This window comes from Macaca nemestrina, chromosome 14 (assembly GCF_043159975.1).
Source record: "Macaca nemestrina isolate mMacNem1 chromosome 14, mMacNem.hap1, whole genome shotgun sequence".
Taxonomy (NCBI): domain Eukaryota; kingdom Metazoa; phylum Chordata; class Mammalia; order Primates; family Cercopithecidae; genus Macaca; species Macaca nemestrina.
In genome coordinates, this window is record NC_092138.1 from 46637853 (window position 1) to 47749506 (window position 1111654).

Here is a 1111654-nt window from a genome sequence, read left to right on the forward strand (position 1 = left end):
ATATAGACAAACACATGAATTCCCTGGCTATTGTTTCATTCAAAGGAAATTCATTCTTTTTTTTGAGACAGAGTTTTGCTCTTGTTGCCCAGGCTGGAGTGCAATGGCGTCAGCTCAGCTCACCGCAACCTCCGCCTCCCGGGTTCAAGCAACTCTCCTGTCTTAGCCCCCTGAGTAGCTGGGATTACAGGCACATGCCACCACAGCCCGGCTAGTTTTTGTATTTTTAGTACAGATGGGGTTTCATCATATCTGTCAGGCTGGTCTTGAACTCCCGACCTCAGGTGATCCACCAGCCTCAGCCTCCCACAGTGCTGGGATTACAGGCGTGAACTACCGTGCCAGCAGGAAATTCACTCTAAACTACATGGAAACTGCATGAGAAACTGCAATGGACAAATTAAAGTACTTACATGTATAATTTGCATACATGCACACACACACACATACACACACACATATGCAAACACGGTGTCCTTCTGAATTCTGTTGTTAGTAGGGAGGGGCAAAAAACATCTCATGGCTTAAAAATAAAATTCACTTAAATGTAAAACACAGATGGGAATGTGAAAAGTTTGATGTCCAGGCATTAAATACTGATAACATTAAGATATATTTTACCTATATTGATAACTGATTACAAATTTTTAGTGTAACAGTATATTTTGATTCTAATGTGAAATAGTTTGTGAAGCAAACAGTACAAATGATTTGCTTCCCCAAAGAAGCAGAGAGAAGCAATACCCTTAAAGAAGGAAACGTGTGATCAAACTGAGGTGAAGTCTCAAACCCATCCCAAAATATTTAAAAGGGGGGAATACTGATGATTAAACAGATATTAAATCAGTTTTTTTTTTAATTACCTTGGCTAAAGCTTTAACAGAGGGTAATATAAAAATACTCAAATATTTAAAGAATATAGGCCAGGCACAGTTGCTCATGCCTATAATCCCAGCGTTCTGGGAGGCAAAAGCAGGAGGACCACTTGAGCCCAAGGGTTCAAGACCAGCCTGGGCTACACGGTGGGATCACTGCAGTGAGTAGTGATAGTGCCACTGCACCCCTGCCTAAGTGACAGAGTGAGGCTTAGTTTCTTTTAAAAAAGAAAAAAAACCGGAAGGAAGGAAGGAAGGGAGGGAGGGAGGGAGGGAGGGAGGGAGGGAGGGAGGGAAGGAGGGGATAATGTGGAGAGACAGAGTGCTATTTTAAAGGTGCACTTGGAACAAAATGATAAGAAGGAATTTAAGCAAAGTTTAGCTTGATTAAAACTTCTTGTGAATACCCAGTAATCCTGGGAAATTACACCATAAGTAAAGTGTTGCTTTTTATTTTCTAATTACCCAGGCAAAGTTGTATATGTTTCTCTGAAGGGTTGTTGGAGAAATCAGTGAAAGACCCAGAAAAGTATAGCCGGGCAACGTGGCGGGCGCCTGTAGTCCCAGCTACTAGGGAGGCTGAGGCAGGAGAATGGTGTAAGGCTGGGAGGCGGAGCTTGCAGTGAGCTGAGATCGGGCCACTGCACTCCAGCCTGGGCGACAGAGCCAGACTCCGTCTCAAAAAAAAAAAAAAAAAAAAAAAGACCCAGAAAAGTAAGGATAGTTTGTAACATCTCTGCTTATGTAATAGCCTTCATGTAACTTCTTCATATTAGTTCTTCCTATCTTACAGTTCACAACAAGACACTACAGTCTCCCTATGGGTTCAAAACATGTTTTAAGATTCTAAATTATTACCTAATCAGACTGAGAACCTGGTTTGGCATAGCTGGAGGAAGTTACCAGGTGTCAGAAACTATCCTTGAATTAAATTGAGAATAAAAACTCTCGCCCCAGATTGCCAGCTCTGCATGCTGACCAGAAAGAGAGCATCCAGAATCTGTCTTTGTCAGCCCAGCACTCACCAGCTTTTATAGTAGAGGTGTGCTATAACTTTAACTTTGATGAGAAATCGTGTACTTTCTTCTCTCTTTTTTCAGGTTAGACCCAATGTAATATTAAGTAGATTATACTTTCTTGACTAATATCATGATTATCATTTATGACTAACAATTTCCATTAGGCAAAGTTATATTTCTCCTTCCTATGCAAGTGTTCTTAAGTTTTAGTAACCTTCTTGTTTGAAACCACCTGACAAATTACCATTCTGGGACAATAAAAAGTCAGCGTCAACACCACAGATCTCTTTATGACTAGAACGAATGAGAAGAATAATGGCAAAAGCATTAAATGTTATCTACAGAAAGTTATTTTTAAGTATCAGAACACAACATACTATCAATTTCCATGAAAACAGGGTTTATAGGACAGAAACTATCATTTTATTAATCCAAATCTTCTTCTAAATCTTCCCATGATCACGAAAAGAAGATACCATATTATTACATCAGTCTACAAAATATATCCTGTTTTGCAACATGCACCAATTGTCTCTTCATGCAATTAAAAAAGATGGACGTTTTATTGGGGAGGATACAGCAAAACGAAGAAAGAAAATGAGAAGGAGGTGGAGGGAGGGGAGGTCAACAGGGAAATACTCCTTGAAGAGAGGGACCTAAAAGGTTCTAAACATTATCTGTGGAAAGGAAGTAAAGGAGTGACAGAAGACACTTAATCCCTGCTTACATTACTAAATTGTTTAATTGAACCCATTGAGAATAAAGACCTGTAACTAATTCATTGATTAACATAAAGCTATTGTTATCTAAAACATTAAAAAATCCAGTTAGAAAGTGATTTCTGAGACCTGAAAACTATCTTTCTGTCTAGAATGCCTTTTTTGCTATTCTCCTGTGGAGTGAGAAATGAACTTAAAAATTTCCTAATAGATAAACTCATAATAGCCAACAACAGAATTTTATAAATGTACTTTGTAGAATAAAAGAACATAGGCAAATCCTAGCATGGCTACCTATGTGGCAGTCAGACAAGATAATAAACTTTCTGAGCTTCGGTTTCCTTGTCTGTAAAAGAATAATAATAATTCATGGCACAGAACCTGACAAAAAGGAGGTGCGCCATATTTATATGAGTATTAAAAATATGTAACTCACCTATTTAAAGAATAAAATTTCAGAGTATGTTTCATATACCTACAAGTGTTAGACATATTTCAATATTCAACCTTAAAATTCTTTAAACGCAGGTAGAATTAAATAAATGAACAATAAGAAATACACACTAATAGAATACTGACAGCAAATTATCTTTTGTTAGGCTAATTACCCACCATTTTCATTATTATTCTCTCGGTTTATTTCATTAAAATTTATTAGACAAACAGCAGAGCCTAGAATCCTGTGCTATTCACATTAGAAGGATCCTTCAAATGAAAAGTTACAGCAGCTAACAGCTGTCAGGGCCTAGAATCACACCAACCTGAGCTCCAGGCCTGAATCTATCAATATCCTGTGTGATCTTGGGCAACTTTTTTAAATCTTTTTTTTTTTTTTGAGACAGAGTCTCATTCTGTCACCCAGGCTGTACTGCAGTGGTGCAACCACGGCTCACTGGAACCTCAACCTCCCAGGCTCAAGTGATTCTCCCACCTCGGCCTCCCAAGTAACTGGGACTATAGGAGTATGTGACCACAACTGACCAATTTTTTTTTTTGGTTTGTTTTTTGTAGAGATGGGGTTTTGCTATGTTGCCCAGGCTTTTCTTTAATTTCAACTTCCATTTTCCCATTTATAAAACAGGAAAAAATAAGAGTAGCTACAATAAAGATCTAAACCCTGTGTAGCAAAATAAACACTGTAAGGTATGTGAATTGCTATGAGGCCCAGAGACTTTGAAAGCAACTAGCCCAAGGCAAGCAGGCTGGTGATTGGGACAGGACAACATAAATCTCCTACTTCCTAGACCAAAAACAGAGGTACTAATGTACTTCCCTGTCCCCTAAAGAAGAGAGCTCCACTTCCTCTTGCACCAGCCATACTGCGAAGAGAGGCTCATCTCTGCCATCTGACAACAGCCCATTCACAGACTTGGAACCAGGCACAACACTGGTTCCCATGCAACTTCTTAGATACCAGAATTTTTTCATATCAAATTCTAAAGTGGATCACTTGTTTCGGCTGAGGCTTAAATGGCCTGGGTCTAAGTGCCCTTAGTCAGAACAAGGGCCTTGTCTCAGCGCTGCATGTGACGGGAGCTGCCGCTAGAGGAAGGATTGTTGACAATGAGATAAGAGCCAAAAACAAGCCCCCTGCTGGATCACTCTCTGATGACCTTTTGAGTGGTCTCCAGTGTGTTATCACTCAACGTATTAGGGCTAGGAGAGATTTGAAAACATCAGAAAGTTCAATTTTTTATGAAAAAAAAATTAAAATGCTTTCGATTGCGGAAATCCAATAACTTCATAGTTAGGATAAGAGCCCTGGGATAAGGAGCAAGAACGCTCTCAGTTCAGTTTTTGCTTCTGTCATAGACTTATGCAAATAAATATGCGGTACTTTTATTTCCGCACCAGCTTTCAAAACGTCAAACCAGGGTGTACCTGCTGAATTCCCTTCCTAAAAACTCAATGCACGGCAATTCTAGAGTCTCCCGAACCAAGACCGAATGCGTTGTAATGTACTGAGTATGGATCTTGGTTTCAATTATCATCTCTATTCAAGACAGAAAGGGTTATCAAAATGATCCCTATATTCCCCAAAATGGTGCCAAAAGGAAAAGAGTCACATTAGTAATTATAAAATACCTGAAGCACTGTAGGCGGTTGTGACATATAACTCTGTATTTCCTTTATTTTTATTTATTTATTTTTTTTGAGACGGAGTCTCGCTCTGTCGCCCAGGCTGGAGTGCAGTGGCGCGATCTCGGCTCACTGCAAGCTCCGCCTCCCGGGTTCACGCCATTCTCCTGCCTCAGCCTCCCGAGTAGCTGGGACTACAGGCGCCCGCCACCTCATCCGGCTAGTTTTTTGTATTTTTTTTTTTTTTTTTTTTTTTTTGAGACGGAGTCTCGCTCTGTCGCCCAGGCTGGAGTGCAGTGGCGCGATCTCGGCTCACTGCAAGCTCCGCTTCCCGGGTTCACGCCATTCTCCTGCCTCAGCCTCCCAGTAGCTGAGACTTCAGGCACCCGCCACCACGCCTGGCTAATTTTGTTTTTGTATTTTTAGTAGAGACGCGGTTTCACCGTGTTAGCCAGGATGGTCTCCAATCTCCTGACCTCGTGATCCGCCCACCTCAGCCTCCCAAGGTGTTGGGATTACAGGCATGAGCCATTGCCCCCGGCCTCTTTTTTGTTTGAGACGGAGTTTCACTCTTGTTGCCCAGGTTGGAGTTACAACAGCGCAATCTCAGCTCACTGTAATCTCCGCCTCCTGGGTTCAAGCGATTCTCCTGTCTCAGCCTCCTGAGTAGCTGGGATTACAGGCATCCGCCACTATGCCAGGCTTATTTTTGGTATTTTTAGTAGAGACGGGGTTTCACCATATTGGCCTGGCTGGTCTCGGACTCCTGACCTCTGGTGATCCGCCCTCCTCGGCCTCCCAAAGTGCTGGCATTACAAGCGTGAGCTACTGTGCCCAGACAACTCTGTATTTCCTAATAAAACAGCGGCTCATAGCAGAAAGAAACACAGTGTTTTACACTTTTACATATATAAATACACATATATACATACATAAATCGTATCCTGAGATCCTCAGAAATCAATGAAATGAGTATGGTAGGGGATATTTCCATCATACCTGTTTTATTGATGGGAAAATCAAAGCCCATTACATAAAAGTTTGCCAGCTGGGTGTGGTGGCTCGCATCTGTAATCCTAGCACTTTGGGAAGCCTAGGCAGGCGGATTGCTTGAGCCCAGGAGTTCAAGACAATCCCGGGTAACATGGCGAAACCCTGTCTCTACAAAAACATACAAAGATTAGCCGGGCATGGTGGCACATACCTGTAGTTTCAGCTACTGGGGGAAGGGGGCTGAGGTGGGAGGATCGCTTGAGCCTGGGAGGTCGAGGGTGTAGTTGAGCCATGATCATGCCACTGCATTCCAGCTGGGTGAAAGAAGTAAGACCCTGTCTCAAAAAGAAAAAAAGTTTGCCCAAGTTCACCAATAAGAAAACAGTGTGCCTCACTTTGGGAGGCCAAGGTGGGCAGATCACGAGGTCAAGAGATTGAGACCATGCTGACCAACATGGTGAAACCCCATCTCTACTAAAAATACAAAAAATTAGCTGGGTGTGGTGGTGTGCACCTGTAGCCCCAGCCACTTGGGAGGCTGAGGCAGCAGGATTGCTTGAATCCTGGAAGCAGAGGTTGCAGTGAGCTGAGACCGTGCCACTGCACTCCAGCCTGGTGACAGAGCAAGACTCTGTCTCAAAAAAAAAACAACAAAAAAAGAAAACAGTGTGCCCAGAAGAAGCAGCCACATCTTCTGACTCAAAATTCTGAGTTCTTTCTACGTGATAAAGGAATAAAATTTGAATGGCTGTATAAGAATGTATAAATTGTATAAAAAGATGCTTCATCTTTCCTAATCGACGCTTTGATGGCCATGGTCTATTGATGGTCCTGATGAGTAAGAGGCTTCTCTGTCTCCCCTCCAGGATGATAAAATGCAAAGGTAGAGAAAATGATTAAAGAAGCTCTTTAGTCTTTTTCTGCCCCCTGCCTACTGACCCATCTCCATTAATGACAGTACTTAAAAATCTGTAATGCAAATGTAAAGCCACTAAGGTAACTTATGGTTAAAAACTTGCTTTGCTTTATAAAAAGAATACCATTGTAATATGAATTGTCCCTGACCTGTCTACTAGGGCCCACTGTTATGCAATCCATAGGACAGGCTTGGTGTAGTCTTCCACAAGACAGCATATTTTCTCCCTGTTCATTTACCTTGGCAGGGGTGGGGCTAGAAGCTGTGGTGAGACACAAGAGAGGCATTCACTCTGCCTTTGTTTGCAGCCTTGCAAAACCAAGGAGTCCTGAAAAGACCAGTCCTCACCTGGATACCCACAGCCTAAATAGGGGCTACAGACTAGGCATCCCACAGGGCTGTTTGTTTCCCTCATGTGAAAGACAATGACTGAGTCTGTGAAACCAGATGCTGCTGCTGCAGGCCAGGAGTTAAGCACCGATGCACATTCATGGGGAAGACCTTGGCAAGCAGAGCCTGCAGCCAAATCCCAAGCACTGCTTCTCAAACTGCAGGTCATAGGCAACGGTGGATGGTGAAAATCACTGTGGTGGCTCTTAACCATTTGTGCTTAAATGAAATTTAACAAAATGCATCGCACATAGTAAGGATAAGTTCATGCACATGTCTATGTCAAAAATCCAAAGTCAATTATCCAAAGAGAAAAGTCACTAGCCAGCTACTTTACCTCAGAGTTCCGTGGGAATGTAGACAATGTGCTGCTAGACCCTACAGTTGCTAGATCATCCTTCTCTTTTTCAAGAGAAACCAGAACTCTGAACTGTCATATGAAATCTCCCCAATTTTTTTTTTAAAAGGGGCTCGACCCGTTTTAAAACAGTGTACAGGGGCCGGCGCGATGGCTCACACCTGTAATCCCAGCACTTTGGGAGGCCAAGGTGGGTGGATCACGAGGTCAGGAGATCAAGACCATCCTAGTTAACACAGTGAAACCCTGTCTCTACCAAAAATAAAAAAAATTAGCCAGGCATGGTGGTGGGCACCTGTAGTCCCTGCTACTCGGGAGGCTGAGGCAGGAGAATCGCTTGAGAATGAACAGGCAGGAGAATGAACCCGGGAGGTGGAGCTCGCAGTGAGCCAAGATCGTGCCACTGCACTCCAGCCTGGGCAACAGAGCAAGATTCCGTCTCAAAAAAAAAAAAAAAAGTGTACAGGGGGCCGGGCACGGTGGCTCATGCCTATCATCCCAGCACTTTGGGAGGCCGAGGCGGGTGGGTCACCTGAGGTCAGGAGTTCGAGACAAGCCTGGCCAAGATGGTGAAATCCCGTCTCTACTAAAAATACCAAAAATTAGCCTGGCACAGTGGCAGGCTCCTGTAATCCCAACTACTCAGGAGGCTGAGGCAGGAGAATCACTTGAACCCAGGCGACAGAGGTTGCAGTGAGCCGAGATCGTGCCATTGCACTCCAGCCTGGGCAACAAGAATGAAACTCCGTCTCAAAAAAAAAACAGTGTACAGGGAAAAATCAAACCCCTCTGAAGGATGGACATGGACTGACTATTCAGTACATGTGTAAATAGAAATGAGGGAGCAGAACTGCTCTTAAGAAAGGAGTGCAAACCTTTCTGCAAAATGTCCCTGGGAAGCTTTGCATGTGGAGGCACTCAAAAAGGCATTTGCCAGGACAACACTAGTGTTGAAAGGAAAAGAAGAGCCCCTAGTGAATGGCATTAGTGAAGGGGGCAAAGCAGTAAAACATGGGTGGGCCTGATGGTTTTGGCAAATCTATCTTGAGTTGGGTTAGAGGATGCAGCAGAGGTCTCAAACAGAAATCTACCTTGACCTTCCCTTTAGAGGTATACATACCTGATTTCTTTGGGGAGGTGTGAAAAAGAATTCATCAGAAGTCATCTTTGAGTGCTATTGCAGAAAGAGCTCTGCCTGCCCACAAGGTTTACCAGCCTCAACTGCTTCCAGAGTTCTGCTGATCAGCTGCAGGGGAACGAAGCAGGGACTAGCAGGGAAGGAACCCTTCAACTGGGTTCACCTTTTGCTACCTGCCTGGCTACAGAACTAAGACTGAAGAGGGCACAGATCCTCAGTCTCTGGGTTTCTGAAGTGAAACCTGCCTGGCAGGCAAAGCTCTGGCTTGATGTAAGGGCCTTGAGCTTGGAGGCTGGTGGTGCTTGCGCTGGGGCTTCTTCACCTCTCCATCCCAGGGAAAAGATTCACAAATCCAGGGAATATTATCCACCCGCAGTCCCATCTGCCTACGTTAAAACACTTGCGAGTCTTCTGTGCAAATGTGGGGGCCCCAAGCCTGAGAGCTGGTCTTGCATCAAAAAGAAAGCAAGGCCAGACGCCAGCTCCAAACCCATCTGTTCCCCAAGCTCGAGGTGCAGGTGTGAGATCATCCCCACGAACCTCACCTGCCTGCAGTTTGTCACCTCGTGTCATTACCACAGGCAGAGATGCAGTTGAGGCTTTTGTTTTACTTCACACCAGGGGGAAGTCATTTTTGGAATTTTTCATCTTAAATAGTTTTTTCTTAAATGTATGTGACACATATTCCTCACGGGACTTAATAAAATAGATATTTCTCATGCCTGAAAAGTAAACTACAGCTGCACAGGTTTAAACAAAATTTATTTTTAAAAACTAACATTCCAGTTGGATTCATTCAAAATACATGTTTAGATATAATTTCTGAAAAATGTTAAGAAGCAACAAAAATAAAACTTTCTCAGCAAGCAGTTTTAATGTAATGCTAATTAACAGGACAAAAACAACACTAACAAAACACACACTTACTAGTATATTTTAGTGTCTCGGTTATCTCAAGAAAAGCAACATAATTTCAAAATAGAAAAATTCCTAAAGCTTGGCCAGGCGCGGTGGCTCACGCCTGTAATCCCAGCACTTTGGGAGGCCGAGGTGGGTGGATCACCTGAGGTCAAGAGTTGACCAGCCTGGCCAACATGGTGAAACCTTGTCTCTACTAAAAATACAAAAATTAGCTGGGCGTGGTGGTGCAAGCCTGTAATCCCTGCTACTTGGAAGGCTGAAGCAGGAGAATCACTTGAACCCTGAAGGCAGAGGTTGCAGTGAGCTGAGATGGTGCCACTGGACTCCAGCCTGGGACAGAGCGAGACTCTGTCTCAAAAAGAAGAAAAATTCCTAAAGGTCTATATGCCCACAAAATTACCATAACGGAAGCAAGCAGAAAATCTGTTATTTTTAGAGTCTTAAAAATCTATCCTGAACCTGACATTTCTGTGAGAATGGAAAGAGGGGATGAACAACAACTGCAAAGCTTCTAGTTGCAATTATAATGATTCATTATAAATACAAACAAAGCAAACTCATTTTCTTGCGAGAGCTTTAGTTGAACTGTATAAGAGGAGGCATTCTTAATGTGACCTCAATGCAAAGAATATAGGTGTTTTCAATTGGTCGGTTTTTTGTTTTTTGTTTTTGTTTTATATATATAATCAAACATGTTCCCTACACAGTAAGTGTCCGGCAGAAATAACAGTAATGGGGAATACGGTTTGTTTGTTTTTTTTTTTTTTTTGAGACGGAGTCTCACTCTGTCACCCGGGCTGGAGTGCAGTGGCACCATCTCGGCTCACTGCAAGCTCCGCCTCCCGGGTTTACGCCATTCTCCTGCCTCAGCCTCCCAAGTAGCTGGGACTACAGGCGCCCGCCACCTCACCCGGCTAGTTTTTTTGTATTTTGTAGTAGAGACAGGGTTTCACCGTGTTAGCCAGGATGGTCTCCATCTCCTGACCTCATGATCCGCCCCTCTCGGCCTCCCGAAGTGCTGGGATTACAGGCTTGAGCCACCGCGCCCAGCCAGGAATATGGTTTTCATGACAGTCTCAGGTGACTTCCAAGATCTTGTCACAATCGAGATTGTTAAAATGACAACAAACCTCTGGGACTCCATAACCTCCCCAGACACGGTGTACTAAAAGGATTTGGCCTGTCTCGTCTCTCCTGATTATGCAATATATGCTAGAAGCAGAAGAATGGTGACACGGACCACTGGGCTGTGGACAATGTTTTCTGGCCCCACTTGTTTCATCTCCTCATTTACTATTTGGTATGTTGCTCTGACACTTGCAGTAAGATGAAGGTGGACATAACTCCAGGTAAGAGCAACAAGAAATATTTTTGCCTTGTTTATAAGGTAAAGAATACAGGGGGGTACATATTTACATGGTTGGCCAGCACGTGAGTGCACACAGGGACACACACATACACACACACTCTCCCTTTCATATATCTAGGCACTCAATATGTCTTTATTGGCATAGATACATAGATATGTTCAGCTTTACACAACAGACATTTTCTTCAGGTTGTGATCAGTATTTTGCAACTCAAATATTCAAAGGGCCTAGAGAAGGCTTACTGTTTAAAAGAATTTTACTTCTTTCATAAACCACTATTTGCTAATATAAATAATCACCCCTAAATTACCCAAGTTTGGATTTATATATTCAGAAAACAGCATGCAAACCCAAACAAAGAGATCACAGTTAAACTACCTTTGGATGTGTCCTCAGTAACATTTCACCTTATGGGTAAACACTGATGACCACCACTAAATGGCAATGTTTGAGATAACAGATACCAGCTAGATACTGTTCAAAAACAAAAAATGGCTCAAGGATTACTGTTTGGAAGAGAAGCAGGAAAATTCAACATAATGTGCCAACTGCCACACCCATCAAATATCTGGGGGGGACCCTATACATTATGGAGATTCTACCTCTCAAAGACATACCAACATAAATCACATCTGTCCATTGGGATTGGTAAGTGCTTTTTTGTTCCCTGTTAGTTCTAAGACACTCAGAGAGATAATGCTATTCACTGTACCTTATGATCTCCAAGGAAACAAACACTTCAGATGATTATCTCTAACTTGCCACCCCCAGACCCTCAAAGTATGAATATTCAGTGTAAGGAATAAGGTTCCATGAAACGAAATTATAAGGAAGACCCTAGAAAATTATATAATAATACATAATCAGCAAGACTTACACTCTTGTTTGACCAGCCTTTGAAAAGCAGCTGCCCAAATTAAAGGACTTAATTCAGAAGTGTAGGATAAAGCACTCCAAAAGCAAAGGCAAGGAGATAGAGGAAAAGAGCCCTGCATTGTGTTGAAAGAACAGCTAAACTAGATTAAGTATGGCTGGAATGTAGGGTAAACATAGATCAGATATGGTAAGCTGTCCAAGGACCATGGCATGGAAAACTCAAACATTGTGCAAAGTTTGAAAAGATTAGTAGCATGATCAAAACTGAGCTTTTGGTAAAATATCTCTGGCAGCAATAGAAAGGATGGACAGCAGTAGGAGAGATTCAGTATGGAATATTTGTAAGGATACTACTACTCAAAGAGTCAAGGCAGGCAACTGCAATGGTCACAGTCAACTTTAATACAGGAGGTAAGAATGAGGATATATGGATGCAGAATCCCTAAGATCCGGGATCTAAAGATAAGTCAATGATGATAGAGTTCAGCCTTTGCTGATGAGTGGTGGAACCATTAACAGAAATTTTGGACACAACATAATCCAACTAATATTCTGGTTAACCATAATGGGGAGGAGGTTATTTCCCCCTTTCTAGCCTAAACTTCCTGCTATATCTGTGCTTCCCACATCAAGATTTGTACTACTATTTATTGGCTTTCTATGAGGTTCTTACTTTGAAGAACTCTTCTCCTACCAAGTAAATAATTAGTGGTTAGCAAAAACTGGTAAGGGGCATTATCTTTCAAGTGAGACAGAGTAACTGTGCGTTACATTCTTCTTGGACACAAAGATGGAATAATCTCAAAGCTGGATTTCTAGCACAGCTGAATAATGCTCTGTAAGGAATAAACTACTAGCCATGCCTAAAATATTGGCCTGTTGGTTGAAGTTCTTCATGTTTCCCGACTGCCTATTTGCCTCTTGCCTTTATTTATTATTTTTCATGTTTAATTAAAAAACACTTCTACTTTAAGCAAATATTTCCCCTTTTTCCCTTTAATTACCTGACAAACGGTAGTAGAGCTGCATAAATTTTGCCTGAGGTTAAAACTGGAGTAAAGCCTAATCGCTAGCTTGAGACATTGTTCTGGCCAAGTAAAGCAGAACACGTTTATCCCCTGTGTTTGAACAATACTTAGGCACTTCCATTAAGACCTCTTTTTTAACCAGTGTTGATTCTGATGAACCCTCTTTCCTGATTTGTGTGGGAAATCTGAGTGTTCTTCACACCACCACTTCAAGATGAAGGAAACGAAGCTCAATGCAGGGGCATGTAGGTGTGCACGCTGTTTTCAGTAGAGAATGCAAACACATGCCAGTTCTGCAGTGTTAAATACCAAGCTAGGCAGCCCTCCCTTGATTCAGCTGAGCTTGTTCTAGACAAACCTTCAAATTTTTCTGCTGCCTTCCATTAAAAAGATATACAAAGTACAATAATGAGAGTAGATTTTAAAAAGTCAAAGGAAAACAAGGATAGGTGAAATAAATGGCAAATCTAAGTATTAAAGCAATTAGAAATATAATCTAAGAAAAATTGGGAAATTATGGCACTTAATAAAAAAATTAACCTTAAGGGCAAACAGGACACAATACACACACACAAACACGGATAATGTGTTTTTTCTTTTTTCCTTAAGAGGCCCTACTCCAAATTGGGAGGCTCAGGCCCAAGTATGTAGTCTTACATGTGTGGTCTAAAGATGCTCAAAGCACTTTTCTTATCCTATAATTCAATCTAGTAATAAAAAGTATGGTGATCCGGAAGAGTGAATTCAAGGCAGCTGGCAGGTTTCACTGAAATCAAGTGATCTCATCTGCCAGCCATCTAGGACTCCCCAAAGTTTAGAAGGACTTTTGTGCCACTGGCCATCTCTCTCCAGCAACTGACAAAGGAAGTGGAGAGTGTGAAGAAGCAGCCACCTTTCCATTTAGGAAAATCTTTCTGCATTCCAGCTTACTTTTCCATCTAAAATACCAAAATCACATAGGCAGAACACTCTGTACCTTAAAAATCTCTTCGACTTGAGTAGCTGGAAGGGATCTCATGTAACAAATACCTTAGGTAACAGGTAGCCATTTGCATACACACAAAAGAGACTGGTGTAGATTTGTGCTGTAGGGAATAAGAGGATCTAGAAATACTGCTGCCTGAACCATTAATGTTCTCCTCTCTTCACGAAGTAATGTCCTACCCTCTGTAGAGGCAACTGGCTGCCATTTGAGGGCAACTTTGTAAAATCTAAAGGTGGTATGATGATGATCATGATGGCAATTAAAAATAGTAACAGCAATTAATCATTTCTTACACTTCTATGGATGTCTGGAAAATATGAGGGTCTAGAGTCAGAAAGATCCCAATTGAAATTCAACAATCTTGGACAATTTGTTTAAACTGAGTTCCCACTTCTTCATTCAAAAAAAAAAAAAAAAAAAGGGTGAAGAGGCATAAACCCAGATGGCTGATGTGGAGGTAAACTGAGCAGTGTTGATGAAAGCATCTGGCACACTGAAGGTGTTTCTTAAACACTCCTTCATTCCTCTCCCTTGCCAGAGTATGGTTTAACATGCCTTAAACAAATCAGAAAGAACTAGGCCAGCAACAGAAGTAGATCCAGGATTTACAGCTTTTGCTCATACTGGAGACTTTTAGTCACTCAATAAGCATTTATTGAGTTCTCAGTGTGTGCCAGGCACTGCCTGGGGCACTTGGCATTTATTTTCTTTAATGTCTACCGTCTTGAAATTTGATTTACTTTTATGTTTTAGGGTCAGGGATTGAAAGCAAATTTTCTCAAAAAAGGAAGCAGTACTGAATAATACCTATTTTTAGGATTATGATGACAATGTACTCATCTCATTCATTTGATGCAAGCATGGTTCATAAGCATTGTGTTGTGTTGTATGTCAACCTAAAATGTCACAGAAAAGGCAGGACTGGGGACGAGGCTGGAGATGGAACAAAATTAATACAATGTGAAATTGCAAGCAAAAATGGTAAGCCTGCAACTGCAACTATAAAATAAAAATTTAAAAAAATTTAGGCTGGGCGTGGTGGTTCACACCTGTAATCCCAGCACTTTGGGAGGCTGAGGTGGGTGGATCATGAGGTCAAGAGATCAAAACCATCCTGGCTAACAGGGTGAAACCCGGTCTCTACTAAAAAGACAAAAAATTAGCCAGGCATAGTGGTGGGCGCCTGTAGTCCCAGCTACTCAGGAGGCTGAGGCGGGAGAATGGCGTGAACCCAGGAGGCCGAGCTTGCAGTGAGCCGAGATCATGCCACTGCACTCCAGCCTGGGCAAAAGAGCGAGACTCCGTCTCAAAAAAATTTAAAAAAATTTAAAAAAAAAAACAAAAAGGAAGCAAAAAGGAAGGAAGGGGAGAGAGAACCGGTTTAGAAGTTTAAAGAGAATGCCAAAATGGAAGTCCACAATAAGCTGCATGAGCTTAGGTGTCTCCAGAGATGATATTCCGATCACAGGCAAGGAGCTCATGATTCATAATAAATGGTCAAAAAGTGATGGCCATTATTATGGTGATTATTACTGTGTCTTTTACCTGAGTCTCAGTTTTCTCAAGCATCAGAGAAGTTCAGACTATATCTACGAATTTTAATGGAAAAGAGTCTGAACTAGTTTTTATTGCTGTTGTTTTGAAATGAGGTCTCACTAAGTTGCCCAGGCTGGTCTCAAACTCCTGGAATCAAGTGATCCTCCCACCTAAGCCACCCAAGTAGCTGAGATTACAGGCATGTGCCACAGTGCCTGGCCGGATTCTTTTTTAAAAATTCATTTAAAGGTGTGAAATATTTTTTAAAGGGGTTAAGAAGTACTTAGCTAGAGAATACTGCAGATCTCTTCCATTTCTTATATCCTATCATAGCAATATACTCTGGCTTCACTGGACCTCAGAACCTTGGCAATACAAAAAAAAAAGTCCCTTAACCTCTTATCCCCATCAGAAAATCAAACGAGTAATCTAACAAAAATAAGTGAACAACAAAAGAGGGACATTGCATGAACCAATGACAAAAGTGAGTCATGAATTAAGAAGTGAGGTGAAGTCAACACTCTGCATCTGTACTAAAAAAAACAAACAAGGCCGGGTGTGGTGGCTCAAGCCTGTAATCCCAGCACTGTGGGAGGCCGAGACGGGGGGGGGGGGGGGGGGGGGGGGGGGGGGGGGGGGGTTCACGAGGTCAGGAGATCGAGACCATCCTGGTGAACATGGTGAAATCCCGTTTCTACTAAAAAAAATACAAAAAACTAGCCAGGCGAGGTGGCAGGCGCCTGTAGTCCCAGCTACTTGGGAGGCTGAGGCAAGAGAATGGCATAAACCCAAGAGGCCGAGCTTGCAGTGAGCCGAGATCCGGCCACAGCACTCCAGCCTGGGCGACAGAGCGAGATTCCGTCTCAAAAAAAAAAAAAAAAAAAAAAAAAAAAAAAAACTATAAGCTATCTGTACAACACGTGGTCAAAGAAAAAAGGCAAATAATAGAGATGGTATTTGATAGATTTCAGTAATTCAGGTATAAGATTATGGTATATCCATTTCTATTGAAAAAATACTAGTTGGAAATGTGTCATAGTTTTTAATAAAGTCAACCACAGCAGCAGAATGATGTCCTAATGTCAACAAGCATAAAAGGAATCATTAATAAGAAATATGCAGTCCAGCCTGGGTACGATGGCTCATGCCTATAATCCCAGCACACTGGGAGGCCAAGGCGGGTGGATCACCTGAGGTCAGGAGTTTGAGACCAGCCTGGCCAACATGGTGAAACAACGTCTCCACTAAAAATACAAACATTAGCCAGGCGTGGTGGTGTGTGCTCTGAAAATGTCAGGTACTCTGAAAATATCAACTCATTTAATTTCCACAACTCTGTGAGATATGTATTCTTTTTTTTAATCTCTAAAAATGGCAATAGGCAAGGTACAGTGGCTCATGCCTATATATCCAGCACTCTGGAAGGGCAAGGCAGGCGGATGACTTCAGGTCAGGAGTTCAAGTCCAGCCTGGCCAACATGGTGAAACCCCAGCTCCACTGAAAATACAAAAATTAGCCAGGCGTGGTAGTGGGCACCTGTAATCCCAGCTACTCAGGAAGCTGAGGCAGGAGAATCACTTGTGCTCAGGAGGCAGAGGTTGCAGTGAGCCAAGATCACACCACTGCACTCCAGCCTGAGTGACAGAGTGAGACTGTCTCAAAAAAAAAAAAAAAGCAATTTAATAAGGCCCAAAGAAGTAAAAGGTTTTGTCCAAGGTTATATTCCTAGGAAGCAGAAGAACCAAGATTCAAATGATAGGTTTATTCAGCTCCACAACCAGGCTTAAATAACTATGCCTTTCCTCTCATGAAAAGCCACCAAGGTACTTCCCAAGTGGGAAGCTTGTTACTCTCAGAGCATGTCATATTTTATTCCACACTGATGATATCTGCATGTTAAGACTCAGTAAAATTACTAATAATTTGGTCCTAGAGGAAAAATATTTCTCACAAATACAGATCATGTTATATATACAAGTGGTCTTTTTTGAAGTTGACAAACAACTGTTCAACTTGAAATGGGCCAAGTGTATACAGGGAAAAAAAAACACTAAAAGCTTACAGTGCGGTAGTATTCAATTGATGAATCTGAAAATCAAACAGCAATGGGAAAACCCCTAACTAGGGCAATGATGGCTTAAAAGGATTCAAGCAGGCCAGGCGTGGTGTAATTCCAGAACTTTGGGAGGCCGAGGCAGGCGCATTGTAATCCCAGAACTTTGGGAGGCCAAGGCAGGTGGATCACTTGAGGCCAGGAATTCGAGACCAGCCTGGCCAACATGGTGAAACCCCATCTCTACTAAAAATACAAAAATTAGCCAGGTGTGGTGGCATGAACCTATAATCCCAGCTACTCAGGAAGCTGAGGCAGGAGAATCGCTTGAGCCTGGGAGGCGGAGGTTGTGGGGAGGAGGAGGTTATAACAACAGTAATTATCAAGTATTGTACCCTCCTCTACTATATATTAGGCTTCATATTAGACTCTGTATTCTAACGTTACCACCTATTACCCTAATACATACCTAAAATAGGCCTATCTTTCTTTGTAAATAGAAGAAACCAAGACACAGAAGTTAAGAGACTTGCCCACAGTCAGAGATCAGTTATTCAAATCCAAGTGAGCCTAGATGCAAAAACACAGCCTTTTAAATTCTCAGTGGTATTTAAAGTAGGGTTAGTATAGCCATCTAGAGCGAACTAGTTTCCCCCATTGTGGCCTTTAAGGAAAAAATTTAAAAGAGAGATGGGCAGAAAGACGGCAATCCATTAAGAACTTACTGGGAAACTGCCTGAAGCTTATTTGAAGGCTGATTTCTGGAATTGGAACATTTTTAAAACACCAAAGTTGTTGTCATTTGCCCAAACGTGTCAAATGCAATAAAGCAAATTCACATCAGATTTTTTTTAAAAAAAGGTGTGTGACAAGTAAGCAAATATTAACGTGGTGTTGAATAAATGGAAATATTCTAGCTGAAACTGACTATTGTAGTTCAGAAATTATTATAGTCAACTATGTGGAACACCAAAATCTAATCAAACATTCCAACATCATTACTATTCCATAAATTTGAATTTTTTTAAGCCAAGAAAAATTACAGAAGTCTTGAACTCAAAAGTTCATACTATGAATTGAACTTAGTATTATTTAGGAAATGCCCCTCTTCAAATTACTGTATTGGTCAAGTAGTTTCAAGAACCTAGAAAATGGTTTTGTCTCATCAATGTAATGTCCTCCTCCACACAATGATTGAAACCATATTAGGCCTCTACATATCCAAGCTATCAAATCAGTCTTCTTCACATTAGGAAACTGAGCTAAGTTTCCTGAACAGAATTAACTAATTTGCTTTGTTTTGTTTTATTTACAAGAACCATAGTAAATAGTTTATTAAAAAGCAAACAGTATTCTTACTAAACTCTCTTCAGTGATTTTTCTAACCAACAAATTCTTTTTCTAAAATACCAAGTAGAAAAGTTTGCATGTCAAACATTATATATAAAATAGTTCTATAGTGACATGTAAGAATTACACCTGCCAGGCCAAGCACAGTGGCTCATGCACTTTGGGAGGCCAAGGTGGGAGGATCACTTGAGCTCAGGAGTTCAAGGCCAGCCTGAGTCACATAGCGAGATCCTGTCTCTAAAAAAAAATAATAATAATAATTAAAAATTAGCCAAGTGTGGTGGCACATGCCTGTGTTCCCAGCTACCTGGGAGGCTAAGATAGGAGGATCGCTTGAGCCCAGGAGGCAGAGGTTGTAGTGAGCTGAGATCACACCACTGTACTCTAGTCTGGGCAACAGAGTGAGATCCTGTTTCAAAAAAAAAAAAAAAAAAGGATCACAACTGAAATGTGTAACTTAACAAAAACAATTTAAAATCTACTCAGAAAAATTCTGATTGCCTTGATGTTGATAACTATAGTAATATTTGGTATCCAGGAATTATTTCTTTTTTTAAACAGGTGATCTTTGACTACCCAGAAAGCTGAACTACGAAAGAAGAGAAATCTCAGGAAGTAACTTCAAGCTCTGCCCAACAAAAACATTCACTGACTGGTTCTAAAGGTCTTTTTCCTTCTCTGTGGAGGTGATTTTGAAATTTCATTCAAATCCCTAACAGCTCCTATCAAATTATATTAGAATTGTGACCTTATAAGATGCCTACAGACAATTATAATTAATCTTAGTTTGTAGAATGGATTAATGAATGTGTTTTGTAGCTCTTTGCATAGACTACACATATGTCCATTAATCAGTAGTGAGAATCTAAAACTAATTCCTGGAAAATCTACAAGGGAACCCAATGGTTAGGGGTGATAAGAAACTTCTGACACTGGTCCTTTGAGAGTCAGTAATAAAAATAGGCTATGACTGCTACCACTATCACTGAGGAGGTAATGTGTCTAACGACAGTGAGGAGGAGGAAAATATACTATTTACTGACTCTTTTCCCTGAAGTGTTGAAGGGGTTTTTTTGGTTGGTTTTTTAATGTTTGGTCATTTTATGACACAACGCACAAAGAAACTGTTACGTCTAAGGGCAGAAATTAAAAGACTTGAAACTTCTGGAAATTCAAAGGTCCCTTCTTTTGAGGCCCTGGACACAGCTTGTTTGTATTCCTTCTTTCTAAAGGCCACATATATGACACTCTTTCAAGTAAAATCTACTACAAGAAAATAAAGGGAGGGAAAGGCACTTGCCTGTCCTCAGTCACCTCCTGGCCCTGTTCTCCCTAACTGTTATCTCCTTGATAAGCAGTGGTGCTCTGAGGTGCTTTCATATTCTCAATGCTCCAGCAGGAGTGATGATTGAGAGGCCCCCAGGCACCTCAAACCAATGCTGTCACTTCTAGTCACTGCTCGGCCCAGCTAATGCCATGCCTGTCATGACAAGCACCAGCCACCTAAAGGCACCACACCTCTGCCTCGACAAAACATACCTCTGAAAAAAAGTATGAGCCACACAGGGAACCTGTTTCAGGTGTTGCCAAGGGAAGCCAAACTTGTCTATAAACAGCAGAGGCACGGTGAAAGAGAACCCAAAGCCACAGATACAAGAGGACTGTTAGCCTGGAGCACAAATGATCGTTCTACTTCCTGTGCATAGATTGTATGGGAGGGGAGGAGGAAAAGGACAAACGAAGATACGGTTTGACCAGGCTAAACTGGGTTTAGTTGTCAGCCTAAACCTGCCATCTGGTGTTAAGATATAGCAGATCACACCCCAGATGTGCTCCTTCAAACAAATCACATCTTTTTTCTTACCCCTCCTTTTTTTTTCTTTCTGTAAAGAGAGAGGTGCCTGCCAAAGATACAAATCAGTGAAAGTTTACTTTATACTAAAAATTCTCATTAATTTACTCAGCCGAATGAGTAGGTATGTCATTTATGCACTCACACCCCAAAAGCAACCACTTTTCAAAGATGGTACCTAGAGATGCTGAGCTGAAAATCATTTATTTGCTACTCATCTACCGTCAAAGTTGGGGCTATCCTTAGTCACTCAAAAGCCATTTCATCTGAAAAACAAAATTTATTTCAGTAGAGTTCTGAAATCCCTATTCTCCTCTTTATTTTTGTCTCAATATCTCATTCCACAATTGGGGTGGGGAAGGGTTATACAGTGCTATCATTTGCACCTCATTACACTTGGGCTGGAGCTTTGAGAAAGCTGATATTCCCTCTAAATTTTTACAGATGCTTCTAGTTTACCAGTTCATGACTGCACTACTAGAAAAGACTTCCTGCCTCTAAACTGCTTGCTGGCATGTAGGCTGAATTTCAAAATCCCTGAAAAAAGTAAACCTTTGTGGTGTTCTCTTAACTTTCTTCCTGGGGAGGAGGAGGAGGGGAGGGTCACCCAAACCAAGCAAAATCTTTTTCTCCTATGGAGTGAGATTAAAGCTCAGAAATATTCCCTCCTTACTACTGACTCTTCATTTTGATTTGGAAATCACCTCACAAAAATGTTCATTAACTGAAAGTTGTTTGTGGAAGGTGTTTTTCATTAGAAATTACGATTGTGACAAGTTCAGTAAATTGTGAAAATAATTCAACTACAGACAGCCCTTCACCTGAGCATAACTGTATTTTTTTTTTTTTTTTTTTTTTTTTTTGCATGTGTCATCTGACAAACACTTTGGACAGAGAGAAGGGACACTTTCTAAACTAGCACCCCCCTTTGTTTAATGGTTCCAGGGTTTTCAAAGTTCAGGGCAGGTGACACTGGTCTGTTCCTAATCTTTACTGTGTTAGCAATGTTAAGGCTGATGACGAGGGACACAAATCCCCTGATGGAACTGAATGCATTCCAAGCTCCCCGACCCACTCAAAGCCATAATCCCCTGCAGCTGGATCTTACTTACCAGCATGCACAGCTAATACATTTTTTAAAAGCTAGTCACTGGTGACAAATGTAAACTGGACACAGCAGCCCCCCTTTCTCCTTACTTCACTCCCCCACCCCTCAATCTTCCCCCATAACCCAGAGACTTGCTGTTTCTGTGATGGATAGGACCTGCCTTTTAGAACCACCAAGCCTGTGCCGTATAGCTCTGCTCTAAGTGACTAGAAGGTTTTAAAAGCATCTTCAGCTGTCAGACTGTAACAAAAACAACAAAAAAGTCATCCTTAACACAAACATTTCACAACGGAGAAAACCCTCTAAGTTGCGATTATCACTGCCATACGGAGGTCCACTATTTATTTAGCTATCACATGCAGAAAAACTGTCTGGCACTCTTGCTGCTTGATTAAATTAAGCTGCTTGCCATATTCTTGGGTATAATAAATGCAAAAGAAAATTTTAAACTTGAGATTCTTTTCTATTTTTTGGACTCTTTTACTTTTTACTTTTGGCAGAAAAATGACTGAAATACAGCAAACAAGTAGCCCTTTATGGAGGGCAAGCATGTTTTCACCATGGATTTTGATCATCTACTTAGAAAGGGAAACCCCAATAACCCAAGTGGACAATAGCTCTATGCTGGATCAAGTCTCCAAATCTAGGGCAAGAAACTATGCAAAATAGCCTAAAGACAGAAGAAATGATGGATGGATGGATGGATGGATACACAGAGCTATCTAAATAAGAAAAAAAAATTCTAAATGCTATCAAAATTCCAAATAATACAGATGACAGATTTTGATAAAGGGACAAGCTATCCACTTCACCTGATGCAGAAAAACCAAAGGTTAATGTATGTAACTTTTTTGGTTTATTTCAGTTCCCAGACAACAGGCATTAAGTGCTATGATTTAAGAGATGTTACCAATTAGACTTGGAGATAGCTACCACAACACTGACTATAATGCTTACATTGCATTAGGTTTAATTACTGTAAAGTTACATCTGGAGAGGAAAACATAATTTTACAAACACTCTCAGCATTCTAACTTGAGCTCAGTCTCTGCAGGATACATATTTGCCCAAGTAATTGAGGCCCTAAAAGGCACCACAGTTAATAACGTGTAACTAGGAGAAACACAAGGAAAAGTGACAAGCAGGTCTCTGTGAATTAAATTCACATGTAATTCTGTGACCTTTCAGTGTTCTTCTAGTCTTCCTAAGAGCAGGTACTCCACAGCAGCTGCGACCAGCCTCAGTGGGACCCACTGAACAGGAATTTGACTGAGACGTGGAGGAAAGAGGTATTGTACTGATGGAGAAAGATTAAGACAATTGCTTGGGAGAGTCCAGCTCTGATTCTCCTACTTGTCACTCATTGTCATATTCCTAGAATTCTGAGAACTCAGTCAACACATGAGTAATTCGATCAAAAAGGAACACTATAAACTCTGTTGTTCATGGCGACTTAAGTGCATTGGGTCTAAACCTAAAAATGGGGTGTGTGCAAAGGAGGGGAATTTGTGAGTATTGGTGAAAAGAACAAGAAAAGGAGGTTACGAGATTCTATGTGTACACGTGTTTTATTATAAAAGAGTATCATGGTACATATGGGGAGAAGTGTGAAATATGTATAGCTGGCTACGTTTTTCAAGACTGAATTAGAGTATAGGAATACAAAATCAAAAAAGAAGAAAAGAAAATGAGCCCCTATAATCTATACATCTCGGACTCATGATTAATGGCAACATGTATTTAGTTTGAATCCATATGATATGTCCGTTCATCCAAAAAACATTTATTGAGGCATGTTTGTATTCTTTATAAAGTAATCAAAGATGGCAGTGCTTTACAGAATTGCCTTATATATCTATTATAAGCTGCAAGCAGTATTACTACTACTAACACTAAATGATCTCAGGCCTAAATTATCATGTCTGCAATGATATATTCACACTATAAAGTCATCCAAAATCCTACACAAAATGTAAAAAGTACATCAGGAAAAAAATTGAGACATAACCTGACATCTGCATGCTACTTAAAATGTGATAAAAATGGAGTAGCTTAATCAAATCTTTTAATACCAAAATATTCCGTAACTGTGCCCAATAAAAAAAATCACAGGTTCAAATAAATTTGTAACTAATCCAGTGAGAAATATTGATTATATTTTATAGTAAAACCACAGCAAACAACAAATTCTATTTACCTGAACTTTCAGGTCAATTCGTAATACTTAAAAACCCTAAATGAAAATGCTTAGTCTTGAGTAAGCATAAATCCTTCCCATGAAATGAATATAAAATTAATACTGTCTCTTTAAGTTACAGGACCTGCTATAGTTAGGTAGTATGAAGCCAAGAATACGTTCTGAAGCTTAACTCTCAGGAGCAAACATTTTCTACTTGTGAAGTAAACTCTGTTGAAAGACAGCAGACTACGGTCCCACCAGTAAAAACAGGGAAGTTTTCAGCCAGTGACAGCTTTGCCTACAGAGAAAAAAAAAAGTGTCACAGACTCACTTTATTAAACCATATGCTCATTGCCCTGTGAAGAAAGCAGGGTCACTAATTAGTTCATTCTGTGAAAGAAGCCCTTCCTGATCCCGTTGACTTTTGTCCCCCTGGTTAGCTCCAGCTATTTCTGTCATGCAACTTGAAAATCACTGGAGGGAGGAAGATCGCCATAACAACCGCTGAAATGATCTTGTGGAATGTGTCTAGTGGCACTGGAATAACCTGAATATGTGCTCCAGATGTGTCGGCTGTCAGGAAAAAAGTAAACACATCTGATGGACAGCGTATGACTAGATGGCCTCGAAGCGACTCCAGAGGCTGGGGCGCGGGGGAGGGGCCGCATGTGTGAGCAGGGGGGCGGCGGGGCGGGCTGGACAGAGCAGAAGGGAGGCGAGCCAGGAGCCGGCACGAGGCACCAGAGGACCTGGGGCCTGGGGCGGCCTGGGAGGACTGAGCGCGACTGTTCCGCCCGCGTCCCTCCCCTGAGTGGCCTCTGCGGGACTGCAGCGGCCTGTGCGAATTTCCGTCTGGCGCGGACTTGTGAGCATTTGGGAGCAAACTACAACATGAATGCTGAAGAAGGGTAGAAGAGATGAGCGGGCTCAGAACGTTTTCTGTCTTAAATATTAATGGCAACATGTTTTTAAAGCATTCTGTCGCTGTCTCCTGGCCCCTACTCACCCTTTACCAAATGAATGGTTTTGCTCTTTTGCTCCATATGCATACTCAAGCACTCTTTTTATTAGGTGACTGGGTGATTACATTCCTGATCCGAGTATGTTGTCTTTTTTGATGGTGGTGTTGTTCCGCAGACTTTCACAAGATGGACAAGCGGGTTGGTTCCCTAACCCAAAACATTTTTTTTTAAATATTTTTCTAATAAAATACATAGAAATGACTAGAAAACACGATATAGGCCAAAACACATTCTCACCTTAGTTCCTATTCTCAGGGGTGTTTGCAAAGAGGAGGATTTAGATCTATGCCCAGTGCTGACATTCACAAACAAAACAGCAATTCTACAAACATCTTAACGCACAGTAGGCACTTGTTAAATATTTGCTGATCAAAATATTTTTAATGTACAAGATTCAACTACAAATGCTACTTGGGTTCTACATATAAACAGTGGCAGGGATTACTTAAAAAAATAAGTAACCAAGCTTAAAAATACTTAAGAAAAATAAATGGGAAGTTTATTTCCCCAGGGGAACAAAAATGCCCCCTTAAAGAAAATAAGAAACAGTATATTCACACTATAGTACACAAACCACCTACTTGTGCATGAATCCACCACATTTTAATGCCTATTTCTACTCCAATCATTTGTAGAATGGGACTTAAGTTTTACAGAATATGTATAAAAATATTCACTACATTTCTGCTATAAATGCTTATATCTGTGAAAAGCCTAAAAGGTTTGTTGAGAAATTTAAAATCTATGTGAAAAGCTTTTCAAACAACATATTCCATATTTTCTTTCAAAAATTCCACATAATTATATTTCAATAAAATAACGGTTTTCCAACATAGTATAAACAAAAAACAAAACTGCATTGGAGGGCAATTATCTCTATAATATACATAGTTATCACCTTGGCTAAGGCAAGGCAGTATTCACCTAGTACAGTTGTCCCTCAGCATCAGGGTGGTAGGGATTGGTTCCAGGTCCCTCTGAGGATACCAAAATCTTCAAATGTTCAAATCACTTAAAAATTGGTGCAGCACTTACATATAACCTACACGCATCCTCTTATACTTGAAATCATCCCTAGATTACTAATATTTAATACAATGTAAATGCTATGTAAATATTTGATATACTATACTGTTGAGGCAATAAGGACAAGAAAAGATTCTATACTGAAACATCAGCAACAATGTAACATTTTCTGGATATTTTGCGCATTATTTTTGATTCACAGTTGGTTGAATCTGCGGATGCAGAACCTGTGGATACAGAAGGCCAACTGTATTTTCATTCAAGGTGATTGCCAACTTACAAATCTTGTTTCCATTTCTAAGTATCTAAGTACATTTTCCTCCTTTGATAAAACTAATTTAGTGACTCAGATTCTGAAAGTAGATCACCAAAGGGAAAAAGAAAAAAGAAAACCATGAAAATTATTTGAGAGCAGGAAATGGAACAAATCTTCAACTTACTCTTTACTCTGTAATTCACACATTTAACCTGGCAGAGGAAGACCCTAAGGATTCTTGGAGGCTGAAAGACTTAAAATTTGAGGAATGAAAGAGCAGCAAGGGTGAATGGCACTGCTTCTGCCTTCTAGAAATTGGATTCCACTGGCAGCTGGCTGAATGAAGCCAGTAACAGATTCATGGTCGTGGAAAATGTTTCATCCTCTAAACGAAAACGTCATTATTTCCTTGTAACAGAAACTGTACTTCTTGACAAGTTAGACAACCTAAAATAATCAATGTCAAGTTCCAATTTATAAAATCTGTTGGCAACCTATAAAAAAGAAATAATCTGTGTATTTGCAATTATTTGCAGAGCCTACTTTATTATTATTCCAGTCTAATCTATCCCCACTCCCAAATTAAAAGACTTCAAAGGGGCTGACAGATTTCCAAACAAAATGCCAAGCATTTAAGCCAAAATTATCAATGTGCACATTTGCACAATGAAGTGCCAAATGTCTAAAAGATGGATGAGCTTCAATGACCATTTTCATTCACCTTGGTCTTGGCATTCAACCAATAAGCAAACAGTTCACGTATATTCAAAGAACTGGAATATATCTGTATTCGTGTGACACTTACTTATCTATTTAAAATTTCTTACACAGAACTTGCAGTTAACTTTTATGAGAAAAATGGCAAATAATGCATTGGTTCTCATGTCAAATTCAAAATAATGGTTTTTCAGTGAGAGGTTTTCTTGTTTGTTTTTTGGGCTTTTTGAGGGGTGGGGCAATGTTGGTTATTAACAGCATCACAAGGTTAGAATGAAATTAAACCTGGAGTAAACTTAGGAAGTATTCAAGTTCCAGGAGTTATAAGATACCCACATGAACAGATTTGGTGGCTGAACTCGACACACTTCTGCCCTTAATCTACTGTGTGTTTTAAAAACTCAATCAAGTGCTCCTGGGTTATGGTTCCTCAAACCACCAACTTTTCTTAGACAATGTCACACCAGTTGCATGAAGCTCTACAGAGACTCTCCCTAATGCTTTTCTGTTTTACTCCACTGAGCAAATAATGGCAATGGTTATAACACGCATGGGCTATTAGATTTGCACTCCCACCAAGCAAGATCTAGGAAACTTTGGAGAGTTTACCCACAATTTTTTTACCTTATCTATAGCTTTACAGACCAGACTTAACTATTAAGTTAAAGAAATCCAGAAAAGTTGAATCCTCAAGCAAAACAAAACAAAAACTAATAGGACAATCAGCAAACCAATCTATTAGAATTCCAGCTGGCTATGAGTAAAATACTGCAACGCAGCTTCCTGGATGTAGGATATTTCAACTGTCTATTTAGTAGGTTTCATTCATGAGCCTTTATTAAAATTACAAGGTAATCTTCAAAGGAAAAATATGAAACTATTACATGTAGTTAAATACCAGTAGAAGAGAAAATCAGAAGGTTTTTTGAGGTCATCAGCCATGTGTCATGTTATCAAGGGAAAAGAAGCCATGAAGCAGCACGAAATTCAGAGAAAACCAGGCAATCTGTAAAACAGAACACAGGGAACACAATATGTTCTGCCCAGCTATAGAGGCCTAGAAGAGCTCCTTTCAAGAACATAGCTATAACATTTGATCTGCTTACTATAATGTCATCAATGTAGGCAACAGATGACATTAATTTCTGAAGACCTCCACCCCACTCGTGTCCTGACTGTAAAACAAGTGCATCAATGAATCCTAACCCAAGTTCTATACTAAACACAGAATATTCTCTCAAGGATCTGTGAAATCCTCAAGACAAAACATACAGCACATTAATTCCCAAAATACATATTTTCCATACAGCATTTAGAGGTAGGAAGGAGAACAAAGTGGTAAGAGCTGAACAAAACCTGAGAAAAGTCCCTGAATCCAAATTCCTTCGTCTCTCTTTTTTTTTTTTTTTTTTTTTTTGGAGATGGAGTCTCGCTCTGTTACCAGGCTGGAGTGCAGTGGCGCAATCTCGACTCACTGCAACCCCTGCCCACCAGGTTCAAGCAATTCTGCCTCAGCCTCCCGAGTAGCTGGGACTACAGACATGCACCACCATACCCAGCTAATTTTTGTATTTTTAGTAGAGACGAGGTTTCACCATGTTGGCCAGGATGGTCTCAATCTCTTGACCTTGTGATCCACCTGCCTTGGCCTCCCAAAGTGATGGGATTACAGGTGTAAGCCACCCCACTCTGCCCAAATTCCTTCTTATTACAGTCTAGGAATCAGTCTGACAGAAGTCAATCAATTTACCCAATGTCATGTTTATTTGTATCTGGAGAAGAACTGGAACAAAACCCTCCGGAAAGTGATATGCTTCCTACAAATCCACCCTTCTCTTGCCACCACCAATTTCACTCCCTCCTCCCAAGTGACAACTGACCTATTCATCAGATGATAAGATCTTCTCTTAGAAGCACTCTGCCTTCAAAGAGGGCCAAGATTAACAAACAAATCCAAAAACACTCTTCTTGACAATTTCAACCTTCTGTCCCTATAAGCATTTTACCAGGATCGTCAAAAAGTAAAGACCCACCTTTGAGTCTGAACTCCATTCTTTTTCCATTTCCTGGAACAGTTGTTCTCAAGCAATGAAATGCCAAGAAGGATGAGAAAAAAACTAGCTTGGGAAGCCAAGAGCTTCGAGGTCATTAGCCTCAGAGCAGTAATGGTTGACTATACTCCTTTATGGTTCCTTTATCCTTAGTTCACTAAGGGCAAAGAACAATTTTTTTTCTCTCTGATGTTTTTCAAGTGTTATCGTCCTTGTAGGCCCATTATGGGGGCCTGACATGCTGGGAATTGCTGGTTATTTGGCCACTTGCCATAAGGAATTATTACTACTGTACTTAAGACAAATGGTGTCCCTGACTCCAGAAGGAAGACCACTCCAAAGGCAATGATGATTGACTAAGTAAGCCCTTCAAGAAAATCATGTGAACTCAAACCCTGCTTAAAACTTCCTCATTTCGTTTAGAATAGTAACTGGTCCTTAACGTGGCCTCCTAGCCCCCTCCTTCCCTCCATAGTCTGATACCAGCTCACCAGCCTTACTCTACTACCTTCTCTCGGAACCACTTACAATGGCCTGTCCACACCTCCAACGTCCCAAGCAAGCACTCTCTAATCTCAGGCCTTCAGCCCTTTTGCAATACTCAGCACCCTCTACCTTACCCGCAGACAACCTAGTTAATTTCTCTCCATCCTCCAGATCTCAGCTCAAACAACCCTTCAGAGAAATCTTCTCTGACCCCACAAACTGCATTTGGTGGTCACTGCTTTGTATTTTTGGATTCTGAGTATTATTCTATCTGGAAAATGAAGACTGGTCTCAAAGCTCAAAAAAACTTTGACTATCACTGGCCAGTTTAAAAAAAAAATCCCTTAAGGCAAAATAATTCTGATACTTGTAATATTTAATTTTTCCTTTTTTTTTTTTTTTGAGATGGAGTTTCGCTCTGTCGCCCAGGCTGGAGTGCAGTGGCCGGATCTCAGCTCACTCTGCAAGCGCCGCCTCCCGGGTTTACGCCTTTCTCCTGCCTCAGCCTCCCAGGTAGCTGGGACTATAAGCCCCCGCCACCTCGCCCAGCCAGTTTTTTTGTATTTTTTAGTAGAGATGGGGTTTCACCGCATTAGCCAGGATGGTCTCGATCTCATGATCCACCCGTCTCGGCCTCCCAAAGTGCTGGGATTACAGGCTTGAGCCACCACGCCCGGCCTAATTTCTACTCTTAACTATACTAACAAAAAATTCAATGTTATACATTTTTGGAAGTGAACCCCAAATCCACTTGTTGGGATCAATGTTCATTTATTTCAAACACTCCCAAAAACAGATCAATACTTTTGAAACTGTAGCCACTTAGTACTCCTCCTTTCCCTGTGTTGGTTGCAATGAGTGACAGTTGCAGAAAAGCAAAAAATGCACCAGGCTTAGAGTCGGACTATAAGTCAGACCTTGCTACTACCAGCTGCCTGACCACAGGCAAATCCACTATCTTCTCTATGCCCAGTCACTCTTCTGTAGAAAGAACAATGCTACTTCCTTAGAGAACTCAGGAGACATACATCTTGAAGCCAGTGTTTGCCTTCCACAGTTAACATTTTACATTTTTGCCTTATTATCTAATAATACTGGTCTCCTCACTCATTTGTGAACTCCATACAAGTAAGGGATTTTTAGTCTTTTTTCTCTATCACTGCATCCCTAGAGTCCAGTATAATGTCTGTCCTATATATAGTAAGCACTCAACGAAGAGTTTTTAAATAAATGAATTAAGAGACAGTGCAGTATGAAAATAGATTCCACCATCTCCATGTATTAGTTTTGCTTTTTTTTTCAAGAATTTTTTTCAATAATTCTTTGTAGAATTATTAACATATGATTAGTTACTATTCTTTCATAGAATTCAGCATTCACTGGGATCCAGCTGGTCATGGATATCCATGGGTACTTAAGAGAAGTCTAGTCACTGAGTTTCATTCACTTATAGTGGCTTCATTCCTCTAGTATCACCAACTGTTCAAAAGAAGAACTGAGTTACAGAGTGTTGTGCAAATATCAACACTGTCCTTCCACACAAATGGAGAAACAACTCATATGGATGAGATGTTAGCAACAACAACTTCATATAATAGCAAACATTATTTGTCTTTTCTGTATGTCAAAATAGTTTAATATTTTAACTGATTGATTTTCAATCAATAGTGTTGATTTTTCTTTGTTAAGTATATTTATAATCATTTTACATGTAGTAAACTCACCTAATTCTCACCACCACCACCCCATGAGTTAGGTACCATTATTATGCTTATTTGATGCAGAAGGAAACCTCACTGCATTTGTGGTTATAAAAATTGTGTACTTGGCCGGGCATGGTGGCTCACGCCTGTAATCCCAGCACTTTGGGAGGCCGAGGCAGGCAGACCATTTGAGGTCAGGAGTTTGAGACCAGCCCGACCAACATGGTGAAACCCTGTCTCTACTAAAAATACAAAAAAATTAGCCGGGCATGGTGGCACATGCCTGTTAGTCCCAGCTACTCGGGAGACTGAGGCAAGGAGAATCTCTTGAACCTGGGAGGCGGAGGTTGCAGTGAGCAGAGATAGCGCCACTGCACTCCAGCCTCAGCAACAGAGCAAGACTCCTTTTCAGAGAAAAAAAAAAATGTGTACTTAATATCTATCTAGCAGAAAACTAGTATGTGCAAGGCACAGTTCTGGTATCCTATTTTAAATATGAGGTTTAACTCTCTTGCCAAGAAAAACAGATTTAAGTTAAAGAGGTTTTACAAGAATTGGTGTCTAAAGTTGAATTGTTTTTTCCCAGACTTACCAGTTTGAGACTTGCTCTAATAGGATAAATCTTTCAACTGCAGGGAGTCTTTAGTAAAACACAGCACCCATCCCACCTAGTTAAGAATCCTGGCACTAGAAATCTATTTCACCCCACTCAGCAGGCTGCAGTACATAATTATTTTCATCTGGTTATAACACGAGGTAGTGAGTTTAATCTCTCAAAGCCTACAGGGATTGATTTTAGCAGTTTTAGAAATTGCCTCTCACGCTATGAATGTGCCTCACAGCAAGACGGTCCTGCTAATGGTTCCCAGATTAGGATCTGGAAGGACCAACGGCTTCCTCCTCTTCATAATTTCCTTTCCTTTGTGGGCCAAGTCTATGGTCATTCAAGGTATTCTCATGGCGCTGCTTTCAAAAACAATTTGTTCTGATTTAAATGAAGAATCAGAGGTCATTTTTTAAAGGTATAATCAATTATTACTGTAGCTGCAGTCTAATGAATGCATATATAAAGTAGACCATCAGAAACATATTCTTAGAAACATAAGGGATATATGAAAATTAAATAGAATCCCAAACAATAATATGGCCATGAACATGAAGAAATCTCTAGTTTGTCTTGATTTTTAAAACTTTGGCCCAGCTCTTCCTTCCAGGTTAAAAAAAAAAAAAAAATCCTAGAAAACCCAGTTCAAGAATATATTTAATGTCTCCTTAATTCTTACTAAGTTCGACCCTACTCAATCAACCCTAATTTGTCCCAGGTTCTAAGTGAACCCTCCTCACCACACAAAGTCATCAGAAATGAAAAGAGGACACTGCTAATCACTAATTTTAAAGTGAAATTGCTACAAAGACTGGGACTAACAAATCCAATAAAGTAAAAATGATCTAATAATACATTTTTTCAGTTTTTGGTAGAAGAACTAATCTCAAAAAAAAAAAAAGAAAAATATATATGCAAATTAAACTTCACTTCCTGCTTACAAAAGATTTAGAAAAGGCCCTTGGGCTGTCCACAGCATTGAGTGACAGCAGGCCACTTATATTAACAGTGACAACTACACGTCTAAAAGGTATTCAACTTACACACCTGGTTCAACATATGTTAGAATATTTTGGCTCTGCCAAAAAAAACTTTTATGCCATATCATAATTCTCTCCCCACTGTCCTGGTATCTCAGGTGAGAGACTACATAGGTAAGTTCTAAGAGTCAAATTTTTATAAGCATAGAGAAGTAACAAAACACTTTCAAAATGCTGCTTTCTTTTCATGTTTTTGAACCCAAAAATGGACCCACAACAAAGACTTCAGTAATAGAAACCTGAAACACTATGAAACATAATCTTAGAAAACCATAATTCTGGCCAGGCTTGGTGGCTCACGCCTGTAATCCCAGCACTTTGGGAGGCTGAGGCAGGTGGATCACGAGGTCAGGCATTCGAGACCAGCCTGGCCAACATAGTAAAACCCTGTCTCTACTAAAAATACAAAAATTAGCCCAGCGTAGTGGTGGGTGCCTGTAATCCCAGCTACTCAGGAGGCTGAGGCAGGAGAATCGCTTGAACCTAGCAGGCAGAGGTTGCAGTGAGCTGAGATCGTGCCACTGCACTTCAGCCTGACCGAGACTCCATTTCAAAAAAGAAAACCATAATTCTACCAGACTGGAAAGTCCTTGGTAGACTGCCAGGTTCTTCCATCTCCAGCCTCGAAGTCAATGCCTGGCGAAAAGGAGGTTCTCAAATGATACTTGTAGAATTAGATAAAGAAAACCTGAGAATTAAAGTACTTTCAAACATGTTATCACACTGTGATCCTCTGAAGGTATACAAGACAGGTATTCTTGAACCATTTCAAAGATGAGGAGCCCTAACTTCAGAGCTATCAAATTAGCCTGGTCTTAGGTATCCTAAGCTTTTCTATTACCATCAACTCTGCCTCAACATTTAAAAAGCTCAGTGTTTCCAGGAGGTGGAGGTTGCAGTGAGCCAAGATCACGCCATTGCACTCCAGCTTGGGCAACAAGAGCGAAACTCCGTCTTAAAAAAAAGAAAGAAAGAAATGCGAGTTACTACCTCAAATTCTGTAGCTTCTGTGGATTTCACTGTAAAAACTGATCACCATAGAATCACATCACACTACCACATATGAATTGCAGAATGGTAAATCCAGTGTTTTCAGATTCCCCAACTTAGACTTCAAAGTAGACATGATCTTCACCTGGTGGCTCACAGTTGCTCTTAGGTAAAACTGTATTTCAACTATGGATTCAACATTATTTATAGAGTATTTATTGTATTCCTGGCTTATGCTAGGTTTGGCGATTCAAACATGAATAAAACATGACTCCTCACCCATGGGAAGGACAACATTAACAGTACTTGAGAAAGATACAAAGAAATACAAAAAGGCTATTGTATTGGTCTATGTGTGCCACAGATGTGGTTGCTACTTACAGTTTCTTAAGAAACACACATGAAAGAAAACTACTAATGTCACTGGTCAGTAGAGGTGAGCTAACAGAAGTTAGCTCTTACATAATTCCTCCTTGCAGAAAGAGGTGATACATAAAAGTTCCTAACAGAGTTTTCAACATAGTGGATTAAATTAACAACTCTGAATAATTTTCTCAGATAAAAGACATTAGAAACCTAAGGATTCTTTTCCTTAAAAGTGAAGCAATGATTCTCCAACAGTTTGTATATAATATACATATCTGAAAGTAATCTTAGTTGCTTTTAATACTGCTGAACCAATCATAACTAGCACTTGTTGCTAAGGTTATGCATCTTTTAATGCCCTGTTTATATTGTGCTATGTATCAATATGGTAAAAGTTGCACGCCATCACCCATTTTGTACCAGTCTTCCTTCTATGTAGTACTAAAATACTGCCCAAATTACTAGTGTTGAAAGCTATCCTAGAATAGAAATAAAATGCCCTACACCAAATATTAAGCAATGATAAACATTTAATTAACTGTGGCTCATTAGATGACTACCTATCTGAAGGGACCTATTATGTTTGATGCACACAGACCTGCAGGTGAGAAGAGAACCCCATGTGAGTCTAAAGCATGCTGTGCACTCTTTAGCTCTTGGACCAACCACTTCATTCCTTCTTAGGCACCATCACTATATGCCTATTAGGCATCCAGCTCTATAGTATGTAATTCTCTCCCAAAACTAGAAGCACACTGGCTTTCAGTCATAAAAATTAAAGGCTGATTAGAAGATCCTCTCAACCTTACAGCCAAGAAAAATGTAATTTCCGATATATAAACTGAATTGAAAAGGATTTTTACAAATGATTAGTCAACCGATGTGCTGCATGCACCTACGTACAAACATGCACGCCTGCAAGCACACACCCACTACCACCCCATGACAGTTACCAGAAACTGCTCAACTAATCCCAGAACTCCTTCCAATGACCCAAGGCACAGTTGCACGGTTCTCTTCTCAATGGCTTTTACCAATCTATCAATATTGATAAGAGCCGAAACCTGTTTTCCATCTTTAACTTACTCTATTCTTCAGATAAAGAGGTCTAAAGAAGAACCAAAGAAGTTACAAAGATCAAACAGGTAGTCAGTGACAGAGTCTGGGTTAGAAAAAATCCAGACCTTCTGCCTTCTGGTCCATACCACAGAGTCTATCTGCAATGTTTATCACATACCCACTAAATCTTACTATTCCTCAATTTATCTGTGTCCTAATCATTTAACTTCTTACCATCTCATTTTGGCAGCCACATATGCTCCTCTGCTTTTTGCTTTTACAGAATCCAATGCCCCTGGCTTAAAAGGGGAGAGAACTTACTGCCATTTCATATCCACAGGGTTAATGAATGCCCATAGTTAACATGGCGTCCTCCCTTAAGCCATTAGCTGTCACTCAAAAGTTCACTCTAAAGCTTGATCTTTGCTTCTGCTCAGAAGTATTTATTCACCCTATCACAAGTGTTTTTCCTTTAATGTCACAATGGCAAAATACCGCCGTGGTTGTATGCCTTTCCAAATACACACATCTGTGACAAACACTATACAGTTTTGTCACTAAGACTAAAGAACTTAAATGGTAAGATATACCAAAAGCAAAAAAGAATTACCAGGTCAAGGGGCTGGGTAAAATTGGTATTCCTATGCTTGTTACCTGCCACAGAAACCAAGTAAAATGTTTATAAACCTGACACCAAATAAACATTTCAATCATAGTTAATTCAGCAGTTCTACTGTCAAATGAGCCTACAGCTGCTCATCAGAAAAGGGTTACCACATGAATGCACTCAGATTGGAAAATACCTTCATTACTCTTTAAATACCAGAACAGATTTTGGCCGCTTCACAATAAACAGGCCTAACGTTATGTAGATAATATCGTATATAACAAAATCAGCTTTTTTGACTGAAATCCCACCAGTTCCACCACTGTAACCTCAGCTAGGGTAATTAATATTTTCGTTGTTCTTTCGATTTCACGTTTGAACACTGTATCTCTGCTTCATGGGCAGAAATGACCTAATGGGCAATGTTCTAGGCAAATTTTAAAAAAGGTCATGAATTAATGGGCAAAAGACTCCTTTCTTTAAACAACACATAAGCAAACCTGAATGACATCCACCATTTTAATGGGTTTTTGTCAGGCACTGTGCTGACCCTTACTCAAACTATGTCTTATTGAATCCTCATTCCAACCCTAAGCAATGACAGTTATTACCCTCCATATTTAAAAATGAGGAAATCCAGGCTTAAAGAAATTCTGTCCCTTGTCAAACTTCCCACAACATAGTTGGGATTCAAACCCAGGCCGTTCTGACTCCAATGCTTTCTATACCTTCACAGACTATGCTACTTCCACTACACTATAAATACTTAAAAATCATTTGTAAAAGTATTGTGAGGCCATGAGAACCGTAACTAATTATTCCTCAAAATGTAGATATCCTGGCCAAACAGTATGTCCACAATCAAACCATCACATCATCAAAAGCTAATCAAACCCAGGGCATAAGTTGTGTGTGGGTCATTTAAGATAACAATGGAACCCTTATGATCCTTGAGTAGTTTCACCGCACTGTGGTATTCACCATGCCTTCTTATAAAATCAAAAATACAAAGTTTGAAAATGTTTAAACAATGAAAATAAAATACATAAAAAAGATAAAATACTTCAAATTAAAAGATTAATCCATGAAAAGATCTGCACGCATGATGGCTGCCCATTGCAAAAGATCTATTTCCCAAGCCTATGTCTGCAAGACATTATTATAAATTTTTTTCTTTTTTTTTGAGACAGAATTTCACTCTTGTTGCCCAAGGCTGGAGTGCAATGGCACAATCTCGGCTCAATGCAACCTCCACCTCCCGAGTTCAAGTGATTCTCCCACCTCAGCCTCCCAAGTAGCTGGGACTACAGGCATGCACTACCACGTCCAGCTAATTTTCTATTTTTAGTAGAGACAGGGTTTCACTGTTTTGGTCAGGCTGGTCTCGAACTCCTGACCTCGGATGATCCACCTGCCTCGGCCTCCCAAAGTGCTGGGATTACAGGCGTGAGCCACGCACCCATCCTGCAAGACATTATTTAATGCACATATTTTTGGAGTTTTGAAGCTGCTTTGCCTTATGTTATTTTTACATATGAACCTCCACTATGATTTTTATTATCTTGCAAACTGTTGATCTACCAAACTAGTAAGAGAAATTCACATAGAAAAGATGCTGGCATCAGAATTTCCAAAATAGTTCACGTAGATATAAGTATGATACTTTCTGTTCCTATGATAGGAAAAAGAAACTAACGGGTGTTTGGTACTTGTATTACACACATACCATGCTAGGAACTGTCACATATGTCATCTCAGAAATACTCCAGCGTAAATATTATTATACCTACTTTATAGAAAACAGTGGGTCAAAAAGTAAAAGATGCTAAGGGCTGGGGAGGGGGAATGGAAGATTTACTGTTGAATATAGTGCCTCTCTGTGGAGGGATGAAAGTATTCTAGAATTAAATACTGCTGATATTTCCACAACTTTGTGAGTATACTAAAAACCAGTGACTATACACTTTAAAATGGTGAATTTTATCTCAATTTTAAAAACTGAACAATCATGGTAAACATTAACATCTGGAAAATCTGGTTAAAGGATATATAGGTATATAGGAATTCATTGTATTTTTTTTTTTTTTTTCTGATTCTTGTGTAAGCCTGAACTTACTTGATTTTTGTTTGGTTTTGTTTTGTTTTTTGGAGTCTCTTTCACTCTGTGCAATCTTGCTGCAGTGCAATTTCAGCTCACTGCAATCTCCGTCTCCTAGATTCAAGTAATTCTCCTGCATCAGCCTCCCAAGTAGCTGGAATTACAGGTGTGCACCATCACACCCAACTAATTTTTGTATTTTCAGTAGAGACGGGGTTTTGTCATGTTGGCCAGGCTGGACTCAAACTCATAACCTCAAGTGAAGGCCTGAATTTATTTCAAATTTAATGAAACAACAATATGAATATATTTAACATTACTGAACCGTACACTTTAAAAAGTTGAGGGTAAATCTTATGTTTTTTTACCATAATTAAAAATCGATTTGACAGACAGATAATTGACTGATAGAGAGATAGACGAATTTGCCCAAGATTCTACCATAGTCAGTAGCAGAATCAGTATTCAAATTCAGGTCTTTACAACTCCAAAGCCAATACTCTTTCTCATAAGCCCAAAAAGGGCAGGGTTATAATTCTGTTTGTACTGGATAGTACTGAGATGTCATTTATGGTCGTTCAAAAGGTGTACACTAAGATACATTCCTTTTTTGTGTGTGAGACGGAGTCTTGCTCTGTCGCCTAGGCTGGAGAACAGTAGCACAATCTCAGCTTACTGCAAGCTCCGCCTCCTGGGCTCAAGCCTCAGCCTCCCCTGCCTCAGCCTCAGAGTAACTGGGATTACAGGTGCACACTACCACACCCAGCTAATTTCTGTATTTTTAGTAGAGATGGGGTTTTGCCCTGTTGGCCAGGCTGGTCTCAAACTCCTAAACTCAAGTGATCCACCCGCCTTGGCCTCCTGAGGTACTGGGATTACAGGCGTGAGCCACCATGCCCAGCCTACATTTTCTTAAGCTCCTTTTTTATAAATGAAAACTCTATTACCAAGTAAATGGGTTTTAGTAAATGTTTCTGAGCTACTTTAGGTTTACTATGTAAGACTACAAATGTGTGTGGAAGGAGAAGAGGTTTAGATACTATGCTTTTCATCAAACAGTTACTCCCAATTGAACATTATTCAAAAACAAGCAGAATTCATGTTAGAATTCAAGCAGAAATTCACGTTAGAATTTTTCTTCCAAGTCAAAATGCTGTAACTGATAGTGCCATGAGTGTACAATGAGTATGTGAAATATTTGTCGTTATCAAATTCTGGTTTCTACTCTAAGTTTTTGTTGTTGTTGTTGTTCATTTAAAAATCTTCTGGCCAGGCAGGGTTGCTCACACCTATGAAGTAGGAGGATCGTTCGAGGCTAGGAGTTCAAGACCAGACTGGGCAACATAGTGAGTCACCATCTCTACAAAAAAATAATAATAATAAATCTTGCAAGAGTTTAGCAATTTCTCGTAAGTTTTTTTCACATTACAAAAAAAAATTACAGACAGGAGTTTCAACACACATTTTAAATGCTAGTTTACCAATCACTGACACAAAATCTGATGGGCGTTTGCATAGATGGGTATATTTGGGTTTGAATTGGGGACTTATGACTAAATACCATTAAAATGCCAACTGCATAAAATATTCATATGCCCTTACAAATCATGTTTACTTAAAAACGTTAAGAAGCAGAATTTAGTGTTCCATTTGTTAATCTGCAATCAAGTACACACCTTAAAAAAATAAACATTTCTTTAAAAAAAAAATGATGTCAGGTAGTAATTCTAGGGGTGGGGAGCAAGAGTACTGTTTTTACAAGTATTTTTCCTTTTTTTTTTTTTTTTTTTATTTGAGACGCAGTCTCACTCTGTCACCCAGGCTGGAGTGCAGTGGCGCACTCTCAGTTCACGGCAACCTCCGCCTACCAGGTTCAAGTGATTCTTCCTGCCTCAGCCTCCCAAGTAGCTGGGATTACAGGCACAAGCCACCACACCTGGCTAATGTTTGTATTTTTAGTAGAGACGGGTTTTCGCCATGTTGGCCAGGTTGGTCTCAAACTCCTGACCTCAGGTGATCCACCCGCCTCGGCCTCCCAAAGTGCTGGGATTACAGGCATGAGCCACTGCACCCAGCCATTTTTCATTTTTTTATATCAATAACTATCCGGTCATTTCCAGGAAAGGTATTATAGATATCTGGGGCAGAACAACTCATCATTGTGTGTAAATTACCCTGCCATCCTGATGCTGCCGTGTCCTTGACCCACTAAATAGCAGGAGGCAGCCCCCCAATTCAGTCATTTGTGAAAAAACAAATCACCCGAGATTTCCAAACACTCTGTGTAGGTAGCAGCACTTCCAGGTTCAGAACCCAAACAAGCTTTAACACCTTCCACCTGTTAGTATTTCACTGTGAACTGATGAGTAGGAAGTTCCTATCAGTCAGGCTGGGGGCCAACCCTCCCAGGCACTGCCAGGATGCCCCATGTTTTGAAATAACTTTCTCTTAGGCGGCCTATCAGCATAAATTCGGATTTCTATCATGTTATTCTTAAAACCAAACATACCTGCATTCATTTGACTGACACCATAAAAACTCTAAGAGAAATGGCATTTTTTTAAATGGAGGCACCTTTGAATGATTCAACACCAGCTTTTTACAGTTACAGTCCTCAGAAGTCACATGGCCTAGACCATGGAGCTTCTCAAATGCAACAAGTCATAATATACATATTAGAAAGAAACCACTGGTAGTTCAGTTTTTAAAATAGGAAAATTATACCAGGAATCCAAGCCCCACGTTCCAGAACACAAAATGTTCAAGTTCAATGCCCCTGCATACTTAAGTTACCATATGACAGTAACAATGCAGAATTTATAAAAACTAATTTAGTATGAAATTAAAAACACCTAAGTTTGAAGTACAGTTTTGGTGAATTTCTAACTATAAAAAAATGAAAGAAAAGATGCTTCAAAGTAATACATTAACTTAATAAGAGGAAAGAAAAATCCAGCATTTTCAGTGTTAAATTCTAAACCATTATCAGTAACAGAATTGTACAATCTTTTCACTATTTCCTTAGCAACCAAAAGGTCTGTTCATTAATAAGAAAAGTCATTGTATTTCTCACTTTGAAAAATATTTGTCACCAATTCTGTGGTATATTCTTTCCCAAGTTCTGACTATTATCGTGTAAGTCTACCACGCAACACAGCACAGCGCTAAATACCACAATCTATCACCAGCATTAACTACTCCCAGTCCTAAGACTTTAATTTCAACAAGGCTGCAGCTCAGAGACTGAAGACTGGTAGGTTTCTCTTCCAGCAGGCAAGGACAAGGACCACATATTTTCCTACATGCTGGTGCATATGAGAAACTGTTTGCCGCCCCAGTCATAAGCATATTTAAGAAAGGATTTCTAAGTTCGTGAAAATTCTACAATACACTTTCACAAAAGAAGTCCCAAATTATTTTAGACCAATCCACGAAGAGTAAGTGACCAAAGCACCAGCAGGTTTTCCATAAGCCACAATCTTTTGAAAACTCTGAGTAAAAAGAAATCCTATAAAATTGTGGTATCACAGCGCTAGACCATTGATTTCCAATTCACAGATGAAATATCTCAGTCAAAACTGCAAAGGCAGTCAGTATTAGTGTATAATTACTGGTAAAGACAGATGTGCTTTGAAAACACCCAAAACTTTTCTTCCCTGAAAGCACACTATTCCTGCAAAACACAAAGTAGATAATATATTTAAAATAGTAGTATCTGTTCACAATGTCAAGTTGCTGCATGGTAGAAAACAATCTCTGTAGCAGGTCCTCAAGATAAAACTAAATGTGAAGATGTATGCTGCGGTAGGTCTACTTTCCAATTACTAGAAGTAAGCATACAAGAGATATAATTAGTTATGACACTAGGACAGGCATACATGTTTCAACACACACGCAGCTCAGAACAAAATTTTTGGCACTATATGACAGAGAACTTAAACCAAAGACTCAAAGAAAGGTTATGGAGTATGTGTCTTTTTTTTTATTTATTTATTTAAAACTTGCCACATCAAATTATCTTTTTTACGTTTTAAGCATATTTTGATTTGTTTAAACATCTCTCTAAAGATTTCTCCGGGGGGGGCGGGTGCGGGGAGAAACAACCCTGCAGCTTTCATTGAGCCTACAATACAAATTAAGGAAGTTGACTTTATAAAATTCATTTGGTTAAAAAAGAAAAAAGAATTGACCAAACACATTTAGGAAATTTTGAAGTGCTAGTCACAGGTTTCTCAATCAGAAATAGAACACTGAATTCTAAGACTAAAACATACAAGGTAGTGTAACTTAATTTTGACAATTGAAAGCTTGTCCGAGATATACCTAGATATCCCAAAACCATAACCGTTGAACAAGGCTTTAAAAACTAAAACACAAAACTATTAAATAAATCTACTAGTAAATCATAATCCAGTTAGGATCATTTATTCCTTAATAAAGACAGAACAATGTAAAGACCATAAAGATATACCTGAGAATCTACAGAGCAGCATATGAGGTAGATGTGTAAACAGCTGATTAAAATAAAGTGTGATTAAGCTCATATGAATCACTAATTCAGGAAGCTGGAGAGACAGATTACATAAATACATAAAAAACTGATATCCTGTAAGAAACTTCTGTGTTCAATCTCAAAAGACTGAAACAACAAATATTCCAAAGCATCACTTTTCTAAGTCTCTGTTCAAAGTAAATGAAATCTATGATGCAGTAGCTTATGAAATCACAACAAAATTCAAACTCTTAAGATATTCTAATTAGGAAACACCCAATATTAATAAATGCTGCCTTTTCCCTTAGCATCTTATCAAATATAAATTTCTTTTGCTGAGAAAATTAACCTAAAAACAAATTTTAAGTTAGAAAGGTTCAAAATATCAAGGTAAAGAGAAGGCACTGAAAAAAGGAGGCAGACTTCAAGTCTGACAGCTTCCATCTCCCAAGTCATATACTCAATCTACAAATGAAATTCCATCGATGAAGTCAGGTGTAGTGAAGAGGAGTTATTGTGAACGGGTGTTGGAAACATAAAGCTTGTAATTAAGTGCATTCTTGAGTATAATAATCCACCCTGGAACAAGATAAAGCATTCAGAACCTATCCAATGCAAAACAGCTAGATGCTATACTCCCACAGGAGTTACAGTACGTGACAATGAATTATGAACCAAATCCCATCTTATGAGCCAAACGGTCCATGAAGACAGCACAAACAGTCCCTCCAAAGACAGTGTTAATTATGCCCTCAGGTTTTGGTCCAGCAGAACTTTACATCTTAAAACAGGGTGTGCTAAGGACCCTCTCTACCTTCACAGAACAATGTAGGAAATCTAGCATATTAGTTATATAAAAGACCTTGGGATTTGGTTAAAAGAAAGCACCCAGGAGATTTCAACTAACACAAGAAAAGTTTGACCCTCAAGTTTACAGGCTGAGCATGCTAAATCCAAAAATCATAAAATACTCTAAAATCCCACGCTTTTTGAGTACCAATATGTCTTAAGTGGAAAATTCCACACCTGACACCATTGCTTTCTGATGTCCACATACACAAACTTTGATTAAGGTATAAAATATATCATACAATGTTACCTCCAGCCTATGTGCATAAAGTATATAAGAAAAACAAATGAATTTCATGTTTAGACTTAGGTCCTATCCCTGAGATATCCCATTATGTATATGCAAATATTCCAAAATCTGAATAAATCTGAATTTTGGTCCCAAGCAGGTCAAATACCAGAGGCTCAACCTGTATGTCCAACACAGGTTGTTCTAGCTTTCTTTTAAATGAGAAAGTTCCAGAGTTTCAGAGAGCCCCAGAGAGGAATGAAGAAACAAATGTAAAATTAGCTTTCCTGGAGTCAAATTTATTTCATTTCTTTTTATTTCCCGAACTCTCATTGCCCCCCCCAAAAAATCTATAAACTTTCTAGAGCCTGACTTCACAAAGCAGACTGAATTTTCAGAATTGCTGGTTGTATTTTTAACAATAAAATGATTCCTAGATCTGCAGATTCCATGCAAAAGAAGTTTTTTTTTTTTTTTTTTTTTTTTTTTTGAGATGGAGTCTCGCACTGTTGCCCAGGCTGGAGCACAGTGGCGCAATCTCGGCTCACTACAACCTCCACCTCCCAAGTTCAAGCGATTCTCCTGCCTCAGCCTCCAAACTAGCCGAGACTACAGGCGCACACCACCATGCCTGACTAATTTTTGTATTTTTAGTAGAGATGGGGTTTCACCATGTTGGCCAGGCTGGTCTTGAACTCTTGACTTCAAGTGACCCACTCGCCTCTGCCTCCCAAAATGCTGGGACTATAGGCGTGAGCACCTGGCCCCATGCAAAATTTGCATTTTATACTGTGAAGAAGAGGTTGTATACGAATTGGAAGAAATTCAGTAACACAGATTTTTCCAAAGCGCTAACTAATGCTTTTCTTAATTGATAACCAAGAAGTCAACATAAAGAAACCAATTAGTATTACCTCAAACCATAACTTGCTGGAATTCAAAAACAAACCTTAAAGTACAAAAAAATAAAGCGCTAACTAATGCTTTTCTTAATTGATAACCAAGAAGTCAACATAAAGAAACCGATTAGTATTACCTCAAACCATAACTTGCTGGAATTCAAAAACAAACTTTAAAGTACAAAAAAATAAAATCACGTTCCTCTTTGGCAACTACTTTTTCCTTTGACTTTTGTCAAAGACCAGTATGAGTAAGACTGTCCTACAAATAGTGTTATAGGCACAGATTTGTACTTCACTAGCTTTCTGATGTCTAATGTCACTAGTATTTGTTTATGCCCCCCACACACAGATTTGCTCAACTAAAAACACAGACAAGGTAGGTTATGTGTCAGCCTCTCTAATTTCTAACCTAAGAGCGATATATAAAACCATTTGTATCATGAAGCACTCATGCAGTCTCACATCTTAGTTAAAACTTTTCTTGATATCCTTTGCCTTTAGAAGCCTTCTCAAGCTTCAAAATTTTACTTAGAAGAAATTCACTCTGTAGTAGAATTTATCAGGTACTTACCACATAGAGCTGGCTACAAAGGGCTACAAAATAATAACACACTTTGGTCAGTGGAAAGATATTTATAAGCATGCATGTATGGTATGCATGAATCTATAAATGCACAAAATATGATACCAATTCTTATACAGTGAAATGGCTTTTTATAGATTTAAAGAAGCCCCATAACTAGTGGGGGGAAAGAATCAATGTCAAAATTATCACCTTAAGACACCGTACTTCTTCCAACAATGTTGGAAGATGCTCCAATAATGTTCCAATGTTCCAACAACGTTGTTCAAAATATTTCTAGAACTCATCATCTGTAAGTACTTCTAGGGCCAACTTGTGAACTATAGTGAAAAATCAGTTTTGTCTTTTTTTTTACAATCAAAAATAGGCTGGGGGTGGTGGCCCATGCCTGTAATTCCACCACTGTGGAAGGTGAAGGTAGAAGGATCACTTGAGTCCAGGAGTTGCGATGCTAGCCTGAACAATACCTCAGGAAGCTGAGATAGGGGGATCGCTTGAGTCCAAGAGTTCAAGGATGCAGTGAGTTAGTAGTATTGCATCACTGCACTCCAGTCAGTGTGACACAGGGAGACTCTGTTTCTAAAAAATAAAAAATAAATCAAAAATAGAATTATCTTGTTTTATCACCCACCAAGTAAGTTCATTTGGCTTAACACCAAAAGACTTTTGAAGATTCAGAAAACCAAAGCTTATGACGTAGAAGATTTGCTAGCACCAAAGATGCTTAGAAGAACTAGACACAGGCTGTCTGAAATCAATGTCAAATGAAGAGCTCCAAAAGCATTTTAAGCTATGACACCATCACTGCATCATCTTCTAGGGTGACTATCTTACAAATAATAATACTTATTTGTAATTGCTTATTTGTGGTTTTCAAATTCCCTTAGTGTATTCATTAGGATAGTAATTATTTCAATGTTTCATTCAAATTTATTAATCCTGTCAAACATTTTAATAAAATAAGTTCCTCAAATATTATAAAATTTCATTTCACTTAAAAAGTATTTAAAATCAGTACAGTGGCTGGGTACAGCGGCTCATGCCCATAATCCCAGCACTTTGGGAGGCCGAGGGAGGAGGATTGCTTGAGCCCAGGAGTGTGAAAACAGCCTGGGCAGCATAGTGAGACCCTGTCTCTACAAAAAAAGAAAAAGTTAGCCAGGCATGATGGTTCATGCCTGTAGTCCCAGCTACTCAGGAGGCTGAGGCAGTAGGATTGCTGGAGCCCAGGAGGTCAAGGCTACAGCAAGCCATGATCATGTCACTACACTCTAACCTGGGTGACAGAGTGAGACCCTGTCTCAAAAAAACAAAACTAAAATGAAAACCTAACTTTCTTCCAAATTCTAAGCATACCATTTCCTTATTTTCCTGTGTCTTGAAAATCACATATAATTATAAAACAGTACTGTAAAACTTGTCATAGCAGTGAATTCTATGGTATGCAAATTACATGTCAATAAAACGGTTTTTAAAAACAAGTCACAGAAACCCAAAGAACCCAATTAAGCATCATTAACAAGCCTGAACTATTAAAAAGGAAGGAAAAAGTTATTCAAAGATTAATCAAAAGCCCAGATCACGCCAAAACAGACCAATCAAGTAATAATTTTTCAGTCACTGAAAGAGCTCACATACCTCTCACACATATGTTAGCACAGGTACAAAGGACCCCAACACAGGTATACTTTGAACTGAAGAGATTTGTAAATTCCACCAGAGAATGAATATTAAAGAAAATATACAGATATACACATTCATGCTGAATATCATATATAATATTTCACTTTCAACTCAACATGAGACGTGTGATCTTTTGAATAGTGGCAACAGATTCTACACTCTCACCAGCAGTCACACTGCCTTATTATGCAAAAGCACAAAATCTGTAAAATAGCCTGACTACAGAGATACATTTTGCTTTAAACAAAGTTAACCATCCTGTCCAGATCATGCTCTATCCAGTCTCAATTTTTTTGACAGCACAATGTTTCCCTTATATATACATAATGCACACTATAAAACACAAAAATAGGTGAACAAGATAAATCAAATTTCTAATATATTTTCCCCCACATCGTAAAGGATGATTTCTGCATACCCCTTGGAGTGTTTACATCTATCCTGGAAACCACTGTTCCAACTGAGCTAAGCATAAGCAGTTGAGGAAAGTCCAGCAGCAGATGCCATAAATAACTCTCAATGGTTATAATAACTAAGACTTGATAACTATTGATAAAGAATCAGTTCATGTTCACAAGGACAATCATATGTGAGATATTCATCCATTCATTCATTCAATAAATATTTGTTGAGTGTTGCTGCAGGTAATGGAAATGTAGAAATTAGCAAGACAAAGGACCCTGTTCTTATGGGGCTTCATGGTGGTGGGAAGATAAACTACACATAAACAAAAAAATTAAATATACTTCCAAGTGGCAGTAAGTGCTATAAAGAAAAAAATCAGGGTAAGAGACCAAAGAAACATACACTGATAGGGACACAGCAGTGAAGGTTGACAGGAAGGTCTCTTTGAAGGACTGACATTACAGAGGAGACTATAGTGAAATGAGGGAGGAAGCCGTGCGAAAGTGTGAAAAAAGAACCTTACAGGCAGAGAAAAACCCCATGTAAAGGGCTGAGGTAGGTACCAGCTTAGCAAAGTTCTATGGCCTGTGGAAAATCAGCAAGGCTGGAGTAGAGGGAGCAATGGCAGGAAACAGTGTCAGAGTTGGGCTGGGTCGCAAACATTACATATCCCTTTCAGTGATGGTAAGGAGTTGGGATTTCACTGCAGGTGTGGTAAGAAGTCACTGGAAGGTTGTGAGGTAAGAAGTGATCCACCTGTGGAAAGTCTTCTAGGAGCAGTGGGAGGAGAGAGGCAAGGGTAGAAGCACTAGGCCACTTAGAAGATACGACGATATTCCGGGCAGGGTAGAGTGTGGCTCACGCCTGTAATCCCAGCACTTTAAGAGGCCCAGGCAGGCAGATCACTTAAGGTCAGGAGTTCATGACCAGCCTGGCCAACGTGGCTAAACTCCATCTCTACAAAAAACTAGCTGGCCGTGGTGGCATGCAGCTGTAGGCCCAGTTAGCCAGGAGGCTAAGGTGGGAGGATCACCTGAGCCCAGGGAGGTCGAGGCTGCAGTGAGCCATGATCATGCCACTGCACTCCAGCCTGAGTGATGGGAGTGAGACCCTGTCTCAAAAAAAAAAAGATTATAATGACGCTCATTTTAACTAGCCCTTTGATTTTCAACATAACTTTCTAATTACATTTTAATCCAAGTTCTACATTTCCTGTGCAATTTCTCCTTTCTCTCCAACACCTCCCCTCACTTTATTTTCATTTCAGACACATCTTCAAATTTAAAATTTGCAGCTGGGCGCTGTGGCTCGCGCCGGTAATCCCACTACTTTAGGAGGCTGAGATGGGTCAATCTCTTGAGGTCAGGAGTTCAAGACCAGCCTGGCCAACATGGTGAAACCCCATCTGTACTAAAACTACAAAAATTAGCTGGACATGGTAGTGCATGTCTGTAATCTCAGCTATTTGGGAGGCTGAGGCAGGAGAATTGCTTGAACCTGGGAGGCGGATGTTGCAGTGAGCCAACATTGAGCCACTGCACTCCAGCCTGAGCAACAGAGGGACACTCTGTCTCAAAAAAAAAAAAAAAAAAAAATTAAAATTAAAATTAAAAATTGGAGTTTATTAAGCTCTGTGGGTTTAAATAATAAAATTCTCACATTACATGCTTGTACTATGACTGCTCACATGTCGCCTGAACTTAAGGATATAAGGATAAAAGTCAGACTGGAGCCTAAGGAAACCAGGACGGCAGGCTGCTTCCCGGACCACCAACTTCTGTCCTGCTGCCTAGTATCAACTGGATGTTTGTTCAGTGTCTTTCCTTTCTACTTTCTCTTCCCATAACAAATTATTCTTGATGTTAAAGTGTTTTAAAAGGAAGGAAAGATTGAAAGGTAAAAAAATGACACTAATTGGGAAGCTGCTAGAATTAACCAATGTGAAGTTAAAGGTACAGCCAGCTTTAATTTTCTGGTCCATAAAATAATACCACAAATAGATGTTAAGCATCACACAATGCAAAGAATTACAAAGAATCTTTGAAACCAGACTGGGCGCGGTGGCTTATGCCTGTAATCCCAGCACTTTGGGAGGCCGAGGCAGCAGATCACGAGGTCAGGAGATTGAGACCACATTGCCGGGCGCCTGTAGTCCCAGCTACTTGGGAGGCTGAGGCAGGAGAATGGCGTGAACCCAGGTGGTGGAGCTTGCAGTGAGCCGAGATTGCGTCACTGCACTCCAGCCTGGGCGACACAGCGAGACTCCATCTCAAAAAAAAAAAAAGAATCTTTAAAACCTAATCTTAACCCTTATTTTAGGATGGAAAAGGGACACAGAAAACAGATACAGAGATTAAATACACATACTCCCTCTTGATTTCTAGAGCAGTTTATTCCACCTGTATATAAAGTCAATCTCAGATCAAGGTATTTCTCTATAAGGTATTTAACAAAAGAAACTTTCTCTACCAGGTATTTAATAACTAGTTCTAGGTCTTTTTTTCTCATAATATATATCCTTTTTTCTACCACTTCCACTTATCCATATATAAAACATGTTATGCGTAAGGTGGTAGCATGAGGTATCCCCCAAGAAAATTTGAAATGAGTGAAATGAGACTGCCATCTGCATTAGATCCATAAAAAACCAAACACATGCAAAGTCACCTTAACAACTAGCTCCCAGGACAGTTGCCTAATATCTGCTTGAGAATATTAACATATCTAAAGAAAAAGAAATTTGTCTATAACAAGGGCAATGGTAGGAGAAAAAAAGCAAGGGGGTAAACACCGTCAATACTCTTACAAGCACAGCCCAGGAAAGGAGTCCAAAGTGTGCACCGTCAACAACACAGGCCACTGGAAAGAATTTCTTTATAGGAGGAGGAGACCCTCGGGCCCCCATCCCACCCTTAATATTCTCTGCTGAAATTCCAACCTCATAAAAAGATGAACAACATTTGGATTATAATCTGACTCCCCATTTAAATTTGCCTGCCAAGGAGAGGATGTACGAGTACATGAGTATGCCACCTCATATGGTATACAGATATATACATGTTCATATGATGTGTGTGTTGTGTGTGTGTGTGTGTGATCTCTCTCTCTCAGTTGGTGAATAAAGTGAATGTATCCACGAAAAGGTGATGTTTTTCAATGGTATGTTAACAAAATTAGGCTCCTAAGGCATATGAAGACCAGAGGCAGACCAAGGATCATGGTTAATTCTTTAAAGATAATGAGTTTCCCTTTACCAGTGAATATTGTGATCTTTAATATGAGGGTGACAGCTTCTACTTCATCTGTAATATCTATGGCACCTAATAGAGTATCACATACATCATAGAAATTCAAATGCTTGTCAAATTATTGTATTCTAAAATAAAAAAAGGTTATACTTTGGAAAATGAAGGGAACTAGAAGTCCCATGCCTATGCTAAATGTAAGCTTGAACATCAAAACCTAATAATTTTTAAAAGCATCTTTTTTTTTTTTTTGAGACGGAGTCTCACTCTGTTGTCCAGGCTGGAGTGCAGTGGCGTGATTTCGGCTCACTGCAAGCTCCGCCTCCCGGGTTCACGCCATTCTCCTGCCTCAGCCTCTTGAGTAGTTGGCAGTACAGGCACCTACCACCATGCCCGGCTAATTTTTTGTTTTTTTTTTTTTTCAGTAGAGACGGGGTTTCACTGTGTTAGCCAGGATGGTCTCGATCTCCTGACCTCGTGATCCAACTTGGCCTCCCAAAGTGCTGGGATTACAAGCATGAGCCACTGCACCTGGCCACATCTTTTTTATTTTTACCAAATCAGTACACAATTGTCTAATGTTGTTTCATGCAAATCTGCAGCAAGTTATTCTACATATAGTAAGGAAACATTTATTTGCTGGCTGCTAATAGATTTATTACCTTAGCATATCTGTACTTCAGGAATACAATTTGACAGTCACACTAGTAAAACAGTAAGAAAGACACTCAACATTCATCTGTGCCATCCATAAATATATGTAAAAAACCACAAAAAAAAATTTATCAAGTATTATCTATTGCAAAATGAAAGTACATTAATGGTAAACTTGGTAAACCCTGCCCTTCCCCTCCAAAAAAATTTCAGTCAACTATACTACTCTACCCTCTATTCTGCCTTCTACCCTCCCGCATAAGGAAGCAGCAAACTATCAGTTTCTCATGCATGTTTCTTCACACACACACACACACTCTCTCTCTCTCTCTCTCACACACACCCCCCCCCCCTAATTCTAGCATATCTAATTATCATTATCCTTTGTACACAAATATGTTATGTCAGCGACTGGTTGCTGTTTATGGACAAAAGGGAAGCTTCAAAGACCAATGCACAGATATAAATTCTTGATGTGAAAATATTTCTTATTTATTCTTTTAGAGACAGGATCTCACTATGTTGCTCAGGCTGGACTTGAATGTCTAGACTTGGAATGATTCTCCTGCCTCAGCCTCCCAAATAGTTGGGACTACAGGCATACACCACTGCACCCAGCCCTTCATGTAAATGTATTTCTTACAAAGAACATTTATTGGGTGAAAAATATGGCTCCAGACATGGTAGAACTTCTAGGTTTAAAAAACATTTCTCTGTTTTTTAGTATCCTTTAGCGTTAATGCACATTAAGGGAAATTAATGTTTTAGTCTATCAAAAGCCAATTCAGCTAAGTATGATTCCTTTTAAATCACCATTTTGAATCAGAGAAAGATCTGAACTATCACATTGTACTTCCAGAAGCCTACCTGTTAGCATACGTGTTGATAGAATGAACTTCTCTAATCCTAGATGGTGAAATGTGTATTACAAGGAGATTAGATACCATAGGCTGAGAACTGAGTGGCCTTTCTTTGAGCAAATGTATTGTTTCAGTTACTTACATTCTTTATGTCCTCCAACCACATCCGATACCAAATAATAGCATATATTATTTTGTCAGTCCATACATATAAAACGTATGTCTAAACACATGTCAAAATATGTCATAAAGAATAGAAAAGTAACATTAATGTTTTCTTATGAATAAAGTGTGTCGATTGGGATAAATGTATATATAACCAAAACTCACATCTGGTGAACATAAAATTTTTACCATAACAATTTTTAAAAGTGATTTCAGGCCAGGCACAGTGGCTCACACCTGTAATCTCAGCACTTTGGGAAGCTGAGACGGGCAGATCACCAGGTCAGGAGTTCGAGATCAGCTTGTCCAACGTGATGAAGCCCCGTTTCTACTAAAAATACAAAAAAAAATTAGCCGGGCGGGTTGGCAGGTGCCTGTAATCCCAGCTACTTGGGAGGCTGAGGCAGGAGAATCAGTTGAAACCGGCAGGCGGAGGTTGCAGTGAGCCGAGATGGCGAGTGAGACTCTGTCTCAAAAAAAAAAAAAAAAAAGCAGTGATTTTAAATCCTCTACAGAATTTTAACAGAATTGTTTGCCCTAGGAAAAAAAAATTTATCCTTAAAATACATCATATCATTTTAAATTAGATAATTACTCTTTATGTAACACGTGAACACTTATGATGAAAAAATGCACGCTCGCCTTGTATAAATTCAAAGAGTTAGATATCTAATTAATAGTTGATGCTGACTAAATAATGAAACTTTTGTCTAAAGTAACTGGCAAAAGGCCAGAAACAGACAATGCAGTGAAGAATGGTCCATCAGAATTTCAGAAAAGCAATTACTTAGATGAAAATAAATATCAGCCTTTATTAGCATGAATAAAGAGAAAATTAGAACTGTAAGGGAACAAATATTTCTTTTAATTCAACAATGATGCAATATAGCTGCCTCCAAATTAAGTTACCTTTCATTTGCTCTCAAATTTCTCTAATTCAACGATGAGGTATTTTAATTACAAAATTTGCCAGGTAAACTGTAAAGCAAGCTCATGTTTCCAAATATGCCATGCCAGATTTGAACACGGTTATTTATTTAAAACTTCACTGGACCACTTATTTTGGGTTTGGAGATCATACAATAATTTTCAGTTTTATCTCTGTTGGTGTTTTTCTAGTCATGACGGGATGTCTAGGAAGACAAATTTTCTCAGTAATGGTTTTCTTCCCCCTTTCCTTTTGAGGTATTTATAAAACCAAAAACAATTATTTCTGGGTACTTAATTCCACCCTCCAGGGCATGAAGTGTGTCTCTTATCATACGGAACACCTAGAATGCTTTTAAACTCAATGATAATTAAGAAACATCAAAGTAAAACCAGGGTGTTTCACAGGCAACTAGGAGCTATCATCTTTTGGCTACTGAATGACATATTTCTTGTCCCCTGGAGTACTACCAAGAGTTTTTTTACCTAAACAATAGAATGTACTTTTTTAATGTAGCCTTTACTCTTCTGAGGATCAGACATATCCGAGCTTTAAAAGTAAACTGCTAAAGGCAACAAAAGCAAGAATAGACAAATGGAACTGAATGAAACTTAGAAACTTCTGTGCTGCAAAAGCAAAGGAAACAATCAGCAGAGTGAAGAGATAAACTATAGAATGTGAGAAAATATTTGTAAATCATATTTCTGATAAGGGGTATCCAGAACATATAGACAACTCCTAAAACTCAACAACCTCATTTAAAAATAAGTAAAAACCTCATTTAAAATAATGAAACAAAAAACCTCATTTAAAAATAAGTAAAGGACTTGAATAGATATGTCCACAAAGAGGATATATACAAATGCCCAATAAGCATGTGAAAATATGCTTAACATCAAGAATCAAGGAAAGGCAAATCAAAACTACACTGGGATATCACCTCACACCTGTTAGAATGGTTACCATCGAAAAAACAGAAAATACTAAGTTATGAGGTTGGAGAGAAATTGGAACCCTTGTGCACTGCTGGCAGGAAAGTAAACGATGCTGCCCCTATGGAAAACACTATGGAGGTTCCTCAAATAATTACAAACTACTGTATGATCCAGCTATCCCACTTCTACGTGTATGTCCAAAGATTGAAAGCAGTATCTTTCAGAGATATTTGTATACTTATATTCACAACAGCATAATTCGCAAGAGCCAAGAGGTGGAAAGCAAACTAAATATCTATCTACAGATGAATGCAAAAAGAAAATGTGGTATATACATATAATGAAATATTATTCAGCCTTAAAAATGAAGACAATTCTGTTATATGCTACAACATAAATGAACCTTAAGAACATTAAGTTTCTAGCTAAGTGAAATAAGCCAGAACAAAAAGATAAATATGTACTGCATGATTCCACTTCTATGAGGCATATATAGCAGGCAAACTCTTAGAAACAGAAGCTAGAATAATGGTTTCCCAGGGCTGGGGGAAAAAGGTAAACGGGAGTTTTCATTCAAAGGTTAAAAAAATTTCAGCTTTGCAAAATTAAAATGTTCTAGAGATCTGCTGTATATTAAGTTACAGAAAACACTACTAAACTGTACACTTAAAAATGGTTAACATGGGCCAGGCACGGTGGCTCACGCCTGTAATCCCAGCACTTTGGGAGGCCCAGGCGGGCGGACTGCCTAAGGTCAAGAGTTGGAGAACAGTCTGGCCAACATGGTGAAACCCCATCTCTACTAAAAATACAAAAAAATTAGCCAGTCATGGTGCCATGTGCCTGTAATCCCAGCTACTCGTGAGGCTGAGGCACAGGAACTGCTTGAACCAGGGAGGCAGAGGTTGCAGTGAGCTGAAATCACGCCACTGCACTCCAGTATGGATGACAGAGGGAGACTCCGTCTCAAAAAAAAAAAAAAAAAAAAAAAAAGATTAATGAGGTACATTTTATGTTTGTTTTCTACCACAATCAAAACTGCTCTTTAAAAAGTCAACTTCTAAGAAACTAAGAATAGCTAAAACAATCTTGAAAAAGAAGAACAGAACAAAGTTGTAGGACTCACACTTCTCAATTGCAACACTTAATACAAAGCTCAAAGCTACAGTAGTAGGTACTGGCACAAGGACAGACAGAAAGATCGATGGAACAGAACAGAAATTTCAGAAATAAACCCTTATATATCATGGTCAATTAATTTTTGACAAGGGTGCCCAGACACTTCAATGGAGAAAAACTGTCTTTTCAACAAATAGTGCTGGGAACAACAGACATCCACATTCAAAAGAATAAAGTTGTACCCCTACCTCATACTATTTACAGAAGTTAATCCAAATGGATCAAAGATCTATGAATCCACCCTATAGGAGCTAAAACTGTAAGACACTTACAAAAAAACACACAGGTAAATTTTCACGATCTTGGGTTAGACAACAGCTTCTTAGATAGCATACCAAGGACAGAAACAACAAAAATTGACAAATCAGACTTCAAAAATTTCTGTGCTTGAAAAGGCACCATCAAAAGCTCAAAAGACAGCTGGGGCTGGGCATGGTGGCTCATGCCAGTAATCCCAGGCATGAGGCACTTTGGGAGGCCAAGACCAGCACATCACCTGAAGCCAGGAGTTAAAGAGACCGGCCTCACCAACACAGAGAAACCCTGTCTCCACTAAAAATACAAAAATTAGCCGGGCATGGTGGCACATGCCTGTAATCCCAGCTACTCGGGAGGCTGAGACAGGACAATGGCTTAAACCCAAGAGGCGGAGGTTGCAGTGAGCTAAGATCACACCATTGCACTCCAGCTGGGTGACAGAGTAAGACTCTGTCTCAAAAAAAAAAAAAAAAAAAAAAGACAGCCGGGCACAGTGGCTTATGCCCTGTAATCCCAAAATTTTGGGGGGTCAAGGAAAGAGGATCTCTTGAGGCCAGGAGTTTGAAACCAGCCTGGGCAATATGGTAATACCCTATCTCTACAAAAAAAATAATATTAAAAAATTAACCAGGCATCGTGGCTTGCACTTGTAGTCCCAATTACTAGGGAGGTTGAAGCAGGAGGATTTCTTGAGCCCAGAAGTTCAAGGCTGCAGTGAGCCATAATCACACCACTGCACTCCAACCTGCATGAGAGCTAGAAAGACCCTGCCTCTTAAAAAAATAAAATAAAATAAATATAAAAAGACAACCCACAGAATAGGAGAAATTATTTGCAAACCTTGTACCTACCAGAGGGCTTGTACTCAGAATATATAAATAGCGCTTAGAACTCCACAATAAAAAGACAAATAACCCAATTGAAAAATGGCCAATGGAGAAGTCTGTTTTCCAGAAAAGATACACAAATGGCCAATAAGTGCATAAGTTGCTCAACATCGCTAGCCATCAGGCAAATGCAAACCAAAACCACAGTGAAATATCACTTCATAGTCACTAGGATGATTCAAATAACAAGATACTACTTCATACCCACCAAGATGTGTAAAAATAAAAAGACAATAACAAGGGCCAGGCGCGGTGGCTCACGCCTGTAATCCCAGCACTTTGAGAGGCCGAGGTGGGAGGATCATGAGGTCAGGAGATCAAGACCATCCTGGCTAACACAGTGAAACCCGTCTCTACTGGAAATACAAAAAATTAGCCGGGCATGGTGGCGGGCACCTGTAGTCCCAGCTAGGTGCCCGCTACCATTTCCCAGGCAGGAAAATGGCGTGAACCCAGGAGGCGGAGCTTGCAGTGAGCCGAGACTGCGCCACTGCACTCCAGCCTGGGCGACAGAGGGGGACTCCGTCTCAAAAAAAAAAAAAAAAAAAAAAAAGACAATAACAAGTATTGAGGAGGATGTAGAGAGACTGGAAGAATTATACACTATTGGTTAGAAAGTAAAATGCTGCAGTTGCATTAGAAAACAATTTGGAAGTTCCTCAAAAAGTTATAAGTAGATAGGCCATACCACCCAATAATTCTACTCTTGAGCGCATACATCCAAGCAAAATTAATATATTATGTTCACAAAACTTGTACATGAATGTTCAGGGCCACATTACTCAAAAAGTGTAAACAACCCAAATGTGCTTTCATTGAATGGATATGTAAGAGGTAGTATATCCATAAAATGGAATATTAATGTACATTTTAAGTGAGTGAATGATATCTCAATAAAGCTAATAAAAGTAAACTGCTACGATTATATAGTGTTATCATATAAAATATGAAATGTACCAATTGGAAAGGCACTTAGAAATTACCAAACTCACTTGACCTACAAATGACAGAACAGAGGCTATCAAAAGTAGGTGGAATAGAACAGGGCCTCTATATATACCCAGTCCCAGCGCTGTTCTCAGTCTCTAACAGGCACAGCACAACTGCCTTCCAAGGAACAGCCAGTCACCTGCATAGAGATACTGACTGGATGAAGAGTAAGTGCAGGATACCGGCAGAGAGTAGCTACCGCCATGTATTCCTGTCTCTTTAATTACCACGCAGCACTGACCTATTTTGTTCTAATTTGGGGGTTTTCATTGCCGGGGGAACAGTTAAAATTATGGCCTCATCTTCACAAGTCCCTCTTTTCTCTTCTACTACTCCCAACACAAACCATAATAAATAAATGCAAATGGAACTATTAAAAAAAGGAACGTTAAGACACTCACGCTTCTTCTGTGGGAAGGTTACCAGCCTTAGATGACGACGAGAGATTTTTCTTTTTTCTTTTTTTTTAGATGGAGTCTTGCTCTGTCACTCAGGCTGGAGTGCAGGGGCAAGATCTTGACTCACTGCAACCTCCGCCTCCCAGGTTCAAGTGACTCTCCTGCCTCAGCCTCCTGAGTAGCTGGGATTACAGGTGCCCGCCACCACACCCGGCTAATTTTTGTATTTTTAGTAGAGACAGGGTTTCACCATATTGGCCAGGCTGGTCTTGAACTCCTGACCTTGTGATCCACCCACCTCAGCCTCCCAAAATGCTGGAATTACAGGTGTGAGTCACCGCACCCTGCCCCATCTCTATATATTCTATACAGTACTTCCGCCCGCTGGCCAAAAGGCTGAGGCATAGCCCTAGGATAGCTGGGCATTTAGCATCCCACCTGAGAGAAAGACTATGAAAAATAGCTCCTCTCTCTTCCCTAAAACAAGGATAACTTAGCCCATACTTTCACAAGACACCAAGAAAAGCTTAACAGAGGTGGCTGGGTGCAGTGGCTCATGCTGTAATCCCAGCACTTTGGGAGGTCAAGGCGGGTGGATCACCTGAGGTCAGGAGTTTGAGACCAGCCTGGTCAACATGATGAAACCCTGTCTCTACTAAAAATACAAAAATTAACTGGGCCTGGTGGCGCGTGCCTTCGTCCCAGTTACTTGGGAGGCTGAGGCAGGAGAATCACTTGAACCCAGGAAATGGAGGTTGCAGTGAGCCAAAATCACACCACTGCACTCTAGTTTGGGCGACAGAGCGAGATTCCATTTCACCAAAAAAAAAAAATCTTAACAGAGAAAGTGCAACTGTTAAAAAGCCTTGCCTAAAAGAAGTAAGGTCAAGGAAAAATTAAAAATAACTTCACAGGGATCTGGCAATAAGTCATTAACATATTTGAAAAGATATTGGAGAACCCCAAAAAAGTTTGGAAAACTGACAAAATCTGTTGAAATCGGGAGACAAAAATATTTTATTTACCCTCAGTAACAAAGGTTCTCCTATTTTAAAAAGAAAGAAGAAAAAAAAAAAGATAAACTTTTGGGTAAAGAGAGACAAATGTATTATAATGTACCATTTTCAAGTGTTTTCAGAATTCTTAATAAGGTAATTATCTTCATTGCTAAGATGTTAAAATATTTCCCAATATAAAATTTACAAATACTTATTTTATTTATGATTTGAAAATGACCACATTATCATCCTTTTTCTCCTCTGCATCTAGCCAACTAAGCAAATGCATTTCTAAAGAACCAGGCTATGCTAGAGGAAAATCAAAGGGGGAAAACAGCAAAGCAAAATTAATAGGCTACATTATTTTTACACAGATTTTAAAACATATATATGACATCTATGAAATATCTCTTAATTATCCTATAGGTATGGAAAAAGATAAACTGCTAATAGATCCATTCACATATATGATTTAGTCAGTAATAAAAACAGTTGTGTCACCAGAAATATTGCTTTTGTCCTCTGAAAGATTTAAAAAAAGAAAGTAAGACTTTTCGTTGCTGTCAAATGTATTCAATTTTCCCCTCAAATGAAAGTTTAGATGAAAACAATGTGACTGACAAGCCCCGCACAGGCAAATCTTGGCAACCCTCAACTCTGTCTATCTCCTTGGCCTGTTAAGCAAAATTCCTTCACAAACTGTTGGTCTTTGCAATAACTCCTACAAAGCTCATTACTGCCAGCGTCGGCCTATCCCCCATGTTGTGCATTTATCCCTGGGATGCATATCAACATGTGGCACATGTCCTTGACATGCACAGAAGAGCCGCACCCCAGGACAGCAGCATGCACGACAATAGTCTCGACTCTTACTTCTTTATGGTTGCTGGGATGTAACCGAGAAATCTAATAACTGTGACAGTGGGGCCTTTCGGTTTTTCCTTGCCTTTCCAGACAGTGAAGCTGCACAGACACTAATGAAAGGTTAAATGAATAGGAATAGTTGACAAGAGGTACAATAAAGAAGGAGCTTGGTAATCCACAGACACTGAGCAGAGATCCTTGGCTCAAGCAGAGAAAGGACAGCACATCGTCGAGTCACAATATTTAAAACAGCTTGCTACACACAGAGGCTTTTGTGTCTGGGTACACGTCTGGCTTTGGACTAAAAAAAAAAGAAAGATACTGAAAAGGAATTTCAGCATGGGGCACTTTGGCAAATGTAAGGTCATTATAAGAGAAAAATGTTTTGTGTAGGTTGTTACATCTTTGTAATAAACACAAAAAAGCAGGGACTATCAACTCAGGAACCGCAAGTTCCAAGACAATACTGTACATTTTGACAACTATTAAATACTGTATCCAGAAGGCTGGCTTGATGCTATTCCCACTGGTAAGATACATACACAGTTGAGTCATTTAGGAGTTTCAAATTCTGCCTTCCTTATGGAAGAATTCCTGATACTCATCTTATTAGAGTTTTACAGTTAAGTTCTAGTCTTTAGTGAACGTAATTTGTTACAAATACAACCATAACTCTCAAAGTTACCTTCCACTCATTGCAAAACTTCGCAGCAGTTACTAGCAATTTGCGAAGTACCAGGCAAACTTTTTGTAATTGCAAGCCATTGCAATTGTGAAATGGCCTCAACTAGAATTCTTAATTATTGAACCTATTATTTTTTGGTGCCCTTCTCACTATACCTTAAGGGAAGGTTATATTCTTTAGGAAGTGTATTTTAAATTATAATAGCAAAACAATTTAAATCACCAAGAAAAAAATGCTCTAGAATGTCAAAGAGAAAATAGAGCAAAAAGAACAAAACTGACGTTGTTATGTACGGATATTTTTAAAGAAAAAAAGTTACGACTATAGCAAAAACTTAACAGAATGATATATCTGTAATATCATTCTTAGGCATAAGGAGTTAGAATACAGGTTCTTATGCATTGAGTTAGAATATGGGTTCACAACAAATGGTAAAAGCATACTGAGAACATATTTCAAAACAAGGGAGGCTCTTTGAACAGCCAAATTAAATTATAGCTGAACTCTTGAGTGTACTGAGGGTTCTAATAAGCAACAAATAAAGACTTTTATTGGCTAGCAACATAATGAGAGCTACTGTGCAAAAGATTTTAAGAAGGACAAATCTGGGTAGTTTATCTCACTGGATTATATTATTTACTTAAATGATAAATATGTTTGTCTAAAGTAATGCTCCTAAAAACTAGTATATAAATATTAAGGTGCAATTATGATCAATGACTCTTTAACATAAACCTATCACAAATGTTAATGGAAAGTGGTAAAAATGAAATTAAATGACAATTATTGAATGTAATATCATTTAAGTCCTATGTCTTTAACTTATTTTTTGATCCATAAGTCAGGTTTATAAATAGTTTAACATTTATGCTTATAACACGAAGCATTTATTTTAAAGAAAATTTCTCTCTGGAATACAGCAGTTATACGTAGAACTACTCCGAAACCATCATTTACTGAAAAGGGGTTGTCCTTCATAAACCAAAAGAAGTTAACTCAGTTCTCAGTGATTTGGTAGGAAGTTACTTTTAATAGAACTCTGAAGGTTGGCCTCCTAAAATGAGAGTAACTCCCTCAGTTGACAAAAACTACAAACAGTAGTTAGTCAAACCAAAACATTTAAAATACAGTATCTGGTTGCATTTTGCCTGATCTTTAAATCACCTGAAAGGCAAAAGCCTAGAAAGCTTAGCTGATACCTTGACTGTTCTTATAGAAAGTTCTTTTGCTTCTGTCACTGTTTTTTTTAATAATAATAAAAAAAAATAGCACCTCCCAATCTAAACACTGAGCCAGTATTCATTACCCACTCTTTTTTGTGCAACATTCTGATGGCCAGAGTGTTTTTTAAACCTTAAGTATATCTAATAAAATCATGAGGCTCCCTCTAGCTCTTCAGAAGGGAGTTTACTAACCAATGATACTATATAATTCCCATCCAACAGGAAAGATGTGAGGAGGCTACCTCCCCTTCCATAAGAAATGTTTTCCACTCTGTTTCTTGTAAGGATGTAAATGGTAAATGAGACCATCTGCTGAGTAAATCAGAAAGCGTTGCTCCTTATCTATTTATCAAGTTAAGAATATATTAACTGCTTCCAGCGTAAGCTCTATGTACAGAATTCTATAGTGAAATTTTAATCTGTTTAAACCATACAACGTAAATTTCCCCACCCTGTCTAAAATTAATTTTAATGTCAAAAAAAAAATAACAACATGTATGAACATCCACAGAAATGCAAACTTGTGGTCTGGTCTCAGTTTTAAAAATCTACATTTAAATACAGAATCTCAAAAATTCAGACAAAAAACACTTCATGAACTGTATCTGTGGGGTTTATATAAAACAAAGATGCTAATAGTATAGAAAACATTTTAATATACCATAGTATTTATACGCAACACTAGTATAACGACTTTTTTATTGTTTAATCTTACCTGCAATTTAGTATTGGATATTTGGGGATCATACGTTGTTTAGAAGACTACAAATAATATAGTTGAAGTATGCCATCTTACAATAACCATAAAAGCCACATTGTCGACTGGCAAATCATCTCCAACAAGTGAATCTGAACAATACTAAATTGAACTCATATTCACTAAGGCCATCTTTCAAATACTTAAGGAATATTTAAAATCTTGCTGAACCCTTAACTCTAAAATTAAAAGTAAAGGAAACAACTAACTTCAAGTCATCATCTATTTTGGACTCCCTTAATATTAAGAAATATTCCCAGGAACAACAACAAAAAGAATAGCTCCCTCTACCTCCCCACCCCCCACCCCTTTTTGAGCCAGTGTCCAATTTCTTCCTTTCTGAACAGCTGTATTATCCAACTTAAGTTGCTCTGCTAATTTCAGTCCCACAAGGACTAACTTGGAAGGCAAAAAAATACAAGAAAAGATCAATTTGCTGGGAAAGATCAAATGAGAAAACTGTGGGGACAGCACCAGGTCAGCGTGTGGAGAACTAAGCAGACCTGTTCTTCATTAACTGCGGCTCTCTGGGGATGTCACACACTACCTGTCCGTGGGCTTTATTGAACCGCCTAACCCGCCTCTCTGTTCCATTCTTCTGGGCCCAAGTGAATCATATCCTGCTGCTGACAAGTTAGCAGGGGACTGCGGCTGCAACATGAAAGTACTTTTCTTTCTTGTCTAAATCAGGCAGATTTTTGAAAAGACGACACAGCATTGACTCGTGACATGGCAAGATGAAACGAGAGGTCTGGGCCGGTCTTGGAGCTGTGCAGATAAAAGTAATCAAATGACACTCCTGGAATGCAAATTGGCATTCTTGACTGCAGCAATTGCACAACCATGAAACATCCCTGACAGCAAGCAAGATTAGGACAAAATGTTATGTAAAGCACTGAACTCAAGAACTCTCACTTGAAAATTCAAACTGTAACACTTACATTTTAATATAGCAATAGTCAGCTCTGCTTTTGTCTGCTTCTTTTTGTAATCGCATATCCCTATCTGACAGGTATCTTACATCTCAAATAGAAGAAAAAAAATCAGGTATTAGGAATGTACTGCCGCTATTAATATTTTCCTAATATTAATTGTAAAATATCATGCACAGTTGATTCTTATTCAAAGTCTTACATGCAAACACCACCCAACTTAATATTCTCAAGGAGGAAAAAAGTTTCAGACCTTTCTCAAAAGATACTCAAAGTTCACGTTCAAGCTCGTTATTACTTCCCCCAGGTAAAGATACTCCTGTACTTTGGTAAAGTGATTAGCAATCTGGACTTTTAATACAGTGTACTCTGGGAACTAAGAACTTCATTAAGACTGAACAGTTTAAATGAAACAGCTACAAATATAATATAAAATACAGATACTCTCTAAAGGCTCACAAGGGACTCTGTGTGTGTGTATGTGTGTGTGTGTCCAAAGAGTAAAAGTTTGTACAAGGTCTAACTACTAGGGTGCATCTTCAGATCAGACACACTAAGTAACAGTGCCAGAAATAAATTCGTCTCATTTAAAGCATGTATGCGTGTGCACAGTAACATCTGAAACTGCAGAATACGAAGCAGTGGAAGGCAAACAGGCTTAGCCACTGTTCAAAGTGATTAGTATATGGGAATAGATGTGTAGACAAATAGTTAATATAGATGTGTAGACAAACAGTTAATATAGGCTAGGGTGAAGGGAAGAAAAAAAAAACCTGCAACCGGCTTTTACAGTATTCCTGTGTAAAACGCCCTTTAGAAGAAAAACTCTCAAGCTCTAAACAGATATATTTAATATTCTGTTTTGATGTCTCACTTAAATGCAGCTTTCAACAATTGCAAGTGTCCACAAAGTATATAAAAATAATAATAAAACAGGCCACTTTCTGCCACTTTAATCCTGGGTACACAGGATTATTTTATGATGTCTTTTGTACGTCAGTTTTACAACAGCCTGACTCTAGGGTAAATGGGAACCATCATAAATCGCACGCTGCTTTCAAAACCACTTTAATTTCTGTCAGCGTTACTGTAACCACAGTCCTGGGTTCACGCTTTTGTGTGTGTGTGTGTGCACGCGCGCCTGCATTTGACAGTAGCATCTCCTACACTCCAGTTGTGACTTTGATCACTGAAACAAGAGATGTCACATTAGGGAGAAGGGAAGAGGAAAAAAATGCCAACCCGCTATCTCACCTCTATTCTTATATGTTCCCTCTACATACGGAACACACTATGTCAGATGCCCAAGTGGGGGTAACAATAGCAACGCTGGGTGGAAGCAAACTAAAAAGAAGGGAGTGGTCAAGCCCCATTTCTAACAAATCACTTCCCCGAAAGCGGACAGAGCGGCTCATCACCAGGCGAACTAATTGCACGCTTCCTCGCTGCAGAGAAGTCTCTTCTCGTAGAGGGGCTGTGCTGGAGTCTCGCTTCGCAAAGCCAGCCCATCTCCTCCACCACTTGCACTTGGAACTTTTTTTCAACCTTAAACTCACTTCACAGGAGATTTCACCTAGGGTTTTTCAATGTATATAATTTTTTATCTGCTCCCTCCCCGGGCCCCAAATCCCACCCTCCAGTCAACGTGCAAGTAAAACAAACCGGCTCCTATAGAATTGTACTTCGAAAAGAGCCGTCTCTCTGCAGGGTTGATGTTCCTGCCCTGCGTTCTGCACCTTCTCCGCAAAGCCTGCGGGAGCATTTCCTCCCATCTCCATTTACCACTGGAAGGTTCCGAATGTGAAGAAGATGGGAGGGGAAGAGTCAACGTGCCGGGGCCTGGGCGGCTGCGCCCGAGCGCACCCGGCACCCACGCCCAGCCGCCGGTCCCTCACTCGGCGGCAAGTTGTAAAAGTTCCCGTAGGTCCCAGCCGCCTTCCTCTCCTCCCCGAGCTCCTGCCAGCGCTCCATTCATCCCCCGCTCCCCTGCACCTCGTCCCCTCAGCCAGTCCCCAACTCCCTGGAGCCTCCCCTAGCCAGCCGCTCACCTTCGCGTGGAAGCCGCGAGCGGGGCCGACCTTGAGGAGCCCCCTCACACGCGCACCCTCCCACCTGGAGCTCGCCTCGGAAACTTGGGGCCAAGTTTAGGGGAGGACACTGAGAGCGCAGCGGGGATCAGGTCGGACCGGGGTTGTGGTCCCCAGCTCGCCCTCCTCAGCGCCCCCTTGCCCCTCGCGCCGCGGGCCGGAGGGCGGACACGGCCCCCGGGCGGCCCCGGTGGCGCTCGGGCGCGGGGGTCATTTCTGAGGAAGTCTAGAATAAAAAGGGAAGGAGGGTGGAAACTTCTTACCATCTCGGCATGCTGGTTGTCAAGTGCAGCCCCCGCCTCTTGGTCTCCTCTTAGCGGCCGCGCCTGGACCAGCCCCTCGGCCGCCGCTGGCTCCCTCCGTCTCGGCCTTTCTCTCCCTCCCCCTCCGAGTTCCTCCGGGCCGCAGCTCTCGCCGCCTCCGCCTCCCCGCCCGCCCGCGCGCGCCCTCGCCGCGGCCCCTCTGCGCTCAGGTGACTGATTTACACTCGCGCCGGGGTCGCGCTCGCGCCCCGAGTCCCAGCCGGCACGGTTCCCCGGCTCCTCCTCGGGACGGAAAAAAAAAGAAAAAGGGAACGGCCTGTCCCGGGAGGGGGCTGCCCTGCTCGCGGGAGGCGGGGGACCGGCGGGCGAGGTGACCTCGGGGGCCGTGCTAGCCCCACAAGTTTTTCCTCTCTGCAGAATTGTCGTGACTACAATGTTGCTTCCCTTTTGCAAAATAAAAGTCGGTTCGTTGTGTTGTTTGTCCTCAGAGGTCCAGGGGCTTGGAGAAGGAGGATGTATGTTTCTCCCTCCCCCCGCCCTGTGACTTGTTTGGGGGCTTTTTGTTTGTTGTTTGGGTTTTTCTTGCTCTCTCTTTCTGGGGATGGAAAAAACAACTTTGTGGGGATGGAAAAACAACCCTGGCGCCCCCGCCGGGGGCTGCGGGCGTGGAGGTGGAGGTGGCTGCTAGCGCCCAGCTGTGACCAAAAAAAAAAAAAAAAAAAAATGCGGGGAGGGTGTGGGGAGCGGAGGGAAGGAGAGGAGGCTGCGAAACGCCGAGGAAAGGGCGCGAACTTTATTCCGACTGCAGCAAACCGCGGCGGCTCTTTCCTTTTCGGGCACTCGGGCGTCTCTGTCCCCTTTGACCAGTTCCTCCTCCCCAGGCCCGCACGCCCCCTCCTCCCCTGCCCCTGCTCCTTCTCCGGCGTCCCCGCCGCGGCCGCCCCGACTCCCCGCGCCCCTCTCAGCCCAGCTCCTCTGCGCGCCGCTGGGGCGAAGGCGAGCGAGGCGGAGGAAAACCCAGGGGACAGAAACCCGGGACAAGAACGTGCTGGGAGAAAAGGCCAAAAGTAGCGCGCAGCTGGGGGAAAAAGTTTTTCTGGTGGCGGCGCGTTTTGTGCCGGCCCAGACGCCGGCTTGCGGCGAGGGCTTCCTTCCCCTTCCCCTGGTCTGGGCCGCGGGCCTCGGGCTGGAGAGGAAGGAGGCTGTCGCGCCCGCGGGGGAAAGAACAGTCACATCTGTGGGTGACACGCAGCCGACCCAAGTCACCCTGCCCTGGAGACTCAGAAACGCCGGCTACAGGCTAAGCGCGCACACGCCTGCAGCTGAAGGACATTTCTTAAATGCAGGCAAAACACACTCCCCGGCCGCAAGAATGGGGCGGGGGTGGGGGGGAGCTTAATCATCATCATGTAACTAACGTACACTTTGTGCCAAAAACATCTCCGCGTTGTGCAGATTTATCATAGCTAGAGCAAACTTTCTGCTTATCTAACATGAGAGGAAGGCATAGGTTTCAAGCATACTCCCTGAGCACTAAGAAATCAGGGAATCGGCGAAGACTTGGCAGAACAGCAGGTAAGGTTACCGGTTCCTACTGAAAAGTGAGAATCATCCCTTCTTCCTCTCTTCCTCGAATAGAGGGAGAGAGAGACTAGTTAATTGCATTCAGAGGACAGAATTAAATTCCTTTGAAAATATATAGCCTTGGAATTACATAGTTTTATTTTATTTGCAGAGTCTGGTCTTAGTTTAATATAAATTTTAACAGTAACTAATTTTTTAAAATTTTTCGAAAGCCGCTGAGAGTCCCAAGTAGCCACAGCTGTCTTGAAAATGTGATTAGGTGGCCAAGCGCGTGACTCACGCCTGTAATCCCACTTTGGGAGGCCGAGGCAGACGGATCACCTGAGGTCAGGAGTTCGAGACCAGCCTGGCCAACATGGTGAAACCCCATCTCTACTAAAAATACAAAACTTAGCCGACTGTGGTGGCGGGCGCCTATAATCCCAGCTACTCGGGAGGCTGAGGCAGGAGAATTGCTTGAACGCGGGAGGTGGAGGTTGCAATGAACCAAGATCATGCCATTGCACTCCAGCCTGTGCGACAGAGCGAGACTCCATCTGAAAAAAAAAAAAGAAAAAAATGGGATTAGGCTTATTATTCACGTGGATCCAGCTTTTTAACACGCACTTGCAGTTCTGTGTACTGACTGGTTCCAAATTCCGACCGTTTCCTGGCCCTTTCAAAGAAGATTTCTGCATTTGTGGATTCTGTGCATCATTTTGTTGTGGAAAAATGTGTCTGGTAAACACTTCTCCCATATTATTTATCATAAATAACTTAGAGGTCTGGGCACAGGTTGCATCTGCAGGTTTCCAATGAAAGACAAGATTACTTTTCTCACTACAGCATAAATCAAATTATACACTAGATCTCCCAACAACCATCTATATATCTATATATGTAATATATAGATATTTAAATGCATGTTATCTAAGAGGGCTCATCTTTAAATGATTTAAGGTGTAGAGCATGTTCCCTTATTTTCTAAACATAACTAACATCATCTTGTAGTTTGCAGAAACTGATTACACAAGGGATAATGATGACCAAATGTGCATTTTGAACAATTGAGGATCATCACAAGAATTTTCCAGAAATGAGCCAAGTTCCAGTATGTTTTTCTTGCATCATGGAGAGATGAGAAAAGCTAGTTGCTAATTTCATAGTCATTACCCATACAAATCCATTCACACACTTACCGCTTTGGACAAGTGACAGATCAGCAATTGCCAAACAATTGTATTCACACAGTGCATTTTTGGCTGCACACCTACACTGGCCAACATGCAGAAGTTATTCCACATCAAGCAACCTGTAATTTACATTCCCCTGATTGGTTCCAGATCTGTCTGTTTTTGATATTAGCATACAAACAATTTATGTGAGGCAAGATGCATCTATTTGGGATCTCGTGCTTTTCTGGAGACTCATCATGTTAAAAATGGGGAATGTGTTAGGCTGAAGAGCAGCACTTGGAGAAGGTGGAAGAATTTACAGAAGGAAGCAAAGCCTAGCATTTAAGAGGATTCCATAGTCTCATTTCCTCTAGCGGTCTGTATGGCAATTGGAATAAAACCTTAAATCCTTTTTGTATCCTGCAAGACCTGAATGATCTACACCCGCCTGAGTTTTTCGAATGTTTTATTCCATTTGTTCATTACCATGGTGGACTACACTCAAGTCACGTTGGCTTCCTTTCTGTTCCTCTAACTTGCAGAGCTCTTTCCTGCTCTTTTCCCCTGCTGTTCTACCTGGAGTGTTCTCCCAAGTTTTCCAGTGATTCCTTCTTATTTCTATCTCAGCTCTAACAGCAATTCTGCAGACTCTAGTTTAAATAGCTCTTGGCCCACCACCCAAAACACCCCTCATACTTGCTGTTATTACTTATTTTTGTATCCCTTTTCTATCCCTTATCAATATCTGAAATTGTCTTCTTAGTTTATGTGTTTATTATTTTTCTTCAAGTAAAATGGAAGCTCCACAAGGGAAACAACTGTGCTGCAGGTCCTTGAATAACATCGTTTCATTCAATGTCCTTTCATTCAACTGCCTTTTGTTACAAGGCTGAGAAAAGAAAAAAAAAAAACTGATTCCCTGCCAGGGCCACTGTCTGTGTGGCATTTGCACATTCTCCCCGCTGTCTGCATGGGTCTTCTCTGGATACTCCAGTTTCCTCCCACATCCCAAAGATATGCCCCTTGGGTTCTTTGGAGTATCCACATGATCCCCGTGTGAGTGTGTGTGTGAGTGTGCCCTACATGGACTGATGGCCTGTCCAGGGTTGGTTCCTGCCTTGCACCCTGAGCTGTCCAGATAGGCTCCAGCCACCTGCATCTCAGAACTGGAATAATTGCGTAAATATTTTAATTATCTGACTGGGAACGGTGGCTCACACCTGTAATCCCAGCACTTTGGGAGGCCAAGGCAGGCAGATCACTTGAGGTCAGGAGTTTGAGAGCAGCCTAGCCAACATGGTAAAACCCCGTCACTATTAAAAATACAAAAAATTAGCTGGGTGTTGTGGCGTGCACCTACAATCCCAGCTACTGGGAGGCTGAGGCAGGAGAATTGCTTGAACCCGGGAGGCAGAGGTTGCAGTGAGCCGAGATCATGCCACTGCACTCCAGCCCTGGGCAACAAAGCAAGACTCCCACCTCAAAAAAAAAAAAATATATATATATATATAATTATCCTAATTGTTTGTATTAATCTTTCTTAAGTGTATGTATAGCTCACATTTATTTCAGTGTTTCAATATTAGAAGTATTTGGGGTCTTTATTTAGAAGTTTGGTGATGTTTTGTGACCAGAAATATCCTGCAGGACTCTTATTTATAGCAGCCTATGGTAAAATGGATTTTGCTTATTATTTTGCTTAAAGTCACAGTTTCCAAGAACCTATTCATGATAACGTTAAGTGAGGACTTTGTTCACTTATATAGCCTCAGTCCATAAAACAATGCCAGGCACAAAATAAACTCATTTAAGTATTACTTGAATTAATGAAGAAATGTCAAGAGGATTACACTGCGTTGTCTGAAGACCTTAAGGCCAAACAAGGTCAGTGTAAGAATATGGCGAGGGAAAGGGCTTTTTCTTTTAGAGAATGTAGCGAGCACTGTTCACTTCCAACACCAGCCCTCCTCAAAGTATGTTCCTGGGACCCCGAAAGATCACCAAGACCATTTTAGGAAGTCCATGAAGTCAAAACTGTTTTTATCATGATTCTGGGAAGTTATTTGCCTTTCTTACATTCTCTCCTGTGAGTGTTCCAATGACAGTGTAACAGGTGGTATCACAACAGACTGAATGCAGAACCAGATATGAGAATCCACCTGTCTTAATCGGCTGTTAAAGAAATGTGCCAAAAATGTAATCAGTGCACTCTGCTTCTCACTAAGTTTTTTTTTTTCTTTCTTTCTTGAGATGGAATCTCTCTGTCATTCAGACTGGAGTTCAGTGGCACAATCTCGGCTCACTGCAACCTCCGCCTCCCAGGTTCAAACAATTCTCCTGCTTCACCCTCCCAAGCAGCTGAGACGACAGGCACGCGCCACCACACCGGCTAATTTTCGTATTTTTAGTAGAGACAGGGTTTCACCATGTTGGCCAGACTAGTCTTAAACTCCTGACCTCAGGCGATCCACCTGCCTCAGCCTCCCAAAGTGGGATTATAGGCGTGAGCCACCTCACCCAGCCTGTTTTTGTTTTTCATTTTAAAATATGGGTATATATACATTTCCTGTAGCTGCTGTGACAGATTACCACGGATTTAGTGGATTAAACAACACGAATTCATTATAATTTTAGAGGTTAGAAATCTGAAATAGGTTTCACTAAACTAAAATGTGATTGTGAGCCTGTGTTTCTTTTTGGAGTCCCTAGGGGACAATCTATTTCCTTATTTCTTCCAGCTTCTAAAGATCACCCCCATTCCGTGGCTTATGGCCCCCTTCCATCTTCAAAGCCTGTGATAACCAGACATGTCTTTTTCATGCCATACCGCTGTGACACTGAGCCTTCTCCCTCCCTCTTTCAGTTATAACTACCTGAGTGATTACACTGGTTCTATCTAGATAATGCAGGATAATCGCCCCATCTCAAGATCCTTAATTTAATCATATCTGCATATTCACAGGTTTCAGGGATTAGGATATGAACCATCATTAGGAGTTATTATTCTGTTTACCACAGTATGGTAATAAGTGATAGGTTTAATATTGTTATTTTAAATGAATTAATGACTTAAATTTTTCTCATAAAATGAACGTCAGTAGCTACTGATGTTTATCAACAAAAGCTCTGGGCGGCACGGTGGCTCATGCATGTAATCCCAGCACTTTGGGAGGCGGAGGTGGGCAGATCACATGAAATCAGGAGTTCGAGACCAGCTTGACCAACATGGAGAAACCCTGTCTACTAAAACTACAAAATTAGCCGGGGGTGGTGCCGCATGCCTGTAATCCCAGCTACTTGGGAGGCTGAGGCAGGAGAATCACTTGAACCCACGAGGCGGAGGTTGCACTCCAGTCTGGGCAACAACAGCAAAACTCCATCGCAAAAAAAGCTCTTTGAATTCTTCAGTAATTTTTAAGAGGTCATGAGATTGTGGCTGGGTATGGTGGTTCACGGCTGTAATCCCAGCACTCTGGGAGGCCAAGGTGGGTGGATTGCCTGAGGTCAGGAGTTCAAGACTAGCCTAGCCAACATGGCAAAACCCCGTCTCTACTAAAAATAAAAAAAATTAGCCAGGTGTGTGGGGGGCACCTCACTGTAATCCCAGCTATTTGGGAGGCTAAGATAAGAGAATCCCTTGAACCCAGGAGGCGGAGGTTGTAGCGATCCAGGATGACGCCACTGTACTCCAGCCTGGGCGACAGAGCAAGACTCCGTCTCAAAAAAAAAAAAAGATCATTTGAGAATGTCTGGCATCCACAACAGTTAGTGTCCCTTCCATATCTCAGGTTAAACTAGATTGTTTTAAACCCATTATGGTTGCCCCTTCCCCTTTGCTGTCATTGGTTTAAGGATGAGCATGTTAGTTCTAGCTAATGAAGGATGAGAGGAAGTCATTGGAGGGGTGTCAGGGAAAGATGATGCATTAAAACTATAAAAAACAAAATGACAAGAAGTAGATTGTCCCTTTTCTGCTCTGGATGTTAGTATATGAGACTATGGTACCTCAAAGCAGCTGTATCCACCTTGTGACCAAAAGGGACCACACATGCCTGGAATGATAGAGTGGGAAGGTGGTAAGCACCGGAGCTCTTGATGATGTTACTGGCTTACTGAATTAAGTAACCCCAGATGGCATCAAACTTCTTGTTATGTCACATAATCAGTCCCCTTATAATTTAGCCTATTTTGAGGTTGCATTTTATTAATTGCAGCTTGAAGCTTTCTAAATTACAGGGAAATGACATGTCTGTTCACAGTTTCCATGTAGGAATTCCGTCCTGTCATTTCCTATAAAATTTACATATTTTTTTCCAAATTCTGAGAAAAATCTATGAAGAAATCACCAAAACGGGAAAAGTATTATCATTTATCATCCCCTATGAGAATTAAAAATTATCAAACAAAAAAGGTAACCTTTTTTTTTTTTTTTTTTGAGACGGAGTCTCGCTCTGTCACCCAAGCTGGAGTGCAGTGACGCGATCTCGGCTCACTGCAAGCTCCGCCTCCCGGGTTCACACCATTCTCCTGACTCAGTCTCCCAAGTAGCTGAGACTACAGGCACCCACCACCACGCCTGGCTAATTTTTTGTATTTTTAGTAGAGACGGGGTTTCACTGTGTTAGCCAGGATGGTCTTGATCTCCTGACCTCGTGATCCACCCGCCTCTGCCTCCCAAAGTGCTGAGATTACAGGTGTGAGCCACTGCGCCAGGCCAACAATGGTAGCTTTTAAATATTAAATATGTGTGGCTTGTTTTTACAATTTTTAAATGTATTTTATTTAGCATTGATGTCAATGTTTTTTATTTTTTAGTGTTTTCTATTACTAAATGTCCTTTTCAGGTAGAGCTATTTTTTTTTTTTTTTTTGAGACGGAGTCTTGCTCTGTCACCCAGGCTGGAGTGCAGTGGCCGGATCTCAGCTCACTGCAAGCTCCGCCTCCCGGGTTTACGCCATTCTCCTGCCTCAGCCTCCCGAGTAGCTGGGACTACAGGCGCCCGCCACCTCGCCCGGCTATTTTTTTGTATTTTTTAGTAGAGACGGGGTTTCACCGTGTTAGCCGGGATCGTCTCTCGATCTCCTGACCTCGTGATCCGCCCATCTCGGCCTCCCAAAGTGCTGGGATTACAGGCTTGAGCCACCGCGCCCGGCCAATTTTTTTTTTTTTTTTTGAGACAGAGTCTTGCTAAGTTGCCCAGGCTGGAATGCAATGGTGTGATCTCAGCTCACTGCAACCTCCACCTCCTAGATTCAAGTGATTCTTCTACCTCAGCCTCCAGAGTAGCTGTATTATAGGCACCCGCCACCACTCCCGGCTAATTTTTTGTATGTTTAGTAGAGACAGGGATTCACCGTGTTGGCCAGGCTGGTCTCGAACTCCTGACCTCAGGTGATCCACCCGCTTCGGCCTCCCAAAGTTCTGGGATTAGAAGCGTGAGCCACTGTGCCTGGCTGGTAGAGCTAGTTTTTACATGTTACTGAAATACATAATCTTGTCACAATATATTGGTTCATGTAAGCCACACATTGATTATTACATTCCTTTTTACAGAAAATCTTTCAGATACATAGTAGAACCCTATCACAAAAAAAGATTTACTATTATTATGATCATTATTTTAAAAATACGTGTTAAGAAAAAATTCAGAATAACTCATGATTTGGGAAATTCTCATGAACTCCAATTTCTCATAACTCCAAAGATTAATATCTGCCAGGAATTTGAAAACACTAGATCTGTTTGTCATGTCAAAGTCTTTTAAAATTTTCCTACCCCTAACATGTTTTCATAAATCTGCATTATCGTATAGTTATCCATTGACTCTATAGATAATGATTCTGTAGATATATTTACCCCAATCCCATTCTCTGACTCTCAGATGCATAGGATATTGTTGATCTTTCAAAAACGGTCCCCTCAGGCTGGGCGCAGTGACTCACGCCTGTAATCCCAGCACTTTGGGAGGCTGAGGCTGGCAGATCACCTCAGGTCAGGCATTCGAGACAAGCCTGACCAACATGGAGAAACCCCATCTCTACTAAAAATACAAAAAACCAGCCGGGCGTGGTGGCACATCCCTGTAATCCCAGCTACTTGGAAGGCTAATGCAGGAGAATCACTTGAACCCGGGAAGCGGAAGTGGCAGTGAACCGAGATCTGCCATTGCACTCCAGCCTGGGTGACAAGGGCAAAACTCCGTCTAGAAAGGTCCCCTCTGGTGGTTCTTTCCAACTTTACTATACTGGCTCCTTCCTTTCCTTTATCACATCCTTCCCCAACCGCTTCACACTTACTTCTTCCACACATAATGTGGGATTTCTAACAAATGGTTAAATCTCATGGTTTTTCTCTTCTGTTTTTATTGTGGTCTTCCTAGGTGTCTGAACCACCCCAAACTTAATCTGAGATGGAAACCATCAATACCCCTTCCAAATTTCTCTTTTCAACTTTCCTTTTCCTGTCTTTTATCCATTTAAGAGCAAACCTTGTATTCAACCTCCAATCCTCTTTTTCTTGCCTTCATCTCCCAAATCATCTTTCACTAAATCACACAGGAGTTCCTTCAATTTGTTCCTCACATCCATCCATTCCCATTTCATTCCTATGACCACCATTTTCTGCTTAACTATTGAAACAATGTTTCTGTTATACTCTTCCTGTCCACTTTCCACCCCCCATTCTTACATGTTTGTGGCCAGACCTTAGCTTTTTAAATTTTGTTTTTATTATATGTTCTTACCCTGCACAATAAGTAGTAAATCTTCATTCTTGCCCTTCTTTTTTTTTTTTTTTTTTTTTTTTTTTTGTCTGAGACAGAGTGGAGTGCAATGGCACAATCTTGGCTCACCACAACCTCCACCTCCCGGGTTCAAGTGATTTTCCTGCCTCAGCCTCCCAAGTAGCTGGCACTACAGGCATGCGCCACCACCCCGGGCTAATTTTGTAGTTTTAGTAGAGATGGGGTTTCTCCATATTGGTCACACTTGCCTCGAACTCCTGGCCTCAGGAGATCTGCCTGCCTCAGCCTCCCAATGTCCTGGGATTACATGCATGAGGCACTGCGCCCCCCGCCTTTTTTTTTTTTTTTTTTTTTTTTTGAAACAGAGTCTCTCTGTAGCCCAGGCTGGAGTGCAGTGGCGGGATCTTGGCTCAGTGCAACCTCCACCTCCCAAGTTCAAGTGTTCTCCTGCCTCAGCCTTCCGAGTAGCTGGGATTACAGGTGCACACCACCACATCCAGCTAATTTTTGTTATTTCCAGTACAGATGGTGTTTTGCCATGCTGGCCAGGCTGGTTCTGAGCTCCTCACCTCAGGTGATCCACCAGCCTCAGCCTCCCAAAGTGCTGGGATTACAGGCGTAAGCCACTGTGTCTGGCTCTTGCCCTGTTTTCTACCATGTCAAGACAAATTGTAATGTCTGCTTCTCAAGGCTCACTTTTTTTCAATGCCCGTACCTTGTACAGTGCCTGGTACCTAATAGTTGTTCAGTAAGTTTCTGTGGAATGAATAAATGACTCACCTTGTTTATACCACGTTTTTCCCCAACCCAGCAAGAATCCACTGCTCTGCTTGGATAGCCTTCCCTGCACACACGCATAATTATTTCTGTGTTTTTCTCTTGACTCTCCAGCTGAAAGCACTACTTCCTCTTTAACGATTCGTGTCTGTGCCAACTTAACTACCACCTATTTCCAAAGGTGGGTTGAGGCCCCTCTGAAAAAGAGGCACAGCTACATTTAGATCATTTATGATTACAGAATAATTGTTCTAAGTATCTACTATGGGTCAAGTTCTTTATCATTTTCTTTGTATACATTACTGAATCTTTCCAACAAACTATAGAACCAGGCATTATTATCACTATTCTATGGTTAAGAGACTCTGAAGCTTTAACTATCTCGTCTAAGGACTACAGCATGTAGATGTCCCCCATCTCTTTTTTTGTTTGTTTGTTTTTTGAGGTGGAGTCTCACTCTGTTGCCCATGCTGGAGTGCAGTGGCACGATCTCAGCTCACTGCAAGCTCCGCCTCCCGGGTTCACGCCATTCTCCCGCCTCAGCCTCCAGAGTAGCTGGGACTGACTACAGGTTCCCAACACCACGCCAGGCTAATTTTTTGGGTTTTTTGGTATTTTTAGTAGAGACAGGGTTTTGCCATGTTAGCCAGGATGGTCTTCATCTCCTGACCTCATGATCTGCCCACTTCAGCCTCCCAAAGTGTTGGGATTACAGACGTGAGCCACTGCGCCCAGCCCGGTGTCCCACAGCTCTTAAATCCCACCCTGCTATCAAGGACTTGATCAGATTACACATCCTTCTTGGAGCCCTCCTTTATTTCTGTGGCTCTTTTTCTTTCTCTTTTTCTCTCCCCTCTAAAGCTCCTGCAGCACGTATAGCCTGGACTATTGATTTGTCATGGAGTCACACGCCCTTACATATTTGTGGTTGTTTTATGTGTCTATCTCTTTAATGAGAAAGTTAGCAAGGTCTTTGAGAGCAGAGGTCCTATGGAGTGCAGCTTTCTCGACTCTCCACCATCCCTGGTACAGTGAGTTAGGCACAGAAACAGAGAAAGGAGTTTAATGGAATAATTTATTAAAACGAAGTTCTAACACTTAAACATGAAATAATATCTTAAGAAAAACATTTCTATAGGAATAAAAGTCCCTTATCACAAATTATAACATTACATATACTTACTTATAAGTTTTGACTCCACTTATACCTGGTCACCCGGGCATTCAGACCAGGCTACTTCCTGTTTCCGCTGCATGTTCTCCTGATGTATCAGCTTATTGCTTCAGCCGTGTAGTTGTGCCCGCTGCTCAACTAGAAAGGAACACTGTTAAAGTCCCACTTCTTCTGAGACATGTGTATGACTGCAATGCAGTTGTGTCAAACAGAGCACCCCATACACATCTTTTTCATCTCCTGTGTTCTCTGTCCTTTATATAGCCAAAAGTTACCTCTCTCCTACTGTATCTGGAATGTATTCCTTCTGGTGAGTTCTTGGTCTCTAGCTGACTTTAAGAATGAAGCCACGGACCCCTGCAGTTGAGTGTTATAGCTTTTAAAAATGGTGTGTCCAGAGTTTGCTCCTTCAGATGTTCAGATGTGTCCGGAGTTTCTTCCTTCCGGTGGGTTTGTGGTCTCACCAACTTCAGGAGTGAACCCACAGACCTTCGCAGTGAACATTACAGCTCTCAAAGGTGGCGCATCCAGAATTGTTTGTTCCTCCCGGTGGGTTCGTGGTCTCACTGACTTCAGGAATGAATCCTCAGATCCTCATGGTGAGTGTTACTGCTCATAAAGGTAGTGCGGACCCAAAGAGAGCAGCAGCAAGATTTATTGTAAAGAGCAAAAGAACAAACCTTCCCAAGCCTGGAAGAGGACCAGACTGGGTTGCCTCTGCTGGCTCAGGTGGCCAGCGTTTATTTCCTTATTTGGTGCCACCCACATCCTGCTGAGTGGTCAACTTTACAGAGTGCTGATTGGTCCATTTTACAGAATGCTGATTGGCCCATTTTTACAGGGTGCTGATTGGTGCATTTACAATCCTTTAGCTAGACACAAAAGTTCTCCAAGTCCCCACCCGACCCAGAAGCTCAGCTGGCTTCACCTCTCACTACCAAGAAATACATATCTCATTTATGCACTATATACTTCTGCTAAATCTTTTTTTTTTTTTGCTCTTGTTGCCCAGGCTGGAGTGCAATTGTGCCATCTTGACTCATTACAACTGCCACCTCCCAGGTTCAAGCGATTCTCCTGCCTCAGCCTCCTGAATAGCTGGGATTACAGGCATGTGCCTCCACACCTGGCTATTTTTATATTTTTAGTAGAGATGGGATTTTGCCATGTTGGTCAGGCTGGTCTCGAACTCCTGACCTCAGGTGATCCATCCACCTTGGCCTCCTAAAGTGCTGGGATTACAGGCCTGAGCCACTGTGCCAAGCCTTTTTTTTTTTTTTTTTTTTTTTTTTTTTGAGACAGTCTTGCTCTGTCACCCAGACTGGAGTGCAGTGTTGCAATCAGCTCACTGCAGCCTCGACCTCCCAGGCTCAAGCCATCCTCCCACCTCAGCCTGCTGAGTAGCTGGGACCACAGGTGTGCCACCACACCCGGCTAATTTTTTATTTTTGTAGAGATAGATTGTCCCTATGTTGCCCAGGCTGTTGTTGAATTCCTACGCTCAAGCAATTCTCTCACCTCAGCCTTCTGAAGTGTTGGGATTCCAGGCGTGAACCACCATGCCTGGCCTTTTGCTCCATCTATACATAAATGTTTAGCTCTTGTCCTGAGAATGCTTAGAAAATGTGATTGGTTAAATTCTAAGGCTGTCACTCTTACCCTTAACTTACGACTGAGATGCTATAAGCTGTTAATGTTCTAATTTGCCTCAAATAAGGTAAGACATTTATTATTTTGCTAGACTATTATTCATTTTTTCAGAACTATGACTCAATTTGTGTAGCCTAAAAAACACACGATTTTCATGAAATGTAGTGAATCCCTCCCCAAATTATCAACCAAAGTTAAACACGTTAAAACAGGATTTACTTTCACGACCAAATAAAAGTCACAGAGCAAGTAATCCACACCGGAGTCCTTTAGTCAACAAGCGTGAGACTGATGGCCATTTTCATACAGTTGATGAGGTCAGAATGCTGTAGAGCTTTTGGCAAAGGGTAAAAAAGCTTGAGTCTTGCTGGGCACAGTGGCTCACACCTGTAATCCCAGCACTTTGAGAGGCTGAAGTGGGAGGATTGCTTGAGCCTAGGAGTTTGAAACCAATATGGGCACAATAAGGAGACCCCATCTCTTAAAAAAAAAGAAAACAAAAAACAATTAGCCAAGTGTAGTGACACACACCTGTGGTCCCAGCAGTGCGCTACGATCGTACAACTGACTCCAGCCTGGGCTACAGAGTGTGACAATATCTTAAATATATATATATATTAAATTTATATATATATATATTAAATTTATATTTATATATATATATAACCATGTTCTTTACCTAAGAATGCAGTGGCGCCATCTCGGCACACTCCCGGGTTCACGCCATTCTCCTGCCTCAGCCTCCCAAGTAGCTGAGACTACAGGTGCCGCCACCACGCCTGGCTAATTTTTTGTATTTTTAGTAGAGATGGGGTTTCACCGTGTTAGCCAGGATGGTCTCGATGTCCTGACCTCGTGATCCGCCCGCCTCGGCCTCCCAAAGTGCTGGGATTACAGGCGTGAGCCACCGCACCTGGCCAAGAATGTTTCTGTTTACCTCAGGCTGAGCTACTGTATCTTCGGGGACCAAAAAATAGGAGCTAACGTTTACTAAATAACCTACAAAGCACTTTACCCAGAGTATCTCATTTTATTGTCTCAATGTATTATGTAAGTGCACTGTTTGCTGTTCCAAATGTAGTCTTATATAGTTCTTTATTCTTTTAATTCCTAGATTTATACTAGAGAAAGAAAATGTGTATTTATCTGTAGCTTAGAAGTAGGTTAACATCCTTCCCTCTCACAGATTTCAGTATAATAAGCATCAACAGTGTTATTATTTAAGAATTTTTTTTTTTGAGAAGTGCCTTTCGACATGGCAGGCAAAAGCAATCTGGTGGCTTTGTGCAATTGCTGTACACACTTGGTAATGAATAAATTCTGTTGGCTGTTTTGGAAGAGTCAGAAGGGAGTTCTGGTTTATTAGAGTTGTGGCCTAAAAACACCGAGCCAGCTCATCAGTGCTGCTGATCTCGTGCCCTTCCTCTGGCAAACCATGTGTCGGATGTGGTAGAGAAAAAAAAAATCTCCCTTTCAGCAACAGAATATGTGCAAGCTATACCCTGAATTATCCCATGATGACCTTGCAAATGTAACACATGCCCTTGTGACCACAAGGCCCGACAACTGTAATTTCCTCTGCTTTTCATCAGAGCTCTTCTGCTGCCTGCAGCAGGCACAGCATGCTAGGGTACAGCTGCTCCCTGACGCCCAAGACACCTGCCCTCCATCCTTTACTACGAATGTGTAAAAGATTGTCCAATAGGAAGCTGACCCCAGCTGTGGTTATGCAAACTCTGAGTTCATCTTCCTGAGTGATCCTTGAAGGCTGGCTAATGTTTACTATTCACCCAGCCCACATTTTGGAAATACTACCTAATGCACTTGCTTAAGTCATTCCAGAAATCATTATTAGGCAGTTTCTTAGAGCAATCCATGGGTTGAAGAGGCATTTCCTGCAGTGACATCATTGATGGATATTTCATTTATGCAATGTGTGTGTATACATACATATATGTATATATATTTTTGTATATGTATATAGACACACACACACACACATATATATATATATATTTAGCACTTACTAGATACCAGGTGCTGCTCTAGGTTCTAGGTGCTGGTAATAAAACCTTGAATAGGTTGGACAAGGCTTCTACTTTCCCTGAGCTTACTCTCTAGTGAGTAGCAGAGACAATGAATAAGTTAACAAATTCAAGTAGAGATAAATGCTTTAATGAAAATAAAATAGGATGCTGTAATCCAGAGTGACCAGGGGTGAGGCGCTGGTGTCAGATAACGGTGGAGTAAAACATTACAATATTAGAGAGTCAAAGAAAGCTTCTCTGAGAAGGTGATATGCTGCTGGGATTAGAATCATGATCAGTGGGAAGCTCCTCCTAGGCACAGAAAACAGTATCTGCAAAGGCCCTGAGGTGAAAAAGAAGTGAGAAAGGAATTTAAAGGTTAGTGGGGTAAGTGTGTCCCAAGACAGGAAGAGTGGGAGGGGTTAGAGAACTTGTGTGTTCAACCAAAACATTAGGAAAATAGGGAAAGGCCCCAAGATACCTGTCATTCCAGATGATGTCAGATTCAGCAACCAGAGTCCACTGTGGGATGGGGGTGACACCGGAACCCTGATTATATGGTGGGAATCCTCAGTGATGTTTCCTCTTCCAAGATATATTTGGAGGCCATAATTTCCCAGTCGTTGCTAATTCTGATACCCAGTTCTACAATTTGATCACTACCACCACCACCTACATTTTGTCATTGGTATCATTTTAAATTTTAGCATTTCCTAGGAATTCATGTGATGATGTCTTTTTAAAAACTTGATATTGTCTTATCATTTTGTCTGTGTTACACTCAGAGTAAGAGATGGACATGTAGGGCTATGTATTTGCCATAAGTGCAAAGTGGCTTGACATTTAAAATAAATATCCTCAAACCCTGTTAGGTATTTACTAACCACATATTTTTCTAAACCATATTTTAAAATGCTCACTCGAACTTCCAGGACATCATTGGCCGTTATCCTGACTCTCCAAATGACTCTCTAGAAGTCTTTCCTTGTGCCTTCATCCTCTCAGAGCTAATGGGTATCCCCTCCAAGGAACGTTGTGTGGCCTCATCAGCAAAAAGGCGACATACCTGTGGTTTGGTACAGGGTGAACTGAGCCAGGAATCTGGGGAGCAAACCTTTATTCCCATCATTGCCAGTCACTCTGGGATCTTGAGCTAATCAAATCCTCCCTGCGCTTTAATTTATATCCGTGCAAAATGGAAAACACAATACTATAACGGTGCTCTGAACACGCACAGCCAAATCAGATGGAAACAAAACATTTAGGGTATTTGATTTGCTTCAAATTCAAAGAAATGACCTGGAAACATCCGTCACAGAGAGGAGGAATTCTTAAGGGAGCCTAGAATTTTGGTCCTAGTTTATTTTGGGTATGGGCATTTAGATGTGGCCATTGTCTCTTCCTTTGGAGGGCTGTGATGAAAAGAATATCGAAAAAGAGCTAACCAGAGGCTAAATTGCAAGAATATCCCATGCTGAAAGGCTTAACATTCACCTATTGATGCCCATAAAACCACATTAAAATATAAGAGAATCTGATGTTGCTTAAACTCTCTTTTAACTAGCTTGGCTCCAGAATGGAAGATTCTATTTCAAGAAAGTTTATCAAATTCTGACTTTAAATAGGCCATTGTTCTCCCCATAAGGGGCAATGATAATGTGATTGTTTACAAAGTATTGGGAGGATAAGCATAGTAAGGTAGGGCAAGAGAAGACCCATCAACAAAACCCAAACAAAGACTTGTGGCAAGTCTAAGGAAACGAGACTGTTCTTCTGGTGGGAAGAATAAGTAGGAAGTGGTATTTGAGATGGGCTTAGAAAGAGGGCCCAGATTACAGATAGAAAAAATGAATGTGCAAAGAAAGAACCTGCATGAAGCAAGAAACATTTGTCTGGGATGAAGGAAAGACAAGTAGTATGTGGTAAGAGCAGTTGTTCCCAAATCTGGCTGCACGACAGAATTAACTGGGGAGATTTAATAAAAACACAGCTTTCTGGTCTCCTTTGCAGACCCTATAAATGAGAATTTTCAAGGAGATCTCAATTATGTAGCCTCTTTTTTTTTTTTTAAGAAAATAATTTCGGCTGGGTGCGGTGGCTCACGCCTGTAATCCCAGCACTTTGGGAGGCTGAGGCGGGTGGATCACGAAGTTAAGAGATCAAGACCATCCTGGATAACATGGTGAAACCCCATCTCTACTACAAAATACAAAAAAATTAGCCAGCCGTGGTGGCAGGCGCCTGTAGTCCTAGCTACTCGGAGACTGAAGCAGGAGAATGGCATGAACCCGGGAGGCAGAGCTTGCAGTGAGCAGAGATCGCGCCACTGCACTCCAGCCTGGGTGACAGAGTGAGACTCAGTCTCAAAAAAAAAAAAAAAAGAAAAAAGAATTTCAATTCTCCAAGTGATTGTAATGTGCAGTCAGGCTTCGGTATCACCGGAGTAGGTCTTACAAGACTCTGAAGAAACTTGCCATATTTGGCCATTATGTAGAAGCACGTTTTCCAAACTTTAGGTTTGAAAATCAATTTAGTGAGCCCCATCACATATTTTTTGTTTTACTTTAAAAATATCAGTATGCAGTCAGGTATGGTAGCAGGCACCTGTAGTCCCAGCTAGTTGGGAGGCTGAGGCAGGAAGATCACTTGAGCCCAGGAGTTCAAATCCACCTTGAGCAACACAGTGAGACCTTGTCTCTAAAATATAATGACATATATTTAATATACATATATAGAATATAGTAAATATGTTAATATATTAACACATTGATATATATTAAATACATTAATATATTACATGTTATATTAATATATTAAATATGTTAATACATTATATATTAAACATGCTATATTAATATATATAGCATAATGCATTTTATGTAGTAATGGTAGGAACTTTTTTTTTTTTTTTGAGATGGAGTCTTTCTCTGTTGCCCAGGCTGGAGTGCAATGGTTGCAATCTCAGCTCACTGCAACTTCTGCCTCCCAGGTTCAAGCCATTCTTTTGCCTTAGCCTCCCAAGTAGCCGGGACTACAGGCATGCGCCACCATGCCCAGCTAATTTTTGTATTTTTAGTAGAAATGGGGTTTCACCATGTTGGCCGGGCTGGTCTCGAACTCCTGACCTCAGGTGATCTTCCCGCCTCGGCTTCCTGAAGTGCTGGGATTACAGGCTTGAGCCACTGTGCCCCGCCGTGGTAGGAACTTTCTGTGAAGGATTCGTTTCTATTGTTTGGGTGTGTGTTTATATATATGTTTGTGTTTTTAGTCACAATATAAAATTAACATTTTACTGATTTTTTGTGTCAAAAAAAGGTAGTATCTTAGTCTGTTTTCTGCTGCTGTAACAGAATACCACAGACTGGATAATTTATAGAGAAAAGAGATTTATTTGGGTCATGGTTCTAGAGGCTGGGAACCCAAGAGCATGGCACTGGCATCTGACCAGGGTCACCCCGTGGTTGAAGGACAGAAGGCAGAAGTGAGCATGCAAGACAAAGAAAAGGGATCTGAACTCCTGAGATAAATAACCCACTCCTGTGATAATGGCAGAGCCCTTATGACTCAATAACCTCTCAAAGCCCTGCCTCTCAACACCACCACAATGGCAACCAAGTTTCCAACAGTTGAACTTTTGGGGGATGCATTGAAACCATAGCATATGGGAAGACATTGAATTATAGAAAAGGATTGTTTGTATTTAAGTTGGCAATGGGGAGCTTTTGAGGGTTTTGAGGTAGGGAGTGACATGATCAGATTTATACTGTTAAAAATTATTCAGGCAGCAATGTATACAGTAGATTAAAATGAATAAAAATAAAAATGAAGAGTTAATGAAAACCTATATTCATTACCAATTTTGAAGAATCAGACTAATTAAAATATACCTAAATCCTAAAATAATTCATAGTTACCATCATTAACATTTTTCTCTATCAGGCTGGAGGGCACATCAGGATTCAGCAGGACTTCCCATTATTATGAACATCTGTTATTACTGAGCTTCTATCAGCTCAAAGGTTGTGATTAAGTGATATACCTCCTTGTATGAATTCTAGAGGGGAAAAATAAGAGGAAATACCTAGAGATGTTTCATAGGCAATCCAAAAAGTGGGTTTTGATCCAGAGTAATCATTAAATTGTGGTCAATGTCTTTGTTCATTTGTGCTATTGTAACAAAATACCACAGACTGGGTAATTAATAAAGAACGGATTTTTTTTTTTTTTGACAGAGTTTTGCTCTTGTTGCCCAGGCTGGAGTACAATGGGACGATCTCAGCTCACTGCAACCTCTGCCTCCTGGGTTCAAGCAATTCTCTTGCCTCAGCCTCCCTCAGTAGCTGAGATTACAGGCGCCCACCACCATGCCCAGCTGATTTTTTTGTACTTTAGTGGAGACTGGGTTTCACCATGTTGGTCAGGCTGGTCTTGAACTCCTGATCTAAGGTGATCCACCCACCTTGGCCTCCCAAAATGTTGAGATTACAGGCATGAGCCAACGTACGCGGCACAGAAATGTATTTCTTACAGTTCTCGATGCTGGAAAGTCCAAGATCAAGGTGCCAGCATCTGGTGTCTGGTAAGGGAGAACCCACTCGCTCAAACCCGTTTATAAGGACATTAATCCCATTTTGAAGGCTCCACTCTCATGACTTAATCACATCCTAAAGGCCCGTTTGTGTATTTATTTATTTATTTATTTATTTATTTATTTATTTATTATTTATTTATTTATTTTTGAGATGGAGTCTCTCTGTCTTCCAGGCCGGAATGCAGTGGCATGATCTCAGCTCACTGCAACCTCTGCCTCCCAGGTTCAAGCGATTCTCCTGCCTCAGCCTCCTGAGTAGTTGGAATTACCAGTGTACACCACCACACCTGGCTAATTTTTGCATTTTTAGTAGGGACGAGGTTTCGCCATGTTGGCCAGGCTGGTCTCAAACTTGTGACCTCAGGTGATTCGCCTGCCTTGCCTCCCAAAGTGCTGGGATTACAGGCATGAACCACCACTCCTGGCCAAAGTCTCTCCTTTTATACTACTACATTGGCCATTAAGTTTCAACCACATGAATTTTGGGAGATACATTTAGAACATAACAGACAGTGAAAATATATGAACAGACATTTTTCCTAAAAGATGTACAATTGATCAGTGAGCACAGGAACATCATTAGACATCAGGGAAATCTAGATTAAAAACTACACGGAAAACATGCTACAACATGGATGAACCCTGAGAATGTTATGCTAAATGAAATAAGCCAGTCACGAAAGAACAAATACTGTATGATTCCACTGATAAGGAGGTACGTAGAGTTTTCAAACTCATAGAGACAGAAAGAAGAATAATGGTTGCCAGGGCCTGGGGTCAGAAGGAAGGAGAGTTATTATTTACTTTTTTTTTGAGACGGAGTTTCACTCTTGTTGCCCAGGTTGCAGTGCAATGGCACGATCTTGACTCACCGCAACCTCCACCTACCGGGTTCAAGCAATTCTCCTGCTCAGCCTCCCGAGTAGCTGGGATTACAGGCATGCGCCACCACGCCTGGCTAATTTTTTGTATTTTTAGTAGAGATGGGGTTTCTCTCTGTTCGTCAGGCTGCTCTCAAATTCCCAACCTTAGGTGATCCGCCCACCTCGACCTCCCAACGTGCTGGGATTACAGGCGTGAGCCACCGCGCCCGGCGAGAGTTATTATTTAATATATACAGCATTTCAGTTTTTACCATACGAAGAGTTCTGAGGGTGAATAGTTGTGACAGTAGCACAGCAGTGTGAAAAGAACTTATTGCTACTAAACTGTACACTTAAAATGGCATAGATGGTGAATTTTATATTATGTATATTTTACATAATAGAAGACAATATTGATGTTAGGGTATATGCCTTAAACTGGCAGTTTAAGGCCCCAGACCTGATTTGGACCCTTACCTGCTGCACGACACTAGGCAAGTTATATAGGACATTCGAGCCACTAGGTCATCACCAGGGAAATTACTATAATAAAACTTAACCCGCTATTGTATAAACCCAGAGTATGTTACAGTGTTTTTTCTACTTTAAGGCATTGTAGAAAAGCAACTTGTAGTAACAGTTACTAATGTAAATAACAGCCATTTGATAATACCTGATGAAGGGTGTGAGGAACAGGCATACTCACACATTACTGCTATAAGTGTAAATTGGTTTAGCAGTTAGAGAAACTGATTTGGCAATATTTATCAAAATTGCAATTGCATATATCCTTTGAACTTCTAGGACATTCCAGATACACTTCCACTTGAGGAAAGCGACATAGTAATCCACTGCGGTTTTGTTTAAATAGCAAAAGACAGAAAAACAATATAAGCATCCATTCAATAGGATACTGAATAAATAAGTGATGGCAAATGGAATACCATGGAATACTATGTAGCTCTAAAAGAGAATGCAAATCTCTTTAGATATTGAATGGAGTAAGATATAACAAGGAAAAAAAGCAAGGTGAAAAACAGCATATGTAGTATGCTACCTTTTGTGTAAAAAAGGAGAGAAAGGGAATATCTCCATGTATTTGCACATATGTGGATAAAATATGTCTAGAAGAATAGAGAGGAAACTGATAACACTAATGTTCAGAGAGGGAGATATGAGTGAGAGTGAGACCGTTTTTTTGGAGACAGAGTCTCATTCTGTTGCCCAGGCTGGAGTGCAATGGCATGACCATAGTTCACTGTAACCTCAAACTCCTGAGCTCAAATGATCCTCCCACCTTAGCCTTCTGAGAAACTAGGACTACAGGCATGTGCCACCACTCCTAGCTAATTTTTTTTTTCTTTTTGTAAAGACAGTGTCTCGCATGTTGCACAGGCTGATCTTGAACACCTGGGCTCAAGCCATCTGCCCACCTTGGCCTCCCAAAGTTCTGGGATTACAGGTGTGAGCCACTGTGTCTGGCCTAACTTAAACTGACATAGAAAAAGGATCCTGTGGCTGGGTGTGGTGGCTTACAACTGTAATCCCAGCACTTTGGAAGGCCGAGGGGGGGTGGATCACCTGAGGTCAGGAGTTTGAGACCAGCCTGGCCAACATGGCGAAACCCCATCTCTATTAAAAATACAAAAACTTGGCCGGGCGCGGTGGCTCAAGCCTGTAATCCCAGCACTTTGGGAGGCCGAGATGGGCGGATCACGAGGTCAGGAGATCAACACCATCCTGGCTAACCCGGTGAAACCCCGTCTCTACTAAAAATACAAGAAAATTAGCCGGGTGAGGTGGCGGGCGCCTGTAGTCCCAGCTACTTGGGAGGCTGAGGCAGGAGAATGGCGTGAAACCGGCGGGGCGGAGCTTGCAGTGAGCCGAGATCGCGCCACTGCACTCCAGCCTGGGGCACAGCAAGACTCCGTCTCAAAAAAAAAAAAAAAAAAAAAAAAAAAATACAAAAACTTAGCCGAGCATGGTGGCAGACACCTGTAATTCCAACTGCTCAGAAGGCTGAGGCAGGAGAATCGCTTGAACCCAGGAGGCGGAGGTTGCGGTGAGCAGAGATCATGCTATTGCACCCCAGCCTGGACAACAAGAGTGAGACACCATCTCAAAAAAAAAAAAAAAAAAAGAAAAGAAAAGAAAAAGGACCCTGTATAAACTTCAGGTATGAGAATAGCTGGGTTTTGACCCAATGTTGATCACCTATAGCACTGAAATAGGAATTTTGAAACGCAAAAACAACCATTGTGAAGGACTAGTTTTTACATAGTAAGTGTAGTAGATTGCAAAGCATGGAACAAAACCCACCTGTAAGGGCCAGAGGAAAATTTCCTCTCTGCCCTCTAAAGGTTCCTTGAAATAAAACTGACAATAGGCGGATTAATAGAGAAAAAGGCCTACAAATTTATGTAATGTGCGTAAGCATGGGGAATCACAGGAGAATGACACCCGGTAACCCAGTGGGGTCTAGATGCTTATGTAACCTTCTTCATAGAGGAAAGGGAGACGGGGCAAATGTGGCTATTTTGAGAGGGTAGTAGATGATTTTCAGGTAGAATGAATGGGCCCAATGATCAGAGAATGGTTAGTATATAGTTCCCTGGGAACTGAATGGGAGCTCAATACTGACAAAGTTCCTCTGGATTCCACATGTAGTGTTTAATCATCAGTCTCTTCCTTTCTGATATGAATTTTCATCTCTGGTTTATGAAATTTCAGGGAGGGGATTAAAGGCAACTGTGTTCTTTGGCAGGTCTGGTTTTTTGGTAGATAAGGGAATTTCAGAGAACAGCCTCATCTGTGCTTTGGCAGAGGCAGAGGATTGAGGGGTGATGTGGTGGGTTGGTCAGAGACACCTTAAGGCTGCGTCTTTAGTTCAGCGTGTCAAAATGCCGCTTTTTGGGGTATCCTTTTCTGAGCCCCAACATATCCATCCTGGTATGTCCTCATCTTTGCTATGTGGCTTCTCTGCCATTTTCATCAAGAGGTGCAGTCTGTTTCTCCAATCTCGTGAATCTGGGTGGGCCTTAAGTCTTGCTTTGATTGGTAGAATGTGGGAGACGTGATGTTATGCAATTCCCGAGGCTTGACCTCAACGGGCCTTGCAGCTTCCTCTTTCACTCTCTTGGAGCATTGCCCTGAGCACATGTGAGGGAGCTGGTCTAACCTACCAGAGGATGAGAGGCCACTTAAAAAAGAAGCAAGATGGCTGGGCGCGGTGGCTCACACCTGTAATCCTGGCACTTTGGGAGGCCAAGGCAGGTGGATCACAAGGTCAGGAGTTCAAGACCAGCCTGGCCAACATGGTGAAACCTCCGTCTCTGCTAAAAATACAAAAATTAGCCGGGCATGGTGGCAGGCGCCTGTAATCCCAGCTACTCGGGAGGCTGAGGCAGGAGAATTGCTTGAACCCTTGAACCTGGGAGGTGGAGGTTGCAGTGAGCTGGGATCACCCCACTGCACTCCAGCTTGGGTGAAAAAGCGAGATTCCATCTAGGGAAAAAATAAATAAATACATAAAAAAGAAGCAAGATGCCCAGCCCACAGCCAACACTAACTGCCATTCCTGTGAATGAGGCTAGCCTCTCCAACCCAGTGACTGTCCCACTGGTCATCCTCTGAAACCAGTCAATAAACAGCCCAGCCAACCCACAGAATTGTAGAAATTGATAAATTGTTGTTTTATGCCATTTCAGGGTTGCTTCTTGCCAGAACAGACTAACTCAATTAGTAAGGTACTTTTATTTTTAACTAGCACAAATTGTAACCTGAGCCAGGGTAGGTTCCTTGTTTGTTTTATGCCGTCACTGGTATCCCTACCACTGTGCCTATTATAGTCCACCACACATACTGTAGGCACTCAATAAATACTTGTTAACTAGCCCCAACACACATACTAGCCTTTGGGTATATTTATATTTCTAAATGTACTAATTTACTAATTTGCAAACTACTGAAAATCAACATAATTATCTTCAACAATTTGTATTGCTCTCATATAACAAGTGAAACAATAGAACGTGTAATTGGGATATTGCTCCCAGGCTGCAGTGGATTATAACAACTGTCATAATGCTGGTAAGATTATACAGCGAGCTAGCCCTCAAATGTAGGTTAATAAATGAACCAGTGGACTTCTGCAAGTGAAACCCTAAGACGATTTTTTAAATTGCCACTAAAATTGTACTGGGTAGGGTCATAATAAACAGGTCAATGAATCTTGGCAATGGACCAGACATCCTTCTACTGATAAACTAATGATGGCTTGCAACTTGTTTACATAGCTGTCTCACTTACTACCAAGATCACAAAAACTGATCCAAGTTAACAACAATAAATATGCTGCTTGGGAAGGAAAGCAAAAGCAAATGAGGAAGCAGGAAAATATCAATATAAAATCAGTTATCTCCATGATAAGGAGCTTCACAGATGCTAGTTCACTCATTCAAGCTATCATTACCACTTCGATGTCAAATCAGAAGACACTTGGCATGTCACCAAATGTGATTCCAGTAATGGCCACTAATGTGCTTGACCAACAGAGGGTACGCTGCTGCTAAAAACACGCCAGTCTGAACTGCAAACTATGTATACATGTGTCTATTCCAAGAGGCTTTCAGATGTATTGCTTCTCATTATTATCCTCAGAATCTTCGGGAAACCAGGTATAAGATTTTGGACAGGTCTGTGTGATCCAGGGAGTCAGTATTGGAGCAGAGATTAAAATGAGTCGTCCACATTCGGATTATATACGGCAAGATGCTGCTAGTAAGAGAATTATTTGTTTGTTTGTTTGTTTGTTTGTTTGTTTTTGAGACGGAGTCTCCCTCTGTCGCCCAGGCTGGAGTGCAGTGGTGCGACCTCCACTCACTGCAAGCTCCGCCTCCCGGGTTCACGCCATTCTCCTGCCTCAGCCTCACATGTAGCTGGGACTACAGGTGCCCACCATTGCGCTCAGCTAATTTTTGTATTTTTAGTAGAGACGGGGTTTCACTGTGTTAGCCGGGATGGTCTCGATCTCCTGACCTCATGATCCGCCCGTCTCGGCCTCCCAAAGTGCTGGGATTACAGGCTTGAGCCACCGCGCCCGGCTGGAGAATTCTTACAAAGCACAGTTAGAGGTGGAGAAGAAAGAGGATCAACTATCCCACATGGTTTTCCTTCATTTCAGGGGTACAACCTCAGCCAACTCACCCATCCTAGGAGAAACTCACATATTGTGTGACTGGCATGTGGAGTACCGAGCATATTAATACTAAGAACATTAATAAGTTAATTTTAGTACCGAGAACATTAATAAGAAATAAATTCATTTGTCATAAGCTGGTTACCTGAAGGATGCAAGTTCTCCAAGGACTCATGGAACCTTCTGCTCATCTGGCAGGTAAAGCATGCCCTCAGAAAACTGGTCATCAGGGCTGGGCGTGGTGACTCAAGCCTGTAATCCGAGCACTTTGGGAGGCTGAGGCCGGTGGGATCATCTGAGGTCGGGAGTTCAAGACCAGCCTGGCCAACATGGCAAAACCCTATCTCTACTAAAACTACAAAAATTAGCCAGGCGTGGTGGCAGGGGCCTGTAATCCCAGCTACTTGGGAGGCTGAGGCAGCAGAATCGCTTGAACCCAGAGGTGGAGGTTGTAGTGAGCTGAGATCGCGCCACTGCACTCTAGCCTGGGCAACAGAGCAAGACTCTGTGTCAAAAAAAAAAAAGAAAAGAAAAAGAAAAGAAAACTGGTCATCAGTCACCCCTCTGGGATGAACCAACTTTAAGGTGCAAGACTGGGATGAAATGAGCCATAAAAACCCTTCAAGCCCCCTGTGTGAGGACCTCAAACTTGCAGTAAAACCCCAGTGCTGGATCTGCTGCTTTTGCATACAAACGGTGATGCCAACCAATAACTGAATGCTTCAGAGTCAGATTTCCATACACCAGTTTTCTTCTTTTTTTTTTTTTTTCTGAGATGCACTCTTGCTCTGTAGCCCAGGCTGGAGTGCAGTGGTGCAATCTCAGTTTACTGCAACCTCCGCCTCCGGGTTCAAGCGATTCTGCTGCCTCAGCCTCCTGAGTAGTTGGAATTATAGGCACCCGCCACCACGCCTGGCTAATTTTTGCATTTTTTAGTAGAGATGGGGTTTTGCCATGTTGGCCAGGCTGGTCTCGAACTCCTGACCTCAGGTGATCCCACCTGCCTCGGCCTGCCAAAGTACTGGGATTATAGGCGTGAGCCACCATACCCAGCCTATAGACCAGTTTTTAATTACCTGCCTTTACTCACAACCTCTCCCTCCCCATTTCAGTCTCACCCTAGTGAAAGACGTTATACCCCCACATAGCTTCTGTTTCGATCTCCTCTGGGAGAGCCACAGGACACATGCTTGTAGAATAAATGTGGAAAGAAAGAGACACCTTAACAAAGAAAAACTGGGAGTGGGTGAGAGAAGAAATTCTAAATGAAGAAAGCCATCCCTCTTCCTGGGGTCTCTTAAATTTCCTACATTTTGAATGTTAAGACTTGAGAGGTGCTTTTGAGAACTGGGAGCTGCCTTTGATTCCAGAGAATATGATTTTCGAATTCTATAATTTTAAAACTTTCTTTACAATTAAAAAGTAAATGCACTCTGGGTTTTAAAGTGAAAATCTCATAGAATTGTGTAATGTAGAACATAAGTCACTTTCATCCATACTACACCCCTTGGCTCCTGTTCATATAGTAGTGCATATTCCTGACTCTGGAGAAGACCCAGAGGCAGGAAGCTAGAACCTAACATGACTGGGGCTGGCTAGAAGCTTAGAGGAAGAAGGTGCAGGCTAACTGTATTAGTCCATTCTCATGCTGCTAATAAAGACATACCAGAGACAGGGTAATTTATAAGGAAAGAAGTTTAATAAACTCACAGTTCCACGTGGCTGGGGAGGCCTCACACTCCTGGTAGAAGATGAAGGAAGGGCAAAGGCATGTCTTACATGGTGGTAGGCAAAGAGAGCTCGTGCAGGGGAATTCCCATTTATAAAACCATCAGATCTTGTGACACTTATTCACTACCATGAGAACAGTATGGGGAAAACCGCCCCCGTGATTCAATTATCTCCATCTGGCCCTGCCCTTGACACATGAGGATTATTACAATTCAAGGTGAGATTTGGGTGGGACACAGCCAAACCATATCAGTCTCCATGCCATGTATTTAACTTATTTATTTTATTTTATTTTTTGAGACAGAGTCTCACTCTGTCGTGCATGCTGGAGTGTAGTGGCATGATCTCGGCTCACTGCAACTTCTGCCTCCCAGGTTCAAGCTATTCTCATGCCTCAGCTTCCCAAGTTGCTGGGACTACAGGCATGCGCCACTGCTTCTGGTCCCCCACGCCATTTAAATGTCTCTTCAGAGTTCTGAACATCCTGCTTCAGAGTATTGAACGTCCTGCTTCAGAGTAGGGGAGCAGAAAAGTGTTCTGGATAAAAATCCTATTCAGTAATAGATACCTGGGATGGTGGTTGGCAAGTCCCTTGAGGAAAGGAAATCCTCAGCCACTTAAATGGATATTATCTTCATTAATTCTGATGCATGTGACAGTAACTGGAAAATACGCTTTCCTCTCTATTTATCCAAAGTCCCTGCTGAAACACTTATTTCTTCCATTCAGTTTTTGCATCCACTTACTGGTCATATCGTTCATTTTAGCCTGCAGAGACACTAACCTGTTGCCTTACACACATTGACACTGATATATTTATCAGATGAATGGATGACAAAAACCCTTCACTGAGATCAGGAAATGTGGCTTAAACTGAAACTGGTAAAATATCAGACTCAGGGTTAGAAATCTTCAACAGTGCATTGAGTGCATTAAATGGTGGAGCCTTACAGCAAGAGAGACTCACATGTAAAAGAGAAGTTACTTAATGATGCTTAGAGGAATTCACATCTGCTTATTTTACTGTAACAGGAAGATAAAATTATTCATTAAATGTCTTCTGAGAGGTTGTTGAGTGTAGGAAATGTATCTTTTCTGCCTTGTGTCCCTCAGCACTGAGCATAGTGCCTAGCACATAATTGGTACTCAATAAATGCCAGTTGAATTATTGAGTGACCAAAGAAAGACTCCATCGAAATGAATAACTGAGATATTCTTCAAATATTGTGTAGAATACAAAAATATTTCAAATTTCAGAGCTAAAATAGTTTCTGTAATGGTATAAATTTGGAAAGTATGGTCATTATCTGAGAGAAAAAAATAAAGTAATTGTTATTTTAATGATTATGTGGTAAAATACATTCGTTAAAAAAAGCTAGTAAATTTCTGTTTTATGCTTGTGATAGAGTTTGTAGAAGAATAAAGATGAGTGTTGCCGGGAGCGGTGGCTCATGCCTGTAATCCCAGCATTTTGGGAGGCCGAGGTGGATGGATCACGAGGTCAGGAGATTGAGACCATCCTGGCTAACACGGTGAAACCCCGTCTCTACTAAAAATACAAAAAAATTAGCTGGGCATGGTGGCGGGCGCCTGTAGTCTCAGCTACCCAGGAGGCTGAGGCAGGAGAATGGCGTGAACCCAGGAGGTGGAGCTTGCGGTGAGCGGAGATCGCGCCACTACACTCCAGCCTGGGCGACAGAGCAAGACTTGTCTCAAAAAAAAGTAAAACAAATAAGTGATAAGAATGAGCTTTTGTTTTTTTAAACAAGTAGGCTGTTTAAAAATTAAGAGTTTTTTTTAATTAGAGTGCTGGTTAAATTTTTTAAAAATCTCCATTGTCTGCCCTTTTTATTTCAAGAGGAGGAATAACTAAGACCAAAAAAATTTAGCATGATTTGGGGTCATCATTTTCATCTTGAGCCCTTTTGGGGAAAACATGCACAAAATAAACTTGCAATTCTCTGGCTTTTGACTCTTAAGCTACAAAGAAATAAGATTTAGAGACTATTATGTCTTTCCGAAAATGCAATTTAATTATTTTCTTCTTGTACCTTTATATTTATAAACTCTACTAGCATTATGGCATCAGTGGAACATTTTTATGTGAAAACAATGGAAATGTTTCCTTATATTGATAAGTCATTGTTCAGAATGAAAAGCAGTGTCTGTTCTCGATTTTCAAGTCGTGAAGCATTGAATGCCTACTAAACGCTATTTCTGTGATAAACACAGGAATGCTTGAGCCAAGACCCATCCCTACCAGAGCCTATTTGTTTCACTGGGAGGAAACGAGACATACAAAAGGAATCATTAAAACCTTGCAGTACATGTCAGCTATGGATAGAATCTATTCGTGGCTCCCTGTTGCCGTGGAAAGAAACGTCGCCTAGACACAACCTGAGTTCAAATTCAGATTCTTCTATCCACCAGCTACATAACTTTGAGAAAGTTATGTGACCTCTGCAATGTGGAATCCTCCTCAGGAAAATGGTTTTAAGAACACTGGCTTCCTGAGGTTGAAATTATTAAATTTAACAAAGGAAAAATATCTTAAAAAAAAAAAGTAGCTAACACACACAGAGTGCTGTATGCTCTTGTATGATGCTGTGGACATTTCACCTACTGTTATAACATACATTTTTCAGAGAAGGCATTGAGGCTTAGAGAGGTGGACTATTGGTTTGAGGGCACACGGTCACCTGAGATCTGTCTGAATCCAGGGCATACCTTTAACCACCACATTTTATGCCAACAGTTTCACCTCTAGTAAGAGAAATAAGAAAAACATAAATAATAATCTACCTTAAAATACAGCAAGTGCCATAAAAGGGGTCAAAAAGGGAAAATGGAAGAATGGAGAGATTATTTCCAGCTTATGGATCTTTATGACAAAGCTCTTGATAAGAGCTGAGTTCAAAGAAGGAAAACTGAAATATTTGGTGGGTTTTTGGAGTCTGAAAAACTTACTTTATCTAAGTGGCAATCTGGGGAAAAGTGTACACAGTGCCATTCCTAATGGATCCTCAGGACAATTTTCCATCCCTAATGGTATAAAAATCCTGTTTAAATCAGTAACTCAACTTCAAAACCCTGAAGAAAGATTCACAATCCACTCTTAAGATATTCAAGATTTGCTCTCCCAGCCCACTCCCCAACATGCCTGGGAATTGGATATGTTCTCAAGCAGCAGAAGCTTACAATAGCAAAGACTTTTTTTTTTTTTTTTGAGACAGAGTCTCGCTCTGTCACCCAGGCTGGAGTGCCATGGTGTGATCTCGGCTCACTGCAAACTCCATGTCCTGGGTTCCCACCATTCTCCTGCCTCAGCCTCCCAAGTAGCTGGGACTACAGGTGCCCGCCACCACATCAGGCTAATTTTTTGTATCTTCAGTAGAGACGGGGTTTCACTGTGTTAGCCAGGATGGTCTCAATCTCCTGACCTCATGATCCTCCTGCCTCGGCCTCCCAAAGTGCTGGGATTACAGGCGTGAGCCACTGCGCTTGGCCAGCAACTTTTAAAAGTAGTGATTTTTTCAGCCAGGCGTGGTGGCTTACACTTCGGGAGGCCAAGACAGGTGGATCACGAGGTCAGGAGTTCGAGATCAGCCTGGCCAACACAGTGAAACTCCATCTCTACTAAAAATACAAAAATTAGGTGGACAAGGTGGCAGGCACCTGTAATACCAGCTACTTGGGAGGCTGAGGCAGCAGAATCGCTTGAACCCAGGGAGCTGAGGTGGCAGTAAGCCAAGGTCACTCCACTGCACTCCAGCCTGGGTGACAGAGCTAGACTCCATCTCAAAACAAACAAACAAACAAACAAACAAACAAAAAAACCAGTAATTTTTTCTCGCTTCTGACTCAGGAATATTCCAGGTTGACTCCTGGCTTCTAGGCCAGCCCAACAACCTGGCTGTATCTCCCTATTTCAATTTTTGGTCCTCTGGTTCATTCCCTTAGCCCTTCTTTCAGCTACAAGTTTGGTTAATTCTGATAAGAGTAATAATGCCCAATACTGTCCCCATATATTAGCTTTTGAGTCGTGGCCTTCTAAGTCAAGTTAGTAATGGGAAATGATTTGTCATCAAAGGCCTTGCATAATCTCACCAATGTATCATCTAGCCAGCTATCTGCCCCATAATCCTATGACCAGTCTTCATCATCAAAGACATAGATTCTACCCCCAAGCAATACAATTCATCTATACAACATCGGTTACCATTGTTCTGCTTCAAACAGGTTATGACAGATCCTGACATCTGTCCTTCTCAAAGGATAAACTCAGCATTCTCTAATCTCAAGAATGGAACCACTTTAACGTGTACTTTCTACTCCATTACCCTATAAGCTCCCTGAGAGCAAGGACCCCATTTATTGTTCTGATATTTCTAGTGCTTAGGATGATGGCTGAGTAGCCATTGTAGATACTCAAAAAATGAATGTTGAATGAATAAATCTGCTTAGCAAGTGTCCTTAGACCTATATACTTCTATGCTTTTACGCTATATGCAATAACAAAAATAAGAAAATGAGAAGGCTCTCAGATATCTCTTAGATCTATTTTCTTTCAAACAGGTGTGTTTACCCATAGGCAGTTAAGAAACCTGCTGCATACTGTCATGTCTCAATTATCTTTGGCTACAGGAGACTGAGAAAACAGTTACATACTGTTATATATATATACAGAGGAAGGGACACTACAGCTACATAAACTACTTACGGACTTCTCACTTTGTTGCTGTTGTAGTTTTTTGAGATTTAGTCTTGCTCTGTTGCCCAGGCTGGAGTGCGATGGTGTGATCTCAGTTCACTGCAGCCTCTACCTCCCAAGTTCAAGCAATTCTCCTGCCTCAGCCTTCCAAGTAGCTGGGATTACAGGCACCCGCCACCACGCCTGGCTAATTTTTGTATTTTTAGTAGAGGCAGGGTTTTACCATGTTGGCCAGACTGGTCCCGAACTCCTGACCTCAGGTGATCCGCCCACCTCAGCCTTCCAAAGTGCTGAGATTACAGGCGTGAGCCACCACACCCAGCTTCAAATTACTTTGAAGAATTCATTTCTTTTTTTCTTTCTTCCTTTTTTTTTTTTGTTTTGTTTTTTGAGACGGAGTCTCTCTCTGTCACCCAGGCAGGAGTGCAGTGGCTCAATCTCAGCTCACTGCAAGCTCTGCCTCCTGGGTTCACACCATTCTCCTGCTTCAGCCTCCCAAGTAGCTGGGACTACAGGTGCCCGCCACCACACTTGGCTAATTTTTTGTAATTTTAGTAGAGACAGGGTTTCACCATGTTAGCCAGGATGGTCTCGATCTCCTGACCTCGTGATCTGCCCACCTTGGCCTCCCAAAATGCTGGGATTATAGGCGTGGGCCACCACACCAGGCCTGAAGAATTCATTTCTTCTCCCTGTAAGCCTTTTATTCAATAAATAAATAAATAAGTAAATAAATAATTTACTTGGTTTATTTGAAGAAAGATGTCTCAACACTTTTATATATTATTTTTTCTTTTTAGAGTGGAAACTCTATTATTGACTGAGACAAGGGAGATTACCATCTATGGCATAGACTCAGGTCATTGCCCACCGAAGATTTGTGTAACCCACTTCCATGGTGTAGAGTTGTCAGTGAATAGTGGCTGACAGGTCAGTGACCACATTTCCCAACCCTTTATTTCTAGGTGGAATTGTGACCCCACCCATTAAGAAGTGTGCTCTCAACACTCTCTTTCCCTATCTGTGGATTCAACACCAAGGAATCTGAAGCCCTACAAGATGGTGGAGGCGCAAGATAGAAGGACCCTTGCCCCACAGTTACCATATAGAGGAAAAGTCAGCAGTCAACTTCTGTTACGTGAGCAAGACATACATTTTTAATGCATGCGGCCACTAAAGTTGGTGAGTTTATCTGTCATGGCAGCTAGTGTGATTCATGTGTGATGTTTTTCTTTCACCCAGTCTCTGGTGGAGGTGCAGGAACAATTCTGACACTTTGTCTAAGGCACATCGTTATTAGCTCCAAGAACAAAAACGAAATGTGGAGTTAGGGTGTCAGATTGTCCGTGTTCAGGTCTCAGGAGACAAGTTAGAGGGCGCGTGTGAATGCTGACAAAGGTATGCTGTGAGCTAAGGGTGAGAGAGGAGGCCAGGAGCCAACGAGGGGGAAGGCAATTGCTAGGGTGTGAGGCAGAAAAAGAGCAGAAGCTGTTGTCTAAGAAAGTATGTTTTGGATTCCAGATATTAGAGGGAGGGTTCTAAACTAAAGGAAGAGATTGAAGACTGGCCTTCAGACTTGTATCTGGAACAGAGTGAACATTCTGAGTGGACTAGCAGCACACCTAAGGCTGCCCAACAGAGTCTGGCCGCAGAAAGAGCAGGAAACCAGGCAGGGGGACACTAAACCCCTGCCAGCCAACTGGGATACAGAATCCCAGAGACCTGAAGGGTACGGAGAAACTCCAGGTAACTAAGAGCCTTGATCAAAAAAGGCCCATATGGCGGACCTTTTTCATTATGGTATTTAGGGATCTGTTATTTTATAATGCCATTGAAACACCAGGCTCTGGCTTCAGCCCTTGAGCACAATAAATAGAAGATGATTTCACACCTCCAGAGTGAGAGCCACAGGCATGATGTCTGCTGGACCTTTATTGGCTCTAGGAAGGGAAGAGCAGCTTTCTCCTGGGTACTTATTGCAAATATATGGGACAGCCCTAGGACCTGGGGCAAAGACTGACACGGATGCCCTGCCGTTTGGATGAATAGCTGTCTTATCCAGCTCCGTAAGACCCATCATTCTATAGCCATGACTGTGTACCAGGAGCAAATTAGAACGAAACTGAAAACTGATAGGTCTAGTGTTTTACCTCACTTGCATCCATAGCAAAGCTATTTGACTGTGACCCCAAAGAACTGGTTAAAGTTCTGATAATTGAAATGAACATTACTGTATAAAATATTTTCTATTCCTCTTTTTACTATTTATGAATGTAGGTAGTAAAAGATTTGGGAAGGTGAAGGACGATAGTTATCACTGTGGTATGGAAAAATTAATACCGAACTTCTCTGCCTGAGTTTTAACCTCCAACTATGCCCAGCTTTCTTTCCCTTTTCTTTCTTTCTTCTTTTTTTTTTTTTTTGGCAGGGGAGGGGATGGAGTCTCGCTCTGTCCCAGGCTGGAGTGCAGTGGTGCAATCTCAGCTCACTGCAACCTCTGCCTCCCAGGTTCAAGCGATTCTCCTGCCTCAGCCTTCTGAGTGGCTGGGATTATAGGTGTGTGCCACCGCGCCCGGCTAATTTTTGTATTTTTAGTAGAGACAGGGTTTCACCATACTGGTCAGGCTGGTCTCGAGGTCCTGACCTCGTGATCCACCCGCCTCGGCCTCCCAAAGTCCTGGGACGTGAGCCACCAAGTCAGACCTCTTTCCCTTTTCTTACTCAGCGTCTGCCCCATTCCCATCCCATCCTAATGATTTAGAATTTTATTATGCAAAGTAGTCAGCTCCTTACAGCTTCAGCTTCTTAATTCTTTGCCCTTACTATGCAGTTGCGTATACTCGAAGCCGGCCAACTACACACTGAGCTGTCTGTTCTGATTCTCTCTCTCCAGCCCCAGCCAGCTTCTGCAAAGGAAGGCAGCAACGTAGCTGGTCCTTGCCCCACTAGGGTTGACAGATTTAAGCAAATAAAAATACAAGACAGGGGAAAGAGAGGAGATGATTAGGCAGAGAATGGATAATTTTTAGAGCAATGGAAATACTCTGTACGATTTTGTAATGAAGGGTGCATATCATTATACATTTGTCCAAACCCATGGAATGTACAGCACCAAGAGTTAACACTAATGTAAACAATGGACTCTGGATAATAATGATGTGTCAATGTAGGTTGTCAGTTGTAACAAATGAACCACTCTGATGGGGAATGTTGATCATGGAGAAGGCATGTGTAGAGGCAGGGGACACATGGGAAATCTGTGTACCTTCCTCTTAATTTTTTTTTTTTTTTTTTTTTTGAGACGGAGTCTCGCTCTGTCACCCAGGCTGGAGTGCAGTGGCCGGATCTCAGCTCACTGCAAGCTCCGCCTCCCGGGTTCACGCCATTCTCCTGCCTCAGCCTCCCGAGTAGCTGGGACTACAGGCACCCGCCACCTCGCCCGGCTAGTTTTTTGTATTTTTTAGTAGAGACGGGGTTTCACCGTGTTAACCAGGATGGCCTCGATCTCCCGACCTCGTGATCCGCCCATCTCGGCCTCCCAAAGTGCTGGGATTACAGGCTTGAGCCACCAAGCCCGGCCTTTCCTCTTAATTTTATGTGAACCTAAAACTATTCTAAAAAACAAAAAAGTCTTAAAAATAAAGGATGGCCAATTAAATTTGAATTTCTTTCTTTCTCTGAGAGAGAGAGAGAGAGTGTGTGTGTGTGTGTGTGTGTGTGTGTGTGTGTGTGTGTGTGTATGACAGGGTCTTGTTCTGTGCAGCAGCTCACTGCAGTCTTGAATTCCCTGGGCTCAAGCAATCCTCCCACGTCAGCCTCCCAGTAGCTGTGTCTACAGGTGTGCACCACCACACCTGGCTAATGTTCTGTATTTTTAGTAGAGATGGGGTTTCACCATGTTGCCCAGGCTGGACTTGAACTCCTAGACTCAAGCAATTCACCTATCTTGACCACCCAAAGTGCTGGGATTGCAGGTGCGTGCCACTGCACCCAGCTACATTTGCATTTCATTAGACAATAAGTAATTCTTTAGTACATGTTGCATGGAACATATTTATAATACAAATGTATTTGTTGTTTATCTGAAATTCAAATTTAACTGGCTGTCCTATATTTTATCTGGCAAACTTATGTCCGCAATGACACTAATTCAGCCAGCTTCCTTCAAAAGTAGAACCAGTTATATTCATTCTGGGTAGAAATGCATTCTTTTTCTTTTTTAAAAATTAAATTTAACACATAGAACATTGCTTAGCTTGTTGTAGATACTCAGTAGATCTTATGAATGAATCACTGAGTAGCTCCTCTTTAACCCTTGAGGTAGCTTAAAGTGGTTAAATAATTTGCCTTTTAAATGCTAGCAACTAGAACAGTGGGGTGGGGGTGAGGATAATATAAAATAACTTTGCTTCCAATCTGTTTTCTAAAATTTATACTTGAGGATTAAGCTGCTCTCACATTATGAAGTGTAAAAAATTGTTGGCATGAAGACGAACTGGTTTAAGGCAAGACTTGGGATGAATTTACATTTTGAGTAGTTAGAATTTTTTTGATCAAGTTTTAAAATATATGTTTTGGCTGGGCGCGGGGCTCACACCTGTAATCCCAGCGTTTTGGGAGGCCAAGGCAGGTGGATGGCCTGAGGTCAGGAGCTCGAGACCAGCCTGGCCAACATGGTGAAACCCCATCTCTACTAAAAATACAAAAATTAGCCAGGCATGGTGGCAAGCACCTGTAATCCCAGCTACTCAGGAGGCTGAGATAGGAGAATCGCTTGAACCTGGGAGGCAGAAGTTGCAGTGAACCAAGATCGAGCCACTGCACTCTATCGTGGGTGACAGAGCAAGACCCTGCCTCAAAAAAAAAAAAAAAATATATATATATATATATATACACACACACACACACACACACACACACATACACACATATATATTTATATAAATGCATTGGACAAGTATTTGTCTCCTTTAGAACATGATTTATGGCTTTGTCAGAACTATAAATTAAATTCTAGATTTGGATCCAGATTTCTTATTTCTTTCCTTTTTTTTTTTTTTTTGAGACAGAGTCTTACTGTTGCGCAGGCTGGAGTGCAATGGCATGATGATAGCTCACTGCAGCCTCCAACTCCCTGACTCAAGCAATCCTCCAGCCTCAGCTCCCAAATAACTGGGATTACAAGTGTGTGCCACCACTTTTTGTATTTTTAGTAGAGATGGGGTTTCACCATGTTGGCCAGGCTGGTCTTGAAATCCTGACCTCAGATGATTCACCGACCTGGGCCTCCCAAAGTGCTGGGATTGCAGGCATGAGCCACCACACCCTGCCCTCTTTTTGTGTCTGATAACTGCCAGATAAAAGGCGTTCAACTAGTTTGGAAGAAAAAAATGAAGAAAAGAAGAATGGAAAAGAAGGGCGACAGGGAGGGAGGGAAAAGGGAGGGAGGGAGGGAAGGAAGGAAGGAAGGAAGGAAGGAAGGAAGGAAGGAAGGAAGGAAGGTTAGTAACTCATGAAAAAAGGAGAGAAAAATCAATACTTGTCATTCATATGAAATACTTTTTCAAAGAATGATCCCAAAATAAACAAGATCCAAAGAATCATCAAAAGTGAATTCTCTTATTTCAATGAACGTAAAAAGCTCAGCAATTCAATTCACAAACTTCCATTCTAACTCACCAGACAGTTTTTGGAGCAGCGGCTACAGGCAAAGCCACCATGCTAAGCAGTGTTACAAAGGTTGTTAAAAGATAAACTTAGGCACATTAAAATTTTAAGGCGTTCATTTGAGTAGACAGTGAGTGACCTGGCAGCACCTGACTGCAAGTGGTTTAGGGCTCCACTGAAGGGGCTTCAGAGGAAAACTTTTTTTTTTTTTTTGAGACGGAGTCTCACTCTGTCGCCCAGGCTGGAGAGCGGTGACATGATCTCAGCTAATTGCAACCTCTGCCTCCCGGGTTCAAGTAATTCTCCTACCTCAGCCTCCCAAGTAGCTGGGACTACAAGTGCCCAACACCATACCCGGCTAATTGTTTTTGTATTTTTAGTAGAGACGAGGTTTCACCATATTGGTCAGGCTGGCCTTGAACTTCTGACCCTGTGATCAGCCAGCCTGGCCTCCCAAAGTGCTGGGATTACAGGCGTGAACCACCGCGCCCAGCCGAGAGGAAAACTTTTATAAGGTGCATGGGAAGCTAGACAAAGAAAATGTTTGATTGGCTAAAGTGGAACAGTAACCTTAAAGTACCTAATAGACGTTAGTTGGCGATTTCTAGTTGGTAAAGTCTCTAGTTAGAGGTTAGAGTTGTTAGTTTCTGACTCATTAACTTACTCTGAGTTTGGCTTGCTTATGTAGGAACCCAGAATGCTGGAGAGTGCCATCTCAACTAATGGACTCCCAAATATTGTCTTGTAACAAGGTGAAATTAACACTTTGTCCTTTGAAAAATTTACTAACTAGTGTTTGTGGGGATAGAGGAAGGGGAAGAAAGAAAAGGAGTGTAATAATTAGTCAGCTTAAGTCAAGGTGAAATAAAATTGTGATATGGTTTGGCAGTGTCCCCACTCAAATTTCATCTTGAATTGTAGCTCCCGTAATTCCCAGGTGTGGGACAGACCCAATAGGGGGTAACTGAATCATGGGGACAGGTCTTTCCTGTGCTGTTCTCGTAATAGTGAATAAGTCTCATGAGATCTGATGGTTTTATAAAGGGGGGTTCTTCTGTACATGCTCTCTCTCGCTTGCCGCCTTGTAAGACATATCTTTGCTCCTTCTTTGCCTTCCGCCATGATCGTGAGGCCTCCCCAGCCATGTGAAACTGTGAGTGTATTAAACCTCTTTTTCTTTATAAATTACCCAGTCTCCAGTATGTCTTTATTAGCAGCATGAGAACAGACTAATTGAATGTGTCATAGGAAAGGGACCAAAAAAGGAATGAAAGAAATCACATCCAGTTCCAGACATGAGGAGAGGCTATGCCACTTGAGTCAACTTTGAGCCAAGTCCAAAAGGTGGGTATTCTAAGTAGACAGCACAGCCTGAACAAAGACACAGAGGCAGGGAAATCCAAGGTCCCTGTGGGGAAACCCAAGTGCAGACATTTTAGGTGGATGTCACCCTGATAATACCACACACTTCTAGATATATCCCAAATAATTGGCAACTGGAGAATGTAGCAGATTAAAAGACAGGGAAATACAGCCATCTTTCAGAGTCCTTTTATGAATGAAACAGGCTAGGATTACATACATGTATGCACACCTACATGCTTGCAGGTACACACAACATAAATATATAACATCTTTTAAAAGTGTTTTTCTTTATGGTTGAAAACTGCCCAGCACAAAAACACTTTAACATCTTTATGCCAGTTATGGCTGTGAGCTCCATTGCAGCAGAGGAAGTTTAACTCACATAGGAACTCTGCAGTTGTGTTCTGGGAACATCTTCCATGTGCTTTTTGTTAAATAATATGTCAGATTATCAGGAAAACTGAGTTATAATGCTCAGTGCTGGAATGCTGAATCCTTAGCTACATATGCCTCCCAGCTACAATTTCACGTTTTTTGAAAGACTAATCCAGGCATTACATTATTGTCAGTGCCTCCCAAAATATTCCTTGCCAATTATTCTGCTTGTTTTCAAAGGTTCTTTTAGTACAGGTATTTCCTGTTTTATTTCAAAATTAATGATAAATGATAGGCTTTTGAAGGTTTGGAGAATGAATTGTGGTCCAAGAAACTTTCTTTTTTTTTTTTTTTTTTTGTAAATTATTGGATAGGTATTGCCTAAACTGTTCCAACAGTTTTCCTTCTCTCAAGTTGAAAAGGTAATTTTTTTTTCCCACAGTCATACATTCTTGAGGACTTAAAGAATATATTTTGAGAAGTTTATTTGCAGAATATATTTTCCAAATGAAAACATCACAATATATTTTCACAACGAGTAATAGTCGCACTTTTGCATTCATTCAGTTCTGAGGCATTGTCTCCATAATAGCTACCATCCTAGTACTTAATCATTTTAATATGGGGTAGTGCTTTGATTCTTTTTAATTGCCAAGGAAACTTAAAAGAGGAGAAATGCTTTTGAATTGACAAATACCCATTTTAGGAAGTATCTGTCAATTTTTTTTCACTGTCCGAATTGCTGGTGATGGGATGGTTTACAGAACATCGGTTTCCTTTTATTTTTCCTTTAAGGAAATTATAGTATCTCAAGAAGTTATAAGGTAAATTACAGTCCAGTTTCCAATGTTAAAGCCATCAGTGCAAACCCTGATGGGCAAATAATGTTCTTGAAAGTTATTGTTATTAAAAAAAAAACTCGCATTTCATACAGAAATTACAGTTTTATTCTTTGCCTGGGTTACTTATAAGGAACTTCATGCAGAAATTACAGTTGTATTCTTTGCCTGGGTTAGTCTTAAGGAAGACGTTTTTCTTGGGTCCTAATGAGGTTCTACTTTACCCCTCAAATAGTACCTTGAACTTCCCCTGTTCTACAGCTTTGTGCCTGCTCTTGCCTCTTCTGACTCAGATTCCGTGCCCCAAAACCTGCAATATGCTTAAGATCAGAAAGCTCTTTCTAGCCGCAAGTGAATATGACTGGCACCACTTGCAATCCCTGAAAACCTGGGCAGAGAACCAGAGAATCACACCTGGCACTCTGCTCCTGTCCAAGGAAGATGAAAACAGGGCATGTTAAACTTCAACTGTCAACATGACTGAAGCTACCTGGCCCTCCACACGCCTTTGTTCCACACCCAAATCTGAAGGAGAGCCTCTCTTTTCCTCTGCATCACTGCCATGGCCTCTGAGATGATCAAACCTAAGCTTATGTTTGTAGCACTTTTTTTTTGGATCACCAGTTCTACAACAGAACTGAAAAAAAGTTTGTATGTAGGCGTATATATGTGGGTACACACACACACACATACATACATGTATATATATATTCTAAAAATAAACTTAAAAAAATTAAGAGAATTGTTTTCAGAATTTCGTTGTGGTACTGTGTTCCTTTGGGCAGCAATTAGAAATTTTAATACATTGGTAACAATGATGTCCTTACATTTACCAAAGTTATTGAATTGCTTGTCACAACCACCTGGTGGGTTGGCAGTTAGGTTTACATGCTGAGAAGTAGGAGGAAAAGTAGTAATGATTAAAAATACATTTAAGTGCTACTCTTGCCTCTGGCTGGTTTATTTTGGACATCATAAACCCTTTTTTTCCGGGATCTAATATTTGGGAGTATGCTTGAGAAAACAGAGCTTCAGGAAAAGCTAAGAACGACCTCGTTTTGGCTGACTCATTCTGACTTTAAAGTAATATGTCTTTATAGAACATGCTAAGAGTTCAAAGTCGACTTTTATATTTTCCATATTTCTTATTAGAGAAAAATATTGTAACCCATGTATTTGTTTAATTCCTGCTTTTCTTTCAATGGGATAAGCACAACATCCTTTTGTCAAGAAAGGAAACATGATAGCATAGTTTCTTTCTTACCGTCTTCTTGGTTCCTTCAGCCCCACAAGGTACAGAAGTGGGGTTGAGGTTCTTATCAGACAAGCTGTCTCCATGCGCTCGTCTTAAAAAGCATAGTAGATAGGAATAAAGTATAGAAACAAAGAATATTCTGCAGTGTTAGAACGGTGTCTCAGAAAAAATACAAACTTGGGTTATAAATCTGTGCAAGATATTTAACATCTTTTTTGGGGGGCGGTGCGGGGCGGGGGGACGGAGTCTCTCTCTGATGCCCAGGCTGGAGTGCGGTGGCGCCATCTCGGCTCACTGCAAGCTCTGCCTCCCGAGTTCACTCCGTTCTCCTGCCTCAGCCTCCCGAATAGCTGGGACTACAGGCGCCCACCACCACGCCCGGCTAATTTTTTTGTGTTTTTAATATAGACGGGGTTTCACTGAGTTAGCCAGGATGGTCTCGATCTCCCGGCCTCGTGATCCGCCCGCCTTGGCCTCCCAAAGTGCTGGGATTACAGGCGTGAGCCCCTGCACCTGGTCTTAACATCTTTTAAAAAAGTTAATTTTTTTTTTTTTTTTTTTTTTTTTTGAGACAGCCTCGCTCTGTTGCCCAGCCTGGAGTGCAGTGGCTCCATCTCGGCTCACTGCAGCTTCTCCCTCCCAGTTTCAAGCGATTCTCTGCTTCAGCCTCCCGAATAGCTGGGACTACAGGCGCCCGCCACCACGCCCAGCTAATTTTTTGTATTTTTAGTAGAGACGGGGTTTCACCATGTTGGCCAGGATGGTCTTCATCCCCCGACCTCGTGATTCGCCGGCCTCGGCCTCCCAAAGTGCTAGGATTACAGGCATGAGCCACCCACCGTGCCTGGCCTAATCTTTATTTATTTTATTTATTTACTTTTTTTGAGACGGAGTTTCGCTCTTGTTGCCCAGGCTGGAGTGTAATGGCGCGATCTCGGCTCACTGCAATCTCTGCCTCCTGGGTTAAAGCAGTTCTCCTGCCTCAGCCTCCCCAGTAGCTGAAATTACAGGCTTGTGCCACCACGCCAAGCTAATTTTGTATTTTTAGTAGAGATGTAGGGGTTTCCCCATGTTGGTCACTCTGGTCTCGAACTCCCGACCTCAGGTAATCTGCCCACCTTGGCCCCCCAAAGTGCTGGGATTACATGCATGAGCCACCTCGCCCGGCCTGACCTAATCTTTATTTTATTTTATTTTTATTATTACTATTTTTAAAATTTTAAAAATATTTTTATTTATTTATTGAGACGGAGTCTCACTCTGTCACCAGGCTGGAGTGCAGTGGAGCAATCTCAGCTCACCACAACCTGACTTCCGGGTTCAAGTGATTCTCCTGCCTCAGCCTCCCAAGTAGCTGGGAATTACAGGCATGTGCCACCATGCCCAGCTAATTTTTTGTATTTTTAGTAGAGATGGGATTTCACCATGTTGGCCAGGATGGTCTCAATCTCCTGACCTCAGGTGATCCGCCTGCCTTGGCCTCCCAAAGTGCTGGGATTACAGGCGTGAGATTTTTAGAGATGGGATCTCATTATGTTGCTAGGCAGGACTTGAACTCCTGGGATCAAGAGGTCCTCCCACCTCAGCCTTCTGAGTAGCTGGGACTAACGGCACGCACCATGGGGTAAGATACTTAACTACCTCATTTCTTGGGGCTTAAGTTTCCCCTGTAAAATGGTGATAAGCCTGCCTTATGGTGTCTTCATTATAACAAAGTTAAAACTGTAAGAATACTCACATTGTACTAGGCACCCTAGCAACTTCCACAGATACATGGGTATAATTAGCAAATTGTTCCTTTCTATTCTCAGGCCATTTTCAAAGCGTAAATTTTGTTTTCTGCAATTTTCCCTTCCAGATCCTACTGCTAAATTACCTCTGGATTTACTAATCAGGGCTTTCTTGCTACTTTCCACATCACCAATCTTCGCATCTGGTAGCCCAGGCTGGAGTGCAGTGGCACGATCGCAGCTCACTGCAAGCTCCACCTCCTGGGTTCACGCCATTCTCCTGCCTCAGCCTCCCAAGTAGCTGGGACTACAGGCACCCGCCACCACGCCTGGCTAATTTTTTGTATTTTTAGTAGAGACGGGATTTCACCGTGTTAGCCAGGATGGTCTCAATCTCCTGGCCTCGTGATCCACCCGCCTCGGCCTCCCAAAGTGCTGGGATTACAGGCGTGAGCCACCGCACCCAGCCCAAATCTGGTACATTTTCAAAATCCCTCTTTCCCTATTGTATCATGCAGCTCATGACCTTGGTCCCACAATGGCCCATGCTCTACTTTCCTGTGTTCCTCCATGCTTCTCTGCTGCCCACAGCAGCAAGAAAACGAAACCCCTTCGTGAATCAGGGTACCTGCTCCATATCCTCTGGACCAGTTCTCCAAACCGACTGGGCAGTGGGGAAGTTACTGAAACACTCAGATACGTGCGGATTCTGATTCACTGGGTTACCACCAAATGTGCGTGGTGACATGGCACACATTTAGCTGGACTAATTCACCTCCAACTGGAAGATATAAGGAACAACTAATTTTTCCTTTGTTTCACTTTGCGTGTCTTCTGAGGACCCCATTTTCTTTCATGTACTCTAAGTCACTGGGCATAATCTCAGTCTTCTTGTTCTTCTGATGACTAACTCTTGTCTTTCCCTAGAGCCTCCAGCATGCCAAATCACACTGGTTCTCAAAAAACTTTCTTCAGCTCTCATGTTCCTCCCTCTTGCATCTCTTTTCTCTGAACTTGAAGGAGCTATTCCTTCTCCTCTCCCCTGGATGCCCTCCAGACCTCTCTTCCAACCAGGTGCACTGGAAGGCTCCTCTGGGTTGCTGTCTCTGCACTATCCTCAGTGTGGTCACATTCTCTCCCAGACTTGATATTCCTGCTGGCCTTGGTTGCTACGGTAATATCATCTCCTGGTTTGCCTCCAACCACATAAAAAATGCAGTGAGAGCTGGTTGCCTGCCTGGGCTCCAGCCCTGGCTTGACCTTTCCCCCTCTTGGCAGGACTGGCCCCCAGGGCTTTGCTCTTGCCATCCCCACCGCTGCCAGCTGGGCCTGCCAGGGTTACCATAGAACTGGGCTGTTAAGTTCCCGGCCTGAGAAGGCTGTGGATGCTTTCTGGCCTCCGATCTCACTTTGGAGCCAGCTCAGCTGCAAGGGTGATTCTGTGTAACTGATGTGCATCTCCTCATAGCCTGGTCTGGGGGCTGGGGGGCTGGGGAACTGGGGGGCCAGAGGAAAGGCTTCCAGCTATAACTCGCCAGAGCTGTGAGTGTTCCCAGGAGATGCATAAGAACAAGGCAGTCAGGGAGGAAAGCTGGCATGAGCGTTAATTAAGCTTTTCTTATGACTGGAGTGTATCTCCATGAACACGATCCCGCACTTCCAGCTCTTTCTTCTCGCCAAACTAAAACAGGCAATTTACTGCCCACTGGAGGCTCCCATCACCCCTCACAAGCCTTGCTTTAAAACTAAACTTATGTTTGGGTGCAGTGGCTCATGCCTGTAATCCCAGCACTTTGGGAGGCTGATGTGGGCAGATCATGAGGTCAGGAGATCAAGACCATCCTGGCCAACATGGTGAAACCCCGTCTCTACTAAAAATACAAAAATTAACTGGGCCTGGTGGCACGAGCCTTTGTCCCAGCTACTCAGGAGGCTGAGGCAGGAGAATCTCTTGAATCCGGGAGGTGGAGGTTGCAGTGAGCCAACATGGCGCTACTGCACTCTGGCCTGGCGACAGAGCAAGACTCCGTCTCAAAAAACAAACAAACAAAACAAAACTCATCTCCTCTCCAAAACCTATCTCCAACTCCACACATTCTTATGCTTGCAATTCTTTCTCCTTATTATTTAGGCTTGAATGTATGGACTATGTTGGTTTTTTGGTCTCTTCTCCCCATACCAGCCTTTGACCATTTTAATGCCCCCATTTGAAATGTCTCCTCCCTTCCTTTGTGTCGATTTTATGGGTGGTAAGCCATAAGAAATCAGTAATATTGTCCGGGTGCAGTGGCTCATGCCTGTAATTCTAGCACTTTGGGAAACCAAGGCAGGCGGCTTGCCTGAGGTCAGTTCAAGACCAGCCTGGTCAACATGGTAAAACCCCGTCTCTACTCAAAATACAAAAATGAGCTGGGCATGGTGGCAGGCACCTGTATTCCCAACTACTAGGGAGGCTGAGGCAGAAGAATCCCTTGAGTCCAGGAGGCAGAGGTTTCAGTGAGCTGAGATCGCGCCATTACACCCCAGCCTGGGCAACAAGAGCGAGAGTTCGTCTCAAAAAAAAAAAAAAAAAAGAAAAGAAAAAAAGAAATCTGTAATATTGTAATATTGTAATAGAATATCATATACGATATGGTTTGGCTGTGTCCCCACCCAAACCTCATCTTGAATTGTAGCTCCCATAATTCCCATGTGTCATGGAAGGGACAAGGAACCTGATGGGAGGGAACTGAATCATGGGGGCAGGTCTTTCCCATGCTGTTCTCATGATAGTGAATAAGTCTCATGAGATCTGATGGTTTTATAAAGGGCAGTTCCCCTGCACATGCTCTTTCTTGCCTGCCACCATGTAAGATGTCCCTTTGTTCTTCCTTCATCTTCTGCCCTGATTGTGAGGCCTCCCCAGCCATTTGGAGCTGTGAGCACGTTAATCCTCTTTCCTTTATAAATTACCTAGTCTCGGGTATGTCTTTATTAGCAGTGTGAAAATGGACTAATACAATATATAAAAAATACCCTTATACAATGATATCTGATAATACCCTTTGCTCACGTGAATGCCTTACTCAAAACCTTCGATGAATTCTCATTGCTTAAAAACTTAAATCCAGCTCTTAATTTTGCATTAAGAGCTACTCACAATCCAGTCCTCGGTCACATCTCTCCTTTTCCTTGGGAGGAATTTGTTGCTTCCACCTATCAAGTCTCTATATTGTTCATTTATTCAACAAATTTTCATTGAGCCTTTTGGGTGGTGCATTCTGAGGGCATCGTTCACAAACACACTGTCCACATTTCTGTTTGTGACTTTGTTTCTACCCCACTGCCTGTCCTGCTTTCCCCACTTGGTTTGCAACTCAGGTTTAGATCAAACTTAATTTCTTGTATTCTGGCAACTTTTCAGGCAGCTCCAGGTCTCTGGCTTTCCTCATTCTCTTTGATCCTTATGTTCCCCAATATCTACATTACTTCTTGGTACCTACCTTCTATTCCCTTTATTTTGCCTTTTTATTTAAGCCCACGTTATATTAGTATCTTCTTTACTCATATGTCTCTGATAATAGTTCTCTATTGTATTGTTCTTTCAGGTCAACTGTTCTGATGAGCAGCATCAGCATCACCTAGGAACTTGTTAGAGAAGGTAAATATTCAGACCCCATCCCAGACTTACTGAATCAAAATTCTGGGGGTGGGGCTCAGCTTTGTGTCTTCACAAGCCCTCCGGGGAATTTCAGGTGCCCCTTGAAATTTGAGAACTACAACTCCACCTCTTGGACTTGAGGATGAGGAAGGCTTGGTCTGCTTGTTTATTCCCTAAGGATACTACAAAGTATTTGAGACCTTTTTCTTTCTGATGGTGTATTTGAAAGCCTTTGGAAAACTCTAAGCCTTCATTGCATACACACATGTGCAATGGTTTATTTTTACCCCATATCTTCTCAAAAAGTATATATATATATATTTTTTTTTGAGACGGAGTCTCGCTCTGTAGCCCAGGCTGGAGTGCAGTGGCCAGATCTCAGCTCACTGCAAGCTCCGCCTCCCGGGTTCAGGCCATTCTCCTGCCTCAGCCTCCCATGTAGCTGGGGCTACAGGCGCCCGCCACCACGCCCGGCTAATTTTTGTATTTTTAGTAGAGACGGGGTTTCACCGTGTTAGCCAGGATGGTCTCGATCTCCTGACCTTGTGATCTGCCCGTCTCGGCCTCCCAAAGTGCTGGGATTACAGGCGTGAGCCACGGCGCCCGGCCAAAAAGTATAATATTTTAACCAACTTAAAAAGATGATAAAGTGGGCTGGGCATGGTGGCTTACATCTGTAATCCCAGCACTTTGGGAAGCTAAGGTGGGCGGATCACTTGAGCCCAGGAATTCAAGACCAGTGGGCTTGTCAAGATGACAAGGGCTTTTGTTGTGGGGATGGGATGCTTTTATTTGGTTCTTGGTAATTGTATTAGTCCATTTCTATACTGCTATGAAGGATGTTTCACCATGTTTGGTGAAACCCAGTGTCTACAAAATTTTAGCTGGGTGGGGTGGCTGGAGCTTGTAATCCCAACTACTGGGGAGACTAAGGCAGGGGAAATGCTTGAGTCCGGGAGGTAGAGGTTGCAATGAGCTGAGATTGCACCACTGCACTCCAGCCTGGGCAACAGAGCAAAACTTTGTCTCAAAAAAAAAAAAAGAGTGAGAAAATGGAAAATCAGAACAAAGGAAAGGAAGGGGAGGCAAATAGCTAACCACAATGGTTACTATTGTTCTCATAGTATCTCTGAGCATCCTGGCAGCAAGGAAAATAAGGAAATTAATGTGTTACTTGTGCCGGTTAGTTTCTACCAGAGGAGGTGAAAATTCTATTTGTAAACTCCAAAGAAATTTCCCATATGGCAACTACTAGAGGAGCCACTTAGAGAGCTAGAAGACAAAATCCTCAGCAAATGTTTTATAACACAGGCACCAGTGGTTCTCCCATGCCTGCTTTGTTTACTATCACCATTACAGAAATTGTGCCAATGCTCAGCATGTAAGAAAGAGGCGCTTCTTACTCAATCTGTGACAAGCTCACTCCGTCATTTCTCATAAGTTGGTGGCTAGAAGGGAGGAGTTTATTTTCCCCCAGCAAGCCAGCCACCAAGAAATAATATAGAGTGTTTCTTGTCTTGGATTGTCATCTATTCTGGCTGGACCCTGTTGGAGACAGGAAAGGTGTGAGATGAGTGGGCCATTATCCGCAGCAAAGAGTAAACATCTAAAAGAGGGCAGCCCTGTGAGAGGGCCCAGGTCCTGCCTGACTGGCCCCAAGGTCACTGAACCTGAACAAGGTGAGTCTGGATGTGACCACAAGGTTCTATATCAAGTAGAAGCCAAACACAGTGAGGCTAGAACTGGAAGACATAGCATCTATTAGATTACACAAGGTTCTCCTTAGTGCTGTTTACCATGGAGAACAGCTTACAAGATGACAAGGGCTTTTGTTGTGGGGATGCGGGTGCTTTTAGTTGGTGCTTGATCATTGTATTAGTCCATTTCCATACTGCTATGAAGAAAGATCTGAGACTGGGTAATTTATAAAGAAAAAGAAGTTTAATGGACTCACAGTTTCACATGCCTGGGGAGGCCTCACAATCATGGAGGAAGGTAAAGGAGGAGCAAAGGCATGTCTTACATGGCAACAGGTAAGGGGAGTGTGTGCAGAGAACTGCCCTTTATAAAACCATCAGATCTGGTGAGACTTACTCTCAGGAGAACAGCAGGGGAAAAACCCACCCCCATGATTCAATTGCCTCCCACTGGGTCCCTCCCATAACAGGTGGGAATTATGGGAGCTACAATTCAAGATAAGTTTTGGGTGAGGATGCAGCCAAACCATATAAGGACCATATAAGTCCATAATAAAGGACATTATAAGGCTTTTTCTGAAATTTGGAATTTAAAACAACATCATTGTATAAGTTCAGGGATTTATTTTTTATTTTTTATTTTTTTTTGAGGCTGAGTCTCTGTCGTCCAGGCTGGAGTGCAGTGGTGCGATCTGGGCTCACTGCAAGCTCCCTATCCCGGGTTCACGCCATTCTCCTGCCTCATCCTCCAGAGTAGTTGGGACTACAGGTGCCTGCCATCACACCCGGCTAATTTTTTGTGTTTTTAGTAGAGACAGAGTTTCACCGTGTTAGCCAGGATGGTCTCGATATCCTGACCTCGTAACCTGCTGGCCTCGGCCTCCCAAAGTGCTAGAATTACAGGTATGAACCACCAAGCGGATCCCTTTCTTTCTTTCGAATTAGACAACATTATAACACATGGACACCAGTTAGGGGAAGAGTGGAGCTTAATTCCTGAGCACCAAGCAACTCTTGGCTGTAGAGTGCTCTTACCCATCTTTCATAAATAATCTTACACAAGCAATTTTCCTGAAGGCAGCACTATAACGAGTCTCCAAATATTTGATAGAATAAATTGGTGATGAAGAAGAAAGATCATAAAACTTAGAGTCAGGATTCCGATTCTGTAATTTACCAGCTGGGTGGCCTCCTCAGAGGAGAAGATGCATGAAAGCACTTTAGGAATTGAAAGTACTGGCCGGGCATGGTGGCTCATGCCTGTAATCCCAGCACTTTGGGAGGCTGAGGTGGGTGGATCACAAGGTCAGGAGATGGAGACCATCCTGGCTAACACGGTGAAACCCCATCTCTACTAAAAATACAAAAAAATTAGCCGGGCGTGGTGGTGGGCGCCTGTAGTCCCAGCTACTGAAGAGGCTGAGGCAGGAAAATGGCGGGAACCTGGGAGGCAGAGCTTGCAGTGAGCTGAGATCCCGCCACTGCACTCCAGCCTGGGCGACAGAGTGAGATTCTGTGCGTGGGTTGTTTCTTATACATGGCCAGGGAACTTGATCTTTATTTTTTTGTTTCAAATACAAATCACACTAAATCAAGAGGCTGGGCATGGTGGCTAATGTCTGTGATCCCAGCACTTTGGGAGGCTGAGGCAGACGGATCATCTGAGGTAAGGAGTTCCAGACCAGCCTGGCCAACATGGTGAAACCCCGTCGCTACGAAAAATACAAAAATTAGCCGGGCGCGGTGGCTCAAGCCTGTAATCCCAGCACTTTGGGAGGCCGAGGCGGGCGGATCACAAGGTCAGGAGATCGAGACCACAGTGAAACCCCGTCTCTACTAAAAATACAAAAAATTAGCCGGGCGCGGTGGCGGGCGCCTGTAGTCCTAGCTACTCAGGAGGCTGAGGCAGGAGAATGGCGTGAACCCAGGAGGCGGAGCTTGCAGTGAGCCGAGATCGCGCCACTGCACTCCAACCTGGGCAACAGCGTGAGACTCCGTCTCAAAAAAAAAAAAAAAAAAAAAAAGAAAAATACAAAAATTAGCGGAGCGTGGTGGTGTGCGCCTATGATCCCAGCTACTCAGGAGGCTGAGGCAGGAGAATTGCTTGAATCCAGGAGGTGGAGGTTTCAGTGAGCCGAGATAGCACCATTGGACACCATCCTGGACAAAAAAGAGCTAAAGGCATCTGAAAACAAACAAACAAACAAACAAAAAACAACCCTCAACCCCAAACCAAATGGTGTTAGTTACTGAATGCCTATCACCTGCTAGGTGGTGTGCTAAGTTAACAACCATTTCACGAATTAGGATATTGTAGTACCAACGTGTTAAATTCTTTATCCAGGCTCTCACGGAAGGACTAGATCATTTCGACAGGGCTTCCACTAGAAGAAAAGGAGAAAAAGAAATAATATTAACAACAACAATAATAATAACAGCTGACTCAACGCCTTGCACTTTGTCAAACATTTTACGGCATTGTCTTGTTTGATCACCCATTAACCACCCTATGAGAGGGGTATTAGTCACCCAGTTTCACAGTTTAGTACACTGAGGTTCAGGGTCTTTGAGGGAGGTCCCTGAGGTAATTCAGCAGGGATTAAAATCAATCCTTCCTGGAGACTTTGATTTTCACTATGTTCTACTGCCTCCCAGAGTAGAACAGGAATAAAAACCATCGTATTTCTCATTTCCCAATCAGTGAATTCATTGACATCAAATTTCTGAAAAAATTCCTCCCCTAAAACGTAAGTAAATTTAAATATTTCCCAAAATGTAAGTGGTGAAAAGAAAGCAATCTATATGGTTGGTTGTTCCTCTAGAGATTTCTAAGGTGATTTAGGCTTATTTTGTATTTTAATGGAATATAAAAGTTCCCATGAAAAGAAAATCACTACCTGAATTATTCCTTCAAGCTAGTATTATATCCTTTAATACAAAAAAAAGAAAAAATGTAAACTCATCATTCCTTTTTCTAATCCTTTTCTTACATTCTTTAGGATACTCTAGTCATCTTCATATAAAATGATCAAGGTGAAGAAAATAACCAAGGTGAGGAAAGAGAACCCTTTTGCCTTCTGGAATGTGGTTGGCCTTATTCTTTGAAAAGAATGTATAGAGGATTAAGTATACTTTCCCCTCTTAAATTGTGCTTGTTAGTTCCTACCTCCAAGCAAGACTAACTACATAATTTGCAGATCCCAGTACAAAATGAAAACTAGGTCACCCTTGTTCAAAAATTATTAAGAATTCCAAGATCGCAACAGCAGGGCACAAATGGATGCGCAGGACCCTTCTAACAGGGTCTGGCTTCCTAAGCCACTGTGCAGATCTCAAGCTCCTGAAACCAGCCCTGCCTCCCATTACCATGGTAGCTCCACAGATGCAGCAGTAACAAACTTAGCTCGGTTTAGCCGAGGGATAAATATCTTTGATGAGCAACCAGTGGGGCCCCTTAGCGTTGTCCAGCTAAGGAATACGTGAAGATACTGCTATGAGTCACTGGAGACATCCTGTCTCTGACTTAAGAGCTTACATCAGTGCATAATTGCCACAAGTTATTTCCTCGTAAAAAGTCATTGAAATATTTTATTTAAGTCAATAATCATATAGAATATTTTCAAATTCAAATACAATATTAGAATAGCAATATTGACTTCTGATTTTTTATTATGTTTTTATATATATATATATATATATTTTTTTTTTTTGGCCAAAGAGGGGGGATATTTAGCATATGATCTTGGTGGCTGTCATTGCTTAGTGGACTAAGAAAAGGAACTGTCACAGAAGAAGACCAAAGGACCTGGGCAGCACAGGGAGCAGAGCGCCTGTCCTGGGGGTGGTCCCTGCTTTTGTGCACGCTCCATTCACCCACACACCAGAGAAGCAAGGAGAGGATGTGAGAGGCACAAACACAGGATAGTACATGTCTTCTTTGTAGAGTTCTAGATGTATAGAGATATAAAGATTAAAAACTACAATTGTCTAAAAGAGGCTTTCCTGAAAAAATTATTTCGATAGTTAGAATAATTATATTTTAGAGGAAAACTTAAAAGATCCCCTTGCTTGCTAATATTTTAACTACTAACAAGTAAAGAACATAAAAACATATAAATCCTTTAATGTCCTCTTTTTCTCTTTCAGCATCTCTGTAGATTTTCACTCAGGGCCCCGAATATAAGCAAAGGAAAATTAAAACAGAAAAAAAAAAAAATGCAACAGTAAAAAACAACACTTAAGCCATAGTTAAAAATGCAAAAAGAAGCCAGGCGTATGGTGGAATGCCTGTAGTCCTAGTTACTTGAAGGGCTGAAGTGGGGGGGTCACTAGAGCCCAGGAGTTTGCAAGTAGCCTGGACAACACAGTGAGACCCTGTTTCTGGAAAAAAAAAAAAAAAAAAAAGCTTCTAAATGCAGTGAGCCGTTCCCTTAAGTAGGTTCTAAGGTGGAAGAAGTGGAGAGAAAAATGCTATATAATTATTATCTAGAGAATGATCCCTTCCTTTGAAATGAGTTTCAGTTTCAAACTGGGATAGAAAATAGTCATGTTGGCTTGTTAAATGTCACGTTGGAAAGCAAAAGTGTCCTTTCAAAGTGTGGAATACACTGAATAAGATAAGCAGTGGATCCAGCAGTATGAGTTTTTAAATTTATTCAAACAGTTAGAAGAAATAGAGGGGTACATTTAGAAACAAAGTACAGAAAACTGAGGGAAGGATTAGCTGCATACAAAAACATACTGCTCAGGGGAAAAAACTCTCACAGATCACCCATAAAAAACACAACTTATGGCCGAGTGTGGTGGCTCACACCTGTAATCCCAGCACTTTGGGAGGCCGAGGTGGGTTGATCACCTGAGGTCAGGAGTTCGAGACCAGCCTGGCCAACATGGTGAAACCTCGTCTCTACTAAAAATACAAAATTAGCTAGGCATGGTGGCAGGCATCTGTAATCCCAGCTACTTGGGAGGCTGAGGCAGGAGGATTGCTTGAACCTGGGAGGCAGAGGTTGCAGTGAGCCGAGATCTGCACTGCACTCCAGCCTGGGCAACAGAGCAAGACTCCATCAAAAAAAAAAAAGTGGCATAGATCGAGTGTCTCCCTACGTACCGAGTGTAGAAACATTGGCTTGAAAAATTGAGGTTAGGTCTTTAAATACAAATTGAATTAGATTTTGCAGAAAGTTTCCTAGAATTACCATAAAATTTAGGTAAAAGTTAAATCTGGCCTTAATTTGGCAAAATTATATGCCTTAATAACTTCACTTTCTGTGGTTGGTTATAATACTTATCCCACACATTCATTCTACAAAACATTCACTGAGTGTGTAGTAAGTGCCTGGCACTGGGCTAGGCCCAGAGATGGAAGGGGGCAAACAATATACAAAGATGTAATAAAAGACAAGGTAGGAAGTGCAATAGTAGAGGCATGCACATGGTGTTGAAAGAGAAACCTTGCTGGGTGCCGTGGCTCACACCTGTAATCCCAGCACTTTGGGAGGCCGAAGCAGGTGAATCACCTGAGGCCAGGGGTTCGAGACCAGCCTGGCTAACATGGTGAAACCCCATCTCTACTAAAAATATGAAAATTAGCCCGGCGTGGTGGCACGTGTCTGTAATCCAAGCTACTCAGGAGCCTGAGACAGGAGAATGGCTTGAACCCGGGAGGTGGAGGTTCCAGTGAGCCAAGATCATGCCATTGCACTCTAGCCTGGGTGACAAAAGTGAAACTGTCGCCGGGCGCGGTGGCTCACGCCTGTAATCCCAGCACTTTGGGAGGCCGAGGCGGGCGGATCACAAGGTCAGGAGATCGAGACCACAGTGAAACCCCGTCTCTACTAAAAATACAAAAAATTAGCCGGGCGCGGTTGTGGGCGCCTGTAGTCCCAGCTACTCGGGAGGCTGAGGCAGGAGAATGGCGTGAACCCGGGAGGCGGAGCTTGCAGTGAGCCGAGATCGCGCCACTGCACTCCAGCCTGGGCGACAGAGCGAGACTCCGTCTCAAAAAAAAAAAAAAAAAAAGTGAAACTGTCTCAAAAAGAAGAAAAGAAGAAAGAAAGAGAGAAAGGGAGAAAGAAAGGAAAGGAAGAGAGAAAGAAAAAGAGAAAGAGAAAGGGAGAAAGGAAGAAAGGAAAAGGAAAAGAAAAGAAAGAGAAACCTTACCTAGAGAAAGCCACATGAATATATGTGTGGAGGGATAATGCTATTTGGAAGACTTTGGGTTGTCTCCTAAAGTAATGAGTGTTGTAAGATGAGTAGGAGTTGGCTAAGCTGGGGGTCAGAGGACAGTTTGGGAAGGTAGAAGCAGTAAGCAGAAGCAAAGCATAAAGGCACAGAGAACCATGGTGTGAACTTGGATGCACAGCTGTCTTTGGAGCATAGATCGTTAGGCAAAGACTTAGGTGATCTTAATGAGATACAATGCATGGCTTGTTAGCGGTGAGGAGATTCGGAAGGGTTTTAACCAAGGGAGAGCCCTGCTGAGGTTTTTCATTGTATGGATGAGATGAAAGGGAGCCAAATAGCTCACTTTGGCTGTGTTACAGATGATGGGCTTGAGTAGGACTCACTGGAGACCAGTATTATAATCTAGGGAGAGAGGGCAAGGGCCTAAAGACAAGGAAACTGGCAAGACTTAGGACAGCTTAGATGTGGGAGTTGGGAAGGGGAAAGGGGAGGGTAAAACAGAGCAGGACTCTCAGGTTTAGCCTTTGTAACTGGATATCTATGCTGCTGCTAATTGAGTTAATGAATTCAGAAAAAGGAACGTGTGTGTTTTGGTCAGGATACCCCCCAGGAACAGGAACCACACTCAGGTTGGGGAACTGAGAAGGCCTTAATAACTAAATCAGTTACATAAAGTTGTGGGCACGGTGTAAAGAAATCACGAGTACTAATGTAGCCCTTTGGAGCTAATAACTGGGATGAGGAAAGGAACGCTGTTGTCAACCCAAGACCTGAAGGAAACAGTTTTGGGACCTGAAAACAGAAGGCTGCTGTGTGGAAGGACTGCCTGGCAAGAACTGTGACCTCGCTCAAGGGACGGGGAAGAAGCCGTCCTGCTGCAACCTTGCAGGGAGGCGAAGAAGGAGAGCTCAGCACTGTGACTTCATTCTGGTCTCACCTTCTGACCTCCTGCTGGGATTGCTCATTGGCCAGGCCCAACCGGAAGCTGGAGCAGAGTGAAGAGGTCCCCAGCATAGTTCACACAGGCTATCCTCCTAGGGCAAGAGTGGATCTGGAGGGGAAAATGCAGGTTTTGCAGCTCAATGTTACTGAAGAACATAGTGAGTTCGGTTAGAAACAGGTGGGCTTTTAGTTTTTAAAGGCTATCTGGGGGCTGTGTAGAGAGACAATGGGCCCTGGTGGCAGAAAAGCTTATATTTTCCTCTGTGATTCACCATTTACTAGATGTGTGAACGTGGACACATTTCTTAAAGTGCTCTGTGCTTCCATTTACTCGTCTGTAAAACAGAGCATAGTAATAGTACCTACCTCGAAGAGCTGTTGCGGATTAGCAATGAGATGACATGTATAAAGTACTTAGAATAGTGCCTGGCATATAGAAAGCACTTAATAAACATCTGCTGTTAGCTATTATCCATATGGAAATGGTAAACTGACAGAGGAATATACAAATCCGAAAGGGAAGAAAGGAGATTCGACACACAATTGTAAGGGAAGTTGTCTTAGTGAGTGAGCTCACCCAGTGAGACTGTCTTGAGTAGCACTGTGCAAGAGACATAGAATGCGAGCTGCATATGTAATTTTGAAAATGTGAAATTTAAAAAAGAAAAATAACCTGTGACATTAAAAAAACTAAAGAGGAACATGTGAAATTAATTTTGAAAAAAATAAACTTTTTTGAAAAAATAAACATATTTGCATTGTTTAACACAAATATATCCAAAATGTTACAATTTCAATGTGTTTTTTTTTTTTGTTTTTTTTTTTGAGACAGAGTTTTGATCTTTCCCCTAGGCTGCAATGGCACGATCTCAGCTCACTGCAACCTCTGCCTCCCAGGTTCAAGTGATTTTCCTGCCTTAGCCTCTCAAGTAGCTGAGATTATAGGCACCTGCCACCATGCCCGGCTAATTTTTGTATTTTTTGTAGAGACAGGGTTTTGCAATGTAGGCCAGGCTGGTTTTGAACTCCTGACCTCAGGTGATCCACCCGCCTCAGCCTCCAAAGTGCTGGGATTATAGGCATGAGCCACCACACCCAGCCGTATTTCATATTTTTAAAATTGAGATGTTTACTTTCTTTTTCATGTTTTGTACTAAGTTTTTGAAGTTTGGCCTGTGTTTTCTACTTACAGCACGTGTCAGTTTGGATTAGTACATTTCAAATGCTGAATAGCCTCCTGTGGCTAGTGACTACTGTATTGGACAGTGCTGGTCTAGAGGTAGGAAAGCAGACAGATTTGGTGAGGTCCCTGAACAACACTTGTCAGTAAGGCTCTGGGGCAGGATGAAGAAACTACAGGGAAAAAGGAAAGGTTATAAGAATCAGAAAAGTGAGATTCCACAGAGAATCCAGGGTACAGAGTTTTTAGTAGCGTTTTAAAGAGGTTGGAGCAGCCAGCCCAGTAACGACAGGTCTATAAAGTGACCACTGCATTTGCAAATAGAAGATTGTTGGTGATCTGGAAATAAATTGTTTTCATAATAAAAATGACTGGCTGCTGGGTGTGGTGACTCACACCTATAATCCCAGCACTTAGAGAGGTAGAGGCGGGAGGATAACTTGAGCCCAGGAACTTCGAGACTAGCCTGGGCAACATAGTGAGACTGTTTTCAACAAAAATGAAAGAAACAAAAGAACAAATAGCGGCCAAAAGGCCTGGCATGGTGGCTCTCACCTGTAATCCCAGCCCTTTGGGAGGCCGAGGCAAGCGGATCACAAGGTCAGCAGATCCAGACCATCCTGGCCAACATGGTGAAACTCTGTGTTTGCTAAAAATACAAAAATTACCTGGGCGTGGTGGCATGTGCCTGTAGTTTCAGCTACTTGGGAGGCTGAGGCAGGAGAATTGCTTGAACCAACCCGGGAGGCGGAGGCTGCAGTGAGCCGAGATTATGCCATTGCACTCCAGCCTGGGCGATGGAGTGAGACTCTGTCTCAAAAAAAAAAAAAAAAAAGTGGCCAAAAATGGACAGGAATGAATTATCTGGTTGTGGTGGAGGGAGAGGTGAGGCCAAAGAAAAATGTTGGTTTTTGTTTGTTTTTGAGATAGTCTCGCTCTGTCACTCAGGCTGGAGTACAGTGACGCAATCTTGGCTCACTGTAACCTCCGCCTCTAAGGTTCAAGAGATTCTCCTGTTTTGGCCTTTGGAGTGACTGGGATTACAGGCACATGCTACCACTCCCAGCAAGTTTTTGTATTTTTAACAGAGACGAGGTTTCAGCAGGTTGGCCAGGCTGGTCTTGAACTCCTGACTTCAGATGACCCACCCACCTTGGCTTCCCAAAGTTCTGGGATTACAGGCGTGAGCCACCGTGCCTGGCCAATGTTGCATTTATTATTATTTTTTGAGAATAGGAGTCACTGAGCCTATTTATAGGTTAAGGTGAAGAGGTTTACAGGGCATCCAGACAGATAACTGTCTAGGAGGCATTTTAAAATGCACTAGGGAAGAATAGCACATACCAGTGCTTCTCAGCTACATCTTTAAGGAAGGACATGCTCAGAAGTGTCAGATCCAGCCTGGGCAACATAGTAAGACCCCATTTCTACAAAAAATTAAAAAATTAGCTGAACATGGTGACTCACGTCTGTAGTTCCAGCTACTGGGGACCAGTGGGGAGGGGGTCTGAGGTGGGGGGATTGCTTGAGCCCAGGAAGTTGAGGCTGCAGTAAGCTGTGATTACACCACTGCACTCCAGCCTGGGTGACGGAGAGAGATCTTGTCTCAAAAAAAAAAAAAAAAAAGTGTCAGATCCACTTATTCACTCACTCTCTACCCCTTCTTCCTATCATGACTTTCATTGTAGTATCCTTCTTACTGATCTTATTGCCTCTAGTCTTAGAGTTTCATCCACCTCCTCTATACTTGCACCAGAGAGATCATATTAGGTTACAAATACCATCAATGCCAGAAATTCTTTGTCCATTTAGGAAACATCTATTGGGGCCAACTTGTACACTTGCTGTTTACTCTTCAGCAATCAATGTCCTTCTTTTCACTTTCTATAAGGCTTTTGTTTCTATCTTGAAATCCATGTGATTCTGCTGATGGAGCATGTGACCTAGGCTATTCCATCTCTCTCTCTTTTTTTTTTCTTTGAGATGAAGTCTTGCTCACCACCCAGGCTGGAGTGCAGTGGCGTGATCTCGGCTCACTGCAACCTCCACCTCCCAGGCTCAAGAGATTCTCCTGCCTCAGCCTCCTGAGCAGCTGGGACTACAGGTAAGTGCCACCACGCCCAGCTAATTTTGGTATATTTAGTAGAGATGGGGTTTCGCCATGTTGCCCAGGATGGTCTCCATCTCGACCTTGTGATCCACCTGCCTTGGCCTCCCAAAGTGCTGGGATTACAGGCGTGAGCCATTGTGACCGGCCTCCATCTCTTTTGACACATAGGTTGGTTCTTTTGTGACATTTGATATAGGGCTGCCAATTGGAGCAAAATTTAAATTCTGCTTGGAATGTTAAGATAAAGGGTGTTCACTCTCCTTCTAGAGGGTATGTAGCCATGAGATCTGGAATTGTTACAGCTGTGTTTGCTCTATGAGGAAATGTAGTCCGAGAATAAAGCAAACACAGAGAGGATAGCAGAGCCAAGAGAGTCAGAAAAATGAACCCAGAGCCCAAATGATAAGAAATTCTGATTCAAGCCATGCCTAATGTCTCTGACTGGACATTTTGTTTCATGAACCAATAAATTACCTTTATTATTTAAACCAGATTGAATTGAATTTTCTATTATTTGCAACAACAACAAAAAATCTGCTCAAAAGCTTACTGGATGCCAGGGTTTATACTAGAAGCTTAAAGTCATTTCACTACTTCAGTTCTTCTTACCTATAGTGTTAATGATAATTAGTATAATCACATACAGGACAAAGTCTCAATTCCTTTCCAAGGAGTTTCTCAATCAACAATGTTCTCCATGAAATGGCCTTGTCTACTTTTTTTGCTGCATCCCTTGTGGCATTATATATATATATATGTGTGTTTTCTGTTTTCACATTGCTATAAAGATACTACCCAAGGTACACTCTTCCTTAATTTATAAAGGAAAGAGGTTTAATTGACTCACAGTTCTGCATGGCTGGGAAGCCCACAGGAAACTTACAATCATGGTGGAAGGGGAAGCAGGCATGTTTCACATGGTGGCAGGAGAGCGAGAGTGTGTGTGAGCACAGGAAAAGCTACCATTTATAAAACCATCAGATCTCGTGAGAATCCAGTCCCTATCATGAGAACAGTATGGGGAAACCACCCCCATAATCCAATCACTTCCCTCCATCAACATATGGGAATTACAATTTGAGATGAGATTTGGGTGAGGACACAGAGCCAAACCATGTGTATCTATCTATCTATCTATCTATCTATCTATCTATCTATCTACCTACCTACCTACCTACATACCTATCTATCTATATATTGAGAGAGGGGAGAGAGAGAGAGAGAGAGAGAGAGAGACAGGGTCTCACTCTGTCACCCAAAGTGAAATGCAATGGCACAACCATGGGTCACTGCAACCTCAACCTCCAGGGCTCAAGGGATCCTCCCACCTCAGCACTGCAGGTAGCCTGGACTACAGGCATGCATCACCATGCCTGGCTAGTTAAAAAAAAAAACAGAACTTTTTTTGTAGAGGCGGAATCTCACTATTTTGCCTAGGCTGGTCTTGAACTCCTGAGCTCAAGTGATCTTGCTGCCTCGGCCTCCCAAAGTGCTGGGATTACAGGCATGAGCCACTGTGCCTGGCTGTGTTTTACCTTTTGATACTAATGAACTATTTGTGTTCTCCAAATATGCTCTGGATGCTTTCAAGTATGGCCAAAAATTATTTGAAACTCCTCCAATTGTGATATAATTTATATGTCTCCTTCCCTTAAATGTTAGTGGATTTTATTGCTTTGGCCAAGGGATTATACAGAAGTGATATGTAAGTGGCTTACAAAACTGGATCATAAGAGGTTGTGCAGGCTACTTCAGGTTTTCCTGGAATACTGTCTCTAAAGATTTTTCCTCTGGGGACATTTCCTCGTGGAACCCAACCTCCATGCTGTGTGAATCTCAAGCCACATGGAGGCTGACAACTGCCCCTATCCAGAGTTCCCAGGCTTCAAATCATCTCACTCAAGCACCAGTCTTATGAGTGAAGAAACCTTCGGATTATTCCAGTTCCCTAGGCGTTTGAGTCATCACCCAAAGCCATTGCTAGATTTCTGGAGTCTTTCTAGATGAGGCTCAAGTCTTGGAGCAAAGTCAAGGCTGTCCTCACTCTCCCCTATCTGGATCCCTGTTTCACAGATCTATGCACACTAAAAAATGGTTATTTTTACACTATTAAGTTTCAGAACCTTTGTTATACAGCAATAAAGACGTGCAGCAGAATTTGGAATTATCATTAGAATTTGCACGTACTTAGCAAGAACACCTTTCCCTTCATTGCCCAGGAAAATTCTCATCTTAACCTACAAGGCTAGAAAAAAATTCTACCACCTCAGTGAAGTCTTCCCTTAACCCCTCGCAGCCTTACATTTTCTTTCTGATGTTCCCATAAGTAATTTATAAAGCTTATAAATTATCTTGAAGGATTTTAATTGTTGGGATCTGTTTCTGTACTGGAGTATAAACTCCTAGAGGACAGCAACCATGTCTTTTGGCTTTCTATCTTTCAGGTTTTGTCGTAGTGTGTAGCACATCGTAGGCGTCCAATGAGTGCAGTAAAATGACGTGTTATGCTAAAAGTGTTATAGAGTTCAAATATAGTACTGTCAAGAACTGTTAAGGATCTGAGAAGTGTTACAGAGTTAAGTGCCAATACTGTCAAGAACTGTGAAGGGTTTGAGATTTTACCCTACTTGTAAGCTATTAAGTTAGCTTGCCACAGTATCATGAATGTTGTCAGAGACATGAGGCTCCTTGATCAGAGACAAAATAATGTATTAATCATGACAATATTGGTAGACAAACTGTCAGCTTTTCTGACCATTCCCCAGGCCCCAATTTCTACAAAGTGATGCAAATAGGGTGAAGTGATGTCTGAATATGCTGTGGGTTGCGTTGTATGAGATGAACTGTTAGCGTAGCGAAACTGAATCTTTTAGCCTAAAGAAACAGCCTGCTCTTTGCCCTAGAGAGAGACATTAATTTTGTTACTCTGCACAGTAAACAAACCTGCTCTTGGCTCTGGAGGAAAATACTATCTCTATCTTCCAAGGCTGTCTGTTATACAAGCATCCTTGAAAAGATAGTCTAGAACACAGTGAGTTGTTCCACTGGCAAGATGAGCAGAAATTTCATAGACCCATAGAGATTGTCTCCCCAAACCCACAAAAGACAGAATAGTTATAGTTGTGATTTCACATCATGAAAGTTGTCAAAGAGGAAGTGATACTTAAGCCGAGTCTTGAATATATGAGTAGGCATTCACCAGACAGATAGGATAGTAGGACATTTCATGAAGCTGGAGCAATGAGGAAGAGCATGAAGGAAAGATGACTGAAGATGGTCTGACAAGGACAGGGTGTGAGGGAAAAAGGGGTCTCATGTGAGGGAAAAAGGGGTCTCACCTAGTAGAGGTAGGCCAGATGCAGCTCCCAAAAAGTCTTCTCTATCAGGCTGAGGACTACTTTATCCTGAGGTCAATAGGGAGCCAAAGAAGGTTTCTAAACAACTGAGGCATGTAGTCAGATTTGCATTTTAGAAAGATCTGTCTGAAACAGAAAGGGCATTCAAGGCAGAAGGAACAGCACGGACAGAACAGAGACATGCAAGTGCCCAGTAAATTGAGGTAACCATAGATGTCTGAATAGATGGTCAGTGCAACATTCATCAAAGTGAATATTTCTTTTCTTTTTTTTTTTTTGAAGACGGAGTCTAACTCTGTCTCCAGGCTGGAGTGCAGTGGCGTGATCTTGGCCCACTGCTACCTCTGCCTCCCGGGTTCAAGTCATTCTCCTGCCTCAGCCTCCCAAGTAGCTGGGACTACAGGCGTCCGCCATCACACCCAGCTAATTTTTGTATTTTTAGGAGAGACGGGATTTCACCATGTTGGCCTGGATAGTCTCAATCTCCTGACCTTGTGATCTGCCCGCCTCGGCCTCCCAAAGTGCTGGGATTACAGGTGTGAGCCACCATGCCCAGCCAGGCTAAGCTAATTTTTGTCTGAATAATCCATACTGAAGAAGAGATTTGAATTGGCAATGAGGTTTCATCTTAACTGGCAACTTTGACTGCTTGTAATGGGCCACCTAGGTCATGATGCTAAGGAAGCATTCTCAGTCCAATTCTGGGCTTTGTGGGAAAGAAGAAAATAGTTATTTAGTTTTGTTTGTTATAGGCAAGGAATGGTGAGTAACAGTACACTTGCTGATGATAGCTAAGGAATAAGGTTTAATCCAAGCTTATTTTCAGAAATAGAAACCTAAACAGGGGCTAGGACCTGTGGCGGGAGCACTTAGACAGCCATGGGTTAGTTATGAGGGTAAGTGAGATGGGAGGAGGGCGCAAACAGGATGGGAACAGTAACAGTTGGGATTTTAATACAAGGTATGTCCTTAAAATACAAGGTAAGGGAGACAACAGCCAGATTGGAGATAGTGAGTTGCCAATGAAATATTTTTTTAAATGAGGGAACTTGGATCATCTTGCCCCAGACCCAACAATTTGACTCTGGCACTTGATAGCAACAGAGATAAAAGTGACACAGAGAAGGATGTCACGGCCAGCACTCAAGGAGGCAGAGACTGGGTCTTCTTTGGCTCAGCTCAAGGTTATATAATTTTGCTGAAGAGTAAGCACTATTGTAATGTGGGTTTGCTGTATTGTTTGACAATATTCACTTATGAAGGATGAGAAAAATAAATGCAATGGGTGAAATTCATATGGTATGTTGAGTAGAGACACCGAATAAGCAAGTGACTTGCAAAACATAGATAAAATTAATTAGATTTGTTAAATATAAATAATAAACTAGTTAACTATGACACATATTAAAGATAGATATGATAATTGGAATATATACTAAAATGGACCCAAAAAAGTGTTTTATATGTATATAGTTAGAAGGACCAAGAGACACAAAATATTAATATTATGCTAAATAGACATGAGGCACACGAAGCACTCAATATTCAATATTAAGCACTCAGTGTTGGATTGGCTGTTGATTGGTGACATCATTCTGACCTTTTGCCACCTCTGCCCCAAAAAGCTGCTCATCAGGCTGGTTGGTATGCTGCAGCTTTTTCCTTGCAGCCCTCAAGCATGTATTGGTTCTTGTCACCTCCCATCTTCTTAGCCCCTTGGCTTAAACCTAATTCTGGTCCTTCAAACTACCTTTAAGCTACATCAGTAGAGAAGGCTGATGTTGCAGAGAAATAAGACATATGGACTTTACAACCCAGGATGCATGTACTGTGGTCCTTCTATCCTGTTCACCCTATACTTTCAAAACTTTAACAGACACATTATCTAGACAGAAAATCAATAAGAAAACATCAGACAAACTACAATTTAGACCAAATGGATTTAACAGGCATACACAGAACACTCCATCCAATAGCAGCAGAGCACACACTCTTCTCAAAAATACATTCTCCAGGACAGAGCATGTTAGGCCACACAATAAGCCTTAACAAGTTTAAGAAGATTGAAATCATATCAAGAATCTTTTCCTACCACAACGATAAGAAATTAGAAATCGATAAGAGAAATTTTGAAAAATTGAGAACACGTAGAAATTAAACAAAACGTTCATAAACAATGGGTCAAAGAAGAAATTTAAATAATCTGGAAAACATGGAAACACACATACCGAAACTTATGGGATGCCGCAAAGCATTTCTGAGTCATAAGTTTAAGGCAATAAACTTATCACAAAGGAAGAAAGATCTCAGATAAACAACCTAATCTTACTTCTCAAGGAAGTAGAAAAAGAAGAAGAAACTAATTCCAAAGTTAGTGGAAGGAAATAATAAAGATCAGAGCAGAAATAAATGAAATAGAGACTAGAAAAACAAAGAGAAGATAAAACTAAGAACTGTTTTTTCTAAAAGACAAAATTGACAAACCTGTAGCTAGACTAAGAAAAAAAAGAGAAGACTCAAATAAAATCAGAAATGAAAGAGGAGACATTACAACTGATACCACAGAAACACAAAGGACCCTGAGAGACTTAAGTAGTTCCCTCTTATCCTTGGGAAATATGTTCCAAAATTCCCAGTGTCTGCCTGAAACCACAGATGGTTTTATATATACTATATAGAGAGTCCTATGCATACTATGTTTTTTTCTGTTTATCCATACCTATGATAAAGTTTAGTTTATAAATTAGAACAAGAGATTAATAGTAATTATAAAATAGAACAATTATAACAATAATGTGGTCTCTCTCTCAAAATATATTATTGTACCCTACTCATATGTTTGCTGACTGTGGTTGACCAAGGGTAACTGAAGCCTTCGAAAACAAAACCACAGATAAAGGGGGACTACTGTCCCATGAACAATTATACACCAACAAATTGGATAACCTAGAAGAAAAGGATCACTTCCTAGGCACATACAACTTACCAATACTAAATCATAATGAAATGGAAAATCTAACCTGATCAATAACTAGTAAGGAGATTGAATCAGTATTAAGAAGTCTCCCATTAAAAAAAGCCTAGGACTTGATGGCTTCACTGCTGACTTCTACCAGATATTTAAGAAAGAACTGGCCAGACGCAGTGGCTGTAATCCCAGCACTTTGGGAGGCCGAGGAGGGTGGATCACAAGGTCAGGAGATCGAGACCATCCTGGCTAACACAGTGAAACCCTGTCTCCACTAAAAATACAAAAAATTAGCCAGGTGTGGTGGCAGGCACCTGTAATCCCAGCTACTAGGGAGGCTGAGGCAGGAGAATGGCATGAACCTGGGAGGCAGAGCTTGCAGTGAGCTGAGATCATGCCACTGCACTCCAGCCTGGGTGATAGAGTGAGACTCCACCTCAAAAAAAAAGAGAAGGAACTAGTACAGGGTGGGCGTGGTGGCTCACGCCTGTAATCCCAGCACTTTGGGAGGCCGAGATGGGCAGATCACCTGAGGTCGGGAGTTTGAGACTACCCTGGCCAACATGGTGAACCCTGTGTCTACTTTTAAATACAAAAATTAGCTGGGTGTGGTGGTGGGCACCTGTAATCCCAGCTACTTGGGAGGCTGAGGCAGAAGAATCACTTGAACCTAGGAGGTGGAGGTTGCAGTGAGCTGAGATTGTGCCACTGAACTCCATCCTGGGTGACCTTTTTGACTCCATCCAAAAAAAAAAAAAAAGAAAGGAAAGGAAGAAAGAAAGAAAGAAGGAAAGAAAAAGAAGGAAAGAAGGAAAGAAGGAGAAAGAAAGAAAGAAAGAAAGAAAGAAAGAAAGAAAGAAAGAAAGAAAGAAAGAAAGAAAGAAAGAAAGAAAGAAAGAGAAAAGAAAGACCAAACCAAACCTTCTCAAACTCTTCCAAAAAATTGAAGAAGAGGGATTATTGCCAAACTGACTTTACAAGGCCAGCATTACCCTGACACCAAAGCAGACTAGGACACTGCAAGAAAAGAAACTTGCAGGCAGTATCCTTGAAAAACACTGATGCAAAAATACTCAACAAAGTCCTAAAAAAACTAATTTTACAACACATTAAAAGGATTATTCACCATGATCAAGTGGGATTTATCCCAAGGGTGCAAGGATGGTTCAACATATGCAAATCGATAAATGTGATAATACCACATTAAAAGAATAAAGGAAAAAACTCATATGATCATCCCAATAGGTGCAGAAAAAGCATTTGACAAAATTCAACATTCTTTCACAATAAAAACTCAACAAATTAGGTATACAAGGAATGTACCTCAACACAAGAAAGACTATATATGACAAACCCACAGCTAACATCATACTGAGTGGTGAAAAGTTGAAAGCTTTTCTTTTAAGAGCAGGAACAAGACAAGGATGCCTACTCTCTGTACTTCTATTCAACGTAGTAGTAGAAATGCTAGACAGAACAATTAGGCAAGCGAAAGAAGTAAAGGCACCCAAATTGGAAAGAAGAAGTTAAATTGTCCTTGTTTGCAGACACCATGATCATATACAGAGAGAATCCTAACTACTCTACCGAAAACTGTTAGAACTAATGAACAAATTCAGTAAAATTGCAACTTACAAAATTAACATACAAAAATCAGTAGCATTTCTATACACTAAATAATGAACTGTCTGAAAAAGAAATCAGGAAAACAATCTCATTTACAATAGCTCCAAAAAATGCATTGAAATAAATTTAAGGAAGGAGGTAAAAGATCTATAACTAAAAACAATAAAACATCAATTAAAGAAATTGAAGGAGACACAAACAAATGGAAAGTATCTCATGTTCATGGATTTGAACAATCAATATTGTTATAATGTCCATACTATCCAAAGCAATCTACAGATTCAATGCAATCCCTATCAAAATTCTAATGACATTTTTCCAGATTAAAAAAAATTTTTTAAATTGGTATGGAATCACAAAAGAACTTGAATAGCCAAAGCAATCTGGAGCAAGAACAACAAGGCTGGAGGCATCATACTACCTGACTTTAGAATATACTACAAAGCTAAAGTAATCAAAACAGCATGGTACTGACATAGAAACACAATGCAACAGAATAGATAGTCCAGAAATAAATCCGTGTATTTACAGCCAAATGAGTTTTGACAAAGGTGCCAAGAACACCCAATAGGAAGGGGGCAGTCTCTTCAACAAAGGATGATGGAAAACTGGATATCCATGTGCAGAAGAATGAAATCAGTTTCTCTTCCTTCCCTCCTTCCTTCCTTCCTTCCTTCCTTCCTTCATTTCTTTCTTCTTATTTTTTTTGAGACAAGAGTTTCTCTCTGTTACCCAGGCTAGAGTGCAGTGGTGCCATCTTGGCTCACTGCAAGCTCCGCCTCCCAGGTTCACGCCATTCTCCTGTCTCAGCCTCCTGAGTAGCTGGGACTACAGGCGCCCACCACCACGCCCGGCTAGTTTTTTGTATTTTTAGTAGAGAAGGGGTTTCACCGCATTAGCCAGGATGGTCTCGATCTCCTGACCTCGTGAACCACCCGGCTCAGCCTCCCAAAGTGCTCGGATTACAGGCGTGAGTCACCGCGCCCGGCCTCTTTCTTTCTTTCTGAGGCGAAGTCTCACTTTGTCACCCAGGCTGGGGTGCATTAGCGTGATCCCGGCTCACTGCAACCTCTGCCCCCATCCTCTACTCCTCCTCAGGTTCAAGCAATTCTCTTGCCTCAGCCTCCCTAGTAGCTGGGACTATAGGCATGAGCCACCATGCCTGGCTAATTTTATATTTTTTGTAGAGACGAGGTCTCACTATATTATCCAGGCTAATTGTAGATATTTCAAATTCTCTGTTTAATAGTCACAACATCTGAGTCATATCTGCATTTATTGATTACTTTGTCACTTAACAGTGCTGTTTTTTGCTTGTTTCTCTTTTCTTTTCTTTTCTTTTTTTTTTTTTGAGACGGAGTCTCGCTGTGTCACCCAGGCTGGAGTGCAGTGGCGCGATCTCGGCTCACTGCAAGCTCCGCCTCCCGGGTTTACGCCAGTCTCCTGCCTCAGGCTCCGAGTAGCTGGGACTACAGGCGCCCGCCACCACGCCCGGCTAGTTTTTTGTATTTTTAGTAGAGACGGGGTTTCACCATGTTAGCCAGAATGGTCTCGATCTCCTGACCTCGTGATCCACCCGCCTCGGCCTCCCAAAGTGCTGGGATTACAGGCTTGAGCCACCGCGCCCAGCCTTGTTTCTCTTTTCTTTGAGACGGAGTTTCATTCTTGTTGCCCAGGCTGGAGTGCAATGTACCATCTCCGCTCACTGCAACCTCCACCTCCCCTCACTGCAACCTCCACCTCCCAGGTTCAAGCGATTTTCCTGCCTCACTCTACTGAGTAGCTGGGATTACAGGCACCTGCCACCACTCTTGGCTAATTTTTTTGTATTTTTAGTAGAGACGGTTTCACCATGTTGGCCAGGCTGGTCTCAAACTCCTGACCTCAGGTGATCTGCCTGCCTGGGCCTCCCAAAGTGCTGGGATTACAGGCGTGAGCCACCGTGCCTGGCCGTTTTTTGCTTGTTTCTTTGTCGTAGGTTTTAAATGGAAGCTGGACATCTTGAGTAGTACAGTAGTATTCATGCTCAAAATTGTACATGCCTTTTCTTTCTCCTGTCTTTTAGTGTGGGGTGTTGAATCCCAATTAATCAGGAGTTGAGCTGGGTTTGTGTTCTATTGTTATAGTTACCCTCAGTACAGGTTTCAAATTCCAACTTACTTTGCATTTAGGACTAGGGCTGGTTTGTCAGAGAGGTTTTTTTTTCCTTTGTTTCTTTTTTTTTTTTTAGACAGGGTCTCGCTCTGTCACCCAGGCTGCAGTACAGCAGAACGATCTTGGCTCATTGCAGCCTCAACCTCCAGGACTCAAGCAATCCTCCCGCCTCAGCTTCCTGAGTAGCTGGGATCACAGGCAGGTGCCACGACGCCCAGCTAATTTTTTTAATTTTGAAGAGACAGAATCTTGCTATGTTTCCCAAGCTGGACTTGAACTCCTGGGCACAAGCAATCTGCCCACGTTGGCCTCCCAAAGTGCTGGGATTACAGTCTTATGCTAACGGTTGGGGATTTGGGATCTCCGGTTCTGTCTCAGGCTCAGGGGCCATGTTCTTGGGTTAAAGAGTAGTGCCTTTGTAGTGTTCTTTCCCTTTCCCTAGTGGTAGGAAAATCTAAAGGACCAGAACATTTTCCTGTCCCCACTCTAAGAGTAGAAGGTTGTGGTTGTTGTTTTCTTTCTTTCTTTCTTTCTAGTATCATTCTCATCTTTTTTTTTTTTTTTTTTTTAAAGAGATGGAATCTTACTATGTTGCCCAGGCTGATCTTGAATTCCTGGGCTCAAGCTTCCCAAGTAGTAGGGATTACAGGCATATGCCACCATGCCCAGTAAGTTGTTGGTTTTTCGGTTCTCTCTAGCTGGATGGGTACCCTGATGATGACAGGATTTGTCACTTTTTCCTCATGGCTTGATGATTCTGCTTCTCAGAAGAGAAGGAACTAAGCTGGACTTTGTGCCTTCCCAGAAGACTGTGTTTCTCCCTGAGGCCTGCACTTCCTCTCTTTCCAGTCTCCAGTCTTTCTTGTGGACACTGAGTGAGATCCTTGGAGAAAAGCCTGCAAGTATGTGCATAGACAGAAGAGTGGTCTATGGCTTTTAGGGATTATAAACTTTTATACTAGCCCACATTGAGTCTTTAGCAGTACAGCAAAAATTGTTAGCCAGAGTAAAGTCTTCTAACCAGCTTGTATGCATCCCACATCTGCCTCAGTTAAGCAAGTGCTTGTGACCCATCTCTCCTTGGAAGTCCCTGTCTTTCATTAGATTTTGGGTTAGTAGCTCGTCCTACAACCTTGGCTCCCTGAAGCATTCAATAAATAATTTTGTAGATTGATCAGCTTTTTCGAATTATAAAGTTGGGAACAGTGCTCTTTCCAGTTCTCTGTATTCTAAATGGAAGCTTGCACCTTATCCTAAGAGTGTTAACCTACTTCATCTCTTTCCCCTTGTTTCTCATTCTGTATTTTAAGTTATTTTAATAAAATATGAGATGCAGCCATGTTAATTTGATCTGTGAGCCTCTCTGCTCTGTAACACCAGTGAGAGTTTGCCCGCTAAGTACTTTTAGGCCACCGTTTCATCAGTGTAATTTCCCACACAGCCACTGTTTGCTTGGTGTGGACAACACTCCTTCTCCTTGATGAAATTGTTTCCCGAGAGCGTGAGTTCTGCACTGGGGCATATTACTCATGACTTTATAGAGGTATCGAAGAGCAACAATGCTTTCACACACAAACCATTTGTTGTTAGACAATATGTAAAGCATACATGTATACAAACATGCACAAAAATGAATATTTTTTCCAGATATAATAAACCATACCTCTGTTCCTAGTTTTCTGGCCCCAGTTTCTTGAAATTAGAGGGCTACAAAAGACCTTAAGATTATTTTTGTTCGAGATCCTTCTTCAAGAGTTCCAGATTGGTGGAGTGACATGTAAGGCCACAGAGCAGTTATATTTGGGATCTGCCCTCCGTTTCCTGACCCCCAGAATGTGGGAGTTTAGAAAATATTTTTAAAACTAAGAAGTCAACTCTAGTGGGAAAATGGCAAAAACATACAGCTTGTTCTTTCGTGAGTAAATGAGTCAATTTTCATTTGGCTACAAGTTTCAAGGACCTTGACCAACCCTATCTTCAGCATATATTATCTCATGAAAGTCTAGAGTGGGTGATGGCTTCAGGCATAATTGGTCAACAGTGTCATGGTATTTATCTCTTTCAACTCTGCCTTCTTCACATATTGGCTCTTTATCCTTGGTCTTATTACAGATGGTTATAAGGTGGCTATTGCAGCCCAAGACAGTGCATCCTCATGCAGCTTTGTTCCAGGCAGTAAGAGGAGGCAGGCCTCCTTGCCTTTATGTTTTTCATGAGGAAGTAAGGTTGTTATTGGGAGTCCCAACATCAAACTTTTTCTTACATATCTAAGACCAGAAAAGGGTCGCATGCTTGCCCATATACTAATTACTAGCAAAGGATTGGTGGTTACTACACTTCGCGTAGTCTCTAAACCTAAACTGTGTATAGATCAATCATGGTCTAGTCCTTGGGGCTGACAGAAGAGCCCATCTCCCAAATGCATGTTGCTTTTTGGGGGTTCTATAATAACAAAGGCAGGAATAACCATTGGGTACAGCCAACAGTGCCTGACTCAGTGAGGTTCAATAGATGGTATTTTTGCTGCATTAAGAATAATCACCATGGGCCAGGCACAGTGGCTCATGCCTGTAATCCCAGGACTTTGGGAGGCCGAGGTGGGCAGATCACCTGAGGTCGGGAGTCCAAGACCAGCCTGACCAATATGGAGAAACCCCGTCTGTAGTAAAACTACAAAATTAGCAGGGCGTGGTGGCGCATGCAGCTACTCATTATGTATTTTTAATTAATTTTAATTAATTAATTAATTAAATTAATTAATAATAAATTAATTAAAGGCTGAGGCAGGAGAATAGCTTGAACCTGGGAGGCAGAGGTTGCGGTGAGCCAAGATCACGCCATTGCACTCCAACCTGGGCAACAAGAGCGAAACTCTGTCTCAAAAATAATAATAATATAATAATCACATTGAAATAAAGCAGCAATAATCAGATTTGGAAAAAAGTAATAATTATTTCATCATATTTATGAACGATCTCTATTCAGTTGTGAGTGGTCTTTTACTGTAGCATAGTCCCAGAAATTATACCTGCTTCTTCACATTGAATATCTTGAGGAGAAAAAAAATCAGGTGATGATGTTAAGATTTTCATGTATGGGCCGGGCGCGGTGGCTCAAGCCTGTAATCCCAGCACTTTGGGAGGCCGAGACGGGCGGATCACGAGGTCAGGAGATCGAGACCATCCTGGCTAACACGGTGAAACCCCGTCTCTACTAAAAAAATACAAAAATCTAGCCGGGCGAGGTGGCGGGCGCCTGTAGTCCCAGCTGCTCGGGAGGCTGAGGCAGGAGAATGGCGTAAACCCGGGAGGCGGAGCTTGCAGTGAGCTGAGATCCGGCCACTGCAGTCCAGCCTGGGCAACAGAGCAAGACTCCGTCTCAAAAAAAAAAAAAAAAAAAAAAAAAGATTTTCATGTATGATGTGACTGCATTATTGAACATGCCTATCATGCCTTCGAATAAAGCCTGGGAAAAATGAGAAGAAGGTATATTTAAGGTGAAAGGAGTGCTACTATTTTTAATATCAAGAGGTGTTTATTTCTTTATGTTAGCTTAATAAAGATTGTCAAGGAAGGTTCTCATTAATTCTCTATGTGTTTATCCTCACAACTTCAAGTAAAAGTAAGACTTGAGTAGAATTACTAAAACGCAGCTAGAGAGAAAGGGGAATAAAGATGCCACAGGCAAGGGTGTAGAAATGGTGGAGGGATTTCTCTATTTTCCTGTTTCCCTGTTTTTACATTGGGCTGCCTCTTTCAGGACTTCCAACATAGATTATGTTTTTATCACATCGAGGGTTGATTTCAAGCCCTCTGTTTACTCCCTGTGACCTTGACCACATGCCTCCAGCCGGAATGTGAGCTTCTCCCCGTACATTTCCATGAGCCCCTGACTCATATCTCCATTACTATCAGTTTTAATCCTGGTAACCCATATAGTTATCCAACTCTATGTTTGCATCTCCATTACTAAGTCAGTTTCTGAAGGAAAGGACTTCCCTTATTTACCTTTTTATCCACAGTATCTAAATCAGTCATTAAGAAGTCCAATGCATGTTTGTAGACTGATCCTTAATTAATATCCACCATGCAAGTTGTTGTAAGGATCGTGTGAGATGGTGCACGTGACAGAGTCTTGTAAACTATTAATAGAAAGTGCTTCCCAGATGTTGGTTGTTGTTCTTATGGGCTAAATTGGCTTTGGTGGAAGGACCAAGCTAGTAACATGACTTCTATTTATATCAATGATTCTGTGACAAAGTAATGATAGTAGTAATCATTGGTGGGCATTAGATACTTAAATAGCACAATAGACGACACAAAGTGCTTTTGTCTATGTTTTCCTGACGTGTACAATTGCCCTTTCTTATGCCACATCTCTGGGCCTCCAAATGTGTATTTCTTGGCTCTAATCTTCATGTTCTGCCTAGAGCTAGTCAGCTCTCTCCTCTCTCGAGGGTTGGAAGCCTGCTTCTCTTCCTTCAGACACTGCTGCGGGCCTGCTCTTTGCAGTGCTCATCACCTTAACTGACGGACTCCAGTGATCCCTTCTTGGGGACGTCATCAGTTATGTCCTGTTCGTTAGACCAGAAACTGTTGGGTGTTGATATAAATTAAGATTAAGCCAAGACTTTGTTTGAAGAAATTGACAGCCTGATCCTAAAATTCATATGAAGGTTGGGCACAGTGGCTCATGCCTACAGTACCAGCTATCAGGAGGCTGCAGTGGGAGGATCACCTGAGCCCAGGAGGCCAAGGCTGCATTGAGCTGTGAATGTGCCCCTGCACTCCAGCCTGGGTGACAGAGTGACACCCTAACTCAAAATTAAAAAAAAAAAAAAATATATATATATATATATATATATATATATAAAATTGCAAGGAACCCAGGGTAGCCACAATGATTTTGAAAACAAAGAATAAAGTTGGAGGACTTACACTTATTGATTGTAAAATTTATTATAAAGCTAGAGTAATCAACAGTGTGGTACCAGCATAAAGACAGATATATATAGATTAATGAAATAAAATTGAGAGTTCAGAAATAAGCTCTTATATTTACCATGAATTGATTTTTGGTGACAGTGTCATGACAATTCAATACAGAAATAATATCTTTGCAACAAATGGTGCTGGAACAACTGGGTGTCCACAAGCAAAAGAATAAAATTGGACCTTTACCTCACACATATACAAAAATTAGTTTAAAATGAATCCAAAACATAAATGTAAGAGCTCAAACTATGAAACTGTTAGAAGAAAACATATGCATAAACCATAGTAACTTTAGGTTTAGGCAGTGATTTCTTAGATATTACACCAAAAGCACAAGTAACAAAGTTTTTAAAGATAGAAAAGTTGAACTTCACTAAAATTAAAATCTTTTGTGCTTCAAAGAACACCATCAATAAAGTGAAAAGACAAAGCACAGAATGAGAGAAAGCATTTGTAAATCGTATATCTGACAAAGTAGTTTCATCTAGAATTTATGAGTAACTGTTACAACTAGACAGTTAAAACTCAGTGTAGTTAAAAAATGGGCAAAGGGGTTGGGTATGGTGGCTCACGCCTGTAATCCCAGCACGTTGGGAGGCCAAGGCAGGCAGATCACCTGAAGTCAGGAGTTTGAGACCAGCCTAGCCAACGTGGTGAAACCCTGTCTCTACTAAAATTACAAAAAATTAGCCGGGTGTGGTGGCTCATGCCTGTAAACCCAACTACTTGGGAGGCAGAGGTAGGAGAATCGCTTGAACCAGGGAGGTGGAGGTTGCATGGAGCCAAGATTGCACTGCTACACTCCAGCCTGGACAACAAGATCAAAACTCTGTCTCAAAGAAAAAAAAAAAGAAGGGCAAAGGATATGGATAGACTTTTCTTTAAAGAAGATATACAAATGGCCAGTAAGCACCTGTAGTGCTATTTAACATCATTAATCATTAGAGAAATACAATTCAAAACATAATGGGAGACCATTTCACACCCACTAGAATGGTTATAATAAAAAAGATGAACAATAAAAAATGTTGGTGAGGATGTAGAGAAGTTAGAAAACACTTTTACATTACTGGTAAGTTTATAAAGTAGTACATCCACTTTGGAAAACATTTTTGCAGTTCCTCAAAATGTTAAACATAGAATTTACCATAAAACACATCCGTTCTACTCCTAAGTATATACCCAAGAGAAACGAAAATTAAGTCCATTGAAAAACTTATACATGAAGCCAGGTACAGTAGTGCATACCTATAGTGCCAGCTACTTGGGAGGCAGAGCAAAGGAGGATTGTTTGAGCCCAGGAGTTTGAGGCCAGCCTGGACCACATAGTGAGACCTCACCTCTGAAAATAACAACAACCAGAAAACACACAGCACCTGCAAGACCCTTCCTATATAAATGTTCATAGCAGTATTATTAACAGTAGCATCAAAATGGAAAAAATCCAGATGTCCATTCAATGAGTAAATGGGTAAACAGAATGTTGTAAATACATAAAATGAAATATTATTCAGCTATAAAAAGGGACGAGGCACTGAAACATGCTACAATATGAATGAGCCTTGAAAACACGCTAAACAAAGAAGCCAATCACAAAAGACCACATATTGTATGATTCAATTTATATGAATTATCCAAATACATAGAGACACAAACTAGATGAGTGGTTGCCAAGGACCGGGGAGAGCGGGCCATGGGGTGTGACTCCAAATGGACATGTGATGAAATGTTTGAAATGTTTGGGAATTAGATATTGGTAATGTTTGCACAATTCTGTAAATATATTAAAACCCACTGAATTGTACACTTTGAGAGGCTAAATTTTATGATATGTGAATTATATCCAAATAAAGTTGTTAGTTTAAAAGAAAAAAAGATTAGGCCAAGACTTCCTTTCACCTCTGTGGCACTGGAGTTTGTACTTCCCTACGACTAGCTCTGAAGTGGTGTCGGTACACTCGACTTTGCCTCACTCTCCAACTTTTCTACATTCCCAGGCTTGATTCTGAGGTTTCTATATACTTTATTGACAAGCTAAATCAGAGTTGATTAATGAAATTTTATTCTATCAATCAGCAATAATATTTTCAAACTCCTGAATGAAATACACACTATTAAGCTACAGCTGTATGTTTCAATCCATATCTAAGCATTTCATACGTTGATTACATTTGGGATTTTTTTTTTTTTAACAATCAAGGTCACTAGGTTAGATATTTGAAATAAGAGATTCACATGTAATTGTGTTTGTATAAAAACAACCTATTTTTAAAAAATTTTATTTTGATCATTAAAATTCTCTGCACACTGCTACTTGACTACAATTTCCCCAGAGAAGTTTCTCTTTCAAGAAACATAGTATTAAATGGTGAAAACAAACTTGTTTCTATGTGAAGTATTTCTTCAAGTTGATTTTAACAATGAAATCTTAAATTTGCTTTATTTCCCCAAACAACTTACCCACCAGGAGACTTGGGGTAAAGTATAATTACGTGGAATTCATTCTTGACATGCTCCTGGAACCTCTATCTCACTGTTCAGCAATACTTATTGCAACAACAGAGAATATAATCTCACAGTTTTTCTACTGAACAAATATAATTTGAGCCTGAAATGAATGACACTACACATCATCAGGTACATGTGAGAAGGCTGTAACCTAAACAGTGAACCTGCTTATAACGTACACTACACTCCTAATTTCTGTTTTGGTCTTTTGAGGCCTGTTGCTAAATCCCTTTCTACATTAAAAACGCCAACCACACTCTCCATTTATCTGACAGACTGCAAAACAGTGGAGAATAAAAATTTTGCTTGGATATCATGTCTTCATTGTACATACAGCAGCCACACACAATGATGGTCAGTAATGACTGAAATATGGCACTAAATACAATCCCCTCCATGTGAATTGAATTAATTGATTTATTAGGTGCAAAATAGCCAGGTGGATTTAAGCTAATTAAGAATTTGATTGCTAATTGCCAACAAGGGGCGATTAAAAAAATGAGAAAGTTAAATAAGGGATATGCAAACCACAGGCTGCCTCTGCAAGAAAAGCAATTATAGGAATGGAGTGGTAGTAACTACGGAGTTTGAGGAGTAGTAAAACAGCCTATTCTTTTCATCTTTCTGGGTCCCATGCATGTTTCTAATAGTGTCACCTCCTCTTAGTAGTAGACACCCGTAGAAAAATCAGTCAAGACAAAAAAACGTGTTAAGAAGGATTCTCAAAAAGATAGACATGAACTGTGAAATAGTAATAAATTGGGATGACTGGCTCTATTAAAAGAAAGATATGGAATAGTGTTTTATTGTATACTTCTATATCCACTTATCCATTCTGGGCATTCATCTACCCACACATCCACCTGATCATTTATTCAAAGTTTGTTGAATACTTTATGTACACTTTTTTTTTTTTTTTTTTTTTTTTTGAGACGGAGTCTCGCTCTGTCGCCCAGGCTGGAGTGCCGTGGCCGGATCTCAGCTCACTGCAAGCTCCGCCTCCCAGGTTCACGCCATTCTCCTGCCTCAGCCTCCCGAGTAGCTGGGACTACAGGCGCCCGCCACTTCGCCCGGCTAGTTTTTTGTATTTTTTAGTGGAGACGGGGTTTCACCGTGTTAGCCAGGATGGTCTCGATCTCCTGACCTCGTGATCCACCCGTCTCGGCCTCCCAAAGTGCTGGGATTACAGGCTTGAGCCACCGCGCCCGGCCTTATGTACACTTTTATATCCTGCTTTTTTACTTGATACTGTATCTTAACGATGTCAACATGTTAATAAAAGCATACCATAATCATTTTTTCAAGGATGTATTTAGCACTCAGTATGTGCTATGAAAGGTGTTAAACATTTCACTCGGATAATTACCTTTAATCCTAGCAAAAACCAACAGATGACGAAACTGAAACTTGGACATGTTAAGTAATTTGCCAAAGGACGTGAATCTGGTGAATGGTAGAACTGGGGCTCAGACAAAAGCAGTCTGTCTCCGGTGCCCTTGGACTTAATCTTTTCCCTAAACTGTGTTTCCAAAAACCTTTTTAATGGCTATATCATATTTCAGTGTTTGATATGCTATAATTCATGTAACTATTCTTCTATTTTTAGGCATCTAAGTTGCTTCCTGTTTTTTTTTTTTTTTTTTGCTACTAAGTACATAGCAAAGTACCTATTGCTGTAATGAGTACATATTGTTATAATGAGCATACGGATAAATCAATGTGTTCACTTCTCTTACTATTTCTTGGCCATTTGTTTATCTGCTTTGGAGAAATGTCTACTTAGATGTTTTGCCCATTGTAAGATTGGGTTGTCATGCTGTTACTGAGTTATAAAACTTCTTTATGTTTTCTACATGCAAGTCTCTTACTGGATATACGGTTTGCAAATATTTTCTCCCATTCTGTAAGTTGTCTTTTTACTTCCTTTTTTTTTTTGAGATAGAGTCTCGCTCTGTCGCCAGGCTGGAGTGCAGTTGTGCAATCTCAGCTCACTGCAAGCTCTACCTCCTGGGTTCACGCCATTTTCCTGCCTCAGCCTCCTGAGTAGCTGGGACTACACGCATGTGCCACCAAACCCAGCTAAGTTTTGTATTTTTAGTAGAGATGGGGTTTCACCATGTTGGCCAGATTGTCCTGATCTCTCGACCTTGTGATCCACCTGCCTCAGCCTCCCAAAGTGCTGGGATTACAGGCATGAGCCGCTGCGTCTGGCCTTACTTTCTTGATAGTGTCCCTTGAAGCACATCTAAGATTTTTATTATTTTGGGTCTTACTTTAAGGACTTTGGTCCATTTTGAGTTAATTTTTGCATATGATACTAGGTAGGGGTTCCAACTTCATTCTTTTGCATGTGAATATCCAATTGTTCTAGTATCATTTGTTGGAAAGACTATTCTTTCTCTATTAAGTAGTCTTAGCACCCTTGTACAAAATCAACTGATGATAGATAGATGGATTTATTTCTGAACTTTCCATTTTATAACATTGATTTCTTTGTTTATCCTTATGCCAGTACCACACTGTCGTGATTATAGTTGCTTTGCAGTAGTTTTGAAATCAGAAAATGTGAGTTTTTCAATTTAGTTCTTGTTTTTCAAGATTGTTTTGCCTATTCTGAGTGTCTTGCATCTTCCTATGAATTTCATGATCAGGTTAACAATTTACGCAAAAAAGCCAGCTGGTATTTTTGTAGGTATTGTTTTGAATTTGTAAATCAATTTGGGAAATCATTACCATAATGCAATATTAAGTCTTCTAATCCATGAACACAAACTGTTTTTCTTTTAATGGGTCATCAATAGTTTATTTCAACAATGTTTGGTTATTTCAGATTATCAATTTTGCAATTCTTTGGTGAAGTTTTCCTAAGTATTTTATTCATACCAGTGTTAATGTAAGTGGAATTATTTTCTTAATTTCACTTTTGGATTGCTCATTACAAGTGTACAGTTATACAATTGATTTTTATATCTGTATTTATTTATATTATATATATAAAATATATGTTTAAAAGTTTATGTTCTAGTTCATGGATTAGAAGACTTAATATTGTCAAGGTGGCAGTATTTCCAAAATTGAGCTATAGATTCAAAATAATATCTACAAAAATACCAGCTGGCTTTTTGGTACAAATTGATAAGCTGCTCCTGAAATTCATGGGAAGATGCAAGACACTCAGAATAGCCAAAACAATCTTGAAAAACAAGAACAAAGTTGAAGGACTCACATTTTCTGATTTTATTTATTTAATTAATTAATGTATTTATTTTTTTAGACGGAGTTTCACTCTTGTCGCCCAGGCTGGAGTGCAATGGCACAATCTCGTCTCACTGCAACCTTCACCTCCTGGGTTCAAGCAGTTCTCCTGTCTCAGCCTCCCCAGTAGCTAAGATTAAAGTAAAGGCACCTGCTACCATGCCCGGCTAATTTTTTTTTTTTTTGTATTTTTTAGTAGAGACGGGATTTTATCATGTTGGCCAGGCTGGTCCTGAACTCCTAACCTCAGGTAATCCACCTGCCCCAGCCTCCCAAAGCACTGGGATTACAGGCTTGAGCCACCGTGTCCAGCCGTATTTTCTGATTTTAACAGTTACTACAAAGCAATTATAATCAAGAAGTGTGGTATTGGAATAAGGATAAACATACAAATCAATGTAATAAAATGGAGAGTCCAGATATAAATATCTTTATAGATATACAAGTGAATTATATATCTGTATTTATTTGAATATATGTAAATATTTATTCATATCACAATATCACAATCAGTATACAAAAAATATATACATATTTGTCCCTATTTCTTGGCAAACAACTCCTAAGAACCTTGGAATCTCCAGAGTGCTGTCTTTCTATATGCTGATGTTGACTAATAGCTTCAGGGTAGGGCAGGTCACTGGAAAGGCAAAGGCGTGATTAGAGGGTTGGGCTTTCAGTCCCATCCCCTAACCTCCAGGGAGAGGATGGGGCTGAAGGTCAAGTTGATCACCAAAGGCCAACGGTTCAGTCAATCATGCCTATGTAATGAAGCCTCCATAAAAACCCAGGAGGGGAGGGTTTGAAGAACATCTGGATAGCTGCATGCCTGGAGGTTCCTGGAGGGCAGCATTCCTGAGGAGGGCATGGAAGCTCTGCACCCTTTCCCCATACCTCTTCCTAAGCATCTCTTCATCTGTACCTTTGTAATACTCTTTATAATCAACTGGTAAAGGTAATCAAGTGTTTCCTTGAGTTTTGTGAGCTACTTCAGCAAATTAGTTGAACCCAAAAAGGTACTCATGGAAACTCCAACTTGAAGCCAGTCCTTTAGAACTTCCAGAGGCCTGGACTTGTAACTGGTGTCTGCTGGGGCAGGGCAGTCTTAGGGACTGAGCCCTCAACTTGTGGGATCTGACACTATCTCCCGGTAGATAGTAATTATGTTTTTTGCCATTACTTTTAAATGGCAAAAGCTGCAATTACTTTTGCACCAATCTAATAAATTGGAGGACACCCAGCTTGTTTCTGCTGCTTACTGTGTGGGAAAAAACCCCCACATGTTTGGTCATAGAAGCTTTCTGTGTTGGTGATTATTGTCGTGCTGGTGTGACAGCAGAGGAAAAACATATTTTGAGAGTTTTCCCCCAAAATACTGATATTGTCTCCTGCAATCTTATGAAGTTATGTTAGTTCTAATAGTTTTTCAATTGATTTTTTATGATTGCTTATAAATAAGGCATCACTTTCAAATATAGACCGTTTCCAATATGCATGACTTTTCTTTCCATTTCTTTCTTTCCAATGTGCATGACTTTTATTTCATTTTCTGGTGCAATACCCTGGCTACAACCTCTATTACAATGTTGAACAGGAGTGGCATAAGTGGACATCCTTATCTTGTTTCTAATGTTAGGGGGAAAGCATCAAGTTTTATTTATTTATTTATTTTTTTGAGATGGAGTTTCTCTCTTGTTGCCCAGGCTGGAGTGCAATGGCATGATCTCAGCTCACTGCAACGTCTGCCTCCCGGGTTCAAGCGATTCTCCTGCCTCAGCCTCCTGAGTAGCTGGGATTGCAGTCGCCTGCCACTATGCCCAGCTAATTTTTTATTTTTAGTAGAGATGTGGCTTCACCATGTTGACCAGACTGGTCTCCTGACCTCAGGTGATCCGCCCACCTTGGCCTCCCAAAGTGCTGGGATTACAGGCGTGAGCCACTGCGCCCAGCCCCATTCAGTCTTTTATCATGGCCGGGCGCGGTGGCTCAAGCCTGTAATCCCAGCACTTTGGGAGGCCGAGACGGGCGGATCACGAGGTCAGGAGATCGAGACCATCCTGGCTAACACGGTGAAACCCCGTCTCTACTAAAAATACAAAAAAAAAAAAAAAAATTAGCCGGGCGAGGTGGCGGGCGCCTATAGTCCCAGCTACTCGGGAGGCTGAGGCAGGAGAATGGCGTAAACCCGGGAGGCGGAGCTTGCAGTGAGCCGAGATAGCGCCACTGCACTCCAGCCTGGGCGACAGAGCGAGACTCTGTCTCAAAAAAAAAAAAAAAAAAAAAAAAAAAGAATGATGTAAGTTGTGAGTCAGATGCCCTTTATCACATTGAGTAAGTCCTTTTCCTAGTTTGTTGAGTGTTTTTATCATGAAAAGGTACTGGAGTTTGCCAAATGCTTTTTCTGTATTGAGATGATATTGTAGGTTTGTGGGGTTTTTAAATCCCATTGAGTGATATATTAATTGATTTTTCAAATTTTTTTAAACTAAAATTAGGGTTTCTGTGTTATTTATGGATTTTTTTAAATTTTACTTTAAGTTCTAGGGTACATGTGCACAACGTGCAGGTTTGTTACATATGTATACATGTGCCATGTTGGCATGCTGCACCTGTTAACTCATCATTTACATTAGGTATGTCTCCTAATGCTATCCCTCCCCCCTCCCCCCCACCCCCAAGCAGGCCTCGGTATGTGATGTTCCTCACCCTGTGTCCATGTGTTCTCATTGTTCAATTCCCACCCTTGAGGGAGAACATGAGGTGTTTGGTTTTCTGTCCTTGTGATAGTTTGCTCAGAATGTTGGTTTACAGCTTCATCCGTGTCCCTATAAATGACATGAAATCATCCTTTTTTATGGCTGCATAGTATTCCATGATGTATATGTGCCACATTTTCGTAATCCAGTCTGTCATTGATGGACATTTGGGTTGGTTCCAAGTCTTTGCTATTGTGAATAGTGCCACAATAAACATACGTGTGCATCTGTCTTTATAGCAGCATGATTTATAATCCTTTGGGTATATGCTCAGTAATGGGATGACTGAGTCAAATGGTATTTCTAGTTCTAGAACCTTGAGGAATCGCCACACTGTCTTTCACAATGATTGAACTAGATTACAGTCCCAGCAACAGTGTAAAAGTGTTCCTATTTCTCCACATCCTCTCCAGCACCTGTTGTTTCCTGACTTTTTAATGATTGCCTTTCTAACTGGTGTGAGATGGTATCTCATTGTGGTTTTGATTTGCATTTCTCTGATGGCCAGTGATGATAAGCTTTTTTCATGTGTCTGTTGGCTGCATAAATGTCTTCCTTTGAGAAGTGTCTGTTCGTATCCCTTGCCCACTTTTTGATGGGGTTGTTTGATTTTTTTCTTGTAAATTTGTTTAAGTTCTTTGTAGATTCTGGATATTAGCCCTTTGTCAGATGGGTAGATTGTAAAAATTTTCTCCCATTCTGTAGGTTGCCTGTTCACTCTGATGGTAGTTTCTTTTGCTGTGCAGAAACTCTTTAGTTTAATTAGATCCCACTTGTCAATTTTGGGTTTTGTTGCCGTTGCTTTTTGTGTTTTAGTCATGAAGTCCTTGCCCATGCCTATGGCCTGAATGGTATTTCCTACGTTTTCTTCTAGGGCTTTTATGGTTTTAGGTCCAACATTTAAGTCTTTAATTCATCTTGAATTGATTTTTGTATAAGGTGTAAGGAAGGGATCCAGTTTCAGCTTTCTACTTATGGCTAGCCAGTTTTCCCAGCACCATTTATTAAATAGGGAATCCTTTCCCTATTTCTTGCTTTTGTCAGGTTTGTCAAAGATCAGATGGTTGTAGATGTGTGGTATTATTTCCAAGGACTCTGTTCTGTTCCATTGGTCTAGATCTCTATTTTGGTACCAGTACCATGCTGTTTTGGTACTAGTACTATGCTGTTTTGGTTACTGTAGCCTTGTAGTATAGCTTGAAGTCAGGTAGCGTGATGCCTCCAGCTTTGTTCTTTTGGCTTAGGATTGTCTTGGCAATGCGGGCTCTTTTTTGGTTCCGCATGAACTTTAAAGTAGTTTTTTCCAATTCTGTGAAGAAAGTCCTTGGTAGCTTAATGGGGATGGCACTTAATCTATAAATTACCTTGGGCAGTATGGCCATTTTCACAATATTGATTCTTCCTATCCATGAGCATGGAATGTTCTTCCATTTGTTTGTGTTCTCTTTTATTTCGCTGAGCAGTGATTTGTAGTTCTCCTTGAGGAGGTCTTTCACATCTCTTGTAAATTGGATTCCTAGGTATTTTATTCTCTTTGAAGCAGTTGTGAATGGGAGTTCATTCATGACTTGGCTGTCTGTCTGTTATTGGTGTATATGAATGCTTGTGATGTTTGCACATTGATTTTGTATCCTGGACTTTGCTGAAGTTGCTTATCAGCTTAAGGAGATTTTGGGCTGAGACAATGGGGTTTTCTAAATATACAATCATGTAGTCTGCAAACAGGGACAATTTGACTTCCTCTTTTCCTAATTGAATACCCTTTATTTCTTTCTCTTGCCTGATTGCCCTGGCCAGAACTTCCAACACTATGTTGAATAGGAGTGGTGAGAGAGGGCATCCCTGTCTTGTGCCAGTTTTCAAAGGGAATGCTTCCAGTTTTTGCCCATTCAGTATGATATTGGCTGTGGGTTTGTCATAAATAGCTCTTATTATTTTGAGATACGTTCCATCAATACCTATTTTATTGAGAGTTTTTAGCATGAAGGGGTGTTGAATTTTGTCAAAGGCCTTTTCTGCATCTATTGAGATAATCATGCGGTTTTTATCTTTGGTTCAGTTTATATGCTGGATTATGTTTATTGATTTGCATATGTTGAACCAGCCTTGCATCCCAGGGATGAAGCCCACTTGATCATGGTGGATAAGCTTTTTGATGTGCTGCTGGATACGAATCCAGCATTTTATTTGCCAGTATTTTATTGAGGATTTTTGCATCGATGTTCATCAGGGATATTGGTCTAAAATTCTCTTTTTTGTGTGTGTGTGTCTCTGCCAGGCTTTGGTATCAGGATGATGTTGGCCTCATAAAATGAGTTAGGGAGGATTCCCTCTTTTTCTATTGATTGGAAGAGTTTCAGAAGGAATGTAACCAGCTCCTCCTTGTACCTCTGGTAGAATTTGGCTGTGCATCCGTCTGGTACTGGATTTTTTTTGGTTGGTAGGCTGTTAATTATTGCCTCAGTTTCAGAGCCTGTTATTTGTCTATTCAGGGTTTCAACTTCTTCCTGGTTTAGCCTTGGGAGGGTGTATGTGTTCAGGAATTTATCCATTTCTTCTAGATTTTCTAGCTTATTTGCGTAGAGGTGTTTTAGTATTCTCTGATGGTAGTTTGTATTTCTGTGGGGTCGGTGGTGATATCCCCTTTATTATTTTTTATTGCATCTATTTGATTCTTCTCTCTTTTCTTCTTTATTAGTCTTGCTAGAGGTCTATTAATTCTGTTGATCTTTTCAAAAAACCAACTCCTGGATTCATTGATTTTTTGAAGGGTTTTTTTGTGTCTCTATCTTCTTCAGTTCATCTCTGATGTTAGTTATTTCTTGCCTTCTGCTAACTTTTGAATGTGTTTGCTCTTGCTTCTCTGGTTCTTTTAATTGTGATGTTATGGTGTCAATTTTAGATTTCTCCTGCTTTCTCTTGTGGGCATTTAGTGCTATAAATTTCCCTCTACACACTTCTTTAAACGTGTCCCAGTGATTCTGGTATGTTGTGTCTTTGTTCTCATTGGTTTCAAAGAACATCTTTATTTCTGCCTTCATTTCATTATGTACCCAGTGGTCATTCAGCAGCAGATTGTTCAGTTTCCATGTAGTTGAGCGGTTTTGAGTGAGTTTCTTAATCCTGTGTTATAGTTTGATCGTCCTGTGCTCTGAGAGACAGTTTGTTATAATTTCTGTTCTTGTACATTTGCTGAGGAGTGCTTTACTTCCAACTATGTGGTCAATTTTGGAATAAGTGCGATGTGGTGCTGAGAAGAATGTATATTCTGCTGTTTTGGGTGGAGAGTTCTGTAGATGTCTATTAGCTCCACTTGGTGCGGAGTTGAGTTCAATTCCTGGATATCCTTGTTAACTTTCTGTCTCGTGGATCTGTCTAATGTTGACAGTGGAGTGTTAAAGTCTCCCACTATTATTGTGTGGGAATCTAAGTCTCTTTGTAGGTCTCTCAGGACTTGCTTTATGAATCTGGGTGCTCCTGTATTGGGTGCATATATATTTAGGACAGTTAGCTCTTCTTGTTGAATTGATCCCTTTACCATTATGTAATGGCCTTCTTTGTCTCTTTTGATGTTTTTTGGTTTAAAGTATGTCTTATCAGATACTAGGATTACAACCCCTGCCTTTTTTTGTTTTCCATTTGCTTGGTAGACCTTTCTCCATCCCTGTATTTTGAGCCTGTGTGTGTCTCTGCACGTGAGATGGGTCTCCTGAATACAGCACTCTGATGGGTCTTGACTCTTTATCCAATTTGCCAGTCCGTGTCTTTTAATTGGAGCATTTAGCCCATTTACATTTAAGGTTAATAGTGTTATGTGTGAATTTGATCCTGTCATTATGATGTTAGCTGGTTATTTTGCTCATTAGTTGATGCAGTTTCTTCCTAGTATTGATGGTCTTTACATTTTGGCCTGTTTTGGCAGTGGCTGGTACAGTTCTTCCTTTCCATGTTTACTGCTTCCTTCAGGAGCTCTTGTAAGGCAGGCCTGCTGGTGACAAAATCACTCAGCATTTTATTTGTCTGTAAAGGATTTTATTTCTCCTTCACTTATGAATCTTAGTATGGCTGGCTGTGAAATTCTGGGTTGAAAATTCTTTTTTTTAAGCATGTTGTGAATATTGGCCTCCACTCTCTTCTGGCTTGTAGAGTTTCTGCCGAGAGATCCACTGTTAGTCTGATGGGCTTCTCTTTGTGGGTAACCTGACCTTTCTCTCTGGCTGCCCTTAACATTTTTTCCTTCATTTCAACTTTGGTGAATCTGACAATTATGTGTCTTGGAGTTGCTCTTCTTGAGGAGTATCTTTGTGGCATTCTCTGTATTTCCTGAATTCGAATGTTGGCTTGTCTCGCTAAGTTGAGGAAGTTCTCCTGGATGATATCCTGAAGAGTGTTTTCCAACTTCGTTCCATACTCCCCGTCACTTTCAGGTACACCAATCTGACGTAGATTTGGTCTTTTCACATAGTCCAATATTTCTTGGAGTCTTTGTTCATTTCTTTTTACTCTTTTTTCTCTAAACTTCTCTTCTTGCTTTACTTCATTCATTTGATCTTCAATCACTGATACACTTTCTTCCATTTGATCAAATCAGCTACTGAAGCTTGTGCATGCATCACTTAGTTCTCGTGCCATGGTTTTCAGCTTAATCCGGTCATTTAAGGACTTCTCTACACTGTTTATTCTAGTTAGCCATTCGTCTACTCTTTTTTCAAGGTTTTTAGCTTCTTTGCGATGGGCTCAAACATCCTCCTGTAGCTCAGAGAAGTTTGTTATTACTGATCGTCTGAAGCCTTCTTCTCTCAACTCATCGAGGTCATTCTCCATCCAGCTTTGTTCCGTTGCTGGTGAGGAGCTCCGTTCCTTTGGAGGAGAAGAGGCGCTCTGATTTTTAGAATTTTCGGCTTTTCTGCTCTGGTTTCTCCCCATATTTGTGGTTTTATCTGCCTTTGGTGTTTGATGATGGTGACTTACAGATGGGGTTTTGGTGTGGATGTCCTTTCTGTTTGTTAGTTTTCCTTCTAACAGTCAGGACCCTCAGCTGCAGGTCTGTTGGAGTTTGCTTGAGATCCATTCCAGACCCTGTTTGCCTGGGTATCACCAGCGGAGATAGCAGAACAGCGAATGTTGCTGCCTAATCCTTCCTCCAGAAGCTTCATCTCAGAAGGGCACCCGGCCTTATGAGTTGTCAGTCGCCCCGCTCCTGCTAGGTGCCTCCCAGTTAGGGCTACTCAGGGGTCATGGACCCACTTGAGGATGCAGATCTCAGATCTCAAACTCTGTGCTGGGAGAACTACTACTCTCTTCAAAGCTGTCAGACGGGGATGTTTAAGTCTGCAGAAGTTTCTGTTGCCTTTTGTTCAGCTATGCCCTGTCCCTAAAGGTGGAGTCTACAGAGGCAGGCAGGCCTCCTTGAACTGTGGTGGGCTCCATCTAGTTTGAGCTTCCTAGCCACTTTGTTTACCTAGTCAAGCCTCAGCAAGGGCGGACACCCCTCCCCCAGCCTCACTGCCACCTTGCAGTTTGATCTCAGACTACTGTGCTAGCAGTGAGCAAGTCTCCGTGGGCGTGGGACCCTCCGAGCCAGTTGCCGGACATAATCTCCTGGTGTGCCGTTTGCTAAGGCCGTTGGAAAAGCGCAGTATTAGGGTGGGAGTGTCCTGATTTTCCAAGTACAGTCTGTCAGGGTTTCCCTTGGCTAGGAAAGGGAATTTCCTGACCCCTTGTGTTTCCCGGGTGAGGCAATGCCCCGCCCTGCTCTGTGGGCTCCACCTACTTGTCCTGCAAGCCCCAGTGAGATGAACCTGGTACCTCAGTTGGAGATGCAGAAATCTGCGTTGTTCATGCTGGGAGCTGCAGACTGGAGCTGTTCCTATTCGGCCATCTTGGCGCCACCCTGATTTTCAAATATTAAGCTGACTTTACATTCCTGCAATAAATCCCACTTGGTTATGGTGTATAATTATTTTTATATGTTGGTGGACTCAATTTGCTACTATTTTGTTGAGGATTTTGGTGTCTGTATTCATAATAGATTGATCTATAGCGTTTTATGTTTTTTTTTAATGTAATGTCTTTCTCTGGTTTTAGTATCAAGGTAATACTGGCCTCATAGAATGAATTAGGAAGTATTCTGTTCTCTTCTAATTTTTGAAAGTGAGCATAAATAATTGGTATTACTTCTTTTTTCTTTTTTGTTTTTGAGATGGAAGTCTCACTGTTTCGCCCAGGCCGGACTGCAGTGGCAGTATCTCGGGTCACTGCAAACTCCACTTCCTGGGTTCATGCCCTTCTCCTGCCTCAGCCTCCTGAGTAGGTGGGACCACAGGTGCCCGACACCATGCCCCGCTAATTTTTTATATTTTTAGTAGAGGCGGGGTTTCACCATGTTAGCCAGGATGGTCTGGATCTCCTGACCTCGTGATCCGCCCACTTCGGCCTCCCAAAGTGCTAGGATTACAGGTGTGAGCCACCGTGCCTGGCCGGTATTACTTCTTTAATTGGTAAAATTCACCTGTGGAGCCATCTGATTATTTCTTTCGACAAAATATCTGGAAGCAGAATTATTGTGTCGAAGATATGAATGTTTACAAAACTCTTTATATATATTGTTTAATTGTATTTCCTGAGGGGGAGGCAGATGACAATTCATACTTCCACTAGGAATACATGAACTCTCTCATAGTTTTGCTGACAGTAGGCTCTCAATAAGTGTATGTTGAATTGAATTTTCTTAATGACTGGTTCTTCCTAACTTTGAAAAACAACTGTACTTTCTCAGTACTGTACTTTAAGAAAAAGATAGCATCGGCTGGGTGCGGTGGCTCACGCCTGTAATCCCAGCACTTTGGGAGACCAAGGCGGGAGGATCACGAGGTCAGGAGATCAAGACATTCCGGCTAACACAGTGAAACCCTATCTCTACTAAAAATACAAAAAAAAAAAAAAAAAAAAAAAAAAAAAAAATTAGCCGGGCATGGTGGCATGCAACTGTAGTCCCAGCTACTCGGAGGCTGAGGTGGGAGAATGGCTTGAACCCAGGAGGTGGAGCTTGCAGTGAGCTGAGATTGCACCACTGCACTCCAGCCTGGGCAACAGAGCCAGACTCTGTCTCAAAAAAAAAAAAAAAGAAAAAGATAGTATCTCTTGCTTATCGTAATTAAAATTTTGTGTGTTTGCTGTATTGATTTCAGGTCAGTCTCAACCACATCTATGTCCAGCATATTTTAGAGTTCAACGAGTAATAATGGCCTACATCTGCCTAATATTTTCACCCTTTAGAGAATCTTTTCAAGATTTACTCTAGTAAGTAATTTCTTTTCTTTTTTCTTTTTTTTGAGACAGAGTCTTGCTCAGCTTCCCAGGCTAGAGTGCAGTGGCGCGATCTCGGCTCACTGTAACCACCATTTTCTGGATTCAAGTGATTCTCCCATCTCAGCCTCCTGAGTAGCTGGGATTACAGGCACCTGCCATCATGCCTGGCTAGTTCTTTTTTGTATTTTAGTAGGGACAGAGTTTCACTATGTTAGCCAGGCTGGTCTTGAACTCCTGACCTCAAGTGATCCGCCCACCACCTCGACCTCCCAAAGTGGTAGGATTACAGGTGTGAGCCACTGCGCCCGGCCTATAGTAAGTCCTTCTTAGTGAAGAAATGCAGAAAGCTTTTTTTTTTTTCTCTCTTTGATATGGAGTCTCACTGTGGTGCCCAGACTGGAGTGCAGTGGTGCGATCTTGGCTCACTTCAACCTCTGCCTCCTGGGTTCAAGCAATTCTCCTGCCTCAGTGTCCCGAATAGGTGGGACTACAGGCGTGCACCACCACACCCAGCTAATTTTTGTATTTTTAGTAGAGATGGGATTTCACCATGTTGGCCAGGATGGTCTTAATCTCTTTACCTCGTGATCCACCCACCTCGGCCTCCCAAAGTGCTGGGATTACAGGCGTGAGCCACCACACCTGGCCAGGAAGCTTCTTTATGATATGCTAAGCATGAATCTGGACACAAGCTAGCTCAGTTTGTTTTGCTGTTGTCATTAACAAAAAGTGATAAAGGATTTGTGTTTTATGATAAATATATATTAAAATGCTTGCCAGATTCTTGTATAATGGTTGCCATATACAGGAGACTTCATAGTTTCATCACAGCCCTTCACAAGTATTCTGGATTCATTTTCCATATGGATGAACTTACGCACCTACAACTATTTAATTCTCATCTTGATTGTCTCCTAAGAATTTTCTGATGAATTGAGATTCATGAAATAAACACAAAGTGTGGGCCTTAATTGTAGCATGTAGCAAATCTTAGTTATGTGTCTATTAACTTAAGAGAGTACATCAAGAGGAGAATGATCTCTTGATGTACTCTCTTAATTGAGGAAGGCTCTTCCTCTTCATGAAAGGATGTGGAGCTTGTCACCCGCTGTCTACTTAAGTGCAAAGTTTGTTTCAAACCTGCCAGATCCAGGTTAGTATATTTCCTCTCTGGTCTTGGTTTTAGTACTAAGAAAAACAACTCATAATAATTTAAGACATGTTCTATGCAGGTTGATTCCAGTGGAGGGTTAGAGAACCAGTTAAATATACTCTTTAATCACTCTGTTGCAGAAGCTTGTATTACTTAAAATGGTATTCCAGGCACTAGTCATTCTAAGTCTTGCTTCATTACATTCGAGTATCTTATTTTCCTTGTCTTTTACTGCCTTTTACTTTGGTGGTTGTTTATAGCCCTGCTGGGCTCACTTGTTTCTTTATTTAAGAGTTCACTGGGTTTGTATCTGATCTTATCTTTAGTGTCACCACCTTCCCACCTCTTGCTGGTTGATTTAATATTCACAGTGACATTATCTCCAACTCTCTTGTGAGTGAATTCACATGCAACTTAGAGCAAGATACTGTATGAATTATACACGAAACATTGCCAGTGTGAGTGGCAGAAAAGGTTAAATTCTGGATTTATTTTTTTCTAGTGACTGGTTCTTCATCTCTCCCATCCCATTTCTGTGTGTGTGTGTGTGTGTGTGTGTGCCTGTGTGATGTTTTAAAGTCCCCTAGGTTTTATTGAAATTTCCTAAACCTATACAATTTTCTCCTCTAAACTTTATTGTTCTTCAATTTTAGGTACTGAAGGTAAAATGATTTTATATTTATTTTCAAAAGTAGCTATTGCTTAAGCCTGTGACTTCCCTTTCACATTTGCTAAGAGTTCACAAGAGACATGAGCCTGAACCTTTACATCACATGAAAGTTCCAAGCGTATTACAGATGTGCTTAGAGTGTGTGTACTTCCCATTTCTTAGCTAAGTTGTTTTGGTTGGAAGTAAGAGAAACTAACTGCTTAAGAAGTAAAGGAAATTTATGGAAAGAATTTGGGAGTATCTCAAAGAACCTAAAGACAGCTGGCCTGCCCAGGGACTAAACCTGGAGAGCCCCCAGGCGTTTTGCAGTCATGACTGCTCTGCATTCGTTAGCTCTCCTTCCCCCGCGCTTCTCTGCGGCAGCTCTATCTGATTCTCTGGGTACATGGTAGAAGAGTCTTGCCCCAAAGTTCCTGAATTTACTCCATCTCACTCGTATTTCAGATTTCTGTGAAAATAATTTGCTTGGCCGAGTTTAGATCAAATGTTCATCTCTGGTCCACATCTGTGCCTAACACCCGGTAGCTCCTTGTGGGTATAGATAGATGGGGCAGTTCTCCATTAAAAAGGTGTCAAATAATTTCGACACACACCCTGTAATTTGTTTAGTGTACTGTTTAGGTCCTAGTTTCTCAACTACAGAAAGTAACTATTTTTATTTATTTATTTATATATTGAGACGGAGTCTCACTCTGTCGCCCAGGCTGGAGCGCAGTGGCGCGATCTCGGCTCACTGCAAGCTCTGCCTCCCGGGTTCACCCCATTCTCCTGCCTCAGCCTCCCGAGTAGCTGGGACTACAGGCGCCCGCTACCTCGCCCGGCTAATTTTTTGTATTTTTAGTAGAGACGGGGTTTCACCGTGTTAGCCAGGATGATCTCGATTTCCTGACCTCGTGATCTGCCCGCCTCGGCCTCCCACACAGGGTGGAAAGTAACTGTTTAAGAGACAATAAGCGATATCTGGTCTCCTTCAGAAATGTGTATAAGGTCAAAGTTTCGTCAGTATGATGGTGTTTGTTCTCTTCATTGCCTTTCGTCTGTCATGTTCACACTTATTCTATGGCCGCTTGGGCTCATCCTTTTATTCATTTATATTCCCTACCCAGAAATAAGGCAAATTATAAATCATTTGCAAAATTTTCTGATTCATTCATTCCTGGATAGCAATAAGTAGAAGGAATGGAACTGCCCTAGTGAGACTCAGTTTCAAGCTCTTCAAAGTTGATGTGGGTATTATTTCTCCAATAAGCATTCTTAATGTTCTCAATAATACCAGCTGTTGTGATTTTCTCTCTAACCTGGTCTTTAGTGAATTGCGTTCCCTGGCTTGTTACAGCACATCTGTGTGACAATGGAATATTTTACATAACTGAAATTTTGAGATAATGTTTCTGGAGATGTATCTATTATAGAATCCGGTGGTAGCAAGTTCTGTATCTCCATGTAATGTGTTGCTATGTCTCCATGTTTTATATTCACTTACTGATTAACCTTTATTTTATTGAGATCTTAAAATGAACACAGCACCTTATGGCCTAAAAAGGAGTGGAAAATGTTTCCACAGCTGCTTACGAATTAAAAAATAGAAGACTTTAAGATAAGCATTTGAAAGATAAAGGACATGATGTCAACTAAGTCATGGAGGTCAAGGTAGGAGGCCTTCAAAGAGGAGGGGTTCAATGCCATCAAGAAAAGGGTTATGGTATTTGGCAATTAAAGTGACCTATCAGAGTGCAGTTTAAATAGTGAATTTTAAATTATTTCAACAGTATATTTTTGCTGTTTTTCCTCTATTTTTGCCATTGGTTATATTTAACACTCTCTTTAATACTTTTAAAACATCAATTACTTACTCTATTCATTAGTGTGTAGATTATATTCATGTGAGTAGGGGGAAGAACTAGGCTCACCCCTGTTATTTGCAGGGCCTGGGGCAAGAGGACAAATGGAGACCCACAGACCATATGTTTAAATATTTAATTTAAAGTTATAAATTAAACAAGAAATTATAAGGTAACATTTATTTATTCTAAATGTATTTTACATATAAAATTAAAATGTATTTAAATCTTATTAAATTTCTGTAAAAATAAAACAATTGTCAATTTTAGCTTCCAATGTCCATTTGCTGACAATGTTAGTCAATATTACACTTCACACATTTAATGTCTAAGCCTATTAGAACACAATTGTAAGAGTAACAGAAATTATTTAATCTTACAAAACTTTCTTCAACCGTCCTGGCAACTGTAGCTAATATTATGTGCTACATTTGTGTTTATATCCAGAACTCTGTGGTACCATTACATTTAATTCAATGGAAAGCCAGTGTTTAGATGCTTGGCACTAATGGGAAAAGATAATTCCTTGTGCAACAATCTATTGAATTCATGCTGTCTCAGAAAGATTTGACAATTCAAATAATTTGTCTTTTTTTATAAGCATTTTCACCCCTCCAGTCTTCCCCATGTTCCGAAGCTGAGTCCCTCTCTGATGTTGGCAGTGGTACAACCTTCAAACCTTCATGGTATTTGGACACAGTCACCTTTTCTTTCAAAGACATAGGGTGAGAGATGTAGAGAAGCATGTCCCTTGGGCCTGAATCATGTTAGTCCCTGGTCAGGGGTTAGCGGGCAGGCAGATATTTATGGTTTCATGCCTGGCAGGGTCAGTGCTACATAAGAGCACCTGTTTCTTTATGTGATATTCCCAGCTGTATTCCAAGCCTAGAATAATGTCAGGTACATTATAGATGTATTTCATTCCAGAAAATAAACATTTGTTGAGAAGAATGCGTTGCTGAATGTGACTAGTGTAGGGTAGTGGTAGCCATTCAGTTGGCAATATCTTTCAATGCTATCAGTCTTCACTTTTTAAAGTAATAGTTATTAAATAACTATCCTTCCAGGAATCCTCTTGATCACATTAAGACAATAAAAATGAACAGTTTGAGCACTTCTGTGTAACTCATTTCTTAACTGTGAAACTTTCTCTCTCTCTTTTTTTTTTTTTTTTTTTTTGAGATAGGGTCTCACTCTGTCACCCAGGCCAGAATGCAGTGGCGTAGTCATGGCTCATTGCAGCCTCCACCTCCTGGGCTCAAACAATCCTCCTGCCTCAGCCTCCCAAGTACCTGGGACTGCAAGTGTGTACCACCATGTTTGGCTAACTTTTTATTTTTTGTAGAGATAAGGTCTTGCTCTGTTGCCCAGGATGGTCTTGAACTCCTGGGCTGAAGTAAGCCTCCTTCCTCAGCTTCCCAAAGTTTGGATTACAAGCTTGAGCCATTACACCGAACAGCTGTGAAATATTCTTTCCAGACTTCTTTTCCCAGGGATCACAAAATATGAGACCCATGGTCCATATGCTGCTTTGACTCAGGCTGTTGTATTTAGTGAGACTGGTGGCATGCTACAAGATCCTCAAAAGGGTCTGTGTGCAAGGCGCCATATAAGTGCTGTGCTCTGCACGTGTAAGTGAGGAGCCGCTCGGTTGTGTCTCTGCAGGGACAACTGTATTGTTTTTAATTGTCTGTTTTAATGGGCCTGAATAAAATGCTCTTCTGTTTTATTTGATCTGCATCCCCTAGTGAGATTTCTCCCTGCCTTCTTTTTACCACTGTAACAGTTTCCTAGTTAGAAATTTAGTTCTTTTGACAGGGGCTCTTCATTATCAATGGCAGTGACTGTTTTTCCATCTATGGATGTTCAATCCTAGCGGTCCTTAACCTATGGGATCATTTGCAAAAAAAGGTTGAGTTTTGGGCATCTGGGATGAATGAAAGAAATTCCATAAAATAGGAAACAACAACAACAACGACAACAACAAAATCAAGCACAGGTTTGGCTTAATCAGCCAAATGAATCTGGACTGATTTTTTCCCTAAATGTTTGTAGCAGTGATCATTGCATCTGAGATTAACCCTAGTTTAACTGCACCATGCCTCCACTATGTGAATACTTTTCACAAATATAGGGCTATATTAGAATGAAATTCAGGCTGGAGAATTTTCTGTTAGGAAAAGCATTTGGCTGACATAGGATGACATAATGAACATAATCTGGGCTAGGAGGCAGGAGATATGAATATTAGTACAACTGTGCCACTGCATGACTGTGTGGACTTTGTCAAAGCATGTAGTTCCTAATTTGAAAACATTTGCAAGTTGTGCTAAGGCACCTACCTCCCTGCTTCTAGCTCTATGACTGCAGACAAAGCATTTGCATCACCTAATATATTTGAAAAAATTGACTGTCTTTTATTTGAAGTTTCAGGTGACTCCACTGAAAAAACAAGCCCCTGTGGCTCACTTTATCATTGGGACCTGGCTAAGAAATGGGTGTAAGGAAAAAGAGGTAAGCTTTGCAAAATCCTAGGGTTGATTAATTGTATTTTCTGCATATATGTTATTCATACACACTTTGCTCTTCACATAGGGGGTTTCGTTTTAGAATGACAAAGCTGGGAAGTCCTAAATGAAACTATGAAATCAGTGGAATTGTCTTTGGACTGACCTTACTGCTCCCTGCTCCTTCACATCCTTTTCCTCCAGTGCCCATGGTCTTCAAGCTGCTTTTTCCTGCAGACAGCTGACCCTAGCCCAGCACCCAGGCCTCAAATCCTCAGACTATGCTGTACCCCAGGATCTCCCAAACAAGTCGAATTGCAGCAAATGAGAGTGTTCAAAATTCATCTGCCCTCTACATGGTTTTGGTAGCTCTGGGCACCTGATCGGGCCTAGCCAATTATAGCACCCAATCCTCCCAGACACAGTGAGTGGTTTACGGATAGCCATATACACCAAGGTGGGAAAATCAGACTCCTACTTGCCATTTTTGGGAACTCTCGGGAAAAAGACAGGCCCTTTTCTCCTTGGGATACCAGCTATGAGGAAAGTAAGCCTAGAACTGTCCTTAGTCATCCTTGCCACTGTCTGGGAAATTGGCCTGACAATGAAAGCTACGCAGAGGGACCGTCTACCTTAAGGGATGGAGAATGGTAACTAATTCCTGATGATATTGTTTTAACCCTGGAACAGCTATGACTGAAACTTGATTGATTCCTTAAAATCCCCAGGTATGTGATTCTATAAATGGCTATGCAATCTAATTTGAGTTTTTCACTTGCATGCAAACATTCCTGATACAATTTTTTCAATTCACTTCACTCTCATAATTGATTTATTTTTAATTGCCCTTTTCATATCCCAAAGGAAATTCCATTGTGATTTCTTTTTCCCTCCACAGTTCCCCTCCTGCTTCTCCCTGTGTCTACAGGCACTTCCGTCCCTACGGTTATAGGACAGTGCCTTAATCCCTTTCCTTCCCTTTCTCTCCACCACCAGTCTTCCAATCTCATCATCATCAACTCTCTCTGCTATTAAAACATCTCATGGACTCATCTCTCAATTGGTCCTTCTTCCTTCTGTGCATTTTCTATACTTCAGCCAGTACTGAAGAAATGGGGGTGTTTCAGCCCCCTCTCTATTCTGCCTCAGCCCACAGGAAGGAGGATGCGTCTGATGATCTAGTACTGCCTTCCCTAGTTCTTACCCAGTGGAGAAGGAGTGGCTGTTCTGATGAGTCAGAGCACACTCTTTGGGGGCATGTTTTGCTTATAGAACAAGTAACTGCCTAAACTCTACCCTCTCTCTTATCCAGGTCTTGCAGGCCATGTGCCCTCTTTTGGGTTTCCCCATGATCCATTTGTCAGCTGACTTGGGCAGTGTGCGCCTCTTTGAGGAAGGTGACTGCTCTGGGCACACCCCTTGTTCTGTGTCTCCACCTGTATGTAACTGGGTGAGTCAGCTGGGTCTGTTCTATGGAGCTGGCCATTGCAGAGTCAGTGACTGGGAGCTGAAAGTCTCACGTGGGGTTTGAAGTTTAAAAATGGGGTTTCTAGCCAATGGACTGGCAGAAAACCCCAACATGAGGTGAGGAGACGTTGCGTTAGCAGCTATTAATAATCAATATTTGGCTGGGCGCGGTGGCTCACGCCTGTAATCCCAGCACTTTGGGAGGCCGAGGTGGGTGGACCACAAGGTCAAGTGATTGAGACCATCCTGGCCAATATGGTGAAACCCCGTCTCTACTAAAAATACAAAAATTAGCTGGCCGTGGTGATGCACGCCTGCAGTCCCAGCTACTTGGGAGGCTGAGGCAGGAGAATCGCTTGAACCTGGGAGGCGGAGGTTGCAGTGAGCTGAGATTGCACCACTGCACTCCAGCCTGGCGACAGAGCGAGACTCCATCTCAAATAAATAAATAAATAATCAATATTTGTGTGTATCTTCTTCAGTCAGAATCTCAAAAGTAAGAGGAGTTGTAGGATTATTCAGGAACACAAATTGATAACAACGCCCATCCTTGTAACCTTTGGTTATTTCCATTACTCAGGATCAGCTCTAAGCTTACTTGCATATTGTTACGTATCACCACAACCTGCTTCTCTGATCACACCTCCCACTCCTCCCCATGCACAGTCTATCCCATAATGACAGTGGGGAACTTTCCATTTCTCATCGTGCCAAACACTTCCATGCCTATGTTTCTGATACTTTTCTCCACTCTACCTTGACTCCTTTCCTCATCATTCTATCCTTCCTTGTTTGTCAAGGACAACTTTGAAATACCAACTCTTTCATAAGGTTTTTCCCAGGTTTTTGTTCCCCCACAGGGGGTTTTTTTTTTTTTTTTGACAAGGTCTTGCTCTGTCACCCAGCCTGGAGAGCAGTGGCGTTATCATAGCTCACTGCAGCCTGAAACTCCTGAGCTCAAGGGATCCTCCTGCCTCAGCCTCTTGAGTAGCTGGGACTACAGGCACATGCCACCATGCCCAGCTAATTTAATAATTTTTTGTAGAGACAGTCTCCCTCTATTGCCAAGTCTGATCTCAAGTTCCTGGCTTCAAGCGATCCTCCTGCCTTGGCCTTTCAAAGTGCTGGGATTACAGGCGTGAGCCACTGTGCCCAGCCTCCAAGTCTTACAAAAATAAATGTTCTTTCCCTTAAGGTGGTATGGCACTTTGTTCTTACTTTCCTTAAGTTAACTTCATGTTCTGTATTGTCTTATAGTTGTCAGTGTGCGTGTCAATATTTCATATAAGAATATAAGTTCTGTGAGGATATGAATTGTATTATTCATATTTTTACTGCCTCACTCATGCTACAACAGAACCCTGCATAAAATAGGTGTTTAATATAAAATGTTCTCTCAGCAATCCAATGGAAAAATGAGTTGGCTATGGGGATTGGTGCAGGTTGGTTTTGTCCAAGATTCCTAGCCCATTATTTTTCCTATAGTTGAGTCCCGGACTGCCTCTCCTGTTTTACCTATACCCTCATTCAGCCCTAATGTCTCACCCTCAAGCCCCACAGAACTACATAGAGTTGCCTCAAATTGCAACAATGTTTCATGGGGCTGTGCTTTCATTAACATTGTCTTGAGTATTTTTCTTATTACTCTCAGCTTGACAGTCCCCCATTAATCCTTCAACACAGTTTACCTGTTACCTTCTTTCGAAGCTTTTCCTGACCCCCTTACTACTCACCCTCTACTATCCATCCTGGAAGAACTGGCCCCTCTTCTCTCTGCCCTGTAGACTTAGCATAGACTGCTTTCACAGCACATATGTTGTTTCATAATTTCCCATTTTTATTCCTATCTCCCTCCTTTTATTATTAGTGTATCATAACTACTTGAGGGCAGGTCCCTTGCCTCTCTCATCTGTGGTTCTCAACTGTTCCCAAAGTTTGAGACATATGTTTTGCTTTGTATTATATTTAGAGACTTCTCTCTAGCCACAAGAATATAAGGCAAAGAGTATGGTTTTTTGAAGGCAAAGAGTATTTTTTTTTTAAACTTTTATTAAATTCAGGGGTACAAGTTCAGGTTTGTTACATAAGTAAACTTATGTCATGGGGGTTTGTTGTATAGATTATTTCATCACCCAGGTATTAAGCCTACTACCCATTAGTGATTTTTCCTCTCCCTCCTTCCACCCTCCACACTCCAAAAGGCCCCAATGTGTGCTGTTCCCCTCTATGTGTCCATATGTTCTAATCATTTAGCTCCCACTTATAAGTGAGAATATGCGGTGTTTGGTTTTCTGTTCCTGTGTTAGTTTGCTCAGGATAATAGCCTCCAGCTCCATCCACGTTCCTGCAAAGGACATGATCTCTTTCCTTTTTATGGCTGCATAATATTCCATAGGGTATATATATCACATTTTCTTTATTCAGTCTATCATTGATGAGCATTTAGGTTGATTCCATGTTTTTGCTATTGTGAGAAGTTCTGTAATGAGCATTTGTGTGCATGTGTCTTTACAATAGAATGATTTATATTCCTTTGGTTATATACCCAGTAATGGGATTGTTGGGTCAAATGATATTTCTGGTTTTAGATTCTTGGGGAATCACCACACTGTCTTCCACAATGGTTGAACTAATTTACACTCCCACCAACAGTGTGCAAGCGTTCCTTTTTCTCCACAACCTTGCTAGCAACTCTTATTTTTTGACTTTTTAATTATAGCCATTCTGACCGGTGTAAGATGGCATCTTGTGGCTTTGATTTGCATTTCTCTAATGATCAGTGCTATTGAGCTTTTTTCCATATGATTGTTGGCCACATGTATGTCTTCTTTTGAAAAGTGTCTGTTCATGTTCTTTGCCCACTTTTTTATGGGATTGTTTATTTTCTTCTTGTAAATTTGTTTAAGTAAGGAATATGTTTAATTTATATTTGTATTACTTTGCTTCTATTCAGTATTTTGAGAATGAGCAAATAAAGAAAATTCCCATACTCAGGCCAAGTGAGTCTTGAAATCATGGAAACAGGCTCATTTATGCAAACATAGTAATTCCCAGTGCTTACTTACCTGGCATTGGCCTGGCCTCCTTGCTTCAAGGAAGAGATTAATTCTGATTCCACCTATTTCCCCATCCCCTTTCTATTAATCTTCTATACTTTTTCAAGTTGTCAGGAGAAATATTTTTAAAGGACCCCAGTAGGGAGGGGAGGTGTCGGCAAATTTGCATCCTCGGACTTTCTTCCAGCTGCCTCTGGTTCATTTTACTATTTCACATCATCTGGCCTTCTTGCCTTCCTGGCCCTGCCTTGGCTTCTGCGGCTTGACTCCTGGGTTCAGCCTGGTACTCTAATATGGGTACCCTGGTTTCAACCAACCACCCACCCAATTTTCTGTCCTTCAGCTTCACAACACAGCCACGTGTAAGAGGTGCCCTGTCCACATATGCCACTGTGGTCCCAAGGGGCCCATTCAGGTCGTGCTCAGCCCTCGCCTGACTCCCACTCAAAAGAGAAAAATAAATCCATCAGAACTCTGAATTCCCACTGTGAGGCCTCCACTCACTGCAAAGTAGCATTCCCACCTGATTAGTCACTTGAATTGGATTTCATGAGTAGGTTGGAGGCATTGGTTTCATGTTGCACTGCTGGTGTAAGATGGCTTAACTTTATTAAACATATTGGTATGTTGTAAACATGTATGACTCCTTAGAAACCATCAGTTCGCCAAGTCATACTGAGTCATTCTTCTGGAGGACAGCTGAAGGGGTTAATTAAAAACAGCTGCATCTAATCATGCACTAGCATGATATACTTCCTTCTTGGAGGGCACAGGAAAGACAGAACTCACAAAACAAAAAGGAGGCCTTCTACGGAGACGGGAGTTCTCCAGAAGCCAAGACGAGCGCTAGTAGAGTACGACTGTCTGAGAATCAGTAAAGAATTGGATCAAGCAATTGGCCATAGTTAAGTACAAAAGTTGTCCTAACGTGGCATTAAACAAGAAGAAAACATTGAGATTAAAGACAAAGCATGATTAGGTATATAAAGTATGAACAATGTGCCTTTTCTGCTTAAATTCTTTCTTTCTTGCTATAACTTGGTATTCCTTAAGTTAGCCACATTTTGAAGTTAATTTAAAAATAGTGTGCGTTAACCAAAGTTAAAATTATGAGTTTCTTTTCTTTTTCTTTTTTTTAGACAGAGTCTCACTCTGTTGCCCAGGCTGAAGTGCAGTGGTGCGATCTTGGCTCACTGCAACCTCCACCTCCCAGGTTCAAGCAATTCTCACACCTCAGACACCGAAGTAGCTGAGATTACAGGCATGCACCACCATGCCCAGCTAATTTTTTATATTTAGTAGAGACGGGGTTTAGCTATGTTGGTAAGGCTGGTCTCGAACTCCTGACCTCAGGTGATCCACCCACCTCGGCCTCCCAGAGTGCTGGGATTATAGGCATGAGCCACCGTGCCTGGCCTATTTTCTTAAACAATTTTTTAAAATTAATGTTCTATTTTATTGTGGTTAGAACCTTAAATAGGATATCTACCTTCTTAACAAATTTTAAGTGTACAATATATTATTGTTAACCATAGGTATGGTGTTGTACAGCAGATCTCTAGAGCTCACTTAACTGAAACTTGATGGGTGTTAATTAACAACTCTCCATTTCCCAGTGCCCCATCCCCTAGAAACCACCATTTCGGTCTTTGATTTTCTGAATTTCACTATTTTAGATACCTCATGTAAGTGGAATCGGGCAGTATTTGTCTTTCTGTTTCTGACTTACTTTGCTTAGCATAACGTCCTCAAGGCCTATCCATGTTGTTGCACATTGTAGAATTTCCCTCTTTTTTTTTTTTTTTTTGTTGGAGACAGTCTTGGTCTGTTGCCCAGGCTGGAGTGCAGTGGCACCATCTCAGCTCACTGCAACCTCTACCTCCCAAGTGATTGTCCTGCCTCAACCCCCCGAGTAGCTGGGACTACAGGTGCATGCCGCCAAGCCTGGCTAATTTTTTTTTTTTTTTTTGAGACGGAGTCTCGCTGTGTTGCCCAGGCTGGAGTACAGTGGCCGGATCTCAGCTCACCGCAAGCCCCACCTCCCGGGTTTACGCCATTCTCCTGCCTCAGCCTCCCGAGTAGCTGGGACTACAGGCGCCCGCCACCTCGCCCGGCTAGTTTTTTGTATTTTTTAGTAGAGACGGGGTTTCACCGTGTTAGCCAGGATGGTCTCGATCTCCTGACCTCGTGATCCGCCCGTCTCGGCCTCCCAAAGTGCTGGGATTACAGGCTTGAGCCACCGCGCCCGGCCGCCTGGCTAATTTTTTGTATTTTAGTAGAGACGGAGTTTCACCATTGTTGCCCAGGCTGTCCTCGAACTCCTGAACTCAGGCAATCTTCCCGCCCCGGCCTCTCAAAGTGCTAGGATTACAGGCGTGAACCCCCATGCCCGGCCAAATTTCCTTCTTTTTTAAGACTGAATGGTATTCCATTGTTTATATATACTACTTTTTTTTTTTTTTTTTTTTTGAGACAGAGTCTCTCTCTGTTGCCCAGGCTGAAGTGCAGTGGCAAGATCTCGGCTCACTGCAAGCTCCTCCTCCCAGGTTCATGCCATTCTCCTGCCTCAGCCTCCTGAGTAGCTGGGACTACAGGTGCCTGCCACCACACCTGGCTAATTATTTTGTATTTTTAGTAGAGACAGGGTTTCACTGTGTTAGCCAGGATGGTCTCGATCTCCTGACCTTGTGATCCTGCCCGCCTAGGCCTCTCAAAGTGCTGGGATTACAGGCGTGAGCCACCGCCCCCAGCCTATATATACTACACTTTTTAAATCCATCCACCTGCTGATGGACATTTAGGTTGTTTCTACACCTTAGCCATTGTGAACAGTGCTGCAATGAACATGAGGGTGCTAAGGTGACTTCAATATCCTGATTTCCATTCTTTTGGGTATATATACAGAAGTGGGATTGCGGGATTACACAGTAGTTCTATTTTTAATTTTTTGAGAAATTACCACACCGTCTTCCTTAGCAGCTGCACTACTTTGCATTCCTACCAGCAGTGTGCAAGGGTTCCAATTTCTCTACATCCTTGCCAACACTTGTCGTTTGTTTTTTTTGTTTGTGTGAGACAAGGTCTTGGTCTATTGCCCAGGCTGGAATGCAGTGGTGCCATCATGGCTCACTGCAGCCCCAACCTCCTGGGCTCATGCTATCCTCCCACCTTAGCCTCCTGGATAGCTGCGTCCACAGGCACGCACCAGTATGCCTAATTTTTTTTTTTTTTTTTTTTTTTTGTAGAGACAAGGTCTCACTATATTGCCCAGGCTAGTCTTCAACTCTGAGCTCAAGCAATCCTCCTGCCTCAGCCTCCCAAAGTGCTGAGATTACAAGGGTGAGCCACCATCCCCGGCCTGTCCTTTGTCTTTTTAACAAAATTTATAATAACCATCCTAACAAGGGCGAGGTGATAGCTCACTGTGGTTTTGATTTATATTTCTTTGATGATTAGAGATGATGAGTATTTATAAATATACCTTTTAGGCCATTTATATGTCTTTTGAGAAATTCAAGTCCTTAGCCTATTTTCTAATCAGGTTATTTGTTTTTTGTTATTGAATTTTATGTTTTCCTTATATATTTTGGAGGTTAATTCCTTATCAGACATGTGCTTTGCAGAGATTTTCTCCTATTTCATGCGTTGCCTTTTCACTCTGATGATTGTTTCCTTTGTTGTGCAGAAGCTTTTTAGTTTGATACAGTCCCACTTGTTAATTTTTGTTTTTGTTGCTTAGACTTTTCATGTCATATTTATAAAATCATTGTCAAGACTGGTGTTGTGAAGCTTTTCTTCTATGTTTTCTTCTAGGAGTTTCATAGATTCAGGTTTTAAGTTTAAGTCTTTAATCCATTTTGAGTTGATTTTTGTGTATGGAGTAAGTCCAATTTCATCTGTTTATGTGTGGATATCCACTTTTCTGAGTACCATTCGTTGAAAAGACTGTCCTTTTCCTATGTGTATACTCTTGGTACCCTTGTCAAAGACCAATTCATTGTATGTACGTGGTTTATTTCTGGACTGTATTTCCTTATGTCTTTGTGTATAAACAATAGGCATCTATTACTTTTTTTTTTTTTTTTTGAGATGGAGTCTCACTCTGTTGCCAGGCTGGAGTGCAGTAGCATGATCTTTGCTCACTGCAACCTCCCCCTCCTGGGTTCAAGCAATTCTCCTGCTTGGAGCCAGAGAATACTGAAAAGGAAATGATAGCTGTGATTTATCCCCTTTTCTGGATCCTTTCTGAGGCTGAGCACTCCATGAAGAAATCTCACCTCCCAAAGAATACCTGGCCTTTGTCTCTATATTCTGTTCTCTGCTGTGCCACCTTCCTATTTTCAATTTCTCATTCTTTCTCTTTGTCAAGGTTTCCTTAATCGTGCCCTGAACCTTTGGGAGTAAAACCAGTCATCTTTTCTCCTCTAGATAAGGTGATTTTATTGCCTTTTTTTCTGGGTTCTCAGATATGAAGATGAGACCAGTTTATGACTAAAACAGATTGAAGGTTATTTTAAATACTTATTACTTAGTACCCTTGTCCAAAATCAAACTCAATCATTTATTATTGCTTTTATTTCTAATTTGAGGACAAGTTTTAACCTGTCTTTGGGACTAATGGCCAAGATACTACAACAATAACAAGTAACCACTCACTGTATCATACTTCACAGTTTATAAAATGCTTTTCGAGCCAGGTCTGGTGGCTCACATCCTTAATCCCAGTACTTTGGGAGGCTGAGGTGGGAGGATTGCTTGAGCTCAGGAATTCGAGGCCAGCTTGGGCAACACAGAAAGACCCCATCTCTACCAAAAAAAAAAAAAAATCAGCCCACCATAATGGTGCATGCCTGTGGTCCCAGCCACTTGGGAGGCTGGGGTGGAAGGGTAGCTTGAACTGGGAAGGTTGGGACTGGAGTGAGCCATGATTGCAACACTGCACTCCAGCCTGGCCAGCAGAGCAAGACCCTCAATAAAAAAATAAAAATAATAAAAATTAAAATAAAATGCTTTTCATATACCTTCCTTTTGAATTCTCAAAGCTGCGCTGTGAAACAAGTATTATTATTATTACTCTTTTTTACAGGTGTGTAAATTGAGACTTTAGAGGGGTAATTTGCTCAAGACACAAAGCTAGAGACTGAGGTGGTTTTATCTCAATCCCAAGCTCTTTCTGTTACCATGTTTAATATGATCATGATGATTACCATTATCACCACTGATACAGTTAGGCTTTGTGTCCACACCCAAATCTCATCTTTTTTTTTTTTTTTTTTTTTTTTTTTTTTTTGAGACGGAGTCTCACTCTGTCGCCCAGGCTGGAGTGCAGTGGCGGGATCTCAGCTCACTGCAAGCTCCGCCTCCCAGGTTTACACCATTCTCCTGCCTCAGCCTCCCGAGTAGCTGGGACTACAGGCGCCCGCCACCTCGCCCGGCTAGTTTTTTGTATTTTTTAGTAGAGACGGGGTTTCACCGTGCTAGCCAGGATGGTCTCGATCTCCTGACCTCGTGATCCGCCCGTCTCGGCCTCCCAAAGTGCTGGGATTACAGGCTTGAGCCACCGCGCCCGGCCCCAAATCTCATCTTGAACTGTAATCCCATTGATATGGTTTGACTGTGTCCCCACCCTAATCTCAACTTGAATTGTATCTCCCAGAATTCCCATAGGTTGTGGGAGGGACCCAAGGGGAGGTAATTGAATCATGGGGCCAGTCGTTCCTGTGCTAGTCTCATGAGAGTGAGTAAGTCACATGAGATCTGATGGGTTTATCAGGAGTTTCTGCTTTTGCTTCTTTCTGATTTCTTTTGCCACCATGTAAGAAGTGCCTTTTGCCTCCCGCCATGATTCTGAGGCCTCCTCAGCCATGTGGAAGTGTAAGTCCAATTAAACCTCTTTTTCTTCCCAATCTTGGGTGTGTCTTTTTCAGCAGTGTGAAAGCGGACTAATACACCCATAATCCCCATGTGTCAAGGGAGAGACCAGGTGTAAGTATTGGATCATGGAAGTGATTTCCCTCATGCTGTTCTTGTGATAGTGAGTGAGTTCTCGTGAGATCTCATGGTTTTTTTTTTTTTTTTTTTTGAGACGGAGTCTCACTTTGTCGCCCAGGCTGGAGTGCGGTGGCCGGATCTCAGCTCACTGCAAGCTCCGCCTCCTGGGTTCACGCCATTCTCCTGCCTCAGCCTCCCGAGTAGCTGGGACTACAGGCGCCCGCCACCTCGCCCGGCTAGTTTTTTGTATTTTTTTTTTTTTAGTAGAGACGGGGTTTCACCGTGTTAGCCAGGATGGTCTCGATCTCCTGACCTTGTGATCCGCCCGTCTCGGCCTCCCAAAGTGCTGGGATTACAAGCTTGAGCCACCGCGCCCGGCCGAGATCTCATGATTTTATAAGGGGCTCTTCCCCCTTCACTTGGCACTTCTCCTTCCTGCTGCCTTGTGAAGAAGGTGCCTTGTTTCCTCTTCACCTTCCACCGTGAAGTTTCCTGAGGCCTCCCCAGCCAAGCTGAACTGTGAGTCAATTAAATCTCTTCCTTTATAAATTAACCAGTCTCAGGGAGTTCTTTATAGCAGTATGAAAACGGACTAATACAACCACCAGCATCATGGCAGCCATCAGTTACTCAGTTCCTACTGTGTTACTAAGAAGAGGGTTAATTATGTCATATCATTTAATCTTTACAATATTCCTATGGTCCTTTATCAATTAGGAAAGCTTTCAGCTTTGAGTTCCATAAAACCCAAATAATTGTGGCTTAAATAAACTGAGTGATCCACCCTCCTCAGCCTCCCAGAAGCAGAAGTCCTAGCATTGGTTCAGTGACTCAGGGGTGTCAGGGCTCTAGGTCAAATCTCTTGGCCTTTCATTCATGGTTTTATAAAGACCACCATAGCCCAGAGCATTGAGCCATCACGTGACTTCATTTAAAAGCGAGAATCGGGACAAAACTTATCTCCTCCCGTGCCTTTCCCTTCTCGAGGAAGCTCTTCAGCTGACTTTTCCTTTTCATCTCATCTCAACTCAGCCATGCTCCTACCTAGGCCAGCACTGGGCCCATCTTCCTTGTGATCAAGGAGTCTCCATCCAGGAACTAAACAAAACCTGGCTCTCACTAAAGGTCTCACTGCATAAAGGTGCCCAGGAGAGGCCAGAATCAGCCCATACTCTGCACAGACCACACCTTAAGCTGTGCGACCTGGCTGTGTCAGTCTAGAGGAAGAGGTAGCAGTTTGCAATTTGTCTGCCTATTGGGTTGCATTTTTGTACATCATATCAAAGCCCAGGACCTGCTAGGAACAGCCCTGGTTAGTGAAGAAGACAGTGGTGGGGTTTGGCATTTTAGGAAGTGTGCAATGGTGTCTGCCACTGGAAGTTATGAATAGTCCATTTGAAAGATGAGGAAATCGAGGCTTGAGGAAATTAAATAAATAAATTTGCCAAGGTGACACAGTTGCCAACTCACAAAGTAAAAGTTGCAAATGAGCTTTGACTGACTCTGAGGCCTAGAGTCCCATCACTCATCTGGCTTTTTTTTAAGCCTAATATCGGCTCTGCAAATTGATACAGACTCAGAATCCTAAAAGCTATACAAAATTGATTTTTGAAGGAACAAGTTTCCTGATGAACAAAAATGGAAAACTGATCAATCTACTGACATGACTACTTTTAGAGGCTTCCAAGGTGTCATTAGTTATAAATGGGGCAAAGGATATTGAACATGATACATATTGGTAAAAATTCTTCAAGGCTTTTAGCCTGTCCTGACTTGTAAGGAGAATCATCCTGTCAGAAGAATTAGGAATTCTAACTCTAGTTGCCAAATCTATCAACGATTTCCTTTGTGACAGTCTATATTCACTTAACTCCATTTTTTCCTCAGGCTAATAATTTATGTCAGTTGGAGCTCAGTGTTTTATGAACCAAGGGTGAAATTATTAAATTTTATTGTTTGTGATTCCTTCCTTAAGTTATATTCCTATAATTGCAAACTTACTGCATTCCCTAACCTCTATTTTGAATTTATTGCTAGCCTTCTTACTGCCTTTTCAGATCTCAGAAGTAAACTTCAAATATTTACAAATCTCAATTTCATGTTTTCCCTTTCATAAATCTGTGGGCAAATTCGGTGCTGGAGACAGAGAGTAATAAATCTGGATATTTATGTATTGTGCCAGCAGGCGCTGCACAAACTTCCCTGCATAGCTTGGTCAATGAGCCTCAGTCTTGACCTGTAACACTGGCTCTAGTCTAATCCTGAGGCTCATATTAACAGAATCATTATAAAACATCTGGTGACTTGTATATACAAAAACCCTTCCCTCAGTTATAATTTGTAATCAGACAAGTTTAGTGGGCACATATGTTCTCCATGTTAGCAAAGGAAAATGCAACAGTGGTGTTTATTAATGTTTATTGTATCTGTCTTTAAAGATAGGGACATAGCAATGACCTACCCTAGTTTTAAGGTTATGACCAAACCTGCAAATGATATGAAAAGCTATTATTTTTGAAGATCTCTCATTCCATGCATATTTGATGTGCTACAAAAAATGAAATATAAACATTCTAGAAGAAAACACTGTGGAATTAAAAAACAATTTTACAGTAGAGAAGGTCTTACTTAAACATGATACAAAATCCAGAAGCCATAAATGAAAGGCTGCTAAAATTGATGATGTAAAAATTTAATGTTTATGTGACGACAACATCCAAAACAAAGTCAGAGACAGATGACAAACTGAGGAAAAATATATGCATCCCATATATCCAAGGGCTATTTTTAATATGCAGATCTTATAAATGAAGATGAAAAAGATAAATTACTCAATTATAAAAGCAGATAAAAAACACAAGTAGGAAGTAGTAAAAGCACACACACACACACACACACACACACACACACACACACACACACACACACAAAAAAAACCAAGTTTAGGCCAGGCGCCGTGGCTCACGCCTGTAATCCCAGCACTTTGGGAGGCTGAGGCAGGTGGATCACTTCAGGCCAGGAGTTCAAGGCCAGCCTGGCCAACATAGCAAAACCCCATTTCGACTTGAAATACAAAAATTACAGGTGTCTACCTGTAATCCCAGCTACTCGGGAGGCTGAGGCACAAGAACTGTGTGAACTGGGGAGGTGGAGGTTGCAGTGAGTCAAGATTGCACCACTGCACTCCAGCCTGGGTGACAGAGTGAGACTGTGTCTCAAAAAAAAAAAAAAAAAAAAAAGTTTAACATAATTTTAATTCAAGAAATAAGAATCAGAACAATAAAATTTCAACTATTCTATTAGCAAAAATTAGAAAGTTGTAATGAAACCCATTGTTGGCAAAGGTGTGAGCAACAGACTCCTTCATATATTGTTGGTGGGAGGATAAATTAGTGAAGCCATTTAAAAGGGCACTTTGGTAGAATCTATTGAAATGTAACATATGCTTGTGGCCCTTGCCTTGGGAACTCCACTTATAAAATTCCATTTTTCTTGCCTTTTGTGCAAAGATGTATGTGTTTGAGTGCTCTTTTTAGCATTGTTTGTACTTTCAAAAAGCTGTAAACACCTCTTTTTTTTTGAGATGGAGTCTCACTCTGCCACCAGGATGGAGTGCAGTGGCACTTTTTTGGCTCACTGCAACCTCCACCTCCCAGGTTCAAGCGATTCTCCTGCCTCAGCCTCCCGAGTAGCTGGGACTACAGGCGCACACCACCACACCCGGCTAATTTTTGTATTTTTAGTAGAGACAGGGTTTCACCATGTTGGCCAGGATGGTCTCAATCTCTTGACCTCGTGATCTACCTGCCTCAGCCTCCCAAAGTGCTGGGATTACAGGTGTGAGTCACCGTGCCCGGCCTGTAAACACCTCTTATGTCTATCAGTTGTACATGTCTACAATGGAAAGTAGGAAATGTATGTAATTCTTTAAAAAGATTATTGGCCGGGCCAATCTAAAAAATACAAAAAAACTAGCCGAGCGAGGTGGCGGCGCCTGTAGTCCCAGCTACTCCGAAGGCTGAGGCAGGAGAATGGTGTGAACCCCGGAGGCGGAACTTGCAGTGAGCCGAGATGGTGCCACTGCGCTCCAGCCTGGGCAACAAAGTGAGACTCCGTCTCAAAAAGAAAAAAAAGATTATTAGCTCTGTTTGCTCAAGACTAGAAATGACTTCTATAAAATTTCTTCGAAATAAAACTATAGAAAGCTTAATTTTTAAAACAAAAATAAAAAACACTAGAGGAAATTCTCTATAATCATTGATTATCTGAATATTTGTTATTTGGGTCCTCATAGCAACAAGATTGACAATAAAGTAAAAGCCATCACAACATGAAAATATACACGAAATAACTGGTCATGCAAATCTTCCTTGCTATCTGTCTTTGCCCATCAGACGACCAGAACAGCTCAAATCATACCCATAACAATTGTTTGTTAGTTTTAGTCTAATCAACAATTAAAGAAGCCAAAAACATTAACAATGATGACAAGGGAGGCATTTCAAAACAAAATAATTTGAATGTCAAATCATTTTTAACTAGATCCTTGGGAAAGCTAGAATAAAGCCCGGAAATAGTTTTGTACAAATGACTCTCCTTAAGATAATGCTGGAAAAAATAAATGTGAATGGAAAGATATTATATTGAGCTATCATATGATTTGGAGTGGGAAAGGACCCAAACCTTCACTCCCACCTACACTTGATTTCTTCTTCTAAGAAATGGCACATGGTTGCTATTAAAATGTAATTTTTTTTTAAAGGAGAAATTTATTTTTCTTTTTTTTTTTTGGTTAAAAAAAAAATTAAACCCCAAGCAGGGCGTGGTAGCTCCTGCCTATAATCCCAGCACTTTGGGAGGCTGAGGTGGACGGATCAATAGGTCAGGAGTTCAACACAAACCTGGCCAAGATGGGGAAACCCCATCTCTATTAAAAAATACAAAAATTAGGCCGGGCGCGGTGGCTCAAGCCTGTATTCCCAGCACTTTGGGAGGCTGAGATGGGCGGATCACGAGGTCAGGAGATTGAGACCATCCTGGCTAACACGGTGAAACCACGTCTCTACTAAAAAATACAAAAAATTAGCCGGGCGAGGCGGCGGGCGCCTGTAGTCCCAGCTACTCGGGAGGCTGAGGCAGGAGAATGGCGTGAACCCGGGAGGCGGAGCTTGCAGTGAGCTGAGATCCGGCCAGTGCACTCCAGCCTGGGCGACAGAGCGAGACTCCGTCTCAACCAAAAAAAAAAAAAAAATACAAAAATTAGCTGGGCGTGGTGGCGGGAGCCTGTAATCCCAGCTACTTGGGAGGCTGAGGCAGAAGAACTGCTTAAATTCAGGAGGTGGAAGCTGCAGTGAGCTGAGATCCTACCACTTCACTCCAGCCTGGGCGACACAGCAAGGCTCTGTCTCAGAAAAAAAAAAAAAAGAAAAAAAATTAAATCCCAACAAAAACATTTTCTCACTCTTAATTATATTTTGGTCTCAGTTTTAAAAAACCCTTTTTCAATTGCTGTTACCTTGGTATAACCTCTTGCATATCCTTAAGTGAATAGAGCAGGCCAAATTGTTTCCTCCTGCTTGAGTTAAAGTTTTAAAATTATGTACATACAAACATGTAAAAAATTAAAAAAACAAAATTAAAAAATAAAAAATTATATACGTATAATTACAGATGTATATGTGTTTGCACATACATAAAACATTCCCGGTAGGACACACAATCAACTATTGATGGCAGCACCTCTGGTGAGAGAATCATTGAGAATTTCAGGACCAAGAAGGAGACATGTACATTTTACTATTAATTCTTTGTATAATTTTTGAATCTTTGAATGTGAGCACATGTTAATTCTATAATTTTAAAAATTCTAGCTAATAAAGTTAATTAATAAATTAACAGAATCAAAAGGAAAGAACTAACTCTATCAATAGGTATTTTCAATCATTGTTGAAGATTATCTTATTGTTCAGTAACAAATTACACAGGGTGAACAAGAAAGCAAATATTTCACCAAAAGCAATCCTGTAGCTTTAATAAAAACTCTCCCTCACTGTGAGACCAGGGCCAATCATCCACACACAAGTGTCCTAAACCACAGTTAAATTTATAAGAGGGGCCGGGTGCAGTGTCTCACGCCTATAATCCAGCACTTTTGGAGGCTGAGGGAGGCAGATCACATGAGCTCAGGAGTTTGAGACCAGCCTGGCCAACACAGTGAAACCCCGTCTCTACTAAAAACACAGAAATTAGCCTGCCATGGTGGTGCACGCCTGTAGTCTCAGCTACTCAGGAGGCTGAGGTAGGAAAGTCACTTGAACCTGGGAGGTGGAGATTGCAGTGAGCCGAGATCGTGTGCCAGCCTGGGTAACAGAGCAAGACTCCTCAAAAAAATAAATAAATAAAAATTAATTTATAAGGGGATTCACACCACTGTGTTTTCTCTAATCTTTCATTTCCAGCATCTCATAAATTAGGCATCTAAACTTCCCAGTGAAATTCACGGTTGCAATTAAAATCTAAATTTTTTTTTAAATGAGAAATTTCCATGAAAATGTTTCCCAGCTGAGCATAGTTACTCAGGCCTGTAAAATCCTAGCACTTTGGGAGGCCAAAGTGGAAGGATTGCTTTAGGCCGGGATTGCAAGACTAGCCTGCACAATATAGGGAGACCTGGTCTCTAACAAATAAACTAAATAAATAAAATGCTAAGAAAAAGAAAATGTTTCTCTTCCAGAGTGAATTAGATACGTTTTAGAATTTCCTCAACTATTTCTAGATGTGTAAACAAGTCTATGTAGAGGTCAAGATCAAGAAAAGATACTATTTAAACTTTGGAGGACCCTTTGTGTTTCTTAGAAATCTTGTCTTTCATGCACTTTCCTTTGTCTTTCTCTTTCCCTTTCTATCCTCACTCCTGAAACTACGCATAGCCTAATAGAGGTGCATGGTTTGGCATCCCTGGTCTGGCTATCTGTCTTAGCTCCCAGGTCCCTGAGTTAGTCTCACACGTTGTAAGCTTATAGAGCTGCAGTTATTCCCTATGTTCTACTTAGCTAATTGGTAGTAATAAATCACAGTTATTGAATGCTTGCTATGTACTAGGCATGGTGCTGAGGGCTTTTCTCAAGATGGATTATCAAAATCATTTTCATTTAGCAGACGAGGAAACTGCAAAAATAACGTGATTCTGATCCAGGGAGACACAACTGCACAAACTCTCAAAGCATCCCTCATCTAACCTGTCCATCAGCAAATCCTGTCTAAAATCCAACCATTTCTCAGTACCTTCCCTGCTGCCACCCTAGTCACTGCCAGCACCATCTCTTGCCTGGGTTATTACAAGGGAAGGGCCTCCAGCTGGTCGTCTTTCTTGTTATCTTACCTCATTCTTAAAAATCTTTAAAATGTGAGCTAAAGCATATCACTCCTCTGCTTCCCATCTTACCTGAAAGACAAACAAAGTGCATAATGGCTTGAAGGCCCTACACCATCTGACTCTACCCCTCTGAAATCAGCTACTACTATTGGTCCCTTGGTTGACTCCACTTTACCCACACTACTTTTACAACTCCTGATTTCTGAATTTTAGAAAACAGACTAATTCCATTTCAGTGATGATCAAATGACTTTAGTTTTTAAATAGATAGGGATTAAATGTTGCACTGTGAATTTATTTACTGTCTACCCCCAGTAGAATGTCAGCTCTAAAAGGTCAGAAACTATTTGTTTTGTTTGCTATTATTTCCAGTGTCTAGAACAGTGCCTGGTACATAGTCCATGTTCAAAAATACTTGTTGTGTTTATGAGTGAATGAGTGGGGGAAAAAACCCCACATACTTTGGAATTAGATATAACTGGGTTCAAATTTCAGCTTTATCAAGTATTATATGTATGTTCCTTTATAATGTTTCCCCTTTTCAGCTGGGCATAGTGGCTACACCTGTAATCCCAGCATCTTGGGAGGCTGAGGCAGGTGGATTGCTTGAGGTCAGGAGTTCCAAACCAGCCTGGCCAACATGGTAAAACCCCGTCTCTACTAAAAGTACAAAAATTAGCCAGGCATGGTGGTGTGCACCTGTAGTCTCAGCTACTCAGGAGGCTGAGACATGAGAATCACTTGAACCCAGGAGGTGGAGCTTGCAGTGAGTTGAGATGGTGCCACTGCACTCCAGCCTGGGCGACAGAGTGAGAACTCTGCCTCAAACAAACAAACAAACAAAATACTTTTCCCTTTTCTGAATATCAGTTTCACCTTGAGCAAAATTGGAATAGAGGTAGCAATTTCATACATTTTGGAAATGTTTAGTGATATCACAGATGTTTTGTGCCTGATATAGGTTTTGATAAATTTCAACTATTTCTAGCCCCTTCTCTCCTCTTCCAGTTTTTCTACAAGGGAGGTAGAGAGAAATGAATATTTAAAGTCAAGCTGGTATTCACTGAAGTAATTTAATAAATGTTTCTTGAGCATCTACTTGTTGCAGACTAGAGACACAAAGATGAATGAGTTAGTATGCACATCCTTAAGGAACTCATTTTAGTGTAATGATTATTAAACCAAGAATACTAAGATATGCATAAATAAAAAGTTTTCCTCATAGAGCATGAAAATATTAATCCTGCACTTACCACTATTCTCCCTTGTACCTGAAAAAATAATTACCTTAATATTCTTAGTTTTTATGTTTTTTCATTATACTTTAAATATACAGCCAAACATTTAGACAAACACAACAATCTATATCCATTCAGATTAATTAGTGTCATTGAATTTTTCAGGTTTCTTTATTCTTCCTAGTGATATCATATTAAATTTGCAGTTTTAAAACAAATACTATAAAAGCAGTATGAAAGAAGTTTATTTTTAGGACCGTTGAATGATTTTTTTAATGAACAAATGATAAAGGGTGTTTTTAAATAGCATGCATTAAGGAAAAAATTATCCATTTGAAAAAACTTTTATTTTTAGTTTACCACTCAATGTTCATTAAACAGAGAATTGTTGTGGATCTATGCACAGTTCAGAAAAGTGAATATCAATGAAATATAGCGCACACAACAGTTGAATGGTCCCTAAATTGTTATTACTATCATTTCAATTATTTATGCAGTAAACTGTATAATGTAACAATAACATTAAAAGATAAATACAGACCTTAGCTCCCTGATGTGCTACTTCTTCCTCCAAATCATATTTACAATTAACCAGAAGTTGGAATTCCAAGTCTTATTGAGAAATAGTTCACTTGCTTTTGAATTGTACCAGCTCCTTCTCCGAGTCTCCCTACTGTACTCCACGTCTGATGAAACATTTATTTGAACAAACAAAATACATATGTACAAATAAATACAAGTGTCAGGAGCTGACATACAAATGCAAACACATGTCTTTCCCCAGGCCCACTATGACAGCATGACAGGCTAAAGAGCCTTTTGAATGGAAACTACATAAAGCATCAAGCCCCTGAAAAGAATGACCAGACAAAAGCTCCGCAATCAATTGAATGTCTTTAGGAGATACACTTTTCTTTTTAAAAGTGTGACACTTTGATGACTCAGTGGCAGGACAGGTAACAAAGGAATGGCTGCCTGGAGGCTGTGCATGGCAGGAGGAGAGCAGCTAAACACCACAGTCTTCCCAATGCTGCTGCCTGACTGTGGAAGAATGAAGGACACCTTTAGGAATCTCCCTGCACGGAGATGCCAGGAAACCAGTCATCGCCCAGCCACTTTGTGGGGCCATTAGCAGAGCCTCAAACTCCATCTTTTTTAAAACAAAAGCACAAAGAAAATAATTTTTCATCTGAGGAATCACCTTAAGATCCCCAAATGGAAAGTAAGGGGAGCAGTAAACCTCTCATGCCAGGTGGGCAGCTCTGACACAGGGCATTAAGGTAAGAAGGTTATTTATGACAAAAGAAAGGAGACAGGATTCCAAAGTGGGAGACGGAAGGACAGAGGTGATTGGAGCCCACCTTTATCCCCTGCCCCATTCAAATGCAGAGGGCAATGGCTTCCATAAGAAACCAGGTGGCACACGTGACCCAAAGGGAAAAGCCTCACTTTAACTCTTTGATATGGTCTGGCTGTGTTCCCACCCAAAATCTCATCTGGAATTGTAGTCCCCATAATCCCTGTGTGTGTCAAGGGCAGAACCAGGTGGCGGTAATCGAATCTGGGGGGCGTTTCCCCCATGTTCTCGTGATAGCGAGTGAGTCTCACGAGATCTGATGGTTTAATAAGCGTCTGGCATTTCCCCTGCAGGCACTCATTCTTTCTCCTGCTGCCCTGTGAAGAGGTACCTTCTGCCATGATTGTAAGTTTCTTGAGGCCTCCCCAGCCATGCGAACTGTGAGTCAATTAAATCTCTTTTCTTTATAAATTACCCCGTTTCAGGTATTTCTTCATAGCACTATGAGAATGGACTCATATGCTCCTCTTCCAGGTAAGTTAGGCAAATAGTATGTTTCCTCCACAAAACAAAAGATGATTGCCTCAGAATGCCCTGTAACTTTGCCTGCAGGAAGCCTGCAGTAAGACCTCTTCTTAGGGCCAGTCTGAAGTCCACACCCTCCCCTTAGCCCCTAATTTGGGATGCAAAAGCTGTCCCTGAGACTTCAGATGATGAGGATTTGACTTTGGAATTTGCGATTCGCTTTTCAGACTGACCTTCTGTTATATTTTCTTTTGCTTCTCTGGGATTTCAAGCTTGAGAATAGAGTAGGGAAAAAAGTTCTGTGCTCTCCTTTGGGACATTATTTTCCATGGTCCCCTTGGGAAGAGGGTAACAGGTAAGTCTTGATGGAATTGTTCTGTGTTTCCAGGCTCCCCTCTGGAATTAATCCTCTAGAGGCATGGAAGGGAGCCTGATGGACTCTTCTGGGCTGTGTCCCAGTCAGGAAGTCAAGTCTTTCTAATTCCTAGACAGGCCAGCACTTTCTGCTGAACAGAGGCCTGCTAGACCCTGAGTAGGGGAAGCCCAGGCTGCTTCTGAGGCAAATGATGACCTTAATCATTTTCAGAGGTATGGTTTTCACCTGGGAAGGAACGTGAGAAGACAACAAGGCATTCAGTGAATATTTATGAGCGAGCGGAGAAAGCTCTTTCTTTCTTCCTGTACGTGGCAGAAAGGGTAGCTGGAAGCTGTGCCAATGTAGGAGACCAAGAATTCCTAGCCTGGGAGGAAGGAAGGGCAGGGATACAAAGGGACAGCGGGAGAGGAGGAAGCAAATCCCAACCAGGCTGGCTCTCCTAGGTGTAGTGGCAGTGAAACTCTCTTCTTTAGACTCTGTCTTAGAGAAGGATGGGGCCGGAAGAGGTGCCGCCTCTCAGCAGGTGTTGGGATGTGTGTGTGTTTGCGGGGGTTTAATCAGGGCATCTACGAGCACTTTCATAGACCCTTGGCTACTAATGCTGCCCAATTCCAAGCATGTTTAGCTTTAAATACTTCTTGTCTCGTAATCTAGGGCCAAATATCTGGAGGTAGGAATTGGCCGCCATAGCCTGTTGCTCCCCACAAGAATGAGGACAAGGGCTCCACTGGGCACTTTTCCTAGGCATGGCCAGGGTTGTTATAAAGCATGGGGTGGGAGGGTGGTTGTGGTTTCTGTGGTATAGCTACCGATCAATGTAGCATTTGATTGATCCAGTTTCTCCAGAGAAGGGATTGTGGTGGGAAAACCATGAGGCTGAGGAGGTGGATACTTACAGGTCCTGGTCCAGCTGACTTGGATCTTGGGATCACTCCCTTCTCCAACCTGAGTGGTTCCCCAAACTTTTTTTTCTTTTTTCTTTTTTGAGATGGAGTCTCGCTCTGTCACCCAGGCTGGAGTGCAGTGGCTCAATCTCGGCTCACTGCAAGCTCCGCCTCCTGGGTTCACACCATTCTCCTGCCTCAGCCTCCCGAGTGGCTGGGACTACAGGCTTCCACCACCACACCCAGCTAATTTTTTCTATTTTTAGTAGAGAAGGGGTTTCACCATGTTAGCCAGGATGGTCTCGATCTCCTGACCTCGTGATCTGCCCACCTCAGCCTCCCGAAGTGCTGGGATTACAGACATGAGCCACTGTGCCTGGCCAACTTTTTTATTTTTTATTTATTTATTTATTTTTTATTTATTTTTATTTTTATTTTTATTTTTATTTTTGAGACGGAGTCTCGCTCTGTCACCCAGGCTGGAGTGCTGTGGCCGGATCTCAGCTCACTGCAAGCTCCGCCTTCCGGGTTCACGCCATTCTCCTGCCTCAGCCTCCTGAGTAGCTGGGACTACAGGCGCCCGCCACCTCACCCGGCTAGTTTTTTTTGTATTTTTTAGTAGAGACAGGGTTTCACCGTGTTAGCCAGGATGGTCTCGATCTCCTGACCTCGTGATCCGCCCGTCTCGGCCTCCCAAAGTGCTGGGATTACAGGCTTGAGCCACCGCGCCCGGCCTTTTTTATTTTTAAATTACAGAATTGTCTGACAAAGGAACTCTTTTAAGGAGCCTTAATATTAATATATCAAAAGATCAAGGCAGAGCTGCCCTCATTGAAGGGGTTGGGGGACCTGGAGCTCACCTTCCTCTCTCCTTCCCTGGCTGGGAGGAAGGATGGGGTGGGGGCAGGGGTGGGAACTCCTCAGAGCAGTGTGGAAGCCGTTCTAGATGACTGTCAAGCCCTGTGCAATCTTTAAATCTCATGATTAAAAATATCTTTCTTCTGGAGTGCTGGTATTGATAACTGGCAAATTTGGGAGTGGAAGGAGAATGAAGGAAAAAGGGAGGGAGAAAACCACCCTTATAAATTTAGGACTCCCAGGGCAGGAGTCCCAGACTGGGAGAATGTCTCAATGTTTCAGCAGCGTTCAGTGTGCTGTGTCACTGTTTGTCTTGGCCTTTTTCGGCTGTGAGCGGCGTAAATGAATGTGCTTCATTTCCTCAGCAACAGGACTGGGTCGCACATGTCCCCTCCCCTGGTGAGCAACCCGAGGAGTGAGTGGGGTGTCATAGAGTTGCCAGGGACAGGCTGACAGTAGTACCAAATTAGGAAAAGGACCGACTGAGGATGCCTGGCCAATCTGCATCCCCGACGCTCAGCCAGCAAAATCAGTGGAAGTATGTGTAATCCTGTGTAGACTAGGATGGCATGTGCTCTGCCAGCAATGCAGGAAAAAGGATAATCAAGCGGGACATGGTTCTTTAATAAGTTTAAAGCTAAACATCATCAAAATGCTGCAACACAATACCAGGGGCTGGAAGTGGTTAGCGTTGTGATTACAGAAAGGGCATCAGTATAGGATGTCATATCTCACAAAGATCCAGGAAAATGTCTAGCATTCGTTTTTATAAACAAAGCATAGCACACTGGAGTTATTTCTTATTTCAAACATATAGTCACACACTACCTTTATTTAGAACATGGGCGAGGAGATCGGAATGGCATATAAATCCAGGACAAGACTTGGTATGTAAGTTCCTCCTCAAAAAAGCAAAATGCAAGGCCTATTCTAAACAAATCCAGGGCAATTCAGCTCCTAAGCATTGTTAATCTTTTCATTAAAGGTACAGTCACTATGTTCCACTTCTTTCAAAGATCAGATCCAGATTTTCCAGCTAATGAAACAATGAAGTCATTTCTACAAAAACCAGAAGAGAGACCTTAGGAAAAGATTGCAGACTAGATCATTACAGTTGCAGAGGCCAATAGATTTGAGTGGGACACACACACACTCACACAGGGGCATGTAAAACGTAGTCCCTATGAGGGAAATCTTAGAAGCTAAAGTGATACATTAGACTGTGAATAAAAGACAGCATGAATCAAATATCTCATCTGCAGCCACCCCCTCCTTCTGCTGCTGCTCCACAGTAGAGCTTTGTGAGTGTGTGTGTGTGCGCGTGTGTGTGTTTCCTTTCAGTTCTGGCATCAGTTTAAGAACCACAGTTGTGGCTTGTGACTGTGCCTCAGCATGCCAATGCAGGGTGTTGCTGTTTAGAGTAGTTAGCCTACTGGGAACAAAAGGTATTTGATCTTCTCTCTTCTCCTTAAGCTCAATCTACCTAAATGTGGCTTGGCTTTGTGGTGAGACACATGCTGAACTGCTGGAAAGGGCAGAGCTTAAAATATATGGGTGCCAGTTCATTGTTGGCGACCACACTTTCCCTTGCGGTAAAAATCTTACAGACAAGCATGAGCCTACATTTCCAAATGCATGTTCCCTTTGAATGAGTTCCCTAAGGTGGATGGTCGGGGGAAGAATATATTAGGGAGGCCTGTGTCATAAAAACTCAGGGCCTGCCCTCTTTCTGCATTTCTGCCATGGAGTGTGCTAGCCTGTGAGTAGTTGGGGAAAGGAATAAAACATTTCTACTCACGGAAACGTGTGGGGTGGTAGGGAGGGAGAAGGAAAGCATGTTGCCAATGTATATTTTTGGCACGGGCAAATACTTCTCGGTGAAGTTCTAAGTGCTAGATTTAGAAATCCCCTGGCCTTTTTGTGTTGTGTCAGGGCCTTTTTCACACACACTGATGAAAACTACACTCACCTTAATGCCAAAAAACCCTTGAGCATTTCCTGCGCCATTGGGCACATTCTGTGAGTGGAAGGAATGTGGAATTAGAGGGGGAAATTGACTTCACTGATGACCTCCAGAAGAACTGAATGGTACAGGAAAAAAGAGTTTCATTGATTTAGTGCCTATCTCAACAGAAAATGGAGACTTTATAGCTGTTCATCACCAATCATTATGCAAGTATATAATGTGAATCATATGTAAGTGTATCATAGTTTCCTGGAGGTACATTGGCTTCAGGTTATATAAGTGTCAGAAGGTGAGTAGTTGGTTGTAGTTTCAATGGCAAACCAGTGATAAGAAGTAAGTGTTATTTTTCTTACTGGTCTTGCCTGTAGCTATGGAGATTCAGATATGGGATCAAGTGGAGTAAGTTGGTGGACCAGTTTGCCTTTAGAGGCTCTTAGCCAGTAGTGGCACTAAGCCCCCACAAACATCCATCAATAAGCATTCAATCCAAGGAAAAACGCTCTGCTTCCTCTGCAATTGCAGCTTCAAAATAACTCCCCTAAACCCCTTTCTCTCTAACCAGCTTTTGGTGCCTTTCTATATAGACATTGTGCCACCAAAACTGATCTTGCACTTGGCAAAAATGATGCCTCCTCATCAAACTACAGTGAGAAAGAGATGGGTTTCTTTTATGATTGTACAGATCAGCGTCCTGACAGAAAACAGATGGCAGACTCAATGTAGGTAATGTGAAGGGACTGTTTATAAAGGTCTCTGCAGGTTGGAAGGAAACCATGAGAGGTAGTGCAGCATCCCAAGGCTATTAACAAAGGCGAGTTCCTCTAATCTGGAAAGGTGAGGAGGGCCAGGTATTGGAACTGAAGGGAGATAACTGTGAAGAGGCTCACCTGACATGACCCTGGAAGTGAGTCCAAGAAGAATTGATGAGAATGAATGCACTGACATCACCTCCTCCCTCCTCATATCCTGCTGGTGCTCATCAGCGGCCAAACCTAATGGGAAACCTAGATCAATGATGCAGTCTATATAGGTCAGCCTCCCAAGGCATAGGCAGCATAGGGAGGATGGGAAGGGGATCTGGAGGGCAAATGAGTGGTGTCCAGCATCGGTAAGCCTGGCTTCAAATCTTGTTTCTTTCTGATTAGCTGATGACCTTTGGCAAATGATTTAATTTCTCTCAGCCTTTCCTCTGAGGAGACAGTCACTTAGATATCATTTCTGTTCCACAGCCCCCGTCTCCATTCCAACTCCAATAAAAGGGGATTGTTAATGTTATGATTTCTCATAAGGAGGAAGACTTTAAATGACATTCACATTTATCCTACTTACCCAAATGTTTTAACTCAATAATGTACAGTTTAATGCTTAATAATTTCACATTTGTTATTTATTGTGACCACAAAATTTTTAGCAGCTTTACTGAGATACAACTCACATGCAATAAACTGCACATGCTTAAAGTGTAAAATTTGTTGTTTTGACATATGTAGACACCCATAACACTATCACCACATCAAGACAATAAATATCTATCACCCCAAAAGTTTCCTCATGCCTCATTGTAATCCCTTCCTCTTCCTTCCTCATTCCTCTTCGTCATCCATTGATATGCATTCTGTCACTATGTCAGGCTTCTCTAGAGGGATAGAACTAATAGGATATGGGAGTTTATTAAGGAGTATTAACTTACATGATCACAAGGTCCCACAATAGGCTGTCTGCAAGCTGAGGAGCAAGGAAGCCAGTCCGAGTGCCAAAGCTGAAGAACTTGGAGTCCAGTGTTTGAGAGCAGGAAGCATCCAGCATGGGAGAAACATGTGGGCTGGGAGGCTAAGCCCGTCTCTCTCTCTCTTCATGTTTTTCTGCCTGTTTTATATTAATTGGCAGCTGATTAGATTTTATCCTCCTGATTAAGGGTGGATCTGCCTTCCCCAGTCCACTGACTCAAATGTTAATCTCTTTTGGCAACACCCTCACAGACACACCCAGGATCAATACTTTGTATCCTTCAATCCAATCAAGTTGACACTCAGTATTAACCAACACAGTTGGGTTGCATTTATTAAAAGTTTATAGAAAAATAATCGTATGTATTCTTTTTTAAAATCTGGTTTCTTTCCCTCAGCATAATTATTTTATGATTTATCCATGTTGCAGCATGTATCTATTTTTTATCCCTTTATAAAACAAAGTTGTTATTCTATTCTGTGACTATACCACAGTTTATCCATTTGCTTGTCTATGCAGATGTTGATGGATGGACATCTGGGGTTTTCCAGTTTTTGGCTGTCATGAATAAAGCTCATCTGAACATTCGTAGGGACATATGTTTTCATATATCTTGGGTAAATAACTAGGAACAGAATGGCTGGGTCATATGGTAGATACGTGTTAACTTTTTAGGAAACTGCCAAACTGTTCTCCAAAGTGGTTGCACAATTTCACATTTCCAATAGCAGTATATTAGAGTACCAGTTCTACAGAAGCATTTCCTCAAAGAAATTAAAGAGAGAATTACGATATAATCCAGCAATTCCACTTCCAGCATATACCCAAAAGAATTGAAAGTAAGAACGCAAAGAGATATTTGTAAATCCATGTTAATAGCAGCATTACTTGCAATAGCCAAAAGGTAGAAGCAGCTCAAGTGTCCATGCACAGATGAATGGATAAACAAAATGTGGCATGCATATACAATGGAATATTATTTGGCCTTAAAAAGGAAGAAAATTCTCATACCTGCTAAAACATGGATGAATCCTGATAAATCAGTCACAAAAAGACAAATACTGTACGATTGCACTTATATGAGGTTCCTAAAGTAGTCAAATTCATAGAGACAGAAGAATGTTGGTTGCCAGAGGCTGAGGGAGAGGACCAGGGAGTTGTCTAATGGATGCAGATTTTCGGTTTTGCCAGATGAAAAGAATTCTGAAGATTTGTTGTACAACAGTGTGAATATACTTTACTGAACTGTACACTTAAAAACGATGAAGGTGGCAAGTCTTATGTGTATTTCGCTATGATAAAAAATATATACAATTGCAGAATTAATGACTGGCTATCGATACAGGAGGAAAACCAAGCATCCCTGAAACCAAGGAATTGGCCACTGATTTCAATTGATGGCACTTAGTCTGAAGCACTAGGTTTTAACTTATTTCAGTTTACTGAATGTAGTGCACGTACCCACAAGAGTTAAGGTTGTGCCAAGAGTATTAAGGAGAAAACAAACACAAATGCAACCCACAAGACTTTATAGATTAGTCCAAAAAGTAATACTAAGTAATAATGTTCAAATGGCAATAAAGATGAAGTATCGGCCGGGCGCGGTGGCTCAAGCCTGTAATCCCAGCACTTTGGGAGGCCGAGATGGGCGGATCACGAGGTCAGGAGATCGAGACCATCCTGGCTAACACGGTGAAACCCCGTCTCTACTAAGAAATACAAAAAATAGCCGGGCGAGGTGGCAGCGCCTGTAGTCCCAGCTACTCGGGAGGCTGAGGCAGGAGAATGGCGTGAACCCGGGAGGCGGAGCTTGCAGTGAGCTGAGATCCGGCCACTGGACTCCAGCCTGGGCTACAGAGCGAGACTCCGTCTCAAAAAAAAACAAAAAAACAAAAAAAACACTAGAACTTTGGTCACAGCCCCTCCTTTGTTGTTTTTTAAATGTTAACCACCTCCTGGTCTTCCACTTATTTCTGTGTTATCTGTCTACAGTCTTCTATTAGCTCCTTCTCACTCTACTACACTTCAGTGTCAAAGACCCTGCTCCCCACCATTCCTACCCCTCACACACGCTCTACATATACACACATGCACTTACCTCCCACCCCGCGCACTATCATGGCAGTTCCCCAGATGTTATTAGTAGTTCCTTTGCAAATACTGTTCCATCCATCAGAAATGCCCTTCCCTAACCTGTCCACTGGATGATCCAGCTTGCCTTTCTACACTCAGCTGAAACATCTCTTCTGTGAAGAGCGTCTTTTGCATGTATAACTAATGTCATATAAGAGGTCATACTTCTGGAAAGTATTTATAGAATACTAAAAAAAGTATATACTTTTGAGTCACTATTCCATTATAGAATTTAAAGAGGAAAAGATATACAAATGAGCATAATTTTAACATATTTCTCTAACAAAGTATATAGTTTTTTGTTTGTTTGTTTGTTTGAGATGAGGTTTCATAATATTGCCCAAGCTGGATTCAAACTCCTGGGTTCAAGTACTCCACCTGCCTCAGCCTCCCAAGTAGCTGCACCACTGCACCTGGCTTAAGATATGTGCTTTTAAGAAGACATTTAAAGATACACCTAAGAAGAAAATAAACTGTCATCCTAAATCATTGTTCCTCAATAATGTAAGCAAATCTATACACCATGGAAAAGTCACTTAAAAACCTGATAGCAACCTCACATAACATGAGAATTAATAGAAAAAAACCCTATTAGATTAGAACTATTTAAAAGAAAAATGTTTGGAAACTAAAAAATCAAACATGCATTCTAGAACACAATGAAACCACCATGAAGATAAATGAAAAATGAGAAGGGCAAAGTACTAATGCAGAAAATATGCTAACTTGAATTCATTTTTCTGGACACCTCCTATTTAATAGCCTTCTGAAGTGTTTCATTCAACTCATCCACTTTGACCATAATACTACCCCAAAGATTTCCAATTGCCTGATTTGGAAGATGGAATAGGGGGAATGTGGCCAAATAAAGGTATATGAGATATTTGGTTGCTTTGCACCTAATGTGTTTTTATTAAATAGTTGTTAATATTCTTATTCCCACTGCTTTACTCCGGATTCAGCTGGTTTATCCCCAGGGCATGACTAAACTGGAGCAGTGTTCCTTGGGTGTGGTTTTCTTTCTCTGGATGAACTTCAAAGGAGCAGGCCTTACCAGTGTGGCATTGAATCTCTTTTTAATCATGACACCTTGGAGCAAAGAGACTTATCATTTCAAATAGCTAAACTTTTAGAAGAATTACCAGTTATTGTCTTTGAAGGAATGGTTAACAAGAGGATTGATGATGTACTCCGGGTATGTTGGTTGAATATTTAGGATACTGTTATTTCGAAGCTATTACAAATAGTAAGTGCTTTTAAAGGCTTCAAACCTGGCCCCAAATAAAATTAGTAGGAATTTCACTATCATTAATTGAACAAACAAATAAGTGCCAGACATTGTACATCTCTTATTTAATCCTCTACATTTTTGTAAGGTCAGTAGCAATATTTATTTTTTTGAGACAAAGTCTCACTCTGTCACCCAGACTGGAGTGTAGTGGTGTGATCTTGGCTCACTGCAACCTCTGCCTCCCAGTTCAAGCAGTTCTGCCTCAGTCTTCCAAGTAGCTGGGTCTACAGGTGCATGCCACCATGCCCGGGTAACTTTTGCATTTTTAGTAGACGGGGTTTCACCATGTTGGCCAGGCTGGTCTTGAACTCCTGACCTCAGGTGATCCTCTCACCTCGGCCTACCAAAGTGCTGGGATTATAGGCATGAGCCACCGCACCTGGCCATTACTTTATTTTTGAAAGAAAGCAAAGTAAGGCTAAAGAAACTTGATTGAGTTAACCCAATTAGTGGCAGAAGGGTAACTTTACCCAAGCCTCTCTGAGTCTCGTTCTTTTCTACTTCACCATGATGCCTCATTGTCGGTATGTCTCTTGGGGAGCCTGTGAACTTGCATATATATATTTTTAAAGCTCCCATAGTAATTATAATGTTTAGTGGAGTTTGAAGACAGTTTTCTATTACCAAGGACATTGGTTCAACTAAGATGTGAAATATTTAATGTACTAGTCCTGCCAGGAATACAATATAATATTTATATTTCGAAAGGCAAACACTGGGAATTGCCAATATTTAACATAAAGGAATTTATAATGCAGCAGTGAGTTTCACTCACTGAAGAGATTTCCCTGGTGGACACCCAAAGACCCTTACAAGCTGTCCTCAAATCATACCAGAGGCAGATTTCTTTACACTTTTCCTTTCCTTTTCTTGTGCTCCATTCTTTAACTATGACTTCTCAAACTCTATTAAATTTCTCTATCCACTATCAACTTTAAAAAATAAATTTAAATGTATTTGAATTTAACAGAAAAGCATTAAATGCAAATGCCAAAGTTTAAAGAAATATTGTTTCAAAACAAAATATTTTAGTTTCTTAAAATCCCCTTCAGTTTTCAAATAACGAAAAGCATTAAAATTACGGAGATTTTTAAAAAATGACATTTCTTAATGGGCATAGCTCACCTTTTCAGGTAGGATACGCTCCTGTTTTTCTTTTTGTGCTCTGAGTTCAGAAAATCTAGAAAGTCTAGCAGTTTGTGCCTTGGAGGCTCTTGTAACAGATGTCCAGGTTGGAGCCAGGCCTGCCTTGGCAGTCATAATTCTCCGTCATTTCTTCAGTTCAGAGAAATGATCGTTAATGACCTTTTACTATTGTTTTAGATTATTTCTTCTTTTTTCTTTGAGGCAGAGTCTCACTCTGTTGCCAGGCTGTAGTGTAATGGTGCGATCTTGGCTCACTGCAACTTCTACCTCCCAGGTTCAAGCGATTCTCCTGCCTCAGCCTCCCGAGTAGCTGGGATTACAGGCACGCACCACAAAGCCCAGATAATGTTTGCATTTTCAGTAGAGATGGGGTTTCACCATGTTGGCCAGGCTGATCTCGAACTCCTGACCTCAGGTGATCCACCTGTCTTGGCCTTCCAAAGTGCAGGGATTACAGACGTGAGCCACCGTGCCTAGCCTCTCTTTTCTCTCGTTTTCTTCTTTCGCTCTGTCTGGGGCATCTTTCAGATGGATATAGAATGTCTAGGCTCTATTCTTATGTCTTTTAGCTGGTATCTCACCATTTTTGTCTCTTTATGGTAAGTTCTAGAAATTTTCCTGCACCTTCTCATTTCCTATTATTTGTCTCCTTTGGGGTCATTCTGTTTGTTCATGTCTTTTTCTTTCATGCCATTGATTTTCCTCAAATGACTAGTGATCCTATCTACACAAATGAAGGACTCAGTTGATAGCTGAAATAGCGGGGGTGCTATTTAGTAGCTTGTTTTAGTAGTTTCCATAGAGTGAGTATCTCTTGTCAATAGGTCTGCAACAAATCTGGAGATTGCTGCACCTTCTGGGTTCTCTCTCAGCCTTTCTGTGCCAAGAAGGTGGGATGCTGGTCCTAGTTCTTCCCAATCTCTTCTCCTTAGAGGACAGATCTTGCTCTCTACTCCATCTGGACTAAATTTTCTTTTTCTAACAGCTTGGATGTTTTCTGGTCTCTGCTTTATGCCTCTCTGGCCCTAACTCTGTTCAGGATCCCTCGAGCTGACTTTTTCTGGATGTCAAAACTTTGTGTGCTTAGCAACATAAACTCAAATTTAGGACTGGAGGAACTGGAGCTGATCTGATGTCCCTATATGTCTGGATTCCCTTTGCTTTCCCCACCTCTTTTCTCTTTTCTAGGCTTGATCACAAACCTCTATTGCAGCATGTGAGGGGTTAATCATGACACAAGCCACTCATTCTCACTGAGCCTGTTTCCTCCTCCATCACACTGGACAATATCTGTGCCCACTTCCCATGGGTTAGGTGCCAAGTATATAAATGCAATTATAGACTCTAAAGTGTTCTATAAGGGAAAAACTGACTTGTGAAAGGGTTATAGAATATGCAGTCTATGCAAAGCATTTTTCTAGAGTTTTTAGGAACAAACAAAAGATATAATAAATGACTATAACCAAAGTCCACCTTCTTTAACTTTCTCAATATTGATTAGCATCAGCTTCCAAGTTCAGATTGTAAATCTTTTCATCATGCAGATGAAGATATCAGCTAAGCCAAATTCACAGCAGAAATTGTAGACTGTGTATAGGCAAGACTATATCAGTCCTCCTTAGGAAGCTAGCAAACTTGGAGCTCTAGAAAACTATGATCATGTCTGTGAAAACCATACATAGAGGAGTACGTGACTTTAAGACCTGTATTTAGGGCCAGGTGCAGTGGCTCATGCCTGTAATCCCAGCACTTTGGGAGGCCGAGACAGGTGGATCACCTGAGGTCAGGAGTTTGAGACCAGCCTGGCCCATATGGTGAACCACTGTCTCTACTAAAAATACAAAAATTAGCTGGGCATGGTGGCAGGCACCTGTAATCCAAGCTACTTGGGAGGCTGAGGCAGGAGAATCACTTGAACTCAGGAGACAGAGGTTGGAGTGAGCCAGGATCGCACCATTGCACTCCAGCCTGGGTGACAAAGTGAAACTCGGTCTCAAAAAAAAAAAAAAAGGCCTGTTTGCAAATTACCCATCTGACAAGGGATTGATAACAAGAATATATAAGCAGGTCAAACAACTCCATAGGAAAAAAATATAATAATCTGATCACAACTGGATAAAAGATTTAAATAGACATTTACCAAAAAAAGACATACAAATGGCAAAGAAGCATATGAAAAGGTGCTCAAAATCATTGTTCATCAGAGACATGGAAGTCAAAACTACAATGAGATTTCACCTCATCCTGGTTAAAATGGCTTATGTCCAAAAGATAGGCAAACGCTGGCAAGGATGTGGAGAAAAGGGAACACTTGTACACTGTTGGTGGGAATGTAAGTTAGTATAACCAGTATGGAGAACAATTTGGAGGCTCTTCAAAAAACTAAAAATTGAGCTACCATATGATCCAGCAATTCCACTGCTGGGTATATACCTAAAAGAAAGGAAATCCATGTATCGAAGTGATATCTGCACTCCTTTGTTTGTTGTAGCACTGTTTACAATAGTTAAGATTTGGAAGCAACCTAAGTTTAAGTTTAAGTTTAAGTCCATGAATGGGGATAAAGAAAATGTGGTACATATACACAGTGGAGTACTATTCAGCATAAAAAAGAATGAGATTCAGTCGTTTACAATAACGTGGATGGACCTGGAGATAATTATGTTAAGTGAAACAATCCAGGCACAGAAAAACAAGCATCGCATGTTCTAACATATTTGTGAAATCTAAAAATCAAAACAATTGAACTTATGGGCATAGAGAGTAGAAAGATGGCTACCAGAGGCTGGGAAGGGTAGTGGAAGGCTGGTGGGGAAGTGGAGATTGTTAATGGGTACACATACACACACACAAAAAAGAGAAAGAATGAGTAAAACTTACTATTTGATAGTACAACATAGTGAGTATAGTCAATAACAACTTCATCGTATGTTTCAAAATAAAGAGTGTAAGTGGATTGTTTGTAACTCAAAGGATGAATGCTTGAGGGGATAGATACCCCATTCTCCATGATGTGCTTTTTTCACTTTGCGTGTCTGTATCAAAACATCCCATGTACCCCATAAACATACACACCTACTATGTTTCCACAAAATTTTTTTAAAAGACCTGTATTTAGGCCTGTTGCATCTTACATATACTAACAGCTAACATTGATTGAGTGGAAAATGTGAGCCAGATACATGTTTAAGTGCTTTACAGTTATCACTTCATAGAATTCTTACATTAATTCCATGGGGTAGGGACAGTATTGTTACAGCCCAACAGGTTCTTCTTGCCTGCTGCACAGAAAAAGCCAATACAGTGAAACAACAGGCATTGCAGCAGAGAAGGAGTTTTATAATCACAAGGCATCTGAGTGATCTGATCTGATCTGATCTGATCTGAAATGCCAGTCTTAAGTTTCATAATAGCAATGTTACCTATAGGAGGAACTGGAGAAGTTACAGATCTTGTGATCACTGGCTATGTGTCTCCTGAGCAGTAAGCAATTATAAAACAGCAAGTTAGGGAACAATGACCGGTTACTGTTTAACTATGCCTATATCGTAGTGGAATTCAGACCACTATTATAGTTGTAAAAATGCGGTTTCAGTGCCTAACAAGGGAAGGGTTAGTTTTGGGAAGAGACTATAATCATTCTTGCTATAAGGTTACAGCATAAACTAAATTATTCCCATAGTTATCCTGGTCTATGTACAAGAATAAGCAAAGGTGGTTAGCTTGTGAGATTAGAAGCAAAATGGAGTCAGCTAATTAGGTTTCTCTCATTTTTATAATTTTGCAAGGACGGTTTCAGTATTACCCTCATTATTCTGATGAGAAAGTTGAGGCATGGAGAAGCCAAGTAACTTGCCTAAGGTTTCCTGCTTGATAGGGGTAATGGGGAGATGGAAACCTAGGAAGTCTGATACAGGACATTTAATTTTGACCATTATGCACACTGTTTCTTGTTAGTCATGCATAAGACATATAATGCTGGAAAGACTTTCCCACACTTAGCTCAAAATGTAAATTACATTTATGTTTAAAATTTACTAAAGGGTAGGAATGCAATAGTTTAAAACTAACTTGGGGGAGGAATTTATGGTAGTTTTTTGGGATTTAGTTATTTGTAACCTATCTTTATTATTCCTTCAGTAGCTTTACTCCATCTCTTATACAAAAGCTAATGTAACCCCTCCCTTTTTGTTCATAGAACAGGGTTCAAATTTCTTTTCAAAATAATACTTAACATTTACTGAGCTCTGAACTAGTCAAGTGCTCTATTGAGCATTCTATAAACATTATTTCATTTAATGCAGCAAGCTTATTAAGGAGCTTTATACTTTTATTATTTTATTGATGAGGACGTCTACTTAACGTGCCCAAGTTCCAGAGATGGTTAATAGTGCTGTCGGAATCTGAAGCCTTGGTTTATCTTTAGAGCCTGTGGTAGACAGAATTTTAAATGGCCCATGTGACCTTTGCTCCCTGGTGTTATTCCCATGATTATGATATATTACATGGCCAAATAAATTTTGCAAATGTAATTTAAGTTTCTAATTAGTTAACCTTAAGAGAGAAATTACCTGAATGGGATGAACCTAATCACACAAGCCCTTTCAAGGCTGAGAATTTTCTTTGGCTGTTGGCAGAAGTCACAGAGATTCAGCGAGGCAGAAGGACTTTGTGGATTGCTGCTCTAAAGATTGAGGGAGGCACATGGGAAGAAATGTCAATGGCCTGGAAGAACTAATGGTAACATCCAGCTGACAGACAGCACGGAAACAGAGACCTCAGACCTACAACCCCAAGGAGGCAGATTCTGCCTTCAACCTGAAAGAACTTGGAGGAAATTCTTCCCCAGCACTTCCCAGCTGACACCTTCACTCTGGTCTTGTGAGACCCTGAGTAGAAGAACCGAGTTGAGCCATGCTGGATTGATTGATTGACTGATTTTTAGAAACAGAGTCTCACTCTGTCACCCAGGTTGAGTGCAGTAACATGATCATAGCTTACTCCAGCCTGGAACTCCTGGGCGTCCAGTATTTGTGAACTCCCTTCTCAGCTTCCAGAATAGCTGGGACTACAGATGTGTGTCACCATATATGGCTAATTAAAAAAATTTTTTTACTCCAGGTATGGTGGCTCACACCTATAATCCCAACACTTTGGGAGGCAGAGGCAGGCAGATCACGAGGTCAAGAGATTGAGACTATCTTGGCCAACATGGTGAAACCCTGTTTCTAGAGAAAATATAAAAATTAGCTGGGTGTGGTGGCACATACCTGTAGCCCCAGCTACTCAGGGGGCTGAGCCAGTGGAATCACTTGAACCTGGGAAGCAGAGCTTGCAGTGAGCCGAGATCGTGCCACTGCACTCTAGTCTAGCGACAGAGCGAGACTCCATCTCAAAAAAAAAAAATTTTTTTTTTTTTTTTAGACATGAGGTCTCACTGTATTGCCCAGGCTAGTCTCAAACTCCTGACCTCAAGCAATCCTTCTGCTTCAGCTTCCCAAGTAGTTGGAATTACAGGTGTGAGCTACAGTGCCTGGTCAGACCTACAGAAATGTGAGTTAAAAGATGGTTATTGTTTTAAGACACCAAGTCTGAGGTAATTTGTCATGTAGCATAGAAAACTGATACAGAGCCCATGTGATTAACTCCATCAGTAACACAGGTTTCTCCCTCCTTACGACCCCATATGAAGTGAATCTCACCTCATCTTGTCTGCCCATATGGCTCCTTATGGTTCTCCTGTTCTCCACTGCCTGGCTTTTGCCTAGGTGTTGGATGCACCTCATGTCTTCTAAGCTTAGGATGGGTATGGAGTTCTCCTCCATCCATTGTCTCCACCTGGCCAACTCCTTTTCATCCTTTGGTATGGATTTAAAATAGTCCTTCCTGCAACGAAGAGTTGTCTGATGCCTCAGACTAGGTCAAGTGCTTTCACAAGACCTTGTATGTGGCCCTCTTAGCTCTTACACCATTTATAAATATATTTGTGTGATTTCTTTTGATGATGTCTCAGTCGGTCTCCCATTTATTCTCAATATCATCCTGTTGAGGATTCAAAACCAGCAAACAATTTTCTGAATATTTATCTTTATATCCAGGTGTTTGTTTTCCTTTTTGTCATAGGCCTTCTCTACTTAGACTCTAAGTTTGTTGAAGAAAGGCACCGTGTCAATGTGTCAACATTGCTGGCATTTAATAACCATGTTAACCAATGAATGAGGAAACTGAAAACTACGACATTTCTACTTGGCTGATACTAATCTCTCTGTCTGTCTTCTCCCGACCACTGTCCTCCACTCTCCCCACCTGCACACACACACGCTATTGCCAACTGCTGCAGAGCCATCTATGAATTCATCTGTGCATTCACTCTTTGTTTTGAATTGTTTTTCTGCCAATTTAAAAAAACTTGCAAAAATAGTGGCTAAAATATCATTAAAAATAATATGAAAATTTTTTGGATTACTAAAACCAGCAGGTTAGCTTTGAGAACTTTTAGAAAAGGGGCTTAAATTATAATCATAGAGGAAGTCTTAAAGAATATAAAATATATAGTAGGTTGGAAACTGGGAAAACTGAGTTTGAACTTTGGATGAGCTGAAACTATTATTAACCTCTCAGGGTCCACTTGTCAAATTAGAATTTCAGGCTAGATATATATGAAGTCCGTTTTTAAATCTAATTTCCCTAAATTGTACACCTATGACTGCTTAATTTGGCAATACTACTTTGAAGTTACTATGGCATGGAAGTAACTGTATATGTTTAACAAAACAATCTATAAGGCTAATAATTTTAGACACACCTCCCCTAATAGTAAGGAATAGATGAGTTTCTAGCAATGGTGGCATTATGAATTTTTATTAAGTGATGCTTTTCCTTCATCTCTACTAGCAAGTTACAGATATGACTCACTAGAAATACCATCTCAAATAATATGAATAATACTAAAATATTAATGCTATGTTGAAATAAAAAAGTGAAAAATATGCAATACTATTTTTACACAAATGTTCATTCTTAGGGAATTTTCAATTCCTTAAGAAGTTCTATCAGTCTGGCCCATTTTAAAAATCAGTCTCAAATTACCTTACCCCATAACGCTTTCAACTGAAGCAGTTCCCAACATCTTCCCATAACAAATGTTTTTCCAGTCTCTTTTGCTGAAATTTTCCTAGTAATCCCAACACACTTGAAGAATCTGTTTATTAGTTGCACATTTGACAGACATTTATTAACATTCTACTTTTTGCCAGCAAAAGAAGATAAGAACACATCAAAAGGAACTGCTTACTTAGTCATATTTATTTATTTATTTTTCTTTATATTATTCTTTATATTTCCTTTATATATATTCTTTATATATTCTTTATATATATTATATATATATTTTATATATATTTTTCTTTATATATATTCTTTATATTTCCAGTGTCATCCCTTTACAGGGTTGGCTGATTTGGCAGGTGAGTTGTTACACACTCCTTAGTGGATTGTGACTTCCATGCAACCATCCTGGTTAACTTAGTCATAGTGACCCTTCCTGCGAAATATGCTCTGAGACATGTAGCTGTCTCCCACCAAGCTATATCTGACAGTCATCAGGAAATGATAGACTTTGAAATATTGTTGCATTTCCAGTATTAGCCAAACTCATGATGTTTGGCAAGCTGGACATTTCAGCCAATAATTAGATGTTGATCATAAGACAGTAGAATAAATCCCTCTCTCAGTTCAGGGGTGTGGTTTAGGCTACTTGTGGTTTCAAAAAAAGAAAAAAACTCTGTAAAGTGTCTTGAGCTAGTTTGAGCAAATAAGGAGGAATTTGTTAGAAATCATGTGAAGGTGGCTCACAGAATCCAAGAGCAGAAATGCAGCTAGGCCCAGACATTTCTGGAACCAAGGCCTGGAAAGACCATCAGGACTCTCTCCTCTCTGATCTCTGCTTCTTTCTGAGCATCTGTTTCACTACTGGCTTTCTCTTTTTTACAATCCACATGTTAGAGCAATGGCCTTTACAACTAACTCTTCAGTGCTGTGGCACAGGTCAAGCCATATGGGAGGAACCTAACTGTTTTTATCCTGTTTTCAGTTCCACTTTCTCTGGGAAGGAAATTAGACCGGCTCAGGTTGTGTCTGGTGTTTTCCTCCTGCCCAACTGATTGAGAACCATGAGGAAGCTGTGCTATACCATATGCTTGCTAGGGGTAGACTTCAAATTTGTAGGGACAAAGTGTAGGGAAGTCTAGGCAGACGTACAGGAGGTATTGACAAGGGGGACTCCATGGACTCTGAGTAAGAAACTCACAAATTTCATGGAGTCAGGGAGAGAGTCAGGGAGTATCTTTTGTTAGCAAATATGCCTTGCTTAACATACAGGCATTGCCTATGACTTGTGCTGTGATCATCCTGATGCAGTAGGTGGGGACAAATGGGGATGGAAAAGATGAAGAGAAGAGGTGTCCAGAGCCCTAATGCAGTGGGAGGATTTGGCTGACAGAGAGGAATGAACTTGATGAGGAGAGTAAGGGTGGAAATGGCAAAAAAAAGGACACTCTGCATGATGTCTTCCACGTTTCTCAGGGGTTCTTCTACCCCTAGGTGAATAGTGACCCTACATTTGAGCATTGCCTTTCTAAATAGTAATGTGAAAGAGTATTTCCAGATTAGTGGGTATGTGTGTGAGTGTGTGTGTGTGCATGTAAGTATAAAAGTGAGTATATATTTTAAGGAATTGCAAATTGCATATTATAATCAGACTACATGCTATTTTAATTTTCTATATGACAACGTGCTTGTGATCACTTTTAATTCAGTGGTTATTTTCTGTGTTGCTCCTCTCTACAGATTTTTGGAGGAAATATTCTTTAAGTTAATATATATTCCCTTTTATTCTTATTTTACTTATATGAAACCTGTTAAGTTTATTTACATCCTTTCTTATATTCACTTCAGACCTCTTTCCTAGACAGTGTGGAATTCTTTGGAAAATGTTGTTTGTACTTAGCCTGTGAGAATTACTATCTCAAGTTTGCGAGGAGAAAAATGTAATTTTAAGAAGTTTAATGTTTCACCTCTTTGTTACAAATCAAAGAAACTGGAATTCAAGTGCATAATACATAAGAAAACAATGTGAAATGGCTTAATTGTGATGTATGAACTAGAATAGTCACTGGGCTTATATTCTATAAGGGAGTAAGCCCCTATCAATGTTCACTGTGGCTTACTGAACATAATACTGAAAAATTACGGCTGGGTGTGGTGGCTCACGCCTGTAATCCCAGCACTTTGGGAGGCTGAGGCGGGCAGATCACGAGGTCAGGAGATTGAGACCATCCTGGCTAATACGATGAAACCCCGTCTGTACTAAAAATATCAAAAATTAGCCCGGTGTGGTGGCGGGTGCCTGTAGTCCCCGGTATTTGGGAGGCCGAGGCAGGAGAATTGCTTGAATCTGGGAGGCGGAGCTTGCAGTGAGCCGAGGTTGCACCACTGCACTCCGGCCTGGGTGACAGAGTGAGACTCTGGTTAAAAAAAAAAAAAAAAGAGAAAAAGAAAAAATTATGGTTAATATTTGTTCTCTCTAAAGAGAATGTATGAAAGAAGTATGAATTTGTTGGTTGGAAACATTTTCAGTCCAACAATCTCCTCTACACTAAAATTATAATCTTTATTTGATATATATTCATTATAATATCTAATATTTGTATCTAATATATGTTTTTAAATAGAGATAATTCTACAATAAAAGCAATGTATATACATTGTTAAAATTTCTGAGAGTATAAAAAGTCAAAGGAAGAAGGGGGAAAGGAACCACATGGACCTTTACGTTTGGGTTCAACCCAGCAAGCTTGTCACATCTGAAATTTAATATAAAGGCAATAGCAAAAATCAGAAGGGGTGTGATTTGCATCATCTATGAATCACTTATTGCAAGAAACACTCCTTCAAGGAATTGTAAATTGCTGGATGTAGCCTTACATTCTGTTTTCATTTTCTATTTGACAAAATGTTGTGATTGCTCTTTTTTTCCAGTGGCTGTTATTTTCTGTGTTGTTCCTACCTCTCTATTGATTTTGGAGAAATGGTCTTTTAGACAGCTAAGTAAATACAAAGAAATATTTGTATAGTAAAATGCTATAGTGAAATAGGATGTGAAGATACTGCCTGTAAGAAATACTTGAGTCGCCTCACTGGTGGCCAAGATGTGATTCACAGAGCTGGCTGAGCAGGCATGAGAGCTCTGGAAGCTGGTTAAAGAGAAAAGCCTGGTACTCCAGCACATTTCAAGTCATGTTCTTCTGTAAATTTCAGCTATATGGTGAGTCTCTACAGAAAGCCTATTTGCAAATTTCTTTATAATCATTCATACTGTAACTTAGGAGTACATAAATCAAGCATAAGTTATTTTTGTAGCAATTAGAGTTTAAAATTTTTTAAATTCAGCTTCTCCTTTTATGTTGATTTAGTAAAAAACCCAAAACTCAGTAATTAACACACAACTTAATCCTGTGTGTAGTCATCCTTTCAAATTCAAAGACACACCAAGATGCGTGAACTTTGGATTTAGGCATATCTATACCCCCAAAGTAGCTGAATTACAGATTTTCAAACTGTCTTTTGGAAATGATTGACTGTAAGCTAGAGATTTTGTTGGCTAAGTTTTGTCACAAAGTCATTTTCTAAACCTCTGAGTTTATAACTGCCAGAAACAAAGAATAATAAGAAAAGTGCTGACGACAGAATAATTTACAAGAGGGGTATATGGGGGCCTTTTAAACTACGACACTGAACTGGGAATTAGGAATCCTGGGTATCTCATCAGTCCTGCCACTAATTCTCTTGGTAACCTTGGGTGAGTCACTTGACCTTTGTTGTGGCTTGACTGCCCATTGGTGCACTGAGAGAGACAGAAAGAGAGAGGCCTTAAAATAATGAGATGGAAGGTGCTAGGAAGATGCAGAGTATCACAGCCTTTCCACGACTCTCTGATTTTACTTTTCATGAAACTTATTAACATTTGGCAAAGAGTCATTACTCGACAATTTATTATCCTGTTCAAATCCAGGTAGGTTAAAAGTTTAAAGTTTTTTATACCAAAAGTCAAGTCTCTTGTGCTTTATAGAAACCCCAGATACCACATGGTAAAAAAAAAAATTAAAAAAGCTCATGAAGTTCATTTGAAAAGCCTTTTTTCTGGCACATAGGCTCTGCATTATAATGAAATATTCCATTGAAACGTCTGCTCTGGCACCACGGACGGAGAAAAGTCTTGTGTTTGTATACTCTGTGAAGTTGAACAACAATTTCCAACATATGTTAGGAGAGGCTGCCCTCTTTGGAGATGGGAAAATGGATAGCCCCAGAGGGAAAAGAAAACTGAGCGCTGAAAAGTTTTTGTTAATCTTTTACTGGTGAAACAGAGCTGGGAGCAGAGCAGCCTGTTGGCTGCAGAGAAGGCTGGAGCCAAAAGGCCCAGCCCACAGGAAATGAACGCTGTCCTCCTCAGCGAGGCTACTTAAGCAGAGAGAAAACATTTACAGTACTTGTAATTACGATGGTTTTCGGCACCTAAATTGTCATAAATCACATTTATAAAAGCCATCTTTGCGCCAGTCAAATTTTGAAAGCTGCAAAATATATTCAGCTGGTGGGTAGTTTGAAATGGTGGTACATATGTTTGGAATAAATACATGTTATAATTATGGTTTTTAATACTGGGAGCTTTCTTATGAGGATTTATACTCACATACTGATGATAATGGAGTACATTGTGAACATAATAAAGTGGTGATGGGTGGTATTTGTTCCAGCATTTCTGCAAAATACTACTTCCAACTCTAAGGGGTATATTCCTATGTAAATCCCCATACATCAAGATAAAAATATACTTCTCAGTGTATTTCCTGGAGCAAAGTACCTAGAGAGAAAATACCTGCATTTTCACAACCAATTCATGGATCTTAAAACATAATTATGTCTTATTGCATTGTTGATCCCAGAGCAGTATTTGAATTAAAAAGGAGTGCCAATAGAATTGGTAGAAAGTAAAAGAGCTCTATTTTATAGCCAAGAGCATGGTGGAGCGAAATCTAGTTTTAATAAAAGACTAGTATCATAATAAGCAGATGACTCTAACTGGTAATTAGAGTTTTTATTACATATGTATTACCTAACACCAAAGCCAACTCTACCAAGTAGAAAACGAAGGAGAGAGTTGGGTAATGAATTATATAGTCTGGTAGGGTCAAGGAAATCTGAATTAACTCTTTACACAGTTCTGATACATTGGACAACTGTACTTTGGACTGGGGACCTGGTCTGAGATATCTTTCTCTATAGTAATCTTTCATTCATTTGACAAATACTTGCTAAGCACCCCTTGTATGCCAGGCACTAGCCTAGACGCTGAGGGCAGAAAAGAGTAAGTCAAGTTTCTGCTTTAAAAGTTTCTGCCTTTGAGAGAAATAGAGCCATAAACAAATACAACACAACACATTATATACACAGATAGAGATATAAATAATAATTTTTGCCTGGGCATGCGTTTTCACTGTAAACTCTACAATAGATGACATATATTGTGGGTTTCTTGTTGCTGGACACTGGTCAGAGATCATAGCAGTCTAGGCAAGGAACTTGTTTAAAACTGAGCTTGGTCAGCAAATTCAGGGTGATATCCTACAGCTCTTGGTCTTGCTTCATTTCCATAAGCATTTTAAAAATGTGGATCTCTGCTTATTGTTAAGGTATGTATTCCCCAGGATCCCTTTTCTGTTTTGAAAGTTTCTGTCTTAGTCCAGAAAATGTGATTAGACTGTTGAGTATACAGCCTACTGTGGGAATGCAGGGCCTTATCACAGGTAAAATAGGCAGTAACTGGGTACAATAGCAGAGTTTTGCTCCCTCTTAAGTACATGTCTGTTTCTACCCTCATACCGCTACCATGTCAGAAAATTCTATTGTAGAGATTTCATTCCATTAGCTTAAATTTTCATTTTTGCTTTGTTGTAATTCACTTCCTAGTGTAATTGAACAACAGATTCTTTCTTTCAACAAATTATAGAAATGAGATTAAGAAGAATATAGGAAGGAAGAAGGGGTTATTTTCAAGGGGGAGCCTGCAAAAGGACGTCAACTGGGAGTTCTGGAGACAAGCCCCTGTTCACTGTTGGCTTGAATGTGGCTTGTGGGTGAGTGCACACACTTTACAAGTTGCAATGCCCAAGACACTCTGTAATGTTGATGGCAATGCCTTCAGTTTAGGGTAATGGAATATCTTCTTTCTTGTTTTTTTAAGGAAAGTTACAAAGGTTGTGTTTTGGAGTAGCACATCACTTCAACATTCATGAAAAAATAGTTAAGGATTAATATGTACCAGGCACTGTGCTAGGTGCTGAAAGTCAAATGGTGAGTAAAGCAGCCTGTGCTCTCGTGAAGTTTACAATCCAGCAAAGGTGACAGTGGCGAGTGCTCTGAAGGAAAGGAACACAATTTGATGATGTAGCAGCCAGCAGAATGCATCATGCAGAACCCCTGTTAAGGGGACCATAACTGATGGATAGCCCATTGCTTCCCTTCTGGAACTACCCCCACATTAGCCACAAGACGTCCCAAGCATTGCTCGCAGCCAGTGGATGAGCACAATGCGATGCCAAGGCAAGTCTATTCCTACAGCATACACAACTTCTTTTACGGGTTACTTGTTAAAGCTTGAGGATTCGCATCAGCTTGACTGTAACTGTCTTAAAACTTTTCTGAGGTCTGAGGCGTTTTCTACTCAGATTGGCCTAGCTGCAGCCAATTGTCCATTTTAAGGTGGAAATGGTACAGCCTGGATGGGCTGCACAGGCAGGTAGCCCAGATCCCTTGTCATTCACCACAGTTACAGTAACCCTCTTGCCTACTCACTCCTATGGCTGTATGGGGGTGGGGGAGAGTTCCTGTACAACCAGCTGAAGGAAGAGGAGAAAGCCATAGTTTGGTTTACAGATGAGCTGACTCAGTATGTGGGTGCAAACCAGAAATGATTGGTAGCTGCATTATAGCCACATTCAGTGGTGTTCCTCAAAGGCAAGGAAGAGGGAATGTCTCCTCAATAAGTGGAGCTGCAGTCAGTATGCCTGTTCATCCGGGTGCGGTAAATGCTTATTTGATGTTCAGTGAATGAATCAATTACTCAATGAGTGAACACAGAGCACAGGCGAAATTGAACTCTGTAGATCATTTCTGGTCATGTTTCAGTTGGCAAGAAAAGGATCAAATTGTTGCAGAAGCTGGACCTCTAGAACTTCCATTAGTTAGAACACTTGAGTAAGAAAGGAAATTTTGTCCAACCTCTATTATGCTAATTCCAGACAGAGAGGACTCCATCTGAACTATCAGAATGTTTCTTTGAACATGAAGTGATTTTTGTTAAATAAATTATAGAATAAATATTAGAACAAGTTGAACAAAAAGGCTACATTGAAAGCCAGAGTAGGAAATACATTGTGTGGGAATCTACTTGCCTACAACTCAGAGCAAGCATTCTAGACAACAATAGAAAGGAGATGAGAGAAAATTCATCTATGTTAAAAAAAAAAATCTACCTGCCTGAGAAATACCTTGCAAAAGGAGTACAGCTATGCAGTCAATGGCACATTTATCTCAACAACACTTTAAATAACATTTTTGGCAAATAGGCACCATTTAAAAATAGTTTGCACTCAACATTAGTCAAATTCTATCCTCTTCCTTTAAAATGAATGCTGCTATAAGGAGAGTGTTGACAAATGTGATCCTGTCTCATTCATTTGTAGGGAGTAAAAAGTCTGTCTTTAAATTGTACCAAACCTAAATAAATAAATAAATAAATAAATGAAACCAAGATTCAGACTTACATATGCCACATCATAAATTATTATTTTTATGCTACTATCTTTTTAAAATGTACTTTGCCCACATATTAGAATAAGAAATATGCTTCCAGTATATATTAAAGAAAAGTAATATTATAAAGTGTATTTTGCCCTATAACAAAAGCTGGTGACATTTCTCGTTGGATTATTGTCACAAATTAAAAACAAAATGAAACAAAAACAGAAAACACTGGTTAGATTATTCCTGAGCTCTCAGAGTGAAAGCATTCCATAAGAAGCTAAGAAATATAATTTTAGTTGCAGTATAATTTTCCAGCCATTGCAAGTAGGCATATTTTGGCATGTTTGAGAACTAGCGAAATGTAAGGAAATATTAACCAGATGATGGTTGAATCTGTTTTTATTTTTAACTGCAGGGAGGCAAGATTTACAAGCTGCCGATTCTTATCTTATTTCACAGTACCTTTGCCACAAATAAAGCCAATAACTTAGTGTCATAAAATCCTAATGACCCGCTAAGATCCTTGGGGCATGTGCATATGAAAATGACTTTCAGGGATCTGGACACATCTCCTTTTTTTTCATATTACTTTTTGAGGTCAAGAAAAGATAAAATGTTAAAGTGTTCACTTTCATTCCACATTTCAAGTAAAAATCTCATTAATTGAGCAACCGCTGAATATGAACCAAAATCACCTACAAGTCCAAAACTGCTCATATTTGCATAAAACAGCCCAAATTAGACCCATCTGAAAAATGGTCCCAATCTATTCACAGTCCCAATCAATAGGGCCTTCATCTATTTTGTAATAGCTGAATATTACACCACTAGCAGAGGGTAGAGCAAACCCATGTGGCAGTTTGTTGAAGTCTCTAGTCCTCTCCTCAATGTTTTCAATTCCCATTTAAAGCATGTTTATGAAGAATTTATAAAACACGTAATATTGCAAAGGAAATCAATTACAAAATATAGCCATCAAAATGTTAAAAATAATTTTGTACAGTAATGTGCTTTCTTATTAATGCATTGAATAAGAAGATCTAGCAGCAGGTTTAATAACTACCATAATTTCAAAATAGTGATGAGTCTAAACAATATTTTTAAAATATCTATACTAGCTGTGTTGTGTTATGAAAATATCTGTGATTTCTATTAGTGTCAACATCATAGCTACTGTGTATGCTAATGTTACTTACATATATTATTTAAGAAATGTGACTTTTTAGTTAGAGGTTAGTGAAATAATAATAATAATAATAATAATAATAATAATAATAACATATTAGTCTTTGTTTCAATATACCAATGCCCTGATTTCGAGCCCTGGTACAGAGAATGGACCTAATATTTCAATTATTTTCTCTGTGTCAGGCACTGTGTCAGGTCCCATGCATTCACTTATTTCACCTCACAGAAGCCCTTTGAGCTGGGTAGCATCGACCCCATGCTACAATCAAGGAATTTGAGGTTCAGGTTTCTTGCCCAAAGTCTGGAGTTCAAACCCAGGTGTGATTGGTTCCAAATCAGACTGGTCGCATGATCGTTTTGTTTTACTATCCTGTTTCCCAGTAGAAAATCTTTTTTCTGATTAATAATCTCAGGCAAAAGCTTTAGCTCCTCTGCAGCAATTACCTAGCTCTTTGTTTTATTAAAAAGAAGCATGCGTGTGTTTCTTCTAAATAAGTGTAGCACCTCTGTGGGAGTCCATAGACAATACACAATAAACTAGTCATGTGTCTATCAATATTCTAACTAAAATGAGTTCCAGCTTTCTAGGTTACGGCATTTTATCTCCTCCTTCTCTAGTTCTAGTTCCTGTATTACCTAAATGGAAATGAAGTTTGGCATTTCTGTTCCCCCAAATGATGAACTTCCTTACCTTATGCTGACAAAAGGCTCTTTCATTTCATTCTCCTTCAGTAACCTGCTCTCCATTTGCGATGTGAGTGGGCAGCTCTGCCCCAAGAAGACCTCCACCTTCCCCAGGCCAGAAAGGGAGCCAAGAGCTGCAGCCCCATCCTCCCATAGTTTCCAACCTCAGCCTGGCCTGAAAGACTGTGCTCCTTCTAATAAGAGGCCATTCAGTCTCCCTAGGCGCATGGGGAGGCTCCTCCTGATCAGAGGCTGCGGGTTCTAAACAGCGCCAAATTATGTGGGGTGGTTTACCTTGCTATGTACTACTGTCCACTGGGGATGGAACGGAGACCACTAAAATAATTCTACGTGGTAGTCTAGGTCTAACTCATATTTAAGAGAAATATTTGGATACTTGGTGTATTTAACTTCTGGATGGTACTCTTAGCAATTCCCTGATGAAGTAGTTTGTGTAACTTAGAGGAATTCTAAACATGATAAATGTTTCACACACACATCTTGATGTCAAGGATAGAATTTATCCAATATAAGAGCAGACAAGTTTAATAAACCACTTAAGTGTTATAAGGCATGCTTCATACTGCAATGAATTATGTCCCTATCTGTGGTTCAATGTATATGTTCTATCATTTTGAATATTGAATTTAAAAAATGTTGTATAAATAATGTGAAAGGTCTGATTTAAAGCAACAAATGCTAATAAAATCAAATGGAAGGCTGACAGACCTTCAGTAACTCACAGATATTGCTTAGGAAAGGTATAATAGGGAAGGTATTAAAGAGGGTGTCTTGGTATTTTCCTTAATAAGTCTGTTTGAAATCATATAGAGTATCCAAATTTTTCAAAGGCAAATTCATTCAATTTGTAGAACTTTAAACATCCACAATTATATCTGGCTCATGGCACCTTTTTTAATAACTAAGTTTTCCATTCCTGTTTTCTTGAAAATATGTATTGTAAAAAAATTGATCCTTTAATCGAGTTTTCATGTGACAGCACTAGAGATATTCTTTACACTTATGGAGAGTTATATTTCTGCTAGAAGTTCCTGTAAGAAAAATTATTTAAACCATTCTGATTTTTTTTTTTTCGTTTTGAATCAGTAGCAAAGCCATGTTATACTGGTTGAGAACCTGAAGCCCAGCTTCTTAAAGAAATGATCTCAGGTAAAATTTCTTTATTAGAATACCTTTAACAAATTGGGAGTTAAGAAAATATCCAATCAGAGTAAGGATTTGAGAAAAAAAATCTTTCCTTGATCATAAGCAATTTTGAGAATATTTTTGAGAGACCCAGGATCATTTGATAAATATTCAGAAAATAGATTCAGCAACATCAGTTTTGTTGCCTTCTTGTTACTATCACAGATGTCACTGTGGCTAGCATGGGCCTTAGGGGACAGAGTGTCAGTCCTTTTACTGCCTTCAAGAAACAAAGTCTTTCTGCTCTCTGGAACTGCCACCTCAGCGCCTGCTGCTTCATCTTGCACCCTGATGTTATATAAGGCATCACTACCTTTAAAATGCATGAACCAAGCCTTATTTGCATTGAACTTTTCAGCCTTTGATCCTTCATCACAATGTTGTTTCACCGTGTAGAAAAGCTTCAAAGCTTTGGCTTGAGTAGTAGCCAAACTCAAAGCTAAATTAGATCCTGACTTCACAAAATCTTAAATCTTTTCCATCTTAGCCTCAAATCTTGCAACTTTATCTGAATTAATAATGGACAGCAACCATTGCTAAACTACTTTCAGTCATTTTAAGGACCAGGTTTGTAGTATGAATACCAGTTTGAATTAGTAAGACTAATGTTTTCAAGAAACTGAACAGAATGGACACTTATAGAAAGGAGTGTTACTCCGGAAAGTAATCTCTTTGGGAAGTCATATACTTAGTTCAGTAATGATTCTATTTCTCAAAACACTTTCGGAGTTATTCTTTTGGCTTTCATAGAGAGAAAGAGTACTGTTTGCAAAGGTAAAAAAGTTTTATTTCTTTATAGCCAAGCAGGTAAAAGTCTCAGGCTGCGAAATCTGCTGTGCAAAAAACAAATATAACATTATTCTCTAACTGAACTTAATTTCAATCATATTAAACTCAGGCTACTTTCAGTCAATTATTTATTAATTCTGTTCTGGAGTTTTTTCCCCCACCCTTTTCTCCCTGGGTTGCTTCTAAATTCTGGGGCCTTAAGTCATCATACTTTGATGTCTATCAGGAGGGGGACCTTTGTCCTCAGAAATTCTGGTTTACTTGCGATGGCTCCTATTGACTTCCGGGCATAGCGATCTATCCTTGCTGGTATCCTCAAGATGGTCTTGTTCTCCTCTGGACTTGTGTTTCCAGTTCATACAACTTGCAAGACTGCTAGACTGCTCGAGGTCACCCCAGGCTTGTCTTTTGCTTCCCTTTTGGGGTGAGAGGACAGGGAAGCATAGGAAGTATTTGGATGCCTTTTTGTGCTGCTCTGGAGCTCTGGGAGACTTGATGGAGCTATGCCGTGCCCATTCTGCTCGTGCCCCACCTTTACTTTCTCTGCCTGTGACTGGTGGAGGTAGAGAGAGAGAGCAAGCGGAGACTTGTTGCCCCCTCGGGTTCCACTAAAGAAATGAGGTACAAGTTTCCCTTTGTTTGGATCCCCACACTACCTGGGGAATTCAGCATTTCTTTGGGGGTATGACACACCTTCCACTTAAATCATCATGCATCATTTTTCTAAATCTATTGCTATAGCGTTCACTTGATGCTCAGAGTCTTTCAGGATTTCTACTTTTGTCTTTCTGAAACCTTTCTCTCAAACTTTTCTCTGCTGTGAGTTTCAAGGCATCACCATGTAGTGGTTAGGAGCATGGACTCGGGCGCCCCGTGTGCTGGGTTTGAATGCTGGCTCCAGCATGCACTGGTTTTAGGGTCCTGGACGTGAGTCTGTGCCTTGGTTTCTTTATCTGTAAAACAGAGGTGATGATAATAGTGCTTACCTCATGGAGCTGTTATGGGAATTAATGAGTCAATATTTATAAAGCACTTAGAACAGTGCCTACCCACAGTCAACATTATATCATTAGCTGCATTTGTAAAATAAATCCATAAACCTTAAAAGCTGAATATTAGCTCTTTTTTCCTTTGGTGCCTAATGCTGCCTGAGTGGAGAAAGGCCAGGGGTAGGAGGAAACTTTGAAGAGTGATACAGTGATAGTTAATTTTATATGTCAACTTGACTAGGCTGTGGGATGCCCATATATTCAGTAAAACATTATTCTGGGTGTGTCTAAAGGTGCTTCAGGGTGAGGTTAACATTTGCAGCAGTCGACTGAGTAAAGCAGATTGCCCTCCCCAAATGTGGGTGGGCTGCATCCAATCCATCGAAGGCCTGAATAGAGTGCAAAGGTGCAATAAGAGAAAATGTGCTCTGTGTTACCATCTTCTCCTGCCCTTGCGTTCACACTTTGACTGGAGCTTGAGTCATTGGCTTTCCTGGTTCTCGGGCCTTTGGACTGGGACTGGAACTGTACCATCGGCTTTGCTGGGCCGCCAGCTTGCGCACTGCAGAAAGTGGGACTTCTCGTCCTCTCTCTCTCTCCATATATACGTATATATTTCTATGGGTTCTGTTTCTCTGGAGAGCCCAGATAGATTGTATAAAATAATATTTCAAAATATTGACCAGCCTCAGTCATCTCAACAATCTCTCTCCCTCTCACCCTGTATCTCCTTATTCCTCTCCCCTACTGTCCTTTTGCTTCATTTTCTCATTTGTTGAGCTTAGTTTAGCTGACTCAGGCTAAGAGGAGTAATAAATGAAGGAAAGCCAGTCGGGCCAGACTAAGTTGGAAGTTTGAGATCACTCATGATACAGGTTTCTGTAGCTTATAATGGACATGGCCTGACAGGATCTTATCCCTGAAAATTGTGGATGTCATCAGTTTATTACATAGGAGGCAATAGGTTGTGCCTATTCAGAGCTATCACCATACCCAGCATGATAAGAATTGATTGTGTTAGGCATATATTAATTTCTGATTTTTGTATTATATGTTTTTTTACTAAATAGGAGATTCGTTTTCAGCAGACATTTGAGATAAATTATGTGATTTATTTAAAATAGACATTTATTATTGGCAATTTCAAAATTGCTCACATTACAAGTTTCAGGTTCATGAGATCCTATTTGTCAAAAAATATGTTATCAGGTATTTTATCTTGCTTCTGTGATTTGCAGTGAGGACTGAAATTCAGACTCTTCAGTGTCCTTACCCTCTTTCTAGCACTTTATCTTGTTACGGTGTTTGGCATGTCACTTAATCTCTCCTGGACTCATATTCCCCATTGGTAAAATTAAACCATTAATAATATTTGCCTCCTACAGAATGGTTGTGAAGATTAGTCAGTTAATGTTTGTAAAAATTCTTTAACCATGGAAAGAGCAATATCACTGTGGACCATTAGAAAAGGCACTGCCCACATTTTCCTTCTATAGAATGTCGCTCTTTAAAATGTCCTTCAAGTGAGCCTTGGAGATCAACAAATTTAGTGTCTGTGTACTCTAAATGGCTACTTTAAAAACTTTTTGTAAAATTTTTGTAAGATAATTCTTGCAGAAAAAATTTCAAAGAGTTCCAGTATATTGTTATAATTATTCTCCTTTTAAAGATTTTTTTTTGTGGTGCTACACATTTATACTCACATGTACACACACACTTACACATTCATGTATTATGTAGGTGAATGGTTTTCTGTTAATATTTGTAATGTACAGTGTGGCTTTGTGTAGATTAGCAATTTTAATTATTTGCCTTACATGTGTGGTGCCCGATTTTTCCAGAACCCATAAAAGGGGATTGTTAATTTGAACTTTTTTGCCTTTTTTTTTTTTTAGACTAGGACTCATAGGGACAAAATACAATAAAACATGTTAGGTCTTTGATACAGGGAAAATATGGCATGGGTGACCATTCTTCTGTTCAACCTGGAATCATGTAAAAATAACAATATAGATGAAACTCTCTAAGACAAGTTTTATACTTGGATTATCACATTCCATTGGGAGATACTGCTAGATTTCAGTGGACAATGTATAAGAGTGTTAATTTTCTTGTTCCACAGAGGTTTTTGAGTATCCAGGGGAGACTGAAATGACAAATAAACCCAATAGTTTCCCTAATTCCATTGTTTTTTTCTAGTCCACTGTTTTTCTAGTCCACTACATCGAAGCATCCATGCAGCGTGCTCCCATCTACATCACATCAAATTAAATCAAGGAGGCAGCAGGGGCACAGCATATTTTCCCAGTGATAAATATTACTATAATAATTGCCCAGTGTTTATTGAAAGGAAAATTTTCAATAAAATGTCAAATAATACTAGCAAGTGATCACAATATCTTGAGCTTGGAAATGAGGAACTCTGGATAGAAAAAAATATTGAGCAACCACTTTACTGCTAAGCATATTTTTCAAGGTAAGAAGATAAGAAGGATCTTGAGTTTATAAATGATACTAAGAAAAGGTTGGAAGACATCCACTGCTATAAACCCTCTGGATGGATGACTCTGAAACAGGGAACAAGTGAAAAGAAGAATCAATGGCTTGGAATATGGATGTGACCTAGGAGGGGGTAGTGGTAAGTGACATTGTTTCCTAGGTGACTGGCAAAGTAAGAATTACTTATGCGAATGTGGGAGTCTACAGGATGCCAGCTTTTATATGTTTCCTGGAAAGTTTAGGAGATAACTGGATGAAATCCTTTCTTCATTCAACTACAAATCCCGGAGATACCAGGAAAGAATGAGGCGAGGAAAAGAAACAATATTTGAATTCTTTACTCTCTGGGAGACCACTGATCACCTTCTGAACACTCTTGCTCCTTTCCTCTCATTTTCCATCGTTCAGGTTAGAGACCTGGGGAATGGAGAACCATGAGTATTATTAAAAATGCTTTTCTGGCTGCTTATCCCACGTTCCCCACAAAGTTTCTCATTCTTCCTTCCTTCCCTCCCTCCCTCCCTTTGTTGTAGGAAAATCCGGGTTCTTGTCACACGACCAACAAAGATTAGGCTCACAGACACTTTGAAGGGTGAGAGCGATGGAATTTATCAGGCGAAAAGGAAAAAGGAAAAGCAATGCAGCAACGTGAGAGAGGGATTCCTATTAACAGGACCTCATCTCACAGATTGAACCCCAGGTTCCCACACAGGAACAGGAGGGACCGGGCTCCTTCCTCTGCAAACAGCAGGCAGTTGTTTTCACCCTGTTCTCCCCATGCACAGGCTGGTTGGAGGTTCTCCAGGGACCCCTTTATACTTAGGTGTCTTACCTGCCTGCCCTGCCTGCCTCCCTCCCTTCCTCTTTCAAAAAATCATTATTATTAGTTTGAGTGCATACATCCAAATATCCCAGAACCTGCCAAAATGCAGCATAAATGTTACCTAAATGTCCCATCTCGAAGAGAACTTTAGAGAATTAAACTTTAACATGGTTTTCTATCAACTGTGATTTCCTTCTTAGAGATTAGCCTACTCTTCTTACCTGAAGTTTGCATGGTATTTTTTAAACCTTGACCTTGGAAATTCTGATTTCTGCCCTGCTTGAAATAGTGTAAAACTGAAAAACACACTCACAAATTTTTGAAACTCAAAAATCATGAGTTTGATCTGATTCCACTCTTCTATAATACAATAAATTTTTAGCTAAAAGACGGATAAGGAGGAAGATGTTGTTTCCAGGTTGGTCAGAAGTTTAGGAGGATGTATTTACTGCATTTTTCTACCTATACTCATGTCAGATATACGCACATACAGGAGACTAGTAAGTGAAACTAGTAAGTGAGACCCGTCAGAAGAACTCGGAGAAAGAGTAGCCCTTCCCTTCAACGTGGTTTCTATCAACCATGATTTCCTTTTTAGAGATTAGTCTACTCTTCTTACCTGAAGTTTTAAAAACATAAAATAAACAGAAGACCACACTCCCTGAAAACAATTGCCTGACACTGATTATTTTTTCCTGAAACATAAGTCTGTAGGAAAAAACAAACAAACCCAAAAACCAAAAAAAAAAAAAAAAAAAAAAAAGAAAGAAAACACAAAAAACACTCTCCTCATCTCAATTCTAAAGAAAAGTCTCTGTGTTGGCTCGGAATTCCGTAAGCTCAGCGTCCTCCAGGCCAGACGGAAACATGAGGCTTCAACTGTTTCTGGAGCTGGCTTGGGTCTTAACAGTCAAATAAGTCTCTCAGAAGTGGAATAATTCAGAACAAGTACTTTGAGAGTGCGTTCACATCTTTCATCACTTAGACGTAACTAACTGTTCCTTTACAGAGCCACCCTTTTTCTTTTCCTGAACGTGTAATCTGACATTCATTAGGATGAGAGAGCTTCAAATGTGTTCCTGAATGAATCGCAGTTCAGAATTCAGAAGAGGAGACAGGCTTTCACAGAAATGTGCGGATTGTTTAGTTGTAAAATAATGAGTCGAGGGAACAGGGACATATACTGTTGAGTCCAGCTCATAGCGTGTGGCTGCCAGCTCACCAAAAGAGATCACATAGTTTGGCCCGGCAAAGGACCAGACCACAGCCAGGGACTGCAGGGGTAGTGAGGAGGGCATGCAGCTGAAACATACCAGCTCCATCTCTGCAGAGCCCAGCAGCGGGATCTGGGAGACGCTGCCGGACAAAGAGCGTTCATTACCTTCCAGCCAAACCGCTCTGTGCTCCTCGGAGCCAGGCTGCTTCTGAGCAAGGCCCTTAACACCCCTTCTTGTTGAGCTGCCTCTGCTCTCCCTGGATCCTCTTGGCTTAGCACCTCTCCAGCCCCTCCCAACTGGACCACTCCTGGGACAGCATGTGCTCTGCATGGAATAACAAGGTTAAATGGACAAGGCTGAATGGCCCTGTGATGGGGAGTGCCTTCAGGCCACGTGACAGAAATGAAACAGGAGCCATAATGGCCATGACTGGAGGAGAATCAGATTCTGGCCTGGCCTGGTTCTGTGAGAGACCTTGAATCATCCTTTCTATAGCATCCCTTAAATGTGGGAAGAGAGAAGGAGAGAGTTAAGTGTGGGTACAGTCATCTTCAGGATGGTTGATCTCTAAATCTATTCTCGGGCAAAAGTTTAGAGAAAAGCTGAATCACTCAGCCCAGAGGAAGCCTGAGGAGGCATAAAGAAGTCTTGGAAATCCCCTGAAAAAAAGCATCAGGTAGAGTTTGATTTTTGTCTTTGTTGTCAATTTTTTGGCTTAGTCACAGTTGCAGCAATATGAGAGGTTCCAGGCAGAAAGGAGCAGCCAGTGATTAGGAGATGGAATTTTACACGTGGTAAAACCTGGTGTGGAAACTAGAAAAAGGAGAACAGGCAGGTCTAAGGAAGTGCTCCGGTCAGGGAAATCAGAGGGGAGCCCCAGCATGGGCCAGTGGGTCACCGTTCTCAGCAAACGGGTGTGAAACTCAGAAAGTGGTTAGGTGTACAAAATCACCTTAGTGTACCAACCTGCAGGCAGGCAACCTCAGCGAGGCTGCTGAAGAGCTTGAGTATTGGAAGGCAAGGCAAGGCAAAGCAGTTGCTCCAGGCAGACTCCAGGAAGTTATAAATGCTGTAGAAAAACAAAGCGGCAAGTCACAGACCCTGTAAGCTTTGATAAACCAGGTGATTGGCAAGAACTAAAAGCTGGAACCTGATGTCAGGTTCAGATTTAAGGAGTGGCTGGGAGTGAGTCCCAAGGCAAGCTAAGCTGCAGACTTTTGCTGGTTCTTCCAAACAGGAAGATCTTGATCCGGAGGCAACTTTCACTCTAGCTAGGAAGCCTCTTAAGACAAGATAAGACTCTTTCTTTCTTTCTTTCTTTTCTTTTTTTTTTTTTTTTTTTTTTAACAAATATGCTATGCAAATAAGTTTTGGGAAATGATACATTATTCTCCATAACCTTTTACCTGGACTATTGCAGCAGCTTCTTATCTTGTCTCCCTGCATTTGTTCTTCCTTCCTGACAACGCTTTGCTCATACAGCTGCCAAAGCCATTCTTCTAAAACACAAGTCTGGTCATATCTCTGTCTAAATCTTTCCACTGGCTGACTATTGTCATAATTTCCCAAAGTGCTTTGGTGAATACAAGTTCTGTGAAAAGCATGTGAGGTAATTAGCCAAAGAAGGGTGTGTAGCCAAATAAGTTTGGAAGTCTACAGGTTATATTCCCTTTCTTAGATATTTCCAATGGAGAGATGCATTTTAAAGGCTCTGAGAAGTCCCGCAACAACTTGTTGGATGGTAAATGTTTCAACAATTTGTTGAAAGTAATTAAAACCCAATACTTTACAAGCAGTTTTAACCATGGGGCACCTTCTTTCTTTTTCTTTTTTTCCCATAAAGTTTATTAACATTGTTTGGAAATTCTCTGAGAAATACTGAACTATGGTTGGGGGGATCCAGCTTGCTTAGCAAGAAGTATATACAGGCCTTTTTGATCTGGCCTCTCCCTGTCTGTCCGTGCTGTTCATCTCTCATTAATCTTCTTCTTGGGTTTTATACTCTGGAAAAACAAAACAGACCATTGTTCTCACACATATCACTATGTTTCAAATGTTTATTCTTTTTAACAAAAACATTTTCTTTGCATCTTCCCTAACCTCGATGAGTAAAACATTTCTTATTCTTCAAAATCCTGTTCAGATGTCACCTCCATAGGAAGCTGTCTCTCTACTTTACAGCAACAGTCAAAAAAACTTCTTCTGTAAAGAGCCAGATAGTAACTATTTTAAGCCTTGAGACTCACACGGTCTCTGTTGCAACCTCTCAACTCTGCCATTGTAAAGCTAGAGCAGCTACACACAATCTGTACATAAACGGGCATGGCTGTGTTCCAATAAAACTTTATTTACACACAAAGGCAGCAGGCTTGATATGGGCATGGCCTGTAGATTATTGACCCCTACTTTAGAGTTAAACTTTATACATTTCTCACTGAGGCAGAAGTTAGGTCTCTACATGTGAAAAATCCACGGCTTCCAGGTGAGAGCAGTATATGGATGTAGTTAGACTGGACACAGGTTGGTAATACAGGTGAATCTGCCTAATGTAGCATATGACTGCTTAGAGTTATTTTATTTTTAATTAATTAATTTTTGAGACAGCGTCTCACTCTGTCACCCAGGCTGGAGTGCAGTAGCGCGATGATAGCTCACTGCAGCCTTGACCTCCCCGGCTCAAGTGATCCTTCCACCTCAGTCTCCCAAATATCTAGGACTACAGGTGCACACCACCACACCCAGCTAATGTATTTTTTGTGTGTGAATACAGGGTTTTTTTGTGTGTGAATACAGGGTTTTGCCATGTTGTCCAGGCTAATTTCAAACTCCTGGGCTTGAGCGATCCACCTACCTCCACCTCCCAAAGTACTGGGATTACAGGTGTAAGCCACAGCGCCTAGCCTAGAGTTATTATTTTAGATTCTTGCCATCCCAGTTAACTGCAAGAACTGCCTGCGAAAGGTAAGGTAAAATTAGAGACTCTTCTGTAATGTTGGTTTAGGAATCAGCCCTTGAAAAATACTGCTAACGGCAAAAATGTCTGTTGTAAGTTGGCTGAGATACTATTTTAAGGGAAAAATTATGTCTAAAGTGCTAAGCCTTCATTAGCTGCTTAAGGAGAAACTCTACTCTTCTGAACTGCTGTTTGGAAAATAAAGTGAACTAGAACTGCTACATTAGCAAGAGAGAAATGTAATGGGCCCAGTGAAACATATTGCCCCATCCGGGCCACAATGCAGGATTGGCTGATGGGGATTATCAGTGTTTGGGGGACAAGAACAGGGGTGAATCAGAAAGCTGGAAGAGAGGTGGATACCTGTCCTGGAATGGAAGTGACCAGAAGGCATGACCAGGGGCTGTTCCTAGGGAAAATAGTAGGTAGGAATCTCTGGTTAAGTAAATGCAGGAGGTGAAATTCATTAGATGTCTGAGATTAAAACCTGACAGGAATAAACAGGCCATGGTAGGGTTTAAACAGAGGGGACTGCAAGGCATTGTATTGGAAGGCTGAATCCCTTTGAATGGCAAGAGTTTCAACTCCACAAAATGCTCCTTTTTGCCTTCTAGTCCTAACTTTCTGTATTGCTTGGTAATGGTGAAAATTGTGAATGGCTAGCTATACATTAAATGCTCAGGCTCCCTGTCCATGGTATCCATGGTATAGAATTATTACAGAGACCTAATTTCCCAGCCTTTCTTGCTCAGAGGTGGAGATATGAGAGTAAGTTTAGGCCTGTGGAATGTAGGTGGAAATGAATTACATCTCTTCTGGGCCTGACCCATAAAATCTCCTACTGGCTCCTCCACTCTTTCTCTATTCCATCTGCTGACTAGATTTGGGTAACTTCAGATATCATGTGTTAAAGGCAGCAAAGATTCTATAAAACTCAAGTCTCTGATGGATTCTGTGGCACAGAAAGTATCCCCTATCCATTCAAACACGTAAACTTCTATTGTGTTAAGCCATTGAGATTTCAGAGTTATCTATTATGGGAGGTAGCATTTACTTGACAAGTACAAGCAGAAAATGAGCATCGCTGTAATAGTTAAAGGAGCTCCACTCTATAAAGCAATTCTAGATAAGAACATGGAGTCCCCTGAACCAGAAAACATAAGGAAGACACGTTTCCAAATATGCCATTGTTTCCAAGTTTTAATAAGTGTCACTTCCTTTAACAAATCACGTTTCTGGAAATAAATTTTTGTGTGTGTCACCATCTCTTTTCAAATGAATCAACTGAAATATGACACTTCTTCTAGAAGCTTTAGGAAAGAAACACCCAGAGGAATAAAAGTTTTAAAAAGCGTAAAACCAAACAAACATGAGGAACATAGATGCCTCATTGCTCAAACCTAAAAAATGAAGTTAAGCCATTTATTTCCAGGTAGAAAATATCAGGAATAAGCCATTTAAACAATATGAGAGGCCGGGCGCGGTGGCTCAAGCCTGTAATCCCAGCACTTTGGGAGGCCGAGACGGGCGGATCACAAGGTCAGGAGATCGAGACCATCCTGACTAACACGGTGAAACCCCGTCTCTACTAAAAAATACAAAAAAAAACTACCCGGGCGAGGTGGCGGGCGCCTGTGGTCCCACCTACCCGGGAGGCTGAGGCAGGAGAATGGCGTAAACCTGGGAGGCGGAGCTTGCAGTGAGCCGAGATCCGGCCACTGCACTCCAGCCTGGGCGACAGAGCGAGACTCCGTCTCAAAAAAAAACAAAAAAAACAAAAAAAAAACAATATGAGAACACAATTAGCCAGACCAATTATATTGTCTAAGGGGCCGTTATCAGCAGGTTGATATAGAAAACTACTCAATTTGCTTATCTACCTGCCAAAAAAGTCATGGTGAAACTCATTTGAAAAGTAATTTAAATTTTTTTATTAAAAAGTTTCATGTCTATTTTTTCTTCATAAAGGTGTCATTGGAACAGAGTGATTCTTGAGGAAAGGTTTTGCTAGGTGAGGTTATGTTTGTATCTTTATCATGAAGAAAAACAGAATTGTTCATAGACGATCTATGTGATATAAAATTCAGTTTGATCATTAAAGACAAGGTGTTCAGTTATAAATAATCAATCATAGCTTATTAGGCCACTCTGGATAAACACAACTTTGAAATGTCAATTCAAAAGATTTCCTAAGATATCCATTATTATAATGACACTAAAAATTTTGATCATTTTCCAGGATTGAAACAGTGTAGTGTGGTGGTTAAGAATATAATCACTTTTGTTACTCAGGACACCTTTACAGAAGCGAAAAGGCAAAAGAGAGTAATAAATGATAATTACGGCAAAGGATTCTTTAGGATATGTATTTTCTTCTTTTCTTTTCTTTTTTTTTTTTTTGAGATGGAGTTTCAGTCTTGTTGCCCAGGCTGGAATGCAGTGGTGTGATCTCAGCTCACTGAAACCTCTGCCTCCTGAGTAGCTGGGATTACAGGTGCACACCACCATGCCCAGCTAATTTTTTGTATTTTTCCTAGAGACAGGGTTTCACCATGTTGGCCAGGCTGGTCTTGAACTCCTGACCTCAGGTGATCCACCTGCCTCAGCCTCCCAAAGTGCTGATATTACAGGCATGAGCCACCGTGCCCAGCCAGGATATATATTTTCTAATAAAGGATTTGTGACAAATGATTTATTTAGGATATATAAAGACTTTTAAAACTCAGTGAACAAAAGATGAACAACTCAGTAGAAAAATGAGCAAAAGAAACCAGGTGCAGTGGCTTGTGCCTGTAATCCCAGCACTTTTGGAAGCCAAGGTGGGCAGATCACGAGGTCAGGAGATTGAGACCATCCCGGCTAACATGGTGAAACCCCGTCTCTACTAAATATACAAAAGCAAAATTAGACGGATGTAGTGGTGGGCGCCTGTAGTACCAGATACTCGGGAGGCTGAGGCGGGAGAATGGCGTGAACCCAGGAGGTGGAGCTTGCAGTGAGCCGAGATCGGCCATTGCACTCCAGCCTGGGTGACAAAGCGAGACTCTGTCTCAAAAAAAAAAAAAAAACCAAAAACGAAAGATAAATGGGCAAAAGATTAAAACAAGCCTGGGTGTGGTGGCTCATGCTTATAATCCCAGCATTTTGAGAGGCCAAGGGTGGGAGGATCACTTGTGTCTAGGAGTTCAAGATCAGCCTGGGCAACACAGGGAGACCCTGTCCCCACAAAAAAACACAAAAATTAGCTGGACATGGTGTTGCGTGCCTGTAAGTTGAAGTTGGAGGATTGCTTGTGCCTGGGAGGTCAGCTCCTTGGAAGGCTGAGGTGGGAGGATTGCTTGTGTCTGGGAGGCTGAGGTGGGAGGATTGCTTGTGCCTGGGAGGTTTAGGCTGCAGTGAGCCATGATTGTACCACTGCATTGAGCCTGGGTGATGGAGTGAGACCCTGTCTTAAAAACAAAACAAAGTGATTTGTTTAACGTTGCTAGTTATCAGAGAGATGTAAACCTAAATCACAATATTATTATGCATCCAGTAGAATGGCCAAAAATAAAAAGGCAAACAATACCAAGTGTTGGTGAGGATGTGTGACAACTGGAACTCTCATATGCTGCTGGTAAAAGTGTAAATTTGTGTGAACACTTTGAAAACAATTTGGTGTTTTCTAATAACGTGAACATACACATGCCCTATGACCCAGCAATCATACTTTGAGACATATGTAATATGCTCAACAGAAAAATGTACATATGTGCACCAAAATACATGAATAAGAATCTTTATGGTAGAATTATTTTTCATAGCCCCAAACTGGAAACTACTCAAATTTTCCTCAACAGTAGAATGAATTGTGGTCTAGTCATATATTACAATACTATACAACACTAACAATAATATGGCTAATTCTTTACACATGGCAGGTTAACTTTTATAATCACAATGTTGAGTAAAAGAAGCCAGACCCAGAAGAAAAAATACTGTGTAATTCAATTTATTTAAAAAAATGAAATTAACCTGTGGTGTTAGGAGTCAGGATAGGACTTTTTTTCTGGGAGGGGGCAAAAACTAGCAAGGGCACAAACAGGGGGTTCTGGGGGCTGTCATGCTCCATTTCTTAATCTGGGTGCCAAGTGGACTTACTTTATGAAATTTATGAAAATTAGCCCCACACTTAACGATTTGTGCATGTTTCTCCATGTTGATTAGAAAAGGAGGAAAGAGTGTAGACTCTGGTGTCAAGTTGCCTGGTTTCATATTATAGCTTTACTCCGTACTAGTCAATGTCCTTGGGAAGTTTATTTTACCTTTCTTTGTCTCAGGTTACTCATCTGTGAAATGGGGATTATATGATTACCTTCCTTTTAGACTATTAGGAGGATAAATGTGACCATGCACCCAAAGCTCATAGAAAAGTATTGGGCACGTGTTTAGCATGCAGTAAGTGTCAATTGTTGTAATAATTATCATTAACTCTTAAGAAGACTGGTTGATAAATACTATCTTACAATGTCACTTGTTCCAAGGTAAGAATAATTAGAATAACAGAAAACCATTCAACATTTTTATTTTGCCTTATTGTTGTTTAACTCCTTGACCTTCAAAAATAGGGAGTTTCTCAAAACCAACATGGACAACTCCCAAAGCAAAAAGAAAATTCATTTGAAAACTATGGTGTAGTCTCAACTAATATAAATATTATTGCCACAAAGGACATCTGTAAGTAGGTAAAATGCCTGAGAAGAAAAAAGAGATCAAGTTTCAATTATGTAAGGCATGTATTCTTATTTTAAAAGGGTCAGTAATACAATGCTCAGAGCTCAAGATGGAAGGAATTAGTCAATTTATCCTTGTGTGCAATGGGGCATGGTTTTTTATTATGTAGATTTTAAAATTCATTAATAACATTTAAAATTTTTACCCTTCTGGTATACTGTTTTGTTTTACATCAGTAGATAATCTAATATTTATAAGATCTCTACTATATTTTTGTATTAACCCCTCATCTCATTTATACACAAATTTATCCTGTGTTTGCTTTTATATAAAAAATTGGTTCAGAAAATTCAAACCCCAAACACCAATATTAGGTTAGGAAATTCAGACCACAACTTGGGCTTTTTGTAATATTAGTACTTGATTTAGAGCTTTTGAAATACTGGTGTCCATATTTAAAATTAGGAAATTTAGTGTTATATTTCTATACTAACCATGAGAAACTTAGAGTAAAAAAATTTCTTAGGCTTTGTGTACTTCCATCTCCCATCATTTGCACTGTGTGATAACTGTGTTTGCTTCAAGAGTTTATAGTCTGTTACTACTTTTCACTTTCTGTCAATTTTCATTTTCTAAGTGGAAAACCTCAAGAGGAAGGGATCATGTCTGTATTGTCAATTATTATATTACCAGTGGTTAGAACAGTGCCTGGAACATAGTAAGTGTTGAGTAGATATTTCTGGTAAAAGTGAATTAGTGTGAGAATGGGAACTGTTCGGCCAAAATTCTTAAACAGCACATGGCTCAAAAATAATAAATTGAAAATATAAAACGAAAATAATCAGGATTTTGAGTTAAGATTGATTTGTATAGTCTGGTGCTTTAATCGTAGGAAAAACAAGGAAATTGCTTCAAACAGTTCACAGATGTGGGATTTTCTTCATACTCAGGTCTCTTTAATGTGACCCGAATGAGAGACTTGATGTGAGATAATCCACCAAAGGACCTTGGCTCGCCATAGAGAAGTGTGAAGGGCACCATTTGTCTTCTATTCCAAGTCTGGAGGTGTTACTGTGCACAGACATAGGAAGATGGCTTCACAAAGAGTGGTTCCCCAGGGTTGGCTGTGACAGTGTGGGGCAGGGAGTGGCCAGGAGGCCCTCAATGAGGCTCCTTCAGAACTGTCTGTCACTTCCCATGGCAAGAAAATGTGGGCATGCTCACCAGAAGGATATTCTCAACAAGTGCTATAATGAAAGGATTTTTTTAAAAAAAATTATAATGTCTTGATATTATCCAATTCTGGGATATTCTGTCTAATCAAGGATTTCTGGTAGATTTTATTTTATTTATTTATTTATTTTTTTCTGAGACAGAGTCTCGCTCTGTCGCCCAGGCTGGAGTGCAGTGGCCGGATCTCAGCTCACTGCAAGTTCCGCCTCCTGGGTTCACGCCATTCTCCTGCCTCAGCCTCCCGAGTAGCTGGGACTACAGGCGCCCGCCACCTCGCCCGGCTAGTTTTTTTTTTTTTGTATTTTTTAGTAGAGATGGGGTTTCACCGTGTTAGACAGGATGGTCTCGATCTCCTGACCTCGTGATCCACCCATCTCGACCTCCCAAAGTGCTGGGATTACAGGCTTGAGCCACCGCGCCCGGCCACTTCTGGTAGATTTTAAAAGATAATTTTGGAATTACATGATCACAGTGTTTCTGGTGTCCCAGGTAGTCCTAGTTTTTCCAACAGCATAACAAAGCTACTTATGACCATCCAGGTCCTCTTTTCTCTTTCCCCATTTCCCACTCCACTTTGGAGAAAGAATCAAACACCTATCAGAAATATGCAAAAATAGTGCAAAGTGTTGCCGTTTCTTTAAATTTGTTGATATTTATCCTTTTTCCCTGGTACTTGTCTTGCCCTTCTCTCTATTATTTTTATTGAGGCATAAAACACATAACATAAAATTCATCCTCCCAACAATTTCCAAGTGTACAGTACAATAGTCAACCTCATGCTCTGTATTGTATAGCAGATCCCCAAAGTCTCCCATCCTGTGGGACTGAAATTCTCTATCCACCAAACAGCTCCTCTCCCCTCCCCAGCCCCTGGCAACTACCAACATTTTTTTTGTGGGAAGTAAGAACAAGAAAAATTGTGTAACTAGCAATGAATTTTAAAAATTCTTTTTTTTCTTTTCTGAGATGGAGTTTTGCTCTTGTTGCCCAGGCTGGAGTGCAATGGCACGATCTCAGCTCACTGCAACCTCTGCCCCCTGGGTTCAAGCAATTTTCCTGCCTCAGCCTCCCAAGTAGCTGGGATTACAGGTGCCCACCACCACACCCGGCTAATTTTTTTTTATTTTTAGTAGAGATAGGGTTTCACCATGTTGGCCAGGCTGATCTCGAACTCCTAATGTCAGGTGATCTACCCACCTTGGCCTCCCAAAGTGCTGGGATTACAGGCATGAGCCATGATGCGTGGCCTAAAATTCTTGATACATTTCCTCAATTATAAACATAATATATGCTGATTTTGATAGTTCAAATAATACAGATGTATATAAAGAAATGTTAATAATCTGTCTTATACCCCTCTCATCTAAGCCCCTTGAAACAAACTTAGTTAACAGCTTAATATGTAAATATCTTTCATATATTTCTCTATGCTCATAGAAAAAATGTTTATTAAATATATAGGGGCTTTCCTATTTCTTAAAAAAAAGAAACAACCCTATTTACATTTCTCTGCAACATTTTTTCATTTAATATAAGATGGAAGTTTTTCCAGGTTGATACACAATACTGTAAGTTAATATTTTAATAGACGTGTAATAGTACAAGTATGAATGTATTGTGATTTATTCAACTATTCACCTATTAATGGATATCCAGGTTGGTACCAGATTTTTGGTCACTGCTAATGATGCCATAATAACTGCACAGACACACCCATGTCACACACACCCAGCTTCATGTATTAGTCCTTTCAGTGTTTCAAGATAGATTCCCAATGTGACATTGCTGGATCAAAAGTTGCGCACACTTTGAATTTAATAGATCGTGTTAGGTTACCTTGCAGAAGGCTGCAGCAATTTACAAACACATCAGCAATTCATAAAAGTGTTGCTAATTATTAAAGGACAAGAAATGAAAAAAATTAGCCAGGCATGGTGGTACACGCCTGTAGTCCCAGTGCTTCAGGAGGCTGAGGAGAGAGGATCACTTGAGCCTGAGAGGTGGAAGCTGCAGTGAGCCATGATTGTGCCGCTGCACTCCAGCTTGGGTGACAAACCAAAACCCTGTCTCAAAAAAAAAAAAAAGGTAAAAAAAAGATATACCACTATTATTCATGGTTAAATTGTGAAATATATATGCAAAAGAATTTATAATACAAATGTACCATTAAAGGACTTATTATTTTCTGAACTGTGTGCTCCCACCCAACTTGAAAAATAGTTCAGAATCTAAATGAGCTTCAGCACCATCTCCCATCCTCCCTGATGGAGTTAACGCTACTATGATTTGTTTTCTTTTCTCTTACACTTCTTCATACATTTTACCATACATGTGTGTAATCTGTGCATAGTGTATCATTTAGTTTTGCACATTTTGAGTTTTATACACATGAAATAATTTTGTTTGCATTCTGTGACTTGCTCATTCTACCTGATGTTATCTTTGTGGTATTCATTCATGCGATGTGTGTAACTATAGTTCATGGGTTTTTACTGTTGTATTATGTATGAATGCAACCTATCTCAAATTGGTGAACATTTGGGATGTTTATATATTTTTGCTATTGCAAACAGTGGCACCACACACATTTTTGCCTATTTCCTCGTACTCATGTCCAAAAAGTTTTCTATGGCAATAGTTCTCAAACTTTTTGGTCTCAGGGACACTTTATACATTTAACAATTATTAAAGACTCCAAAGAGCTTTTGTTTATGTCAGTTTATTAGGTCGGCACAAGTAATTGCGGTTTTTTGCCATTACCTTTAATTTAAAAAATATTTATTAATTCATATTAATTCATTAAAAACATAACCACATAATGTGAACATAAATATTTGTAATTTAAAAGCAATCTATATTTTCTAAAATAAAAATACTTAATGAGAAGAGTGGCATTGTTACATGTTTTTGTAAATCTTTTTAATGTCTGGCTTAATTGAAGACAGCTGGCTTCTATTATCGGCTTCTGCATCAGTCTTTTGCTGTTTTGGTTGAAGTGTAGGGAGAAAATCTGATCTCACACAGGTACGAAATTGGAAAAGGGGGGAACATTTGAATAGCCTTTCCAGATAAGTGTGGATATTCTTGTCTGACCAAAACTCGACAAATGGTAACTTCTTAAAGGCTAGATATATTATAGAATTTGAAATCATATGAATGAGTATTTATACTCTTTTACGTTAAAATCCATTGATCTGTCTTGTACTTTGAATAAACATTTTACCCTTGCTTGATTTTTTTTTTTTTTTTTTTTTTTGAGACGGAGTCTCGCTCTGTCGCCCGGGCTGGAGTGCAGTGGCCGGATCTCAGCTCACTGCAAGCTCCGCCTCCGGGGTTTACGCCATTCGCCATTCTCCTGCCTCAGCCTCCCGAGTAGCTGGGACTACAGGCGCCCGCCATCTCGCCCGGCTAGTTTTTTGTATTTTTTAGTAGAGACGGGGTTTCACCGTGTTAGCCAGGATGGTCTCGATCTCCTGACCTCGTGATCCACCCGTCTCGGCCTCCCAAAGTGCTGGGATTACAGGCTTGAGCCACCGCGCCCGGCCACCCTTGCTTGATTTTGTATCATCTTATGTTGGTCAAACTATTGGTTAACTGAGTAGTTATGCAAGTCTTCTCAAGTTTGATGTAATTCATTATACAATATCAAAAACCACATTTATTAATGTTATTACCAATCTCAATAGCAGAGCCAGGACTGGGGGGAGGCAAGCGAAGATGCAGAATTAAGGAGGAACACACTCTCAGGGTCCTTTAAGTACTAACCCTGTGCTTGCGTGACCCTGTAAGTGATGCCTCCTTTAGAATGACCTTCCTCCCTGAGAGTGAAACATCTTTAAATTTTGTGCCTAGGCATCTCTCTTGCTTTACTTCTGGGCCTGGCCCCGCTCAGCAGAAAAGTCTTTAAGAATGAGGAAGCTGTCATGGTCAAAGTGGTACACATTTCCAAAATTATAAAATTTTCTTAAATACTTGAATATTATCGTTGACAACAAATAGTTGTTAACCTTTAAATGACAGGCTCACTTTGTCCATTTTTGAGGAAATGTCTTCTAAATACTCAAGTATGAAGATAATAGTTTGTCTGTGAGTCAAACTTTCAAGAAAAAATGGTGTTCTATGAAAAAAAAAAGTGACTAGTTCAGCTTGCAACTCAAATAATTTCACAAGAATTTTTCCTGGAGATGATCATCATGCTTCTTATTTATACACATGCTAAGAAAGTGTTTTATACATATTTTCCATCTTGTCACACGACTATTTAAAAAGATCTGCTCAAAGGTCAAGTTTAAAAACAATAATATTTACTTCTTCATCAAAGGTATTCTTAAGTGAAATTGCCTTTGGTTTTTAACCTGGTGTGAATACAGTAACTGCTAGTACAATTTCGTGCCACAGCAAATGTCAGCAGAGTTGTTCCAGGCTAGATGAAGGGATTTTAAAAGTTATTTGACACTTTGGGTATTTCATCACAACCGGTCTCTACTTCCTAGCATGCACTTAAAATAAGGTGTTCAATGTTTAGTTGGTGCCGATACTGGACAGATATAAGCAAAACAGTCACATTTGTAGATTCATCCATTTATATGACAAAAGTACAATTTGACAAAGAGTAACTCAGTCTTCATATTTCTTTTTTTTTTTTTTTTTTTTTTTTGAGACGGAGTCTCGTTCTGTCGCCCAGACTGGAGTGCAGTGGCTGGATCTCACTGCAAGCTCCGCCCCGCCGGGTTCACGCCATTCTCCTGCCTCAGCCTCCCGAGTAGCTGGGACTACAGGCGCCCGCCACCTCGCCCGGCTAGTTTTTTGTATTTTTTAGTAGAGACGGGGTTTCACCGTGTTAGCCAGGATGGTCTCCATCTCCTGACCTTGTGATCCGCCTGTCTCGGCCTCCCAAAGTGCTGGGATTACAGGCTTGAGTCTTCATATTTCTAACTGAATCATTAATTCAATGAGTTACTGTTTCAGGAGAAGGTGGCAGTGTCATGAATCAATTTACAACTTTTCATCTAGCAGGCATTCAGCAATTCAACTGTTCCAGGCTTTATTGGTTCTCAGTCATTGTGTGGACTCCAGCTCATGTCGTATGATGACTTTCCCCGTAAGATATCTCAGGCTTTTTCTTTTCTGGTTCAAAAAGTTTTAGCAAACGATTTTTGGCTTTCAAAGTGTTCCATTTATTTTTCTTTCACTCTGATCGATTGTTCTTAAAATGAGGCTGCAACCAGCCGGGCGTGGTGACTCACGCCTGTAATCCCAGCACTTTGGGAGGCGAAGGTGGGCGGATCACGAGGTCGGGAGATCGAGACCATCCTGGCTAACACTGGGAAACCCCATTTCTACTAAAAATGCAGAAAAATTAGCCGGGTGTGGTGACGGGCGCTTGTAGTCCCAGCTACTCGGGAGGTTGAGGCAGGAGAATGGTGTGAACCCAGGAGGCGGAGCTTGCGGTGAGCCGAGATAGTGCCACTGCCCTCCAGCCTGGGTGACAGAGGGAGACTGCATTTCAAAAAAAAAAACAGGCTGCAACCTAACTTGCACCAATATTTTAAAATATTCTGTTGCCTAATACATAAAAAGGTAAACAATTATCACCTGTACAGTGGAGGGAAGGGAAGATAGCTTCATTATATATATTTTTTCTTTTTTATTTATGTATTTATTTTTTTACAGTTTCTCTGTTTCTTTGGTGTAGATATTCTCCTTTCCATGAGTAAGACCAGCTCTCTGATATGACAGTCTCATAGTTTTCAGCATTTCAAGTCATAGATGGTACAAATGTGGATTGAATAAACAAGTCCTTTAATTTCTGTTTTTAAAAAAATGCTTGTAAAATACACATAACGTAAAATTTGCCATCTGAACCCTTTTTAAGCATTTGCTTTAGTAGCATTAAGTAAATTCACATTGTTGTGCAACCATCACCACCATCTGTTTTCAGAATTCTTTTCATTTTGCGAAACTGAAACCTGTTAAGCAATAATTTCCCACTCTCCTCCTCCCAGCCCATAGCAAACCACCATTCCACTTTGTCTCTATGAATTTGACTACTGTAGGTATTTCGTAAGTGGAATTATACAGTATTTGTGCTTTTGTGATTGGCTTATTTTACTTAGCATAATATCCTTGAGGTTCATCAATGTTATCACACGTGTCAGATCTTTTCTTTTTAAAGCAGAATAGTCTTCCATTGTATGTATATACTGCATTTGTTTGTCCATTTACCTGTCAATGGACATTTCGGTTGCTTCTGTCTTTTGGCCATCATGAGTAATGTTGCCATGAACATAGATGTAGAAATATCTCTTTGAGCTCCTACTTTCAATTCTTTTTTTTTTTTTTTTTTTTTTTTGAGACAGAGTCTTGCTTTGTCACCTAGGCTGGAGTGCAGTGGCACGATCTCTGCTCACTGCAAGCTCTGCCTCCCGGGTTCACGCCATTCACCTGCCTCAGCCTCCCGAGAAGCTGGGACTACAGGCACCCGCCACGACGCCCTGCTAATTTTTTTTGTATTTTTAGTAGAGACGGGGTTTCACCATGTTAGCCAGGATGGTCTCGATCTCCTGACCTCGTGATCCACCCGCCTTGGCCTCTCAAAGTGCTGGGATTACAGGCGTGAGCCACCGTGCCCAGCCTCCTGCTTTCAGTTCTTTTGGGCATATACCCTGAAGTGGGATTGCTACCCGAAAATGGTATTCATATTTTTAGGTTTTTGAGAAACCACCATACTGTTTTCTGTAGTAGCTGCAATAATTTACATTCTTGGCAGCGGTGCGCAGAGATCAGTCTCTTCATACCATTGCCAACGTTGGTTCTTTTTTTTTCTTTTTCTTTTGATAGTAACCATCCTAATGGATGTGGTGTAGTATCTCATTATGGTTTTGATTATCATTTTCCTGATGATTGGTGATTTTGAGTGTCCAAGTGCTTGTTGGTCTGTCTACTTTGGAGAAGTATCTGTTCAATTCCTTTTAATTGGACAGGTATTGAAATGGACAATTTTTAAGTGACAATGAAAAACATCACTTTTTAAACTGGATTGTTTATTATTGTTGACTAATTTCCCTTTTTAAATCCAGTGATCCATTATAAGTATTGTAACATTTGGAAATATTAACACTTTCACATAAAATTAAAACATATAAAAAAAACTTTCAACAATAATTTTACATGCTTTTATGAAACAAGACAACAAAATATCCTTATTCTTATTGTGTGTCTGCATAGGCACTAGAATAATTTTGGAATTTAAAAATAACAATTTATTGGATGATAGAGGATAACAAGGTTTTAGAGATTATAACAGATATAACTGAAGCTAGATGGTAAGAGTGCAGTAGAATTTTGGGTATGAAATTCAGTTAATCTCTGAAACTCTACACTTTATATCCTGACTGGCTACATTAGAAAAATTAGAGGACACATAAATATCCAAGCACAAATTCCATTAGTCGTGAGAGCAGGCATGTTTTTACACATCATGAAGCCACTCAAAACACCAATGTACATTCATGAGAAAATGGCAGTGAAAAATGTAATATTATTATAAAAATAGTTCTGACCTTAAACACCCCCTAAAAGCATCTTAGTGACCTTCAGGTTTCCCTGGAACACATCATGAGAACCACCTTTCTTTTTTTTCTTTTTTTTTTTTGAGATGGAGTCTCGCTCTGTCACCCAGGCTGGAGGGCAGTGGCACGATCTCGGCTCACTGCAAGTTCCGCCTTCTGGCTTCACGCCATTCTCCTGCCTCAGCCTCCTGAGTAACTGAGACTACAGGTGCCCGTCACCACGCCCGGCTAACTTTTTTGTGTGTTTTTAGTAGAGACAGGGTTTCACCATGTTAGCCAGGATGGTCTTAATCTCCTGACCTTGTGATCTGCCTACCTCGGCCTCGCAAAGTTCTGGTATTACAGACATGAGCCACCGCACCTGGCTGAGAACCACTTTTCTAGATTATCTACCTAGAAATGGAATTTCTTTGTTGTTATGTTATGTGCCTCTTCAGCATCATTACAAGATGCCAACATTTTTTCCAAAGTTGTTTCCAAAGTTGTTTTACCAATTTATAATCTGAAGAACAGCATAATACTGTTTATATTTGCTTATATTGCTGTTTTGTGTTATTCTCTGTTAGTCTGAGTCTTCTCAGAAGCAGATGTCAAGACAAGATTATAAATTCAAGATATATTGGGTAACACCTGTGAAATATAATGAAGAAGAAACAGGGGAAAGCGGGGAGAACTTCTGCACCATAATGCAGGTCTGGCACCTCAGAAGGAGAGTGGGAAGGAAAGAGGATTGAGTAGAAAAAGCCTTAAATTTCAGCACCATTCTAAGAAAGCTTCAGCAAGACTATTGGGTAATCCTTGAGCCAGTGACCAGTTAAGAATTCTGCACATCACAGGAATGAACTTGCATTAGTGCCTCCATGGTGCTTTTAATCATCGGCTGGCTGCCACCCGGGAAACTTGGCCTTTGTGGATCCAGAGGGTCACCAATTGGCATCATGAGTCATTTATGCTCCCCACAGATGAGATCTGACCATTTCATGGCCTCCAACCCTTGGTCAAGTTGAGGATCAGATTATATGATATTGTCTGTTTGCACTTCATATTCTATAAATTTTCTATGCATTTTCTTTTCCCAGATTTCTATTAGATTGACTTTTTGCTTTCAAATTCATAAGGGCTTTGTTTGTGTATAAAAACACAAGCTCCATATTGTCATATATACCACAAATATTTTCTCTCAGCTTACCATTTATCTTTAGATTTTGTATGTGTGGTGTATTTTTTTGTTTTACAACTTCTTAGCATTTTGAGCTGTTTAAAAATGTTTCCCCAGCTTTTCCCCCTAAATCATGCATTATACGAAATATTGTCTTAAATTTTCTTCTACTGTCTTACAGTTTTGTTTACGTTTATATCTGTAATTCATTTGGATTTTTTTTTTTTTTTTTTTTTTTTGGTGTAAGTATACCCAATAAAGTAGGAGCTGGAATTTGTTTTCTTCTAGCTGGATAGCCAGTATATGAGTATTATTCATTAAAATATCACTCTTTTCCCATGGTATTGGAATGCCATCTTTATTCTGGTTAAGCTGAGATTCCGTAGGAACATGTAATTTTGATATCCTTTAGTACAAATATTCACTTCAGCGCCTGGAAGAGAACAAAACATTCAGTTCTTTCTGAGAAAACAAATGATACTAGGTTGATACTTGTGTGAAGCAAGTGCCAATTCAAGTGTTAGTATAAGATTACCAGGCTTACTATAGGTACTGTTTCTTTTTTTTTTTTTTTAACAGAGAAAGGGAAAACAAAGTAAAAGTTCTGCCTCCAAGTGGTGTCACAGTGATGATTTTAATGTTAAATTTGACTATATGGTTTTTTAGAAAAGAAGGGAAGAATTGTAGCCAAAATATATGGGATGATATAAGTTCTTGGCTAAAGAAAGTTTTTAACGTGTTTGCTACTTCAAAAATGTAAATATTCTAATAATTAGTTTATGAAAAATTAGATAACTACAGTAATATATAAATTCCCTCCTTACTGAAACAATGATCTGAGTTCTGATCGTGGGTCTATTATTTACTAGTCATATAACTTCATGCAAATATTAGCTTTTTTTTTTTTTTTTTTTTTTTTGAGACGGAATCTTGCTCTGTTGCCAGGCTGGAGTGCAGTGGCATGATCTCGACTCACTGCAACCTCCACCTCCCAGGTTCAAGCAATTCTCCTGCCTCAAGGCCTTCCAAGTGACTGGGACTGTAGACATGCACCACCACACACAGTTAATTTTTGTATTTTTAGTAGAGATGGGGTTTCACCATGTTGGCCAGGATGGTCTTGATCTCTTGACCTCGTGATCCACCCACCTTGGCCTCCCAAAGTGCTGGGATTACAGGCGTGAGCCACTGCTCCCGGCCAAATTTTAGCTTTTCTAAAACTCAAATTTGAATAGTCAATTGTGATGAATGTTAATAGTGATGTCATCAATAAAATCTCCCTATGCTAAATCTTTTGATCGTAAGTGCTTAGATAATATACTTAATCATGCCATTTATAAATTCTTAGACTTCTGAGCCAATAATGAGTTAACTATGCTACCGCTTACATCAATCTGCAGAAGCAAGTAAATGCTGACAACACTACCTACCCAACACTAATTTTGGATATTAGTCTCTAAATGTTTTCCCTAAATTTTGGCTATTACTGGAGAAGCAATTGTCTCACAAGTGGAATGATCATTCTTGAAAGCAATGCACACTTAATTAACTGAGTATGAAGGAGCAACCTTTTCAAGGAAATCCCTAGGGATGGGTTATTTTCCTAACAAGTAGAGATCAGGTTATGGTGGTTTCTTAACTGACTGAGAGACACTTGGCTAAATGAAAACTTGAAAGTTGCGGTTTGCAAGGGTGTGTGCAAATCTCAGCATAATAGATCCTCATCTGGGTATCTGAACATAGCATGACTACCAATATAATTGTTTGGTGGGTGAAAATACAAAGATATATATCTTAGCAACAAACAGGAGCTCGGGGAAAATGAGGCTAAACCCTGAAATGGCACAACCCTGAATGTTGATATCATTCCTAAAAAACATTTTAGTATTCTCTTTAAAGCTACACACAAATGCTGCCTGAAAGTTTCATGAATGCAACTCTCTCTCATGTGTTCCTCGCCTGTTATTGAACTAATGCCACAGCTTAGGAGCCTAAGTACCTTTGAATGTTTGAAGAAAATAGGGATTTTCTAGTATTAGAAAGGAGAACTTAGCCCTTTGAAAGTGGTAATGACTATCATTTCAAACTTAATTATTTCCATGCTTTATTCACTGTTAATTTTCAGTCCAAACCATGCCATGGTAAATGGAGAACAAAATTCAAAATCAGACTCTTTTTTTTTTTTTAGGGCTATGTGTTTTGGGGATCTAACACAAGATGATATTTATATGTTGTATTATGCAGGTGACATACATTGTCTCATAGGGATCATTTTTCCTGCCTATTCTTTGCATTTTTGGTGTTTCTTATAAAATTTTTCAGGTAAAGATCATCTGTGTATAGAAACTTGACTTTGTTTACATAGCAGCCTCAATTTTAGGTAGAGTAAATGTATATTTCTGCCAATCAAAACATTCTCTTCTCATCACTTAAATACTTCTCAGTTTTCTATAAGCAGCTTCATATGTACCCTTACTTTGTGATTTAGCAAAATTTGCACATAGCAATTAGACCTGACAGGCCATATTTATATAATGAAGTGTTACTTAGCACTTACAATAATATCAGAGAGTAGGAGAGAGGAGTGTTAAACTAACCTCTGAAAAAATGGGGTTGGCAAAATATTTGGAAATTTTATTGTTAATATATTTGGCTGATTCAATATTTGTAATAGAGGTTCCATTTGAGCTCCTATTTTTCCTGCACTTTAAGGAAAGCACAAAGAACTCCAGGCATTCTCACCTCTGTTGGAATTTTATTGAGAGGACTCCCTGAAGTCAGGAAGGGTCAATGCCCCGTGTTCTGTACCATTCAGAGGACTATGCACAGAGATTAGTCAATATGTTTTCTCCTTTGCTCCGTATCTGCTTTCAATCACCACCTCTGTCTGTTTTTAACATGGAAAATTTTTTGTCTGATCTTAGAAAAGAAGACTGACTCAAGTGTGGACAGTCATTCTTCCACAGGTTTATTAATCCCAGACTAGAGAGTATTCTGGGCCCTGAGGTTATATGTTATATGAAGTTATATGCCCATGAGGTTATATGTTGTAACTGACATAAAGAAAGGCTTTCTATCTCTTGTCCTAAGGCTTTTTTCTCTTAGTAAAGTACCCCTTCCAAAGGAAATATAATTCTGAATCCTCTAAAGCCTTGCAAAATAATATGTTTCTACTAAAGTATTTTTTAAAGATTCTGCAAAGGGACAGAATTACATCTCACAGCACCAAGTAAAGTAAAACTTCCTAAAAATTTGTATTATATTGTTGTCTCCTTAAAGGTTCATTGTCTTAGAGGTAGCTTGTTAGCTCTTTTCCATATCTTTCTCAAAACTCTGGCTAGTACCTAGTCTCTGTTGATTCTCTTTGTAGATTTTTCCTTCCTGGGGTGGCTTAATGCCCTTTCCTATGTGTATTACTCTGCACATCTACTCCCTGCTTCTAGTGGCTTCAATTCTGCAGCTCTACCCATTACTACAATTATTAAAACAGAGGCCCCAGGCTTGTCCTGTCACATGTCAAACAACGAAGAATATTTTCTTCTTGGTAGCAGAAAGTGGGCAAATGATCTATATTAATAGTTTTGTTCTTGTAATATATGTTGCTGGAGATATATATATATATATATATATAGTGAAACCCACAGTAGATGCCTTCTGGAAGATGACCTTTTATGTACTCAAGATAGCCCAGCAGATCAGGAATGAACCAACACTAGGAAAGTTAATACCTGAAGTTTACCATTCGTGATCAGAAGTTATACAGAAGTATAGCAAGTTAACAGAAAACTCTGATATTATCTGGAAACACTTAAATCTATACCAGATTTTCAGATGTATAATGAAAGCATTAAAGTTTGGGAGAAAGCAGAGAAAAATGTACACTTTAGGTAAAAATGAGGCAATAATTGGAATTTTGCACTTGGCTTCATTGGCTGCCAACACTCCGAATGGTGCACAATGAAATCTATAAAATGTGTTGCCAAATCTCTGGTCAGTTAAAACTGCTTCGTTTCATTCTTCTCTGTTATAAATGTCTTAATTTTGGTCATGTGATGTTATTTGTCTCATCTGGTTTCTTGGAGACTGAAGGTCTCTTCTTAACTGTAGTAGTAAATAGAGGAGGCAGCAAAGACACTGGGGGAAATGATCCAGCAGCAACACCCACTGAGGTCACCGTGGAGGTGATGACTGGCCACTGGAAGCCCCACTAAAGATTTGAGAATACGGTATGTGGAGCTGTTTTAAGGTTGAAAACTAACTGGCAGACTGGCTGGGAAGGAAGTGTATGTGATGCGGTAGAGGGTACTTTGGAATCACATGGGACAGTGCGGCCTTAGGCAAATTTTACCAGTCCTCTCTGAGCTACTTTCTTCCTTATTTTATTTTATTTTTAAGAGAGAGAATTTTGCTCTGTCACGCAGGTTAGAGTTCAGTGGCGCAATCGTAGGTCACTGTAGTCTTAAACTCCTGGTCTCAAGCAATCCTCCTGCCACAGCCTCCTAAGTAGTTAGGTCTACAGGCGCACAATGCCTGGCTCATTTTTAGAAAAATGTTTTTATAGAGACAGGGTCTTGCTATGTTGCCCGGGCTGGCCTGGAACTCTTGGCCTTAAGCGATTCTCCCACCTTGGCCTCCAAAAGTGCTGGGATTACAGGCATGAGCCACTGTGCCTGGCCCAGTTTCCTCCTCTCTAAACTTGGAATTTTAATGTCAAAGCTCCTCTGCCTGTGAACTTGCAATTGAACACATTTGATTGCTTCTAAGATGTCCCCACTTTCCCCCCTCATTTTAACATCTCTGAAATGGAGTGTGTTTTAGAGTCAATAGTTGCCTACAATAAGTGTTGTTTCAATGCAGTTATCATTGCCTGTATGTGTGTAAACATCGAAACTGTAAAATTACTGAAGGGGGCTTGGAAGGAAATTGCAAGTGTAGAGAACAGTGGCACATTCTTTTAACCTTTAGAAACTGAATGATGATAGAGAGGGGGTGAAGAGGTAATGGATCAGATGTGTGTAGCAGTATCTCCAAAGCTGTAGTCAAAGCCAGCTACCTCTACATAATTGCAAAGCATACTTAAGAACTCAGAACCTGTGGTTTGATTCTTTCATGGGTTCTTTTAAGAAATGCATCACCAACACTGTTGATGTACAGAGGACAGTATTGCATTAAAAAACATGGGCAACAACAGTTCTTAGAGAGTAATTCAGAAAACTCAGCCTCTGAATGTGCAGCAGATTTAGGACACTTATCTATTTCAGTTACATTGTCCTCTTTATGTGTGCAAAAGAGTGACACATGGTTTAAAAAGACTGTCTAAGACTGAAGGAACTTTTTCAGTAAGTATAAGATGAACATTGTAAGTGACGAGAAAGTGTGTTTGTATTTAATTAGAAATACTTTTTGCTTTTTTATTCTTAAAATATTCCTATTTTGAGAATGTCTTAATAGCAAGTGTCTTAAAATTTTAAAGTGTCTTAATAACAGGTTGCCTTAGATTCGGCAAATTGCAGTATATCAATCCAAATCTTCCTGTTAAAGCCAAAGCTTGTTAACGCTGCCTAATATCAAGAGATGATGTTAGTGGACACTTATAGAATGACTCTCTTGGTTCCATAGCCAAAAGAGATTGGAAAATACACTGTGGAACCTGTTTATAATTAGAAGAGCTTTGTAGCTTCTTCATAGGGTTAATAAGAGAATTACAAGCAGTTTGTAAAAAGATCCTTCTGTAGTTTCTGTACAAAATATATTCTCAATAAATGATAGTCACTGCTATTAATAATAAAAGGCTTGTATTTATATGTGTGTAAGCAAGACAAAGCAACTTGGGTAAATAAACCAATTATACACTTCTGTGATTCACATTTAGTTGTAGGATGGTAAAGTGACTTACCCAAACCATATGGTTTGCTATGCTAGAACCAGGACTAGTATTGAATTCTGTCTCTTTTTTTAAAAAATGAATTTCATGGCCAGGCATGGTGGCTCGAGCCTGTAATCCCAGCACTTTGGGAGGCCGAGACGGGCGGATCACGAGGTCAGGAGATTGAGACCATCCTGGCTAACACAGTGAAACCCCGTCTCTACTAAAAAATACAAAAAAAACTACCCGGGCGAGGTGGCGGGCACCTGTAGTCCCAGCTACTCGGGAGGCTGAGGCAGGAAAATGGCATAAACCCGGGAGGCAGAGCTTGCAGTGAGCTGAGATCCGGCCACTGCACTCTAGCCCGGGCGACAGAGCGAGACTCAGTCTCAAAAAAAAAAAAAAAAAAAAAATTGAATTTTATTGTGTATATTGAAGGTAAACAGCATGATATTTTGGGATACACATAGATAGCAAAAAGGTTACTGTAGTAAAGCAAATTAACCTATCCACAATGTCACATAGTTCTCCTCTTTTGGTTTTTGTGGCAGGAACAACTAAAATCCAATTTAGCATGAATCCCAAATGTAGCATAATTTTATTACCTGTAGTCCTCATGTTGTACATTAGATGTCTAGACTTGCTCATCCTACATGTCTATTACTTTGTAACCTCAGACCTACATCTCCCCATTTCCTCCCCACCCACCCTCTGTTCCTGTTCTCTATCTCTGTATATTTGATTTTTTTTTTTTAAGATTCCACATATAAGTGAGATCATGTAATATTTTTCTTTCTGCATATGGCTTATTTCACTTAGCCATGTTCTTCAGACTCATCCATGTTCTGGCAAATGGCAAGATTTCATTCTTTTTAAGGGCTGGGTAATATTCCATTAAATATGTATACGTATGTGTGTGTGTGTGTGTGTGTGTGTGTGTGTGTGTATACTTAGGTATATCGCAGTGTCAGTTTTTTCCCCTTCTGTCTGTTAACAGACACTTAGGTTATTTCCATCTTGGCTGTTGTGAATAACACTGCAATGAACTTGGGAATGTGGATATCTTTACAAGATAGTGACTTCATTTCCTCTGGGTATATGCCCAGAAAAGGGATTGCAGGATCCTATGGTAGTACTACTTGTAATTTCTTTCAAAACCTTCATACTGCTTTCTACAATGGCTGTACCGATTTACCTCCACACCAACAATGTTAAGTGTTCCCTTCTCTCCATACCCTCAACAACATTTGTTATCTTTTGACTTTCTGATAATAGCCATCTTAACTGGTGTGAGGTGGTATCCCACAGTGTTTTTGATTTGCATTTCTCAGATGATTAATGATCTTGAGTGCCTTTTCTTATAACTGTTGGACATTTTTGTCTTCTTTGGAGAAATACCTATTTAGCTCCTTTGCTCCTTTTTAAATTGAGTTACTTGTTTTTCTACAATTGAGTTATATGAGTTCTTTATAAATTTTGGATATTAACCCCTTGTCAGATATACACGGTTTGCAAATATGTTGTCCTAATCCATAGGCTGCCATTTCATTTCATTGTTTCCTTTGCTGTGCAGAAGCTCTTAGTTTGAGTTCTCTTGATTCCATTTATTTTCATGTTTGTTCATTTGCTGAGTGTCTACTATCTGCAGGCCACCTCACTGGGTCTGTGGGTGATACGAAAATGTCTACAGTGTAGTCACGTTTCATGTGCTTTTACCTTACCCCAGTTCAACTAAGGCCCTGGGAAATGTGGGACAGAACACAGGGAACAATTTAAACAGAGCAGCTAGTTCTGCCCACCTTCCTACCAATAAGCACAGGTCCAGAGTGAGTGTGTGATGGGAGCTATGAATATTTCTTTCCCTCAGTAGTCTCAGTTCTCAAGCGCTTTTCATGATGTGACCATCTCACCTCACTGCAGATGATCACCATATTTAAACATACACATTTTTCACACAGATAGCCCTTAAACACAACTACCCCACTGAGACAACAATCTGTTCTTTTTTTTTTTTTTTTTTGAGACGGAGTCTCGCTCTGTCGCCCAGGCTGGAGTGCAGTGGCCGGATCTCAGTTCACTGCAAACTCCGCCTCCCGGGTTCACGCCATTCTCCTGCCTCAGCCTCCCGAGTAGCTGGGACTACGGGCGTCTGCCACTTCGCCCGGCTAGTTTTTTGTATTTTTTTTAGTAGAGATGGGGTTTCACTGTGTTAGCCAGGATGGTCTCGATCTCCTGACCTCGTGATCCGCCCATCTCGGCCTCCCAAAGTGCTGGGATTACAGGCTTGAGCCACTGCGCCCGGCCAACAATCTGTTCTAATGCAAGAAGAATAGCCAACTACTTTGGACTTACCAAGAGATATAAATTAAGTGCACTTTTGTTTGCTTGCTAGTATGCTTGCATATATAGTTTATATAGTGCTTCATAGGCCAAGATATTTAAGAAATTTGCAAAGTTAACCTTGAATGTATTTTTAATATCTCAGAGCTTGAAGTGAAGGAAGAATACAATAATGGGTTTGTGGATAGGGAATTGGCAAATGGATCAGAGAGGTGAAAGACTGAAGCAGGAGGACCAGTTAGGAAACTCACAATACTTCACACAAATGATAGCAGGAACTTCAACCAGGACAGTGGCAAGGGAACAATGGAGAAGATATGAAGGAGGCAGAAACAACCAGTAGGCAATGACTAGCGATGGAATCGTCTAGAGAAGGAGGGGTTAAAGCTTACTTTGAGTTTTGTAGTCTGGTGAATGAGGACAATGATTAGGATGAAAATGACAACTGCCACAGGGATCATACAACATGGATCATTTTATCAGTGTGAGGGAAGGTTGGGCAGCCCAAATTATGGGGTCGGTTTTGGATACATTGATTTGGAAGTATTTGAGTGACATCCTGATGAAGCTGTCCAGCAGGCGGAAAATATGAGACTTGTATTTGGGAGGATTTAGGGCTCCATATTTTGATCTAATGAAAATACAACATGCCTTTACTAGGCTGAGATATATAAAATGAGATTGTATTGAATTTTCATGTCCCAAATTACACTGGCTCCAGCCCCACTGACTCACCGCCCGACCACAGCTCCACTTTGTCTTGTTCTTTGTTCCCCAGAAAGTAAAGCCTGAGGCAAAACCTTGTGAAGACTTATTTGTTAGGGACCACAACCCCAGGTGACAGAAGTGACACGATGGGGGAGTGAGGCCGCAAAGGTGAGGAGACACTGCGAGGGTGCGCTGCTGAGCTTGCCACCCTTTGGAGGGAGACTGATACTAGATCTTCTAAGAATCCGTGTAAAAATCAGTTCCCAGGAGAATGCAGTGCGAGGAGTTGGGATGAATCTATTCCCTGACTCCTTTTCACATAGGTCAAAGGTTTGCGCTATGGAGTATCTTCCTTATACTTACAGGTGACGTGTGCACAGGTACTGCAGGGTCCCACAGCTTCTAAAGCCCTGTGTCAATAAGGAAGCTCTGGGGCAGAAGGCAACATGTGGCAGATGTGGCATGGGGTGAGGGACTGTTGCGTTTCACTCACAGACTCATGGCTGGTCACCACAGCAATGTCTGGGCGGGAACGAGTTGCTTAAGGCTATGAAGATTGGGAAGGCCAAGCTTACCTGAGGGGTGAATCTCCAACTTCAATGTGTCCTGGTAAATTCTGAGTCCCCAAAAGGATGTCTGCTATGGGGCCACAAAGCAGCTTTCCCACTTCATCTGGCTTGCTTCCTCCAGTGCGGCTTCCCCAGCTGCTGCTGCTGTCCTCGTTGAGCAAGGAGACAGCACTGCCTCTGCTGATGGCAGTTCCCAGGAAACAGAGATTTTCTGACGCTACCACAGTCTTCTCTTTGGGGTGCCAGAATTTTTCTGGGTCAATGTGGAGGATGGAAAACAGGGCAGGGGAGAAGAAGTCAACCTCTAACCTCCCATCACATTTTGTCACCAGCCCCTGAAAACTTTGCTCTCACTGGCTCCATGAAGTCCCTCAGGGAAGCTTATTTTTCTTCTTTTCTTTTCTTTTGTTTTCTTTTCTCTCCTTTTTCTTTCTTTTTTATTTTTTGAGACAGAGTCTCGCTCTGCCACCCAGGCTGAGTGCAGTGGCATGATCTTGGCTTACTACAACCTCCTCCACTTCCCAGGCTCAAACGATTCTCCTACCTCAACTTCCTGAGTAGCTGGGACTACAGGTGTGCGCCACGACGCCCTGCTAATTTTTGTATTTTTAGTAGAGATGGGGTTTTACCCTGTTGGCCAGGATGGTCTCAAACTTCTGGCCTTACCTGATCTGCCTGCCTTGGCCTCCCAAAATGCTGGGATTACAGGTGTGAGCCACTGCACCTGGCCAGAAAGCTTATTTTTCTTTCTGTTTCTTTTCTTGTTTTTTTTTTTTTTTTTTTTTTTTAAATGGAGTCTCGAAAATCTATCTCCCAGGCTAGAGTGCAGTGGCACAATCTTGGCTCACTGCAACCTCTGCCTCCTGGGTTTAAGCAATTCTCATACCTCAGCCTCCCAAGTAGCTAGCTGGGATTACAGGTGCCCACCACCACACCCTGCTAATTTTTGCTTTTTTAGTAGAGACAAGGTTTCACCATATTGGCCAGGCTGGTCTTGAACTCCTGACCTCGGGTGATCTGCCTGCCTCAGCATCCCATAGTGTTGGAATTACAGGCATGAGCCACTCCACTCGGCCTTGAAAAGCTTATTTTTCAATGGATCCCTTCCATTTCTCATCTTCTTCAAACCATCCCCCTCCCTCTACATATCTATACACAGGATTCCTGCAGGTGATCCAGCAGAGAAGCCGATTATAAGAATCAGGAGATGCCTGTTAGGGAGCCCCAGTGAGGTGCTGTGGTTGCACCAGTGTGAACTTGGTCAATATCTGTGAGCACATGGTCATCACAGCATTGGCTGGAGGAGAGAGTGGAGTTGAGAGGATCCGAGGGGGACACAAAAGAGGTGCCTGACCCAGTGAGATTTCCCCAATGGAGCAGGGAAGAGAGATGAGGCCCCAGACCTGCAAACACTTGGGAGGCTGAAGAAAGACAGAAGGGGCTGAGAAGAGACCAATGAAAAGGCATCAGAGAGGCAGGAGGAAAATACTACAGTAGTAAATACAACCGCTAAAGCCTTAACAGCAGCTCTAGCAGTAGTGGGGTCAGTCATAGCAGTGAGCACTGTATAAATGTGGGCTCTGCAGCAGGCACTGTTCTAAGGTCTTTATATATATTAACTCATTTAATACAGCTGTCGGAGGTGGGCACAGTTATTCTCCCCAGATGCACATGGAGTCACCAAGTTACTGAGACATTCAAGTTCACAACTCAGGATTTGAGTCCAGAGCCTTTACTCTTAACCACATCACCCTGTGGACCCAAAGAATATAAGGTACCCCGACGCGAGGGAGGATGAGATTCACAAGGAAGGAACAGGCAAGGGGACCTCTGCTTCCTAGGGAGAGAATGAACACTAAAGAAAGGAGGAAAAGTCATGTGATGTGTGAACAAGAGGAAGTCAGTCACTTTGGAAAATGTAGTGTGAGCTGGGTGGTGAGAACTCAGACTGCAAAGGTTTGAGGACAATGTGGAGCCCAGGTCAATTTTTGAAGTCCTTTGCTAGTGAAGGGAAGTTAGTGTCCTATTTTAGTGTAATACTCTCAAGTCCTGGTTTCCTAATGGAAGAGAGGGATCCGGTATCTGGGGAAGGAGAGTGTCATCAGCAGGACCTTAAATGTCACTATGCTTGAGTTGGCACAGTTCTCTGAGGGCCAGAAAATGCCCTCAGGTGGTGTCTCTCATGCTAAATGCCATTTTAAAAAGTGAAGAAGCAACACAGGGCTCATTAGAGACTGAGGAAGCCTTTGGAGACAGGAATAATGAGCATATTTTTACTCTCATTCTTTGCCATTTCTGGTTTCCCACAAAATGGCAGAAAGGGACACGCTCTCTTGCCAACTTTCTACTTTCCCTCCTCCTGCCTCATTATCTGGGCCCAGTCATTATACTACATTTTCTGTGTGTTTGGATAGAAAATCCAGCTCTTCAAACCATAACATTGGCAGCAATTTTCTTCCTACAGTTTGTAAAAATTAAATCACAAATCAAAAGAATATGAGCCAAACATGCCACAGCCATTTGGAGTTACATAAAAGGGAAGCCATCAACACCTCCCTATCTTGGCTGATGAATGTATCTGATATTTCAGACTTATTTCTTGGTTCTTTCATGACCGCAAGACCAAAACTAATCAGTCCAATTAGACAAACTTCCAGATTATAGCTCTGAAGTCAACTCAACGAGTAACATATCCAACAGTATAATTTGCCAAGTATAATTTGCAGGATACAGGGGTGGGGTGGGGTCAGGGGGAGGCGGTTCCTGATTTATCACAGCAGCTAAAGCCATTTTCCAGTCTCAATACAAAATAGACAAAGAATGAAAAAGTTAGATTGGGGCACTGAAACTACTGATCATCATGTTTTTCCGATATTAAAAAAAAAAAAAAGGGAAAGGAAAAGAAAAGCTGAGGTTAAGAACACCATCCAGTAAAAGCCCTCAAAACAGTTACAAAAATATGTAAAACACATTCCAAAGGAATTAAATGTAAAAAAAAATCAAACTCAAAGAGAACTAGAAGAATATATAGATATTTTTCTGATTATAATGGTAGGATGGTCTTTCTTAGCATGCAAAGAAAAAAAAGCCCACGAAGATTAAGAGATTTCACCACATGAATATTTAGTTTTTCTGTACCCCACAAAAACCACCATAAACAAAATCAGGCCTAAGACAAATATTTGTACCACATATACTAGAAAAATGAGTTATATTCTCAGCTTTATTTTTAACTGATTTTATTGGGATATAATTTACCACACCATTCACGCAGTTAAAATGGACAGTTAATGGTTTTTAGATATTCACAGAATTGTTCAAACATTACCACAATTAAATGTATAATATTTTTATCACTTCAAAAAGAAACTTTTGTACCCACTAAAAGTCACTCCCCATTTTCTCCCAACCCCCTAGCCCTGGGGAGTTTCTACTTTCCATCTCTATATATTTGCTTAGTGAGGATATTTTATATAAATGGAATCATACAAAAAATGCTGTTTTTGTGCCTGGCTTCTTTGACACTAGGAGGGAATATACAACTTTCCTGTAGAGTAATTTAGGCATATTCATAGTTTCAAAATTATTTACAGTGGTTATCCAATAATTCTTATTTCAGCAATTTGTCTTAAGGAAACAAGAGATGTACACAATAATTGATGTACAAAGAGGTTAATAAAGCATTATTTGTAATAGAGAAAAATGGAAAGAATTCAAATGCTCAACAATAGCAAAACACATAGATCCATATCCATACAATGGAATGCTACACCATCATAGATAATTAATTGCTACCAATATGCAAGGTCATAGGAATATGCTCATAGTATATTATTAAGTCTGTCTGTCTACCTATTTGTCTGTCCCTTCATCCTCAATATTTTATTGCTGGATAAGGAAATGTAAATCTGAGTGATTTGTTCTCTTCTTTATACCCCTTTGTTTTCTCCAATTTTAAAATTTAATTGACATGTATTACTTTTATAACAAAAAGCCGTAGAATCATTAGAACAACTCACTGAATTTTAGAATCACCTCATCTAGCTCATTGTCTAACACTTTGGCATTCCTTATATCAGTTAGATTCTCTAACTGATGGAAAACAGTTGCATTATAGAAAGGCATGCAACTCAAACTGGCTTAAGCAAAAAAAGACGATTGATTGTCATGACTGAAAAATTCACGGGCACTAATGATTTCAGGCATAGCTGGATCCAGGGGCTAAAACGTATCATCAGGAGTCAATCTTTCTCTTTTAGCTCTTTGTTTTTGTTTTCCTCTATTTGGTTTTATTCTTAAATGGGCCTTTTTTTAGGGTTTTTCCTAGTAGCTTAGAAACTGCATAAGAGAGGAAAATTTTTTCCTTTAATAATTTCAGCAAAAGTCTCAGCATTTAATCTGACTGGACTAACTTGGGTCATGTGCTTATCCTGGAATCATTACTGTGGCCAAGTGGGTAAGATGACCTGAATAGCTCTCCATCCCCCAATTATCTGTTAATTCCTTTAGCCAGGGAACACTTTCACCTTAACTTCATGAACAGAGAGAGGTGAAAGAACAGTTCTCCGAAAGAAAATCAGCATGCTATTGCCAGAAAAGAGAATGAGTGCTTTGCAGCCTCCCCCCCGCAAAAAAAAAGTCTTTAATTTCCCTGATCTGTAATACATGGTCTCCCTACATCTCCAGTATCTGAAGCAGTTAGCTCCATGGAGTTCACCTGGGTTCATTTGAGTTCTTCCTTACACTAATCCAATACCTACCTCCTGCTAAGTCCACCTGATACGGTTTGGTTCTGTGTCCCCACCCAAATCTCATCTCAAATTGCAATCCCCACGTGTCAAGGGAGGGACCTGGTGGGAGCTGATTGGACCATGGGGGTGGTTCTCCCATGCTGTTCTCATGATAGCGAGTGAGTTCTCATGAGATCTGATGGTTTAAAAGTGTGTGCCTTTCTTTGCTCTCTCTCTCCTGCTTTAAAAGTGTGTGCCTTTATTTACTCTCTCTCTCCTGCTGTCATTAAGATGTGCCTTGCTTCCCTTTGCCTTCTGCCATGATTGTGAGTTTCCTGAGGCCTTCCCAGCCATGCAGCACTGTGAGTCAATTAAACCTCTTTTCTTCATAAATTACCCAGTCTCAGGTAGTTCTTCTTAGCAATATGAAAACGGACAAATACGCCACCCTCTGCCACTCTCAGTAATTTCTTTGGTCCATATGAATAAAAAAAGATGTATCTACCATCTCTTCTTGGAAATTAAACGGACAGTGGTTTTGTTTGGCTTCCACCCACCTCCAGGAGCTGATTACCACTCCTTAATAAATCTTCTCTACTCCTAGTGAAGCTTCTCTAGTCCAAAACGACAGCCCTGTTGTGAAGTGGCCTGAGGCCCTGACCCTGCCCACAGTTGGAGGGAGATAAGAATAGGGAGCCCGTGAGAGGATGTAGTGTGGCAGTGGGATGAAGGTTTTGCATCTTGGGAAAGGAGGAGGTCTGCAGCCCGAGCTAAAGGCAGAGCAGGACCCTGGCCATTCTAGCTCAGGTTCTGGAGGAAATAGCCAGCAACATCTTCAGCAGGTGGAGGGGAAATGACAAGAAAAAGAAGCAAGCAGTGTCTGTGACCACCTCCCATCCCAATTCATTGTTACTCAAAGTATCATCTTCAGCCCAGGAGTGATGTCACCGTGAACCTCTAATCAGAAAAGGAAGTTGTTTCTGAAAATCCTTAATAATGAACATTCCCATAAACCTTTATTTATGCTTATGAATAAGTGCTATTTATTGATAAATGCCAATTAAGTATTACTAAAATGTAGTAAGAGAATGAGCTATTAAGGAAAAATATCCCACATTATTTTCATTTGATTATTTTATTTTATTTTTTGGTTTGGGGTTTTGTGTTATTTTGGGATTTTTTTTCCCCAGCTGTAGACTAACCCAAGAATAAAGCATCTGCTTCCCTGACATGCTGCTCCCCAAAAAACAGACTGCCAATATGATTCCAAGGTTCTTAGCACGCTGTATATTACCTCACTCCTCTTACACGTAAGTAGAAGTTCAGGGCCATTGAAGGGATTAATAAAGGCTGTTGGGAGTTGGAAAAGTCAGAATGGATCGAACAAAGGTGAGAAGGCAGAGGCTGAGAAAGAGACAGTCTCGGGGATTTGTGAGCCCAGCTCAGGTTAAATTTGTTAACTGATGAGATGCCTGCATGGTGAACTTCATGAGACTGGAAGGCATGGCTGCCTAGGAGCTACAGGAGACTTGGGGGTCTGTGTTAGACTTGAAGGACTGGAGACACCTGCCTTCATTCAAAATGGACTAGGCTGCCTTAGACAGCGTACATCTCAGCAGTGACAATGATGGATGAACCCATTGAATGAGTTCAAAGACTCTCATTGGACCCTATGAGTAGAGTGAGCCTGCTCTCCTGTAATGATGTTGGGCATCTCATCAACCTGGAAAGTAGGGACTTAGAGGTCCCCACTTTAGAAGTGATACGGGTTTTCTTGCATAGAGTGCTGTGGCTTGGATTCACATCATCCTATTTGGCAGTCATAAATCAAAATTATCAGTGTTTGCTGTAGACTAGTTTGGCAATTTACTTATAAGTTTAATGGACACACAATAATTTGGTTTTTACTCAGTGAGATACTAGGAATTCCTGCCAGCATCATCAGTTTTGACTGGAGTTTTCCATGGTTTTCAACTACAAATATTCTAGTTTTTTAGTTACAAGTTATTAATAGTTTTACTTCATCTTTATCATTTTAATTTGTTGTGGTTTGCCCAGTTAGCCTGTGATAGTATATATTTTCATCAACAGAGTTTTACCCTATGACTTCCTGATATATAAATAGATTTTTAGACATCTGTTGATAGCTTGAATATCATTCAGTCCCTACTGTTCATATAATCAATGGCACCCCCCCCCATCAGCTTCTAAAGTGGTATTTTATTCTAATCATCATTATTTTTCTGCTAGAAACTTGGAATGAGTGGGGAAGTGAACTAAGGGGTTCTCTGCTTAGCTAGTGGGCCTAGATCATAGTTTGGCAATTGCTACTCGCAGGTTATAACATCCCTGTAGCCTCTGAGGCCCATGGCTTCCTCCCCACTCATTCTTTTCCTTGCCTTTTATCTTTGGAAATTCTAGGAACAAAAGATGAAATCCTAGTTTATCAGTTTCAGTGTTGGAACCATATATTTTGTAGTTGTCATATGAAGATACAAAGAGGTACTTGATGATTTAGATACACCAAAAAAGAGTCTTGATGTGTCGGCAGCAAAAATACAGTAAACTAAACTACCTTGGATGATAGTTTATGTAAGATTTCATTTCTTCCTTGCAAGTAGGCTGTTTTCTAGTATTGATGTTAAATTAGATTTTTGGGGTAGTGTTTTAAAACTAGGAAAAAGACTTCCTAATATTTAAACATTCAGAAACTAGTATCATCAATGTCATTGTGCCCACCACTCACAATGAATAAATGTTAACATTTTATAATATTCCCTTCATTTATATTTGTAAAACTGAAATATTACTGATTCAGCTGGAGCCTCATTGTACCTGGTCCTATTTTCCTCCTTCTCCAGAGACAACTGTGCTCATGATTTTGGTATGTATCTAACTTCTAGTATATGCTTCCATACTTTGACTAAACAGGTGTGTATCTCCAAACAAGTGTTGCTATTGTATGTTTTTAAACTTACTTAAATGGCACCGTAATGTATACATCAGTCGGTATCTTGGAGTTTTCATTTAGTATTATGATTTTGAGATTTATCTTTACATATCGATCTAATTGTTCATTTCATCTAGTTCACTCATTCTAGGAGACAAAGACACATGTAGAGTATTTCTTTAAATAAACATTCTCCTATGGATGGGCCAATTAAAATATACAGTATTCTATAAGTTATCAGCTTAGCTATTGTCTTTTGCTGGAAGCTTTTTCTATTTCTGCCTTTCTCGCACCATTAGAGTATGGTAGAGGCCCTTCTTCCTGGTCCCCTGTGCTCATGTATATTATAGACTCCATTACATATTTTTGAAGAATGTCCTCTTTTGCCTTAGACTGTGGACTCAGCAACATCAAGGACCTGTAATTGTTCATAATGTTCACGTGTAGCCCCTAGGTGAGTGCTGTGCAGGAGACATGGTTGGTACATTTTGATGAACAGATGAATGGATGATTCTGTGCCATGGAGTAAGCTATGTCAGTGATTTATTGATGTAGCTTAAAATCAAAGTCCCAAGTAAGTTGTTGTTGTTGCTGTTGTTGTTGTTGTTTTCCTCCTCCTCCTCCTTCTCCTCCTCCTTCTCCTTCTTCTTCTTCTCCTCCTCCTCCTCCTCCTCCTTCTCCTCCTTCTCCTTCTTCTCCTTCTTCTCCTTCGCCGCCTTCGCCTTCTCATTCTCATTCTCATTCTTCCTCGTCTTCTTCCTCGTCTTCTTCTTAGTCTTCTTCTTCTTCTTTTTTTGAGACAGAGTCTCACTCTGTCACCCAGGCTGGAGTGCAGTGGCGCGATCTCGGCTCACTGCAACCTCCACCTCCTGGGTTCAAGTGATTCTCCTGCTTCAGCCTCCTGAGTAGCGGGGACTACAGGTGCCTGCCACCATGCCCGGCTAATTTTTGTATTTTTAGTAGAGACGGGGTTTCACCATGTTGGCCAGGATGGTCTCAATCTCTTGACCTCGTGATCTGCCCAGCTCAGCCTCCCAAAGTGCTGGGATTACAGGCATGAGCCACTGTGCGCAGCCTAATTTTTATTTTTATTTTTTTATCTTACTTTAAGTTCTGGGATAACCTGTGCAGAACGTGCAGGTTTGTTACACAGGTATACGTGTACCATGGTGGTTTGCTGCACCTACTGACCTGTCCTCTCAGTTCCCTTTCCTTACCCCAACCCCCAACAGGGCCTGGTGTGTGTTGTTCTCCTCCCTGTGTCCATGTGTTCTCATTGTTGAACTTCCACTTATAAGTGAGAATATGTAGTGTTTGGTTTTCTCTTCTTGTGTTTGTTGAGGATGATGGCTTCCAGCTTCATCCGTGTCCCTGCAAAGGACATGAACTCATTCCTTTTTATGGCTGCATAATATTCCATGGTATATATGTACCACATTTTCTTTATCCAGTCTATCATTTGATGGACATTCGGGTTGGTCCCATGACTTTGCTATTGTAAAGAGTGCTGCAGTGAGCATACAGGTGCATGTGTTTTTATAGTAGGATGATTTATATTCTTTTGTGTATATCCCCAGTAATGGGATTGCTGGGTCAAATGGCAGTTCTGGTTATAGATCCTTCAGGAATCACCATACTGTCTTCCACAATGGTTGAACTAATTTACATTCCCACCAACAGTGTGAAACCATTCCTATTTCGCCACAGCCTCGCCAGCATCCATTGTTTTTTTTTTTTTGACCTTTTAATAATTGCCATTCTGACTGGCATGAGATGGTATCTACTTGTAGTTTTGATTTGCATTTCTCTAATGATCAGTGATTTTGAGTTTTTTTCCATATGTTTGTTGGCCATGTAAATGCCTGCTTTTGAGAAGTGTCTGTTCATATCCTTTGCCCACTTTTTGATGGGGTTGTTTTTTTCTTGTAAATTTGTTTAAGTTCCTTGGAAATTCTGGGTATTAGACCTTTGTCAGATGGGTAGATTGCAAAAATTTTCTCACATTCTGTAGGTTGCCTGTTCACTCTGATGATAGTTTCTTTTGCTGTGCAGAAGCTCTTCAGTTTAATTAGATCCCATTTGTCAATTTTGGCTTTTGTTGCAATTGCTTTTGGCATTTTTGTCATGAAATCTTAGCCCATGTTTATGTCCTGAATGGTATTGCCTAGGCTTTTTTCTAGGGTTTTTATGGTTTTGGGTTTTACATTTAAGTCTTGAATCCACCTTGAGTTAATTTTTCTATAAGGTGTAAGGAAGGGGTCAAGTTTCAGTTTTCTCCATGTGGCCAACTGATTTTCCCAGTACCATTTATTGAATAGGAGATCCTTTCCCCATTGTTTGTTTTTGTCAGATTTGTTGAAGATCAGATGATTGTAGATTTGTGGTGTTATTTCTTAGGTCTGCGTTCTGTTCTGTTGGTCAATATGCCTGTTTTGGTACCAGCACATGCAGTTTTGGTTACTGTAGCCTTGTAGTACAGTTTGAAGTCAGGGTAGCATCATACCTCCAGCTTTGTTCTTTTAGCTTAGGATTGTCTTGGTTATATGGGGTCTTCTTTGGAATCAGAGATCTTGTTTAAAAATCTTAGTTCTATATCTGGTGTGACTTTTGGTAACTTAATATTTCTGAGCCTTGTGACAGGAATGAGAAAATATACTCCTCATGGGGTTCGTGGAAATATTAAATAACATAAAGCATGTGGAGTGTACATATTAATGAGAGTGAGTATTGTTACCCTAATGATTATTGTCATAGATGGTGGAAAAGGGGTTCAAAAATAAGCAGAGAAACTTCCTTCCTGAGCAAAGTCCTGATGGGAGCTGTAGTGATGCTACAAATCCATTTTTTTGTTATTTCTTTCTTTCTTTCTTTCTTTTTTACCTTGATATGGAGTCTCACTCTGTCGCCCAGGCTGGAGTGCAGTGGCACGATCTTGGCTCACTGCAACCTCCATCTCTCGGGTTCAAGGGATTCTCCTGCATCAACCTCCTGAGTAGCTGGGGTTATAGGCACCCACCACCACACCCAGCTAATTTTTTGTATTTTTAGTAGAGATGGAGTTTCACCATGTTGGCCATGCTGATCTCAAACTCCTAACCTCAGGTGATCCTCCTGCCTCCACCTCCCAAAGTGCTGGGATTATAGGCGTGAGCCACTGCATCTGGCCTGGTTATTGCTTTCAACTATACTGGACCACAGAATGTTGATTTTTTTGACTTTATATGCATATGACTGGTCTCCAGACTCTGACTCAAAGCTATCCCTAGAAGGAAAGCTGGGGACATACGGCCTCTAGGCTGGGGAATCGTATGCTGCTTTGGAGATCAGCTGATTGGCAGTGACTCAGGGAGGGAGGCAGTAGATGAGGGAGGTGGGGGTGGGATGAAAATACCTGAGACTTCAGGTGTGTGATCTTTGTTTGTTCCCCACCCATCACCACCACCAATCAGAGAACTTTACCTAGACCTCCCAGGTTTGCTTCTTTGGGTTTCCTGTCTTGTCCAGACCAGTTATTCACTTTATTCCCTTAACAGCCCATCTAGAATTTCCCCCACCAATAAAAACTGTTATTAACACAATTTATTTGGACTGCATAATTTTACTGAGAATGCATATACCTATAGCTAATTTAGCTAGACTTGTGCATAATTATTCCCTAAGCCATCTCTGACTGAGTTGAAACTCAGTAATAGTGCCTCTCCTGTGCTGACACTAACAGGGAAACCAAAGCAGAGTAACACAAAGTACTGTGACCAAAATCCTGTTGTTAGTCAACAGCAGAGCTGAAATTTGAACCTGGCAATCTAGGACCAAAGTATGTGCTCTTCATGCATACTTAATGCTGTACTGCACCTATAGAGAAGTCAACCAATCCTGTATACTTGGTGTTTAAGGACAAAAGCTAAATTTTATGTGGGCCAAAAAAGTTACTTTCTGGCCTGTGCTAGGGAGCAAGTGGTTTTAGCTATACCCTAAATAATTTGTTTTGTCTGAATTTTTCAATTGGTGCCTAGAGTAAAAGAAAAGGAAGATCATGGCTGAGTGTGGTGGCTCACACCTGTAATCCCAGCACTTTGGGAGGCTGAGGCAGGCAGATCACTTGAGGTCAGGAGTTCGAGACCAGCCTGACCAACATGGCGAAATCCCATCTCTACTAAGAATAAAAAAATTAGCTGGGTGTTGTAGCATGTGCCTGTAATCCCAGCTACCCAGGAGGCTGAGACAGGAGAATCACTGGAACCCGGGGGGCAGAGGCTTCAGTGAGCCGAGATTGTGCCACTGCACTCCAGCCTGGGCAACAGAGCAAGATTCCGTCTCAAAAAAAAAAAAAAAAAAAAAAAAAGAAGATTCTAAGTAGGTCAATATGTGATTGGCTTGTTTTGATTATCCTGTAACTCTCAGTTTTCTAAGATGACTCCTTGTGTTCAGCAATTTTCTGGCACAGTGCGAGGGCGTGTACTCAGTCCAGCAATTTGTTAGAGAGAGAGAGGACAATGAGAACACAGGTAAAGATAAATATCAAGTGGAGTGAAAGTTGTAGCAACAAAGTGATTGGACCTAAAAGTGTATAATAGGTACAGAATTTATATGCCTTTGAAATCATTTATATTTTAAAAAATTTAGTAGCAATGAAGATAAAGACCTCAAGAAAAGATTAAAAAGTGGGTGTTAAGCAGATTTGGGGAGGTTGCCAATGGCTGCCACTTTATCAATGTTCTTTGGAGTCTCCAATGACTTGCCTGATCGTTTAACTTATGTCTTCTCATTTCTTTTTCAAATAGCTACCCTGAACACATTAACACCAATAATGGTCAGGTCCAGCTGATTCAAACTCTACATATAGGATATTTTGTTAAGGTAACCAGTAAGAAATCAGTTTTTGAAAGCCATTTTAGTTATCTGCAAAAATAAGTGGTTTTAGGTTTCAGGTATCATAGTTTTTCAACATACACATTATCTTCTTAAATGGAATTTTGTCTTGGGAACTTTTAAAGTAAAATTTGTAAGGCTGGAATTATCCAATGGCAAGAGAATCCATTAAGGCAAAGAAAGAGAAAAGCAAATCATGTTCTCTCAATATCTGGCCCAGTTAGGTTGCCAGTTATTGATTTAGTCTGGGATATAGTAGCATTAAATCTTCCTCATTATGCAAGTCCTGTATATCTTTTTTAGCTTCTCTACCTATGCTTTAATCTCTGGGTCCAAACTTAAGTGCAACATGCACAAACCATTTTAATATGTCCTGTGTCACTGGGAATACATTTATTCAGAAAGTTCTCCCCTGCATTATGAGTTTGTTTGGCTTGGAAGGAAATCCTCTTAATAATTAAAGCATCCCATTGTTCACCAGACATAGTGACCTGAACCGAAAGCCATTCTAGATCACAATGACTGTGTTTGTGACTTCTTTTTTGGAACACTAAGAAGAACACTAAGAATGTTCTTTTTTGGAACAGCCTACATTTTTGAATCCACATGGTGAATTATGCATAATAACCTAGATCAGAGTGACTCCTTCAAGTTTTCTAGGGCTTGCTACTCAAAAAATGGTCTGTGGACCAGCATCATCAAAAATGCTGAATCTCAGGCCCCACCCTCAACAGATCAGATCAGAATCTGTCTTTTACAAGCGAATTGATTGAACCCGGGACGGGGAGGTTGCAGTGAACCGAGATCATGCCACTACACTCCAGCCTGGGTGAAAGAGCAAATCTCCATCCCAAAAAAAAAAAAAAAAAAAAGTCAATCTTTTGTTTAATGATCTCCAAGTGACTGGTATGTACATTAAAGTTTCAGAAGCTTTCCTCTAGTAAGTGGGTACAGAGGAAAAGATCAGTAATTCAGAGCTAATGCAACTGGACAACGAAGGTATTTTCCTTCAACTCGCTTATACAAAAACAAAAGAATTATTCGTAGGCAATGCTTATACAAGTTATTAGTTTCCAAACAAGTTGTATTCTTGAGCTGCAGTTGTGTTTATTTCCGGACAGAATAGCATGAAGGTTTTAAAGAGGATGAAATGATAAGGTAGTGTGTTAATTTGACTGGAGGAGGTTCAATCTGACCAGGTGTGAGGATAAAATCAAGTCTTATCTTTAGCACACTGATCTACTGGCTTTGGTCTTTACCTGTCACTTTTATTTATCATTTTCTTAACTCCCATTGACAACTCACAGATCACCAGACATGATTAGCTGTTAATTGTTTTGGCAAGATGCTTAATATTACCACTTTGACTGTTAGTAGCATTGATCTAGAAACAATTTTTATTTCTTCTTAAAATGTTTCCATGTCATTTTGTAGACTTTCTTTGTCTAGGTCATCATAATAAGGAATAAGGCAAAAGAAAAACATATGTGAATAACCTGGTTTTGTAAATATACTGCATATGCTACATGTGGGCATTGACTTGAAAATATTCCAGAAAAATCGTCTAAGTTGATAGATTTATGATCATTAATATAATTCTGTCTACTGGACTATAAGCATAATAGTTATAGGGACTATATTTTCTGGATCCAAAATTAAAACAATATATAACCAAGAGTGAGGTAATTAAAATTATAAGTGTCCTTGGAAATTTGATGAGTAGGTTAATTATTGTTCACTAATACAAAAATGATTCTATAAAAATTTACAAATGACAGGATCACAGTTGAGTTAATGAAGCTCTTTATTTTGGGGTTACATCTCTAATCTTTGTGGGGACACTCAATAATGTATGTTATGGCTTACATTATTAAGACTTTTAATTGAAGTATAATGCACATGGAGAAAGGTACATATTATCCTAAGTATATCACTTGATACGTTTTCACAGAACAAACACACTCATCAAGAAACAGAAGAGAATCAGAACTACGGAAGCCTTTCTTGTGCCCCCTTGTGTTTTTTTCTGCTGCTTCTCCTATGTAGGTAACCTCTATCATGCCCTTTAACAGCACAATTTAGTCAGTTTTTTACTTTTGTATAAATAAAATCATACAGCATATTCTTTTTTTGTATATAGCTTTTTGATTTCAATATTGTTTTTGAGATACATCAAACTGCTGTATAGAAGTCTACTGTGTGAGTATACCACACTATGCCTTTTACAGTTGATGGCCATGAAGGCAGTTTTAGTTTTGGAATATTACAATCAATGCTGTTCTGAACATTCTAGTACATGTTTTGGGGTGAACATAGATAGGTATTGGTGTTAGGTGTCTGTCTGACAGTGGAGTTTCTGGATATGCAGTGTTTCACTTTAGTAGATTCCACCAGCTAAAGGGGTTGTGTCAATTTACATATCAGTGTATGAGAAATCAAGTTTTCCCACCTCCTCTCCAGAAGTTATTATTTTCTGACTTATTAAAAACTTTAGCCCTTCTGCATGTCTAGTGATATCACGTTTAGATTTTGATTTGATTTTGATATGGCTTACATTTAACTGAGGTTCGAGAAGACTCATGTTGAATCTCTATTATAAGTAGTCATAGTGCTACAATCACTGGTTGATTGGGATAAAGCTAGGCATGATTTGTGAGATCTAAAATGTTTATTTGCTAAAAAATATCCACTCTATGAAATTTTACTTGAAATTTTTATTATTGACACTTACCCTTCAGGCTGTTATACAACTGTGGAACTCTTACCTGAGGTAGAGAATTATGCAGCCTATAGAAATTACTTAAATCATAACTGAATATATTTAATTTGATTAACTCATCACCATTGTTTATCATGATGGTGAGAAGATCCTTGAAAAGTGGTATGCATGATTTTATTGAAGAGTGTTAGTTAATGGAACAGTGAAGGTGGTAGGTGTATGCGTGGGCAAGGAAGTGCAGAAGTGTCAAGCTCATGGCACTAAATAAATATGTGGGGTCTTTGGGAGGTTGAGATGGCCAGGGGCTTCCCATCATGGGGGACAAAGAGTAACCCAAGAGTGTATTATTGCTTTACTAGTCTAGACCATAAACAAATTAGACTTTTACCCACGATTGGCCCTGACTGCAGTAGACAGGTGCAGATTCTTTTGTATAAAGAGAAAATAGCCGTATACTCCTAGACAGCAAATGTTCATCAACTTCAAATTACACCTCATATGCTGCTGGTGTCTGGACCATTGATGGATGAGCTAGGTCTTTCCAGGTCTAATGCTGAGTAATGCAAATTAGATTCTCTTGAGTTATGCCTAGTGCAGCTGTAGGGCACAAAATAGTTGCCAGGGACGTATCTCCATGCCAAATTCTTGCCAATGTTGTTAATAGTATTGTACCCTGTACATGTGCAAGCACTCGTAGTTTTATTAATGACAATACTATGCTTTTGCCCTTTCTTTCACCTTTTATTTTTTGAATAGAGAATAACTTTGGTTTCATCCTGTTTGGAAAGTAAATACTAAACTGAAAGGCATGTCCACAGCCCATTCTCCTACTAAGCAAGCAGCAAGTGAGATCAGCTCATTTAAACAGCTCTGCTGTTTCTTGTGGATTTGCATGCTATGGGGAATGGAGGATGTGGAGAAGAGAGAGAAAAATGCCTAGGTCTCCTAGCAAGAGAGGAAAGCAGCTTCATGGGCAGGAATTCCATTTTTGTGTTTCTTAGGGTTTGCAGCTGGCCATCCGTTCAACTCAACCCTTGTCCCCTGATCCAGCAACATTTCTGTAACTACCTTCTGGAAGTCATACAAAGACAAGTGATGACCATAGAAGTCATGCTAATCACTTGTTATGAGTGAGCATATAGCAGAAAAAGGGAGAAGATTCTTCTCCCTTCTACAATAAGAACAGAAAGATGGCTCTAGACTGAATTGCTCTTGTGCTATGGCAATGTTAGTTTGCAAGCTATATTATTAAAGTAACTGTTGAAATATATGTTACATTGTGGTAGCTCTGATAGGTTTTTTATGTACCTTTATCATGTGCTTCAAAAGGTCTTTTTAACCACATCAATTCAATCCAATTAGTCTCCCCCAAAATAGGGGATTACTGGCAAAAATATGTCATACTACAAAGATGTACTCAGTTCACTTCCCTCAAATTGTGTCTTACATACTTTATTTAGGTTTCATTTATAATCTTAGAAAGATATTGTCTTGTCAAAAAAATTCTCAGCTGTTTGTGACATACAAACATCTAAAAAGAAACAGTGTTGTAGTAGAACCTCAGGTGGAACTGGTAGCACTGAGACCCACCTAGGCATGCTAACCACTAGAGGGCAATATTGGCCATGTACTTAGGGCTCTAACTCTACTGAGGAGAGCAGTGTAGCTATAGAACTCTATACAGACAAATAGTCTGTTGAACATCCTACATGTGCTGGAATATTGGCTTGTGATGCCCATGTACATGAATAAAACTTCATTCTTAATCTTGAGGAGTACTTGTTAAAAAAGAAGAGATTACAATCACATATCCATTATGATAAAACCACGAATTGTATTTCAAATTTTATTTCCATACTAATTGATAGATGATGCACCAATTCAATGCTGATAGCATTAGAGATACAAATATTGCCATCTGAAAACTATTCAAAGAATAAATGGAATTAATTTGGAGGACAGAATGATCTGTTTTTATTATTCTTCACTATAGAATGATCTAATTTAAATAAACTTATCTTGCTGATTTTTTAATAGGTCAAAGATTTCTCTTGTAGTATAGGTAGACCATCTATTTTCTCTTAGTAGGACTCATAATTTTCATTAGTTTTACCATTAAAAGGATGAGAGTAAGTTCTCACTGAATTATCCATATTTGTCTCCAGAATTAAATATTATTTTTTAATTTAAAGGAAATATCAGCTTAACTGATTATTTCATAGGTTAAATGAATGTTGAAGTCATTCAGGGTAAAGCCATAATCTTACTACTTTACTGACTTTTCCATTAGCATGAAAACGGTATGTCAGGAATATCAGATATTAAATACGTCCTAGATACTTTGTAAAATGTCATCAAGTGTAAGTTCTTAATTTTTAACAAATAGCAGACACAATCTTGGTATATTAATGTGATGTCAAAAAAAATTAACCATTTCAGATTAAGACAACATTTGTTTTGTATGTTTCTTAAACATTAAAAAGATGTAGCACCATTAAAGCTGACAGCTTTTCAGTCAACATTGATTAAATTAAGCTCAGTTTGGAGAATAGGAAATGAAGAAACTAGACTAGAGCAAATAAAAAAGTCTCAATTAACAACATTACAGTTGTGACATGTGGACAAAAGCCAGATTAAGCAGATGCTATCATCAATTCATTTGTTGCCATGTTTGCAATGTGGCAACTGGCTCCAGAGACAGAAGATATTCTGGAAGTGGTGCATCCTGGGATGCCGTTTTTTGTTTACTCCACAAATGATCATCAGTCATAATGATGCAGTGATATTGCTCCTCACATCAGGAACTGTCAAAGTGGAAATCAAGGGAGACCAAAGCATTAAATCTTATTCTTTAAAAAAAAGAAAAAAAATCTCAAATATTTCTAGATTTTCCCTAAAGGAAAACAAACTCTCCTTTTCCCTAAAAACTGGAATCTATAAGCATTTTTAATATATTTAGGAACTTGTTTATGACATATATACCTTAGGTAGCTCAACAGACCAAAATTCCATCAAGTGAAGAGATAAGCATGCATTACATGGCTTCTTTATTTAATTACAAAATACAAAAGCCCATTAGCAGAATAGCCTGTTGGCCTGGAGAAAGGATGCTGGCCTGCCATGTGGTGGACCTGCAGTTTTCTCTCCAGCTCTGGCTTGCCAAGTTGGCGGGGGCTTGGAGAGGAGTCACTGTGTACAGAGTCAACGTCAAGAAGGAAATGTATAATGATGCTGAACTCTGACCACTTCATTGTCTTCACATTGGGGCAATAAACATTAAATTCCTACAAAATATGGTTATAAAAGACGTTTTGTAAATGTTTTATTCATAATTTGAATTTGAACCAAATGTCTCTAGAAAAAATATTGATGAAACTATAAGTATAAACCTATATTCTAGTGTGGATTCTGCTACCAGCTATGTGATGAGGGAGAAATCATTTTAAATAACTTAAAATGTCTGGTTTTTGTATTTGCTTTGTATTGATAACTGACCGGACTTAGCCATAGGAAGTGTATGTGGATCAAGTGAGATTATGTATGTGAACAACACCATGTTCATTGGAAAGCAGAGGTCCTTGTTCTGGCATTCATGGCTGGTTGTAAGGCCTTCCCTGAAGTGACATTAGAAGTAGATGTGAGCGCCCTTATGTTTACTAGGAGGGCTTACATCTGCTTCTCAGAAATGTTTTTGACCCTGAAAAAGATTTGAAGAAAAATCACTGCTGTAAATGCGAAATATATGTAAGTTATCTTATTTTCACTATTATTCCATTAAATGATTCATTTTAAAATCTTTTAACTCTTTTGTTATTTCAGAGTTGAGTGGTAATTTTAATTTCACCATTGATAATTTGTTCCCCAGTTTACACAGATGCATCCTTCTCAAATGCAAACAGAAGACAAATCAATGCTCTTGATGGGAGACTATCATACTTTCAGGTTAAGACATTTTTTAATGTAATTTTAAAAGCCTATAATACCAGATGTTCACTGGAAGGAGGAAAAAAGGCTTGGGAGTAGGCAGAAGTACCTCAGAGAGTGGGGAGAGCCCGTCTCCAAGGAGAGCATTTGTCAAGGAGAGAAGAAGGGGCATCCCCATTGGCTGGATATCTATCAGGCTTTCTTTTATTTTTTTTTTTTATTTTTTTTTAGACAGTCTTGCTCTGTCGCCCAGGCTGGAGTGCAGTGGCAGCCATCTTGGCTCACTGCAACCTCCACCTCCTGAGTTCAAGAGATCCTCCTGCCTCAGCCTCCTGAGTAGCTGGGATTACAGGTGCCTGCCACCACATCTGGCTAATTTTTGAATTTTTAGTAGAGACAGGGTTTCACCATGTTTGCCAGGCTGGTTTGGATCTCCTGACCTCAGGTGATCCGCCTGGCTCGGCCTCCCAAAGTGCTGGGGTTATAGGCATGAGCCATTGCACCTGGCCCTTTCTTTTATTCTTTAGTCTTACTCTGTTTGTTTGAAAAAAAAAGTTAATACTGTTTTTAAATGATAAAATAGTACCTGTTTGTGGAAATTTCTCAGATAATACAGCCTTGCAGAGTGAAAAATCCTTAATCACCCAATCCTCAACTCTGCAAATGGTAACTTTTATTAAGTGCAAAACAATTTGTAACATTCTAAAATAATAACCTAGAGTTTTTTTTTTTTGATATTATTTGTTTGATAAGTATTTATGGAATGCTAACTGTACCTAGCTCTCTGTTTGACTCAGGGGCAGAAAAAGTAAACAAGATGGGTGCAGCTACTCTCATCATAGATGTGCCAATCATCAGGGGGCATAGAAAAACAAATAGGGGAGACTCTGTCTCAAAAAAAAAAAAAAAAAGCAAATGGGCAATGACAATGCCATTAAAGAATACTATGAGAGGCTGGGCACGGTGACTCATGCCTGTAACCAACACTTTGGGAGGCCGAGGCAGGTGGATCACCTGAGGTTGGGAGTTCGAGACCAGCCTGACCAACATGGAGAAACCCCGTCTCTACTAAAAATACAAAATTAGCTGAGCGTGGTGGTACATGCCTGTAATCTCAGATACTCGGGAGGCTGAGGCAGGAGAATCACTTGAACCCAGGAGTAGAAGAATGTGGTGAGCTGAGATGGCATCATTGCACTCCAGCCTGGGCAACAAGAGCGAAACTCCGTCTCAAGAATACTATGAGAAATTACAGGAGGACCATCTGAAAGGGAAATAAAGCTAAGCTGAGATTTAGAGCAGGTGTTGGAAGGCCAGTTGGTAGCGGCAAGGGAAGGTAGTAGAGTGGTCATATTTTATTATAGGACATGTATATAAGTAATTTACTCATATAATCAATTTTAGCAAATCTTGTTTTGGAGTCTTTCTGTAGCATCTTATCGGCTGTATTCAATCACTGGGTGACGTGATGGTTGTTTTATAAAATTTTCTCCACCCACACAAAATCCAGATTCTATTCACTTTCAGTGGCACCAACCACAGTGCCAACTCACCTGTCAAAGCTCCCTAATCATTCAAATTCATGTCCACATTCACCAAGTAAAACAGAATTGAATTAGAGATAGTCATAGAATTGTTCTCTATTTCATATGTGCAAATTTATTCTTCTCAAATAGACGTCAAGCATGTTAGGAGCAAGATACATGTATTCTTCTATACCCTGTAGCACAGTATTACTCAATATTTTGTACTGGAACCCACAGGAAAAAAATTACAAATTACGTTGAGATTCAGTATGTACATATGTAATGCACTCTGATATTTTCTATTCACTTCTCTTTCATTTTATTTGTAAAAAGAAAAATGCTGGTTGAGACCCACCAAAATAATTTTATGACCCTAAATTGATTTCCTTATGGCTTTCAACCTACAATTTGAAAAATACATATCTAGAATTTATAATACAATGCTGGCACAGTTTTGGGGTCAATTAAAAAAAAACACTTGCTAATTGATGTTTAATCAGAATGTTTCTTTCAGCCACATAGGAGGGAAGGTCTTTGAACTTACAACTTACATTGCCTAGAACAAGGAAGATAGGAAAATTAAAGGGAGCAAGACCATTCTTCCCAGGATTGTGATTTTTATCAGCCTAAGATCTAATTCCTTTTTGTTGTTGTTGTTGTTTGAGACAGAATCTCACTCTGCTGCCCAGACTGAAGTGCAGTAGTATGATTGTGGCTCATTACAGCCTCAACCTCCCAGGCTCAGATGATCCTCCCACCTCAGCCTCCCCTGTAGCTGGGACTACAGGCACATACCACCACACCCAAATAATGTATTTTTGTTTGTGAAGACAGGGTTTTGCCATATTGTGCAGGCTAATCTCAAATTCCTGGGCTCAAGTGATCCACCTGCCTCTGCCTCCCAAAGTGCTGGGATTATAGGCGCAAGCCACCGCACCTGGTGAGATCTAATTCTTTTTATCCCTATCATGGAGTAAAACACAAGGAGCAAAATGGGGAGGTAAAACAGTTGTCTTGTCATGAGTCAAATCTTCACAGCATCATTTCTTTTGTATTGCTTGAAGTGTTTTGCTGGAGAACAGTCAAATGTAGATGACATGGCATTATTGGTTATTCTGTTTTATTTTCTGAGTATATAACAAAAATGTCCAGAGCTTGGGGAACGTAAAAAGGAAATGATTAGTTCTGTGAGAGTTGTGGATACGTGTGGAGGCTGCAGAACAAGAATGGTGGGTGGTTTAGGAAGGTCTTCACAGAATAAATGAGGAACTTGTTGCTGCGAAGGAAGGGAAGCAGGCATTGTAGAGACAACAGCATTAGCAAAATCACCATATAGGGTAGTACCAGAACGATAAGATGTTGTGACTGAGAGAAGAAGGGCCAAAAAAGAGAAGAATCAATGATAATGTCTTCTACAATTAAGTGACTGTTGATGAAAGAAAAAAAGAACTCAGAAAGAACAGGGCTGAGAAGTTTGAAGAAGAAAATGCATTTGACTTTGGACATGCCACTGTCAGGGTTCATTTAAAGTAAACTATTTGGGGAAAAATTTACAAAATCAATGAAAAATGAAATACAGTGAAAATTATATAATCTGTTTTAAAATTGTACTACTACAAATTATTTTCTATACTGCTTCATGAAATTACTTATGAAGCTAGTTCAAGTTGGCTGGAATAAGACTACTATCACTGGTATTAAAAATTGGTTTTGGCTGGGCGTGGTGGCTCACATGTGTAATCCCAGCACTTTGGGAGGCCGAAGTCAGGAGATCGAGACCATCCTGGCTAATGCAGTGAAACTCCATCTCTACTAAAAAATACAAAAAATTAGCCGGGCGTGGTGGCAGGTGCCTGAAGTCCCAGCTACTCAGGAGGCTGAGGCAGGCATGAACCCGGGAGGAGGAGCTTGCAGTGAGCCGAGGTCATGCCACTGCACTCCAGCCTGGGCAACAGAGCAAGATTCCGTCTCAAAAAAAAAAAAAAAAATTGGCTTCAAGGATTTAATATCAGTAATGATAAAAGGCAATGTATTAGGTATAGGGAGTTGTCTAAAGGTGTGGTTGCTACAAAGGCTACCCTTGTTTAACACGTTATTAATGAACTAGAAGAAGAATTTAACAGATGATATATAGGAAGATTAGAAGAAGAAAAATGGATCGATGGGGAGAAATTTAAATTATATTTGAAAGATGAATATATTTGTGGTTAATGAAACAATACAAATATTCAGTGGCTAGGGGAAAAACCTGTAAAGTTACAAGAACAAAAGAGGTATAGTGTGCAGATAGGCACCAAATTAAACTTATTCACAATAAGATAAAACTGAATGTAGTCCATTCCATTACAAAGAGTTTTTTTTTTCCTCAAAACATTGTGGTAATAGTTTTCCCCCACAGCCTTTGGGAATCTTAGTCTATGTCACAAAGAATATTAGTAACAATTGCTAAGGGATATGGAATAACAGGTATCAAAAAACCTGGTCAGCTAGGCTGATTAGGAGTTTTCATATTTTTGAAAACTTATATAAAAGGCCCCATCTTACATCATAACAGTGTGGCTCTGAAATGAAAATAAAATATAATTGAATTTTGAAAACTAGGGCTCTTACTTTTTTTTCTAGCATTTTAGATAGCCATATGGGTCCAGTGAAATGTTGCTAAAGATGAGGGCTATTGTGAAAGTAAATTTTCCTCTCTGAACATGTACAAGAGGAAGTATTTCTAGAGGTATTTAAAGAAATCTGTTTCATTTAAAATTAATCTTGGGGTATAAACTAAATGGATGGCCTTTTTTCATCTTTGCTCTATTTTCCTTTTTATGCGTATCTTTTTCTGATTACAAAGTAGTGTTTATTGTAAAAAATGATTTTAAAAAAGCACAAATAAGTGATTTAAATTATTCATAATGTATCATCATTTAGGGCCACCCGGAGTTAACCTTTTAGTGTTTATTCATCCAATCTGTTTTCTATGCCCATAGAAACAAAATAAAATTGAGAACACATTTCAAATAGTGTTTTGTAAGCTTCTTTTTCATTTAATAATAAATGATGAAAAATTTCCATGCTGTTAAATTGTCTCCTATAACATGATTTTAATGGCTACGTAGTGTTCTATCACATGAACGTGCCGTATTTTATTTAATAGCATTTTATTTTGCATATGAGTTGTTTATGATTTTTAGCTGTTACAAATAGCAGTGATGATCATTCTTTTACATAAACCTATGTTCACCTGATTTATTATGACTAAAGGATATAATTCCTAGGAGTGGAACTGTTGGATTAAAGAGTATTAATGCTTTTTTAATAGCATTGAATATGTATTCCCAATATTCCTTCCATAAAAGTTGTACCAGGCATGAAGTGCCTATTTACCTCTTCCCCTGCCTAGAAGGCTACTCAGGGAGGCTATCTTTACACACAGATAACACAATAATAATGTGTTTTATGTGTTTAGTGTTTGCCTTTTTCCAAAGTATTTTCTAATTTGATTCTAATGAAAACTTACACAAAGTGTATCACACATCACAGCCAATCCTGGAAAGCTAGTTAATGTTTTTGCAGAGAAGTAGAATATTTAAATGAAAGAAATCTCCATATTTGACATACCTAAAAACAATCTATGCATCTGAGCCAGGGCCATGTAGTTACAGGGTTACAAATTGGTGATAGAAGTGAAGCCCAAGAATATTAAGTCATGCTAAGAGAAATCAAAGGTCTGGTGTAGGAAGGACACTGATGGGTCAGATGATCAGCACATGGCTGGCAAAGGTCAAAGTGATGCAGGAAAACATAACCCAGGGAGTTAATCAGAAATCAAAATATACAAGGGATGTCTACAGAAAGCGTAATATAGGATGGCAGAAGTGAACTGGACATTTCAGAACCACATGCTGGAATGGATGTGGAATGCTCTGGAATTGGAACGTCTGGGTTTGAGTCCTTGTTCGGCTCCTTATTTATTAAGTGATCATGTTTTTCTATAAGCCTCATCTTTCTCATCTGCAAAGTGGGCATCATCATCATCACACAAGCTGCAAGTATTGCTCTGAGGATTAAATGAGATAATTTGGTGATACTTTATACATTTTAAATTACTATAGAAAGATCAGTTATTATTGGGTGAAGGGAAATTCAGTGAAGCAAGTAAAAATCTGGGATGAAGAATGAGTTCATGTCCTTTGCAGGAACATGGATGAAGCTGGAAACCGTCATTCTCAGCAAACTAACACAGGAACAGACAACCAAACACCTCATGTTCTCACTTATAAGTGGGAGTCGAACAGTGAGAACATTTGGACGCAGGGAGGGGAACATCACACACCGGGGCCTGTCGAGGGGTGGGGGGCTAGAGGAGGGAGAGCATTAGGAGAAATAGTGTAGATGATGGGTTGATGGGTGCAGCAAACCACCATGGCACGTGTATACCTATGTATCAAACCTGCACATTCTGCACATGTATCCCATAACTTTAAGTATAATAATAATAAAAAATCTGGGATGTCAGAAGTTAGGAGACACATCAGACAGGACCTAAAGGACTTCAGAAAGGCAAGGGAAAGCTCCTATGTGATCATTTCTACATTTTTATTTTTAAAATAATGCCTATAAAACATATTATTTTGTGATTACAAAAGTCCTACATGCCTACTACGTAACATTTAGGAAATTTGGAAAAGCCGCACAAAAAACATTATAAACCACCTTTGCTTTCGCCACCCAATTAACTGTGTAAAATGCTTAGTTCAGATTCCGATTATGTCTTTTAGTAACAATGTGACCTTGGGTAAATTACTTAGCCTCATTTTTCTCATATATAAAAGGGAGATAATAATAGTTATAATGGTTAACACTTATTGTACACTAAACATTGCTAGTCCCGCAATCAGTAATTCATTTAAATTTTTTTTTTTTTTTTTTTTTTGAGACAATCTCACTCTATTGCTCAGGCTGGAGTGCAGTGGTGCGATCTTGGCTCAAACCTCTGCCTCCCAAGTTTAAGCGATTCTCATTTCTTAGCCTCCTGAGTAGCTGGGACTAAAGGCACGAACCACCATGCCTGGCTAATTTTTTGTATTTTTAGTAGAGATGGGATTTTGTCATTTTGCCCAGGCTGATCTCAAACTCCTAAGCTCAGGTTAAGTTACACAACTTGTAGGATCATCAGGAAATAAAATGGGAGCATAATTACTTGACATTAACAATCATGTGTGGCCAGGCGCGGTGGCTTACGCCTGTAATCCCTGCACTTTGGAGGCCGAGGAGGGCGGATCACGAGGTCAGGAGATCGAGACCATCCTGGCTAACATGGTGAAACCCCGTCTCTACTAAAAATACAAAAAATTAGCCGGGCGTGGTGACGGGCACCTGTAGTACCAGCTGCTTGGGAGGCTGAGGCAGGAGAAGGGCGTGAACCAGGGAGGCAGAGCTTGCAGTGAACTGAGATCTTGCCACTGCACTCCAGCCTGGGCAACAGAGTGACACTCTGTCTCAAAAAAAAAAAAAAAAAAAAAATCATGTACAACCGAAGTGCATGGGCAGGACACGAGTGTGGAAATACATATAATGATTTGACCATAGCTAAGAAAAGTTTTGGGAAGTGTGCACAGAGTACACTTAAGAAATTATGGTCTCTAAATAATGCCACAGTGTTTCCTGATGAACTAAAGTATAGTAAATACATGTTATGTAAGCAAGGAGTACCCCTCCTACACATACATGGTAAAAATCACTCATTGAAAGATTGAAAGTACACTGGGCACAGTGGCTTAGGCCTGTAATCCCAGCATTTTGGGAGGCAGTGGCGGGCAGATTACCTGAATTCAGGAGTTCGAGACCAGGCTGGCCAACATGGCAAAACCCCATCTCTCCTGAAAATACAAACATTAGCTGGATGTGGTGGCACGTGCCTCTAATCCCAGCTACTTGGGAGGCCAAGGCAGGAGAATCACTTGTACCCAGGAGGAGGAGGTTGCAATGAGCCGAAATCGTATCATTGCACTCCAGCCTGGCGACAAGAGTGAAACTCCGTCTCAAAAAAAAAAAAAAAAAAAAAGAAAGGTTGAAAGCAACACAGTTTTCCAGGAACTTGCACTCCTAGAACCCTTCTGTGTTAGTCAAGATTCTCCAGAGAAGCAAAACCAGTAGGACCTTCCCTTCCCTTCCCTTCCCTTCCCTTCCCTTCCCTTCCCTTCCCTTCCCTTCCCTTCCCTTCCCTCCCCTCCCCTCCCCTCCCCTCCCCTCCCCTCCCCTCCCTTTCCCTTCTTTCCCCTCCCCTCCCCTTTTTTTCTTTCTTTCCTTTCTTTCCTTTCTTTTTTCCTTCCTTCCTCCCTCCCTCCACTTCCTTCCTTTCCTTCCTTCCTTCCTTCCTTCCTTCCTTCCTTCCTTCCTTCCTTCTCTTCCTTCTCTTCCTTCCTTCCTTCCTTCCTTCCTTCCTTCCTTCCCTCCCTCTCTCCCTCCCTCCCTCCCTCCCTCCCTCCCTCCCTCCCTCCCTCCTTCCCTCCTTCCTTCCTTCCTTCCTTCCTTCCTTCCTTCCTTCCTTCCTTCCTTCCTTCCTTCCTTCCTTCTCTCTTTCTCTTTGTCTTGTCTATTTAATCTGGCTCAGTGATTATGAAGGCTGAGATGTCTCATGATCTACTCTGCAAGCTGAAGACCCGGGAAAGACAATGTTCTAGTTTGAAGGCCTGAAAACTGGAGAGCTGATAATGTAGATCCCAGTCCAAATCTGAAGGCCTGAGAGCCGGGAGCACCAAGGGCAGGAGAAGATCGATGTTCAGGCTCAAGCAGTCAGGCAGAGAGCCAGTGAATCCTCCCTTTCTCTACATTTTTGTTCTGTTCAGGCCCTCAAGGGAATAGATGATGCCCAACCACAAGGGACAGGGCAATCAATCTGCTTTCCTCAGTCCACAGATTTTAAAGCTGATCTCTTCTGGAAGCGTACAAACACCCTCACAGACATACTCAAGGTGATGTGTAACCAGATATCTGGGCATCTTGCAATCCGGTTGAGTGGACACATAAAATTCACTGTCACACCTCCCCAGCACAGTGAGCCATAAAACCACTTCTCAAATGATCAGAGTGAAAGCATGAGATAAAACTTGTTTGCCTTTCTGGTGAAGATACCATGCATCATAACATTTCAACTTATTAGGGCAAGGACTGGCAAATGTTTTCTGTACGGGGCTGGATAATGGGTCTTAATAGGGTTCCATTCAGATCTCTTCTACTTCACATGCTATAAATCGGCATTTCCATCAGTCTGATGTGTTCTGCTGTGTTTCTTAGAGATGTTATCTCATGCTTTCAGTCATGCGGGCGGTACTCTTTCTTTCTATCTACAGCTGATATATATCAAGGATGTTTTCCTATTTTCATATTCCTTCAGTGACTTCTATATGATTCTGGGGGTGGAGGAGCAGTTGAATGCAGTTTAACATTTAGATTTAGTCTACCACTTTTCTATGGAACCTGAAGAATGATTTTAAGTTTGAGCCTGGGTGAACTACTAGCACAGCCTGTCCAGGCATTCCCTAAATCCCCTTTTCTATAGTTTTCTGGCAGCCTCTGCTTGAAAGAAACTACCTGCTTCCCAGTGGGTGGTTAAATTTAGATCCAGGCTAATCTGGAAAAAGCACAGGATTAGGAATGGAGACATGATTTCCAGTCTCAAGTCTGTCATCAATTATTTATATGACCTCAAGCAAGTCACAATCTCTCTAGGCCAGGTTTCTCATCTATATATTAAGAAGTTTGGTCTAGATTGATGGTTTTCAAACCAAGATCTTGTGCAACGTGGGCCTGTTACCAGTGTAACTGGGGTTTTGGGGCCTTGATATGGGGTAATGGCCTGACTTTTCCTAATTCTCAAATAAATAAGGTACTGAAGAGACTTTCTTTTCTCAATTTAAGGCTCTTTACCCATAAATTTTTCTTAAATTTTTTTTTTAAATTTATGACTATTTGGACTACCTGATTAAAAGTGTATATGAAAAAGTAGTAAATGATTCTCATTTGAAATATTTGGAAACAGCCGTTTCAGTTTTGAAGAAGTGTGTGCTTGTGGTAGTGACTTTTTTTTTTTTTAATTTTTAAAATTTTATTTATTTATTTATTTTGAGACAGAGTTTTGCTCTGTCGCCCAGGCTGGAGTGCAGTGGTGCAACCTTGGCTCACTGCAACCTCCGCCTCCTGGGTTCAAGCGATTCTCCTGCCTCAGCCTCCTGAGTAGCTGGGATTACAGGCGCCCACCACCATACCCAGCTAATTTTTGTATTTTTAGTAGAGACAGGGTTTTGCCATGTTGGCCAGGCTGGTCTCGAACTTCTGACCTCAGGTGATCCACTCGCCTCGGCCTCCCAAAGGGTAGTGACTTTATATTGTACACATATAGTCATGTTATGTTTAAGTGAAATTGGTCTCAGTTCACATGGTATTAAAATATATCAATATTGCAGTATTCTGAAAAGGTGCTTCCCACGTGAGCAAGTGTGAGAACTGCTGTTCATATGTGTATTTTGGGACTTAATATTCAATACATCCAATGTAGCTATATTTTCTTCTGGCTAAATTGTTTTCAATTCACATGAAATGAAATATATCAGCACTTCATAATATATAGCAAAGAATGCCATGGATTTGCAGGTGGTTACCATCTGGACAAGTCTGAGGATGATGAAATGTTGTATAAGGTTTCTCCCAGATCTTTTTGAAGCTCTTCATTTTAAAGAGTGTCTCCTTAAGTTATGCTTTCTGTTCACCACCCTCCCTTGCCCCTTTTTGTTTGTATGTGTTTTTTAACCAAACATCAACTCCTTCAGTATCTTGCTATTATCTGTTCTCTACACATCCAGCCCGGGAGAGTTGTTTTGCTAAGAGCATAGCACCGATGGGAAGGACTGCCTATTTTCCAGAACAGCAGTGCTGTTACACCATTCTGCCATTTAGCCCTAGGCTCAGTCCTTGCAGTTTGATTGACAATCCCAAACAATGTGTCAGTGTGGGTTTTAGACATACAGGTTGAAAATCAATCCATAATGGGTCTTTGTTTTTGAGGTCTAAATGGGAGACAAATATAAAGACTAGATGTCCTGGAGGTACCTTCTGGGCTTATCTCTGCCTTATGATGTTTGACAGCAGTGGGATACTACCTTGTTGTGGTGGTTTTGTACCTTGTTAACTTGGTTAGATTGGAACTGTTTTCCCCTGAATCTCCTTGCCTGTGTGTACTGGGTTAGGGCTGGGGACAAGAGAAATTTGCACAAGATTTGGGAGGCAGCCATTATATTCCAAAGGCTGTTGTCTGGCGCTGGGAGCTCCTGCGGCTTGTGCATGCGGTCGCTGGTCTGCTGACTCCCACGTGTCCTCTCTGTTTCCTGTGTCACATCTAGTGTATCTTCCCAACTTCTGGGCCTACTGACTGACAGTAGCTTCAGGCAGATACAGAGGCCACATCCTTCCATAGATTCAGCAGCTCCCACAATTACATAGATTCTGATTCCTATAATAAACTCCTAATTCCATAGTGATCCTGCTTGCCCAGTGGAACTCTGTGTGATACACTTGCCAATGGCACTGTTTGCTGTTTCAACTTCGTTTTACCATAAAGAGGTGTGGAGTGGAGGAAGGAACACATACATGCCTTTTCTTTAGTTGATTCCGCTTCTCTGAAGAGCACTGCTGGCTAATAATAACTCAGAGCAGCACTAAGGAGGTATGGAATGGATGAAATGGATAAAAAGATGGAAAGAAAACATATCCACTAAAAAGGTCATCTCTGCCTCTGGCATCAAATTTATGGCTCGCCTCCACTCATTTTCAAGATGTTACTTCAGTTTGGTTTTATAATTTCTGTGGTCCCTTAAACCTCAGAAACTAAAGACCAGTGTGTGTTCTAAATAAGTCAATGATTATTTGCACAACTCACTCTATTACTCTATCCTGAATGGGACTCTGCTTCTTACGTGTGCTATCAGGAAAGAGCTGAAGTTTTGATGCGAGGTTCATGGAGGTCATTACTGCTTTTCCAAGCAAACAACTGCAGAAAACAGGACTCTCTCCTCAAGTCCCCATCACCACCCTGAAAATAGGTCAGGGCTATGACTCTCTACCTACATGGGAAACCAGAGACCAAATATCAAAAGTATTTTTACTTTCAAGGAAGCCTAGAGTTCAGAGATTCCTTTTATTATTATTATTATTATTAAGCTTTTAGGGTTAGTGCTAATGTGTTACTCTGACATTTCCAGTAGTAAGGTCCTGAACTCAACCTCCTTGTGTCAGATCAGTGTTTTACAAAGTTCACTCATTTGTGTACCCACTTTCATAATTTTATATACTTGGACTATTTATTAATTTAATAATGTTTACTTAAATATATTTACCATATTTTTTGAATCTTACGTAGTATCTACTGTAAGATGCACCCTTATCTTTTTTTTTTTTAACCACCAAAAAAGAAAAAAAAAACCTGCCAACTAAATTATAACACAATGCCTTCTTATCCTAGGAGTTTTACTTTTCACTTACTGAAAATCCTCACTGGCCAGTCATGGTGCCTCACACCCATAATCCTAGCACATTGGGAGGCCGCGGCTGCTGGATCACCTGAGGTCAGAAGTTTGAGACCAGCCTGGCCAACATGCCAAAACCATGTCTCTACTAAAAATACAAACATTAGCACGTGCCTGTAATCCCAGCTACTTGGGAGGCTGGATAGGAGAATTGCTTGAACCCAGGAGGCAGAGGTTGCAGTGAGCTGAGATCATGCCACTGCACTCCAGCCTTGGAGACAGAGTGAGACTCCATCTCAAAAAAAAAAAAAAAAAAAAAGGCTCACTTAGACTTCTCCTTAGCCCTGGATGACTTTCTGAACTATTTTCCAGTCAGTTTTTTAGACGTCTTTTTGGTTCCGTGTCCAAAGCTATGAATGTTAATAGAGTCATGGCGTACATAAATCTGCCTTGCTTTGCACCAGTCTTGTCCAGTGTAAAACCCCTGAGTTTCTAGTCCAGGGACTCCTGGGCTTGGGTTCAGGAGAGAGGTGAATGTGACAAGGAGACTGTATGGACTGGACCCAGGAGGGTTGGGGAGAGGAGTTGCTGAGTACATGTTTTTTGTTACTGCTTGGGTCTACTCTGTGGGGCAAGAGGGCAGCCAGAGACAGTGAAATCCAAAAGATTATGAGACACATCTTGATTTTAGAGATATCAAAATATGGATGGGAAAAGTTCAACTGAGACTGAACAATATCACTTCTTAAAAAAGAAACTTTATATTGCCACCCAAACTACAAAGCCAATATAGATTGACAGAAGTAAAAATGGAAAACAATACAATAAAATATATGATTTTAAATTCTAGCTGGATTCTATGACTATGGAGGGCTCTCCACCTGAGGCAGGCTCCAAAAGGGGAAATTTGTCAGTGTTGGATAGGTTTTAAATCATATTAATATCTAACAGAGACTTTCTTCTTTATTGAATCAGAAGGATTGTAGAGTGTTAATTAATGCTAGGTCCAGGAACCATCTAAAACCATGTTAGTAGATACCACCAGTAGTTACACTTTGGAAAACATAGTGTAAGTAAGTACTGCCTTTTTTTTTTTTAAGACACAGTTTCGCTCTTGTGGCCCAGGCTGGAGTGCAGTGGTACAATCTCGGCTCACTTCATTCTCTGCCTCCTGTGTTCAAGTGATTCTCCTGCCTCAGCCTCCCAAGTAGCTGAGATTGCAGGTGCTTGCCACCATACCTGGCTAATTTTTGTATTTTAAGTGGAGCCAGAGTTTCACCCTGTTGGCCAGGCTGGTCTTGAACTCCTGACCTCAGGTAATCCACTTACCTCGCCCTCCCAAAGTGCTGGGATTACAGGCGTGAGCCACTGCACCAGGCCCGTCCTTGATGTATTTGCTTTTTTATCTCCTGGCAAGAATGCAAATAAGTAGATCAGGAAAGGCCAAACTAAAGGTGTAAGTCAGGTATAAGCAAGGAAGAGTGGATAAACAGAGATAAGTCAGAATTAAAAAACAAACACACAAATAAAAGTGCATATATGTGTATGTAGTTCACATATTTAAATATCAGTATTTTCGACCCATACATTAGTTTTAAAAGGATGAGAGAATTAACTTGATTATAAAATTGTTTCCTGTTTAAATCTTTAAAAAACCAACCAAACAAAAACCAAGTCTTTCTATAAAGTCAGAATTGGCAGAACAATCTGCCAATCTGAATATTCAGAGGCACTGTTTCATAAGTTTTCTGTCACTTCCTAACAAATTGCCACAAGCTTAGGAGTTGAAGACAACACCTGTCTGTTAGCTCCATTCTGTAGGTCTGTCATTTTGTGGGTCAGAAGTCTTGCAAGGCTCCGCAGGGTTTTTTGTTTAGGGTCTCTCACAAGGTGCGGATCATGCTGAGCTCTTATCTGAACTCTCTGGGGAAGAATTTGCTTCCAAGCTCATTGAAGCTGTTGTTGATATTCAGTTGCTTGTGATTGTAGGATTGAGGTCGCTTTTTTTTTCCTGGCCATGGGCTAGGGGTCAAGTTCAGTTCCTAGAGGCCTCTCCTTGCTCTGATCCTTGCACAGGGCCCCTCCATCTTCATAGCTAGCAATGGCATGTCAAATGCTTAGGCTTTGAAGTCCTCTGATTTCTCTGTCTGCCACTAGTCAGAAAACTCTCTACTTTTGAAGGACTCGTGTGATTAGATCAGGACTTTCCATCTGCAGATCCCTGTACAATAGTACCTAGATTGGTGTTTGAGTTAACAAGAGTGAGGATTCTTGGTGGGCCATCCTTACAGTTCTGCCAACCACAGTTTTCCTCCAGAATCAAGCTTGATTGTACAGAAATGAAATGGAGACCCTTGAGAAGTTTCCGTAGTAATTCTGGAGAGAATTAAAGGAACTTAAACTAAAGTCTGCCTTCTAGTGGATAATGTTACAGTAAGGTTCCAGAGTAAATCTCCAACCATAATAAATACAGAAGAGTTAACCTTCTATGTAGTTTTACCTGAATACAAGCCATTTCATGGTAATCCATAAGTGAATTTCACTTAGATATAACAATTTGACAAAAGGATATAATGTCTCATCTCTAAACACTGAGATACCCTTAAATGCGAATAGAGGTTTTATTTTACTTACGGAATTTTGTTGTTTCCTGTTTAAGATTTAAACAGGCAACAATTTTATAATCAAGTTAATTCTCTCATCCTTTTAAAACTAATGTATGGGTCGAAAATACTGATAGTTAAATATGTGAACTACATACACACATATGCACTTTTATCTGATTCTGCTTAAGAGTTAGAACCGTCAACTGCTGACTCCTACTTTATTATTCAGAACTCAATCACTGTAGGAAGGCAGATAAGTTCAAAGATACAACAGGATTCTGGAGCCAAAATACACTAACTTCATCCTACTGAAAGGAGACAGTTGTATCCCACTGCGATGATGGAGTTCAGGCTGCAGTGAAAGTTCAGGCAGGCCGGCTGTAGCACCTCCCCACTCTGCAGCGTGCAGCTTCTATCTGGCGCTCCCCGGAGCTGGGAATTTACCACAAACACCACCTTGGGGAACAGTGTTAGCAGCTGAGAAACTGCAGAAACAAGCTGCTTCTCAGCGACTCCCAGATACTATCAGAATGCTAGAAAATAATTAAAATCCTAATTAAGTAGTTTCTCATCTGGCTCATTTGAAGATGCTCCAAAATGGTCAGATTTAAGGCATGGTAAACAGCTGAAGTGTTAAAATTGCTTGGTAGTTAAAACCTTTGTTAGAGGTCAGGTTTACATAAAGAATGTGAAATGGAGAATGAGACAGTATCTGCATAATTCAAATGCAAAACAATTTTGCTTGAGTTATTTGTGTCTTTCAAGCACAAACCTATCTTTTATTTCGCTCTTTTGGCATCAATACTGGTTCCTTCTTGTTTTAGCATAGTATTGTGCAAAGGATAAATTTCATATCATAAATAATATAGAAGATATGGGAGACAGGTTGGAAAAATCCTAAGAATACAATGAGATTTTAAATAATAATTAAACCTGTTTAGATTTTTCTAGTTTTGACTTTTATTACTTATAAAATTATAAAGTTGTATATGTTTTACTACTTGGCATTAGTTTTACGCAAAAAAGCTCATATAACATATATAAAATCTATGTACATTTATAAATGAAATTTAATTGTGGCTTTGTATTTTGGAAGATAATTTCCTTCTGATTACCTTCTCTCAGGTTTATTTTACTTTTCCTCTAGTATGGATCTAATAAGGACCAAACGTTACTGTGTTTTGCAGAGACACAGTTTGTCAGGAGACATCTGTTAAAATTATAGCATAAAGATGCATTCAAGTCTACACATACTAAACCTTTGAGCTCTGTGTGTGAGTGTGTGTGTACACATGCTGTACGGATACTCAGTAGTCATTTGTTATGTTATTATTTTAAAATTGCTATTTAGAAGTGACATGCGACTGGGCGCAGTGGCTCACGCCTGTAATTCCAATACTTTGGGAGGTCAAGGCAGATCACCTGAGGTCAGGAGTTTGAGACCAGCCTGGCCAACATGGTGAAACCCCATCTCTACGAAACATATAAAAATTAGCTGGGCGTGGTGGCAGGCGCCTGTAATCCCAGCTATTTGGGAGGCTGAGGCAGGAGAATTGCTTGAACCTGGGAGGCGGAGGTTGCAGTGAGCCGAGATCATGCCATTGCACTCCAGCCTGGGTGACAAGAATACAACTCTGTCTCAAAAAAAAAAAAAAAAAAAAAAAAACCCATTGAAGTGATATACACATACTAATATCTAAATTTTTAAGTATATTGATATCATAATTAATGTTAGCTTCTGGCAAATTTTTAAATAGAAGAATGTGTCTCCTAAGATTCCCACCCTTTTCAGACTTCAAACCCACCCTTTTGCATGTTTTGCTGCTGCCAAACTTTGCCTCTGGGACTCTTATTATTTCATTACCTGCTTTCCTCTGTTTCTTCCTCCCAATCTTCCTCTCTCATCCCAACCTTTTGATTGGAGAAAAGTGTAGTGCTTGAAAGTGTTAACTTTGGAACAGGATTGCCTGGTTTGAATCCACCCTGTGCCACTTACAAGCCATATTATATTGGGCAAGTCACTTAATCTCTTGTGCCTGTTTTCTCAACAGGAAAATGGGAATAATATTAGCATTTACCTTATAGGATTATTGTGAGGAGTGAATGAATTAAAGCACATAGAATGCCCTTAATAATTATATTATTTCCATTATACTATTATTTCTGGAACCCCGATCTACCTTAAACAAAACCTCCTACTTCCTTAGCCTTGACATATCCTTTACCTGTTGGCCCCAGTTGAAACTTAAATTTTTTTCTAAGGACAACTCTACTAACTCAAGCAAAGGTGGCCTTTCTTCCAAATCTAGCTTTCCTCAGTCACTTCCAATCTACTATTCTTGACCTATAAAGAAAATTTCCTCTTCATTTAAAGCTTCTATCAGTACTTGCCTTCATCTACCTTCTTTCTACTTAGGCTTCCACATTTATTGAGAATTTGACACTTAGGTCATAGTTTTCCTTTCTTCTGCAAGTCAACATACTGGCTAATTTCAGCATCCATGCAGAAGACCCAGCCAACACTCCAGCTTCCCAATACAGTCCGCCCCCTCTCATCTGTGGTTCACTTTCCATTGTTTCAGTTACCCATGGTCTACTGCCATCCAAAAATGTTAAATGGAAAATTCCAGAAATAAGTTTTAAATTGTGCACCGCTCTGAGTATGAGGATGAAATCTTGTGCCATCTCTCTCTGTCCTACCTAGGACATGAATCATCAGTTGGTCCAGCATATTGTTGCTGTATACACTCCTCACTCAGTTGTCATTGTCTTGGTTATCAGATTGACTGTCACAGAGTCACAGTGCTTATGTTCCAGTAACCCTTATTTTACTTCATAATGGCGCCAAAGGGCAAGAGTTGTGATGCTGGCATATTGTTATAATTATCCTCTTTTATTATTAGCTATTATTAGCTATTGTTGTCAATCTCTTACTGTGCCCAATTTATACATTAAGCTTTATCATAGGTATGTACATATAGAAAACAAACATACTATATACAGGGTTTGGTATCATTCATGGTTTCAGGCATCCACTGTGGGTCTTGGAATGTATTCCCTGGGGCTTAGAAGGGACTAATGTAATTGATCTCCTTATTCTGATGACCTTCACCTTCTTAACACTCCAGTCCCACCCTAGACATTATTCTCCTAGATCTGCTCTATCTCAGAAATTATATATTTAGATATCATATTATTTGACCACAATGATGGTCAGTGGAAAATGCTGAATGAACAACTGCTCCACTTAGACTGTAAGTTAGATTCTTGACAATAAGGCTTGGATCTTTTGTTTTTTGTTTTTTTTTGAGACAGTTTTGCTCTGTTGCCCAGGATGGAGTGCAGTGGTGCAATCTCAGCTCACTGCAACCTCCACCTCCCAGTTCAAGGCATTATTCTGCCTCAGGCCCCCAAATAGCTGGGATTATAGGTGCCTGCCACCATGCCTGGCTAATTTTTGTATTTTTAGTAGAGATGGGGCTTCACCATGTTGGTCAGGCTGGTCTCGAACTCCTGACCTTTGGTGATCCGCCCACCTCAGCCTCCCAAAGTACTGGGATTACAGGTGTGAGCCACCGCGCCCAGCCACGGCTTGGGTCTTATGCTCGCTTATATGCCTTCCCCACAAATCAAATAATAGGAGATTAAGATCTTGTCTGATTGGCTTGTTTATTGATACCTTTCCAAACCTACTGGAGTAAACTAATACCTATTCTCTTTCTTTCCCTTAATGGAAGTGGAAATAGTTCTTATTACATGCAGCCAATATTTAGTAACAGAGACTATGATGTCACCTGAATATAGGTGTGGGCAATACTTTCTGAAGAACTGAACTATATTTTCATGAAACTATTCTGATCTCCTTTGCTAACCCTCACTGAGACCAGTTAGATTACTTTCAGATAATTCTTGTAGCTAGTCACAATTCTAGGAGAAATGTATTGGAAGGGATAAAGGCAAAAGAGATTATATGCTTGAAGGCTATTGTTACAGAATATTCTAGATTAAAGGTAAGAAACCTGATGTACATTTGTAAAGTTACGCACCAACAGCATCTTAGTTTTCAGAATCCCAATTGTAGGACCATATCCTTACCTGTATTTTTTGTTCTTATAATAAATGTTTATATTACAAATCAATACATGATTATTTTTTAAATATTTGAAAAAAAGAAAAGCAGTGAGGAGAAAGAAATACCACCTGTGATTCCACATCATATTACAGCAATATAAATATCTGACCGGGCGCGGTGGCTCACACATGTAATCCCAACACTTTGGGAGGCCGAGATGGGTGGATCACGAGGTCGGGAGTTCAAGACCAGCCTGGCCAACATAGTGAAATCCCGTCTCTACTGAAAATACAAAAAATTAGCCAGGCTTGGTGACAGGTGCCTGTATTCCCAGCTACTCAGGAGGCTGACGTAGGAGAATTGCTTGAACCCAGGAGGCAGAGGTTGCAGTAAGCGGAGATTGAGCCACTGCCCTATAGCCTGGGTGACAGTGCAAGACTCCGTCTCAAAATATATATATATCTCTCAGTATAATAACATACTGAAAGGTGTCTTTTGCTAGGTACTTATTAATATATAATACATGCAGATATACATGTTCTTTTTTACAAACAAGTAATTATTAATACTGTGCATGGTATTTTGTAACCCTTTTCCTACTTAATAATACACAGTCCGCTCTCCATATTCCATGGGTTCCACGTAGGTGGAGTCAACCAACTGCAGAGCAAAAATCTTTGGAAAGGCCAAGGGCAATGGCTCACACCTGTAATCCCAGCACTTTGGGAGGCCGAGGTGGCTGGATTGCTTGAGTGCAGGAGTTCGAGACTAGCCTGGGCAACATGGTGAAACCCCATCTCTACTAAAAATACAAAAATTAGCTGGACATAGTGGCATGCACCTGTAGTCCCAGCTACTTGGGAGGCTAAGGTGAGAGGATTGCTAGGACCTGGGAGGTCGAGGCTGCAGTGAGCAGTGATCATGCCACTGCGCTCCAGGCTGGGCATCAGAGCAAGAACTTGTCTCAAAAAAAAAATTTGGAAAAAAAGTTAGGTCTGTAGTAAACATGTACAAACATTTTTATCTTGTCATTATTCCCTAAACAATATGGTATAACAACTATTTACTTAGCATTTATATTGTATTTGGTATTATATATAATAGAGATGATATAAAGTATACAGATGTACACAGAATATAGGCAAATACCACATCATTTTATATCAGGGACTTGGACATCCACAGATTTTGATATTGCAGGAGGTTCTAAAATCAATTCCTCATGGATACTGAGGGACAGCTATATATTTCATTTCCTTGTTAATAAACAATATAGTTTGTTATAACATCATTTTTAATGAACCCGTGGTATTCCACCAAATAGATGTAATATACCTTAACCAAACTACTATTGTTGAACACAAAGGTTGTTTGTTTCAAGAATGCTATATCGAAGTCTTTTCATACTTCTTTTAACTATTTCTTTGGGCTACATTCCTAAGTTAATTCCTAGATCAAATTGCATATACTTTAAAATGTTTTCTCTTAAACATTACACAAAGAATACATGCTAGTTGTTTAAAAAATCCAATTCAGGGAGGCCGAGGTGGGTGGATCATGAGGTCAGGAGATCGAGACCATCCTGGCTAACACAGTGAAACCCCATCTCCACTAAAAATACAAAAAATTAGCTGGGTGTGGTGGTGGGCACCTGTAGTCCCAGCTACTTGGGAGGCTGAGGCAGGAGAATGGCATGAACCTGAGAGGCGGAGCTTGCAGAGAGCTGAGATCGTGCCACTGCACTCCAGCCTGGGCGACAGAACGAGCCTCGGTCTCAAAAAAAAAAAAAAAAAAAAAAAAAAAAGTCCAATTCAACAATGTATAGGGTCAATGTGTATTTGTCTAGTCACACTGCATATTAAATATTGCTAGAGTGAAATTTTGCAAAAACAGTTAATATTTTTCTTAGACTAATTCCTAATGTCATGTGGCTGAATCTCAGGATATGCATTTCTAAAAGCTCTTGACATACACTGCCAGATTGTCCTCAAGGAAGGATGTGTGCTTCTTTTGGCCATGTAGGAGAGTCCTGCTTTCTTATTATACAGTCCAACACCAGATATTATCATTACAAAAATCTATCAGTTTGCTAAGTGAAAAATTGTAATTCTTTTTTACGATTTTTCACTTACCAAATTACAGTTTGGGAAGTGAAGTTGCAGTTCGCAAGTGAGTTGCAGTTTTGAGACTGGGTCCGGTGGCTCATGTCTGTAACCCCAGCTCTTTGGGAGGCTGGAGGATGGCTTGAGGCCAGGAGTTCAAGGTCACAGTGAGCTACAATTGTGCCACTGCACTCCAGCCTGGGCAACAGAACGAGACCTTGTCTGTCTAAATAAAAAATAAATAAAATAAAATTTGCATTTTTGATTCATGGTGATGTTAAATACCTTAAAATAATGATTGGTTTTACTTCATTTAAGTTTTCATATACTTGGTTTCTTTTTCTATTGACTCATGCTTCAGGAACTGGCTAGTTGTTCAACAAAACTATTTCACTTTCCTCAGAAGCACACAGCTAGACTACATTTCCCAGTCTTCCATGCACTTATATATGGCAACTTGACTGCATTCTAGTTCAAACTGTCATAAACCTCTGTAGGTTACAAATCCTCCACAAGTCTTACCAGGCTAAAATCAAAGCATCAGTAGATTTGTGTTCTTTTCTGAAGACTATAGAGGAGAATCTGTTTCTGTGTTCATTCAAATTGTTGGGAGAATTCAGTTCCTTATGGTTGTAGAATTAAAGACTGATTTTTGCTGGCTCTCAGGTGAGGACTGTTTCTAGCTCCTAGAGGCCGCTTGCATTTCTTGGCTTCAAAGCCAGTGGTGGGTCTAGTACCTCTTACGCTACGAATTTCTCCTGCTTTATGTCTCTGACTTGTGATTCTACCTTCCTCTTGTATTTTAAGGATTGCACTGGTCCCATTCAGGGATAATTTCCCTACTTTACGGTCTACTACTTAGCAATCTTTATTTTATCTGCAACCTGATTTACTTTAGCAATGCAAGGTACCATATTTATAGGCATACACACTAAGCCAAAGATAATGAGGGCCAACATTCACTGACCATAACACTCTCTTTTTCGATGTTTCGAATACGATGTTTAGGACAGACATGGTTGGTATTTGTATTCCTTAAGTTTAGACCAGTGATTGGCACAAGTAGTGTAAATAAGGCTCTACTGATAATACAGGAACAAAATTTTCATCCAATAACCTGATTAAACTGTACCACTAAGCCTCCATTCCAATATCCTTATATTTGAGTGTCTGTTCCAGGTGGCTTTAAATATTTCTGTGAAGAAGATTTTGGCATAAATAAATAACATCTATCTTCTGAAACATACCATTAACCTTTTTCATAATGCCATTTTCCTTTATTTTGTATGTTATTTTCTACACTGACCTTATTCTTCTTAATAACTCCTTTCATTTTCCCTCTGCAAGCCTTCTGTGGATGTGGAAAATACAACCACTGCCAAGTGGGAATTGAGGTATAGAATATTTATGTGATTCTCAAAGATAAGCACCTTGTATAGACAGGACTATAATGACTGCACAACTAATTCTTTGTGGGTGTCCTCATCACAGAACCAAATAATCTCTCTTTTTCTCTTATTGCTGTAAAATAAATGTAACACAAAATTTGCCATTTTACCCATTTTAACTGTGCAGTTCAATGACATTAACTGCATTCACGTTGTGCAACTTTGTCACCAGTTTCCAAACTTTTCCATCACCCCAACATCACTCTACCCTTAATCTCTTTTTGAAAATCTCTTCAGTTAACTAATTTCAACATTTACTTATTTTGTGAAATTTAAATATTTCTACTCCTAAGAAAAATCAATGCCAGTTTGTTATTAATTCAGAGTAATCTCAGCTGGGTGCGGTGGCTCACGGCTATAATCCTAATGCTTTGAGAGGCTGAGGCAAGAGGGTCACTTGAGGCCAGGAGTTCCAGACCAGCCTGGGCAGCATAGCAAAACCCTGTCTGTACAAAAAATTTGAAAATTAGTTAGGTGTGGTGGTATGTGCCTGTATTCCTAGCTACTCAGGAGGCTGAGGCAGGATTGCTTGAACCTAAGAGCTTGAGGTTACAGTGAGCTAAGATTGAGCCACTGCACTCCAGCCTGGGTGACAGAGCCAGACACTGCCTCTAAAAAACCCAATTGTAATAATAATAATAACCATCATCATCATCTTATCATTAGTAATTTAAATATGCAGATAATAAAATTTATTTTTTTCCCAGATTCCTCTGTACCCCAGGTAATTTTTTTGTTAATATTCTTGAATAGGAACATAATATTCTCTAGGCAAATTCTTAGACAACAACCATTTTTTGCTAAATGAACACAATAGAAAACAATATTTATAAGGCTTTTAAATATATTTGTAACACTAATGGCCAGAGTACTTTGCAAAAATCATTTGATAAGTAGATTTAGAACACATTTGCCTGGCTATCACCCACAATATAAGTACAAGTGACAAAAACCTCAGTATAACTTCATTTGTTAAAGAACAAATTTCAGTGAAAGTATGTTCTACTTACATGACATTTAGTGGATTTAAATTACAAAATTGCTTAAGAATCTCATTATAAGCTTGTCTTTCCCATATGAAGGCCCCATGATTTTCTCAAAAAAGATCTTGTGAAATTAGAAATGCTAATTATACATCATTATTATAAATACAGTAGTACAGTTACTAGTGTAAAAGTAATTTGTGGTAGAATGATTGTTAATTACAAATAATTTGAACTAGAAAATTGTTTCCTACCTAGTAATTTGAGAATTAAGTAATAAGATCTCATCTCATTATTTCTTTTTCAGAAAAATTTGACTGTAAATATTTTTCTACACATATGCAAATATGTGCACATACAAGGTAATGAATCCGAATCTTTGGCTTAATCGTAGTTTGAGTAGTATAATGTCTCTTTGTGTTTTATCCTTTTAGAGCAGTGTATTATTATTATTTATTTTGATGCTTCTTGAAAGAAGATCAAACTTAGATTTTACTTTTAGAACAATGATTCTGGCTGGGCATGGTGGCTCATGCCTGTAATCCCAGCACTTTGATAGGCTAAGGAGGGTGGATCACCTGAGGTCAGGAGTTCGCGACCATCCTGGCCAACATGGTGAAACCCCATTTCTACTAAAAACACAAAAAATTAGCCGGACATGGTGGCTCATGCCCGTAACCCCAGCCGCTTGGGAGGCTGAGGCAGGAGAATCGCTTGAACCTGGGAGGTGGAGGTTGCAATGAGCCGAGATCACAGCATTGCACTCCAGCCTGGGCAACAAGAGTGAAATTTGGTCTCAAAAAAAAAAAAAAAAAGTTTTAAGAAAGATGATCCTTAATGACCAGTTTACCAAAAACAATTTCTTTACATGTCTAGAATAGATTTGAAACTTGGAAGTATTTAAATGGTATGATTTTGTAACTTTTCTGTTATAAAGACTTATTCTTGGGGTTCTATTTACAAAAATGTGGTTGTTAAGGTTTTTCACTTCTAAGTTTAATTTTTATGTTTTTTGTATATTTTTCATCAACTTACCCAGGCTTGTTTATTTTTTTAAGGTCACCTTTGAATGGCATTACAGTGATCATTATTAAGTAATTCAAATGGGGTGTAATACAATAGCTTGTAATTAATATTATTTGCACTACAATTCTGGTTAGTTTAAATACATTTAATACATGGATTATGACACCTTTTGCAAGGGATTCAATATGTTGTAACTTCCAATATGTTAAATATAGCAGTATAATTCCCGTGTAGTATTATTATTTCTAAAAACATGATTTTTGACTCAATAATTTGCCAAATTTACTAAGGTTGAAAAAACTTAAAGAGAGTCAGAAGAGAAAATGGGTTTCTCTTCACAAACTGATCTTTACCCAATATACTAAGTAACTGATACAATTTGTTTTAGTGAACTGAGTTCTACTGTCTGTTACTCTGGAGTAATAGTCACATTCAATTTGTTTTATTAAAATACACTTTAGTTTTAGTTTACTTACTGATGGCTCTTGAAACAAGATATTAGTTGAGTCATTTGAATGAATCTAATTAAAAAGCTATGATTGAGAAATGCAAGTGAGAGAGTCTTTTTCCCCCCTAATATGTAGACTTTATTAATGTCAGAAATCGTTGTGGAAGGATGTGATACCATGAAACGAACATGTAACATGTAACTTAGCAGATGAATAGAAGTAGCTTTATCTGCAGCTAAATGTTCTAATTTATTTACCTAACTAAATACACAGTGGACAGCTTTCCATGACAGTCAGTGATCACAGTATAAAATTCAGTAATTCACAGATATTTGGAATAGATAAGTTTGATAAAAGCCTTTTTTGTTTTAACCATATGCCTCCTGAATTGTGTTATCTCAATATATTTTCTATCATGATTTTGAAACTATCTTCCTATGAAAAATATTTTAGTCCAAATATGTAATAAACAAAGATTAACAAGCATAAAAGAAAATGTCAAGACAACTTTCTCATCAATATTAAAGAAAATATTTAAAGAAACCACAAGGAGACTGGAAATGGAAATTACTGGAACTTGTACAAGTCAGAATCAGAGAGAGAATTAGAACAGTCAGTTTTGGGATAATATGAAATGTATACTCCATAAACAGCAGAGAATCAGGATAGGGTATTGACATTTTCCCACCTACCTCCCACTGCCGTTTTCTTGTACTGCTGTACAAGCAACTTTCATGTAAATTTTGTAATCCTTCCTTAATCTTCACCTGTTAATGGACAAAACATTTGTTGCTTTTATAATATTAAAGAATTATAAAACATTCTCCAATTCTGCCTTCCTCTCGCTCTTAATTTAGGGAGATAGTATCAAAACCTTGATGAAAAATCAAGGAAATCTGTTTTCTTTTTTTAAATTCAATATTATTGACAGGGATTAGATTTAAAATTGTTTTCGAGGAGACCTCAACATTGTGGAAAGTGGATTAGTGGTAAATCAAATTCATTTACTAGTTTGGGTTACACGATGTTAAAAGTATGAATATTTAGTTGTTATCTGTAACAAAGTGTATGTGTATCTAGAAAAAAGTCTTTGAGTATACTGAACAATGAAAAGGTAATGAAACTTGTTTCTTAAAATAATGGACAAGCTTCATTTCATAAAGTATGAGGAGATGGAATCTGGTGGCATTAAAGAAGAAAACCCCATTTCATTCCAAATGCAGCTAACATTTGAAATATAAACTGGCTCCCACTCTCCACAGATGCCTCCTTGGAGTCAGAGGACGCGATATAAATGGGGGTTTTGGTGGTGTGAGATGATGGATGAGGGTCTCTTCTGGTTGCCAGAGGATCTGTGACCAGCACAAAAACTGCTTGGTCTGGGTTAATTAATTGCAGGAACAGTTTATTCAGATGCAGGGCAAGCACCTTGGCTAAAATCTCAGCATCTGTGTTGATTAAAGATCTGAGGCTGAAGAAAGCACATAGTTGGGGGTCTTAGATAGGTTTGGGAGCCATATGGACTTCTTTTAATGAGGGAGGGCTTTTGCTATCCAAGTCTCAAAGCTATATTGTTCTAATCAGCATTAATGGAATATCTCCTGTCCAGCACCAAGTCACTTCACAGTACTATCAAGGCAATGTTTTTTCCTGGTTATTTGTTTCAATATTTTATTCAGAATCTCACCATTATATTTCATTTCCTACAGACCTGGTGATAAAACACGGTGTGAAATCTTGCCGGCTTTAAGTCCAGGGCAGACTGAACAAAAATTTATTTCTTTTAAAGGTCATTGTCAATGAAATGTCCACAAGGCTATTATGACACCTTTAGGATGTGAGTTGTAGAATGTATATTCTCTGAAATTTTATCTTGCAGATATTATGTCTGTAATCAGTTTTTCTTGGCTTTGACTTTCCTTTTATTATAGCCATGGAAATTGACTCAGAGGTTCAAATGAAAAGGGAATATGATAAAAATGAAAAAATTGAAAAAATGCATCAAAAACTAAACTTTAGGCTGCTACTTTGGACATTCATAATTTGGTAATATTATGGCCCCATTCCTTACAAAACTGTGGAGCTTATCAAAGGATCTCTCAGAATTATAAATTTAAACTACCCAGGGTCATAAGTCAGTTGCAAGTTTAGGCACTCACTTAGGGAAACAAAACTTGGGTCTTGAGTAGTAATGTTTCTCAGGTGCGTTGTTCCTTTTACACAGTTTGATTTTCAGAGATTTAAGTCAACTGCCTGTCTTAGAGTCTATTCATTTAGGTCATGAGTATGACTCACATTTTATCCTGCTTTTGTTATTTTTGAACTTTTAAATTACAAAATATATCATAAATACATAGAGACATATGATGTACAGGTAGATTTTAAAAGCAATAGTAAAGTAAGCATCTGTTTTCCTCTCATCTTAAGAATTAGTACATCAGTTCTTCCTGGCGCTCTTTCAAATCTATCTCTTCCAACTCCCCTCAAAGGTAACCACATTATACATTTACATGATACTTTCCCTTCTTTTTCTTTAAAATTTTTAACCTACATTTGTTTCTGCCATATTGTAAGTTGGAGTTATGTTGTATGTTTTGTTCTGCAACTTGTCTGTTTTGCTCACTATTATGCTCCAGCAGTTCATCCATGTGGATGTGTACAGTTGTGGTTCATTTATTTACAATGCTGTTGAGGAATTCATTAAATGAATATAGCATAATTTATCAGTTCATTCTACAGATGAAGGTCTTTGCATGGTTTTAATTTTTGCTATTAGAAAGACAGAAGATATGAACATGTCTTCCGGTACAAGTGGGCAAGAATTTCTGTAGATAGGACCAAGGAGTGGAATTACTGAATCATGAAGTATGTATGCACCAAATTCAGATTTCTAGGTTATGCCTAGTTGTTTCCCAATGTGAATTTCACCAATTTCCCCACTCACCAGCAATGTTTGAGAGTTCCTGAGGCTCTAAGTCTTTCCCAATGTTTGGTATGGTGTGTGCATGCCTGTGTGTGTATATATATGTGTGTGTGTGTATATATACCCACACACATTTTTAAATATATATATATATATATATAACTTGCAATCCTGTTATGATATGCTCTATTGTTATAATTTTAATTAGCATTTTGCTAGTTAGTAGTATGATGCAGCACATTTTTATATGTTTATTGGTCATCTGTAATCTTCTGTGAAGTGTCTTTGCCACTTTTCTATTGGGTTGTTGATCATTTTCTTTCTTATTCCTTACAGTCTCTATATTAATCCATTGTTACTAAGACAAATATCTTCTCCTGGTTTGTGGTTATCTTTTCACTGCCCTTTTTGTACCTATTGATGAATAGGAGTGCTGAATATCTTAAAAGTTTCATCTTCAGATAATTTTAGATTCACATACAGTTATAAGAAGTAACACACAGGGATACATATACCCTTCACTCAGTTTCCCACAACGGTACCACATGGCTTAACAATATCACAACTTGGAAACTGACATTGATATAATTCATCGTCAACTTTATTCAGATATCACCAGTTTTGTACACACTCATTCATGTGTGTGTGTGTATATTTAGTTCTTTGCAAATTTTATCACTTGTTGTAGCTTGGTATAACTACCACCATGTTCAAAATAAAGAACTGTTCCATCACAAAAGGGCTCCCTCATCTTTTTAAAAATTTTATGTATAAAGATCTAACATGGTTTCTTTCATTGGGTAGGTGGTTTGGATATTCCACTTAAGGAAGATCACTTAGTCCAGCTTAATAAAACCTATGTCCTTTGCATACTGACAGAATCACTGGTGGCACATACCGAGGCCCTATTTCCAGATCAGACCAGGCTCGTTTGAGCAGACCAGAGCGAGAGTCCTGGCGAAATTTTTGCAGGTGGCTCCAGTAGAGCTCAACTTCTTTATAGCCATGTTCATCACCTTTCTTCCACCACCCCTAACTCCTGATAACCATTCATCTGGTATCCATGTCTACAATTCTGTCATTTCTTATATAGAGCCATACAGTGTGTAACTTCTTGAGATTGCCTTTTTTTTTTTTTTTTTTTTTTTACTCAGCATGATTCCCTTGATATCCACTCAGGTTGCATATGTCAACAGTTTGTTCTTCTTTGTTGCTGAGTACAATTCCAAGACATTGAGGTGCCACAGTTTGTTTACCTGTTGAAAGACATCTGAATATTTCTGGGTTTTGGCTATTACAAAGTTTGGTAAGAATCTGAATTGCAAGCAAAGTTTTGTGAGAACACGTAATAGAATTTATTTTTTAAAGAGGTTTTAGTTTTACAGAAAAATGTGCAGAAAGTACAATGAGTGCCCATATTTCCCTCCTCCCCCTATAGTTTCCTCTTTTATTGACATCTTACACTACTGTCCTACATTTGCTACAATTGATGAGCCAATATCGATAACAGTAATATTAACTAACATTATAGTTTACATTAGAGTTCACTCTTGGTGTTGTATATTCTATGGGTTTTGACAAATGTGTAATTTCCACTATTATATTAGCATAGAGAATAGCATCACTGTTCTAAAAAGTGCCAGTGACGGACCTATTCGTCTCTTTTCCCACTTCCCCTGAACCACTTATCTTTTTATTGTCTCTATAGTTTTGGCTTTTCCAGAATGTCATATAGTTGGAATCAGAAAAGAATTTTCAGATTAGCTTCTTTTACTTAACAATAGGCATATGCATATAAGCTTCCTTCGTGACTTTTTCTGATTTGATAGCACATTTATTTTTCTTGCTGAATAATGTTCCATTGTATGAATTGTACCACAGTATATTTATCCTTCATCAGCTGAAGGAGATCTTGGTTGCTTCCAGGTTTTGGCAATTATAAATACCACTGCTGTAAACACTTATGTGCAAGTTTTTGTGTGAATTTAAGTTTTTCACTCATTTGGGTAAATGCCAGGTAGCACAGTTGCTAAGTCCAATGGCAAGGATATAAACATTTTTGTAAGAAACTACCAAACTGTCTTCCAAACTGGCTGTACTGAACCCAAGTTCTTATTTCTCTGAGACAGGTTCTCAAGAGTACAATTGCTATGTCATAATGGCAAGTACATGTTTATTTTGGTAAGAAACTACCATATTATTTTACAAAGCAATTGTATCATTTCACAATCCCACTTGAATGAACCAGTTTTTCCAGATCTTCAGCAGCATTTAATGTTATTACCATTTTTTATTTTACCCATTCTTATAAATGTGCAGTGAGACCTCATTATGATTTTAATTTGCATTTCTCTAGTGACAAATGATGCTGAGCATTATTTCATGTGTTTATTTGTCTAACAACTCTGCTTAATCTAGGTACCCAAGATTTTCTATACCTTTTATCTTAAAGTTTTATAGTTTTATTTTTACTTTATTATTATCATTGTTTTGTGAGATGGAGTTTCGCTCTTATTACCCAGGTTGGGGTGCAATGATGCAATCTCAGATTACTGCAACCTCCATCTCCTGGGTTCAAGTGATGCCCCTGCCTCAGCCTCCCAAGTAGCTGGGATTACAGGAATGCACCACCACGCCCAGCTAATTTTGCCTTTTTAGTAGAGACAGGGTTTCACCATGTTGGTCAGGCCGATCTCGAACTCCTGACCTCAGGTGATCCACCCGCCTCAGCCTCCCAAAGTGCTGGGATTACAGACGTGAGCCACAACGCCTGGTCATTTTATCTTTACTTTTAACTGTATCATTTACTTTAGGTTTTATTTAAGGTATGAGGTTTAGATTGAGTTTTTTCACTCACCATGGATATCCTATTGCTCCAGTACCACTTGTTGAAAAGGCTATGCTGAATTTTAATGTAGTAAAAAGCCTTTTTTTTTTTTGTGGTCAGTGGTTTTAACATCTTACTAAACATCATTGTAAAAAACAAACAAACAAAAACTCCTATATTTTCAGCTAAGTATCTTAAAGGTTTTTTAAAAAATTAACTTTAAAGATATAAAACATATGAATAATAAAATGCATACATTTTAAGAGTACTGTTAGATGAGTTTGACAAATGAATATTCCCATGTAACCATCACTACAGTAAAGATACTGGCCATTTGTATCACCCCCAAAACTTCACTGTCCCATTTGCAGTTAACCCTCTGCCCACCTTCAATCCAAGATCAACTACTCTTATTTCTATAAGTTAGTTTTTCCCACTTTATGTCTGATTTCTTTTGCTCAGCATGAAGTTTTTGAGATTCATCCATGTTGCTGCATATATCAGTAGTTCATTTAATTACCAAGTAGCTTTCTATTTTAAAGAAACACCAACATTTGTATTTCCGTTGATACACAAGGAGTGCAATTACTGGATCATATGGTAAGAGTATGTTTCATTTTGTAAGAAACTGCCAGTCTGTATTCTAAAATAGCTGTACCACTTTGCATTCCCATTAGCAGTTAATGAGAGTTCCTGTTGCTCCACAACCTTGAAAGCTCTTAGTGTTGTCAGTGTTTTGGATTTGGCCATTCTAATAGGTGTGTAGTTATAGCCTGTTGTTTTAATTTGTAATTCTCTAATGACATATGTTGTTGATCGTCTTTTCATAAGCTTACTTGCCATTTCTTTTTCTTTCTTTCTTTATTTTTTTGAGATGGAGTCTCACTCTGTCTGTTGCCCAGGCTTGAGTGCAGTGGCACCATCTTGGCTCGCTTCAACCTCTGCCTCCTGGGTCCAAGCAATTCTCCTGCCTCAGCCTCCAAGTAGCTGGGATTACAGGGGTGTGCCACCATGCCTGGCTAATTTTTGTATTTTTAGTAGAGATGGGGTTTCAACATGTTGGCCAGACTGGTCTTGAACTCCTGACCTCAAGTGATCCACTTGCCTTGGCCTCCCAAAGTGCTGGGATTATAGGCATGAGCCACCATGCCCAGCCTCACCTGCCACTTCTATATCTTCTTGGTGCATGTCTGTTCAGATCTTTTGCCCATTTTTTAATTGGGTTGTTCATTTTCTTATTGGTGAGCTTAAAGAGTTACATGTATATTTTGAGTAACAGTGCTTTATCAGATATGTTTTTTGCAATATTTTCTCCTGGTCTGTGACTTGTCTTCTTATTCTCTTAACAGTGTCTTCCACAGATAAGTTTTTAATTTTAGTGAAGTCTAGCTTCACAATTATTTCTTTCATGGATTGTGCCTTTGGTGTTGAATTTAAAAAATCTTCACCATACCCAAGGTCATCTAAATTTTCTCCTATGTTATCTTCTAGGAGTTTTATATTTTTGCATATTATGTTTATATCAGTGATTAATTTGGAGTTAATTTTTGCTGAAAAAACTAACTTTTCTCCATTGTAGTGCCTTTACTTCTTTGTCAAAGATTAACTGATTATATTTGTGTGTGTCTATTTCTGGGTTCTCTATTGTTTTCCTTTGATCTGTTTGTCTGTTTTTTCACCAATGCCACACTGTGTTGATTATCATAAGTTTACAATAGTTTTTGAAATCAGGTAGTGTTGTTAGTCCTATGACTTTGTCTCCTTGACTAATGCCTTGGCTATTCTGGGTCTTTGCTTCTCCATGTAAACTTTAGAAACAGTATGTCGATATCCACAAAATAACTTGCTGTGAGTTTGATTGAGATTTGTGTTTGTAATTTTGATTGATGTCTAATAATATTGAGCATCTTTTCATGAGTGTATTGCCATTAGTATTTCCCTTTGATAAAGTATCCTCACAGTTGTTGCCTATTTTTAGATTGAGTTATGTGATTTCTTACTGAGTTTAGAGAATAATCTTTTCTGTCTTGAAGTCCTTTTTTAGTATATTTAGTCAGGTTTTCCCGAGAAACAGAACCAGTAGAGAGAGAGAGATGTGGAAAGAAATTGATTATGAGAGATGGACTCATGCAACTATGGAGGCTAAGAACTCCCATGATTTGCCATCTGCAAATTGAAAGCCCAGGAAAGCCAGTGGTATAGTTCCAGTTCAAACCCAAGGCCTGAAAACAAGGCACATCGATGTCTCAGAGCAGGAGAAAATGGATGTTCCAGCTCAACCACAGAGCAAATTCACCGTTCCTCCAGTATTTTGTTCTCTTCAGGCCCTCAGTGGATTGGTGATGCCTATCAGAAATGACGATGGCAATCTTCTTTACTCTGTCTACCCATTCAAAAGGTAATCTCTTCGAGAAACAGCCTCCCAGACACACCCAGAAATAATGTTTCATATTGTGAATCCCTTAACCAAGTCGACACATATTAATAAAATTAACTATTACAATTTGATATGTGATTTGCATACATTTTCTCCCAGTCTCTAGCTTGTCCTTTCATTCACTTAATAGTGTTAGATTAAAAGTTTTAAATTTTAGTTTAATTTACCAATTATTTGGTAATGGATAGTGCTTTTTTATCGTATTTAAGGACTTTTTGCCTAACACAGGGTCACAATTATTTTCTCCTAAAAGATTTATAGTTTTACATTTTATATTTAATTCTATGGTAAATTTTCAGTTAATTTTTTATATCGTATGATGTATTGGTTGAGTTTCTTTTTTTATTTTAAGTGTATCTTTTATGAACAACATTTATTGAAAAGACCATTCTTTTTTCACTGAACTGACTGTTCATCTTTATCAAAAGTTGATTAATGGTCTGATGTAGTGGTTCATGCTTGTAATCCCAGTGCTTTGGGAGGTCAAAATGGGAGGACTACTTGAGGCCAGGAGTTCGAGACCAACCTGGGCAACATAGCAATACCCTGTCTCTACAAAAAATTTAAAAATTAGCTGGATATGGTGGCATGTGCCTGTAATTCTCACTACTTCGTGGGATCACGTGAGCCCAGGAGTTTGAGGTTACAGTGAGCTATAATCACACCAATGCACTTCAGCCTGGGAAACAGAGTAAAACCCTGTTTCTTAAAAAAAAAAAAAAAAAAAAAAAAAAAAAGTCCATATTTACATAATCCTTTTCTGGATATCTTTTCTGTTCCTTTGATCCATTATCTGTCCTTTCTCCATTATGACACTGTCTCCATTATTGTAGCTTTGCATTAAGACTTAAAATCAGGGAGTGTGAGTCTTCCAATTTTGTTCTGTTTTTCATAATTGTTTTGTTTGTTTGGGCTTCTTTGCCTTTTATATAAAGTTTAGAATCAGCTTTTCTATACCTACAAAAACGTCCCACTGAGATATTGCTATGGTTTAGATGTTCCCTCCCAAACTCACGTTGAAATTTAATTGCCATTATGATGATATAAATAGATGGAACCTTGGCTGGGCACAGTGTCTCACGCCTGGAATCCCAGCATTTTGGGAGGCCAAGGTGGGCAGATCAGAGGTCAGGAGATCGAGACCTTCCTGGCCAACATGGTGAAACCCTGCCTCTACTAAAAATACAAAAATTAGCTGGGTGTGGTGGTGCCACTTGGGAGGCTGGGGCAGGACAATCACTTGAACCCAGGAGGCGGAGGTTGCAGTGAGCCGAGATCACACTACTGCACTCCAGCCTGGTGAGAGAGCAAGACTCCTTCTCAAAAAAAAAAAAAGATGGAATCTTTACGAGTGATGAGGTCATGAGGGTTTTGCCCTCATTAATGGATTAATGTTATGAGCATTCATTCCCCCTTTTCTCTCTCTGTCTTGTGCATGCACTTCTGTGCCATGTGATGCCTTCCGTCATGTTATGATGCAGCAAGAAAGTGGACTCCCTAGCCTTCAGAACCATTACCTGGATAAAAGACCATTTTCTAATTTTATTTGTTTATTTATTTAGAGATAGGGTCTCACTTTGTCACTCAGGCTGGAGTACAGTGGCATGATCATGACTCATTGCAGCCTCTACCCTTCCCTCCACACCAGGCTCAAGTAATCCTGCCACCTCAGCCTCCCAAGTAGCTGGAGCACAGGTGCATACTACCACACCTGGCTGATTTATTTTTATTTATACTTTTTGTAGAGACTAGGTCTCCCTATGTTCCCCAGGCTGGTCTCAAACTCCTGGGCTCAAGTGATTCTCCCACCTGAGCCTACCAAAGTGCTGAGATTATAGGCATGAGCCACCACATCCAGCCTTTTCTCTTCAAATTACCTGGTTTGTACTATTCTGTCATAGCAGCAGAAAATGGACAGGGACCAACATTGACCAGGACTGTGTTAAATCTGTAAAGTTTGGGCATTGTTGACAGAGTAAGTAAACGGAATCTTTTAAATCATGGGCATGGTATTTTTTATTGGTTCATTTAGATCTTAGAATTCTTCAATCAGCATTTTGTAGTTCTTAGCACTTATCTTGTACATGTTTTTTAAGATTCTTACCTAAGTATTAATTTTTTCAACTATCTTTAATGGTACAATTTTGTAAAATTTTGTAAAATTTTGGTTTTCAACTGTCTGTTGCTAATATATATTTACAGAATGGATTTGTATATGTTTTGTTATCTTTGGAAAATTTTGGCCTGGCACAGCGGCTCACGACTCTAATCCCACCACTTTGGGAGGCTGAGGTGGGAGAGTCATTTGAACCTGGGAGGCGGAGGTTGCGGTGAGCCAAGATCATGCCATTCACTCCAGCCTGGGCAACAAGAGTGAAACTCCGCCTCAAAAAAAAAAAAAAAAATTTTCCCCCAGCTTTATTTACAAATAATTAGCTAATTAAAATTATATATATTTAAAGTGAATAACATGTTTTCATATAAGTATATATTGTGAAATAATTACTGCTATTCAACTAATTAACATATCAGTCACCTTGAATAGTTACTTCTTCTTTTTAAAAAATATACTTTAAGTTCCAGGGTACATGCGCAAACGTGCAGGTTTGTTACATATGTATAAATGTGCCATGTTGGTGTGCTGCACACATTAACTCATTTACATTAGGTATATTTCCTAATGCTATCCCTCCCCACTCCCCCGACCCCACAACAGGCCCAGGTGTGTGATGATCCCCTTCCTGTGTCCAAGTGTTCTCATTGTTCAGTTCCCACCTGTGAGTGAGAACATGTGATGTTTGGTTTTCTGTTCTTGCAATAGTTTGCTGAGAATGATGGTTTCCAGCTGCATCCATGTCCCTACAAAGGACATGAACTCATCCTTTTTTATGGCTGCATAGTATTCCATGGTGTATATGTGCCACATTTTCTTAATCCAGTCTGTCATTGATGGACATTTCGGTTGGTTCCAAGTCTTTGCTATTGTGAATAGTGCCACAGTAAACATACGTGTGCATATGTCTTTATAGCAGCACGATTTATAATCCTTTGGGTATATACCCAGTAATGGGATGGCTGGGTCAAATAGTATTTCTAGTTCTAGATCCTTGAGGAATCGCCACACTGTCTTCCACAATGGTTGAACTAGTTTAAAGTCCCAGCAACAGTGTAAAAGTGTTCCTATTTCTCCATATCCTCTCCAGCACCTATTGTTTCCTGACGTTTTAATGATCGCCATTCTAACTGGTGTGAGATGGTATCTCATTGTGGTTTTGATTTGCATTTCTCTGATGGCGAGTGATGATGAGCATTTTTTCATGTGTCTGTTGGCTGTATAAATGTCTTCTTTTGAGAAGTGTCTGTTTATATCCTTTGCCCACGTTTTGATGGGGTTGTTTGCTTTTTTCTTGTAAATTTGTTTGAGTTCTTTGTAGGTTCTAGATATTAGCCCTTTGTCAGATGAGTAGATTGCAAAAATTTTCTCCCATTCTGTAGGTTGCCTGTTCACTCTGATGGTAGTTTCTTTTGCTGTGTAGAAGCTCTTTAGTTTAATTAGATCCTATTTGTCAATTTTGGCTTTTGTTGCCATTGATTTTGGTGTTTTAGACATGAAGTCCTTGCCCATACCTATGTCCTGAATGGTATTGCCTAGGTTTTCTTCTAGGGTTTTTATGGTTTTAAGTCTAAGATTTAAGTCTCTAATCCATCTTGAATTAATTTTCATATAAGGTATAAGGAAGGGATCCAGTTTCAGCTTTCTGTATATGGCTAGCCAGTTTTCCCAGCACCATTTATTAAATCAGGAAGCCTTTCCTCATTTTTTGTTTTTGTCAGATTTGTCAAAGATCAGATAGTTGTAGATGTGTGGTATTATTTCTGAGGGCTCTGTTCTGTTCCATTGGTCTATATGTCTGTTTTGGTACCAGTACCATGCTGTTTTGGTTACTGTAGCCTTGTAGTATAGTTTGAAGTCAGGTAGCGTGATGCCACCGGCTCTGTTCTTTTGGCTTAGGATTGTCTTGGCAATGTTTGGGTTCCATATGAACTTTAAAGTAATTTTTTCCAATTCTGTGAAGAAAGTCATTGATAGCTTAATGGGGATGGCATTGAATCTATAAATTACCACAGATGGTATAGCCATTTTCATGATATTGATTCCTTCTATCCATGAGCATGGAATGTTCTTCCATTTGTTTGTGTCCTCTTTTATTTCGTTGAGCAGTGGTTGCTAGTTCTCCTTGAAGAGGTCATTCACATCCCTTGTAAGTTGGATTCCTAGGTATTATATTCTATTTGAAGCAATTGTGAATGGGAGTTCACTCATGATTTGGCTCTCTGTTTGTTATTGTTGTATAAGAATGCTTGTGATTTTTGCACATTGATTTTGTATCCTGAGACTTTGCTGAAGTTGCTTATCAGGTTAAGGAGATTTTGGGTTGAGACGATGGGGTTTTCTAAATATACAATCATGTCATCTGCAAACAGGGACAATTTGACTTTCTCTTTTCATAATTGAATATGCTTTATTTCTTTCTCCTGCCTGATTGCCCTAGCCAGGACTTCCAACACTATGTTGAATAGGAGTGGTGAGAGAGGGCATCTCTGTCTTGTGCCAGTTTTCAAAGGAAATGCTTCCAGTTTTTTCCTATTTAGTATGATATTGGCTGTAGGTTTGTCATAAATAGCTCTTATTATTTTGTGATACATTCCATCAATACAGAATTTATTGAGCGTTTTTATGATGAAGGGCTGTTAAATTTTATCAAAGGCCTTCTCTGCATCTATTGAGATAATCATGTGGTTTTTTTCTTTGGTTCTGTTTATGTACTGGATTACGTATATTTATTTGCATATGTTGAACCAGCCTTGCATCCCAGGGATGAAGCCCACTTGATCATGGTGGATAAGCTTTTTGATGTGCTGCTGGATTCGATTTGCCAGTATTTTATTGAGGATTTTTGCATCGACGTTCATCAGGGATATTGGTCTAAAATTCTCTTTTTTTGCTGTGTCTCTGCCAGGCTTTGGTATCAGGATGATGTTGGCCTCATAAAATGAGTTAGGGAGGATTCCCTCTTTTTCTATTGATTGGAAGAGTTTCAGAAGGAATGGTACCAGCTCCTCCTTGTACCTCTGGTAGAATTCGGCTATGAATCCATCTGGTCCTGGACTTTTTTTGATTGGTAGGCTATTAATTATTGCCTCAGTTTCAGAGCCTGTTATTGGTCTATTGAGGGATTCAACTTCTTCCTGGTTTAGTCTTGGGAGGATGTATATGTCCAGGAATTTTTCCATTTCTTCTAGATTTTCTAGTTTATTTGCATACAGGTGTTTATTGTATTCTCTGATGGTAGTTTGTATTTCTGTGGGGTCGGTATCCCCTTTATCATTTTTTATTGCGTCTAGTTGATTCTTCTCTCTTTACTTTACTAGTCCTGCTAGCGGTTATCAATTTTGTTGATCTTTTCAAAAAACCAGCTCCTGGATTCATTGATTTTTTGAAGGGTGTTTTGTGTCTCTATCTCCTTCAGTTCTGCTCTGATCTTGGTTATTTCTTGCCTTCTGCTAGCTTTTGAATGTGTTTGCTCTTGCTTCTCTAGTTCTTCTAAATGTGATGTTAGGGTGTCAATTTTAGATCTTTCCTGCTTTCTCTTGTGGGCATTTAGTGCTATAAATTTCCCTCTACACACTGCTTTAAACGTGTCCCAGAGATTCTGGTATGTTGTATCTTCCTTCTCATTGATTTCAAAGAACATCTTTATTTCTGCCTTCATTTCATTATGTAGCCAGGAGTCATACAGGAGCAGGTTGTTCAGTTTCCATGTAGTGGAGCAGTTTTGATTGAGTTTCTTAATCATGAGTTCTAGTTTGATTGCACCATGGTCTGAAGGACAGTTTGTTATAATTTCTGTTCTTTTACATTTGCCAAGGAATGCTTTACTTCCAACTATGTGGTCAATTTTGGAATAAGTGCGATGTGGTGCTGAGAAGAATGTATATTCTGTTGATTTGGAGTGGAGAGTTCTGCAGATGTCTCTTAGGTCTGCTTGGTGCAGAGTTCACTTCCCGGATATCCTTGTTAACTTTCTGTCTTGTTGATCTGTCTAATGTTGACAGTGGGGTGTTAAAGTCTCCCATTATTATTGTATGGGAGTCTAAGTCTCTTTGTAAGTCTCTAGGGACTTGCTTTATGAATCTGGGTGCTCCTGTTTTGGGTGCGTGTATATTTAGGATAGTTAACTCTTCTTGTTGAATTGATCCCTTTACCATTATATAATGGCCTTCTTTGTCCCTTTTGGTCTTTGTTGGTTTAAAGTCTGTTTTATCAGAGACTAGGATTGCAACCCCTGCCTTTTTTTGTTTTCCATTTGCTTGGTAGATCTTTCTCCAGCCCTGTATTTTGAGCCTGTGTGTGTCTCTGCACATGAGATGGGTCTCCTGAATACAGCACTCTGATGGGTCTTGACTCTTTATCTAATTTGCTGGTCTGTGTCTTTTAATTGGAGCATTTAGCCCATTTACATTTAAGGTTAATATTGTTATGTGTGAATTTGATCCTGTCATTATGATGTTAGCTGGTTATTTTGCTCATTAGTTGATGCAGTTTCTTCCTGGCATTGATGGCCTTTACATTTTGGCATGTTTTTGCAGTGGCTGGTACTGGTTGTTCCTTTCCATGTTTAGTGCTTCCTTCAGGAGCTCTTGTAGGGCAGGCCTGTTGGTGACAAAAATCTGTCAGCATTTGCCTGTCTGTAAAGGATTTTATTTCTCCTTCACTTATGAAACTTAAGTTTGGCTGGATATGAAATTCTGGGTTGAAAATTATTTTCTTTAAGAATGTTGAATATTGGTCCCCACTCTCTTCTGGCTTGTAGAATTTCTGCTGAGAGATTTGCTGTTAGTCTGATATGCTGCCCTTTGTGGATAACCTAACCTTTCTCTGTGGCTGCCCTTAACATTTTTTCCTTCATTTCAACTTTGGTGAATCTGACAATTATGTGTCTTGGAGTTGCTCTTCTCAAGGAGTATCTTTGTGGCATTCTCTGTATTTCCTGAATTTGAATGTTGGCCTGCCTCACTTGCTTGGGAAAGTTCTCCTGCATAACATCCTGCAGTGTTTTCCAACTTGGTTCCATTCTCCCCATCACTTTCAGGTACACCAATCAGACGTAGATTTGGTCTTTTCACATAGTCCCATATTTCTTGGAGGCTTTTTCATTTCTTTTTACTCTTTTTTTCTCTAAACTTCTCTTCTTGCTTCATTTCATTCATTTGATCTTCATTCGCTGATGCTCTTTCTTCCAGTTTATCAAATCGGTTACTGAAGCTTGTGCATTTGTCACATAGTTCTTGTGCTATGGTTTTCAGCTCTGTCTGGTCATTTAAGGACTTCTCTACATTGGTTATTCTAGTTAGCCATTTGTCTAATCTTTTTTCAAGGTTTTTAGCTTCTTTGCGATGGGTTCAAACTTCCTCCTTTAGCTGGGAGCAGTTTGATCGTCTGAAGCCTTCTTCTCTCAACTTGTCAAAGTCATTCTCTGTCATGCTTTGCTCCATTGCTGTTGAGGAGCTGCGTTCCTTTGGAGGGGAAGAGGCGCTCTGATTTTTAGAATTTTCAGCTTTTCTGCTCTGTTTTTTTCCCATCTTTGTGGTTTTATCTACCTTTGTTCTTTGATGATGGTGACGTACAGATGGGGTTTTGGTGTGGATGTCCTTTCTGTTCGTTAGTTTTCCTTCTAACAGTCAGGACTCTCAGCTGCAGGTCTGTTGGAGTTTGCTTGAGGTCCACTCCAGACCCTGTTTGCCTGGGTATCAGCAGCAGAGGCTGCAGAAGAGTGAATATTGCTGAACAGCAAATGTTGCTGCCTGATTGTTCCTCTGGAAGCTTCGTCTCAGAGGGGTACCCGGCTGTGTGAGGTGTCAGTCTGTCCCTACTGGGGAATGCCTCCTGGTTAGGCTACTAGTGGGTCAGGGACCCACTTGAGGAGGTGGTCTGTTCGTTCTCAGATCTCAACCTCCATGCTGGGAGAACCACTACTCTCTTCAAAGCTGTCAGAGATGGACATTTAATTCTGGAGAGGTTTCTGCTGCCTTTGTTTGGCTATGCCCTGTCCCCAGTGGTGGAGTCTACAGAGGCAGGCAGGCCTCCTTGAGCTGCGGTGGGCTCCACCCAGTTCGAGCTTCCAGGCCACTTTGTTTACCTACTCAAGCCTCAGCATTGGCGGGCGCCCCTCCCCCAGGCTTGCTGCTGTCTTGCAGTTCGATTGCAGACTGCTGTGCTAGCAATGAGGGAGGCCTTGTGGGCATGGGACCTTCCAAGCCAGGCGTGGGATATAATCTCCTGGTGTGCTGTTTGCTAAGACCCTTGGAAAAGCACAGTATTAGGGTGGGAGTGACCTGCTTTTCCAGGTGCTGTGTGTCACAGTTTCCCTTGGCAGGGAAAGGGAATTCCTTTACCCCTTGCGCTTCCCGGGTGAGGCGATGCCTCACAGGAATAGCTTGGAGCTGTTCCTGTTCGGCCATCTTGGAACCACTAAACAATTACTTCTTTATGGTGAGAAATTACTTTTGGTAGCATATTTAAGATTGATTATCTTACAATTTCATTTCTAAATTTAATAACAATTTATTTCACTTTAAAAAAATTAATTGTTTTTCTCATATTATTTTGCAACAAGAAAAAAAGAAATGAAGAAAGATCTCTTAGCATTTCAAGTGTACAATATAATACAGGTTTTTAACTGCAGACACCATTCTGTTAGATTTCCAGAACTTATTTATCCTGCATAACTGAAATTTTATACCCTTTGACCAACATCTCCTAGTTTCTCCTAACCGCGAGTCTCTGGGAACTGTCATTCTGTTTTCTACTTCTGAGTTCTACTTTTTTAGATTCCACATGTAAGTAAAATAATGCAATATTTGTTTTTCTGTGTCTGGTTTGTTTTACTTTACGTAGTGTCCTCCAGTTTCATTCATGTTGTTGAAAATGACAGGGTTTCCTTGTTTTCATTTATTTGATTTTTTTAAACTTTTGTTATAGGTTCAGGGGTACATGTGCAGGTTTGTTATATTGGTAAATTGCAGAGGTTTGGTGTACAGATTATTTCATCACCCAGGTAATAAGCACAGTACCTGATACATAGTTTTTCTATTGTCACCTTCCTCCCACTCTCACCCTCAAGTAGGCCCTGGTATCTATTGTTCCCTTCTTTGTGTCCATGTGTACTCAATGTTTAGCTCCCACTTATAAGTGAGAACATGCAATATTTGAGAAACAAGCAATATTTGTTTCTTTGTTAGTTCATTCAGGATAATGGCCTCCAGCTCCATGCATTTTGTTGCAAAGAACTTTATTTTTTATGGCCGTGTAGTATTCCATGGCATATATGTACCTCATTTTCTTTATCCAGTCTACTGTTGATGGACATTTAGATTGATTCCTTATTGTTGCTATTGTAAATAGTGCTGCGATGAACATATGCATGCCTGTGTCTTTTGGTAGAATGATTAACATTCCTTTGGGTATATACCCAGTAATGGAATTGCTGAGTTGAATGCTACTTCTGCTTTAAGTTCTTTGAGAAATTTCTACATTGCTGTCACAGTCACTGAATTAATTTACACTCTCACCAGCATTGTATAAGCATTCTCTTTTCTCTACAACCTTGCCAGCATCTGTTAATTTTTGACCTTTTAATAATAGCCATTCTGTCTCGTGTGAGATGGTATATGATTGTGGTTGTGATTTGTATTACTCTAACGATTAGTGATGTTATGCATTTTTTATATGCTTGTTGGCCACATGTATGTCTTCTTTTGAAAAGTGTCTGTTCACAGGCCGGGCGTGGTGGCTCAAGCCTGTAATCCCAGCACTTTGGGAGGCCGAGACGGGTGGATCACGAGGTCAGGAGATCGAGACCATCCTGGCTAACACGGTGAAACCCCATCTCTACTAAAAAATACAAAAAACTAGCCGGGCGAGGTGGCGGGCGCCTGTAGTCCCAGCTACTCGGGAGGCTGAGGCAGGAGAATGGCGTGAACCCGGGAGGCGGAGCTTGCAGTGAGCCAAGATCTGGCCACTGCACTCCAGCCTGGGCGACAGAGCGAGACTCCGTCTCAAAAAAAAAAAAAAAAAAAGAAAAGTGTCTGTTCATATCCTTTGCCTACTTTTTAATGGGCTTGTTTGCTTTTTTTGCCTGTTAATTTGTTTAATTTTTAAAATAGATTTTGGGTGTTAGACCTTTGTCAGCTGCATAGTTTGCAAATATTTTCTACCATTCAGTAGGTTTTCTGTTTACTCTGTTGATAGTTTCTTTTGCTGTGCAGAAGGTCTTTAGTTTAGTTAGGTCCCATTTGTCAATTTTTGTTTTTGTTGCAATTGAATTGGTTTCTTTGACATGAAACGTTTGCTAGGACCTATGTCTAGAATGGTATTTCCTAGGGTTTTTATAGTTTTAGGTTTTACATCTGAGTGTTTAATCCTTCTTGAGTTGATTTTTGTGTATGGTAAAAGGAAGGGGTCCAGTTTTAATCTTCTGCATATGGCTGACCAGTTATCCCAACACCGTTTATTGAACAGAGGGTACTTTCCTCATTGCTTGTTTTTGTCGACTTTGTCGAAGATCAGATGGGTTTGTAGGTGTGTGGTTTTATTTTTGGGCTTTCTATTCTGTTCCATTGGTCTATGTGTCTGTTTTTGTACCAATATTATGCTGTTTTGATTACTGTAGTCTTGTAGTATAGTTTGAAGTTAGATAATGTGATGCTTCCAGCTTCTGCTTGCTTAGGATTGCTTTGGCTAATTGGGGTCTTTTTTGGTCCCATGTGAATTGTAGAATACTTTTTTCTAATTCTGTGGAAAATGTCATTGGTAGTTTGATAGGAATTGCATTGAATCATAGATTGCTTTGGGTAATTTGGCCATTTTAACAATATTGATTCTCCCTATCCATGAGCATGGAATATTTTTCCTTTTTTTTTTTTCATCTCTGATTTTTTTTTCAGCAGTGTTTTATAATTTTTGTTGTAGAGCTCTTTCACTTCGTTGGTTAGCTGTATTCCTAGATACTATTTATTTTTTTGTGGCGATTGTGAATGGGACTGCATTCTGGATTTGGCTTTCAGCTTGGACATTGTTGGTATATAGAAATGCTACTGATTTTTCCATATTGATTTTGTATCCTGAAACTTTGCTAAAGTTTTTTATCAGATCTAGAAGTTTGGGGGCAGATACTATGGGGGTTTCTAGTATAAAATCATATTGTCTACAAACAGAGATAGTTTGACTTCTGCTCTTCCTATCTGGATGCCTTTTGTGTCTTTCTCTTACCTGATTTCTCTGGTTAGAACTTCCAGTACTATGTTGAATAGGAGTGGTGGGCATCCATGTGTTGTTTCAATATTTGAGGGGAATGCTTCCTGCTTTTATCCATTCAGTATGATGCTGACTGTGGGTTTGTCATAAATGGCTCTTATTAAGGCTGGGCACAGTGGCTCAAGCCTGTAATCCCAGCACTTTGGGAGGCCAAGATGGGCAGATCACGAGGTCAGGAGATCGAGACCATCCTGGCTAACACGTTGAAACCCCGTCTCTACTAAAAAAAAAATACAAAAAACTAGCTGGCGACATAGCGGGCGCCTGTAGTCCCAGCTACTCTGGAGGCTGAGGTAGGAGAATGGTGTAAGCTCGGGAGGCGGAGCTTGCAGTGAGCTGAGATCCGGCCACTGCACTCCAGCCTGGGCGACAGAGCGAGACTCCGTCTCAAAAAAAAAAAAAAAAATGGCTCTTATTGTTTTGAAGTATCTTGCTTTAATGCCTAGTTTGTTGAGAGTTTTTTGCATGAAGGGACATTGAATTTTATCGAAAGCCTTTTGTGCCTCTACAGAGATGATCAGGTGGTTTTTGTTTTATTTCTGTTAATGTGATGAATCAAATTTATTAATTTGCGTATGTTAAACCAACCTTGCATCCCAGAGATAAAGCCTACTGATTGTGGTGGATTTTGTTTGGAGCTTGTTTGGTGAGACTTCATCTTCAGTATATTTTCTGGACAAACACACACTGATATGATATGGGAAATTTCTTATTCCTTTGTTAAAGCTGGTATCAATGCACACATCTCAAGTCTCTGTCTCCTTCACAGCATGTTTCTGGATCATTTTCTGTGCCCTGGGGCCACACAGTTTGAAGTGCACTCCATAGGTGTACTTTATAAATATTGGTTGTATTTTCTTGGGTAGGTACCTCAGTAATGGCAGAAGAGCTCTTCTTTGTCTTGCTACCTTTGTAGGACTCAAGTTGGAAAGAAAAGTATGAGGGATTGTTTCATTTATATTCATCAAGGCTATTTGACTATAATTATTTTTTCTTGTAGTGTTTTTGTTTGGGTTTGGCACTGTAAAATGCTGGCCTTGTAAAATGAGTTCCAAAGTGTTCTTCCTATTTAATTGTCTGGAAGAGTTTGAGAAGGATTGGCATTACTTTTTCTTTAAATGGTTGGTGAAATTCGCCAATGAAGCCATTTGGTCCTGGGCTTTTCTTGTGGGGAGGTTTTTGATTACTGATTCAACCTCTTAACTTTAGTCTGTTCAGATTTTGTATTTCTTCATAATTCAGTCTTGGTAGGTTGTATGTGTATAGGAATTAATCTCTTTCTTCTAGATTATCTTTTTTTGGGCATATAGCTATTCACAGTATGCTCTTATGGTACTTTGTATTTCTGTGGTATTGGTTGTAATGTCCCCTCTTTCACATCTGATGTTATTTACTTATTACTTCTAACAGTTTTTTTTTCTATAAACTGGCATCGATTATCTTTGTTAATGAATTCTTTTCTACTTTATGTGTATCTTTAAAGCTAAAGTGAGCCTCTTGTAGGCAGCACATCATTTGATCTTGTATTTTTAATCCATTCAGCCACTTGCTTTTGATGAGAAATTAACATTTACATCTTAAATAATTATTGATAGGTAAAGAATTATTACTGCTGTATTGTTAATTATTTACTGATTTATAGTGAAAAAAACTGTTAGAAGTATAAGTAAATAACATGAGATTTGTCTTTTTTTGTTGCTCTATCTAAAGATGATTTTCAGATTTTTTTATCTTTTCACAAAACCAGCTCTTAGTTTCATTGGTCTTTTTGGTTTACTTCTAGTCTCCATTTCATTTATTTTTTTCCTCTGAGTTTTACTATTTCTTCCTTCTGCTAACTCTGGATTAGTTTGTCCTTTTTCTAGTTCCTTGAGGTGTAAATTCTTTCTTCCTCTTTGTAAGTGGTTATTGCTATAAACTTTCCTCTTAGAGCTGCTTTTGCTGCATTCCCTAAGTTTTGTTCTGTTGTGCTTCCATTTTTGCTTATCTGAAGATTCTATTTTTGTTTCCTTTTTGATTTCTTTTTTGACTCATTGGTTGTTTAGAAGTGTGTGGTTTAATTTCTGCATGTTTGTAAATTTTTCATTTTTCTTCCTTTGACTGATTTCTAGTTTCATACCATTGTGTTTGGAAAACATGATTTCTAACTTCTTAAATTTGTTAAGACTTGTTTTATAGCCTAACACATGATCTATTCTAGAGAATGTCTGTGTGTGCTTGAAAAGAATGTGCATTCTGTTACTATTGGATGGAGTGTTCTATCTGTATGTTAGGTCCATTTGGTCTACAGTATTGTTAAAGTCTGCTATTTCATTATTCACCCTGTGTCTGGATGCTCTGCCTTTCATTGAAAGTGGGGTATTGAAGTTCCCTATTATTGTTTTATTGCTCTCTATTTCTCCCTTCAAATCTGTTAATACTGTTTTATATATTTAGTTACTTCAACATTGGGTACATATGTATTTACAATTGTTATATATTCTTGATGAATTGACTCCTTTATTTTTATATAATGACCTTCTTTTTCTTTTGTAGCAGTTTTTGACTTAAGGTCTATTTTGCTTTTTGTAAGCATCACTATTCCTGCTTTCATTTAATTATCACTTGCATAGAATATCTTTGTTAATGAATTCTTTTCTACTTTATGTGTATCTTTAAAGCTAAAGTGAACCTCTTGTAGGCAGCAAATCATTTGATCTTGTATTTTTAATCCGTTCAGCCACTGGCTTTTGATTGGAGAAATTAATATTTACATCTCAAATAATTATTGATAGGTAAAGACTTATTACTGCTGTATTATTAATTGTTTACTGTTTTATAGTTTTTGTTCTTTTTCTCCTCTCTTGCTGTCCTCCTTTGTGATTTGATGATTTTTTTTTTTAATAGTAGTATGCTTTGATTTCTTTCTCTTTATCTTTTGTGAATCTACTACAAGATTTTCTTTTTGATTACCATGGGGCTTACATAAAACATCGTCTACTTGTAACAGTCTATTTTAAGCTAACAACTTCAAACGCGTATAAAAAACTTTTGCTTCGGCTTCTCTTTCCCCTACATTTTTTGTTATTGATGTCACTAATTATAGTTTTTACATTGTGTATATATTAAGAAATTATTATATTTCTAATTATTTTAATTCTTTTATTCTTTAACTCTTTTACTAGAGTTAAAAGTGATTTATGAACTGCTATTGCAGGTTGACATTTTCTGAATTTACTATACTTTAAATTTTACAGTGAATTTTATACTTTTACAGTATTAGTTAGCATCCTTGTATTTCAACTTGGATAACTCCCTTTAACATTTTTGTAAGGCTAATCTAGTGATTGTGAACTCCCTCAGATTTTGTTTGTCCGGGAAAGTCCTTATCTCACCTTGATTTCTGAAGGATAGCCTTTTCAGGTATAGTATTCTTGGTTCGCAGTGTTTCTCTTTTATCAATTTGAATATATCATTCCACTCTCTTTTGGCCTGCAAGACATCTGCTATGAAATCTACTGATAGTATTATTATGAGGGAGGAATACTTTTGTAACTAGTTTCTTTTCTCCTATTGCTCTCAAAATTCTGTTTTTGACTTTTGAGAATTTGATTATAATGTGTGTCAGTGAACATTTCTCTATGTTTAATCTGTTTGAGGTTTTTTGGGTTTCAGGGATCTGGATGTTTCAATTCCCACTCCAGATTGGGAGAGTTTGCTGTCATTGCTTTAAATAAGCTTTCTAACGCTGTCTCTTGTTCTCCTTTTTCTGTTACTTCCATAGTGTATATATTGGTTCTGCTGATGATGCCCCATTAAGTTCTATAGACTTTCTTTACTCTTTTTCATTGTTTTTTCTTTTTGTTCCTCTGACTGGGTAATTTCAAAGGACCCAGTTTCAAGTTCACTGATTCTTTTTTCTGCTTGATCCAGTCTACTATGGAAGTTCATTTGTGTTCTTCAACTCCAGAATTTCAGTTTGGTTCTTTCTTATGGTTTTTATCTTTTTGTTGGACTTCTCAATTTCTTCATATAGTGTTTTCTTAGTGTTATTGAGTTGCCTATCTGTGCACCCCTTTACTTCATGTGGACCCCCATTTTTTTAAGGTTGGTTACTGGTGCTTTATTTTATTCCATTTGTGGTGTCATGTTTCCCTAATTATTTCTGATCCTTGTGGCCTTGAATTGGTATCTTTGCATTTGAGGAAGTAGCCACTTCAAGTCTTTATAGATTGGCACTTTACACAAGGCCCTTCACCAGTCAGCCCATCCAGAGATTCTGGGCAAGCCAGTTCTTTGGGTCTGCTGGTGGGTATGTCTGGCACCTGAGTCCACAGTGGCCAGTCTGGTTTCTGAGTCTACAGAGGCAGGCCCGGACCTAGGTCCACTGTGTTGGGGGGAGCTTGTGTCTGCATGAGTAGCCCTGATGCTTGGGGCTATGGAGGCCATCCTGACACTAGGGCCTGGAGGCTGGGTTGATGCTGTGATCTGCAGTAATGTCAGGTGCTCCCTTGACTCTCCTTTCCCCATGTGGGAAGTATAAGCATACCTCATTGTATTGTACCTCATTTCATTGTGCTTCGTAGATATTGTAGTTTTTGCTGATTGAAAGTTTGTGGGAACCCTGCATCAAGCAAATCTATTGGCACCATTTTTCCAATACATGTGCTTACTTTGTGTCTATGTGTCAGCATTTTTTAGCAATAAAGTATTTTTTTTAAAATAGGGAATGGATGTTGTTTTTTAGACATAAAGCTATTGCATACTTAATATAGTACAGTATAATGTAAACATAACTTTCATATTAACTTGGAAACCAAAAACTTGTGTGATTTATTTTATTGTGTTTATTGTGATGTTTGTTTTATTGCAGTGGTCTGAAACTGAACTTGCAATTTCTGCAAGATATGTTGGTATCTCTATCCATGCCGTGCTGTGTGGACTTGGGGAGGGGTGATGTGGATAATTTGAAATTGTCCTTGCTACCTCTTTAACGCATATTTTTATATTTCTATGATCTACCCAAGTGATGTAATCTGTCAACTGCCTTCTATCTTTTTGTTCTTCAGCTTTTATGAAGCTATTTTCATGTGTGAGTAGTTGTTCAAATTCATGTTTCTTGAGGGAACAAGTGACTTGTTTGTCAGTTGACTTGTATATCTTTTTATAGCTGAGATTTTATCCTGTGATCTTACTAACTCAGGAATTTTTCTGTAGATTCTTTGCAGTTTTCTAAGTAGAATGACCATATTATCTTTATTGTTACGTTCCTTCTTACTTTGGTTTTAATTTGCTCTTTTTATAACTTGTTTTCTAAGATAGAAACTTAGGTTATGGATTTGATACCCTTATTCCTTTATAACATATGCATTTGATTGTATAAGTTTTCCTCTAAGCACTGCTTGAGTGCATCCCACAAATTTTGATATGTTGTATATTTTTTATTTACTTTAATATATCTTCTAATTTTCTTTTGACTTCATCTTTGACCAATGAAATATTCAGAAATGTGTAATTTCTAAATATTTGGGAGATTTTCTAAATATTTCTCTGGGATAGAACCTGCTTTCAAGGAAGGTTGCATATTATAGTCCTTTATCTGGCCATATTGCCTGCACACTTAAACGCAAATATACACGTGTATAGACATACATTCACATATATCTGTGTTTTGTTTCTAAAGAAAAGGTGAGAGTGGGTGTTGGTATAAATATCTAGCTACTTCTGCTTTAATATGCTTTTGGTATTTATAAACTGTCTTTACCTATAAAATAAGGACATTTCTAACCATTATTTCCCTTCTAGAATAATTAATCAATTATTTGATCATTTTATATAACATTTTAAGTGTCTTGTTAATTTTTTTGTTCAAGTTATTCAATATGTATTGAATATAAAAACATATCATTCCTAATTATAGAGAGATAATTTTGTCTTTGTTTAAAAAAATAAGCTTGCTTTGCCAAGGGGGCTTAATATTTCAAATTTCATAGGAGCCATTTATTGTCACCAACTTAAAGACCGTTTCTGTTTTAAGAATACATTTTTCTTCGAAATAAAGTCAGAAATTGGAGCATCAGCCATATTACATGCCTCCCCATGCAGTATACATTAATTTCCAGACTTCTAGGGGCAAACTTTCTTCCTACAAGATCAGAGTGTCAGCAGTGAGCTAGGGAGAGCAGTGGGCTGTTATATGACACCACTGTTCAAAGTGTCAGGTCACATGTAGCACTTTATGAGTGCCACTCCCCCTTTCCTGACTAAAACAAACTATTTTAATACATTTCTAAAAAGCCAAAAAATACAAAATATTCTTTTAATACAACATGCGTATATGTTTACTACAACTAAATATATTATGCATCTTCCTGTCAAACAGTATCCAATGTGGTGAAATGAAAAACAGTAAATCTGGGCTGGGTGTGGTGGCTCATGCCTGTAATCCCAGCACTTTGGGCAGCCAAGGTGGGCAGATCACCTGAGGTCAGGAGTTTGAGACCAGCCTGACCAACGTGGAGAAACCCCTAAAAATAGTAGGAAAAATTTCTTTACTAAAAATACAAAATTAGCCGGGCATGGTGGCACATGCTTGTAATCCCAGCTACTTGGGAGGTTGAGGCAGGAGAATTGCCTGAAACCAGGAGGTGGAGGTTGCAGGGAGCCAAGATGGCACCATTGCACTCCAGCCTGAGCAACAAGAGTGAAACTCCGTCTCAAAAAAAGAAAAAGAAAAAGAAAAACAGTAAATATTATACATCAGCATTTGTGATATTTATTCCTTCTGTTTAGTTATTTACCTCTAGATTGCAGCATTCAAAACAGAAAATTATATTCAGAGTAAAAACTCTTGACTGGATAATGGAACCTATCATTTTAGGTTTTTCCTATATTTCCTAAAATTACCTATATTAGGTATATTTTTTCCAATATTATTCCTTATCCTTACCTTAGTTCGCCTTCATTTTTGATTGTCATTGTGCTCTCGGCTACACCTGAAGATTTCTCTGATTTTTCCCAAGTTGGGAAGTTAATCCACTTTAAATTTCATTAAACTTTGAAACTCTTTTTCCATTGTCTTGTGGTTTTATTTGTACATTTTAATTTACTGTAATTTTAAAATGTCTCTTTCTAGTTTTGACAAATGTCATACTTTTCCTTGGAAAATTAACATCTACCAAAAAATTACTTCTTAAGGTACATTTATATATCTTAAACATATATATACATATATAATTCTTAATAGTAAAGAAGATATTTGGTTAATAACAGATTTACACATTTTCTAAAACTGCTCTAAACAAATGTATAAATATGAACTAAGTACAGTGATTTAGATGGGGGGAAGTTTACAAGAAGATGGCAAGAAATAGGCCAGGCGTGGTGGCTCACGCCTGTAATCCCAGCACTTCGGGAGCCCAAGATGTGTGGATCACGAGGTCAAGAGATGGAGATCATTCTGGCCAACACAGTGAAACCCCTTCTCTATTAAAAATACAAAAGTTAGCTGGGAATGGTGGCATGCACCTGTAGTCCCAGCTGCTCGGGAGGCTGAGGCAAGAGAATCACTTGAACCCAGGAGCCAGAGGTTGCAGTGAGCCGAGATCACTGCACTTTAGCCTGTTGACAGAGCGAGAATCCGTCTCAAAAAAAAAAAAAAAAAAAAAGGCAAGAAATAAACCCAAAACAGTCATTTCTAAGACTCACAGGTTATTACCAAAATCAATGTTTGTAAATAAATTCTCGTTTCCATTTTAAATTACGCTATTTTATATATATTTTCTTCATACATAGACATAAAATGCACAAAATAAAGATATAGCATGTAAATCTGAAATAAATTTCCTGTTCTGAGGATGTGGAATGATTATTAAAGGTAAGTGAGATGCTTACAATTTCATAACCTGGAATGAGAGATAAACGAAAAGATAAGTGGTTGACAGAGGACTACTTACAGCTATGGCCTCAGCCTCTTAATATTATTTTCAGTTAATAAAATTCAGACAGAAGCAGAAATTTTTAATTTAGACCATAGAAACAATCAAATGGCATAAAACAAATGTCATACAAAATAATTATTGAATGTCATGGCAAGTAAAAATTTTATGCGGCTCTGAATTGACTCCAACTTAAATAAACACAGGAGGATATAAAAAAGGAAAGTCCAACAGAAAGTGATCAGCACATAATTATTATAAAAGAAAGGCAGACTTTCAAATAATTGCCATGCCGTAGAGTAATTTCCATTATTTCACAAACATTTAATTAGTATTTTCCCTAGCATGACAATGGGCCTATAATGACTACCTCTTATACACTGTTATTTTGTTAGGGTTAGACAGTAATTATGAGAGGTAAAATTTCACCCAACATGATAAAAGTTTATTCAGCCGAAATTAAATAAGGATGCTGTTAAAGACTTGCTTCTGGAAAATGCCAAAGCCGAGACTGTCTAGACAAATCTTGAAAGAACACATTATTTTCTGTAATTTTGCACATGTACAGCAGAGGGCACTAATATAATTATAGTAGTTAGTCCTTATGGGAGTAATTATCTGTGATTCTGGGATTCACCGGAAGTAGTAAACTAGAAAGTTTTTCTCATCTTTATCAATGAATAGTTTCCTCCTATCTAAATAGGGAAATTCCATGCATGAAATTTACTTAATTTTTATAGCTGAAGGGCCATAATAATAGAAAGTTAATGTTGATTATTCCCTAAGAAATCAACAACACAATGAGTGATCTTTGAGCATCATAAACTAGCTTCCTCAGAAGGCCAATAACACTCTATCAACCTTTCTCCCTCTTCCTCTTGCTCTCACATAGCTACACTCACCTAGCTACATTTTCTCCCAGAACACCATCCTAGAAATCTGAAAGTGGAAAAACTTTTGGCTATGTTAGCAGCTTTTTATGATACAGTTGAAGCACTGTTTGTAATGATCGCTACAAGGTGATGGAAACTTTGAGACAAGTGGAAAAGAAAAAGACCAACAATTTGCTGTTACAAAAAAATGAGAAAGCTAACCAAAATCATACTCAAAAACGTTGTTTCATCACAGAGTGGGAGAACAGATGGTCAAACAGTTTCTCACTTTCCAGGTTAAATTAATAGAAAAATTGCTACCCTATGCAAAGCATAGAGTGTGTATAATAGAGAAAATTATCACTTGCTTTATGAATTTAAGTGTATTAGATGGATGGTAATACAGACATGATCATAGCAAGTGCCTTGCTTTCCAGAGCTGAAAGTCTAGTGGTAGAGAGCAGACATACTAACACATACTCACTTATGAATTAGGTAAAATGTGCTGAGTCCTGAGAGCATGGGGAATAAAGTATGACTCTGGGAATCTCTAGGAGCCAGAAAGGGCCTGCGGAAACAATGACATTTAAATTGGGCTTTAAAGAATGGGTAGGCATTTTATTAGTTAAAGAAGTGGTGGAAAAATCTACCAGGATGGTAGAAATTGCTCGTGCCAAGGCTTAGAAGCATGAAAGGCTAGTCCCAAAATAAACACATCTCTAGTTTTCAAGGGAACATCCAACTGGAAGCCACAATTGTATATTAGGTAGAAAGCAATTTTATTATGCTATTGAAGTAATTCATTGTGGATGCTTAAGAAATGTAAAAGGGAAGTTAGCTTTGAATTTTAACAGAAGACTTTGTTACTCCCGGAGTGTCTTTAATTGTATGTGGGTATATGGAAGTAGGGAGAGTATTTGTTTCAATGCTTGCTTTTTACTACAGCATTTTCCTATTTTGAGAAGCTGACAGGAGTCAGGAACTTGGCAGCTTGTTTCTGAACGATTGTTGCTCTTGATTCTAGAAATTTCTGATTACTAGCACTTAGCTGGTGTTGTAGTACATTGACTCTGGGAAACATTTTATTTTATAACCAGAAATTGTAGAGGTAATATATATTATTTTTGTGTTTTCTTTTTCTTTTTTTTTTTTTTTTTTTTTTTGAGACGGAGTCTCGCTCTGTCACCCAGGCTGGAGTGCAGTGGCCGGATCTCAGCTCACTGCAAGCTCCGCCTCCCGGGTTTACGCCTTTCTCCTGCCTCAGCCTCCCGAGTAGCTGGGACTACAGGCGCCCGCCACCTCGCCCGGCTAGTTTTTTTTTTTGGTATTTTTTAGTAGAGACGGGGTTTCACTGTGTTAGCCAGGATGGTCTCGATCTCCTGACCTCGTGATCCACCCGTCTCGGCCTCCCAAAGTGCTGGGATTACAGGCTTGAGCCACTGCGCCCGGCCTATTTTTGTTTTTTCTTCTGGTTACTGCATTACTGTTGAAAAATTAGTTATGGTCAGTTATGTGGTCAGAAGCAAGTGTCCTAAGAGGGGAAAATGAGAACTATTTTGAGATGAAGAATTACTACAGAGCCAGTTACACATATGATTATGGCCTATGTATATTTAAGGGCCTATGAAAATATTTGAGACCTGAAAAATAATTTTTTGGCCTTGAAATACTAAAAAATGACAAAATAAAAAGTAATATATATCTAATTAAGTGCACATAAATGCGACTAACCTCTTAGCTTAATCTTAACCCTTTCCTAGCTATCTAAAACATTTTAATGTGGGATCTAATGCATTTTGTATGTTTGATGTGGTTTCGAGTAAGGCCTCTAAAATTAAATGGTCTTCAAGCTCTTCATATTTATATATCTCTGCTCATTCTATTCATTGCATCCACATCATTTTACATTTCCATACTGTTCCAGGAATCCTAAATTACAAGTATCTACCCAATTGTTTCTAGGGAGATAGCAGGAGACCGCTCCCATCACAGAAGCCACAGGCCCTGACACTTGGCCTTGATCCCACTTCATTTTTGTTAGTGGAGGCTGGTTAACAGTAACCCAGTTCCCTATGACACTGCTTAGCCTAGGAATCATGTCTGGTTCTGGGAGGTCGAAGAACTGAAAATTGTCAATGAATCATATTTCAGTTTACAGATAAATTTTAAGTTATTTCATAGGAGATATATATCAGTTGCCAACTTACATGTTACCTACAATATGATTCTTTTAAATTTGCTTTCTAAAGCTTAGAATTCAATGAAATATATTACATGTTATTTGTAACAGAAACATGTTACAAATCATTAGTAATTTTTTAGTTTGACCCACAAAATCTCATGGATACATAATATATCTGTATTAGGGTTCTCTAAAGGACAGAACAAATAGGGGATCTATCTATCTGTCTATATCTTTATCTATCTATCTATAGACATCTATATCTCTATAGATATATAAAGGGGAGTTTATTAAGTATTAACTCCCATGATCACAAGGTCCCACAATAGGCTGTCTGCAAGCTGAGGAGCAAGAAAAGCCAGTCTGGGTCTCAAAACTGAAGAACTTAGAGTTTGATATTCCAGGGCAGGAAGCATCTAGCACAGGAGAAAGATGAGACTAGGAAGCCAGGCCCATCTAATCTTTTCATGTTTTTGTACCTGCTTTATATTCTGGCTGGCAGCTGATTAGGTAGTGCCCACCCAGAATAAGGGTGGGTCTGCCTTTCCCAGTCCACTGACTCAAATGTTAATCTCCTTTGGCAACACCCTCACAGACACACCCAGGATCAATACTTTGCATCCTTCAAACCAATCAAGTTGACACTCAGTATTAACCTTCACAATACCTAATTTATTTTAACCACAATTTCAACATTGTTTAAAATATAGTTTCTCCCAAAATAATTAAAAGCAGTACCTGAAACAGCTACTTAAACACCAGTGTTCATAGCAGCATTATATGCAATAGGCAAAAGATGAAAACAACCCAAATGTCCATCAGCAGGTGAGTGGACAGAGAAAGTGTAGTGTATAAGATAATGGAATGTATAAAAGATTGAAATTCGGATACATGCTACAATGTGGATGAACTTTGAAAATATTATGCCAAGTGAAATACATCATACATCAAAAGACAAATATTTCATGATTCTTCAAACATAAGGTACCTAGAATAGATAATAGTGCATGACTTACACTGGAAATTCAAGTTGACTCTCGTCAGCGAACATACCAAGCAACTTTGTACCTCTGGTGTTTTGTATTTTCCATTCACACCCTAGACTTTCTGAATAGTTGGTTCCTTCTCATCTTTCAGATTTCAGCTCACATTCTACCTCTTCAGAGGGCCCCTGTTAACTGACTTAATGAAAGTAGTACCTGCCCAGATAGTCTTCGTCACATCACCCTTCTTTCCTTTTTAGCACTTATTACATTCTCTATGTTGTTGTTTGTTAAGTTGCTTACTTGTTTGTCAATTGACTTTCCCCATATGAGTTCATGAAGGTAGAAACTGGTTGGCCTTGGCTTTTCTGTATCTCCAGTGTTAAGCTCCTAGCACATATTAGGTATGCCATACATAATTTGATTAACTACTGACTGAGTAAATAATTGTGAGACATCTTTTGTGCATCCCAGAAGCACAAAGCATGGGATATTTTTTGACAGCTTAACTCAGTGATTCTCAATTCTGGGTGCATGTTAGACTCATCTGGGGAACTCTTAAAAATAAAATAGCAAGGCTGGGTCCCATACCACATCCACTGAATCATAATCTCTGGAGATGGGACCCAGGTAACATTCTTTGAAAAGCTCCTTTATGTGATTCTTATCTACAACCATCACAAGGGAACCAGGAGTAACCACCATTCCTTTTTATTTAAACCCCAGGTCAGCTTCTTTCTCTTATTTAAGTCTTTCAGCATGATTTATATTTGGGATTTTCTTGTGGATCACAAAACTTGTTCCCTAGTCATGTGGGTATTTTATCCACTTAGGGATCAGCTTCTTTGAGATTGTAGGATAATAGGCATTTCCTGGGAAATGGTGTGTAAGAATGTGTTATTCCTCACAATCTATAAAGCACTGCAGTGTTCAGTTTTCACTCGACCTTTTGCTTTATGTTCATACCTTCAATGTCCTTGTTGTCTGATAGTCTCCCAGATATTTCCCTGGTGTGCTTCCCAGTCAGTTGAGGTGCTTGCTTAGATATTCTTTCTTTGAAATGCTTTTCTTGACTAGTCTACCTAAAATGGCACCTTACCATTGTTATTACTCACTGTTCTTCCTTGCTTTTTAAAATATATAACATCACTAATTAACAATATATTTATCTGTTTATGATATGTTTTCTCCTAGTAAAGTATAAGCTATGCAAAAGCAAGAACTGTGACTGTTTTATTCATTGCTGTATTCCTAGAAGTGTTCAGTAAATACTTGTTAAAAGAGTTAAGGAATGAGTAAAAGAACAGTGTACTGGCAAGGGGTCCCCACATTGACTGCATTTGTCCTTTTCTGCCTTTTTCTCTTCCCAAGGAATTTGTTGTAGAAGTTTGCTACATCAGAAAACATTGTTTGGGAAAAAGAAATTTTGGTGGCACCAGGAAACATTTTTTTTGTTTGGTTTTTGAGACGGAGTCTTGCTCTGTCGCCCAGGCTGGAGTGCAGTGGCCGGATCTCAGCTCACTGCAAGCTCCCCCTCCCGGGTTCATGCCATTCTCCTGCCTTAGCCTCCTGAGTAGCTGGGACTACAGGCGCCTGCCACCACGCTTGGCTAATATTTTGTATTTTTAGTAGAGATGGGGTTTCACTGTGTTGGCCAGGATAGTCTCAATCTCCTGACCTCATGATCCACCCACCTCAGCCTCCCAAAGTGCTGGGATTACAGGCGTGAGCCACCACACCCGGCCACCAGGAACCATTTTTTAACAGTTTCATTTCCCACCAACAGTAGTTAGCATACTGCTACTATGTGATCAATTTATCTCAAATATTAATTTTGATATCTGATACTCCACAAAAACATTCTCTGTTTATAGCAAAGCACTGTCTACTAAAGTGAGATATTAGTAACTACCATGAGGAATGTCCATTAATTGCTGAAGGCAATAACTTCTGTGGCTTATAGAAAGCTAGCTGATAGACATTTATCAAGTGCTTCCTGTGTTAGGGCATTGTGATAGGTATCATGAGTGATAAAGAAAAAACGGGCATTTTCTTCCATCTAGGATCTTATAATCTCTAAATATATAAAAATAAATATAGAACTACCAATCATATGTAAATGAAATATGAAAAGAATTAGACAATTATAAAAGAGATGCAAAATATAAAATTAATGCAAAAGAAATTGAGTACATATTATCTTGGAATATGTAATATATAGGATAATCAGAATTACCTAGTGTAGTCTAGACCTTCTGGAAACTGGGTTTAATGAAGAATATGAAGATGATAAAGTACGTACATAGACACATTCCCTTTGGTGCTTGTAGAGGGGTTTCTGTTTAAAAGCCTAACTCTTTGCCTAACTCTTGCCTGAATTCTGTTCCCTCTACTTTGTAGTGTGTGATTCACTTTTTATTTATTTTTGTTTTGGAGACGGAGTCTCCCTCTGTCGCCCAGGCTGGAGTGCAGTGGCCAGATCTCAGCTCACTGCAAGCTCCGCCTCCCAGGTTCACGCCATTCTCCTGCCTCAGCCTCCCGAGTAGCTGGGACTACAGGCGCCCGCCACCTCGCCCGGCTAGTTTTTTGTATTTTTTAGTAGAGACGGGGTTTCACCGTGTTAGCCAGGATGGTCTCGATCTCCTGACCTCATGATCCGCCCGTCTCGGCCTCCCAAAGTGCTGGGATTACAGGCTTGAGCCACCGCGGCTGGCCTACTTTTTTTTTTTTTTTTTTTCTATTTTGCAGGCTTGTTGTAAATTAATGTCCAACCAGCTTCCGTGAGAACAACATAAGAGCTGTTACTTTGAATCATTTATTGTCCATAATAGGATGCAATTTGGGCCGCATCCCAATTGTTGCTTATGAGACTACCTTGGCCTCTTGAGCTAGATATATCATGTTTGCCCCTCCAGATTGTCTCCTGATGTTTCCCACCCTGCCCCACGTCCCGGTGGGCTGACCTGTAAAAACTGGTTGGGTTCAGCAAGTGGGGAGCACAGGAGGAGGTGGGTATGAGGGAAGAAGTTGGAGCATTTGTTCCTTTGGCTCTGAATTTCCAGAGTCTGTGCCTCTCACCAGACAGCTCTCTGTACCCAGCCCTTCTGTCCGCTGGTACCATTAGCTGCTCTTTATCTCATTCCTTCAAGCCTAGGGTGCTAACATTTCCCATCCTTTAAGAAGCCTCAGGGTGGCTGGGCATGGTGGCTCTCGCCTGTAATCCCAGCACTTTGGGAGGCCGAGGCGGGCGGATCACGAGGTCAGGAGATGGAGACCACAGGGAAATCCCGTCCCTATTTAAAAAAAAAAAAAAAAAAAAAAAAAAAAAAAAAAAAAAAATTAGCCAGGCGCGGTGCCGGTGCCTGTAGTCCTAGCTACTTAGGAGGCTGAGGCAGGAGAATGGCGTGAACCCGGGAGGCGGAGCTTGTAGTGAGCCGAGATCGCGCCACTGCACACCAGTCTGGGCGACAGAATGAGACTCTATCTCAAAAAAAAAAAAAAAAAAAAAAAAAGCCACAGGGTATGGTGTGTTTCCCTCATTTTCTCAGTCCTACTCTTACCTTTGTAATTAGTCCTTGTTTTAACTGTTCCTTGAAGTACTCAATGGGTTGTACTCTTGATTGATCACCTCACCAAGCAGAAAAGGAATTGACCCTCTGATAGTAAGATGACATGTATGTTTCTCATCCTTGTGACTGGAATCAGTGCCTCTGTGTGGGTTACTTCAACACATTCAGTAGAAGTGGGATTCTGCCATTCAATATTGCTGCCATCTCCTTGGCCATTTGATAAAATTTATCTCCTATTGCTAACATGGAAGATGAGGATAAAACAGTCAACTACTGGTATGGACTAAGAAAATCAGAAAGTTTGGAATTGGCTGCTGTTATTGAAAGTCTGCTATGTGTCATAAGTGGGTATGTGACACATCAGGATGATGTTGGGTTGGGAAAAAGTGCTATTTCTCTGGTTACAGAAGCCCCCTTACTAAGGCAAAGGAGTGGTGGTGATTGAAGAGGTGGCATTCTGGATCAACAGGCAAAATGCTTGTGACTGTGTGTGTCTGTGTGTGAGACCACTGTAATGTGGAATAAGTAGGAATCTTCAAGACAGAAATATCAAACCAGGTCACTGGCAGTGGAAAAAGAAGGCCTTCATGTTTAGGATAAAATCAGGGGAGAAAAAGGGCTGGAAGAACTGGAGTACTTTTGCAATATTGCCTTGAGGATAAACAATATTCTATTAAAATACCTAGGACCATGGGTGTATAATCCCATCTATTAGGGAGGAGGAAATGTAAATATAAATGAGAAGGCTGAAAAAGTAGGGTGTTACCTCTCTCTGGTCATGTGTTGAAATGAAGAGGTGAAACTATGCAACCCTGTGTTTTGTGGAACCAGCTGAACTTCTCAGTGAACCTAGGACTATATTCCAAACTTTGCTGAACTAAATAAGCTGATACAAGTTACTCAAACCTAAGGCTTACAGGTTACTTCCCCCCCTGCCCCCACCGAACAACACACACACTTAGAGTTGGGGTTCAGTGGAGACAATTTTTGCTTATAATTAGAAAAAACGACAGTTGTTTGAACAGTTTTGGACTGTTTGGCAATCTTTGGAGATGAAAATGGAAACTGAAATTCTGTCATAGCTCTGTTGGGTCATAATTTTTGAACAGGAACTGATGATGTCTCCTTGTATACCTATAATTGGGACCTAGAACATTCTCAGGACTGATCAGGGGATCAATAGTTGCCAGGAATTGCTCAATCAAAATTGCAGTAATTGAAAGCACAAAACAATCCTCTTTATTTACTTCTACTAACTTCTGGATTGAGATTTGTCCACACTAGGCTGTCATGATGCATCTACTACTGACTCAAGCATCACATCGGCACATTCTAGCTTATGGGTTTTTCTTTTGATGCTGAAGCAAGTGATTCTTGATTTAAATCTCTAGGACATGGCAAACACTAAAAACTGAGATAAATTCTTAAAATGATACGAAAAGAAATCTAAGATGTTTGAGGTCTTACCAATACCTAATAATGTTTTAAAACTTAATTAAATTATGCTGACCAAATAAAGATTACACAAAATTGGTAAAGCAGAAATACATGGGTCTTAAAATTCTGCATTCTTTCTGGAAACAAAGAAACATAAAGGCTGAGAAACTGCTTATACATTTTTTCTCTTTTAAAACAGAAGTTAAAAATAAATTTTAAAAATTAAAGTAAAAGAGGCAATTTAAATGCGATATTAATTTACATATTTCTTTCCTAATTTCCCAATGTTTCAACTATACAATGATGATATTGAGAGAATTATGCATAATTCTCTCAATATCATCATTGTATAGTTGAAACATTGGGAAATTCTCTATTCTAATATACTTCATCCTCAGCAGACTTCATTATGTATTTCTTCAGAACAGAGAGTATCACTTTTAAATATTTGGACAAAGAGTTGAACAGGAAAAGCACCTTGATTGTTTTGCACATTTTTATTCACATAGTAGTGCAGATATTTAACTTATTCTTCTGAGTCACAAGTGTTTATATTTAACATTTCATCCGTTTCTGTCATTTCAGCAAATAACTAATATAAGAAAGAACTCCTTATGCATAGTTCTGGAAATGTGCATGTTTCTTTTCTTAAAAATTGTCTGCCAATAAAGAACTTTTATAACTCTACAACAAAAAGACAAATAACCCAATTAAAAAATAGTCAAAGAACTTGAATGAATAGATATTTCTCCAAAGAAGAGAAACAAATGTCCAACAAATACATGAAAATATGCTCATTGTCATTAGTCATGGGGAAAAATGCAAATGAAAACCACAAAGAGACACCACTTTACACCCACTAGACTGGCCATAAACAAACAACACTGCATGTTCTCACTCACAGGTGGGAACTGAACAATGAGAACACATGGACACAGGGTGGGGAACATCACACATCGGGGCCTGTCGTGGGGTGGGGGTAGGGAGGAGGGATAGCTTTAGGAGATATACCTGATGTAAATGATGAGTTAATGGGTGCAGCACACCAACATGGCATATGTATACCTATGTAACACACCTGCGTGCTATGCACATGTACCCTATAACTTAAAGTATAATAATAAAAGAGCAAAAAAAAAAAAACACAAAACAAAACAAAAAATAAGCGTTGGTGAGGATGATGAGAAATTAGAATGCCAATACATTGCTTATAGGAAGGTAAAATGACACAACCACTGTAGAAAATAATTTGGTGATTCCTCAGTAAATTAAACATATGACCTAGACATTCTACTCATAGGTATGTAAACAAAAAATTGAACATCAATGTTCAGACAAAAACCTGTACATGAATGTTTACAGCAGCTCTATTCACAATAGGCAAAAGGCAGAAAGAACCACTGTATGGTGTATTTTCAGCTATAAAAAAGAATGAAGTACTGATACATGCCACAACATAGATGAACCTTGAAAACATTATGCTAATAAAAGAAACCAGACAGAAAAGGTCACCTATTGTATGGTTCCATTAATATGAAATATCCAAAACAGGCAAAACCATAGAGATGTAAAGGGAATTAATGGTTGTTTGGGGCTTGGGGGTGGTGAGAATGTGGAGATACTAATGTGGGTATGTGGTTTCTATCTCCGGTGATGAAAATGTTCTGTAACTAGGTAGTGGTGGTGGTTGCCTAACATGATGAATGTAGTTAAGGCTACTGATTGTTCTTTATTTGTAGCCATTTTATTTATTTATTTATTTTTTGAGACAGTCTCACTTTATCACCCAGGCTGGAGTACAGTGGTGTGATCTCGGCTCACTGCAACCTCTGCCTCCCGTGTTCCGATGATTGTCCTGCCATGGCCTCTCTAGTAGCTGGGATTACAGGCATGCACCACCACTCCCAGCTATTTTTTGTATTTTTAGCAGAGACGGGTTTTCACTATGTTGTCCAGGCTGGTCTCGAACTCCTGATCTCAAGTGATCTGCCAGCCTCAGCCTCCCAAAGTGCTGGGATTGCAGGCGTGAGCTACCGCACCTGGCCTATTTGTAGGCATTTAAAATGCCTACAATGGTAAATTTTATGTTGTGTATTTTGTGTGTTTTGCTCCAATAAAGACAAAATTTAAAAAAATGCCTAGTCAAAGAGTAAGGATATTATCCTTTTGGGGGGTCACATATACAAATTTATGCCACTGCTTTTCGAAAGAATCTTTTAATGATCAGGTGAAATGATGTCCTTTGGAGTGAATGACATATAGTAATTAAAAATGTGCATTAATACTGATTTGGGGCCAAACATGTAACTTATGTTGTTAGACTTGCCAGTCTTAAGTCTAGTGAAATCTCACAGGCTATCAAGACCAAATGTTGTATTTCAAGTCACAGGTGTGGAGATAGGGTAGCGATCAAAGTACAGGTTTTCAGAGTTAAGTGAAATTCAGTGAATTCAAAGCCTAGCTTTTTCTGATACCAGACATGGAATTTCAGAGAAGTTACAGTAATCTTGCAAGTCTGTTTCCTCACTAGTAAAAATGGAGATAGATAATAATCTAATTGAAGGTGACATATGTATTGAGTTCATATATGATAAGTGCTTAACACTGGACTCAGCATATGGTAAATGTTCAGTAGATTAGCTAGTTCTAAGACAGGCTTATAAACATACTTTTTCTAATGTACCCTTTTATAAATTTTTGTGAGGAATTCACCTTCAGTTTGAAGGAAGTCCACTTATCTTGCTTGACTTGGCAGGATTCTAATTGGGAGGGTGTCTTTTGGCATCCTGACTAGATTCTCATGCACAGACAGTGATTTTTTGATTAAATGAAGTTAACAGTAAAGTGGTGATCTCTCTACTTCTACTCTCAACCCCCATCTCAGCTTTCCCCAAGTATTCTGGAACCCTTTCTGAAGAAGAGGGCAGTTCTAACTTTCAGGAATGTTCTGGTGCCAGCTCAGTATGCATCTGCTTATTAATCTTATCAATAGTAACAAAGTATTTGAAGGGCAAAGAAAGAGAAGATTATTGCCTATTTGAAGTTTATAAAGAAAGCCAGAAGAAAAAGAAAAAAAAGAGAACAAACGATAAAGTAGGTCTTGTTTCTTCAACCACGCTCCAAATTACTGATTTTAAACTGCTCCAAGGACCCAAACTGTTCAGCAATGTGGGCTACACTCCCTTTGATACCCAGCCAAGGCGTAAAGAAGCTGACATAAAAACTCAAAGGAAATCATGACTCTTGCAAAACAAAAGACAAAGGGTGTACAAAGGATCATCATTCAAGTTCGAAACCTGCGTGATAGTCCCAGCTCAGCACAAGGCTTTCCACATCTCCTTGACATTAGTCAGCTGGATGTCAGCTGTACTTACAGCAGTTTTGCCAAGGGGTGTGAAGAAAACACTTAAGTGTAAAACTTATGCCTTGATCCTCAAGGAACTTACAATAGCGCTGGAGAGATTAGCCGTGTAACTGACACTCCAGGGCGGTCAATGAAACGTGACACACGAGTTGGCAGGGACCTTGAAGGAGAGGGATTTCACAGTTAAGGATCATTTGTGGCTGGGGGCTTGTCAAGGAAGGCTTTAAGAGGTGGGATGGAAGTGGCGGGCAGGGCTTTAGATGGGCGGGAAATCCAGGCGATCTTGGCCAAGGACTCAGGCACAGGACCTCTGGATGGCCCGCCCGGCTGACCGGCCTTACCCTTTCGGGCCACGGCGCGTGCGTACCCCAACGCTCGCGCTGGGCGCATTGCCCGCGGGAAGCCGGCCAGGGCCACAGAACACGAGACACCGCTGGCCAAGGCGGGAAAAGACTCGCGCATGCGCGGCTCAGCGTTCCGGGCTTGCCGGGTTGGGGAAAGGGAGGTGGAGTTTCCAACAGGGAACTTGACCCGTTAGCTGCTGCAGCCATGGCGGCGCGTTCGCCTCCCTCTCCGTACCCTCCGCCCCCAGCGCGACAGTTGGGCCCCAGGTCCCCACGTGTTGGGCAGGGAGCTGAGGTACACGCAGTGCACAGTGAGGCCTCGGGTTTTGCCGGCGCAGCGCGGGAGGTGGTCGCGGACAAAAGTGATAAAATCTGGCTGGGCGAAGAAGGGTCAGGGGGCCGGCGAGGGCCTGGTGGGGCAGCTCCGGCTCATGCTCCCCTCCTCAGCGCGCCCATGGGGTCCAGACGGCTAGAGGGCATCTCGGTAGAGGAGGCGATGGTGACCCGGACGCAGCTGCTGGAGGAAGAGCTGAGCAGCCTAAAGGAGGAGTTGGCCCTGTGTCAGGTATCGAGGACTCTCGCAGCCGGCCTTTCCCCACCACAGCGGGGCCGGGACCCGTGGGGAGGCGCGCCCTTCTCCCTCTGCCTGGGGACCTACCCCGCCCCGCCCGGCGGCGCTCCCTCTCGGCTGCACACCCTGCTAAGCCGGTGGCCGGGGGCTGGAGAGACGCCACTGCGCCCGGCTCCCCGACGGCTCCCCGACCCCGGGCCCCTGCCCCTTTCCGAACAGCGGCCAGACAGGCTTCGCCTCCGCGCCGGGGTTTGGTTTTGGTCACTTGGATACTCGCAGTCGCATCCCCTCCCGTTCCCACAAAGCCCAAGTTCTTGGTGGTGACTATAGCCAATACCTGCCTGGGGCCCAGAAGTGACATGCAGTCCACTAGTTGAAATAAACAGGAAAGTGTAAACACTTTTGTTAAAGTAAAATCCATCGATGAAGGAGCCTGTTTTTAAAATTTCAAACCCACACTTGGCTTTGTTTTTACCCAAACTTAAGTTGTAAACACAGACCAGTAACGTTTACAAAGTCTCAGAGCCGGGAACTTACAATAGATAATGCTTGGTATTTACTAACCAGCTATAGTAATTCCGCGGTCCTTGAGTGAGAAATCCCATTTTCATGTGATATTGCCAGTGAAAAACATTTGCTAAATCAATTGCATTAACATTACTTTCCTGTTTGTAGAGTTTTTGTAAGGATGGACTTGACTATACTCCTGTTTAAAGAGATTGAATTTTCCTTTAGTTTTGCATCCCTACCATCATCTCTTTTGATTTTACCAGAACCTTCAGATAGGGTTGGGAGATTGGATGTGGGAAACTCACTAAACAGTAGATGTTTAAGTCACTCTGCCTTCAAGGTAGAAACCAGTTAGGAACTGCTGAACATCAAAGTAACTTTGTGAACAGTATCATCAGTTTAATAAAACAATTCATGAAATTCATTCTTTTTTTTTTTTTTTTTTTTTTTGAGATGGAGTCTCGCTCTGTCACCCAGAGTGGAGTGCAGTGGCACTATCTTGGCTCACTGCAAGCTCCGCCTCCTGGGTTCACGCCATACTCCTGCCTCAGCCTCCCCAGTAGCTGGGACCACAGGTACCCGCCACCACACCCGGCTAATTTTTTGTATTTTTACTAGAGATGGGGTTTCACCATGTCAGCCAGGATGGTCTTGATCTCCTGACCTCGTGAACCGCCCGCCTTTGCCTCCCAAAGTGCTGGGATTACAGAAATTCATTCTCTCATAGTTTGTTCTGTTGAATTCTTTTGCCCGTTTTATAGGTCCTTGCTGACTGAGTAGAGGGTGTAAAAATGGGACCATCTTCAAATCGAATATGCCTTTGGTTGAACAAGGTTGGGACATTTTATGTGGTGCCCACTTTTCATTTTCCCATTTTTCTGTTCTTCGTTGGATAAGGAGCAAAGGGATCAATAAATGGCAACAATGAATTGAAACATTTGTCATCTGCCGCCCTCACCCTTTGGGGAGTTTTAAGATGTGAACCCTTTAATACTCTTGAGTCCTAATTATTTTCCACTCTCTTTCCTCCCACCTCTGCCTCCCCACATAGTTAGGCCTTTAGCTGGCTAAGGAGCTAAGATACTTACTTTTTTATGAATGACTTGGTTAAGTAAGTCAGTCTGTTAGAAACAGCCTGATGAACCTCTTCCCGCAAACACATTTTTAAAAATGCGGCTCCAAACATGGTATTGGCTTTTGTGACCTAGGACATATATAGACTAGGAAAATGATTGACATACTCTTGGCAAATATGAGAATACAGAGATGGTCATAAGAGTCTGGAATGATTATTTCTTAGATTTTGTAATATTAATACTCTTATAATTGTAGGCAGTATCCCGCACCATAAAAGCCTTAGTCAAATGAGACACCTGCTCTTGGGGAATCTTGGGGAAAAAGAGTAATTGAACTCCCAGTTGTTTTGTAAAAAAGCATTTAGGTGATTAAATATTCACTTTTACATCTTTTAAAGTTTATTCTCCCGCTTATTTGTTCAGCTAGAAATGACAGTACCCAAGAATACATAACATTAAAACTGCTGAAAATTACAACTTGAAGTAAAATTCATTTTGTATCTCAACCTAGTAAGGACACACACATATACATATATTTTCAGAAAGAATACATTCCCTAACATTGTGTGGGCTGATATTTTTTCAGTTCTGTTCCTTTAAAAAATGCTGTCCAGATCTAAATTAATTTCAGAACCCAACAATGCTTGAAACATATAGTTTGGGAAAAAGAACACTGCTAATTAGTCCATTGTCATAAGTAGTAGCTTCATTTAATTTGTTTTGCTTTCACATTCCACTTACGGGAATTCAATGATGTGTGCTTGGTGAAGTTTGAGTAATTCCCCATACCATTCTGCATCATTGGAATGCCTCAGAACAAGCATGTAATAGAAAGTAATCAGACGTTTCTCCTAATATCAGCATCTCATCCCACTCTAAGTGATTGTATTATCTAATTAAACTTTAAAACAATATGGCTTCCTGATTAGCAAGTGAACTATAAATAATGCTTACCTGGAGAAAAAGTGACTAATTTCAATGAGGGAAGAAAAGCTGTCTGCATTGCACTTACTGAGAGTAGTAGGTTAGCTTCCAAATGTAGCTTTTTCCTAAGGAATCTTTCAAGGGTGTTCCAAAGGGCAATTTTGCATCCATGACATTTAATACCCTATTTCACTAATTTAGAACCCAACTCCACTACATTTTTAATTTTGATTATATATTTTTAAAAATTATTATTTGATTCTGGTTGGAAGTTACATAGTGAGAATAAAGAATTTTTTTTTTTTTTTTGAGATGCAGTCTCGCTCTGTTGCCCAGGCTGGAGCGCAGTGGCGTAATCTGGGCTCACTGCAACCTCTGCCTCCCGGGTTCAAGCTGTTCTCCTGCCTCAGCCTCCTGAGTAACTGGGATTACAGGCGTGCACCACCACGCCGGCTAATTTTTGTATTTTTAGTAGAGACAGGGTTTCACCATGTTGGTCAGGCTGGTCTCGAACTCCTGACCTTGTGATCTGCCCGCCTTGGCCTCCCAAAGTGCTGGGTGTGAGCCACTGTGCCTGGCCTGAGAATAAAGAATTTTATAATGACAGTAGTTTGGGAGGCTGAGGTGGGTGGATCACTTGAGGTTGGGAGTTTGAGACCAGCCTGGCCAACATGGTGAAACCCAGTCTCTACTAAAGTACAGAAATTAGCAGAGTGTGGCAGCATGCACCATTAATCCCAGCTACATGGGAGGCTGAGGCAGGAGAATTGCTTGAACGTGGGAGGTGAAGGTTGCAGTGTGCTGAGATTGCGCCACTGCCCTCCAGCTTGGGCAACAGAATGAGACTTTGTCTCAAAAAAAAAAAAAAAAAAAGGAATTTTATAATGAGTAATCTTAGGTTTTTATTTTTTGTATTCATTTTATTTGTGACGGTCTCCCTCTGTCACCGGTGCTGGAGTACAGTGGTGCAGTCCTGGCTCATTGCAGTGTTGACCTCCTGGGCTCAAAGGATCCACCCACCTCAGCCTCCAGAGTAGCTGGGACTGCAGGTGTGTGCTACCACGCTAGGCTAATTTTTGTATTTTTTGTAGAGATGGGGTCTCTGTCTCCCTGTGTTACCCAGATTGGTTTCGAACTTCTGAACTTAAGCCATTTGTCCATCTCAGCCTTATAGGGGTGCTCTACCACATCTGGCTAAGGTTTTTATTTTTGTTATTTAAAAAGAACATCGTTTAGTGCCTGAAGGAAAAATATAAAGAGAATATGAGTGATTGATAGTAGTTAGTTTCCTTGTATTAATGTCTGGAACAGTTTGAAAACTAGTTCTGTGTTTTTTTGGGGGGGAATTTTTTTTTGTATATGAAAGTTTTTTTTTAATAATTCTAGATGTAATCCAAATTGAACATAATATAGCATTTAAATAACTAAAAAATTCACAAAACTCATATATAATGCAGTTCCACAATCCATTTGTAACATTTTATTGTTCACAAAAGAATTTTTTTTCATATCACCAGACTTACTGTACAGCATGGTGTTATAGTTAATAACAATAGATTGTGTACTTGAAAATTACTAAGATAATAAATTTTAAATGCTCTCATCACAAAAAAATGGTGGGTGTATGAGGTAATGGTTATGTTTTCTTCTTTGTTTTTTGAGATAGGGTCTTGGTCTGTCGCCCAGGCTGTATGGTGGCACGATCATGGCTCATTGTAGCCTTGACTTCCCGGGCTCAGCGATCCTCCCACCCTCAGTCTCCTGAGTAGCTGGAACTACAGGTGTATTCCACTACGACTAACTAATTTTTAAGTTTGTAGCGATGGGGGTCTCACTATGTTGCCCAGGCCAGTCTCAAACTTCTGGACTCAAATGATCCCCTCCCATCTTGGCCTCCCAAAGTGCTGGGATTACAGATGTGACCCACTGTGCCAGCCCTAATGGTTATGTTAATTAGCTTGATTTAACCATTCTAAAATGTATACATAAAACATGTTGTATGCCATAAATATATGCAATTTTTAATCTGTCGATTAAAAAATACTAAAAACCAAAAATTCCAGAAGAAGAAATGGGTAAATACATTTCTAATCTTGAAATAGAGAAGGCTTTTCTAACTGGTACATGAAGTCCATAAGCCATAATGGAAAAGATGGATACATTTGAGTATGTAAAATTAATAACTTGCTTTTTCAAAAAAATCAATAAGCAACAACAGACTGGGAAGAATATTTCTGACAATGGGTAGACACAAGTCTGATTTTAAGATTTCCTCTAAGTTTCCAACAGCACTTATATTTCATTGACAGAACATAGTCGTATAACCCATAAGGCAAGAGAGATCGGTCTGTTACTTGGGCAGAATTGTTTCTGTAACCAAAAAGAACGGATGATGGAGATAGAAATTGAGGTATCTGCCACACAAGTAAAATGAAATCACTAAACATACAGGATTATTAAACGAAATGTGCTGTGAAAACAAAATTGCAACTGGAAAAGGGGTTACTAGAGACTTGGGAGTTTTGGTGACTATGATAGTAGTCAGGGAAGAATTCACTTGAGATATTATTTAAGATTTAAGCAAAGACTTGAATGAAGTGAGGGAATACTCTATGTGAAAATGTGATGGATGATGCAGTATGTGCATTGGCCCTGGTTCAAGTAGAGTAAGAACGTCTGTGTGAGCAAGGAGGAAAGTGACGGCTGAGGTTGGGAAGGTGTATATGGGCCAGGCCATATGGACTCTTGTAGCCTTGACACAGAGTTTGGATTAGTTTCCTAATTTGATGGAAACCCACTGGAGAGTTTTGAGTTAGAAGGCTGTGAGACCATGATGGAGAGCTGGGCAAGAGACGGAATTGACTTGGACTGGGGTGATAGTGGTAGAAGTGGTGAGAGTGGTCAGAATTTGCCTATAATGTAGATAAAGACAGTAGGGTTTGTTGATGATTGGATATGAAGTGTGAGGAGAAAAGAATAACCAAGATTGGCCGGGCACGGTGGCTCATGCCTGTAATCCCAGCACTTTGGGAGGCTGAGGCAGGTAGATCATGAGGTCAGGAGTTCGAGACCAGCCTGGCCAATATGGTGAAACCCTATCTCTACTAAAAATACAAAAATTAGCTGGGTGTGGTGGTGCGTGCCTGTAGTCCCAGCTACTCAGGAGGCTGAGGCAGAAGAATCACTTGAACCTGGGAGGCAGAGGTTGCAGTGAGCTGAGATTGCGCCACTGCACTCCAGCCTGGGTGACAGAGCAAGACTCCGTCTCAGGAAAAAAAAAAAAAAAGAATAATCAAGATTGACTCCTAAGTTTTAGATCAACCTAACCCTAACACCCAGCTCACGGGCAGGCTGCATGTAGCCCAGGATGGCTTTGAATGCGGCCTAACAAATTATTAAACTTTCTTAAAACATTATGATATTTATTTTGCAATTTTTTTAGCTCATTAACTATTGTTAGTGTTAGTGTATTTTATATGTGGCTCAAGATAATTCTTCTTTCACTGTGGCCCAGGGAAGCCAAAAGATTGGATACTACTGTTTTAGATCTTTGAATAAACGAATAGATGGCAGTATCAATTTCTGGGAGGGAGAGGGGCAGATTTGTGAGAGGGTAAGGAACCAATAATTTTATTTTGGACAAGTTAAATTTAAGATATCTATTAGGTTTTCAAGTGGAATTATTGAATATGCAGTTGGAGATAATTATGGAATATGCAGTTGAATATGCAGTCTGGACCTAAGAGTAGAGGAAATGACTCTAGATAGAAATGTGCGAGTCTCAGTGTAGCGTTGGTATTTAAAATCATGGGTCTGATATAAGGTCACCCAGGGCAGTGGTTCTCAACCCAGAGTGCATAGATTCACTCAAGGCACTTTTAAAACATAGTGATGCTTGGATCTAACCTAAGACCAATTAATCAGAATCTCTAATTCGTCCCTATTTTTTAAAAGCTCCCCAAAAGGGATTCCTGTCAGCCAAGGTTAATAACAACTAACCTAGGTAATAAGGACTGAAATTACCCATTGTCCTTTGGATTTGGCAACATAGAGGAACTTGAATAATGATTTTATCATAATGGTGGGGAGGAAAATCTTACTGGGAAGCATTATAGAGTGAATGGGAGATAGGAAATAGACATAGTAATTAGAGGCAACTCTTTCAGGGAGTTTTGATAAAAGGGGAGCTGAAAATGGGGCAGCGGTGAGGGAAGTTTCCTTTTAGAGCAAATTTAATTAGATATTTAGCATTTCAACAGTTGTATCCCAAAATATAGGTGATAGAAATAGTAAAAGTGAATGTGGATTACCTGTGTAATAACTTTTTAAAATAAAGCTTTCCCCCATACCTTTAAAGAGAGTCAGTTGGTGTAGTTATACAACTAGGGATCAAGTAATTGGTTTTTCATTTTAAAATTTAATGTAGTATCTTATTTCACTATCACTACAAAGCAATGCATCTAAATTCTCTTTTATTTCTTTAAGGCTGATAAAGAATTTGTATGGTCTTTGTGGAAACGCCTCCAGGTGACAAACCCAGATCTCACACAAGTGGTCAGTTTGGTTGTGGAAAGGTGAGCTCTCAAATTATTTTTTCATGAGTGTTTGGTGTGTTGAGTTTGTTTCTCTTCATTATTAAAGTTAATACTTGTCATTAATCTCCTAAAGATATCCATTTAATGTCTAAATAAATGTGGAGCCGAAAATTAAAATTGTTGGATAATGAAGGGTGCCAGTTCACCAAGTATAGGTAGGCCCTATTCCTGTTCATATTCTGACGTATTTGGAGAGTGTGTAGTTAAGAGATAAAACTATGTGTTAAATACTGTGTGTGTGTGTCTTGAGCTGTTACAGTTCAACCTTAAAAATCGGCGAAGTCCCTGTTGTTTGACTTTTTACTCATAGACTGCCCCTATAGGGAACTTACTAGACGTGACTCAGTTTTCCCCTAAGATAACTGCAGTGTGTAATTGAAAGCCTGGGATGACCTTGCCGGTGTAGACTAAGTGTTCTGGAGTAGATTAAGGGATTTTACTTAGCACTCCATATTATCCTGTAGGAACTGCCCATTTAACTGTAGATTGTTGGGCCTCTTCTTGGTCATTAGAAGCAGTGGAATGATCCTGGGTTCTTCCTATCAAACATTTGGTATATTCCCATGACACTTAGCACAGCAATTAAAACACTTGCTTTCCTAGTAAATGGATTTCATTACACTTCTTAAATGAGAAGCTAAACATATGGATACCTTTTCCTTTTTTAAAAATTGGAATCATGATCCTAAAATCTGAATATCATTTTTCATTACTTGAATTATATTCACCTTTGGAGTCTCTAGTCCTGGGATCATTCCAGTGTTGTCTGAAATTTGACTTGTTAAAAATCTGTGATACATGCCTGAGTATGTCTAATTTTACCATCTTTGGTTATTATGAACACTTAAAATAGTATAATCAGTTTCTTCTCATGTGGCTTGTATGTCTGATTCATCAATCATTTTTTTCCTTCTGATGATCAGAATTAAGTCTTTTGTTGAAGTACCCTTATTTCTTCCTCAATCATTTTTGAGATGAAATGTGATCACTCTCAGACTCCCTCTGTTTTTTTAGTAGAATAAGCCTTCTAGAGAAGCCTTGGGACTTCAATTGTCATTTCCATGATTCTTTATTCTCCCCTCCTTTTATTTGTTATTTTTTAAAACTTTCTAAACCTATCCATAATTTTTACTTTTCTCCTGGTTAAACAGAAGCATATATTAAATTATTGTTAGTTCATTTTCCTCATCCTTTACAATATCTATTTTTCATATTTATAATATACAAAGTATACATTCATATAACATACAATTTATAAATAAACATACTGTATATGAGAGGTAGGTGTTCAAAAGTCTTTTGTTGATAAGGTGTAATGAGAAATTTTGGAGATTACTGTTTTATAACTGTGACTCTCAAAATTTAGTGTGCACAAGTTATACTTGGAAAATTTATTAAAATGAAGATCTCTGGGCCTTTTACCTGATCTACTGAATCTCTAGGGGTGGGATCTAGGTTTAAAATAAAGTTTAAAATAACATTTCCAGGTAATTCTGGTGTCTGTAGATTACACTGTGAGATTCCTTGGATTTTGAGTTTATTTTTGAAATTAGAAACTGTAAGTGGCATTTATAATTTTATTACTATGTAAATACTTCCTAGAGAACCATGTAGTATGTTCACATCCACTGAGAAGTGAAAATGTTACGCCAAATACTCAACCCATGTCTGTTAAAAATAATGTTCTAAATATCAAGGTCAAACAGATGATCTTTCTGTGTAGTCTATTAATTGTCCAAATTATGATCCATTTAGGTCTGTTTAATTTTTAAACCATGGACTTCCTGGACAGCATTCCCCCCCTGGAATTTCTCATTGCCCTTCTCTTTAGTTTTTCTTATAAAGAATGTCTATGTTCTTTGTCAGACATTTGTATAATAGGCTGAGGACATTTTTCCTTGTCCTCTTTGGCTTATGGTATGGATTACTTTCTGAACCTACTCACATTTGTCATTTTAGATTTTCTTTTCATTGTACAGCTGAACTTATTACACAGTTTCTAGGATTCCAGATCATCCTTTTCTTTTTTGTCAGATTATTTTCAAGTATTTTTTTTTTCTGAGAAAGGATGGACAGGTGGCACATTTTCTGACTCCTTATATGACCGAAAATGTCTTTCTTTTGCCCTTACACTTAGTTGGCACTTCAGCTGAACATAATTATTTTATGTCAATGTATTTTGCCTTGGATTTTTGAAAGCATAGTTCTGTTATCTAATTCGAGCATACTGTAATGCTACCAAGGAGCCCATCAGTGTGATTCTTGTTTCTTCCTAGATACTTGCTTGAAGCTTGTAGGATTTTCTCTTTAGGTGCACTATTGTAAAATCTCAACATCATCTGTTTATTTGGGTCCTTTGAAAGTTTATTCTTCTTGGTCTTTGGTGGGCCTTTCCATCTCAAAATGTGAGATTTTCTTTTGATTGATACAATGTTCTCATATCTTTTCTTCATTGTATTCTTTGTTTTAGCACTCTGTTAGAGGTTGGAGCTTACAGATTTGACCTTCTTTTCTGTTTTCTTTCTTATCTCATGTTTTCCATCTTTTTATCTTTTGTTGTATCTCTTCGGTGGCCTTCCTACTTTTTGTTCCATCAATAAGTGGAATTCTTCTGTTTGCTCTATGCTATGATCTGAATGTTGGTGTCCCACCAAAATTCGTATGTTGGACCCTAATACTCAATACGATAATGTAGATGAGACCTTTTGGAAGTGATTACATCATGAGGGCTCAGCCCTCATAAATGGGATTAGTGCCCTTCTAAAGGGATTTAAGGAGCCTCCCTTCTCTTCTGCCATGTGAGGATACAGAAGGTGTCATTTACATCGAACAGACCCTCACCAGACACTGAATCTGCTGGTGCCTTGATCTTGGACTGCTGGTGCTCCAGAACTGCGAGCAGTACATTTCTGTTGTTTATAAATTACCCATCTAAGGTATTTTGTTATAGCAGCCCAAATGGATGAAGATTCTCTCTGATTATTTGAATTTTTAAATTTTAGCAGTCAAATTTTTACCTCTAAAAATTACTTATTTTTAAATGTTTTCCTTTTTCAAAGTAGCTTTCTTTAATAAAATAACTTTTTAATCTTTCTGATTATAATTTTTTAAGTTCTTTTCTGTTTCTTGTGTTATCTTTGTTTTCTGTTGGGTAACTTCTGTTTATTCTTCCTAGTTTTTCTTTTTTTTGAATTAAAAAAAAATTCCTTGTCTTTCTCTTTGATACTGTTGATTTTCTTCAAGTGTATGATGAACATTCACTGCCTTGCTTTTATATAGGCATGTTGCTCGTATGGGTTTGCTTTTGTTTTTTGTATATCTGTTTACCGGAAGGTTTCTCCTTTGAATGTAAGGATCGCCTGTGGGCTTTTTGTAAGGGTTGGGGAGGGGCCTATCCACAGGCTTTCCTGAAAGGTATGTAGTAGATAGACTTCATTGTGGTGAATGAGAGTTAGGTCCTGTAAGTCAGGTCCTTTTCTAATTCTGTTGCTTGCCCAACACTCTGAGTAGGGATCTTTGCCAGGCAAATGGTTGTTGTTTTGAATGCAGATTTTGGCCATTTGATGTAGGCAAATGTTGCAGGTAACTGTTCTGAACATGGATGAGTGGGAGGCTCAGCTTTTTTTGGTAAATGGTTTCTTAATTAATTGTCTTGATTCCGGCAGGCTTCTGCTGTCTGTACTTACTAATTGGGTACTTAGAGCCTTTCTGGGGCCTCTTCTATGAAAAGCAGCATCCTCTTCTGTAGACTTCTATTTAGGTTTTGGATTATAATTTTTCTCTTTTGGTTTATTTGTTTCTATGAGTCTATGCTTCTGTTTTTAAGATATTTGTCAAATTTATAGTTCATTTGTGGCTGCTTCTCTTGTTTCCCATGCTGATAAGAATGTATTTAACGTGGTGTGACTTCGGGTTGTCAGTGTCGTGTTGTTAGCTCATCACCTCAGAAAGAAGTATAATATCATTTTTAGGGTTATGGTATATTCTATTATTTAGATATAGTATATTTGTATTTAACCACTGTAATTTTGTTGTACATTAGGACTATTTTAAAGATAGTATAATAATGCTGTGATGAATGGCTTTTTGGATAGTTTGCCCTGTATTATTGGTTTCAACCGATTGTGCTACTGACCTAGTGAATAGAGGCTGAGATTGCTAAACATCTTGAAATGAAAAGAATAATCCTGCCCAATTAAAGAATTATACTATTTTACTCCATATGCCAGTAGTACCCGTTTGGACTGTCTGTGTAGATGTGTTGTGTGTATATGCTTTACTTTTTATTGTGGAAAAATTCTAATTAGGTGCAAAGACAGAGAGAATACATTATTGAACTCTCATGTGTACTCATCACTCACCTTGAACAGTTATCAACACACGGACAATCATGTTTCATCTGTAAACCTCTATTCTCTCTCTCCTTCTACCACTAATGGATTTTGAAGCAAATCCTACATATTATGCTGTTTTAGCTACAATTACTTTAGTGTTTACAGACAATTCTAGTTATTAACAGTAATGTTCTAAAAAGTCACTACAAATACTTAATTAGCTAACACTGAACTGTTACTCCTGGAGGAAGTTAAGGGGTTAGGTTCCTGTGAGCCTCTGGTCACAACAATTTTGTCAACTGATCAACACATAGCCTTGTTTTATGTGTGTTTCTGTTTAAAGATATTTCATTTATTGTTCGTTCATTGATGTTGAACTCATGACCAACAGCACTATAACTCATGCCTGAACAAAGCTTATCTAACACATTGTTTTCTCCTTATGGCATGTCACAACCTTCTTATACTTAGGAACACTAGCCAGCACTTCAGCACTGTGCTTGATGATCATTTGAAGGACTGAAGTCATCAAAAACAAGCACCAAAATGTGACAAATGTGGTACTAAATAAACCATGAAAAGGCAACTTGTGTTTATAGTATAAGAGCTGAAGCAGAGTGTCACCTTATTTGACATCAGTTGGAAACATGTGGGTTGTGTGCCTCAAATTTTTTGCCACTTTGTGTGTACCTGCAAATGACTACAATAGTGCCACAGTTTTTATTTATTTTTATTTGTATTATTATACTTTAAGTTCTTGGTTACATGGGCAGTACATGCAGTTTGTTACATAGGTATACACGTGCCCTGGTGGTTTGCTGCACCCATCAACCTGTCACCTACATTAGGTATTTCTCCTAATGTTATCCCTCTGCTAGCCCCCCAACCCTGACAGGGCCCAGTGTGTGATTTTCCCCTCCCTGTGTCCATGTGTTCTCATTGTTCAACTCCCACTTATGAGTGAGAACATGCGGTGTTTGGTTTTCTGATCTTGTGATAGTTTGCTGAGATTGATGGTTTCCAGCTTAATCCATGTCCCGCAAAGGACATAAACTCATCATTTTTTATGGCTGCATAGTATTCCATGGTGTATATGTGCCACATTTTCTTTATCCAGTCTATCATTGATGGACATTTGGGTTGATTCCAAGTCTTTGCTATTGTGAATAGTGCTGCAGTGAACATATGTGTGCATGTGTCTTTATCACAGAGTGACCTATAATCCTTTGGGTATATGCCCAGTAATGGGATTGCTGGGCCAAATGGTATTTCTAGTTATAGATCTTGAGGAATCACCACACTGCCTTCCACAATGGTTGAACTAATTTACACTCCCACTAACAGTGTAAAAGTGTTTCTCTTTCTCCACATCCTTTCCAGCATGTGTTGTTTCCTGACTTTTTTTTTATACTTTAAGTTCTAGGGTACATGTGCACAACGTGCAGGTTTGTTACATATGTATACATGTGCCATGTTGGGGTGCTGTACCCATTAACTCATCATTTACATTAGGTATATCTCCTAATGCTAACCCTCCCTCCACCCCCGTCCCCCCTTCCCACAATAGGACCTGGTGTGTGATCATCCCCGTCCTGTGTCCAAGTGATCTCATTGTTCAGTTCCCACCTGTGAGTGAGAATATGTGGTATTTGGTTTTCTATTCTTGCGATAGTTTGCTGAGAATCATGGTTTCCAGCTGCATCCATGTCCCTACAAAGGACATGAACTCATCCTTTTTTATGGCTGCATAGTATTCCATGGTGTATATGTGCCACATTTTTTTAATCCATTCTGTCACTGATGGACATTTGGGTTGATTCCAAGTCTTTGCTATTGTGAATAGTGCCGCAGTAAACATACGTGTGCATGTGTCTTTATAGCAGCATGACATATAATCCTTTGGGTATATCCCCAGTAATGGAATGGCTGGGTCGAATGGTATTTCTAGTTCTAGATCCTTGAGGAATCGCCACACTGTCTTCCACAATGGTTGAACTAGTTTACAATCCCACCAACAGTGTAAAAGTGTTCCTATTTCTCTACATCTTCTCCAGCACCTGTTGTTTCCTGATTTTTTAATGATCGCCATTCTAACTGGTGTGAGATGGTATCTCATTGCGGTTTTGATTTGCATTTCTCTGATGGCGAGTGATGATGAGCATTTTTTGATGTGCCTGTTGGCTGTATGAATGTCTTCTTTTGAGAAGTGTCTGTTCATATCCTTTGCCCACGTTTTGATGGGGTTGTTTGTTTTTTTCTTGTAAATTTGATTGAGTTCTTTATAGGTTCTGGATATTAGCCCTTTATCAGATGAGTAGATTGCAAAAATGCTCTCCCATTCTGTAGGTTGCCTGTTCACTCTGATGGTAGTTTCTTTTGCTGTGCAGAAGCTCTTTAGTTTAATTAGATCCCATGTGTCAATTTTGGCTTTTGTTGCCGTTGCTTTTGGGGTTTTAGACATGAAGTCCTTGCCCATGCCTGTGTCCTGAATGGTATTACCTAGGTTTTCTTCTAGGGTTTTTATGGTTTTAGGTGTAACATTTAAGTCTCTAATCCATCTTGAATTAATTTTCATATAAGAAGTAAGGAAAGGATCCAGTTTCAGCTTTCTACTTATGGCTAGCCAATTTTTCCAGCACCATTTATTAAATAGAGAATGCTTTCCATATTTCTTGTTTTTGTCAGGTTTGTCAAAGATCAGGTGGCTGTAGATGTGTGGTATTATTTCTGAGGGCTCTGTTCTGTTCCGATGGTCTATATGTCTGTTTTGGTACCAGTACCATGCTGTTTTGGTTACTGTAGCCTTGTAGTATGGTTTGAAGTCAGGTATCGTGATGCCTCCAGCTTTGTTCTTTTGGCTTAGGATTGTCTTGGCAATGCAGTTTCTTTTTTGGTTCCATATGAACTTTAAAGCAGTTTTTCCAATTCTGTGAAGAAAGTCATTGGTAGATTAATGGGGATGGCATTGAATCTGTAAATTACCTTGGGCAGTATGGTCATTTTCACAATATTGATTCTTCCTATCCATGAGCATGGTATGTTCTTCCATTTGTTTGTGTCCTGTTTTATTTCACTGAGCAGTGGTTTGTAGTTCTTCTTGAAGAGGTTCCTTACATACCTTGTAAGTTGGATTCCTAGGTATTTTATTCTCTTTGAAGCTATTGTGAATGGGAGTTCATTCCTGATTTGGCTCTCTGTTTGTCTGTTACTGGTGTATAAGAATGCTTGTGATTTTTGCACATTGATTTTGTATCCTGAGACTTTGCTGAAGTTGCTTATCAGCTTACGGAGATTTTGGGCTGAGATGATGGGGTTTTCTAAATATACAATCATGTCATCTGCAAACAGGGACAATTTTACTTCTTCTTTTCCTAACTGAATACCCTTGATTTCTTTCTCTTGCCTGATTGCCCTGGCCAGAACTTGAACACTATGTTGAATAGGAGTGGTGTGAGAGAGGGCATCCCTGTCTTGTGCCAGTTTTCAAAGGGAGTGCTTCCAGTTTTTGCTCATTCAGTATGATATTGGCTGTGGGTTTGTCATAAATAGCTCTTGTTATTTTGAGATACGTTCCATCAATACCGAATTGATTGAGAGTTTTTAGCATGAAGGGCTGTTGAATTTTGTCAAAGGCCTTTTCTGCATCTATTGAGATAATCTTGTGGTTTTTGTCTTTGGTTCTGTTTATATGCTGGATTACATTTATTGATTTGCGTATGCTGAACCAGCCTTGTATCCCAGGGATGAAGCCCCACTTGATCATGGTGCATAAGCTTTTTGATATGCTGCTAGATTCGGTTTGCCAGTATTTTATTGAGGATTTTTGCATCGATGTTCCTCAGGGATATTGGTCTAAAATTCTCTTTTTTTGTTGTATCTCTGCCAGACTTTGGTATCAGGATGATGTTGGCTTCGTAAAATGAGTTAGGGAGGATTCCCTCTTTTTCTATTGATTGGAATAGTTTCAGAGGGAATGGTACCAACTCCTCCTTGTACCTCTGGTAGAATTCGGCTGTGAATCCATCTGGTCCTGGACTTTTTTTGGTTGGTAGGCTATTAATTATTGCCTCAATTTCAGAGCCTGCTATTGGTCTATTCAGGGTTTCAACTTCTTCCTGGTTTAGTCTTGGGAGGGTGTATGTGTTCAGGAAATTATCCATTTCTTCTCGATTTTCTAGTTTATTTGCATACAGGTGTGTATAGTATTCTCTGATGGTAGTTTGTATTTCTGTGGGGTCGGTGGTGATATCCCCTTTATCATTTTTTATTACATCTATTTGATTCTTCTCTCTTTTCTTCTTTATTAGTCTTGCTAGCAGTCTATCAATTTTGTTGATCTTTTCAAAAAACCAGCTCCTGGATTCAGATTTTTTTGGAGGGTTTTTTGTGTCTCTATCATCTTCAGTTCTGCTCTGATCTTAGTTATTTCTTGCCTTCTGCTAGCTTTTGAATGTGTTTGCTCTTGCTTCTCTAGTTCTTTTAAATGTGATGTTAGGGTGTCAGTTTTAGATCTTTCCTGCTTTCTCTTGTGGGCATTTAGTGCTATAAATTTCCCTCTACATACTGCTTTAAACGTGTCCCAGAGATTCTGGTATGTTGTGTCTTTGTTCTCATTGGTTTCAAAGTACATCTTTATTTCTGCCTTCATTTTGTTATGTACCCAGTAGTCATTCAGGAGCAGATTTTTCAGTTTCCATGTAGTTGAGCGGTTTTGATTGAATTTGTTAGTCCTGCATTCTAGTTTGATTGCACTGTGGTCTGAGAGACAGTTTGTTATAATTTCTGTTCTTTTAGATTTGCCAAGGAGTGCTTTACTTCCAACAATGTGATCAATTTTGGAATAAGTGCGATGTGGTGCTGAGAAGAATGTATATTCTCTTGATTTGGGGTGGAGAGTTTTGTAGATGTCTATTAGGTCCGCTTGGTGCAGAGTTGAGTTCAATTCCTGTATATCCTTGTGAACTTTCTGTCTTGTAGATCTGTCTAATGTTGACAGTGGAGTGTTAAAGTCTCCCATTATTATTGTATGGGAGTCTAAGTCTCTTTGTAAGTCTCTAAGGACTTGCTTTATGAATCTTGGTGCTCCTGTATTGGGTACATATATATTTAGGATGGTTAGCTCTTCCTGTTGAATTGATCCCTTTACCATTATGTAATGGCCTTCTTTGTTTCTTTTGATCTTTGATGGTTTAAAGTTTGTTTTATCAGAGACTTGGATTGCACCCCCTGCTTTTTTTTGTTTTCCATTTGCTTGGTAGATCTTCCTCCATCCCTTTATTTTGAGCCTATGTGTGTCTCTGCATGTGAGATGGGTCTCCTGAATACAGCAAACTGATGGGTCTTGACTCTTTATCCAATTTGCCAGCCTGTGTCTTTTAATTCGAGTACTTAGCCCATTTACATTTAAGGTTAATATTGTTATGTATAAACTTGATCCTGTCATTATGATTATTAGCTGGTTATTTTGCTCGCTATTTGATGCAGTTTCTTCCTAGCATTGATGCACTTTACATTTTGACATGTTTTTGTATTGGCTGGTACCTGTTGTTCCTTTCCACGTTTAGTGCTTCCTTCAGGATCTCTTGTAGGGCAGGCCTGGTGGTGACAAAATCTCTCAGTATTTGTTTGTCTGTAAAGGATTTTGTTTCTCCTTCACTTATGAAAGTTAGTTTGACTGGATATGAAATTCTGGATTGAAAATTCTTTTCTTTAAGAATGTTGAACATTGGCCCCCACTCTTTTCTGGCTTGTAAAGTTTCTGCTGAGAGATCTGCTGTTAGTCTGATGGGCTTCCCTTTTTGTGTAACCCAGCCTTTCTCTCTGGCTGCCCTTAACATTTTTTCCTTCAACTTTGGTGAATCTGACAATTATGTGTCTTGGAGTTGCTCTTCTCGAGGAGTATCTTTGTGGTGTTCTCTGTATTTCCTGAATTTGGATGTTGGCCTGCATTACTAGGTTGGGGAAATTCTCCTGGATGATATCTTGCAGAGTGTTTTCCAACTTGGTTCCATTTTCCCCGATACTTTCAGGCACACCAATCAGACGTAGATTTGGTCTTTTCACATAATCCCATATTTCTTGGAGGCTTTGTTCATTTCTTTTTACACTTTTTTCTCTACGCTTCTCTTCTCGTTTCATTTCATTCATTTGATCTTCAATCGCTGATACTCTTTCTTCCAGTTGATCGAGTCGGTTACTGAAGCTTGTGCATTTGTCACGTAGTTCTCGTGTTATGGTTTTCATCTCTATCAGTTCTTTTAAGGTCTTCTCTGCATTGATTATTCTAGTTATCCATTCATCCATTCTTTTTTGAAAGTTTTTAGTTTCTTTGCGCTGGTTACGTAGTTCCTCCTTTAGCTCTGAGAAGTTTGATTGACTGAAGCCTTCTTCTTCTCAACTCGTCTAAGTCATTCTCTGTGCAGCTTTGTTCCGTTACTGGTGATGAGCTGTGTTCCTTTGGAGCGGGAGATGCGCTCTTATTTTTTGAATTTCCAGCTTTTCTGCCCTGCTTTTTCCCCATCTTTGTGGTTTTATCTGCCTTTGGTGTTTGATGATGGTGACGTACTGATGGGGTTTTGGTGTGGGTGTCCTTTCTGTTTGTTAGTTTTCCTTCTAACAGTCAGGACCCTCAGCTGTAGGTCTATTGGAGTTTGCTTGAGGTCCACTCCAGACCCTGTTTGCCTGGGTATCAGCAGTGGAGGCTGCAGAAGAGAGAATATTGCTGAAAAGCGAGTGTTGCTGTCTGATTCTTGCTCTGGAAGCTTTGTCTCAGGGGTGTACCCTGCCATGTGAGGTGTGAGGTGTCAGTCTGCATCTAGTGGGGGATGTCTCCCAGTTAGGCTACTGAGGGGTCAGGGACCCACTTGTGCAGGCAGTCTGTTTGTTCTCAGATCTCAACCTCCGTGTTGGGAGATCCACTGCTGTCTTCAAAGCTGTCAGACAGGGGCATTTACCTCTGTGGAGGTTTCTGCTGCTCTTTGTTTAGCTATGCCCTGTCCCCAGAGGAGGAGTCTACAGAAGCAGGCCAGCCTGCTTGACATGTGGTGGGTTCCACCCAATTCGAGCTTCCCTGGGGGCTTTGTTTACCTACTTAAGCGTCAGCAGTGGCGGGTGCCCCTCTCCCAGCCTTGCTGCCGCCTTGCAGTTAGATCTCAGACTGCTGTGCTAGCAATGAGGGAAGGCTCCGTGGGTATGGGACCCTCTGGGCCAGGTGTGGGATATAATGTCCTGGTGTGCCGTTTGCTAAGACCCTTGGTAAAGTGCAGTATTAGGGTGGGAGTTACCCGATTTTCCAGGTGTTGTGTGTCTCAATTTCCTTTGGCTAGGAAAAGGAATTCCCTTCCCCCTTGTGCTTCCTAGGTGAGGTGATGCCTCGCCCTGCTTCAGCTCTGGCTGGTTGGGCTGCATCCGCGGACCAGCACCAACTGTCCGACCTGCCCCAGTGAGATGAACCCAGTACCTCAGTTGAAAACGCAGAAATCACCTGTCTTCTGTGTTGCTCATGCTGGGAGCTGGAGGCTGGAGCTGTTCCTATTTGGCCATCTTCTGTTTCCTGACTTTTTAATGATTGCCATTCTAACTGGCAAGAGATGGTATCTCATTGTGGTTTTGATTTGCATTTCTCTGATGACCAGTGATGATGAGCATTTTTTCACATGTCTGTTGGCTGCATAAATGTCTTCTTGTGAGAAGTGTCTGTTCATATCTTTTGCCCAATTTTTGATAGATTTTTTTTTCTTGTAAATTTGTTCAAGTTCTTTGTGGATTCTGGATATTAGCCCTTTGTCAGATGGATAGATTGCAAAAATGTTCTCCCATTCTGTAGGTTGCCTGTTTACTCTGATGATAGTTTCTTTTGCTGTGCAGGAACTCTTTAGTTTAATTAGATCCCATTTGTCAATTTTGGCTTTTGTTGCCATTGCTTTTGGTGTTTTGGATATGAAGTCTTTGCCCTGCCTATGTCCTGAATGGTATTGCCCAGGTTTTCTTCTAGGATTTTTATGATCCTAGGTCTTACGTTTAAGTCTCTGATCCGTCTTGAGTTTATTTTTGTAAAAGATATAAGGAAGGGATCCAGCTTCAGTTGTCTGCATATGGCTAGCCAGTTTTCCCAACACCATTTATTAAATAGGGAATGTTTTCCCCATTGCTTATGTGTGTCAGGTTTATCAAAGATCAGATTGTTGTAGCTGTGCGGTGTTATTTCTGAGGCCTCCGTTGTGTTCCATTGGTCTATGTATCTGTTTTGGTACTGGTACCATCCTGTTTTGGTTACTGTAGCCTTGAAGTACAGTTTGAAGTCAGGTAGTGTGATGCCTCTAGCTTTGTTCTTCTTGCTAAGGATTGTCTTGGCTATGTGGGCTCTTTTTTGGTTCTATATGAAGTTTAAAGTAGTTTTTTCCAATTCTGTGAGAAACGTCAGTGGTAGCTTGATGGGGACAGCATTGAATCTATGAATTACTTTGGGCAGTATTGCCATTTTCATGATATTGATTCTTTATATCCAGGAGCATGGAATGTTTTTCCAATTTTTTGTGTCCTCTCATTTCCTTGAGCAGTGGTTTGTAGTTGTCCTCGAAGAGATCCTTCACATCCTTTGTAAGTTTATTCTCTTAGTAGCAGGTGTGAATGGGAGTTCACTCATGGTTTGGCTGTTTGTCTGTTATTGGCATGTAGGAATGCTTGTGATTTTTGCACATTGATTTTGTATCATGAGATTTTATTGAAGTTGATTATCAGCTTAAGGAGGTTTTGGGCTGAGACAATGGAATTTTCTAAATGTACAATCATGTCATCTGTAAAGAGAGACAAATTGACTTCCTTTCTTCCTATTTGAATACTCTTTATTTCTTTTTCTTGCCTGATTGCCCTGGCCAGAACTTCCAATATTATGCTGAATAAGAGTGGTGAGAGAGGGCATCCTTGTCTTGTGCTGGTTTTCAAAGGGAATGCTTCCAGTTTTTGCCCTTTCAGTATGATATTGGCTATAGATTTGTCATAAATAGCTCTTATTATTTTGAAATATGTTCCATCAATACCTAGTTTATTGAGACTTTTGAGCATAAATGAGTGTTGAATTTTATCGAAGGCTTTAGGTGGTTGTTGTTAAGAATTTTCACCAGTTTCACTGGGGAGTGCATCAGGAGAGCTCTTCAATCATCATCTCTCAATGTTTCTTGTTTTAAACTGCTAAATTTTGGGGTAATTTGTTATACTTCAATAGAAAAATACTGGATCAAAAATACAGTGGCAATTGTGATAGAGATTGTGAAATCACTGACTTTAGAAATTGTACCAACTTATACTTCCACCAGAAAAGATAAGAAGGTGCTTATTTTCTCTACATTCCTGGCCATAATATTGTTTTTAAACTTTTGTATTTTCTTATCTGAAATGTAAAAAATGATATCCTGAAGTAGTTTTCACTTGCATTTCTCTTATTATTTGTAAGTTAACTCTAAGGGCCATTTTATATCTTTTTTCTGTGGGGTTTTTCTTTTATATATCTTTTTCTATCCATTCTCGTGGCATGTCTAATTCATGTCCTATGATGCCCTTCAAACTCACTATATTATGTAAAGAACTTATTGGCTTCTTTTAGTTATTTTACTACCTAACTTTCTCACTATCACAGGCATGCCATTTTCTTACTTTTCTTTAAATTTCACATCTTGAGGGTAATCTTTGATACCTTTTGGACTCTTTGAACAGAAAATCAATGCCTGAGTTCAGCCACTTCCTCTTTTGCAGTGTCACTCAAATTTAGTAATTCCTCTGCGTCCTTAACTTCCAAATCCTCTATCTTGGTTCTCAGTAGCTCAGCTCTGCACATCTTATTGATTTCTTTTCCAAACATCAGTTCTGTTTTACATCTGTACTTTGAGACAAAGGAAGATATTAGCCACCAAAGAAAATAATTTGTAAAATTCAAGTTAAAGGTAGCCAATGAAAATTCTAGGACTTTCTTAATGGATATTTGGAGGAAAGTTGTAACCTTTAAGCTTGGATGCCTAGAGGATATCTCATGTTGCAAAGAAACCCGACTGTGAGATTTAGACATGCATGGCCATCATTAAAACAGATATTTCCACCACATTTACCCATTCATCAGGTATCAGTTGAATGTCATTTGATTGTCAGACACTCTGAAAAAGTTAGAGAAAGAGATAGCTCTGCCTTTAGCTATTGAAGAATACTCTCTAATAGGAAAGACATTTGTAGAAAGAGACAATTTATAATAAGAATTTGATAAATACTATAATGATATTCATATTAATGTAATTATTTCTTTGATCTCTGGAAAAAGTTAAAAAAGTTCTCACTCTCATTAATTCTATTTTAAGTAATCAGAAGTTTATGTTGTTGAAAATGAAATTTTGATTTCCTTAGTAGAATAATATCATGCTAGAAAATGTTTTTGTAGTGTGATTTTATTCTTATAAATTTGTAGAAAATGTTATTTCCTATGATATATAGACATTTAAGTTTACCTTTATGTCACTTTATGAGTTTATTATAAATTACCACTGGAAAAAGGACATTTTGAATATATCATTTGTTTATTAGCTCTACAGATCTAATTTCCTTGCTATTGTATATACACTCTCACTTTAGATTGCTGGTATCATAAGAGTACAACCACTGTATTTTATCTTTAAATGCATAAAGAAACAACCTCAGGAGGCAGGAGTAATAAACATTGAAGAAACAGTAACTTGGAGTTTCTATATTAGATTTACATTAATGTATTCATAGAAATATTAATACTTTAGTAGCCATAAGAGCTAGAATTGTTAAACTTTTCTTTGAATAACTACAAATGTGTGCCAAACTCCAGTATCTTTGCCTTATACACAAATTTCATCTAGGCTTTAAAAATTAATAATACATTATTTTTTCCATAGAGAACTTTGAGTTTGGAGTAAAGTAACAGCAACTGCTATTATTTGCCTGCTAAAATGATATTGTGAATAATTTTGTAGACTTATCCAACAATGTGCTGTCCTGCATTTTGTGTAACTCTAGGTACTGCAGCTTGTAATCCACTTACTGTTACAAAGAATCTCAGGAAGTGAATTATTGTGTTTCTTTCCTGCTGTAAATCCATCCAGAGTTGGGCTATTAATTAATTTCCTCCAGTCTTTTTTTTTTTTTCTTTACATTTACTTCTATGGTTAATCTTTTTTGTGTTACTTTCTGCTTTTTCTTATCTATCAATAGTTATTTCACATGTATTTGTCTTAGGGCAGTGATCTCAGTATGGTCTGTCTGAAGACCTGTACTGGTAAGGAGAATGTGCCAGAATGCATACCAACGTTGTGCCCTCTTCACTGAGAAAGTTTTGATACTTGTCTTTTTTTCTTTCTTTCTTTCTTTTGTTTTTTGAGATGGTGTGTCCCTGTGTCACCGAGGCTGTAGTGCAGTGGCGCGATCTCGGCTCACTGCAAGCTCCGCCTCCCGGGTTCACGCCATTCCCCCGCCTCAGCCACCAGAGTAAGTGGGACTACAGGCGCCCGCCACCATGCCCGGCTAATTTTTTGTATTTTTAGTAGAGACAGGGTTTCACCGTGTTAGCCAGATGGTCTCGATCTCCTGGCTTCATGATCTGCCCTTCTTCGCCTCCCAAAGTGCTGGGATTACAGGCGTGAGCCACCGTGCCCAGCCTTGTCTTGCTTTCTTTTATGGCCAACTAGTAAATACCAAATCACAGTCCTGCATTTTGAAAAGCACTGTCTTAAGTTTCTATACTTTGTTACACACTGCCTTCACTAGAGATACACTAAGCTTTGTTGGTAGAAGAGAATACAATATGAAGAGAACTGGAATAGTGGTCTTCAGGGAATCAACAAATGCTCTTGAGACCCTCATTAAACATATAGGTGGTATAATTAATTATCTTTCCATCTGGATGTTTCCCTGAATTGTTGGATTTGCTTTACTTTTATTGCACCTGAGGATGGAGGGAAGGAGGTGGTTTGGTGGGCAGGAGGGTGCACAGACTATGGGGCATAGAACATTTAGCATAAAGTCAGTCAGTGGAAGCATTTCTAACTGGACAGGGTAAAGTTAAAAAAAAAAGAGCTTTTTGTTTTGGTTTCAATGGATGGAGTGACTTCTCACACTAATTACTGCTTTGGAATTAGATTGGAGGATGTTTACTATGTTTTTAGGTAGACTTCTGGTTTTAATGATGTACTAGTCTGTTCTCACACTGCTAATAAAGATATACCTGAGACTGGGTAATTTATAAAGAAAAAGAGGTGGAATTGACTCACAATTCCAGATGGCTAGGGAGACCTCACAGTCATGGCAGAAGGCGAACAAGGAGCAAAGTCAATGTCTTACATAGTGGCAGACAAGACAGCATGTGCAGTGGAATTCGCTTTTATAAAACCATCAGATCTTGTGAGACTTGTTCACTATCATAAGAATGGGGTTGGGGGTGGGGGTAAGATTCGTGCCTGTGATTGAGTTACCTCCCACTGGGTCCCTCCCACCACATGTGGGGATTATGGGAGCCACAATTCAAGATGAGATTTGGGTGGCAATACAGCCAAACCATATGAGATAATACATGGATGTACTAATGCATTGTTTTATTGTCATGATAATTATGCTCTCTTTGCCCTCATTTTTAGAAATTATTCCAGAAATAAGAGTATAATAAAGTACAAGTTGAAACTGTGTTTTTGTGATTCATTAGATATCATGAGCAAATCATGTATAGATAGATTGTGCTTATTCAATAGTCTCTTGAACATTGCTTTGAAAGCATTTATATTTCATTGTAATTATTTATGTGTGTCAATTTGTTGCCTTTTCCATTGAACAGTCTGAGGACCATGTTGTGCATATTTTCCACAGTGCTTATTACAGCCGCTGGCACAAAGGCAATGAATAAATGAATGAATAACTGAACAAGCAAATGCATGATATTATAATACACGGTAGTGGAAACTAGTATCTTGAAGATAAGAATAAATAAGTGTATCTGCATATTAAAAAATGTTGATCTGGCTGGGCACAGTGACTCATGCCTGTAATCCCAGCACTTTGGGAGGCTGAGGCATGTGGATTGCTTGAGCTCAGGAGTTCAAGACCAGCCTGGCCAACACAGTGAAAACCTGTCTCTACAAAAAATACAAAAATTAGTTGGGTGTGGTGGCGCACATCTGTAGTTCCAGCTACTTGGGAGGCTGAGGTGGGAGGATAGCTTGAGCCCAGGAGGTGTAGGTTGCAGTGAGCCGAATTCATGCCACTGCACTCCATCCTGGGCAGCAGAGCAAGGCACATTGCGCAATTTTAGAATGTTGGAGATAGTGAGAAGATCATAAAACCTGTTAGAGGGGAAAAAATGCAGTCATATACATGGAGTTAGTAATTAGAATAACAGTGATTGTCTCAATTACTAGAAGCTGGAAGACATAGAGCAATGCTTTCATAATTCTGGGAGATAAATTATTTTCTACCTAAAATTCCATAACCAGCCAGATGTTAATCAAGTTTCAAATAATAATAAAAAATACATTTTCTGTAATATATGGTCTCAAATCTCCCATGTACATATTCTTAGGAAGCCACTGGAAGATGTGTATCACCAAAACGAAGAATATACCAAAAAAGGTAAAAAGTTGGGATTGAGGAAATGTGAGATCCAACATATGAATAATATAAAGATATTCCAAGGTGAAGATAAAAGAAGATAGAGAAGACTTGGTAGCAGGACTACAACAGTTCTTTAAGAAGGATGACTCTGAAAAAATTAGCACTGATAGATTGTAATATTTTTGAGAAAGATATTTCATACTTTGAGAATTCTAGAAAGGATTAGTGATAAGTAAACAGAAAACCGCACAAATAGAGGTGATATAATGTTTTTTAAAAAAGGAAAAAGAGCTTTATTAACATTTCTCTCCATTACATTAATTAACACAACTACTAAATCATCACTTCCTTGTAGGATTCCAAATGTGATGCCACATTGATTGTAAGGGGTATGTGTAAGTCTCTTGAGAGTTCCTACTCTAGATGAGTTCACTTAAAAAAAATTCTTTTCAGTATCCTGTTCTTTCTCATCTCTCAGTTTTACCTCTTATCTTTCACATGAGGAATTAGAAAAGCTGTCTATACTGATTTTCTTTTGAGATCCACACACAATTCAAGGACCAAAAGGTCAGCATAAATTTATGTTTCTCTTAGCAAGCATGTGTTTAATGTCAGAAGGAAGGGAAGGTGCATAGGCTGTTAAGACTTGATAGAACCTAAAGGAAAGAATATACCAAAGGTATTTATAGGGCACTAGAAAGCAAGCAAGACATTTTCTGCTCTGATGTTAACAGTTATCAGTCAGTGAAAAGTTCTACAATGAGGTATAGCATATGTATCTTCATAGTGACATTAATTCAGTCAGCTAAAGAGTGAGGTTGTTAATAACAGAGTGATGCAATTTTTAACTGTTCAGAGAAACAAAAAGTTATATATGAAAGGAAATGTCATCATAGTATATACCATGTCGCTCAGCTGTGAATCATACATAATAAGTACTACATTAAAAAACTACAGTGAAAATCAGGATTTACACCTGCCATGTAAACACTGGTCAGACGGCACAGCCCCCAGAAGTGCTGGGGTAGTGTACCCTGAAGAAAACTTACAGAGAGGGGATCCCTGGCAAGTGTGTAGGTACTCCATTGTCCTCTTCCCTCTGGGGCAGTATAAAGCAGTCTGACAAGATTATACATGTCAGACTCTGGGAAAATTACCCTGTCACTTCTGGTATGATGAAAGACTGGGAGACACATTATAAAATGTATGTAATAGTTTTTGCTATTCAAATACGTTTATTTCCTGAGTGTGACTAGTAAAAAGTTAGACAATAAGGCATGTTGACTTATTGGAATTCTCTTTTGATTCTATGTGTTGGTTAGCAGATAGCAAATATTGTAATAGCAAGGGATACTAGCCCTTTCAAACACACAAAAGAAAATCTATCCAAATGTGTTCCTGTGGTATTTAGATCCAAGGGCTATCAATGTTGGGAGGAAATGGGTAAGAAGGAAAAATTTTATGTTCCTGTCTTTCTTGATATTAGTTAGCAAATAAAGTAAAAAAAAAGTTATATCCCCAAATTTAAGAAATAAGTAATATATAACCTAATGAATACATTTATGGATAGTACTTGGGATTGCTTTTTTGGTGGTGGTGGTTGTTTTTGGTTATGTCTTAGTAATTATGTTTAAGTTGAAAAAATAACATGTAATTTGGATGAAACTAAGAATTAAATAAATATATGTGACTACTCGTGCTGATGCTGTATGTGATCTTCGATTAATTTGAAAGTTGCATATACGTTAGCATAGCAGATTTTTAGGCCATTTATTATTTTGAAACTCTTAAGTTTACTTGTTGAATAAATGTCCTGTATAGCAACATTTATTAACCACAGGTATCTATTTATTTTGTTATACTTTATATACCATTTATAGTAAAGACTTTTTTTCAGTTTTGGTTTATTTGAAACCATAGATGGCTCTACTGAATAAGGATTATGAATAAGAGTGGGGTATGGTAGACTAGGGTGATGAATTGTGAAGTTTTGTGTTGGTTCTAGTGAAGGTGATAGTTTTACCAAAAGACTGGGTCAGCAACAAATTACAGGGGCAGGAGTTGTGGAAAGTTTGTTCACTACCATAGTCTGGCATCCATTTTTTACCTTTTCTTTGAGTAGATTTAGAGTCTTTTTATTATTTAAGCGACTGCATCTTGCTTTGTTACCCAGGATGGAGTACAGTGGTGTGATCATAGCTCACTGCAGCTTCGAATCTCTGGGCTCAACTGATTCTCCTGCCTCAGCCTCCCAAGTAGCTAGGACTACATGTGTGCATCCAACATGTTTGTCTAATTTTTAAAAAATTTGTACACGTGGGGTCTTGCTGTTTCGCCAGGCTGATCTCAAACTCCTGGGTTCAAGCATCCTCTTGCCTCAGCCTTAGAAAGTGCTGGGGTTACAGGTCTGAGCCACCACACTCGGCCTTAGAATCTTGAGTAATCCTAAACCTGATAGAACATAATGACAGCCTTGTGAATATTTGCAGTCTCTTTTGACTGCTCCAGATATCCTTGGTACATTCTTTTGAATTGTTGAATATGGTTCTCACTCTGGTTCTATGAATTGAAATCAAATATTAAACTGGAGATTGTAAAATCATTGACAAGACCAATTGTTAAGGAGCTTTTCCCTGTGTTTTTTTTTTTCTTCTAGTTTTGTGATTTCAAGTCTTATGATTAAGCCTTTAATCATTTTGAGTTGATTTTTGTGTATGGCATAAGATAAGGGTCCAACTTTATTCTTCCACATGCAGCTATCTGGTTTTCTGGGTACCATTTATTAAAGAGACTTTCCTTTGCATATTGCATATTCTTGGCACCTTTGTTGAAAGCTAGTTGACCATTTGTGTATGGATTTATTTCAGGTTCTCTATTCTGTTATATTGGTTTGTTTATCTGTGTTTATGCCAGTACCATGCTGTTTTGATTACTATAGCTTTGTAATCTGATTTGAAATCAGGAAGTGTGATGCTTCAACTTTGTTCTTATTGCTGAAGATTGCTTTAGCTAGTCATGATCTTTTGTGGTTCCATATGAATTTTATGACTTTTTTCACTTGTATGAAAAATGTCATTGGAATTTTGATAGGGATTGCATTGAATCTGTAGATTGCTTTGGGTAATATGTATATTTTAGCAATAACTATCCTTCAAATCCACGAGCTATTTTTCCAGTTATTTGTGTCTTTAATTTCTTTCATCAATGTTTTATGGTTTTCAGTTATAGGTCTTTCATGTATTTGGTTAGATTTATTTCTAAGTATTTATTTTTGATTCTGTTGTTAATGGAACTGTTTTATTAATTTCTTTTTCAGAGAGTATGTTTTAGTGTTATAGAAACACAACTGATTTTTGTATGCTGATTTCGTATTCTGAAACTTTACTAAATTTGTTTACTAGTTACTAGTTTTTTGTTTTGGAAGGAGTCTTTAATTTTCTTTATATAAGATTGTGTTATCTTATATAAAGACAGTGGCAGTTTTACTTCTTCCTTCCTAATTTGGATGGCCTTTCTTTCTTTTTCTTGCTTAATTGCTTTGAGTAGGACTTCCAGTAGTATATTGAATAAAAGTGGCAAGAGTGGATTCTCTCGATGGTGTTCCATAAGTACTGTAGACTTTACTTTTACATTCCTTTTTACATTCTTTCTGTTAGTCTAAGTGGGTAATTTCAAATTACCTGTTTTTGAGTTCACAGATTCTTCTGCTTGATTAAATCTGATGTTGACACTATTTCATTTTGCATTTCATTGTTATATTCCTCAGCTTTGGAATTTCTGTTTCTTTTTAATGATTTTTATCTCTGTTTTCACATGTATTGTTTTCTTTAATATCATTGTGTCATCCATCTGTGTTCTCTTGTAGCTCGGTGGGCTTCCTTGAAACAGTTGACTCATTCTCCTCATTGCAATGTTTTGGTCAATGATGGACTACATATCTGATGGTAGTCCCGTAAGATTATAATACCATATTTTTACTGTACTTTTTCTATGTTTAGATATGTTTACATGCACAGATATTTACCATTGTGTTACAGTTGCCTATAGTATTCACTACAGTAACATGCTGAACAGGTTTGTAGCTTAAGAGTTATAGACTGTACCATATAGCCTAGGTTGTGTAGTAGTCTATATCATTTAGGTCTATGTGAGTACACTCTATGATACGTGCACAAGGACAGAATCACCTAATGATGCATTTCTCAGAATGAATGCTTGTTAAGTTACACATGACTGTATTTTGAATTCTTTGACAATTCAAAGATCTCCATTTCATTGGGATTGGTTACTGGAAATTTGTCATTTTGTTTTTTGGTGGCATCTTATTTTTGATTTTTTTGTGTTTGTTGCCTTGCATTGATATCTGTGCATTTCATGGAGCAGTCACTTCTAGACTTTACACACTGGTTTCAGTGGCTAAAGACTTTCACCTACAGATGGGTACAAGAGTGCTGGCTTGGTGAGGTGCCATGGTTCCAGCTTTGGTGAGGATATAGCGGTATAGTCTCCATGCAGTTTTGTCAGCTGAAATCAGTATCTGCTAAGATTGTAGGAGTCCTCAGCAGCCAAGGCTGTGTGTGTTACAAGGTGTCTGCAGGGGGAGCAAGGGCTTTTGGGTTCTTTGATGGCCAAGGCTGCTGAGGTCTCCCTGATCTCTTTTTCTCTTGTGCAGGAAGTTGTGGTTGAGGGTATCCTTAATGGTGCTGGGTGTAGCTTAGCACAGTGCCTATGGAGTGGCCATGGAGCTGATGTTTGGAGCTCAGGCATGTGTGGAGGGAGGATGGTGACTCCAGGGTCTGGGGTAGCAGTGGTTCTAGTATCCAGGGCACAGGCACCCCCACCAGTTTGGTAATGGTGTATGCAGTATGGGTGCTCACGGAATAGCCAGGGAACCAGGGTGCAAAGTGTGGATATGTGCAAAGTTATAGGTGGCTCCAGGGTCCAGGACATTGTTACTCTCCCTGTGGTGGTGGCTCCAGTGTCCTAGGTGCATGCACATGTAGAGTAGCCATGCAGCCAGGATCCATAGTGCAGTTGTGTGTAGAGTGAACAGTGGCTTCAAGATCTGGGCACAGGCTAGTCTGCTGTGTTAGTGGCTCCAATGTTTGAGGCATGGATACTCATGGATTGGCCATTGAGCTGGGGTTTGGAGTCCAGGTGAATAGTGCAGCTGTAGTTCTGGGATCTGTTGCATATGTGGGGTTGTGGGGGTGGCAGCTTCTTCTGGGAGGTGGTTATAGCTATTGTTATTTCAGTAGTGAAAGCTGCTGGTGTCCTCTGAGGAGTAGGTTGCTGGAGTTCGTACCTTTGAACACTAAGGAGACAAAATGCAGGGAGTCTGCGACTGCTTTTGGGACTGTTAAGCTCCTAAGCAGTAATGGCTACAAGAGTAATCTGCAGAGTAGGTTGTTGGGGTCCATGATAGCACCTGCTGTGTGGCTGATACTGATTTCCCTACACTTCTTCTTTGTTCCTAGTTGTCCCCAGACATTTTAGGTATTATGAAATACCTCATCCATCCATTCTGTGCAGTTATTCACCAATTTTTCCTCCATTTTTGTTGTGTAGATTCTTAGTTAGACTCTTGAGACCTCTTTGGGCTGTTTTCCTTATGGATAGCTTTCTAGTTATTTTTGCGGGAGGAAGAATGAAGGCTGGTATTTCTTACTCTGTCATCTTGCTGTATACTGCCTTTAAATAATATATTTTTCATAATTGTAAAATGTTTTAATGCCTAACATTTTTCTGTTATCATTTTTATTTCCTGGATATTATTCTAAAATTGCCTAATTTTTAAAAACGGAAATTTTACTTAGAAAAGGCTGAACTTAGTAAAATGCATAGTAGGTCAAACATAAACTTCTAGGTTTCAGTGCACTTTATTGCTAAATCTACTTATAAGTGTATACACATTCCTCCATAAACTTTGATCTGACAAGCCTTACATCAAGGCCTCCAACATGATTAATATCATATTTATTTATGTTGATGTTTCATCTTTGATATCATATACATATAGGGGAGTCACACTGCAAAACCTGAGGGAAAAGCTTTTTGAATTTTGGAAAAAATAATGGTTATATCCTGTTGGAAAATTTCTACAAATTTTTATGGAGAAAAGAAAGTTAATGGCTTCAGCATCAGTGAAGACCAGCTGTATTAATTTCGAAGAAGTCACTGTTAAAAAGAACAAATAGTACATCTTTTATCATTTAGTGGAAAGCCAGAAATGTTGAGTACTACCTAAACATTATTAGTATGAAGTTATAGCTATAGTGATGAATAATAATATCTAACATTTCTATATTACTTTAATTTTAATGTAAAATATCTCATTGGAAATTTCATGTCTTCTAACCTGATAGAGGAATAATAAACAAATTAGGGTATAAATTTTCTTAATCACCAGTGTTATGAGGACAGATTTGTTCCTTTAAAATAATAACTTTATGAAATACATATCTGTATGCATATTTAATTTTAAAAATAGTTTCTACCATTTGATACTCTGATGCCTCTTATTTTAGGGAAACAATGTATATAAAACTTGTTTTCTTGTTTCTGCCATAGTCTTAAAGTAGGGGTATTGTAGAAGTGTGGACAGATGCTTATCACTCTTGAGCTGTTAAGGGTTAATCTGTGGCTGAAATTATGGTATTAAAAGATTCAACATTCTTATTCCCGTTTTTTTTCTTAAATTGGAATTGTAACAGTGATTCACAGTAATTAAGTCAGAAGTTTGCTTTCTTCTCATCAAAACAAAGAAACATTGTTGGAGAAGATTAGTGGAAGACTTACAGGGTGTTTTCAATTGATTTTAGAGTCAGCGATTTTTTTAGGAAGTAGTAGATAGCCAGTTTTAAAAAATTGAACTTTTCATTTTGAGATAATTGTAGATTCACATGCAGTTATAGGAAATAATACAGAGATTTGGCATACCCTTGAACCATTTCTTTCCAAAGATAACATCTTGCAAAACTATAGTGCAGTATGAAGCCAGGATATTGACATTTATACAGTCAATGTGGAACAATTCTGTCACCATAAGGACCCCTTTTATAACCCCACTCACTTCTCTCTTTACATCTCACACCCAACCCTGTTTGTAACTCCTGGCAACTGCCAATTTGTTCTCCATTTTTGTAATTTTATCATTTCTAAAATGTTGTATAAATGGAATCAGACAGCACATAACTTTTTAGTATAGGCTTTTCATTCAGCATAATTCTCTGGTGATTCTTTCAAATTTTTGTGTATATCAATAGTTGATTTATTTTTGTTTCTGAGGAGTGTCCCATAGTATGGATGTACCATAGTTTAACCATTCACTTATTGAAGGACATCTGGGTTGTTTCCAGTTTTTGACTATTACGAATTAGTTGCTATGAACATTTGTGTACATACTTTTTTGTTGTAAACCTAAGTTTTTATCTGGGATAAATGGCCAGGAGTGTAATTGCTGGGCCATATGATTGTTATAGCCTTAGTTTGTTAAGAAATTGCTAGCCGGGTGCGGTGGCTTACGCTTGTAACCTCAGCACTTTGGGAGGCCAAGGTGGGTGGATCACCTGAGGTCAGGAGTTTGAAACCAGCCTGACCAATATGTTGAAACCCCGTCTCTGCTAAAAATGCAAAAATTAGCCGGGCTTGGTGGTGGGTACCTGTAGTCCCAGCTACTCGGGAGGCTAAGACAGGAGAATTGCTTAAACCCAGGAGGCAGAGGTTGCAGTGAGCAGAGATCGTGCCACTGCACTCCAGCCTGGGCAACAGTGTGAGACTCTGTCTCAGGAAAACAAACCAAAAAAAAAAAAAAAAAAAAAAAAAAAAAAAAAAAGCAAACAAACAAACAAAAAAACCAAAAAGAAAGAAAGAAAAGAAAAGAAATTGCCAAACTGTTTGTCAGATTGTCTATACCATTTTACATTTTCTCCAGCAATGTGTGAGTGATTCGGTTTATCTGCTTCTTCACTAGTATTTGGTGTTGTCACTATGTTTTTTTTAGCCATTCTGCTGATGTGTAGTTATACCTCATTGCAGCTTTAATATGCATTTCTCATGGTTAATGATGTTCAACATCATTTTTTGTTTGTTTGTTTGTTTTTGTTTTTGAGACGGAGTCTCGCTCTGTAGTGCATGCTGGAGTGCAGTGGCCCAATCTGGGTTCACTGCAAGCTCCGCCTCCCGGGTTCTCGCTATTCTCCTGCCTCAGCCTCCCGAGTAGCTGGGACTACAGGCACCCGCCACCACGCCTGGCTGATTTTGTTTTTGTGAACATCTTTTCCTGTATTCATTTGCCATCTGAATGTCCTCTTCGATGAAATTTCTTTTCATGTCTTTTGCCGATTTCCTATTTGGATTTTAAAAAATTACTGTTGAGTTTTGAAAGTTCATCCCTGATACCGGTCTTTTGTCAACTATGTGGTTTGTAAATATTGTCTCCCAGTCTATAGCTTGTGTTTTAACCTCTTAACAGGGTCTTTTGTACAACAAAATTTAAAATTTTGATGAAGTCCAATTTTAATTTTTTCTTCAATGGGTGTGTTTTTGGTGTCAAATTGAGATTTTGTTTTTGCTTAGCTCTAGAGACCAAAGATTTTCTCTTATTTTTTTTTTCTAAAAGTTTTATAGTTTTATGTTTTGTACTTAAGTTCACAATCCGTTTTGAGTTAATATTTGTATAAGAAGAGATTTAAGGAGGTGAAGGTTCTTTTCTTTTTCTTCCTGTGGATGTCTAATTCTTCTAGCACAATTTGTTAAAAGTACCATCTTCTTCCCATTGAACTATTTTTCATCTTTGTCTAAAATCACTTGGGTGTATTTGCATGGGTGTATTTCTTGGTTCTTTATTCTGTTCTGTTGATCTCTGTGTCTGTTTTCTGTCAATACCACACCATCTTGATTACTATAGCTATATAATGCATCTTAAAATCTGCTGGAATTATTTCTCCTGCTTTTTCTTCCTTTTCAAAATTGTTTTAGCTATTTTAGTCCTGTGCTTTCCATGAAGTTTAGAAGACTTTTGTCTCTATTTTTAAAAAATCTTGCTCAGGTTTTGAGTTGAAACTAGATATCAATTTGGGGGAGAATTGGCATGTTTGTTACTCCTAATCCACGGACATAAGATGTCTCTCCATTTATTTAGATCTTCTTTGATTGCTTTCACTACCATTTTGTAGTTTTCAGCATACAAGTCCTGTGTATCTTTTGTTAGATTTACACCTATATATTTAAACGTTTTGGTATGATGGTAAATGATACTATATTTTTATGTTCAGTGTCCATGTGTGCATTATTAGTATATAGAATGATGATTTCTGTGTGCACTTATTTCTAAGATTTTATTTTTTTAATGATCCCTTGATTTTTCTACATAGATAATCACATTAATTGTAAGCAAGTGAAGTTTTATTTTTTCCTTTCTGATCTGTGTGCCTTTTATTTTAATTTAATTTTATTTTCCCTTATTGTGCTGGCTATATTTTCCAGTACTATGTTGAGTAAGAGTGGTGAGAGTGGACATCCTTGCCCTGCTCCTATTTTAGAGAGAAATCAATCTTTCACTAAATGGTCCCTGCAAGTTTTTATAAATTTTTTTATCAAGTTGAGGAAATTTTCTGTTCCTAGATTGCTGAGAATATTTTTTTTTTAAATCATGAATAGGCCTTTGATTCCATCAAATGCTTGTACTGCATCACTTGATAGGACCAGGATATTTTTCTACTTCAGATTGTTGATATGGTGGAATACATTGATTTATTTTTGAATACTGAACCAGCTTTGCCTACTGGAATAAATTTCACTTGGTCATGGTGTACAATTATACATTGCTAACTACTATTTGCTAACGTTTTGTTAAGGACTCATTGCATCTCTAATCATGAGGGATATTGGTGTATAGCTTTCTTTTATTGTACTAGCTTTGGTTTCTATATCAGAGATAAGTGTAGCTTCATAAAATGAATCGGAAAGTGCTGCTTTCTCTTCTGTTTTCTGAAACAAATTGTGTAGGGTTGATGTTGTTCTTCTTCAAATGTTTGGTGGAATTCTTCAGTAAATTATCTCAACCTGGAGAGTTCTTTTCTGGGAGTTCTTTTCTGGGAGTTTTCAAATGGCCAGTTACAGGATTGTTCAGTTATCTATTTTGTATTGGTGCAGTGTGGTAGTTTGTGCATTTTGAGGAACTGGTCAGTTTTTCTAAGTTGTCAAATTTATGTGTACAGCGTTGTTCACAGTTTTTTCTTGTTATAGTTTTATGTCTGCAGTGTCTATGGATAACCCTGTTTCTTTCTTGATACTGATAACAGATGTGTGTCTTCCCTATTTTTTTCCCTTGTCACTCTTGCTAGAAGTTTTTGAAAAGTATTGTGCTTCCAAAAAGTTCTTAGTTTCATTGATTTTCTCTATTATTTTTCTGTTTTCTATTATGTTGATTTCTGCTTTTTATTATTTCCTTTTTGTTGTTATCTCTGTCAGCAATTTTCAGTTTCTTCGCTGGGCGCGGTGGCTCACGCCTGTAATCCCAGCACTTTGGGAGGCTGAGGCAGGCACATCACAAGGTCAGGAGACTGAGACCATCCTGGCTAACATGGTGAAACCCCGTCTCTACTAAAAATACAAAAAACTAGCCAGGCGTGGTGGCGGGCTCCTGCTCGGGAGGCTGAGGCAGGAGAATGGCATGAACCCAGGAGGTGGAGCTTGCAGTGAGCCGAGATTGAGCCACTGCACTCCAGTCTGGGTGACAGAGTGAGACTCAGTCTCAAAAAAAAAAAAAAAAAATTTCAGTTTCTTGAAGTGGAAGTGTAGATTGTCGATTTGAGATTTTTCCTGTTTTGTAATGTACATGTTTAATTTTATAAATTTTCCTCTCAGCTGCTTTAACTTCATCCCCCATATTTTGATATGCTGCCTTTTAATTTTTATTCAATTCTATGTATTTTTAATTTTCCTCTGAGACTCTCTGTATGACCAAGGATTATGTAGAAGTGTGTTATTTAATTTTCAAGTGTGTGGAGATTTTTCTGTTGCCAAACTTTTAGTTTGATTTCATATGATCAGAGAATGTACTCTGTGATTTGAATTCTTTTAAATTTGACAAGGTTTGTTTTATGGCCCCAAGTATGGTTTATCTTTGTATAAATCTATGGGCATTTGAAAATAATATATATTTTGCTGATGTTGGTGGATTGTTCTATAAATGTTGATTAGATCCTATAGGTTGATTTTGTTGCTGAGCTCTTCTGTACCTGTGATAATTTACTGTCTAGTTCTATTCATTGTTGAGAGAGGCATTTTGAAGTTACCAAACATAATTATTGATTTATCTATTACTCTTTTCAGTTCTGTCAGTTTCTTTTCTGCATATATTTTTGAGCTCTAAAGTCTAAAGTTCAGTACGTACACATTTAGGATCACTAAGTCTTCTTGGCAGATTCTTTTATCATTGTACAATGTCCTTTGCTTTCCTTAGTAATTTTCTTTGCTCTGAAGTATACATTATGCAATGTTAATATGACCACTTCTCTTTCTTTTGAAGAATGATTACGTGACAAATTTTTTTCCTTCTTTTTACTTTCAACTTATCTATATTGCCGTATTTGAAATGAGTTTCTTTTAGCTACTGTATAGTTGCATCATGTTTTAAAATCTACTCTGTTGAGCACTTTTAATTTGTATATTTTAGATTATTTACATTCAGCTTGATTATTGATATGTCAGCACTTATGTGTGTCATTTTGCTTTTTTTTCTGTTTGCTATCTCTGTTTTTTTTTTTTTCCTGCCTTCCTGTTGGCTATTGGAACACGTTTTAGAATTTCATTTTGGCTTATCTGTATTGGTTTTGATGGTATCTCTTTGTATGTATCTTTAGTGGTTGCTCTAATTATTATATTATATATACATAACTCAGCACAGTGTATTGGTATCAATATTTTACTACTTTAAGTGACATTTATAATAGAAACCTTTCTATTTTCCTTTTCTGTCCCCCATATAATATAGTTGCCGTGAATATTTTTTGACACACATTTAGAACCACGTAAGATATTATTATACTTTTTGTTTCAGCCATCAAACCTAATTTAGAAAACTGAAGAAGACAAGGAAAGTCTATTGTATTTACGCAGATTTTTGCCCTTACTCTTTTCCTTCTTCCTTCTTGATGTTCCAGGATCCCTCCATTTAAAATTTCTTTTCTATTTAGAAAACTTACTTTACTTTTTTGTTTGATCTCCTGACAACCAATTCCTAGATTTCCCCATTCCTTTTTTTGTTTTAAAGAATGTCTTGGTTTCCTTTAATTCCTAAAAAATATTTTCACTGGTTATATTATAGAATTGTGCATTGATTCTTTTCTTTTCTTTTGGTATTTGAAAAATTCCTTCTGGTTTTGGTGGTTTCCAGCAAGAAATTTGCTGTCATCTGAATCATTGTTTGTTTTTAGGTAATAATGGTATTGCTTTGTCACTATCTTCAAGATTTTTTCTTGAGTTTTAGATTTTGGAAGTTTTAGTATGATATGACTTGGTGTAGATTTATTTGAGATTATTGTATTCAGGTTTGCTCAGCTTCTTGAATCTGTATGATTATGTCTTTTGCTAAACTTGGTAAATTTTGAGCCACTGTTTCTTTGTATATTTATTCACCACTGCCTTCTTTCTCTTCTACCTGGGCTCAGGTGTTACAAATATTAGATCTTTGACAGGCCTCTGAGGTGGTGTTCATTTTGTCTATTTTCTATGTTGTTCAGATTCGGTAAATTCTGTTCTCTTTTGCTTTTCACTGATTCTTTCCTGTCCTCTCCAGTTGGCCATTGAGCCCATCTATTGAGTTGGGTTTTGTACTTTTCAGGCATAAAATTTGCATTTGTTTTTTCTTTGTATCTTCTGTCTCTTTGCTTAGACTTTTTGTTTCTTTGCTGAGACTTCCAATTTGTTTCTTTTACCTTTATAACTGCTCATTGAAACATTTTCATTATGGCTGCTTCGAAATTGTTGTCACATAATTCTGACATCTCTGTCATCTTGGTGTTGGCATCTATGGATTTTTTTAACAGTTTGAGATATTCCTGGTTCTTGGTATAACAAGTGATTTTCTGATTGAATCTGGATGCTTTGGGTATTACGTTATGAACTCTGTATCTTATTTAAACCTTCTATTTTCTCTGGCTTTCACTGATAACATTTTATCAGAGGAAGAGTTAGCCCCTACTATTTACTGCCAGAAATGTTTAGAAGTTTAGGTTCCCCTCTGGTCTCTGAAGACACCTGAGGAATGTGATGGTGTTTTTTTTTTTATTGCTGAATGGGTGTATTCTCACTCTTTATTAGGCCTTCACTAATACCACCCTAGCTGGAAGGGGTAAGAATATCTCCCATGTGGCTTCCACTGACATCACGGGAGGAAGGGAGCCTTGTTATTGCTGGGCAAGGGTGAAAATTCTGACTCTTCCGTGGCCTTCTGTGACACAGTTCCAGTGGGGAGCAGGGGCTGGAGGAGTGGGTAGCCTCATTACAGTATCGTGAATATGAAACTCCTGGCTCTCCACTTGTCCTTCTCTGAAATTCTTCTGGCAGCAATTAGGGAGGCTGGGGAGCCTCATTATATAGACTTGCAAAGATTGAAGTCTAGCTCCTCTCGTGTCCTTTGCTAGCATGAGTGGTGGTGGGGTCACATTTTTTTTTCCTTTGGTACTTGTCAGGAGTAGAGTGGTTAATGTCTGAAAGTTTTTTTGTTTACTAGGCTACCCCTTTCATGGTCCTTAGAGTAGAGAGCAGATTTTTGTTGAGGCTTTTGTCTTTCTGTACTTACTGGTGTTTCTAGGTTGTCAACTTTTTCTGTTCCATATCTGCTGTGCATGAGGCAAAAGGAAAACCTGGGAAACTTATTGCTGTTTAATAACAGGGTCCCAAGGTCTCTAGCCAGTCTGCCTTTTTTTCTCCCACCTTCAGAGTTTTCTCATATTTATTTTATATGTAATATTCAGGATTTCTAGTTGTGTTCTGAGGGAGGAATCAGGAAAATACTTCTAATCCATTTTCCTGGGAATGGAAGCTGACCATGCTTTAGAAAATTTATTTTGTCATTGTATTTGGTGGTTAATTGTAGTAGGTAACTTGACATTGTTGACATTTACTATTCAGAGTAAGATTTAAAAAGTTTGATAGATGATGAGTTTACCCTAGAGGGAAGGTGGCAGGCAAAATACCTGATTCTTGTGCCACTTCTCTTACCCTTATATACCATAGTAGCCTTTACTTATTGTTCTCCGTTCTTTTTCCTGTTGAGTCCTGAATTAAAACAGCACTCCAGATAGCACATTGCTAGAGTTTTGCAGAGAAGAGAAAACGTACTTGCCATACTTGCCATGGAGCTGTATTCAGTTGGGCATAATTAGTCATGCGAATTCTAGTGGGAGGGGCCCAGCTGAGATAGGTTCTAGTGTGTACAGAATTGATGGAGTTACTCATGAAAACAAGTGACACAGGTCATTAGTTGTTACTGGAGGTCTGTGTCTTCAAAGTGTGGTGTCTGCATCTGTGTGTAGATAATAGTATGATAGAATCTGTATTTACTAATGTTTCCACTAGTTAAGTGTGGACCTTCAAGTTTTGTCACCAGGAATTATCATTTACATATTATTATTTTTTGAAGGGAGATAAATTTATAATTAGTAAACCAAAATGTTTTAAAATTCATCTGTAAATCTAAACCATCTATTAGACATGAATGGGACATATCTGCTCTGTCATCTGGAATATCACAGAATAATTCTCATTCTTTTAACAAAGTTATCATTTTATAATGTTATTTAGGAGAATATAAACCTAGAAGAAAAGAGTGTCCACAAAAACTCATTGAGTAGGATTGCAGTCTTATGTGTAGACTTTTGAAAACTATCTTGTTGCATTACATATTACTTTATGAACACTTTTTACTGTTTTTTTTTTTTTGTAAAAAAGGATAAGAATATAAATGTTTAAATAGAATTGCAAGCAATAAAAATGGCAGTTATGGTAACTTTAAAATGTTCACGTGAAGCACTAATAATAATCTTTGACCATTCAGTAAGATTAATAAAGTCTTGCCTATTCTTTCAATGCCTTTGGTTAATTTTTATGCTATCATCAAAAATAAATGTTTCAAAGGCAAATGAACTAGATATAATTATATATAAACAACGTTGAGATCAATAGTATTTAAAGTAGTTGGGAAGTATACTAAACATGAAATACACTTCTGCATCCACTTATTTGAAAATACCTGGAGGCCTTTTTTTATCCCAAAGGCATTTCTAATTTGCATAGCAAAGATAATATTATTTATATTTTCCTTTAATATTCAGATATAGTTATATTCACCAGATAAGAAATGTACCTACCCTGTGAAAGCTAGTATCCAAATTTGTTCTTAAGAACCAGTCAAGTGTAAAGTAAGTAACTTCTGGTTGAAATGGAAAATAGTGAGCTTTTTGAAGTTTCACATTGAGGTCATGAGATAACCTGATTTATGATAGCATATGAGAAGCAACAAATAATCTGAAATGTTCATCCCACACCGTAGATTAAACTGAGTTTCTATAGATATAACTAATTTTGAGAAAGATCTCCGTGAAATAGCTTTAAAGTATTTGGTGATTTTTGCCAACAAACGGATTTATTTGAATCGTGAATGAATTTAATTATTTGAAAATTATCAAGCATATATATGTATAAAATTCTTGCTATTTTGGAATTTGAATTTTCAAATCATGTAAACATGAATATTTGTTATAACATAAATAGCACCTTTTTGTAGTACTATTTCAACACATTTCAAACGTTTTTATTTTAGTAGTTAAAATACAGAAGCAATTTTATTTTAAAGTGTAATACCTATGATAACTAACTATTTCAAAATTATACATTATGCATAAGATGTTACTTTTCAGGAATGAACATAAATGTAGGGAAGAAATGCTATGAAAAGATAAAACCAGACACTTCTACTTGAGAATGTGGATAGATGTGAGGTAGAAATTTGCTTTTAGGATTGTGAATTGTATTGAGGGAGAAGTGGAGAGTTACTACTATGATCATGACTACAGTTGCCATTGCCATTATGAATTGGCTTCTTAGGGTTCAATTCAGCCATTTTAGCAGAACTCCTACTAGCATAATTGCTATTGCAGGATTAATTCCTTAAAACAACAATAGTAATAGTCACGCAGTAACCATATTCAGAAAATTAACCCCTTTGAAATAAAGATGTCCTTATTCAAAACCTGGTAAGGACTAAGAGGATCACTTAGGCAAAAATTTGAAATGGTAGAGGAAAGTAGCCACAAATTATTACTGTATTTTTCTAAAAGATTGTAGGTTTGAGTGAATTATGATGTAAGCAAATCTAGTATTAAAACTAAACTTACAGTGTATCTTTTGGATATCCTCTAATTAAGTCTCAGAACTTTATAAAAGCTTTAGCCAATAACATTTAATTTGTATACTCTTGAAGTTCAAATAGAATATTCTAGCCAAATACTCCTTTGTTAGAGATTCTTAAAGTTAAGCTGGTATGAATGTTTCCATTATATTGGAAAATATAATTATTTTGGAATTCTAGAAATGAAATTTTCTGTTGAAACCTGTCTTCTGGTAAAACATTCAAGCACATTTACAATTTATATTCCAAGGTGAAGTGTGTATTCTTTTTTTTTTTTTTAACTTTTAGACGGAGTCTCGCTTTGTCGCCCAGGCTGGAGTACAGTAATGCCATCTCAGCTCACTGCAAGCTCAGCCTCCCGAAGTGCTGGGATTACAGGTGTGAGTCACCACGCCTGGCCTGAAATATGTATTCTTTAATGCCCAAGGAAGTTATCAATTTTATTGCAATAGATAATTTGTGTAAAACATGAGTAAATCAAAAGAAAATCAAAAGTCAGTCAACTTTTGATACATGTTCACTATTTTGCCAGAAACTGGATGGCTCCAAACAAACATGACATTTACTTTCAAAGGGTTTATTAAAAGATAATACATTCCTAACTAGCCTGTTGGCACAGCATTGTTTCTAAGATACATCACTATTTGCTACAGCAAATGTTTTCTTTTTAGTTGTCATTTGGCTCAGATCTTTCTGTGATTGCTTTTAAATACATGCTAATTCTTCTAGTTTACTTTTTTTTTTCCTTCTAGTTTACTTTTCCCTGTTAATATCTCTTGGTTTGTGAGTTTGTGAATGATGAGTGGAATCTACTCTAAGCGTTCTCCAGAACATTGAAGAGGTTTCAGAGACCAAGGAGGTGAGGGAGATGCAAAACAACATGGAAAGATCTTTCCTATCTATGCCTTGCACATTTCTCTCTGCTAGAAAGGCTTTTCTCTCCTCTCTTTGCTTTTTGAAATGTTTCCCATTCGTGTGTGTATGTGTGTATGTGTGTGTGCCAGGGTCCTGCTCTGTTGCCCAGGTTGGAGTGCAGTGGTGAGCTCATGGCTTACTGTAGCCTCTACCTCCTGGGCTTAAGTAGTGTTCCTGCCTCAACCTCCCGAGTAGCTGGGACTATAGGCATGCACCACCACGCCTGGCTGATTTTTAAATTTTTTGTAGAGACAGGTCTCACTATGTTTCTCAGGTTGGTCTTGACCTTGTGAGCTCAAGTTATCACCCTGCCTTGGCCTCCCAGAGCGCCAGGTTTACAGGTATGAGCCACTGTGTCAGCCCCTTGCTTTCTTTAGTTATAAAAATAAGTGAAACTTCTTTATGAACTCCAGCTGAGGATAATTTATTTCATCTTGTTCTCTGTTTATAATTTTCTTATAGGACTTTCCATATTCTGCCTTGTGTTCATGCACGCTGAGTAGAGATGAATTCCTTGAAAAGGGTATTCATCTTTGAATTACTGGTAATAGTACATCATTCATATTGTGTAGTGTCTGTTCAGTGCTTTTTTAGAGTTGCTCTCAGCATGTCTCTTTAGAAACCGGATAGTTGTCGTGTTAAAAGAATCTCAGCAGCAAAATAGGATTCATGTTGGTAGGCATTAAGAAGTATTGGGAGCATATAGTAGAATTCATATTGGTTTTCTCAGTTGAGTACATTTGTTAACTCTAAGGTTATCAATCTGTTGTTCAAAAATATTTATTGAATATCTACATTGTATATGATTTTGGATTAGAAATCCTTGCCAGGCCACCTTGCTCAGTGTAGTTTAATAGTAGGTGCTCACTTCTCTATCTCAGGGTTGCAGCTGTTATTAGTTTTTTTCCTTGTCCTTGTGATTCTTAGTTTATAGCCCACTTTTAGCTGCCAATCAAGTGTATATATTTAGGTTCTGCTACCATTTATAAGGTGCATTAAGCAAACATTACCTTACTTAATTTAGAAACTTACTGCCTGAAATGTTTCAGAATATCATTTTATTTTTTTATTTTTATTTTTATTTATTTATTTTTTTGAGACGGAGTCTCGCTCTGTCACCCAGGCTGGAGTGCTGTGGCCGGATCTCAGCTCACTGCAAGCTCTGCCTCCCGGGTTCCCGCCATTCTCCTGCCTCAGCCTCCCGAGTAGCTGGGACTACAGGCGCCCGCCACCTCGCCCGGCTAGTTTTTTTTTGTATTTTTTAGTAGAGACGGGGTTTCACCGTGTTCGCCAGGATGGTCTCGATCTCCTGACCTCGTGATCCGCCCGTCTCGGCCTCCCAAAGTGCTGGGATTACAGGCTTGAGCCACCGCGCCCGGCCAGAATATCATTTGATCTTCCATATGTGGAAGATGAGTAGTTTCTTTTTATTCATATTTAATGTAACTATTACTGTCCTTTCTGTATAATGTTTGAGTCCTACATTTTCTACCCTTCCCAACTACCTGTTTAATTTTTTTTTTTTTTTTTTTTTGAGACGGAGTCTCGCTCTGTCGCCCGGGCTGGAGTGCAGTGGCCGGATCTCAGCTCACTGCAAGCTCCGCCTCCCGGGTTTACGCCATTCTCCTGCCTCAGCCTCCCGAGTAGCTGGGACTACAGGCGCCCGCCACCTCGCCCGGCTAGTTTTTTGTATTTTTTTTAGTAGAGACGGGGTTTCACCGTGTTAGCCAGGATGGTCTCGATCTCCTGACCTCGTGATCCACCCGCCTCGGCCTCCCAGAGTGCTGGGATTACAGGCTTGAGCCACCGCGCCCGGCCTACCTGTTTAATTTTTTATATGCAAACCCAAATTTGATGGAATAAGATTCTTATATGAGATTTTTGGATGGAGTTGCAAATTGTTTTAGTTTTAGAGTTGTGTCTCTAAATCTGGATTGTTTGGTTCTTGATAATAATATATATATAAATACTTTACCTTGACCAGTAACATGATTTCTGACCCCTGATCTACCTGCATTTTCAGAAAGATTTTGTCATAACATGGAATGAGTGCGGATATGGAATTAAAAACATGTTTGAACTTTGGCTTTGTTGCTTATTAGCTTTGATTTTGGGTAAGTTACATAACTTCTAATTATTATAAATTTCCTAATCTACAAAGACAAATACCTGCTTTGCCTACTTTCTGTGTTATTAGGAGCTAATTTGAAAATGTCAAACTCTTTTGTAAGTTTTTACATACTATATAAGTTTAAGTGGCTGCCAATATTCCTTCTACCTCATACATTTGATAGCAATCTTAGTTTATTCCTGTACTTTCATGTTTTTAAGGATGAAAAAATGAGAGTGTCAGAGGAGGGTTTAATTTTTTTTTAATGTGAAGAAGTAGTAATGGGATCATTATAGAAAATATGAGAAAATAATCATAGACCTACTATCTAGGGATAAATCACTTCTCTAATAGTTGACATATTTTCCCCTGGTATTTTTTTCTGTGGAAATGAATTATTTACTTTTGTTTTATAAAAATTGGATCATGTTTTGTATTGTGCTACTATGACTAGCATTTCCTTATTTTTCCCCTGCTTTGAAAACTTTATTTTTCAATGCCTGTGTAGTATTTCACTTTATGAATTTAACATAATTTACTGTTACGTTTTTGTTTTGATATCTATAGAGTGTCAAATTTTTACTGTTAGAAATATTGCAATGATGAATGTATTTGAACATAAATCTTTGCTTGAAAATCTTGAGTCCAAGATTGGAACTTTAAAAGAACCTATGTAATATGTAACCAGCAGCAGTTTATGAGACCTTTTGTGGCATCCTCTCCTGCTTTGTGTGGGTTTTATTGTGAGATATTTTGAGTGTGTGAAAATGTATAAGGAATAATTTATTATTTACGTACTCTCTATTTTGCTCAATAATTATATATACACCTTATATGTACACACCATATATATATATATATATATATATATAAATTGTAGTTTCCTTTGAATTCTTTCCCACCCCATGCTTTTCCTCGGCAAGGTTTCATACCTGAAAATGAAAAGAATTAACAAAGTGTAATGTCAATTTTAAATAAACAACTTGCTAGATTTTTAAAAAGAATTCTGAAGGATTATTTCTATAAAACAAATGTCTTATTAATGTTTGTCAGCGAATAAAAGGCATGGAAAAATCACGTTTAGATTTATTATTTGTGTTTCTGTGTGAAATTCTGAAGATTAGTCCAATTCTGCCATGAGAGTGTATATCATAGAGCATATTTTTCATATTGAGGGCAAAGCAAAGACAGTTTTCAAAAACTATAACCCTTACATTTATATTGACAACATCTGTAGACCTTAAAAAAGCCCATTGTCTTTTTTTGGCATTCTTTGCAAATGACTTATTTTACTGATAAGAATTGCTAGTGATCCAAATGAATATAATATTGTTTAGGCAATATTGTTTGGAAAAGACTACGATCCTCATTTATAAAGCAGTATTTCAGTGAAAGGGTCTTAGGCAATGGGAAGCAAATGATTCAACTCTATTTCGAATAATTTTTATTCAGTGGTTTCACGTTTTCCAATATTTTCTTCTGTACTGTTTAATCTGCTGTTTGTCCCTTCTAGTATATGTTTCATGTAAGATTCTGTATTTTTCACATCTAGAAGTTGCATTAAAAATATATATTCACTTTCGCTCCATTATGTTCATGTTTCTTTTAAATTATTGAGTATCTTTTAAATATTTGTAAAAGCTGTTTCAAGGTTTTGGAATTCCTTAATTTCATTATCTGAGTCAATTACTTTTTTTTCCCTCCAGATTATGGATTATGTGTTTCTACTTCTTTGCATACCTAGTAATTTTTGGTTTGATACTTGACATTATGAATTTGATCTTACTGATGGTTTGATTTTTGTTATATTCGTTTAAGGGGGGATTTTTTTTTTCTTCCATGCAGTTAAGTTACTTGTTAGTCAATTTGAGCTTTTTGGGACTTAGTTTTTTTTTTTTTTTTTTTTTGTTGAGATGGAGCATCCTTCTGTCACCCAAGCTGGAGTGCGGTGGCTGGATCTCAGATCACTGCAAGTTCTGCCTTCTGGATTCACGCCATTATCCTGCCTCAGCCTCCCGAGTAGCTGGAACTACAGGTGCCCGCCACCTCGCCTGGCTAATTTTTTGTATTTTTAGTCGAGATGGGGTTTCACTCTGTTAGCCAGATCTCCTGACCTTGTGATCCACCCGCCTCGGCCTCCCAAAGTGCTGGGATTACAAGCGTGAACCACAGTGCCCGGCTGGGACTTAGTTTTAAGCTTCATTAGTGTAGGCATAGAGCAATATAGCAGCTTTTTTTCTAATCTAGAGTGAATTTAATCCCACTATTAAGTTTTTTGTTGTTGTTTATTTTTTTTGAAACAGATTCTCGCTCTGTCACCCAGGCTGGAGTGCAGTGGCGTGATCTTGGCTCACTGCAACCTCTGCCTCATAGCGATTCTAAGGCTCATATATCCTATTAGTAAATAGTTATGGCTGTTTAAGAAGAAAATAATTTTTTCTTTTAATTTATATATATACTTTTAATGACTACTAAGTTGTTAGGACATAAATATTTAATCAATGGAACTACTAGGTATTTCTCCTGCCTCAGGAGGAGAAGCGATTCTCCTGCCTCAGCCTCCTGAGTAGCTAAGATTACAGGTGCCCACCACCACACCTGGCTAATTTGTTTGTATTTTCGGTAGAGACGGGGTTTCCCTATGTTGGCCAGGCTGGTCTTGAACTCCTAACCACAAGCTATCCTCCCGCCTCCGTCTCCCAAAGTGTTGGGATTACAGGCGTGAGCCACTGCGTCTGGGCTTACTATTAAGATATGATCGTTCTGGGGACTCTACTTAATTTCTTGAATATTACGAAGTCTTTTCACTCTGACTGATGGGAACACGAACTATTGTAAGCCCTCTGTGACCTGTAGGAATTTTTCAGTCTGCTGCTTTCCAATGACTCCTTTCCTTTGTCTGGAGTAGCTTTTCTCTCAGGCATGGATTGATTAATACTCGTAACTTCCAGAACTCTGTCTCTCAATGCATCTCCATTGTCTAGTATTTTGCCCGGCAAATTCTGCCTGCCTTGACCTTCCTTACTCCAGTCTATGTCTACACAACTTAATGAGACCCAGAGCTCTGTTTGGGTCTCTTCTTCCTTTGCTGTAACTGGAAAACTGTCTCTATCTAGTAAGCCGGGGGCAATCATATAACTTACTTCATTAGTTACCTTACTTCAGGGATCACAGCCCTTTGTTCCCTGTTGTACAGTGTCTGATAATATTTTGTATATTTTGTACAGTTTTCAAGGTTTTTTAAGGCAGCAGGATAAATCAGGTTCCTGTTACTCCCTTATGACTAGAAATAGAAGTTAATTCAGCTTTGTATGCTGAGGAGTGGCTCAGAACTTTGAGATAGTTTAATACATATATTGCATTGTGAACAGATAGTAAATGACTGTTAAATTGCAATTGTGCCATGAAGGGATTTTTTTTTTTATCTTGTGAGTTTATAGTTTTCACATGGCTATTAACATTTTTCATTTAAACTACCAGATATAAAAAAGTTTACCGTATTTCTTTTGTTGTTATAGTGAGAGTTTCAAATATCTGCCTCCTAGTGAAGTGGATTGACTGATACAGGTAGTGATCTTTATATCTGGAATTTCTTAATGGTCAAAAATTTATGCAGAAACATCTCTTTTTAAACTTGAAGGTATGTGACTTATCATTAATCAAGTTGTCATATTCTTACGCCCTTTCAACTTTGGACTTGAAGAGGAAGGTATGAGTCTGATGAAATGCTTAAAATGGTACAGGAAGAAGTGAGATTAAAGTTGAGTGAGGCTGTAGGAGAGTTATAATTATAGCAATTAAGAACTACCAGGGAGTTGAAATACTTTTTGGTAAAGACCTCTGTTACCATAAATGTTGCAATTAATAACTATTCACATATTATAATTCTTAGTCATTTAAATAATGGATCTGTTTTCTTTAACTCAGAGATTCCTAAATGTTTTCAGTTCATAATGCCCTTACTATCTCTAATTTTTTCATGATGTCTCAAGGCAAAGAGAAATACCTATAGTTCCGTTGATTAAATATTTATGTCCTAACAACTTAGTAGTCTTTAAAAGTATATGTATAAATTAAAAGAAAAAATTATTTTCTTCTTAAACAGCCATAACTATTTACTAATAGGATATGTGAGCCTTTTGGGTACTGGACAGTTTCTCATACTTTGAAATCAGATTGGACACTGCCACCCTCATTTCCTGTTTTATGTTGCTTTTTGCTCTGTGTTTGCTTTTTATCGCAGCAGTTATTAAACACCCAGCTTCATGATGCCATGCAAGGAACGTAATGCAATCTAACACTGAAATCCTAAACTTCCTTTTGCTAGTAGTCTGTGCAGTGTCCAATAGATGTCAAGTTTTGCTGTTTCTCTCAAACCCTTAAAATATTTCACAGTGCTCCCTGTGTGTCTGCTACAGCACCCCTGGGAAACTTGACACACATTCTGCGTACTGTGGGATTAACTAAATTTCTTTTATTATTCATCACTGTTTTATATGGCATTCTGGAATGATTAAGGTCCTAACTAATTTCTGTGTTTTGGAATAGAGAATCTTTTTTGATACAGTTTCTTAAGAACCTGAGTTAGTAATGGTGAAATAAAGGAATAATATATGACATTTTTCTTGATGGAAAAATGCTTACAGCAGAGGCTTCATGGAAAATTATTGAATAAGTTGGTTTTGTGTAATTTTACAAATAATCTGAAAATATAAAGAGAAATAGTGAATGAATATTGAAACATGATATTTTATAGGATAAAAATGAAGGAAGATGAGGTGGGATGAATAAACAGAAAAGAAAAACATGAATTTTATTGTGAGGATGTGTAAGGGAAAGTTATTAAAACTATCTATACTATTATTGGGTTTCTTGGCATCAATTATTGTCTTTTAATGGACTAAGGATGTTGCTGACTGATCCTTACAGGTATCTGCCCACTGAATTGTACTAAGCTTTTTTTTTTTTTGACTCAAAATGATTTTTTAGAATGATACATTTTACAAAGAAGTATATTCTATACCTTGTGGGAAGATATTCCTGTATACTATTATAAACATACATTTGTGATTCCATGTGTTCATAGTTTAACGAATTATAGAACAACCATAATGTTAATTAATGGCTAATATATATTGAGTGTTTATTATGGGCCATACACAGTTCTTAGTGATTTCCATATATTGACTGAATTCTTGCAATAGCCCTCTGAGGTAGGCCCTATTCTTTTTCTTTTTTTCAGATGGAGTCTCCCTCTGTCACCCAGGCTAGAGTGCAGTGGCACGATCTCGGCTCAACTGCTAACTCTGCCTCCTGGGTTCAAGCGATTCACTTGCCTCAGCCTCCTGAGTAGCTGGGATTAAAGGCGCCTGCCACCGTGCCCGGCTAATTTTTGTACTTTTAGTAGAGACAGGGTTTCACCACGTTGGCCAGGCTGGTCTTGAATTCCCGATCTCGTGATCCACCCACCTCAGCCTTCCAAAGCTCTGGGATTGCAGGCTGAGCCACCATGCCTGGCTGAGGTAGGCCCTATTCTTATTTTCATTTAACAGATGAAGGAACTGAGGTACAGAGAACATGAGTAACTTGCTCAAACTCACAGAGCTAATGAATGGTGGAGTCAGAATTTGCAATCTTGCAGTATGGTTCCAGAGCCCCATTTTTTAAAATTTACTACGTAAGGGGAGAATTAGCTTTTACCTAAGTGTCAACAACGAAACACTAGTCAGACAAAAGAAGACAACAAGTGAATGCAATTTAAATTTAAGATCGTAGACTTATTAAAATCTTCTATTAATAGATTGATTCAAGGAAAAGAAGCTGTATTAGTTTGTTTTCATGCTGCTGATAAAGACGTACCTGAGACTGGGAAGAAAAAGAGGTTTAGTTGGACTTACAGTTCCACATGACTGGGGAGGCCTCAGAGTCATGGTGGGAGACAAAAGGCACTTCTTATTTGGTGGCAGCAAGAGAAAATGAGGAAGATGAAAACGTGCAAACCCCTGATAAAACCATCAGATCTTGTGAGACTTATTCACTACTATAAGAATAGTATGGGGGAGGCCGGGCGCGGTGGCTCAAGCCTGTAATCCCAGCACTTTGGGAGGCCGAGACGGGCGGATCACGAGGTCAGGAGATCGAGACCATCCTGGCTAACACAATGAAACCCCATCTCCACTAAACATACAAAAAAATTAGCTGGGCGTGGTGGCGGCGCCTGTAGTCCCAGCTACTCGGGAGGCTGAGGCAGGAGAATGGCGGGAACCCGGGAGGCGGAACTTGCAGTGAGCCGAGATCGCGCCACTGCACTCCAGCCTGGGCGACGGAGCGAGACTCCGCCTCAAAAAAAAAAAAAAAAAAAAAAAGAATAGTATGGGGGAAACTGCCCCCATGATTCAATTATCTCACCAACTCCTTCTTACAACAGGTGGCAGTTATGGGAGTACAATTCAAGATGAGATTTGGGTGGAGACACAAGTCCAAACCGTATCATTCCACCCCGGCCCCTCCGCATCTCATGTCCTCACATTTCAAAACCAGTCATGCCTTCCGAACAGTCCCCCAAAGTCTTAATTCATGTCAGCTTAACCCAAAAGTCCACAGTCCAAAGTCTCATCTGAGACAAGTCCCTTCTGCCTATGAGCCTGTAAAAGCAAAAGCAAGCTAGTTACTTCCCAGATACAGTGGGGATACAGGTATTGGGTAAATATGGCCATTCCAAATGAGAGAAATTGGCCAAAACAAAGGGGTTACAGGGCCCATGCAAACTGAAATCCAGTGGGGCAGTCAAATCTTAAATGTGCAAAATTATCTCCTTTGACTCCAGGTCTCACATCCAGGTCACACTGATGGAAGAGGTGAGTTCCCATGGTCTTGGGCAGCTCTGCCCCTGTGACTTCGCAGGGTACAGCCTCCCTCCCAGCTGCTTTCATGGGCTGGCATTGAGTGTCTGCGACTTTTCCAGGCAAATGGTTCAAGCTGTTGGTAGATCTACCATTCTGGCATTTGGAGGACGGTGCCCCTCTTCCCACAGCTCCACTAGGCATCACCTTAGTAGAGACTCCGTATGGGGGGCTCCAATTCCACATTTCCCTTCTGTGCTGCCCTAGCAGAGGTTCTCTGTGAGCGCCTGCCCTGCAGCAAACTTCTGCCTAGGCTTCCAGGCGTTTCCATACATCTTCTGAAATCCAGGCAGAAGTTTCCAAACCCCAATTCTTGACTTCTATGCATTTGCAGGCTCAACACCACATGGAAGCTGCCAAGGCTTGGGGAACCCTCTGAAGCCATGGCTTAAACTTTACATTGACCCCTTTCAGCCACGGCTGGAGCAGCTGGGACACAGGGCACCAAGTCCCTAGGCTGCACACAGTCCAGGGACCCTGGGTCTGGCCCACAAAACCATTTTATCCTAGGCCTCTGTGATGGGAGGGGCTGCTGTGAAAACCTCTGACATGCCCTGGAGACATTTTCCCCATTGTCTTAGGGATTAACATTCAGCTACTAGTTATTTTTGCAACTTTGTGCAACTCCTTAGAAAATGGGTTTTTCCTTTCTATCACATTGTTAGGCTGCAAATTTTTCAAACTTTTATTCTCTGCTTCCCTTATAAAACTGAATGCCTTTAACAGCACCCAAGTCACCTCTTGAATGCTTTGCTGCTTAGAAATTTCTCCTGCCAGATACCCTAAATCATCTCTCTCAAGTTCAAAGTTCTACAGATCTCTAGGGCAGGGGCAAAATACTGCCAGTTCCTTTGCTAAAACCTAACAAGGGTCACCTTTGTTTTAGTTCCCAACAAGTTCCTCATCTCCATCTGAGACCACCTCAGCCTGGACCTTATTATCCATATCACTATCAGCATTTTGGTCAAAGCCATTCAACAAGTCTCTAGGAAGTTCCAAACTTCCCCAAATTTTCTTGTCTTTTTCTGAGCGCTCCAAACTGTTCCAGCCTTTGTCTGTTACCCAGTTCAAAGTTGCTTCCACATTTTCAGGTATCTTTTAAGCAATACCCCCCCCCCGCCCCCACTCCTGGTACCAATGTACTGTATTGTCCATTTTCACACTGCTGATAAAGACATATCTGAGACTGGGAAGAAAAAGAACTTTAGTTGGACTTACAGTTTTACGTGACTGGGGAGGCCTCAGAATCATGACAGGAGGCAATGACATGTTCTTACATGGCAGAGACAAGAGAAAATGAGGAAGATGCAAAAGCAGAAACCCCTGATAAAACCATCAGGTCTCATGAGACTTATTCACTACCATGAGAACAGTATGGGGGAAACCGCCCCCATGATTCAAATGTTTTCCCACCAGGTCCCTCCCATAACATGTGGGAATTATGGGAGTACAACTGAACATGAGATTTGGGTGGGGACACAGCCAAACCATATCAGAAGCTAAACAGAAAACCTTGAAATGTTAAAGATAAAGTACTATGTTACTTTGTGTTATTTTATTTCATTTATGTCATGATGAATTCAAGATTAAATTGGAAGGTGTTTCATGATGAATTCAAGGAATTGGATTATAGCAAGTAGTTCTTGGAAGCTAAGTCCGTTTGAGAGGTCATACTAATGATTTGGGGAGGAAGCATAACCATGCTTAATAATAATTTTAATCTATAATATTGCTGGAAATGAAAGATGTTTGGTTAGTAGGTCAGCAGTGTGATCTTTTCCTTGTATCCTTTGCTTCTTGATGAAGACTATTGTTTTTTTCCTTTTTGATAGACTTTCCCATCTCAGAACGAATACCAAAACATTCGATTATTATCTGGTTTTATTGTCTTGAATCTTCTTGGAGCTTGTTTTTATGAGTTTTTTTAGTTCTAGGTTTATGTAGATTATAGTACTGTTTGTATACTTACAGGTACTTAATAAATACTTCTAAATTAATTCAAAATTATTTACTGAATGGTTAATATGTGCCCAGCATTCTGCCAGTAGCATGTCTGGAGAGAGAATCAGGAAGGAAAAGATATAGCCCTTTTTGTGAAGGTGGTTTTGGTAAAAAATGTAATCATTAACTTAAGAGTGGTCTTCCCCGGCCTCCCTTATTGACTAAAGAAACTCTCTTGCCTGCATTTATTCTGTCTCCACTTCCTGGTTTTATTTGTAGCATTTGTGAATTAAAAGGGTACTTTTTCTGTGATGAAAATTTTACTATGCATGGTAATTTATTATAGCTTTACATGAAATCAGAACTTCTGGTGATCTACGTAAGATTAAATTTTATTGTAAGGAATTTTGACAATGATAGTAAAGATGGTTAGGAGCACAGAATTAAAAGTCATATGGATCAGAGTTTTTTATTATTATTGTTTTTTACTTTTTTGAGATGGAGTCTTGCTCTGTCACCCAGGCTAGAGTGCAGTGGCACCATCTTAGCTCTCTGTAACCTCTGCCTCCCAGGTTCAAGCAATTCTCCTGGCTCAGCCTCCTGATTAGCTGGGATTACAGGCGCGTGCCGCCACGGCTGGCTAATTTTTGTATTTTTAGTGGGGACGGGGTGTCACCATGTTGGTCAGGCTAGTCTCGAACTCCTGACCTCAGGTGATCCACCTTCCTCGGCCTCCCAAAATGCAGGGATTGCAGGCATGAGCCACCAGGCCTGGCCTAGATCAGAGTTTATATCCTTAAATATTTCTGATTTCCTTATTCTTTAGACCTCGGTTTTCACAACTTTAAAAGGATTTTATAAAAGGATTTTTAAAGGATTAGAGAATATATACATAAAAATTTAGTTTAAAGCTTCTCTGGTAGTAGATACTCAAAAGTGGCAATGATACTTTAAAAGTTCTTGAGTGGTCAGAACTTTATTAGGAGATATGTGAGGAATGACATTTATATTTAACCATTGAAGACTTTAAAAAATAAGATTTATATGAATATTTCCTTCACTGAGTTGTGGATTCACTTAAGATTTTTAATTTTAAATATTTTAATTAAATTAATATTTTAAACATATATTTTGTATTTAATAACATTTTTGATATTTAATATTTTTAATATTAAATAATTTTAATTTTAATTTATGTGGGTACATAGTAGGTCTATTTATCTATGAGATACTTGGATACAGGTGTGCAATGCATAATGATCCCATCAGAGTAAATGGGGTTTACGTTACCTTCAAGCATTTATACTTTCTTTGTGTTACAAATAATCCCATTATTTTAGTTATTTTAAAGTGTACAATAAATTATTGTTTAGTCACCCTATTGTGTTATCAAATGTTAGATCTTATTCAGTCTATCAAAGTGTATAGTTGTACCCATTAACCCCCTCCTCTCCACTACCTTTCCCAGTCTCTGGTAATCATCATTCTGCTCTCTATCTCCATGAGTTCAATTGTTTTAATTTTTAGCTCCCCTAAATATGTGAGCAAATTACTTACACTTTCTGTACCTCAGTTCCTTCATCTGTTAAATAAAAATAATTCTAGGGCCTATTTCACAGGGCTATTGTATAATAAGAATTCAGTCAATATATGGAAAATGGGGTATTTAGTTATTTTCATATATTGACTGTTCTAATTTACATGTTCACCAACAGTATACAAGGGTTCCCTTTTCTTCACGTCCTTGACAGCATTTGTAGTTGCCTGACTTCTGGATAAAAGCCATTTGACTGGGTGAGATGATATCTCACTGTCATTTTGATTTGCCTTTCTCTGATGATCAGTGATGTTGAGCACCTTTTTATATACCTGTTTTCCGTTAGTATGTCTTCTTTTGAGATATATGGATTTAGATCTTTTGTTCATTTTAAAATTGGATTATTACATATTTTCCTATACAATTGTTTGAGTTTCTTATACTCTGGTTATTAATCCATTGTCAGATGAGTAGTTTGCAGATATTGTCTTCTATTCTGTGGTTTGTCTGCTCACTTTATTGATTGCTTCCTTTGCTATGCAGAAGCTTTTTAACTTGATATGATCCCATGTATCCATTTTTGCTTTGGTTGCCTGTGCTTATCGAGTATTACTCAAGAAATCTTTGCTCAGTCCAGTGTCCTGGAGAGTTCCCCCAATGTTTTCTTTTAGTAGCTTCATAGTTTGAGGTCTGAGATTTAAGTGTTTAATCCATTGTGATTTGATTTTTGTGTATGGTGAGAAACCAGGGTCTAGTTTCATTCTTCTGCATATGTATATCCAGTTTTCCCAGCACCATTTATTGAAGAGACTGTCCTTTCCCCAATGTATATTCTTGGTATCTTTGTTGACAATGAGTTCACTGTAGATGTATGACTATATTTCTGAGTTCTCTTTTCTGTTCCATTGGTCTATGTGTCTGTTTTTATGCTAGTGCCATGTTGTGGTTACTCTAGCTTAGTAGTATAATTTGAAGTCAGGTAATATGATCCATCCAGTTTAGTTCTTTTTGCTCAGGATATCTTTGGCTATTTTGGGTGTTTGGTGGTTCCATATAAAATTTAGAATTGTTGTTTTCTATTTTTGTGAAGAATATCCTTGGTATTTTGGTAGGGATTGCATTGAATCTGTAGATGGCTTTGGGTAGTATGGACATTTTAATAATATTGATTCTTCCAATCCAAGAACGTGGAATTTCTTTTCTTTTCTTTTCTTTTTTTTGTATTTTTCTTCAGTTTCTTTTATCAGAGTTCTATAGTTTTCGTTATAGAGATCTTTCACTTCTGTGATTAAGTGAATTGCTAGGTATTTAATTTTATTTGTAGCCATTGTACATGGGATTTCTTTCTTGTTTTTTTTTTTTTTTAGATTGTTTGCTGTTGGCATATAGAAATGGTACAGAGTTTTGTATGTTAATTTTTTTTTTTTAAGTTCTGGGATGCATGTGCAGAATATGCAGGTTTGTTACATAGGTATACGTGTGCCAGGGTGGTTTGCCACAGCTATCAACCCGTCATCTAGGTTTTAAGCCCCGCATGCATGAGCTGTTTGTCCTAATGCTCTCCCTCCCCTTGCCCCACACTCCCCAACAGACCCTGGTGTGTGATGTTCCCCTTCCTGTGTCCACGTGTTCTCATTTTTCAACTCCCACTTATGAGTGAGAACGTGTGGTGTTTAGTTTCTGTTTCTGTGTTAGTTTGCTGAGGATGATAGCTTCCAGCTTCATCCATGTCCCTGCAGAGGACATGAACTTATTCTTTTTTGTGGCTTCATAGTATTCCATGGTGTATATGTGCCACACTTTCTTTATCCAGTGCATCATTGATGTGCATTTGGGTTGGTTCCAAGTCTTTGCTATTGTAAATAATACTACAATAAACATACATGTGCATGTGTCTTTATAGTGGAATGATTTATAATCATTTGGGTATATACCCAGTAATGGGATTGCTGAGTTAAATGGTATTTCTGGTTGTAGATCCATGCGGAATTGCCACATTGTCTTCCACAGTGGTTGAACTAATTTATACTTCCACCAACAATGTAAAAGCGTTCCTATTTCACCACAGCCTTGCCAACATCTGTGGTTTCCTTTTGTTTTTGTTTTTTTTTGTTTTTTTGAGACAGAGTCTTGCCCTGTTGCCCAGGCTGGGGTGCAGTGGTGCGGTCTCAGCTCACTGCAACCTCTGCTTCCCGGGTTCAAGCAATTGTCTTGCCTCAGCCTCCTGAGTAGCTGCAACTACAGGTGTGTGCCACCACGCCTGGCTAATTTTTTGTATTTTTAATAGAGACGAGGTTTCACTGTGCTAGCCAAGATAGTCTCGATCTCCTGACCTCATGATCCACCCGCCTTGGCCTCCCAAAGTGCTGGGATTACAGGCGTGAGCCACCGTGCCCAGCCTCCTGACTTTTTAATAATCGCTGTTCTAACTGGCGTGAGATGGTATCTCATTGTGGTTTCATTTGCATTTCTCTAATGACCAGAGATGATGAGCTTCTTTTTCATACGTTTGTTGACTGCATAAATGTCTTCTTTTGAGAAGTGTCTTGTCATATCCTTTGCCCAGTTTTTGATGGGGTTGTTTGTTTTTTTCTTGTAAATTTGTTTTAAGTTCCTATAGATTTTGGATCTTAGACTTTTGTCAGATGACTGGATTACAAAAATTTTCTCCCATTCTGTAAGTTGCCTGTTCACTCTGATGATAGTTTCGTTTCCTGTGCATAAGCTCTTTAGTTTGATTAGATCCCATTTGTCAATTTTGACTTTTGTTGCAATTGCTTTTGGTGTTGTAGTCATGAAGTCTTTGCCTTTGCCTATGTCCTGAATAGTATTGCCTAGGTTTTTTTCTAGGGTTTTTATGGTTTTGGGTTTTACGTTTAACTTCTTAATCCATCTTGAGTTAATTTTCATATAAAGTGTAAGGAATGGGGCCAGTTTCTGTTTTCTGTGTGTGGCTAGCCAGTTTTCCCAACACCATTTATTAAATAGGGAATGCTTTTTGCGTTGCTTGTTTTTGTCAGGTTTGTCAAAGATCAGATGGTTGCAGATGTGTGGTGTTATTTCTGAGGCCTCTGTTCTGTTCCATTGGTCTGTGTATCTGTTTTGGTACCCATATCATGCTGTTTTGGTTACTGTAGCCTTGTAGTATAGTTTGAAGTCAGGTAGCGTGATGCCTGCAACTTTGTTCTTTTTGCTTAGGATTGTCTTGGCTATCAGGGCTCTTTTGGTTTCATTTGAAATTTAAAGTAGTTTTTTTCTAATTGTGCAAAGAAAGTCAGTGGTAGCTTGATGGGAACAGCATTGAATCTATAAATTACTTTGGGCAGTATGGCCATTTTTATGATATTCATTCTTCCTATCCATGAGCATGGAATGTTTTTCCATTCGTTTGTGTCCTCTCTTATTTCTTTGAGCAGTGGTTTGTAGTTGTCCTTGAAGAGGTCCTTCACATCTCTTGTAACTTGTATTCCTAGGTATTTTATTTTCTTTGTAGCAATTGTGAATGAGAGTTCAGTCATGATTTGGCTCTCTGCTTGTCTATTATTGGTGTATAGGAATGCTTGTGATTTTTGCACATTGATTTTGTATCCTGAGACTTTGCTGAAGCTGCTTACCAGCTTAAGGAGTTTTGGGGCTGAGATGTTGGGGTTTTCTAAATATACAATAGTATCATCTGCAGAGGCAATTTGACTTCCTCTCTCCCTATGTGAATACCCTTTATTTATTTCTTTTGCCTGATTGCCCTGGCCAGATCTTCTAGTACTATGTTGAATAGGAGTGGTGAGAGCGGGCATCCTTGTCTTGTGGCAGTTTTCAAAGGGAATGTTTCCAGCTTTTGCCCAGTCAGTATGATATTGGCTATGGATTTGTCATAAATAGCTCTCATTATTTTGTGATATGTTCCATCAACACTTTGTTTATTGAGAGTTTTTAACATGAAGGGATGTTGAATTTTGTCAAAGGCCTTTCCTGCGTCTGTTGAGATAATAATGTGATTTTTGTCATTGGTTCTGTTTATGTCATGGATTATGTTTATTGATTTGCGTATGTGGAACCAGCTTTGCATCCTAGGGATGAAGCCGACTTGATGGTGGTGGATGAGCTTTTTTGATGTGCTGCTGTATTCGGTTTGCTAGCATTTTATTGAGGATTTTCGTATCGATGTTCATTAGGGACATTGGCCTGAAATTTTCTTTTTTTGTTGTATCTCTGCTAGTTTTTGGTATCAAGATGATGCTGGCCTCATAAATTGAGTTAGGGAGGAGTCCCTCTTTTTCTATTATTTGGAATAGTTTCAGAAGGAATGGTACCAGCTCCTCTTTGTACCTCTGGTAGAATTCGGCTGTGAATCCATCTGGTCTTAGGCTTTTTTTGGTTGGTAGGCTGTTAATTGCTGTCTCAATTTCAGAACTTGTTATTGGTCTATTCAGGGATTCAACTTCTTTCTGGTTTAGTCTTGAGGGGGTGTATGTGTGCAGGAATGTATCCATTTCCTCTAGATTTTCTAGTTTATTTGTGTAGAGATGTTTATGGTATTCTCTGATTGTAGTTTGTATTTCTGTGGGATCAGTGGTGATATCCCTTTTATAATTTTATATTGTGTCTATTTTATTCTCTCTTTTGTTCTTTATTATTAGTCTAGCTAGTGGTCTATTTTGTCAGTCTTTTCAAAAAACCAGCTCATGGATTCATTGATTTTTTTGAAGGTTTTTCATGTCTCTGTCTCCTTCAGTTCTGCTCTGATCTTAGTTATTTCTTATCTTCTGCTAGCTTTTGAATTTGTTTGCTCTTGCTTCTGTAGTTCTTTTAATTGTGATGTTGGGGTGTCGATTTTAGATCTTTCCAGCTTTCTGATGTGGGCATTTAGTGCTATAACTTTCCTTCGTAACACTGCTTTAGCTGTGTCCAGAGATTATGGTATGTTGTCTCTTTGTTCTCATTGGTTTCACAGAACTTACTTATTTCTGTCTTAATTTTGTTATTTACCCAGTAGTCATTCAGGAACAGGTTGTTCAATTTCCATGTGGTTGTGAGGTTTTGGGGGAGTTTCTTAATCCTGAGTTCTAATTTGATTGCACTGTGGTCTGAAAGACTGTTTATTATGATTTCTGTTTATTTGCTTTTGCTGAGGAGTGTTTTACTTCCAATTATGTGGTCAATTTTAGAATAAATGTGATGTGGTGCTGAGAGGAATGTATATTCTGTTGATTTGGGGTGGAGAGTTCTGTAGATGTCTGTTAGGTCTCCCTGGTCCAGAGCTGAGTTGAGGTCCTGAATATCCTTTTCTGTCTTGTTGATCTGTCTAATATTGACAGTGGGGTGTTAAAGTCTCCCACTATTATTGTGTGGGTGTATAAGTCTCTTCGTAGGTGTCTAAGAACTTTTTCTATGAATCTGGGTGTTCCTGTATTGGGTGAATATATATTTAGGATAGGTAGTGCTTCTTGTTGCATTGATCCCTTTACCGTTATGTAATGCCCTTCTTTGTCTTTTTTGATCTTTGTTTGTTTAATGTCTGTTTTATCAGAGCCTAGGATTGCAACCTCTGCTTTTTTTTTTTTTTTTTTTTTTTTTTGCTTTCCATTTGCTTGGTAAGTATTCCTTCATCCCTTTATTTTGAGCCAATGTATGTCTTTGCCCATGTGATGGGTCTCCTGAATGCAGCACATTGATGGGTTTTGACTCTAACCAATTTCCCAGTCTGTGTCTTTTAACTGAGGTATTTAACCCATGTACATTTAAGGCTAACATTTTTATGTGTGAATTTGATCCTGTCATCATGATGCTAGCTGGTTATTTTGCACATTAGTTGATGCAGTTTCTTCATAGTGTCATTGGTCTTTGTATTTTGGTATGTTTTTGCAGTGGCTGGTACTGGTTTTTCCTTTCCATATTTAGCGCTTCCTACAGGAGCTCTTGTAAGGCAGGCCTGGTGGTAACAGAGTCCCTCAGCATTTGCCTGTCTGGAAAGGATTTTATTTCTCCTTCGCTTATGAAGCTTAGTTTTGCTGAATATGAAATTCTAGGTTGAAAATTATTTTCTTTAAGAATGTTGAATATTGGCCCCCACTCTCTTCTGGCTTGTAAGGTTTCTGCAGAGAGATCCATCGTTAGTCTTATAGGCTGCCCTTTGTAGGTGACCTGACCTTTCTCTCTGTCTGCACTTAACATTTTTTCCTTCTTTTCAACCTTGGAGAATCTGACGGTTATGTGTCTTGTGGTTGCTCTTCTTGAGGAGTATCTTTGTGGTGTTCTCTGTATTTCCTGAATTTGGATGTTGGCCTGTCTTGCTAGGTTGGGGAAGTTCTCCTGGATAATATCCTGAAGTGTGTTTTTCACCTTGGTTTCATTCTGTCTCTTTCAGATACACCAATCATTCATAGCATTAGTCTTTTCACATAGTGTCCTGTTTCTTGGAGGCTTTGTTTGTTCCTTTTAATTCTTTTTTCTCTAATCTTGTCTTCACGCTTTCTTTCAGTAGGGTGATCTTCAGTCTCTGATATCCTTTCTTCTGCTTGATCAATTGAACTATTGATACCTGTGTTTGCTTCACGAAGTTCTCGTGCTGTGTTTTTCAGCTCCATCAGGTCATTTATGTTCCTCTCTAAACTGGTTATTCTAGTTAGCAGTTTCTGTAACCTTTTATCCAGGTTCTTAGCTTCCTTGCATTGGGTTAGAACATCCTTCTTTAGCTCAGAGGAGTTTGCTATTACCTACCTTCTGAAACCTATTTCTGTCAATTTGTCAATCTTATTCTTCATCCAGTTTTGTGTCCCTGGAGGTGAGGAGTTGTGATCATTTAGAGAAGAGGCATTTTGGTTTTTGGAATTTTCAGCATTTCTGCCCTGTTTTTTCCTCATGTTTGTGGATTTATCTAACTTTGATTTTTGAGGTTGATGAGTTTTGGATGGGTTTTTTTTTATGTGGGGATCTTTTTTGTTGATGTTGATGTCGTTGCTTTCTGTTTGTTAGTTTTTCCTCTAACAGGCCTCTCTTCTGCAGGTCTCCTGCAGCTTTCTGGAGGTCCAGTCCAGACCCTATTTGGCTGGGTATCACCAGCTGAGGCTGGAGAACAGCAGTTATTGCTGCCTGCTCTTTCCTCTGGAAGCTTCATCCCAGAGGGGCACCAGCCTGATGCCAGTGGGAACTCTCCTGTGTGAGGTGTCTGTTGACCCTGTTGGGAGGTCTCTCCCAGTCAGGAGACGTGGGGGTTATGGACTCACCTGAGGAGGCAGTGTGTCCCTTAGCTGAGCTATTGCACTTTGCTGGGAGAATCACTACTGTCAGGATCAGCTCCTCTCTTCAGAGTTGGCAGGCAGGAAAGATTAAGCCCACTAAAGTTGAGCCCACAGCCTCCCCTCACCCCAGGTGCTCTGTCCAGGGAGATGAGAGTTTTATCTGTAATCCCCTGACTGGGACTGCTGCCTTTCCTTCAGAAATGCCCTGCCCAGTGAGGAGGAATCTAGAGTAGCAGTCTAGCCACAACTGCTTTGTTGTGCTGTGGTGAATTCTGTCTAGTCCAAACCTTCTAGCTTCCTTAACACTGTCAGGGAAAAACTGCCTAGGAAAGCCTCATTCATGGCAGATGCCCCTCCCCTCACCAAGCTCGATCATGGCAGGTCGACTTCAGACTGCTGTGCTGGCAGTGAGAATTTCAAGCCAGTGGTTCTTAACTTGCTGGGTTCCGTGGGAGTGGGACCAGCAAGCTGGGCTCTGTGGGAGTGAGACCACTTGGCTCTCTGGCTTCAACCTCCTTGTTCTGTGTGGGAAACATGAGAGGGGAGAAGAAAAGGCACACACACAAATACCTTTAAGGGTAAACAAGCTTTATCCTGTGTAAATGGCAATGCAGATATAATAAGCAAATGATGTAATTGTAATGTAAATGGAGAGCCGAGCAAGAAGACACGAGGCAGATGGGAACAAAGGTAGCCTTTATTGGGCTTGCGGGCAAGGTTCACCGGTCCTCTAGGGGGAGGGCTGAGGAAGTCGCACTCGGGGCAGGTATTGGGGGGCCTTTTATAGGGCGAGGTGGGTGGGGTTTGTAGGTTTCGGTTTTCCTGAGTTAGGTTTCGATTTCTAGGGAATGACGTGTCCAGGAGCTTGCGCAGAGCGGGGGTTCTTTGGCGGGCGTGGGCTTTTTTCCCGCGCTGAGAATCTTAGTAGGAAGTGAAGAGCAGGAAGTCCTAACAAAGGGCCTGCGGGAAGACCTAACAAAGGGCCTGCCATGCCGGGTGATACCGCCATGTTGGGTCTAGATTCCTGCCTAACATTCTGACCTCGGTGACGTATTCATCTGGCTGCTTCCTGCTGATATAGGCCATCGTGGGGTTCTTTGGAGGTCAGAACTCGGGTATAGGGGTGGAGTAGCATCTGATTGAAAGTGACCCGGGAGACTTCTTTTGTGCGGTCCTGGATGAAGCGGAGGACACAGGGAGCTATGAGTAGCAAGAAACCAATGATTAGTAAGAGGCTTAGAAAGGGTAGGACCCAACCGGCCATAGATGACTGCTGCCACCCAAGTGAGGGCCCCGACCCGAGGTTTTTCTGGTGGAGTCCTTCCCGAATCTTTTCTAGAGTGAGGAGATTCGTTTCTACTAGTCCTGACTCATTGATGTAGTAGCAACATTCTTCACTGAGGAACGTGCAGGTGCCGCCCTTATCGGCCATAAGGAGGTCGAGTGCCCGACGGTTTTGGGCTGCCACCTGGGCAACCGAGGTGATCTGTCGTTGGAGGGAGGCCAAGGACTCCGCAGAAGCTTCAATTACTACCTGTAATTGGGCTGAAAGGTCTTGAGAGGTCTGGACAGAATGAGTTAGGGCTCCAGTTCCTAGGCCGGAGGCTACGAGGGATGAGGCTAAAGAGACCCCGATCATCAATGGAAGGAATACTGCACTTGCCTGGTGGGGGTGGGTAAGGGGCAGAAGGGAGGATAGCTTGGCCTCACTGTACAGGGTGAGGCTGGGGACTAGGGAGATGGGAACGCATAGGGTAGGGTAGTGTTGGAAGCCTTGAGAGTTTTTGACAGGGTGGAATTGCACGAAAAATAACCACCTGCGGGGGGGCAGTTAGATTTGGAGGCGCAGATCCTGTCCGGTTGCACCAGGAAGCACTGGAGGTGGAGTAGCAAAAGGGGAGTTGTTGTCTAAGTGGGTCTTGGAACAAGGGGACTTCCCCCAGGGTTCGGCTGGGAAGGGGAAAGGAGAGGGTTAGGTTAGAGGAGTTAAAAGGGCTGGGTAAGGGTACCGCAACCAGTGGGGGCCTATTCAAGGCTGCACACAGGAAACAACGAGAGATGTTGTGTATACCGGCCATTTGCACTACTTGAGCCCCTTCCCTGACTAGGGTTGGCCAGGAAAAAGGGTTGCTGCTGTCCTGGGGCTTGCTGCCTGGGTCGACTATAGCTGAGATGGCTTTTTCCTGTTGTTCGATGTTGGAGGCCAGGCTGATAAGACTGCTCACGACCCTGACGTAGGACCTAAAGATCTTGAGTCGGGCCATGGGATAGGAGTCACGGGCCCCTCGATAAAGGCTGGCCTCAACTCCTGACGCCCACCTCGAGTCCCAAGGGTCAGGGATGGTGAGGAAAAATGTCCACTTGTCCCGAAATGTCAACTTGTCATACGTGTCACTTCTAACCAGTTGCACAGAGGAAGTGGGTTGCTGCCAAAGGGTTCCTCTGTTGTCCAGATGGGTCCAGTGCATGTTGCAGTAGTGATAAGGACAGCTTCCATTGGTCTCAACCCAAGTGGATCGACAGGCATCGTTTGTTCATATACGAAACAAATGACTGGGTACGGAGGCGGGGGGTGGTATTTTGGGGGAATGCTTTGGAAGGAGGAGAAGTTAAAGGTTACTTGGCTTTGGCACCCCAGGGGCTGGCAGTCTACTGTGGCTATGGTAAGGGAGCCCCCGCTCCTTTCTTGGGCCCCGCTATTTCCTTGGGTCCAGGTCTTGGAAAGGTAGAACCTCCACTGGAATGGATTGGTGGGGGGAGTTTGGGCAGGAGTCTTACCTAGACTTGGGAGGACTAGATGGCCGAGGAAGGCTAGGCAGAGGGTCATTACCTGTTCGCGTGAGTCGTAACATGGTAGGGGTAACAACCTGAGTGGTCCAATTGGAATCATGTTGGGTGGGCGCCTTTTTCAGCTGGGACAGGTGATACCAGGAGGGAAGACCAAGGAGCTTGGCAGCGGTGGGAGTAGTGAGGATCACAGTGTGTGGTCCTTCCCACCATGGAGATAAGGCTCGGGGTTGCAGCTGCTTGACCAGGACCAGGTCTCCAGGTGCTACGACGGCGGGATTCTCGAGGTTTGGGGACGCCGGTGCAGGGAGACACCGGTCCGCGTGTTTTCTCCGAAGCTCGCGAAGGAGGGTTAAGTAAGGGAGGTAGGAGCCTAAGGGAGGGGAGAGGGCTGGCAGCTCCTGGAAGAGAAACGGGCGTCCGTACAGCAGCTCAAAAGGGCTGAGCCTTGTGGGGGCCCGCAGAGCTGCCCTAAGACGAGTAAGAGCCAAGGGAAGGAGAGTCACCCACGAGAGGCGGGTTTCTAGAGTGAGCTTGGTTAGATGCAGTTTAAGGAGACCATTTGTGCGTTCTACCTCTCCAGATGACCGGATGGTAGGGAATGTGGAGCTTCCAGGTAATCTGGAGTGTGGCCGCCACCTGCTGGGTGAGTTTCAAAATGAAAGTCGGACCATTGTCTGATTGGATGTTTCGGGGGAGACCGAACTTGGGGATGATGTGTGATGTGCTCCAGGAGAATGGTTGCCGCGACTTCTGCAGTCTCTCGAGTGGTGGGGAAAGCCTAGATCCATCCTGAGAAGGTGTCAACCAAGGTCAGCAGGTAGCAGGATTTTTTATGGCGGGGCATGTGGGTAAAATCAAGTTGCCAATCTTTCCCTGGCTGGTGGCCCCTTAGCTGATGAGTGGGCCCTGGGTTCCTGAGCCTACCTTGGGGGTTAACGGCTGAACAGGTGGCACATTACTGATGTACCTTCCTAATTTGGGCCTGCAGTGAGGGGAGGTGAAGGATGGGTTCCAGGAAGTTATACATAGCCTTAGGCCCTATGTGGAGAGAGCGGTGTATGTCGGTCCATATACGCACTGCCTGAGTCTGAGGGAGCACTACTCGGCTGTCAATGAACACCCACCCATCCTCGCTCTGGGTAGCACTGGGATGGGCCATCAGGGTTTGAAGTTCCTGGGGAGAGTAGTCGGGGGAATATGTGGGGGAAAGAAAGAGTAAAGGCTCTGGGGTAGGGGAAGAAGTGAGGGCAGTGGACTGCGCAGTGGAATCAGCTATGTTGTTACCCTGCGACACAGGGTCCTTAGAATGCTGGTGGCTTTTACAGTGGATGATGGCTACCTCGTTGGGGGCCTGGAGAGCATCAAGCAACCTTTTTATAAGTGGTCTATTGACTACTGGTGTCCCTTTGGTGGTAAGGAACCCACGCTCTTGCCAGAGAAGGGAGTGGGTGTATGCAATAAGATAGGCATATTTAGAGTCCATGTAGATATTAACTCACTGCTTGGAGGTGGTGCCTAAAGGCAAGGGCCTGGTTTCGACCATCGGGGTTGCTGTTACGACAGCGTAGGCCGCCTGCTGGCAGCCATTGGGGCTTAAGACAGAACTCCCGTCCAGGAACAAGGTACGGTCTGGGTGTTCTAATGGCTCTTTGGAAAGACCGAGGCGGGCGGGCGACAAGGTGGTGAGAACCTCCGGGCAGGAATGTGTGGGGGCAGAATCGCACCCTGGAGTGGGCAAGAGGGTAGCAGGGTTTATGAGGGTGAGGTGGTAAGGGTGATGTGAGGGTTTTCAATGAATAGCAGGTGAAACTGTTGAAGCCAGGATGGGGTGAGGTGACTGAGACACTTGTGTGTGATGAGATCTGACAGTTGGTGAGAAGAGTAGACAGAGGATGTCCTAGGGTGAGCTTGAGGGCTTCCTTGGTAAGTTCTGTGGCAGCCGCCAGGGCTCGCAGACAAGGTTGCCAGCCCTGGACCGTGGGGTCTAACTGCTTGGAGAGATAGGCCACAACCTGGTATGTGGACCCAACTGGCTGGTCTAGGAGGCCAGTAGCTACGTTTTGGCGCTCCTCGGAGAATAGATGAAAAGGCCGAAGGGGGTTGGGGAGAGAGAGAGCAGGAGCAGAAAGGAGACAGTCCTGAAGCTTCTTGAAAGAGTTGGCAACCAATGAGGGGTCGGACAGTGGTCCAGTGGGCGCTTCCTTGGCAGCCTGGTAGAGGGGCTTGGCTAGCACCCCGAAATTGGGAATCCAATGCCTGAAATACCCTACCAGTCCTAGGAAGGACAAGATCTCTTCCGCATCCTGAGGAGGCTGGAGAGTTTCAATGCGGCTTATTCTATCCGCCGTGAGGCTTTTTGTAGTGGGTGTGAGTAGTACACCTAGGTAGGTGACAGTAGGGGTGCAAAGCTGAGCCTTGGCCGGGGTAACCCGGTAACCTCGGTTGCCAAGAAAATTTAAAAGTGTAATGGTATCTGCAAGGGAGCTCTCCCTGGAGAGACTACGTAGCAATAAGTCATCTACATATTACAATAGTGTGCTGTCTGTAAGGGGACAGAGGACAACATCCTGTGCCAGTGCCTGTCCGAAAAAATGGGGGCTATCTCGGAACCCTTGAGGCAAAACAGTCCAAGTCAGCTGAGAAGAAATATGAGTGTCTGGATCTTCCCATGTAAAGGCAAACAGAAAGTGGCAGTCAGGATGTAGGAGAATGGTGAAGAAGTCATCCTTTAGGTCAAGGACAGTAAAATGAGTGGTATCAGGGGGAGTGCGTGAGAGAAGTGTATATGGGTTAGGAACAACTGGAAAGGTGGGGACTACTGCCTCATTGATGAGGCGTAGATCCTGCACGAGGCGGTAGGCCCCGGAGTTTTTCCGTACAGGCAGGATAGGAGTATGGCATGGTGAGTTGGCAGGGACTAGAATGTGTTGCTGGAGCAGGCGCGTGATGATGGGTTTTAGTCCCTGTCGGTGCTCAAGGGAGATAGGGAACTGGGGTCTAGAGAGAAACTTGGAGGGGTCCTTCAGCTGGATGCAGACTGGAGTATGGTGCTGGGCAATGATCGGGGTGGAGGTGTCCCACACCTTAGGGTTAATGGGGACTGGAAACGGGAGTGGGCAGTCAGCCTGGCGGGGTTTATCAGGTGAGAGGAGGGGAAAGAGGAATGCGAGGTGCGGGGAGGGGTTGGGCCAGAAGTGAACTGAGGCCCCTAGCTTGGAGAGGAAGTCTCGTCCTAACAAAGGGACTGGGCACGAAGGGATGATGAGAAATGAGTGTGAGAAAAGGGAGCCATCCAGGCGGCAAGACAAAGAGTCTGGCGGTAGGTGGAGGGAGTGCCATCAATTCCTATGACTGTGACAGCGGAAGGGTGGCTGGGGCCACTGAAGGAAGGCAAAACAGAGTAGGTAACCCCCGTATCCATAAGGAAGGATATGGACTTACCTGCTACCTGGAGCATAACCCTGGGCTCGGTGAGAGTAAGAGGGGTTCCCGAGTCTGGGCCTCTTCAATCTTCGTCAGTGTCAAGGAGCTGGAAGGCGCCTCTGGTACCTGGAGGAGGGCCGTCACGTGGAGGCGTAGCGACCGTCCTCAGGTTGGGGCAGTCTGACTTACAGTAGCCCATTTGCCGACAGCTCGGATAGGGGTGAGTTGGCTCCTTTGGGTTGGGGCACTGCTTGGCCCAGTGGCCTTTGTTGCCGCACTTGAAGCAGGCACCAGGTGGCGCTCGGGGAGTACCTCCTCTCTGAGAGCTCCTGGAGCCAGCCAGCCTCAGGGCTGCTACCAAGGACTGGGTCTGGAGGTTTACCTTCTGTTTTAGCCTCACCTGTTGCTGAGCCTCAGCGGCTTCCTCCCTGGAGTTGTAGACCTTGAAGGCCAGTTTGACTAAATCCTGCCCGTCCTCCACCGTTTTTAATTTTTTCCGGATATCCAGAGCTGACTGAGAAATAAAGTACGTAGCCAAGATGGTTCCTCCTGCAGGGGAGGCAGGGTCAAGGCGGGTGTACTGAATGAGTGCCTCCGACAGTCGGTTAAGAAAAACGGTCGAATTCTCATCTGAGCCTTGGACTACCTCCTTTAATTTATCAAAGTTGACAGACTTATTGGAGGCTGCCTGCATGCCGGCAAGAAGGCACTGGACCATCATGTCTCGGCGGCGGCGGCCTGCCTGCCCAACCTGGTAGTCCTAGCTGGGCTCAGCTGAGGGCACCGCCTTGGTGCCGACTGGCATGGCAGGGTCAGTTAAATGAACCTGTTCTGCGTGCTGTCTGGCTGCCGCTAGGATACGCTCCCATTCCTCAGGGGACAGGGTTGAGGTCATAACGACATGGAGATCATAACGACATGGAGATCATGCCAGGTGAGGTCATACGCCTGGCATAGGTATCTGAACTCTTTGATATACAGAGTGGGGTTGGCCGAGAAAGAGTCTACACGCTCTTCAATCTTAGACAGGTCTGCCAGCGAAAACAGCACATGGACCCGGACCACTCCTTCGGCGCCTGCCACTTCCCGCACGGGGCACAGGAGGTCGGTCCTGGACTGGGTATGGACTGAGACTGGCGAGAAGGAGGAGGAGGCAGGAGAGACAGGGTCCATCAGGTTTGGTGGGGACATAGGAGGGATGGGGGAAAGGGGTGGTGCCGACGAGGACGGAGACAATGACGGGTCAGGGTAAGGGGGAAGTTGAGTGGGGGACTGAAGAGGGGGCAGGGAAAGAGTATCAGGAGGCTCAGAGAAAGAGGAAGAATTGTCCTTCTCCTTGCTTGAGGAAGTAGATTTCACGAGCAAGACCTGGGCCAACGAATATCTGGCGCAGACATCCGGGCGGGAACGCAAGTCCCAAAAGGCCTGAACATAGGGTACCTCAGACCATTTGCCTAGTCTCTTGCAGAAGTTGGTCAGATCCGTGAGAATGTTAAAGTCTAGAGTGCCCTCTGCAGGCCACTGAGACTGATTATCCAATTTATACTGCGGCCATGCCGCTGTGCAGAAGAAAATAAGCTGCTTTTGTTTTAGGTCTTGGCTGAGACCTAAAGTCTGGAAATTAGCCAAGAGGCACCCCAGAGGGGATTTTGGGTCTGGTTTGGACTGGGCAGCCCCCATGGTCCTGAGGCGGGCAGTCCGGAGGCAACGGGTGTGTCCTCCCACTGCCACGCAGAGTGCGGGGTATGGTGGCTTCCGGGGAGGTCAGACATCTCCTAGTCCCCAGTGCCGGAGTCACAAGTGATGGACGGTGGAAGCCCTGACGCGGCCATGCGTTTCGGGCAGGGATTCCCGGGGCCTGCAGGACGGGGAAAACTTACCCAGCAGTGATTGAATCAAGTCCTGATTTTGGTGAAAACAGCTCCCGGCATGGAGAGGAGGTCCCGGCTCAGAGGAGAGGAGAGCCTACCCGGACTGGTGGGGGTGAGGGGAGGGGTCTCCTCCTGGGTTTTCGGCATCAATGTAATGTAAATGGGGAGCCGAGCAAGAAGACACGAGGCAGATGAGAACAAAGGTAGCCTTTATTGGGCTTGCGGGCGAGGTTCACTGGTCCTCTAGGGGGAGGGCTGAGGAAGTCACGCTCGGGGCGTGTATTGGGGGGCCTTTTATAGGGTGAGGTAGGCGGGGTTTGTAGCTTTCAGTTTTCCTGAGTTAGGTTTCGATTTCTGGGGAATGAGGTGTCCAGGAGCTTGCGCAGAGTTGGGGTTCTTTGGCGGGCGTGGGCTTTTTTCGTGTGCTGAGAGTCTTAGCACGACTCTTAGCAGGAAGTGAAGGGCGGGAAGTCCTGATGAAGGGCCTGCGGGAAGACCTAACAAAGGGCCTGCCATGCTGGGTGATACTGCCATGTTGGGTCTAGATTCCTGCCTAACAATAATAAGCAAATTAATGTAAGCAAATTGATATAATAAGCAAATTGCAATGGGAACAGGAGAAGGGAAAAGAGATATATATATTTACACTTATAAGACTGGAGAATTCATCACCAGACTGGGAAGCAACAGCCTGGGCTCCAGAGTCAGACACCACACTCACCAGACCATGATGTCTTTAGGAGGCCTGAAATTCCTATCATGACTTGGGTTATGAGTTCCCCTAGAACTCACCAGTTCTGATGAAGGAAGCAGTGGGAGCAGCCAGCTGGCTGAACTGGTAGTGGTCTTCTGAGCTATTCAGGAGGAGGCCAGATGGATTTGTCGCTTGTATACCAACTCTTGGTCAGTAGCAAATGGTCTTACTACTTGGTTGCCCCAATGGCAACAAAACTAATCGTTAATCGGAAGTAAACAGGTTTGGGGAAAACAATACTGGGAAGATATCTGAATCCTGCTGTATACTACCATTATCACTGCTTTCACATGTTGATGCTCATGGGTCTTTGCTTTTCCTTGACAGACATCCTCCTTTAGCTCAGAGGAGGCAGACAGATCAACAGGCCAAAATTTCCACTGTAACTGCAAACTTGAATGCAGATGAATGGATTACAACATGTTCAAGCCTTGCAGTGAGAGGCATTATAATGTGTGATGGTATAATTAATGAGAATAATCTGTCTGCTAGTAATATGTACATGGATCATCATGTCTGAGGCTGACAATGAGTTCATCAACTTAGTAGCCACCACTGCAGCAGAAGCCAAGTGCAGTCAGTGCTGGGTATGCCTTGAGTTGCCAGAGGCTGCCGGGAATGGGCTACCTTGGAGAATTGTCCCTGCTAACCTTTTTGAATGGATATGCCGATACCAATGGGGGTGGGATAATAACACTTGTAATCCACCATGGACTTTTATTTAACTAAACCAAACAGTCTGTTTTTGCCCAAGCACTAAGTAAACACAGCACCTTTGTTACTTAAATTACACATTACAGCAATAAGCTACATGTAGAAAAAGCTCTTAATGATAGTATCACTGGACTTACGTTATCAGATGAATTTGCTCAGTATACTGTTGTGTTGCAAAATCGAATGACATTAAATATGCTTACCACAACCCAAGGAGGGGTTTGTGCCTTACTGCATTCTGAATGTTACGTGATATCCCTAACAATTCTCACAATATTACTCTCTTTGCAAAGCCATGGTGGGTGTGGTTTTTATTAATTGTGCTTTTAATTCTCCTGTGCTTATCCTGTATCTGTAATCTATATCAACTATGCCTTCCCCATGTATCTGTAAGGGTATTTTCCTACAATTGATTATCAAATTGAGGCTGAATGTGGAGGTAAAGTTAAATATTAAATTTGAACTCAATTGAACATGGACACAAACAGTGGTCACTAAGTCCCAGAATGGGTTGTGTGAGCCCCTTTAGGCATTCATCCAGTGTTGTTTCGGATGAAACAACTATTTCATGATGAAATCATGAAATAGATGAAATCTCTATTTCAATCTATTCCTATATGTTAGTTATGAAATAGATGAAATCTCTATTTCAATCTATTCCTATATGTTAGTTATTGAAAAACAATATACAGTAATAAAAACAAGTTGACCTTTTGTATTCCTCGAGCCCAGTTGCAAGGGGTCCTTGTGACTGGGCCTCATACCGAACAGCTTATTACAAAAAGAGCTAGGGTCCCAGACTGTGCCGAAGCCTCGTGAGACCTCTCCTTGTCTGTGCACTCATGAGTGGTGGACTGGGGAGCCCAGGCTGTTGCTTCCCAGTCTGGTGCTGAATCCTGCATAGTCTGGTGAGTGCAGTGTCTGACTCTGGAGCCCAGGCTGTTGCTTCCTAGTCTGATGGTGAATCCTCCATAGTCTGGTGAGTATAAATGTATGTATCTATTTTCCCTTCTCCTGTTTCCACTGCAGTTTGCTTATTATATCAATTTGCTTATTATATTAATTTGCTTATTATATCATTTGCTTGTTATGTGTGCATTGCCATTTATATGGGATAAAGCTTGTTTACCCTTAAAGGTATTGTGTGTGTGCCTTTTCTTCTTCCCTTGCGCATTTCCCGCACAGAACACCCCTTGCCAGGGGAGTGAACCGTTTTGTCTCACTGGGGTTGCAGGCGCCACTGGGGAATGAAAAAACTCCTGCAGCTAGCTCGGTGTCTGCCCAAACAGCTGCTCAGTTTTGTGCTTGAGACCCAGGTCCCTGGTGTTGTAGGCATAGGAGGGAATCTTCTGTTGTGCGGATTGCAAAAACTGTGGGAAAATTGTAGTACCTGGGCCCAGTAGCACAGTCCCTTGTGGCTTCCCTTGGCTGGGGGAGGGAGGTCCCCCAGCTCCTTGCCCCTCCCGGGTGAAGCCGTACCCCACCCTGCTTCTGCTCACTCTCTGTGCTTTGTATCTACTGCCTAACCAGTCCCAATGAGATGAACTGGGTCTCTCAGTTGGAAATGCAGAAATTGCCCACCTTCTTCTCTGGTCTTGCTGGGAGCTGCAGACCAGATCTGTTCCTATTTGGCTATCTTGGTCCTTCCCTTGTATGTTGACTTTGTATCATGCAACTTTACTGAATTTATCAGTTCTAATAATTTTCTTGTGGAGTCTTTAGGTTTTTCCAAATATAAGATGATACTTTCTCCAAACAAGGATGATTTGACCTCTTTCTTTCCAGTTTGGATGCGCTCTATTTCCTTCTCTTGTCTGATTGCTCTAGCTAGGACTTCCAATACTGTGTTGAATAACAGTGGTGAAAGTGGGCATCCTTGTCATGTTCCAGATCTTAGAGGAAAGACTTACAGTTTTTCCACGTTCAATATTAATACTAGCTTTTGGTTTGTCATTTATAGTTTTTATTGTGTTGAGGTGTGTTTCTTTTATACCCAGTTTTTTGAGGGTTTTTATCCTGAAACAATGTTCAATTTTATGAAATGCTTTTTCTCCATCAGTTGAAATGATCATGTGGTTTTTGTGCTTTATTCTGTTGATATGATATATCCCATTGACTAATTTGCATATGTTGAACTATCCTTGCTTCCCCAGGATAAATCCCACTGGGTCATGATGAATGACCTTTTTCATGTGTTGTTGAATTTGGTTTGGTAGTATTTTGTTGAGGATTTTTGCATCAGTGTTCATCAGGGATATTGGCCAGTGGTTTCCTTATTTGATGTGTCTTTGTCTGGTTTTGGTATCTGGGTAAGACTAGCCTTGTTGAATGAATTTGGAAGTATTCCCTCCTTCTCTGTTTTTCAAAATACTTTAAATATGATTGGTATTAGTTCTTTAAATGTTTGGTAGAATTCAGCATTGAAGCCATTGAGTCCCAGGCTCATGTGCTGCAAGACATTTTTTGTTATGGCTTCAATCTCACTACTTACTATTGGTCTGTTCAGGTTTTGGATTTCTTTATGATTCAATTTTGGTAGGTTGTATGTGTCAAGGAATTCATCTATTCTAGATTTTCCAATTTATTGGCATATAGTTGCTCATAGTGGCTGCTAATAATCCTTTGAATTTCTGTAGTATTGGTTGTAATGTCTCCTTTTTCACCTTTGATTTTATTTATTTGTGTCATCTCTCTTTTCTTGTTAATTAGTCTGGCTACAGATTTGTCGATTTTATATATCTTTTCAAAAACCATCTTTTTCTTGCGTTGTTCTTTTTTTGTTTCAGTTTCACTAATTTATGCCCTGTTTTTTATTATTTCTCTTCTAATTTTGTGTTTTGTTTGTCCTTTTCTAGTTCTTTAAGATCAATGGTTAGGTTATTTATTTGAAGTTTTCCTACTTTTTTGATGTAGGTGCTTTTATAACTATAAACTTTCCTGTTAGTACTACTTTTGCTGTAGGTTTATTATGTTGTGTTTACATTATTATTTATTTCAAGAATATTTTCAGTTTCCTTCTTAATTTCTTCTTTGTCATTCAAGAGCATATTGTTTAATTTTCATGTGTTTTTAGAGATTCCAGAATTCCTCCTGTTACTGATTTCTAGCTTCATTCCATTGTAGTCAGAGAAGATAGTTGATATAATTTCAATCTGTTTGAATTTTTAAAACTTTTTTATTGAGTCACGTGTGGTCTATTCTTGATAATGATCCATGTGCTGAGGAGAAGAAAAGAATGTGTATTCTGGACTAGTTGGATGAAATCTTCTCTAACTACCTATTAGATCTATTCATTCTGTAGTGCAGATGAAGTCCAATGTTTCTTTGTTGATTTTCTGTCTAGATGATTCTGTCTAATGCTGGAAGTGCGATGTTGAAGCCTCCAGCTATTCTTGTTTGGGGTCTTGTTTTTTAGCTCTAATAATATTTTATCTATATGTTTGGGTTCTCCAGTGTTGGGTACATATATAATTGTTATAGCCTCTCGCCAGATTGACCCCTTTCTCGTTGTATAATGAGCTTCTTTGTCTCTTTTTATAGTTTTTGTCTTGAAATCTGTTTTGTGTGAGTATAGCTACTCCTACTCATTTGAGAGATTCTTGAGCTATAACTATAATTCACCCATGACATCTATAAGAATGTGGTTCACCGAAGTTTAGGATGAGATTGAGGTACCTGCATTTTAAAACATATTCATAGGCAATTTTGATATTCACCTTAGGTAAAATACTGTGATTTTACAGAAGATAATCTAAATTTGAAAAGTAAATATTTTTCCATCTTTATGGATGGAGAAACCCAAGATCCAATATTTAACAGTTTTAAAGATTACTAGAGAAAATTTGTACATCTTTCATTGTAACTTGCTTAATACTTAACTCTAACATTTGGAAAGAAGTTATTTTTAATAATTAGTGGTTAAGAACACAAGCTATTGAGTCAGGCAACTGGATTTGTAATCCTGGCTTGCTTGTTCTGTGACGTGGGAAAAAATACTCACTCTTCTATGCCTTAGTGTTCTTTTTTATAAGATATAAATAAGTATAGAGTTGTTTTGAGTTAATGAATGCCAAGATTATAATGTCTAGCACATAGTAAGTGCATTATTATCATTCCTATCTCATGTTACAGTTTGTTTCTTTTTTGGTTTGTTTTGTAGTCTTGTGAAAAATCAATTTGTATCTTCTATATAATAGTCTTCTAAGAGTAACTCTCAGTATTATTCTTTAATATTATATCATATTTGCAGTTTACTAATCCTAAAAATAATGTGTAATATACTTGTATCTAAAAACTCAAATCCAGAAATACATCAAAATTTCAAATGAAAGATATTCATGGCTTACCAATGATAATATTTTTTGTTTTTCAAATGTACATATTTCAAATGAAGCATATGCATAAATTCCTTTGTCTTTCTATTTGTGTTTACTTCGAAACACTACATCTTTGTATAAATTTTGAAGACATGGTTTGCTTTCTTTTTAATATTCTGTACTTTTTTGTAGACTTCTTAATACTTTTTTCTTGTGCTCACTTTCCTATTTTCAGTTCTTCTCCTCCTCCTTGTGTCTGGTAATGAAAACTCAATTGTAGGGGGCGGAGCAAGATGGCCGAATAGGAACAGCTCCAGTCTCCAACTCCCAGCGCGAGCGACACAGAAGACCGGTGATTTCTGCATTTTCAACTGAGGTACTGGGTTAATCTCACTGGGGAGTGCCGGACGATCGGTGCTGGTCAGCTGCTGCAGCCCGACCAGCGAGAGCTGAAGCAGGGTGAGGCATCGCCTCACCTGGGAAGCGCAAGGGGGAAGGGAATCCCTTTTCCTAGCCAGGGGAACTGAGACACACAACACCTGGAAAATCGGGTAACTCCCACCCCAATACTGCGCTTTAAGCAAACAGGCACACCAGGAGATCATATCCCACACCTGGCCGGGAGGGTCCCATGCCCACGGAGTCTCCCTCATTGCTAGCACAGCAGTCTGCGATATCGCGGCAAGGCAGCAACAAGGCTGGGGGAGGGGCGCCCGCCATTGCTGAGGCTTAAGTAGGTAAACAAAGCTGCTGGGAAGCTCGAACTGGGTGGAGCTCACAGCAGCTCTAGGAAACCTGCCTGTCTCTGTAGACTCCACCTCTGGGGACAGGGCACAGTAAAAATAACAAAAACAGCAGAAACCTCTGCAGACACAAACGACTCTGTCTGACAGCTTTGAAGAGAGCAGTGGATCTCCCAACACGGAGGTTGAGATCTGAGAAGGGATAGACTCCCTGCTCAAGTGGGTCCCTGACCCCTGAGTAGCCTAACTGGGAGACATCCCCCACTAGGGGCAGTCTGACACCCCACACCTCACAGGGTGGAGTACACCCCTGAGAGGAAGCTTCCAAAGCAAGAATCAGACAGGTACACTCGCTGTTCAGAAATATTCTATCTTCTGCAGCCTCTGCTTCTGATATCCAGGCAAACAGGGTCTGGAGTGGACCTCAAGCAATCTCCAACAGACCTACAGCTGAGGGTCCTGACTGTTAGAAGGAAAACTATCAAACAGGAAGGACACCTACACCAAAACCCCATCAGTACATCACCATCATCAAAGACCAGAGGCAGATAAAACCACAAAGATGGGAAAAAAGCAGGGCAGAAAAGCTGGAAATTCTAAAAATAAGAGCGCATCTCCCCCGGCAAAGGAGCGCAGCTCATCGCCAGCAACGGATCAAAGCTGGACGGAGAATGACTTTGACGAGATGAGAGAAGAAGGCTTCAGTCCATCAAACTTCTCAGAGCTAAAGGAGGAATTACGTACCCAGCGCAAAGAAACTAAAAATCTTGAAAAAAAAGTGGAAGAATTGATGGCTAGAGTAATTAATGCAGAGAAGGTCCTAAACGAAATGAAAGAGATGAAAACCATGACACGAGAAATACGTGACAAATGCACAAGCTTCAGTAACCGACTCGATCAGCTGGAAGAAAGAGTATCAGCGATTGAGGATCAAATGAATGAAATGAAGCAAGAAGAGAAACCAAAAGAAAAAAGAAGAAAAAGAAATGAACAAAGCCTGCAAGAAGTATGGGATTATGTAAAAAGACCAAATCTACGTCTGATTGGGGTGCCTGAAAGTGAGGGGGAAGATGGAACCAAGTTGGAAAACACTCTTCAGGATATCATCCAGGAGAACTTCCCCAACCTAGTAGGGCAGGCCAACATTCAAATCCAGGAAATACAGAGAACGCCACAAAGATACTCCTCGAGAAGAGCAACTCCAAGACACATAATTGCCAGATTCACCAAAGTTGAAATGAAGGAAAAAATCTTAAGGGCAGCCAGAGAGAAAGGTCGGGTTACCCACAAAGGGAAGCCCATCAGACTAACAGCAGATCTCTCAGCAGAAACTCTCCAAGCCAGAAGAGAGTGGGGGCCAATATTCAACATTCTTAAAGAAAAGAATTTTAAACCCAGAATTTCATATCCAGCCAAACTAAGTTTCATAAGTGAAGGAGAAATAAAATCCTTTACAGATAAGCAAATGCTTAGAGATTTTGTCACCACTAGGCCTGCCTTACAAGAGACCCTGAAGGAAGCACTAAACATGGAAAGGAACAACCGGTACCAGCCATTGCAAAAACATGCCAAAATGTAAAGACCATCGAGGCTAGGAAGAAACTGCATCAACTAACGAGCAAAATAACCAGTTAATATCATAATGGCAGGATCAAGTTCACACATAACAATATTAACCTTAAATGTAAATGGACTAAATGCTCCAATTAAAAGACATAGACTGGCAAACTGGATAAAGAGTCAAGACCCATCAGTCTGCTGTATTCAGGAGACCCATCTCACACGCAGAGACATACATAGGCTCAAAATAAAGGGATGGAGGAAGATTTACCAAGCAAATGGAGAACAAAAAAAAGCGGGGGTTGCAATACTAGTCTCTGATAAAACAGACTTTAAACCATCAAAGATCAAAAGAGACAAAGAAGGCCATTACATAATGGTAAAGGGATCAATTCAACAGGAAGAGCTAACTATCCTAAATATATATGCACCCAATACAGGAGCACCCAGATTCATAAAGCAAGTCCTTAGAGACTTACAAAGAGACTTAGACTCCCATACAATAATAATGGGAGACTTCAACACTCCACTATCAACATTAGACAGACCAACGAGACAGAAAGTTAACAAGGATATCCAGGAATTGAACTCATCTCTGCAGCAAGCAGACCTAATAGACATCTATAGAACTCTCCACCCCAAATCAACAGAATATACATTCTTCTCAGCACCACATCGTACTTACTCCAAAATCGACCACGTAATTGGAAGTAAAGCACTCCTCAGCAAATGTACAAGAACAGAAATTATAACAAACTGTCTCTCAGACCACAGTGCAATCAAACTAGAACTCAGGACTAAGAAACTCAATCAAAACCGCTCAACTACATGGAAACTGAACAACCTGCTCCTGAATGACTACTGGGTACATAACAAAATGAAGGCAGAAATAAAGATGTTCTTTGAAACCAATGAGAACAAAGATACAACATACCAGAATCTCTGGGACACGTTTAAAGCAGTGTGTAGAGGGAAATTTATAGCACTAAATGCCCACAAGAGAAAGCAGGAAAGATCTAAGATTGAAACCCTAACATCACAATTAAAAGAACTAGAGAAGCAAGAGCAAACACATTCAAAAGCTAGCAGAAGGCAAGAAATAACCAAGATCACAGCAGAACTGAAGGAGATAGAAACACAAAAATCCCTCCAAAAAATCAATGAATCCAGGAGCTGGTTTTCTGAAAAGATCAACAAAATTGACAGACCACTAGCAAGACTAATAAAGAAGAAAAGAGAGAAGAATCAAATCGACGCAATTAAAAATGATAAAGGGGATATCACCACCGACCCCACAGAAATACAAACTACCATCACAGAATACTATAAACACCTCTATGCAAATAAACTGGAAAATCTAGAAGAAATGGATAATTTCCTGGACACTTACACTCTTCCAAGACTAAACCAAGAAGAATTTGAATCCCTGAATAGACCAATAGCAGGCTCTGAAATTGAGGGAATAATTAATAGCCTACCAACCAAAAAAAGTCCAGGACCAGATGGATTCACAGCTGAATTCTACCAGAGGTACAAGGAGGAGTTGGTACCATTCCTTCTGAAACTATTCCAATCAATAGAAAAAGAGGGAATCCTCCCTAACTCATTTTACGAGGCCAACATCATCCTGATACCAAAGCCTGGCAGAGAAACAACTAAAAAAGAGAATTTTAGACCAATATCCCTGATGAACATCGATGCAAAAATCCTCAATAAAATACTGGCAAACCAGATTCAGCAACACATCAAAAAACTTATCCACCATGATCAAGTGGGCTTCATCCCTGGGATGCAAGGCTGGTTCAACATTCGCAAATCAATAAACATAATCCAGCATATAAACAGAACCAAAGACAAGAACCACATGATTATCTCAATAGATGCAGAAAAGGCTTTTGACAAAATTCAACAGCCCTTCATGCTAAAAACGCTCAATAAATTCGGTATTGATGGAACGTACCTCAAAATAATAAGAGCTATTTATGACAAACCCACAGCCAATATCATACTGAATGGGCAAAAACTGGAAGCATTCCCTTTGAAAACTGGCACAAGACAGGGATGCCCTCTCTCACCATTCTTATTCAACATAGTGTTGGAAGTTCTGGCTAGGGCAATTAGGCAAGAGAAAGAAATCAAGGGTATTCAGTTAGGAAAAGAAGAAGTCAAATTGTCCCTGTTTGCAGATGACATGATTGTATATTTAGAAAACCCCATTGTCTCAGCTCAAAATCTCCTTAAGCTGATAAGCAACTTCAGCAAAGTCTCAGGATACAAAATCAATGTGCAAAAATCACAAGCATTCTTATACACCAGTAACAGACAAACGGAGAGCCAAATCATGAAGGAACTTCCATTCACAATTGCTTCAAAGAGAATAAAATACCTAGGAATCCAACTTACAAGGGATGTAAAGGACCTCTTCAAGGAGAACTACAAACCACTGCTCAGTGAAATCAAAGAGGACACAAACAAATGGAAGAACATACCATGCTCATGGATAGGAAGAATCAATATCGTGAAAATGGCCATACTGCCCAAGGTAATTTATAGATTCAATGCCATCCCCATCAAGCTACCAATGAGTTTCTTCACAGAATTGGAAAAAACTGCTTTAAAGTTCATATGGAATCAAAAAAGAGCCCGCATCTCCAAGACAATCCTAAGTCAAAAGAACAAAGCTGGAGGCATCACGCTACCTGACTTCAAACTATACTACAAGGCTACAGTAACCAAAACAGCATGGTACTGGTACCAAAACAGAGATATAGACCAATGGAACAGAACAGAGTCCTCAGAAATAATACCACACATCTACAGCCATCTGATCTTTGACAAACCTGAGAGAAACAAGAAATGGGGAAAGGATTCCCTATTTAATAAATGGTGCTGGGAAAATTGGCTAGCCATAAGTAGAAAGCTGAAACTGGATCCTTTCCTTACTCCTTATACGAAAATTAATTCAAGATGGATTAGAGACTTAAATGTTAGACCTAATACCATAAAAATCCTAGAGGAAAACCTAGGTAGTACCATTCAGGACATAGGCATGGGCAAAGACTTCATGTCTAAAACACCAAAAGCAACGGCAGCAAAAGCCAAAATTGACAAATGGGATCTCATTAAACTAAAGAGCTTCTGCACAGCAAAAGAAACTACCATCAGAGTGAACAGGCAACCTACAGAATGGGAGAAAATTTTTGCAATCTACTCATCTGACAAAGGGCTAATATCCAGAACCTACAAAGAACTCAAACAAATTTACAAGAAAAAAACAAACAACCCCATCAAAAAGTGGGCAAAGGATATGAACAGACATTTCTCAAAAGAAGACATTCATACAGCCAACAGACACATGAAAAAATGCTCATCATCACTGGCCATCAGAGAAATGCAAATCAAAACCACAATGAGATACCATCTCACACCAGTTAGAATGGCGATCATTAAAAAGTCAGGAAACAACAGGTGCTGGAGAGGATGTGGAGAAATAGGAACACTTTTACACTGTTGGTGGGATTGTAAACTAGTTCAACCATTATGGAAAACAGTATGGCGATTCCTCAAGGATCTAGAACTAGATGTACCATATGACCCAGCCATCCCATTACTGGGTATATACCCAAAGGATTATAAATTATGCTGCTATAAAGACACATGCACACGTATGTTTATTGCGGCACTATTCACAATAGCAAAGACTTGGAATCAACCCACATGTCCATCAGTGACAGATTGGATTAAGAAAATGTGGCACATATACACCATGGAATACTATGCAGCCATCAAAAAGGATGAGTTTGTGTCCTTTGTAGGGACATGGATGCAGCTGGAAACCATCATTCTTAGCAAACTATCACAAGAACAGAAAACCAAACACTGCATGTTCTCACTCATAGGTGGGAACTGAACAATGAGATCACATGGACTCGGGAAGGGGAACATCACACACCAGGGCCTATCATGGGGAGGGGGGAGGGGGGAGGGATTGCATTGGGAGTTATACCTGATGTAAATGACGAGTTGATGGGTGCTGACGAGTTGATGGGTGCAGCACACCAACATGGCACAAGTATACATATGTAACAAACCTGCACGTTATGCACATGTACCCTACAACTTAAAGTATAATAATAATAAATAAATTAAAAAAAAAAAAGAAAACTCAATTGTAGAAAATTAGAATGGTAAAAGGGAATAAAGACAAGATAATTTTTAGATTTTATTGACATGTTTTTATTGGCGTGTTTATTAAGATTTTATTGATATGTTTATCAAGGATATATGTGTTATATCCTTGATATACTGTGTTCCAAGATTTAATTTCATAGTAAATGAGAGATTATCTTATTTTTTTTTTCTGTTTTTAGAGTTAAAGTTTACATGTTTGATAAGGAGACTGTTTCTATAAGGTTATGTTATATTCTCTCACCACTGGGACCACCTCCCTCCTGCTCCTTTCCACTCCAAAGCACATGGGTTACACAGCTGCTATAGGGTTGTACACTGTCCCATGCGTATTAAGCCAACACAGCCTACAAAGGGGTTGCACTTTGGAGCATGGTAGTAGCGTGGCTGTTTGGAGACCCCAGAAGTGTAGCTGCCAGAATTATGCCATCTGGTAGCAATGCTGCCAGGCAGTTCCACCCAGGGCATAAATATATTTTTGCTGAGCAGTTTTCCTGTTGCAACAGCCATGAATGCCTAGGCAGGGATGTGGATGGATGGTCATGGGAACTAAATGAAAGGTGTTTAATTGGAACCACTCTAATGTTCAAGGTGAGAGTACTTGCAATAAAGCGTGAAGAAACATTCAAACTTTTACAATAGATGCTGGAAGCTTAACCAAATAGTCTTTTAACTTTTTAAAATATTTTAAAATTAAATAATTGTGAGATTATAGTAAGGAATAATTACTTAAAAAATTAATTTTTATACACGTGGCAGAAGGTGGTACAGAAACATAGCTTTTGTTTTTAAGGTAAAATAATTATGATCACCTTTATTTGGTGAGAGTTTATTTCTGTTATCTTAAAAATTCCCAGAACATTGAATATAACTCAACATTCCATGGAGAAGAAAGTATTATGCAGCTTGCATGTGTGCATATCTGCATATCGGAGCACGAAATATTGACATGATAATTGTAGTCAAGCCTGAGTGAACAGTGGCCTGTGGGAATTCAGCTGGTGTTGTACCAACTGGATGGCTGCTCAGGACACAGTTTGAAATGCAAGGTGCAAGTTAGCACTTTATTCAGCACAGGCAGGCATCATTTAAAAATCCTTGGGGGCAACCCTGGTGATGTGCAGATGTTAAAACAGTCTGTTCCGAAGTGCTGATATTTTCCAACACTGGAAGAAACTTCTAGATTCCGGGTGAAAAATATTTGCACAATTGTAAAAGGCATAAAATACACAATCTTTTCCAACTCTTTTATGTTGTTTTACATAGTAAATATTGAATATATGCAGGAATATCTGGACAAGTAGTTAAAAGAGACAAAATATAAGAAAATCAGGAAATAGTCACTTAATTTCTAACTATAAAACAGAAAAAGGTTTTGTTTTGAGTTTCAGCTTTGTATATTTAGAAATGGCGTTGAATGAGTGTCTCATTATGTATAGAGTATCTCATCTTATTTAGTAATATATTTAATATAAACAGATGTGTTCTATTGAATTGTTGCTTCTTTGTTTAAAGAGTTCATCCATACTCCATAATTTACAGATTCAGACTCACATCTTAGCCTGATGATCTTCTGCACTGTAGTCTGATTGAATAAGAAAAAAAATGTCAATCATTTGTCATTTGCCGACTTCTCCAGCACAAGTTTTGGCTTTCAAATATAATTTTAAACATGTATTTTATACTGGAAATTAAAATACTTCTAAATTCTGGATTATACAATAAAAACTCAGTTTTCTATAAAAGCAAAGTAGTTATATTAACTTTACTTAAGCCTTTAAAACATTTTATATCAAAGGTTTTATATGAATTAGGATCTGTTGAATTATTTTTATTTCACAAATTAAAGTTTTCTTTTTTTAAATAGTTGCTTTTACTGTGGAGTAAAATGTGTTTGTACAATATTTTTGCAACCTCTTTTTCAAGTTTTATTATTGGTATATTGTTTATAGATGCCATTCCAATAATACACTATGCATATTCATAATAAGAAAATACTTATAAAATAGTTTATGAATAAATGGATAAATAATTTGATGATGGCATAACTTTGATTTCTCTAAACTTCTATTATTAAGGCTTACTGCTTTAGAATCTTAATGTTTACTAGAAATTGGGAATTGTTTAAATTGCAAGCCATTGATAGGTATAAAATCTGCATTTTAATAGATTATCTACTCAAATGAAAGAAAATGTTAGTCCAATAAATAGCTTTATTTTGTGCATTATTTATATCTGTAAATAAAAAAACCAACTTCAGTAAGTTTTGCCTTTTTATTTTGTTTATAAATTCAGACCAATATCACTACCTCATTTATAGTTAAATGTTTTTTTAGCCTCTAATATTTCATTTTGACATCTCATTAAAAGTGGGCTCAAACCCAGAAAATATGATCCTGTTGTAGTGTATAATATATGGCATGGTCTATAACATAATAAAATTTTGTTTCTTAATGATTTAAAATAATTTCTCAGATTTTTGAGTTTAGAAAAATGGCAGAAAGTTAGCGTGGTAATTCATGTGGCTAAGTACAGCATTGTTAAATGTTTAAATGGGAAGTACTCTTGGGAAAAATGATTGGTGCTTAAAACTTGTACAGATTTGACAGCCTCTCTTCACTTCATTTTTCATCCTAAAGAAGTCTGCAGATATTCTTTGCTCACATCATTATTGCACATCAGTGGTTCTAATTAGCTAAACAGGAGTTTGTCTCAGTCATTGATCATCATCAGCTTCTGGCAGTGTCTTTTTTTTTTTTTTAAGGAACCTTTTTTTTTAATGTCTTGTAAGTACATAGAAGTACACGTATTAATTGAATTGACCAGATTGGTTGGTGACATAAACTTGAAACAATATTTAAAAATCTTATTTTTTCAAGTAGAAAATATTGTATTCCTGTTACAGGCCATTTTATCTTGGGAGCATTTTCCTGTTATGAAAATGTTAGACATCTCTTACCACCAGGAGGAGCTGCTAGACAAATTGCCATATTTTGAGTTGTGATTATCTTTCAATTTCAAAAGTATAACATATTAGTCAATTTTGAAGGTTTTTAGTTATATAGCATTCAGGTATATTTTTTGAAGTTTTTATTTTATATGACACTTTATGACCCATTTTTCAGTATTATGTCATTCAGATTAATATATTGAGAAGTGTGTTATTGTTATTTTGGTGGCTCTCACACTTTATTGTGCATCAGAATTGCTTGGGATATTGTGTCTTAGTCAGTTCTGGCTGCTGAAACAGAATCCTGGGTGGCTTAAATAACAAACATTTATCCTCATGGTTCCAGGGGCTGGGAAGTACAAAATTAAAGTGCCAGCCAATGTGGTTTCTGGTGAGGGCTCTTTGCAGATGGCTGCCTTTTTGTTGTATCCTCAATGACAGAGAGAGATCCTCTCTCTAGTGTTCCCTCTCATTAAGGTGCTACTCCCATTCATGAAGGAGTAATCCTCATGACCCTAAGTGCCTTTCACAGGCCCTACCTCCAAATACTGTCACATTGGTTATTAGGGCCTCAGTGTATGAATTTTGAGGAGACACAAACCTTCAGTCCACAGCACCTTGTTAAACACAGATTGCTGGGCCCCCACTCTTAGAGTTATTGATTCAATGCATCTGGATTGGACTGAAGAACATGCATTTCTAACCTAGGTGATGATGATGCCAGTGCTCTGGCAACCTAACCACTAGACTGTGAGTATGTGTACATACTGTGTCATAGGAGATAATTAGCCTAGTATCAAGCTCATTTGGAAACTGTATTAATGATTTTGTTTGGATTTGGTGGCACATAATCTAGTATTATCCATATCTCATTTAAAAGGACCACCAGAATTTATTTGGATACTAGTGGGGATCTTAAGCTTATTATAGAAGAGGGGATTATAAAGACTAACCGCACAGTTTTTTTTTTAAACATTTAAGTTTAGGGGTACATGTGTAGGTTTGTAATATAGTTAAATGTTTTTTAGGTAAACTTTAAAGGTAAACTTGTGTCATGGGAGTTTGTTTTACAAATTGTCTTATCACCCAGATATTAAGCCTAGTACCCATTAGTTATTTTTCCTGATCTTCTACCTTTTCCCACCCTCCACTCTCTGATAGGACCCATTGTGTGTTGTTCCGCTCTGTGTGGCCATGTGTTCTCATCATTTAGCTCCCTCATATAGGCAAGAACATGTTGCACATGCAGTATCTGGTTTTCTCTACCTGCATTAGTTTTCTGAGGGTAATTACCCTCAGCTTCATCCGTGTCCCTGCAAAGGACATGAACTTGTTCTTTTTTATGGCTTTGTAGTATTCCATGGTGTATATGTAACACATTTTCTTTATCCAGTCCATCATTGATGGCCATTTATGTTGATTCCATGTCTTTGCTATTGTAAATAGTGCTGCAGTGAATATATGGGTGCATGTATCTTTATATGGAATGATTTATATTCCTTTGTAACCCTATAAATTAAACTAATTCCTGGACAGTTAAAAATAGATTCATGGTATATCCAGAAAAGAACTTACAGAGGACTGTATCTGACTGTATCTACAGTATCTGACAGGACTGTATCTACAGTATCTGACTGTAGTTAATGCTTTGACTTTCATGATCTAGGTCATCTTTGTCCCTGGGTAAACCCTATCATGCCCTACCTTTTGGGATCTGCTTATTTTCCTCCTAATGTATATACTTCTAATAGATTTAGTATTCTTTTGCAGTACTTCTGATTTTATAATGGGAAGTTAAACATTCAAGTGGTAATTTGAGATAATATATTAGTGACAAATTATAGGTAAAGTGCATATATTTTTAACATAAAATAGTTGTCTAAATTAATAAAAACACTAAAATATAAAATGGCAGATACATTGACAGGCAATGCCAAAACATAAAATAAAAAGGGGCAGAAGTTCATCAATTTCTGAAAGTATAGTATATTTTATTATTAATATAAGAAACAAAAGAAGGCCTAGTTGTACACAGTGGATTGCAATTATCTATTAAATGTGCTATTAATGTATGGTAAGTAGAAAACAGAATAATCAAGATAAAGTACAAGTGGTAAAAATAAATCATCATGATATACGTGTTTGCAAAATTTCCAATGTGGTTTATTCCAATTGTCCACCCTTTGTGTGCCTACATCCAAAAGGCTAAACTTGTCTTGAGAAAGACCCTGAACCATGATGACAATGATCTGGTATAAATTTATGACCACTAATTTTAAGTGGTCCTCAGTACTGCCTGGTCATCATCCTGTTTTTTCCTGGCCCACTTACTATCTCAGCATCCCATAATGTTTTGTTTCCTCTCTTACCAACTTCCAACACTTCTTTTCCCATTCTTACTTTCAGCTGTTGGATACCTTTGCTTTCATATACCATTGAGAAAGTGGAAACTCTTAGAAGGGAGCTTGTTATTCCTTCCATAACTGTATCTACCAACATATCTGAATCTGTTCTCATATTCTCTCTTTTTATTTCTTTGGAAGAACTGTTTATATTTACCAAAGGCCAAACAAACCATATGTACGCTTCAAGCCTCAGAGGTGTTAGACTGCAGTTCTCTTTTCTCTCCTGCATAATCAGTGTCTCTCACTGCCCTGGATCGTTCCTGTCAGCATACACACAGGCTGTCTTCTTTCCCATGTTAAAAAACAAAAACACAAAACTCTTGTGATCTCATATTTCCCTTGAACTATTTTGCCATTTCTCTGCTCCGTTCTGTGCAAAATTCCCCTGAAGAGTACTTTTCAGTATTTCTATGTTTTTCTTTCTCACTTGAACTCACCCTAATTAGGCTTCGTAATCACCATCCTCCTAAAATAGTTCTCATCAAGATATCACTACTGACCTTAATTGATATGGTTAGGCTCTGTGTCCCCACCCAAATCTCATCTTCAGTTGTAGTCCCATAATTCCCAATGTGTTATGGAAAGGACCTAGTGGGTGACAATTTGAACCATGGGGGTGGTTTCCCCCATACTGTTCTCATGGTAGTGAATATAATGGTATATGAAAGCAAAGCCTTGAGAGTTGATGGTTTTATCAGGGGTTTCTGCTTTTGCATCTTCCTCATTTTCTCTTGGCGCTCCATGTGTAAGAAGTACCTTTCACCTTCCGCCATGATTCTGAGGCCTCCCCAGCCATGTCGAACTGTAAGTCCAGTTAAACCTCTTCTTCTTCCCAGTCTCAGATATGTCTTTATCAGCAGTGAAAACAGACCAATACGTTAATATTGCTAAATCCAGCAGTCATTCCTCAGTCTTTACCTTCTTTAGTGTGTTGGCAGCATTTGATGTACTTGATCATTTCTTTCTACTAAATTCTGTTCACTTAGCTCTTTCTCTTGATTCTCCCCTTAAATTACTGGCTTATCCTTCTTAGTATCATGTGATGTTTTTTCCTTATTTTACTAATCTATAAATGTTGAAATGCTCCAGGACTCAATCCTCGTACTTCTTTATGCAAAATCACTGCCTAGGCGAACCTGTCTGTGGTCTTAAAAATACCATAAGTAGTCTGCCTTATCCATGGGGGATATATTCCAAGCCTCCCAGTGGATACCTGAAACCATGGATAGCACTGAATCCTATGTACACTATGTTTTATCCTACACAGTAATAGACAGGTAGTGTTTATAGCATGGATACTTCCGACAAAGAGATGATTCACGTCCTACGTGAGTTGGGAGTTGCATGGTGCAAGTTTTTTCATGTATTTAGAATAGCACTGCAATTTAACGCTTATGGATTGTTTATTTCTTGAACTTCTGATTTAATATTTTTGGATCACAGTTGACTGCTGGTAACTGAAGCCATGGAAAGTGAAACTGAGGGTAAGGGGGAACTACTGTATTTGGATGACTCCTAAAGTTGTATCTCCAGCCTTAACTTTTTTACTGAGTCCAGACTTTTTAATCCAACTGCCTACTTCTCTTGGATGTTGATTAGGCATCTCAAACTTAGTATGTCCACATTTGAAATCCTTGTGTCCACCAAACTTCTTCTCTGTGTCTCAGATAATGTCTACTCCATTCTTCCAGTTGTGTAGGCAAAAGCTTTGGAGACATTCCTGACTTTTCTATCAAGAAATCCTGTTAGCTCTATCTTTAAAATGTCCAAAATTTAATCACTTCCCAATACCACTGCATCTGCCTATCTTGTACAATTCACCTTTCTTTTTTACCTGGCTGTTTCATGTGCTTTCTCACTTGTCTTTTTGCTTTCTCCCTTGACCCTTAATGTCTGTCCTCAACCCACCAGCCACTGATACTTTTAGAATGTTACATGTTATTTTTCTGCTCATTGCTTTCCCATTTCACTTCAGATCCAAATTTCACAGGGCCTAGAAGGCCATATATTATTGTATCCCCAGTGATTTCTCTGTTCTTAGCTACCATTTCCTTATCCACTTTACTATAAATGTATGTACTTCTGTGCTGTTCTTTGAATATACCAATTGCCCTTGCTCTTGTGTCTTTGCTCTTGCTACTAGTTCCGTGACTTGACTTGGAAAACTCTTCCCTGGGGTCTTCATGACTCTTCCTTCCTTCCTTTAGATCTCTCCTCAAATATAATATTACCTTTAAGGAGAGTTATTTGTTAACTGTCCTATGTAAAATAACAACCTTTGTTTCTCTCCCGACTTCTCTAGGACTGGGCATTCCTTTCTTTGTTACCCTAATTTATTGTCCTTATTATACTGATAGCAATTTGACATAGTATGTATTATTTATCTTCATTATCTATGTACTAAAATGTTAATTCCATGAAGGCAGCAACTTGGTTTATTTTGTTTCCTCCAATATCTCTAGTCCCTAGTCCAAAGGCTATCATGTAATAAATGCGCAGTAAATACTTGAATGAATGATAGATTAATGTGTTAGATGTGGCTTTCTTTTATGTATTCTGCTAGGTATTCCTTCAATCTGAGAACTTTATTTAATTCTAAAATATTCTCAGCAGTTACCTCCTGAAATACTGCTTTATTTTTCATCCCATAGTTATTACTTGTGGAATGTTTTAGGCATATGTTAGAGTTTCCCAAAGAAACTTATGTCTCAACTGTGTTTTCATGTTTTTAATCTCACTATTTTCCTGTGTAGTGTTCTGGATGAATCCCTTATTACTATCCCTCATTTCACTAATCTCTTTTTGTGTCTAGTTTTGAGCTTAGTCCATTTAGTTGTTTTTTACTTCAGTGATTATAATCTTTTATCTTCAAGATTTTAATCGCTTCTTTACATCTACCTGATCGTGTTTCAGCTCTCATCTTTACTTTTAACATTAGTTATTCTTTTGTCTTTATGGACCTTTAACTTACTTATTTTAGTCTTTTTCATTGTAGTTGATTATTTTTATTTTTACTAGAGGATTGCATCTTTTGACTTGAACTTAGTATGTCAGTGTATATGGGTTCATGTATTTTGAATTTTTTTGTTTGGGGTCATATCTGAAGAGGGAAGGTTGCTGTTATTGTTACTGTTTACTTCCTCCTCTTTCTCCACCATCAGGTGCTTATCTAATGCCTATCTTTTTTTTCTAGAAATTTTATAGTTGCCTTTAAATTGTCAATCTCACCCAAGTCTCTTTCCTGAAATAGGTTTTATAGAGGTTTTGCTATACCTAGCCTCAGCTGCAGAGTGTTCTGGCTCAAGTCTTGAATGGGGAGCTACGTCTATAAACTTTTGCCTTTCTAGACTCTAATATAAGCCTTGGTTCTAGGCAAGGATGGGTGGAAGCTTTTTTCCAGCTTCACTTCATGAGTTAGCATTCCAGTCCCACACAATGAGCCTGGTTGTGCTTCTGCATACTGGGTAAGGCACTCTTATTCCCTATTAACTCCAGAAGTCAAGCTCCTTTCCACCTCAGCCTGCATCTGAATCTGGGGGACAGCAAACAGTAGCTTCATCCCCATTTATAGTTTTCTATTTTTGTTTAATTTGTGATTCTCAGAGATACAAATTTGTCTGTTTAATTTTTTATGTTTTTCTATGAATACCCTATATTTTATTCGTGGCCTTTTCAAAAAATGTAAGTCAGTGTCCAATAAATTTCCCCTTATTTATGGTATAAATTGACTGGTGTCAGCCTGATTATACAGTCTCTTCAGACCTTTGTTCCTTCCTTTCCCTTTTCCTCCTTTTCCTTTGTAAAGCTGTATTTGTTTAAAAGCTATATTTGTTTTAGAATATAGTCATTCTTTACAAGTATTGTGATTTTCTGTTTCCCAGAGAACTATGCTTTGAGTGTACAACTACCATTTAGTTTAGTTAATAGTAGTCTCAGAGACTAGAAATGTACAGGAAGGTGTCAGAAATAAAAAAATTCTAGTTATAGGATATCAACTATAAGTAAATCTCTGTCAATCTCTCTTTTGAGACTCTTACTTAAAAAATGGTAAATTTTATCCTTAATATAATTGTGTTTGTGAAAGCTTAAATTAATAAGAACATGTTTACTTAATTTTAATTATTTTCAAAGCAATGACATTATGGTAATTGCAATCAAGGTTAAACCATATTTTGTGTAATTTTTATCATATATCTAAATCTGGAAATGAAACTGTTCTTTTAGTATGAAGTTGTCTTAGTTTTCAGCAGTTGTGAGTTGCTGTCACTTGCCATATGGTTTCTGATTAATTCTGAAAGAGCTGTCAACTCAAGATAATTTAATTTTCTATATTTTAAAGTGATGTTAATATTTGGGATATGAAAATTTAAAGTATTAGCTACCAATTATGACTAATAAACTCTATATATTTTTATATCTAGAGAAAAACAGAAATCTGAAGGTAAAGACAGAAAAGTTCTAGAAATTCTGCAAGTCAAGGATGCCAAAATACAAGAATTTGAACAGGTTGGTGTTATAATAAAAATATTTAAAATCACTATACTTGTTTTGGGTAGTAGATCATTAAAATTATTTTTGTTTTGCAATAGTGTTTATTGAGAATATTAGGGTCCTTATTATGTTAAAGCATTAGTATTTTGAAGTCACTAGTAAGATTATTCTTCATTATTAATACTTTGCTTGTACCCTTTTGTTTTCTGAATTAATAGGCTGTAACTTTTTATATAATGTTACAGTTTTATAATGGTATCTAGCTGTTATTATTTGTTTTGTTGAATTTTGCCATTATTAGCAGTTATCATTTACTTCTGAAGCTTGTAAATTTTCAGATGACTTTATTTGTAGAAAAGATAAAAATTGAGATCGTATTATTTACACTTAAAACTTGTATTTTTGTATTAATACTATATTAGGCTATTCTTCCACTGTTATAAGTAAATACCTGAGACTGGGTAATTAATAAGAAAGAGGTTTCATTGGCTTATGGTTCTGCAGACAGTACAGGACGCACAGGAACATCTGCTTCTTGGGAGGCCTCAAGGAGCTTTACTCATGTCAGAAGGCAAAGCATGTGACACTTCACATGGTTATAGCAGGAGCAAGAGAGAGAGAGACAGGGCATGGTGAGGGAGGCGCCACACACTTTTAAACAAGAGCTCGTGAAAACTCACTCGCTATGCAAAATCAGCACCAAGCCATGAGGGATTTACCCTCATGACCCAAATACCTCTCATCAGCCCCCACTTTCAGCTTTGGGGATTACAATTCAATGTGAGATTTGGGCAGGGACAAATATTCACACTATATCAAGTACAGTCCTATCTTTTATGTATAATCAGTACATTATACAATTACATATATTTATATTTATATTTATATGTAATATGTAAATTTATGTGTGATTGTATAATCAGTATGTAATCACTCAAAAGTGTATGTGGTCATGCTTTCTGGAGCAATTTTCAAGATATAAACATCTCAAAAAAGAAGTGAAAGAAATTTATTTTAACAGTGGCTAATATCATTATATAATATTTAAATTCATTTTGTACTCAAGCTCATTATGGAGCAAATAAACTATAATTTTTCTTGGGAGGTACCTTTTTGGCAACTATGCTCTTTTGACTTTTGAATTTATTTTCCTTTCTAACCAATTAAAGGTTCATGAGAACTTTGATCTAGGATCAGTTGTTGTTATAAAGTTGTTTCATGAAAAAAGTAAAAGTTCCATTCCCTACATTTCTGTCAGTTCTTTCTAAAAAGGAATATTGATTCCAATATAACATACAAATCTGAAATTTATACCTTTTCCACAGTTGAGTTTTTCCTATAGAAAATGTCATAATTGGTACTATAATGATAAAATGTTAAGAATAACATTTTAGTAAATTTGTTCTGGAAAGAAACAGTTGTGTTTACCACCCAAGTGTCAAACAATATTAAAATATACTCTAAAATAGGTAAATGTTGTCATGTGCCTGGTGTATTCATTGGATTAGGCTAAGCTGCTTAACAAGTACAGCCTTATGACCCAGACATGGTAAACATCATTTGTATTCATATTTTACTGGAAAAAAATTTGGCTACCCCAAGATTCAGGTGATTTGAGAAAATGTAGATACAAGTGTAGCAGGCTCTTCCTCAATTATACCTCTCTTCTGTTAGAGAAGGAAAATAGGTTTTGGCAAAATGGGTCTTTTTAATATCCTTAGGCATTAAGTTTGCAGAGCTTTAATGAATGCTGTTTGGTTTACCAGCTTTGGATAACCATAGCATACCCTTAGAAAACATTGCCTTTTGTAAGTGAAAATATATTTCCCCCTTTTCTTTGCTAAATTCTTTGTCTACTTCTGCATCCTTGAGTAGAGATTATTTCATTATTTATCTTTTGAGTGGAATCACATAGCTTATATATAACATACTAAACTCTCATAAGAGAAATCATTTACTTTGTAGGGACCCAAATTTCTTAGGATTAATCATTTCATTTTTGTGCAATGATGGTTATAACTTTGTACAAGGTATATTTTCAGTTAGGTTCAACAAAATATTGTATTAAATGTATATATTATCCTGTGATGGTGTTGTAGAATATTCGGAGTTACATTTCTTGCCTTTAATGCTTTTTAAATATCTTTGATGATTAGGTGAGGTTAGAAGTAAGGTGGAAATTGCCATATTCTCCTACACTGCTTTGTAGTTTCTATGAGGGCAGAGTCTATTTCTCTCTCATCCACTCTTTAGTCTCATACAGATGACTCTATACCCAGCAAGTAATTATTAATAGTTATTTCATAGTCAGGTCCACTGACATGGACCTGAATTATTAGGTTGGCAGGAATGAAAGGCATGTAAATGGAACCATAAGGACTTCATAGTAATTTTGAAAATGACTCTTAGGTTTTAAGCTTGGAGAAACCAGGAGAACAGTGGCATTATTATCAAAAAGAGGGTTATTTTCAGGAAGTATATATTGTTTTGAAGGTAAGGTTTTGAGCTTCTTGTAGAAAGTTCATGTTTTAGATGCTGATAGGAATTCCATTTAGAGATATTTAGCAAACTGTTAGAAGCACGAATCTGATACTTGGGAGAGAGTTTTGACCTGGAGTTATGGGTATTTAATGGTTTAGTTAGAGGGAAGACTTTAAGCAGTGAAAATTTTGAGAACAAGATATTTACTGATTTTTTAATGAGGAAGGAAAAATTGTAGTAAAAAAGACTAAAAGACTTTAGAGAAGTAAGGAGGAAGTACAATGCAGTATCTCATGAATTGAGAGAAGAGAGTTGGAAGTACAATGCAGTATCTCATGAATTGAGAGAAGAGAGTTGCAAGAAGCAAAAGGTTGTCATTGTAAAATGCTACAAAAAATGGAATGAGTTTTTGAAAAAGACATTACATTTAGCAGTCATGAAGTTTTAAAATGAATTTTAGAAAGCAATATAAGGGGGATGGCATATGACATTTTAAGAGATCATTGAACTCTGACAAAGTAATGGAAAGGAATGAAGAAATGTGACATTATGGGGTGTGGAGATAGAGGGATTGGTTGATTGTTTTATTTTATTATTATTATTTTTTATTTTCTTTTTATTATTATTATTATTATTATTATTATACTTTATGTTCTAGGGTACATGTGCATAACGTGCAGGTTTGTTACATTACTGTTTTATTTTAAGTAATAGCTCACGCAATCGTGGGCTGGCAAGTAACTCTGCAGGGCAGTCCATCAGAATGGAGACCTAGGGAAGACTTTATGTTACATTGCAAATCCTAAGGTAGTCTGGAGGTAGAATTTCTTCCTGCTCTGGGGATCATAGTATTTTCTTGAGGCCTTCAACTGATTGGATGAGGCCAGCCCACATTATGAAGGGTAATCTGCTTTTCTCAAAATCCCATTAATTTAAATGTTAACCACATCTAAAGAATACTTTCACAATAATATCTAGACTGGTGTTAGGTAGGAATGTGTGTACCATGGGTAGTATAGCCAAATTGACATATAAAATTTACCAAATGGGTAAAAACAGCTGGGGTAAATAGATTTTATGTTTATCTGGCTAGAGATTAGGCTGTCTCCACTGTTCGCTGTGGTATGAGTTAGAGATAAAACTCTGGTATCCATGTCTTTTTTGAAGTTTTGTAGATACCTTATAAATATCCTTGATATGCATAATTCGATTTTCTTAAAAAGAAAAACTTTAAACAAATTAAATTCAATGGAGTTTAATTGAGATGAAAAAAAATTCATGAATTGGGTAACACTCAGGTGTTTCACTTTGAGGTGGGTAACACTCAAAGTGGTTCAGAGAGCTCTGCTCCCCAATGTGGGCTGGGACTATGTATAGCCAGACAATGGAAGTGACACACAGAAATAGCCAGATTGGTTACAGTTTGGTGTTTGCCTTATTTGGACATGTTTTGGCAATTTGCCCTTGTAATTGGCTCAATGCTTGGCTGCTGTGATTGGCTGAGACTTGGCTACTGTACAAAAATATACTCTCAAGTAGGGTTGTGTTTACATATTGTTAGGTTACAGTTAGCTACCTACAGAGGCAATTTAATTTAATAGTTGCTATTTAAAACTGCTGTTTTTGGTCAAACCTATTAATTATACAATAGCCCCATTGACGTGGTGGTGGGGTGTTGGGGGAGGAGAGGAAGCTGTCTGTAGTGTTATGTTTGGGTTTCAATCTTTTGGTGAGCTGTGCTTCTGAATTGTGACCTTCAAAAGTGCTTCTTAGTTTTTTGTTTGTTTGTTTCCCCACTCCCTTTATCCCCTTAGGAGAGACAGGAAGGCTAGAAGGTGCTTGAGTTGGGTATTTCCCTTCTCCAAGTTGGTTAGTTAGGCTCAGGTAAAACCCCATGAGTCTGGGCTCTGGTAAAATAGTTTTTCTCGATGGCAGGCCTTGGTAAGAAGAAAAGAATACTCTGAGTATTTAAAGATGGTTACTTTCTCCCTCCACATACTGGAAACAGGAAGGAATTATTGTCTGATCTTCCCTGTGGCAACATGACAGGGATCCAGTAGGTTACACTTATGAAAATGTGTCACCTCTTACTGTTTTATGATTCCTCTGAGTGCTGTTTGTCCCCTTCCCCTGCCCAAAACTGGGCCATCCTTGAGTTTTAAACTCTCAGACTTGTCCATATTGATCTTCTAATAATTCATTAATTACAGAATAAGTTTTTCCACCCTGGTGCTGGCTCCTGTGAAAGATTTTTCTCCTGGGCATCTGTTCCATTAAGTTGTTATTCTCTCTGTTTGCCTGTCTCTTCAATTTTGGGGACGTTGGTTTGCTGGATAGTCTCAATTCTCTGATGGATCTGGAAAGAGTTGTTGATTTTCAGTTTGTTCAGCTTTTTTGCTTATTGTGTAAATGAGAAAGACGACTGTCAAGTTCCTTACGTGCTGGACTGGAAACCAGAAGCCCCCTCCATTGAATTGTTGTTCCACTGAAAAATATTAAATAGCTCCTAATTTTCAAGATTTATAGCTATGAGATAGAATAAGAATTAGAATGACAAATCCTTTAGCTTATTTAAATCTTACTTCTATCTAGTGAAATTACTAGAAAGTTACACACACAGATTTTTTTTTTCCCACTGGTTGCAGAAAAACTTTTGTAGAGTACAATCTAATAATTATTTGTATAAAGAATTGCCATTTTTTTGGGTAAGACTATGTTTTAGCTTTGTCACTGTTATAAAATTATGTAATACATTTCCCTTTTAGTATTGTGCTTTGATAGCATGACTTATGATAACCTAGTATATTGTATTTAATTAGATGATAATTGCTTTTTAACATTATATTTCCTTTTTTCCTTACCTTCCAGGAGGCTCAGAAGTTTTATTTCTTAATTTCAATTACTTTTATCCCTTCCTTTTTCTCCACTTATCATTGTTTTAGTTATTGTGGTTTAATTACTGCTTTGTTTGTTTTTTGTTAAAAGTTTCATGTCCATTTTGAAAATAGGTTAGTATAAATAATAAATTAACTATGCTCAAGTTTTGCCTAATAGAGTTTGGGCCTTATGCCCCTTCCCCACCCCCGACACATTTTTATCCCTGCTTCATACTCACTATTATTTTCTTGTTACTCTGTAGACTTCTCTTGACCATTATTTGAATTATTCATTTCATGGCTTATCTGTAATAAATATTTGTTCCAGACATTCTCTCTCTTGTCACCCCTTAATGCTTTATGGTTCCTCTGAATTCTGTTTGCTATTTTAATATTAACTCAAGCCAGACTATTAAGAATTTACCTGCCTCTATTCAGAAAGTTTTGTTAAAAAATATTAATAAAGCTTAATTTTAAAATGAACTTTAACTGTATATATCTGTGCTTTCATTATTTAGATTATCGAGGGTATATTTTATTAGGATAATATGTTGATTTATACGAACTTTTACACTTTTAGAGTTTACAGTGCTCTTGTATTGGGAGAAAATCTTTTATTACTTTAATGATTTTGTGATATAAGAAACTATATTATGCAATGTAATATTAAACTATCGGAATATGATAGTTTTGGTTAAGCAATTTTTTAATCTTATTATGCTTTTTAATTTACAGATTGAGTCTGTTTGTCCTTTTGAATTACTATTATAAGTTCACTCAAATGTCAAAATCTAAATTATTAAATAATTCTCATGAAAGGATTCTCTGTTGGTATCATTTATATTGTCAGTGCCTGTTAAGTTTAGTTCACTGTAATGGGAAAACCCTTTTAAAATTTGTCAGTTGGTCAGTGTTCTTCCTAGAGTTTAAGTAATTTCCAGAATAGATAAGATAGGCTCAAATTTTGTCATTTTTTCTTCAAAGGATAGGCTTATGGGTATTTTACAGACAGTTTTAATGCTTATATTATTGAATTTATTATTTAGTGTCAATCTCATCTGTAAACAGTTAACAGTCCAATTTGGGAGATATTATGAGTAGAAAGATTATTAGCAACACTAGGTAGTTTGTTATGTGTCAAATGTATAATAACACAAAAATTTAGAAATGGCAAGAATTACAAAATACTGGGATAGTAAGGGATGCTTTTATTGAGGAGGTGATAGTTGAGTCTCAAAGGAGCATAAGACTTAGCTGAGAGTAGAAAAAGTGATTGTAAGTTGTGGATGAGCCATTTTTATGCATCTATTTTTATATTATTTGATTGATGTCAGGCACATTTTGATACGGCCTAATAATTAAAATAGAACAGAAAAGTTAAAAACTGAGATGCCATTTGTACTTACTGGATTTAAAAAAATTTCCAACCCTGAGAGTTAAGTGTTGGTGGGGAGGTAGAGTAATGAAAACTCCTGAAATGCGAATAGTCTTTGACTTAGCAATTTCACCTCTAAGTGGATATAATCCAGAGAAGTGTTCTTCAAACTTTTGTTAGTATTATCCCTGAAGTACATTTTACTTCATGACCTATTATACACACACAAAATAAAAGTTTCACATAATAATAGTTATTTTTAGTACATATAATTAAGGTAAACATATGAAAATTTTTATATCAAATGTGAATTTACTAATATTTAAATACAAGAAAAATCTTAAATATGATAAAAGTTTAGAAAATAATTTATGAAGCATGTCTGTTTTGTAAGTTTATTCCTATAACTGTAGTTTCATTGCTAATAATATGTGCCTATTACCTTGATATTTTCTATTGTATTATAATGCGTTTAAAAAATACCAATTATTGTAACTAAATCGATTTAATGATCCATTACTAGATTGTAATCTGTAGTTTGAAAAACACTGCTTGGGAGAAATTCTTGGTCATGAATATTTGGAGTCATGCTTAAGAGTGTTCATAACAGTATTCTTTGTATACCCCTTTACACACTGATAAAAGATGGATAAATAGAGCATAGTTATCTGATGGATTAATAATATCTGATGGATTAATTACATCAAGGTAATTGATCTACAGTTACATTCATTATTATGAATAAATTTGGGAACGTATGTTGAGCAAAAATAGCAAGCTACATAATATGCATAATAAGATTTAAGTTCAGAAGTAAGCAAAACTATACAGCATATTAAATAGGGACATATATCTGTCTTTGAACTATAAAGAAAAGCAAGGCAAAGATAAGAATCAGGGTTTCAAGATAATGCTTACCCTTGGAGGGAATAGGAAGTACTAGAGGATAAAGGGTCATACATGAGATATCAAAGATAATGGTACAGTTGTGTTTCCTAGCTGAATGTTGGTACGTACAGGGCCGCTCCTTTTACTTTTTTTTTTTAAAAAAATTCTTTACACATTTATCACAGATTATTTTTGTATGTATTCAGTATCTAAATTATGTTTTACCTATAAATACAATAAAATCAATAATTAATATTACACTTTTAAAAATTAGAGTATTGGGGTTGGGCACAGTGGCTCACACCTGTAATCTCAGCAGGGCCGAGCTGGGAAGATTGCTTGAGTCCAGGAGTTTGAGTAACATAGTGAGACTTCATTTCTATGAAGAAAATTAAAAATTAGCTGGGTTGGTGGCACATACCTATGGTCCTAGCTACTTGGGAAGCTGAGATGGGAGGATCCCTTGAGTCCAGGAGTTCGAGGCTGCAGTGAGCCATGATTGTGCCACCGCACTCCAGAGTGGGTGACAGGACAGAGCGAGACCCTGTCTCTTAAAAAATTAAATAAATAAAATAGAATATTGAATATATTTTCACTTTATTTCTAAAAATCCACTTTTCATCATAATCCTGGATCTTCCTCTCATTTTCAGTTTATTCCCAAGTCCTTTGGAGACAGTTTGATAAGGAGGAAATATGAGAGTATAAAGGAATCAGCATCAGTGATAGATCAGAAATGGAATAAAGGTCAACTGAGCGTACTACGTAAAAAAAAGTGTTTCTATCTTGATGTCTCTCTTTCTTGGTTGATAGACAGAAGGTGTTATTGAGTCTTACTTGGAGGCTTCCAGTAATTGTGTCAGGCTAGATAGTATGTGTTTAATAAATATTAGTTGAAAGAATGGATGGATTGATAAAAGTTGAAGAAGTTTAGGAAAGAGTATCAGGATATGGATTCCATTTTTAGCAAGTTAGTTTGAGGTAGTAGACAATCCAAAGGGAGGGGTCTTGTATAGCTGGAAATATGAGATTGGTGATTGGGAAGGTGAGGGCTGGAATATAGATTAGATAGTCTTTCAGACAGAGTAAGATTAGCAGCCAAGAGAGGCGCTACGTTTTCTGAGAGAAAAGATGTCCAGAGAAACAAGGGAAGCTAAAAATTGAGTCATGGGTACATCCACCTCGTAGGTGTAATTTAGGTATCTCACATGTGAGAAGAATGTTTGGTTAAAAATTATGGCAGCCTTAACATTCTAAATATTCTGGCTACAGAGCAAGATATTATTAGTACTAAAACAAACTTGCCATTTAAAAATTTTTAAAGTGATTTATGCTTTTACAAAATCAATAGTTTTTCAGAAAAGTTCCTTCTAAATGACATTCAAATAAAAGAATGAGGAATTACGTTAGCTATAAATATATTTTCTTTAATTAGAATGGTTTGCAAAATCTTGTTTTTCTCCTATTACACACCTAAATTCTGAAAGTTTGCTTTCTGAGTGTGGTTTAATATTTAGTGTCCAGTTTTTATGTGTTCTTCAACATAAATAGGCCCTGTACTTGCACATTTTAGTTAAAAATTCATGGACATGTTTCAGGAGATGAGAATTTTGGTGACAGACATTATTACGAAAGCTAATTAATCATAACATTAGCAAATCAAAATATAAAACCTTTGAAATAAAATATTTTTTCTTAGAAATAAAAGCTCACCAGTAATTTAAATTTTTTCCACAGAGAGAATCAGTACTGAAACAGGAAATAAATGACCTTGTAAAACGGAAAATTGCAGTAGATGAAGAAAATGCTTTCTTAAGGAAAGAATTCAGTGAGTTGGAGAAGAAATTTAAAGATAAAAGTCAAGAAATTAAGGTGTGTTGACTTGTGCATAGTTTTGTGGGACTGTTGCTTTGAAGTTCTGCTTTAAGCTTTGTTAGCCTTTGTGGCACAGAAAGTGACAGGTTTGGAGGAAAAATTGCCCTAGGCCCTCCTGTACCATACAGTTTTCTCACATGCAAAAACTCTGATAAGGATGCTTTAAAGCTAGAACTCCAAGCTTTATAACTTTTAGATAAATAGTTAATGATGGAAATGGAGCTAAGAAAGTAGGAGTGTGAATATGTGGCTTCTTGTAATTAGATTCTGATGGGACTGGCATTATTAATTGATAAAACCCAGGTCTGGGAGGATATATCTGTATGGGTCTCAAAAATAGCTGGGGACAGCATCAAAGGCAGCTTGATCAATTAATGGGCTCTTTGCAAATGTGTACTCATCAAAGCTGTCATCCAGTGAAAAAATATGACCCATCCACCTGCCTGAAAAGAGGCCAATAAAAGTACACAGGTGACCTTGGCTATCAAATATAGGAGAAGCTTCTGTGAGGGTAAAACTGCACAGTTTGTATTTGCTGATTAATTCTCACCATTTTTTGGGTTTTTGTTTTGTTTATTTGCCCTTGTGGTTCTGTTCTACAGGACACTAAAGAGTGTGTACAGAACAAAGAAGAGCAAAATAGACTAATTATAAAAAATCTGGAGGAGGAAAACAATAAATTAAGTACCCGCTGCACTGACCTGCTAAATGACCTGGAGAAACTGAGGAAGCAGGAAGCACATTGGAGAAAAGAAAAATATAGCACTGATGCAAAAATAAAGGTATACAATAGGAATTGAATCCATACTCCTCTTTTGGATCTAACTTTTTCTAGGAAGTTTAATACATGTTATTTTCTTTAAATAACAAGCTATATATTCATATCCTCCAGTGGGGACTAGCATTAATTTATATTCTTTCACTTAAGACCCACAGCTTTTTAAAAATTGATGTTGCAAAGCAGGAAACTGACTTCAAATGGTTATCCTAAAATGTAATCATTAAAAAATAAAGGCTATTGCATTTTGAAATAAAATGTGTTTTCAAATAACATATTTAGAATCATGGGTTTTAACTTTTTCACTTAAGGCTTAAGCTTACAAAGATAGCTAGAATTTATTGCAATATGGTTTTTAAGACTATTTTCTAGATCCTTTAAAATATAAAGTATAAAAAATACTAAACTGTTAAACAATACAAATATGTGGTTCTATGGTGGTGCTTTCTTTGACTTTAAAGGAAAGGGCCTTATTTGTGGGAAATTTTTATTTTTATAGAAGATAAAAGTTACAATCAATCATTATATTCTTATACCCTTTTAAAAGGCTAATCAAGTGAGGCAGTGGTTTCTTACATTTTTTAATGAGTATTTTTCAAAATAATACTTTTTTATGGCATTCTCTTTGTCTTTAGAGGTTTTTGCTAATTTCTTTTCTTATTAAATTGCATGTTTTTTTTTTTAACTATAGATTTTGTTGAAAAGGCCAGATCCAGATTTTAGTGCTAGTAAATATGGTGGTCTCTCAATGTGTATACCCCTAAAAAGAACACACACACACACACACACACACACACACACACACACACACACACACAGCTATTCAATAGTTATAAGCAGTTGACCATATGTGTCTGCAGGTTCTGCATCAGTGGGTCAAACTATTCAGAAAAAAAAAAACCACAATTAAAAGTAACAATACAATAATAGAAAACAATACAAGTAAAAATACGATATAACAGCTGTTTACATTGTATTCGGTATTTTGAGTGATCTAGAGATGATTTAAAGTATGTGGGAACGTGTGTAGGGTATTCGCAAATACTATGCCATTTTATATATGAGACTTAAAGCATCCTTGGGTTTTGGTATCTGTGGAGAGTCCTGCATTCAATCCTCCAGGAATACTGAGGGACGATGTAATATGTATGGATGTATGGGTGTGTATATGCATGTATGCAAGAATATTTAAGTTAGGGGAGAAGGATACATCTTTCTCGGAGTATAAACCTGTTGCAGATTATTTATGGAAATCTTTAAGTCTATTAGTGCACAATCATGGGTTGACTGAGCCATTGAGAGAACTGAATTCTGGTGGATTTATTTTCTTAATTTTTGTATCAGTTTCTGCTTCTGTGCAAGCTTTAAACAATTTGGAAGTGTGATAAGGGTAAACCAGTACTTGTGTTAATTCACAGCTACATGATTATTTGGTGATAATTTTTATTTCCTTATTTATTCTATTTGAATAATCAGTTCTGGGATTTGCTGTGACTTGTAGTTGTGTAACATTTTTTTCTCATGGGGTTATTGTCTTTTTCTTACTGCTTTTTGGGCATTCATTATTTATTTTGCATACTAATATTTTGTATCTTATAAATACCTTGTTCTATAAACCTTGAATAAGGAAAACTGGAATTTCAAAAGTTTGTAAATTTTGGTAGTCATTTTATTATTTTATTCTCAAATGTTTTTGCTTTAAAAGTTTTATATGACAAAGTTTTCCCCACCCTAAAGTCTTTAATCTATTTATAATTTATTTTTGGATGTGATGGTCCACATCATTTACTCAGTATCCACAAAAGCAGCAAGGTTGTTCACTGATCTTCTCCCAGCTTTCTCCCATGAAGCATGGTCATAAAAGAATTCTCATAGCTACCTTCCTGGAAAGTAGATCTTACAACCCTCATTCAGAGAGGTTCTGTCTTGTACCTAGAGTCCAAGAATAATTTGAACAAACAGTCCTTTCTAATAAGTTTATTTTACCACAGGATCATATGCCTTTGTCCTCCAGTCACACTTTTGCATGACTGTCCATAAAAACACACAGTTTTCCCTGGGTCTTTGGGTCTTCATTTCCAACATCTACTGTGTCATGTAAAACTTTGGTTAAATAAATGTTATATTTTTCTCTTAGTAATTTGTCTTTTATTACTGGGATGTCAGCCATGAACCTTGCTATGGGTAAGGAAAAGATACTACTTTTTATTTCCTACATGTACATATATTTTCATTTCTTTTGGGTATATACTTAGGAGTGAAATTATTGAGTCATATGGTAACTGTTTTTAAGCTTTTGAGGAACTGCCAGACTATTTCCCAAAGCTGCTGCACCATTTTACATTCAGACACTATGAGGGTTTTGATTTTTCCATCTTCTCATCAATACTTGTAATTTTTTGCCCTTTTTGTTATAGCCACCTCAGGGATGTGAAGTGATACCTCATTATGGTTTTTTGTTTGTTCATTTGTTTGAGACAGAGTCTTGCTCTGTCGCCCAGGCTGGAGTACAGTGGCGTGATCTCGATTCACTGCAACCTCTGCCTTCCTGGATACAAGCTATTCTCCTGCCTCAGCCTCCCGAGTAGCTGGGACTACAGGCACGTGCCACCACATGCAGATAATTTTGTATTTTTAGTAGAGATGGGGTTTTGCCATGTTGGCCAGGCTAGTCTCAAATCATTGTGGTTTTGATTTACATTTTCGTGATGGTAAATGATGGTGAGCATCTTTTCATGTATTACTATCTTTGGAGAAATGTCTATTCAAATCCTTTGTGTACATACTGGATCCATTTGTTGAAGAAAATTATTTTTTCCCCACTGAATTGTCTTGATACCATTTTTGAATATCAGTTGACTGTAAATATAAGCGTTCATTTTTGGACGTCAGTTCTATTTATTTGATCTATACATCTGTCCTCCTGCCTATGCCACATTCTCTTGATTTTTGCACATTTGTAGCAAGTTTTGAAATTGGGGTATATGTGTCCTCCATATTTTTTCTTTTTCTGGATTAGCTATTCTGCGTCTATTTTCCTATGAATTTTAGAATTACCATTTTTCAGTTGGGCGCGGTGGCTCAAGCCTGTAATCCCAGCACTTTGGGAGGCCGAGGTGGGTGGATCACGAGGTCAGGAGATTGAGACCATCCTGGCTAACATGGTGAAACCCCGTCTCTACTAAAAATACAAGAAAATTAGCCGGGCGAGGTGGCGGGTGCCTGTAGTCCCAGCTACTCGGGAGGCTGAGGCAGGAGAATGGCGTAAACCCGGGAGGCGGAGCTTGCAGTGAGCTGAGATCGGCCACTGCACTCCAGCCTGGGCGACAGAGCGAGACTCCATCTCAAAAAAAAAAAAACTAAAAAAAAGAGTTATCTTTTTTCTTCTGGCCAAAAAAGCCATCAGAGAGTTTAATAGAGATTGCCTTGAATAAGTAAATCAGTTTGGGGAGTATTATTATCTCAATAATATTAAGAATCTTCTGATCCATCAACATGTAATGTTTTCCATTTATTTTGGTCTTTTTCAATTTTTTCAGTTGTTTTGTATCTTTCAGGGTATAAATTTGCACTTCTTTGGGTAAATGCATTCTTGAATATTTTATTATTTTTGATGCTATTATAATGGGAACTGTTTTTAATTTTCTCTTCAGGTCATTCATTCATAATGTATAGATACACAATTGAGTTTTGTATACTGATCTTGTATACTGCAACCTTTCTGAATAGGTTAACTAATTCTGATTTTTTTTTTTTTAGTAAATTCCTTAAGACTTTCTACATGTCATATCACGACATCTGCAAGTAGACATAGTTTCACTTCTTCCTTTCTAATCTGAGTGCTTTTAATTTCATTTTATTTTATACTTTCCTGCTGGAAATCCTGGTATAGTGTTAAATAGAGAAAGAGTGGATATCCATGTCTTTTCAAATATCTATTTGCCATTTGTTTGTCTTTTGAGAAATGTGTATTCACATCTTTTGTCCCTTTTTAAATCAGATAATTAGATTTTTTTTCACATAGAGTTGTTTGAGTTCCTTATATATTCTGGTTATTAATCCCTTGTCAGATGGATAGTTTGCAGATATTGTCACTTTGTTGATTGCTTTCTTTGCTGTGCAGAAGCTTTTTAACTTGATGTGATCCCATGTGTACATTTTTGCTTTGGTTTCCTGTCCTTGTGGGGTATTACTCAAGAAATCTTTGTGCAGTCCAGTGTCCTGTAGAGTTCCTGCAATGTTTTCTTTTAGTAGCTTCACAGTTTGAGGTCTGACTTAAGTCTTTAATCCATTGTGATTTGAATTTTGTATATGGCAACAGATAGGGGTCTAGTTTCATTCTTCTGCATATGTATATCCAATTTTCTCAGCACCATTAACTGAAGAGACTGTCTTCCCAAATGTATTTTCATGGCACTTTTGTTACAGTGAGTTTACTGTGAGTTTACAGTGAGTTACTGTGAGTTACAGTGAGTTACTGTGAGTTTACAGTGAGTTTACTGTATTTCTGAGTTCTCTCTTCTGCTCCATTGGTCTATGTGTCTGTTTTTATGACAGTACCATGTCATTTTGGTTATTATAGCTTTGTAATCTAATATGAAGTCAGGTAATGTGATTCCTCCAGTTTTGTTCTTTTTGCTCAGGATAGCTTTGGCTACTCTGGGTCTTTTGTGATTCCATATAATTTTCAGATTTAAAAAAAATCTGCAAAGAATGTCATTAGTATTTTGATAGGGATTGCATAGAATCTGTAGATGGCTTTGGGCAGTATGGACATTTTAACAATATTGATTCTCCCAATCCATGAGCAAGGTATTTCTTTCCTTTTTTTTTTTTTTTTTTTTTTTTGTGTGTGTGTGTCCTCTTTAGTTTCTCTCATCAATGTTTTATAGTTTTCACTGTAGAGATCTTTAACTACTTTGGTTAATTCCTAGGTATTTAATTTTATTTGTAGCTATCATAAGTAGGATTACTTTCTTAATTATTTTTTCAGATTGTTCGCTGTTGGCCTATAGCAATGCTGCTAATTTTTGTATGTTACTTTTGTATCCTGCAACTTTACTGAATTTGTTTATTCATTCTAATAGGTTTTTGGTGGAGTCTTCAGGTTTTTCCAAATATGAGATTATATCATCAGCAAACAAGGATGATTTGACTATTTCCTTTCCAACTTGGATGCTCTGTCTTTGTCTTGTCTGATTGCTCTAGGGCTTCCAGTACTGTGCTGAATAACAGTGGTTAAAGTGGGTATCCTTGTCATGTTTCAGATTTTAGCATCAAGCTTTCAGCTTTTCCACATTCAGTATGATACTAGCTTCCAGGCTGTCATTTATGGCTTTTATTGTTTTGAGGTATGTTCCTTCTATATCCAGTCTTTTTGAGAGTTTTTATCATGACACAATGTTGAATTTTATCAAATGCTTTTTCACCATCAATTGAAATGATCATGTGTTTTGTTTTGGCTTTTGTCTTCGAGATGGAGTCTCGCTGTGTCACCCAGGCTGGAGTACAGTGGCACGATCTTGACTCACTGCAACCTCTGCCTCCTGGGTTCAAGTGATTCTCCTGCCTCAGCCTCCTGAGTATCTGGGATTACAGGCATGCACCACCATGCCTGGCTAATGTTTGTATTTTTAGTAGAGACAGGGTTTTGCCATGTTCGCCAGGCTGGTCTCGAACTCCTGACCTCAGATGATCTGCCTGCTTCAGCCTCCCAAAGTGCTGAGATTACAGGCGTGAGCCACCACACCTGGCCAGGTTTTGTTTTTCATTCTGTTGATATGATGTATCTCATGATGTATCCTAATGATTGATTTGCATATGTTAAACCATCCTTGCATCCCTAGGATGAATTCTACTTGGTCATGATGAATGATTTTTTGATTTGGTGCTAATATTTTATTGAGGATTTTTGGTATCAGTGTTCATCAGGAATATTGGCCTGTAGTTTCTTTTTTTTGATGTGTCTTTGTCTGACTTTGGTATCAGGGTAATACTGACCTTGTAGAATGAGTTTGAAAGTATTCCTTTCTCTATTCTTCAGAATAGTTTGAGCAGGATTGGGGTTAGTTCTTATTTAAATGTTTGGTAGAATTCAACAGTGAAGCTGGGAGACATATTTTCTGGTAGACTTTTTATTTAAGGCTTCAATCTCATTACTTGTTATTGATCTGTTCAGGTTTTGGATTTATTCATGGTTCTGTCTTAGTAGGTTGTATGTGTCTATCAATTTGTCTATTCTAGATTTTTGAATTTATTAGCATATAGTTGCTCATAGTAGCCATTAATAATCCTTTGAATTTCTGCAGTATCTGTTGTAATGTCTACTTTTTCATCTCTGATTTTGTTTATTTGGGTTTCTTTTTTCCTGAGTTAATCTGGCTAATGTTTTGTCCACTTAGTTTATCTTTCAAAAAACCAACTTTCTTTTCATTGTTCTTTTGTATTGTTTGTTTCAATTTCATTGATTTCTGCTCTGATCTTTATTCTTTCTTTTCTTCTAATAATTTTGCATTTTGTTTGCTCTTGCTTTTCTAGTTCTTTAGGATGCATTATTAGGTTGTTTATTTGTTAGGTGCTTTTTTGATGTAGATGTTTATAGCGTAAAATTTGCTTTTAGTACTACTTTCACTGTAGCCCATAGGTTTTGGTATGGTGTGTTTCCATTATCATTTGCTTCTGGGAATTTTTCAGTTTTCTTCTTACTTTCTTCATTGACCTACTGGTCATTCAGGAGCATATTGTTTAATTTCCATGTGATATGTCATTTCCAAAATTTTTCTTGTTACTTGTTTCTAGTTTTATTCCACTGTGCTCAGAGAAGATGCTTGATATAATTTTAGTTTTTTGAATTGTTTACACTTGTTTTGTGGTGAACATATGGCCTATCCTTGAGAATGAGCTACATGCTGAGGAGAAGAATGTGTATTCTGCAGCCATTGGATGAAATGTGGTGTAAATATCTATTAGGTACATTTGGTCTGTAGTGCAGATGAGTCTTGTTTCTTTGTTGATTTATGGTCTGGATTACCTATCCAATGCTGAAGGTGGGGTGTTGAAGCCTCCAGCTCTTATTGTATTGGGGCCTCTCTCTCTTTAGCTATAATAATATTTTCTTTATATATCTTGATGCTCCAGTGTTGGGTGCATGTATATATATTTACATTTGTTACAGTCTTTTGCTGAATTGACCTCTTTAGCATTATATAATGATCTTCTTTATTTCTTTTTATAGTTGTTGTCTTGAAATCTATTTTGTGTGATGGAGGTATAGCTACTTCTGCTCTTTTTTGGTTTTCATTTGCATGGAATATATTTTTCACCCTTTTATTTTTGATCTGTATGTATTTTTAGGTTAAGTCCGTCCGTCCGTCCGTCCTTCCTTCCTTCCTTCCTTCCTTCCTTCCTTCCTTCCTTCCTTCCTTCCTTCCTTCCTTCCGTCCTTCCTTCCGTCCTTCCTTCCGTCCTTCCTTCCGTCCTTCCTTCCGTCCTTCCTTCCCTTTTCTCATGGTCTTGTTCTGTTACCCAGACTGGAGTACAGTGGCATGATCATGGCTCACTTCAGCTTCCACCTCCTAAGCTCAAGCATTCCTCCCACCTCAGCCTCTTGAGTAGCTGAGACTACAGGCATATACCACCATATCTCGCTAATTTTTGTTTTTTAATTTTTTGTAGAGTGAGGTCTTGCTATGTTGCCCAGACTGATCTCAAACTCCTGGGCTCAAGTGACTCTCCTGCCTCTGCCTTCCAAAGTGCTGGGGTTACAGGTGTGCATCACCATGCCTGGTCCCCTGAAGTTTCTTGTGGGCAACAGATGATTGAGTCTTGCTTTTTGAAAAAATATATACATGGGGAGAGTTTGTTCCATTTGCTTTCGGCATTATTAGTGAGCATTTGTTTCATTTACCTGTAGCATTATTATTGATAAGTAAGGACTTAACTCCTGCCATTTGTTATTTTTTGTTTTTTAAGTTTTTGGTTGTTTTGTGGTCTTCTCTTCCATTTTTTCTTCTGTTTTTCTTTTAGTAAAGGTGATTTTCTCTGGTGGTATGATTTAATTTCTTCTTTATTTTTTATGTATCCATTGTATGTGTCTTGATTTGAGGTTACCATGAGGCTTGCATATACTGTTTTATCACCCATTATTTTAAACTGATTACATCTTAACACTGATTGCATATACACATTAACAAACAATGAGAAAACTAATATAAACTCTAATCTTCATCCTGTTTTGTACCGTTTTGTTCTTTTTATTTATATCTTATTCTACTGTAGTAAGTCTTGAAAGTTGTCACAGTTATTATTTTTGATAGATTTACCTTTTGTTGTTTTTACTCAAGATATGAGTAGTTTACACTACAATTACACTTTTATAATACTCTGTATTTGTCTATATACTTACTCTTGCCAGTGAGCTTTGTTCCTTTGTATGGCTTCTTATTGCTTATGAATGTCGTTTTTTATTTTCTTTCAAACTGAAGAATTTTTTTAGCATTCCTTGTAGGACAGATTTGGTGTTGATGAAATCCCTCAGCTTTTGTTTGTCTGGGAAAGTCTTTGTTTGAAGGATATTTTTGATGGATATACTACTCTATGTTAAAAGTTTTGTTTTTTTTTTTCCTTCAGCACTTTAAATATGTCATGGCACTCTCTACTGGCCTGTAGTTTCCACTTTGCAATCTGCTGCCAGATGTATTAGAGGTCCGTTGTATGTTATTTGTGTGTGTGTGTGTGTGTGTGCGCTTTTTTTCTGCTTTCAGTATCCTTTCTTTATCCTTGGCCTTTGGGATTTTGATTATTAAATGCCTTGAGGTAGTTTTCTTTGGGTTACATCTACTTCATGGTCTATAACCTTTTTGTTCTTGGATACTGATATTCTTCCCTAGGTTTGGTATGTTCTCTGATATTTTCTCTTTGAATAAATTTTCTAGCCTGACCTTTCTCTACCTCTCTTTAAGGCAAGTAATTCTTAGATTTGCCCTTTTCACTTTATTTTCTCAATCTTGTGTGTGTGCTTCATTCTTTTTACTCATTTTTATTTTGTCTCCTCTGACTGTATTTTCAAACAACCTGTCTTCAATCTAACTAGTTCTTCTGCTTGATCAGTTCTGCTTTCAAGAGGCTGATGCATTCTTTAATATGTCAGTTACATTTTTCAGTTCCAGAATTTCTGCTTTATTCTTTTTAATAACTTCAATTTATTTTAAAAATGTATCTGTAGGATTCTGAATTCCTTATCTGTGTTATCTTGACTGCACTTCCTCAAAGCAGCTATTTTCAGTTATCTGTCTGAAAGATCACATATCTGTATCTCTCCACAATTTGCCCTTGGTTATTCATTTAGTTCATTTGGTGAGGTCATGTTTTCTTGGATGATTTGATGCTTGTGGATATTCACTGGTATCTGGGCATTGAAGACTTAGGTATCTTTTGCATTCTTTACAGTCTGTGATTGTTTGTACTCATCTTTCTCGGGACGGCTTTCCTGGTGTTTGAAGGGACTTGGATGTTGTGATCTATGTCTTTGGTCATTGTAGCCTTATCTGTATTAGAGGGCACTATAAGCCCAGTAACACTGTGCCTCTTATAGAATTAGAAATACTGCCTTGGTGGTCTTGTGTGATATCCGGGAGAATTTCCTGGATTACTGGGCAGAGACTGTTGTTCTCTTCCCTTACTTTCCCCGAAACAAATGAAATCTTTCTCTGTGATGAGCTGCCTGGATTTAGTGGATGGGTTACACAAGCACCCCTGTGACCACCAACATTGGAAATGAGCTGGGTCATACTTGAAGCTAGTGCAGCACTGGTTCTCACCCAAGACCCATGGATACCACTATGTGGTTATTGCATGTGTTTACTCAAGGACTAAGGACTCCACAATCAGCAATTTCTTAATCCAGCCAGACCCGTGTCCTTCCCTTCAGTACAGCAAGTTTGCCCTGGCATGTGCAGATAGGCCATCCGGGAGTCAGGGACTGGAGTTGGGAAAAGTAGGAATTTACCTGGTCCTCTATTCCATTACGGTTGAGCTGGTAACCAAGCCTCAATACAAAGTCCTTCCCACTCTTCTCTTCCCTTTCTTCAAGCTGAGAAGTCTCTCCACATGTCTATCACCCAGAAGATGAATCCTGTTGGGACTGGGCCTTTCCCTCAGAGGAGTTTGTTTTTTTCTGGTCCAGGGCATGGTTAGAAATGTTGTTCAGGAGCTAGGTCCAGGAATGGGTGCTTCAGGGCACTCCCTGGTGCCTTATTGTAGTTTGGCTCAGCCGGTGTTTAAGTTGCAAGATGAAGTCCAAGTTGCAAGATGAAGTCCTCTTAATTCTCTCCTCTTCTCTAGCAGAAGGTACGAGTCTCTCATGGAGCTGTGAGCTGCACTGCCTTCACTTAGATGAGGGTGATATAAGTATTCCCTGTGCTGTGCTGGGTGGTATTTTACTAGGTCACATGCACTTCACGTCCACTGGCTCTGAGTCTAGCACTCCACCAAGACTGCCTGGTTGCAATCCTTGTGACCTAGACTGCCTTTCAAGTTTATTTAGGACCTCAGATCATATTAGCTCATTGTGACAGGGCTTGCCTGAACTCAGGTTCTAACTGCTGGGTTGGGAGATTTGCTTCTGGCTAGGGCTGGTCTACATGTTCCCTCTATGGTGCCAGCTGAGTTCTGCCCCATGTTGCTTTCTACTATGACAGAGTAGCACTGAGTTGCAGTGCAAAGTTCCTCAGTCCCTGTGCTCTGCCTCTCCCAAGAACACAATTTCTGTCTCTGCACCATGCAGCTACTGCTGGGGGATACGGAAAGGGTCGTGTGGGTTACTCGAGACTGTCTGTCCTTCCTTCTTCAGTGCCTCTTTCTTTAATATGATGTTAAAACCAGGTACTGTGATTGCTAACCTGAGTTTTGGTTCTTAAGAAGGTACTTTTTTTGTATGTGGATAGTTGTTCAATATGGTGTTTGTGCATGGAGAATGATTGCTTGAGGCTTCTATTTAGCCATCTTGCTCTACCTCCTCCCATCAGGTGTTTTTCATTATGAAGGGAATATTGGATTTTGCCAAATACTTTTACTTTTTTTGCATCTATTGAAATGATCATGTGGTTTCTCTGTTCTTTCTGTCTTTCTTTTTCTTTCTTTTTTTTTTTTTGGAGACAGGATCTCACTCTGTCACCCAGGCTAGAGTGTGGTGGCATGACAGAGCTCACTGCAACCTCTGCTTCCCAGGCTCAAGCAATTCTCCATCCTCAGCTTCCGAAGCAGCTGGGACTACAGGTGTCAGCCACCATGCCTTGCTAATTATTTGTAGAGACATGGTTTTGCCGTGTTGCTTTGGCTGGTCTTGAACTCCTGAGCTCAAAGCGATTCACCTGCCTCAACCTCCCAAAAAGTTGGGATTACAGGTGTAGCCACTGCACCCACCCACCCTTTTCTTTCATTATACTGGTGTGGTGTATTCTATTAATTGATTTTTTTGATGTTAAACCAACCTTACATTATTGATATATCTTTATTTTACACTTGCCTTGGTATCAGGATTATGCTGTCCTTACAGAATGAGTTAGGACATATTACATCCTCTTCTAGTTGTTATAACAGTTTTAGAGGGTTTGGTATTCTTCTTCAGATGTTGGGTAGAATTCACCAGTGAAGCTACCTGTCCCTGAATTTTTCTTTGTTGGGAGGTTTTGATAAGCGACTCAGTCTCTTCATTTGTTATATTGGTTAAGACTGTTCTTGAGTCAGTTTAGGTAATCCAGGTGTTTCTAGCAATTTGTCCATTTTATCTAAATTATTTAATTTGAAGGAAAATTATTGATAATTATAAATATGTTTAATAATTTATATAAATATGGAATATATACTAAACAAATGGAATCAAAATGTGTCACTATAAAAAGTCAACTAAGAAAATCAATAATAGAGGAAATGAAGGACAAAAATGCTGTTTTATATATAGAGAAAAAAGTAATAAAATGGCAACTTCCTTATTAATACTTACTCTAACTAATAATCCATTTAATTAGGTATTTAGCATCATGCAAACCTGAACGGACCAGTAATGAATAGCAAGGTTGAGTCAGTAACAAAAAGTCTGCAAACAAACAAAAGCCCAGAATCAGATGGATTCATTGTAATATATCTAATAATTCTTTTTATTATCTTATAATCATTTTCATTTCTTTATAGTTAATAATAGTGTTCTCATGTCATTTCGGATTTTAGTTATTTGCATCCTTTGTTTTTCTTTGGTAGTTTAGCTAAGGGTTTGCAAAATTGAACATTCTTTTGAGGAAATAACCTTTTGCTTTGATTCTCAATTGTTTTTCTATCCCTTCTCCTTTTAAAATTTCAACTCTAATATTTATTATTTATTTTCTTCTATGTTTGAGTTTAGTTTGCTATTCTGTTTCTAGGTTCTCAAGTTACAAACTTAGGATATTAATGAGATACGTCTTTTTAAAACATAGGTGCTTATGGCTGTAAATTTCCTTCTGAGCAACTGTATTTGCTACATGGCGTAGTTTTGGTGTGTTGTGTTTCTTTATATTCACCTCTAAATATTTTGTAATTCCTTTGTGATTTCTTCTTTGATCCATAGGTTCTTTGAGTGTTTTTTGTTTGTTTGTTTGTTTGTTTGTTTGAGATGGAGTCTCACTCTGTCACCCAGGCTGGAGTGCAGTGGTGCAATCTAGGCTCACTGCAAGCTCTGCCTCCCAGGTTCACGCCATTCTCTTGCCTCAGCCTCCCAAGTAGGTGGGACTACAGGTACCTGCCAGCATGCCTGGCTAATTTTTTTGTATTTTTAGTACAGTCGGGATTTCACTGTATTAGCCAGGATGGTCTCTATCTCTTGACCTCGCTATCCTCCTTCCTTGGCCCCACAAAGTTCTGGGATTACAGGCATGAGCCACTGCATCTGGCTGAGTGTGTTTTTAAATTTCCACATACTTGTGTATTTTACTTTTTTACTTTTGCTGTTGATTTCTAGCTTCATTCCATTTTATTTAGAGAAGATCCTTTGTGTTATGTTACTGTTTAAAAATTTTTTTGTCAGTTATTTTATGACTTAACTCATGGTGTGTCCTGGTGAATGTTTCATATGTATTTGAGTAGTATGTTTATTCTGCTGTTTTGGGATAGAGTATTTCATATATGCCTTCTAGGTGTATCTAGTATGCAATGTTGTTTAAGCCATGTTTATCATTAATAACCTTCCATGTAGATGCTTTTTCATTAGTTAATGTGGAATACTGAATTTTCAACTATTATTGTAACATTTTCTATTTCTCTGTCAATTCTTTAATTGTTTGTTTTCTATGTTTTGGGGCTCCATTGTTTGGTGCCTACATGTTTATTATTGTTATATCTTCTCGATGAGTTGATTATTAGATCTTTTGTCTCTTGTAACCATTTCTGACTTAAAGTCTCTTCTTTTCTAATATGATTATGTCTACCCCAGCTCTCTTCTGGTTACTATTTGCATGAAATATCTTTTTCCATCACATTCCTTTTAACTTGTTTGTATCTTTGAATTTAAAGTGAGTCTTTTGTAGACAACATATCATTGTAGAATGTTTTCTTTATCCCTTGTGCCAATCTCTTTTTTTCTGACTGGAGAATTTAATTCATTTATATTTAGAGAAATTATTAATGAGGAAGAACTAACTTCTGCCATTTTTTCTTTTTACGGCTATTTATGTCTCTCATTTTCTCCATTATTGCTTTCCTTAGCTGATTTTTTCTGTGACAGATTTCGATTTTATTTGTTTAGTATATACGTTATTGATAATTTCTTCGTGCTTACCATGTAGATTGCATATACCTTTCTAAACTTATAGCAGTAAAATTTGAATTGATACAAAGTGTTTTTGATAGCATACAAAACTCTTCTCCTCTACAGCTTTGTCCATCCATTTTATATTATTGTTGTCACAAGTTATATCTTATACATGTGTACTTAATGTATAAGTAGTTTATACATTGTTTATGTAGTTTTTATGTAGTTTATATAGTTTTTATGTGTTTGTTTTTGAAATCATGTAGGAAATATAAAGGATAATTAGAAGCCAACTAGATAATACTGGCTTTTTTATTTGCCCACCTATTTATCTTTACTAGAAGTCTTTATTTGTTCATGTGGATTTGAGTTACTGCCTTGTGTCCTTTCATTTCAATCTGAAGGATTCCATTTAGCATTTCTTGTAGTGCAGGTGAAGTGGTAATGACTTCTCTCAGTTTTTATTTGTAAATGTCTTAATTTCTCCCTAACTTTTTAAGGACAGTTTTTGCTGGATAGAAAATTCAAGGTTAATGTTTGTTTTTTCCATTAGTACATTAAATATGTTATCTCAGTGCCTCTGTACTCTGTGGTTTCTGGCAAGAAATCAGTTTTTACTCTTATTAAGGATTCCATGTATGTGATGAGTCACTTCTTTCTTGCTACTTTGAAGATTCTCTCTTTTTTTGTAGGCTGAATTTCACAAGTTTGATTATAATGTATCTCAATAGGAGTCTACTTTGTTGATCTTGGAGTTTATTGAGGTTTTTGGATTTGTAGATTCATGTCCTTCATCACATTTTGGAAGTTTTGGGACATCGTTTATTCAAACAGCAATTCTACCATTTTCTTGGTCCCCTCTCTGGTTGAGATTCCCATAATGTGTATGTTGGTCTGCTTGGTGGTGTCCCACTGGTCACTTTTTTTTCTTTTTTCTTTCTTTATGCTCTTCAGACTCAATAATTTTAGTTGTTCTATCTTCTAGTTATCTAATTACTTTTTGTGCTGAAATCTGCTGCTGAACCCTCTAGTGAATATTTTATTTCAGTTGTATTTTTTAGCTCTAGAATTACTTTTGTGTGTGTGTGTATTCCTTTTTTTCCCTTTCATTGCTATGTAATAATCTATGATTTATGGGGTGTATGTGAGTGTTTGTTACATGCATATAATTTGTAATGATGAAATCAGGGTATTTGGGGTCTCCATCACCTTGAGTATCTATCAGTTGTATGTGTAGGTATCAAGACTATAAAGTTGGTTTGAAATATACGTGATGTTGTTCCCAAGTATAGGAACCTGAGTGTGCTATCAAACACTGGAACTTATTTCTTCCGTCTAACTGCATATTAGTTCCAATAACCAACCTTTATACATCCTTATTCTCCCACTTTCCCTTCCCAGTATATGGTATCTATCACTGTATTCCCAATCACCATGAGATAAGGTTTTTAGCTTACAGATGTGAGTAAAAATATGCAGTATTTGTCTTTCTCTGCCTGACTTATTTAATGTAATGACCTTCATTTCCATTCATGCTACTTCAAATGGTATGATTTCATTTTTTTAATGTCTAAGTAGTATTCTATTATTTATATATACCACATTTTCTTTATGCATTAGTTTGGTTTGTTTGTGGATACTTAGGTTGATGCCATATCTTTGTTATTATGAATAATGCCACAATAAATGTTCAATTACAGCCACCTATCTCTTTGATATACTGATTTCTTTTCCTTTGGATAGATACCCAGTAGTGGGATTGTGGGATTGTATGGTAGTTCTGTTTGTTTTTTTGAGAAATTTCCATACTGTTTTTCTTAGTTGTTACACTAATTTACATTTTCACCAACAGAGTTTAAGAGTTCTCTTTTTTTTTTCTTTTTTATTATACTTTAAGTTCTAGGGTACATGTGCACAAAATACAGGTTTGTTACATATGTGTACATGTGCCATGTTGGTGTGCTGCACCCATTAACTCGTCATTTACATTAGGTATATCTCCTAATGCCATCCCTCCCCATTTCTCCACCTATGAGGGGCACTGGTGTGTGATGTTCCCCGCCCTGTGTCCAAGTGTTCTCATTGTTCAGTTCCCACCTATGAGTGAGAACATGTGGTGTTTGGTTTTCTGTTCTTGCGATAGTTTGCTGAGAATGATGGTTTCCAGCTGCATCCATGTCCCACAAAGGACACGAACTCATCCTTTTTTATGGCTGCATAGTATTCCATGGTGTATATGTGCCCCATTTTCTTAATCCAGTCCATCATTGATGGACATTTGGGTTGATTCCAAGTCTTTGCTATTTTGAATAGTGCAGCAATAAACATATGTGTACATGTATCTTTATAGCAGCATGATTTATAATCCTTTGGGTATATACCTAGTAATGGGAGGCCTGGGTCAAATGGTATTTCCAGTTCTAGATCCTTGAGGAATCGCCACACTGTCTTCCACAGTGGTTAAACTAGTTTAAAGTCCCGCAACAGTGTAAAAGGACTTCCTGTTTCTCCACATCCTCTCCATCACCTGTTGTTTCCTGACTTTTTAATGATTACCATTCTAACTGGTGTGGGATGGTATGTCATTGTGGTTTTGATTTGCATTTCTCTGATGGCCAGTGATGATGAGCATTTTTTCATGTGTCTGTTGGCTGCATAAATGTCTTCTTTTGAGAAGTGTCTGTTCATATCTTTCACCCACTTTATTTTTTATTTATTTATTTTTATTATTTAAGTTCTAGGGTACATGTGCATAACATGCAGGTTTGTTACATTAGTATACTTGTGCCATGTTGGTGTGCTGCACCCATCAACTCGTCAGCACCCATCAACTAGTTGTTTACATCAGGTACAACTCCCAGTGCCATCCCTCCCCCCTCCCCCCTCCGCATAATAGGCCCTGGTGTGTGATGTTACCCTTCCCAAGTCCAAGTGATCTCATTGTTCAGTTCCCACCTATGAGTGAGAACATGCAGTGTTTGGTTTTCTGTTCTTGCGATAGTTTGCTGAGAATGATGGTTTCCAGCTGCATCCATGTCCCTACAAAGGACATAAACTCATCCTTTTTGATGGCTGCATAGTATTCCATGGTGTATATGTGCCACATTTTCTTTTTTTTTTTTTTTTGAGACGGAGTCTCGCTCTGTCGCCCAGGCTGGAGTGCAGTGGCGCGATCTCGGCTCACTGCAAGCTCCGCCTCCCGGGTTCACGCCATTCTCCTGCCTCAGCCTCCCGAGTAGCTGGGACTACAGGCGCCCACAACCGCGCCCGGCTAATTTTTTGTATTTTTACTAGAGACGAGGTTTCACCGTGGTCTCGATCTCCTGACCTTGTGATCCGCCCGCCTCGGCCTCCCAAAGTGCTGGGATTACAGGCGTGAGCCACCGCGCCCGGCAAATGTGCCACATTTTCTTAATCCAGTCTGTCACTGATGGACATTTGGGTTGATTCCAAGTCTTTGCTATTGTGAATAGTGCTGCAATGAACATACGTGTGCATGTGTGTTTATAGCAGCATGATTTATAATCCTTTGGGTATATACTCAGTAATGGGATGACTGGGTCATATGGTACTTCTAGTTCTAGATCCTTGAGGAATCGCCATACTGTTTTCCATAATGGTTGAACTAGTTTACAATCCCACCAACAGTGTAAAAGTGTTCCTATTTCTCCACATCCTCTCCAGCACCTGTTGTTTCCTGACTTTTTAATGATCGCCATTCTAACTGGTGTGAGATGATATCTCATTGTGGTTTTGATTTGCATTTCTCTGATGGCCAGTGATGACGAGCATTTTTTCATGTGTCTGTTGGCTGTATGAATGTCTTCTTTTGAGAAATGTCTGTTCATATCCCTTGCCCACTTTTTGATGGGGTTGTTTGTTTTTTTCTTGTAAATTTGTTTGAGTTCTTTGTAGGTCTATATATTAGCCCTTTGTCAGAGGAGTAGATTGCAAAAATTTTCTCCCATTCTGTAGGTTGCCTGTTCACTCTGATGGTAGTTTCTTTTGCTGTGCAGAAGCTCTTTAGTTTAATTAGATCCCATGTGTCAATTTTGGCTTTTGTTGCTGTTGCTTTTGGTGTTTTAGACATGAAGTCCTTGCCCATGCCTATGTCCTGAATGGTATTACCTAGGTTTTCTTCCAGGGTTTTTATGGTTTTACGTGTAACATTTAAGTCTCTAATACATCTTGAATTAATTTTCGTATAAGGAGTAAGGAAAGGATCCAGTTTCAGCTTTCTACTTATGGCTAGCCAATTTTTCCAGCGCCATTTATTAAATAGGGAATCTTTTCCCCATTTCCTGTTTTTGTCAGGTTTGTCAAAGATCAGATGGTTGTAGATGTGTGGTATTATTTCTGAGGACTCTGTTCTGTTCCATTGGTCTATATGTCTGTTTTGGTACCAGTACCATGCTGTTTTGGTTACTGTAGCCTTGTAGTATAGTTTGAAGTCAGGTAGCGTGATGCCTCCAGCTTTGTTCTTTTGACTTAGGACTGTCTTGGCGATGCGGGCTCTTTTTTTGGTTCCATATGAACTTTAAAGCAGTTTTTTCCAGTTCTGTGAAGAAACTCACTGGTAGCTTGATGGGGATGGCATTGAATCTATAAATAACCTTGGGCAGTATGGCCATTTTCACGATATTGATTCTTCCTATCCATGAGCATGGTATGTTCTTCCATTTGTTTGTGTCCTCTTTGATTTCACTGAGCAGTGGTTTGTAGTTCTCCTTGAAGAGGTAGGTCCTTTACATCCCTTGTAAGTTGGATTTCTAGGTATTTTATTCTCTTTGAAGCAATTGTGAATGGAAGTTCCTTCATGATTTGGCTCTCTGTTTGTCTGTTACTGGTGTATAAGAATGCTTGTGATTTTTGCACATTGATTTTGTATCCTTTGACTTGGCTGAAGTTGCTTATCAGCTGAAGCAGATTTTGAGCTGAGATGATGGGGTTTTCTAAATATACAATCATGTCATCTGCAAACAGGGACAATTTATTTGACTTCTTCTTTTCCTAACTGAATACCCTTGATTTCTTTCTTTTGCCTGATTGCCCTAGCCAGAACTTCCAACACTATGTTGAATAGGAGTGGTGTGAGAGAGGGCATCTATATCTTGTGCCAGTTTTCAAAGGGAATGCTTCCAGTTTTTGCCCATTCAGTATGATATTGGGTGTGGGTTTGTCATAAATAGCTCCTACTATTTTGAGATACGTTCCATCAATACCAAATTGATTGAGAGTTTTTAGCATGAAGCGTTGTTGAATTTTGTCAAAGGCCTTTTCTGCATCTATTGAGATAATCATGTGGTTTTTGTCTTTGGTTCTGTTTATATGCTGGATTACATTTATTGATTTGCGTATGCTGAACCAGCCTTGCATCCCAGGGATGAAGCCCACTTGATCATGGTGGATAAGCTTTTTGATGTGCTGCTGGATTCAGTTTGCCAGTATTTTATTGAGGATTTTTGCATCGATGTTCATCAGGGATATTGGTCTAAAATTCTCTTTTTTTGTTGTGTGTCTGCCAGGCTTTGGTATCAGGATGATGTTGGCCTTGTAAAATGAGTTAGGGAGGATTCCCTCTTTTTCTGTTGATTGGAATAGTTTCAGAAGGAATGGTACCAGCTCCTCCTTGTACCTCTGGTAGAATTCGGCTGTGAATCCATCTGGTCCCGGACTTTTTGGTTGGTAGGCTATTAATTATTGCCTCAATTTCAGAGCCTGCTATTGGTCTATTCAGGGATTCAACTTCTTCCTGGTTTAGTCTTGGGAGAGTGAAAGTGTCCAGGAAATTATCCATTTCTTCTAGATTTTCTTGTTTGTTTGCGTAGAGGTGTTTATAGTATTCTGTGATGGTAGTTTGTATTTCTGTGGGGTCGGTGGTGATATCCCCTTTATCATTTTTTATTGCATCTATTTGATTCTTCTCTTTTTTCTTTATTAGTCTTGCTAGCTGTCTATCAATTTTGTAGATCTTTTCAAGAAACCAGCTCCTGGATTCATCAATTTTTTGAAAGGTTTTTTGTGTTTCTGTCTCCTTCAGTTCTGCTGTGATCTTGGTTATTTCTTGCCTTCTGCTAGCTTTTGAATGTGTTTGTTCTTGCTTCTCTGGTTCTTTTAATTGTGATATTAGGGTGTCAAATTTAGATCTTTCCTCCTTTCTCTTGTGGACATTTAGTGCTATAATTTTCCCTCTACACACTGCTTTAAATGTGTCCCAGAGATTCTGGTATGGTGTGTCTTTGTTCTCATTGGTCTCAAAGAACATCTTTATTCCTGCCTTCATTTCATTATGTACCCAGTAGTCATTCAGGAACAAGTTGTTCAGTTTCCATGTAGTTGAGCGGTTTTGATTGAGTTTCTTAATCCTAAGTTCTAGTTTGATTGCACCATGGTCTAAGAGACAGTTTGTTATAATTTCTGTTGTTTCACATTTGCTGATGAGTGCTTTATTTCCAACTGTGTGGTCAATTTTGGAATAAGTGTGATGTGGTGCTGAGAAGAATGTATATTCTGTTGATTTGGGGTGAAAAGTTCTGTAGATGTCTATTAGGTCTGCTTGGTGCAGAGATGAGTTCGATTCCTGGATATCCTTGTTAACTTTCTGTCTCGTTGATCTGTCTAATGTTGGCAGTGGGGTGTTAAAGTCTCCCATTATTATTGTATGGGAGCCTAAGTCTCTTCATAAGTCTCTAAGTACTTGCTTCATGAATCTGGGTGCTCCTGTAATGGTTGCATATATATTTAGGATAGTTAGCTCTTCTTGTTGAATTGATCCCTTTACCATTATGTAATGGCCTTCTTTGTCTCTTTTGATGTTTTTTGGTTTAAAGTATGTTTTATCAGAGACTAGGATTGCAACCCCTGCCTTTTTTTTGTTTTCCATTTGCTTGGTAGATCTTTCTCCATCCCTTTATTTTGTGCCTATGTGTGTCTCTGCTTGTGAGATGGGTCTCATGGATACAGCAACCTGATGGGTCTTGACTCTTTATCCAATTTGCTAGCTTGTGTCTTTTAATTCAAGCATTTAGCCCATTTACATTTAAGGTTAATATTGTTATGTGTGAACTTGATCCTGTTATTATGATGTTAGCTGGTTATATTGCTTGTTAGTTGCTGCTGTTTATTCCTAGCATCAATGGTCTTTACATTTTGGCATGTTTTTGCAGTGGCTGGTACCGGTTGTTCCTTTCCGTGTTTAGTGCTTCCTTCAAGAGCTCTTATAGGGCAGACCTGGTGGTGACAAAATCTCTCCGCATTTGCTTCTCTGGAAAGGATTTTATTTCTCCTTCACTTATGAAACTTAAGTTCGGCTGGATATGAAATTCTGGGTTGAAAATTGTTTTCTTGAAGAATGTTGAATATTGGCTCCCACTCTCTTCTAGCCAGAAGCTACTCTAGCTTGTAGAGTTTCTGCCGAGAGATCTGCTGTTAGTCTGATGGGCTTTCCTTTGTGGGTAACCTGTCCTTTCTCTCTGGCTGCCCTTAACTTTTTTTCCTTCATTTCAAGTTTGGTGAATATGACAATTATGTGTCTTGGAGTTGCTCTTCTTGAGGAGTATCTTTGTGGTGTTCTCTGTATTTCCTGAATTTGAATGTTTGCCTGCTTTGCTAGATTCGGGGAGTTCTCCTGGATGATATCTTGCAGAGTGTTTTCCAACTTGATTTCATTCTCCCCATCTATTTCAGGTACACCAGTCAGACATAGATTTGGTCTTTTCACATAGTCCCATATTTCTTGGAGGTTTGTTCATTTATTTTTGCTTCTTTCTCTAAACTTCTCTTCTCGCTTCATTTAATTCATTTGATCTTCAATCACTGATACCCTTTATTCCAGTTGATCAAGTCGGTTACTGAAGCTTGTGCATTTGTCACATAGTTCTCGTGTCATGGTTTTCATCTCTATGAATTAGTTTATGGACTTCTCTGCATTGATTATTCTAGTTAGGCATTCATCAAATCTTCTTTCAATGTTTTTAGTTTCTTTGCACTGGGTTCGTAATTCCTCCTTTAGCTCAGAGAAGTTTGATTGTCTGAAGTCTTCTTCTGTCAACTCGTCAATGTCATTCTCTGTCCAGCTTTGTTCCATTTCTTGTGAGGAGCTGTGTTCCTTTGGAGAGGGAGAGGCGCTCTGATTTTTAGAATTTCCAGCTTTTCTGTACTGCTTTTTCTCCATCTTTGTAGTTCTGTGTACCTTTGGTCTTTGATGATGGTGACGTAGAGATGGGGTTTTGGTGTGGATGTCCTTTCTGTTCATTATTTTTCCTTCTAACAGTCAGGACCCTCAGCTGCAAGTCTGTTGGAGTTTGCTCGAGGTCCACTCCAGACCCTGTTTGCCTGGGTATCAGCAGTGGAGGCTGCTGACAAGTGAATATTGCTGAACAGCAAATGTTGCTGTCTGATCATTCCTCTGGAAGCTTCATCTCAGAGGTGTACCCGGCTGTGTGAGGTGTCAGTCTGCCCCTAGTGGGAGATGTCTCCCAGTTAGGCTACTCGGGGGTCAGGGACCCACTTGAGCAGACAATCTGTCTGTTCTCAGATCGGATTCTGTGCTGGGGAAACCACTACTCTCTTCAAAGCTGCCAGACAGGGACATTTAAATCTGGAGAGGTTTCTGCTGCCTTTTGTTTGGCTATGCCCTGTCCCCAGAGGTGGAGTCTACAGAGGCAGGCAGGCCTCCTTGGTGTTCCCTGGGCTCCACCCAGTTCGAGCTTCCTGGCTGCTCTGTTTACCTACTTAAGCCTCAGCAATGGCAGGCGCCCTTCCCCAGCGTCGCTGCCGCCTTGCAGTTAGATCTCAGACTGCTGTGCTAGCCATGAGGGAGGCTCTGTGGGCGTGGGACCCTCAGAGCCAGGCATGGGTGTGCCATTTGCTAAGACTTGGTAAAGCCCAGTATTAGGGTGGGAGTGACCCGATTTTCCAAGTGTTGTATGTCACGGTTTCCCTTGGCTAGGAAAGGGAATTCCCTTCTCCCTGGCGCTTCCAGGGTTAGGTGATGCCTTGCCCTGCTTTGGCTCTTGCTCGTTGAGCTGCACCAACTGTCCTGCCCCCACTGTCCGACACACCCCAGTGAGATGAACCCGGTACCTCAGTTGGAAATGCAGAAATCACCCGTCTTCTGTGTCGCTCATGCTGTGAGCTGGAGGCTGGAGCTGTTCCTATTGGGCCATCTTGGTGCATATCTCAAGAGGTCTCGTATATACACTGTTGCATCCCCACTTGCATCTGTTATTTTCTGTCCCTTTAGTAATAGTCATTCTAACTAGGATGATGTGACATCTCATTATGGTTTTGATTTGCATTTTACTGATGATTAATGATGCTGAGCGTTTTTCATATACCTGTTGGCCATGTGTATATCTTCTCTTGAGAAATGTCCATTCATTTTTTTTGCACATGTTAAAATGTGACTTTTGAAAAACCATTGAGTTCTTTGAGTTCCTTGTAGATTCTAGCTACTAGTCCCCTGTTGACTGAGTAATCTGCAAATATTTTAACTCATTTCAAAGGTTTCTTGCTACTTTGAAGATTGTCTCTTTTTTGTAGACTGAATTTCAACCTATTTTTTCTTTTGCCGTGCAGAAGGTTTTTATTTAATATAGTTCCATTTGTCTATTTTTATTTTTGTTGCCTGTTTTTTTGAGTTCTTAGGCATAAAATCTTTGCCTAGACTAATGTCTTGGAGAGTTTTCTCCATGTTTTCTTCTAGCATTTTTACAATTGCATGTATTACAATTAAGCCTTTGCTCCATCTTAAGTTTGTTTGTTATATGGTGAGAGATGTGTCCAGTTTCATTCTTATGCTCATGGTTATCTAGTTTTTCTAGCATCATTTATTGAAGAGGTGCTATCCTATCCTATCCCCAATGTATATTTTTAGTTGCTTTGTTGAAGACCAATCAGCTATGAATTGGTGGATTTACTTCTGGGTTCTATATTTGGTTTCATTCATCTGTGTGTCTATATTTATGCCAACACCATGCTGTTTCAGTTAATATATCCTTGTAATATATTTTGAAGTGAGGTAGTCTCATACCTTTGGCTTAGTTCTTTTGCTCAGGATTGCTTTGGGTATTCAGGCTCTTTTTTGGTTCCATATCAATTTTAGAATTTTTTTTTCTATTTCTGTGAAAAATGATGTTGGTAATAATAGAGATTGCACTGAATCTAGATTGCTTTGGGCAGTTTGGTCATTTTAACAGTATTAATTCATCTGACCCATGAGTGTGATATGTTTTTATTCTTGTTTGTGTCCTTTTCAGTTTCTTTCATGAGTGTTTTTGTTTGTTCGTTTTGTAGATGTCTTAACCCTCCTTGGTTAAATTTAATCCCAGATACTTATTTTTGTTTTTTGTAGCTTTTGGAAGTAGAATTGCTTTTTTGATTTCTTCTTCAGCTATTTCATTACTAATGTATGGAAGTGCTACTTATTTTGTACATGATTTTTGTATCCTGCAACTTTTCTGAATTTATTTATCAGTTCTGAGAGTTTTTTTGGTAGAGTCATTAAAAAAAGAAAGATATAAGATCATGTTGTTTGCAAAGAGGGACAGTTTGACTTTCACTTTTTCAAATTGGATGCCTTTTCTGTTGTTTTTTTTCTTTTGCCTGATTGCTCTGACTGGGACTTCCAGTACTGTGTTGACTAGAAGTGGTGAAATTGAGCGTTCTTTTCTTGTTTAAATTAGAGGAAAGATCTTTAATTTTTCCCCATTTAGTGTGATGTTAGCTATGGGTTTGATGTATATGGCCTTTAATATCTGGAGGCATGTTTTTTGTTTCGCTAGTTTGTTGACAGTTTCTATAATAAAGGTGTGTTGAATTTTATCATGCTTTTTCTGTATTAATTGAGATGATCAGATTATTTTTGTCCTTCAGTTTATTGATGGGATGTGTTACATTTGTTGATTTGTGTATATTGAATCATCCCTGCATCCCTGGGACAAATCCCAGTTGAACATATTTGTGTTATGATGTTGACCATTTTTTCGTATGCTTCTTGGCTACTTTTATATCATCTTTGGAGACATATCTCTTCAAGTCCTTTTGTTGCCTTTTTAATCTGTTGATTGTGTCCTTTGATGAACAAAAGTTTTCAGTTGTGATGTAGTACCATCTGTATGTTTTTGGCGTAGTCCCAATTTTATGTTTTTGCTTTTTTTGCCTATGCTTTTGGTGTCATTTGCAAGAAATCATTGCCAAATCCAGTATCATGATGTGTTTTCCATATGTTGGGAGTTTTCTAGTTTTGGCTTTTATATTTTGGTCTTCAATCCATTTTGAGGTTTTTTTTTTTTTTTTTTTTTTTTTTTTTTTTCTTTTGTGTATGGTGTAAGGGTCCAACTTCATTCATTTGTGTGTAGATACCTAGTTTTTCCGGCAACATTTGTCAAAAAGGCTGCCTTTTAGTCATCAGTTGGTCTTGGTACCTTTGTGAAAAGTTATTTGAGCACATATAGAAATGTTTATTTCTAGGCTATTTTTATTGGTCTGTATATCTGTATGTCAGTACAATACTGTTTTCATTATTGTAGCTTTGTAATACATTTGGAAATGAAGAAATATGAGTTCTCCAATATTATTGTTTTCAGAATTGCTGTGGCTATTTAGGGTTGCTTGAGATTTCATATGAATTTTAGGATGATATTTTAACTTTCTGCAAAAAGTGTCATTGGGATATTGATAAGGAGTGCATTAAATGTGTAGCTCACTTTTGGCGGTTTTTACATCTTAACATTGTCTTCCAATCTAGTGACATGAGGTGTCTTCTATTTATATGTGTCCTCTATAATTTCTGTTCATAATGTTCATAGTTTTCAGTGTACAAGTCTTTCACCCCCTTGGCTAGATTTATTTCTAGTATTTTTTTCAATTGTAAATGAAATTGTTTTCTTAATTTCCTTTTCTGATTATTCATTGTTAATATACAGAAATGTAGCTATTTTGTGTATTTTTTTGTGTGTGTACTGCAGCTTTGCTGAATTATTTGTTCTAAAAGTTTTTGGTGGAATCTTATGGTTTTCTACATATAAGAACACGCCATCAGCAAGAAGAGATAATTTTACTTCTGCGTTTTTGATTAGGATGCCTTCTATTTTTCTTGCGTAGTTGCTCTGGCTAGAACTTTAAATAAATACTGTGTTGATGCTGGGCGCGGTGGCTCACGCCTGTAATCCCAGCACTTTGGGAGGCTGAGGCAGGCGGATCACGAGGTCAGGAGATCGAGACCATCCTGGCTAACACAGTGAAACCCTGTTTCTACTAAAAATAAAATAAAATAAAAATTAGCCCAGCTCGGTGGCGAGCGCCTATAGTCCCAGCTACTCCAGAGGCTGAGGCAGGAAAACGGTGTGAGCCCAGGAGAGGGAGCTTGCAGTGAGCTGAGAAAGCGCCACTGCACTCCAGCCTGGGTGACAGAGCAAGACTCTGTCTCAAAAATTAAAAATTAAAAAAAAAAATACTATGTTGAATAGAAGTGGTGAGAGTGGGCAGTCTCATCTTGTTCCTGATTTTAGAGAAAAAGCTTTTAGTCTTTTACTATTGAGTATGATGTTAGCTATAGGCTTTTTGTATTTGGCCTTTGTTATGTTGAAGTAGCTCCCTTCTATTCCTAGTTTGTGGATTTTTTTTTTAATCATGAAAGGGTGTTCAGTCCTGTCAAATGCTTTTTCTGTATGAAGTGAAATGATTCTATGATTTTTGTCTTTTATTCTTTCATTGTGGTTTATTTCATTAATTGAATTTTGTATGTTTCAATCGTCCTTGCATTCAAGGCGTAAATTCCACTTGGTCATATTGTGTAATCTTTTTTGCTAGTATTTTGTTTATGATTTTTGCATTAATATCCATCAGATAACTGGTCTCTAGTTTTCTTCTAGTGTTGTTTTCTAGCTTTGGTATCAGGATGATGCTCTCCTCATAGAAAGAGCTTCAGAATACTCTCTGTACTTCAGTTATTAGTAGAGTTTGAGGAGCATTGGTGTTAATTGTTTAAATTTTTGGTAGAATTATCCAGTGAAACCATGTAGACCTGTGCTTTGTTGGTAGGTTTTTGATTACTTATTCAGTCTTCTTACTGTTCTGTCAGATTTTCTGTTTTTTCATATTTCAGTTTTCATAAGTTTGTTTCTAGGATTATATCCACTTCTTTGGATTATCCAATCTGTTAGAATACAGTTTTGTATGTGTTAGAATACAGATTTGTTAGAATACAGTTTTGTATTTGTTAGAATACAGTTGTTCTTAGTATTCTTAGTTTTCTGTTTCTGCATTACTTTGCTGAGGATAATGGCTTCCAGTGGCATCCATGTTGCTGAAAAGGATACGATTTTTTTAACCGCTACATACTATTCTATAGTGTATATGTATTATATTTTCTTTATCCAGTTTGTTGGTGGTGGTCACCTAGCTTGATTCCATGTCTTTGCTCTTCTGTTATGATGCATATACAAGTACACATGTGTTTTTGGTAGAACAATTTATTTTTCTTTGGCTACTGAGTGAGGCTGGGTCAAATGGTAGTTCTATTTTTATTTTTAGTTCTTTGAGAAATCTCCAAACTGCTTTCCACAGTGGCTGAACTAATTTTCAAACCTACCAACAATGTATAAACATTGCCTTTTCTCCATAGCCTCCCCAACATCTGTTATTTTTGACTGTTTAGTAAAAGCCGTTATGATTGGTGTGAGATGGTATCTCATTGTATTTCTGATTTGCATTTCTCTGATGATTAGTGATTTTGAGCATTTCTTTCATGATTGTTGGCTGTTTGTATGTCTTCTTTTGACAAGTGTCTGTTCATGTTCTTTGCCTAGTTTTTAATGGGGTCATTTTTTTTTTTTTTTTTTTTTTTTTTTTTTTTTTTTTTTTTTTTTTGCTTGTTGACTTAAGTTTCTTATGGATTCTGGATGTTAAACCTGGATGTTAGACCCCTGTTAGATGCATAATTTGTGAATATTTTCTCCCATTCTGTAGGTTGACTGTTTACTCTGATGATAGTTTCTTTTGCTATGCAGAAGCTCTTTAATTAGATCCCATTTGTCAATTTTCGTTGCAGTTGCTTTTGGCGTCTTCATCATAAAATCTTTGCCAGTTCCTGTGTCCAGAATGGTATTGCCTAGGTTGTCTTCCAAGGTTTTTATGGTTTTTGGTTTCATATTTAAGTCTTTAATCCATCTTGAGTTGATTTTTGCATATGTTGTAAGGAAGGGGTCCAGTTTCAATCTTCCGCATTTGGCTAGCCAGTTATCTCAGCACCATTTATTGAATAGGGAGTCTTTTCTCCATTGCATGTTTTTGTCAGCTTTGTTAAAGATCAGGTAATTGTTGGTGTGCAGCTTTATTTCTGGATTCTCTATTCTGTTCCACTGGTCTCTGTGTCTGTTTTTGTACCAATAGTACCATGCTATTTTGGTTACTGTAGCCCTGTAGTATAGTTTGAAGTTGGATAATGTGATGCCGCTGGCTTTGTTCATTTAGCTTAGGATTGCTTTGTCTAATTGGGCTTTTTGGTTCCATATAAATTTTGGAATAGTTTTTGTAATTCTGTCAAAAATGACATTGGTAGTTTGGTAGGAATAGCATCGAACCTGTAGATTCCTTTGTGGAGTAGGGCCATCTTAATGATATTGATTCTTCCAATCCATGAGCATGGCATGTTTTTCAACTGGTTTGTGTCATCTATGATTTCTCTCAGCAGTGTTTCGTACTTCTCCTTGTAAAGATCTTTCATCATCTTGGTTAGATGTATTCCTGGGTATTTTGTTAATTTTTGTGGCTGTTGTAAAGGGATTGTGTTTTTGATTTGCTTTGCAGCTTGAACATTATTGGCATATAGAAATACTACTGATTTTTGTGCATTGATTTTGTGTCCTGAAACTTTACTGAAATTGTGTATTCCCTAGGAGCCTTTTGGTGGAATTTGTAGGGTTTTCTGTGTGTAGAATCATCTTATGAGTGACAGGGGGTAACATGACTTCTTTTCCTATCTGTATGTCTTTTATTTTTTTCTCTTGACTGATTGCTCTGGCTAGGACTTCTAGTACTGTGTTGAATAGGAGTGGTAAGAGTGGGCGTGGCTTCTAATTAAACTAAAGAGCTTCTGCACAGCAAAAGAAACTAGCATCAGAGTGAACAGTCAACCTACAGAATGAAGTAAAATTTTTGCAATCTACCCATCTGACAAAGGTATCCAGAATCTACAAGGAACTTAACAAATTTACAATAAAAAACAACCCAATCAAAAAGTGGGTGAAGGACATGAACAGATACTTCTTCAAAAGTGAACATTTATGATGCCAACAAACATATGAAAAAGCTTATCAGTAGTCATTAGAGAAATGCGTATCAAAACCACAGTGAGGTACCATCTCATGCCGGTTAGAAGGGCGATTATTAAAAAGTTAGGAAACAACAGATGCTGGCAGGGCTGTGGAGAAATAGGAATGCTTTTACACTGATGGTGGGAGTGCAAATTAGTTTAGCCATTGCGGAAGACAGTGTGGTGATTCCTCAAGAATCTAGAACCAGGAACACCATTTAACCCAGCAATCCCATTACTGGGTATATACCCAAAGGGTTATAAATCATTCTACTATAAAGACCCATGCACATGTGTGTTTATTGCAGCACTATTTACAATAGCAAAGACTTGGAACCAACCCAAATGCCCATCAATGACAGACTGGTTTAAGAAAATGTGGCACATATACACCATGGAATAGTATGCAGCCATAAAAGAGAATGAGTTCATGTCCTTTGCAGGGACATGGATGAAGCTGGAAGCCATCATCCTCAGCAAAGTAACACAGGAACAGAAAACCAACACTGCATGTTCTTACTAATAAGTGGGAGTTGAACAATGAGAACACATGGACACAGGAAGGGGAGCATCATAGACTGAGGCCTGTTGCGGGGCAGGGGGCAAGGGGAGGGAGAGCATTACGACAAATACCTAATTCAATTGGGAGTTAAACCTAGATGATGGTCTGATGGGTGCAGCAAACACCATGGCACGTGTATACCCATGCAACAAACCTTCATGTTCTGCACATGTATCTGAGAACTTAAAGTTAAGAAAAAAAAAGAGTGGGTATCTTTGTCTTGTCTTGTTCCAGTTCTTAAAGGGAATGCTTCCAGGTTTTGCCAGTATGATTGGTATGATGTTGGCTATGGGTTTGCCATAGATGGCTCTTAGTATTTTGGAGTGTGTTCCTTCAATACCTAGTTTGTTGAGAGTTTTTATCATGAAGGGATGTTGGATTTTATCAAAACCTTTTCTATGTCTATTGAGATGATCATATGGTTTTGTTTTTAATTCTATTTTATAATTATTTGAGTTTTCTCTTTTTAAAATCTAATTTATCTAAAGGCGTATCCATTTTTAAAGATCTCTTCCAAAGCCAACTCTTATTTAAAATTTTTTTTCTATTGTTTTGTTATTTAATTAATCACTACTCTAATCCTTCTTACTTCTTTCTTCTGCTAACTTTTGGTTCTATTGTTCTTCTTCTAGTTCTTTCCAGTGTGTAAATTTAGGTTGTTGAGATTTTTCTTCCTTTTTAATGTACTACACACTTACAGCTATAAACTTGCCTCTTACCGTTCCTTTTTCTGCATCACGTAAGTTTTGGTATGTTTTCTCATTTCTATTTGTCTCAAGGTATTTTATAATTTCTTTCATGATCTCTTCTTTGGTCTGTTGTTTAAGAATGTTTTGCATAATTTCAACGTAGATGAAAATTTTCCAGTTTTCCTTCTGTAATTGATTTCTGGTTTTATTACACTGTGATCAGAAAAAATACTTTATATATTTTTAGTATTTTAAAATTTGTTGAGCCTTGTTTTATGGTCTGTCATGGAGAATGTTTCACGAGCCATGAAGATGAACGTATATTCTGTTGTTGTTGAGTGGAATATTCTGTATTATTCTTTTAGTTCCAGTTGTTCTATAGTGTTGTTCTACTCCTCTGTTTCATTATTTATTTTGGTTCCAGACCACCACAATAAAGGGAATACTATAATAAAGTGAGTCATACAAGTGTTTTTGGTTTCTGACTTCATATAATTATATTGTACATTGGTTGTAAGATTTATTTCTGGTTATTTTATGTTTCTTGTTGATATTATAAATGTTTAGTTCTATAGAAAATCATCTGAGCTTTGCACAGTTGTCTTTTATAATCTTGCTCAACTCTAGCTCTAAATGTTTACACTTTGTTTTTGTTTTTTGGTGGAAGATCATATTGGCTACTAATAAGAATGGTTTACTCTTTCTCTTAATATTTATATATTTAATGTCTTTTCTTTTTTTCCTTCTCTTAGTATATTACCTAAAATCCCCAGGACAATTTTAATATAAAACAAATTTGTTCTTGATTTTTGAATGAACATTTCACAATTAATTATCGTATTTGCTGATTTTTGGCATTCATACCAAAGTAAGAAAATTCTTCTGTATTCCTATATTTTTGTTAGTTTTTTGTTTTTGTTTTTAAATCGTAAGATGTTGGATTGTTTTGGGTGATTTTTCTGACTCTATTGGCATGTTCATATTTTTTTTCTTTAATCTCTTAATGTGGTAAATTATATTAATATATTTTCTAATGTTAAGCCATCCTTGTATTTCTGGAACCAAATAATCTCAATAAATTACCCAAATCTTTCTTTAATACTAGTATAGTTTATTTTGGATTTTTGCATTTATATGCCTAAGTGGTATTGCTCTGAAATGTTACTTTTTATGTCCTTCCCTTTCTGACTTGGATAACAGGTCATGCAATTTTCATAAAATGAGTTGAGAACATCCTTGTTAAATTCTTTGTAACGTTTCCCACAAGACGGGGGTTATTCATTTATTGAAATGTTTGTAGGCCTTTCCTTTAAACCTTTAGGACCAGATAAGGTGTTTTTGTGAGTCAGCTTTATATAATTGATTAAATGTGTTGATATATTTTGAATTATCCTTTTGAAATTTTCTATTTTTTCTTTTTTTGAATTTTTAAATTTAGAATGTGTAATATAGTCACATGGCTTAAAACTGAACAATATTTAATGGGAAACAATGAAAAGTTTTACCTTAATTTTGTATTAATATCAAGGGGATTTCCGTCAGAGAGGAATTCTATTTTTGTTTTTTACCTTGGGAGCATGACTTGTGGGGGACCACCATAAGTCATACTCCAGATTTGGGGTTCACTGACCTTCCAAAAATGGAAACCCAGGCTGGAATTCTGTGTGAGGGCTAGCTTTAGGACCACCTGCACTGAGGGGTGCATTTTCCTACTTCGTTTTCTTTCTTCCTTTGCTTAGTATTACAAATGAAGTTCTATTATTTATTCTTGATTCCATTCTGGTAATTTAGGTTTTTCATGAAAAATTATTCTAGGTTTTTATACTTACTGGGAAACTTGCTCATATTTTATACTAATTAAAATGTATGTATTATGTCCACTGGAAGCTGACATTTGGATTATTGTTTTCAGCCTATCTTTCTTGTAGTCTGCTTTATCATGATGAATGGACCCACCATTTACCTCTTTGCTCCCAGGACATATCCCTATGAGAGATCTTTAATTCCTATCTTTATCTTGCAACTCCACAGATACTTATCAACAGGTCCTGTCATTCCTACCTTCAGAATATATTTTAAATTGGACTCTTCACCACCTCTGTTATTACTTGTCAAGACACCATCAGCTTTGGCTGGATTATTTCAATAATTTTTGATTTGGTTTCTCTGTGTCTACTCTTCACGTCAAATAGTAGTTTTTTCACTTTAACTGCCTGATTGTTCCATTTTTGCTTCATAATGTTTGTCTATTTTAGTATATTCTGTATATTTATAGTTCTTTTAAATTGGTTCCATATTTGCATTTCGCTAGGATAGTGTCGCTGCCTTGCCTTGCCTTGCCTTGCCCTGCCTTGCCGTTGCCTTGCCCTTGCCTTGCCCTTGCCTTGCCCTTTCCTTTCCTTTCCTTTCTTTCCCTCCTTCCCTTCCTTCCTCCCTTCCTTCTTTCCTTTCTTTCCTTTGGTGCAGTCTCAGCTCACTGCAACCTCCACCTCCCAGGTTCAAGTGATTCTCCTGCCTTAGCCTCCCGAGTAGCTGGGACTACAGGTGCATGCCACCATGCCTAACTAATTTTTGCACTTTTAGTAGAGACGGGATTTCACCATGTTGGCTAGGATAGTCTCGATCTCTTGCTTTCGTGATTCGCCCGCCTCAACCTCCCGAAGTGCTGGGATTACAGGCATGAGCCACTGCGCCTGGCCGAATAGTGTTTATTTCTGATTGTTCACTTCGTTGACTTTCTTTTTGAAGGTTAGATTTTGAAGGGTTTGTCTTGATGGGAATTACCATTTTCTATTTCTACCCTGGTGTTCGTTTATCCCTTTTAAGCTATTTTGAGGTTCCTGGTACTTTTGGGTACCTCAGTCTGGAGCTAGATCTTCTTTCAAGCCTGAGGCACCTTGTCCCTGCCTGATATTTGGCAGAAATCAGATTGAATCTTGAGATGAGCAGCTTTACAAAGATCTTATCTGTGGTATGTTAAAAAATTTCTTCTTTGTCTCCAGACTATAGTTTTTGGCTTCTTGTAGTTTTTTATTTTTTTTCTTTTGTTCATTTGTTTGTTTGTTTTTAAAATAGTACTTTAAGCTCTAGGGTACATGTGCACAACGTGTAGGTTTGTTACATATGTATACATGTGCCATGTTGGTGTGCTGTACCTGTTAACTTGTCATTTACATTAGGTATATCTCCTAATGCCATCCCTCCCCATTTCTCCACCTATGAGGGGCACTGGTGTGTGATGTTCCCTGCCCTGTGTCCAAGTGTTCTCATTGTTCAGTTCCCACCTATGAGTGAGAACATGTGGTGTTTGGTTTTCTGTCCTTGCGATAGTTTGCTGAGAATGATGGTTTCCAGCTGCATCCATGTCCCTACAAAGGACATGAACTCATCCTTTTTTATGGCTGCATAGTATTCCATGGTGTATATGTGCCCCATTTTCTTAATCCAGTCCATCATTGATGGACATTTGGGTTGATTCCAAGTCTTTGCTATTGTGAATAGTGTGGCAATAAACATACGTGTACATGTGTCTTTATAGCAGCATGATTTATAATTCTTTGCGTGTATGCCCAGTAATGGGATGGCTGGGTCAAATGGTATTTCCAGTTCTAGATCCTTGAGGAATCGCCACAGTGTCTTCCACAATGATTGAACTAGTTTACAGTCCCACCGACAGTGTAAAAACGTTCCTATTTCTCCACATCCTCTCCAGCACCTATTGTTTCCTGACTTTTTAATGATTGCCATTCTAACTGGTGTGAGATGGTATCTCACTGTGGTTTTGATTTGCATTTCTCTGATGGCCAGTGAACATTCCATGGTCATGGATGGGAAGAATCAATATCATGAAAGTGTTCATAATCCCCAAGGTAATTTATAGATTCAGTGCCATCCCCATCAAGCTACCAGTGACTTTCTTCACAGAATTGGAAAAACTACTTTAAAGTTCGTATGGAACCAAAAAAGAGCCCACACTGCCAAGACAATCCTAAGCCAAAAGAACAAAGCTGGAGGCATCACCCTACCTGGCTTTTGGCTTTTTAAGAGTATGAGAGCCCTTCTGTAGTCCCCAGTTTCATTATCTGAGTTTGAATTCTTTCCACTGCTAAGCGTAACAATGCATTTAGTCCTAACTGTCAGTAGTTGAACATCTGCCATCTCTGTATATGTTGGGCACAAAGATAGAGTCACTTTTTAAAAAGGCTTGCTTTCCCACCCTTCCTCCTTCTGCCCTTTCCTTCCCTCTGTCTTCCTCTCCTTCCTCCATCTAATTGTCTGCCTTTGCTGTCTATCTATCATTGTCTTTTTTTGCAGATAAATAGGAATTTCTAGTGCTTTACCTAAAACTTGGTGTTTATGTTTGGAAATAATGAATGTATGGTATTTATGTTGGCATACTTTATTTAGAGAGAGAGAGATATATATATATATATATTTAGTTCTTTGCAAAAGTAATTACAATTAATTTTATATTGTATCTTTAAAACATCTAATTTTTAAATCCTTTCACAATGAAAAAAGATGTAGAGAATGATCAGGAGGAAAAGATCAACTTTCAAGAACTTTAGGTACATTTCACTACAGTCAAGAGAACGGAACATGATCTGAGTCTCAAACTTTGGAAAACTATTTTGATGTCTTTGAAGTACTGTCCTTTCTTCTGTATGTGCACTTCAAACAGAGAAAACAGGGAAATAAGTAAATGTCTATAATTTGTTGTGATTAATATCAAAATAAATGAGTTCTTTTTTGTTCATCTACTGTATTACTTTATTGTACAATAATTTAATAACTAAATGTTTTATACATATCTTCTAGTTTATTTACTTCACATTCTTAGCTTTTATACCAAGAGGCCATGACATTTTTAAGTTTCTGAAAAAAAAATCCGTGACTGGTATAAAAGTTATTGTTTGTGTTAAAATTATTTTAAGTAAGTGAAAAAATTAAAACAGTATTAGTTTTTCTCTGTCATTTTGTAGAATAGTTAAATATAACATGTTTTGTTACATTTAGTATTTATTATGTTTGATTATTGATATAAGCACTCTAATTTTAGGCCTTTGAAGACAATTTAATTGAAGCAAGGAAAGAAGTTGAAGTATCACAGAGTAAATATAATGCTCTATCATTACAGTTGAGTAATAAACAGACTGAACTTATCCAGAAGGATATGGATATTACCCTGGTCAGGCAAGTATATTCAATTTTTAATTTAACATTATAGAAATGTCATTAGTCATTCAGAATGATAGCATTTATACTTATTACTAACACTGTAAGATAATAACTATGTTTTCTATGGTTATATATGTTTGTGCATTGAGAATCTGGAGTTATTTACACTAAATTGAAAAATTGCCTGGGAGAATGAGTGGGTATACAGGATTGGACGAGCATGGTCAAGGGGTACCCTAGTTTCAGTTTTTAACAAGGACATTGTAATGCTTTCATTCATTGTTTTCTTCTAACATTTCTAGCCATGTGTTACATGATACTCATATTGTTACAGTGAACAATAATAACTGAGAAACAAATTTTGACTTTTAATTTTATTATGTTTATATAGTTTCAGTTTGTAAAGCAGTCTTTCTATATCAACATAATTGATTTTATAATACTTTTCATAAAGTTGGATTACTTGAAAAAGTAAGCACGATACACTTGTGTTTCTAAGTGTTTTTTAAAGATGTTAAAACTATTAATTTACTTTATAATTACCTTTTTCAGAAAATAGTATGAGAGAGAATAAATTAAGACAGAACTTTTCCTTGGTTCATAGATCAATATCTGTCTGTCTGTCCACACGCATGAATGGACATGCATGCATATTTGTATGTATGTGTTTATTTATTTTGGTAGCACCAGAGCATGGGATCGAAGGTATGCTTCTAGAGGTATATAATAGACTTTGAATATATAATTTATTTTAATTTAAAACTAAGTGATATATAAATGATGGATACATCTCTGCCATTTTGGTACACATTGGGTGGAGTTCTTTGGTAAAACTTATCTGGGAATTTTCCTTCATGATAGTGGGCATTGGTAAGGGGGTCAAGTTAGTGCTGTTTATCAGGTAGTTTTTATGGTTCCATTGGGTAAAATACAGTTTTGTAAATTTGTGCCATTGTGAATTTAGTTTGGATGAGAAACTGTTTACCATTATTGAAGCCAGTAAAATTAAAATGAATTAGAACATTAACAGATTCCTTGTATCACATTTTAAAAACTTTTTCATCATAAGGGTGAGGAAAAGTATAAACTTCATAGATGACAAACTGGTTGACATATCAGCTCATATTGTAATTATTTTTAAAACAATAGTGAAGTCAGAAAAGTAATTCTAAATAGGAATAGAACCTTAGATTTGGATGAAATTTAAAAATTTTTATTTATTCATGTCCTCTTCCCAATAAGATAGCATACATAGCATTAAGTCTTTCCTTGAAACTTAGTTTAAAAGTTTCTCATGCTTTTCAATACTGCTGTTTTCATTTTATATTGTTTAAATTTTTGAACATTGTTTTACATGTACTTAGTTGGAATTTGCCTTTTTATAATTCCCACCCATTTATTATAGTTTTATTATCTGGAGAATCTCAGAAACAATCTACTCCCTATTCTATAACATAACTCAGTGGTCTTAGACAGTTCTCAGTGACAAAACTTTTTCACTAATTGATCAACGACTCCTATTTCTTACATAAACTCTTCATGTACATGTTTCACAGATGTTATATTTTGGATTACCTTTCTGACTGTTTTCCATATTGTCAATCTTCTTAAAATATAACATCTAGAACCGCATAAGATATTTCAACAAAGACCTTTCCATTTTAGAGTATGATGGCGCTAGGTTATTACAACAAATATGGTGTTCATTCTAGGATATAGTGCAGTGTTAAGGACATGGGATATAACAACTATGTTTTCTTCTACATTTTGCATGAGTTTGTATATTTAAATTTAGTGTATTGCAAGAGCTGTAAGTTATTACAAATAAAGCAAGAATATCCTCACATGCACTTTTTCTTATACAATAGTAAAAGAATAATAGCTAGTGGGCCATGTGTAATTGTAAGAGTTTGATTATAAGGACTCAGAGAGGCATATGGCCTATGTGAATTAATGTAGGAACAAAAAACCAAATACTTCATGTTCTCACTTATAAGTGGGAGCTAAACACTGAGCACCCATCGACATAAACATAGGAGCAGTAGACACTGTGGACTACTAGACGGTGAAGGGAGTGAGGGTGCATGGGTGGAAAATCTACCTGCTGGGTACTATATTTACCACCTGGGTAACAGGATCCATACCCAAACTTCAGCATCAAGCAATAGAGCCAAGTAATAGTACCACACATGTACCCCTTGTATCTAAAATAAAAGCTGAAATTTTGAATAAAAGGATTCACAGAGGAGAAGAATAGTAGCACAAAGTTGGTAGTTTGGAGCAGTGTACTTCGTCTTGAATCCTCATTATAAGTTAGTAGTTGAGATGTCTACAATGTGTCTCCTGAGTTATCTTGTATGAGGATTACTGTTGGATATACTGCGTGTCTTATTTCTTTCATCATTATTTCATTGGGAGAGGGTGGTTATGATATACCAGTCCCAGTTTATTGAATCTATGTTGTAATCAAGACATATAAAGCCATAATTGTGGAAAAAGTGGTCTAGGCACTTTCTTATTTGGATACACTTTTCCACACTGATAAATGATAGAGCCACTGTTTCTGTATGGAGTCCCTTGTTTGAAGTTCATAGTCACTTATATTTTATTGAATATTTGATCCATGTCACCCATTGTGCTAAAGGATATTTTTGTGAACTCTACCTCAAATGATTTTTGCCTAGGTTACAGTATAAATAAGTATATACAGTCATTCCTTGGTATCTGTGGGGGATTGGTTTTAGGCCTCAATATGGATACCAAAATCTATAGATGCTCAAGCCCCTTACATAAAATGGCAATATTTGCACATAACTTATGTGCATCCTCCTGTATACTTCAAATCTTTAGATTACTTCTATTAATAATATCAAATATAATGTAAATCCTATGTAAATAGTTGTTATACTGTATTTTTTGTTTGTATTATTTTGTTGTTATATTTTTAAAATTATTGTTTTTGATCTATTGTTGGCTGAATTTGTGGAAGCAGAAACCACAGATATGGAAGTCCAACTCTATGCATATATTATGATGTACATGTCTGTAATCTATATAGAGCATATGGATATATTTACCTAGCTATGGCATAAAAAAGGATAACTGATTAAATTGCCTAACCAAAACTTTTGCCTGAATAAGTAATGGTTCTACAATTGAGGTGAGAATTTTTGTTAGAAATTGAGTCAAGACAGTGCAGTCATAATTTTGGTTCAGAAAATTTTCAGACAGAATCCTGAAATTGGATTAATACATCTGGATTGCTGGTTTTCTCAGATGCTTAGCAGAAGCAAGTGAGTTTTCTTTGGAGAATGATAAAATAATCTGGACTTAAATTATATCTAAAGTTTTACAAAGTAAGGTCTAGCACATAGTCAGAAATAACAAGTATGTAGTAAGGAAAGAAGAATAAAAAGATACAAGACCTAGAAATGAAAGCAGAAATCCTAGTTATTTGCTAAAACATGATTAATTCACGTAGATAACCCAAAATAATTTATATATAGTTTAATAAGTTTATCATGCTTGGTGGATACATGGTCAGTATATAAAACTTAATTGCATTTTTATACCAGCAAAACATATTAGGAAATAAACTTAAGAAGAATTTACAATATTACTGGAGGTATGAAAAGCAAATCTAATGAAAAATGTGTGTTACCTCTATTCAGAGAATCCTACAAACATTGAGAAAAATAAAAGATCTAATATGTTCAGGGAAATAACAAAGTTCATGGTTTGGAAGACTCACTATGATAAAGATACCAGTTCTCTCTGAATAGATAATAGATTCAGAAAATACTGACCATGGATTATCAACAACAGGAAACCATTACCACCCTTAGCCAGAAGGGACAAGAATTAGTATCCTGTGACAGAAGCTGCCCAATAAGAGCAATAACCTTAGACAGAGGAACACAGGCACTATCAAACTGTGGCTCAGCAGAGAGTGAGCTGGGTAAATAAATATCCGGACCTCTTTCTCCTTTACCCTGGAATCACCAGCTAGTGCCTTCAACTGATGAAATTCAGTCAGAGTCAGAAAACAAGGAGCAGTATAATCTAGTCTTTAGAGAGATTGGTCTCTTAGGCTAAACAGAGTAGAGATGATGAAGATTGGCCCATTCTCAGTTACTACTCTTCTTCAGAGCTTTTCTGGCCATTATTCCCTGTTAGTCTTTGCACATAAACTTTAGAGTAAACTTGCTTATTTTTTCTTGGCATATTATTAGCACATAAAATTTACAATAATCTAAGGAGAATTGACATCTTTATGGTGTTCAGTCTTCTTGTCCCAGAGTGTGGTGTGTCATTTCATTTGTTTCAGTCTACCTCTGTGTCTTTCCTCATACAGGTTTTGAACATTTCTCATTAAATTTATTCCTAGCTCTTTCTTGTTTCTTGTTACTATTTTAAATGTAATTTTCCCTTCCCATATAGTTTTCAAATGATTTTTCTTTTATTGCATATAGTTTTACTGTGCAGTTGTTTTGGTGGATAAAAATTAGTTGTTTTATTTTTACTATGAATTGTGCTATAGTTATTTTGGTACAAATGATAAACGTGAATTATATAAAAATAAATACATGCAGTACAGAAAAGTATAAGGAAGGTAAAAGAAAACAATTACACTAAAAATGTATCCCTAGAGAAATAATAGCCATAAAATTTTGTGATCATTGTTCTAGATTTTTCTCAGTCCCTATTTATAAATTGAAGATTGAGTAGACAGACATTTTTAAATAAAAGGGACTATATTGCACATGCTCTTTTGATAACTAATAATTTTAGTTTTTTTTTCATATAATGAAACAATAAGGCTCTCTGTGAACTTGAGGAGATTATTACATCTTAGATAATTAGTTTTTCTCTATAAGGAACACTATCTTTCTAAAACTAAGAACAAACTGATATGAAAAACCTTGGAGATTCATGATTTTTTTTTAAACTACATTTCATCTCTAGTTGATTTTGGCACTCTGCTCTACATACTCTGGAAATGAGCACATAAATTCAACCATTTTGACTCCCTCCAATTTGTATCTTAAGAATTATAGCATTTATCTCCTCTTGTATAACCACAGTGAACACAGATGTTTAGGCATAATTCTATATAGTACTTCAGTGTTCATCACTAAACTTTTTACTCTTGATTTGTTCATTCAATACTGTTTGTTTTGATTCATCTCATGGGCCCGTTTTTACCAGGGCTTTCCCTATTGCTACCATATGCTTTCTGCCCCTGTTGGCATCCAATTTAGTCATGTGACTTATTTTGGCCAGTGAAATGAGAGTCTTTGCAAATGCTTTAAAGGAGCCATTGTTTGATTTGCCTTTGCTTTTCACCTTTTTCCAGGAGAATAGCCTATTTCCACTACAGTCTGATGCTCCAGTTTGGGTCTTAGAATAGAGAAAAGCAAATGTAATGTGAACAAGCCATAGATCTTTGTTTTTGGAAGGTATCAGGTTTTTTTTTTTTTTTTTTTTTTATTGCAGAATATGTAGAGAAGCTCTTCAAAACCCTCTGTTAGTGTTTCCTATCAAACCTGGTCTTTAAAGGGATATTCCTAATTTAATCACATGGCCTACTTACAGCATCACTGATATGGTTTGAATATTTGTCCCATCCAAAGTTAATGTTCAAATTTAATCCTCAGTGTGGCAGAATTCGAACATTGGGACTTTAAGAGGCCATTGGGTCATGAGGGCTCTGCCCTCATGAATGAATTAATCCATTCTCATGAATGAATTAATCCACTTAGGTATTAATGGGTTATTATGGGAATGCGACTGTTGGCCTTATAAGAGGAAGAGAGACCTGAGTTAGTATGCTCAGCCTCTTCGCCATATGATGTCTGGCACTGCCTCAGGACTCTGCATAGAGTCCCCACGAGGAAGAAGGCTCTCAGCAGATGGAACCCTTCAACCTTGGACTTCTGTAAGAATAACTGTAAGAAATAAATTCATTTTTCTTTGTAAATTATCCAGTTTTAGGGTTTCTGTTGTAACTAACAAAAATGGGCTAAAACAATCACTGGTAAATGAAAGATTGTTAGGTTTATATTTCAGCAGTACAATAATATTCTACACAACTTAATATCCTTCATGAGATGGGAAGAAGTATTGTTGGTTGTCAGCATCTTCTCTTTCAGCTAACCTAGATTTTCCTTAATCCTCTTTCATCTGTATCTAGAGGAGCTTCTCAAGTTTGAACGTAACAATTTTATGTTTCATAACTTTGATTTTGCTTGTAACTACTCTCATTATGGATTTAAAGCTGTGATGGCATTTTGTTTTCTTTGTATCAATTCTTTTTTATCTTTTTCATTTCATTCATTCAACAACTGTTTTCACAGAGCCTGAGTCAGGGATTACATACTGATTACTTGGGAGATTCACTTCCAGTACAGAGTGGGCAAAAGAACAAGAATCTGAGGCAGGGAAGGATAAAAAGTAATTTGGGGTAATGCATTGTTGTTCTGGCCATTGCTTCATGATAAACCATGAAGACATCAAGTCACTGACTTAGCCACTCAAGAACTGAGAAACCATGCCGTAGAGCAAGCCATCAGATGGAAGAAGATAATTTATCTCTCTGGTTTCCTTTTGTGTTTTGTCTTCCGGTTTGTTGCTCATACTACCCCTGTATAGTAGCATTGTTTATCCCAGTCTGGAAATGGTAAACGGAGAAAAAGACTGTAGGCATGCAGCTCGTTATCCTCCCGTGATGGAGTCATATGAACTGTATATATTTGGTAGGCTGATGTATCTATTAGTAGGCTGAGGCAGAAAAATGGACTCAAAATTCTAGTAGCTAGCTGAGGTTGAATCTCAAAAGATGTATGTGTCCCATACAACAACAAATACTTAATAAGAGACAGGAACTGTCCTAGGTGCTCTGTTTATAGCAGTGAACAAGAAAGTTCCTGCCCTCACAGAGATGTCCTTACATCTTGGCTTTCTATTGGTATTTCACAGGGGAATGATGGCTTACTTTTTGTACTTCACTCTTCTTCTAAGTTCTTATGTTACTCCTACTGAGAAGTATATTCTTCCTCTGAGTATGCACAATTACATTTCATTTTTCTTAATTTTATTCCCCCTATCCCTTTAGATGTCCTGTTTTTCTTTTTTTAAAAAATTTAATTTTGTTTCAAGTTCTAGGATACATGTGCAGGTTTGTTACATAGTAAATACGTGCCATGGTGGTTTGCAGCACCTATCAATCTTATCACCTAGGTATTAAGCCCCACATATGTTAGCTGTTTATCCTGATGCTCTCCCTCCCCACACACACCACCCTCCCCACTGACAGGCCCCAGTGTGTATTTTTCCTCTATCTATATCCATGTATTCTCATTGGTCAGCTCCCACTACATGCAGTGTTTAGATCTGTGTTCCTGTGTTAGTTTGCTGGCGATAATGGCTTCCAGCTCCATCTATGTCCCTGCAAAGGACATGATCTCGTTGCTTTTTATGGCTGCATCATATTCCATGTTGTATATGTACCACATTTTCTCTATCCAGTCTGTCTTTGATGGCATTTGGGTTGATTTGATGTCTTTGCTATTGTGAATAGTGCTGCAGTGAACATAACACGTGTATGTATCTTTATAATAGAATGATTTATATTCTTTTTGGTATATACCCAGTAATGGGATTGCTGGGTCAAATGGTGTTTCTGGTTCTAGGTCTTTGAGGAATCGCCGCACTGTCTTCCACAATGGTTGCACTAATATACATTCCCACCAGCAGTGTAAAAGCGTTCCTGTTTCTCCACAGCCTCACTAGAATCTGTTGTTCCTCGACCTTTTTTTTTTTTTTTTTTTTTTTTTGGAGATGGAGTCTCGCTCTGTCACCAGGCTGGAGTGCAGTGGAGCGATCTCGGCTCACTGCAACTTATGCCTTCCCAGTTCAAGCAATTCATATGTCTCAGTCTCCTGAGTAGCTGGGACTACAGGTGTGTGCCACCATGCCCAGCTAGTTTTTGTATTTTTAGTAGAGATGGGGTTTCACCATGTTGGCCAGGATGGTCTCGATCTCTTGACTTTGTGATCCACCTACCTCGGCCCCCTGAAGTACTGGGATTACAGGAGTGAGACACCGTGCCTGGCTGACTTCTTAATAATATCTATTCTCACTGGTGTGTGATGGTATCTTATTGTGGTTTTGATTTGCATTTCTCTAATGATCAGTGATGTTGAGCTTTTTTTCATGTTTGTTGGCATCATAAATGTCTTCTTTTGAGAAGTGTCTATTCATGTCCTTTGCCCACTTTTTAATGGGGTTGTTTGTTTTTTTCTGGTAAATTTGTTTAAGTTCCTTGTAGATTCTGGATATTAGCCCTTTGTCAGATGGATGGATTGCAGAAATTTTCTCCCATTATGTAGGTTGCCTGTTCACTTGATGCTAGTTTCTTTTGCTGTGCAGAAGCTCTTTAGTTTAGTTAGATAGCATTTGTCCATTTTTGCTTTTGTTACAATTGCTTTTGATGTTTTTGTCATGAAATCTTTGCCTGTGCCTATATCCTGAATGGTTGGATGAGATTTCCTTCTAGGATTTTTATACTTTTGGGTTTTACATTTAATGAGTCTTTAACCTATCTTGAATTAATTTTTGTATAAGGTGTAAGGATGGGGTCCAGTTTCAGTTTTCTGCTTATGGCTAGCCAGCTTTCCCAGCAGCATTTATTAAATAGGGGATCCTTTTCCCATTGCTTGTTTTTGTCAGGTTTGTCAAAGATCAGATGGTTGTAGATTTGCGGTCTTATTTCTGAGATCTCTATTCTGTTCTTTTGGTCCATGTGTCTATTTTTGTACCAGTACCAGGTTGTTTTGCTTACTGTTGCCCTGTAGTATCGTTTAAAGTTGGGTGGTGTGATGCCGCTGGCTTTGTTCTTTTTGCTTAGGATTGTCTTGGCTATACCGGCTCCTTTTTGGTTCCATATGAATTTTAATGTAGTTTTTTCTAAAACTGTGAAGAATGTTAATGGTAGTTTAATGGGAATAGCATTGAATCTATAAATTACTTTGGGCAGTATGGCCATTTTCATGATATTGATTCTTTCTATCCATGATGGAATGTTTTTTCATTTGTTTTTGCCCTCTCTTATTTCCTTGAGCAGTGGTTTGTAGTTCTCCTTGAAGAGGTCCTTCACTCCTTCACTTCCCTTGTTAGCTGTATTCCTAGGCATTTTATTCTTTTTGTAGCATTTGTGAATGGGAGTTCATTCATGATTGGGCTTTCTGCTTGTCTATTGTTGGTGTTTGGGAATGGTTGTGATTTTTGCAATTCATTTTGTATCCTGAGACTTTGCTGAAGTTGCATATCAATTTAGAAAACTTTTGGTCTGTCACAATGGCGTTTTCTAGATATAGAATCATGTCATCTGCAGACAGAGACAGTTTGACTTCCTCTCTTCCCGTTTGAATACCTTTTGTTTTTTTGTCTTGCCTGACTGCCGTGGCCAGAACTTCCAATACTATGTTCAATAGAAGTGGTGAGAGAGGGCAACCTTGTCTTGTGCCAGTTTTCAAGGGAAATGCTTCCAGCTTTTGCCCATTCAGTATGATATTGGCTGTGGGTTTGTCATAAATGGCTCTTATTATTTTTAGGTATGTTCAGTCAATACCTAGTTTATTGAGAGTTTTTAACATGAAGGGATGTTGAATTTTATCGAAGGCCTTTTCTGTGTCTGTTGAGATAATCGTGTTTTTTTGTCTTTAGTTCTGTTTATGTGATGAATTAGATTTATTGATTTGTGTATGTTGAACCAGCCTTGCATTCTGGGGATGAAGCTGACTTGATCGTAGTGGATAAGCTTTATGAATGTGCTGCTGTATTCAGTTTGCCAGTATTTTATTGAGGATTTTGTTTGATTGTTTTTGTTTGAGACAGAGTTTTGCTCTTGTTGCCCAGGATGGAGTGCAATGGCATGACCTTGGTTCACTACAACCTCCACCTCCCAGTTATTAAATTTCCCTCTTAACACTGCTGTAGCTGCATCCCAGAGACTCTGTGTGTTGTCTCTTTGTTCTCATTGGTTTCAAAGAACTTCTTGATTTCTGCCTTAATTTCATTATTTACCCAGGAGTCATTCAGGAGCAGGTTGTTCATTTTCCATGTAGTTTTGTGTTTTCAGTGGGTTTCTTTATCTTGAGTTATAATTTGATTGTGCTGTTTTCTGAGAGCCTGTTATGATTTCAGTTCTTTTGTATTTGCTGAGGAGTGTTTTACTTACAAGTACGTGATCGATTTTACAGTAAGTGCTGTGTGTCGCCAAGAAGAATATATATTCTGTTGTTTTTGGGTAGAGAGTTCTGTAGATATTTATCAGGTCCACTTGATCCAGAGCTGAGTTCACGTCCCAAGTATCCTTATTAATTTCGTCTTGATGATCTGTCTAATAATGACAGTGGGGTGATAAGTCTCCCACTATTATTGTGTGGGAGTCTAAGTGTCTTTGTAGGTCTCTAAGAGCTTGTTTTATAAATCTGGGTGCTCCTGTATTAGGTGCATATATATTTAGGATAGTTAGCTCTTCTCATTGAATTGAACCCTTTACCATTACGTAATGCCCCCTTTGTCTTTTCTGATCTCTGTTGGTTTAAACTCTGTTTTGTCAGAAACTAGGATTGCAGATCTTGCTTTTTTCTGCTTTCCATTTGCTTGGTATATTTTCCTCCATTCCTTTATTTTGAGCCTATGTGTGTCTTTGCATGTGAGATGGGTCTCTTAAATCCAGCACACTGATGTGTCTTGACTCTATCCAGCTTGCCATTCTGTGTCTTTTAATTGGGGGCATTTAGCCCATTTACATTTAAGGTTAATATTGTTATCTGTGAATTTGATCCTGTTATGATGGTAGCTGGTTATTTATCAGACTTAGTGATGTAGTTGCTTTTTAGTGTCATTGGTCTTTGTACTTCAGTGTGTTTTTGCAGTGGCTAGTAGTGGTTTTTCCTTTTGATATTTAGTGCTTCCTTCAGGAGCTCTTGCGAGGTATGCCTGGTGGTGACTAATTCCCTCAGCAGTTGCTTGTCTGAAAAGGATTTTATTTTTCCTTAGCTTATGAAGCTTAGTTTGGCTGGATATGAAATTCTGGGTTGGAAATCCTTTTCTTTAAGAATGTTGAATATTGGCCCCCAATCTCTTCTCGCATGTAGGGTTTCTGCTGAGAAGTTTGCTGTTAGTCTAATGGGTTTCCCTTTGTAGGTGACCTCACCTTTCTCTCTGGCTGCTGTTAACATTTTTTTCCCTTCATTTTGACCTTGGTGAATTTGATGATTATGTGTCTTAGGGCTGATCATCTCATGGAGTATCTTACTGGGGTTCTTTGGATTTCGTGAATTTGAATATTTGCCTGTCAGGTTAGGGAAGTTCTCCTAGATGATATCGTGAAGTATGTTTTCCACCTTGGTTCTATTCTCCCCATCTCTTTCAGGTAGCCCAGTCAGTTATAGGTTCGGTATTTCTACATAATCCCAAAGTTCATGGAGGTTTTGTTTGTTTCTTTTCATTCTTTTTTCTCTCATCTTGTCTGCCTGTCTTATTTCAGCAAGATAGTCTTTAAGTTCTGAAATTCTTTCCTCTGCTTGGTCAGCTTGGCTGTTGATACTTGTTGCATTGTGATGTTCTCAGGTTGTGTTTTTCAACTCCCTTAGGTTATTTATGTTCTTTTCAAACCGATTTTTCTGGTTAACAGCTCCTGTAATGTTTTATCATGGTTCTTAGCTTCTTTGTATTGGGTTAGAACATGCTCCTTTAGCTCTCTAAGTTCATTAGTACCCACCTTCTGAGGCCTACTTGTGTCAGTTCATCCATCTCTGCCTCTGCCCAGTTCTGTGCATTTCCTGGAGAGGTATTATGATCATATGGAGAAGAGGCATTTTGACTTTTTGAGTTTTCATTGTTTTTTCATTGATTCTTTCTCATCTTTGTGAGTTTATCTAGCTTTGATCTTTCAGTTTGCAAGGACCTTTTTGTTGGATGGTGTTATTGTTGCTTTCTGTTTGTTTGTTTTTCTTTTAACAGTCAGGCCCCTCTTCCATAGGGCTTCTGTGGTTTGCTGGGGGTCATTCCAGAACCTATTCACTTGGGTCCCTTCTGCACCTGGAGGTATCACCAGTGGAAGATGCAGAATAGCAAAGATGGCTGCCTGCTCCTTCCTCTGGCTGGGATCTTTGTCCCAGAGGGGCACCAACCTGATGCCAACAGGAATGCTCCTGTTTAAGGTGTCTGGCAACCCCTATTGGGAATCTCACCCAGTCTGGAGGCAGGGGATCTGGGACGTGCTTAATGAAGCATTCTGGCTGCCCCTTGGCAGAGCAGGTGTGCTGTGCTGTGGGGAATCCCACTCATCTGGACTGCCCGGATTCCTCCGAGCTAGCAGGGGGAAAGTCTAAGTCTGCTAATCTGTGAAGACTGTGGCCACCTCTCCCACTAGAGGCTCAGTCCCAGGGACATCAGAGTTCTGTCCCTAAACCCCTGGCTGCAGTTGCCAAAATTCCTGCAGGAAGGCCCCACCCAGTGAGGAGGGATGGGTTAGGGTTCCACCTGAAGAGGCAGTCTGGCCATGATCTGCCATAGCCATAGCCACTGTGTGTGCTGTGGGGAATTCCGTCTGGGTCCAAACCATGTAGTCTTCCTGGCACTGGCAGGGGAAGATTGGCAGACTGGAGCTGCAGTGATGGCTGTCACCCCTTGCCCCTGCTCCCCAGGAACTCAGGCATCTTAGGCAGCAGGCAGCCGCAGTGATGATCCACTAGGAAGTTGGTAGCTGTAGGTAGTCGCCAACTCATTGGCTGCTGAGAGGCCACCAAGAGGCTGCCGAGAATCTGGACAGCTCTGCACTTGGGACCCAAGGCCCTGGTGGCATGGGCTCACGAGGGGGATCTTCTGATCTGTGGGTAGCACAGATCCATGGAAAACATGTGGTTTCCCAGGCAGAGTAGCTCCATCACTCACCATTTCCCTTGACTGGTGGTAGGAGCTCCCCTTACCCTGTGTGGCTCTCAGGTGGGCCGTTGCACCACCCTGCTTTTCCTTGCTCTCTGTGGGTTGTGCCAGCTGCCTAGTCAGTACCAATGAGAGAACTTGGATACCTCAGTTGCCAGTGCAGGATTCACTCATTGTTTTCGTTCTTTTTGGTGGGGGGCCTCCGACCACAGCTGTTTCTAGTCGACCATCTTGGCCCACCCTGTTTTTCTTTACTTATTTTCAAATGAGGAAAGGTGTAGACAAATTCATTGCTTTCCGCTGGTTCAGATGTGTGAGTTTTGTGAGCTTTGCTTGCTTTTTATATTTGCAACATTGGTGTACATACCATCACTTCTACTTTTCTGAGGGTGGTGTGGGGAGATAGAGAGAAATAAACATATCTGCATAGTATAAGATTATACTTCATTTCCACTTATTGAGAGCATGCCCAGAAAATAGTATGAGATAGTAGAGAAAAATGTACTTTTTCCCAGGTTGATTTTTAATTTGCAAAGCATCATAATAGTATGAGCATCTCCCTACCCTTCAGTGTATGTGTGTGTGTGTGTTTGTTTTTTGTTTGTTTTTTTTTTTTTTTGACGGAGTCTGGCTTTGTCATCCAGGTTGGAGAGCAGTGGTGTGATCTCGGCTCAGGTTCAAGTGATTCCTGTGCCTCAGCCTCAAGTGATTCCTCTGCCTCAGCCTCCTGAGTAGCTGGGACTACAGGTACATGCTACCACGCCCAGCTGATTTTTGTAATTTTAGTAGAGACGGGGTTTCACTGTTGGTCAGACTGGTCTTGAACTCCTGACCTCAGGCGATCCACCTGCCTTGGCCTCTGAAGTACTGGGATTACAGATGTGAGCCACTGCGCCCTGCCTAGTGTGTTTCTTATGACTAAAGATACATATATTTTGTTGTACATTATCCTTAAATGAAGACCAGCTACTGATTCGGGCCTTCTCATTAAGAAATACCAGATGTCTGCTAACATAGGAATATACATAAATTTGCTATGTTTTAACACTATATTGAAAGATAATTTGTTTTATGTTCATCATGTCTCCTTTCTAAATGCGACATTTTTTTTGGCCTCCTGGCTAACATGTCTTAACTATGATGGAATTTTCTCCTGCCCTGTTGCGTATTTCCTTTGATAAATTTTGCTAATGTTATTAGTGAAAAATGGCAATAATCATCATGCCTGATTACTATGGGTCTTTTTTCCCCTCCTCTTGTATTACATTTCCTGAAGGCGTTGTGCCATTATTGATTCTCTTCTCTCCCCTTCCCCGTTTTTGACTGCTATTTTCTGCATGTTTCAGTTTTTTGAATTGTTACAGGAAAATGGTGTATATCCATGTATCTGTATGAATGCAGGGGGGGTAGTTGTGGTTTGAGAACATTAATGTTCTAAATCTCTAAGAAGCAGAACTCCTTGCTCCCATACTAATTTTCATCCATGTTCAACAACTGTCTCTGTTATCTCTTATTCCTTTCTTTTAAGACTTATGTGAATGAATGACTAGTTTAAAGTTATAGGTAAAAAAAGTTCCATTAAGAAATACAATCTTCAAAATATTATATAAGTACAATCAACCTTTCATATCCATGGATTCCATATCCATGGATTCAACCAGTCAAAGATTGAAAATATCAGGGAAAAAGAATGAGTGGTTGCATCTGTACCGAATGTATATAACATCTACAGACTTTTTCTTGTCATTATTCCCTAAACAATACAGTATAACATTTTTTGCATAGCATGTACTTTGTATTAGGTATTATAAGTAATCTAGAGATGACTTAAAGTATTTGGGAGGATGTGCATAGATTATATGCAAAACTATATCATTTTATATAAGGGACTTGAGCATCTGTAAATTTTCATATTCAAAGTGGGTCTTGAAACCATTCTCCCATAGATACCAAGAGACTACTGTTTATAGTATATTTTGATGTAATAGTGCTTTATAAATATTTCTCTGTTCAAATTAAATATACAAAAGAATTCCCAGTTTGTATAATCTGTATTACACAGGATTCACTACCACAGCAATCTGGAAACCTCTGTCTCAAAGGTGTGGTTCTCCTAGACTCTTAGTGCCGTCATTACCACCATCCTCCTGCTTATCACTTTTATCGTGGGTAGGTTGGAAGGACTAGATTTTTCTTGTGACTTTCTTACTTTTTTTTAACCTCATCAGTTCCTTCAAGCTGAGTTAGAGGAGTCACAAGAATCCCAGCCCAGGACTCTGAGGTTACAAATTAGAAGTGGCAGTTGTGCTTTAAGGAACTTTGGTTTGAAAACTTAAATTTGCCCTTTGGGATTCTTTTTAATAAATTTAAAGTTCTGTATAATAATATAAAATGAAAGGTTGACATACCCTTTGTTCAAAACTGTCTAATAACTATAGTTGACCTTACCACTTGTTAATTCTTGAAACTTAAGTGTTTACTTAATTTAAATAAAAGGTGGTACTATGTATATCCACGGTTTTTATTACTATCAAGCTACAAAAGAAAATTAATATGTATTTGGCTTTGAAAGTCATAGTCGTTGTATCAATACTTTATCTGTGTATGTGATAAATATTAAGTACTTCATTATTTCTTTTATTAATAAGTTTGCTTGCAGTACAAATAATAGATGAAAAATAGGATGCCAGTCTGTAACCTTGGATGAACACAATTATTTAACTGAGATGATGTTTATCCATACTTTTCTCTATTTATTGCTTGCTTTGCACAGGAAGGAACTGCAGGAGCTGCAGAATCTTTACAAACAGAACAGTACACATACAGCCCAGCAAGCAGAGCTGATCCAGCAGCTTCAGGTTCTCAATATGGACACACAAAAAGTACTGAGAAATCAGGAAGATGTTCACACAGCTGAAAGTATATCATACCAAAAAGTATGCTTTTATTCTGTAATAAAAATGTAAATGTTTATGTATGAACTTATGCACATACAGAGAATTTATATTTTTTCACATTTCAGCATTTCATTATTACTTCCTTTTACATATGTTTCCTCAAAATTTGGAAGTGAAGGATGGTTCAATTTGGTAACATTTAAAATTTTGTGAATTTTCTTTATGGTAATTAGAGCTGAATCACTTAAAATATAGATAGAGATTTGCTCTGTAGGTATTATTTTTATAAATTGGCATTCAGATAGCTGCAGTGAAACATACTAGGAGTATAGTCTTAAAACTGGAAAGGATTTGGGGAATGGAATTCCTTGGCCTGCTCTTATAAGAAATTATTTTGTCAAGTATGATTCTAGTTTATGACTTAAGGCAGACCTTCATTGTAAAATTTGTACATTATTTTTGGACAAATCTTCACAAATACAAAGGGGATTGCTGAGGAGGTCTTTAGGATCAATATTTTCCAGGATTTTTCTCTGTTTATTTTGTGTGTTTCTGTTCAGTAGTCTTTTACTTTACAGTTGTTGAAGGAGCCTTTTGAGAAGGTTTAGCCAAGTATTTAGGTGTGGTAACTGACTCAGCAGCAATAATTTTATCTAATAATTATAAAAAAAGATACCTTTATTGGCCAGGCGTGGTAGCTCACACCTGTAATCCCAGCACTTTGGGAGGCCGAGGCAGGCGAATCACAAGGTCAAGAGATCGAGAACATCCTGGCCAATATGATGAAACCCTGTTTCTACTAAAAATACAAAAAGTTAACTGAGCATGTTGGTGCATGCCTGTAGTTCCAGCTACTTGGGAGGCTGAGGCAGGAGAATCACTTGAACCTGGGAGGCGGAGGTTGCAGTGAGCCAAGGTCATGCCACTGCATTCCAGCCTGGCCACAGAGTGAGACAATGTCTGAAAAAAAAAACCTTTACTGAGCTCTTCATATGTTTTGTGTAGTGTGCTAAATTATTTATATAAATAACTTAGTTTATATAGTGTTATTCTCATTTAATAATAGTAGTTGAGGCAAGTGAGGCTTAGAGAGGTTAAATAATACAGTTCATATTATCCCTCTAAAATTATTGGATTTTTACTTTTGATCTTACTTTTCTAAAAAAATCACTGTGAAAATCCAATATCTGTAATTAACATGAAATAAATTACTTTAAAACTTAAACACATGTTTTTTTAAATGATGCTTTGTAACAGTGGTTTTCAGTGTGTATTTTGTGTTCCCTTTGTGTTTTCTCAAGGACCTAGATGATAGCAAGCAGGAAGATACAGTCTATTCTCTCCACTTCAGCTAGAGCAGTGCTGCCTTTTTGTTTTATGGGGTGGCATTGCCCACTGTGTTTTTTGTTTCTAAACCAGGTTCCATTGCTAAAATGATTTGAAACACTATACTTTATTAATACTTGTTAATTGTTATTAATACTAATTAATTGTTTTCTCTTTTTCCCCCATTGATGACTTTCTGTTGCTTGAAATATTTTTTTTCTGTTCTTTGAAACATTTTTTTTTCCGCTCTTGGCTTCCAGTGTACTATAATTGGGTGGTTTTCTTCCTTCAGTTTCTAGCTGTCCCTTTTTAATTTCTTTCTGGTCCTACCCAGTCTCCATGTCCTGTAAGTGTTAAAATGTCCCAGGCCTCACTCTTAGGATCTCTCCCTTTTTTTCTGTTTATACTCACACCCTAAGTGATTTTATCTAATCACCTTGACTTTCAAAATTATACTACAGGTTGAATATCCCTTATCTGAAATGCTTGGAACCTGAAACCTGAAGTGTTTCACATTTTGAGCTTTTGGGATTTTGGAATATTTGCATTTCATTTACTGGCTGAGCATCCCAAAGCTGAAAATTTGAAATCTGGAATGCTCCAGTGAGCATTTCCTTTGAGCATCATACTGGTGCTCAAAAATGTTTAGGATTTTGGAGCATTTCAGATTTTGGGATTTGGATGCTCTACCTGTGTCTATAGGCTGATGATTCCCAAATTTGTAAATTTGTTTATATACCTTGGATCTCTTCGGTGTACTTTAGGAAAGAGTATATCTAATTGCCTACCTAATGTCTCTTCACTTGGATACCTAATGGGCATCTCACACTGAAAGTGTTCGAAACAAAACTGTTGCCTTTTATGTTTTCAATACAGGTGCAGAATTTGACTACTTCCCATCACCTTGCTGTCACCATTCTGTCGAGGCCACTATCATGTATTACCTGAATTATTGCAATAACTTGCAGGTTTCTTTGTTCTGATGTTAAGCCTTTTGACATAGGTGCCAGGATATTGTTGCCAAAACTTTGTGAGTCAAATCAGATCACTGCTCTCTTCAAGTCTCTCCAATGGTTTCCCAGACCATTAAAAATAAAAAACCTAAGTTCTTACTACAACCTGTGGGACCCTACATGTTCTGACTACATTATCTCTCTGATCTCATCTTTGCCTTCTCTTCTTATTCACTCCAGCAACACAGACCATGTTGTTGTTCCTTGAATATAACAGATATTTAACCTTCAACTTTCTTCCAGTGGCTGAAAGCTTTCCCACCCAGTTTTCTGCATAGATACCATTTTACTTCCTTTATTCTACAACTTTTACAGCTTAAAATTAGTTGATAGCAGACATTAAATGGCAGAAGTGATAAAAGAATGATGTATGTTGTAATAGTAGTAGAGGGAAATATGGGAGCATAACTGGGGGCCAGTTCCAAGACTAAGGATAAAGAAAACTCTCCTTGTTGGTATCATACCAGTAATACTTTGCTGAGAAGATAAGATATCAAAGAGACAAATTAATTTCTAATAACTTTTCCAAATGAACTAGTTCAAACCATAAATTCCCTAGTGTATGTCTTTACTAAATTTGCAGAAGTAGAGCTTATATGCCCCTATTTGGCGAACTTGCCGTCAACTAAATTGTAATCTGGGGTATATTTTGGAACCTTAAACACTTTTCTTCTAGGATTCTGTTTATCTCTTCCAAGAATCATTATAGAAAATGAGAGATGTAAATGTTGGGGGTATGTTGTGTTTGTGAATAGTATTGAGGCAGAAAAAAAAAATAAAAGAGAACAAACTGAGATGTACTAACCTAAAATCATTGGCTTACTTTTCCTTGTGTTTAGTCTATTTTTTGTCATTTCTTTCTCTAGATTGAATTTCATTTTTCTTTTGTTTTTGTTTCTCAAACATTACCTTGGGGAGCGTGGGAGTAGGGGGTTCACTGATGCTTAATTTGATACTCACTTTGAAATTGTACCTCCCAGTGTAGTATTTTAATTTTGAAGTTATTTTAGATGCTTGTAGTTGTTCATACAGTTTTCATTAGTATCCTCAACTAGACTCAATTTGAAAGTATTTTCCTTATTTATTTATTCTTTATAAATTTTGTCTACAGTTAGTAGACATTACAATTGTTTTGGTAGCTACATATAGTTATTTTAAAAAGCAAAGTATTTTATAATTCCATCTCCCAGAGGCAAATACTGTGAACATTTTGAATATTTCAGTTTTAAAAATGCATCTTAACATATCTGTAGGCACACTAATATTTTTCACTTTAACATTATATTTTAAAAAATCATAACATATAACTATTTTAGACGGTCATATAATTTATTTTTCTAGTGTTGGTTATATATGTTATTTGTTTACTCTTGTAAATAAAGCTGCAATAAACATTTCTTTGTCAGTTCAGACTATTACTATTCATTAGAGTGTATTAATTACACATATGTACATACACACACACGCACACACGCACTGACCTACCCACCCAGGGAAGACTTCGTTTTATGAAGCTATAACATCATATTAACCATGTGCAATTCACTTTTTTTGCTTGTTTGTTTTTTGACAGGGTCTCACTCTGTCACCTAGGCTGGAGTACAGTGGCCCAATCTCGACTCACTGCAACCTCCCAGGTTCAAGCAATTCCCCCACCTCAGCCTCCCCAGCAGCTGGGACTACAAGCATGTGCCACCACACTCAGCTAATTTTTGTACTTTTCGATAGAGACGGAGTTTCACAATGTTGACTAGGCTGGTCTCGAACTCTTTACCTTAGGTGATCCACCTGCTTCAGCCTCCCAAAGTGCTGGGATTATAGGTGTGAGCCACTGCGACTGGCCCAATTCACTTTTAATTAGTTCATACATAACATATCCTTTTAAAATTATCCTGTGATAAGTATGTATGGGGGTCATGGATTCTAAGGGGACCTGCCTACTACATGATCAGTAAATGTTAAGTTACTGAACTTTGAGACATTGCATGCTATGATGTCCCACTTTGGATAATGCAATTTAAAAATCATAATTGTATTTTAAAACTTTATGGTGATGTTTCTATTTTAATTTAAATATTACTCTAGTCCATTTAATGTTTGACTTTGGGTGGATGAATGGTTCTGCAGTGGTGAAAAATGTGGAGAAACAAAATACGAGTGAGAAGTCCTTCCAGTTAGATCACACTTATAAAGACAGAATGTAAATTTGTACTATAAGCCAGGGAGAATCTGAGTTTCCATTTACACAAATTATTTTAGAAACATATTATATAAATCGAGATAAAAATGTAAGTTGCTCCTAGTAACCATATAATAATAATAGTTAATATGGTTTAGCTTATTGTGTATCAGGCACTGGCAATAAGGCTTTTGCCTTATTGTTTTAAGCCTCGCACCAACCTGATGTGGTATTGTTATTTTTATCCCTGTTTTATAGATCAGGTAACTTAAGCTTAGAGTGTTGTCCAAAGTCAAACAGCTACACTTGTAGAATTCAGATCTAGGTAATCTTGGGTCCAGAATGCAATTCTTAAACTTCATTATAAAGCCCACAGTATAGTTCAGTTGTAAATGGAAAGATGAGATCTTATCCTTAAAAGCCTCGGTAAACAGATTCTACAAACTTGCATTATGCATTCTCATCCAAATTTTTTCAACACCTAATAATTTCTAATGTTGGAATATTTGTTCTGATATCTAAGTTAAATGTTATTCAAAAGATTTCATTGCATTTTTTTTGGTGACCAGAGTATAGCAGTTACCTTTCTCTTTGAAAAGGGCTTCCATCATTATTCTCTAGCCACTGTTCCTCCTGATTGTATACATTTGGTTTCTTTTATCTTGCTATTACCTCACACTTTAACTTTTTGAGCTTCTGAAGATTTTTTACTAACGCTATTTTTTCTCTTCAAAAATGTACTAGTTGTGTAGTGCAGGATTTTAAAATTTGGGAATGATGACATTGCCTTATTTGTCAGGTGTGCTATTGTTCAGACTTTAGTATTCATTTATATCAGATTATTCATTTTTATTCTGGAGCATTATATGTATTGTCTTTATTCCTTGTCTACACATATTTTTAGATTGTTTTTCAATTTGAATAATGATCCTTGCGATAATGAGATGAAATTATTTACTCAAAATTTCAAACATATTTTCACATAGATTCATTTTAATATTTTTGAATCATAATTGGGATTTAGCTCTAAAACTTAGATGAGCTGAATTAAAAATATTACACTAACAATTTGTCTTCAATTCATATTAAACTTCTTTAAGAATCAGATCTTAGTTTACTGTTTCTAATGAAGTTTGTTTCCTCTGTTCTCTTTCTCTCAATTCTTCACCCCTTTTCCTTGCCCTTCCATTCCCCATTCTTTCTCTCATTTATTAAGTAGATTTGTATCATAATACCTGTTTAATTATTTGAAAAGATAAAAACAATTGTCCCAAGTGGTAGGATGTGGGAATTGAGGAGGGGAGACAAAGGTAAAGAAAGAAAATTGAAAAAGGTTTTGAGCACAGAGGTGAGTCATATTGTCCCAGAGCTCTCCATAACGAATCATCAGTGTCATACACAAGTCTACCAAACATTTAGTGTGGAAGAGTTTTCCAGGAGAAAACACCTACCAAGATAAATAAAAGTAATCTAATGTGTTCTCTTCCTCTGAGCATGTAGCCATTCATATAATTTTTAATATTTTTGTATGTCTGCACATCATTTATATATGTGTATGATTTAAATATTGATAGGGAATTATATCAGCATTTATGATTTCTAGACCATCAAACATGGTTGGGGTACTAACATGTATTTTATAACTTTTTGTTCTATTTAGTGACAATATTACTCAAACTTAACAAAGAGGGAAAATAAGGAGTTAGCATATGAAATTACATGTTAAATTAGTGTTCTCATTTTTGGCTATAAATAGTACAGTTTTCACTTGAAGAATTTATTGTTTCAGTCAGTGTTGCAAATACAGTTGGTACTCTGTATCCACAGGGCATATCCCCATTCACGGATTCAACCATGAATCGAAAATATTTGGGAAAAAAATAAAAAATAGCAGTACAACAATAAAAATTAATACAAAAAGAGTATAGTAACTGTTTACATAGTGTTTACATTGTAACCACTGGGAAAATTCCATCTTATAAGTAATCCAGAGATGGTTTAAAGTATACAGGAGGATGTACATAGGTTATAAGCAAATACCATGCCATTTTATATAAGGCACTTGTGCATTTGCAGATTTTTGTTATCCAGTTGGGTCCTGGAAACAATCTTGTGGATACTGAGGGAATGCTGTAGTATGTTTACTAGATTTGGATGATTTCAATTCTTAAATTAGTATCATTGGGTAACAGAACATATACATTTTCAAAATTGTTAAGATACATAAGATATCATTTACTTCTTTAACACTAATAAAATATTTGAAAAGGGGCTCTTCAGTCTAGGCCCCTGAAAATTAAAAGAGTTGGAGTATAAGGTCTTATTTCTAACTTGCTTTCTGTCCCCTGGAGATCCTTTTAACCTTTTTCACTTTAATGTCTTCAATAGAAAATAGCATGAAGAATAGTAAGGATAATATATTGCTTATGAATTATAATGATTGATACTTCTAAAGCATATAATGTAATACATGATTACATTTTTATAGGCCAGAATCTTACAAAAAAATTCTGATCCATTTGAACTTTTTGGATTATTAGAGGAAATAAATTATAGAGAAAAGAGCCTCTCTGAAAACTGTTGTAGGACTCTTCTTGCTAATAGGGAAGAATATAACTCAGTATGCCTAAAGCAATGCAGATGAATGAATTTATCATATTGCCTAATTTACTCACTTGAGCACTGTTTTGTTTTTTTGTGTGTTTTTTTGTTTTTGTTTTTGTGTTTTTTTACTCTACTCTTACTAATGGAATGAGAATAAGATGGAATCTACCCAGGGCACTGGAACATCCTAAGCTTTTGCCTTCTTGCAGGATCTCCTAGAGAAATAAACATTTTATTACCCTGAGGTCTTGTCACCAAAAAACACTTTAGAAATAAAGCTAGATTTAACCTTGTTGAAGGCTGTTTTAATGAAGTTTACTGCTGGACTGAGGCCTAGAGTTAAAAATGGCTGGAGGACTATCTTTGCTTCCTGTACTCTAAGTTGACAACTGAGTGATCTCATTACTATTAAATACGTGAAATCCAGTCAGCCAATAAAGAAAACAGGCAAGTAGGAGATGTATGTTTGGAGTAAGCTAAGGAATAAGATAAGAGTTTGTTCCAAAACCTAGAGCAAAGCTGATCTAATTTGTTCTGGGCTTTCTCAGTTCTTTTTCACCCGCTGCTTGGAAGGATGGATATTCAGTGCAAGACAGAGTTTGTACCAGTGTAGTCTTACCCACCTAGTCATATCACATCAAGTCAAGGCAACTTCTGAATAGGAATGCACCTGCTTAAACTGCATGTCAGAGAGAGCAAAGTAGAGAACACAAGAAGAGTGCTATTAGTCGTCTATTTTATTTTTTTTTTTGAGTTTGAGTCTCTGTCGCCCAGGCCAGAATGCAATGGCGCGATCTCAGCTCACTGCAACCTCTGCCTCCTGGGTTCAAGCAATTCTCCTGCCTCAGCCTCCTGAGTAGCTGGGATTACAGGCATGCACCACCATGCCTGGCTAATTTTGTATTTTTGGTAGACACAGGGTTTCTCCGTGTTGGTTAGGCTGGTCTTGAACTCCCGACATCAGGTGATCTGCCGGCCTCAGTCCCCCAAAGTGCTGGGATTATAGGCATGAGCCAACGTGCTTGGCCAGTCCTCTATTTTATGAAGCAAGGCAGTAGTTAGACGAGAGGAGATAAATTAAGATAGAGCCTTCTTCCATGAATGAATCGGCCTAGAGCCTTATATTTGTGGAAGAAGGTACCAAGATGTGGCACCCAAGAGTAAGGTATACCACAAATTTGGCACTAGAGGCCAGTAAATTGGTCCTCAATCCTGACCATACCCTAGCATCATGCCTGTACCTTGGTCATTAGGACGGAAGGTATGTAGTTTTCTTTGTCAGCACTTACCAGTGTCCATGAGATTCTCAAATTTTTGAAATATGTGAATTCTTTAATAATATTTTCTATTATTTACCTCAGAGGGATTAATTTGTACTGATGGGATAAATATTGGTTAGTGTAAACAAAGCACCTGAGATTACGAAGTGGTTAAATTTTCATTGAAAAAGTGACTGTGCAGTGAAGAGAAGACCCTCACTCATCATAGCTTCATCTCTCCCTAGCCAGGTTAGCTTTTGTGTCCAGGGTTTGCTTTTTTCTTTTCTACACTGAACCTAGTCATGAGAGCAGCAGCACAGTACAAGTAGGCACTCTGAACTCTTCATTGTCCCTGAAAGCTGGCAGGTTCCTACTCTTTCTTCCCTCCTAGAATATCTGATGGTATTAGCTGTGGAAAGGACATTGGACATGCTCCTTGGTATAAAGGTAATGGGAAGGGAAAATATCAATTGATGTTCTAAATTTTTTTATAAATCATATAGGCAACACTGTTCTTTTAAAAAATTGCCTAGACTTTGGCTATAAATTGAAGTGGATTATTTTAAATATCTCCACAATAATATAGATAGATAATTTTATTTTTTTAAAGACAGTGTCTCCCCACGTCACCCAGACTGGAGTGCAGTGGCACAATCTTGGCTCACTGAAGCCTCGACCTCCTGGGCTCAAGTGATCCTCCCACCTTAGCTTTCCAAGTAGCTGGGAATACAGGTGCATGCTACCACGCCCGGGTAATTTTTTGTATTTTTGGTAGAGACGGGGATTCGTCATATTGCCCAGGCTGGTCTCGAAGTCCTAAGCTCAGGTGACCCGCCTGCCTTGACCTCCCAAAGTGCTGGGATTACAGGCATGAGCCACCATGCCCAGCCAGAGATACATTTTTAAAAAAATAAAAGATAAAAGATATATTGAGCTAATTATATGCCAGTGGAGTGGAAATTTGGAGGGTCTTATTTTTGTGACAAATTATGTTTCAGGAGATGTATTAATGAAAGGTTTTTACAAGCCTTTTTAAATCTTAAATTTAAAAAACAGAGGTATAACATGCATACAGAAATGTACACAAATCCTAGGTTTCTAGATGAACTAAAGCTTTACAATCTTATGTATGTAAGTTTCTTCCCATGAGGCAAGGCAAACTGATGGAAGATGTTCTGTATCTTTAATTAAATGAGCAAAGCTAAAAACTTATCATAGCATCTACATAATTTTGAGATTTTACACTTGGGGGTTTTGTTCTTATTGTAAGATTTTACTGTTAGCCTTTAAAACCACACACACACACACACACACTACACACTCACACATTTTCACACTTAGGTCACTTTTCTAGTATCAGCCACAGATATACATACAGATTCTGTATGTAAATTAACTACCACAGATTGAATTATATCTCATTAAATCACAATTATACATTAGGATTTTCAGTACCAAGCAAGTTCACAAGTACTGGAGGCATACCATTGTTAACCCTATATTACTCTCTGTATGATAGCACTTACATGTCATGGTATCTCATACTTTTAATAAGCTTTTAAATTTATTGAATGCTTATTGCCTTGACTTAAAAAGGTTTTAAAGTTTTCAGTAAGTCTTCAAAACATTGCTTCTATTTTTTCACACTGTTTAAGGTTTTCAGTAACTCCTTCAGAACAAGTCCATCCTCTTAATCCGGTATTGAAGAGTCTTTACATTCTATCTACAGCCTTATTGCTTGACTTTGTCTCTTACTATTCCTCTGCTCCTCCTAGCAGTAGATACTAAATTATACTTAATAAGAATGTAGAATTCAACATTAATTAACTCTTAATGAAATACTACTGATTTTGTTTTCTTTCAAATGTATATATTAAGTCCAGTTAAACTGATATACCTTATGCTCCTTTCTGTCCTTTCCTATCACTGTACATAACTTTTTTCACATTTCTTCTATCTTTAGAATGACTTTTTGGTTTTGGTCAATTCCAATTATATTGTCATGGTTCAGTTCAGGTCATAATTCCCTCCATGATTAATATAGCTAGCTTAAAGTATTTTCTTCCTCAGAAATTTGGCCTTCTTTTCCTATATTACACTGGCCAATAATACATATCGCCTTTTTTTAACATATTTTCTAGTTATTATTATCAAATTTTAAATGTTAAATTAAATATTAAAAATATTATTATAGAATTTAGTTAGTTTTTTTGTGTTTATATCTTCTTTCTCTCTCTATTAAAATAACCTGAGGACAAGACCTATGTTTATACAATTCGTATATATACACGCACACACACACACACAGACACATAGCTTTTTTGATTATTAATATAATTTGGATATATTTTTTGAAACAGCTTTACAATGAGTTACATATTTGTTTTGAAACCACAAAATCAAATGAAGCTATGCTCCGGCAAAGTGTTGTTAATCTTCAGGATCAGCTATTACAGAAAGAGCAAGAAAATGCTAAGTTAAAAGAAAAACTTCAGGAATCACAGGGAGCACCTCATCCTTTATCTCAAGAAAGTGATCCAGACTACTCAGCACAGGTGAGTGACATTTTCTAAAACTATTATTCAGTGTAATATCAAATTAAATCTCCTACAATTGACTAAAACATGAAAATTTAAATATATTTGCATTTATTGAAGTGTAAGAAGTGTGCAGATAGTTTTGCATTATACTGTTTTTATACTGTTTGTAAGCATGAATATTACAATACAGATTCATATAGAAATGCATGTAGAAATATGTGGTCTAGCAAATATAGTTATCGTAATGAAACATTTGGCTGATATACATTATTGAAAAGCAAATTAATAAGTCATGCCCATTTTGAGGCTTTTTAACTGAATGAGCTAATGGAATAGAAAGAGTATCTAACAGTAAGTTTCATAAAGTACTTGCCATAATGCCTGGTATGCGGTACTTAATATCCAGTAGTCCTAATTCTGTCACTACCTTGATACATGATTTTGGACAGGCCATATAACCTTTCTTACTATTTCCTTTGGTAAATGAAGGTAGTATAAATGTATAGATAAATATGTAGGATCTGGTTTCAAATAAGCCTGAGATTAATTATAGCTCTGTGAGCTTTGTGAACTTAAACACATTTCTTAGCCCTTTTATTCAAAACTTTCTCATAAACAAAATGTTGACATTAATAGTATCTATGTCATAGATTTTTATGAAGTTTAATGACATAGTGCCAGTAAAGTGCAGAGCTTAGCATATAGAAAATGTTAAATGGCACCTTTTTAGATAATCTTCAGGGCAACTTTCAACTCTACACATCTTTAAAAAAATCTCTGTGAATTTATTTAAGTGTTTTTAAGGCACTCATAGTTTTTCTTTAAATTTTATAATGTATTAATTAAATTCAGAAATGGATTGTAATTTTTGAACATACCACATTTGTCTTGCTAATTACTCAACCTTACGACAACAGTTTTTAAGATTGTACCGTATTGTATGCATTTTTTGGACTTCAGGTACACAATATTGGATCAATGATAAAATTTGTGTTATGACATACTATTGTATGCATATGACAATTTAATTTAATGGCTTTGTTTAGTTCTTTATTATAATAAACACCCTTGGTTCAACCAACTTATCCAAAGACTAGATCATTCAAATGGCTTACATCTACTTGTATGTGCTTTGATTCTCTTATAAGAGGTAATCACCGAACTTCTTATCATTTTGATTTTTTTAAAACAGTTTTATCATATACAAATTTATGAGGAAACAGTTTATTGTTTAGTCATTCATAAAAATGATATAATGTGTCGTTTATGGGGTTAGGCAATTTTGACTCATCATTATGTTACTAAGATTTATTCATGTTTTTCGATATAGCTCTTTGTTTTTCCTGTTTAAAAATATTCTGTTATATGTGAGTATATCATAACTATTTTTACATGTATCTCTAGATGAGAACTTTTGTTATTTCCATTTTTGTTGTTATGGATAATATTAGTGTTGACATTTTCACACGTGTTTCTTGACATACACATTCATGCATCTTTGTGAGTTATATATCTAGGAGTAGAAATCCTGGATTATAAAGTATGAAAATGTTACTTTTAGACAATACTGATCACCTGTTTTTCAAAGTGGTTTTATCGGTTTTACTACTACCAACAATATAAAAGAGATCTGGTTGTTTCCTGTCCTACTCAACACTTGGTGTTATCAGACTTCTTAATTCATTGCCAACTGAATAGGTATAAAATAATATTTTATTTTGGTTTTTACGTGCATATCACTGACTAGCCAGTGTGTGTCTTCTTTGTGAAATATCTATTTATGTCTTTTGTTCAATCTTCTACTGGATTTTTTCTTATTGATTTTCAAAATCTCTTTATATGTTCTTAATATTAATCCCTAGTAAATTAATATATGGCAGATATCTCACTGTGTACTTGTCTTTTCTTTTGATTTTCTTCAAGGTGTCGTTTGATGAACAGAAATTAAATTACTTCTTTTTTTTTTTTTTTTTGAGACAGAGTTTTGCTCTTGTTGCCCAGGCTGGAGTAAATGGTGTGATCTTGGCTCATTGGAACCTCCACCTCCTGGGTTCAAGCAATTCTCTTGTCTCAGCCTCCCAAGTAGCTGGGCTTATAGGCGCCTGCCACCACACCTGGCTAATATTTTGAATTTTTAGTATAGACTTGGTTTCACCATGTTGGTCAGACTGGTCTTGAACTCCTGACTTCAGGTAATCCACTCGCTGTGGCCTTCCAAAGTGCTGGGATTACAGGCGTGAGCCATCGTGCCCAGCCACTTCTTAATTTTAATTTAGGCAAATTAATCATTTATAGTTATTGGTTTGGTATTTCATTTAAGAAATCTGTCTGTTCCCCCAAAGACAGAAAGATTCCCAATCAAAATCCCAGGTGGGTTTTTCTGTTTTTTTTGTTTGTTTGTTTATTTGTTTGTTTGTTTTTTAAAAGACAAAAGATCCCAATCAAACTCCCAGGAGGCTTTTTCTGTTATTTTAAGAAATTGACGGCCGACCGCGGTGTCTCACACCTGTAATCCCAGCACTTTGAGAGGCCGAGGCCGGTGAGTTACGATGTCAAGAGATCGAGACCATCCTGACCAACATGGTGAAAGCCCTTTCTCTACTAAAAATACAAAAATTAGCTGGGCATGGTGGCGTGTGCCTGTAGTCCCAGCTACTTGGGAGGCTGAGGCAGGAGAATTGCTCCAACATGGGAGGCAAAGTTTACAGTGAGCCAAGATCGCGCCACTGCACTCCAGCCTGGCAACAGAGCGAGACTCTGTATCAAAAAGAAAAAAGAAAAAAAAGAAATTGACAAATCAATTCTAAAGTTTGTAGGGAAATGCAAAGAACCTAGAAGAGCAAAATCAAGTTTCATAAAGAACAAGTTGGAGGATTTACAATCCCTGATTTGAGACTTATTTATTGAGCTAAAATATCAAGATGGTATGGTATTAGTATAATAATTGACAAAATAATCAATGGAACAGAGTCCAGATATATGCCTATTCATATATATAGCTTTATAGTAACTTTTGACATGAGGGTAATGTAAGTTACTTTATTCTTTTTCAAGAATATTCTGTATGTTCTTGCTCATTTGCTTTTTTGTAGTAATTTTACTATAAGCTCCTCAATTTCTATAAATAAGCATTTGTTTAGAAATGTTTCTGATTTCCTTTTGGATTTTCTGTTTGGAGAGTGTAAGTGTCTCGTTTACTTTTGAAATATTTGTGTGTGTGTATATGTGTATGTTTACTGTTTTATTGTTACTTCTAATCTACTTCCATTGTGGTCACAGGTAGTACTTGATAAGACTACTGTATATATATATAATTAATTTATTTATTTGTGACAGAGTCTCGATCTGTCGGTCTGTCGCCTGGGCTGGAGTGCAGTAGCATGATCGTGGCTCACTGCAAGCTCCGCCTCCTGGGGTCACGCCATTCTCCTGCCTCAGCCTCCTGAGTAGCGGGGACTACCAGTGCCCGCCGCCACACCCAGCTAATTTTTTTTTTTTTTTTTTTTTTTAATTTTTAGTAGAGATGGGATTTCACCGTGTTAGCCAGGATGGTCTGGGTCTCCTGGCCTCGTGATCCGCCCGCCTCGGCCTCCCAAAGTGCTGGGATTACAGGCGTGAGCCACTGCGCCCGGCCTATATTTTTATATTTATTGAGACTTAAGGCCAAGCATATTGTTTTGGTGAAAGTACTATATGTACCTGAGAATAATTTGTATTTTGCAACTACTGGGCAGAGTGCTCCTTAAATATCACTATTAATTATGTCTTTGCACTTGATAGTATTCAGATCTTTTATCTCTTTAATGATTTTTGTATTTAGTTTTTCTATCAATTGCTTTAGAAAGGAGTGTTAAAATCTCCCATATAATTGTAGATTTTTGTTTCTCCTTTGAGTTTTCTCAATTTTTGTTTCATGCGTTTTAAAGCTATTTTATTAGTTCTATGCATATTTATGATTGTTATGTCTTTCTGATAAATTGAACGCTTTCTCATTATAAAATGCCATTTTTAACTATAGTATTTTGTTGGCTTGAAATGTACCTTTATGATGTCAGTATAGCCAATTTTTCTCTTTAATGGTTATATTTTACAAAGTGTAACTTTCTCATTCTCTTAATTTCAGCACATAGGTTACTGTATATTTAAAGTGTATATATTTGGATCCCATTGTTTATAATCCATTCTGACAATTTCTTCCTTTTCATTGCAGTGTTAATAATCCTTTGAATTGTAACATAATTATGATTGGGTTTAGGTGTACCATATTATCATTTGTTTTCTGTTTATCCTGTTTTTTGTTCCTCTGCCTCTCTTTTTCTTCCTTCCTTTTGGATTAATTAACTGGCTTTTTTTTTTTTTTTTTAAATCTAAAAGTTTTACTCTTCTATCCTCTAGACCCACAGTTTCTGATGGTAATTCAGTGGAATTCATTTCATTATTCACTTAAAGGTAATGTGTCAGTTTTCTTTGACTTTTTTTCCCCCCCTAAGATTTTACTTTTGACTATAAGCATTTAAACCATGATATTCCCAAGCTTGATTTTCATTATAGTCATCCATCTTACGGTTTGTTGAGCTTCTTGATTTTCATAATTTTAAAACCAAATTGGAGAAAAATTTTGATATTATTTTCACAAATATTTTTGTTTCCTGTTCTTTCTTTTCTCTTTTTGAGATTACCATTTCACTTATGTTGGACTTTTCAATGTTGGTCCACAGATTAGTAAAGCTCTGTTGATTTTTATTTTTTTTTGATACAGAGTCTTGCTGTATTGCTCAGGCTAGAGTGCAGTGGCGTGGTCTCGGCTCGCTGCAGTCTCTGCCTCCTGGGTCCAGGTGATTCCCTGCCTCAGCCTTCCAAGTGGCATTCACCACACATCCAGCTAACTTTTTTATATTTGGTAGAGACGAGGTTTTGCCATGTTGGCCAGGCTGGTTTCAAACTGCTGACCTTAGGTGATCCGCCTGCCTCGGCCTTCCGAAGTGCTAGGATTACAGGCATGAGCTGCCGCGCCCAGCTGGCTCTGTTAATTTTTTAAAAACTGTTTTATATCCATATTATTCAGATTAGATGGTTTCTATTACTTTATATTCAGTTTAACTGAAATTTCTGTTATGTCCAACTTGCTCTTAAGTCGTTTATGTGAATTATTCTGCAAATATAAGTCCTTGTTATAATAGTTAAAATAGCTCCTTTAAAATCTGTATTTTCCTTATCTATTGGGTCTTCTTTGGTTTGATCACTATTGTTTTCCCTTTTCTTTTGAATATGGGTCATATATTGTTTCCTCTAACTTGGAATTATATGGTGTATATTGTAAAATATATGTTATAGAGACTCTGGTTTCTGTTATATTACTCATGGAAGTGTTGAAATAAATATATGAATCAGAATTTTAATTAGATCAGATTTAAATTCCAAGCCCTGCTTCCCATCAGGTGGGTTGCAGTGAATTGCTTTTTAGTTCTCTTAACCTTATTCAGATTGCTTAGAGGTCTGCTCAATGCATGAACAGTTCAGTTATGAGTTCATAGTTTTGACTCTTTCTTTTCTGGAATTTTTCCCCTCAGTTTGTAGCTGCAGTGGTATGACAGTGGTTTGTCCTCTAGTTCTTCAAGCCATTAATTAGTTCTTGCAAGTTTCTGTTGGAATTTTAGTCTCCTAATATTATTTCTGTTGTGAGCCTTGCTAAGGTAAAAATCATCAAAATGGGTAACTTAGCCAATGCTGTTCCATTTCCCAACTATCAGTTCTTATCTAGATTCTGCCTACATTTGATCATTCTCTGTTGTCTTCAGGTAGTTGTTTTATAATTTGCTTGGAGTTTAAATGGTCATATGTGGTAGATTTATTCTGATAGGATCTACTCTGTCATTATTATAAATGGAACTTCCCAATCTTTGACTTTTTAAAGCCCATTTTAACTGATTTTTAAAATCATTTTCTATACAATGCAGGGAACTTAATACACTGTAACTTGTTTATCTTATCACCAATTATTGTTATTGTCTTACATTTTAATTATACATATATTTTACTCTATAAAATATTGTTGTTGTAAAAAATCAATATCATTTAGAATTTTTACACTTTTTAACCCCTTTATTCTTTTCTGTAATTCTGTATTTCCCACTAGGATCTTTTGCCTTTTGCCTTAAGCACTCCTTTTAGTATTTATTTTAGTAGACTTCATCTCACAGTGAATTCTCTCATTTTGTATTTTTTGGATAATGTCTTTCTTTTGCCTTTATTTCTGAAGAGTATTTTTTAGATGGATAGAACTGTTGATTTGCACCATCTTTTCTTTCTTTATTTTAAAAATGATATACGTTGTTTTCTGTATTTTGTATTGAGAAGGCATGTCTTTTATTGTTGCAACTTTAACAGTAGTATGTGCTTTTTGTGTTTACTTTTTATAATTTCTCTTTATTTTTGGTTTCCAGCAGTTTTTATATGATGTAAATGTGGTAGTGTTTCTCCTTCTCTTCATTTTTCAGTTTTTAAAGCTTTTGTCAGCCTTGGCCTGTGGTTTTGGTTTTCTTCATTGTTAGAAAATTTGTGGTAAAAATGTCTTCACATATGACTTCTACACATTCTTTCTCTCTTGTCGTTGTGAGATTCCAATTACACACATATTAGACCTTTTCACTGTATTCCATATATATTTTGAGCTCTTTTTTGTATCTTCAAAGATTTTTCTCTCTTTGCTTGAACCTTGATGTTTCCTTAAGTTCACACATTCTCTTTTCTGTTATGGTTACTCTGATGTTTTACCCATCTATATTGAGTTCTTGAATAGAATATGTATCCTACTTTTGTGGGTAAAATATTCTATAAATGTCATTTAGGTCAAGTTTCTTGATATCGTTGTTTAGGTTTTTAACTGTATAGATTTTTTATACTTGTTCTATCAATTACTAAGAGATACGTTGAATTTTTCCAACCATACTTGTAGGTTTGTCTATTTCTCCTTTCTGTTCTATTCTGTTTTTTTCAGGTCTAATTGGCTTGTAATGTTCTTCCAGTCTTCTGTTTCCATGATCTTCTGTCTAGTTTTTTTCCCCATTATTATTAATTGTCTTTTTTTCTCTTTAATTCTATCAGGTTTTGCTTCATGTATTTTGGGGTTCTTTTGTTCAGTGCATGTATTTTTATAATTGTTATCTCTTCTTGATGAATTGATTATTTTATCATTATAAAATGTCCTTTATCTTTAGTGGCAATTTTTGTCTTAAAGTCTATCTTGTCTGATATTAATATAGCCACCACGGCTTCCTTTTGGTAACTGTTTGCATGTTATATCATTTTCCATGCTTTTACATTCAACATATGTGCCTCTTAATCTAAAGTGTTTCTCTTGTAGACACCATATAGTTGAATTATGATTTTAAAATTTATTCTGTCCTAATCTCCACCTTTAATTTGAGGGCTTAATGTCTGCTCCTTAACTTAAGATGAGGCTGTGTCCTGATAAACCTATTGTAAGTTAAAAATATTGCAAGTAGAAAGTGCATTTTTAACATAATATTTTCAGCTTATAATGGGTTTATCTGGTTGTAGCCATATCATAAGTCAAGGAGTGTACTGAATGCGTATTGCTTTCACACCACTGTAAAGCTGAAAAATCGTAAGTTAAACCATTTTAAGTCAAGGACTGTCTGTATTGGTAAGGTAAGATTTAAATCTGCCATTTTGATATTTTTTATATGTGTTATGTCTGTTTTGTTCCTCTTTTCCTCCATTACTGCCTTTTTTGTAATATTTTCTAGTGTGATATTTTAATCCCTTTGTTTTTCTTTTACTATGTATTTTTCAGTTATTTCCTTAGTGGTTACCCTGGGGGAATTATAACTAACAATTTACAGCAATCTCATAGAAATTCATATGAACTTAATGTCAATATATAACATTGCTCCTATGTATGTTTGTTTCTCCACCTGCCCTTTATGCTGTTATTGTCAAAAATTACATCTTTATACATTGTGTGCCCATCAGTACAGATTTATAATGTTTTTTATGCAGTTGTCTTAAACCAGACAGAAGAAAAAAGTGTGTTTTTTTCTTAATGTTGAGAAGATATCATGTCATTATCACTGGGCTTGCATAATTTTTTGGTGAGAAATCTGATGTAATTTTATTATTGTTCCTTTGTATATGTCATACATATGTGGCGTTTGAAAATCACATGAATGAATAATGGATAGATACTGTTGAGCATGTTTCTCTGAATGAGAATGTTTATGTAGCTAATGAGGTGACCTTAAAATAAGTACATGTTATGGACTGTTTAAATGATGGCTGTCATGTTATATGGAAGATAGATATAGATAGGTAGCTAGATAAATAGATAGAAAATTTGAAAGTATATTTTTCTATAAAATTTATGGTAAAATGCAGGAATCATACTGTTAACTACAACTCTCCATTAATTAATATATCTAAATATATATTCCACAAATATTTATTGATATTCTACTATGTGTTAGATGCTATTCTTGGTGATGAAGAACTGTTAGGGAACAAAACAAGGCCTTTGTGCTCATGGAGCATACATTCAGATGAGAGGGTCACAATCTGATAAGCACATGAGACACGGTAATAAGTGCTATGGAGAAGAATAATACAGCATGAGATGGAGCATGATGGAGAGTGATAGGGCTTTTTTGTGTATGGTGGCAGAAGAAATCATTCTGAATAGGTGAGATTTGAAAAGAAATACAGAGGAAGTGAGTCATTTAGATATCTGATGAAGAGCATTCTAAGCAGAGAGAACAAATGTAAAGCTCATGAGACAAGAGCTTGCCTAACAAGGTGGCAAGTGTGGCTGGATTAAGAACTATGGGGAGAGGAGTGAAAGGTGACCTCAGAGAGATAAATGTGGGGCAGGTCTCCTTGGGCCTTGTTAAGTTACTTTAAGTATATAGATTTTACTCTGAGTGAAATGGAAAGTCATTGGTGTGTTTCTTTGTAGAAGAGCAACATGGAACCTATTGGGGTATCTTATTCAGAAGAGTGGTGGACTCTAACTGAATTTTTTTTTTTTTTTTTTTGAGAAGGAGTCTTGCTCTGACCCCCAGGCTGGAGTCCAGTGGCATGATCTCAGCTTATTGCAAGCTCCGCCTCCCAGGTTCATGCCATTCTCCTGCCTCAGCCTCCCGAGTAGCTGGGACTACAGGCACCCGCCACAACACCCGGCTAATTTTTTTTGTATTTTTAGTAGAGACGGGGTTTCACCATGTTAGCCAGGATGGTCTCGATCTCCTGACCTCGTGATCTGCCCGCCTAGGCCTCCCAAAGTGCTGGGATTACAGGCGTGAGCCACCGCACTGGGCCCTAACTGAGTATTTTTAAAAGATCACTCTGGATGCATTGCTGAAAACAGAATATAGAAAGGCAAGGAAGAGAGGAGGGAGACAAATTTAAGAGGCAATTGTAATAGTCCAGGCAGAACTCAGTGGGTACTTAGACTATGTTATAAAAAGTAGTTGTAGCCTGTAAATAATTCAAAGGTAGGATGCATAAACTTTGATATTGACTTACATGTGAAATATGAGAAGAAAGGAGGAACTAAAAATGAATTCATGCTTTTCAAATCTAACCACCTGGACAAATGGATTTGCTATTTTTTGAGGCAAGAAAGATTATTCTCACAGCTCTCCTAGCAGTAGGAGGGCACTGAAGTTAGATAGAGGAGAAATGTGGAAGCCCAGAATTAGGGAAGTAGTAATGAAGAGAAATGTGTGACTCAGTGGTTCTACCAGTTAGTAACATATACTTTACCATGTCAATACTCTATTTTTAGGATTCAGTCCAACTAGACTCACCTCTTCATCCATCCTTTATTCCATCCGTTCATCCATCCATCCATCCAGCCAGCCAGCCAGCTAGCATTGATTTTTTCAGTTATATAGGCAATATTTATTAAAATCCCATTGTATTTTTACATGGGATACAAAACTGAACAAGACCATTTATGTTTCTATGAATCTTATGGATAGGAATGCAGGTAGAAAATAGTTACAAAATGTGTTTGTAATTGAAGTATGAACCAAATAGGAAACTGTGGAGAGAAGCTTTTCAAGGAGCATGTTTACGGAGAGGAAGAGATTACCAAAGCTTTCACAGAGAAAACAATGTATATCAGTTTGTTAAGGGCGTTCTAGTTTCTTGTCAGAAGCGCACTACCATAGGCCCAGAGGTGAGAAAGTTGGTGGTGTATCCTAGAGAGTGAGGATAGTCTGGGTAAATTCTTCTTGTAGTCTACATCTAAGCATCCTAGGGTGGGAGTAGTTACTATTCTAATGCAGTACATCTGGGCTGGGGCCTGAAATTCTACATTTCTGTCATGTTCCAGGTCAGGATGTTGGAGCTGATCTAGTGATCATACTTTAATGATTAATAGGAGACTAAGTGGAAAGTGAAATATACAGTTGAGAGGAAATGGTAGGAAGGTTTTATTTCATTTTTTTCTATTTCTAAATTTTTAAATACTTCTAGTGGGACTTTTTTGTGCAGGATTTTGGGGGTGTTATTTACAGAGTAATGGATAAGAACATAAATTCTGGAGTCTGAATGCATGGATTTGGATCATAGACTTGATCAGTTAATTGTGTGACCTTGGGCAAGTTACTTCTCTAAGTCAACTCAGTTTCAACATTTATAAAATGGGTATTATAATAGTACTTACCTCGTTAGAGTTTCATTAAGATTACACATGACAGTGAATGGTGGGCATTTAGAGTAATAAATGTTAGCTCTTAATTTATTATACAGGGAAGACACTTGTTAGTAAATTTGAGATTTTTTTCTTATATTGGTGGGGATTTATCTTTCCTTTCTCCTATCTCAACTTGTAATCCAAATTATTGGTGAACTGACAGTTTTTGCCATAGAAAAGGGCAAAGCTAATTGGTTCATGGGGGATTGAAACCTGTGACCCTTGATTTCTAAGCACCCTGCTGTTAACTAGCTGAATTCTGAATGACTGCCTATTCTTATCTCAAAGCGATTGTTTATCTTTTTCATGCAGAAATAATGCTTTTTGCCTTGGAGGAATATCTTGCAGTAGAGGACAAGAGAGAAAGCCAACCATTAAATTTACTATATTTATCTGTGAATGAGATACATGCCATGTGGCTAATGGCAAGATCACAAGATCTGAGTTGCAAATTTTAAGTAGTCTTGTTGATTCTTATTTCTTTTCATAGTTACTCTATTCCTTGCTTTCCTCGGTTGAAGAGAATTTTGTTTAGCCGTTTTCCCTTATGTTCTTACTTTTTTTATAATTTTTTTTTACAAAATATTTGCAAGCTGTAGAAGAATAAATGTAATGTCTGTATACTCACCAGCAACTGTTACAAATTATATCTATGTACTTGATTATATCTATGTACTAATTATATCTATGTACTATATTATATCTATATCTTGATTATATCTATGTTCTCTTTCCTGATCCCATCCTTCTTTTTTTTTCCATAAAGATAACTACCATGTTGGGTTTTTTGTTTATGAATTCCTGCCTTTTAAAACTATGTTTTCTTAAATAATATATTGTTTAGTATTGCTTTTATTTAAACCTTAAAAATCATCTACACATATCAACTCTGCGATATGTATACGTGCAAGTTTTGACTTCCACGTATAAGTCCTTAATCTATGTGGGATTTATTTATGTGTTTGTTACAAAGAAGGGAATTCAATTTAAATTTTTAAAAATCTGGATGTCTATTTTTCTCAGCATATCTGTTGTGTTAATAGTCACTTTTTTTCAGTGATGTACAGTGCCACCTCTGACATTTATTATTGCATGGATATATGGGTAGGGGAATTTTGTAGGGGAATTTATTATTGTTGAGTGTTCCTGTAATTCTTTCCCCCTTCTGCAATAGTCTATTGTGTGAATAAACTACAGTTTATTTATGGAATAGCCTGGTTGTGTTCCCACACCAACTCATACCTGAAGTCTAATCTGTAATGTGAAGGTGTTTGGAAGTGGGATATTGGGAGGCTCTGCTCTCATGAATGGGATTAGCACCTTTATAAAATAAGAGGCCTGAGAGAGACCCTTCACCCCTTACACCATGTGAGGATATGGCAAGCCAATTCTGTCTGTGAACCAAAAGGTAGCCCTCCCTGGACCCCAGGTCTACCAGTGCTTTGGTCTTAGACTTTCTAGTCTCTGGAACTGTGAGGAATACATTTCTGTTGTTTAAAAGATACCCAGTTTATGGTATTTTGTTATAGGAGCCCAAATAGACTAAACAATTAATCTACTCTTTGTCAGTGAACTTTTTTGTGTTTTTTGTTTTTTCAGCTGTAAGAATTTTTACATACTGCTGCTGTGTTCTTTGTAGTACATGTCTTCTGACACACTTGTGCAAGACTTTCTCTAGGACTTACTGCTAAGGATGAAAATTGTCTGACAGATGTGCAAATGTTCAGGTTTATAAGAAAATGCCAAATCATTTGCCAAATTATAGATTTCTTAGCTTTATTTTTAAAGAGATAAAATATCTCATTCTAGTTTCATTTTGTATTTGTTTGATTTCTAATGAGTTTGGGTTTCTTATGTTTATATGTGAAATATTTATGTCTCATGTCCATTTTTCTGTTGGGATGTTTTTCTTTTTGTGGAAGGTGTTTATTTTGGATACTAATCTTTGGTTGATTATGTTATTTAACATAATGTCACCTTCTGGAAAACATTGACCTCATATCTCTGGCTTAAAACGATTTTTTTTTTTATTTAGATGGCAGTCCAGTATGGGTATTACTTGGGCTCCCAACTCCAAGCAGTGATTTACAGACCCATGCTCCTTTTATCTGTTGGATCTACTGTCTTTAAACATGGCTTCCAAAGTTATGGGTCATCTCTACTCCAGCCAGCCAGAAGAGAGAAAGAGCATACAAAATCACATTTAGGAAGTTTTATGAATCTGGCTTAGAAATGGTACATATCACTTTTGCCAGCATATCATTGGTCGGAACTCAGTTCTCTGTCCACTTGTTACGTAATTGCAAAGAAGATGGGGAAATATGTACTCATTTCCCAAAAGAGGAAACGAGTTTAGACATTAGCCAACAGTCTCAACTGTCAGTTAGTTAAAAGCGTTACAAATATCTTCTTATTTGTGGCTTTTCCTTTTCACTTGTTCTGTGGTATCTTGAAAAATGAAGTTATTAATTTTAATATAATTAAAAATTTCAATATTCTGTCTTACAGTTGGTGTGTATTGTATCTTATTTAAGAAGTCCCACCTCATTCTAACATCATAAAGATATTTTTCTGTATTTTCATCCAAAGTGTTATAGTTTTGACTTCCACATGTAAGTCCTTAATCTATGTGGGATTTATTTATGTGTTTGCTATAAAGAAGGGAATCAATTTAATTTTTTAAAAATCTGGATATCTGTTTTTCTCAGCGTATCTGTTGTGTTAATAATCACTTTTTTCACTGATGTACAGTGCCACCTGTGAAATTTATTATGGTATGTATATATGGGTCCATATTTATATGGGTTAATTTCTGGGCTCGCTGTTTATTTGCACTGGGTAATTTTTAAATCTTTGAAACAGAAACACTGTGTTTATTATTATAGCTTCATAATGAGTCCTGATAACTGATAGGATAAATCTTATCACCTTATTCTTTTTCCAGTATTTTGGACATTGTTGATTATTTCAATATAATGTTGTAACCAGATATAAACTTTCTTCAAAAACCCTTTGGGGATTAATTTAAACAGAACTGACATCATTACCATTTTAAATGTTTCTATAGGTGAAAATAATCTGTCTCCATTAATTTATGTCTTCTTTAATGTATTTAAATAAACCTTTGCAGTTTTATCCATAGGGTCTTCCATATTTTTAATTAGATTTATTTCGGAGCAACTTGTGTTTTGTTGGTATTTTAGCTATCTGCATGTTTTTACATTTTCTGTTTTTTATGTGTGGAAATGCAATTGATTTTTAAATATTTATCTTCTATCTAGCCACCCTGTTAATCTTCTGTTAATTCTGTATTTTTTGATTCATCTGGGTGTTTTTGGGTAGACAGTCATATCATCTATAAACATTGGCAGTTTTGTTTCTTCCTTAAAAATTCTAGTATATTCTACCAAGCATTTTACATTTTACCGGACGAAAGTTAAGGAGAAGTGGTTAGAGTGAGTGTCCTTGTCTTGTTCCTAATTTTAAAGGGAATTCTAATATTTCATCATTGGGAATTAAGTTAACCATAGTTTCTCATAGATACCTTTTTATCATGTTAATGAGCTCAATAGACTAATTTCGTGAATGGGTCATACATTTTAAAAAATGTTTTATCTTTTCATACCTGGGCTTTTCCATCCTTTTACAATTCCATTTAATTCATTTCACTGTTATTTTGTTTGCTTGTTTTTAATCTCTGTCTCCATTAAGCAATAAGATTGGTCTTTTGTTTGGCTTTCTTGTACTGTCTCTATCTAGTTTTGGTAATAAAAATAGCCTTACACAATGAGTTATTGAGCCAAAGAAAAAATTAGAAAATTGGACTATAAAGCTGATAAAATTCCTTAGAATGTAGTGCAGAGACACAGCATGATGGAAACTATGAAAGAAGTAGTAGCCATGGAGGAGAGAATGAAAAGTTCAAACCATATCTAATTGTAAAAGGTAAAATAGAGAATAGAGGAGTGGCAGTAGACATTGTATTGTATATTTTTTTTTTCCAAATCTATTTTGTTCAGTTTGACTTTAAGTCTACAAGCTTCTTGTTTATTTCTTGACTTTCTTTTATTTTTTAATATCACTCATAACTAGCATGAGAGTATGGTAATTTTATAAGAATTAACCTGGAAATCAGGGATCTTTTGGTATCTCACATAAATAGGGAGAAAAGAAAAAATGGGCCTAGTACCAGTGAATTCAAGGCAGATAGTCATGCCAGGGTATTTGGAAATAAAGAGTGCTATACATAGGGTTACTTCTTGATGTCTCTAGATTGAGGTGAAGACATCTAGGGAAAGTAGGTCTTAGCCTCAGTGCCTCTCCTTCAGCGCCATATGATGCTGGGTAATCTAAGAAGAGGCAACATCTTAGACCCAGAGTGTGCTTTCACTCTTAAACCCTGCATGTGGCTTTGTGTGTTTGTGAAAAGGGTATACGAAGTAAATGGAGAATATAAATTCTATATAATTGGAATCATATGGTTTATAAATTTGTATCCTGCTTGTGCAATTACCATTTCATTGCAATATAAGTTAACATTTGAAACATTTTTTTGACTGCCTCATATTCTAACATAGGAATGTACCATTTTTTTACCTAAACATTTCCCTACTCTCAGACATTTTACATATTTCAATTTTTTTTTCCTATTTATTTTATTCCAATGCCTCTTTTTGTTTGTTTTTTTGAGATGGAGTTTCACTCTTGTAGCCCAGGCTGCAGTGCAATGACGTGATCTTGATGCATTGCAACCTCTGCCTCCTGTGTTCAAGCAATTCTCCTGCCTCAGCCTCCCAAGTAGCTGGGATTACAGGCACGTGCCTCCATGGCTGGCTAGTTTTTGTACTTTTAGTAGACACGGGGTTTCACCACGTTGGCCAGGCTGATCTCAAACTCCTAATCTCAGGTGATCCACCCGCCTCAGCCTCCCAAAGTGCTGGGATTATAGGTGCAAGCCACCGCATCTGGCCTCATTTATATATATTTATTCTCATCCCTAATGGTTTCCTCAGGATAAATTATTAAAAGTAGAATTACTTTGTCAAAGATTATGAACCTAAGACTTTTGAATATATATTCCCTGCCAAACTGCATTCCAGCAAGATTATACCAAGTTATCTTCTCACAGTGTATGAGATTGCCCACATTTTATATTCTTGCAAGTATTTATTATAATTTAAAAACAGCCTTTTGGTTTTCAAAGCAACTATATTCCTTTATTTCTTATCTCTTTGGAAACTAGTGAGGTTTTTCACTTTCACTTTTCATGCAGTTTTCTTTTGTAAATGTTCTGTCAGCTTGTCTTTTTATCTTGTTTGCTTACAGATACACGTGACCCTTTAAATATATGTTAGGGAATGAGCGCTATATAATGTTCATCAGAGTGTATTATTTGCTCACCTTGTTAATACTTTCTAAACATTATAGGTTCAGTTCCAAAATAATTGAGACCGTTTTTGAAGACTTTTTCTTAAGTTTGAGCTCCATGTACCTTTTTCTGCATTAGCAGATATTAAACTTAATTGTTTTCATTGTGTATCTCCATCTCTGGACTCTGAGCTCCTTGAGGGCAAGGAGACTTGATGTGTTACCCTTTTCTCCTCACTGCCTTCTCCTGTGATTGGCAGTCTTAAGTTCAATAAATGCTTTTTGAATGAACACGTGAAAATTCTTTGATATAACAATTGTAGGAAGTAGGAAGTAAGAACAGTAAAGAATTAACATTTGGAAGGGGATATCTAATTGTGATGTGGAGAAAAAATGTCAGTAGTAGTTAGCTTTGTTTTCTTGCCAGAGCATCTGATATTGATAGTGACTATTTGGCACTAACTAAAGTATAGTATTTTGGTTTTTCAGGTGGTAGGGAGAAGATCAGATTGTAGTACCTTTACGTGGGCTCAGAATGCTGTTAACCTTTGCCATACTTTAGTTGGAAAATATTATGGCAGAGTTAATAATTGGTTTGCTTTTGTTTGGTTTTTATGATTTTTACTTTATTATTGTTTCTATTACATTTTTTTCTCATTTTCAGCATGGAAGAATATCAATCTTATACTTTCTCTAGGTATCTTACTGTACAGGATCAAAATAAGTTTCAATATATTAGGTCAAGGTGCCACAAAGAGAGTACTTTTATATTATGCTTATCATCTTATTTTCATACTTAACTAGTTTCAAGTTTATATGTGTAAACTTAATTTGAAAAGTTGACTTGATTTATTCTACAGCATTATTTTAAATGAAAACTGCCTTGTAATTTGTTGCTTGATTTAATTATGTTCAGTAATTTATATTTTTAATTGAGTTGTATGTGTAGATATGGCCACACAAATATATGGGAAATGATTTTTGAATAGTTTAATGTTTAATCAATTTTCAGGAGAGAACAACTTAACAGTATAGTATAATGTTATGATATGATTTTTAGCCTTAATAAGTGAAAGACATTTTTATTTAAAAGAAAAATTTGAAGTATTTATCTTTTGTAAGTCTTAACTATAAACTTTTTTTCTAAAGGCCTTTGTGTATTCACAAAATTTGAACTTATCATTCAACTCCACTATCCTGCATGAAAAATAAACCATTTCTGCTATGAAAAAAGGCTGCCAATAGATATTCTGATATTTCAAGCTTACTTTAAGTTCCAAGCAGAATGAAACAGCCCAAGATATTAAAATCTAGAAATTTAGCATATCTAATGGAAACCGCAACTCAACTTTAACTACTCTATAGTGGCACTTCTCTTGCCGCTATAATAAAACTTAAGAATGTTTAGTGATTTTTTTTCGTACTATTATTCAAAATTACATTACCCTTACTGAAATCTGAATGGCTTTTAGTGGATTAATTAAACTGTAGCTGGTTTGCCATCTGGGTGCAGCTTGTTTAGCTGCCTTTCCACAGAAAAATTTCTCATGGAGTAAAGAGTATTTTTTGTTAGAATACAGCTGCTAGGCTTTACTTTCTTAAAAAACAAATAGTTTATGCTTTCATACATGAGATTTGTGATAAAAATTAATTTGTAAAATATAAAACCTATGATTGCCTTTTAAAATAATACTACACAAGCTTTTTTATATTCTTTATGAATTTGTAAAAAATATATTTTATGTCTTGATAACTTGTAATATTAAATAGAATCCTAGGTTTAGGCTAAATATGAAAAAATGGGTAAGAGGGAATTAACTAAATCTGATTTTTATGGCTCAAGTGGTTTCATTAAATTAGAGTGCTCTGTGTTGTTCATTAATGAACTTGTGCCATATGCTTTAACTGTTCTGGTCAATAGCTGATAAAGAAAGGCTTGTGGATTTGCTTTTTTTTTCATATAAAGCTGGATAAAAATATCCATGTGATGGGCTTTTGTCAAAGGAGTTACTTTGAATTCAGTAACTACTACTGAGGCAATATGGCTCGCAATTTGCAACCCAAAGGTAGTCATACATTATTGGAATACAGCCTACTGCGCTTCACATTACACAGATGTGAAGGCCTGATTATAGCTGCTTCATAATTAACAGTGATCCGATTTGTTTTGTGGCATAAATGGTGCATGTGTAGAACATTAGCCATGGCACTCTCATTCAAATTCAACTCAAGGGCTCAGCGGCAGGCGGGTCACGAGCTTCAGGGAGTAGAAGCACAAGCTCCTCCATATGTTCTTGCTGCATCTTACTATGGCTATGAGTGCAAGATAAGTTCCCTAAAGAACCTAATCGTGTTCTGTAATTACAGCGCGGCTTTCTGCTGGCTAGAAATGAGGGAGAAGCTAAAACACTCCCTCATCAGATAATTTGTAAATTACTTTACATGGTGGATGCCTAACTCAGTTGGTTTTCAACTGCTGAAATTATAAATAATTGTAACAGATGTGGCAATATGGCTGGCCTCCAATAAATGAGGCCCTTGATAATTTGGCCAACCCTTTGACAGGCCAATTTAATAAAATGTGAACAAAATCTTCTTGCTAATAATTTATCATCCTTTTTCCCAGTAGAATAAATTTAATTACCCTAGCAGTTAACAAGGTCACACCCAGATGCCAAACTCGGCTACAGTTTTGATAATGCAATCAGGAATTGAGAGGTGATGACAGCGTTGTTGTTTTTTTCATTACCTGGCTTCACATAAACACAGGTGGCGTAGCTTTCTTGTCAGTTTTTAATAATTACAGGCTATTATGGAATGCATAGTTAGCAGATTGAAAACCACACTTTAGTGAATTTGTTTGAGTATGATTGAGGTTTTAATGTATAGAGATGATAATGTATAACAAGCATAGTCCCTTGCTTATACCATTAATGCACAAATTTTGGTTGTTTTACTGGTGACATAAGTGTTAAGTGTTTATAAAACTTAGAGTATGTATTATAATAAGTAATGGATTATACCCCAAAGTCACATATTTAGAGATACACCATAAAAAAATTTAATTCCATGAATTTTAGAAATTTATTTTAGGATACCACTAACAGAAACATTTTAAATATCCAGATTTGCAAATTCTGGCAGAATGTGAGGCTTATAACATATATTGGGAAAATCTAAATGTGTTTTATTTTGCTATTTAAGATAAAAAGAAATCTATAGGAAAATCAGTCTTTTTATTCTAGCTTTTAAGTATAGCCAGGATTAGTTTACTCTTAGGATTGAAATCTATAGGTAATTTGTATATTGTGGAGTTAACATTCTAAACACTCTCCTGTGACATGTAAATATTACTAATTTTTGTCAGTACAATGATATTTACATGTCATACAATACATACTTACCTTGTGGTTGCTCAATTTTGTACCAAAGATGCTACTGTCATTTACTGGATGTATGTATAAACCAATAATTGTCATCTACTGGATATAAGTATAATTGATTTGTAACCCACTCAGTGTTAAGTTTTATGTAGTATGTGGAAGAAGTTAAAGTTTTGGAATTCATTTTTTTCCATTTAATTTTGCTGTTCAACAGTATTTAGATACTAAAGGAAAGCTAAATTTGACTGACTATTGTTTATTACTGAATTTTGCTATAATGTGATAGTGTTATAAGCGGAGATGGTGATAGTTTATTTTTTACTCAAATGTAGTCAATAATTTAATTTTATTTTGTGAATTACAAATGCTATCTGAAGATACTTGGGTTAAAGGTGAGTAGATGGAAGAAATGCAAATATTTATATTTTTAAAAAGAGTGCTAGATGAATTTGTTGATATTAGACATTTTATTACTCAATATAGTGGTCTTTCTAAAAATGAAGTGTAAGTTTAAAGTAGTACACTTAGTTTTATTTGTGAATTTTTATTACAACACTATTTTGATTTACAATTATGCTAAATTGATATTCTTTTTCTTTTTTTACAAGAAAATATGACTATTATTAAAGTCATTTATTTTCAGGATATAGATGATTCAGCTAACAATGTTTACTTTATTAATTGGTAATAAATTAATAGAAATGCAGACATATTTCTGCACTTCTGAAATCAATTTTAAAAATAAAATTAATCTCTGAATACAGAGATTCAGGCATTTCATGAGAAGAAAAGTGTGTGTGCATATGTATGTGTGTGTGTGTGTGTGCGTGTGTGTATGTATACACAGACACTTATATACTCTGTTGTATTCCAGGAGGATTTGAATTAGTTTTCAGAGAACAGTCATTCAAGTAGTCAGTTTTTCTGATATATACGTATATGTTAGATATTTTATATACACACGTAACAGATTTTATTACAGACACACATACACTTGACCTACACTTGATTTTCAGTGAGATATTGTTTTAAGAAAAAGTATTTCTTTTGCTGAGGTATCATGTGCTTTTTAAAATGTTTTTGTTTTGCTATAGGCTTTGTTACGTGTTGACAGGTTTGGAATTCATAAATTTCTTAAAACAAGCGAGATGATGTACGTAAAATGCTTAGCCAGAGGTAGGAACTAAATACTTTTTTGCTAAATGCTAGTTATTATCACCATTGCAGTGTAGTAGGAAAAAATATATTTAATTATAATTTGCCAAAAAATTTAACTTATAATTTTTCTAATTATTATAGCTGTGAAACAATTTTCTATGTATTAGCCAATATTCAGTCAACCCCCATTGTAATAATAATGCCTTACAATGTTTCTTGGATTGAATGCAACATGACTATATATTTAAGTTGTATAATTTAAAAAATAGTAATTTGTATAACACCTAAAGGCCCTTCCCCCATGCCTTCTCTTCTATTTAATATATATCTTTTACAGAACTTTTCAATTAAAATTAGCTCTGTGAATCATTGTGAAAAATAAAGTTATGTATTAACAATGGCAATTTAAAAAGATTATTTCCACCTGGGAGCCTTTAGCCATGTAGTCAGTCCAGTAATCATTTTTCAGCAGATTAATCATGGTATAGCACCATACCATTGTATTCCAAGACTGTAAACTAAAAGGGAGCAAAATATTTTCAATATTAGAGAAAAAATTTATTTATAAAATGTGAATAATTGTTAGGAAGGAAAGTTAACTTTTCAAAGATTCTGGGATTTTAAGGGTAGTAGAATGAACTTCCACAGAGAGGGGATTGAGTAACTTGATTTTGCTATGCGTGTAAAGCAGCTCTTAAAAAGGTTAAAGATATGTAAGGATATATGGAGATCTGTGAAGATATACATGTATACTCATATATTTTATTGTAATACATATAATAGTTATATATGTATATGTTTGAGATTATTAAGTTTTTAAAACGCAAGTTAAAAAGTACAGTATGGCTAGGGACAAAAGAGTAGCTTTACAAGTGGAGTAATCTGACAAAACTCTACTTCAGCCAGGTGATCAAACTGAATATCAACAGTCATAAATCATGTTGATAGCATATACCCTTGATATGATGTGATGAAAATGGCACTTTACCTCTATGATCTTCCTTCTCAAAACTCATAACCCCAGTCTAATCATGAGAAAAACATCAGACAAATCCCAAAGGAGGGGCATCCTACAGAAAACTGTCAAGGTCATGAAAGACAAGAAAAGTCTGAGAAAGCAGCCAAAGGAGCTCTAGGAGATATAGCAACTAAATGTAATGTGTCCTAGATGGGATCCTGAAACAGAAAAAGGACATTAGGAAAAAACCAAGGAAATGTGAATAGACTATGTCCTTCAGTTACTAATAATGTATGAATATTTGTTCAGTAATTGTAACAAATACACCATACTAATTTAATATGTTAATAATAGGGGAAACTGTGTGGGTGGGGGTAGGAGGTCAGGGAGAACTCTGCAAAATATCTGCTCAGTTTTTCTGTACATAAAAAAACTGTTGTAAAAAATAAAGTCTATTAATTTTTAAAAAGTATGTTAAATGACAAAAATATAGTAGTTAACTTTTTTTTTTTTTTTTTTTTTTTTGGAGATGGAGTCTCACTCTGTTACCCAGGCTGGAGTGCAGTGGCGTGATCTCGGTTCACTGCAAGCTCCGCCTCCCGGGTTCACACCATTCTCCTGCCTCAGCCTCCCTAGTAACTGGGACTACAGGCGCCCACCACAGTGAGACGGGTTTTCACCGTGTTAGCCAGGATGGTCTCGATCTCCTGACCTCGTGATCCGCTCGTCTCAGCCTCCCAAAGTGCTGGGATTACAGGCGTGAGCCACCGTGCCCAGCTGTTTCCTTTTTTTTTTTTTTTTAAAGTCTGGGAGATATATTACAAACTTACTAGTAGGAACTTTGAGGGATGAGATTGTGAAGAGACTTTTATTTATATTTCCCCTACCTATACTGAAATTTTTGCATTGAACTTTCAGTCATTTTTATTTGCAAAAAAATAAATATTTCTATTTTGAAAAGCATTTAGGCCGGGTGCAGTGGCTCATGCCTGTAATCCCAGCACTTTGGGAGGCCAAGGCGGGCGGATCACCTGAGGTCAGGAGTTCGACACCAGCCTGACCAACATGGTGAAACCCCTTCTCTACGTGGTGAAACCCCTTCTCTGCATGATGGCAGATGCCTGTAATCCCAGCTACTCAGGAGGCTGAGGCAGGAGAATTGCTTGAATTCAGGAGGCAGAGGTTGCAGTGAGCCAAGATTGCACCATTGCACTCCAGCATGGGCAACATGAGTGAAACTCTATCTCACAAAAAAAAAAAAAAAAAAAAAGCATTTAGTTACATGTCCATTGTAAAATCTTTAAGGAAATTCAGGTAAGTACAAAGAAAATAATTCACGTTACAGTCTCTCTACTTAGAAATCACACTGTAACATTTCAGGGTTGTTTTGTCACCTTATGCGTGTTTGGTGAAATCTATCTCTATATAGTATAATATACCCTTTTGTACCTTACTTTTCTCAATTTATCATAGATATCTTTCCATATTAGCTTTCAGCATAATTAGAAGTAAATTAAAGGTTTGGTACATTTTTATGGGCTTTGATACGTCTTTCAAAATTTCTCTGGAAAATTGACAGCAGATTATACTTCCACTACCACGTTCTCAAAGTAACCCATAAACTGGGTCCAACCAGCATTTCAAAATATGCACAATCTCCTTAGAAATCCTAATTCTTTGCTTTTCTTGAAAAATCAGTATATCTAGCAACAGTGGGGCACATTCTTCCCTGAAAACAATTAGCTGGAGTTGAGCAGCAACTGCCCTAAATTCCCTCCTTACTACTCAGCAGTGAGGCTGAGTGTTGACACTTCATTTTGCTCATATTTAATACTTAAAAAAAAATTGTTTTATTAGGAGAAATGTAAAACACTTCTTGTAAACATGTCTCTAACAAAAGTGATAAAAGGCAAGAGAGAGAAAACCACACTTAAAGAAAACGGGAACATGAATAAGTTACTTTGTGGAGGGAAAGGACATATTTACATGGTTAATATGTATGCAAAATGCCTCTGTTGCATAAATGTTAAAGCTTTTATTTTAAAACACACCAGACACATATTTATTTATCTGCATTTTCTTCCTGGCTTCTATTCACTACTTTAATAGTATTTTAATTTTGAAGTTCTCTGATTGTTTATTGAGGAATTTTGAAGGAATGCTGCCTAAATATCCTTTGTTATCAAAAATATTAATATCATTACTATAATATCAGTAGAAATATTATTAGAAATGAATCCATTATTATTATAGTGACAGTATCCACTGTTGGAACATTGTTAATGTCTTCTTGAATATTTGAGTTATTCATCGTAGCTTCTTGACTGATTATTAATATTTTAATATTCCTAGCTATAGCATTATAATCCACTGATGACTTAGGAAGTTCATTTATTGAAGAACACAGGTTTGTTTATTGGATATACCAATAAACTAAAATTATGTTTTTCTTGTTTTATTCTAAGTTTTTGTTTGATCTTAAACAAATTATTAAAATTTATTTTGTATATGATAGGGTGTTAATATATCATTTATAATTTTATTAAAGGAAACCTAGACAAGAGCAGGTAGTCTTTGAAAGTGTTTAGCTTGGCAGCCCAATCAAAGAAAATATTTCTAAACATCAGAAGTTTGATTATAAAACAGGAGAAAAAATAAAAAATAAAAGTTGTACAATGATTAAAATGGGGATAAAAGAACAAGGCAAAATCATTTAGACTTACTGGAAGAGAAATGCTTAAAGTAGTTTAATTTGATGTTCAAAGCAAGATAACGAAGTAAGTAATATATTGTAAATATGGTAACAGTACAATGTAAATAATACTTTGAGGAAGAGAGTCATATGGTAGAATAAAGGTTGGAAACAAATGAGGTGATTTAAACATGAGAAAAGTGTAATAGTATAAATCAAATATGGCCCCTGTCATAAAAATTGCAGGTTAGAATTAGGAAAATTTTGCCTATCCGCTCAAAAAAGAAAAAGGCAGGCACAATTGGAAAAGGATGATGTTTTCCATTGTTGGTTCAAAACAGTTAACCGTATATATTTTTCTCGTAGTGCTTAGGAATATCATTTAGGAAGGATGGGGCCCTTCATCAGTTCAAGTTCTAATATTTTCAGGGTTACTAGATCCTTATTACTAATGTTAGAATCATAAGATTTGACATTTGTTTTGCCTGTAAGTCAACAAAAACTGTTTTCATGTGATTCTGTGTTTCTGTTTTTGTAAATGTAGTCGTTAATTTGAAATAGCATATTTGCATGGATTTTAATGGCCTCAAATACATTCAGTGGAGATGGTAGTCAAATTTTGCAGAATTCTGGTTTTTATGAACAGGTTTCCTACAAGATTAGTTTTCCTGTGACGTCTGTTGTTAAAATGTGGAGCTTACCATTAGCAGTTTATCTGAAACATGAATAAATTTCAAAGGAGAATGATGTAAACTATGTTGACTTGAAACTGTCAGGGTTTTTTGAGGAGCTGTTATTAAATTAGGAGACAGTAAAAGCTAATTGTACTTATAATGCTGTTGATTTCCTTTTCCCAGGTTTATATTCTGTGGTATTGTATGATTCTTGATGACCTGATGGTGGATTGAATATTTTGTGAGGGAATACATATGTGTATAATCAGAAATTTGAAATGACTCATTTATAGATGAGTGGTGTGTGTCATGTAGCCATGTTTTAAATTTTTTCTCTTGAAATCTATATGACAGCATTATTTATGAAAATGCTTGTATATAGACTCTTGGTTATTTTACTGAAAAATTCTATTCTACAGAATGAGAAAGTTCAACTCATGCTAGTTTATTATTAAAATGAAATTTCCTTCTCTGAGTATTTATAATTTCTATAATATAGTGTTACATATAACTATTTGCTATATTTATAAATAATGTAAGATACAAACATATGTATATATTTACAAGTATACTTTTTAAAATAGGTACCTTATCGCCCATCCTTATCAAGCTTAGAAACATTAATGGTTTCACAGAAGTCTGAAATTGAGTATTTACAGGAGAAACTAAAGATCGCAAATGAAAAACTGTCAGAAAACATATCTCCCAGCAAGGTTTTCTCAGAAAAGAGCATCATTAGAAGTGCTGAAGGAAAACATAAGGTAGGGACGTTTTGTCATTTTGTGAACTTGCCAGGATGAGGCTGGAAAGGCAGGAGATGAAGTTAAAAAACAAATGGCAGCATTTAGTTCTCCGCTTATATTTCAGGAAGCTTTTAAAAAATATCATGTACCAAACTATTGATAAAATAACTTTCAGGAATAAGGAGTTTTCCCTTTTTAAAGACTGAATTATATTCCCAAATTAGTTAATGAAACATATTAATAGTACTATATCAATTTTGCCAGTAAATTAACATTCTTATATTAAAACTTTGGTAAGTATTTCTCGTCTCTCTATGGTAAGTATTCCTCATCTCTCAATCTATCTGATTAAAAATTTATTTTTAAATGGTATTTACTCACTTTTCTAATTTGAATTAAAATAAAAATATATTTAATATGTCTTTCAATCAGATTTGATGTTTAAAATACTGTCTGTGTGGAAAATAAAATAGTAAATGAATTTTAACACTAACTTCTGCACTTGTTATATACTTTTATAGATTTAAAGGGATAGCAGTAAGAGAAAAATAAGCAAATTTTACATAGCATGTTTCTCATTTATTAATGTCTCAATTTTTTTTAGTATTTATTAAATATTTGTGTTATGCTGTAAAAGATTCTACAAAATGTTGACTAATATAAAAATTCTAAAATATCATGTACTATATATGTTATTTCTAGATAAATTGAAATAACATTTTCCTCAAAGTAAGAGTTTTAGCATATTTTTCACACACTTGTTACTTCAGCAATAGAGGAATAATATTTTTTATGATAGGAAGCCATGTTGTTAAGATATTATTGTTTTTGTTTCTTGACATTTTTTCTTATGAGTGGGACAAACTGTCTTAATAAAGGAAGTATTTAAAATTTGAACCATGTTTCTGTGGTACTGTTATTCATGCTCTCTAAAATTATTAGTAATTTTCAGAAAATAAGATTTATTAAAACAACTGCATTATACATTTCTTGCCATTTTGAAGTAGTTTCACAAGCACTGAGCTTTATTTAAATGAAAGAAAACATTCATAACATTGAAATACAGCATTACCGGGCCTAATTTGGTTGGTTGTTCGACTGCTGAAATTTAAAAATGTACTTACTTTGACTTTTGTCTGCTTTTAATAAAAGTCAAGAAAAAGAGAGGGGTATTTTGACCAAAATTTTCTTTCTTTTTGTAAGGCCATGCAGTAAGGATGAACACTGTGTTGCCCAGCTTAATAGTTGCTTTCACATATTCTTTCTCCAGATTGGTATATGAAGCTGTACATAATATAAACATATTCTTGTCTCTAGTTAGCCACATTATAGTTAATGACCATATGGTCATTATGGTATAAAATCTACTGTCTGTTGTATTTATATTCCTCAAGCATATTGTTCCTTCAACTTCACAGTGTGTTAAACTATTTCAAAGGGAAAAAAATCCTTTCCCTCTTGTTTCTGGTTGTCCTATCAAGTGTAACCTTGGACCCTTATAGAGCAATTAGACCAGCCTCTATCCCCTCCTTTGTAATGAGGTTTCTTGCATTTCTGAGTCTATAACCCTTTAGTCTTCCCTAATGGGACATCATTATTCTGAAAGAAACAATGTAAATGTAAATGAATATTCTCATTAACGAGTCACAGAGAAACCTTTAGCGGTAGCACTGTGGTAATTCCGCTTGTTATTTCTCTGGTATTCCATGCAGGATTTTTTTTTTTTTATAATTCATTATTAGTATTCAAAATTACTTGTTCTTTAATTTTGCATGTCTTTCATAATCCAGTGTTCCAACTAGTTCAACCATGTCCTTGTTTTATTCTCGAGGAACCACCTGTGAAACGTTCAAGGTCTTTGTCCCCAAAGAGCTCTTTCACAGACTCAGAAGAGCTACGGAAGCTAAGAAAAGCTGAAAGAAAGATTGAAAACTTAGAGAAGGCACTACAACTAAAGGTGAACATTAAATCATTTCTTTAGTAGTAACCTTGCAAAGATAAAAATATACCAAAGTAAACATACAGTTCACAGATTACTAGTTGTCATTTTTCTTTCTCCTGAATTTAATTACCTATATAAGTGTATAATCAGTTCATCTTGTTATGAAGATTTCTGAGGATTATAAAACAATATAAAATATTTGCTACTTGAAAAGTAAATATTTATTTACCGCTTTCAAGTTATTTGGTAATAGTTTGTCTTAAAATTGGGAATAAATTTCTTACACTTTATCAAAGGCAAAAAATAGAATTGTAGCAAGTGAAAAGATAATTTCTTATTCTTTATATATGATAAACATATGAAAATACAAGTCAGTTTAAAAGCATATTAACCTAGCTCAGATCACTTACAATTATCCTTTATAGAAAAATTACATTTAGTCAACATGAAATATATATATATTTTTTCATTTCAGCTGAATTTGTCTCAGAACATGTAACATTTGAATGAGTGCTCTACCTATGTTTAAGAAACATATATGTTATTGACCTGTCTTTGAGAGCTTATATTAATACTTCCTAATTTATACTTCGTGAAATCTCTTTTTCAATATGCAAGTTGTTCATACATATTGAACCCATTTTGTGTGACTACATTGAGGATTTTTTTTCTCTTTCATTCTTCACTCACAATTACCTGAAGCTGTGCCCTATTTGAAGTTTAATCATATAATTCTCAAATAGTTTCATGACATTCTGTAAATCCAGTACTTTACACACGATTAGAATGCAGTACACGTAAAGCTCAGATTCTTTGTCATATGATATAGATTACTCTTAAGGAGAAAAATGTTCGGTTTAGATTATGTGTGTTCTAAAACAAAATAGGGTTTATGGGTATACTTAACAATAAGCTATAAATAATAATTTTAGTTTGCCTTTCCATTAAAGTTTTAATTTATGTTTATTCATTGAGAGTTAAACTGTTCTAAAATATGAAAATTATAATCTGTTTCTACCAAAAATAAAATGTCCAAATGACCTCAGCTAGCATTTAACCTACTTGAAATTTTTTTTTTTTTTTTTTTTTTTTTTTGAGACGGAGTCTCGCTTTGTCGCCCAGGCTGGAGTGCAGTGGCCGGATCTCAGCTCACTGCAAGCTCCGCCTCCCGGGTTTACGCCATTCTCCTGCCTCAGCCTCCCGAGTAGCTGGGACTACAGGCGCCCACCACCTCGCCCGGCTAGTTTTTTGTATTTTTAGTAGAGAAGGGGTTTCACCATATTAGCCAGGATGGTCTCGATCTCCTGACCTCGTGATCCGCCCGTCTCGGCCTCCCAAAGTGCTGGGATTACAGGCTTGAGCCACCGCGCCCGGCCCTACTTGAAATTTATAAGGAACTTAGATAAACACATAAGTTATTCTCTTATTCATTTGTTTCCTCAATAGCAATTACTGAGCATTGCAATTAGCTAAGCATCATGATAGTCATTTATCTAACAGGAGACTGTTAGATGAATTACTATCCTTCAAGACCCTTTCTCTAGTTAAGAAGATAAGTAAGTAGTTAGACTCTTGTGTTACTTGTAAATGTGTGGTTAAGCACAGGATATTATGGGCATTTTTGAGGAGGCAGTCTATCACCTTCCTTCTTTTGCATAATTTTTTTTTCTGCTTTTTACTTGAAACAGAGTCTTACTCTGTTGCCTAGGCTAGAGTGCAGTGGCATGATCTCGGCTCACTGCAGCCTCTGCCTCCCAGGTTCAAGCGATTCTTCTGCCTCAGCCCCCCTAGTACCTGGGATTACAGGCGTGCGCCACCACTCCCGGCTAATTTTTGTGTTTTTAGCAGAGATGGAGTTTCACCATGTTGGCCAGGCTGGTCTCAAACTCCTGACTTCCTGCTTCAGCCTCCCAAAGTGCTGGGATTACAGACGTGAGCTACTGCTCCTGGCTCTTCTGCATAATTCTTGAAAGTTGTTTCGTGGGTTCTTCAGAACCAATAGGATACACATGCACACACGCACACAGAGCAATTATTTACTATATTTGTATGATTCCTTATAGTAAATTACATTTATATGAGATTTCCTATAAGGAATTAGCTTACATGATTATGGAGGCTCAGAAGTATAAGATCTGCAGTTGCTCAGGGAATGCTACGCAGCCGTAAGAAAGAATGAAATCGTGTCCTTTGCAGCAACATGAGTGCAGCTGGAGGCCAGTGTCCTCTGTGAACTAATGTAGAAACAGAAAACTAAATATCACATGTTCTCAGTTATAAGTAGAGGCTAAACCCTGAGTACACATGGACATAAAGATGGAACACTAGACACTAAGGAACTGAAAAAGGAGGGGAGCAAGGGCTATAAACCTTCTTATTGGGTACTGTGTTCACCATCTGGGTGATGGGATCAACAGAAGCCCAAACCTCAGCATCCTGCAATATACCCTTGTAGCAAACCTGCACATGTACTCCCTGAATCTAAAATTTAAAAAAAAAAAAAAAAAAAAAGATTTTCAGTCGGCAAGCTAGAGAGCCAGGAGAGCTGATGGCATAGTTCCAGTTTGAGCCCAAAGACTGTAGAACCAGGAAGGCTGATGGTGTAAGTTCACGTTCAAGTCAGAAGGCAAGAGAAGACTGATGTCCCAGCTCGAAGGCAGGCAGAGAGAAAGGAATCTTTCTTACTCAGCTTTTATTCTATTCAGACTTTCAACAGATTAAATGACATCCATCCATATCGGGGTGGGCGATCTACTTTATTCAGTCTACTGATTAAAATATTAATCTCATCCAGGAACGTCCTCATGGACACACCTAGAAATATAGCTAACCAAATATTTGGACAGTGAAGTTGACACATAAAATTAACCATCACATGTGCCATTCAGTAGTAGCAGATCTCTACCTGTTTACCTCAAGAAATCTGTAAGACTTTGACGGTTCGTTATTTTTGCCAGGAAGTAGAACATTTCAAAGATATTTTTAAATCTGTTATCTTCCCTTCCACTTCTTAAATTCCTTGTTTCAGGAAACGTCCCAGAAGGATTATACTAATTTATTTCCTCATTCCTTTTTCATGACAACAGCTTTCTGGGATGTTGCCCCAAGTTTATTTTCAGAGTAAAGTTCTTTTTTTCCAAAAATTTCTTTTCTTATTGATAGTTTTTTAAATGTTCATATTTTAAGTCAGTTGATGATAATCATGAATTTCAAATGTATGTCTTTTAACAGATTTGCAAGATGAGGAAAAAAATGGGAGCAAATATTTTTCTCTACATCATTTAGTAGGAAAGGATTGTTTATTTTAAAGGAGCAAGATAGTTGAATGTAAAAGGTGCTATAATCAAGAACATTTAGCAAAAAATGTAGGTAAACAGAAACTGTAGAGTAAAGCAATTCCAAAGAGAGTAATGGAGCCCAGAGTAATTGACTTTAGTCTGGTAAAGCTAAATATCCTGTTTAATGAAGACTGAAGACTTCATTCCATACTCTCCCTTTTTATGCTATGATTATACTTATTGGCATTACTAAAGTATATATGAGTATAAAGTAGTAGTTAATAATGTGTCTATATTAGTTTCCGAGGGCTGCTATAACAGAGTTCCATAAACAAGATGGCTTCGAACAAGATATTTATTGTCTCAAAGTGGTGGAGACTAGAAAAGTACAAAATGAAGTTGTCAGCAGAGTTGGGTCCTGAGGGCTGTGAAGGAGAATCTGTTCCATTCCTCTCTTAGTTTCTGGAAGCCTCACGTATTCCTTGGTTTATAGACGGCATTGTCCTTGTGTTTTCACATTGTCTTCACTCTACACATCTGTCTTCCCTTGTCTGTGTTTCTGCTTTTTGTAAGGATATCATTCCTGTTGGATTAGGGCCCATCCTAATGACCTCATTTTAACATGATTACCTCTGCAAAGATCCTATCTCCAAATAAAATCACATTGTGAGGTCCTGGGGATTAGGACTTCAACATACTTTTAGATGGGAGTGGTAGGGTACAATTTAACCCATAAAATGTGTCTTATGGTTTTTAAGATACATTTGTTGATTCAGTGCTCCTTTTGTAGACCATTACTAATGCATGTTGAATTTTTGTCATGGCCTTTGGTGTTATATGGAACACTGCTCTGGCAGAATTTAACGGGAACATGATAGATTAAAATGTTCCATGCTGAAGTGATTATTGTAAACAGTTTTGTGAACCTTTAACATATGAATATGTGTTGTGAATCTACAGAAAAGTATAGGCACATCTTTTCTCTGATTTGCTTGGTTGTATTATACCTATTAATATTAACCAAAAGACTGTTGTTCCATGAAAAATATTGTGGGAAATGCTGAACTAAAGACAAAAGACATGCTCCATGGCACAGTAAGTAGCTTTAAGGTCCGAAGATGATTACCACGGTGGATCGAAGGGTGAGAGGGACAAGTAAGTTTCAGGAGTAACCCATGGAACACATGCATATACACTTTGATATATTGAAATGATGCTCTTATATCAACAGTAAGTTACACACATTAAGTGATTCTTATCCTTGTTATGAATTTGGTATAAATATTAGCACAGTATCTTGCTCAGCTTACATTTATGGCTAGTTTTTTGTATTTTCAAGGTAGTCACCTACCGTGACCAATGTGATAACAAATAGGCCAGTAGAAATGGAAGAAATGGAAGCTATGTTTATAAAAATCCTACCCATGTTCCTGACTTGATGAATGTAGTGATCTATCAACTTGCAAAGTATAATTTGGAAACCAGTGCGTCAGAGCTTTATGAAATCCATAATAATCTTGACTAATGTGGTGAATTCCTGCTTCATTGATTTTCATGCATTTGGCAACTTGATTCTATTAGCACTTTTCAGTGTCATTTAATAATATTAGTATGTCTTTTGAATGCAGCCTATGTCTTTTATTTTTCAGTGGTCAGGTACACATCAACTTTATACATTCTGCTGAAACGAAACATCTGTAATGAAATCCTTGGTATTTTATAAAAGGTTTTTCGCTTTTTTTTTTTTTTTTAACTTCTTTCAAACCTTGTTCTTACTCCCTGAAGATTGAACCACTGTTTTAAAAACAGTGTTCACGCCTTATTCTCATCAAGAATCTTCAAACCAGAAGATTAGATAAAAAATTATTGGCCGGTTGCAGTGGCTCACGCCTGTAATCCCAGCACTTTGGGAGGCTGAACCGGGTGGATCACAAGTTCAAGAGATCGAGACTATCCTGGCTAACATGGTGAAACCCCGTCTCTACTAAAAATACAAAAATTAGCTGGGTGTGGCGGCGCGTGCCTGTAATCCTAGCTGCTCAGGGGGCTGAGGCAAGAGAATTGCTTGAACCTAGAAGGTAGAGGTAGCAGTGAGCCGAGATTGTGCCACTGCACTCCAGCCTGGTGACAGAGTGAGACTCCATCTCAAAAATTATTTATGTTTTTATCAATTCAGAATTAGAATTGCAGTTATCTTTTAGGTCAGTTGATACATTTTTTCCTGTTTTCTATTTCCTTATGTTTCATTCATTCATACTTGTTTGTACACAGCAAGAGCCTTGCCAGGCAGTCCTGTAATTGTAGCACTTTGGGAGGCTGAGGTGGGTGCATAACTTGAGGCTAGGAGTTCAAGACCAGCCTGGTCAACATGGCAAAACCCTGTCGCTACTAAAAATACACAGAAAAATGAGCTGGGTGTGGTGGTGCACAACTGTAATCCCAGCTAGTCAAGAGGCTGAGGGTTGAGAATCGCTTGAACCAAGGAGGCAGAGGTTGCAGTAAGCTGCGATCCCGCCACTACATTCCAGCAAGTCTCTGTCTCAAAAAATAAAAAAATAAAAAATAAAAAGAAGTTAGAGCCTCTAGTTTAGCTAGTTTAATTACAAAATCCAAAGGAAGTACTTAGTAAATGTTTTATTGAATGATTTAATGAATTAATTTCATTGAGCACCTGCTTGTGGAATATTTTTGTGTGTATCCTATAGGAAAATATATTAATTAGTGATATAAAATACATTTTTCAGGCCATACACTTGACTTTTTGTAAGATCTTTGGTGGTAACAGTTCCCAAATAAAGTACTACTATTTTGCCTTTACCTACTATATGTCAAAGTTTGGATCATAATCCAAACTACAGTTAACCTGTGTTTGTTAGAAGGTTATAAAGAAAATATTTGGATATTTTGAAAAATATTTATTTTAAGATATCCAACTTTTGATGGATGACTTCAGCTGGCATATATTCTGGCAGTATTAAAATGAAGAAATGTTTTCTTTGAGCTATATATATCTTATATTTACATTTTTACAAAATTTTACTGTCTATTGCTGAAGTGAGATAAAGGAACAATAGTCTCTAGGACTAATTTAATGCCTGATTTACACTTTGACAGCAGCATCCCCAAAACATGAATCTTTGGATGAAACTGCATTTTAAAAGATTTTTTCTTATGAATTATGTCTATCAAATGATTTGCAAATAATATCTAGTTGAGTTTTATTTTTAATAGTTTAGATTTTGATAATTTTATAAGAATTATGTAAATACTGTACTGTTAGATATAGTAAATTAAGAAGCAAGTAAAATTAAAGCAGAAGGCTCATCTATAAAACCTGTTTTTTAAAAAAAATTATACTTTAAGTTCTGGGGTACACGTGCAGAACGTGCAGGTTTGTTACATAGGTATACACGTGCCATGGTGGTTTGCTGCACCAGTCAACCTGTTACCTACATTAGGTCTTTCTCTAAATGCTATCCCTTCCCTAGCCCCCCACCCCCAACAGGGTCTAGCGTGTGATGTTCCCCTTCCTGTGTCCATGTGTTCTCATTGTTCAACTCCAACTTATGAGTGAGAACATGTGGTGTTTGGTTTTCTGTTCCTGTGTTAGTTTGCTGAGAATGATGGTGTCCAGCTTCATCCATGTCCCTTCAAAGGACATGAACTCATCCTTATTTATGGCTGCATAGTATTTCATGGTGTATATGTACCACATTTTCTGTATCCAGTCTATCATTGATGGGCATTTGGGTAGGTTCCAAGCCTTTGCTATTGTGAACAGTGCCGCAATAAATATACGTGTGCGTGTGTCTTTATAGTAGAATGATATATAATCCTTTAGGTATATACCCAGTAATGGGACTGCTGAGTCAACTGGTATTTATGGTTCTAGATCCTTGAGGAATCTCCACACTGTCTTCCACAATGGTTGAACAAATTTACACTCCCACCAACAGTGTAAAAGCATTTCTGTTTCTCCACATCCTCTCCAGCATCTGTTGTTTCCTAGTTTTTTAATGATCACCATGCTAACTGGTGTGAGATGCTATCTCATTGTGGTTTTGATTTGCATAATGACCAGTGATGATGAGCTTTTTTTCGTATGTTTGTTGGCTACATAAACATCTTCTTTTGCAGAGTGTCTGTTCATATCTTTCGCCCACTTTTTGATGGGGTTGTTTTTTTTTTTTTTATTGTAAATTTGTTTAAGTTACTTGTGGATTCTGGATATTAGCCCTTTGTCAGATGGATAGATTGCAAAACTTTTCCCATTCTGTAGGTTGCCTGTTCACTCTGATGATACTTTATTTTACTGTGCAAAAGCTCTGTCGTTTTATTAGATCCCATTTGTCAATTTTGGCTTTTGTTGCCATTGCTTTTGGTGTTTTAGTCATGAAGTCTTTGCCCATGCCTATGTCCTGAATGGTATTGCATAGGATAAAACTATTTTTTCTATAATTAATACTTAGTGGAAAGAGCCACTTATTGAAATTGCTATAGGAAAATCAAAATTATTTGGTAATTTTGAACACTTTACACTAAAGCTTTGGGAATCAGAAGGGGCAGCATTCACTGCTTTTATTAACTGAAGTGCCTGGTACAGAGTCTGGCACATCATGTACGATATATAGAGCTCAGGAGATTTTTATTGAGTTTCAGTCTTTGGTTTAATGGTGTAATATAGTTAGTTTCTATGGACAATTAGGGAAAACACATGAATTCAATGACTAATGGTAGTTGAGGCAGTACTGAAAAATCCTTAAAATAGTGTCAATACGTGTAAGAATCTCAATTTGTTCTATGAATTTAACAGAGGATCATTGTGAAAGTAATTGAGAAAATTTGTACGTCCCTTTCTATTTATTTTCACATCTTGGTCAATCTTTGAGGTTCTATTTACTCAGTTTCTGATGACTCTAACAAAGAACTTTAATTATTCCCCAGATACTGAGTTTATATATAATAATTTTTAAGAAAGTCATTGTAAAATAAGAGTTTAAGGGAAGAACTTTGATTCAATGAAGAATAATTATAGAAAGCTATCATAGAAGTCTTTAACATAAGATAGACATTTTAGTTTAAGTTTGTTTTGAAATTATGTTTTGACATGAATCTCTTCCAATGTAGTCTGTTAATTTCTCTTCTCTTCTCTTCTCTTCTCTTCTCTTCTCTTCTCTTCTCTTCTCTTTTCTTCTCTTCTCTTCTCTTCTCTTGAGACAGAGTCTCTCTCTGTCACCCAAGCTGGAGTGCAGTGGTGCCATCTTTGCTCACTGCAACCTCTGCCTCCTGGGGCTCAAGTGATTCTCCTGCCTCATCCTCCTGAGTAGCTGAGATTACAGGCATCTGCTATCACTCCTGGCTAATTTTTTTTTTTTTTTTTTTTTTTAGAGATGGGGCTTCACTATATTGGCCAGTCTGGTCTTAAACTCCTGACCTCAGGTGATCTGCCTGCCTTGGCCTCCCAAAGTGCTGGGATTACAGGCATGAGCCAATGCGCCCAGCCTATTAATTTCTTGTAATTAAATCATTTTATTAATAAATTTATAATATATCTTGCTGAAATAACTATTTTTTCCCTAGTTTTTAAGGAATCTCAATAAACATAATTGACTCATGTTCATATATGAGAAGGTATCAACATTATTAATTTTTAATCTCCTATTTTGCTAACTTAAATTATTTCACATACTTAACATTAGAAAACTTTTTGTTCAAAGAAGTTAAGTAGTATTTGGATAGTTTACCAAATTAATATGAAAAATTCACGTTCAAGACTAGATTATTCTCTGTGTCTTAGAAGAAGAGATATAAATAGCTTCTATTTTGAAGATGGGTAAGCTGAGATAACTGAATTTAAGTAACTAGATCAAAGTAAAATTTAGTTAACTTTGAGCAGCTAGATTTGAACTCTTATCAGCACAACATCCTACATATAATGGACTCTTCATATATGGTTCTTAAATTGAAATGAACAAAATTGAACTCAATAACCTGAATTTTTTACTTTTACTTCATGTATTAAACTATCCTACTTTAGCAAATTTGCATTATGTGTGATTTGTATATCTTCTAAAACTACTTAAGAAACATTTATTTTGAATGCCTTTGTCAACGGAATCCCTTCTGCTTTTTCATCAAGCACTTTCATTTCTGTATGGCATGTAGAACACTTCTTGTTACAAACAAAACTCAAATACTTCTTAATAACTACTTAAGAGAACTATCCTAGTAGAAACAGTGAAAGTAGAATGACATACTACCCATACTGCTGAGACAGCTAGAATTCCAGTAAAATAATGCAGACTCTATAAAGTACTATCTCACTGTTTAGATGAGAGGTCAAGAAAACAGTTACTTGGTTTCTAAAAGATAAGGGCATCACTGTTAACATGTGGGGAAAAGAGACTGAAAGAAGCTAACTTTTGCATTGTGTCCTTAATAGGGCTGGGGCCCCACCAACTAGGTTAACTTAGTTCATCAAAATTCAAACCTCTTTTTTCTTTTCCATATTTTTCAGGAAAAAACTTGAATTAATTTCAGTGGTGTTCTTAACATAATGCCACTAACAGGAGCAAGCTCCAAGAATGGAATTCAGGTCTTTCTGATTACCATATGCCTACTCATCTCACCTCACTATAATATTAGAGAGTATCTGTTACTTCCACCAAATAAGTATACAAGTTCATTCATGCAGAAATATGAATAAAAGTTATTAAAATATTTGAAATTGTCATGAGGGAAGAAACTGAAGAAGTTACTTATTTCACTTTGAGAAACGCAGTTTATAGTCATGTGCATATATCTTCTGAGGACTAAGAATTTGGTCTTTATAAATTCATTTTATGTATATCTAAAAATGAAAATTGAGCTCATGTGCTATATACATTTAGAAGTAGTTGACTGTGTTACACACCGTGACTTATGCCTATAATTCCAGCATTTTGGGAGGCTGAGGCAGGAGGATCATTTGATACCAGGAGTTCGAGACCAGCCTGGGCAACATAGTGAAACCCTGTCTCTGCAAAAATATAATAAAAAATTAGCTGGGCATGGTACTGCACACCTGTAGTCCTAGCTACTTGGGAGGCTGACATGGGAAGATTGCCTGAGCCCAGGAGTTTGAGACTGCAGTGAGCTTTGAAATCCAACCTGGGCCACAGAGGGAAGCCCTGTTTCCAGGAAAATAAAAATAAATAAAAAAGTAGTTGACTATAATTGTCTAACCTAGGTATTGACACAACAAGGTAATGTTTGGATGTCTTGGTTTACAACCTCTTTAAGAGTTGTAAGCCTAACTTTCCCTTTCCAGTTCTTCATGGTACAACCCCAGAAGGTTAAACTATGCTCCTTCTAACATAGGTCCAGTCTCATTTTCTTCCTTATGTGTAATCCTTGTATCTTAGTACATGTTAATTATGAATTCATGTGCTAAATAATTGTTCTTACTCTGATTAATGTCCTTATACTAATTATATTTGCACTTTAACAAAATAATCATGGTTTATGTATAGATAAAACCTTATGCTGAAAAAGAAAATAATTAAAAATATGTAAGATAGGCTTATGAATGTATGTTAGTTAACAACAGGGAAAGGAGTGAAACTATCTTAATGGTAAAATTTTGAAATTATGTGAGCAGCTTAAAAAATGCATTGACTGAGTTGAATTTATCAAGCAAATGTATTCTGCGACTAGAAGAAATCTTTTTTCTGCTTAGATACATATTACAGATTCATTCATGTTTACACACTACTTTCACATTTTGTATTTAGATGGGTAACCTTTTATTTGAAACATTATATTAATACTTTCTTCAAACCTATTATACTTGCTCTTTTTGTGTTCTACAGAGCCAAGAAAATGATGAGCTAAGAGATGCCCATGAAAAACGCAAGGAAAGGCTACAGATGTTACAGACCAACTACAGAGCAGTAAAAGAGCAATTAAAACAGTGGGAAGAAGGCAGTGGCATGTGAGTTACATAGCTCATAAAGGCATATCCCTAAATATTAAATGGAATGGAGTAGCATTATATAGGTGTCTTAATGGCTTTTGTTTGGTTTTAAAGAAATTATTTGGTAGTCAAATCTTTATTGTGAATTTTTAAATGGAAAATATAACAAGTTAAAACAGGAATGTGTTGGTAATAACTACAAATTTTCCTCATTTGCAGATATCATTAGCAGCCAATGATTATGAATTATTGTACACATTTTTAATATCAGTGGAATAACTTAAAAGTATGTGATTTAAAGCAAAAATGGTTAATATCCATGTAACTGAAAAAATTGCTTTCAAATAAATAAAATACTGGTGTTAAAATGTTTGTAACTCCAAAAGTGTTTAAATTTTAATGGAAAGACTAGAGAAATGTGAAATTCACATATATAGTTAACTATCTTAAAACTACTTCAACCTAGTATGCAATTTGAAGATCTTTACTATCCATCAGTTTGTTCTCCAGCTTATCTGAATGAATTGGTGGTCTCAGTTCAGTTGCTCTGAACAGGTGTTCAGATCTTGGTTAGTTGTAAGTGGCTCCCCTGTTAACAGTATCAACAGAGGGCAAAGGACTGAATGAGTACAGAAAATCTACTACCCTCTCATCTTTTGAGATGGATCCTTTAGGGCAATGTTGATGATACACATTGGTCTGTTCTGTAGAGAAATAGTGTTTCTAAATTGGCCAGTACAGCACTTTTACAAAATAAAAATGAAGAATTTGTTTTATGTTCAGAAAATGAAAAGTAAAGGGCATTTGGCATCACTTGTAGATAATTGTCACATCTAATTTTTTTCTTTGATGAGTGGAAGTGTTTCATATCCTTGCCAGTAAAGCAGTGATAAAGCAGTTTGTCCTAGTTTTATCCTCTGTTCACCTGACTTTTAACTAATCATTAGAAGAGTGAAATCTACTTTCTGACGTATTCACTGGTAATAGGTTTTTTTTTAAAAAAAGATAAGGGCACTATACCACATTCATCTTGGTTAGCAGCAAATTGCAGATGAGTTGGTTGCAGGTAGAATTTTGTGTGCGAGGGGACCATTAAAATTCTACAGTGTCTATTTTTATTACTACTAGACTGAATGGGAGCAATAGACCTTAGAATATCATGTGTCTGCTTAAAAGTTTGCTTTCCATACTAGCAGTTCAGCTTCAAAAAAATTATGATAGAGGGTTTTGATTTCTACATGCTTAGGTTTTAGGAAATTCAATCAATAAATGGTGAACTCGAGTTAGAAATTTGGTCAATAGATATTTTTAAATTTTAAGGAATGTATAAAATAATTTTTATTGCACTTCAGACATGTTAATGAAAAAAGCAACTTTGTTTTGAAAATAGGACTGAAATCGGGAAAATAAAGAGAGCAGATCCCCAAAAACTTCGACAAGAAGATTGTGATGCTGTGTGGAATGAACTGGCATATTTCAAAAGGGAAAATCAGGAGCTGATGATTCAAAAGTGAGTTTCATTTTTAACAATATGGACTTAGATAAAATATTTGGGAGAAATTTTTTTGTGGCTTAAAGGCCATTAAAGAAACACTTTATACAATTTGAAATAATCTGATTTTTGCCAATAAAAGTAAAGAAAAAAAGACTAGCTTTAAAAAATATATATGTATTATGCAATAACAAGTTGCACAGTTGCTAGCTCTAACAGAAACTGTATAATATGATCTAGGGATTGTGTTAATTAGTGTGGCTCTCATCTGTTGGAGGTGTCGCTCTTCATTAGCCTGTATTTTAGACACTGCCATGCTTCATTTTTGGAATGAGGTGGAGAGGGGATAACCTACCCAGCCATCCTTGTTTGATCTCCCAGATACATACGCAATGCAGAATGCCTGAGCTCTCTTGGTTCCCTGCCCTGTCCTGCTAATCCCAGCTGAGCTCATTATGGTGTAGCCTTGCTGCTACTCTTGGAGCTGGAGCTGTCCAAGCTAATTACTGGTAGCAGCAGAACTGCCTGTTAAGGGTCTGGTGTGGATCTGCTAACATGGTCCTTGGTAGTGACCTGCAAAAGACACGAGGGAATTGCCTTCTTTCTTGCTGTGCACTGCCTGTCCTTTGGGCTTACTGCTGATTTTTCCACATAGGTCTTTTAGCTGCCCTAAGTATAAAACTTGATGAAGGATATTCATGTTTTAGAAAACATACAGTTGGTTGCTTGATCTTATAATTCACAGGCTATTATATTCAGCCTGGCAAATAAAGAACATTTATTTATTTATTTTTAAGACTAAAAGGAGTTAGACCAATATAATTAACCTCTTTTGCTACTTAACTATTTCTTCATTTAGAGTTAATTTCTGACAGTCAGGCATACAGCTTTTTAAAGCCTAGATGTCTTTTAGGTTGCTAGAATTTAGCCTCATTATGACATAATGTAATTAAATGTCACTGAATTTTCTTAGGTGTAAATGAGGAGCTTATTTTGTATACTATATGATAACATGTATAACTTTTGTTTACAGCCTTTTCTATGTAATGATAAACTTTTGAGGAAATGACCAGACCGTATGAGATTTAAATGTTGTATACTCCCATTTACCTCTTAAAGTGTAGTATATTAGTTCTAAATATTCGATGCTATAATGAAGTCTCTTATCTTAAAAACTATTTTATAGACTCATAGATTTGTCCCAGAGGCATTTCCTAATAATTTCAGTAGCTTTATTGAAATATAACTCACAAGTCATACAATTCACTTATATAAAGTATACAATTCACTGGTATATTCAGAGCTGTACCATCCATTATCACGTCTATTTTAGAACAGTTTTATCACCCCCCTACTCTCCCCACCAAAGCCCACATGACTTTGTTGTCACTCCCCAACCCTCCTATCCATCCTGCCCAGCCCTATGAAACTACTAATCTTCTTCCCGCGTTTATAGATTTGCCTATTCTAGACATTTCTTATAAATGGTATCATGTAATGTGTGGTCCTAGACTACCTTCTTTCACTTAGCATAACGTTTTCAAGGTTCATCCATGTTGTAAATGTATCAATGCTTTATCTGATGATCTTTAATGACCTGTCTCTAAAAAAGAAAGTAATTTTGAATGAAGTGAATTAGTTGAGAGACCTAATCTAACTATTCAAGAAAATTTAGGAAGGATTACCTATAAGTGATTCATTTGGAGTTTATTTTATTCGTTAATGAAATAGAACTAAAGGAAAAAGTAATGAGGCCTTTTTAAAATTAGATAAGTCAGAATCCTGATCTGTTCACTCAGCAATATTTGCACTTTACGAATAGCTCCTTGAATTAAATGCCAAGTCATTATTAAAGTATGGACCTTTTCCCTGAAATATGTTGATATTCACTAATTTGATAGCAATTTGTGAAATAGTTTTTTTTTTTTTTTTTTTTTTTTTTTTTTTTTTTGAGACGGAGTCTCGCTCTGTCGCCCGGGCTGGAGTGCAGTGGCCGGATCTCAGCTCATTGCAAGCTCCGCCTCCTGGGTTTACGCCATTCTCCTGCCTCAGCCTCCCGAGTAGCTGGGACTACAGGCGCCCGCCACCTCGCCCGGCTAGTTTTTTGTATTTTTTTAGTAGAGACGGGGTTTCACCGTGTTAGCCAGGATGGTCTCGATCTCCTGACCTCGTGATCCGCCCGTCTCGGCCTCCCAAAGTGCTGGGATTACAGGCTTGAGCCACCGCGCCCGGCCGAAATAGTTATTTTTTAGTAACAGGTAATGAAAAAATTTTTAAAAGCATGCTAAAGAATTGAATAAACTTTAATGTAAGCTTTTTGGGGGAGGGTTGCATTATTTTGTGAAACATTTATTCAGGTAACAAATGTGTTTGAGTGCTGTATGGTAGTCAGTCGGCTAGGTCAATGAAATGAGAGCACCAGACAGACTTTCTACTCTCAGGGAACTTACATGGAAGCATGTTTAGTATGAAACATTCTTAATGAAATGTGATGTTAAAAATAAATGTCGGCCGGGCGCGGTGGCTCACGCCTGTAATACCAGCACTTTGGGAGGCCGAGACAGGCAGATCACAAGGTCAGGAAATCGAGACCATCCTGGCTAACATGGTGAAACCCCGTCTCTACTAAAAATACAAAAAAAAATTAGCCAGGCCTGGTGGCGGGCACCTGTAGTCCCAGCTACTCTGGAGGCTGAGGCAGGAGAATGGCGTGAACCCAGGAGGCGGAGCTTGCAGTGAGCCGAGATTGCGCCACCGCACTCCAGCCTGGGCGACAGAGCGAGACTCCGTCTCAAAAAAAAAAAAGTCAAAAATGTTAAAAACTAATGTCAAAAAGTGTCATGATAAAACAATCAGGCATTAAATATCAGTGCTATAATCATTCAAGTTTGTTTTGAGGCCAGAAATGTTTTAACGTTGTATGTAGTATGTTGAATGTTTAATGTGCAGTTTTACGAGTTATAACATATATATAAATTTGAGTAACTACCACCACAATCAGTATACCAAATAGTTCTATCATCTCAAAAAATTTCCATATCCTGCCCCTTTGTAGTCAAATCCTCCCACGGCCACTAATACCTGATTTGTTCTCCTTCCCTATAGCTTTGCTTTTTTCAGACTGTCATATGCATAGAATCATACAGGCTGTAACTTTCTGAGACTGGTTTCTTTCTGCATAACGTGTTTGAGATTCATTTAGGTTGGTTAATCTAATATGTTTCTTTTTATTGGTAAATGATATTCCATTTTATGGATGGACCACCTTATCCATCTATTGAAGAACATTTTGGTTTTTTCTAGTCTTTTGCAATTATGAATACAGCTGCTATAGACAGGTTTTTGTGTGAACATAACTTTTTTATTTTTTAAGGGAAGTGCCCAGGAGTTGTATTGCATTCTGGAGATTGCCCTTTCATTCTCTTACCTGTGTCTTTTGAATGGCAAAGTTTTTACTTTTTATGAAATCCAGTTTCAAACCATATCATTTTTAAATTTTACATTCCTAGTGTATGGATATTTTGCAGGCTGACATTTTATCTTGCATTATTGATAGTTATAGGTAAGTCTGCCATGTTATTATTTATGTTGTTTCCTTTGTTTCCCATTTACTTCCTTCATATGGGTTACTTAAGCTTTTTTTTTAGAATTTCATTTTATTTTTTCTATCGAGTTTTTGACTGTATCTTTTTGAATAGTTTTTTTTTTAGTGTTTGCTCTTGGTATTATGTTATACATACATACCTTATTACAGTCTACTGGTGTCAACATTTTATTACTTTAAGTGGAATCTAGAAACCCTGTTTTCATTTACATACCTTTACCCTTCCCCATTATAATATAGTTATCTCAAATATTTTCTCTAATTACATTGAGAACCTCATCACATGACGTGATAGGTTTTGCTTCAACTGTCAAACATAATTTTAAACCACAAAACGTGGGTAGTCTCTTATGTTTACCCATAAGAGATAAATAATTTATGTATGGGTAAATGTAATAGAGGTATTATTTATCCTTTCTACTGTCCTCATTGCTAATCGTCCAAGTTTCTTCTTTTATAATTTTCTTTCAGTTTGAAGAACTTCCTTTAGAATTATTAAAATAGGTTGGCTGGCTGGAAATTCTCTGTTTTCTTTTAAAATATCTTGATTTCTCCTTCATTGTTTGTATTAGTCTGTTTTCACGGTATAAAGAAATACATAAGACTGGATAATTTATAAAGGAAAGAGATTTAATTGACTCACAGTTTCACATGGCTGGGGAGGCCTCAGGAAACTTACAATCATGGTGGAAGGTGAAGGGGAAGCAAGGACCTTCTTCATGTGGTAGCAGGAGAGAGAAGAGTGAGAAGTGAAGGGGGAAGAGTCCCATATAAAACCATCAGATCTCACTAGCATGAGAACATACCAGCATGAGCTCTCACTAGCATGAGAACAGCATGAGAACTGCCCCCATGATCCAATCATGGGGAACACATGAGAACACACTAGCATGAGAACACATTAGCATGAGAACAGCATGAGAACTGCCCCCGTGATCCAATCACCTCCCACTAGGTCTCTCCCTGAGCACATGGGGATTATGGGAATTACAGTTCAAGATGAGATTTGGGTGGGGACACAGCTAAACCATATCACTACTGAATGGTATTTTCACTGTATATAGAATTATAACTTAGCAATTGTTTTTCTTCAGCACTTGAAAAAATTGCTACTTCCTTTTGGCCTCTGTTGTTTCTGATGCAGCATGCACTATTGAGTCTTTGTTCCACTACTGGTAATGCATCATTCTGTTTACTTGCTTTCAATCATTTTTCTTTTCTCTTTACTCTTCAGAAGTTTGGTCATAACATGTCTTGGCATGGATTTGTTTGGATTTATCCTATTTGGGTTTCTGTTTCCTGAATCCCTAGGTTTGTGACTTTTGTCAAATTTGGGAAATTTTTGTCATTATTTCTTTAAATCCTTTTTAAACCCTACATTTCTTTTCCTTTGACAATTCTAATGACATGAATGCCAGATCTTTTATTATTGTCCTACAGGTCACAGAGAGTCTCTTCAGTTTATTTTTCAGCCTTTCAGTCTAATTTTGTCTCAGTTATTCAGATTTGGTAATTTCTATTGTGTCTTCAAGTTTGCTGATTGTCTCTTCTCTCACGAGCTCATGCAGCAAGTTTTTAATTTTGGCTATTGTAATTTTTAGTTCTAAAATTTCCATTGGGTTCTTCTTTGTATATAATTCTTTATTTGCTTACATTTTCTATTTAATTTATTTTAAGAGTGTTCTTTAATGGTTCACTGGAGCATTTTAATTATGGCTGCCTTAAAGTTGTCAAGTAGTTCTGACATATGTGTTATATCATGGTGGTGGCATCCTTTGAGTATAATTTCATCCTTTGATTATAGATTTTTCTTGTACTTGGTATGATGAATTATTTTTTAATTGTCTCCTGGACATTTGGACTACAGATGTTTCTCAACATACCTTGGGTTATGTCCAGATAAATCCATCATAAGTTGAAAATATCATAGGTCAAAAATGTTGCTGGGCACAGTGGCTCACACCTGTAATCCCAGTACTTTGGGAGGCTTAGACGGGCAGATCACTTGAGGTCAGGGGTTCGAGACCAGCCTGGACAACATGGTGAAACCCCCATCTGTACTAAAAATACAAAGATTAGCCAGGCGTGGTGGCTCATGCCTGTAATCTCAGCTACTCAGGAGGCTGAGGCAGGAGAATCGCTTGAACCCGGGAGGTGGAGGTTGTAGTGAACTGAGATCATGCCATTGCACTCCAACCTGAGTCTGGGCGACAGAGTAAGACTCTGTCTCAAAAACAGAAAGAAAAGAAAATGTATTGAATACATGTAAACTATCAGACATCATAGCTTAGCCTAGACTACCTTAAAATTCTCAGAACACTTACATTAGTTTACAGTTGGGCAAAATTATCTAACACAAACCCATTTTATTTTATTTTATTTTATTTATATATATTTTTCGAGACAGAGTCTCGCTGTGTCACTCAGACTGCAGTGCAGTGGTACCATCTTGGCTCACTGCAACCTCTGCCTCCCGGGTTCAAGGGATTCTCCTGCCTCAGCCTCCCGAGCAGCTGGGGCTACAGGAGCTAGCCACTACTTCTGGCTATTTTTTGTAGTTTTAGTAGAAATGGGGTTTCACCATGTTGGCCAGTCTGGCATTGAACTCCTGACCTCAAGTGATCTGCCTGCCTCCACCTCCCAAAGTGCTGGGATTACAGGCATGAGCCACTGCGCCTTGCCAAAATCCATTGTACTGAGTATCTCATATGTCACTTATCTCCAGCCTGGGGAAAGATCAGAATTCAAAATTTGAAGTACGTTAAAATTGCGAAAGCTTTACACCATCATAAAGTTGAAAAATCGTAAGGAGAAGCATTGTAAGTCAGTGATTATCTGTGTTATATTTTGAGACTCTGGGTCTTATTTAAATCTTTTATTTTAACAGGCCTCTGATGATATCATGCCTGAGGGAAAAGGTCACCTCAATACTACTAGGAAAAGGTGGGAGCCTTACTCCTCCCTTTTACCTCTTAACTTTTCCTCTGCTGATATTGCACTGAGAGAGTATGAAGGGGTTACTGCTTAGTGTTGGTGAAAGAACAGGCTTCTCACTCTGCTTTCTTTTTTTCTATTTGTTTTTGCGACGGAGTCTTGCTCTGTCAGCCAGGCTGGATTACAGTGGAGTGATTTTGGCTCACTGCAGCCTCCGCCTCCCGGGTTCAAGTAATCTCCTGCCTCAGCCTCCTGAGTAGCTGGGATTGTAGGTGTGCACCACCATGCCCAGCAAATTTTTGTATTTTCCATAGAGACAGGGTTTCACCATGTTGTCCAGACTGGTCTCGAGCTCTGACCGCAAGTGATCCACCTGCCTTGGCCTCCCAAAGTGCTGGGATTACAGGTGTGAGCCACCATGCCTGGCCCTCACTCTGCTTTCATTGACAGAGTGCTTTTTGTTTTGTTTTTCCCCCCAGTTGATTATGGTTGGGGTAGGGTGGGCATGATGAGCAGGGTTTTTGTTTTACTGGTCCTCCCCTTTCCTGGTCCTTTGGCTAGAGAGAGTAGGCTTTCCTTGAAGCATTTTTTGTTTATGTTCATTGGCACTTCTAGGAGGTGAGTTTCTCTGGGAACTAGGTTGGGTATGTAGGAGGAAAGAAGAAAACTCAAGGAACTCACCACTGTGAGTCACTTCTCTAATGTTGTTCCTCTTCTCCTGAGTTCCATATTCTATCCTTTTCCCTGCTTTTCAAAGTCTCATGTTTGTTGTATTATTTTCTGGGTTTTTATAATTAATTAGCAGGAGGAATAGAGATAAATACATCTACTCCTTGTTGGGAAACAGAAGTTTCAGCTTGGTTTTCTATGGGCCAGGCAGTCTTACTTGAGTAATTCATTAATATCTAGTTTCATACTCAGTCTTAACTATTTAAGTAATAAGATTTACCCCTTTTTCTGTAGTAATGTTTCTTTTAAATGTAAGGTTAGAATCTACAAAAAAAGGATATACTATTAATACTACCTTTAAACCAAATTTAAATAGTACTTCCAAATCCAATTTTAAAAGTTAACTTTTAAAGACTTTTATAAAACATTGTATGGCAACTGTACATCAATTTACAAAATACGGTTAAAAATATAATGCTACCACTGACTGAGATTATAGAGTTTCTACCATTGAGTATGGTTAGAAATATTAGTTGCTGCTATTACATGAGAATCTGAGAAGTTAAAAAACTTACATGGAATATAGTTCCTATAATATTTCATTTATATTTATAAGATATATTTATTATATCATAACTATATTTCAATAAAAAGACCAAGAACTTAGTAATCTGTGAACTGATAAATTGGCTGGTTCCTTCAGTATTTAATGAGCATTCATGTGTTCATTTATTCATTCATTCAGTATTTAAACAATATAATTCAGAGCCAGGCACTAACTAGGGGCTGAACATATAGTAAAGATTAATAGTTTCAAGCTCTAGGAAGACTTAATTTAAGTAGGGGTATCTGCCATTTGCTAGTGAGGTGAAACCATTCTTTGGAAGCTAGATAGTAAGAGGCAAGCTTTCAGAAATGCCAGCAGTCTTAGTCAGCTTTCTCACTCAGTTGAAGTTGTTGCCTTACCAATGCTAAATCAGATGGAGTAGCTAACAGAGTCCAACATATGCTACCATTCTCCCAAGTGAAAGTATTAGTAAAAAAAATTTGTGTATATTCTTTCAGAATGGTGATATAAAACTGTAATAAGGGGCTCAAGTACAGCAGAAAATTAAGCTTTTCTAATCCAGCAAATTATACATTACACATTGGCAACCACAGTTGCATAATCTTGCTAGGAATCCTGGGTGTGCTGACATTCATTGTGTGTTTTCTGTGTCCTTGGCTAAATAAATCAGAAATGTACAGTGGTTTTGGTAATAGGTTTTTCTATAGTAATCTGTAGCCTATGTAAAATGCTTCAGCTGGGTACTTTTCTAGGCACAGGTAAACAGAGAGAAATAATATGTTACCCCTTTTATCAGGTCCTCATAACATAATAGAGAAGACAAGCAAAAGTGTGATTAAAAGCCATAATAGAATATTAAGGACACAAGGCAGGGAAAGCTGTATTCTGCTTGCAAGTGGAAAAAGAGCTAAAGCAAATATCTTTCTGATATAACAAAATGCCGTAGACTGGGTGGCTTAACAGACATGTATTTCTCATAGCTTTGGAGGCTGAGAAATTCAAGATCATGGTGCCAGTGGATTAGGTTCCTGATGAGGGCTCTCTTCCTGGCTTGTAGATGGCTGCCTTCTCAGTGTATTATCACATTTCAGATTTCTCGTCTTAAAAAGCCGCTCAAACCATCATGAGGACCCCTTTCTATCCCTGATTGCTACTCAAAGTCCCCATCTCCAACTGTCACCACATTAGGGGTTAGAGTTTCAACTGAGTTCAAATCTGATGTATGAACACAGTTATAACTGACATATGTCATATATAACACATGTGTCACATACGGATTTTGAGGGGACCTGATTAAGTCCATAGCAATCAATATTTTAGACTATGATTTAAGGATAATTATAGCAAGGACAGAAAAAATCTAGGCAAATTGTTAAATAACCAGGAGGTAACTAAAGGATACTTGTTCAAATTCTCGCCAGTATATGAAAAAGCTGGTCACACTCTCTTTTAAACAAATTTTTTCTTCAACACTCTGGCACTGTCTCTTCTGGTTTTATCTCTGTACCTCTGGCCACCTATTCACATTCTCCACTGTTACCTTTTCCCCTGAAATCAGCTGTTTACTGTTGCAGTATTTTTAAACTTTGTCATAAGCATTCTCTGTACTTCATTTGCATATTTGCCTATGACAATCTCATCTATCATCCCGTGATTTTAGTAATTTCTTGCCGATTGACTTTCAGACCTGTGTATCTAGTATAGACCCCTCTTTCTGAACTGCAACTAAGTATGTCCAAATGTCTACACAACATCTCCCTTTGGATGTCTCACTGAGATTCAACATGTTTGAAACCAAATTCATGATCTCCAAATTTATTCCCGTCCATTATTCTAAATCTTAATAAATGGTATTATAATCTATCAGTTTCCTCAAACCAGAAACTTAGGGTGCTATAAGTTTATTTATTATTTTTTTTCTGACCTCCCCTCACTGAAGTCCATACTAAGCCTTAATATTTCACATCATAAACATCCTTAGTATGTATCTTATTTCTTTCCATCCTCACTGTTAAGCCCTTATTCATACCACCACCATTTCTTCCCTAGTCAACTAGAATAAACTCATAAACATCTGCATCCACTCTTATCTCTTCATATCTATTTTCAACGGTGCTGCAGATTGACCTTTTAAACTATAATTCTGAGAATGTCTCTCATCTGTTTAAAAACTTCTAGTATCTTTCCATTGCTCTTTAAACAAATCTGAGTTCATTATATAACACACCTGAATATCAGCCCCTCCCTTTTTTTTTTTTTTTTTTTTTTTACAATTTCTGCTTTCCCTTTTGTTTCATATCTAAAAATAAGTATGAGAATACAAAATATTTGCACAGAATTACTAATGTTTTCCTAGTTGATACTGAGAATTCTGGTAAGTTTGTCAATGAAGGCAGTTGAGCTGGAGTCAGTAGTAAAGGGGTTTTGAATTCATAATCCAAAAACTTCCATTTTATTTTATAGAAGTAGGAAATTTTACCCCCATATATTATAAGTAGATACATCTTCTTTATTTCAATGATCTTTCGGTCATTTTTTCTTAATGATAAAATGTTAGCTACAGATCAGTGGCATAACTCAGATTGGAGTACTTCTTCTCTTTGGGGTTAAATATTAAATGTGTGTTGGCCATAGTTTTAAAGAATATCCTATAAAATCAATAATAATTGCTTAAGTAGCTAAAATCAAAATATTATCCTAGGAAAGTTCAGCCATTTTTTTTCCTCTGCAAAGCAAGACTCCCAGTCTTCTCAAGCTAGAATATAATTTTCTTTTTTTTTTTGGTATGTAGAAACGAAGATTTTAGGAACTTCATTTTTCTGAGATGGAAATAAAATGCTTAGCAAAAAATATCTGCCAGTGATGACATATTTTGAAAACAAATGTATTTTCAGGTAACCATTAACAATATATAAATATCACATTAGTTGTATTTTAAAGCATACAGTTCGGTGGCATTTAGTGCATTCACAATATTGTTTAGCAGTGAACTTTAATTCAAAAGCATTTTCATCACCACTGAAGGAGACCCCATGCCCATTAACCAGTCAGTCTCTGTCTCCCCATTTGTCCCTTCTTCCAATTGCTGGCAACCGCTAATCTGCTTTCTGTTTCTATGGATTTACCTATTTTGAATATTTCATATGAATAGACTCATACAATTTGTGACTTTTGTGTCTGACTTCTTTCACTTAGCATAATGTTTTCAAGATTCATCCACATTGGAGCCTGTGTCAGAAGTTCTTACTTTTTTATGGCTGAATAATATCCCTTTGTATATGTATACCACAATTTTTTTCTCCATTAATCCCTTGGTGGACATTTGGGTTCCTTCCACATTTGGCTACTTTGAATAGTGCTGCTATGAACATTTGTATACAAGGGATTGTTTGAATACCTGTTTTTAATTCTTTTGGATATAAACCTATGAGTGTAATTGCTGGGCCAGATGCTAATCTATGTTTGTTTTTTATTTTTCTGTTTTTTGTAGAGTCAGGGTCTCACTTTGTTGCCTAGGCTAGTCTTGAACTCCTGGCCTCAAGCGATCCTCTCATGTCAGCCTCCCAGAGTACTGGGATTATGGGCATGAGCAACAGTGCCCTGCTTTATGTTTAATTTTTAAGGAACTGCCAAACTTTTTTTTTTTTTTTTTTTTACAGTGGCTACACAGTTTTATGCTGTTTGCAGTCTATGGGGGTTCTAATTTCCCCACATCCTCACCAACACTTGTTATGGTCTGTTTTTGTTTTTTTATTATTATGGCCAACATTGTGGGTTTTGATTTGCATTTTCTTAATGAGTAATGATGCTGACCATCTTTGCATGTGTTTCTTTGGCCATTTGTTTATCATCTTTGGAGAAATGTCTGTTTGTGTCCTTTACCTATTTTGAAAACTGTGTTGTTTATCTTTTTTCATTGAGTTGTGATAGTTTTGTTTTTTTTTTTTTTTAATTGAAACGGGGTCTTGCTCTGTTGCCCAGGTTGAAGTGCAGTGGTGTGATCTTGGCTCACTGCAACCTCTGCCTTCTGGTTTCAAGCAATTATCCTGCCTCAGCTTCCTGAGTAGCTGGGATTACAGGCATGTGCCACCATGCCTGGTTAATTTTTGTGGTTTTAGTAGAGACGGGGTTTCACCATGTTGCCAACACAGACTGGTCCTGAACTCCTGACTTCAAGTAATCCACCTGCCTCGGCCTCCCAAACTGCTGGGATTACAGGTATGAGCCACCGTGCCCGGTCATAGTTCTTTACATATTCTGGATGTTAGACATTTGCAAGAGTTTCCTCCCATTCCGTAGGCTGTATTTCCACTTTCTTGATAGTATCCTTTGATGCATGAATTTTTTTCATTTTAATGAAGTTCAGTTTGTTTATTCTTGTTGTAGCTTATGCTTTTGGTGTCATAATCTCAGAATCCGTAACAAAATCCCATAGTCAAAGATTTATCTTCATATTTTGTAGTTGTTTAATAGTTTTAACTCTTATATTTAGGTCTTTCATCTACTTTGAGTTAATTTTTTATATGTGGTGTGAAGTAGGGGGTCCAGTTTCATTTTTTACAGGTTGATATTCAGTTATCCCAAATAATAATTTCTGTAGGTTTAGAAAACAGGCTGTATGATTATGTGCAATAATTAATGAGACTGATTAATAAGATAAGAACTTGAATGTATCTGTGCTTAAGAAATCAGTCCAACAGGAAAGAGCATTGCGTATCATAAGTCAAGAGCAAATCAGAATGTTAAGGTCAGATATAATAGTTTAATGAAAAGTTGTGTAAGGTTTTCTTATCGGGTCTGTTTTAAAGAAATACAATAAACTTCAAGGCAATGTGGCAAAAGGTTTTGAATGTTAGTTACTTTGTGATTGATAATTAGGCACAAGAAACTCATACACTAAGATTGTAGCTCAGAAGACGTAAACTCATCTGTTAATTATCTGTAGGTGAGAGTGTGAAAAGTTTCAGAATAAGATTAACCTAAAACCTAATTCTTTGCTAAGTTAGAGCCCTGAAGCCTATGGTCAATTGTATTCCTCTTTTCTATGTCTTGAATGCTTCAGAGTCTGATGCAACATGACTTATAGATAGGCTTTGAGCAGTGACTCTTGATGCTCTAAAAGTACTAGGGCTTGGGACCAGGTAAACCATTAGAGCTAAGTAAATAATATATGTGGAAAATGCTTTTAAACTATGGAGTTTTATAATATTAGTTACATGTAACTGAATCTGTGTGACCTTTTGTGCTGCTTTTGTTTTCCTTTGTTACTTCAATAAATATGCTGGGCACTGGAAGTAAAGTATTTAACAGAACACACATGGCTCCTGGCCTCATAGAGCTTCAACTTATTGGAGAATGCAAATAGTAATCAATAAGCATACAGATATGTATTTCAAAATTGTGATTAATATGAAGATAAAGCTCTTCTGTGCCTTTCCATTTTTGTTTTCCCCTTATTCTTTCCACTTTTTCCCCTCTTTCCTGCCCTCCCCATATATCTAAAATATAGAAATGATTTACACATTTGTTTGCTGTATAATTAGCTTACACTGTAGGGGAGTGCGTATTTTGAGTGTGTGTGTGTGTGTGTGTGTGTATATATATATTTGTTTCTCATTTCCTACTTCCCACAGCCCCTGTCTATTTTTGCTTTCTGTCTCTATGGATTTGCCTATTCTAGGTGCTTCTTATAAGTGGAATCATATAATATTTGTCTTTTTTGTATGTGAATTATTTCATTTACTATTTCTTCAAGATTTATCTTTGTTGAACCATGTGCCAGAAGTTCCTTACTTTTTAAGGCTGAATAATATTCCATTTTATGTATATACCACATTTTGTTTATTCAGCCATTGATGGATGTTTGGGTTTTTTCTATGTTCTAGTTTTTATATTTTTTATTTGTATTATAATTTGTATTTTGCTACAAAGTCAACAGGATTCTTTGCATCCTCCATAGGCACTTGAGTAAATGGCAAGTATATTTTGGAATTTTATTTTATAACTCTTGAGATTAACTTTCAATGTTTATCCCTTAGGTTATTTTCAGACATGAGTCCATATACATATGATATTTATTTTTTGAGGACATACATATATTGTTCTAAATTTATTTACTACTATAATTTGTTTCCATATATTTTGGGCACTATATACATATATATATATAGTATTTGAAAATTTTCTTAAAGAATTATATAGGAAAACCTTGAGCGTTATAATCATTTGATTTTTTTGTGAAAAGATAGCGAAGTTATCTTCCGTAAGTCAATTCTGTCACACGAACTCATTCTATTTTACAGTATTTTTTTCTTTAGGGTAAATAACCTTAACATTGTTGGGTTTGAACATCTGAATTGAATGCTAATGACTAAATAATAAAATTTATTTTGAATGACAGGAAACTCATACAAAGGGTTTGCTTAGTCTGGAAAGTACTTCAGGCTTTAGAATAGTTTATTTTCAGTGTAGATTAGTTGCTTCTTAAGAAACTGTTCTGAAGAAAAGAATGATATTATATATAATCAAATGTGGGAATGTTATAGGTGAAGTTATCTTCAGGTATAAAAAGGTTTTAAATTTGGTAATATATTTTCCAATATTTGTAATTTTATCTAGGGAATATGAAAACCCTTGAGAGAAAAATTTTACTCTTAAAGATATTCTTATGATGTTTTTAAAGGTAGTGAGACAGGATACATGAATAAGGATGTTCACTGCAGCAGCTTGGTAATAGTGAACAATTAGAAGCAATCTAAATGTCTCAGCGATTCATACAAATACATCATGATATATTAATATAATGTGATACTCTACTGCATTTAACATGTATAAACTAGATCTAAACTTAGAAATCACAAAGTGACACTATAATTTTTAGAAATCACAAATGACACTATATATTTTTGTAGATGTATATGTAGACATACACATTCGTAAAAATATAGTGACACATAACTACACACATATGTAGACATACACGTGTGTATGTACTCCATAGACACTATACACATACATACATACTATATATTTATATACTACATACATATATAGTATTAAAACATGAACCGGAAAGAAAAACACCAAATTTAAGATACTGATTATTTCCAGGGAAGGAAGAAGATAGATTATTTTATGGGGCAATACTATTTACAAATTCATTCTTTCTCAAAAATAAAAGTGACGAATTAAATATGGCATAATGTGAGTGTTTTAAAATCTAGCTGTTGTTACATTAATGTTGATTATATTATTCTCCATACTTTTTTAATGTTTGAAATATGCTTTCTATTTTTTAAAGTATGTACTAAAGTAATAATTCTACTTCTAATTAGAAACACTAAAAGGAATCTTGTATAAGAGCACATATACAAGAATGCTCACTACAGCATTGTTTGTAATTATGAAAATTTGGAGACAACCAAAATAGCAGATGATGTAACTACATAGCTAAAAATCAAAAAAAAGCCATTTAATATAATATTTTGCCCAACTCCAAACCCAAAAGTCAGTTATAGATTGATTACAGTCTAAATGTGAAGGGTTAAGCAGTAAAGCTTTTAGAGGAAAACATAGGAGAACATCTTTGTGACTTTGTAGTAGACCAAGATTTATTCCTCTCCTCTCCTCTCCTCTCCTCTCCTCTCCTCTCCTCTCCTCTCCTCTCCTCTCCTCTCCTCTCCTCTCCTCTCCTCTCCTCTCCTCTCCCCTCCTCTCCCCTCCCCTCCCCTCTCCTCCACCCTTCCCCTTTCCCTTCTCTCACGCCTCCCTTCCCCTTCCCATCCCCTTCCACTCCCCTTCTCCTCCCCTTCTCCTCCTCTTCCACTCCCCCTTCCTCTTCCCTCCCCCCTCCCCTCCCCTCTCTTTTTGAAACAAGGTCTTAGTTTGTCACCCCGCTGGAGTGCAGTGGCACAATCTCAGCTCACTTCAGCCTCAACCTCCTGGGTTCAAGCAATTCTGCCACCTCAGCCCCCAAGTAGTTGGGACTACAGGTGCATGCCACCACGACTGACTACATTTTTTGTATTTTTGTAGAGATAGGGTTTTGCCATGTTGCCCAGGCTGGTCTCAAACTCCTGAGCTCAAGCAATCCATTGCTTTGGCCTCCTAAAGTTCTAGTGTGAGCTACTGCACCTGGCCAATTTCTTAAACCAGGCATAAAAAGCACTAAATAAAAATGAAAAATTGATAAATTGGCCTATGTTAAAACTGAGAACTTAATGTTCACTTAAAAATACCATTAAACAAATTAAAAGGCAACTTCCGAGTACAAAAAGATATTTTCAGTATATATGTCCAGGAAAGGAGTAGTACTCAGAATATATGAAGAATTCCTGTGACTAAATAAGAAAAGGACAGTCAACACAATAGAAAAATGAGCAAAATACTTGGACAGATATTTCACATAAGAGGACATCCAGGCCAGGCGCAGTGGCTCACGCCTGTAATCCCAGCACTTTAGGAGGCTGAGGCCGGTGGATCACGAGGTCAGGAGATCGAGACCATCCTGGCTAACACGGTGAAACCCCATCTCTACTAAAAATACAAAAAAAGAAAAATCAGTCGGGTGTGGTGGCGGGCGTCTGTAGTCCCAGCTACTCAGGAGAATGGCGTGAACCCAGGAGGCGGAGCTTACAGTGAAATGAGATCTCACCCCTGCACTCCAGCCTGGGTGACAGAGTGAGACTCCGTCTCAAAAAAAAAAAAAAAAAAAAAAAAAGAGGACATCCAAATGGCCAATAAGCATGTGAAAAAGTGTTCATCTTGATGTGTCTTCTTTTTCTAAGTTTTAAGTTGGAAGCTTACATCATTATGGATATTTCTTTTTTTCCAATTTAAGTATTGTATGTTGCAATATAGATATCCATCTAAGGATTGCTTTTGCTGTGCCTTACACATTTTGAAATGTATTTTAAATTTTTCTAAGTTCAAAATATTTCATAATTCCTCTTGGATTCTTCTTTGAAAGTAGAATTATTTAGAAGCATTATAGAAAAATGTTATTCAGTGAAACTTGTTAAAATTTGGTACAGAAGACTGTTCAGGACCATCATCATAGGTAGGGACCACTGCAATCGGATTTTGCAGTCGAGGAGAAAATTGGACTCAACTCCTAATATGCATGGGTAAGTGGGAATATATAGCTAAGGTAGAGGAGGCCACTGGATTGGAAAATTACTAAGAGGAAACATCGGGGATAAGGGAGATTCTGGCTAAACTGACCTTATCAGGATTTTGACTGAAGACAGGCCAGGGTGATCAGATACCACCTAGGGGTTGGTGGAGGATGAGGAACCCAATTAGATATCAACCTTGATTTATATATTGTGGTGGAAGAGATTCTTGCTAAACTGACTTAGTGGAGTTCCTTGCTAAAATTGGATTTTACAAGGAAGTGCACAGATGGGCTTAGGAGAGGGTTCAGGAGTGTGACTAAAGATTGGTTAAGCAGAGCCTCTTTGTCAGAAATAAGTTCTTTTCTTTCAAATATTTTTGGATTTTGCAGACATCCTCCTGGTATTTATTTTTAATTTTATTATTCTAATGTGGTCATAGAAGATGCTTTGCATAATTTTAAAATGCTTTTAGCTTTATTGAGAATTGTTTTATGGCCCAGCATGTGGTCTTATCTTGGTGAATGTTCCATGGCACTTGAAAAGAATGTTTGTTTTGCTGTTCTTGGGTATGGAGTGTTTTACAAACATTCAGTTAGGTAAAGCTTTTTGATAGTGTTTTTCAGATGTTCTGTATCCTTACTTATGTCTGTCCACTTTTTCCATCAGTTACTGAGAGAGGTGTGTTAAAATCTCAGTTTAAATATTTTCAGTTTTTTAAAACACTTTTTTAGCACAGGTTTAGAGTATCATTTACTAGAGGCTTGTTTATCTCTACTCATTAGAGTGACCCTTCTGTGTTCTCTATTGAATGCCTCTGATGTTCAACTAAGATTCTCTCTTCTCTGACTGGTCACAACTCAAATGTATCCCAATCCTGTGTGGGAAATATTCTGGGAATGTTCTGTTTATAGCTCCTGTTGTTCTTTGCCTGGCCTTGTGTTTCATACTATGATGCAAAAAAAGAAAAAAAGATTAGCCACATACTCAAAGGAATTCTTATGCAGATTTCTTTAGCTCTTTTCCACTGTAGATTCCTCCTCACTGGGTAGTATGCCTCACAAATTCTGGCTGTTTTAGACTTCCTAGACTCCAGTCTCTTGTTTCAACTCAATGAGACTGTCATGTTCTTCTTGGGACCCCTCTCCCTGTCTGGAAGGTGCTTCCAGGCAGAAATCGAGCTATCATTAAGGGCTCTGTTTATTTACTTTCTCTCAGGGGTTACAATTCTGTGCTGCCTATTGTCCAGTGTCTGCATACAGTTGTTTCCTATCATTTGTCCAGTAAGAAATAGATTTTAAATTGTGGTCCTCATACCACAGTATAAGAAACACCAGTGTAAGTGAATAGTAAATCAGAGTCAGTAGATAGCCAGTGCTCATCCTGGTCAGGGGTACCAGGGCTCTGCCTCTGTCAGTTCCTCCCGCAAGCACCCACTAAGATGTGGTTTGCTGGTGCTTTTTTTGACTCAAGAACAAGGTGGTCCCTGATGTCTATACATATTTATTAAAAGTAGGGACTGTGTGTGTTCTTTCCAAAAGAAACAAGCTGTAAGTGTAAAGTATCTTTTAAGAAGCAAGAAATAACTTTTCCAACAACTGTAGCATTACCTTCTGTTGGGTTAGTGATCTGAGAGCCAAGGAAAACTAAGTTGAGTTAAGTTACACCTGCTTTTTCTTTGTGGGGCCATCTTGCTTCAGTATGTTCCACGTTCTTAAATAACAAATCAGGACCCTAATCCAAGCTTAATCATTGTGTGGTTGAGTGTATGTGTGTGCATGTGTATGTGTTCCTCCTATCAATCTGTAATGGACCTGGGAAGCTGCCAATATATATCATAAGATCCCAGTTTTTAAAATCCTTATGTGTGTGAATTGATGTTTATAATATGTGAACAAAAAATGAAAGTATACACATCAAAGTATAAACATTATTTTTTTTTCCAAGAAGCATACTGAGTGAGGGGAAGGAGAGACTACCTAATTTTTACTTTAAATAACTTTTTATTGTTTTATTAATTATACCAATGATTACAACAGCTCAGTTGTTGAGTACATAAAAGTCTAGAACTAATTTATTTTCCTGGTAAATCATTCCTTTGATCATTGTGTAATGACTATCTTTATTTTTGATTTTTTCCTGTACATTTTATTTTCTTATGCTCCTGTTTTTTTAAAATTATACTTTAAGTTCTGGGACACATGTGCAGAATATGCAAGTTTGTTACATAGGTATACACGTGCCATGGTGGTTTTCTGCACCCATCAACCCATCATCTACGTTAAGTATTTCTCCTAATGCTCTCCCTCCCCTAGTTCCCCATCCCCCAACAGGCCCCAGTGTGTGATGTTCCCCTTTCTATGTCCATATGTTCTCATTGTTCAGCTCCCACTTATGAGTGAGAAAATGTGGTATTTGGTTTTCTGTTCTTGTGTTAGTTTGCTGAAAATGATGGTTTCCCGCTTCATCCATGTCCCTGCAAAGGACATGAACTCATCCTATTTTTTATGGCCGCATAGTATTCCATGGTGTATATATGCCACATTTTCTTTATCCAGTCTATCATTGATGGGCATATGAGTTGGTTCCAAGGCTTTGCTATTGTGAACCAGTGCTGCAGTAAACATACATGTGCATGTGTCTTTATAGTAGAATGATTTATAATCCTTTGGGTGTACCCAGTAATGGGATTGCTGGGTTAACTGGTACTTCTGGTTCTAGATCCTTGAGGAATGGTCACACTGTCTTCCACAATGGTTGAACTAATTTATACTTCCACCAACAGTATAAGAACATTCCTATTTCTCCACATCCTCTCCAGCATCTGTTGTTTCCCGACTTTTTAATGATCACCATTCTAACTGGCGTGAGATGGTATCTCATTGTGGTTTTGACTTATGCTCCTTTTTAAAAATGACTTTCTTGCCTTTGATTTGATACAGTTTTTTTTTCATTTCTCTTCTGACCTCCTCTAATTTTTATTTTTTTATATTTGTTTTTCATTCTTTAAATATTCTTGAAATTATAACACATCATTTATTTGACAAAGTCTAAAGTTTATCATTAGCTGTATCCTCCTACAATACAAGGACCTTAAAATGTTTAACTCTGATCTCTTTGATGATCCAATATCATTTTGTTGTTGAGAATGTTACTTCTACCTTATTTTAGCTCTGTCTTCATTCAGATATTGTTATGATCACTTTAGATAATAAATGTTTATTTAATTCCTTGTATATATTTGTTAGTGTCTTTCTTCATCACTGCTTATTTTGTTCTATACCTTGCTTTTGTGTTTATTTTCTTTTAAAATATATTAATGATTTTTTCATCTAGGATCTATGAGTAGTAAACCTTGGCATGTGAAAGATATTAGTTATTTTTCTTCTGACTTTTCTTGTTGATAGGAGAACTCTCCTGTTATTGTAGAGACCTTTAGTTGTTAGAAATGTTTTCTTCTCAATCTGGTTGATTTAAAGATTGTCTCTATCTTTGGTGTCCTGAAGTTTCACTATGATATTTCTAAGTGTGAACAGTTTTATTTACTCTCCTTGCCATTTTTTGATGCTGTTTCAATCTGTTAATTCATGTCTTCATCAGTTGTCAAATCCTGAGGTATTAATATTTTGACTGTCATCTCCCATCTATGCTCCTTCCCCCAGTCTTTCAGTTCTCTCCTTGAATAATTTCTATTAAATGCTTTCTATACTTCTTATTCCAACATATTTTGTATACCTCTACTGTTTTCCTTCCTTTACCTCCTTCTGCTGTCTTCCATTTTATCAATTTGCATTAGCTTTTTCTACTTGCTATTGAGTTTAAATTTCTAGTATTATGTTATTATTATCAATTTTCATTGCTTTATTTTGTATTTTTAGATATATTATTTGATTCTTTTTTCCGTTTTATAAACCCCGTTCTTTTTTAACATGTTTATCACTTGTTTATCTTTTTAAAAACATTTTAAAAACTTTAATAGTGAAAGTAATTTTGATTGTTCTGTTATCTCCATTTTATTGTTGTATATTATCCTATTTTGGGCAGTAGGATATTTAGATTGTCATTCCTGGCTTTGAACTTGTTTATATACTTATTATTGTCTTCATGCTCGACTTCAGAATTATTTTCTGTAGTGTCTTTTCTCCCATACATTTTCTTAGGTTGTGGAAGCCTCCCTTTAGGGATGATAGTATCTTCCTGAACCCTCCAGTATACTCCGGCCGTATGTCCAGTTTTTATATTATTTTTGATTGTTCATGTTTCTGCAAATTATATGGCTTAGTTTTGAACCTATTGATTTTGGCTTGGGATTCTGATATCGTGTGGTTGACTCTGTCCTGTCCCCATACTAGGGCTGGAGAACTATTTTAATGAAACTCTAACCAGATAAGCTCAGATATTCAGGTTTTCAATCAGCAGATTGTTATCTCCCAGTTTCCTGTAGTTAGCTCATTTTTGTCTGTCAGCCAGGTAGGGCCATGGGTCTAAATGTCCATCTGATATGGTTTGGATTTGTGTCCCCGCCCAAATTTCGTGTCGCATTGTAATCCCCAGTGGTGGAGGAGGGATCTGGTGAGAAGTGACTGGATCATGTGGGCAGACTTCCCCCTTGCTGTTCTGGTGATAATGAGTTCTCGTAAGATCTGGTTGTTTAAAAGTGTGTAGCACCTCCGCCTGTGCTCTCTTTCTCCTGCTCTAGCCACGTAAGACGTGCCTGCTTCCCGTTCCCCGTCTGCCATGAATGTAAGTTTCATGAGGCCTCCTCAGCCATGCTTCCTGTACAGCCTGTGGACCTGTGGTCAATTGAACCTCTTTTCTTTATAAATTACCTAGTCATAGGAGGTTTTTTTATAGCAAAGTGAAAATAGACTAATACACCATCCCTACTCAGGTCTCACATTCTGAGGTCCCCATGGGCAGTATTTGATCCTGGTCAAATACTCACCATGGTAGCTCAGTTCTGTTTTACTGGGAAGTCTTTTTGCCTTTATTTGGCATCTAGGAATTTACCATTCTTGTTTACAGTGTTATGTATTAACATTTTTCATTACTATTTTGCCTAGAATATCTGTGTGTTAGGACGTGGTTGAGCAGGGCGGGTGTGGTGGCTCATGCCTGTGATCCCAGCATTTGGGGAGGCCAAGATGAATAGGTTGTTTGAGTCTAGTAGTTCAGCCTATGCAACTTGGTAAAACCCCGACTGTACAAAAAATTAGCTGGGCATGGTGGCACACACCTGTACTCCCAACTACTTGGGAGGCTGAGGTGGGAGGATCACCTGAGCCTGGGAGGTAGGGGCTGCAGTAAGCCATGATTGTGCCACTGCACTTCAGCCTGGGTGACAGAATGAGACTTTGTCTAAAAACAACCAAGAAGTGGTTGAGCAATTCAATACATAATTTTTTAAATTATATAGTCTGTATTTTAAGTGTTTAGCATGTTTATTGAGATAAAGTTAACAGAAATAACTTACTTAAAATATTTGATTTTCTAGGTTCTCAGTAAATTCAATTGTAATTTTTAGGATTTGTGCATATTATTATTATTTTTTTTGTTTTATGGAGACAAGGGCTCAATTTTTTGCCCAGGCTGTAGTACAGCAATGAAATTATAGCTTACTGTAACCTTGAAGTCTTGGGCTGAATCAATCCTACTGCCTCAGCATCCCAAGTAGCTAGGACTATAGGTGTGCATAACCGTGATGGGCTAGTTGTTGTTGTCGTTATTGTAAAGACAGGGTCTCTCTGTGTTACCCAGGCTGGTCTTGAACTTCTGGTCTCAAGTGATCCTCTTGCCTTGGCTCTCTAAAATTCTGGAATTACAGGTATGAGCCACCGTGCCCAGCCTGTGAATATTATTGATGTATTTTTGCTTTCATTTTACTATTCTCCATTTTATATACTTTAAAATATCTTTACTGACTTGGTTTGATATATTATTTAAAATGTATTTAAATATATATGTTTGATATATCATTTTTTAAATAAAACAATATGGTTTTAAGTAAATGTTTATTGCTTTTTCATAGGATGAATCTTGAAGAAGAATTAGATGAACTTAAAGTACATATATCTATTGATAAGGAAGCAATACAAGAATTGAATAGATGTGTGGCAGAGAGAAGAGAAGGTAAATTTTCAGAAAATAAATACTTAACAGAGGAATTGTAAAATTATCTAATTCTTGATATTTTAATTTCAATTTCTTTTAAGAATGTTACCCTTTTTATTCCTTTTTCCAACACTTTATTCATTGATAACTCGCTGATATTTTCATCATGAGAAAATTAAATAGAACATCTAAAAGTCAGCTTTATAATTTATTTAAAAATCTAGGGAGAAGGCACAGCAAGATGGCCAAATGGAAGACTTTACCCTGTGGGAACTCCAAATTTAACAACTATCTATACACACAAAAAAACACATACATAAGAATCAGAAATCAGGTGATCACTCACAGTACCTGGTTTTAACTTCAAATGGCCGAAAGAGGCACTGAAGAGGGTAGGAAAGATAGTCTTAAATTACCAATGCCACCCTTCCCTGATCTCCTAGCAGTGGCCATGTGACATGGAGAGAGAATTGTGCACTTGGGGGAGGGAGAATGCAGTGACTGTTGGACTTTGCATTGAACTCAGTCTTGCCCTGTCATAGCAGAGAGCAAAACCGGGCCAAATGTATCTGATGCCTGCCCACAGAAAGAGCATTTAGACCAGACTTGTCCAGAGGACAATCACCCATCTCAGTGGTTGGAACCTGAGTTCGGGCAAGCCTCGTCACCACAGGATTCTGGGGCTCTATATAAACTTAAAAGATAGTCTAGGCCACAATGACTTCAACTCCTAGGCAAGCCCTAGTGCTGAGTTGGGCTCAGAGCCAGTGGACTTGGGTGGCATGTGACCTCCTGAGACACGAGCCAGGGCAGCTCATGGGGTATTTGTGCCACTGCTCTCCCAACCCTAGGCAGCACAGCTCATGACTCTGAAAGGAACCCCTTCTATCTGCTTGAGGAGGAGAGAAGAAAGAGTAAAGAAGTCTTTGTCTTGCATCTTGGACACCAGCTCAGCCACAGTAGTATAGGGCACTAGTTAGATTTATGAGACCCTTATTCTAGGCCCTAGCTCCTGGATCACATTTCTGGACACATCCTGGGCTAGAAACGAACATGGTGCCTTAAAGGCAAGGATGCAGTCCTGGCAGGATCTATTACCTACTGATTGAAGAGCACTTGGGCCCTAAATAACCAGCAGCAATACCCAGATGGTACACTGTGGGTTCTGGCGGAGAATCTGAGATGTGCTGGATTCAGGTGAAACCCAGTGCATCCCCAGCTGTGGTGGCTGTGAAACACCTGCATGAGAAAAGCAGAGGGAAAAGTAAAGGGTAATTTGTCTTACACCTTAGGTACTAGCTCATCCACAATGAGAACACCAAGCAGCTTGTGGGGTCATTGATTCCAGGCCTTGGCTCTTAGTTGGCATTTCTAGACCTGCTCTGGGCCAGAGGGAAGCCCACTGCCCTGAAAAGTGAGTCTCAGGCCTGGCAGCATTTGTGACAAGCTGACTGAAGAGCCCTTGGGCCTTAAGGAACATTGGCAGTGGCTTGGTAGTGTTCCCTATAGGACTGTGGTGGTGACCACAGGGAGAGACTGTTTTGCCTGTAGAAAGGGAAGGGAAGAGTGGGAAGAACTGTGTCTGGTGGCTTGAGTGCCAGCTCAGCTGCAGTAGACTAGAACACCAGGTGGATTTCTAAGGTTTTTTACTCTACTCCCTGGCTCCTAGATGGCATCTCTGGACCCACCCAGGGCCTGAGGAATCCTGCTACCCTGAAGGGAATGACAAGTCTGACTGGCTTCACAATCTGCTCTTTGCAGAGCCCTAGGGCTTTGAGCAAACATAGGTGGTAGCCAGATAGTGGTTACAGTGGGCCTTGTGTGAGACTCAGGGATATACTGGTGTCAGTTCTGACCCAGCATAGTTCCAGTGGTCATGGCCACAGGGGTGCATTTGTCACTCCATCCCCAGCTCCAGAAGGCTCAGCAAAGAGAGATAGACTCTGTTTGGAAGAAAGGAAAGAGGACAAGAGTCTCTGCCTGGTAATCCAGAGAATTCTTCAGGATCTTATCCAAGACTGCCCAGGAATTAGTTCTAGAAGTCTTCAAGAACCCCAGTGTTACTGGGCTTGGGGTGCCCACTAATGCAGATATGGACTAGATCACAACACCCAAGTCCTTTCAAATACCTGGAAGTTTTGGGATGAATCAATCCTACTGCCCCAGCATCTTTGTACCCATCTTCTCAAGAAGATTGGGTACAAACAAGCCCAGACTGCAAAGACTAAAATAAATACCTAACTTTTGAATTCCCAGACACCAGCAAACATCCAAAGGATCAAGGCTATCCAAGTTATAGGTTACACTTTGTGTCCCCAAGCCAAACTCATCTTGAATTATAATCCCCATAATCTCCACAAGTCAAAGGAGAGACCAGGTGGAGGTAATTGAATCATGGGGGTGGTTCCCCCCATGCTGTTCTCATGATAGTGAGTGAGTTCTCATGAAATCTGATGGTTTTGTAAGGCACTTTTTCCCTCTTCGCTCGGCACTTCTCCCTCCTGCCGCCTTGAGAAGAAGGTGCCTTGCTTTCCCTTCACCTTCCACCATGATTGTTAGTTTCCAGAGGCCTCCCCAGCCATGCTGAGCTGTGAGTCAGTTAAATCTCTTTCTTTTGTTACTCAGTCTTGAGCAGTTCCTTATAGAAGTATGAAAACAGGCGAATACACCAAGAAAACATGACTTCATCAAACAAACTAAATAAGGCACCTGGGATCAATACTGCAGAAACAGATATGTAGTCTTTCAGACAGAGAATTCCAATTTTTTTTTTTTTGAGTTTTGAGGAAACTCAAAGAAATTCAAGATAACATGGAGAAGGATTTCATAATTCTATCAGAGAAATTTAATAAAGTGATTGAAAAAATAAAAAACAATTGAGCAGAAATTATGGAATGAAAAATGTATTGGAGTCGCCTCATAGCAGAATTGATCAAGCAGAAGAAGGTATTAGTGAGCTTGAAGTCAGGCTATTTGAAAATACACAGTCAGGGCAGGTGTGGTGGCTCATGCCTGTAATCCCAGCACTTTAGGAGACTGAGGTGGGAGGATCATCTAAGGTCAGGAATTCGAGATGAGCCTGGCCAATATGGTGGAACCCTGTCTCTACTAAAAATATAAACATTAGCCAGGCATGGTGGTACATGCCTGTGATCCCATCTACCTGGGAGGCTGAGGCAGGGGAATAGCTTGACCCCGGGAGGCGGAGGTTGAAAAAAAAAAAAGGAAACTATAGTTAAATATCCCTGATGAACATTGATGCAAAAAACCTCTGCAAGATACTAGCAATCTGAATTCAACAACACATTAGAAAATCAGTCATCATAACCAAGTGGGATTTATCCAAGGGTTGCCAGGATGGTTCAACATTTGCACATTAATCAATGTGATACATATTATCAACAGAATGAAGGACAAAAACCATATGATCATTTCAATTAGTCCTGAAAAAGCATTCAGTAAAATTCAACATTCTTTTCATGAGATAATCTCTTTAAAAACTGGTTTATTGGAACAAACATATATCAGGATAATAAAAGGCATAGCTGTTATCATACTGAATCAGGAAAAACTGAAAGCTTTTCCTTAAAGATTTGGAACATGACCACAATGCCTACTGTCACCACTATTGTTCAACATAGTACTGGATGTCCTAGTTAGGGCAGTCACACAAGAGAAAGAAAGGGCATCCAAATTAGGAAGAAGTCAAATTATCTTTATTTGCCAATGATATGATCTTATATTTGGAAAAACTTAAAATTCCATAAAAAACTATTAGAAAGGATGAACAAATTCAGTGAAGTTGGAGGATACAAAATCAACCTACAAAAATCAGTATCATTTCTATATGCCAATGGCAAATAATCTGAAAAAGAAATCAAGAAAGCTAATTCAGTTTGCAGTAGCTACACACAAAACTCAGTACCTAGGATTTGACCAGAGAAGTGAAAAATCTTCCTACAATGAAAGCCACAGAACATTGATGAAAGAAATTGAAGAGGACACAAAAAAATGGAAAGACATCCCCTCTTAATGGATTATAAAAATCAATATTGTTAAAATGACCATATTACCTTAAGTAATGTACAGCTGTGCGAGCCCTGTAAAAATACCAATGTCATTCTTCACAGAAATAGAAAAAACAATCCTAAAATTTATATAGAATAGAAGAGACCCAGAATAGCCAAAGCTATTGTAAGCAAAAAGAACAAAACTAGAGGAATCACATTTCTTAAATTAAATTGTACTATAAAGCTGTAGTAACTAAAACAGCATGAAAATTGACACATAGACCAATGGAACCTCACAGACAACTCAGAAATATATTCGTACATCCATATAAACTAATTTTTGATGGAGTTGCCAAGAACATACATTGGGAAAAGAACAGTCTCTTCAATAAATTCTGCTGGGAAAACTAGATATCCATGGGTATAAGAATGAAACTAGTTCCCTATCTCTTGCCATATGCAAAAATTAAATCACAATGGATTAAACGCTTAAATCTCAGACTTCAAACTATGAAACTACTAAAAGAAAACATTGGGGAAAGTCTCCAGGATGTTGGACTGAGCAAGGATCTTTTGAGTAATATCCTACAAGCACAGGCAACCAAAGCAAAAATGAACATATGGGATTACATCAAGCTGAAAAGCTTCTGGACAGCAAGGGAACAATCAACAAATCAAAGAGAAAACTCACAGAGTAGGAGACAATATTTGCAAACTACCCATCTAACAAAGGATTAATAACCAGAATATATAAGCAGCTAAAAACCACTCTGTAGGAAAAAAATTAATAATCCAATTAAAAAATGGGCCAAAGCTATGAGTAGACTTTTCTCAAAAGAAGACATACCATTTGCAAATAGATATATGGAAATATGCTCAACATTATTGATCATCAGAGAATAAAAATCAAAACTAACATGAGATATCATCTCATCCCAGCCTGAATGGCTCTTATCCACAAGACAGGCAATAACAAATGCTGATAAAGATGTGGGTAAAAAGGGAACTCTCATACATTGTTGGTAGGAATGTAAATTAGTACAACTACTATGGAGAACAGTTTGGAAGTGACTCTAACAATTAGAAATAGGCTGGGTGCAGTGGCTCACACCTATAATCCCACACTTTGGGAGGCTGAGGTGGGTGGATCACTTGAAGTCAGGAGTTTGAGACCAGCCTGGCCAACATGGTGAAACTCCGTCTCTCCCAAAAATACAAAATTAGAGGGGTGTGGTGGCGCACACACCTGTAATCCCAGTTACTTTGGAGGCTGAGACAGGAGAATCACTTGAACCCAGGAGTCGGAGGTTGTCCTGAGCCAAGATTGTGCCATTGCACTCCAGCCTGGGTGACAGAGTGAGACTCCGTCTCAGGGAGAAAAAAAAAAAAATGGAAATAGAACTGTGATATGATCTAGCTATCACACTGCTAGGTATGTACCCAAAAGAAAGGAAATCAGTATATTGAAGAGATATCTGCATTTCCATGTTTATTTTAGCATTATTCATAATAGCCAAAATTTGGAAGCAACCCAAATGTTCATCAACAGATGAATGGATAAAACAAATGTGGTGCAAACACACAATGGTGTACTATTCAGCCATAAAAGAATTGAAATCCTGTCATTTGCAACAACATGAATGAAATTGGAGGTCGTTGTGTTAAGTGAAATAAGCCAGGTACAGAAAGACAAACTTTACATGTTCTCACTTATTGGTGGGAGCTAAAAATTAAAACAATTGAACTCATGGAGTTAGAGAGTAGAAGGATGGTCACCAGAGCCTGGGAAGGGTAGTTGGAGGAAGTGGGAATAATTAATGGATTACAAAAAAAATAGTTGGAAAGAACAAACAAGACCTGGTATTTGCTAGCATGACAGGGTGACTGTATTAAAAAATAAGTTAATTGTTGGATTGTCTGTAATGTAAAAGTTAAGTGCTTGAGGTGATGGATGCCCCATTTACCCTGATATGATTATTATGCATTGCCTGTGTGTTTCACATGTCATCTACCCTATAGATACATCTACCATGTCCCCACACACAAAAATTCTAGAGATATTTTATAAGGATAAATGGTACTCATTTTTATTATTCATTGATAAAGTTTTCCTAGTTTTGTTTGTTTACAGTTTTGTAGGTACTATAGTGTTATGCTCAGTATCAATAATTCACTAACATTTTGGTTAGGCATTACATTTTTTGGGAAATCATTTAACTCTCATCTGTTTTCCTGGAATCAAAATCTTAGAGTTAGAAGGAAACTTGGAGATCTTCAGATCTGCAACCTCCCTGACAGCTAGCTTAAATATGGCCAGTAACGGGGAATGTCTCACTGCTCAAATTGCAAGAGGATTATCTCTTTATTAAAGATAACTGTATTTCATATGTAACTTCAGTACCTCATTAGAAAAATTAGAGATTGATATGACAGGATTTTTTGTTGTTTAACTTGCTGCATTCTAACCACTGTAGAATGTGGCAGGTTTTGACAATTTATACTTAATAATTAGTTTTCATATACCCCTCACTTGGCTTTTGTCCCAATTACTCTTGTTGCTCCAATTGCTCACACTCAGGTTACTGGTAAGTTTTTAAGGCCAATATTTGAACCCCTCCATTTAACACCTTTAATTTTCATCATATTTCAAGCTTATCTCTTTATCAACTTCTGAATCACATTGTCATATTTTATGTCCTACTCTTGCTGTTATCTTCCTGTCTCTTTCAGTGGAGCATCTTTTCATTTACCTCTTAGTAATTAGAGTTTGCTAAGACTTTATCCTTGGTTTACTTTTCAAAACCAATGACTTTATTGTTTTTTGAAAAGTTATACATACTTACATTCAAGCAGTAAGAAAGAATAAAAAGAAGAAAGCAAAGAAAAAACTAGTTCACATGTTAGAGATAAAAATTTTTAATATTATCATATAACCATCTCTTAATGGCCAGATACAGAGAAGACTAGATGGGTAGATTAATTATATAAAAAGAGTGTCATATTTTTGAAAAAGAGATTTACATTTATTATATTTATTTGGAGCCAACTAAATGAAGAGAAACAGAAGTAAATGTAAATGAGGTGTTAAACTTTAAATAAATGTTTTCTCTGCTTCAAAAGAATTAATTTCTTTAAGATTAAAAGAAAGGTTACAAAAAGAAATTGACACCTTGCTATGCAAGATGGAAAACCCAGCATTTTTACAAAACTTGTTTGTAAAAGTTTTTTGTTTCCTCTACATCTTGAGTTTTGTTCATTCAATTTCTTTGTAAAAATTTTACCAAAGTCTATAACTTTATATATTACAAGAATAATTTCCTCAGCTTTAAAGTCTTGTCTCTCAATATAACGAATTGGGTACTCATCACATTTTTAAAAGCCATGGCTTTTCTATTTATGAATTGTTTATTTTCATATATTTCTTGGTTAGCCAGATAAAACTGAAAGTATTACCAGGCGAGGTGGCTCACGCCTGTAATCCTAGCACTTTGGGAGGCCGAGGCAGGTGGATCACCTGAGGTCAGGAGTTCGAGACCAACCTGGTCAACATGGTGAAACCCCATCTCTACTAAAAATACAAAAATTAGCCGAGCGTAGTGTTGTGCACCTGTAATCCCAGCTATCCAGGAGTCTGAGACTGGATAGTCCCTTGAACCCAGGGGGCAGAGGTTGCAGTGAGCCGATATTGCGTCATTGCATTGCAGCCTGGGAGCCACTTCACCCCAGCCTGGGTGAAAGAGCAAGACTCTATCTCAAAAAAAAAAAAAAAAAAAAAAAAGGCATTTTTTCAAGAAGGAATGAAAATAGCCATATTTGTAAGAACCTAGATGTTTGAGAGTATGATTCAACAGGGATTAAATGGGCTGGGTATAATTTTATTGGGTTACACCCTTTTTTCCTTAGAACTTTCTAGATGTTACTCATTTATAGAATCGGTGGTTGCTGTGAGGATGTGTTACGGAGAGGTGTCTGATTTCCCCAACCTCCCCTTTATCACCCTCTGCTGTGGATATGGCTTGCCTTTGCTAGGTGGATGCCTGAAAATTTACTTTTTTCAACTTGATATTCAAAAACTTAAATAGAATATGTCAATATAATTTGTTCTAGATCACATTTTCCTGAAATACCTATGCATTTAAAATATTACTTTGTTCCAAGGATTTCTCTTTTGCATATATTTTTGCATACTTTTCTATTCCACTTTTTATACTCTAATTCAAGGAAGTTGTCTTTATGTTAGATTTTTTTTTTTTGTCCGGCCTTCATATCTATTTTCTTAACAATTCTTTAATCTTTTTTCTTTTTCTTCTGCATTCATTTTTATCTCAAGACCTTCCTTCATCAGTAATTCAATTTTTAGCCATGTTTTATTTTTCTTTTGTTCTGTTTTTGAGATGGAGTCTCACTCTGTCACCAGGCTGGAACACAGTGGCACGATCTTGGCTCATTGCAACCTCCGACTCCCTGGTTCAAGCAATTCTCCTGCCTCAGCCTCCCACCTAGCTAGGATTACAAGCATGCACCACCACGCCCAGCTAATTTTTGTATTTTTTAGTAGAGACAGGGTTTCACCACGTTGGTCAGGATGATCTCGATCTCCTGACCTCGTGATCTGCCTGCCTTGACCTCCCAAAGTGCTGGGATTACAGGTGGGAGCCCCGCTGCGCCTGGCCTTCTTTTGTTCTTTCTTACATTTCTTTTTAATCTGTAATAATGTTCTTTGTTATTCTTGTTGTTCTCAGTTTAATGCGTCAATTCTTCAAATTCTTATTTTTGGATGTTTTACTATTTTCTGAGCTTGTATTTTATTAAATTCAGATTTTTGGTAAATTCTTTTCTTCCTTTGTGGCTTTTCTTTTTCAATTTGGATTCAAAGTCTGTATTTTGTTAAATGTACACTTTGCTCCACCAACTACAGAGTGTTTTCTATTCTAGAAGGGGTGACCCAGGGTTTTAAATTGTTGTCCGGCTTCAGCAGAGAGTGTTGGAACTACCAGGCCTGGTAGTTCTCTGTGTTTTTTGCTGAGAACCATTTCTGCTGCTCTTCATTCCTTTCTATAGATCCGTATTTCCATCTGGTGTTATCTTCTTTCTGCCTGAAGGACTTCCTTTAATATTTCTTAGAGTGCACATCTGCTGGTAGTGAAATTCTTTCAGCTGTCATACACCTGAAAAAATATCCCTATTTTTTCTTCATTTTGAAAGGTATTTTCAGTAAGTATAGAATGCTACATTGACAGATTTTTTTTTTCTTTAGCAGTTAATTACTCCACTATCTTCTAATGTGAATTGTTTCTGATAAGAATTCTGCTGTCATTCTTACTTTGTTCACCTTTATATAATGTGCCCCCCTTTTATCCCTCGGCTAGTCAGAGCATAAACTACCACTACAACTGTATGAGCTTTGCAGTTTGTTTCCTCTAAGTTTTCTCTAATCCTTTTGGATGTTTTTTTTTTTTTCTCTCTCTTATACTTGGGTAGTTTCCTTAAATGCATGTGCTGATTAGTACTTGACTGAAGACAAGGTCCTCAGGTCTGTAGATCTTCAGAGCTCTCCCTGTATCTGAGTAGATCTTTCCTCTGTGACACTTTGCCCTGCAAACTCTAGCTCCCTTGACCTCGCTGGAACCCAGGGTATGTCTCCTTAATTTAGGAAGATTACTGGACTCCATTTAGGTTTCCTGTTTCTGTGCTGTAGCTTGGAAGCTCTCTGTAAGTAGTAAGCTGGGATAATCATAGAACTCACCTTATTTGTTGCCCTCTCCAGGGATGACATTGTCTGATGCCCAATATCTAAAAACCATTTTTCATATATTTTTTTCTAGTTTTTAGTTGCTCCATATAGAAGGGAAAATCTGGTCCCTCTAACTTACTTTTCTTTTTATTGAACATGTTTTCTCTGGATTAAATCCCAAAACTCTTTCCATGTTCCAAATGTATATTTCCTATTTTCTGACACCTGTTTCCTTCTGGCTGCTTTTACAAGTATCTTAAAAGCTAAGCATGTCATCCAAAAAAACTCAGTGCCTTTTCCCTCAAATGAGTTCAATCTCCTCTAGGCTTCCCACATGAATACCTTAAGCCCCTACCATGCTAGATTTCTCTTTACTGAAAATTGCAATTTATAGTATAATGAGTCTTTAATACAATCCCACAATACCTCTGTCAAGAGCTTAGCTGAACTAGAGAGAGCCGAAATGCCAGGTGTATGAATAGCTGCTCTAAGAGAACAAACCAAAATGAAAGTTACAGCCACCTTTAATTAATTACTTAGATAGTTTAAGCAAGAGGCTAAAGGGGAGAAAGTGCCAGCTCCCCATATTTTATTTTCCCCCATGCGTCAAGTGGATCCACATAGAAATGAGGGTTGTCTCACTGCCAGTGGATCCTCAAGCAAAAGGTTCTTGCCATCTGATAGACCTGAGGCATGGGGGGAGGGTGTGGGAAGATGGCTGGGAGAGGAAAAGTATAAAGTCAGAATTAGAACAAATATCTTCAAGTTTACTGCCTCCTCCCGGTCTTCTAAGGAGGTTTCTGCAGAGACACCTAAGCAAACCTCAGCCAAAGCCCCCAATAAAAATGCCTCCATATCAAGACATCTATGGTAGAGATACAGATATGTGTAAGAGTGTGATTGGCCAGGGAAACTAGTGTCCTTGACCAGGGGAACCTGTGTCCTTAAGTGTAACTCCCTTCAGAGACTGCAGTCCATTGACCTACAAGTCTGGTTGGGGAGGGCAGCTTTGCCCCATGAGGTGTGCCAGGTAAAACTTTGGTAATCACCTATGGTCAGGCCTGATGAATCACATGTAAGTTTTGGCCAGGAGCTAGATTTCTCAGTCTTTACTGAGTCACAAGTGCATGAGTATGTTCACAAAACCGTTTCTTACCATGTTTGTCATTGAAAGTTGAGGGCTTGTGTATCAGACAATGCAAGAAACAAGCAAATGGGAAAACTCTTTCATAAACAATAGCAAGTATTTATTTATTGCATATGGGTCTGTGTGTTGGCTGAAGCAGCTCTTACTGCTGCAGGTTTTCTGGTCCAGCTCTGTTTCAGGCTGCAAGTTAATTCCACTTCTGCTCCATGTGTCTGATTCTTGAACACAGTGCAACAAGTATAAACATGAAGAGCTTGTTTTGCCTGTGTTTGGAACTGGCACACTGTAACCTCCACCCAAGATTTCTTTGGCTAAAGCAAGTCATCTTATTAAATACAGCCAACAACAATTCATACTGTCAGTGTTAGTTTCTATGGAGGGTTGGGGGAGTATTTTAGGCCTTTACCCAAAGTCTACCAGGCCTTGCATTATTCCTTTCACAAATTATTAGCAACAGGCATGATAGCCAAATCCTGAGCCATGTTTTAATGTCAACATCTGAGATTTGGTCTTTATGCTGCCAGTGATTCAGTGTCCACTCCTTTTATATGGTGACAAGCAATTTCATTTTCCAACTCTGAAAGTACTGGAACTTAAACACTTCCCATATTTCAATGGCCAGTGCCTTTCTGAGCTCGGATCTTTCTTAGAGTAGCTAGTCAAGTGCAGCCAGCAATAACCAAACTCATACTATCAGCATTCTGCGCTGACATCTCCTCACTCAGTGTAAAATTTATTAGGTTATTAGGTACATTTTTTGCCTTCCAGGTTATGCCAGGTGGCAGTTTTCTAAATGTTTTGTAACGACATAACATGGGTCGCCATTTTCTCAGCATCCTGTAACATATATTTTGCCGCCTTCCACCCAGTCCCAAAATCAATGCCACATAATTTAGCTTTTTATCATAGCAGCACCCCCTTAAAATTACCAATTTCTGTATCCCATCAGCTTTTGCTGCAGAATAAACAACCACAAAATCTCACTAGCATGCAGTAACAAACATTTAGTTCTTGCTCATGAGTCTATCAGCTGGGATAACTGTGCTGCAGGCTGCAGGTCTGTTGGTTGGCTGGAGTGCTTCACCTTGAGGCAATATTGGATTTAGGTCTGCTCCATATTTCTTAATCTCAGTTCCAGGCTGAAGGGGCAGTGACTACCTGACCGTGTTCTTTTCAAGGCAAATATTGGAAATTTCCAAGGGGTGATCAGAAGCATACAATTTCTTAAGTTCTAGGCTCATAACAAGTATGCTGTCATTTATACCCATGTTTCCCTAGTCCAAGCAAATCACATGGCCAAACTCAACATTAATGGAGCAGGGATCTGTACTCTATCCATGAAGGTATCCATGAAAGAAGTAAGCATTTGCTGAGTAATAATCTACCATAGTATGATATGAAATCATAGGCCAGTGGGCAAAAGTATGCTGGAGCTGTTAGTGTACGTTACGAGCATATGGTTTTCTAGGTAGTCTGACCCAATCCAGAAATAAAGCATCTAGAATGGAGTAAATGGACTGCAAATTTCAGATTGTCCTTATTAAATGTTAATTTAAAAAAGTACAGACTCTCATAATAGCTGGGCAGCACACAATTTAAGTTCCAGATTTCTGGCAAGTAACTCAAATGTACTTACTATTGAGAATAGATTGTGTTGGATACATACCAAAAAGAACATGACCAAAAAATCAAGCCTTCAGAAATGGTCATCCTACTTTAACTTAGAGCCAAATCAAGGGAACATATTGGGAACAAAAAGGAAAACCTTTTAGGCATATTCAGGTTTTCTCCAATAAAGCCAAAAACTTTTCAACAGCAGTAAAAATGTTGAAATATTTACTTCTTGGAATGATTAATATTAACTAATTCTTTGTGACCATAATTTAATGCACAGTCATTAATCTATTGAGCATATACCTAGTACCTAAACATTTAAGGAGAATAACAAAAACTGTTCTAAACCCATGCAGTATATTTTATAAAGAAAGGAAGGTCAGACTGCAGTTTCATTTTATGCTACTTATAATTGCTTTCCAATCTAGCATAAGGGCATTCCTTCCAGCCCTACTCTTGTTATGTTAATATTTCTGATCTTATATTATTCTCTTATTTAGTGACTTCCTGCTAATAACAAAATAAAGCCCAAATTCCTTTATTCCACTGAAAACTAGCTCCTGCCTACCTCATTAGCCTTATCTTTCATATGTTTAGCATTATTTTTTCCTCCCTGGAACTGAAATATCAGCAAAATAAAACCCCAAAGTGCTTTAGCGTTTAATACCTCTGGACCAGTGTGCACAGTACTGTATTCCTTTCTTGTCGGTTCCATGTAGAAAACACCTCCTCATTTTTAACAATAGAACTGGGGTGTGACCTCTATATAAAGCCTTTTTCTGTTCTCTTTTTTTGTACCCTCAACATATATAAATATATGTATAATATATAAAACATATGCATTGTATATGTATATACACACACAAATATATCTATATAAATGATTTATACAGTTTTTGGTTGCTTCTGTTATGCTTAAAGTCATGCTTCTTTGTAGTTGTTACCAACATGGCACTGGTGGCTCACACTGTAATCCCAAAATTTTGAGAGGTTGAGGCAGGTGAATTGTTTGAATCCAGGAATTTGAGACCAGCCTGGGCAACCCTGTCTCTACCGGAAAAAAAAAAAAAGTTGGGTGTGGTGGTACACACCTGTACCCCTAGCTACTTGGGGTGCTGAGGCTGGAGGATCACTTGAACCCTGGAGGTGGAGGTTACAGTGATCCGAGATCGTGTCACTGCACTCCAGCCTGGGTGATACAGCAGGACCCTGTCTTAAAAAAAAATGGGAATTTTAAAATTAAAAAATTATTTTTAAAACAAGCCAAAGGAGTATTAAGAATATAGAGGAAATATTAAAGTAAATTGAAACAAAAGTTAATTGCAAGAAGTAATTCGTAACATGAAATTTTCTTTCTTTTCTTTTTGGTTGGGGGGACAGAGTCTTGCTCTGTCGCCCATGCTGGAGGGCTGTGGGGTGATCTCGGGCCACTGCAAGCTCCGCCTCCCGGGTTCACACCATTCTCCTGCCTCAGCCTCCCGAGTAGCTGGGACTACAGGCGACCGCCACCATGCCTGGCTAATTCTTTTGTGTTTTCAGTAGAGACGGGGTTTCACCGTGTTAACCAGGATGGTCTCGATCTCCTGACCTCATGATCCGCCTGCCTTGGCCTCCCAAAGTGCTGGGATTACAGGCGTGAGCCACCATGCCCAGCTTGTAACAGGAAATTTATATGAAATCAGAAACACAATTACAGTGTTAAACTTCACAAAACTAATTCATTTAAATATAAAGATAGAAATTAAAATATAATGAAGCACTCGGAAGTAGAAAATAAACAGTCTAAAATATTTTAAAAGTATGGGCTTAAGGAATACCATAAAATAAAAAGGGGGTGTTACACATGGCTTTCAAGCTAGCTAGAGGAATTAAAGACAGCAGGTTCAAATTCCCCTGATTCATCCAGTGAGCTAATAGGATCGAGTCCAGCAAGTCCCCAGCTTAAAGACATTTTATTTTTAAGGCAAGGAAGCCTATTTATTGGGTATAATTTACAGTAAATAAAATGAAAAAAAAAAAAACTCACAAAACCTACTTATCCCTCTGTTTTCCTACCTCTCGTCCTAGAAAAAGATACTTACATTGTCCTGGTAACTTCCTTTTTAGAATATTTGTGGCTGATAACAAAAATGGACTACTTGTCTTTGAACTTTTACTGACTGAATAGATTCTTCCCAGGCCTCCTGCCCAGGTAAACTCAAAGGAGATGGTCTAGGTCTCCAGAAAGAGGTGCCAAGTGTAACAGTCATATCAAATGAATGAAATTCTCTCCTACTCATCAGAAACAAGATTTATTTCTTGCCATTTCATTCATCAGAAATGGGAGTTGAGTTTTCACTGGCTTATGGTTACTTCCAGAGGAGATGGATTCTAATTATAGTTGGCTGATCTGACTTTATCTTGCCTAAGGCAACGATTTTTAATTAACATAAAAACCAAAAACTTTTTCATGGCAGGTCTTGCTGATTTATTGCCTATTTATCCCCAATTCACTTATCTGAAACAGTGTTCAGAGTTATTTTTACTCACAATACTTCTGACGCCAATTATACAGGTTTTTTCTTCCACCCAACAACCAACTCTTTGCTTCTCCAAACTCCAGTTGGGCAAGTCAGTTCAATTGTAACTACTTAGAATTAGTGCAGACCCTACAGATTAAGGACTCTGTCCCACAAGACTGCCCCCATTTTAGATCCCAATCACAAGTCCCACATTTCCACCTGTATTTCTGACCAACCGAGTTTAAATTGGGGGCTCCCAGGAGTCCTTCCTCAGATTTGTTAGTTTGCTAGAATGGCTCAGAAAAGTTTTCCATTTACTATTGCTTGTTTATTATAAAGGATACTATTCAGAAACAGCCAAATAGAAGAGTTGCATAGTTCATGGTATGGAGGAAGGAACAAGAAGCTTCCATGTCCTTTCTGAGCATGCCATCTTCAGCACCTCAATGTGTTTACCAACTTGGAATTTCTCCAAACTCCATAGAGTTTTTTATGGAGCTTCCATTAAGTAGCCATCATTGATTCAATCATTGGCCGTTGGTGATTCAATTCAATCTCCATTTCCTCTTCCCTCTGCAGAGACCTGGTGGTGGGGCTGGATGTTAAAACCATGTAATCACACGGTTGCCTCCTCTTGCAGCCAGTCCTCATCTTGAACCTATCTAGGGGGCTCACCGGGAATCATCTTATTAAGCATAAACTCTGATATGGTTGAAAGGAGCTTGTTATGCTTTGCTTGTAATAACAAAGGATGCTCCTATTACTCAAGAAATTCCAAAGATTTTTGAAACTATGTTTCAGGAATTGGGGACAAAATCCAAATACAGTGGGCCCTCTGTATCCATGGGTTCCACATCCCTGGATTCAGCCAACTGCAGATCTAAAATATTTGAAAAAGAATTGTATCTGTATTGAACATGTATAGACTTATCTTGTTATTCTCTAAACAATATGGTATAACAATATTTATGTAGCATTTACTTTGTATTAGTTATTCTAAGTAATAGAGAGATTATTTAAAGTATACAGGAGGATGTGCATAGGTTATATGCAAATGCTACATCAGGGACGTGAACATGGTTGGATTTAGGTATCCCAGGAAGGTCCCTGCAACAGAAACGACTGTATATGTTTCTTATTGTATCACAAGTACCTTCTGAAGTAAAACCTACCCACTATGATTCTCATTTTCTTTTCCTAAAAGTGAAATAAAAATAGCAGTATTCTTTAGGAAATTGCCAATACAATAAGTTGATAACTATTTTCCTTTCTAAATCTCTCAAATTGATATAATCACAAACAGACCTTTAAGAAAGTTTGTGTACGAAGCTTCATATTAAGATCAGGGAAAAAACAATGATAATAGATTTTTAAAATCATTTGTTAAGTTAATTAAAAGAAAGAGTCTAAAAGAAGAATACAAAGTAAAAGATTGCAGAAAACTTTATATTATTTAAGCCAAGAAGATTAAAAGAAAAAATGTAGAAAATAGAATATAATAAGCTTAAATAACTATGAGTAAGCAAAATTAAAAGTTAATGCAAAAAAGAAAAAATGGAGAGAAGGAACTCCTGAGAAAGAATATAAATTAGAATGAATGTAAAGCATTTAAAACTAAAGTATTGAAATTAAATCTCCAGTAAAGTGAAGCATATGCTCACATGTCTACCATAGGAAAGAAATAGGAGTGTGTATTTCTAACTAGGTCTTCTTGGTTTATTTCCCAAATCCTGAGATCCTTGAAGAGAAAGAGAATCAAGGGCCAGAAAATTGGATCCTCATTTCTTTCCATGGCATGAGCTTAGCTTCTTGAGCGTTCTGTATAAACCTGTGAAGGGAAGAAACAAACTTCAGCAGATAAGTACAGGTGAACATGGTTAGACAATCCACCAGTGGACCTTGCACACATCCAGGAGCAAATAAGCAGCAGACAGATTCATTTTTAAATCAGTCTTCACCATTTATTTTATTGGAAGTATTTAGCTATTGTTGGCATCCCATGCTGTTTGAATATAGAACTATTATTTTTAAGATTAAATATTTCACTCAGAAGTATATCAGATATTTAAATGACTACAAAGGATGAATTGTATTTGCATATTATTTCTATATTGCTGAAAGATTGTTGTAAATGAATTCAGCACCATGGTGTTAGGGGACTAGAAGAAGAAACTTAGGAACTGATAGATTATTATCAAGGTAAAGGTACTTATTCCCCAGGTGACAAATTCTACCTATCCTAGCTTTTATTATCCTTAGGATAGTGTTCTGTTTATTTCATAAGTACAGAAGTTTTAATTGGGTATGTCATTTTTCAAAGACAAAAGAAATGCCTAATTCACTCTAACAAACTTGTTAGTCACTGTTTATACCAGGAGGATTTCTACTCTACAGAGAATAATATTCTTTTCTTTTTCCTTTGTTGAGAAATCAAAATTTTATACTGACCTACAGCAGCCAAGCATACTTTAAAGCAAAATCATCTCAGGCTAACACAGATATATATCCTTTTAGTTTTATATATTCTTTTTTGTCCCCCTTTTATTCCTTAAGAAATGTTATATTCCAAAAGTAATTCACTAAGAAAATGTTAGTAAAATTTGTCATAGTAATTTATCTAAAGAAGAATACAAAGTAAAAGATTGCAGAAAAAAGTTATTTATAGGATTTGATATATTTTGGTTTTAGTATTAACTGAAGTTTTATTATTTCATTTTTTCTTTAAGGTTGTTAAGTTACTTGTAGGTTTTGGCTTGGTTGAAAAGGTTTTGGTAGTCAAATGTATAGCTAGTGTAGGAATGATTTGTAGCTATAACCTCACCCATATACCTAGCTTTCTATTTGTTATGAAGTCCCAGTATTTCTAGAAGAGTTATTTGTATGGTTTACCTTGCCCAGTGCATGATCTTTCACTTGAAAAAAAGGTTGTGGTAGGGGGTGTTACGATTTCAGTCCACCCTAATTCTGTTACTGTTTGCTTTGTTCAGCAATCACTGTGATCCTCCTGGCAGGGAACAAGATCCAGAGAACAAAACTAGTAGTGACTGTGTAGATAAAAAGGCAATGAATTCTGCTTTTAAGGCAAAGGGGGAATAGTCTACAAAAGAATGAAAATAGGAATAAAAGTGTAGCATTGTTAACCTGAAGATCTATTGTACTTTTGAAAAATCTTACACTGCAAAAAAAAAAAAAAAAAAAAAAAAGTGACACTACAAAGATACTTAATTGTGTGACTAAAAATCTTGAAAAGGGTCATTGTTTAGTTACTGGTCAAATACTTGACAAGAAAATACCCTAGATTATTCACAATTGAAAAACCATAGAACGCTTTTCCTTGAAATGACAGGACAGTATTTCAGCAGCACACGTGGTATCATAATATATTATTTATTCTCTACCAGAACAGCTCTTTAGATCTGGTGAAGATGATGAGGTCAAGAGGAGTACTCCAGAGAAGAATGGAAAAGAAATGTTGGAGCAGACATTGCAGAAGGTAGTCTAATCTTTAAGATATTGAGCTGAGCAAGTTAAATCTGAATTTTAACGTAAAGGATTATATTTTAAAACGAGGGCTTATGAATGTAAACCTTGTGTGAATCCTTAATTTAAATTCATAATTCAAAATCATTGGCTTGCCAAAATGGGGTAAAAAAAAATCAATGTTAGTGAAATAAATGTGTAAACACTTGTGCTTCCATTGACGTAGATTAAAATTATTTTCAAAAGGTGAAATGGAGACAATGAAAAAAATAGAAATTGTAGAAATGTAGACTATATGTGCTTGTTAGTTATAACTCAGTTTAAGTTTAAAATATATTTTAATAAGACTGCTATACTTCCACAAATATAGAGATTTGTAATATTTGAACTAAAACACTGAGCATAGTTATAGCTTTACCTCAGTAAAATGGTAATATGTTTATAGTTTTAATGTTAAACATGAAAATGTACATGGCTCGTCTCATTTTAGATAAAAAATTATACCAATATAATTTAGTACAGCTTTTTACGTTTTAGTAAGACCATCCGTGTAAACCTTATAGTCATGTTATGTCTATCATTAATAGTAAAATACCGTTTTAAAATATTAACATTTACTTTTATAATTTTATACTTAATTTGTATTTTTATAAGTAAATACATTGTTATCAAGTTCAGTTAAGTGGATCTAATTATTAACACTTTGTTATAAAGAAAATAATCTTTAAATAGTTTGTTCTTGTAAGTGATTGTCATTTGGCTGCATTAGATTGATTTTAGTTTTTTACAAAACCTTAATACTTAGATAACTCTGAAAATGTACAAATATATAAACAAAAATATTAACATAGTTGCTTATATTTCGTTACATCTCTGAATTGACTTGTAGGAAATCTAGTGATTTACAGCAGATGATGTGATTGTTCATACTTCTAACAACTTGTCAGGTCACAAAGGCTGTCATCTCATTATTACTGAATGACACATATCAAGTTAACATAGTAACACAGAGAACTAGAAATGCTTACATTTATTTGTCTTTAGGTAAAATGATTAATTGAATTAATCTATGCACTACCAGGTAGGATGTCATACAGTTCACACTAGCTTATCATCTTTTTTTTCAGAATAATATTTTTATTTGCCAGGTTTTATATGATTTTTGTATCTATGGATATGTAATACTATGCTAGTTTTTCTTGCCTTAGGGTAGAAACCCTAAAGAAAGCCATATTTCATTCCATCTGCCATAAATGAATGCTACAATAGTAGATCCAGACATCCATTTTAAGACCTGAACAGCCAATATAAATTATTTTCATTAGTATACTATTTTTTATATTTACTTAATGTAGTTTTATCAATCACAAGTTAATTCCTCATGTTTGAGTTTCATTATTTTAAAAGGTTATATATGAAACTCACTCAAAATAAATTTAAAAAACAGTAATAAGGTGAAAACAATATTTGTATACAGTAGAAATGAAACATATGAGCAGATTATTTTAAAAATAATATATTAACATTTCACATTGTTATTGGCAGAATTGTGATCTACCCCCCACATTTATATATATTAAGAGTCCTAAGCTGTATTATCTCAGAATGTTTACATTCATTTGGAGATAGGGTCCTTAAAGAGGTAATTAAGTTAAAATAAGGCTATTAGGGTCAGCCCTAATTCAACATGACTGGTGTCTTTATTTAAAAAAAGGAAATTAGAATACAGACAAATACAGAGGGAAGTCCATGTGAAGACACAGGGAAAAATAGCCATTTACAAGCCAAGGAGAAAGGCCTCAGAAGAAACCAACCCTGCTGACACCTTGATCTTGGACTTCTAGACTCCAGGAATGTGAGAAAATAAATTTCTGTTGTTTAAGTCACCTACTCTGTTATACTTTGTTATGGCAAACCTAGCAAACTACACTCTTCATAGCTTCATAATGTCAGGTATTTTATTTCAGTTTTGGAAAAAGCCTCTTTTTTTGGGGGGTGGCGGGGGACAGGGTCTTGCTCTTTCGCCCAGGATGGAGTGCAGTGGGCAATGCTGGCTTACTGCAACCTCCGCCTACAAGGTTCAAGCAATTCTCGTGCCTCAGTCTCCCAAGTAACTGGGACTACAGGCGTGTGCCACCATGCCTGGCTAATTTTTGTGTTTTTTGTAGAGGTGGGGTTTCACCATGTTGGCCAGGCTGGTCTTGAACTCCTGAGTTCAAGTAATCCGCCTGTCCCAGCCTCTCAAAGTGCTGGGATTACAGGCATGAGCCACCGCACCTGGCCTGAAAAGAGCCATCTATTTGGTATATTATTTTAAATGTTTAATACTATAAGAAAACGTGGGCTTGAGCTGAATTATAATCCACAAATTGAACACTTTTAACAGTTTCCCAGACTTTCATTCTCAAATATGTATTAAAATTTACTTTTCTATTTTTGAAGGATTAAAATCAGTTTAACAATTTTTGAGTATACCTTGAATAACACTTTAATAAGTGCTATGGATTTTCCCTTTTCAAAATGTTTAGAAGTAGTGTCTCTGTTTTGTTATTTGTCCTCCATTTTAAACTCAAATAATTTTGACCAGTTCTCATGATTAAACATACATTCACATTATGCAGTTAACAGACCTTAAAACCACAGACATCTTCAATTGGTATGTATATAGAGGTGGAAAGTTGTGGCATCTTTCCTCATCTATCATAAGGGCCACAGTTGACACTCCTATAATAAAAGGCAGTTTAACACGAGAAATACATAACATTTATTTAATCAAAGTTTTATGTGCCACAGGAGGCTTCAAAAACAAAGACCCAGAGAAAACTGTCTATTTATGCGCTTAGGTTCAATAAAGAAAGGATAGCCATGTAGAAATGTATCTATACAAAAGGGTATGTCTATGGTAATAGGCTAAGGAGGGGCAAACCAAGCAAGGCCTATCTGCTCAGATTCTTCTTGCCCTCTGTGTAGACTTCCTTCCTTCCCGGGTATGGGACAGGACCCCTCTGGAATGAAAGTCTTCAAGGGAGAACTGAGAAGGGAGAAAGTTACCTTTCTTGGTTTTACGGCTTGCTTTTGGGGAGAAGAGTTCTAGTTTGTATGACCTGCCTTAGGGAAGAGGAATTATGTTTGATGTGACTTACTTTATGGGAGAAAATGGGGCGGGTGACAGGAGGGCAGGAGATATTGCTTCTGAGGCACTTCCAGTGACCTTCAATTCAAGGTACTTGGCAAGCCAAAGTGGCATATTTTGGTGTGTTGTATTCTGAGCCCCAACGTATGTAAAATGTTAATGAGTTGTCCCCAAACTTAAGTGGATTTTAGTCAAAAGAAAAAAAATGCTAATTTCCAGAATTGGAATCTCAAATTTAAGATGTTTATTAGTTATATTTATTTGTAACATATTTTAATTGAATTGAAATATACAGCTGATTTAATGGCTAATTCAGAATATTCATCACAAGTAATTATATTTTAGTTACAGCAGTTTTATTAGATAGATGTTAAGGTGAATGATAATAGAAAACAGTAATAATGATAATGATAGTAAATTGTTTACTACTTACTGTCTGTCAGGAATTATGGTTTATGATCACATTTAATACTCCCAACAAAACTGTAAGGTATAGGTATTACTATCCTCATTTCACAGATGAGGAAACTAAAGGTAAAATACCTTTAATATTTTACCAACTAAAGCAAGTAGAGTTGGAAGTGAGATATAGACCTGATTCAAAATTCTATTTCCCCTAAAACACACTGCTTCTTATTAATTTTTTGTACCACCAAAGTCACTTTTTAAAAAAAAGTGTGGACCAGTCAAGGCAACACAATGAGACCCTGTCTCTACAAAAAATAAAAAGTTAGCCAGGTGTGATGGTACATGCCTCTGGTCCCAGCTCCTTTGGAGGCTAAGGTAGGAGGATCACTTGAGCCCAGGAGGTCAAGGCTGAAGTGAACCATGATCGGACCACTGCACTCCAGCCTGGGCAATAAAGTGAGATCTTGACTCAAAGAAAGTGTAATTGTTTACTTGCATCAAATATGTATTTAAAGAATACAGTATATTTTACTCACTCCCCTTTGGAATCTAATATGCAAAAGTATTTTAAAATATATTTATGAAAAGTATACTGATTTGGGCAGTGATTAAAAATCCTTCAATAAAATTTAGAAGTAGAGTGATTTGGAAAAAGTGAAAAGGATTCTGGCATAGGTTTTTTTCTTGAACACTGTATTTTTTGTCACATTTATCAGCTCCCCAGTAAAGTGTTTACATTGAGAAGGAACAATACAATCTCTTTCACAGAAATATGCAGAAGTCTACAATAGTTTGAGACAAAAATTTTCAGATACCTTTATTCCAGGTCATGAGTAGGTCCTTTAAGGACATATGTCCAATAGTAGGTTAATATATCATACCATGGAATAGAAGTGATTGAAATTAGGTGAGATTCTTCATACTGTGTTGAGAAATACCCATGCCCCAGGATAGTATAGTCACTTAGTAAATTAATGTTGATTTAAATGAAAGGGGTTGAACGTTAAAAAAAAAAAAAAAAGATAATATAGAAGGATATGTAAATCAGACATGACTGAAACTCATGTTTAGGAAACAACTTACATCTTCACTATTATAAGTAAAGTTTCGTAAACTGGAAAGTGTTAAGAATATGTATGTTTTATCTTGTATATTTCTGGAATATTATTATTTTGAATCATTGGTTATTGTCTTAGTCTCTTCAGTTGGCTATAAAAAATACTAAAACTGAGAGGATTATAAACAATAGAAACTTGTCCAAGATCCAACTGTCCAAGATCCAAGATTCAGTGTCTTGTAAGATCTCTCTTTCTGGTTCGTAGATGGTGCCTTCTTGCTGTGTCCTCACCTTGAGGTCTCTTTTAATACCACTAATCCCATTCATGAGGGCCCCACCCTCATGATCCAATCACCTTCCAAAGGCTCCACCTCATCATGCCATCACACTAGTGATCAGGTTTCAACATAATGAATTTTGTGAGGGACAAAAGTAGTCAGATCATTGGAGTTGTCAGTGTATCAAACATGTTTCTCTGAAGAATTTTGTTTTACAAGTAAAAATGAGTTCATATACTTTTTCAGTCATTTAGATTGTTTTGCTTGTCTCCAGTTTTTTCTTGAGTCCAAATCTTTGTTCATTTTCCATACATATTTGAGTAATTCTTCTTTCTCATATGCCTTGTTGAATAGTGGGAGGGGCACAAAATCCTGAATTTGGATCCCAGTTCAATCCCAGAAAGGTTTACCTCTGTGAAATTTAAGTTTTCAGAACCTCTTTTTCCTGTCTGGAAAGATAATTGTTAGTTCCACATACCTCATGTTTTGAGATGGCCAGAAGCGATCATGTTGATCGTGTTTTTGAAACTATTTTGTAAATAGTAGAATGTACTTTACAAACAATAATGCTTATTATTAATAAGATCTAAATGTAAGTCAACTCCTCCATGAAATATTTGAACTTAAGAATTGGAATTAATTGCCCACACTTATGACACTTAGATTATATCCTTTATTAGGTTTATTTATGCAAATGTCTGTCTTTCCCAATGATTTTGAAATTCCTTAAGATTAGGAAGTGTGTGTTACCATTGCTATGTCCTACAACACAAGCATTGTTTATTGAAATAAATGGTAAATTTTTAATTTATATGCAATCTTGAAATCATTGTAATTTAAAATTGCTAGACTTTATTATTTTGGTAAACTGTTCCTTTATCACATAAACTGAGGACCACATGACTACTAAAATTACATTTTTCTAATTTAGGAAAAAAGCAGCCTCAGTAGATTACTTTGTATTGTCATTCCTTTTTCATGTGATTGTTGAATATTGAAAAAAGTTTATTTATTAATACAGTTTATGTGTCTACTTTTTGCCTTTTTGTGTATGTTATTTTTCTCTGTAATATTTTTTCCACAATGAATAGAATATATAGCCACGGCACTTATGATCTCAGAAGACACTGCAGTTTATTAGCATACTTAGTTCTGTCACTGTGTAGAATTTTACCTTCTTTTACCATCTGTCCTTTATTCAACAGATATATTATTGCATTTTTGAATGTATTCATCTATACCGCCTTAGAATTATCTAGAAATCAAGTACTTTAGATTTGTTTTGTCCTTGTGCTCAATGTAATTTTTATTTCATAAGTTAGAAATGATAATAAAGTATAGTAGATTATGGTTTTGGATTCTTGAAAGAATAAACTTTTCTCTTTAGGTCATTGAGTTGGAAAATCGGCTGAAATCTTTTGAGAAAAGGTCGAGAAAATTAAAAGAAGGGAATAAAAAATTAATGAAAGAAAATGATTTTCTGAAATCCCTCTTAAAACAGCAACAAGAAGATACTGAGACCAGAGAAAAAGAGCTAGAACAGATAATAAAGGGGAGTAAAGATGTAGAAAAAGAAAATACTGAACTTCAAGTAAAAATCAGTGAGCTGGAGAGAGAAGTAACTTTCCTGAAGAGACAAGTGGCAGAAGCTAATGCATTGAGAAATGAAAATGAAGAGCTGATCAACCCAATGGAGAAATCACACCAGTCAGCAGACAAAGCTAAATCCGAGACGGCTACCACGAAAGTGAGATCTGGACGATATGATTGTAAGACAACTATGACCAAGGTTAAATTTAAAGCTGCCAAGAAAAATTGCTCTGTGGGTCGTCACCACACTGTTCTCAATCACTCCATCAAGGTTATGAGCAATGTGTTTGAGAACCTCAGCAAGGACGGCTGGGAGGATGTGAGTGAAAGCAGGTAAGGCTCTCATTAACTTAGCTCTGTGGTGGGCACACTGTGCATATGTAAAGCACTAGCAAATGGAGATTGAATTTCAACTACTGTCGATTTGGTATTCAGAAAAAATACTGTCAGATCCTTTGAAATATCTTGGGAGGTCTTGTTCTGAGCTTATTGACTGAAATTTGCATGCAAAATTAGCCACAACTGCATGAGTATTTGAATAGGTGCCAGGAAACCCAAAAGAAGGCAATGCTTGATTTCTTCCAGTGATGCTATTTTCATGCAGTCATGAGGCTTGAAATTGACAGTTTGGCAGGTTGATTTAATTTGCTGGCCCTTTGCATATTCACCACTGACAGCTAAGGATTCCCAGGCAAGCCTACTAAGTCGGTTTAGTTATCTTGTGACATGCCAACCTGGGAGGAGAAACAATTTTCCCCCTTAATTTAGTTAGATAAATTTTGAATGACCCATTTCAGCTTGTTACCAGATGTCTACAAGCTGTTTAACATCCTTTAAATTAAGAACCATCTTCACTAATTATTTTATGTATGTATTATGCAAAGTCATTGTACTAACTTTAATTGAAAGGTAGTTAAATATTAGTTCTTTAAAGTTATAGCTCTACAGATTCCTAGTCTTAAGATATGTACCCCTAGTGAACAGCAACAGGAGGATACTAAAAATCTATAATGCTTCTTTCTCTTACTCCTGGCTGTACATTCATATATGCACTTGAAACACATCAGTAAAACTGTCAGAGGCGTGTGAACCAGAGCAACTCCATCTTAAATAGGAGCTGGGTAAAATGAGGCTGAAACCTACCGGGCTGCATTTCCAGATGGTTAAGGCATTCTAAGTCACAGGATGACATAGGTCAGTACAAAACACAGGTCTTAAAGACCTTGCTGATAAAACAGGTTGTGGTAGAGGAGTCGGCCAAAACCCACCAAAACCAAGGCGGCCACAAGAGGGATCTCTGGTTGTCTTCACTACTACACTTGCACCAGTGCCATGACAGTTTACAAATACCATGGCGACATCAGCAAGTTACCCTATATGGTCTAAAAAGGGGAAGCATGAATAATACACCCCTAGTTTAGCATATCATCAAGAAACAACCATAAAAATGGGCAACCAGCACCCCTCGGGGCTGCTCTGTCTATGGAGTAGCCATTCTTTTATGGCTTACTTATAAACTGAGGACCACATGACTACTAAAATTATATTTTTCTAATTTAGGAAAAATTAGAAATTTACTTTCTTAAAAAAATTACTTTGCACTGTGGATTTGCCCTGAATTCTTTTTTGTGCGAGATCCAAGAACCCTCTCTTGGAGTCTGGATCAGGACCCCTTTCTTGTAACAAAACCACGAAGACGAATGATAGAACACCTCTTTTTTACATATAGACAGTAGGGAAGTTCAGTATTGCCATAATTGCTAACAAATTGCTCAATTTGTCATAATTTTAAAAATTCTGCTGTGTTTTATAATGACATATGTCCTTTGATTTTCCCTAGTTTTTTATTTTGTTTTGCTTTTAAATCCCTAATAGTGATTCTGTTTTAAATTTGGAATGTCTCCGGATACTTTTCCTAATCACAGACATAGAACTGAAAATTACCTTAAAATGTGGTCCCCAAACTTGTTTGCATATTAGAAGCACCTGGTGGTCTTATAAAAATTCCAAAGGTTAGGTCACACCCCAGACGAATTAAATTATAACCTTTGGAGTGGGATACAGGCCTAAGTATTTTTTCAAGTTTCCCTGTTGAATCCAATGTGCAGACAAGTTTGAAAAACACTGTTTTTAAACATCATGTACTCAAGCCCCTTGTCCTCAGGCAGTTAAAGAAACTCAGAAAACATATTTATGAAGGAAAGGCCAAAGGACCAAATCTGCATTCCCATTTCGGTGTTACCCAGGTTGTTCTTTCCTTCTCTCAATGGCAATTAGAGGTAAAAAGTTACTTCACACCCACTAAGCATTGTCTATATCTTCAAGGAAAGTCTAGTGCTAGCTACTAATTCTATCTTAACCACTTGGTACTACCACACTATTCATAATAAAGTGGTGCCATTTACTTATGTGCAAATATGTATGTATGAATAAATAAGCAATAGTTAGGTAATTTGCTAATACACACTTTTAATTTTATCATATTAGTATTACCAGAAAGAGGTCCCAATTCAGATCCCAAGAGAGGGTTCTTGGATCTCACACAAGAAAGAATTTGAGGCAAGTCCATAGAGTAGAGTGAAAGCAAATTTATTAAGAAAGTAAAGGAGTAAAAGAATGGCTACTCCATAGGCAGAGCAGTCCCCAAGGGCTGCCGGTTGCCCATTTTTATGGTTATTTCTTGACTATATGCTAAACAAGGAGTGGATTATTCATGCCTCCCCTTTTTAGACCATATAGAGTACCTTACTGACGTTGCCATGGCATAGGTAAATTGTCATGGCACTGGTGGGAGTATAGCAGCGAGGATGACCAGAGGTCACTCTGATCACTGTCTTGGTTTTGGTGGGTTTAGCCAACTTCTTTACTGAAGGCTGTTTCATCAGCATGGTCTTTATCACCTGTATCTTGTGCTGACCTCCTATCTCATCCTGTGACTTAGATTGCCTAATCTACTGGGAATGCCTCCCGGCAGAACTGAGCCTTAGTTTACCCAGCCCCTATTCAAAATGGAGTTGCTCTGTTTCAAACACCTCTGACATTAGTGCATGTGCACAGGGTCACATATTTTGAGAGACATATCATACAATATCTCTTAAAATATAGGATTGTCATTTATGTTACTTAGCAGTAAAACTCAATTTTATACTGTGATTAGTGTTACATTTCCTGCCTGACAGAATACCTTCAAGAGTCCCTTAGCTGCAAATAATTCTCAAACGGCTAGAAATTCTTGCAGTAGAGCTTTAGGGACTTCAGAGGATTCTTTCTTTTAGATTTTTAGAGACAAAAATATAAGAGTTACTTGGATATTGAAAAAAATAGAACTTAATATGTATATATATAATTTAGTATATATAAAATACTATATTGTATGATTATCACCTTATCAGTATTTATTTTCCATAGTTGAATAGTATTGACAAGAGCATGCCTTTTCAGTGATGGGTTTTATCAGGGGGAGTTGTTTGTATCTTCAAGAAGAAAAACAGAATTTCAGTATTCCAAGCAAATTAAAGAGAAGTGAAGTTTGGAGTGTTATTGAATAAAAGGGGCTTGTTGCCTTATGCTAGAAGTCAATACTATGACATTGGGTTTTTGAGAAAAGAAAAGCTTTATATTACAAGTTGACTCACAAGGAGACAGGAGTGTCAAGCTAAAATCTGTCTTCCAGGCTGGCTTCAAAGCAGTATTTTTAGAAAGTGATGGGGGGAGGGGGAATTCTGAGATTAATAGGTGATGGGTGAAAGGAAAGGGGAGATCTGCAAAGTCCTTGAGCAGTTATCTCTTCATGCTGTAAGTTGCATGTGCAATTCTGGGATCGTATGAAACATGCAGTGGAATTTCAGACTGTGACATCAGCAAGCTCGTTCTGTGCAGACTCCAGTTAACCACATTGGTTCCAACTGATTTCAGCTAGTTCTTTTATCTCATAAGCAGAGGGAGTTTCATTAAGTTGTTTCTTTTTTAATCTGCCATCCTGCAAACTCAAGAATTTCTGTTTATCATTGGTTTCTTTAACTCTTTGAGGCATGGTTTCAGAAGCAGAGAAATAAGAATGTGTTGAGTAGATTATAAAGGGTTGCAAAATGTGCCATGCCAAAATAAGCAATTTGGGCATAAGGATTATTTCAAACTGAAGCCAGTTCGGAAAAAGCAGTTACAAGAAAAGCTCTCTTATCTCCCGCTAAAAGCAGTACATACATTTGCAAAGGTATTCATTCTCCCCTCTCTGCCAAAAAGGGATAAAAGCTAATCACTGGATACAACTTGAGTCCCTAATGAGCCTGGAGATAGCTCCAGAGGAAGCTACGTAACACATTTTACCAACTAGCCTTCATCTACCATTAGTTTTCCACATATTTGCCTTCCTACAATTTGCTGCCCCTTGGGACGCAAGTCCTTTCCTTTCCGTTATCACTTATTTAAATAGTTGTTCTTTGCTGAAGATGCTATATAAACTGGAGTTCTAAGCCACCTCTTTGAGCTACTCACTTCCAGGTGGTCCCACGTATTTATTATATGTGTGATACACATGTTAATTAACTTACTTGTTTTTCCCTTGTTAATCTGTCTTTTGTTACAGGGGTCTCAAACGAGAACTTAGGTAGAAGGAAAATCATTTTTTTCCATCCCTACAGTTATACTTTCTACTTCTATTTTCTCTTATCATTAAGTTATTTCTTTAATTGCCTGGTCACATTTCCCAAACACAACATAAACTTCCTTGATTCTGTGTGTTTAGCCTATCTGACTTCAGTCTCTCCCTACTAGTGCATTTTATTCTCATTCAAAATTATTTTACAAGAAACTGATGCTCTTTGACTTTTCTTTTTGCTTCAGGAATATGGCATTTTGATCCTTAAAGTTTTCAACCTTAGTCTTAAAGCCCTTTCCATCTTCTCCCATTTTATAAAGCAGTATATTCACTCACATTACCACCTTTTGTAAAAAGATGATAACAACTGATGGCGTTCAGGACATACTCCTCCCAAAATATAGTTGAAGGAATTTGAAAAATGGCAGGTGCAAGAATGACTCTGTGACCTTCTCCCCTAAAACAGATTATAAGATCCTCATATGAGAGGTGGCTTCCTTATACCAGAGGAAAGGAACGTCCTTATCTCAAAAGACAGAGGAACACCAAGATGAATCTGAATGAACAGCCATGCTAAGTGTCCCCCATTTACTATGCTTAGCTCATACTCTTTTGTCTTACCACATTTTCCCGTGACTTTCTGTTTTTCATCAAACCTTACATGTAACCATTTTTTGGGTCCTCATTTCCTTATGAAGGCTCCCTTGTCATGTAAAACTTACATTAAATAAATTTGCTTGCTTTTCTTTTGCTAATCTGCATTTTTTACAGTGTCTCAGCCAAGAACATAAGTTGGATAAAAGAAACATATTTTTTCTCCCCAACACAACCCTACCTTTATTTATTTATTTATTTAGAGGTAGAGTCTTGCCCCATCACCCAGGCTGGAGTGCAATGGCTCAGTCTCAGCTCACTGCAATCTCCACCTCCCGGGTTCAAGCAGTTCTCCTGCCTCAGCCTCCCGGGTAGCTGGTATTACAGGTGCGCACCACAATGCCTGGCTAATTTTTTGTATCTTCAGTAGAGATGAGGTTTCACCATGTTGGCCAGGCTGGTCTTGAACTCCTGACCTCGTGATCTGCCTGCCTTGGCCTCCCAAAATGTTGGGATTACAGGCGTGAGCCACTGTGCCCGGCCAACTCTACCATTATTTAGAGTATATCCTAGGGATTAGGAACATGGAATCTGTTACCAAACTGCTTTTGTTCAAATCCTCTCATCCTCTAGCTGTGTGACCATAGGCATGCTATTTGACCTGTCTATGCCTCAATTTCATTATCCATAAAATAGGCATAATGATAGGATCATATTCATAGATATGTTGTGAGAAAGAAATAGGATACAACATTAAAATAGCACCTAAAACATGTTCAGTACTGTATGTTTATTATTATTACAAGGAATCATTTTCTTTGGCTATCTGAAACACCCCTTACCCCATCCTCAGGATATTTGTATGTATATGTGAAATGTATATGTTAATTCATTCATTTCCAATTGTGGTTAAGAATATGAAAAATTTTGCAATCAAACAGTATAGTCTCACATTGAATAAAGAATTATTTTTCAAATTGTGAATACAGGTCTTTTTTAGGCCTGCATTTTGTTCCTGTTTATAGATTCCACACACAAAGGTTCCATGAACATCTCTTCATAAACTTGTTTCAGCTAAAATTATTTGTCTTTCAAGCTGATTTTAATTGTACCCAGATTTTTTTCCATGGAGTTAGTAGAACTATTAGTTTTATGATTGCAAAGATTTTTAATCTTGGAAATTTTTATACTGCTATTTTTTAATGACCTGTACATTCATTCGATCCTCATCGAAGTCCTGATTCTGCTGTGTTCTCCACTACATTGATCAAAAATAGGTTTGTCTATACTTTCTCAAAATAGCAATCTTGCTTTAGGTTCATAGCATTTGATTCGTAGGTTACTGTAGATCTAGATTCCATAGAACTTTGCATATTGTTAGTCTCTTGACACTGCATCTTAGGATAAAGTAGTGGAGTTCCTTTCATGTTGTTAAGTTTTTGATGGAGGACTAGACTATATACATAGCAGACTGTGAAGAATAAGTGAACAAATACATTTCTTGAATCATTAAACAATATTCATTGTCTGACTACCTAATATAGTATGGTACATTAAAGCAAAATCCATATGGAGATTTTTTTTTTTTTTTAATGACATGGAGTGATGCTCTGTTTCCCAGGCTGGAGTGCTGTGGCACAATCATGGCTCACTGCATCCTCGACTTCCTGGGCTCAAGCTACCTTCTACCTCAGTCTCCTTAGGAGCTGAGACTACAGGCATGTGCTACCATGCCTGGCTAATTTTTCAAATTTTTTGTAGAGATGAAGTCTTGCTACATTGCCCAGGCTAGTTTTGAACTTCTGGTCTCAAGTGATCCTCCTGCCTTGACCTTAGAAAGTATTTGGATTACAGGTGCAAGCCACCGTGCTTGGCCTAGATTCGAGGTTTAATGAAACAATGAAAATTTTTAAAGTATTACAAGAAATTACAAGATTACTTTGTTTATAACTTTGGAGCATCTCTAGGAAGTATACTTAAGCAAGAGATGAAAATACAGAGCCAGATATGAAAAAATGTTAATAGAACTTTAAACATCTATATAATAACAGATATATAAAAAGAGTTAAAAGTCAAATGACTAACCAGGAAAAGGTATTTACAACACATAAAGAAGGTAAAGGACTAATATCCAGAAGATTTTAAGATCACTTACAAATTGTCATATAAAAAGACACATCAATAGAAAATGGGCAGTGCTATGGACAGGAAATATTAATGGTTTGAGGAGATGACTCAGTGAACCAAAGATTATGAATATGTTTGTAGCAGACAGACATGGTATATGGAATCCCTGACAAGCATGACAAGAACCACATGTAGACACCTAAGGCTATGCGATTTCTGTTGACAGCTGTTTTCTATTTAAAAAGCTAGTACTACTTGGAAGAGGCTGCGGCAGTGGTAGATATTTTATTTCCACAAATCCCCCATCAAAATAAACAAAACAAATAGGAAGGCATAGCCAAAATCTCAAGGATAGCATCTATAATAGAATTGATGACAAACCCAAAATATGAACAGGTCGGGACAGCCATCAGCAGCTGTATGACTTGCATCGTATCAAGAGAAAGAAAATTGGTGTCCTGAGAAAAGAAAAATGTAGTTCTTCTATGATCTGTATATACCAAAAGACCAGAACTTCCCTGATGAACTAAGTCCCACCTGGAGGGGATGACACTGTGAAAATAAACTGAGTTATAGGGACAGTAGCCCCCTCTGTTGGTTAATTTTATGTATCAACTTGTTATGTGTTTTTGGATGAGGTTAACATTTAAATCAGTGAGCTTCGGATAAAGCACATTGTCCTCCAGAATGGAGATGAACCTCATTTAGTCTATTGAAGGCCTGAATATAATACAAAGAATGGCCTCTGTGAGCAAGAGGGAATTCTCCAGAAAACTGCCTTCAGATTTAACCTGCACCATCAGTTCTCCTGGATCTCTAGCTTGCCAGACTTCACACTAGAACTAGAAAATTTACTTTCCTGGGTTTCCACCTGCTAGCATTTGGACTGAAGCTATACCATTAGTTCTCCTGAGTTTCTAGCCTACTGGACCATACTGTAGATTTGGACTTCCCAGCCTCCACAGTCATGTGAACCAATTCCTAAAAATACATACATACATCCATACATCCTGTTGGTTCTGTTTCTCCAGAAAAACACTGACTAATCCACCTCTCTACCTCCCACTCCCACTCCAAAGAAAGTAGTGAAGGTTGAGATCAATGTTGAGAGAGTGCATCAAAGGAGGCATTTTTCAGTATATCAAAAACTTGGAAAGAAAAGTTGGAAGATTGGTGGCAGGGAGGTCTGTGGGGAGGTTGGCAGAAGATTGGTGGCACGGAGGTCAAGGGGGAGGTCGGCGGATGGACCTTTTGGAAGAGATACACACAAAGCCCATTCTGTGAACAAAATGATCCATGGTATGGATCTTGCCTGTTTCACAGCTATCTGAGGGCTTGCTTAATGGGCTCATGAACAAAGTGGCTATGGCAACAGGTATAGCTTCTACACCGCACAGGTGTCCTGCCACCAATTTTCCAATTTTTCCTTCCAAGCTTTTGAACAAAATTGACTTTCCTTCACCAAAACTTATCTGGCAACTGGGCTACTGGCACTGTTGAATCAGCCTGTTGACAGAAGAGGCCAGTTCAAAATCCCAAACAAAGCTTCATTCTCCTGAGGAAACCAACTAGTCTCTTAGTGTCAGGTTGATTACAGTAGGCCTCTTCCATCATGGAGGAGGCATCAATTTCTTTTTTACAATAGTTCAAATATTTTAGGTATGGGTTTGTCTATTGTATTTTTACCAATATCACCATTCTTAGACTTACAAAATGACTTATATATCCCTATGATATTGCAGAAAATTGCCTCCTTGGATGCACTTGCTCAACCTTGATCTCAACCTTGTGGGTAGGACTGGGAGGTAGGGAGGTGGCCTCGTCATGGTTTTCCGAGAGAAACAGACTGAAAGACACATTTTCTTTTCAGTTTAAGACAGAGTCTCGCTCTGTTGCCCAGACTGGAGTGCAGTGGTGTGATCTTGGCTCACTGCAACCTCTGCTTCCCGGGTTCAAGCGATTCTCGTGCTTCAGCCTCCCAAGTTGCTGGGACTAGAGGTGTATGCCACCACACCTGGCTGATTTTTTTTTTTTTTTTTTTTTTAATAGAGATGGGGTTTCACTATTTTGGCCAGACTGGTCATAAACTCCTGACCTCAGGTGATTCACCCGCCTTGGCCTTGCAAAGTGCTGGAATTACAGGTATGAGCCACCAAGCCCAGCTAAAAGACACATTTTATGGCAAGGGATGTATGACAATGCTCTGTGTCTTCGAATTCACTGGTATTACCATATTTTTCATTATTCAAAGGCAACTGGCTGTATAGGACAGTAGATGATCAGTAGGCTCCATTATGGCACCAGCTAGTAGACAATATTGAAGTTAGGATATATGCCTTAAACTGACAGTTTTATTTTATCTCCAAGAATGCATAGTTCCAGGAATAAAGTATTTACGTTGGAGTGGCCTCTGTAATTATTTAACCAAATAACCCACTGGAAGAATTTTTGCTTCTCATTAGTATGACCTTGGGCTAGGGGATTTGAGAGTCCTGATGCCCAAGATAGGAAAGTTCTCTGAGGGAACACAATTATGGTCTATAGAGGTATAAGCTGAGATTGTACCCTGGCCATTTTGGATTCCCCATACTGAAATAAAAACCGTCAAAAGGAGCTACAGTATTAGCCAGAGCAATTATCCCAATTATTGAGGTAAAATTAGGAGGACCATGTTTGGAAACCAGAGAATTCATTATATACCTGTTAGTTCCCCTTTACCTAGTAGTCCTCCGTATTTGCTGTCCTTGACAGTGAAATTTTAAAAAGTTGTATACAATCCTTGTTTCGAATTCCATTCATCCCTTCATCATCCCTCTGAAACAAATTTTTTTTTTTTTTTGGAGACAGTCTTGCTCTGTCTCCCAGGCTGGAGTACAGTGGTGTGACCTTGGCTCACTGCAGCCTCTGCCTCCTGGGCTCAAATGATTCTCCTACCTCAGCCTCCCGAGTAGCTGGGACTACAGGTTTGCGCCACCACCCCCAGCTAATTTTTGTATTTTTAGTAGAAATAGGGTTTAACCATGTTAGCCAGGCTGGTCTTGAACTCCTGACCTCACGCAGTCTGCTCACCTCAGCCTCCCAAAGTGCTGGGATTACAGGCGCAAGCCACTGCGCCCAGCCTAAAACAATTATTTTGAGGGTCACTACCACTTTGCCAAATTCAAAGGTGGATTCTCAGTCCCCACCTTACTTGACTTCTCAGCAGCATTTGACACAGTTGATTTATACCTCTTGTTATTATAGTTTGCCATACCATACTCTTTATTTTCTTCTTCTTACTGATATTTAACCTCAGTGTCATTTGTTAGTTTTGTGGCATTCCCCCTCATTCCCTCATATTGTCTTCAGTCAGTGGACATTTTGTGTTGCTGTAACAACACAAAAAAAATACCACAGACTAGGCAACTTATAATGAAAGGAAATTTATTTCTTACAGTTCCGGAAGCTGAGAAGTCCAAGGTTGAGAGCCCCACGTTTGGTGAGGGTCTTCTAGCTGTGTTATCATGGCTGAAGGTGGAAGGGCAAGGAGCCTGATAGAGCAAGAGGGGACCACATTTGCTTTTATAACAAGCCTATTCTTATAACAAACTCACTCCCATGATAACATTAAATCATTCATGAGGCCTTATGATCTAATCGCCTCTTATTAGATTCCACCTCCCAACACTGTTGCGTTGAGGATTATGTTTCCAAGATGTGAACTTTGGAGGACACGTTAAAACCTACACTCATTGTTTTGTGATCTCATAGTATTTATTAACATCATTGTTACCACCTATATTCCAGGCACCCCAAAATGTATGTATCCATTCTAGACCTCACTTCTGAATTTTATCTTATTATTACTATTTTTATTTTTTGAAATGGAGTTTTGCTCTTGTTGCCCTGGCTGGAGTGCAATGTTGCAATCTCAGCTCACTGCAGCCTCTGCCCCCTGGGTTCAAGTGATTCTCCAGAGTAGCTGGGATTACAGGCATGCGCCACCATGCCCGGCTAATTTTGTATTTTTAGTAGAGATGGGATTTCTCCATGTTGGTCAGGCTCTGAATTTTAGACATGTGAAGTTAACTGTCAACTTACCATCATACTTGGATATCAAATAGCCTAATATAAACTCCTGGGCTTTATCCCACCAAGCCTATTTCATCTGCTGTCTTCCTCTTTCTCACTAATGATAATTCTATCTTTACAGTTGCACTGACCAAAAGCTTGATACCATCTTTGATTCCGGTCTTTCTGTCAGTCATTACATCTACTCTATCAGGAAATCTTGGTGGATTTCTTTAGAAAAATATCCAGAAGTTGACCATTTCTTATCAGTTTGGTTGTCATCACTCTTTTATCTATCATCAGTTGCCTGGAATATGAAAAGAACTTTCCTAACCACCCTCTCTGCTTTCAACCTTGTCTTTAGTCCATATTTACTGTGTTCTACCCACAGTGGACTGATTGTTGCTCCCTGAAGGCAGGAACTTCTGCCTTAGGGATTTGAGTTTGATGGTGTCTTCTGCCTGGAATGTATTTAGCCACATATGTAAAACAACCAACTCCCTCTCCTCTAAGTTTTTGCTTCAGTATTACTAATGATCAATCTATTTCAGATTTTAGCCTGCTGCCATTTTACCTCCCATAATTTGGATTCCTTCCTCTTGCTCATTTTTTCCCCAGTCGCACTTAATAATTTATAACATACTATATCATATTTCAGATTTATTGTGCTTATTGTTTTCTTTGTGGATAGACTGGAAACTTATTTGTAGAATTTGTTCATCAATTCTTTCACATGGATAGGGCATAGTAGCCATTCAATAAATGTTTTTTTGAATAATGAATGAATAAAGAATTATAAAGAGAAGGAAGCACTCTGCCCCATCACTAAGAGACATGCCTCCCTGCTGCTGCCCCTGCCTACCCCCCAACAAGGGCTCTCCAATCAAATCTAAATAGTTTGTTTTGAGAGTGTCTTATTATGAAATATACTGCTTTTTATGACACCTTTCATACCATTTTGGGCATTACATATTGAATTTCTGCTAAGTTTTGGCCAAACAAAAAAGAGGACTAGAACACAAAAAGAGGTAAACAATTATAGTAGAACATGTAAGCAAATTATAGTATTCTGATTCAGAAATAATGAATTCTAGGATATTGAAATAACTTGTAGATTTGATCAATTGCTATTGGTATTTTGAAGGAGAACCCAAGTGGTATGAGAATATGGAAAACAGAAAAGTGTAGTTGTGATATTAAAAACACAAGGATAATTCTACAGTTGATGTTTTTGAAATAAATCCTAAATAAGGTTCTAGGACATTATCAAAGAATACTTTATGAATATTTCTTAAAAGAAATAGTGATTTCTCAAAGCCAGTATGGGTTCTTCAAGGGAAATTCTTATCAGACTAACCAATAACCTTTTAAAGTAGAATTACACTAAATACAGAACATCTAAATTCCATTGAGGCATGTTTATCAAATTGTGATTAACATGATGTTGAAAGGGATGTAAAATATGTTACACAATAGAATCAAGATCCCCAAAGATCTCAATAGACTGGGAATATATTTACACAAATACCTACAGGATAGTTTACTTGGCTGTAAAATACCAGTTGCGCTGTACAATGGGAGAAATATGTGGCTTTGATAGTTGTCTGGGTGATTTTGTTAAATCTTATTTGAAATACTTTAGGTGGTTTTGTTAAATCTTAGTTGAGTCTGTAGCATGATGTACATGCTAAAGAAGCTTACACACTTTTAGTCTGCATCTACCAAGAGTGTTACTCAGTATCTCTCATAGTGTCCCAGGAATATGAAACTGAATTCTGGACATGATGCTCCATCATGATGAGCTGAAACACATTCAAGAGTGACCAGGGAGGCCAGGCGTGGTGGCTCATGCCTATAATTCCAGCACTTTGGGAGGCTGAGGCAGGTGGATTACCTGAGATCAGGAGTTCGAGACCAGCCTGACCAACACGGTGAAACCCCATCTCTACTAAAAATACAAAAAATTAGCCAGACATGGTGGTGGGTACCTATAATCCCAGCTACTCGGGAGGCTGAGGCAGGAGAATCGCTTGAACCCTGGAGGCGGAGGTTGCAGTGAGCCAAGATCGTGCAACTGCACTCCAGCCTGGGTACAACAGAGTGAGACTCTATCTCAAAAAAAAAAAAAAAAAAAAAAAGATTGACCAGGGAGATAAGGCATCTCAAAAATATATATGTTAGGAACATTTGAACAAGCTAGGGATGTTATTCTTCATGGTATCTCAAGCAGCGTATAACAATGTCTAAATAGTTAAAAGCTCATCCATGCGGGAAAGGGACTTACTTATATGTTCCACACAATCTCAACACTTCCTGTCTCCTACCCTTGTTGATTTTTGTTTATTTTTTTCTCTTTAACACATCACTATTAACATACTATGTATTTTACTCCTTATTCTTGTTTCCTGTCCCTCTACCCTTACCAGGATAAAGGTTACATGAGGGAAGGGATTTTTTTTCTACTTTGTTCACTACTACCTTAGCCTTTATGCCAACAAAAGTGCCTGGGCCTGGCTGGGTGCAGTGGCTCACGCCTGTAATCCCAGCACTTTGGGAAGCTGAAGTGGGCGGATCACGAGGTCAGGAGATTGAGAGCATCCTGGCTAGCACAGTGAAACCCCGTCTCTACTAAAAAATTAGCCGGGCGTGGTGGCGGGCGCCTGTAATCCCAGCTACTGGGGAGGCTGTGGCTGGAGAATGGCGTGAACCCAGGAGGCCGAGGTTGCAGTGAGCTGAAATCACGCCACTGCACTCCAGCCTGGGTGACACAGCGAGATTCTGTCTTTAAAAAAAAAAAAAAAAAAAAAAAAAGTGCCTGGGCCCATAGTTGGTGCTTAAGAAGTATTTTATTGAATGATAAATAGCCATAAGGGGTGGAACTAGAATCAGTGGGTGAAAGCTTCAGAGAGTCAAATTTTGTTTCAGGTGAAGGAAAAACTTTGTTAGAAATATTAAACTTTTCTGGCCATGTTGGGAAAGTAATGCATGCTCCAACCTTGGAAGTGTTATAGCAAATGCTTCCTGAGTTAACACTTGGTAGAAGTACTATAGAAATGATGTTGGTAGGGATTTGAAATTAGATAATCTGTTTTCTTGATGGAATTCTTTAATTTTGTACAATATATTTAGACTGATTTTCCCTTTTACATTGAGAACCAGTAAATGCCCACATTAAACTTGCAGCTTTATATACAGTCTATCCTAAAATACTATTTGGTCTTGAACTTAAGACAAGCACATGTAACAACTTTTATTCTTGGGTTTTATGTCCCTACTTTTTTCTGAAAAGCAGTGATTCTGAAGCACAGACCTCTCAAACTTTGGGAACAATTATTGTAGAAACATCCCAGAAAATAAGTCCTACAGAAGATGGAAAAGACCAGAAAGAAAGTGATCCAACAGAAGACAGCCAAACAAAAGGAAAAGAAATAGTACAGACATATTTAAATATAGATGGCAAGACCCCAACGGTAAATGACACAATTTTGCTTAATTGTATGCTATGTTTTAAATTTTATCTTATGCTTTATAACTTAAGTAAATAAAAGTTACTATTGATTTAATTTGAATTCTTAAAAGTTAAGTCTTCTTTGAAGTATACAGTGAAAATATTCACTTTTAAACAATTTTCAGGTACTTGTTTGTTAGCTTTTTCATAGACAAAAATGAAAATAAATACTATTATTATAATTCTTAAGATATTTATATCTCAGCAAAAAAGTGGTTAATAAGCTCATTATTGTTTTCAGGTATATGAAATATTCCAAGTGAGGAAACTTCTTTTTGTATATTAGTCTTTGCAATGATAAAGTCATTTAGTCTGGTTAAATCTTTAAATTACTTATTTTAGCTAACTTCTCAATGTATTTTAAATTTTGAAAAATTGAAGTTCTAATACAACTTTTCCAGTAATTCCTACTACTGATACAACATGACACCAAATGTTTACCTATTTAGCATAAATCAGTGAAAAATTAAGGAAAGTTCATTTTTATTTTGTTGTAAAAATTAGGTTGTCTTTGAATTAACCTATAAGATTCTTTTAAAACATAATTCAAAAACATTTATTTTTTGAGCTCTTGCCAGCACTTTGGAGGAAAGGTCTTCTTTAGTTACTACCAGAATGAAGTACAGACCAAGAATATATGCTGAATGCCTGCTGATGGATTGATAAATAGATTCTATAGAAATTTTTGCTGCTCTTCATTGACACTTGATAGGTTAATCTTTCTCATTTCAGCTACTTTTTTGTGTATGTTGAGGTATATCATTGTGCGTTTAAGTTTCTGTGATTACTAATACGATGTTCAGTACTTTCTCATGGTTATTGGCCATTTGGAATTCTTTAGTAAATTGCGTCTTCAAGTCTCTGCCCATTTTCCAAATGAGTTATCTGTATTTTTCTTACTGGCTTAGAAATTTTTATATATGCTATATATGAGCCTTTTGTTAGTTATGTATTGTAGATATCTTTTCCTACTCCATGGTGTGCCTTTTTACTCTTCTTTCTGGAGTCTTCTGAAGAATATAGCATCTCAATTCTAAAGTGGCCAAACTTACCAATTTTTTGTTGATGAATAGCACATTTTGTGTTCTGTATAATGCATTGCTTACTGTAACATAGATGTATCCTATATGACCTTTCATGTTATCTTTTCCTATATTTTTCTGTTTTGATTTTCACATCAATGTCTAGTGTTGATGTTTTTCATGTGATGTAAGATAGGGATTAATTTTACCAATTTTTCCCCAATGTTTGTCATGAACTTTTTCCTTGCTTTCTTCAAAGGTGCCACCTTTATTGTAAATCAAATGTACATAAACATAGGGATATTTATCTAGGCTTTTTCTTCTATTCCTTCAGTAAATGTGTCAGTATCATGCTGTCTTAGTTTCATTTTAGTAGTCTTGATTGCTTGTTGAACAAGTTTCCTACCTTCTTGTTCATCAAGAGTCTCTTCTTGGTCCTTTACTCTTCAAAATGAATTTAAAATCAGCTTAAGTTCTACAAAAACTTTTTTTGAGATTTTGATAGTGACTCTATTAACCAAAATTAATATAAAACAAGAAGAAGATGCTGAAAGGTGGAGAGAAGGCAGCAGACCAGCTAGGTACCTCATCACTCAAGGAACAACATGGTGGTGAGTTCTCTGGGTTTTCATTTTGCTTCATGTATCCTGGCCTGGATACTTGAAATCCCCAACCTAGAAACCCCAGTAGGTCAGACAATACATGCCCCGGATAAAACCCTTCTTTTAGCCAAGTCACCTGGAAAAGGCCAGCCTAGCAAGACAGAGAAGCTTACACAGTTAAGTGTCCTACTCCAGGCAAACACCACAGAAAAAATTGCAACCCTGTTTCCAGCCCCATCTGTAAAGACCTAATGGGAACTTAGATTCCCACTCTTACCTGGCAATAAGTAGATACTCTTCACCTCTCCTCCTCCTATCAGAGTGATGCCAGAGAAGACCAAGTGTGGAGCTAGTGATAATGACCTCCTCCTGGGATCCCCAACCCCTGGGCTGCAGACTGGTACCTGTTGTGGCCTGCTAGGAAATGACTCACACAGCAGAAGGTGAGAGGTGGGTGAGCCATTGTTATGGCCTGAGCTCTGCCTCCCGTTAGATCAGCGGAGGCATTAGACTCTCACATGACCATGAACCCTATTGTGATCTGTGCATGCAAGGGATCTAGGTTGCCGCTCCTTGTGATAATGTAATGCCTGATGATCTGAGGTAGAACAATTTCATCCCGAAACCATCTCCACCTCCCCAACCCCCTCCACCCCCCATCCATGCAAAAATGTTTTTCCACAAAACTGGTTTTTGGTGCCAAAAAGGTTAAGAACTGCTGGCTCCCTCCTTTCCATGTCACTGGATATCACATAGGGAACCTGGATATCCATCTCCATTCAGCATGAAATGCCTTTCGCTTCTGAGCAAGATAATTTCAGAGGCCAAGTGCAGAGATGGGGAATTTAATTACCACTCACACCTAACAAGCCCCAACCCCCTCCCCATGATGTCAGTGGAAGCCTACTGGGGAACATTAACGAGGTCCCCCTCCATTATCCAGCCATGATGGTATCAGCAGATGCCTATTGGGTAGCCTGAAGTTCTGCCTCCACCAAGCAGTAATGAGGTGGCCCTCCCCAACCAGTTTGTCAACTAAGACTGCCACTTCCAACTGGCAGTAATTAGATGGTGTGCTCCTTGCCCCATCAGTGTGGTGTCAGATGAGGCCTTTTCAAATAAGATTCAGGTAAGATGCAGAACCTTGAAATATAATAGCCAAAATGTCCAGGATACAGTTGAAAATCACACCTTATACCAAGATCCAGGAAAACCTTAACTATAACAAGAAAAGACAATCAACAGAAGCCAACAGCAGGATGACAGATGTCGGAGTTACACACAGTCCCCAACTCACTACAATGGTTTGAGTTAAAACTTTTCTACTTTATGTTGGTGTGAAATTGATACATGTTCAGTAGAAACTGTACATTGAGTACCCGTACAACGGTTCTTTTTATCACTTTCAGGACAATATTCAATAAATAAATTACATGACATATTCAATACTTTATTATAAAATAAGCTTTGTGTTAGATGATTTTGCCCAGGTATAGGCTAATGTAAGTGTTCTGAGTAGGCTAGGCTAAGCTATGATGTTTGGTAGGTTAGATGTATTAAATGCATTTTTTATTTATGATGTTTTCAACTTAATGAGTTTATCAGGATGTAATAATGGATACCCATTGTATGTTAGGAGGCATCTGCATGTGACAAGTATATTAAAGTTGCTGCCATCAAAATGCTTCAACAAGCAATTATGGACAGGCCTAAACAAAACAAAATAGGCCTAAAACAAAAAGCAATAGAATATCCCAATAAAGAATTAGAAAGTCTCAGCAAATAGGTAGAAGATATAAAAATACCCAAATCTAAATTTTAGGACTGAAAAATTAAATAACTATGTTTGCCCCACAGGTAGTGGCATTAATCTTTATCACCCAAAATTGATTCAGATGTCAAGACTGATGGCACCATACACCCACCATTATTATTCACATAATGGAACAGAGAATCTTGAAATGGATCCACACAAGTATGAACAACTGATTTTTGACAAAGGTGCAAAGGAAGGATAATGTTTTCCAAAAATGGCGCTGGAACAAATGGATATTTCTGTGCAAAAAATAAAGGAACCTATACCTACACTTTACACTTTATGCAAAAGTTAATTTGAGGTGGATCACATATAAATGTAGAATATTAAATCATAAAACTTTCAGAAAGAAATGTAAGAGAAAATCTTCAAGTCTTAGAGCTGAGTGAAGAGTTTTTAGACATGATACCAAAAGCACGATCCATAAAAGAAAACGTCAGTAAATTCGACTTCATTAAAATTAAGAACTTTTGCTCTTCAAAAGACACTACATAGAAGATGAAAAGACAAGCCATAGAGCGAGATGAATATTTAAAAACCATGTGTCTGACAAAAGTCTTGTAGCTTAAATATATAAAGCACGCTGAAAACTCAACAGGAAGAAATTAAACAATCCAGTTACAAAATAGGCAAAAGACAGGAGCAAACATTTTACCAAAAAAGGATATATGGATGGCAAATAAGCACATGTAAAGATTTTCAACATCCCTATTAGGGAACAGCTAAAGTAAAAATTAGTGAAAATAGCAAGTGCTGACCAAGGGGACAGGGAAACTGGATCTCTCATATATTGTTCATGTGAATATAAAATTCTACAATACAGCACTCTGAAAAAGTTTGTCAGTTTCTTAAAAAACTAAATTTACCATACAACCCAGCTATCGCACCCTTAGACACATCCCACAGACATGAAAATATATGTTTACCAAAAAAACTTGTACATGAATGATCAAAGCCCCTTTATTTGTAGTAGCTGAAAACTGGGAACCACCAAAATTCTCTTCAGTAGCTGAACAGCTAAACAAACTGTGGTACATCTGTAACACAGGAAACTTCTCAGCAATAGAAAGGAGCTAACTATTGACGTATACAATACCATAGCTTTCTGACCTCAAATTTCTCATCTTGGATTGGGAACTAGGCTTTCTTTCTTGCCTTCTGCATTCTGTGTTGCTATTTAAGTGGAATTTCAAGATCACAAGGGATTGTTGGTTGTTCTACATGTTGCTGGCTACATTGTTGGTCACTTTTGTATGGTCTCTGAATTTCTGCTTTCACTTCATTTTTGGCCTCTGACAATTTCGCTTGTATTTTTTGCCATGTTAGAAATACACTGTAGGTGTGTTTGTTTCATAGTATGAGAGTTTTCTTGAGTTTATGTTCAGTAATAGTACTGGAAACAGAAGCCCACTTCTTTGTAATTTAATTTTAGCTACTATTAATTTGATACCAAATCTGGTGACTGATATTAGTAATTCAATTGGTAGTTGTATTTTGGATTTTTTTTTTTAACAGTGCTCAGTGCATGGCTGATACTTAAATACTAATTGAATCTTAATAAGCAATTAAAAATTTATGTGCCGGTTCTGAAGATAAGTTTAAATGAAGCATTTCAAAAATATTTTGAGAAATGAAACATTGTTAGGATTTTATAATTTCTGAGACTAATCAGTTTAAAAGAAAACCTTATTTTAGATATAGACTTCTGGTGTATGTGTTGATCGGTTTCATGACTTTCAGGTGATTTGTTGCTGGATTGGGATCTTTTAAAAAGTTCTTTTTCAAATAAGAAATAATTTTCTAGATTGAATATATCTATGTTTCCCAGCCAATAAATTCTTAAACAAGGCTGGGCACTGTGGCTTACGCCCATAATCCCAACACTTTGGGAGGACGAGGCAAGTGGGTCACTGGATGCCGGGAGTTTGAAACCAGCCTGGATGGCATTGTGAAACCACATATCTACTAAAAATACAAAAACTAGCTGGGGGTGATGGTGTGCACCTGTAGTCCCGGGTACTTGAGAGGCTGAGGCATGAGAATCGCTTGAACCCAGGAGGCGGAGGTTGCGGTGAACTGAAATTGTGCCACTGCACTTCAGCCTGAGTGACAAAGCCAGACTCTGTCTCAAAAAAAAAAAAAAAAAAAAAAAAAATCTTGAGACCACATGTTTTACTACTAATATATACATATTTAAATTGGTGAAACATTTTAAAACAAAAGTCAACAAAGGCTTCATTTTGTTCAGCCTCCATGTATTAGAGTGCCATGAAGAAAACATACAGCTTCAGGAAGTTATTTTATTATTGTCAGCCTTATTTTTGGCTTTATTTGTCAGAAGGCTATTAGCTTCATTTGTCAGCATATAATAGAGTATTTGAGAAAAGGGCCTATATTTTCAGAGAATAAGTTATCAATTATTCACATTTTACTTTTGTTACTGTTATCATATTTACTCCTAAGTTTTTAAGCTGTCCCTAGATTAAATTTCTACTTCTTTGGAGTTGATTTTGTATCTGTATCTTCTGCCTGCTAGTTTAAGTTCAGTGTATGTAAGTACATTTGTAAGTTCTTGGTATCAGTTATAGAATTTTATCATCTAGAGTTAAAAAAAAATTTTTTTTCAGATTTTTTTGTGAGAGACAGTCTTGCTATGTTGCCCAGGCTGGTCTCAAACTCCTGGCCTCAAGCAATCCTCCTGCCTTGGCCTCCCACAGACTTTTTAAAAAAATTCTGCATAAACAATTGTATTTTTAAGTGAAGAAATGTTATTTTTATTAGTTCACTTGATCTTGTTATTGAAGAATAATACAATTATTATGAAACCTTCAAATTTAGGACTATTTTCGTGATAAGAATGCCAAAAAACCAACTTTTCAAAAGAAGAATTATAAGATGCAAAAGAGTTCACATACAGCAGTTCCTACTAGAGGTAAGAATGTGTATGCAATTAACAATATGTCTTTTAAAAATTAAATCTAATTTTTCAAATACTATGAACAATATTATTTTTATATAGTCAACAGAGAAAAATACAAAAATATAACTGCCCAGAAATCAAGTAGCAATGTTATTTTATTACGAGAACGGATTATATCCTTGCAACAACAAAACAGCGTACTTCAGAATGCCAAGAAAACAGCAGAATTGTCTGTTAAAGAATATAAAGAAGTTAATGAAAAGCTCCTCCATCAACAGCAAGTATCTGATCAACGATTTCAGACAAGCAGGCAGACAATAAAGGTAAAGAGAACTTTAAGATTGAATAATTGTATACTATATTGTAAAAGTGGATATTTTGTTTTATATGTATTGTTTAGTTTATATTTGTGTTAGGCAGGTCTATGAGTTTTAAAAAATCCCAGGCACTGTTTACTAATATAATTAGTTTAATTACTGGACTTCTTTAATAAGGCTCATATTAAAGGATAACATAGATGAGGGAGGGAACTCTGAATCAAAAAGACACTTTACTAGCGTTCCTGTTCCACTTAGTTTTTCTCATCTTTGAAATATTTTTACATGTTTTGTATTGTGTTACATCTTAGTTTTTAAAAGCAGGCTTCATATATATATAGAGCTTACCCATTTCCCTATGTTTGAAACTTTGTGTTTATGATAAGTTACATTATTAAACTAATATATTAATCAGTTACTCTTTGCAAATACTAGTATAAAATGTGAAGATTTTAATATAAGTATCTATTTTAATGTATTCCAGTAACCTATGCATGGTTCTTTTTACTCTGGTAAGGTAATCTTAAAGCATAAGTTTAACTTACACTTTGAGATGAACTTAAAGCAAATGAAAAAGAAAAGATTTTTTGTTCTTTAGGTCTCCATTCTTTATGTTATTTGCTTGTGGAATGAATGATTTGTTAGAAAATTATTTTGCAGAGAAAAAAATATTTCATTATATTAGAAAACAGTATTTAAATCACTGTCACACATAATTTTAAGTTACACTTAAATTCTCTAATATCTAGTGCTTTGATTCAAACAATACATATAAACATTTTAATGGTGAAGGATTAGTGTTATGACAGTTAAGAATTGTGTTCTGACTTTATTCCCAGAGTGGCCTTGTACCCAAACCTTAACTGCATTCCAGCTTACACCAGAAGTTTCTGGATTTTACAGGCTTGGCCGTTGGAAATGTGGCAATGGGATACCAGATGAGACTGAGCTCTGTGTTACAATTTAGACACAGTCACTGATACCACAACCACTGTATAGGAACCACATTTCCCAGAATGATTTCATCCCATATATATTTTACTGGCTAGTATTTTCTTTTCTTCTCTTTAATATCCTCTCTTTCTTCTCTTTCCTTTTCCTTTCTCCTACTCTTCCTTTCTTTCTTCTCTAGTTAAATGACATTGTTTTATATCTCACCATGATATTATAAACTATATGTATTCCTAAGTTTTTTTTTTTTTGTGCAAATAGCAAAGTGACATGAAAGAACATTTTTTAAAAGAAAGAAAAAATTCTCAGCTTTAATTGTTCAATCTTATTACACAAAAAACAATTGAACTTTTCAGTGTTCTCTTAAATAATATACTAGACCACAGGCTTTTCATAAGAGTAAATTCTGACATTGTCAGAGGAAAATTATAAAACGTTAGCGTTGTTATAAAAACTATTTTACTTATTCTCCTTGGAAGAGGAATTTTCTTCGTTGAGAGTTTGAAAAGTAGTGGTATAGTTACTTCTTGGGAGTTTCTTAAATTACATACACTATGAGAAAAATAAAAATAGTACACTAGGGATTCAACTAAAAATCTGTGTTAGACATACTTTTTTTTTTTCCTTTTCACAACCAATTTTAATTTCCTTTCTTATAATTTTTGAGATGCCATACTTGGGTAGTATCAAGTAAGAAATCCACATTTTAGCACAGATTTCAACTACTTGTAAAGAGAAAATTAGGAGGAATAAAAAGCACTTCAGTTACTATATGGTTCGTGTGCATTTTAGAGAGATTATGTTATAGATGATCAAATGAGTTACTTTAATATGAATTTCTCCCTGAAGCTACTCTCAATTCTAGCTATTTCAAATCTTATCTATTCTAAGGTAAATATTTTACTTTTGCTACTATGTTATAGGTATAACTTATATTTCATTGTTATATGTAATTTTATTTTTAATACAGATTTTCTTTAGATGATAGAAAGGTCCAAGAACATCTAATATTCAAAAAGTACTTCAGGAAAGAATAAGAATCAGAATTTAGAAATTTTCCATCTCAAAAATCGCTATGAACTCAAATAAATGTAACGAGTGATTAACTAGAATTAGATTTAATTTGAATATTCTGTACATAGGGAGAAATAACTGATGTGGTAACTAAGAATTCTCTACTGATAAAGTAACTCCCCAAGTATTACACAGATACAGATAAATTATCTTTAGTTAATACATTGGCATAGACTTTGTGGGCTCTCACATAATAACTAAAGCTTGGGATGGAAGATGTCAAGATCCCAGATTCTCATCTACTGAGAAATTCTTCAGGTTACCAACTTGAGGATTTGGGTAGCATCTGTTGATTTCTGTGATATTTTTAATAATGGAACTTAGGAAAACAGATTAAGTTCAGTCTTTCTTTTCCCGCCTATTTATGGTGGAATTCCTGTATGCTCGGTAAATATTCTAATTTAATTATTTTGTATCTGTTTCTCGTGATTTTAAAACCCTCAACATTTTTTTTTATTCCAAAGTATTGAATCAGGCATCAACAGGTTTTGAACTTATAGGCCTTGAATTTATTGTGCATTAATAAGTAATATTTAAGATAGATTTCAATATTTGGGCAGGCTTCATACTAAAAATATTACTTTATATTCAGGAAAACTTTTCAAAGACTTTCAGCTTTTTCATATGTAATTAAAAGTACCATTGTTTGTTAGGAGGTTGAAAAGAGGAACACAAAGTATTCTTTGGCATTTTTTTCCCTATCAGTTTCATTGCATTGTGTTTTAAACCATTATAGAATTTCCTCAACAAAGCTTAGAAAAAGAAATATGAACTGTATAGGCCAAACCGCTGAAGTTTTGGAAGAAAATTTTAACCAAGATTATAGATTTTTTACATGTTTAGATTGAGCTGTCATCACTTTAACTGTATTCTTTTTTTTTTTTTTTTTACATTTTGCCTACTCTAAAGATATGTATGACATATAGATAGTATTTTACAACTATGAGCTAAATAGTATACTAGGTAAATGACAAAGATTTGTGATTCCCAAAAGCAGGTACTGTAAATATCAAAGTAAAATATTTTAAACCTATTTTGAAATGCACTATAGCCCTATACTAAGCATTATTCTATAGATGGAATATATAAATAGCCATCAGCTATTTTCAAGAAAAATTAAGTATAAGTCTTTTGCATTTGTTCAAAATATATATCTGTTGCCACAAGTAAAGATATGAGTAAAAAACATGCTAGCCCCATTCTTCAGAGCTCCCTTTTAATATGAGGAAAATGTTATACACATACAATGTTTAATTTTATAGATTTATTTATGTTTTGCAGGTCATACACTAATTTAGACAAAAAGTAGGAAAAGAATGATATTTTCTCAGACTAGGCATTCAAACATGAGAAATTAACTTTGTTTTCTATAAAGGATTTTTGCAAAGTTAGGAGATACAGAAAACACATATAAGAAATACCCTTATACCCTTTAGAAATTAACATATATTCTTCCACTGTATATTTTAAAGATTTTAAAATTTAAAGATTTTAAAGATAGAAAATGTGATAAATAAAGCTAAATTTTTATTTAATCATTATCTACAGCCCCATCCTCTTCTACTCATCTCTGGAGACACTTTCAGGTGTTCATGCTAATTTTCCAATAATTTAAAAAAATTGCTACACACATATGTACATTGATAAATAATATACAGCATTATTTTTATTGCAGTATAGTTTTTGTTCGTTTGTTTGTTTGTTTTTGAGACGGAGTCTCAGTCTGTCACCTAGGCTGGAGTGCAGTGGCACAATCTCGGCTCACTGCAACCTCCACCTCCCGGCTTCAAGCAATTCTTTTTGGCTCAGCCTCCCAAGTAGCAGGGACTATAGGCAAGCAACACCATGCCTGGCTAACTTTTGTGTTTTCAGTAGAGTCGAGGTTTCACCATGTTGGCTAGGGTGGTCTCGATCTCCTGACCTCACGTGATCCACCCACATCAGCCCCCCAAAGTGTAGCCATTGGGTCCTGGACTTTTCTTTACTGGGAGACTTTTTATTAGGGCTTCGTTCTTGTTACTTGCTATTGGTCTGTTCAGGTTTTGGATTTCTTCATGGTTCAATCTTGGTAGATTGTATATGTCTAGGAATTTGTCTATTTGTTCTAGATTTTCCAGTTTATTGGCATATAGTTGGTGATAGTAGCCACTAACAATGCTTTAAATTTATGCAGTATCTGTTGTAATATCTGCTTTTTCACCTCTGGTTTTATTTGTCTTCTCTTTTTCTTGGTATGGTTAAAGTTTTGTATATTTTGTTTTACTTTTTGAGAAACCAACTTTTTGTTTTATTGATTTTTTTCATATTTTATTCATTTTAATTTCATTTATTTCTGCTCTGATCTTTACTATTTCTTTTCATCTACTAATTTTGGGTTTGGTTTGCTCTAGCTTTTCTAGTTCTTCAAGATGCATCATTAGGTTGTTTATCTGAAATTTTTCTTCTTTTTTGATGTAAGCACTTTTAGGTATAAACTTCCCTCTTAGTATTGCTTTTGTTGTGTTCCATAGGTCTTGGTATGTTGTGCTTCGATTATTTGTTTCAAGAAATTATTAAATTTTCCTCTTAATTTCTTGTTTCTTAATTTCTTCACTTGTCGTTCAGGAACATACTGTGTAATTTCCATGTGTTTCTATAGTTTCCAAAGTTCCTCTTGTTATTGATTTCTACTTTAATTCCTTTGTGATCAGAGAAAACACTTGATACAATTTCAACTTTTTTGAAATTTTTAAGATTTGTTTTATGGCCTAACATATGGTGTGTTCTTGAGACTCATCTATATGCTAGGGAGAGAATGTGTATTCTGCAGCTGTTTGATGAAGTGTTCTGTAAATATCTATTAGGTCCATTTGGTTTATAATATAGATTAAGTCTGATGTTTCTTTGTTGATTTTCTATCTGGATGATCTGTCCATTGCTGAAGGTAGGGTATTGAGATCTCCAGCTATTATTGTATTGTCATACTGAAGTCTGACTTTCTCTTTAGTGCTAACAGTATTTGCTTTATATATCTGAGTACTCTGATGCTGGATATATAGGTATTTATAATTGTTATATCCTCTTGCTAAATTGGCCCCTTTATCAATATATAATGACCTTCTCTTTCTCTTTTTATATTTTTTGTCTCAAATTTTAAAAATGTGATAGAAGTATAGCTACTCATGTTCTTTTTTGGTTTCCACTTCATGGAATATCTTTTTCCGTCCCTTTATTTTCAGTTGTGTGTGCATCTTTATAGGTGAAATGAGTTTCTTGTAGGTAGTGTATCATTGGGTCTTGTTTTTTAATCCATTCAGCTACTATGCATCTTTTGGTTGGAGAATTTAGTCCATTTGCATTCAGTATTATTATTCATAGACAAGTACTTGCTACTGCCATTTTGTTATTTATTTTCTGGTTGTTTTGTGGTCCTCTCTGTCTTTCATCCTTCCTATTTTTCTTTGTGTAAAAGTGATTTTTCTGGTAGTAGTTTTTAATTTCATGCGTGGTGTGTGTGTGTATATCTGTTGTAGGTTTTATGATTTCAGGTTACCATGAAGTTTGCAAATAATGCTTTATAACCAATTATTTTAAACTGATGACAACTAAACTCTGATTATAAAAACAATAGACAAGCAAAGAGAAACCTAATATACACTCTCCATTTTAACTTGATCCAATCCCCCACTTTTAAAGTTTTTGTTGTTTCTATTTATATCTTTTTTTGTTTACACATCACAATTACACTGTTATTCTGTATTTGTGTATGTACATACTATTACCAGTGAGTTTTTTTTTTTTTTACCCTCAGATGATTTCTTACTGCTTATCTACATCGTTTTCTTTCAAGTTATAGAACTCCCTTTAGCATTTCTTGTAGGACAGGTCTAGTGTTGGCAAAATTCTCAGCTTTTGTTTGTCTGGAAAAGTCTTTATTTCATCTTAGTGTTTTAAGGATATTTTTGCTGTAGGATAAATGTTTTTTTCTTTAGCATTTTGAATATGTCATGTCACTCTCTCCTGGCCTGTAAGGTTTCCACTGAGAAGTCTGCTGTATTAGAGCTCTTTTATATGTTATTTATTTTCTTTTTCTGCTCTTAGGATCGTTTCTTTATCCCTGACCTTTGGGATTTTGATTATTAAATGCCTCGAGGTAGTCTTCTTTGGGTTAAATCTCTTATTTGGTTTAATTCTATGACCCTCTGATACCTAGGTTATCTATGACCTTCTGATACCTAATATTAGTATCTTTCTCTAGATTAGAAAAGTTCTCTGTTATTATTTCTTTGAGTAAACTTTCTATCCTGATTTCTCCCTGTCCCTCTTTTTAAGGCAGTAACTCTTACATTTGCTCTTTTGGGGGCTATTTTCTAGATCCTATAGGCAAGTTTTATTCTTTTTTTTCTTTTATTCTCCCCTGTGTAGTTTTAAATAGCCCATCCTTAAGCTCACTACTCTTTCTTCTCCTTGATCAAGTCTGCTGTTGAGAGACTCTGATGCATTTTTCAGTTTGTCAGTTGAATTGTTCAGCTCCAAAATATCTGATTGGTTTTTAAAAATTATTTCAATCTTTTTGTTAAATATCTCTGATAGGATTCTGATTTTTTTCTGTGTTTTCTTGGTTCATTGAGCTTCCCCAAAACAGCAATTTTGAATTCTCTGTCTAAAAGGTCACATATCTCTCTGTCACCCTGGTATTAGCTACGAGTGCTTTATTTAGTTCATTTATTGAGGTCATGTTTTCCCGAGTGTTTTCGATGCTTGTGGATATTTGCTGGTGTCTGGGCATGAAAGTGTTAGGCATTTATCCTAATCTTTGGATTCTGGGCTTTTTTTGTACTCTTCCTTCTTGAGAAGGCTTTCTAGATATTCAAAGGAATTGAGTGTTGTGACCTAAGTCTTGGGTCACTGCAGCCGCATCTCCACTAGGGGATACCCTAATCCCAGTAACACTGTGATTCTTGCAGACTTGTACTGCCTTGGTGGGCTTAGGTAAGATCCAGGAGAATTCCCTGGATTGCCAGACAGAGACTCTCATTCTCTTCCCTCACTTTGCCCCAAACAAAAGGAGTCTCTCCTTCCATGCTGGGCTGCCTGGAGTTAAGAGAGAAGTGACTCAGTCGCTTCGATGTCCACCACTGCTGAGGCTGTGCTAGGTCACCCCTGAAGCTAGCAACATATTGGTTATTGCCCAAGACCTGTGGCAACTAGTGCCTGGCTACCACCGATGTTTATTTGAGGTCCAAGGACTCTTTAGTCAGCAGGTAGTGAATCGTGCCAGAACTGGGTTCTTCTGATTAAAACAATGTATTTTTTCTCCTTACATATTAAAATCTGTATTGCAAAAGTACACATCAAGGGATAGAAATAGGGTAAGGCAGACTATATTGACTTACTCTTCCAGTTTGAATAATCAGATTTTTGACCTAAAGGTGTTACTCATAATTTAATTGAAACATATGAAAATGAGTCCCAAATTTTAAAGCTAATAAGATGTAAATGCTCTCTTTTTTGTTCCAATAATATTACTTAAGTGTATTTTGGCTGTGGATACCTCTTTCTAGTAACATGTGTGTCATCCTAAAGATTAAAACAGTATTAGCTCACAGAGACAAACTACCGGAATCCATATTATCAAAGAAAATGTGGCCATTATCCATAGCACACTTTTTAGAAAGTTTTATATTAGGCACTAACTATGTATAAAACTTCAGCTGACAGATTTTGCTATGGTTTGAATATGTCCTCCAAGTTTTATGTGTTGGAAACTTAATCCCTAAATTCTTATGTTGATTAGAGGTAGGGTAATTAGGATTACAAAAGGTCATCAGCAGGGTCCCCATGATGGAACTGGTAGCTTTATAATGGAGGAAGAGAAACCTGAGCTGACTGGCACACTCTTGCTCTTTCACGAAGTAATGCACTCTGCCATCTCATGACCTGGCAATAAGGCCTTGACCAGATGCTGTAACCATGCTCTTAGACTTCCTAACCTCCCAAACCATGAGCTAAATAAAACTCTATTCTTACAAATTGGCTAGTTTGTGGTATTCTGTTATAGAAATAGACAACAAACTAAGACAGATGTCACATGAAATTTTTGTGGAGTTATACATTCTGTATAGCATATGTTCTAAAAAGCTCTCTCCTGAAATAATGTCTCTAGAGAAAACAATAATCTTTATCATTCATTTATATATGAATGGATGAGTTATTTTATTGATTATCTCTCAGTATTTGTTTAAATAACAAAATTGATTTCAAGAGTTGTATTATTGCTACCGACTGAATTGTGTTCCTCCAAAATTCATATGTTGAAACCCTAACTCCTGGTATGATGGTGTTGGGAGACGGGTCCTTTGGGAAGTAGTTAGATTTAAAGGAGGTCATGTGGGCCCTCATCATGTGATTAGTGTCCTAATAATAATAATAATAAGAGACACCAGATTCCACTCTCTCTTCCATAATAGGACACAACAAGACACCTGGCATCTGCAAGCCAGGAAGTGATCTGCCGCTAGAACCTGACTATGGTGACACCCTGGTCTTAGATGGCTAGCCCTCTAGAACTGTGAGAAAGTAAATTTCTGTTCTTTTAGCCACCCAGTCTGGTGGTTTGTTTTGACAGCCTGAGCAAACTAATATAGATTTTGGTGCCAAGAATGAGGTGCTGCAGTAACACATCAAATGTGGAAGTGGATTTGGAATTGGGTAATAGCTAGAAGATTTTTGAGGTGCTTACTGGAAATACGTATGTTAAGGGTGATTCTAGTGAGGTCTCATATGGAAATGAGGAACATGCTACTGGAAACTAGAGGAAAAGCAATCCTTATGATAAAATATTTGTTTTTAAAAAAACCTTGGATTGGCTGAATTGTGTTCTAGTGTTTTGTAGAAGATACAACTTGTGAGTGATGAAATTGGTTGAAATTTCTAAGCAAGCATTACAGGAATGCCTTGATTTCTCCTGATTGCTTGGTTAAATGTAAAGGAGAGAGATAAATTGAATAGAAATTGTTAAGCATAAGTATACCACAACTTGGAAGATATGGACATTTTTCAGCCTACTGATAGTGCAAATAATGAGAAAGGTTGTTTTGAAGAGAACATTAAGAGTGTGGCTGTACAATCATTTGATGAGGAGATTTGTGTGAATGTGAACCAGGGACCTAATCCTTCTCAACAGAAATCAGGAACAGAGATTGGATTATGCCAGGAGCAACCAGCTGGGTCTAAAGGAAATGGAGAAATAGACAATGAAGGAAAGCTGTCAAACTTCCTGGATTTTCAGGATGGGCCAATAGATCTATTTAACTATAAACCTGCACAATCCTTCAAGAAAAGAGAAGGACCCCAAAAGCAATTCACATATTGCCATATTGCCACTCCCATCATGGGCCCAGAGTGCAAAGACTCAGGGATTAGGGCTACCTCCACATTGGTTTTAAAGAGAAAGAAACTATATAACTTCCAAATTGTAGTGAGAAATAGAATTTTTAAAAGTGTAAAAAGTAGACTAATCTCCATTAATCTAAAACTATTTACTGTTTCTGTCTTATTTTGATATTCTTCCTACATCTTACATATTGTTATCTGAAGGAGCTAAAGTTCAAAATTTTTGTCATGTTATATTTATATCCATGTATACATGTATATAATATATATACATTTTATATATGTAATAATTTTATTTGAGTGATTAGAATATTTTTTTTTCATGAACTCTTGTTCTTTTCTTGGACATTAATTTCTTCTTTTATATCTTTAATCATTTTAAACAAGCTTATATATTCTTTCAAGTCACATGTTCTTGAGGTTCTAATCTTCCTATTTATTTTTTCTGCTTACTCTCAGCCGGGATGGGATGTTTCTACATGTGTTTACAATTTTGATTTGCAGCTCAGCTTTAGTGGATGTGTTTTTCTCTGTGATAATTCCTTGAACCTTGTCTATGGGGAGCATTCATCCAGACTGTTTTCTGTTTGCTTTTGCTACCCACCACTACTTAATATTTATTCTCAGGGTAGTAAGATTCCTGACCTACGCTGAAAAATTCAGATTTCAATCCACAAGAGGTAAAGTCACAGACATAAACATTACCAGTAGAGATAACTGAAAATTTTTGTACTCTGTCCTGGTCCCAATCAGAGACGTATTTCTTTATTACCTTTCTAACCTAGCAATATTTTTTAGTCTACCCTTGAACTGGAGTTGCAGCACTCCAGAGGATTCTCAAATTTGGCCTCTCCAAGCCCAAGGTCAAAGTTTCAGCTCCTGCTCCCACAATTCCTGAAGTTGCTGGCCCTGGTGATTTCCATGCAGCAGGTGCTACCAAACATCCAGTCACATGCTCCCTGCTCTGCTGCTGGCTGCTCTCCATAGGTGACTATAATCCCAGCCCTTGAGTCACTTTTTTTTTTTTTTAGATTATTCAGCAATACTTCAAAAAGAATACTTGATATCGTATATTTTCTATGTGATACAGAGGGTTTTCAGGTTATATTGTCTTCCAGACTGCCAATCTTTAGATAGTTTTAAAAATTTTAACTGTATTTCCTATTAAATATGATATCACAGATTGAACAAAATATTTAAAATTTCATGAGTAAAGAGTACAGTGGGTGTATTATAGCCTATAAATTTCACATGAACTTTCAGTGGCTGTCTTCTTTTTTTTTCTAAGTTAATTACTAGAAGAACAAAGACAAATCATACTAATACATATAGGCATAACAGTTCAATACTATTCCAATTCCTTTTCCCACTTAGTATTTTCTTTACTTCATGATTCTGTGTATTTGGAGGCTAATGCAATTAAAACTACCAACATTTAAGGATTTATCATCGAGAATATTATTGCCCTTAGTTGGAGTAAGCCAGTGTTGGGGCTCTCAATGGTGGAAATATCACATCTGTACCATAGTAGTCATCTTTCCTCTTGTCTCAGATTTCCTAATTTGGCTGCATAGTAACCCCTTAAGATCATTATTTCATTCATCAAACATTGATTGGGTATCTTCTGTGTGCTAGGGTCCATGAAGGATAATGGAAACACAACAGTGAACTAGACACAGGTATGGTTATACTCTCATGGAGCTTATTTGTCGTAAGAGACAGAATATAATAACCATGCAACAGAATAAGTAAAATAATTAAAGATTACAGAGAGTGCATTGTAATTAAGGATAAAGGAGAGAAAGGTTGGCTTTAGATCAACCTTGGTCAAGGAATGGCATTTCTGAGAAGGTAACATTGGCACCAAGGCCCAAAGCATGAGAGGTAGTATAACAAAATTAGCAGAATCACTTTCAGGTTTATTAGGAGTCCTCTTGCACTTTTCAACCTCATGAGTACACTGCCCTGCAGTACAGAAGAAGGATAATAAATATTAATGGGGAAAAGTTACTCTAGACAGATTATGATAATAATAATAGTAGAATAGCTAACCTTTATGTGCTTAGTGCTTACTACATAAGGCATCTTCTAAGCACTTTATGTGCATTCATTCATTTAATTTTCACAACATCCCTGTGAGATGAGATACTGTTTTTATCTCCATGTTACAGAAATTAACTATACAAGTTCGTATGCCTACTGAATGACTCAGCTACTGATGCCTTCTCAAAAGTTTATTTTGATTTGTTGTATTTATTTTTTGAAAAAGCTGATTTTATTTTTCAGTAATAAGATTAGGTTATATTTGCACAGTGGAAGCTTTTGCAAACTGGGTATTTTTCTTATTTGATCTTCATAACCTGTGATGTAATTATTCTCATTCAAAAATATTTCAGTTGAAATCTAGAGAGTTTAGTTAACTTGTCCATGTTTATTTCAGTAGTATGTTTTAGATCTTTTGCTCAAATTCCGGTGTTCTGACTGTATTATGCCTTCTTTGCTATGCAATGTTTCAAATAAATGCATTCTCAAGGTCACAATAATACACACATAGGAAGGAAAGTTATTTTAGTGTTCTAAAATCAGAATAGCATATATATTAAATGATTAAAAACTTTAATCATTGGATGATCTTTGTTATTTACTTTTTTAAAAAAACATATTCATTTGTTAATTTATTCCAGCTCATTCCTTGAAAGATTTGAGGCAGTTAGTGTCTATTATCATGAGTTATTTTTATAGAACCTTTGAAAATACAGAAATGCTCTAGAAATATTATCAGATATCACATATTTGGCTTTGTATATTTATATAGATGTTTTAAGTAAAAATACCACTTTATAGTAATAATTAAAAACAAATCTGCTTAAAACTTATTATCTGAGCCAACTGTGGAAGTAGTCAATAAAAATATACATAAGCAGATTCATAGTAGCAATACCTTATTTATCTGAGCTTGTCTTTTCTCAACAATGCTAATACATAAGACTTCTCAGCTATAACAGAAGTTCCTGGAGACTTCTTAGCTATAACGGAAGTTCCCTATGATAGTTTCAAGAATTGTTAACGGAAGCTATTGTAGACTGTGGCAACAGTTATATGTCTATGTTCGCTACAGCTGTGATTGTTGCTTAAAGTACACATGGGAACATTCTTCAATTAATCATCTTCAGAACAAGGGATTTCATATGCTGGAATGTATAAATAAAGTATTTGAGTATGTATTTATATTTCATATCAAATTAAATTTAGGGCACTTAGAAATATCATGACATTTTTGTGACACTTTAAATTTGCAAAGCATTTCACATACTTTCACAATTTGAGAAATACAGAATATCCATGAGTTAATTGGATAAGAATTATTATCCTATTTTTATATAGAAAGAAAAGAGACTGCATGAGTAAATGACTTATCCATGGGTCGTGGCTAGTAAGTGGTAAGTCTAAAACTTGAACCTTGTGTTCTGACTATAGAGTCATCTATCTCTAATCATCCTGCACAGATTTTTAAGAAAATAAAAATACCGACATATTTTACATTTTACCACTTATAGAATTTTTTCAAAATTATATTAAAAATATAATAATTTGAGGCCGGGCGCGGTGGCTCAAGCCTGTAATCCCAGCACTTTGGGAGGCCGAGACGGGCGGATCACTAGGTCAGGAGATCGAGACCATCCTGGCTAACACGGTGAAACCCCGTCTCTACTAAAAAATACAAAAAGCTAGCCGGGCGACGTGGCGGGCGCCTGTAGTCCCAGCTACTCGGGAGGCTGAGGCAGGAGAATGGCGTAAACCCGGGAGGCGGAGCTTGCAGTGAGCTGAGATCCGGCCACTGCACTCCAGCCCGGGGACAGAGCGAGACTCCGTCTCAAAAAAAAAAAAAAAAAAAAAAAAAATATATATATATATATATATATATATATAATTTGACCCCAAAATTTTAGATTCATATATAGTTATGGTTAGCCAAGCAAAAGAATTTTAATGCTCTTACTAGTTTCATTTGAATGGACATTTAATATTTGGCAAAAAACTTCAACTTCAGAATATGGCTTCTGTGATTTCCATAGCTAAACACTGTGAACACGTATTCTGAAAACTGACCATATCGTGTTTGAATTGATTGTTCATCTATCTGAAAGTATGAAGTTATTGACATCCGTACTTGTATATTTAATCTTTATTTTCTAGTCGGATTCTATAACTTCTAAATATACCTAATGTAAAATAAATGATCTCTTCTCATCAGGTGTGTGATTTTATACATCTCCTAAAATTCTCCCTAGACTGTTTCTGAGAATCATATTCCTATTCCAGTCTGTGTTATTATAGCTGACTTAAGATTTCCTATAATAAACTACTCTTTTCAATTGTCACCCATTAGTAATTAATATCACTAATATTACCAAAATTACCTATCTTTTAAATCATACTATTTGAAAACTCTCTAGTATTCTGTCACACCCTTTATTTACCCATTTTATAATTATTGATACATAATAGTTGTTCATATTTATAGGGTACATGTGATATTTTCTTACATGCATACAATGTGAATTGTATGCATTGTGTGGGTAATTGTAATATCCATTATCTCAAAAATTTATTTCTTTGTGTTGAGAATATTCCAGATCTTCTCTTATAGCTATTTTGAAGCATACAATAAATTATTGCTAACTGTAGTTGCCCTACTATACTATTGAACACTAGAACTTATTCCTTCTACCTAACTGTATTTTTGTACACATTAACCAACTTCTCTTCACCCCGACTCCTGCCACCCTTTGTAGCCTCTGGTAACCACCATTATACTTACTACCTTCATGTGATCAATTTTATTTAGCACCTGCATGTGAGTGAGAATGTGTGATATTTGTATTTCTGTGCCTGGCTTATTTTATTTATCATAATGTCCTTCAGTTACTCCCATCTTGCTGGAAATGACAGGATTTTATTGCCTTTTCATGGCTAAATAGTATTCCATTGTGTATATATATCACATTTTCTTTATCCATTCATCTGTTGTTGGATAACTAGATTGATTCCGTATCTTGACTGTTATGAATAATGTTGCAGTAAACATGGGAATAGAGATATTTCTTTGACATACTAATATCATTTTCTTTAGCTGTATACCCAGTAATGGGATTCTTGGATCATATGGTAGTTCTGTTTCTAGTTTTTTTGCAGAAACTCCATACTATTTTCCATAGTGGCTGTACTAATTTGCATTCCTATCAATAGTGTATGAAAATTCCCTTTTCTCTACTTCCTCACCAGCATCTGTTAATTTTTGTCTTTTTGAAAATAGCCATTTTGACTGGAGTGAGATGGTACCTCATTGTGGTTTTGATTTGCATCTCACTGATGATTAATGACATTGAGCATTTTTTCTTATACCTTTTGGCCATTTATGTCTTTTTTTAAGAGAAATGTCTGTTCAAATCTTTTGTCCATTTTTAATTGGATTTTTTTTCCTGTTGTTTTGAGTTCTTTGTATATTATTGTTATTAATCCCTTTACAGACAACTTTGCAAGTTTTTTTTCTCATTATTTAGGTTGTCTCTGTTGATTGTTTCCATTGCTGTGCAGAAGCATTTTAGCTTGATATAATCCCATTTGTCTATTTTTGCTTTTGTTACCTGTGCTTTTGAGATCTTACTCACAAAATATTGGCCCAAACCAATGCCTTGAAGTGTTTTTTCTCAATGTTTCTTCCTAGTAGTTTCACAGTTGTGGGCTTCGTATTAAAGTCTTTAATCCATTTTGATTTATTTACCTATTCCTGAGACTTCAGTGAGCTATTAATTAACAGTCCTAGGAACATTGTTTAATGTGTAGAAGATTAAGATCTGTACCCAGCTATATCACTTACTAGGTGTAACACCTGAAGGAAGCAACATGTTTTCTAAGTGATTAATTCCTTATCTGTAAAAAGATAAGAGATCAAACAAATGTATTTCATAGGAAAACTAGGAAGCATCTTATTGAAGCACTTCTCTGCATGCTTAGGGATACTGATAACTCTTCTGCAAAAGTATTCCTCTACATTCTGTGTAAATAGTAGAATTGCTGCCTTTTTGTTTTCCATATTAAATCATTAGTTTTAAGGTAAATTTATTTTCATCCTTATGATGATCTTTTATCAATGTGAGAGACCCAGTACTTTGAAACATGAATGAAATGAAGTAAATCCAAACCTGGAGAAATTGGGGGAAATAGCAGACCACTAAAGACAAAAAGCAAAATTTATCAAGGCACCAAAAAAACAAAAAACAAAAAACAAAAAACCTTCAATGGAATGAATGAATGACAGCTTAAATTATCAGCCAACATGCTAAAAAATATTTGTAATGCACAAGAAATTACAAGTGGCCTGATATTTGAAAACCATAGAGAGTGTTTAGAAGTGAAATCATACAATAAGTAAAATTAAAAGTTCACTGACTATAATTACATACAGGGAGAGAGCTTCAGAATTAGTTAACTGGATGAGGGAATTACTTGACTAGATGATAGATAGAATAATTTATTCAGAATATGGCATAGAGACAAATGAAAAACACAGAAGATATATGAGTTATGAAGGTAAAAAGAGGGTCTATCATTAATTAGGACTCCTGAAGGATAGGAGATTAAATGGTGAAAATTGTTTTTTCAAGAGATGTTAGAATGGCAACTGACTTCTCAAAAGCAATAGTAGAAACTGTAAGACAGTGGAATAGATCTTCAGTGTGTGCTGAAATAAAGTGCATCAGTATAAATTCTATTCTCTGTTAAAATATTTCTTAAGATGAGGATCTGCCCAAGTGTGGTGGCTCATGCCTGTAATCTCAGCACTTCGGGAGGCCGAGGTGGGCAGATCACCTGAGGTCATGAGTTTGAGACCAGCCTGGCCAACATAGTGAAACCCTGTGTCTACTAAAAATACAAACAATTAGCTGGGCATGATGGCGTGTGCCTGTAATCCTAGTTACTCAGGAGGCTGAGGCAGGAGAATCGCTTGAGCCCGGGAGGCAGAGGTTGCAGTGAGTGAGCTGAGATCAGGCCACTGCGCTGCAGCTTGGGTGACAGAGCAAGACTCTGTCTCCAAAAAAAAAAAAAAAAAAAAAAAGATTAGGATCAGAAAAAAAATGTCTAACCTCCAAATCTAACATTATTCTCCACTAAATTCCTCTTTAAAGGAAACTCTTTGATTAGAGTAAAAGTGATCTGAGATATAATAAAATTAAAGAGTAAAAAAAGTGATAAATAGCTTGACTTATAACTGTCTTTAAGGTTAAGCTTTAAGTATGATGCTTACTGTACATTTTGATAGATAACATATCAAGTTAAGAAAGTTTTCTTTTATTTTTAGCTTTCTTTTTTTTTTGAGATGGAGTCTCGCTGCTCTGTTTTCCAAGCTGGAGTGCAATGGCACAATCTTGGCTCACTGCAACCTCTGCCTCCCAGGTTCAAGCGATTCTCCTGCCTCAGCCCCCTGAGTAGCTGGGATTACAGGCACCTGCCACCATGTCTGGCTAATTTTTGTATTTTTTAGTAGAGACAGGGGTTCACCATGTTGGCCAGGCTGGTCTCGAACTCCTGACCTCATGTGATCCACCCACCTCAGCCTCCCAAAGTGCTGGGATTACAGGCGTGAGCCATCATGCCCAGCCCTATTTTTAGCTTTCTAAAAGTTTGCGGTGGTTTTGTTTGTTTCTTTTTTTTGTTTTTGTTGTTGTTGTTGTTGAGACAGGGTCTTGCTCTGTTGCCCAGGCTAGAGTGCAGTGACGTGATCATGGCTCACTGTAACCTCAAACTGCTGAGTGTGTGTCACCATGCCCAACTATTTAAAAAAATGTTTTGTAGAGATGGGATCTCGCTTTGTTGCTTAGGCTTGTCTTGAACACATGACCTCAAGCAGTCCTCTCACCTTGGCCTCCCAAAGTTCTGGGGTTATAGGCATGAACTACCATGCCCAGCCAGTAAGAGTTTTTAATTAAGAAAAATTGTTTAGTTAAATAACTTTTTGAAATTTATGGAGATGATAATAAGAGTTTTCCCCCAATTTACTCTGTTGATATAGTGAATTACATTAATAGGTTTCCTTATGCTGATCTATTCTTATATTCTGGAGGTGAACTCTACTTAATGATACTGGTCTCTTATTAGATTATCTAACTGCACGATCTGTAGTGATATTCCCTGTTTCATTTCTGGTAAGAGGATTTGTGTCTTCTCTCTTTTTATTTTTCTTACTCTTGCTAGAGACAACAATTTTATTGATTTTTCAAGAGCCAGCTTTTTGTTTCATTGATTTGCTTTGTGTTTCTGTTGTCAGTTTTATTTATTTCTTGTTTTATCTTTATTAGTTCCTTTTTTTTTTTTTGCTTGCTTTGGGTTTATTTTGCTCTTTTTCTAACTGCTTGCTATAAGATCTTAGAATTCTCTTTTCTGATATAACTGTTTAGTGCTATAAATTTCCCTTCTATCACTGCTTTAGCTGCATCCCGTATTCTTTTGATATACTATATTTTATATTTCATTACATTATTGCTTTTTAAATTTTCTCTGAATCTGCGTCTTTGATGTGTGTATTATTTAAAAATATATTGTTTAATTTATGAGTGTTTACAGATTTTCCTATTCCTTTTTTGTTATCAAATTTTTGTTTTATTCCATTATGACCAGAGGCTAGTCTATGTATATTTCCAAATTTGTTGAGGTTGGTTTTATGGTCTAGATATGGTCTATCTTGTTGAATATTTCATGGGAACTTGAACAAAATTATGATTTCAGCTGCTGTTGAATAGAGTGTTCTATAGTATTTGCTAACAATTAAGTATTTTTAATTAAGGTATGTATTTTTTTAAGTGTAGTGATATAGCACACTTAATAGATTGTCTATGAAGTCTCTCTTCATTCCTGAAGGATATAGAATTTGCAGACAACAGTTCTTTAACAAAAAAAAAAAAAAGTTGTTGTGTTGTTTTGAAAAACAATTGTGCCACTTTTCTTTTGGCCTCCATAGTTTCAGTTAAGAAATCTACTGTCATTCAAATTAGCATATCCCTATAAGTAATGCATTATTTCTGTCTGGCTACTTTCAATTTTTTTTTGTCTTTAGTTATTAAAAGTTGACTTTTAAAAGTAGTCCATTACTTAAATTTTGATTTCTCCAAAAACAAGTTATTAAGAATGTATTCTATATTGCAGAGATAATATTTTTTCTTCCTGACTGATGAGACTGGAGAAACTGTCTGAATAATTAATTACTCTGGGCTTATTTCTGCCCCACTTTGCCTCAGTTCTGGAGCTTAGTGCCTAGAGTTCTACCAGGAATAATCAGTGGGGTTTTTTTTTTTTTTTTTTTTTTTTTGGTTGTTGTTTGTTTCTAAGAGATATTTTTGGAAAGAGAGGCACTCATTCTGGTCTTATCTGCTTTATAGTTTCTACAAAGCCCTTACTGTTCCAATAATGCTTTCTGGACTTGTGTTATTTTTATGAATTTATTTTTATACTGCATTTGCATTCCAGTGGTATAACTACGCCTCCAAAAGTGGTACCTTTTAAACTTTTAAGATAATGCACTGTCACAATGGCTGTTAAGACTATGATTAAAAGATGGTAGGAGGAGCATTTTGAAATATGAAGTGGAATTCGACCTTAGACTATGAAGGGTAGTGAGAGTACTTAAAGGGTGGCTCTTTTTTTTCTTTCTTTCTTTGAGACAGAGTTACACTCTCGTTGCCCAGGTTGGAGTGCAATGGCGCGATCTTAGCTCACTGCAACCTCTGCCCAGCCCGGATTCAAGGGATTCCCCTGCCTCAGCCTCCTGAGTAACTGTGATTACAGGTGCATGCCAACACGTCCGGCTCATTTTTGTCTTTTTAGTAGAGACAGGATTTCACCACATTGGTCAGGCTGGTCTCAAACTCCTGACCTCAGGTGATCCACCTGTCTTGGCCTCCCAAAGTGCTAGGATTACAGGTGTGAGCCACTGCGCCTGGCCAGGGTAGCTCCTTTTTTGTGGGCACACTTCCCATCTGACCTGTCAAGGTAACAAATTCCCTAGCCCTCGTCCACCCAGCTGGTATTTCCATATCTTTATATTAGAATGTGGCTGTGCCTCTAGGCTAGGGGATACAAGAAAAACAAATAAATATATTTCCTTATTCTTATCCAAGTAGTGGTCTAGCCTCCTTTTATGATATTTATTTACCTTTTACATTATAAACAATTTAAAAGCAAGAATATGCTTTACCTAATTTTGTATGTTTTCTATAGTGCCCACGCCATAATTTGATAAGTATTACATATTTTCTCAATATTCATAAAAAATGTTATAAACATATACTGCTGTTTAGTTTATGATTAAACATCATTGTCTTTTCTGATTTCTTGATGAATTATTGATTCCCCTACCATCTGAGTCAGATCCAGCTAAATTCTGCAATAGCACATTTTGCCTCAGAAACTTTTTTGGCAATAGCAATCTTAAAGCAGTTTCCTTTTTAGAATTTGAGTTTTCAAGTTTTCTTCATATGTTGTCCAATTACATTAACCAAATAATCTTAAATTAGTTTAATCAAGCCTCAAGTAAAAGACTTTTGCCAAGTGTCAGAATTTGGAATAAAAACAACAGAGCACAGCCCATTCAACAAATGCCTTGAGTTTTCTAGTTGATGTAGCATATAAACATTGAGTATGAAAACTACTAAATCTGAAGAGACGTTTAGCAAACTCTTTAATATGAAAAGGGCCTTATTTCATGGATCTTCATTTTAAAAATTTATGTATTTGGAGTTATGTGATTGTTATTGTATCCAAACTTGTATTTGTCCTTGGTTTATATTTCTTTACAGAATTCTTATTTGAAAGATTAAAGATATTACACTGTACTGGGGCCATGTTTTTCCTGTCAAGAATTGCAGAATTTTAAATAGCCTCATTTCCATTTTTGTGATCTGTGTTCACACTTCTAGTAATAATGAAGTAGAAAACTACTTTTTTTGTACCTTATTGCTAATCTCCAGAGTTTTCTTTTACCTTACCCCAATAGGTTTGTGTAGTACACATTCCTTGTAGGGTATTCAGTTTATATACGTCAGATTCTCTAGGGCCATGGCTTTTGCCAGATGAAGCACTTTTGATTTTGAGGCTGATGAAACACAGTGCTGTTATTGATCTGTGCATGACATAGCCTGTCTCTCTCCTAGCAGAGTGTAGCAACATTTATCCAGGAATTTGCAAAATGTCACTTGGATCATGTTCGCAAGGTAAACTGTGCAAAACCCAGGATCAGAGCTGAGAATCCATGTGGAATTGGACGTGACTGTCTTATTCCTATGTCCTGTCTTCTATTCTAGATGAAGCAAGTGGTATTTGTTAACAGAATGTCTGTGTCCTATATTAGACTTTGTAGGAAACTATTATTACCACTTAGAACACTGTGTACTATAAAATTGTACTTCTTATACTCTTTTCAGATTCATTTCTTATTTTACTGAAGAAAATATTAATATGAGAATATGTGACCTGAATAGCATCAGTTAGAAATTTCTTTTCTGTTTAAAATAAAGCAGTGTTATAATATATAGCATAATTTTATATTTCTAGTAGTGTCCTCATTTTTTACATCAACATACTTTCAGGTAGGTATGTCTCATCAGTATCAATATTTCAGGAAGTGAAAAATTATAGCATATTTATCACTATTTAATTGATATAATATTTAATTATGCATATATTTTAGAGTTTGGTTTTAAATGACTAGAATATTGGTATGCACATGGATAGGTATGTTTGTTACAATTCAATTTAGTTTAATGTACCTAACACATGTAAAGTGCTATAATAATGGGATATTCAACAATGAATTAAATATGATCCTTGTCCCCTGTAATAACAGAGTTGAACATGTGTATAATAACAAAAGGAAATTGTGAGGTATAGAGATACATATGTATATGTGTGCATGTGTATGTATACCATGGATGTTTAAATGCATGTGGAGAGAGTCATTCATTGTTGTCATTCTTGATTAAGGCTTTTGAAGGAGTGGTATTTGGACTTAACCTTAAGGTTTGGTATAATTTTGGAAGTTGTGTGCATTGAGCAAAGTCATTAGAAGAAAAGAAAGCTTGAAAAGACGTCTAACTGACATAGCAGTTTGTTGAGAATAGTGAATAATCTGGTTTGCCTGTGGTTCTCAGCCCTGACCACTTATTATCCTCACCTGGGGAACTTTGAAAACTAGTTGTACCAAGACCTCACCCTACACCAATTAAATTTGAATATCTAAGAGTTAGGCCCTGTACCTTGGTAGTTTTTTAAAGTTCTCAGGTGATTCTGACGTAGAATAAGGACTGAGACCAAGGCTGGAGAGACTAGAGATTGAATGCAAGCAGCTAGATAAATTATTGTTTAAATATCAAGGAATGATTAGGAAGAGATCTACACAATATTAATAGAAATAGGAAGTTTTTTAAAAAACAAGAGACTTTGCAGTGTTATAACACAAAAAGTTTGATGACTAACTGCATATGGGAAGGTAAAGAAAAAAGAGGTATTTAAGATATTTTTCAGGTTTTTAACAAAGGGAGTAGAAAGTTGATGATAGAAGAATTATATTTGTGACAATGTAATATACTAAATATTGTGGTGAGAAAATACCAAGAAAGTTGAATAAAATATTAAAAAGAGCCTCACAAATGCATACTAGAACTTGCAAAAAAAAAAAGAAAGAAACTAAATCCTTAGGATCTAAAATCAACAACAGCTTATCATTTGTAGCCAAGTGGTAATTTGTTAGTGAACTGGAGATATCACGTATGTAGCAGGATATGAGTTTAAAATTTATGGGATAGGCCTGGCCTAGACATACAAATTTTGCAGCCATGAGTATGTAGATGGCATTTAACAATGAAGGTGAATGAAATCACCAAGGGTGTGGAGATAGGTAGAAAAGAGATAAGGTCCAAGATCTGAGCTCTAGGCCCTCCAGTATTTAGAAATTGGACAGATGAGAAACAACCAGAAAGGAGAGCCAGTGAAAGGGAAAAGCAAGAGAAAGGAGTATCTTAGAAGCCAAATGATTAAAGTATATCAAGAAGGGAATGATATACTTTATCATTCTCTATGCCAACTGCTGCTTATTAGAATGAGTTCATGGGAGGAATTGAGGAATGGGAACAGAAAGAGAGGAATTGGAGGATATAATTAAATATGCATACATTTTAGAGTTATTTTGAGGAGCTTTGCTGGAAAAGTGAGCAGAGCGCCTCTAAAATATAAACACATAATAACTTAGGCTCAAAATAAATAATTCATTTATTCATAATATCAGTACTGTTAAGTAATGCTGATAAAAAGTCATTAAAGATATATATTAACAGGGCAGTAAAAAGTCTTTCTCTAAGTATTTATCAAAAATGTTTACATAATTAGGCCACAAAACAACATTCCACAAATTTCAAAGGATTTGTATCATATGAATAATATTGTCTAACAGAAGTGAAGTAGAACATACTTTAAAAAGTTAACTTAAAAATATCTGATGTGAATTTATAGAGGCATTTCTAAAAACTAATGGGTCAAAGAAGAAAACAAAATGAAAATGAAAAATACTTCAGATTGAATGACAATAAAATAACACATATTGAAACATTTAGAATGTGGCTAAGGTGGTACTCAGATGGAAATTTATGTCCTTAAATACTTGTAGTAAGACTAGAAGTCTAAAAATCACAGAGCTAAACATTTTATTTAAGAATGAGAAATTGAATAAACCCAGTGTTGTGGACTAAATGTTCCCCCATAATTCATAACCCCCAATGTGATCATTTCAAAATTGGAGCCTTTGAGAATTAATTAGGGTTACATTGGTTCTTGAGGGTGGGGCCCCCATGATGGGATTAATGCCTTTATAAAAAGAAGAAGAGGCCGGGCGCGGTGGCTCACGCCTGTAATCCCAGCACTTTGCGAGGCTGAGACGGGCAGATCATGAGGTCAGGAGATTGAGACCATCCTGGCTAACGCGGTGAAACCCCATCTCTACTAAAAAATACAAAAAATTAGCCGGGCGTGGTGGCGGGCGCCTGTAGTCCCAGCTACTCGGGAGGCTGAGGCAGGAGAATGGCCTGACCCTGGGAGGCGGAGCTTGCAGTGAGCTGAGATCGTGCCACTGCACTCCAGCCTGGGTGACAGAGCCAGACTCCGTCTCAAAAAAAAAAAAAAAAAAAAAAAGAGGAAGAAACAGTAGATCTCTCTGCTCTCTGCCATGTGCAGATAGATGAGAACGTGGCCATCTGCCAACTTGGAAGAAAATGGCCTCACCAGACACCAGCTCTACCCACAACTTGATCTTGGACTTCCCAGCATCCAGATCATGATAAAGAAATGTTTGTTATTTAAGCCACCCAGTCTGTGATAATTTATTATAGCAGCCCAAACTAAGACACCCAAAGAAAATAGAAAGAAATATTAAAATAAGGGCAGAGTTGATACTGTAGAAAGTAAAAATGCAGCGGACATGATCAACAAATCCAAAAGCTGGATCACTGAGACTAGTAAGTTGACAAACATTAACAAGTGTTAATAAGGATATAGAGAAATTGTAACCTTCATACAATGCTATGGGAATATAAAATGGCACAGGCATTTTGGGAAATGGTTTGACAGATCCTTGCAAAGTGAAACATAGAGTTACCAAATAACCTTGTACATTCATTTATAGAAGCACTATTCATAGTAGCCCAGAAGGGGAAACAGCCTATGGGTCCATCAACTTATAAATGGAGAAAAAACTGGGGTGTATCCATACAGTGGATTATCATTCATTAATAAAAGGGAATAAAATGCTAACATATGTTACAGTATGGATGAACCTTGAAAGCATATTGCCAAGTGGGAGAAGCTAATAATAAAAGACCATATATAATATGATTCTATTTATGTAAAATGTCCAGAAAAGGCAAAATCCATAGACAGAAAGTGGATTCAGTGGTTGACTAGAGCCGGGGATGGGAAAGGAGTTTCTGTAAATGGGCATGAGTTTCTTTAGAAGTACTCTACAGTTAGTCTGTTGTGGTAATTGCACAACTTAAACGTGCTTAAGAAATAAAGAAGTGTATACCTTAAAAAGATAAAACATGCCAACCAAAAATATTATGTCTGGCAAAACCGTCTTCAAAAATGAAAGTGAAAGAGACTTTCCCAGACAAACAAAAGTAGAGGCACTTCATCACCGCTAGACCTTTCTTAGAAGAAATACTAAATGAGTTATTCAAGTTGAAACAAAAAGATGCTAAATAGCAATACTTAAAAGCATGTGAAAGTATAAAGGTCACTGGTAAGGGTAAATAGTGGTGTGTAATCACTTTTTATTCTGGTGTAGAAATTACAATAAAAGGTATTAAAAACATAACTAAAAATATGATAATGAATACATAATATAAAAAGATGTAATTTGTTTCACCAAATTATATGTGAAGGGAGAAGTAAAAGTATGAATATTTTGTATGTGATTGAAGTTACATTGTTATCAGCTTAAAAGATTGTTATAAACAATATATGTTATGTAAGCTCCATGGTGATCACAAAGAAAATACCTATAGAAGATACACAAAGAAAGTGAGTAAGGAGTTAAAGCATGTCACTACAAAAAAAACAAAAAACAAAAAAAAAACAGCAATGAAATACAATGGAAGATAGCAACAGAGGAAAAGAGAGACAAAAGAGCTATAAGACAGAAAACAGCAAAGTGGCAATAGGAAATTTTTTCACCATCCGTAATTAAATATAAATGGATTACATTCCCCAGTCAAGAGATGGAGAGTTGCCAAATGGATTACAAAAACAGAATCCAACTATATCCTATCTCCATGAGACTCACTGTAGTTTTAATGACACAGGCTTATAGTGAAGGGATGGAAAACTATATTCCATACAAAGGGAAAGCAAAGGAGAGAAGGGGTGACTATACCAATATCAGATATTAAATCAGAAACTATTAGAAGAGATAGACATTCACCTGAAAGAAGGGCCTATTCACCTAGAAGATAAAACAGTTACAAATATTTATGCACCAAACCTCAGAACTCCTGTATGTATCGTAAGCAAATTTTGACAGAGCTGAAGGGAGAAATAGGCAGCAACACAATAATAGGAGACATAAGCACTCCACTTTCAACAATTGATAGAACAAGATTAATAGGTAATCAGAGAACTTGAACAAAACTGTGGACCAATTGAACCTAACGGATGTGTGGAGAATACTCTACCCAACAACAGCAGAATATATATTATTCACAAGTGCACATGAAACATTTTCCAGGATAGACTACATGTTAGGCCAAAAACAAACCTTAAATTTAAGAAGGTTGAAATAATACAAAGTATCTTTTCTGATCATAATGGTATAAAACTAAAGATCAGTAGCAGAAGGACAACTGTAAAATCCACAAATGTGTAGAAATTAACCAAAACATTCTTTTTTTTTTTTTGAGATGGAGTCTCGCTCTGTCAACTAGGCTGGAGTGCAGTGGCATGATCTCAGCTCACTGCAACCTCCACCTCCTGGGTTCAAGTGATTCTCCTGCCTCAGCCTCCTGAGTAGCTGGGATTACAGGCACGAGCCACCATGCCTGGCTAATTTTTTGTATTTTTGTAGAGACGAGGTTTCGCTGTGTTGGCCAGGCTGGTCTCAAACTCTTGACCTCAAGTGATTCACTCGTCTTGGCCTTTTAAAGTGCTAGGATTACAGGCATAAGCCACCACGCCCAGCTAAACCAAACAGTCTTAAACAACCAATGGGTTAAAGATGTCACAAAGAAAATTAAAAAATACCTTGAGACAAATGAAAATGAAAACATACCTGAATTTATGGGCTGCAAGCATAAGCAGCTGTAAGAGGGAAGTTTATGTACTGTACACTTGAAAATTGGTTAAGAAAGTAGCTCTCATATGTTTTATACCACAATAAAAAAGGTAAAAAATTTTTTTGATAAAATTAAATATCTGTTCATGATAAAAATTATCTTAGCAAACTAAGACTAGCAGGGAACTTTTTTATTCTGTTAAAAGATGTTTACCAGAAACCTGAAACAGTTGTTAAAAGGTGTGTACCAAAAATCTGAACTAGCCATCATACTTAATGATAGAAGTTAGATGCATTCTTTTTGAAATCAGGAAGAATACTTCTATGCCTGCTATCATTGTTTGTCTTTGCTGTTGTACTTGAGTACCTAACTAGCACATTAATATAAGTGACAGCAGTGAAAGTTAAATCTATTAGAAATGAAGAAACAAAACCATCATTAGTTCCCATATGTTATGCTTGTCTCCACAGAATCTCAAGACAAATTACTATGATTAATAAGAGATTTCAGCAAGATTGCTGGATCAATAATATACTGAGATATTAGGACTCATATTCACCAGCAATCAACAGAATATGCAATTTAACAGAAAAATGTGTTTAAATAATAGCAGGTATCTAGGAAGGGAAGTCGTATTACAATTTCAGAGATTGTTAAAATGTGAAATAGTGTTTTTAAATTGCTATATGTTTGGGGAGTCCATATGTATCTATATTCTAAAAGTACAAAGAAAGGTAAGGGAAAAATAAACAACAAAGTTATTCAGGATGGTGATTATTTCTGGTGGGTCAGGAGAGATGTTCATAGCTTCAACTGTATTGGTAATATATTCTTTGTTGACTGGTTAATACAAAGGCATTCATTGTATTTTTCTTTATATTGAAATATTTCATTAAAAATGAAGAAGGAAATCTAGTGATGTCATTGGTCAGAGAAAGAATGCTGGAGGTGGAACAAATCTTTGCAGCAAGATCTTAAGTTCGGGGGAGTTAACTGCTATATGGGCAAAGAGGAGTCAGAGAAGGAAAACCAAAAGAACTGTACAGAGAACGTGGAGGAAAAATTGAGTACTTTAATAAAGAAACAAGGGAGAGAAAGTTTTTAACAAGAAAAAGAGAGGCTTTGGTCAACAGTGTCAGATCCCATAGAGGAACTGATAGTAGAAAACTGAGAAGAGACTGTTGGACTTTACTAAGAAGACTGTATTAACAAGACTATCTTGATAGCAAGTGATAGAAACAGATTTCAAACTAACATAAGAAAAAAACACAAAATCCACAAAATCAAAGGATGAACTGTAGATTATAGACTTGGTAAAGGTACAGAAAATTGGAAACAGACACCCTAATGTTTTTAATGCTTCTATCTCACATCTCTTCATTCCAGACCAGACCAGCTTTCTCCATGCAGCTTTGGCTGTGTGTATTGGCCATGTGGTAAACCTACATTCTTACAGCTTTGCCTCAGAGAAGAAAAGAACTACTCATTCTCATCTTCTACTCTTCCTCTAATTTACAAGATAGTTAAATTTGCAGAACCACAGGAATATAAATACTTTGTCTGTATGTCATTTTGAGTTAGGATTTAGATTTATTTCATTATTTGTTAATTTTCACCTACATGAATAATTGACCGGAATTTCAGAGTCATGCAGGATACAGAGTAGTTTCTATTGGTCAGGACTGATTTATACATTGCAGTACTTAGGTATTCTTTGCTGTCACCCACTTCAGTTGCCAATCATTGTGGCACTCAAAAGTGCCCCAACAAATTTCCAAAATACACATCGGGATAGTATGTACTATTTGAGAACTACTGATTTAGAAGAAAAGCAGATCAACTGGGTTGATTAGTAAAAATGAAAGAACACCCAGACTTAACCTCTTACTAAAGATCTACATGAATCATTGTCCTTGATGTAGCATAACTGCCTGAGAGTCAGGTATTTATTTGACTTTATTTATTGAGTGACCTACTTTGTTAGGTCAAGCCTTTTTACTTGAAAGAATATGATCAACAGAAAACAATCCTGAATAGAAAATGAAGGGAAGGATGATAGTAGAAGTTCCTATGTGGAATTTTGTGTGTTGGAAAAAATAGCTTTTCAGTGAAATCTGTGAGAAATACCTTAAATAATATAGTATAGGTCAAAGCTTTGCAAATGTCTTTTTTCTATATAAAAGAAATTTCTACTCTATACTATGAAAGACTTTTTTTGGTAATTTTTACATATGTTAGTCCTTAGTTTTTAAAATCCCATTTTAAATGGTATCAGTAACTTTTTATTTCATCAAATCCAAAGATTTTTAAAAATCCTTTCTGAAAATGTCAATTTTTCACTCTCTTGAATCTTATGAAATTTATACAGGGAATAGAAAAAAACATTATTACTTCTCTTGAGAATTTTTGCAGGGTATATTTATAAATGATCAACATCATATGAATACTTAGTACTGCTGCTGTTAAATTTGTAATGAGTTGCAGGGTTTTGAAATTCCTTGACTGGCTTTCATCCAAGTACTTTATTTTCAAGGCTTAGATACAGTACAACCAATGAGAGACATACAGTTAACTATTGACCCTATCATGAAAATATTTCAGTTTTTAAGTATTAAGATGTTATTTATATTTAGGATATATTTAAGAAACATATCTTTCACTAGCTTGAATATATGAATTTGGAGCTGCAAATGATGATCTTTAGCCTTTGACTCTATAACCCCCAAAGTTGGTAATATTTAATTTAGATTAATGTGATAATGTAGTCTTCCTAAGAACTGATTCAAATGTAATTTAAATAACATCTATATTCATGCTTTTCAGAGGCTTACTGAGAAATTCTTTATCTTATAAAAGATAAATTTCAGAAATATATCATGGTCTATTATAAATTTTTAGAAGTCAAAAATTATTCTAAGGAATATTGATGCTTCTCTTTTTGAAGCCTATGTAGGAATTAAGTATTATGAGCAATTTAATACTATACATGGATATTCATTTCCTCTGGCTAGTCCACAAAGGCCTTTTTGAGCAATAAAATACCCATAAAATAAGAAGTAATACTATTGTAATAGCACACCACGAGGACAGGAAAACAATCAAAGTATTGAAATCTGATTTTTAGGAAAACCAAGTTTAATCAGAGATGAATGAGCAATCTTCATGAGACTTCCGCAGATATTTGATAGTCTCTGTTTCTGATAACTCAATCATTATAACTGTACTTGAAAAGTTATGGCCTTTTTTCGTGCGTATGTCGTTAAAATTTGTGAATGGGGTATTTAACATAGACTGCAGTCAAAGAATCTCTCATCTGCATTTACTCTGAGAGAAACTGCAAGGTGGGTGACTCACTGCCGTCAGGGTCCCAGAGCTTCTCCCGCTGGGGTGTCAGCTGCAGGAACCTTACCAGTTCAAAACTAGATGCTATCACATATCCTGTTGCCTGTCTGCACTCCCACAGGAATTTAGTAATTAAGTTCCAACAGAGCCATCTTGCCAAGCCTTAAGACAATCCTGGTGCCATAAAACTGGCAGATGCATTCAGCCAGCTCACGAATACACTTTGGGGCCCTCCCCATAGTTGAGGTTGCAGAGGTTTCCTGTGTTGAGAAAAACTGTTTGGAAAAGTTCTCCCAAACTGCATTGGCTTGGCTTTAAACGTGTTGGGGTATACAGATGCAGGCTGCTGGCCTAGCGTGCTGCTTCACCTAGGTGGTCGCCTGCACTCTGCTGCGGTGCTGTGCATGCTGAATCCCTGGACACTTTTTGGTTCCCCAAGGTAAAACTAGCAGCAGGACTCACAGTTTATCACCATGGTTGCCAACATCCCACCTCAGAGAAATGCTGAAAAAACTGAATCAAATATGAGTGGTTTATTCAACTGAAGTTCAAAATCTTCTTTGATGAAGCTTACATCCCTTGCAGTGTAGCCTGTCAGTTCCTGGTTAACTTTCAGCAAAACACATTTTCTTGGTAAGATGAAAGAATTCTGAAAATCGATGACCATGGCATGTGAAAGAGATGATTTAAGTGAATGTCTGCCTTACTTTCAAACAGCAAATGATGCTGTTCTTAAGTGGCAGTCCAGGTCTCACCACGTGCTTTTTCAATTGATGATGTGGCTGGTCTTTCATATGGGAAGACTACTTGGCTGATCATCTTCTGTTCATCTCCGAAAGTGAGCACCAAAGGAACTGTTCAGTAACTTTATGTAAGTTTACAGATAAATTTCTTTTGAAGTTTCTGGGCCATGGTTTGAAGAAAGGCCATGGGAAGTTTCTTTTGTTCCATGGGAAAAATGGAAAGTCACCTTTTCTGCATAACTTAGAAGATTAGGGAGTTTGAGGCCAAGTACCATACTCCCTTCATTGTTTCCAACCATAGTGTTTTAACTGCCCATTAATCTCCTTAATTCAGTTACTTCAAAGCTAACATCTAACCCATTTGGTAATGCATTGTCACCTTGACATATATCACTCAAAAAATCCACTTGTCTAAAAAATTCCTGGATGAAGAAATTTTTCACGGGCTTCATGAGAGTTCCACATTACCTCAATGAGGTTTTTAGGCTTAAAAACATCTCCAGTTTTACAAATGGTGATAGTATCTTTATTTAGTCCATCCAAGCCCATCGAAATGGGGATGTTGAACAGCCAAATCTTTGTTTTTAAGAATTTCCTGTTTGGCTTCACTTTCACCTTCAGCAAATTCAGTTTCATTTTCTGATGCTGCAAAGCCAGATCCTTTTGGTGGAAGAGGCTCCAAACTCTGTGTGTACAGTGTCCTCATGCTTCCTTCTCCTGCTGCCACCTGAGAGAGCTCCCCAGGCCTGACCAATCCTCAGTTATGAGGGCAGAGGCTGCCGTTCTTTACTTAGATACAGATAATGCTGTTAACATCGCCCTGAAACATCAAGTATTATTTTTGTTGATCTGGCTTTTTTTTTTTTTAATTGCTTCTCTGAGTAGACATTCACTTAAATCATCTCTTAAATTGGGGTGTATTCTTTTTTTCTTGCTGCCACTCAACTCCAGTACCAAAAAGTATTGACAAAGAGGGTGGAGGAAGAATATAATTAAAGAGGTAAATAGTATATAGGACATGTGAGGAATAGCTATTTCTATGTTGAATTAACTGAGTTTAAGCAGGAAAAGGAGAGTAAAAAAGAGGAGTTCAGAAAGACATTGCACAGTTTCTCCTTTAGGATATCAAATAGCACTACCATCGTCTTTCTTTCCTATTGAGGAAAGAAGTCAGAATGGGTATGCATTGCAACCTCATAGTCATTAGTAAGGATGTCATATGTAAGTCTAGTGTTTAGGAGGGCTACGATTGAACTCATAATATTACCATATAAACATTGAGAAATTATATTGGTAGTGATGATGATGAATTATTTTGGATATACTTTTGGTTCCCATTATCTGTTCCACTATTTAGTACCTGGTATTTAGTTTTCAAGAGAGCTTTTCTTCTCGTAACTTAAACAGAAGATTTGAAATAACAACAAACCAACAGTCAAACTCTTTTTTTCTGTGACTAGACAAATATTTATTTTTCCCATGAATACTTGAAAGTCAATTATATTAGTTAACTTTCTAAATTTCACATATAACATGTTTTTACTATCCATTATTTTCCCCATACTTGTGGGAACAGAAGTTTAAGTGATGTGGTCAACAAATTCAATTAAAATGCATTCGTTTAGTTATTCAGATTATTTTGAAAGAAACTACCTTGCTAATATCACATAGGTTAAAATTTGCTATAAAGGCATATAATGTTAAAAGTATTCATATAAATTAAAAGTACTTGTTAAACATTTTGAGTATTTTTGGTCTTTCAGAATTAAAAGTATTAGTAAACTGTTTTGAATAATTTGACACTTGAAATAATAGTGTTGATTTTCATTTTGAGAAATAATATTTAAACATAGTTACAAAATAATTATTTAATTGGACATTAGCTAGAACTTATGTTACAAAGTATAAGGGCACTGAATTACTTTAACTCCTTGTAAATGTTATTGAGAGTAGCATATCTCTTATCCATATGCGGATATCCATATTTCTCTGACAGAACCTAATTTGAACACATCAAGACAGATTGGCATTTTCAGACCCATAAAAAAACTGCTTTGTTAATTGCAAACCATATTTAGTATGACCTTATAACAAAGTAGCACTTTAAGTGTCATGCTTTGTCTTTAATGTGCACACTGGAGCTGGGTTCATCTGTACCAGACAACTACACTTCATGAAAAGAGTTTTTTTTCTTGATAGGCAATTAGCAGTAATTAGGAAGATTCACCTCAATAAGATGTCAACATGAGATTGTTTAAAAAAGTTGAATGTCAGTGACTTAAAAAAGGAAGTTCTTCTGACACCTGTGTATGGCATGTGAAACATGAAATGTTAATTTAACTTTTCTGCTTATTATTCATGCACAATATTATTTTGTCATTCAGACTCTGCATTGACAGAGTGTAAGGGTGTTAAAATAGTGTTGCTAGAATAAAAAGAGGATTAATCTACCATTGGCCAATTAGCCAAAAGGTACTTAATGGTCTCTAAAGGCTACTGAAGTCTAACTACTAGCAAAAGCATTGGTGAAAAGTCCTCTATATTACCTTCATTTACTTGACATTTTGTGAAACACAGTGTAGCCCTTTCATAACTGCAGTTGTCAGAAAATAGTTTATAAATGAGTGATGCATTAACTTAGTGGATTTTTCATAAGAAATTTTGTTACATAAATAATTACGTCTCAGCCTAAGATCTTTTTTTGGTTATTGGTTTTTATTTTTTAAGTCTTTCTCTTGGTGATCTCAAGTATCTTAACAAAAGAAAATTAATGTTTTAAATTTAAAAGTCTTGTTACTAAACTTGGAAGTTATTAATCTGAACTATTTACCTTTTTAAATAAGTCTTATATGGAAAATATTTGTTAGTGACATAGAAAATGATGGCATTGTCTTGATAACTCATACATTTTAATTGACTGTGAATTTAGTCCTATACCTGGACAACATACAGAATTTTATTTCTTTCCATTTTATCCCCTTTAAAAGTATAATATTCTCAATAAAAGAACATTGATTCTATTCACAGGAGGGAGAATATCATTAACATTATGGTGACTTTCTAGGGCGTTCTTGCCTATAGAATTTACATATATCCCATTCAATTAGAATTTTCTCTCCAGTCTCATTTATTTACATTCTGGTAACGTAATTTATGTTGTCATTTTTTAAAAACACAATAAGATTTTAAAATTGCTGCCTCTACTTAATTATGAATCGGAATAATCAGATTGTGAGAATGTAAATGAACTTATTTCTGTATTCAACATTAAATAGTCTTAAGTCAGTCCTAAGCATAATTTAAGATGAGATATTTTGGAGAAGTTATTGGAAACAGATCATTCTCGTTTAATGATTGCTTTTCCCTACTTCGATTGTCAAGCCCTTTGGCTTTCAAAAGGAGAAAGAAAACATGGAGAGTACATTATTGTTATAGATGGCAAGTAAGCCTCACTTTTTACTCTGGTTACTGATTCACCTTTTTCAATATTGAGCATCTCACTGTTACTCCAGCATGGACTGCAAAGTGTTCTTTGGCCACCAGCTATTTCCTGCATAGACCTCCCAGAAGCTCTGATCCAGTGTCCCTGGCATTCCACCACATGTTTGGCTGTATTTTCTAGAATTTTGTGTCTTTATGTTTCAGACTCTACTATCCCAACTATTTCCAAATTTTTTAAATGGTTCGTTACTTTAAATTTTTAATCCAATGGTAAAAAACAAATGGGAAAGACTGAACTATGTCTTTGAATGCTGTAGGATGGATATTGTCCAGAAAAAAACCGTAGGTCAGAATCATTTTCATTTTAGAAGTGAAGAGCTATACCCGATCCCATTCGTTTCCCTTGGAGCACTGCTTCTGAACTGATTGGATACCCAATAGCATTTTCTTTACATGTGCTACAACTAGCAACATGTTCGTTGAATAGGCAGATATTGAGTATTTTATTCTTCCGAGACATGAAGATCAGAGAGTATCTAAAAATATATTGTTTGGGGAGTAATTAGGGAAATGATTTTCTCAGCTTTTTTTCTAAGCCCTTTATTTCTCATTATGGGGCCTGAAGAATATTTTCCAAGGGCCTTGTTTTATTTTTTCTGATAGTTCGTTCCTGAACATTAAAATGTTCACCAGGTCTCCCTGATGGAGAAGGGATGCCTGATGTCCTCAGACTGCCCCCAGTTTACTGACCAGTGATTTGGCAACTATCTTCTCTTGAGTAAAAGTTGGAAAGCAGAGTGGTCATAGATCTAAGCTAGTACATTCAATGCTGTACTTAGCTTCTAGATCACATTTTACAGAACAAATCAGGGGAATATGGGGAGGGAAACAGGCTCTAGTCAGCATTTACCAGACAGGAATTGAAGGTAGCAGCAGTTCCCTCAGCTTCCCGTTTTGTTTCTTCATAGCACTTACTATAGTTTATTGTTACGTATTTCTGGATTACAGACCAGTAGCTACCTAAAGGCAAGGCTTATCTATAACCTTTTTCTTACTGAAAACAGAGAACTAGCATAGTGCTAACTACATAGTATGTGTAAAAAGAATAAATGATAGGTATTGAATCAGGTTCTGAATCTAGGTACTCCATATCTAAATCTGCCAGCAAATGTCAAGTTGGTGCCATGAATGAAAGCAGTTTGTGAATGAAATCCCATATAAGAAAATAAGGGAAAATAGGCCAGGGGAGACTAATTTACCCTATTCATGGGATTCTACAGTTACAGTTGAGAGCAGCAAACAAAAGCTTCTGGCCAGAGGCTTTTTGCTTGTCAGTTAAACTACAAAATGCAGATCTGGTAGAGGCAATTTATATTTCTAGCATAGAAAATGGAACATAAAAATAAAATGAAAAAGAACAAAAAAAAATTAAAAGGAAAATGGGGGTCAGGCACAGTGGCTCATGACTATAATCCAAGCATTTTGAGAGGCCGAGGCGGGAGGATGGCTTGAGGCCATGAGTTCAAGACCAGGCTGGGCAACACAGCAAGATCCCATATCTACAAAAAAATTAAAAAATTCGCTGGGTATTTTTACTCACTGTAGTCCCTGCTACTCGGGAGGCTGAGGCAGGAGGATCCCTTGAACCCAAGAGTTTGAGGCTGTAGTGGGCTAAGATTAAACCACTGTACTCCAGCCTGGGCAATAGAGCAAGACCTTGTCTGAAAAGAAAATGGGACAATTTGTAAAGCAATTGAATAAATACAATGAATACAAAATTATGGATAAAGAAAAAAAAATTAATCCAGAGTGAGAATATTATATAAACTCTACACACTGTGGGGTTTGGGAGACTTTCTTGAGATGGGACAGAGTGGCAGTAAGATAACAAGAAGTAGATTCTAGAAAGGCACTGATGTAAAAAATATCAGGACCCATATTAATTTTCTGTGCTACAAAACACAAATTTAGCAGCTGAGAAACAACATATGCATTCATTACCTCACAGTGTCATTGGGTCAGGAGTCTGATACAGCCTTAGTGGGGTGCTCTGCTCAGAATGTGGCAAGGTTGCAATCAGTGTGTCAGCCAGGCTGCCTTTTTTGAAAAATTCAGTTCCTTGTGGGTATAGGACTGAGGTCTGTCGCTTGCTGGTTGACAGCCAAGGATCATTCTCAGTTCATTGAGGCCTCCCTTAGGTCTTGTCTTGTAGCTCCTTTCATAACATGGCAACTTACTTCTTTAAAGCCAGCAGGGGAATCTCCCTGACCTCAGAGAATGCCTCTGGCCTTCTCTGAAAGGGCTCATCTGATTAGGTCAAGACCAGCCAAGAAAAGCTTGCTTTTGATTAGCTCTCAGAAACTTGATTAGGGACCCTGACCCTAATTACACCTACAGAATTCTCTTTGCATATAACATAATGTAATCATGGGAATGACAACCTATCATATTTCTGGGTCCCATACAAGGGGAGGGTATTGTACCAGAGCATGTCATCTGAGAATTGTGTCTACCACAGGATATTATACTGAAGAATAAGTTTTTCAGTACATTCTTATTTCTTCTTACAGTCGCTTAGAGAGTTCTCTCCTTTTCAGGGATTTATGCTTCCTCAATGTTAAATTTAAATAAATTATTAATAGTGTCTAGTTTAAAATTTTTATAGTGTTAAGTTCTATTTTATAACCTTTGGTTAGAAATAATTGACTACACATAAATCAATACGAATCTCAGTACTTATTCTTATTGAAGTCAACTTTTAAATTGAAATAGATGTTTGGGAGACTATAGACGGATTGCACTGCTGCGGATATAGAGTCAGAGGAGCATATACTACTACCTGTGTAGTAGTATAGGAGAGATCCTAGATTTATTCTTGTCAAACAAGTAACTATGACTTAAGACAAACTAAAGTTTCTGTCATGAGAGAAATTACCAGGTTATTATGTATATACATGTTAAAGTTTTTTTAATCTAGCTCCTCAGCCTTTAACACTTCTCAGACACTATTAGTAGCCTTTACCACAAGATAACAATGCTGACAATGAACATCTACTACGTGCAATCACAGACGTTTTAAGATTCTGTCCTCAAGATCACCTTTGTTAGGTAGACAAGCACCGTCTCTTTTTAAAACAAGGAAACAAAGCCATGTGTTTGTGCAAGCTCACTCAGCTGGTAAGCAGTAGACCCAGAGTATATGAATCCAGAAATTATGATTCTTCCATGTGTGTTTTGTTATCACTTGTTCTTAACATAATGTGACTTAAATGCTTATAAATATTTGCTTGAAGATGGAAAGGCAATAGTAGAGAAATAGGAATCATGCTGCTAATAAACAAGAAAACTCACAATTTTAAGAGTAATCTTAATTTATTGGTAGATTTTTATGGCACAGTCTCTTTCTAACAAGGTCACCCACAAAAGTTGTCTCACAGCCTATAGCAAATGTAAGCAAAAGAAAGTTATTTATACATTTTTTCTCATCTATAGCTTTCTCAAGTAAGAAGTAGAATTTTTTTTTTTTTTTTTTTGAGACGGAGTCTCGCTCTGTCACCCAGGCTGGAGTGCAGTGGCGCGATCTCGGCTCACTGCAAGCTCCGCCTCCCGGGTTCACGCCATTCTCCTGCCTCAGCCTCCCGAGTAGCTGGGACTACAGGCGCCCACAACTGCGCCCGGCTAATTTTTTGTATTTTTAGTAGAGACGGGGTTTCACCGTGGTCTCGATCTCCTGACCTTGTGATCCGCCCGCCTCGGCCTCCCAAAGTGCTGAATTTTTAAACTGAGAGAAGTTAATAAGAGAGCTCCAGTTATTTGTCCACAATGCTAAGGAGAACCAAAGGTTTCCAAACTGATGGAATGTGTGATTTACATATTTCCTGTTTTTCAACAGATGCTGCGTAGCATTTCTATGCATATATAACTAACACCGGAAATATGTTTTCAAGATTGTAGATTTTAAATATTGTTTAATCAAAATATTATATTTTAATAAAGTACAAGTCATTTAGTTTACTGCCTCTGTAATTTCAGTTTTTCTTCATTTAATACATTTTTATATTGTTAAATTGAAGTTGAAAGTTATGTATGCATGTCTTTTAGACGAATGTATTTATTGACTTGATCTTTCCTCAGTGGAGGCACATTTATAGTGTCAGGATCTGCCAGGTAGAAAGATTAGACAGAAATCTGGTGGCATACAAGTATAACAAATGAGAGAAGCCGCCTAAGTATTCCAGTAAGAAGAAAGGAACAAAGAAGTCTTCATGAAGGAGGAATACTAAGCTGCCCTTTAAAGATGAGACAGATTTCAGCAGAAAGAAACACCATGTGTAGAGTCATCCATGTAAAAATGGCAGGCAGGTTTGGGGAATGGCAGGCAGGTTTGGCTTCATATGATGCCTGACAGCAACACAAATTGAAGCCTAAGCTTAGAGAGCCTTATTATCCACAAACATTTGAGATTTATTCTATTGGAATGAAGAACCCATGAAGGGCTTTGATTAAGGGAATAACTGGTCAGTGTTGTTTTAGGAAGTTGTATAAAAGGTGGAATGAAGGTAGGGAAAGGTTGACGGCAGAGAAAGGGTTATTGTAATAGTCTTAATGAGATAATGAGGGTTTGCATTAAGAGAGTGGCTGAGAGGAATGAAAATGAGAAACACTATGTAATTTGCAGAACCTGACAATTGATTGGACATAGGGAATGAATAAACAGGGAGGGAGATGGATTCAAGCTTGAATATTAGACAGGAAGATTTCCAGTTTTAAGGAAACTAAGAGTTTACTATTAGATATTAATTATTAGGTTCTTTTGGGACAACTCATGAACAAATTTCATGGAACAAATTTCATAAACAATTTCCTAAAATTCTATAGAACCATGCTTTTAGATTATAAGGTAAAATATAACCATATAGTTTTTTTCACCACAGCATACTTTTTATGTTGCCAGAACATAGTTTAATCTGAAGTATATCAAGTTCTAGTTTTGAATCCATGATCTTAAATATTCATATTTAATAATATGCACTTACATATACAAATACATATATAATGATGGTATAGTTTCTAGAAATTGTGTTTTAAATATAGTGTTAATACTTAAGTTTCATGTTCATCTTACTGTACACTTTAGCTACATCTTTTGCTATTTCTAATTGGAATTTTTAACAAAGAAAAATTTTTCCCCCTCTGAGAGATTTCAGTATCATTTTGTCTAATTGTACCTTATGTTAAGGTACCACATTATAAGCTTCTTTGGAATAATAAAATAGTAATGCAAATACCCTCTTAAGCAGCTCTGAGTTGTTATGCCATTATAGTTTGGTGACATTCTGCTGACTATAGATTGGTGAATGAGAAGGGCTAACATTAAGATGGTTTCTTTTACACTCCTTCATAAAAACATTACTATTATGTCATTTAGCAAAATGTTTATGCTATTAAAAATTCAAAATGTAAGGAGTTTAGTGCATTTCTACCTCAACATTAGAAACAGGACTTTTCAACAATCAATCAAGTGCATAAAACTGAGCGAGTTTGTTTGCACGCTATTTATTTGAACTAAATCTCTAACAAGCCTCGTCTGCTAATTGGACTTAACATTTATGTTGCTAAATGAGAAGCATTTTGGCTGCTATATAGGATGGTAAGACCTACCCAGTGGAATAAACAGCTAACATCTGTTATCCTGTCCTGCTCCAGCTTGGCTTTTCCCAGTTAAGTACTACATCAGCCCTGAAGTCGAGGTTATCAAATATGTGAATCTCTGGCTCACCCATTTATGTGTGAAGGTAAAGAAATAGTGCATCATCAGTCAGGACCAGCCAACCAAAAGATATTGAGTACAGCTGGTTCACTTTGTTTTAACTTTGCAAGCCCTACTACTATAAGCAAAATCTAATAGAGGTTAAGATTTTTGTAAAGTTCGTATAATAACTATAATTAATTTCAGTTCTCTTTAATATTTTCCTAGCTGTAGACTTTTATGCTGATAATTATTAGATTAAATGTAGTTACTTTTATAATATATTTATATTTATTTTCTTTTTTTAAAAAAAGAAGCTAAATTTGGATTTGGCTGGGCTTCGGAAAGAAAAAGAAGATTTACTAAAGAAATTGGAGTCCTCATCTGAAATCACAAGTTTGGCAGAAGAAGTTTCCCAAGTGACATTTCCACGGATACAAGTTACATCACTTGGTCCTTCAAGGAGCATGGATTTGGAAATGAAGCAATTACAGTGTAAATTAAAGGTGATTATAAAGTTTAGTAAGCATGAAAACATGTATTATGCTTGAATCCTGCAAGACATATTTATATGAACACTAATTTTTTCTAATAAAGGTAAATTATAGTATAGATAATCCAAAATTATTAATATTGCCATCATCATTAATTTTTAGCCCGGTAGATTCTTATCTGATAATAAATACTACCATTCTCTGAAAAAGACAAGACACCATGAAATCCTAATTTAGGAACTGATGTAAACTGGCCGATATCTGCTACTCTAATACTTCTTTCTGCCCCCATGCCTCCCTCCAGCTAAACAGAATCCTTTCAGACATGTAATATGTCAACATAAATAGAATTGCTTTTCTCTGCATACTTCCAGCAAGTTAAACTTGAGAGTGAAACCAACCCACTTTTGCACTCTGCTTCTTCTCCCTCCCACTTATCTCCTCCTTCTCTGTCTCCAACCAACAACCAAATTAAAATAGTAGGAAGTATGTAGAAAAAAAGCACTGAGAGGAAAAAAAAAAAAGAATCTAAGACCAAGCAAAACTGTCAGCAACTTAAAAGTAAGGCTGTCCTTAGTTTAAGTAGAATTCCCTTGTAAGAAATAGGATTTGTGAGTGAGTTTTAATTGGAAAGTTCATTTTCATGCTTCTTAAGCCCATTTATTCCTCACATATTTAAATATTTTCTTCAGTGGGGGTTGCTAGCTAGAAGCTAAAAAGGGCAGTGTATATGGGACCATTGCTATAATGTGAGTCACTAGAAAGAAAATCCTGATTGTAAATGCACAGAGTACATTAGAAATGGAATAATCATCCCTGTTAGGAGGGTACTGGAATACTATGTTGAAATGTCAAATAGACTCGTCATTGTTTTCAATCCCAAATAGGGTATGTGCACCCTTCAATAATATATCTTTTAGTGCAGATTTACTCATAGGATAAATAGGATAAAACTTAAAATAAATGAGTTTATTATTGCTTGAAAATAATTTGCTTTATTAATAGTAACCAAATATACAAACTAGCATTGGGATTCTTCTTGAATACTATCTTCTTTAGACAGTTTTTATGTGTAAAACTTGGGTCAGTCACAACATTTTATAATCTTAAATAACTTATAAAATATTAGAAATGTGAGGGAAAAAGTGTTATGCAATTTTGGGGCATGAACCTTAAAATGTGTCTCTGAAAATGAGGGATAAAATGTGTAAACTGAACATTTCAGTGTTAAGGTTTCATATAGAGAAGATAAAATCGTTGAGATATTCCTTGATCTTATCTGTCACAGAGACTTTAATTCTTACTTCTGTGATTCTTCGTGTATTTAAGTCCTCATGATTCTAACTTTGTTTTTCACCAAGATAAAATAGAGTGCTAGATCCAGTATTGTCTAATCTGACTTCTAGAAGACATAGTTTTAAGTTGATTTATACATAAATCATAATTTATGATTTTTACATAAACTGTTTTTCATTGATTTATATTTTACTTATTTTACTTACTACAAATGATCTAATAATTTTTGGTAATAATAGATCCATATGAGTGTCTGTAAGTTCTTTGTATTATGATTTTTCATGGTGTAAGCTTTTACCCACGTACAGGTCTCTCTCTTGGTTTGGAGGAATGTATGAATCAGAAAGAGAACTAAAGCAATTAGTTTGAATTGATTGTCCATAATCTAACCTAGAGTCTTGGAACACTGACCAAACTGCATAGGGACAAAAAGGATAAATTTTTACTTTTGTTTTGTTTCATATTTTCATATAGAAATTTCCTAGAAGACCAAGTATCTTTAAGTATATAATACTCTCTACTACTAAAAATTTTTGTTTTGATTCTGGTTTGTAGAGATTCCATAACAAAATACCACAAACCGGTTGTCTTAAACAGTGAACGTATATATTATTCTCACAGTTCTAAAGGCTGGAAATCTAAGATCAAGGTGTCAACAGGTTTCATTTCTGTTGAGGCCTCTCTCCTCGGTTTGTAGATGGCTGTCTTCTCCCTGTGTCTTTACATGGTCTTCCCTCTATGTGTCTTTGTGTCCTAATTTCCCTGCTTATAAAGACACTGCTCAGACTGAATTAGATTCCACCCTAATAACCTCATTTTACCTGAATTATCTGTTTAAAGGCCTTATTTCCAAATACAGTCACATTCTAATGTACTGGGGGTTCAGTGAGAACTTCAACATACTAATTTGTTTAGAAGAAATAGAATTTGGCTCATTCCAGATATCAAACTGATAATATAGTGATTTTTAAATAAGTAGCTTATTTTCTACTTAATGTTTTTAGACTTAATTGAGAAAATTGGCTAGATTCGAATATACTAAAGGTTTATACACACCTTTTCTGTACTATGCAGTTAATATTACACTTTTCTGTGTAATTTTATATATGTTTTTCTGATGTCTGTGGTTCATTTACAGTTGAGAAAACTGAGACACAGAAAGCATAAGTTAATTGTCCAAGATCACACAGGTACTGCATATAGAGCTGAGATTAGAACTCCAACCATCTGGCTCCATAGTCCATGCTCCTAATCATTATACTATGCAAATTTAAAAAAAATATTCAATAAACTTTGTATAGGAAAGCTGTAACAGGGATGACTTTTTACCATTGTGACATTTTTGATGTATATGTTTTACACCAGATTTTAAGTCATGTTACAGATAAATATTGTGTAGTAGGGAATGGAAAAGGGACAAAAGACCTGGGTTTCAATCAATTTTTGGCCATTAACTTCTCATCAACCTGGTCAAGGAAATTACTTAACTTTTCTAGAGGTCTAAAGCAGAGATACCTTTCTACCCATCTGATAAAAATTTTTGAGGATCAAATGAAATAGCTGTTAGATTTAGAGATCTTGGCCAAAGTGTATCTCAACCTGGCGTTTTATTTATTATAAATTGCTTTTCTCTCAATTCTCCAAGTCAGAGTTAACAGTATTTTCAGCCACATAAAATACAGCCTTAAGTCTAAAAACAGAAAAGAATCAACCAGTTATCTTAATATCCACTTAATTCATTCCATTGAAGATACTCTCGGACTTTATTTACTGCCTGTATCTTTTATTTTAAATACAATTCTAAGTTTATTTTACTTCTCAGCAGAAAACACCTTCAGTGCAGCACGCTAGAAGTATGCATATTAAGGGGAAGGATGATTGTTTTTAGGCAGGAATAATGACACAAGCAAAAAATTACAACCAACAGATTGACAGGAAAAAAAAAGGCAATATGAAAATGTTAAGGTAAATACAAAATTAGAAAAGCACAGTCTGGGACCATTTAGAGGAGGGATAAGTAGACATTTATATCACAGTAGTCCCTAAAACCATCACTATATTATAGTATAGTGATAATATAATACGTATTAGTATATCATATATAATTTATAGTGATATTATTTATAATATAATATCACTATATTGACATATCACTATTAGCTTAGCATAATCATGGATGTTCATATTTCTAACTGAATGAACAATCATCAGAGAAAGAATTGAAAATGATTAAAGCAAACGCTTCAATTATTTGATAAATTGACTAGTGTGGAACATATTCAAGCAGTGGTGGAAATAAGATACTGTACATCACTGTAAACATGCAAACTATGGTATAAATTTTGATTGCATTACACACACATTTGATCAAAACATAACATTCAAAAGAGTTGCCATGCTGAAGTAGCTTTGAGTTTTTAAGAAAAATTAACATTTCATGTAAAAATTAAAATTATTTCAAATGTTCTATTTGTATGTTATATCCATGAGATATTTAAAGTCAGTCTGATGAATTACATTTACCTTGGGTAACTAAAGTTTAATCTTTTCAAACTCAAATTATTTTTAGCATGAGTCAAACATCCAAATCTAGGAATAGTTCTAATAGAAACAATTTATTGTAGTTTAGAAATATTAGCTAAATAACTACTCCAAATATTTTAACAGCTATTATATTTTATTTATATTCATTTAATACTTTTAAAAGTTAACAAATGGATTAATGTGAGTATGTCAACATTATCTTGAATGTGGAAAAACTAAAGTACTGAAAAGACTAAGTGATGTCTTAGATTATACATTTAGTTGGAACTAGAGTCAAAATTGAAAGGTGTTCTAACACTGTAGTTACCACCTCTGGTTCCTAGGCTGTACTGACAACAAATACCACAAAACTGTTTTGCTTTGAAAAACTAATAATTGTTTATAAATAATTTAATAAGTAGTGTTATTAATAACTTAAAGAAGGACTGAGTATTCATGAGGTTTTCTATCAGTTATCATTATTCTCTAACAAACTATCCCAAAGTATCGTGGCTTAAAACAACAGTTTATTATTTCTTACGATTTTGTTGGTTGACTGGGAAGTTCTTATGTTGGTCTCTTCTGGGCAACCTCATATCCCTGGATTTTTTCAAACCGAAGGTTTCCCTAGTTGGAAGATACAAAATAGCCTCACTCATAGATCGGACAATTGATCTACTGCCTGTCAGCTGTAGTGTCTTGGTACACTTCCACATGATACATCAACTGCAAGGTGATCCTGGAGCAGCATTCCAAGAAGGCAAAGAGAGAAGCCATAAAGCTTTAAGGCCTGGGAACTGAAATTTACACAATTCATTTCTGCTGCATTCTTTTGGGCAAAGCAAGTCACAAGCCAGACTACATTCAGAGGGTTGGGAAATGGATTCCCCTGCTTGATGAGCAGCAAAGCATTTGTGACCATAGTTAGTCTAAGATGTTAGTAAATCCAGTATTTGTTTTAAGTGATCTTTTTAAATCATTAAAATTCTTAATTATTCACATATTTACATTATACTAGGACAATTCACATTTCCTGTAAATGTATTTTGGATACATGCTCTTTGCTATTCTTACATGATTGTGTTCCTCTATAGTTTGGCATGTTATATAAAAGTTTTAGTATTACTATAGTATTTCTATTAGAGCATATAAAATAAAGCATTTAAAATATTAAAATATTCATTTTAATTATTGTTTACCATAATTATTGTAAATGTATTCTTCTTTTTTAGAATGGCACTTATTTTTATGCTGCTTTAGACCAAGGTTGAAAGGTATATTTAAATTTATTTCTATTTTTAATCTAGAATGCAACTAATGAACTCACTAAACAGTCATCAAATGTGAAGTCTTTGAAATTTGAACTCCTAGCAAAAGAAGAACACATAAAGGAAATGCATGAAAAGTATGGTCTTTGTATTTCTAGCCATTGTATTTGGTGCCACCTAGTGGCATCCAAGTCTATTAAACGTACCCTAAGAAACTGCTAATGTTAATGTTTTCCTTCCCTAGTTCATATTTAAACCTACATAAGATGAAAGTTTAAGGAATACTATGTATAGCATGATTAATGGCAAGCTATTTAGTTTTTTTATTAGAATAAGGATTAAGTTAAATTTCCCTTATTAAACATATTTAATTTTGAATAAATACAAATTAATGGCTTCGAGACTATGAATGAAAAACTTTACAATGTGGCAGTTATTTGACCCCCCCCCAAATATATAGATTAGTATTTGTATTGGATTTAATGCCTAAACTTATGAAGCTAAGGTATAAAAAGGAAAGTTTTGTTTGTGTTTAAAATAACTGGAGGTTATGAAAGTTTGTACTTTTTGTGTTTATCAGTAAAAAGATTTTAAATGCTGTATCCCACTGAATCAAAATTATTTTCATTCTGTATCTTTCGGAGCTACACTATTGCTTAGAAATAGTAAGATGTTTAGATAGAATTCCAGTTGTCTCTGATACATTTAAGATATATGTATCTCACAAACACACCTGTAGACCTCATTGTAAGTGAAGAGCACTTAGAAGTGATATGAGTAGATAAAAGTCTTAGACAAAAAGGTTGGTTAATTTTTTAACTGATAATATTTTGAAGTTTATTTATTAAGAGTAAGTCTTGCTTATTGTTTAACAGGGCTCTCGATTAACACTCTTTGAATTCTGGCTTCCCTACCTACTAGGCCTATGCCTAAATTCAATAATATTAAATTAGGTTCTTTTGAGGAATAAATGAGCTAATACATGTAAAGCACTTACAACAGTGACTGGAACATTGTAAGTCTTCGATACATGTTAGCTATTGTCATTCTTATTTTAGTAGCAGTAGCAGCAGCAGCAGCAGCAGCAGCAAGAGAGTAGTGGTTCTCACAGCATCTACCATTTTATACTTAATATTTCATCAACTGTGCTAAACAGATGTGTGGATTGAATCTCAAATTATATTAAATTAGAAGATATTATGGCTAATTTAGTTTCATTACAAGAGTTTACATTTGTTTATTGAAGTATTAGATTTTTTCTTCTTGTTATGCTTTTGATTATCTTTATATATCACTTTGATTTTTCACAGCAATGTAAAAATGTGATTTAAATGAAATAGCTCTAAGTTTTCATAAGTGTTATTAATTTTTTTCATTTCTTATATTTTTGTTTTAATACGTATATGTAATTGTATAATTACCAAGTCACAACTATAGATTTTACAAGTGTTCAAAATATTAAAAGAACAATATCTTATCCAATGCAATTCATTTTACTAATTTACAGTGTCAATATCACATAACATTTAAAAATTAACAGTAGGTATAATATTGGATAAAATGTAAGATATCACCACTGTTAAGGTATTTTCTGTCACTCTTGATGTTACCTTTTTTTTTTTCAAGGATGTCTCGAATGGAGAGGGATATAACTATGAAAAGACATTTGATAGAGGACTTGAAATTTCGACAGAAAGTAAATTTGGAAAGTAATGAGAGTTTTAGTGAAATGTTACAAAATCTTGATAAAAAGGTATCAATTTTTATCTTAACTGACACTAAAAATATCACTTCCTGTTGTATTTACTCTCTTACCACAAATATTTAGTCCTAATAAATGTATAGAAAATATTCATAGGATATGTATTTACTGTTACAAAGTAACACTCTTTGCTCTGAAAGTACATTATTTATTTTAAAATTCAAGTCTCTAAAACCTCATACATAATACGGCCACACATTCTGTTTCTATTTATAAATATCCCATGAGAAGATTAAAAATCCTCAGTATTTCTAGGATACTTTTTTACTTTTTATTCAGTATTTCATTTTATTTAAAACTATAATTTGTGATGGAATCAAGCTTGTATTTCTTAGTGAAAACTTGATTACCAATAACTATCAGAAGTTCTTTAAAAATGTACTTTCTTCTTAGATACCCTTAATGCATTTTACATGGGAAGGGAGTTGTACCTGCAAAGGGAGTTGTAGTTAAAGTAGTTATGTAATATATGACCCCAAACTAGAAGGTTTTTTTTTTTTTTTAAAGATGCTGTTTTCACAACTCATAAAGCACCCTGTGCTTTGGCATTCACTAAATGTTATGCACACCTGAGAGAACATCTCCTTTACTTTCCTTGTTGAAAATGAAAATTAAAGTATCTGTTAGGTCAAATGGATTTAAGAAAGAAACTTTTACATGAGCATGATGAATCCATATGGATTTTCTCTTTTCTCTTCCATGCCGCTGTGCAAGTTAAAATCACTTCCTATAGGCTTTTTCAATGTTATCCTTTCAATTTTGCTATTTTTTTAACTTCAATAATAATTTCCTACATAGCCGTGGAATCTTTATATAAGTAACATTTATATTTAGTGGCATTAAACTGAAAAACTACTTTTTCTGTTATGCTTTGAGATACATATTATATATCTTATAAATAAGCAATGTATATATATACTATTATTTTATTTCATCAAAAAGGCTATGTAATACTTATTTTAGAGAATACAATGGAAAGTTAACTATAACTTGGCTTGTTTCAGAATCAGAACAATCATCTCCTGCCTTAGGAAGTTTAAGTTAGTAATTAATGGATATGTAGTTAACATTAATATTGTGTTATTGGGTGCAAGGATATACATACCAGTATTCATTTAGTTTGTGTGCAATTTTGGGTTTTGTTACTGATTTAAGGATTGTTACTTTCATTCATAATATGAGTTCTGTAAGTATAATACTTGAATTTGATAGCGATATGAGAAAATAAATGGAAGTAGACTCATTCACTCATTTAGTTTCTGCTGGAACAAATACAGTATATGACTAGAATGCCTTTAACAATAATAATTACCTTTATGCTTTTAATGTAGGTAAAGACATTAACTGAAGAATGTTCCAACAAGAAGATATCAATTGATTCACTAAAGCAAAGACTTAATGTTGCTGTAAAAGAAAAGTCACAGTATGAACAGATGTATCAGAAATCTAAAGAGGAGTTAGAAAAAAAGGTATGCTTTTAAAAAGATCATTTTAGCTTAGAGATGGAATATAATGGTGTTTGTTTCATTGTTAACATTGTTGATTTTTTTCCTTCCCCAAACCACAAGCTAAACACTTCAAATAACTGCAAAGAGGATTTGTATCTCTACATGAAACACTAAACATTTGTTTAACATTAAAGATATTTCTGTATTAGAGGAAACAGGTTTTGTTTGATAGTTTTTAAGAAATGAAAACTATTATTGAACACTGGTATTTATACAAGTAGATATAAATTTTGTAGGCCCACTCAAACTTTCAAACTAAATGTTTCCATGTTATGTAGAGCATCTTTGGGGGTCTAAAATAGCTTCCATGCTTTTAATTATAATCTTTAAAAATCATAAACTAATTTTGATGATAAGTATATGAGAATGTGTACTTAGGATGTTTTATTGAAAATTAATGAAAATAGTCATTAATTTTACCCAAATAATAAATACATATATAGAGAGAATAATAAAATATTTTCCTTATTTGACATGTATAACTAACTTTTCCAAATCTGTTTATAAAATATCTTTTATTTTATGACTGCTGATCTTTTGCAGGATCTCAAGCTTACTCTCCTAGTATCAAGAATAAGTGAGACTGAATCTGCAATGGCAGACATTGAAACAGCAGCATCTAAGCAGCTTCAAGGATTAGCATTGCAAAGTGAACAGGTTCTAGAAGGTGCACAGAAGACATTGCTGTTAGCCAATGAAAAAGTGGAAGAGTTCACCAAATTCGTGAAGGTTAGAATTACTTGTCGTTTACTAACTTCTACTTTACTTTAGGCAGAGTAGGCAGTAGCTTACTTGAGATGATTTAGGGAATAAAGTTTCTTTCTGCTTTTGTAACACACAAAACATCTTTTCCTACCCTATTTATCACATTGCTAATAATTCCTGCATAAAGAATTTATTTTTATAGTTTGAATTTAAAATTTTCTACCATCTTAATATTTCTTTCTTAATATCAATTTAGTTATGAAATGGTAGTAGTCAAGTCATCTGGACAGGTTTTAAGTTGAAAGAATTAAGCCATTCCCGCTCTACTCTCCTTTTGAAAATTGTTCAAGCAGAAACAACCAGGAACTTGCTCAGTGTTCAGTGATGCTAAGAGACATCTGAAGCCCAGGCCACAAACTGTGAAGACATGGGATAGGCAGAGGAATGGCACATGACAAGTAGAACAAAGAGAAGACAAACTCAAGTATCTGCAGAGGTGTACCATCTAGAAATTATCTAAAAGCTAAAGAGCCCTAGAAAGCCTTCATTCCCCTAGACTTAGAAGTTAATAACATTTTATGCCACTATTAAGAGTACTCCACTTAGAGGAAATTCCTTACTTTGCTTCTTTGGAAATCATAGATACCTTGGGAGTTTTCTCATTTTAAAAATATCTACAAAATGAATTGATAAAACATTTTATCTCCTTTATCTCTTTTAATGAATATTTCAACTGGTGTGAAATCAAGCCAATAATGCCTGCCTCTGAGGATCCTAAATGATTGCAAAGTATTAATTTTAGTAAATGTAATTTACCTTTTCCAGATTCAAAACATTTTTTCTAAATGCTTGTTGAATTCACTGTTTAACTTATAGTGAACACTTTCATTAAATATTGTGACTTATACACTGCTGGTGGGAATGTAAATTAGTTCAGCCACTATGGAAAGCAGTTTGGAAATTCTCAAAAAGTGAAAAACAGAACTACCATTTGACCCAGCAATCCCATTATTGGGTACATAACCAAAATAATAGAAATCCTTCTATCATAAAGACACATGCATGCATATGTTCATTGCGGCACTGTTAACAATAGCAAAGATATGGAATCAACCTAAATGCCCATCAACAATAGACTAGATTAAGAAATTGTGGTACATATACACCATAGGATACTACACAGCCATAGAGAAGAATGAGATCAAGTCCCTTGCAGCAACTTGAATGGAGCTGGAGGCCATTATCCTAAGTGAACTAACACATGAAGAAAAAACCAACACCACATGTTCTCACTTATAAGTGGAAGCTAAACATTGAGTGCACATGGACACAAAGAAGAGAACAATAGACATCGGGGCCTACTTGAGGGTGAGGGTGGGAGGAGCGTGAGAATTGAAAAACTACCTGTTGGGTACTATGTTTATTGCCTGGGTGATGAAATAATATGTACATCAAACCCCTGCAACACAAAATTTATCTACAGAACCAACCTGCACATGTATCCCTGAAACTAAAATAAAAGCTATATATATATAGTCATTATTTTACTCATGAGGTAGAACCATTTTTATTATGAGTATTACCTTCATAAACCTTGGTTTTTGTTTTATATTCAACTTAGCATTTTGTTTGTGGAGCTTTTGGCTAAGATATAAAATATGAAATATATAATTATGAGATTTATTCAAAATGCTAATCATTGTTTTTCCTTGAAGTACTCTTTGAATGTGGCACTTTAAAAAAGAAGGATGAATGAGAATCAGAAGTTTTCACAATAGAAAAATTAATTTCATGACTGTATATCTGATTATCATATTCTAGATGAAGTTTCATGACTTCCATGATAAGGTAAATGGGTATATTTCTTCATACAAAGTGGTTTAGCAAAAAATATCTTTAAGAAACTTTTCTTTTTTTTCTCTTTTTTTTTTGAGACGGAGTCTCGCTCTGTCGCCCAGGCTGGAGTGCAGTGGCCGGATCTCAGCTCACTGCAAGCTCCGCCTCCCGGGTTCACGCCATTCTCCTGTCTCAGCCTCCCAAGTAGCTGGGACTACAGGCGCCCGCCACCTCGCCCGGCTAGTTTTTTGTATTTTTTAGTAGAGACGGGGTTTCACCGTGTTCGCCAGGATGGTCTCGATCTCCTGACCTCGTGATCCGCTCGTCTCGGCCTCCCAAAGTGCTGGGATTACAGGCTTGAGCCACCACGCCCGGCAAGAAACTTTTCTTTATATCCAATGATATAAATAGTATTTAATGATGAAGTGAGTATCTAAACTGTAATTATTCAAGGGTAACATTAGTCCTTCATATTGTTCATCAACAATGATATTGAGTAGATGTCTTAATAGATAAATTCAGGATTGCTGTGGTTTCATGACTTTTTTTTTTTTTTTTTTTTTTTTTTTTTTTTTTTTGAGAGGGAGTCTCGCTCTGTCGCCCAGGCTGGAGTGCAGTGGCCGGATCTCCGCTCACTGCAAGCTCCGCCTCCCGGGTTTACGCCATTCTCCCGCCTCAGCCTCCCGAGTAGCTGGGACTACAGGCGCCCGCCACCTCGCCCGGCTAGTTTTTTTGTATTTTTAAAGTAGAGACGGGGTTTCACCGTGTCAGCCAGGATGGTCTCGATCTCCTGACTTCGTGATCCGCCCGTCTCGGCCTCCCAAAGTGCTGGGATTACAGGCTTGAGCCACCGCGCCCGGCCTTGTTTCTTTTTCTTTTTCTTTTTTTTTTTGAGATGGAGTCTCGCTCTGTCGCCCAGGCTGGAGTGCAGTGGCCAGATCTCAGCTCACTGCAAGCTCCGCCTCCCGGGTTCAAGCGATTCTCCTGCCTCAGCCTCCCGAGTAGCCGGGACTACAGGCACACGCCACCGCGCCTGGCTAGTTTTTTGTATTTTTTAGTAGAGACGGGGTTTCACCGTGTTAGCCAGGATGGTCTCGATCTCCTGACCTCGTGATCTGCCCATCTCGGCCTCCCAAAGTGCAGGGATTACAGGCTTGAGCCACCGCGCCCGGCCAAATAAAGGGCCACCAGCAAATTAATGCCAAAACCATATATTGATGGCAAAGACTGGATATTTGGATCTTAAGAAAGGCATGATTATCATCTTTCTTTTCCTTGTACATATGGCTCTAGGTCTAGGCAGAAATGCTTAGGACCCACCATCTGAAGCAGCATATCATCAATGACTCCCTATATACTACCACATTAGGTGCATTAGATCAATGCTTCCTCCTTTTTAAATACTTAAGACCTTCCATAACTGGGTGTTATCCTGCTGAAGTCTAATCTTTTCCACTACTCTTTCACCCATATTGTGGTTATTCCTGCCTTTGCTCAAGTTTTCTTTCTCACCCAAAATGCCTTCCCCTCTTTGTTCTCTCCTTCAGATTTAACTCTGGGCCTTCCTCTGTCATGAATCTGCCCTTTAACTCTGTAGTTGATAGAGCCCAACTCTGCCATTTACTAACTCTCTGACTTCAGGATAGTGACTGAATCCTCTGTGCCTCAGTTTCCCCATCTGTAGAATGAGTTTAATAATGGAACATAAGCGAAGTGAGGATTTAAATAAGTTATCATAGCTAAAGATCAGAACAGTGCCTAATTGCTATCTCAGTATCAACTATTATTATCAGTAGTAGTAATAGCAGTAGTAGTACGGCTCTGACTCATCTCCTGAACATTTATTATATGTACATTAACACAATCATAAACTGGTATTTTTCTTTCTGTTTCAAATAAATTAAAGCCAACTTGAGGAAAGGAACATTGTCATTTGTTGTCTTCAGGGTACTGTTACATAACAGGGCTCATTAAATTTTTGAGGAATTGGTTTATATCTGCTTCAGGAATGGTACTGAACATATAGTCACCACTCAAATGGAAAACTCTGTGAACAGTGAGAACTATGTGCATTCCTTAATGAGCAGAGTTAAGGAATGCACATAGTACCTACATGGAACATTATGATCACCAAGACTCATTCTGTGCAGAGCTTATTAGGGTGTCATGTACACAAAAGTACTTAATAAATATTAGTAGTATTAATAGTAATAATGTTTGTTCTGGCCCTGTTGTGGAATCTATGTTCCCTTTAGTCTTTTCATTTATTCATAGGGCGCAACCAGATTATGGAAGAGGTGGAGTGGCCATCTGTTCTAGATCTAGTCTTGAATATGGAATTTGGCCCTGGGGTGAAATCAAGTACTTTGAGCATCTGGGCTGGATATATGTGGCAGAGCTGAGGCTTTGAATTCTTCTAATAACTGAATAAAACACACAAGGGAAATTTCTAGAAGTATTTGCTCAGTTTGACTCAGCCGTGATAGAGGCTTGTTAATGTGCCTGTATGTGAGAGTCATATGCCAGGCTCCATCTTTTCAGTGGATTTTGTTAGCTATGAAATAAATACCAGCCAAAAAACAATATTTAGCTGGAAGCATAAATGGTTTCATTATCAATATGTACTTGCTTTGGTAAGATTCAGTAAGATGCTTTTGGTATATAAATTTCTTGCTTCTTTAGCGAATACATTTGTGTAGCATTAGAATTTTATTTTTACACATACAATTGTTAATAACTTGGCACTTTTCTCTTAATTAAGATTTATAAATAGGTCTGTGATACAATTCAACTTGAATTAACTCTTTTCACCCTGTCATTATACTGAAAAAAGAAATGACAGCTGTGTTTAGAGAAAGGTTTCATAATACAAATGTTTCCTTATTTGGAAAACTTTAAAGTATGTAAATTATATCTCAATAAAGCTGTTTAAAAACCTGTTTTTTAAAAATTCATTTTTTTAAATCCCAAAAACCATGATGGCAATAGTGACCCCAGAGTATTTCAGCCACCAATTTTCACCTTCCTCACAATGTAATCTTACTAAAAAAAGTCCAAGCAATCCATAATGATTCGGTGAAACTAAAAGTTATATGTATCACAGACAAAGACTCATGATAAAGAGTGGAAAACTAAATCTAATAAGACAGAAATGGGATCGCTTACTGTATTTTCCACAAACATCATTGGTGACTGGTTACAATAAATTATAGTAATTGAAAAGTAAAGTAAATTAAGTTGATATGTATATCCAAAAAGCATTCATATTTTGACAATATCCTCAGATATTGGGATAATTCCTAGCTCATGATATCCCAAGAATTGCAAGAAAGCTGACATCAGTTTTTGGAAATTCAGTTAACATTTATTGAATGCTTACTTTGTGCCATACAGTGTTTTTACTTACCTTGATAATAAGTGTTAGCTATGGATCATTATTCAACTGATATGAGTAGAGTGACACTTTTTAAAACTTACAGTGTTTTTAGCAAATTATAATTTAAAGCATTTTTCAAAGCCCTTTGGGGGCTTTAGAGTTGCTCAGAGAGCAACTGAGCAGATTTTGAATTGGTAATAGAAGGCAATTTTGTAACAGATAAGAGGGAAGTAAAGATAAAAGCCAGATGGAAGTAGCACCCAGTGTTGAAAACAGGCTGATTTATCTATTTTAAAAAAGAGGAAAGTAAAGCTGAGACCCAACATGTAAATCCAAGGAAAGTGTGATCTTAAAAAAATAAAAAGTTAGCTTTGGTATATGGGTGGAAGGTAAAACATTTCAGTGAACCTAGCACAGTGAAGGCTCTACTATCTATGAAAGATACACTTTGGAAGGGAAAATGATCATTCATGCATTATGAAGTATATTTCAACCAAACAACATACTATTTTCTAATAATCAGTGCATCAGAATTGAAGGTATATGGAATATATCATATAGTAACAACACTACTCATTATGTAGGCCACCTAGCATTGCTTATACTTCATTTAGGTACCTTTTTAATGACACTTACATGGTACATGAGGGTTGATCTTGGAATTCTGTATTATTCATACCTATTTAGAAATTCTGTTGGGATGAGTAAGATGTAGGAATGAATATTCAAATAGATCTCAGAAGCCAATAGGAACATATTAGAGTCACCCACCCAAATGATTTGTATCTCATTTTAGAATGCTAGTCATACAGCTTAGCACCCGGATTATTATCTTTCTCTCCAACACAATTCTGTTATGACTTATGGTGACTTCATATCCATGTAAGCCATCTAATCCCCTATTGGATATTCCCTTTCTATTCTTCAGCATCCTCATTTCCAGTGATTATTCCCATCATCATACCCCTGATCTATGGTTCTCAACTACAGATCACCACCTACCTTAGGGAGCATTTGGAAATGTATGTGTGTGCTTTATGTTACACTGACTGGTAGATGCTGCTAGCATTCAATACCCAGGAACCAGGGTGGTTAAAAGTTCTGCATTGGGAAGAAAAATCTCATACAGTGAAAAATTATCATTTTTCCCAAATGCCAAAAATGTTCCTACTAAGAAACACTACCCTTGGGCTTGTCATTACGAATAACTGAATTCCAAAATCTCCATTTCCAGCATTTTATTCTTTGACCACTATTTCTTTTTGTGCTCATAGTGCAACAATTTTTGACCTGATTATAACTCAAATTCACTGGCCTTACCACTTTTTCACTAATTACTACCACCCTCCTTCCCCTTGTGCCCTTACTTCTCTCCTCATGCAGCATGGATTCTATGTTGTATCATAGTCAGTTTCTTGCATACATCCTCAGCTTCCTCATATGTCCCTTTGTCATATTCATGTGGAAAAAACTCAAACCTACTTTATTTTGAATCTCTGCCTACTTCCCACCTGAACCCAAGGAAGTGAATGTGATTAAATAAAAACATAACCATGCTGATTCAACTTCATTTAAACAGATCACCAAGAACTTCAGGTGGGCTCTCAGCACTATGTGATAATCCTATTACATAGTTCCAAGTGCACTCAGGCTCCACATTTCCCAGTCATTCTGCTATCTTCTCAAACCTCCAGCATCCTCTGTTTAGCCACTCAATCTCAGCTGCTGCTTTCACTGAGAAAACAGAAGCAACCCAGAGATAATTTCCTCCTTTTTTCATTACCTTTATTTTTCACATTCCTCCCAAATCTGTACCCACATACTGTCCCTTCCCTCATGTTACTGGGAATGAACCATTTGCATGCCTGTCCAAAGCTAATAGCTCACTTTGCACACTGGATTTTATCTCCTCATATTCCCAAGGACTTTGGCTCTGTAGTTTCAACCCTACACTTTGTATCATCAATATTCCTTCTATATTGGATCACTTTCATTAGCAAACACACACCATTTACCAAAAAACAAACAAACAAAAAACAAACAAACAAACAAAAAAAACAAAAAACAAACTCTTCATTTGACTCTGTGTCTCCTCTAACTGCTGACTCATTTTTCTCCTCCTTTATGTAGCAAAACACCTCAAAAGTGATACCTATTCTCTACCCACTTTCTTATCTTCCATTCTGTTTTGAACCTTCTCCAATTAGGCTTTCAATCTTATTACCTCTCCAAAGTAGTTTATTCAAAGTCACCAGTACCTCCATATTGCCCAATCTGTGTTCAGTTCTCAGTTCTTATCTTATTTGAACCCTTGGGAACATTTGATATTGTTGATCACTCCTTCCTCCTTGAAGCACTTTTTTAAAGCCTTCCTTTACTACACTGTATTGCTTTTCCTTATCACATTAGCTAGTCTTCTCTGCCTTCTTTGCTAGTTCTCATTCTCTTCCTGACAGACATAAGTGTTGGAGTTTCCTAGGGTTCAGTCTTCATACCTTTCATCTTCATTATCGATACTCAGTCTCTAGACAGTCTCTACCAACACTGTAATTTAAAATGCCATATTCTGACCTATGACTCCCTAATATGTATCTGTTCTCATCCTGTCCTTGAAACTATTGATTTTTAAATCTTCCTGCCTAGTTGTGATTTTCATTTGGATGTCTAATAGGCATCTCAAACTTAACATGTACAAAAAAGTTGAAAAAAAAATTATTTCGCTTCTCCTAGATTTTTTTCTCTATCTCAGAAAAATATTTTCACTAGTCATCCAGATGGTTAGGCTCCAAATCTGTAATCATCTTTGGGTCTTCCCTTTCTTTCACATTCCATTTCTAATACTTCAAATCTTGTCTGCTCCTGTTTGAAAATAGACCCAGGATTCTGCTACCTGTCACCGCTGCTATGGTTACCATCATTTCTTGCTTGTACTTGTGCATTGGTCTCCTCCTTCAGCTTTTGATCCAGAACAGTCTTTTCTCCATCTGTTGGCAGAATTATCCTTCTAAAGTGGAAAACATGGCCAGGCACAGTGGCTCATGCCTATAATCCTAGCACTTTGGGAGGCCGAGGTGGGTGGATCACTTGAAGTCAGGAGTTCGAAACCAGCCTGGTCAACATGGTGAAACCCCATCTCTACTAAAATTACAAAAATTAGCCAGGTGTGGTGGCAGGCACCTGTAGTCCCTGCTAGGAAGGCTGAGGCAGGAGAATTGCTTGAACCTGGGAGGCGGAGGTTGCAGTGAGCCAAGATCGCACCACTGCACTCTAGCCTGGGTGACAGAGTGAGACTCTACCTCAAAAAAATAAAAGGGAAAATATCCAATCACTCCCTTGCTCTAGTCTCATGGCATGACTCCTTATTACTCAAGAAAATGGAAAACCTTGACTGCCTATAAAGGACTCCATGATTAATTTTATTGTTACTTCTGCAACTTTGCTTTCTACTACTTTTTACCTCACTATTCCACTTTAGTCTTTCTTTCTGACTGACTTTCTTGCTCTTTTTTGAACACTGCAGGCCTTCTCTCTCAAGGTCTTTGTCCTCTTCTTCCATATATTCAAGCAGTTTGTCTTGTCACTTCTTGAGGTCTCTTTGCCCTGTGAAATTTCAAACATATGAAACAATGGAAAACAAGCTAGTAAAACCTGTAAGCTGGTTAAATCTAAATCATTGTTGACCTTAACGATTATAGTATTAGAAATGGGGGTAATGGGTTGGTTGGAAGAGTTAAGTTTGCTTTTTTCTTTGGTGGAACAATATGGAGTATGAGAAACTCTAGATATTGATTCAAAATTAATATTAAATATATATTTGAAATATTTAAAGATGGCCATAAGAATAAAAATATTTAATTTGTAAAGAATATGATGGAAAAAGGAAATAAAGAAAGCTCCGTCAATGTAACACAAGCCAGGAAATAAAAAAGAAGGGAGAGAAGGAATGAGCAGGGAAAGAAGGAAGGGAGGGAGGGAACAATAAGAAAAATAGTAAATAGGCCGGGCGGGTGGCTCACGCCTGTAATCCCAGCACTTTGGGAGGCCAAGGCAGGCGGATCACGAGGTCAGGAGATTGAGACCATCCTGGCTAACATGGTGAAACCCCATCTCTACTAAAAATACAAAAAAATGCTAGGTGTGTTGGCAGGCGCCTGTAGTCCCAGCTACTCAGGAGGCTGAGGCAGGAGAATGGCGTGAACCCAGGAGGCGGAGCTTGCAGTGAGTCAAGATCGTGCCACTGCACTCCAGCCTGGGCGACAGAGCAAGACTCCACCTCAAAAAACAAACAAACAAACAAAAATAGTAAATAAAGAAGATAGAGGCCGGGTGCGGTGGCTCACGTCTGTAATCCCAGCACTTTGGGAGGCCAAGGCGGGTGGATCACGAGGTCAGGAGCTCGAGACCATCCTGGCTAATATGGTGAAACCCCGTCTCTACTGAAAACACAAAAACATTAGCCCAGCATGGTGGCGGGCGCCTGTAGTTGCAGGTACTCCGGAGGCTGAGGCAGGAGAATGGCGTGAACCCGGGAGGCGGAGCTTGCAGTGAGCCGTAGCTGTTCCTTAAATACAGATACACCTCATTTTATTGTGTCTGCTCTATTGCACTTCTTGGATACTGTGTTTTTTACAAATTGAAGATTTGTGGCACCCCTGCCTCAAGGAAATCTATCAGCTCTATTTTTTTTTTTTCCCCATAGTGTGTGCTCACTTTGTGTCTCTGTGTCACATTTTGGTAACTATTGCAATATTTCAAACTTGCTCGTTGTTATTCTATCTGTTATGGTGGTCTGTGATCATTAATCTTTGATGTTATTATTTTAATTGTTTTGAGGTGCCATGAGCTGAACCCATATTAATTAGGCAGTGAACTTGATAGATAAATATTTTGTGTGTTCTGACTGTTCCGCCCAACTGTCTTTTCCCCCATCTTACTCCCTCTCCCTGAGCCTCCTATTTCCTGAGACTCAACAATATTGCAGTCAGGCCAACTAATAATTCTATAGTGACCTCTAAGTGTTCAAATGAAAGGAAGAGTCACATATCTTTCACTTTGAATCAAAAGCTAGAAATCAGAAGCTAGAAAAACTTAGTGAGGAAGGCATGTCAAAAGCTGAGATAGGCTGAAACTAGGCCTTTTGCACCAAACAACCAAGTCATGAGTGCAAAGGAAAAGCTACTGAAGGAAATAAAAAATGCTACTTCATGAATACACAAATGATAAGACAGTGAAACAGCGTTATTGCTGATACCCAGAAAGTTTTAGTGGTCTGGATAAAAGATTAAACCAGTCACAACAGTTTCTTAAACCAAAGCTTAATCCAGAGAAAGGCCCTGTCTTCAGTTCTTCAAAGGTTGAGAGAGGTGAGGAAGCAGCAGAAAACTTTGAAGCTACCTGAGGTTTAAGGAAGCCATCTACATAACCTAAAAATACAAGGTAAATCAGCAAGTGCTGCTGTAGAAGCTGCAGCAAGTTATCCAAGAGATATAGGTAAGATCACTGATGAAAATGACTACATTAAACAACATATTTTCTATGTAGACAAAACAGCCTTCTTTTGGAAGAAGATGGCATCTAGGAGAAAGCTGGAAAGGAGAAATCAATGCCTGGCTTCAAAGAACAGGCTGAGTCTCTTGTTAGGGGCTAATGCAGCTAGGGACTTTAAGTGGAAGTCAATGCTCACTTCACATTCCAAAAATCCTAGGACCCTTAAGAATTATGCTAAATCTACTGTGCCTGTGCTCTATAAATGGAACAGCAAAGCCTAAATGACAACACCTATATTTGCAGCATGGTTTACTGAATATTTTAGGCCCACTGTTGAGACCTACAGCTTAGAAAAAAAGATTGCTTTCAAAATATTGCTGCTCGTTGACAATGCACCTAGTCATCCAAGAGCTTTGATGGAGATGTCCATTGAGATTAATGCTGTTTTCATGCCTGCTAATATAGTATCCATTCTTCAGCTCATGGTTCAAGGAGTAATTTCAACTTTAAAGTTGAAGACTTAAAGTCTTATTATTTAAGAAATACATTTCACAAGGCATAGCTTCTGTACATAGTGATTCCTCTGATGGAGCTGGCCAAAGTAAATGGGAAACCTTCTGGAAAGGATTCACTATTCTAGATGCCATTTAAGAATATTAGTGATTCATGGGAGGAGGTCAAAATAGCATTAGCAGGAGTTTGGATGAAGTTGAATCCAACTTTCATGGATAACTTTGAGGGGTTCAAGACGTTAGTGGAGGAAGAAACTGCAGATGTGGTAGAAATAGCAAGTGAACTAAATTAGAAATGGAGCCCAATATGTGACTGAATTGCTACAATCTCATGATAAAACCTGAATGGATGAGGAGTTGCCTTTTAGGGATGAGCAAAGAAAGTGGTTTCCTAAGATGAAATCTACTCCTGGTGAAAATGCTGTGAACATTGTTGAAATGACAACAAAAGATTTAGAATATTCCATAAACTTAGTTGATAAAGCAGTGGCAGGGTTTGAGAGGATTGACTCCAGTTTTGAAAGAAGTTGTACTGTGGTAAAATGCTGCCAAACAGCAACACATGCTATAGAGAAATCTTTCATGAAAGGAAGAATCAATGAATATGGCAAGTTTCATTGTTGTCTTAAAGAAATTGCCACAGCCAGCCCAACCTTCAGCAACCATCACCCTAATTTGTCAGCAATTTTCAACCTTGAGGCAAGACTGTCCACTAGCAAAGTTATTACAACGTGCTGAAGTCTCAGATGATCATTAGCATTTTTAGTAATAAATTATTTTTAGTTAATATATGTAAATTTCTTAGACATAATGCTGTTGAACACTTATAGTATAAACATAATTTTATATTCACTGGGAAACCAGAAACATTGTGTAACTCACTTTATTGTGATATTTGCTTTATTGTGGTGGTCTGAAGTGGAACCCACGATATGTCTGAAGTATGCCTGTATTCTAGTTATTAACCTCTATCAGATATGTGATTTGCAAATATTTGTCTTCCATTTTGTAGGTTGCCTTTTCACTGTTGTTTGCTGTGCAGAAGCTTTTTAGTTTGATAGAGTCCTACTTATTTATTTTTGATTATGTTGTCTTTGCTTTTGATGTCATTTCTAAAAAATCATTGCCCCAGACCAGTGTCATAGAGATTTTAAAAAATGTTTTATTGTAGGAGTTCTTTTTTTTTTTTTTTTTTTTAAGAGATGGGGTCTCACTCTGTTGCCCAGGCTGGACTCTCAACTCCTGGACTCAAGCATCTTCTAGTAATTTAATGCTTTCAGGTCTGATACTTAAGTCTTTGATCCCTCTTGAGCTGATTTTTGTGTGTGGTGTAAGAGGAGTCTAATTTCAATTTTTTTTTGCATTTGGATATCCAGTTATCCAGCACCGTTTATTGGAGAGACTATCCTTTCACCATTATGTATCACCCTTGTCGACTATATGTGTGGATTTATTACTGGGTTCTCTATTCTGTTCTATTGGTCTATATGTCTGTCTTTATGCCAGTATCATGCCACAGTGAGATAACACATCACACTTGTCAGGATGGCAGCTATTTAAAAAAAGATAAGTGTGAGTGAGGATGTGGTGTAATTGGACCCTTTGTACACTGTTGGTGGGAATGCAAAGTGGTGCAGCTGCTATGGAAAACAGTGTGGAGATTTGTCCAAAGGTTAAAAAGAGAACCACCATTGGACTTAGCAATCCCACTTCTGGGTATTTATCCAAAAGAAGTGAAATCGTGATGTTGAATGGATCTTAGGACACCTGTGTTCATTGCAGGACTAGTCACAACAGCCAAGATGTAGAAACAATCTATTTCTTTTTTTTTTCTTTTCAGATGTTAGTTCTGAGTGTCTACTGTTTATTTGTTGTTCTTTTTATTTTTTATTTTTTTAATTTTTTTATTTTTTTATTATTATACTTTAAGTTCTAGGGTACATGTGCACAAAGTGCAGGTTTGTTACATATGTATACATGTGCCATGTTGGTGTGCTACACCCATTAACTCGTCATTTACATTAGGTATATCTCCTAATGCTATCCCTCCCCCTGTCCCCTCCCCACAATAAGCCCCAGTGTGTGATGTTCCCCTTCCCGAGTCCAAGTGATCTCATTGTTCAATTCTCACCTATGAGTGAGAACATGCGGTGTTTGGTTTTCTGTTCTTGCGATAGTATGCTGAGACTGATGGTTTCCAGCTGCATCCATGTCCCTACAAAGGACACAAACTCATCCTTTTTGATGGCTGCATAGTATTCCATGGTGTGTATGTGCCACATTTTCTTAATCCAGTCTATCACTGATGGACATTTGGGTTGATTCCGAGTCTTTGCTATTGTGAATAGTGCTGCAATAAACATACGTGTGCATGTATCTTTATAGCGGCATAGTTTATAATATTTTGGGTATATACCCAGTAATGGGATGGCTGGGTCAAGTGGTATTTCTAGTTCTAGATCCTTGAGGAATCGCCATACTGTTTTCCATAATGGTTGAAATAGTTTACAGTCCCACCAACAGTGTAAAAGTGTTCCTATTTCTCCATATCCTCTCCAGCACCTGTTGTTTCCTAATTTTTTTAATGATCGCCATTCTAACTGGTGTGAGATGGTATCTCATTGTGGTTTTGATTTGCATTTCTCTGATGGCAAGTGATGATAAGCATTTTTTCATGTGTCTGTTGGCTGTATGAATGTCTTCTTTTGAGAAGTGTCTGTTCATATCCTTTGCCCACTTTTTGATGGGGTTCTTTGCTTTTTTCTTGTAAATTTGTTGGAGTTCTTTGTAGGTTCTGGATATTAGCCCTTTGTCAGATGAGTAGATTGCAAAAATTTTCTCCCATTCTGTAGGTTGCCTGTTGACTCTGATGGTAGTTTCTTTTGCTGTGCAGAAGCTCTTTAGTTTAATTAGATCCCATGTGTCAATTTTGGCTTTTGTTGCCGTTGCTCTTGGTGTTTTAGACATGAAGTCCTTGCCCGTGCCTATGTCCTGAATGGTATTACCTAGGTTTTCTTCTAGGGTGTTTATAGTTTTAGGTGTAATATTTAAGTCTCTAATCCATCTTGAATTAATTTTCGTGTAAGGAGTAAGGAAAGGATCCAGTTTCAACTTTCTACTTATGGCTAGCCAATTTTCCCAGCACCATTTATTAAATAAGGAATCCTTTCCCCATTTCTTGTTTTTGTCAGATTTGTCAAAGATCAGATGGCTGTAGATGTGTGGTATTATTTCTGAGGACTCTGTTCTGTTCCATTGGTGTATATCTCTGTTTTGGTACCAGTACTATGCAGTTTTGGTTACTGTAGCCTTATAGTATAGTTTGAAGTCAGGTAGTGTGATGCCTCCAGCTTTGTTCTTTTGGCTTAGGATTGTCTTGGAGATGCGGGGTATTTTTTGGTTCCATATGAACTTTAGAGCAGTTTTTTCCAATTCTGTGAAGAAAATCATTGGTAGCTTAATGGGGATGGCATTAAATCTATAAATTATCTTGGGCAGTATGGCCATTTTCTCGATATTGACTCTTCCTATCCATGAGCATGGTATGTTCTTCCATTTGTTTGTGTCCTCTTTTATTTCACTGAGCAGTGGTTTGTAGTTCTCCTTGAAGAGGTCCTTTACATCCCTTGTAAGTTGGATTCCTAGGTATTTTATTCTCTTTGAAGCTATTGTGAATGGGAGTTCATTCATGATTTGGCTCTCTGTTTGTCTGTTACTGGTGTATAAGAATGCTTGTGATTTTTGCACATTGATTTTGTATCCTGAGACTTTGCTGAAGTTGCTTATCAGCTGAAGGAGATTTTGGGCTGAGACGATGGGGTTTTCTAAATATACAGTCATGTCATCTGCAAACAGGGACAATTTGACTTCTTCTTTTCCTAACTGAATACCCTTGATTTCTTTCTGTTGCCTGATTGCCATAGCCAGAACTTCCAACACCATGTTGAATAGGAGTGGTGAGAGAGGGTATCCCTGTCTTGTGACAGTTTTCAAAGGGAATGCTTCCAGTTTGTGCCCATTCAGTATGATATTGGCTGTGGGTCTGTCATAAATAGCTCTTATTATTTTGAGATACATTCCATCAATACCGAATTTATTGAGAGTTTTTAGCATGAAGGCTGTTGAATTTTGTCAAAGGCCTTTTCTGCATCTATTGAGATAATCATGTGGTTTTTGTCTTTGGTTCTGTTTATATGCTGGATTATGTTTATTGATTTGTGTATGCTGAACCAGCCTTGCATTCCAGGGATGAAGCCCACTTGATCATGGTGGATAAGCTTTTTGATGTGCTGCTGGATTCGGTTTGCCAGTATTTTATTGAGGATTTTTGCATCGATGTTCCTCAGGGATATTGGTCTAAAATTCTCTTTTTTTGTTGTGTCTCTGCCAGACTTTGGTATCAGGATGATGCTGGCCTCATAAAATGAGTTACGGAGGATTCCCTCTTTTTCTATTGATTGGAATAGTTTCAGGAGGAATGGTACCAGCTCCTCTTTGTACCTCTGGTAGAATTCGGCTGTGAATCCATCTGGCCCTGGATATTTTTTGGTTGGTAGGCTATTAATTATTGCCTCAATTTCAGAGCCTGCCATTGGTCTATTCAGGGATTCAACTTCTTCCTGGTTTAGTCTTGGGAGAGTGTAAGTGTCCAGGAAATTACTCATTTCTTCTAGGTTTTCTAGTTTATTTGCGTAGAGGTGTTTATAGTATTCTGTGATGGTAGTTTGTATTTCTGTGGGGTCGGAGGTGATATCCCCTTTATCATTTTTTATTGCGTCTATTTGATTCTTCTCTCTTTTTTTCTTTATTAGTCTTGTTAGCAGTCTATCAATTTTGTTGATCTTTTCAAAAAACCAGCTCCTGGATTCATTGATTTTTTGGAGGGTTTTTTGTGTCTCTATCTCCTTCAGTTCTGCTCTGATCTTGGTTATTTCTTGCCTTCTGCTAGCTTCTGAATGTGTTTGCTCTTGCTTCTCTAGTTCTTTTAATTGTGATGTTAGGATTTCAATTTTAGATCTTTACTCCTTTCTCTTGTGGGCGTTTAGTGCTATAAATTTCCCTCTACACACTGCTTTAAACGTGTCCCAGAGATTCTGGTATGTCGTATCTTTGTTCTCATTGGTTTCAAAGAACATCTTTATTTCTGCCTTCATTTTGTTATGTACCCAGTAGTCATTCAGGAGAAGGTTGTTCAGTTTCCATGTAGTTGAGCGGTTTTGATTGAGTTTCTTAGTCCTGAGTTCTAGTTTGATTGCACTGTGGTCTCAGAGACAGTTTGTTATAATTTCTGTTCTTTTACATTTGCTGAAGAGTGCTTTACTTCCAACTATGTGGTCAATTTTGGAGTAAGTGCGATGTGGTGCTGAGAAGAATGTATATTCTGTTGATTTGGGGTGGAGAGTTCTGTAGATGTCTTTTAGGTCCGCTTGGTGCAGAGTTGAGTTCAATTCCTGGATATCCTTGTTAACTTTCTGTCTCGTTGATCTGTCTAATGTTGACAGTGGGGTGTTAAAGTCTCCCATTATTATTGTATGGGAGTCTAAGTCTCTTTGTGAGTCTCTAAGGACTTGCTTTATGAATCTTGGTTCTCCTGTATTGGGTGCATATATATTTAGGATAGTTAGCTCTTCCTGATGAATTGATCCCTTTACCATTATGTAATGGCCTTCTTTGTCTCTTTTGATCTTTGATGGTTTAAAGTCTGTTTTATCAGAGACTAGGATTGTAACCTGTGCTTTTTTTTGTTTTCCATTTGTTTGGTAGATCTTCCTCCATGCCTTTATTTTAAGCCTATGTATGTCTGCATGTGAGATGGGTCTCCTGAATACAGCAAACTGATGGGTCTTGACTCTTTATCCAATTTGCCAGTCTGTGTCTTTTGATTGGACCATTTAGTCCATTTACATTTAAGGTTAAGATTGTTATGTGTGAACTTGATCCTGTCATTATGATATTAGCTGGTTATTTTGCTCGTTAGTTGATGCTGTTTTTTCCTAGCATCGATGTACTTTACATTTTGGCATGTTTTTGCAATGGCTGGTAACTGTTGTTCCTTTCCATGTTTAGTGCTTCCTTCAGGGTCTCTTGTAGGGCGGCCTGGTGGTGACAAAATCTCTAAGCATTTGCTTGTCTGTAAAGTATTTGATTTCTCCTTCACTTATGAAACTTAGTTTGGCTGGATATGAAATTCTGGGTTGAAAATTCTTTTCTTTAAGAATGTTGAATGTTGGCCCCCACTCTCTTCTGGCTTGTAGAGTTTCTGCTGGGAGATCTGCTGATAGTCTGATGGGCTTCCCTTTGTGGGTAACCCAACCTTTTTCTCTGGCTGCCCTTAACACTTTTTCCTTCATTTCAACTTTGGTGAATCTGACAATTATGTGTCTTGGAGTTGCTCTTCTTGAGAAGTATCTTTGTGGCGTTCTCTCTATTTCCTGAATTTGAAAGTTTGCCTGCCTTACTAGGTTGGGGAAGTTCTCGATGATATCCTGCAGAGTGTTTTCCAACTTGGTCCCATTCTCCCTGTCATTTTCAGGCACACCAATCAGACGTAGATTTGGTCTTTTCACCTAATCCTATATTTCTTGGTGGCTTTGTTCATTTCTTTTTACTCTTTTTTCTCTACATTTCTCTTCTTGCTTCATTTCATTCATTTAATCTTCAATTGCTGATAATCTTTCTTCCAGTTGATCGAGTCAGTTACTGAAGCTTGTGTATTTGTCATGTAGTTCTCGTGTCATGGTTTTCATCTCTATCAGTTCTTTTAAGGTCTTCTGTGCATTGATTATTCTAGTTATCCGTTCATCCATACTTTTTTCAAGGTTTTTAGTTTCTTTGCGCTGGTTACATAGTTCCTCCTTTAGCTCTGAGAAGTTTGATCGACTGAAGCCTTCTTCTCTCAACTCGTCAAAGTCATTCTCCATCCAGCTTTGTTCCATTGCTGGCAATGAGCTGCGTTCCTTTGGAGGGGGAGATGTGCTCTGTTTTTTTGAATTTCCAGCTTTTCTGCACTGTTTTTTCCCCATCTTTGTGGTTTTATCTGCCTTTGGTGTTTGATGATGGTGACGTACTGATGGGGTTTTGGTGTGGGTGTCCTTTCTGTTTGTTAGTTTTCCTTCTAACAGTCAGGACCCTCAGCTGTAGGTCTGTTAGAGTTTGCTTCAGGTCCACTCCAGACCCTGTTTCCCTGGGTATCAGCAGAGAGGCTGCAGAAGAGAGAATATTGCTGAACAGCGAGTGTTGCTGTCTGATTCTTGCTCTGGAAACTTCGTCTCAGGGTGTACCCAGCCGTGTGAGGTGTGATGTGTCGGTCTGCACCTAGTGGGGGATGTCTCCCAGTTAGACTACTCAGGAGTCAGGGATCCACTTAAGCAGGCAGTCTGTCCATTCTCAGATCTCAACCTCTGTGCTGGGAGAACCACTGCTCTCTTCAAAGCTGTCAGACAGGGACTTTTACATCTACAGAAGTTTCTGCTGCTTTTTGTTTAGCCAAAACAATCCAAATGTCCATCAAGAGATGAATGGATAAAGAAAATGTTGTATAAACAACAATTGATTACTACCCTTAAACAAAGAAGGAAATTCTGCAATATGCGACAACATGGATAAACTTTGACAGCATTATGCTCAGTGAAAAAAAGCCAGTTACAGAAAGACAAGTGCTGCATGGTTCCACTTCTGTGAGTTTTTACGATAGCCAAATTTATAGAATCGAAGAGTGGAATGGTGTTTAGAAGAGATTGGGGTGACTGAGAAATGGGGAATTTTTAATTAATAGGCATAAAGTTTCAAGCAAGATGAATAAGCTCTAGAGATTTGCTGTACAACATTGTGCATATAGTCAACAATCATATACACTTGAAATTTTGTTAATAGAGTAGATCTCATGCTAAGTATTCTTATCACAATAAAATAAGAAGAAAAGAAAAATTCATGAAGGAAATAATTTACTCTAGAGAGAGCAAAAAAGATAGAATTACATGACTGGTATAAATCCAAATATACCAATAACTACAATATAAATAATAGAGCTGAAATGTATCTTTTGAACAAAGAGGAAAGAAGACAGACTATGATAAAAAACAGATGCATTTAAAATATAGTTATCCAAAAGCTTTAAAAATGAAAGAATTTAAAAATATGTTATCCTGGGACTAGCTTGTACCACAACAGTCAGTTTTGTATGTCTCTTCCCAACTTCTTATTCATGTTGGTTGCTTGAAATCAATCATGGTACGTATATTTATTTCACAGAAATTGGCCAGGCATGGTGGGTTCATGCTTGTAATCCCAACACTTTGCAAGGCCAAGACAGGATGATCACTTGAGCCTAGGAATTCAAGACTCTACTGAGCTATGATTACACCACTGCATTTCAGCCCAGGTGACAGAGCAAGATCCCATCTCTGAAAAATAAAAAAAAAATCTGTACCACAAAAATCAACGAACATTACAAGTCATGCTCTTCCCCCAACATCCAGAGAACTCATTTACCAGCACACAACTAAATATACATCAGATAAATGCTTATAAAAGAATATATAGCAATATTATTCCAAGACGAAATTAATGGCAAAAAGCATTAGGAATGACAAGAATGGATAGTTTGTAAAGAAAATGTAGAAATTATGAATGTTTATGTATCTGACAACATGTTAAGCAAAATTTGATGGAAATTCAAAAAAGAAATTGATGAATCCTTAGGTGTATTTGTTGTCCTGCAGTATATTTAATATGTACTATACTCAGAAATCGATAACTCAAGTAGAGAAAACATAAGGCTACTTTCTTTTTAAAGCCATGTGGAACATTCACAGAAACTGCTTACATCTTAAGCCACAAAATTTAACAAATTCAAAAACAGAAAAATTGTTTTAGCTATCTGCCTTGAACATGGTGTAATACAACTGTGATTTAACAAAATAAGTGGCCAAAATGTATCTGTCCACTTAAAAATTGTAAACCCTTCTATCTGATTTAGGGTTAAGGAAGAAATAAAAAGTGAGTTTGTGAACTGTTTCAAATTAAACAGCAGTGAGAATATTAAAACCTTTGTAATTCAGCCAAAATGTAACTTTGAACTTTAGATATTAGAAAAATAATACAGGCTGGGCACAGTGGCTCACACCTGTAATCCCAACACTTTGGGAGGCCGAGGCGGGCGGATCACGAGGTCAGGAGATCAAGACCATCCTGGTTAACATGGTGAAACCCCATCTCTACTAAAAATACAAATAAATAAATAAATAAATAAAACTTAGCCAGGCGTGGTGGCAGGCGCCTGTAGTCCCAGCTACTCGGGAGGCTAAGGCAGGAGAATGGTGTGAAGCCGGAAGGCGGACCTTGCAGTGAGCCGAGATTGCGCCACTGCACTCCATCCTGGGCGACAGAGTGAGACTCCGTCTCAAAAAATAAATAAATAAATAAATAAATAATGATAATAATACAAAGGAAATGTAATCAAGGAGAAGTACATAGGAATCTTAAGCTATGTGTATAATACACAAAAACAAATTGGTTAAGCCCTTGCCTAGACAGGGAGCCAAGCCGGCAACCTTGCCAGAGCCCAGCCTCTGGCCCTGCCCACCTTGAGACCTTGAACAGCAACCTTCCCAGCCCCAGATCCCAGCTTACATACCCACCCAGGCAGGGAGCCACACCATAGTCCCTACCCAACTATGGGGCACAGTCTGGACTCCGCTGACCAAGGAGCCCAGTTAGCAACCCCACCTGGCTATAGAGCTCAGCCCACAGCCCTGCCCGTATGCTAAGCACAGCCTATGCCCATGCCTGGGCAGGGAGCCAAGCCGTTGACCCTGCCAGACCCCAGAGTACAGTCAGTTACCTCACCTGATCATGGAGTGCAGCCTTTAGCCCCAACTGTGAGGTACAGCTGACAGCCCCATCCAAACAAGGATCTTGGCTAGCTGTGGAGTGCAGCTTTTAGCCCCAAACACTATGGGGCACAGCTGGCAGCCCCATCCAACCAGGGAGCTCAAGTGCAGAGCACATCAACAGCCTCACCTGGTCAAGGAACCCAGCCTGTAGCCCCGCTTAATCATGGAACCCAGCTTGCAGCCAGCCTGACCTGGGAGTCCTGTAACAACACTGACTAACCACACAGCAAAGCCAGTGGTCCTGTCCAGACAGGGAACTAAGCCAATGACCCCCACCCAACTGCAGAGTACATCTTGCAGCCCTGCGTCATCCTGGAGCCCAATGTGCAGCCCTGCCTGAGCAAGGAGTCCAACCAGCAGCATTATTTGACCAGAGAGCCTATCTTGGATGCCCCCCAACTGTGGATGGTTATGAAGCCTACCTGTAGCCCAATTGCAAAGCCTAACACATGGCAGCACACGGCCAATGAGCATAGCCTGTGATCCTGCCCAATAAGAAGCAATTCTAGAGCCCAGCCAGCAGCCCTGTCTGACTGCAGAGCCCAACCAGTGGCCCCACCTGACCTTAGCAGTATGGGCAGCAGCCCCGCCCAGCTAGAGAACCTGACAGCAAGTACTGCCTGCCTACCCATGGATGTTATCTGCTGGCCTGTTCAGATCCAAAGGCTGGACTGGCTGGTGAAGGACTCTTCCTGCTGAAGAAACCCTGTAAAGGCTGGAAGAAATGGCTGCTTCCTTAAATGTACAGACACCAATGCAGGGATACAGGGATTATGAAGAATCATGGGTAAATGACATAATCAAAGGAAAATAATAAAGCTCAAATAATTAACCCTAAGTAAATAAATATATAGAAACTGACAACAAATTCAGATTAGTCCTCTTAAAGTTCAGTCAACTATAAGAAAACATGATGGACAAGTAAAAGAAATTAGGAAGACAACACATGATCACACTGAGAGGTATTATATATAAGAAAGGAAAAGTAGATTAGAGGTATAAAGATTTAAAAAAGGAGATAAAGTTATCAGTCTTTACAGTTAGTTATTTGAATTCCTAGAAACAGTAATCAACTGAAAAACTCCTATAAAAATAAGAAAATATATGTAAAATAAAATGTCCAGAAATAAACTAGTTCTATAAAGAGAAAACTTCAAAACAGTCCTTTGAAACACAGATAAAGACCTAAACAAATGGAAAGGAATACCATGTTCTTTGATTAGGAAGACTCAGCATTCCAAAGTGTCAACATGATCCAAATAAAATTTAACATGATTGAAATAAAATTACCACAGTAAGATATTTTTAAGGGGCAGAGAATCTACACAAGCTGAATGTGAAATTCATATGAAAAACTAAACAAGCAGAAACACCAATAAAAATCTGATAAAGTAGGGTAATAAGAGAGAGATAGCTTTAGTCAATGTTAAAATTTGTTATAAAGCCTCATTAGTTAAAATATACTCAAATATAAAACTTAATGAATAAAAAGAGATGGAACAGAATAGAAAGTTCAGACACTGACATAAACATTTATGAAATCACTTGGAGAAAGATGGACTATTTGCTAAGTGGTGATGGGACAAGTGAGTATGATTTTATGTAATGATCTTCTAAATGATTACAAATGGATAAAAAAAATTTAACTGAAAAATAAAAAAGTAGCAAAAAAAATTGTGGTTTGAAAGTATTTTTTATGTACCTCATTGTGGAGAATGCTTTTTAAAGTATCCCACTAAATTCAAAAGTGAGAAAGGAAAAGATTCATTAATTTGAGTACATACAAAATTAAAATTATTTTTCTTTGACATCAAACAGTACTGTCAAAAGAACAAATAATGAAATAATTGAAATACATACAGTAGGCAAGTATAATTTCCCTAATACATGAAGAACTCCTGTAAATCCCTAAGAAAAACCAAAAAATGACAAATAAAATATAATGATTTCTTAAGCCTGATGCTCAACTTTGTTTATAATGAGAGAAATGAAACTTTAAAATGCAGTGAAAACACAAGCTACTCTGAAATAACATATTGGTATTTTGCTATTCGTGTAGAGAAACCGATACTTTTATACATTCTTTGTGGAGATATATATTAGTACTATCTTGGATGGAGCACAGGGATAGAATTAAGTAACAGCTGTCAAAATTATAGTTCTACACACCCTTTGATCCAGCAGTTTCAATTCTAGCCATATATCCTGGAGATGCAAAATTAATATCTGAGCACCATTATTTATTGTAATATTGCTTGTGCTAACAAAAGATTGGAAACAGCCCAAACATCTAACTAATCTGCTCTCAGCTCACAAAGCCATGTACTGAGGCCCTCTGTCCAACCAGATTAAGGAGTAACTTTTTGTTACCCACACATAGGTGTGGTATGGGCTAGCTTTTACTGATTTCTCAAAGAGGCAACTGAAAAGCTTGTGAAGCAATCCTTGATTTTTTAATGATTTTTCTTCAGTCCTTTATTGTTGTCTTGCCCACACATAATTTACCACATGTAACTGAACTTTGACCCAATTTGTGTTTCTCAACTTTTTCCAAAGCATTTGTAATCTAGTATAGATAAAATAGAAACAGTTCTTTCTGCAGTAATCTTTCATTGGTTTATGTAACCATTAAATGAATTATGCAACTGACCTGTTAAAAATAATATATGCATGTTGAGGAATAAATAGAACCTGATTCTTAGTGTTAGGTCGACTAGTGGAAGTGGTTGGTGCTGATTAAAAATAGCCTGCCTGCTGTAAGCATTCACCAAGCAAGATATCAGTTGGTGCATCTGAAAGAGGGATGGGGGACCTTTGCTTAATCCAGCAAGTTGGTTAAGTATTCATTGAAGAGAACTTTTATTGCATGCTGACGATAGGTAAAGAGCAATCCACTATATTCCAGAATAATTAAAACCAGAGTAATCCTAGTAAAAAAAAAATGATTTGTTAGTATCTTCACATTTTTATGTTATTACTGCTTTGTCTTCATTATGACTTTCATATAAGCTCAATTTCTTTCCAATATGTTACAGGCTTTGGCCAAAGAGTTACAAAATGATGTCCACGTGGTAAGGCGACAAATAAGAGAGCTTAAAAAAATGAAGAAAAACAGGGACGCCTGTAAAACCTCAACCCATAAAGCCCAGACTTTGGCAGCTTCTATCCTGAACATTTCACGGTCAGATTTAGAGGAAATATTAGACACAGAAGATGAAGTGGTGAGATAATTTAAATATTTATTAGTAAAGGGTTTATTACACATTGGACTTAAGTACATATTCTTATTCATTTTATAACTCTTAGAATTTCATCTTTAAGATAGTATTAATGATGGTAAGATTGTTAAAGTGCCAATGAAAGATACACATCAAGTATTAACCAACTCAAAAAGCCTTTAAAGAAATTTAACTGTATAATATAGAAATAAGCTAGTACTTATAACCTTTCAAATTACTTGTTATTCAATTCATTTATTCTTTCTTATCCTCCATTTTCTTTAATTTAATCATATTACATATCATGTAAACCAGTATACTTAATTAAGCTAGCTTAAATGGATTTAGTTAAGCTGAGTCTCCACTGATTTGAAGTTTTTTTCTCCTTGCGAGATTTTTTAAAAAGTGCCAAATCTATTGGCTTTCATAGCTAAATTCAAAATTGTTGTTCACCAATATATGCTTTGAAAATATATTGTTGAAAAATATTTATTGCTTATAATTGGGTAAAATACTTCTGTCTGAGTGAATTTATATGCATACAGGTATACTCTTTAATAGCATTTCACACCTCCTGGGAAAGACACTGCATTTTTGACATAGTCACTGCCTCATAAACAGCAGAATCTCATACCGCACAGTCTTTTGTGAAACATGTGTAGGGTGCTCATTCCTATCGTACTATGGCTCTGAGATTTAATTCATGAATATTAGATTTTGATCCTTTGGAATGCTAAAAGATGATGGCACTAGCAGCTTCTCAACAAATATTTGTTCAATGATAGACTTGGGTATCTGTATGAGATCATCCTCTGGGCCCCTCATCAGCTTCTGAAAGATCTTCTGGAATAGAGCAAATCTACAATGTAAAGATTTTTGAACTACCAAGAATCCTTAGATAATAGTTAAAAGGAATACTACAGGTATTATTTTCATCCAATGGGTGAATTACCAGTTTCTGCATTCAGCAGCTATGCAAAAATGTCTGTGACTTTCTATCAAATTCTAAACTTTGAAGTACAAGAACAATATCACATATAGTACCAAATATAAGACACATGGGAGTAATATTATTTCTGGCAAAGGTGTTAACTAAGCCTTATTATAGGCGTTTAATTAAAATATGTTGATTGATGAGAAACCTAACAAAAATTTAAGGGTAAGGCCTCTATTGTTGCCTAGAAATTTTAAAACACACAGATTTAGCACAGTGTCTCATGTGAGTATGGCTGTTTGCATGTATGTGTTTACACATACATGCAGTGATGCTAACACATGTACATATTCTGGAACACAGAGCCACCAGGTTTTCAAGACCAAGTAATCTCTAAAATGATGCATTCTCTGGGCTAAGAAATTAGCAAAAAAAACCCTCTTTGAATGAACAGATTAGAAAAGTTGTCCTCTTTGAGTATGTGAATTAGAAAAGGATCTCTCTTGATAGCCCCAAAGACTAGATGGTACACGTCTGTGAATAAATGGCACCTCTGCCTCTGGGCAGGTGGAGTCTGAAGACAGAGTACACAGCATTGTAACATGCATGTCACACACTCTTAAATCAAGTCCCTCCTGAAAGAGATATAAACACACTGTTCTAAGAGGGATAGGTACATTTTGATATATTTACTAGATTGCATTATAGACTGACCCTGACATCTTCCAGAGGTCCAAGGATTTGCCCAAGCAGAGCCCAGATCACCTGATTTATGTTCTTTACATTATATCGAACTGTAGTAAATTCACATCAGAAACTGTGATGGCCTATCTGAAGTGCCTAGCATGATGCCTGCCAAACAGTAAATTTCAACAAATAATAGTTTCTCACACCGTTCCCTTCTTGGAAAGTCTTTTTTTTTTTTTTTTTTGGTAAACTGAATTACAATTTCAAGTGAATCATCAACTGTACATGTGAATACATTTCAATTCCAGAAATATTCTATCATGATAATTGATGGGCTGAAAATACTTTGTGACCTACAGAACTTTAAGTTGGAGTGTTCTTTGCCTATCAGTAGATTATTGGATAGTTTGAATCAACAAGCATTTAAATATACCAGAGTCATGCCATGTTCTGTTCTGTTTGTAATGATAACAATTACTCCTTAGTTATCTGCTGACAAGTCAGATTTTGGAATATTAAGTTTTGTGTTATCTCACGAGGATCACCTGTAAATGATTCTTTTATATAACTCCATCTTATTTTTCACTTTAATTGCTTTCACCCCCATATTAGCCCCTAGTTTGAGCTCCACTGTGAAGGTAGAAATTAAATATTTCTGAATTACCGTGAAATATATAAATATAGCTATATCTTCCATAGTATGTATCTATAAATTAAATTTTAAAGAGCACGGATTTAAATATTACTAATTTGAGATGACAGACTGTTCTTTGTTGAATGTAATTCTACTGATATTACTCTAGATTTATTAAGTATCTAATAGTATAAACAAGTTCATACAAATTTAATTAACACCAGTGTTTCTATTTCTTTTCTTTAGGAAATTGAAAAAACAAAAATTGATGCTGAAAATGACAAGGAATGGATGTTGTACATTCAGAAACTTCTTGAAGGACAGGTGTTTCATTTTTCTGTTTCATATATTAAACTTCTAAGTAAGAATTCCAAGCCTTACATTTTCACCAGATGTCTAACTTTTTGTAAACACTACCCCATTATTTACTTCTGTTAGGTAAAGAAGTATTCCAGTAGGTAGAAAGGAAAGTTAACCCTCTATTTGTGCTTTTGGACTTAACAAATGAAACAAATGCCTTGGGATAGAGCCAACATGGGTCTTAGCAAATGCATTAATTAAATTATTGAGTCAGCCTCTGTGCTTGCTAGACTGAAAAGGATCCATTCTCTCAGACCTCTTAGGAAAAGAGATACTTTATTATGTGTCTTTAAAGTTAGTAGTTGATATGGACACCTGAGGAGTTCATGGGTTTCAGTGACCTTTTACTATGGACCTGTTTCCAGTCAATTCATGTTTTCCTCACAGCCAGACAGCTGTTTATTACTGTGTCTTCCCGCATTCTCTACAATATTTTCTACTGAGACCTCGAGCAGCTTGTTAGTGGGAAGTAAATATTGATTTGGCATCCTGTCAATGCAGAAAGAATGAAAAAATTTCCACCAGAGGCCCCTCAAACATTTTCCTATCGACATTTTCTGGGCCGAGTGGAAAGCTGCATAGAGGATGACAAGGCCAAGACGAGTTGAAATCCCTGAGGGGTCTATTGAGACTGCTGCTGTGACCTGTGTGATACTTTTTCTTCCCTTTCAAGTATTTTTTTAATACACATATAGTCTACTGGGATGCGCCCCTCTTGTAAGTGATCAAGGGCAGTTTATTGGCAGGTGAGAGCCCTGCTTTTCTAGTCATAGCCAGCTTTTGTTTTGACATCACTGACAGCATGTAATGTATTCTAAAACTTTTTCATTATAGTTCTTTTGGCTCAACCTAATTGTTTATTTTTTAAATGGACTGGAATAAATAAAAGCCAAAACATATTTGTCAAAGTACCCCCAAAATTGTCCTGTGATTTTAGAAAAGTCATTTTAAATGTTTCTATGTAAAGATTAAAAATAGAAACTGATATTAAATGCAATTATTTTACATTTATATTAACAAGTATCAGTTTCTGTGCTTTTGGTAAAGTCAAGAATAAGTAAATAGTATATAAACTATTCATGTTAGTATCAGTTTGATATATTATTGAGACGTTGTCTGGAATCACTTTAATAACAGTAGGTGATTAAAAATCATTTGCTTAAAGTTGTGTAAGTATAGATGTGCAGGTGCTAGGCAAGGCCTTATACACTGACTACTTGCTTTTGAGAACAGAGGCCGTTTCTTAATCGTGTGGTACTCCCAGAACCTAGCTCAGTGGCTGGCACACCAAAGAATTCAATAATGATTGTAATGAGGTTTTTCTTTTCAACTGGAAAATGATAAAAATAAACTTTTAAATGAATTTTTAAAATGTTCACTTCGTAAATGTGGCCTGTATTTATTTGAATTAGAAATTTTATCATCAAGTATGACTATAAAAATAATAAATCTATACGTGTAAAGCTTTGTTAAATTTTGCTAAAACTGTACTGACACTGGACCTGAGTTTTTTTGGTTAACACATGGAGAGGTATATACATACATTCTACATTAGCTGAATGTATGCTTATTCTGTCCAGTAAGTATAAAAAAATCCTGTTGAAAATGGCATCAGACTGCTTAATATTGCAGCTTGATATAGTGCCTTTTTGTGCCACTGAGCCTGGACTCTGGAATATAATTGCCAGGCAGTATTGATTTAATTGCCCAGGTTTATTTGTGGACTCCTAATTATTGACTGGAGGTAAATTTAATGGAGCAGCCTTTATGAACACTGGGAAACCGCTGCTCTTGCTGTTATACATAATGAACTGCATCATGTGCCTTTAGATCATTTTTCAAGCTAATTTTATTCCACTATGACAGTATGATAACATTTAAAAAGTCAAAGACTTTTTATTTTTATTACCGACATAGGTGGTTTTGCTGATGTCTTTGAATTTTGTGAGAGAAAAAACAGGTACTTCATTGGTTGCACTTGAGTGTCGCTTTATAATTACACCCAAGAGAAAAATCTATAAAATAGAATACATCTTTTTTTTAGCCTACTTTTCTTCTCTCTCAATCTGAGCAATTATATTTGTCCTGAATTTTAGAAAAGGTTTTCTTTGCCCACCAGTTTTTTTTAGAGTCTGAGTTGCACTCACAGGATTGTGTGGGCAAAAGTGTAATTATGTTCATTCATACGTTTTGTTTAGTTTATGGCTTATAGCTCCTATGAGCTTACATCATCTTCACATTGTGGATAACTGAAGACATTTTCTAAAAAATACTAATTAGTCCAATATTGATGTTTTGTTATTCAATTATTTTGACAAAATTATTGGAAAACCTCTCTTTTATGTCCTGTCTGTGTGTTGGGCGCTGTATGTGATCGAATCCTGAGATTATGAGGGCGAATCTGGCCCTGTGATTTTTGTCTTTTGTTTGATTGGGCCAGAGAATTGCTTTCTGTTAAAAAAATAATTTTTTTCTGCTTTTGTTTGATGGAATGTCATTGATAAAATATTCACCACAAAATAAAAAGCTGTTCTTCCATGTGGTAGTGTGGAACTAATAATGATATGATACCTACTGCTGTTGTTAGCTACAAGTGCATGAGAACTAAAAGGTCTAAAATTTTAACTTATATATATTTGATACAGAGCCCAAATATATGTCATTCTTTCAAGTAGTTGTGATGCTATTGGTAACTTTTTATATTTGACATTTCTCTGCACCTTACATTTGTCCCCAGAGATTTCTAGTAATCAGAACCACACTAAAAAAATTTTACTAAGTCTACTTTTATCTTTCTATGGCATAGCTGCCTTTAATTTCTTTGAACATTTTTATTTGTATAAATCTCTCTTTTCACATTGATATATTTTTTAAAACATAATTTATGGCAGAGACAAACAAGCAAATTGATAATTAAAGTAGGATGGGAGAAACCACCAAAATTAGTTTGTCTGTAGTTTAGGGAGTGGGAGAAAAGATAGAAATAGGCAACGTAGGCTGAGACCAAATTATAAAAGCTTTTGAGCAGGGTAGGGATGTCATCAGAGTTGTGCTTTAGAAAGATGCTTAAGAGCAACATTGTAGGATGGTTGGAGAGAGGAGACTGGGAGCAAAAAGGTGTTCTAGGTAAGGGGCAGTGAGAGTCTGGATACGGCCTGGCCATAGTAATAGAAAGGCAGGAGACAGACGTGATCTACATTATAATGAGTGGCTAGATAGCAGTAATGAGATTAGATGAAGGGGTCTGGATAGGAACCAAAAGATGGGTGAGTTTAATATACTATAGGAGGAGAGAAAGATGATAATATCTTTAGAGGTTTAGGGAACAAAAGAGGTAAAGCAGTTTTAGTTAAACAAAAGAAGTAAAGCCAGGCATAAAATGTTACATATTGTATGATTCCATTCATACAAAATGTAAAAATAGGCAAATTTATAGACAGTATGTTTGTGGTTGCCGAGGCTGGGGGGATATAGAGAATGGCTGCTTATGGATAGAATTTCTCTGAGGATGATGAAAATGCTCTGGAATTACTAGTGATGGCTACACAATTTTGCGAATGTACTAAAAATCAATGATTTATACACTTTAAAATAGTGAGTTTTGCTATGTGAATTATATCTCCACTTAAAACAGTTAACTCCTTGATAATGGAAAATATTACAAAAAGAAAAAAATAATACATTTAAAAGTAAATTTAATAAATTGCTTATTTCACAAGTGTTGTGCCCCCCACCATTAGCAGAGATTTCTTTAAATGCATTTGAACTTGAATTCTGTCTAGTGGCTGTAAATATGAGTAAATGATATAAACGATTTTATTTCAAACTCAGTAGTTTCTTTTCAGTTGGCACATAAGGAGATGTCCCACCTTTATACTCTAATTGGTCTTACCTGTTCACATATCCAAACAAGGAGTCAGTTTTTTAAACTTTGCCCACTACAAGACAGTGTTTATCTGTTCTGCCCATTCTGATCCCCCAAATTAAAATTATAATAAAGGTTATTTCTAGGCCTTTATAATACCTAAAACAGTCCCTTGTTCTTGTGACTTTATAAAGGCAATGAAGATAATTAGTGGAAATTAAGCTGAGCCTGTGCTCTGGAATCATTAAAAAATATGTGAATGAGTACCTTCTACATGCCAGGTATTATTTCAGGTTTGGAGAATATGGCAGTGAATAAAAGAGATAAAAATTCACTACTCTTATAGAATTTACACTTCTGGGGATGGAGGACAATAAATAGTTAAAATGTATAAACTATGAAATTTAATAGGTAGTTAACTTGAGTAGAATTATGGGTAGATATATTAAAATATGTATATATGTATAAAACAAATAATACGTAGTTATAACCAGATTGTGGGTCTTTACTAAGATTTCTATAAATACCCTTAGATATGAATGGCTAGAAAATGTGTCCTTGATGTTATGGTGTGTAGCTTTATTCTTTGTTATTTGCTAATCCTTTTTTAGGTTTCATTTTGTCCATTTTAGTCCACTTTGTATAGATCATTTTATTCTATTGGAACTATATCAAAAATTCTGTCTTTTTGCCTTCAGTTTTGGAGAATTTAAAGCACAGACATTGATCAGTGGCTTTTCTTTACCTTTAAATATCCCTATTCCTATTAGTTACTTCAGATCTTGCAAATGCTGAAATTTAAAACGGCTAACTTTCCCCAGTGTCCTCTCTGTAAAATATGCTTACCTTCTACAGAATGCCTTGCAGTGTGGCAGTGGGAAGGGTTTTATAAATCTCCCTGGCTTTTGTAAATAGAATATACTACTAGCCTGAAGGTTAACTGAAAGTTTCTCCTTGCAGCTCTGAAGCCATTTACTCTGTGGTCGTTTCCTGTGTTGCACTTACAACAAACGCATTCACAAACTGACATACTCACACACTCAGTCTGTCTCATCCATATAAGCCTACACACTCAGTAACCCACACAGAATTAATTCCTCACATTTAGATGAAGTAGCGAGAGTTTAAAATCCTCTACTCACAGCCTTGCGGTTTTTTTTTTTTTTTTTAATTTAACAAGGTAAGCTTACTTTCGTATCACTAGAATGTGATTAAAGTTAAAAGGACCCTTTTAATAAAATAATTAAATTTATTTGAATCTACACTATCAGTTTTTTCATGTAACTCCTTTTTCTTTTTTTCTCATTTTATCGTTTTCGTGTAGTTTTATCTCTAATATATATTCTTGTGCTATAGGAAAACAAAGAAGTTTATAATCAGTATTCTAAAATTAAGTCTCAACTAAATATAAAAAGATTTCTGCCTGGAAGTTCTTTATTAACAGCTAATTCAATTGCTGTATATATTTGAAGTTAGTAATACTATTTATTTAACAAACTTTTATCAAGTGCTGATAGTATGTAAAAGTGCTAGTCAGCATGGGAAACAAATGGGACAATTCATGTCTTTAAAAGACTTAAACTCTAAAGTAGGAAATTAATAAGTGTTAGGATGCAGAGAAAATTGTACACTTGTATGTTGCTAATGATAATGTAAAAGGGTGCTGTTATTGTGGAAAACGCTATGGCAGTTCCTCCACACATTAAGTATAGAGTTACTGTATTATCCAGTAATTCTGCCTTGGGGTATATCTCCAAAAGAATTGAAAGCAGGAACTCAAACAGATACTTGTACACCAATGCTCATAACAGCATTGTTCAAAATAGCCAAATGATGGAAATGATCCAAATGCCCACTGATAAATGAATGGATAAATAAAATGTGGTTTATGTGTACAATTTATTATTCAGCCTTAAAAATGCATAAGTACTGAAACATGCTACAATAGGGATGAACCTTGAAGACATTATGCTAAGTGAAATAAGTCAGACACAAAAGGACAAATACTCTGATTCCACTTGTTTGAGATTAGTCAAGTTCATAGAGACAGAAAGTAGAGTGGTGGCTGTCAAGGGCTGGTGGAACAAGGGGAATTATTGTTTAATATATGTGGAATTTCAGTTTGGAAAGATGAAAAAGTCCTAGAGACAGAGGTGGTGATGGTTACACAACAACATGAATGTAATTAATGCCACTGAGTAAGTGACTTAAAAATGATTCAAATGATAAAATGTTTGTCATTTCTATAACATAAAACAATTTTAAAAATCTAAACTAGGATTTATAGTCAGTATATGTGGGGACACAGGTAATATTCATTTTCATTATGATTTCTAAAACATTAGGAAACGCTTATTAATATAAGAGCCAAATTGGTATAGTCAAATATAGTATGGGACAGTTTTGTCTTCTAGATAGACAAGTTCCTTGAGAGCACAGTGAGTTATCTTTTACCTCCTATACCATGCTAAGGGAAAACAAAAAGTCAGTAAATTGTGCCCTAAAAATATGGATTACCCAGAGAAGCATTAAAATCACTCATATTCTTGCACCTTGAAAAGCCCATCCAATGTCACCTATTCTGTTTTTTGTAACTTTCGAGAGATATTAGCAAGAACGTTTTTCATCTAGATTTAGAACTAGATTTTTCCTTGACTGTAGAAAATAGAACAAGATACATGAAGCACAATGTGTAATAAAATCAAAACCCCATACTTAAAATGTTTGCATTGTAAAATGTCTAAGCCAACCACTCTTCCAGAGCATGAGCTCTGCCTTGTGGAATAATAGGAAACTCAGTAACTGCTGAAGAAATCCATTTTCAGCATCACGTGCCTGAGATTCATTCAGTTTCTCCTTATATTGACCAGAACTCTCTCTGCACAGTAAACTTACAATGGCTTATAGTCGGAAGACCTGGGGTTGCGTTCTGTCTCACGCTAGTATATGAAAAAGTTAGCTCAAGGCAAGTAACTAAAGCCTCTTTAACTCAATATCTTCAACTATAAGATAGAAAAAATACCACCTGACAGACTTGGAGTGATAAAATAATGAATGCCAAAATGCATTATCCCTTGTAAAAGTGTTTTGTCACCCTTGAAAAGGATAGTAACAGTTCGAGGCCTAGGGAAAATATATGGAAAATAACTCAAACTTAGAATGCTAGTGATTTCTTATGTTTAATTATTTTTAATTTATTTTAAAAGCATATTTTTTTGCTAGATTTGCTACTAGTCTCCCCAGAAGATGCCTAGCCCATTGCCTACTGTAGAGTAAATACAGTCATGCAATGCATGAGGACATTTTGGCCAATGATAGACCACACTATACAATGGTGTCCCCATAAGATGATAATGAAACTGAAAAATTCTTTTTTTATTAACTTTTATTTTAGGTTCAGGACTACATGTGCAGGTTGTTACATACGTAAACTCATGTCATGGGGGTTTGTTGTATAGATTATTTCATCAAGCAGGTACTAAGCCTAGTACCCAATAGTTATTTTTTCTGATCCTTTCCCTCCTCCCACCTTCTACCCTCAAATAGGCCCCAGGGTCTGTTGTTCCCCTTCTTTGTGTCCATATATTCTCATCATTTAGCTCCCACTTATAAGTGAGAACAGGCAGTATTTGGTTTTCTGTTCCTGCATGAGTTTGCCAAGGATATAATGGAGCTGAAAAATTCTTATTACCAAGTGACACTGTAACCATCCTAAGGTGGTAGCACATTACTCTTGTTTGTAGTGATGCTGGTGTAAACAAACCTGCTATGCTGCCACCCATAGAAAAATATAGCATATACAATTATGTACTGCACATAATACTCAATAATGATAATAAAAGTCTATAACTAGTTTGTGTATTTACTATGCCATATATTTTTTTTTTGGAGGGAGGGTCAGAGTCTATCTCTGTCTCCCAGGTTGGAGTGCAATGGCACAATCTTGACTCACCAAAACCTCCGCCTGCCGGGCTCAAGCAGTTCTGCCTCAGCCTCCTGAGTAGCTGGGACTACAGGCGCATGCCACTATGCCTGGCTAATTTTTTTAATATTTTGTAGAGATTGGGTTTTGCCATGTTGCCCAGGCGGGTCTCCAACTCCTGAGCTCAGGTGATCTGCTTGCCTCAGCCTCCCAAAGTGCTGGGATTACAGATGTGAGCCACTGTGCCCAGCCTACTATGCCATGCATTTTATCATTATTTTAGAGTGTACTCTTCTACTTATTTAAAAAAAAAAAAAAAAAAAGCTTAACTGTAAAACAGCCTAAGGCAGGTCCTTCAGGAGGTATTCCAGGAGAAGGCATTGTTAACATAGGAGGTGACAGCTCTGTGTGTGTTACTGTCCCTGAAGACCTTCCAGTGGGACAAGATGTGGAGGTGGAAGACAGGGATAGTGATGACGCTGACCCTATGTAGGCCCAGGGTAATGTGTGTGTTTGTGTCTTATTCTTTAATTCAAACTTTAAAAATAAAAAAATAAAAATAGATAATTATTTATATCCTTACAGAATAAGGATATAAAAATGTTTTTGTACAACTGTATGGTATGTTTGTGTTTTAAGCTAAGTGTTCTTACAAGAGTCAAAAATTGAAGCTTACAAAGTAAAGTTACGGTAAGCTAAGGTTAATTTATTATTGAAGAAAGAGAAAGGTTTTTTAATACATTTAGTGAAGCCCATGTATACAGGGTTTATAAAATCTACAGTAGTGTACAGTAATGTCCTAGGCCTTCACATTTACTCACAACTCACTCACTGACTTGCCCAGAGCAACTTCTAGTCCCACAGGCTCCATTCACGGTAAGCATCCTATTCAGGGGTACCATTTTATAAAATCTTCTATACCATATTTTTACTATGCCTTTCCTATGTTTAGATATACTAATACTTATGATTGTATTACATTTGCCTACAGTATTTAGTACAGTAACATGCAGTCACGGGTTTCTAGCCTAAGAGCAGTAGGCCACAGCATATTGTCTAGGTGTGCAACAGGCTATACCATCTAGGTTTGGACAATGACAAAATTGCCTAACAATGTATTTCTCAAAATGAGTCCCTATTGCTCAGTGATGCATAACTGTATTTGTTGAGTGCTTTCATTGAGGATGTATAATTCACTATTCACATTCATCCCGATTCTGGAGCGACATATTTAAATCAACATTTTTAATCATATTTTAACATTTTTAATCATTTTAATCATTTTTAATCATTTAAATCATTTTAATCATTTTAATTTAACATTTTTAATCATTTTAATCTGGAGCAACATATTTAAATCAACATTTTTCCTATCTGTACTATTAAGTGTTCTCTTAGTCATTTCAGGCTGTTATTCCAGAATACTATAGACTGGGAAACATTTATTTTTCACATTTCTGGGGTCTGGGAAGTCCAACATCAGGCATTAGCCGTAGGAGCATTCTTTCTGTTTTGTAGATCGTGGTCTTCTCATTGTATTCTCACATAGCAGAGAGAGCAAGAGAGAGAGTAAGCTCTCCTATCTCTTTTTATAAGGGCACTAATCCCATTCAGGATGCTTCCATCCTCATGACCTAATTACCTCCCAAAGCCTTTACCTCTTAATACCATCACGTTGGGGTTTAGGATTTCAACATAAAAATTTTGGGGGAACACAAGCATTTAGTTAATAACAAGGGTCTACCTGCTAAATACTTTTTATATCAGTTAAGCTTTCTTTTCCTGAACTCGGAGTTCATATCCATGTGATAAACATTGGTATTCACACCTAGTCCTATTGAGACCCCAAATTATTTCTTTAATGTCTACATAAAAAGGATTCCTTGTTATAGTGGACTGTAGACTCTTAAAGCATTATCTCTAGCGTGAATATCTCACCTAGTCATGAAGGAGCATACAAGGAATGGACATATCCCCTTAAAGTATATATACTACACAGTTTCTGGCATTTGAGAAGAAAGTCAGTCATATTAGGATAGTCCGAATACCAGTATTAAGATGTATTTGTCATTATGTGTGCTGGTTTTGTGAGAAGACAACTAGGACTTCAAAAAGGTCTTGCAGGGGATTGGAGAAGGTAGGGTAAAGTAGTAATGTGTCAGGCTTTGTGTAAGACCAATGTCCAAACAATTCATAGGGGTCCAAACTGATGTCCAAGGGAGCTTTTTGTGCTGGTATCATTGCCCAAAGCATTATCTTAAAGGTAAGGGCACAGCAGTAGTCTCTGATCTGTGTGAATATTGGTTATCAGTTGGGAAAAGTGACTTGATAGGAGTGGAAAATGAGGGAGGGGAAGAAACCTCCCAGCTGCTGAGGAACCAGTGACAAGGGGTTATCTCTATCTAGGCAAGTTTTGGGGACGAGAATTATAGTGTCACACAGGCACCAGACAAGAGGCCTAATCACAGCCTAGAGGTGCTTCTGGGTTTGAAGGAAAGTCTATAGCTAACTTAAATTTCTCTTCTATCTTACATAACTTACCATAGCCCTAAAGAACTTGCTGGCAGTTCATTTTACTAAATCCTGAAGTATCTTACCAAGCATCTCCCTAACCCCAAAGACTTTATAAATAGAGTAGATCACCCATTTGCTTTATTAAGTGTTATGGAAGCACTCCTTGAGGCTTTTTTCTTCATTCTGTCTTACAACTTCTAGAGTAAGGTTCAAAATTAAAGAGAGAAAAACTATAGCCTTCAACAGAGTTTGAAAGAAGCAGGCATAGCCTTCTCTGTGTCCATTTTTAGCAGAACTCCAAGAGGTCTTTATATCTATTAGGATATGCAGCAGAAATAGAAACAACCATTTAGGAGACATGACTCAAAATTCAGTGCCAAATTTAAATTATAAATACATTGTTCTTTCTGATGGCCTTCTTGATTATTTTAACAAGTTCAGTCTTTAACTGCAGGATAATAGAGTGGATGCTAACCACTCAGATATGTGTGTGTGCTTGTATATATGTAAATAAATGCATATACCAAATGTTGCACCTTTAATTTTATAATAAACCTACAGTATCCTTTCTTACTAAGATCTCATTAAATCAGATTTTAAGAGCAGATATAATTCATGAAATTTTATATTCTTCACTTTCAATATGACTCTAGATAAAAGTAAAGTTTTATCTTACAAGAAATATCTTTCTGGTCATAGTTTTCAAACAGAAAACAAGAATAAAAATGGCCAAATTGTTAATTGTACCCTTTATACTTAAAAGTTATCTTTATTTCCATTTTTCTTTCAATACAAAGGAATTTCAATTTCATATTAAGAGCATATTCCCATTAATGCTGATATAATAAGTTACTTTTATGTTTAGCAATCATGGACTTTAAGCTTTGCTATTTTTCTTAGTTCTCAAGCATCTGCAGTCATCATTTATATCATTTATATGTCACCTCTAAAGGAAGCCACAATTTGTAAGTGTGAGTAATAAATTTAAGATTGTGGTAGTTGCATACCAGTTCCTAAAGGTAAACTTCTGTAGGTGTTTATATGTCAGAGAAGCTAAAAATCTGGGTGAAATCAGGGGAGATCCCTCCTATAATGGAAATCACTCTTTGCAGCAGAAACAGCCAGAATGACTAGGAAGATCTGCCTTAAGACTACCTATAGACTAAGGCAAACTTTCTCAGATATCCCAGTTAAATTTCTATGCCAAGAAATTTCACTCAGTATGAAATCTTCACCTGTCCATTTTTCTCTTTATGCTGAAGAGTTCAAGCATGTGTAACTCTGCACTGATATGCCCAGGAGTATCGTTTCTCCTTTTTTATCCAAGAGAGAAAAAGAAATCATGCAGGTTTTCTGGACTTTGTAATCCCTGGCAAATACCATCTGAGATGAAACCCACAGCAGCATAATGTTGGTTTGTTGTTTCAGATGTATTTGATAGGGTGCAAGAAGATCTTTGCTGTGGTCAGTCAGATTGCCACTTCTATCCAACTCTAAAATCCTGTTAGTAAAAAGGCAGCCGTGCCTGTCTGTCCCTCAGAGATTTCTAAGGGAGACATAGCCCCTTCTAGAATGCATATAAAGATAATATAATTAACTATAAACTCCTTGTATGAAACAAATATGCATTTAATCTGGACTTCAAAGTAGAAGAAGGTTTGGTTCTCTTGTTCTTAGTATTTTTAAAACATTTTGCACTTAAAAATTGTGGCAAACAAACAAGCAGACCATGTGAATTTTTAAAGTGCTTTCCAAGGCATGTTGTATTTTAAGTACAGTTTCAGTCCTAACTCTAAAGCATAGAGCTACATGCTGAGAATTGATGTTCATGTGGTACTGTAAGATTTTGAAGAGCTTTCTTGAATCACTGAAGATTAAATTATGTTCCATCTGACTTTCCAGTTCACTATAATTTATGATGTTTGAGAAGTAGAATGATATAAGTAATAACTCTCAATTAACCAAAATAGCTAGTTAACTTGAAAATTCCACTATTAGCCATTTTTATAAACAAAATCTTTTGGTAATTCATTGTAGACTAAGCAGAATTGTTTTGTGTACAATCTGTGAAAAATGTTTGCTAAATAAATGAATAGTATAAACTTGGTGAGAGAGGTTATTTTTAAAACCAAAGTTGTTAGTGCATTCATTATTTGATTACATATTGAATCTACTCCATAAAGCAAGAACTATTTGTAAAGCAGGCAGGGACAGCTACTTAAATTTTTTAAATTGATAGTTACTTTAAATTGTTGTATTTATTTGAAAACAGTAAGTATATTTTATGAAATGTTTTGTAGTTCTGACTTTTTCTTAGTCTTCCTCTAAATTTGTTTCGATTATTAACTATTTTATCATATTTTCTGTTATAAAATTAACAATTATGACTGAGCCTTATGTATTTAAAAAATAAGTTTTGAAAGACCTCTGTGAAAGCCAAATTTACAGTTAACAATAAACCATAAAGTATAAACAGCAAATAGAGTGAACACTGGGTTTAGAGGAAAATATTTTCAATTGGGTCATAGAAAGGAAAAATAGAAAAATTGAATTAAAAATTTTAAATCTCACACTGGTAAGATATATGAAATTTTGTCCAAAATTATGTAATGACAAATAATATGATTCTTCTGAACTATTATAGACAGATAGGTTCCCGCAAAAGTGGTAGTTGTACACATACTATGCATTTTGATTTAAGGGTTGACTTCTTTTTGAAATCCAAAATGTGTTAGCCTCTATAAAAAGCTTAAAGGAAGCTTATAATCAATAAAACAGGATTGGCATACAGTTGTGTTTAACTTTGAGGCTTTTAGTTTTATTGGAAGCCAGAGCAAGAGAATAAAGGGAGTTGGTAATAAATTCGTAAATGGACTTCCCATTCCACATTGGAGGCTTTCTGGAAGAGTTATTTGAGCTTGACTTTTTAAAGGTAATGTCCATGTTTAAAATTGTTCAGCTCTCAAGATAGTAAGAGTAGATTAAGATTTAAACTTGAAAACAAAGTTTGCAAACTATATGATTAATGCCAACACATTGTGGACTGGTGAAAGATCTGTGACACTATTACATAGGAAATGATATAACCAGCATGTTCCCCAAACTGTGTTTCATGGACCAGTATTTCAGCCTGATAAAGAGACCATAAGAAAAGGATGGAAAAATGAATTTAGAAATAGGATATTATATTGCCCTCTTGGAGAAACACAGTGCCTCTTAGCCTCTTAAACACTCTTAACAGGTCCTGAACTAAAGGAACTGTTTAGAAGTTTGGTTTGTTTCCCAAATTTATTTGATTAGAGAACAATTTTAGAAAATGAAACACTCACTTCTGCCTTGTTTCTTCCGGTAAGGGATGGGAAATTACCACCATCTTGTATCTTCCTTTTAGATAGGAATGCACGTAGTACTGAGTGACATCATTTAAATGAAAGTTGCCCAGTAGTCTTGTCATTTTTTTGTGCATTTCTTTCACACCTAATATTAATGCTCTCAAGGTTTAAATTTTTATTTGTAAAACTGGCATCTTTGTCCAATGTAACTCTTTTTTACATCCAAGAAGAGCAGTGTATCAAAATTAAAACGTACTGCTTTTATCATTATCCTCCAGAAGAGAGCTGGAGGATTCTTTTTTCTTATTTCTAAGGTATTCTTTTCCCACTTCTTCACTTTCCTGAAATTGGGATGCGTATGCAATATGTGTGTGTTTGATGTTGTAGATTTTTTCCCCCTAGGAAAGCTGTTGTAAAGTCAATGTGTATGTCTTCTATTCATCTGTATCTTAAAACTGAAGAAATCTGGTCTTTTGGTATCTTATACTTTCTTCAGTGGTAAGTTTCAAGTAAGACAAATATGTGAAGCTCCTGTGTTTCTGGGGAACAGACACAGACTCAGGCTACCTTAAGGAGCAGGCAGATTACTATAAACATAAGAAGGGACTAGACTAGAATGTTCTTTGGGCCTGAGGCAGTTTTCTGGATCAGCTGTGGTCTCTATTTCTCCTTCATGGCTGATGTGGTCTATTTGTTTGTGCCTGTCTGTTCTTTAGTTCTACTATCACAGCCAATCTTTTCTCTTTTTACCAGTCCAAATTTAGCAAAGAGCCATTCTGATTGGTTTAATTATAGACACCTTAGGGGAGCATAGCTGAGGACCCAGACAAAGGCTGTCAGGCCATCCTGGGTCAGATGCCGACAGTGATGCTGTCAGTGGTCCATCCTAGCACAAAAATGGGCCTGATGCTACTGCCCTGCAGGGAAGGAGGCTGGGCATACTAAGCATTCCCATTAATATATTCAGGCAAACAGAAGTAGTCTATCCCTGGTTGATCTAAAGGACAAGTCCAAGAAATGACTTAACAAGCTTCTTAATTATGACAGACCTCTTATGTGAGGCTAGGTAGCTGAGAATAAGGACAAGAGAAATTTCTAGGATTCAGAAGTAACTGGGGCTGCATTTCAGATTGTCTTTTACTTACCACCAATAACTGTATAACTGTATTGGATGAGTTGGAGTTCTACAGGCAACTCAGTGAAGCAGAGGGAACAATAAAACTTGACCAGAAAAGTAATATAAATTATGAAATTTAAAAATGTAGTCTACATTTCATAAACTCAGCAGTTTGCAACATGTGTATTACACTTTGATATGCCAAACAACTTTTCTATAACAACTTAATCAATGGGTATACTTTTGCCATTTTTTCCTCTGAAGTTTTTACTCTACAATTCTTGAGATGTTCGGCTCTAACACAGACATGTGAATTGATGGTTCTCTCTCATTCTTTTATGAGTGATGAACATACAGTACTACTTCTATGGGCCTGTGTGCCCTAGAGATGACTGTAACCTGCTATTGATCAGCTGATTGAAGATAAATGGCTTAGCTGCTTGTATTGCAGATTACATCATTAACATGGTCAGTAAACCATGAATTGTTCAATAAGGCGTTTATCTTTTTTCATTTTACTTCTGCTCTTTTATCATTTTTATTAGAAAAGACAAAATTACCCACACTAACCAGCAAGATCAGTAGAAAAGAGATCCAGTAGGGTACCATTATGGCTGCAAAGTTGCAGACCTCTAACTTCTAATGGTTTAATGATATTTAGTATGTTTTTGAACTGAAGAAAATATAGAGTTTTAATAATCTTTTTTGTGTTTCTTTTACAGCTTCCTTTTGCCTCATATTTACTAGAAGCAGTACTGGAAAAAATAAATGAAAAAAAGAAACTAGTTGAAGGATATTTCACAATTATGAAAGATATTAGATGATATTAAAATGGAGAGCTTTATTACAAATGTGAAAACTTTTTATGTGGTGTGATTGGAATATATGCATTGCAATCCCGATACAGTATCTGCTCCAACTATCAATACTTAGGTTCAATACAAAAATAAGTAGTCTCTGAAAATAATTAATTGCTGAACAAGTGAAACTAATTAAGTGCATAGCCATTTAAAAGGAAATAGTGTAGCATTTGATTGTTGAATACAAATATTGCCACAAATCAATGCAAACTTAAAAATGATTTTCCTTCTAGTGCATTAAAAGAAACTGAACAGGCTTGGCACACAAATTGGTCTGAGCATAGGAAGAAAAAGTATCAACTAAGGATTTAATGTTTTAAGTTTCATAAAGAAACTGGATTTTTTACATAAAACTGCTACAGATGGCCATAAGTGGTCCAGGGAGCAACAGATTTGTATTACGAGCAAATATAAAATGAAGCATCATAACTTGAGCATTTATTGAAATAAATTGTGTGGTCCAATTGAATCTGTTCTCATTGATGTGCTGGTTTATGTAGGAGATACTGTGTATTTGTACAACTATTTGGCAAAAATAAAAACATTTTCTTCTCTCAAATTCACAATAGTATATGTTGTGTAATCATATAAATTCACAGGGGACCACAAACCCAGTGTATAAAATTAGGCTCTAATTAACAGAACTACTACTGTGGTCAACTAATTAAAGTTACATTCTTAACTATGATGTCATTCTTGCTTAGATTCCTGAACATTCCCACCTCATTTCACCTCTTCACCGTGTTCCTGCCATACCCTTTTCGGTTCCTCTAATTCACCAAACTGGTGCCTGCCTCCCACATTTGCCCTTGGTCTTCTCTCTTTCTAGAATACTCTGCACTCAACTTTCCTCATGGCTGGCTCCTTCTCATCATTCAGGTCCAGCTTCCCTGGTCCCTCAGAGACACATTCTCTGACCAGCTTACTATTTTATTTCCTCATAGCACAAAATTATCTATCTGTTCATGTATTTGTTTTCTTGTTTATTTTCTTTTTTCCCCTCTTTAGTATGTAGGTCCCATGAGATTAAAACAAGGGTTGGCAGATTATAGCCTGCAGGGCGAATCTGGCCTGCTACCTGTTTTGTATGGCCCACAAGCTAAGAATGATTTTTGCCTTATTAAATGGTTTTAAAAAAATCAAAAGGAGAATAATATTTTGTAGCATGTGAAAATTATATAAAATTCAAATTTTGGTGTCCTTCAATAAAGTTTTATTGGAACACGGTGGTGCTCATTCATTTCTGTATTACTTATGGCTGCTTTCACACTACATGAGTGTAGCTGAGTAGTTACGGAAGAGACTGTGCTTCTCTCATAACTTTGCACTACTGCTTGGAATACTACAAATCACAATGACACAGTTACAACTTGACAGAATTTTAGGTGACTGCCTTACTGTAATTTAAAACAAACAAACAAAAAAACCAGCACATACTTTTCATGTCAAAACAAGAAAAGAAAAAAGAAATGACCATCAAATGTCACACACTTACGGCACAATGAGGTGCGGATTTTGTTATTGAATTAGATGGCGAAGCATTGTGTTTATTATGTGATGACAATATATGCCCAAAGGATGCAATTAAAACATTACCATACTAAGCATTCATCACAATATTCCCAACTCACAGGAAAGCACGAGTAATAAAAAATTACAAAACTTAAAATGTAATACTTTATTACAGCAAAATTTTGTTACAAAGATAAAAATGATACTACATAGTATGACTTTGATACCAAGACTAAACAAAGACAGTGTACAAAAAAAGGAAAATGTGGTAGACTGAGAAATGGCCCCTGAAGATGTTCACTCCTTAATCCCTGAAACCTGTAAATGTGTTACCTTATATGTCAAAAGGAAATTTGCAAATATGATTAAGTCAAGGATCTTGAGTGGGAAGATTATCTTGGATTACTGATGTGAGCCTGATGAAACTGCAAGTGTTCTTATGAGAGGGAGGCAGGAAGAGTCAGAGAGCGTAATTCTACCAGAGAGGTAGAAAGAGAAATTTGAAGATGCTACACTACTGACTTAAAATATGGAGGAAAGGGCTATGAGCCAAAGAATGTGGATGGCCCTTGGAGACCAGAAAAGGCAGGGAAACAGATTCTTCCTATAACCTTGGGAAAAGCTCAGTCCTGTCAGCACCTTGACTTTACTCCAGTGAAACTGATTTTGGACATCTAGAAATGTAAGATAATACATTTTATCTAATTTAAGCCACTAAGTTTGTGGTACTTTCTGACTGCAAAAATAGAAAACAAATAGAAGTTGCCAAAAATCTGTTTAGAAGTTTTACGTCTGTGTTCATGAGGGATATTGGTCAAAAGATACACAATCAGGGCTGGTTCAATATTCAGAAATCAGTCAGTGTAAACCACCATATTAACAGGCTAAAAATAACATGCGATCATAAAATTTGATATAGAAAAAGCATGTGACAAAAATTGGCACTCATTTATTTAAAAAAAACTCAGAGCCGGGCACAGTGACTCATGCCTGTAATCCCAGCACTTTGGGAGGCCTAGGTGGGCGGATCATGAGGTCAGGAGATTGAGACCGTCTTGGCTAACACGGTGAAACCCAATCTCTACTAAAAATACAAAAAATTAGCCGGACGTGGTGGCGGGCGCCTGTAGTTCCAGCTATCGGGAGGCTGAGGCAGGAGAATAGCCTAAATCTGGGAGGCGGAGCTTGCAGTGAACCGAGATCAAGCCACTGCACTCCAGCCTGGGCGACAGAGTGAGACTCCCTCTCAAAAATAAAATAAAAAAACAAACTCAGAAAACTAGAAATAGGGACTTCTCAATTTGATAAAGCAATCTTTTAAAAGCCTCCAGCTAACATTGTACGTAATGATGAAGACCGAACACTTGCGCCTATAATCAGGAACAAGGCAAAGATTTCAGCTCTCACCACTTTCACTCAACATAAGGTGGGAAATTCTAGCCAGCCTAGTAAGGCAAGAAAAGGAAATAAAAGGCATCCAGATTGGAAAGGAAAAAGAAAACTACTCAAAACACAACGAAAACAAAAACTTTACAGAATTAATGAGTTCAGCAAGATCTCAAGATACAAAATCAACATAGAAAAATTGTGTTTCTATACCCCAGTAAACTAGTAAAAAAAAATGTGGAAACAGAAATTAAAAATACAGTACAATTTACGATTTCCTGAAACAGAGAAATACTTAAGTAAAAAACCTGACAAAACGTGCGTAGTACTTGTAGATGAAAATTATAAAACACTAGTGAAAGAAATCAAAAAGATCTAATAAATTAGGAGACATAGTGAGAGCATGAGTTAGGATACTTATGTTAAAGATGCCAGATGTCTGCAAATTTTTATAAAGATTTAACACAATTCCTATCAACATCACAGCAAGAGATTTAGGAAACAGAGAAAAATTTTCTAAAATGTATATGGGAACTCAGAGAAACTAGAAGAGAGAAAAAAAAACTAAGAAGCATAATAGTGGAGACATCACTTTACCCAGTTTCAAGATGTTTTAAATAGCTACACTAATCAGGAGTGTGTGGTGCTAGGAGGCAGAGGGCTGGACAAATAAATCAATGGAACAGAATAGGGAACCAAGAAATACACTAAAGCAAATATGTCCAACTGATTTGAGACAAAGGTTCAAAAGCAATTCAATAGAGGCATAATCGCCTTTTTGACAAATGGTCCTGAAGTAGTTGGGCATCTTGGGTTAAAGAAAAAAAATCTTGACCTAAACCTCACACATCACATATTCAGACAAAATTACATCAAAATGGGTCAACATTTAAATGTAAAATGTAGAATATAACATGAGAGAAAATCTTCAGGACCTCAGATTTGGTGAAGAATTTCTAGCCGTGACACCAGAAGTGTGATGCAAAAAAGAAAAATTGGTAAGTTTTAGTTCATCAAAATTAAAAACTTTTGCCCTGGGAATAGACAAGCTACAGAATGGGGAAAATCATTTGCAAATCACATAACTGACGAAGGATTCATATCTAAAATAAACAATTCTCAAAACTCAACGGTAAACTCAACAACAACAAAACAATCCTCTGTGGGTAACATTTATATCCTGGGAGATTATGAAATGAGTTTGGGGCTATGGCTGCTATGAGTGAAAGTTGTCATGTGTTTCAGAATATGGGACAGCGGAAAAAGTGAATTTCACTCTTCAACAATAGCCCTTACTCATCTATTGAAAGCTTTGCCTATTTTAATTTCTTCTCCAAATTATGCAGGATTCTTCCCAGTAGCACAAATGACCCTTGGATTTAGAGGGTGGAAAGTGAAAATTACTCTAATAAATTTGTAGCCACAATGAGAAAGGCTTACTTAATAATCTCAAATAACTGTAAAACCCAACAAAACGTACCAGAAAACATTTGAGAGAGCCATTTATTGGCCTATGTTCAGAAGAGTTCATGAGATACATGGGCAGAAGAGTTGTTATTTTTTTCTCTTTAAAAAAATTGTAATTGATACATAATTTTACATGTGTAGGGGGTAAAATAGAATGTTTCAATGCATGTGTACCTTGGGTAATAATTAAATCAGGATAATTATCATATTTGTCACCTCAAACATTTATTACTTATTTGTGGTAAGAACATTCAAAATCCTGTCTTTATTTTATTTTAGATTCAGGGGGCACGTGTGTAGGTTTGCTAAATGAATGCATTGCATGATTCTGAACTTTGAGTTTCTAATAATCTCATCACCCAAGTAGCAAACAGTACCTTATACATAGTTTTTCAACCCTTTCTCCCTCCTTTTCCCCACTTGTGGAATCCCCCGGGCTTATTGTTTCCATCTTTGTGTTTGTGTATACCCAATGTTTATCTCCCACTTTTAAATGAGAACTTGGTATTTTGTTTTCTGTTTCTGTATTAATTTGCTTAGCACAATGACTTCCAGCTCCATTCCCACTGTTGCACAGGATATGCTTTTGTTCTTTTTTAAGGCTGCATAGTATTCCATGGTGTATGTATCTTCCACATTTTCTTTATCCAGTCCACTGATAGGCAGTTGGGTTGATTCCATGTCTGCTATTGTGAAGAATGCTGCAATGAACATACAAACGCAGGTATTGTTTTAATAGAATGATTTACTTTCCTTTGCTTATATAACTACTAATTGGGTTGCTGGGTCAAATAGTAATTCTGTTTTTAGTTTGAAGAATTGCTATTTTTAATTCCTACATTCCCATGCATGTAACTGCCTTTGGTATTAACACAAATTTATATAAGTGGCTTAATATAATGGGATAAAAATGACTTTTTTGTTGCCTGTGACATGAAAGCTTTCATCGAAAAGGTGATTTGTTTTAAAAAGCCTCTTGAGTTACCTTTTAATTTTTAAATACACAGACATATTTGATTAAATTTTTTTTCTGCTCACCAAGGAATGGTAGACACTACAAACACTTTTGCACATAGTCCAATCCTCATTTCCTTCTTTCTTCAACACACAGTCTACAAAACCACAGTTTTGACCTCAGCTCCTTCCAACACTTTTTGCCACATTCAACTTTCCTTTCACATAGGAAATGATCATTAGGGATAATTTAAAAGAAGGTGGTGTCCCTGCCTTCTGTACTCTTACATTTTGTAATAGAGAAAATGTCGCTCTTTGTTAATGCTGACCCTAGCACAAAGGCCTTATAGTCACCCAGAAGGAAGTATTAGAGACTTCCCTGGGTTCATGCTCCACCCTGTAGGTCAGAATTGTTTTAGCATACAACCCTCTCTGTTCTTCCTTAGTGCACTAATCATAACACTTTCTTCATGAATTCAGTGAAGGACCCAAGCCAGAAAAAGAAAAGCACAGTCAAGATATTTTTATTTTCCAGATTTTTCTTTATTTTTATATAACGTTTTATTTCAAAATAATTTAATATTCACAAGAAGTTGCAAAAGTAGTAAGCAGAGTTTTTGAATACGCTTCACCCACATTTCCTGAATGGTAACATCTTGCATAACCACAGTACAAACCATGAAGCTGCCATTGGTACAATATTTTTAACTCAAATATAGACCATAGATGGATTTAAGTTTTTACATTCACTTTGTTGGAGTATTTTTAGGACATTTTGTCACATGTGTAGATTATACAAGCATTACCACAATTGAGATTCAGAACTGTTCCATCAGCACGAAGAATATTCCTCATGTTACCCCTTAGTACTCACATCCTCCCTTTAACTCTAATCCCTGGCAGCCACTGATCTGTTCATCGTGACTATAATTTTGTCACTGAGAATGTTATATAAGTGGAATTAGGAAATGTATAGCCTTTTGACATTGGCTTCTTTCACAGAGCATAATGTCCTTGAAATCCATCTAAATAATTGTATATATCAATAGCCCATTCATTTTTAATTGTTGAATAGCATCTCATTATATGGACATACCACAATTGGTTTATTCATTTACCTGTCAAAGGACATGTGCAATTACACACCACTCTTGATGGTCAGGGACTGGGAAAGAATATGACTGAAAAATTGGTTACAAGGAAATCTGGAGAAGAGGTCTATAGATGGACCTCTCTGAATAGCCAAATAATGGGAAGATATTTACATTCCATGTCATGCTCACCAAAGGGTGACCTCAGTGAGGAGGATTTTAATAATCAAACTGATAGGATAGGATAACCTGTTCTGTAGATGCCCGTCAGCTTCTTTCTCCAACCACACCTGTCTTTGCCCAATGGACTCCTGAGCAAAGTGGCCGTGGTGGCAGGGATAGAAGTTGTGGCATGTGCTCAGAAATGAATTTTCAACTCACCAAGTTTGACCTGGCTATGGCCACTGCTGAGTGCCCAATCTTTCAACAGCACAGACCAACCCTCAGCCCTTGATATGGCACCATTTCCTGGGGGTGATCAGCCAACTACCTGGTGGCATGTTGATTACATTGGACCACTGCCATCATGGAAGAGGCCACGTTTTATTCTTACTAGAATAGACACTTATTCTAAATGTGGATTTGCCTTATGTGCGCAAAACGCTTCTGCCAAAACTACCATCTGTGGACTTACAGAATGCCTTATCCACCACCATGGCATTGCACACAGCATTGTTTGTGATCAAGGAAGTAACTTCACACAAATAAAGTGTGGCAATGGGCCTGTGCTCATGAAATTCATGATCTTCACCATCCTAAATCGGCTGGTTTGATAGAATAGTGGAATTGCCTTTTGAAGACTATTACAGTGCCAGCTAGGAAGTAAAACTTCGCAAGGTAGGGCAAAGTTCCCCTAGAAGGCTGTGTACACTTGGAATCAGTGTCTAATATATGGTGCTATTTCTCCCATAGCCAGGTTCATAGATCCAGAAATCAGGGGGTGGAATTGGGAGTGGCACCTCTCATCTTTATCCCTAGTGACCTATTAGCAAAATGTTTGCTTCCTGTTCTTGTGACCTTATGCTTTCCTATCCTAGAGTTCTTAGTTCCAAAGGGAGAGATGCTTCCACTGGGAGACACAACAATTATTTCATTGAACTGGAAATTAAGACTGCTGCCTGACTGCTTTGGCCTCCTCATGCTTCCAAAGCAACAGACAAAGAAGAGGGTTACATTACTGGCTGGGATGATTGATCCTGACTACCCAGGGGAAATTGGACTACTACTCTACAATGGAGGTAAGAAAGAATATATCTGGAATACAGGTGATCCTTTATGGTATCTCTTAGTATTACTATGCCGTGTGGTTAAAGTCAATGAAAAATTATCACAACTCAATTCATTCAGGACTACTAATGGCCCAGACCCTTCAGGATTGAAGGTTTGGGTTGCCCACCAAGAAAAGAACTACAACCAACTGAGGGTTTGATGAGGGCAAGGGGAATAGGGAATAAGTAGTTGAAGAAAGTAGTTAGAAATACCACATAACCACAGTGACCATATGGCCATGGTGACCACATGACCAATTACATAAATGAGAAATGCAATTATCTGAGTATTTCCTCCATATTTTGAAATGAATATGTTTGTGCATGTGTATTCAGTTGACAAGGGTGGACTTAATCATGACTTTTATGTGTCAACCTGATTGGGTCATGGTGCTCAGATATGTGGTCAGACATCCTGGATGTTTCTGTGAGCATGTTTTTAGATGAGATTAACATTTAAATCAGTGGACTTTCAGTGAAGCAGATTGCCCTCCATAATGTGGGGTGGGCCTCATTCAGTCAGCTGAGTACAACAAAAAGACTACCCTCCCCCAAGCAAGAGAGAAATCTGCTAGCAGTTTGCCTTTGGACTTGAATTACAACACTGGCTCTTTCTGGGTCTCCAGCCTGCCTGCCCATTCTGCAGATTTTGGACTTGCTAGGTTCCATAATTCCATGAGCAAATTCCTCAAAATAAATCTCTCTCCCAATATTGGTTCTGTTTTCCTAGAGAACTCTAATACACCAAGTGTTGGCTATTGCATATAAAGTTGTCATGAATATTCAAGTACAGGTTTTCGTATGAACTAAGTTTTCACTTCTCTAGAGGAAATACCCACAAATATGATTGCTGGGTCATATAGTGAGTGTGTGTTTAAATTTATAAGAAACTACAAAAATGTTTTCTAGGATGGCTAAACACTTTTCAGCCCCACCAACCGTGTCTGAGGGATGAAGTTGGTCTGCATCCTCTCCAGGACTTGGTACTGTTCATATTTTTAGTTTTAACAATTCTAATGGGTGTGTGGTAGAGATATTTTTCTTTTTAAGTTCTATTCCGGCTCCACCATTCTCAACCCAATGTTTTGTCATCATTTTTTGTTTTTCTATCTCCAGAACCTGCTTCTGTGGTCTTTTTAGAAAGCATGGGATGATGAGGACAGGTTGACTGGAAGTGGATGGGACATATATAACTCTTCTCCAGAACTATTACCTGGAAAAACACCTCCCAGCAATCATCTTGGGTTTCACAAGGAACTTTAAAAAAGCAGGTGTCATGATCTATTGCTTCATAATAAATTTCTCTAAAACATAGTGGCTTAAAACAACATTTATTTGGACTAGTTTCTGTGGGTCAAGAATCTGGGTCCTCTGACACCGTAGCTCTCACAAGGCTGCAGTCATTGCAAGTCTTGACTCAGAAGGATTCACTTCCTAGATCTTCCGTATGGCTGTTCGCAGGATTCAATTCCACACAGTTCAGTTGTTCTCAGTTGGACTTAGGGCGTTCTTACTAGCTATTGGCTGGAGTCTGTCCTCAGTCCTTTGCCACATGAGTCCCTTCAATATGGCAACTTTCTCTATCTCTCTCTCTCTCTCTCTCTCTCTCACACACACACACACACACACACACACACAAGTGTGAATAACAGGTGGTGGGAGCCATTTCCTGAGCTGTCCACCGCAGCAGGTGTTTAGGTTTGGTGCTCTAGATAAAGGGGAGGCTACTGGAGAAATTGCCTTGAAGCTGTCTGCAAGGTGAGCATAGAGTGGACTTAGAATAAATATTTATTTGTGAAGGTTTAGGGGAGGAAGACAGATGGAGCTTGTGGGTTGCAAAATTGCAACTACCTCTTGGTGCCACCATAGGATATACATAAAAGAACCCTACCTAAAGTAAGGTCTGTCACATAAAGATGCTCAACAGGTGAAATTATGGAGGTATTTAATACCATTTCTAGACTTGAGATCAAGAGGTCAGGACAGCACAATTATTCTTCCACAGGAAATGAAATAAAACCAACTTCAGAAATCTACAAATTTAAAAGGCCAACTAAGTCCATTCTATGGACCTTTCTCAGATTTGAACTGTAGAAACAATGTTGAAAGCAGGAAGCAGGCAGTGTAAAACATTAGAGATTCGAAACCAAAGTAGAATAAGCCCTGGATCCCTGAAATCTACCATACCATATCAGTGGCCTTAGGAGGCCTTTTAACAATTTAAACTGAAGCTAAAAAATACTTTTCATAAAAAAGAATGACATCATTTCCTTTGCAGCAACATGGATGCAGTTGGAGGCCATTATCCTGAGTAAATTACTGCAGGAACAGAAAATCAAATACCACATGTTCTCACTTAATAGTGGAAGCTAAACAATGGTCCACATGGACATAAAGATGGACACAGTAGACGCTGAGGACTACAAAATAGGGGAGGGAGTAAAGGGGCAAGTGTTGGAGAAACTACCTGTTGCATACTATGTTCACTAGAAGAGCAAACCCCAGCGTTACATAATACACCCACCCACCCATGTAACAAACTTGCACAGGTACCCCCGAATCTATAATTTAGAAAAGAAGAGAGTTCAAAAAAAGAATACTTTTCAAAACATGTATTTTCACAGCATAATCATACTCCTAAAAAGAAATACCGGAATCTGATAAGATTAGTTACCTCTGGAGAGAGGACTGGGAGCTCTGTGCTAGGAGATACACAGGACTTTTATAGTCTATCATTTTATACTGGTTGAATATGTTCCCATGGACATAAATTAAAAGAAAAATAAAAGGAAAATACTTTTAACTTAATAACAAATTTGACTCTTCTAAACCATCTGTGAGGCAAAGATAAATAGGATGGAAATGGCAAATTATCTAGAAAATATTGAAAATGAGAATATTTTTAAATCAAAAAACCTATGGGCCATAGCTAAAGCTGTATTTAAAAGAGAATTAATAGCTCCAAAAGTGTTCATGTTAAAAATGAGCTGAAAAAAACTAAATATACAACTTAAGAAATAGAAAAAATCATGCTGGGTGCAGTGGCTCACGCCTGTGAGCCAGCACTTTGGGAGGCTGAGGCGGGCAGCTCATTTGAACCCAGGAGTTCAAGACCAGCATGAGCAAAATGGTGAAACCCCTTCTGTACAAAAAATACAAAAAACTAGCCTGGTGTGGTGGCATGCATCTGTAGTCCTAGCTACGCAGGAGGTTAAAGCGGGAGGATAGATTGAGCCCAGGAGGTCGAGGCTGCAGTGAGCTGTGATTGTGCCGCTGCACTCCAGCCTGGGCAACAGAATGTGACCCTGTCTTTAAAAAACAAATAAATAAAAAATAAATAAATAAAATCAAATCTAAATAGAGTAGGAGGAAATAATTCATAAAAATGAAATTATTTTAAAAGAAAAACAACTGAAAAAGAGATATAACAAAGCTGATCTTTACAATTAAACTACTGTGGTAAGTCTAGTTAAGGATAAAAGAGAAAAGTGAAAACATTCAGCATTAGTAATTATAAAAGATGCAAAACGCATTTTAAAAATTGTGGAAGAATATATACAGGTCAATTTTAAGGTAACATATGATTTTCTAGCCAAATATAAATAACCCAGATTCACTTAAGAAGTGGTAGAAAGTCAGCCAGGCACAGTGGCTCACACCTGTAATCCCAGCACTTTGGGAGGCTGAGGTGGGAGGATCACTTGAGCCCAGGAGTTTCAGACCAGCCTGGGCAACATAGTGAGACCCCATCTCTGCAAATAAGTAAAAAAATAATAATAATAACTGGGCATAATAACACATGTCTGTAGTCCCAGCTACTGGGGAGGCTAAAATAGAAGGATTGCTTGAGCCTGGGCGGTTGAGGGGGCAGTGAGCTGAGACTGCATCACCATCCTCCAGCCTGAGAGACAGAGCAAGATGCTGTCTCAGACAAAACAAAAGAAGTGGTAGAAAGTCAAATAAGCTATTACACATAACAAAAACTAGAACATGGATAAAGATCTGCCATTTAGAAAGGCTTCAGGACCAGATGACTTTATCATTAGCATCTATGTAGCCTCAAAAACGAGACAATAACTTTTCTTATAAGTACACACAGAAGATGAAAGGATCCCATAAGTGACAGTATGAAGCAAAGATAGGCTAAATAACAAAATCAGATAAAAATACCTAAAAAGAGAACTATAAATCAATATTTACTAATAAAAAAATAAGTATTCTAAGTAAAAATAGAAAGTTTAGTTTATTCAAATAACAGCATACTTGGTCAAGTAGATTTTATTCCAAGCATACTGGTTTTTGAAGGGAAGCCCAGCCTAGATCAGCGGATTGTCAGCCAAGCCATAGACTCCTGAGCAATATGAATGCCTATTGTGGCATGCCACTGAGATTTTGTAGTTGTTTGGCATACAGAATTATTGTGACCGTAACTCTGGTTAACTGTTACAGTTAGCTCCTCTGGACCATGTGCCTTTATGACATTTTCCACTTGTTCCTTTATGTTCTTTTGTAGGAACTAAAGCCATCATTTTGAGGATAGAAGCCATGTGCTAGGATAAAGGAAAAGAAAGCTAGAAGGAACCTGGGTCCTAAATTCCCACAGGACTACCATGTAGCCCTGGACTACCTACATTCAGATGTCTTTATGTTTATGCCATTGTCATTTTTGGTGCCCTGAAGTCAAACCAAATCCTGACTTATATACAAATGGTCTGTACATTGTCAAATCCTATGGCCAGTTTTCAGCCTTTCTCCTACTTCATCCATCAGCAACATTTGGCCCTGCTGGTCATGCTTTCTTGAAAGTGTATCTTCACTTTGCTTCTTGTACCCTACTCTTTCATGAATCTTCTTTTAACTCATTGGCTACTCCTTCTGAGACTCAATTCCTAGATAGCCCTCACCTTCCTTAATTCTAAATGTTGGGGGTACTACCAGGGTCACTTTTAAGAATATTTTTTTTTTAATCAATACTCAGTCAGTAGTTGATCTTAACTAATCCCATGACCTTAAGTACAATCTATAAGCTGTCAACTCCCAACCTTATTTTCCAGCCCTGACATGTCCCCTGATCTCATCTTACTGCTTATTCAACATCTCTACTTGATGGTCTAATAGGCATCCCAAATGTCACATGTCCAAAACTGAATTTGTGCTGCATTCCCACCATTCCCCTCGGTCAGTAAGTGGCAACCGTAAACTTCCATTTTGTTAGGCCAAAATATCTCAGCATCATCCTGTCTCCTCTTTTTACTCACACCACCTTCAATCTATCAGGAAATTCTATTGACTCTACCCTCAGAATGTATCCAGCATCCAACAGCTTATCACTGCCTTCCCCTTTTCCACTCCTGTTCAGACCATCACCTGAACTACTGTATCACTTGACTTCATCTCCCTGCCTCAGCTGTTGCTCTAATACAGCATACTCACCACCCAGCTTTCATTTAAAACACATGAGACCATGTCATTCCTCTGCTCACAATCCTCAAGTCATTTCTCATCTTACTTAAAGTAACAGAAGAGTCTTTCCTGCAGCCTTCAAGGCCTGCATGACCTGGCCACAGTTCTCTATCACACTTCATCGTCTTCCTCTCCTTATACTCACTCCACATCACTACGGTGGCCTCATCAAACACACTCAACCCGTGCCCAACTCAGGACCTTTGCACTGCAGTTCTCTGTCTGCAACTCTGTCTCCCTGGTAGCCACATGATTTTCTCCCTCCTTTCATTCAAACCTTTACTCAAACTCACCTCTTTAAAGAGGCTTCCCCTGACTCCATTCTCCATAGCAACATATTTCACATTGCACTCTCTATCATCTACCTTGCCTTATCTTTCTTCTTAGTAGTATCACGTTGCACATATCTGTGTATCATCCATCTTTTCTATAGACCGTAAGTCACATAACAGTGTGGGGGAGAAAAAGGAATAACTTTCCTCACCCATTGCAAGGGTTGTTGCTGACGCTCCTGTAACAAAAGATTAACAAGAGAAAAGCATGACAAATTTATTCAGCCAATGTTTTATGTGATATGGGAGCCTTCAGACATGAAGATCCAAAGACCCAGGAAAAAGGGTATAACTTTATACCCTTAGGTTCAATGAAGAAGGAACAGTCATGCAGAAATGTGACTGGACAAAGGGGGAGTCTGACCTGATGGCAACACACTACAGAAAACTCAACAGTCCCTATTTGTTTAGATTTTTCTTGGCCCCCCTGGAAAATATGCCTTTACTTTGGGTGGGACACCTGTCACATCAGGGTCCTATGGCCTACTTTCATGTAAGGCAAGTCGGAGAACCCTTTATGGCCAGCTCTCACATAGACAGGTGGAAGGCCAGAGAGTGGCCTTTCCATGTCTGCTGTCTTCTCAGTTTCCAAGGTGCCGTATTTTGGGGTAGCATTTTCTGAGCCCCAACAACAGCAAGAACTTGCTCTAGACTTTGTCTGTTTGTTTCGTTGTTATAGATGTAATCCTAGTGCCTATTACAGTGTCTGACTCATAGTAGGGATCAAATAAATATGCACTGAGGAAAGGAATCTTTCTATCTCGAGCACAATCTTTCCATCTCCTGGAATGCAGTAGGCACTGCAATAAATGTTACATTCATAAAGTAATGGGATCAAAAGGTGTCTTGAGTTGAATCGTGTCCCCCAAAAGATATGTTGAAGTCCTAGCCCTCCTGTATCTTATTTGGAAATAAGGTCTTGGCTGGGCACGGTGGTTCACGCCTGTAATCCCAGCACTTTGGGAGGCCAAGGTGGGTGGATCACGAGGTCAGGAGATGGAGACCATCCTGGCTAACACAGTGAAACCCCGTCTCTACTAAAACCACAAAAAATTAGCCGGGTGTGGTGGCGGGCACCTGTAGTCCCAGCTACTCAGAAGACTGAGGCAGGAGAATGGCGTGAACCCGGGAGGCGGAGCTTCCAGTGAGCTGAGATCGCACCACTGCACTTCAGCCTGGGCGACAGAATGAGACTCCATTTCAAAAATAAAATAAAATAAACATAAAAATAAATAAAAATAAAAATAAATTTTAAAAAAGAAATAAAGTCTTTGCAGATGTATTCAGGTTAAGAAAAGACTGGATTAGCATGAGCCCACATTCAATACCTAGTGTCCTTAGGAGGAGAGAGAGATTGGGAGGCACAAAGATACACACAGAGGGAAGAGGACCATGTGCAGACGGAGGTATAGTTTGGAGTTAAGCTGCCTTGGCTGAAAGAAGGCCAAGGACTGCCAGCCACCACCAGGAGCTGGAACAGACCCATGGGACATTCTTTCCAGCAAGGCCATCAGAGGAATATGGCCCTGTGGATACCTTGGTCTTGGATCTCCAGCCTCTAGAACTGTGAAGGAATACATTTCTGTTGCTTTAAGTCATTCAGCCTGTGGTCATTTGTTATGGCAGCCCTGGGAAAGTAATACAAAGGGTGGGGAGAACTAGGTTTTCAGCATGATTAGTTACCTCATCTCATTAAATGCCAGAATTAGAACTCAGGCCTTCTGACTCTCCAGTTCAGTGTGCTTTCCACTAGACCAGTGCTTCTCAACTTTATTTCCTTTAACCCCTGCCCCCAAGGAGCCTCTTTAGGCTTTTTTTTCCCTAATCACCTCCTACCCCAACCTCCATAAAGTTGTTTTTTTTTGTTTTTTTGTTTTTTTGTTTTGAGACGGAGTCTTGCTTTGTCACCCAGGCTGGAGTGTAGTGGTGTGATCTGATCTTGGCTCACTGCAACCTCCGCCTCCTGGGCTCAAGTGATTCTCCTGCCTCAGCATCCTGAGTAGCTAGGATTACAGATGTGTGCCACAACGCCCAGCTATTTTTTGTATTTTTAGTAGAGATGGGGTTTCACGACGTTGGCCAGGCTGCTCTTGAACTCCTGACCTTGTGATCTGCCTGCCTCGCCCTCCCAAAGTGCTGGGATTACAGGTGTGAGCACCGTGCCCGGCCTCCATAAAATTTTAATACCACAGATATACAGTATACAGTTTATGTGCCGTGGCCCTTTGAAGGTCCATAGACTATTAGAATATCTAAGTTTTAAGATTTTTGCCCCTCCTCCCAAGAATTCCAAATTTTTACCTCCTGGCAGAGGGAAGTATGGCATTCATAATACATGCTTTCAACTGAAATATTATCTGATAATGGCCATAAATGAAATATTTATTTTTCTGTTATCAGAACAAGAAATGTAGGTACAGCTTATGAATATATATTTCAGCTCTCCCTCTGTCCTTTGATGGGATTATACTTCTGTACCTCCTCAGAAGTGGAGTGAGGCTGTGTGGCTTGTTTTAGGCAATGAAATGTGAGTGTAAGTACCATGGATCACCTTCAAGTAGAAGCTTTGAAACATTGCATAATTCCCTACCTTCTCCCTCCTGCTCCTCTAATTATGGAAACACAGTGTATGATGGAGCCTCCGGGAGCTGGGACCCCAAGTGAGAGTGATGAACAGAGCTTCCCTGATGGCTCCCTGTGCACCACATCTATGAATGAGAAATAAGCTTCTGCTGTGAAAAGCCACTGAGACTTGTTTGTTTAGTTTTTGAGACAGGGTCTCTGTCACCCAGGCTTGAGTACAGTGATACCATCACAGCTCACTGAACCTGTCCCTCCTGGGCTCAAGCAATCCTCCTACCTCAGCCCCCTGAGTAGCTGGGACTACAGGTGTGTGCCGCCAGGCCAGTTATTTATTTTTTAAAGGGAGGGCTTCATTATGTTTCCCAGTCTGATCTCAAACTCTTGGGCTGAGGCATTCTGCCCACCTCAGCCTCTCAAAGTGCTGGGATTACAGGGGTGAACCACTGCCCCAGCCACCACTGACATTTGAGTGTTGTTTTTTGTTTTTTTTTAAATCAAAGAAAAACATATCTCATCCTAACAAACATGGTATTGCATGAGGAAAAAGTTAGATGCATAAAATGAACTGTTTTTTTTCACCTTAATTTTAATTTAACATGATACTCACAAGGGAAAATAAAAACTCCAATAATGTTTTAAAATGTAATTAAATTGAACATTTCTGAGCTTCTTGTTTAAAACTTAACTTCTCGCTCTCTTATTATATATTAAATTTTGAAACATAAATAAAACAAAGGTTCACTGCTCTAGAACTCCAAGTTAGAACTTCAATTCAAATATAGATTGACCTGTTGTAAATACATGTGATGCAGGGAGATTTGCCAGGACTGAGGGCTCCAAGCTTTTTTTTACACTTTCTTTGCAAGTTATATGGTGCTGGATCATGGACTTCATCACCGATGAAAAATAAAATTACGTGTTTATTGGATTTGTGTGACCTTTTCTTCCAACAATCTCAGGGCACCAAACTTTTAGCACATCCACTCCTTAAGTAATTTTAACATGCAGAGAGGATGAGAAGGTCAAACAATTACAAGAAGTCTGCTAGCCAATGTCAGCGGAATGCATTAGGTGTCAGTAGAGTTTCCATTTCAAATATTAACAAACAGGACATAAAGCTACAGTAGAGCTGGGGTGAAGCAAGAGGCATGCCGGGAAATGTGCTAAATAACCCTCAGGAATTGGGCAGTGCAGCCAGCCTTCTCAGAGAGTACAGGAAAGGAAGAAGTAAAAGGCAATGTTTTTAAAACCGAAAGCTAGGATTTTTATCAGGAAAGATGCCTCACACTGGAGCCTTACCCTCATTCAAATATTTATTTTGCTTGTGTGAATTCAGTCATTTATAAAGGTAGAAAACTCTCTTTTCCATTTGCTCCGTTAATTACTGTTTGGCTCCTTTCACCAAACAAATTTTGCAGAATTTTATGAAGTGTTTTCTTTGTCTGATCTTCTGTAATAGCCACCTATACAGTTTTTGATACTGGAAGTGGATTCAGTACAGAAAACACAGCCACTGCAAGTGTTACAGGAGCAAAAGGATTTAATATAGGAATTAGGGTTATACATAAATATGTGGGAGAGCTAATGGGAGGGTGGGGCTGAACAGCACATAGAGGATCAGAGAAACAGTCCCTTAATAACTTCTGCCTAAAGAGCTGGAGCAGGAGGGGAAGCTGTTCTGGCCACCACATCCTCCTGAGAATAATGGCTTAGCTTTTCAAATCCCACGCAAGTTCCTCTCAGTGGCAAAATCCAACCCTGAATTGTATGGAAAGGGCATTCTGTGAAACATGGCTCCCCCGTTGGAGGTGAGAGGTGGTACCACTCAGATGACCAAATGCGATCCAGCATAGTTAATTGCACAATGAAAAGGGAACTCTATTTATTGAGGTTGAGTCTGTTTATTTTAACTGATAATTGGGTTGCAAGCTAAAATTACGAATTCAGTTCAGTACATTGCTCTGTTAAGAACAAAATGTCAGCTGATGTATTTTTAATTTTTCATGAAATGATTTTCATCACATTTGAGATGTGTATTTACAACAAAAAGCTCTAATGCTAGTGGTCATGGCAGCATCCCCAACCCTGCCTTGATGCCTTGGCAATGGAGGCTAGACAATGGCAATGTTTTGAGTAGCCTATTTTGTCTTCATCAAGAAAATAATTGAAGCTGCCTCTTCTTCTGGTTCTAAAACATAATTCAGGTCTGAAGCATGAAAAATTCTGTAGACTGTTACTTGCACTAGAATTGAAAACTGGCTTGTAATAGGAGTTTATAAATGAATAAATGAGCATTTAAACTGTTTATCTGTAAGTAATCTAACTAGAGAAGGCATGAGATAATTATCAAAGTGAAGTTTTAAAATGAAGAAGAAAATCCACAGGCCTTGGTTAAAGATTCTGCAGTATTTAGGATTTGATTTCCAAACCTTCGGGGTTCCCAGAAGACAGAAAGGAGGCCCCGTGTGGTTTAGAAAAGCTAGAGAGAGAGAATGGAAGAGAGAGAGAGAGAGAGAGAGAGAGAGAGAGAGGAAATGGAACATAAAGAATGGTAAAGGCAGCTACAAAGGCACTAATAGAGCAATCTTAGGTGTAAGTAAGAAAAGAGAACACTCCTGTGATCAGGTTCTGTAACAAGCTTAACAGAAATGTGATTTAGCTGGTTCTAGAAAACAACAACTAGCAGGAGACTTGCTCAATTGAATAATTCTTTTTTTCCCCCGAATTCACTCTTGAGTATGTCTGGTGTGGATAATACTTGTTTAATAGCCTAGCTTTTAGCCATTTTTACATAGAGAAAACCTATTCCTTGAACAAAAGCCAGTCTGCATTTTTGCAGCTTATTTCATATTTAGGATCGCCCTTTTCTCCTAGATGGTGTGGAACTCTACTATCACCAGGTGGCAGTTCAAAACTTTGCAGGCGAGAGACAGAGGTGAAAGGAAGCTCTGTTCCTTTCAAGCACTAAACAGCATTGCAATTATGATCATTTTTGACATTACAAGCCATAACTGCCACGACAAAATGCATTTCAGAGTTTGGGCTGCTGCAACAAGTCCTGAAAAATTAATTACTAACAGTTTCCTTCAGAGTTGCTCTAAAAAATTGCAAATGCTGATTTATTTATAGCAATAGCATTTCAAAGATTTTACTTTTTTCCCTTAAAATTGCTGTCAATATTGGGAAAACCTGAGTATAATTCTGCCTATATTATTTTTTATCATAATTGGTTTGTAGAATCATGACCTGTTAACTCAAATAGGAATTAGCAACTACTGTTTACAATGAGACACCCCCACCCCATCTCTGTGCATTTTCTGCTATACTTTGCTGTGATAGTCTCAGTTTCCAGTCTCCTGTCTCCTGTGACATAGGACTATCTAGCTCCCAGGGATTTTGTAAGGATTAAGGAGGTAATAATACATGGACATGGCTAGTACAGTGCCTGCCACATAGTAGATGACAAATAAATGTCAGTTGTTTTTCCTCCATCAATACAATTGAGGTGAATAATAGGATGACTACCAATCAGGCATTGTGCTAACCTGTTTCATTCCTCAAACAGCTCTGTAAGGAGAATGAGGCTCAGCCACTAACTTGCCCAAGATTCCACAGCAAATACCTGGCTGACCTGGAAATTCAACCTTAGGACTTTCAAACCCTTTACTGCTATGCCATCCTGAGCTTGATTCTTCACACCGAATATGAAATCCCATCATACCTCATGCAACCTTTTCATCACCTGGGGAGCTGGACTCCTATCGGAAAAAGATTCTTGTGGTTTTACAACATTTAGTTATTGAAACTACAGTACAGCATTGCCAAGCTCTAAAGCTTGAGATTGACACAGAGAAGGAGATTTGGCTGCACACAACCGAAAGTCGGCCTGCCTTCCCCGCAAGGTACAAGGATATTCAGGCTATCTAGCCTGCTGTATGACACACATGAGAATAAACTAAAAAAAATACTTTTTTAAAATTTAAAAAATGCTTTTATTGCAAAGCTTGATGCACAAACGTGTATCCAACGTTGCCCCTGTCCACTTTGATTTTCCATTAATCTACATGGTGCCCACTGACAAAATTCTCTCGATTCCTGTCTACTTCTTCAAGTACCATTAAATTCTGGTTCTCTCTTTCTGGGTCCTGTGATTTCTAGAGGCTCACTGTCTTCTAATTTGGTGCCTAGTTTTTGAGCTCCAAAAACTCCATTTCCAAAATCACTGAGTAAAAGGTACGAATGTTCCTCTGGGTATGTGGATAGGTTGGAAATCTTTAGAATGCAGATGCCTAGAATATATTAAGAGGTCCCCAAATTCATCACCACAAGAGAACACCTTTATGACCAATGTTGACACTCCAATATCTGGATACTGCCTCATCTAAAAAAGCCTTATAGCCATAATATTGGTTCTAGAACTTGAACAGGGGTTTTAGGTAACTTCTGATGGACTTATACATATATATATTTTTTTTATTGTTGAGATGGAGCCTTACTCTGTGGCCAAGGCTGGAGTGCAGTGGTGCGATCTCGGCTCACTGCAACCTCCACGTCCTGGTTCAAGCAATTCTGCTGCCTTAGACACCTGAGTAGCTGGGATTTCAGGTGTGCGCCTCCACACCTGTCTAATTTTGGTATTTTTAGTAGAGACGGGGTTTCATCATGTTGGCCAGGCTCATCTCGAGCTCCTGACTTCAAGTGATCCTCCTGCCTCAGCCTCCCCAAGTGCTCGGATTACAGGTGTGAGCAACCATGCCCAGCCCACATATATTTCTTCAAGGTGCCTTACCTAATGAAAATAAATATAGATATAATTTTACCTTGATTTTTCACAGTGGAAAAATGAATTTGAAGATTTTCTTATGGAATATTTGGTTTGTTTTTATTTAATGGTAGAACTGTATTACCCTTTGCCATGTACAATCCTTTTTTTGTCATTTGCTTAATATCTCTGAGACTTCTAGAACTTTTACACTAATATCTCAGGAAGTAGAATAACTGCTATCTTTTGAAACTCTTAAGAGGGACCCCATAAAGAAGCTTGGTCCTATAACAGAGGAATCAATTAAAGCTTGCATTAAGGAGCTCTCATCAATTGAACATATTCCTCCATTACAGAGTGGACCCCTGTGGATCTGTAGAAATTTCTTTGGTCAAAAAACATCAAGAGCAGTTTTCACTAATAAATTCCTTGTTTTTCCTCTTAGAAACATCCCTTTACTCTTATGTCAAATGTGTGAAATGTTTTCTAAAATGGGAAAGGTTCAAAAGTGACTGTTTGTAAATTGACTACCTGCATATGAGCTTTCTGTATATACCAGTTAATGGTAATTTGATATTTAATCAGAGTTTTCCAGAGAATCAGAACTAATATTCTGTATGTGTTTATATATATGTGCATACATATGTATTTTATTTCTTTGTTGTTTAGTTATTATAAGGGATTGGCTCATGGGATTATGGAGGTTGAGAATTCCCAAGATCTGCCATTGGTAACAGAGACCCAGGATAACCGATGATGTACTGCCAGTCTAAAAGCCTGTATTTCAGTTTGAGTCTAAAGGCAGGAGAAGACTGATGTCCTAGCTCAAGGCTGTCAGTCAGGGGGAGTTTCCTCTTAGCCTTTTTGTTGTATTCAGGTTTTCCATCGATTGAATAAGGTCTTCCCATAAGTAGAGAGGGCAATCTGCTTTATTCAGTCTACTGATTCAAATGTTCAAATGTTAATCTCGTTCAGAAACATTATCATAGACACACCCAGAATAATGTTTGACCAAGTGTCTAGGTACTGGATGTCCCATTCAAGTTGACACATAAACTTAACAATTACAATATTCCATTACTCACAACATTGAATGCAGCTTAAACTTTCATTCTCAGCTTATATTAAGGCTGTTAAGTACTTTACTATTTGTTGTAAACTTTAAATCCGGCTCTTTGTTAATTATGATTCAAGAGGTCTATCAAAACACATTTATATGTGCTTTAGGCATGTTTCTAAGAATAAAACCTTGGCTTGTATAATACATATATTTCCAAGTTTAGGCTCTGGAGAGTTACGAAGAAAAAGAAAAAGAAAAGCAGCCCCTGACACGTGGGAGATGGCTTCTTACTGTCCACTGTCCTGTTGTGGCCGGGAGTTAGCCTTAGTATTTTCCTCTTAAATAATTTCACAGAATATCAAAATCAGTTAAGACTGCTCTGTGACCATCAGAGATAAAGACAAAAACAAGGCCATTCTCAAATAATGTTTGAACATACACAATAACATAGACATTGTTGGACATTTTACTAATTTGTTTCATTTCTTAAAGAGCCCTATATGGAAAATGAGGCTCAGCTGCTAACTTGCCCAACATCCCTCAGCCAAAACATTACCCAAACCACAAAAATGACCAAAATATCCCTCTATCCTGATTAATATGAGTGACTATTGTAAACTTTAAAACTTAACTGATAAAAAAACCTTTCAGTCATTTTTGAGGTACTGCAGGAATATTAAGTACATGTAAACAGTAAACATTTTCTAAAAGAAAGGTAAAGTTACTAAATTATGTTTCTTTTTATGGATACAGGAAAGTGTTTTTATACAATAACGTGTTTTTATAGCTATGAGATAGAAAGGATTTTAACTTCAAAATAAAAGGGAATATTGGCATGACTCAGAGTTTTTAAAAATTAGTTTACCATATAAAAATGTTGTTAGCATAACATTTTGATTTGTTCAAGACCAGTGTTATTTCTCATAATTCAAACTTTCCTACATTGGTTTCTGAGTTAAATGATCTACCTATGTTTCTGTAGCTTGTTTAAAATTAAAAATTACATATGTAATTGTATTCAACTAAGTAGAATGATAATAAATATCCTTTTAAAAGACCTAATTTTATGAAAATGTATAATACTATAAATAAAAAATATGTAGCTAAATTTAAGTTACCAGATCTTTCACTAAATTTAAGGTCATAGAGAAATGACTGAATTCATTAAGAAAAGATCTTTGGAGGCCTAAACAATTTCTAAATAAATTTTTAAAGACATACAAAACACTGATTATGAAACATAATTTGATTCATTTTTAAAATGACAGTACATTAACAAAGCATAAAAATGTCTTTGGACATTTTTATATACATCATTTCCCTACTCGAAATAGCCAAAATGATTTGAAATAAGTGCTCATAGAGCAATAAATAAAATTAATTAGGTTTGTCTAAAATTTTCCAAACTTTAATTAAGTAAATTACTATAAGAGACTTTGTCTTCAAAACTTAGTACAAAAAACTGACAAATTATAAAGTTTAACTTCTTTTGATAAGTAACATAAGTTGAATATGCTAACATAAATATCTTTCAATTGCTGAATACTTCCAAGTTAAAAGGAACATCTCATGCTAAACATCTCAGGGCACGAAGACTGAGAAGACTGATACAATAAGTGTGCACCAAAATATTTTCCAGAATTCTAAATTCATAAATATTTTTCTCTTTTACTCATAAAGGATCTGGACATAGTATAATGGGAATCATTTGAAACCTATCACTTCTTTTACTCTTTCATTAGCGCCAATAGCTAAGTCATATGTATATTCTCTAAGAGCTTTAATAGCAATAGCAAAATATGTAAAACAATCAATTAATTTAGCTCTAGAGTTTTCACTAAACAATGATTATCATGCTTTACAAACTCTTTAACAAAAATGCTTACAATTTTTCAGTTAAGTCACCTAATCGCTCTGGTTTTTTTTTTTTTTTTTTTTTTTTTTGGTTTTTGTTTTTTGAGGTGGAGTCTCGCTTTGTCACCCAAGCTGGATTTTGAGGCAGAATCTTGCTCTGTCGCCCAGGCTGGAGTTAAGTGGTGCGATCTCAGCTCACTGCAACCTCCGCCTCCTGGGTTCAAGTGATTCTCCTGGCTCAGCTTCCCAAGTAGCTGGGATTACAGACGTGTATCACCATGCCCAGCTAAACTAATTTTTGTATTTTCAGTAGAGATGAGGTTTCACCTTGTTGGCTGGGCTGGTTGTGAACTCCTGTCCTCAAGTGATCTGCCTGCCTCAGCCTCCCAAAGTGCTGGGATTACAGGCATGAGCCATGTGTCCAGCCACCTAACTTCTTATAAAAAGCTGTTGCTTTTCCCTTGACACATCACTGTCCATTATTGTGACACTCCAAATTCAGCTACCCTCCATCCTTTGCCTGAAAAAGAAAGAAATCCCAGGCTGGGCAGGGTGGCTTATGTCTGTAATCCCAGCACTTTGGGAGGCCAAGGCAGGCAGATCACGGGGTCAGGAGATCAAGACCATCCTGCCTAACATGGTGAAACCCTGTCTCTACTAAAAAAATACAAAAAAAAAATTAGCCAGATGTGGTGGTGGGCGCCTGTAGTCCCAGCTACTCGGGAGGCTGAGGCAGGAGAATGGTGTGAACCCAGGAGGCGGAGCTTGCAGTGAGTCAAGATCGTGCCACTGCACTCCAGCCTGGGTGGCAGAGTGAGACTCCGTCTCACAAAAAAAAAAAAAAAAAAAAAAAAAATCCCATTGTTCATACCCTGCACAGCCTTTCTTCTGATTTGATTATATTTGTTAATTCTCCATACTTAAAAAGAACAACTAAAACTTTTCAACTAGGCTATACTATCAGAGCTTAAATTTATCCTTAAATAGATAGAAGCTCTCACTGCACTCTAGTTGATAAAGTTGTTTCCCATGGTTACATACTGACAATTCTGATACTGCAGTACATGTGTACTGGAATGGAAGAATTCAGTAAATTTATGGCAGATGGTGGGAGCTAGGATTCTCACTGGTGGAGTGAGTACTTACAGATAGGTAACAGGAAGAGAGTAGAGTGATGTGTGTGGTAATGAATTAGAGTTGGCAATATCAGCATGAACTCAGCTGAGAGAGCCTGGAGGTAAAGGCACTGGTATAGCAATGAGCACACCTAGCACTCAGATCTTGGTTTCCAATAAAAGGAACCAGGCAGGGCTCTTGGGAGAAATGGCTGATTCTGGAATTGGGGCAGGAAATACACAAGATGAGCCTGGAGCGTTGTGTAGTGCCAGAAGGTAAGGCGGTGCTCAAGGAAAAACAAAACACAACAGAAAATCCTGCATTGATGGGGGTGTGTCAAAGGGACACAGGAGCCAAGGGAAAAGAGTCCCCAGAGGCTAAAACTGGAACAATTTGATCAACAAAATAAATATTTTGTAGCCCAAATTACAAAATAAAGATTCATGAGTTCATACTGACACAAATAACTGATTGAATAAATACTCGAACATATGGAGAAGAATAGACAAGTCTCCCAAGCAGAAGAAAATAAAGATAGAAGAAACATAGATACGTTTTCAAGTAATTTATGTAGATACTCTGCCCTTGAAAGGTTAGGGGAAACCCCCTACTCCTTATGTGTGGACTGCGTGTAGTGACTTTTTCCTGAAGAACACATTATAGAAAGTAGGGGGGAAATAGCAGCTGTACAGTGGAGAAACCTGACAAACACTACCTCAGCCAGCTGATCAAGGTCAACAACAGTGATAAGTCTCATTGATAATACTGTGTGTACCTTCACATGCTGTGATGAAAATGGAGCTTTACCTCTGTGGTCTTTCTTCCCCCGGGTCCATGATCCCAGCTTAATTATGAAGAAGACATTAGACAAATGCCAGTGAAGAAACATCCTACAAAATACTTGACCAGAGCTCCTCAAAACTGTTATGCTCATTAGAAAGGTCTGAGAAACTGTCCCACCTGAAAGGACACTGAGGAGATATGGCAACTACATGTAATATGGTATCTGGATGAGATTCTGGAACAGAAGAAGGATATTTGGTAAAAATAAGGAAATCTGAATAAACTATGGATATTGGTTAATAAAAATACATCAGTGGTGGGGCGCCGAAGATGATCAAATAGGAACAGCTCCAGCCTCCAGCTCCCAGCGTGAGCGACACAGAAGATGGGTGATTTCTGCATTTTCAACTGAGGTACCGGGTTTATCTCACTGGGGCGTGTTAGACGGTCGGTGCTGGTCAGTGGGTGCAGTCCAACCAGTGAGAGCTGAGGCAGGGCAAGGCATCGCCTCACCTGGGAAGCACAAGGGGGAAGGGAATTCCTTTTCCTAGCCAAGGGAAACTGAGACACACAACACCTGGAAAATCAGGTAACTCCCACCCTAATACTGCACTTTACCAAGGGTCTTAGCAAACAGCACACCAGGAGATTATATCCCACACCTGGCCTGGAGGGTCCCATGCCCACGGAACCTCCCTCATTGCTAGCACAGCAGTCTGAGATCTAACTACAAGGTGGCAGCAAGGCTGGGGGAGGGGCGCCCGCCATTGCTGAGGCTTAAGTAGGCAAACAAAGCCACCGCCAGGAAGGGTAAACTGGGTGGAGCCCACCGCAGCTCACAGAGGCCTGCCTGCCTCTGTGGACTCCACCTCTGGGGACAGGGCATAACTAAACAAAAAGCAGCAGAAACCTCTGCAGATGTAAATGTCCCTGTCTGACAGCTTTGAAGAGAGCAGTGGTTCTCCCAGCACAGAAGTTGAGATCTGAGAATGGACAGATTGCCTGCTCAAGTGGGTCCCTGATCCCTGAGTAACCTAACTGGGAGACATCCCCTACTAGGTGCAGACTGACACATCACACCTCACACGGCTGGGTATACCCCTGAGACAAGCTTCCAGAGCAAGAATCAGACAGCAACACTTGCTGTGCAGCAATATTCTATCTTCTGCAGCCTCCGCTGCTGATACCCAGGCAAACAGGGTCTGGAGTGGACCTCAAGCAAACTCCAACAGACCTGCAGCTGAGGGTCCTGACTGTTAGAAGGAAAACTAACAAACAGAAAGGACACCCACACCAAAACCCCATCAGTACATCACCATCATCAAAGACCAAAGGCAGATAAAACCACAAATATGGGGAAAAAGCAGGGCAGAAAAGCTGGAAATTCAAAAAATCAGAGGGCATCTCCCCCTCCAAAGGAACTCAGCTCAATGCCAGCAACAGACCAAAGCTGGATGGAGAATGACTTTGATGACTTGAGAGAAGAAGGCTTCAGCCAATCAAAATTTTCAGAGCTAAAGGAGGAACTACATACCCAGGGCAAAGAAACTAAAAACCTTGAAAAAAGAATGGAAAAATGGATAACTAGAATAACCAATGCAGAGAAGTCCATAAATGAACTGACAGAGATGAAAACCATGACACAAGAACTACGTGACAAATGCACAAGCTTCAGTAACCGACTCGATCAACTGGAAAAAAGAGTATCAGTGATTGAAGATCAAATGAATGAAATGAAGTGAGAAGAGAAGTTTAGAGAAAAAAGAGTAAAAAGAAATGAACAAAACCTCCAAGAAATGTGGGATTATGTGAAAAGACCAAATCTACGTCTGATTGGTGTGCCTGAAAGTGACAGAGAGAATGGAACCAAGTTGGAAAATACTCTGCAGGATATCATCCAGGAGAACGTCCCCAACCTAGCAAGTTAGACCAACATTCAAATTCAGGAAATACAGAGAATGCCACAAAGATACTCCTCGAGAAGAGCAACTCCAAGACACATGATTGTCAGATTCATCAAAGTTGAAATGAAGGAAAAAATGTTAAGGGCAGCCAGAGAAAACGTTGGGTTACACACAAAGGGAAGCCCTTCAGACTAACAGCAGATCTCTCAGCAGAAACTCTCCAAGCCAGAAGAGAGTGGGGGCCAATATTCAACATTCTTAAAGAAAAGAATTTTCAACCCAGAATTTCATATCCAGCCAAACTAAGTTTCATAATTGAAGGAGAAATCAAATTCTTTACACACAAGCAAATGCTTAGAGATTTTGTCACCACCAGGCCTGCCCTACAAGAGATCCTGAAGGAAGCACTAAACGTGGAAAGGAACAACAGGTACCAGCCATTGCAAAAACATGCCAAAATGTAAAGACTATCAGTGCTAGGAAAAAACAGCATCAACTAATGAGCAAAATAACCAGCTAATATCATAATGACAGGATCAAGTTCACACATAGCAATATTAACCTTAAATGTAAATGGACTAAATGGTCCAATCAAAAGACACAGACTGGCAAATTGGATAAAGAGTCAAGACCCATCAGTTTGCTGTATTCAGGAGACCCATCTCACATGCAGAGACAAACATAGGCTCAAAATAAAGGGATGGAGGAAGATGTACTAAGCAAATGGAAAACACAAAAAGCAGGGGTTGCAATTGTAGTCTCTGATACAATAGACTTTAAACCATCAAAGATCAAAAGAGACAAAGAAGGCCATTACATATTGGTAGGGATCAATTCAACAAGAAGAGCTAACTATCCTAAATATATATCACCCAATAGAGGAGCACCCAGATTCATAAAGCAAGTCCTTCGAGACTTACAAAGAGACTTAGACTCCCATACAATATTAATGGGAGACTTTAACACCCCACTGTCAACATTAGACAGATCAACGAGACAGAAAGTTAACAAGGATATCCAGGAATTGAACTCAACTCTGCACCAAGCAAACCTAATAGACATCTACAGAACTCTCCACCCTAAATCGACAGAATATACATTCTTCTCAGCACCACATTGCACTTATTCCAAAATTGATCACATAGTTGGAAGTAAAGCACTCCTCAGCAAATGTAAAAGAACAGAAATTATAACAGGCCGGGCGCGGTGGCTCAAGCCTGTAATCCCAGCACTTTGGGAGGCCAAGACGGGCAGATCACGAGGTCAGGAGATCGAGACCATCCTGGCTAACATGGTGAAACCCCGTCTCTACTAAAAAAAAAAATACAAAAAAACTAGCTGGGCGAGGTGGCGGGCGCCTGTAGTCCCAGCTACTCTGGAGGCTGGCAGGAGAATAGCGTGAACCCAGGAGGCGGACCTTGCAGTGAACCGAGATCCGGTTACTGCGCTCCAGCCTGGGTGACAGAGCGAGACTCTCTCAAAAAAAAAAAAAAAAAAAGAAATTATAACAAACTGTCTCTCAGACCACAGTGCAATCAAACTAGAACTCAGGACTAAGAAACTCAATCAAAACCGCTCAACTACATGGAAACTGAACAACCTGCTCCTGAAAGACTACTGGGTACATAACAAAATGAAGGCAGAAATAAAGATGTTCTTTGAAACCGATGAGAACAAAGATACGACATACCAGAATCTCTGGGACACGTTTAAAGCAGTGTGTAGAGGGAAATTTATAGCACTAAATGCCCACAAGAGAAAGCAGGAAAGATCTAAGATTGAAACCCTAACATCACAATTAAAAGAACTAGAGAAGCAAGAGCAAACACATTCAAAAGCTAGCAGAAGGCAAGAAATAACCAAGATCACAGCAGAACTGAAGGAGATAGAAACACAAAAATCCCTCCAAAAAATCAATGAATCCAGGAGCTGGTTTTCTGAAAAGATCAACAAAATTGACAGACCACTAGCAAGACTAATAAAGAAGAAAAGAGAGAAGAATCAAATCGACGCAATAAAAAATGATAAAGGGGACATCACCACTGACCCCACAGAAATACAAACTACCATCAGAGAATACTATACACACCTCTACACAAATAAACTGGAAAATCTAGAAGAAATGGATAATTTCCTGGACACTTTCACTCTTCCAAGACTAAACCAGGAAAAGTTGAATCCCTGAATAGACCAATAGCAGTCTCTGAAATTGAGGCAATAATTAATAGCCTACCAACCAAAAAAGTCCAGGACCAGATGGATTCACAGCTGAATTCTACCAGAGGTACAAGGAGGAGCTGGTACCATTCCTTCTGAAACTATTCCAATCAATAGAAAAAGAGGGAATCCTCCCTAACTCATTTTATGAGGCCAACATCATCCTGATACCAAAGCCTGGCAGAGACACAACAAAAAAAGAGAATTTTGGACCAATATCCCTGATGAACATCAACGCAAAACTCCTCAATAAAATACTGGCAAACCAAATCCAGCAGCACATCAAAAAGCTTATCCACCATGATCAAGTGGGCTTCATCCCTGGGATGCAGGCTGGTTCAACATATGCAAATAGATAAATGTAATCCAGCATATAAACAGAACTAAAGACAAAAACCACATGAATATCTCCATAGATGCAGAAAAGACTTTTGACAAAATTCAACAGCCCTTCATGCTAAAAACTCTCAATAAATTTGGTATTGATGGAATGTATCTCAAAATAATAAGAGGTATTTATTGACAGACCCACAGCCAATATCATACTGAATGGGCAAAAACTGGAAGCATTCTCTTTGGAAACTGGCACAAGACAGGGATGCCCTCTCTCACCACTCCTATTCAACATAGTGTTGGAAGTTCTGGCTAGGACAATCAGGCAAGAGAAAGAAATCAAGGGTATTCAGTTAGGAAAAGAAGAAGTCAAATTGTCCCTGTTTGCAGATGACATGATTGTATATTTAGAAAGCCCCATCATCTCAGCCCAAAATCTCCTTAAGCTGATAAGCAACTTCAGCAAAGTCTCAGGATACAAAATCAATGTGCAAAAAACACAAGCATTCTTATACACCAGTAACAGACAGAGAGCCAAATCATGAATGAACTCCCATTCACAATAGCTTCAAAGAGAATAAAATACCTAGGAATCCAACTAATAAGAGATTTAAAGGACTTCTTCAAGGAGAACTACAAACCACTGCTCAGTGAAATAAAAGAGGACACAAACAAATGGAAGAACATACCATGCTCATGGATAGGAAGAATCAATATCGTGAAAATGACCATACTGCCCAAGGTAATTTATAGATTCAATGCCATCCCCATTAAGCTACCAGTGACTTTCTTCACAGAATTGGAAAAAACTGCTCTAAAGTTCTTATGGAACCAAAAAAGACCCTGCATTGCCAAGACAATCCTAAGCCAAAAGAACAAAGCTGGAGGCATCACGCTACCTGACTTCAAACTATACTATAAGGCTACAGTAACCAAAACTGCATGGTACTGCTACCAAAACAGAGATATAGACCAATGGAACAGAACAGAGCCCGCAGAAATAATGCCACACATCTACAGCCATCTGATCTTTGACAAACCTGAAAAAAACAAGAAATGGGGAAAGGATTCCCTATTTAATAAATGGTGCTGGGAAAATTGGCTAACCATAAGTAGAAAGTTGAAACTGAATCCTTTCCTTACTCCTTATATGAAAATTAATTCAAGATGGATTAGAGACTTAAATATTAGACCTAAACCCATAAAAACCCTAGAAGAAAACCTAGGTAATACCATTCAGGACATAGGCATGGGCAAGGACTTCATGTCTAAAATACCAAAAGCAACAGCAACAAAAGCCAAAATTGACAAATGGGATCTAATTAAACTAAAGAGCTTCTGCCCAGCAAAAGAAACTACCATCAGAGTGAACAGGCAACCTACAGAATGGGAGAAAATTTTTGCAATCTACTCATCTGACAAAGGGCTAATATCCAGAACCTACAAAGAACTCAAACAAATTTACAAGAAAAAAGCACACAACCCCGTCAAAAAGTAGGCAAAGGATATGAACAAACACTTCTCAAAAGAAGACATTTATACAGCCAACAGACACATGAAAAAATGCTCATCATTACTCGCCATCAGAGAAATGCAAATCAAAACCACAATGAGATACCATCTCACACCAGTTAGAATGCCAATCATTAAAAAGTCAGGAAACAACAGGTGCTGGAGAGGATATGGAGAAATAGGAACACTTTTGCACTGTTGATGGGACTGTAAACTAGTTCAAACTTTGTGGAAAACAGTGTGGTGATTCCTCAACGATCTAGAACTAGAAATACCATTTGACCCAGCCATCCCATTACTGGGTATATACCCAAAGGATTATAAATCATGCTGCTATAAAGACACACGCACACATATGTTTATTGTGGCACTGTTCGCAATAGCAAAGACTTGGAATCAACCCAGATGTCCCTCAGTGACAGACTAGATTAAGAAAATGTGGCACATATACACCATGGAACACTATGCAGTCATAAAAAAGGATGAGTTCGTGTCCTTTGTAGGGACATGGATGCAGCTGGAAACCGTCATTCTCAGCAAACTATTGCAAGAACAGAAAACCAAACACCACATGTTCTCACTCATAGGTGGAAATTGAACAATGAGATCACTTGGACACAGGAAGGGGAACATCACACACCGGGGCCTATTGTGGGGAGGGGGGAGTGGGGAGAAGGGAGTGTGGAGGGATAGCATTAGGAGGTATACCTAACGTAAATGACAAGTTAATGGGTGCAGCACACCAACCTGGCACATGTATACATATGTAACAAACCCGCACTTTGTGCACCTGTACCCTAGAACTTAAAGTATAAATAAATAAATAAATAAATAAATAAATAAATAAATAAAAATACAGCAGTATTGGTTCATTCATGCTAACAAATGCTGTATACGTTAAAAAATCCAGAGCAAAGCCCTACTTCCCCTAAGCCTTGAATGCTGTAGTAAGTCCTTTTGGGCACATTCTTAATGAGCTGTCCCATGAAGTGTGTTCTCTCTCACTGCCACATATAATAACACAACTCCAGGTGTATTTGTAGTGCTCTTTGGCATTGGCAAAGCCATGATTCAATCAAAGCATGATGACCCTTAACAGGCTGACAGTGGTGAGTTTTAGATTTATGTTTTCTGAGAAGAAATCCTGTTTTTGGCTTAGTGTTGTCGTTCTGATTTTTATTTTTTAAACTTTTATGCAAAAAAATCATGCTCTTTTTATATAGTATAGATTCGCAAAAAGACTAAGTATTTCTCTAATTGACCTCAAGATGGCAGGCTTGAATAAAAGATATTTCCATTTTACAGTTCTGGGCTTCTCAAAAATTCTCTTTGAATTTGGAATTACAAATGAATGTTGTTTTCCTCATTCTTTATAGGCTATTTTTTTTTAAAGTATCTGTTTCTTTTATATTTGTTTTCTTAATTGTCTCCTAAAGGGTCACGACATTTTATTCAGTTTTTTTCTTAGGATATCAAAGACAGTCATGAGAATCTGGAGATTATCTTCATTCTTTAAAAAAATGACAATAAATGGAAGAGGTACATTTAGGCAAATGTTGTCCTAGGATGAGATCAGTGATAAACACCCCTACACTGCCTCATGAGAATGCTAAATTATGGTTATTTTTTCTTTTTTTAAAAAAGTTTTACTTTAAGTTCTGAGATACATGTGCAGAATGTGCAGGGCTGTTACACAGATACACGTGCCATGGTGGTTTGCTGCACCCGTCAACCCATCATCATCTAGGTTTTAAGCCCCACATGCATCAGGTATGTATCCTAATGGTCTCTCTCCCCTTTCCCCCCACCCCTCAACAGGCCCCCGTGTGTGATGTTGCCCTCCCTGTGTCCATGTGTTCTCACTGTTTAGCTCCCACTTATGAGTGAGAACATGTGGTGTTTGGTTTTCTGTTCCTGTGTTAGTTGGCTGAAAGTGATGGTTTCCAGCTTCGTCCATGTCCCAGCAAGGGACATGAACTCAGAGAATGCTAAATTACTATTACATTTTAATTGCAAAAAGCCTTGCAATAATTTAAGTTACCATCATGCATCTATGATAATTTTATACTGGAGTTTTGGGGGATGAATTTTATCTACTATACCAGCAAGTTGTTGAAAAAAACAGGCTAATGTGGGAACTCTAATCAGTGGTTCTAATAACATCGTCAAGTCTAAAATTCTCCTATAGTAAGTAAAACAATATTTTGATTCGATTTGGCCTTTAAAAAGTATATCACATATTCGTTCCTTCTTTCTCCTAATTTTATTAGAAAATTAGAAAACTAGAAAAGTACATAGGATTTAGAGCCGGACAAACTCAAGCTCAGGTCTAATTCAGCCTCGTATTGGCTGCTTCTTCCTTCTTGGCCAGGATGCTACTTAACCTCTCTGAATCTCATCTGAAAAGTGGGTGTAATATTTCTCATAGGGTTTATGAATGGAAAGCACTTAGCACAGTTGAATAAATGACAGGCATTATTATTATCTGGGGGAAAGGAAGGAAGGGTGAAGTGAGGAGTATCATCAAACAATACTATGAATTGTGAATTACAGCTCCAAGGAGATTACTAAAATTATACGGATTTTTAAACTATGTGATAACCCATGAAAGCTCGGAAAACCCACCTTTCCATAATGATCCCACTAAGGATTTGCTGTGAAGTTCAAAGCAAATTATCTAATGACTTTAGGACTCAGTTTCCTCATGTATTTTCACAGCATATCCATGACCACAGATGTGGGTCAAAGGCCAGAAGGAATTTCCTGGATGTTCTGTTCTGTATAAGACTCCTCAGACCCTCAGTCAGTTCTGAGGTTAGTGTGAGGGTTGGGTCATAGGAAACCCCCAATAGTAAGCCTGATTGAAAGCCTCACCAGCCCCACAGGACTGGGACTCGGAAAAGCTTCAATTTAATTTAGAACAAATATAGTATTTACACATCTAATGATAACAAATTCACACTCATTCATAAACACAGACACAGATTTTTTTTTTTTTTTTTTTTTTTTCTGAGAAGAAGTCTCACACTGTCGCCTGGGCTGGAGTGCAGTAGCGCGATCTCGGCTCACTGCAAGCTCCGCCTCCCAGGTTCAAGCAATTCTGCCTCAGCCTCTCGAGTAGCTGAGATTACAGGCACCCACCACCATGCCTGGCTAATTTTTTGTATTTTTAGTAGAGAGGGGGTTTCACTATGTTGGCCAGGTTGGTCTCGAACTCCTGACATCGTGATCCACCTGCCTCGGCCTCCCAAAGTGCTGGGATGACAGGCGTGAGCCACTGCACCCGGCCACAGATTTCTTTTATATTCATTATAGAGCCGTGTGGCCTTACAGGAGTAAATAAAGATACTGGTTTGTTGAGTGTACTTGGTAACTCAGCTTAGCTGATGGGACATGTGCTGAAAAATGAGGAAGATACTTCTAAACCTAACCTGGACCTTCCGGCAGCAACTGGTGACAAAAATTGACATAGGATTCACCGGAATGTAAGGAAATACTTAAATACCATTGAGATCTACCTGCTATTTTTTACTTGAAGTACGTGCCTTTGGTGAATAGAATACATTCTCTACCCCTATCAGATCTCTCACCAGAGATGTTCACTAGTGATCAATTGATGGACTGGTGGTTAGTTGCCTCTGTCAACCCCCAGAGCAGAAAATGCTAAGAAATAGCCAAGAGTAGTGTAGCCAGAGGAGGAAGACAATTAGGCCTTTGTTTTAGAAATTTGCCTGAGTAGTTTTCACTGGGAATTAGGGGACTTTCTCTTTTCCAAACACTATCCATTTTGAAATACTCAAAACAGGGCTGAATACTCAAAGCAACCCCTCGGGTTACCCAACCCTTACTCTCAAGTTTGTTGTGTTCCAGGTGTGTTCCCTTAATTTTTAGGCTCACTATTCTGAATACCACATTTTCAACCCAGGAAGACAGTGAGAATTCACTGAACAGGGAGCAACGCAAGCCATTTTTACTAAAACCGAAAAGGTCAAGAAGGCACCACCAGGGTGCCTTCTTTTCAAATAAAATACATGTGTCAATAACAGTAGTGGACACCGGGGGGCAGTAACACACAACATAGGCAGCCATTTTTTTCTTTCAATTTTAGAATTAAATTGCATAAATTAAATAATGGTTTTCATAGTTTCCACTTTGAAAAAGGAATTTCCCCAACAGTGTCTGCTGATCAGGAGATACTATGTAGAGATACATGACTCAAAATGTTGTCTTTTGCATCTCAATCAGAAGATCTGATTCTGTTTGTGAATCCAGTAATATTGCCATTTTACATCTTTGACTCGAAATTAGGACAAACTATCTTTTTAAATTGGCTTTTACTGTTTTGTCTCATCTCATGGCAGAATGACCAAAAGCTGTATATAATGTATTTTCTTGTTGTTGTTGTTTTGTTTATTTGTTTATTTGAGACGGAGTCTCATTCACATCGCCCAGGCTGCAGTGCAATGGCGTGATCTCAGCTCACTGCAACCTCCGCCTGCCTCAAGTGATTCTCCTGCTCAGCCTACCAAGTAGCTGGGATTACAGGTGCACACCACCACACCCAGCTAATTTTTGTATTTTAGTAGAGACCATGTGGTCCAGGTGGGTGTCACATATAATTTCCTATACTCACGTTTGTAAGTCAGCCCTTCCTAGTTTGAGAGGAGGACAGACTGGGCCCTGGGGTTGTGTGCAGTCTTTCCCTGGCCATAGTGATGGGCTGGAGTGCAGGGGCCGGGGGATGGAGCTTCTGCTTAACAATTGTTTTAGGGCCGCGGTCATCTTGAGGCAGGTGTGGCAAAGGCACCCTAGAGAGGAGAGGTGAAGAGACCTGAAGGCGCCAGGGGTTTGAGAACAGATGGAGAGCAGGTGACCGTGGAGCTCACCTTCCTCCAGACTGGGACAAGAGGAAGGCCACGTGTGCCCCTGTGCAGAGCCAGCTCCCATGGGATACACAAAGGCATGCACGCCCTGGGAGTTTCAGCTTTTCTCAAGTGCAACCACCAGCCTCATTAGTCTGCCAGCTGCTCCTGCTTAACTTGTCGGACTCTAGGGACCTGTGGCAAGGTGATCGCTGAAGACCAACCAGAAAAGGAGAATACTAAGGCTTCAAACTTTTGGAAAGCTACTGGCCATACTTTTAAGGAACACAGAAGAAAAACAAATCCTCAAGTATCTGATGCTGTTTAGAAATAAGTATAAACTGCAGGTCATCCTTAAAAATAGCTAGATAATAACAGCTGACTGTATATAGTGCTTAAGGGGGTTGGCCACGGTTCTAAACTCATTTAATTCTTATAATGACCCCATGGGGCATGTACCATAATTATCCCAGTTGGGCAATCTGGGGTGCACAAAGGCTAAATGACTCAGCCAAGGACACTTGAGCTTTTAAGAATTGGAGCTGGGATTTGAACTCAGGCAATCTGGTACCGGAGGCTACACTCTGAACCATTACACTCTGATGCTGGCAAAATGAGAAATGCAAAGTTTCCTCCTGTAAATGAAAGCAAAGCAAACCCTTACTTTGAATTTCTGTAACTGGATTTGGAGTTAAGTTACTAGGATACATATATGATAAATTGTCTGAATGAAAAATGCTGTTTTACATGGATACCTAACTCATTTAAAACTTATAATGGGATTTTTGCCTTTAATTATTCTAATTCCACTTCCTGATTACAGATACTTAAAAAAAAAAAAAAAAAGCTTTCATACACTTCTACTAGAAATCAAGCATCCCTAGAGAGAAATCACGTCTTTTTCATGAACTTTTTTAGCATTTGGCATATTTATCATGGAGTCTAACTCAGAGAAAGTATTCAAAAAATATTTATTAGCTGCTTGAGCAGCTTTAATAACTATTCTTGCTTCAATAAATATTCATTATAGGTGAAAAGTACATCTACCAGAAGCTCTTGTTTTACTATATATCATAATAGGAAAATAAATTTATGAGTTTCTGAACGATGGAAAAATTTGCGAGCTAAAGTATATCTTAATCACTAATATATTTTTAAGAATCATTGACGGTTTCTTAAATTGTTAATGCACCCAAGAGGAAAGGGAGAAGTTACGAAATTATGAAATAACAAATTCAGGATTCTAAAGAGAAGACAGCTAAGATTATATGATAGGTAATAGGCTAGGCATTTTTATAATTACATTTTTTAGCTTCTCGGAAATACTGTAAGGTTATGATATTGTTCCCATTTTCCAGATGAGGAAGCTGTTAGGGAAATAACTTCCTTTCCAACTAGTCAGGATTTGATTATGTCTGGTTTCAAAATCTATACCCTTTCTATTATACATTATATCAATCAAAACTTCATTCTTTAGTAATAGAATTTGTTGATGGTGGTTTAAAACCATGGGATTTATTTTCTCACATTAAAGGTAGTGTGGAGACACCTGGGTGCTGGCAATGGCCCAGTGGCCTGGTGATGTCAGGGCAATGATACTGTGATGTTCCCGGCCTTTCCGCATGGTTGTAAGATTCAAGGGAGGAAGATAAGAAGGGGAGGTAGGCAATACCTGCACTCAAATCCAAAAACTTTCTTAGGAACCTCATAGCAGATTTCATTTATATCCCATTGTCCATAACGTATCCCATTTACATCCCATTTATGTCCCATTGTCTCATTAGGGAGGAGGATGATAAAGAGTTGGACAAGACAATAAGCAGTGTCTACACAATCAGGTTGTGATGTTTGATAGTAGACTCCTTTGATGCTGTCTCTGAAGGGTAATGGTTAAATCATCAAGCAGTTCCTCTGAGCTCATCTCCAGCAGGTACATTCGGGGACAGAAGAGCTGAGTTTTTAAGTGCATCTGAGGTATCTGGTCACTTTTCCTTCTGCCAACGTAGTCTTGTCCAGTGTCACAGAGAGGATATGCTGTTAAGTGCTGCCACTTTTCATATACTTCCTACAAGTCCCATGTCTGTAGCTCTGTGCTGTAAAACTGGGGCACTGGGTTTTTCTACTTTCTGATTTTTGGGTTTCAAATAGTAAGAGTGTCAGACAAGGAGTCTGAAAGCTTGGATTCGAGTCCAGCTTTGTTACCCATGGAGTGACCTGGAATAAATCTCTTAAGCCCCATGGACTTATATCTTTTTCCTCTGCACGGGGTGGTGATAATATTCTTGGCTGTTTGTCAGCATTGCAAAATGTACCAGTAAGCACTCTGAAATCACCAAGGTCTTATATAAATGAATGTGTCATTACTGTTACTAGGTCCAAAGGGGCCCTCTGGATCCAGGGATTGCAGCGACCATCTTGGATCATGAGGCTGTAAGATCTCAAAGGCTGGAGCCTCTGTCATCCTTATTTCTGTTTCCCCAAAACTAGCACAATGCCTGCACTTAGTAGCAACTTATTAAATGCTTATTCAATGAGGGAGTGAGTAGGTGAATGACTGTATGGATTTTAAAAAATGAATGAAGCCCAATGCTATGACAACTGAATTCTGGCCCTTTGGCTCTGTGTGTGCTCTTACATGTCTATCTGTCTGCTGGAGGTACTGCCTAAATGGCCTTCACACAGCATCCAAAAGTGATTTTACCTCCAAGGTACGGCAGCTCTCATCTTCTGCTCAAATCTGTAGGACTTCCTATTCCTGCCACCAACATCTCTCTTCTCCAGCCCCTGGGCATACAGTTCCAGATTTATATTTGTCTCTTTGTTTCCTCTCATTCTCAACATCCTATCATTTGGCAAGCCTCTGAACAGTATTGTACTTCTGCAATGTTCATGTGTGAGACAGACTTCAGTCACCACGCAGTATTGCAAAGAGCTGCTCCTGATCGTGAAACCCTCTCTTCTTTCATAAGCTATTGAAGCAGCTGCAGCAAAGCCTGATTTTGGTTAGAGGGATGGCTTAGTCGGGCCCTTGCTCTGAGGCAGAGACTGGGCTGGACGCTCTCGGACAGTCCTAGCCTGTATTAGGGACCCTGCCTGTGTGGCTGTGATGCTTCACAATCAGGCATTGCCAGCAGCAGGCTTGAGTCTACGTTTTCTCAACTAAAGAGCCATGGGTTAGACCATGATGCCATGTGGTCAGATAAGGCACTGAAGAATTATATGCTCAGTTTGGATTGGGGATTCCTTTTCACTTTCACCATTTGTAAAACATCATCTTTTATTAAGATATAATTCACATACCATTTAATGCACTCATTTAAAATGGATAATTCAGACTTTTAGCGTGTTCACAATGTTGTACAACCATCACTACAATAAATTTTACAACACTTGAATCACTTTACTTCCTCTCACCAAAAAAAAAAAAAATCTTACCCATTAGCAGTCATTCCCCCTCTCTCTTCCTGTTCCCCACCACCCCTGCCCCTAGCCCTAGGAAACGACTAATCTATTTTCGGTCTCTATGTATTCATCTTCTCTGGACACGTAATATAAATGGAGTTTCATCCTATGTGGTTTTTTGTGACTGGCTTCTTTCACTTGGCATGATGTTTTCAAGGTTCATCCTTGTTGTGGCATGTATTACTAATTCATTCCTTTTGATGCTGAATAATATTCCATTGTATGGACATATCACATTTTATTTATCCATTCATCGTTGATGGATATTTGTGTTGTTTCTATTTTGGAGCCATGATGAATAATAATGCTGCTTTAACCATTGGTGTATAAATTTCATGTGGGCGTGTTTTTATTTCTCTTGGGTAGATATCTATGAGCAGAATTGCTGGATCATATGGTAATTCTATGTTTCACCTTTTGATGAATGGTCAGACTGTTCTCCAATGCAGATGTCCCATAGTGTAGCCCTTTTTAACTCAGGGACAGTTTTAGCATCAGAATAGACATGGGCATTTAAAGTGAGAGTGATAACCAGCTAAGATTTTAACATGTCAAAAGAAACACAATGTTATTTTATTTTAAAGTACTGTGCATTTATAACTTGCGTCCAAGCCACTATTAGCAAACCTTCCAAGAGACAGGATTGCATTATGCCATCTAGCTTGTCCATGGCAGAGTTAACATACCTGGTTAAATATTCTTGTCTTTAAAGTCACCTTCACTGGAATGTGGTCTTCAACCAGAGACTTTCTCTGCCACTCCTTGTGCCCCTTGTCAGGTATGTTCAGCCTCAGCCTAGCGGCTGGTGAGGTCCTTGTGTATCATTCCGTTCCTGGAGTTCATGCTCAGCTCAATCTTTTGCCCATGGATCTTTTTCTCTAGTGGGTGACTATGGTAGAGAGTTATATTACAGAGGCAACATTGTGATCTGCTAGTAGAATGTGACAGAGAAACAGAGAGGAAGAGAAAGAGCGTTGCTAGGAATAGGGCGTTATCCCCACAGTGGTTAAGGAAGGTGGAGGAGAAGACAAATCTGTTTTCATGACTTTAAGATTTTAGATGGTATGTTCTAGAATTCTGAATACGTAAAATGTAAATGCTATAACTCTGGGTTTAATTCTGTTGGCTTGCGTTCATAATTTAAGAAAGTAATATGGAAAGATAGGACAGAAAAAATATATCTTTGCAGTTGAGTGTAACCTTTTTTAGACTATCTATCTCACCTCTGATATATTGAAATTACATGAATTTCTTATTTTAGCAAAGAGGAGAGAAAGTGTTTTTCTAACAGATTTAAATGTCTCTTTAAAATAGTACTGGTAGTCACTCCCTATCTATTTTTTCTTTAAAAGAGGATTCAATGGACAGTTTTAGGAAACTAGTAAGTTTTAAAACATACAGAATGTTAGAAGTAGAGGAGAGACAGCTAAGGAAATTGAAGCCCAGATAAATCAAACATGGTGCTCAAAGTCTCTTGGTCAGTTGCAGCTCTGGGACCACAGCCAGAGCATTGACCCTCAGGCTGGGGCTCCTTACCGGTACACACTGCCTCAGTCTGCCCTGGCCCTCCTGCACATGGAGGGCAGCAAGGAAGGAGCCTGCTAGCCAGGCACACCTGAGCTCCTTTGCCCACACGAGCTGGGACTCAGTGGCAGCCATTAATAGTACAGGGTGGTGGGGTAAGAAGTTCTAGCTCTCATATCTGATCCTCAATGTTGGCTACTACTGTCACAAAAATGCCACTGTGTGAATTAGAACAACCCAACATTCCTGAGCGTGGTTCGTGGTTAAGCCCTGCACCAGGGCTTGAGAGTGGCCCATAGGCACCATCTTGGTCCCACTTATACCTTTGCCTGGGAGTTCTCCTGCAGGGCCTAACCCACACAGTTGTGTAGAATGATCCCATTACTCTTCAAAGCAGATCACTTTCCTCATCCACAAAATAATCAATCACATCAACCACATGAATAATAAGACTCCTCAAATAAGGATTTGTGATGATTGAATGAGACCATGTCGGTAAATCAGAAAAGATCACCAAAAGATAATCATCATAAATGTTTGTGGAGGCACATGCACATGCACCTGTGTATACACACACACACACATGGCTTTTGTCACTTTTAAATACTTAGAAAAGTTCTTCAAGTTCTTTAACCTACTAAATGGGCCTTTGTAACCAGTGAAAATGCCCTTGGTTCTTGGTACCAGAAAGAATCTCAGTAGATATCTCAGCACAACTTATAGAACAAAATGAAGGGTATCCCCTGAGCTGGTGTTTCTCAAACCTGGCTGCATATTAGAATAACTTGGAGAATTTTAAGAGTGCCCAGATCTTACCTGAGAAATTCTGATTCATTTATTTGATAGGTTTAGGGAGTGGGGAGAGTCAACCATTTAGTTTCAAAGCTCCCAGGTGACAGTAATGCACATCCAGGATGGAGAAAAGTGATTCTATACCCACCGTCCCTTAACCAGCTTCCTTCCCAGTTCCTTCCCAGGCCTTGTGAGACCAGGCAATGTTGCAATCGACGGCCAAGCTCAGGTGTCCTCTGATGTTGGTGGAAGCCCAGTGGCCTGCTCTGACAAACTTAGACCCACAATCAAATAAGGAGCCAGGGGCCACTTTGGATCCTAACCATCCATATCTGAGGAGGTCACTGAAGTGAATGTATTCGTTTGCTGGGGTTGCCATAACAAAATCCCACAGATCGAGCGGCTTAAACCACAGAAACTTATTTTCCCACAGTTCTGGAGGCTGAACGCCCAAGATCAGGTTTCTTCTGAGGCCCTTCTCCTTGCCTTGCAGATGGCTACCCTCTTGCTGCTTCTTCACATGGTCAGCCCTCTGGGCTCGCACACCCTAGGCATCTCTTCTTCTATGTCCAAATTTTCTTGCTTTCTTTCTGTTTTTGAGATGAGGTCTTGCTCTGTCACCCAAGCTGGAGTGCAGTTATGTGATCTCAGCTCACTGCAACTTCTGCCTCCCAGGCTCAAGTGATTCTCCTGCCTCAGCCTCCCGAGTAGTTGGGACTACAGGTGCACCAGCTAATGTTTGTATTTTTAGTAGAGACAGGGTTTCACCATGTTGCCCAGGCCGGTCTCAAACTCCTGGCCTCAAATGATCCACCCACCTTGGCTTCCGAAAGTGCTGGGATTACAGGCATGAGCCACCACGCCTAGCCCAAATTTTCCCTTCCTATAAGAAGACCACCTAACAGCCTAATTTTAACTTAATTACACTTGAAGAGGTAATTAAGTTAATTAATTAACTTATAGTCACATGCTAAGATACTGGGTGTTAGGACTTCCATATATGAATTTGAGGGGGAAACACTTATTACGAAACAGTGGCCCCAATACAGAAACTGATAGTGTATCCGGGACAAGGGAGCCCCATGTTGGCCCCCTGCAGAGTGCCGGCCTCTAATTGTACCCAGGACTGGGATCAAAAAAGGTGATGTGCTCAGGGAAACCATTAATGTCTAACAAGCCCTTGTATTCTTTGAGGAACCTAGTATTTCTTTTGGGATAAGTAAGTATTCTTTCATTTTAAAAGTATTACACGCCTGTTTTAAAATGTTTTGGTGGTTGGTGTTTTTAACTTTTGTTTTGGCAAATTATTAAGAGGAAAAATCAACTCTTGTTTTTGGTATGAGAGCAAATAAGTTCATTCAAACACTAAGACCAGAACCTAATGTTTGCAGTATGTGCTTTTGACCATGGCAAAGTTTAGAATTAGAGGCATCATGCCACTGAACTCCCATTCTTAGAGGAACTCTAGGAACTAATAACAAGAGAGTATACTACTATTAGGACTCACCTGGTCACCTTGAGACAAGATCCATTGTGAGTTCTTGGGTCTATAGAAAGAAACTGTTGCCAGGACCAGTAGGGAGCTTAAGCTTCAAGCAACTGATATGACATTGGAAATATAAGATCAGTTGTGGTAGAGAGGGGTTTAGGTGTCAGGACTCAACTTGAGGATGCCCCAGCCCTTCAGTGCCCAGAATCAAACTATCAGGGAAAAAAACCTGGCCCTGCCTCTTACTTTGTCTATGACGTCAGGAAACTTGTATTACTCCCTGTATGCCTCAGTTTCCTCATATGTAAAATGTAGAAAATAGTACTGCATCATATAATTGTTGTGAGGATAATCATAGTGTCTTATAAGATAATGTGAGTAAAGAGAAATACAAATAATCATCAGAGAATACTAAAAACACCTCTGTGCAAAAAAACTAGAAAATCTAGAAGTGGATAAATTCCTGGACACATACACCCTCCCAAGACTGAACCACGAAGTTGAATCCCTGAATAGACCAATAACAAGTTATGAAACTAAGGCAGTAATAAATAACCTGCCAACAAAAAAAGCCCAGGATCAGATGGATTTATAGCTGAATTCTACCAGAGGTGCAAAGAGGAGCTGTTACCATTTCTTTTTTTTTTTTTTTTTTTTTTTTTTGAGACGGAGTCTCACGCTGTTGCCCAGGCTGGAGTGCAGTGGCGCGATCTCGGCTCACTGCAAGCTCCGCCTCCTGGGTTCACGCCATTCTCCTGCCTCAGCCTCCTGAGTAGCTGGGACTACAGGCGCCCGCCACCGCGCCCGGCTAATTTTTTGTATTTTTAGTAGAGACGGGGTTTCACTGTGGTCTCGATCTCCTGACCTTGTGATCCGCCCACCTCGGCCTCCCAAAGTGCTGGGATTACAGGCTTGAGCCACCGCGCCCGGCCAGAGCTGTTACCATTTCTTCTGAAACTATTCGAAACAATTTAAAAGGTGGGACTCTTCCCTAACTCATTTTATGAGGCCAGCATCATCCTGATACCAAAACCTGGTAGAGATACAATAAAAGAAAACTTCAGGCCAGTATTTTTGATGAACATCAATACAAAAATCCTCAGTAAAATATGGGCAAACTGAATCCAGCAGCACATCAAAAAGTGTATCCACCATGATCAAGTTGGCTTCATCCCCAGGATGCAAGGCTGGTTTAACATATACAAATCAATAAATGTAATTCATCACGTAAACAGAACTAAAGACAACACCAACATGATTATCTCAATAGAGGCAGAAAAGACCTTCGAAAAAATTCAACATCCCTTTTTGTTAAAAACTCTCAATAAACTAGGTATTGATAGAACATACTTCAAAATAATAAGAGCCACTCATGACAAACCCACAGCCAATATCACACTGAATTGGCAAAAGCTGTGAGCATTCCTCTTGAAAACTAGCACAAGACAAGGATACCCTCTCTCACCATTCCTATTCAACATAATATTGGAAATTCTGACCAGGGCAATCAAGTGAGAGAAAGAAATAAGGAAGAGAGGAAGTTAAACTGTCTCTGTTTGCAAATTACATGACTCTATATCTAGAAAACCCTATCATCTCAGCCCAAAAGCTTGTTAAGCTGGTAAGCAACTTCAGCAAAGTCTCAGGATACAAAATCAATATGCAAAAATCACAAGCATTGCTATACACCAACAATAGACAAGCAAAGAGCCAAATCATGAATAAACTCCTGTTCACAATTGCTACAGAGAAAAAATTCCTAGGAATACAGCTAACAAGGGAAGTGAAAGACCTCTTCAAGGAGAACTACAAACCATTGTTCAAGGAAATAAGAAAGGACAAAAACAAATGAAAAATATTCCATGCTCATGGATAGGAAGAATCAATATCATGAAAATGGCCATCCTTCCCAAAGTAATTGATAGATTCAATGATATTCCCATTAAACTACCATTGACATTCTTCACAGATTTAGGGGAAAAAAAGTATTTTAAAATTCATGTGGAATAAAAAAGAGCCTGTATAGCCAAGACAACCCTAAGTAAAAAGAACAAAGCTGGAGGCACCACACTATCTGACTTCAAACTATACTACAAGGCTATAGTAATCAAAGAAACATGGTACTGATACCAAAGCAGATATATAGACCAATGAAACAGAACAGAGGCCTCAGAAATAACACCACACATCTACAACCATCTGATCTTCAACAAACCTGATGAAAGCAAGCAATGGGGAAAAGATTCCCTACTTAATAAATGGTGCTGGGAGAACTGTCTGGTCATATGCAGAAACTGGACCCCTGCCCTATACATTGTACAAAAATTAACCCGCGATGGATTAAAACCTTCGATGTAAAACCAAAAACTATGAAAACCTTAGCAGAAACCTAGAAGAAAATCTAGGCAATACCATTCAAGACATAGTCATGGGCAAAGATTTCATGACGAAAACATCAAAAGCAATTGCAACAAAAGCAAAATTGACAAATGGGACCTAACTAAACTAAAGAGCTTCTGCACAGCAAAGAAACTATCATCAGAGTAAACAGACAACCTACAGAATGGGAGAAAATTTTTGCAATCTATCCATCTGACAAAGGTCTAATATCCAGAATCTACATGGAACTTAAACAAATTTACAAGAAAAAAAAGCAAACAACCGTATCAAAAAATAGGCAAAGGACGTAAACAGACACTTCTCAAAAGAATACATTTATGCGGCCAACAAACATATGAAGAAAAACTCAGCATCACTGATCATTAGAGAAATGCAAATCAAAAACCTCAATGAGATGCCATTAGACCAGTCGGAATGGTGATTATTAAAAAATCAAGAAACAACAGATGCTGGCGAGGCTGTGGAGAAATAGAAATGCTTTTACACTGTTGGTGGGAATGTAAATTAGTTCAACCACTGTGGAAGACAGTGTGGTGATTCCTCTAAGGCCTAGACCCTGAAATATCATTTGACCCAGCAATCTCATCGCTGGATATATGCCCAAAGGAATAGAAACCACTCTATTATGAAGATTCATGCATGCTTATGTTCATTGCAGCACTATTCACAATAGCAAAGACATGGAATCAACCCAAATGCCCATCAGATAGACTGGATAAAGTAAATGTTGTGTATCTACATCATGGAATACTATGCAGCCATAAAAAGAAATGAGATCATGTCCTTTGCAGGGACATGGATGGAGCCATTATCCTCAACAAACTAACACAGGAACAGAAAACCAAACACTGAATGTTCTCACTTGTAAGTGGGAGCTGAACAATGAGAACACATGGACCCAGGAAGGGGAACAACACACAGTGGGGTCTGTTAGGGGAGGGGTCAGGGGGAAGGGCGAGCATCAGGACGAATAGCTAATGTATGCTGTGCTTAATACTTAGGTGATGGGCTGATAAATGCAGCAAACCACCATTGCACACATTTCCCTATGCAACAAACCTGCACATCCTATACATGTATCCCAGAACTTAAAATAAAATACAGATTAATGTGAGTAAAATGCTTAGCACAGTGCTTGGCATGTTAGAAATACTTGATAAATATTATTATTTTTGTAATTAATGTGCAAAATGCTTTATAATAACTTCATTCTAGTTCAGGAGTGCTGTGAAAATTATTTATAAGAATGGGCTGATGTGGCCGGGCACAGTGGCTCACGCCTGTAATCCCAGTACTTTGGGAGGCCGAGGTGGGTGGATCACGAGGTCAGGAGATCGAGACCATCCTGGCTAAGATGGTGAAACCCCGTCTCTACTAAAAAATACAAAAAAAAAAAAAAAAAATTAGCCGGGCGTGGTGGCAGGCGTCTGTAGTCCCAGCCACTCGGGAGGCTGAGGCAGGAGAATGGCGTGAACCTGGGAGACGGAGCTTGCAGTGAGCCGAGATTGCACCACTGCACTCCAGCCTGGGCAACAGGGCGAGACTCCGTATCAAAAAAAAAAAGAAAAAAAGAAGGGGCTGATGTGATTTAACTTGGGACCTATAAAAGAGAGCAGAGGTTCACCTCTGTAATCTACCTAAATACTTTCACAGGAGAGCATCAGCTAAAACATTTGAACATGAGTTAGCTGGGAGTTGAGATGGTGAATCATCCTCCCCAACGATTTGTAGTGATCTCTAAGAACCACATATAAAGGCTGGAGGCCTAGGTACTTACAAGATAGGTGGGGAGACCCTACACTCACAAAGAGAGGATGGGTCCCCACCAGGGTAGAGGGTTTAACACCTGGACCCGAGAGTCACAGCAGTTTATCCATCATGACTACAGCCAGATTCCCTGCCTGTAAACTTAGCAAATGTAGGGCTTTAAATCATTCTTTCAACAAGTATTTAATGAGCACTTACTATTTTCCAGTGGGGATATGATAGTTAGCTCAAACCCCTGGGCCCAGTCTTCATGGAGCTCACAGTCTAGGGGTCCATCCTTGGAAAACTTCAAGTTAAGCAAGAGCAGTCAGAGTTTCCTATCCTTCTCCCTTTAAAATAACCTTTTACCTCCAGGGAAATGATCTTTTTATAAAAATATGACCCAACTCTCTCGCTTTATCTTTAGTTTGTTTTTAAATAAACTTGGAGCAAAATCCATCATGGAATAAAAGATAAGGAAACTTAGTAGGCTGTTGAAGCAAAAACCCTCAAAAGAGGTTGTTTCAACCAGAGTTCCCTTTCTGATAAAGCGTTGGGGCTGCCTAAACTGAATCCCATCAATCCTCTGTTCTCTGCTAGCCCTTTGTCTTAGTCCACTTGGGCTGCTATAACAGGAATGGCGTACACTGCGTGGCTTATAAACAATAGAAATTTATTGCTCACAATTCTGGAGGCTGGGAAGTCCAAAATTAAGGCACCTGAAGTTGCCGTGTCTGGTGAGGGCATGCTTTCTGCTTCATAGATAGCACCTTCTAACTATGTCCTCACTGGGTGGAAGGGGCTAGCATTCTGGGTTCTCTTATAAAGGCACTAATCTCATTTACAAGGGTGGAGCCTCACGACTTAAACCCCTCCCAAAAGCCCTTATCTTGTAATACTGTCACATTGGGGATCAGGTTTCAACTTATGAATTTTGGAGGAACATAAACATTCAGATCATAACATCCTTCGTTCCCCACATACTTTGCAATTTCTTCCCTGGCTCATTGCTAACTTCCCTACTGTCCCTGACTACCTGTGACGGTTAATTTTAGGTGTCAATTTGACTGTAGTAAGGGATGCACAGATAGCTGATAAAACATTAATTCTGGATGTGTCTTTGAGGGGGTTTCTGGAAGAAATTAGCATTTGACTCAGTAGACTGAGTAAAGCAGATCACCCCTACCAGGGTGAGTGGGCATCCTGCAATCCATCGAGAGCCTAAATATTAATAGAAGAAAAAGGCAAAGGAGGGGCGAATTCACTTTCTCTGTTGGAGCTGGGACATCCATCTTCTCCTACCGTCAGATATCAGAACCCCTGGTTCTCAGACGTTTGGACTTGAACTGAATGACACCACTGGCCACTGGCTTTTCTAGTTCTCCATCTTGTAGAAAGCAGATCATGGTACTTAGCTTCCATAATCACATGGGAAAATTTGTATAAATAATAAACTGTGTGTGTGTGTGTGTGTGTGTGTGTGTGTGTGTTTCTTTGGAGAATCCTATTACTGGACTGCCTTTTATTCATCAAATATGTTGATGCAGCTAGGATGAAGTGTCAGCAAACCAGCATATTCTAATTTACTCTTTCACTTTAAAAAACAAAACCACATAATCATGGCAAGAAACCCTCCTTGACCCTCTGCATTTCTGCCTTATTTCTCTATTTTCATCCATAATCAGAATTCTCGAGAGTTGTCTGAATACCCTGTCTTCAGTTTTGCATGACTTATTCACCCTTCAACCTCCTCCAACCTGGCTTCTACTCCCTCAGCTCCACCCATGACATTTGCTGAAGCCATAAATTACCTTCAGGTAATCAAATAAGGTCATTTGGTATTTTTCTTTTTAATGAAGTAGAATGATCACATAGAAAAGTACAAAAAGCGTAAGCATACAGCTTGATGATGTTTTTGAAAGTGATCACATCCATTGGACCATCACTAAGGGCAAGAAGTGGGACATTTTCAGCACCTTATAAACCTCCATATGCCCCTCCCTAAGGTCAGTGCTATTCTGACTTATTGATGGATTATTATTTCCTGTTTTTGAACTTTATAGAAATGAGAATTTATAGTATGTGCTTTTTTGTGTGTTTGGCTTTTTACACTCAATATTATATTTGCGATATTCAGGATTTAGTCTTATAAACAATGAATACACAAATATACAGTGATTTATTAATACAAACTTACTCTTGACAAATTTGATTATTTTCTGTTTTTGGCTATTATGAACATTGTTGCAATGAATATCCTTATGCATGCTTTTTATGTACATATATATGCATTTCTGTTAGTTATATAACAGTGAGTAGAATTGCTGGTCTTAAGGAATGTAGATGGAGGCTGCTACTTTTCAAAGTGGTTGTACCAGTTTACACTCTTAGCAGCAGTATATAAGAGTTCCAATTGCTGGCGGGCGCAGTGGCTCACGCCTGTAATTCCAGCACTTTGGAAGGCCAAGGTGGGCGGATCACAAGGTCAGGAGATCAAGACCATTCTGATTAACACGGTGAAACCCTGTCTCTACTAAAACTACAAGAAAATTAGCTGGGCGTGGTGGCAGACGCCTGTAGTCCCAGCTACTCTGGAGGCTGAGGCAGGAGAATGGCGTGAACCCAGGAGGTGGAGCTTCCAGTGAGCTGAGATCGCACCACTGCACTCCAGCCTGGGAGACAGTGCGAGACTCAGTCTCAAAAAAAAAAAAAAAAAAACAGTTCCAATTGCTACAGAGTCTCATGAACATGTTCTTTTTATACTTTTTAATTTTTAGTGGTATCTAATTGTATTTTTATTCCTCTGATAAATACTAAGGTTGAGCAACCTTTCAAAAACTTATGAACCATTTGTATATGTTCATAATTGATGTGCCCATTCAAGTCTTTTGCTCATTTTTAAAAGTTTTATTGAGATACAATTGATACACAAAATTTGTACATATTTAATGTATATATTTTAATTAGTTTGGACAAATGCATATATTCATATCACCACAATCAAGGTACTAGACCATATATCTGTGATATCACCACAATCAAGGTACTAGACGTATCCATCACCTCTAAAAATTTCTGTGTGTTTGTGTGTGTGTGTATTAAGAACACGTAACATGAGATCTATTCTTTTAACGTATTTTAAAGTGTGCAATACTGTACTGTTAACTATAGGTACTATATTGTACAGCAGACAATAAGTTCTAGCGAACTTATTATGTTAAACTTTGTATCTATTGAGGTCTATTTTTTGAAATTGGGATTTACATGCTTTTCTCATTTATTTTTAAGATATTTTACATTTTCTGAATATGGCCTTCCTTAGTATATGAATTTCAAAATCTTCAACTTTTTGGCTGTCTTTTAATAATTTCTTTTTGTGTATATGTTATGTCTTTTTTTATTTAAATCTTCAATTTTTCTCAGCAGCATTGATAACTTTGTTTTGGAGTTTTTTGCACATGTTTTATTAGATTTATTACAGTGCGTTTGATGGCTGTCAATGATAGTAAACGTAACATCTTTTTTTCTTTTAGAATTTCACTGTTTATTGCTGGTGTATAAAACTAAAATTATTTTTATCTATTAACCTTTCATCACCCATATTCCTAAATTCATTTATTAATTCCAACGAACATTAATTTATCTGAAGGTTATTTTTTGTTTCCTAGATATACAATAATTCTATATGTAAATAATGTTTTATTCCATACTTCCCAATCTTTATTATCTTTTATATTTTTATCTTGCCTTTTGTATTGGCCAGTAGTACCTCCAGTACAATTTTAAATAAATGTAGTAATAGCAGAAATTCTTGTCTTATTCTCAAGAAAAACATTTTTAATAACTGATATTTGCTTCATAATTTTTGTATATATAGTTTATCAGATTTAAAAGTTGTCTCATATTCATAGTTAGCTAATAATTTCTTGTTGCTAATAATTTTCCATCATAAATGTTAAACCCTATTTTTCTGTATTCATTAAAACAATTATTTTTCCACCTTTTTGTCTCTTAATATGGTTGATTGATTTTTTTTAATGTTAAACCAACCTCATTTCCTAGAACAAACCCAATTTGGTGGTCATATATTATTCTTTTTATTTAGTGCTAGATTGTATTTGTTAATATATTGTTCAGGACTTTTTTTATCTATGTTAATGAGAGAAATGAAACTGTAATTTCCCCTTCTTACCAGGTTTTGACATTCAGGTCATCCCAGCCTCATAATACTTGTTGGGAAATGTCTCCCCAACTCCCTAATTTTATTTATATATGTGCTTATTTATTCACTTAGAGTCTCACTCTGCCATGCAGACTGGAGTGTAGTGGCGTGATCATGGCTCACTACAGCCTCAATCTCCCTGGCCCAAGTGATCCTCCCCACTTAGCCTCCTGAGTAGCTGGGACCACAGGCACATGCCGCCATGCCTGGCTAATTTCCCTTCCCTTCCCTTCCCTCCCCTCCCCTCCCCTCCCCACCTCCCCCTCCCCTCCCCTTCTCTCTCTCTCTCTCTCTCTCTCTTTCTCTCTTTCTTTCTTTAGAGACAGGATCTCACCATGTTACCCAAGCTGATCTGGAACTCCTGAGCTCAAGTGATCTTCCTGCCTTGGCCTCCCAAAGTGCTGGCATTACAGTCATGAGTTCGTGCGGCCAGGCCCCTTGATAAAAACAAAAACAAACAAATAAAAAGCAAACAACAACAACAGTCAGAAGAATTTGTGTAAGATGGTTTGGAATAGCTCACCAGTGATACTATAGAAACTTGAAGTTTTCTCAGGGAGAAGGTTTTAACCAAGGATTTAATTTCTTTAAAAGATATAGTACTCTTCATATCATTAGTCAATGGTGAAATGTGGGATGTAATGACTTCATCAGGTTAGAGTTTAGAAGTTCACTCTGGCCTCATTGCAGAGTAGATTGAAGGCAGACAATAGTGGACAGAGTCCAGTCAGGAAACTGACAATAGTTACTTGTTGACATCAGTACTAGGCAGTGGCAGAGAGTTGAAGAAGTGGGAACAGGTGAAAGTAAATACTTATATATTTTTTAAAGAAATGACTTAGAAAAGACAGTAGTAAGACAAGGATGGTTTATTTTAAAAGTCTGAGTTTACTGTGTATTTTCTTTACTTTTATAAGCAGAATCAGAGAGCTGGTACCATTTCAGTAGGTTCTTGGCCTGCCTGAAAACTATGACCTTGGAGTACCATTTACTCAAAATGCTAATCCAAAAACGTGACATCAAAACTAGTCACTCTTCACCTCATGGAAACAAATACCCCAAGGTAATATGCTATTATTATTATTATTTGTTGATTGACATATAGATGTGATGAGGGTGGATCTTACACCCATGCTATATCCTTCCCGTCTCTCCTTTCCGTTCTGTAGGTTTCCTCTGGACACTTTTCCACACATCCTCATTTGGCCCCTGCTCATGAGCAAGTTGAATTAGGAGGTGGTGCCTGGCAGTTCCTCCTCATATTATCCAGGGAAGAAAGAAAAAGAGGAAAATAGGAGACGGGAAGTAAAGCTTAGAACAGAGAGATAACCATTAAGCAGAAAGGGCTAATAGATGAGTCCAGAGAAAAGATAACTCAGGAGGCAAGGAGAGCATGGTGAGCCATGGTAGGGGTGAGGGAAAGATATTGAAGACTGAACTCCACCAGTGTGGGATAATCTTTGTATGTGGACTCTGTTGTGTGCTGGATTCAGTTGTTTAAGCAGCCTAGTGAGCCAGATGGTCCCCTCCTTAGTGTCTGGTTTTGACAGGTTGTAACTTGGCTTTTCAGTTCCCTAATATCTCACATTATCTCCTCTTCCTCCTAGGCCTTAATCATGTCTTACCTTTTTACCTCCCAATTGGTTGATATTGATTCTTATTAAATAAAATGTGGTCTTTACTCTTGAGTTAAAATTCTGATGGGGGAAAGACTGTATACACAGAAATAATGTCACAACTATGTATGTTAATTAAAGGAAATACAGAGCAAGGTCACTAGGTTCAGGCAGTTGAGATATTCCGGAGAAGGGAGTTTCCTTAAGATATTGCTGCATGGACACACGTGCTCACTGTGTCACAGAAACACCTGCAGATTTTTCTTTCACAGAAGACTTAGAGGCAAAGTTACTGTAATCAAGAATATGTTGTTAAGAAGGCCTGGTACTAACACTGTCATTGGTAAGCATTTTGTAACTTTTATAAAGCAGACGTTGGGTTTTCAGGACACTTCATCTGCTAATTGTCAACAAAATACAGCTGAGGTTGCAATGTGTCAGTAAGAATGTCAAGGAGGAAGTCAGAGGGTCAAATCAGCTGGGCTTTGGCCCATTTACCCTAGGTGGTATTCTTAAAGACTCAGTGGTTCTTTCTGCTTGGCAGCTTAAAGAGCCATTCAGTTTCAGAACCAAAAATGTGTGGGCCAGGAAGAAGGCCGTGAATGACTGGGGACAACTTGCCAGTGTCTCCCAGGCACACCGGTTCAGATAACTGGAAGTCCGGAAGCCCTCTCATATGCATCCAGTCCCGTAAGCAGCTCTTGGCAAGATTTAAAAAAAAAAAAAAAGACTTCCCATTTGTGTTTCTTAACTGTAACGTTCCTTAAGAATCATGTGGTGCTTGTCAAAGTGCATATTCCTGGGCCCTACTCACAGACCCTTACATGCTACTTTCGGGGGCTGGGCCCAGAGACCAGCATTTTTACAGGCACACCAGGTATTCCAGAATGAGATGGTCTGTGGAGCACATTTCCAGAAATGCTGCCTTAAAGCCTTCCGTGTGTCCCAGCTGTCTAATCACTGTATGAGGGTCCATGATTTAATCTATTTTCAAAGAAAGGGGTCTGGAAGTCGTTTTTCTCCTCCCACGTTCAATCTGTCATCTCCTTCTGCCACTCTGTTCTAACACTTCCCTTACGTTTGGGCCCTCTCCTCAAGCTCCTCACCAAAAAGCACTGTCTAAGCTGTCTAAGCATTTCACATGAGAGCTTCTGTGGTTACCACTGCTTAAGTAAACCAGTCTCCACGAGGGTATCCAGCAGAGAGGTGCACCTGAGGGATTAGGGCAACAACCTAGCTCGGGCCTCAGTTATCGCAAAATTCCATTTGCCATAGGTGCCACCGTGAAGACCAAAGGTTGAGTCTTACATAGGTCTTCTTCTTTTGTTTCTTTAAAGCTTGAACTTTTTGCCAATATTTTTAAATGGGGGGAATTTCTCATAGATATCCAGATTTCTAGCTGTTCTTAGAATATCAGATCTGGCTAGTTTGGCCAGTTTCCCTAAGGGCAACAGTCAGCTGGGTTGAGGAGAGGCTGCCCTCTTGAGACTCTGTACCAGCCTCACCAAGCAGAGGTACATATTTTCTGAAGATAAGGAAGCTAACACGTTAAGGCCTGCTCTTTCAAGGCCCTTGACCCAATTTTGTATTTGCAATTCTGTGTTGTTTTCTTAAAGGGGCCTCCACATTTCTGACTCCAGGAAACCTGGATCTGCGCCTGCAACTCTGCTCTATGGACTCCCCACACTGAGGTCAAGGGCAGCTGCCATTTATCCTAAGAGTTGCCAGTGGATTTTCTTTAAGTAGGGAAACATTTCTCTGAACTTGTGGGTCTACAGAAACAAACAAAAGAAGGCCTCAGATTTCATGAAGAAGGGGAGAGATCCTATCTGTTTGTGGATGTGATCTGGCCTGCATCCCTGGCCTTTGATTTCATGATCCATGGCTGCATCGAGGTCTCCATCTACAATTCATGATTCCTTAAATTCTATGGAGTTGAAACAACCTTTTTGTGCATAGTCCTGCTTGCTTTCTTCTCCATTTCTTAAAATACATATTTAAATTCCATCAATTTAATTCTCATTTGTAAAGTGAGGCTAGGAATCACCACGGTGAAGAAAAAGAAAAAAGAGAATCTGCCCATAGGAAGAGAATGAGTTGTACATCTTGCTCTTTTGGAATGGGATGTACTGTGGGAAAGGACTGGATCGTTTCTGTAATTTTTAATGCACCTGTTTGCAGGCATGGCTAAATGCTCTCTGAGAACTCAATAGATACTCACTGATGATAAGACATGTATAAAACAGATTAAAGCATATGTTCTTCAGTTACTTTCTAGGGTGTTTTTTTGTATTGGTCACTGCTTGAACAGATCCTTCTATTCCACCATATTAGAGCTCTGTTGAAATACAAATATTTTTGTTGTAACAACATAATGTGATATTGGGAATTCAGTCATTACCTTTTCCCTCCCAAGATACTTTTTGCTTTACTTTGATATTTCTCGTGTTGTTCACAATGCTGTTTTAAAGCCTCATTTTTCACTCTTGAGATCATTAAGGACTTGGTGATGTTTTCTGTGAATATATTTATTACTCAGGCGCCATGTCTCTGCTTCTCCCCGGGAAAGGAGGAAAAGTGGCATACATTATAGATCATCTGGCAGGGAGTCTTCCCGAATGATTTATTTACAGCTTATTTTAACATTCTCCATTTGCACAGACTGTTAGTCTTCTCTTCTTTCTAGATAACGTCTTATTAAAAGGAAACACCTGTTTAAATATGTAAAAATAAGACTAAATCTAAACAAAAGGAGTTTTTGGTGAATGTTGTGTCTGCCGTATCTGCTTTCTAATTTTTCCTGCGTGGAAGTGGGCTGGGGGATGTGATTTATTACTCTGAGTCAGACCCATTAGCTACTTTTTCTACAAAATAATTGGGTGAAAGCCAGTGTCCACCAAGCCAGTGTGGTTTGTGGGTCGTGACTGTAGAACTAGGAAGAGGTGGATTATTTTAATGACATCATTAATAACATAAGCCTAATTTTTCAGTAACTTTCCATCTAGTTATAGTTTGTCTACTTAAATGTCAATCGAATTTTTTTTTCTATTTATTCTGGCCCTCTCTGTGACTGTAACCCAGTTTTGAATTATTTCTAGTCCTAAGATTGTATTAAGATGATTCCAGAAGACTTGTGCCTTCAGATATCTAAAAGAATCAAACAGAAATCCTGAAAATCATATTACAAGAAAGGAAAATGATAGGCCAATTACTCTTAGGGACTTAGATGCAAAAATCCTAAGCAAAATATTAGCAAATCTAATCCATCAATACATAAAACGTAAATATACAATACGATCAAGTTGTAGTTTTTCCAGGAATGCAATGTTATTCAGATATCTGAAAAATCAATCAACCACGGAATAAAGGAGAAAAAAATTTGACCATATCAATAGATGCAGCAAAAATATTTGATGAAATTCCACCATGTTAATAATAAACCCTTAGCAAACTAGTAGTAGATAGGAATTTCTTAAATAGACTAAAACCTACCAAGAAAACAGCATAATAAACAGAGTACTTAATGAGAAAATATTGAAAACATCTTTCTGAGATTAAAAAAAAGAAAGGATGCTTGCTATTTCCACTGTTACAGTGCTGTAAGTCAAGGAAAAGAAATAAAACATTGGAAAGGGAACAGTAATTGCCCTTCATGCACCCCGTTTGCATACTAATGTTTGCATTCGCAGAAATCCAAAAGAATCCTTAGATCAACTATTACAATTAGCAAACGGATTTATCAAAGCCATTGCATAAAATCTCAGTATGTAAATTATATTTTTATATACTAGCTCAAACAAATAACGAAAATTTGAACATGCCTAAAAATAGAGCTAACAAGTCGAAACCAGAATGCAGCATGGAGAGATAAAAGGGCGAAAAATACAAAGGAAAAGATAAAATACCTATAGAATAGAGTGAAAACGATCTAAGCTATGAGTAATTTTATTCCTAGAGAGAACGTGACAGAAACAGTACTAATTGAACAGATCATGGCTAAGAAATTTTCGACACTGGTGAAAGAAATCAAGACACAGACTAAAAAGTCCTACAAACTATGAATAAGATAAACAAAAAGAAATCCATACCTATGCATCACAATTAAATGGCTGTAAACAAATAACAAAGAGAAAAATCTTAAAAGCAGCCAGGGTGGAGTGAATGAGGAGTGAAGACAAATTACCAAAATTAGAGTTAGCTGAATTTGTACGAAAAATAATGGCAGCCTGAAGATAATGAGAAAATATCTTTAAAGTACTTAAAAAAAATGCCAACCTAAATTCTATTTTCATCCTCAAAAAAAGCAATTGAAATGAAGACATTTTCAGATGAGCAAAAACAGTGGATTTATCACCAGCAAACCTATTCTTACGGAAACACCAAAGGATGTTGTTTGGGCAGAATAAAAATGTTCACAGATGGAAGGTGGGAGACCTAGGAAAAATGAAGAACAATAGAAGGGGAAATTTATGAATAAATCTACAGGAATATTGGCTGTATGAAACAATAATAAAAATGTCTTATAGACATAAGTCAGGAGTTGGGTAAGTGGAGTTAAATTATGCTAGAGTCCTTGCGTTGTCCAAGAGAACAGCATCAATAAACGTGACATTCTAATCAGTTAAAAATAAGTTTTGCAATATCAAGGGTAATTATTAAAAGAATAGAAAAGGATGCATTTGTAACTTTGAACCTAATATTAGAAAAAATGAAATAATAAACATTGAGTCCATCTAAAATAAGCTAAGAATCAAGAAAAAGAAACATAAATCAGGTAGAGCAAATAAAAAATACACAGTAAGATAGTAGTTTCAGACACAAGTACGTTAGTAATTACAATAAATATAAATAGACTAACTGCTTCAATTAAAGAAAAAGCATTTCAGAATGGATTGAAGAGATTTTATGAGGTTTGTAAAAGACCCTGAATATATTCCACCTTTATAGAAAGGTGGAAATGCAAAAATCAAACAAAATAAAGCTAAACACACAGAACATTTACAAAAGTTCACCATATGCTGGTCCCTGAAGCAAATCTCTAGTATCAAAAGATTCAAATTAAACAGAGTATTTTCTAGATCCATAATGCAATTAAGCTAGAAATCAATTACAAAGAGATATCTACAAAATTTTCATATACTTGGAAATTAAGCAGTATTCTTTTATGTAGCTCATGGGTCAAAGTAGAAATCATAAAATAAATTAGCAAATACTTTGAACAGAAAAATTATTTCATCTTAAAACCTGTGGGATACTGCTCAAACTATGCTTAGAAAGAAATTTATAACTTTAGATGTGATAGATGTCTGAAATATCAATTTGCTAACCATTTATTTCAAGAAGTTAGTAAATATTATCAAGTCAAATTTAAAGTAAAAGAAAGGAAATAATGAAGATAAGAGAAATTAATGACATAGAAAACAAATAAAAAATAGAGAAAATCAATAAGCCAAATATTGCCTATTTGAAAAAACTAATAAATCTGAGAAACACCTGCTGAAACTGAGCAAGAAAAGGAAAGAGAAGTAAAAAATAATCAATGTCAGGAATGAAGTGAGCGACATCATTATAGATGTTAAAAATATGAAAATATAATGAACAACTTTATGCCAATATATTTGAAAATTTAGACAAAATTTATAAACTCCTTGAAAATAGAACAGATATGATACAAGGGGAAATAAAATAGTTCTGCAATGAGTGAAGATAGTAAATCTACAAATTAAAAATCTACATCATTGCAGCAAGCTGAGATTGTACCACCACTCTCCAGCTTAGGTGACAGAGTAAGACTCCATCTCAGAAAAACAAAAACAAAGTGTACCTCAAAGAAAATTTTGGGCCTTGATGCCATTAGTACTGAGTTCTACCATTCATTTTAGGGAGAAATAACACTGATATGATGTGAACTCTTAAAGGGAATAAGACAAGAAAAAACGCATCCAACATAATTTATGAACCCAGTATAACTTAGATACCAAAGCCTATAAAGACACAATGAAAAAGGAAAGTTATAGGTCAGTCTCAATCTTTACATTTTAATTTGTTTTAGAGACATGGTCTTATTCTGTCACTCAGGCTGGAGTGGAATGGTCTATTCACAGCTCACTGCAACCTCAAACTCCTGGGCTCAAGCAATCCTCCTGCCTCAACCTTCTCAGTACCTGGGATACAGACACATGCCACCACGCCTCTACAATTTTTTGTAGAGGAGACAGGGACTCGCTCTGTGGCCCAGGATGGTCTCAAACTCCTAGCTTCAAGCACTGCTCCTGCCTCAGCCTCCCAAATTGCTGGGATTGCAGATGTGAGTCATGCAAGGCTCATCCTTGCATCCTAGGCCAGGCTCATCCTTCAACAAAGACAAATAGACTAACAGAGCAGAGAAAAATTCCCTGTGATATATGTCACTGATAAAGGAGTGGATTCTGGACTATATCTAGATTGTCTACAAATCAACAGGAAAAGACAACCCAATAGGAATATGGGCAATAGATTTGAATGCCACTTTGCAATAGAGGATTTTCAAATGGTCAGTAAAAGTATGAAAAGATACCTACAACTTCATCAACAAGCAGAGGAATAAAAAATTAAATCATAATGAGATATGACTACATACCTGCCAGCATGGCCAATCAAAAAGACTGACAATACCAAGTTCCAGTGAGGATATGGAAAAAAAGAGACTGTCAAACACGGGTGTTTGATGAAAGTGTAAATAAGGGCAGCCATTTTGTAAAACTGGCATTATATTCTGGCATTTGGCGTTGTATTTTAAAGTTGAACGTACACTATCCTGTGAATGAGAAATTCTACTCCTGGGTAAATACTCAACAGGTATGCCTGCACATGTGTGCCTAAAGTGTTGCATGCAAGAAAGTTTCAGCAGAATTATCATAATAGTCCCAAACTAAAAGCAGCACAAGTGTTCATCAACGATAGAGCAGAAAAATAAATTCCTACAGAGGAATCCTCTGTATAGCAGGGGCCATGGAATTTGAGTTGGTAAAATAATAAATCTCAAAGTCGGCCAGGCACGGTGGCTCACACCTGTAATCCCAGCACTTCGGCAGGCCGCGGCGGGCTGATCACGAGGTCAGGAGATCGAGACCATCCTGGCTAACACGGTGAAACCCCGTCTCTACTAAAAATACAAAACCAAATTAGCCAGGCATGGTGGCAGACGCCTGTAGTCCCAGCTACTCAGGAGGCTGAGGCAGGAGAAGGGCGTGAACCCGGGAAGCGGAGCTTGCAGTGAGCCGAGATCACACCACTGCACTCCAGCCTGGGCGACAGAGCGAGACTCCGTCTCAAAAAAAAAAAAAATAATAATAATCTCAAAGTCGTTCATTCGATGCTGTAGATGAGGTTGGGTGGATAGAAATCACATCAATACGGAGATGATCCACAGCAGCAACTGCTCTTCACAAGAGCCATCTAGTGAAAATCTCTAAAGCACATGTGATCCACCCCAACAGGACCACCTCAACTCCTATTCTTGATCATGCAGGACCACCAGAAAGCTTCATTCTTGTATTTCATTGATTTAGCCCCTGGCAGAATTTTTTTTTCTAACTGCATTTATTGCTTTTCTCTCTCCAGAAGGACAAGCCTCTGACCTGGCATCCAGCTCTGAGGTAGGCAAAGAGACCTTAGAAACACAAACAGCAAAGTTTAAACTCCAGCTGCATCTCTTACCAAATTGTAACCATGGGAAAAATTACTTATCTGTCCAAATTTCAATGTCCTTATCCATAACATGGGTATAATAACATATATATATAGCATAGAGTTATATGAAGATCAAGTAATGTCTATAAAATTTCATGCAAAGAAAGGTGCTCCAATGGTAGCTATTAGTAGCTTATGTTGATTCTGACTAGCTTCCGTTTCAGCATACAATGATTTGAATGCTTATGTGTCTCCAGAATTCATGTTGAAACTTATTCCCCAATGCAATAGTGTTGAGAACTGAGGCCTTTGAGAGGTGATTAGCTCATGAGGGGCTTCACTCATGTATAGGATTAGTTCCCTTATAAAAGAGGTTTTGCATAGTACTCACCCCTTTTCCCCTTCTGCTCTTCCACCATGTGAGAACATAGCATTTGTCCCCTCTAGAGGATGCAGCAACAGACACCATCTTGGAAACAGAGAGCAAACCCTCATCAGACTCCAAATCTGCCAGCATCTTGATCTTGGACCAGGCAGCCTCCAGAAATGTGAGAAATAAACTTTTACTACATATAAATTACCCAGTCTGTAGTATTTTGTTATAGCAGCAGGAATGGACTAAAACAATGTGTTTGCACATTAACTCAGACCTTGTCTTTTCTCCTCACTGCTATGGCTAAGAACCCCAAGAGTGAATCAACTGGGTTCAAACTAAGCATAACTGCAACAGAGGAGTTGGGCACATACCCAGCTGACTGCTCGGGAAAGGCATTTGTGTGTCACCTGAATGAAGGCTGATTTCCATGGACAGCAGCCAGAGGGATGAAGAAGGAGGAACGAAGAGGGCAGGGAGGATATCCAGGCAAAGAGAATGAAATGAACCTCTGGATTATCTTTTGAAAACTGGACTCTGATCTTGGGGCCAGAAAATACTATTATGTGAGTGTTGATAACCTTTCTGTACCTTGCCAGCCAGCCAGAATTTTCTTTACCTTCTTTCTTCCATCCTCTAAAAGGGGAGCTCTATTTTCACTAGCTCAGTTATGAGGCCTCTGTGATGCAGAATCAGGCAATGTGCACAGAAACACAAACTGGATTCTGGGAAAGGCAAAAGAATAGGGGCAGTTGGAAAAGGACAGTAAAGGGAGACAACAGGCTGGGCACTAGGGGAGAATTTCATTCGGCACTTAGAATTGGAGAAGGGAAGGAATTTGGGGGAAGCAACTGATGACCACTTTGGAGAACACTGTAAGTGGCAGAGACAATCAAATAACCACGAAGTGGCAAATCTGCCTTGGAATTTAATTTGGAACCAGTTCCATCGGACCTGGAGTTCATGCTACCAACCTCCATGCCCTCCTGTGACAGCAAGAGAGAGCCAGGAGCTTTTCAAAGAGATGACCAGGGTTACAGGTTACAGATCTGCATGGAGGGCATTTTTAGACACACAAATCCAGGCATGATTGTAGCTGAAAAGGAACAAGGGGGAAGGGAAGCAACTAGAATTGCATTTTTCATCAACATTGCCTTTCGTCCACTTTACATGGGTGACTAATGAATATGCTGACTAGTGTTCCATGAAATATTTAGTATGTGTTAACTTTGTCTTTGTTTCAAGACTTCCTGCTTTACTCTTACATGTTAAATTATTGAACATTTGAATTATAGAATTCTCTGAATACAAGTCTTTATCTCTGAGGATTTCTTCTACAAAATTGCCTCTGTGTACCAAATCTTTGTTATATATAAGCCAGCAATAGATCTGGAATTAGCTTAATGCAATATATATATAAGTCATAGATATACAAATAATTTTACTGGGATGTTACCTTAAGCTTCAGATATAACCATAACCACGGTCATACATCATCTTTTGTAAGATAATTGTTTTGATTATATAGATTCCCACTGGAGGGAATTTAGATAATACCATAAATATAAACAAGATAAAAATTACCCATAGATCTTACCACTCAGAGATCATCATTCATATTTTAAAATATTTTCAACTACTCTTTTTTTAATGCCTATGCAGACAGTTATGATTATATAATTGAAATTATTGTGGCTTTTTACTTTTATATACTGCCGTTGTTAATTAATACTAAATTCTGACAATTTTAAGATACCAAGAAATGTTCTTTAGAAATTTAATTTATAATGGCTATGCTCTATTCCCCACATGTGGATACATCATAATTTATTTGAACCTTCGTTAATGTTGGAGTTTTAGCTTGTTTTCATTATTTTCCTATTATATCATGTTGTGATAACTATCTTGATACAGTACTGATATTTGCCTGAACTTTTGCTTTTATAACAACTTGATTGAACTCTAATTCACACACCATACAACTCACTCATTTAATGTGTACAATTCAATGTCTGTTAGTATATCCACAGCCTGGGGCATCTTTCACCAACATTCATTTTAGAACATTTTCATTATCCCCAAAAGAAACTCCACCCCCTTTAGTCATCAACCCCCAGTTCTTCCGTATGCCCCACCTGCACTGTACACAACCACAAATCTATTTTCTATCTCTAAAGATTTGCCTAATTTGGACATTTTAAATAAATGAACTCAAATGATATGACAGTCATTTTTCATTTTGCATAATTTCAAGGGTGATCCATGTGGTAGCATTTATCAGTACTTCATTCTTTTATTACCAAATAATATGACCTGCATGGCTATACCACATGTTACATATCCGTTCATCAGTTGGTGGATATTTGGATTGTTTCCGCTTTTCAGCTATTACAAAATAATGTTTCCATGAACATTCATTTACAAGTTAGTGTCGACAAGTTAAAACACAAGTTAGTATTTTTATTTCTCTTGGATATATAACTAGGAGTGGAAATGCTGGGCCCTGTGGTAACTCCATGTTTAATCATTTTAGGAATTGCCAGACTGTTTTTCGAAGTGTCTGTGCCATTTTATATTCCAACTAGAAATGTATAAAGGTTTCAATTTCTCTACATCCTCACCAACATTTGTTATTATCTATTTTTTTAAATTATAACCATCCATTTGGGTATGAAGTATCATCTTGTGTTTTTGATTTGCATTGTCCTGATGGCTAATTGCCTGAATTTCTGTTGTTTCAAGCAACCCAGTTTGTGGGCCTCTGTTACAGCTGCCCTTGCAAACCAACACAGGCTCCAAATCTCTAGCCAAACTGCTTAATAATTTTGCCTCTATTTCTTTATCTGTGGGATAAAAGTTATAATAGCAGCCCAGTGTAAGGATCCAATGGACTTCTTTATAATGGGAAAGCGTCTACGTTTGGCTACCTGGGGCTTCTGGCCTTAAACCTTGCACCCTTCCCTGTCAGCACTACTGCTGCAGTTTAGAGACAGTGGCTGTTAAACTGCAGTACACATTAGAATCACCAGGAGGGCTTGTTAAACACAGGAGGCCTGACCCCACCTCCAGAGTTGCTTATCCAAGAGGTCTGAAGTGGGGCCTTGATAACTTGGGAGTCTAACACATTCTCAGGCGGTTCTGATGCTGCAGGTCCAGAGACCACATTTTGAGTACTATGGAATTTCACTTGGGGAAGATTTATGGGGAACAAAGTAACAAGGCCAGCGTTTGAGGGAGTTCTGAAAGGGCGGGAGGCTTTGCATCATGCGTAGATAAGCCTTATTCTTGTCATCACAATGGTCTCAGCTACCCTGCCCTTCTCCTATGCTGTAGCACATGGACATTTATGCTATCTTGTTGGCTACAGGTTCTTTTCCAGTCTTCATTCTGAACTAGGAAGTTATTTTCTTGCACATTCTGGGCTTGGACTTGAATATCTACCTATTTTCCGTTTTGAGCTTCCCTGAGTGATGAGGTTTGAGATCTGATCTAAAGTTAATTTTAGCATCCCTTTGTTTGACCTCCCCCATGAACCCTTTTCTTCATGACCTCTTCCTTCCTAACACATACTTTCTTTTCTAAAATTTCTTACATATATGTATGTATATATATATTTAATTTATTATACTTTAAGTTGTGGGATACATGTGCAGAATGTGCAGGTTTGTTACATAGGTATACACATGCCATGGTGGTTTGCTGCACCCATCAACCCATCATCTATAATAGGTATTTCTCCTAATGCTATCCCTCCCCTAGAACCCCAACCTTCAACAGGCCCCGGTGTGTGATGTTCCCCTCCCTGTGTCCATGTGTTCTTAATGTTCAACTCCCACCTATGAGTGAGAACACACGGTATTTGGTTTTCTGTTCTTGTGTTAGTTTGCTGAGAATGATGGTTTCCAGCTTCATCTACGTCCCTGCAAAGGACACGAACTCATCCGTTTCTATGGCTGCATAGTATTCCATGGTGTATATGTGCCACATTTTCTTTATCCAGTCTATCACTGATGGGCATTTGGGTTAGTTGCAAGTCTTTGTTTGTGAACAGTGCCGCAATAAACATACGTGCGCATGTGTCTTTTTTTTTTTTTTTTCTGTTTTTTATTATTATACTTTAAGTTCTAGGGTACATGTGCACAACGTGCAGGTTTGTTACATATGTACACATGTGCCATGTTGGTGTGCTGTACCCATTAATTCGTCATTTACATTAGGTATATCTCCTAATGCTATCCTTCCCCACTGCCCCCCTCCCCACAATAGGACCTGGTGTGTGATGTTCCCCTTCCTGTGTTCAAGTGATCTCATTGTTCAATTCCCACCTATGAGTGAGAACATGTGGTGTTTGGTTTTCTGTTCTTGAGATACTTTGCTGAGAATGATGGTTTCCAGCTGCATCCATGTCCCTACAAAGGACACAAACTCATCCTTTTTTATGGCTGCATAGTATTCCATGGTGTATATGTGCCACATTTTCTTAATCTAGTCTGTCACTGATGGACATTTGGATTGATTCCAAGTCTTTGCTATTGTGAATAGTGCCACAATAAGCATACGTGTGCATGTGTCTTTATAGCAGCATGATTTATAATCCTTTGGGTATATACCCAGTAATGGGATGGCTGGGTCAAATGGTATTTCTAGTTCTAGATCCTTGAGGAATCTCCACACTGTCTTCCACAATGGTTGAACTAGTTTACAGTCCCACCAACAGTGCAAAAGTGTTCCTATTTCTCCACATCCTCTCCAGCACCTGTTGTTTCCTGATTTTTTAATGATTGCCATTCTAACTGGTGTGAGATGGTATCTCATTGTGGTTTTGATTTGCATTTCTCTGATGGCGAGTGATGATGAGCATTTTTTCATGTGTCTGTTGGCTGTATAAATGTCTTCTTTTGAGAAGTGTCTGTTCATATCCTTTGCCCACTTTTTGATGGGGTTGTTTACTTTTTTCTTGTAAATTTGTTTGAGTTCTTTGTAGGTTCTGGATATTAGCCCTTTGTCAGATGAGTAGATTGCAAAAATTTTCTCCCATTCTGTAGGTTGCCTGTTCACTCTGATGATAGTTTATGCATGTGTCTTTATAGTAGGATGATTTATAATTCTTTGGGTATATACCCAGTAATGGGATTTCTGGGTCAAATGGTATTTCTGGTTCTAGATCCTTGAGGAATCGCCACACTGTCTTTAACAATGGTTGAACTAATTTACACTCCCACCAACAGTGTAAAAGTGTTCCTATTTCTCCACATCCTCTCCAGCATCTGTCGTTTCCCAACTTTTTAATGATCACCATTGTAACTGGCATGAGACGGTATCTCATTGTGGTTTTGATTTGCATTTCTCTAATGACCAGTGATGATGAGCTTTTTTTCATATGTTTGTTGGCTGCACAAATGTCTTCTTTTGAGAAGTGTCTCTTCACATCCTTTGCCCACTTTTTGATGGGATTTTTTTTTTCTGGTAAATTTGTTTAAGTTCTTTGTAGATTATGGATATCAGCCCTTTGTCAGATGCATAGATTGCAAAAATTTTTTCTCATTCTGTAGGTTGCCTGTTCACTCTGATGCTAGTTTCTTTTGCGGTGCAGAAGTTCTTTACTTTAATTAGATCCCATTTGTCAAGTTTGACTTTTTCTTTTTCTTTTTTTTGAGACGGAGTCACCCAGACTGGAGTGCAGTGGCATGATCTCATCTCACTGCCACCTCCTTTGTATATGACTTACTAGGTGCTTAATCATACATTCACCTATGGAACGAGTTTTCATGTGGTGGTCACTCAGAGACTTTCCTCTTGATTTGTAAACCCCCCACCCGCGCCTCACTCTGATCATGTTCAGCTAGACTTAGGAAGCTAGGCCATCACTGATCCTCCAAAACACTTTAATTGCTTTTAAGTTTTACTAAATTTTCCAAAACTTTTCCACCCATTCATTCATTCATGAAATGTGGAACACCTCCTGTGTGCTTTCAGTGTATGCTCGGCATGCAGTGGTGAACAAAACCCAATGGTACGTGCCCTTGAGTTTGCAGAATAGTGAGAGAAGGGGGAGATACACATTTGAAAAAATCACATTAATACATGCAAAATCATAGCTGTAACAAATGTATCAAAGGAGAGTAGTACTTAGCTCTACAGGACTATACTGGTAAAATTTGACACTGTTAGGAAGTTCAGAGAAGTCTTTTGAATGGAGATCTGAAGGGCATTCAGGGAATTAGCCGGGTATAAAGTAGAAAACGATCAGGCAGAGAGAATAGTGTGTGCAATGCTTGGCTAGATGAAGGAGTGTACCAGAGACCAAGCTTTAGTGTGGGCATCAGGGTACATGAGAGGTGCCGTGCCGTGTGGCTGAACAAGTGGGGAAGTGCCCAGAGCGCATAACGTTCTTAATGCTGTGTTCTCATTCTGACCAGATCTGAGCCTTTGGGCATCTCACTTGTTTCCACTGGCTGCCCTCCCATCTGTCATCAGACTTCCTCCACTTATGATGTGGACTTCATCCCTCTGCACCTTCTCACCAGTGCTCTGTCTCAGGGGAATAGGCACCCCACGGAAATAGGCATCCCTTCTCCTTTCCCAGGTGACCTCTCCATTTGGCCTTTCTTCCTTCCCTACTGCATTCTCCAGTGACTGTGCTCAGTGAGCCCGTAAGTCTCCAGTGTGACTTATATCTGAAATGTAACTGGTTCCTTCCCTTTATTCATTAACACACCCAGATGGTCCAGCTTAAGAAACAAACAAACAAACAAAGAAACAAACAGAAAACTTCCTATCAGTTCCTTTGTTATCCATGACCTAATGACTGGCTTCTCCCTTTTCATTGGTGGTAATGGCGTAGGGGGACAACTGCCTTTGCTTCTTCACTTCCCCTCTTCCCCTGACTCCTCAGTCAATTCTGCCTTAATAGAGAATTCTTCATTGTTAAATGTGTTCACTGGTCTTAAGCTTGAGCTTCGGATGGGATTTCCTCCCCTCTGTAATACACCTTCCAAGTTAAGGGCATCTTAAGAGTTGCCGTCAACATTCCCCAATTCAACTTAATTCCATTCACAGAAAACTAAAACTATTTTCTAGATCTTTGATCTAAGGAATTTCCTACTTGGCAAACTTGCTGTAACTGGACCTCAGAGAAAATTAATTTTCCTGAAAGGATAGCATTTTAACGTTAAATGTTTGAAATGTAGTTTTTAAGTGGTGTTTTATATTTGATTTGATGTCTTTGAAGTCGGCATTATACGTGTGGCCCAGAGAAAAATACAAGCTGAGCATGTTTAATAAAACAACCAATCTGAAAAATTGTTTTTCAAGGGGAAAAAGAAAAGCCTGAGCCAAATAAAGATGAATCATCTATATAAATAGTTGTAAATTGTTGATTGTTTTATCCCTTCTTAAAGTGTAATTTTCTGTTAAAAACATAGTAAAGTAGGGCCAGGCTGGTGGCTCACGCCTGTAATCCCAGCACTTTGGGAGGCTGAGGTGGGCAGATCACAAGGTCAGGAGTTTGAGACTAGCCTGGCCAATATGGTGAAACCCCATCTCTACTCGAAATACAAAAATCAGCCGGGTGTGGTGGCGGGCACCTGTAGTCCCACCCATTCGGGAGGCTGAGGTGGGAGAATCACTTGAACCCAGGAGGCGGAGGTTGCAGTGAGCTGAGATTGTACCACTGCACACCAGCCTGGGTGACAGAGTGAGACTCTGCCTAAAAAAAAAAAAAAAGTAAAAAAGTAGAATAAATATATTATCAGTATTCGTTTCATATATAAAGTTGATACAGAATATTGGAAGCTTGTACTCAGAGTTGTTAGTATTGTTGACAGGTTTATGCTAAATTAAATAATCTCTCCTTTCACACTTGGATTTTCTATAATCAAGAGAATGCATCATTTAGATGATGGGGTAACGTGCACACTGTGACTAAGGAAAAGCTTTTCTCTGTAAGGCTAACTAGCTACTAAAATAGCAACAGAACCTGGCCTTTTTTTTTTTTTTTTTTTTTTTTTTTTTTTTTTTTGAGACAGAGTCTCACTCTGTTGCCCAGGCTGGAGTGCAATAGCATGATCTCGGCTCAATGCAACCTCCTCCTCCCAGATTCAAGTGATTCTCCTATCTCAGCCTCCCACGTAGCTGGAATTACAGGCACATGCCATTGCACCTGGCTAACTTTTGTATTTTTTTAGTGGAGATGGGGTTATACCATGTTAGCGAGGCTGGTCTTGAAGTAGTGATCCACCCACCTTGGCCTCTCAAAGTGCTGGGATTACAGGCATGAGCCACCGAGCAAGGCCAGAACTTGGCCTCTTTAACACAGTACTTTAATAGGCTGACTAGCCAAATCCTATGTTCAGGGTTAACAATATGCCTTCAACATCTCTAGTGATAATATTCAGACAAGGATAGAATAAATAAGCCAATGGTAAAGATGCCCTAATAATTTGCCCTTAATTAAGATGATTTTTATTACAGAAGTGCCACTGCTGTCTCAGAGTCCAGTTGCTTGGCATTTATTTGCAAGCATTCAGATGCCAATTCCCAGGGGATTGGGAGGTTCAGACCCTGGCAGCCTGAACCATATCAATCACATAAACAAAAGGTTTGATTTATAAATCAGAATGTCAATATCTTATAGGGAGAATTGACAATTTGCTAAAAGACTATACTCCTTGTCACTCAATCTGTCCACCCTTTTCTGAGAAGGAAGCCTAATGCAGTGCTTAGCAGGAACTCCAGTTGCCTAAATATCTGAGTTGCTAGTCAAACAAGCAATGGATCTGAGATTAGAATATTATTGCAGAAAGGTGAAAGGGGATGTACCGCCAAGTGTTTTTGATTGCAAGCAAGAGAAAGCAGTGTTGCCTGAGTGAACAAAGGGGAATTTATGGGAAAGGCATTGGGAGCTGAACTGTCAGGACCCTGGAGAACCGGGCTTGGACACATCGAGGAAGTAGTAACCATAACCACTGAACAATCTGGTCAGCCAGTTTCCCAGTCTTTTTGACCCTCTGCTGGACCTAGCTTTCAAAATTTGATCAGGCTTTTAAAACTGCAATTAGCCCATATCTAGCAAGTATTTGTATTATCTGTGAAGAGTTATAAAGACACTGCACTCAAAGAGGTAAGCAAGCATCAGAGACTATATATGCATGTCTACAGTACATATTCGACCAAATACAACACAATCAGGGCTGAGGCCTCAAAAATAAAGAGGGGACATGAGGGTAAAAGGATGGGGAAAGACTTCAAAGGAAAAACACTGCAAATGGGCACTGGAGGTGGCAGGATTTTGTGGAGAAGTTAGAACTATTTCAAACTGGAATGGAAATAGTGACCATGGTACAGATATAAGAGTCTGACATGAGTCACCCACTTGGTTAAGCCTTTTCTTCTCCTCTGTGATTGGGTTAAAAGGGTTTAGCTAGGTGAAAAGGAAGTTTTTGCAGGGAGAGGCCCCTGTACTTTGGAGGGAGGAGGGCTATATGGGAGAGAAGGAAAGGTGCGGAAGGTGGCCACCCCTGGCAGAAAGACCACACATCCACTTCAAAAGAGGTTAAAAAAAAAAATGCTTCTCTCTGTGTATCTGTTGGAAAGTGGGTGGTAGATGACAAAACTGGAAGCAAGGAAACAAAGATGGTCTTTCCCTTGCTTTCTACTCTCTAGGAAATGGCATGTTAGCCCTGCCCTAGCTGGGTAGGGGGTTCAATGCTACTGGTCGCATCCAAAGGCACAAAATCTTACGTTAAGTGCCACTCACCCTGAAACAACTGTCTGGGTCATGCACAATCAAGGTTTTAGTATCTGGTGAAGGCTTTTGAACATCAGATCCAATGTGGTCAGAAGAAAGCATCAGTGTCAATGATACAATGGTTCATTCTTTTATTCATTCATTCATTCATTCCTTTTCTATTTATTAACACTGACTGGAGGCTCTACCCTGAATTGAGGCTAAAGGCTAGAGTAGAAAAAGTAAGGATAAGTCACTTCCTTTCATTGCCTCTGTTTTCTCATCTCTAAAATAAGAAGTTGGAGTTTAATGCCTTTGCTTTGCAATGTCTCTTGTGCTTAATGAGCTTACACATGAAGTCAGGGGTAGTTTGCCCCGGTATGAGCCAGAGGCACAGTGACAGGGGTTGAAGCTCAGAAAGATGAATGCTGCTGCTTTTCCTCTGCCTCCTTGAAGCTAGGGACCCTCTGAAAGGTGCCAGGGATGCAGCAGCTCTGTGCAAATGAGAGGTCTGGTATTTGCCGGAAGCTTTAACATAATGCAAGGAGAAATAGTGCATGAATGATGTGATGGGATTATTGCTGACCACAAATTTACTGCCCAATTAGTGAGCTGGTATTGTGTGGGGGTTTCATTTAATTGGGACTTTCCTGAGTGGATCTAGGTTTATTTAACATTTTACATTGATTTTTATCTCGGGAGACTAGGGCAGCATGCTGAATTACAACAACCTTTTACCAAACAAAGCTCTTCCTCATTGACTTTTGATTCCCCTTTCTCTGCATTTCTCTCCAAAGCCTCTATTGAAGATTCTTTGCAACCAAAGACAGCATCCATGTTTAGAATTGCTCAGTGTCTGGGGTATTTATTCCTCTGTATTCAAGTAACAATAAATGTCCATAGGAAGATTTTTTCAAATTACTGGTCTGGAAATCCCTTGGGATTCAAGGTCCAGCCCACACATGTCTTGATACCTTCCCTTCTGAGTCCCAGCATCTCCTACCATGATGCTTGCTAGTACGAGGAGCTTAACACATTTCTTCAAAGGTGACATCTCAAAGGTCTTTAAAGGCATAAATTGTGGCTTCAATATAAATGCTGGCTTTAGATGATATATCAGTCCGTTTTTACGCTGCTGATAAAGACATACCCGAAACTGGGCAATTTACAAAAGAAAGAAGTTTAACTGGACTCACAGTTCCACGTGGCTGGGGAGGCCTGACAATCATGGCAGAAAGTGAAAGGCACCTCTCACATGGCAGCAGACAAGAGAAGAGAGCTTGTGCAGGGAAACTCCCGTTTTAAAAACCATCAGATCTCGTGAGACTCATTCACTATCACGAGAACAGTGTAGGAAAGATCCACCCCCATAATTCAATCACTTCCACTGGGTTCCTCCCACGACACATGGAAATTGTGAGAATTACAATTCTAGATGAGATTTGGGTGGGGACACAGCCAAACCATATCAGATGAGGTGCAGAGGATGCCTGGGAGACTGAATCAATGGTTTCCAAAGGATTTAATGCCCTTAAGTCGTTTTTTTTTCTCCCAAGGTAGTTTCTTTGAAGTTAAGCAGCATGAGACTTTAAGTTGGTGGATGAAGAACCAGGGAAAGATAGAAGCTGCCTTTTGTATAATGTAGGGCTCAGTTAAGTATTCAAAGTTCCAAGGAGGCGATTCAGGCCCCCATTTCACATCTTTCTTGGTTAGAGAGCAGAGCTCCTATCCATCCCAGGCCCTTCCACTTTGTAGATCAGTTGCTCTATCTTTTGGCAGCTTCATCCAAGATCTATCTTATGAAAACGTTTCATTGTTCAGATCAGGGACCCGGTAGTAAAAATTAACTATAAAATGCTTTTTTTTTCTATTATGCAAGTAATTGGTAGCCTTTTAAAAATTGGAAACATAGAGAAAAAAGTTTATTCCTAACAACCAGAGCCTCAGTGGATTAAAATTACTCACGTTTCTCACTGATGCTACATGCCCATTGAACATCAGCTGGGGACTCTGCCCTGCTTTAGTCTCACTCTGGATCCTGGCTGGCAGACCACAGCTTTTTAGAATATTGTGGCAGAGGAAAAGAGTGCTTTGCAGCATCTCATACTCACATCTCATATTGCTTCTGCAGAAGTGATAGTCACTTTTCCTCCTAACCCTCTAGTCAAAACTTGTAACCATGCCTCCACTTAACAAGAGGTTTGGAAAGTGCAATTCTGCCATGTAGGGAAAGGTATATGAACAGCGGTAAGGGCTACCACACGGAGAATAGCTCCTTTCATCTGCCTCTCTCTGCAGCCCGTGTCCCTAGTCCATACGCTTTACTGCCCCAGTGCCCACCACTGCTTGACTCTGCTTTTGTGTGTGTCAGTTCACATTATCAATAAGGACCATGACTGGTAGCTCTATGGATGGAGGACCCTTTTGTATCAGGTGTTCACCCTGTGCCCAAGCTGCAGTGCCTAGAAGAGTCGGGGTGGGTCTGTGGTTCCTATCAGACGGCAGGAGTTGTGGAGACAGGGAAAGTATTTCTAGGACTCCCATTTGGCCTTTCTGTCTCTACGCATCCTTGGCAATTTCTGCCATCTTGGCTTCTCCTTCTTATCACGTTGGTCCACATACGGGGACAGCGTCTAAGTTTTTTCTGACCAGCTCCTCAGTCCTAGAAAAACCAGATTTGGTTAAGTACCGGAGCACAGAAGGCATTTAGTGCTGCTCTGCTCCCAAGTCATCTATCAGTTTCACTTTAGCCAGTCATGCCTCCTTAGTTACATATGAAGTATCTATATGTAACTTCGTATCATGCTTTTTCACATTATATTTTGATTTTTATCGGATCAGAAACCCTAAATCCACAAGCATAACACCAAGTTCACATTTGGGCTTTTTCATTTCTGTAACCAGATGACTAAACGCTAGTTTGTAGTAAGACTTCAATTCAATTCTATTTATCTGTCCAGGCTTAAGGGTTCCTGTTCTTCTTTTTAAGTCATTAAATTGTATCAGACAAGGGGGAAAAACCGTGTGTGGCTTTCCCTAAGGTAAGATAGGCTTAAGGGATATTGAAACTAGGGCAGAGAAATGTTTTCTGTGACCAACCAGTCACGGCAAGGCATAGAAGGAGCAATGACTTATTCATTAGTCCAGAAAGAAGGCCAATCCTTTTCGGGCTGCGGCTGCAGAGAGGCCAGGCTCAAAGGGGAGGAGAGCCGTCTGCAGGCAGCGCCGCCGCGGCCACCTGGAAGCCCAGCAAGTCACCTGAGTCGTGCGGGTGCCTGCGCTGCCAATCTGCAGCGACCCGTCCGCAGCCCCCGGGGGCAGGAACACCAGCCCCGGGACAGGAGGACGTCCTCGGCCCGCTGACTGGGGATCCACCCGCGGGTGCCGCTGAGCCACATCCTCGCAGCGGGCGCCGGAGCCCAGGTACCGCGCGCCACAGCACCTGCCCGGGCGTTCCCGCGCTTGGGGCGGGGCTTCCCGCGTCCCCTTTAAGAGGCCGCGTCACCCGCCCTTGACGTCAGAGTGTCTCTCCGCACGAGCCCGCGTCCTGCTAGGCTCCGCGCCCTCGCGCCCACAGCCCCGGCGGCGGCACGACCAGCGGCGGCCAGGCGAGCGCGCCGCCCCGCTCGGCCCTCCCGTCGCGCCCCGCCGCCTCCCTCCCGCACCGCAGCCGCCAGCGCGGCCTCCTGCACCATGTCGGTGGCCGGGCTTAAGAAGCAGTTCCACAAAGCCACTCAGGTAAGGCGCGTGGCAGGTGCGTCCCGGGGCAGTCCGGGGCGAAGCTGCGAGGGGGGCGCTCGGCGCTGGCCGTCCGGCGGTAGCTTGGGGACCTCGGCGCCGCGCCTCGCCCGCGCCGGCCGCGCCCCGCCTCGCAAGCCAAGGCGGCGGCTCGGGGCATCCCCAGGCTGGGCGTCCGCCCTCGGTTCCCCACCCCCGGCTTGGTGCGCGCTGCCTGCCCGCGGGTCCCCGGCGTCCCGCCTGGTTGCGCCGCTCGCCGCCCCCGCATCACCTCGCGCCCGTGTTGCAGGAAGGGGACCGCGGCTGCACTGCTGCCCGGGCGGCGCGGCGGGGATTATGTAAAGTCGCCTTTTCCCGGGTGACCTTGCGGAGTCGGTGCGCCCGGCTGTCCCGGGATGTGTTGGCGTGAGCGGTGGCCGCACTGGGGGTGGCGGCGCGGAGGCCGGCGGTCTGCGCTCCTTTCCCTTCTGTGGTCAGAACCCTCCTTCCCCGCCGCCCGCAGGCTCCAGAGGAACGGAAGGCTGGGGGCTTCCTTTGGAGACTCGCATACATTAACTTTTCCCGGGAGAACTCGGTCGTCAAACTCCTTTGAGGCCAGGGCATGACCACAGTCTGCGGGTCTTAAATATTTCCCTTCAGCAACCAAATTGTTGAAGACTTAAAATCATCATGTATTTTAAATCGTTTTTAATGAACATTTGACATCGTGGATGTGCCCATTTTTCTTTATGGGGTTAGTAGGTTGTGACTGTAATAAAACTAATTAATTTAGATTCTAATAATTAAAATCATTGGACTCGAAGAATTTTACATAGGGACAATTAAGCGAATACTTATGCTGTGACCTATTTCTTACATAATGTGTATGATTACTAATTTTTTGTCTTTCCGAAACAGGTTCAAATTTACGGGATCTTTATCTAAGGATTTTGATGACTTACCTCGAAATGTTTTTCATAATTTAGTGTTAAATAGTTTTTCATAGGTTAGCCTTAATTCATGAGCTTTCTCATAATTTCTCGGAAGTAGTGAGGTTTTTCCTGGGCTACCCCAGTGGCAGCCCTGTTATGAACCACATCCAGAAAAGGTGAGGGTTGTGTTTTACAGAACCTTGGTTAACTTAGGGTGACAGATGTAGCGTGAAATTCACATCGTGTGTGTGTTTCCACGCATATGCATCATCTTCATCACATAGACTTGCCTTTATAGAATCAATTATACCTGTCAACTTAGGAAATCAGGAAAAGTAAGACTATTTAAAAATGTTTCCTAATGTAATTATTTTTGCTTTTCTATTACAATTGGAGTTATCTGTGACCTCTCTGCCAGACATGTTTATGAAAGTAAGTGCTTTGTTTGTTGATGTAGTTTGGAAGGCTTCTAATAACTTTATACTGCAAGTTCTTTCGGATTTACAGAACCAAGCATATGTGCTGCCCAGGAATTCTCTGGAAAGACTTCTTCGATATTACTAACCTTTTTGATTGCTCAGTTGGTCACTTCTCTATAGCATACCTCAACAATACTGCGTTTACCAACACGACGTCTTTTTTCCACTTTGATTCCATAGATTTCTTTTGCAAAGCTTAGTGCCCTCAAAGGCAATTAAAAGTCCTGGCTTTGGAGTGGGAAGGGCTAAGGTTTGAATCCTGCCTCTACTGCCTCTGACCTTGAGAGAGTATTTAACTTCTGAATCTGTCCTTGCTAAAGTGATAATTTCCATTTCTCAGGGTTGAGGTGAAGAGAAACGAGTGTGTAGAACACACGTAAAAAGTGTTCAATAAATGATAGTTGTTGACATTAAGGATATTTTTATTAGTATAAAATACTACCCCTTATGCTATGAAGAAGTTACCCAAGCTAGACTTTTTAGTTTTTCCAACTTAAAAAATAATTAGAAGGCTCCATTTCAGCTAAAGCTTGAAGTTCTATGTAGCTCTAAAGTGTAGAAAAAATAATTTGAACTGTGTTAGGAAAGAAATTAAAAGGTTGGAGAAGGTCTGCGTGTGATGCGATACAGTTACTATTTATCACACCGAATCCAAATGCAGAATCACTGCGTCATTGTCTTCCTTTTACTGAAAAGCCTTTTATTTGAAAGGTGAAGCAGCACGTGATCTCTTATCCATAATTTAGTGTAGCACACTCTTAGAAAGTCTAAGGCACAGGTTACTGTTCTGTGCATATGTATATTTAGGAGGGTATGTAATATCTGTGTTAATGTTTGCATGTGACAAAAAAATTACAGAAATAGTCCTGTCCTACTTTTTTAGCGATTTTTTTCCATGCAGGTCCATGAACCTGATGTTATCTACAGAGAAGCTTTAGACCTAGAATTACTTCCTTTTGAGAACTGATGTGCTGGATAATATAGCGTGGGTTTGTTTGTTTGTTTATTTATTTGAGACAGAGTTTCGCTTCTGTTGCCCAGGCTGGAGTGCAATGGCGCGATCTCAGCGTACTGCAACCTCTGCCTCCTGTGTTCAGGCAATTCTCTTGCCTCAGCCTCCCGAGTAGCTGGGATTATAGGCATCTGCCACCACACCCATCTAATTTTTGTATTTTTAGTAGAGACAAGGTTTAGCCATGTTAACCAGGCTGGTCTTGAACTCCTGACCTCAGGTGATCTGCCCACCTTGATTAGAGGCTGAGCCACCGCACCTAGCCCGTAGTCTGGGTTTATAAGTGTAAGGAGTGTGTTCAGGCAAACGTTTCTTTCTATGGAATTGAGCTTTTTTGCTTGTGTTAGTAAGGGATGATATTTATGTTAATAAAAGTATATTGTTCGTACTTGGAATTTCTGATTAAATGTGTTACAACTGTTGTCTTATATTAAAATTGATTATTTCTACCTTGTTGCCGACAGTTATTTTCAATATATTTACGATTTGGAGGTAAAAAATGCTTTTGCCGAGTAAAATTTATTAGAGGAGAAAATCTTTTCCGCATGAAAATATATAAAGATACAAAAAATTGATCATCTTATTTTCATATACTTCATTACTTAATTGCTCATAAAGATTATTCTTTTTTACTGTAAAAAAGGGCAAATGATCTTGTGTTGCTCTTTTAGTGAGTTTTATTCATATTGAGATTTCATTTTACAAAAGTCACATCAATTTTTTTTCACTTGCTTTAAACTGGCAGCAACTTAGTTAAAAATAGCTGTTTCCAGTGAACATGAAGCTCCTACAAAATCTGTACTTTTAAAAATTCACTCTATCGTGCATATGATGTGTACACATTTGGCTTTATAATAACATCTAAAAGTCTATTATAAAGTAAAATATATTAGGTCATTTTATGATTTTGCTGGAGCTGCTGTAACAAAGTACTACAAACTGAGTGGTTTCAACAACAGAAATGTATTGTTTCCCACTCCTTGAGATAAGCACACTTGAAGTCTGAGACCAAAGTGCCAGTAGAGCCATGAGCCCTCTGAAGTATGAGACAGGATCTGTTCCAGGCTACTTTCTTAGCTCTTGTGCTTTGTTGGGAATCTTTGGGCTTCCTTGGCTTGTAGATACGTCACCTTGGTCTCTGCCTTCACGTTCACATGACATTCTCCCTGTGTGTGTCTTAGTGTCCAAATTTCCCCATTTTGTAAGGACCTCAGTCATAAAGGGTTGGGCAAGACCATCCTACTCCCAGTATGAGTTTATCTTAAATAATTACATCTGCAATGCCCAGCCGGGTGCGGTGGCTCACGCCTGTAATCCCAGTACTTTGGGAGGCTGAGGCAGGCGGATCACGAGGTCAGGAGATCGAGACCATCCTGGCTAACACAGTGAAACTCCATCTCTACTAAAAATACAAAAAATTAGCCGGGTGTGGTGGCGGGCACCTGTAGTCCCAGCTACTCAGGAGGCTGAGGCCGGAGAATGGCGTGAACCCGGAGGGCAGAGCTTGCAGTGAGCTGAGATCACGCCACTGCACTCCAGCATGGGCAACAGAGTGAGACTCCCTCTCAAAAAAAAGAAAAAATTACATCTGCAATGCCCCTATTTCCAAATAAGGTTGTATTGTGAGCTATTGTAATTAGGACTTTAATATGAATTTTGGGAGGAGCACAGTTCAATCCATAAGTCATTATTTGCATAAAAGGATTAACCACACTATTCTATATTTGATTCAACATCTAAGAGGACAATTCAGCCTGTAAATAACGTATAATTTTCTATTGCATCAAAAAGATATACTTTCTTCTTTTTTAATGAGTTGGTTAGTATATTGCTAAGGTCTGATTGTGTCCCCCTAAAATATATGTGTTGAAGCTTGACTGCCAATGTGACAGTATTAAGAAATGGGGCCTTTAGGAGGTGACTAAGTCATGAGAGCACTCATGATTGAGTCATGAATGGGATTAGTGCTCTCTTAAAAGAGGTTGAAAGGGTCACCCTGTCCCCTTCCACCGTGTGAAGGTTTAGCAACAAGGTACCATCTTTGAAGCAGAGGGTGGGCGCACACCAGGCACAGATCTGCTAGTGCCTTCATCTTGGACTCCTAGCCTCCCAAACTGTGAGAAGCAAATTTATGTTATTTATAAATTACCCCATCTAAGGTATTTTGTTAGTAGCCTGAACAGACTAAGACAGAAATATACCTATAATAAACTGTGTTTTCTGATTTTTTTAAATGATAAAATTAATTTGGGTAGTCTGGGTTTTATGATACAGTCTGGTATGTGCTTATTTGTCACACTTGGATTCCATAACTGGGAAAATTTCATTATGTTTGTGTTCTGTGTCTTTTTGTTTTACCTAATTTCCTCATTGAGAATGCTGTATTTTATATAGATGCTTTGCTCAGGAGACCATTACATAAATCTTTTCATGCATTTGTTGATTTGGTGAAATGTTAAACTTGCTAAGATATTGGATTAAATAGCTAATTAGTTATGACTTTATATCAGTGAGGTTTTCAGTTTTTTAATTGCCTCTAATCAGTCAACTCTCTGCTGCCTTTAAAATCTTGGCTGTGGCTTGTTGCTTGACCCAGGATTTCTACACCCGTACCCTATCAGATTCTTAGCCAGTAGTCTCTAATAGGCTGCAAGGGGCCTATATATTTTATAAAATTATAAGTCACATTTTATACATGCATTTTTCTGAGGGAGAATGTCCTTAGCCTATCACCACATTCTTAAATAAATTCCTAATTGCTGCCCCTCCCTCCTCCCAAAAAGTAAAAATACGGTGGGGCGTGGTGGCTCACTCCTATAGTCCCAACACTTTGGGAGGCCAAGGCGGTTGGATCACTTGAGGTCAGGAGTTCAAAACTGGCTTGATCAGTGCAGTGAAACCTCGTATCTACTAAAAATACAAAAAGATTAGCTGGGCGTGGTGGCAGATGCCTGTAATCCCAGCTACCCAGGAGGCTGAGGCAGGAGAATTGCCTAAACCCAGGAGATGGAGGTTGCAGTGAGCCAGGATGGTGCCACTGCACTCCAGCCTGGGCAATAGAGTGAGACTCCATCTCAAAAATAAATAAATGAATAAATTCATCATGTCATCAGGAGAAAGTGAGTGTTTCTTACAATACCATCACTCCCGTTCTGTTACTGGGCTTTAGGATGCCTGATCAAAATGCAGCCTTCTCTGCATTAGTTTTAGCAGCAATCAAATATAAAAAACCTTTCCAGAGGTGTCAGGATTGAATGAGATAATGCTTGTGAGAGTGCCATGCTTGCATAATAAGGATCACTTGAACCATGTAAAACAGAATGTTAATGAGCTTGAAGTCATCGATACGATGATACACTGGCACATGGGCCTGTGGGGTATATGAAAAGAAAGTGGTGGCTGAAAATGATTTCCCTTTAGACTGAGAGTCCTCTTGATTGAAGTTTGTGTTGTTGAAACAGTTGTATTTTTGCAGGCTTTTTTCCTGTAGTGATTCTTTAATGTTTGAAATTGAGTTTATATGAATTTTGGTTTCAGTCTACTTGGAAAATTTTAAAGTAGCCTGCAAATTAATTAGAAGTGCCCTAAAAAATGGCAAGACTTGGTTGGGGCAAATGGTGCCTGTTTTGAGACAGATGTCATGGTGGAAGGGAGAGGTTTAATATTCAGTGGAGGGGAGCTGAAGCTTGCAGAGCAAACTCCATTCTGCCAAGCTTCTTGTGCTGATACAGAGTCTCAGGGCGTCAAGCAACCCGAGGGCTTTCTTCAGAGGAGTAGCTTAAGGCAGCGGAGAGAGAAGGGCAGCACACACTGACGAATGAATAATGAGAATTAGGTGAGGAGATGGAGTTTAGGAACTGCTTCAAACTTTAAGGTGGATTCCTGGTGGGCCTTTCTAGGGATGAGCAATTCTTCTGAATTTAAGGCCAGATAGGGGAGACGCTAAGTGGGTAAGAAGTCAGTGGATTTTTTGGCCTCCTTTTTTCTCTTTTTGTTCTTTTACTCCTTTGTCCTGTATTCTTTTAGGTAACGGTCAGTGAGGTGTAGCCACAAGAGGGGACACTGGAGAGGCTCAAGAAAACAGAGTTTATTATACTCACGGGTCTTAGAATGACAGTAGCACTGTATAGGAGGATAGGAGGGGGACACATGTCAGGTGGAGGTAACAGCTCTGAGAGCAGGATCACCTAAGCAGGTGGGAAACAGGTGGGAGCAGAGAGAGCAAGGACTGTGGGCCAGTGCCTTTACTAGTGGTCTCGGTGCAGTTCACAGGAAAAGGTTGGGGGGGATTTCACTGGTGCATTTTGGTGCATTTGGTGCATTTGCATTGGTGCATTGGTAGGTCGTGGTCAAAAGAAGACAGAGAGGTGAACTTGTGGTACGGGCCAACCTTATCAAACTTGTGCACCTGGTTACCTGGGTAGGGTGTTCACAGTTAGTGTATGTGGGAAGGAATGTTGAGACAGCAGTAGACAAACTATGAAGTTTTGAACCTTTGTAATACAACCCTTCTCAGTGTTTTTGGTTTAGAATTTCTTTGTTTCCATAAACACTTAAGGAGCCCAAAAGCTTAAGAATGATGCACATGGTATCTGATGGATAATAAAGACTAAAAAGAGAGCTATAACTATACTTATTAAAATACCATGATTGTGAGACCCTGCCAAGTCTTTTACGTTCTACCAGCAAAATATTTTCATGCTGTACTAAATCATTAGCTGATGACAAATGCTTCAGGAAATAACTTCACTATTTATGAAGGTTTTACATTTAGTACAACTTCTAAATGCCAAATATGATGTTGTAGTTGCTCTACCCTAATCTCCCTCCCCACCGGGTCAAATTGTATATAGTAGGGATGAATATGGAGAAGCTGTCAGTAATACTTGTGAAGAACCCACAGCTCCATGGAGGTTTGCTTGGGTACTTAGGACACTGAAGGACCTCTAGGCAGTGTTTTCTGGATCCTTTTGAATTATGATATATACAAAAAATAGAAATATCTTTTTTATAGTTCAAACTAACCTTTTCCCATAGATATTAATGGAAACAGTTTTATAATGCTGAGAAATATCTCAATATCAAGGTATATATTAGTCTGTTCTCATGCTGCTAATAAAGACATACCAGAGACTGGGTAATTTATAAAGGAAAGAGGTTTAATTGACTCACAGTTCTGCATGGCTTGGGAGGTCTCAGGAAACTTACAATCGTGGTAGAAGGGGGATCAAAAATGGCTTTCACATGACGGCAGCGTGGAGAAGTACAGAGCAAAGCGGGGGGAAGCCCCTTATAACACCTTCAGATCTCGTGAGAATTCACTCACTATCATGAGGACAGCATGGAGGTAACCACCCCCATGATTCAGTTACCTCCCACCAGGTCCCTCCCATGACACATGGGGATTATGGGAACTACAGTTTAAGATGAGATTTGGGTGGGGACACAGCCAAACCGTACCACAGAGTAACGCTTGAAAGAAACATAAAGCAGATAGTCAGCCTATGCTTTTAAATGTATGGGAAATCGGCTGGGTGTGGTGGCTCATGCCTGCAATCCCAGCACTTTGGGAGGCTGAGGCAGGCAGGTCACTTGAGGAGTTTGAGACCAGCTTGGCCAACATGGCAAAACCTCGTCTCTACTAAAAAAACAAAAGTTAGCCAGGCGTGGTGGTGTGCATCTGTAATCCTAGCCACTCAGGAGGCTGAGGCAGGAGAATTGCTTGTGCCTGGGAGGTGGAGGCTACAGTGAGCCAAGATCATGCCATTGCACTCCAGCCTGGGCAACAGAGCGAGACTGTCTCAAACAAAACAAAACAAAACAAAAAAACCTAAAACAAAACAAAAAAACAGGAAATAATGTCCACAGTGAACGATCCCAGTGAGGAAAGGAAAGAAGGGGAGTCAGGACAGTTATTGTCTGTAATAATGATGGCATCCTGCAGGGGGCATCGTGGAGTCCCCTGCCTGCCGGTAGAGGAAGTTCCTTGGTTTTGCAATCTGGCTCTGCAATCTGGGAATAACTCTTTTGTTCTTTCTTGTATGTATTTGGCCAGGTCTAAGGAGGGTGAGAAGAAATGTGCCCTCTTTGGGAACAGCATAACTTTTTCAGTCAACTTTCTGTTTATTTAAATTTGGGGACTGTTTTACAGTCACAGGCTTTTAACTACCCATGGTTGATTTGAGTAATGAACTTTCTTCAGAAACTTACTAGGCTTCTGGCCAAGTGCTGTAGCTTATGCCTGTAATCCCAGCACTTTGTGAGGCTGAGGTGGGGAGATCACTTGAGGCCAGGGGTTCAAGACCAGCCTGGCCATCATGGTGAAGCCCCTTCTCAAACTACAAAAATTAGCCAGGCATGGTGGCCTATGCCTGTAGTCCCAGCTACTCAGGAGGCTGAGGCACGAGAATTGTTTGAACCTGGGAGGTGAAAGTTGCAGTGAGCCAGATGGTACCACTGCACTCCAGCCTGAGCAATAGAGTGAGTCACTGTCTCAAAAAAACTAAAAGCAAAAAACAGAAAAACTTCAGCTTAATAGGCTTCTGATCTGTTTTCTTCTTGTCAGTTTCATTTGCCAATTTTGATGATGGAAATTCTTTTTTCGACCTAATTTTCAACCAGTAGACTTGGTTGTGTTACTCTGAACTTAGCAAGAGGGCCTGATACTTTGGCTTAGCCGAGAAGTCTTAATGGTACTTTGTTGCTCAAAGTCTTTTTCATTTATATTTCCCGTTATTTGCTTCAGGGACTCAGGATGACCCTGGATGGGTTCTGCCGTCTGTAACACATGGTTTTCAAGGTTGCCAAAGGGAAAGAGTATGTTTGAACAAGCATAGGAGATATCCATAAGCCAGGTCTGGAAGAGGAATATGGTAGACAGAACGCTATGAATGTTGGTGACTCTTGCTGTTGTGTACTCTCCTCCCCTTTGAGTGTGGGTGCAATGTTCAATTTGAAAAGATGTTATTCCTGAGATTTTAACTTTATAAGACAAAAGGGAGATTATATGATTGGACTTCATCTAATCTCATGAGCCCTTTAAAAGCAGGATATTTTCTCTGGCTGGTAGCAGAAGGAAAAATCAGACAGACTGGAAGTATGAGCAGGACTAGACATGCTGTTGTTGCTTTAAAGAGGGAGGGGCCATGTGAGTAGTAATGCAGTAGCCTCTAGGAGCAGAGAGCAGCTCTTGAATGATGACCACCTAGGAAAATAAGGACCTTAGACCCACAGCCTTAAAGAACTAGACTCTGCCAAGAATCTGAGGGGAAGGGAATTCTTGCCCCCAGCTTCCAGATAAGAGCCCAGTCTAGCCAACACCTTGATTTTGGCCTTGTGAGGCTCTAAACAGGGAGCTCAGTTAAGCAGGCCCAGACTTCTAATTTATAGAATTGTAAGATAATAAATGGGTATTGTTTTAAGCTGCTAAATTTGTGGTAATTTGTTATACAACAGCTGACAACGAAGAGAAGGAATAGTTCCTTCTGTTTATGTTTGGTTGGCTGGAACTTGTAACATGGCCCCTCTGTGGGCCTTGTTAAGCCTTTTCTCTAAGAGAAAAGCCTAGCTATGTGCCCAGGATGTAAAAGTGGGTTTTTGGTTAAAAAGCTAGGAGTTTTGCCATTACTGTGCCTATAATTAATTAATTGTGTGTCTGTATATTAATGTATTTGTGAGCTTGTAAGTGTATGTAGATGTGCATATGTACCTACACAACATGCATATGCTTGTATGAATTTTAAGTCTAGTTTGCTGAATAAGTCTTTTCTTAATACCTATGGCTCAATATGTTCCATGTGCCTTTTGAAAGAACATTTCACTCTGTCACCCAGACTGGAGTGTAATAGCGCGATCACATCTCACTGCAGCCTCAATCCCCTGGGCCCAAGCAATCCTACCACCTCCGCCTCCGGAGGCATGTGCCTCTATGCCTGGCCCGTATGCCTTTTTAATATATTTTATATTTTATAGATTTTTTCCTACAGTGCTTGGGCTTTTTGATATTTAAATGTTTTTCTTTGATGAGGCACAAGTTTATTTCTGTGGCCCCTGATCAGTTTTTTGTTTTGTTTTGCGGATCAGTTTTAAACAATGGCACTGTTCAGTACTTGCTGAGCAGTACCTTAGCTTGGTGGGCTGGTGGAACAGTGACAACTTCACTAACCTTGGAATAGGGGCACTACGGATCTGCAAAGAAGTTTCTGAATTCTTAGTCTCTGACAGTGTGGCAGGGATTTCAGTGAGAGTAGAGGAGTTGACTGTTAACCCTACATCTGTTTTTGTGCTTGGGGAAGGCTGACACCAACACAGACAGTTAAATGCCCTTACCTAGTACAGGCACATTAGATGGCTACATGGTACTTTGAAGTGGTTCATTATGTTGTTGAGGATTGCAGATTTGTGTAACACACTTGAAGTGTGTTGTGGTGTAAACAGCAGGGGTGAGGGTGGTCGTGGGCCCTGTAGCATGTGGGCCATTGTCTGTGATGTGTTAACCCCATGCTCTTTGATGTGATTCATGGATCCTTAGCCCTGAATGGTTTTCTAGGTACATGTGGTAGACGATGCCAGACACAATTTGGAAGGCATGAGGTCTGGCATCCTGAGATATATTTTAGGGACTTGGTGTCAGTTGAACAGCTTGGCCAGGGAGAGAATAGTGAGGCCTGATTTTGTATCTGAGTGGTAAGTAACCTGAAGGAGAAGTGTCCTATAGAAATTGATTACAGGGAGGACACACCTCTCACTTCTGTTGTCATTTTCTGCATATGCTGCTCACTGAGGTGACCCTAATGTGCTTCTTTCTGTTGAGTTAATGTTGTGTACAGTGGCTTGATGGTTGAATTTATACCATTCATTATTTTACTGCTTAAGTGGCTGCATCTGGGCAGGAAGGACCTACAAACCCTTTGCCGTGGCCATCGCACATCGTCATCCTCTAATTCACTGGATAAAGGAAGTGTTTTCTGGAGGTGTTCGTCAATACTGTAGTTAAGAGTTTACTGATTAATATTAATAGCCTGTTGTCCAGAGATCTTCTACTTCTTATGATCAACCTTGCACTTAAGTTCTATCTCCCATTTCACTTTTTAATTAAGTTTAACAAACAGTGAAATTGTTGTCCCTTGTTCTCTTTTCCATTCATCTCATCCATTATGCTCTATGTATTTTGGGCCATTTGAAGCTCATAAATATAAAATCTTTGGATTTTTCACCTTTTGATCATCGTATTCACCTTAAACCCAGTCCAGATTTTCCAGAGATATTTATAGTGCTCATCATCCCTGTGTTCTAGACATGGAAAGCTCCTTTTTCCTAGCTCCGAGAAAAGCTAGAATGTCATTCTTTATGCAACTTACGTTGTTCAGAAGATATTTTTGTGATCATTAAGGTGCATTTAGTTCATTTTTGCTTTATTTTGTTTTTGAGACAGGGTCTCACTCTGTCTCAGTGGCGTAATCACGAATCACTGCAGCCTCGTCCTCCCAGGCTGAATCCTCCCTCCTCAGCCTTCTAGGTAGCTGGGACTATAGGCTCACATCACTACTCCTGGCTAATTTTTTTGTATTTTTCGTAGAGACAGGGTCTTGCTACATTGCCAAGGCTGGTCTTGCACTCCTACTCAAGTGATATGCATTCCTCGGCCTCCCAAAGTGCTGGGATTACAGGCATGAGCCACTGTGACTGGCTAACATTTAATTCACTTTTTACAAGCTCTTTAAGCTACTTTCTTTGTCTGAAGACATACACATTTAAAGCATTTTGATACATTTTCACCAAAAAAAATCACCTTACATCAAAGGACATGTCTTAAACAGAAAGCTTATCATAAAATCTCTGTATCAATTGTTTTCCTAAATTGATGACTGTTACCTCTTCTCCTTTTATGAAGCAGTGAGTTATACTGATACTTTATGATGTATACTGGCTTGCCCTTTATAATATCTAAAGTACCTAAGTTCTTAGTGTTGTCACCCCTCCAGTGACCGCCAAAAAAGGTCAACAGGTCAGAGGTAAATTAGCATTTATGCAGGAATGGGAGTTGCAACCTGGCTAGCAGTCAGAGATTGCACCACTCGAGAAGGGCAAGGGGGCTATTTATAAGAACTTATTTAGATTATGTAAGTTGCTTGTCACGTTGTTTCATTGGTGTATTAAACAGAGAAGTCTTTGATCAGTAGTAGAAGGGTACATTTGCATCAGTCAGTCAGGAAAAACCTATATTCAGAGGGTTTGTAAAGATTAGGACCAGTTTTACTTGTATTGTGTAGTGGTGAGAGCACAGTTGTTTGTGAAGGAATGTTTTTCACAGTTCCTTTTTGGGTCTCAAAGTTCATCAGCAGTTTAACATGGAGTCAGTAGCCCAAGATGGAGTTACTGATGTAAAGCCTGGAACATTGCTAAGCTCGTACTGTCCAATAAAACTGTGTCTAGTGATCGCTGCTGTGAGTGACTCAGGTGAACGTAGGCATTTTCCGTAGGCTTCTTCCATATATGGTAGAATAATTTGGCTGTTTCCTAAGTGTATCATTCAGTTGTATCTTTACGACATTTTGTCGATCTGTGTTCGTGTTTACTGACTATATTGGGGTTCTCCAGCAAAACAGAACCAACATGATGTATAGATATATGAGAGGGATTTATTATGGGAATTGGCTCATGTGATTATGGAGACTAAATCCTGCAGTATACTTTCTGCAAGCTGGAGAACCAGGAAAGCCGGTGGTGTAATACAGTCCCAGTCGAAAGGCCTGAGGACCTGAGGAGCTGCTGGTGTAAGCGCCAACCTCAAAGGCCCAAGAATCTGGAGTTCTGATGTCCAAGGGCAGGAGAAGATGGAAGTCTTGCTTAAGAAGAGAGAGTAAATTTACTTTTTGCTCTTCCCAGGCCCTCAAGTGATTGGATGTCTGCTGCCCTCAGATCTTCTTTGCTCAGTCTACTGATTCAGATGCTAATATCTTCTGGAAATACCCTGGCAGACACACGCAGAAATATTTTACCAGCTATCTGGGTATCGCTTAACCCAGTTAAGTTGACACATAAAATTAATAATCACACTGACATAATTTAAAACTGAATCATTGTATCATTTTCATAAATGGAAAAATCACTATCAATTATCATATAAAACAAAACTAAGTCCTGGATACTCTTGCCTGAGTAAATCTGTGAGCTTGAGATTTATTCTGGCTTTGTTAAAACAGGAGATTAACAAATAAACAAGTAGTAGATATTCTAACAATACGCTGAGATTTCCTCCTTCACTAAATTAGAATGGAAGAAGAATAAAACGGATATTTTAATTTGGGGATTCAGTGTTCTTAAGGACCGTGATATTGTGAAATATGTATTTTGTCTCCCTGTTTCCTCACAGAAAAAAACTTCTAAAACCTATGGGATCACCAGAGTGGTAACTGTCTTTTCTCTGCTATGAGATGACCGGTGGCTGGGGACTCCTATAGCTTCAGGTTGGGGGCCATTCACCAGAAAGACCAATGTATGCTTAGAGGGTTGGGACTTTCAGCTCCACCCTCCAGCCTTCTTAGAGGGGAAAGGGGGTGAAGGTTAAGTGGATCACCAAAGGCCAGTGATTTAATCAGTCATGCCTACTTAATGAAGCTTCCATAAAAATCCAACATCACAGGGTTTGGGAGGATTTTCACCCAGCTGAACATGTGGCGGTTCCTGAAGGAGGGTATGCCTGGAAAGGTTATGGAAGCTCCAGGCTGCTTCTCCCATACCTCGACCTATGCATCTCTTCCATTTGACTGTTCATCTGTATCCTTTGTAATACCTTTCTAATAAATGGCTAAACGTAAGTAAGTGTTTCCCTGAGTTCCGTGAGCTGCTTTGGCAAATTAGTTGAACCACAGGAGGAGGTTGTGGGAACCCTGATTTATAGCTGGTAGGTTAGAAGCACAGGACTGTGCTTGTGACTGGCATCTGAAGCCAGTTGTGGTACTGAGCCCTCACCCTGTGGGATCTGACGCTATCTCCAGGTAGTGTCAGAACTGAATTGAATTGGAGGACACCCAGCTGCTGTCCAGTGGGGAATCATCTGTGGAATGGGTTGCTGGTAGGGAGAAATCCCCCACATTTTGATGACCAGAGGTCACAGAAATAGTCTCTGCTGGGTATTTTGAGATATATATAATAGGAGAAACTGAGTTTGTTTTTTTTCTACATCCTTACAAGGACACAAGTCTGTACCAGCTGTCTTGTTCAAAACATGGCCCTTCCCATACATAATTTGACTATGGAAATGGTTGACCTTTTTCTGACTACCAAGGAGTTTGCTGGCCATAATGGGTATTTAATTATATTTTAGAAAAAGGAAGGTCATTTGGTTAGAGCAGCACTGAGTCATCTGTTCTGTGCCTGATGTTCAGAAAGGAGGTAGACATGTTCTTTAAGGGAGGCTCTTGAGATAATTTAGAAAACGGTGCAGCAGCATCCATCATCAGGCTGTGTGGCACAAGATCAATAGGAGCCCAGAATTAGAAGCTCAGAGACTTCAGATCTCCTACTTTTCCCCTTCTGAGCTCTTGCGAGACCCCAGGCCGTCACTAGTCATTTGATCTCAACTTCTTCCTCCTCACACCCACATTTTCTCGGTTGCACAGCTGAGGTAATGTGGTCCTGGGCATGATTTTAGGTTCTGACATTTTATGCTTCTGGTCTTGTTCCCCTCTGGTTCATTATCTAGTGTGGCTATAGTGACTTTTCTAAAGAGCAAATCTAGCATTTTTTCTTCTTCTTGAAACTCTTCAGTGGCTCCTTATGGCTCCCAGGATAAGTTCCTCTGGAGTCCTATTCAGGAGTCTGAAGTGTCGTCTGTGTCCTGCTCAGTGATCTACTCTCCTCTCACGCTCGAAATGTACCCTGAGCTGTAGCTGTGCTAGTTATCGTGACATCTCGCAATTCTACCATACAGTGTTCCTTGCCTTTCAAGCCTTCCCACCATGCTCTTCCCTCTCTGTGGAAATTCCCTTCCTTCCACTTTGTATTTGATTAATCACTACTTTAATTTATCAGCTTGATATTTTCTCAGAGAGGTTACCCTTCCCTCATTTAGTGTGGGTTAAATGTCCTTCTGTGTGCAATGAAAATTGCGTGTTGTGGGAGAGGAACAACACACACCAGGGTCTGTGGGGCAGGGGTGGGAGAGCATCAGGACAAATAGCTAATGCATATGGGGCTTAAAATCTAGGTGACAGGCTGATAAGTGCACCAAACCACCATGGCATATGTATACCTATGTAACAGACCTGCACGTTCTGCACATGTATCCTGGAACTTAAAACAAAAATTAAAAAAAATTGCCTGTTGTACCTCTGTGAAGTGTAGTGCTTGGCCCACTGCTTTACAAGCACCAGTCTCCTTGATGGTGTCCTCTAGGGTGGGTATAAAGAGAGGGACCCTGCCTTTCTATACTTCATTCTGTTGCCAGTTCCTAGCCTGTAGTGGGCATTTAATTGATAGTTGTTGAATGAATATGTAGTTCTTGTTTCTTTCTATTGATCCTTATGTATATTTAAAAGGGGGTCCTATGCATATATTTTTGATGTATTCATTTCTGCTTAAAATATATCACAGATTTCTAAAAGTGAATGTAGAATTTAAAGCACACCCTCATAAAATTGTAAGTCTGTAAGTTTAAAATAAACTTCCTTCATTGTACAGATGGCTAGCCTAGGTACTATTTTAACTCATTTATTACAGCAACCCTGTGGACACTATTATCCCCATTTTACAGATGAGGAGGCTGAAGCACAGAGGTGGTTATACAGCTTCAGTGGCAGAGTCAGGATTGAAACCACACCACCTGGTTTCAGAGCCAGTAACTGCCCGTAGTTTTTAACCATGAGTCCTATTGTCATCTTAAACATCAAACCAGGACATATCTAAAAGATCTTAGCAATCACCAAGAAGAAGAAATGAACACTTTAGTAGAAAAATTAGGCAAAAATATGGAAAGGCAGTATTTGAAAGAACAAGTGGCCAAGATACGAATGCAAAAATCAAGGAAATCAAACAGCAGTATCTGACATTTTTCATTGTTTAGATTGGCAGAGATGAAAAGGATAATAACATTCTGGGTTAGCAAGCGTGTGAGAACATGAGTCCCCGTTTATGGCGGGAGTGTAAACTGTTAAAACACTTCTGGAGATCAGTAGTTCTTTTCCCTGTAATTCTATTTTTAGGAAACTATTCACAGAAAATAAATGTATAAGTATGTACAACTTATGTATGTACAAGATTGTTCACTGTAGTAGTTATTGTGGTGAAAAATTGTAAACAACCTAAATAAGGGATAAGGAAGTAAATCTGTATGTCAATATTGTGAAATCTCTACAGTTGTTTTATATATAGGGCAATATTTATTGCAGTAGGGAAAGATTCATGATTATTGCCAAAATGAAAAAAGCCGGCCATAAAGCAGATATGTAATATATAGTAAGCCTGATATTGTAAAAATATAGCCGTTATAGTAGCCAAAATGCACTGAGAATTTATAGACCAGGCACCATGCTATATTGTTACAGTAAGATTATTTTTTAAATGAACATTTGAACAGTGATTATTCCTGGTCAGTGGGTTTATGGGTGAGCAGTTAGTGTTTCTACATTTTTTTTCTTATCTTTGGTAATTTGATATATTAAAAAATTTTTTTCCACTTCATTATCTTTACTTGAACCCCACTTTCTCAGGATAAGTTGAAAACAGGGAGTGAAATAATTTTAGGAACCATCATGGGGACTAGCAGCAAACCTAGTTTCTAGCCAAGTTCTAGAACTATAAATAGATGTCAGTTTGTTTCATTAGGCATTTAGCTTAAAACTATGGGAACACCTGCCCTGCCCTCCATAGAACCCTGAATTAAGTTGTGCTGCTGGGGTTTCTTCTGAATGCATGGCTACTTTTCTGGTTTCACCAAGGAGAAGTGTATGAACATTATAAATAAGCAGCTGCTAATGACTTTTGCTGGCATTTCTTTTAAATGAAGATTTTTTTTCAGTTCCCTAGTCTTATCCCTAGGAAAAGTAGTGTCATAGCATTGACACTGTTTCTTCGTAAAGGGAAAGAGGGCAGCTAAGACGTGTATAGTGTATTGGAGTGCACCTGTAAGATGTTCTTGGTAATTTGGTGTGGGCTGTTCAGCCTCATTCTCCAGCCCTTAGGCCAGGAGTCTCCAGGGCATCTGTCACTTCTTAGCTTCTCAGCAAAAAGCCTGTAGGCAGTGCCACTCTAGCAAAACAAACAAGCAAACAAAAAATGAAGTGAGGGAGTGATACCTGAGAAGATAGGAGACATTCCCAGTGATCCCTGTTGAACCTGAATGCAGAACATTGTTAACAGTCTTTGGCAGGCTTCTATTTTGAAGGCGAAAATACAAAGTTTAGGAAACCATAAATGATAATATATTCTTCTCACCAACCCAAACAAAATAGATCAAAATGGAAAAAACACTACCGTGAAACACAGCCTCAGTAATGAGATGGGCAGGCCACTTTTGCCTTTCTCCCAGAGAGGACACGTCTAGCAAGATCCACCGGACTGCTGATGGTGGTAGATTGCTGTGTACAGGCATGCGTTTATGGAAGGTCTGGCTTTGTCTAGGAACTGCCACTCTTTGATGGCTTCAATGGCAAGTGCTTCGACCCCTGAGATAAATAATTTCTGTGAAATCATTTCTAGAGTAAGGCTTACTTTTCCAGCCTCTGCAGCATCTTGTGATGTTTCTGGGGACAATATTAACTTGTAAGTTGAGAAACAGTTGAGACTGCTTCAAGAGATTTGTTTTCTTGTGTAGTAATCTTCTGAAGCATATACCAAATTGATGTTTTTATTTGCTGCAAAACCTCAGGTTTTGGTCCTTTTAAAGTAGTTTCAGATATCAACATTTAAAAATAATTAGCCAGGCACGGTGGCTCATGCCTGTAATCCCAGCACGTTGGGAGGCTGAGGCGGGTAGATCACTTGAGTTCAGGAGTTCAAAGCCAGCCTGACCAACATGGTGAAACCCCATCTCCACTAAAATACAAAACAATTAGCTGGGCGTGGTGGCACACGCCTGTAATCCCAGCTACTCGGGAGGCCGAGGCAGGAGAATCGCTTAAACCCAGGCAGTGGAGGTTGCAGTGAGCCAAGATCATGACACCGCACTCCAGCCTGGGCAGACAGAGTGATACTCAGTCTCAAAAAAAAAAAAAAAAAAAAAAAAAAAAAAAAAAAAAATTACTATGTAACAATGGTTTTTGAATGAAGGTAGATGTAGCATAATGGACCTTTGTTACTTATGTATTCTGTATTATGTATTATGTGCTTCTTAGGTGGTTCTCTTAAGAGTGAGGGTTTTACAAGATGCTTCTTTCATAATTGGACACTACTTGTAGAAAGTGAGCTGTGAGTTTGTTTGATTTGTATGTTTTTCTTACCAGATTATGGCACTATCCATTAATGAGCTACTCTATAAATTATTTGGATTAAAAAACTCTCCTTGGAGAGTTGCAAGGGCCTGCCTGATCTGACCCTGGCCTCTCCACCCTGATTGAGGGCCAGTTTCCCCCCTCTCTATTCTCTGGTCATCCATTTGTTACAAACAGTAGGCATTCATCCATTACCTGCCAGGCTCTGTGCCGAGTTTTAGGTATAGAGAGATGCATAAAATACTCATTCCCTGCCACCATGGAACTGGCAGTATAGTGTGGGAGACAGGCCAATGATTATGCAAATATATAATTAGAATTTGTCACAGGTGCAACAAAGAGCAATGCAAGGGCACTCTCACGTGGAGGTCATACCTGACATTCTGTTGTGGAGAGAGACCATGTTCTTTTCAGTATGTAGAAAGGTTAAGGTTGTCTGTGAGGTACAGCTGGGGAAGCTCTCATCAGCTGGCATCATTCAAAAAGTGAACAGGGTACTACTATTTGTACATAAAAAAGAGCAGGCTATGGTTTCACAGACACTTTAGATTCTTATTCAGAGAGGATAGCTTTGAGGATAAGGAACTACTTCTCATGTCTTACTGAAGATAGGGTCATGAAACATCTCCAGCTGGAATAGTTTCTGTTTAATAAGATTGTATGATATGATTTTACATCATTATCTTTCTTACCAAAGACCATAACTCTGTCTCACAGAAATGTGTGGTCATGGAGTGTTTCCCTGAGGTTGTGTCTTTAAACTGAGAAATTGAGGCTGAGAAGAAACCAGGCCTTTGCAGAGCTGCTGGCCGAGGGGTTTGAGCCCACCCCCCACCTGCCCACTTCATGTCATCTTGGAGCTAGTTCACTCCCACTCATCCTTTAGACTTTAATCCAGATGGTACTTATTGGAATCCCTTTCTCTGACCTAGTAGGTTGGATCAGGTTCCTTTTATTACATTCACCATGGTTTGTGATTGTGCATTAACTTTATGGCCATTCGATTAAATGCCTGTCTGCTTCATTTGGTCTCTAAATTCCTGAAGGGAGGGATCAAGTATCTGCTGATCTCTTGGGGTAGTTACCATTATGCCCATTTTACTGATGAGGAAACTAAGGCACAGAGAAGTGTAGTGCCTCATCCAAAATAATACATAGTATTAATGGTGGAGGCAGAGTTTGACACTGGCAGTCCATCCTTTCGAAGTTGGAATAGATTTTAAACGAATCATTTAATTATTTAATCGGTCAATGGAACAAAATAGATAGTCCAGCAATAAGTAGTACATTGTGGTTATTTGGTGTACAATAAAGGCAGTATTTAAAATCATCAAAAAAAATAGATTATTTAGTAAATGGCATTTGGACAGTTAGCTTTCCATTTGAAAAATAAAATTTAATCCTTTTTGTCACATCTTAGAATAAATTTTAAGTAGTTGGAAAATATGAAGGTAAAAGTGTAAAAAGAAAATATGGTTTCTTTTGACCTGGGGGAATACTTTGTAAACGTAACGTATCGTGCAGAGACTATGCACTATGGATGAAGGCTGGTGAATTTTTGCTACTTGTAAAAATGAAGAACTGCTGAGTAGCAAAGGATGCTAAAGATGGTTGAAGTGACTAATGGAATTAAGATTTGCAGCATACTAGTAAAAAATAAAATTTACAAAACCCAGCCTTGGCAAGGGTATGGAGCCAAATGGCACTGTATTTCCTGCAGGTTCTTCTTTCTGGGATCCAGTTAGGCAATATGTGGCAATATGCAGATTCCCTTTGATAAAGGTGCTTCTTGGGATTTATCACAAGTAGGATAATTGGGGATGTGCAAAGATGTATGTTCAAAATTTATTGCTGTGTTAATGGTAGTGAAATATTGGTCCAGTCATATGATAGAGTTTTGTGAGGCAAGTGGTGTGATCGATATTCACATGGAAACCTTTCTTTGTTTCTTTGATATTCACATGTGTTCGGTTGGGAGACAGATTCTAGCCAGGCATTTGTAGCATGAACCCATATGTAAAATTGTGGGTGTGGCCTGTGTATGTACTTTTGGATGGGTGGTGATTTGGAACTAGGGTCACAATGTTAATTATCTCTAGATGTGGGCTTTCAAATGTCTTCTTTTTCTTACAGTTTTTTAAAATGTTTCCTTTAAAAAATATAAACAGCAAACATATGCCTATTGATAATAAACCTATCCAGAAATGGGAATAAATATCTAAGACTAGCTATCTTTTTTTTTCTAATCTGAACAGTTATTTTGCTTATGAAAGACAAAATTAGGACACTTTGTCATTTTGTGTTTAAATTCTTATAATACTTATTTTGGGCTCCTATACATGCTCTTCCTGCATTTGGCTTTCGTAGCCACTGTAGTTGGGATGTTTGAAATATTCAGGGTGCTGAACAGCAGTTTAGACACAAAAAAGTACATGGGTGCAGAAGCATTTTCATTACAATTGCATGAACGCTGGAGTTTATTCTACAGCACAAAGCCTTCCTGGATGAACTGGATCAATGTTTGATAGAAACACAGCCTCTTAAGCATCAATGTTCTTTTTTTTTTTTTTTTTTTTTTTTTTTTTTTGAGGCGGAGTCTCGCTCTGTCGCCCAGGCTGGAGTGCAGTGGCGCGATCTCGGCTCACTGCAAGCTCCGCCTCCCGGGTTCCCGCCATTCTCCTGCCTCAGCCTCCCGAGTAGCTGGGACTACAGGCGCCGCCACCACGCCCGGCTAATTTTTTTTTGTATTTTTAGTGGAGACGGGGTTTCATTGTGTTAGCCAGGATGGTCTCGATCTCCTGACCTCGTGATCCGCCCGCCTCGGCCTCCCAAAGTGCTGGGATTACAGGCTTGAGCCACCGCGCCCGGCCAGCATCAATGTTCTTAAACTCTTTGGTTATTAATTAAATGTCCTATGTTCTTTAGCCTTAAAAAGTAGGAGAAACTAAGACAAAGGAGAAAAAAAAATCAAGATGTCAAAGATAGGAATGTAATGTTGAAGGGAGAATTTCAGATAACCCACCTCCACACACGCCTTTCTCAGAGTGACTATTAAACAGCACAGCTGGCTCCGATTCTGATCTTTTCTCAGTCAGATCTTCAGAGAACGGTTTTAATAAAGCATTAATTATGGAGCATCCCTACACAAACTGTAGACAGGGATCATTCAGCTGCGTAATGTTGCTAATGATATATTTATGGAATGCTATTTCCATCCTAGTTTAAGGTATCTGTTGCTCTTAGTTACTGGGACTATGCTGATTTCAGAACTACAAACAGCTTTTAACATTCAACACGCTAACTGGTTCGGTGTGTATGTTGTACTACTTTGGTTTTTGTGGGGAATGGACTTTAAAGATTAGTTTCATGCTTATCCACAGTGTGGGGACATGTTTGGTATTTTTAAAAACTCTTTACTTGTTGTCTGAGGTGAGAAATTGTTGGAAGGCAGAGCAAAGGGGAGAAAGATTACGATATTTATGCAGGTTAAAAATACCATGTGAATTTAGAGTTTAGAGGGTAGGATATGGCAACCTTAATGAGTGTTGGAGCTGCAGTAGGTAATGGATCTTTAAATTTTTTTCTGCAATTTTTGTTGTTTTCATTAGCTCAGTGACAATCACTGTGATCACCTCCCTTAGTCAGCGTGTCCCTCAGCATTCTTAACCATTGTGTATGTGTATTACTAAGCTTTTCCCTGGGTGCCTTGTATGTGGTGGTGTTTCTACAGCTTTATTGCAGTGCTCGATGTCTTCACTTAATAGGTCATGTGGTGGCTGTGCCTGACCTGCACATGGTCATTTCTTTTTGGTTGCTGAAGCCCAGGTTGTCTTAAGACACACATTGTTGTTGTTGTTGTTGTAATCAGTTTTTTTGTTTTTTGTTTTTTTTTTTAACAAAAGGGCATACAGCAAGATGGGTGAAAGGTGGAAAAAATAAACACAGGGCTTAATGTTCACAGGATATTTTTAGACTTAGAAGCAGCTTGCTGCTTTCCATGAAATAGTTGAGTGTAATTCATGACTCATGTTTCCTTTTTGGTGGTTTTTCTTTAAAGGATGAAGGGTGGATTTAATTGTGTGTTTGTGCATGCCCCTGCAGTTTGGTTCTCTAGATTCATAGGAGTGTGTTTATTTATTAACTATGACCATAATTTCCTTTCATCCTTTGTAAAATATCTTTTTAGTCATAAAAATCAAATCATCTTCCCATGTAAGCTTCGGAAAGGTGAGGTTACATATTGAAACAAACTATGACTGTAGTTAAATTTTTTTATTTTTTAGGGATAGCAGAGGAAGCGAGTGAGTGATTCAATAACATTGTTAATTTTCGAGTTCTCTGGAATGCTTAAATAGAGCTGAAGTAATTTTTAGGTCATTTTGAGTTGGTACACTTTATTTTGTGACTTGTTGAATCCTAACCTCAAAAACTTGGGTTATGGTCACTGGGGAAGAGAATCCTGTTGGTGGGAAATCTTCATCTGTCCGTGATGGGTTTGATGCTGCCAAATAGTTAAAAGTAATTACAATTCTGGTAGTTATGAAAGAGAAATGGTCAAGCTTGGGAGTCATGAATTGTACTTTTGGGCTGGGAATCTTATAGATTGTTCATATATGGAAAGCATTTTAAGGGCATTGCAGAGAGCCTTATGGTTTAACTTCATGAAACTTAACTCTTCCTTCCAGACTCTCCCACCTTCAGAAAACCACAGAAACAGCTCTATTTATTGGGTTCTATGACTTAAAAGAAGAAAAGACTGATGAGTGACAATTAGACGTCTTTAAAGTTCTTCTCTGGACCTAAGGCAGGATGCTTGTGGCATTTCAACACCTTCCTCGGGATCAGAGTGGGGAGAGATAGAAGTGATCTTTATTTTTGGGACCACAGCTTGAAATGGGGCCGCTGGACTGTGTTGGATTTGATTCTGTCCAAAAAGTGAAAGTAATGATAGCTGCTGGGCTCCCATCTCCCATGAAAACCCAGTCAGTTCCCTGTCAGTTTAATTGTTGTTTTCTGAGCTCTTCTGTTTTGAACATTTTTAAAAAAGGCTTCTGCTTTCTTCTAAGTGTTTTGTATCATACCCCAGTGCAGAGGCCACCGGCCACCTTGCCTCTTTCACCTCTGTCTCCAGGAGATTGGCAGGTCTAATGGCTGTCACAGTAGAGCAAACCTTCCAGGTGACTCTTGACCCCTTGAATGAGGAGTAGCCTGATCCCATGTAGACCTGGCAGTATAAAAAAACTTTAATATTATTGATTTTCAAAAGAAGGATTATAAACAAAATGCTAACAAGACAGTTGATTGTCAGATTTTCCTCTTTATTTCTCCATTTTTGGGGAAGATGGAGTGGGAATAAGGTAGGAAACACATGCACCAAAATGAAAACATTTCGTGTAGGTTAGAATAACAAGGACTTCTATTACTGAAGCATTCCTTTTTTAATGTTGACTAACTGCAGGATGGTTAAAGAAATCCTACAATTATTCTAGACGTTGATGTGCTATCAAGAAAAATCCATCTTAAATCCCCTGCAAAGTTCATTCAGATCTTCCTCATTGTGTTACTCTACTTGAGATTAATTTCTTTAGGTAGCATGTTTTTACTTTATTCTTTAGTCATAGGCAAAGGGCCACATTTACAACAGGAGCTTGGGCCCAGTAATGAAACAGTGCTATGTGTTCGCATCCTGTGGGACTGATTCTGGGGACATGCCACTGAGTCTTTGCGCCTGTGCTTGGAGAGGTCACCTTAATTCCAGAGCAGCAAAGAATTTTGTTTATGAGAAACGTCCTGATATATTAAAATATGTTTTTGAAAATATATTGGATCAATTTGCCTTACTAAAAACCCAGCATTATTTGTATGCCAATGTTCATTGCAGCATTATTGCCCATAGTCAAGAGGTGGGAGCAACCCAGGTGTCTGGGGAGAGAGGAATAGATAAACAAAATGTGGTAGACCCTGTCACATGGTACACCACGGATGAGCTGTAAGGACATCCAGCTAAGTTAAATAACACAGAAATAAAAGACAAATACTCTGTGATCCCACTTATAAGGTACCTAGAGTGGTCAAATTCATAGACAGAAAGTAGAATGGTGGTTGAGAGGGGAGGACAACTGGGGAGCTGTGTAACAGGTACAGAGTTTCAGATGGGAGAGATGAAAAGAGTTCTAGAGATGGATGGTGGTGATGGTTGCATAAAACATGAATACACGGCTGGGCGTGGTGGCTCACGCCTGTAATCCCAGCACTTTGGGAGGTCAAGGCCAGTGGGTCACCTGAGGTCAGGGGTTCGAGACCAGCCTGGCCAACATGGAGAAACTCTGTCTGTACTAGAAATACAAAATTAGCCGAGCGTGGTGGCGCATGCCTGTAATCGCAGCTACTCGGGAGGCTGAAGCAGGAGAATCGCTTGAACCTGGGAGGCGGAGGTTGCGGTGAGCTGAGATCGTGCCATTGCACTCCAGCCTGGGCAACAAGAGCGAAACTCCGTGCCAAAAGACAAAAAACAACCATGAATAAACTTATGCCACTGAGTTGTACGCTTACAAGTTAAGATGGTAAATTTTATGTTACATATATTTTACTACAAGTAAAAGTTAAAAAATAGGAAAAAAGGGTGAGTCTCCTATGTTTTGTTTTTAGTTTCTGGTCATGGTGGGGTGTGGCTGCCCTGGTCCTATGCTTGTTGCAAAACTACTGGTAGGAAGGGTCCTTAGACCTGTCATCTGCTCCAACACTTTCATGTCATACGTGAGAAAACTGGGTCTCAGAAGTGAGGTATTTACCCCGCCTTGCGTGGGCTTCATCCTTCAGTTTCCTGGAGAGGCTGTGCAAAGTGCAGCAAGAGCTGGACACTGGAGTCTACTGCCTGGGCTCCACTCTGCTCTGCTGCTTACTCGCTGAGTCCATACAGATGGTCAACTTTTCTACACCCTTTTCTGATTGTATAAAATGAGAATAATGTCAGTATGCTATGAGATTGTTATGGGGATTAACTGAGTGAATGCCCTTTGGGTGCTTAGCATAGTGTTTTCACACAATAAGTAACACATGAATCTTAGCTGTTTGCTATTGCTTTGTTACTGCTGTTGTTACTGGCATGTCTGCAAAGAGCCTTTAGCGACAGAGGTTTGGGATTGAGGCTCAGTGGCAATTACTTGTTAGTTCTGTGTCCTTAGCCATGCTGCTTAATTTCCCCTTGTTTCCCAGTGCATGAAGTAAGGATGGTTGAAGTACTTGTCTTGGTCTGGTGCTTGTGAAGGGAGAGAGTGGAGTACCAGACAGAGCACTTGGTGAGTGGTAATGATCCAGGTCAGTTTTAGTGCATGAGGGGAGGTCACTGCAGCCTGGAGGGCTGGCGTCTGCCCAGGTGTGGTCTTCAAGAGCGGTGCTGAGAACAGGCATGCCCAGCTCTGACCTTGGGCTACAGTGGAGGTGTGTTCTTCTAGGCCCACTTTCTAGGGCATCCTGAGAAAGGGGTCACTGGACTTCTCTAGGTCGGTTGTCCCTAAAAGCAGGTCGGGTGCCTGCAGGTAGAGCCTGGTATAGTTTGAGTCAGGGACAGAGGTATTAGTGTTCTTTCACAATTCCCCCCGTTTTTTTTTTTGAGATGGGGTCTTTGTGTCCCAGACACTGGAGTGCTGGGGCACAGTCATGGCTCACTGCAACCTCAACCTCCTGGGCTCAAGTGATCCTCTCACCTTAGCCTCCCGAGTAGCTCGGAATACAGGCATTCATCACCATGCCCAGCTAATTTTTTTGGAACATTTTTTTGTAGAGATAGGATCTTCCTGTGTTGCCCAGGCTTGTCTTGAACACCTGGCCTCAAATGATCCTAACGCCTTGGCCTCCCAAACTACTGGGATTATAGACACGATCTACTGCAGTGGGCTACGGTTACTTTTGTTTCTGATCCCAGGTGATAAACATCCCCTCATTACTGACTCATCGCCTTGCTGGCTGTTTTTTACTAGCTTAGCCTTACCCACTTCCGGAGGAAGACTTCATCCGATATTGATATGACCAGGGAGGTCATTTGTGCTCAAGAAAAATTCATCTAGAACCAATATATGATGGGGTAAGAGGCTAGAAATATAAAAGGAAATGAAATGCTCCTGGCATGCTGGGGCTTAGCACTTTCAGTATACAGTCCTAGTACCTGAGAGTTACCAAAAAACAAGCAGAAATGTTCCTCTCTTAGCCCAGGCAGCTCCTCAGTGTGGGGGCCTGGTGCCAACATTGCAACTGTATTGTGTATTATTTAAATGTGTTTGTATGTTTGTGTTCAGTGTATATATGATGTTTTCAGATTTGTGAAAAATATATAATAAACTGCATGTCATAAAATTCGTGGTGTGAGATTTGTCATAGTCTATTACATTCCTAAAGACTCTCTCAATATTGTGGGCATTCAAACCAAGTGATTCCAGAAAGACTTTAAAATGCTGATGTCAGAGCAGGCCGTAGACATGTCTTCCTGTATGGGTGTGGGCATATTCACCTGTATGGGGCCCAGGCAGTAACTGAACTGATAGTTTCATCCAAGTCAACACATTATTTTATGAACTCTGGCACTTCTATGCTTGATATGCTTGAGCACATGATTCCTTTCATTAATGGCTTATTTTTTTCAAGTAGTCTCATTCTACCCTTCTCAACCCTGACAACAGGGTTAGCTTCACTTGGGTGAGGTTTTTTTTTCTTTTTTCTTTTTTTTTTTTTTTGAGATGGAGTCTCACTCTTGTTGCCCAGGCTGGAGTGCAATGGCACGATCTAGGCTCACTGCAACCTCTGCCGCCCAGTTTCAAGTGATTCTCCTGCCTTAGCCTCCTGGGTAGCTGGGATTACAGGCGCCCACCACCATGCCTGGCTAATTTTTGTAGTTTTAGTAGAGACGGGGTTTCACTTTCTCAGCCAGGCTGATGTTGAACTCCTGATCTCGTGATCCACCCGCCTCGGCCTCCTAAAGTGCTGGGATTACAGGTGTGAGCCGTCACGCCCGCTCAGACCCCATAACTCCCAAGGCCAACTAAACCAGAAGCTTCCTAAGTGTTACCAAGATGCAGCCTGGCTTGGGAATCATTGGCCTATCCAAAAGCTTGACTAGCATCTCCCTTCCCTTTTGATTGATGTGAACGATGCTAATCTTGCTTTGACGGTCCACAGCTGTACCAGTTCAGCTGCTTCTTTGTAGCCATCATGAGAGATCTGATCTAGGAAGCAAAGCTAAAATCAATTTTAAAAGTTTTTCCAGATTTGCTTGATGTTCTCTGATGAAGTGAAAGCTTGATATCCTCCCACTATCTGAGCTGCCTGCCACCTTCTGTTTTCTGTTCTGTTTCTCTTTTCTTCATTAGGAGAGTAAAGGTGAAACTTAATATTAGTTGTTCCATATCCTGCAATGCTGAAAACTACCACAACCAAGAAATAAAATTATGAAATTCAAGATGTATTTTGACTAGCTTCACCCTTTGTCCAGGCAACTTCAGTGAAGTGGCAATTTAGAAATACAGGATCAGCAGTAGAAAGTAAGACCCCACTTGTGATTTACCCTGAATTCTTCTGAAAGATGCAAGCCCTCCTACAAACACACGGTGATTCAGAGGAGCATGTTTACCAGCTGAAGCCTTTTTTTTCTCCTCTTCTCATAAGGCCGGTTATCAAGGGGCTTTGTGTGTCTGGAGAAAGGACTGCTTTATGATAGTTCCTTAAAATTATGATATACCGTTATGCATCATGTAACAATGGAATATGTTCTGAGAAATGCATCATTGGGTGATTTCATCATTGTGTGAACATCCTAGTGTGTAATCACACAGACCTAGATGGTGTAGCCTGCTGCAAACCTGGGCTATATGATGTAGTCTGTTGCTCCAAGATAATGAATCTGTACAACATGTTACCGTACTGAATGTTGTAGACGCTTAAACACCATCATAAGCATTTATGTATCTAAACATATTTAAATGTGGAAAAGGTGCAGTAAAAATATGGTGTGAACGATTAATAATAGTATACCTGTCCAGGGCACTTTCCATGAATGCAGCTTGTAGGACTGGAAGTTGCTTCTGGGTGAGTCGACGAGTGGTGATGAAATCATCTAATCAATTATGACATAACTGAGTTTTTCAAGTCTTATCTTATAGGACTACTGTCATGTATTTGGGCCATTGTTGACAAAAATGGCTATGTGGCACGTCGTGGCTGTATTTAGCTGAACAATTAAGTAGAAATAACAATATTAAGACCTTTTTCCAAAGTATTTTTTGCAGGTTTCACTGTTCACATTCTGTATGTATTTACATCATACTATATGGTCTGCAATTGTATTTTTGACTTTTTCTTCAAATTTTGAATGACTAAAAATTCCAGCAGGCTTCAAGAGCTTGTCCTTTTTGATTGTGTTTGTTTCACCTATAGCAGAATTGCCTAGATTGAAATGAAATGAAAGTAATTGTATGACACTTGGTACCATCACAAACTGATCATTCAAACGAATACTGTTCATGTCATGATTTATGGAATGTTTTCCTGTCCCAAATACTTGTGCTTTGTTCTAGATATACAATTATATAAAATGTTTATTATAGTGAAGAAATTCAAGATTTTCCTTCACCTTACTTCATCTATTCAAATGAAAATGAGATCCTTGTGTTTGGGGGGCTGATTTGCACTTGTGTATGAACAACTGAGGAAGCTGGATATTTAGGATTAAAATCTCTTTTTGAATTTAGGATTTGTAAGCTTTCCTCTTAAGTCAATCTTACTTTTAGTAAGTAAGTCAAATCTTACTAAACAAATCCGTTAATGGAAACTTTGATAAACACCATGAACAGATTTGGTTCTTCCTCATCCACATAGGTTGGAAGCAACAAGTATTTTGATTTTTGAGTCATACTTTCTCAAGTGAAGTGACAATGTGTTGATGGATTAAACACAGTTATTTTTAAGCTGCTTTGACATGCTCTAGGCAAAGTATTATGAGGAACAGAGCCCTGAGATTTGAGAGTTGCAGATGCTTTCATGATTCTTCACTGTCTCTCCTTACATAAATGTTTCAAGAAAGCTAATGAAATTATTCCTCAAGGTTGAAAACAAGGGAGTTACGAACTGGATTTGGGGTTGAAATTAGGTGGGGGAAAACATGAATTATTTTCTGTCACGTAGAAGTGGAAACAATTTAATCAATCCTTTTTAGTTTTATTGAATGTAGACACACACTTTCATGAGGGTGGCTGCATTGCTTTTCATTTACAGTAATTAAAAAACGTTTGAGTAAAGCAGCTCTGTTTTGGTGGACAGAGATCCAGGAGACCCACTTTCACTTACAGGTGATCCACGCTTTCACTGATCCCAGCATCTGCTGCTTCGGTGTCACACCACTTGGGTGGGGGGGGAGGGGGGATCCAGAGCTAATGAAGGCGTGGTCCTGGCTCTGCTTTGTCCAGCAACTGACAATGTTAGCAACCTGCATTATTGAGCACTTAATAAACAGTAATTCTCACAGCCCGATGAGGTAGTTTTTTATGGCATCCTCATTTCTAGATGAGGAAATAGAAATGCAGAGATGTGGTAGCTTGCCCAAGATCTGTCTGTAAGAGGTATAGTTAGAGTTTGAAGCTAGGTAACCAGAGTTTTACAGCCCAGGCACCAAATAAGATAGAATTTTTTTTTTTTCTGGATATTTTGCAGAGAAAGTTTGAGACTTAAGGAAAGAGCAAAGATGCTTTTGTGTTGAAGCAGCTCCATTGAGCACTTTTTGGGTCATGGTCTCTGTACACATAAAACTGAAAAGTACAAGGGTTACAAATCATATGCCTGCAGAAGCCAAGCAGGTGGAATAGAGGCGTGAAGTTGGCCAGGTGGTCTGTGGTGAGCCGGGGAGCTCTCCGTGGGGCCGTCTTCCTGCAGCGGTAGCCAGTGAGAAGATGAGCCCAGTATGGCTGATCTCTAGAAGGGAAGCTAATTAAAAGTTTAACAAAACATCTCTGGGTCATAAAAACTGATCTTTAGGTCACACCAAGTTTGTCAGTATGCATTGTGAAACCTTTAGATATGTACTTGATATGGCTTTGGGGAATTTATTGAGAATCGGGGAAAACATTTGTTCTCGAAAAGAAAGTTGCAGATCATACTGCAAAGTGACAGCTGAGCAAAGGCTGCCCCTTGAGAAGGGCATGTGCTCCTCAGCTCATGGCATCTGGACTCTCATTGATAATGGGGGGTAGGTCGGAAGATTCTTAGAAGTCACAGCAAGACACATCACACCTGGGCTCTCATCATCATCTTGCCACCCTTGAGAGCTCCAGACACACGATTGGCCCTCTAATAGGAGAACATTTTAATACAAGTGTGTACTGCTCAAGGACTCATTTGCTGTTAGGGGCAGACTCTTTCGTACCATCAAATCCTGTTTTTCCTAAATTGGTCAGTGTATTGTCATATCCCCTGGGTGCAGTTTTAACTCTGTGGGTCTGAGTTTGAATGGACTCCCGGCTTTATTCTAGCTGTGCAACTGTGGTCAAGTTCCATCTTCTCCAAAGTTATCTTCCTCAGGGTATTGCAAGAATTAAATACCAAAATGCACATAAGCGTCTGGCATACAGTAAGTGATAGCTTCCTTTCTTTTCCTCATTTTAATCAATTACCCCGTTTGTGGATGTGATAACAAATGAGCTTCCTGAAGATCAGAGCTGTGTGTGAGGGTAGGGCTCAGATCCTCTTTCTGTATTCAGTGAACACTATGTTCTGTCTAATAGGCACCTGCTCTAGGGCATTAGGGGCATTAAAGGCGTGTTTATATTCTCAAAGAGTTTACAATTTAGTGAGAGAGACAGAAAAAGCTGATGTGCGATTGTTAGATTAGTTTAAGTGGTCGATATATACTTGGAATGACTAAGATCACTGTTTAACATCGGTGAGTGCACACTGCAATGGGACCTTTATAATGTTGGAGAAACCCTCAACTGTTAAACATATACTTAAAAAATCAGGGTGTAAGGATCCCTGACTGAATAATGTTGAGTTTTTTTCATTTTCCTTTTTTTGACAAGTTTAACACAAAGTTATTAAGCAAAGCTGTTCAAGAAGTATAGCAAGTTTTCTAAATTTTTTAAAAATAAAAGCTAACCTTATCTTCTCCTATAAACTAGTTTGCTGACCCAGAAATTGAATTGTGATAAAAAAATAGGGCAGTGCCCCCTCAAAATGAGAGTTCTCTTATGTTATGGGGCACTTTTTTTGGTGAATACATTATATTTAGTAATCTCATTCTTAAGGTTGTAGGCTCCCTATGGTAAAATTAATACAGTGAAAAATTACAGTCTGAATAAAGAGAAGATGTGAGTGCCAGTGTTAAATAAAACCCTTATTTCTTCTTAGTGAAGGTTCTTTTTTCAATTGACAATTAACTGGATTTTTCTATATTTCTCTAAGAGTTATTCATTATGACATATTTTGTTTCATGAAAGACGTAAAGAACTTCTTTAATTTTTGATGTTCACAGAGTGGTCATCATACAATAATAACCTTGCAAATAGGAAGTATCCTTCATTGGTCTTTTTTATTTCATAAAGCTTAACAATTATTTTACCATAGGGAAATATATAGGTTGAGTAACTCTATAGTGTTCATGGTCATGAAGTAACTTCCAAGTTATTTCATAGGGTAAATGTGGGTACATGATAGATATGTAGGACATTTTGTGTTCTTTTTTTTTTCGTTTTTGCTTTTGGTTGAAATTGTTTATGGAAGCTAAAATACATTCTGCGGTGAAATAAATTTTCACTTTTCCTGGGGGCAGTACAATTTAATAGAAAGAGAAGCTCGTTTAGAACTTTATTGGCTTCGGTTCCTTCTGGCTACAGCATAATCAGAGACCTTGACTTTTCATGTCATCGCAGTGGTGTGTTTGAGATGTGTGTGACTTGAATATAGGACGTATCTGAGACTCTGTGACTGGTGACCGAGGCTCCCTATTATTAAGTTCATGATATCACATTGCTGTTTTCATGAGAAGCCAGTGGATCCCTGAGACAGGGACTAAAGCTTTTAATGCCTTTCAGAACATGTCTGGTTAACTTTGGTCACTGCAGTCTTCCTGCTCTGGGAACCGGCCTTGCCCTTGCTATACCCCGTCAGGAGATTAGAGGTGATCATTGCTTTGGGCTCTGTCTTCAGTGCCAACAGAAGGAGACGTCAGGACTTGCTGGCCCCAGTTCTGCCCAACTCCTCTTGTCTTTGGTGCCCATAATGGGAATTGTGATGACAACTTGCCTGTCTCAACACTTTCCCACCATAAAGTAATAAAATGCTTTATGGTTTTGTAAGCTCTTTTTGTGTGCATCATCTCCTTTCACCCTGAAAACAACTTTGTGAAGTCAGTAGGTAATAGTATTGGAACTAGTTGTACATATGGGGAAATTCTCAGAGAGAGGAGGTGCCCGGGGCAAGGTTGCCCAGCAGCAGAGCTGGCATAGAAGGCAAGCCCGTGACCTGTCTGTATGGGCCAAAGTCCAGCTCTTCAAGGGTGGCATTGCCTGTCCTCTCTCTCTAGTTCTGTGCACAGGAGGAACGGGGAGGAAGAGCTCTTCCCAGGAGTGCTCCTGAGTGTGGCTTGTGGTGAATTTGTGGTAGTAGCTCTGGTCAGATTTTAGCACTTAGAGTATGTTTTGAATCCATATATGCAGTACAGTCTTTTTGTGTGGGACTGACACAGCCCTCCTAACCTTACCACATCTGGGTACTTGCTTGAACTGCTGAATCTCAGACCCTATCTCAGACCTAAGGAATCATAGTTGCTCTTAAACAAGGTTGTCAGGTGATTCTTATGTACATTAAGTTTGCAAAATGCAGCTCTATTGAAATACAGAGTACCAGAGTAATTGAGAATAAGATGAGGAGAGGAAGGGGTGCATGTGTGTATGTGCGAGAGACTGGGAGGATGCGTTTCACTTGTGTATGTAATTGTGGGAGTGTGTTCTCATTTCACTTGAAAAAGCAGCTCACCGAGATATAATTCACATACCATGCAGTTCACCTATTGAAAGCGCACTGTTTAAAGTAAACCACTTGTTGGTTTTAAGTGTGTTCACAGTCTTGTGCACCCATAACCACAATCAATTTTGGAACATTTTTACACCTAGAAAGAAACCCCATACCTACAAGCAGCACTCCCCATTTTTCCACAATGCCTACTTTGCTTCTGAGAAGCCCCTGATTATCCCTCATGTACTTCTGCCTCTGTCTATTGGATTTGTCTATTCTGGTCATTTCTTGTATGACTGAAATCATACAATATATGGTCTTTTGTGTCTGAATTTTTTCACAGTTCATCCATCTTGTAGCATGTATTAGTGCTTCATTCCTTTTTTACTGCTGTCATTTTGTTGTCTTAAGTTTATTTTGAGCAAGAATACAGAGATTTCACCTTTATCCTTAGCTTTGATGAAGCTAAGACTTCGATGTCTTTAGGCTGTCCAAAGACAGTCTTTTGTTGTACAATAATATTCAAGAATAATTTCTTAGTGTGACCATTTCTTTTCTGATACCACATACTCTAGAATCTGAAAATTGGCAGTGAGGTAGTAGAAGTATTCTTAAATGTATTCAATTGAAGAAGCAAAATATTAGTACTTTCCATTTGTAAAGTTTTGGTTCGTTAATTTTCAACCACTTTCTCTGTAAAAGCAGTGGTATGCCATCCATGCTCTGCTGAAAACTGTGCATGCCTTTATAAAATATCCAGCTGATGTTGCTGAAAATTAAAATGACAAAATATTGTGTTTAGATAAATAACAACAATGGCAGTATTTTTGGCAAGATATCACATATTGTCCTTCCCCCAAGCAGTCTGTTCCCTGCAATTCTGAATGTTTGGTAATTTTAAGCACCCCAGAGGAAGACAGCATTCTTCCCTTGGTGTCAGTGCTAAGCTCTGAGATTGTTATTTGTCAAATAAAGCGCAAATGTGTTTTCCTCTAGATATGTAAAGACCTTTCAAGAAATTTTTCGTGTAGAATGCCTTACTGTTTGGAGAAAATCTTGGTTTGGTTCTTGGGCTCTCTGGTGATCATTTTATAATGCTCATCATGAGAGGTGACAGGGGAAGAATGGCCAGCAAGACGCTCCAGCCTGCAGAATAGTCACTTTAGCATTTCCCTGCTTTGACTATGGCACATGGACATTTGGAAATTCTTATTCTGGTTTTAGCACACAAAAAACTTTCCTTTTTCCTCTTCCCTCCTTGCTGACTAAACTCATCTTAATGCCACTAAATTACCAGTGCCTTATTTGGCAGGCTGCCTGGTAAATCAAATGAATGACGACAATACTGGAGATCTTGTGTGGTCACTTTCTAAAGGGTTTTGTGCCTCCTTTATACTCTTGTCTCCTTCTCCCTCTTTGGCGGGTTGACTCAGTTATTTGGCTCTGTTTGAGAAGGCTCTGGGAAAAATGCCATTTATCTATCTTTTCAACTTGAGGGGACATGCTTTCTTCACAGATTTCTTTGGGATGGAAAGTTCTTTCTTTAAGCTGATTACTATTTCTAGGTGCTGTAAATTGCCGATGATTCTCAGTAAATCACAGGCATTCTGTTCTTTATCAGTCCTGAAAAAGTTGCCGTTGTGCATATGTGTATTTGTGTGTGTGTGACAGGGAACATGTATGGTTTCTGAAAAGAGAGTAAAAAAAAATCCTTGCCCCTTTTAGACTTGGAAATTAGCATGGCTAGGCTAGCCAGATCCCTCTTTTGGAGGAAATGGGAAAGATTGGATTGAGCCCTTATGTCAAGGAAATTGACTTGGCTGGATTTCAGGGAGCAGGGTGGACTGGCTCACTAAAGATCTGTGTCAGTATCTTTAGTGGCACTGGAATTGGGACAGCGTAGCTATTTTCTGTAATAGGGCAAACTCGGGGGGAAAAGGGCAGGCACCCAACATTCTGTGAGAACTTCCGTGTGTCAGAGAGTGTTGTATAAACTCTATATTCTTGTGTAGTATGACAACCTTGTGAACTGTATATTACTATTATTGTTATTATTGTTGTTATTACCATCACTGCTTCATAAAAGGAGAAACTGAGGCCCAGGGAGGTCATATTTCCTAAAGATCTATAGCCAAGAAGTGGGCTATGGAGGCTGCTGTCCTTTTCTACCAAGTGAAGCTTGTCTTTGCTCTTTCTCCGCCATATTCTTTAAAGGTGCAGATGTTACAAGGTTGATGTGGCCGATAGAAACACTAGCATAGGACAGAAATACAAAGTCCCCTTCACAGACTCAAATTTCCCCACACCCAAAAGGCTGTACGACAGCATTTCCAGGTACAAGGGCAAGCTTCTGTGGCCTCCAGCCACCCCAGAGGTGCCCAGATGCTGATGACACTGTGACTAGAGTGAGCATGTTCTCTCTGCTCTCAGAGTCCTCTGTCATTGGCCTTCTCCCAACTGCTGTGGACACTTGGGCTGTGTGCTGCCCACGCCCAGGTGTTAAGTTACTGGTAGGACCCACTGCTGTGTGTTTATTGCACAATTTGGTGAATCGAAGGCTGACTTCCTGGTGAGCACCCCCTAGTAGGGTGAGGTATGGACCTTTCTTGGAGTCCGTTTTGCCTAAAGTGTTTACTGGGATTTTTTTTTTAATTTTTTTTTTATTATTATATTTTAAGTTCCAGGGTACATGTGCATAACGTGCAGGTTTGTTACATATGTATACTTGTGCCATGTTGGTGTGCTGCACCCATCAACTCGTCAGCACCCATCAACTCGTCATTTACGTCAGGTGTAACTCCCAATGCAATACCTCCCCCTTCCCCCATCCCCATGATAGGCACTGGTGTGTGATGTTCCCCTTCCCAAGTCCAAGTGATCTCATTGTTCAGTTCCCACCTATAAGTGAGAATATGCAGTGTTTGGTTTTCTGTTCTTGCGATAGTTTGCTGAGAATGATGGTTTCCAGCTGCATCCATGTCCCTACAAAGGACACAAACTCATCCTTTTTTATGGCTGCATAGTATTCCATGGTGTATATGTGCCACATTTTCTTAATCCACTGTCACTGATGGACATTTGGGTTGATTCCAAGTCTTTGCTATTGTGAATAGTGCCGCAATGAACATACGTGTGCATGTGTGTTTATAGCATGATTTATAATCCTTTGGTTTTTACCCAGTAATGGGATGACTGGGTCATATGGTACTTCTAGTTCTAGATCCTTGAGGAATTGCCATACTGTTTTCCATAATGGTTGAACTAGTTTACAATCCCACCAACAGTGTAAAAGTGTTCCTGTTTCTCTACATCCTCTCCAGCACCTGTTGTTTCCTGACTTTTTAATGATTGCTATTCTAACTGGTGTGAGATGGTATCTCATTGTGGTTTTGATTTGCATTTCTCTGATGGCGAGTGATGATGAGCATTTTTTCATGTGTCTGTTGGCTGTATGAATGTCTTCTTTTGAGAAATGTCTGTTCATATCTCTTGCCCACTTTTTGATGGGGTTGTTTTCTTCTTGTAAATTTGTGTGAGTTCTTTGTAGGTTCTGGATATTAGCCCTTTGTCAGATGAGTAGATTGCAAAAATGTTCCCCCATTCTGTAGGTTGCCTGTTCACTCTGATGGTAGTTTCTTTTGCTGTGCAGAAGCTCTTTAGTTGAATGAGATCCCATTTGTCAATTTGGGCTTTTGTTGCCATTGCTTTTGGTGTTTTAGACATGAAGTCCTTGCCCATGCCTATGTCCTGAATGGTATTACCTAGGTTTTCTTCTAGGGTTTTTATGGTATTGGGTCTAACATTTAAGTCTCTAATCCATCTTGAATTAATTTTCATATAAGGAGTAAGAAAAGGATCCAGTTTCAGCTTCCTACTTATGGCTAGCCAATTTTCCCAGAACCATTTATTAAATAGGGAATCTTTTCCCTATTTCTTGTTTTTGTCAGGTTTGTCAAAGATCAGATGGCTGTAGATGTGTGGTATTATTTCTGAGGACTCTGTTCTGTTCCATTGGTCTATATCTCTGTTTTGGTACCAGTACCATGCTGTTTTGGTTACTGTAGCCTTGTAGTATAGTTTGAAGTCAGGTAGCGTGATGCCTCCAGCTTTGTTCTTTTGACTTAGGATTGTCTTGGCAATGCGGGCTCTTTTTTGGTTCCATATGAACTTTAGAGCAGTTTTTTCCAATTCTGTGAAGAAAGTCATTGGTAGCTTAATGGGGATGGCATTGAATCTATAAATTACCTTGGGCAGTATGACCATTTTCACAATATTGATTCTTCCTATCCATGAGCATGGTATGTTCTTCCATTTGTTTGTGTCCTCTTTTATTTCACTGAGCAGTGGTTTGTAGTTCTCCTTGAAGAGGTCCTTTACATCCCTTGTAAGTTGGATTCCTAGGTATTTTATTCTCTTTGAAGCAATTGTGAATGGAAGTTCATGCATGATTTGGCTCTCTGTCTGTTACTGGTGTACAAGAATGCTTGTGATTTTTGCACATTGATTTTGTATCCTGAGACTTTGCTGAAGTTGCTTACCAGCTTAAGGAGATTTTGGGCTGAGATGATGGGGCTTTCTAAATATACAATCATGTCATCTGCAAACAGGGACAATTTGACTTCTTCTTTTCCTGACTGAATACTCTTTATTTCTTTCTCTTGCTTGATTGCCCTAGCCAGAACTTCCAACACTATGTTGAATAGGAGTGGTGAGAGAGGGCATCCCTGTCTTGTGCCAGTTTTCAAAGGGAATGCTTCCAGTTTTTGCCCATTCAGTATGATATTGGCTGTGGGTTTGTCATAAATAGCTCTTATTATTTTGAGATATGTTCCATCAATACTGAATTTATTGAGAGTTTTTAGCATGAAGGGCTATTGAATTTTGTCAAAGGCCTTTTCTGCATCTATTGAGATAATCATGTGGTTTTTGTCTTTGGTTCTGTTTATATGCTGGATTACGTTTATTGATTTGCGTATATTGAACCACCTTGCATCCCAGGGATGAAGCCCACTTGATCATGGTGGATAAGCTTTTTGATGTGCTGCTGGATTTGGTTTGCCAGTATTTTATTGAGGATTTTTGCATCGATGTTCATCAGGGATATTGGTCTAAAATTGTCTTTCTTTTTTTGTTGTGTCTCTGCCAGACTTTGGTATCAGGATGATGTTGGCCTCATAATATGAGTTACGGAGGATTCCCTCTTTTTCTATTGATTGGAATAGTTTCAGAAGGAATGATACCAGTTCCTCCTTGTACCTCTGGTAGAATTCAGCTGTGAATCCATCTGGTCCTGGACTTTTTTTGGTTGGTAGGCTATTAATTATTGCCTCAATTTCAGAGCCTGCTATTGGTCTATTCAGGGATTCAACTTCTTCCTGGTTTAGTCTTGGGAGAGTGTAAGTGTTCAGGAAATTATCCATTTCTTCTAGGTTTTCTAGTTTATTTGCGTAGAGGTGTTTATAGTATTCTCTGATGGTAGTTTGTATTTCTGTGGGGTCGGTGGTGATGTCCCCTTTATCATTTTTTATTGTGTCTACTTGATTCTTCTCTCATTTCTTCTTTATTAGTCTTGCTAGTGGTCTATCAATTTTGTTGATCTTTTCAAAAAACCAGCTCCTGGATTCATTGATTTTTTGGAGGGTGTTTTGTGTCTCTATCTCCTTCAGTTACTGGCATGTTTTAGCAATTCTCAGATGAATGTGTATGATAGCCTACCGTTATTTCCTATGAATAAATTGGGTATTTAAGATGTATATTCTTTTCATTTGTCACTTTCCCTGGGTTTAAAAATTTCCCCTCATTAATACAGGTTTATTGTGAAAAATTTAGGACAAAAGTTAAAGAAAACCCACACTTCTTAATTACAGATATCTTCATTACCATAATTCTGTATTTATTTTCTATAGGAAAATTTTTAATGCTAACTTTCTGGAACTCAGTCAAAAAGTACTGTAATCATTTTAATCAGCTGATTAATTTGCTCCAGCAGCTTAAAATATTTTTGCTTCATTTTACTTTTTCTACTGCATGATAGAAAAATTGTTGTTCTGTGAATGAGAAAGTTAAAATTTGTGCTCAATGGCAGGACGCCAGAGAGATGTTTCTGGAAATTGAGAGTCAGAGGCAGCCTGCATTCAGCTTTCTCCAGGTCACCTTTATTAATGAGGCCCTTCATCAGTAAGGTGGATTAATTACCCATTACACTTATTCTGCATCAGCCATAATGTTTTAAGGAAAATATATTTACTAAGCTGTTTGTGTACAGCAGTATCACACAGTGGATGAAGCACTTAAGTTCCTGGAAAAAAAAAAGATAAATTAGGAAGTTTTCAGATTTGTTTATAAAAGAAATACAAGGCTAGGAAAGAAGCATGATGACTTTATGTGATACACACAGTGAGTCAGCGACCTGCTTTCCAGAAGTTAGCAGCTGCATTTTTTTCCATTGGGGGTAAAACATAATATATGGGTATAACTTTAGTGCTAGCTAAGTATTTCTATTGGTACTTAAAAAATTTAAAATCAACAAGGAGAAATCTACCCAAATGATCCAATATACACTGAACTAATAAAAGAAGGAGATGTACTTTTTGTGGCGTGGTATTTTTATTTTGATTATATTGAAGTGGTAGAGAAAGAGGGGGAGCGACCTGGGGGTCTGAGAGTCAGAGGAGACTACAAATAATATAGCAAAGCAAATAACTAGATTATGAATCTTTTGAAATCAAGCAGGGGAAAAAAATATTGTTACTGCCTTTTCAAAAAGTATTTTCTCCTTTATAATTAAAAAATCAAGCAGGTATCAACCTTAAAAATCATATCATTGAATATGGTAAGTTCCTTATTTCTTTTGTTGATATAGCCTGTTGTTTTAGTAGATTTTTGCATCTTATTGTCTGATGTTTATACCATACAGACTGATAAACATTAGTTTATGCACTTTTTACTTTTATTTCTGAATATGTAATACAGTTGGCATAGTATAAAAGGTTAGACAGTGATGTCTGAATTCTACTCCTTCCCGTAGCTAGTTTCCTTCCCAGAGGCAACCATTGTTACTGTTTCCAGGTTTTTCTAAAGATAGTTCCTGCAAATGTTGGCAAGTTTGTGTGTGTTCTCTTTCCTTGTCTCTCTCCCTTCCTTTCTTACACAAATGCTAGCATACATAATATAATATTCTGGGTCTGTCTGATTGTTTTTACTTCATGGACTCTGTAGATTATTTCAGTACACCAAGAGCTTCCTCATTGTTTCATAGTTGGGTAGTATTCTGTTGTATTATTATGCCATGATTTATTTAAGGAATATGCTATTGGTGGACATTTAAAATGTTTCCAGTTTGCTCCTTTAAACAATGCTGCAGTATATAAAGTTGTGCACATACGTAGGTTTGTTGAGAAATAAGTAGAAGCCCATAGCTGAAAGTTGGTTTTAGGATTGTCTCTGGGAGTTAGGACTCTGTCATTGTTTCCCAGGCTGGTGCTGCTTGGAACCCTCATCAAGGAAATAGGCATCATTGGAGCAGAAAACAAATGGGATTTCATGGCCAAATAAATTTGGGAAATGCAGTATCCTTGATTATTCCTTGGAGCTTCCTAAAATAACTAGCATGTTAAAGGCTTAACGTGCTCATGTGGTGGTAATAACAACAAGAAAACTGTCAAAGATCAATTTTCAGGCTTACTTGAGTATCACATATTTGAGGATGCCTGTTGACATCTTTCAAGACAGTTTCTGGGAAAAAATGGTTTTGGAAATGCTGACCTGTGTGATTATCTGTCTCACCAATTCCAGAGATACTGGAAACTAGCTAACTGATTTTTCAGCTGTCAAATTGCTTGCTTTTGGAGTCAAGTTTCTTGACATCTGTAGCTTGTTCACTTCTCTGGTCCCACTGCTTAAAGTGAGAAATAGCGTATTTGGAAGGTTGTATGTCAGGACCATCTTCTGTTTGTGAGCGTGAGAGAAGGTAGGATCAGCTGTCTTGGGTGGAGCTCAGTCTCCAGCTCAAGACTTCTCATTTGTAAAAATCGTGTTGTATTTTGGGACAAAAATCAAGAAGTTCATTTTGGCTAGGGTTTGGGGGATAGAAATGGGTAGAGGAGAGCCGTAAGGCTGTCTAAAACAAGCAGCGCTACAGCAGAAGTTGCAGTTTGGAGTTCTGTTGTAGAATATGTAGAGGAAAGCAGTAGATTTTTTCCTCTAGTTTGCATTGGTTCTCAACCAGAGATGATTTTGCTCCCCTGATAAACAGGACATTTGGCAGTGTCTGGAGACATTTTTGGTTACCGCGATTGGAAAGGTGCTACCGGCATCTGGTAGGTAGAGATCAAGGATGCTGCTAAAAATCCTGCAATGCACAGGACAAAATTCCACAGTAAAGAATTATCTAGTCCAAAATGTCAGTAGTACCTCCATTGATATGCCCTTCTCTAGTGGGATTCTACCAGGGTTGGAGAGTTAGGAAATTGTTACTTTTTTTCTTCATACATGGAAAGGGGCATAAGTGAGCCATGTGCCATTCTGGACTGAGGTGCCACCATGATGCCAGCATTTGATAATAGTAAACTTATGACCCCTTATTCATAGTTTGAAAATTTAGAAAAATGCTGGAAAATGTGACATTTCTTCATAATTCAGTTAGCAGTAAAACCTTGCCTGTGTTGATGTAAAGGTATTTATAGTCTTGATTTACCTGATTTTGTGTGAATGTTAATGTGCTTGACTGTAGGGTGCTGGCCTAGACCTGGCTTGGGGTTTTAAATAGTAAATATACTGTATCACTCTTCTAAAGTCTGTAACATTCTATGCTTGGAAACACTTTGGGCCCCAAAGGTTTCAGAGAAGAGATTGTGAACTTATATATTGAACTAAATTTTTGCCAAATTTGGCTTATTTTTAAAAATTCAGAGCTTTTAGTAATGTTTATTGATTTTTTAAAATTCCATAAATGACATAAGATTGTTGTGAAGTGTTTAAGTACAAAAAAGCAGTAATGTTATCAACCAAATGTGGGGTACTTAACTGTGTGCTCGATACTATTCTCACTACTTTATATGCAGTAACTAATTTAATCTTCGGAATCCCATTATACATTCTTTACAAGTGCACAAACTGTGGCATAGTAACTTGCTCAAGATCCCCTAGTTGATGGCAGAGCTGAGCTTTGAACTCTGGCACAGAGAAGGAAGTGACTCATAATCTCAACAGCTGGAGAGGGCTGCTGTGTTGACGTGAGTGTATTTCCTTATAGCCTTCTTTCAGGGCCCCCTACTCAACTGTATTTGAGAATTTCCCCTGTTGTCTTAAATATTTTCTAAAAACTTGAGTGTTGAATGGCTGAAATAGGTGAGGTGGGGCATGGTGGCTCACGCCTGTAATCCCAGCACTTTGGAAGGCTGAGGCAGGCAGATTACCTGAGGTCAGGAGTTCAAGACCAGCCTGACCAATATGATGAAACCCCATCTCTACTAAAAATACAAAAATTAGCTGGGCGTGGTGGCATCCACCTGTAATCCCCCTACTTGGGAGGCTGAGGCAGGAGAATCGCTTGAACCCGGGAGGCAGAGGTTGCAGTGAGCCAAGATTGTACTATTGCACTCCAGCCTGGGCAACAAGAGCGAAACTCCTTCCCAAAAAAAAAAAAAAAAAAAAGGATAGATGAGTGAACCATAAATTATTTAAACATTGTTTTGTTATTGGGCATTTAGGCTCCATCCATTTTTTCACAATAGAAAGTTGACATGAACACACTTATGTATAAATATCCATATCTCTGATTATTTCTTTAGAGAATGTTTTAATGGGACTTTTTGATAGACTCTTCATATATACTGTGAAATGTACCAGTTTATTCTCTTATTAGAATTCATTGTCATCAGCCTGGAGTGTTAAATGCTTTTCTGTTTGATTTCTGATTCCGTGATGTAGTATCTTGAAGTTTTCTGAGAAAATCAGACAGATGATTAGAAATTTAGTATGATTTTAAAAATTGATCAGTAAACAAGTAGTTGGAATAACTGATTTTATAAAATTTTATATTTCAAAAAATTCAATTTTAGAGCCATTTTATTTTCAGGTTAACCCATGAAGTTAAATCAAGGCTCCATTTCACATTGTTATGAAGAACTGGCAGAAATAAGGATAATGCAGCATTAAGAGATACTCTGACCTGAAGCTTACTGGTATGTGATCAGTATATGCCTAAAACAATCATTCAGTAAACATTTATGGAGGGTCTGCTGTGCACCATACACTGCATTTTGCATTGGATTTCCAGTGAGGAACAAGTTTATAAAAAGAAAAATAGCAAATACTTACACAGTGCTTTTTAGGTGTCAGACACTGTTTTAACAGCTTACGTATGTTACTTAATTTATTACTCCCAACAACCCTGTGAGATAGATGCTATTATTGTATCCATTTTACTGATGAGACTGAAGCACAGAGAAGATAAGTAATGGGCTCACAGACATGCAACTACTAACCAAGCCAAACCACTGACTGTGCTAGTTTGGAGGAGCAGACAGAAGAGGGTTGGTGCAGTACTCTGGGCATGAGAAACTGGTGGCTTTTGCCACCAGCAAATTGGTCAAGCAGTTCAGCAATGTGATTGGAGAGAAATGGAGGGATCAGAAAGATTTTTCAAGATAGAATTTATCAGACATGGTGATTGAACATGGAGGGAGAGGGAGAAGTCAAGGGCAAAGCCTAGGTGTCTTGGTGTGAGTGACCTGCTAGATGATGGAGCCCTTCAGCGAGTCCAGGAACAGTAGGAAAGAATGAGGAGCATGTTTTAGATTGGTGATGTCAGAGGGGTCTTAAAGGCGGAGGTAAGCAGAGGGGCATTATCTCCAAAATATTTGGAGTCAATAGCTTTGAAGCTCACCAAATATGCCCTGGTGGTTTACTTATCAGAAAATGAGTTTTTAAAAATACTTACAATGCGTAGTTCATGAAAAAGTTTTCCAGCGTTTAAAGATCTTGACAGAGTTTCAATTGATTGCTGTGGTTTTCGTGTATGAAAGACATGTAAAATTTGTGTCAGATTAATGCCCTTTTAAAGACTAATTTCAATGCCTATAGACAGATTTCTAATGTAGTTGTATCATGATTTGGGTTACAATAATCTGTGAATGTATAGATTGTTGCCATTTTTCTTCATTGTAGATAATTTTACAATGAATGTCTTTATGCATAAAACAGTTTTGAGATGCAGGATTATTTCTTTGGAGGTATAGCTGAACTATAATTACTGAATCATACATATCACCAAATTACTTTCTAGAAAGACTGTGCTAATTTATGTCTGCCAACTATGTGCAAGACCTGCCTCTTAATCAGCCCGTGAATTGAATTGTCCTGATGATTTTTGTGGCACCTTCATTTACTTCCTTTCCGTAACATATCCCATGATCACAATCATATGACGACTTTGTATCCTGTGTCTTTATTTTATTATAATCAATGCCTGATTCATGCAGAATATTGCCAAGAAGTTTTACAAATATAATCAGATAAGAGAGGAGAGATCAGGATCATGTTCTTTAACTCTGTATTGATGTCTGGATGATACTTCAAGTTGTTTGAGATGAAGTCTTTGTGCCAAAACCTGGCTAATGGCTGTGAGGGCACCTAGAGGACTCACTAAAAGATGACTGTTCTTCAGTGTGCACGTTACCTGCCTCCATATGGTAAGTGGTGGAGAGTTAAAACCATTACATGGATCACTCAGGACAAAAAAAATTTTACTTTAAATTTTCTGGTGATTTGGGAGCAAAACTAGGATAACTCTTTCGCACTTGCAGTATTCCATAATTGCCGCAGTTTTTGACTTTTTCTACTTTGTGCAGTAAAAATGTTGCTCTACAACCCTTAATTTCTGTAATTTTTCCAGCCTCGGTTTTCCTCAATGAATGTTCCTAGTTTGTGTAATGTTCTTTAGGTTGCTAATTTCTGCCTCCAGAGCCAGGAGGTCTGTCTTCTTTTAATTATTCAGAAACGTAAATTTTGGGGAAACCAGAATCAGGCTATTTCCCTGTTTTTCATTTGGAAATTCCTGCATTCATAAATAGTTGCTTGTAACCTTTTAATGAATATGCATTAGGAACTGTTTTGAAAATTTATTATTTAGGGATTATTTATTAGCCTGGTTACTTGCCAGAGTGGTACATTTAAAAAAAGTTTGTCCACCCGTCTGCTTCGTCCCATAATCCCCCCAAACAGTCATCAACTAGGAGAATTGTAATATGCAAATAGGCCATCTGCAGTGTCTAAATGGGAGGATAGCTTCCAAGTTTTAGTCAGAAACCTGCCAGGGGCAGGGCAATAATTTCAGTAGCATTCTTCAAAGGGGGAGGATCTCTTAAGAGGCAGCATGATTAAAAATGCTTCCGTAGTAAATAAGGACACTAGAATTGAGTGTCCAGGCCACTTGTGAGCAGAAAGTCTCCTGTTTCCAGATTTGGCTGCACTTATGGGATACTCATGTTTCATCATAGGTGTGTGTCCTCAGCTTTATTCTTTTAATACCTCTACAAAGACAAAAAAAGTGATACCAGTTAAAAAATGTGGAAGAATATTAATTGGAATTGAACAGTACCTGTGGTTTTCTCATATGACCTTGGGCTTGTCTTATTCTCTGAGAAAGTGGGCTGGTAGGTAGGTGCTCTCAATGTCCTTAATTTCAAAATGAAGAAGGTCAGAGCAGCCATGGTAAGTAAAGAATAATGGATCTTGAGCCTGACCTTTTGGTCACTCTGTTGGCAGGGTACGTGCCTGGGGCATGAAAACCAAGACTTAAAGACGGCCAATCCTCTGCGGCCGTTTTTGAGAGTAAGACTATGCTTGCTATAATATGGCAGAATGAAATTATACCTGCTCCTTTCTTAGTTCTTCCCTTTCTTTCTTTCTTTCTTTTTTTTTAAAGCATTCATTCTCCTTTAGTTTGTTTTTTGAAAGTGTGAAATAAAGTCCTGGTTCTATTCTTTCCCCTTCCCCTTCCATCCAAGTGGGCCCCTTTGTGGTAAGGGTGAGGGATGAGAAGATACATCTGAACGTTGCCAGATGTAGAAGCTGTGTCCTGTCACTAGGAGGAGCTTGTGGGAAGCTAGCTAGAGAGGTTCAGAAAGTAGAGTTGTTGGATATATGGCCCTAGGTGTTGTATATATATGTAGTTCAAATGGAATTAGATTCTATATAGGGTAGTGTGTAGACTGAGAACAAAATGACCTATCAGTCTTAGGGAATGAATTAAGAAGGTTGCCTGTGAAGGACAAGCCAGAGAGAAAGTAGGAAATCCAGAAGAGATTGATGTTCTAAAAGTTAAGACTGGGCAATGTTTCAAGAAGAATGTAATCGGCAAATGAAGGTTCAATGTGTTTTTTGTTTGCATTTGCTTTTTATTTGGAAATCATTTCAAACTTACAGAAAAACATTATAAAGAATACCTGTTCCTTTGTTTATCTAATTCACCTTTTCTTATATTTAACCCTATTTACTTTATAATTTCCTGCACACACACACACACACACACACACACACACACACACACCACTCACCATATATTTTTTCTGAACCATTTTGAGGATACGTTACTATATCATGGCCCTTACTTCTAAATACCTAAGTATTATTCTCTTATACTATAACCCCAGCACTATTATAAACTTGAGTAAATTTAACATTGATACAATTTTAAAAATCAGATCTAATATTCAGATTCCAATTAACCAGTTAACCCAATGACATTTTAATAATATTTTTCTCTCTCATACTGGTTCTATTCTGGGGTCAAATACTTCATTTTGTTTCATTCATTCTTTTAATCTGAAACATTTGCACAGTCTTGGTTTATCTCATTTTTAAGACTGCATCCTGCCCATTAAAAATGCAGTGGCTTTCATTTTGAGGTTGTTATTGCCTCTTGATTAGATTCAGGGTAATGCAATCTCAGTTGGAATATTGCGTAGTGATGTTGTGTCCTTGCCAGGATGTCCAATCTGCAGGCACCTAATGCCCATTGGTGGCGATAATTTTGAACATCCCTTCACAGTGTTGTCTAGTTTCTTGATTATATAATTATTTTCTCTTTCTTCCCTTGCAGTAAGTGGTCTATGGGGAGCTACTGTAAGGTCATGTAGATATCCTCCTTCTCCTCAAAATCAGTGCAAGATTTAGCATCCATTGATGATTATTACTGGGTCCAGTCTTTACAGTGATAGGTGCGCAAACATGATTTTCCATCTCCATGCTCTTTCCATGTTTACCATTCAGCCTTTGACAATTTTACTCTAAGCAAGAGTCTCACATCATTTCCATTTATTTATTTTTTATTTGTGTGCACTCATGAGCTCCCATTTTCCATTGGTTCATAATTTACCACTCCATTCAGTTTGAGCCCTCCATCAAATTTGAGTTGGTCAGTGTGGGCGCCTTCAGCCTGGCTCCTGTGTCCATGTGGCATGTTCCCTTTACTTATTTTTGACAAATTTTTCACTTTCTGGCATAACAATGTGATTAGGCTCATCTTGTATATACCGTAGCCCTGGAGCCATCCATTCCTTTGAGGAGCCCAGATTCCTTTTAGTGGATAAAGGGTACAGGCAGTGTGGTCTGTGTTTTCCGTGAGCCTCTGTGCCGTGTGAAGTGTTGGGCCCAGGCTTTGGGAACTATCTGTTTCTGGGTAGATGCTGGGTCAAGTGGAAATGTTGGGGGTACTAAGGAAGAACGGTTTTGATTTGCAGTTGTTAACTGAAGAATATCTGTTCAGAGTGTGAGTGAGATGAAAATTGTTCTTGTATTTAATTTGTTTGTAAGCCTTGGCTAGAGTTGGCCTGACAGATTGTATCCCTTTCCCTCTGGTCATACTTTTTTGGGAGGGAGCTGGCCTGCATTTTAATGAACATGCACATTTTGGCACTCTCTCATGCTTGCATTTTTAGTTGTCTTCTTGTCTCACCATGCTCTGTGGGTGCCCATTTAATACTGGTTCATCCTATGTGAATGGGCAGGGGGAGGTGGTGAGTGGAGGGTATTCTGGTTCCCTTGGTGGCAGCAGCCTGCAGAGGCCACATAGTCCACTTCTGTTGTTGATTGAATCCTGGTCCAGAAGCCCCACTTTGTATTGCTGTGTGGAATGAGCAGAATCTTTACTGTGGCAACACACAGTTCATTTTTTACAGTCCACCTCCTTTCATTGCCTCCTAACTTGCAAGTCACCTGATGCTTTCTGATACTTTCTTACCATTATGGAGCTATTTAAAATGCATTCCTATTTTTCTCATCTCATGGGATCCTCTGGACAATACCTTGTGTGATAATCAGGCAGAGATTAATTCTATTTTACAGACAAGGAAACAAGGCAAAGAGAGTGAGTTTCCAACGGGGAAAGTTAGTCTCTTTTCCTTAGTAAGTAACAAAGTGCTAGTAAGTGGCAGAACCAGAACTTTAACTTGGCACTTCTGCCTCTCCGTGCTTTCTTCTTGTCTTAGTCAAAAACTGAAGAAGAGAAGTGACCCCTGTGGATGAAGCTTAGGTACAGGAATTGGTGGGGTAGATTTCTTCCTCCTTAATCAGCTTCCTGTCTGAAGCTTCACATATTAGGGGTGTCATTTTTCAATGTGAAAGAGAGGCTGAGGTCACTTTGCGTCTTCATGGGAAACCTGTCCCAGGAGGTATGTCTTAAACCCCAGGCTTACCTCAAAGCAATTAGAGAACACGGTGTGTGTGACAGCATCAGTCTCACTGCCTGTGGTTGATGAAGCAGAGCAGAAAAGCTGTTTTCTTCTCCTTGTCCTTTATTTCAGTCTTCCTCATCTCATCTTCTCTACCTGAGCTGATGGACTATCTTGTGAGGCTGGGGAGGTGTCCACTTGGCTCTCTGGTTTTGGTTCCCAGAGGGAGGCTCTGGCCGCAGGATACAGCAGATGGAGCCTGTGGGAACCCACGTTTGTGCCTCGGCAGGTGTGGGTCCGGGACGGGTCTGACCTGCACCTGGCACCTGCTTCTTTTATTGCCTCCATATGTCAAGGGGATATGAGCCCATGTGAGTGCTTTCAGATTGCTCTGGCCTGAGGCCATAGTTGGGAACGGCAGGAGCATGTTGGGAGGAACAGGGACCTTTGTGAGGGACAGTTGAGGAGCCAGTCTGAGGTTAGAGGACTACACAGCTGCCCCTTTTAGAAACCTTGCTGGGCCGGGGGTGTGGCTTCATTAAGGTCCTAGTTGGGCTGTGTTCTCATCTCCCTTTTATTTCCTGCTTTATTTTTGATTTTGTTGTTTTGTTAAAATCTTCATGCTCATGGATTTTTCAAATGGCAGTAATGATTTTTATTTTTATTTTTTTTTAAAGAGTAAAACAATGGCAGTCTAGTGCAATTACTTTACGATGTAGCAGGTAACCTTTACCAGTAAATCGAAGGCCGTTGAATCAGGAATGTATAAGGATCTGTGAACTCCCTAAAATTAGATGCAAAATGTTACATGTTTGTATGAATATATTTTTCAGAGGAATGGCTCCCATAGCTTTCTGCTGATTCTTGTGGACGTTTGATAGCCCCTCTCCAAAGCATGGCCTCCAATATGTCTTCTTCACATTCCTTTGGAGGACTTGCTTTTCCTTCTATGTCTCATAGATATCTGAGCACTTTAATTTGTGGAAGAGTCAAAGAAGAGGAGACCTTGAAAATAGTCTCCTTTCTAGCTGCAAAATTTAGGGGCTGGCTCAGCTTCCCTTCCCCCATTACTGGTTCCCTGAGCAGGTCTGAGCCAGGATGATCTTCTTTAACCTCCACTTTTTGTCAGGCCCTGGTCGTGTGCTGGATGTACCTCTCCTCATCTAATTGTCACAACTACCCTGTAATGGAGGTGCCAAAGACTGAATAACATGTTTCAGTTACCAAATAGAAGAATTGGGACTGTCGGTAAAATCTGCCAGATTCCAAAGCCTGAGTTCTTTCAATACACTCAAGGAATAAAAACATCAGCTGCTGTTTTTATTAGCACTCACCAATGAGACACCATCCTGTCCTATTCCCTCTTGTTCATCCTGCAGCACCATGTATTGCTTCAAAGCCTAGATAGTGCCCAGAGCTCACCTACAGCTCATCTTTCTGTGAGGCAGAGAGCTAGCTTGATCTTTGGGGAATAATGACAGAGCTCTCAGAAGGTGCTGGATCCCTAACCACTTTGCTGAGTTCTTCATTCCTGGCCCACCCGAGAGCTCTTTTGGAAGTAAAGGCCTGAAACCGTGACTTTCTTGGCAACAGTAAAAAGTAACAGATGTCAAGTGTTAGCAGCAAACCCTATCTGTTATTTGACTTTTAAAATCACAAATAATGAAGTAATCATTATTACAAGGTGTTTTTAATGTAGTCACATTGGCATGAAAAATTTTAATTCTGAGAGTGTAATTTGTATGAAATGCTACGAATATAGTAAATTAAAAAACAAATTGCTGTGACTGTGCTCTGATGGCATTTCGAAAAGGTGTTTGTCATCCTCCCCTGCCCCTTCATCCCTCTGTGATAACAGTAGACAAAGGATAAAACCAAGGTGGACCTCCTTACATAGAGGCTCCAGATGGCATCAGCTGAAAAGACACCTGGCGTCCAGAGAGGCCGTGTGGCTCTTTGTACACAGACCATGGGGATTGTTTATTTTTACTGCTCTGGTGACTCAATACAACAGTGGTCTGGGAAGATTTGGCTTTAGCCTCCTCTCTGTTGTGTTTTAACCTCTTCATGTCTCAGGCTTCTTACTTTTCTCCTGGTGTTTTAGAGTGCAGAGTGGTTGTGTTGATGAGTTCACAGACATTTAAGAGCTCTGAGTTCTTTTGGGTCAGAGGAGTGATTTCTCTTTTTTGCAGTGTAAGGTACAAAACATTAAATATCTGAGATGTGACTGTGAGACCCTGGTGAAGTTACCCCAAGTCTCAGTTTCTTCTTTGAAACGTGATTATATCATTCAAAATAATAGATTGTATCTTAAATGAGCCAGAATGGATCAAACGTTTTGCATTGTTACTGGCACATGGGCATTCACGAAGTATCTAACTCTTCTCTGTACCCCCTCACTTCTGTATATATGCCTTCAATCTAAATAGAATCTTTGGATTGGCTGGAAGTAGAGTAGGAACATTAATCTATTTCCCAAATGCAGTGCCAAGCTTAAAAATGCATCTCTAGTTCTGGAGGTGCCCAGATAACTGTATTTTGGGTGCGTGTGTGTATGTGCACGCACATTTATCTATTTGTGTAAGTATGCATAAATCTGGGTCACCAGATGAAATGTGGCTTGCCTTGTTGACTTCGGACATTTTGATTTAAAGATCTTAAGGTAAGAGTAGTAGAGTAACAGCATACATTTAGAACTAGATGCCTTAGCAGCTGGCTTGGAGGCTTTTTTGTTTTTCTTTTTAATGGGTAGCTTTTTTTTTTTTAAATGGGTAGCTTTAATTTCAACCAGAAAGTTCTGGGTAGATTTTTTCTAGCTCAAGGGAGAATTGTATATTGGGCACTAAGTATTAACAGGTAAAATCCTGCCAGCTGCCCTTTTATAGATCTTCAGTGTGAAGCAAGGCTTCGTATAGATTGCCAGTCAAAAATTGATATTGGATCCAATTCCATCAGAGAAGCTTTAGTATTTTTAGAAGTAACACTCACCCTAGCATAGCATGCGGTGATACATAATACCAACTGTTTATAAAAATCCATGTTTTAATTAATTTCTAGAAAATTAAATTACCTTTTTATTTTCCCCCCCGATGCCTTCTGTCTATCAAACGGAAGGAAACTGCTTTAGAGTTCATGATGTGGCCTTTGCAGAGGACTTAGATGAACTGGGATGTTGACCTTTATAGTGTGATGATTGCGTGGAGTTTGGGTGGCGGGGAGGCAGGAAATCTGGGTTCTAGCCCCAGTTCTGCCTTCCGTAAAGTATGTGACCTGGACTAGTCACAAGGCCTTTGTGGCCCTCAGATTGTGAGTTATTAAACAAAGGGGTTGCATGAAATTCCCATTGTGTTTTAATTTTGGTAAATTATTATAATTTCATGATAGAAATGAAATATAGTGTGCAAGTATTTTTCCTAAAATTGTGAGATCATGTCTGTTAGATCCATGCAGCTTGGGTGGATCCACCAGCCTTTTTTATAATGAAGGCTCTGAAATATTTATTGAATGAATGAATGGTGCTAATAAGGTGATGGAAATAATTTTTCATTCACAAATTGCTAACATGCTGCCTTTCATTTCATAACATTCTTCCAAAATATGATATTCTTGTGGCTGTTATTGAGTATAAACTGGGTACTTCTGGATACAGCTCTGGTTGTACATAAGTGTTTTTCTAACTAAAGGATAGTTTGGGGAAAATGAGATTTAAAGAACCAAGATAGTGATTTTTGGTGACTTAGCACTATATCCTTGCCATTTTTCGTGGATTCCCTTGTCTTATATTCAAAGAACATTTTCAGATTGCCTTAAGCCTGTTTCCTGTTTATCCAGGTTTCACTTTTCATTGGTGGGCTACTACAAGGCCTAACTCCTGCATATACCTGTGTCTGGGTGTCTCAGTCCAGGAAGTTCTGTAGTCCTGTTTATGCCATGGATTTGGACTTTGAAATATTCAGCAACTATTTTTTTCTGTATATATTTTGGGTTCTCTTACACCACTGTTTAAAATGTGGTTCCCAGGCCACCTGTAATGGAATCACGTGGAGGTGCTTGAAAAAGGGGCATGTTTCTGGTTAATGTGCCATTCTTACTGGAGCAGAACCTCTTGGGGACAGACATAAAAAGACTCATATTTTGCAAGTGACTCAAATTTTAACTCACCTCAGAATCATTGCTTTTGGAAATCAGGGTTATAGCTTTGTTCATGTTCTTAGAATCTAACATAGAATTCAATGAATATTTTTGAGCAATAAGTGAGCCATGTGAGTTGCTGGATTTGTAGTAATTAGAAAGCTATACAATACCTTTACCAGCCTTTTTATAATGAAAGCTCTGAAATATTTATTGAATGAATAAATGGTGCCAATAATAAGGTGATGGAAATAATTTTTCATTCACAAATTGCTAACATACTGCCTTTCCTTTCATAATGGTCTTCCAAAAACCAGTATTCTTGTGACTGTTATTGAGTATAAACTGGATACTTCTGGATACAGCTCTGGTTGTACATAAGTGTTTTTCACCTTGTATTACACACTTACACACACACACACCACTCTGTTTTTTGGAAGCCTGCAAGTGATCACACGTATCAATGCTAGGAATGACGTCAAGTAGACTGGCTGGGAAGGGCAGAATGTGGTAGGTGGTTAAAAAGCAAAAGGCGGCCGGGCGCGGTGGCTCAAGCCTGTAATCCCAGCACTTTGGGAGGCCGAGACGGGCGGATCACGAGGTCAGGAGATCGAGACCATCCTGGCTAACATGGTGAAACCCCGTCTCTACTAAAAAATACAAAAAACTAGCCGGGCGAGGTGGCGGGCGCCTGTAGTCCCAGCTACTCGGGAGGCTGAGGCAGGAGAATGGCGTGAACCCGGGAGGCGGAGCTTGCAGTGAGCTGAGATCCGGCCACTGCACTCCAGCCTGGGCGACAGAGCAAGACTCCGTCTCAAAAAAAAAAAAAAAAAAAAGCAAAAGGCACGTGCTCTGTGACTTTTTGCCTTTTCTTGTTGTCTTAAGACTTTTGTGATGGTTACATAACACCAGTGGGACCAGAGACTAGGGAAGGCCAAAGATGCACTGATTAAGGAAATTTCTACTGCTTAACAGTTATTCTGGAGCTCAAATATTTCCTGTTTTTTATGCAATAATGTACCCTTTCCAGTCTCCAAATCCCATTAGGCAGAAGGAGGTCGGGGAGTTGGAGATAGTAGGTTGGATCTGAGGCTCAGTCTCTTGCCTGCTGTTTTATGGGCAAGGTGGGGCAGGACCTGTAAAAATTCCTTCACCCATGGCCCTTTTCTCCTACAATGACTGTAGAAAATTAGAACCCTTTAAGCGTAAGGATCCAATTAGGATGATAGGAAGGAGAGATAAGTAGCAATAGATTTAATACGTGATTTTTGATAATGTTAAAAATATCCCAAGCCTATGCATGCAGTGATTGCTTGATATTCTAGTTTTAATTTGAGTTATAGCATAGAGATGGTGACACTATAGAGGAAAAAACCCGCAATTACTTTTGCACCAACCTAATACTAAGTTTTATATTTCACATTTATAGGCTTGTTTCATCAACAGCAGTTTCCAAGGGTTCAAGGAAACGTTGTTCGATGTTTTCTCTCATCCATCCCCCTATGGAGGGACGTGGAGAGGAGAGTTGGTTTTGAAGGTGCAGTTCTTGCTTTTGTAGCATGTAGTTAAAATAAAAACCACAGTGTAGTGTTCTGACATTCTCTCTTGCTCAGACATGGTGCGTATTTGGTGAACCTTGGCCATTCTAACAACTGTTCCTGCGGCTGTTTCTTGTGTCATTCTTTTCTGGGCTTTATTGTAATGTAAACCCACCAAATAAGATTTCTGGCAGTTCTGTAGATGGAAAATATAAGGACTCAATTTGTAGGTAAGTGGTTTCTATCCTGGAGAAAGCAAAGCCCATCATACTGGATGTTCACATCAGCTGGGCTGGATGACAATGTTGGTGAGTCAGTGCTTTGAAGGCCCTAAGGTTAAATGTTTTGAATACCACTCTCATGCATAGTATTTTGGGTTCAGTGGGGCTTTAAAACGTCGTTTGTTCTCCTCATTTTCCATCATCTTCTTCAAACTTAACAATTTCCTATACTTTTTCTGAAAATGAGCCTTTTAATCTCCCAATCCATAGCTGGAGGAGCCTCACTTTGAAAAGTAAAGTGGTTGGCTTATTGATAACTTCAGGGCTGCTCCTTGCTTACATGCTGATGTTTACTTTTTGAACTTGACCTAAAAAATGTCAATACTTTGTTATGGTTTTGAAATGTATCTGATAATTTCTTTCTGAGCATGTTAAAAGTCTTAATTTTCTTGGCAAAAGAATTTTCCTTTTAGGGTTCAGTATCTGCTTTTCAGGGTTGTTTCTGGAAAGATTTTAAGATAGCTTAAGGGCTCTCTTAACCACATAAAACATAATTTCCTCAATACATTTTGGGGGAAAAATCAATAATCAGTGTTAGTGTAACACTAATTAGTGAATGCCATTTGCTTTAATGCTGGGCTAAAATTGCCCTTGAATTTAAAAATTACTTAAATCTTATAGCCAAAAAAAAGGGAAATATTGCAAACAAGTCTTTTGTCATAATAACAACCTATCCATGGCAGTAGAGGAAAATAATTTAAAAATCTACGATCTCTAACACTACTGTTTTTAGTTTTGCATGTTCTGTCTTTGCTGACATAGCTACAAAGCACAATTATTGGAACTACAGTATTTATTTTGATTTTTGGTTTTTGTTATGTATCTAATCACCGTTTTCATTTTCCCATATACTCTACAAATGTCACTGTCATGGCTACACATTGGGTTGTCCAGGTGATTTACTGTGAGCATGCCCATATTCTCAGAGTTTAGATTCCATCCAGTTATTTGAAATTGTAGATTATGTTATAGTGAATGTATTTTTGCCTATGTTTTTCTTTTAATGATTACATCTTTTAATTAAATTTGGACTTTAAATTTGGAATTTCTGGGTCACAGTTATTTTGTGGCCCTGAAATAATATTCTGTGTTATACTTTTAGAAATAGTTTTTATTCTTCTAACCAACCAGAGCACAAGTGACAGGCAAGCTTTTAGCTTTAGTACAAGGATGTTCTTAACGCATCCTGAAGATTTTGTGCTCTCAATGTGTCCCTGCTATTTTGAGCTTTCCTGAAAAAGATTCTGTCAGGGGCTTCTGCTAATTAAATTGAATTGGTCCAGTTTTGTTGCAAACAGGTAACGGATTGTGGTGTTTTATTCCTTGATACTTATTGCTGAAACAAGTTTTATGAAAAAAAGGAGAGTATTAGCCTGGGGACAAAAGTAGTTTGGAGTTCTGTAGAGGAGCTGCCAGTATTAATGAACTATCACTTGGAGCCTGCAGCCTGCCAGACTCGGCTTTTCCTCTCCTGGGCCAGCCATCATTGGTCTTCCACATTGCCAACTAAGCCTTTTCAGTGGCTTCTGATATAGGTCTTGTTTCTCAAGTGAGTGTGCCCTCAGGAGGGGAACTGGGCAATCTGAGAAGGGAGCTTTGATTTCACAACCATGTGGGAATGCCAGTAGAATGAGATGCCATGATGAGCGTGGGTACCTGCCCTTCTTGGCAGGAGTAGACTGGAAATCACTTGGTGTTACTGCAAGCCTTTCCATTGATGTGTACCTCCGGTGTGGGAGGATACTACTCTCGATGGCTGCACTGCTGCCAGTGACGTTAAAAAGTCACCCAGGTAAAAGCATGGGTAACTGCTTAACATGTATTAAATGAAAAAGCAAAATGCGAAATGGTCTAGGTACTGTACAAGTGTCCTAAAATTTCAGCATATGGTCAAAATAATATAAGAAAGTGCAAATAGCTGTAATAAGTTGTAATGAGATTAAAAGGCATTTCTTTTTCTTTTTCTTTTGCACCAACATGTTCTTGAGTGTTTTAGCACGTTAGTAGTAGAGTTTTGAAGTTATTTTTACAAATCAGATATGTAGGATTCCAGGTCTGTGAAATGAAATTGAATGAACAGGATTTGACAGTCTTCTTAAACTTCTGGGAAATAAAGGCTGAAAGCAGCAGGCTTTCATCCGTGTATCTTCTGAAGCTGAAATGAGCACTGTGCCCATTTTGCTGTATATCCATTTGAGTATTTTCTAAAATCTTTTTGGGGAGCAGGTGTATCTTCAGCTGAAAGAATATTTCTAAATATCCAAGTCCTTCAGGAAGCTAAAAGTTTTGAGTTATGCAAGTGAGCCTTCGGTGTCCTCTGGCAACCCCTTTCTGCACTTTCTCCACTGCTGTGATATGTATCTCGAATGACCATGTCCCTCTTCTTGCTCAAAAAAGCCTTGAGCTTAGTTGTATATACCTTGCATAAAGCAATAGAGCACAGAAGTAAAGAATGCCGGTTCTGCACTCAGACTCTTGATGTGGAGTCCTGGTTGATTTTGGGAATTTGGGCTCTTGAAGGGAGTATCCTCATCTGTACAGTGGAGACCACACAGTACCCTCAAGTGGCTGTGAAGGTTTCATTGGTTAACACTAGTGAAGTCCTGAGTGCAACGCTTGGTCCACACTAACTCAAAACTGCAGTGATGATGATACATATGATACATCTTCTTGGGTAGTTACATCTTTTCTTCTTGTTACCAGAGTATTCATTTTAACTATTGAGAAATCAGAAAAATACAGAAAATCACAAAGAAGAGAATAGAAATAAACCAAAACTCCGCAACAGGTTTTGCTTTTTGTCTTCTCTGATGATGAAATAAAAGGTGTTGGCCGTTGGGAGAAGTAAAGATGTTTGTAAGTGGGGTGTTTCCAGACCCCCTGAAATATATGCCTCTTTTCTTGCTAGGCCTAGTACAATACCTCAGTCATTGTCACCCTGTAGAGACTTAGCTTCTTGTTCTTGGTTCTACTACTAAATTTTGTGACTTGGGCAAATCATTTAAATATTTCTAGGTGTTCTTTAAGGCTTAAAAACCAAGGTTAGTTTAGCTTTGTCATTCTTTCTTCTCTTAACCTGTGACTTGGTTTATTTATGGTTTGTTCATTTCCTTTATATGTCTTCAGTGAAAGGAGCCCAGAGGATGACTTTGGCCACCTCAGTCAGCCAACAGCTTTTGAGCAGACACTCTTCTGGCCCTGGGAGTTACAGAACCACACAATATATACACGGTCTGTGGCTCTTGGAGCCTGTGGCAGGGCCCTGGATAGGGAAGGGTAAGCATTCTAATGCTATAATGTGATGGAAACTTCTGTGTGGAGAAGCATAGGATTCAGTGCCAGTACTTGTGATGCAAGTAGTTATTTGAGCATTCTTTTTGTTTTTAACTTTAAAGTTCAGGGATATGTGGGCAACACGTGCAGGTTTGTTATATAGGTTATATAGGTAAATGTGTGTCATGGGGGTTTGTTGTACAGATTATTTCATCACCCAGCTATTAAGCCTAGTGCCTACTAGTTATTTTTCCTGGATCCTCTCCCTGTCCCCACCTACCACCCTCCTATAGGCCCCAGTGCATGTTGTTCCCTCTATGTGTCCATGTGTTCTCATCATTTAGCACCCACTTACAAGTAAGAATATGTGGTATTTGGTTTTCTGTTCCTGCATTAGTTTGCTAAGGATAATGGTCTCTAGCTTCATCCATGTCCCTGCAAAGGACATGGTCTCATTCTTTTTTATGACTGCATAGTATTCCATGATATATACGTACCACATCTTCTTTATTCAGTCTATCATTGATGAACATTTAGATTGATTCCATGCAAGTTCTTAGAGACCTTCAAAAAAATTTGAGCATTTCTAACTGGAAGGAAGTGAAAAAGAAAGGTGTGGTGAGTTGAGCAGCTGGCTGGCTATTCAGGAGTCCTGGGTTTGAACTGCTTTATCTGTAAGAGCTCAATTTAATTCAGAGTTAAGTGCCTAAAAGGCATCCATCACATACCTCCTGGGGTTCGGGATGTACTGTTCTTGACCTCACAGAGCACCTATTTAAGCTGAAAGGCATGTGCCTGCTGTGAGATTGGGTGCTCTGAGTGTACACAACAGGGGAAATCTGGCTGGTCTATGTTATCTCCTTGGAATGTCTCATGGAGTCAGCTGTGATGCCCCTAGGGGTTCAGGAACAAGGGAGAAAAATGAGTAGACATCCTAAGGCTCTCTGAGGATTTCCTTGTTTCTTCCAACTCAAATTGAGGAATATTACCAGAAGGTTTGGAAGGATAAAAGCCATAAATGGCAGTTTCTATTTTCTCTAACCTCCATTTATCAGCCTGGTCACAGCAGCAGGGAACCAAGAGGTCCTGAATGCAGTGTCCAAGCTGTATGTGGGCCCAAGACCTGCCAAGGTTTTCAAGTACAGCCACACTGAAGCTTTGCTTTCTAGGCACAAAGTTTGATTATCTTGTGTCTCCTTGCCATGCTTTTTAATATAACTGGAGTTAGATGTTGGGGTTTCTCAGTATGTGGACAAATATGCAGGTGTTTGTGTATGGAATATTAATGATGGAGTTTAAAAAGAGTTACTTAAGAAGTAGTATCTAGCATGGGATAATCTTGGATTGAGAAGCACAAAGTGCGTCTTATGACTGCATTTCTAGGTCCGAGCACAGAATTTTCCACTGTAGGCAGCATGGGAATGTTCAGTAATGGATGGTTGGTCTGTGTTCTGAATAATCTGCCTGACCTATCTGGAATTTCCAACATTTATCCCACACCCAGAACTCCCATCTTTGCAAACAATATTATATTGCCCTTGCTGCTAAACTGTTTGTGTAAGGACACCTTATAATGTATAACAGCATGGCATAACCTGATCCATCATTCCATTCTCCACACTGATCATAGCTCTACAAAGTGACCTTCTTCACTACTGGAGTCGTGCCACAATACAACTTCCAGCAGTGTTGCTGTTTTGATAATGTTAAGGGAAATTAGGTATCATTTTCTTTTGGTCCAGGAAGGTTATTTTCCCATTGTGCAGGTTTACTACCCATAGAGTTAATAACCCTCACCTTTATATCAACTGGCATATTTATATTACTCTGGGAAATGATTTTAAGTGGATATTTAATTCAAATCTTGTTACTCTTGTGTCCACTGAACATACTAGTTACCTAATCCTTGGTTTAATCTTTAATGCCCAAATCAAAATTAAGGCCAGTTCTCTATTTATTGTGATAACAGTTGCCTACCCTGCTTTTCCTGGGTGGTTTTCTTTATGGTTTAAAATTCATTACAGTGATCCTAGTGTGTTGGATACTAGCATAAAAAGAAGGTTTTCAGTCCCTTCATGTGTGATGTGTTGTTACTGCTAAATTTTCTTAAAATTTACTTGTAGTAGGATACTTGCGTTAACCTGCCAGTTGCCTGGAAGGGAAAGGAATATCAAAGGTGAACCTAGTGCATGAAGTAATTATGACCCAGATGGTCTCTTCTGTTCTGAGAAGAACTGAAGTTGTTGAGTGGAGTTTGCAGTAAATGGTGGTGTCTTGGTTTGATAGCTTTGGGACAGGAACACAAACATTTAATGGTGAATTCAGGGTATGTTACATTTCAGCCCAAAGTTAAGACCAAAGCACAACTTTAGCCACATATTTTATTAATGAAGCTTATTAAGTGAGTAAAGGAATGAAAATGGAAATGGTTGGAATGTGACCATCAGATTCAGGTCCAACGAGAGTATTCTTAAATTCCCAGTCTTACATAAGAGGTTGCTTTGGAACTCTGGGGACCTTGTCTGAATTCCCATAAACGTCTGCTTATAGCTCCCTTGTAGCACTTGTGCTGTTTGTTATTGCTTTTATGTCTGTGTTCTTTACTTAGTCGGGAACTCCTGTAGCTAGGAACTGCGTCATAACATCTTTGAATGAATAAATTCGTATAAAAGACAGAATTCCACCCTGGCCTTCCTACAGACAAGGAAATAGTGGCAACGATATTATCTTTGGACATACAAGTGTGGTTTGAATCCTGTTTCTTTTGTTTACTAGCCATATGCCTTTAGGCAAGTGTCTTGTCCTTTCTGAGCCTTAGCCTCCTCACCAGTAAGAGTGGGATAAAAATCTCAGAAGTTATTAACATATTCAGAACAACCTAAGTAGGTGCTTTATGGAGTTGTAGCGTGTAATGAAGTACCTAGCATAAGGTCATGATTACCGATAATCTTGATCAGACACTTGATATAATATCTGTTCCTCCATCCAGCTTACCTTTTGATCTTTTTTTTTTTTTTTTTTTTTTTTTGAGACAGAGTCTTGCTCTGTCGCCCAGGCTGAAGTGCAGTGGCGCGATCTCGGCTCACTGCAAGCTCTGCCTTCTGGGTTCGTGCCATTCGCCTGCCTCAGCCTCCAAGTAGCTGGAACTACAGGCACCCGCCACCATGCCCGGCTAATTTTTTCTTTTTTTTTTTTTTTTTTAGTAGAGATGGGGTTTCACCGTGTTAGCCAGGATGGTCTCGATCTCCTTACCTCGTGATCCGCCCACCTCGGCCTCCCAAAGTGCTGGGATTACAGGCTTGAGCCACCATGCCCAGCCACCTTTTGATCTTAAAACACTGATTTCATAGGACCAATGTTTTGCAAGATATCCTAAAGAGGACCTTAAAAATGTATCATTTCTCATTTTCAAGTCAGTATCCAAAAAGTCCTTATTTTGTTAGATATTCATTTATGATCCATTATCCAGATAGTTATTGGGTTTCTGCTGTATTCCAGGCCCTGCGCTGAGTGCTAGAGGTATGTAAAGCAGCAAAACAGATACGTTTTGGGTTGCTCTACCTGTATCTTAGTTACAGTAGAGACAGACAAAAGAGTCAACAAGTAAATGAAAACATTGTTGTGAAAGTATCATGAGGAAAATCAAATGATGAGCTGAAGACTGGTTGGGAGTGATGGAAAATTATTTTGTATAGGGTGGTGAGAGAATGCCCCTTTGAGAAATGATGTATAAGCTGAGGCTTAAAGAATAAGACACTGTCACCACGGCTCTCCTCTTTGTGGGCTTGGGGGACGTGCAGAACAAGGACTTCTTGCCCTGTGGGCTGAGGCCGTACCACCAGCTTCCACTGAGGTTACCCTGCCCTTGGAGCTAATATTAACAGGTAGGTGGGCCTCCCCTCAGCTAACCTGCCACCCTCTCCTCAGCAGAGGGTCGTACCAGCCACCCCTCCTTCATGTCTTATAAGCCGATCCCTTCAGACTGGGGGAGGGGGTGGTGGTGTCTGGCTTCTCTCCATTTCCCTGGTTCTGCAACTTTTAATGGACATCTGAATTATGGGGATTTTGTGAGAATTACATTGTTGAATCCCACCTCTAGAGTTTCTGGTTTAAGTAGCACTGAGAATTTTCATGTCTAGTAAGTTCACAGGTGAGGTTGATGCCCCTGGTGTAGGGACTACACTTTGAGAGCTACTAGTGGCTTTTTGCCCTCAAGTAAGTTATGTCATTTTATCTATCTATAAAGTAAATATTGAGGAGGTGACAATTACGTAGTGCTAACAATATGACAGGCACTGTCCTCAGTGCTTTGCGCATGTTAGGTCCCTAATACTTATAGGATCCTTTGAGGTAGGTGAGTTATTACTATTTTTCTCTGTGTTACTGATGAAATTGAGACAGAGAGAGATTGCAAGCCTTCGAGGACATTTAGCCAGGAAACGGTGGAGCTGGGATTTGAACAGGGGCAGTTAGCTCCAGAGTCCACGCTCTTAATGATTAGGCTAAATCAGAAGTAGTGGTAGTATGTAATGCCTATGATATTAAAATGATGATTATATTAGATAATCTAGATAGTGGGCTGAAATGTGTGTTTTTATTTTATTTTTTTGGCTTCTTTCCCCTATCATTCATTATGCTATATGTAAAAATGGAAACTAATCTATCCATTATTAACCCTGGTTGTACTTTAAAATTCTGATTAAGAAATGACTTTTGGCAGGAGAGGCTACTAAGTAGCCAAGTGTAATTTATGTAACACTTACTCTGTAAAGGTATGTTGAATAAATGTATGAATTCTAAATTGTAAGACTTGAAATGAAACCATTGCCATTTTCTCTCATGACATTTGATTATGGAAAGATTTATTTTAAAAGACATGGAAGGCATGAACTATAAAAGAAAAATGTGGTAAAATGGACTTCATCAAAATTTAAAACTTTTGTTCTTTGAAAGATAGACGTGGGGGAACAAGGCAAGTCATAGACTGGGAGAAAATATTGTAAAACATAAATCTAATGAAAGGCGTATGCTCAGAATATGTGAAGAACTCTTACAACATATAAAACTGACAACCCAATAAAAATATGGACAAACGGTTTGAATAGACATGTTATAAAACAAGATACATAAATGATCAAAAGTACATGAAATTTCGAGGAAATGCGTATTAAAGCCACAATGCGATACCACTGTATACCCATTGGAATGGCCAAAGTTAAAAAAACAGTACCAAGTGCTGGTGAGGATGTGGAGCAACTGGCACCTTTATACATTTTTGATGAGAATTCAAGTTGGAAAACATTATGGTTGTATAAAATAGCATAAAATTGCCGTATAATTCAGCAGTTCAACTCCTTGGTGTTAGTTGAAGAGAAAGAAGAACATGTCCATACAGGTTTTATGTGAATATTCATGGCAGTGCTGTTCATAATAGTCTTTAAAACTGGACACAACGTAATTATGATATGTCTGTACTATTGAATATTACCTAACAACAAAAAGAATAAAATATTAGTACATGAAAAGACATGTTGAATCTTAACGAAACTTCAAAAAGTTATGCTAAGTGAAAGATGTCAAACCAAAAAGAATAAATACTGTTCAATTTCTTTATATAAAAATTGAATTTTGGCAAAGCTAGTGATATAAAGCAGATTAGTGATTGCCTGGCCTGGGAGTTGAGAGACAGCATTTGACTACAAAAAGTACCAGGAAACTTTTTAGGGTGATAGTATTATTATTAATATATCTTGAATGTGGTGGGGGTTATAAGGTTGTGTGCAATTATGAACACTTATCAAAACATAAAATTAAAATGAGTGCCTTTTATTACAATTTATTATTTTGTTGTTAATTTGTAAAATTATAAATTGTACCCCAATAAAGCAAAAACATTAAAAAATATATAGTCTCTGCCAGTGTATATTATTCGCTTCTACTGATGAAGCATTCTGCAGTGTTTTGTCATTAAATATAATAATAAAGGATTATTTTTCTAAGCATTTTATTTTCTTATTCTTTTACAAGTCATTATATGACTAGAGAATTTGGAAAAGGGTTACTTTTTTCTTTCTTTTTTTTAAACCATATTAATCCAATTTGCAGACCTTTTCTTTCTTTTTCCAAGGGCATTATTTCCACTATGAAAAGACTGGACAGGTTTATGGGGCACATTTTTTGTTTTGAATCAAAGAGCTTGTCATAATATTAAGGAAAACCAACAACACTGGTATGATTTAAAAGGAGCGCTCTCAACCGGCTGTCCTTGGTAAAATAGGCCCAGTCATGCCCACCTGCAAGGCTGTTGTGAGGATGAACTGAGACCACCTATGTCAGATGTAGCAGACAGCATATGTCCTCAGTAGGCTGGTGGCTTTACTGTGTTTTTCCATAACACTTCTCATTTCTCAGAGCCAAGGTCAGGGGATGTTTTGAAATGTTTATTTGAAAAGTATTTATTGTGCATATATCATTTATTCATTTACTTACAATGTCCTTGAAATGGAGATTGTATTATACAGATATTCAGGTCAGCTTTAACATATCTTTTAGACCTAATAACTTTTTTCTTTCAACATGCCTAATGTAGCATAATAGTTAATAGCATAGTAGTTTGACTTTTAAAATGGATTTCTAGGGAAGAGTGTAAATATAGGAAAGCTTCCTGTTAAAGATAATAAGTAAAACTCTGAATTTAAGTATGTAATTGTAGAATCCCTTTGGTTATAGGAAAATTGAAAAAAATTGTTTTTTACCTAGATGAGTTTATTTTAAAAAGTTATTAAGCATTTATAAAGGAGCCTTTTTTGGTGTGGTTGCTAATTATTACCAAGTTTCCAATATTATAAACTCTGTGCTTGAGTTGAATATTACAGTTTAGGCTTCTATCTCCTAGTAGTATTTCCAAGCAAACAGTTTGTCCAGTCTCTCAAAAGTTCATTTCAGCTACCATCCCCTCACTATTCCTGGAGTGTATGTTGCTTATGGTAGCAGCTCAAGGGACAGATGTATGAATGAGAGCAATCCATAAATGTTTGAATTCAAATTTTAGTTTTTTTAAATAAATTCTGCTATAAAAAGAAGTGAAATATTTGTCCATGCTAAAACATGGAGAAACCTTGAAAACTTTATTTATTTGTTTTTATTATACTTTAAGTTCTGGGATACATGTGGAGAATGTGCAGGTTTGTTGCACAGGTATACATGTACCATGGTGGTTTGCTGCACTCATCAACCCGTCATCTACATTAGGTATTTCTCCTAATGCTATCCCTCCCCTTGCTTCCAACTCCCTGATAGGCCCCAGTGTGTGATGTTCCCCTCCCTGTGCCCGTATGTTCTCATTGTTCACACACATTTATGAGTGAGAACATGCGGTGTTTGGTTTTCTGTTCCTGTGTGAGTTTGCTGAGAATGATGGCTTCCAGCTTCATCCATGTCCCTGCAAAGGATATGAACTTATCCTTTTTTGTGGCTGCATAGTATTCCATGGTGTATATGTGCCACATTTTCTTTATCCAGTCTATCACTGATGGGCATTTGGGTTGGTTCCAAGTCTTTACTATTGTGAATAGTGCCACAATAAACATACGTGTGCATGTGTCTTTAGAGGAGAATGATTTATAATCCTTTGGGTATATACCTAGTAATGGGATTGCTGGGTCAAATGGTATATCTAGTTCTAGATCCTTGAGGAATCACCACACTGTCTTGCACAATAGTTGATCTAATTTACACTCCCACCAACAGCGTAAAAGCGTTCCTGTTTCTCCACATCCTTGCCAGCATCTGTCATTTCTTGATGATGAACTTTTTTTCATATGTTTGTTGGCTGCATAAATGGCTCCTTTGGAAAAGTGTCTGCTCATATCGCTTGCCCACGTTTTGATGGGGCTGTTTGTTTTTTTCTTGTAAATTTGTTTAAGTTCGTTGTTGATTATGGATATTAGCCCTCTGTCAGATGGATAGATTGCAAAAATTTTCTCCCATTCTGTAGGTTGCCTGTTCACTCTGATGATAGTTTCTCTTGCTGTGCAGAAGCTCTTTAGTTTAATTAGATCTCATTTGTCAATTTTGGCTCTTGTTGTCATTGCTTTTGGTGTTTTAGACATGAAGTCTTTGCCCATGCCTATGTCCTGAGTAGTATTGCCTAGGTTTTTTTCTAGGGTTTTTATGGTTTTAGGTGTGACATTTAAATCTTTAATCTGTGTTGAGTTAATGTTTCCATAAGGTGTAAGGAAGGGGTCCAGTTTCAGCTTTCTGCATATGGCCAGCCAGTTTTCCCAACATCATTGATTAAATAGGGAATCCTTTCCCCGTTACTTGTTTCTGTCAGATTTGTCAAAGATCAGATGGTTGTAGATGTGTGGTGTTATTTCTGAAGCCTCTACTCTGTTCCATTGGTCTATATATCTGTTTTGGTATGAGTACCATGCTGTTTTGGTCACTGTAGTCGTGTATAGTTTGAAGTCAGGTAGTGTGATGCCTCCAGCTTTGTTATTTTTGCTTAGGATTGTCTTGGCTGTATGGGCTTTTTTGGTTCCATATGATATTTAAAGTAGTTTTCTCTAATTCTGTGAATTTTCTAATTCTGTGAAGAAAGTCAATGGTAGTTTGATGGGAATAGCATTGAATCTATAAATTACTGTGGGCAGTATGGCCATTTTCATGATATTGATTCTTGCTATCCATGAGCATGGAATGTTTTTCCGTTTGTTTGTGTCCTCTCTTATTTCCTTGAGTAGTGGTTTGTAGTTCTCCTTGAAGAGGTCCTTCACATCCCTTTTAAGTTGTATTCCTAGGTATTTTATTCTCTTTGTAGCAATTGTGAATGGGAGTTTGCTCATGATTTGGCTCTGTATTGGTCTATTTATGGTGCATAAGAATGCTTGTGATTTTTGCACATTGATTTTGTATCCTGAGACTTTGCTGAAGTTGCTTATCAGCTTTGGGAGTTTTTGGACCGAGATGATGGGGTTTTCTAAATATACAATCATGTCATCTGCAAACAGATAGTTTGAGTTCCTCTCTTCCTATTTGAATACCTTTATTGCTTTCTCTTGGCTGATTGCCCTGGCCAGTACTTCCAACACTATGTTGAATAGGAGTGGTGAGAGAGGACATCCTTGTTTTGTGCCCGTTTTCAAAGGGAATGCTTCCAGCTTTTGCCCATTCAGTATGATATTGGCTGTGGGTTTGTCATAAAAACTTCTTATTATTTTGATATATGTTCCATCAATACCGACCTTATGGAGTGTTTTTGTCATTGGTTCTGTTTATGTGGTTTTTGTCATTGGTTCTGTTTATGTAAAGGATTACGCTTATTGATTTGTGTATGTTGAACCTGTCTTGCATCCCATGGATGAAGTCAACTTCATTGTGGTGGATAAGCTTTTTGATGTGCTGCTGGATTTGGTTTCTTAGTATTTTATTGAGAATTTTCACTTTGATGTTTATCAGGGGATGTTGGCCTGAAATTCTCTTTTTTGTTGTGTTTCTACCAGGTTTTTGTATCAGGATGATGCTGGCCTCATAAAATGAGTAAGAGAGGAGTCCCTCTTTTTCTGTTGTTTGGAATAGTTTCAGAAGGAATGGCACCAGCTCTCTGTGTACCTCTGGTAGAATTCGGCTATGAATCTGTCTGGTCCTGAGCTTTTCTTTGGTTGGTAGACTGTTAATTACTGCCTCAATTTCAGAACTTGTTATTGGTCTGTTCAGGGATTTGACTTCTTCCTGGTTTAGTCTTGGGAAGGTGTATGTGTCCAGGAATTTATCCATTTCTTCTAGATTTTCTAGTTTATTTACATAGAGATGCTTATAGTATTCTCTGATGGTATATTTCTGTGGGATCACTGGTGATGTTCCCTTTATCATTTTTTATTGTGCCTATTTGATTTTCCTCTCTTTTCTTCTTTATTAATCTGGCTAGCCATCTATTTTGTCAACTTTTTCAAATAACTAGCTCCTAGATTAATTGATTTTTTGAAGGGTTTTTTGTGTCTTTATCTCCTTCAGTTATGCTCTGATCTTAGTTATTTCTTGTCTTCTGCTAGCTTTTGAATTTTTTTGCTCTTGCTTCTCTAGTTCTTCTAATTGTGATGTTAGGGTGTTGATTTTAGATCTTTCCCTCTTTCTCCTGTGGGCATTTAGTGCTATAAATTTGCCTGTAAACACTTCTTTTGCTGTGTTCCAGAGATTCTGGTACATTGTGTCTTTGTTCTCATTGGTTTCAAATAACTTACTTATTTCTGCCTTAATTTTGTTATTTACCTTGTAGTCATTCAGGAGCGGGTTGTTCAGTTTTCATGTAGTTGTGCAGTTTTGAGTGAGTTTCTTCATCCTGAGTTCTAATTTGATTACACTGTGGCCTGAGACTGTTTGTTATGATTTCCGTTCTTTTGCATTTGCTGAGGAGTGTTTCACTTCCAGTTATGTGGTCGATTTTAGAATAAGTGTGATGTGGTACTGGGAAGAATGTATCTTCTGTTGATTTAGGGTGGAGAGCTCTGTAGATATCTATTAGGTCTGCTTGGTCCAGAGCTGAGTTCAAGTCCTGAATATCCTTGTTAATTTTCTGTCTTGTTCATCTGTCTAATATTGACAGTGGGGTGTTAAAGTCTCCCACTATTATTGTGTGGGAGCCTACGTCTCTTTGTAGGTCTCTAAGAAGTTCCCTTATTAATGTGGATGCTCCTGTATTGGGTGCATCTATATTTAGGATAGTTAGCTCTTGTTGCATTGATTCTTTTACTGTTGTGTAATGCCTTTCTTTGTTTTGGTCTTTGTTGGTTTAAAGTCTGTTTTATCAGAGACTAGGATTGCAAACCCTGCTTTTTTTTTTTTTTTCTTTTTTGCTTTCCATTGCTTGGTAAATCTTCCTCCATCCCTTTATTTTGAGCCTGTGTGTACCTTTGCACATGGGATCTCCTGAATACAACACACCAGTGGGTCTTGAATCTTTATGCAATTTGCCAGTCTGTGCCTTTTAATTGGGGCATTCATCCTGTTTACATTTAAGGTTAATATTCTTATTTGTGAATTTGATCCTTTCATTATGATGCTAGCTGGTTATTTTGCCCATTAGTGGATGCAGTTTCTTCATAATGTCGATGTTCTTTACAATTTTGTTTGTTTTTGCAGTGGTTGGTACCGGTTTTTCCTTTCCATATTTAGTGTTTCCTTCAGGAGCTCTTGTAAGGCAGGCCTGATGGTTACAAAATCTCTCAGCATTTTCTTGTCTGTAAAGGATTTTATTTCTCCTTCATTTATGAAGCTTAGTTTGGCTGGATATGAAATTCTAGGTTGAAAATTCTTTTCTTTTAAGAATGTTGCGTATTGGCCTCCACTCTTTTCTGACTTCTAGGGTTTCTGCTGAGAGATCCGCTGTTAGTCTGATGGGCTTCCCTTTGTGGGTAACCTGACCTTTTTCTCTGCCTGCCCTTATCATTTTTTTCCTTCATTTCAACCTTGGTGAATCTGACGATTATGTGTCTTGGGGTTGGTCTTCTTGAGGAGTATCTTTGTGGTGTTCTCTGTATTTCCTGAATTTGAATGTTGGCCTGTCTTGCTAGGTTGGGGAAGTTCTCCTGGATAATATCCTGAAATATGTTTTCCAACTTGGTTCCATTTTCCCCATCACTTTCAGATACACCGTTCAAACATAGATTTGGTCTTTTCACATAGTCTCATATTTCTTGGAGGCTTCGTTCATTCATTTTACTTCCTTTTTCTCTATTCTTGTCTTCATGCTTTATTTCATTAAGCTGATCTTCAATCTCTGCTTAATCGATTTGGCTATTGATGTTTGTGTATGCTTCACCAAGTTCTCGTGCTGTGTTTTGCTGCTCCATCAGGTCATGTATGTTCTTCTCTAAATTGGTTATTCTAGTTAGCAATTCCTCTAACATTTTATCAACGTTCTTAACTTCCTTGCATTGGGTTAGAACATGCTCCTTTAGTTTGGAGGAGTTTGATATTACCTACCTTCTGAAGCTTACTTCTGTCAATTCGTGAAACTCCTTCTCTGTCCAGTTTTGTTCCCTTGCTGGCAAGGAGTTGTGATCATTTGGAGAAGAGGCGTTCTGGTTTTTGGACTTTTCAGCCTTGTGCTGGGTTTTCCTCATCTTTGTGGATTTATCTACCTTTGATCTTTGCTGTTGGTGACCTTTGGGTGGAGTTTTTGTGTGGTCTTCCTTTTTGTTGATGTTAATGTTATTGCTTTCTATTTGTCAGTTTTCCTTCTAACAGACCCCTCTTCTGCAGGTCTGATGAAGTTTGCTGGGGGTCCACTCCAGACCCTGTTTGCCTGGGTGTCACCAGTGGAGGCTGCAGAACAGCAAAGATTGATGCCTGCTCCTTCCTCTGGAAGCTTCATCCCACAGGGGCAACTGCCAGATGCCAGCCAGAGCTCTCCTTTATGAGATGTCTGTCGACCCCTGCTGGGAGATTTCTCCCGGTCAGGAGGCACAGGGGTCAGAGACCCCACTTGAGGAGGCAGTCTGTCCCTTATCAGAGCTCAAGTGCTGTGCTGGGAGATCCACTGCTCTCTTCAGATCCAGCAGGCAGAAACGTTTAAGTCTGCTGATGCTGTGCCCACAGCCACCACTTCCCCCGGGTGTTCTGTCCCAGGAGATGAGAGTTTTATCTATAAGCCCCTGACCGGGGCTGCTGCCTTTCTTTCAGAGATGCCCTGCCCAGAGAGGAGGAATCTAGAGAGGCAGTATGGTTACAGTGGCTTTGTGGCGCTCTAAGTTCTTGTGTTCTAATGATCTGAAGTTAACAGGATGCAGACCGCATATCTGAATTGACTTGTAAACATTTGTTTTAGGAAATGATAGTATATTCTCTCATCACCAATATATTTCTGTTGCTTCAATGTGCAAAACACTATGCTAGATATTGTGGGGAAGACTAAAATGAATAATCGCTAACACTAGGCAAGGTCACATTGTATGCCAGATGCTATGCTAAATGCTAGATGTGGGTGATTTCATTTAGTGCTAAAACAGCCCTATGACAGAGCTCTTGTTAGTCTCTCTCTCTCTCTCTCTCTCTCACTCACACACACACACACACACACACCCCCACTCACTCTGTCTCTCACACTATCTGTCTCTGTCTCTCTCGCTCTACCATTTGAGGAAACTGATGCCTTAGGAAGACATAAAGACGCAAATACTGCAACTGGGATTCAAATTGAGACCACAAAGCTGTTGTTCTTAAATCTCTAACATACAAAGCCTCACCTTTCTCATCTGAAAGTGAGGGTAACAAACTACTTGTTGCAAAGATTAAATAAAGTAATGCTATAAAACACTTGGTACCACAGAGTACTACCATTACTTCTTAATGGTAATAATTATTATGGCCACCATAGAGGAGGGATTCTAAAGATTAAAATAAATGGTACACATAAAGGATTTAGCATGGAGTATGGCATGTAAGGGCAGTCACCAACTCAAAGAGGCCATCCTTTAAATTGGAGCATGAAAATTGACAGAATTTTTACAGTTGAACTTTGAACAACACAGTTTGAACTGTGTGGGTCCACTTATCTGCAGACTTTTCTTCCACCTCTGCCACCCTTGAGACAGCGAGGCCAATCCCCCCAGCTTCCTCCTCCACCTCAGCCTACTCAACACGAAGATGAAGATGGTAATGATGCATTTCTATTTAATGGACCATAAATATATATTCTCTTCCTTATGATTTATTAATATTTTCTTTTCTGTAGCTTACTTTATTGTAAGAATACAGTATATAATACATATAACGTACAAAGTGTGTTCATAACTGTTTGTGTTATCGGTAAGGCTTCCAGTTAACAGTAGGCTATTAGTTAAGCTTTGGAGAGGTCAGAAGTTATGTGTGGATTTTCAACTATGCAAGGGGATTGACGTCCCTAATCTCCATGTTGTTCAAGTATTTCACTGTATATAGAGAGATCTGTGCTTGGGGGAAAAGAACATGATCAAGATTAGGGGAATGCATGTACAAAGGTGCTGTACAAAGATGAAATTAACACTGTTAAGTAGTCAGTTTAGCTACACAACGGTACTTAGGAAGGTACTTAGGATTGGAAAGTAATTTGGGAACAAATCTTACAGATCTTTGAGGCCAGGCAAAGAAGTTTGGCTTTTGTCTATCTTTTGGAAAGCCAGCATACTCAAAGTTAACTCAAAAACATCCAGAGTTTATTTCTTAGCATTGGTAAATGAATTCTTTAGACACTGAAAAAGGAGGGTTCCCTTTGAGTACTTTCTTGTTGTCATTATTATTTTAATAAATTTATTTTCCAAAATGTACTGAGGTAGTGACTTGACAGAATCAAAGCATCTCAGAAAATGAGTCATTGACTTCTTTCTAATAACTGCTTAGGATTCTAAGTTTTTGTGTTGGCAGATCTCACATATTTTCTTAAGTCTGTGTGAAATGTTCAAAAGAGTTTCCTGTGATAATGTTTGGTTCATTCAGGTTGAAAATGATGAAAAGAACTTCTGGAAAGAGATGACAGTGTAGGTTACATCTCACAACCCAGAAACAAAGTTCTGTAGACTACTCATCACATCAGTCATTTTTCCCCAAATTATTATGGTGAAATCTAGATACAAAGAGCACTGTTCCATCAGGGATCTTATCTACCTCCTGTGTGATGTTGTGTGTGAGTGCTTGTGTATAAAAATAAATCTGTCAATGTGGCCTTTTTTTTCCTTTTTCTCTTAACTCAAGGATTAATGATAAGGTTCTATAGTGTACATTTTTCTTTTTTTTTTTTTTTTTTTTTTTTTTTGAGACGGAGTCTCGCTCTGTCACCCAGGCTGGAGTGCGGTGGCCGGATCTCAGCTCACTGCAAGCTCCGCCTCCCGGGTTCACGCCATTCTCCTGCCTCAGCCTCCCGAGTAGCTGGGACTACAGGCACCCGCCACCTCGCCCGGCTAGTTTTTTGTATTTTTTAGTAGAGACGGGGTTTCACCGTGTTAGCCAGGATGGTCTCGATCTCCTGACCTCGTGATCCGCCCGTCTCAGCCTCCCAAAGTGCTGGGATTACAGGCGTGAGCCACCGCGCCCGGCCAATAGTGTACATTTTTCATTATTGTTTTGAGAAAGAGTCTCACTCTGTCACCCAGGCTGGACAGTGACATGATCTCAGCTCACTGCAACCTGCACCGCGTGAGTAGGTGGAATTACGGGCACGTGCCACCTCACCCGGCTAATTTTTTGTATTTTTAGTAGAAGTAGGGTTTTGCCATGTTGACTAGGCTGGTCTCGAACTTGTGACCTTAAGGGAACCACCTGCCTTGGCCTCCCAAAGTCCTGGGATTACAGGCGTGAGCCACCATGCCTGCCCTGTCACGTACATTGTTAAAGGCACAATTAAAACCAATGTTTTGAATTAAACCACTCACATTAGCTTACAAATACTACATTCTGATTTGGTTGGATCTCTGTTTTCAGTATAATTTAAGTGAAAAAATAATAATTGTATTATAAAGATAAATCGATGTTACCAAAGTATGGTATTTAAAAGGGCATTGGGAAATGCCACAAAACTTGTTTTATATTTTAGATGAAAAAAAATAGTTTACTATGTGCCTATTTAACTTACACAAGTGAGTTTGCTTTATCAGAGTAACAGCAAATGAGGCAACAAAATTTTTCTTATGGTAAATACATATATTAGGTCTCATTTCAGGTTTGAGGAAAACAGTGAATGTTTTCGGTTATTTTGAATACAAATATATAATATTCTTTTTCTCAAAAGTCTAAGTAGTTTTTCTTGCTATGCCTGAATTTTTACAGATAAACATGTCAAACCAATTTGTTATACACCTGTTATAACAGAAGTGAGGAAGAAAAATCACAGTTCAGAGTTTTGATGGGTTTGTACCAAAATGGTGTTTAGTATATCTAGGTGTTCTAGCTAGAAAAAAAAAAAAAAATATATATATATATATATATATATATAGAATGGCTTAACTTTAAATTAATTAATCTAAAAAGAAAATCCTTCATAACCACCAGTTTTTATTTAGTTTTCCACACATTTCTAATATTCCAACAAGGATATCTTCCCTGGAGAGGGTAAAGTTGACATCATACCAACTCTGATTAGAATTTTCACTTAAGAACAGCAGTTGAGATGATGTTATCTACATTCAGATTCCCAACTTAGTTACGGAATAAAAGATTGCACATGCTGTGTTTGATGTAATAAAAAGTAAGTGAAATGTGAGTATTGTCAGGATTTTAGTTAAACTAGAAATAAATTATGTCCTTGTAACAGTGTGAAGTACACAAAAGTACATGATATATCTTCTTTCTCAAGCCTTACTAATCATGTTGTCCTTGTGGATTGGTTGAAGATTATTTGAGGTGATACACACTTGAGATTTTTTTTTTTTTAAACGGAGTCTCACTCTGTTGCCCAGGCTGGAGTGCAGTGGTGCAATCTTGGCTCATGGCAACCTCTGCCTCCTGGGTTCAAGCGATTCTCCTGCCTCAGCGCTGGGATTACAGGCGTGTGCGACCATGCCTGGATAATTTTTGTATTTTTAGTAGAGACAGGGTTTCACCATGTTGGCCACTCCTGACCTCATGATCCACCCGCCTCAGCCTTCCAAAGTGCTGGGATTACAGGCGTGAGCCACCACGCTCGGCCTCCACTTGAGGTTTTTATGGCTGAAGCATACTTTTGTAAATCATGTTAATAGTGATATGATGGATAAAGCAGACCTGAATACATTACACAGTCTTTCCTATTGTGAACGTATTAATTAACTTGTGAGATTGCTCATGATAATTCTTTTTACAGCATCTTGAGACTGCCTTCTGCTGCATTCGGAGAGTTTATTGTTTTATGAAATACTTGTTTTCTCCCCATCACTGGTCATCCTATGTCCTAATGCTAGTACAATAAGAATTTTCCCAGGGCTGAATTCTGGCACCATGTCATACTAGACCTTTTCTCTGATTCTCCCCTTTTCCTGTGTGTGTGTGTGTGTGTGTGTGTGTTTGCACCTGTGCACACTTGTATGTGTGATGTGTGTGTGTGAGAGAGACATAGAACACCTGTTCTGTTTCTTGGCTTTGCTTTTGACTTTTTCATTAGTTTTTACTGTTCTTAATTCCTAAGACATAATTAATTTTAATATCTGGTGGGGTAAACTCTCAGCTTTTATTTTCGTGGGGAAAAAAGTCTAAGCCATTAATTTTCTTTTTTTCTCCATGTATATTTTTAGATTTAGTTTGTTAGACTTCCGCAAATTCCTGATGGGATGTAATAGGAAATCCTCTGAAACTATAAATTAATTTTACAGGGATTTGACATCTTTAAAATGTTGACTCATCTCATCCACGAGCATCTTCTTTCTCCATTTATGCAGGGAATTTTAAATGTCCTTTAAAGTTTTGACATTTTCTCCTGAGAATCTTGTGTGATCTTTGTTAGATTAATTCCAAGATGTGTTGTTTTTGTTGCTCTGATAATTAATGCTGTATTTGCTTTTTTTCTGATTATTGCAGAAGAATACTCTTCACTTTATGTATATTGGTTTTATATTTTACAGCTTTGCAGAATTCTGTAATTAGTTCTCAATTATCTTATTAGCTGCATATCTTTGTTTTAGCAGTTTGTGGGTGATAAATTCTTTCTGCTTTTGTCTGTTTAAGGAAGTCTTTATTTTGCTTTTTATTTTGAAAGAAATTTGTGTTGGCTAAAGAATTCTAGGATGACTTTTTTTCCTTTCAGCACTTTAAAGATGTTTTAATATTTCCACTATTTCCTCATCTTTACTATTGATATTGCTTAATGTGTTTTAAAGTCTTATTTTGTCTGTTTTCTCACTCATAACTTCAGTAGTTATTTTTCCTCTATTTTTATTCCGTCTTCAAACTGCCTAGGGTTTGCTTTTACTTATGGTGTGAGTTAGGGATCTTTGCCAAATCATTGCCTCCTGTCGCTTGTCAGTCTTGCCTGAGAAGACTGTTCCAAATTATTAGCCTTTTCAAAATACCACTTAGTGGTTCATTAATCAGTCTGAGCGATGAATTGATTGATTGGGTTTTTTTTTTTAGTTCATTGATTTCTGCTTATATCTTTTATTTTTTGCTTTCTCATTTCTGGCTTTATTCTCTTGGATTTGTCCCCTTTGGTGGATTTAGTTATCAGCTAATTGTAAATCATTATTATTTTCTGTTGAAGGTATTTAAAGCTCAGAATTTACCATTGTTACTGTTTTAGGTGCATGCCATAAATTTTGGCATGAGTTCTTCCCTTCTCATTATGCTTTGAGGATTTTATAGTATCCCTCATTTCTTCTTTAAATCATTATTATTCATTATTATTTTTACATATATATGTTTTTATTTTAGATTTCAGGTATGTACAGTCTCTTCTAGTCATCTTTTTTATTGTTTCTACCTTTATTATATTGAGATAAGAACATAATCTGGTGGAGTTTTGTAATTTTTTGGTCTATGAAGTGATCAAGTTCTGTGACTGTTCCGAGTGCTTCAGAAGAGCAGCTAGTCTTTGTCACAACACCATTAATTAGTGTATTTACATTTTCTCTGTCATTTCTGAGATGGGTGTCTTAATACTATATCTATGTTATATAGAGTGAGTATCCCTAATCCAAAAATATAAAATCCAAAATGCTTTGAAATCTGAAACTTTTTGAGCACCAACATGACACTCAAAGGAAATGCTCATTGGAACATTTTAGAGTTCAGATTTTCAGATTACAGATGCTCAACCTGTATTATTAATTGATGTAAATGTTCTAGCAGTTACTATGAGAAGCATACTGAATTATCCAGTGAAAATAGTTGAATTTGTTATTCTAGTAGATCTGTTACTTACTTACTTCTGTATTTTGAGGTCATATTTTCAGGTACACATACTTCTGTGATTGTTGTATTTTTGTTCTACAGCATTCCCTGTAGGTAAATTCCTACAAAAATAGGTAAATTTCCTCTTGGTCCTTTATGATGTTTTTGGATGCAATTCTATTCTGACAATAAAATTGCTACATGGGGTTTCTTCCATTTTGTCCCTGTCTGACATAATATTTTCCATACACTTAATGTTGACTGGTTGAATCATGGTTTTTTCAAAAATCCAATCTGAAAAGTCTTTCTTTTGGTATTTTCATCCAATTATAATATTTTCATCATGATTACTCTTCTATCAGGTTTATTTTCACTGTCTTGTTTTCTGTCTTCTATTTATCATAACTGTTTTATCTCTTGCTCGCATTGCTATTTTCTTTCCTACCTTCCAGTGGAGACTCTTTAAATCAGATGTCTTATTTTTTTCCCTCAGTTCTGGGAAATATTTGACTGTTACTTCTTCAATACTTTCTCCCATCTGTTTACTTTCCTCTATTCTTTTGAGATTCCTAATACTTCTAGCCTCTAGATTTTTAATCTTATATCTCATTATTTTTCCCTTTTAGATGCCATCTGGAGAGATTTTTGGCCTGATATTCTAAGATACTATGTAGGTTTTTGAGCTGTTATCTTTTATTGATGGTGCTTGTACTCCTCAGTTGCCTCATAATTTTCTCTGGACTCATCTTTAATTCCCCTGGAGTTATTGCCTGCTGCTGTGGTTGGAATGTGTCCCTTCCAAAGTCCAAGTGCTGCCAATGTGATAGTACAAAGAGGTAGGGCCTTTAAAAGGTGATTAGGCCATGAGAGCTCCTCGTCTTGTGAATGAGACCATTCCGTTGTGCGCTTAAATGATTTATTGCTCAGAGGAACTTAACTTTTACGTGGAAGTCTGAAGGGTGAAAGCAGTTCAATTTGAGGGTGGCTGAATTGGGCTAGTCTTATCAAAGAAGAAGACAGATACTGCCTTGGTGAACATTCATGGAAATATTAACAAGGGGCTGATGCAGAGGATATGTGATGACCTAGCTTCAAACAGGTAGAAAACATCACGTCTGTAACAAAAGAAATGACTAGGCAGATCTTCTTTTTAAACTCTGGGAAGAGCAGTTGTGTGCTGTATTTACACAGCAGCTATCCTGTCATTCCTTCTGCATTTAAGCTTTGACTTTACCCTCCTCTCTCATTAGCAGCTAGCTTCTAGAAGGCATCAAGACACGGAGAGAACTGCAGACTGGGGGAGGGCAAGAAATCTAGAGTCAAATGATCATCTTTCCCAGTTAGAAGAAAACCAGATTGGAAAAACTAATACTTTGGCTGCTCCTTCTTCTCTCCACTGACCACTCCTATGCTGCCGAAGACTGAATCATCCTTTCTCTGTCTTTGCTCATGTATCATTCATAATATTGCTTTACTGTGTTGATGATAACATATTACCCTATGGTTTTCTGTGCTGCTTCCCCAGAACAAATGGACTCCTTGAGGGAAGCGGGATTGTCGTATTTTTTTGTGTGTTCAGTGAAGATTTGTTAATTAAATAAATGAATTAGCAGTCATTGAAAATGTAGACATAGATATGAATCCTGCCTGTTGGCTAGACCATTGAGAGTTTTGATTTATTGATAGGAGAACTCTGTCCCTGAGTCAATATGCCTGTCAGTAAGACTAGTCTGTGAAAGCATAGTTAGGGCTCGGAATGGATAGAATTTAATGATGAAAGTTAATCTTTATCATCTATCTATATCATGTCTAGGCATCTTAGAAAATCAATGCTTAGAAAAAATTATGAAAATAAATGTGTAGATAAAAATGAGTTTAATTATCACTGACTGTATTAACCAATAGCTAGTGTGAACAAGAAATAGCATGCTGGTGGTAATGAGAACACATTAGCATGTGACAGAAGTGTAATACCTAACTGCAAAGGTGCTGTAGGGTCAAAATGCATAAAGGAAATGAGGTAATAGTTCAAAATAAAAATAACCAACTCCTGGTAACATGTAGACAATTTCCATCTAAATTGTTACTTTGAATGACAAAGTCATGCTGCTCCTGGAGGATGTGATGGGAGCTGTGCAGTGAGATTAAAGACGTCTTGGAAGAAACCATAGTCTGGTGTTCTGCAGTTGTTCATAGATCAAATAGTTCTTTGCTTTGCTGTGAAAAATCCCCCAGCAGAGAGAGACGAGGAGGAGGAATCAGATCATCATGAATTTTCCTTTTCCTCTAGAAAGCTTCAGACACCTAAGGGCTTCAAGCTAGAGTCCGTAAGTGGAAAACTGTAAGGGGAAAAAGAAAATTTATAATCCAACAGGTGAGAAGACTGTAATTTCTGATCAAATAAATACCTAAGTGTTTCACTGTCTCCAACGAAAGGAACTACTACGTAGTACTTCCTTTCTCAAATAACCTTCGGCATACATGCTGTCTTTTGTCCCTCCCTCTTCCTATGCCCAACTGGTAAGGAAATTGGATGTTTTACTACAATCTCTGGCTCCCCACACCTGCCCCCTACTCAAAAGCTTGGGAAGTGATGATATGCACTGAGTCCATTCTAATAAAACACACAACATGACTTACTGTTTCACGATATGTTTTATAAGATGGATTGATTTATGCACTTTTATAAGTTGAGTCTGAATAATCAGTTTTCAAAGTGAATTAAGAATAAATTTTTGTTACATTGCATCTTATCAGTAAGCATTTTAAAACCCCAAGCGTATTTATTTGAACATATCATTTAAAAATAAATATTTTGAAATGGTGGTTGAAGAACCTTTTCTTTATTTTTCACATTTTCTGATGTACTTGCTGTTCTCATCTTCTGGTTTCACACTCTCTGGCCTTTTAGCCCTGTTTGTGTTTTCTGAGCACATTAAACATGTCCGATCCATGTAGTCTGAACCTGTTGCTCTCTGCGGGTTACCATACCCATCTCTGCATGCTTGCCTTTATCTGGAACCAGCCTGATGCATTCCAAGAGGAGGATAGAGGTGGGTCCAGGTCACGTTGCACAGGCATCTGCACTTCGTGATCCAGAAGAAAAGTGCTTTGAAAGCCCAACTTGGCACATTTTAAGTCAAGATTAGGTTTGTGGCAGTTGGTGCATCTCTTAAATTCTCTATTTTCTAGTCCTCTGAAATCATATTTGGAGTGAAAGAGCTGAAAGAGTTAGAAATCACTCTCTTAGATTGGCTTTCTATAATTGATTTATCGGCTGCTTAGGCAATACTCCACTTTCTTTATTTTCTATGTAAATTGTGTTGATGGATCGGTACACAATATTACATAATTTATCATTTCTATTGGAATGTTTTTTATTTTAATTACTTTGGTACACTGATTTGCACTAAGAAAGTTACCCAGGGATAGATATGTTAGGGGATGTTTTAATATTCTTTAATATGTAATATTCTTCAGAAGATTAACTGACTAATGTATCATAAAATCAGTAGGGTAAGTAGCTTCATGAAATTGTAAGTTTGTTGAAAATTGAATTTTTTTTTACTGGAGATGAGAGTTCCATAATTGAAAAAACATTCCATGCCAGTGCTTTGTAGATTGCAAGTAATGTGGATAACCTTTCCGGTAGTTCTTTGATGAAAATGATCTGTTGCGTTTACAATATCACAAGTAATAAATTATTAAAGTATATGCCTGTGATTGGTATGTTTTATCTTAATTTATTTATTCTCTTAGTCATGCAAAGAAGAAATAACTGCCAGTGGTAGCTGTTAAAATTACTTTCAAATCTATTGAGGAGTATGTTTTGAACATCTTTTATATTTATTTAAAAAGACTTTTCTATGTATGAGATTCTCATTTGTTTAAATTATACATGTGATTACTTGACAAGTTAAAGTGTACACAATTTAGGAAAATGGGATTAAAAATCCAGAAACACTAAAAAATTCTTATGGTGAAGATTAAAAAAGTGATTTCATGTAATGACTTTCAGAAAAAAAAATCACTGGGTGGAACATAAATGTTTGAAGTATTCTTGAACAAAAGTGCTCTCTTATACTATAGACATAAAAATTCTTAAATTACCCATGAAATGTGGCTGTTCCTAGGGAATGGTTGTGAAATACAGTTTAGTCACTCACCTCATAGAGAAATGTAGTCTGAAAAGCTCGTACACACTGAATTACTACTTCAGTTTAACTTCTTTTGTGCCTACTGGTTAGCTGCCAGGCACTTACTAGTAGTGAATAACAGACACCTGCTTTTCAAGAGCTGCTTCTGTAGTACGAGAAAGAGATACATGAACAGACAATTTTAATATACTGTAGTGAATGCTGTCATAGATGTGCATGCGCATGACCTGTTGTAAAATCTGGAGCATGATAGGAGAGAGAGAGATTTGGGGGCAGGTTGTCTTCTAGGTCTCCTTTCCCTCAACACCATGTAGATGTGAGCTCTGTGGTCTCGGCAGTAGTGTGGTTGTACTACAAACATGGGCAGGCTGATGAGGTTGGCTTGGATTTTGATATTATTCTAATTATTCCTTTGAGCAAGTCATTTACCTAAGTCTGTTTCTTCTCTGTGAATTAAGGAAAGTAGTAAAACTACCCTGCCTCCCAAGGCAGTTCTGAGGACTAGTTGGGGTAATGTGCCTGAATGGGCTTTGTAAATAGGGAAAATGTATATAAGCTAATCGTTAGAATTTGTGGCACTGACTCTGTGATTTGGCCTATTTCACCTCGCTATGCTCTGGATTTATTATCTGTACGAGGGGAACAATAATGGTTGTTCTTACAATGGTAATTGCGAGGATTAAATGAGTTAAAATATGTGAAGCCCTTAAAACAGTTTCTGGCATACAGTAAATATTGGCTCTTATTTTAATATTCTTATAGCAGAAGAGGTTGACCCTACCTCTCTGTTACCCTCATAGAAGGTTTTCAAGATACTCATTTTGTGGTGCCCTGGACATTAAGATTCCATGTAATTTTGATGGCATGATGAAAACTTTGTTGTTAGACAGCTGTTGTAGATGAGCATAGAGAATTGGATTAACTGATCCACTGCAGGTAGGAACTTATGAGGTGAGCAGGTGCTCCCTGTTAGCTCACACTATTTGCTGAATAGTTTGGAAATGCCTCTTTCTGGCATTCAAATAATATACTCTTTTCTAGTTGCAGAAAGTCAGTTTAATGAACAGTGATTAAGATGCTGCCTTTTGGGGCCGGGCGCGGTGGCTCACGCCTGTAATCCCAGCACTTTGGGAGGCCGAGACGGGCGGACCACGAGGTCAGGAGATCGAGACCATCCTGGCTAACACGGTGAAACCCTGTCTCTACTAAAAAATACAAAAAACTAGCCGGGCGAGGTGGCGGGCGCCTGTAGTCCCAGCTACTCAGGAGGCTGAGGCAGGAGAATGGCGTAAACCCGGGAGGCGGAGCTTGCAGTGAGCTGAGATCCGGCCACTGCACTCCAGCCTGGGTGACAGAGCAAGACTCCGTCTCAAAAAAAAAAAAAAAAAAGATGCTGCCTTTTGGACAGTCATTAATAAATGTTAATTAAAAACCCCACTCTGGAGCATCTGCCATTGTCCCCTCAGATGGGTAGCTACTATTTCAGATTTGTTTAGAGAACTACAGCAGAGAACTACAGCAAGCTGAGTAGCCATTTTCGATACTGTTTTAGTAGCAAGTTATAGTGCTGGTTTGATTTCTTCCAGTGACATATTTTATTTTCCTGCCTCCTCAGAATGTCTGGCAAAAAGCTTTATTTCATCTGAATTCCGCTGGGTCATCACATTGGACATGTGGAAGAAAATGGATTTATAATAGCAATTAATAAAAAATAGTAAGAAATAATATTGCTTAATAGTAAACATGTACTATATGTGCCAGCCACAGTGCTAGGCGTTTTAATACAAAAGCTCATTTAAATCATAAAATAACATTGTGAGATATCCCCTAGCAATTTTAAACTTAAACTAGATGTTTATTTGAGGGCAGCTGGAAGCTGCATTTGTATAGCAGGCGCTTTACAGTGTATTTATTGGGGGGAGAGCTGTTGGAAATCAGAGAGCTGTTGGAAATTAAGCCCTGGCTAATTCTCAGGGTTTCTTCCAGTATTGAACTTGTCTGAAAAACTGTTGGAAATTAGTGTGCACTGACTCCCCCAAGATGCCCCTGGAAATCACCACCACTTGCTCTACCAAGGTACCAGAAAATCTACCCTGGAAAATGAGTGCTTTGGATTAAATCTTTCCATGTTTATGACCTGCTTGAAGTGCGGGTGTCCCTGGAGAGGGAACTAATTAAATCATTTAACAGTTAAATAGGGATTCAGTTATGAAATTATCTTCTGAGAAAGAAAGAAGCTGAAGGCTCAAGTAACTTTTAATGGGAGAAGAAAAAGGTGATGGAAGATTTCTTGCTAGTGGTACTTCCTAGGGAATTAACTGGAGATAGAACTGGGAAGCCAGGGAGAGAATATAGAGTGCAGAGGAAGAACGGGAAAGGGAGGATGGGAGTGAGCTAAGCTCAGCCGCCAAGGTCCCTTCCTGTATTTACACTGGGATCCCATATCATGGAGAAAGTCCATTTGGCTCTCTTCCCCATCTCAGACAAAGCTTTGGTTCCCTTTGGTTGGCAGCAGTGTCTGTGTTCCTGGGAGAACTCTTCAGTTCCATTTATTGGCTCAGCAGTAGATGCTGTTGCTATAGGATGATGGCTGGCAGAGCCATTCCCGAGTAGCCTTGTAGGTATGGGAGCCAGTGTCATAGAATTGTCCTTGGAATGTCATCCATTGAAGTAAGTGGTGTGTGTGTGTGTGTGTGTCTGTGTGTTTTCTCACACCAGTGTATCTTGTATTCCTGGGTTGGAGAGATGTTAATGAATTTGTGGAGGTTAGGAAAATAGCTAAGCTCTAGATTGTCTCATTTAGGTTCATGGAGAGAAGGCTTCATCCTTGTAACACAATGTTGCACTTACATGCTGTCTGGAATTTGAGTTAGAAACTGGTGGTATAACACAGAAATGCGTTTACTCTCAGTTTACTGATTATTTCATCAGATGTGGCTCAGAATTAGTGTTGTTCCATGAAAGTTGAAATTGGTTCATTTTAGAGGCACAAGAATCTTGACTTTCAAGCTGAACAAAAAATAATTGGGAAATTAGGAGGTATCTTCTAGTTTAACACTCACTGCTTGAGAGCGCTTCATCGCCATTAAAATGGGAAGACAAAAGTATTTCAATTTTCATAAAGCTGGGTTCTTGATATGACTTTTGGCTAGAATTTACTAATATCTGAGATTACTTTCCCCATTCTGTAAATATGGATAATGGTAACTGCCTGTAAGGGTAGTTGTAAGTATAGTGGAAGTATTAAGTAAACAGGCTTGGATTATGACTCTACCACCTATTGGCTATGTGGACAACTTTAATTAGTGTTTTTGAGTTAGAGTTGCCTCATCCATTAAAACCCTGGCAGGGTAAGAATTTAATAAGATGTATGTTAAATGCCTGGTATGCATTAATTTGGTTTGCCATTCACATGTGCTTTCTTTGGCCAAGGCTGTGTTAAATTTGAAATAGTTTCTAACACTTAAGCATCAGATGATTCCACTATAATAATCTGGATTTCAGAAATCAGAAGATCTGGCAGCCTTGTGTCTGTACCTCTAGCTGCCTGACTCCTCAACCTATGTGTCTGTGGACCTCTTTGGGTGGGATGTGTTCTCCAGTTTTCCACAGAACTGCTGCTTCCTATAGCCTTCTACTCTGACTGTTCGTTCCCATATGTTCTGTAGCTGAGCCTGTAGACATTTATTGTTCTGCCAGTAAATGGATGTTTTGGTTAAAAAGTATGTTGCACTGGGTGTGATATTTGGTGCACAATAGATGGTCATTAAATATTTCCCTTTTTCTCTGTTAGGCTGCTGCTGATGTAGTGAAGAAAAGGTTTAAATCCAGATGATTTCAGCCCTGAACTAGAAGGTTCTGTTTCAGTGGGCTGTGTGATCTCAGAAAATCACTTAATTTCTCCAAGGCTCAGTGTTTTCCTAGGGACACTAGAAAATTTGGACTAGCTGATTCTCAGGGTTTCTTCCAGTATTGAACTTGCCTGAAAAGTGATACATAACCACACACAAACTTCCATGGGGTGTTTGAATAAAAACTTATATCCTATAAATAAAATAGTGAAGTATGGATTGTAAGAACAATTAGATTAATTACAAAGTGGCTTAAAATTAATGTCCAGGCTGGGCACAGTGACTAACGCCTGTAATCCCAGCACTTTGGGAGGCTGAGGTGGGCAGCTCACTTGAGGCCAGGAGTTCGAGACCAGCCTGACCAACATGGTGAAACCCTGTCTCTACTAAAAATACAAAAATTAACTGGGCATGGTGCCAGGTGCCTGTAATTCCAGCTACCTGGGAGGCTGAGGCAGGAGAATCACTTGAACCTAGGAGGCGGAGGTTGCAGTGAGCCGAGATTGTACCACTGCACTCCAGCCTGGGCAACAGAGTGAGACTCCGTCTCAAAAACAAAAACAAATTAATGTTCAGTGTTCTTGGTTAGTACCAATCTACAAAACTGAAGAATTTAATCTTTTAGTCCTGTGCTGTTGATTTGGATAAAGCTATGTAGGACAGGAATATCAATATAGGAGCTTTTGTGAAGCTGGGTGTGACAATCATATGATGGATGACAGGCTCAGGATGGAAAGGTATCTTCATAGCATGGAGCAGTGGACACAAAATTGAACAAAGATATGCACACAATGATGTGATTGGGTTTGAAAAAAACCAACCGAACGAGTAAAGATGAAGAAGGAAATAGCAGGTGGAAAAGATCTAGGGTTTTAGATTAAATGTTCAACCTCAAGTGATATACATGGCCATCACTGTGTCACATAAAGAGAATATTAGAATTTCCATTTATGTTTATTTAGATAAGCAACTTTTCAGTGTGTGTGTGTGTTGAATTACATAGCGGGATGGTAGTACATGAAAAAAACAAAACGCACTTGGGGTGTCGATGTAATCTTTTTTTAACTAATAGGAGAGTGTGATCAAAAGTTTGCTGGCTGCTGGATTGGAAGTTCCGTTTGTTGAAAGGTAGCATAGTATAGTGGAAACTACAGGCTTTAGAATCAGATAGTCCTAAATATAAACTTTAACACGTAATGCTTATGTAACATAACTTAATGAGCCTCGCTTTCATTGAATGTAAAATGTATGTTATAATACTTCTCTCATAGGTATGTTGGGTGGTTGCAATGGGATGATTTTACTGCTGTCTTTTGGTTAATTTCTCTGTTTTTTGTCTTTTATGTTTGATTCTTTAGGACTGGAGAAGATACCCTGTATAATTTTACTCTTTTAAATTTGTTGGGTTTTAAAAATGACCCTTAACTTTCCAATACAAAGTGTATCTTGCTGAATATTTCATGAGTGCTTGATAAGAATGTGCATTCTTTGTGTTCTGTAAATGTCAGTTAGATCCTGTTGGTCGATGTCTTATTCAATTCTTCTGTATCTTTGCTAATTTTCTATTCATTAGTTCTATCAGTTGTTGAGAATGGGATGTTTGGTCCCCATGATGAGATTATTTTTAACAATTAATTTTTAAAAATGTACATCTGTGTCTGGCCTTGTGTGACCCAGAGTGGTCAGCGTAGTATAGAAGGAATGCAAAGAAGCTGTAGTGAGAGAATAGCCAGCTTCATACAGCAGAAAATGTTCTCATCCTATGATTTCCCATGAATTCAGCAGCAGAGTCTGTCACCATTAGCTTTCCGGGGTTTGTAGAAATACTGTCATGCCTTTGGTCTCCTTGTTATTATTGAGCAACCTTGCATACTGGAAGCTCCAGTGCCTTCTTCTTACTATGAGCTGATTTAGGTTAGTTTTCTAGTATTTAGTGACTCTTTCAGTCAGATACAGACTCATGTGTGACCCCCTCTTTTGACATGTTATCATGCAGAATTAACCTGTTTTCACATTTCGCAGTAGCACTTGTGAAAATACATGCTTTCAGTTTTTTGGCCAAGTCCTTTTCTTTTTTTTTTTTCTTTTTTTGAGACAGAGTCTTGCTCTTGTCACCAGGCTGGAGTGCAATGGCACGACCTTGGCTCACTGCAACCTCTGCCTCCCAGGTTCGAGTGATTCTCCTGCCTCAGCCTCCCGAGTAGCTGGGATTACAGGCACCTGCTGCCACGCACAGCTAATTTTTGTATTTTTTAGTAGAGATGGGGTTTTGCCATGTTGGCCAGGATTGTCTCCAACTCCTGACCTTGTGTTCCACCTGCCTCAGCCCTCCAAAGTCCTGGGATTACAGGTGTGAGCCACCGCGCCCGGCTGGCCAAGTCCTTTTAAAATAAACCTCTTGGGGAAGATATATTCTAGTGAAAAAGAAAGGATGTTAAGTGACAAAAAATATCCTCAGGCTTTGGGTCTTAACAAAGCAGTCATTCTTGAAAAGTCACATTTTGTTTCTGTATTCCTTATTTTCTAGAGTAACCCATCAAGTTCTTTTAAATAAATGTGTCTGTTTTAAATAACAGATGGCTGGAAAGATACCCCAGCTGAGAATTGATCTTTTAGGTGTTGATTTTAGTATAAAACAGTTACATTGACTCTGATGATTGTTACATTGGGATTTATATCCTTCAGTTTTTTTGTGTTAGATTTGCTTTTTTACTGTTTATTAATGCTTTCCTTTTTTCTGCTTTCCTTCTATTAAAAATTTTTTCTTATTATTTTCCCTCTACTCGTTTGGCCATTATGTATTCTGTTAGACTGAAATTTTAACACACATACTCTGATTAATTTTACAAAAGATGTATCTGGGTTTTAGCAACTTTGTGAATCAAAGAACTAGGAATTTATTATCATATCAAAAAACATGACCACAGGGTTCTGAAATATGGATTTATTGTTGTTCTGTGACTCTAGTCCATTTCGTAGCTACCTGCTAATTGTGTTGTTATTAATGGTTCTGGAGAAGGATCCATCATAGAGATGTCAAGGCTGGTATAAATTTACTGAGGAACAGTTTAATCCATGCTTCAGCACCGCAGACTTACTGTTAACAGATCTGCAATTAAAGTGAAGCTGCTGCCAGTTGTTGAACTTGAGTTAGAAACTGCAATAAGCCACAGGAAAAGAAGCAAAAATAAACCTCTTTTCAGATGAAATTGAAAATATCTATTGGAATAACATGAATTAAATACTTGTCACTTCATTCGTGAACTTTTGTTCTTTTTTTCCTTTTTGTTACGGAGACAGACACTTCTCTAGTCTCCATTTCTTGGTTACTGTCACCAACAGTGGCAGTTTTCGATAAAATAATGTCAAGGGAGAAGAATACTGAAATGTAAAAATGTGGTGGTGGTAGTTATATTTAAAAAAAAATATGTATCCTGTGGAAATAGTTTGCAGTTTTAGCTTTGCTGTATCCACCCTCCTGGCATTAATTCAGTATCCTAAATGAAGTTGCTAGCTACTAAAGGAGTAGTTGGACTGCTGTGAAGCGAAAATCTTGAATTAAAACATGGAAATTGTTTTTCTAATTTCATTTGGGTAAAAATGAATTCCCGTGAATACATGTCAGCAAATAACAAAACTTCCTTTGTTATTTCTCTTACCACAGAGACAATATCCAGAAATGTGTTGATGTGAAACAAAATCAAGGTGGTTGTCATGTGGATGTTGGATCAGGCTTCCGGAATGTTCAGCTCGTGCGTTGCTTTGCAGTTCTCAGTTGCAGATGCACTCACAACTTTATACCTCTTTGCCTTAGTTTTTTGCACTTTAAAAATGAAAACTATAATGATCTTGAGCTCACATAGTTGTCAGACAGTGAAGAACTTTGAAAAAGGCAATTTTTCATTTAAGTACATTACATATTAAAAAATTAATATCAAACTTAAGAAAAATAAGTTTATTTGACAAAAAAGCAAGTGATATTGGCTCTACAAAATGTACTTCTGAACTTTCTGTATGATTATGTATTGCTATAATATATAGAAATATATGGAAATATTCTGTAATATAGAAATATATAATCATGTAGAAAATTCAGAAGTCCATTTTGGAGGGAGTCAGAATATTTTTCATCCACTTTCGTGCATAATCTTTCTTTCCTAGCCCTTCTTTTTTCCACTTTTAATTCACTCAGCTGTCCTAGAGGACAGTGACATTTTAGGGGAAATTTATTCAAACCAGAGGGAATATTTAAGAAGAGTTTCTTTGCTTGAAAAAGAAATATTTCTTTGCTTTGATATTTTAAAGAAATTAATACTTTTAAAATTACTTTTAATTTCAAAATGATATCAAACTTATATAAAAGTTCCACAGGCAGCATAAGATACTTCCATGTGTACTCTTTACCTTGATTCACCAGTATTCATCTGTTTGCTTCACTGACTTTATCATTAGTTCTGTCTCCCTTGTACACAAACTATTTTTCTCTGAACCATTTAAGAGTTCTTGTAGACTAACCCTTAACTGTTCCAATGCATACCTCCTAAGAATAAGGACATTTTCTTATATAACCATAGTACAGTGATAAGAAACAAAACTTTTTATATCCAGTCCACAATCTGAACTTAAATTTTATCAGTTGTCTCAATAATAACTTTAATAATATTTCTCTCCTCCACTGGGTCCAGGATCCATCTACATGTATTGTGTTTAATTACTGTGTCTTAAGTTTCTTTTAATCTTGAATTGTTCTTCATCCTTTTTTCTTCCGTGACCTTGATGTTTTTGATGAGTACAGGCAAATTATTCTGTAAAATGTGTCTTAACAGATTTGTCTGCTGTTTCTTCATAATAGTATTCAGGTATTTATTTGCTTATTTATTCATTAATGTTTATTATGTCCTCTTGGATTCTCATATAATGTTATAAACTATTACTATCAACATTTATTCTGATGCTCAACTTGGTACAAATCTGGCCAGTAGGAGCCCTGTCAGCGTAAAGAACGATGTCATCACTGTTCTTTACATCATACATCATCTTGTACTTTTTCTGCTGCATCCTTGGAATCAGCCAGTACTCTCAGGACCCCTGGTTCTTTTTAGCGGAGAGTGGTGTTCAGGTCTTGGTGCTAGATGTGCTTATTGCTGCCAGAATGTCATAACTTTTAGGTCTTCTTGGAGATCAAAGTGAGGGGAAAAATACACACACAAATAAATATGCCGCTGTCTGTTCATCCATCCATCCATCTAGTTGTCCGTCTATGCATGAAAAACCACGACTTTATCCTGATACCTTCAGTTTCAGTCTAGTACCACAGGGTTCATTGCAGTATTCCTCCTTTCCATATTTGTAACTCTACCACCTAAGAAACATGGCTTTATTATTCTTAATATACCTACTTATTTGCTCACTTTTAACAGAAAAATATTTAAAATTTCTACCCTATAGCACCATGAAAAAGTAACCTAATGACTAGAGTTTAGTGTTTGCTTATGGTTCTTTTTGTCTGAGGCTGAGGTTATGTAGTCAAAGTACTGCATTCAGAAATTACTTGGGTTGGTTCCTTTTTTCCTCTCTTCAATGTTACTGTGTTCTTTATTTGAAATACAGTAAGGTTCATATGTTTCTGTTGTATTCCCTTTTAGCATTCCTTCACACATGCTTGTTGATTTTATTTGGATATATGAAACAATATGGTTTCAAAAGTGAAAGACGTCCCCAGAAACATTATGACTCTAATTCTTTCAGTTTCTCTGCTCTGTTTATGCAACTCCCACCCTAGTTCCTGTAACCTGTAGGTCACTAGTATCATTAGTTTTTGGTTTATCCTTCTTGTATTTCTTTTGCAAAAACAAGCAGATTCGTGTGTTGTCTTTTCCCACTCTTTCATACACAAAGGTAACGTGTGTGTCTGTGTCTCTCTCTCTATATATATATTTTCTTAATAGACCTACTTATTTGCTCACTTTTAACAAAAAAAATTTAAAATTTCTACCCTATAGCACCGTGACAAATATGTATATGAAGTTTCATATATATGTAGTTTGCTTTTTTCATCAGTTCATAGAGATCATTCTTGTTCATCCTACCAGCTTACTCAGCCAGTTTTGTAAATAATCGGCATTTTGGTTGTCTCCAGCAGCTTGTGGTTCAGAAGCACTGCCGTGGATAACCGAGTGCATATATATGTTTACAATGTTGGAGGTGAGCATTCTGGGTAAATTCCTGGAAATAACATTGCTAGGTCAAAAGGTAAATGTAAGTACTTTTGTTAGCTATTGTCAAATTCCCCTCCGTAAAAGCTGTACCAGTTTTCATTTGCACAAGCCAGGTTGTGAGAGGACCTATTTCTCCATGGTCTTGTCAACAGAATGTGTTGTCAAATGTTTAAATATTTGCTGATCTGAAACATGAGAAATGGTATTGCAGCATAGTTGTAATTTGCTTTTATTATGTGTTAAGTTGAAGAGTTTTCACATGATAAATACAATTTTTAGATCTTATTTTGTGAACTGTCAATGTCTTTTGGCTGTTTTTTAAGTGGTGTTTTTGATCTTTTTTCTCTTTTAAACATTCTTGGTATATATTATTAGTGTTATTGGCTTTTTAACTGTGATACACGTTGCAGCAAATATTTTTTTCTAGCTTGTCATTCGTTCTTTTTTGATTAGGATATAATTCACATACCATAACATTAATCCTTTAAAAGTGTGCAATTCAGTGATATTTAGCATATTCACAAGATTGTACACCATCATCACCATCTAATTCAAGAACATTTTCATCTTCCTAAAAAGAAACCCATGCCCCTTGGCACCTACTCTCCTCTACCCACAAATCCCATGACAATCACTATACTTTCAGTCTCTAGGGGTTTGACTACTGTTTTTTTTTTTTATGTCTAACTTCTTTCTCTTAGCATAAGGTTTTCAAGGTTCATATATATTATAGATGCATCAGTACAACATTTGTTTTTATAGCAGAATAATATTGTATGAATATAAAACATTTTTTCATCAGTTGTTGGACATTTATAATGTTTCCACTTTAAGGCTATTAAGAACGATACTGTCATGAACCCTTGTGTGCATGTTTTTGTGTGGACAAAAGTTTTCATTTTTTTTGCATATACCTTGGTGGAACTATCAAGTCATATGGTAAATTTATGTTTAACCTTTTGAGGCACTGCCAGACTGTTTTCCAAAGCAGTTGTAGCATTTTCCAATTTTGGCAGTGCTTGAGAGTTTCCATTTCTCCACATCCCTGCCCACACTTACTCTTATCTGTCCTTTTGACTGTAACCATCTTATTGGGTGTGAAATTGTATCTTATTGTGATTTGATTTCTGTTTCTCTTGAGACTAAGGATGTTGAGCATCTCTTCATGTGCATATTGGTCATTTGTATGTTTTATTTAGAGAAACGTCTTCTTTAAGTCTTTTGCCCATTTTAAATATTGAGTTGTTTTTATTGTTGAGTTTATATATTCTGGACACTAGACTCTTGTCAGATATATGATCTGCAAATATTTTCTCCCATTCTATGGGTTGTCTTTTCATGTTCTTGATGATGTTCTTTGAAACACAAAGTTTTGATGAGGTTCAGCTTACCAGGGTTTTTGTTTTTGCTTTGCTTCATATCTAAGAAGCCACTGCTTAAGCCATGTTTACAAAGACTAATGACTGTGTCTTCTTTTAAGAGCTTTATTGTTTTAGCTTTTACATTTAGATCTTAAATTTACTGTGAGTTAATTTTGTGTAAAGCACATGGTAGGTGTCCGGCTTCATTCTTTTGCATGTGAATATCCAGTGTCCTATCACCAGTTTTTTTTATTTTTTATTATTTATTTATTTATTTTTATTATTATTATTATACTTTAAGTTCTAGGGTACATGTGCATAACGTGCAGGTTTGTTACATATGTATACTTGTGCCATGTTGGTGTGCTGCAACCATCAACTCGTCAGCACCCATCAACTCGTCATTTACATCAGGTATAACTCCCAGTGCAATCCCTCCCCGCTCCCCCCTCCCCATGATAGGCCCCGGTGTGTGATGTTCCCCTTCCCGAGTCCAAGTGATCTCATTGTTCAGTTCCCACCTATGAGTGAGAACATGCGGTGTTTGGTTTTCTGTTCTTGTGATAGTTTGCTGAGAATGATGGTTTCCAGCTGCATCCATGTCCCTACAAAGGACACAAACTCATCCTTTTTGATGGCTGCATAGTATTCCATGGTGTATATGTGCCACATTTTCTTAATCCAATCTGTCACTGATGGACATTTGGGTTGATTCCAGGTCTTTGCTATTGTGAATAGTGCCGCAATAAACATACGTGTGCATGTGTCTTTATAGCAGCATGATTTATAATCCTTTGGGTATATACCCAGTAATGGGATGGCTGGGTCATATGGTACATCTAGTTCTAGATCCTTGAGGAATTGCCATACTGTTTTCCATAATGGTTGAACTAGTTTACAATCCCACTAACAGTGTAAAAGTGTTCCTATTTCTCCACATCCTCTCTAGCACCTGTTGTTTCCTGACTTTTTAATGATTGCCATTCTAACTGGTGTGAGATGGTATCTCATTGTGGTTTTGATTTGCATTTCTCTGATGGCCAGTGATGATGAGCATTTTTTCATGTGTCTGTTGGCTGTATGCATGTCTTCTTTTGAGAAATGTCTGTTCATATCCTTTGCCCACTTATTGATGGGGTTGTTTGTTTTTTTCTTGTAAATTTGTTTGAGTTCTTTGTAGCTTCTGGATATTAGCCCTTTGTCAGATGAGTAGATTGCAAAAATGTTCTCCCATTCTGTAGGTTGCCTGTTCACTCTGATGGTAGTTTCTTTTGCTGTGCAGAAGCTCTTTAGTTTAATGAGATCCCATTTGTCAATTTTGGCTTTTGCTGCCGTTGCTTTTGGTGTTTTAGACATGAAGTCTTTGCCCATGCCTATGTCCTGAATGGTACTACCTAGGTTTTCTTCTAGGGTTTTTATGGTATTAGGTCTAACATTTAAGTCTCTAATCCATCTTGAATTAATTTTCATATAAGGAGTAAGGAAAGGATCCAGTTTCAGCTTTCTACTTATGGCTAGCCAATTTTCCCAGAACCATTTATTAAATAGGGAATCCTTTCCCCATTTCTTGTTTCTCTCAGGTTTGTCAAAGATCAGATGGCTGTAGATGTGTGGTATTATTTCTGAGGACTCTGTTCTGTTCCATTGGTCTATATCTCTGTTTTGGTACCAGTACCATGCTGTTTTGGTTACTGTAGCCTTGTAGTATAGTTTGAAGTCAGGTAGCGTGATGCCTCCAGCTTTGTTCTTTTGACTTAGGATTGTCTTGGAGATGCGGGCTCTTTTTTGGTTCCATATGAACTTTAAAGCAGTTTTGTCCAATTCTGTGAAGAAACTCATTGGTAGCTTGATGGGGATGGCATTGAATCTATAAATTACCTTGGGCAGTATGACCATTTTCACAATATTGATTCTTCCTATCCATGAGCATGGTATGTTCTTCCATTTGTTTGTGTCCTCTTTTATTTCACTGAGCAGTGGTTTGTAGTTTTCCTTGAAGAGGTCCTTTACATTCCTTGTAAGTTGGATTCCTAGGTATTTTATTCTCTTTGAAGCAATTGTGAATGGAAGTTCATTCTGTTCTTTCCTCATTGTATGTTCTTGGCATCCTTGTCTGTCAACAATCAGATACCCATAAATTTGTGGATTTGTCATTTGTCTTTTGAGATTGCTTATGATTTTTTTTGGCCATGCTCAAGTTCGAATATTCATGTAGCTGAATTTATCAACATTTTGCTTATCTTAATTTTGAGTCAAAGAAAGTTTTTTCCTACACTTAAGTTATGGAGGAATTCACCCATGTTTTCCCCTTGTAATTGTGTCATTTTCAAAATGGCTGTTCTTTTGTCTCAGAACCGTTTATTTTATTTTATTACTTTAGAAGCAGGGTCTCATTTTGTTGCCTAGGCTGGAGTGCAGTGGCACAATCATAGCTCACTGCAACCTCAAAGTCCTGGACTCCAGTGATCCTCCTGCCTCAGCCTCCTGAGTAGCCAGGACTACAGGGGCATGTCACCATGCCCAAGTCGTTTTTAAAATTTTTAATAGAGATGAGGTTTTGCTATGTTGCCTAGGCTGGTCTCAAGCTCTTGGGCTCAAGCAGTACCCCTGCCTTGGCATCCCAAAGTGCTGGGATTACACAGGTGAGTCGCCATGCCTGGCCAGAATCATTATTAAAAGTCTGTTTTGCTCAGTGATTTCAGGTGCCACCTGTTGCAGATACTAAATTTGCATATGTATATGAGTCTATTTTTGGACTTTCAAGTCTGTTTCTCTGTTTATGTAATACCATGATTTTTTTAATTAAAAATTTTATTGTGTGTTAGTTTTAGATTCATATACAGTTATAAGAAATAATATAGAGATTTTCTGTAACCTGTATCCAGTTTTCCCCTGTGGTAACATCTTGAAAAACGGTAGTGTGATATCAAAACCAGGATATTGACATTAATAACAGTCTACAGGTTTTTTGCCGTTTACTTGAACTTATTTGTGTATATATGTGTGTATTTACTTCTGTGCCATTCTGTCACATATATAGGTTCAAGTGTTCACCACCACAGTCAAAATATAGAGCAGTTTCATCACTGCAGGGATCACTTACGTTGCTTTTATAACCAAACCCACTTCCTCTTTCATCTTCCCTAGCCTCTGGCAACCACAGAAATATTCTCCATTTCTGTAATTTTGTCATTTTAGGCATTAGAAAAGCAGAATTATACAGTATATAATCCTTAGGGATTGGCTTAAAAATTCTTTTCTCAGTGCAATTTCTTGGAGATTTACTCAAATTGTTGCATGTTTATTGTTGAGTAGTAGTGTACAGTATGGATGGACCAGTTTGTATAATTGTTTAGTTTTGAAGGACACTGGGGTTGGTTCTGGGTTTGTACTCATAAATAAAGCTACTGTGATCACAGGTTTTTGTGTGAACATAAGTCTTCCACATTCCTCTGAGATAAATGCTTATGAGGGTGATTGTATTGAAGTGGCCTTGTTTTTCTGGAGTGACACTCAGAATTCTTGGTCTCATAGCCAAGGAAATCAAGGACATGGATACACCAAGGGTAAAGTTTAGAGCAGAAATTTAATAGGAGAAAGAAAAAGAACAGCTTTTTGCTACAGAGAGGGGTCCCAGAAAAAGGGTTGCCATCCTGCAGTGAAATGCAGGAATTTATACAGATGAGCTAGTAGGGAGGCGATATCTGGACACAGGGTGAGAAAAACCAGTTAGGACCAGGCATGGCATCTGCATAGGGTGCAAATCTCCGGAAGCCCCCACCCCAATCTTTTATCATATAGGCAGGCCCTCACCCTGAGCTACTCCGTATTGCTTATTTCTTTCTTACTGTGCATGTGCTCAAAAAGGGGAGGTGGAACCCCCATGGTGGACATGCCTGGCTCCAGCTAGCCCTTTCTGTCCGTGCAACTGCTGGCATCCTCCAGTACAAGCTTCCAGGTTCCTTATCTATGTTTGCAGCCTGATATTCCAGGCTACTCTTTGTTAGAAAATAAGCAATTTCTTGGGCTGCTTTTTGTTAGAAGGGAAGTTCTGCCAAGGATGCTTTGCCCTCACTATCTGCCTAGTTTTTTCTACTTCCTGTATCATGACAATGGCATGTTTAGTTACGTAAGAGACTGTGAAACTGTTTTAATTATAGGGGCTTTTCAGTATGTTTTAATATCTGGTGGGGCCAATAGCCCCTAACAGCTTTTCTTTTCAAGTATTTTCCGAGCTTTTACACACAACAGTTGTATTATGCCAATGATATGTTTTTGTCTAAATGATCCTGCTCATAGGATTGCAGATGGACCAAGTAGCATTTCCTTTGTTTTCCCAACTTCAGCTCTTGACTATCTTTAGTCCAACTTGGCTGGCAAATTGTCATTTTAGTATGTCACATTTGCTTGCACCTTTTCTGAATTTCTCTATTCTTTTTAAGAAACTAAAATTATGACATTTTTATTCCTCTTCATATTCATTTCTTATCTACTTGAAATAATGGGACTTACATATACATCAGTAATTCTCAAACATTAGTGGGTAACAGATTCACCTGGAAGGCTTATTAAAACACAGATTGCTAGGCCTCAGCCCCAGAGACTCTAATTCAGTAGGTATGGGGTGAGGCCTGACTATTTGCATTTCTGCAGCACCAGGTGATGCTGAGGCTGCTGGCCTGGGGACCACATTTTGAAGACTACTAGTCTATGTTAGTGTAATGGCTTATGGAGTGGCTCTGGTAAGATTGCTGGGTCTTACGATTGACACTATATTTGAATGATTGTGTAGGGCACATGTCATTACGTCTGTACTGCTAAAGAAACAAGATACATGATGCTGGTATCTAATAGACTTTTAAATCTTAGTCCTGAAAGGAGATAGAAAAGTTCATCTTTTAAGTCATTCATTTATTGAATCTTTCATTTATTCATCAGATTTCTTCGCTTCCAACTACATTTGCTAGGCAGTGAAATGGATTTTGTTTTACACAGTGAGGAATTTTTTTAAGAAAAGTTAAATATATCTTCTAAAATTCTATATTTAAGAAGTAAAAAGTTACTAGAGATTAGGAAGGGTAGTGTGTCGCAGGGTGAGGGGAACGTCATGAGACGACAGCACAACAAGGTGACTGTAGTCAATAATAATTTAATTGTACATTTAAAAATAAAGAATATAATTAGATTGATTGTATCACGGAGGATAAATGCTTGAGTGGATGGATATTCTATTTTCCATGATGTGATTATTACTCATTGCATGCCAGTATCAAAACATCTCATGTACCCCATACATATGTACATCTACTATGTACCCACAAAATTAAAAAAAATTATAAAAGCAAAAAAGCAAAAAAGAAAAAGAAAAGCCCTTGACTTTCAGAAGCCTCTGAATAACCTTTGCAGTATTGTGCCTCTATTCTACACATAATTAACTGTGTTGAAACTGAGAATTAAAGCTGAAATGTAATTTTACAAACTTGGTAATGGCCTTTATAACTGATAATGACATTTTGGTTGCCTTGAGACAACAACCAAGGACTTGATTTCCTTGAGATAAGGACTTTGGTTGAATCAGTATTTCTTTAAGTATTTATCTTGTCTCATAATAATTGTGTTACCTCAACAAAGATTGTACTCATACTTTGACAAATGAAACTATACCAGTAAATTAATTACATTTAAGAGTAGGATTGACTAGCAGTTACCCACAGACTAATATCAGAGCCCAGTGTGTTCCATGAAACTGAATTGGAAACTGACCTCTGGAACTCGATGTTTTGTTTTGACCTAAATCTACTCTGCAGTGTGAGGTAAATACAATTGCTTAAAGATTCTTAAGCAATTGATGTTGAATATGCTTATTTAGTATTTGATTAAAATGGTACATACAGATATGTGTGTAGTGTGGTTTGGCAATAGTTAAAATTGGGAGCAGAGAAGGAAAATTTTAGAAATCTTGGTTTCCAAGCAACCAAACACACAATATCAGATCCGTGTACCACTTGCTTAATGTTAAGATGCCCTAAATGTAAATAATTGATTGAGCAGAGACTGAAACAACCATTATAGTCAGCTGAATTCCACGCTCCTTGACCTGAGCTCATTATGTTCAGGTTGGAGAATAGGGTGGCTGAATTCTCTTAGAAAAAGAGCCCAGATAATTTCTGGCATGCACATAGATCTCGAAAATTAGCTGGACTTAAGTAAGCAATTGGTTTTCACGCTTTAGTTTAGTGAATGTGGGGATCCTGATCTGTAATCCTTCAGGAGGCAAATGAGCTGCAGCAGAGCCATGGTCTCTCCCCTGCCTTTTCTGGGAGCCACACGCCCCCTCCACCCAATACAGAGGACCTAAGGAGTGATTGATTTTATAAAAGATACAGAGTAACACACTCTATATATTCATCAAGCCCTGTAAGTAACTTTCACTTCTAGACCTCTCTGATACAAATATATCTCTTTTCACTGGGTGATTTCATCCATGTTGGTGGTTTTAACTCTTGTGCTTATATGGATGACTTCCAAATGTATACCTCTGCCTCATTCTCTTTCAGAATTAGATTTTCATATTGTAACATATGCTGGACAGTCATTCATAGGTCCAACTCAAAATGTCTAAAATGAATTAATCTCTTAGCTGTCTTCTGCTCCAGAGAAGACTACTCTACCTGCCCTGCTCTGTCCTTTCTTGGGTTGTATTTGGCAGTATCACTGGGCTCTTTCATTTCTTGCCCTGTTATCCTTACATGTGGCTGTTTCCCATGGTCTGTCAATTTTGCCTCAATAGTCCTCCCCAATAAATCTTCCCTCTCTTTTACTGTTAGAGCCTCTCACCTTGACTCTTTTTTTTTTTTTTTTTTTTTTTTTTTTTTTTTTTGAGACACTCTCACTTTGTCACCCAGGCTGGAATGCGATGTCTCTTTTAATTCTTTTGCTTTCAAGACTTTGCTCTGGCTCACCCATCTGCTGTCATCCCAGATTATGTCAGTTGACTTTATCCTAAGGTCTCCATAGGGCGTCCTGTGTCTATCTCTGTGGTACATCCTTGCCCACTTTATTGAGCTCATCTTTAAGCTCCTTGAATGGAGGGTCTGTGTTTTATTTCTCTGTTTCCCTCTTTCCTTGTGTGGCTCTTGAAATCATTATTAATTGATCTATGCCTTATGGAGGCATGCAGAATAAACTCCATAATTGTGGCAAGAAATGTCTTTGCTTTTTCTTTTTAATGCCAATGAGAGTTAGTAACATGTTCTTTGTATTTATCTTGGGTATCCATTGCTGCATACCAGATCACCCCAAAACTAAGCAGCTTAAAACAATAAACATTTTGTGTGTATGTGTATGATTATTTTTTTAAGATGGAGTCTCTCTCTGTTGCCCAGGCTGGAGTGCAGTGGGGTGATCTTGGATCACTGAAACCTCTGCCTCCTGGGTTCAAGCAGTTCTTTTGCCTGAGCCTCCTTAGTAGCTGGGACTACAGGTGTGGCCCACCATGCCTGGCTAATTTTTGTATTTTTCGTAGGGACACGGTTTCACCGTATTGCCCAGGCTGTCTCGAATTCCTGACCTCAAGCAATCTGCCCACCTTGGCCTCCCAAAGTGCTCAGATTACAGGTGTGAGCCTGCCCAAAACAAAGAACATTTTATTTGTTCACGATTTTGTTGGAAAATCATGGACTCATGATTGAGTTTGGCTCAGCTGGGTGTTTCTTCTTTTTGTCTTGTTAGGGGTCACTCATGGGTCTTCATTCATCTGGTCGCCCAACTGAAGGTAGAAATTCTAGAATGATCTTACATCTCTGGCAATTTGTTGCTGGCTGTCAGCTCTGCCTCCCTCTCTCATGCCTAAAGGGACTGGCCAGGGTTTCTTTCCATGGCAGTCTCGGAGCAGCAAGAGACTAAGGGTGAAAGTTGCAAGGCCTTTAGAGGTCTAGGCCCAGAAAGTGTACAGTGGCAGTTCAGTAACATTCTCTTGGCCAGTGCAAGTCACCAGACCAGCTCAGATTCAAGGGGTGGGGAATAGACTTCATGTAGATGGTAGGAGCCACCAAGTCACATTGCCAAGGAGTGTGCATACAGGGATGGGAGGAATGTGATTGTTTGTTGTGTCAGCACATATACCTTGCTAGAACTGAATTGACGTCTCTACTTTTTGAGCATTTTTTGCACATTGTTGTGTTATTTCTCTGTGGTAGTCATCTCACATGCTTTAAACTTTGTATGTCTTATTTCCTTCCTTAGTAGGTCACATTGGGAGCTCATCTTCCTCTTACACTTAGGAGACAATGCAATAAACATTTATATGTCTCATAACACATACCAGATTTTTAAAATTTGGCAGGCTTTAAATAAGGACTTAAGGGGTGAATTATCTTTTTAAATAAGTAGTTCAAGTATATAGAAAAGTAAAAGACAGGCATTTACCTAATACTCTGAACATCTTGAGATAAAGTAGTGCTGTGAACTGATAGCTAAAATAACATTACCAAATTTAGTTGGGTCATAATTTGGGGCTTGCCTTTAAAGCTAAAGAAATTCCTTTATATATGAATATTACAGGCATTTGTGTAATATCAGTATATCTCTGAAAAGAATACACTGATTACAGAACTCTTTAAGTTGTACAGAGGCTATTTTTCCCTAGAACTTCAAAATTCTTTGCTCCGCAAGAGAGGGAAGAGTAAAGAAGGTGCCTTAAGGATGTAGACATGCTGTATCTAGCACTGTTATTTGTTGTCAATAATATACTGATAAAAATGCTAATGCCAGGTCGGGCGCATTGGCTTATGACTGTAATCCCAGCACTTTGGGAGGCCGAGGCAGACAGATCACGAAGTCAGGAGATTGAAACCATCCTGGCTCACATGGTGAAACCCCGTCTCTACTAAAAAACACAAAAAATAGCTGGGTATGGTGGTGGACACCTGTAATCCCAGCTACCGGGGAGGCTGAGGCAGGAGAATCACTTGAACCTGGGAGGCGGAGGAGGTTGCAGTTGGCCGAGATCACACCACTGCACTCCAATCTGGGCTGACAACAGCGAGACTCCGTCTCAAAAACAAGAAAAAAAAAGCTGATGCCTTTCTTGCATATTGGGTTTGTTCCATGGATGACTTTTTCCTAGAGTTCTTAGAAGCTATGTGTAACCAAAGGGGGCTGGAGAGTGAGAGAAAGCAAAAGATTTGACTAGAATAATGGAGAGAAATACATTCTGGTTTAGGGGCTATGGGTAGACCTAAGTTTTTGCACTGTGTTGTATCTAAAAAACATAAATCCTTGCTGTTAATCTTAATTTCTTTTTTTTTTTTTTTTTTTTTTTTTTTTTTTTTTTTTGAGACGGAGTCTTGCTGTGTCTCCCAGGCTGGAGTGCAGTGGCGTGATCTCGGCTCACTGCAAACTCCGCCTCCCGGGTTCACGCCATTCTCCCGCCTCAGCCTCCCAAGTAGCTGAGACTACAGGCGCCCGCCACCACGCCCGGCTAGTTTTTTGTATTTTTAGTAGAGACGGGGTTTCACCATGTTAGCCAGGATAGTCTCGATCTCCTGACCTCGTGATCCACCCGCCTCGGCCTCCCAAAGTGCTGGGATTACAGGCTTGAGCCACCGCGCCCGGCCTGTTAATCTTAATTTCTAATCTTAGTCTTTAGTGTCTCTTCTTTTCTCGTTTTCCTTCCCTTCTTCTCAACTTTGCCATAAAAAATATTGACGCATGTAGAATGGGAAGAATTATTTTTGCCCAAACTGTAAAAAGTGTATCACAGGCTGGGTGCGGTGGCTCACGCCTGTAATCCCAGCACTTTGGGAGGCCAATGTGGGTGGATCATTTGAGGTCAGGAGTTCGAGACCATCCAGGCCAACATGGTGAAACCCCATCTCTACTAAAAATACTAAAATTAGCTGGACATGGTGGCGGGCACCTGTAATCCCAGCTACTCCAGAGTCTGAGGCAGGAGAATCACTTGAACCCAGGAGGTGGAGGTTGCAGTGAGCCAATATTGCGCCACTACACTCCAGCCTGGGTGACAGAGCAAGACTGTGTCTCAAAAAAAAAAAAAAGAGTATATCACAAATATTGTTACATATTCTTCCTTAATGCATACTTATACATCCCTGAAAGTGGCATTTTACTACATAGCCTCAATACAGTTTTCACAACTCAATTTTGCCCTCTTAAAACAAGGTTGCTGGTACCATCTTCACTGATGAAAGGCTTGTGGCTAAGAAGGTCTGAGACATAACAGATGCTTCTCCATCTTGCTTTCCCATCTTTCTCTAGTTAGTTTATTTTTGTCCTTTTAATCTTTTTATATTATTTTTCTCTTCTCCGTAATTCTGCCTTCTGCCCTCTTATAGAGATGTCCGCTCTCTGTGCCAAATATGCCTTAAATTCCTTCATCTTGGCTCCCCTTGGGAGAGACTAAGGGAAGACACTGCAGTACTAGGTCTGCTCAGAGGAGATCCCGGCCTGCCCTCACGGGATCATTTGGTGATATCTTCCTCCATCACGCCTGCAGTCACGCCTGTGGACTTCGAGGCTGAGCAGGATCTTCTGTCCTGAGAGAACTCACGTTCATATTCTGACTTGGTCTCTGTGAAGATTTTAAAAACATTTTTGTTTTCTGAGAAGATACAGCTGTACCCATTTATACACACATGGAAGTCTGTTCATTATTTTCTCCTTTTTATTCATTCTCATGTTCACATTAACTGTATAATCTTGTTTTTGGCTTATCTTTGACCTTTTTTACATACTACATAGATTGGACAATTTTCCTGGTGATAAGGTACTCTGACATTGTGAAGGGGTGGCTCAATATTAATTTTAGAGTGGATGCTTTGAAATACTATCAATGAGAAGATTTTAGCATTTTATAGCCTTCAAGCTCTTATTTTGGGGGTCTGCAACATTCCCTTTATGTGTTAAATGAATGAATGATTATTTTACACAAGTCACACCAAATCTTTTAACTACCCATGCTTATGGAAGCTTTCAAGGAATCAAAAAGGGGCTGTATTAAAATGGGGAAAAATAGGAAGAAGCTTAGAAATAATTTTTAGGAAATATATTACCTTTAAATATAGAACTAAGGAGGAAGAGGTAAGTGGCAAGACAACAACAACAACAACAAAAGACAGTCTATTCAGTATGTGGATTGGAAGCCTGTACTGTAGTGAGCAGTACTTTACAATATTAACAATTAATGCTTGCCTTTTTCTGTTCTCTTTTTCTTTGTCATCATTGTATTTTCCTTTGTCTCTTGATTTATCTGCAAAAATACAGGCACATTTCTAAATCTGTGTTAGGGTTTCCTGTAGCATGGTCATATGTCACCAGTGAGTCCACTGACTCTGAATTAAGAAAACATAGGCTTAATATGCAGAACACTGAAACGGGACTCCTTCTTTACACCTTATACAAAAATTAACTCAACATGGGTTAAAGACTGAAATGTAAAACCCCAAATCATAAAAACCCTAGAAGAAAACCTAGGCAATACCATTCAGGGCATAGGCATGGGGAAAGACTTCATGACTAAAACACCAAAAGCAATTGCAACAAAAGTCAAAATTGACAAATGGGATCTAATTAAACTAAAGAGCTTTTGCACAGCAAAAGAAACTATCATCAGAGTGAAAAGGCAACCTACAGAATGGGAGAAAATTTTTGTAATCTACCCATCTGACAAAGGTATAATATGCAGAATTTATAAGGAATTTAAACAAATTTATAAGAAAAAAAAACCTATCAAAAAGTAGACGAAGGATATATGAACAGACACTTCAACAAACATACGAAGAAAAGCTCAACGTCACTGATCATTAGAGAAATGCAAATCACAACCACAATGAGATACCATGTCATGCCAGTCAGAATGGCGATTATTAAAATGTCAAAAAACAGTAGATGTAAGACTGTGGATAAATAGGAACGCTTTTACACTGTCGGTGGGAATGTAAATTAGTTCAATCATTGTGGAAGACAGTATGGCGATTCCTCAAGGATCTACAACCAGAACTACCATTTGACCCAGCAATCCCATTATTGGGTATACACACAAAGGATTATAAATCATTCTACCCTAAAGACATATGCATCCATATGTTTATTGCAGTATTATTTACAGTAGCAAAGTCATGGAACCAACCAAAATGCTTATCAGTGATAGACCAGATAAAGAAAATGTGGTACATATACACCATGGAATACTATGCAACTATAAAAAGGAATGAGATCAGGTCCTTTGTGGGGACATGGATGAAGCCAGAAGCCATCCTCAGGAAGCTAACACAGGAACAGAAAATCAAACACCGCATGTTCTTATAAGTGCGAGTTGAACATTGAGAACACTTGGACGCAGGGAGGGTAACAACACACACTAGGGCCTGTTGTGGAGGGAGGCGAGGGGAGGGAACTTAGAGGATGTGTCAATAGGTGGAGTAAACCACCATGGCACATGTATACCTGTGTAACAAACCTGTACATTCTGCATATGTATCCTGGAACTTAAAGCAAAATTTAAAAAAAAAAAAAAAAAAAAGGAAAACATAGGCTTAAATAGGGCCCCAGATCTATTCCTCCTTTGGAAAACCCATTAAGTTTGGATAAATTCTAAGAGGTATTGTTTTAACTAGCATCCTAAGCACTTCCTAAGCACATTCTCATAGTTTGCAAGTTAGCATGATGTTTGTGTATTTATGTGTTTTAAACTCCAGCAACTTTTGTATTATTGAAACCAAAACTGACAAGAAACTTCCTATGAACAGTCTTCTGCTGGGGTGTAGAAAGCTGATAAAGTGTTGCCTCCATGCTTACAATAGTAAAAAATCCAGATAATATGCAAAAGACAACTTTTGGTCTCATCAGAGAATTTTGGTCATGGAGCAACTAGCTAGCCTGAAATCTGAGGAAAGGGTATGAATTTCCGAGTAGACAGGACAAGACATTTGCTTAACTGGGGTAAATGCTGATGCTGATGTCATATAAGCTAGTAAGAAAAAAACTCAGTTACGTTTTAAGTACTAAAAGCTGAATGTATGTCAGCATGGGAACTGCAGCTGCAAGGAGTATTCAGTCACATGCAAGCACTTCTCCACAGACCTCACCTTGTGCTCGTGGGGAAGACTAGGGGCAAGGCAAGTGATAGAAGAATGCCATTCTTACAGGGCAGGCCTTGGGGGAGGCAAACAGCAATCAGCGCAAGAAAGGCATGGAGCCCTCTGGATCCTTCTTCCCTAATCCTTTCTCTCTTATGGAACAAAAGCTCCTGGGGGAAGGGCAGCAAACTCTAGGCTCAGGGGAAAGGTGAAGACCTATTTCAGCTAGGGAAAAGGAACAGGAAAATTGCTCCACATTTGGAGGAGGGTCAAATAAATATTATCCACTGGGACTACTCGAGATCTCCTAACATTGTGGGAAGAGGTAGATCACTTGGAACGTCCTACTCCTATACCCAGGCAAACAGATCCTGCCTAATACTGAGGTTGAACCAGAACAAGAGAGTACTTTCTCTCTACACACACCAGGATGCTAAGCTCAGAGTAAGAAATACTGATGGTGTACTGCTAGGGGAGCGGGAGAACATGGGGAGAGACACTTCCTAAGGTACAGGCACAAAGGGAAGACCTAAAGCTGAAGGTGAAGCAGACATTGAGAAAAACACTGTAGCAAACCAGCCCCACCTGAAGAACAAAGTAATGCTGAAGACCCCTGAAACCTGGGTTGTGCAGAGGATAATAAGCCTAAATTCAGGTCTCAACTCCTGAATCCCGACTAAATTGAATCAACTCCTCACACTTAAGACTAGCAGGATGCGGGACATGTTCATTTCCAGGAGTAAATACTACATAGCTCCGTCTCTATAGTTTGGCCCAAGATGGCTGGCTTTTAACCAAAAATTACTGAGATGCACAAAAAGTGAGGTAAAGCAGCACACATAAAAGAAACAAACCAATCAATAGAACCAGACTCAGATATGAACCAGATGTTAGAACTATCAGAGAATTTTTAATAACTAAGATCAATATATTGAGAGTTCTAGTGGGAAAAGTGGGTAATATGCATGTACAGATGGGGAATTTTAGTAGAAAAGGTGAGATTACAAAAAAGAATAAAATGAAAATGCTAAAATGAAAAACTTAGTAACAGATGAAAGATGCTTTTGATGCCTCATTGGTAGAATTGATGCACTTGAAGAAATAATCAGTGTATTTGAAGATTGGTCAGAAGAGATTTCTGGGAAATCTGAAACACAAAGAAAAAAGAGGGTGTGGCAAAAAACTCCAAAATATTAGAGCCCGTAAGAGCTTTAGTACAATATCAAAAGTTCCAGTGTGTATGTAGTTAGAACCCCAGAATGAGAAGAGAGTGAATAGTATGGTATAAAATAGTGCAATACAAAAAGTATTTGAAGAGATGATAGTACAGAGTTTTCCCAAACTAATGATACATACTAAATAACAAATCCAAGAAGCTCAGTAAGCAGAATGAGTATCCCCCAACACCACGCATACAGTCAGACATGTCATATTCATACTGAGAAAAAACAAAATTTCAACGTCAACCAGAGAAAAAGACACATTATACACAGAAGAACAAAGATGAGTCAAAGCAGACTTCTCATCAAAATTAGACAAGATTATAGTCCTAACAGAATAAACTGTCAACCCAGATTCCTATGTCCTGCAAAGTATCCTTCAAAATGAAAGAAAGCAAATATACGTGATCTTATTACTCTTCATTTCACTGCCAACATTTAAATATCAATGGAAATGAAGATAAGGCTCTGGTCTCAATCACATTGATCTGAACTGACAACTGTGACAAATCAGCTATGTGTCTTGATTTATGAATTTGTCTGATGTTTGAGTTTTGTTTAATCCTAGTACATTTGTCTGATGTTTGAGTTTTGATGGCTTTTAAGGGTAGTGTACTTGGTACCTGTATCAGCCAAGGTTTTCAAGAGAAACAGAACCAGTAGAATGGACAGGGGTGTGTGTGTATGTCTGTGGGTGTATGTATATTTATAAATGGATGGATATCAAGATATTTATTTCAAGGAATTTGATCCTGTGATCTTGGGAACTGACAAGTGCAAAATTCATAGAACGTGTTTGGATGAAAACCCCCCAGTCAGGAGTTGATGCTGCATTCTTGAGGCAGTTTCTTCTTCTTCAGGGAAAATATAATGCTTGCTTTTGAGGCCTTTCACTTGATTGGATGAGGTCCCCCACATTACTGATGATAATCTTCTTGAAGTTGCTGAATGTAGATTTTAAGCATATCTACAAAATACCTTCACAACAATACCTAGGTTGGTGCTTAATTAAATAACTGGATACTATTGTCTAGCCAGGTAGACATATAAAACTAACCATTACAGGATCCATTATTAGAATTGTGGGAAGATCGACAAGGGATTCTTTGCAAAACAATGGAATTGCGACGGTGAACTACATTTTGTTTGTATTTTTAGCATGGTGATAAGAATGATCCCAGACTGAAGATGCACATTAAATAAGCTGGTAATAGTAAGAATTTAAGATGTAAACTAGCATTAAAAAATTATAAGCCTTTAAATATGCTCTCTCACATTAAATGTATGCTTTGATATTTTCTTATAATCATTTCATCATCTAGAATCATTTAAATTTGAGTTTTTTCAATCCAGTTTCACTTAAGCAGTTATCTTTTCATGGAAATCATCAGATTAACATAATTGGTATGAGGTATTGAAAGTTTGCAGTTCACTATGACTTCATCAGCAAGTGAAAAAGTATTATTTTGGGATTTTGTGAGAACAGGAGAGCCTTAAAAGGCTCTCACTGAAGTACAGTATTGTTGCAGATATTGGAGGAGGAGTAAGCTGAATGGTGACACTGAGACTGTTTTTGACTCTGCCTGTAACAGGGTACATAGGTTAGAAAACAAACTTTTTTAAGTGCAGCAAAAAATTTCAATTGTAAATACAATTGTAGACATACAGCATAGCTGAGGTAAAAAGTATGTTCTTCATAGTATAGTCCTGAAGTTCTGATGATAAAAATCAGAATGTTAAAAACAAACTATAACATACATATAGTTAAATTGAAAATCATGTTCCCTATAGAATATAATGGTATTTCTCTGTCGTGGTGATAAACTTTAAATCGAGGATTTGTCTTTGGCCCCTGAAAACATTATTTTGCTGATTCTAATAATCATACTTGTTAAACCAGAGAGAAACAATGATGTGAATCTCAAGGCAGTATGGGGAAAGGGTCTCAAAGACTGCTTATTATCTGGGGCATATAATTTAGAAAGTAATTTTCATATTTGATACCATGGCAAGGATTGCTGCCTACAGCCAGTTTTGTTATGTAACAAAATTCATTTATGAGATGCCTGACAGTATGTTTCTGTAATGCTCTAGTATTTAAAAAGCAAGGACATAGATTGTGTTGCATAGTTCAGTATGATGGTAGCTGCTTCTCTAGTATACGAGTTAGCCTTCTGCTCCCTGCTTTCACCTAGGTTCATCTGTTCCAGTCTCTGTCTACTTATAAAATTAAAATACCTCTGAACTTGTTTTGAATTTGCAATGGCTGCCTCGTGTCAAGGGGTACCAAGATTATTTGGTTCTAACCACTGAGTTCAATTTTATGGGAGACTCAGCATCACAATGGGCAGCCTTTTTGGCCAGATTTTTCAACCAGTAGAATTGCCTTTTGGAGAGTGATTTTCTGTTTATGTAGTATTTTCTATAGCTTGCTTTGATCAACAGTGGAAAAATATGGAGTTTGGGATGGAAATTGGGTGAAAGGAGAATATTAGATATAAGAGAAGTAACATACTCTTTAACAGGTGAAACTCTGGATACATTATTTATAAGCAGGAGAAGACAAAGGAAAATAAGACCCAGTGTGAAAAAATAACAGAGATCATGAGCACACCTAGTGCTCAGCTCCAGTTTCCAATACCATTCTTCAGTAAAAGGAAACAGGACACCTTGGAGAAATGGCTGATTCTAGTACTGGGGCAGGAAACATGCAAGATGAGCTTGGAGCATTTTGTAGTGCGAGAAAGGAAAGAGGTGCTAAAGAATAAAATCTCCAGAGAATATGCTGATGGGAGTATGTCAAAGGGATACAGAAGCCAACTCAAAGAGCTCCTAATGGCCAAAGATAGAAAAATTTGAACAGAAAAATAACACAGTATTGCATCATAGAATGATGTATCAAATAAATATGAGTTCTTACTGATGGAGGTAAACGATGGGATAAATTAATAAATGGGGGAGAAGACACATATTTCCTGTGCAGAGGAATTCCAAATTATACACTCTGTCCTAGCACACCTGCCCACTCTTTAACTGTGAGGTGCTCATGGAGACTGCCTCTTGAAGCGTACAGAATGGAGGGGGGGTGCAGTGGGAGAGTCACTTTACAGTGCAGAAACCCACACACACTACCCCAGTCAGGTGATCAAGGTCCACGTCATCAACAGTGGTAAATCATGTTGATAGTGTGTTCCCTTAATATGATGTGATGAAAGTGACACTTCACCTCTGTGGTCTTCCTCCCTTAAACACCCACCTCTAGTTTCATCTTGAGAAAGAAACACCAGAAAACCCCCAATAGAGGGTCATCCTATAATATACCTGATCAGTACTCAAAACCTTCAGGGTCATCAAAAACAAAGAAAAGTCTGAGAAGCTGTCAAACCAAGAGGAGTCTAATGAGATATGAAAACTAAATACATGGCACCCTGAATGAGTTCCTGTAACAGAGGGAAAAAAAAGCCACTAGGTAATAAGCAAATCTGAATAAACTGCTTTAGTTTGTCATGATGTATCAATATTGACTCATTGATTGTAACAAATATGCCATACTAATGTACAGTGCTAATAAGAGGGGACACACATATTTTAAAGCTCAGTGCACATGACCCCTCCTTTTGAGCGTCCTCACCATTGCCTACAAGGCCCCATGTGATTTGGCCCTTTCATCTCTCTTTAATTGCATGTCTTAGCCCCTCCTCCTTAGCACTGTCCCTGCTACTCTGGCCTGGTTGCTATCTCTTGAACATGCAAGGTTATTCCTGCCTTTCATTTGCCATTTCCTCTGCCTGAATCTTCATGTATATTGTTTATTTCATTTTGGTCTTTGGGCAGATACCAAAGCCTCTTCTGACCATCCTGATATAATTGTATCTCCTGCATTAGAAAAGCCTCTTCTGACCATCCTGATTATAATTGTATCTCCTGCATTCTATAACCACAAAAACCTGTGTTTTTTGTCTTCATAATACTTAGTTACTGAAATTATTTATTTTAACTTCTTATCCCACTAGAAATTAGGCATATGAATTCAGGGACCTTGTTAATTCTGTTTGTTCCTCTTTCTGTAGCAACTAGAACAACTCCAGGCAAGAGGTAGGTAACACTGAGTAAATATCATGTGAATGAAAGAATTCTCAAATTCTGCCTCCTTCCTTTCCTCTGAATGCTTAACTGCACATTCTGTGTGACGCTTGGAAAGATTGTTCTCTGCTGTGTATTATCTTTTAGTGCATGTATGAGACTTTGTTTCCCTTCTGGATTGCCAACACTGCAGCAGTTGTATACCTCTGATTTGCGTCTATACCCCCACAATATGTAGCTGGGTGCCTGCCAGAAAGAAGTGACTGCTCAGTAGCGTTTATTGGATAAACATATGTTTCTGCTTTGGACCTGTCCTTTTACTGCATTTAGCATTCCCCTGGGAGAGGCCTCAGGCAATGCATAAAAAGTTGAATATGTCTGAGTTTGTTTTTACGAACTCCTCCAAGCTTTACCTCCCTAACCACTATCTGAACTTCGTGCTGTAGCTCCCTTGATTTTGACCTGTTTGGCTTTGGTCTTGGTTTCCCCAACATCACATGTCCTCTTTAGACTTAAAGACATCACTCCCATTTTTTAAAACAAGGCCCTGACCTAGAAATCCCATAGGATCTCGCCTCATTTTGCTCAAAAATTATGTTACGAGGCCCACCAAGCTCCTGTGGCTAGCTAAGCCCAAGACAGGTGTTAGCACCCCTGTCTGGGGTGGAAGCCCAGTGGTAGAAATGTACACTGTGACTTGCATGTGGCAATCTACCTAATGGGGAATTACTCTCCCTTCTTTCCCAGCCCCTCACATTTATTAAGAATAACATGAAAAGTGCCAGGTACTAGGGGCACCTTTGTGAATAAAATACAAAGACTGAAGAACTCATAATGGAAACATATGGTCCCCATATCATGAGAATCATTATTTATCCTCTGGAACACCAGGGAATTTGTTCATGAAGCTTTACCCAGAGTCCTCTTGTGTACTTAGAAGATCTAGTCAGAATGGGTTACAGACATAGTGACTAGCTAGAAGTAAACAGACTTCTGCAACCTAGCCTTCAAAACCTTACCACCAAAGTAGTGGCAAATATTATACTCTCAAATAATTTCCTCCTGTGGAGAAAGGGGCATGCTTTGTCAAACAGAGACTTTTGAAACTTTTCATAACCAATAAGAGCTTTAACATGCTAGGGTAAAGTTAATGATGAATTGGTCTCAGCAGGTGCCACAGGCTAGATTTTCTGCCATTTAATGTTTGTGGTTTTCACTTGCCACGGGGTGACCAAATATTTTTCAGTGTTTATTTCCTGTCCCAGTTGTTGCTTTATAGCTTTTTGCCAGTTTTCATCTTTGAGATATAAATTGGTCTTTTAATTCCTACTAACCCTAATTCTACTTGTATTTTACCTGTCAGAAAATATTGCCACAGTTATCAATAAAAACATTGGAAAGATGTGTTTTGTTTGTCTCTTTTTACATTTGTTTTACAGATAATAGAAAATTTAGATAGTAATATATTGCATGGAAAAATGTACTTAGGACATTTCTTTCTGACTTTAATTTTTTGGGCAGCCTACAAACGAATCCCTATATAATTGATTTTTGTTAGAGTTTATAACATTCTAAGCCTGATCTTTAGTTGATTTGCATATGACTCCTACATGTTGAAACCAAAACACTCAGTTTATTGAACATATGAAATAAGGCTGGATTTTTAAAAATCTCCAAATTGAGTTGCTTTCTTTTAGCTCTCAAAAAATTAATGGGATTTATAGTAAGAGAAGATTTTACATTAACATAGTTGGTATTTTATTAAAAGCAAATTTGTACTATTCAGTAACAATATAGATTATAGATGTCCTTATTCTTTTTCCTGGAACATTGCTCTTTATCTTGTCAGTATTTGATTTGGACTTTAAAATTAGTGGTTTTGTACACTTCTGACAGTTATTATAAAGTACTATATATTCCACATAAACTGCATGATGTTCTTTGAGAGTACATGCTGAAAAGTTTTTTTTTTCAGCCAGCAGAAGAAATGGAAGAGTAGGACCTACCTAATTTGACAATATCTATAAAAGTTACAAATGCAGTCTATTTCTCAGAATTCATTTCTGAAGTATTCTTTCTTATGTGTGACATAACTCGTGCACATTTATTAAATACAACATTTTTGAAATCATAAAGCATTGGAAAGAGACCAAATAAGTGTATATTAATAGAAGATAGACTAAGGGATGGTACATCTATATAGTGGAATATGCAGATGTTAAAAAAGTAGAGGGCACTTGCTATGTATGGATATGGAGGACAGCAAGGCGCAGAATATGCTTATGTGAGCTTTTATGTAAGAAGGAGTGCTATATAATGATATTTTTATTTCATTGTATTTTTTATTTTATTTATTTATTTTATTTTATTTATTTATTTTGCCTAAAGAAACCCTAGAAAGATATTCAAGAAACTATTAAATGTGCTTTCTTGTAAATATTACTTGGAGAACCTGGGTGTGGTGGCTCACACCTGTAATTCCAGCACATTGAGGGGCCAAGGTGCGTGGATCACTTGAAGTCAAGAGTTCGAGACCAGCCTGGCCAATATGGTAAAAACCCATCTCTACTAAAAATACAAAAATTAGCTGGGTCTGGTGGTGCATGCCTGTAGTCCTAGCTACTGGGAGACTGAGGCAGGAGAATAGCTTAAAGACAAGAGATGGGGGTTACAGTGAGCTGAGATTGTGTCATTGCACTCCAGCCTGGGAGACACAGTGAGACTCCATCTCAAAAAAATAAATAAATAAAAATTTACTTGGAAAAAATAGGGCAGCTAGGAGGGGCAGAGGTGGATAAGAAATATTTTTCACTGTATACTTTTTATTACTGTATTAGTTCGTTTTCACACTGCTGATAAAGACATACTTGAAACTAGGAACAAAAAGAGGTTTAATTGGACTTACGGTTCCACATGGCTGGGGAGGCCCCAGAATCATGATCGGAGGTAAAAGGCACTTCTAACATGGTGGTGGCAAGAGAAAAATGAGGAAGAAGCAAAAGTGGAAACCCCTGATAAACCAATCAGATCTCATGAAACTTATTCACTATCATGAGAATAGCAAGGGGAGAGACCAGCCCCCATGATTCAGTTAACTCCCCCTGGGTCCCTCCCACAACATCTGGGAATTCTGAGAGATAAATTCAAGTTGAGATTTGGATGGGGACACAGCCAAACCATATCAAATACTGTTTTGGTTTTTTGAGCCATGCCACTGTATTGTCCATTGAAAATAAAACTTTTTTTTTTTTTTTTTTTTAAGTATTGGGAACTTGCATGTATACTAATATTGATAGTGGGTTTTGGAAATTTACTGAGTGTCTGTTTTTGAGCAGAAAATGTTATGTTTGGACACATCGGAGTCATCCTTTTGAGACTTTTGGTTGTTGGTGATTTTTTTCTCCATTGTCAAGTACTTGAGCATTTCTTCTGCAACAGAAACCCTACCATTAGGAAGCTTAATGGATGCTCTTTTGGTTGCATTAGATGGATGAAGAAACAAAGATGAACTAAATATCCAACTTCTACTTTCTAGGAGTTGCCATTACTTCTGTGTAAAACAGGGATAGAAAGTTTTTGTTTTATTTTATTTACTTCTGTGTAAAATAGGGATAGAATGTTTTTGGTTTATTTTGTTTGCAGAAATGTGAATGGTGTAAAGCTTCTTCAAACATGGACACACATACACACACACAAATAAAAAGAAAGGCTACCTTTCCTTCTGCCATTTTATATAAGAGTCTTTCTATACATAAAAACAGACAGCAAAATTGCTACTGAAAATTTGTAATTCTTTTCCTAGATGATATTTTTCAAAAGCCGAAGTTGCTAAGAACTCCAGTTCTCTGCATGAACGAAATTTCGTCTGGCAAGGCTGTTGATGGGAGAGGAGTCTCATTTTGCTTTCAGGATAGACACTAAGCGTCAGTACATTTGTAATCGTGGTAACCACCCCTGTCTTGGTTAGAGCTTTCATGGTAATAATTTCTCTTGATAAAAAATTTATTACTGAATGTATAGTGGAGAAGAGGAAGCTTATTAATAATCTGAATTTATGTGAGGTATATGCTATATTTTATTTTCCCACTTTTTTCCATGTCAAATATTTTTCAAGATTTTTAGTGGCAGTGCTTCTCTCTTTTTGCTAGTTGGAAACATTCATATTATTCAGAAACAAAAAATCCTGTTGAGGAAATTGGAGACCAATTTTCTGTATTAGTCTGTTCTTATACTGCTATAAAGAAGTACCTGAGACTGGTAATTTATGAAGAAAAGAGGCTTAATTGGCCGGACGCGGTGGCTCACGCCTGTAATCCCAGCACTTTGGGAGGCCGTGGCAGGCGGATCATGAGGTCAGGAGATCGCGACCATCCTGGCTAACACGGTGAAACCCCGTTTCTACTAAAAACACAAAAATTAGCCGGGCGTGGTGGTGGGCGCCTGTAGTTCCAGCTACTCGGGAGGCTGAGGCAGGAGAAAGGTGTGAACCCGGGAGGCAGAGCTTGCAGTGAGCCGAGATCACTCCACTGAGCTGAGATCACTCCACTGCACTCTAGCCTGGGCGAAAGAGCAAGACACTGTCTCAGAAAAAAAAAATAAATAAGTAAAAAAAAATAAATAAAAGGCTTCATTGACTCTCAGTTCCGCCGTGTGTTCAGGAAGCTTGTCTGGGGGGGGCCTTAGGAAACTTAAAACCATGGCGGAAGGTGAACCGGAAGCAAGCGCATCATCACAATGGCGGAACAGGAGAGAGAGAGAGCAAAGCTTAGAATATACCAGGAGTCTGGTGTTGCTTGCCTGTTTTTAATGCTAATAAGTAAGTGTTAGCTCTTTTTCTCTGGGGGATTTTTTAACTGTTCTATTGTAAAAGCAACTACTATAATTGCCTTTTGTAATACCCAGATCGCTGGATTTGCTATATACTAGGCTTCATGTACCTGAAGCTGCTAACAGGATTGTCGTTTAGTTTTCAGAATTCAATTTATAAAATGTCATTATTTTCCCCCTTCCACTGCAATAGTGGAGCTGAAGACAGGGAAAAACAAGCAAATATTTGAGAGTGTGAATTGCTTAAGTTGAGGGTGTGAATGTTGGAAATAAACATACTGACCTCTAAATAAAGTGAGAGAAACCATTATTCTTTCTAAATTTTCCATGTGCCCGTAAAATGGGAATGGTGATTTCTTTAAGGTATTGCTCTGGAGAATTTAAATAATTGAGTTAAATACCAAACTTCACATTTATAGAGCCTACTAAAACCTTCACAAGTGGAGGCTTACAGACTAGAGTTTTAGTTTTATTTTTATTTTTTCTGTAGGGCGTGGAGTAGGGGAGGCAGCAGCACACTTAGGTGATAACTTGCACAGCAGTCACAATGTTGAAATTTGAAGAAATCTAGTGAAAATTAGAAAATTAGAAAATTTTCACTAGACATGAATAAATAATTAGGAAAGAATATAAAAATAGCTGGAGATCACTAGAGGGGAAAGAGGCACTGCAAAAGTTACTGGAGGCAATACAAGAGAAGAAAATAATTAGGAAACAGTCAATAAGAAATGTCATCCCATTCTCTCCCCTGGCTGCTTTTTGTGGCTTTGTTCAGTGGGTGAAAATTCTGGAATGTTTGTTGGTGTCTCTTAGCACAACATCTTATCAAGATATTTTCATTTTCTCAAAGTGAAATGCAATCCCTCTACCTTCTTAGGATGACAGGCACATGTGGAAGCATCAGAGAGGAACTCGGGATCCCACGAGCTAGCCTCTGCTTGATGCACAGTGGAGGAGATGCCTGAGGTGTCAGCAAATACTGAAGATTTTTATTTCCAGGGGGTTAGAAACTTTACCTAGCTTCTCTGCTCTGCGCACATAAGGAGTAATTGGATTATTTTCCCTGAGTCAGTAAGGTTTTCGGTGTCACATAATCTCAGGGAAACAAATGCAATTGCTTAGATCTCAATATACTCCTCAGATGGCAACTTTGAGGAGGTAACCAGGAGGTATCTGCACTCCCTCTGTGCTCGCCTGGGGCCTTCTGACCTTCTCTATAAAAAGCCCTTTTTGTATTGATGCTCCTGGGTGGTAGTGGGTCGGATGGCCATTACATAATCACAACCTCTTTTTTTTCAGTCAGGCTAGCTATTATGCAGAGAGCTAGGAGTGGATTACTTCTTGGCAGGAGTAGGCACAGAAAAATCTATCCAGATTTTTTTGAAATGGAAACATTGTGAAAAAAATCTTGATGTCTCTGAAATTGGAGGATGTATTTTATCTGAAGAAAATGGGCTAGGGAATGTTGGGGTCGTTTCTTAGATCTGACCTTAGTAAGTCATACAGGCCTTTTTATACTGATGTTGCATTTTTAAAAGACATCTTTACCTCATGGGGGGAAAACACTAGACCAAAAGAAGGCAGACCTGATAGTTCTAGTTCAGGCTGTGTTGTCTGAGTTGTCCTGCAAGCTGATACCAATCACAACTTCCCCGAGCCTCTCCTTTCTCATCCCTTCAGTGAAGGCCCTCTGTAATACACAAGTCCTTTCCAGTTCTGAAGTCTGTTCAAATTGGGGGCAGCTGGAGGACTCATGGAGGTCCACACTACTGAAATTAAGAGGACTTTTTTTTTTTTCCTTTTTTAAAGAGAACATTTTTAAAATCTGGCTTTATAACTCAAGGATATTTTAAATACAGATTACTATTACATTTGTATTTTGTAATGAATATTTCAGATTTATGTTTGTGCCTTAAAGCTAATTGACTGTGAAGAAAACAGTTTTATAAACAGAGCCAAAGGGAAAGTATGTATGCCTGGATGTATTACATCAGACAAATCATCACTTTACTCTCATGATATATTAGTCCATTCTCATACTGCTATGAAGAAATACCTGAGATGGGGTAATTTATGAAAACAAGAGGTTTAATTGACTTACAGTTCCACATGGCTGGGGAGGCCTCAGGAAACTTACAGGCCTGGCAAAAATTGAAGGGGAAGAAAGGCACCTTCTTCACAGGGCAGCAGGAAGGAGAAGTGCCAAACAAAGGGGGAAAAGCCCCTTCTAAAACCATCGGATCTCGTGAAAACTCACTCACTGTCATGAAAACAGCATGGAGGAACTGCCCACATGATTCCATTACCTCCTACCGGGTCCCTCCCATGACACATGAGGATTATGGGAACTACAATTCAACATGAGATTTGGGTGGGGACGCAGCCAAACCATATCACATGGGTTTGGATTATCCCTTCCTTTTTTCAGTTTTTCATAGCCCATTTTTTGTGGATGCTAAAACCAAAATTGCTGTCCACATGCATAGCATATCCATAACCCTCTTACCTTCCATCACTTTCTGGGACTTGTTCTTATTTTAGAGTAATTTTAAAGACTGAACATGCAGAAGCCTCATTGCCTCTTAAAGATAAAGGATGCACTTTTAGAGGATGTACTAAGTCTGGTGTTGGAACCTTGATACTGTCAAGGGCTGACATTTCCTCTTTAAGAATCAGCTCCCTCACACCACAGGGTACTAGAGAGGTCACATGGGCTGTGAAAACTGGGCACTCAGGGCTGGATAGATTGATTGCTAACAGACATATATATAGTCTGCTTTCTTCAGCAGAATTAGTACCTGGCTTTGCACCTTCAGCTTGAGCATGAGCTCAAATGCATTTTCTTTCCTTCTTTTTTTTTTTTTTTTTTTTTTTTTTTTTTGAGACAGAGTCTTACTCTGTCGCCTAGGCTGGAGTGCAGTGGTGTGATCTCGGCTCACTGCAAACTCCACCTCCGGGTTCAAGCGATTCTTCTGCCTCAGCCTCCTGAGTAGCTGGTATTACAGGTGCGTGCCACTATGCCTGGCTAATTTTTGTATTTTTAGTAGAGACAGGGTTTACCATGTTGGTCAGGCTGGTCTCAATCTCCTGACCTCATGATCTGCCCACATTGGCCTCCCAGACTGCTGGGATTACAGGTGTGAGCCACCGTGCCTGGCATCAAATGCATTTCTATACAAGGTCCAATCAGAGTAGTGGCCAGTCCCACTCATATGTTCAAAATATATCCTGAGGAATGCAAAGCAACATTTTTAGTCTTTTGTCTTAATAATTCTTCTATTAGCAACTTCATTAGACATGCCCTAGTGTGTAACTTCGTCACTGAAACCATATCATTGCCTCCCAGATAGCCTTCTAGACTCCTAACCTTGGAATGGACGGAGGAATATTTAAACTGTCTCTTAGTTTTACAGAAGCAGAAAATGCTAGGTTTGTAACCCAGATCTCCCTGACGACTTGGCCTGTGTTGTGCCTACTAAATTCTACTTGTCGTCTCATTTGCTCTATTGTCATGATGTTGGTTGAAGGGAATTAGTAAAATCGGGCTGGCATTAAATCTCTGGGAACTAGAAAATGGGCTAAGATTTAGATGGCATATTCACTTTCTGCATTCCCTTTGTCTGTGTGCTTGTTCTTATTCACTCCTAATTTTTTCCTGTAGCTGGTCTTTTAGCACTTTGTTGTCAACCTTGCATATAATTGCCTGGGTACTCCCTGAGGTGATCCTGCTAATTTTAGAAGAACTGAAAGATGAATATTACATATGGTAGTAGAAGGAGTCCTGGATAGGAAGACTTTGCAGTCCCGGCTTCAAGTCCAGATGCAGGCAGTCACCTGTCACTTTGGTCAACATCTTAAGGCCTCCAGGCTTCAGTTGTCTTGTCTAAAACATGGCACCTTTTGCCTCTGAATTTCTGACTCATAAAATGGTCCAAGCCATATTGTCAGTGATTACTGCTTTTGATATCAGCTTCATACGAGGTAGCTTTCCAGGCTGCTCTAACTTTCGGATTACATAACAGAGAGAGAGAGTGGCTGATGGATGGGTATCTCGATATCTGGCATGTTGTGGTGAGTGGGAGAGAGCCAGAAGAAAACCCTTGGAAAGTATTTTTTAAAATCTGTGTGAATATGTTTATATTGGGATTGTTCTGAATTCTAGACTTTAGATAAACTAAGAAAATTGGATGTAATATCAAGAGATAAAATTCCATGAGCTGAAGCTGATGAGTAATATACAACTAAGAGAGGAGAAAAGGAAATAAGAGATTAAATGAGGTAGAGAAAAATGATGTTGGGCAGGCCATTTAACAAATTATCTGACTTTGTTTCTGCTTATGCAAAAGAGTTGGACTAAATTATACCTGAACTCCTGTTCTGTGAAGGTCACAAGTACAGATGTTTCTAACCTTGGCTGGGCGCGGTGGCTCACGCCTGTAATCCCAGCACTTTGGGAGGCCGAGGCGGGCGGATCACAAGGTCAGGAGATCGAGACCACGGTGAAACCCCGTCTCTACTAAAAATTACAAAAAATTAGCCGGGCGCGGTTGTGGGCGCCTGTAGTCCCAGCTACTCGGGAGGCTGAGGCAGGAGAATGGCGTGAACCCGGGAGGCGGAGCTTGCAGTGAGCCGAGATCGCGCCACTGCACTCCAGCCTGGGCTGGGCGACAGAGTGAGACTCCGTCTCAAAAAAAAAAAAAAAAAAAAAGATGTTTCTAACCTTGAAGGGAAGTAAGATGTTTATTCATTTTTTGCTTTTAGTTTTTGTTCTTTCCCTAAAGATATAGAATATGCAAATTATTTAAAAATCAAATACAGGCCAGGCGCGTGCCTGTAATCCCAGCACTTTGGGGACCAAGGCAGGTGGCTTACGAGGTCAGGAGATTGACACCATCCTGGCCAACATGGTGAAACCCCATCTCTACTAAAATACAAAAAAACTAGCCGGGCATGGTGGTGCGTGCCTGCAGTTCCCAGCTACTTGGGAGGCTGAGGCAGGGGAATCACTTGAACCCAGGAGGTAGAGGTTGCAGTGAGCTGAGATCGTGCCACTGCACTCTGGTTAGGTGACAGAGTGAGACTCTGTCTCAAAAAAAAAAAAAAAAAAAAAAAAAAATCAAATACAGAAAGACATGGGGGAGGAAAAGCCAAAATTCTCTTAAATATTCCTCTCTATATAAAACCATGATTGCGTCACTGTCAGTGATTTGGTAAAGATACTATTAGACTTCTGTGCAAGCAGCATGAACTGTTGCATAACATTCAAGGTGAAGGAAACAAGCAGTCACAGCTTATATTTTTCCAAACTAAATTAAATCCAACTGAAGTGTATACTTGCCAGATTGACAGGAATTTCAATATCACCCTCCAGGGATATTCTCTCCTGTGCCTAGTTTGCCAGCTCCTGAACCCCAACTACCGCAAGTGTGTACAGTCTAGAAAGGAATTTGGTGAAATCTGCTTTCAAGCAGAGAAGAGCCTTACCATCCACCAATCTCCTGCTGCCATCTCTGCCCTGCCCTCAGCCTTACTGCCGTGTGGCACCACTATTGAGCACTAGCCCCTCTTGGCTGTCCAGTAGCGCTTGATTTTGATACTGTGAAATATGAGCTTGAGCTCCCAGAAAAGACCACGTGCCTCCTTGAACAAGGGCAGCTCTATTAGTTCAGTGCATCAACCATTTTCTGTGTTACATAATATATCATTGATGACATATGCCATCATTTATTCAGCCAGTCATCTCATGGTAAATGCTCAGATGAGTATTAATTATAAATAGTGTCACGATGAACACTTTACATATATCTTTGACCATCTATCTGTGTTTTTAGAGCTAACACTCAGGAGTCATGTTGCTGTATCAAAAGGTTTACCTGTTAAGTTTTGACCTGTATTGCAAGTTTGCATTCTGGAATAGATGCACCGGTTTACATTCCCGAGGTGCATTGGAGTGCACTTCCTTGTCACGTTTGCTGATGATCTCTGTGCAAGAAGAAAATAGTTCTGGCTACCACAATCTCAGAAGAAGAACATATGGTCATACACATGGCAACATTATCTCTAGAGAACTTGGGTTCCTCTGGTATTCAGGATCCATCTGCTATGGATTTATAATTTTTCTTGTTTCCCCTCCCTAAGTTGGTGTTGAATTGATCATGTTGACCCATTTAAATTCAGAGGATGAGCTATTTTATTTATCTCACATTCTCTTACCATATTTGAAGAAATGGCCAGATTTTTCTCAGCCTTCCAACCCTTTCACTGTGTTTTGTCATGTATGTAGGATTTACCCAGTAGCAAAACTATGAATTCAGGGTCTTTAAGCTAAAACTTCCTAAAGCAATACCCAAAGACTCAGTTGTGAACTGAAAAATCTATGGGACTCTAGAGGAGTGGGATATCCCCCGACTTGACCTTTTGGTTCCCTGGATTCCTGTGGTTAGGTTAGCTGGAACTAATTGCTGAATATTTGTTGTTTTCTGAAGATAACCAGTTATTGTCTTGTGTTATCTTATTGTTCTTTAGCCACATTAATTTGTCTTTCTGACTTGTGTATTTTACCCTTATTCTTTTTTTTTTTTTTTTTTTTTTTTTTTTGAGACGAAGTCTCGCTCTGTCACCCAGGCTGAAGTGCAGTGGCCAGATCTCGGCTCACTGCAAGCTCTGCCTCCCAGGTTCACGCCATTCTCCTGCCTCAGCATCCCCAGCAGCTGGGACTACAGGTGCCCGCCGCCACGCCTGGCTCATTTTTTGTATTTTTAGCAGAGACGGGGTTTCACCGTGTTAGCCAGGATGGTATTGATCTCCTGACCTCGTGATCCGCCCGCCTCGGCCTCCCAAAGTGCTGGGATTGTAGGCGTGAGCCACCGCACCTGGCCACTACCCTTATTCTTTAGAAATATTTCTCTGTTCTGTGCTTGTGATTGATTTCTAAGGTCTCCTAGAAGTTACAAAGGGCCTGTATTAAAATCCTGTCAGCAATAACGCCATATGGTTTCCTAGATGTTCTGCAGACTAAAGAAAACACTTGTTCTGATATTTTAATCAAACTCTGAGGACTTAAACATATGGTATAAAGAATGCTAGTTAATAGCTTTTTGTGTTATTTTAATGGCAGAAACTACAAGTATGTTTGCACCAACCTAAAGAGAACCATGTCAGAGTAGCAGAAGAGCTCATCTCAAAGCCTATCTTAGAGAGATGGATGGACCTGTTCACTGTGTTTCATCATGCTAATATGAAGTGTGCCTGCCTTTGGGCAACTCATTTCATATTGAGCCTTAATCCAAATTGGTAAAATGAACTATAATCTTTCATCATTCCATAGATTTCAGCTTGAAGTGGGCCCACAGAGTAAGAGAGGGTAGGGAGTGAAAATGGAGTCACAAACCCAGCAGAGAATCCTCCCTCTGGTTTCTGAATAAACGTCGTATATGCAGAAGAAATCAATACATAGAACCTTCCCAGAGAAATCAGACTAACTGCAAAACTTGAAAAGCTTTTGCTACAAAATACGTAGAAATGATGGATAAAACAAAACAAAAATATGTTTTCATTCAGAGCTAACCAGAAAGTGTTATCAGGAGCCTAAAATGAAGAGGGAAGCCAAAGACCTGAGCTGTTTCAGGAGTGAGGGGAGAGGTGGCAGCAGGTAGTGGGGGTGAGGGTAGGGCTTGAGTATATCATGTATCATTTGGGGCCTCTTTGAGAGGAGAGATTGGAAATGAGTCACAAGCATGAGTATAGAAATTGGGAAAGAGGTAGTAAAATAATTACTGTTATTAGATGATATGATTATATACCTAGAAAACTTTACAGGAGCAATTGAAACAACACGACAAACAATAAGCGTGTTCATTTTAACATACAGAAATATTAGCATATAGAAATAGCCTACATAGATGCAAACAGCCACTAATTAGAAGATATCGTGTAAGGAAAGATCTCATTTGCGGTAGCGTTAAATAAAGATAAAATTCCTAGGTATAAATGATATAGTTTTTCTATTTAAAAAATAAATATACCACATGTATAATTTTTCATGAAAGAAGACATAAGAAACAGAAAAGCATACGATGTTCTTTTTATGATTGAAAAGACTTAGCATCATAAAGGAGTCAGCTTTCTCTAAGTTAAACTATAAATGTAATGTGATACTTATACAAAAGATACTATTTTTAGTAAGACAAGCCTATTATAAATTTATGGAAAAAAGTTAAGTATAGCCCAGGAAAATATAAGGAAGGATAATAAGGAAAACTAGCCCTAATATATATTTAAAAATTTTTTTAAATCTTTGATATTTAAAACAGTGTATTACTGATTAATGAAGAAACAGATTAATAGTTTAACATAAGATACAAGTAGATTTCAAATCAGTAAAAAAAATAGATAATTCAATAAAAGGTTTTGGGAAAGATGGATAGTCCTCTTGGAAAAAAGACTAGATCCATAATTCACATCTCGGATCCATAATTCACATTGGCAGGACCAGGAAGAGTTTCCAGTGGAATAAATAAAGATGTAAATGTTAATGAATGAAATCATAAAAATCACTAGAAGAAACCATTGAAGAAATTTGAAAGTAGTTTTGATTTAATGGAAGCTTTTCTAATTATGATCCCAAACGCAGAAACAATAGAGGAAAGAATCAGGATGTGTACCTATATAAAGAGAAATCATGTTGCAAAAAAAACAAAACATGAGCTGGGTCATGAAAAAATTTAAACAGAAGAAAAAGCAAGGAGCAAAACATAGTGAACCCTCTTGTTTCCATCTCCCAATTTCAGCCATTTCAAACTCATTTCAAAGCTGAATTTCTTTATTTTGAAGGTAATCCTTGCTTATCATATCATTGCATCTAAAACAATCTGCCTGTGAATAGAAAAGAGTCCTTTTTTTCTCAACATATTAAAATGCTATTATTACAATTAGGAAATTAGTGATTCCCTAATATTCATGATCATTTTTAAGGCATAGGGAAAATGAGTCTTCCAGTAAATAAATAATATCCACTTAAATATTTAAAAGGCATATTCTGTGATTTTCAGAAATTTTTTTAAAAAAAGAGATTAATATACTACAGAAATTTCTATTAAACTAAATTTAGACACGCTTCCCCTTTCAGTGTTCCAAATGCCCTGAATCTGTTAATGCCTTGCCGTCAGCTGGTTATGCCACTTGATTATGCTTTTGTTAATCCTGGATCTTTCTCTGACCTGAATGAAGCCCATTGCTTTATCCTGCCTTAAAAATCGCTTAGGACTGTGACAGATGACGGCGCAGCAGTCTGTAGTAAATCCCTCAAGATGGGGACACATCAGACATTGTCAGGACCCTCAAGCTCTTGAAGGAGGATTCAACAGAGATGAAATTTGGAGGTAGTGGTAGCCTGGGTGCCACCAGAATTTCCCACCCTTTATCAAATGAAAATGAGCTGCATTCTTTGGGTAGGGAATGATTTTAAGGATTGTATGGCTCGGGGAAAAAAAAACAATAAAAATATTTTATAAACAACTAGCTTGAGTGAATCTCTTTTCATAAAAATATTTAAGATGCAGGTAACATCAATCAGTAATGAGTGATAGATGTTGAATTTTGATGTAATAATCACAAGTTTGAATATTAAAATTAGTGTGTTTAGAATAACATGGCAGTTTCATTTCCAAACAGTTGAGGAGGAGGGACTCCACCTTAACTCATTCTATGAGGTCAGCATCATCCTGATACCAAAACCTGGCAGAGTCACAATGAAAAAAGAAAACGTCAGGCCAGTATCCTTGATGAATATAGGTGCAAAACTCCTCAGGAAAATACTAGCAAACCAAATCCAGTAGCACATCAAAAAGCTAATCCACTATGATCAAGAAGACGTTATCCCTGGGATGCAAGGTTGATTCAGCATATGCAAATCAATACATGTGATTCATCACATAAACAGAGCTAAAGACAAAAACCACATGATCATCTCAATAGGTGCAGAAAAGTCTTTTAATAAAATTCAGCATCCATTCATGTTAAAAACCCTCAACAAACTAGACATCAAAGGAATATACCTCAAAATAATAAGAGCCATTTATGACAAGCCTACAACCAGCATCATACTGAGTGATGAAAGCATTCCCCTAGTAAACTGGAAGAAGACAAGGATGCCCTCTTTCACCACTCCTATTCTACATAGTAGTGGAAGTCCTAGCCAGAACAGTCAGCAAGAGAAGTAAAAAGTAAAAAGCATTCAAATAGGCAGAGAGAAAGTCAAACTATCTATCTTTGTAGACTATATGGTTCTATACCTAGAAAATCCCATAGTCTCTGCCCAAAAGCTCCTTGATCTGATAAATAACTTTGGTGAAATTTCAGGTTACAAAATTAATATACAAAAATCAGTGGCATTTCTGTACACTAACATCATCCAAGCTGAGAGGCAAACCGAGAAAACATCACAATAGCCACAAAAAGAATAAAACAACCAGGAAAACAGCTAACCATGGAGGTGAAAGATCTCTACAATGAGAATTTTAAAAACTGTTCAAAGAAATCGGAGATGACACAAAGAAATGGAAAAATATTTTATGCTCACAGATAGGAAGAATCAATATTGTTAAAACGGTTATACCCTCCAAAGCAATTTACAGATTTAATGCCATTCCTATCAAAGTACCAATGACATTCTTCACAGAATTAGAAAAAATATTAAAACTCCTATGGAATCAAAAAGCCTGAATAGACAAGGCTAAGCTGAAAAGACAAAGCTGGAGACATTGCATTACCTGACTTCAAATTATGCTACAGGCTATAGTAACCAAAACAGCATGGTACTGGTACAAAACAGACACACATACCAATGGAACAGAATAGAGAGCCTAGAAATAAAGCCACACACTTACAACCATCTAATTTTTGACAAAGTTGACAAAAAGAAGCAACAGGGGAAAGTATTTCTTATTCAGTAAATGTTGCTGGGATAACTGGCTAGCCAATATGCAGAAGATTGAAACTATACCCCTTCCTTACATCATGTAAAAAATTAACACCAGAAGGATTAAAGACTTAAATGTAAAATCTAAAACTGTAAAAATCCTAGAAGGATAACCTAGGACATATCGCTGTGGACATAGGACTTGGCAAAGATTTCATGATGAAAATGCCAAAAGTAATTGCAACAAAAACAAAAATTGACAAAATAGAGATCTTCTGCATAGCAGAAGAAATTATTAGCAAACAGACAACCTACAGAATGGGAGAAAATATTTGCAAACTATTCATGCAACAAAGGTCTAATATCCAGAATTTATAAGGAACTTAAATTTTATAACAAAAAAACAAATAACCCCATAAAAAAATGGGCAAAAGACATAAGCAGACACTTTTCCAAAGAAAGCATACATGTGGCCCACAAGTATATACAAACATGCTCAACATCACTGATCATTAGAGAAATGCAAATCAGAGTGACAACGAGATACCATTTCACACCAGTCAGAATGACTGTTATCAAAAAGTCAAACAATAACAGATGTTGGTGAGATTGCAGAGAAAAGAGAGTGCTTATACACGGCTGCTGGAAATGTAAATTAGTTTAGCCATTGTGGAAAGCAGTGTGGCAATTTCCAAATGGAATTACCACTCAACCCAGCAATCCTATGTTGGATATAATCCTAAAGGAATAGAAATCATCCTACCATAAAGGTACATGCATGCGTATGTTCAGCACAGCAGTATTGACAGTAGTAAAGACATTAGAATCAACTGAAATGGACTTGATGTGGAAATATGTATCATATGTAGCATATTCAGGCCACTTAGGTTGACATAGATTCAACGTTTTACAACGTTTTAGTAGATATCAAAGTAATGTCTATATATCTAATGTAAGAGATAAAGTAATACATTCTAAGTAAAACTTAGATTTGTGTCATTTGAGAGTTTACCCCTTTTATTCTGGAGTGCAAAGGGACATGCCCAAGGCCACTAAGTAGGGCCTGAATCCCATCTCACAATCTCAGTGCCTTTTTCCTTTCCATGTGATCATACTTCTTCCTTTCATACCTTTAAATCGATTATCTTCCTTCATTAGAATGTGTGTTGAAGTTTTGAACAAAGCGTAATAGGCATGAACGTGTTTTTATGCTTTCTTAATGTAAACTGTTTTTCTCCCCATTGCCTGTGATGCTAGCACCTCTTCATGAACTTTCCTGTCCTCTCAGTTGCACCAGGCTTTTGATTCTGCCAGATGCAGTGGGAAAGCAATTGCTCTTCCTAAGGAAATCCATGGTTGGATTTATTTTCCTCTTACCTTTTCTTGCCATGGTAAACTTTTATGGTCATTTATCTCTGTCATAAAAATGAATGAATATAGTACATGTAATCTTGCCTGTCTTAAATTATATGACATATACTGTTTATGTCTTCATTCTAGTTTCTTTTATGTGAATGGGCATTTTGGTTTATGAAGAAAGATTTGTATCTTGTTTTGTTCCTCCTGGCTTTAGACATCTTATAGGTGAGTCCCTTAGGGTGTTGGATCTTCCTTGCAGGGCCCTGTATTCCTGATATCTAAGACTAATCTTACACCATTGAAATGAATAATGAACCTGAAAAAAATGGAATCCTGCTTCTCACATAGGAGAGTCAGGAGAGGCTAGAAAATGTTGCTGTAGGGTTTTGCCTCAACAAAATAGTAAGCATTTGAAAGGAAATTCAAGCAGTGTGTTTTGGCCAGAGAAATGTAGCATCTCAGAGTAAAGGGGATTTTTAGGCAATTTATATATACATGCACTTGACATATAAAACCCTTACACTGCTAACCAGTAGTCAGCCAATCCTTGGTTAACCCTGCTGAAGACCAGAAAATCAGGAGAGCAGCCTACAGTAATAGGAGGAACTTGTGCTTTTAATCTGGCAAATTTCTATATCCTGACTGCAACACACACATGCTGTGACCTTGGGTAAGACCCTTGACTCTCTGATTCTCCATTTCCTTATTGTGGTCTCATTAGAGAATTAAATGACATATTAACTACTATTATTTTAATCTATCACATCTGAGCTGAAATATCTTCCACTAGTTCTCATTTATTCCTTCCAAATCTTCCTCTTGGGGTCATACAGAACACAGTTGTAATCTCACTAGTTATCTTCTAGGTGTGTTTAATTTCAAGTCTCAACTCTCTCTAGGGCTGTCACTATCTTTTATGTGTTTGAAAGCTGTGCAATCAAAGGACAATGGAGACAGAACACTGGTAAGCTGAAGTCGCCTTCTAGCATTCTCTATGATCTACCTGTATTTTACTGTGCTGTACTAACTTTGTGCCGTGCAACAGTCACTTTGTGAACTTGTGGTGTTTGTGAACAGAAGCTCAAATTAAATACTCAATTTCAGTCATTAACTGATGTGAAAAACTGTTCCTTTTCTGGATGAAAATATACATATGTTTGGGCAAAGGAGCGTGAAAGTTGATATTGGTACCAGACACTTTACAGCTATTAGACCTTACCCCTAAATCCTTACATCTAAGATTTAAAGCACGGTCTTTACGTAAGCCTGTTTCACTTGCTACCGATAATAAAAATCCTGTCCTAACACAGACAATTGAAAAAGTAACCTCATATGCATATTCTGTTTCACACTCCTCTTGTGTATTTACTCTTCATGTGTCTCTGAAATCCAAATAAAAGGTGAGACCTAGAGAGACACATATTCACGTTTGTCCTCTTAGAAGCATGTAGATTTTACGCATGATGTCCCCATTATTGTAATTGGAGTGTGCAAAGATAATTCAGCAAGTCCTTATGTCTCAGTGTCTCAATTATGAATAGTTTATGATTCAGTGTTGCCCTGAGGGCCTCTGAGATGGGTAAAGAAACTGTCTGTCTCCAGATTCTGGACTCTTCCCAAGGTCTTGGCTTCTTTCTTGCCATCGTGGTCATTGTTCTTCCCAAGTTCTCTGCCTGCTTCTTGACATCCTCATCACTGTCCCCACTCCTTTCATTTTTCTCTTCATTTTTCTACAGTCTCACTCGTATTTGTATTTGGTTTTGATAGTGAGACTGAATTTTGTTTCATCCTAAATGATTGTCACAGTTTATTTCATTTTTTGATTTTGACTCTTAGTATTCTTTCATGTCAAATGTTTCTGGAGAAACTCTACTTTGCGTAATTTAGGGACCCCAGAGTAGAGCAATTCCAGTTTGAAAATATTCTAATTTGGCTTTTAAAAATGTAAAATGTGAGAATGAAACCATTAGAGCTTGACTTTCTTAGAAATTTGTCAAGTATATATTTAACAAATATATATGGTTACATTATATTCTATTTATAAATTAAATGTTCTTTAACGATGAACACCTGGTCAAGTCTCTCTAGTGGCTTTAAGTAAAGACCACTTCATTTACCCTCATGTGGCTAAGATAATGCTTTTTGTTATGCTTCAGGTTCATTATGTGAAAGCAGTCCACTTCTGAGATTAGTTTAAAATGTTCTATTTAAAGGCTGTTTGTGTGGCCCCATTTAAGAAATTAGGCTATGCAAATACAACCTGATTACGAGATTCAGGTTTAAAGAAATTTGAGGTGCATTTGAGGTTCTTTGTTACCATCAATCGTAGGTTTTACTGGAACTAAACCCCTGAGATTCAGGCTTGTTAGGTTTTACTCAAGAATTCCATTTCCAGCACCAGTACCTTTCATTCTGAGTGGTAAGTGACCAACCTATGATTTTTCTCCCTATTCAGCAATTGATTTTGTTTCCTTGATATACTTTTATTTGTCAGTTTCCTGCTGCCATAATTCTTACTCCTATCAAGACATTCATTTTTGTTTCTAATGTGGGTAAAATGTTTAGACCAGAGGTTCTGCTGATCTGTGATTCTCTAAATTATCCAGGTTGAAATGTTTCCCAGGGCTTGCTCATTTGGGGACCATGAAAAATCCATTTGGCCTGGAAAAAGCTTGGTTTATTTGTGTACTGCTTATAAGATAAGTCAATCGCTTACAATATCCTGTCGTGGATGGAATAGACCACTCATGAATAGAAAACAGAACGTATTAAAACCTTTAATCAAAGGGTGGCGCCAAGATGTCCAAATAGGAACAGATCGGCCTCCAGCTCCTAGCATGAGTGACACAGAAGATGGGTGATTTCTGCATTTCCAACTGAGGTACTGGGTTCATCTCACTGGGGCATGTTGGACAGTGGGTGCAGGACAGTGGGTGCAGCCCAACAAGCGAGAGCCAAAGCAGGGTGAGGCATCACCTCACCCAGGAAGCGCAGGGGGAAGGGAATTCCCTTTCCTAGCCAAGGGAAACTGTGACACACACCACCTGGAAAATCAGGTCACTCCCACCCTAATACTGCGCTTTACCAAGGGTCTTAGCAAATGGCACACAAGGAGATTATATCTCACACCTGGCTTGGAGGGTCCCACGCCCATGGAGATTCCCTCTTTGCTAGCACAGCAGTCTGAGATCTAACTGCAAGGCGGCAGTGAGGCTGGGGGAGGGGCGCCCGCCATTGCTGAGGCTTAAGTAGGCAAACAAAGCAGTCAGGAAGCTCGAACCCCAGCTCAAGGAGGCCTGCCTACCTCTGTAGACTCCACCTCTGGGGACAGGGCATGGCCAAACAAAAGGCAGCAGAAACCTCTGCAGATGTAAATGTCCCTGTCTGACAGCTTTGAAGAGAGTACTGGTTTTCCCAGCAGAGAGTTTGAGATCTGAGAATGGACAGACTGCCTGCTCAAGTGGGTCCCTGACCCCCTGAGTAGCCTAACTGGGAGACATCCTCCACCAGGGGCAGACTGACACCTCATACCTCACACGGCCAGGTATACCTCTGAGATGAAGCTTCCAGAGGAACGATCAGAGAGCAACATTTGCTGTTCAGCAATATTCACTCTTCTGCAGCCTCTGCTGCTGGTACCCAGGCAAACAGGGTCTGGAGTGGACCTCGAGCACATTCCAACAGACCTGCTGCTGAGGGTCCTGACTGTTAGAAGGAAAACTAACAAACAGAAAGGACATCCACACTAAAACCCCATCTGTACGTCACCATCATCAAAGACCAAAGGTAGATAAAACCACAAAGATGGGGAAAAAGCAGTGCAGAAAATCTGAAAATTCTAAAAATCAGAGCACCTCTTTCCCTCCAAAGGAACACAGCTCCTCACCAGCAATGGAACAAAGCATGACGGAGAATGAGTTTGACGAGTTCAGAGAAGAAGGCTTTAGATGATCAAACTTCTCCGAGCTAAAGACGGAGTGTGAACCCGGCATAAAGAAACTAAAAACCTTGAAAAAAGATTTGACGAATGGCTAACTAGAATAACCAATGTAGAGAAGTCGTTAAATGACCTGATAGAGATGTGAAAACCATGACACGAGAACTACGTGACAAATGCATAACCTTCAGTAACCGACTCTATCAACTGGAAGAAAGGCTATCGGTGATTGAAGATCAAATGAATGAAATGAAGTGAGAAGAGAAGTTTAGAGAAAAAAGAGTAAAAAGAAATGAACAAAGCCTCCAAGAAATATGAGAATATGTGAAAAGACCAAATCTACGTCTGATTGGTGTACCTGAAAGTGACGGGAGAATGGAACCATGTTGGAAAACACTCTGCAGGATATTATCCAGGAGAACTTCCCCAACCAAGCAAGGCAGGCCAACATTCAAATTCAGGAAATACAGAGAATGCCACAAAGATACTCCTCGAGAAGAGCAACTCCAAGACATAATTGTCAGATTCACCAAAGTTGAAATGAAGGAAAAAATGTTAAGGGCAGTCAGAGAGAAAGGTCGGGTTACCTACAAAGGGAAGCCCATCAGACTAACAGCAGATCTCTCGGCAGAAACTCTCCAAGCCAGAAGAGAGTGGGGGCCAATATACAACATTCTTAAAGAAAAGTTTCAACCCAGAATTTCATATCCAGCCAAACTAAGTTTCATAAGTGAAGGAGAAATAAAATCCTTTACAGAAAAGCAAATGCTGAGAGATTTTGTCACCACCAGGCCTGCCCTACCAGAGCTCCTGAAGGAAGCACTAAACATGGAAAGGAACAACCAGTACCAGCCACTGCAAAAACATGCCAAAATGTAAAGACCATTGAGGCTAGGAAGAAACTGCATCAACTAACGAGAAAATTAACCAGGTAACATCATAATGACAGGATCAAGCTCACATATAACAATATTAACCTTAAATGTAAATGGGCTAAATGCTCCAATTAAAAGAAACAGACTGGCAAATTGGATAAAGAGTCAAGACCCATCAGTTTGCTGTATTCAGGAGACCCATCGCACATGCAGAGACACACAAAGGCTCAAAATAAAGGTATGGAAGAAGATCTACCAAGCAATTAGAAAACAAAAAAAAGGCAGGGGTTGCAATCCTAGTCTCTGATAAAACAGACTTTAAACAAAGATCAAAAGGCACAAAGAAGGCCATTACATAATGGTAAAGGGATCAATTCAACAAGAAGAGATAACTATCCTAAATATATATGCACCCAATAGAGGAGCACCCAGATTCATAAAGCAAGTCCTTAGGGACTTACAAAGAGACTTACACTCCCACACAATAATAATGGGAGACTTTAGCACCTCACTGTCAACATTAGACAGATCAATGAGACAGAAAGTAAACAAGGATATCCAGGAATTGAACTCAATTCTGCACCAAGCAGACCTAACAGACATCTACAGAACTCTCCACCCCAAATCAACAGAACATACATTCTTCTTAGCACCACATCGCACTTATTCCAAAATTGACCACATAGTTGGAAGTAAAGCATTCCTTAGCAAATGTAAAAGAACAGAAATTATAACAGTCTTTCAGACCACAGTGCAATCAAACTAGAACTCAGGATTAAGAAACTCACTCAAAACCACTCAACTACCTGGAAACTGAACAATGTGCTCCTCAATGACTACTGGGTACATAAGGAAATGAAGGCAGAAATAAAGATGTTCTTTGCAACCAAAGAGAACAAAGATACAACATACCACAATCTCTGGGACACATTTAAAGCAGTGTGTAGAGGGAAATTTACAGCACTAAATGCCCACAAGAGAAAGCAGGAAAGATCTAATATTGACACCCTAACATCATGATTAAAAGAACTATAGAAGCAAGAGTAAACACATTCAAAAGCTAGCAGAAGGCAAGAAATAACTAAGATTAGAGTAGAGCTGAAGGAGATAGAGACACAAAAAGCCCTCCAAAAAATCAATGAATCCAGGAGTTGGTTATTTGAAAAGATCAACAAAATTGATAAACCGCTAGCAAGACTAATAAAGAAGAAAAGAGAGAAGAATCAAATAGAGGCAATAACAAATGATAAAGGGGTATATATCACCACTGACCCCACAGAAATACAAACTACCATCAGATAATACTATAAACACCTCTACGCAAATAAACTAGAAAACGTAGAAGAAATGAATAATTTCCTGGACACATACACTTTCCCACGACTAAATCAGGAAGAAGTTGAATCCCTGAATAGACCAATAGCAGGCTCTGAAATTGAGGCAATAATTAATAGCCTACCAACCAAAAAAAGTCCAGGACCAGACGGATTCACAGCCGAATTCTACCAGAGGTACAAGGAGGAGCTGGTACCATTCCTTCTGAAACTATTCCAATCAATAGAAAAAGAGGGAATCCTCCCTGACTCATTTTATGAGGCCAACATCATCCTGATACCAAAGCCTGGCAGACACACAACAAAAAAAGAGAATTTTGGACCAATATCCCTGATGAACATCGATGCAAAAATCCTCAATAAAATACTGGCAAACCGAATCCAGCAGCACATCAAAAAGCTTATCCACCATGATCAAGTGGGCTTCATCCCTGGGATGCAAGGCTGGTTCAACATACACAAATCAATAAATGTAATGCAGCATATAAACAGAACCAAAGACAAAAACCACATGATTATCTCAATAGATCCAGAAAAGGCCTTTGACAAAATTCAACAGCCCTTCATGCCAAAACCTCTCAATAAATTTGGTATTGATGGAACGTATCTCAAAATAATAAGAGCTATTTATGACAAACCCACAGCCAATATCATACTGAAAGGGCAAAAACTGGAAGCGTTCTCCTTGAAAACTGGCACAAGACAGGGATGCCCCCTCTCACCACTCCTATTCAACATAGTGTTGGAAGTTCTGGCCAGGACAATCAGGCAAGAGAGAAAGAAATAAAGGGTATTCAGTTAGGAAAAGAGGAATTCAAATTGTCCCTGTTTTCAGATGACATGATTGTATATTTAGAAAACTCTGTCTCAGCCCAAAATCTCCTTAAGCTGATAAACAACTTCAGCAAAGTCTCAGGATACAAAATCAATGTGCAAAAATCACAACCATTCTTATATACCAATAACAGGCAAACAGAGAGCCAAATCATGAGTGAACTGACATTCACAATAGCTTCAAAGAGAATAAAATACCTAAGAATCCAACTTACAAGGAATGTAAAGGACCTCTTCAAAGAGAACTACAAACCACTGCTCAGTGAAATGAAAGAGGACACAAACAAATGGAAGAATGTGCCATGCTCATGGATAGGAAGAATCAGTATCGTGAAAATGGCCATACTGCCTGAGGTAATTTATAGATTCACTGCCATTCCCATTAAGCTACCAATGAGTTTCTTCACAGAATTGGAAAAAAACTGTTTTAAAGTTCATATGGAACCAAAAAAGAGCCGACAATGCCAAGACAGTCCTAAACCAAAAGAACAAAGCTGGAGGCATCATGCTACCTGACTTCAAACTATACTTCAAGGCTACATTAACCAAAACAGCATGGTACTGGTACCAAAACAGAGATATAGACCAATGGAACAAAACAGAGCCCTCACAAATAATACCACACATCTACAACTATCTGATCTTTGTCAAACCTGACAAAAAGAAGAAGTGGCGAAAGGATTCCCTGTTTAATTAATAGTGCTGGGAAAATTGGCTATTCATAAGTGGAAAGCTGAAACTGGATCCCCTCCTTAAATCTTATAGAAGAATTAATTGAAGATGGATTAGAGACTTAAATGTTAGACCTAACACCATAAAAACCCTAGAAGAAAACCTAGGCAGTATCATTCAGGACAAAGGCATGGGCAAGGACTTCATGTCTAAAACACCAAAAGCAATGGCAACAAAAGCCAAAATTGACAAATGGGATCTAATAAAACTAAAGAGCTTCTGCACGGCAGAAGAAACTACCATCAGAGTGAACAGGCAACCTAGAGAATGGTAGAAAATTTTTGCAATCTACTCATCTGACAAAGGGCTAATATCCAGAACCTACAAAGAACTCAAACAAATTTACAAGAAAAACACTCCATCAAAAAGTGGGTGAAAGATATGAAAAGACACTTCTCAAAAGAAGACATTTATGCAGCCAACAGACACATGAAAAAATGCTCATCATCACTGGCCATCAGAGAAACAAATCAAAAGCACAATGAGATACCATCTCACACCAGTTAGAATGGCGATCATTAAAAAGTCAGGAAGCAACAGGTGCTGGAGAGGATGTGGAGAAATAGGAACACTTTTACCCTATTGTTGGGACTGTAACCTAATTAAACCATTGTGGAAGACAGTGTGGCGATTCCTCAAGGATCTAGAACTAGAAATACCATTTGACCCAGCCATCCCATTACTGGGTATATACCCAAAGGATTATAAATCATGTTGCTATAAAGACACATGCACACGTATGTTTATTGTGGCACTATTCACAATAGCAAAGACTTGGAACCAACCCAAATGGCCATCAGTGACAGACTGGATTAAGAAAATGTGGCACATATACACCATGGAATACTATGCAGCCATAAAAAGGGATGAGTTCATGTCCTTTGTAGGGACATGGATGCAGCTGGGGGCCATCATTCTCAGCAAACTATTGCGGGAACAGAGGGCCAAACACCGCATGTTCTCACTCATGGGTGGGAGTTGAATGGTGAGAACACTTGGACACAGGAAAGGGAACATCACACACCGGGGCCTGTTGTGGGGTGGGGGGAGGGGGGAGGGATAGCATTAGGAGTTATACCTAATGTAAATGACGAGTTAATGGGTGCAGCACACCAACATGGCACGTGTATACATATGTAACCAACCTGCACGTTGTGCACATGTACCCTAGAACATAAAGTATAATAATAATTTAAAAAAAAATTTCAAAACATTTCTATCTTAACACAGGCTGCTTTTTTAAAAACTTTTATTTTAAGTTCAGGGGTACAAGTACAGGTTTGTCACATTGGTAAACTTGGGTCATGGGGATTTGTTGTACAGATTATTTCATATCCCAGTTATTAAGCCTAGTACCCATTAGTTATTTTTCCTGGTCCTCTCCCTTCTCCCACCCTCCACCCTCCACCCTCCCAAAGGCCCCAATGTGTGCTTTTTTCTTCTGTGTCCATGTGCTTTCATCATTTAGCTCCCACTTATGAGTGAGAACATGTGGTGTTTGGTTTTCTGTTTCTGTGTTAGTTTGCTGAGAATAATGGCCTCTAGCTCCATCCATGTTCCACAAGGGACATGATCTCGTTGTTTTTTTGGCTGCCTATGAGTTTATGTTTTACGTTTCTGTGTAATAGTGAACCCTATTTGTATCTGTCAATTTTTCTGTCTAAAGTAATACATGTTGACAATTTGCTTATGTATATATATGAAGGTTTTTCTCCAAATGTTGAACCATATTTGTAGAAATACCGTATATCTATATATCTATCCAATATATAAAAACCATCTGGAACTAATATATACCTAACTAAACTGCAACAACAACAATAAATAAGTCACAACATTCCTCTTTAAACAATAAAAAATAAATAAATAAAACCTTTAATCAAGAAATCATACCAAATTCCTAATTGCAGATGTAAGAGCGTATTTCTTGTGTGGCAAGTCCATGAAACTAAAGGCCTGATCCATACATAAATGTGTGATACCCCTCAGCAGAGAGAGATGCTCCAGATATTAGGCTGTTTTTGGTACTGTCTCTAACATGCAAGTGGGCTGTGTATCATTGGTGTCTTTTTCTCCAGTGTGCCTAGTAGAGCATCCTAAAGTAAAGCATCTTCAGCATTACAACTGAAGATGTAAATGAGCATGTGAATAATTACATGCTTCGTAAAAAGAAAATGTTTCTCATTATATTAACATAAATATTATATATGTGTGTGTATATATAGTTTAACCTATTTGTATTAGACACACACACACACACACACACGTTTAACCTGTATTCTGTCTCCCCTGTTACTTTGCTTATTTTAGAGTATGGCAATATTTTAATATATTGGACAGCTGAACTGACATTTATTCAATGTATTGAGTTCCTAGTATGTTCCAGGCACTGTGGAAGGGTGGTGAAGATACAAAGAGAAGTAAAAATATGTATCCTTTTCTTAAATAGTTTGAAGCCTAGTGAGGGAGATAGAAATATATACCATTAACAATAGTGAGGGAGATAGAAATACATACCATTAACAATAGAATGAGGGCGGTACTCCTAGAGGCCTTATAGGTACAAAGTGCTTTGAAACCTTAGAGGAAGGAGTGGTCCTTAGGGTTGGAGTGGAATTCTCTGGGAAGGACCTGCTATGTTGAAGAGTCTGAGTTTCACCCTAAAATCAGTTAGAGAATTGATAAGGTTTTGCTGTGTCCCCACCCAAATCTCATCTTGAATTGTAGTTAGCATTCAAGATGTAATCCCCATGTGTCATGGGAGGGACCCGGTGGGAGGTAATTGAGTCATGGGGGCGTTTACCCCGTGATGCTGTTCCCATGATAGTGAGTTCTCACAAGATCTCATGGTTTAACAAGAGGCTTTCCTCCATTTTGCTCTGCCCTTCTTGCTGCTGCCATGTGAAGAAGGATGTGTTTGCATCCCCTTCTGTGGTGATTGTAAGTTTCCTGAGGCCTCCCCAGCCCTGCAGAACTGAGTCAATTAAACCTCTTTCCTTTATAAGTTATCCAGGACATGTCCTTATGACAGCATGAGAGCAGACTAATACAGGGACCATTAAGGAATTTTTAGCCTTGGAGTGATAAGGTCAGGTATTCCTTCTAGAAAGTTGATACTGTGGACTACAATTTAGGAATGAGAGGCCAGAGGAATTTTTCAACAAATTAAAACAATGAATTACTATATGATGCAGCAATTCTACTTCTAGATGTAGACCCAAATGAACTGGAAGCACAGACTCGAGCAGATATCTGTACATCCATGTTCACAGCAACATTACTCACAATAGTCAAAAGGTGGAAAAACCCAAATGTCCATCAACAGTTGAATGGATAAACAAAATGTGGTGTATATATATATATATATATATATATATATATATATATATATATATGCAATGGCATATCATTAAAACCTTGACAAGGAATAAAATTTTGACATATTCCACAATAGGGATAAACCTTATAGACATTATACTAAGTGAAATAAGCCAATCCTCATCTTCGAAGTGTGGTGATAATAATACAGCTCTCCCCTCTTATCTGCAAGGGATATGTTCCAAAATCCCCAGTGTATGCCTGAAACTGGGTATTACTGAAAGCTGTATATATTGTACTGTGTTTTTTCCCTATACTTGCAATACTATAAGATTTAAGTTATAAATTAGGTACAGTAGGAGATTCACAATAACTAAAATAGAACAATTATAACAGTACACTTAATAAAAGATATATAATTGTGCACCTTCATTATCTGTCTCTCAGTCTCTCAAAATACCTTAACTATGGGTAACTGAAACTATAGAAAGTGAGATCACAGATAATGAGGAAAAAATTGTATCTATTTAATAAAACTACAGGGTGGTGGCCCTGAGGAATAAATTGGCTAACTCATGTAAAGTGCTTCAAAGGATGCCTGACACAGTAACTCCTCAATAAATGTGAGCTGCTACTGAAGTGCTTTTGTTACCACTGCCACTATTACTGTTTTTTTATTTGAAGAACTAACTTAAAGATATGGCATATTAATCTTGTTTCCTTGACTTTGATGGGATATCTTATTTTAATAGCTTTATTGTGGTATTCTTCACATATGGAAACTGTACTTATTTAAAGCATATAGCATGATAAGTTTTGACATACATGTACATCTGTGAAACGATCACTGAAATTCAGAAAGTGAACAGCATCCATTACTTTCTCAATAGAACCCAGTGCTTTCTCAAAGCCCTTGGTAATTCCTCCATTTCCCCAGATGACCACTGTTATTCTTTCTCTTACCATAGATTAGTTTGAGTTTTCTAGAGTTTTATATACCTCTAATCATATAATATTGTATTCCTTTTTGTCTGACTTCTTTCAATCAGCATAATTGTTTTCAGACTATATGTTTTTGTGTATATAAAGTTAATTCCTTTATGTTGCCAAATGGTATTCCATTGTATGAACATACCACAGTTTGTTTATCCATAAGCCCTGTTGATGGATACTGGGTTGTTTTCAGTTATAGAGAATTATAAATAAACCTGCTATGAATATTCTTGTACCAGACATATTCTTTTAATGGATGTATATTTTCTTTAGGGTAAATCTAAGAATGGAATAGCTGGATTATGTAATAGATATATGTTTAACTTTTTAAAACAGTATTCAACAGTTTTACGAAGTGGTGGTTCTGTTTTACATGCCAGCAACAGTGTACGGGAGTTTCTGGTGTTCACTAATACATCCTCACTAATACTTGGTATGGCAGACTTAAATTTTATCCACTCTGATAGGTGTGCAGTGGTATGTAGTTGTAGTTTTAACTGATATTTCCTTAATGACTAATGATGTTGAGCATCTTTTATGTGCTTGTTTGTTTATATTCTTGTGTTTTCTTTGATGATGTGTATGTTCAGGTCTGTTGCTCATTCCTTTATTGGGTTATTTTCTTATTATTTCTTTAGTTTTGAGAATTATTTATATACTGTGGATACAAATTCTTCGTCATAGATATGCTTGTAAATATTTTCTCCCCATCTGTGGCTTGATGTTTTATTTTCCTAACAGTGTCTTCTGGGGAGCCGAAGATTTTAATTTTGATAAAAATCCAGTTCATCCAATTTTTCACTTACGATTTATAATCTTGGAGTCATCTCTAAAAAAAATCTTTGCCTAACCCAAGGTTACAAAGATTTTCTCTTTTCTTTCAGAAGTTTCTTAGTTAGGTATTATAGGTAGACATGTGATCAGTTTGTGCTAATTTTGTATATTACTGAAGATGTGGATTGAATGTTTTTTGTTTTGCATATGAACATCCAATTTCTCTAGCATCATTTATTGAAAACTCTGTTCTTCCTTCACTGGATTGCTTTTCTATCTTTGCAAACAATTATTTGTCCTATATATCTAAGTTTGTTTCTAGATTCTTTATTCTGTAGCATTGATCTATTTGTCTTTTTTGATGCCAATACCTCATTGATTACAGTAGCTTTATGATAAGTATTGAAATCACATTCTTCTAAGTTGTTCGTTCATCTATGTCCTTCACAACGTTCTCAAATGGATTTAGAATCAATTAGTCAATCTATTTGTCTGTATATCCATCCGTCCGTCCCTCCATCCATCCATCCATCCATCCATCCATCCATCCATCCATCCATCCATCCACCCACTCATCCCTCTCACTAGCTATAACCTAGATTACAATGTTCAATAGAAATAGTAAGCGTGAACATCCTTGTGAACATTCTTGCTGTGTTACTGATCATAGAGAAGAAGCATTCAGTCTTTCACCATTAAGGATGATGTTAGTTATACATTTTTCTTATAGGCCCTTTTTAAAGTTTAAGGACATTCCTTTCCCTTCTTAGTATGCTGAGTTTTATTTTAATCAAAAGTAGATGTTAGATTTTCACATGCTGTTGAGATGATCATGTAGTTTTCCTTTTTGGTTTTTTTAATGTGGTGATTGATGTTTTGAGTGTTAAGCTAACTCTATATTCCTCAGATAAACTCCAATTACCGCTTTAAAATTTGTAGAATCTGTATTGATATCCTCTCTCATTTGTAATATCGATAATTTATGTATTCTTTTTTGTGATAAGTTTTCCTAGAGATTTATCAATTTTATTGATCTTCTCAGAGAACCTGCCTTTGGCATCATTGACTTTTCTCTATTGTTTTTCTGTTTTTTATGTCACTGACTTTGGCTGTGAGCTTTATTGTTTCCTTTCTTCTGCTTACTTTGGTTTAATTTGCTTTTCCTTTTCAGTTTGTTAAGGTCATTCGTTTGAGACCTTTCTTCTTTTCTAACATAGATGTTAGGTGGTATAAATTTCTTCCTGAGTTAGTACTATGGTAGTGTCATCCCACAAATGCTATGTTATATTTTCATTCAGCTCAAAATGCATTCTAATTTTCTTTTGATTTATTTATTACCCAGTAGATTATTTAGAGGTGCATTATTTATAAATATTTGGGGATTTTTGAGATCTGCTTTTTATTTCTGATGTAATTTCATTGTGGTTAGAGAAAATACATCATATAACTTGAGTCCTTTTAAATGTATTGAGAATTATTTTACAGTCAAGAATATTGCGTGTCTTGTATACATATTTCATGTACACTTCAGAATTTATATTTTGTTGTTGTTGGATGGAGTCTTTTATAAATGTTAATAAAGTCAATTTGGTTGATAGGATAGTTCCAGTCTACTGTATGTCTGACAATTTTCTGTCCATTTGTTTTAATTATTGGGAAAAGGGTACTGAAATCTTCAACTTTAATTTAGGATTTTGTCTGTTTTACTTTATTTCTGTGTTTTTTCTTCAGGCATTGGAAGAAATAATATTGGGATGTAAATACAAAGGATTGTTATATCATCTTGATTAATTGAGCCCTTTATTAGTATGAAATGATGGTTTTGAGCCCTAGAAATAGTCCTTACTATGGTGTATTTTTTACTTGTGTTGACGTGTTACTGTGTGTGTCTTTTTCCATTCTATTACCTTTTGTTCTAATCTGTTAGTGTCTTTGTGTTTAAAGTGTAGGTTTGTAGTAAGCAAATATTGTTACGTCTTTATCTTTTATCCAATCTGAAAATCTCTGCCTTTTTTGTGAATGTTTAGAATATTTACATTTAATATGATTATTCATATCTTTAGGTTTAAACCTGTCATCTTGCTGTTTGCTTTCTATTTGTTTCATCTGTTATTTATTCATTTCCTTTGTTTTTCCCTGCCTTTTTTTGGATTGAGTATTTTAATGATTCTGGTTTATCTCCCTTGTTCTTATATTGTTCATAGCAGTTTGTTCTGCTACTTTAGTGACTGGTAGTGCCTACATGGTCTATAACATTCCTCTTTAACTTATCACAGTTTAAGTGATATTTAGGACTTCACTTATTGCATACAAACCTTAGAACAGTATACTTCATTACTCTCTCTCTTGGCCTTTATGTTACTGTTGTTGTGTGTGTGTGTTTGTGCGTGTGTATATATAGATATATTACTTATAGCTATATTATAAAACCCTGAGTACATAGTTGTTTTTGTTTGAATAATCAATAGTCTTTTAATAAATTTTAACAACAAAAAAATCTCCCATCTACAACCTGTAACATTTTCTATGCTTTTCATTTCTTATGTAGATCCAGATATTCATCTGGTATCATTTTCTTTTTGCTTGAAGGACTTTCTTTAATATTTCTTTTTCGTGTGGTTGTCGAGTGATGAATTATTCCAGCTTTTATATGTCTGAAAGTAAGTCTTTATGTTGCCTGTGTTTTTGAAAGGTGTTTTCATTGGATATAGAATTCTTGGTAGACATTTTTTGTCCTTTTAGTGCTTTAAAGATGTTATCAGCAGTCTTTTTGTTTTGTATTGCATATGCAATATTCATATCTCTCATCCTTTGTATATAATTATGTCTTTTTCCTCTAGCTTGTATTTAAGATTTTTTTCCTTATCACTGGTTTTGAGTGTTTGATTATGGTTTCTTTCTTTCTTTTCTTTGTTTGTTTGTTTGTTTGTTTGTTTTGATATGGGTTCTCACTTTGTTGCCCAGGCTGGTCACAAATTTGCTTTGTTGTCCAGGCTGGTTATGAATATGATTTCCTTTGATGTAATTTGCTTAGTGTTTCTTGTGTTTAGGGTTCATTCAGCTTCTTGGATTCATCAGTTTGTTGTTTTGCTCAAGTTTGTACATTTTCAGCCATTAACTTTTCAAAAATTTATTTGTCCCTCTCCAGTTCTTCTCTCCTTCATGAACTTCACTTACTCATCTGTTAACTCACTTGATATCGTCCCATATCTTACTGATTATTTTCTTTCTTTTTTGATTCATTTTCTCTGTGTGTTTCATCTTTGGATTGATTTTATTGCTAGGCTTTAAATTTCACTAATCATTTTTCCTGCAAGATGTCCCGTGGTTAATACCATCCAGTGTATTATTTATCTCAGACATTGTATTTTTTATGTCTGGGAATTATACCTCATATTTATGTGTATGTATATGCAGCTGTTCCTCAACTTGTAATGGGCATCACATTATGTCCAGATAAACCTATCATAAGTTGAAAATATCGTAAGTTGATAATGCATTTCGTACACCTAATATACCAAACATTATAGCTCAGCCTCGCCTACCTTAAACATGCTCAGAACCCTTACATTAGCCTGTAGATGAGCAAGATCATCTAACACAAAGCGTATTTTATAATGAAGTGATGAATATCTCATGCAGTTTATTGAATACTGTACTGAAAGTGAAAAGAAGAATGGTTTTATGGGTGTTCATAGTGTGATTTGTACTGAATGTGTATCACCTTTGCACTGTTATAAATATGAAAAATCTTAAGTTGAACTATCATAAATTGGGGACCGTCTATGTTTGTATGTGTGTATGTATATATTCTACATCTCAATTTAACTTTTTAAACAAATGGAAAGTAATTATAATTATTTTAATATCTTTGTCAAACAGTTGTATCATCTGTGGCATACTGAGTTGGACTTATTTGGTTGTTTTTTCTCATTATGGATCATATTTTTTTTTGCTTCTTTGCAGTGCCTAATAATCTTTAGTTGTATGATATTGTGAATTTTACTTGACCTGGGGGGCTGGGTGTTTTAATTTTTCTATAACAATTCTTGGTCTTTGTTCTGGGACACAGCTAAATTACGTGGAAACAGTTTTATTCTTTTAGGTCTTGCTTTTACTATTTGCTAGGAGGGACCAGAGCATCATTTAGTTTATAGCTAAAGCGCCTTGCTTTGCACTACTGAGATAAGACCTGTCTGAATTCTCTACTCAATTCCAGGTCAATTATAAGGTTTTCCAGTATGTCCAGTGGGAATAGGCACGCTTCCTGGCCCCATGGCAATGTGCTGAGTGCTGTTCCCTCTACTGTTTTTGGATTCTGTTCTCAGTCTTGGTTAGTTTCCTCACATGCATGTGTTGATCAGGACTCTACTGAATAGTTAAGGGAAACGTTTTATAGATATCCTGGGTTGTCTCTCAGTGCAGCTCTATTCACTCTGGTACTCTGTCCTACAAACGCTAGTCACCTTGGTCTCCTCAGATTCTGATCTCTCTTCACTCTGTTCACCTGTGTTCTCTCTCTTTGCATTGTGACCTGGAAAATCTCTCAAAGCAGTAAACTGGGACAATTGTAGGGCTCACTTCATTTGTTTCCTCTCAGTCAGGGATCACTGTCCTTCATTTCTTGATACTTATTCTTGAAAATGGTTGTTTCTTATATAGATAGATATATACATACATATGGCTGATTGATTGGTTGGTTTCAGGCAGGAGGTTAAACCTAGTCCCTCTTACTCCATTTTGCCCAGAACTGTTTGCTTGCTTTTTGTTTTGTCAGAACCTGGTAGCTATCTATATCTTTAAAGGCATTCATTATGGTCCAGTGGGAACAGCAGTTTAAAACTGAAGGTCTCATCCTATTTCTACCAATTACCAGCTGTCTCAAGGAACAGACTTACGGAGTCTCCTACTCAGAAGGTCATGTGGCTGATCCTCCAGTGCTGCATAAATCGCTTTCTGTACATGGTGTCACATGGTGGGCAGCTCTCCCTTTTGAAGAACACATTTCCTATTTTAGGTATTTCTCATAATTCGAAACATCTTTTTCATATTAGCTGAAATTGGTCTTTTACTAACCTCCACCCGCATTTATCTTGCAAAGTCATATGAGATTAGTCTAATCTTTTTTTTCCACACAGTAGCCCCACTCTTATTTGAGGGCTTTTGTCCTCTTCCTTCCCAGGTCTCCCAGAGTAAAACCTTTTGAGCTCTGTGAGCCTTAGTTGTCTAATCTATAAAATGTTCTATTTATTTTAAAAGGATTCCTGTATCTGTGAGTGCCTTCTTTAATGAGTCAGATACCATGCCAGATGCTCAGGATGCAGAAGAGAATATGCCCTGTCTGCCTTCCAGGGACTCAGACGAACTGGGGGAAGAGAAATTAAATGATACAGCACGGAGATAAAATTGCTAATAGAAGTATGCCAAGCATGCTGGGCACTCCATAGGATTTTATAGATGAAATTAATGCAAGTATGTGAAATGTACTCTATGTGCTGTAAAGGACTGTATGTTTGATTATGTTTGATATTAGTAGTAGTGGTCAAAGATGTATCAGCAACTGCTCCATACCCATTTTTTTTTTTCTGGAGTGTGTTATGCTTTGACCTTTTCAATGTTAAGGTTCTGTTTGAAACCTCTGGGTTCCACATAATTAATTAGTTTTAGTGTGTGCCAACAGGAGGTGGAAACATGATAATAAGTTCATTTTCCTCCTGCTGTTGCAGGTTATTTAGGCTTACTCTTATAAAAGACAACTTGTACCCAGTGAATTATCATATGAATTCTAATCTTGTAAGCTAGGAACACTGTAAATCTCTACTGATGCTTTATTGAGTAGGACTTTACAACTCCAGATGGCAGTTGTAGTACTTTAGCATTTACCATACGGAGAAATAGAAAACAATTTTCTGAAGAAAGCAGTGACAAAATTCCAATATCATGGTTTTGTAGCACTAGTTCATGCCATCCTCCCTCACACAGTGTTGGAACTTCTTATTGTGGTTTATCAAGCATTTCATTACGTTGCCAACAATATAAAAAACAAAATTAAGAACTACCGTTTACTGATGTGGCATGATGCTTAAGTCAGGCTTTGGGGAAGTACACAATGTGGCAGCATTTCTTAAAGGCTTGGAGACCATGTTAAAAATGCAGATTCTGACCAGGTGTAGTGACTCACTCCTGTAATTGCCACACTTTGGGAGGCCAAGGCTGGTGGATTGCTTGAGCCCAGGAGTTCGAGATCAGCCTGGGCAACGTGGTGAAATCCCATCTCTACCAAAACAACCCACAAAAATTAGCTGGGCATGGTGGCACGCCCTGTAGTCCCACCTACTCAGGGGGCTGAGGTGCAAGGATCACCGGAGCCTGGGGGAGGTCAAGGTTCCAGTGAGTTGTGATCATGCCGCTGCACTCCAGCCTGGGTGACAGAGACCCTGTCTGAAAGGAAAATGCTAACTCCCAGGCCCCACCTCCAAATATTCTTATTTAGCAGTTCAAGAAAGTGGAGGCTGCACTGTACTTTTAATTAGTTTCTGGATGATTCTGGTTCAGGTGGGTCCTGCTTCGAGGAACACTGGTGGAGGGAGTGACCCTGTATTGTAAGGAGAATCGATTTTCCTTCTTCTGCCTGTGACCTTGTATTTATTCTGCCATCCACTATAACTTCTGAGGGTTTACTTTTTATCAGGAATTTAAATCCCAAGGTGTCAAAAAGAGTTAAAATGGTTCTGTTATTGAAGTATCTTCATTGTGGCCTGTCTGGTTTAGTCAGGGTAGCTGCCTAATCTTGAATGGGTTACTTTTGAGCTCACTGCATATAATTGGAATAATATGGTCTACCTAATCTTCAGGAGGGTTGTTGTGAAAACCAACTGAACATCAAGTACCTTGCAACAGTCATAGCTAATACTACTTAGTCCTCTCTTAGCATTAATTATGCCAATATTACTTCTTTCGAAAGTGGTTAAGGTATCTAAATAAGATTCTGAACTCTAAAACTTGAAACACTGTAAAGTGATACATGTGAGTTAACTATTTATAGACTGTTTCTAGGAACTGCCAGGCCTAATTCCAATCAATGTTTTCATGATCTGCCAAATTCAGAGCAGCTTATAAATATGAAGAAGGAACAGAATCCTGTCTAGAGTGTAAAGTTAAGCTATTGGAGTCAGATACATCATGTCCTTCTCAGTACATTTGCAAGTTTTTGGCTGGGCACACTGGCTCATGCGTGTAATCCCAATACTTTGGAAGGCCAAGGTGGGAGGATAGCTTGATTGAGCCCAGGAGTTTGATCCCAGCCTGGGCAACATAACGAGGCCCTGTCTCTACCAAAAAATAAAAAAAATTAGCTGGGCGTGGTGGCATGCACATGTGGTCCTGGCTATTTGGGAGACTGAGGTAGGAGGATCCTTTGAACCCAGAAGTTAGAAGCTGCAGTGAGCTATGATTGCATCACTGTACTCTAGCCTGGGTAGAGACCCTGTCCTAAAAAAAAAAAAAAAAAGTTGTAATGCCCTTGTGCTATTGGTATTTAAAATAGCTATGTGAAGAATCATTTCCACATTTGATTTCATGTATCACCTGTGTATATATAATAATAAACTATAAATTATATTATTTTTGATAAGTAGAATTTCTTTTTATTTCTATTTGCTAATTCAAAAAAAACCTCCTCTTTATTTTTGATGTGTTGAATATCCTGTTTATAAAGTTGCAGTTGACCAAAACAAATATACAAAATCTTCAGTGACAAATTAAGTAGTATTACATTTTATCAATAGAAGGAAAGATGTTTATTTTTCTTGATTCTCAAATTTTAATTTTAGCAGCATCCCCTCTTCCAAAGAAATTAACTTGGTACCAGAGACATGATGTGTCAAAGAAATTGTCCCAAAAGAGAATTAACTGCATCATCTTCTGCCTCTTTACAGACAGGAGGGGACAAAAGAAGAAAGTTACTTTCTAACATGCTTTCGATACTTGTATTGTTAAAAGAAAAACCTTAGACAAATGAAATTTAACGGAGTTTAATTGAGTGAAGAATGATTCGCGAATCAGGCAGCCCCTGAACCAGAATACGTTGAAAGAGACTTTGGCCTGCCTTGTGGTTGAGGGAGATTTATGAACAGAAAAGGGAAAGTAAAGTACAGAAAATGGAAACGAGGTACCGAGACAGCTGGATTGGTTACAACTCAGCATCTGCCTTATTTGAACATGGTTTGAACAGTTGGCAGCACTTATTGGCTGAACCCTGGTGATTGGCCCAAGAGTTGGTCACAGTCTGTTTGCACATCTAGTTAGGTAACCTTACAATTCACTACCTGCTAAGAAACCTTTAGACTGAACCTAAATTATGTAAGGAGGCAGTTTTAGGCTAAGCTCAATTTAACAAGGTGAAATAAGATATAAAGAAATGTAAGAAATGATAATGAAGGACTTACCACTCAGTTTTCTAAATTTAACTTTTCGAAAAGCCTGATGGTCTTGGTATTGAAGATGCATACCTGTCTAAACTGGTGGTTCTTGACTTATCAGCCATGATATGCTTTTCTTCCAGGACCTCTTCATAGATGAGCCACCAAAGTTTGATGAATGTGGACAATTAGCATTTGCTGCAGTGGTCACTACAGTGGCTTTCCAGAGGAAACATTTTGATTGGATTGAGTGGTAGTGTGTTGTGAAGCCGGGTACAACTTGTGGCACATAAGACATGGAAGCCTTGTAGACTGGTAATAAAACGAGGTCAGTGTTTCAGGCCACATCTGCTCTGCTTTCTGAATTCGCACACTCTCCTCTGGCTAGTTCTTACTAACCTACTTGGTCCTGAGTCTCTTTGTGGCCCACTAGATTGGCAGCTTCGTTAAACTGACTGCTTTGAATCCCTGGTTCTCAGGCCTAAAGAGTTGGAGTGAGCCATACCGCTGGCTCTTCTGGTTCTCCAGCTTGAAGAGAGTAGGCCATAGGCCTTCTCAGCCTCCACAACACATGAGCCCATTCCCCTAATAAATACCCTTTCGTTTATCTGTATGTCTATATCTCCTGTTGATTCTGTTTCTCTGGAGAACCCTAGTACAACCACTAATAGGAAAATTAGGACAATGAGATGGGGGTTAGTTCTGGAGAGAACCCAGTGGAGGTGTCAGTAGTGAGGTGAGGCGAGGTTGATAGTTATGCTGGTGCCCAAGACACACGTATAATTTTCATAACAGTAGCTAAGGATTCACTCTCTCTGCGTTGCTATATCCACTTGTAAGTACAATTTGTAGACTCTACTTTGGAGGAGTCTGAAGGTGGTGAGGAAGTGAAAGACCTGCCCAAGGTGACATACCCAGGAAGTGGCAGGATTGATACCTAGGAAGTGTGACTTTTTGGGCTTCCTCTCTTTAAGTTAACCTCAGATCTGTTCTGTTCCTGCAAAGAGAAGGTAAATATGTTTATGAAAATCTTCTATTTAGTAAGCTTTACTGGTCTCTACTTTTAGACAAAATGTCAGTTGTCTGTATATGCAGTACCAATATATTGCAGATACAGAAAACTATTGCATATACAGACATATAGTTAATGTCTCAATACTCAAGAGAAAGTATTTCTCCATGCAATCATGAACAATCATTTACTATTGGAAATAGTCATTGCATGTTTGCATTCTAAACCTTTCATGATTGAGTGTGGCAATGAGTATGCAGTAAAATGTTTTTTTAAAAAATTCCTCTATTTACCAAATAGCTCATCAGAATTTACATACCTCTGGATCACTTCCCTTCAGCATCTGATAAGGCTTATACATACATTGTCACTTATTTTCTTCATAAATTAGCCATTTTTTTCTGTCAGTAATTTATGTCCATATCTGACTATAACTAGGATTCTGGTAGGATGTGGCAGATACAGGTGAGAGATGCATATCCTGGTTCTTTGTATCAGCTCATTATCTCAGCTTCACTGCTGATCCTTTCTCTCACAGAGGCTTTGAATCAAAATCACCAGTGCCTGCTTAGTAATTTTACTAAATTGTAAAAGATAAATAGTACTATACAGTCAAAGTACATTTAAAACACACTCACAGTTTGTTTTCTGTCACAGAAAACAAAACGGAAAAATGTTTTCTGGATGCCAGTGCAAGCTTATTGCATTGCTGTAGATAAATGGTCTTTGTGGATTTTATTTGCTTCATATTTGTACAAAGCTTTCATAATGTACTGTCAAATTCTCACCTTATGTATTTTTTATGTTTTTTAAATTAGTGTTCAGGGAGCCTTGTAACATTTCTTCTATGTTCACTCTTTTTACCAAACTTCAATATCTATATTTTCAATTAAAAAATTAGAATGAATAAGTTCTCTGGTTGTTTATGTAATTAATATCACATTATTTTTGCCTTCAGTATCATGTACATGGTACATGTTTATGAGCTGTTGTTAATAATTTAGCAACTTCTTTGTAAACAAATGATTTTATACATCTTTCATATATGAAGCTAAATACAGAGCAGTTCACTGCCAGATGTGGTTGAGAAATGTATCTCAATAATTTGTTGAGATCAAAAGTTGTTAACTTCTCCTAAACTTTCAGGCTGTGTAACAAGAGGGATTGCCTCTATTTAACCTTTAATGGGAAGGCAGGTTTCAGATAAAGTCTTTTGACACCCGACATCTTTTTCTTCATGACTCTGTCTTAGAATTTCCTTGCTACCACTTTTATCTTCTTCCTCTATTTTCCTGAGGATTTCTGTTGTCTATGAAGACTTGTCTCCAATGATTTTTATGTTTTTTTTTCTCTCTCCCAAAATAAAAATGTACGTGCCTTTCCTGATTTCTTTCAGCACTTTGAATGTGTCATCCTGGTGTCATCTGGCCTCCATTGTTACAGATAAGAAGTCATCTGTTCATCTTATTGTGATGCCATCATTACATGATGAAATTCATAGTTTTTCTCTTATTGATTTCAAGAGTTTATTTTTCAACATTTTGAAGTGACTGGTGTGGTTCTCTTTGAGTTTTTCCTACTTGTAGTTCATTGAGCTTCTTTGAAGTGTAAATTAGCATTTTTCATCAGTTTGGAAAGTTTTTAACTATGATTTCTTTGAATATTCTTTCTACTCCTTTCTGTCTCTCATCTCCTTCTTGTATTTTGATTATGTGTTGGTTTGCTAACTGCTATCCCCCATTTCTGAAGCCCTGTTTACTTTTTCTTCTTTTTTTTTTTTTTTTTTTAGTTCCAAGTCTAGTTTATTTTTAATCCCATAGAAATGCAACTATCCATAGATACAATTAATACACATACTCCAACGATTCCAACTACGGGATACATGGGAAATACCTGAATACTTTTACAGGGAAAGTTATAAAAGAGGCAGCAGGTTGAATAAATTGCATTCTGGATTTACCCTTCTCTTTGTATTAGTTAGGATCTTGGACTTCAGAATAAGGCGAAATTGCAATGTAAATATTAATACAAAATAACTACAGTATTAAAAAGTAGAGGCACAGAGCATGCATGCACACCAAGCATTTCAGATGTGTCAGCCCGGGCTCTCACCACAAGGGGAAAAAATAAAGCCATTCTGGGAACCACTGGGACACGGGTCCAGCCCCTAAATGTGAAGCCTGATAATAGAAGAGGACAAAATCCTTCTGAGTGGGGCTCCAGGCCCAGAAGATTTCTGCAAACTATTATCTAATTTGATTCCCCTCATTGCATTACAGGGGGATTTAAAACACATCACCTCCAGTTGAAATGGGTTCTGGTAAATTTCTTTTTTTATTTTATTTTTATTTATTTTTTATTATTTATTTATTTATTTTTATTTTTATTATACTTTAAGCTCTAGGGTACATGTGCATAATGTGCAGGTTTGTTACATATGTATACTTGTGCCATGTTGGTGTGCTGCACCCATCAACTCGTCAGCACCCATCAACTCATCATTTACATTAGGTATAACTTTTTCTTCTTTATTCCCTCTGTGTTCTTCAGAGCATGTCATCTGCCTTCACGTATCATCATGCCTGCCTTCATCAGGTTTGCTGATTCATTCTTTTGCCCATGCAAATGAAGTGCTTAGCCCTTCTTGCGAATTTTTCATGGAAATTTTTATACTCTTCAAGAGTCCCATTTGGCTCTTTTAAAAAATAATTTGTCTGTTTATTTATATCCTCTATTTGATCAGACTTTGTCATCATGCCTTACTTTACTTCCATAGGCATGGTTTTCCCTTAGTTCTTTGGACGTATTTATAATGACTACTGCCAAGCCATATCTGCTAATTCCAACATCTGGGCCCTGAAAAGGAGCTGTCTATTGCCTGTTTGTCTACTGCCTGTCTATTGCCTGTTTTATTACCTTCCCCTCGTGTATGTTTCACATTTTCCTGGGGGTGTGTGTGTGGATGTGTGTGTGTCCACATGTGTGTGTATGCATGTATTTGAATGTCTCATAATTCCTTGTTGAAACCTGTACATTTTAGGTACTATGGTAACTATGGATATTGATCCTCTCCCTCTTCTGGGGAAAGTTTCTTGAAGTTGTTTGCTCATTTGTTTATTTGTTTAGTGACTTGGCTGTACTAATTATTTGAAGAATATTTTTCTCGCTCTTTGTGGCCCCTGATGTTTCTGCTCAAATTTTTTTCTTTGTGTTTATCTGTTAGTGTGGGTTCCTAGGAGTCACCCCTGGATCTGCCTAAATCATTTGTTAACCAATGTTTGTGCTTAAGCTGACTTAGCCAGTTGGATGTATGTGTGGCTTTTACAGTTCAGGGAATTTATACTTTTGTCCTGAGTTCCACCAGGCTCTAGTAGATAAGTGGTTCTTTCTTCATTCTCTCCTGAGAGGCATGGACATCCATACAGTCTTCCAGACCATGACAGGTTAATGAGATTTTATTTTATTTTAACTCCCTTCCTAGGAATCACCCCTGGGATAGAGTAGCTTAACATTCAGCAAGTATTTGGTCAAAGGTTATGCCTAAGCCCCTCAAGTTAGTAAGCCTTTTGCATTTTGCTGATGGATCTGTGTACGACTTGGAAAATGTTTTTCAAATCTGTTCCACATTCCACTCGATTTACTCCTGAGTAGAAATAAAAGAGTTGTGCATTCCAGGGCATGTGCATAGCCTTCTGAGCCCGTAGGGATGAGTGTGATTCCAAGAGCACTCTTCTTTGGTGTCTCTCCATTTCTTGGTCCACCATTTCACTTTTTGTTACTGTTTTCCTGAAGCTACCAGGCCCTGCATAACTGCTTGCCACCAAAATCTCCATTGTTTTTGACAATGCCCTTAGGCGTGAACTTCTCGCTCTTTGTTCCAAATAGAGTCGATCTCCTCAGGCAGCAAGGCAGAGCTCCCTGTGTCCTCAGGGCGTGCCGTTTCTCCTGCATAGAATCTGTGGCACTGAGCCAGAGTTTTGGTGATGGTGGCTCTGGTCTTTGCCGCCTGCCTCTCTTGGTGGACTCTCTACCCTATGAGTGAGCTGGGGTTGGGGTGTTAAGGGCCCCAGTATACTCAGACTTTGCTCTTGGCACACAGCCTTGCTACACAAGTGGGAACTGAATGGGCAAAGGAGACGGAGTCCTTTTAGCAGCACCTGCCAAGAATTGTGCTTCCACAACACGTGGTTGGGGGTTGAATAGGCAGTGAGAGGCACTGGCAGCCTGCCCCTTTCAGGTGAAACTCTAGCCCTAGACTAGAATCTGGGGAGAGTGGGAACCCCTGTGTTCTTGGCCATATCTTCCCATAGCAAAGCTTCCATCACAGAGCTGGCAGTAGGGGTGTAGGGAGGGTGTGGGAGCAAGTCATTGCTCCAGTGCCACAGATTCTTGCCATTCTTACCAAGATTTAGTGTATTTTCTTGAAGAGATGTTTCTCCACTTGCTGTATGCCCTTAGGAAAATTTCCAGAAACTTTAAATGTTTCTTTAGTTTGTTTTAAGTAATTTTCACCAGTTAAATAAATGGTGGTTGCACCAAGAGAGGATCTGCTAATCTCACACTGCTGTTCCAGAAGGCTCCCCTTCTTGGTGTGGTTTGTTAAGGCTTTTCTCCAGCAGAGTGACATTTAGCTTATCTGATGGGCTAATCCTTCATTGTCATTGAATGTGTTCATCAGGCTGTGACCTCTTATATCTTTGTGTTCCCTGTCTCCAGTATGATGAATGCTACTTCATAGAAGTACTCAATAAATGTCTGAATGAATGAATAGATACCACATTTTTCAAGTGGTGTTTTGATTTTTATTCGAAAGGACTGATGCAAACAGTGTGGACTTTGGGCAGTGTGGGTCTTTGCTGCCTGTGGAAGTAGGTTTTGACTCTGCTGACCCAGCATAATCATAGTGAACTAGAACGTTTAAAAATAGAAGGGGTATGAAGAACTACTACACAACACATGAATAAGAAGAGACAACCCAATAGCAGAACAACCAACAGTAGCAGCAACAACAAAAAATAGATGCATGATATGCCTAGGCAGGCTATAAAATAGGAAGCAGAGAAGATCGGTTAGCATTAAAGATATTCCACCTGTCAGGAATATGACATTTAAAACAATGATGTAACATAAACTTATGATCATCAGATTTGCAAAAATTAAAAAGTCTGACATATTGGGGAAGATGTGGAGAAACAGAAATTTTGGTAAACTGCAGGTAGGACTATAAATTGGTATAATTCCTTTGGGGAGGAATGTAGCAGTAACAAAATAGGTTGAAGATTATATAGTCACACACTAGACACAGCAATTATACTACAAGGTATAGATTCCAAGGAAAACTCTCACTCATGAGCAGCAGGAGACATTCGTAGAGAGGTGCTTGTTGCTGCACTTTTTGTAATAGTGAAAATCATAAAACAACCCAAATATACATCAGTGAGGAAATGGAGAAGTAAATGTTAATATAGTCTTATAGTGGAACACGATGCAGCAGTTAAGATGAATAGTCTGTCTCTATAGAGAGCAACATATATAAGTTTGATGGGTAGCAAGTTACAGGAGGTTGTATACTGTATAATATTATATACTGTTTATGTAAGTTAAAAAACAGCAAATAAGCCGGGCGCGGTGGCTCAAGCCTGTAATCCCAGCACTTTGGGAGGCCGAGGCGGGCGGATCACAAGGTCAGGAGATCGAGACCACAGTGAAACCCCGTCTCTACTAAAAATACAAAAAATTAGCCGGGCGCGGTAGTGGGCGCCTGTAGTCCCAGCTACTCAGGAGGCTGAGGCAGGAGAATGGCGGGAACCCGGGAGGCGGAGCTTGCAGTGAGCCGAGATTGCGCCACTGCACTTCAGCCTGGGCAACAGCGTGAGACTCCGTCTCAAAAAAAAAAAAAAAAAAAAAAAAAAAACCAGCAAATAAGTTTTTGTTGTTTATGGATGCCTTAGCACAGGTGTCAGCTATCTAAAGTATGTAAGCTGAATGGGACCCATGGGCTGTTTTTGAACAGCTCACAAGCTAAGAATGATGTTTACATTTCAGAAGTGTAAAAACAACCAAAACATGTTACATAGACTCCACCTGACCCTCAAGTTTTAACATATTTCTATTTGCTCCTTTACTAAAAAAGTTTGCCGGTTTCTGCAGTACAGGTGATCTATGTGCCCAGGGCCATGCCCTCCAGCCCAAGCTTGGTGGATAGCTCCCTGAAGGCCACCTCTGACTTTCCTGCCTCAGGAGTTATTCCTGTGCGTTGGAACTTCAGCTCTTCCTGGGGGCAGCCTGAAACATAGGGATTAACACACTGGAGTTAGCCACAACCACTGGGAATGTGAATCAGTGGATGATGATTTCCATATCTTCCTCTTCATGCAAGGAACTGTGCTGAGGCATGTTCTTCATGTTCCCTCACAGGGACCCAGCACAGTTCAGCCGTTTTGCCTAATTTAGTGACCGGCTCCAGAACATGCCCTTTACTGACCTTGCCTTTCTCTGCCCTGCCCTTCTCTTCTGGCTCCTTCCCTCTGTTTGCTGGAACCATCACCCAGATAATCTGCTGTCCCTTCATCCTCATTCCAGGTTCTGCTTTGGAGGACTCCAGACTAAGACAGACATGTGGGCAGTAAAAAAATAAAACTGCCATTGGGAAGGAGAATGGTTATCCCAGGGAAGACAGGGAGCATAAAAGGGGCTTTCATTGTATTTGTTACATGTTATTTCTTTATTTGAAAATATCTGTAATAAATATGGCAAAATGTTTGCTTTTTAAAAGCTTGGTATTTACATTTTTGAGTTTGAAATAATGCACCAGATTTCTGTGTGAAACTAGTCTTCCTCCTTGAATTCAGGAATTCGTCAGGAACCTGACTCTTGTGGTTCTTAAAATCTGGTTTCTACGTTGGCACGTTCCTCATATCCTGAGGAAAATGGATTCACTATGAGAATAAAGGAAGGGTATATGTATTCAACTAATAGAAAAGATGATGTACCACAGCAATTAAATCAAAAGTGGCTTTTCCTCCATTATTTTGTGCTTCATAATATAACTTACTCTTCCAGCAGAATGGTAGTGGTATCTAAAACCTTCTACTTAAAGATACTCTTCTGAATTCTTTTTTTTAATTGTTTAATTTTTAAAATTGTTTATGTATGTATTTATTTTTATTATACTATAAGTTCTGGGATACATGTGCAGAACATGCAGATTTGTTACATAGGTATACATGTGTCATTGTGGTCTGCTGCACCCATCAATCTGCCATCTACATTAGATATTTCTCCTAATGCTATCCCTCCCCTTGGCCCCCACCCCCGATAAGCCCCAGTGTGTGATGTTCCCCTCCCTGTGCCCATATGTTCTCACTGTTCAACTCCCACTTATTAGTGAGAACATGCAGTGTTTGGTTTTCTGTTCTAGTTTTAGTTTGCTGAGAATGATGGTTTCCATCCTCATCCATGTCCCTGCAAAGGACATGAACTCATTATTTTTTATGGCTACATAGTATTCCATGGTGCATATGTGCCACATTTTCTTTATCCAGTCTGTCATTGATGGGCATTTGGGTTGGTTCCAAGTCTTTGTTACTGTGAATAGTGCCGCAATAAACATACGTGTGCATGTATCTTTATAGTAGAATGATTTGTAATCCTTTCGGTATGTACTCAGTAATGGGATTGCTGAGTCAAATAGTATTTTTACTTCTAGCTCCTTGGGGAATTGCCACACTGTCTTCCATAATGATAATTTTACACTCCCACCAACAGTGTAAAAGCATTCTTGTTTCTCCATATCCTCTCCAGCATCTGTTGTTTCCTGACTTTTAATAATCATCATTGTAACTGGCAGGAGATGGTATCTCACTGTGGTTTTGATTTGCATTTCTCTAATGGCCAGTGATGATGAGCTTATTTTCATATGTTTGTTGGCTGCATAAATGTTGTCTTTTGAAAAGTGTCTGTTTAAATCCTTTGCCCACTTTTTGATGGGATTGTTTGATTTTTCTTGTAAATTTGTTTAAATTCCTTGTAGATCCTGGATATTAGCCCTTTGTCAGATGGGTAGATTGCAAAAATTTTCCCCCATTCTGTAGGTTGCCTGTTCACTCTGATGATAGTTTCTTTTGCTGTGCAGAAGCTCTTTAGTTTAATTACATCCCATTTGTCAGTTTTGGCTTTTGTTGCCATTGCTTTTGGTGTTTTAGTCATGAAGTCTTTGCCATGCCTATGTCCTGAGTGGTATTGCCTAGGTTTTCTTCTAGGGTTTTTATGGTTTTAGGTCTGATGTTTAAATCTTTAATCCATCTTGAGTTAATTTTTGTATAAGGTGTAAGGAAGGGGTCCAGTTTCAGTTTTCTGCACATGGCTAGCCAGTTTTCCCAACATCGTTGATTAAATAGGGAATCCTTTCTCCATTGCTTATTTTTGTCAGGTTTGTCAAAGATCAGATGGTTGTAGATGTGTGGTGTTATTTCTGGGGTCTGTGTTCTGTTCATTGGTCTATATATCTGTTTTGGTATGAGTACCATGCTGTTTTGGTTACTGTAGTCTTGTAGTATAGTTTGAAGTCAAGTAGTGTGATGCCTCCAGCTTTGTTGTTTTTGCTTAGGATTGTCTTGGCTATACAGGCTCTTTTTTGGTTCTGTGTGAAATTTGAAGTAGTTTTTTCTAATTCTGTGAAGAAAGTCAGTGGTAGTTTGATGGTAATAGCACTGAATCTGTAAATTACTTTGGGCAGCATGGCCATTTTCACGATGTTGATTCTTCCTATCCATGAGCATGAAATGTTTTTCCATTTGTTTGTGTCCTCTCTTATTTCCTTGAGCAGTGACTTGTAGTTCTCCTTGAAGAGGTCCTTCACATCCCTTGTGAGTTGTATTCCTAGGTTTTTTATTCTCTTTGTAGCAATTGTGAATGGGAGTTTACTCATGATTGGGCTCTCTGTCTATTATTAGTGTATGGGAATGTTTTTGATTTTTTGCGCATTGATTTTGTTTTAATCCTAAGACTGCTGAAGTTGCTTATCAGCTTAAGGAGTTTTTGGGCTGAGATGATGGGGTTTTGTAAATATCCAATCATGTCATCTACAGACAGAGACAGTTTGACTTCCTCTCTTCCTGTTGGAATACACTTTATTTCTTTCTCTTGCCTGATTGTCCTGGCCAGCACTTCCAATATTGTGTTGAATAGGAGTGGTGAAAGAGGGCATCCTTATCTTGTGCTGGTTTTCAAAGTGAATGGTTCCAGCTTTTTGCTCATTCGGTATGATATTGGCTGTGGGCTTGTCATAAATAGCTCTTACTATTTTGAGATACATTCAGTCAATACCTGGTTTATTAAGTGTTTTAGCATGAAAGGGTGTTGAATTTAATCAAAGGCCTTTTCTGCATCTGTTGAAGATACTCTCCTGAATTTTAAATGACAGGTCAAACATACTCTAAGTTGCTCTAAATATGACGTGAATGGATGGTAATTCAACAAAGTGGCAAAATTTTCAGGAAACTATAATTCATTGGGAAAATTTCTCTTAGACTTCAGAAAATTAAATCTCACTGAAGATTTTAATATGCTGTGTAAGGAGAGGAACCAAAACAAAAGGATAGAAACAATTTTTTAAGTAAGTGCACACTTAAGCTTACTTAGAGAACAGGATGTTTTTATTAGCAGATTTGGGACTTGAGGCATGCAAAACTTTCGGAGAGAGCCATATGTTCTTGTGCATGCCAGCCTTGCGACAGTCACGACTCTGGTTCTGCAGATGAAAGCAAAACGTTGTATAGCCCTTATGGTAGGAATGATACCTTTTCCTAAAGCAGTGTCCTTTGGTTATACCAAGCTGTTATTTGGCTGAGTGGCTTTGCACTAAGTATATCTAGAGTGATGTTTTAAAATTATAAATCTTATGTTTCTCCCTGCTATGGACTGAATGTTTGTGTTCCCCCAAATATATGTTGAAGCCCTAATGCCTAATGTGATGGTATTTGGAGATGGGGCCCTTGGGAGGTATTTAAGGTTATATGAGTTCATGAGGGTAGGACACTGCTGATGGAATTCATGCCCTTATAAGACGAGGAAGAGGGAGGGAGGCAGGGGGAGGCGGGGGAGAGAGAAAGAGAGAGACAGACAGAGACAGAGACACAGAGAGAGAGAGAGAGAGAGAGAGAAAGAGAGAGCATCTTTCTCTCTCCACACAACCACAGAGGAAGGTTTATGTGAGGACACAGTGAGAAGGCGAAGGCAGCCACATGCAAGCCAGGAATTGAGCCTTCACCAAAAACCAACCACGTTGGCACCCTTATTTTAGGCTTCTAGTTCTAGAATCACAAGAAAGTAAATTGCTGTTGTTTAAGCTACCTGGTCTCTGGTATTTTGTTATGACAGCCCAAGCTGACTTAATAGACTCCCTCATTGCTGTTAGGATGGAAGCCTTTGTTTCGTCCAAAGGGGCTTGCAGGTTCTGGCTTTTGCCAGTGTCTTCAGCTTCATCTCAAGTGCTCTCTCCCTTCCTCTCTGATTTTCATCGGTGCTGGTCTCTTGGAGGAGCCATGCTTTCCCTATTTACCCCTGGGCCTTTGCACATCCTCCTCACAGTATCCTCAGTGCCTGACATACAAAAGACATTCAGTGACTATTTTTAAATGAACAAGTGGCAGAAATTACAAGGTAGTCAGGTTCTGACCTGTGATGGCGGAGGAGGAGATACTGTGGAAGGGAAACAAGCATATAAAAAAGACAACACATTTGACTGTCATGTTATGTCTGATCATGACTGTTTTAAATGACATGAGCGTTGAGTAGGCCAACTCACTTTCACTCTTTTTTCAGACTTCATCATATTCTCAACAACAATCATAGCAGCACATTAATATTACCCTTTAAAACATAAACTGTTAAGGTAGTGCTGTTGGGAGATTGTGACCGGAGTTGTTGTTAGTTACTTTTTTTTCCTGGAACTGACTTTTGCCCTCAAGGTTTGCCACTGCAAGAGGTATATTTGGTGGGAAAGAGGAGAAGACAAATACAATGATGGTTCGGGGGAATGATATCAAAGAGAATTAATTAGAAATTGGAAGTTAAAGGAAGAATAAGCAGAACAAATTAGTATAGAGGTTGGTATACTGTTCCACTGCCTCCTTGTCTGCTGATATATTCTGGAGCATGTATCAGGCCTGCACTAGGCACTGGGAAAGAGGGATGAACAAGATCAAAATCACTGCCTTGCAGGAACTCAAAAAATTTGTAGAGACATGCATATAAACAGCGATACTTTAAAACACGGTCTAACAATACTGTCTAAAAGGGGCCATGGGAGCACAAAGGGGTTTGGAAGTCTTCATGGGGAAGAGTATAATTGGCCTAGTAATAATGTGATTCAATAGGCCTATAGGCAAAGGAAGGAGATTATGGATTTATTATTGAAGGACAGTAAAGCCTAATTGATTTTAATCAATTCTTGTTCATGTCCAAGAAAGTGTTTACCAACAGCTTTTAACAATATAAACAGATATAAGAAGCAAATTTTTAAAAATTTAAAAGATTTTTGCACACTGAAGTTGCATATTGATTATAGCCAACCCAAATAGATCCTTTCCTGGGAACAGAATTTTGATTGGGTTTGGAATCAGGGGACCTGGGTTTCAGTCCTCTCTCTGTAACACCTGGCTGTCTGAACATAGCACACCTGGTCACTTCACTCCCCACGTCCTCAGCAGTTCTTACTGCTGCTGCCTTCCCCACTCTTCAGCACAAGTATGTACCCGTGGGATGATATCTTCCCATCAAATCATAAGTTTACTTCTGCAGTGATTCTTTTTTGATGGGTGGTCAGACCTCCTCATTCCTACAACCTTCACCCCACATCAAAAGTGTAATCCTTCGTTTTGCCAAAACAAAACAAAACTAGACTGCATAGGCTAGTGAATGTGTTTATTTCCCTCTCACATTCCCTTAACCTCTGCTTGCCAGCTCAGTGAACCAGTGTACTAAAGAACTCTTGTAACCTGAGTTGATTTGATAAGAAAACTTAATATAGGTCCCTTCTAGAAAGTGCACTCTCAGTAGAGAATTGCATTTTGAAATGTAAATCTCAAGTTCATCACTCCATAACAGGTGTCCACAGGCACATTATTTTGCTTTTCAAGATCATCTGGAATGACACCCTTTAGACTAATTGCCCTCAACCTTTTAATTTACCTGGATTTTTGGAAAGTATCTGTGCTTCCTCCTTCAGCCACATGTTTGTCTGAGGCAGAAGCATTTTGGAAGTTTATAGTTACCATATCCGTGAGTTTTCATATGATATCACCTTGTTCTTAGGTAACAGGACATATATTGGTGCTCATAGATTGACACTGATCTCTTGCATTGGTGAAGTACTTTACGGTTGACAAAGCACTGACTCAATTATATTGTACAGTCTTCACATAACTTCATGTATAACTGCCCTGTGAGGTAGCTTTTATTTATCCACATCTTAGAAAAGTAAAGAGGTAAGACAGTTTGCCCACAGTTATCAACCTAGTAAGTAGCACACAATGTCCATCAACAGTTGAATGAATAAACAAAGTATACAATGAAATATTATTCAGCCATAAAAGGAATGAAGCAGTGATGTATGTCACAACATGAGGAACCTTCAAAACATTATGTTATGTGAAACAAGCCAGAGACAAAACACCACATAATTATATTATTTCATTTATATAAAACATAGTAGGTAAACCATAGTAGGTAAATCCATAGAGACAGAAGTATATGTGTGGTTACCAAGGGTGGGGTGGAGTTGGGGGAAGGAGCCTGGGCAGTGAATGCTGTAAAAAAATTCTTTTTGATATGATGAAAGTGGTCTAATATTAGAGTATGGTGATGATTACATAACTCTGTAAATACACTAAAAATCACTGGATTGTATACTTTAAGTGGATGAACCTTTTATGGGATATAAATTATATCTTTACAAAGTAATGCATTTTATCTTCTTTCCCCTACATTCCAGAGCTAAAGGACAAGTAACTTCAAAAGTGCTGCCTTCGGGCTCCCTTCCTGGTACATATTCTGCTTCACTTTTGCCACATCATGAGAAGGGGTAGCCAGTCTCTTAAAAGTCTTTTCTTTCTAAATATTCCTCTATCTCTTCCTCTCAGATCTCACTTGACCAACTAAAAGGACAGCCTCCTAGAATCCTGATATTCGCTACCTACCACTCACTGGCAGATGTTGACATTAGCACATTACTAAGCCTAAGCAGAGTTAAAAGGAGACTGTTTCCTGTGTCCTTTCTGTATTTTGTTTTTTGACACATTTTCATCAGAGCTCTGCAAGCAGTCAACTCATTCAAGAGCAAGTCTTCCACATGGCTTGAAAAGCACTAGGCAGAAACTTGAAAGAAAAGGAAGCCATTAGTGCTGGGTTGGAATCCTGCAATAGTACTTAGCGCCTGTCTTCAGTTTAGTGTATGAGTATAAGCACGCTAAATCTATAGAAAATCCAGAAATGTCTGTTATTTATAAAATGCTCCCTATATATTTGTGTGTGTGCATGTATGAGATTTGTATTTATGTAAGAGTGTGACATATAACTACAGTTGACCCTTGAACAATACTGATTTGAACTATGGGGTCCGCTTATGCACGGATTTTTTTTTTTCAACCAAACGTGGATGGAATATGTAATATTCATGGGATGTGAGCCCTGCCTGTGCAGAGAACCAACTTTTTGTATATGTGAGTTCTACAGGGCCAGCTGAGGGACTTGAGTATGTAAGATTTTGGTAGGCACAGGGATTCTAGGTTCCAGAACAATCCCCTGCATACAATGAGGGACAACTCTATTGGCACAGAGTTGACTGACGCAGTAGGAAATGGAAAGATAAAGCTGGCAGCTCTGTCCATACGTGGAAAGCGTAATGGGAAGGAAGAGCTTAAGTTAGCAGGTAGGTGGTGTGGGATTCAGTGACATTACTCTGCATATATGTTTCATCTGTTGCAGCAGCCTTTCGTGTTACATACTTATACTCTGTGGGGGCAGAGGACAAGTACAGTTCTGATACCTGAGACTGTGCGAAGAAAACAAGCCAGGAATTTGTGTAGTAGGGGAGCCTCCACAATTTCTTGTCTGATTCAGCATAAGCCTGTATTGTTTATCTGCAGGGAGTCAGCTGCAGTGCAGGCAGCAGACCTCACGGCTTGGGGTGGAAGCAAAGTGGAGCATCTGTCAGTGCATAGCCTTCTTAGGCGGTGATGAGCTGCTTAGCATTCAGGACATTCAGCCCAAGATTATAAATGAAATGTGTTTGTGTATGTATGGATGAATAGATATGTATGTCTGCCCTGTCATTAGGAGGCTTTTTACATTTTTTGATTTAGATCATAGAATTACTACAGATATTAATTTTCAAATTTCATACCTCAGACAGGAATCCTTCTTTCTGAGTTTTGTGTGGTTATATTTTTGGTCCTAATTTCTCAGTAACAGGACTTTTATTTCCTCCATAGAGAAGTCAGTGATTTTTCTGTCTGGGGTCTCTTCTTGCATGCCCCCGGTAGCCCATCCACTTTTATGACTACCTCTGCAGTCTCTTTATATCTCTTTCTTATTGTTAGCTAAGGTAAAGCTTATGATTTATTATTGCATCTATGAGCATGGTGCCAGTAGCTTCCTTTGGCTTAGGAAGGAAGAACATTTATCTCAGGATAGAGCTTCACTGCCACATTTGGTGACATAAAATGCTATATGGAGAACTGACTATACTGAGGTGTGAAATACATGTAGGAAGTCTCTCAGATATATTCAAATATCCATCAGCTTCCAGTCTGTCCCTGATGTTGGCTTTCTGCAAAGCTGAAATGCCTACCTTGAATGGATGGGAAAAAACTGTCCAAGTCTTAGAGCCCTGCAGCCATCAATTACTGTACTTTTCATGAGCATTTCCTGTGGTTCCAAATGATATTTCTGTAGGCAGAAAGTGAGATGGAAGAGGGCAATATTGTACACAAAAACATGAGGATGTGAACAGAGCAGCGTTGTTCACCATAGCAAAGACTTGGAACCAACCCAAATGCCCATCAATGATAGATTGGATAAAGAAAATGTGGCACGTATATACCATGGAATACTATGCAGCCATACAAAAGGATGAGTTCATGTCCTTTGCAGGGACATGGGTGAAGCTGGAAGCCATCAATCTTACCAAACTCACACAGGAACAGAAAACAAAACACCACATGTTCTCACTCGTAAGTGGGAGTTGAACTTTGAGAACACATGGACACAGAGAGGGGAACATCACACACCAGGGTCTGTCGAGGGATTGGGGGATAGGGGAGGGATAGCATTAGGAGAAATACGTAATGTAGATGACGGGTTGATCGGTGCAACAAACCACCATGGCACATGTATACCTATGTAACAAACCTGCATGTTCTGCACATATATCGCAGAACTTAAAGTATAATTTAAAACAATTTTAAAAAGTAAATGAACAAATAAAATTTATCTGAGAAAAATAATATGGGGATGTAGTTCCTATTATCTGATTCCTAGTGTCTTTTGGATCATGCTTATTTTGTCTCTAAGCCCATTGTATTAACCTACATCACATATATGCAGTTTGCACTGCCGGAAGCTATCAGACTCTGTTATTCTAATGACTCTGAAAAGATTGTTTCAGCCGCACCCTACTGCTACGTCCTTGCCCATCCTCTGGGCTTGCTTATACTCATTAGGGAAACTTCTTTGAATGTTGTGACCTTGTTCTTTCCTGATTTTCCCTTTACTTTCTGTTTTTTTGGTTTTGGTCGGTTTCTTTGGTTCTTTCCCTGCTTCATCTTTAATTGTTATTGATGCTCAGGGTTCCTTCCTTGACTCACAACTGTACTGTGGATGCATGTTCTCCCTGAGCAGTCACCTCTGAGCTCTGACAACACTGAAATATATGCACTCTCCTGTGCATATGCTACATTTGTTGCTTGTTTGCTTTTTGTCATATAGAAACTTCTATGTAATAAAGCTTCTTCCCGATCCCATGTCTGTTCATCTGGCTTACTAATTCCTTTCAGAATCAGCCCAGCCTACAGGAAGCTTTCCCCAGCCTACTCTTCTCTCTCAGCTATGTTCTAATTGTCCATGATGAACTCTGTACTTTTGTTAATGTATGTACACCATTGTATTGAAATGATTTGTTTATATATACAGTCACCTAAACAAAACTGCAGGTTCCCAGACAGCATGTGCCTATTTTATTTGCATTTAAAACCTTCAGTGCTTGCAAAGTCCCAGGTATATAGTATGCATTCAATTTGAGTGCTGCTATATTCATTCCATTTGGTGGGTTTAATCTTAACATGTTTTTGTGTCTTTTTTTCTAAAGAATGGAACTTGTACCAAAATAACCCTAATCTGAAAAAAAAAAAAAAAATGTGTCATAGCATTTTCTTTTTAAGCACCTTGCATAGTACTTTCTCTTTTCCTCCCTTTCCTAATATATGGTCTGCCTGTGTTATGCTATAAATAGTACTGCAGCAGGTAGAAATTGTAGCAGTTAGGGTTCTCCAGAGAAACAGAACAGTGATACATGGATATACATACACACATACATATGCATGCATATATATATACATATGTATACATATGTGTGTGTGTATATATGTGTGTGTGTGTGTATATATATAGAGAGAGAGAGAAAGAGAGAGAGAATTTTATTTCAAGGAATTTCCTCATGCGGTTATGTTTGACAAGTCAGAAATCTGCAGGTCAGGTCAGCAGGCTCAGAAACTCTTGGTCAGAAGCTGATGCTTCAGTCTTGAGGCAGAATTCCTTCTTCCTCAAAGTCAGCTCAGCTTTGTCCTTAGGGCTTTTCCATTGATTGGATGAGGCTCACCCACATTATGAAGGATAATCTTCTTTACTGGAAGTCAACAGATTGTAGATGTTAACCATTTCCACAAAACAGCTTCACAGCTATTGCTTTAGTTTGGTTGAACAACTGGATACTGTAGACTTGTGAAGTTGATGCATGCAACTCACCATCACAGAAATAAGCATGAAATTTATAGTTGTAATGTATCTTAGAACTCTCCTGATTACCCAGGCCCACCCTGTTCTGGCCCCATTTTGTGGATGAGGACATAGGCCCAGGGTAGTTTGTAATTTCAATTCACAAAATTGGTTAGTAGAAAGGGGCTAGCCAGAAACTTTCTCTTAACAAATGAGAAATCCTGATTGACCTGCTTTGGACTTATCAACTGAGTCATCAAGCATTAGGTTCTAGACCACTTAGTAACCAGCTCAGAAATCCCAAAGTAATTACTAGCACTTTTTTTTTCCTCTTTATGAGTTGCTTTTTTTTTTTTTTTTTCTCAAGGGGATTTATGACTAGCTTTAAATAGAATTCAAAAAACTACTACATGGCATAAATCAGACCTCAAGTCTTAGAGTCTGTTATTAGCAGACACTGTCTTTTTATATTTTGTGTAACTTCAATGGGTTATTGCAGTGGACTATGAAAATGTATAAAGTTTTTTCCTATTGCCAGGGATGGGAAACTATGGAAATATCATCCCTGCTTGCTGAACTGCCCTCTTAAATTGCCCCTTATCCGATGATGAACTAAATTATTTGGGGAAGTTGAAAAATAGAGAAATGCCAGTTATTTTTTGTTCAGCACATTGTATATACTCAAAAAATTTTCTGTAATACAAAAACAGGAAACCTTGCAAATGAAACTATGGGTAGTTATAAACCATCTTTCCAGGAAGGAGCTGAAATCTCTGTATGATCCCTCTATCATAAATTTTTCCAACTTCTTTTGAAGGATGTAAGTAATTTGCCCCATAGTCTATGGGAATTTTTCATCTTGGGGAAATGGGGCTGAAAAAGTTATTACTTTTAACCCCAGTGAACCACACCAGAAACAATCACAGCATCATACAAATCAATTTCTGCATTTTCCATAAAGTGTTTGGCAAGGAACAAAATAGGCTGGAAGCTGGGAAAAAGGCCAAGTACTTAACTCACTCAAACTTGTTTTAAAGTTTTTAGCTCTAGATATTCAAAGAAAATCAGTCTTCATCCTGTTGAATTTGTGGGAACATCACTGTTTTTTATATTATATAAAAGGAAACTTTCCAATTTTCTTAAATATACAATTTTTTGATAGTGAGAAATAAAATTATCTCAATTTAGATAGACAGAATGCCTTTACTCATTTTCTAAGAAAATGCTAAATTTCTGGATAGGAAAATAAATATGTATTTTTTGAAATCCATTTTCAAAACATCATGGCATTTAAGCATTCCAACTTAATGACAGCTGAGAAAGACTAGTGTGAGACATACATTGCGTAAAGTGAATCCACCCTGTCTATTATACATGGGGATACCACCATCTGGAAAAACAAGATCTATGTGTATTTAGCCAAATACCAAAAGAATACTGCTGAAATTTCACTCTTCTTTTTCCCTCTAAATACTTGATATGTCATCAAGTATTGTATTGTATTTTTAAATGTTTTAGTACTTTACTAAATAACGAAGAATAACAAAGAGCTTTCGCACAGAGTCAGAGGATGGTCTTTTATTTATTATCAGAGGTGATGCCTTTCTATAAATATTGAGAATACAGTAGTGCCCTACAGGGCTAGTTATTATGTCTTTCTAAAGAGCTTGTGCATTAAGTAATGTTGTTCTTTAATAATACACTTAAATTACGTTTAGATTTTTTTGCTAAATGTATGTAATAGTTTAAAATTCCATCTTTCGTTTAAGACTGCTTATTAAGGAATAATAATCCCTTATTTAAATTATGCTCTTTGATAGTTGACAAAGGGCTTTTACACATATTTTCTCATCTAATTCTAAAAACAGAGTCAGTGTTAGATGATGTTGGTTTTCATTGCTCAGGTGAAGAAATTGAGGCAGCAAGAGGTTAGGTGTTTTCTTTTTCACACAACTATTAGGTGACATTTCCAAGACTGGAATTCATGTCTCTTGACTCTAAATCCAATTTTTAAAAAGCTTGCCTAAAGTGACTCTCATTTACTGAATTGTCATTGGTATTTCTTTGTACATATAAATAAATAATTTTATGGATTGCCCCATAATGCAGATTAGGCAGGATACTCTATGAATTCTGATTTCTACTCTTCAAACTTATGCATACTTAATTTATAGAATGTTAATTAAAGTAATTCTGTTTTAATATGAGTAAACAAATGGTGCTATACTTAAAATTATGGTGATTTTTCAAAAAAGTATTTTGGAAAAGTATTATATTTATTTTCCATCAAATGTATGTGAGTATACACACAAAAACACACTTGCCAACATTTGTGTATGTTTATATATACAAATATGTGCATATGCATATAAACTAAAATACATGTATTTAGATGGCACCAGGATTAATGAAAAGAATTAAGTCATTAATGCTAGTTGCAGTTGTAATGAAAGTCATTTAGTGGATGAATGCAGAATAGTTACAACGAAGATAGAATTTTCTTTAGCCTTGGCTGTAACTAAAATGTCATACATCATAGTTTGTTGAATTTTCTTGCTCTTTCCCTGTTGTTGATAGAGTAAAAGATATACTTTGGACTGGAGATTAAACTCTTAAGAAATACAGACCAATGCTGACTCATAGTTAAGGGTCCTTATTTAATTTACATGCAATTTTTAGTTTTAGAATAATTCATTGAGATAAATATTTTCTGCTCTGCTCTTCAAGCACTATGTTAATTACTGAAGACTCAGACATTTTCAAATAAAAGAACCTATGATAGATGATCTCTTCCGTTAGCAGCTTACAGTTCATATGAGCAAATACGCTCAGCAGTTTTACTCATGGAGTAGTTCATTCCAGGTAATCCAACAGCTGATGTCTCATTAAGAGTGCAGAGGAAGTGCGATAACTTCCAGTTCGGATGGGGAGTCACAGATGATGGAGAAGATGTCATCTGGGTGGGCGTTTTTGGCAACTGGTAGAATTTGAAGATTAGAAAAGGGAAATACTTTCAGGTACAAAGCAGAGGGAACAAACAGCACATTTGGTGGATGGTAAGGAAACCTGGCTTTGCATGATGAATAGTGGCTGAACAAAATCAGGGAAATTCAGAGGTAAATAAACTGGCAATGTGGGAGGCATGAATAAATTTGGTCTTAAGTCTATTGAATTTCACTGATGATGCGATTTTCAAGGAGACCTTTATAAATGGCAGTTTGTAGGCACAGTAGTTGGCTCTTAAGCATTTAGTAAATGAAACACAATGCTGGGAAGAATCAGAGCCACCCCTAGAGGATGGAATGTCTTCTGCATAGAGGTGACAGCTAACTGGGGGAGGATGAGTCATTATTGGAAAGCAGGACAGCATCCTTTGGGCTGAAAACAGTAGTCATTTATTTAAGCTATCTCTGGCTGGTGGTTGTCTTTGACATTTTTCTTATTTGGTATAGGAAAAAATGTAGCACAAGATGTCCGATACTGCAGGCTTAAAATTAAGACTTTTAATTTAAAGCGTGAGTTGATTGTATTAGTTATTTTCTTTTTTGAAAATTGAGCTATTTGAAATACCATCCCAGAATGAGGTGGGCAGTCTTATTTGCCTTGGTTTATGCTGCCTCTAAGTCATCTTTACATTAGTATTTGCAATCTTTACTGAATACCTCTTGTGAGGAAGACAATAAAGAATAAGAGGAAAATGAGATTTTTAGTTTGTTGGGAATACAGAGTGTATGGGAAGTGTAATAGATTAGAAGTATAAAGTCTCAATGTTGTACTAAATGGGCACCTTTAAAGGTTTTGAACCATCAGTGTTTTTAGGCTTTTAGGTGGTACAGGGGATTTGTTTTTAGGAGTTGTTTTTAGGGTTTTTTTGGATGATATAGGGGGACATATTGGTTCACTTGTACTGTTCTGTTTGATTCTCATATCTTTTGCTTTTAAATAGGTGAACAGTTTCTCAAATGGCAGATATGTTAAAGTGTACTAAGTGGCATCAGATAATATTCAGTACTGTAAAGTCTCAATTTTAGATATCACCTCGCTGGAAAAATAATAGCATCAAATAAGCGGTACCAGGTAAGGAGAAACAGAATTCATTATCAGTGAGCCTGTATTCCTTACCTTGATCCTTATGCATAAAATAAAAGGAAGTTTTAATAACATTATTTAAAGAAAAGGAAGAAAAAATATTTGCCATACTCCTAAGGAATGAGTCAGTTGTTACATAGTCCACTATGTTTAATTCAGGGCCTTGATAGATTTAGCTCCTTTGTGACTTGGAAAAATAGCCCAGAGAACAATATAGATGTTACTTTTAATATTACTTTTTCCTCCAGGAATCTAATTACATAAGAATTTTTTTATATCAACCAACCAGTCAGGCCAGTATCAGTGTCTAACTGCTAACATCATTCGCTATATTCGGTGAACTGTCTCTGTCAGCAGCTCAAATGTCAGCTTTTATAGAGAAGAGAAAAGCTGTCTCTTGTTCTCATTCTCATTTAGGCACTCCTCCCTTTTTCTTCCTTTCCCTCTCTTCCTCCCTCTCTCTTTTTTGAACACACACACACACACACACACACACACACACACACACACACACCCCAAATAGTTAAAGCCAATGGATTGATGACTTGACCTCAGTGTGTTGTCAAGACTAGTTCTGAATTGTTAATGGCCAGTGGGATCCAAGTATCTCATTTGATAGAATGATCTAGCTACTGTGGTGCTACGATGTTGATGGATGCAAGAGAGGAAATTAAAATCACTCTATATTTAACAATATAGGATTGAAAATGTGAGCTTTTGATAAGGGAAATAGTTTATTCTCTAGAGTTGGTCAAAACATGATTAACACAGGGTTACCAGGATTCTCTATTAATGAAGGCGTCTCTCAGCTATATGTTTCCTTGTGTGTCTGTTTTTTAAATGAAATTAAATATCACAGGTCACAGGTCACATGAGGGGTTGATCTATGATTCTCTTTGACAAAAAAAGAATCTTGGAATATAGTGAGACAGTCATGTAGAATGGAGACAACAATTGATTTGGGGTTTTGTAGAAAATATTTCTTTATTGTGTGGGAGTTCAACTAGATTAGAGTTTCCTAACCCAAGTTTGGTGGTAAACTATGTACTTGAAAAATGTGACACAAGAGGGAACTGACATGTGAGCTAAAACTGCTATCACTGAGCAAAATGAGAGGGAATCGGTGTGACAGTAAAAATTGGTTTGGTGATATGGATAATATTATATTAATAACCTTTACTGAAACCTGAATATGCTGGTCCACTCACTGGCGGTTGTTTTGTTTTTTTTTTGTTGTTTGTTTGTTTGTTTGTTTGTTTTTTTGAGTCTGAGTCTGAACTGTCACCGAGGCTGGAGTGCAGTGGCACAATCATGGCTCACTGTGGCCTCAACCTCCTGAGCCCAAGCAATTCTTTCACCTCAGCCTCCAGAGTATCTGGGACCACAGGTGCACACTACCATGTTCAAATAATTTATTTTTATTTTTGTAGAGGCAGACTCTTACTTTGTTGCCCAGGCTGGTCTTGGAAATCCTGGGCTCAAGCGATCCTCCTGCCTCAGGCTCCCAAATTGCTAGGATTACAGACTTGAGCCACTGTGCCTGGCCTCATAGGTTCTCAACTGAATTCTAACCTCCCCCCCACCCAATTCTAGTTTGGTAAAAACCCTTACGAATGCAGACCAAGAAGCTGGCTGACAAACAAGATCACAGTTGGTACAGGCTTCAGGTTAGGTGGTATTAATGTCAGACACATCCTAAATCTGTGAAGACTGCTGAAATAGGGCATCATCAGTCAGCATCACTCAGGGCACAAGTTAAGTGAGAGGGCTGATATCAAGAATTAAGAGTGAAGGCATGAGTACACCTCTAGCCTTCTGAGTCCAATGGAACTTCAGACAGAAACAGCCAGCACCACGGACAGCTCTTCAGAGCTGTTGGGTGGATTTAAAAACTCCTAGGGGTTTTTCCTGGAAAAACTGCTTCTATTTCTTCCTAGCTAAAGAGGTCTACTGTAGACAAGTATCGTACTTTATGCAACCCCCACTTTTTTCATCTGCAATGTAGTAATGATATATATTCTCCGGGTATACATATTAAATGATAAATTGAAAATGAAAGTATGTGTCAGTGATACAAATTTAATAACCTTTCACTTTAAATCATTGCCCTTTATCTACCTAAGATTGTATTATGTCAAGGAAAATTGCCAGCTTCTTCTCAGAGTATGAAATAACAGTTAAATAAACTGATGGGAGAAACTGGGATACGGTAAACAGATACACATTTTATTGGTGAGAGATGGGAACTAGGATTTATTGTATACCGTTAGGTTCAAACATATGCTCTTATAATTCTTATGCCATTTAATTTTCATAACCACTCTGTGTTCCTATCAAGGAATGGAGCGTCAGTCCATGTCATGCTCTTCCACTGTGCCATATTTCTCCTATTCCTACTGATGGGGTGGAATGGGTGGCATCTGGTATGCAGGGCCAGAGTGATGGTAGAGTTCCAACTCATGGCTGTCCCAAGAGTGGTCTCTTTTGAGAGTTTTCCTGATGGCAGGAAGTGGAAGTGAAGAACAGACAGAGGGGGTAAGGAACACAGCTTAGGCCCCCCAACAAGGAGATATCAGCGCATTCCTGGCCACGAGGTGGAGCAGGGTATCCAGGGGCCCTTTGGAGGGAGGTGAACCAGGTTGTTGCTGAGTTTACTGTGGGTTGGTCATGGTAGGAATCTTCTCAAAGACCCTTAACCTAGCTGATATTGAAGGAAATTAAAAATCATACTTTGATATCTGTGTGTGATAACTTTATGTAATACAGTGACAGCTTAGGGAAAAGCATCTATCTTTACAATTAGGGTATTTTAAAGGGAATGAAAAAATCTTGTGCCATTAACGTTTAGTATTTCTGTCTTTGATAAAACCAGAGTATATTTTGTGTGATCCCTTGGTGTTTAATTTGAATCACTATTTCAGAACAATTTCAGAACATAATAGTGTATCTAATTTTTATGAACATGAGTTTTACGTGTGATTAATGACTCTTTTCATTTGTTATTTGACAAATATAAAATGTGTGATAAAAAATGATCAAGTAGCAAAGAAATGCCCTCAACAACTTTCCATATGTTTTGTCTTGTGTACATAAGGATGTAGACAGCTTTATGAGACAGACTATACTATACAAGTACTTTTGTCTGAAGATTAGCTGGGCTGAGACTTTTTTCTTTTTATAACAGCTTGATAGATGTTTGTGATTATCTGTTCAATAGCCCATTTAGGACTAGGTTGAAGAAACAGCAATTTTCTACATAGGTAGCATTTTAGATCTATTATCAGAGGGAAATGATTATTGTATGGTGCTGTTGTCCTTTAGAACTTTCAAGAGGAAAATGTTAGGATTAGGTAGTTATATAATGATTTATTTGATGGAAGGAGCACTGAGGTTGAAATCAGAAGATACAAATTTGAATGCTTGCTTTTATACCCACCAGATGCATAGCCTTTAGTAAGTTGTTCAGACCGTCAGAGCCACAGTCTGCTGTTATAAAAATGAGACTCTCCACGTAACTCAGGGAATGGTTGTGAGATTACATTAGATGATATTTGCGAAAGTGCTTAAAATGTCTAACACATTTTTTAAAGAAACTGTTTATAATAATCCTCCTTTGTGTTTATTTTCTACAGAAAGTGAGTGAGAAGGTTGGAGGAGCTGAAGGAACCAAGCTAGATGATGACTTCAAAGAGATGGAAAGGGTAAGCCTTCACTACTGCCTAGTGTTCCCTTTGACATAAAAATGTCTGCCATAATTAGAGGAGAAGAGAAAACGGGAGAGGGCAACTGTTTTCCACTGGTCTCTGAGAATACATTTTGTTATTTACAACTACTTTTCATGTATATTTTAAAACATAAAATGTAAAATATTCTGTCTTCCCTTTGTACTGTCCTGAGAGCAAAACCTCAGTGAGGGTGAAAGGTCACAATGCGCTTTTCCTGATGGGTTTCATCATCATTTTTAAAAAATAAGGACAGCGTTGAGCTGATGTTTGACTTAGGGTGAGATGGGTAGAAAAGAAGCTGTAGAATGACATCCGAAATGTTTTTGGGAGAGTTTAAGTCACTTTCTGGCTTTAAGGACCTTCCTTACTAGATGATTGGCCAGAGGCAGCCAGGTATAGTGGAGAGAATACAGTTTTGGAGCCTGTCCGACCTTGGCTCAAACTTCCCTTTCTACCATGTGTCGCCAAAGTCCATCTATTGGTCAGAGACTCTTTTTACTATTTTATTATTATTATTGTTATGATTTTTTGAGATGGAGTCTCACGTTGTTGCCCAAGCTGGAGTGCAGTGGCATGATCTTGGCTCACTGCAACCTCCGCCTCCTGGATTCAAGCGATTCTCCTGCCTCAGCCCCCTGAGTGTCTGGGATTACAGGCGCACACCACCACATCTGGCTAATTATTGTATTTTTGGTAGAGATGGGGTGTTACTATGTTGGCCAGGCTGGTCTCGAACTCCTGATCTGCCCACCTTAGCCTCCCAAAGTGCTGAGATTATAGGCGTGAGCCACTGCGTCCGGCAGAGCCCCTTTTTAAGTGAATGTAAAGTGAGAATACTAATACTCATTTGGGGGATTTTAGTTAAGGATTAAAAATAATGTAGCTTATTTAGCTTTCTGCTTAAAAGATAGGTTCTCAGCAAGTGAGGGTAGAAGTGATGAACAAAACATCTCATTTTATTTTTCTTGGGACATAAGCCATGTTTTCTCTTTTACTTTTACTTTAAGGCTCTTCAGAGCAAGTGTGATACTTAGGGTTATGATTAAAAGTGTATATTACATTGTGCACAGAAACATTTTAGGTCTTAAGTGGGTGGTGGGTAATGGATCTGAGAGTACCAATCCTGTACTTGAACAGAAGAGGATGTTGCAATCCTGTGGCACCTAGAAACCGCATTTAAGCATTGTTAAGAATATTGCTTGTGTACTTCATTATAACAAACCAATTTTTTAATATTCTGATTTTTATTCTACTAGAAGTTTTTTAGGGACTGGATATTTTTTTAGTCTACATCAGATCCAACAGGCTACCTCAGTTTTGCTGTTTTTACTACGTTTGTATGAAGAGTCAAACAAAAAATTCCTAGGTATACATCAGTGTAGTATGGGAAATTTTAAAAAATCCTAGGTACTTTCTGCCTTGTCTTTTTTAGTTTTTCTCTTGAAGAGTTTATTGATGAATTCAATAAATATTTTCTTTGTGTCTTCCATGAACCAGGAGGTAGGATATAGACAAGGTTCCTGAGTGCATGAAATTCATAGTCTAGTGGGGAGGGCAAACTTGGGGCAAGTAATGATCAGTGTGGCAAGAAGGAAAACTCATGGGGCTACAGAAGCCCAGCACAGTGGAAACTCACCCATACTGCATTGTCAAGGAGAACCTTCCTGACAGTTAAGTGAAGACGGGGAAGAGTTAGCAGAGCCTGGTAAAGGAAACAGCCTGCAAGCAGGCAAGAGGGAATAGCTGAGTTCCTCCCTCCCCCCCAAAAAAAGATAAGTTGCCAAGAGGCAGGGTTTTGTGAAATCAGATTGCATAGTATTGACCCAGCTGGTCATTCTGGCTAAGTTCTTGAGATAGACCTCACTGATGCATACCCGCTGGTGAGGAGATTTTATACTGGAATTCTGAGTCCCAGCCTTCAGAAGTCTGGAAAACCAGACTTACGGCTGAGGTCTGCCTGCTACGTGCTCCAGGTAGACCAAAGTCTGCATTGGTTCCTATTTCTTATCTCTGGATGGTTCTAAATACCACCTGATCCTCAACCCAAACTGGTAGCCACTAATATCTATAGTTCTGGAAATAGCATTTTACCCATCAATCTTGTAAAGCATCTGACACTCCAGGAACTGACACACATTTCCAAAATGTCTTGTCTTTGACTTTTCTACTGCCCATAAAATTGGAGTTCCTCATGTTTCATTCGAGCAGCCCATGGGTTAATCAGCCTCTGTCTTCACCCAGTCTTGCTTGATCCCTCCTTGTCCTTTGATGCTCCTCCTTCCCTGCACCCCTGGAGAGCATTTATAGTATGCCACGTGGCCAATGTCATGTAATTCATGAAAGATGAGGCAGGTATTTAGGAATTTGGAGCTAAGTACCAGGAATCAGAATTTGACACTTCCTTTTAGCATCTGCTGGTACTAAAGGGAATAAGCTAGGCAGCTCACTGTCTAAACTGAGACAAACTAACTTTCTGTTTCTTAAATGAGACTAAAAAGAATAGGAAATTTGGATACCTGAGTAGAATCTATCACTGAGCAACTAATTAGACCTTTGGAGATTTATTTTGATGAGAAATGTATGCCAGTTTTGCAAACTAATTGAAATAAAAGAGAATCCTGCAAGGATTTTACTTTAGGCAAATACCAACAGACCTTTCTCTGAGTCTGAAAGTAAGGCATAAGGATTATTTCTCCTAATTTATAGAAATGTTTCTGAAGCTTTTATTTCAAAATACAGATATTCCGGCAACAAAGTAAACTTCTGATTGACTGAAGAACATACTCATGGCTCTTTACTTGGGTTTTTACCTGAGTAAATTGAGAGATTTAGGTTTCAGTGCAGTGTGGAAATTGTTTTGCTCTGTTTAATTCTGTTTATCTTTTGTTTCATCTGTGTCTCTATTGCAAATTTTGTACTCTCGACCCATGCTAAATTTACATGGATAGTGTAAGATTTATGTAGTAATTGAAAAGCACTTGCTTTGGATTTAGACTCTCAAATCTTTTCTCTCCTGTTAATTTATTATTCACACAAATGTTTTAGCTCAGTGTTCCCAAGCAGACAGAAGAATTGCCTTTCCATAGTTGGTTTTCTGCTCATCAGGCATTTGGGGTAGAGAGACCTTTGCTCATCTGTATTCTCGGAGGTGCAATTAGATAACAAAATGAAATAAATTAGAGGTTTGCTTTAAGCAGCACTACTGGGAGAGAGAAGTGGGTTTTCCTAGGGCTGTTTCTCTAATCAGCCACCCCAGCCGCTCTCTGGCTGAGGTGCAGTAAAATCAGCATGTGTATCCCTTAGCTCTGCAGCCCTCCTCTCCCTGAGCTGATTGGATGGAATCCTGCGGCTGTGCTGTCTCTGTAGGATCCCTGCCCATCATTATTTCTCTCCTCTTAAGTGCCTTGCGTGGAAATCTTTTTGTTTTCATTTTAAATGCTGTCTGTTGCTTACAAGCTTTGTTAAACACAGGCTAAATGTCTTACTCTGGTGCAACATTGGAGGATTTCTTCTTTGAAAACCTATAGGTTTTTTTTTGTCAAGAGGAAGTTCTAAAATTTGAAGAACTCTGATTCCTTCTCAAATTTTCTCAGTTGTTGCAATGATTGTGTAGTTTTTTGTTGTGTTTACAGTTACATTCATTAATTTATTCAGAACGTGCCTCCATGTTAAGGCACTATCCCTGTCTTCAAGGGGCTTCCAGTTTTGATTTTTAAAAAATAGGTACGTAAATCAGTACCTTACAGAATATAGTGCTTGGTGTCCTGGGGAGGATTCCCATGGAATCTTCAGGCTGGGTATATCAGGCTTTCTAGAAGAGAGAAGGTGTCTGAGCTAAATCCTGAACATGTCTCTTGTCCCTGATTATATGGTTCATTCAGAATTCTAAGCTGAGGAATATAGTATCGCTTTTGCAGCCTGAAAATTATCCTGGGAAATCTCTACTGTTGAACCCAGAAGATGTACTAGGGATAGAAACATGTCTATAGGTGCTTCAACAAAAATGGGATTCTTTTTAAGGAGCAGCCTTGAGTTTTAGGAAGAGTAAGTTGTTGAGAAAGAATGCCATTTTGTATGAGAGTAAGAGAGGATTATTGGCAGAGTCGGTGTGGAGAAAGTCCAATAGGGAAATGTCCATGGTCATTATCTTCATACACTCAGTCACTGGGTGGAGAGGGGTTCAATTTTTCTATCCAGCCCAAGTGGTAGAGCTAGAATTAAGGAGTAGAAACCATGGGGAGATAGATTCTGGCTCAAAACTTTTGGCTCTCAAAGCTGGGTTTTTGGTGTGTGTTTTTTGTTTTGTTGTTTTGTTTGTGTGTGTGGTTTCTTTGCCTCAGGAATGACTGAATTCCCTATCACCGCCCATGTTTGACTCCCTAGTTCCCACTGCCCGTGTTGGAGCACAAGCCGACCCGCTAGTTCCCTGCCATCATGTGAGGCACACCAGTCATCTCTTGTGAGTTTTGTGTTTAGTGATTTGTTACTAATAATGTCACTTTTTAATGATGTCACTCTTACTTGGATTCCAGCGATCTCTCTCAAGTGGGAGAGAAAGGAGTAGAGTTCCAGCTAGAATGCTCTGAGCAACACATATCCCCGAGTGCACCTATGGACGTCTCCTTCATGGTGTGATAGGAAAGGGGGAGGCATGGAGCATTGTGCTAAGACACACACCCCCTGGTGTGGGGATGTAAGAAGGGCCAGAGTCCCAAACAAGATGAGCTGTTAAGACATCTTTCTCCTTAGTCTGAAATTCAGTGATAACAAGCTTCCTCTAAGTTACATGTTTGCAGTATAGTTCCAAGCTTATATTCATTAAAGGTAAGGACCAAGAAAATTAACAGCAAAAAAATACATTGGAGCAATCACAGCATTCTAATAACCTTGTTTGTTTTTCTTTTTAACACATCGTCAGTTGGGCTTTCTGAATACATAAGATAATGCTTTAAATCATGGCAGCTTGGGGACAGATGCATTAACTCTTCCGAGTCAGTAGGGGACTATTAAAAACATCACTCTTGTACCTGCCTGTATCTCGCTGCCAGACAGACCTTCCCAGGACACTGTTTTCATCATGTCTCCGTGATTGTTTATTTAGCTGTTCTTGTTCAGGAGTCTCAGTACTTTAAGTGGGTGTGTATACATTATTAATAGTTGCATTTTCTTCAGTGACAGAGAAGTTAAGAATTTGAACATATTTTAGTTTTTCATATGACATTTTAACATTTCTTTTATGTTACCACTGTGAGTTACCCCATGTTCAAGTGGGCAATTCATCTACTTATTTATCTAATTTATTTATTTACTTATTTGGAGATTGAGCTCTCTCTCTTTTGTCCAGGCTGGAGTGTAGTAGCTCAATCATGCTCACTATCACCTCAAACTTCTGGGCTCAAGTGATCCTCCTGCCTCAGCCTCCCAAGTAGCTGGGACTACAGGCACACACCACCATGCCTGGCTAATTTTTATTATTTATTTTATCTTTGAGGTCCAATTTATTTCTTTTTTTAAACTTTTATTTTAAGTTCAGGGATACATGTGCAGGTTTGTTACATAGGTAGACGTGTCGTGGGTGTTTATTGTACAAATGATTTCATCACCCAGGTATTAAGCCTAGTACCCATTAGTTATTTTTCCTGATCGTCTCCCTCCTCCCACCCTCCACCCTCCATTACGTCCCAGTGTGTGTTGTTCCCCTCTATGTGTCCATGTGTTCTCATCATTTTTGTCCCACTTATAAGTGAGAACATGTGCTATTTGGTTGTCCCTACCTGCATTAGATTGCTAAAGATAATGGCCTCCAGGTCCATCCATGTCCCTACAAAGAACCTGATCTCTCTTTTTTATGGCTGCTTAGTATTCCATGGTGTATACATATCACATTTTCTTTATCTAGTCTGTCATTGTTGGGCATTTGGGTTGGTTCCATATCTTTGCTATTATTAATAGTGCTGCAGTGAAAACATGTGTGCATGTGTCTTTATAATAGAACAATTTATATTTCTTTGGATATATATAGAATAATGGGATTGCTGGGTCAAATGGTATTTCTGTCTTTAGGACTTTGGGGAAACACCACACTGTCTTCCACAATGGTTGAACTAATTTACAGTCCTACCAACAGTGTATTAAAAGACACAGACTGGCAAATTGGATAAAGAGTCAAGACCCATCAGTTTGCTATATTCAGGAGACCATCTCACATGCAGAGACACACATAGGCTCAAAATAAAGGGATGGAGGAAGATCTACCAAGCAAATGGAAAAAAAAAAAAAAAAGCAGGGGTTGCAATCCTAGTCTCTGATAAAACAGACTTTAAACCATCAAAGATCAAAAGAGACAAAGAAGGCCATTACATAATGATAAAGGGATCAATACATCAGGAAGAGCTAACTATCCTAAATATATATGCACCCAATACAGGAGCACCCAGATTCATAAAGCAAGTCCTTAGAGACTTACAAAGAGACTTAGACTCCCATACAATAATAATGGGAGACTTGAACACACCACTATCAACATTAGACAGATCAATAAGACAGAAAGCCAACAAGGATATCGAGGAATTGAATTCAACTCTGCACCAAGTGGACCTAATAGACATCTACAGAACTCTCCACCCAAAATCAACAGAATATACATTCTTCTCAGCACCACATCGCCCTTATTCCAAAATTGACCACATAGTTGGAAGTAAAGCACTCCTCAGCAAATGTAAAAGAACAGAAATTATAACAAACTGTCTCTCAGACCACACTGCAATCAAACTAGAACTCAGGACTAAGAAACTCAATAGAAACCACTCAACTACACGGAAATTCAACAACCTGCTCCTGAATGACTACTGGGTACATAACGAAATGAAGGCAGAAATAAAGATGTTCTTTGAAACCAATGAGAACAAAGTTACAACATACCTGAATCTCTGAGACACATTTAAAGCACTGTGTAGAGGGAAATTTGTAGCACTGAATGCCCACAAGTGAAAGCAGGAAAGATCTAAAATTGACACCCTAACATCACAATTAAAAGAACTAGAGAAGCAAGAGCAAGCACATTCAAAAGCTAGCAGAAGGCAAGAAATAACTAAGATCAGAGCAAAACTGAAGGAGATAGAGACACAAAAAACTCTCCAAAAAATCAATGAATCCAGGAGCTGGTTTTTTGAAAAGATCAACAAAATTGATAGACCGCTAGCAAGACTAATAAAGAAGAAAAGAGAGAAGAATCAAATAGACGCAATAAAAAATGATAAAGGGGATATCACCACCAGCCCCACAGAAATACAAACTACCATCACAGAATACTATAAACCCTCTACGCAAATAAACTAGAAAACCTAGAAGAAATGGATAATTTCCTGTATACTTACACTCTCCCAAGACTAAACCAGGAAGAAGTTGAATCCTTGAATAGACCAATAACAGGCTCTGAAATTGAGGCAATAATTAATAGCCTACCAACCAAAAACACTCCCGGACCAGATGGATTCACAGCCGAATTCTACCAGAGGTACAAGGAGGAGCTGGTACCATTCCTTCTGAAACGATTCCAATCAATAGAAAAAGAGGGAATCCTCCCTGACTCATTTTATGAGGCCAACATCATCCTGATACCAAAGTCTGGCAGAGACACAACAAAAAAAGAGAATTTTAGACCAATATCCCTGATGAACATCGATGCAAAAGTCCTCCATAAAATACTGGCAAACTGAATCCAGCAGCACATCAAAAAGCTATCCACCATGATCAACTGGGCTTCATCCCTGGGATGCAAGGCTGGTTCAACATACACAAATCAATAAATGTAATCCAGCATATAAACAGAACCAAAGACAAAAACCACATGATTATCTCAATAGATGCAGAAAAGGCCTTCGACAAAATTCAACAGCCCTTCATGCAAAAAAACTCTCAATAAATTCGGTATTGATGGAATGTATCTCAAAATAATAAGAGCTATTTATGGTAAACCCACAGCCAATATCATACTGAGTGGGCAAAAACTGGAAGCATTCCCTTTGAAAACTGGCAGAAGTCAGGGATGCCCTCTCTCACCACTCCTATTCAAAATAGTGTCTGAAGTCCTGGCTAGGGCAATCACGCAAGAGAAAGAAATCAAGGGTATTCAGTTAGGAAAAGAAGAAGTCAAATTGTCCCTATTTGCAGATGACATGATTGTATATTTAGAAAACCCCATCGTCTCAGCCCAAAATCTCCTTAAGCTGATAAGCAACTTCAGCAAAGTCTCAGGATACAAAATCAATGTGCAAAAATCACAAGCATTCTTGTACACTAGTAACAGACAAACAGAGAGCCAAATCACGAATGAACTCCCATTCACAATAGCTTCAAAGAGAATAAAATACCTAGGAATCCAACTAACAAGGGATGTAAAGGACCTCTTCAAGGAGAACTACAAACCACTGCTCAGTGAAATAAAAGAGGACACAAACAAATGGAAGAACACACCATGCTCATGGATAGGAAGAATCAAGATTGTGAAAATGGCCATACTGCCCAAGGTAATTTATAGATTCAATGCCATCCCCATTAAGCTACCAATGACTTCCTTCTCAGATTTGGAAAAAACTGCTTTAAAGTTCATATGGAACCAAAAAAGAGCCCGCATTGCCAAGACAATCCTAAGTCAAAAGAACAAAGCTGGAGGCATCACGCTACCTGACTTCAAACTATACTACAAGGCTACAGTAACCAAAACAGCATGGTACTGGTACCAAAACAGACATATAGACCAATGGAACAGAACAGAGTCCTCAGAAATAATACCACACATCTACAGCCATCTGATGTTTGACAAACCTGAGAGAAACAAGAAATGGGGAAAGGATTCCCTGTTTAATAAATGGTGCTGGGAAAATTGGCTAGCCATAAGTAGAAAGCTGAAACTGGATCCTTTCCTTACTCCTTATACGAAAATTAATTCAAGATGGATTAGAGACTTAAATGTTAGACCTAAAACCATAAAAACCCTAGAAGAAAACCTAGGTAATACCATTTAGGACATAGGCATGGGCAAGGACTTCCTGTCTAAAACACCAAAAGCAATGGCAACAAAAGCCAAAATTGACAAATGGGATCCAATTAAACTAAAGAGCTTCTGCACAGCAAAAGAAACTACCATCAGAGTGAACAGGCAACCTACAGAATGGGAGAACATTTTTGCAATCTACTCATCTGACAAAGGGCTAATATCCAGAACCTGTAAATAACTCAATCAAATTTACAAGAAAAAAACAAACAACCCCATCAAAAAGTGGGCCAAGGATATGAACAGACACTTCTCAAAAGAAGACATGCATACAGCCAACAGACACATGAAAAAATGCTCATCATCACTGGCCATCAGAGAAATGCAAATCAAAACCACAATGAGATACCATCTCACACCAGTTAGAATGGCAATCATTAAAAAAACCCAGGAAACAACAGGTGCTGGAGAGGATGTGGAGAAATAGGAACACTTTTCCACTGTTGGTGGGACTGTAAACTAGTTCAACCATTGTGGAAAACAGTGTGGCGATTTCTCAAGGATCTAGAACTAGAAATACCATTTGACCCAGCCATCCCATTTCTGGGGATATACCCAAAGGATTATAAGTCATGCTGCTATAAAGACACATGCACATGTATGTTTATTGCGGCACTATTCACAATAGCAAAGACTTGGAATCAACCCAAATGTCCATCAGTGACAGACTAGATTAAGAAAATGTGGCACATATACACCATGGAATACTATGCAGCCATAAAAAAGGATGAGTTCGTGTTCTTTTTTAGGGACATGGATGCGGCTGGAAACCATCATTCTCAGCAAACTATCGCAAGAACAGAAAACCAAATACCGCATGTCCTCACTCAGGTGGGAATTGAGCAATGAGATCACTTGGACACAGGAAGGGGAGCATCACACACTGGGTCCTATTGTGGGGAGGGGGTTGGGGGAAGGATAGCATTAGGACATATACCTAATGTAAATGACGAGTTAATGGGTGCAGCACGCCAACATGGCACATGTATACATATGTAACAAACCTGCACATTGTGCACATGTACCCTAGAACTTAAAGTATATATAAAAAAAAAGAATAGCATTGAATCCATAAACTGCCATTAAAATGGCAGTATCGCCATTTTAATATTGAATCTTCATATCCATGAGCATGGAATGTTTTTCCATTGTTTGTATCATCTATGATTTCTTTCAGCAGTGTTTGTAGTTCTTCTTGTAAAGAACTTTCAGCCAGGTGTAGTGGCTCATGCCTGTAATCCCAGAACTTTGGGAGGTTGAGGAGGGCAGATCACGACGAGGTCAGGAGATGGAAACCATCCTGGCTAACACAGTGAAACCCCGTCTCTACTAAATATACAAAAAATTAGCTGGGTGTGGTGGCAGGTGTCTATAGTCCCAGCTACTTGAGAGGCTGAGGTAGGAGAATGGCGTGAACTGAGGTGGCAGAGCTTGCAGTGAGCTGAGATCACACCACTGCACTCCAGCCTGGGCAACAGAGCGAGACTCCATCTCAAAAAAAAAAAAAACAAAAAACTTTCACCTCCCTGGTTAGCTGTATTCCTAGGTGTTTTATTATTTTTGTGGCAATTGTGAAGGAGATTGTTCCTGATTTGGCTCTTGGCTTGACAGTTATTGGTGTATAGGAACACTAGTGATTTTTGAACATCGATTTTGTATCCTGAGACTTTGCTGAAGTCTTTGGCTGAGACCGTGGGGTTTTCTAGACATAGGATCATACCGTCTGCAAAAAGGGATAGTTTGACTTCCTGTCTTCCTACTTGGATGCCCTTTATTTCTTTCTCTTGCCTAATTGGCCTGGCCAGGACTTCCAATACTATGTTGAATAGGAGTAGTGAGAGAGAGCATCCTTGTCTTGTGCCGATTTTCAAGGGAAATGCTTCCAGCTTTTGCCCATTCAGTATGATGTTGGCTATGGGTTTGTCATATATGGCACTTACTATTTTGAGGTGCATTCCTTTAATACCTAGTTCATTGGGACTTTTTAACATGAATAGATGTTGAATTTTATTGAAAACCTTTTGTGCATCTATTGAGATAATCATGTATTTTTTTTCTTTAGTTCTATTTATGTGATGAATCATATTTATTGATTTGCATATGTTGAACCAACCTTGCATCCTAGGGATAAAACCTACTTGGTAATGGTGGATAAGCTTTTTGACATGCCTCTGGATTTGGTTGGCCAGCATTTTATTGAGGATTTGCATCAGTGTTCATTAAGGACCTTGGCCTGAAGTTTTCTTTTTTGTTGTATCTCTGTGCCTAATTTTTAAATCTTTTGTATAGGTGGAGTCTCACTTTTTCCCAGGCTAGTCTTGAACTCCTGGCCTTAAGCAATCCTCCTGTCTTGGCCTCCCAAAGCATTGGGGTAACAGACATGGGCCACCATGCCTGACTTAATTCATTTATATATTAATGATCACTAAACTCACAAACTGTCGGTGCTCCCTTTAAGGTGTCTATGTTTTTCTTAAACTTCACTCTGCTACAGCATCTGGTATAATGTGGTATCTAATAGTATGAAATCATATCTTTCAGTCCTTTTATTGCTCCAGAAATAATGCCATGTTGTTCACGAGTCCTATCACCTAAGTTCAGGAAACACCAGCTTTTATTTTCTTTAGGGAAGAAGGTAATATTCACATGTCTCTGGAAGAGTAACCCCATTGTAGTCATTTCCATGCCTTCTGTTCTCTAGTATCTTGTCTCTAAAGACTGAGACAGCTGGTGAAATAATCAGCATCATCTGTAGATTCAGCATGGCGTTACTATTAGTGAAGCTAGCACCTGGCACAGGGATCAAGGTTTTTTTTAAGTGCTTTAGGTTTTTTGGGCCGGAGGGTCTCTGAGGTCTCTTACAACTGCTTGCCAATGCTGTTGAAACACAAAAGCATCCATTGACAGCGTTTAAATGAATGATTGTGGCTGTTTTCCAACAAAACTTTATCTAAGGATGCTGAAATTTGAATAATTATTTTATTCTGTAAAATAGTAGTCTCATTTCAAATTTTTTCAACCATTTAAAAGTGTAGAAATGGAAGTTTTTATTACCTAAAAAAACATGTGTGTATCTATATATTTACAGTTTCACTTTCTTTAAACTGCCTTCCCTAATGGCTCCTCACACCAATCCCAGGCACGGTTAGTTGAAGATGGAGGCTCAGGAGCTTATAAGATGAGAAGTTCTTGTAATTTAGGGTGCATCAAAACTCACTTTCAAGTAGAAATTGGAAATTTTGGACATTGAGAAAAATAACAGTTACATGTCATAAGTTCAGAGTTAAACTGTGCTGTTCTCAAATGGCAGTAAGCTGAATTCTGGGAGTTTATGGGAATTGCTAGTTATAATAAATTACTTAAGCGTAAATCTTCTTTATGCTAATTTTGTCAGGCCTGTTACTAAGAGAATATGTACTTGGATATTACCAGTTTAGATATATAAATAAGTCTCCTAGCAAGTGCATAACAAGGCACATTCAGGAGTCTCATGGTGTTATGGCCCTCAGCTTGTCTCTGGCTGACACAGTCTACTTTAGCAAAAGAGTCCTGGGCATTATTATTGAGGACAGAGGTGGACAGAAGTTAGAAACTGGTCAGCCTCCTACTGGCAGATGACTTCAGAATAGTGACTAGTCATTGGACCATTCAGTTCTTCTGGTACTTTTTTAAAGAAACCCTCTATTTCATGGTCTTCTCCTTACAACAACACTCAAAGAGCTCCTTTCCCTTCTCTAGGTCACAGATGTGAACACTTAATAAATTAAAGCATTAAACAGAATGTTCCCCTGGTCTCTTCCTCTTATGTCCATGAACTCTGTCAAGTAATTACCTGTAAGAATGCAGTCATGCCTGGCTCTGTGTCTCATGCCTGTAATCCCAGCACTTTGGGAGGCCAAGGCGGATGGATCACTTGAGGCCAGGAGTTCAAGACCAGCCTGACCAACGTGGCAAAACCCCATCTCTACCAAAAAATACAAAAATTAGCTGGGCATGGTGGTGCGTGCCTGTAGTCTCAGCTACTTGGGAAGCTGAGGAGGGAGAATCGCTTGAACCCAGGAGGTGGAGGTTGCAGTGAGCTGAGATAGCACTACTGCACTCCAGCCTAGGGGAGAGAGAGAGACCCTGTCTCAAAAAAAAAAGAAAAGAAAAAAAAAAGAATGCAGTCAGTAGCAAGGGCCTAGGAATGGATTTGCCAAAAACCGGTCCCTCTTTGGTATATTTCCTGATGATGAAATGCATATACAACTATATTGAATAAAGTTGTTTTCAGAGGTGGTGGATTTCAAGTGAAGGTTATTTTATGCTGTACTCAAAAGGGGTTACATAGAACTTGCTCTGTAATGATGCCTGGACTAGGTAACCAAAAGTGTTGAAGGAGTCCACCTCAATGGGCACAAAGTCGGCAAACATCCAGGTGGGATGAGCTCTTTCTTTAGACAAGTCACAAGGTACACTGGAATGGTTTTTATTCCTACTTCTCTTTTAAGATGGAATCCTGCCCTGGGGACCAAATGTAATAATCTAACTTTGGTGTCCCCAGGGTCTCTGGGTCTCTCCTGAGACCACTGGTTTAGCCAAGTTAGTGGTGTCTGTTTACACAACATGAGTAGTTGGGCTCCCTACACAGAGCTTAAAAGGGAAGGGGGTTCTGTAGCCAAAATGAGAACTAACTTTCACAGCCTTCCTTGTTCACCTCCCTGTGGGTCAGTTGGGATAGACACTGCAAGCACCAGCCTCTGTAGGGAAACCTGTGAAACTTGAGGGCGTGTGGTCCAGCAGGTCAGCGTGGCAGAGCCTCCCTTCCAGAGAGGCCCAGGAGGGAACAGTCTTGTGGATGAAGCTTCCACAGACTTTGAGGAGTTTCAAAACCAAAACAGAATATGGGATGGCAGGTACCTTCCTGCTGATCCTGTTTGGCCACTACTGCCAGGCCCCCAGCGCCGTCTTGGGAACACAGCACATTCCAGCTCGGATTTGGCCTCTCTCTCAGACTGGGAGATGCCTCTGTTGCCTGTCTTTTTAGGAAGAGCTTTTGCTTTCAAGAAGTATAGGATGGTCATTAAGAACATACACCCTGGAACTAGAACTGGGGAAGTTTCTTAACCCCTCTGTATCTGTTTTCTCATAGACATTACAGAGTTTGTGAGCATTGAATGTGTAAAGATATTCATAGTCCTTAGAACAGTTTCTGAGAAACAGAAAACAGCTTATGGTGATGATGATTATAATTATTAAGGACAGAGATGGGGGAAACTTAGAAATTGGTCAGCCCCCTAACAGTAGATTACATCGGGATATCAAACAGCCATTGGAAAATTTAATTCCTATGGCATTCTTTTTTAGAAACCTTGGCTTTTTGAGTGATTTTTCTTCTCATCATAACTACAGGATATTTGGGCACATTTTTCATCTAATTCCTTAATCCCCATCACATAGTCAGGAGGAGATCTACATTTGTACTCCTATCACACACGTACCATGGAATTTCAGCATATTTGTTCCATACACACCTTTGATCCATTTCCCTGGCATCAGACATTCCACGACTTGAGTACATAGTGGTTGTTTGACATTTTGCTAATACTAGGACCTTCACATATGGCTTCACAAGTTGTGTGCTGCACAACTCCAGGGGGCCACTGAGCACTTTAAAGCTAATCACTACCTAGTGCACACTCAATCTTACAGATCTTTGAAATTTGAATAAATCCAAAGGATATTTATACAAGATTTATATGTAGACAGGCACATTTGAAATTGCATCCTTTTTAAGATAATTTTATATCATTATAACCTCACAAGAAAAATTTTGTTTTCCTCTATTGATCCTAGTAATAACAAACACACACAGTAATATGACTGCCATGGAATGGGAAATTATTAAGTATTGAAAAACTGAACTGAAAGATAAAATCTTTCAATGGGTGGATTGTGGAAAAGGAGGAGGCTTACTTTATGCAAGGTAGATACTATATGCGGGTACAGTAGGTTATGGAAAAGTTTCTAGTAGTTGAAGGGGGAGCCTTTTAACAACAGAAAACTTCTCCAGTTGACTTAATTGATACCTAAATTTCTACATTAAAATTTAATCACTTTCATTTATACCTATGTCATATATTACATGTACATACCTTGAATGGGAGGATGCATTTATTCTCACTAGTCATTTACCGTATAGGGTGAATAGGAGGCCCACACGTGCTGATAAGAAAAGGATTTCTTGGAGAAAGACAGAGAGGACCTAACTGCAGTGAGCAGCTTCTACGATCTCTTTCAAGTGGGGAGAGGGGCCTGACAAAGAGAACATGGTGAGATGCTGAAAGTAAACATTGACCATTCCAAATTTAGAAATTTAGAGGATGGACCAAATTTAGAGGATAGACTCTAGCATCAAGATTTTTGTTTAGAATTAACCAAAAGTTCAAGGACAGACTAGAAGTCTTTGCTCAAGATTTGATATTTTTAGGATGTTCTCAGAAGTTAAATAAAAAGCTCCCTGCTTCTTGAATAAGCAAAGTTGATGCTGTGTGATTCTTTCTTGAGGGCAGCAAAATCTGCCTGCATGCCTGACCCACTGTAGGCATCCAATAAATGTCTCTGGGCCAAAATCTGTTTCATTTTATTCACGTTATTTTTACCAGAAGGTAATGAATTATATTTTGAAACAAATTTTAGGAAACTACCAGCTGCTTCTTCGGATCAACAGGCTTTTCACATCTTGGCAGAGCGCTGCTGAGTATAGCGTCAGCATGACTTCCAGCCCCCACTCAGCCTCCCTCACCTGCTGCGAAACTTGTCCGGGCTCTGTTGCATTCCCCGCCATTGTATACAGACTCAAGCAAAACCCAAGGTTCTAAAGCTCATCATTTTTGTCATTTAGAGCGTTTATTTTGTCATTTCAGAAAGTGGATGTCACCAGCAGGGCTGTGATGGAAATAATGACTAAAACAATTGAATACCTTCAACCCAATCCAGGTAAGGAATCATCTTGTACGTTTAAAGGATCCCTCCCGGTAACTTTTAGTTTCTCTTTGATAGACATTTTAAGTTTGGTGTGTTTCTTCTTTTGGTGTTGCTTCCTCAGTCTACTTTTCTGAGAGGTTAGGGACTTCATGGATAGCACATTTTAACAGGGGAGAAGGGCTTTTTAAAGCTCACGTTGAAGTAACTGGAAGATCTGTGGTATTTTATCTGACTGTGGTGTATTTAACAAATAATGTATACAAACAGTTCAGGTGACACATAATACCAGAGTAGCTATAAACTGTTATCAGTTGACGTTGAACTTTCAAGAGATGGTAAGAAGGAAAATTAGGATAGTTTTAAGATAAGATATAATGATTCCCAGAAGATGTGAAAAAGTAGGGAGGTGAATCGTTTTCATGAAACACAGAGGGTTTCTTCATTGGGCATTGCCAAAGTCTTCAGAGCGTTGATCTTGATTCTGATCCTTCTGCAGGCGCGTCACAGATCAGCATTGGTTCCTACTAACTTGTTATACTCTAAGAAAAAGAAGTGCTAATAGAGATAATGGAGCTATATGTTGATAAGAGGACCAGGCAGAGTTGGGGCAGTCTCGGTAGGCACCAGGTATAGCAGAGCAAAGCAGCCTACCTCACACACCTCCTCATTAGCGTTCTTGTGTGTCAGTTTCTAACCGCAGGGCATGGAAATGGGAAGCAAGGCTGGTTGTGTTTAATTGAGATGTGTGAATATTTGGAAGACCCCTTAACCTTGAGGCTAGTTTCTTTGGAAGTTTCAGGTTGGGGTTCCATGTCTTTTATGGTCATAGAGAGGCTGATGCAGACAACTGCTTCAGTCCCAGTGAGCTTGGATACTGAGCAGTAGTGGGCAAGCGATAAGAAAAGTGGGGGGTGTGGGATGAGAGGAAGCAGATGTGTGCTGTGGTAAGTTCTGGCTCCTTCTCTATGCCCCCTGCTGCTGGCTGCAGCCTCCTTCCATCTTTATTCACCTATGGCCAGCCCAGCTGCTATTCTGAGGATTAGCAAACTATGTAGGAATGACTTTCTGGATTTTTGTTGCTGCTGTTTTTGTTCATAAAACACATTAGAAATGGGCTTATGTGAGGGAGAAAAATATGGAAGAAAATGTGGTAAGCTATAGGAATCAGGAATTTAACTGACAGTGGACTAGATACATTTTAGCAAATTGGTCAAAGAACAGCAAAAATCAAGTTTCTGATTTTTACCGAGAACCTTCTTTGTAGCCACTGTTTTTCACAGAGATGCAAAGATCTCTTGGATGCACATTTATTCCTTAGTGTTTAAACCACTGTCGTAGGTCAAGTTCTGAAAGAGAACTGCTCGCCCTGCTTCCCCACAAGAAATCATTATATAGGGGCAAGAAGTTTTGGTGTTTATGTTTGCCTAGAACCTTGAAGTACTCCATGATTTCCCGGGATTTTCACGTGAGTTGTACTTGTAAGTCATGGTTGTAGGGCTAAGATAAAGGGAATGGGAGGAGGAATATAGTATTTATTGAGCACTGAAGCATTTTCAGTGTAGTGCTAGGTATGTGAGGCACTGTCTCATCTTTAAAAGTAACGATTTTTCTCCATATAAAGTACAAACAGTTGAAGAATTAATAGTATGAACATAGACTAAAAGTTCATAGTAACACAAGTTCTCAGTGGGAGCTCATCAGTTTTCCTGAGTGTAATGGAACTGTGCTCTGTTGTAGGTAGCTGTAGTGGGTTGAATAGTGTGTCTCCCCAAATTCAGGTCCATCCAGAACTAAAGTTATAAGGGATGTGACCTTATTTGGAAGTAGTCTTTGCAGATATAAGTAGTGATGTAGGATCTTGAGATGAACTCTACCTAAATTTAGGGTGGCCCCTAAAACCAAGGATGGGTGTCCTTATGAGAAGAGGAGAGGACACAGAGAAACACAGGAAAGAAGGCCACGTGAAGAATGAGCAGAGGTTGGAGTTATACATCATGAGCCAAGGCATGCCAGGAGCCACCACCACAAACTGGAAGACATAAGGAAGGATTCTCTCAGAGCCTTCAGAGGGAACCAACTTTGCTGACACCTTGATTTCAGACTTCCAGCATGCTGAACTGTGAGGGAATCAATTCTCTTTTGTTTCAGGCCACCCAGTTTGTGGTCATTTGAAATGACAGCTCTAGAAAACTAATACAGTAGGCTAGCCTCATATTATTCAGGAAAAAACAGGGGTCAGAGAATTTAAGGAACTTTCCCATTCATACACCTAGGAAGGGCTGAAGACAAGATTGGAACTCAGGTCTGACTACCTCCTAAGTCTCTGCGCTTCACACTGCAGGATCCCGCCTCTGAGAAGGGTAGGCTGCATTTCATTTAGGTGTAAAGGGTCCTTCCCTTTCAGAGTGAGTACAATAGAAATTCAGAAAGGAAATTGTGGGATTGAGGCTTATTTTTATTTTAATAAAAAACATCAAAGGAGGAGGTAATTGAGAAGATCTGAATATTTAGAAATGACATTTTTAGTACAATACCGCATGTGCTAATTGGCTGCCAATATAATGGTTTTCTGACTATTTGAGAATTGAATGGACATCTGCCACTAAGGAGAACAATGAAGGCCATTACAGGCAATTCGAGGTTGGTTTCAGAAAAGCAGTTATGTATGGGCACGTCATATATATATATGAATAAGTACTACCCAGAAGAGTCCAGAACAAAACAAAATTTTGTGTAATCATTCCACAGAATGTAAACAACCTGCATTCAATTGTTTACAACAGGTGCAATTTCATCCCTCCACCAGCTTCTTGCCCTGAGAGTAGACACTGGCCATAGAGCCCAGACCAGGTAACTGGTGAAGTTCAGAGTTAGGCAAACACCCAGAGAGACAGTCCTTGGGCACAGGAGAGCAGAAAGAATATTCCCAAACTTGTGCAGTTTGCTAAATATTTTGCCCATTCAGCCTTTCAGTGAACCCTGGAGCTGGGCCAACCAGTGTGGATACTGGTTGCTGGTTCTGAATAAGCAAGATGTGGCTTGGGTTAGGACAGGGCCTGATGCCAAGTAACAAATTTACATGGACAGGCCGGGGGAATCAGTAGGATTTGCTGCTTTGAGGGTACTTTAGGAGTACATCTGTATTAGTTTACTGCTCCAGGGTGCTTGCTGGCTTTCACATCTTGGGGGTGTGGAGCTTACACATGTTTTCTATTCTTAAAACTCAGTTCCTATTGAAATGACCAAAGTGATTTTGTTTAGCTTTTAAGAATACATGGCTATGCTCTTTGAAGATCTCACATCCATTCTTGCCCATCTCCAGAGTGATATTTTAAAAAGCAAATTTGGCCATGTTATAGAAAACCCTTCCATGCCTTTTCATGCCTTCAGGATTAACTTTCATTTTTAACATGGCTTAAGGGGCCCTCCCTGCATGGTCAGCCTGCCCTTTCCCCAACACCTTGTGAGGCTAACAGCTCCCTCAGGTCCAGCATAAAGGTCACTTATTAACCTTCCTTGGCTCCAACCACATTAGGTTCCCCTATCCAACCCTATTAAGTCCCTCTTGTAATCCCAGTTGCTTTTCGGTGGGTCACATGCCATACTTGTGGTTTTGTTTTTCCTCCCCTGTGAGTTCAGCACTGTGCCTGTCTTATTCACCACCACATCCCCAGCCCCCAGCTCAGTTCCAGGCAGCCAGTAAACACTTGGATATTGGAATAAATGAATTATGAAGCACAGTTGACTGTCAGTGTCTAATGTACTAAAACTTCTCTAATACAAAAAGTAGGAGGAAAAATTCTTCGTTTCCCTATATCATCACATACTCATATGTAACCAACATTTGTCACGTGCATTTACTTTGATGCAAAGAGCAATTCTCGATGTTGTGGGGCAGAAATGAGACCAAGACTGGAGGCTCGTCCTCTGGAACCTCACAGTCTTAGTGTAAGTTACCCACAGTCTGAGGAGAGGAGCCCAGAAGACTTCACAGCTCATTCCTCCTGGGAAGTCCAGCTGACTGATGAGATGTGGAAGCGTGAGCAGGATCACAGGCTTAAAGGTCTGCCCTGTGAAGGTGGGCTTTCGAGAACGCAGGACAGACAGCTGTAAAGTCATCCAAGCTTGAACTGGAATAGCATAAACCAGTACAGATTCCTAAACTGTTTAAATAGGAAATAATTTGAATATAAAAGTACTGTGCACAAATTCCATTCCACTGGTTGTAAGTGCCTATTCTTATGGTATCTTTGAGCAAAAATCATTGGAGAAGATATGTCACTTTTCTTTACATATTCTGATGCCTTATGGGGAAGCAAAAGGCGCTAAATCAGTCTTGTCCAATAGAAATAAGATGCAAGCCACATATGTAATTTTGAATTTTTTAGAAACCACATTATAAAAGTAAAAAGAAAGGTGAAATTGTCTTTAATAATATATTGTATTTAACTCATAGCCAAAATATTAATCACTATTAAAATTATTGAGATATTTTATGTTTTTTTCATACTTTGAATTTCGGTCTGTATTTTATACTTACAGCACGTTTCAATTTGGACTAGCCACATTTCAGGTGCTCAGCAGCCCGCTGTGGCCAGTGGTGCCTATAATAGACAATACAGCACTAGATAGTTTACCTTTCCGTTCAATATGTGTTTCATGTTTACCTCCTGTTTTATGTTTTATCAGTGTTTTTGTTTTTTTTTTTTTCCTCAACAGAGCAATGGACTCTTGATTTAGAATTAGGATATCTTTAAGGACTGGATTTTAAAAAAAATTTCTGAAAGTCTGTTTCGTGACACTTGAATTGAATTATAGACATAGTTAGACTGTGGACCCTTTTCAGTCTTAGCATCCTTGTTGTGAGACAGGCCTTTTCAGTTTGCACTGAGAAGTTTCTCTTACCCTAATATGATAATCTAATACAAATTTCCAAACTGCTTACATAAAAAGCAGCTTGAATGTGAAAAATGTTGTACACAGTAGGGGTTTGTTTTTCTATGGAAATGCTTTTCCCTTGAATGCCTATATGGTCTAGATTTTTCCAGCATTTCTGAGATTCGGGTATCAAAGTGGGGTCATTCAATGTCTATTTAGAATTTTTTAATAATTTCAAATCTCATTTGTGAAATATTGCCTGTGGAAATAAAAGCTAGCTGTATTAGTTTCAAAATGTCCCATTAGTCCCTAGAAAGATACTCTATCAAAATTAGTATACTTCTTTTCCCACAGGCTGTGCTCTTAATCATCTCCTTCTAAAGATGAATAAATACAGTGATTGTATGTGGTGACTTTGGAACTGAAAATAAATACATGTATTACCTGGCATTCATGTAGCCAAATCCTTGGTCTCACAACACACTGAATTTGCTGTTTTTCCTGGAGGACAGGATAACTTGTATTCATCTTTGCATCTTTTAGAGTCCGTAACATTATGCCTGGTACATTGTTTGTCCTCAGTATGTCTGGTGAATAGGTGTATGAATGGATATGTCCGTCCTTCACTTAAAGAATAAGGGATGTGTGCTGAGTCTAGTAGCCAGAGCTTTTCCATTTCCAAATCCTGACAATGAAAAAGAATCAAAAATGCATAAAGGACAAATTACAAAAGCAGTTGTGAGGAATATGTTGTTAAGCTTCAAAGGAATAGGGTCTTTCAAGGAAAAATATATTAAGAAAGAAAATTTAGGTCAGGTGATGGGTGATATAATTCATATACTAATGTATTGAAAGGCTGGAGGATTTCTACTTCTACATCTTTGGGGAAAATATTGAAAATTAATAGGTTCCTAAAATATTTGAGACACTGTAAGTGATTCAGAGTTTTAAGTCAGCTAGAACTGGTGGAATAATGATATTCTTTCCCTGTGTGTCTAAACAATGAATGCTAAAGCCAGATCCTATTTAAAAGATTCTTAATCAGGGCCAGGTGTGGTGACTCACGCCTGTAATCCCAGCCCTTTGGGAGGCCGAGGCTGGCAGATCACGAGGTCAGGAGATCGAGACCATCCTGGCTGACACAGTGAAAACCTGTCTCTGCTAAAAATACAAAAAGTTAGCTGCTCATGGTGGCGGGCACCTGTAATCCCAGCTACTTGGGAGGCTGAGGCAGGAGAATGGTGTGAACCTGGGAGGCAGAGCTTGCAGTGAGCCAAGGTCATGCCACTGCACTCCAGCCTGGGCGACAGAGCAGGACTCTGTCTCAAAAAAAAAAAAAAAAAATTCTTATTCATAACAAATATAGTATACATTTAAAATGCATGTGTGCAAATATATTGAGAATTAAGCTAATGGCGCCTCACATGAATAGTCCCTAAATACTATAAATAAATACCATACCTAAATCCTCAGCATGGCCTTTAAGATCCAGCATGTGGTGGCCCCTGTGCTTTCTGTCTCTCCTAGTTCCTTCTTCCTCTTGTTCACCCTGTGGCCTTTAGTTTCTTCAGTTCCTCAAATTCTTTGCTGTATCAGGAATTTGCAGCAGCTGTTTCCCCTTCTCCTGGTGGAATGTGGGCCCTCACCTACCCCTTCTTCAACTGTCTTCTCACCGTCCCTCCTGTCTTAGCTTATATATCTCCTCTGAGTGGCATCTCCTGAGGGCCAAGTCGACACCAGTTCTACTCCAGTTTTATATTTTCATGTTATCTTCACATCACATGAGTTCTCCTCCACAAATCTCTTGAGAGGTTCCTCACTTAGAATAAAATTGAAAGCACTTATGTGGGTTACAAAGTCCTGAGGAACTGAACTCATTCCCTATGTTCCTGGCTGTCTCCATCTTGTTCCTTCTGAGCTAGCCTTCCTCAAACACACAGGCACGTTGTTCATGGGGCCTGGCCAGCCCTTTTGCCTCAATCACTTCCTCTCCATGTCTTCTCAAAACCTTCACTGGGGGGTCTGCTCAAATGTCACCTAATTTGTGCAGCTTTCCTGACCATCTTGTTTAAAACATCCGTCCTTCTAACTTCCTAAGCCTTTTCTTGTTTTACTTTTCTTCAGAGCATTTAGCACCACTTCAACTGTACATTTACTTGTTAAAATGTTGCTTGTCACTGCCACCGTAATGCAGTAACTTGAGCATACGATTGTTTGTACACTGCAAAGAGCCCAATTCTATTTTTTATTGCACTTTTCATAATATTTACTTTACGCAACTTACGATTTGTTCACTGTACTGCCTTTTTCCATTATTACTCTCCTGTTTTACATTCTCCCCACAGCAGCCAGTTCTATCCATTAAAGATGTAAATCACATTTTGTCATTCCTCTGCTTGTAACTCTGCACTGGCTTCCATCGTACTGAGCGTTATCCTCAGCCTTGTTCCTGTCTTGGGGTCTTTGCACAGGTGTTTCTTCTGCCTGGAACACTCTTCTCCAGCTCCTGATAATGTCTGCTGTTCCTCATCACTACACCTTCAGTCAGATGCCGTCTCCCTGTACAGACCTTTCCTGGCCTGCCGCCTATTGAAAATAGCTTCTCCTCATCCCTCTGATACCTCCTTACATTATTTCCTATCAACATTTGAAATTATCTTTTTTTTTGTTTATTGCTTTCACGTCACTCCCATTTCTCATATAGAACATAATCTCCAGAAAGGCAGAGTCTTGTCTATCTTGTTTACTATCTGTCATAATGGAAACAGTGCCCTCAGTAAATATTTATTGAATGAATGCTGTTCATCTCTTCCAGTATATTGTAAACAAGTCATTGACGTCAAGGACTATGTCTTTTTTACTCCTTTATATATACCCAGTTCCTAGCACAGAGTTTGGTGCTAGCAATTGGTTAATTGGCTTAATGAATGAATCAAATCATGTTAAGCATATGTAAGCTCCATCTTATAGGAGCAGCTAACTTTTCAGGTAAGAGTCAGGGTCTGCAGACTTTTGCAGATCAGGATCAGAGCTGTTCTCTGTGTAATATCTATTTGGTGTCATGCACAATTAATATATTTCACAATTGCTTTGGGAAAAGTGTGGATGTGCATACTCTCATGTATAACATCACTGGGCTGAATCTATTAATAGACATTTATGTTTATATACATAGATAATAGCTGTATCTGGTTTTGGATGAGAAAACTGAAGCTGCAAGGTGACTAGCAATTTGCCCAGTTTTACAACAGAAGAGCCAGAATCTTTATTCAGATATTACTATCTCCAAAGCACATTCTGTTTTCAAAACAAAATGTCTTATGCTACAAAGTCTTAAACTACAAAGATACTTCCAGGCTTGGTATGTGTGGCAAGTACACTCTAGAGTGACTCCTACAGATTCACACCCTTGTTTAATCCCTTCCCATTGAGTGTAGATGGAACCTGTGACTTGCTGGTAACCAATAAATATGGCAAAGGTAATGGAATCAACCACTCACCACTCCCTTGATGTGATTACATTATGTGGCAAAATCGATGGTGCATCACTCCCATAATCATGTCACATTATGTGAGACAGTCTTAGCAGACTAATACGAGAGACATTCCCTTCCTGGTCTAGAGGAAGCACACTGCTGTGTTATGACAGCCTAAGGAGAGGACCACATGTCAAGGAACTGGGGGTGGTCTCTAGAACCTAAGGGTGGCCACTAGCTAACAGCCAGTGGGAAGCCAGAGCTCTCCATCACACTGCCACAGAGAAGTGAACAGCCCGGACTCAGGAAGACAGCAACCCATGTGAGCCTGGATGCAAACTTTTCCCCACTCCGGCCTCCAGATGGCAAAGCAGCCTGACTCACACTTTGTTTGCAGCCTCGCGAGACCCTGAGCATAGGACTCAATTTAGGCATGCCCAGACTTACTTGTTCGAAGCCACTGAGTTTGTGGTACTTTGTTATTCTATGTAGAAAACGAATACAGTGTGGCTGTTCCCAGCCAGAGCTCCTATTTCAAGCATACAGCTGTCTGCTGGGGCCATCAGGCTATTTGCCCAGGGGCTTTAGGCTCCCTGGATACCTTACACTGAAGCAGGAGGTAGATTGGGAACACCTGTTACTGTCTTTTCAGCTTAAGATGAGGTCTCCTGAACCCCCCAGGGAGTGTAGGTTAGTCCAGTTCCAGCAAAGACTGAAGATACCTTTGTGTTTTGAAACATGATAGCAAAGAACACTTGGCACAGTGCCTGACACTTAGTAGGGACTCAAGAAATGTTACGTACCTTCCTGTCAGGGTACTGCAGCTCAACCTAGGGCATCTCAGATGCTAACCCAGCAGTTCCTCCCTGGGCAAGGCCTTTAGAAATCCCACTGCAGGACCCTTCTTACAATAAGGTTATAGTATCAACTACCACCCTCTATTTGCTCTGAAAACCTGAGAAAGCAAAGGCTTATGATGTTAGTACACTGAGGGTTGTGTATTTTTCAAATTGCACAAGCTGTTTTATGCCCTTGGGGGGGCAATTGCCTGCTTTCCCAGGGCATGCTGTGAGACTGTGTTGGCACCTTGCAGCACCCCATCTTCAGGTGGGAGATGTTTGCTGCCCCATGCCACACGTTCTTAGGGCTGCTGACTGTGTACTACAGCACAGTGTCTTACTATCCCTGCCTGCTGTTTCCTAACTGCGGCATAAAAGAGCTTTGTCACCTTGGAGAGAGGTGTTATATATAAATACCATTATTTGGGTTGAGAGTAGCATGATCCAGTGCTAGGGTTGCCTATTTGTATAAGACAGTAGGCAAATCTTCCTCTTCCCTTTTCTCAGTCTCTTCTAATAGTTAACTACAAAAGAAACAACATAGATATGAGTGTATTTACCTAAGTTCTCATTACAGTGTAACTTTTTGTCATTTAGTAATTGTTAGTGTGCAAAACTGCAGAGGACATTGGTGTCAGTGCAGAGAGCATCAGAGGGCCAGGTTTCAGACTTGTAGATGCTCTGAGACTTGACCTAAGAAAACCAGGCCATAATATGCAATAATTACATGTTGCCAAAATGAAATGCATGCTAAGATGCTGTTTATTACATAAATTTTGTTGCAAGTATTAAGCCCCTATCTTATTTAACGTGATTTGAGGATTTATACTCATATTACAATTGTAATCTCTATATTAGACTTCACAAATTTAGTTAAAATAATTTAGAATTAATTTTTGTCATTTTCATAGTAAAACATGCATAACATGAAATTATCTTAACTATTTTTAAGTATACATTTCAGTGGGATTAAATACAGTCATAATGTTGTGTAATCACCATGACCGTCCATCTCCATAACTCTTTTTGTTTTGTAAAAGTAAAACTATAGCCCCCTTAAATAATAACTCCCCCTTTCCTACTTCAGCCCCTGGCTACCACCTTTCTACTTTCTAGTTCTGTGATTTTAATTATTCTAATTACTTCATATAAGTGGAATCACATAGCATTTGTCTTTTTTGTGACGGGTTTATTTCACTTGGCATAATGTCCTCAAGGTTTACTTATATGATAAGTGATAGTGTATGTAAGAACTGCCTTCCTTTTTAAGGCTGAATAATATTCCATTGTGTGTAAATAGTACAATTTTTATATTGGTTCACCTGTTGATGGACAGCTGCATTGCTTTCACATTGTAACTATTGTGAATAATGCTTCTATGATCATGAATATACAAATATCTCTCTGAAACTCTGCTTTCAATTATTTTGGGTAAATATCCAGAAATGGAATTGCTGGAAGTTAAGGGAATTCTATTTTTTATTTCTGAGGAACCACTGTGCTCTTTTGCACACCATTTTACTTTCTCACCAGCAGTGCGCAAGGGTTCAAGTTACTCTACATCCTTGCTGACACTTGTTATTTTCTGGTTTTCTGAGGTTTACCATACTTATGAATGTGAGGTGGTATCTCATTATAGTTTTGATTTGTAATGACCTAATGATTAGTGATGTTGAACACCTTTTTATGTGCTTTTTAGCCATTTGTATATCTTCTTTGGGGAAATGTCAATTCAAGTCTTTGCCCATTTATTAATCTAGTTGTTTGAGTTTTTTGTTGAGTTTTAGGAGTTCTGTACATATTCTGAATGCTACTCCTTTATCAGATTCAACTTACAAATATTTACTCCCATTCTGTGGGCTGCCTTTTTACTCAGTTTATAGTGTCTTTTGATGCACACAATTTCTTAACTTTCATGAAGTTGAATTTGTGTAATTTTTTTGTTGTTGCCTATGCCTTTGGTATCATATCCGGGAATTCATTACCACATCCAATGTCAAGAAGCTTTTGCCTATGTTTTCTTCCAAGAGTTCTAGAGTTTTAGATCTTACAGTTAGATCTTCAATGTATTTGGAGTTAATTTTTGTATATGATATTAGAAAAAGGTCCAAATTCATTTTTTTGCATATAGATCCATTTTTCCCAGCACCATTGGTTGAAAAGACTGTTATTTCTTGTGAGTGGTCTTGGTACCTTTGTCAAAAAACATTTGACCATGTATGCAAGGGTTTATTTCTGAGCTCTCTACTCTGTTCCCATGGCCTACATGTCTGTCTGTATGACAATACCACACTGTGTTATCATAGCTTTGCAATGAGTTTTCAAATCAGGAGCTATGAGTCTTCTAGCTTTGTTTTTTAAGATTGTTTTTGCTGTTTAGAGTCCCTTGAGATTCCATATGAATTTTAGGATGGAATTTCCATTTCTACAAAAAATGTTACTGAGACTTTGATAGGGATTGCATTGAATCTGTAGATTGCTTTGAATAATGTTGACATCTTAATAATATTAAGTCTTTGAGTTCATGAACATGGGATGTTATTTCCATTTATATATGTCTTTTAAAATTTCTTTCAGCAGTGTTTGGTAGTTTTCATTGTTGAAGTCTTTTACCTCCTTGGTTAAATTAATTCCTGAGTATTTTATTCTTTTTGATACTATTGTAAATGGAATTATCCTTTTAGTTTTCTTTTCAGATTGTTCATTGTCAGTGTATAGAAATGCAACTGATTTTTGTGTGTTGACTTTGTGTCCTGCTACTTTGTTGAATTCATTTATTAGTTCTGACAGCTTTTTGTGGGAAATCTTTAGAGTTTTCTATATGTAAAATCATATCATCTGAAAATAGATAATTTTACTTGTTTACATCCAATTTGGATTCCTTTTTCTTACCTAATTGCCCTGGCCAGAACTCTCAGTACTGTGTTGAATAGATGTGGTCACAATGGGCATCATTGTCTTGTTTCCGATCTTAGAGTAAAAGCTTTCAGTCTTTTGCCATTTAGTATGATTTTCATTTTGAAGTTTTCATATATGACTTTTATCATGTTGAGGTAGTTTCTTCCTATTCCTAGCTTATTGTTTCTATCATGAAAAGGTGTTGAACTCAGTCAACACTTATTCCTGCATCAACTGAGATGATCATATGTGTGTGTGTATGTTTTACTCTATTATGTTAATGTGAAGTATTAGATGGATCCATTTTTGTGTATTGAACAATATGCTTGTATTTCAGGAACAAATACCACTTGGTCATGGGGTATAATTTTTAAAATATGCTGTTGAATTTGGTTTGCTAGCATTTTGTTGAGAATTTTCACAACAATGATTATAAGAGATATTGGTCTCTAGTTGTCTTGTAGTATCTTTGTCTGGCTTTGATATCAAGATAATGCTGTCCTCATAGAATGAGTAGGAAATTTTCCTTCTTCAATTTTTTGGAAAAGTTTGAGGAGGGTTGGTGTTAGTTCTTCAAATATTTGGTAGAAGTCACTGTTGAAGCCATCAGATCCTGGACTTGTCTTTGTTGGGAGATTTTTTTATTACTGACTCAATCTTCTTACTAATGATAGGTCTGTTCAGATTTTCTATTTGTGAGTTAGTCTTGGTAGGTTTTGTGTTTCTAAGAATTTGTCCATTTCATTTAGGTTATACAATTCATTGTTGTACAGTTGTTCATAGTAATCTCTTAATAATCCTGTTTACTTGTGCATATCAGAATGAATATCCCCACCTTTTATTGCTGATTTTAGTAGTTTGTGTCTTTTCCTTCTGTTTTTTTTTTTCCTAGTCCAGCTAACTAAATGTTTGTCAATTTTGTTGATCTTTTCCAAGAACAAACTTTTAATTTTTTCCGCCAATTAAAGACATCCTTGGCTCTTGATAGGTGATGAAGAGGCAAGTATATTTTTAGCTGTTGGTTGCCATTTCAACGAAATAGCCATCAACTGTAATTTTCTCCAAAGTGGGAAAATAGAGAAAAGAACTAATATTTGTTTAGTGCCTGCTTTGGTTATCCACACCCGCTCATTTCACCAGCACAATATTTTGAGCCCTACTCTGTGTTATTCCTTTGATACTATGTACCCTTGCATTAATTGGTAGGAAATGATAATAGATTCTGTTATAGGAAAAGGCATTTCTAATTTTTTTATCTTCAAAAAAAGATTATATTTTAAAATTTAAATGTCACTTTGGTCCTCTGAATTTTAATGCTTGTGTAAAAATGTTACTTGTATTTAGGAATTAATTATCCTTAATTAAATTTGTCAATTTTCTACAAGAAGGGAGAATAAATTACCTTTTGTTTTCCTTGAACTATTTATTTGATATATACTTTTTAAATTCTTATTTTTGCACAGACCCATACACAGAAACAAGATAAACATGGTCTGGCTATAGTAGACATTCTTGAAGAAATTTTAAAAAGAGGAGGGATTTTTTAAATGAATTTTTCTTGGAGTTTTAAAATAAGACCTATTGGTTTTTATCTCAGTGATGGTTTTGCAAAGGAGTCTATTTCTTTGGTTTTGAAAATATACATTAAAATCTGTGTACACTGACATAGATGCCATCTACTAAATGACTTCATCCACTTGTTCTTGTGGATTGTAATGTACGTATCAGAGATTTTTAGATTGGGAAAGCAATATGAAGTTCAGGAAGCAATCTTCTTATGTTGAGTGTGGAAGCGGAGGTTTAAGAGGTTAAGCAGCTCGTCCAAGGTCATGCAGGTGGAACAGTCTCCAGGCTTCTGACTCACATGGGCTCATCCTGCCTCTTGAATGATTACACTTTATCACCTCTGCATTTTTAAACACCTAACAAGTGTAAGTATGGCTCAAGCTTTTCATTTTGCTGCTGAGAAGTCTTAATTTGACCTGTTTTAATGAAGATGTAATAAAGCAGTGAGAGCCAGTGTAGCCTTCTGGGAATCTGACAAGAGAACAGTGAGCTTTTGGGAAACAGCTGTGATTCAAATTCTGGCCCGGCTTCTTGTTGGTACATGTCCTTGGGCACCTTACATCATTTTTCTTACTTCATTTTCCTTATCTGTAAAATGGAGAAACAAAACTCATCTCTTGTGTTTTGCAAGGCTGAATGATGTGTACAAATTATATATGTAGTAGATACTTCTGAAATAGTTATAGGATGAAATCTGGTTATGATCTTCAGTTTTTCAGATACTTCAGGGCTCTTTCTAAGTTTTCAGACCAGATAGTAGCAATTAATTAATAGTATTACAAATTATTTGGCATTTGTCCAGCTCAAGATCTCTGCTCCTTTGGGCAATGAGGCTTGGTTTCTATAAGACACATAGAGATGACAAAGGACTGAAATTACTAAAAGCAGTGAAAGACTTCAGAAACCATGTTTCATGTCTTTGGTCTTCCCTGATGGATGCTAAACCCATTAGGTTTCCCCCAACAGTCAGAACACGAAGATGTGACTTGGAGTACTGTGGCCACCTGTTCTGCCCAAGTACATTAGCTGTGTTCATTAGCTCACACCAAGGGTGGGGGCTGGATTTTCTTCTTCCCTGTTGTGATAGACAGATGCCCTGTCAATATGTTTTTATTTGAAATTTCACAGTGAAAGAAGGAAGCTACTCTTGAGAATACAGCAGTTTAAATCAGGTTGTAATTTTTAAAAAGTGACTTACAAAAGGTCTTTCCCCAAATACTCTCATCATAATCACCTAGGGTGGGGAGAAAAATGGGGTGCAGAGGGCAGACTCACCCCTCATCCCTGCCCTTCCAGCAGGGAACACTCATTTTCACATCCCTGTGCCTCTGCAGCCCCGTCCTGTGTTCAGGTTTGTGCTGGCCATCTCTGTTCCCCAGACTGCCGGTTTCCGGCGCAACAGAAATCCCATTTGTTATAAACCTTGATTTGAATTGTAGTAAATGAAACTTAAAAAAGGCAGACATTAAAACTCCCTGTTTTTTTCCTTAGAAAAAGGAGCATTCCATCTTCTGGCATCACTGTCCTTGGGACTAAACCCCCTTAGAAAACACCGCTTTTGCCTGGCCCTCAGAGGCTTGTGAGCCACAGGTCCCCTAACATTTTACATCTTTCCGGAAAAAGAATCTCACAGGCTTTCCTACAAACGTCTGTCACAACCTCAACAACCTCACAACCTCAAGTCTGTCCCGTTTTAGAGACAAACACACGAAAATACTATAAGGGAAGTATTAATACTTGTTCAGAGATTGTCAGGAACACAGTACTTAACAGTGAGAAATATGAAAGATGTGGATATGAGTGTGTTATGTTATTCTTTGTACTTTGCATTTTCAAATATCCTATCTTTTTTTTTTAAGCCAAGAAGTATAATAATACTTCACCTGGCCACCACAGATGAGAATTGGAATGCAATAAAACTTGTCACAAGCTGGGAGGAACCAGCAGTGTGCTGCTATAGGCTTAACAACCATCTTTCTGGAAGAAAAACCTTGATTTGTAGCATGAGCCAGCTTCTGTGTCTCCCATGGCCATTTTCAAGCTACCCGTGTGACATCACTGAACTCTGACTTGGAAAAAGAGACTCACACTTGGCTCCCCCGAGCAGTGCTGGCCTAACTCCAGCATACCACTGGGTTGAACTACCAAGGAAGAGTAGCTCCCACAGGTAGGGAGGCAGCAAATGCTCTGTAAATACCTGTAGACAGAGGCAGGGAGACCTTTGTAGAGTGGAGAATGTTAGGGACCTGCCTCTTCTTTATTTCTGAAAATCTTAGATTACACATTCATTGATTGATTTCATGCTTATGTGCTTATAGAAGTAAAGCGTTTAGTCAGTAAAATATTGCTACCCAAGGACTCAATAAATGATGCAGTCAAGAAATTGTATATATTTTTGGAGGCTTCTTTCAAACTTAACTTTTTAAGATGATTTTATTCAAAAAAAGTAAACCCAGGTGGAATATTTATAAAGATAAAAGCTTCAGAAATCCATGTGAAATGAAAATTATATAATTGGTTTGCTCACAAACGTAGGAATTCAGATAGTTTTAAAAAATTACTTTGATTTAACGTTTGTTAAAATAATCAGGTATAGAAAGAAAGTATATGAGTTGAATGGTATCCCTCCCAAATTCATTTTCCCCTGGAACCTCAGAATGTGACCTATGTCAGCTCAGGCTGCCTTAACAAAACGTCAGGCTGGGTGGCTTAAACAACAGCAATTTATTTTCTTGCGTTTCTGGAGGTTGTATAGTCCAAGATCAAGGTACTGGACCATGTTTTAATTTCTGATGAGGGCTCTCTTCCTGGCTGGTAGATGGCCACCTTCTCACTATGTCCTCATGTGACCTTTTTGCGGTGTATGTGTGTGCGTGGAGAGAGAGAGATTCTTCCCTCTCTTCCTCTCTTAGAAGGTCACCAATTCTATTGCATTAGGACTTTGACCTCCTGACTTCATTTAATCTGAATTACTTCCTAAAAGCACTGTCTCCAAATACAATTACATTGGGTATTAGAGCTTCAACATATAAATTTGGGGAGGACAAATAGCAGTCTTCTTACCTTTTTTACATTAATCACTTACCAACTCTATTCTTTTGGCCTAGGTTGGGCCCTCATCCCTATCTTTAGTTTTATACTAGAGGCAAACTAGATATTTATAGCCAAACCCACCAATGCTAAGAACTTTCCTCTTGTCCGTGATAATCTGGGAATGCCATATTTATACATTTCAGTAGACCTCTTGATTAACCTCCTTCTATAACACAGTTTATCATATTGGTCATAGCCTCCATTTTAATGAATATTTCCGTAAGTGCCAGGCACAGTGCTGGATACTATAAAACATCATTTCTAATCCTCACGATAAACCCAACAAGGTAGCTTTGATTTTCTCCATTCTGTGGATGAAGAAATCCATTCATTTTTTTCAGTTATCTTCCATGTTTACTCTAAGGCAGTTCTAAGCCCTGGGCAGGTATGAGTGAATGAGGCAGGCAAAGCCCTTTCCCTCATGGAGCCTATACTCTGGAAGGATGAGACTGATAGAGAATAATACCTAATGTCAGATATGATCAGTGCAATGAAGAAAAATGGAAGTAAGAGGGGCAGAGTGTGACTGGGTCCGGGAAGTCCTCATATATGTGAGAACAATGAAGAGCCATGTTGGCAGGGGGAGGTCAGAGGGGCAAGAGAACATAGGACCTTTTCACCATTGTTGGAAGTTTTGTTCCTACCTTGAATGACATGGGAACACATTAAAGTGCTTTGGGAAGAACGGTGACGTGATCTGAATTACACTAAATAGGACTGTCTTTACTCTTCTAGTGAGAATAGATTATAGGGGGCAAGCATGGAAGCAGGGAGCCTAGTAGGAGCTTATTTTAATAATCCAGGCTAGAGATTGTAGTGGCTTAGACTGGAGTGAGAAACAGTCTGATCCTAGATGTGTTTTGAATGTAGAGCTGACTGAATACTGACTAATTGCATATTAGGCAAGAGAGACATCAAAGATGACTATAAAGTCTAGGGCCTGAGCAAGTGGGAGAATGAATGGAGTTGTATTCATTAATATTGAGAGTACTACAAGAGGAGCAGGTTTGGGATGATGATGGGAAATCTGGAGTTTAGTTTGAATATGTTAAGTTTGAGAGGCCTACACATCCTAGTGCAGTCAAGTAGATATTAGAATACCTGAGTCTGCAATACAGTGTAAAGGGCTGGCCTGCAGAGATACATGAGCATCATCAGCTTGCCAACTCAAGGAGGTGATGCAATTGGCCAGAGCTGATGAGAGGTGGGACTTCAGGGCCCAGGCTTGCTTGCTCATATCCCCAAGGCCCATTGGACCCATGCTCGGTGGCCTAACCCACTGGATATTCTAAATTATTAAGATAGAGATGGGGGTCCTTACATCTATGGTTTTAAAATGTTTTCTGCATAATTCTGATATACATTAGGTTGACCACCACTAGTAAAAGCCTTTAGAAAAGGATTTTGTGTTTTGGAGACTTAAGGTTTTCCATCTGAAACTTTTAGTCCCACAGGAAATTTAATGGAATGGGAAAGAGAATGGGTTTGGGAGTGACTCAGACCTGAGCCTGAATCCAGTCTTTGCCTGTTAGTAACTATGAGAACTTGGATAGGCTTTCCAGCCCCTCTGAAGTTCCATATCCTTACTCTATAGATGCAGCCCATCCCTCTTTCTGAAAGTGAGAGTAATTGAACCAGACCCACAGAGTTGTGAAGATTAAGGTAAATTGTTTATATAAAGCTCCTGGCTTAGAGTAGACATTAATTAAAAGCTAATCTGACCTGCCACATATAAAACCACTGGAAGAAAACCCTGTTCTTGAATTTTGTTTCATCTTCATTTGGGGGCAATTTTCTTCTGCTTGTTATCTAATGGCCTAGCCTTCAAGATTCCAGATGTTGTCAGATAAGTTACTTCTCTTTACCCGCCACCAACCTCCTTTGAGCTCAAGACTGATCTGCTTGGTTGTCTGCTGTACAGCCACATGGATATTGTTAGACTTTCTGTTTCTGCATTTGAAGTACTTACACACTTCCGCTCTAAAGTCTTCTCTTTGTCCTGCGTTCTTCATCTCAGATTTGTATCATCACCTCCCACGTTTTCAGTCTAGAGGCTTTAACACAGTGGTTCTCAACCTTGGCTGCACATTAGAATCACCTTTGGGATTTTAAAAACTGCCGTGTCCAGACCACATGCCAAACCAATCACATCAGAATCTTTGGGAGTGAAATTTCTGAATTTGTTATTGATCTATAACATACAAAAAGTACAACACATACATCGTAAGTATATTGCTCAATGAACTATTATAAACTGATGCTTCTGTTAAAAGGTACATAGTTCAAGAAACTGAACATTGTCAACATTCCAAAAGCTCCCTCCACAGACACTATCTGCCCTGACCTTTAACACTATACACTTTTATCTGTTTTGTAACTGAAATATGACCATAGAACATGTATTCTTTTGATCTGGCTTCTTTTGTTCATCTTCTATTTGTTCTGCTTCTTTCATTCTTACTGCTCTGTAGAATTCCCTTGTGAGAACATAGCACGATTTATTTATCCATTTTCTCCACTGATGAGCATTTAGGTGTTTCCATTTTCTAGATATTTTGAATAGCACATTTTTGTACATGTCTGTTATGCATGTACACATTTCTGATGGATATACACCTAGAAGTGGAGTTACTGGGCTACAGGGTGTGTGTCTATTCAGCTTTAGTAAACCCTACCAAATTGTTGTCCAGAATTTTCTGCCAGTTTGTTCTCCTGCCAGCGGTATTTGAGAGTTCTGGTTGTTCCAAACTCTGAACACTTGATCTATCTCTGGTTTGTGTCCTTTACTCAGATTCTCCAGGTACCTAGAATGGCCTTTCCCAAGTCTCTCCTTTTACGGTTCACTCTTCCAGCAAGCCCAGCTCGAGCATCATCTGTTCATTAGCCTCCCCGCCTTACTCTTTCAGGTAGAATTTGTTGCTGTGTCTTCTGCAGTGTAAATATTAATACATTACAGCCTCGCCCACGCTCTGCCTCACAGCAGTGAGTGAGCACTCTGACTCTCCACCTGGATAATAAGCTTTTTAAGAGCAGAGGCTGCACCTCACTTCTTTCAGAGTCTCCCTAGCCATAACCCTTTCACATTATAGGTGCTTCATGAATATTTCTTTTGCTGACTTTATCACAGAGAAAATATTTTAAAAATAGATTTTTGGTAAATGACTATTCAACCAGGCAGTGAAATGTCACAGTTTTTCTGTATGAAGAATGCGTAATTGTTTCCAGTGTAACCTACTTACTGATTTTAATTAATTTAATCTTTTTTCAACTCCTTGATGTGGGACTCATGATTTAGCTTGGGAACTCTCTTTTTCGGGGAAAATAAGAGCCTTTTTTCTGATTCTGGGAGAGCATGTGATCACTTTTTGTCATCCTCGCATAAAGCAGATTTTCTTTTTTTTTTTTTTTTTGAGACGGAGTCTCGCTCTGTCGCCCAGGCTGGAGTGCAGTGGCCGGATCTCAGCTCACTGCAAGCTCCGCCTCCCGGGTTCACGCCATTCTCCTGCCTCAGCCTCCCGAGTAGCTGGGACTACAGGCGCCCGCCACCTCGCCCGGCTAGTTTTTTGTATTTTTTAGTAGAGACGGGGTTTCACCGTGTTAGGCAGGATGCTCTCGATCTCCTGACCTAGTGATCCGCCCGTCTCGGCCTCCCAAAGTGCTGGGATTACAGGCTTGAGCCACCCTGCCAGGCCAAAGCAGATTATCATGGCACAATTTAAGAAGGAATTGCTTCCAAAGAGCCAGATTCCTAAGGGAAGATTGGAGTGAGTGATGGCAAACCATATAGCTTTTTAGCCTACCTGAGAAGTGGAACTGTACTCTTCTGTACTTTACGAAATGGAGTCAGGAGAAATGAAGAGACTCAGTGGTAGCCTTGGAATCCTTAACATTTAATTAGTGTGAGGGGAAAGCAGGTCTGGTGCCAAGGAGACCTGCTCTCTCAAACCATCCTGTGAGACCACAGAGTGGTGTGACCAGATTGTATCAGCAGCCTCTAGTGTCATTCCAGAGCACAGTGGGCGGTCATGGTACTTTTGAACAGGAAAGCTTTAACTAAGGGTTTGAAAAAATTATGTGTACAGAAGCATTTTATAAAAAATTAAAATGTTTAAATGAAGTGATTCAGCCCACAGTGGGGAAGAGCAAGGAAAAACTGGAACCCATGGGCACCTCTGCATCTTTCTGTCACCCCCTCTCACTAACGCCAGGCTTCATAGTGTTAGGGCTGCTGCTTCAACTTCACTTCCCACATCTTTCACAGCCTCATTTTGGACCAGTTCTGACTTTTGTCTATGGAAACACGCAAGGAAGGGACTCTGGGCAATGCAGTTCCCTGTGTAAGCAAGTTGTCAGTAGAGCATTCCAGAACACACACTCATAGACAGGAGAGCCTGGAAGGAGGAAAGAAAGAATATTTTCCCCAGTATCCAGTGCCTGTTGTGTTGTCTGTGCTGGTTTTTGCTGTTTATCATTGAACACTGATAACAGTCTTACGAATGAGAGATTTCTCAGGGATTCACAGCTAACTAGCAAGATTTAGAGTCTGGATTTTTAGCTATGTCTGTATGAGCTCAAAGCTAATGTTCATTTTAATGAACTCTGCTGTTTTCCATGGAAAGTAAGACCTAATGGTTTTCCTGTTTGTTTGTTTGTTTGTTTGTTTGTTTGGATTAGGAAATAAAAACTAAGATTTAGCAGAAGTACTGAGTTTTCAGCATCCTCAGCTAGCTGCCATGCTAGGTAAGCAGCTGTAGGACAGATCGGGCAGTGACTCACATGGACACTGCTTTCAGGTCAGAGGAAATAACTCAGGCAGGGCTAGCAGAGCTTCTGTTTTATTCTCAGCAGAGCTTAGACCTCCCTTTGGCTGTTACCAGAATTAGAAAGCTTGTCAGGGATGCTACAGATGATACTTTAGAGTTGGGAGTTAAGATTGAGCCTCAACTGCCCCCATTTGTCTTCCTTAAAAGATAGCATCAATTTTAAGGTCAAAAAAGAAACTACTCATTTTAACAGAGGACAAAATAGTGGGGCCCTTTTGGGAATAGGTCAACCTTTTATGGTCATTCTAATTTTACTTCCTGCTGTTTTAGTTCACCCGATAAATTTCCTTCTGGGAATCACCTAGAAGTAGATGCGTAGAAGTTTGAAGGAGAGGAGTTAGGTTTGTTTAGAAGAGAAGGGACATGGATCTCTAAGGGCACATACAACTTGGTAAAAAAATCCAGGCTGAGGATAGATAATAGGAATTTGAGTGCTTTCAATTTGTATTTTCCAAGCTCACTCTCAGTTTATTAAAGTACTGCTTTAAACAATCATTTAAAGACAATTATGTTAACATTTAAAGATGGTTAATTCAGAGGTCTGATGATATTTTTAATAACACAGAAGTTTCATTAACCCAAGATTCTTAATATGTAATAAATTTGTGAATGAATTTAAAAGCTAGTCTCTTCAGATATGGGGATTAATAGACTTTTTTATCATTTGAAGTAGATAAGCTAGTAGAAAATGGCTTTCCTCCTCCTTCTCATGAAAATATAGAACATATCCAAGATATTCTTAGTAAAATAATAAAGCTCTTCATAATTGAACAACATTCAAAATGGTGTATTTGAAATTCAGCCACAATGTATTAAACTGTTTAGAATTACTTACCTGGAGACAGCCCTTATTAGAGCCAAGATATAAGCACTTAAACCACATCCAGCTTTTATAAAAGGCATACATCCTTAAATGTAAAATGGACTGAATAGGATTTGTAGGGATTAACTCGTGTGGTTTCATTACTCTGTTTCTCCTTTCCTTCTGTTCATTCTGTACATTTTAGATGTTTGCTTAGTTTATTTGTACTCTTTTCATTTTATTCATGCTGTCATTCCTCAGTGTCCCCCAGTACCATGATATCAGCCATGATAATATTTATCATACTTGTTGCCTCTGTTTATCTTACTCCTCACTATATTGTGAGCACCTTGAGGGCCAGGACTATGTCCTTCCTGGATCTCCGATATGACTCACTGCAGAAAATAATTATATCGTCCCCTTAAAAAGGGTTCTGTGGCATTTTCTCTTTTTTAAAAAGAGACAGGGCCTTGCTGTGTCACCAAGAGTGGAGTGGTACCATTATAGCTCACTACAGCCTCAAACTCCTGGCCTTGAACAATCTTTCCACGTCAGCCTCCCTGGTAATTGAGACTTCAGGTGGGCACCACCATGCCCTGCTAACTTTTAAATTTTTTTGTAGAAATGGGGTCTTGCTATGTTGCCTTGCTGGTCTCAAACTCCTGTCCTCAAATTATTTTCCTGCCTTGGGCACCTAAGATGCTGGGATTGTAGGCATGAGCCACCACACTTAGCCTACATTTTCTATTTTTCAAATTTAACATATGATCCCTTTTATATGAAAAAGCACATAAGAAGTAAATTTTGTATTTTTCTAGTCACCACCAGCCTTTACATGTGCTGTTAGCCTGACTAACTGCTACATACTGTTTGGTTCTAAACTTAAAGATACTTCCCTCTAGGAATCCTTTGCAATGCCCCTCCCCCACAGGCAAGGACAGTGCCATGTATCTGGGACTCTTCTCAATACCCCATCATGGCACTTGGTATATGTACTTCACTCTAATTAATTTTAAAATAGACTCTACCCTCAGTTCATTATAAACTTTGTGAAAGCAGGAACCATAATTGTCTTGCTCATTGTAATATCCATGGGACAGGGTTGCAGAATGTCCTCTCCTGATAACTTTTCTCATCTCTATTCAATGCCTCTAAGACTCAAAGTTTAAATAAAAGCCTCGTGAAATAAATGTTCAAGATTGTCAGCCACTGAATGCTGGAAGTACCTTAAGCTGTGATTCTATCTGGGGTTTCCATGATGATGGGATTTGGGATATAGTCCTAGGTTAATGTGTAATCCCAACTTTAATTATGAACCTGAGGAACCTAGCTATCCTAGCATCAATTAAGTCATAGGCTATAACAGTTTTTTTAATAAAGCTGTTTTTGCCACTAAAACTGGAATTGCTTTCTAGGCAACTTCTTTTATAAAAACAAAAGCAAAGAAACAGAAATTGAAATGTTCTCTTTGAGGCACAAAACTAATTTTCTCTAGTTATGTGCTCGATAAGTGATTAAGTCTTTTACATGAACACAGTATTTTTGCTCTTCGTGGGTTTGTTTACCATCAGAATCTTAGTTGAGAAATGATTTTGAAAATAGTTCTATTTCATACATGGTATAAGTGAAACAAGGCATAAGGCCCACTCTGCATGAATTTACCATTGGTTCCTTACTTTAATCTTTAGACTCCTAGAATTGAACTATAAAACTAGAATAAAATTTAGAGGTCATCACATAATATGAGAGTTTCTAAAAAGCTCTCCATGGAAGCACCCAGCTCTCCAGAGTCACTGCAGGGGCCACCACAATGAAGGGAGGATGGGGAAGGGCACACAGCGATACGATTTGAGCCTGTAATCCTGCTTCACCCGGAACAGTGTTGGTGTAATTCATTATAAGATCTTAAGGGAAAGGGAGAGCTTAGTGCTTTAAAAAAGTGATTGATTAGACTGACTGATGGAGAGAACACTGGAGCCTACTGAAGGTACACTTACCAGTAGCTGAGCTACTTTGTAGGCCTCTTTGAGACCTGATCCTCCATCCAGTCCTGTTCCGCTGTGTCACATTGCCTACTCTGAAAGCTTGTTCTCTCTTCACCTTCAGCTTCCAGAGCTAAGCTCAGCATGATCAACACCATGTCAAAAATCCGTGGCCAGGAGAAGGGGCCAGGCTATCCCCAGGCGGAGGCGCTGCTGGCGGAGGCCATGCTCAAATTTGGAAGAGAGCTTGGAGATGATTGCAACTTTGGTAACAAGTGCTTCCTCACATTGTAATTGTTTCATTTTCCATGGGGATTTTGGTGCTGGTAAGAAATTCTGTAGAAATGGGATAAATCATTTTATATTTTGGTTTTCAATTTTAGATCTTATATTCATGGGCCAAAAACTTGTTTTCAGAATTATTTCGTTCGCTCTAATGTGTTTATCTTATAAGCTTTCTTCCCCTCACCGCTGCCCCCCATAAGACCTCAGTCTTTGCAACAGCTTTAATTGACGTATCCAGATGCCTCCTCGGCACTTTCTGTTGGGTATTTCTGGCAGTCATTGAGTATTGAAGCAGAGTGAGCAGACACAGTCAGCATGATTCAAAGCCCTGCTTCATGGGCTTTTTCGTAGATCTTTGTTCACTTGTATATGGTACCTAGTTTTACTGCCCAAGGTGAAACATGATTTATTCCTTCACCCTGTCTCCCCCAACACTCAGCTACCACACCCAACATCTTCTTGTTTCACCCCCTTGTGATGTGGGATCTCCTTCCTGGTTGAACCGTGCTATTTCTGGTACTTACTTCTGCTAAACAGATTGGCCTTAAGCTAGTCGCGTATTAGGGAAAACTGGTACTTACAAGAGAGGGCAGGGAGCTTCCTAAATTGCTTTATAAGGGAAAAAGTAATTGTTAAATTCTTGATGAGAGGTATTTACCCTCTTAGGGTGCATTGAGTCTGTTGCTGGGAGTGAACTGAAGATACCTCTTCTCTCTTGTCTGTTGTCTTTAGAAGACAAGTGGTAATCCTTTGGGTTTTCATCTGTGAAGGGCCGTGTTATTGTGAGTGCATTTCATCTTTATTCTGTAACATGAAAGAGCTTTGTTCTCTCCTAGGCCCAGCGCTTGGTGAGGTCGGGGAGGCCATGCGGGAACTGTCGGAAGTCAAAGACTCTTTGGACATAGAAGTGAAGCAGAACTTCATTGACCCTCTTCAGAATCTTCATGACAAAGATCTTAGGGAAATTCAAGTATGTACAATGAGTCTTCTGGAAAGTGGACAGTTGAAATCATACAGATGCAGATGCCTTTTTTCTGTAGAAAACATTTTTTAGCTTACCCTGCATGTTGTCAGCTCTGGGCACGTTAATTACAAAACAACCCAGTAAGACAAAATGAGAGGAACTAGAAATGTGATACTTTTCAGCCTGTTATGACTGTGCCACTCATGAGGGGTGTCTCTGACTTCTCTATGTTTGATTTTCAGATTGAATAGTTTTTTTCAGACCTTTTCTCCAGAGGATATTATTATTTCCCTGAGAATACAGTTTTATTAATTATTCTATGGCGTGCTGGGCTGATTTCATCCACTAAAATGTTAGTTGTACTAGTTGTTAGCTTAAATAGTTATTCTATCACTCTATAAGCACATTTAAAAATTTTTTTATTTTTTTCCAAGTCCAGAAATTAGATGCATGCATATGTTTTTATATTAATATTTTCATAATGGCTGTTAGGATTGAGGAAGAATACCAACTAGCTTCTTTCTAAAACATGTAGAGCGGTTAAGCTATTTATAATAAATAAAGTTCATACGTCTTTGAGTGTGGAATGTTTGCTTACTTTTTTTTATCTAACAAATATTTGTTGAGCTTTTTTGAAACTTGGTTGGGTGTAAAACGGATTGCCATAACTTGAACTAAGGCCTCCTCCTTCTCCTTATTCTAGCTTAAATCTCCTTTAACAGTACCATTTGCTCAAGATTATAGAGTTAGTAAGTGACAGACTCACCCTAAATCCAAAATGTAACTCTGACTCCAGTGCTGTACCCCGTAACTGACTGTAAGTTCAAATGTTTAAAAAATAAGGTTCCTTCCAAATGAGCATTTAGTTTGGATCAAGGTATGGACTGGGGGGCAGGGGATGCAGTGTGAGGGAAGGTCTAGAATATTTTTCGTCCTCCTTTCCTTTTCATTTGTTTTTAGCCACTCCCTACTTTGTTTTCATTTCCTTTCATTCTGCTCCATACATACCTAGTAATAAGGGAAAATCCAGGATTTTCCTTCATCCATTAGTAGTGAAAGACTAGCTATCAGGGAAAAAAAAAAATACTTTTTAGCTTTGAAAAACTACTTTGCTACCTGGTCACTAGAGATGATGGGTGGAGCCTGGGCAGCCATCTACTAGGGATGGTGCAAGGAGGGGATTGAAGCTTGGCATGGAGCATTAGGTATAATCCCTTTGAAGGTCCCTTCCAAGTGAGATTTTGTTCTTGAGCTCAATTATATGTCAAGTTGGAGGCTTACACTAAATCACTGGTTCCCTGAAAGCTGCATCAGTCAGCTGGGGCAAGTGTTAAGATGTAGATTTCTAGGCCCCAGCCCTAGATATTGATTCAAGAGATCAGGAATCCAAATTTGTAATAAGCAGCCTAGGTGATTCTAATAGACCAGATGATTTGAAAAGCAAGAATGCGATTTCTGTCTCACTTAATTTCAAGGAAAGTGTTTTTCCTCTGGCTTCTCATGAGATACCATTTCTCTTGAAGACAGGGCCTGTGGGGCCTGTGAGTGTGTCCTTTCAGGGCATGTGCATTCCTTCTCTGTTTCTGTCATGGGCTGGAAAGGCTTAGTCCAGCTTGGCTTTGGCCTGGCAAGGCCAGAAAATAAAGGGCACTGATACTTCCTACAATTTATCTTTTATTCTTAATTATTTTAAAAGATATTCTCCCGTATTTAACCTTTGAAAGCATTGGCCCCATTGATGCATGTTTCCTTATTTCTCTGGTGATGTTGTATTTTAAAACTTAGCCTACCTTAATTTGGAAGTTAATGGATGTGATGGAGAAGTGAGCTCAAATATGCCTTTTCCATAAGCCCTTTCAAAGCCTATTCCTGCCCTTGACTTTTTTAGCATCATCTAAAGAAGTTGGAGGGTCGACGCCTGGATTTTGATTATAAGAAGAAACGACAAGGCAAGATTCCAGATGAAGAGCTTCGTCAAGCTCTAGAGAAATTTGATGAGTCTAAGGAAATTGCTGAGTCAAGCATGTTCAATCTCTTGGAGATGGATGTAAGTGACTCTCCTGTGGTTTTCAATTTAATCTTATCATCAAGGCACATTAATGTGTTAAAGGGCATAATCCTTAAAAGCATTAATATCTGATTACACTGTGTGATAAGAACTTCAGTAGATAGTTATTTATTTTAAATAATTGTAAGTGATAAAGTAGACTGAGAAATAGAAAAGTTTTTTTCTGCATCCTGTAGTTTGATTTAACTAGATTCTTGTCTGCTAGTGAATCTTAAAGTACAGATGCTCCTTAACTTACGATGGGGTTAAAATCTTGAATATATCGTGTAATTTATTGAATAGTGCGTTAAAAGTAAAAAAACAGAATGGTTGGGGGTACTTGAAGTATGGTTTCTACTGAGCGCATATCAGTTTTGCACCATCGTAAAGCCTACAAATCGTTCGGTCAGGGACCCTCTCACTTATCGATAGTGGGAAGATAAAGGATATTTCTGATGATCTATGTATAAATTCACTAGAGACTTGAGAACTTGAGAGTTGTGGAGCACGAGGCATCAGTAGTACAAGTAGTGCAAGTCAGTAGTGCAAGTCCCAGAGTCCAAAGGCCAGAAAGCCTATAGCTGTGACATCCAAAGACAGGAGCGTATGGGTGTCCCTTCCTTAGAAGAGAGAGAACAAACTTGCCTTTCCTCTGCTTTTTGTTCTGTGTGGGTCCACAGCTGAGTGGATGGTGTCCACCCCCATAGGGAAGGGCAGCTCTTCCTTAGTTAGTCTACTGAGTGAATGCCAGTCTCCTCTGAAAACACCCTACCAAACACACCCAGAAACAATGCTTTACCTGCTCTCTGGAGATCCCTTAATCTAGTCAAGCTATCACCTAAAATTAACCATCACATTGCCTGCTTGCCTTACTCCTGACTGTGGCACAGGAGGCATGTTGAACATATCCAGACTTTCCCCCCACCTGGAAACAGTGTAGGTTTGTTTATGTAAAACAACTTGTGCCCACCTAACTCCTCGAGAGGAATACTGTGGGCCTGAGGGGTGACCCAAATCACAATGCTCCTTCCCTGCAACACAGCACCCTTCCCCATCCCCAGATTCATGCGACAACACTGCCTCTGTTGACTTGGAGGCTGCTACCTAGCTGGATCGTAATGTGAAACGTAAAATCAAGAGAAATCAAGCTTAGAATATTAGAGCAGGAATGCATGCAAGATGTCACTTGATTCAGCCCTTTTACATTATAGAGGAGGCTCAGAGAGCACAGAATATTTTTCTGTCATACCATGTCGCCTCTCCGGGTACATTATGTGAGATATTGTCACATTTTTATTAACAGTACCAATATTAACAGCATGAAAAGTATAGGGAACAAAGAGTCCTTTGGCCAGCATACCTTCTTTTCTATATCAATAAAAGAAGTCAAATCCCAAATACAAGATTGTAGCTAGGCATGAGACTCTTTAGAGCTTTATGGTCTTCCTGAGGGTTACCAGTGTTGCTTCTCCTCATGGTACTGATATGCATGATTCTAAGCATAAGGTTGCTTTCTTTTATCCTTGATGGATTTGAAACCTGCTGACCTATCTATCTTAATTGGCTTATCACACAGTCATCAGCACCACCAAACAGGGTCTGTGTGTTGAGTGCAACCTGTTGTATGTATGAAACAGTAGTGGCTGTTTAAGGATGGTAACATGGAAACTAAGGCATGATGTTCCCATTGATCTGCAGATTGAACAAGTGAGCCAGCTTTCTGCACTTGTGCAAGCTCAGCTGGAATACCACAAGCAGGCAGTCCAGATCCTGCAGCAAGTCACGGTCAGACTGGAAGAAAGGTATTCTACAGTTCCCTGCATTTCATATTTGCATTTCATTGCTATAAAATGATATATACAGAAATGGAAATCATAAAATACATTTGGAGACAAACATCTGCCAGAATTCCTGCTTATCCTAAACAGGCACCTTGTGGATTGTTTTGATTTTGTTTTTTCTTGTGCTTTGTTGAATCTAATTTTCTGTTTATGAGAGGTCGATACTTGGGTTGTATTTTGGTTGCCACAGGTGGGACACCAGGATGCTACTGCTGATAATGGATGCTGGATACATATCATCATCAATCTTATAACAGCCCTATAACCTAGGTATTTTTAGCCTCGACTAACAGATGAGTAAACTGAGGCTAAGAGAGGTGAAGTAACTAGCCCAGGGTCACTCAGTGGTACGAGTGGAGTTCACAGCCAACCATAACCTGTTTGAAAGGCTGTTTTTTTCACATCTTGTGTTTCTCTGAATGGTGGTCAAGTCCACTGCCATCAGAGAGAGCCGCTTTCACCTTGTTCGATGTACCTCACAGCAGGGCTGTGGTAGTAGGAAACTACCGTGTGAATGTGGCTCCGTGGAGTTGTGGGGCACAGCCTGTGTGGCTGTATACCAGTGGTCCTGTGTTATAATATAATATGTGTTATTTTAATTCAGCCAGATCAAACAGGGTGATTTTGCTGTACACGTATACCTCAAAGGGTCACCTCAGCAGGCTTTTTTCTTAGGCCACATGGCCAGATTAGACTCTCATAGCTGATCACGTGGCTGCCTGCATGATGAAGACCCCAATCATACGATTCCACGCCATTGAAAACATCACCTATTTTCATTGTTTTCCCTCAAGCTGATCTCATCTCAGCATCTTCTTAGATTTGTGGTCTAATTGAGCATTTTCCTTCAGCGCACCCTTGTGGAAACTTATGTAACGCTGAAGCCTCCAGAAAGGTTTTAAAACCATATACTTCCAAATACTAAAGAAATATTATGTGTCTTTGTAATGTCTCTTGAGCATGAAGGGAGCACTTTCCTTTCTTTCCTCTGAAACATGTTCAAAGTCAGTATCATTCTACGGTTACCATACCCTAAACCCTCACCCTCCCTTGCAAATCTCTTACATACTTTGTTTATTGAATACCTGAAACCATGGGAATTATTTAGGGGTGTGTAGAAGACAATTATTGGCCATACCTTTCCAATTTCCTTCTGTCTTCCCTCTTTCCTTTCCTCTTCCCTATATCTCAAACTGCTCATTCTTCTCACAGCACACAGTGTATTTCCTCCTTCCCTCTATCCAAATCTTCTCATGTTCTGAATGGAATAGCTCCCTTTCACATTTTCATCTGGAAACAACTCCTGTGTATCTTTTAGTTCTTTCCTTAAACCTCCTCCACCTTCCTTATGGAGAGGTAGACTCCTTCCCACCCTCACCCCCAACTACACCCCTGTGTTCCTGTGGCACTTTGTAGATATCTGTGACAGTGCTTACTAAAACTTATGGTCATCAGTTGTTTGTGTTCTGTCTCCCTTACAGACCATAATCTGTTTGCATCTTTTTTAAAATTGAAAAAATTGTGGGTACATAGGTGTATATATTTATGGGATACATGAGGTGTTTTCATACAGGCATGCAGTGCATAAGAATATCATGGGGAATGTGGTATGCATCCCCTCAAGCATTTAGCTTTTGTGTACAAGAACTGTGTTTTAATTCATTTCTGTGTTCCTGGTACCTAGCACAGTGCATATTTGGATAAAGGACTCTGAATAAATGAGAGAGGAAGTCAGGGATTGAGAGAGAGAGCGAAGACAGTGAGGACATGGCCCCATAAAGGGGCATCACCAAAATCTCAGACATGCACACACAAGAAAACTAAGGGTCCTTGTTTGATTTCCCACACTTCATCATGGTAGCATGGTGGGTGACCCAAACATTTCCTGAATCTTTATATTTCCTTTTGTTTTTACTTAACTGGCTACATAACCTTTCCCACCTCTTTTCTTTTTACTGCAGAATAAGACAGGCCTCAGCTCAGCCTAGAAGGGAATATCAACCTAAACCACGAATGAGCCTGGAGTTTCCAACTGGAGACAGTACTCAGCCCAATGGGGGCCTCTCCCACACAGGCACTCCCAAGCCTTCAGGTAAGGAGCTGAGACGGCAGATCCTATTGCATAGGCCTTGGCATATCCATTGGCACTCTTCCAGAAATTTTAGGAATAATCCAATCTGGCTGCATAGGAAATATGCAGTAATAGATTTCTTATGGAGTGGTTTGTCAGGTAGAAACTCTGTTAAAGGAATCCTTTTGTCTTTTTTCATTTACCTTTTCTTTCCTTCCTTTTAATTCTGTATAAAACTTTATTTGTATATCCCTTTCTCTCTCAATCATCAGCACACATGAACACATTTTATTTTGACCCTCCTTTGTGGTCGTAAATTGCCTTTCCTTGTCAGTTTGGTCTGCGTGTGTCATCTTTTCTCCTTCCTGTTCCCTCTGAATCCAGCCTGTATGACAATGAATGCCCCTGGACAGTGTGTCCCCATATGCATTCACATAGAGCCCACAGACGGCAAGCGGCTCCAGAAATGTGCTGATGAGCTGGATTTCTTGAGTCACAGAAGCATATGGTTAAATATATTTGCAGAAGATATTTTGAAACTCGACACTTGCTGGGTTTTCTTTCCCGTGCCTCACCTCTGATCACTTTATCATGCTGTGGCACTGGGGTTGATATAATAAAAGCTAGATGATATTTTATCTCAGGAATATTGATGCATACCTAATAGAGCATTCTTTTCCTTGTCACGCTTGCTCTCCACTCCCTACATGCAGATTACACAACAGCCTGTGCTGGAGACATTTTCAACCTCCACATTTGCTTGTTTGAAGTGGGAACTGTCTTATACTGGATGTGGATGTTAGAGATAGACAGCTTTCTTTTATTTTTCCTGTATCCCCAGTGCTTGATGTTCTACGGTAGAAAACTGTAAGATGCTCTCAGTTATTAAGAAAAAAAATAAGATCTGAGCCAGCAGGTGGCGCTCTCTGCCCTTTGTGCTCAGTGCTTCTGGGCATGGCATAAGCAGCTGTGGCTACTGATGCTGGCCACCAGGACTAGTCATAGAAATTGTGTATAGCTGTGCTTCTCCCTGCCTGCAGACCAGCCATATATTTCACTTTTCATCTGGAGACTCAGTCATTTGCTTCTTTCTCTAAATCATTGTTTCCTTTCCAGCCACCTAGATGGCATGGGAGCTGTGTGCACTTGTCTGAGTCTGTATGTACATATGTATGCATCTAATACTAATGCAGTGGGTCATTTGGAATAGATCCCTCTTAAGATATGATTTCATCCTTCATTATTTTACTCGAGGTAGAGTACATTATTTTTGTATGCCGTAGCTCCAGTGCACTGCCTATATTTATATATGCAACAGTTTACCAAGTATAAATTATATAATTTTTTTTACATAATCTCATTTAGTAGCCACAGTAGTAATGTGAAGTAAGTCCTACTGTTACATCCAATTTCAGACAGTGAAACTGAGAGTGAAGTGCCCTGTGTAAGGTCACAGAAAGTAAAAACTTGAACTCAGTGTTTTGTATTATTCTGTTGTTACCACGTTACAGCAGTTTTCCAGAGGCTGGGATTATCATTTTAAACAGCGATAACCAAACTGTTACTCAAAAACATTCTCCATGTAATTAACCATACTTTTTCAAATATGCAAAGATTTTAAAGTGCTCACATGAGACAATTCAGGCCATGCTGTGTTATTAACCTACATCATTTTATTCTTTTTAAGTCATTGTCCCTCCTATTTCTGGGCATTATCACAAAGGCAAACTTTAACGAAATCTGTTGTATGTATCACAAGAATAGTTGTGACCGTTTTTCATACTGGAAACAGAAACAGGAATATACAGCAACTTCCAAAGGTCCGAGAAAGCTTCTGAGGACTGGTAGAGGGCAAGATGCCCCATGAGTGGACACTGAGGTCCAGTAGCAAGAAGAAGCTTCAACAGGAAGAGGAATGAGGGAGGAAAGGCAGGGAGCAGCAAGCCAGGTGGGTGCAGCAGGCAGCAGATTCTGTGAGTTAAATACCCCTTATCCTTGTGTGTTCTTCTTTTCTCTCCTGCTCTTACTCCCAGGTGTCCAAATGGATCAGCCCTGCTGCCGAGCTCTGTACGACTTTGAACCTGAAAATGAAGGGGAGTTGGGATTTAAAGAGGGCGATATCATCACACTGACTAACCAAATTGATGAGAACTGGTATGAGGGGATGCTGCATGGCCATTCAGGCTTCTTCCCCATCAATTATGTGGAAATTCTGGTTGCCCTGCCCCATTAGGATGTTATGCTGGCTGGCTCACCTCCTCTTGACTCAGATAGTTACGGTTAACCACTGCTTTGGTAATGCTGCTTATAACACATCCCAAGTGCAGGCCGCAGTGGTCCACGTCATCCAGCCCCACCAAGTGTATTTGGTTGACTTGTGGGCTCCCACAGGAGTCATGGTGATGGATGATATCCTCTTAGCCTGGTGGGCATGGCATGTGCTTTTTAAAACATCATCTGAGACCAGCCAGTAGTCACAGAACTGCTGTTTACACAGTTCTCAGGAGGCTGTGGTTTCTTAGAATATGACCATGAGCCACATCACAGAAAAACCTTCCCACCGAAGATATTGTCTATCACCCCAGGGGGCATCTGAAGGTCTTTTTGCATTTCTCCATGCAAAGAGGAGAAAGCTTTTGCTTTCACACTGTCCCTTCCCAAATATGTGAGTCATGGAATTGTCAAAGTAAGCCTTCCCTCACCAGCAAATTGTCTCCTGATCTGAATGAATTTGTCTCTTAATGCATCCCTAGAAAAGTGTTAATTGTGGGTTCAAAGCATTCTCTGCAAACAGGCATCTCAGCTCTTCACACTTATGGCTATTTCTGAGGTATAGCCAGTTTTCTTCCCTCCTTGCTACTAAAGCCAGAGCGGTAATTCCAAATTATTTTTCAGTAAGACAGTTAATCAGCATTATTGTGAGAGAGGCTGAAAAGAAATTCTCCATTATGAGGAAATGGGAAGAAATCTGGTATCCAAGCTTAAATTTCTTGGTGTACAGAAACTCTGTATGTATTTAGGCTATTTCTGAAGGGCACAGGGAAGGGGGAACAAATCTCTTCAGTTTTATTTGTGAATTACATGTTTCATGAATCCATTTGGCACAGAGACACGAGGAGGAAAACACTAGTAACCATCTTTCCACTAGTTCATAGACTGAGAAACAGTAAATACCTTTCCTTTCCACTTTTACCCTGTGTTCTTTGAACATCATTTGTGCAGATTCTGCCCTCAATGAGGACCAAATAAAGATGATTTTTGTGCTTAGCAGTTTAAGGTATATGGCTGCATATGCAAAACTCTTTCCCAATTCAGTCGCTACTTTTACTTCTGCCCCTTCTATCCATAATCTTCATTTTGTGTATACAGTGCTGTGTGTAAGCTTATCAGTGTTTTTTTGTTTTTGTTTTTGTTTTGTATCAGTCATGAAAGTCCTGTTAGGTATCCAGAGTTCTATTTATCTAGCTGTACAGACTCTTTCAGAGGTTTAACGTGCTGCTTCCGATGTGCCACCTGCAGTAGCGGATCATGTGGAGTGAAAGGCAAATCTTAATGCTTAATGTATAAACTCTCACCACAGGAAGCATCGCTGTTTCCAATAAATATTGCTGAAGACAGAACCAAAGGCTCTGCTCCTTCATTTTGTGTCAGTTCTTTGGGTCTAACAATGGGTGGATGGGGGCTGGTTTCAGTCTCCATTGCTTTCTCATGCAGCCAAACAAGACCTGGTTCCAACTTCATATCTATCTCTTTATATGTAGGAAAAGTTTCAGCAGCAAGGATGTAGCTAGCCTGGACACTGGGATCTTCCTGGTAACCCCAGGAAGGAGGAGAATTTGGGAGAGAAGAAAGTAAGGAGAATTTTGTCTCATAGATGTTAAATGATATATTGTTAAAAGTGATATCATCTGAGGAATATAATGTTAGGAAGGGGAAATAAAATATATCTCTTCAACTAGCCTTTTATTTTATTTCATAATTGAAGATAAAGAAATAGACCTGGAAATATAGTTTGATCGAAAGCCAGTATTAGGCCAGGTGCAGTGGCTCACACCTGTAATCCCAGCACTTTGAGAGGCCAAGGCAGGTGGATCAACTGAGGTCAGGAGTTTGAGACCAGCCTGGCCAACATGGAAAAATCTTGTCTCTGCTAAAAATACAAAACTTAGCTGGGTGTGGTGGCGCATGCCTGTAATCCCAGCTACTCAGAAGGCTGAGACACGAGAATCACTTGAACCTGGGAGGCAGAGGTTGCAGTGAGCCAAGATCATGCCATTGCACTCCAGTCTGTGTGACAGAGTGAGACGTTGCCTCCAAAAAACAAAACAGGCCGGGCGCGGTGGCTCAAGCCTGTAATCCCAGCACTTTGGGAGGCCGAGACGGGCGGATCACTAGGTCAGGAGATCGAGACCATCCTGGCTAACACGGTGAAACCCCGTCTCTACTAAAAAATACAAAAAACTAGCTGGGCGAGGTGGCGGGCGCCTGTAGTCCCAGCTACTCAGGAGGCTGAGACAGGAGAATGGCCTGAACCCGGGAGGCGGAGCTTGAAGTGAGCTGAGATCCAGCCACTGCACTCCAGCCTGGGCGACAGAGCGAGACTCCGTCTCAAAAATAAACAAACAAACAAACCAAAAAAACCCAGTATTCTCTTGATGTATATGTTTGGGTGTGGGTGGGAATAGGGGAGCAGCAGGGCACACAGAATATGTATTTTCTGAATTCCCAAGAAAATGAACATGTTCTTTGTGTATTAGGGGCCATTTCTATTATTTTGTGAAGAGGCCAATAGTCCAGATTTTCTAATCTAACATGAATAGTTTTGTAATCAAATATACTAAGTTTCTATTAGTCCATTTTCATACTGCCATGAATAAATACCCGAGACTGAGTAATTTATAAAAGAAGAGATTTAATGGACTTGCAGTTCCACATGGCTGGGGAGGCCTCACAATCACGGCAGAAGATGAAGGAGGAACAAAGATACGTCTTATGTGGTAGCAGGCAAGAGAGCATGTGCAGGGAAATTGCCTTTTATAAAACCATCAGATCTCATGAGACTTATTATTCACTATCACGAGAACAGTATGGGAAAGACCCACCCCCATGATTCAATTACCAATTAGCTCCCACCCAGTCCTTCCCACAACGTGGGGATTATGGGAACTACAGTTGAAGATGAGATTTGGGTGGAGACCCAGCCAAACCATATCAAAGTTCTATATGTGAACTAGTCTAACATGAAAATGTTTTTTTCTAGCTGTATGAGTTCTAGAGTATTACAGATCAATTCTCTAAAGCAATTTTAAGAAATACTAATGATATTGTGACTATAGAAAATCATAAAGAATCCAAAGATAAACTATTAGAAAAATCAGTGAATTTAATAGGATCACAAGATATGAGGAATATACAAAAATTTTATTTTATTTCTATATATCAATAGCAATCAGAAAAAATGCAGTTTAAAAAAATGTCATTCACAAAGGCATCAAAAACCAAAACCGGCTGGACGCGGTGGCTCACGCCTGTAGTCCCAGCACTTCGGGAGGCTGAGGCGGGCGGATCACGAGGTCGGGAGATCGAGACTATCCTGGCTAACATGGTGAAACCCCGTCCCTACTAAAAATACAAAAAATTACCCGGGTGTGGTGGTGGGTGCCTGTCAACCCAGCTACTTGGGAGGCTGAGGTAGGAGAATGACGTGAACCCAGGAGGCGGAGCTTGCAGTGAGCCAAGATTGCACCACTGCACTCCAGCCTGGGAGACAGACTCCGTCTTAAAAAAAAAAAAAAAAAAAAAAAAAAAAAAATATATATATATATATATATATATATGTATATACACACACACACACACACACACACACCATAGATATAGATCTAGCAAGATTATGCATGATCTCTGTAGAAAATCATGGAACATATCAGAGAAAGTAATTGAAAGACATTCTGTGTTTTTAGATTGGAAAACCCAGTCTTGTAAAGGTATCATATTCCCCCAAATCTAGCTGTTAAAAAAGTGCAATTTCAAACAAAAAATGCAGGAAGTTTGTTTCCACGTGTTTGAGAATTGACAAGTTCAACTTTTAAGCCTGTCATAAAAATTTTTGTGGAAAAGCAAAAAGATGTTTTTTTTCTCAAAGAAGAACAAAGTTGGAGGACTAACTCTTTCTAGATATAAAACATTAAAAAGTTACAGTAATTAAGGTAGTATGGTTTTGATACCAAGAATAGATGGTCTATACAGAACAGCGAGTCCAGAAAGAGACATAGATGCATTCGACCATATTTGAAGGAAAAGCATTCCATTATGTTTAATGTGATGCACTCATATCAACGGAACCTTTTTAATATTAGTTCCATAACCCCAAAGTGAAAACAGCAAGACCTTGCACCAAATACAGTAATCTCACTCTGAGTCAATGTCACATGAAACAAGTGTCGTGACCACAGATTCCAGGAAGAACTTACTCTTGATTTAAGGAAGTCTTTTGGAGACCATTACTAATGTACTCACCAGATACAGGACTGTTAATTCCTTATTTTTATTGAATTATAGTTAATACCTTAGTACAAAACCTTACGTATGGAAATTACTCAGTGGACCACCACTAGAAGTTGAACTTAGCAGAAAACACTTGTTCTTCTAAGTCAGATCATTGGAACAAACTGCCTGAAGTGGAAACAGAAACAAAATCAAACTGAACTAAAATGAATAATAAATTCAGTGGGGCAATCGTTTCGTTTCTTTTTCTAATAGGTCTACTAGGTTTAATAGGTCTTAAAGAGAAAGCTCTAGGAGTATAGTTACTTTCACATAGTTTCTCTTTGCCACAAATCAGTAGATGATAAGAATGATATGACCTAGAATGGAGATTTCCCTGGGGCTGTGTATAGTACACAAAATACTCTGGAACATGCCAAGTCCTGCATACGTTATTAAGGAAATTTAGCCCAACACTTTATTTTCAAGATAGCTTCTAGTGTTCTGGATGAAACTATTAATGTGTGGGCACTTTTATTGTCTTTCATTGAGATTCCAGGAAACAGTATGTGGGCACTTTTAAAGCCTGTGTTTCATTAGCCAGAATTAGAACTACTGCTAAACATGCAGACTGCCTTCCATCCCACGGGGATGGGGAGGTGATGAAGGAGGGACGTTATGCTGAAGAAGGAGGCAGACAGCTGTCATTAGAACTCTGGCTAATGGTTGGTGGAAGAGACTTAGAGTGCTGCAAGGCCATACCAGCAATTTCTAGGCCCAGCTTTATGGGATCTAGTTATGAGCCCCTTGGTTAAAGGGGCTGTCAAGGAAAACAACAAAGCTATTTTTTAAGGACCCATTGAATGCTAACCGCTGACAGGTCAGGCAGTTGAATGTTACTCTGCTATCGCGTATGCCTAAGTGACGGCAGCCTTCCACTTAGGGCAAGAGACAACTGTGATTCCTGACAGCAGGGGAGTAGGCTGTCAGCTTTGGGAGCAAAAGAATGGAGTACAGCATCTCACTACCACTTTCTTGAAAAGGAAACTGAATATGATGATTTGCTAGTCTAGGAAAAGACCAAAGAATCCATTTTTAAAAAGCTCTGTCGGTGATTTTTATGTGCGTCCCTTATCAAAACATCTGCCTCCAGGACTCATGGAGATAAGAAGAGTCCAGGTGACTCTTATTATCAGGTAATAAGATAACTGTACAAATTGGATTTCCAGGTTCTCATTACAGCTGTTCAGAATCAGAACTGCCCATAGAGGGACCCCTAGCAAGTGGTATTTACCGCTGAAAAATTTAGGAAAAAATCTACAGGGCATCTAAAACTGATATGCACCAGAATCACCTGGGTCTTGTTAAAACATGCCTGGCCTCCATCTCCAGATGTTCTCATTCAGTATGTCTTTAGTGGGGCCTAAGAATGTGCATTTCTAACAAGCTCCATAGAGATGCTGCCAGTCCCTGGACCACACTTGAAGTAGTGCTGCTCTACCAAATAAACTTAGGAAGAGCCAACTGTTGGCCCTGTCGCTGGTGTTGAGAATGATCAGAAAACACAGACATATTATTCAGTCGTTTTCCTCAACTAAAATGTTCTTTGGGCTCACACCGTGAATAAAACTTTTGTGGAGAATGATGGCTTAGGGAAATCCAGGCATTTTTTGCAGACCCAGGAAGTCCCGCTTGAATTGTGCCCTGGTAGCTGCTTAAACATTCCCTCGAGAGTCAGCATCAGGTTTTTTAGCAAGCTTCCCAAGCAACTCTCCCATTCAGGCAAGTTTGGGGAGCTCTTGTGTGTATGATAACTTTTTAAATAAGCAGCCAACTGCTCACTGACTTTCTTATCTACTGTTTTTGCTTTGAGACATTCGCATTTTTTTAAATTTATTTATTATTATTATACTTTAAGTTGTAGGGTACATGTGCATAACGTGCAGGTTTGTTACATATGTATACTTGTGCCATGTTGGTGTGCTGCACCCATCAACTCGTCATTTACATCAGGTATAACTCCCAATGCAATCCCTCCCCCCTCCCCCCTCCCCATGATAGGCCCCAGTGTGTGATGTTCCCCTTCCTGAGTCCAAGTGATCTCATTGTTCAGTTCCCACCTATGAGTGAGAACATGTGGTGTTTGGTTTTCTGTTCTTGTGATAGTTTGCTAAGAATGATGGTTTCCAGCTGCATCCATGTCCCTACAAAGGACACAAACTCATCCTTTTTGATGGCTGCATAGTATTCCATGGTGTGTATGTGCCACATTTTCTTAATCCAATCTGTCACTGATGGACATTTGGGTTGATTCCAAGTCTTTGCTATTGTGAATAGTGCCGCAATAAACATACGTGTGCATGTGTCTTTATAGCAGCATAATTTATAATCCTTTGGGTATATACCCAGTAATGGGATGGCTGGGTCATATGGTACATCTAGTTCTAGATCCTTGAGGAATCGCCATACTGTTTTCCATAATGGTTGAACTAGTTTACAATCCCACCAACAGTGTAAAAGTGTTCCTATTTCTCCACATCCTCTCCAGCACCTGTTGTTTCCTGACTTTTTAATGATTGCCATTCTAACTGGTGTGAGATGGTATCTCATTGTGGTTTTGATTTGCATTTCTCTGATGGCCAGTGATGATGAGCATTTTTTCATGTGTCTGTTGGCTGTATGAATGTCTTCTTTTGAGAAATGTCTGTTCATATCCTTTGCCCACTTATTGATGGGGTTGTTTGCTTTTTTCTTGTAAATTTGTTGGAGTTCTTTGTAGCTTCTGGATATTAGCCCTTTGTCAGATAAGTAGATTGCAAAAATGTTCTCCCATTCTGTAGGTTGCCTGTTCACTCTGATGGTAGTTTCTTTTGCTGTGCAGAAGCTCTTTAGTTTAATGAGATCCCATTTGTCAATTTTGGCTTTTGCTGCCGTTGCTTTTGGTGTTTTAGACAGGAAGTCTTTGCCCATGCCTATGTCCTGAATGGTACTACCTAGGTTTTCCTCTAGGATTTTTATGGTATTAGGTCTAACATTTAAGTCTCTAATCCACCTTGAATTAATTTTCGTATAAGGAGTAAGGAAAGGATCCAGTTTCAGCTTTCTACTTATGGCTAGCCAATTTTCCCAGCACCATTTATTAAACAGGGAATCCTTTCCCCATTTCTTGTTTCTCTCAGGTTTGTCAAACATCAGATGGCTGTAGATGTGTGGTATTATTTCTGAGGACTCTGTTCTGTTCCATTGGTCTATATCTCTGTTTTGGTACCAGTACCATGCTGTTTTGGTTACTGTAGCCTTGTAGTATAGTTTGAAGTCAGGTAGCGTGATGCCTCCAGCTTTGTTCTTTTGACTTAGGATTGTCTTGGAGATGCGGGCTCTTTTTTGGTTCCATATGAACTTTAAAGCAGTTTTTTCCAATTCTGTGAAGAAACTCATTGGTAGCTTGATGGGGATGGCATTGAATCTATAAATTACCTTGGGCAGTATGGCCATTTTCACGATATTGATTCTTCCTATCCATGAGCATGGTATGCTCTTCCATTTGTTTGTGTCCTCTTTTATTTCACTGAGCAGTGGTTTGTAGTTCTCCTTGAAGAGGTCCTTTACAACCCTTGTAAGTTGGATTCCTAGGTATTTGATTCTCTTTGAAGCAATTGTGAATGGAAGTTCATTCCTGATTTGGCTCTCTGTTTGTTTGTTACTGGTGTATAAGAATGCTTGTGATTTTTGCACATTAATTTTGTATCCTGAGACTTTGCTGAAGTTGCTTATCAGCTTAAGGAGATTTTGGGCTGAGACAATGGGGTTTTCTAAATATACAATCATGTCATCTGCAAACAGGGACAATTTGACTTCTTCTTTTCCTAACTGAATACCCTTGATTTCTTTCTCTTGCCTAATTGCCCTAGCCAGAACTTCCAACACTATGTTGAATAGGAGTGGTGAGAGAGGGCATCCCTGTCTTGTGCCAGTTTTCAAAGGGAATTTTTCCAGTTTTTGCCCATTCAGTATGATATTGGCTGTGGGTTTGTCATAAATAGCTCTTATTATTTTGAGGTATGTTCCATCAATACCGAATTATTGAGCGTTTTTAGCTTGAAGGGCTGTTGAATTTTGTTAAAAGCCTTTTCTGCATCTATTGAGATAATCATGTGGTTCTTGTCTTTGGTTCTGTTTATATGCTGGATTATGTCTATTGATTTGCGAATGTTGAACCAGCCTTGCATCCCAGGGATGAAGCCCACTTGATCATGGTGGATAAGCTTTTTGATGTGTTTCTGAATCCGGTTTGCCAGTATTTTATTGAGGATTTTTGCATCGATGTTCATCAGGGATATTGGTCTAAAATTCTCTTTTTTTGTTGTGTCTCTGCCAGGCTTTGGTATCAGGATGATGTTGGCCTCATAAAATGAGTTAGGGAGGATTCCCTCTTTTTCTATTGATTGGAATAGTTTCAGAAGGAATGGTACCAACTCCTCCTTGTACCTCTGGTAGAATTCAGCTGTGAATCCATCTGGTCCTGGACTTTTTTGGTTGGTAGGCTATTAATTATTGCCTCAATTTCAGAGCCTCTTATTGGTCTATTCAGGGATTCAACTTCTTCCTGGTTTAGTCTTGGAAGAGTGTAAGTGTCCAGGAAATTATCCATTTCTTCTAGATTTTCCAGTTTATTTGCGTAGAGGTGTTTATAGTATTCTCTGATGGTAGTTTGTATTTCTGTGGGGTCGGTGGTGATATCCCCTTTATCATTTTTAATTGCGTCGATTTGATTCTTCTCTCTTTTCTTCTTTATTAGTCTTGCTAGTGGTCTGTCAATTTTGTTGATCTTTTCAAAAAACCAACTCCTGGATTCATTGATTTTTTGGAGAGTTTTTTGTGTCTCTATCTCCTTCAGTTCTGCTCTGATCTTAGTTATTTCTTGCCTTCTGCTAGCTTTCGAATGTGTTTGCTATTGCTTCTCTAGTTCTTTTAATTGCGATGTTAGAGTGTCAATTTTAGATCTTTCCTGCTTTCTCTTGTGGGCATTTAGTGCTATAAATTTCCCTCTACACACTGCTTTAAATGTGTCCCAGAGATTCTGGTATGTTGTATCTTTGTTCTCATTGGTTTCAAAGAACATCTTTATTTCTGCCTTCATTTCGTTATGTACCCAGTAGTCATTCAGGAGCAGGTTGTTCAGTTTCCATGTAGTTGAGCGGTTTTGATTGAGTTTCTTAGTCCTGAGTTCTAGTTTGATTGCACTGTGGTCTGAGAGACAGTTTGTTATAATTTCTGTTCTTGTGCATTTGCTGAGGAGTGCTTTACTTCCAATTACGTGGTCAATTTTGGAGTAAGTACGATGTGGTGCTGAGAAGAATGTATATTCTGTTGATTTGGGGTGGAGAGTTCTATAGATGTCTATTAGGTCTGCTTGCTGCAGAGATGAGTTCAATTCCTGGATATCCTTGTTAACTTTCTGTCTCGTTGATCTGTCTAATGTTGACAGTGGAGTGTTGAAGTCTCCCATTATTATTGTATGGGAGTCTAAGTCTCTTTGTAAGTCTCTAAGGACTTGCTTTATGAATCTGGGTGCTCCTGTATTGGGTGCATATATATTTAGGATAGTTAGCTCTTCCTGTTGAATTGATCCCTTTACCATTATGTAATGGCCTTCTTTGTCTCTTTTGATCTTTGATGGTTTAAAGTCTGTTTTATCAGAGACTAGGATTGCAACCCCCGCTTTTTTTTGTTCTCCATTTGCTTGGTAAATCTTCCTCCATCCCTTTATTTTGAGCCTATGTAGAGACATTCGCATTTTTGATTGATCCAGTAATTCGATGCATATGTTTCCACTCAGAGTGATCTTGCAAATTCAGGACATCCTGGTGTTTTACCAACTTTGCTGACGACATTACCAACTTTGTGCTAGACCTGATTCTGTGCTGACTTGGAATTCCCACCTTCTTCCAGGTCATTCATTTATGCTTTGCTGCCCACTTCCCATCTTGCGAGGGGAATCAGAGAGAGGTAAGTCTGCAGTTAGCCCCACGTTCCTCAGATGGGCTACTCTGAGCACTCTTGCTTTTCTTATTTAGATCAGTGGGTCACACCCTTCAGTTCTTACCAGAACCCTGAGGGATACATGCTAAAATGCAGATTTCTGGGTCCTGACACCAGATATTCTGATTCATTTTTCGAGAACAGGGCCAGGATCCACATGTGTGACAGGCATCTTGCCCCACCCCACAGTTCTTACAGAGGCAGCATTCAAAGTCACACTGAAGAACCCGCCTTCAAATTTGGGAATTCTTTGGTTTGTGAGTGCAATGGAAGAAGATCATTTAAGAGATGGGTTGGTAACCAAGAAGGGGATATGAGGAACCAGCTTCCTCTCACATGGCAATACAAGTGCTTCTCATGAAAAGAGAAAGTTAACAGTGTTGCAGAATGCACAGGTTAATCCCTGACATTAACAGTAACACAGCCTTTTCTCTTGATTTTTCTTTTCTGGAATGAAAAAAGATCTGAATTTATTATGTGTAAAATAGGGATGAAGGAGGAAGGTGGTTCGAGTCTGAGGAAACATAGACCTACTGACTTCACATGCCCAATCACCAAAATTTTGGTGCCATCTAATTATATATTGTGTTTCATGTTCTTTTTAAATTTCTGTTCTTTTATTTTTCTCTTAGTATTTTTGTGGGACCTAGATTGCCCTCTGCTGGCCTGCCCAAAAATTAATCAGTTACAAATCTGACCAGTTTGCCTGGTGGTTATATAGTCATCATATACATAAGCTACATTTAAGATCTTTCTTTTTCACATAGCATGCTGTTGAAACTATTGCTCCTTTAATAAGTTAGTCATTTTTAGCAAGTCTGGGTGTCAAAGTGATATCCAGTAAATAGTATGTGATCTTTGGGAAAAGAACCAAGCTCCCGCTCGTCTAATAAAAAGCATGCTTGTGGATCAGCTGGCATAGTTACCCCATAAGTGACTGGCAGTTTAACTAGGGCTGCATGTTTTTACTATAGGAATTACCTAAACTCCTTGAACCGCTTGGTGATATGCAGTCTCACCTCAGCTTTTAGGTCACCTAAAGCTGAAAAGGTCTAGGTCACAGTATTTCACCTTGGACATCAGCCCTAGAAAAATGCCGTATCTAGAGACAATAGTAAAAGTTACAAAGTATAAACAACAGTATTCTTATGAGTAATGCTTAGAGGAGCTTCATTAGGTACAATTTACCTACAATAACATTCACCCATTTGAAATGTATAGGTTAATGGTTTTCGGTAAGTGTATAGAAACATGCAAATAGCACCAAACTCCAGTTTTAGAACGTCTCCGTCCCACCCTAAGAATTGTGACCATTTGCAGTCAACCCTGTTTCTACCCCCATCTTCAGGCAACCACTAATTTATGAGTAATGTTATAAATTACAAAAAATTGAGATATTTTAGTTAAGTGGAAAATACTATAGTTTTGTTGATGAATCGCACTGGCATCATTAGCCATCCATCTTGAAAAATATCCCAACTAACGTGCTTACCTGCATGAAACCTCTTTCCTTGTCCTTACCACTCTGATAAGGTAGCTCCAGCATCTCTACTTTGTTTACTTCAGGCTGTCACCATATCCAAGTTTCAAGGGGCTATCCCAGCAACACATTAGGACTAGCTCTAGGTGTTGAATACTGAGTCACAGGAGAGTTCTCCCAGGCCAGTAAATTCTCCAATTCAGCCTTAGATTTCTGTCATCCATCCCCATTTCAACACCCTTGAGATCCACTCCCACAAGTCTGCCCCGAGTCTCTGCCAGTACATATGAGTCTGCTCCTCCTACAATGCATAGACTGTTTCACCCAGAGCAGGTACTGGGTTTTTCTGCTCTGGATGTACTAAGCTATGTCACTTTATCAGCTGAAAGGCAGCGGGGACTGACTTGGGAAGCAGGACCCTTAGGTGAAGTCTTTGCAGGGTCTTCAAGCAAGGGGAGGCTGCTGTCCTCTAGCAAAGTGGAGGAAGGATTTGCCTGTGTCAGATGGGATGATTCAGGAGAATCCAAGAGTTGAAGATTCTGAGCCTTGTCTACCTAGACAGGTCCATGACAGCTTGTGGGTCCTATTGTTCCTCGTTCTGACATAAGAGAACTGTTGAGATTGCACATTCTATTTTCTTTTCCCTCTTCTTTGTTTTTGTTTTTGTTTTTGTTTTTTTCTGAGACAGGGGTCTCACTGTGTCATCCAGGCTGGATTGCAGTGCCACGATCTTGGCTCACTGCAACCTCTGCCTCCCAGGCTCAAGTGATCCTCCCACTTCAGCCTCCAGCATCGCTGAGAGTACAGGCATGCACTACCATGCTCAGCTAATTTTTGTAGAGACGCAGTCTTACTATATTGCCCAGACTGGTCTCAAACTCCTGGGCTCAAGTGACCCTCCTTCCTTGGCCTTCTAAAGTGCTGGGATTACAAGGAAGAGCCACCATGCCTGGTCTACATTTTCTGTCTAGTTTTACCTCTGTAACAAGTTCTGAGTTTGATTTCTAGTATACTCTGCTCTGTAGCTGCAGGCAGTAATCTGCAAAGCCCATTTGTTTCATGGTAGGAGAGATTTTCACAGTTTTCATAACTGCTAGACCTGTTTTATCTCATTTAATCTACACAACAAACTCTAGAGAAAGGTGTGGTCAATTTTACATAGGAAAAAAACCTAAGGCTCAGAATTCTAGCCAAGTTTTTCTGACTCCAAAGCTCATGCACTCCATGGACCTTAGCACACAGGGTTTCAAATAACTAACATTTTGTAGATGAGGCATTCAAGTCCCCAGATTCAAACACATCACTTCCACTATGTGCCATTTACTAACTCTGTTATGTTGGGTAGATTACTTAAACTCTCTGTGCCTCAGTTTCTTTAATTGTAAAATGGGGATATAATAGTACCTACTTAAGTATTATGGTAGGTGGTTGAGGTGAAGTGTTTAAAATAATACAAGACATAGAATAGGCACGCCATGTGATTTAATGAAACAAGAACAGTCCAAGGTTCACAAATTCTGGGATTAGAATCGGTTCTGACTGTAGCTATAAAGTCTTCCTCTATGAAACATTTCTGTGATGGTAGTTTAAGTCAGTGGAAAATGAGTTGCATTTTCCAAAATACTCGTTGTGCACCTCTTTTCATAAAACGTACCATTGAACCGTGACAATGTATGGCTTTTTAAAATTTGGAGGCTGCATCCAGTATAGAATGATTCAAATTCATTCACCGAGAGACTAGGGAAAGAGCAGAAGCTCGTAAGATTGGAGCCACTGGAGCTTTAATGAATGAAAGGAGTGGCTGGGTGTGGTGGCTCACACCTGTAATCCAAACACTTTGGGAGGTTGAGGCAGCCGGATCATTTGAGCCCAGGAGTTCAAGACCAGCCTGGGCAACATGGTGACACCCCACTTCTACCAAACAAAAACAAACAAACAAAAAAATCAGATGGGCATGGTGGTGCATGCCTGTAGTCCCAGCTACTTGGGGAGCTGAGATGGGAGGATCACCTGAGCCTGGGAGGTTGAGGCTGCAGTGAGCCGTGATTGCACCATACCCTATGAGGCTTTGGAATGGGTATAGAGCCTACCTGTCCTATATATTACAGTAGTGAAAATCTTCGTTATAAGTAACAGTAACCTAACACACACTAAATAACAAAAAAGGAATGAATTGGTTCATGTAATAGGTAAACTCAAGGATGGAACTCACTTTGGGCAAGACTGGATCTAGGGCCTCAAGCAATGTCATTAGAGCTTGCCGCCCTCTTTTTTTCTTCTGTTTTTATATCTCAGCTGTGCTTATTTCCATTCGTCTTGATGTGTTGGCTTAATTCTCTCCTGCCATAGACAACTCTTTGCACATCATGGGAAAGATGATTGCTGGTAGATGTGAGACTTCATACATAAAGGTAGAAGATGCCCTTTCTTTTTAATATCCAAATAGGAAAATTTCATGGACGAAGCCTGATTAGCCCGTCTTGGATCTGTGTCCAACCTTGGACAAGTCCCAATGGTCCAAGCACTGTGGTGAGGTGGATGGGGCTCCATGGTAGTCCCAGTGTTGGTCATCGCCGCCCCCTTGTGGAGGAGGAGGGCCAAGGCTTTGGAATGGAGTCAAAGCAGCAGCTCCCAAATCAAAGTGGAATACTGGACAAACACAAATCAATTGATGTCCTCCCTGTTCCTTATATCCAAATCTTAGGCTCTCTTAATTGATCTGTTTCCCTTTCCGCCCCAGTCTAGGTCCCAACTGGTTCCTGGCTCTTGGTTTTATTTATGTTTTATAATCTCATCTACCCCTAGACTTATGTTTATGTTTGATTCCCTTGCTGAACCTCAAGGATTGTGGCTCAGATGTGCTGTACTATTTCTGCTTTGGACAACTACCGTGAGTAGGATTTCTTTCTGTGGCCAGCCCTAAAGACCTAGCTTTTAACAGTAGTTTCACCTTTCCAATCCCCTCGAGCTTCCCAGAACCAGAGATCTTGAGTGACATCAGGGTTGTAGTGGATTTAGGGTTCATGTGACTGATAGCAAGTAGTAAGGCTTCAGTTAACATAAATGCATTGGCGGGAATGAGGGGTGGGATCTCAAGAACATGGAGGTAGAAGGAGAAATATTAAGGTAGGAGGTAGGACCTGAGGACTAACAATGTATCAGAATGAGAGCATTGTTGTAGTCACGTCTTGGGAAAACTGTGGGGCATTGAGGTTAAAGGGGAATAGATCACTCCATGGTCAATGAAAAAAGGGAATCAGTGATTTCCTTTTATTTGGGAGAGGGCTGATAGGACTTTTAAGACTCAATTCGTTGATATCCTTTCCATATTTTTTTCTTGCAATTCATTGAAGATACAAGATCATTCATTGCATAGAGTTTCCTGCAGTCTGGATTTTGCTTATTGTATCCCTCACTTGTTCCTAATATCCTTTTTGTTTCCAGTGATTTGGTGTTTAGATCTAGGGAAGTGCCTTGAGTTTTTAGCAAAACTACCTCTTAGCTAGTGTGTGCTTCCATCAGGAGGTATTTAATCTTCGATAATTTATCTTTGTGTGATTTTGGCAGCCATTGATGGTCATTCCTTAGATGCATTCATTCATTAGAAGTTGCAAAGTTGTGACATTCTAATTTTATCATTTCTTTATTTGCTAGAATACTTCTATAAAGAAACTTTCATCATCTACTGCTGTTTTTCAGCAGTATAGTCTATAGAGGAAAGACAGAATAAAATCTTGATGTTTTTCTTCTGTTTTTGTTTTCAAAATAGTTAACTGACTACCATCTCCAGTGGTGACCAATAAATATTTTTAAAGTATTATGAATTCATGGATCTAAACATATCTGGTGTGCTTTTAATCCATTGGAGTTATCCTTTGATACTCAAATTGTCCCTACTTTGGCCAGTGTGAATCTATTCAAGTTGAATTCCAAGTACTTTGAATACAACCCTAGGTGTCACTCCAAACTTCCTTGCTTTCTGGTGAGGTTAGAAATACTAGGCTGCTCTGGTAGATTTCTTACCCCAGAACTGGAATTGGTCATTTCTTCAAGGAGTCTTGTTTCTGTTGAGTAGGAGGTAGAATTTGAAGACCACAGCCTAGGTGCTAGGGGGTTATTTTATTTTCTGAATGAGCAAGAACGAGAAGTTATTCAATTACAATTAACATAAGTCATATGTAAGCAATGACTGGTACTAATTCCATGAAAAGGTCCTACAGGTTTTCAAAAAAATTGCAGGGTATGTTTAAATAGTTTGTGACATGCCCCCTCCCCCATTATCTTTGGAAGGTCCTTGGGGGCTTCTCAAACACATAGGCTGTTCCTCTTCAAGGGAGCTGATCTTGAGGTCTACTGATGGGCCTGTGAAACTGCCAATCACTTGAGATACGCTAAGTGAACAGAGAAATCAAACCATGCTTTCAAATATAAGCCTAAAATTGAAGTCACTGGACCAGATGCTTCAAATTTGAGGCATTGATTTGTGTGAGCAAGCTGTTTCTCACATGGGCAACCCTGTGTAATAGGCCTCAGGAGGGCTAGCAGCAAGGATCTATTTATTTAACGCAGGTTAAACATTCACCCAAGCGGTGTGGGATGCCAGCTGGTGGGGAAACTATCACAGAGGCTGAAAGGCTGTATCATCCAATCTGTGTGTTCTTTGTGCAGGTGAGCTCTGCAGAAAGCTAAATTTGAGTCTGTGTGCTTACAGTCAGTTGTTAATTGTAATGTTCAGTTTCACCATGCGCTGATAGCCAGATGCGATGATTCCTACCAGGAGGTCTGGAATGCACCTTTCCACTAGTCAAACTCCCCCTTCCCTGGACATTACTGGAGGCTGTTCAAGTTGTATAAAGAGCAAGACTCCTCTTTATAATGAGTTAACGCCACCACCTCCCCCTTTTCTCTTAAAAATATGGCATTTTATGTATTTTATGATGCAGGTCTCCTAGAGGGTCCGGGTCTTTAGCTGCGGGAATTATTGCTTGCCTTGTACCCAACATTTGTTTAAAAGGATGAAGATATGAGTGGCCCTTGTCCACACATCTGAAGGGGTTTGCTGACTTTGCTTTCCAAAATTAATTCACTTTATTCTTCCCACATGAAGATGAGCAGTGGCATCTCCAGAAAGAACATCTGACACACGGAGATGATTGGCTTTTGGGTGAGAACATCAAATTACAGTTGCATATTTGGGTCTTATGAATATGGAGCCACCAAATCCAGCTGATAGTCAGAAACTGAGATAGTATGATGTCGTATCATTTTCTGGTTCATGTTAAAGCAATGCAAATCTTAAGTGGTGGCAATACCATGTTTCAAAGTCCCTCTAACTAGTACAAGCATGAGAAAACATATCCCTGTATTTTTATTAAGGAGTTTGGTTACAAAATTTTTGTCTCTGGGGGAACACAAAACTTTCTTTCACCTTCACCTTACCTTCTTCTTTTACCTTTTATGGGGGAGAGGGAGCATATTTGGGCCCAAAAAATGACACAGGCCGCCATAAGTATGAATAGAATGATTTTCTGCATATGAGGAAGAGGTTGGAGGTGGAGGGGGAAGGGGAATTCTAACCTGTGTTGTGGACTCAGTGGCAGTACCCTGGGAGATGCTGGATTGTGTATATGATAAATCCTATGATACTTGCTCCCAGGCCTATGGGCTCCCAGTATCTCCAAAGCAGATGGGCCCTGTAGACTGGAAAAGTGAGCATCTCTGTGGTAATCACTGTGGTTAACAGCTGGAGTGCTCATCCAGATGTTTTGATGGTATGCTGTGACCCTTCCATGATCCTTGGGAGGTAGGAGAGCCCCCGTGTTGAGTGGGATAAAATTTTCCACCCAAGAGTTGGCATTAAGTGGCTTTGTAAGGAATTGTGTTCTGAATTTGTTTGCAAGGCTTGTGCCTACAACTCCCTCCTGAAACTTCAGGGATCTTATGTCATCAGTTATCACCTGTCTCCCCTCTCTCTGACCCATTTCCTCTGCTGGTTTTCCTCTTCAATATGTAAATACATTCAAATGTCCCACATCTTGAAATACCCTTCGCCATGTGTTCCCTAACTGTCCCTCAATGTTTCTCCTCCCTTGCATAGCCATCTTCTCGAATGAAGCATCTACTGCTCATATCTATTTCATCTCTCCAAGTTAATTGGCTTCTGTACTCAACACTCCACAGAACTGTCCTAGTTAAAGGCACCAAAGTGGTGTTTCCTCACCCTGTGTCACTGAAGTGGGTAGTTTCCTTCTGGAAACTTGGTTGCTTTGCCTTTGGAGAATGCTTCATTCTTTGCTTTCTCCCTCTGCTATTTTGTTTTCTTTTGTTTCTATGTAGCTTTCCTTTCTGTCTGTCTGTGGGTGTTGGTCATCGTGAGGGCTCCTCTCCACACTGTTTTCTTATCTCCTTCTCTCTCTATATATATATATGTTCCCCAAAGAGTGACCAAGTTGAGTTCCATAACTTCAATTACCGTGTACACATTAATATGTTGAAAATCTTTCTCTTAAGTCCAGATTCTCTGATTTTCATATATGAAATTCAGCTTCTTGGTTCTTTAAACTCTGTGTGTAAACAGAATTCATCATTTCCATTCATTCATAAATCTAATTCTCCTCAATTCTGAATATCAAGAGTGACCCATCTACCTACCTCATTATTTAAGCCCCAAACTTTGGATTCATTCTTGATTCCTCCCTTCATCCCATCTTCTAGTTCCCACACGAATGACCAAACCCTGTCCATTCAACTTTCTCATGATTCTTTAGATCTCTCCCTCTAGAGATTAGTCAGACTCTAATCTCTGCCTTTCTCCCCAGTCCTCACTTACACCATTATAGGTGTCCTACTTGGTCCTCTTCACTCTTATCTTGCTCTCTTTCAATTCATTCTCTGCTTGTTTTCAGCCTGATCTTTCTGAAATGCAAATTTCATTGTGTTACATCCTTGCTTAAACCTTGCACTGGTTCCTCACATCAGAGAATGTGAGTATATCATTGAGTATGCTTTAGCTAAAGATAACAGAATACCTAACTGGGAGTGATTTAAGCCATAAGGGTTATTTCTTCTTTCATAACAACAAGGACAGAAATAGGTGGTCCCAGGGGTGGATGGTTCAGCAGCTCTGTAATGTCACCAAGGACTGCCAGCCTCACAGTGTTAGTGATGCTGCCATTCATGTTCACCAGAAGGCTGCAGCAGCAACAAGGACCACCTCTTTTCATGACAGCTTTGACAAGCAGATTGACGTGATGGGTTGTCTTCATGGGTGTCTCCTCTTTTATCATCAAAGAAATTCTATCTCAGCCATCCCTCTAGCAAGTGTTCCCTTATATCTCAGAATTTGTTCACAGTGCTATTTCTAGCCATAAAAGCAGGCAGGAAAGTCAGTACCTGGCACATTCAGCCACCAACAGGAAGGCAGACCAGAGGGAAAAAGAAGTCAGGGGATGGTTGGTGAGTAGGCAACCAAAAGTAATTTTCTCACTTCCGTGCCTCTGCATCTGTGGCTCCACTGCCTGGAACGTCACTGCCCATCTACACACCCCTCCGTTCACATGGCTCCTACCCCTTTTCAATCCTCAGCTCAGGCACTGCCCCGCCCCCCTGCATGCTGGACGAAATGCCCACCTGGTGTTCTAGATTGCATCATTTATCCTACTCTACTGTAATTCCAAATTTCTCTTTCTCATACTTGTCTTCAACCCCCTTGAAAACAGGGACTGAGTCTTTCCCTCTTTTATAGCCACAGCTCATTTTCTTTGCAGGGACTAAAATATTTTTTAATAATCCCGTGAATGGATTTGAATATAAAGCGGCTTCCTCTGTGATTTTTTCCCCCATGGTTTGTTAGCTACCAATAGCCAGTAGAGGGCACTGTGACCTTTGGCTAGAATGCCCTTTAGCTTTAGTTTGATTCCTGTAGCATTAAGCTGGCTTTTATTTTTATTTTCTCCAAAAGAAGTTCTGATTTTTAGTTTTTTTTAATCAAAAGATTGAAATAATGCAATAGTTATTTTAGAAATTTGAGTTTTTTCATCAAAAGATTGAAATCATGCATTAGTTATTTAAAGTTATACTTTGTATAATGTAATGTATCCATGGAGTATTTTGAGGTCATTCAGAGTTATGGCAAACGTTCAGAATCCTCTGAAGTTTATTACTAAAATGATGTACTCTTTAAGTTCCCCTCCTTAGGCAGAGGGGCTGCAGCTGCTGAGTTCTTGAGCATACCTGAAGTGGTCCGAAGAGCATCATCTGGCGTCTTAAAAATGTACCAACTTTTCGCTTGTTCAAACACTGTTTCATTTCCTCACTTTGTGGGAAATCACTTAGGCCAGGTTGGCCTAGGATGTTGTGTGGGCAAAGGTGGGTGTTATTTCAGGACTGGAGGGAAAATGAGTCTGGTTTAGGAAATAAGGATAGTGTATCATTCACTCATTCATTAAGTCTTACATGCATTGATAAATACTTGAGAAGCTGCTATGTGCCTGGCGTTATTCTTGACACTGGGGCGCAAAGGCTTAAATGAAGCAGATTAAATCTTTCACTTCATGGAACTTACCTTCCAGGGAAGGAGACAAACAAATAAACACATGTATAATAAAATGGCAGGAAACCTGGAGACAAACAACCAAATAAACAAATGTATCATAAAACAACAGGAAAACTCCTGTGGAAAAAAAATAAGACACAGTAAGGGGTTAGAGGGATGGGGAGGGTGCTGTTTTAGGTATGTGCCGTAGAGGAAAGAACGTTCCAGACTGAGGGTTCAGCAAGAGCAAAGGCCTGAGGCAGGAGAGTGCCTGGCAAGTCTGAGGGATTCCAGAGAGACCCTGGGAGCTGGAGCCAGGGGTATGAGGGGCATGGTGGGAGACGAGATGGGAGACGTAGCAGTGGATGACGAAGGGCTGGAGAGTCCCCGTAAAGACTGGGATTTTCTTCTCAATGTGATGGGAAGCCATGGAGGACTTTGAGCAGGGAAGTGACTTGATCTGATTTACGTCTTAAAAAGAATAGCCTGCTGACTGTGAGAGGGGGTGGTCAGCAGTGGACGACTGGCCAGCCGGGAGGCCGGTGCGGGGGCCAGGCCAGAGGCACTGCTGGGTGGAACACAGTAGCAGTAGTGGAGTGGCACACAGTGGTCAAATTAGGCTGCCTTGGAAAGATCTTAGAGTTGCCAAGATTTTCAATGGATTATATAAAGTGTGTGAGAGAAAGAGAGTTGCCAAATCCCGAGTCTCCATTTTTTTCTTTTTTTCTTTTTCTGAGGATGCAATGTAAACAGACCAAACCATTCGTCTATCTTACGCTCTTCTGTACCCTAACAGCAAACCTAGTAACAAACAACTCTTGTTTATGTTGTCGTAAGCAATGAGGATCTCTGATTTCAGCCAGTAGGACTGCACAATGGAGACGTCCTCCATCGCTCTTGATTGACAGCTATCTGTCAGTCAGGTCTGAATGATCTGCGGGCATTACACACACATGAGGGACCTGCCCATACTTTTAGTGTCCGCTCTTTTCTCTCATGCTCTGCTGCCTACTTTTTTTTTTATCTGGAACGGCAGCTTTTCATTTTGTTAGCTGAAGCAAACCACCTTTTTAATGTTCATCTCTGTAACACAGAAAAGAACATGTTCTATCCCTTCTGATAAAGTGAAATGAAACCTCAGTGTGGCATTTGTTATTAGCGCAGGTTGGCCAAATCCCTTGATCAGGGCTGATTATAATACTTTTGAGTCCTGTGCCTGTAATTCAGTGAGCTGCACCCAGTGGCGCCTGCAAAGAAAAACAGGCTGGCCTCCGCTGGCAATGAAGCCAGTAGGAAAAGAGCATAAGATCCAGTCACAGCCAGGCGCGGTGGCTCACGCCTGTAATCCCAGGACTTTGGGAGGCTGAGGCGGGCGGATCACAAGGTCAGGAGATGGAGACCAGCCTGGCCAACATAGTGAAACCCTGTCTCTACTAAAAATACAAAAATTAGCTGGGCATGGTGGCACATGCCTGTCATCCCGGCTATTCAGGAAGCTGAGGCAGGAGAATCGCTTGAACCTAGGAGGCGGAGGTTGCAGTGAGTTGAGATCGTGCCACTGCACTCCAGCCTGGACGACAGAGCGAGACTCCGTCTCAAAACAAATAAATAAAAATAAATAAATAAGTCTAGTCACTTCTTTTATCAAAAAAGAACTCACAATGTATAGATATGAACCTCATTAAAAATTACACCCAATACTTTGGGAAGAATATTTGTGCAGCAATTCGTAATGAAAAAGCCTGTCCCGGCCAGGCACAGTGGCTCACGTCTGTAATCCTAGAACTTCAGGAGGCTGAGGCAGGCGGATTGCTTGAGCTCAGGAGTTCAAGACTAGCAACATGGTGAAACCCTATCTCTACTAAAAATACAAAAAATTAGCTGGGTGTGGTGGCGTGCACCTGTAGTCCCAGCTATTCAGGAGGCCGAGGCAGGAGAATTGCTTGAACCTGGGAGACGGAGGTTGCGGTGAGCTGAGATCACGCCACTGTACTCCAGCCTGGGCAACAGAGTGAGACACTGTCTGAAGGAGAAGGAGAAGGAGAAGGAGAAGAAAGGAAGAAGAAGAAAGAAAGAAAGAAGAAGAAAAAGCTTGTCCTTCAGTGTTCCTGAGTCTCTCACCTTCTCTGCTGCTCCCTGCCTGTTTTGGGTCCCCTCCTTCTATCTTCCTCATTTCCACAAGAGCCTCCTAATTGCAGTCCCTGCACCCGCCAGCCACTTCTCTTACCCAGTCCTTCCGTTTTAGAAACTCCTGTTGTGATCTTTTGAAATCATAGGTTTGATAACATCCCTGTTCTTCTCAAAAATTTTGCCCCCATTGTGTACAGAATAAAGCCTGAACTTTAAAGTCCATCATCTGGGCCCAATTACGCTTTAAATTTGCATTTTCTCCCATCCCATCTTTTCAACCCTCTGTTCTATGGACAATGTACACCCTCAGGATTCCTTTAGTAACAATATAAATTCAAGCCTTTGCTTTTCTCTGTGCTGTTGCTTCTATTTGGAATGCTCTTTCTTTTTTCCCTAGGAAATTCCTTACAGATCCTCCAATGCTCAACTCAAAGCACCTCCTCTGTAAGTAAGATCTTATACCACTTCCCCAAGTCAGTTCCTCTCTGTGAGGTCATAGCAGTTTCTAAAACTTCACATGCCATTATCCTAAGCGAAATAAGGCAGAACAGAAATAGATACTGTAGTTTCCTACTTGTCAGTGGGAGCTAAACATTGGGTATGCAGGGACACAGAGATGGAAACAATAGGCACTGGGTATTCTGAAAAGGGGGAGGGAGGCAGGCAAGGGCTGAAAAACTAGCTAATGGATACTTCATTTACTACTTGGGCAATAGCAACAGGATCATTAGAAGCCCAAACCTCAGCATCTTGCAGTATACCCATGTAACAAACCTGCCCTGGACCCTCTGAATCTAAAAACAAAACAAAACCTCATGTGCCTCTATTATAGTGCAGAAGCTAGTAACTAAAGCTGTTATCAAGGGATTTCTATGTGTCTGGGACTCCTTTAAGCCTTTTCTATGTATAATAACAGGAATCTATGTCTTCCACTCGAGACCACTTGAGAATCAAGTTTTGCTTACATTCTGTAATGTTTCAGGGCTTAGTAATGTACCAGAGGTATAATTCATGCTTATGCCTTGTCCACTGAGTAAAGATGCAAAGATTTTGTTTTTGCCTTTGTTGGTTCTCAAGCACCTCCTGAGGGTTGTTAGAATTCCCGTAAGAATTCTGAGAAGACTAAAAAAAGTCCTTTTTCACTAAGATGAAGTTTGGAGATGCCTCATTTTATAAACCATGGGTTATACCTTAATTCACCACAGAGGATAAATCAAATTACCCCCTCTCCTATCAAGAGCACTTCTCACTTTCTGACATTAATCATAGATGTAACATGCTTTAGATAAGAAGATGAAATGTAATTAATTTGCTTAACATGTTGTAAAGTTCTATTCACAAATGTGCTAAATAAAGAACTCGGATTTGTCTTACCTTTCCCTTCTCCGTTATGCAATTTAATGGTTTAGGAGTTCTGGTATAAAAATAAAGAGCAAGTGGAACATTTTCCCTTCACTCTGAAAAGTTTCAAGGGTCACTATACGCTCAGAATTACGAATACTACAAATATAAGAAACTGTATGGATTCAGCTTTGTTCTGATGCTGCTTTGGACTCAGAAGGGTGGAACATCTGCAAACACCTGCTTGGTCCTGTATCTGCAGGGGGAAGAGGCTGATCTAAATGCTACCATGGGAGCTCAGGGGTGTAAAAGAAAACTCTTTTCATGAGAGAAAGAACAACAAAAAAAGTAGGTAGACGATTGATTGATAGAAAAGTGTACAGTCAGACCCTTTGATACCTGGATTAAGACTCTTACCCAATGTCGGGGGAACCACGGTTAATTCCTGCTTCTGACTGAAGTGCTCTGAACAGGCAGAGACATCCTGCTGACAACCGGGATGGTATAATCTAGTTCAGGTCTGCGGAAAAGCTATTTTGAATGTAAAACTGGGTACAGGTATGACTATTCCAGTGTCTTACAGGAAGATCCCAGGAAACTTGGACCTAAGTCTTCCTCAAGAGGGCAGACTAAAATACAACCGGGGCATATGCCTGTCCTGCAGCCTAATAAAGAGCCCCAAAGACTGGTGTCAAAGGAAGGCTTTTCCATCAACTACAGAAGAGGAAAATAGTGGTGGACAAAAATCAGCAGCAGCTACCAAAGGAAGCTCCCAGTGGGCAAGAAAAAAAAACAACCTCTGGGGTGCCAGGAGCAATTCACTGGCCACTTTGGGGAAAGCGAGACCTGACCTGGGATGAGAGAGGTGTCCAAGGGAAACCAGAGTTAGGTTTCTTATTTAAGGATTAAGGAAGCATAGGAAATGTGGAAAAGCACAAAACCACTAAAAAACTTCTCCATGAGGTGTGCTGCCCAGCCGTTTTGCATAGATTTGGTCATACTGACTGGTCTGGGGTGTGTGTGTGTCAGGGTGTGTGTGTGTGTGTGTGTTTGTGTGTGTGTGTGTGTGTGCGCCCTGGGAGAAGGTATAGCAGAAGCATTTTCTTTATGGTTGTTGCTGTGTTGTACTGTGGTTTGTTGTTTGTGTGTTTCTCTCTCTTGACAGGTTGTGAACAATGTTGGAGAAAGGCATGCATCATTCCTTGTTGTATTGCTAGAACCTAACTCAGAACCTGGACTGCTGATTTATCAATAAATCTTGGTGAATGAACAAATTTATGAATGAATCAATGGATAAATGGATCAAGCTGTGGTTTGACTTTCTTTCACTGAAGGCTGACTCCATATGCTGCTTTCTAAAAAGCATTTCAGTAATCTCTGAGAAAGTTTACCACTATCATAATCTGCGTTTTAAAGGTGGAGGACTAATATTTTCTGACCTATGCAGGCATGGCTGGAAAGAACAGATTCATGGTTAACAGTCTTTCAGCGGCCGTAAGACAAAGACTTGTGCCTCCAAATGTACTCTGCAGATTCAGCCCAGCCTCCCAGAGCTCTAATAAAGGGCCAAAGCACCACTGTCCTCTAATTCAACTCTTTAATCAATAGTTAACATGATTTTCAGGCTCTGGGAATAGGTAGGCCAAAGGCAGTATGAAGGAATGCATGTTCAGGAACCATGCAACAATTTCTTGTGTGGAATTATGGGCATCTATATGAAATTCAGTACAGAACAAGCAGGTTACCAGTGTGTATTTTGTTTGTTTTGCTTTGTTTTATTATAAACTTATATTCATCATCATCACCATTGAAACACTTTTAATGGCAATTTAAGTTTCAAATAAGCAAACCCCAAAACAAGAAAACGCATAAGAGTATTCAAGAACAGAAAGCTGATGGAGATAGTTTCCACACTCAGGCCCAATCTCCGTGTGGATGGAAACCAAAGAAATAGAGCTTGGGAGAAGTGTCTTTTCATGATGGGCATCCTTGTATTTCCTGAGTAACTTGCAAATAATTTACTGCTACAGAAGGGCTATGGAGAGTTCCTGAATGAGACCTCTGTTGCCGAAAACAAAAATATAAAAACCATCTTTCTAGAATAGTTATAAATTAGTTAACAAGTGTTTCTGATTCCAAAATAATGAAAACATTTTATCATGCTTCAGTTATTTTTGCATGTGCTACAGTGAAATTGTCTTGGTCCACAGCTGTTTTTCAGCTCCTTACAATTACCCTACTATACCAACTTGCTCTAAAAGTAACTATATTTAAGTGATTTAATTATGATGCTTAAAGTTTCTATGTGTTTGGAGGTCTTTCACATCTAAGCTTCTAGGAAACACTGTGGGACTTGCATCTTGTGGAGAAAGATTTATAGGTAGTTAGGGTACCCAGGAACTTCAGACCCCATCTTGCCCCAGCCTCTGATCCCCCCAAAACTGAGAGAGGAGAGGATGAGGATGGGGAAAGGGCCTGCTGGGGCCTAACCAAGTGTCTTGCTTAGCCAGCCCGCATGGACTCTGAGAGTCTCTCTCCACAGCAAAAGGAAAGACTTCCTGGACTGTTTACCCAGGCCTACCCTGAAATCTCAGGTCTCTGAGGTTTACCCCTCAGAGGGAAGAGGGGGAAAACCCAAGGAAACGTATTCCAAGGAAGAAAAAGGGCTGAATGCTGCAGAAGCTTTATAAGAGATCCCCATTCACCTGAAGAAGGCTGTTGAGCCAGTCCACCATCTAAGAAGTCCCCAGTGCTGCCAGAGTGGTGGGAGCTAACAGAGACAAAAAAAGAGGCAAAATATGCCACCAGAAAATAAGCAAGAAAGAATTGTGCCTTCATCTGACTTTTTCATAAACATGGTGGTGTTCTTGAACTTAATGTTCTTGTAAATAAGAGAATTTATATCATCTAATCAATTATTACCATAGTTGGTATTGTATTCATAGTGTACTTGGTATAGTTTTTTATGAAATATGCTTTATAGGAATCAAATAATTATGTGGAAACAACCAAATGTTGTTGCACAGTTATTGAATCAGTCAACATGTATTAAACTTGTTTTAACCTGTGATTACCCAAACCTGGCTAATCATTGCAAACACCCAGGGAGCTTTCTCGTTGGCCCTTTGTAGTTTCCAAAGTAATTAGGTCTTTCTTACGGTCAGCCAGATTTGAGAACTGCATCATGCCATGTTGTGCCTTTCTCCATATTCACCTTCTGTATCCCAACTATTCTTTAGGCCCATTTTATTGTCTGTTACCTTTGATGAAGCCTTCTCTAAATACTTGATCAAGCAAAGTACTCTCTGTTTTCTGGACACTTATAGAATCTATGTATTACGTTCCATTCTTAGTCATATTTTGAAGTGTGTAAATCTGGTTTCCTACTTATGAGTGAGAACATGCAGTGTTTGGTTTTCTGTTCTTGTGTTAGTTTACTGGGAATGATGGCTTCCAGCTTCATCCATGTCCCTGCAAAGGACATGAACTCATCCCTTTTTTATGGCTGCATAGTATTCCATGGTGTGTATGTGCCACATTTGCTTTATCCAGTCTATCATTAATGGGCCTATGGGTTGGTTCCAAGTCTTTGCTATTGTGAACAGTGACACAATAAACATATGTGTGCATATGCCTTTATAGTAGAATGATTTATAATCCTTTGGGTAGATGCCCAGTAATGGGATTGCTGGGTCGAATGGTATTTCTGGTTCTAGATCCTTAAGGAATCATCATACTGTCTTCCACAATGGTTGAACCATGAGAACACATTGACACAGGGAGGGGAACATCACACACCAGGGCCTGTCAGGGGGTGGGGAACTAGGAGAGGGATAGCATTAGGAGAAATACCTAATGTAGATGATGGGCTGGTGGGTGCAGCAAACCACCATGGCACATGTACACCTACGTAACAAACCTGCATGTTCTGCACATGTATCCCGAACTTAAAGTATAATAATGAAAAGAAGAACAATGAAATCTTAAAAAAAAAAAATCTGGTTTCCTCAGACATGGAGGAATTCGAGTTTATAGCCCTTAGATCTTCAAGAAATCATTGGCCACACACTCAAAGTACATTTGCTGTTTTTTTTTTTTTAAACAGAATGCCAAAACTGAATTGGTCAATGTCAAATGCTTCAACTTTGAGCTACTTAGAAATGTGTCTGTTGCTGAAGAGAAACACACACACACACACACACACACACACACACACACATCCCTTATAACAGTTTACTGTTGTCAATATTTTACCAGTTACAGTGAAGTCTAGAATCTTACCTCACTTTATATCCATTTACCCTCTTTCCTTTATAATATAATCATCTAAAATAAATGTTAATTTTATAAAAGATTCGTCTACACCCATTGAGAACCGAGTCAGAAAGTATTACAATTTTTGCTTCAACTTTCAAACATAATTTAGAAAACTCAAGAGAAGAAATAAAGTTTTCTGTACCCATGTTTTTGTTCTTTCCACTGTTCTTTCTTTTTGCTTGATGTTTTAATATTCCTATTTTATTATTATTATTTTTTTTGGTTTAGTGAACTTCCTTTAGCCATTTTTGGGGGTAGGTCTGCTGGTGACAAATTCTCTTGGTTTTCCTTCAGCTGAGAGTGTTTTGATTTCCTCTTCATTCCTGGAAGATATTTTTTAGTGAATACAGATTTCTTGGCTGATAGCAACTTTCTTTTAGCACTTGAAAATTGTGTGTCGCTTCCTTTTGGTTCGCATGGTTTTGATGAGAAATCCATTGTCATTTGAACGATTTTCCCCGAAGTGGTAAGGTGTCATTTCTTCCTCACTGCTTTCAAGAACTTTTCTTTGTCTTCAATTTACAGAAGTTTGAAAATGATGTGTGTTGGCATGGAATTCTTTGGATTTAGCCTGTTTGAGACACATCTGGCTTCTTGAATCTGTAGTTTTATGCCTTCACCCATTCTTTGTTTGAATACTTTTTCAGCCCTATCATCCTTCTCCTCTCCTTCTGGACCAGTTACATGAATGTTAGATCTTTTGTTATAGTGCCATGAGTCCCCAAGACTGTTAACTTTTTTCAGTCTATTTTTCTCTGTTGTTTAGATAGGATAATTTTATTGTTCTATCTTTAAGTTCACTTTTTATGTTTTTCTGTCTTCTCCATTCTACTGCTGACTTCACGTATTGAGTTTTTAGTTCATCTTTTTTTTTGGTTCTATAATTTTCATTTGGGGCTGGGTGCAGTGTCTCACACCTGTAATCCCAGCACTTTGGGAGGCCAAGGCAGGTGGATGACCTGAGGTCAGGAGTTCTAGACCAACCTGGCCAACATGGTGAAACCCCATCTCTACCAAAAATATAAAAAATTAGCTGGGTGTGGTGGCATTTGCCTGTAATCCCAGCTACTTGGGAGGCTGAGGCAAGAGACTTGCTTGCACCTGAGAAGGGGAGGTTGCAGTGAGCCAAGATTGTGCCACTGCACTCCAGCCTGGGTGATAGAGAAAGACGCCATCTCAAAAAAAAAAAAATTCATTTGGTTCTTATTTATAGCTTATATTTCTTTGCTGAAGCTTTCTCTTCCTTTGCAAAGACTTTTGATTTTTTCATTTAGTTCAAGAGTATTCATAATTTCTTCCTAAAGCATTTTTATGATTTCAGCTTTAAAATCCCTGTCAGATAATTCTAACATCTGTGTCATCTTGATGTTGGCATCTGTTGAAGGAAAAACTTCAGCTGTATTAAATTTAAAGGAGTTTAATTTAGCAATGAATGATTTGTGAATCAGGTAGCCCCCAGAATCACAGCAGATTCAGAGAGAGTCCAGAGGTGCATCATGGTCAGAACAAATTTATAGACAAAAAAAGTAAAGTGACGTGCAGAAATCAGAAGTGAGGTACGGAAACAGCTGGATTGGTTACAGCTTGGCATTTGCCTTATTTGAACATAGTTTGAACACTCAGCAGTGTATGAGTGGTTGAAGTATGGCTGCTGGGACTGGCCCAGAGTCAGCAATTGTTACAGGTGCATACTCCTAAGTTAGGTTTTCAATCTTGTCTACCTATTAAGGTAGGTTGCAGTTCATCCACAAGGACTCAAATATAGAAGTATGGAGTCCTTCTCAGGCCATATTTAGTTTGCTTTAATACATTCATCTAATCATTGTTTTCTTCTTCAAGTTCAGATTTTCCTGATTCTTGGTATAACAAGTGATTTTCAGTTGAATCTTGAATATTTTCAGTATTATATCATGAGATAGTGGATCTTACTTAGTCTATTTTCTTTTCCTTATTAGGCTTCCTCTGACACTGCTCCAGTAGGACAGAGGAAGCATGTCTTGTTGCTGACAGGTGGGGATAAAAGTCTAAGTTCCCCAGTTGGCCTTCATGGATACCCAGCAGTGGGTGGGTCCGCCTCATTACTACTGGGCAGAGTTCGAGTTCAGGATCCTTACAAAGCTTCTGCTTCATGAGTATTACTGTGGAGTCACGTCATCCCTCATGTGTTGAGGTCCCCAGCCTGTCTGCCGTTTGCTGTTTGCTTATGAGAGTCTTCTTACATTTATTTTATACATAATGTCCAGGAATTTTAGCTATACTTAAATAGGAAAAGGTATGTTTACTCCATCTTTGCAAAAGTGAAAAATCTTAGATAATATTTTGATCTCAATGCTAGTGAAAACATAACCTATCAGGATTTGTGAGATGCAGCTAAAGCAGTACTTAATGAGAAAAGTATACCTCTAAAAACTTAGAAAAGAAAAATGATCTACAGTTGATTATCTAAACCTCCACCTTAGAAAGCTAGGAAAAGAGGAAAGGAGATAATAAAGATAAGAGCACAATAAATGAGCCAGAGAACAAAAGAATAGAAAAAAGTCAATGAAACCAGCAGCTCATTCTTTGACAACATCAACAAAATTGGTGAAACATCAAGCTAGATTGATCAAGAAAAGGAGAAGATGTAAGCTACAAAATCAGTCAGTTCTCATATAATCTGTTTTGAAATGTAAACCTTTCTAATGCAATTGATATACTTTGAGCATAGTACACTTTCACATATGCTTATACACAGCTTTGTACACAACAAACACTAGGTAGGTGCAGTAAACTATACCCAGCTGAACCAAGCCACGTAGGAATACACAAAGTGCACACATGTACACACATCAGACATCTACCAGCTACCCCATTTCACCGCCTGTGCGGCAAGCCACTCCCATCCACATCTAGTGTTGGAAATTCCAACCAACCTCAAATGACCCTCCTTCCACTACTTCACAGTAACTCACAAGCTGCAAGAAACCTGATGCCTAACTCCACAAACAAATTTCAGGCCTTTTTCAAGGTAAAGAGCCATATTTGTTGCAGTATTTATGTATTTCTTAATGACTTCCCATACGTAAAACTGTGCTATTTTTAATAGGTATCTTTTTTTTGTACATGTCACTGACAAAGTTTTTGAATATGTGACCTCTAACCTAATTTTCCTCATGAGTCTTGTGGTTTATAATGTGCAGTTTTGCATAGCACAGTGATTTTCACGAATGCATAGGTGGCATTATAGCAGAACTGACTGCGCTTTGCCAAGTGGTCAAATTTAGTTTCCCAACCCGACATTGTATGCCTCTTGATATGTTGTAATGTGAACTATACAGCATCACCTATGAAGAGTGATTACCAAAAATCTTAACCTGAATCTAACCATGCCTTTAGATACAATCTCCCAGGTAAAGAAAAACAGTAGAGAGAGATAAGGTAGATGACACCAAGAGGAAATCATGAGATAAATGCAAAATGCTGTATAGTCAGCTAGACCACTTACTTACTCTGATTAAATCCTATTCTGAAGAAACCAACTAAAAACACATTTTTTTTGTATGACTAGGACAATGGACTAGACACCAGGATGTTACATGATATGGAATTTTTGTTAACTTCAAGGGTAATAATGTTATTGGTGTTAAGTCACAAAATGTCCTTATTTTTTGGAAATTAGAGTATATATATATATGTATATATATATATATGACATTTTATAATGGTGTACACACAAGCACACACATACATATGCAAATATAACACACAAAAATATATTAAACCAAATATGGAAATACATATGAAAATATAAGAAAGTAAATATGCAAAATGCTATGGGTATTCATTGTACTGATATTTTTACTTTTTGTGTGTTTAACATTTTTATATTTTGTTATTCTCATAATTTTACAAAATTGACATGTTAGAGGAATTAAAATATTTTTACCTCCTCTTTTTTAGAGAAACTTCATGACCTCAGTGGGCCCCCTAGGTCTATCCAGCTTGTACCACTCTCTCATTGCTCTTGTGTTTTCAGTTATAAAAAGCACTCTTAGCTCCAACAGCCTGTGCCCATCTTCGGGATTCCTTGCATTCCTGCAGGATATAAGACTTCCATTGTATTCCCTTATCTGGCCCCACAAGGAAAATTGAGCACAAATTTTTCTAACTTGAATTTTTTGCTTTGAGTAAAGGAACAATCAGATTAGAGAAAAATCTGAAAAAGTAAATGGAGTTGTGCTTAGTAGTCACTGAGAGAAGAGATGATATTCTAGAGGTTTGGGACTTAGGGAAAAAGAGTCAAAGATGTTAGCATGGATGAACAGCCCAGGGAGAAGGCCAAGCCCAAAGAATGATTTTCTAAAATGTGTGTGCCCAGGTCCTGCTTTCATGCCAGATTGGGCACAGTCTCTCTCTCCCAACTCCTTGACAACTTGTAGCTGCTGAATCTGAGCCAAGACTAAAGGAAACAGATAACTGAGCATTCCAGAAACAGGGGGACAGCTCATGTGCACACTGTTATGGTGACAGCAGAGAAATCTCAGAGATGAAGGGTGTGGGAGAGAGGGATCCAGGAAAAGAGTCAGGGGCATTCAGGAGTGATTATAGGACTTTTTTGCATTTTTTTTCTCCTTGAATTTTTCACTGGAGGAGGTGATTAACTGTTGTGCATCCAGAAATAGTTTAAGCTAAACATAGCAAAGCTGGCAGGGTTTGGGATAAAATAGAACTTGGGTGTAGGAATGTTGCCTCTTGGCTGTCATCCTTCCCTTGACTAAAGCAATGTTAATGTCATGAACTCAAACCAAGGTCAACCTTGAGAATCAAGTGCGAGATCTCATCTCTTCACTTCAGGAGGAAAAGTTTGTTCTCATGGTGATGCAACCTATCTAAAGTCAGGAGTCTTTTAAAAAATACCTATCAACTTTTTAGAGGTGAAAGAGACCATTATTAAGAAGATTCAGTTCAAAGTCTTGATTTTATGTACAAGGACTATAGAAGTGAGTTACCTGAGCTCACAGAGCTAGTCGATGGTAGAGGTAAGACTCTGGATTCAGTGCTCTTCCCAGTATAGCATGTGGTTTCTCGAAATTGAAACCTTGTAAAATTTTGGTTAGATTTTTGGAGGCCGAGAGAAGACTGAAGCTGGAGAGGAGACACAATCAGCAAAATAATCAAGACCTTTAGTTAGAGGCGGGTATTGGGCTTTCTGCCCTCTGGGTAGTGTGATCTCAAGGGATGCTCAGAGATGATTCCAGTGTACATCTGTGCTTTGAATGTGTGGGTGCCTGTTTGAAGGGAGGTGGAAAGCCGGTATTTCCTGGCTGTAGGCATTATGAAATTAGGCCAGGAAACATTAGGAAAATAGGAAATGTGGCTGGGCAGTCACCACTCTGGACCTACTGTGGGTACAAGAAAAGAAATCTCTTCCTACCCCCAGCCTTACCCCATCCACCCTGTATGGGATTCCATGCAACTTTCTCTCTCTCTCTCTTTTTTTTTTTTTAGTAGAAGCTCCCTGGAATTTTGTATTAATTATTTTAAAATTAAAAAAAAAATTTTTAAACCTTTTATTTTAAAATAGTTTCAGGCTTTCAGAAAGGTTGCAAAAATATTTTGAAGAATTCCCATATGTTTTTAACCCAGATTCCCAACATGTTAACATTTTATAGAGATGATTTTTCATTCTCTTTCTCTGAATCATTTGAAAGTACCCTGAAGATATGATGCTTCTTTATGCCTAAATTCTTCTGTGTGTGTTTCGAGAAACAAGGGCATTCTTTTGCATACCTACAGCACAATTATCAAAACCAGGAAATTAACATTCATACAGCTATTATTCAATCTACAGACCTATTCAAATTTCATCAGTTCTCACACTAATATCCTTATAGCAAAAGAAAAATATATTTTTCTGGGTAGGATCCAATCTAAGATCATGTGATGCATTTAGTTGTCATGTCTCTTCAGTCTCCCATAAGTTCCTCAGTCTTTTTCATGACCTAGACACTTTTGAAGATTATTGGCCGGTTAATTTGTCACGTGTCTTTCATTTTGGGTTTGTCCGATGCTTGCTGTATTAGTCAGGGTTCTCTTAGAGGGACAGAACAAATAGGATATATACATATTTCCAAGTATATGTTATATATATAAAGGAGAATTTATTAAGTATTAGCTTACACAATCACAGCGTCCCGCAATAGGCTGCCTGCAAGCTGAGGAGCAAGGAAGCCAGTCCGAGGGCAGGAAGCATCAAGCCCGGGAGAAAGATGTAGGCTCTTCTTTTCACGTTTTTCTGCCTGCTTTATATTTGCAGGCAGCTGATTAGGTGGTGCCCACCAGATTAAGGGTGGATCTGCCTTCCCCAGCCCACTGACTCAAATGTTAATCTCTTTTGCAACACCCTCACAGACACACCCAGGATCAATACTTTGTATCCCTCAATCCAATCAAGTTGACACTCAGTATTAACCATCACACTTGCCCACGACTGATTCAGGTTATGCCTTTTTGGAATCAATACCACAGAAATAATGATGTTTCTCTCAGTGCATCATCACAGAAGGCAAATGTGATCTACTGCCAATTATAGGTTATGTCTACTTTGAACACTTTTTAATGTGGGGTCAGTGAGATTTCTACATTGTAAAGTTACTATTTTTTTTTTCATTTGTAATTAGTAAGAGTCTGGTGGGGAGATACATCTAGACTATCTAAAAATTCTGCTTCTTATCATACTTTCCCCTTAGTTTTAACATCACTTGGTGATTCTTGCCTAAAACAGTTATTAGTTTACATAACTACAGCACAATTATCCAAACCAGGAAATTAACATTCATATAGCTATTATCCAATATACAGGCCCATTCAGATTTAACCAGTTGTTATGCTAATATGCCTTGTAGCAAAAAAATACATATTTTTCTGGGTAGGACCCAAATGGTTGTTGTCAAATGGTGATTCTTTTCTTATTCCATCATTCCTACATTCATTTACATCGTTTCTTCTATATTTATTATTAATAGTTGTCATCCTACTGCAAGGAAGAGATTTCTCTTATTTCTCATTTATATATTTACATAACTGTAGACCCATGGCTTTTTAATGTATTCCATGAGCTATAATCTGTACTGTTGATATTTATTTTGAAGCTCAAATTGTCCCAGGTTTAGTTCCTTCAACTGGCCCCTTATGCTTCTGACACATCCTTGCATTCTTTGAGCACATCTTTGCCTTCCACGTAGCAAGATGTTCCAGGCTTATCTTGTACTTTTCCAGCTACACTTCTGGAATCAGCCAGTTCTTAAAGAGCCCTAATTCCTTTTAAGGGAAAATGGTATTTAGAAACTAAGATCTGGGTGTTAGGTTTGCTCATTTGTACTGGAATGTTCCAAATGACACTTTTTTTTTTTTTTTTTTTTTTTTTGAGACAGGGTCTTATTCTCTCACCCATGCTGGAGTGCAGTGACATGAACATGGCTCAGCTGTAGCCTCAACCTGCTGGACTCAATCCTCTTGCCTCAGCCTCCCAAATAATTCATACTATAGGCATGTGCCACCACACCTTTTTTTTTTTTTTTTTTTATCTTTTATACAGACAGTGCTTTGTCATGTTGCCCGGGCTGGTCTCGAACTCCTTGGGCTCGAACGATCTGCCTGCCTTGGCCTCCCAAAGTGCTGGGATTACAGGCATGAGCCACTGCGCCCAGCCCAAATGACACTTAGAAGCAGTGCTTTTATCACTTCACTTCTAGGAAACTTTCCTGGCCTTTTTGCTAGGTAAGACTCAGGGTCCACTTTTCCAATCCCAGCCCAGTCCCATGTGCTGCCTCCTGTTTTCCAGGAAGATGCTTCTACCTGCTTGTTCCTATCTTCATAGTAATATCTCTTCTCCTGGTGGCTACAAAGTTGCATGCAAGCTCCCTAGAGCCCTCCTTTCAGACCCATTTCTTCAGCAACTATGCGTTCTTAGCCAAAAACTAGGAAAGCACAACACGTGATCTCCCAAGCATGCATATACTTATGGGTAGAGTGGAGCACGGTATTTGAAATCAGGGCATTTCTGAAAATTAGATCTATCAACAAGTACAAAGACCTCCCTCTTCTTTAAATGGGGGCACAGGCATGAAAAAATGAAATTGGTCAATATGGGTAGAGTTCAATGTTTCCAACTGTTGCTTATGTGCATTGGTTTAGGGAGTATCTCTGCCTCTTATGCCTCTTTAATCCCTGGTAGTAAAGCTCATAAATTCATAAATTCCACTCTCTCTCTGTGTCTCTCTTTTCCTGGCTATCTCAGGAAGAGATTAGTCTCCTGTCAAAGCATATACTCTCCGTATGAATTCCCAAATGTTCTAAATATCAACCCTCCAAAAGAAGACCTAATACAGTGAGTGATGGTACACAGGGAAAGTAACTAACATAACAGATACATTTCATTTTCCTAGTCCTAAAAGTTTTCCCTGGACAACTCTGGCATGTTTATTATGTCTTAATGTTGTACTTTGTTATCATTTCATTTGAAAACACATATCTTTGTTTAAAAATTGGCATTAGTTGAAGCCAGTTGGAGATCCTGAAACGTCTTCCTGGGACGATAGTACTTTTCATTCATTTCAGAAACCGTGATCTTTTCCGATGCAGGGGAAGCAGAAGCATGAAGTAGGCTTGTCAGAGCTAACTCTCAACTCAGGGCTTGATTTCTCTGTGTAACCTTAACAAGTCATGCAGCTCATGTATCATTTCTACTGCTGCCACTAGCCCTTTTGGTAACTTTATGTGAGTTAGAAAGAGGAGCCTAGGAAGTCTCCATCTCACAAGTACCTAATTAGTTGGTCACTTCTCGTCATAACTCCTCAGCCAGAATTAGTCATATGACTTTACATATCCACAAAGTAGTCAGGAAATGCAGCCCCACTATATATCCAGTATGATATGTGAGACAGGAAAATATTTGGTAACAAGAATAATGAGAACTAAATGTCTTACAATTGGTTATATCTTACAATTAATCAGCAGTATTTTCTTATATTTGTAGTACATAAAATAATAATGCTTCTTATAATATGTGGCTTCTTAGATCATATAAAATATGGTAAATTTTCTGAATAGTTTGAGAACATCAACAAGATTTCTTGCTAGCCCTGCCAACATGGAGTGAAAATGGAAGTCTGTGGCCATAAAAACACTCATAGCCAACAAACAAATCCAAAAGCTCATAGGATATACTTGTGGAAGCATGCACCAATACTGTGCCATCTGCCCGTGTGTTGGGGAGGTACGTGCTCTGGCCACGACTGCTGTTGCATCCTCTCTCTTTGCTCTGTGTTCTCCTCGCCTCTCATGGTCATTGTAACTGCTTCTGCAAGACCGGGGCCCAGGGTTTCTGTGCCTGTTTGAATCCTGCTGGCCCTTGTGGCTCTTGCCATGCCTACTGCTTCCCCTGGAACCCTGGTCATGTCCATGTCCGCTAAAGTTAACTAACTCTATCTCAGGCAGGAACTGCGGTTGGGCCAATGCTAGGGATCTGGACCGAATGGACTCTTTTATCTCAGCCTGAGCCCTGTGACTGCTCTGAGGAGGTCCTCTGGCTGTTTGCAGCTCAAGCTGGTGCTGGTATCTGGGAGTAATGCTGGTTGCCATCTGGCTAGATTGTCCCAGGAATCCCATACCTTGACTATACCTGTTTTGGTCCAGCTGCAGACAGCCTAACTAGCCAGCAAAATGTCCTTTTCCTGAGCACCCATGGTCATGCTAAGGAGGCTGTGTTTCTCCTGCTCCAGGATGTTAATGAGCTGCTCCTAGGGGACAGCACCCAAATGAGAGGAAGTCTGTCCCTACTGCCTTTCACCATGCAAGGCTTAGCACTTGCACAGACCATTTGCTCTCCCTACAGACCCACCTCAAACACTCCTGTCTTTGCACATTACACTCTAGCCACACTAAGCTGTCTGCAACCACCCACTCTCCAACACATCAGACTCTTTTATACCTAGGTCTTTTTGCAGGCCTTTGGTTTAGATCTGCTCCATCTGCTGCATCTTGCTCTAGCCTGTGGATTCTTGTACATTCTTCAGTGTCAGGCCAATGGCTACCACTTCTATGACACTTTCCTTGATTTCTGCAGGCTTGCCCTCCTTTCCTTCCTTTCTCCCTCCAAAGTCTCACTGAATTTCAGCCATGCCCATGTGGACTTCATCATTGTATCACATAATGACTGTGTGTATATCTGTATCTTCACTGTGAGCTCCTTGTAGGCACAAGCATATTCTTGCATTTCTGTGTATCTGATCTCTGGCACAAAGCCTGGCACATTATACAAGCTCATTAAGTGTTAAACAAATGCTCATCTGTGTTCTTGATGAAAAGAATGGAGAGTAAGTCACCAGGCTTGCAAACTTGAGGGCTGCAATAGGGCTCTCTTCCTGAAAGCGAGGGTGACACAAACTTTGAGACAAAAAATGAGAGGCAGGAGAAGGAGATTCCATTCATTTCAGCTTTCCTCAAGGAGAATGAGGAGGGGGCAGCCTCAGTGATGCTAGGAAACAGTGACTTCCCCAAGGACCGGTGTGTGCTAAGGAAGAGCTGTGGCACCGCAGCCAGTAAAAGTAATTGTCTTGAGGGGCCCACTTCACCCACAGGTTCACTGCTGAGCACCAGAGTTGTATTCCCAGCTGCCCACTAAAATTCCCTGGATACCTTAGGCTTAGGGAGCCCAAAGGTGAATTCATCATTACCTTCTCTATCTCCCAGGCTTCTCCTTGGGAAGCGGGTACTTACTACCACATACCCAACTGCATGAGCCAGATATCTGGGCTCATTCATGATGCCTCTCACACCCTCACTTCCCGTATCTCATCCACCACCAAGACCTGCCAATGTTTTTGCCTGAACGTCTTTGGATTCTGCTTGCTAAGTGCCTCTTAATGCTATTCTTTTTTTTTTTTTTTTTTTTTTTTTTTTTTTTTTTTAGGCAGTCTCACTCTGTCACACTGGAGTGCAGTGGTGTGATCTTGGCTCACTGCAACCTCCACTTCCTGGGTTCAAGTGATTCTCCTGCCTCAGCCTCTCAAGTAGCTGGGACTACAGGTGGGCACCACTACGCCCAGCTAATTTTTTTAGAGATAGGGTTTCACCATGTTGGTCAGGCTCGTCTCAAACTCCTGACCTCGTGATCTGCCCGCCTCAGCCTTACAGGCATGAGCCACCGCGCCCAGCCCGAATGCTATTCTCTTATCTCCACTCCATTGTCCCTGTTTTAATTCAGGTCGCCGTCTTCTCCCAGACTTCAAATTGACTTCTCTGCCTTTAGTTCCTGCACAGTGCTTTTTGATACTCCTTTCCTTTTCTCCTATAAGAAAGGAGAGGCTTTGCCAATAGGAAAAAATTGCCAATAGAAAAAAATCTTGTTTTCTTAGAATGAGATAATCACGTTTATTATCTGGCCCCTTCCTCAATGTCAAGCTAACTGAGGTGTCAGCATCAGGAAGAAATCTTTCTGTTTCCTACCCTTCTTGAGTTCTCCCACTCTAGGAATAGAGAGACAAAAGTCCCCCTTTTCAGTATTTCCTCAGCATCTCAGGGGCAGGAAGCCAGAGACACTTATCCAGGCCTAGTTGTTCTTTCCTTGGGAATGATGTTGAGGTGGGAGGTGGTGGTTGTTCATGGATCTCAATAGACTAAGTTCTCCTCCTAAATACAAATATTCTAATCCTTGACCTCAAGGTCTCTAATGCTGTTTCCAGGCTCTCACCTGGCCCAGGTGGGCAAAGTCCTGGACATGTAGTGATCTTTACCTTTACCATTGCCAACTGCAGCAGGGCAGTGCCTGACTCAGAAGTTAGCCGGGTTAGAGAAGAGACTGAAGGGTCAGGACACATTTGAGCTGCCATCTTTCCAGAATTCTCTGCTTTAGGGTCTATTGTTAAATAAAAGAAAACTAATCACAGGCTGGGCATGGTGGCTTATGCCTGTAATCCCAGCACTTTGGATGGCTGAGGTGGGAGGATAACTTGAGCCCAGGAGTTCAAGACCTGCCTAGGCAAAGTAGTGACGCCTCATTTCTATAAAAGAATCAAATAAATTAGCTGGGTATGGTGGCTCATGCCTGTAGTCCCAGTTTTGGGGAAGGATGAGGTAGGAGGATAACTTGAACCTGGGAGTTGAGGTTACCATATCGAATGTATTTGATTTATGTCTCAGGCCTTCCTAAAATGTATAAAACCAAGCTATACCTTGACCACCTTGGGCACATGTTCTCAGGACCTCCTAAGGGCTGTGTCATGGGACATGAGTCAAGATCATGTCACTGCACTCCAGCCTCGGCAACAGAGTGAGAGCCTTTCTCAAAAAAAAAAAAGAAAGAAAGAAAGAAGGAAAAAAGAAAGAAAGAAAGAGAAAGAAAAAGAAAGAGAGAGAGAGAGAAAGAAAGAGAAGAAAGAAAGAGAAAGAAAGAAAAAGAAAGAAAGAAGGAAAGAAAGAAGGAAAGAAAGAAAGAAGGAAGGAAAGAAAGAAAGAAAGAAAGAAAGAAAGAAAGAAAGAAAGAAAGAAAGAAAGAAAGAAAGAAAGAAAGAGAAAGAAAGAGAAAGAAAGAAAGATTAGAGAGATCTTTCTTCACAAAGACTGGAGAGATTACCGAGGTAACCATCATTTTCTCCGTTGAGTGATGTGTGAAGCCATCTGGTGGTCAAAGAGGTCAAAAACCATCTGGTGGTCAAAGCCATCTTTGGAGTCACTCAGTCCTTGGAATTCCAGCTTTGCCACATACTCATAGTGGGCAAGCTACTTAAGGTCTATGGGCCTCACTTTCTTCCTCTGTAAAATTGGGAAGATAAGAGCTCCTTTATGTAGTTGCAAACATTAAATTAGACAATACAGTCATGTGTTGCTTGGCAGGGACATGTGAGAGCTGCAGTCCTGGGTGATTTAATCATTGAGCAAACATCGTAGAGTGTACTCACACAAACCTAGATGGTAGAGCCTACTACACACCTAGGCTCTGTGGTATAGCCTATTGCTCCTAGAACGCAAACCTGTATAGCATATGACTGTACTGAATACTGTAGGCAGCTGTAGCACCATGCTGTCTGTGTATCTAAACACAGAAAAGGTACAGTAAAAGTATTATATACAAGATTTTAAAAAATGGTGTATCTGTATTGGGTACTACCAGGAATCAAGCTTACAAGATGAGTTGCTCTGGGTGAGTCAGTGAGTGAGTGGTGAGTGAATGTGAAGGCCTTGGACGTTACTGTACACTACCGTAGACTTGATATACATTGTGTCCTTAGGGTACATCAGATTTATTTTAAAAGTTTTTCTTTCTTCAATAATAAATTAACCTTAGCTTATTATAACCTTTTTTCTTTATAAACTTTTTTTAATTGTTGAAAACTTTTTGACTCTTTTGTAAAATCACTTAGCTTAAAACACATTGTCCAGCTGTACAAAATTATTTTCTTTCTTCATTTTCTGTTTTGAATTTTTTTGCTACTTTTTAGACGTTTTTGTTAAAAACAGACACAAACACACATATTAACCTAGGTACACACAGAAGCAGGGTCATCAGTATTATTGTCTTTCACCTTCACGTCGTGTCCCACTGGAAGGTCTCCACGCTCAGTAACATGCACGGAGCTGTCACCTCCTATGTTAACAATGCCTTCTTCTGGAATACTTTCCGAAGGACCTGGCTGAGACTGTTTTACAGTTGGCTTTTTTTTTTTTTTTTTTTTTTAGTAAGTAGAAGGAATACACTCTAAAATAACAATAAAAAATATAGTATAGGAAATACATAAACTAATAATGTTGTTATTTATTATTTATTATTATTTTCTGTACCTAATTGTATGTGCTATACTGTTATGTGACTGGTAATGTAGATGTGTTTACACCAGCGTCACCACTAACATGTGAGTAATCCACTGCATTATAGCAATATGTCATACGCCTATGACGTCACTAGGTAATAGGGATTTTTCAGCTCTGTCATAATCTTACAGGACCACCATCACGTATGTGGTCCATTGTTTACTGAACCATCGCTATGTGGTGAATAGGACTGTGCATGCAAAGCTTCTATCACATGCAGGTAGCACTGTGTAGGTTCCCTTTTCCCTGCTTTTAGAAAATCTCTTTCTTCTGCTAACTTTCCCCTCTTTTAAATTATTTGTTCTCTAGCTGATAGACATGTTTCATAGCTTAGAACAAGGGTAGCCACAGGATCTCAACCCCAGCCCAAGTTTTCCAATTTCAGCATTTTCCCAGTTGTGTGGCTATGTAATGCTGCAATATGTTCTTGTACTGTAAACACCAGTGTACCACACCCAGATTTTCCCGAAATAGGAAGAACTGGTGTTATGTAAGAAGCAGAGTTTGAGATGGGAAAAGAATATTTCTTACAGCTCTGAACTTAGTTCTGCTTATAACCCTGGGTAATGAAATATGTGAGAGAACCCAGGTCTGGGCAGAGAGAGAGGAACTAAAAGCGTGAAGGAGAATGGAAGGTGAACTGAGACTGGTAAAGGGACAGGGATGAGGATAGAGATTGAGAGAGGGACTGGAATCAAGAAAGGGAGTGTGGAGCTGAACTGCCTTCCTCTTTCTAGGTCCTTTAGAGCATACATGTGCCCTACATGCAGACAGAGCACAGCATCTGTCCCCTGTGCACAGCACATGGGCAGAACAGGCTGACAGCTGATGGCCAGATTTCCTGTAATTAATTGCCGGATCATTGACACACCCTAGGTGCCTGGTGAACCCAGAAAGGTAACCTGCAGACTAAATGGAAATATCAAGACCCTCTTTGCTTTTTGCCTTTTTCATATTTTCCCTGCTCCTCATTTTTGTCCAGTCTCCTGTTGTCAGCTCTGCTCCTGATGATCTTGGTGCTCACGCACTCAATTTGGTTTCCATGGGTCAGCTCTAATGCTAGCCAAGGAGTCTTAATGGGATCACTCTCTTTAACTCCCAGGGGTAACCTCATCCCGGCATTAGCACTTGCTCATGGAATGGGGGTTGATCTCAGCCTGACCAAACTAAGTTTTCCTTTCTGGTGTGTTCAGCTATATTTTCTCTGTCCTTCCATGATTTGAAAATGTCTTTGTTTTAAAGTCTAATTTTCCTAAAAGAAATTTTGTTACATGGATAGATTGCATAGTGGTAAAGTCAAAATATTCTCTGACCTTGTCAGTAACAGTTGCTCAATCAGATTAGCTAATCTATCAGTGTGAGTGAATGAAAAGAGGAACCATAAATCAGGACGTAAATGGGAGGTGGGAAAGAAGCTTCAAGAAGAGGCTGAAGATTCGTGTAATTTAGGGAAGGCTGGGTTAATAGGTAAGAGCAGTCTAGAAGAACACCATGGCTGTTTCTTTCACATAGTATTTTGTTTAGAGAAGGTAAAATTGGGTGCTGGGGGAAGAGCTTTTCTTTACTACTTTCTAGTTTTTAACATATAAACCTTTCTTCTAGCTAAGAGACTAGGTTTTCTAAAATCCAAGTTGTCCAAAATATAATTTGTCTTAAAATGACCTTGCATACCCCAAATTAATAACCAAAACTTCCACCTTAAGAAACTGAAAAAAAAGTAAATTCACCCCAAAGCAAGTGGAATGTAGGATATAATAAAGATTAGAGCAGACACTAATGAAATGGAAAACAGAAAATTAGGTAAAATCAAGGAAAACAAAAGTTGGTTATTTGAAAAGACCAACAAACTTAAAATCTCATCTAGACCAGTGGTTCTCAACCAAGGGTGACTTTGTCCCCCAGGGGATATTTTGTCAATGTCTGGAGAAATTTTTAATTGTAATACTTTGTGTGTGTGTGTGTATGTGTGTGTGTCTGTGTGTGTGTGTGACTGACAGCTCGTGGGTAGAGGTCAGATATGCTACTAAATATTCTACAAGGTATGACAGCCCCTCCATATTAAAATTATTGTGCCCAAATATCAATAATACTGAGGTTGAGACACCTGATCTAAACTGAACCAAAGAAAAGGAAGAAAATGAAAAAGGAGACATCACTACTAATCTCACAGAAAATAAGAAGATTATAAGAGTACATGATGAGCAATTTTAAGCTAAAAAATTAGACAATTTAGATGAAATAGTTCATAGCATGATACAAATTAATGAAATGACTAAAGAAGAAATAGAAAACATGCATAGACTAGTAAAGAATTTTAATAGTAATGGAAAAATCTTCCCTCAAAGAAAAGCATAGGTCCAGATGTCTTCACTGGTGAATTCTACAAAACACCAATTTTTTTAAAAAAACATTTCCACAAACTGTAAGAGAGAACATTTCTGAACAAATTCCATGAGACTAGTATTACCCTTATACAAAGCGAGACAAAGACATCTCAAGAAAACAAAACTACAGACCAATATTCCTCATGATTGTAGATGCAAAAATCTTCAGCAAGATATTAGCAAAATAATCAAATTATAAAATGATTATACACCATGCCAAAGTAGGATTTCCCCTAGTAATAGAAGGTTGGTTTACTATCTAAAAATCAATCAATGTAATGTCATATTAATATAATAATATGAATAAAGACAAAAATCACATGATCATCTCAACAGATGCACAAAACATTTGACAAAAGTTTAATCCTCATTCACGATAAAATTTTTTAGTAAACTGGAAATGGAAAATAATTTTCTCAACCTGATAGAGGAATTCGATGAAAAATCTGTAAGTAGCATCATATAATACTTACTGGCTAAACACAGACTGCTTTTTCCTCTAAAATTGGGGGAAAACTATATATTGTATGATTCTATTTATGTAAAATACCTTGAGATAAGTAAATCTATAAAGGCAGACAGTAGATTGGTGTTTGCCTGTGATGGGAATGGAGTGATAGCAAATGGGCACTAGGAATCTTTATGGGAGAATAAAAATATGCTAAAATTGGATTTTGGAGATAGTTTCACAACTCTGTCAATTCGCTAAAAATTATTAAATTGTGTACTTAAAATGGATGAATTTTATAGATCTAAATTATGTTTAACAATGCTCTAAAAACATTATAATGTGTGGGATGTGGTGTGTGTGTATGTACATGTTTGGGAATGATTCTTAGAATTTCCGAGGGCTTGAGCCTAGTCCTGGCCTAATCTTGAATTCGCTGTCTATCCTTGATAAAATTACCTTATCAGTTTTTCATCTATAATGCAAAAGGGCAGGACTACTTAATTTCCAAAGTTTCTTCCAGTTCTTTCAACATTCTATGCATCAGGGTGCTTTTGTGTGAATTGTGGCTCATGATTCAGGTAGCTAAGATTAGATGCTAGGCTTCAGAGAAAGGTCTTCCTCTCTGCTTTAGAAAGTAAGAGACGATTAGGATGAAAGAACCTCTTAGAGATGGATCAGGGCTAGGTTACGCCTTTCACCATGGGGGTGAGAACACTGATTGATTGACTTCTCCAAACCAAAATATCTCCTTAAGTAGACAAGGTGGGACTAGAATCCACTCATCTGGTCCCATATCCATCCTTGCCCAGGGGAAAGTTATGTTTTTATATTTCTTTTACTAGGAGTCTGGAGAGGGTAAGTTTGGGAAAAAAGTAGGCAAGAAAGAACTCTTGGGTGCCTATATGAGCAGGTTGTATCTTCATGCTTGTAGATGTGAGCCTGAGTCGGCGGCAGCTGTGGATGAGTGGGAAGGGTGTTGCCATATTTATGTCTGGTATCTTCCTTGCATGACAGTAAACACACACTCTCATTTTCTAGCCATCTTTTTCCACTTGTCTCCCTATCGTGGAGTAAAGTCACCATGAGCATCAGCTTTCAGGAAAACTCCTATTTATTCAAAAGATATTTTATTCCCATAAAAGCCAAACCAAAAAAAAAAAAAAGTAATTATGTAAAAGTCAAAGCACAGTAAAATCCCTATAAATCCATGGCCTGATTTCACAGCTCTCACCAGGGACCCACCAGGGTCCCACCAGGTCCAGGTTCATTTCTCTTTCCCCTTTCATCCTATTACTGCTTTCTCATTGCTTCTTATCTCCAAGCTCCATCCCAGAGTATAATAGTTAGAGTGACAAGCTGTCTGCCACCTTGTGGTTAGAAACCTGAATGTTGTCGGTTACGTTCCTTGGATCTAGAGAATTTGGAAAGTTTACATTTGACTATCAGGGTAATAAAAACCACAAAGCTCATAATTAATGGTGAGAACAGATGTCATGTATTAGGCACTACAAGCCAAGCAGAATGTGAAGCTTTCTGTATGCATTAATGCATCTATTTCTCAAAACAACCTTATGAGACAGGCACTGTTATCTCCATTTCCTGGTGAAGCAACTGAAGCTCAGATGAGTTAAGTAGAGTGTTTAGAATTAGGGAAAATGAGTGAGCAAGGCCCTCAAATGTGTCTACTTCTAGGGCTGAGCTCTTAGTGTGACCATTGCACCACCCTCCTCGATCCCTCTCATCCCAATCCAATTTCATCCAGTGCTCAAATATGTCTACCACACCACTGTCGATGGACCATCCACCCTTCCTGTGAAAGGGAACTTGGTACCACTGAGGCACTCCATTCCTTAGTAACTTTCTGCAGCCAGTACCCAGTATTTGTTCTGGAACTGTTACATCAACACATTTAAAATCACATAATTGGCTTTACATTTTGTTAAAAAGAGTATCATGTCCCTTTGCCCCTTGATCTCTCCCCACGCCCACAAAGCAATCCTAGTTCTTGAACAGTCTCTAAATGACAAGTTTTTGTGTCTTTCTACCACCCTGGTTTCTCTCCTTTTAACAGGCCCCAGGTCATCTCTATTCCCTCTTAAAATGTGGAGTTTGGAACACACAGCACAGGTGGAGCAATAGCATTACCTTCCTCTTTCTAGTTTCTATACTTCTAATGCTGCCTAAATTTTGTTTAGTTTTCACATTATTTGGTTAATTACTTGGGAAGTACATTTTAATCTCTATATCATTAAATAAAATAGATTTAGAAATAACAGTTGAATACATAGAACTTCAAGAAACATTTGTTAAATGCTCTTTTTTATCCACTGTATCTTATTTCAAAATTGATTGCCTCTATGTCTGTTTCCACGTAAGCTTGCTGATGATTTTACTCCTTGACCTCATAATCCAAATTTGGCCAAGGGTGTTTGCTGGTCCTCTTTTTTAAATGCGCTTTCCATAGAGGAAAAATAAACCAACAGACCCTTGTTGTGACAAGCACGGCCAAGCCATGTCCTAGCGGAAGAGGATGCATCCTGTGCTCATTCCTCTCCTGATTAATTGCCAAGCTGCATATTTGACCACAGAAGATGCTGAGGAGCTCTGCCCACTCCAAGTTTAGCCTTGATCTTGGTGAGTAGAAAAATTCTCTGTGTCAATGGCTAAAATTACCTAGTCAGGCTCTCTCCAACTCTGGCCTGCATTTTCCATCATTTGTTTATTTGCAGTGGGAAGAGATCATCTTCCAAAGTGGGCCAAAGGCAGATAGATTCAGCTCTACTCCACGTTGAGGCATAATAATTTTCTAAATCTGCCTGGGGACTCAAATTAGTTCTGGATGCTTTCCTGTCACTTGGGTGGAGGGCTTGTCTCCAGCATTAATATTGACATAGATATAAACTGTTGCTGCCTTTCTAGTTTTTAACCAGTTCTTACGGCCTCACAAATATTTTTTAAAGGTGGAAAGCAACACACTTGCCAATTTCTTTATTTCTTAAAGCACTCAAGCAGTAGGTCCTCTCTGATACCCTTAAATCATAAGAACATTTCCCCCAACCAGGCCCTTGTCCTGTAATTCTACCTGGAAGCAACTTAATCCGCGTTTTTGGTTGTTGCCCTCTTTCTAAGGACCGACACAGAAGGTGGTTCAGTAGGATGAAATCTGAGCCCTCCTGGCAGGCTTGATTTTTAACACATGTCTAAAGCACGTATTTAGCTGTCACCAAGACAGCTGACAGTTTCTGGGAGAGGTACTCTGTACAAAGGACCAGCAGTGGGCATTCCCAGACCACACCCACTTACAGCATGCTGTGATCTGAGCTTCTTTTTTCTCCAGAGCCAAACACACAGAATGAAGAGAAGCTTCAACCACTGTAATAAAAAAAGAAAACAAACAAGCAACAACAACAACAAAACCCTACCATTTAAAAGGCACCAGAATAAGCCATAGCCAGAGTTTTTTTTGTTGTTGTTGTTGAGGGGGGCACCCTACAAGGACATGGATGCAGGTAGAAACAAGTATTCAAAAGCAAGTTTACTCATCAAAAGTACATTTTTCTGTCTTGGCTTAAAATAGTACAGGGAATGTCTGATTCTAGCCATCACCAGAGATCCTAGACCAACTGAGTTTCTTAGCATTGGAATTTCTCATTTCTTGGGCTGGATCTGGGCTCAACCTCTAAAATGCTGCCTCCTGACAACATTGAACAATTGACAAGCACCATCTAAACACAAAACATTGCACTTTATTACCTTATTCAGGATTCGCAAATACCCTGCAAAGTTGGCTTTATTACCCCCCTTTTGGAGATGGGAAAATGAAGTTCAGAGAGGATGAGGACCTGCCCCAAGGCTACACAGCCTGTGAGTGGGGAGCCTTCAAAGTGTCAAAGTGGCCCACAGACGCTAAGGTCTTCATCTCTAAAGTCCATCTTCTTAACTGCTGTGCCCTGCTGCCTCCATTCGACCTTCTCAACCCTGTGCCGTGTCCCTGACCCATACCCACACTTCCTTTCAGGTTAAGTGTTAGGATTATTATAAACCTCCTAGTGTCACCCTCCAGGGAAATGCATTCTCATGCTTTAAACAAAATAATCCCACCACTTTGCCCAAGAAAGGAGAGGCCCTGTCAGGGCATGTTCACGCAGTCGTCAGCTGGTCCAGCCGTTTGCTGTCCAGGCTCCTACCCCTTCAGAGAACTCCAGCCCCAGCCTGAATCTGACCATGAGAGACCCTAAGTGAGAACTGCCCATCTGAGTCCATCAACCCTGGAACTATGAGAAAGAAAACCAAATTGTTTCAAGGAACTCAGTGTTGGGAAATTTGTTATGTATAAGTAAACAACCAGAATATTACTTTTAGCACATTAATATTCTTTCTGTCATTCAGTATCTCACAGTACCTAATGCTCAATGTGGAAACATCTCCTTCTACTGACTACTAGTCATTCAATAAAATTTTGTTGGCCAGGCATTGTGGTTCACATCTGTAATCCCAATGCTTTGGGAGGCCAAAGTGGAAAGACCACTTGAGGCCAGGAGTTCAAGACCAGTTTGGGTGACATAATGAGACCTCATCTCAACAAATAATTTTAAAAAATTAACCAGGCACATTGGTGCATACCTGTAGTCCCAGCTACTTGGGAGACTGAGGCAGGAGGATTTCCTGAGTGCAGGAGTTCCAGATTACAGTAAGCTATGACAGTGCCACTACATTTCAGCCTGGGGACAGAGTGAGACTCTGCCTCTATACATTAAAAGAAAAAATTAAATTTTTCCTTGTTGGATTGAGGGGAAGTGATCAAAACTCAAAAAAAAAAAAATTCCTTATCAGCGTTTTACTCCCGTGTTGTCATATAATGCTACAGAACAGGTTTGGTGGGGGTGGAGGTGGGATGGGGTGGTCAAAGCTCAAGGTCGCTATATATAGTTCATTACACGACATTTATACTTCTGCCATGTCCAACGTGCCTTCGGATTTGATTTTCCAAATAATTTACTGGGACTGCTAAAAAATAATTTACATCATGAAGTCAGGGGGCAAACTCTCAGTATATCAAGACAGTTCACCGGTGGACAAAAATATGGACATGGGAACTCATATTTTACAAGTGCTTCCTACGTGCACAAATGCTTCCTACGTGCAGAAATGCTTCCTATGTGCCCGGAGTCTTCATGAATTATCTCATTTGGTCCTCATTCAAACACTCCAGGGAGAGTCACTTCTCCCCATTTTATAGGTGGGAAAACTGACTCAGAAAGGTTGTAATTTGGCAGTAGTTGAAGAGCCAAGTCTTGAACCTCAGCCTGATTACAATATCTGTTCTCTCCTCATTCATTAGTGTCAGATACATGCAGGAAACCAATGTGACTTCACTGCAGATGTCAAAGCCATGTGAAGGGAATCCTTGCTGCCTCCCTCTGCCCTTCTCTAAGGCAGGGGCCATTTTTTGACTTCTCTCCAGGAATGCATGACCATCACTGAACCAGCTTGTCCTATCTGAGCAAGAGCTTGTGCTCTATTCTGTTCTGCTCCCTATTAAGGCCCAGGATGTTGCCTGTCCTTGGGGACATGGGTACCTGCTAGTATTGGTTCCCCTTGGTGTAGGCATCACTCAGGGTTAGTTTATGGCTCTTGGGTCACCATCACATTTCCAGGTGTTTGGACCTTCAGAGCAGAGTCCTAGGTGACCTTGTCTCTTCATTCAGAAAGAAAATAGAGGCCTTTTACATGTGTAGAATCTGATGTTTACAGTGCTGCTAATCTCTGTCCCCTCCCTCCCAGCATACACTCACTTATCATAGCAGAAAAGTCTCAGTCACAGCTTAGAGGTGCAGCCTCTCTTTAGTTACTATTCCATAGCTGTAGGATTTCTCACAATTCCCCCTTTTCCTCTGATGGCTATTTTTTAATTTTTATTTTTTGCCACTTCAAGATAACTTAGTCACTTATGGTTTTAAAAGTGGTCAATTTTGAATTTAATTCGTTCAATTCAGTCTACCTTCCCAGTGGCTGTCCTAGCCCAGGGCAGATGGTCCCATGCCCCCCTTCATTCTTTGCTGACTGTTTGACTGTTGCTGGGCCATCTTGTCCCCTCCAAGGCTATGGTGTGGGCCTCTGAGTCTTCTGCCCCCTCTACTGAATTGTCTAGAGCTGATGTTGTTTGCACATCTCCCTCTGCACCTCCACTGGCACCCCTGCAGCCTTAGCTCCCTTGGCTCACAGCATCGTTGACCCTGACACTCATCTCTGTCCTCATGTAGTTCCTCAAAGCTGTGCCCTCTCCCTAAGCTGCCCAATCCTCTGGCTGGTGCATGGACTCCCCTTGCCATGGAAATTATGGTAATCATTAGTGCTGCTCACCAACTATCTCTGGACTATACTTCCTGGGCCCCATTTTGGGTGACTGGGGCCATGTGATTTGTTGGCTAATCTCCAAAATGAGACGAGTCAAGCTAAACATCTAATTGTCTGGGGACAATCCTCCAGAATCCTCTTTCCTCTGCAGTAGCACCCAGAAATATCCAAGATGGCGACTGTTGCTGCATCAGTCTGGATCCCTGAGGATGGAAGATGGGCTGACCTCCCTCTCAGAGTATTTTCTCGATTCTGGCTGCCCCATGGCAACTGAGACACCCTGGGAGGTACTTCAGTTTCCCAAGCCTGTCGAGTATCTAGTATTTCCATCTTGTCTCCCTCCCTCACCACTGGTTTTGACCTTGAGGAGTGAGATAGAGCTGGATTGCCTCTGGCTCTACTCTCTAACTCCTTCCTTTCCTTTTTTTTTTTTTTTTTTGAAACAGGGTCTTACTCTGTCACCCAAGCTGGAGTGGAGTGCTGTGTCTTGGCTTACTGCAGCCTCCACATCCTGGGCTCAAGCGATCCTCTCACCTCAGCCTTCCAAGTAGCATGCACCACCATGCCTAGCTAATTTTTAAGGTTTTGGAGAGACAATGTCTAACTATGTTGCCCAGGCTTGTCTTGAACTACTGTGCTCAAGGGATCCACCTACCTTAGCCTCCCAGAGTGCTAGGATTATAGGCCTGAGTCACTGCTCCTGACCAACCTCCATGAGTTTCTTCAAAGAAGAGCATAATCACCACCCATTCCTCACTTCTAGCTCCTTCCATTTGTATGTTTAGATTCAGTGGGCGTGTGTCAGCCTCATCTAACTTGACCTCTCAGCGGCATTGCTCCTGTTGACCCCTGGCTTATTAAAACCCTGACCCTCCCTGGTCCTAGCTCTCCTAGTTTCTCTCTACTTTCTTTCAGCTACCCTAGGGAGCTCCTCAGCCTATACACACCCTTTTTATGTTATTGTTGTCTGGGTTCTGTCTATGGCTGTCTTTTCTACTTACATCCTGTCTCGAGTGAACTTGCCCATGCCCAAAGACTTAGAGACCATCACATGTTCCCTTTGCATCTGCCGTCTAACCCTTTATAGTTTCTTCTTTGTTCTCCTGGGAGCTGGCCCCTTGACACATTCTTCTTTAGCTTCCGACTGAAGGTAAGTTTGCAGGGTCATGGGTGGTGCTGAATGTTTCTCCTTATCTGGGCAATGTTGTACCCTCTCTTTGCTCTTAAAGGCTGGTAAGGTCTGCCAGTGTGGGTGTGCTCTGTGCTCTGGTAGACCTCTCTTTGTCCTAAGCACACCTTTGATCCTGGCTTTATAATCACCTGATGGGTTCTTCCCACCTGCTCCATAGACAAAATCAATTCACTGAGACCATGGCACTGCAGTAAAGAAAGATCTTAATTGACATGAGGCTAGCTGTGCAGGAGATGGAGTTATTACTCAAATCAGCCTCCCTGAGAACTGAGAGGCTAGAGTTTTTATGGACAACTTGGTGGGCAGGGGGCTAGGGAATGGGTACTGCTGATTGGTTGGGTATAAAATCATAGGGGTGTGGAAAATGGTCCTCATGTGCTAAGTCCACCTCTGGGTGGGGCCACAGGGTCAGTTGAGTCATGATTCCAAGTGGAATCGGTCTGAAAAGTATCTCAAAAAACCAATCTTAGGTTCCACAATAGTGATGTTACCTATAGGAGCAGGGAAGTCACAAATCTTGTGACCTCTGGCTACATAACTCTTGAGCAGTAAGGGATTAGAGAAAGCACACCTACATCTTAGCAGAATTTGGGCCCTCCAACAATCTTAATTTTGTGGCCTTTCATTAGTCTTACAAAGGTGATTTTCAGTCCCTGAGCAAGAAGGGGGTTAGTTTTAGGGAGGGGCTATTATCATCCATACTTTTAAGTTAAAGTGTGCACTAAATTCCCTCCCAAAGTTAGCTTGGCTCACACTCAGGAATGACCAAGGGCAGTTTGGAGGTCAGAAACAAGATGTAGTCAACTATGTCAGATTTCTCTTACTATCAGAATTTTACAAATGCAGTTTCACCTTTCCAATACCACAGTTTTTTGCAGGAGTAAATGGAGTCTCTTTCATTGTCCACTCCCTGATGTTAACAATCTTGCTCTTTCCAGTGACTTGAGAGTTCTCCTGTCCAGCAAGCAGAAGATAATTTGCTCTCTGAGGTCTGTTGAAAGATAAATTTTGGCACATTAAGATTTTAGAGTTTATTTGAACAGACAGCAATTCATGAATGAGGCAACTCCAAACTGGAAGTGGTTTTTTTTTTTTTTTTCAGGACTCCACTAAAGGAGCATGAGAAGGAAGCTTTTACAGAGTGACTGAATAAGCAAGGCAAAGAAAATATTTGCTTGGTTAAAGTGGAGCAGTAGCCTTATTTAGATAATTCCAATGTAAAGTCTATAGTGGGCAGTTTCTAATTGGTTAAGCTTAAATTTTGTTTTCCTAGAACATGACCAATTCCACTGACTTGGGTTTTGGTTTGCTCATATAGAAACCCAGGGCATTAGAGCTGCCTCAGTCTAATGGCTTCCCAGTTAATTATTTTAACTTGTCTCAGACATTTGGTTTCAGAGAGAAGTGCAGCATTTGAGGAGGGTGAGAAGGACCATCTCAGTTAGGCCTTGTCACCAGAATACAATACTACCTTCTGAGGAAGACAGACAGTGCTCTTGGGCAGTAGCTGGCCCTGTGTGGAGAAGGACTCTTTCTAATGGCATCTTTCTCTAGCCTCCAAACCTTTGCACTGGCAGCTCCCTATGTCTGGAAGACTCTTCCCTTTCCTCCTCTCTTTTTGCGGGTCTTTGCTCAAGTGTCACCTTCTTTGACCAGTTTATGTTACCTAGCACCCCTCCATTACCCTCCATCCTTTTATGGATTTTTCTCCCTTCTCCTTAGCAGTTATCACCATCCATTCCTCACTTCTAGCTCCTTCCATTTTTATATCCAAATTCAGTGGGCGTATGTCACCCTCATCTCACTTGACCTCTCAGCAGCATTGCTCCTGTTGACCCCTGGCTTATTAAAGCCCTGTCCCTCCCTGGTCCTACCTCTCCTAGTTTCTCTCTACTTTCTTTCAGCTACCTTAGGGAGCTCCTCAGCCTATACACACCCTTTTCATGTTATTGTTGTCTGGGTTCTGTCTGTGGCTGTCTTTTCTACTTACATCCTCTCTCGGGTGAATTTGCCCATGCCCAAAGACTTAGAGACCATCAGATGTTCCCTTTACATCTGCCATCTAACCCTTTGCATCTGTCATCTAACCCTTTATAGTTTCTTCTTTGTTCTCCTGGGAGCTGGCCCCTTGACACATTCCTCTTTAGCTTCCGACTGAAGGTGAGTTTGCAGGGTGGTGGATGGTGCTGAAGGGGTTTCTCCTTATCTGGGCAATGTTGTACCCTCTGTTTACTCTTAAAGGCCGGTAAGGTCTGCCAGAGTGGGTGTGCTCTCTGCTCTGGCAGGCCTCTCTTTGTCCTAAGCACACCTTTGACCCTGGCTTTATAATCACCTGACACATTTTTTTTTTTTTTTTTTTTTTGAGACGGAGTCTCGCTCTGTCACCCAGTCTGGAGTGCAGTGGTGTAATCTCGGCTCACTGCAAGCTCTGCCTCCCAGGTTCACGCCATTCTCCTGCCTCAGCCTTCTGAGTAGCTGGGACTACAGGCACCTGCCACCATGCCCGGCTAATTTTCTGTATTTTTAGTAGAGACAGGGTTTCACCATGTTAGCCAAGATGGTCTTGATCTCCTGACCTCGTGATCCGCCCACCTCGGCCTCTTACCATCTGACACATTTTAATCTATTTGGCTGTTGTGCTGTTGTCCTACTCTCTTTACTGGAATGTAAGCTCCTTGAGGCCAGGGATTTCTGCTGCTTTGTTCAGTGCTGTATCCCCAGTGTCTTAGACAGGGCCTGGCACATGCAATACACATTCATTGAATAGATGAATGAATGCTATCTCCTTCCATGAGAATGGGTAAGTCAGAACAGTAGATTTTAAACTACCCCAGGTAAACCAAACCAGAAAGTGGGAATTTACCCGAGGCTCTTTCCTCTCCCCAGCATTCAGTATCACTAAGTTAGTTCTACCTATTCCATGTCTCTGAACTTAGTTCCAGTCTCTCTGGCCTCATTTCCAGTTCAGACACACATTACCTTTCAAGCCGTGGCTCAGTCTCATACCTGTTTTCTATGACTTAAGTTCATCACCCTCTAAATCATCCTTCCACAGAGCCAGAGGGTGTTTCCAACACACAAAGCTGCTAGTGGTACTCCCTGTGCTTAAAAGATTCCAAAATCTTCCATTTTCCCCAGGGTAGACCCAACCCCTTTTGCATGGCATATCTAGATCTTGACAATTTGGCTTCCATGTGTGCAGCCTTATCTGTAGTAGCTTTTCCCTTAAACTCAGAGTTCTACCTACCTTCTTCCCAGTTCTTCATACCCACACAACCCCCTTCACCCTTCACCACGCAACCCCTGCTTCACACAACCCCCTCCCTCTTCACCTGGTTCAAGAACAAGAATGTTCTAGACAGACAGCTGGGCATGGACTGGGAGGGGCCATTCTGAGCTGAGAGTCTTCATGGACTCCAACACAAACAAAAGCACACAGCTCCTGTTGCTTCCCACCCCAGCTCCCTCTGGATCCACGCAAGGCCCTGTGTTTGCCGTTGCCAATGATATCATTACAACGTTTCATTGCAGTTGTCTCCTAATTAATCTCTCTCCTCCATCAGACTGTAAATTCCTTGTGGACAAGGTCTTCTCGTGTATTGTTCGTATGCTCAGAGTCTTTAAGGAAGACCAGCACGTGGCACAGAGGAGATATTGATTGAAAAGATGATGAGTGAATATAATTTTAACAAACACATTAATTTTATTCACAGAAATTGAAAAGAGAAGACAATACTATTTTTAAAGTGGAAAATACCCCAAGTTATTTAAAATTAACTCACCTTCTTAATGAAATGATTTTTATACTTTACATGCAGCCTTCTCTGAAATATGCAGAGTTATTGAAAGTATTATTTTATATTTGTGTACCTACGTGCCTTTAGAAATGAATGTTCCTAGGACAGAATGCAGAAAAATACAACTTGAAAGAAATCATCAACATAATGCTCAGGCATTTAATTTTGGTGCTTTGACTTCTGACGTGTGTTTGGTGTGTTCTAGTGCAGGTGCGGGGCCTGGGGGGCAGCCCTTTCTCTGGGCCACCTCCTCAGCATTCCTCCTTCCTGCCCTGGGGTTGACGGCACTTAGAGACGGAAGTGGTTGTACAGTCTCCAAGGTCTATTTAATCTTTGGCCCAGTTACTGAATTTGCCAAAAAAGAGGGCAATTAGTTCCAGGTGTGATGCTGGGGTCTCTGAAGTGGAACTTCCCTATTGGGAAGCTGGCTCACACCTGCCTGCAAATGGCTCCAACATCATTATCAAGCCTCTTTCTTGCGTATGGGGTGGGGAGGGAACTCTGCTCACTTGTTTTATTTCAAAGTCAGTGTCCCATACCTCCTTCAGAATCAAGCATGCATTTGGTAATATTCCTTCCACAATCTAAGAATTCAGTGCTATTTAGGCCATACAAGTTACAAGTAAGAAATGACCCTCTGAAATATCTCAAAGCATACTTTTATTGGAAAGAAAAAAAGACATTTTCCCCTTTTCACTAGTTCAAAAAAGACATCTGTGTTGATGAAACTCGTCTTGCCCTTCATTCATGGTGTGGCTCTTTTTACCCAATGGGTGATTTGTCCCCAGAGAGGATGATGTAACAATTTCTCTCTCCGTGAAGGAGCGTAAAGAAAAACTGTGCTGAATTTTACGTACTGTAAAACCCCCTGCTTAATGTTTTCCAGCATTGAATGCTCATCTTATACACCCCTGCCATGTTCCCAATTACAGTGTTCCTTCCTCCAGCCCCTGGGAAAACCAATTTTACTATTAGTTGTACACACTTGTGGATCCATGTTTTCATTCTCAATCAAGAATCATGGCACATTCTCAGCAGCTGATGTATATATGGGGAACTAACATTGTTCATTCTTTAAAAAGCTCCCTACGGTATCAGATGTCACACAGAATTCACGGGGGCAGGAAGGCGGCCCCAACTCCCTAAATGCCTGCAGCTTACTCTGTTCATCCCCCAACTTCTGCCAGGCACTCAGTCCCTGTGGTTTCAACAGAGGCCTGTGACCTCAGACTTGAACTTTGGGGAGATTGTTCCCACCCAGATATAAAGAACATCTATGAGCAGAACATGAGGATTTGATTAGAAAATGTGTTCAAGAGGTTGAACGGCTATGTACCAAGAAATGTTCTCTCATTCTTATGTAGTGTATAAAACTCATGTACAATTTAGGGTTGATTAAGAAATATTGGAATTCTATAGCATAGTACGTGAACTCTTTTCAAAATGGAAACAGAGGAAGTTCCTTATTTATAGTGTAAGAATCTGACTTAAAAATCAAATGTATTTAAGGGCAGAATCAGGTAGGTATGCATCTTCTACTCCGCAAAGATCATGATTCTTAACTAGGTACCAATCTTTTATAAATGTTGAGGTGAACTCCAAGGGCCATATCCTTATTGAGCACTAGTAAAACTGTAATGGTTTCATAGCACTAACACGGAACAATCTAACTATTAAGCCACATTCTTCTATTCTGTCCAATGTATTTACTTTGGGCATCAACTCTTCTAAAATTCCCTAAGATCACCGTATGAAGCATACTTCTAATAACTTGTAATCTTAAGGATGGAAGATAAAATAAAAGATAAAACAGTATGTCAACATTTGTGAGAGCTCCCTTTAACGAATCCTTGTCTTCGTCTGTTCCCGTTGCTATAACAAAATACCACAGATGGGGCAATTGATGAAATAATAGAACTCACAGTTAAACAATAGACTTTCACAGTTCGGGAGGCTGGGATATCCAGAAGGTGCCAGCAGATTCATGTCTGGTAAGATGGCATTTTGTTGCTGTGTCCTTCCGAGAGGATGAATGCAGTGTCCTCACATGGCACAAGGCAAAAAAAAAAAAAAAAGCAAAACAGGCCTTTTATAAGGGCACTAATCCCAATCATGAAGGTGGAGCCCTCATGACCTAATCACCTTCTAATATTGCATTGAGGATCACTTTCAACATACATTTTGGAGGAACACAAGCATTTGAACCAGAGCTGTGCTAAAAAAAAATTAAAGATAGCCAATAATGCTGGTAATAATTTACCAAATAAAATATATGAACTCCTGGTTCAAGATTACATTTATTTAGGAAAGTCAGCATTTGGTGCTTTGTAAACTCCTTTAGATGAATACTAGTCGTAAGTGACAGAATAAGATTCTTTTCCTTGATGTTACTGAGGGATTAAGGGCAGGTGACAGACTAAATTCCAATGTAGCTCTGAACCCATGGGAAATGCTGGGAAGACAAGGATCAGAAATGATGGGGAGGGAGTTGCCATGCAATAGTTCTCTCAAAGGCATTAGAAACTTTAACTCATTTAACTCTTGATAAGTAATTGGTAAAACCCATCACTACTAAAAATACAAAAATTAGCTGGGCTTGGTGGCAGGTGCCTGCAATCCCAGCCACTTGGGAAGCTGAGGCAGGACAATCATGTGAATCTGGAAGGCAGAGGTTGCAGTGAACCGAGATCGCGCCACTGCACTCCAGCCTGGGTGACAAGAGTGAAACTCCATCTCTAAATAAATAAATAAAATAATAATTGAGCCGGTAAGCATTTGATACTGATGTTCAGAAAAGACTTAAAGTCACTGGTAAGATACATCTCAATAGTATTCTCTCTAACAACAGAAGTCCTTCAATTAGTGGGGGTTAGTGGTTTTGGAAACTTGATCTTCTGGTGATGAATATCAAGGAAAACAGAGAGATCTATGGGAGGTTGCCAATGCTTATGTCACAACTATATAAATTGTGCATATTATATGCATCAGATTCTTTTGGCATGACATGGAACAAATACATTTTAATAAGATACCCAGGCATAATTGAGCAAATATTTTTCTTTGGAATACAAAATTAGCTGTAGGAAAATACTCTTCTCTGATAATATTTCTAAATTCCCACTTATTTTTAAGCTTTGTTTCCTTGTGAGATTTTTTAAAAATAATAGTTCCTATTTTAGCTGAGTTAAAACAACAACAACAACACCACTTGTTTGGGAAACGTGATATTGCTGGAGTGATTCCCTATAGGAAGATAGAAAATGTCCCTAGTGTTTAAGCTAGAAGATGTGGCATCTGTTGCATATAAACTCTCCAAAGACAATTTTGTATACTTGTTTTTTGAGCAGATGTTCTCTTCATTTTAAATGGCCCTATGATTAATGTGCCAGTAGAATGCAAAGGTGTTTTCAAAATTTTATGCACACCATGTGAGTCATCCTGCATGCGTTATGCATGTATGCCTTTAAATCTCAAGAAAGCCCTAGAAATTGTCTGACTTATCCTGCATTAGTGTACATTTGTTGGTCCAGAAAGATTTCCTCAATTCAGATCTGTAATACCCTTTTAAAATTCCTACCTATTTATTAACACATTTCCTTTTCTCATTTTGCTGTGTCATTGATTTTCTTCTCTTCGTTTAGCCTTCTCTCTGAATGAGGAGGCTGGCTGGCTATAGTATCTCACTAGCCATAAATCCTCTTGTTGGCCTGCTTGAATATCCTGCTCGCTCCCCTGTCCAATATTTCAGACGGTTCCTCAGCATCCTCTTAGTCTGCAGAGCACTTGGCTGTGGTAGAAGACAAAGTGTGCCTCTCTTTGTTTGGGAGGTAAACTGAGAACAGTTTTTCAGCAAATAATGCTCACTCTCAAACTCTTCGTCATCAACTGTGAGCATGTCCTTTCCAAAAGCAAAAATAATAGTCTGTAACCTGGCAGGTACGCTGTCTTTTAGGTTGAGCTCACAGAGTTTTAAAATTCAATGTTAATATGGTAAAACAGTCCGAGTTGTTGAGCAATGGGTTTCCTCTACCTTCCTTTAAGTAGTTTTTTCCCTTTCCCTTGTTTCTATTCAACAACCCTCAGAGAGGAGCTGCAACAGGATGTAAAACTTTCCTGAATAAGTATTCCAAACACTCAAGCACATTAACAAGATTATGCTGGGTGCCCCTGAGGCAAACCTCAAGAGAAAGGGGACATCATTCAAGAGCCTCCCATGGTAACTTTACTCTCTGCTTGAAGAAACAGAGCAGGCTTCCTTCCTCCCAGTTGTCCCTAGGGTATCCCCAAGAATTAGGGTACAGGCTGGAGGCAGAAATGTTTGCCTATTATCACAGTTATGGAGTTTCCTGGTCTGTGCTCAGGGCTGAGAGCCACGGGGGACTCAGACCTCATGCTATCATTAGCCAGAGTAGACTCCCAGGAAGCTGTCAAGATACCAGGGAGGAAATTGCTCCCTGCTGCATTTAGGTACATGATGCTATAGTCAGCCTTGATGAAATCTGCATGCCTGGAATGAGTAGAAGAGGAGAAAGCCACCAGACTACAGGGGTCGTATGGACATGAATGAAAACTGTTTTTGTGTGTGTGTGTGTGCTGCTATAACAAAATGCCACAGACTGGGTAATCTGTAAAAAATAGAAATTTAATTCTCAAAATGCTGGAGGCTGGGAAGTCCAAGATCAAGGTGCGGGCCTTCAGTGTTTGGTGAGAGTTCTCTGCTTCCTTGATAGTGCCTTGTTGCTGCGTCCTCATGTGGCAGAAGAGCAGAAGAGCAACAAAGGGCTAAATGCTGGATGAAGCCTCTTTTATAAAAGCCCTAATCCCATTCGCAAGGGCTCTGCCTTCATGACTTAACTGCCTCTTAAAGGCCCTCTTAATATTGTCACATTAGCAATTAGCAATTACGTTTCAACACATGAGTTTGGGGGGACCTTCCGATAATAGCAGCTGTGGCAGGACAAGCAGCATAGAGAGAAGAGTTGAGAATCATGTTCTACCCTCCCACCCAATACAAATAGCTTTCCTATTATGATGGCACATATCTTGAAAATTATGGAGGCCTGAGATGGATATTAAATTGTATTAAATTTAAAAAATTTTAACATATTTTTAGTTTTTTTGAGTGGTAAATAAAATATAGACTCACTGCATTCATATATTTGGCATTCTGTTACAATTTTACAACAGTGACTTATTTCATTTATAAAACTGACAAGTGCTTATAATAATAATAAACAAAGAAGAAAGCAACAAATCATAACAAATCCTACCACGTAGAGATAACCTATGTTAACAGTTGATGAGCCTCATTGTAGACATATCTCCAGGGATAGTCACAGATAAAAGGATGGAGAGAGGAGAAAGAGAGAGAGGATTTTATTAAAAGGGCATCATACTACATATGCTATATTTAAATAAAAAAGATTATACTTAATTTTACTTGGATGTAATATTTAATACAGAAAAAAAACACTGAACCAATACTAAAGGAATTTGCTATGCCTCACATAATTACTTCTTTATCAGAAGAAATACTAGTTTGTATAAGAATGTTTGAAAATTAAGAGGGAAAAATATTAGGAGGCTAAAATCATTATATAGGTTTATAAAAATACCTTTGGACTTTATTAACTGATTCCCTGATTGAAATGATGAGATTAATATTTTTGCACTTCCTCTCCCATACCCTTCCTCAATTCCCCATATTTCGTTAAAGTCCCATCTTAATGACTTTGGGCTTGACCATGTTACTTACTTTGGCCAATGGATTGTGATTGGACATAATGTTTGCCTCTTAAGCAAAAGGTTTTTCTGTGAGCATGTGCTTTGGTGTGGGACCTCTTGGTTTAGCTCTCCATGGTGAAAACAGCATGTTCTAAAGAGGGACTTCTCATTCAGTCTGGATTCAGCAAGGAGAAAATATGTGGAGTTGAACCCAACAGAATCACAGCTGATTCGCTGCCCTTATCTAATGTGTGAGCAAGATAAAAATGTTTGTTATTATAAGCCAGTAGAATCTAAGTTTTGTTTGTTATAGCATCCAAAGTAGGAACTTAAAAAAAACTTTATGTATTTATATTCTGTCCTATAAACACAGTTTCTTCAATTGTTTAGTGTTAGTTTTAGAATTAAATGGATTTAGTGTTGAACACCAATGCCTCTACGATGGCTTCTCCATTTATTTTGATTTATCTCTTGATTAGCTAGATTTCATCATCCAATTTTCAGAAGGGTTCGTAGTTGCTGTGTTTTGAGTTTTTCAGATTTGTGAATACCTTCTTGTAGCCCTTCTCTACTTGAATACCAGCTTGGCTGTGCATAGTATTCTTGTATTATAATTTTTTCACTTTAGACTTTTGACAGCATCAAAAGAAATAGAACAATAAATAATGCTTATAGAAAAATTCAAATGCCAGGCTGATACTTTTTTCCCATAATACATAATTGTTCCTTTTGCCTGAATACCTCACACATACTTCATTTGTTTGTTTGGATTTCAATAAGTAAACCAGGATATGTCTCTACATGGATCATTATAGATTCATTTTTTAGGCTTTTTCTATGTCTAGATTTTTTTATTTCATGGAAATTTTTCTTTATTATAGCTCTGAATATTTTCTTCTGTTTAATTTATTAGATTCTGTACTTCAAGGAAACTAAATTATCTACATATTTCATCATTTGTTTGAGTTTTTTATTTCTTAAAATTGTGATAAAAATAAACATGACAAAAAACTTACCATTCTGTCCATTTTTAAGTGTACAGTCCAGTGGCATTAAGTATATTCACACTGTTGTGCAACCATGACCACCACCCATCTCCAGAACTCATTTCATTCTGCAAAACTGAAACCCTCTACCCGTTAAACAACTGCCCGTTCCTTCTTCCACCCACCCTAGCAACCACCATTTTACTATCTGTCTATGAATTTAACTACTTTAGGTAACTCATATAAGTGGAATCAGACAATACTTGTCCTTTTATGACTAGCTTATTTCACTTAACATAATGTTTTCAAGGTTCATCTACAGTTGTACTATGTGTGAGAATTTCATTCCTTTTGAAGGCTCATATTCCATTGTATATATATTACCACATTTTCTTTATCCTTTGTCAATGGGCACTTGGGTTGCTTCTGTCTTTTGTCTATTGTGAATAATGCTGCTGTAAACATGGGTACACCAATATCTGTTTGAGTTTCCACTTTCAATTCTTTTGGGTATATACCCAGAAGTAGAATTGCTGGACTATGTTTAATTTTTTGAGGAACTGCCACACCATCGTCCACAGTGGCTGCACAATTTTACATTCCAACCAACATTGCATGAAGATTCTAATTTCTCCGTTATCCTCACCAATACTTATCTTCTGTCTTTTGTTTTTGTTTTAATAATAGCTACCTAGTAGGTATGAAATGGCGGATGATTTCTTGATCTAGTCTCTCTATATATACCATCTCTTCTCTATTTGCTGTAATTGCTTTGTCATTCTAATCTATATACACTGTGATAAATTCAAGTCTTCTTTCAAGTTAATGAATCCAGACATATCTATTTTGTTTGTTGCTGTTACTCCTTAGATAAGGCATACTCTTGTTTTGGTAATCAGTTAGTTTCCTAGTTTTGCAACGTGTATTTTCAACTCATTCTGTAGTTTTATTATCCTCATATATTGAATTAAGCTATTTTTAAAATGTTGTATCTTCAAGTATTTCCAAGGAATATCATTCTGTTTTCTGGCACAGGTTTTCCTTGAGACTAGGTTCATCATCTGTCTTTTGACTGTTATGTTGCTTTGTGTCTTTTTCTTTTCCTTTTTTTCTCATAAGTTTGCATAGTTGCCATTCCTCTTCTCTTCTTGTTTATATTTAATTTACAACATAGGTAGCTCTAACCAGTCTTCTCTTTGCTCTGAGAGCTTATGAGCACACACTCCTTGCCACCCTTTCTTCATTTTCTAGGCCTACTTCTCTTCTTCTCTCAGCTGCAGTTTGAGGATAAGTTTAGATTTCTGTCCCCTTTTCTGTAAGGATTAGGGAAAGCAAAAGAGATTATCTGGGGGCTGAATACAATTCTTTGTCATGGGATGTGAATTCTCTGGCTTTTTTGCTTTTGTTTTTTAAATTTTCTGTTAGGAGGCCCTACTTGTCCAGAAATACACTCCACTCCTATGATTTTGGGCTGTTCCCCAACCAGCTGAGAGCCCAGGCAGCATTTCTGGCCCAGCCTTGAATCCTTCAGGCGTGTACAGCCTTCTACCCTTTAAGACTTTTCCTTGACTTTTCCCTGAGCTGCCCACTCTCTCCCACAGGCTGCTTCTTTCAATTTAGTAGGTATTTCTAAGAAGCACAGAATTTTGTCTATTCTTCTTTCTTTACTATTATTTTTAGAAGGGTGGGGTTAGAAAGCAAGCCACAAAGGAATCTTTTGTTGTTTTTCTCTCACTGACGTCTTCTTAACATTTATGTCATGAAGTTTAATCATTTTTCCTTTTTTGGCTGTTTTTGACTATTGGTTTATGAATTTTTAATGCATTTTGTTAGGCACCAGAAGGAAAATATTTTGTAATCAGGATTTGTTCTGCTATTTTACCTGAAATCCAATATATTTTTTAAATTCCTTCCCCAGGGCCCTGGAGAGTGTCACCTGCTCTCTAAGGAGAAACAAATATTGTGATTCTTTAGCATGGAAGGGATATTTGTTAGGATTTGTGTCAGTTACACCAACCTTACGTTTTTCACTTACTGTGAATTCCAGATAAACTTATAATTTCTTCACTAATAGATTGCAAGAGAGGCTTAACTTTTTGATTTAGAATGCTGACCTCTTGGGCTTGATGTGCATTTTGAGAGGGCCTTTTCCCCTTCCTGACTCCTGGACTTGTGTTGAAGGGGTGAGTTGAAGAGAAGGTGAAGTCAGGAGGAAATGTGGCGTAAGGGGTTGGAATAGTTGGGGCTGTTATTTTGCTGGCTGAGGAATGGGGTGGCTGCACCCAGGAAGCTGACCAGCAGGAGAGGGGGTCCTAGGGAATGAGGTGGGCTCCAGCTTGTGAGGGGGTAGGTACAAGCTAGATTCTCTGCTGGCCTGGATTCTGTTTAACTCCCTACCTGCCTTCTCTTAGTCTCACATCGCCTCTGCTGCTTTTGCCCCCTGCTCCTCTGCTTTTGCAGTCCTGCCTCTGTCCAGGTCTGACTCCACAAGAAGTTTGAATGTAGCATTGGACAATGCAAAACTAGAATCGCTCTCCTTTGAACATAATTGCATCATTCCATTCATAAGTCAGTCTCTTCCCACTTTTATCAATTACTTTAACTACTTGACAGGCCTTGTCTTAGGCTCTTAAATGATTTGTGATGATGGGATCTATGTGATGGTTAAACAAGAACATGATGCTTTAGACTCACAATTCTGTTCAAACAGAAGCGCCTATTCACTTACAACTAGAATATCACCAGTGTCAAAGAGCAGAAAAATGTTCACATTGTTCCAGGAAGAAATGTTACAAATCTTTTCTGGTGTGTGTGTGTGTGTGTGTGTGTGTGTGTGTGTGTGTGTGTATTATGATAAGAAAATTGTACTATATCTGGGTGATTGATCCAATAGTGGGGCTTTGCAGTACCTAGTATGTTTGAATTATTTACGTCTTTTGAGGTCATAAACAACTAAATTATGGACATGTTGGAAAAGGTCCAGAGGCCTCAAAATTGAGAGAGAACCATGGGAAAGGCAGCAATCCCAGCTCCCACATGACTTACTCTGCTGCCTCTGGCCAGGGCTTGCCGAGTAGATGCCCATCAGATCTCGGCTTCTGGATTGCCTTTCAGAGTCCCCCTTCATCATTCACGTGACTGCAGTTTGAGCCTCTCCCCTGGATGACCTGAGTAACCACACAGGCAATATTGAGTTAGTTTTTCCTTTTAAAAATTGATGTTGCCAAGAACTTGAATTTCAGTGGCATTCTTGCCTCTCTGCAGTTGGGGGTGAGGGGTCCCTGATTGGTGCTCAGGGCCAATAAGGATAAGGCCTTTGGGCGTTTTGCCATTCACCTGTCCTCTGAGCTTGCTGAGAATTCTCTTGGGCATATCTGGTGGCCTGGTCAGGTTTTCATGGACTATCCAGTCGCACAACACCATTTTGCATCTAAGGCTCCTTTCTCCTAAAAGGTAGTTTTGTGTCATGCAGGTACCATCAACATGATCATGACTCTGAGTTTATGGTTCCTGAAAACAATTCCACACCCTCATGATATCATCAGTAAGTGAGTAGCTCATCCCCCTTATGGGGAATATTTTCAAGCACATTCATTTTATTTGAGGGGATGGAGGTGGGATAATATCAAGACCCATACTCTCTGATTCTAATAGTAGTATTATTGTGATAAAATAACCCCATGAGTAGGATGTGTAAGGATTAATTTAAAATAACATATGCAAAGTGCATAGCATAGTTCCTGACACATAGTAAGTGTTCAGTAGTAAAAATGAACAAGGGTTCTTGGAAAGTCACTCTAATAGATGCATGTGTTTGTATGCTTACATACAGTGATTAGTTATTTTAACCACTTGAACAAGTTAGCCAACATCAAACATATGTGGGAGATTTCCTAAACCAACAATTTAGGCTTCCGTCTTTCATAATTCATAGGAAATAAATACCGTAATATTATATATGGGACAAACTACATATAATTATGTTGTATGTTATAACATGTATTATGTTGCATTATTACATAGTCATATGTTGAATAAAATATGTCATATATTAGTATATACAAGTTGCATTTACTAATCATTGTAAATATCATAGCTAATTTGTGGAGCTCTGTCTGTATGCCAGGTATTACACAAAGCACTTTACAAATGTGATCTCATTTAGTCCTACATCAACTCTTCCATGTAGGTACCCCTGTTATTTTTCCTTTATGGATGAAGCAATCAATTATATGTGTTTGTGTGTGTGTCCACAGTGTATGTTTGTGCATGTGTTGGGATGCCTTAAGGATTATTCTTTTGCTCACAGCGCTTCCAAGAGGACAAACCAGGATTTGAGCCTCACTGTGTTGGAGTCCAAAATCAGTGTTCTGATTTTGTAAGCACCGCTGTTTCTTCTCACTAGCTACTTATTTGCTGGGCTATTCCCCAGGCTGTCACTCACAAACTCTTCATCCCTCCGAAGAGCTTTGATGTTGGCTACAATCCTGAGTATATATTCATTATTTACTCCTCTCAACAACTCTGCAAGGTAATAGACTAATTTTACTAATATCCTCATTGTACAGTTGAAAAAACAGAGGCTCAGAGAGATTAAATCACACAGCTCTTAAGTGACAAAACCAGAATTGGCCATGAGTCTGATTTCAAAATCCTTCATCCTCTTTCCACTTCACCACGCCCATGTCCACACAACCACCACCCACCCACCAACTTGGAAACCTCTCGCCTGTGCAGGGTAGCCAACCAGGCTGAGGCTACCTCAATAGCGCCAGCCTACTGATCGTGTTTGTCCTGGAATTTAATTGAAGGGGAAAAGGACCAACCAATGAGTCAGTGGCTTGGCTCTCTTGGGAAGCCGCTTTTGACCCTCTGCTCCAGTCCAGCCCTATTAAAATGATGAGTCCTGACAGCTTCACAGCTGGAGGTATGGCCAGCCTGCCAGTGGTCTGATTGATGATATTTGTTACGGTCTTACCACTGGGTGTTATTGTTTTAGCACTTCATCCATTTCCCTTTAGATGGCTGGTGGTAGAGATTTTCATCAATGTCTTCTGATTAATCTCAAATAAAGAGGAAGCTAGCAAGCACCAAACATGTTTGGAAGAATTTCAACTCCAATTAAGTGTGTACTGTAGCATGGTTTGATTTGTAGGAGTCACACAACAAGGAATTCAGAATAAACATGTCTAACATGAAACCAGGGACTAAATTTAGGTGCTTAACACATGCTTAATCCAACCATTATCCAGGTTGTGCTCGCTGACTCTCCAGATATTCACTGACATCCCAAAAGTTTTTCCACATCGACCATGAAAGTGGGACTCACCATGTGGGCTCTCCATTTATTTGCTAAGAGAGTTTTAAGGAGATCTGCTGTCTATTCCTTGATAAAACTGTGCAGTTTTAGTGCAAAATAAGTCCCCCATTGCTGTATCCCCTCATTTCTACCTGGGTCTGGGGAAACACACACAGTTCTGGTCTTGGTGCACCTGAGGCTCACTAGTTAGAGACGTATGTGTCAATTCTAGGGTCCTGCTTATATGCCAAGTTGTTTCTTTACATTCTCTCTCCCCCACCATGAGCTACTCATGTAACATTCACCAGAAGGCAATTGCAAACTCAGCAGCTACTGAAGAGTTCATTTCTCCCTCCAATCAGTTCCACTGAACAACCAAGCATTTTTGGAGAGGTCATAGCACCGTCAGTATTCTTTAGACCTCTCTATTCTATATTCAACAAATAGCTATTGAACACCTGTTACGTAATACCGTCTTACACTAATTTAATTTTTGCTCGGTGTCAATTTTTTCTTAATTTCTAATACGGGTTGAAATTCTGCTATTCGATGTTTAGTTTCATGACAGTTTCTGTCTTACCTACCTACCATTCATTTTTTATTTCTTGGCGCTTTAGCACTTTAACCTATTTTCAATGAGTTTTTTGTTTCTCTAGATCTTTTCCTTCTGGGTACTATAATAAATTGTCTTCCAATTTAGGTTACTCTTGTAAATCATTAGTGTTAGGGTCTCTTTTAATGGTCTGGTATTTTAATAGGTCTTATGCTAAGTATTTTTTATTTTTTTATTTTTTTTTGAGACGGAGCCTTGCTCTGTCACCAGGCTAGAGTGCAGTGGCAGGATCTCGGCTCACCGCAACCTCTGCCTCCCAGGTTCAAGTGATTCTCCTGCCTCAGCCTCCCAAGTAGCTGGGATTACAGGTGCCCACCACCACGCCCAGCTATTTTTTGTATTTTCAGTAGAGACGAGGTTTCACTGTGTTGGCCAGGATGGTTTGGATCTCTTGACCTCGTAATCTGCCCGTCTCGGCCTCCCAAAGTGCTGGGATTGCAGGCGTGAGGCACCACGCTCAGCCATGTTAAGTATTTTCTCCACTCTTTTCTTATTTTTAAAGGAGGGATACAATGTTTTTCAAAGACAAAGGTTGTTGTTTGTCTTTGATCTTCTTTTTTTTTTTTGTGACGGAGTCTCACTCTGTCTCCCAGGCTGAAGTACGGTGGCTCTATCTCGGCTCACTGCAAGCTCCGCCGCCTGGGTTCACGCCATTCTCCTGCCTCAGCCTCCCGAGTAGCTGGGACTACAGGCGCCCGCCACCTCGCCCGGCTAATTTTTTATTTTTTTATTTTTTTTATTTTTAGTAGAGGCGGGGTTTCACTGAGTTAGCCAGGATGGTCTTGATCTCCTGACCTCGTGATCCACCCGCCTCGGCCTCCCAAAGCGCTGGGATTACAGGCGTGAGGCACTGCACCCGGCGGGATCTTCTTTAGATGAGCAGCTAAACAGTGTGTTAGCACGCACACTTCCAGACCCATTATCAAACTCTAGGCTGGGAAATCTCCAGGGGTCCTATTAGACTATAATCCTCAGCATGTACTGCTTCCAAGACGGCTTCTGAGAAGCAACCCTGCTTATTGTGCTTTACTTTAAGGGATTGCACCTTCCATTCACCTTCTTGGAATTCCCATCTCTGACTGGATACAGAAAAGAGAGATATGGGCAGGAATGAAGGATGGATTAAAGGATGGCACCAGGCCTCAAATTGTATCACCCATCTAAAGAGAGGCCCTCCGGACCCAGTTAGTAACTATGTTGGATTTCTGAGCCAGGGCTTGGATTTTGAGAGGATGCAGGGACTTCTTACCTACTTCCTGTCTATTTTGGGGGTGACAGGGAGAAGCTAACTTTATTTTGAGTGGTCATAGCACAAGGGATCTTGGATTGTGCTCTTAATTCCATTTTTCCAGTCTTGCAGTTAATGAAAATTGGTCCTGGATTCTGAAAGTAGATTATTTAGTTCCTGTTTTGGTGGTGGCATAAGTTTTCATTTTCTGTGTGTCTTTGTATGTATTTTGTTAGATTTTTGGGAGACACTGAGTGACTAAGGGCCTCCAAGCCAGATGCCATTTTAAACCTAACTTTCTCTGAGTCTTCATTACTTAAAAGTAAAAAGGCTTTTAGTTAAAAATATGGTTATGTTGATATCCTTGTAGATAACGCATCATGTACATGACAGGAAAGAAAGGTCTATTCAGCTGGGACTCGTTCTCCAAGGCAGAGAGACGGCTAATGAGGAATAGGTTTCATGGAACAAAAGTCCTCATTGTCTGGGGAGACTGCATTGACAGAAAGACTACATTGATGAAACAATCTGATCTTCTAACCCATTCACCTTATGTGGAGTGATTCTGTAAATTGTAATGATCTAATAGCAGAACTTGGAAACACCTGAATGAAAAAGCCAGGCAACTCCAAGAGCAGATTGTGTTTTCCTTGCTCAAGGGTCAGTTGCTGTGGGACGTTGACCAATTTCCCTGTCTCTCCTGAGGACTGGTGATGCAGCTCATTTCAGGCATGTGTATTCAGCCCACTATGACTTCATTACCAGGGGACACTTCCCACATGTGGGATGGGAAGAGGAGTGCCTTCCTCCAGTCACAAGGATGTTGACAGAGCTGAGTCTTTGCTGCATGGGAACAGCGTGTGGACAAATGTTTGGCACTGGAACAGGGCTTGGGCTCCAACATTTGAGTTGCTGAAGCCCAAAAAAGTCCTGCAGCCAAATCCACAGAGTCTTAGCAGCTTGCTTTACAAAACTTGAATTTAACAAAGTGTCAGTCTAGACTCGGTTTGATAGACTGCCCTGCACACTGGTAATTTCAACTAAGAACTAAAGGATGAGTCTGGTTGGGTGGAATAAAAAGATATTTGGGAGTTTGTTTGCTCCTGTTGTTCTTCTCTTTTGCCAGAACTCAAGGACTGTAATCCTAGTTCATTGCATTTTAGTAGAATAGCATGGATGGCTAAGAGGCAGGATCAAACAAAAAAAACTGAAATATCTTTAAAAGTCTTCTTTGCTGAGGCTACATATTGATTTTTAAATGCGTTAAAGTAATTAGGTGTTGGGGTTGGACTAATACGAAGTTGGTGGTAGTGTATCTGTTCACTGATACTCCATCATCTACATAACTCTCAGTAGAGAATTACATATGTGAGAATGCTAATTAGTCCTTCTCAGGGTTGGCATTGAGATTGTGTGGCCAATGATTGAAATGATGATCTCACAGAAATCATTCATAGGAGCTAGAAAATGTGTATGCCTGTTTCCGTGTGCATGTGTAGATTCTAAAAGTACAGCGTGCTCTCATTCACTCTGGTTGTCAACATTATGGGCTGCCTAAGTGCTTTTCATCTTCCTGTATTTTTTTCTGTCTCATATCCATTTTACTTCCGTCCTCCACATAGAGAATGAGGAAGAGAAGGAAAAACCTACAATCAAATCAGATTCTTGAGCTTGTTTCTGGTGAATACCATCTCACCAAGAGTTAAATCTGCAAATGGCATTTAGCCTCCTGCTATCTTCCTGGAGGCTGGGCCTTGTGCTGATAGGAGAGAAAAAGATCAGGCAAAAAATCCTGTCTTGTCCACATTGTCCCTGATCTCAGGCAACCGGACTACTTTGGGTTGATTCTGGAATTTCCCCTGATGTCATTTGAGTTTCTTTGGTGACACTTAGACTCTTGATTGGTCTCAAAATCTTGAGGTCATGCTTGATGAACGAGTACAAGTTGGGGTTTTCTGTGGTAACAACCTCAAAATCTCAACCACTCACCACATGAAACAGTTTTCATGGTTCAGCCAGTCAGCTGCAGCTCTGTTGGCTTGATTGGGATCAGCTGGAGTTGCTTCTGGACTATATATTGGTTTGATATCTGCTCCATGTGTCTTCTCATCCTATCATCCAGGTGGAGGGGCAGCCACAGTCTGTCCTTCGTGGAGCAGGTTGACCTTGTGAAGGTTGGGATGAGTGAGAAAAAATGCCCCTCTTAGAAGCTTCTGCTCAGAACTGGCACTCTGACATTTCCATTCACAGTCCATTGGTCAAAGTAATTGATTCACAAGTCCAAGGTCAATGGGGGGAAGCTGTGTACTCTGCCTACTAGAAAGTATAGACATGTTACGTGAAAATGGGTAAAGTTGTGCTTCCTTATTACAGGGACAGAGCAAAGATTTGAAAAACAAAAACCAAAACAAAACAAAAAAACAAAAACAAAAACAAAAAAACCTATCCGACCACACCAACCACATAATGACCTGAAAAAAGGTTTACCATAACACACACCTATTTTTACTAGATATTCATAGTTCCAAGGTAGTATAATAGATAACATAATCACAGAAGAGTGCCTGTCTCAATCATGGCCTCATTTAATTTAATTTTCCTAGAAAACTGGGAAAGAAAGAATTCTTCCACTACTGCCCACACCCAATGTCTCCACGTGATCATGTATGTACACTAGAGGATATACTCATTTGATTATAGAAGATTTATTGTTTCTCCTCTTCAAGGGGGTGTGTAGTGGAAATTGCTTGGGATCTGCTTTTATATGCACATGAGTTTCAGTACAACTCAGGAACTAAATAGCTAAGAGGAATTTGGGGCCCTTTATTGCACCTCCCCAGTCTCCATATATTTATATATAGCATGAAAGACACAGGACCTTCTTCACTGCATTGCTCTGCAGATTAAATGAGATAGTCTATGCAAATTTTCTACTATGAGTCTCATAAAAATTAATTTCATTTCCCTTCTCCTAAATCTCATCCATTATCCAAGATCAACCTTATATTCCAATGCCTCCTCTAAACCAACTTGAACTTCCTCCTGAATTCATTGAGCTTCTTCTCTTCTGAAGTTCTGCAGTTCTCTAAGGGAGGGATCCATAATCTGCTTCTGCATTCATGAATGGATTTCAAAAGTTAATAGACTGCTTTTTTCTCCTCTGGAATCAATATGAAATATTTTGCATATGAAACATATGCGTCTTCTGGGAGAGACTGCATAGTGTTCATGTGAACTTCAAAGTGGTATTGGATCCAGAGTAGGTTCTGAACCATTGAGCAGAGATGAGCTATTGACCCTTGTCATATACCACCTTGTATGCTGGGTATTATTGCATGCCATTAGCTCCCTTTCTTCATCTATATTGTGACTTTCTTGAGGGAATCAAACATATACTCCATGGCTTATGTATATTTTACAGCTTGTAGCATAGGCTGAACACGATGAAAATTCAAGAAATATTTGTTAATTACTCAAATAAGGGTTTTAAAAATACCATCATCATAACCAAGGTGACTCTAAAAAGTGAAACATTTAACAACAATGCTGAAGGCATGTAGAGAAAAAAATCATTTGAAACAAAAACAAGCAGAAAACTCTGATGGTAGCAGAGTCAGTCTGTCTGTGGACCCCTTCTAGTCCTGGATGAAGGTTGCCAACAGTCCCTTACACCATGTCCCACAATATGTCTGTGAAACATTGCGTCAGATGTGATTATACATATCTCCATACTGATTAAAACTCATATTCTTACATTTTCTAAGAGAAATGTGAAATACGTTAGTGATTTTAAGTATAGTTATAGGTTAGAACTGGAAGAGAAAGGCTGTTGGAGAAGTGACATTTTGACAGAATGTTGGAGTGAAGCGGAGTAAGTCCTGTTACGGAACTCTGAGCTCTCTTTGCAAGCAGAGCCTCTCCTCATCTATAGGTTGATGTTTGGGTCCAAATATAATTTGAAAAAAGGAAGAAAACAATAAATAATGATAAATGAAGTTGTTTGTGCTTTTTCATCCTTTCCTAGGAAGCAAAAGAAATGTAGGGTTGAGATCATTAACTAGAATTATAAACCCCACCCAAAAATATTTTCTAGAAAAGAAATTTCTAAACATTTAAGAATCTTTAACTTAATTGTAAGAACTAAGCAGATTTGAAGGAGAAAGAATGGCTGGGAAACTCCACAGAAGATGTAAGCATGTTGACAAAAGTTAAGGCGCAAGCATGTTGTTAAAAGTCAAGGAGGTTTGTTGGTCCTTTGCCTCCTTATTGGGAATGACTTTCAAGATTCAGGTCTTTGATTCCACAAGATTTTAAAAGTGATTTTAGGGTATGCATCATCAAGGGCAGCATGGTCATAGAATTCTTAAGACACGCTCTCTACATAAAAATTCACAAGCATACATATTCTCAAGTCAATCCTCTAACACTTTCAGAGGGCCAGATTCCGTATGCCTAGCAACAATTCTATTTTTTTGTGTGTTTTATCCTTCTTCTCAGCTTCCTTGCTAGGCTTTAGGGAATTAGCAGGACTTACCACCAATTGGATTGCAGAGCTTTTTGGCCCAGAGTGAGGCTTGCTATCATCAGGTATGTAAAATCTTGCCCAGTGTAGTCAGAAGTTAAAATCAAGCCATCATAAACCTGCAGGACTTATGACCCTGAAGGCCCTGGGGGAGTTTCTTGGACCAGACCTCAATGGAACTTTGCCCAAAACCCCAAATGGGAAATATATATGAACTGATTCTGTGCAGTGTGAAGGCTGAGGCAGCAGCAGAATGCTTTTACAGACTGATACAATGATAGATTAGCATACATTTAATCCTAGGTTGGGGGTTTAGAGTAGTCAGTCTTCCTCAGCCCCTCCTCCGTTTGTTAATGTTAATAGTCCAGAGTGCTGGGTTTAATGGTAATGGGCGTTTTTCTTTTGTGACACAATTATTCTATATTTAAGCCAATTAGAAAGTCATTTCATGAAGATGGGAAGTACCAGTGGGACCCCAGTGTGGCTACAATTTGCTATAGGATTGTAGACTTCTAGTCTAATCGAGGTTGGAGAAATAAAAGGAAATTTTTAAATAGCTATCTGATGACAAAAAAATAAACAACATCACATTTAAAAGTATCTACACACCACTGACTTTAAGAAAATCTGCTCCCATACAAACGTATAGAACAAGTAAGAGCTATTGTTTATATTACACTTTTTTTTTTTTTTTTGCTAGAGTTTCCATAAAGGATAAGTTTTCTGGTTACATTGAATACATATTTGATTTCCAGTAATCCAGTGGGTATACCGCTTTTCAGGAACCAACTTACTGTGAGGAGAAAGCTACTTTGCAAAATTATTAGAGCAAAAAGATGCCATGTTGAAAAAAGACTTAAGAAATAATCACAAAGTTCTTGGCCACAGTTTATGAGAGAGAGAGGAATTACAGGCAGTTCTGATAAAAGCTGAAGAGACAGTCCCCCATGGGAGAGTCTGTCAATATGTCATATGCACATGTGATGATATATTCTGAGTGTGCAAATAATCTAGCTACATACTCTAATCAGAAAATACAGACAACACCAAAGCTGTAGGGTTTATCCCTCTTGGTTAGATTCCATATTCAATTCTATATTCCATCAGAGTTTAAGCAAAAAACAAAAGCAAATTAAATTATAGGTCTCTGAATGAGTATTAGAAACCTCCTTTAGATAATTTGTCTCTAACAATGGAGAGTTCTTTGCAGCTGAACACCTCTAAGACATACAACACACCCTTACCTTAACTTCTAGGTATTTTAAATTGTCTGATTTATCATAAGCTCTAAATATCAACACTTGTAGCTGGAGATTTCTACATCCTATTCCCATGCCAGTGGAAAATGAGAAGTAAATACATTTACACACAGTGGTTCTGCCAGAAGAACTAGAAGCAACGAACCTTTCTTCCAGAGGCACTGGGAAATTGCCCAGGGATTGCTCTAATAGAGGTAGGTTGGCTATATCAAGGCCTACAATCTACTTGATTTTTTTCTTGTGGGGCTTTTCTTCTCATCTTTGAGAAATGCTCTGGATGTCATTAAGAAGAATAAAAGGAAAACCTAGGATTTGAAACTGTGCTGTTGTTAGACTGACAGTGTGAGTTTAGGGTGGTTTGTTTAGAGTGCAGACTCAGATTTTAGTTCTTGGATGTGTCCAAGATCTCCAATTGCTTGGACTTCTCTGCCCTTTGAGATTTAAGCAACAATGGATATGAACCCCATGAAAAATATAGTAGTATATCTGATGTCTTTTCTAACATATCTAGAGGTTCTTGGTGGTGGTGGTGATGTTGGTGGCAGTGAATAGGGGTGTGTGTGTGTGTGTCTGGTGTTAGGGCAGGGGACTTTCTCTTGGTGCTCTGACTCTGAATTATTACTTGCAATGAATTCTCTGGGCCATCTTGGCTGTTTCCTCCTGTTCCTTTCCTTCACCATGTCATCCCACTGAGCACAATCCCAATCCCCCTTTGTGTCCTACCCTCCCCTCCTCTTCCCTCCCCTCCCCTTCTCTCTCTCTCTCTCTTTCTTTCTTTCTTTCTCTTTCTCCCACCCGCCCCCTTCTTTCTTTTCTTTAGAGGCAGGGTCTCACTCTGTTGCCCACACTAGAGTGCAGTGGCCAGTGGTGTGATCATAGTGCACTGTAAACTTAAACTCTTGGGCTTTGGTGATCCTCTAGCCTCAGGCTCCCAAGTAGCTGAGACTGCAGGTGTATGCAACTACACTTGGCTATTTTTTAAAAAACGTTTTTTGTAGATATGGGGGTCTCACTTTGTTGCCTATGCTGGTCTTGAATTCTTGGCCTCAAAGGATCTTCCTGCATTGGCCTCCCAAAGTTCTGGCATTACAGGCATAAGCCACCATGCCCAGCCCTAATCCCTTCTTAACCAAAGTGCACTGACTGTATGGCAGTCTTCACTAACAGTTTGGGACTAGGATTACACAATGTAAAAATCTATAATGGAAACTTGACATCTTTCTTCTTAATGTGATGACTCCTGGAACGAGGAATATTTGCTTTGCCACGTTGCTGTTTGTCTCCAACTCATTCATCATTCTTCCTTCTCTCCAGCTCGTGTCTCATCCTCCTCCTCTCCAGCTTACACCTCATTCTGCTCCCCTCAAATTCTTATTTATTTTATATAGAGATCAATTTAGCTAATATTATGTTTCAATTCAAACCCATCTAAGTTTGTCCTTAACTGCATTGCCAAATAAGCCCACTAAGCCTAAACGAACATGGTTATCTCCTCAGAGGAATTCTACTAGTTAGCAATAGTTAAATAATTATGTTCAATGAATTCTCTCTTCCCAGCATCACTGCACATCCATCACTCAATCAGTAAAAGTACATTTTGAACATCTATAGAAGCCAAGACTTCGGAGTCTTTTAAATCTACTCCCTCTGTAGGCATGGAAGAGCAGTGGCCCTTTTTTATTGACCACACCAGCCATGGAGGTGGAATCATAAAGGCCCGGGGATTTCTCCTCTGCCAATTCCATTCCCATTTTGTGCTAATGGGTAGAAATGGGAAGAACACAGATTTTCCTTGTCAAGTTCTTTTCTAAAATCTCCCTGGTTCCAAGAGACCCCTGCTGCCTGTTTCCTCTGCCATGCCACATGCGAAGCTGGGGGCCAAATACTCTGCTGAGAACTGTGACTGTTCTCATCCCAGTTGAGAACTGATGCTTCCCTGCCTTGGGCCAGGCCCAGTGATGACACTTCAATTAGAGCACCACGAAGTGGCTTTATTCCATTCCAAATACCTCTGTTTACACAAACAGCGTTCAAAGTCTGTTTCTAGGTCCACTTGCTCCCAAGTCCTTCATGATTAAAGGTTTAAAACTAGGCATGTAATTTTCTTTTGTGCTAATATATGTTCTATTGAGCATCTTCTTTTGAAAAAGTAAAACCAGTTTTGCCCATATTGAAGTTCTAATGTAATAGGACCACCCTCTATCTACACCCCACCACACCTTGCCTCATGATCTCTGCCAGTTATATCTGGAATACTTTAACAGCTACTGTATCCACACTCATCAACACTCCCTTTGATGCCATGCAGTCCATCAGAAACACTGAAAAACAAAAGTTTCTGTAGCAGACTTTTATGGTGAAGTTCTCCAACATGCTCCTTGACTTATCCTGAATTAACATTAGGCTAATCAACTTTTGATATTAAGACTAAATATTTCAGCCTCTACTTTTCTTTGTTTCTTGCTGATTACTGTCCTTTGCGTAGAGATTTTCACCTTGCATGATTTGTTCTTCGTCCTTCAAAATTACTTCTACAGATGGAATGGGTCATCCCAGGAATCTGTGGACCTCTGTCATTTTCTTGACAATTTTGATTTTTTCTGCTTTTGAATTTTGTTTCCATGGCCATTAGAACCTTTTAAAATAGCACTTTGAAAGTTCTTGGTGGCCTTGTACTTATCAAAAATTAAGCATTTCCAGAAATAAAAGAAATAGAGGCATCGCAGTGTGGACTAACAAACAAGAGGACAGTTGGACCTAACATACCACCAATGACAACACCTGTGGTAGCAGGCAGAGTTCATAGTATTTTGCTTTGGGATATCACTTTATGACTGTGAATGTATATATGCTGAAAATTTGTAAGGAGATGATATCTGCGTATCTCTCTTGCTATTGAAGCATTCTTGAGAGGATCCCTAGCGGCTGGGTCACTGTGCAATGTCAGTCTGTAATATATGGTTAGCATTCCTAATTGAACCTCTATTCTGACATGTACTCATTAATTCTATGCCTTAAGAGCAGCTAGTTTATTTTCCAGGGACCTTCCTCTCAGGTGCTGGCAGGGATTTCTTCTGCCTTTCTTTGTTCAGGAGCCTTCATCTCTGAGACTCAAGTGAGGAGTGGAGGGAGAAGGTAAAGAGAGCATTATCAGTATTTCTACTGAAGTATCTTTCTTCCAGATGGCATGGATGCTCTCGTGCACATAACTTTCCTGGTGGCCATGCTCCTTATTCCAGTGTTGCCAAGAAGTATTTCCGGATTCAGTTCTTACCATGATCCTTGCTAGAGTGATGAATTAATATCAGGACTTGCAAAGTTTTCCCTGTATTTCTCTCTAGATTACACAGTCTCCAGTGACAAAATAGAATCACTGAAGATTTCACTGAAGATTCAGTGAGACCTTTGCTATTCCACTGCCTCTCCATCCCCGGGGAATCACAGAGGGAGTAGGAGTAGAGGAGCAAGATGTAGTCCCAGAGCAAATCTTGTCTTGGCCTGCTTGATACACTCATGGACCCAGAAGAGCTCTGTTTCACTAATTTTATAGGATTTTGCCCTTTAGCTTAACCCAAAAGATGCCAAGACTTTACAATAAATAGTTACCCTGGAAACTCAGGGAAACCCAGGATAAACCTAGAGTATGAAATCATTGTTTAGAATGTCCCTGGCCTGCTCTGTCTAATTCTTGGTTAACGCTTTTTGGACGGGCTCTCTATTGCTGAGGAGGAGGCCTGAAACTGCACATGCTTCATAAACAGATGAGAAGTCAAACTGCTTCAGAGAGCACCCAACCTACAGGCAAAGATCCCTGCTTTGAACTTCATCAAAATGCTTTGCTTAGCTTTAATTCCATACCAAATAAAATGCAAACCTATGGCTGTCTCTCCTGCGTGCTCTTAGCCCCATACCTATTAACATTTTTGGTTCTTCAGTTTCACAGGTGTCACATGCACATTTCTTGGACCCATTTTGTTCTGGGAATTATTGCACAGCACCACCTCATATAAAAAACAGGAAAGAACAGTAAGACAGCTGTTTGCTGTCATGATCACGATTAGGGTTTCTGTGGCATATTTTTCCACCCTTTTAACCTATTTGTGTCTTTACATTAAGATTCATGTCTTTTTTAATAGACAACATAGAGTTGATCTTGCTTTTTTATTCATTATGAAAGTCTCCACCTTATTGTAGTTTACTTCATTCACACTTAAGGTGATTATTGATCTGGTTGGGTTGAAGTCAGCCATCTTGCTGTTTGGTTTTTATTTGTCACATCTGTTCTTTCTTCCTTGTTTTTTCCTCATTTTCTACCTGCTTTTGGATTAATTGAAAATTTTTCATGATTTTATTTTATGACCAGTTAACAGCTCATTATCCAGAACTTGTTGATTTCGTTTTTAATAGTTGCTTTACATTTACAATCTTCCTCTTTAAATTTTCGCTTTCTATTTTAAGATGATACTACACTATTTCATGCATAAAGAAAGAACCTCACCACAATATATTTTCATTTCTATTGTCATTACTTTGGCTATTAAGGTCATACATAGTATCAAATCCCTAATACATTTTTCTTATTTTTACTTTAAACATACATATGCCATTCATTTCACAATACATTTCTACTAGTCTTGCTTTATCTTTAAGTAAAATAAAAATGGAAAAAACAAATATTTATTCAAATACCATTGCTAGAGTGCTCATGCTTTGACTGGAAATGAATTCTATCTGATTTTTCTGTTTGTCTGAAAAAGTCTATATTGTTGCTTATTTTAGAAAGATATTTTTGCTTGATTTGGAATTATAGGTTGATAGGTATGTTTTTCTGTTTTCTTTTCAACTTTTAGCACTTTAAAGATGTTATTCCTTTGTCTTTGGGCTTCATAGTTACTGCCAAGAAATCTATTATATGTGTTACCCTAGTTCCACTTAAGTTAAGCCATCTTTTTTTCTCTGCTTTTAAGATTTTTCTTTTATGCCCTTCCCGCCACTCCCCTCCCCCCCCCCCCCCCCCCCCCGCAACACACACAGAGTCTTGTTCTATTGCCCAGGCTGTAATGCAGTGGTGTGATCTCGGCTCACTCTAACCTCCACCTCCCAGGTTCAAGCCATTCTCCTCCCTCAGCCTTCTGAGTAGCTGGGACTACAGGTGTGTACCACCACACCCAGCTAATTATTTTTGTATTTTCAGTAGAGATGGGGTTTCCCCATGTCAGCCAGGCTGGTCTCTTGACCTCAAGTGATTCACCTGCCTCGGCCTCCTAAAGTGCTGGGATTACAGGTGTGAGCCACTGTGCCTGGCCTCTTTCATGACTTTTTAAAAGAAATTTGATGAGTATGTACTGGACCTTGAACTATTTTTTTCATTTTTATTTTGTATGTATTTTTCTTTGGGCTCATTGAGCTTTTTGTGTCATCAAATTTGGAACAAATTTTGGCCATTATTTCTCCCAAAATTTGTATTCTTTCACTCCTCCTGTTCTGCCTTTGTCAGGCTGTAAAATACGTGTTAGACCTTTTGTTATTATCTCACAAATGAGAGAGATCACTCATTTTTCAGTCTTTTCCCCCCATTTCTGCTTCGTTTGGATAATGTGTATTACAGTGTCTTCAGTTTCATGAATCGTTTCCTTTGGAGTGTTTAATCCTTTTCATTTAAGATATTGTTGGTTTTTTCCCTAGATATTTCATTTGGTTTATTTTTATATTTTCCATTTATATCCTCAGTACATCCATGTGTGTTATTAAATATTTGAATGTAGTTAAAATAGTTGTTTTAATGCCTTTGATTGCAATTTCATCATTTTCATCATTTGATGATCCACTTCTTTTGAAACATTTTTATCTTGGTTATGAGTTGCATTTTCCTGCTTTGAAATATTTAATAATATTTTGTTATATGCTGAAACTTGTGAATATTATGTCATCACTGTCTGGATTTTGTTGTCACCCTTTAAAGAGTGCTGACATTGCTTTCGTTGTTCAGTTTGCTATTCATTTTGACCATCTTGAGACTTTTAAAAACTTATTAAGGTGATTCTACTACAGTACCCTACACTTTATGGATATTTAAATCCCCTTCTAAAATATAGCCTTTCTGGTGTTTCTACTGAGTGCCTGAAGTGGTCAAGACTTTCTGCCTCATCTGGTCAGGAATATAATACCTCCTATTATTTTTTGTTTCATATATATTTTTCATTGAGTTCATTGAGCTTTTTGTAATCAAATTTGGAATAAATTTCAGCCATTATTTCTCCCCAAATTTTTATTCTTTCACTCCTTCTGTTTTCCCTCTTCTAACACTGTAGATATACATATGTTAGACCTGTTGTTATTATCTCACACATCACAGAGATATATTCATTTTTCATTCATTTTTCAGCTCAGCCCCAGGTGAGCTCTGTAAACCATTCGGTTCATAACGCCTGAACTGCTGCTTGCCTAGTCCCCTGATTTTCCATCCTATGCATAAGATCTTAGTATTCTGCTAAGACTCATGAGGACCTCTATTCAGATTTCAGAAACTATTTTTCTGCATAGGGCGCTGCTCCCAGAACTTCCTTGCAACTTTTTGCTATTTTAGGCTTCCTGAAGTCTGATTCTCTATCTCCTTAACTTAGCAAACCTGCCATGCTCGGGACACCCCCCCACCTTCCTTCATGGTCTGCAATGTGATTTCAGGCAGAAAGCAAGCATAATTGTAGGAACCATCTCGGTTTTTTCCGTTTTCTCAGAAATCAGAATCCTGCTGTGCATGTTGGCCAATGGCTGCAAACAGCTGTTTCATTTTTTCCCCCTAGCTTTCTAATTATTTATTTGGGGAAGGAAAATCACATCTTTGCTACTTCTTCATGGCTGTAAGTAGACTATGCAGCTGGGATTAAATTCAGAATATACAGGTAGAGCGAGTATTCTGAATTACACAGGTGGGCCCAATGTAGTCACAGGTGTCCTTTATAAGTGAAAGAAGGCAGAAGAGCCAGTCAGAGAGAGAGAGAGAGAGAGAGAGAGAGAGAGAGAGATGATGACAGATGCAAAGAGTGGAATGGTTATGAGAAAAGGAATTCTGGCAGCCTCTAGAGACTGGAAAAAGCAAAGGAGACATGAGAGATTCTCCCCTAGAGCCCCCAGAAGGAATGCAGCTTTGCCAACACCATGATTTTGCTGTGGTAAGACACATTTCAGACTTCTGCTGTAAGAAAATAGATTTGTGTTGCTTTAAACCACTGTTTGTGACTATTTATTACAGCAGCAATAGGAAACTAATACAGTTTTTAAGAAACCATTGTTCCTATATTAGGCTGTTCTTGCATTGAAATGCCTCAGACTTGGTAACTTATAAAGAAAAGAGGTTTAATTGGCTTATGGTTCTGCAGGCTTTACAGGAAGCATGATGCTGGCATTGGCTCACCTTCTGAGGAGGCCTCAGGAAACTTACAATCACTGCAGAAGGAGAAGGGGGAGCAGGTATGTCACGTGGTCAGAGTAGGAGCAAGAGAGAGGAAGGAGTGCCACACACTTTTAAACAGCCAGATTTTGCCAGAAGACATTTACTATTGCAAGCATGGTACCAAGGAGATGGTGCTAAACCATTCATGAGAAATTCACCCCCATAATCCAATCACCTCCCACCTGGCCACACCTCCAATACTGGGGATTACAATTCAACATGAGATTCGGACAGGGACACATATCCAAAGTATATTAGTTCCTGTCTTCAAGGACACTATTGTTAGTGCTTAAACATTTCTCAATTGGCCTATATTAACCAGTCTCAATTCAGTGCTCTTTGTGCTACATTAGTATTTTCCAATTGCCAGGCAGTGGGGCACTACCATCATGACTTTACTATAGCTTTGTAGCACCTGATACCACACCAGTAACTTTTGTGGGTAGCATAACGTGAATCACCATGATACCAGGTACTACTACCTCTCCATTAGCAAGTATGTTTATGAAGATCACAAGTTTGAAATTCTAATTATATTCTTTTTGAACGTGCATTAAAATATGCCATATCTGGCCAGGCGCAGTGGCTCACATTTGTAATTTCAGCACTTTGGGAGGCTGAGGCATGTGCATCCCTTGAGCTCAGGAGTTCAAGACCAGCCTGGGCAAAATGGCAAAACCCCATGTTCACAAAAAAATTAAAAAATTAGCCGGGCATGGTGGCATGTGCCTGTAGTCCCAGCTACTTTTGAGGCTGAGGTGGGAGGATCCCTTGAGCCTAGGCAGTGAAGGTTGTGGTGAGCCAAGATTGTGTCACTGCACTCCAGTCTGGGTGACAGAGCCAGACCCTGTCTCAAAAAAAAAGAGCCATATCTACAAAAAGTATTCTCCTGCATATCCCCATATATGAATTACAAACCATCAGGGATGCACATCAATAATTTGGGACACCCAGCTGTACTCCACCCAGCATTTAGCAGGATTTTCACATGGTGGAGCTGTACGTTGGAGACTATAGCTTGCTTTGATAAGGCATGGGTTAAGCAGCATGACTACCCATCAGTATAACAATGATGGAAAGATGCCAGAAACCTGGACTCTTGCTGATCTCTTATGCTATTAAGCACCAATCTTTAATCAACTCTCGTCTCCTGAGAGCTTGTAGATAGGTGTAATTTGGAAGAGAAGCACAGGGTCTTGAACCGTTTGAAATACTCCCTCCCACAGGCAGACTCTGTCAGTCACTCCATGCTAATACTCTTCTTGAATGAAAAACAGTGGGGGGGAAGAAAAGAAAATTTTTTTAAAAAGGAGATCTTACGTCAGCATTCAAACTCCTGGAATTTGGTGTCGATTTAGGTAAACTTGCCAGATTCTGGCGTATGCTAAATAAAACAACGAGCTAGAGCCTGTGGAAGACACAGCCCAGTTGAACACATGATGCAAAGCTCTTCCAAATGTTCTGTGGGAATGAGTTGGAACAGCATACAAGAGGCCATGGATTCCAGCTTTAGCAATTACACAGCTGATCACACCAGGCCTAACTGAATTTGGCATGACTTTGAGGGCTGTGGTTTTCTTGTACTTGTCTCCCTTGCCCCCTCATGCAGCATGCAGGGTAAGACATTCCTAGACAATCTCTGCACTGTATATGCCACACTTATTCTTCCACCTCAGGAACACTGGATTGTGTTCGCCCTCATCACTGATGAACTCCACAGTAACCACAGTAAGGAAGACGTTATGAGTCTCACCCTCTCCCTCTTGGTCTAGTCTAGCAGAAAGAAGACAAGAGCCATAAAACCTAAATTACCCACCTAGTTTAGCCACATATTCACTATGTGACCTTAAGTAAGATCCCAAACGTTTTTGAGTCTCTTTCCTTATGTACAAAATGTCAACAATAATACCTTAAAATGGTAGTAGTTCAAATAAAATTATATGATGAATACAGGGAAAAATTATGTGCAAAGTGTTTGTAAATATCTGATAAAAGTGCCTTTCCTTGCTCCATTATTGCCTTGAAACAGATTGTCCTCTAGCATCTCTGTAGGCAAATATCTTAATTAGTGATTCCTTTATTTTCACAAATGTGGAGAAGGGTGGAGAAATATCAGATCCTGTTGTTTCTGTCTTAAGATCCTTGTTTCACATTTTCACTTTGAATCAACATCATCTGGCCACTGCTTATGTTTCTGACTTTATTTCCTTTTGCCTTGGGCCTATCTAGCCATACCAGCCTCTGGTATTTGCTCACACATAGCAAAGTCCTTTCCATTTCATAGTCTTTACAGGTTAGTCTTGCTTTGACTGGAACTGTCTTCCTGCTGCATAGATGGCTCTTTGCTTAAATCTCACCTTCTCAGAGACCCTTTCCTCTATTGTTTTGTGTAAAGGGATCCTCTTGTTTCGTAATTCTTTATAACAGTGCCCGCTATATTTCTTTCATGTGGCTGATCATAAACTCTAATTAATCTACAAGTCAATTTGATGGTCAGTTTATTATCTGTTGTCTGTAAAATGTAAACTCTGTGATTTTCTCTTTAGATATAATGAAGAAAGCTCAAAGAAACAGGCATTCATTTTGGCAAAAGACCCCTTGGTGCTTTGAAGAGGGGCATGACACTATGGTGAGTTTTGAATCTTCTTCTGGGTTTCTGTTCAAGAGGATGCAGTCCTTAAGGGAACATAGCTAACATGGTATTCTTCCTAGCACCCTCAGCATCTAGCCCAGGGCCTGGCACATAGGTCTCAGTGTGTTGTGGTTTGGACAGAATGAAACCTGCCTCTCTTTTCTGTAATAGACTGCCCAGTGAGTGTATAGCTGCTCCCCTTATCCAAGAGGGCTGGCAGCTCACGTTGACCTCACTGCCAACCTCAGTAGCTCAAACTTTGATTACTCTTCATTCCTGGGAATGCCTTTCACTTCTTCCGAAACTGGCTTGCACCAAATCCTTGAGTCTGTATGTAGACAGCAGGGGCTTTCCAACTTCTGTACTACTAACTGTAGGGAACACTTAGGAGAACTTGTTAAACATAGAAATAACCAATGATAACACTCACAATAACATGAGCTAAAACATAGTCTAATATGCACCAGGCACTATTCCAAGAGTTTTGCATATATTAATTTATTTAATCCTTACAATAACCCCATAAGGTAGGTTACGATTACTTCTTCCATTATACAGCTGAGGACACTGTGACATGGAGGGGCTAAGTAATTTGTCAGTGACAGAGGTGGGCCAGGCAGTCAGGCTCCAAGGACTCTGTGTTTAGCCATTCAGCTATAAACATTGCAGTTCTTCAAGACAGATCTTCTGGGCTTATCATCAGCCTTCTCTAGGCAGATGGTATATTTAGCCTTTAATTAAATGTTTAGTGTTTTATTTATGTAAGTAATACATGAGATAAATTCTTCTATAAAGCAATTAATATTTTCAAATAAAGTAAAATTCCCCTTTGACCATCTTTTATAACCCTAAGTGGCTCCTTCCTTCTCCAAGGGCAGCCATTGTACCCAATTTTGTGTTTATCCTTCCTAAACATTTCCTATACATTTGTATGAACTTGTGTGTCAATCAAAAATACAAAATATTGCTGTGGTTTCTTTATCAATTGTGCATATATAGTAACATGTAAGAATAAAAATAATTGTATATATAGTAGGCCCTTCCTCTGACAATGTACATTTAGGTGGTCTGTGTCAGGTACAGGGTTGCTATTCAGCTGGTACACAACAGTATGGCCATGGCTGTAGCTGCAATTCTGAAACACTTCTGTAATAATTTGGTAAATAGACCCTACTGCTCTCCTGGGACCAGGGCCAACTTATTCATTAGGCACACTTATTCATTAGGCACAATGCCTGAGGCCCATAATGCATTCAGCCCCCCACCGAAATATTTCAATTTTAGATTTTTAAAAATAATAAGAAAAAATGAATATAATAATCAATATAAAATTAGGAATCTAGCCAAGATTATATCTGTTTTTTTATCACCATAGTCATAAAATATAATTTTTGATATAATTTATATAGGATGGGGTTCACAGAGGGAAAAGTACCTAGGTCAGTACCTAAGGCCCTGCCTGGGTCCTCCCCATGGTCCAGCAAGTACTGGGCCAATGTCTGCCAAAGCTCGGGTCTCCTGAGCCCTCTCTCTATCTTTAGGCTGGAGTTCCTAGGTATTAGGACTGGTCAAGGTAGTTCTATATGTATGAGTAAAATTTTTGAGTATCACTCATAGCCACATATATTCCAAAGAGAAAAACATGCTGGCTCATGCAGGGATATTTCTAATGCAAGGAACAGAAAACTATGCAAATATGCCTAAGCAAAACTAGCGGTGTGTGTGTGGGAGTCTAGAGCCGAAGAGCAACCAGGCCACATGGAGGCCTGGAACAGCATTAGAAGAGTTTCCAGAGACCCCAGTGGCTACCCCTCTCTTCCTTTTCGGGCCATGTGGCCTCTCTTCTGCTTCCCTTGGCTTATCTGCTTTTGCCCTCTTTCTTTTTGGTCCAGATTTTCACTTCTCCTTTAGAGCTCTGCCATAAATGTGATACACCTCCCACCAAACGGTTTCTGTGTTTTTCATTTCAAATTCATATGTGAGACAGAAACTATTTGGCCTAACTTAGGTCAGATGTCCATTGCTCATCCAGTAAGCTAGGGCCATAGGCCAAGGAAATGTCAGCAGAGGTGAAGTCTGGTGGTACTTGCATAGACACTCCAGAATGTCAATGTCATCCCATCCTTTGATTATCTAGTCAACACACCCTTCTGCCTACACATACAATTTCATTGATGGTCTTGCTTAACATGGGCTGGCATTTTCATAAATAACTACAAATATATTCCCTCCATTATCAGGAGCAGCAACCCACAGTCCCTTCCAGCTAATGCATGCAGAGATCATGCCATGGGCCAAGGCTCTGGGAGTGCACGAACTTCCCCTGAGGATGTTTGCTCCTGAACCCAAATTAACTTGTCAATCACTGATTTGTTAAATGATAATCTCAACTGCCATGTATAAAATAGTGGATGAAAAAAATTTTTTCTTTTTTTTTTTGTTTTCTTTTTGTTTTGTTTTGTTTTTTTTTTTGAGACGGAGTCTCGCTCTGTCCCCCAGGCTGGAGTGCAGTGGCCGTATCTCAGCTCACTGCAAGCTCCGCCTCCCGGGTTCACACCATTCTCCTGCCTCAGCCTCCCGAGTAGCTGGGACTACAGGCGCCCACCACCTCGCCCGGCTAGTTTTTTGTATTTTTTAGTGGAGACAGGGTTTCACCATGTTAGCCCACGTTGGGATGGTCTCGATCTCCTGACCTCGTGATCCGCCCGTCTCGGCCTCCCAAAGTGCTGGGATTACAGGCTTGAGCCACTGCGCCCGGCCAAAAAATTTTTAATTTAAAGTATATAGTTAGTTTTTGTATAATTTAGCAGCAAACATGGATGTACAGGTAGAGGTGATAGACCCTATTTCTACAATTGTCATAAGGCTCTGGCTGGTATTTACCGTTTAAAGAAATTATAAACTAAAAGAACATTCTTTCCAAGTTTGTAATGAAAAATTAGGAAGTCAGTTGACTTTTCTTCCAAAGTATTTTCATGTCTTCCTTGAAACGAACTCGCTTTAGCTTAGCATGTCTTGGGAAGTACTGTTAGTTGTATTCTAAAGCCATCATTTTATCTGGATTTACAGTGTGAAGAAACACTAATCTTTTTACTATCTTAAGACCAAATCAACACAACTTCAGTAATCACTCTACGAAATCTGTGGTTTCTTCTAGGCATCTACTCAGAAACAAGGGAGAATTGACTCCACAGTTCTAGGGCCCATAATACATTCAGCCTCCTACCCAACAAATATTTCAAAAATTTTAAATTAAAAAAAAAAAATCAGAAGAAAAAATGAACACAATAATAATGAATATAAAATAATGAATCTAGGCAATATTATATCTGTCTGTGTCTTCTGACATTGGGTAGACTAAAATCTTAAGCTTCAAATTTATAAAACTAATAAATCTAAGGTGGCAATGGGAGGGGCATTTAATAAGGACAGAATTTACAAGGTTGGAGAACTTTTAAATGAAAGCCTGAGAGGATGACTCAATGTGGCTATAATATACAGCTGAATGGAATTGTTTCATTAATTACCTATAGATACCTGAATATGATACATATTTGTTGAGGAAGCAATTCATAAGATAAAACTCTGGACTTTAAAAATTTATAATCTAGTTAGTCTATGGAATCTGCAACTTCACCAAAAAGTCAAAGATAGCACTTGAATATAATTCTAAAACTTTTCCTTTTTACCCTGCAACACAGATGGTGCCACATACCTCTTTGATGAAGGGTAATGTTTTAGGATAAAGTCTTCGTGGAAATGTTCTTTTTGTTTTTCCATAAGGATGGACGGAATATGGGAATGTATGTAACGTTATTGTAAGACCACATGTGCTATACACACTGACTTGGCACAAGGCACCTGGCTTACAGGTGCTCTGGCAAGTGATGTTGAGAAGGCTTCTTTCCTTTTATATTTCTAATATCATGTGCATGAAATGATTTTAATGTGTTTTTTTGGTGTTGGAGTGTATACTGCAGGCAGTCCCTTTGGGCTGAGTAGTTTGGCTTTGAATGTGGTTCCCTGAAACAGTGACAATCTCCTTTTCTTTCTTAAGAGGGTCCTTTGTTCTGGGTGGTGCCCAGGATTGCTAGCTGGAGCCAGTTCTCTTTTCCTTTTCATCAAAATTGAGGAAGGAAAATGTGAAAACAAAATAAATCAAAAAGTTACCTTAGAAAAGATAAGATTCAGCAAGGTAGTTCTAGTAAGATCATTTATACCAAGGCAAGTGGGTCATGAAAGATTAGTAAAAACTTTATAAATGACAAGGCAATTGTACACATTCTTAACAGCTTGTATCCGGAAGTATTCCAGTGTTTGTTTTTGAATCAAATGTATGCAGCTTTTGCTGTTGGAATGCAATCAGCCTGCAGGGAAGAAGATGGTCCTGTAATTATATAGCGAAATGTAAACTACAGGGGATGTTGCAGAAGGCATTTGCCTTACCTCGATGCCTTGCTGCTCCGTTGGAAATGTATCTGCCTGGAACATGGTCATCTAAGGGCTGATCTTTCAGCATGTGAAATAAAGAGAGGAAGGGGAAAAAATAGCCATCCATACAACTGTGCTGAAATAAAACTGTTCTTCGTTAGAGTCTGACCATTCCCCATCGTGCATTCTCCTTTGATGATGTAAAGTCGTTCGGGTGTGCGAAGCCATACCATGAAGCACAGGAAATAGTTTAAATCTTTGGAAATGTTTTTAGGTTAAATAAATGGGGAAATGACTATAGCTAAAGTTGCCAACCACTTGAGAGTAATTTTTACTGGCAGATTTTTTTTTTTTTTTTTTTGGTTAATTGTCAGTGTTCCTCTGAAAACATATACACAACCAAGGTATACTGTTATAGCCTGCTCCATGGGTACTGGACATGCTTTTAAAGAAGTGATTGTCTGTTCTTGGATTTCTTTCACACTCAGCTTACACTTAGGCAGCCTTTTGGGAATACCAATTACTGAGTTTGGTACATTTGTCTGATCTGAGGGTGTGACTGGAGATTTCTATATGGATGATGATAAACAGGTGAGATTTTAGGGGATTTTGGTAAATGTCTATTGTTGCCTTCAGTAATCCCAACAGACACACGTCTGAGTTACTTTGATGGAATTATTACACCTATTTTGTCAGCTATTCAGATATAACGAAGGCAAGGAAATCATGGGATATGGTTTTGATGACACAATCTGAATTCAAATCAAGACAGAAAGAAGCTAATTGGCTAAAATTACTTGAAAAGCTGTAGTATTCTCTAAGGCAGAAGCAACCAATATGCTTATCTGACCTAAAAACAGCTATTTTTATACCACCTTTATGACCACCAACTCTTGATGATTTAGGTCCAGGCAAATCGAGCTTCCTGTTTCTTTCTCTCTTTTTTTTTTTTTTTGGCAATATCCTGATGTTTGACTGCCTGATCTCCAAAGAGTAAGGCAGGGAATGTAAAAAAATTAATTGCAAGACACCTTTTTAAAATACTTCCAATTATTAGCCAGTACCGTGTACATGTCATTATTCTGACTTATGGCACGTATCATATATTATTATAAATATATGTTATTGTTTCTATTTGTCCCACTAGTCTTAGGGACACTGCAACATGTTCAACTCTCTATTCCTAGTACCTAACGGATTGCTTATAAATAACAGGTTCTTAATGTTTCTTGAACAACTAAATAAGTAATAAAAGGTAAAGTATAAGGTTAAAATATGACTGGGTAACTATGCCAACCCATTACTATGTTAAAGCATGTTATTTAAAAAACCAAACAACTTTATTGAAATATAATTTATATATTATAAAATTCACTTACTCAGAATTCACTTGTTCAAAATTCACTTGTTAGCATATTAACAATGTTGTAAAACTATCATCACTCTCTGATTTTAGATCATTTTGACCATCTCAAAAAAAAAAAAAACCCAACTGTGACCATTAGTATTCATTCATTCTCCATATCCTACTTCCCTCAGGCCCTAGCAACCCTAATCTATTTTGTCTGTATGGATTTGGCTATTCTAGACATTTTATACTATTGGAATCACGTAATACAAGATCTTTTGTGTCTGGTTCCTTTCACTTGGCATAATGTTTTCAAGCCTCACATGAATCAATACTTTATTCCTTTTTACACTTTTTTATATCTTACTGGATGGATATACCACATTGTCTGCCCATTTATCAGTTCATGGACATTTTGGGTGTTTCCACTTTATGGCTATTAGGAATAATGAGGTCATAAACATTCATCCCTAAGTTTTTGCATGGATGTATATTTTGAATTCCCTTTGATATACACCTAAGAGTGAAATTATTGGGTCAAATGATAACTCTAACTTTTTGAGCAACTGCCAAAGTGTTTTCCAAAGTAGCTGCACCATTTTGTAATCCCAAGCAGTGTATGAGGGTTTGCATTTTTCCACATCCTCACCGACATTTGTTATTACCTGTCTTTTTTGTTTGAACCATCCTAGTGTGCGTGAATGGCATCTCATTGTGGTTTTTGATTTGCATTTCCCTGATGACTAATGATTGAGCATCTTTTCATGTATTCATTGGCCATTTGTTTATCTTCTTTGGAGTAATAAATGTCTATTCAAATTCTTTGCCCATTTTGAAATTGGATTTTTTTTTTATTGTTTAGTTGTAAGAGCTTTTAACAAATATATTCTGAATATAAGTTCATATCAGATGCATGATTTCAAAATATTTTTCATTATCTATGGACTTCAGATATAACGTTTTAACTTTTCTAATGGTGTCCTTTGAAGCCCAGGTTTCAAATTTTGATGTTTAATTTATTTACTTTTTCCTTTGGTTGCTTGTGCTGTAGTTGTCATATCTAAGAAACAACAATGTAATCCAAGGTTACAAATATTTACACCTATATTTTTTTCTAAGAGTTGTATAGTTTTAGCTCTTGCATTTATGTGTTTAACCCATTTTAATTTTTATATTTGGTGTGAGGTAAGAACCATTTTTTTGTAATCCAATTAATTCTTCTGCATGTAACTACCTAATCAAATTTAAAGTAATGAATCTGATATATATATACTAATATATAGTGAATGTATCAGCAGAAGTTGAATGATGTTTGAGCATATAATAAAACCTCAATAATTCAGATTTCACTACACTCAAAACTAATAATAATTTGAATATTGACTTACTGTGTTAGTTATAAAGAAAGACTTAACTAAGGAAATTATTAATGAACAGAATCACAGCAGAATGTTAGTATACATAGGAATTTCCTCTGCCAATCTGTTAACTGTAACCATTTGTTCTCAAATATTATTTATAATATTTTTATTTACTTATTAAAAAAATTGTTTCACACATTGGTTTAGTTGGGCTCTCTGAATTGCACAGAACAGAGATGTTCATCATCAACCTTAATTTAAAAAGTTTACTGGAATGAATCAGAAAGCTATCAGAATCTACCCCTGAAAAGGCTTTTTGTTACTTAGTTCACATTTGAGAAAGAAGGGAGGCTTTTTGGTACAGTAAGATGGAAAAGCTATGTAGGAAGGGGATCAACTCCCCATGGCAGAATGTCCTAATTTTCTTTAGATAACTCATCCTGAGACTATAGTACCTAATGGCCTTCCTCTTCTCTCCATTCTCAGGAATAAAAGCACTCCTAATGGAACTGGAGCACAGAGGGTGAACAGAGCTTAGAACTTCCATATAGGTAAGTGGCTAAAAGGACAGAGGGCTGTGGAAAGGTTTCAAAGGAGAAGCTCTGTACCCTGCATAGGGAGTGGCCATGTAGGACACCCCCAAAAGCTGGAACTAGGGTTCCAGTTGTAGAAAGACTTGGAGTAGAAGGACTGACATCTCCCCATCTTTCCAACTCTATATGGATTTAATTTTATTTTTTGATGCTATAGCAAGAAATTACTGGTACAGAGTTGGGGTTTTTATATGTATTACCTAACCTTTTTATTTTATGCACACAGAGACAAAGAGGGGACAAGCATGGTGGGAGACGATGCATCTTCCCTTTCTGATCAGGTTGGATGCCTAACTTCCATCAGTGAGGTGTGTACAGAGAGTCATTAGCCAAACAAGTTGTCCATTTTCTTCCCCTGACTATTATTCCTGGCCTCCATACTTGTCTTGGGTTGGTCCACCTTAACCTTTTGCACCAGTCCTCCTCATGTGTGCCCAACAAGCTTGTAGGTTGCTCATCATCTGCTCTCTGGCTTACCTGCTATAGCTGGGCATTAGGTTCATGAGGCTTACAACTGGCCATCTGAAGCCCACGGAGTAGAGTTAGTGATCTGGGAGTACCTATGAACATGGAAGCTCTATGATTTCCTGAACTAGAAACTGCCTACTATGGAATGATATATAAATATGTTTAACTTCTTGGTATGTATAAATAAATGTAGACACATTTGTTTATTTTAAAATAAATAGAAATCAGTAATTTGATCATTCAGATTCATTACTTTAAACATTTCACAAATTCTTCAATGAATATCAGTTAGTGAGGTTTTTATATATTTGAGTTATTTTAACCACCCATAATTTTTATATAATAGTAGAAATGGGAATCTGTCTCTTTACTATTTTTCTCTAATGTTCCCATACAAAGACTCACTTATTTTCTTTTTCTTCTTTCTCTCCCTTTGTAAGAAAGTTTTTTTTACAGGTAAAAGAATGTCATAGGCTGAACTGTGTCTCCTCAAAATTTATATGTTGAAGCTATAACCCCCTAGGTGACTGCATCTGGAGATAGGGCCGTTAGAGAGATAATTAAGGTTAAATAAGATCGTAAGAGTGGGGCCCTAGTTTGATAGGTGGCGATTCCTCAAGGATCTAGAACTAGATGTACCGTATGAACCAGCGATCCCATTACTGGGTATATACCCAAAGGATTATAAATCATGCTGCTATAAAGACACATGCACATGTATGTTTATTGCGGCACTATTCACAATAGCAAAGACTTGGAATCAACCCAAATGTCCATCAGTGACAGACTGGATTAAGAAAATGTGGCACATATACACCATGGAATACTATGCAGCCATAAAAAAGGATGAGTTTGTGTCCTTTGTAGGGACATGGATGCAGCTGGAAACCATCATTCTTAGCAAACTATCACAAGAACAGAAAACCAAACACCACATGTTCTCACTCATAGGTGGGAACTGAACAATGAGATCACTTGGACTCGGGAAGGGGAACATCATACACCGGGGCCTATCATGGCGAGGGGGGAGGGGGGAGGGATGGCATTGGGAGTTATACCTGATGTAAATGACGAGTTGATGGGTGCTGACGAGTTGATGGGTGCAGCACAGCAACATGGCACAAGTATGCATATGTAACAAACCTGCACGTTATGCACATGTACCTTAAAGTATAATAATAATAAAAAATAAATAAATAAAAAAGAAAAGGAAGAGATGCCATCCTCTCATCTCTCTCTCTCTCTCTCTCTTGCTTTGTTTGTGTGTGTGTGTGTGCGTATGTGTTTGTGTGTCTGTCTCTCTCCATGCAAGAATAGAGAAGAAGTCATGTGATGACACAGTGAGAGGGCAGCCTTCAACAAGACAGAAAAAGAGGTCTGCTATGGTCTGAATGTTTGTATCTCCTGTGAATTCCTATATTAAAACCTAATCACAATGCAATGGTTTTAAGAGGTGGGGCTTTTAGAAGGTGATTAGGTCATGAAAGCGAGTGCTACCCTTATGAATGGGAACAGTGCCTTACCAAGGAGGCCTGAGGGAGCTTGTTGGCCCCTTTCACAAGGAGAGGACACACAGAAGGCACCATCTGTGAGCAACAGGCCCTTACCAGACACTGAATCTGCTGGTGCCTTGATCTCGTACTTCCCGGCCTCCAGAACTGTGAGCAATAAATTTCTGTTCTTTAAAAATTACCCGCTCTGTGGCATTTCACTATATAAAATGTGAAGCAAAGATGAAATCAGTCCTAATTACCTCTAACTCTGAACCCAACTCAACTTTCTTCCTAGCCTATATAAAATGAGCTTATTTAAGAATTGATTTACTTGCTTATTTCCAGTCCCCCTTCCCTTTTTACAATGTAAACTCCTTGATGAGAGGACCTGCCTATCTTGGTCACTGCTTTACCCACCCCAGGCACATTGTAGACAAATACATATTTACTGAGTGAATGTATTAGTGATGGAATCATTTTGGTGCACCTTTATGAATGAAAAAATGGGAGATTTTTCTACAAATATTAGTATGTGGCCCAGAAAACCATTCATTTATTCCCATGATGTTCTCTACATTTGGCTCTTGGGAGACCCCGTGCTTGCTCTTGATTTAATCTTTTACCTCAGGGGCTGCTTCTTCACCATCTTCTTTGCTACTTCCTCTTCTCTCTGACATGAAAAACTTGGAAATTCAGGTGTCAGCTCTGTTCCCACATCTCTTCTTCAATAGAGTTTAGATTGATTTTTTATCCAGATTGCCTGGGTCAAAATCCTGGCTCCACTATTTTTTTTTGTTTGTTTGTTTTTTTTTTGACACAGAGTTTCGCTGTGTCACCCAGGCTGGAGTACAGTGGTCCTGTCTCAGCTCACTGCAACCTTCGCCTACCGGGTTCAAGCAGTTCTCTGCTTCAGCCTTCTGAATAGCTGGGATTACAAGCGTCCACCATCACGCCCTGCTAATTTTTGTGTTTTTAGTAGAGACGGAGTTTCACTGTGTTGGCCAGGCTGGTTTGAACTCCTGACCTCGTGATCCACCCGCCTCAGCCTCCCACAGTGCTGGGGTGAGCCACTGCACCACTATTTAAATAGTTGTATAAGGTTGGACAAGTGAATTAACCTCTCTGTGCCTCAGTATCCTTATCTGTGAAATGAGGCTTATAGATTCCTACAAGCCTGGGCAACATAAGGGGACCTCATCTCCACAAAAAAATAAAAAATTAGCTGGGCATAGTGGTGTGCACCTGTAGTCTTAGCTACTGTGGAGGCTAAGATGGGAGGATCGCTTGAGCCCAGGAGTTTGAGGCTGCAGTGAACTATGACTGTGCCATTGCATTCCAACAGGGGCAACAGAGTGAGACCCTCTCATACACACAAAAAAGAACAGTGCCTGGCAAATAGAATGTACCTAATAAGTATTAGACATAGTTATTTTATATTAACATTCATTTTTTTAATATGCAGTCGCTCTGTAGGTAATTTTTACACTCCTATGGCTTTCATAGTCCTGAATTGCCACTGATTTCCAGTTTCATAGCCTCATAAAATCATCATATAACTAACTGTGGGAGGCAAGATTCCAATATGGCCTCCCAAATTCCTGTCTCCTGGTGTACATACTCTGTATAATCCCTTACTCTTGATTATGAGTGGACTCTGAATGTGGTGTGATAGCATTCCTGTTATTTGGTTACTAATCAGCTGACTTGGAGATAATGAAAAGGAGCTTATTTTGGGTGGGCCTGAATTAATCAGGCAAACCTTTAAAAGAAGGTGAAGGATTAGAGAAATGTGCTCCTCCTGGCCTGAAAGAAAGCAAACAGCTATAGTGTGAACTGCCCATGGGAGCCACATGGCAAGGAACATTGAGTGGCCTCTAGGATCTGAGAGCAATCCCTGTATGACAGCCAGCAGGAAAATGGGGACCTCAGTCAGACAGCTGCAAGGAAATGAATTCTGCCAACAATCAGTGAGTTTGGAAGAGGATCCCAAGTCGCAGATGAAAATCACAGCTCTGGCTCACCTCTTTCTGTTAGCCTGGTGACACCCTCAGCAAATGACCCAGCTATCCTGTCCCTGGAAGTTTCACTTACAAAAGCACTGAGATAAATCAGTGTTGTTTTAAACTGATGTTTGTGGTAATTTGTTATACAGCAATAAAAAACACATATATCAACTGCCAAGTTTCCTTCTCTACATCAATGTCTAACATAGGAATCTCACACTTTACACATTCTTAAAAAATTCTTAATTTCTCTTCACTATCCTGCATTTTTCTTCGTTCTTCACAGTAACTCACTTGGAGCTAAAAGCTGGAATAATTCTTGAGGCCTCTTTTTTTCCCTCAGACCCCACATACAATTTCATCAGCAAATCTTACAGGATCTGTCATCAAAATGTATCCTGCATCTGACCACTTTTCACCCCTTCCCCTGCTGCAACCTGATCAAAGCCATCTCCATCTCTTGCTTGGACCCCTACAATAGCCTTCTAACTGCTTGCTCTGTACCGTACAGTTGACTCTCCTTCCTGCAGTCACCGCAAATGTTTTAATGTAAATCAGGCCATGCTGCTCTGTGTAGGATCCACCAAAGACTTCTCATGGCACTCAAAATAAAATCCAGACTCCTTACTATTCTAGTCCATTCTCACATTTCTATAAAGAAATAGCTGAGACTGGGTAATTAACAAAGAAAAGAGGTTTAATTGGCTCACGGTTCTGCAGGCTTTACAGGAAGCATGATGATCTGCTCAGCTTCTGGGAAGTTCTCAGGAAACTTACAATCATGGTGGAAGGTGAAAGGGAGGCAGGCATGTCTTAACATGACTGGAATAGGAGCAAGAGAGAGGGGGAGGTGCCACACACTTTTAACCAGATCTCACGAAGACTTACTATTGTGGCACAGTATCAAGGGGAAAATTTACTCCCATGATCCAGTCACCTCCCACCAGGCTCCACCTTCAACACTGGGGATTACAATTTGACCTGAGATTTGGGCAGCAACACAGACCCAAACCATATCACCACAGCATCAAGGCCCCACGTGATGTGGTCCCTGGTGTCTCCGTTCATTTTGTGCTTCTATAACAAAATACCACAGACTGGGTAATTTTTAAGCAATAGAAATTTACTTCTCATGGCGCTGGAAAACTGGAGGCACCAGCAGGTTTGGTCTCTGGTGAGGGTCTTGTCTCCACTTTCAAAATAGTGCACTGAATGCTGCATCCTCCAGAGGGAAGGAACACTGTTCCTCACATTTCACAAGAGTAGAAAAGGAGAGAGAGGCAGAGAGAAAGAGGAGCGTGAGAAAGTTGAACTTACCCTTTTATAAGAACCCACTACCTAGATGACAGCATTAATCCATCCATGAGGAGAGTTAGAGTCTGCATGGCCCAATACCCTCTTAATAATCCCATCTCTTCATGCTGGAGAATGAGTGGCAATTAGAATTTCAGCATGAGTTTTGGAGTGGACGAACGTTCAAATCATAGCACCTGGCTACTCTCTGACCTCATTTCCCACCACTGTCCTCTTCCCTCATTATTTTCCAGCTACGTAAGCCTTTCTGCTTTTCCATTTTGATGCCAAGTAAGCTTGCATTCCAGGACCTTTGTGCTTGTTTTTTCTTTTGTCTGGAACCTTCTGCCTCGTATCTTCCATGATTCCTTCCCTCACATTGTAAGGTTTTTTCCCAAATGTAAGCTCCTCTAGCAGCCTTCCCTGATTGCCCTGTGTAAAATAACCAACCTCTTCCTCCCCCTACCAGTGCCTATTTGTCTCCATTGTACTTGGTACTCCTGGCATTGTTTTATGTGTTGTGTTCTCTCTCTATTTATTTGTTCACTTGTTTATTGCCTGTCTCCACTGTTAGAATGTAAGTTCCATCAAGACAGGGACTCTGACTTGATCATTACTCAATCCTCATGCCTTAGAACAGTGTCTGGCATGTGTAAGTAGGCACATAAATATTTTTTATTGAACAAAGAGCTTAGAGAAATATTTGACATGTTTACATTAAAAGCAGAATTGTAACTCTGTCTTTTCAAAGAAAGTCTTGATCGTGACACTTGTTAAAAGCAGGAATTGAGAAATCATACATTATTGAATTAAGAAGTATTTGTGCTATCAAAACTACATGGTGTTTTAGAGAAGTTTAATGCTATCGAAACATTACTAATGGTATTGCTGATGTAATTTTTTGCTGATGTACAGTTCTGTGGGTTGAACTCCAAGACACAGTGCAGTTCTCGTGATGTCTTCTTTTGTTTTGTTTTGTTTTGTTTTTTGGCAAGGAAGAGGCAATTTCAGTAATCCAAATGCCAAAATGTAAATTCTAGCCCTGATGAAGATAGACATGAAAATGGGGCTGTGATGAGACCAGGTACTTGGTCAAATACTAACAGCCTTACTAATCAATAGCAAAGAGAGCTAGACAATATCCAAAATATGTGTCATGGAAAATGTAGTTGTTTAGAGTTCATCTCATGGTTTAGATATCTAGATAGATCACAAGTTCAAAATTTCAGCACAAAAAATAGATGCCATTACAATGAAGTTTGGTAGATTGCAAAGTTTTCCCAGTATAAAAAGAGCTTAAATGATCCAAGATGTATCATTTTTTAAGGCCAAACTTCCAGGTTTACAATGATCAGTTTATAAGTAGAGACATATTCATCTCCTTTCCTTTTTCCCACAGTGAAGATTATCTTTAGAAACACTGACTCAGGCTGGGTGCAGTGGCTCATTCCTGTAATCCTAGCGCTTTGGGAGGCCGAGGCAGGCAGTTTGCTTGACCCCAGGAGTTTGTGACCAGCCTGGACAACATGGCAAACCGCATATTTACCAAAAATATAAAAAATTAGCAGGGCGTGGTGGTGTGGACCTGTAGTCCCAGATACTTAGGAGTTAGGCTGAAGTGGGAGGATCACTTGAGCCCAGGAAGTCAAGGCTGCAGTGAGCCGTGACTGTTCCCCAGCACTTCAGCCTGAGCAATGAGAGTGAGACTGTGTCTCAAAAAATAAAAAATAAATAAAAATAAAAACACTTACTCTACCAGGCCAATAATGAGTTAACTTCCCTGCACTATAGAATATGGCATATTGATTATGAAGAAAGGCAGTGCAATGTGGTGTGCCCTTTTCCATCTGATATCTTAGGTTTCCACTCTTTCAAAACCATATCAGCTCACATAATGCACTTACTTCATTTTCCTTAACAGGTCACCTCCTTGCCAACTGGAGACTTTTTAATTAATTAATTTATTTTTTTGAGATGGAGTCTTGCTCTGTTGCCCAGGCTGGAGTATAGTGATGCTCTTGGCTCACTGCAACCTTCACCTCCTGGGATCAAGCAATTCTCCTGCCTCAGCCTCCCAAGTAGCTGGGACTACAGGCACCCGCCACCACGCCTGGCTAATTTTTTTTGGTATTTTTAGTGGAGACGGGGTTTCACCGTGTTAGCCAGGATGGTCTTGATCTCCTGACCTCGTGATCCTCCCACCTTGGCCTCCCAAAGTGCTGGGATTACAGGTGTGAGCCACTGTGCCCGACCGCCAACTGGAGACTTTTTACACAATGTAAATATCACTTAATTTATGAAATAAATGTTTCTTCTAATTTAGAGTGGTTTAGTCAAATCAAGTTCAACTCCCTCAAAAGAAAAGAAACACAATGTAATAATTTCTTTAGACTTTTAAACAGAAAAATATTTACTATTTACTAAAAAGAGCCTTTTTTGAGCTGTCAAGTATGGAAGTAAGCTTTGAATTAAAAATCTGATCTGATAAAATAACACATACATATTTTAGCAGGAATTTTGGTCCTAACGCCCAGGAGATGGCTGTAAATCTGCCTGTAGCACAAAACTCTCTCTCGTTTGAAAACTTCAGAGAGCCAACTATTTGGGTGTTAAAAACTCCTGCCCAGATTACTGTTAATGCTAATCCTGATGGAATTACTTAATAATTATGATTTTTCTTCCTTTTAGAACGTCATAGCTGTGTGACTGTTATATGTCTCCACTAGGACTGAATTTCTGGCTGCTTCTGTTGTACACATGGATAGAAATCACGAGTTCCCCCCCCGCCCCGTCATGAAGGTGGGTTTAGTTATAGTTGAATGGACATTGTAAAAGAATTATTTATTTTTGATTAATGTCAGTGTTACACCTATACCTTTACAAAAATCTGTCACAGTGATTTTATTTAGAAATAGAAACGGCAATCTTTTAAAGATTTTTTTAAAAATTTATATTGACTAGAAACAGACTCATTTCAAATCATCAAAGCTTTAGTTAACAAAGTGGTTAAAGACCTAGAAGTGTCTAAGAACTTTCTAAATTGTACTCACATCACACAATAGCAGTTGTTCTTGAAGAGGTGAAAGTGATAAAGTATTCTAGGAACCAACAGGCTGTGACAAAATGTCCACAAACAGACCAAAATGATATTACGAGCCATTCTCTCCCATCACCTTCCCACTCCCACATGCTCCATAGATGGACAAAGAGCTAGTCTTCATTGAACCCTGCTATTTGTAATAAAATATTACCTCCCTACCTCTTCTTTAGGTCACAGGCTACCCTGCAGGTTAATAATCACATTAAATATGTTCAGATATGAAGAGGTACAACAACAGGGATCCACAGTGATCCAAGGGAATCACTGCATTCAAATGCCTGAGAGACTCCATGCTTCACTCTTATTTTATCATTAATCTTCATATTCCCATGAGGGGGTAGAATCTGTAACTCCATTTGACTCATAAAGGCACTGACACAAAAAAAGAGCTGAAGATTCTTAAAATGTCACAAAAAAGTTTGGGGGGAAAATGGCTACAGATTCCAGGTTTATAGACTCCTTAACATTGCTGAGTCCACAATGGTGCAATCCATGGAACTTATTTAAAATAAAATGTCTTTATCTAAGTGGAACAGAACAGTCACCCTGGGCTTGTGTTGGCCTCTTTTAGGAGAAGAAATGTTATTTTTCCTATTTTTTACAGGGGACCTGGAAAGCCTCCTTGTGAAATTGACTTCTTAATTATGTAAAATGTTCATTTTTAGAATTAAAATTTGCATAGTTGGGCAACTTAGCAAGCAGTTTTACTTGCTGAACTGCCACTTTATATACTTGTGGTTATTTGAGCCGTCATTCTCATCTAGTGACCAATTCTACTGCCTTAGTACATAGAGCACTAGCAGCTCCTGCAATTATTCCTTTTAAATCATTTTTGAGCTCAAAACCTTTTGTTCATGCTCTATTGCAAAATGCCAAGTCTGAACTAATAAACTTAGCTGTCAGGGCTCTCCGCTAACTTTTTTAAACTACCCTTCACACTCATTCATTCATTAATTTGTTGAACTAATATTCATTGACTTTCTGTGTATACCAGGTGCTGTGTTAGTCCACTGTTATTCACAGCCATGGAAACTGTCATCTTCCATCTCTTGAGAAACTCCCACTTTAGTAAATGGAGACACACATGTAAATAAATGTTTACAAGTGGTAGAGCCTTTCACAATGCCCTTTCCCGCTTCCTGCTCAGCCTCTTCCTGAAAATTGTAGTCTTTGGATGGTAGATAGGTAGTTAAAGGGAATCAGTCTGCTCTATTTTTCCTTGCACAGAAAATAGCAATCACTTGGAGCAAGGATAATTCCTCAGGTTTGTGATTGGAATAGGCTTTAGAGGTTACCCCAGGGACTGACAGTGAAAACAGACAAATGGTTCTCTTATGGACTTCTAGGCCAGCATAGCATGAGACTTTTTCCATCTAGCTCCATCAGTCTTACAGTTGGTAGAAATTCTTTTCAAATTCTGGCAATAACTTGACTAATAGTACTGATTTCACCATAGTTGGTTTTTGTGTGTTTTCTTCTGAATCATTGTAGGTATTTTACAGTAAAGTTTGGGAAATCTTTTTCAGGGATCCATGCCAGCAGTATTAAAAGACCACTATTTCGTTTGGCCAGTGCAATTTAAAAAAATTCCTTCAGACTGGACATTGATTCTCCATTTTGCCATAGTTCCACTTTCCTTCCATCTTGTACATGACTTACTCATCTATTGCCTGCCCATTGATACTATCAATGTTTACCATTTTTATTTTACAGGCATAACAAAAATGGAAAAAATATATAATCTGGACTGGTATTATGATGCTTTTAGGTATTTTAAACATTTCCAACTTACAATCAGTAGGAACCAACAATAAATTCATATAGAGAAATTGTAATGATCCTAGCATTTTTCATTCATTCCTAAGTACAGGGAGGGAACTTTCCCAGTACCTGTAAAGTCTGTCTTTAGTCCATGAATGGGAGAAAGGAATGTGAGGCCTTACAGAATTGATGTTTGAAAGGACTAGAAAATGCAAGCTATAAAGAGTGACATGTAATGGGAATCCTGCCAAGTAATAAAACATTTGCCTTTCAAACCAGGCACTGGGTCCAAATCAACGAGCTGAATTCTTCATGGTTCAGATCGTCTTCATTTTCTCTGTAACTCTCCATTTTGCTCATCGACTCATATTTTCCAAACATTTAGAAACTGGAATGTAATCCCCTAAAGTGAGGGATTTCCTCTGGGCAGCCACCCTGATCTTGCAAAGAAACAAGATTTCAGACTCCACACCCTCTTCTTGGAAAGTTCATTTCCTTTCTGATAGCCTAGGGGAATGCAAATGACATTAGGGAAGACCTAAACCTTCCTGTCATTCAGCGAAATCCAAAACAGCGAACCCCTCTGTTCTCTTTTGGGTACATTCATATTAGATTGAAATATTTTGGGAGGTTTAGAAAAATCTGTGACCTATATTGATCACACAATCCATTTTATTCACTTTTTATTCATTTTATTTTTAAAACGTTAAAACAGAGAAGGGAGATTCTTAGATGTTGTTAAAAAAACACACAAAGATGGGGATGTATAGATATTAGACAGGAGCTGGGAATAGGCACTTTTAACAAGCATCCCAGGTGATTTTGATGCTGATGGTCAAAGGACCACGCGCTGACAAACACTAAGAATTTAATTTAATTACACCTGAAATATGTCTGCAGACTTTCCACTGTGAACTTTTCATTATTGGTGATCATGAGGGAATTGGGTAATATAAATCTTGTAATAATTGAGAACTTTTCACTTTGTCGTTGATTCAAAAATTCCCCCAAATCTCAACACACTGACAGAAAGCATTCTTCACTAGAACAAGGAAGAGAAGAACAAGGAAGAGAAGCAAACAAGGAAGAGAAGCAATCCATGATAATCCATGATAATCCATCAATCCATGATAATCCATGATAAGTTTACCATTGAACTCTAATTAGAGCTCATCACACAGAGACTCACAAGAGAAAATTCAGTTTATTGAAATGTGACTTAATCGAAGATTTCCTCAATGGAAAAAGGAGACAGGAAAATAATTGAGAATGTGAGCTTGTTATAAATTTAGAAGGACAACAGCAAGGAATGTTACCTGTAATGAAACTTGAGAGAAATAGTGGATTATATAAAATCATTAGAAAAATGTAAATATATAGTTGCCAAATTGGCCAGAGTATCTCAAGCTTATATGCTTCTATGAAATATATCATTCCATGATTAGTAAAACTTCTTCCTAGGTGTATGTATTTTAAACATATGTAAATATTTCCCTTTTCAAGGTCAAAAAGGCTGGAGTTTTGAATCTATGTGATGCTAATATGGCACGGGTTATAATTAATAAGCATTTCTTTGGAGATACTGCTCAGTTTGTGTATTGATTTTACTTGAGATCTTAAGGCTCTCAAAAGGAAAATTGACTCAAAATAAAATGTATTTGGAAATATTTAGGAAGGGGCAAATGTTGCATAAATGAGAAAATTCCTGAAATAATTTACAACTTTTACTCTTTTATAAAGTATCCCTATAAGCCTCATACTTGATTTTCTTAAGCCTAGAATTCACTTAAGATGAATGTTAGTAAAGTGCTTTATAATTTCTGATAAGACTGTTCTAGACTTTGAAAAGACGCCAAATTTTGTTCCATCAATGACTTAAGTAATATGGCCTTGTTTGCACAGCCAACACCATAATTTGCACATGTAGCTCGATAAATACACTTATGTACACTAAGTAGCAGTATCTCAGGCACAAGGGTTTCAGGGAGGCTCTGTTTGCCCTGTATGTTTGCTCAGAAATTTCTTTTTTACCCTTGTGGAAGGAGATGGAAACAGGCACAAACAACATTTATTCCCAAAATAAAGTTTTTACATATTATAGTTAATAGTAGGTTAATTCTAATATGTTCCTTCTCTATAGTTTATTTTCACGTAGTGGCACATAATGTGAAAAGCGTAAGAGTAAAAATGAAATTGACATTATTTTTTTCCTGTTTTTCCCCCTCTAGCATAATGGCATTTAGAATTGGCATTTTTCACATTTCTGTGGCTTACTTTCGAATTAATTCACTTTCTTATACAACTGAAAGATTATAGCTAGTCTTTGTCTTCTAAGGTTTAACATCTTTTTGAGTTCTTGTGCTTCTTCCCTCTCTCCATTTCTCCTTTCCTTCTTCCATTTCTCTCTTCCTTCAGTGAATATGAATAAGTACCTATTATGTGCTAGGCACTGTTCTGAGTACTGGGAAGACAAGGGTGAGAAGATGTAATTCTTGCTGTCATGGGGCTTACAGCCTAGTAGGAGAAATCACAACATTACATTACATCATGTGATGGTCACTATAACAGGGACAGCCTAAGAGGAGAAGTACAAGTTGAGTGGAGGCACTTGGGAAGATGCCTAATCTAATCTTGTCAGGAAGAGGAGGTCAAATAAGGCTTCCTCAAGAATCTCCCTTAGGCTGTTGCTAATGTATGACAATGTCCATCTTTTAACTCCAGATAACTCTTTATAGAAATACTCAGTTTTCTTATGTTCTGTTGACTTTCTGTAAGGATTTTTCACGTATTTCCAACTGTCATGCTTCACCTATTTACCTAAAACACCTGTTATGTTATGCTATCGAGATTTGGGGATTTATCTATTAACAGCAGTTACTATTACCCATCCCTAACTAATATGCCTCTTGAACCTGATTCAAGCCAGCTGTGGGATCTCAACACCACATCCCTAAGGCTGAACCCAGTGGAAATCCCAGATGAAGGCTGAGAAGATGCTCTTTTCTTCCCTCATTATGTGGCCCTTGATCAAGGTAACAATTTGCATGCCCTATATACAAATAGGCTGCCCCTGTTATAGCACCCATCACACACTGTAATGTAATGGTGTATGTACTATACCTTGCCTCACCTTCAATTCTGCATTTCCTCTTCTGTTTCCTTTTATGTCGTGGCTTCTTTTTGAAAAACTTAAATGTGATATTTAAAGAGAAAAATACATTTTCATGAAATATTGCTACAAGAGGTGGATATCATAATTGATGAAGGAAATTATAGTTTTCTAGATACAATGAGTGCCTAGAGATATAATAAATGCCAAAGTATAGTTTATCAATTATTTACTGTATCATTTTTTCTATGTAACTCTATGCTAATAAACCTAAGGGCATACATGATAAAATCTATATGAGGCCAGATTTAAAAAAAAAAACTGTGAAATTTTCTGATTTTCAAGGCTATAGTGCTTCATCATGCAACTATGGTCTGATACCCCCCACCTAGTTTGGGCACTGTAATTTATCAGGTTTCATGACTCTTTGAAAGTTGAGGGCCAAATCTGTAGCTGTAGTTTTTTATGGGATGTGCGTTTGTACTAACTTCATCTCTGGCTTTAATATGGGCATTTTAAGGCCATATTATTATTTTTGTTTCTCATCCACTTTTTTTTCGAAATGGAAATATCTTCATTGCTTTATTCAGTTATGAAGTTAATTTGTGCTCCAAGAAACAACAGTCAGATGATATTAAAAATTTAAGAAGAACCTGAAATATCCCAATAATCTCACACTGACCTCTACTCCCTGAGAATGTTAGTGTTCTCATCGAGTTTTAATTAGATTTTCATGTCTATTTTAAAACATATCTTTCTAAGCTGCCATAATGTCTTCTGCAACATAGTAGTGTACTACTGAATAATGAATGAAATGTTTTTAATATTGCTTCACAATTTACAAAGCGCTTTTCACAGTTTAGTTCATTTAATCTTATCAGCAAAGATCAACAGTATCTTCTAAAACATGGTCATTTTATTGTTGCCAAAAATCTTGCTTATTTTTTTCTGGCTGAATTTTATTTTCTTGCCAGTGTTTTTTTTTGTTTGTTTGTTTGTTGTTTTTTTTTGGTCGGTAGTTCTCTGGTGCATCCAGTTAGGCGAAAAACTAAAATTTATCAGTCACTAACTTGGGGTGGAAAGTAACAGTTGCTTTCAAATTATATTCTATGGCTAGGCTCGGTGGCTCATGCCTGTAATCCCAGCACTTTGGGAGGCCAAGGTAGGCAGATTACTTGAGGTTAGGATTTTGAGACCAGCCTGGCCAACATAGTGAAAACCCATCTCTACTAAAAATACAAAAATTAGCCAGATATGGTGGTGTGCACCTGTAATCCCAGCTACTAGGGAGGCTGAGGCATGAGAATCACTTGAACTTGGGAGACGGAGGTTGCAGTGAGCTGAGATCACACCACTGCACTCCAGCTTGGCGACAGAGCAAGACTCCGTCTCAAATATATATATATCTCCTATATCACAATTTGTTTTGATTCTCTGAGGGATTATTTTACTATGTTGTTCATGAGAAGCAAACAGAGTAAACAAAATCCTGTGCTTTCATGTGTTTATTCTCATTGTATGAATTTCCAGTGCTATCTGGAGATTCAGTGTTGAAGTTCTGGTTTTCCAGCAAAACTGAAGGGGATTGTGTCTGCATATACAAACTGATACTTCTTTCAGAATGAACCAAACAGAGATATAATAAATGTTATCACCTACGTAGCTGCTTATATGGAAACTGAGGATGATAGTTTAAAACAGGCCCTCTTTCCTTTTGTTTTAACACTGATTGCAAATAAAAAATAAAAGTTGGGCCAGGTGCAATGGCTGATGCCTTTAATCCTAGCACATTAGGAGGCTGAGGCGGGCAGATCATGAGGTCAGGAGATCAAGACCATCCTGGCCAACATGGTGAAATCCCGTCTCTACTAAAAATACAAAAATTAGCTGGGTTTGGTGGCGGGTACCTATAGTCCCAGCTACTCAGGAGGCTGAGGCAGGAGAATTGCTTGATCCTGGGAGGTGGAGGTTGCAGTGAGCGGAGATAGCACCACTATACTCCAGCCTGGGTGACAGAGTGAGACTCCGTCTCAAAAAAAAAAAAAAGTTGGTTATAATAAGCAGAAACTGTTGCTATCTAGATCCAGTTATAGGTGACAACTCAAAAGTGTACTGTTTCTTAGAAAACAGATGACAGTCATTTACCCTTGTTGTGTTTGCTACTGTGATTTTGTAAGACATGGACATCTAGCTTCCAGGACTTATTATTGGAGACCTTGAAACACAGTCAAGGAACTTCAGATGTAAGTTTAGAATAAGTACACAACTGTACTTTATCACCAGTTTTCTAGGGATGCCTGAGAGCAGACAGAACATGAACTGCTGTTGTACTGGATGATGTTATAACAAAACAAAACCACAGAATATTTTGATTTCACAAGGGCATGCATATATATATATATATATATATATATATATACACACACACACACACACACACACATACACACACACACACACACATACACACAGGAGGTATATAAAACCACAGAATATTTTTATTTCACAAGGGCATGCATATATATATATATATATATACACACACACACATACACACACACACACACACATACACACAGGAGGTATATATATATATACACACACAGGAGGTAAAATAAGTTGAATTAGCTGGCTAACACCTACCTACTAAACCACTACTACTTTCTCTATCATATTTTAGATTATGTCTTAGAAACTGCATATCAGCACGTTATAGAAGTAAGGGTTCTGATCATTGAAATATTCTGACTTTGGCTTCAGGAAGCTGGGCATAAATACAGAATCAGTATTTATTCCTCACAGTACTCATCAATGTGGTTTGCATTAGAATAAATGTTCAGTGCAGTTCATCAAACATTTATTGAGTGCCCAAGTATGGTAGGTACTGAGGAAAAATGGCTGGAACAGAATACTCTGCTCTCAAAGGGCATGTATTATAATAAAGAACAAACATTTTGGAGATATAAATTTCTTTCATAAATGTATTTTGTGAAACTTAATTGTGTGTGTTTTGAAAAAACAAGGATCATATACTTCTTTTACATATTTTCATAATGGCTAACATAAAATGGAAACTGAATATTTTTGTTGATAGACTAGTTGAAGTATGGAAAACTTGTTGCCCATTCACGTAAACAGTTTCTGAGGTCTCCAGAGAAAAGAAACAGAATTCATAAATCTGTTTTTAAATGTAATTTTTTGATTCCTTTATAATCTCTGTTGTCCTTCGCTGTATTATTTGAACAAATACATCAACACATGGAGAAAGAATGACAATTTTTTTAAAAGGTTATTATTATATAAGATTTTCTGTGCGATAAAACCACACCCAGTGGGCCTCACCCAGACGAGCTTATATATGTTATTAGATTCAGGAATGTGAAGTGTGTTAGATTCTGTCCCTGTTGGGCAGTCATATGACGCAAACAGTGACTCTGAAACGAAGCCATAATATATGGTTTAACCTCTTAACAGTTTGTGATGTCATTTTTTCTGTGGTAAGAAAAACAAATGCTGTCACATTTTATAGTTGAGACTCCTGCAAGCCAACATCAAGAGATTAAGTATGCACATGACGAACACACTATCATGAATGCAGTCAGACTGATGCCAGGGGATCACTGTGAGCGCAAACCGTCCTCCGGGACTCAGTGTTATAGGATGGAAAGATAAGCCTGCTGATAAGTTACCACCCTCCTGAGACACTGTGTTTTCCCCTTATAAGGAAGCAGAGGCAATTTAAAATATTGTGATCTGGATGTTAATTCATACAACTATGCTTATCTAGTATCAGCTAACCTTTATGCTTATAATTTAAGAATCTAGAAATACAGTAGCTAAAGAAAACCCTGTAGGTTCATCTAAAAGAATTAGAACAGACATTACACTGGGGCAAGGAGTAAGTAAAACTGCTGGTTTCCAGAGTTTACTTTCTTGAAATATGGTTTTGAATCATTTCTGCCAGATATAAACATACTACTTTATGTTTCCTATCTTTTTTTATTATGCACATAATTTAACAGTTTGTAATAGTTGAAGCCACATGTCTCTGTGGACTGGTTTATTATTGAAATGGCTTCACTCAAGGAGGAGACTTTTAACTGTATAATTCAGGTATGTATATTTTCTTTGAACAAAGTATGTGACATTCAACTTGTCAAAAATGAACATTTCCTTGACTGAACAGCTTTGCTCTGTGTTTTCCTTGTCTACTGAGGCAAAGAAAGGCTGACAAGAGGGCATATCCAGTGAAAAACCAAGAGGGGAACGAAGCAGGATTTGAGTCAGCTATAAGAAAATTCCATTCTTGCTGAACATTTTATAATGTACAGAATTTACTAATTAGAACGATTTAGATAAATCTGAACTCTGGGTAACAATGAGAGTCTCCTCCCTTCCCCTGCTTCTATGTATTTATGAAAAAAATAATTTGTATTGTGGTGGACTTTCCGTATTATTTTCATTATTGTTGTTTTCTTATTGGAGACACTTTGAGATTATGATGGGTAATATAATTGACTCTAAACCAAACTTCATTTCTTAAAAGAAGGAAAAGTTTTTGCTACAACCTTGAATGTTTTATCAATTCAAGAACTCTACATAGGCTGATGGATTTTTTTAAATCGGGGGTTTGCCTAGGAGTTTACATGATTAGTCAGTCTCTCACTCTATTAGTGCATTCTGTCCATTCATTTAGTCGGTCAGTCAGTGTTTGGAATACCCACCATTTGGGAAGACTACCATAGGTACTGGGATAAAGGTCAATAGTCTATCATGCTTATCTTCTAGGTGCCTGCTATTTGTGTCTTGCCTAATGGTTAAGTTTCCAGCCCATTGAAAGGTATGCAGTACTATATCATCCATTTATTAATACAACAAATTTCAATTTTGTCAAATATGTGCTATGCATTTGGATTGAGTAGGCATTGGCACCACAATGATGAATTGCTCTTGTAGAATTTACAACCTAGTGGGAGAAGAAAGGACACATTTTGGTTACTTCGGTTAATAAAAGAGTAATTACGAATTAAAATCAGTTCTTTGAAGGAAAAGAATGCAGATATATCCATGCAAGTAAACACGAAATCCAACCCATATATGGGAGAGGCTCAGTAATGAGTTCATCATTGAAGGAGATCCAGAGGGAAAGGGACACCATCTTCAAAAATGTGTTCCTAGAAGTAGCATCCCAGTGTCAGATGAACAGCCAAGAAAGTAGAATGTTTCAAGAAGGAGCAATCAACCATGTCATGAGGTTTTGTGAGGACAAGGAGAAGACTGACCAATGTCTGTTGGATGTTACAGCATGGAGGTTATGGTGACTAGAGTAGCTTCAAATTTCATAGAGTGATGGTGGCCAAATTCTGACTGGAATGGACTGAGGATTAAATAGACACAGAGGAAAGCAATAGGGAATATAAACAAAACCTTTAATAAATGTAGTTATGATAGGAAAAAGATATGGGGTCATTGAAGGAGAGTCCATGTCCTTATTTATACAAGGTGGCGGGGGGGCTTGGGCATGTTTGAATATTAAAAGGTAGGATACAGTTTACAGTAAAGAGATGGGAAAACTAATGTTTCTTTACTGGTTGAAAGCAAGAGAAGATCAGACCCAGAACACTGTAGAGAGACTAGCCTTAGAGAGAAAACAGAAGGGAAGTATGGTATGGATAGAAGTAGATTTGGTGCAAAAGGGTAGAAGTAGAAATTGCTCCCATTCAACTAATTTGATTTTCTCTGAAAAGTTGGAGCCCTGCATGTCTTTTGAAAAGGAGCAGTGTGAAGGAGGAGTTGGAGGTCTGGAGAAACTGGGGAATGTTTGAAATAGTCGATCTAGAGAGTAGGATGGTATGAGAGTGAATAGACGGAGAAATGTAGGAACACTGAGGGGCAGTGTTGCAAGTCCATCTGAAGCTGGTGAAGGTGATGTTCTAATACTTACCTGTCCTATTCTGTGGCTTTCCCCTGCGGTGCTTGTTCCTGGAGGGCGAGCACTAAGAAAGCAGGTAATTGAGTTCATTTTGAGTTGAAGAGTGAAGACCAAAGGGCAGGAGAGTGTAGGGTTATGAAAAGAGTGTTATTGAAATGACGAGCTCTGGAAAGAAAAGTATGCTGGATAAAAAGAGGATAGGAAGAAGAGTAGGAACTGAAAAAGGGGTTGGGACATGGTGAACAGTCAGAAGTACCACTGAGATTAAGTGGAAGAGTGAGAGCCAGCCTCAGCATCATGCATTCGTGTGTTCCAATGGAACTATCCTTTCAGAGGATTGTGATGGCCAAAACACTCTCCTGCTGCAAATCTCAAATGAAAGGCCTTGTAGTATAGAGCAGAGGCTCTGGCGAGTTTGGAACTGGGTGAAGTGAAGAGCCATCAGTGGTGACTGGCATCTTCTGACACTCCATGTGGATTCCAGGGCCTGAGCAATGTGGCATTTCTTAGTCCTTGTGTGACAATGAGGTTATTAAGCTATTAAGTAAAGACATCTGTTTTAAAGCATCCTCCCTACAGTTTTTGCAGTATCAAGGAAAGTTGATCTTGGTGGATAAAGGTAATATTTTTGTCCTTGTCATTCATTCTTTAAACTATCCATCATGTATATTGATCAAAAGTCATCTAAAAACCTCTGGATTTTTAAGCAGACAATGAACAAAGCAACAAACTCAGGCTCTGCTAACATTCAAGTCTGATGTTGGACACAAAGATCTGGAGTTGAACCCTTGGCATGGAGATGCTCTAAGGAGATGCCATCTTTTCATATTATATGAGACCAGTCAATGCCTTCCTTCTGCTGTCCAGCTTTCCCAGCACCCACTTTGTTCTCCACTCACCAGCGTGCATCTCCAGGAATGAAGGCTTCATCATCTCATGGCCAGTTTATGGCAGCATCTTCCTAGCTCATCTCCCTCCTTTTGAACCTTCTACCCTTTTTTAACCCTACACTCAACTAATTGCCTTATTAATTAACTTCACATTCCTCTTTTCTTCTGTTAGCTCACTATTGAAGGAATAGAAGGTCATGCTTTTCTAATCAAGTTGTAGGAATGAATTCATCTGCCTCTTACTTGTGAGACATTGGACACATAACTTAATTTTCATGGGCCTTAGTTTGTTCATGAATTTAAAAATCCAAATGTGGCTATTGGACTAGATGGTCAAATTCTTCATGGTTTGAAGTATGTGACTGGGCTAGAGCTCCCTTCCGATCCTGAAATTCTGTTGCTGTGCTCCCCTCCAGAGCCTACTTCCAATCCTAGTAATATAGCCATTGAGCTTCAGCACTCTGATGTGTCAATTTAGGATAATCTGCACCTATCTTGGGGGTTGTTTGAAAATTTAATTCAGTTAATGTTGCTTAGCACTGCTGCCTGGCACATCATTTCCCTTCTTTCTTCCTGCCTGGTGCTGTAGGTACCCACAGCCCCAACAGGTTAGGACCACCTACCTGCCAAGCACAGCCTTGCCTTTTTCTGTTTGACATTGTGGCTCAATCATCCTAGCAAGACAAGCCATTTGCGACCCTCCGTAGAAATATTTTCCTGTCTCCAGCCTCTGTGGTCTTTGTTCTTATTGTGTGTGTGTGTTTGGTGTATTTACTCATTTTTAAAAATATCTCACCTTTTCCTTTGTATCAATTAAAGCTGAAAACTTGGCCTAAAACTCCTTTAGAAAAGAATCTCCAAATATTTTGATCTTTGAGCTTTAGCTTTCTGGGAATCTAGGCTCAAAGGTAGATGTATTTTTCCCATTTCTGATTTTTTTCTTTCACACTTTGGGAACTCAATACACATAATGACTAAACAGATGAATTTGAAAAGCAGCCTCCTTTACCATTAACAACTACAAAACTTCTATTCTGGACACAAGTGCTGATATTGGCACACATATGACATTCATTTCCTATAGGCACTTGTGCCCTGACTTTGCCTCTCATTCTATTAGCACAGTTTGTGTCTGGTCTGTGCACCCAATTAAAAAGAGCAGGATCCGCATCTGTCTCAGTCGCTGATGGGCTACAACGTTCAACCACAGCGCCTGGCAAGGAGTAGGCATTTAGGAATATGTGGATTGAATGAATGGTTGCTAGGGAGTATGGTGGCGTCTTAATTTTATGCTGGGCTTGTCCCAGTGCGCGCACGTGGGAACTTCACAAAAGTTATTTCACGAGCGCAGCGCTGAATCCCCTTATCGTACGGACTTTACTGAAGTGGGGCCAGTTCTCCGCCTCTTTTAACTTTACTGCCAAGGCTGGAGAGGGGTGGAGTGGCCTGGAAGACAGTTGGAAGGAGGGTGGGAGATTTGCTTTCTTATAAAGATGCTTTGGGAGACTGGCTCTGTAGCGCCAAATTTTCAGGAAGAAATGACCCCGAGTCCCAATGGCAAAGAACCAAAAACAAAAAACAAAAACAAAAATACCAAAAATAAAAAACAAACAACAAAAAAATCCAAACCCACAAAAGCTGCAACTGAGTTTATCTTCTGTTAAAGAGACAGCCTGAGAGCCTCCTGTGTACTGACAGCGTGGTCCAAATCAGAGAAGGGGGCGCCCTAGCTTGCCCCCAGCAACGCATTAGTACAGGAAGACAATCAGCGAAGTCAACCTCACTGAACTCACTTCTTGGGCTCCCTGTGCCCAACGCCGGCTTCTAGTTCACGGCGTCCCTAGCCAGCTGTCGTGGGTCCCCGCCACTCCCGAGCGCATGTTGCAAAACAAATCAACTCCATGGGAAAAGCTCCATGAGCGCCCAGGGGACAAGTCTCCACGGACAAGCATGCCATAACAATTTCAGTTTTGTCCCATTACGTGAGGTTGTGAGTTTCT

At 38.7% G+C, this 1111654-nt stretch overlaps 3 protein-coding genes, 1 long non-coding RNA gene and 1 pseudogene across 17 annotated transcripts in view; 3 read left to right on the top strand and 2 right to left on the bottom strand.

Moving 5' to 3' along the window:
• Positions 1 to 65377, bottom strand: part of LOC105489077 (basonuclin zinc finger protein 2) — a 448875-nt gene extending 383498 nt beyond the window's left edge. For 9 of the 10 annotated variants that reach the window (XM_071077825.1, XM_071077824.1, XM_011753715.3 and 6 more), the window contains exon 1: positions 65223 to 65377. In XM_071077825.1, the coding sequence (XP_070933926.1) occupies positions 65223 to 65225 (3 nt within the window). In that variant the 5' untranslated portion in view covers positions 65226 to 65377. The remainder of the gene's footprint in view (positions 1 to 65222) is intronic. The other variant, XM_011753713.3, reaches the window with a different exon arrangement.
• A 116925-nt stretch (positions 65378 to 182302) lies between these two features.
• LOC105489076 (centlein) lies at positions 182303 to 696536 on the top strand. Of its 3 annotated transcripts, none has more exons than XM_071077831.1 (26): positions 182303 to 182337; positions 335927 to 336015; positions 421171 to 421255; positions 430597 to 430731; positions 431337 to 431516; positions 466919 to 467056; positions 482772 to 482930; positions 493633 to 493827; positions 519346 to 519522; positions 521336 to 521461; positions 532575 to 532696; positions 534069 to 534188; positions 557087 to 557187; positions 575577 to 575668; positions 581919 to 582454; positions 596779 to 596959; positions 603276 to 603369; positions 603457 to 603680; positions 643531 to 643722; positions 648837 to 648934; positions 650424 to 650550; positions 651891 to 652028; positions 652611 to 652796; positions 676912 to 677097; positions 679596 to 679673; positions 695182 to 696536. In XM_071077831.1, the coding sequence occupies exons 1-26, from the start codon at positions 182332 to 182334 to the stop codon at positions 695281 to 695283; spliced, it is 3867 nt and encodes a 1288-aa protein (XP_070933932.1). In that variant the 5' UTR covers positions 182303 to 182331; the 3' UTR covers positions 695284 to 696536. The 3 variants fall into 3 exon arrangements, with proteins under 3 accessions (XP_070933932.1, XP_070933930.1, XP_070933931.1); XM_071077829.1 differs by lacking the exon at positions 182303 to 182337 and adding an exon at positions 328501 to 328925; XM_071077830.1 differs by lacking the exon at positions 182303 to 182337 and adding an exon at positions 328501 to 328925 and having other exon boundaries at positions 596782 to 596959.
• On the bottom strand, positions 633361 to 634732 carry LOC105489075 (sorting and assembly machinery component 50 homolog pseudogene; annotated as a pseudogene).
• A 73779-nt stretch (positions 696537 to 770315) lies between the features above and the next one.
• On the top strand, positions 770316 to 997438 carry LOC105489072 (SH3 domain containing GRB2 like 2, endophilin A1). 2 transcript variants are annotated; one of them, XM_011753705.2, is made up of 9 exons: positions 770316 to 770538; positions 946120 to 946188; positions 962173 to 962245; positions 986715 to 986858; positions 987712 to 987845; positions 989728 to 989886; positions 991585 to 991688; positions 993689 to 993819; positions 995832 to 997438. In XM_011753705.2, the coding sequence occupies exons 1-9, from the start codon at positions 770494 to 770496 to the stop codon at positions 996029 to 996031; spliced, it is 1059 nt and encodes a 352-aa protein (XP_011752007.1). In that variant the 5' UTR covers positions 770316 to 770493; the 3' UTR covers positions 996032 to 997438. The 2 variants fall into 2 exon arrangements, with proteins under 2 accessions (XP_011752007.1, XP_011752006.1); XM_011753704.2 differs by lacking the exon at positions 770316 to 770538 and adding an exon at positions 900077 to 900141.
• Positions 997439 to 1026794: 29356 nt separating this feature from the next.
• On the top strand, positions 1026795 to 1091782 carry LOC105489071 (uncharacterized). Of its 2 annotated transcripts, XR_011613065.1 has the most exons (6): positions 1026795 to 1027134; positions 1081787 to 1081869; positions 1089499 to 1089563; positions 1089832 to 1089913; positions 1091391 to 1091448; positions 1091589 to 1091782. It is a non-coding gene; the product is annotated as an uncharacterized lncRNA (long non-coding RNA). The 2 variants fall into 2 exon arrangements; XR_011613064.1 differs by lacking the exons at positions 1091391 to 1091448; positions 1091589 to 1091782 and having other exon boundaries at positions 1026808 to 1027134; positions 1089832 to 1090262.
• The last annotated feature ends 19872 nt before the right edge of the window (positions 1091783 to 1111654 follow it).

Bases quoted from the DNA above. Each gene is read 5' to 3' on its own strand.
- LOC105489076 (XM_071077829.1), top strand. From the start codon at position 328,566: ATGGCGGCGCGTTCGCCTCCCTCTCCGTACCCTCCGCCCCCAGCGCGA. The intron at 532,697-534,068 runs GTGAGTTACATA...TTTTGAAAATAG, and splicing joins TGGGAAGAAGGCAGTGGCAT to GACTGAAATCGGGAAAATAA. The intron at 650,551-651,890 runs GTATCAATTTTT...CTTTTAATGTAG, and splicing joins TACAAAATCTTGATAAAAAG to GTAAAGACATTAACTGAAGA.
- LOC105489072 (XM_011753704.2), top strand. From the start codon at position 900,094: ATGTGTTTGAAAGCTGTGCAATCAAAGGACAATGGAGACAGAACACTG. The intron at 987,846-989,727 runs GTATGTACAATG...TGACTTTTTTAG, and splicing joins AAGATCTTAGGGAAATTCAA to CATCATCTAAAGAAGTTGGA. The intron at 991,689-993,688 runs GTATTCTACAGT...TTTTTACTGCAG, and splicing joins ACGGTCAGACTGGAAGAAAG to AATAAGACAGGCCTCAGCTC.